Here is a 1,007,040-nt window from a genome sequence, read left to right as displayed (position 1 = left end):
GGCTGCTGAGTGCGCTCTACCAGCTTCTCCAGAACGAGAAGCGATATGTCCAAGAGCAAGCCCTATCTACGATTGCTACGATTGCCGATGCGGCGGAGCAAGCGTTTTCGAAGTACTACGATACTTTGATGCCCCTTCTTGTGAGCGTTCTCGGGCGCGAGAACGACAAGGAATACCGGCTACTCCGAGCAAAGGCAATGGAATGTGCGACGCTGATTGCGCTGGCTGTCGGGGCTCAGCGTCTTGGCGGAGATGCCGCGATGCTCGTCCAGCTGCTGGCGAGTATCCAAGATAGCGTCCAGGATCCGGATGACCCACAAGCTAACTACTTGATGCATTGCTGGGGCCGAATGTGCCGCGTCATGGGCAAGGCTTTCCTTCCTTACCTACCAAAAGTCATGCCGCCTCTGCTTGAGCTCGCGAGCGCGAAAGCCGACATTCAACTCCTCGATGACGACGAGCAGATCGAAAGGTTCCAGCAAGAGGACGGCTGGGAGCTGGTACCACTCCGTGGCAAGACGATCGGCATCAAGACCAGCTCGATGGACGACAAGCACATGGCGATCGAGCTTCTCGTCGTCTACGCACAGGTGCTTGAAGAGGATTTCGCTCCGCACGCGGACGAGATCATGGACAAGATTGCTCTGCCCGGCCTAGCGTTCTTTTTCCATGATCCCGTCCGGTTCGTGTCCGCCAAGCTTGTCCCGCAGCTTCTTAGCTGTGTCAAGAAGGCATATGGACCTCAGTCTGAGCAACTAGCAAGTCTGTGGAACAAGACTGTCGACAAACTGCTGGAGGTGCTCACTGCAGAACCCGCTGTGGACACTCTCGCGGAGATGTACCAATGCTTCTACGAGTCGGTCGAGGTCATCGCTAGGCCCTGCCTTACCGACGCGCACCTAGCCCGATTCATCGAGGGGGTCAACTCGACGCTAGAGGACTACAAAGACCGTGTTACACAGCGGGAGGATGAACGGCGGGGCGTGGCTGCGGAAGACGCCGAAGACGAACAAGAAGAGCTGCTCATGGCTATTGAGGACGACCAGACGTTACTCTCCGACATGAACAAGGCATTCCACTGCGTCTTCAAGTACCACGGAGTCAACTTCCTTCGCCATTGGGAACACCTGCTCCCGACTTACCAAGGGTTCCTCAAGTCTGACGATCCCACGCAACGGCAGTGGGGATTGTGCATCATGGATGATGTCCTGGAGTACTGTGGCCCTCAGAGCAGTCAGTATGCCAACTATATTACGCAGCCATTGCTGCAGGGCTGCCAAGATGCGTCGCCCGCCATTCGTCAAGCGGCCTCCTACGGCATCGGCGTAGCGGCTCGCCACGGCGGTGAAGCTTGGTCGGCGTTTTTGGGAGGAGCCGTCCCGTTCCTCTTTGAGGTCATGCGGGTTCCTGATGCGCGCAACGAGGACAACGTGTACGCGACGGAAAACGCATGCGCAGCCATTGCGAAAATCCTTCATTTCAATGCTGCCGCCGTCGCCCAGCCTGACCAGATCGTTGCGGAATGGATCAACACGCTCCCGATCACCAACGATGAGGAGGCGGCGCCGTACGCATATCTATACCTGGCAGAACTCATTACAAAGTGAGTCTCGGAGTGTCTTATTGAATTGCATCCGGACAAAGCTGACACGTGCGCAGGCAACACCCGGCGGTCATGTCGCAGGCCCCGCGGATATTCGTCTTTGTTGCGCAAGCTCTCGAGGCAGAAGCCCTGAGCGGTCAGACTGCTGCGCGCGTCGTGGCAGCCACCAAGATGCTCGTGGAAGGTACCAGCACGGACGTCTCGCCGTTGTTGCAGCAATTCTCTCCGGAGGCACAGAACATCGTCCGAGCGCACTTTTCGTAGGACCGCTGCGTCGGCGAAAGGTATGTGCGCAGGCTTGAGCCTCGGTTGGTGGATGTTAGGATATGGAAAGCCGCCCAGCAGATGAAGTTGCAGGCATACTTGGAGACGGTGGGCCACGGCGACAATCAGCGGTCACTGGTTGGGAGGCGGGGGATACAGCAACTGAGAGCAGCGTGATACCAAAAACATTCTTGTTGCCTCCTCGGGGTAACAGCCCAGGCGGGGCGGCACATTCGGATGGGACGATTGCTTCTACCCATTTTGCAGTCTAAAAGAGCGAGAATAGTCCGAAAATCATATCATGACAAAGCAAAAAGGTCAATCAACAATCTAAAGAGACCAAGCTCAGCCATTGAGTTCGTTCCCACGCCACACTCGCTTTGCCCAATGGGAACCGAGAGCAGCTGACTGCCGAGGTCGGCACCGAGTTCTGGAATTAGACGCGGGGCGTGTGCACAATTCTTCCGCAAGGTATGAGTGTCCACCCCTACTAACAATCGGAGCAGAGATCCACGATAGTAACCTGCCCGGATCTGTTAAGAGACGTTGAACCTTCCTGATGGATTCCTGCCTGACGGGAGGCGGTTCCAGTTTGCCAACGGCGCCGCTGTTGCCCCGCTCCTGATGACAGGGTTCCAATGACAGGGTCGTGGAGATCTACACTTACGTCAAATCTCCCATACCTGAATTGCTCGGAATTCTAGAGAGCAGGGGATGCCATTTGTGCTACCCGCTTTAAAGTTCAGACCTGCGGCCTCCCGCCAGCATTGGTACCACACAATATCATTGTCGAATTGATAGGCAGCATCTGGTGTCTCTGTGCTCCCAAGCGTGGCCGGCCACGACGATCTTGTGCTCTTCGACTTCCGCCTGCCCGTGAAACCGCCACACTTCCTTGTCTTATCCGCACCTCGACAGCACAGCACAGCTAGCACCTGCAAAGAACAGGAACTCGGTGAGATTGGCCATTCTGCGCGTTTTGTCCGCTAGCATCCTGCAATGCAATGTCCCTGCCCAGTTTCATCCTTATGTCGTCCAACTGCAGTTGCTCGCACACGGCCAACGCCCCCTCCCCGTTTCTGTCGCGCAGCAACTGCTCCGGGGCCAATCAGGGGACTAACTGTGAGAAACAGATAGTCAGGCACACGCTCAAGGCGGGCGCGCGCAATTCAGACTCTCGCCGCCCCTCGGGATGAAAACTTGAGTTTCGGCGGGCCCAGGTTAACAATCCAACAATCCTGGCACCCCCGTATTTGTCCAGCGAGACCAGAACAGTCCGTTGCCCCCTGCCAGTCTGATAAACTTGCCTATGCGCACTCCAGGGACGGAAGGTGCAGAGCATCGTGCCGATTCGCCCTCGGCACCATGGCGACTGTCCTTCCTCCTCGTTGTTGAACACTAGCACTGTTATTGGCTTGGTCGAGCGTTCCCCTCTGGAACGAAGACAGCTAATGACCCGCGAAGATGAACAACGACTACCACACTTCCCCTCCCTCCGCGAACGAGGTCCGCCGGCGGCTGGCGATGCTGCAAAGCACCCAGCAGGTCCAGGACCAGGTCCCCGGCATGCTCAACACGACGGGCCTAGGGGAGTATGGTCATGCGAATCCCTTGTCGGCCACCCCGGAGGGCCTCTCGCTGGCCGAGGGCGACCCACTGGACGACATGGTCGGCCAGGATAACCCCGAGCTCCGGCGGCGGCGGAGCATCTCGCACCCTTTCTCCGAGCCGATCATGCCGCCGCAGAGCGACGACCCGAGCATGTCGATGATGGGGTTCAGCAGCTCCGGCAACGCGTTCGACCCGTTCTCGTTCGGGAACCTCGGTGCTCCCCACAACACCATGGCGGGTCTTGGTGGGTTCGCGAGCACTGCTGGCCTGCCGAGCAGCTCGGTGCCCTTTTCCCAGCCGGGACTTGTAGCAATGCCTGGCCAGGGAGAATTCGGCACGTTGGTGCCGGACTCGATGGACATGGCAGCCTTCTCCAACCTAGGCCTCGGCCCGGTGACATCGTGTTCTGCCACGGGGGGCCTATGGAGATGCCCAGACCTGCCGGCAACGTATCCGCCCGCTAATCTCGATGTTGTCAGCACGGACTTCGCCATGGATACGGATATGGGCGATGACAGCCCCTTCTCCGGCTTCGGACTTGGCCCCAGCGGTGGCATCATGGGACAGCGCGAGGGCTTCGACAACACGCCCGTGCCGCAAGAACCCCCCTTGAGCCTGCGGCCGACCCCCGATATGAGCCAGTTTCAAACAGCCGTATCCACCCCCGGGACGCAGGCGCGGTCAGGACCGGCGTCCATCCACTCGCCAGCCGCATCCGGCATAGCTCGAGCGGTGTCCCGCTCGAGCGCGGGTCGGTCCAGCAGCCATGCAGGGACCCCAGGCTCGTTGGCGCCGTCCGCAGCCAGCCAGGGCCCGCGGAAGGCCAAGAAGGACATCTACGCGCCCAGCGGGTTCCCTATGCTCCAGGTCTTAGCAAACGTGGTGAATCGGAAGAACCCGCAGGTCGAGATCGGGGCCGTCGACCTGTCGTGCGCTTTCGTGGTGTGCGACCTGACCATGAACGACTGCCCCATCGTCTACGTGTCGGACAACTTCCAGAACCTGACGGGCTACAACCTGCACGAGATTGAGGGCCAGAACTGCCGCTTCTTGCAGAGCCCAGATGGTAAAGTCGAAGCAGGGTCGAAGCGCGAGTTCGTCGACAATGATGCTGTTTTCAAGATGAGGAAGGCCATTCAGGAAGGCAAGGAGATCCAGCAAAGCATCATCAACTACCGCAAGGGCGGGAAGCCGTTCCTGAATCTGCTGACCATGATCCCGATCCCCTGGGAGGACAGCAACGGCGAGATGAAATATTGCGTCGGGTTCCAGATGGATTTGGTCGAGTGCCCCGACGCCATCTCCGGCCAGGAATCGGGCGGGAGCATGCAAGTCAACTACCTGCACAGCAAGATCGATCGGTACATTGTCGACCCGCCCAGCTCGACGCATTTCGATCCCGAGAGCGGCCAAACGCTCAGCGTCGAGGAGGTCACGCAGCTCCTCGAGCAGCACAACCCCGGCGGCCAGGCCTCGGAATGGCACAGGCAGTCGTGGGACAAGATGCTCCTCGAGAACGCCGACGACGTTATCCACGTCCTCTCGCTGAAGGGCCTCTTCCTCTACCTCTCCCCGGCCTGCAAACGCATCCTCGAATGGGACACGGCCGAGCTGGTGGGCGCCTCGCTCTCGTCCGTCTGCCACCCGTCCGACATCGTGTCCGTCACGCGCGAGCTCAAGGAAGCCCGGCAGGACTCGAGCATTGACGTCGCCTTCCGCATCCGCCGCAAGCACTCGGGCTTCACCTGGTTCGAGAGCCACGGCGCGCTACACTACGACCAGTCCAAGGGCAGAAAGTACATTGTCCTGGTCGGGCGCAAACGGCCGGTCCTGTCCATCCGCCGCAGCGTGGTCGAGGCCCACTCGGGCGGCATTGGCGCCGGCGAGGCCGAGATCTGGAGCAAGATGTCGCCCTCGGGCCTGTTCCTCTTCGTCTCTTCGTCCGCGCATAGGCTGCTGGACCTGAAGCCGCGGGATCTGGAGGGCACGAGCATGCAGGAGCTGCTGAAGAATAAGGAGTCCCTCGACGAGTTTGGGCGGACGATCGAAAAGGCGCGGAGGGGCCAAGTGGTCGGGTTCAAGCACGAGATCCTGCACAGGAGGGGCCAGATGGTGCCGGCGTATACCTTCTTCTACCCCGGGGACGCGGCCGGGGACGGCCAGCAGCGGTGCAGTTTCTTGATTGCGCAGATCAAGGTGGCCAAGGCCGCGACCCGGCCGATCGCGGGGTCGAGCAAGGTCGGCGGTGGGAGCTCGCTGGCAGTGGTGGTTCCCTTTGAGGACATCAGCATGGGCCGGGTCGGGTCCCAGGCGGCCGCTTCGGCAAGGGTGGAAGAACTCAAGGAGTCGGAGGATGACGAGGTCTTCGCGGAGCTGAGCACGACGAGAGTCGGCTCTTGGCAGTATGAGCTGAGGCAGATGGAGAAGGTCAACCGGCTGCTCGCCGAGGAGCTCAACCAGCTGACGGCGAACAAGAAGAAGCGGAAGCGGAGAAATGGTGTCGCCGGCGGATCGGTCCGTTCTAAAGCGGTGCGTGACTGCGCCAACTGTCATAGGCGTGACACGCCCGAGTGGAGGAGGGGTCCGAGCGGGAAGCGGGATCTGTGTAATTCGTGCGGCCTGAGGTGGGCGAAGCAGGTATGTTCCCACCATCCTTCCGCTACTAGCACTTGCTGCTAGTAACAAGACATGATGATGCAACTGCTAACAGAAAGCAGCAGCAGCAACAGCAGCAGCAGCAGCAGACGGGCAAGGTGTCGCCGCGATCCCGCGCTGGAAGCGGGGATGCTCAAGCCAGCAAACGCTCGAGCATCAGCTCCGCCAGCACCAAGTCGCCTGCCGAGTCTTCTCCCTTGCGACGTGAGGTCTCGGCCGACGCGGTCAGTGTTGGGTCGAGCGGCATGGAGAGGGGAAGCCTTGGTGACGCAGCCGGCAGCGCCATGGAGATGAGCTCCATCCGCGAGGAGTAGGAGAGAGATGCGGGAAATCACCGCGCAGCAGCTCCCCATCATCCTCACGAAAAGAACTCGACAAACCCGTCAGCACCTCAGTGTCTTAGGTCCCCGACCGCGCCTAAACGCCCTTTCGATTGTCCCTACGAAATCTGGCTCGCCCGAGCTTTCGATTGTGGAGATCGCATACCTGCTCAAGCACTCACTCCCATCCTAGGAGCTTACTCAAACCACTGGTGGTTCACCAACCACAAGCTCGTTGGCTTGCGTTCGATGCTGGCTGGCTCAGCATGAATTCACTCACTTCTGCTTTACTTCGCTGTGCTCCGCTGCTTGCCTGTCGTTTAATCTGTTAGTTGGTTGGGCTGGTATCGGCATTTAAAAAAGGGAACTTGGTGGGAGGTTATCTGCTGGTGTTTTTTGGGGTTTGGTGATGGCTGGCTGTTTTGGCGCCACGCTCCATCGTTTCTGCGCTGATGGACTTTGACGAGTTGGCTCTCTTAGATAAAGTGCCTTGTAATTATCTCCCCTGCTTCCTCTCCGGTCAGGTCACGATGTGGCCCCGGGCTTGTTTTATGACATCCATGGATGGCATCATCATATCTATATCATTCGGTTGGCCGGCCAAGGGTATTACTGGTACCGTTATTGTACATGGATGGGTAGATCGGGCCCGCGAGCTGCTGGGCGATTGGACTCGACAGGTCATGTTCAGGGTCAGACCGTGTGGGCTGTCAGGGGTTTAGTGTGTAGTGTTTAGTACTTGAAAGAGGAATTGGTTTTGTACTACGGCTATGTATACGCAGTACGTGACGAGTGACTAGAGTCGGATGACGACGAGACGACGAGTGGTTTGGACTGCTGAGTGTAGGTAAGTGGTTGTTGACCCTGTCTCCGTTGGGTTCTGTTGGTCCTCGGATGTCACCGGCGAGAAGTTTCTTGTCGGCTGGCCTGCTCTCATACCTCGTGAGTGTCGTCGTATCTTTCAGACGCATAAGTTCAATTCGACGCTGACTCATCTCATCTTGTGTCCGGGACTCCAGATTTCTGCTCTCTCTCTTGTTTTTGCTGTACATAAGGTACGAGTAATCACCTTCCAGGCGGCAGACCTCCATGGGACCCCAAGGACAACCCACGACCTACAACTCTCCACGCACACGGCCTTACTGATGTTAATGGGCGCGCAACGACGCAAAACGCGTTACGCATAGCATTCGGTGAACCAACGCCTCTCTCGAGTCTTGACCGCTTAGTAGTTAGGTAGTCTAGGAAGGCGCGGCCACATGAAACGTGCAGAGCCCGGGGACGGAGATGGTGTTCCCATTCCCGCGCGCCACGGGAGCCGTCTACACTAAGCCTCAAACGCATGACGGGGCCTCGAGACTGTTGGACAGGGCTTCGAGGCTTCGGCATCAGGCGGAGATGCTTGGTAGCGTTGAATGCGGAATCAGATGAGGCCAGATACGTAGGAGACTGCGTAAGATAGTGTAAGCCATTTCGGGTGCCGTACACACAAACACACACACAAGCTTTGGCTAACGAGCGGTGTTATGAGCGATTCCACCCCTTTCCCTTCCTGATTGGGTACCGATGACGATGATCCGATCAGAATGGGCCATCTCATCATGGAGCATTGGCAGTGACTGGGGGCCATCTCGAAAAGGAAAACCCACGCCAGGCAGCAGAATTCTTCTGAGCTTAAATCCTACCTCATCTTGCAACCCCACGTACATACATAGCGTACGGCTATGGCATCCCGGTCTGTGACGCGAGAGACTTACTCGGGCCATGTTACCCTGTGGCTGCCGGTAGAAGCGGCTGTCATGGGCTGGGTTCTCATTCTCATCGATGAGCGGGTTGAGTGCTACTGTTAAGTACCTACATGTGTACGGTCTATGTATCTTTACTCTCACACTGAGCACTTACACAGCGCGGTAGTTCCTGATTTAGCACAGGCGGGACTGTTTGTGAACCCATCTAAAAAGCCACTCACCCTCATGTAAAACCAACCCCCTGTGGGCGACAGCACGCCGACAGCATGCATGAGATATGGTATGTACCCTAACTCCAGATACAGTCAGCCACAAACAAAAACACGGGAACAGAAGATGAGGCTTGCCATCGAGAGCGCGAGAGCGGACGGACCCGTTCCCCTAAGAGTAGGCCAAGCGGGAGGACGTTGGGACCGGCCAATCCCCGGGTCTCGAAAGTTGTTGCCTGTTCCTGGGCTCCATCAACGACCACTCTGGCAATTGCCGCACAATACTGGTAATTACATACATGTACATACACAACACAGTACATACCAGCGCCGTGTGGACCCCAGATCTGGCCGCGGACTCGGGAGCCGGGCCCGTTCCGTTTACTCCGTACTTCATTGCCATCACCTTCTCTCCGGTTGGGTATTGTTGAGACTGAGGCCAGCCTCAAACGCCGTGAAACCATCGATGGCTCGAGGCGCTACTCGGTCTCGGATGGCTGACCACGAGGTAAGTATGTATTCTACAGGTACATGTATGTATGTACAGCACAAGAGGCTGGGTTATGAGGCTGCTGTGCATACTCTGTACGCTATGATTATGTCTTGCTAACGGGTTTCCTCTGGAGTGAAAGAAGCCCTTTGCAAGCAGCATTGCCCTGGCCCTGGTTGAGCAGTTTCTTTCCGGCCCGATGACCATCTCCAGATGCCCCTTCGCTGTGACGTCGAGAAGCAAACATCGACGCAAACAAGAAGCAGGGGACTTGTTCGTCTGGAAGGATTCGCCAACATCAGACCGACGGGCCCACCAAAGACACCAAAGACACGACCCTGCCCTTGCCCTCCCGCTGGTTCGGACGGTTCGGACCCCGTCATGCGCAACACAGAGGGCCGGTTCCGCCGTTGGCCTTCTCTCACCGCTACCGTACACGTGTAAGGCACAGTACTCCGTACATATGTATGTACAAGGACAAGGTAGCAAGGGACATGGCCCGAACGGCTCAGAACGCCGGATCTACGAGATCAACAAAGATCGGATCAGTCTCGCAAGTCGCGGCTTGGCGATGGATTCAGAAACCCCATCGTCATGACTCGTGATCAGAATTAGTATTCACGCTCTGGTAGAGCCCTCCCTGGCTTCTTGTCCTGTCCACAGATACTTCCAGAAGCAAAAGAAAAACACCACTAATCTCCCCTGTCCCTGACTCCCTGGACGGTTCACGGACAGTGTCCGAATGCTCAGCACCAAGGAGTCTGCGGTCAACGTTGTGAGGGGAAGGGGTAAGGTAGGTAGTGGCCGCAGAACAGACAAGTCGGTCAGCAAGACTCGTTCCCCACAGCATCATGGAGAACCTCCCAATCCAACACCGCCGTCTACCCACAGCAGACTCACTCCTTCCTACAGAGACAGGGCGAGGCCCAAGCACCAAGAGCCGAGGAGAAAGGCAGATTCCTGACCGGTATGTGAGAGCGGTTTGATGAGCAGCATTACACTGCATTGCATGTCACTGCCACGCTGACTGACTTCGCGCGCACACACACGCACACACACATACATACATGCGTATATACATCTTTGGCGTCCCATATCCGGAAAGGGGAGGAAGGCAGGGTTACTCTGCCCTTATTTTAGGCTACCATATTCTCTCGTTGAAGACGAGCGGCTACCGAAACACTACGGGTGGTGATGGTGGTGTGCGTGTGTGTTTCCCTTCTGCCGTGATGAACGCTGCGGGTGAGATGCCGGGCGTGATAGGCTACTGCATATACACTCGGTTCAGTACTGGGATGCTGCCGTCACTCTGCATGCCACTACGACTGCTCTCTCTGCCTGTGAGCTCGGCGTCCGGCATGGTGATGGAGTGTCGGTGCTACACTTGCACTGCGCGCAGTACTGTGCAATATGTGTACATGTACAATACACATACATCCACGACCGTCCGGAGCCCCCGAGGCTTTAGGCAGCGGCACTCTCTGGCCAAGACGGTCCCGGGCGTATGTATGTCCTAGCCAGTGCGGGTTCCGGATGTACAGACGTTCACGTATCTCTCCTTCTGGTTGCTCGCAGCCTGGGCCTTCGTCCCAATTCCATCCCGTCCCCATCTCACACGGTTCGGCGACGTGGTGCGTGCCGTAGTGTACCTAGATGCTCGAGTGATGAAGAGGGAAGGTGGTTTGGCGGACAAGCATCCGTGGGCAAGTGAAGAGTCTGTTGCCGTTTGGGGGCAGAAGAACCGTTGGAAGACCAGCCACGATGACAACAGTCCAGTGGTACGCACACTACATAGTCGTCAGATCGTCCCGAGTGTTTGCTCTCAGGCGGGCAGTGCGTAAGATAGCTCTAGGTATGAAGCACACGGTGTTCGGCTTAGCGCTGTCAGCGTCGTAGCCCTTCCCCGGCTACTACAGTATGTATTGTACAAGTACAATACTCCGGCATTTGTCATTAGCCTCGCCGTGTCAACTAACCGGACCTCCAGATGCTGAACACAAAAAAAAGGAAAGAAAGATGTCGGTTTCTTTCTGCTTCCGCCATCAAAGTCGGAGGCTGTAGGCAGCTCTCCCCCTGCCGATGAGTCGCGCCTCTGTAACGTTGGCTTCGGTGTCCAACAACAGTGGTCATCAGCAAGACCCACCCCGAAGCCGGGCCGAAGACTGACACCCAGCCAGGCCCGGAAGCCAGGGCTGAAACAGTACGGAATTTCCGCCCCGTGTACTGGATAGGGAGTAGTGTAGGGGTTGTTAGTGTTCTTGGTGCGCAAAACGATACCTGTGGTGTTCCAAGACAGCGCGAAGTGATCCGAACTTGATATCGGATCGGATTAGGGGCCTGTCTGATCACTGGTGCCTGGTCATTTCCCCTTTTTGGGATCACATACATGCAGTTCCGGATTGGGGAGTGAAACCTACTAGTTCGGAGGTCAGCGCTGAAGTTGGCCAAACCGGCGGCAGTACGGATATGTTGATACACTGAAAGAAGTTATTCGACCAGATGAACTCATTAGATTAGTTGTGGCGGTTGATCATGTCTGTCGATGACCCCTAAAGTCGGGGGGGAGAAAACAAAAATGAGCTTTTGGGAATACCCTCCACGCTGAGATGTGCCAACCGATACCGAAACACCAGAGATCGCTAAATGATACCGTGTCCTCCCATACTCGTACAAAAAGCCAGTGCCAGCAATACTGAGCCATCACTGAATGTGGTATCGACTTATATCCTTTTGTGGGTAAACCAAGAAAGAGCTCCCAAACGCCATCCAATTAGCCAAGTCCAAGTCAACCGCCCACATTACGGACTCCTCTCATGGATCCAAAGCTCTTCTGATCTTGTCGACATTGTCCGCTGCAGTAAGGACGCTGGTGCTGGACCGGGGCTCGTATGCAGCGTAGCATACTCAGTCAGAGGCGAGACAACACACGCAGGTATTGTTTGCACCGTCGGAGTCATCGGCGGACTTGTCGTTGCGGTCATTGGGTCGGTCGACCAGCGATGAATCGGGCTTTCCACCGACGTCCCAGGCTCATCCGTGAGCATCGTGTTTCGCCGTCCTTGATACCACCACTGGTTCTCGAAGCCGTTATCGACCGTCATCATAGCTGCCGACAGCGCCCCAAGCTCCCTTGTCCTCCCAGTCTCCGCGTCGCGCGTCCGTGCTACTGGGGCTGGTTCCGGAGAGAAGGTGGAGACCATATCTGGATTTGTGGCGTACATGGTCGAGTTTCGATCCGCTGGATCAGACCTGACCGGCAAACCCTCCTCGTCGTCGTCCTTTGGGAATGTGTCCGGGTCGTACCCTACGGGCAGTGACCACATCGACCACGGTTGCCCTCCCTCCCCAAGACGGAATTGTGACGGCGGAGCGGGCAGGGGTTTCCGCCTGATCTCCATCGTGGCCCGGTTGGCTTCCTGAGGAATGCTCACGTCCCACGGATTCTCCCCGATTGGGGGCGGCGCTGAGCGTCCACGTTCGTGGGACCCCCGTGTATCGGCCCGGGTTGGCCGTTCAGGTTCTCGAATTATGGGTACCTGAAGGTGACCTGGTTGCAGTTGCGGTTGTGGTGGTGGTTGTGGCTGCTGATGGGCCGGGTAGTACTCCTGCATCTGATGGTGCCGGTTAGGATTGTCGAAGAACTGCCGACGACGTTCACGCAATCTCGATTGCCTCTGGTCGAAATCATGAATAGCAGCGAGGTAGTTGGTGTTGGCTGCCGGCACCTGACGTGGGAATGCAGGTGACCTTTCGCGTGGTCCGCGAGACCTGTAAGTGACTTGGTGGCTCTTTGGTGATTGTTCTTTCTTGCCCCATGAGACTCTGAACTCCAAGTGGACATATATTTCTGGTCCCCATCGCTCATTCTTTCGTGACTGTGGTGGCGTTTGTTCCATCTTGGGCTTCGTCCTCATCTGGCGCGCTCCCAGGAGCCAAAAGAGCTGAAGGATCCAACCGAGCTGGCCGATGTAAGAGCCTCACTGGCCCCTGGACAATAACACAAACTTGTTGAGAACTCCAGCTGAATCGTAGTTCAAAGGAGAGACACAGCTCAGTGGTACTGATACTCGCTGAGCAGAACTGCCGTCTCAAGTCAACAAATCCTCGGAGAATCTGACCCTATCCGGTTGTTCTTCGATGAGGCGCATTGGGCGACATCGATGTTTAAGGGCCCCCAGACGAGTGGTACAGGGGTCGGGTTGAAAGGTGGGGTGACGGGAGTGACAGGAAAAGGAACGACCGGGGCTGTCGCTGCGGTGGGGGCACTGCCTCAGCGCGGGATCCATTCTGGTTTGTTGGAAAAGCGGCAGCCTGGTGATTTCGGGCATCGCACCCTGTTGGACATGGTGTGGCTAACGTCCTGCCAAGCTCGCTCAAAAGGTAAATTGCGTGAGGGGCAAAAGTCCCAGCAGACCCAGGCTCAGGCGAGTTCTGATGGTCGTCTTGAGATGCGGCCAACCCAACAGAACTACACGACGGGTCGTGTGCACCCGACTTGTGCTGCCGCGTGATACCGTCGTGCGCGCTTCAATGTTTCGCTTCTCTGACAATGCGAGGACTGCGGCTGCATCCGAAACGGTAAGCTCGGGTTCCCAATATCTACCTACCTAGATTAGGTACCTGAGCAGCCACCTTTCTCCGATGGCACGGGTGGTGGAGGAAGCAAATCCACCAAGGCAGTGCTTCCAGAAATGCGATGGATGTCAATTGTCAACAACCAAGCACCGAACAAAAACAAATGACCTTAGCCATGAAAGGATGCACTACAGACGAGATGTCAAGCAAACCACCACCAAGGTAAGCTTACCTTCAGCTCTAGGTGCTTTTTTGCTCTAAGGGGTGCAGGGTGCATTTGCGAAACGTATGTACTTGCAAAACGAAACAATTCGCAAACACAGAACGGCATGTTCTGTTCTGACCGCTGCAGAGTTCAGCGGTGACCTCCTATCTAAGAAAAAGCCAGACGCCCAGAGTCTTGACCCACGCCACTTTTCATTCCCTGTAGCCATTCTTGTGGCATGGCATTTGTGGAAGAGGAGGGTCAAGAGTGATTGTGTTGTGTTTTTTCATGTCAGTCAAGAACCAACATGTGCAGTGGTCAAAGTCCCTGAACCCTTGTCAGTAGTGGGGACCTTCGGTAATGTCTGTCATTGGTTAATCCTGGAAGGGATGGTAGCGAACAAGGCAAGTGGGGCTGCATCTGGCCCTGCGGGTACCTTCAGGCTTCGATTGACCTTCTTTACGGGATACTCCGTCGGTGCGCTTCCACGTACAGTATCAGGCTATGAGCGAGGAACGATAAGCCTCGGAACTAACCCATACACTACGGCGTACTAGTACTCCCAACTGCTCGGAAACCTGGGCGGGCTTTGCTCCGAGACGCCTCGTAAAGATGGAGACCGAGCCGAGTACTGTGTAAGTGTTCCGTGTAGTACTGTAACTGCACAACGTGTAACTGGTATGGGGACTTTACTTCACCATGACCCTGAGTGTTGAGGTGACTTGTACTAAAGTGTACTTTTGCCAACGCGTTGCTTGACTTTATTATCGAGAAATCTAGAGTCGTTTCATTGGAAGATATATCAGGAATGGAATAGGGATATACCAGAGGGGAAAGAAACACTGTTAAAGATGAGCGCGCTAGGGGAAGCAAAATGGAGGTATGGAAGGAGGTATTCGACTATGCGTCAGTATGAAAAAAATGAAGGAAGGGAGGGAAACGGAAAGCGAAGAAGCAATGCAAGAATGATGTAAGGGTATAAGATGAAAGAATGAGTCTAGAAATCATGTCGTGGAAAACGTTGATCCATTCCCACTCGGATGGAAGTAAGGATCATTGTGTTTCTAGGCTTCCGTTTGATCTCTTCTAGCATTATATTACCCGCAAACACCCTGCTTTAGTTACGATGTAAGATGTACCATGTGAGGATTAGCCTTCCCAAAACCTGAGTCTCTTCACTACATGTTCCTCTTGTCTTACTACCCGTACAATTACACTGCCAGACTGATTCTCTACGAACACCCCAAAATCCACTCGACCCTCTGTGAAACAGGCTCCGCGATGCACAAGCAAGCATTACTACTCACAATGATTCAACATCCTCCCAAAGTTCTATAACTTCTGCTTTATGAAGGACAGCTTTGAAATCTAATACCTCCGGCGAGAGGTTTTCTAAGCTCCTTAGCAATAGCCGTGTTTTCAATCGAAAGATATTAACTACCGAAGGATGTGCTACAGAAAATCAAAATCAGGCATTGGGGAAGGAAAATGAAGTTGCGGGAGAGTCCAATAGCTACAGTGCGAAAATGAGTCTGAAATTCGAATTTATACCAGACAATTCGAACACCACCACTCAAATCTCTTCACTATCAAGTCATCGACCAGTAGAGACGCAGTTTGTCAACTATATTTTGGTCACTCCTGTGGCGGCGTCTTGTAACCGAATCGGGCCCAAAACAAACAATTTCTGTTCGAGGATCGCATTCAGTTACTTCGGACTTCCCGAATCCTATGGGGTTCGCGAAGGATGAGAAATGGGGCCAACCGACCTATGTGGGTCGTGAGATCGTAATACCCAAGCCACGCTTAAGGCGGCGGATCATCTGTTCAAAGTTGCCTAAATCATTGGTCTATGTACGGAGTCCGAGAAAACGATCTAGGAGGTACCTTATATTCTTGGCCGTTCCATTGTTTCCTTGAATCCCTCCACCTGATGGAGAACAACAACAACACAATCCTAGGAAGGATCTTAATACATCAGACCATGTACAATTCCACATGCATGAAGGAGATGGGTCTTTCGAGCCGAAATGCCGAAGACAAACCAATTGTCCGCGTAGATAGCGATAATGCCTTAGTCCACATAACGTTATCATAAGGGCGTTGATGTGGCACTTACCTTCTTCAACGAACGCGTCGCGGGAATATGAATAGCCTGACCTTGCTGTTACCATCTGGTGTCACTCTAGTAGGCCAGCCAGTTCATCACGCGCCTCATCTAGGTACCTCGTATAGTATTCTCTTGGCCAAACTGCCTGTGTACATCACAATTCTTACACAACTTGATTTCTAACAGTAAGGCGATAAGTGAGACAAGCATCCAAAGACATTCGACATTCTGACTACCATACTCTCTCATCATAACGCAAATCACTCAGATGTGAGGTTTCATTGTGCCTCAACATCTCCCCTCCCCGCATTGGGCCCTTTCCCACCCCCTTCGCTAGCCTGCTCCCAGAACCTCGCCTCATTGTCTCTCCCCTTATACAGACCCCATAAATCAAACGGGTCAACCAGCGTCAGCCAAAACGACCTGCCATCCTTGTACCCAGGCCCTTGCACCTCCGTCACGCCATCGAGCGCGAGATACGTCTTGGAACTCTTGGGCAGGTACCGCCGCGGATGGCGCACGTTCAGCAGCAGGTGGTTGACCAGCATCAGGCTGGACTCGAACACCCAGAAGAACCACTCGTATCGGATCGCCGGGCTCAGCGAATTCGGATCGATGCCGTGCGGCGACCAGAAGTCGTGCTGCGCGATGCTCCAGTACTCTGCCACGCGGAACACGGTTCGGACCGTCAGCAGCGCCGTCGACGCATACAGCGTGTATAGCGCCGAGAGGAGGTTTTGGTTCCGTAGCCCTCCGCGCAGGCACCGGCGGTGGAAGGTCGCGGCCAGCAGCAGGAAGAGGGCGATCACGCCGAGCTGGATGAGCAGCGCGGCTTTGAGCAGGGCGCGACCCGTTGCTTGCTGCGAGGCGCTCAGGGATTGATTGACGCTGTAGGCCACGCCGTTTCCGTTGAGGACTTCAATGATGAATGAAACAAAGGCAAAGGTTGTAAGGACACGCCCCGGGTGGATGGGTAAATGGTATGGGGCGTAGTAGAGGATGCGCCCAAAGATGTGGTAGTTTCCTAGTTCGAGGAGAGGGCTGTGTGCAGAGATAACAAGTCGTGTTAGCGGGTGGGTGCCCTGTTTGGACCGCGGGGAAGGAGATGGATGGCGGTTGCGTACGGCGCTGCATAAATCAGGCAAATGCTGACGATGTACTTGATCAGGTCTTCGTAGTCGAATGCACCCATCTCGCGGATGATGAAGCCCACGGTGAAGAGAATGGCGCAGAAAACATAGAGTCCCGTTAGGCGCCAACTCTTGTAGCGACTGAGAGATGTCAGCTGGCTGCACGCGAGAGAAACCAACCAGGGTTGTATATCCCGCTTACACGCATTGGTAGGCGTGGTAGGAACCAGAAAGTGCAAACGCCAACGCGAAGAAGACCGGAGCGCCTTTGTTAGGGGCGTAGAAGTAGACGCTGCCGGGAACTGAGCTCATTGTCAGGCTTGTCAGCATGTTTCCGCAGACGATGGGAAGACTGGATGGGGCATACCATAATTTCCTGACACCATCTCGAAATCTAGTGGTGCAGGTCGTGTAAGTGGCGACGGTACTTAGCTTGATGGCTCAAGAGGACTGATAGTGTGATACCGTCCGCTGTAACTGCGCACCAGGTGCGTTGCCAGCGCTTTTATAAAGAAGTCCATCTCGAGACCAGCCCGGCCTTATATCATCATTCTCTTCCCAGCGTCTTGATCTCAGTCGTATTTCGCGATTAATATCCCTGGGTAACAATGGGTCAAGTCGCACTGAGCCGCAACCCGTCACAACCCCTGTCGTTCTGTGCAGCGGCTGGCCAATCGCATTGTTCCGCTCCTTTACGACGCACGACGAGCCCTGCGAGCTCGACTGGGCATCAACCAGGCTCACAAATAGTCAGCCAATCGAGCAAGTCTGCGGCTCGGTAATGGGTTCCATCTCCCAAGCTGTCAGCACTTTATTCCCTCGTCGATTTGGGGGGAGATAGGCTGAAAAGGCAGAATGGCAGATGGAATGTCGGATATCGTAGCCGGCAAAGCCTTCAAATGGCATTGCAATTCCACCTTGTCAAGAAGAATACTTCTCAGTCCGCTGCCATTGCGGCGGAACATATACTGTCCGGCTTATTTTCCTCACCATTCCGCTGACGGACGAAATGCTCTTGTTAGGTACTAGTAGTATGTACAATACCTACACGTAGTTAAACTTACAGTGCAAAGTGACCCACCCATTCATCAATTTTAGTAGGGACGGTAGCCATTGAAGGCACCCACTCCATTTCGATGTCGATAGCTCCAGCAACCTACAAAACCTCCACGGAAACAAACCTCGAAAATAACATCATTTCGATCAGGACAGAGCCAAGATGGCGCCGCCACAGAAATCAGATCAAGAGATTGCAGCCGAATTTACCTCGTACTACTTGCAGCGCGCCACAAAAGAGTTTGCCGAGGACCTCGACAAAGTGCGGGCTGCTGATGACTTCAAAAACGACGCCCTCCAGATCCTCGTGAGCGCGCTGCAGCAGGGAACAACTCTCTTTTCGCCCGAGGAGCAGAGGAGGATTGTCATGGCCGCGGATCGTCCAACGCCCAAGCCCTGAGGGAGCACATCACTCCAACATCTCAACATAAGCCCAACCTTTGCAGGTGCGAGAGGAGGCTCAGCGTATCACACTAAGTATCGCTCAACCGTGGGGCTTCATTCTTGCTCCGCGGATCCTTTGTTGAGGAGTAGCGAGTAGTCAAACCTGACACTCAATACACGCACCTCAGTCAACTGTTGGCAGGGGAAGGGAGCCATGCGGCCTGGGGATTATGGGATGAGTCATGTCAAAGGGGTAGTAGACCTATGCCTCGTCCAGGAAATAAATCATACACATCCAAGGGAAAAGGGGGCCTCTACTTGTATAAACAAAGCCATCGTCTAAATCTGGAGGACATTTTCGCCTAGGAAATGCAATGCGGTTCAGCCGTCAGCGATGGAGCAGATTGTGAGAAAACCTCTGATCAACGTTAAACGAACAGTGCCATAATCCGGCGGAGTGGAGCAGTGGCGGAAAAGCACTCATGGCTCATTGATCCAATCAAAATTTGGTAATCATGTAATCAGACAGCTTGGCCGAGTGGTTAAGGCGACAGACTTGAATCCCCACGTTCAGCTATCTGTTGGGTTCGCCCTCACAAGTTCGAATCTTGTAGCTGTCGGTTGGCTTTTTGATCTTTTGAACTTCCTAACCCTATGAATTCTTCATTTTGCTCTGTATCCTACAACATACCAGCACCAGATATGACTAAAGTGAGAGCTCTTTCATCCAAGTGCATCACCAACTACCTTATGTCATGGCGGCCGCGGCCTACCGCTCGTGCCTTGGAGCGGAATGGCGTATCAAGTACCAAATGAAGAATGAAGGTTCGTGGGAAGCCTTCGTCCGCTCCACGCAAGCACAGAAGTACAAGGCAACGTGAAGATCATCCACGCTGCTAGGTGTGAACTCTTCGCTGAGGCTCTCTGTAAATACTCCTCGCTCGCTCGTACATGTAAACTTCAACTACCATGGTGGCGCATGAGGTCGAGTTCGGTGACGACACTGTGTACGTCGTTACATATGGCATCCCTCATCGGCGTTTGGACGACGGTGAGTCATCTTTGGATGCATGAAGGGCACGGAGATAAACACATTTGGGGCCACTACTGGCTATAGGTTGCTGATCGTTAACTACCTACCTAGGTACCTACATCCTCCCTTAATCTATCAGCAAGGAGGTCCTATACGGAGAAAAGACGGCGCAGAGAAGGAACTACCAGGGTTCAACAACGGTTGACAAGTCACTTAGGACATAGGGGCTCAGGTCATTACCGAGGCAGCTAAGAGAGGAATATTGCCGGCCCCTTTTGCCTCGAAACACTACACGAGGTCCGTCCCTAAGCAAATCGAATGTGGTGAAGGCGCCTATGGGTTGCCTTTACCAGTGAGCGTTTCGGCCTACTTAACTTATATCTTTTGACACGATGCCCTCGTGTAATCATCATCTTAGTTCAAAGCGGGAACTATGAAAGGCGGCCCGTATGAGGCAGACCTATGAGTTCGAGAAGGCCCCTGGCATATTCGGGGACAGGGACAAGGTCAAAGGCCGCGTTTCCATTTTTCTCGTTAATAGTATCCCTACTATGCTGTTCCCAATTGCTGTTGCGCTTAAGCAGGCAGATACAGCCTTTAGCTCCTTGTCTACCGGGAGGGCCCGCCCCTGTATGACGACCTGGACCCCATCAACTCTCATGCTCATGACGCCCAACGGATTATTTGAATAAGAGTGTCACGAGCGTTGAGTGCTGTGGAATGTGGATGGGCGGGGGCGGATACGGGGCGCATCCCTAACCGCAACGGAGGGCCTTTGCAGTTCCTCCTCAACGTCATGGCCAGGACAGGACATGATCTGGGGTGGTATTGCATTCTACTTTGTGAAGATCAGCTACGGCTAGGTGACTGCCCAGCCCTCCGCTCTCATATCAAGGCCTTCACGAGACGCCACATCTTCAGATAAGAGTGCTGTCGGCTCAACTAGCAAGAGCCAGCTCAGCCGACAATGCTACAAAAATGATCCAGCATAGCCTTCCGTTCCCTCCAACCCCGAGACCCCACAGCCGTGCCCATGGAAGATTAGGTAGGTAGGTAGGTAGGTAGCTAGGTATGTCACTACAGCCGCCTATGTACGACGAAATCCCAGGATATCCGTGCTCCGATGCTCCTGCCCAGATCCATCCACCCGCCCAGCCGAACAAGGAACAAGCGCAACAATGGGTATGAAGACAGGTAGTGATACAAGCAACATGCCGAAAAACCAGATACAACTTCCGCCATCAGTAATAGTTGTTCAGCTCCGGGCCGGCCCCTCCACCGGGACGTCCCGACTGCTGATGCTGTGTCCAGCCACCGTGCTGTTGAGGGCCACCGTAGTACCCGGGATTCCCAGGGTTTGACGGGCCCGTGGGGATGTTCTGGTTCTGGAACACCCTCTGTTGCGGTTCATCCTCGTACATTTGGGCGAATCCACCTTGGCTATCACGCCCGCCCACATCGTCCAGCGACTTGTAGTGATGGCCTCCGCCACCATGGCCGCCCCGGGCCCCACGACCCTTAGGCGCGCCACTGCGTTGGCCCCTAAACCCCCGATTCGCGCCGCCACCGCTGCGGAAGCCGCCTCTGCCACCTCCCCCGCGACCACCACCACCTCCTCCGCCGCCGCCGGCGAAATTGTGGAACTGCCTCTGCTGCTGCTGCGCTCCGCCGCTCGGCCGCGCGCGGAAGTCGTCTGACGAATTGGTGTGCTTGCGCTTGTTGAGCGCCGCCTTGCCATTGCCATGGAATGACGACTGGGCCGAGTCCTCGCCCTCGATGCGGAGCAGGATCTTCTCGGCGACCGTCGTCTCGAACCGGAGGGCCATGTCCGGCGGCACCGGCTGCCAGTGTTCGATCTTACCTGCGTCGATATGGCGGGCGCCCTTGCGCAGCGCCAGCACGACCAGCGGGACTGGGTCGCCTGTGTGAACCTTTGCTGTCGTGGGTACGGGCTTCACGCGTACCGCCCAGATGGTGTTCTCGAAGCAGGCTGTGCCGGTCACCTCCCAGGTCATCTTGCTCCCCATGCCGCCGATCTTCTCCAAGATGCCGGGCGGGCATGGCCGGGGACAGATCATGATGTTGTTGGCATGAAACTTGATGTCTCCCTCGGGGAGGTTCTGCGGAATCTGTGCCAAGGTGAGCAACCGCTGTGTATCAGCGTTGTTGATCATGTATCCTGTGTAGAACACTGTCTTCTTGATGGCGAGGCGCTCGCCTCGGATGCCACGCCGTCGCTTGCACAGGGCGGCGTTATGGTCCTCGATGATTTGCTGCACTTCAGCCACCTCGACGATGGGATCCAGGTAGGTGGCCACGTCCGCCACTTCAATAACCTCGCCATTGATGGGCCCACGCGCAAGAGGGTCTCCTAACCCACTTAGTTTCCTGTTGTTGTAGTCTTGCAAGAAGTCACGAAAGCCCTTAACGTGCTTTATCCTGTCCTCATAGATGCGTATCTCTTCCGCAAGCCTGTATGTCTCCATCAGAGCCTGCAGGAACGTTTGCTTGAAGACCATGGTATTGGCAAAACGCTCATTGTTGGGGCCGACGGCCGGCTTTAAAGATATTAGGTCGAACTCGAGGCCCTTGCTGGTTACCATGCGCTTAATAAGTTCACCAAAGCCAGACTCGGACCGACCCGTGAGGAGCACGCAGAGCGCGTCCTTCTGCTTGTTGGTTAGGTGGATAAGCTCGACGATCTTTTCGTTCCACCAGCCCTCCCATGCTCGCGGCTCTTCTTTTACGAGGCCCTCGCCTGTGGCGGCGAGGATGCGGGAGTCATGCCACCAACCGCCGTTGACGAAGACATCAGGGTTCGCCAGCGTTCCTATTGTCGGCCCATTCCAGAGTTTCGGATTCGGAAGAGGTGTCTTGAAGACTGCGTCGTATGTGCGAAAAACGGGTCAGTAGCAGTGCATTGACACTGAATTTACAAAGAGAATTCCTTACGCGTGTTGTCGAAGTCATATACGTGGATCGCCTTGATCTTGTCCGCAGCCGGGAGCTGCTTGTCGAGGATAGACCACCTGCCAATGGCGGTCACTGTATAAGCACGGCTGGCACTGGCAGAGCCATTGTACGCTGCGTAGGCTGTTGACCCCATGGCGCGTCGTGCTAGGCCTGAGATGTGCGAGAACCAGGTGGCAAGAACCATGGAGAGTTCATCGCATGCCGAAGGTGAACAACTTCGCGATTCCCAGTGCTAGACGTGGGTGCGACACTAACAATTTCCAAGCGTGGCGGAAGTCGGTGGGGCACTCAGTGACGGAAAGCCAGAATCTCCTTTTTACTGTTAAAAGCTTGGTAAGTGCATGTAAGGTTGACCATCACTGATAACTGCATACCTACGAATCAACGGTAATGTGTCCATCAAACACTCGCCCTGCCTCGGGAGACAGCGTGCTGGCCGCCAATTTCCTGTTTTAATCTCAAACTTAGGTGACATGCAGAGGCACACGGCTGGACAGAAGAAACCATCTTTCTATCTCTGTTTTCCCTAGAACCTAACGCCCCGTTGTTATCCGTTCCCCAAACGCCTGTATATGCTGACTTCATATCTGGACATGTGCCTAGAGCCCAGTCTCTGCACCTTCCCTGCGGGCGTCGAGGCAAACCCCAGGGGTGCTTGTTCATGACATCTCAATCTCCTGTGACTTCGTCTTCTCCGGGCCATTGTCTATCCTGAAGCCCACGGCGGCAGCCGCCTCTTCGTGCGTGTACGGTCCCTCACGCAGCTGCTTGAGCCTGCCAAGGTCTGTAAGCAACCTTGTGGTGAATGGGGCTAGCAAAGACTGACCTCCTCTTGTGAGGCTTGCCCTTCCTGTGAAGCACAAGACTGGTTTCGGTTTCAAACCATTTGGCACATTCGATGCAGTAATGTCGCCCGAGACCGGGCAAGTCCTCGGCAGCCTTGGTCTCTTTGTACTGCTGGAGGTGTTTTGGAGACAGCAGATCGGCCTGGATCTGGTCGATGTCGCTGTGAAGAGACGTCAGTGTAACTCGCACTCCGAGTTTTATGTGGTCTGTGCACCAGTACTAACCGAACCCGCCGCCGAGTTTTGGTCTTTGTGCGCTTCGCGAATATCCCCATGTCGCCGCTTAGGTTTCTCGTTGTCTTGTATCTATGAATCTGTTGACTGGGTGATGTTGAGAGGAGGTTGTCGTGAGTATGTTGCTGAGATATGAGTGCGTCGCGATGAGATGCAAATTGGAGTTAGTACGAAAGATGGCGAGGCGAGGTGGGGTTAACTGTAACTATGTATTGTACTAGTATCCGTATACAGTATTAATGTATTGTATAATATTGTACTGCTATACACACATTACCACAGTACCTCTGTTATGTGGGTCCATAGAAATGCGGGAGAGGTTCAGTTGCAAGTTTACAATTGGGACGAGCCTTTTCCTGGACACAGCTAGGGTGATCTTCCTGTCTGCTCAGTAGCAACCTTCGTCGTAGGGTCTCCGATGGAAAGCCTCCCGCTTTCCTCCTGTTTTCTGTGTGTTGCTTTCGGAGGCCAGTTGTTACCATGGCACCGGAGGTATGGCGTTATCGCCCTCGGATCTCCATCTTTGACCGAGCCGCAAGGCGCCGAGCCGGCCTCTTGCCGAGTAACGGCCCCACATCTAAGGGTCTCCAGGCCAGCAAACTTTTCCACATTCCATGTGCCCGATTCTTTACATAGCGCCTCAAGTACATACCGCAGGGTTGGCGGATCCGTTTCGGATGCGATCGTAAGGCCGGCCACAACGCCAGTTCTTGTACCATCCGCAGGAGTTACGACAGCTGAGAACGCAAAAGCGGCACGAGGGGCCCGGCGCGCCAGCGAATGATCCGTCGTTATCGTGTATACGCGGTTCTGGGTACTACGAGATCGCCGTCCGGTTGCGTCACTTCTCAGCCCTGCAGACAAGTTGCGCAAGGTCACTTCCTCCAATCTGCATAGCGCCGAGCATACCACACTGCGGTCTGACGAAAGACAATCATGCTGCTTACACCTTATATGGTCACTGATGTCAGTGCCAATATTGAACACCAGAAGATTGGCCGGCTAGTCTGGACATCGATAGCTTTGTCTTAAGCTGTGTAGTAGTAGCTCCCATGACTAGAAGCAGTCCACGGTCCAAGCTGGGTGAAGGACGGAGTACTACTAGTAGTGTACGGATGTAGTATGTATTGTATAAGAGAACCTGGAATGTGTGCTGCCCCACCTGGAGTAAACGGCCTAGCGGAGGTTGCATGGATGAACGGCCAACAACATATTTAGAGGTGATTAGTGTTTATAGTAGTATAGTAAAGCTTAGACATGACCCATCCGATGTTGAGAGTGTGTACGTAGTATGCACTCCCGTCTGTAGGAGTTGCTAAACTATCGGGTTTTGGAGTCACCCGCCAGGGTGCTCGTTCGCGACTGAGGGGCACATGAAGCACATGTCTATCAACCAACGATGACGATGTTGCTTCCAGCAAATCCATAGAAATCTGTTCCCATCTCAGCCTCTCGTGTAGCTAAGATCGAAATCCGCAAGAGGCACGAAGTATATCTGAATACCAAAGGAGAACCACCAGAAGCAAGCAGATGCTGCCTCGGTTGTTCGCTCACGGACCCTTCGCCCGATACACTTTGTTAGGCACCCCCCTGTTCATCGGGACAGCGACCGCAGATGCGTCTCCGCAGGCCCAAAACATGGACCCAATCCGCCAGATCCCAATCTATACTTGACGCAGCACGAGACACCTGGCTCAGTCACCAAATGGCGACCGATATTGTGTGAATTACAAGTCCAAAGACTGTGAATGCCGAGGCTGGATTCGTGGAAGTGCTGCGGCAGTGCGGCTTCGGTCGGGACTTGAGTCCCGTGAAGGTTATTGAAACAAGCTAGCCAGATCCGACGATGTCATGTCCACAGTCAAATGCTCCCCCACAGATGCGGGCAGACATAATCGGCGTGTCTCTGATTGGCTGGCTGCGCCGTCTCCATCCGGGCGAGGTACTTTCTCGGCTATGACGGTGGCAGGAAGCTCGTAGCAACATGGTCCCGGCCTCGTTGCCACTTCATGTAAAATCCCGCCTGCGGCTCCTTGTGATTCTCAAACTCTCCACACTTTTTTCTTTTCTGCGGAAACCACACACCTGCAGCTTTTCTCCCTTCCCCTCGTTGTTGTCGCGAGGCCGTCTGGGTGATTGGGCTTTGCAACTCTCCACTCCAATTGACTTCGTGTTTGCGCTCTTGCCGAGCTGCTAAACGTCACCACCATGTTGGCATCTCGTCAGCTCCTGGGCGTCGCCCGGAGCCGTACCCTCGGTGGCATGAGCCTGGGCCTCAGGCGCATGGCGACCGTGACAGACTCTCCTCTGGACAAGAAGGTAAGTGGCTAGCCGGGAGGATAAGCGTTCATCCGCGACGAATCGTCCGGTAGTATGTCACTGCAATTGGCGAAGATAATGGCTGATTTGCGCCCCGGGGCATGTAGGTCCGCCAAAACAACTTGGAGGAGGGCAACTTCATCAACTACAAGAAGATGTCAGAGAACCTTGCCATTGTGAGGTCAAGGCTAAACCGCCCCCTCACCTTCGCCGAGAAGATCCTCTACTCCCATCTTGACGATCCCCACGGCCAAGAGATTGAGCGCGGTGTCTCCTACCTCAAACTGCGGCCGGATCGCGTTGCCTGCCAGGATGCCACCGCCCAGATGGCTATCCTCCAGTTCATCTCCGCGGGTATGCCGCAAGTGGCCAACCCCACCACCGTCCACTGTGACCATCTTATCGAAGCGCAAGTTGGTGGTGTCAAGGATCTGGAGCGCGCGGTCTCCATCAACAAGGAGGTCTACGACTTTCTGTCCAGCGCCTGCGCAAAGTACAACATCGGTTTCTGGAAGCCCGGCTCCGGCATCATTCACCAGATCATCCTCGAGAACTATGCCTTCCCTGGTTTGTCTACCTATTCCGCTCCTGTCCGATCTCGAGCTAACCACATGCCACACAGGCGGTCTCTTGATTGGAACTGATTCTCACACGCCCAACGCCGGAGGTCTCGGCATGTGCGCCATCGGAGTCGGCGGTGGTATGTATAATCCAAGCCTCGGGGACGGCAAAAAGGATGATAGCGCTAATACTCTGCTTAGCTGACGCCGTCGATGTCATGGCTAACCTGCCCTGGGAACTCAAGGCTCCTAAGGTCATTGGTGTGAAGCTGACGGGCGCCATGTCCGGCTGGACCGCTCCCAAGGACGTCATCCTCAAGGTTGCAGGCATTCTCACTGTGAAGGGCGGCACAGGCGCGATCGTGGAGTATTTCGGCAAGTTCCTCGGACCATTTTTGCCCGTGATTGTTCATTCTAACGAGTCCATCTTTAGGTCCTGGTGTTGACACTATCAGTGCCACTGGCATGGGCACGATCTGCAACATGGGTGCCGAAATTGGTGCGACTACATCCCTTTTCCCATTCAACCAGCAGATGCAGGACTACCTCAACGCGACCAAGCGCAAGGAGATTGGCGATTTTGCGCGCTCCTACGCCAAGGAGCTCCGCGCGGACGAGGGCGCCGAGTACGACCAGGTGATCGAGATCAACCTGTCCGAGCTCGAGCCCCACATTAACGGTCCCTTTACCCCGGACCTGGCGACCCCCATCTCGAAGTTTTCCGAGGCTGTCAAGGCCAACGGGTGGCCCGAAGAGCTCAAGGTTGGTCTGATCGGCTCTTGCACCAACTCTTCGTACGAGGACATGACTCGCGCTGCCTCGATCGCCCGTGACGCCCTCAATCACGGCCTCAAGGCTAAGGCTGCGTTCGTCGTCACCCCTGGCTCCGAGCAGATCCGTGCCACCATTGCACGTGACGGCCAGCTCAACACTTTCGAGGAGTTTGGTGGCATTGTTCTGGCCAACGCCTGCGGTCCTTGCATTGGCCAGTGGGACCGCCGGGATGTCAAGAAGGGTGAGGCCAACTCGATCATCTCTTCCTACAACCGCAACTTCACCGGCCGTAACGATGGCAACCCCGCTACCCACTCTTTCGTCACCTCGCCTGATCTCGTCGTCGCCATGAGCATTGCCGGCTCGCTGCATTTCAACCCCCTGACCGACAAGCTCAAGGACAAGGACGGCAATGAGTTCATGCTGGCTCCTCCCTCGGGTGACGGTCTGCCTGCCGCCGGCTACGACCCCGGCCAGAACACCTACCAGGCGCCTCCCAAGGACCGCGGTACGGTTGACGTTCAAGTCTCTCCGAGCTCAGACCGCCTCCAGATCCTCTCTCCCTTCAACGCCTGGGATGGCAAGGATGCCCTCAGCTGCCCCATCCTGATCAAGGCTCAGGGGAAGACCACTACTGACCACATCTCGATGGCTGGCCCGTGGCTCAAGTACCGTGGTCACCTTGACAACATCTCCAACAACATGCTGATCGGCGCCATTAACGCTGCCAACGGCGAAGCCAACAAAGTCAAGAACCAGACAAATGGCTCCTGGGATGCCGTCCCGACTGTTGCTCGTGACTACAAGGCCAAGGGCATCAAGTGGGTTGTCGTCGGTGACTGGAACTATGGTGAGGGTTCTTCCCGTGAGCACGCCGCTCTCGAGCCCCGTCACCTTGGCGGTCTCGCCATCATCACCCGGTCCTTCGCCCGTATCCACGAGACCAACCTGAAGAAGCAGGGTATGCTTCCCCTGACCTTCTCTGACCCGGCCGACTACGACAAGATCCAGCCCGACGACAAGGTCGACATCCTCTGCACCGAGCTTGCTGTTGGCAAGCCCATTACCATGCGCGTGCACCCGGCAAACGGCGGTTCACCATTCGAGGTTAAGCTGTCGCACACGTTCAACGAGGCTCAGATTGAGTGGTTCAAGAACGGCAGCGCGCTTAACACCATGGCCAAGAATGCCAAGCACTAGATAAAACAAAACATCTACTTACATAAACTTATGAAGTCTGAAGAAACAGACGATGGGATGGTGGTGATATTGAGAGGTGTGGGTAGTGGGTCGGCGGTTCAGGGACATCGGAATTGGCGTAATCCGAGCACTGTTTCTCATTTGTACGTATATTGCCGGTCCTTTGCATTCCAATGGTTGGTTTATGAAGGATGCTTTCGTGAGTCCTCCTGAGTCGAAGTGTGTGAGTACATCCTGCACGTGGCTATATACCTGGAATGCTCTACAACTGCTTGTTCAATACCAATTCTCTGCTTTGGCTACAGGAGCTTTAGTGTCAGGGGGGAGAAAGTGGGAAGATTTGCAGAAGAGTGAGGTAGGACCCTGCAAAGGAGGGTTGGGTAAGAATAGGGAGGCAGAATGACAAGATGAGATCCAAGACCATGAAAAGTGCCTATAGCAAGAGGATAAGGTATCTTAGCTTTCATTCTTTGGGACCAGATTGTCTAACTGCAGTGAGAACCTTACATTCAGGTGAGCTGGACAGGATGAATCGAATCCAAGTCCCCGTGTAGTTGGTATGAAATATGAAATACGGTAACAGCTCAGGAATACTATGTATGCGGTAAACGAGGTTCCTGTATCTTGATGCCACCTTGCCTGATACGGCTACGGCTCGGTACTTCTAACACTAGTACTACTAGTACTCTTATTCGTAATTTCGGAACCGTAGGTAGTTATGCCTGATAGCGATAAGGCGGTTGTTTGTCGAATGACAAAAGCTGTAGTTATTTCGTACACTGCTGCGGCCGATTGATCCCCGGTCTCTACTCCAATTTGCTGTCCAACGAATCCGTCGACGTTAGAACGAGCTCGAGAAACGGTTAAACCATGCTATGACCAACGCGGCAGCAAGCAACCCTAGCTTTACCTGATTCCCAGTCTTCCGACTTCGCGGACCTGCCAGGTCCAGTCCGGTCGGCTAGATTGCACCACTCGGCGTCGCCTCACAGCCCTAGGCAAAGTCGCCCGCGCAGGACATTACATATAGTATCAAAAGAGAAAGGGAGAAACTGCCGGCCGTGGCGCAGAAAAGAAGCGGTGCGCCAAAATGCCGATGCCAAATGTCCGAATGCTCGGCCTCCCGCGCGCCGGCTCCTACATCAACCGGCTCCCGCTCTTTACGCGCGGGATCCTGGCCGCAATTGTCTTGTTCGAGGCGCTCTGTCTGCAGAGTTGGTGGGATGTCCGGGCATGGGGTGCCTTGGTGCCGGAGGAGATCGGGTTCGCGACGCGTAGGTTTTACTCCTAATCCGACTTGTCCCCTCTTCCCGTCCCTCTCTCCCCTTGGACAGGTGGTATTTAGGGGGCTGCGAAGCAGGTGAGGTTGCACGTTGCTGACACGAAAGGCGGCGGTGTGTACAGTATATCGGGCCAATACCTACCCGTTCATACACTTAAATGTGTTGCATCTGATCCCCAATCTCCTGGCGCTGACACCGATGTTGGAACGGTTTGAGAACGAGTATGGCACGCTTACGTCGCTGGCGCTGTTTTTGGGTCGTAAGTTCCGCTCTTGATCGTTGTTTGAGAAGCGCTGCTAGCTAACCTCCATCTCCCAGCGTTCTCTACTTTCCCAGCTTTCCTCTATGTGGGAATGGAAAAGTGGGTGTTTAGACTGAATACGGCGGTTATGGGTGCGAGGTGAGTGGCCTCTGCAGAAGAGATTTCTTCCTGTTCCATGCTGACAATGCGGTATGGCTGCAGCATCTGGTTCTTCCTGCTAGCTGGGATCGAGGCCATCCGGACGTACAGGGTCAACCCGCGCTTGGTGATTGCCGGGCAGAGCATTCCCACCTGGACTACGCCCCTGGTGATTCTGCTCGCCATAGCGGTCTTGGTACCTAGGTCTAGTGCCTTCGGCCACCTTTGTGGCTTGGCGGTCGGGTATATCTGTATGCTTCCTCCCTCTCACGTCGTCTTGAATGTGACATAACAATTGCTGACTCCCCTGCTCACAGGCGGGCTGGGATACCTCAAGTATCTTGCGCCACCGGAATGGGCGCTGCGCTGGATCGAGAAGCAACTCAACCTTCTGGGGCGGCTGCCACACTACGTGAGCGTCGATCAGAAGACGTATGGGAGGTTTGGCGTGCTTCCGTTGTCTAACTTAACACCAGCGCCGGTTGTTTCTGCGGGATTAGTTGGGAGTAGCCAGAGGCTGAGCCCTTGAGGGCTCACTCAAGGAAGGGACTGTTATGGATGCTATCATCATGATTCTTGTAGAACATCTATGAGTTACGCATTTAACGGGACGATGCGGCGGTTGCCGTTTCAGAAATCCCATGACAATCTCCGCGACGTTGGTGCCTGGCACTAGTACTTGCAACCTCGGGCTTCGAACTGCCCAACCTTGGTTTTAAACAGGCGAGGTCGTTCGAGGCAAAAATATACCCAAGGTACATACCTTCCTTAGCACTACCGACCTAAAGAACAAATAGGACAAACACAGTCCATATCCAAGGTTTGTTACCGCGCTTTCGAATACCTGCCTTCTGGGGAGTTTGGTCAGCAGAGACGTCGTGTTACATCCCGCGCTAACGTACTTAAGATAAGGTACGGTAAGGTAAGGTATTACCGGTAGTATTGCCGTGAGAGCCTAGGTAACTTAGCCAGGACCGGTTAGCGTTCCCGCCTTTTATGCATTTTCTGGGGCGATAGCTCACATTTATCAAGTTATCCGTACTAATATCAACATCATCCATGCAAGTTACCCCTGATAGCCCAGAGAACCGCGAACAGCTGGTGCAGCAGGCTCGCGACTTGGAGCTTCGCAAGGAACCGCCACTGCAGCCGCAATGCCGCGGTTATTGTGTGAGTGCCTCCTCACTTCGTCAGTAGCGACGGCTGGCTGACCTTTAGTGATAGCCAGCGCACTGCGGCTTCGGCGCGATCCGCGCGTCCTGAAGCTCCCGCCGTACCTGTCCCTGCTCTGCGTTCTGGTCGGCGTCGCCTGGCTCTTCCTGCTCCCGCTCAACGACTACTCGCGGAGAACCTACATCTCGGAAAATGCGCTCCTTCCCGGCCAGGTGCACACATACTTTAGCGGCAGCGACCAGAATGTGTTCCGCGCATACAAGCACGAAGTAGATGCACTGGTGGGCAAGACCAACACCGAGTACGTCAAGAGTGACGGTGGAACGGAGTGCTCGACGCTCCCGGCTAACGCGGGATAGGCGTAACGACAAGCTTGAATCCATTGTCAAAGGCTTTGGTCTCAAGACAGCCCGCCAGAACTTCACCTACCAGGCTGCAGGGCATTCCTACTCGGGAGAGAACCTCTACGCCATCCTCCAAGCACCGCGAGGCGACGCAACCGAAGCTGTCGTGCTGGTAGCGGCTTGGGAGAATGCCAAGCACGAAATCAACAGAAAGGGCATTCCGCTTGCCCTAACGCTGTTGCGCTACTTCAAGCGGTGGTCGCTGTGGTCCAAGGACATCATCCTGCTGCTGACGCCGGACAGCATTGCTGGCCCGCAGGCGTGGGTCGATGCATACCACGATGCACACAACCCCTCCCGCGTCTCCAGCCTGCCCCTCAAGTCCGGTCTGCTGCAGGGCGCGATCGCCATCGATTACGCGCAGGAGGGCCGTTTCGAAAGCGTGCACATCGTGTACGACGGAGTCAACGGCCAGCTGCCGAACCTGGACCTGATTAACTCGATCGTGAATATTGCCGGCGGTCAGATGGGCATGGGTGTTGCCCTGCAGGAGATGTGGCGCCATGACGATGGGTACAAGCACCGGCTGCGCACCATGCTGCGCGGAATGCTGAAGCAGGGGCTCGGCCTGCCGAGCGGACCGCATAGCAGCTTCATCCCGTACCACGTCGACGCCGTGACCCTGCAGCCGTTTGGTGATGGCTGGCAGGACGAGATGGCTATCGGCCGCGTGATTGAGGGCAGCTTCAGGAGTCTGAACAACCTGTTGGAGCATCTACACCAGAGCTTCTTCTTCTACCTGCTCATGCAGCGCGAGCGCTTCGTCAGTATCGGTACATACCTGCCGAGTGCCATGCTGGTGGCCGCTAGCTTTACGATCATGGCTATTTCCCTCTGGGTCAAGAGCGGCCAGGCAGAAGCTGAGAGGGCGACAGTAGAAGCCAAAACTGAAACAGCCCCCGCTCCCGCAGTCGAGCGCGACCTCTTCCTCCCGCTAGGCGTAGTCACTTTGATCCAATCCTTCTCCATCGTCCCGCTTTACCTCTTCAATCACGTCTCGGAGAGCGTAAGTGTCTGGCAGCCCTTCTTACCGTTCCCCCCCTACAGAACTAACCTCAGCTCAATAGATGCTAACCCCTCTCTTCGCGACATTCACACTCCTCAACGTCCTCCTGCCGGTTCTCCTCTCCCACCTGCTCACACAAGCTGCCGCCCCGACGCTACAGCAATACCACCTTGTCAAGTCTTTCTCCCTCCTCCTGCTGGGCATGTTCCTCTCCTCGCTCGCCACCCTCAACTTCTCTCTCGCGCTCATCATCGGCGTGCTGGCATCCCCGCTGTCCTTTGCCCGCCCCGCCGCGTCGCGCGTCACGAGGCTAGTGACCACGGCGCTGCTCAGCGCCATCAGCCCGCCGGCGGTGTTGCTTGCGGGGGCGGCGTACTGGGGCGCAGACGTCAGCGGTGTGTTGCGCGAGGCGGCGGTCGGCTGGCATGTCTGCGGGACGTATTCGCCTGTGGTGGTGTGGTGCGTTTGGTGGCCTGCCTGGTTGGCCGGGAGTGTGGCGGTGCTTGGGAGGACGGGGGAGGGTGGGGCTGGGGGGAAGGAGAAGACTGCGTGAAGGTATCTTTTACCTGGAAGGGGTTTGGGGTGTTTGAAGCAGTTGCAAGACCAGGGGCTGGTTTGAATGGAATAAATAAGGTGGGGATGTGATACCCATAGCCCTGATAGCAGGAGTGGTGAACTCCATATTGTCGATGGGCTCGATTTCAGTAGCCCGTTGCATTTTGCCATTCACAGACTCCTGCCCAGTCTATCATCCATAACATACAAGGCATTTCCGTTTATGTGAATGCTGACCCGGGAATCCGGGCCCATCCAACGAAGGGGATATCACCATGCCACTCTACACTACCCACACATCCTGCCCTACGTTCTCGATCCAATTTCCCAGTTGGTTGACACTCGAATCCCACTCTAGTAACCGCTGCCGCATGTTCTCGATCTGTTGCATGTCCAGCACCTTGGGCTGCACCCAGTTGATGTGCGCCACCTGGTCCACCTGGTCGATGGTTCCGCGCAGCAGACCCAAGCTGAGCGCCTTCATAATAAGGTGCTCGATCTCGTCCGGCCGTACCTTGGTCTCGGCTGCGATCGTGTCGAAGGTCATGGCGCGGTCGTGCGGCGGCCGCCTGAACACCGCCTCGGTTAGCGCCGCTAGGTAGATCTTCTCCCGCAGCTGACGGTTGTGCTGAGCCAGGAGCGGGTTCGAGTTGATCTGGTCTGCCAGCACATCGTACGCCCCGAGGTCGCCACGGTTGAAGGCGAAGAGGAGGTCGCGCAACCACTTGTCGTCTTCACGCTCGGAGAGTGCGCCAAGGATTGGGTGTAGCAGCAGCTCGCCGAAATTGTAGATGCTTGAGCTAACAAGCGCGGCGATGGAAAGGTCGTAGGCCCGGTTGCGCCGCTCGGCGGGGGAGAGGGAGTTGATGTCGATGCAGGCGAGGTACAGGAGCGCGGTGCGGTAGTACGAGCCAAAGTCGGCCTTGGCCTGGTAGTAGTCGGCGTTGGCGCCGTAGAAGGCAGCGTGCACGATCGTCTCGACCGAGTCGAAGCTGTCGAGCACCCGTTCTGCCTTATCCAAATCTTTCCTTGCACCGTCGAGGTCGTTGAGGTCGAGCTTCACGCGTGCTACAGCAATCGTAGCAAATACTAGAGCGTCTTGCGAGTCTTCGTTGTCCACCTTCTTGACGACCGCCTCCATGAAGGAAAGGCGTTCTTGGTTATCTGTCTCATCCAGTTAGAGTAAACCCAAATACCGAAAGGCGTCCGTACAAACCTCTACATTGTGTTGCCGCCTTCAACGCAAGGTCGACGAGCTTGAGCTGGTTGATCTTATCCGCAAACTTGAGGATGAAGACCTTGTAGAACTGTAAGCGCTGTGGGGCGCTGCCCGGGTGGTTGAAGAATTCGATCAGCTGGTTCGTCAGCTGGTGCCACAGCTTGCGTTCCCATAGCGTCTCAATCTCAAGCACAACCGGTTGCAGCTCTTCGACAGTGCCATCCCGCTGTTCGGCGAGGAAGTCGGAGATAGTGTCGACGTTCATCCTGGAGGCCGACTCTGAGGGAACTGCAGGGAGAAGGTCGGGGGCCGAGGATGCGGTTTTGACCCTTGAATATACTTTTTTGTCAGTCGGAATGGGAAGGCTGCTTGCCGTTTCCGTGGGTATCTGAGGTAAGTAATTGTTTGGGAGCTTGGGGCTGGAGTTGGTGATGGGAAGGCGGGAGGTTCCAGCTCGCACTTGACGCGGCAAGGCAGCCTGCTGGAACGGTACGTACCTCAACGGGATGGTCCGTGCCTTTGTCCCACATTTGCCAAAATTGCTGCTTTGATTGGCCAATTTTCATGTTCCATTGAAAGAGTGGGCCGGGAGCTCTCCGGCGGGACGGCATCTCGATTGCGATTGCTTGGTTGAATACCTCGAAGCACGCTCGCGGCCTGCGTCAAAGGCAAATTGACTGCGTCGCAGCCCTTCCTGGGAACTCACCTCCACCACGAGCCACGATGGCCTCCCTGCCGACCGCCGTGCGGTCGACGGCACCTAAGATCGCGAGAAACACGCTGCAGCGCCGGACCATTGTTTCCGATGTGCACATCACGCGCACCGGCAAGCCTCTCATCCGCACAACGGGCGGCCGGTTGGTAGTCTCTCCTTCGGTTCCGAGGTCATTCTAATGGATGGTCTCTACAGCTCATCTCTCGGCGAACACACCGCTACCGTCTTCGGCGCCACGGGTCAACTCGGTCGCTACATTGTCAACCGGCTAGGTTCGGCCGTTCTCTCCCGAGGCAATTTCGACGCCTGGCTGACTCCGTACTTGCAGCAAGACAAGGATGTACAGTGGTTGTACCATACCGCGAGGAGATGGCCAAGCGCCATCTCAAGGTTACGGGTGACTTGGGCCGTGTTGTGTTCATGGTGAGGGAATCAGGACGATTTGGAAAAGAAGCAACTGCTGAATGGAGGCCAGGAATACGACCTGCGGAACACCCAGTCGATCGAGGAGAGCGTCAGACATTCGGACGTTGTCTACAATTTGATCGGCCGGAACTATCCCACCAAGTGAGATCAGGCGTGACCGTTGTGGTGGAACGCACAGGCGCTGATGAGGGACAGGAACTTCTCCCTGGCTGATGTGCACATCGAGGGTACCGAGCGGATTGCAGAAGCCGTTGCCAAGTATGACGTTGATCGCTACATTCACGTCTCGTCGTACAACGCGGACCCCAACTCGTCGTCGGAGTTCTTCGCGACAAAGGTAGGCTAATGGTCCGCCCCCCTCGCTGAAAACTGGGAGGGACTTTCTAACCCAAAATCCAGGGCATTGCTGAGCGAGCAGCGCGGGAAATCTTCCCTGAGACCACTATCGTCCGCCCGGCACCGATGTTCGGCTTCGAAGACAACCTGCTGCTGAAGCTCGCTAGCGTCGTGAATCTCTTCACATCAAACAACATGCAGGAGCGTTACTGGCCGGTGCATGTATGTGTAGCGTCGTCATTGATAATAAACCACGAGTGTCTGACGTGGCTTGCAGGTCATCGATGTTGGTGAGGCGCTGGAGAAGATGCTGTACGATGACAGCACGGCATCCCAGACCTACGAGCTGTATGGCCCCAACAACTACTCAACAGCGGAGATTGCCGAGCTGGTCGACCGGGAAATCTTCAAGAAGCGCAGGCATATCAACCTTCCTAAGGCAATCCTAAAGCCTCTGGCCGGGCTTCTGAATCGCGTCCTTTGGTGGCACACATTGTCTGCCGACGAGGTTGAGCGCGAGTTCCTCGACCAGGTCATTGACGAGTCGGCCAAGACGTTTAAGGACCTGGGCATGGAGCCAAGCGACATCGGCAAGTGGACTTATCATTACCTGGTATGCATTCGCCATCACCTCAAATTGGTCTGTTTGGGCGTGGCTGACCCGCTAATAGAAGCACTACCGCTCGTCGACGTTCTACGATCTGCCGCCGGCGACGGAAAAGGAGATGCGGGAAGAGAAGAAGTACATCCACGTTCTTGACGACACCAAGGGTTTGTGAGAGAGTGCGGACACCGTAGAGTGTATATACCGATGCAACTAGACCTTTATGTCCTTGAATCGACGGACTTGGAACCCAAGATCAGTCTTGCAAAAGTGAGAGCTGGTAATGCGTGTAATCGTTGCTGAGTGGTGTGTCTTGCCAAAGTTTCAGTTACGCCTGAAGATGCCGCCCTGCTGTCTTGTCAAATCTGAAAAAGTGGCTCCGCTCATCCGCTCACTCGCTCACCCGCTCACCCACTAAATGCTTTCCCACGCGACCAATTAGTCGAGAGTGCAACAAGATGATTAACCAGGGAAATGAGGATGATGAGCTGTAAGTCTTGAGCAGTCCCAGTTCTCTGTGCAAAATGACCGAGGTTGACATCGCCCTCGTAGCTCGCTCTCCTCGTCAACTCTTGATGCCCTTAAGCAGTTTTATGCCGAGCGAGACGCCCGTGCGGAGCAGTTTGCCAAGCTCCAGGCTCAGGCTGAGGAACAGCATGCTGCCAGTCAAGCCCAGTCAAAGCCGTTGTCCATAGAGGCCTTTACCGAGGATTGGAATGAGAGCCAGTTCTGGGTATGGCTACTCCCAAAGGCGTGGCTATTCCCAACAGGGGATGGCAGGATAGAGGGGTCGGCCTGTGCTGATGGATGGAAGTATGCAGTACTCGGACGAAACGGCATCGTTCCTGGCAAAACAACTCCTCGATGGAACCACGGCGGGCATGACCATTGCGGTCGTGTCGGCACCGAGTGTGTTTGTCGCTCTGAAGAATATCTTGGTGCGTCTATCCGTCCTGCATCGGCATCTGGTCAACTTATGCCTCTTGTTCGGCCCCTGACACCACACAATGTTCAGAGCACCGCATCACCAGATGGCGCTAAACCTAAGCTCGTTCTCCTCGAGCATGACAACCGCTTCGCCATCTTCCCGGAGTTTGTCTTCTACGACTTTAATCAGCCGCTGAAGCTCCCCGGTCTGTCTCTGTCCTTTTCCCATGGTAAACACCAATTGGGACTGCCGTACTAACACCACCTTAAGCCCACCTCAAAGGCACCTGCGACCGCATCGTCTGCGACCCACCGTTTCTCAACGAACACTGCCAGACCAAAGGCAAGTACAAGTACATGTCCAGATTCTTACCGAGTTCCTCCCCCTCTTCCCGCCAATAGTTTCCACTTCCCGTTCACACAACTCATCCCATCTACCCACACGCCGAGTCTGCGGCTGACACGTTTTGCTGGGTCTACAGCCGCCATCACAGTCAAATGGCTCTCTAAACCGCCATCAGCCGAGGAAGGCAAGAACCAACAACAGCCCAGACTGATAGTGTGCACGGGCGAACGGATGGAGGGCATCGTGACCCGCTTGTACCGCTCGTTTGGCTTGCGTACGACCGACTACGACCCCGTACATGCGCGCGGTCTGAGCAACGAGTTTTACTGCTATGCCAACTTTGAGTCGGTTGGTTGGGGGTGGCGGGCTAGTAGACAGGGTAAGCAGGGGGCCGGAGTGAGGCAGCCTACTGAGGGGTGAAGGGACAGAAGGGTAAATCGGGAAGAACGGAGGTGGGAACCACATGGCCGCACACACGTAACTGATGATGTGTTGACTTATACAGAGCCTAGGTACCGAACGAAGCAGCCATATACATTTTTCTGAAAACACAAAAAACAACCTCTAAACACCAGAAAACTCCAGGAGATCCGCATGTTTTGCTTCCGTTACACTCGCAATGGCATCCCAATCCAGACCAGGATCTATATAACAACTTGACTAAAAGCCAGACGCCGGCCCTCCCTCTGCCGGTTCGCGTTGCTCCCTTATGACAACGATCTAACGATATAGAACAGCAGATATGCTTTGGAGTTGAGCACATCCGACTTTTGCGCTAACTCTACCTTGTGATCATTGAATGCAAACCACTTGTAGCCGCGTCAGCATCGCTCACAGGATTTAGGCAGCTGGGAAGAGTTCGTGGTTGCAAATTACTCACTTGGTCACCAACCCGACAATACGACATGTAATGCCCAGTGTCAATCTCGCCAACATGCACCACCACAGTGAGGAGATCATACGTGCACGACCGAGCCAGCTCATAGTTGTCCCTGACATCTTGGCTGCGGCCCCGGTTGGTGTAGGGAAGCATGTTGAGTTGCAGGGGAAACTGCACAGGCGTGTCGATCTTTGCGGCACGCTCGTTGCGCCCTTGCTTGTACTCGAATCTCTGTACACATGTCAGCCGGAAATTCACGGGTGGCATAGGATGAAGGGTGAGCGGGCGAGGAAGGCAGTGCCGTACCTTGAGTTGAATGGACAGTACATTCGGTAGCCGCTTGATCGACGTCTGCCGCCGCGCCTGCTGCATTGAGTTGCAATTGTTGCAACGGTACTCGCACTTGTCCGACTTGATATATTCTTCGTCTAGACACTCCTGCAGCGTCAACATCCCGCCGGGCCTTGATGATCCCTTTTTACCCCTTCTTTGGGTCAAGTTCTCCAGTGGTAGGCTGAGATCCAGGAAACTCTGGACTTGGTTGGTGACGCCGTTGCAGTTTTGGCACGTGGTGGTGCTCTGCAGCTTGCCATAATACGTTTGATGGATGACACAGTCGCAGCTATGCTCACTGCCAATTTCGGGCCTCTTGCCGTCGCCGTTGCGCTCGTGCAGCTCCTCCGCAAGGAACTGGAAAAACTCGTGTGCGTCCTGTTCTTTTGTCGTGACCAAGTTTTCAAACGCTTTCTTCTCGCTGATCCAGAACCCGGAGAGGATGTTAGCTGCCGTGTACCCATTGGTATTTTCCAACGCGTAGAAGTCCTGGAACATGTCGTCCATGGCACAGCTCAGGCAGTGCGGCACATCGCAGTTGCTACTCTGATGCCCGTCGCTAAGGTAGAAATTCCTCAAAATGGGGTTGTGGAGGAAACTCTGGAGGACGACGTTTTGGTAGCAGGTAGCCCCTGCGTTGTAAATTCCCCGCAGACCATTGGCCTTGCATGAGGCCGTCGTTGTGTTGGACGAGATGTATGTTGGATTGTCCCTAACAGGGTCTGATGCCTCAAACATATCTTCATGCTTGCGCTTTCGGGCTGGTCGGTGTCAGTATCTACGTCACAATCGTGGCGACGAGTACGGCTTACTTGTGGAAAACGTGCCCGTCCCCATCTTCCTTAACCTAAGTTCTTCGAAGGTGGGGTCCCAGACAATGTCATCGCACATCTGGCAGTAAAGAGCACCGCTTCTTGAGTCAACATCTATGCACTTGTCAGCAAGCTGTGGGATACCCAGATAAATATCGGTAAAGAGCGTCTTCAACGCACAGAATCTGTGCGCCTTCTTAGCGCCGTGCCTTGCCCGGTCCTCTTCTGTGAGCGTGGAGGGGCATTGTAAGCACAGGTACGTCGCGGTGAGCGACGTGACGGTCGGACCTTCGGTCAACTTCGCTGTCTGCGAGATGAGCGGCGTAGTGTCGAAGATGCTTCGTAGGATCGCCTTGTAATGTTGGATGGATGTATCTGTAGCCGCTTGTCCTTGGTTGAACAGCCGCTGTAGGTGTTCTACGCTGGTTAGGCAAGGGAGCCAAGTGCCGAGTAAGACTCGAGATGACTTACCACAGCCATACATGGGCTGCCCTGGTTGGGGCGCTTTCACTTTGTGGTTTTTTGGCGATGCCGGAGTAGCAGGCCTTGCAGCCATCTTGTAAACACTCGTTTCAAGCCAGGATGGCTGCGTAAGCGAAGTCAGAGGGCGTCGTAATTCCGTTCTGAGACCGTTGCGCCTCAGGTCTCGCACGCTGGCAGGAAGTCGGTAAGGGGGCTGCAGAAGGGCTGTCGTCACGTGGCGTGTTCACAAGCGTCCCGAGCTTGATATAGGTCGCAGGAGGCACAGGCTTTGTGCGTTAGGGTAGCGGTCGGGAATAGCTCCTGTTGACGGCCTTCGGATTTGCGATGGCAACGCTCGGCGGCGGAGCAAAGGAAACGACGCGCAAGGGTTGATCGTCGCGGATCGGGTGGGAAATAGCAGCTTTTTCACATGGTCAGAATGGATCTTTAACACTTAGGGATTGCCACTTGGGAGCAATACGTAATCAATAAGCTTGCAATGCTAACAACACGTCATCGTTGCTATTGTCGCGCGACAATTCATCCGATCATATTACATCGCCAACCGGTGTCTAAGGGCTCCAACCGTGATGGCTACGGCTGGGCTGGAAATTACTTATCGGCAAGGCTTATCGATAGGTGTGGAGTGCTTCAGCCTGGGGTTTAATGTGGGGCATATTGTAGCGCATTCAGCATTGACCAGGGCAGGGCATACATCGTCAGCCTTGAGCCTCGGCAGGCATTCAAGATCCGTGCCGACTCCTACTAGTAGTAGCCTACTAGTATTCCGTACTCTTGGATACATCTTGTTTTGCACGAAGCATCATATCCTTTCCGCCCTCTCATTGCGTGAATGTCTGTGACATAGGGCTTGAGACTTGGTCGACCACTTGCCCACCGTTCCATGTATTGTATTTGTACGTACATACTTGCAGCGGCAACTGTGAGACTGAAAATTACCCCTGATGTTCTTTAGGTTCTTATCCAAAGACCTCCCACGACATTTACACATCAAGGCTGACGGTGTAGTGCCTGGGAGCCACACCCACTGACGGGCTCCGGGATTCTGCTGCCGAGGTGGGACCGATGAAGCACATGCCTGGCCGGTCCGGCTGAGGTAAAGCTCAGCTGGGCAGCCCACCACTGCCGGCCCGATCCCTTACCCCGCAGCATACCGAAACCAACACTGGGGTACCACATACTTCCAAGTTCTACCAGTTCACAGTAGGTCGTGGACCAGGCCCTAGTCACAGATGCGCCTGGCCGTTGGCAAGCTGCTGTCGCCACTCCTCAAATTCAAACACAACATGGCCACCCAATTAACGCCCCTTCCGGAGATCGAACGTCTCAGTCCGGGCTGCATCCGCATCCTTGGCGGCAACCCGGGGAAGTTCACTCTTCAGGGAACCAACACCTACCTAATCGGGACGGGGCCAAACCGTCTTCTCATCGACACGGGCGAGGGCAAGCCGTCATGGATCACGGCACTTACACGCGTGCTACACGAAGAGAAGGCCACAATCACAAGCGCCATCATCACGCACTGGCACCACGACCATACAGGCGGCGTGGCTGACCTCCTTAAATCCTGGCCAGGGACCAAAATCTACAAGCACCAACCGGAGTCGGGCCAATTAGACATCGAAGATGGCCAAACGTTCCAGATCCCCGGCGCTTCCCTCACCGCAGTCCACGCCCCCGGACACACGGCCGACCACATGGTCCTTGTCTGGCCAGAAGAAGACGCTCTGTTCACGGGCGACAACGTCCTCGGCCACGGCACAGCCGTGTTTGAGGACCTAGGCGCCTACATGGCCAGCCTGGAGAAGATGAAGAGTCTCTTCAGGGGGACAGGGACAGGGACAGCTTACCCCGGCCATGGCCCGGTGATCCCGGACGGGCCGGGCAAGATCGCCGAGTATATCCGGCATCGGGGACAGCGGGAGCAGCAGGTTGTGCAGGCACTCCTCACCCCGCGGCCAGGGAACGAAGGGACCCCGGCGGTGGTCGAAGCGGAAAGTGGGAAAGGGAGTGCCTGGACGGTGATGGACCTGGTGAAGGTCATCTATCGGGACGTACCAGAGAGCTTGCACCCTGCGGCGGCGGGCGGAATCATGCAGATTCTACAGAAGCTGCAGAGAGAAGGGAAGGTTTCGGAGGTGGTCGATGGGGATGAGGTGAAATGGAGGCTCGGAGGTCGGCCGGGTCCAAGCCGATCCGCCCTGTGACGCCCGGAAAGGATGGCCAACACGTACGGATATACCGGAGCCATGGTAGAGTACTGGCTTACACGTGTATACTTAGGTAAGGAGATGGTTCAGCTGAGTTCTGGCCACTTGGGATCCCACAACGCTTGTGGGCTGAAGATGATTCAGCCCTATGAAATGAGCCTCTGACGTCAGAGCAGTGAGAATATTCTACTACCGTAAGCTTCAATCGACATTACCCACTCGGTACAACATACGACATATCTCGTAGAGGACAGCTAAACACACAAAGATCTTCAGGGACCGCGTCCAAGTTCAAGCCTTGCCCGTGCCAGGCCCACGGCAGATGAGGAACTCATGTGTTGTGGTAGGGCAAGATGAGGCTTTCCATCTATCTTGTGCTACTTACTAGTGTATTGTGTGCTTTCTGAAAGCTTGGGCACAGTATGAAAATCTGTGGGGTAGCAGGTGAGCAGGTACCACTCGGCCGGCAATCTCGGGGCCCACCGTGCCGCCGCCGGTTCTGATGACTTTGATCTTTCTTCGATTTTCCCTGACTTTCTCACGATGACTGACTGGGTAGTTAAGGCCCCACCGGTTAAAGTGTACAGAAGAATTTTGTTCCCAATAGTAAGCATGTAGCATCTTTGAACGACAAAGCCGGAATGGATGGCTGTTCCCTACACGTACCTACAGATGAGAATACTCTCCCTTGGTACTATACAGGTAAGAACACTCATGCTGGTGCAGTAAATCAAGGTGTCCAGGTGAATGGACATTCGGCAGGGGGAATGTCAGCTGCCGCTGCTGCAGTCTCTCCCAGGGTTTTGCAGTCAAAAGGAAGGCCTGTGGGGCTCACACGGGAACTTATTGTCAGAGTGGAGACACGCTCTCAGGTGCCCGCTCTCACCTTCTAGTACTTACCGTATGTAGGGTCCTGACGGATCATAGGGACGTTGTGGTACGGCCCTTCCATAAAACGGAGCTCTTGTAGCTGGGCTGTTTCATTTGGCGTCTGGTCGTTTTACCAGAGTAGTGATATCTTTGTTTGGTTACACAAAAAGACCCTGCGTCAGGAAGGACCGTGGAGTTGCTCGCCGACTTCTGACAGAGGGGGAGACCATATAACTACAGGTGCATGTAGAAGGTCTGGCTTGGGCCGACTTTCGTGAACAACAGTTTTGGTAGAGCGTGACAACATGTCTCGGGCTTCGTCGCAACTCCGAGTCCGTTGGCATGCCGGTCGAGGATGAAGGGGGGTCCCTCTTAACCCAAGCGAGGCTAGCGAAAACGGGTGCTGCAGTGCCGAGTCTCGGTACTCTCTAGTAGGGTAGTATCAGGTTTCGGCGCTGATACTGTATCATTTTTGGTCAGTGATCTTCTCCGTGTTTCTCCTGTGCTATACCTCCTCCGTGCTAACGTTATGTACACTACACAGCCGCCGAGGCCATGATCACCTCCTCTCCGTTCACTTGGGTAAACAGGAACTTCACAGTCCAACTAGGACACAGACGGCCATAACGAATAGCAGAGCAACACTCTCGCGATGCTCCGTGCCCCGAGCTAAGGTGATGTAGCAGGCTACCAGGTAGTAGAGCAGTACGGGTAAAGCTGATGGGGAAGACAACGTCGCTCAAGGTAACATGGCATCGATGAATAATCAATCACCTGGATAGTCAATTCTTAGTGTACACTAGAACTCTTGGGTCGTCCTTGGCATCAAAGCTGGCCGATCACGTTAAATCCGGACCCACTCGGCTTGCCAAACGCCGCCAGCAGATGCCGCAAGGGAATCGGCGCCGACAACTGCCTGTCACAGCACACCACATAGTGTACCCTAGGTACCGTGTTGTAGGTACCTGTGTGTACCTTATGCCTTGGGGCTCGATACTGAGGTTTGATGGATCCATACGTGGAAGCTGGTCCGATGGTCGTTCGATTCATGTTTCATTTATTGGCAGAGCGTCAAGCTGTCGAAGCATGTGGTGTGGTGTGCTTGACGAAAATGCACATGTGCAGTCAGCAATTGCAGCAAACCTATGCAGCAGAGCTCTTTGCCCCACATAGTCCGTCCCGCACTGTGTCCTTTGTTCCCGCACCATGCCGACGACCCCCAAGAAAAGCATCCCTCGGATGTCCCGGAGGCGGGAATGCGGGCGCAAACCGCGAAGGCAGCGACAGGAGCCACATTGGACAGGGACATCGCCTGACTCCTGCCCGAGACGCGGATGCTTGTCCCGGGAATTACCAATCACTGTCCGCAACGGGAAAACGAGCTACTCGGCGTCGAGCATGGCCGCTTTTAAGGCTTTCCGCTCCCCGTTCATTGTTTGCGTCCGCTTTCTGGAGAGGAAAAGGCAATCCATTGATCCTATCAACCACGGGCAGTGCTGTCTTTGTTTTACTCCCGCAAGCGGCCTGCCCCAGCCTGATGCGAGCCTCGCGAACCCGACCGGCTCACTAGACGACATCTCTAACCCACGGGTTGTTCGAACTGATTCCTGCAAACGCCGCGCGGCTGAGGCGGCATCGCCGGGGTTCTCATAATCATCAGTGCGAACCGGCGCTACGACACTGGAACTGCAGTGAGCTTAGACCCCGGTAGCGGTCGAGAAACAACGTAAAACATCGGTTCCAGATGAAGGCATACGTATCTCCGCTTCTGTCGGTTGTTGCGAGCGCGGCGCTCCTGGGCCTTGTCCCAGTCGCCCTTGCACACGGCGATGACCATGGTCATGGAGATGGTGGCATGGGCGGCATGAAAATGACCGACGCCGACAAGCCTCTGCCCGAGGACCAGTATCCTCCCACGTATTTCGCGCACCCCGACCACAGGGTGGCCGTCTACGGGCATATTGCTCTAATGCTGTTGGCATGGGTATTTGCGCTACCTGCTGGTAAGCTCCACAGACTCCATAAAACGGGAGAGCGAGCGAGGGCGGTTTGCTGAGATTGGCGACATCTAGCTGTTATGCTGTCGCTCGCCCGATCGCGATACGCGCTCGTGGTGCAATTCGGCTTCCTGGCCGTGAACGGCGGGGGCGTGCTGTTGGGGGTCATCTACAACGCCAGCACGCCCGATCTGTATCCGAACAATGCGCACCACAAGCTTGGCTGGCTTGTGACTTGCGTCGTGAGCGCACAGGTGGTGATCGGGTTGTTGGCCCGTGTTGCCGGCATGTTGAAGCGGGAAAGGTTGGCAGAGGATCCCGATGAGCGCCAACGCTTCATTCCGGTATCCACAGAGGCCATGGCGGAGCACGAGACCCGCTTCCCGGCGCCGTACGGCCGGTTCTCTATTGACAGCGGTCAGGGCACGGAGCCGAGGACAGAGTCACTCCGCAGCCATTCGCTTTCAGACCCTCCGCCGAGTCCGCGAACCAAGGAGTATCACCACAGCGATGCCGATTCCGATGAGGACCTGGAAGCCCACCTACCAACGTTCGCCAAATCTACCAAGGCTCACTCAATGGTGGCCAAGATCGCAGGGAAGGTCTCAGACCGGCTCTGGAAAGTGCTCCTTTTTACCTACAACGTCGTCGACCGGACGATTCTGATCCTTGGCTTCATTGCTGTGTGCACCGGTATCATCACTTTTGGCCGGTTCTTTGTGAGTACCCAACAGGTCGAATGAGGGAGATGCAAAAACGGGGTCGGTGCTGACTAGTATCGCCAGGAGGGCCCGGGGATCTTCACCGGCTTAGCGCATTGGATCAAGGGTGGTGTCTTCTTCTGGTTAGGCATCTTCACCCTCGGTCGCTGGGCGGGCAGCTTTGGCGAGCTCGGATGGGTTGGTTTACCCCCTGGGTGGCGCAATGAAATATAGGGAAGCAAGCTAACTCTGCCAGGCCTGGAATGTGCGTCCTAGAAAGGCCGGCCAGAAATGGCGTCCTTCTGCAGAATTCGTCGAGAGCTTCCTCATCTTCTTCTACGGCTCTACAAACATCTTCCTCGAGCATCTCGGTAACTGGGGCGGTGAATGGAGCCCCCAGGATATGGAGCATATCTCCATCACCGTGTTGTTCATTGGAGGTGGCCTGGTAAGCCACACGCCTTAAGCTCCGGCTTACACGTCTACGTTACTAATTCCTGTTCAGTGCGGCATGCTCGTGGAATCGACCCGCATCCGCAGCCTCCTCAACTACACGGTTACCGACGCTATGGGTGAGCTCACGTACAACAACCGCGATGAGGAACGAGACGAGCTCCGGGAACCGGAAAGCTACTCCTTCTCCATGAATCCCATCCCCGCCCTGGTCATCCTCCTGACGGGCATCATGATGAGCTCCCACACGCAAGAGAGCATGATTTCGAGCATGGTGCACAAGCAATGGGGCGACCTGCTGACGGGTGCCTCCTTTGCCCGCGGCCTGACGTACCTGCTTACCTGGCTCAAGCCGCCGAGGTCAATCTACCCGTCCAGGCCGCCCACTGAGCTGCTGACTTCGTTCGGTCTCATTGCCGGGGGTATTATATTTATGGCTAGCGTAAGTCTCTTCTCTGCACTTCTAACGTGGGGTAGAGCAGAAAGCAGAAAGCATAGCTAACATGGGCAAACAGTCGGGTGATACCGTTAGTGGCATGATCCACTACCAGCTGGATGCCATGTTCATCTACACCGTCACCATGGGCCTAGTGGGGCTCCTCATGGCTTGGGTTATCATGATGGTCGCACTCAAAGGCTGGGCTGCGCGCCGTGAAGCCCGTCGGGCTTAGGCCCGCACCGAGGGGGAACGGGGCCCGCAGATTCCGTCAATCAGAGGCGGGCGTGTGTTGTCGAGTTAGTTAGCTGACGTGGATGTATTTTCGATTCTCTTGTCTTGCTGAGATACCCTTGCTTTTTCTGTCTGTTTGGATGATAATGGAAGAATGCCGGCACGAAAAGGTTGGGCGACGAAATGACACTGCGGCTTCGGGTGGGTTGGTGGGCAGCGTTGGCTTAAGGAAAAAGAAACTAGAAGCGGTGGGAGGGAACGGGTTTGAGTAGCGGGCATGTGGATGAACCTTAGGATGGCAGGAAATAACACTCATTTCACCACTGCTGAGATTGTCTGTAGGGCTGTGAATCCATTGCAACATTGCCACGTATGTAACGCTGAGCAACGTTTATTTATCGCGAGACGCCAAAAGCTCCAACCTATGATTACATTCTGCTGCGGGTGGCCCCCTCAAACCCGCCGAGAACACTGAAACCAGCGAATAGTCGTCTCCATAAGCAGTTGCTACATAGGACACAAAACACGGCGTAAGCTCCCCTAGCCCGCTCGCGTAACGGAACCCTGATTACATGCACATCCCTCCGGGTTCACCACCCAGTTCATTAGTCGTCAGGATAGTATTCCTTGATATTCGATACAAACGTGCAGGTCTCCCAGTCGAAGCGCTTAAAGAATTTGCCCGCCACGAAGAATAGATCGTCGGGAATTACACTGGGGTCGGCGATGATAACGACGTTGTCCTGCGCGACTCGCAGGCGGTCGACAGTCGAACGCCTAGAAGAGCTCCCGTAATGTCAGCATATATCGCCATCCATCAAGGCAGAAACCACGGAGGGCAACACACAGGCAGGTATAATACGTTCTCAGCGGACCCATGTTCATCGTGTGTACCGACTCGCTTGGGTCAAAAACATCTCCCTCCTCATCGGCCTCGTCCCTATCGAGGTAGTGCGGCATCGGCAGGGTGGTGCTACCCATCGCGGCCCACCCGTTGATGATGCCGATGTATCCGTAGCGCCGGTGACGGAAGACCTGCCCAATGTTGTAGTGAACACGCCGGGCTATGTCCTCGGTGTATCGCCGGCTGACCTCCGGGAGCCGGTTGTCAACGTTTTCGAGCATCGCAAGAATATCGTGCACATTCTGCCAGCCGCGGCGACGCCGGGGGTTCTGTTCGGACACAAATCTGTCGTATAGCGGGACGAGATACTTTTGAACGATCCAGTAATCTTCGCTCCAGGAGAGGGCGAACTTGTGAAGGAACGTGGCTAGGTTCGAGTCCCAGTGAAATCTGGAGGCCTGCTTCATGAGGAGCTCGGCCCACATGGAGGCGTAATAGGCGGCGTCCATGTTCAAACTGGGATAGCCGCTTCGCAAACGCTTCATCTCGGCCCCTAGGAACTCGTTGTCCGCGATCGTGCGGACTGTGTCGTGCGTCGCCTTAATATTATGCGCCGTCCTCTGGACGATGATCGGCACGGGGGAGGGTTGAAGGAATGCTTCGGTCCCCTGTGTCCAACCGAACTCGACGAGTCTGAGGCGCAGGTCACGGAGTGTGATTTCCTGGTCCGACCCGTACGGATCGAGACACATCCTCTTTTGCTCGCCATCAACAGCTTCCGTCTCTCCACCGTCCAGGTCCTTCCCTGGCGGAGCATACACCGCGGCGTGGACATGGCTGGGAAACGCAAGGCAGGACGCTGCCATCCCCAGCCGTTCTGCAATGCACGTGAAGATGGCGCTCGAAATGATGGGAAGCGAAGGGTGATTTTCATCGGAAAGCGCGTGGCCGATAAAGCAGTTCCTCAAATTACGGTAGTTGAGATCGGGATTGTCCATACCGGTAAGCTTCCTCGCTCTCAACCAGCGGACTAGGGACAAGGCTTTCTCTCTGGTAGACAGGTTGTGAAACGTCGGATGCTCAGCTTTGAACTGCTCGGCGAGCGTGTCAAGTGTCCGCACGATCTAGCCGCCCATTAGCTATAATCTTGCTGGAGGGGGCATGCCGATCTTCAACATACATAGTCTAGATCCTGATTTTGATCATGCAACACAAACATATCAAAAGCACCGAGTGCAGTGTCGAGGTTTCGTGAGCTTGACGGTTGGCCTTGATAGCGCGACCATACCTCCACTGCTACGCCTCTATGTATGCTGTCCAGAGTCGAATTCGCGTAGTACCTGAGCATGGCGTTCAGTCATTGAAAGATGGCCAAAGATCGTAAGAGATAATGATTATCGGACGGCAGGAGTCTCCGCCGGGGACAAACTCGTAGAAGAGCATCTATGAAGGAAAAGAGTATCTCTCCTACCTCCTGGCCAGGAAATCATCTGCGGAGGGATCAACATGGCATTGTTCCAGCAGGAAGTCCTTAACATCGAACCCCAGTTCACAGATCCCTTGCACCTTCTTCAGCCGACCGACATTGGTCGATATCACCCCGTTTAGTAGTCGCGCGGCCTTGTCGTTTCTCCTTTTCCTCAAGGTCCACAGTCTCTTCCAGTTGACGGAAGAGGCGAGTGCCTGGAGCTTCTCCTGAAATCTGTGCTCAGGGTTCCAATAGCGAAACGAGCTCTGACAGTGCCATTTCCATAACAACGGCTCACTTGCGAGGTGATAGAAGCGGCGGGAGACAAGCTGGAAGCTTCCAAATGCGTCCTCAGGCGGCAGATAAAGCAGGATGTGGCGGATTATCTCATCTGGAATGTCTTCGAGCGAAGAGCGCATTGCGTAAGTCTAGTGGGAGACCGACCACAGTATTCCGTACGCTTGAGCGTTTGACGTAGGTAATCCAGGATTCCAGGAATATAGTATGCTCCAAGCATCAAAGGATTTGTGTGATGGAAGCTGGGTAGACACTGAGAACGGAATGTGGGCAAGATACCTTACTTAAGAGCAGTCCGATGAGTGAGGGGAAATATGCGAGAGGTAGTTGTAGATGGAATTGATGAATGTTTAATAAATACGATTCATCATATCATTATAATACCGGCGGAAGAGCGCATGTGGCCCGAGCTTCTGTCCGGCTCGGAGTGACGGGAGCGGGTCTTGCAGTTTGGGGGTGGTTCAGGGCGGTCCCTTATCGATGGCGGGGTAGAACGGCGTCCCGCAGCAATTTTACTGTTGATTTGAACCCCTCCAGATACGTCCCGTCTGAAGTGACTCACGGACGTGCTGTTGCCAGGGACACCAACAACTCCATTTTTCCGCCGCTCAACGCCAACTCTCGCATCCCGGTCGCACGAACAGCAAGCATGGAGAAAGTCACCGAAGCGCTGCAAAAGGCCGCCATTGGTGGCGGCGAGAAGAAGCCCAAGAAAGAGAAGAAGGCCCCTGCAGCACCGGATGCCGACGCCGGGCCGCTCGAGATGCAACCGCCCCCGAGCTTCATCCAGGAGCGCCTCGAACTGTTCGACCGCCTGTACAAGGAGCAGCAGGAGGAGCTTGCCAAAAAGCCGCACGATGACATCCTGATCACCATGCCCGACGGCACCGTCAAGCCCGGCAAAGCGTACGAGACCACCCCCGCCGAGATCGCGAAGGGCATCTCCAACAGCCTGTACAAGCGCACAGTTGTCGCGAGGATTGACGGTGAACACCTGTGGGACCTTGAGCGACCCCTCGAGAAGAGCTGCAAGCTGGAACTGCTCGACTTCAACGACGACCAGGGCAAATTTGTCTTCTGGCACTCCAGCGCCCATATCCTTGGCGAAGCCTGCGAACGGAGATTCGGCTGTTCATTGTGCATCGGCCCTCCTGTGGATAATGGATTCTACTACGAAATGGCCCTGCCGGGCGGTGCTGCTGTGCAGTCCTCCGACTGGGCGCCTCTTGAGAGCATCGTTTCCAAGATCGTGAAGGAGAAGCAGCCGTTTCAGAGGCTGGAGATGACCAAAGAAGACCTGCTCAAGATGTTCGCCTATAACCCCTACAAGGTGCATATCATCAAGGACAAGATTCCGGACGGCACCAAAACTACTGTGTACCGCAACGGGCCATTAATCGATCTCTGCCGCGGACCCCACGTGCCGGATACCAGCAGGGTGGAGGCTTTTGCCATCATGAAGAACTCCTCCTCATACTTCCTCGGGGATGCCAATAATGACTCCCTCCAACGGATCTATGGCGTATCGTTCCCAGATAAGAAGCAGATGGCCGCTCACAAGAAGTTTCTGGAGGAGGCTGCCAAGCGCGATCACCGGCTGATTGGCAAGCAGCAGGAGCTTTTCTACTTTGAGGAGTGTTCACCCGGCTCCGCGATGTGGCTGCCGCACGGCATGCGCATCCACAATGCCATTATGGAGTTCATCCGCGAGGAGTATTGGAAGCGTGGCTACGACGAGGTTATGACGCCCAACATGTTCAATGTCTCCCTCTGGGAGCAGTCCGGCCACTTGGCGCACTACAAGGAAGACATGTTCATCCTTGACGTGGACAAGGAACAATTCGGACTGAAGCCCATGAACTGCCCGGCGCATGCGATGATGTTCCGTCACAGGGAACGGAGTCACAAGGAGTTGCCCCTGCGACTTGCCGACTTTGGCGTTCTCCACCGGAACGAGGCCAGTGGCGCGCTGAGCGGTCTGACAAGAGTGAGGAGGTTCCAGCAAGATGATGCTCATATTTTCTGCCGCGAAGACCAGATCAAGGAGGAAGTCGCTGATCTCTTTGACTTCATGAGCTCCTTTTACGGTATGCTCGGACTCACCTTCAAGCTTAGGTTGTCCACTCGTCCAGACAAGTTCATGGGGGAGATCGAGACATGGGATCGTGCGGAGGCTCGCCTCAAGGAAGCCCTTGACGATTTTGCCGCTACCAATAACGGTGTCTCCTGGGACCTCAACCCTGGCGATGGTGCCTTCTATGGCCCGAAGGTTGATATTGCCGTTTTGGTGCGTATCCCCTCAAACCAGCCCTCTCGCCGTTGCCAATGTTGACTGAGTGTGCTGATAGGACTGTCTTAACGTACGGTGATCGGGTCTGATCTATGATTACTGATTAGCAACTAACAGTCACTGCAGAGACAATGGCAATGCGCCACAATCCAGCTCGACTTTCAACAACCCATCAACTTCTCTCTTGAGTATCAGACTGCCGAAGGTGCACAGAAGGCCGCAGAGGCGGCTCCTCCAGCCCCCGCTCCAGCCCCCGCACCCGATGTTGCTGCGGACGGCAAGAAGGATGGCAAGGAGAAGAAGAAGCTACTGCTGATCAAGAAGCCTCTGTCCCCTGGCTGCGCTCGCCCTGTCATGATCCACCGTGCCATGGCCGGCAGTATCGAGCGCTTCACTGCAATTCTTGCCGAGCACTTCGCTGGCAAGTGGCCCTTCTGGCTATCGCCACGGCAGGTTGTCGTCATCCCCGTCGGCATGGGCTTCTTGGGCTATGCCAAGGAGGTGGCCGCCCTCCTGAAAAAGGAGCGCTTCTATGTTGGTATGTTCTCAGTGATCTCGCCTTCGTCTCCTCGGCGTAGTCTTACATACCGTTATCACTTCAGATGTCGACAGCAGCGGCAACACACTGCAAAAGAAAATCCGAAATGGCCAGCTGGCTCAATGTGAGTTGGACCGTCCCCCTTGAATTCAACACCCAAGATTGCTAACTTTCGCAGATAACTTCTGCTTCGTGGTTGGCGACGACGAGATGCGTAACCGTAAGGTGAACATTCGCTACCGCGACGATACGTCCACTCAGGCGAGAGACGTCCCGGTTGACCTCGAAGAGGCGGTTGAGAAGTTGCGTAAGTTGAAGGTTGACAGGGGGATGTACAACCCCTTCCCACCCAAGAAGGACGAGAAGGCGGATAAGGCTTAGATGTTGTACTCTGTTCTCAAGATAGCGTAGAAAGCCTCTGCAAGATTCAATGATTGCTTGCACCCAGTTGGGCGTCCGTGCTAGTTGTTGACCTCCCAACGTTATCAAGCAACTGTCAAATGGCCGGACAACCCAAAACGCTCTAATTGTACGGAGTACACCAGAGCAGCAAAACCAAGACCGAGCCATGCTGTCCATTTAGCCTATGGAATTCCCCGCTATGAGAGTAGATGCATGTATGCTTCCTTGTTCTTGAATGCCATCCAGATATATCCCTTTCCTTTTCTTTTTTTCTTTGGTTTCTTCGTAACACAAGACACAATCATAGCAACCTAGAACCAAAGCACCTTTTGCTTTGACCAGATCACGGCTTGGGAATGTGAATTGTCCTGCTCGTCATCAAACATCCGTGCACCATAAAGAGCACCACAATGGGATGCACCTCAAGCACCGACCCTGCAAACCACACACCTCCGGGAAGAGACTCGTGGATCCACCCGTTCGAGACCCACCACCCCATCAGCGCGTCGAGCGCCAACGTCGTAGGGATCGGCGTACCCTCGAAATACTTGGCTTTGCCGGAGGCGTCCTTGGGGATGGAGGTGGCCGTGACATTGAAGCGGGCCAGCCGTGTTAGGCCGCAGAGCACGAAAAAGGCCAGGCAGAGGTGGTCAAGGGGTGTGCGGACGCCGATTGCGAAGGCCACAGCTGCGGGGGCGACGCCGAAGGAGATCTTTTTCACAAAGAGACAATAAGTCAGTATGGGTAACCGGGAGTGAGAGGGTGGCAAAAGACGTTCGTCACGTACCAGATCGGCGAGAGAGTCTAGTTCCTGTCCCATCATGCTGCTCTTCTTCCTCCAACGCGCGACCTTGCCGTCAAGGAAGTCGAAGAAGAGACCAAAGGGCAGGAAGAGGAGCGCCGCCCAGAGATTGCCGTTCTGTGCTGGGTCGCCGAGACAGTAACGCATCGAGGAAAAAAGCGAGAGGACGCCACAAAGACCTGCCGGGGGGGTCCTTCGTGTTAGCGAGCCCTCGTTCCTGTGACGATGATACAAGAGCTTTCCCTGTAACTAACCGTTGAGCTCGGTAATAAGGTCTGCCAGATGAAGAGCACGGATGAGCGAGAAGTGCCCGGCGTCGGTGGAGAGAAGGGCCCTCTGCTTGTCCATCGCTGCGGGGAAATGTTAGCGGATCGGTCACGTTCTCCTCCTCCGCCTATCTCCAGGGAATGTGCGCTCGAGTCGGTAGCTGGACAGACGTACAAGGCATAGTGTCCTGGCTGTTCTCTTTCGAGGCGGCGCCATTTGCTGCCACAGCAGCGTAGCTTGTTCGCTTGGACATGTCTATTTTTTTGTGATCCTTGACCGCTTGCTGCTTCGTTTCCTCAGTTACGATTCTCGCAATCGAGCCTGTTCCAAGAAGTCGGAACAAGAGGCTAGAGAGAGTGGGTCGGAGATTGGAGGAATGATCGAGCGTTTGATTCAACCAATGCCCGCGATATGCAGTGTCGAAGGTTCTTGTGTCGCCGTTGTTGGTTCCGAGTTGGGTAAATACTTACCTTAGTTTATATGGGGCGCAGCCGGTTCCAGGGTCACCTCTAAAATGCCGTCATTTTCCTGCCCGAACAGGCCCAGACCGCCTTCCCCTGTTGGTCAAACTACATTACGTCATGGGCATCTAGACTAAGGTACGCAGGACCCAGTTACATACAGAGCTGAGGTACCTAGGTAGTCTCCTAGTACTTATCCTCACTGCAACAGGCCGTACTAGCATTGCCACGATGTAAAAGGTGCATTGCTGCTTTTCAATCATGGTGTGCCTGTTTCAGAAAATTTATATGTCCCATGTCCTCTGCAGATTTTACACTATATTACTTCACTGTACGGATTACCCCAGGACAGCCGAGGCACGTTACACTGCAGTGTATGTACGATCGGTTCCCATTGTTTGCCTCAAAGTTCCCATTCATGATTCTATGCCATTCACAGAGGCTCTTGGCTGAGTGGTTGTGGTTTGTTACTTTCTCTCCACTACCTAAGTGTGTATACAGCTTAGTATAAGAAGTACTAGGCTACCTTTCCAACACCAAGGTAACTTGGTATCAATCGCTGGTCCATCTCTTGGCTCCATGCCTCCTGCTGTAGGGGAGAATCGTCCATTACAAGTCATCTCGCGCGCTCCTGCCTTCCTACCATCAATTTGCCTCTAAAGTACCAGTCCCAGGAAACCGTCCGTGAGCTCTGAGCCGGCGGCCCCAGGGCTGGTTATCGTGGCGAGTCTAAACACACCAGCTTCCTTTACGGCGACTTAGAGAGTTGCACCTGATCATGTAGCTCCTTCAGCACCCCGCGGTCGGCCAGTATCTTGACCCACTCATGGATGGCAGGCGCGTAGTCCTTGGTCCGGCCAAAAACTCGGGCGGACTCGTGTTCGTCCATATTCAGACTCCCCTCATACTGTAAGCGGAGACCTTTCTGTTCGTCGCCGAGTTGCTCCCAGAGCTTCGACGCAGCCTCAGTTGTCTGGCTGTCGATCTCAGATGACTCATGCAGGTTTGAGAGTGGAGGGTCGGGTTCAGGGTCAGGTACACCCTTGACGTCTTGGGTGTCCAGTTGGTACAGAGAGAGCCGGGCGTCTGTAGAGCTGTAAATGATATCCGAGCTGGCCTTGGGGTTCCACTCGGGGCTGCTGGCGAGCTTTGCCGCGATGCTCTCCAAGCAGCGAATGTTAGCCGAAAGTTTCTGTCGGACATGGCCAAGATCATCGCCACATAGCGCCAAAAGGCTGAAGGACAGTTGCTCTGTCTCGTACCGCATCATTCTCTCCTGCAGGACGGGGCGCATCACCGAAGTCCAATGCTGGTCTTGCGCATATTCACCTGGTGGTACGGAACTGTCAGGTGGATGGGGGGGTAGATGCGTGGGGAAGTCAGCTTACCGATGCAAACCGGGGCGGATGAGAGGCCGTCGAGCAGCCAAACTCTTTGTCCTCTAGGGACAAACGCGATGAAATGGTAGCCGGAACCCCCTTCCGATTCCGCGCTCCCGGCCCTCCGTCGCTTGACCCTCTTATTCGACTTCTTCGACTTCTTCGCTGTCAATGCTCTGTCCACCTTGTTGTCGAGAGCGAGTGCCGCATTCAGAAGGTCTAGTCGACTGTGGAAAGCGTTAGCGGCGGAACGGTTCTGAGTGATGCATTGGCGACTTGCCGAGCAAATGAGTTGTGAGCCGTCCGTATCCAGGTGCTGCTGGAGATCATGTTGCCTCTCAGTGGTGGCGACAAATCCAGGGATTCTTCTTTGAACTTGCGAAGCTTCTCACCAAGTGATAAGCCGTCGACGTTCATTATGATGTTGAGCAGGGCAATGGTTGCGCATGCATTATTAGTCGTCTTGCGGCCTTGTGAGCTATCCATTATCCTTGTTACCGCGAAGCGGGGAGTCTTACCTGGTTCGCGAACCACACGTCTCGGCCCGTCTCCGCAGTCTCCTTCCCGCTTTCCTCCCCGAGATACTGATAAAGAAATACCAGACCGTACACCGGCGAACTGTGAGCCAGTCAGTACAGATGTTCGTCAAAAGGGTCCAGGCATGGTTGGTATGTTTACGGCAGTGCAGCTAGGGAGTCCTCATCGACGGAAAGCGCCTCCACTATCCTCGCTCCCTTGACGCCGAGTAGCCCCAACACAAGGGTAAAGAAAGCCTGCTAATATCAGCACGCGCCATGCGCCATGCGCTGGGGAGGGGAAATAATAAACTAACAGGGTCGGATTCTAGCTCTGTCCAGCCTTCCCACTCGGTGAGCTCGTTCTCCTTCCACGGCGCAAGCGATGCCTCCAGCAGATTATCGGGCACGTCAAAGGTCTCGGGAGCCGCCTTCCGCTTTGGGTTTCGACGAGCACTGGTGGAAGAAGAGGTTGTAGCTGGGCCTCGGCTTTCCTGGGCACCATTGTCGATATGGTCGGACGGTCTCCTGCGGACACGACCGGAACGACGGAGCGTAACAGGAGGGTTTGCTTCGCAGCTCTCGGGGCCAGTCTCCCCGCTGGAGTCAGTTGGCTTCTGTTCCTCAGCCATTCTGATCTGCGTGGGAGGAAAGGACCCACAAGGGGTTTCTGGCAAAGGATTGAGAAGGTTGACCTTGACGTCCGAAAGCGAATTGCAAGCAGGCGGCAACGGAATACCGTGCGATGCCCCTCTATCCTGACCTGACTCTCGACGCTCTCACATGCAACTCATTGCTAGAGCAGTCGAAAGTGTAAGGCGGCGAGATACGACGTAGTGTGACGATATGGCTTTCCTACGCGTACGATCTAAGGGATAGCCCTAGCTTCTGCATAAGTTTTGCGAGCCGTGAGAAGCGAGCCTGCACAGTTGATTAGGAAGTTTCCTACTCCTTTCCTCGAGTCAGTTCAGCGGTGGTATGAGGTGGGGTGGGCCGGGTGTAATTGATGCTCACCACTACAGTCCGGCATAATAATAAAGGTGTTACGACTTACGAGCGTCGGGAAGATGTAGTAAAAGGCGTGAGGCGGTTATGTGAAGCCTCTGGTCTCCAGAAGGGGATGAACAACGGTTGTTAGGAATGTTGACTGACTTCATATCAGTAAGTGAAAGGGGAGGATTTTGTGGATGGCTGGGACACAATGTTTGTCTCGGTCTCAGTCTCAAAGCTCTGTTGAGGTCATTGTGTTGGCTCATGGAGACTCCAAAAGCGGAAGTAGGACAAACACCCCGGACAAGGATGCGGTGCCTCGCGGAAGGCAGGTGTCTTGCAGGGTCAATGAATGACGGTTTGAATAACTACCTCAGGTACCACCAGGCAACATTACGCATCGGTGAAGCTAATTTGCCGCGAGATTCCATGTAGGTACCTATCCTGTTATTTGTCACACTTCAGGGTAGGTAAGGTACTACTAATATTATATATAAACAAGAAGTACATTATAGGTCTGGAAACAGACTACGGTACATACATACCTACACAGACTGTAATAACGCTAATATCTCCTCCGTACCTTCTTATTATTATGCCTGAGCGCAGCAGTGTATCAAAGAAAACAAGCGGCCATGAGCGCAAAGTGGGGAGCTCTTGAAGCTTGCTGACCAATACCAATACACCAGTCTGTGGGTCAACGAGCGAAGGTCTTGTTGCTGCAGCAAACCACAGCGCGGCGCAGAAATTAGGACCGCGTCTTGACGTGCTGTGAAAGATACCTTACACGACTCGGATTTCGGCTTGCGGCCCCAGCAGTATGCCACGAGTAGAGGCTGCTCCACAACGCGAACAGCAAACGCCGACGACATAATAACAACATCCAAAAGCCTGTGCCGGAGTTGGACACCCGGTTCTCTTGCACCCTCGGCCGAGTTCTCCAGGAGACCGGAGCGGCATCACGGCCCTTGGATGAGCAGACTAGCAGCGCTCCCTTCGCTGCATTAACCCCGACCTTTCCAATCCAGAGACGACATTGCGCCCCCCAGACTCGGCATGCCATGAACGGCGCATCTCCTATTGGCGCCTTTCCACAGACGCCCGTGGCAGCCTCGAAAAGAGGAACTGCCCGGGCACCAGCTTCCTCCTCGACCGCCCCCCCGGCGAAGCCTAGCAGCAGTTCGCTGCCGGTCGCTCCCCAACAAGGCGCACCGTCCCCGGCGAGCTCTTCGCCTGTCATCCCATTGCACATCATTGACGCCCCAACACAGCGGCTCTACGCATTCGGCTTCTATGTTGCTCTGCTCGCCTGGAAGCTGTACAACTGGGCTCAGCTGGTCGAGGAAGACACAGAGTCCTTCTGGCTCTTTTTAAAATGGGTCGCCATAGACTGCGCGTTTCTCTTTGGCTTGCCGGAGCTGAGGATACCATGGCTTGAACTGTCGCAGCCGACTGTGGTCGTGGCGTTCTTTCTCCACGCCCTGTTCGACTGGATTCTCATGTTCAACCTCGGGGTGCGGACTTCCTGTTACCCATTCTAGCGTTCTGAGAGGCACAGTTGCTAATACTATATCAGTTTCCCTGGCAAGGGTGGGTTCTCGGCTTCGTTAAGATCTTCTACGACCGCGAGCTTGCCATATCCGAGCACAATGTGAAGGTGTCCAACATCATACATAACTCTTCACTGATCATGGGACGGCATATCATCAACATTCTCCCCGAAGGGCAAGGAACCCCAGATTCTGGATCGAGATTGTACTAGAGGCTGACCGTGCCTAGCTCTGCTGTGCTGAACCCCGAACTTCATCCCTTTTGCTTGGGGGGCGACCGTAAGACGGCGTCGATACCCATCTTTTTCAACGCGACTATCCCGGTCGAGGTCGAGGTCATCCGCACCGATCTTGAAACCAACCAACAGGAGTCCCTGAAGTTAACTAGAAGTCAAATAAAGGAGATCGAGCGGAAGGGGAAACGGGAAAGCCATGAAGGAGTGCCGACTGTGGTGCAGTTTGACTATCCGGTCAAGAAGCCGGGTGTCTACCAGCTTGGGCGAGTTCTCGATGAGTACAAGCTCGAGGTCCAGCGGAAGAACCCGCAGACCTTCGTTGTGCCTTGCCCCAAGGCCTGGGTTGGTCCTTCGGCTTCGTCGGGACGGTGTGTGGGCGATCTCTCAGATCTGTCGCTCCAGGTGGAGGGGACCCCTCCGCTGAAAATCAAGTACAGCCGTACGATCAATGGCAAGGACCACAGCTTCCACTTTCAGAGTCTGCAGCCCGAAGGCTTCACGTCTCCGCTCAGCATTGTGCGCTCGACAACCGTCATCGGTCTGGACGACGATGATATCTCATGGGCCCGGTCCCAACGAGTCCCCGTCGGGCTCAACGAATCTATGCATTCCAGCGGAGAGTGGCAATACTCGGTGGATGAGGTCCAGGACGGGTTTGGAAATATCGTCAAATACGACTCCTCCGCCGACGACCTTGATGCGAAGCCGAAGCCCAAACATCTGGTGCAGAACTTCGTGGTCAAGGAGCGCCCGCAGGTGCGACTGGAAGGTTGTGACCTGAGGAACCCCCTGAAGGTTGCCAAGGGCCACGAGAAAGAGCTGCCTGTCCGGTTCAGAATTGCCGGCCAGTCGGCCGACGTTACCGCTCATAGCTTGACTTGGCAGTTCTCGCCCATTGATACCCTCACCGAAACCGGCGACCACGGCGATGTGGTTTCCGTCGGATCGTACTATGCGAAGAACGCCAATGACAGGCCGAGGATCTCTGCCTCCGGCCTGTACACCTTGAAGTCGGTCTCCGCAAGCTCATGTGAAGGGGAGGTGCAGGAGCCGTCTTCTTGCCTCCTGCTGAACCCCCTCGAGCCAAAACTCACTCTGCGCTCAGAGGAAATCCCCGACACCTGCGCCGGCAACTCTATCGGTCTGCGGGTGGACATGGATCTCATCGGGACGCCGCCGTTCATCGTCAGGTACGACGTGATTTCGAATGGTCAGCGGCGGTCCGAGAGAGTCAAGATTCCCGGCCTTCGCTACCAGATGGACCTGGTTCCGCGCATTGCCGGGCATCACAGGTACATCTTCACCCACATTGGCGACGACATCTACAGCGGTCAGAAACTCGCCGGGCCCGAGTACGTCCTAGAGCAAGACGTCAAACCCGCAGCGGGGGCCATTATCCAGCACAGCACAGGCAAGATAAGTTCATGCCTTGGCGACGAAGTGGCAGTTGACGTTCTTCTGCTTGGCGACCCTCCCTTCACGCTTGAATGGGAGATCATCCACGATGGCAAGAGGCGGCAGCACAAGGCTACCGATATCCAGCAGATCTCGTACCAAATCAAGACGGCGCCCTTAAGCCAGGGCGGAGAATACACCTTGGGCTTGACAAGCGTTCGGGACAGGAGAGGGTGCAGGAATTTTCTGCAAGACGAGATCAAGCTCTCTGTCAGGCGCCAGAGCCCACGCGCGGCCTTCGGCCAGATCGAGGGCAAGCGAAAGGCACTGGCCGTCGAGGGCTCGACAGTGAAGCTTCCGGTCCGCCTTACTGGGGAGGGTCCATGGAAGGTCTTCTATGCCAACCTCGACGACGGCCCTGCGGATGACCCCAAGATCGTGGAGAGGACAGTCCGAAGCGATAATGGCTATCTCGACGTCAAGGGACGTGGCACGTACCAGATCATCGACGTCTGGGATAAACAGTGCCACGGCGTCGTCGATACCAAGGCGTCCAAGTTCGAAATTGACTGGTTCCCCCGCCCGGAGATGTCTGTGGTTCTTTCGCACGGTGTTAGCCAGACAGACAGCAGCTACGTTCTGGAAGACGTCTGCGAGGGCGATGTATCTGGTTTCGAGGTTGCACTGAAAGGTAAGCTCGCCACATGAAGTTGTCGTTCCATGGCACGTCGCAGCTAACATGCTTACCTAGGCACGCCGCCATACACGGTGGAGTATGAAGTTCGGCATCATCCTCTCCAGGGCTCCAGCTCCTCGCTAAGCAGGAAGAAGCTCGATGCTTCGCCCGGAAAGGACTCCATCCAGGCAGATACGACCAAGGCGGGCTTGTATACGTACAAGTTCACCGCACTGGAGGATCAGCTATACAGCAGCGACCGCCACTTCAAGCCGCTCGTGGTGAAGCAGAAGGTGAACAGGAAGCCATCGGCATCCTTCGTCAAGCCCGGCCAGACGTTCAAGTACTGCAAGTCGGAGCAGGAACACGAGGGCGGCATACCAGTCACCTTGACTGGTGTTCCCCCTTTCTCTCTGGAGGTCGAGATCAAGCACCAGAGTGCTGCCGTCCCGGAGATCTACAGGACGCCGACCATCAACTCGCACTCGTACGAAATCCGCATTCCGCGGCACCACCTCCGACTCGGCACGCAGCAAATCCGTATCCGCGATGTCAAGGATGGCAGTGGCTGTCACACCATCGCCGAGCTCGGGGGGCCATCGGTCCAGGTGCAGCTCTTCGAGGCACCCACCATCTACCCGCTCGAGACGCGCACGGACTACTGCGTAGGCGAGCGCATCTCGTACACCCTCTCCGGGACCCCACCCTTTGAGGTGTGGTACACGTTCGACGGTGCCGAACGCAAAGCCAAGTCGCCGACCACCAACTTTCGCCGCGTGGCCGAGTCGCCCGGCGATTTCACCATCACGACTATCTCCGACAAGGCCAGCGAGTGCCGCGCGCCTGTGCACATCTCTAAGACGATCCATCCCATGCCGGCGGTGCGCATCAGCAAGGGCAAGAACGTGCGCGTCGACATCCACGAGGGCGGCGAGGTTGAGATCCTCTTTGAGTTCTGGGGCACGCCTCCCTTCGAGTTCACGTACACGCGCAGCACCAATGTGCGCAAGGGCCAGAAGAGTCAGGTGCTGGAGACAAGACACGACGTCAGCCACGAGCACAGCAAGGTCATCCGGGCCAGCCAGGAGGGCACGTATGAGGTGGTGGCGATCAAGGATAAGTACTGTGCCTTCTCTGCGCAGGGGTTGGAGGGGATTGAGAAGGAGGGGAGGAAGAAGCAGAAGGCTATCAAGTATCATTGACCGTCACGCCGTCGACGAGATGGAGGAGACAGTTTAAGGGAGGGACGAGGTGGATGAAATTTGAGTCTAGTAAAATTGGGCTTTAGTGTTTGGTATTGATGTTTCGGCCTAGTTCTTTTCGGCTCGTACATAGAGAAGGGCGGAGGGTCAAACCATAGCACGGCGTTTGTGGGCAATGCAATGATACTACAAGTACATATTCCCGGATTACTTATTATGCGTTTGGATGTATGTACGCGACCTTCGTTGGCAGCAAGGAGCACAGCGCGGGCGGTATGGATACGTATGAGATTTCGAGGTGCATCGAGGGAGAGTGGGGTCAAAGCAAGTTATGGCGATTGGCGAGACAACCGAGTGTCTTCTGGTCCCTCAGGTGCTCGCATCTCTCCGCCGTGTATCTAACGGTGTTGTCGGCCCTGGGTTGAGGTTCCGAGGAGTTACCTCTCTGTAAGGCAATGTGTATGTCCGGTACAGTTATGTATCTGTTACCTTCCTACGCAATACATGTAGGTGATACCTAACTTGGTATCATCTCGAGCGTAGTGAGCCACTATCATAAGGGAGGTGGCCATCCAGAAGAAGGACGGCAATGATGGCTAGATGCTGTCGATACCTGGGATTTGGTCCTTGACAACGTCGAACGGAGCAGGGGCACTAGTATCTTTGCGCTAGACAGCATGTGTGTTGGCTGTTGATTCTCCGCCGCGAAGCAAACCCACGGCCCCGCGCCTTGTTCGTCGGTCCGGAGATGTATTGAACAACTACAGACATGTGCGGATAGAGACCGTGCGGATAGAGACCGTGCGGATAGAGACCGTGCGGATAGAGACCGTGCGGATAGAGACCGTGCGGATAGAGACCGTGCGGATAGAGACCCTTGAAGTCGTCAAGCGATAAATTTAGCGGAGTGCTAAGAAACCAGCGCCAGAGGTGCTGGATAACTTGCTAGCATGTACAATACCAAGTATCCAGGAAGGAAGGCCGCTCAGTCCATCACTACCCTAGGATCCGGGCAGTTTCCCGTTCGTCGAGGAGAGAGCAGCATTGTAACTAACTTGGACGTGAAGGGGAGTTCCACCAAGTTCATCAAGGAGACCATACGGAACTTTACTACTATCGGTTCTATGACACTACCTAGATAGGTACTTCAGGACAGTCTCGTCATAGCAGCTCACCTGGTGAACAGTTGGTCGAGGGGCGGGAAGATTAGTATAGTAGATACGTGTCTGCGTGATGGGCCATCTTGTGTGCTGGCACAACTTATCAAAGTGTTGTCATGTACGGATTACTGCGTGTAGCAGGTTCAACAGATTTTTGACCATGTCGATCTTTGCCATGCTTGTAAGAGGGGCCGAGGATTTCCAGGTTGCGCCGAACCTTGGCTGCCGGGTATCGGCACGCTTTGAAGGTGAGAGTTGCTGGCAAGGTGTAGCCTGCATTTGGTTGCACCCCACGGTTTAAGTGCCAGTCTTGACTTGCCAGTCTCTCAAGGTAGCTAGAGGCTTCAGGATATACAGGTGTGCATTGGGGGGACTGGAGAGGAGCAGAATCCGTAATTCTCCAATCTCTGTGATGGAGCGTGGACCGAGAACTTCCCGGCTGGTGTTGTTACGGTTCCCACCCACATATCCGTACATTACCGAGTCCACCTTAGAAAGCAAGATTTGCTCACGTCGTATCCATGGTCCAGGCGCAGCTTCACCTTGATTCTCATTGTCTGGGATGATTTCTGAGTTCTTTTATTCTTCGGCCTTTCTTAGGTGTTCTTAATATCATCTGCTCTCTCGTCCTGATAACTCTTGTTGTGAAAATCGCGTTTCATACGGAAGTATGTGCACCCTAGCGTTACACATATGGATTACTAGTACAATACATACCTACATAGAGGGAATAGAGAAGACCGCTGACTGTGCATGATCTGGACCAAGACGAATCAGAATGCACATGGCCATGATTGGCTGATTGTGCTCGGTGCCAGCCTGCCAGGGTCCAGCAACCCCGCCTAGGGCGCGTACCTTACAGGGTAAGGTACGTACTGTACAGACATACATCATACCATGATATGTTCATTACATTACCTACCTGAGTACTAGTTGTCACGGCCGGTGATCAACTCACTTGCTTGGGAACCGCTCTGCGGGATGCCATACACCAATACCATTCGAGCGCTCCAATCTGCATATCGATCAAGTTGTGGGATCGAGCAGTCAGGTATGTCTGGGACTGTCTAATATGGCGGTTCCGCTCGAGTAGTACTAGTGGTTGGTTAGCTGGACACGCTTGGGAGATACTAGTACGGAGGGTAGATCGGCCAGCAGCCAGCAAAGCACTACATTGGAAATTCGTGCTGGTCAGCGGTGGTCCAATTCTATATTGCCGGTCAAACTCGCGAAGCCCCGCTCCTCAATATACAGCCAGCTATGCGAACCCAGCACCAGCGCTTCCAGGTTCGTTCTGCCTTGATACTGCTCTGTAGTTGGTTCTTGAAGTTGCATAGCGTCCTGATTCGCTACCCAGTTAGCCGCACTCTGGCATGCTGACCCAAGCGAAGCCAACCTAAGGGGTAGCTAGCAACATCGGCGACCTCTGACATTTTCACACAGAAAGGTCCAGCTACCTGGCATCGTAAACCATACATATACATACATACCATAACTTATTGACTTTGGACCGGCGTGATTCTACCAAGCCCACAACAGCATACTGAGATGCTCTCTTGGTATGTACAATACGGTATTTTACCAAGCCCCTTTAGTTTTACAAGGAGCGCAGATACACTACCGTACTACGATCTGGGTCTTCTTTCCCCACACCGGCGTGTGTTCCGCGAAGCGGGTCCTCGATTCTAGCCTTGCTCGGCCTATGATATTGTTAGTGACACCCCATTGAAAAGTGGACAAGAAGCCGTCGCATTCCTCCCATGTGGGGATGAGAAGGGGGCAGTCCTCAAACTGTGCACTGCTCTGGAACGTCTCTCATCGATTTGGTCTCGATTCCACGGTCCAGGTCTTATCGGCCGTCGTTATCGGACTTTAACCTCGCCGCATCGTGATATTTTGCGACGTTGCAGACTGTTTTGGCAGTGAGTGGTCTAAACCGTCGACTGCCGCGATCATGCCGCCCGCCGATGGCGACGCGGGCACGGCGCAAGCTGGAAGCAACTCCAGCGACTTCGTGAGCGGCGCCCCATTCCTCTTTGGAAGCTTCCGGACTGAGCTAACAACGCCTTACCAAGGTGCGCAAACTATATAAGTACGGACTTTTCCTTGCGATGGGCCCTCCTCTCCCGTAGATGCGGACACATACTCATCGATGACGTCGCAGGATGCTCGAGGACCCCTCGTACAAATCAGTAGTACGATGGAGCAACGACGGCGATAGCTTTGTGGTCCTAGAGGTGCGCCCGTGGTCCAGATGTACGGCAGCCGCTGGGAACACGCGTGGTACTGATTCGCATTGCGGTAGAATGAGAAATTTACAAAAACAATCCTCCCGAAACACTTCAAGCACAGCAATTTTGCGAGTTTTGTACGCCAATTAAACAAGTACGACTTCCACAAAGTCAGACACAATGACGAGAACGGTGATTCAGGCTACGGACGAGATGTATGTTGGTCCCGTGGTATTTGGAGGGGCGGCTCCGTGTTGACAACTTGGATGGCAGGCATGGGAGTTCCGGCATCCAGAATTCCGGGCAGACAGAAAGGACAACTTGGACAACATTCGAAGGAAGGCGCCGGCGCCGAGAAAACAGCCGCCCGCCGAGGATGCGTTTCCGGCGTCGCAACAGATCATAGTCATGAGCGAATCACTCACGGCAACACAGCATCAGATCCAAGCTTTGCAGGATCAGTACTCGGAGCTCGAGAAGACGAACAAGCTGCTCGTCAGCGAGGTCCTCAGCCTGCAGAAGATGGTGAGGGCGCAAAGCCAGGCTTCCAACGAGCTCATCACCCATCTGAACAACATGGAGGACAGGCGGCGCAACAGCCGTCACTCGGCCCACTCTAGCCATTCGGGCCAGGCCCAGAGCGGTGGGATGGCGTTCCTGCCGGACGGGGCGGACGAGCCGGCGCCCGAGCTGCGGCGAGCTCGAGAGATCCTCAACGGCGTGTCTCCGGATATGCAGGCGGACCGGGAACTGGAAAGGCTGTCGATGACATACAACCAAAACCCATCTCCAGCCGATTCGGCCGGCTCGTCGTCGGTCATGTTCGCGCAACCGGGTCCTGGAGGGATGCCGCTGGTTCACGACGCCTTGAGTGACCCTCGACACCTCGTGTATCCCGTGGGACAGACCACGGGCATTGATCCCTTCCACGCCGACCATATCCACAACATCCCCTACAGCCGGCCCCTGAGCAACCCGGGCATCCAGGTGGAAGCGCCGTCGCAGATGACGCCGCCGATCAAGGAGCACCAATCGGGTTCCATATGGCGGGGCAAGAAACCCCATATCCTGCTCGTAGAAGACGACAAGACGTGCGCGAGGATAGGTGCTAAGTTCCTGACCCTGGTGGACTGCAGTGTCGACATTGCCGTAAGTATACGATAGCGGTCCCTTGGACCCCGACACATTCTGACTGGCGGCGTAGCGTGATGGCCTCGAGGCAGTCGATAAAGTCAACCGAGACGCCGAACGATTCGATCTCATATTCATGGACATCATCATGCCTAACCTGGACGGCGTGTCGGCCACGGCTATGATCCGGATGGCCAGTCCGGAGGTCCCTGTCGTCGCTATGACGTCGAATATTCGGCAAGACGATATTCAGACCTACTTCCAGTTTGGTAAATCTCCCTCCCTTCCCGGCCACGCAGCCTACCTTATGGCGCCCGTCTGACGCTCGCTCCAGGGATGATTGACGTTCTGGCGAAACCCTTTACGCGCGACGGCATGGTCCGCATCCTGAAAAAGCACCTGACGCGGATGCTCAAGGACCCACAAGCGCCTGGTCTTATTCCCGACGACATGGGCCAAAGCGGCGTGGCGGGCGCTGGACCCGGTCCCCCGGCGACGACCAACCAAGGTTATGTCCCAGCGTCGACCATGGCCATGGCAAACCTGGCGGCGGCGGCGGCGGGCAACCCGCAGGTGAAGTTCGAGCACACACCCATCCCGTCGCCCTCGGCCGCCTCGTCCTGGCATTCGCCGGGGCAGATGCACCAGGTGGCGCCCAACCTCGACAGCGGAGGGTACATGGGCGCGGTCGGGAGCGGCCCGGGCGGGTTGGCGATGACGCCCGGAGGCACGCAAAGACCGCCGCCGCAGCCGCAGCCGGGACAGTATGCGAACTATATGACGGCGCAACAGATCGGGGGGACGCAGGCGATGAGGATGGCCGAGATGAGCCAGATCGGCGGGCTCGCGGGCGGTGACGATCGGCCGGAGAAGAGGCAGAGGTTGTATGGGCCTGGGCCTGGACAGGGGAGCTATGTGCAATAAAAGCCGCTACACGGTACGGGATCCGTTCGCCGTGCAGCTCGACGTTGTTATCTGGGAACAAGGTAGGGAGTCCCAAAAGCAAGGGTGCTTTGGCGGGAAGAGGTTGACATTTACCGGCGTTTCGGTAGGTAGTATTGGTGAGGGCGTATTGACCGAGGAGGGCCCTGGATTGTGCTGCCTCGTCACACCGGGCTATTGGGCTTTCGGGATGTGTACAAACATACGGTTGCGTCGAGATCGGAAACTGGTGATTATATAGGTTGGGTTTTGGCGCATTCTTCCAGGCTACGGTTCTACCCCAGTAAATCTCGACGTCTGTTTCGACACTGGTCCGTGGGCCCCATATTGAAGTGAGCAGTTACTGTCAAAACAAGTCGACAACCAGCAGGTCTCTGCTTGCGCCTGATTGGTACAAGGACGGTATGTTACGGCGCACTCGCCATGACGGGAGAATGTGAGATCGAGGGGACCGCCCGAGCGGGAACCGAAAAGACGGGCCATGATAGGATTATGTACTGTACCTCATCTCATGTATGTACCCCGGCCTGTGGGAAGGGCGGGGAGTGCCTGTCCGTCACCAAGCCATGCGAGATAACATGGAGCGTGAAGCCGGGGCAGCCGTTCCTAAAATTGAAACACCACAACACCGGGATCGGGGTCTAGAACGGTTCGGATCGTGGTCTAAGCGGCCTAGACCCCCGGGATAAACGGGGCTACGACCTTACCATAGTATGCAAACAAGCTCTCTCGGGGTCACGCAAACGAACCGAGACAGGGGTAAATTCCCAACGAGCTGGGCACATTGCACGAACGGCTAGCGAGCTTTTCCGGGCTGCAGAGTGTTTTGTCGCTACACTACACTACGACGGGAAGCCTCGCGGCGACGCCATGGCTGATGTGCTTGGCATTGGATGGTCTGGCTCCTCCTACCTTAATGCGCGACTATAGCCGAATCATGCGCTCCGGTGTACCGAGTATCCGTTTGTACTGTAAGTAGGCACAGTCGTTCAACCTTCCCGTTGTTCGGGAGCTGGCACTCACTGCCTGTCTGGCACCTAGCACTACTCGTACCTACTATGTAAGTATCACCATTGAAGACTGATAATAAACCGAAGGCCACTGGCAGTGGAAACCGGCCTTTTCTGCCTCCCTAATCAGGTAATACTCGCGACGAAACTGTCCGACGACCCCGTCTTGGGTGAAATCGAAATCCCGACGGGGCTACGTAAGCTCAGCGTTGAAGTCGCTGCACGTTGTCCATCTTCTATGGGGCCTTCCATGTTCTGGACCGGCCGGCTGGGCCGGTAGCATCCGTAGGGGTACGGCACAACAAGAACAAACGAGTCAAACACCACAAGGGATGGAACCATGTCACTTCAGCCCGTGTCCTCTTTGACTTCAGAATGGCACAATTCGGGATACCATCTGCTGTCTTCCCCTTTGTTTGCTCGGTGAAGTTTAGAAAGGATGGCGGTGTCTGTCAACCGGCATCGCGAGCTAACTATGACGAGGTTCGATCATGTCCAGCTCGAGCAAAAAGCCCCGGACCCGATTGCTCTTCAGAAATGTACATATCAGTACCTAATAATATGCTGCTGTGTTCAAGTTGCTTTTTTTCCGCGCAAATGGCCTTGGCCTGGTCTTTCTGGCGCCGCAGTACCCCCGGATTGGCAGGACCAAAGCACTTCCGGCCCTGCGCGATCTACTACTGTACTGATTCAGAAGGCATCTCGTTCACACGAAGACTTCAAGCTCTCGATAACTAGCTTGAAGGACAGAACTGATTTCCCTACACTTCCGTGGCTGGGCCGTTGTCTAACATCAAGGGATTAGCAGCATATGAAAGGAAAGAACTGGTGTTGAGTTGCCCGGGTTTGGTTTCAATGCTCGGGAACGCTCGGCGCGAGCGGAAATATCCGCATCGAAACCGGGATGTTACCAACGTTTTCATGTATGTATGGTAATCAGTTGTATATATACTACATCATCAGGCTGTCGAACTGGTTATGTCGTGGAACTATCAATTGACTCGGAGTCCGTCGATCGACCTCCCTCTGCTTACCAGCCAACGTTCCCGACTTACCTCTACTAGATGTCAAACTGGGGTCATTTGCAAACATCAACGGTACGAGGTAGGTCTGCAGATTCTCCGGACCATGGAGACGTTACAGTGATCGACGAAAGGTCCGTTGGGATGGAATTTACGAGACAGTGCTTGGTGCGCCAACCGCTGCTTGAGAGGAGCTGAATACGTAGTGCGGTCAAATGAGCCAGTAATAGTGTAAGGAAGGAAACTCCCACGGGACCCTTGGGGGGAGGGGGGAGGGAGGGGTTCGTCGCGTGTGTCAGTACGTACATATATACAGTCAGGGTTCAAAAGTCTGTCACACCCCACATCAATTAAACGCGCGTCGCGACATGACACGCACCATCTTCCACCTTCTAACCAACCCAACTTTAGCCCACCATGGTCAATTTGGCCGAAATCGGGGCCAAATTGACGGCCGGCCGTCAACCTGGCCAGGAACTATCACCGACTGCACGTGCAGCTATTATAGGTGCCGTTGCAGCCGGGGCTAGCCAGTCAGCTATTGCCCGCGCGTTTCGCATCGACAGGACGGCTATCTACCACATCCTTCAACAGTTCGAATCATCCACCACTATTGAGTCCAAGCCTCAAACAGGCCGGCCAGAGATTCTTACATGTCGGGAAAAGCGGTATATCCTATAATTGGCTAAATGGCGTCCCCAGCTTACAACCCAGATGCTGATCAATACTATGGACGGCCGCATCTCCCGATCAACGATACACCGGGTTCTTCGCCATCATCGGATATGCAAGTGGCGTGCACAAAAGAGAATCCCATTGACGAAGGCAGTAGCAAAGGATAGATATCGATTTGCTTGCCTTTGGTTGAAGGATATCGAGATCTTGATCCGAGTAAGTGACTTGGAAGTCAACCTTGGATTTTACTAACTAATCTCTAGTCTATCTTTACCGACGAATCGTCTTGCCAAAATAATTCGAGTAACCTAACAACTTGGGTCTTCCGGTTCCCTTCTTAAAAATGGGATAAGAGCTTCGTTAACCTCTAGAGCCATGGCAAAGGTACGATTTCGATCATGATTTGGGGTAGCATTTAGAAAGGGGGGAGGACCGACCTTATTGTCATGGAACGTGACTACCAACTACCGTAAAAAGGAGGATATAGCTCTTGGAGTTATTAGCAGGCATTGGAAAAGGGTCTTCTTCTAATTTACGATGGTACTCGGCACTTCTAGCAGGATAATGCCCGAGTATATACATCTGCATCCTCGACCGAGTGGCTGATGAAGCATATGATCGAGGTCCTACCCGACTGGCCAGCCCATAGCCCAGATCTTAATCCAATCGAGCATATGTGGGCTCTATTAAAACGGAGGATGAAGCAGCTATATCCAGATGTCTGGTTACTCAAGAAAAACCAGCTAGATATGGCTGAATTTACTCGATGTCTTCGGGCATGTTGGTGGGCAATTGACCAGGCTCAAATTGACGGTCTCATTGACTCAATGCCCCGGCGATTGGCTGCAGTCCAGAAAGCTAGGGGTTGGTATACAAAATATTGATGGCTAGAACCAGGGCTTCTATCTGTATATATCTATTTTGCTAGGAATGTCGGTGGTGTTGCGTTATGTAGAGATATGTTGATGGCTGCGGTGACCTAGAAAACGGGTGGCGGGGGATTTTGATGTGGGGTGTGACAGACTTTTGAACCCTGACTGTACCTACTAGCTATTCCCATCTTGAATACCAACTCCAGTGGTGCAACCCCGCAGGCCAAGACGCGCTCAGCAATGAACCAGCCGATGTCCAGTTTCCCTTCGGTGTTTCTCCATCGACTTAAACCAGAGATCTGCGTGTATATTTCGTGACGCCAACCGAAGGGGTCCAACGACCCTTTTAAAAATCATCTAGGCAGCGGTCTACCGGCCTCCTGGGCAAACATGGCCACCAAGGAGACCAAGTTCAAGGTTGCCGCGGCCCACGCGGCGCCTGTCTTTATGAATAAGGCTGAGACCCTCAAGAAGGTTGTCTCTCTCATTGAGCAAGCCGGGGATCAGGATATCAAGCTCCTCGTCTTCCCAGAGACCTTCGTCCCCGGCTACCCCGTATGTGTTCTCGGATTTTCTTTCATCCACGAGACATCCGGTAGCATCATCGGAAATAAATTAAATTGTCTCTCCCCAGTATTGGATAGAGTGTTACCCACCGCTCAAGCAGGTGGATGCCCTGGCTAAATACGCCGAGGAATCCGTCGTGGTCGAGCCGAACAACGAAGATATAGCGCCGGTCCAGGACGCGTGCCGGAGTGCCGGCGTAGCCATCAGTCTGGGCGTCTCGGAGCGCGTGGCCGGCGGCCATACCCTCTTCAACACGCAAGTGACCATCGACAGCGACGGCACCATCCTAGGCGTGCACCGAAAGTTGCAGCCTACCTACGTGGAGCGTCTCGTCTGGGCCCAAGGCGGCGGCGCCACGCTCAAGAACTTTCCCCTGTCGTCCTTGGGAGGGCGGAACCTGGGCGGTCTGGCATGCTGGGAACACACCATGAACGGTGCGAGACAGGCGCTGATCACGCAGGGCCAACACATCCACGCCGGCGCCTGGCCGGCCCTGAGCACCATGTCCGGGTTTGAAGAGGTCGCCGACGCGCAGATTGAGGCTTTGATGAAGACGCATGCCCTTACAGCACAGGTGTTTGTCGTCACCGCGTCCAACTATGTTGACGCAGGCTGTCTGAGCTGGATGACGGAGAATTTGGGAGAGCAGGAGTTTATCAAGGCGGGCGGAGGGTGGTCCTCAGTGCTGCACCCTTTCTGTGCTTACCTCGCGGGGCCGCACACCGGTGCTGAGGAGAGGTTGGTTGCAGCCGAGGTGGACTTCGGCCAGCTTGGGCATGTCAAGGTGTGGATTGATGCTGCTGGCCATTACCAGCGACCCGAGATCCTGCAGTTCGATTTCGATTTCCGCCCACTATGGGCCGATGAGAAGGCGAACAGGTTTGGGAGACGAAAGGGAATGAAAGAGGCGCCGCAAGAAAGCAAGGACGGAGAGAAGCCCTGCCGACTTAACCTTGTGCCTTGAGCCAACAACTTACAGAGCAAATTCTCTTTAAGACGTCTGTCTACCTGGTGACGGTAGAAGCTCTCTCGTCTCAGACTCGAGCACTTTTACACACGTTCATGAGAGTTGAGCGTAGGCCAAAGAACCATGGACGCAGATCGAACTGCAGGGGCCCTTTTTGGCTGTCCGTGGAGAAAGGAGCGCATGGCATTCGCTTACTGTAACTTACCATCACGTGTATGTAAAGCACATTGAATTCGTCACGCCTTCTCACCTACCTGCTGTAAGGACTTGAAATCTACCGCCAGAACCGAGTACGTGGGATCAAGGGATATTTCCACTTCAACCTAGTACAGTACGGAGTAATACCTATAAATCTGGTAGGATGCATGACCCGTCAGCGACGCCAATCAGGAAATTACCGTCCCGGCTGGTAATATTACCAGTATTTGCACTGCAATCTGCAATTCTGGGCCTCAACCATGTAATGTATTTGTACGTACTGTAACTATAGTGTACGTAGTACTAGTATGTATGTATTGTACGTAATAATGCAACCATTGCCAGTGACCCCGCGCCCCACCATCAAGCTTCTTGACTCACCAACTCAATTCGGACTTTGGTTGTTCGTTGTTGGGCGTCTGGCAAAGCTCGTTAATGCCCAGACCTGCAGCCCTGTGTAGCAACACTAATCTTGAGCCTGGAATTAGGATCGCACCCTCGCAATAGCAACTCAATGTCAAAGCAGGGCGGCAAGGGCGGGGCTGCTGCGGGCAAGGCAAGGAAGCCCGTCAAGCCGGGGGCGGATGAGAAGAGAGAAGATGCACTCCAAGCTGTTATCCTGGCCGACTCATTCCAGGACAGGTTCAAGCCGTTCACTCTAGAAACACCAAGGGTTCGTTCAATGACGGTCAAGATTCTGACGTGCGTGCATGGTCGCTAACTTGTGAGTCACCTCCAGTGTCTCCTTCCCCTAGTTAATGTCCCAGTGATCGAGTACACACTCGAGTTCCTGGCCTCCAATGGAGTACAGGAGGTGTTCATCTATTGCGGCGCCCATTCCGAGAGGATCGAGCAATACATCCAGGAGTCCTCGCGTTGGAATCCGAACAGCATCATCTCGCCCTTCTCCTCCCTCGAATTCATTCGTGTTTCAGACGCAAACTCCATCGGTGACTTCCTTCGAGATTTGGATAAGCGGAGCATCATCGCAGGTGACTTTATCCTCGTCCATGGCGACATCGTCTCGAACATCCAGCTAGACGCTGCCCTCACAAAGCACCGCGCGAGACGAGAAGCAAACCGTGATGCTTGCATGACCATCGTCCTGCGCTCTGTCGGGGAGCAACCACACCGTGCAGCAAAGGCCAGAGGGATCACACCGATCTTTGTTGTTGATCCTACAACAGGCAGGTGCCTGCAGTACGAAGAGACGCACCCATTGCAGAGTGAACACTATGTGAATTTAGACCCGGCAATCTTCACCCACGGCGAGTTCGAGATACGGACCGACCTGGTCGATTGCGGTATCGACATTTGCACACCGGATGTGCTAGCACTTTGGTCGGAAAGCTTCGACTACGAGTTGCCGAGGAAAAACTTCCTTCACGGAGTGCTGAAGGATTGGGAACTAAACGGAAAGATGCTCTACGCCGAGATTTTTGACGATGGGTACGCCGCGCGCGCCAGCAACCTCCAAATGTACGATTGCATCAGCAGAGATGTCCTTGAGCGATGGACTCTTCCATTTGTTCCAGATAGCAACCTGGTCCACGGCCAGACATACAGGAGGGTAAAGGGCGGCTCGTACGCCGAGGACCACGTTATGGTAGAGAGGGGAGCCAAGGTGACACAATCTGCAGTTGGAAGGGGAACAACAGTCAAGACCGGAAGCGTCATCTCTGGGAGCGTCATCGGGAGGAGGTGCAAGATTGGGAAAAACGTCAGGATCGAGAACAGCTACGTCTGGGACGATGCCGTAATAGGGGATGGCACCTCTGTGGTGCACTCGGTAGTGGCTGGCTCAGTCGTGGTCGGCGCAAACTGCCGGATACCGGAGGGCTCACTGATTTCATACAACGTCCACCTCGATGACGGCATCCAATTGCCGCCAAACCCGCCCGCACGGATATCCACCTTGACAGACGACCGTCAGCCCGCCAGCACGGACCCTTCGTTGGTGGGCAAAGGCGGCAAGGGTACGCTGTACGAAGTGGTCGCGGATGACGAAGAATCGGACGATGAGGACGGCGTGAACAGGGACCCTGCAATCCTCCAGAGCTCACTCATCTACTCACTTGAAGGCTTCAACCTCTCCACCTCGTCTATCTCCACACTAGCTTCCGAAGACGACTACGATTCGGACGACGGAATCTCAGTGACCGGCTCCCTCCAAGGCAACGCCTTCGGCGACACCCGCGACCGCCTCTCCTCCTTCGCCTCTGATGACGCACTCAAGCCAGACAGCTTCCATAACGACGCTGTCAATGGCCTCGTCGACGCCCTCCGCACAGATGACAACGAGGACTTTGACTCGGCGAAGCTCGAGTTCATGGGGCTGCGGCTGGCAAACAATGCCTCGGACAGCGCCATGCGCCGCGCAATTGCCGTCGCGTTTGTCCGGCGCGCCGCCGAGCTGATGAATCCCGAGCACGGCGGCCTCGAGCCCACCAAGGCGGCCGAGAAGGCGCTCACGGCCAAGAACGGCGCCGTCAAATTCGTCAAGGAGGTTGGGGTTGGTGGCGAGGAGGTGGCACAACAAGCTGAATTTGGACTCGCGCTGCAAAAGGCACTGTCAGGTGTTAGGGATCTGGAACCTGGGCGTGCGGGCACGTTGCTGGCGGCCATGCTGCAGCAACTTTACAGTCTTGATGTACTAGAGGAGGATGGCATCCTGGCTTGGTGGGCGGATAAAAGGGCTGCTGACAGCGAGGAGATGAACAAGTTGAGGGAGAAATGCCGGGTGCTGGTAGAGTGGCTGGAGAATGCTGATGAGGAGGAGAGCAGCGAAGAGGAGGAGGAGGAGGAGGATGAGGACGACGACTGATGGGCATCGTGATAGCGGCATCAGCATACTCCACGAGACAAGGGAATGACAAGTATCATGTACCCTAATCCACAATTCCTCGCCGGTTTCTGGGAAGGGATAGGCCGAGGCTCATTTGCTGTATCAAAATGGTTACTAAAGGGGGAAAAATGAAATACCTACTACACACATCGCACGTTTAATCCTTCCATCCCTGTCAGACTTAACCTGCTGAGGCTGGCAGGGCATGTTCCATTTCTGGGACCATACTTTACACGCCTATTGCGCCAGGCAAGAGGACCGTATCACTTGTTCGGCCCGCTAGGTTGTTTCGGTTCAACAAGAATTAGGTACCTTAGTTATTAAAGTCGCGACTCTCGGGAAGGCAGACATGAACCACTTCCCGCTCAATGTCTACAAACCCTAATTGAGAAATTCTGGCGGGCATTATTGGCAGGTGGGCAAAGCACTCGGGATGAAGAGCAGTCACAGCCAGTCCTTCAAACAGGTGTATGGTATTGTACAATACATCCTCGTTGGTTCATCGCAGTAGGCCAGATGCAATAACATTAGATGTATTATTATATGCCGCTGCCATATCGGAGGCAGCACGCAGCGTATGCTAGTTCCTCATTTGACGTAAATGACGGAAAACCCATCCAGCCAAGCTCCACAGCTGCCAGTAACGCCGCATATATTGTAGCCTCTCGGGGGTATCAAAGTGTGTCTGTAAGTTGTTGGTCAGTGCCATGGATGCAAAAACGTAAGAGGAACAGGAAAGAACCCTACGGATCACCACCATGTGCATTACCAAACAAGGTAGATCTCCTGCCCAGGCTGGTCAAGACCTGGATGGCATCAATCCAAAAGCCGGAGCGGACAAAGAAGCCCGTGATATACTCGCCGCGACGGACGTCTGGCCGAGAAACGTTAGCGGGAAGAGGACATCCGACATCCCGTATCGAATCGCAGGAGACGCTGCTTCTTACCCAACTCAAAGGTATCTCCACCTTCCTTCCCCCCCTTTTTGCCGAACAGCTGCCTCGAATCATCATCATAGACAAACTCCAGCCCATCTACAGCCGCCCCATGATAAAACACAACTTTAGACAGGACCCGGTCGTGTCGAAAGACGGTGGTGAACACAACCTCGTGCGCCTCAGACCCCTCCATCTGCGACGCGCCCAGCTTCTTCCCTCTGAAGGCTGTCTTGGGTATTCCCGGCAGCGCGCTGGGAATCTTCAGACAGGCCGCCTTACTCGAGCAGAGCTTGCCAAAGTCCTCCACCTCGAGTGAGCCGCCACCATGCGACTTGACCGAGATCCGCAGTCGTCCCTTCCGCTTGTTGCCCTCCGGCAGTCGGCTCCGCAAGTCCGGCTCGCTGAGCGTGATCATGCGCTGGATGGCCGGGCTGCCGCCACCGTTGCTGCCGTCGGGGAGGTATTCGACCCAGGCGCGGCAGACGTCGTCGCCCTCGGCGAAGATCTCGACGTAGGCTACCCCGGTGGCGGCGGTGACGGTCAGGACGCCGCCCTCTGTCGGCCAGCCCTGGACGCTGTCGTCCGGGCTGAGAACGGGGTCGTTGGGCAGGCGGAAGCAGGGGTGGCTGCGGAAGCGGAGGCAGTCGAGGCGGTGCCAGGTGCATTCGTCTTCCTGCGAGACGGACCCGCCACGGGAGCGGGTTCGGGTGGAATAGGCTTCGCGTGTGAGGAAGGCTCGGTTGAGGCTGACGTAGTCTCTCGCCATAACGCCGCTCTCCCGATGCGGCAGACCAAGCAGGTGCCCAGTCTCGTGCAGATGAGCGCCGATGCCGATGTTGGCCGCCTCCCACGAGCTCCCGGCATCGTTGCAGTCGTTGCCGACGTAGTTCGTGTCTGTCGGCGTGCAGTCGGTGAAAGCGGGCACGACTTCTTCCAAGCTCGACGGGTAGCTCTGCAAGCAGTGCGAGCCGAAGATGCCCAGGTGCAGATCGCCAACCTGGCCCCCGAGGGCGGCGTGCCCGACGATGGTCTTGGAGTTCGTGTCCCAGTGGGCATCGAGAAGCAGTACCGACACGTATAGCTTCTGTCCCGGTAGCGGCTTGAAGTAGTCGCGTACCGCATCTGCCGTGATACCGTAGAGCCCTCCTGCGTCACTAGCGCTTGTATTCTGCTGTGCCAGGTTGAGATCCCGGAGTTCAGCCACCGTCTTCTCGGTCCGGATTACGTGGATTCGCGCCTCGGATCGAAGAGTGCCGTACTCCAGGTCTCTGTGGTTTGCCGCGCCGGTGGTCCACTCCTCCTCGAACCTGAAGGTGCGCCGGCCGAGCTTGTTGCGCCACATTTGCTCGGCCGTAAACGCCTGCCACAGGTAGGCGGCCATGCGGAATTTGCGGACTGCAGTCTCCAATCCGTTGCCTTCCCGCTCGATCCGCGCAGGGATTGCATCGTAAGTGCCGGGGGAGTCCTTTGCCATGAGGATGGCCAGCTGCAGCGGAGGCGCCCCGACAGGCGGGATCATGTGAACCGTCAGGTAAGAGGCGTGGATGGGGTTGGAGGAACCGCTGTTGGAGAGCTTCGGGCTGGAGAAGTCGAACCGGAGACGGTTGGCCCCGGGCATCAGGTACACGAGCGCCTTGAAGTGGGAATCGCACACCGGCCATGAAACAGGGGGGAAGTTGTCGTCGAGCCGGCTCACGGTGAGCGTCCCACTGACTGAGTGGTGGGATGGGTCTCCAATCGTACCGTAAACCAGAAGGACCTTTTGATAGACCTGATAAGCCCTGTTAGCAATTCATCGCGAGACAGCTCAGATTTACACGTTTTACACGGGTGGCGTTGCCAGAACATGGCAGCCTCCGTGACCTTTCATGACCCCGCCGGCATGTTACTCACCCACGAGCCATCTGCCACGTTTGTGATCCGAGGAGAATACTGGGAAACCGAGAGCACCGAGCTCCTTGCACCGGGTACTGGGGAACCTAAGCCGGCCATGCCCGAGACGCTGTGTCGATTGCTGCCGCCATTGGGATAAGGATGTGGCTGCGGTCTGGGGGCTGTAACGGCGGAAAGAGGCCGGGGTTGGTCTTTGACTTGTAGATGCAAGGCCGGATCCGACTGCGCGGCTATTGATGGGGGCGTTAAGGAGCCGCTGGTAGGAGTCGTGGTGTTGCTGATGTCGCTCGACTCATCTGTGGAATGTTCGGTTTTGAAGCTCGCTTTCGACCGTCTCCGTAACTCCTTGAAATTCAAGAACGATGGAGCCATAATGCAGCTGGCGTAGGAATTGCCGTTTCGTGCTCACAGAGGCCCAATCAACGTGCTACCAAAAGAGACCAAAGCGACTGCAAAGGTCTCTGGAGCCCGAGTGGCCGAAAAAGAAGGGAAAAAAGACACAGTCAATGCCGTGTGAACGTGAAACGAGCCGAAAGCAAAAATGGCAGCTTCGTGTCACAACGCTGTGTGAAGAACTTGAACGGCGTACCAGGCCTGTTATCGCCCTCTCGATCGTGGCTCGTCCAGGCGGTTCCACAGATGAGCAGCAGGGGAAGGCCGTGTTTCCGGGCGAGAGATGACGTATGCGAAGATCTTCAAATTGGCCCCTATTCCATCCTGTCGTCGGTTCGGTGGTTGGCCGGCGGCCTGTGCTGTGCAACGATAAGAGCGCCGGGCCAGACTGCCGTGTTCCAACCAGCGCAGCACTATAAAACCTCTCCTATCCTCCTGAACCTAGTAGTTACCGTTGACCGAAACGGCCCAATGGATACTTTGAATGTATCGGACCGGATCTCTTATCCGTTGGTGGATCAGCGAGAGTGGGCAGGAGCGGACCAGGCACTGCCAGGGCAACGAGATGACCCACGACTCCAGCGATTGCGGAGTGTAATCTGGACTTCCTTCAGATCGCACAGAAATTCGGATGCTTGGAGAGCAGGAATTGTGAACGGTGAAACCGGGAAGTGGCTCAGCTCGAAACAGGAAATCGAAGCCTGCGGCACGCCTTGACCTAAATCGTTTCAATTGCGCCCGGTTGCTGCCCGTGATATAAGAACGTGAAGGAGCGCTCGGAGAGAAAATGGAGGCCCATGGCCCGGGAGCATCGACGGGTGACACGGGTGTATATACCACATAGGTAGGTACCTTAGTGTAGGTACTTGTACACTAGTGTAGTAGTAAGGTGAAGACATCTCTCCACCGGTAAGGGAAGCGGTAATTAGGCCGGGCTTGAATACGATGTTGTGTTGGTCAGGAGCTATGGGCTTTTAACCCGGGGAGACCCTTTCCCTCTTGCAGACTCGTACTCAAACTGCAACATGAATTCTGGACTGAGTTCATAAATACCGTAACTAGGCCGTCGCGATGAAGAATAGCCAACACCATTCTCATATGGACGAGAAGTTCAGTGTCCCGGACGGCAACCTTGGAACAGTGCATTGACGCGGTGGTGTGCGGTGTAGAGACAGAAGCTGCGAATACGAGAACCACAAACCGTCGAGAATCGAGATGGCCACTAGTTAGTGCTGGCGCTGATTCATATTATGGTGAAAGCAACTTCAAGGAGTAGGTATGTCCTGTATCCGTATGGTATCAACTGTGTGCCTAGGTATCTATGTAGGTATTGTACTAGGTAGGTAGGTATGTATCTAGTGGTGTCATACTTACACCTATCACGCTATATCAAGATGTGGTGTAGCATAATCTCGACCGGCATTTCATACCATAAAATAAATTGCCAAAGCTCCCAAAAGCAAGCATTTTCGCATCAAGTGGTTGTGGGGCCTGTAACTGTAACTACTACTAGTAGTAACCCCAGAAGCTACCTAGGTATATTACATCCATACTCGGTGAGTGATGTTATGATATCGTTGCCCCAAACCCAACACAAAATGGAATCTTAAACGACAACAAGTTGCCATGCCCTGGGCCACTGGTAGTCTTGAGGTACAGATGTACATTTCTTCTAGTGCTGTGTGTACAGCTAGGTAGGTACCAGCTGAATTGTCCCCGAACTGGGAGCGGCCGAAGCTAAGCTGCAATATGCAAGGAATATTTCCCCTTGCTATTGTTTGTTCAGTGGAGAACAGCCCAATGGTGAATTGAGCTGCCTGGGAACCTTCGAAGGCACCACCTATGCAACCAGCAAATTTGCGTGCAGAGCACCCCTGGCAGCACGCCTGGGCAAGCTGCCGCCATTCGCCCTGTGCCGCTACACCGGAGCAAGCAGTGGGCCGGCGCTCAGCTTAACGTTAATCCACCGGTTTCCGCAGGAATGTGAATTTGCTCCTGCCTCCTACCACCCACCCCGACACCAGCACCCAAACCTCAGCACCTGCGCAAACGGATTAGAATAACAGCTGGATAGCAGCCTGAGCTTTGGTTGCTGTGCAGCTCCTCAGTCGTTTGGTGCCAAAGGCTTCAGGTTGTACATACTTTGGCAGCTCTCCCTTGTTCATTGCAGGTTTAGGCGCCTGCTCTCACCATCATCGGTCCAATCATCCCCAGGTCTAGACTTCTCTCTGCCTCGACCTTCCGCCCACAGCCCTTCGAACAGACTCGGCTTCTTCTTGCATGCATTCACTTTGCCAGCAAGATGATGACGTCACCGTTGAAGAAACAGCCTGAGGCTGTGGCGGATAGAGTGCTCAAGAGGGCCGAAATCAGCAAAGTAAGACAGACTTCTTTTGCCCTGCCGGTGCCAGGGAGAGATGTTCGGCTGACCAGCAATTTCGCCTCAGATGGCTAGGAGGTTGCAACATCGGCTCGCCCTCGCCCAGTTTAAGACGAAACATAACCTAGTCAATGAGACATTAGACATGATCGAGCCGAAGTTCGAACAGGAGATGCGCCGCAGACGGCTGCAAGACGGCGATATCTTGTCCGACTCATCCTCGAGTGCCTCTGATCTCCCATACCCGCACAGGACACTCATGAGCTCGCCGCTCAAAGCTCCGCTGTTTTCGGATGCCATTGGGTCCAGCAGCGGCAGCACCGGTCACAGGAAACGCACCTACTTGGCCTCCTTCGATGAAGCAGGTTCGAGTCCGAGCAAGCGGTTCCGCCAGTCCCCCACTGCGCACAGGCCGTTTTCTAGTCACCACCAATTCACCCAGTCGTCGCCCATAAAGCCGAGGCGGCAGCAGCACTTCACAACGTCGACTGGCCCTGATCTGTCGTTCTACTCGGGATCGAGACAAATCAATGAAGTCCTTACGTCGACAAATTACGCAACCAATTCGGATGACGAGGACGACCTCCCGCTGCACTCGTTCCACGCTAGCCATATCCATGTATCGCCGCCCAGAACGCCTCCAATGCGCAGCCGTAACCTGATCAAGAAGACGAGGGATAGGCCGGAGGTGAATGAGATTAAGTCTGGCGAGGAGGGTGCGGATTTGCTTCTGTATCTGGCAGCTTCGCCCTCACCCGCCAACCCGCCCAGGAACAGGATGGATCCTCCGTCGACACCGCCACCGAAGAACAAGCTGGCACTCCCGTCGTCCATGATGACTACCCCTGGCGGTGGCAACCCTTACCCAGCAACACCGGGTCTTGGCTTCGACTTTGCAGAGTTTCTTCACATGACTCCCAGTCCGGCGCAAAAGCCTTGGAAGACACCCGTCAACCTAACCGGGGGCAAAACACCACGGAGCGTGGCAAGAAGACGGCTGACATTCGATGACATGCCTTCTTGAGGAAGAAGGGCAACTAGTGTCGCCTTCCTTCGGGCTGCACCCGCAACCACCCTTTGACCTCGAGGATGTTTCCCTCTCGGTCCACTACAAGCGAGACATCATTGCCGCCGTTCAATATTTCTTCCGTCCGATCATCCGCCTGATCTTCACTTCTGTTTTCGTCTTCCCGTTGGTGTCTACATTTGGAACCGTTCGAGCGGCAGCCCTGTCCCACGACTCCCACCACCACAGCCTTAATCAATCGCAAGGAGGTCGCCTCACCGATATCACCGCCAGCTCTTGCTAGCAGCACTATTGATATCACCAAAATACCCATGAGAGATAATGGGATCGAACGAGAGTCTGGACCGACACAACTTCCTTTGTTTAACGGTCTATTTGCTTAATTGAGATGGAATCGAGTTGGGTCTGCGTGAGAGCAGCCTCCCAGGAAAGGAGGTGTGAGCACGCCTCAAGGAATGCAATACCCTTGTGCACGATGGATGAAAGCGGATGAAACATTTTGTTTCACCAACAGGGCGGGAATGACGCATTTGATTATCTGGAGCGGGCGTATTGGTTGACCTGGGTTGTTGGTTGGAGAGGGATGAGGCTTGGATGCCAATCTAATTGGTTGTTGAGGAACGCAACGCGGTTGGGACGCGTGTGCGCGACTTTTTCGAGAAAGGTTCGCGTTTGGCTGGAGCCGATGGTTACAACCAATCAAAAGGCGTTGTCATCCATGAGGTGTACATGTGTTGTACAAGTCGATGGATTCGGTACATCTGGAATCACAGCCCCGAGCGTCCTCAATGCGGGAAGCCTGCTCTTTCTGAGATGGTAGGAGTAGCACTTATATGAAAATTCACACTGCCTACCTTAGTTGTGCGCCGTTTCACTGCTAGCTGCTGCGATGTTGACCGAGATGTCGATAGTCGGGACTCGGGAGCCGCCAGGACTACTACTACCACGCGCCAGGGACAGCATACTCGTGGTTAGAGTCAGAGTCAGAGTCAGCTTGATTAGTAGTGCCTGTGTAGACAAGGAGAAGAATATGAAGTACCAACAAATCCTCGATTAGAGTTAGTCCTTAGCCGAAGGCTTTGTCCCGGCCTTGACACAGGTTCCATGGGACCGAGTACAGTGGGCTATCCAGTCAAGGCGAAGATGATGAACTGTTTATATTCTCATGCACTGGCAGAGCTTCGGCTAGTCAAGCGAGTGTCAAGTATCCATCCTTAGATCTCCCCCTCCCTCATTCCCACATTTCATCTTTCTTTTCATCAGTGCAATGCAGCAAAGCATTAGACTCCCACGCCCGTAGCCTACACTACCCCTCTTTTCGAAGTCGTACAACACACCCGCCTGTACAAGCGAACAAGACGTTGCGGTCCAAAGCAAGAGATTACAATTGAGCGGATCCAGAATCACAGAGCTTTCCCAACACTCCCTAAACTACCCAGGCTGCCGCCGCCCACTCTCTTCCCACCCTGCACAGACCCGGCTCGATTCCCATTCTCATTCAACTGCTGGGTGGGAGACCGTGCCGCAGCGGGGCCCACATCCGGGCCCGGGTCACTCCAGTCGCCCATGCTGGAGACAGCGCTGACGTTGGAGTACTCCGAGTAGCGGGAGGTGTAGGAGTCTATGCGGGCTCGCGTCATGGGTGGGTACTTGGGTTCTTGCACGTCCATGTCTACGTCCTTTGCCGGAGAGCTAGTAGTTACGGCTGTTGTCTTGTCACCACCTCCGAGAAGCTCTGGGCGCTCCAGATCGAAGGGGTCAGAGCGGAATTTGTTGCGCGCATTTGTGACTGTCGTTGCGGTCGCCATAGAGACTAGGCTGCCGACGCTGTCGCGATTGCTATGCATGCTTGTTCGGTGAGCGGCGGAGCTGTTGGTGCGGGAACGCCGGATGTTGGCTACGTAGGTGGCAGGTTTGGGTACGGCGGGGGCCGGATCACGGATGGCGTTGGCGTCGCTGAAGGGGTTTGCTTTGCTGCCTATTGCTAGGGGCGGGGGCTGGGCGGAAGTATGGGCCATAGCGTTGGCATCGCTGAAGGGGTCGTCGCTCTGGCTGTTGCTGATATCGAGATCGAGGCCACCCAGGAAGTTGTCCGCTGAGCTGGTGCTGCCGTTCAAGCGAGCCATGCTGGCACGGCGCCGCTGGTCTTCGTGGTCGCGCTTTGGGTCTCCCATCTTCAGGAGTGTCAGGAAGTCGGGCTGAGAGCTCACTGCGGCATTCTTCTGTATGACCGTCGAAGTCCGGGCCTGAGTGCTTTTGTTGCGCCGGGCGAACTTTAGGCTTCCAGCGAGTTCTGACCACCAATCGTTGAGGCGGTCCTTGCTCGCCAGCCTCGCCCACATGCTGCTGGAGTTGTCGCGACCGGCGCTGACCTGGTCAATAAACTGAGAAGCACCACGATCCAGATCCACGGAAGGTGCTGTCTTGTTCCTGATATGGCCTCGAATCCTTTTGAACTTCTGGCCCAGGGCAGCCTTGACCTTCTCCGTCACTGGTGTCGGGCCAATGCTCCCCCTAGAGATAACATAACCGCCCTTCTCGTCGCGGTCGGAGGACGAGCCCACATCAAGTGGCGTCAAAAGGGTGCTCCTCCGCTTCCTCTGCAACCGGCGCCTCCACCACCAAATGAGGAATGCTAAAACACTGATAGCAACGACACCGCCAATGACAGCGCCAGCCACGGCCACAGTCGACTGCACCGCATTGTTGTCTAGCGCGGAGGCCGAATCCGGGGTCGGAGTAACCGATGTCGCGCCTGTGACTTCGGCAACGACGCTGTCGGTTGGTGTTTGCGGTACCGTAATGGTGCTGAGAAGCGGGTTGGCTGCTGGGCCCTCGGGCAGCAGAGAAGTAGTGTCCGCAGGGCGTGCTTGTGAAGAAGTTGCTAATGTATCTGCAGTGGGTGAGCTAGATAACGTGTCCGCAGTGGGTACTGTTACGTTGCTATCAGCTTGACTGCTCTGTGTAACAGACGCTTGTGAAGATGTCACGCCCACGAGGGTTAGGAAGGTTGTGGACGGGCGCGTCGAAGGGCCCACGTCACCGTCCTGAGCCTGCGTGACTGCCACAGGGCCAGGGCTAATGCTCGTGGTAATGGCCAAGGAGGGAGTCGTCGTACTCGTTGAGCTCTGTTCCGCGACCGCGGTACTTGCATCCGCATCCTCCGCTGGCGCTGCTGCCAAACCCGTCGTCGGCCTGGCTGCTGTTATGGCTGAACTGGTTGCTGTGGCCACCAGGGCGGTGCTGACTGAGTCGGATATCGTGGTCTCCAAGGTAATACTCTGCCCACCCGTTATCGCGACCGCCGCCTTCGGGATGGCGGTGCATCGTCGGCCTCGAAGAGTGGTCAAGAAGGCCCCCGATGGCAGGCCACTCGACGCCATCTCCGAATCTCAACCGCTTTCCGTTAAAGCCCTTTTTGGCGAGTCCACTCACTACGATCGAGGAGGCCGTGATAACACACAAACAATGACATGAACTTAAAATCGGATATCAGAAATATAGGATATGCATGGCCACTAGGGCCGTCTAAGTCATGACGGAAATCATCAAGATTTCCCCGAAAGAGAGGGGGAAGAGGATCTCCTGTCAAAGGAGGACAGCGGCCAAAACAGCTGGCGGCTAAGCTCAGCATCAAAGTCCCGGCGACAGAGACAAGGCAATTGGCACGACGAAGGAGGAAGAACAAAAGGAGACATTGGGAAGCAATGACGAGGCAGACATCGCAGGGGACCGAGGACTTGGCGGGACAACCTGGGGCACGGATGGTGCGCCCTAGGCTCTAGCAGTGTCAAGTGAAGCCATGATGGCACTCAGCCATTGAGTGTGACTTGGACAAGTCGGGTCAGGCTGGTAAGGTAAGGTAGTGCTCCGTACATCGCGTTTCGACGGCAGCATGGGCGCCCATGGGTAGGAGAGTTGTTTGATGTCCCCGGAAATAGGGGCTAGCGTCAGCTCTCATTGGCTGAAAGTAGCTTGAGGAAAGAGGGGGGGGGGGTTGGGCCACTCCACCCGAGTCGGTTCCACACCGGTTCATGAGGCTCTTCGACAGGGGTTCCCGCCACTGCCGTCTGCGATTGCGCTACCCCTGTCCTGCGACGCTTCTGATGCAAACGGCTGCGAGGAGGATGGAGATCGCGGGTGGGATCGTTCTATGATAGTACGAGGCATGCTTGCGCTCGTCATCCCTCTCTCGCGATGCCCTGGTGGTTCGAAAAGATCAACATCTTAAAGGCGTCCGCGTCGTTCGACTGAACGAGTCAACCAACATTGACCCGGTCTATTACGCTTATATCTGTTGAAGGAACAAGGCTTGGCTCCTTTCAGGGCACTCTGATGAGAGTGTCGTCGGTTATCAAGACACCTATGTACATAGTTAGCCTGAACGGGGGAGATGCCCTCCCCATTCTGCTGCCCACTGCCTACTCCGTACCCACCTGCACGGACTATCGAATCTTCTATGGAATATCGTGACAGTCCGTTTTCTTCAGCAACGTTTTGCACCGGTAACGACAAGAACGCAGCGTACCCGTATGTGATCTGGGGGTTCTCCGCCGACCGCCGACTGAGCCGGGGCCGGCTCCAGGGTGGCACGGCCCAAATTCGGGTCGCTATTCCTGCCTGCATTGCCAACGAAGTTCCCAGGTTGACTGCCCCGCTCCGCTCGCCATCTCCCAAGTTCCGCTCACGACCAGACGACCCGAGGCTTTCAGTTTTACCTCTAACGGTCGTTCCAAGAGCTGGATCCCCGAGCGGCCGCCGTAGGAGCCGTTCACGGATATGTCTGTACGACTTGTGAAGGTGCACGAATAGGTTACACAGCGCGGACTGCCGGCGATCGACTGTCAGTCTGTCACCCGCCCGCTCGTTCCTCCCAACACCCCAAGTACTCCTGCTCTGGTGCGCACGACAACCTACACAGTAAACGCCCCTGATCTCGAACGGCCCCCGTTTCCAACCGGCGGCGCTATCAGTCGCCTTGTGCCATTCAGGATGTTCGGGAACATCGCGTTTATGAGTAAGTTGGACGTTCCTTCTCGCAGTTCCCTCTCTTGGTCCCTTCACGCTGTATCGATACCCCGCGGGATCGTTGCGGGTAAATATGGCGCGACACGTGGAATCCACCACCAGCTCAAGCTACTGCCCGCACCGTACCTGCCGTGCTGGCTCAGCATCAGCTGCTTGTTGGCTCGTCGAATTCAGACGGCTGCTAGTACTCGCGAGGCCGGGCATGACAGCCGCTTTGTCAATGGCGTTGGATCGTTTATGTGGAACACTGCGTCTTGGTTGTCGATGCGTCCTCTCTTGTCTTGTTCCGCGTGATCGTCCTCGGGTGCTCGTCTGGCCGATAATCATCTAGCACGCACGCATCGTAAATATCTGCTCTCTGATCTAATAGCTCACCTAACCCCTGCCACAGCGCCTTTGGCGAGGGCGCCTCCCAAGGACGTTCCACCGCCCACGCCCATCAATTTACCCCGGTGCCATCCAAGAGTCCCCGATGACGATGACTCGAGTGCCCAGGATTTGGCCTCCAGCAAGCCGACAAGGCCACTTACTTCGGTACTGCAAACCATTGTGCGACCCACCGAAGTCTCCATGTCCCACCTCGAGGCTCTCGGCGTGCAGGTGGTCCCGGATGCCGCTCCGACTCAGCTTATTCCAGACCCGGCCTTCATCCCGGATTTTGAGGCGTGGCACGCTCTTTCCGCCGAGGAGGTCCATGCTACGAATGAAAGTACGCGAAAACGGCTGAACACGGGCAATCTCTCGCCTGGCTGCCAGACATATTTGGAACGCAGACGAGAGCTCTCCATTGATAACGAGGCCGCCTACCGCACTATCCGTAGACTGCCAGCACCGAAGGGGCAGTCACAAGCGCGCTTGGGAAATGCCTATGAGTTTTACCGCCACTTAGAAATGTTCTCCGCTTTCTGGGAAGATACTTCGAAGCCAGCGTCTCCTGAACCTAGGAATGACCAGATTGCGGAGAGCAACTGGGAGAGCGGAGCCACCGGCGCCGCCGCCGAGAGCGGTAAGACCGCTGAGGATACCTCGGACGCGGCAGGCTTCTACCGGACCGGTGCTGGCCATCAGATGCCGCCCGACTACCGCCAGAACATGATCACAGCCTTTCTGAAGCTAGTAGCCTACGATTTCACGTGTAACGTCTCGGCACCTCGCACCGAGCCGCGGCTATATATCACATCCAAGTCCCCAACCGGCGCGGCGCGATGCTCTTACTTCTCGTCTGGATGCACCTTCATTTTCCGAAGCCCAAACACCCGTGAATCCGCCCGTGCCGGCATAGTTGAAGGGCCAGTAGCAGCTGTGAGCGCGAGGCACACGACCTCTTTCCCACCGACAGACTCGGCAGGATCCCAAGCTGCCTCGCCAGTCGCAGACCGGGAATCGACCCTAGACCTGGCGCGGGAGCTCGTTGCTGCCCTTATTACCGCACAACACCGTGCCCGCGAGGGTCGCACCGAGAAGCGCATCGGTGAAAACGCTTGGTGGTGCACCAAACCCCGCTGGGGCGGTGGCCCAGGCGGGCCTATCGGCCGCGAGGTGGACGCGGACGAGACCATCGGCGACAAGGACGCGCCACCGCCGGAGACCCCACCACAGCCATCATCTTCCTCCTCTTCCAGGGGGGGAGCAATGTCGCTGCCGCAAAGACCCTTCTCCCGCCCCTCCTCCCTGCCCGGAAGCGAAAGCAGTAGTTCATCAAAAGGCGCCAAACGCCTCAAGAAATCGGGCAATCACCCCATGTACGACAATTACCGCATGGTTCGTCCGCCGGCTGCCACCTGGGATAAAAAAACCAGATACGAAGCTATCGGCCGCGCAAGGGGAGCCGATTATGACGATATCTTCGTTCTCAGTGCGCTGTTTCACCATATCAGCATCGTGAGAGTGCGCGTGCCGGATCGGCTGCTTGCTGTGTTGGATGGGGAGCCTGATAATGACGGTGTTAGTGAGAGTGGCCGGGGAAGGAGGAGCTGGGGTAAGCTAGAGGTCTGGAGGAGCCCCTGGTTTGACTTCTTCAAGGTGGAGGAGCGGGTCAGGGCGATGCAATGTGTTTGGAGTATGATGGCGTACATGATGCGAGAGCAGCCCGTCGAAAACCAGGAGGGAGAAAGTGTGAGCGAGCAGAAGGAGCAAACTCAGGGAGACGTCAAGATGACGGGGGCCTAATTCGCCCGTGGAAAACACGCTGGGCTCATCTTGCTGGAGGGTTCGGGGAAGAGCGAATTGATGAGCAGAGCCGGCGGCAGGGAGAAATTCTATGCGTGGCGGTCGCGCGGAACATTGTCGAGCGGTTCAGCGACGGCAAGTTTGACGTCCTTGGCGACGAGATGCATCCGGTTCGCCGGGCACTACATACAACGTTGGGCTTTCACTCAGTACAGTGAACGATTGATGACACCAGATTTCACAACCCAGTGTAAAATTGTGCTCAGGAGATTCAACATGGCTCCCTCTTCCAGACTTTTGTATCGGCTGCGGATCTTTCCTTCTTTTCCTTCAACCTGCGCCATCTTTTTCATGAAGAAGCCTCAGGCTTGTTGATATTACTTGTAGCACAAAGCTCTTCTCTTAACCCTTGCTTCTCGCGGACGCCGTGAATGGCTGGTGATACGATTTCAGCAGCCCCACTCTAACAATCCTCTGTAAACCACCCACCAATGGTGAGCCGCTGTGATATCCGGGACTAATCTAATCTGGGACTTGTTACAGAGACGTCGTTGCTACCGCACGAGTTGGTCGGCACAGTTTCCGCAAGATCCAAAACAATGACAACAACATGAGTCCCGGCGGAGGAAGGGACGGGGTATGTGGCTTTTAACCTGAGAACAGCTCCGTACTGCTGGATGTCTACCACTTGGCGACGGACGAGATTCCAATGTATTAGGTACGGTCCCTTCCTTTTTGAGGCCGGATTCGTATCTTGCCTAGCCAAGACGGCGATTCTGAGGTAGCCGATCCTGGCCTTGCCGCCGTTCCGATAGACCAGAGCGGCTGGGCAGTAGCCGTCGGCGACGACCTCCCTGCGCCCAAAGTTCCTCGGCGACCTGAACCTTCAGGTAAGGCAGCTGAAAACTTCTCAGGCAGCTATTGCGTGTGTGGACGGGCCTCATCTTAAGAATACTGTCCACAGCTGAGAAGGCGGGAATTGTCCTCGGTTTTGTTTCACTCGGGATCCGCAGGCCACATGTCTTGGCGCGATCGCTCCCCGGTCTCCACCGTTCGATATCCAATCGTCGGGAGCTGGACAATTGACCCCACTCTGCTCCCGCCCGCGACTTCGCTCTAACCACGGGATTTGCACCTTCAATAGGGCGGCACATGGTTTTGAGGCACTCGTGGAAAACGCCCTTAGATGACCCTCGCCATTTACTGAACATCATCCAGACCGCCGAGCATCCTAAACCTTCGGGCTGCGGGCCGCTAACTTCCGGCCTAAGCCGCTTTTGTCCCCCCTGCCTGTGAGTTGTCCAACCCATCTGAGTGACGGAAGGTTCGCAGAGCCCAAACCTGCCCTTCAACTTTGACCGCTCCCTCGGGTGCGCGTCCACTCACTTTTCTGGCCCGTCAACACGACATTTGCCTTTTTGCTGTATGTATTCATGCTAGCACGATGCTGATCGGTGCGGTTCGATAGACTTGAGAGATCTGCTCCAGCAAACCACTCGATTCCGAAGAGATTCTCGTTACCTTGCTTGCCCCGCAGCTTCCTTGTCGACTTCCCCGACGAGCTTTACGACGAGCTCCAACGAACGTTTACACACCATCCAATTGTCGTTATCGATAGTTTCGTCTTCTTCCGCACTCGCCGTTCCACCCCGCCGCCTGTCCGCCTCGTGAGGCCATCTTCGGCCGTTTACCTGCCGGCCAATCTTCCATTTCGTTTCGTATCTGATACAACCGTCGACAGTCGGTCCGGATATGTCTGGGTACCCAGGTGCGGGTTACAGCGCCGGCGGATATGCTCCTCCGCCGCAGCCGCAGTACGGCGGCTACTATCCGTACGGCCACCCGTCCCCCAGTGAGTTTGGGATATCTCGAGACTGACACGGGTTTCAAGTCCCCAAGGCTATGGGTACCAGCAACCGCCTCCAGCACCCGCTCCCGGATATGGCTATCAGCCGCCGGTGCCATCCTATGGCTACCACCAGGTTCGTACAGAGCGCACCTTTGGACATAAGACATCGCGGAACTAAATCAGCACTATCTCCAGCCTCCACCCCAAGGGTATCATGCCCCACCGCCAACCCATCATCCCTCACCCCCAGCCCCCAACAGCTATGGGAGACCTGGTGAGCATGGCCCTAGCGTGGAGGGGGCAATCAAGGCACTGACTGACCGACAACAGGCATGCCGGCGGCGAACACTCAATCCTACAGCGGGCCTCCGCTGCCGCCCCAGGCGACACAGCACTACGGATATGGATCACATGGATTTCAGTTTCAATACTCGCAGTGCACGGGGCGCCGGAAGGCTTTGTTGATCGGCATCAACTATTTCAACCAGCGTGGCCAGCTCAGGGGTTGTATCAACGATGTCAGGAACATGTCGGCCTATCTCGTTGAGAACTTCGGCTACAAGCGGGAGGACATGGTGATTCTCACCGATGACCAGCAGAACCCCATGAGCCAGCCGACGAAACAGAACATTCTGAGGGCCATGCATTGGCTGGTCAAGGACGCTCGCCCCAACGACTCACTCTTCTTCCACTATTCCGGTCCGTGTTTCCACTCTTTTTTTCTCGTCCTTCTTTCTTTATTTTTCTTTATTTTTCCTTTTTTTTTCCTCTTTTTGTTCTTCACTATTATATTTATTTATTTTATTTATCTTCTCTTTAAATGTTCCTACTTCTACGCGAGACCCGATTTGCTGACGTACTGCCAGGCCACGGTGGGCAAACGAAGGACCTCGACGGCGACGAAGAAGATGGTTATGACGAGGTCATCTACCCGGTCGATTTCCGCCAGACTGGCCACATCACCGACGACGAGATGCACCGCATCATGGTGCGCCCGCTACAGGCAGGCGTGCGCCTAACAGCCATCTTCGACTCATGCCACTCTGGCACAGCGCTCGATTTGCCCTACATCTACTCTACCCAGGGCATCCTCAAAGAACCCAACCTCGCCAAGGAGGCCGGCCAAGGCTTGCTCAGCGCCGTATCCGCGTATAGCCGTGGCGATCTCGGCGGTGTCGCCAGCAATATCGTCGGCTTCTTTAAGAAGGCTAGCACCAGCGATGATGCCCATGCCAGGGCAATGGCCATCAAAACATCTCCTGCGGACGTCATCATGTTCTCTGGTAGCAAGGATGACCAGACGTCGTATGTGGTCTTTCTTGCTATACCGCACCGACCCCTGCTTCTTCCTCCCTTTCGTTTTGACACTAACTGTCATCATCCACAGAGCCGACGCAACCATCGCCTCCCAAGCTACGGGGGCCATGTCTTGGGCTTTCATCACGGCCCTCAAGAAGAATCCGCAACAGAGTTATGTGCAGCTGCTTAACAGCATTCGCGACGAGCTGCAGACTCGCTATACGCAGAAGCCCCAGCTCTCTTGTAGCCATCCTCTCGGTAAGTTCCCCCTCTCCAAGACACCCCTGCGACAGCCGGCCCCAAAATCTTCAAAGTTTGCAATTGCGGCTGACCTTTTTGGTGTCATGGACGGTTTTCACGGGCGGACAGACACAAATTTGTTGTTCGTGATGTGATGTATATACTATACGCCAAGGCCCATCGTCTAGGTCTCGTTTGTTCTTTGTCGACAGTATCGGGTGGCAATCTCGGTGGGTGGGCCCCCCCTCTTGGATAGGAATCGTGGGAATATGGAACGAAACGAACCAACCCCCTTTCTCCCGCACGCTCTATTGTCACCGGATTTAGGCTAGAGTCGGTCGCTTTGTCGTGTTGGCTGCATGGATGGCATGGGTATCTTCATATTTGTAGTATCATTATAATCGGCTTTCTCCATTGGGGTTTGGTTGTTCATGTCGCTTTCTCTTGTAGGTTACGAATCATGGAGGGGACGGGGGCGGCTGGTTAGGAAAACGCACCTTGAGTTTCTTCTAGGGCATCTAAGGTTTTAGTTTAGGTGGACCACGATGACGACCTTGACCCCTTTTTTCTGAGGCGATCTTACGAATCTGGGTCATGAGCTGAGTATTGGTGCCTGATACAATGACCAAGACGTGGCGTTGGTACAGTAAGGTATACGACAAGTGGGAGTTCGCAGATTGGTCCCCTCGCCGTCTTGTAAAGTTTGGGCTTCCGCTTTGCCAGCCCTGTCAGGAGAGGCAAGCTCTTCCATAGTGATTGGACGAATCCTTACACCTAACGGAGCGCCATGTCGCCTTACCAGTGTGATAATACCCTTTTTCTTCAGATGTGAGCTCGATTCATCGGTTGGACACAACTTTGGAAATGTCAATTCCACGCCAAGCAGCTTATTTAGCTCTTGAGAACCCAAAGTAACACAAACAATGCAACCCAATCCTTCAACCCCAACCCGGAATATATATAAGGTACCTTATGCCAGAACGACCGTCTCCAAGTGCTGTGCCTTGCCCACCTAAAAGTCATGCCCGATGTTGCATACTAGTACCGACCAGCCATGCCGCTTTTAGCACGTTGAGGAATGAACCCGACCAGACTCCAACCCAAACAACAAGACAACACGCAGAAAAGGACGTTCTCTCAACTTTGGTCTGGCAAGGTCTTCCTCGCCACCTCGGCCCGCCACTGATCCCTCATCTTACGGATCCTCTCCTCTCTCTCCATACCGTCAACGCAGTCCAGCAAGCGCTGGCGGACTTTGTCGTTCTTGGCCCAATTGCGCGCGTACAGCTGTGTGCGAACGATGAAGCGCACTGCGTTGAGAGCAAGGCGGAGCCTGGACCGTTGCGGCTGCAGTTGCTTATGCTGCCGTTTCCGCTTCTCCGGCACGACCGCGTAAGGTTCGAGTCCGCGGGTCGAGGCGCGTTGGCCTAGCTTGGAGGCGGCACGGGCCGACGGATTGATTTCGGCGCGGATACGGTTGATGATTGCTAGATCCGCTTTGTTGCTGTGGGATTGGGTTAGTCCCGAGAAGCCAGTAAACAGATAATGTAGGCAAGGAAACAGCATACCATGCATCCCTGATTTGGACCTCCATCATCACGTATCGCTTCGCATATGCCACGTCACTGCGTAACCTGGCCTCGCGGTCCCAGCATGCTTTGAGCCACTCCAGCTGCATTACCATACCACGTATCTCCTTCTCGTGCCTTTTCTCGGCGGCTTCGGCGGCTCGGATGATGGCGTCGGTGTCGACTCCGTGTTTGTTTGCCCTCGAGACATGGACAAGAGCACGATCCCCGTTCACTGCAGCAGCCGCAGCCGCAGCCGCAGCCGCAGCAGTCGCTGCCTCCGCCTCCGCAAGAGCCTTGTCTTTCTCGACCTCCAGCTTCTTGACGTCCTTCTGCAGCTTCTCGGCGCTGGCGCGGTATGCGGCCCTCTCGCTGCGTGCTCGCTCAAGCTTCTTACGGAGAGTCGATTCGACACCCATGAGCTCCTCGAGCGCCTCGCGGTGCTGGCGAAGTTCACGGTCAAGCCTGTCGGCCTCTAGTTGCGACTCGCGAAGCATCTTGTGCAGGTCACGGCGTTCCTCGGCCGCCATCTCACTCACACTACTGTGGGTACTGTTGTTGTGTTGGTCGCGCAGAGTGCTGGCGAGTTCATCTCGCTCCCGCTTGTACTTCTCGAGCTTCTGCTTGTACCTTTGGAACGTCGCTTGTTGCGCGGCAGCGGACTGCTCCGCGGCAGCGCGAGCGTCCTCGGCCGCGGTTTGGGCTTCCTCAAAAGCCTGCTCAAGCACGAGATTCTCATCTTCGAGCTCACGGAGCTTCGACTCCAATGTCAGCCGGATCTGCTCTGCCGAATCTCGCTCTTGCGTTGCCTCTTGGAGCTGACGCCTCAGGCTCTCCATCTCACTTGACGTGGATTCCAAAGTCGGCCGGATGCGCTCCGCCGCGTCCAGCTCCTGCCTAGCCTTGTCGAGTTGACGCCTGACATCGTCCATCTCACTCAATCTGGCTTCCAGCGATAGACGGGTACGCTCGACGGAGTCGCGTTCTTGCTTGGCCTCCTTCAGTTGGCGCTTAATATCATCCGTCTCGCTCAACTTAGCTTCCAGTGTCCGCCGGATGCGCTCGGCTGAGTCGCGCTCTTCCCTGGCCTCTTTGAGCTGGCGCTTGATATCCTCCATCTCGCTTGACTTGGACTCCAACGTCGGCCGGATACGCTCGGCCGCGTCCAGCTCCTGCCTAGCCTCCTTCAGCTGGCGTTTGATGTCATCCATCTCACCCAACTTGGCTTCTAGCGATCGTTGGTTGCGCTCGGCTGCGTCACGCTCTTCCCTAGCCGCTTTGAGTTGGCGCTTGACATCGTCCATCTCACACAACTTGGCTTCTAGAGCAAGCCGGATGCGCTCGGCTGAGTCACGCTCTTCCCTGGCCTCCTTGAGCTGGTACCTGACGTCGTCCATCTCCATCCGCCAAGCCCCATCCACCTTTGCCTCCAAAGACCGTCGAAGGCGCTCCGAATTGTCACGTTCCTCACGGGCTTCGTTCAGCTTGGCTCTCAACTCATCCACGTCTTTCTGTTGAGCGGAGAGCTCCTGTTCCAGAGAGTCACACTCCTGCCGGGCCTTCTCAACTTCCGCTTGCACCTTTGCTTCCAGAGATCGCCGGAGGCGCTCGGAAATGTCGCGTTCCTCACGGGCGTCTTTCAGCTTAGCCCTCAAGTCATCGATCTCTCTTTGTTGACCAGAGCGCTCCTCCTCCAGAGATGCACACTCCTGTCGGGCGCTTTCAACTTCGGATTGCAGACGGGCGACCTTTTCCTCAACCTGGCGAGAGAGGCCTTTAGTGACGACGGATTTGTTGGCCAACTCTTCCTGCAACTCGGCCAGGTCAGCCTCAGCTCGGTCCTTCTGCGATAGTGCATCTTGAAGCTTCTTTTTCAAGTCTTTGACCTGCTGCTCCAGGCGCCGTACGTTGGCCTCCAATTCCCCCATTGTCTCTTTGGCTTCGCGCAGGCGGTCGGCGTCGTGTCCCTTTTCCTGTCGCTCCTGCTCGACCTCGTCCTGATATCTGGCGATAGTATCGTCCTTTCTCCGAAGATCCGCCTTGAGCTTGTCAATTTCATCGAGGAGCTTCTCAATCTTGTCTCCATCCTCCTGTTCCTCCAGCTTTCGATGAAGATCTTCGATTTCGGCCTCCTTCGATTCAAGTTCCTGTCGCGCGTCCTCGACCGCATCCTCGTGTTGGGCTATAACGTCGTCCTTTCTCCGAAGGTCTGCTTTCAGGTCGTCGATCTCATCCTGGAGCCTCTCAATCCTGTCCTCCCCATCCTGCTCTTCCAACTGCCGATGAAGATTGTCGATTTCCGTGTCTTTCGCCTCAAGTTGTTGCCGCAACCGCTCAATCTCGTCCTCTTCATCCTGTTCTTCCAGCTGCCGATGAAGGTTGTCGATTTCGGCCTCCTTCGCTTCAAGTGCCTGCCGCAGCCGCTCAATCTCGGCTCGCTGGCTCTCATCGGCGTACTTCCGCTTGGCCTTCTCCTGGATCTCGAGAATCTGTTGTCGGTAATTCTCGAGGTCCTTCTCGGCAGAGGTAAGATGTTTCTTGTACTTCTGCAGCTCACGCTGCATCGTCACCTTGTCCACCTTCAGGTCGGTGTTCTCCTTAAGAGCCGCCTCGCTGAACCCAGGGCCGGCTTTCCGTAATGCTTCTTCCAGAAAGTGGATCTTGAGTTTCAGGCCGAAATTTTCCTTCTCTATCTTATCGATGACGTTCTGTTGCTCGCGTAGCGAAAGTTGACTCCCGTTCTCCAGCGGCCCCTTGCCGTTTTCACGCCTCCTCATAACCAGAGGCGTGGAAGCGGCACTACTGCTGTCCACCTCTGGGAGAGGTGTGTTGGTCATGAAGGACGATGTATTGCGGGAAGCGCCATACATGCTGGTCTCGCCCGCCGGCATAGGCGTCATGTCTTCGTCGATCTTAGCGAGGAAGCCGGGTGTGGCTCGCCCCGGATTCTCCTTGCCACCACCATAACGTCTCGCACTATTCCTAGTCGCGGACTTGAGCAGTGGAGTAAATTCGGGACCGCCGAGGCCAGCGGGAAGATTTCGCCGGTCGTTAAAGGGCGCGCGGCTCCCCCGCGGGGTCTTCAGGTTTTGTCGGCCACCGTTCCGCAGTTGTTGCAGTAGATTTGCGTCTTTCGACGGTGACTGGAAAGATAATTCTTGAGAAATATCGAAATTAGGTTGGCGACTGAGATAAGTCGCGTCCCCCACGTTAGTCCGTGGCGTGTCAAGCCCGTTGATGCCAGGCTGCACCATGATGGCTGAAACGTCACGCCGTGGACGGAAAAGACACAAATACGTGTTAGAAAAATGACTATCTCCTGAAAACCGTGTCCTTATCGGAATGTGCGTGCAAGGAGGAAGATGTTGTCGTCATAGAGAAAGCGCGGTGCAATGGGTATGTCCGATGCGACATTACTGTAGTGGAGGCGTCGCGTCCTGGTACAGTATGCTCCGACGTGTCGAGGTTGCCTTTGATCCAGCAAGGGTTTGTTTACTTTCAGAGGATTGACCAATAAACAACTCGGTTGCTGTGGGGTATGCCACTTCACCTCGAAGCCCCCACACCACATTGGTCCACCTGTGTCCGCTCAGCTGCACATCCGGATTCAGAAGGTCAAATCCAACTTACACCGTTCGACAGCAGGCCGTCCGCAAGACATACGTGACAGCCTTTGCAAATTGATGTTTTCAAGTATCATCCATTCTCCCTCTCATGTCCAGGTTCTGAGCTTCCGGCTAGAATCATAATTTGCTGTGAGCTCATTCACCTAGTTGCAGTTAATCTTTCCCCACTTGTCTCCTTTTGCCCTTGTAAGTTTGCACATCAACTGTTAGCATTCCCTTAGTGACCGTGACATCTCACTCACTCAGCCCGCTGAAGCCGCCTCGGTTTCAACAGCACAAAGCATCTCATACGCAAAACACAACTCTCTCTCATTCCATCTTGCAACAGTGGACTACCACTCCATTTCTTGAGAATGGCCCATCTACCACCTAACGCCGCCATTTTCTCGCCCTCGTTGGCACGCGCTGCCGCCTCGTCCGCCAAAGACTGGTCCTATGTCGACACTTGGCTGCGACGCAAGTTCCCTGGTCGTGGTCCCCCTCCCTTCGAGCGCAATGCCGAAACACTGCGCGTACTACTTGCCCTCGCCTCAGCCAACGAAGCGGCCGACGAGGAGAGAGCCCTCATAGCCCGCCTCGAGGCCGAAACGCTGCAGCAACTCAAAGCTCGCGGCCAGTCACGAGATGCGACCCGAACAGAGGACTCGCAAGACCATATAAGCAACAACGCCCTCGAGGACGCCCGCCAGGCCATCCTAACCTCACTGGAATCCTCGCTTACGCGGGAAGGCCAGACCGCGCTCAACGCCATGGCCTCCCTCGCACTGCAGATCGGCAATCCCCTCCCGACGCCAGCCACCTTAGGCTCAGAGCTCATCTCCCTCTCCACCCGATCCGCTGAACTCGAGCAAACCATATCCCGCATCCGCACTCTCACAGACTACATCTCGCGCGAAGCAGAAGCAATCTCCAAACTGTCGGCCGAGTTACGGCCGCCTTCACCCCATCATCCTCACCATCATCAGCGTGACCCATCAGATGCAGAAGGAGAAGGGGAAGCGGAAGAAGAAGAAGGGTCTCGGGCACCAATGGGGAACTACCACCCGCCACCCAACCTCTCCATCCAGAACCTGGAAACCCAACGACGTATCAAAGCCCTTTGTACTCGCTTGCCAGAGCTGCGTGATAAGGTCGCGTCGCTGGCGAGGTCGGTCGGCGGGTTGCCCTCGCCGAGCATAGAGCAGGTGCGGCAGGAAGAAGAGGGCTATCTGTCGCTTCTGGCACAGAAGAAGGACCTGGATGCCCAGGTCAAGGCGTTCCAGGGATTGCCGCCGGACACGGAGCAGGCGAGGCAGGAACTGGAAAGCCTGAGGGCAGAGCTGCTGCGGATGACGCTACGGAGAGACGAGGTGTTTGAAGGCCTAGTGGAGAGAGAGACGCCGAGAAAATCCGGATTGACGCGAAGATAGCGGCATAGCGGACTGAATGAAACATGTGGTTATATGATGGTGGGAATCTATGGACATCCGTCCACCTGCGCACTTGATTGTCGTCACAGCCCGTGGAGGCCTGCCTTGATTATCCCCTTTCCCTTGCTAATCATGCTATCCGCGCGTTCCGTGTCGCTTCCTGACGGGGTATCGTTGTGGAACTCAACGCCACCGATACGGATTCGATGTTGGTTTTGATGCTCTAGAGCCGGAAAGATACCGTCAGAAGAGGAGATTGAAAACGTAGCCAAGACCAACAGTCGAGCAGTAGCTTTCAACGCTTGGCAAAAACCAGCACAGACACAAACGACACAAGGTCAGAAATTGGGTAAAGCTAGGCGCGCTTGCCTCGCCCTGACACCGCCCCTCCTAGTCGCCCAAACTGCCTCCCCAGTCCCGTGCGAGGCTTCGACACCGGCTCGGGCTTCGTAGCCGGGCTGTCCTTGACAACAGGAACCGGCCCTCGTCCGGTCCTGGTACCCGGGCCCGCGCCATCCGGGCCCTGTCCAGGCTTCGACTCCATCCCGCCGTCACCGATTCGCAGGTCCCCGCCGGCAGGGTCGTCTAAATCACCTCCGCCACCACCCATGCGTTGCAAGCGGCGGGCACGTTCTTGCACGGTGCGGAATTTCTCGAGGAGCTCGCCCCAGCGAATGATGCCTTCTTCTCTGCCTTTGAGGCGGTTGGGACGGTCAAAAGACGGGGCGTTCGGAGTCGTCGCGTTCCTACAGCAGAAGCAGGAGTCAGTCCGGTTGCGGTAGAAGGCTCCCATTTGGGGAACGGAAGGTAAAGGGGGTAAGACATGCGGAGGGTGGGGATCGGGAAGACTCACGGTTTAGGCGCAATATGCAGATAGCCAATCGAGCTGACGCTGTTGAGACGGTTCTTAAGAGCAGCGAAAGCCGACGACTGAGGAAGGAGCATTAAAAGGCCATATAAGCACTTGTATAGATGCGGATATCTCTCAGGTTCGAGGAGCTGCAGCCGCAAGTCTGAGAGCGCGTTAGTTAGCGGGGAACACACACTTCAAGAATACCTGAGGCCTACAGGTGAAGACAGGCGACTCGAGGAGCTGCACAAGCTTGTCGATTTGAATGAGAATGTTGACCGTCATTTCTAGTTCCGCGCTGGCAAGTGTGAGCGTATCTCCGGTCTACCAAGTTGGGTGGGGATACGTACAATATCTGCAACAGGTTGTAGGCCTGCTCGTATGCCTGGGCCAACAAGCATAGGGAAAACGTGGCCACCGCATTATAGCACCACGAGCGGAACAGAGCAACAAAAAAGGTTTGGCCATCCTTGCTCTCGAGGTTCCGCAGCCGTTTCCGCAGGTCAGCAAGCTCTGGTGCGGTAATCAGGTTGTTGTTGAGGTTCTGAACCATGATGCTCGCGAATTCAACATCCTCTTCCTTCTCAATGCAGTCGGCCAGGGTCCGATAGATGCGCTCGGCGCTGAGGCTTGTGCAGAGCTGGCGGATGATGAGATTTCCGCGCGTCTCGAGAAGCTTCCTATCTGTCGAGAAGAGCTGGAGCAAATTGACCATGAAGTTTGTGAAGTAGTCGTCCTCACTGTTCCTCGAAATCTGAGACAGAAGCTGCAGGTCCTTTGTTACCACCGCCTCTGCAGGGTCCGATAGCGTCTTGAGCAGCGCGGGGAAAGTCCCGTCATTGAAGGCAAGGACCTTTCTCGGCGCCTTGCGATGCAACATGATCAACCATGTCAGTGCTGCGACGCGAGTGGCTTCGTGGTCATTCAGGAATAGTAGGGTCAGCGAGTTCACCGCGGCCGCGTAGTCAAGATCTGGTTGGGGCGAAGGAGCAGAGAGTGCCGGGGTAAGAGCCCCCGGGACGGTCCTTCCCTGAGCCGGCGTGGGACTCCGCACCTCAAGGTCTCTCGTCGAACCAGACAGTGAGGCGCGAGCGCTGTTAGTCCCATCTTGCCGGTCACCGGTTGGCGGGGCCGGGCCCGGTATGCGCGATGTCGGTGCCATCGGCAGGTCTGCCTCATCGGACAGGGAGACGACATAGTCCATCAGCGATGTGTTAACCCTGCCAGCAGCCTGGCGGATCGATTCGACGCCACTAGCCATGGCAGGCAGGAGATGAGCCAGGATCTTGGGGGTGAAAGGAAGCACTTCCTCGGGACAGATATCCAAAAACTCGACAATCCAGCGCAGCGACTCCAACAACCCATCCTCATCTGTACACTTATCAATGATTGCACTCAGCATCGTCCGGGAAGAGAACGGCAGAACTCACCCAGTTGTGAATCAAGGGTCGCAGTCAGTATCTCTAAGATGGCCTTGTAGTTGATCTGGACATCCTGTCCCGGAACCCAATCATCTTCACTCTCGAGATCGTCATCGTCGGCGGCGGTTTCGGAATCAAGCTCTTCACCATCCTCAAGCTGGGGCCGCACGCTGCCACTATCTATCGAGTCCACCCGCTTGCGCTTCCCTTCTCTGGACTTTTTGCTTTCGGCAATGCCCTTTTTGATGCGGGCGATGCGTTTGATCTCGTTGAGGAACTTGTCCAAGCAACCCTGAGTGGCGACGTGGACGTCCCGGTTGGAGTCACTCAGGAAGCGCAAGAGACCGCCAAGGAAGTCGGGCAGATATGTGACGAGCTCCAGGTCCGGGATGGAGTCCAAGAGAATGATCCAGCCGACCAGAAATGTCCTCGTAAAGGGGTTGAGCGCGTGGATCCGGTCCCTGAGCAGAGGGATGAAGCGCTTCAGGGAAAAAGCCGTCGGCAGCTCGACGAAGTCCTGCGCATCCTTGCCGTCCTCCTGATAGGGGGGTGGCTGCTCCAAAACAGAGACATAGGTAGCCGCGGACTCCGAAACGATATCCTTGATCAGGCGGTCGAGCAATTCGGCTCCGTTTTTTACGGACAGTTCTGAGTCGGCACCAAGCTGAACACCAGAGAAGCGCGTGTGAGACGGAGCATTGGCAACGGCCAGGCAGTTGGACTCACCTTGCAGAGCGCGTCGAATATGTGGTTGAAGTAGATCAAGATCTCGCCCTTTGCGACCTTGGCGATATTGTACATGGCCTCGCAGGCATAGTATCGTACACGGGCGTCCTGATCGGTGAAGCAAGCGAGGACTGGCGGCACAATGACTTCGAGGTACCTCGGAAGCTCCTAGAGTCACGTAGGGAGACGACGGTCAAGTAAGCAGAAAGCCGATAACCGCCTCCACACACACAGCACGGGTCCAAGGCCAAGGTCCGGGAAAAGGGAGAAGCTCCATGGACGCGCAAACGTACCGAACCAAGGGCAATCGCGGCTGCAGCCAGTCCTATCAGCCCGCCGTTCCGCGCATGAGGCTGATGAACGGCATAGGCAAACTCGTTACAAAGCTGATCGAGAACTGCCTCGATCCTGGCATAGTCATTTTTTGCGACGAGCTCGCGAATGACGCGCTCTAGCCTGTTTCAGGGGTGCCAAAGTTAGTTGTGTCCACGGGGCTGCGACGGTCCGGGTATGCGACCCGAAGCAGCGGTGCGCAAAGGGAAAGGTTGACCCACTCGAGAGCGCCGACTTTGCGTTTATCATAGAGTTTGTCGTTAAGAGCACGCTGGATCGCGGGATCCATGACGCTGGTCCCCTAAAGACTAAAGAGAGTCTCGGCCCCTGCCGGACATGCTTCAATGAAAACGGGGGAAGAGAGAACCTGGAAGTGTCCGATACAACCAACTTGAACGAAGATGTTGATGGATGGACGTTGCTACACCGACTGGGGCTTTGCTTCAGCGTCGAGGCGTGCGGTATGTAGGTTGGCGACGGTGAACAGATCAGATGTACTACTAGTAGTCAACTATCAATACAGCGCAGGTTCTCCAGCTGAGGAATGATGATGGTAAGGCTGGCTATCAACCGGGGAGTTGAGGTTGGGCGATGAACGGTAGTGCAATGCGGGTCGATCTTGGCCGCAGCATGTGTGGGTATCTAGTCCAGGGTACGTCAAGTGGTGGGGTTGGTGATGGGATGGATGCTTTGCAAACGATAAGACAGCCCCACCTCATATAATGTCGTAATGCAGCCCAAGTAGGTAGCGTGGGGCCAACCAGCTCTTTGCAAATCTTTGCACACCGTAATTGAGGTAGGACGAGCGTGAACATGGACCCCTTATACTGACTTCAACTCGACGATCACTCAGGCCTATGGATAACAGCCCTTGGCTTCGGAGACTTCCTTCATTGGAGTCTTCCCACCGGCAGTTCAGCGGTCAACATGGCGGTGACTGATGATGGCAAGCTTTTCCAATCCATCAGCTCCCAGATTCTGGGCCTTCCACCTAGCTGTGTGGAGTTTTGTCCTGCCTTTCCGTCCTATTTCCTTGTTGGGACGTATAGCCTTGAGGTCCAAACCCAGAATGCGGGGGCGGGCAACGGGGATGTAGACTCCGGCGACGAGCGAGACGGGCAGCCTGCCGAGCCTGCGCAGCCAAAACAGCCGCAAAGCCGCAACGGCAGCATCGTCGCATTTCAGATCCTGGACGGGGCCATGTGAGTGCTTGTTAGATCCCAAAAAGGTCATCTTCAGCAACACTGACTCGGATCTTTCTTCAGAATTCATGTAGAAACTGTGGCTCAGCCCTCGGCTCTCCTGGATCTCCGCTTCAACCCTCATGATGGCTGCCGTGACATCTGCGCCGTGGTCTCAAGCACGGCCACTCTTGCCCTGTTTAGGCTCTGCCCAGACGGCGACCGACCCCTGATGCATCTCCGCACGATGGGCATTGCAGCAATGTCTCGCGGTGAAATCGGACCGTCACCGGGACAAGAGATTCTGTTCCTCTCGTTCGCTTGGCACCCTACGCGAGCAGACATGATGGCCATCACTACCTCAACTGGGCACGTGTACCTTGTGCACCTGCCTTCATTTGATGGAAATTGGGAGCTCAGCCCAGAGCCTGTCATCACGCATATGCTCGAGACCTGGTGTGTCGCCATCTCCCCGTTCCCAGCTGCTCCAGAGCCGTCCGTTGAGACAGCAGGGTCCCCTGGGTTTTCCTCGCGAGTGTATTCTGGAGGCGACGATTCCACACTGCGCTGCAGGATCTGTAACTGGAAGGAAGGGGATCTCACTGGGTCCTTGCCGGCCCTCGAGTCGAGGGGCCACGGTGCCGGGGTGACGGCGATCCTTCCTTTGTTCAAGCAAGAGGACGGTCATGAAGTCATCGTCACGGGAAGCTATGATGAGCACATCAGGCTGTTCTCGGTTCCGCCTTTTGGCAAACCACGGGGTCTTGCTGAGAGCAGCCTTGGTGGCGGGGTATGGCGACTGAAGCTAATTGACCTGGGGAACAAGCCTAACCAGGACTACACCTGGAAAGCAAGGATACTGGCATCTTGCATGCATGCTGGTGCTAGGATCGTCGAGCTGCTGAGGACGGCAGACGGCGAGTATCAGTTCAAGGTCGTTGGCCGCTTTGAGGAGCACAAAAGCATGAACTATGGCAGCGACTGCCAGCCGGGGACGAAGGGCGAGTTGACAATTGTGTCGACTAGCTTCTACGATAAGCTGTTGTGCTTGTGGCGGATCCCGGGGCCCGCATCCACTCTGGCCGTCGGGTGTCAAACCTGATGGTTGGCCCAGGCAGTGACGTACCGCATATGTTCGTACCGGCCTGGTGAGCTGTAGCGATCCGCGCCCACCATGTTAGCAAATGCCTAGTGTGGTGTAACGAAGGGACTAGACGATCGCGAAACGAGTGTGGGTGCTGTGCCCCTGAACGTTTCTAGGAAAAGGAAAAGGAAAAGGAAAAGGAAAAAGGGGGAAGGTCTTCCACTCCCACCACACCGCTGCTTCTTTGATTTTCCGGCTTTAGCCAAACCGGTCGCTGCTGAAGATAGCAGCACTCAGCACTCAGCACTCTTCTGTGGCGTGTGCTGCTCGGGCGATATACGGACACATCTCCGCTTTACATCTGATGCGAAGATGCGATATGGGAGACACGGAATCTCTTTCTCGAGTTGTACCACAGCATGGTAGCGCAGATAAGTGTTTCTGACACCACCATGTCTATCAAGGTTCGGCCCATAGATCTCGTGTACCCTCATCGTTCATGTCCTGTCTTGCTCCACTGCACTACGTGCGGAATGTATGCCGAGTGTGCATTCACGGCGAAATATAGCAGGGTGTCTCGGGCCCCTAAAGTCCTGATTTCATGGGAAACACCAAATACCCACCACGCCTTCATCCAAGTTCTAAGCCGAGAAGTTGAGAACATCCATCCAAGTCTTATCAAGCAGCTCATTGTTAATGCAGTCCCATAATCCCAGAATCTCGAGAAGTAAAGGTCGAGGGCTTGTTGGGCTACCAGTCTTGTATTGCTTCAGACCCGGTCCCTATTCCCAGGTTCTGCCGGCATAGTTGCGCCAAGTAGGAAACCCCGTGGAGGAGGCCTGGCTAGCCCCTGATACCGTCGTCTGTCGTCACAGCGCCCGAAACACTTCTCGGTCGCGACCCCTGTCCTGCTGAACTTTCCATATCCAGCAACTGCTGAGGCCTTTGTGTCAATCAACGCTCTTCCATCCTCTGCTGTGGCACGTCAGCGGTTAATAACAGCTTGTCTTGCACATTGGTCACAATCTTCGCCAGTTTAGTTGTAGTTATATCTCATGCTCTAATGAAACGCGTTTTCTCAGCTGTTTCTTCAACCGCCACTGGGCCAAATGCAAGAGGTCGCCTTGGCCGAAATTGCATGTCGTTAACAAACGGCGCTGGCCAGGAGATCCTGAGGGTTGGTTATAAGGAGATGGTTTTACCGGCCGATGAGGCGAGAAAGGAGCCGTGTGTTAACCAGTTCAAATCACTTAAGGTGGTGAAAGCACGGCTGAAGCATTACTGCTTATTGAGGCAAGGGTCTGAAATTGCAAATATCTAGGTGTTGGATACAACCCAACGCCCGTATCCCCTCCTTCCTCTGAACCTAGAAACCTGGCACAAATGGAAACGGTATTAGTCCAGCGCGTAAGAGCACCGCAGGCCACTTCAACACCCTCAGCACCTCCAGCCTAGGGAGGTCCTCCCTTCACTGCCCGCGCTCCCACACTTCGCCGCTGTCTTTCCCTCATAACCTGTCTCATTTCTTCTCACCACCGCCGCTCTTCTGGTCGCCCTTGCTCCCGCTACTGCTGCCACCACTCTTTGACGACGAGTCGCCCACGTCTTTGGGCCGTTGGTCATTCCGCCGGGCTGCATCCGAGGCGCGCTTGCTGAAGGGATCCTAGGTTTGGCAACAGGGTGAGTAGCGAGGCGCTTATCCACCCGTTGACGAGGGCGGTTGGTTAGAAGAGGGCACATGATATACCTTTTCCCCTCGAGCTCTGCGGATACGCGCTGCCGCGTCCGAGTCCATGTTGCTCTTGCTCCGGGTCATTTCGGCTGGCTGGCGTGTTCGTTGCGAAGACAAATAAATATTCGCCTGTCTGTGAGAAGACCAAGCATTTATTGTGCGTATGCTTTCCTGGTGGGTTTGTAGGAATAGTCTATGAACGGAAAATATTCGTGAAGGGGCGAGGCGGGAAATGAACCGATACTTATACCGTGGCCTCGCACAGGAACTAAGGAGATGTGTGAGTACTCGTCCTTCATTCGGCCACGTGCTGTTCGCCACAACAGTACCAAACGGCTCTTGCTGGCACGACACAGTGACCAACACTTCCGAAGCCAACACCAATGCCCTCCAGAACGGCGAGATGATATGAGATGGTATGACACACCCACGGCAACGGCCACCACGACATGCGGGATGCCGAACCGCACAACGTGGAGCTTCAAATGGGCGTCGGCTGGCGACATCCACCCAGCCAGACAGAGCAACCCGGGGGAATCCGTAACATTCGGTTTGTTCCTCGCCGTTCGGGGCAGAGACAAGGGTCTCGGCAGAAGATTCGATAGCAATTCCTCCTTGGCCGGAAGTGATTGGTGACCGAAGTAACCGCCAACGGATGCGAGTTACCGAGCCATCCAACCCGTTAAGGGTCTTACAGGATGTGCGATTTTGCAACAGACCCGTGGACAGTGATTGTCGTGTTCAACCCCTTGGCCGGGCGGTGCCAGCTCACAGGGGTCAGTGTCAAATTTGGGGTCCAAAAAGCAGGAACATACTACTCAACTGTCAGTCAGCCATGCGCTTTGTCGATCCCCGGCCTGGAGATCATCTTATCTTCAGCACGGCTAGCCTCATAGGAAACTCGGACCGTCGCTCAGGCCCCGGCCATGGCGCTGGGAAGGCTGGCAAACGGTTATTGGGTAGGTCCATCATCTGTGGCTGGCCGATACCCGAGGCAGTTCAACAACGGGTAACGAGGACAAACGCCAAACGCAAGATCCTGAAGTTGCTGGGCCTGCATTAGAAATTTGGAATCAACCAAGATATGGCGATTTCCAGCGAGGAACAATCCACAAAACACGTCTCGGAAACTTGACTCGCTGGCGAAAGGAAGAAAGGAAGGGCCAACCGGTTGGGAGGTCGAAATCTATGGCCGTTGTCCAGTACTACCATACCGCATGCAGCACATGGGATGATCCCGGGGTCTCCGCTCCTACACATTGCCCTCGTTACACAACGTCACCACCGGGTGCCTTACCCCGTCGGCTCCATGCGTCCGCACTTCCACCTTAACCCCCGCTCGAACGAAAACAATCATTTTGACGCACTCGCGCGCGGTGTACTGTGTGAAAAGCGTTTGATGCCAACAATGTCCCGGATATGATTGCATTAAATCCGGCGAATCACAGCACACAAACAACAAACCGGTTGGCTAAAAGTGAGTAACTCAGGTACTCCGTAGTCTATAGCAAATCGCACTAACACTCTCGAGACATGATGAAGAAACAGAATGCGGAACGTAACGCGAACGCCAGATATGCCAAACTACTCTGCTATGAGCAAAGCAACTAAACAACTCCCAAGATACCGAACCCCGACATCGTTTCCGGTGAAACCGCCTAGTGGTGATGGTCATGGCCCTTCTCGGCCCCCATCATCACGCTCTGGCACTTGGCCAAGATGGCGGCCTGCTTGGCCACGTCCGCCAGCCTCCCAATGACGTGTTTGTTCCCATCCACAAACCCGTACAGCGCATACGGTATGCCGACCTCATCACAGAACTCCTGCACCAGCCGCTGGGCCCTGCGCAGGTTGTGTCTCGGGACGCGAGGGAACAGGTGATGGATCGCCTGGAACTGCAGCCCGCCGTGGAAGAAGTCGAGCCACTCCGGGCAGTCCACATCCATGGAGGTGCGGAGCATCTTCTGCGGGAACGACTCGTCGACGCCCAGATCTGCCGTGCTCATGGCGAAGTGCGACAGCGTGATCTGCACATGCACCGGCGTCGTGACCAAGTGGCTGACGATAAGGAACACGAAGCGATCCCAGTTGGAGTCGATGCTCCGGTAGAGGATGCCGTAGCCGTACCAGCCCCAGAAGAACAGGTGCCCGGCGATCTCCAGCCAGCGGTGCCACGCCGCCGCGCCCTTCTTGGGACCCTTGCCCGCGAGGAGGTGCAGCCACGACAGCCGGTAGAGGTTGAAGCGGCCGAAGAGGAGGATGACGTAGTACAGATGGTGCTGCAGCCGGATGAAGAACCTGGCGGCCGCATCATAGTGCATGACGCGCTCGTAGTAGGTGGAGCGCAGGCTGCCGAGGAAGCGGTGCGAGACGGCGAAGAAGGGCAGGTGCTCGATGTCCGGGTCGTGCTCGGGCGAATTGGTCACGATGTGATGCACGTTGTGGTTGTGCTTCCACCAGCCGAGAGACAGCCCGCCGAGGAAGTCGGCAATGATGATGCCGATCACCGTGTCGGCCTGGAAGTTGTGCGTGATGCCCATGTGCCCGGCGTCGTGGGCGGTGAAGACGAGCTGGTGCCAGAAGCAGCCGAGGAAGAAGGCGCTGGTGACGTACCACTCCCAGCGCAGGAAGAGCAACATCAGACCGAAGAAGAGGGAGTAGCGCGCCCCCTCGATCGCATACGCCAAGTAATTGCAGTCGTACAGACCCTCGGCCTTGACGCGCTCGTGCAGGAGACGGTACTTCTTCACGATGGCATCCTGCGTGGCCAGGTCGAGAGACGGGTATTTGTCGAGATCGAGCTTGATCTCTTTCCGCGTGAGAACATCGAGGTGCGCCATGCCGTCAGCCGGCCCTGTCGTGCTCGCATCCTCGACCGAGGAAAGCGAGGTGATCGAGTCCGATCTCGACAAAACGGTCTTACGGCTGCGGAGGCCACTACCCGGCCCGGCCTCGTTGGTCTCGAAGATCGGTGAGGGGGAGGGCGACCTTGAACTACGGTCACTCGAGGACGCCGCAAACTCCTCCTTGGCCGGCCGCGGAACTAAGCTGGCGTCGTATTCCTCCTCGTGCTCCCGCTCCCCGTCCGCAAGCCTCGGCCGAAACTTCCCGCCCTGGATAGGTGGCAGGAAGTTCTTCCAGCGGCCCTCAATCCTTCCGATGCGGTACTTGTCCATCATGCGGCGGGCCTCCGCCGAGTGAAGGCTGTAGTACGGCAGTCAGAATATGCGCCGCCGCCTTCATTCCAAGGCCAGAAACTCACCATGTCACCTCGTCCGTTGCATCTCTTCCCACCATATGCATGATAGCCTTGTCTCCTCCGGGGTGGTACTTCCTCCAGGCATCCGCCTTGATGACATACTGGTTCAGGATGAAGACCAGCTTTCCTTCAGCTATCAGGGCCTCGATTTCGCGGCGTGACATGACGGGGTATGACCGCTCGCGGCTTCCTAGCGAAGCCCCTATGGCCGGGGAAGCCGTGGAAGTAGCCATTGCGCTTCGTTACACTTGAGGCCGGGTGAGCCGAGTGATGGAGATGTTAACGAAACCCGACTTGGGATAAAAAAGCCAAAGCAATGAATGTCAAGCCGTCAATGGCTACCTCACCGTACACACTAGGCGGGGCCCAACCTTGGCGAAGCCGAGATTGAGATTTGAGATGGCAAATCTGGCGCTGAAATTGCCCGTTTTGACCGCCGCGAGCGTATACCACGGTCACTTTCCTCGACTTTGCCGTCCTCTTAGGACGTCGTCTGGCACAACGAGAAGATAAGGAAAGCGAACGACTTCAACGAGGGGATGGGGACCTAGATCCCAAATGCAAGGAGTGTTCGGCAGATCATACCACAATCGGGGTCACCTCCGGATGTGGGTCGTCGTTCGCGTGTACTCGTTTCTCTGGCTGATGTTGTTTTGCCAGAACAGGGGTAAAAATGAGAACCTGGGTTAGGGTTCTATAGCAGCAGAGCGACATAGTACTAGACGCACACAGGTACTTGGGGGGTGCATCGGGAGCTTACCAGTACTAAGTAGGAATGTTATACAAGAATTGACTGGGCAGTGAGAAGCAAAAACAGCCCATGGACCTCTTGATTTATTTTGCTTCTCATGGTATCAAGTATCGCCTCATATCACCGATCGACCACGGTGTCAACAAGTACTAGGTGCTTCATCTTAATCTTTCTTAAAACAAGGCCCAAAGCGATGCTCAACGGCTTGCCAATAAGAACAAATCGAACCTCTATCTTTCCGCGAGATATCATACTACAGCATGCCTTGAACCCCATCCATCATCTAAAGATACCCTCTCGGAGCACCAAATTCAAAGCTCGCTGTTTCGCCTGCCTCGGTAAATTAGATTCAGCGTTCAATACTCGCCAGCCGGCCGAGTCCATTTACCGACGATGCCCTAGGAGGGAAAAACAAGCTAAAGTACAAGATACACAAGAAACGCTGCGCCCCAACCCAAATCGAGCTCACTTAGAAGTGGATCGGCCGAGAGTACGTCGCCATCGCCGCCTCCTTGAATGCCTCCGCGAGCGTCGGGTGTGCGTGACAGGTGCGCGCAATGTCCTCACTCGACGCACCGTATTCGAGCGCCAGGGTACCCTCAGCAATCATCTCGCCGGCGTTGGGGCCGATAATGTGGATGCCAAGTAGCCGGTCCGTCTCGGGGTCAGCAAGCATCTTGACCATGCCGTCCGTGTCCAGATTTGTCTTGGCGCGAGAGTTGGCGCTGAATGGGAAGGTGCCGACGCGGTAAGGGACACCAGCCTTCTTGAGATCCTGCTCAGACTGGCCGACCCAGGCCACCTCGGGGAAGGTGTACATAACCGCGGGAATGCAGCCGTAGTTGACGTGACCGTAGCCCTTCTTGATGTACTCGACAACCGCCACAGCCTCCTCCTCAGCCTTGTGCGCAAGCATGGGCCCGAAGGTAACATCGCCAACACAGCGGATGTGGGGGATCTTGGTGCGGTATTCGGAGTCGATGATCACGCGGCCCCGCTCGTCGAGCTCAAGGCCGATATTCTCAAGGCCGAGGCCTGCCGTGTACGGACGGCGGCCGATCGCGACGAGAACGACATCGGCATCGAGCTGTAGGCAAGTCAGTCATGTCCTAGACGTCATGAATGGATCAACATCGGCAAAAGAAACTCACCGTCTCGGGCTTGCCACCCTTGGCCGAGTCCACATTGATCTTTACACCATCGCCCGTCTTGTCGCCGTCCACCACCTTGGTACCCGTCTTGAAATTGATACCCTGCTTCTTCAGGATCTTCTGGATGTTCTTCGCAATCTCGGTGTCCATGCCGGGACCGCCAATCTGTTCCAGGAACTCGACTACGGTGACCTTAGACCCCAGCCGCGACCACACCGACGCCATCTCGAGACCAATGATACCACCCCCGATGACGAGCATCTTCTCGGGCACCTTCTCAAGCGCAATGGCGCCAGTACTGCTGATGACCGTCTTCTCATCGATCTCGAGGCCGGGGAACGGGGTGACTTCACTGCCGGTAGCGATAAGGATGTTCTTGCCGACAACGCTCGTCTCGCCGCCGTCGTTGAGTTGCACCTTGACGGTATGCTCGTCCTGGAACGAGCCGGTGCCCTTGATATACTCCACGCCGTTCTTCTTGAACAAGAACTCGACACCCTTGGTTAGGCCCGAGACCGACTGGTCCTTCGCCTTCATTAGCTGCTGGAGATTGAGCTTGACGTCGCCGACCTCGATGCCGCGATGTTTTGTATCGTGCAAGATCTGGTGGTAGAGATGCGAGTTGTTGAGTAGCGATTTTGATGGAATGCAGCCAACGTTGAGGCAGGTACCGCCGAGGGCACCACGCTTCTCGATACATGTAACCTGTTGTTTCGAGGCGCGTTAAGCTCCGGATCACCGTCAAACGCATTTGGTGCATCCTCAGCCTTACCTTCATGCCCTCCTGGCCAGCCTTGATGGCCGCGACGTAGCCGGCGACACCACCACCGATGATGACGAGATCCCTCGCCTCTGCAACGAAGTGTCAGCCTCAGGTCCTCAATGCCGATCTCAATCATAATCACTAACCAGCTTCGGTAGCATAGGTCCGCCTCCACCTGGATGCGGATGCAATTGAGGGCAAACTAAGCAGGAGTCAGCCAACAGGAACCATTTCCCATTAGGGGGCAGACAGAGCGTTACCCTGTCGGTTTGAATGCGGACTTGACCGCGGTGCGGCCTAGTATTCTCTGAGACAGCATCTTGACTGTGATTACTCGACTGACGGGCCAAGGCGATCTATAGGAAACCAGGATGTAGGGATTTCCGAGGGCAGATGGGAAGGTCGGGAACGTGGCGGCTGCGTCAGGGAAGTTTGTTGGGTCGGATTGCTTGGAACCTCTGCGCTGAAGGCATCGAAAAAATGCCCGTTCGCAGGGCCTTCCATTGGGATGCCGTCCCCCCAAAGCAAAGGCAGGCTGGGCTTATGATTGGTCAGGGTCGAGCACTGGCCCGGCCGATGCCGCTAGCTGGAGCGCCGCTCGCCTCTCAAACGCCGGACCGGCCTGCCAATTTGCCAACACCCATCCGTCAGCTCCGAATACCCGCTCTAAGCCGCCAAATACCGCATCTTGACTGCACCCCGTGACTGGTGATGTCTTCGTGCTGATTCCACGACGTTTCTCTTCTAGGTGTGCATCAGGTAATAGATGATATGCCAGTGTGACCGCGAATCAAAATCACTGCAGCGCCGCCAACAGACCTCGCCAGGACCAACATCAATCGGCACGGAAGGCTTGGGGTATCCTAGTTCTGCGAGCTATATACGGGGAAACTATCCTTGCCTTACGGCGTTTTCAGGGTGATAAGGGATCGATCAACCTCATACCAGGTCCTCGGCCTTGACCAGCGCGGCCTGGACAACCGCCTCAGCCATCTTGCATCCCTCCTTGAGAAGCTTCGTATTCTTCTTCGCACCAGCCAAGTCAGACTTTCGGATGACCTTCTTAAGAAAATACTGCAGACCCCTCGCCAATTCCGGTGCCGCCTCGACAGTGCCGAAGACTTTGGCAATCGTCTCGTTTGGCTGTTCGTTGCCCTGGCATTCGAGCAGGACAGTGACGAGCATGACTTCGACAAAGTCCCGCGTCTTCTTTTGCAGATACAAGAGGTTTAGTCGCTTGAGAACAACCAAGCCCAGATTGTTGCCAGCAACAAGTGCACCAAACATCTTGGCCGTGTTGACAATTCGCCTCATGGCTATGGCCTCATCTTCCTCGTCATCTTCCACCTCATCCTCGTCGAAACCGGACTCCCCCATCCTCCCAAATAGCTTCCAGAGACTGGCTTGAAACGCCCATTTGACCTCGCGCTGCTCTGAGCATAACCTCTTGGCGACCAACGTGTAGTAGGGGTTGTAGTGTTGTTCTGCGCCGACACAGCGAATGATGACATTAGGTATCTCCCGCTGGCGTTCTTTGTTGAGTCGGAGCTTGAGGATACGGAAGTAGGCGTCTTGGTAGTCCATGGCCGACATGATGGAGACGAAGATAGAACGCCGAACCTCGGTGTTCATTCCTTGCTCCCGCGCCAATTCCGCCAGGTCTGGCCCCTGATCGACATCACCCAAGACGATGCTTTCACCGTCGCTATCTTCTTGCTCTGTGCTTGCATGCTTCTCTGTCCCCTTGTCACTGGTCGATCGGCCTGCCCAACTCGCGCCGACTAGCCACCACTTGCCCTTTTGGTCGGCATCTTGGATATCCTTGAGGCCCACCCGCATAGGCTCTGTGGATTTCAGCTTCCTCGACTTCAGCTGGCCCAGCAACTTCTTCATACGAGTGATGTGCTCCGAGATGACTGCTGACGCGCCAACCCCGGCTTTCATCTTGTTGTTTTTCAAGTCGGTAATGGTGTCAATCATGAACTTTGTCCTGACAGTGAGGTTCTTCTCCCCTGCTGTGGCGACGGCGGGAGGGATCAAGGAAACAATGTCCTTGAGCGCCATAGGGTCATCTTGTCTGAGGGTAGGGCCGCACATCCGCACCACACGAAGCAGAAGCTCGGCATTGAGCTCTGAGAGACTCGCCAACAGCATCTTAATGTAGTCGAAGACGAGGTTGGGACCAATAAGCTGGAAGGTGTAGAGCTCCGAGATGAAAGTGATGAGATTTGAGGTCTGCTTCGGTACGTCCGGCCGTTCCAAGGCAGCGACTCTGGCCTCCTCGTAGTACTTCTCAAAACGTCCCACCACTTCCTGGATCAACTGGCCACCGAAGTCCGTTCCGAGCACCATGTAAGCCGCAGTGGCGAAGCCAGCTGTCAAAATCAAGAGCGTGTCTGGCAGACTCGTTGGATCGCACACCTGGATGAGCAGTAAATCCACGAGGGAAGAAGTGACATGCTGCCGGGGATACTCTCTGTAGAGCTTCTCGACCTCGGACATGATGCTTAACATATTCGACTCCGTTATCCTGTTGACAAGACCTTGTGTTTGTCGGCGGATGCGAGCGGCCAGTTCGGCATCTGAACCCGTCTCTTTCCGCAACGATGGTGGGACGTATTTGGCAGGCTGCCCCGTCATGGGGGCAACGTAAGGATTTTCACGGGCACGCTTCTGCGGAGGTGCTTCCGCAATATGCTCGTTGTCGGATTCGAACCCTTCAAAATCGTCTTGACTTTTTCCCATGCCGTCTTCTTCCATATCGTCCTCATCGAGCTCAGTCTCCTCCGACTCGGTGTCCGTTAGATCGTCTTCGTCAAACTCATCCATATCCTCATCATGATCGTCAATTTCACTATCGTCCTCATCGCTCTCATTTATGCGGGGTTCTTGCTGCTTCCGGGCGGCCAATGCTGCTTCAGCCTTCCTTCGTTTTTGGGCAAGCCACTCTTCCGCCTCTGCTTTGCGCTTCCTCTTCTCTTGTTTCTCTTCGCCAGGACCGCCATCCAAGCCATATAAAAGGTCACCAAGGCCGTCATCCTTGAAAGACTGTGGGAGCGTCTTGCGGTTCCTTAAGCCAAGTTTCCTCTCGAGCTCCGCAATCTCGGCGTCATCCTGAGCGAGTTTCTCCTTTGTGGTCTTCGACAGAGTTCTCCTCGGTGCAGTATCCATGGCCTCGTCCTCAAGGCCTCCGATCTCGCTTTCCTCGTCTTCGGAGCCTTCGTCAAGCACCCCATCCGAGAGCAGATCTTCGCTGCCACCCTCGTCCCCTATATCCTCGTCCACATCATCCAACTCCTCGTCATCTTGCACGGAATCTCGTCGTGTGTTCTTCAGAATGGATTTCAGACCGCCAGTCACTGCCCCATGCTTCGCTCTTGCACCGTTTGCTCTCTGTGGAAGATTGACGTTGCGATTCGGCCCCGGTCGCTCGCTAGTATGATTTCGGACAGCCGTGGCATGATTGACTTTGGTCTGTTTCCTTTCCGCTTTGCGACGTTCCTTTCTCGACACAACCTGTGCTCTTCCACCCGCACGTCCCTGGCCCGGTTTCGACTCTGCATCCGTGTAAGCGTTGATTCCAATGCGAGGATTCCAAAGGAAAGTCTGACCTGAGACTCCAAGCTCTTTGAGAAGGTTGAGTGGCAGCGCGGGCTTTTTTATTTTCGGAGGCGCCATTCTCCCTGCCCCAAGCTCCGTCTGGATACCTAGGTAAGCGATGGTTTAATTCGATGGACTCCCAATCTCCAGGGGACAATCTCGATCTCACATGCAGTTGATCGTGAACTTTTTCTTATCGATAGGGCTGGCGTGGGGCTCGAGTTCTCGACAACCTAGCAGTTGCTAATGTGGGCCTCCCCCACATTTAATAGTGGGTCATTAGTACAATCCCACTGCACCACAACTTTCCAACATGGTGGGGAGCTGTGAACTCATCATCTCCCCAACAAAGTATATTCAGAATGGGCCACCTAACACATGACGAGGTATGTAATGAGGTATAAACCAACTCAGAGATCATGAACTTACTGTTACTTCGCAGTTCTTTACCAGACTCGCCGATCTCTTCAGTACCCGCAAGAACAAAGCTCACGGCGCAGTGTACCTAACACAAAAGAGACGTGAGCCCTCCACCTCCCTAACTCTCTATTCCGTCACCCACTGACCCCCTCCAAGTCACCTTCAACCAAGAAGAAACTTATGCATCAAAATCAGACTCCTTCGAAGACCTCTACGTGCCACGACCTCTCCCCATCCTCATACGCGCTACAAACGGCAAGTCTAAGGAGCACAGGGCAGCCAAAGTCAAGCTGTCTACTGTAGTGCAGCCTCAAGACTTGGACATGTTTTATGCACGGTATGCAGAGGTGTGTAAGGCGGGCATGGCAGCACTGAAGCCGAGGGATCGAACCAAGAGGAAGGCGAAGGCCAAGAAGAGGAAGATTGGGGCTGCGGGAACTCCCGCTTCGTGATCTCGGTTTACAGGATTTTGTGGTCTGTTGCAGTACAGCCGCTGGAGCGACGGATCCTGCGATTAGGTTCCCTGGAATTACGTCTGGTTGCTGGGGTGAGAGGGCATTGATACTGTACATCTCGCCTTCTGTCGCTGGCAGTTGCATTTGCCGAGACCAATGGCCTTGCTTTCTTGGAACGATTTGAGCTACGAGCGGACGCTAGCCTCAGAAGGAATCCAGGTCGAGAGGCAGAATAAGGCCTTACTCAAGCTCGGTGAGCCGCAACGGCGGCGGTTAGAAGGCTTGGACCTGTGGACTCGGCCAGCAGAATGGTGCTACGAAGTACAACAGAACTCCGATACTCGTCCACTCCGCGCTGCTGTCCCTCAAAGTCTGACTACCCAAACCGAGTGGTGCTCAGCTGACGAAAGGGTTAGATATGCCTAAAGAACATCTTCCGCAAGTTCGTCACCGGTCTCTTGCTGCGATCATATTCTGCCAGGGCGCCAGTCAAGAGACACTTTGTATGCTAAGTCAGGAATGGGAACGACACATTCTCGCCTTCGGCTGAAGAGGCAAGTCTCAGAGCGCCAGGGAACCATTTCCATCAATACTGCAGGAGAGGAGGGCACGTCACACACAGATCCCTTGCCAACCATCAAGGCTTGATGTTGCTACTACTATTGGGTAGCGAAGTGCTCATCAGCTAGGGATCCTGCATTTGCAAGCGTGCCTTCCAGGCTCAAGATGTCCGCCGTATTTGGCGCAGAGGCATACTATTACATTGAGTCGTCATACATTCCTCCAATCGGCACATGAGATTGCCCATGTAGCGTGCTCCCAATGTCTACCGAGGCGTTGGGCCTAGTTATCAAAGGAGCAACCGCCCTACCAAATACGACCGTCATCATCCAGCAACGGTATAGTAAGATGGGACTCGGCAACACACCGTCTAACCTTGGGGGTATCTTAACAGGAATCCGGTTATCCGCACATACGCCGTCAGCCAGATACACCGAGGTGCTGATACCTATCCTGCCCTGCACCAGTTCAGGGAACGGACCAATCCTACGTTTCACCGTGAGAACTCACCAAAGCCTGCCAAACCGCTTCGAGCCAGCCCATTTGCGCACGACGATACCATTACCGGTAGACACGCCTACCACTACCCGATGCCCTTCCATCGAACACCGCCGTCAACGGGAAATCAGATGCATATTCGACGATACATTCTAGGGGTAAGCCCTCCGATTTCCCTTTTCTGCGGTGCCAGAGAAACGCAGAGCCCCTACAAGCCAAGCCATCGTCCAAACTTTTGCGATGCGAGTTACCGGATGCCGAATATGGGAGCACGATTCTAGGGCGCTCTTCTCATTCTTCCGGAACCGAAATGTCCTCCTCGAGAAAAACAAGCCCTGCGTAGGATAAAGTTTTGGTGTAGCCGGGCGCTCCAAGGTGCCCCGGATCTGGTCATTGTGCCCCTGCGCCGTTTAGGAACATGAGATAAGAAATCATGACAAACGTCTCAGAGCCGAAGGAAAAGTACAAAAAACAATGGTGCATTGGGACATGCCATGTAGATGAGATTTGAGGTTCCGAGCTGATCAGTCATAGAAGAGGGGCGATGGATGTTGTGCGAGCATAGAGTAAAAACCCCAAGACTGCACGCTGCCGTAAGCCGAGATTATTTCCCCCCTCCCTTGAAAATCCGATATAGAACAGATCGTCGCAGTTCTCACATGATCTGGTCCTGCGTAAGGCCGCCGTGGGGATCGGTGTCCATGCTGTCACCACCGCCCGGGGTGAGATACTTTACGTAGCTCAGCCCGAGAGGGCGACCGCCGTACTGGTAGCCCTGGAACTTGGAGATGGCGGTCTCTGCGGTGTCTGCGTTATCGAAGCGGACCACGCCACTACCGCGAGATCGACCGCTCGGCTCGTACTGGATCTCGGCCTGTTCGACCTTGCCGATTGTGGAGAAGAGTTCGACCAGATCGTCGTTGCTCGTCGACCAGGGGAGCTGCGCAAGGTTCAGCCGAAGACCAGACGTGGAACGGGGAAAGGACATGGTGACACTTACGTTGCGGACATAGATCGTGTCGCACTTTTCGACACCCGATGTAGCGTGGTCAGTGAACGGATTGGGGGGTACTGAGGCGCTGCCGCCATCAAAACCACCAACGCCGCCGCCATAGCCGCCACGTCCACCACCATAACCGAATCCACCGCGGCCGCCGAATCCACCGCGGCCATAGCCGCCTCCGAATGCTCCACGTCCTCCAGCAAAACCGCCGCGACCGTAGCCACCGGCGCCCATAGCCGGGCCGGCAAAACGATCCTCCCGGACCTCGAGTAGCCGACCATGCCAGTCATAGCCGTTGAACTGCTGAATGGCGTTGCGGGCGTCTTCAGGGGACTCGAAAACCACAATACCGGAGCCCTTAGGTCTGCCATCAGGGCCGAGATGGACATCCGCGCGGATAACGCCGCCTGCGCGAGCTGCAGAGGAGAACACGGTCAGCATACCAGTCTGCATAACGGTTAGATGAACTGTCTACTTACCAGCCTGTCGGAAAAGGTCTTTCAAATCCTGCCAGCCCACATTAAAAGGCAGCTGTGGTAAACTTCGTCAATACAAGAGGCGCTTCGTATTGGGTTGAGAGAGAGGTGACAGACATTTGAGACGTAGATCTGGCGACCGCCGCCACCAGCCATGCCGGTGTTGAAATTGCCGCCGCCGCCGTAAGGGCTTCCCATGCCACCACCGAAGCCGCCGCGAGCGGCACCGCCGGGGGGACCGAATCGAGGCTCCGCCTCACGATCCTGCCTCCAGTCAGGACATGCCAATTATGACTTCAGGGCTGGCGAGTCTTACCTCTCGGACATAGATGAGTCTGCCCATCAGGTTCTGGTTGCTAAGTGTCGCAACGGCCTGCTGTGCCTGCTCCCTCGTGGCATATTCCACAATTCTAAGAGATGCTGTCAGCAATGTACGCTGAAACGCTAAGGCATGCCACGATAAACTTACCCGCATCCCTAAAATCACATCGGACGTCGTCCCAACCCGTCAACCCAACAATCCATCAAAAAGCCGAGAGAGAGGAACCACAAAAAGAACCAGCCAAATCACTCGTAGGCGCCCACCTTCGACATTCCATTGGGAAGAAGCAACACATCGGCGTAGAGGACCTCTCCAGCTAAAACAACAATGTCAGCGTGCTGGGGTAGCATTGCAGCTAAAATTGTCGGTCGGAAGCCCACCCTGTCGCATGAAGTCCTTAAGATGGTGCCATTTGACGTCGTAGGACAAATTGCCGACGTAGACGCGGCGGTCTTGCTGCGATGTCTCCCGTATGTTGTTCATGACTTGCTCCCGGTGCTGCGCACGTTCCTCGTAGTTTCGGTTGGGAGCTCCGCTGTATCCAGAACCTGTTCCGCCAGTAGCTGAACCCTGTCCAGTCATAGGAGACCGACTTCTTCTTCGGCGCTGACCCTGCGACTGGTCACGAGGCGAGTATGACCGTCGACCGTTGGGACTTCTTGAACGTCCCCTCCGAGGAGAACGGGACCTCTCGCGCTGTGGTATGTCAGTGGGTGTCCGAGTCTCGATGGTTTTGGTTGGAATGAAAATGATACGGGCCGGGTCGGTCTTCCAGTCGGATACACGCAACACGCCAACTTGAGTGGGCCGATACCGTGACCATCACCAGCTAGCAATTGTCATGCGCAACTGACGCTTCAAAGTCGCATGGCGGGGCGGTCGATCCTCCGATCCACGAGATGTAGCGAAAGTGTGGATACCGACCGACCCCCGCGAACGATGCCGCCCTTGGCCCTTGAGCACGGCCCGCATCGACAAACACATTCCCTGGCCGAAATGACGGGAGCAGAGGGGGGTCGGAAGGTCGAGGTTGGATTGCAACTCATGGAAAGATGGAATGAGGGAAAAAAGGAAAGTAGTACTCACCGGACGATAAGTGTCTCCGGAATCGGCTGCAGAGAAACCAACGAGTTAGAAAAGTCGAGTTCAATGAGAAAGGTGAAAAAAAAGTGTGAGGTCGGAAGTAGGGGAGGTGGAGGGGGACTGTGGGAAGAAGAGTGAAGCAATTGAGAGGAGTGGCAATTTGAGGGAGGGTAGTACGGGTAGTAAGTACTAGTAGTTGGGGTTTCCGCGGCGGGGGGGAAGGCAGAGAGTGAACCCGAGGGTGGATCAGGAAGGGAAAGACATGCAGGGCAGGCCGAGGGAAGGGGTCTGCTTGCGTGAATGTACATCCGTACATGTAGGTGTATGTCGGAGGGACGCAAGGTACTGCAGCAGCGCGCCGCGCCGTGAGTGGAAGAACGCGAGCGAGGCTTGACGGGCAGGAACACCACCTCAGCCAGCATCGACTGCCGCTCAAGCGCAACGCGCGTGAAAACGACCCAGGTGCCGAACGGCAGATTGGGAGGGTTACAGGCGGCGGTAACACGTCATCGAGACATTTGGGGGATGCTCACGATAACGGTCGTTGCAAGAATGCAGAGGCGTCTTGGTTTTGAACAGTTTGAAGTAGGAAAGGGGAGAAGGCTGTGAGGAGAATGGTCTTGGTGTGAGAGGGTGTGCAATTCACTCTCGTACTTACCCATCTTCGTGATAGGGAATCGATTTTTTTCTGGGGACTTATCCGCTTGATGGAGGGAAAATTTCGGTGACGCGACGATTGCGGTGGTTCTCGATGGCAGCTGTCCGGCTAACTAACCGCAACGCGGGCTGGCTGGCTGGTTCGGCGGGGGATGCGGCAGCAGGTGAGGACAAGGTCTGTACGCAACCTCGCACAACAGACCAAGGAGTCGTCGGTCCAGACGGTCTTCGTTTGACCTGGGATATCGGTCAGCATCCAGCCAAGCCGGACAGGCGAATGTCCGTCCAATTCGAACCTGAAAGGTTGAAGGCGCGCTGCAAGGCCGAGACAGGACAGGGCTGCGGAACCGGCTGTCCAGGGAGGCAATATCGAAGTAGACTTGGGGTACAGTTCTGGAGATAGTGACAACCGGAAAGTCAGCGTAAAAAGTTCGCGCCGCATACAGCTGACCGCCGATAGAAAGGCTACCGGTAATTCCGTACCTGTGTTTGGGAACCAAGCAGAGTAAAGACGTGAGCAAGGGTGGGCAAGGCAGGCAAACGCGTGTCCGACTGTGGCCCAGCAGGCGTCAAGGATGCAAGGCCTGCCTGGTGGATCCCTTGGCAGATACGTACGCCGAGGCCACAAATGGTAATGCGGGATTGAGAGGGGTCGAAGCTGGGTTTGTGTGTGTGGGCGGCGGGCGCGAAGCAATCGGAAGCTGGGTGGGCTGCAGGCAGGCTGATGAGGAACGTTTGCTTGTGGTCGGAGTTCGTTTTGGCAAGAAAGAACAGTTCACACTTGAACGAAGCTAAAACAAATGCGCGAGGAAACGGGGCTTAACGGAGTGCTTAACGGACTCGGAAGATACAGTAATGTACGACGGGCACTCGGTATATTAGTACTGTACTTAAGTTATGACCCAAACATATTCCGGAACTGGCCGTAATAAAGAAGGACAAGCCTTTCGCTCGATCCTCTATCCAGCAGTGATGAGGTGCATCACTTAGGTTTCTCGCAACCCGGGGTCATCGAGCAAAGTGAGCTTTTTCAGGGCCAAGGCATCAATCATGCGGGGTTCCTAATGGTTCAAGCCGGCTACCTACTTCACATGTTTTTGGCTACTACTGTCTTAAACTCGCATGGAGACCAGAGGATGACGCTGGTATCCGTTTGATGAGAGGGGTTTCTAAACTTGAACAACTACTGTGGTAGTATAGCAATGGCATCTGACGAGTTCAATCAGGGACTATTGGGTGGGGTCTTCGCTCTGAACTTTTAAACAATCCCCGACCTTCCCTTCCAGAAGCTGAACTTCGCAGAAACGTATAACTGCTGCACAGTTTCACAGCCTTGTCATCCATCAACAGCTCCTTGATCTTCCAAGGTACCTCCCCCACTAGGGGTACACATGCTGCACATACACAGTACCTTTCAGATGAAGAAGCAAGGGTTCGGGGGTGGGGAACAGCCCTACCATGCCTTGGATGTAGCTAACGCCATACACCAATGATCGTGCTCAGGCGGAGGTCCTCATGGCTGGCAAGCTCTCTAATAAGGTCTACGGAATCCGTCTCCAAGCTTCCAATCCATGAGCTGCTGCATGAAACGCCATGCTAGTACCTGGCGTCGAGTTTGCCTGAGGGGTGTTGTCCCCCGCTATGTTTCTCGATCAGAGATGAACCTAGGAGACGGGACTCACCCCATGGCCATGCGTTGCAGTCAGCCGTTCATCAGCCATCTTTGAAGCCTTCCACGCCAAGTTTGGCGGCCATTTGGAGGCATCAGAGCTAATACAGTGTACAGTTACTAACCAACGCTACGGCCACAGATCGGAGAGGTGGCATTGGCCTGCCCTATGCCCACCAACAACCTTCCAGTCAGCTCCCCTCCCACCCATGGCACGGTTACACAGCATGTGCACGCAGCGGACCGAGCGGACGCGGCCCAATCTGGATGCTCTCTCGCTCTTCAACCCGCGGTCAGCCATTGAAGTTATCAGCGAAGAGAATTTTCTGCTGCTAGCGGGGAATGTCGAGTCACATCGAATTAGTTCGACCATTCAGATCGGGCACGCAGCTTACCACCAGCGTGGTCGACAGGGGTGAAGCGCCCGGCATGACCTTCCCGGCCAAAACTCGCAGCAAGCTCAGCGAATGCCATCAATTACCCAGCGCTGAGTCGCCTTCGTCGTGATTGACGCTGGACCAACCAGAGTCAAGCAGGGGACCGGTCAATGCAAGGCGGAATCGGCTAATACAAAGTTACATGCAGCGGTACCGTTTGAGTGATGAATCCGAGGTCTTGCACAGCGGAGTGGACTCACCCGGCCCTTTCGGCAACGGGGAAGTGGAGTGTCCCGGGAATGTGCTCCGTACGGATCCAGCACTACCGGAGAGAATTGTGAAAGTGAAGATCTCCGCCGCACCAAGCATTTCTAGAAAAGCACCAACATCTATCTTTCCTCTACGCAGTACGGAATGCGTTGGGTTGATGAGACCACTCCGAGTCTCGGTAGAGAACTAGACGGGAGCTCCTTAAGATGGAAGCAGGGGATGCCTGGAGCGAGTATGGTATGTACGTACGCGGTACGACCTTGATAGATAGCGGGCGGTGTCTGCTGGAGTGTAGACCTGCTTGTGCTGCATACGGATCCATCCGTACTTATTAGGTTCCTGCCGTACCTAGGTAGAACCCGGCGACCATGCAGCAACGCTCTGGGTTGAGTAGGGAGGTACTAGTAATTCGCAACTTCGGTTCTACTCGGTCACTCCCAGGTCGCTAGCTTTGCTACCCAGCGGCTGTCTGACCTTGCTGCAGGTAGTCGATACATACGGTTCTATGTATACTTGTCTCACCATAGTAGGTAGCACATCGTAGTATACCCTAACACCTCACGTCCGGCTTGCTGCGGCCTTGCATTAATTTCCCTCTGTATCCTTGCTGCGGATGCTGCGCGATTCGCACCCTCTCGGAGGACACAGGCATTGGCTCCATGGGAGATACGACCCCGCATGAGAGAGAACCTTGAGAGCTCCCGTTGTTCCGTTCAGGCCCGAGTGGGCCCCAGGGAGAGCCGGAGTTCAAGTTGGCCTGCACTGGGTGTGAGGCACAGTAGCCCAGAGAAATACCTATACAGCATCTAGATGCGATGAACACGACCGCGGTAGGACGTAGGTTACATACCTGAAAGCACCTACGGTTGGCTGCGAGGAAGGGTGGCCTGGGTAGTAAGATGTGGGGCATGAGGTGAGTGAGGTGAGCCGTACGGAGTGCTCCGTACAGCTAACGTTGATCGAACGATGCATTCTTAACCTAACGGTGCACGTGCGGTGCTACCTGAGTGTACCTAAGTTGATAAGTGGGGTCCACTTTCCCCATCCAGCAAAGAACCAGCACTGCAGAGCATGCCGAGACGATCAAACGGCGGCATTTGCTGCAATTGATCAATCAGCAAAGCAAACAATTGCTCGCGCCGACCGTGTCTGAGCGGCCCCATTGCCATAGCACAATGTCGTCTTCTGCTTTGGCTTGTTTTGCCGGCGCCACCACAGCCCGGCGGATACTACTCCGTCCACGCTGGCCGACCATCCTTCCCGGGACACCAAGTGTAGCAGCTCCATGTCGGAGCTCCTCGGCCTGCGCAACAAGATCTATAATCATTACCTCCCAGCAATGCGATCTCCTGCCTCGGCCACGCCAACGCCAATGTGAACAGCAGGCAATCTTCTTCACGCCCAACCGCAGCTATCACTCCCACGACCACCCCCCTCCTCCAGGCCCATTTACCCACGCGGAACAAAACCTCCTTTCTGCTGCCTACGTTCACGTCCCATCCCACGGCTTCAGCCAGGAAGCGCTGGCGCTCGGGGCGCGCGACACAGGACTTCTGGACATCAGTCCATCCATCCTACCCGATGGGGTGTTCAGTCTGATCCGCTGGCACTTATACACCCAACGGACGTTACTAGCGGCGAAAGCTAAAGATGCGGTAGACCAAACAGCGGCGGTAACTGTAGGAGACAAGGTCGAAGCCCTTGCGTGGTTGAGGCTGAGGGGAAATGAAGCTGTCGTTGGGCGGTGGCAGGAGGTCAGTAGCACACCCCCCAAAAATCAAGACTTCTACTTGGTCACTGGGGTTGGAAGTGGAATTTCAGCGGCCAGCTAACCGGCCATGGTGATACAGGCGCTCGCGATAATGGCTCAACCCTCCTACGTGCCGGCTTCTCTGAAAGAATTGGCTAGCTTGGCAGACGAGATTCTGTACCTCGCCGGAGACGTATCCGTGGATCCGTCGTGGTATACCAAGCGGGCGTCGCTGTCGGCTATCTACGCTGCCGCCGAGCTCTTCCAGACGACGGACCAGTCGCCCAAGTTTCGCGAGACGCGCGCCTTCCTGAGACGGCGGCTCGACGAGGCGGCTCAGGCCGGGGGGGCGTTGCGCTCCGTTGGAGAGTGGGTCGGGTTCAATGCCAGTGCCGCAGTGAACGTGTTGCGGAGTAAGGGGGTAAGGATCTAATAAGTGAAGTTTAAACTTTAAAATAGAAGAAGGGACGACATATCCAAGGTGACAACATTGTACAATGCATGTATAGTATGCTGTAGGTAAGAACATGTAAGGCATATTAGAGCGACGAAAAGTTTTCACTGCAATAACGTTACCTATGTGATAACTACCTGTAGATATTCGGGGGGCGATACAATACATCCATGCACCACGTCCAAGGGATGTGAGTGCCCATCTAAGGTAGGTATACAGCTCAAACTACTGCCCAGGCCTATTCCTCAACGCCGAACAGTCAGAGACCAAGACACCAAGCATCCCGACCCCCAAGATCATTACAAGCTCTCGTACAGATTGCGATACACAGACCAAGCAATCCAACAGGTAAATAGTCAACAGTCGCGCAGCACAGATAGCAAGTGTCCATGCGAGTACATCAGTATTCCTCCAGGGTGCGTTGACGAGGATCCTTAAGACTGGTGAAGGGTCAGTTGGAGATGTCCTCCCGAGACTGTGAAATGGGCGAGACTCACCGAATGATCTTGACATCTTTGTCCAGGGCGTTGCGTCCCTCGATAGCATTAGGCGTGATAAAGATATACTGACGGTTAACCGAGCGGCGCGCGGCAGTGATCTCAGTGCACATCAGCAAACTAGCCCTATCCCCAAGCTGCGAAGGATTCGATTGAACTTACCAGCATGTTCGTGCTAATCGCGCGGTTGACGTTGTCCATGAACACGTCAAACTCATCCAGACACCGCAGTGGCGAACCCATGGCCTCCCAGATGGCCAATAGTAGACAAATGGACGAGAATGACTTCTCGCCACCGGAAAGCGTCTTGGTACTTCGTCCGGCTGCCCTCTTTTCGGTCCGGTCGGGCTCGACCTGCAGATCCAGGGCCTTCCGTTCGTGGTCAAGGAGCAGCTTGCCGCGGAAACCGCGCTCGCTGAGCAGATATATGAAGTTGGCGCGCGATTGTGACGAGATGTAGCGCTGGAATTTCCTCCACTTCTCGAGGCGCAGGGTGAGACTGGTCCTGAGACGGTTGTTTGTCCTGACAATAGACTGGAGGTCGTCTTGCGCCTTGTCATAGATCTTCTTCGTTTCCTCAAAGTAGTTGAGCACCTCCTGGTCGCTCATCCCTCTTCTGCGTTCTGCATTGGCGAGCCGGGCCTGGAGCATTTCGTACTGCTTATGGAGGCTCTCGTACGTCTCGCCCTCGGGAGTTTCGACGCGCGTGCCCTTGCAAACGATCTCGGCCTCCTTCGTCAAGCTGTCGACCCGGGCTTCTTGCCTCTGCTTTTTCCCCTGAGCTTTGTTTCTCTGCTCTTCGTAGTCAGCGACACTGTCAATGATGCCGTTCTTCTCAATCAAGCAGATGCGCTGCAACTCGCGGGCTTGCTTGAGCTTGGCTTCTGCTTTGTTGAGCCGCGCCTCAAAGTCCCTCTGCTGTACTTTCTGCTCCTTGAACTTCCTGTCCGCCTCCTTCAGCTCAACGTTCTTGTCCTGTTTCTTCGCACTTAGCATGCCATATTGAATACCGGCGTGGTTGAGCTCTTCCTTAAGTTTCTCGAGCGTGTCTTTCAATGTTTGTAAGCGGCCACCATCCCGACCGAGGAGCTCCACTTCGTCCTCGAGCCTCTCAACCATACTGCGAGCCTCTGTCTCATCTGACCGGAGCTTTTGTCGTTCCTTGTCGAGCTGACTCAGTGCCGTTTGGAAGCGCTGAAAGTCATGTTGGAGTCGACGCCTGTCAGCCTCAATGCCCCGGTACTCGGTCTGTAATTGCTGCAGCGATTCTTTTAAAAGCGCAACCTGCGAACCCGAGTCCGTCTTCATCCGGGGCTTCAGATGGGGATTCGGTTGAATCGGGCTGGTAGAGATGTTACCATTGTTACTCGCGGTCAGCCGAAGGCCTTCGCCACGCTTCCGGTCGTGGCAGCATAAGCATGCTTTGACATTCCGCGGCGGCGCGCCGTCAAACATGACCTGCTGCGCTCGTGCACGCTCAGGGATCAATACGACTTGCTCGATCATGTGGTTGATAATGAGCTGATCCCGTACCATCCGGTTATCGATCTTGAGGACCCGGAGAATGGTATCGTATTCAGGGTCGGGCTCCTTGCCGCTGATGTCAATCGGATGCCGGCTGCATATAAAAACAGGGCAGTTCCGAATATTGAGCCGGTCCATCTTTTCCCGGAGGAGTGATTCATCGCTTTTGCTGGTCACGATGAACGCGTTCAGATTGACACCGAACGTCTTCTCGAGGATGGAAGACCACTGGGGCTTGAGCAGCTGGATATGAGTGCCCAGGGGTCCGATTGGTTTGTCCTTGAAGCGGTTCTCCTTGGCGATCAGGCTGAGGAGATCAGGGACCTTGGCCTCATATGCGTCATAGGGCGAGCCGCGGTCTCTTTCGAGACGCTTGATTCTCGCCTCAACATTGTCAATCTCGCTCTGCTTCCGTTGGATGTCCTCTCTAATCTTTTCCAATGCCTTCTTAGCGTCTCCCACTCTCTCCTTGAGTTCCGGCTCGCGATGCCGGTTCTCCTGGCGCTCTCTCTCGATCTGCTTCAGCTTTTCCTTCGCCTCGTCCAGCTGGCGCACTTTTATGGAGTGTGCTTCTCCGTGGGCATCCTTGAGTCGTTCTTGCTCTTTGGTAATTTCCTGCTCACAGATCTTCACTTCGTCGGTTTTGGACTTGAGGGCTTGGTGAGCGTCCCGCTCCTCAACATGGAGTCGCTCGGTCTCGTCCTTCAACTTCTTGTGAGCGTGATTGGCCTGGGCTACTCGTTCTTGAATCTCGCCTTCCTCCTCCTTAACGCGTTCCAGACTTTCCTCGGCACGCTTTACCTTGTCCTCAGCAACTTCGAGCGCACGACTCTTTACTTCGACCTGTTGCTGCGCTTCAACGACATTGCTTTCGGCTTCGGCCAGATTCTTTTCTCTCTGGCGGAGTTCTTCTTCCTCTTGCTCCACCTGGGACCATGCCAGCTGGTAGCGCAGCGTTCGGAGCTTTGCCCGGAGCTTCCTATTGCCCTCGAGCTCCTCCATCATGCGGTGGGCTTTGTCAAACGCGGCCTTAGCGTGCTTGACGCGCTCCTCCTGGTCAGGAACCTTCGCGACCATCACCTCCAAGCTTTCCGAAATCAACCTGTAGTCGTTGTCTAACTGCTGTAGCTGGACACCCTCGATGAAGAATTTGTACTTCTGGGTTTTGGTGGACGAGTTGAGAAACTGGCGAGCATTGTCCTGAGAGAGGATGTTCAGGGGATTATCGACCTGAAGGGCGTAGTACTCGACGAGCTCGTCGACCTCCTGCTTCTTAGTTGAATGGATCTGACCTGTGGCAGTTTTGACCTTAAAGCCGCTGGCGCCGGTCTTAGAAAAGTGGCGTTCCACGATGACGGACTCGCCGTAGATCTCGGGCTTGTAAGCATCTTGACCCTGGTTCTTGATCTTGACGGCGAGGACGGCCCGATCACAACCTTCCTTGACGAAACTCTTTAGGCTACCTCCGCGGTTTGTCGAGCTCGCCTTCCCGCCGAGGCACAGCGTGATTGCCGTCAATATGGCGCTCTTGCCGCTGCCATTCTCTCCAACGATGAAATTGAGGAGAGGGCCTAGTTCGCAGTGGAGCCGTACATGGCACATGAAATTGATGCATGTAACGCTCTCGATGATGCCGTTATCTGCAATAGCATTTTCACCGAGGAGGTTCGGGCGGAAGCGGAGTCGTTGGGTCGCGCGCTGGTCATCGGCGGCCTCATGGCGAAGGTGCTCGAAGTTGTTGTCCCGCATCAACTCGTATTGGGACTTTGGCGGAGTGCGCGGCGCGGACGGCGCCTCTTCTTCGTATACTTCGGCATCGTGATCTGACGGGGTGGGGGTAGACTCTCCCTGGAAGCGCGGATCGCTTTTCTGATCCCCAACATCATCGGAGAGGCGCACGCGTTTCCGCTGCCATTTCTTCGTCAATACAACGCAAACGGAACAGGGCTTTGTCAGGGTTACGACACGCACATGTTCAGCTTGCAAGCTCGATCGCGCCTCGCCCCGCACCTCGTTAACGTCTTCATCGTCGCTATCCCGGGAAACGACACGCCGAGAGCGTTTCCTCGAGGACTCAGCCTCGAGGGTATTAGTAGTTCTCCCTGGCATCTTGAGCTGGGCCCGACAGATCTCTGTCCCTCCGGCTCTGTCGACAATTGCGTACAATATCGTCTGAAGATGCTGGGAGATTGGATGGCGAGCGCGGGAGGACAAGGAGGACGTGAAGCGCGTTCGCGAGAGAGCGCGATCGCGAGCCCGCTGAGAGCTTCGCGATAAGCCCCACTATAGCCACTAAAGTTCGAACCCGCTGCGACGGGAGCCCCACCGTGCTCACCAGGACCTATGTAGGTAGGTCGTTATCGATAGCTGCTCCAGAGCCCGTATTGGACGACAGTAGGCCCTATGTAAGGTGGTACCTTTACGGACCCGGGAATGCTGAACACATGTGAGCTTAGGTTCCAGATTGACCGGATCATCCAGAACCGAAGGAAAGTGGGATGTAAGAGGAAGTGGGAACCAGATTGAGCAGTTTCTCTCCATTGCAGTGCTCTCGCATAGGGTGTCTCTGGCAAGCTTACATCTTCTTTCACTCCTACCTTACTCAAAGAAGGACATCCAGGTCCTTCCAAACCCGAGGAATCAGGCCAGCTGCCCTGCTTTAAAGCAAAAGCGTATGCAAGTGGCAGCATCAAGTTCCACTCTCAGGACATGGAGACGGCAGCCGATCCACGGCCCGGGGATGGGGACTTTGACGGGTTCCGGTTCCGGATGAGGCTTCCCGAAGATTGCGTAGAATACATGCTCTTCATCATCGGCGAGAGAACCAACAGCAACCTTCCCAGCCTGGATACAGTCCGAAGAGCTGCAGACAAAAGGCTGAACGAGTTGGCGAAGGACTACATCTGGCAGCGAGATGGATTCAACCTGAAAGCAAGAACTGATAAGGGTACCTCTTCCTCTCTTGACCTGATATGAAACAGAAAAAGGCCCAACAGCAGGCTAGCTAATCATCTCCGTGCAGGCTCAGGACTCCCTTACCTCCACGGCACCACCCACTACGGGGACAATGTCGAGGAAGAGTGGCTCATCGTCTACCTGTTGCGAGAATTGAGCAAGTCGTTTCCAGAACTATGGATCCGTGTCTCAGACAGTGACGGCGAGTTTCTCCTCGTCGAAGCCGCCAAGGTCACGCCTAAATGGCTGAGCCCGGAGAACGACGGCAACCGCGTGTGGATCCACGACGGCAAGCTGCGCATCATACCGCTGAGCGGTTCCGGCACGGCTCAAGATGCCGCCCTATATTCCAAACCCTTGACCCTCGTCGAAGCCATCGACGCAATCAAGACGTCCCCCAGCCGCCTGATCCACTCCCCCCTAATCGAAGCCGAGGCCTTCTACCGCCTCGAGAAGTACCCTGCCCAAGTCCGCGCCTCTGCCCACCACTCGTTGGTCACGATCCCCAGGAAGCTCGCCTACATCCTCCACGCCCGGCCTACATCCGTCGCGCCCGCCACGGAAGCATTCTACCTGCGCGACCCGCGGTCCCTGAAGCCCATCGTCTCTGCCTCCTCGCCAACGGCCCTCATCTTCCCGCCCACCGACCTCGTCACCGTCAGCGTGCGCTTTACAAAGGTGCTATATGCGCAGCTCAAGTCCCAGCACTTCCCGCCGCCACCAGTGTGGCGGGCTATACTGCGCGCTGCCGAGGTGGAGACCGCAGCACCAGCACCAGCAGCACCAGCAGTACCAGCAGTACAAGCAGTACCAGCAGCACCAGCAGCACCCAAACTGGAGCAGGAATCGGGTTTGGGCTCAAAAGAATATGGGAACAGGCTAGCCCGGCTGGAGATGGGCATGAAACTCACGACAGGGTTTGAGATGCTCGCCCGGACGGCACACGAGAGCTCAAGCAGGCTGGTGCGCGAGGTGGGGCTATTGCTGGAGGATCTAGCGGAGGACGGCGGGGACAGCGCCCTGCCCACGGACGAGCAGATTCGCGGGTGGGAGGGGGCTGGGCGGGAGGACGATGACTCGTGGATGGATATCGATTATAGGGACCTTGAGCGGGAGCTGGATGGGACGCGTGGCGGGAGCGTGGCGGGCGGTGGCTTTGGGGATGCCGGTGCGCAAGCCGACTTGCAAAAGATTGTTTCGAGGTTTGAGGCCTTTCTCAACGATGAGACGGCAGGCCTTGAAGGGGCCGAGATTGACGAGATGGACCGAGATAATGACAGCAGCGACGACGAAAGTGATGAGGACGAGGATAAGGAGGTTAGTTTTGACGAGGAGCAATTTGCTAGGATGCTGCGGGAGATGATGGGCCTTCCGGCGGAGGATATCACCACGGGGGAGAAGGGGAAGCAGAAGGCGGTCGGCGAGGAAACGGAAGAACAAGCGGAAGATGAGGATGTCGAAATCCGCAGGCTCATGGAACAGATGGAGTCAGAGCTCAGGGGGCATGGTGCACTAGAACTCGGCCCAAAGTCCGAGGGGGCGGCGGCGGCGATCAAGGGAATTGGAGAAGGCGAGTCCAACCCAGGGAGGCGTGGATCTGGGGAAGAGAGCGACGACGGGGCCAGCGACGAAGCAGTGGATATTGACTACAATCTCGCCAAAAACCTGCTCGAGAGCTTCAAAAGCCAGGCCGGCATGGCTGGGCCCGCGGGTAACCTGCTGGGCTTGATGGGCGTGACGTTGCCCCGAGATGAAGAGGAGACGGAGGACGAGCAGAAAACGTTAGGAGCGTAGGGATAAAGAAGAAGAGGAAAAAGAAAAAGATAGTTTAGTTGAATACGGTGTCTACAAGAGTCAATTGTTTTATCACCGACGGCGCATCTAGCGTCTAAAGGCTCCCGGGAATGCCGCACACCCGTCCCGTCCATATCTATCCGTGACGAACATATGCATTCATCTTTCATCCGCCTTTATTCTCTTAGCAGGAGACATCTCCCCGCTTGGCCTCTGGTGTTTCTTTTTGGCATCGTCGGGCACCTCGGCAAGCCGTGCTAGCGCCTCGTTCAGCTCTTTCCTTGCCGCCAACTCGCGGGCACTGCTGTCTTGCCGTGGCCGATAGAACTCGCTCACAATGCGCACAACGGCGTGGTAGACCTGGTAGAGGAGCAGCCTGATCCAGGCTGTGCCGACGTCTTCGATGATGGATCCGTCCAGTGGAATCGGCCGTTCTCGGGTTGGCGTGTGTTCGATGCCCTTGCCGTTGAATCCCCTCAGGAAATCAGTTGACGGCGGGTGTTGCTGCCGGTCGCTAAAGAGGGTCGCGAGTAAGGGGTCGCCGAAGACGCAGCTGCTCCAGTCGCGAAGGCCCGTGAGTTTTAGTCGCCGGGGGGCATCCCTCTCAGTCTCTTCCGTCTCCGTTTGTTGCTCTGCTTTTTGTATCTTCTCTTCATCCTCCGGTTCTGGCACAGCTTCCCCCCTGCCCTTTCCTCCTTTCGCGCCATCTGCTGGAACCGCCTCCTCAACGAGCACATTCCCCTTCCCGCCAACTTCCACCGCAACCAATCTCGGCACAGTTACCTCGTCTAGGATGTACCTCAAACGCCGGAAGGTCTTCCGTATGGTCCAGTACCCCATCACAATTCCCATGTCCTCCCCGTCCCTCAGCACGCCTTCCAGCATGGAGTGAAACGCCATGGACCATGTGCCCGCGCCCCCGGTTGCCGATAGCCCGCCTTCTAGCATGTTGGCCGCCGCTGCTACCTCTGCTCCCGTTTTGGATAGGGGACTAGGTGTGCTTCTAGAGCCGATGACGGCCGCCAGGGGCCCGAAACGACCGGTGGGAGAGGTCAGACGCGCTAGCTGCCGGACCAGCGTGCCAACTTGGTGGTCGACGTCTGCAAGGGAAGCGGGCGTGGGAGGCTGAGGAAGCAAAGCGAGCGGTGTGCCCTCGACGGGATCGTGGACTGCGAAGGAGGCGCCCGGAAAATCGGTTTCCTGACCTTGGTGGAGCAGAACTGGCAGGAGCGGGAGTAAGAAGGCGCTGAGGTCCGAGTCTGCCGGCGAGCGATCGGCGACGGCCTCTCTCATCCACCGCACCGCGGCGGCCTCGGATGCTACCATGTCCTGCTCGGATCTCAGGGGTCGCCACAGGGCGCGCGAAAGCAGGACAAGCTGCAGTGACCGGCCGTCGGATAGAACGACTCGGTAGGTTCTCCGTGGGCCGAGCGACGAGACGGCCTGGACTTTCCGGACGCTGACGTCCGCGGTAATAACCGGTCCAAGTAGGCTCCTGACAGCCTCCACAGAAGGCGCTTGGCACATAGCCGGTGAGTTCTGGAGTCTAACCTTCCGCTGCGTTGGGTTGCCCGTCGTTGGGAGAATATCTGTACGCTGTGTTGTCGTTCGAGGCTTTGTTTGGAATTTCAGGGGTAGGGTGCGGGCGTGTCCCTGAGCTGCTATCCGAAGGAAGAGCCTGTAGAAAGTCGACCATGGGCGAGACACGACGCTGCTGACATGCGGTCTGTAAGTGACTAAGTCGGCTCCGTGGTAGCATCTAGCCGTCGTTGCGGGCAGGTATGCTGGAATATATGCTTCTACTGTACCTTCCGGACAGGGACCACCGAGAGACACACTTGGCTCAGCGGCAACAATAGGTAAGCAGTCTAAGCGAAGCCAAGCTAGTTCGCTAGCTAGCTGTCCTGATCAGAGCAGACCCGAAGGTCGGGTGTGTATGTATTGTACAAGTACACACGAACGTACCGGTGTGTCGTCAGCGGCACCATGGAGCGCGAGCGAGACGAGTAGGCATGCTGACAAGTAGTGGGCAAGAACGTTAACTATAGAAGCCCAGCCTGCGGTGGTCCTCGGGCCACGACATCGCTCAACGAACACGCAGGGGCCACGGAGGGGCATCCTTCACTTTTCCAACCCACAACAGGGAAAACTACCCGTGTCTGGAACAAGACCGTCTCAGAGACATGGTGACAGACTCCGCCAAGGGCACGTTTCGTGGAGTTCCGAGTGCCGTGGACGAATAAACGGCTACGTGAAGCGAGCAAAAGACCGAACTTCACTTCGATATTTGGGGATTTTGCGCTACGGCCAGCCAGCCACCTGGGTCCTCGCTTGTCCAAGCATGAATAAAGGGAAGCTCTTGTGAGCCCGGTGAGCAGCTACATGTATTTGTAAGTAGTAACCTCGAGATGGGATACCTTAGGTAGGTAACTTTCGAGCTGGCACCACCTCCGTAGACCCTCGGCATGGTTACCTCTTTGCCCTCCAATTATGTATGGGCAAAGCGCGTCGGATAGGTGATGGCATACGCGTAGTCGAGAGCATGATTCGGGGTTTGCCAGGTAGTTACTGGAGTCCCGCCTGCTTCACTGGCCTGCTTCACCATTCCTCGACAAGACTAATAAGTCCAAGGGTCTCATCCTGCCGCTTGGTACCCTCAGTCGGTGAAGCTTTTGGGATGGAGAGTGCCAGACTCCAAGACACGAATCGGGAAGGTGCTTGAGTGGAAGACCCCGTCCGCACGGATCGCCAATACTGCCGGGGCCGTCAAAGGCCTGGTCAGGCAATGGCAAGCGAGAGCTGCGGGCGCCTGTTTCAACCCGCGGAGTCAAGCGGCTTCCCAAGAGCGTGAGAATGATGACATGAGCTTCTGGAATGAACGGAAAATCTGCTAACAGGCGAGGCGGGTATTTGATGATTGGCCAGCGCTAAGCGAAACCCCGGCGGTGGAACAGAACTTTTGTGGGGCATTTTGATGACTCGAATCACTCGATACTTGGTATCTGACAGATGGATTCATCATGGACTCAAGATCTCTTGCAGGGACAAAAGACCGGCAAACGACTCCCTCTGTTGTATAAGTTGCAACTTACCTTAGCTTGAAAAGGGATATGATTGCTGCAAATGATCCGAAGTGACCGCAGTACCTAACTAGTGTATGTAAGGTAGTAAGTGAAACCGGTGCACTCTGGCCATTTCTTCCGAACCTCAGGTAGGAAGACACCAAGACCGTCTTTGTTGTGACGTATCACATCTGGTTGAAAGGTGCTACACACAGAACCGCGCAGTACTGCAACTTACGTATCTTCCACGGGAAGAGCCAAGAGTCTAGTGGAAGCACCGAAGGATTACGGCAACCAGTCCCGCGCCGTTGGAACGCCATTAGCCGGGGTCAACAACACTCACGGGCCGGAGAGGCGCACAGCTCGTCAAATTTGTCTCGAATAGGGCTTAGCGCCCGGCCCTTGCAGTCGGCCCCATCTCGGTCTTGTTCCAACGGCAATGCCCGAAATGATGCGCCTTTCGGATTTCCCATGTTGCCGCCACGAACCGGCCTCTTCACTACTACACTAGTAGTGTAGTGTACTGTACTATTCGCTGTGTTTCGATGTCTCGGCGCTCTGGACATTTCGCGCCTGACTGTACAGCTCCGTGAGGTTGAAACGCTTGAGCTCGTCCCAGTCGCCGTCGACCACACTCATCCCGCATACCGTCTACACAGTAAGCAGAGTTTAGAGACGGAGCATATTCGGAATCGGGGCATTCTGCTGCTTACTTGGTAGACGTCAACCAATATCACCTTGTCAGGCGATGTTAGATTGACCTTATGCCGATCGTCGTTGATAAGGCCTGCAATGGTGTGAATCACGACATCTCGCTTCAGATTGCTGTGGTTACGGATGGTTGGCCGGATGGCAAACTGTTTGCAGCAGCCATCAGTCAGTGTCCGTCTATGCCTGGGAAGCAGGGTAAGGTAATTAGGTAGAGCAGACTCACCGTGAATGGTTTCTTCTCAGGTCCTGAAGTTGGAATATCGCTGCTACTACCTTCCGTCTTCGCGTTGGCCGCTGATTCGATCGCAACGTTGCTCCCGTCGACCTGTGCCGCTGACTGCCCTTCGCCTGTATTTGCCGGTTCCGATGGCTCTCCCTTTGATTCCCCTGCGCCGACGCCCCGTTTTCCACTCATATCGAACCACGGCGCCAGCGCCTTCCTCGCTACCTCAACAATGCCCTGCTCCGTCGCTTTCCCCGTGATGCTCATAGGCGTTAGCCGGTTCACATACCGACATCTCATCAAGCCCGGGTGCTCATTGCAGCTCTTTGCATCCTCGCAGATCCGCCGCACGAGTGCCACGGGGTCGACAGGCGGCTGTGTCTTGACAAACAGCAGACAGTCGACATTCATCTTCGTGGGCTGCATTAGGTTGGCACCCCCGGCATTGGGCCCGGCGGCGGTATTTGAAGTCCCTGACGTCAGGGCAGCTACTTCCTTCTGAATGGCTGCCTCGATGTCTTCTTCCGCTTCGCCACCGTCTCTGAGTTCACCTGCCTGCGTATCGTGGACGGATCCTATGCCGTACATTTTCGCCGCATACTGACGACTTCCCGGTAAGCTACAACCCTCGGTAGCGGGAAGAACTGGCGATGCAACCAACCTCGGCAAATAATACGCCTATCTCCCTCGCCGCCTTACGCTCCTGGTGCCTGGCACAGGTGATCCAGATACCCGTGTCTCCTGGCTGGAGGTTGGCGTCCTGGTTCAGGGCGAGTTTGGCCTGCTGGTGAGACGTCTTCCATTTGCCCGCGTTTCCTGTCTACATCCGGCCTTGTCAGCCAAATGCAGGAGCGTGAATAGGATTACGACCACAAATGGTTTCGTAGCACGTGATGCTTCCTCGCAGGCCACGACATCCTTGCGCTGCATGAGAGAGAGACCGGTGGATGAATGCTTGAAGGGTCATGGCCAGCCACTTTGGTTGGGCATACCTTCTTCTTCTTCGATCGCTCTTGCGCCGACCCGCCGGTTGGCACGTCCTTTCTCTTGCCGTTTTCAGTCATTGGGAGACGGTTGTCATGGGCCAGTGAAGGCTTGGCGGAAGTTGCGCGTTTAAAAAAAAACCCCTGGTCCAGAGGTGAGGCGATATCAGCGCTGGGACTCGAAACTTAGGTGAAGTCAACCTGGGTCAGACTCCCAACCGACCTCAGGTAATATGGATGGGTAGGTAGGTTTTACAAGAGTGGTCTCGGTGTAAGTTTGAGAATGGGTCGGAAAATGTCACTGACATCCGCTCAGGTCACGTGGTTACACCACCCCATGCTTTTTCCCCCTTTGCCCTTTGATGCATCATGCCCCAATCCTCCACGGGGCAGGTGGAAAGGTCCGACCTGGGAAAGCATAGGTAGGTACAAGCAGGAGCGGCTCACATGGTAGGCAGAGCAATAGATTTTGATTCCGTCCCGCGCGTCCACCATAATTCAGGCCCTTCCATCCCATTCTATCCATGCCTTTGCCGAAGTACACTGTAAGCTCCCATGATCACTCAACCCTCGCGTTGTTCCTGGCAGCCACTTCGGTGGTAATCTTCAGAGCCCTTGGCGCATCATCCTTCGGCATCCACAGCTCGACGAACTGCAGCCCACCAGCCTCGTTAAACTCCTTGTCGACCAGCAGCTTCTCGAGTTCCTCCTTTGTCTTGATGACAAGCTTGCGGACCTGCTTCTCTGACCCGCCAAACACGGTCGGCACCTCGGTGTAGTTCCAGCGCGCGACGTCGTTGTACTCGGCTTCCATACCATGGATGAAGCGCTCGATAGTGAAGCCATCGTTGTAGATGAGGAAGCTGCGAGCGTGTCAGTCCAGTCAGTCAGTGGGTCGAGTGAGCCCCGCGGACTTACATGGTAATCTTCAGGTTATGCCGAATCATGGTCGACACCTCTTGCGCCGTAAGTTGGAACGACCCATCGCCGACGAACAAGACAGTTCGGCGGTCAACACCCGCATCCTTCGCCGCTAACGCAGCGCCCTGGGCGGCGCCGACTGACCAGCCGATACTGCCCCAGAGGATTTGGTTGATGCCCGTCACTCCCCGGGGGAACTTGGTCTCCCAAATGCCAAAGTTGGCCGTGCCCGTCTCTGTGACCACGATGTCGTTCTCCTTCAGATACTCCCCAATGCGAGGCCTGCCCAGCAGTGTCAGCTATGTTACTCCAACCAGGGCGTTCTTAGGAACGGTTGTGTTCCCAAGACGGTCATGAAGGGGTTGTTTGAAAACAATGTAAGTATGACGTACCAGAACCACGCTTGCGTGATGGTCTCGGAGCTGTCTCTGTTCTTGGCCACCTCATTGACAACCTCCGGGGACGGCGGCCGAGCGAGCTTGCTCAGGTCGACCCGCTCAACTACCTTGCGGAGAACCCCGCGCATGGTGACGCCGGGGTACTCAGAGTACCTAACCGTGCAGTGGGTGGAGTGGAAGTCGATCGTGTTAAGCTGCGAGGTCCGATAGGAGAAGCCGGTCGTGTTGAAGTCGCTCTTGAGCGCACCAATCGAGAGGACCAAGTCTGCCGACTCAACCCGCTCGCAGACGTCCGGGTGCGATCCCGTCCCAGCATACACTCCGCCGTACGAGGGGTGGCTCTCGTTGATGGCCCCCTTGCCCATGGGTGTCACGAACACAGGGAGCTGGGTCTTCTCAACCAAGTCATGCACTTCCTGAAGCACCCTGTGGCGAATGGCGCAGGCATCCACCAGGATGATGGGACACTTCGCGGCATGGAGGTACCTCAGGACGACGTCCACGACGTAGTCCTCCCGATCTTGATCGTTCTGGGGTTCGGTGAGGTCGATGGCCGTATCGAGGCGAGCGCCCTCGATCTTTTTCTCGGCCATGTCGGTTGGGAGCATGATGTACACCGGTCTGCTGCGGATCCAGCACTCGCGCAGCGCATGGTCAATCTGCTCGGCGATCTCAGCCGGCTTGTTGAGGCGGGCGATGTCGCACGAAATCTGCGAGCTCATGTTGGCAAAGACATTGAAGTCGCCATTGCCGAGTGTGTGATGCAGCAACATGCCATTGCGCTGCGAGATGGTGGACGGGCAACCGACGATGTGGACGACGGGGATGTGCTCAGAATAGGCGCCTGCCAAGCCGTTGATGGCGGACAGTTCTCCCACGCCAAAAGTGGTCACAAGAGCTGAGATGCCTTTTGTGCGGGCGTAGCCGTCGGCGGCATAAGCTGGGATCTTGTTAATCAGCCCCTTAAACGAGCCCTCATCTGAGGCTATGCATACCTGCATTGAGTTCGTTAACGCTGCCAACCCATTTGAGGCCGGCTTTGGGGATGTAGTCAAGGGCCACCAGGTTGAAGTCGCCGGGAACGCCATGGACGGAGCGGATGCCGATTTCGTGCAATCTCCGAAAGAGATACTCTGAGACTGCAACGGGCTTCTTGAGGCCCTGTTCCCTGATATCGAGTGCCATTTTTGAAGTGTTCTGAATTGCGTGCTTTATTCAACCGAATTCGATGGGAATTATCTCTGCTTCTCCTGGAGCGTCAACGAGTCTTTTATAAGCACTGAGGATGTCGTTACGCGGGCGCAAGGGCCGGTATCGCTGGAGGTCTCGCGATGAAGCACGTTACGCCAGTCCACTAGAGACAAAAATGTTTGGAGGGCGGATGTATGATGCAGGCTGTGATCAGGCCATCTGATAAGGCTAAGGCCCGCGGCCGAAGGCAGCTGCGACTGACACACATCCTGCCGGTTATGCCGTACTAGATCGTTGTGCGCATTGTATGCAAGATGATGGGCCGATGTTTCTCGTTTACGAGTCGGTGATGTCATGCAAGTCCACTGCCGGCCCGACTGGCGGGACCATCCGAGTCTAAGCCGGGCCCTACCGGGTGCTGCTTATTGCCAAGACCAGCTGGACGGTGCCCAAAGTTTGTCGAAGTTCAGGCATCGGCCGCTGGTGTTATGTGTGGAGCTGATTTTGGGCTCGGTCTAGATCCCGTCTATTTCCGTCGCTATGCCCGAATAACTGAGAGGTATCATGAGCCTCGATGCCACCATCAGCTGAGAGAGGAGAGAAGACAGAGCCGCAACCACGTTACACACATACCCACGCTGGAACCCCCACGCCGAACTCCGTCTCATCCAACGTCCCATAATTCAAGATTGAAAACAGACCGCCCTTTGACCACCTCTCAATCGCAACTTCCGTCCTTCCACCCCGTCCTCCATCTTTCCTCCCACCTCTTACAGTCAAATGTCGGCTTGCCCAGCTTTCTGTTCACCTCGTTGTGCGCCTCGCACAGCCAGTTTCCGAATTCGTCCCGGCTCGCGGTTTTCACGTCCTGCCTCTCCATGTACTTCTGAAAATCTTCGGCGCACACCCAGCACGGGTACAGCTTTGAGAAGAGGCGCATGAAGCTCTTCAGGTCGGTCTGCTCTTTCGGAGTCGGCGTAGACGGGTAGGTCGCCGCGATCGAGTGAAGGAGTGTCCAGGTACTGCGACCTAGTGTTTCGACGTCTGGTGGGCAGTCTTTTGGTGGCATCGCGGGTGCTGCGGCTTTGAGGGAAGACTTGGTTTGCGAGGCCCAGGCTGCGAAGGAGGTGCAGGAGCGACAGCTGGAACAGGAGCGAGTTAGCTGAGTTGCGGAAACCAATGGACGTTCGAAACTGACGGCTTCCCATCCTTTCCGAGGACCACACCCTTCGGAAACTTCTTTAGCGGCTCAGTGCTCGTTCCAGTAACCGCGACTGGAGCGTTGGCCGGCTGCTCTGCTGGCTTCTCTTCTGCCATCGGGATGCACTAACGAATGAGAAAGAAGCTGTGTCTCTGAAATAGACTAGGTAGTACCTTCGTATCTATGTATAGGCCACTGCATCTCATACAAAGTAGTAGTATTAGCAATAACAACAGGAGCCCATCCGTGATCCTCCAACAAAGCTTCCAACCGGCAATTCTCGGACATTGGAAATCAAGATGTGACTTATCGATAAGACGTGGGTGCTTACTGTACTACATACTACTATACACTCCTAGTGTGCAAGTGGGTCCGTCTCTCCCAAGTTCCAGACTTCCAGTCGGCACGAACCACGGGCATTTGCTGGCCATAGGCTTCATTGTTGACACTGAACCGTATACACGGACGGAGCCGGCATTCATTTCACGTTTAAATATGACACAAAAGACGCCAATCCTGTTACTCAAAACCAAATCAGTTCCTGGGGATAGCTACGAGGAGCTATTCTCAACTCCTTCAGATGGCCTAGTGTTTGAGCCGTCGTTCGTTCCAGTGCTCGAGCACCGGTTCGACGAGCAAGGGATGGCGAAAGTGCGCAGTTTCGTCCAAAACAGGTCCATAAGCACGGCGGAGGACAGCGCGTACGGCGGCCTCATCTTTACGTCTCAGCGTGCCGTCGAGGCCTTCACAAAGCTCGTTGAGGAAAAGAGAGGTGAGACTCCAGTCTCGGCGGGCTGGAGATCAAACAGCTAAGGTGAGCTACTGCAGGTGAAGTTGGATGGCCGCATCTCCAGGACGTGCCCGTTTACAGCGTTGGGCCAGCGACTACACGCGCTCTGAAAGCCGTCCCTCAAATACCCTCTCTACAGGTCTTTGGGGAGCATACGGGGACCGGCGAGAAGCTGGCTCCCTTCATCCTCGAGCACTACGGGGAGTGGTACAGGGATCGCAAGTCTAAGCCGCCCTTGCTTTTCCTTGTGGGCGAGAAGCGTCGAGATATTATTCCCAGGATATTAACCGAGGCAGAGTGGCAAGTCGACGAAGTGGTCGTATATGGCACTGGAGAATCGAAGTCGTTCAAGGACGAATTTGCTCGGCGTCTCGAAGAAACAGCCGGCCATCCGAGGAGATGGGTGGTTGTGTTTTCACCCAGCGGATGCGACAGTATGCTGAGTGCCATGGACATGCTTGATGAATCGACTGGCAAGGCCAAACCCAAGCGGCCAGATCGAACCACTTTTGTTGCCACTATTGGGCCAACAACCCGGGATCACTTGATTCACGAGTTCGGGTACGAGCCCGATGTCTGCGCTGAGCGGCCCACGCCAGAAGGCGTTTGGCAGGGCATCTCCCGCTTCGTCAAAGGCTCTGATTAGGGGTTGGTCTCGGCGCAGAGCTTGCGGAATGTCCAGCCAGACAGCATGGCGGCGTCCTATACACGAAGCCTCCCATCCCGCGGGGCTTGTTGGGAGGATAGTTCGTGCATCTTATCTTATATAAAGTATTCATGGATGATATCCTAAAGCGAGTCCTTCAGCGAAGTGCGTCTTGGTGTTCTGCGTACACGTATTAGATACTCTAGTTACCCAAGTACCTATGCAATTACCAGTACAGATGCCTGACCGTTTCCGTAACGCAACCTCTGCATTGAACCTTGTCACACCAAACTTCCAGTTGAATTCCAAGGTATTGCGTGTATGTACTTTATGTACTTCGTATGTGATTAGGTACCTATGTACTCACGGGATTACCATGTACTTGGACCCACCTCAAGCCAGGTTACGTGATCCACCGATAAGATGGGGTCTCAGCCCGCACAGCGTTTCTTGGCAAGGCTGACACAGTCGCAACGGGTAGCTCTCTCGTACTTATCAGGCTGTTACAGTTGAACCACTGAGACAACGTTGCAGATCGTGCTTGACATTCAACATCTGTCTTCATAGTGACTGAACTACCTTAACGGCCGATTCATGGCAATTCCCGTCTTACTAAGACACGTCAATTGTGGCCTGTTACTGACGGCCTCCACGTTGACAGCCGATCAACACAGCTTCATCTGTTGATGAGGCAACCCGCCGTTCGCTTGTCGGAGCTTCAGCTATCGAAACATTCTGATCCGAGGTGCTGCCTTTAGCAAACAACGCCAACAATTACTTACAGTCCATCCAGACATAGAGATTACAGTAAAAATGACCTTCTACTCCTCTCATCTCAACCAACCCCTCCGTTCGCACCACTCTCCCGACTTCGACAGCTCCCCCGCTTCGTCCCCCGGCGCCATCACCCCACCGGGCGGTCCCGTCTCCCCAAGCTCTTCCACCTTCCTCTCCTCATCCGTCTCGAGCCTCTGGGGCGGCCTCGTGCGTCGCTTCTCGGGTGAACCCTCGGCGTCCGCCCGAATTCCTTCCGGTCTCCCGCACGCGCGCACGTTCGAACCCGACGGCGACGGTAAGGACAAGCCCAGCGGATACGGGAACGGCCTCGACAACGTTTACATCCCGACCCATCTCCTGCATGCCCGCCGCACCGCGTCACCGATGCCGCCACCACCGTTGGAGCCGCTACAATTGGTGGGGTTCTCCGAGGAGACAAGGCATGATGCGCGGCTGTTGACGAAGCCGATCGCAGAGGAGATACGTATCATGGTCCCGGCGCGGCTGGGAATTGTGGACGAGTGGCGGTTGGTGTATAGTCTGGAGCAAGACGGGGCCAGCCTGGCAACGCTGTTTGAAAAGTGCGCAAAATATCAGGGAAAGCGGGTTGGGTTTGTGTTGTGCGTGAAGGACTGTGAGGGTGGTGTGAGTAACCCGCCGTCTCAAACCGAAGTAGTATTCACCGCTGACTTCGATACCCACCAGCTCTTCGGCGCCTATCTTTCCGACCCGCCGCATCCCGCACCAAAATACTTCGGCACCGGCGAATGCTTCCTCTGGCGCGCCTCCGTCCTCTCCCCGCTCCCTCCTCCGCCATCGGCTATCGACAACCACCCCACCACCAACACGCGAACAGCCACGATCACTGCTGAGCAACCTTCTCGCTCGACAACCCCTCATTCAATCCGCTTCAAAGCCTTCCCATACTCGGGCATAAACGAGTACTACATGCTCTGTGAGCCACACTTCCTCTCGCTCGGCGCCGGCGATGGAAAGTATGGACTGTGGCTGGACGACTCGCTCGAGCGGGGCGTCAGTTCCACAAGCCAGACGTTCGGGAACGAGCCGCTGAGTGATGAAGGAGAAAAGTTCGGGGTGTTGGGTGTTGAAGTTTGGGTGATCGGTGCGTAGCGGATAAAACATAACGGCATCATCTACGAAGTATAGCCGTTCTTCTCGCCTGGGCGGTTAATTGGCACATGCTGGTTGGAGCAAGAGGCAAGGCATAATCGTGAGGAGTTGGCATCAACGGTGCGGGCAGGGTGGCGTTTCGGCGAATGGTCGATGTGGCATCTTCACTCAAAAACACTATATGACGTATCTGGAGTTGAAAAGGACATAAGGTACAGGGCGAACAGTCGGGACGGGAACTGGGATGAATGGTTACCATTTGTTTCTCGTCGTCTCTGGCAGTCGCCAATTTTGATGACTGCTCAAGGAAAGCTGGGTTCTCTGCCTAACATGGTAAAAGAGATGAGAAGGTTTGTTAGAAGGTTACAGGTTTCTCGAGTGTAGTACGACGGTATGGGTATTTCGGCTGATCATAGAACAAAAGATAATCGAATCCCTTTAGGGAACTGGGTAACGCCTTCCTGTGAAAACTCCAATACTGTCTAACAGGCTACAATAGATGGAAACGCAAAACCAACCTTTCACTTCCCTTGAGGCGACGGCCTACATATATTCATGATAGAAGAGGCACAACGTTGCCATCCATCTGTCGGGTGGTGCAAACCAAGGCTTCAGGTCTCCCATGCGTAAAACTTTCGACTACTCATTTCCCTGCTTATCCCGCCACCGTCCTCTACATCCTGAAGGTGAGAAAGAAAAATCGAGAAACGATGACCCGATATGAAGGACCTCAGCCCGCCTCATGAGACATGTTCCTTGCTCGTAACTGAGACAATGCCACCGCGACTCTCACCTCATAATCTCCTGGTAAATCAGCTGCTTCAGCTGCTCCTTGCTGAGATTATCCTTGTGCTTGTCAAAGTCAAAGAATTCCTCAGGGATAGGCGGGGCCGTTGGCTCGTCATCCGGGTCATGGTAGGGCTCGAGGTACGGGTGCTTGAGCGCCTCTTCCACCGTGATACGTTTGACGGGGTTGAAGGCGAGGAGCTTCTCAAGAAGGTCGAGAGCCAGTTCTGACGTGTTCGGGAACAGTGTCCGGAAGGGCACTTTCTTCTTGAAAGGCAGTGAGCGGATGTACTCTCGCGCGCGGCGTGACTTGATGCCGTAGTAGTCCTCCATCGTCGGCGTTCCCAGGACGTCCAGGATCAAGGTGAGTTGGTGATGGTCTATGTGCGAGAGTCAGTATCGAACGGACTGGAGTTTTAGGATGCAAACCACATACAGTCCTTGCCAGGGAACAGTGGCTTGCCGCTAAGCATTTCTGCAAGAATGCAGCCGACCGACCAGACATCGATCGCCTTGGTGTACTCCTTGAAGGTCAACATGATCTCGGGGGCACGATACCAACGGGTGGCCACGTATTCCGTCATGAAGCCCGAATTGTCCTCCTGTGACGCCGCCGACCTGGCCAGCCCAAAGTCGCAAACTTTGAGATCGCAATTAGCGTTCAACAATAAGTTGGACGGCTTCAGATCGCGATGGAGCACGTTGGCTGAGTGCATCGCCTTGAGAGCGCGCAGGGTCTGGTAGATGAAATACTGGCAGTGATCGTCCGAGAGTTCTTGAGTACGGATCACGCGATGCATGTCGGTTTCCATGAGCTCCTGATGGGTTGTATGAGTGACTGAAGAGAGGATATCAAAAGTCACCGAGAGGCCACCATACCTGGATCAAATAAACCTCGTTGAAGGTTTCATAACTCCGAGGCTTCTGGATATCAAGGATCGAGATGATGTTCTCATGGTTGAAATACCGCAACAGCTTCATCTCGCGCAGTGTCCGCAGACAAAACATGGAATGATCGAATGGGGTGATCTTCTTGATGGCAACCTTCTGTCCGGAGGGCTTGTGGATCGCGGAACTATTCGAGACGGTCAGATTCTACCTCGACTCAGACCACCGGCGCCACCTAGACTCAGAGCATACCACACGACTCCATATGCACCTTCGCCGACGACATCCTGGATGTCATACTGCTCGCTGACATTGAAGGAAATCTTCCGAGCTCCACCTCTATTCTGCGCGTTACTCATGGTTGCACGTTGTCTTGAGCTTGCGGTGCTTTCTCGATGCGACAGCCGGTAGTACAAGTTGGCAACTGCTGAGCTGAATGTTGCAGCTTGCTGAGAGCAAGAAGTAGCCTAGCTCGGTCGGCAGAGTGTCGGGTACTTGTGTCGTCGAAAGCCGGCCAATGTGCCCGGAATATCAACAAACGCTGCCCCTGTCGCTGACGTTTTTCTTTATGGGAGCTGACGCGAGATGTCACTTTCCAGACAGAAGCACGCCGAAACGGAAGGCCCGTTGGCCAGTTGGGAATTCTTTGTTTGAAGAAGGGTGGCCGGCCCTCGTGGTCTCGGGCTCAGATTTGGGGCTAGAGCTGTTCCAAGCAACTATCGCAAGTTAGCTACACAGTGAGCAGCCAACAGCAAGAAAACGGCATGCAGCGGAAGGTCGGTCTGAACAGAGACTGACGCCAGCAGTTACCGCTTAGGGGAACAGCTAGATCGCGGGAGAAGGTAAGGGGCTCAGCTGCCAGAGGTCAACTAGCTTTCTCCAGAATTGCAGGTGCTCAATGGCGGCGGTCAGGGGTCAAGCGCTCCCCTACAGAGAACTCCAGGGGCCGATATGCTTCTAGAAGCTCCAATCGAACACGCCAGACGGAACAGACCGGAGGGAAGCTCACGCTTGAGGCTATCAACCAGTGGGGTGGCGGGAGGACGGGGACTGGCGATCAGACGCTTCGTCTACACCTTTCGGGGCTCCCCCGGTTCCAAACTCGAGGAGCTGCGACTAAGCTCCCTGAAGCTCGGGACTGACCACACTTCACTGCGAGGGCAGTGCAGCGGCTTGTATCGACATGACCAGAACTTTTGACCAGTTGTCCAGCTTCTCGGAAGCAAAGCACGCAGATCACAACGCCGCTATCGCGAATGCCCCAACTATGGTGTTTTGCTCTGGTCAAGCGGGGTTCCTTAGAGGTCGAGGAGGGGCAAGGCAAGGGGACGGTTTCAAAAAAATCAGAAATAAAACAATGGAAGGAAATAACAAAACAATGATCCAGTCTCCCACACATGCGCACACAAGGATTTACGTACCTGAACTTTGCAAATGAAAGTTAGGGTTGAGCGGACTGTCAGAGACAGCAAGACGGCGGAGGTGAATGCAATCTTCAGACGGCGCGCGACAGAGTGCCCCGCTTTCTGGGCTGGGCCGACCTAACAGTCTTAGGACTGGGACGAAATGAACGGATGGCCTGAGCGCGAGCTCTCGTTGACGTCGACAGCAGACGCAAAAGCCAAAGTATCTTCGCAGAGACAGCACAGGAATGTGGAGAGGATCCGAAGCTTGCCGTCAACGAGAAAGAGGAGGTCGTGTTGTAGAAGAACGGAAAGGGAGCTTGGCAGCCCATCCCTGGATCTGGGCCCCTCTCACTGGCGGGGGATGGAGGTGACATGCGGCAGGGGCTATTGGTGGGTCCCTACCAGTACCAGTTCTGGATGTTGGGTGGGTGTCGCGTTGGGCGCCGTCACTCCGATTGCGAGCAGCAAACCTGAGAAACGCTTCACTACACAGTAGCCTACAACACACAATAGGTCGGCCCTCATCCGCCTCGAAGGATCGGTCACAGTAAGAGGGCCACTCCGGCCTCTTTCTGAAATCATCAAGTGAGCCCAGAACGTAAGCGACCAACTAGGTGGCCCGTGCCGTTGGCTAAGGATCGATGGTGATTCCGGAAGCTCCGCCTTTACAGAACTTTATCACACAGAGCACTCGGACGGAGCGGCGTAACCGGGCTGCAAACCCACCTAGGGGACGAGCCGGGCCACCGGCAGTTCACTCGCGATGGACGAGCGCTTAAACAATCAAACTGAGAGACCTGTCGTGATGTCGCCGGAAAGTTGTACAAATATCCAATGTTTATTTTCCTCGACCCCTAACTCCCGACTTTTCACCATCATGAGTGTATGCCCCCGAACTTCGCGCCGACAACCTCGCGCGCCATATCACGGACAGCATTATCACACTTGTCGCACTGCATCCCCTCCGGCATGCTAAATTCGTCCCATGGTTCACATCCACCAAGCAAGGCCCTCACATGAGGTGAGCAGATGAAAGAGGGCTGGAGGGTAGGGCCCGCATGATACAATATCCCGAACGGCCCAACGGGCACACCAATTAAACGCCGGGAAGACCTGCCATTGCAGTAACCGCTTGTTTGGCGTGCGCTCTGGTGGCACGAGTTAGGCCCCACTTTTCTCCTTTCTCTTCGGCGGCTGTCTCAAACCTGAAGCTGCCAATGATCGCGGGCTACTGTTTCAACTTCTAAGGGCTATGGGCCAGGACACTGTTTCGGTCGCCCGGCAGGTTGTGACCGCTTGCTGCGGACCACTTAAGAAACGACAGAGAGAAGCGCACTTTCGGGGTTGGTTTCAAAAACGACCAATTGAGATGTTGAGATGTGACTTGGCCCCAATACCCGAGGGCTGTGCTGCCCCCCTTGTTGCGCCTACTGGTGTCGGCAAGGTAGGTATGTACCTATTCAATCCTCATGAGACGAACAGCCCGATTGCCTTGTCCCGCAGATCTCCAGTTGACGTTGCCCTTGCATCGGATGTCAAAGAACCGGCATTGCATGCGGAAGAACCGCACCTTTCTGTCATGACCCCTGAGGCCTGGTCTGCTGGCCTGGTGGGCCGCCAAGTTGCTGTTTTCGGGCGGAAATGTCAAAGACCCCAAGGTGTGAGGCCGGCCATGGTCTCTGTAACCAGAAGATGACAACCGCGGGGCCTGGTTGGGAGACTTCAGAAAAAGTGAAGTATCTAGAGGATGAGAGATCGGAAAGGAATGTTACAGTCTACAGCAAGCTTCAACAGAGCACCGGTCAAGGCCGAAGCTCGTCAGTGGGTTGGAATACGCACAAGAAAAAAGGAAAGAAGGGCATGGTTTCCAAGGACTTGCATTTCCTTTCTCTTCTCTCGAGCCTTTGGTTGTAATATCTATTCATCGACACAAACATTACCTATACGCCAACACAGAAAGATAGTGCCCATGCTACCACAAGACTTCCTCATTGGACAACCTGTTCGGTTGCAACTATCAGCATCATATACATTCATCCCATACGCGCCGGCCATCAGATACTGACCTTCTCCCTCAATGTCCCCATCCACTGCTGATAGCTCATTCCCTGATCCGCCCGGTCCTCCACCAAGAGCGTCTGGGCCCACAGTTTGAGGTTCGGCTCACCGTCCTCGCGCACGATGTACAAATGCGGGAGGATGATGCTGCCCACTCCCTTCGACTTATGGTCCCGGCTCTTCTGAACGACAGCGCGCACCCGCTCGTTGAAATCGTTGTCCAACTCCGGCAGCGAGCCCTTGCCGACGCGCAGCTGCGTCCGATCCGCCACGCCGAAGACGTCGATGAGAAGCTGCGGTACAGCATCACGCCCGACCCAGAGGAACTGTGTCTGGCCGTCATCGATGAGGTAGAGGCCGTACGAGACAAACCTCTCGGATGACAGATTTAGAGGCGGGGGGAGGACGATCTGGCTGGTCTCGGGGTCGGGTACACCCGCGTTGTCGGGCATATCATGAAGAGAGTACAGCCGTGGATAGATGTACTGAATCAGCAGGGGTAGAGGCAGAGTCGACAGCAGGGCAAGAGCCGCGGACCTGAGATCGGAGGGGATCTGCGCCGACTTCCTGAGGCCCACATGCTTGATCAGTCCGAGGAACAAGGCGGGGAGGCCACGCAGGTTGGATGGGAACTGCAGGCCGCCACCCATGCTGCCGCCGGCCAATTCTTTCCTGAAAGTCTGCAGGAGCTCGGTGACCTTGCTCTGAAGAAGGTCTCGGGCCGACTCGAGGCCGTTACTGAGCGCCCTCTCGACAGCCTTGTGAGTGAAGTACGTGGTAATGGCACACTGGTCGGCCGAGGCGTAGACGTCGGCTAGGTTGGTAGTTGTTGGCAGGGCAAGCGTCATGACGCGGATACGGCGCTCGCCATTGCATGTTGTGTGCAGCACGGCTGTCTGCAGGCAGACGACGTTCTTGGTCAAATTCTCATCAATAGCCACCTCGACCACATAGCACTGGTCGCGAGGGAAGGCAGGGAAGGCACACAAATCGGAACTCCTGTTGAAGAAGTTGCCGTAGAAGGTGCTCATGCGCAGCCCAGTGGTAGCCCGGACACGGAGGACGGCTTCCAGTCCGATCTCTGATGAGAGATAGTCGCTAAACTCGGAAGCGAACTTGATGGCGTCCTCGGGTCGGCCGGCATTCCAGCCCGGATAGAACCAAGTTTGGCCACCCGTGTACCTCGGGAGGTTGCTCAGCGATGCCACATCCTGGTACTGGGACGAAAAGAGGAACATATCGATCGAAACCTGGTTCTTCGAACACTCCACGGCAAAGCTCTTGTAGAAACTGCTAGCCGTCTGCAGCAGGCCGCTCTCCTTGGACGTGCCCAGCAACTTCTTGTCCTCGCGCATGTCGAGCTTGCCGTAGCCCACGTTCGGCAGCGATGCGCTGAGAACCACAATCTTGCCTCCGAGAGGGGAGATGAGCTTGTGCCCCGCCCTAAGCGCAGAACCCATGCAAGATCCGTTATTCTGGTTGTTGACGAACATCTCCGGGAGCTTGGTCAGGAAATTCTCGATGCTGCTGCGGCACTCGGTCAGGGGGACTAGCAATTCTTGGGGAACTGGCAGGAAGGGCTCGTCCAAATCGCTGACCACAAGCATGCTGGTCTCCCCGTTCTCGTCGGTGTCCCTGGGCACGGAGAAGTAGTGCAGGCTTGAGTCGACTGCGATGAAGCCGAGCCGGGTGCGCCGATCGGCATTCGGGATCCTGTTAAGGCTGTCCAGAATGGTCCGGGCGCTTGTGGCGAGGAGACCAGTCGACACGGCAGCATAACTGACATCGAAAAGGAAGAGGTACACTAAAGGTTGCGGAGGCCGGACCATATACTCTTGCGGCGCAACAAATTCGACAACGGCGTGGTTCAGCTCGTGTCGCTGCCATCGGTCAACAGTCTTCTGGGAGGCGGCGTCCCAGTCGAAGGCCTGCGGCACATCGTTGGTGAGGTTGCACATGTTGCAGCGCCACCGGTGACCGTGGTCCAGGAAGGTCACGAACGGGTTGATGTAGGATCTACATCTCCGGCAACGCGAGATAACCTGATCTTGGACGATGGGAACGGGGTCGTCTAAATCATGAAGAGCCGCATAAGGTTGGATGATCAGGGCAAAAGGCAGCTTGCTCTTCTTGAGCAGGGAGTGCGTCGTCGGAACGGCGTTCAAGGTCGATCGCACGTACTTGGGATGGCAGTTCGCATCGGGCGAAGGCGTGACGCTCGTCTGTGATTGCAAGTCAACACGGATTGTGACATCCACAGTTTCGGGAGGGTTCGACATACATTCGGAGGCAAGATGATAGGCGGCGGAGGGAGATCTAACTCGGAGACATTGAAGGGCTGGTTGAGGAGATCGGTCGGGTAGAGCTGGTTCAAGGGACCGGCCCTCGCCTGCGGCGGAAGCTGCTGGGGTTGTTGCGGCCCGGGACCAAGGTTCATGGCCGACATTCCCGAGGTAAGACCGGCGACACCGACCGGCGCCGGGGGAGCTCCGGCGGCCGGATACGGCTCCGGAGCTGGATAGCCTCCCAGGGGAGCTGGTTGCGCCATGCCGTAGGGCTGCTGTGGCTGGGCGCCGTAGACAGCGGGCTGGACGTCCGTTTGCGGATAGCCTCCATATGCCGGCGCAGGGGCTCCAAACTGGCCCACCGGTTGTGCCTGACCACCCGGTACCGCATTCCCCCCCACACCAACTTCGAAGGCGCCGGCGGCATATGCTCTCTTCTTTTTCTTGCCATGGTCCGCGGGGTGATGTGCGCCGGCAGGCGGGGGCGGGGAAACGGCCGGGTTCGCATAACCTTGATCGGGATACGGAGCTTGCTCCCCAGCTTGCTGGGCCGGATACTGGCCGTAGCCGTCTTGCGGAGCCGACATGGTGAGCGCGGCCGTGCACTAGGTACAGTAGCGCGTGTCCGTATGATCAAATTGGTGTGCCCGCAATGCAGCCTCGACAACGGTGCCAGCGATTGTGTGTTGGTGCGATGTAGTCGTAACCTGGGAACAGAAGTTTGGCAGGCCCGGGAATTGGACAAGGTGTCGTCGGTAGGCGGATGGTGGCGGGCTGTGGAGCAAGCTTCGGTTTGGCGCCTAAGTACCCGCGCAGTGCAGGGGTTGGAGCTTCTGTCCTAACAGATTTGGCGGAGGGCCTGACTACGGTTCGCGACGCTGCTGCCCGTGACGGAGCTAGGAGCGCACTGTGTACTGGAATTGTGGCTGGTGCGGTGACCGCACGTGATAAAGCAGGTAAGTTAAGCTATCGTTGCCAAGTTATCCGAAGACTCTTTAAATGCATACACTAACGTCAAGTTCAATCTAGAAGTCCCGTGCACGATTGTGGATACCACATGACACATGCTGAGTGTAAGATTTCAGTATTTGTAAGATACGGTGTAACGGTAAGTAAGGTAATCATAACACGATGTTATCTAAGTTCCAAGATTGACAACGCCCGCTTCCCGCGCCGACAGGTACGCAGCTGGTGGTGAAACAGTGGGCTTCGGAGGCTCGGAAATATCGGCAGCATTTGAGGCCGCCACCTGTGGGCCTGTGATGGATGTTCTTCTGGGCCTATGACGCGGCTAAACAGTAGTTTTGGAATGGCAAGCCTGAGGACTGCATGTAAGTACAGTAGCCGCCGCTGGATCGAGATAATGTTGGTCCTTGCCGCGGCACTGCTTCTTATTAGTCCACCTCTCGTGGTGCCTAGGTGCAGTGTAGCTTGCAACAACCACGAGCTCTGTCAGACTGATACCTTCTTGAATACCGAGTAAGAGAGCAGAGCTTCAACAACTCGAAATTTAGGACACGATCTCCAACTCTGAGCGAGTTGCCAGAGCAGTTCGACAATAAAGATACTTGACACTCAATTGCACCTTCCAATCAAGTCCACTGCCCACAGAGCGCCGTCATGGCTTGGAGACAGAAGTCGCAGACCCCGCCTTCAACGGTAAAGTCGGTATCACCCGGCCGCCCTACATTCCAGAACGGCCTGGTTAACGTCCATCACAGACAGCTTCTTCCTCTGCTCATCACACTCGTCGTACTCGGCTTGATGGCCGTGGTCTGCTACCAAGTCTACGTGTCCTGGGTCAAAATCCAGGCGCAGGCGCGCCAGCAGATGGGCGAGAGCGTGGTCTTTAGTAGGGAGGGGGTGCGCGTCAATGTGCAGGACATAGGATCCGAGTCGTACCTGGACAGGACGCAGCGCTGGTTCGTCAAGGCGTGGAATCTTGGCACGACACCCAGCGCTCAGGAGCACGAAGAGGGTGCGAGGCGGAGGAGGTACGTTAAAAGAGCACACATCAGGTTCGCCTGGCCGTGGCTAACAGTACGGGTAGGAACGTCCTCGCAAAACTGAAATCAGGCGAGAGGCACCACGACCACCATCACGAATGAGGCATGCGCTGGGCTCCGGCGACCTGAAGTTCTGGGGTGATCGCAAGAAAGGGATTGTCCAAGATTGCGTTGGTCCGGTTTCCACTGTTTCAGCGATGGGGATATGCAGGAGGGTCTCATTTCAAGCGTGAGCACTCGATGTGAGGCTCGTAGGCATTACTCATGCGGCAGGCGAATTAGTGGTGTTCCAACACCCCAGCCCGTTACGCCGTGACAGCTAAAGCAAGAAAAGCACATCCGCATCCATCTCACACGGAGACCCACTCCGTCATTGCGGGTTGCGCAGCCTCCCCCGACGAACCGGGCGGCCTGCGCTGGTTCTGGTGTAGCTGCTCCTGCTGCATGCCTTCCAGCTGGGTGAAGGCGTTGGTGCCAGGAACTGGCGAGAGCGGGGTCACGGCCCTCGCGGACGACAATAGCTTTTCAAAGTTCTGCGCCATCGGGTACGGCCTCGCCAGAAGGCCGTCCGAGCGGATGAGCAATGAGGGAACACGGACTTGGAGCTATCCCTCTGTTTAGTGAGAGTACCATCTGGGCAGAGCGAAGTCGAGCGAGCGCTTACCTGGGATATGATATGCGCGTACTTGATACCGAGTGCTTCGGCGATGTACTTGAGCCTGCCTCTGGTGTAGGCTCGTTCTGACCAGACGAATTGTCAGCTTCTCATAATGTTCTAGGTCGGATTTTGCGGAGAGCAGAGAAACTTACGTGCATCAGTCGTATAATCCTGCGTCATCACACACGCCAGCGGCCAAGTCAGGAAGTACCCGGCCAGGCCCTTGAGCCCATACTCGTCGCCGCACGCAAAGGCCGCCGCCGGCCCGTCCTCCGGGAACAATTCCCTCGTCTTGGTGTGCCAGCCCAGGTGGAATGGAACAGATGCCAGGATATCGGCAATCGTATCCACACAGATCCTCGTGGCGGCGGCGTACGTGGGGGTCGTCCGGTAGTCCACGGGCGAGCACACCCACGCGGCACATCGAACAGCGACAGACATGAGAATGAGTCTCGTTGTCCGCGCCTGGTTCCAGATGCCTGCAATAGGAAAGTCGTGGTACAGGTCCACGCGGCCCGGGAACACTTCGGCCTCGGAGTAGTCGTTGCCGCCACCGGGGACGCCAAGTTCGTGGTGCTGCCAACACAGTGTCTTGGGTTTCCAAGTGGGCGGCACAGAGCGCATCCAGGCGGCAACCTCCTCGTCCAGAGCCTGCGCCCGGTGCATAAGGTCCTGTACCAGCCTGATATTCTCCGGGGTGCGGGCGGCGCTGGCTATGACGCGCGTGATCTCGGCACGCAGCTCGCCCGCCTTGAGGCCGAGGCGTTGCAACTCGGCCGCCGTCGGCTCCATGACGGCGTCTTGGATCCACCACTCTGCACCCATGACTGGGGCGGTGCCAGAGGAAAGCGTGAGGATGATCTGATCCAGGTCAGCCACTGGCCCGGCTGAAAAGGGGAGGGAGAATGTGGGGTGATAGTAAGAGGAGGAGGGGTGTGGGTGGGGCGGGGGGGGGGGGGGGGGGGGGTTTTGCGCCTGAACTTACAAGCTGTGTCCTGACGGACACCCACAACTGCAACCCGATCTTGGATTTCAACTGACTCCGCCCGCGCGCCTTAACAATCTGTATCGCTCCCTCGATGTGCGAGCCCCAGGCCAGGTTGCCGAGTTTCGTGGCCGTGATATTCTGCTCGCCACATCATCAGCCACGCCTGTTCCTCCGCTAGGTAATCTCAACCCAGGCTCAAACAGCTGACCCGAGGCCAGAAGGTTCAGCAGCCCACTCACCTCGAACATGCCCAATAACAACACTGCCGCCAGCACCCCATCACTCTTCCACCTCTCCGGGTCCGCTAGCGCAGCCTGGGTGGCCCTCAGCGCCTTGCTGTACTCGACAAACGCCTTGCCCAGACAGGACTTCAGCCCCTCTCCTCCCCCCGCTCCTCCTCCTCCTCCCCGACCTGCCCCGCCCAAGCCGGGACTGAGAAAAGAAGTCCTGTTCCCCAACGAAGCCAGGGCACACGCGTTGAAGGCATGCTCGAGATGCATCTCCCGCTTGTCCCCCGTTTGCTGCATTAGGGGCATCAGATAGTCCAGAAACCCGCTCCTGCCCTCCTCGCGGGAGGAGATCACGAAGTTTGCGACAAAGTGGCAGGGAGCGAGCTCCTCCGGCGGGATGTGGATTGGGGTGGGGGCGAGGAACGGGGCGGCCTGTTGGGAATGTCGTCGCTGGTGCGTGGAAAGCACTTTCTTCGAGGATGAGGCTGAGGATGGGGACGAGGATGAGGGTGAGGGTGCAGAGCTGGTGGTGATCGTGATGGTGTTCTTGGTGGCACCTCCTGGGGTGGTTGGGGTGGCCGTAAGAGAATCCGAAGAGGAAGGGGAGGAGGAGGAGCTGGAGGCCGATGGTGGAGGGGTCGATTTGGATTTCTTGCTGCCCTTGGCGTTGCGTCTTGAGGTGGTGATCTTCAGCGCTCGCCGCTTGGCAGCGAGGTTCTCGATGCGGAGGACGAGGTCGAACTCGTCCTTGTAGCCCGGGCATTGCCGGCGTGCTTTGGCGCACTGGTTGCAGGTTGGCTTTGTTTCGTCGCACTGGGAATGGAGTTGTCAGGAATACATGGTTGCAGTCAACCCGGGGGGAGGGGCTGGCAGGGCATACTTTGATACGCCGGGTCCGGCACATCTGGCAGCCCTTGGAGGGCTTCCCGCAGTACACCATGGCTGACCGGAGCTCTAGATGGTGGACAGTGCGGGTAAAACTATGGGGTGAGCAAGTTGGGTTGGAGAAGGCCGACGAGAGCAGGCGCTATCCCCTCTTTGCTGTGTATAGTTAATAGTATATTCTCGAGTCGTGTTGTGAGGTATAGGTAGGTGAAAGGAGGCAAAAAAAGCAAGCGTGTAAGTGACGCGCCCGGACGGGTTTCTGTGCCGGCAGCTCTTCCGAGGTGCATCTGCCGGCATGAAACGGGGCCTGGGTCTTGGCGCGAGGCTTCTGGCGCCGTGGTTCCCTGTGAGGGCTTCCTTCAGGTGAAGGTCGATGGGAGCCGAGGTCAAAGAGGGTTTTAAACGCACAAGACAACTTGAAGCCTGTGGTGAAGGGCGTCGCAGCCTCGATATAAGTGGATGGTCAGCTGCATGAGAGCGAAGCAGGAATCCTCCCACTGGCCCCCTTTCCAACCGACTGTAATAAGGCTGACAAGGTCACTCCGAAGAACTGCAGTCGCTCTCCGCAGCCGATTGAGGTGGGTAAGGTAGTTTACACTACGGAGTAGACCGATCACACCAGTGTTTAGTCTTGGGCCACAACGGGTCTTTCCGTTCCAAGTGTTTCCAAACGCTCTACTACGGAGCTATGCAGGTGAAAGCTCAACAGCAGTGTTGGGGCACCGCCAAGCGCTGGCTATCCCCTTCCTGCGCTGAGAAGCGCTTGGCGCAGATCTCCTTGCACTCTTGCAGACTAGAATGAGTGGTGCTTGGAGCTGTGATGGGGCCTGGACCACTCAAGCTGCACTTGAGCGCTACGCTTCGCTCGGCAGTGGTCCGCAACAATTCGAGTTAGGAATCGGCGTGGGTCCCCATCATGCCTACCAGTAATTGCCCATGATGTCGATTGATGGGCGGACCTACACGTATTCGGATGTACCTCCTCACGTGCTACTCTATCATCTTCGGGCTGAGACTTACTGTGTAAGGCTGAAACACCTTCCTCTTCTTGTTTGATGATATGTACTGGAACTACTGTGATCCCTAGTTACCTGATAATCTCCCAGGGTGTCTGCTTGTTGCACACAGATCTCTGAGGCCTATCCAAGGGCGGCTAGCGTCTCTCCAAATACCAATGTAGTCCGTCCAATACACCACTGCTGTACGTGACATGTATTATGCCTTACATACATAAACAAGATAAGGTACCTACCTAGGTACGTAGGTAGCTATTAGTGGTGACCTGCGGTCCGACCACGCGTTGGCACACCCTCGCCGAGGAAACAGGGAGTGGGCCGTCTAAACTTGCTGGCCAGCGCGCTGTCGGAGAGCGCAACTCCCGAGACAAATCCACAACTGCCCACCCCCCTAGTCAAGGTATCCATGTCTAACGGCGGAGATCGCCGCAGTGGGGCTTCGTATTCCTCCTACATTACCACCTACCTAACCCTCCTTGGCTGACAAAAGAGGACAGCAAGGTGCTTGCGCTCCCTTCCTTGAGCGCAAGCCTACCTGGCGGCGATCTGCAAAGACACTGCACGGTTCCGGAGTGTAGGCCTACCAGGCAATTGTAAGGCCAATTGTAAAGTACATACATACAAGTATGTGGCTACGTATGTACATACAAGACCCCGCGCCCCGTGTCTATATAACTTGGTACGCAACATAGATGAGGTGATGAGCGGCCGCCTTCACACTTGGCTATTCTTGCATAACGTATCATCCCCTGCCCCTGTCTGTAAACCTCTAGCTGGCTTCGTTGAACATCCCAGCCACCCCCTCAAAGTCAGGACTCTTGTTGCGGGTTGTTGAGTCGCCGGTACCTGCCGGCCCCCCGGTGGCTGAGGATGCATTTGGTGTCATAAATTCCTGCACCATCTTGCTCCGGGTCGACTTCTTGCCGCCGTGAGATGACCCCGGCCGTGCCCCAAGGCTCTTGGTAAGTTTACCCATCTCAGATATACTCACCCCTTTCAGATCCTCGAGTAGGTCGAGGACGAGAGCCCTCTGCTGCCGGGAGTGTATCCCCGGCCTAGACACCTGCTGGATGGTCTTGTCGACATCCTCCTGCTTGATATTTGGCAGCGACACAAGGACGTTCCGCGGAGTGGACGTCAGGTGTGAGTATGACGCCATAATCGAGGCGATGAGCGCGCCCAGATCCTTCTGTGAATCGACAAAATAAGGATCGTGTAGTGAGGAGATCGCTGCCTTCAAAACCTCGGTGCTAATAAACTCCCGGATTTCTCTGGCCGTATCCTCTGGAATAGGGAAATCCTCAAGGGGTGCTGTATGGCCCGATTCCTTGTGGGCCTTAGGGATGTCTGATGGGCTGAACTCGGGTACAATAGAGCGGAAGACTCGCAGCACTACGCCGCAACATCTCCCGTCGCGCATGCGTATCGCGTGGCTGCAGAAGACGAGCAGCGGGACTGCGATAGCCGGGTTCATGAGGCAGAATTTCCGAAGCGGGGGGTATTTCGTGTTGGGTGCCATACCATCCTCTGGCTTGTCCGGGGAAGTTGTCGGAGATGCTGTTCCACAGTCAGCGTTTGTTTCAGAGGCAGCAGGCAGATTGTTGTTCAGCCCGAGCACTTACCGACTCTCGCTGGGTCAAGGACATCTGCGACCATAAGCACTGCGGAATAGGTGAGCTGCCTCAGAATGCTCTCGGCCTTCATCTCCTCCGTCAACTCCTCTCCAGCAGCTGGCACGGCCCCCAGTTGCCCTAGCTTTTCCCACTCCGAGCTGATCTTGGTATCCATCTGCTCGAAACACGTGGCCAGAATGGGTGGCACGAAATGCTCGCGCAACTCTACCGGGCAGTTGTCGACTAAGAACCTCACCAACGTGAGAAGGTTGATGACTTGGTGGGACGACAGGTAGAACGAGTCGGTAAATAGAGCGTTCGCCAACGGCCCTGGCAGCTCCAGAAACCCATAGAATTGCATGTCAAGCCGAGTCATGCAATAGATGATGGCGTAGCAGGTCTCCCGTACGAACCGGACAGCACCTCGGATGGTGGATGCGAGCCCTTCTAGGGTGTTCTTCTTCCCAAGTACCCTGGCATAGAAGTCATCCTTGCTCCCTTCAGAGATACCAGCCTGCCAGAAACGGTCTGACAGCAGGCGTCCCACTACCGGCTGCATCTCTGCCGGTAGCAAGCTCCAGTTGGTTGGATTATGGCTTGCGTGTGCATAGCTGGCAAGGGAGTCAATACCAGATATGATTCGTCGAACGTGCGGACTACGAACCTGAGAAACTTGAGAAGCTCCGGCAAGATGATCTGGAACCCGTCTTGCCAAAGAGTGCAAGATGCCTGGTAAGGAGGCGAATTCCTCTCTATCCTCTCAACGGAGTAAGTCAAGAAAGATTTCGTCACGCGTAGAGGCAGTAGCTAGTAGATGCGAGTTAGACCATTGGACGACGTGCCACCGAGGTAGGTCACATACCGCCTGTCTCTGCTCCAGTTCGGCCTGGAGAGCGAGCCCTTCGTTATCGAGATTCGTAGAGCCCCAGTCGGCAATCTCGTGAACGCGACGCTGCACCAAGTATTTCTGTGCGTTATCAAGACCCAGTAGCTCACAGAAGCCGTTGTAGGAGCCTAAGGCCTGCTTCAGGGATTCGTCCTTCCACTGGTTCTTTACGGGCTCTATGAAAGCGGTGAGTCGCGAGAGACGCGTTGTTTGATCAATTCGAGTAGCCCGGTGACTAGGAAACGGTGAGTGAGCTCTCAAAGCAGTGACTCGGGGCCCTTCAGGGACATGCGTACATGATGATGAATAGGAAGCTCTGGTACGCGACCTGGCGCTTCTCATCAAGCGTCCCGGACGCGACCAACTCTTGTACCTTGGCCTCTAACTGATCATACACGTCCTATTCGCCGTGGTCAGCAACAGCATGAAAGCCAAGAGGTGACCTGACTCACAAGGAGAGGATCGGGCATCTTGGACGCGAGCCGTTGCAACTCAACCATGCTCTCGGTCTGGAGGTCTCTAATCGCGTCATTAAATAGCCGATGTTCTGGCTGCAAAGCCGGCCAAGTCATCAGGATGTGCTCTAGCACTCTCAGCATAAAGGCAGGATTCGAATCTAGTGCTTTGGTCGAGAAGTTGACGAGTAGTTGGAGAATCCGCTTGCGAATAATGGGATCCTAGGATATGGTTAACGATGGAGGCGGAGGGCCAGCAGTTGAAACGGAGCTCCACCTCAAAATTCATATCCAAGAGTTGGCCGCACCACTTTTCAAAATATTCCTCCACAGCCGCGGCCTGCTGTTTCTGCGCCAGGTCAGCGTCCAAGTCTTCAGCGTCCCTCGAGACGACTCACCTCCTCTGGAGACCGGTTACGGGTGGTTCTCCACCTGTCGTAACCTTTCAGCGCCGCCTCGATGACGGTCGCATGAGCGTCGACAGTCAAGACAGGCAGAGAGTTCCTGGAGTAGTTTGCGACTGGACACATATCAGCTCGTCTGGGTCTAGCCTCCCATTTTATGCTTCGGACTCACGGTTGAGAGGAGGTTGCCCCTCGTACAACGTTCTTAGGGCGTTCTCGGCCCTGCTCAAGATATGGGAGAATGCCTCAGACATCTTGAGAATGACTATACTCTCAATAACCGAACAGCAATATCGCCGGTAGTTGCCAAGGAAGGCATGCCGTTCGGGGATCGTGTCCGTGTCCTCGATCAGAAGTAGGTATACGGGATCCTCTGTATCATCCGGGAAGCTCTCGTAACGAATCAAGCGGTTGCTGCACAGTTCTAAGAGGTCCACAATGAAGGGCATATCAGCAGCGGCCGGGCCGAGTGCCCCATGAGTTAAGATGCGAGTCCAGGAGAGAAGTATCGGAATTGAGACGACGAGACTCTGGCTTTGCACCACCTGCATCAGGAGCTGCAAGAAACCTCGAATGTTGGTCTGAGGCGGGATAGCGCCAAACTTCCTGTCTAGCAGGTTACCCAGAGAGCAGAGCATCTGCGGTTGTCAGCGATACGCACCCACGGGAGTTAGGCCGCGCCAGGCGGGGGAGGGGGGAACCTGCCTCAGAGAACTTCTTGGCGAACTGGTACTTGTCGTCGTCAATATCCTGCGCATCGACGGCTGACCATTCCAAGAGCCGCCTGAAGAGGTCAACCATGGCCTCGCTGTACATGGGCACCACGAGGTCGGCGAATTCCTCTTCGGAAAAAATCGGGCGGCTGTAGAGAGAGTACAGCGACTCGAGGGCAGCCTTGCAGAGGTTAGTAGGATGGATGGAGGGCTTGGGCTGTGTGGAGGATATCTCGAACCTTTCGCACAGGAACGCTTGGAGCGGCGAGACCACTGCACATGACCTCACGGCAACCGACCGCATGTAGGGCTTTCGGGATCGCCCACGGAACAGCGGAGTTGAGAACGTTGAGTGCCTTGATAACACAAGCCCTAACATCTTCGTTTCGCTCAAGACCACTGCGGAGGCACTCGCTGATGAGTTGCGTTATTCTATTCAGCCATCCTTCGCTCTCGAACCGTACATCGGGGCCTGCTTGACGGTTGGGAAACGTTTCGGCCAGGATAGCAGCAGGTGTAAAGATCTCCACACATGCCTTGCTCAAAGCTCCCTCACGGAGGGCAACCACGGCATCGTCTCCGTTGAAGATCTCGTCGGAGAGTGTTTCGAGGATCTGAAGGACAAACTGTTTGTGGACAGTCGAGTTGGAAACCTGCCACAGGCGTACCAGCAGGTAGTCCATGTCCATCCAGCTGGCAACCCAAGAACGCTTGGCTACCTCGACCCAGAGCTGGGCAATCTTGTTCCTCAAATACCCCGGGTCGTCGACGGAAACCATCTCCGCCAGTTGCAAAACCCATGTCCGGAGGTATTCGCGATGTTCGGGGCTGTATTCCTCCCACTTGTGCTTCACCGCGTGCTCGAGGAGCGACAAGCCGTAGTGTCGGACGATGGGCTCTTGTGTTCTCCTGAAGGCAAGCTCGAATCCGTGCGAGGGAGCTTCGACGAGTGTCTTGACGCTTTCCAGGAAGGCCTGAGCCTCTTGCCGGGCTTGGTTGGTCGAGTAGGGACTGTGGACGACTTTGAGGGCTTCATGGATTTTGAGCAGAACCTCCTCACCGCTCTCGCCGGCGGCGGCAGTCCCGAACGCTCCGTTCGCTGGTACTGTCGCCATGCCTATGATCTTCGAGGCGCGAACTACCCAGGCCACCAGAAGACCGGTCGGATAGTCGGCGGGGAGAGGTGAACCGTTGCGCAGGAGCAAGCAGCTCAAGTCTGAATCATTCAGAGTTGGTGTCGAGTAACACGAGACGAGGCGCGGCGGTCCAGGAAGTTGGAAGTTGCTGTGAATGCAAAAGGGCGTATGAAGTACTTCAAAAAGAATCAATTGTCCTGCATTCACTCTGCGCTGTTACTATGAAGTTGTGACGACAAGTATTTGTGCCTTCCAGTTGTAAATTATGACGCTAGCCGAAGTTATTAATGGCCGACAATTCACTGCACGAACCCAAGCTCAGGCGCGCTCAGGCGCGAAGACTTTCGATGATCAGCGCGGGGCAGCTCAGGACCTATCCTTGTAACTACCGTACCTTAGGTACCGTAGGTGGTAAGGTACGTACATGTACTAGGTACGTTAGTGGAGAAAGCGCTGTGATGGATGCTGCCTGCCAAGCGCTTTCAGGGTTCGGGATGTTGTCTTGACCCTTATAATCCCACTTACACAGTACCTACCTGGTAATCTGTACACATCTTTCTGCTTTTCACCCCTGTGCACTATTCACTGCATTTGCTTGCATGAAAGGAGATGGAATACAGGCGTGGTCATGCCCCAATTTAGGCACCTGCAAGGCCATTCTCATGTGACTCGACCATCCTCTTCGCTCTTGCGTGAGAACCCTCTGTGCGATTTCTCAGGCTGAGGTATCCAACTTGAGACTTCAAACGAGCGACAAGCAACCAGCCAGCGCAGAAGGGAAGAGCAAAGCAACTTTCAAGGATGGATTCGGACTCGGATTTCTACGGTAAACCTTTTCTACATACTCCAGGCGAGATACAAAACACTGACGGATCACAGGTAACGAAGAGGCGATCTCGGCTCTTGAGGCCCGTGTTGACGACTTCGATATTGTGGCTTGGTGGGACGCCCAGAATGACATGGCAAGCTACTTCCACAACACGACACAACCCCAAAATGCACCACAAATCGTTGCACCCCTTAATAACGCATACCAAGGCCAACCTGGGGCATGGCAACTCTCCGAATCCATCGAGCACTTCCTTGCCCGTCTACCGCCCGCCACAACCGACTGGAGCCCTGGGCTCGACTGGATCTGGATCGCCAACCCATATATCCCGCCGGGCCCGAGTTCTGCCCTAGCCCAGTTTCGTGAAGGCGGCGCGGAACGACTCAAACTCCTTGACAATTTCGCAAAGATGGCCACCGTGGGCGCGGCGAAGGCAAGTGGTAAGCCACTCAATATGCTCAGGGAGGACCTGGCCAAAGAGCGGAGGGAGACCGTGGAAGACCTGCGGGAGCTCGCAGTGGCCTGTAATGTCGTCGGAGGGAAGTGGATGCTGTTTCCTGACCCGGGTTATGTGAATGATGTCTGGGCGAAGGTCGCACGGGCCACAGCAAACAACGAGCTCGGGATTGCGGCTAAGGTAGCGACGAGGGTAGAGACCGGGAAGGCGAGGTTGATCTGCGTCTATACGCGGGATTTCAGGGACAAAGATGACGTGGCGCGAGTGCTGAATAGGATGAGGGAACTGGAGTTAATACGGCCCGGCGGAAGACAGATCTACTACAAGTCCGGTCAGTGATGGTTCTCGTTTTATTGTGTTGCAAGCTGCTTACCATGATCTTCAGATGCTTGGACTGAACTGGGAATCTATGGGGGGAATAACTGGGGCATTCAGGCATCGATAGCAAGTACCTGGGCCTGGGACGCCCTTTTCCCACTGAGGTGTTGTGAGACTGACAGGGCACTATAGTACTCCTCCAACGAAATATTCTCGTACATCAAGAGCGTTGCCCCCGGGCGATCATCAGCACCCTAGACACAGAGCTGCAGACTGCCTCATTGCCGTCAGCTGATGTGTACTCTTCATATCACATGGCATTGATGTCCTGCACTCGGAGACCCCGGGCACTGCGTGGAGCTATCTCTCGAGAGGATATACCTTCTAGCCATTGTGCATGTCGTAATACAACACCTTCTAGTCATGGGCGCTTGCCATGCGAATGCGGTAGACACCCATGCCGATGACTTAAGGGTCCCTCGACTCCCAGCGGATCTGGCTCCTGCATGAGCGCCTACCGCCTTTGCTTCCGTCATATCCTGAGGACAATGCCGGGGAGCGGACAAGATTAGCGGTCAGAGAGTGTCTTTCGCAACATCGGTTTAGGCAGCGCAAGGTCCCTGATTGCTCTCCATTTCCAGAGACCACGTATACCCCTCCTGCGGCGCCACATCATCTTCGTCCAGCGCCAAGTCAGTAGCAGCGTCGATATCGGTCGGCTTGAGAAGTAGTACCAGACGGTAAGCGCTGTTGCCGTTAAGGTAATATCTATGCAGCTTCTTCGCCCGTAGGAAGCCAAGACGCTCGTACAGTCTCATCGCCGGTATGTTCGTCTCCTCGGTCTCGAGCACGATCTCGTCCGCATTGCGCTGGGCCATAGCGTCGATGGCCATTTTGACGAGCGCTGTAGCCACGCCGTGACCTCGGTGCGGAGCGGAGACGGCCAGCATGGCAATATAACCACGCAACGTCTGAGGGGAATGTGAGGTGTGCGATTCCAACTTGCATACAATCACACCGATCAGAGAAGAATCGGCGGGCGTAAGGGCCTGGTGGGAGAGATAAGTCAGGCACAGTACTACTAGTAGTGGTTGCGGGCATCGAGACCGGTGCTTCCCTACCATAAAACAGAGATGCCCCCATTGGTAGAGAAAGTATCGATACACATAGATGCTATACGGCTCGCTCAAATCTTTCGAGATCAGAGCGCGTATAGCGGGCAGGTACTGCGCCTCTAATGAGTGCTGGTACTGGATGTATCTGAGCTCGCCCGGGAGCTCTGGGTTGGGTGCTGACTCCATGTCATCTCTTGGAGGATCGCAGATTGGGATGGCACGAACTCAATCAAGCCTCGGATAGTTGTCATACGTTAGACGGGAATTGAGTGGTATTGCTGTAGTGACCGTGCGTGATAGATAGCGGAGCGACTGATGAAGGCCAGAGCTCAGGCTCATCGGAGATCGGGCGACAAATCCTCCACCGAACTTTCACATGCCGGGAATGTCATCCAGGTGATTGGCTAGGCGTTGGGGGGCCAGGTGGTCTATAGATTACACTAGTGTAAGGTACAATACCTTTGATGCGAGATCTATCGTAAGTAATCCGTACTAATCCGTACATACTATGCAATACAATGTACTGGTATCGTGCACCACAGTACTGCCTAGGTACCTATGTGTATGGCTAAATGTAATGCAGTGCGCAAAGATTAGATCTGTATGTCTATCAGGCTAAATCTCCTGAGGAATATGTTTCAAGTGTCGAACAAGGGACTCTTGGTCGTAGTGTCTGGAAGTACTTAAACAGCATTTCTGTATTGTACGTACCTGGTCCGTATTGTAGCCTCGGGCGTCCTCGGCTCGGCGAGGGTGACCCGACGTCACCGACTCCTCGGTGGCCCCTGCTCAACTCTAAAATGCAGGCAGGTGGGCCAGCTTCGAATCCAACAACCTTTGACGTGGTCTGCCAAAGTCATTGAATGGCACATGCCTGTTTTACTCGCATGCTGCTCGCTCAGGTGGTGTAAATGAATGGGGAACACACGCGGAAAAGCTCGTGCCAGTGACCGCGGCTGATTGGAGGAGGCCAGACAACATCGGCCATACATTCCCGGTTTGAATATTGCGCACTTGCGCGCAAACGCCATACGGCGCACTCGAATTAGAGAGATGGCAAATACTCTACGCCGCCGAGCAGTCGGCAACGACACGCCCTCCGAATCACCAACGCCTCTAGAGGACGATGTGGTCAAGCCCGACAAGGTCAACATTGTCCATCACCACCGGCCCAAGACACGTAAGCGAAAGACAACGGGCATTTTCCTGCTGGGCAGTCTGTTTGGGATCATAGCTGCCGGGTTCTTCGCGAAGAGCAATGACTTGATCGCCTTGCCCGAACTTGGGGATCTGAGAATGGACAACCTATTAGACGTGCTCCCCGCCGGGTTGTCTTCTGACGTGCGGGAGCTAATAGTAAGTTACAAGCACTGCGCTTGATATGGCCGGTCGACTAATTCGTAGTTCCTTGATCTTAGATGGGCGAACGCGCTCTCATTGAGAGCCACGATGCCTTCTCTGTGGGCCTCAAGATCAGATCTGAGGGCCTCTCGGCCCACCACCCCATCGTCATGGTTCCTGGGGTGATATCCACGGGTCTGGAGTCTTGGGGCACCTCGAACGCCTCCCTCCCTTATTTTCGGAAACGTCTTTGGGGTAGCTGGAGCATGATGAGAGCGTTGGTCTTGGACAAGGAGACGTGGAAGGCGCATATCATGCTGGACAAGCAGACAGGCCTCGATCCGCCGGGCATCAAACTCCGTGCTGCCCAAGGCTTCGATGCCACTGATTTCTTCATCACGGGCTACTGGATCTGGAACAAGATTCTGGAGAACTTGGCGTCCGTGGGCTACGACCCGATAAACTCATACACAGCAGCTTACGATTGGCGATTGGCATACCGGAACCTCGAGACGCGCGATCATTATTTCACCAGGTTGAAGTCGCATATCGAGCTGGCGGTGCGGTTGCAGGACCGAAAGGTTGTCCTCACATCTCACAGCATGGGTAGCCAAGTCGTGTTCTACTTCTTCCACTGGGTCACTTCCGAACTTGGCGGCAGAGGGGGCAATGATTGGGTGGAGCGGCACATCGAGTCATGGATCAACGTTAGTGGCTGCATGCTGGGCGCGCTCAAGGACGTCTCGGCCATTCTTTCCGGCGAGATGCGGGACACCGCTCAGATGAACTCGTTTGCCGTCTACGGGCTCGAGAAATTCTTGAGTAAGGCCGAGCGAGCGGAAATCTTTCGTGCCATGCCGGGCATGTCTTCCATGTTGCCAATGGGCGGCGATGCCATTTGGGGCGACCTCAGCGGGGCGCCAGACGACCAGCCCGGCCAGGATCACACCTACGGCTCGTTCCTAAACTTCCGGGCTGGCCAAAACTGGACGACTCCTGACCGGAACTTCACTGTGGATGATGCGATGAAATACCTCCTCCAAACAACCGAGGGCTGGTATCGGGACCAAGTGATGGGAAGCTATTCGTGGGGCGTCGCTCAGACGACCGCTGAAGTCGAAGCAAATGAACAAGATCCGAGGAAGTGGATCAATCCCCTGGAAACTCGTCTCCCGCTCGCACCCAACCTGAAGATCTACTGCTTCTACGGCGTGGGCAAGCCGACCGAACGAGGGTACTACTATCGCTCGCCAGAACCCAGCCCCTCCAACTACCTCAATATGACAATAGACACAGGGCTGACTCAGGGAATGGTGGATCATGGCGTGATTATGGGCGAGGGCGACGGGACGGTCAACATTATGAGTACGGGCTTCATGTGCAACCGAGGGTGGAAGATGAAGAGGTATAACCCAGCCAAGGTGAAGATCACGGTGGTCGAGATGCCCCACGAGCCCGAGCGCTTCAACCCGCGAGGTGGGCCCAACACGGCAGACCATGTTGATATCTTGGGAAGACAGAATCTGAACGAGTTCATCCTGAGGATCGCGGCCGGCAGGGGGGACACCATTCAGGAGAATGTTGTGAGCAATATCCGGGAGTATGCGGCGAGAGCAAAGGTGTTTGGTGAGGATGGCGATGGTGTATGAATGAAGTGGTTGTTTGAAGGCGTTCTTGGGCTGGCATCTGATGGAGTAAGGAAGGTGTTGATGAGAGACCATAGAGCTGTGCGGTTGGGAGGTTGATCTTTCCACGTACGTAGATTAGACTACCTATTTGATACCCCATCTAGTTTCGTGTGACGAACAAAAGTGCGTCCGCTGGTCTAGTATGTTCACTTGTCGGATTAGGAAGCTCTACCTGCGGTAGTACGTACGCAGAATGCTGACTTCGATATAAAGCTTTGCTTCAAGTGGAACACCGTGGAAATTTGGCAGAGGTAACAACAAAGGTAAAGGAATCAGGAAAGAAGGAAAGCAACTAGAAATACGGATTACAGTCTAGGGAACCCCAGCGCCAGTGATCACGATAATGAACACGGTGTAGGTATGTATCGCAGGTAGTGTAATGTACCGTGTCCGTATCTGGGGTACTGTAATAGTATCTTGGCGTCACCTCGTCGACGTCATTCAGTCCCGTTTCCTCGGGCAGATGGTCCGTGCATACGAAAGAACGGCAACTGAGCCGAAAGATTCAATTGGGAGCGCTCTTTCCTCTTGATCGCCAACTGCACTTGCAAGGCGTATTAAAGCTAACTGGCAGGACACATGCCGAGTCCCCCCCTCATGGTTTCCCCCGTATGGCCCAAGTCAGCGGATGGTTTAATATCAGGACGCCTGCCACCCGCGATCGTGATGCTCCAAGTCTGAGGCCGTGTGCTGGTGCCGTTCGTCTGAGAACATGACCGACTCCGTCGGATCCTGGCCCGCCGAGAGCGAACAACAATTCTGGGATGGTGAGCATCGGCCCTGATCAATGCACACCCAAGACAAGGCCGCTAACAGTTGGTCCCTCTAGCTCTGACCCAGATCTTATCCGCGCCCTGTGCGGCCCCCGAGGAACTTGATGAAGCCTTGCGCTCATGGCTCGATCTTGTCTCCACAGCCCGCGACGAGTATCTCGACAGCGAAGATGATGTCGCCCGTTGTTCGCAGATGCTCCTGGAGAGCGAGCTATTTTGCAAGAACAGTGATTACGTGCGAACGCAGCTAATATACAGCCTTTTGCAAGAGGACGAATTCGCGAAGCTTCACGTGTACGCCAACTTCCTTTTGCTCGACGGCAGGACCGAAGAGAGAACCTTTCGGGCCATGATTGGCGAGGGATGTTTCGTTCGATTACTGGATCTCATTAAGGGATGTGGGGGTCAAGATGCTCGTCTACATCGGCTTTTGTTGCAGCTGATGTATGAGATGTCGCGCATCGAGCACCTGCGCCCAGAGGACCTTCTGCAGGTCGATGATGGCTTCGTCATGTACCTATTTCAGCTCATTGAGGCTCTGTCTGATGACGCCACCGACCCATACCATTATCCAGTGATACGAGTTCTGGTTTGTCCCCTGGCACTGTTATGTGGGAAGGATGTTGGCTGACAATCGCAACAGCTAGTTCTCAACGAGCAGTACATGGTAGCCTCTACTTCTACGGCGACAGGCGCCGATGGTCCCGCTGTTCCGATGACGAATCGAGTGGTTAAGATCCTCAGCGTGCATGGACCGTCATTTCGGACCTTTGGTGAGAACATCATATTGCTTCTGAATCGAGAGACGGAGACCTCGCAGCAGTTGCTCATTCTAAAGCTCCTGTACTTGCTTTTCACTACAGCGGCAACGTATGAGTACTTCTACACCAACGACCTCCGAGTTCTACTCGACGTCATCATTCGCAACCTGTTGGACCTGCCCTCCGAGGCGAATATGTTGAGGCACACGTACCTGAGGGTTCTGGCTCCTCTACTCGCGCACACCCAGCTCAGCCAACCACCTCACTACAAGCGGGACCAGATTCTCAGCTTACTGGAGATATTACGTGGCTCGGGCAGCACACACTTCAAGCCACCGGAACCGACGACTTTGCGGCTGGTTGAACGAGTTGCAAAGACGCCTTGGTTGGCTGAGGATGAGGCGGGCTCGCCAGGTCCGAGTCCCGTCGAGAGTTTGTCGCACACAGAAACTGGCAGTTCCCTGAGCCTCGTCGCAAATGTGTCCGAGAAGCCGGGGGTCAAAACGCCGAGCAGAAAGTCAGCGATAGGGGTTGCTGCCGGCACAGAGAGCAGCTCACCCAAGCCTACACCACCGCCGCCGAGAACCTTAAGGGCGCAGATGTCTCTGCCCCAAGTGCCAAAGCATCGCCACGGGGCACCTCTTCTTCCTCCGGCCGCGAACTGTGGCCATATCAACGGAAACGGGCAAAAGAAACCACCACCTAAGATTCCGCCACCACGAAGAAAGGCAAGGCTTTTGGCTCCGACCGAATCACTGCCGGCGACAGAATCGACGACACCTGTGTCTTGATGACGAGGTTGGAATAATCAATGATGATCCGGCATTCCCATTAGTATCGAAAAATTTGCGTGAAGCCGGCCATTGGATGGGATGGACCGAGGTCCGCGTCTTGTTTATTGTCAGTGTATATGGCTGGGGTCTACTGGGACCCTTTGTGGCGGGTTGAATTGGGATGCGCCTTTCGCGGATCTTATGACAGAGAGAGCATTGGACTGCTTCCGAATCCTCGGGGAATGCACGCTGCATGGGGAGGGTATTACATAGCAAGGCGTTTCTGTGCGATTACCAACTGTAATGGAGAAGGCTCCTTTGTACCTTAGGTACCTTTTACTTTTATAGTAACTGCTGAGTAAACTGTCATGGTATCTTTTGAGGGGATTTTCTTGTCTGCCTTTGATTGTCCTAGCATCACTTATGCTACCTACAAAATCATCACCGACCTGGAACCGGCGTGTGATCCATCATGTGTCTCCCCCTTCCCCGCCCCCGGTCCGAACGGGTTTCCATGCTCTGCGGCCTCTGCCCGTGATCCTGCAGCGACCCACTTTTACCCGAGCCCGGTAAGCCATTTGCGCCTGTCCACCCCGGTCCGTTCAAGCCTTCATCGGAACCCCAAAAATTTGGCTGTCGGTCAAGCGCCGCGGCTCCGCCGATTCAACACGTCCATGACCCCCAAAGCCTGCCCGATCGCAGCCGAGCAACAGACGAAAGAGACCTCGTAGCGTACCAGCGATAAAGCCGTCTGCCAGTCCTACCATTTTACGTCCTGGAATCGTCCTGACTATCCCGCTAGACCTCGCGGCGGGTCCCAGCAACTCCGGCTCAAGTTGTCCACCATGGCGCAACCGGCGGCCCAAGCGGCCAAGTCCGCGTTCAGGAAATTCAGAGAGCTTCACGGCGTAGTAATATCCGCCGGACTAATGGATAAAACGGTCAAAGTGCGGGTAGGCGGGCAAAAATGGAATTCCTTCGTCAAGAAGGTTGGTGACCCTCTCTCCACATCCCACCTTGCTCCCTTATGCTTGGACACCCCTAACTTAAGGTACCTACAATAGTTCTTCGATGATCCCAAAACTCACCTCGTCCACGACCCCAACAATTCCCTCCGCCTAGGCGATGTCGTCGCCATCACACCCGGGTGGCGCGTCTCCAAGTCTAAGCGGCACGTGGTCAAGCACATCATTGCGCCCGGGTCAGGCGTGCCCATCGACGGCCGGCCGCCCATCCCAACCGAGGAGGAGCGATATGCTGAAAAGGATGCCAAGCGCGCGGCAAAGGATGAGAGGCGGAGCATGAAGAGAATGGCGGAGCGGGTTGAGGCCCAACTGGGCGTTGCCGAGATGCTCTTAAGGAGAGCGCGGAAGGAGTTCGCGCTACGAGCGAGGTTAATGGGGGCTAGCGTGGATGGCGGCCAGCTTGGAACAGGGGCTGGGACGCAACAATGAAGACGAAATGGGAAGAAATGTGAGACGCCTATTTGGCGCCTGGTCCCCCCGAGCGGGAGCGGACGGAAGTCGCGCGCTGTGTACAAATCCAAGAGGTGTGGAAGATCACCCGTGTATCTGTATCAAGAAGCCATGTATGTAACATGCAAAGAGAGCATCGACAGGCGTCCTGAATAGCGTTCTCGAGGACGACAGCCAGTGAGAAAAAGCCTTTCCGTTGGTAAGGTGTAATAATCTAGGCTAGCCTTCACTTCCGCACTGGAATGGCAAGCATCAATGACAAAAGAATACCTGCAGTGCTTGCCTCGAGTGATGTTTGCGGGCTGCATAAGTAGGTGGTATCTGGACTCCTTGGAAGCTCCTGTCTAGGGAACCGTATCCCAAGCAGCCCCTTCAAGATACGTAGGCATTGTCATGGTAGATACTGTAGCCGCCTACCCACCTCGTTCTCCGAACTCCTTTGCCCATTCCTCATACTTTGCGAGACTTGACTTGCTAACACTGGGCCTGATGGTGTTTAAACTGGCCACGAAGTCTGACAATTCAATGGGACGTATTTCATCCATGGTCGTATGTAACAGTGCATCTCCAAGAGACCGCAGCGGCCCCATAGCTGCGTCCTTGGCCAGCGCCGTGATATCCGAGCCCGAGAAGCCTGAATTCGGAGTTAGAGGAAAGTGCGATAAGTTGTTGAAGGTTGGGGCGTCTAAACTTACCATCAGTCAAGCCGACAAGCTTGGCAATATCGGCATCATCAAGGGTATGTTTCTGCTGCTTAAGCAACGCCTTGAGCTGGGTTGCCCTTGTCTCGGCCTCGGGCAGCGGTATATACTGGCGTCTCACGAATCTTCTTCGTGCTGCTTCATCGATAGCCCATGGCAGATTGGTAGCGGCGAGTACTAGCACCCTATTGGCGTCCCCACGCTCCTTATCCTTCTCGCTTACCTCTCTGCCCGCCGCCGCTCGCTGGAGATCGCTCCACTGGATCAAGAATTCAGTCTTGATCCTTCGCATGGACTCGTGCTCGCCGGATCCCGAGCGCTGCGAGAGTAGCGAATCGATTTCGTCGACGAAAATGATGCTCGGGGCAAGCACCTTTGCGAGGGCAAAGAGGGCACGGACAAGCTTCTCGGAATCGCCCAAGTATTTGCTGACGAGGCTGCTGGCCGAGATGGAGAAGAAAGTCGACTTGGACTCGGTCGCGACGGCGCGGGCCAGCATCGTCTTGCCCGTGCCTGGCGGGCCAAACAACAGCATACCCTTGGCAGGCTCGCGCAAGCCCATGAACAGGTCCGGGCGGAGGAAGGGGTAGACAACGGTCTCACGCAACGCGCTCTTGGCTACTTCGAGCCCAGCAATGTCGCACCAATGGACTTCATCGCCGTGGACTATGATCTCGTTGAGGATTTGCTTCGCCGCCTGTTGCTCCACCCCGGCTGGCAGTTTCTTGAGGATATCCGCCTTCCGCTTCTTCCACAGATGTGCTGGGCTAGTCTGATCGTCTTCTGTTGAACCTGAGCTCTCAGAGGACTCGGCTTGGGAGTCAATGATGAGTGAGGCTCCTTTCTGCCGCCCACTACTGTCCTGACGCTGTGATGACCGCGGGGTAGTATCGAATGGCAAGGAAGACATATCAGCGCTTGGCGGAGAAGCCAAGCCTGAGCGTGTTCGCTTTGTCCGGCTTCCTACTTCGGTCGTGCTGGTGGCGCCCTTGGTCCTCCTTGCACTAAGCATCTCGGAAGCTGATCTCCGTGAACTGATGGCAGGGTCTGACGCCATCTTTTCGCCCGAAGACCTACTTTTCTCGGTATCCGATAAGCCCGTATCCGCATTGGACAGGTTTTTCAACTTGCCCGTTTGCGGTGTCCGGGGAGGAGCGGTCCTCCTGGTAGCGATCCGTTCCCTGGCAGGCGAGTGCCGTTCAGTGTTGTCTCTCAGGGCAAGAGAGTTTAGGGCGCTAGATGCTGCGCTAATAGAGATAGGGGACGGTTGGGGATATGAATAGCCGTCAGCCGGCCGCAGATCTGCCAAGTCCGCACTCACCCTCCGGTCGGACTGTTTGACGGGGCTTCGAGTCCGGGGGCTGGTGAGCCTTCTTGAATTGCTATCCCAAATCCTGTGGACCTCTGCTGGTCTTCTGTGCAGCTGTTCGGAAGGCGTGGGCAGATTCGGGAGTGGCTCCTGGGCGCCTAACAAGCCCGACTCGGCCGGGTCACGTTGACCCAGTGAGCTCCACGCCAATATCGCCGCTTTGTTAGCACCGGGGCCATCCGCTCGTTTCAGAGCTGGTCGCCACAGAGGCGTCTTTGTCAGCTTTTCTGGTGGCCGACTCGCACGTAAAGTGGTACGCATTGTATGTCTCTCCGGGCTGGATGTCCTTGACGTCTTTTCCGGAGAGCGCTGCAATGGCATGGACGCGGAGGGATGCCGTGGCTCCAACGCCGACACGGCATCGCACGCCTGCGGCGCCATGTTTCCTGCCACGATCTTCTTTGAGGAAGGAGTCCTAGGGGTTGACCTGCGTCTCAGCATGTCCGGCCGCGCCAGTTCTGTATATGTGACAGCGGGGATAGTTCCGTCCCCTATCCAACCCTGCTCATGCTGTCTAGGAGCCCGGGCATTTGGGGTCTCGGACGTTGGCTTAACGGGTTCGCGTTGAGGAGAAAACGGCTCGTCTTGGAATGATTCTTGGCGCGAGAGACGGAGCGCTTCAAGGAGATCGATTCGTTCTTTACACTGTAACTCCAGCTGCCGAAGACTTTCTACCAGCGCCTTCTCTGTATCAGAACGTGGCGTGAAATCTGGGACGACTCGGTTGGCATGGTGGTCGTAGATCCGCTCGAGTGCTTGTTTCCAGCATCGCATAGCCTCCCCTTCGTTACCCTACAACTACAAGTCAGGCACCAATCGTTCGACGAAGCGGTGTTGCTGCTCACCTGCGCCTCATAGTATACAGCAGTGGAACATGTTAGATAGCTGTCGTCGTATGTCTTCTGCAGGATAGACAAGGCTGACGCGGTCTTGTCACTGAACATGGCGGTTCTCGACGCGTGTGAACATTTCCGGCCGTCTGCTTGGAGTGCCGCCCGGCGGACTTGACCAAGGCAACTCTCGGGAGGCGGATAAATCGTGTTGTATTCAAGACTAACGTACAAGCTGGTGCTCGGCGTGGAAGGCAAGAAACCCTTCAGACCGGACGGGATGTTGTGCAGTTGGTACCTTAGGACATTACAACCTGGTGTACGAAGTACCTACCAGTACCTTAGGTAATCGTAAATGATAACGAATGTTGGTGGAGCAGCATGGAGGTGGTGGGACCGTTATGTAATATCAAGTTCACTGGCTCCGCATGATTTACCTTACATACAAACGATACTAGACTGGGCTGAAAGTACCTAAGTCTATATGGAATATGTTATACATACATACATACATACATACATACATACATACATACATACATACATACATACATACATACATACATACATACATACATACATACATACATACATACATACATACATACATACATACATACATACATACATACATACATGCATACATACATACATATATACATACATACATACATACATACATACATACATACATACATACATACATACATACATACATACATACATACATACATGTATATATATATATATATATGTGCAGCTCTGTAATTATAATGTTTTTATAGTGGGTGCCCCAAAAAAAAGCCTACTAGTTCATTTTATCGTAAAAGTTAACTATTTCACCTTAACTTTTCACTCTTTCAACCCGGTAAAGGTTTGAACGAGAATTTAAACTATAAGTGAACTTTATAAATTATAAGTGTTCAGATTCATTCATACTTCAATGCACCAGAGCTAGAGTAGTATAAAGTAGTAATAAGCTTAGAGATTGAAAGTTTAACTTACTATAAGCTTACTATAAGCCCCTATAAGCCTCTAGAAGCTAAAAATCCGATCTTTACTTTTATAGACCTTAGAATTATACGTTACCTTTACGAATAGGCTCGAATTCGACTAGAAAATAAGACGCTCTAGGTAATTATCTAGCTATATATTGAGTTTTAAGACTTTTAAAGTATATATTATAGCCGCTTCCTATATAAGTGAAAAGATTGTTTTTGGTGCAATTTGACATGTTTTTAAATCAGTGGGCGTTTTTTTTTTTTCCTTTTTTTTCTCTTTTTTTTAGTTGGGGTGGGGGGAAAGGCGGGGGAGGCTGGGTGGGCAGGAACTGTACAATACAAGTGGTTCGTGAGCCGAGCCAGCACTAGAGCCAGACAAACTCCACGTTCAATAGGTGCTTTACTACTTTACTAGTAAGTATGGGCATAGTTGAAGAGACGCTCACCACGGCGATCCTCCCAATGGTACACTGTCTGAAAAGAGGCTCGCCGTCATTGCCAGGTGCCGTGTGGCCTCACGGCATCTGCTAGGGCCATGGTAGCTCAAGCTAGGATGAATCAGGACACGACAGAAGATGTACAATACCATATGCACAGAACCCTTGAAGTATGCTATTGATGAGCGAGTAAGGTATGATACTGCCCGTCAGGAAAGCAGCACACGGATTTCCCCCGACGTTCTAGGAAATATTGCCCGCAGGCTCTGAAAGTCATCTGACTCCCTCTGCTGTTGCTCGGCCATCTCGTCCGCAAGCATCAGCATCTCCTCGACGTGCTCAAAGTCCACACAGAACTTCTCGGCGGCCTCCTCGGTAATTGCTTGAGCCAGCCCTGAATCCTGCAAGTTCTTCAACCTTTCCATCGCATCCATCAGTGCAGAGGGCAGGAAGTCGTCCAGCATCTGACTAGCCTGCTCAAGGGCCATGGGCTGGACGACTTCAAGCGACGACACTTTCTCTACATCCTCTTTGCTCCCACCCAGCGGCTTCAGCCACGTGATCAGGCCGTCTAACCCAGATTCGCTGCGCAAGAACTCATACTGCGACTTGACAAGGCGGGCCCTCTCCTGCTCGATCTGCGCCTGCAGCTGCGCCACCCGCCGCTGCGTGAAGTCGAATCGCGACAGACTGCTCCGTGCGAGCATGAGACAGTTGGTGAGAAAGATAGAGTTCGACGGGGAACGGAGCGTCTCGACCATGTTGGCTGAACCGGACATAAAGGGGTCAAATGCCTCCGTCAACACAGGCTCGAACTCTTCTTCGGGGTCGCCCGAAGAAGTAAACGAAGTCTCGTACGTCTTCATGATTGCCTCGAGCTGTTCCAGCGCATCAGCAAGGAACTCTGGAGGGCGTAGATCGACAGGCGTCTGGTGGAAGTCGCCCTGAATCGCCGCAACATGGTCACGAGTCAATGAACGGAACTGTCGCAGCGCCTCAGATTCGAGGATCCCCAATAATTCCACAAGTGAGGAGTCCGGGCTAAGCAGCTTCGAGAACGTGCTCTTATAGAAACCGAGCAAGTTTGCCAGCTTGTAAGCCAAAATCGTCTCCTCGTTGGTCTGTATGACCTGCTCCACCCGCTGACGAAGTATGCGTGCCGCCCCAGACATATCGCGGTCAACCAGCTCGTTCAGCGTCCTTACCGCGTCAAACTCGTCATCCGCGTACTCTCCGTCTTCGGCGGCAAGCCGCCAGACTTCATTCTCCCGACCAGCTTGGATGCCCTTGGCAATGTCATCGCCTCCGCCGACGAACAAGCCTTCCAGCGCCTCTCGCTCGCCGACAGCAGCAGAGTGCGTCCAGGCAAGCATATCCCCAACATACCTCAAGCAATCGTGCGCCACGAGCTCAATTGGTTTGACCGTGGTGTCCTCCACTCCGGAGGGCGAACTTCCCGTCAATGCTGTATAGAACGAGTTACCCAACACCTGCTCGCGCGCCTCGGCGAAGAAGTCGAGGCAGTTCTGGAACAAGCTGGGACGCTCGGCCAACACGCGAAGAGCCCTCCTGATCGAAGAACTGATCTGCGGATTCTCTAGATTGAGTGTCTTGAACTCCCGTTGGACCCACTTGTAGAGCTTCTGGAAGCCGAGATTGAGATTCTTGGACGTCTGCTCCATGATCTCCAAACCCAACGTCTGGCTCTCGAAGCCCAGAAGAATCTCGCAGTCCTTGTTGATTTTCTTCGCCTTCGAGAGCGTAGCGAAAAATAGGTCGTCTACCGGTTCCGAAGACAGTGTCAGGGCTGCGGTATCGTCCTCGGAAAGCACAAAGTTCGCATTGAAAGCACTGAGCAGCGTTTGCTTCTGCTCGATCTGGCGCCTTTGAGCCATCAGCTGCGAAGCCTCCGTCAGGGCTGACGAGGTTGCAGTGTGGGCTACACCGATTTGCGTCTTCATCTCACTGAAGGTCTCGTTCAGCCGACCAATTGTAGTGCCGATGCGTCGGAGTTGCTTAGGCCCATGTCAGTTCATTGGTATCCGTGCAAGACATGGGATTGGGGCTATATGCTATACTTCAGCAACTTTGGCGAACTCATCGATGATCTCGCCATTGCTATCGATGACCTCCTTCTGCAAGTCTAAACGAAGTTGCCGGCGCGTCTCTGCTGTGTTGAGGATGCCTCGCTCGTCCAGCAGTGTTAGAGACTCCCGAAACTCCGTGTCTGCATAAGATGATGAAATCACCGTTGTGACCTTGGAAGAAAGGGGAGTTGGAGTCTTGGCTGCCAAAGACGAGGGTGTCGGCGCACTCTGCGGCGAGAGAGGCCCCGGCGTAGAAGTCATCTTGACTTATGTCGTGCTGGCTTGGTGTTGTGGTATCAGTTCATCACAGCCGGCATCCATTGATCTGGGTCATAGGTGCGTTAACATCACTCAGGGAGATTGTTTAGGGAGTCGTTTGTGTGCCTGTGTGTGTGTGTGTGTTTGTGCATGTGTGCATGTGTTTATGTACGTGGTTAAGAAAGCTGTCGTCCAATGTATTGAGTTAACCTAAGAAATACCTGGGCTACTAACCTGGAATGCCTCTTGTGAGCTACTAACGTTGGGTAACGTACATATGATACTAGGTAGGTTAGTAGCCTGATTACCGGTCAATTATATAGGACCCATTTTCATTAGGTACCTTACCTATTTCACATTCGTACTTCCGTACAGTACAGCACATACCGGTATGCAACGATGTTACCTGGGTATTTTGTAGCCTTGTTACCGATAACTGATAACGGCCTTATCGTTCTCAGCAGATCACACCGCCTTCCCAAAGTACGGCCAGTTAGCGCATCACGTACCCTCCCGGTCCGCGATGGTCCGGCGCTTGTCATTCTGAACGCAGTCACCTGGACGCAAACATGCACCGAACCCAGGCTTCAAGCGACGGGCACCTAATTCTGCTTCCTCACAATTCCCTCACCAGCTATACGCAGCCTGCCTCGGGCCAGTGTCTCCTGACTCTTCTTGGTCTCCGCGGAAGCGTCTTTGTGATCTAGTAACTACCTAGTATCTCTCGATCTATTTCTTGATCATTCGTCATTTCCGCGCGTCATGCCAGAACATCACATGCGAGCGGCTCGTCCATAGATTTCCCATCCTACCTCCGCACATAACCTTCAATGTCCACAGGCACTCCAAACGAAGCCACAGATCGAGGCTAGTGCGAAATGGCGTCGAACGTTTTCTCGAGGCTTGTCCAAACAGCCCAGGGTCGCTCATTTTACGAAGACCTCAGACGCCGTCATGACGACACCGAAGATCGGGCCGGCCTGTTAGACGAAGAAAACCTGAACCACGAGTTTCAGGACTACGACCTAGAGCATGCGGAGGGTCTCGCGGTCGGAGATAGTCGCGCTATTCTGGGGAGTGTGACAAACCCGGCCTCGAGAGGCCACGGTCCAGCTGGAGGGCAGCTTTATAGGGACACACGGTCGGCCTGGGTATCGCAAGAGGAGGATGGTGACAACGACGTTCCTGCGTCCTTGCTGGTGGAGCGCGAAGACGATTACACAGAAGGGACCCCGGGGCCATCAACAGGAAACGAGAGGGCGGACCAGCCGCCTGCGGCCGCCATGCCGGGGTCGTCAAAGGCTCGTGTCCAGTGGGAGGCCACACAGGCGCAGCAGCGATTGCACGATGACGCAGTCCCCGAGCCATCTCGGCGCGGCAGTGGTCTACCGAACTCTCTATTCACCGGGATAGTTTCGGGCAGCGCCAAGAAGAAGGCTGAATGGAGATGGGCTAATGTCTCAAATCTCGACACCTTCATCAAGGACGTCTACGATTACTATATTGGCCACGGCGTGTGGTGTATCCTAGTCGAACGAGTCCTGCACCTCGTGTAAGTGGTTGCACTTGGCCGGCCTTGGGACAACTTGGTTCAGGAGCACCGCATGCTAACGTCGCACAGCAACGTCGCCTTCGTAGCCCTCCTTTTGACCTTTCTCACTCAATGCTTGGACTACAGCAAGCTTCGCGGTAGCCAAAAGCTATCCCAGATCATCATCCCTCACTGCACAAGAAACATGTCTGGCCTGTGGAATCTCGGCCTCTGGATGTTTGCGTTTTACTTCATTTGGAAATCCATACAATACCTCCTTGATCTCCGGCGGCTGCTCAATGTTCGCGATTTCTATCTCCACCTTCTCAACATCCCCGACCAAGATATGCAAACGATTACGTGGCAGGAGGTAGTGGCCCGCATCATGGCCCTAAGAGACCATAATCCCAAGACTGCAACAAGCTTGACTCCAGCCCAGAGGCGATGGCTTGGCAGTCAGTCCAAGGAGAGGCTGGACGCATCAGACATCGCCAATCGCCTCATGAGGCGCGAGAACTACCTGATCGCTCTGTTCAACAAGGATATCTTGAATCTGACGATCCCGTTTCCCTTCCTGCACAACCGACAGCTCTTCTCCCGGACGATGGAATGGATGCTGATGTTCACCATTCTCGACTTTGTTTTCGATGAGAGGGGTCAAGTCAACCAGGAATTTCTGCGCTCTGAGCGCCGGGGTGAACTCAGTCTCAAGCTTCGTGGAAGATTCGTTTTCGCCGGAGTCATGATCCTCATCCTTTCCCCGTTTGTAGTTGCGTATCTCATGGTTGTCTATTTCCTCATGTACTACCATGTAAGTACAACCCGCTGCGCTTTCGACGAAAAGAGGCCGTCCCATGTCGGATACTGACATGGGCTCCAGGAAATCCAAAAGAATCCGTCGATCTTGTCTTCACGGACATACACGCCGCTTGCGGAGTGGAAATTCCGAGAGTTCAACGAGTTACCGCATCTCTTCCGGAAGCGGCTCGATATGTCCCATCCCTTCGCAAGCCACTACATCGACCAATTCCCAAAGGCCAAGACGGAGATGGTCTTTCGAACAGTGGCGTTCATATCTGGTTCTCTTGCCACAATACTCGCGCTTGCCTCAGTGGTCGATTCTGAACTGTTCTTGGGCTTTGAAATCACCCCTGATCGAACCGCGCTCTTCTACACGGCCGTTTTTGGGGCCGTTTTCGCATTCGCGCGAGGCAACATAGCAGCAGAAAACTCGGTTTTCGATCCCGAGTACGCCATGCGGAACGTCATCCAATACACCCACTATGAGCCTGACCACTGGAAGGATAGACTCCACAGCTTCGACATCAAGCAGGAGTTTTCGGAGCTGTATAAGGTCAAGGTAGTCATCTTCCTCGAAGAGATCCTCAGCATTCTTACCACCCCTTTTGTCCTGTTTTCCAGTCTCCCGACATGCAGCGATCAGATCATCGACTTCTTCCGCGAGTTCACCATTCACGTTGATGGGCTCGGCTATGTCTGTTCCTTTGCCGAGTTTGACTTCAAAAAGGGCATGGTAACCAGCAAGAGGGATAATGATGGCGATGTTCGGGATGATTACTATGCAACAAAGCATGGGAAGATGGAAGCTTCCTACTACGGCTTCATGGACAATTACGGGAACTTTGCCCTCAACCCAAGGACAGGCGCGGCGTCACATCTTCCGCCAGGAACCCGAAATCAGTTCCATCCGCCGCCAGCGTGGCCGAGCATAAGCACAGCGCCGCTGGTCGCCGACCTACAGTCCTCACGGATTGGTCGGGAACGAGCAAAGGGCGGCGGGTCGAATAAGACACCCCGTTACGGCCCTACTATGCCTCAACAATCCCCCATGGCATCCATCCTTCTCGATCCACACCACCAGCCGCCGAAACCCAGCCGGGCCCAACACGCGTCACGGCACCTGCGGGCTGGCTACCACGGAGAGAGAAGCATCATTGAAGAGACTCAGGAAGATGATGGGGAAGCGAGCGAAGCTGGGAGACGGCAGGACGAAGAGGCGTATGAAGGTGGAGGTGCTCTGGATGAATCGGCGTGGCAGACATCACCGGCGGTGACATTGAGTAGGGACAACAGTACCACAGAAGCTCGTGGAGCGCCGGATGCCGGAGTTGTGCACATGATCTATCAGTTTAACCAAGCGCAACTTCACCGCAGGCCGGGAGGAGTGCATTGAGCAGATGATGACCACATCACATCAGGGGCATATGCTATCAGAAGGACTATCATCATGATCGAATATGACATTTCAAATTTCCACTTCTCTGGATGCAGGAACGACTGTGCAAGGATGTTGAATCTTGACCGGCTTGCTTCGCATTTGAGCACCTGGGGCAATCCCATCCGCATACCAAGCAAGGTTGATGGCATCCGCTGGATGCGGCATGTTGATTTGACTACATGGGTGTAAGTCTCACGGCAGAAGAAAACCTGACTCCCCCGGAGAAGTTGAAGTCTTTGACGAGGCCTGTAAAGCTGATGTGCCATACGGACATCCGATACTAACACCGATCCCGCACATTCCGGTCCTTCGGACGCACAGGTGCTCATCGCCCGTCCTTCACTTGTGTTGCCTCGGAGAAAGCGCAGTGTGGTCTTCTTTTTGCTCGGGAGCTCGGCGGAGACCCGCAAGTCAGCACGGACAGATCTGATAAGACAAGCTGCAAGGACGCTCTGCCGAACATCTCCGGTAGCGGTCCCACACCTTGTTTCCCACTTCGTGGCTAATCAGATGCTTGTGAGCTTCACGCCGCTCGCTCGCAACGCCACCCCTGACAAGTCGACCCCCAATTCCCCGACCTCCGGATTCTGCGGCTGCGACCGAGCCGGTCCCACCTTTTTTCTGGGCAGCCTTGGAGAGGGCCGACAGCGGTCGCAGAAAAAATTCGGAGACAGCTTGCTCGTTATCACGGCTTCATCAACATCATCGTGCAGGTCTGGTTTTGTGCGCAGCCCATTGAAATCGACGGCAGGACATAGCCAGCGCATTTTGGCACCAGAGTCACTACTACTCTCGATTCCACGCTTCTGGACCGCCAAGGCAAGTGCGGAGAGCACGGATTTTGTGACGTCCATTTGGGATTTTTGCGGTGGCAGCAACCCGAACCACGCTTGTTCTCCCTGTATCCCGCCAGCCTGGTGCCTCGGTCTGTTGCTTTGACGCAGAGGATTCACCACTACACACCACCGGGCCTCTTCCCCCCCACCCGCAAACGATCTTCAACCTGGCTCTCGACGTGGGCGCGCCGGGAGCCGTAGCTTCCCCAATGGCTCAGCCAAATGCCGAGCCCGTGGAGGACTACGAGTATGTCGCGCCCTTCCCTTGGCTTGGCCCGGTCGGGCCTCCATATGGGAACACCACCTTTGCGCTGACACGGTGACAGTTATGAATCGCTCCCGCCCAACTTCTCATTGTTGCAAAACATGGCTGCCGGCGCTTTCGCCGGCATTGCCGAGCATTGCGCAAGTACGTCATCTCGGGTGACTCTCCTCTCCAGCTCCCACAGGTGCGCTCCGCTTTTGGCTTGATCAATTGCTGACCAGGCATAGTGTACCCTATCGATGCGATCAAGGTAAGCGAGCTTCTGGCCTCGCTGTGCCTTATTCTTCTGCCTAGACGAAGTGAGACTGTGCGGTTAACCCTGTGGCGCGCAGACACGAATGCAGATAATCAACCCTACCTCGTCGACCGTCGGGACTGGAGTGATCCAGGCCACATACCGGATGGCAAGCACGGAAGGCATTCTGAGTCTATGGCGGGGCATGTCCAGCGTGATAGTTGGGGCTGGTGAGTCCTGCGCCCAGAACCTTGCGTCGCCGGGGGGCGCTCTGGGCTAATAATTCGTCTTCCTAGGCCCTGCGCATGCGGTCTACTTCGCGACATATGAGGCAGTCAAGCACGTCATGGGCGGGAACCAAGCTGGTGTCCACCATCCTCTAGCCGCCGCAACTAGCGGAGCATGCGCTACGATTGCTAGCGATGCGCTGATGAACCCCTTTGACGGTAAGCAAGGCTACAACAATGGTCATACCGTCACGTCGCTTAGCTAAGTCCTCGGGCAGTCATCAAGCAAAGAATGCAGATCCAGAACTCGGCCAAGATGTACCGGTCCATGTTCGACTGCGCAAAATACGTATACAGGAAAGAAGGGCTCGCGGCTTTCTACGTGTCTTACCCGACGACACTTTCTATGACGGTCCCCTTTACCGCGCTTCAGTTCCTCGCATACGAGTCCATCTCGACCTCTATGAATCCAAGCAAGAAGTATGACCCCCTGACGCACTGTCTGGCGGGTGCGGTGGCGGGTGGGTTTGCCGCAGCGCTTACGACGCCAATGGATGTAATCAAAACAATGCTGCAGACACGAGGCAGTGCTACCGATCCCGAATTGAGGACGGTCAACGGATTTGTGGCCGGTTGCCGGTTATTGTACCGGAGAGAGGGCACCCGCGGCTTTTTCAAGGGCGTGCGGCCAAGAGTGTTGACAACCATGCCCAGCACCGCCATCTGCTGGTCGGCCTACGAGGCGTCAAAGTGAGTTTCCCAGGGTGAGCTGGAACTAGGCCCTAGGTGCTGACCATGTCCCGCTTACAGAGCCTATTTTATCCACCACAATAACTCGACATGACTGCGGTTGGGATGTATCGAGTCTTAATTCAGCAGAGTGGTACGCTCATCCGCGAGCACCCAAGCACTCAGTTCTCCAATAACCGGGTGCTAAGCAACTCCAGTAATCCTACGACCATGATAGATTGATCCATCTTCCGAGCGACGGGTTCTGCAACCCCGACAACTTCAATTGGAAGAAGCCGCGACCCCGGCTTCTGGTCTTCTGGCGTCCGACAGGCCGCCCGGCTGGTGTCCGGCTAAAGAAGCGCAGTCTGCTGCTACAGCACAGCATCTTGTGTACATAATTTCATGTCGTTTGGCGCCCCTGGCTTTAGATTCCGAGAGTGGCGTTCTGCCGACCACGACACCAATGTGGACATGGGTTGGCTTGCCTGCATGACGCAGCGTCTTACCTACCAAGTACCAACTGATTTCCCGATGCATGCTACTAGTAGTCATCCCAGTGTAAGGGATTAGTGATGCCATCTGCCCTGCAAGCTGATAATGCCGGCTGCCGCTGGAATATCCCAATGACATGCGCTTCATCACAACGCAGGGACTCAACATTACTAGGCACACAGTCCGTACATGCTCGGACATCACTCGGATCCGAACCACCTTGATCAACGCGGCCTCCGCTCCCATAGTCATGCTGCGCGGAGAGACCATGAGTCGAATTTGAAAACCGGCCTAATAGGCGCCATGGAGGGTATTATTTGCTGTCCCTTGGGTGGGGCTCGAAGGATTTCATTGCAAGTCTGCTCCATGCTTTGTGTGCGCTGTATGTTCAAACAAGCCTCGACTTGCCACGCTCTACACAGTGCCCGCGATGAAAGGTACAACACCACCAACGCACCAAAGAAATTGGATCCTGCTAACCAACACACGCTTCCCTGCTGCCAAAAGAAACGACCCAACCATCTCCGACGGAACGGAGTTACAACCATGTACTGCATTTCTTCCGTGCCTCTTCCTAATAACACCTGAACTCCCTTGAGTTGATGCATGAAGATAAAGTGAAAGGAAAAGAAACCGGAAACTAGGCCCCAAAAGGGAACCCAGACCCGCCGAATTTGAACTGGAACTGCTGCCCGCCGCCGCCGCCCTGTTGGAACATGAACGGGTGCCCATGACCGAATGGGTTCCCATGGTGGAACTGTGGCTGCTCGTTCGAGTTGGGGTCGTCGCCACGGTCGAAGCGGGCGCGCAGTTCCGGATTGCTGAGCACTTCGTACGCCTCATTGATGGCCGCCATCTTCTTCTCGGCCGCCTCCTTGGTAAGCCCCTGCTTGGCCGCCTTGTCCGGGTGATGCATTTTGGAGAGCTTGCGGTATGCAGACTTGATCTGGCGCTCATCGGCATCCTGGGCCACGCCGAGGACCTTGTAGTAGTCTTTGGTCTTGCTGCGCTTGAGTTCGACCTGTGCTTTTTGCATCAGGGGGTTAATGACGTCATCCTTGCCCGGGTGGGTTTCAGCGGCTTTGCGGAGGGCATTGATGCTGGCTTCGAATTCTTCAGCCTCCATCAAGTGCTTGGCGCGGTAGAGGAGACCGTAGAGAGAATTCTCATCTTCTTTGAGAGATTCTTCGCAGTATTCCTTGGCCTTTTTGCTGTCCGACTGTTTGTTTTTGATGGTCAGCTAGCGAGGCTCACCGCCAATGCCGCAACTCGCAGTTTTCACTCACCTCGTAGTATGCCTGGCAAGCCATGCCAACCAGCCTCGCAACCAAAACATTCCTTGCGGCCTTGGGTATTGTCCCGTCCGCCCTCAGCTCCGCAACCTGTTCCTTTACCTCCTTGATCAAGCCATCACCGTCTGTCGACGGTACAAGCGGCCGAACCGCCGTCATATGCTGGCCCTTCTCGAGTGCCTTGGTAGCCTTCTGGACAGCCTTCTCGACCTTCTTCTCGACGTTCAGTAACCGCTTGCACCGCTTTGACTCGGGATCGGAATGCAGGCACTTCCGGATAGACGCCATGCCCTCTTGCAGTTCGCCCAGCACATAAAACTGAATGGCCGAGATCTTGACATGCGGTGATGTGTCGCCTGGCTTCATCTGCAGGATGTGCTGTAGGTCGCCAATCCCCCTCTCGACGGCGCCCCGCTCGAATGAGCACCGCGCGCGCAATTCCCGCAGCGCCAGCGCACGGTTAGCCACCAGGATGGCATCATCGGCTTGCTTAACGCACTCCTCCCAGTTCTGTGCCTTGGCGGCTGCCTCAGCGAGCGTCGCCGCGCCTTTGGCCTCCTCAAGACTAGCAATCTCCTCAGTCTTCTTCGCCTTTTTGAAGTGCTGCTTCGCCCCATCCCAGTCACCAGAGCGGGCCCTGAGCTTTCCGAGCTGTACGTGGGCGCCCTCGAACCCTGGTTTCAACTTGAGCGCCTTTTCGAAGTCATCGGTGGCTTGTGAGGTGCGTCCCATTGATAGGTAGGTGGTCGCGCGCTTAAAGAAGGTTAGATAGTTGGAGGGATCTCGAGCAATAGCAGCGTCGTAATATACGAGGGCATCGCCGGTTTCGCCCTTAGAGAGGTGGCTCTGAGCCGAATCGAGCAGTTTGGAGAGGGGAAGATCGGCGGGTATATCGGATGGCGACAGCGCCGTTACCAATGAGGGCGTCGACAGGATACTGGCGGCGAACGCCAGCGTTGACAGACGGACGAGCATGGCTTGGGAACGGTGTGAAGATTGAGATTACCCGAGGCTGTCCGAGAGTCGAAGGAACTGAGAAACCTCGCTGGTGAGCGTAGGCCTGTCGAGGTGAGAGACCGTGCTGAGCTGAGGAAAAGCAGAGCAAGGAGAAGATGCGCCAAACAAGAAAGATATGCTATGACTTCGAAGCGAAGCTTGGCAGCGGTTGGTGAGATTGTCGCCAGACACAATGATGTTTAGAACTAGCGCATCTCGAACATGTGTGTCGAGAAGTCGATCGTTTTGTCCACGCTGGTCTCAAGAGTTAAGATCCCGGGCGCAATCTGGCCACTGCTCTTTTTGGCAATCTTCTACGGAGTAATCCGTACCTACATTAGCTTATTAGCCGGATGCTGGGTACTGTTAAGTACTAGTGCGGAATAACTACATGTACGGAATAATCCGTACATATGGAGACGAAGCCACACAGTCTATCAGACGGTATCTCTGCACCGTACAGAACATACTAACCAAAACAGTATGGCCAGCATTGAGTATGCGAGCAAATGGCAGAACTTTTGACCGCTTTTACATTGTTCAAAAAAATATTAACTCGAGACGTTCCTAGCCAATACGACCACGAATCACCGGGACAAGCGACGTAGCTAGCGCTTGAACACTCCTGCCGTCAACACAATCTCAACGGCGGCAACACAGTCGCAATGTCGTTCAGAGGAGCGCCCCGAGGCCGTGGTGGCGGCGGCTTTGGCCGTGGAGGTGAGCAGGAATCGTTGCAGACAAGAGCACAAGCGACACAGATGCACAGAAATTGACGAGACTCAATGCTAGGACGTGGCGGATTCCAGCAGCGCGATACCGGCCCTCCGGCCACCGTCCTTGAGATGGGCAAGTTCGTCCACGCCTGCGAAGGGGAGATGGTGGTTGAGTCAACCAACCCCAAGATCCCCCACTTCAATGCACCGATCTACCTGGAGAACAAGGTACGCCGCGTCTGCGAAGGGTATCTTCTTGACTCCGCCCTGAGCATCACTTACACTTTCAATAACAGACAACTATCGGCAAAGTCGACGAAATCCTCGGGCCGATAAACCAAGTCTACTTCACCATCAAGCCCTCCGAGGGCATCCAGGCGACGTCATTCAAGTACGGCGACAAGTTCTATATTGCGGGTGAGAAGTTGCTGCCTCTCGAGAGGTTCCTTCCCAAGCCGAAGCCTGCTCCTGGCACTGTCAACAAGGTCAAGAAGCCCTCCCGGGGTGGTGGAGCCCGGGGTGGGCGCGGAGGCCCCGGCGGTGGTTTCTCGCGCGGAGGCAGGGGCGGTGGTAGAGGGGGTCCAGGCGGGTCAAGAGGTGGCTTTGGAGGCGGTTTCGGCGGTGGCCGCGGAGGTGCACCGCGGGGTGGAAGGGGCGGTTTCTCACGAGGCGGCAGAGGTGGTGGCCGCGGCAGGTAGAGCCTTCGCTCTCATTTCAAGGCTTTTCCCTGTATGGGGGACAGTTTTTGAGCTCTGTATCGTTTATGGAAGTCGGAGCGGTGCCGATCAAGCACGTGGCTGAGCATTTGAGGTGCTACAAGGTCCGCTTGGCGGTTGTCTTCGGGGTTTGGACTTGGCTACACAGGCGTTTCTGGCAGGGCTTTGGGTGTTTCATTGCTATATCAACGGTAAATTTCGCACCAGGTCGGCTTCTGTAGATAACGTGGTGCAGCCGACTGGGCACGTGCATGTCTTCTGTGTCATCAATTGCTCTGCTTCCGTTCTCGCTTGATTAAGCGCCGTTAATGACACTGACATACATCGCTAACCGGCCGCTTAGCGTCAACATCAGCTTCTGCGCTGGTTACCCAGCGCTGTACAGAGTCCTCTGCTGCGGGGTCTGTTGTCCCGGCGAAGAAGAAGTGTAGGATATCCGTCGAGATCTTGTACCCGAGGTTTCCACTTCGAAAGGGTTCAGGGTTGCCCTGCCAGGGCGTATTTGGCGACATCAGCGAGCCTCCAGTCCCACAGTCCCAGGCCTTCCTCTGCCGGTTCTGTTGGCACTGTTAGCCCACGAAATTCCAGATATCCATATCTTCCATCCGGCCTTCAATTAGAGCTGTATGTAGTCAATACGTCGAATGGACGCAGCTCGCTCATCACATTGCAGCAGAATAAGCGGTATGCGCGTAGGCGCTTTAGACTCGAACAAGCAAGAACACAAAGCTTGTGAAACCAGGCCGACGCTATAGAATTGACGTTGGCAGTTGAAGCAACGGCCGTGGGTGTTCTACCGAATGCGATTCCATGTAAAACATGACATACTGCCCCGACCCGGAGGCAACACAGTTGACCACTCTGTTTGGCTGCGTCTCCAACGACATTCTTTCGCTGCAAAGCACCCTTCCCCACCCCCCGCCCCGCTATGCCATGCACAGAGGAGGCCTGGTGTCCTTCAGTGCAGCGCCACCTATGCTTGCGGTTTCCGCAGCTGCTGACGCGGCGAAGGACAAGACAAGGAAGGCTTGGCGTTGAACTGGGAAGTCGAAATGTGAGTTGAGCGAAGGACTGGAGATCACAAATGGCTGTCGGACCATATGACTCATAAACCTCCAACCGAACCTCTGGGGTATTCTCCAGGAATATGAAGATTCGAAACCGTTGGGACACTGTCACCTCGAGCCACAACACGTGGCCGTCTAGCCTGCTCATCCTCGACGGCATCGTTAGCCATCCCAGGCGGTGCCTGTTCTCCATCGTCTGGTGCTGGGTTCTGCGTCAGGGCTGGAGTGTGGCCACCGGTCGCTGTCGCGGTGACCTGAGACCCGTAAACCCCACCCCTAGCAGTATCCCTGGTAGAAGGGGGCTCTTGGGAATATTTGGGGCTGGCGAATGGAATGGGTCCAGGGCCGGCCCGGTTAGGGTCCTCCGTCGCTCTGGTGTCAAACACGGAAGCATCTGCTTGTCTAGGCTCCTGTGAATTTGGCGTATGAGGAAGGGGTACGGCGGCCGGGCTATCAAATCGGCTCCCAGGAGGACCATCCATGGCTTTCTGACGTGGGAAGCCATCCGTTTCGGTCTCGCGTTCGTGGACGAACTCATGAAATCCTCGAGGCGATTGTCCAAGATCGTTCCCTGGAGAAACAGTCGCCGGGAAGTAGTCATGATTAAAGCCTTCACCGTATCCTGAGCTAACGCTCAGAGGCGATACAGGGACATGTAATCCCCTTTGCGCGTTCACCTGCAGGTCAGAAGGGAACCGCCCCCCTGAAGGGCGCCGCGAGAGAGCATCCAGCTTCGGCTGCTCATTGACCGGAACTCCAGTGGCGGTGAAGGGAGGTTCTTCTTCGTCTCCAACTCCGTCGCTGCTGATGGATGACCTCTGAGACGATCGGCTGATGCTGCGGCTATTTCCGCGCATAAGGTTGCTACGCTCCTCGGGGGTCCTTTCTGTCAGAATCTTGATGTCATCGTACCAAGCCATCATCGTATCATGGCTCTCGGCGCGGAAAACCCAGGTATGGCCACGATGCATGGGTCCGGTCTGCCGACCTTTGAGGACGAACTTGTTTGATGAGCTACCCTCGTCCGAGTGCGATCCCAGCTTTTGCTCGGGAAGGTACAGGGACATGACGGGCGCCTGAGTCTTATCCGCTGACTTGTACTCGTGGAGATGTGTGGGAGACAGAACATACCTGCTCAGGTTAGCCATTGGCACAGTCAGAGGAAGGATTGCAGAGTAGGGGGACTCGCCATCCGGGCGTGTAGCTCTTCAGATACTTGCTCTTTCGCTCTAAGAGCCCGGCTCGTACTTCCTGGCAGGCCGGATGGTCGCGCCCAGGGTAATGTATGGTCTCGGACGATCGCATCGGAAGGTCAGGGTCCACGAACCGATCGTCCCTCTGGATGAACGTCATCCACTCCTTATCCTTGGGCATGGAGATAGGTCCAGTACGGAGCTCTTCGATGGTGTTGTAGGCGGCATCCGATTCCCTCTTGAGAATGCCAGCATAAGCATTATACGCCTTCTGAATCTCGCCTACCACGATTGACTCGAGCTCCCTCCCGGAATTCTCAAGATTCAAGTAGGCCTTCGCATCGTCAGTTAGCCGAGGCGGCAACCGACAGTAGGCTCTTGAACGCGGTGTGCTGCTTACGTACCTGGTGCAGATAGTTCTCCTCGTCGATTTGCCTCTCGAGCTGCCGATCGACAGCGAGCCTCAGTAGATAAGGGTCTTGCTTCCCCGTTGTCAGAGACGGATCGAGCTCAGTCTGGCCAAGAACTTCCTGAAGCTGTGTCACAGCCTTGCGCGTGTTGTCCATCTCCTTTTCGACCGAATTCTTGAAGTCGCCCGAAAGGTTTTTGATCTCCTTGATCTTTTGATGAAGGTCGCTCCTCAGCCCGGTCAGGGCCAAGATGACGTCCTCTTCAATCTCCCTAGCTTTATTGGCCTCCGAAATTGCTTGCTTGCTGTAGCCCCTCAGTATCCGTAATGCGTCGTCCAGGCCGCCGGAAGCCAGGAACAACCCTGGTGGCGTCGCAGTGTTGTTGAGGACGGTTGCCAGTTTGAGCAGGGATTTGGCCCGGTGCTCGTAATGGGTCTGTATCTCTTTGAAGAACGTGATAAGATCTTTCAGAATCTTACGCCAAGCTGTCAAATCGCCCATCGGTCAGCTATCGCCCTCAGAGGACGCGCCATGACGACCAGGAAGCAACACGCACCTTGAAACCGGTTGGCCAGGATCTCGGTCGGGTTAGTTGCAGTCGGGATGGGGCAGTAAAATGCGCTATGCATCTGGTCCTTATCCGTAGTTGATTGCAGAGCCAGGCTTCTCACGCTTCCGGCCTTCATGCTCCGACGGCTCCCGCTGCGCTTCAGACTCCCACTCCTGCGCAGCGATGCTTTCTTCCTGAGCGTATTTCCACGAGTCAGGGATGCTGGCGCGTCACCTGGAATGCCACCCGCAAGGCCGGAGTATGACGCGGGCCGTTGGTTGACACCGGATGCCGGACCGTCGGCAACGGAGCTGCCCCGCTGGCTCGCATCCCATTCCTCGGTAAATCGAGCCGGACGTATGGCAACTGGAGCGGCTAAGCTGTTGCCGTAGTCGCTTGGAGACTGTGCGAAGGGAACGGGTAATGTCTCGGCGTCAATGGCGTCTGGCTGGTAGGTTTGCTGCTGCTGGGGGAAATAGCTTGCTTGGTCGTACCCGTTCACCTGGGGCGCGGCAGCGACGGCGGTCTTAGCGGTCGACATGGTCGAGACTGCCGAGATGCATATGCGACATCCAGTTCACGGTTCGAATCGACTCGCTTCACTTAACTGTTAAGTCTCATGGAGTTCACCGCCGCTTGGAAAGTGCAAGACATGGATGTGCTCTCAGTTCACCGTTCTGCTAATCTTCACGGTGCCTTACTATCATGCCGCGGAGTGATTTTGATTATGTCAAGGCGACGTCGTCGACGGGGAAGGCTGTGCAGGGAGGCACAGGTGAATAGGGTTTGAGGAATGGTAGAGGATTTGCGTGTTTGCCAGATGGTGATGTTGGCGTCGTTGTCGGGGTCGTTCTTGGGATTCCCGTTTTCGGAAAGTAGCAGGGGTCGAGGTGCTTGGCGAGGGTTGCGGGGGCTCTCACCGAACAGAGAGACCTGAAGGGCTACGGAAGTATGGAACAATACAAGCTACCGATTTGTGCAGAGTTCGAAGAACTCGCGATGTGGCCGCAGAAAAGGGTCCTTTCTTTTGTCGCTTCGGTCAGCCTAATTAAAGAAGCGGAGGAGAGCTGGCTCGATGTGTTCCCGGCTGTACGGACCGTCTTCAAGGCCTGAGGTCCCGAATGACGTATGACGTGGCTTGGAAACCCCTCAGGCTCCTTACTGTGTGTGGTATTGTGCAGCCTCAGTATCCAACACTCATGTTGGACTTCAAATCAGGTCTTGGTAGGACATATGACTTGGCGAGCGTCGCATTTTTTGCCAGAACCACTTCTCCTGTCCTCCGTTCCGGTGTTTGGTTTACTCCCATGTCCGATGGACCCATAGATACTGGCTTGAGAATGAAGGCAAGCAAGCCCGTCAGAAGCCGGAATACGCGTGGCACAGGTAACGCAGAGATCCTTCTGTGGTCGTTTTGTGCTGGTATTCCAAGAGAGGTAGACCGGAGGGTATACAACCTTTGGGCCATACCCGATTGCACGAGTGCCTCTACGCTTCAAGTCGGGTGCGCATAGTCTTCCAAGGTACCTATCTGACTATCTGGCTTGGGCAAGAAATGCCCCGTGGCCTGTATCAACGCTACGGATAAAGCGACGGTGTCGCCTGGCAGGGCGACGGTAGTTATAGTACTAACCTTTTGAATAAGTGCCACATAGGCAAAGCCACACCAAATTTGTATGGCAACTTCCCCGTCCGCATCTCTTCCAAGAACGCGAACCATCCAGCATCCTCGATATCGCCGTCGCCAACAAGCTAATTCTAACTCGATTTCTGAAATATCCTTAAGCACCGTTTGACGGGCTATTTGCTCATTGTCCATAACTTAAGTTAACTACAGTCCTAATATAGCATCGGTCACACATAGGCACAGGCCTATTTAGTGTGTGGCTGCTGTAAATGCTAGGATGCCGATACGGTTAACTACCTGGTAGTCACCGTCGCTTTACACAGTATCCACAGCATGTATCGGTAATATATTAAGGTACTACTAGTAACTAGTAGTACTGGGCTCCATTCCCCTTTCCGGCGTAACTCACGGTGGGTCGGATAATGCGTACAAGACAAGATTGGAACGGACGCTACAGCAAATATCTAAGTAAGAGAGACTCCAGAACAAACGATGTACAACAAGCATCATATAGCGTATACAAAGTGCCCCTTCGCCCAATCCCCGGGGGCCATCAAACTGCATCATGCCACAAAGTGTCGCCGCCTAGACAGACGAACAAGACGATCTCCTCCCCTCTTCGCCTTTCCACTTCTCCCTCGCGGCGTCTCTGCCGAAGCTGCACTAGAAGCTGGAGAGGCCGTCTCAGAGGCTGTCTTTGATGCTGCTGCAGATGCGGAGGCCCTTGCACCGTCGTTATTATTGCCGTTCTCCTCGTTGCCAGTGTCACCGTTACCACCATTACGGATTCCATTACCGTCATTGTTTTTCCCTCCGTTGGTTTTCCCTCGGTCGCTGTTCCCTCCGTTGTTGTTCCCCTCGTTGCCGCCGTTGTTGTTGCCATCATTGTTGTTGTTGTTGCCACCATTGTTGTTGTCATTGCCACCATTGTTGTTGTTGTTGTTGTTGTTGTTGTTGTTGTTGTTGTTGTTGTTGTTGTTGTTGTTGTTGTTGTTGTTGTTGTTGGGATCGGGAGCACCGGGACCGAGCTGTACAGCCTGGGCAGCCAGTGCAGCTGCCGCCTGTCCCTTTTCGCCGTCTTTGGCCGCGGGATTGATAGTATTCCCATCGCCAGTCACAGTGAATCTGACACAGTCATCCTGTGAGCCCCGCTGGGCCACGGGCATAATGACCGGCTGATGGTTCGCGGCTGAAGTCAGGGTACAGAGACGATAATTTCCAGCCGGCAATCCCCCGGTCACAGCCGCGGATAGCCCTCCCCGGCCGTCTCCGGCATCGTTGATCCCTTTGAAGAAGGCAAACTGCGTTGGGTCGAGGGGCTGTGTTGGGTTTAGGTTCGCACCGGTGTCCTGCACGGTGACATGGATGTGTCCAACTACATTGCCGCCCTTCAGCTGCTGCGGCGCAGCGTAGTAGGTTGCAACGGCGTTGGTAAACGCACCAGCCTCCAGGTTTGATACTTGAAGTGTAATATTGAAGTCCTGTCCAGATTCGATGCTGTCACCGTTCTGCGGCTTCGTGATCACCACAGAGATCATCCTATCAATCGAGGGGATCTCGCCCATGACTAAACATACGGTTAGCACGCAATCTTCCAGTGTGAATGGCACTCACTGCGCACCGATGCCGTTGCATGAGCCGTCCGTCCGTTGAAGACCGTCAGTGAGCGTTTTGCCCTTGCAGAAGTTGATAAAATTGTTCTGAGAGGTCAGTGACTTGGCCTGAGCAGCCTCGTCTGAGCCCAGGGAGGTTGATCCATCAACAAAGGAGCCGGACTGGATGACTTCGGGATCCAGTGTAGGGGTTTGGTTGTCGCCCTGCGCCTGCGCTAGGGCCAGGGGAACGAGGAAGAGGAGCCACCGGATTGACATTGCGTTAGAATGGCATAGAGAAGCAAAGTAAATGCCTTGCAGAAGTCAATGGGAGAGACTGGTGGGACTTTGAGTCAGAAGAGAGAGAGAGATACGCGCAGCGTGCTGGGCCCTGAGCGTCCCGTCCGTTCAAGGGCCAGAAATGCAGAAGAAAAGAGAACGACTCAGGGACGGTCCAACTTGAGGTTGCTACGGGCGCCAAAGAAAGAGAGAGGATATAAGAGACGACATGGGGATATGCCTCTACGGCAATGTCAGAACAAGACTGAATCACAGTTTCTTGCGACTGCGGCCGAGCGTGGATCCGTGACAGAGGAAGGACGCAGAAGAGGTCGGCGGCCAAGAGCGCCCCGGAGATCAGACGAGCTCCGAGGTAGAGAATTTTGGTGGAAGCCATTCGGCGGCCTAGGTAGTTTCCATGTCATCCTGCGGGGGTTCGTCTTGGTCTTCAGTCCGGAAATGGCGGCCTGGAATCGCCTCAGTGCTGTGCCGACCACACGGGCCGGGACAGAAGACGGCCAATTCCCAAGGCCTGGAGCAATTCGTCTGCACATAACCCCGGCTGTGGAAAATGTCGGTGATCGCACGAAGACAAGCAGGGCGAGGCCAGGCCGGTGGAAAGCAGGCCAACGGCGAGCAACAGCAGCGCACCAAGTAGATGCCGTGTGCTTGGTCTCTTGAACCAACGGTTAGACCCGGGCCAGGATATTAAGATGACACCGCCACCCCGAGATCCCATCCGCCGCTGCCGAGGAGCCCGAAAGCCGACCCAGCTAACCCGGTCGGTGTTTTGAGGTGTGCTCCCTTCATCCCTAAAAAATATCGGAACCGGAAGACGTAAACCGACCTCGGTGCCTTTAAAGTGAGCAGAGAAGGCTACTAGTATTTATTATTATTGGCTGGATCCACCTGATGCACTGCGCTGTGTAAGCTCTTACTAGGCTAACATGAGAGATCGAATCTCGACAAGCTTAAGTATGCTCGCAGTCACACCAAGTTGAGCTTTCGAGAGTGTGATGTACCTGCTTATTCTTATTGACCCCAGATGCTATGATGCGAGACGGTGTACCGTAGTAACCGCAATATTGCCCTTCCTCCGTGCTTTCTCTCATCGCCCCTCCAAGCACCATACCGCCTTGGTGTACCGCCGCTTCGCTGACATTGTTTGTGCCCGCATGCAGAGTCCTTAACGGTGCTACTGTGAACTCTTCCCCGTCTTACCGCAGCAACAAGTCCACACCACCAAGACCGGTCGACCGCAAGCTGGGAGCCGAGCTGACCTCAGCGTACTCGGGTCTTCGAACAGTGGCTCATGCAGCCAACTGCGTGCCATCCGAACTCTCTGAATACTACCGAGTAAGCTGCACACGTCCGGCAAACTGACCGCAAGAGTAGCCTAGTCTGTGTTGATGAGCCTGCACTTCAATACCTTGTTGCCAATTCCAGCGGATTATTAGCACTGCAGAATCTAGGATGTATCTAGCTTCTTACAATGTCTGTACGTGACAGCCATAAGCAGCTCTCCCGATAAGGCAATCATCCAATTCGATCTTTGGGTTATCTTGACTTGTAACTATACTAGGCGAACGCATCCTGGGGGGCCGGGATTGCCTAGAATGGGAAAATGGTCGGAAGAGGACTCGGATTGATCTGTGCTGTCCCATATATAGCCCTAACCCTGGCTTACCAACAACCAGAACTGGTCACAATCAGTACACGCAAGAACTGGCACTTTTGGTGGGAAATGACGAAATGGCTGGGACATTGAGTCTTGGACATTCGGGGTTGCTAGTCAGATTGGGTGAGGCTGATAGAGTTGCCTTGTTGGGAGGGCTCCTCGGAAGAGCACCGATTCAATTAACCAATGGACGACAGCTCGAAGAGCAAGCGCTTGTCTAACCAAGGTAAAAATATGGGAATCCCGATGATAATCACCGAAACCGGCTCGGACCCCGACTTTCAAGTTCCAACCCCGCCGCCAATTCCAGATACAGTACTGCAGTACGAATATGTATGTACCTAATAAATGTAGCCGAGAACTGCCCGTGCTTTGGTATCCCTTATTATGGTATCGAAACCTTTGTCCAGCAGGGGCACCTTCCTCCTAATTTTCAATAAATTTGCGCTCAGCCGCCTTGTCAGCACATTGGTCAAGCTCACTACTTTCCACTTCAATTCATTCAAGGGCCTTGGACATTCTGCAACGCTTTACACCTGTCCGATCTTCCCTTCAAACCTGCTTCGTCAAGCGACCCCGAAGCCCGTCGAGGCAGGTCCAGCTCCATATTAGGAACCTCTTAACCTTGCTTCCTGCTACAGGTTCGGCCTCACTGCAATATGTCCTCCTCACCAGAATACCGAGCTGGCAAACGGCCAAGTAAGTCGAAACCATTGCCGCATATTCCGCTGGCCCCATTCCCTACTCGGACGGTGTGCACGGGCATGGATATAAAGGCACTTTGTTTTTTGAGCTTGTCTTCTAGGAGATTCTTGGTTTCCCTCTGCTCCGTTTCGTTTTGATGGCGCTCGGACACTCGCCACTAAAAGGATCTCGGAAAATGGGGAGGGGAAGGAAATTTCTCTAACCCAAGAGCGGACCCCGCTTTCGGTCCTGGCCTGATGAACCCCCACCTGAAGTGCCGCACAACCACTTTTCTCGAGTTGCCGGTTCCAGTTGCCTCGTAGACTTTTTGTTCAACACCGGCAGCGCTCCAGTCGTCTGACACCGACAACCCATGGCAGGAACCCAATCGCTACCTCCTCCGGCATTGCCCCAGCTGGTAGCCGAGCAGCACACCCCCATTCCCCCAACCGACAAGGACACCAAGCGACTCATTGTTGTCTTGTCAAATGCCAGCCTCGAGACCTACAAGGCGTCGCATGGCGGAGGAAGCCGCATGGGTGTGCAAAGAGAGGAGAAGTATTCTCTGCTCAACAGCGACGAGCACATCGGCGTCATGCGGAAGATGAACAGGGACATTAGCGATGCGCGCCCGGACATCACACATCAGGTTTGAAAGAGCCGACGCTCCGCCCATTCGGTATGCAGCTGCTGACGGCTAGTTCCTTGTTCGCAGTGTCTACTGACCCTCCTCGACTCGCCAATCAACAAGGCGGGAAGACTCCAGATATACATTCAGACGGCCAAAGGCGTGTTGATTGAGGTTTCGCCTTCGGTCCGCATCCCGCGCACCTTCAAGCGTTTCGCTGGTCTGATGGTTCAACTCCTCCACCGTCTTTCCATCAAGGGCACCAACTCGCAGGAGAAGCTCCTGAAAGTGATCCAAAACCCAATCACCGACCATTTGCCGCCCAACTGTCGAAAGATAACACTCAGTTTTGACGCACCGCTGGTGCGGGTGCGGGATTACGTCGACACGCTCGGGCCGAATGAGAGCATCTGCGTCTTCGTTGGCGCCATGGCCAAGGGCCCGGACAACTTTGCCGACGCCTACGTGGACGAGAAAATATCCATCAGCAACTACAGCCTCTCGGCAAGCGTTGCCTGCAGCAAGTTCTGCCATGCCGCCGAGGATGCTTGGGACATTCTCTAAGGCATACACAGAGCGGCACATCGTGATGACGATGTCTTTGCTCCTAGTGGCCTACCGGCCCTACAATATCGGCAGGACAGGGGATTGGACGGAAAGATCTGTCAGCCCTCTATCTTCCATCCAGGGGGACTGCGGTTGCATTGAGCCCGTTCCGTGATACAACATCGCGGTTAACGGCCTTTGTCATCCGGAACTTGGGATGCCTGTGCTTGAGCTGTCGGTGTTTTTGCAACCAAAACATGGGGCGTTCAACAATGGATCCCAAGACGCTTTCGTCGTCTTGCGAGTTGCCACTTCAACTTGGCACTCGTCTTCCCCTTTTCCTTGATTTGTTTATTTTATTTTTCTATCTTAATGGACTTTAGCTCGTATTGCAGCGTCTCGATGTTGCTACTGACAACCAGCTCGTCACATATGGCCAGAGCAACACCCTGTAGTCTTCACGGCTGCAAGACACGTGGATTAGGGAGCCGGCGTGTGGGATCAAAGGGCACTCATGATCTGGTTTCGGGGGAACAGGTTTGGATGTCGCCGGCCTCTTAGATGAAGACAGCGGACTCGGATAATCGGAGCAGTTCAATGGGATCTGTGATGTGCTGGGCTAGTTCGGCCTGCAAATTCGCTTGCTGAGATATGTGGCCCTCCTTTGTTCAAGCCCGTCCTAAGAGTTACCTACCAAGCACCTGCAAACTTAGTAGGTACGGTAGGTAGTTACTTTACTCGCACTCTTTCTCTCGTCTTTCTGAGGTCTTGGGCAACCCATGGTCTATTGGTCTACGAGAAGTGCGGCCTCCTTTGAGACCCAGCTTGCCACAATGGGCCGGTTTCCGTTCCCACAGTCTGCCACAGTCTACCACTGTTTCGTCGGCATTCGTGAATGCACGGTCATTGACAGAGGCGATGCTTTGCGCGGAATGATCCCGAACACTGACAATCACTGGGATCGCCTCACAGCTAAGTAACTGGCATTCACCCCCTGGTGCCCCAGTGTTTTCGCCACGGTGTTTCTGCAGGCTAGAACCCCCAATCAAAACAGCTCTCTTCGTCAGGCCGCGGTGAAAAGACCACCGGGCCGGGCATTCGGTCTGAACGGTCTGTCAATCACGCCAATGCATCCGGCGTGGCTTTCGTCGGGACGACTCTGGTGCTTCAGCGTGGCAGGCTACCTAAAGGACACTAACGCTAGCACGTACTCATACCCTCCATCTGGCAGGCGCCCTGCCTAGGCGCCCGGCCCCGCTTTGCCAGCGCTGGTCCAAGCCGAGCCAATCCATGTGGAAAAGATACTTGAATACTTGTCAATCAACCCTCAGGCTCTTCATAACGATCGGGTCCGGCGCACGCTATATAGATAGGTTGATCAACATTTGTAGATTGGGTCTGTTCGACTTCGGGGTTCTTGACCGAGAGAGAACATAACACTGCCCGCCGAGTTGAAGTGCCGAATGTGGCTGTTGAGCCAAGCCAGCTTCTCATGCTTCCTAGGTCACTCCTGTAGGTGTTCACCGCTGGTACTGGACTGGTGCAGGCTGTGGTGCTGCGGAGCCGGGCAGCTAGCGGCCACCACAGTTGGGCAGCACTCCAATGGAAACGGCGTGCCTGGCACACGGCCAGGTTACATGTACATACCTCCCGTCCGGCAGAGACACCTAGGTAATTAGTAGTAATGCAGAGATCTGACTGGCCCTAGGTGGTTTCCCTTCTGGAGTTCCAAGTTTTCCATGTGTGGATGAAGGACGTGTACACCAGTGAGACCCAAAGTTCTACGACAAACTTGTTGCAGGTGCACTTGCCCCCTTCTTTCAATGCCTAACGTCTATCGTCACGAGCCTGTCCTCGAGGGTCGACAATCTCGGATCCATGAGGCTCGGCACCCTTATTAGCGAGGCTTCCTTGGACCTCAGCTCACGTAGAACCCTTGCCAGCTCGCCCCGTCACGCCACACTGCCCTAAAGGCTAAAGCTCTCCCACTAACTCACTCGCCCTCGATTTCCCAGGCCCTCGTGGCTGATACACGGGCTGCGCAACACGACAGCACGGCACGCCGGGGCATATCACACCGCAGCGATGCTGCCCTTTCTGGAGGTCTCGCACCTCCCTTCCTCCTCGCCGTTCTACTCGGCCGTCATCCAGCCTCTGGGCCTGCGTTACCTGTCTACTGAGGGCGGGCATTTCCCCTCCATCGTCTATGGGAATACTTCACGGACTGCCCCAGTTTTCCAGATCCGCCAAGTGGTGTCGAGCAGAGATCGGCCCCTGAGGACTTCGCGCATTGTGCTCAGCGCTCCTTCGCCGGCCGCGGCCGACCACGCTTACGAGTTTGCATTATTACAGACCAATCTCAACGGCCCGGACGCCCACCCCAGCTACTCCGCCGAGGGTTACGTGGCTACCGGTGGCGTATCCGCCCAGCGGACCAGCACGAGAGGTGGCGGGATCCGCGTGCTTATAACCGACTTTGATGGCAACATGCTTGAGATTGTCTATCAACCGCCCCCAGACTGCCCTTCAGACTACGGCCGCTCGACAGTACGCTACACAAAGTCCACCAGCAACGAGGCGAGCCGTATCCTGGACTGGAATTACGACCTTGCCTCTTCGTCACTCACCTCCTCTGCCGGTCCCAGTTCCTCGTCGTGCTCGTCTGGTGCGTCTGTCCGCACCGCTTCCCGTCGCCCCCACGCCCGATACACTGAAGACGACGACCAGTTGCCTCTCGGGCCCAGGCGGAGTGTCACAGCCGGACCCTCTGTCTACGAACCGGCGGTCTCTGCACGGGAGAACTCCAACGGTCTAAGCGCTGGCGCTGTTGTTGGAACCCTACTCGGCGTTGCCGGTGTCGCTCTAGGCGGAGCCTTCGCATACAACATGGTCAGGGGCGACAAGAGTCGCGCTTCTCGGCAGGCGTATGACGTCCCGCCCCTCACACGGTGGTCCACGTACCCAGAGAGGTATGATGCATACTCGGATCGCAAAGCCCGCTACGCCGACGTCGAACGAGGGGTGGAGAAGGTACGCTATGAAAGCGACTACCCACCTCTTTCTGACTACCGCCGGCCTCCTCCCGAATACATCGCTCGGTACAGCGAGGTGGAGTCGTCGCCACGGAGTAAGGAGGCAGACGACGTCTATGACCACCCGCGGGGCCGTCACCCCTCGTCCAGGCCGCGGGCTTCTTCCTCGCGGCCGCGCAGCGAGTCCGCCAGTTACAGAGAACCGTACGCGGGAGGCGAAGCGGAACGTCGGAGCTATATGAGCTCGAGGAGCTCGAGGCATCCCCCAATTGTGCAGCGAAGCTACACCTATGAAGGCCCCGACCTGGACAGCTACGCTTCGGCCAGGAGTCACCGGTCAAACAGTACGGTCCGCGCACCGCCACCAGACCCTTACGCAGCACCAGCCCACTTGAGCTCGCACTCGAGGCTTAGCACCCGTGCAACAACGAGGACCATCGAGGTTGTAGAGCAGCCCCGAGCTTACATGCGAGAGGGGAGCTACATCTCAGGCCGCAATGCCCCTCTGCCAGACAGCCGGGCCCCAACCTACCTCTCGTCCCGCAATATTCCCCTTGCCCACAACCGAGCTACCAGCTATATATCGCCGCGCAGTATCCCTCTTCCGACCAGTCGGCCCGCCACCTATGTGTCGGATCGTCATGTCCCTCTCCCGGTCAGTCATGTGCTCAGCGGTCATGCGAGATGGGAGGAGGACGACGACGATGTGGACAGCATTGCTCCCAGCGATAGTATCAGCTGTGTTGGCAGCAGGAGAAGCGGGCGGTACTGAGCAACCCTCGACCGACATGTTAGTCTTGGGCAGCTCGAGAGGACAAAGTTTCGCTGCAAACGCGTGACGATTACGCGCATGACGATTAGACGCATGATAACTCGGTACGACCAGCACAATAATGACTTCCTCCAGGGACGAGGCGCTTGGATCAGTGCAGCGCTATATATAGTCATTTTGATGGTCATGATATAGTTCACGTACGAAATTCTGGGCTGATCTTTGCTTGATACCTAGGTAGTTAAGCACTTGTTGGATTACCCCTACTTTAGGGTACTAGGCTGTTGTCGTGGGCGTTTGGTATCATTGGGCAGCCATGCTGTGGGGGATGTGTGCTGTTGAGTCGACTCTTGCTACCTTATTAGGTAGGGTAGCTCCAAGTAGATTGTCTGATCCGTACAGAGTACCGTATGTACTTCACCTCGGTCTTGGAATCGCCTAGGGTTGAATGATGTGTATTGAGTCTCCGAAACCCCAAGAACACAACTCGTGCATGTTCCTGAGAGAAGAGCCATGAACAAGCAAGGTAAATTTGCTTTTGTGCCCAAGTAGGTACTGTAGGTAAGTGAGCTTCGACATAAACAACTCAAGCTATCGGGGAAGCGTAGCATGTTATGGGATTCTCCGCAACGTAAGACCACGCGGATTATTCCTTTTATTGCACGTGCTGCAGGATGCAGTTACTGTCGCATACTGCGTAATGAGTCTGTTTACAGCATGTGGCAAACTTGAAGGGGAAACCTCGAGAGGAGATACCCCATATTTTGGCCCAGCCCGCTTTTCGCCTCCGATAGTCGGAATAACTGTTCCCTTGCTATGACTTGCATGGTTGTCACCTCAACCACACTCGCACAAATATGCGATGGCACCCGGTAAGAACCTGAGGGTGAGTAGGACCCAAAGTTTTTTGTTTGCTCTCCGTGCAGCATCACAGCGAAAGGGGGCTGACCTGTCTTCAGACAGTGAGTCAACAGCAATCGGCCACTCCACAACATCACCCGGAAAACGCAGCTTGTGACCTCGCGGTGTCCTACTCACATATTGACAGCAAATGAAGATAGAGCAGACGTGAATAGCCGTACTGAGACAGAACATCTCGACGTTTGACAAATGTCACAACTTGAGCTTGGGGAATCAATCCCCCCCCATACAGCCCATGTAAGCCACTTCACCCCCGTATTACAATGCACATACCTACCTGATTATGGGACGGGCTGCCCGATTTTGCAGGCCCATTGCTGACGTCGGTTGCTTAGGCTGTGAGTGTCTCTCTGCCAACATGGAGGTCGAACATTGGTTATGAAGAGGGCCAGGACTGGGTCGTTGGCCGCATGTCGACCGGCTATCCTCGGTGCGTCTTGCTTTCAGTTTCCGTCCTTCCCTCGCTTACCCACATCCCCCCCCCTTCCCTTCCCTTGCCTACCCCAGCGACTTACAAGCCCGCTAGCTTTTTCATCCACCGGAGCATCCAATCCTTTGCCGCAGACATCGTCGCAAGGTTCGGGCGCCAAGGATCCCAGGCCTTTCTATTTCCGACGCGCCAGATCGCTGCCCGCTGTGTGTCTTTCGTGAAGGCCCACGCGCCTCCTACAGCGGTAGCCTCGCTTGAGACTGTCCACCTCGTCCTAGACACGACGAACCCGAACCATGAAGTCTTGGCGTCGCTCGCCCCCACGATATCCGCTGTGCTCTGCTCCCAGGAGGCTTTTCCCTTTCTTAAGCAGTACTGGCAGCACACGGGTGACGGTGTGTCCAGCCGCAGGGCTGAGTTCTGCCACACCCTCTTCAAGGACGGCCTACTCCGGCCGGACAACGAGGCCACGATCCCAGTCCCCGCAAGTCCCAAGCCGTGTCGGGGCCCGAAGCGCTATCAGCGGCCGTCATCCTTCGACACGACAAAAAGAGCCGCCCCATCTCCCCGTTCCAGTCCCGACAGGGAACTGGCGGCCGGGCCCGACGTGCAGGAGACGTCGCGCTTTCTGGAGGAGCGCTTCGGCAGGAACCTCGATCTCTCTTTCGTCCAACCCGCCAGGTCTGCCATCAAAAGGAGGATCGCGGGCGCTCTGCGCAGCAACGGTGAGCTCACCACCGCCCCTCCGCCGGAGCACGAGATGAAGTCGAACTCGCGCGGTGTTGGCAACCTCAGGGAGGAAGATATCTACCTGTTCCCATGTGGCATGAGCGCCATCTTCAACTCACACCGGGCTCTGCTCGACGTCCGCGGCAGTCTGAAGAGCATCAACTTCGGCTTCCCCTATGTAGACACGCTCAAGATCCTGGAGAAATTCGGCCCCGGTGCAGTATTCTATGGTCATGCCTCCGACTCGGACCTCGATGACCTGCAGAGACGTCTAGAGGGCGGCGAGCGCTTCCTCGCCCTGTTCTGTGAATTCCCGGGCAACCCGCTCCTGACATGCCCCAATCTCGTCCGTATCCGGCAGCTCGCGGACAAATACGATTTTGCCGTCGTGGTCGACGAGACCATCGGCACGTTCGCCAACGTCAACGTACTTCCCTTCGCCGACATCGTCGTCAGCAGCCTGACCAAGATCTTCTCAGGCGACTGCAATGTGATGGGCGGCAGCGCCATTTTCAACCCCAACAGCCGGCATTACTCGTCGCTGAAGGCGTGGGCGCGCACCGAGCATGAGGACACATACTGGCCCGAGGACGTCATGTTCATGGAGCGGAACAGCCGTGATTTTGCCTCTCGCATCGATAGGATCAATGCCAACGCCGAGGCCATCTGCCACGTCTTCCGGGACAGCCCGTTGGTCAAGACCGTCTTCTACCCGAAGCACAACGAGTCGAAGGCCAATTACGAGGCCTGTAGGCTTCCGAATGGCGGATACGGCGGCCTACTCTCGGTCGTTTTCCGTCACCAGGACCAGGCCGTGGCCTTCTATGACGCCATTGCCACCGCTAAGGGCCCGAGTCTGGGAACAAACTTCACCCTCGCCTCACCCTACGTGCTCCTAGCGCATTACCAGGAGCTGGACTGGGCTGAAAGCTTTGGCGTTGACCGTAACCTAATCCGCGTCAGCGTTGGGCTGGAAGAGACCGAAAATATCGTCAACGTATTCAGGGATGCGCTCAAGGCGGTCGAGGAGAGGCCTAGAAACCACCACGAATAACCGGACGCAAGACCATGTGCTGGAAAATAAAAAGATTATATCATTCATACATTACTTTGGGTATCGTGCCCGTGCCCGTGCCCGCGTGCGCGCAAAGTGAAGGCCGAAGGTCTCGCCACACTCCATCCTGCCATCGCACCTACATCACGACACACTGAGGGGGGTTCTGGTTTGGGTTTACATAGATGTCCCCAAACAGCTCCCTGCGCCGCTCCCTTTCATTATATACTTGCTTCTCCCTGGTCTCTTTGGGAAACCACCGCTCGAGGTAGCGCACCAGCTTCTCATCGATGTGCGCTGGTTTTTGTAAAGTCAGACGATTTGTAACAATGGGAGGGTTTCGGAAGGACGTACTCTCGTTGGCCTTCTGAACCACGTCAGCTCGACAGAGTGGACAGTACCGCTTATTTTGGTTCTGCATCTTGATCATGCATCGAATACAAAACAGGTGATCGCAGTCCAGCCTAACAGGGAGCCAGCAGATGGAGAAGCCTGATCCGTGCCGTTAGCCATGTCTCATAGCTCGTGGGTTTCGGGCATGCTTAGACGTGCAAGTCCGCTGTATGGTACAATACACGGCAGTGCCCCCGGTGGCTGATACTTACAGATCGTGCACGAGTAATCCATGACTTGCGGAACGAGGCTGACCACTTCACGCGCCAACTGGGCGCAAATGTCCTTAGAGATGGCCTCGGAAATGAAGTGCGCCGAATACATGACCTTCGGGAACGTCGACTTGACCCCTAGTTGAGTTCGCTTATCGAATTCTGGACATTGGGTCAGCTACCAGTATGACAACCACAGGCGCATCCACACTCACTTTTGATTATCTTGTTGACTGCCGTCTGATTCAACTCCTGGAACCGTAGGTTCTGCAGCAGTGTCGCGTTCAGAGCCAAGAAATGTGCATATGCAGCACCACTGGACTCAACCTTAAACTTTTGCGGCAGCTGCCGCTTGTTGACCTCGTCCTGGAACCAGACAAGCTGCTTCTGCGCCTTCTCGCTGTTGCGCACCCCCCCGGCGGCTTCAGTCGTAGAGAAGAAGACCTGCGCAGCCAAATAGAGCTCAAAGATCTCGCGCCACCGGTAGAGATCCGACTTAGCAAGCTTGATTAAACCCTTGCGCGGCTTTGCCACCTCGGCAATCTCCGTTCCGAGGGCGTGGATCCTGTCGTTCATTGACTGCCTCTCCTCCTCCTGGAGCGTGTCAAGCTCCGTAACATCGGTTTGCAGGAGACCGAAAAACCGGGTATCCGAATTCAGCGGGATCTTAACCCACTTGTCGTCGTCGTAGTCATCGTGCACCTCAGCGTCGAGGCCTGGCTCGAGCAGGCTAGTGCCGTCGCCTTCCGGTGGTGAGGAAGTCACATCTGCCAAAGCGCTAGGCTCTATCGCATGTTCCAGCGACGTTGGCCCACCCAGACTTGGGCGCACGACTAGCTTCGGCCGTAGCATATGAGAAGCGTCGGTTTCGAGTCGGTACTCGGCATGGTGCTCCGCTAGGAGCCGATGCAGTGTGTCGGGGGCATAGCCGGTTTTGATGAGCTCCTCCCGAACCTTGCCCAGGAGTTTCTTGAGCTGGCGATAGGGGATGGCCTTCTCCACCCAGCGCTGCGGGTAGCTATCCGCAGCCAGGGCCTCTTGGAAGGCGTGGCCGAACTTCATCGTAATAGTAACGGGGACACGAACGACCGGACCGCTTCAGGCGCCGTGAGAAGCTTGCGCATGGCGGGATGCGAGTTCATGTGCTACCAAACCAAAGAACTGTGGCGGATGGTCTGGACAGGATGCGCAAAGCGTCTGCCTTGGTATCAGTAAGCCCGTGGAAAATGGCTCGGAAAAGGGGGCAAGTGTGTTCGGTGAGGACCTGGCCTTCATTCGCGCTAGCATAACTGGAAGGGCACGGGTTGGGAGGCTTCAAGTTTGTTGTAAGTATGAAGGAAACATACCGTAGGTAACGATTACATAGTACGTACTGGACTTATTATTTTTGCTCCGCGCCGGCTAACGTTACTAGTTCACTCCCATTTCCGGATCCATGACCTTTACACCTCACTTTCATTCCGTATATGCATACTGCACGTGCACTAGCTCTCAGCATGGTACGGCGTATTAATATATATCCATTAGTAGAGAGCTCAGATCAGGGGAGTCTGAATAATAGAATAATACTTGCGAATATCATATAACTCTTACCTATATAGCGCATATAATTTAATCGGTAGCTAAATTCTAATGTGGAGCTAATGCAAGTGGTAGAAATGCGTTAAGGTAGTACACTAGTAATTCATGGTCAGTTTCCAGTAGGTGTAGGTACGCTGCTGGTATTTACATACGACAAGTACATGCTAGAAATCGCGTTCGTATTGTACCTGAGGTGGTACCGTTATGTGGATATTCCAAGCTGCCTTACTTCGCATGTTTCTCACGTATTTACCGCTTCGGAGTACCAACTTCTCGTCGGTTTGCCCTGCCCCACGTTGATTTTCTCTTGTAGCTTCAGGGGATCGGTAAATATCCTATATTGTCTTAAAATCGGCAACCAGCCAAACTGCAAAGCTTGTCATATCGAGCGGCAGGATTGTCCCCTCGATTTCCACGTTCTCGCGTACTCTAACTCCGGATACTGCGGAAACGTTTGATGTATAGAAATGGGAGCCGAACAGTCAACCCCGCGGGGCGGTAACCAAGCCGCCGTTGTACGAAAGACATGCTATTACGAGCTGCTCGGAGTAGACCGACAGGCCCCTGACGAGGAGTGAGTACTGGGGCTTACATTCCGCACATGTGTAGCTCATGCACCCTGGGATGTGATGCGGCCGGACCCTGACATCTTCCAGGATTCGGCGAGCCTACAAGAAGAAAGCTCTGGAGCTGCATCCAGACCGCAACCTTAACGACACAGAGAACGCAACGAAGCGATTCGCTGAAGTACAGACCGCCTATGAAATTCTCTCTGACCCGCAGGAGCGTGCCTGGTACGACTCTCACCGCGATGCTATTCTTAACGGAGAGGATGACGTTGCGGGCACCGCGCCCACCGACCAGTCCGGGAGCGGTCACACCTCAGCCAATGCGATCTTTGCCCTGATGAGTCGGTTCAGTTCGAGCGTCCCGATGGATGACAGCACAAGAGGCTTCTTCGGGATTCTCAACGCCTTTTTTGACCAGCTGGCTGCCGAAGAGAACGCCGCCTGCGAGTATGCTGGTATGGTGCCAACAGAATACCCGCCATTTGGCGGGGCCAGCGATGATTACAATGCGGTCGGCAAACGATTCTATAGCGTATGGTCGGGCTTTTCGACCAAGAAGACGTTCAGCTGGAGGGACAAATACCGTCTCCAGGATGCGCCAGACCGTCAAATCCGCAGGCTCATGCAGAAGGAGAACCAAAAACTACGTGATGAAGGTATTCGAGAGTTCAATGATGCCGTGAGGTCTCTGGTGGCCTTTGTCAGAAAACGGGATCCGCGATACGTACCGAACAAACAATCCGAGGAGGAGAGACAGCAAGTTTTACGAAACTCAACCGCAGCCCAGGCAGCACGGTCTCGAGCAGCTAATCAGCAAAAGTTGGCCGAGTACGTCCTGCCGGAATGGGCGCAGTCGCGGGATAACGACGAAGATCACGGCGAGTTTTCATTGTCGGAGGAAGATGATGAGGTTGAAGAAATTGAATGTGTTGTGTGCAATAAGACCTTCAAGAGCGAAAAGCAGTTCGACACCCATGAAAAGAGCAAGAAACACGTCAAAGCAGTTCAGCAGCTGCGGAGGCAAATGAAAAAGGAGAACGCCAATCTTGACCTCCAGGACTCGGAACCTGTAATGTCACTGTCACAAACTGCTCATGGGCAGCCTGGAGAGGACGATACACCGGGCAGCGCTGCCTCGGCGCACTACGGAGAACACGATGGGCAAGTTGAGGATGCCCGATCCATAACCGGCGAAGAAGACACAAACCTTGGCACGCCGTCTCAACCAGACTCCGAAGACGACGATTACGCGCCACGATCAGAGGTCGAAGAGCGCATAGTAAATGGTCCTCATACGGAGACGAAGTCGACAAACACACGACTCAGCACACCAGACGCCACGGACTCTGCACCTGCCGGCTTGGATGGCTTGATACTAGGCAACGGGAAGGACGAGGGTAAGAAGGTCGGGAAAGCCAAGCTAAGACGGGAAAAGAAGGCTGCCCGGCACGCCGCTGAGGCGCAGACCTCAGTAAGTATTCAACAGTTCCTCCAAAGTAATACACCGTTACAGCGTGTAGACTCTGACTCTAAGACCAAAACCATAGCATAAATGCGCCGTGTGCGATGAAAGCTTCACATCAAGGACCAAGCTCTTTGCGCATATCAAGGACAACCCTACCCACGCGGCGCCTGTTCCTGTTTCTAGCGCCAAGGCTGCCAAAAAGAAGCGGCGCTGATGTGACTGCCCAATGACCCAATCCTGGAGATGTGGCCTACCGCCGGGGGCGTCCTTGTGTCCGAGCTGTTGCTGCATCTTGATCCCTGGAAGCGTGCTGTGGTACGGAGGCCCTCCTGAGCGGCTATAGCCTTGGATGGGGATCGAGAAAAACGGGAAGGTTCAAACCGCCATGCTCGTCCGGCGCGTCCGGAACCAGCCGTTACCATCGAGCAAGGACGGGTTCTCGCCAAACAAAGCGGAAGTGGAGGTCGGGCCCTGCAAGGGTGTCGGTCACCCGTGACACAAGTGATGCACACCGATGCGTCCGTTGGTAGCTCTACGCCTCAAGCACCGTGTCGGCGTCCTCGTCACTCAACGTCTCTACTTCGTCGATGGCCTCGGCCCGCCCAGGAGGCATACCTCGCTCCGGATCGTGAGGCGAGACAGTAATGATGGACTTGCCCTGCACGTGTTTGACAGCACTCTTCCACATGTCCCAGTCATCCTCATCTTTGATCAGGAAACCGATCAACATGCTGGGGTCCATGTCCTCCACGTGGAGGTGTCGCAGCCGCCGAGTATGGCAGGTATCCAACTCCTCCTTCGTATAGTCCTGGGGGGCTTCACGGTAGGGAAGTGCCGGTCTGGGGTGGTGAGGGTCAAGGTAGAAGAGCCACTGTCCCTGGACACCAACAAAGTAATGGGATGACGCCGGTCGGCCTCTAAAGCGGACATGTCAGTCTCGAGACGGAAATAGGAAACCAATCAAGAGAACGCTGCTTACCCCGCAATACCGATGGACTGCTCCATCTGCAGAGTGGAAATCAAAGCCTCCTCATAAACTTGGTTGATCTTGTCAATTCCTAGCCTCGTGCATACCAGAATTAGAGTCGGATGGAAGTGGTCTCCATCCGGCTTAGCTATGGCCATGAAGCTATCCTCGTAGACATCCGGAAGGTCCCCTGTCGAATAGACGCGCAAAGAATTCTCGTTTTTACTCGCTAGGGCCCTGCATCTATCAGCGAAAAACAAGGCTCTCCCGCAATTTAGGGCGGCTGAGTGTGGTGTAACCCACTGGATGCATCGTGCCGTAGCCGACGGTCCAAACCACTCCCCCGGATACTTCCCACATGCGGTTGCTCCATGTTTGACGAAGTTATGCAACGAGTAAGGAGCGCGGGGGTCATCGGCGAACAAGGACAGTATCTCACGCTCGGCATCGGGGTCTGTAGCTCGTCTCCAGTCTGCCAGCCCGTATGTTAGAGCAAACCCCGAAGATGGCCAGTAGGATACGTACCGCGTCCCAGACGTGATACTAGGAGCGCGTTTGCTAGTAGGCTTTGGCCCGATCTGATCATACAGCCCCACCCCGTATCGGACGAGAAGCCCGTCTGTTCTCCGAAGGACGTCTTGAGCCGCATGGTGAAAGACAGGGACGAAGTCGCTTTGGCATCGGTGGAGCTGGGGATCATCTCGAACCCGGTGCGATATGTCATCCAGATCCGAGACTCGAAATCATCCAGAAATGCGGGAGGCCAGCCGCTGTCTTCGCTGGAGTCTTCGTAGGCGAAGGAGGCATCGAAGCTGCTTGTGATAGAATCTGGCGGTGTCTCGAGGGGTGGGTGGTTGCTGGCAGTTGTCGCCCGGACCGGGACCGAGGTTGGGATGAAGGCGGCGTTGTCGACGTTGTTGTCGACGGGCGGAGTGCTGGCGGTAAACGGTGATGGCGATCCGAACGCCTTCGCACCGAGAGTATATGAGCGTCCCAAGCACCAGACCGGCTCATTCGAGTCTGGGTTGTTGATTGGCTCCGGGTCCCAAAACCTTTGGAAGATGCGGCGGCCGACTCGGCCAACTTCTGCGCTGGCGGCCATGGCAACCTCCATTGCACTCGCCAACTTCGGAGAAGTACTCGAAACGGCAGCCTGCCAGCCGCTGTCACCCTGCCGGCGGGCAGTCATAGGAAGCTACTTTGGGCGAAGTGCCGGCAGAGGTGGTTCAAAGGGAACAGACGGGAAGGATACAAGCTGCCCCGTTCACCTGACGCGGCACGATCCGAGGCGGCACGATCCGCGCAGGACTGTGGAGGTGACTTTGGCGGCTCTGGGACGCGGAATGATGGTATTTTAACGTTAGGGACGCCGGACACCACGGTGTCAAGAGGATGGGTGTCGTGTACGGATTGCACAAAGCTCAAGGAAGCGGGCGTCTGGAAGGTTGCCCGCTTGGTGGTTGTCTGCGTCTTGACCGGGGTAATGTCATATGCACAAGTACACTACAAGTCAGGCCCCACCTCTCATGGCTGAGCTCCGCTGTGGAGAGCATAACGTCGATCAAGCCACCCCGCAGCAGGTGATATGTGGGACCAAGTAAGGAGTTATCACGTACGTACGGAAGTATACGAGTATACACAGTAGTTGCTAGTTCGGTACAGGACGGCATGCACAATACACTTTTACACCTATACCAAGTTACCCACAGCTCGGAGCGTGCTGCTATGTGACCATGCTTGTCATTTACTTAGTACCGTATGAAGACGCATCAATCCTTAGCTTGCGGTTGCGAAGACACTAGAAGGAGCCTGGGAAGCATCTTTACTGCTTATAGACATCACAAAATACCCACTCTTGAGCCGTAACCATCAGTCAAGCTAGATACCACTAGTGTCGTATGTGGCAACTATGATATCTTGACCCTAACCCCATAGTTCCAAAAAAACGAAGGATTGGCCTGTCTCTGTAACCACTGCAGCTTGCGACCTGCAGAGCATACTTCAGTAACAATCCAACCAAAGCAAAAGAAATAGGCCTTGTCGCAAAGTGTTACTGGCCTCACCTGAGTGAGCAATCAGAGCTTTGGACTATTAGCTATCCCAGTCTTACCTGTTTCTTGCGACCCCAAATATTTATAGAACTTGTTGGTCCCTGGAGAACCTCGGTCTTCAACTAGGTCCCAGGCTTTTGCTGTACACGGCGACGATGCCACGCAAGAAGGAAAAATGGCCCTCGAAGAGATCCAAGGGCTCCAAGGCCAGACCCGCAGTTTCTTTTGGCAGTCTTCGTGACTCTATTTCTACAACTCCCACGACAAGGGGTCCCGCAAACGGTATGAGCAGAGATTCCCGCAACCATACTACAGATGCAGGGAACTCAACCATAATAGGGTTTTCAATGAGGGATGAGGCTAGGAATACAGCATCCCATCACTCTTCTCCGTGGAACTCCGGGGACGCCAAGCTCCGCCTCAAGCCCGTCACATTTGTGAGCGCCGGCTTAGCCGAGCCTCTCGAAGAAGATGGGCTCTCTGTCGAACGGTCAGACGCGGATACGACTGAAGACCCCGTCGAGGATGCGACAAGTGTCATTGGCGACACTGCAGGAGTCAGGAATGCTGACAGTCCTGAGGCAGAGGTCGTCAGTGTCATCAAAACCAAAACAAGCATCGAGAACGTTGTACGAGAGCACGCGACAGTGGACCTCCTTGTTGGGAAGCAGCTGGTAGGTGATGGTGAGGAAGGGGCAGCGGGTCAAGGGAGCGAAACGAGCTCGCTTTTTTTCTTCGACCTAGGGCAGGATGGACCTGTCCTTGATACTCTTCTTCCTCCTCCGCGAATTCCGACTCCGAGATCAGCATCTGGCGATTCCATTACAAGCGAAGATGTCATCGTCTTCAGAGGTCGATATGCAATCACCCAGGGAGTGCCTCGCAGGAATGGAGCTTCCCAGTCTACGGCCCGCGTCTCGCCTCTAGAAACACCGCTCGAGCATGACCCTGACGTCAACGCGCTTTTTAGCCAATCGGAGTCTAAGCGCGTTGCGTCTCCCATCCGATCTCAACGAAGGGGACGAAATCCCCAGCGAAGACGTTCGCAACCTCTGGAAGCCATGGAAGATGACGAGGACGATATATTGGCAGATTACATTGCCAATGTGGGCGCGGATCCCGACAATGGCCTGATCGGTAGTCAATTCCAGGTTTCCTCTGGCTATAGGGATCTCGGTGGCGACCACCAGGCAGTCATGTTCGGACTTGGAGAGCAGACTTCACCCAGGTCGGACGAGTCATCCGATGAGGAAAGCGAACAGGGTGCGGCAACCGGTACTAGCGATGCCGAAAGGGATGCCTTTCCGGACGAAGATGAGGACGACGGAATGGATGCAGATATGGACGACGAGACATTCGCGCGTCGTCTGGCCCAACAAGAATTGGGCTTCTGGGGTGACGATCTTGGCGCTCTTTCGAGTTCCTTCACACGGACGGAAACGACAAAAGCACGGGGAAAACGTCCCGCCAACGGAGGGTCGAGCCAGGCTGTACCTGGGCGTGCGAGTGCTGCCCAAGTAGCAGACGCATTTGATAACCTAGACTTGACCGATTTGAGTCAACTTAGCATGCACTCACGCAAACGGCGCAGCAAACAACCCCCGAACTTCAATGTATCTGACTCGGAGATTGAGGCAGCTCTCCGAACTGCGTGGCAGCGTGACAGAGAGAGGAAGAAGAGCCGCAAAATGCAGCGTGAAGCGCTCCGTGCCGAGGGCCTGTTGGGCAAAAATGCGAATCCTGATGACTTGCGCGTCAAGTATGCCGCAGGGATGAAGTTGGACGATATCAAAGCCGAGTTGACGTTGTTCCTTCTCAGCTCGGCGCCACGGTAAGCAGCTCACAGCTTCTAGCAGCGATACATCAAGCTGACAAAAGCCAGGCTTGACTTCCCCCCACTTGATAAACATGCGCGCAAGGTCATTCACGAGCTAGCAAGCAGGTTCAACATCAAGTCACAATCTACCGGCAAAGGCGACAACAGGTGGCCGGTGCTTTACAGGACCAACCGCACTGTTCGGTACGATTCGACCCAAGTTGAAGATGTCACCACGAATGTTGACCAGGCGGCGCTGCGCATTCATCGCAAATACTTCCACCGCGTCGACGTTAAGGGTAAGAGGACCGAGGCCCCTAAAGCCACAAGCGGAGCGAGGTCTGGACACAAGGCAGTCACGCTACGGGAGGGAGAGATCGTGGGAGCATCGGTCCCGGAGCTCGGCCAAGAGAACAAGGGGCGTACAATGCTCGAGAAGATGGGCTGGAGCAAGGGGATGGGTCTCGGCGCGCTGGACAACAAGGGCATTCTAGAGCCTGTAGCGCAAGTTGTGAAGCGTTCCAAGGCTGGTCTGGGATAAGAGTGCTTTTGAGGACTCGATTGCGGTCGCGACTGAATATTGAGAGGTTCAGCTCTCTCTCGAAACGGCGTAATATAGTTACACCCACTCAGCGAGTAATCGCTGGTGAATCTACATTTGGACCGGCAAGTCTCCCTGTACCAGAGTTCGCGTCTTTCACAAGTCTATAGCATCAAATGAAACCCGATGTCATCATGTCGTCGCCAGGTGAAAACGTCGTGAGCCAAGTCGGTCATATGCACGGTTTCATTTCGCCCCAGTCCCTGATATCAAGGCAAGTATTGTACAGCCGCCTGCAAACCCCATAACCCGTGAAAACAGTGTCCCCATAAAAAGCAGACCATCCGTAACGCATTGCATTAAGAGACTCCAAGGGGCATGTGTGCCTTGGCCAGCCTCGTCATGACTCCCAAATGACAAGCAAACCCTGTGCCCTAGAGAAAAAACGAGAAAAGGTAGAAACCAAGCTGCTTATTTCTGGCTGGAGGAGTACTTGGTGACAGCCTTGGTGCCTTCAGAGACGGCGTGCTTGGCAAGTTCACCGGGGAGGATGAGCCGGACGGATGTCTGGATCTCGCGCGACGAAATCGTGGACTTCTTGTTGTATGCAGCGAGCTTCGAGGCCTCGGTAGCAACACGCTCAAAAATGTCTGCAAAAACGGGTTAAAACCGAGTCAGGCCAATCAAGCCGGGAATGACTTACCGTTCACGAACGAGTTGAGAATAGACATGGCGCGGTTCGAGATGCCGGTGTCGGGGTGGACTTGCTTGAGCACTGTTCGATGTTAGCTACCCTGCAAACATTTGGGACACCAAATCATCTTGCGGTTGCTTCCATCAACCCAATTCGCTCCAAGTGTGTAAACTGACCTTTGTAGATGTAAGAAGAGTAAGTCTCCTTGCGGGCCTTGGTCCGCTTCTTCTTGTCTCCCGAAGGCGCAGTCTTCTTGCCAGCATCCTTCTTTTCGGGGGCCTTGGAGGCAGTAGCCGGAGCCTTCGAGGCAGGCTTCTTGTCGGCGGCCTTGGGGGGCATTTTGGTGAATTGGGAAATTTGCGAGTCAAAGTGACGATGAAAAGTATCTGATGCGACCTAAGAGTCGTGATGAATATCGCGTTCACAGAAGCTGTGGATGAATGTTGGCGGGGAGAAATTGGATGATGAAGGAGAATTGCGTTGGCGAGGGGCGATGGCCTTTTTGTAGCTGGACGCGCCTGGCAGGAATGGTCCGCTGATTTCGGGGACTACGCGCAGAAAGTGGGGCCCGTTCCAAGCCGGCGTGATTCGGCGAACAATCAATGCCCGCCCACGAATTGAGCACCAGCGCGATGGCTCGTGCGCCACAACACGTCCCACAATGCTAGTTATTCTGTGTCCCAGGAAGCAACGCGCCTCAACAAACGCTCCCTGGTCAGTCGCGCATACGTAGTCGGCTGTTTTCCTGTTCTTGATCTGCGCAGGAACTACCTGGTAGGAATCGATATGCCCAGGCGCGGGTGACCCTTCCCCCTAGACCAGGCACCTCCACACACTTCACCCTCGCACCCTCGCACCCTCGCACCGCTCCGAACCTCAGACGTTGAGGTAAAGGAGATGGCCACTTGTAAGATCAGGCTAAGGCAGGGCGGCAACAAGGAAGCTCTCCCGGTGCCAACCCACATTGTAGATAGCCGGAAAGCCAGGAACATTTACAGTCCCTCAGCGTCTGGCTAGGAGAAGGCATGCCGGAGGACTTGCCCGGATGGGACACGGAGGTGTGTCCACACCATCAGCCTTACCGCCGCCAGGCGTATCTCCTGATAAAATTGTCCCTGACGGGTCAACGCACTCCCCTACATAGCTACGTACTCCCTAGATCTGGGGAAGAGCCACCTAGATCCAATGCCGATACATGGGGAAATGAACCGCAGACCAGGAAGAGCCGCATGAAGAGGTACCCGATGCAGGTAGGATCCGCCATCAAGTGCTCGGCCTGAGGGCATAAATGACCAGTATGGCCCTCTCAACCCGTTTCACCCGATCAGTGTAGCGATCAAGATCCGATTTGCGAAGCTACATCTAAAGCCGGAGCTCAGGTACCAAGCTACATACTGTACATGGCCGATGACTCGGGACGTTCCGCACGTCCAAGGGCTTTACCTTACCCCATGTCAGCGGGTGCTGAACCGCTTTTCATGACCCGTATGGTCGTCAAGAGGCCGAAATAGGACATTCTGATTCCGGAGAGCAGGTAAATCCCATGGATCAAGCCCTCTTGAAAAGGAGAACCTGAACGGCACGAGTCCCAGACATCGGTTGCTGAACCATGGTGAATGCAGCTTCGACACCCGATCCAAGTCACGATGCCAAACCAACAGTTCAGACACCGCAAATCCACGGGAAACTGGACAGCCAGGGTGCGAGGAATAGGACGGTGTTGGAACCTCTTTCAAGGAAACTTCGAGCCGAGAACGCCATCAAAACACCTAGGAGCCTGGAGGGAATCGGCAACCTGTTGGTTGAGACCGTCGGCAAAACGCAGCTGCGGACCGCATAAGGGAGCTAAGGAAAGTAAAAGATTGCGTGGGCCAAGCGACGAGGTCCGCAGTCAGCCATCAGCCGGCGTTGACCGTAATGGAAGGGGGATGATAATAATAAGTGCAATCGATCGGCTTCGATGTGGTAACTACGCGTGCAGGATACTGATTTGCCCAGCTTGGATTGCGGCACATGCGGGGCGGTAGGGATGGTGGTTTTGGGTCCTTGAAAGAAAAGGCCAGGAGATGATATTTACCCAGCGTGTTATTTTTCGCGTTGGGAGGGGAGTGTTGATTTCTTATTAACATTTTTTTGGCCAGAGCACTCATTGTTGACTATCGGCCAATCATGGGCCATGCGCGCCAACTGTGGGCACGGGCCGTTTTCGGATTAGCCCCAACAGCTCCAATCAACACTAAGCAAGGCGCGAGTGATCCGTGACTCTAGCACCTTCACGCGAAAAGTACTTAACTCGCACTTTCTTCCACCGGCGCTCAACTTCTTCCACTTTCATCACACTCTCCAACATCGAACTTCTAGACTTCCCACTGAGCACTGCATTTAGAGACCTCAGGTCTTCCATAATTCCAACCACTTATCAATTTTACGCTTCGCGCATTTAACTCGACCAAGATGACTGGCGGCGGCAAATCCGGCGGCAAGGCCAGCGGATCCAAGAACGCGCAATCGTGAGTGGATATTCAACGTCATTTCATGGTTCCGAGCATCGCAATCTGGTGTTTCTGTATCGCGAATTCGATCTTTCTGTCTAGACGCTGAGTACAGCTTAACTAACTCTTGGGTTTTTACAAATAGCCGTTCTTCCAAGGCTGGTTTGGCTTTCCCGGTCGGGCGTGTTCACCGTCTCCTGCGGAAAGGCAACTATGCTCAGCGTGTCGGTGCCGGCGCGCCCGTTTACCTTGCTGCAGTTCTTGAGTACCTCGCTGCTGAAATCCTCGAACTGGCTGGCAACGCGGCTCGCGACAACAAGAAGACCCGTATCATCCCCCGCCACCTTCAACTTGCGATCAGGAACGATGAGGAGTTGAACAAGCTGCTTGGTCACGTCACCATCGCCCAGGGTGGTGTCCTCCCCAACATTCACCAGAGTATGCTGCCTCTTCCGAGCTTATCAATAATTGGACATCGCTGACACTTTTCAGACCTGCTGCCCAAGAAGACAGGCAAGACCGGCAAGAACTTGTCTCAGGAGCTTTAAATTTTTCTCAGTGGGGGTTCAGGTTTGCTATTTCTGGTCGGCACGTTGGGTTCATGAATTGGGGTCACGGTCTCGGGTCATCGGTTGCTTTTCGCGTGTTTGGGTGTACATTAATCCATGATGGGCATGGTCATGGCGATGAATGAGATTCCCTCTAAACATTCCCAATTCAGTTTCGCTGCATTGTTGACTTTGAATCCACGCGAACATATAAATTGTATGTCATCGTAATGGAATCAGCCACTTTGTGCCCAAGATCGGCATCGGAGTCGCTGGCCGCCGGCCATGTTCGGCGCACGAGTTGGCCTTTGTAGCAGCAATATGCGACATTCGAACGCACATGGTGGAATGAACTCAGCCTCGAGGTTTCCCAGGCTAAAAAGACCTTGCGCCCTATGTACAACACATATCCATCTCGCCGATGTTCATCAAAATTTGAGTGGTGGGGGAGCTGCGAGGAAACGCGTGTCAGCCAACAAACATGCGGAACTGCCACGACCGGGTGACACTTACGATCGAAATGGGGAGCCGGAAGGTTCCTCTCGTACTTGGAGCCTGTATAGTCCTGTTAAACCGGGGTCCCCCAATGACCGACAGGTGATGTTGGGAATGCGAACCTCCTGGAGCAGTCGGGTGGCAGTAAGGGTCCGGATGCTTCCACTTCTCCAACAACTTCTCCGTCTCCTTCAAAAGGGCCTACGGAAGTCTTGTCAGCTTGTCATCCGCAATGGAATTCCCCCTTCCAACATGGAGGTCTGCACACCCGTTGCAATCTCGGGTCGGTAACATCCCGGTTCTTCTCAAAGAGCGAGCGGATGTAGAGCGCCTGGCCGCGCCAGAGATTGCGATGCACCGACCAATCGAGGGCGAGCTTCAGAGAACGGCGGTAGAGCGACCTGACCGCGATGTCAGTAGTGTTCGGCAATGTGGACAGGGCACACGACTGACAGCGCAGCCTGTCTTGACATGGTGGGCAGCGCGACCGGAGGGTATAGGATTCCCGTCCAACACCCGATCCGCGTACTGAGAGCCTTCGAGCGACCGTTCGAGGATTGGAGTTCGTGAAGTATCGCCTGACGCCGATTCGCACCAGTGCTGTCGGGTTCCGTCACGATACTGGGTCGATAAGCCGGTGTCGCGGCGTTTTCAGTGCTTGATCTGCCCTGGTAAGGTATCAATTAAATGGTGATTGAAGAGCTTTGAGAGGAGTTTCTGCCTGAGGCAGGCAACGAAACTCCAATGCACCTCGTTATTCGCGCGAACCACGCAGATGCTCCGTTCCGTGTTGCCGAGCCCCCGAGGTATCCAAGTACCTTCCCCCCAGCAACCTCAGGAAGGTACATGGTGCACGACGGTAGTGTATGTACCTGACCTGTGGCGTGCAGTTATTATGTACAGCTGCTGCAGGCTGAGGTCACCAGGCCAGTGGAGTGCGGATGGCCGCAAGGCGCCAGTACCAGGTACATTGGAGGCTGGAACCTGCTCTGCCAACGAGCTGCTAGGGCGCTCTTTTTTTTTGTCGCCTAGGTTCTGTAAACGGCACATTCAAACCAGCGTTGCTTCTTGTTTTTCTCCATTTTCTTGTGTTATATCCGCCTCCAATTGATCAATCCATTGTGAGATCAATTGTAGATCTTTGCCTCTATTGCTAACTCTCCTCTGAGCCTGCGTGCTTGTGCCTCGCCAACAGGAGTCTCTCGTCACTTGTTGCAGTCCCGACGCCGAGACGTTCTCCCCGGCTACGAATTCCCGCAACGACTTGTCCAGCAACAGAACAGAGTTAACAACGCCAGAATGCTGTATCGAGGACTCCGGCTGGCGGCCCGTGCCGCTCCCAAACTCTCGCTCTACAACACGAGCTCGGCGCTGCGACAACTTCCTACCCAGTTTCAACATGTACGAACCTACGCCGACAAAATCATCAAGGTGCCGACGATGGCCGAGTCGATCAGCGAAGGCACATTGAAGCAATGGAACAAGGCCGTTGGCGACTTCGTTGAGCAGGACGAGGAAATTGCGACTATTGAGACTGACAAGGTACGTCTACAGCATTGCATTGCGTCGAGTCGCCCGTGCTGGGCTTACGCCACCTGCCATGCATAGATCGACGTGGCCGTGAACGCCCCAGACGCTGGTGTCATCAAGGAGTTCTTGGTCAACGAGGAGGATACTGTTACCGTCGGCCAGGACTTGGTGCGCATCGAGCTTGGTGGCGCGCCTTCAGGTGATAAGCCGGCTGCCGAGGAGGCCAAGGAGGCCCCCAAAGAGGCATCCAAGCAGCCAACACCCGAGACACAACCGGAGCAAAAGAAGGATCCGGAGCTCAAAGCGGCGGAACCGATGCCGGCTGCGCCATCCACACCCGCGAAACAAGAGGCTCCCGCTCTGAAGGAGCAGAGCAAGCCCGCAAAGGCCACCCCAGAACCCCTCGCCACCCTAGGCAGTCGAGAGGAGAGAAGGGTAAATCTACCATCCCCGGTTTGAGCCCGCGTCTGTCGCATAGTATTGACGTGTTCCACAGGTCAAGATGAACCGGATGCGTCTCCGCATTGCGGAACGCCTCAAGCAGTCGCAGAACACGGCCGCGTCGCTGACGACCTTCAACGAGGTCGACATGTCGGCGCTGATGGAGTTCCGTAGCAAGTACAAGGACGAGGTCCTAAAGAAGACAGGCGTTAAGCTGGGCTTCATGAGCGCCTTTTCCCGCGCCTGCGTCCTCGCTATGCGTGACCTCCCGATCGTCAACGCGTCGATCGAGGGCCCGAACGGCGGCGATACCATCGTCTACAGGGATTACGTTGATATCAGCGTTGCAGTCGCCACCGAGAAGGGCCTCGTCACCCCGGTTGTGCGCAATGTTGAGTCCCTGGACATGATCGGCATCGAGAAAGCCATTGCCGATATGGGCAAGAAGGTATGAGTCGTGGTTCCTTTCACCGTTCCTGGTCAGCCTCTGACAGTGTGGTTCTAGGCCCGCGACGGCAAGCTCACCATTGAGGACATGGCCGGTGGCACTTTCACCATCAGCAACGGAGGCGTATTTGGTTCCTTGATGGGCACCCCCATCATCAACCTTCCACAGACCGCTGTGCTCGGCCTGCACGCCATCAAGGAGCGGCCTGTGGCCGTCAATGGCAAGGTGGAAATCCGACCCATGATGTACCTTGCTCTGACCTACGACCACCGACTCCTGGATGGCCGGGAGGCCGTGCAGTTCCTCGTCAAAGTCAAGGAATACATCGAGGATCCCCGCAAGATGCTTCTCTAGATGGTGTCCCCGGGGTCTGCGCCGCTCAATGACGGGGCGGCATGGGGAGATAGGCTACCCGTGACGGAAGAGGCATGGTGACATTGTACAATACAAATTACCGGGCCTATCCCCGGTATTCCGCATCCTGATGGCGTTTCCAATTAGACATGGGCATATTGGTTAGTGGCTCGCGATCTATGCGACGGCCCGTTTGTGGCGCCATTGCACGACTCCGTCTTGGCCCGGTAGCCGGTGTGCACAGAAAGAGGCCGTTGTTCTGTTAATCTAATATTTCCCCTGAGGTGTAGATAAATCACCTGAGTACTCCGTATGGCATGCCGAATTTGTTGTGACCCGGTCGGTGTATTGCTCGGGATTTATGGGCAGAAGACCAGCCCCTGATCTTACATATTTGGCTCGCTTCCTTTAGCCATGACAATCAACCCCTCGCCGCATCCGCGCTCTCATTGGGACTGAATCATTCCTTTGAGGGCAAAGAGCCCAGCAGCAGGAGAGCCAGTCCCCCTTGCCGCTAACTTCAGGGTCAGATCATTCTTGTATAACATATCTTTGCTCCGATGCAGCATATGAGCTTCTACCCTCTGGAGCTTAAGGGGTGCGGTGTTCGCAGCACTCCCTTCGTTGGTGCTAGCCACATCCTGCTCATTATAAATGTGGAGTGTAGCACTCGGTGCCGAGTCATTATTCTTATGCATTGGACTTTAAGGTAACCTGCTTCACAATGGAAGTTTGCTTCTTATGGCGGTCCTGACTGGCATCCTGTCGTCCAGCATACCTTATCCTTTTGCCCATGCTGTTTCTGTAGTTGGTTTCATCTCGCAACTGAGACATGGATAATTAGCCACTTGAAGTTGACGCGGTGCGCGCCAGCGAGGCAGTGTGTGCCTGCGAAAGTTATGTCGGGAGTATTTATACGGCGAGAAGCAGGTCTTGAAGCTGATTCTGATCAGTAGGACTTCATACCTAAGAAACTATGTCGCTACTAGTCCCTACCTAGGCAAGATTCCTACCTATGTATGCATGTATACCTACATACTACATGTATTGCATTGTACATCCATGGATAGAGCACCTTGGCCCGCAGACATACCTGCTAGGTATCCAAGGGGCCTATGTTTGACCGAAACCACGCAGCTTTCTTGATATACACTTTGTTCTCGGCATAGAGTGTTCTGCCAGATGCACCTACCTGTCAGTCGAATGTGGATCTTCTTGGTCCCAAACCCATTTGAAATGGTAACCAAAGCGTGGATGCTTATAGCATGTGTAATCTTTTTCAACTAACTATCCGCGGTGTATTGCAGCCTTCCGTCTCGTGACAAGCATAAGGAAAATATGACGCTCAGCTGTGTTCAATACCTCGGACAACGCATGAAGTACCGTACTCAACTAGGCTCCCGGCCGCGAGAGATAAAACCAGTCTGCTAGTCTCTTGCCACCCTGGAACATAAGGACGACAGGGACAGAGAAAAAGCGAATGGTTCTACTTCATCCATACCCATATCCACCTGAGGAAGGTCAGGATATTCTCCCTGGTCAATCCGTTGTCCGGGAATTCCAGTCTTCCCTTTCTCCTCAAACTGGTTGCCTGGACAGCATTGCTTAGGTCACCGGACTTGTCAGACCACCAATCAGAGAGCCTTAGCCCATGTTTGCGAAGATTATAGCCCACGATGAGGACTAGAAACGTGGGCAGCTACATGAGGTAGACACGGTTAGCCCAATGCACCTGCGCAGTGTTTCGCGGCGTTTGCTTGAGGGGCAAGACAAGACAAGACAGGACAGACATACGCTAATGTACGCTGACACGAACTTGCGAGCGTTGAAAGGCTCAATAAACGCGCCGACGCCATTGAAGAGGATCAGAATAACGCAAGCCACCATGCCATAGCAGCCCTTGAGCCACTGGCCATGGGATTTGTAGGGGTACAGCGGATGGTCCCGGTCGTACGTGGCTGCCTGCGCCTCGGACATGTTTCCGTACAGTTTGGTGTCTTCGAGCCTGCAGGCATTTTCGTCAGTCCGACTATCCTTCCCCTGGCATTGCTGGATGTTGGGCGAGAGCCGAGAAGAGTCTCACGTCCTGAAGAAGCATAGGTATGTGGCGCAGATGGTTGCGTAGACCACCAGACACGAGACAGTGCAGTTGATGGAAAGCTCGTCAAGTCGCTGTTGTCGACGTCAGCGCCACGCATCCTGCAATGCAAGACCGCAACCCCTTCCACTTACGGCCCCGGGCTCACCAGAGCGGCCCATGTACGACACCATCATAAGGGCGCCGGTCGCCAAAACTGCCCGGACAGGTACACCGGAGCGGCATGCGCGTAAACGCCTGGTGATGAATTCCGGCCCCGTTTGGCCGCGCAAGGCAAGTGTGTGCAGCACCCTGGTGGCGATGTACATGGAGTTGATTCCGCACGTGAAGGCAGAGAAGCAGAAGACGGCATTGAAGAAGTGGGCAACCTTCGGCATGCCGGCCTCAACGGCTGCAATGATGAAAACCGAGCGAGCGCTCACCGATGTTGCCTGGCCATTGATGAAGGGGTGGTCCATCGGAACGACGAAGGAGGCCGTCAGGACAGCAAGCGAGTACAGAGTGATGACCCGAAGGTTGATCTTCCGCGCCGCCATTTTCATGCTCTCCACGTTGGCCAGTGATCGGCTCTCTGCGGCAGTGGCGGCGACAATATCCATTCCGATGTAGGAAAACAAAACGCTGGTAAATGTTGTCCTGGGGGGCAATAGCGGGGGTCAGTCTTGGAACGGAGCCCGGAAGGAGGCGGTTCAAAGAAGGGGCTGCTCGGGAGAATGGGGCTTAGAAGAAAGGGGCGGTAACTGGGTGGCCTACCAGACGCCCAGGAGAGTCCCCAGCGACCCGGTAATGACATGCCGGATTTCATGATTCTCGTCCTTGGCAGCATAGGCGGCGTTGAAAAACGAATATGGAGAGTTCCAGACTTAGAAAGGGTCAGCTTCTCCTGTTTGTTGCAGTGACACGGGGAGCGTACATACAACGGGTACCCAGTGGCTCTGTGTAGTAGGCGGCTCCGCGGGCTGTCGTGCGGGATTTGTTAGTGAAGTGTCCCTTGCACATATTGGAAGCAGCCCACACTGACGTTGAATGATGGACAGGAAGAACATCATCTAGCACGAAAATGTTGTTAGTAATAAGCCAGTACCCGAGTATACGCAGAGCTGAAGGGCATACATACCACGATGAGCAAGGTGATGAAGGTGAGTTTGAAGCAGCCGAATATGTACTCGAGCTCTCCAAACACCTGTGAGTAGGAATAGAGTCAACGAAAGGACGGCGATGAGTAGATGCATCCCCGAAAGTTGGGGCTGGGCACGCATACCCGGACAGGGAACATGTTGAATGTCACTACGAGGATCAGGAAGACGGAGATCCAGACAGCATTGTCGACACTCTCGCCAACTTCCCAGTTTAGGAAAGTCTTCCCATCGTCATATCGGAACTTGAGGGCATTGGACACGGCGACCAGCTGCTGGCCAGCGAGGACAGCATACGCAAACCTTCTCTCCCAGCGGTTAGCAGACGATATTACCGAGCTGACGGCGAGTTCTCTGCAAAGGAACAGGAAGATCCAGGGACGGGGTGGCTAACCAGTATATCCACCCGACCGCAAACCCAACCCCGCGGCTCACGAATCGACGCGGGAACTCCATGACGGGGGCGTTGACGGGCATCAGGGCTGTCATTTCACCCAGGCAGCTGATGACCGAGGAGATAACTGGTCGACGCCCATGTCAGTAAGTAGGTATATACCCCCTTTGGGACATTTGGGACACCCGTCAGCTAACACGTTGGGGGTCGCTCACCAGTGCCCATAAGCACATAGGCCACGACAGCACCGCCAGGGCCGGCACTGGCCAGCGATTTGCCGCATCCCAGGAAAAGGCCTGTACACATCAACAGATGTCCCGCCAGCTCTAGCAAGGTCTGCATGAGGCATACCATTCCCGATCGAGCTGTGTGTGATGGACAAGTCAGTCGGCAAGGACGCGCGTGTGCATGGCTCGGCCGAGTCCTTACCCTGAAAAGGCTATCATCTTTACCGGACGAGGACCAGGTCAGTAAATACTTAGCCGCCTGGGGGAATCGCGAGCCTCCATACGTTGATATGCCGCTCATGCAGTACTCGCCTGTCGCCGTGGAATCTCACACAGACATGTCAGCCACATCCTACGCACGCTACGGAAGGAGATGGGGCTCGGGCTGAACCGTACCAGAGACTATCTCCACGAAACTCGCGACGGTCCTCGGGAGCAGGCGGCTCATCGAAGTTGTGCAGAGTAGCCTCGCCATCGGGTTGCGGACTCAGATGACCGGTGTGTGGGTAGACCTCCGGGTGAAGGGCTTCGGGCTTCTCGTAGTCCATGGGTAGAGCTCGGATATGGAGAGAGTTGAGAGGCATCAGTTGCCCCATGGGTACGGAGCCGATTTGATGGGAAGAGGCACGGTCGGCGACGAGCAAGATTTATTCGCGACCTTCTTGCCAAGCTGCGGTGCTATGTATCCCACTCGGGCCCCTGCCAACTGCTCTATCGCAGTGACTGGCCGTGGTAAAAATAACAGCTAATTAAACAGTAAGAATTTCGTGCTCCTCCATCCCGGCCATGCGAGAGCCCGGCGATCGCTCTCAGCTCGGGTCCCTGGGTGACGCTGGGTCCAGGAGGGGCGGGCACACCACGCCCGACACCTCTACACTCCCGCGGCAGGTCTCCAGCGTGCGGTTGACAAGAAAAGACGTCCATCGGCCGAACAATACGCCATGCTTACTCGAGTACATGGTATTGTACATACGCTGCTGATACTGCTCCTGCCAAGAGAGCCGCTAGCATCCTTCAATGATGCAGAGGAGGGAGGAAGGAAGGTCGGCAGCTAGCTCGTCTGCAGAGGCGCAGCGCATGCGGGGTGCCAGCCTAGGTACCTCGGCGAGATTAGGTATCTTGAGAGCAGGCCATCCATGGTTGCTTTGCGTGCTACTCCACACGGAGGTACGGTATGTAGAAGACAGTTAAACTAAGGTATGTAACGACACAGTAGTTGCTGTCGCCGTGACACAGGTTTGCATCTCAAGAGACACAACCGTGGATTCGCGCAACGTGGTTGGCCAAAAACCGGGGAAGCTGCCCCCTGCCCTGAACGCCAGCCAATGCACATTGGATGCCTGCACCCTTCGTACGAAGCATGTGCGAGTCAGGATGATCAGGTATCCTACCCAGAAGGTCAGGTGATGACTTGCTTGTCTCATATTTATCACACATTACACAGGACAATCGAGTTTCTTAAAGGGGCGGACACTTGAGGTATACTACACTAGTTTAATCCGTAGGGAAGGTCCGGTCCCCAGTGGGCCGGGCAGTGGTCCGCCCGTTATCGAAGCAGGAAGCCAGGAAACCTTGGTAGACCCCACAGTTAGTGTAACCTTATTTTAGCGAAAGCTTGGCCAAGCTCAACGACTGGCTCGCCGGCATCAATACCACCGCTGGTTGAGGGACAGCCTCATGTATTGTGCGCGCACTTACGCGGCACTGTCTTCGGTGGAAATCCAACCACTGATCCCGCAGGAAAGCTAGCCAAAGCGTGCAGAAATTTGTATCGACGTACCCCTGTGCAGTGCCGTTCAGATGCACGTCGTGTACCTGTTGTTCTCCAGCTAGGACTCCACTGAGCCAAGCTGGCCAATGGTGAAGGGCCGGCGGCGGCGGCGGCAGCAGCAGACAGCCCAGAGAGACAGAGTTGAGCCAAGGGATGATGAGGGGTGGGAGCTTTTACGACGCTGGTGGCATCGTTGCTCAGCCCCGGCAAAGCCATGCCGTCTGCCGCCTCCCGAACAGGCGCATCCTCGCATCTCCCCGGACCCAGCACCTTCTGGAAACTTAGACGCAGTCCTGACATTGGGGCTGCTCTCGCGCCTGTCATAACGCACCAATTACCTCATTGCAGATCCAGGGAACCCGCCCGACCGGCCGGCCTACTCCATCGGTCGCAGCACTTTCACGCGCGGCAGGCCCATCCTGATCTTGAGACGGAGCGAAGGGTCACGCGAAGAGTGTGAGAACGTATAGGCAGCAGGCGCACAGGGACGGACGGCTTGAGAAGACATTGAGCACCCCTCCAACGGTGCCCCGCACCCCACACCCGGGGCCAGCCAACAAAGGTTATCATCGATCTGGAGCTGGACGACAAGATCATAGGGGACAACGCCCCGAGTGTCGCCGGCCATGGCGGCTGCGGCGCCCTCGTCGCTCTTCCTGCGGTTGGTCAACACGTGGAGGCTTCTGGCCCTCCGCAGCGACATCGACGACCTTGTGTTGGAACTGCTAGGCCGCTTTTCCCTCGAGAAGATATACGCCGGCGCGGACCGCGATATCTACCAACAACTCGTCATCACCCTGCTCGCCCAGCTCAAGGCCATCTTCGACCTCCAACGGCTGACCATTCCCTCCGAGACCACCCATGTCGGTTGGTACCTCGGCTTTCTTGTTAGCTGGGAGGTCGCGCTTCGCTCCGTCGAATTCGTCCTCCAGACCGTCTCCGAAGGCCGCGAGTGTCTCTGGGAACATCGTCAGCTGCGCGACAAATATCTCGCCGAGTTTCTCCTCTCGGCCCTCCGTGTCGTGTCCCTCCACCCGAAGGCCCCGACAACCCAGCGCGCCCGTGACCGCCGCGACCGCTTTGCACGCATCCATGGGTCCTTAGAGCAGGTGTTCGACAGCTATCCCGGGCCGAAATCGTTCCTGCTCGAGGTGTGCAAGGAGGTGGCGGGCCAGTTACACTCCGATCCGGAGGTCCTTGAGTTGCCCCAGCGGCTCAGATCGGAGCTACCGAACTTGACTTCAGATTTGGTACGGCGACGCCAACCGTCACCTCTTTGATTCCTACCCCCTTGGTCGCCTAGGTATATGATTGCCGGAAACTCGCCTCTGCTGACACCAGCGTAGTATCCCCTTCCTCCCTGCCTGCAGCCAGCGTCCATATCGGAACTCGCGCCACCCGGTGGCTTCGCCAACTGGTTGGCGCAATTCCTAGCTCTACGCGACGTATGTCAGTTTGTGGTTGCCGCGTCCATCCAATACGCCGCCAACGGAGAGACGCGTGATGTGCGGCTTCAGTCGTCCTCCGCCAGAGCGCGGAACGCCGTCTTGACTGCCCTGGATAACTTGCGCGCACCGCCCAGCATGGCCAAGGTAGATATCGTGGCGACCTTCAGTACCGCCTTTCGTACCGTCCTCCCGGACACGCTCGACCTCTCACGCCGCGACGACCTCGGGCCTCGCGTGGACGAATGCGAACTGGACGCCCTGGGCGCACTCTGCACCAGGCTTCGGGAGCGCCAGATCGTCCATCGGATTAGCGATAGAGAAGTGGTGCATAATATCTCGCACGTGATCAGGAACATTGTTCTTCAAGATGACCCCGGCGGTCGCTTCAATCCTGCACGGCCTGGACTCTATGTCGTGAATTGCCCTGAGTGTCATCTGACTGGCGCATCGCAACTGAAGTCGCTGTTCTTACTGAAGCCGGAGGCAGCAGACGGAGCCGAGATCCGTCTCCCACCCAAAGCAACATGTATATACTGCGGAGGAGCCACCACGCTTGCCCGCGAGGTGCCCGTTGCGAGACAGACCTGGGAATTAATGGAGCCACTCCGAGCCGACGCCAACACCATCAACGTGGAGCGACACTTGCCGACACAGTTCCAACTGCGGCCGCCAAAACCAGAGGCCACCGGCCTGCTTCCTCCGGGCTATAGCAGCATCCTTAGTATTGGGGGGGAGAGGCCGCATGCGCCAGAAATGTTGAGCTCCGGTCCGATGAAGCCGGGACTGCCAAGCCCGGTGTTTGGTGACTTGACCGCGACTGGCTACCCGGGCCTAGTGTCTCCTCAATCTCCCGGCCCCTATCAGTCGTCCATGCCCTGGCGGAGCGAGCAGTCACGTCCCGGAGGTTTAGCTGACCAAAGAAGGGCGGCGGAAGCAGCAGAGCCGACTCTCGCTCACCCTGATCCTAACTTCCTGACAGATCCTCCCCCCTTCTCACACGACTCGCCGGTCTTACGCAGGGAAACAGGGGTTGACGAGGTTCCGTCGGTACACACCCCCAGAACAGTCCCTGTAATTCCGGCGAGCGACAAGGGGAAGTCCAGGTGGAGACTGAAGTTCCCAACGTCGAAGAAACCCTCGACCGGGGCTTCTGGGGATTCGAGCTCTATCTCGTCAACGGCACTGGAAGCTCAGAAGCTGGAGGAGATATCCCTGTCCACACTGATCAGCACGCAAAAGACGCATATACGAGGCAAGGCATGCAAAAGCGTAAATGTCTACCTTTCTCAGAACTCCACGCTTGCTCTATTCTGGACCCAGCTCGTGATTCATGTATGGGATGTCGGCACGTCACCACCCACCCTGATACGAGCCTTGTTACCGGAGAGCACTTGCATACATGCTGTTGTCGCCAAAACACGGCTAGCTTACATCATTGGGACCAGAGACCAAAAACTAACCGTAAGAACTCACTCAGCCTCGACTTACCCTCAGATATCTTCTCTCCCCCGCGCGCCCCCCCCCCTTTTTTCACCCACCCCAAACACCCGGGCGCACGCCCTCCCCTTCTAAGAGCTCAAGTATGCTAACGTGCTACATCACAGCTACGGGTCGTCAGTCTGGTCCAGCCCACAGCACCCATTGTGGAGTACCGCATACCATCCTCACTGTGGTGCAAGAGCATGGCTATTGACAGACAAGAGAACTACGTGGTGGTAGGGTTTGAGAATGCCACCGTTCGCTTTTTCAATGCAAGCAGTGCGGGGCAACCTCGGGAAGACCGCCTCCACGCGCTCTTCCACAGCGACTGCAAAGCCTGTCCGTCTGTTGATACGCTGGCCTTTTCCGATGACGGGCTAGTTCTGCTTGCGAGCACCCGGGGCCACAAAACAGGCCTCATACAAATATACTCGTGGCGATTTCCCTTCCACACCTTCCAGGAGCTGACCACCTGTCGCTATGCGGTACCCCTACACGAATCCGAGGACAACGGTGTCTCCTCTGCGATATTTCGACCCGGTGTCCACGGCGAAGAAAACTTGGTCTGCATAACTACGTGGACCCAGTCAGGCGCGCCCGTGTTGATCCAGCCCCAAGACGGACACCGGAGTGAAATACGGACCGATGTGTCAGGTCGGCACAGCAGCAAGCTCGGGAATCGCATACAGTGCGCTGCGTTCTCGCCGTCAGGGAGAGAGCTCGTCATAGTCAACGACAAGGGCCACGTTTTCCAGGTGTCCAATCTGAATTCCAGCCCCATGGACATCCGCCGAATCGCAAATTCCAAAGAACTTACCGCAAAGTCCGACTCATTCGCCATGTCGTTCATGACCCTGTCCGACGACGACCATGTTGTCCTCGCATGGGCCGACTCATCTAGAGCTACCGGCTGGGTCAAAAAGATACCTGCAGTGTCGAGGGTACGTTGCTTTTTGACCATCTTTCTGCTATCATCTTTGGAATGCATAACTCTAACAGCCTCTTGATTCTGAAGAGTCACTTTAGTGGCATGGATACACCAGGGCTAGTCTACGAAACAGCCCCCTTTGCCGCAACAAGAGAGCATTCAGAGCAGCTGAGGCCACTAGCTGAGCTCGCTGCAACCGAGGAGGTTGTACCGACAGCAGAGAAAGGCAGCAAGAATTCAGAGCAAGCATTATAATCATGATTTTATAGGCCACCTACTAGACTATAGATAGTTTAATGGATATATTACCTATATAGTGATGTTATAAGCGGTAGTTATTGCTATAAACTAATAGTTATAACAATAATAAAGTACTTACTAAGGAGAGCTAGCAAGCTTAGCATAGAGGCCCTAGCTAACATTATAGCTACTATTATTATTACCCTATAGAGGCTCCTTACATTTATAGAGCTAGATGACTAAGACTATCCGGGGGCTAGGCGTGGCGCCATATCATATATAATAAGATAAGATGATAGGGCTTAACTCTGCAAGAAGCTTGGACTATACATATAGCTATAAATACTCTTACATGCAGCTAAGCTTCCTTTCCTAATTCATTACCTTTACCTCCTACTTATTAATTATATATATATTCTCCTACTCCGCTATGCCTCGCTATTTACAAGGCGCGCCGGACCCTCTATTGCTATATACAAAGGAAAAACCGTGCCGTTTAGGCCGGGTGAAAACCTTTGTCGGAAGTAATAGGAAAGACATAGTTCCAGTGATACACGCTGCTGCAAGTAAAGAAAAAGGCCTTGGGAAGGCCTTGGGCCAACGGCTAGTAGGGTGCTAGCCCGGCTAAGCCGTGGCCACGGATGTGGCTAGCCGGGCTCTCTAGCTTCCAGTTCCTCATCGAGGTTCCGAGCGAGCCTATATTCCCCTAGCCGGCCCGAGTCCATTAGCCAACCCAGTACCTTCTTCAGAAGTCTTCGGTTCCGGTAGCCTAGGCCCTGTAAAACAAGGCTAAGGTCCCGGTGGGTGCGTATTAGTTGCCTAGGCCAAGTTCTTGGTATAGGTGGTATAGAGCACCAAATCACAAGATGCTCTACTGTCTCTCTGGCTTCCCCGCATTCGCAATAGGGGGTAGGCTGGTTACGGGCCTTTTGTTTAAAAAGAAAGTCCCGTAGGCCTATAGCCTCCGTACGGGCCTGTACTAGTAGGGAGCTCTTGGCCTTTGTAAGGCCTTGGTGTTTCCGTAGGCCTTGGTTTGTGAAGAGAACTGTTGGTAGGCCTTCGTCGGCTAGCCTGGTTGGCTGTCCCTGGACCTGGGTTTTCCACCTGGCCTCCCAAGCTCTTAATAATGCCCAGTCATCCTGGGTCTTGGCCAATGGTGGGCCCAAGGCTTTAGCCTGGGCGTTCCATTCGGCCACTACAGCCGAGGCCTTTTCGACGTCTGTTGGCTTTTCTGGGCTCCGGGGCCGGCCCCGTAGCCTCCGGAACCTTCGTTGGAGCCTATTGCAAGCCCCTTGGATGATTTCCTTTGGTGGGCGTCTCGGGGCCTCTGGGCCTAGCCCGGCCTGTAGGGTAGGCTCGTTGAGCCGGCCTTCGAAGTCGGCCAGCCTCTTGTTAAGGTAGAGGTCTAGGGGAGGGATCCAAGTTTCCGTCTCGAGATTCCGTATAGGGGTAGTCTTATAGGCCCCGGCTACGATGCGTAGGCTTCGGTTCTGGGCCTTTGCTAGGTCTCTGGCTAGGCCTTGTGGTGAGCCGTTGAGTGTTGTAGGCTTGTGGAAGCTGGATGCCCCATAGGCTATTGCGCTACGAATGCACTTGGTATAGACCTCTCTGGCCTTGATTAGCCCCGGGCCCCAGGTCTTGGCTGCTATCCTTGATAGGGCAAAGTCTTGGGTTCTTAGCTTGGTAGCTATGCTGGCTCCGTGGGCCTTCCAAGAAAGCCTCCAGTCGAGCCAGACCCCTAGGAACCGGGCTGAAGCCGTTGGTTTAACCATAGTATGGTCATGAGGGTGGCCCGGTTTGGCTAGTCGTAGTGGTTCAGACCACTGTTTACGGCCTTTGTTGAAGTGGATCAGCTCTGACTTGGCCCCATTGAATTCCATTCCGTAGGATCTAGCCCACTGTAGGCATGTAGCCCAGGCTTGTTCTAGTTGCCGGCAGTTGATATAGGGGTCCCTTCCAAAGGCTAGGATGTTGGTGTCGTCTGCGAATCCCACTAAGCTGACCAGAGGGTGCTTTTCCTTTAGTACTTTATATAGCGAGGCTATATATAGTATAAAGAGGATTGGTGATAGTGGTGATCCTTGTGGCACTCCAGCTCGGATGTCGATTTCCGGGGCAAGTTGGCCGTCGAATAGGAGTGTGGCCTTCCGGCCCGTTAGCCACGACCGTAGCCAACCTACAAGCCACTGCGGGAGCCCGAGGTCCCGAACTGTAGCCAGTAACCGGGTATGATTTACCCGGTCGAAGGCCCCTGTGAGATCTAACTGCAATAGGGAAGCCGTAGCGCGTTGTCTCCAGGCCTCTTGGATCTGGGCTACCACAAGCCGAATGGCTAGGTCTGTTGACCTGTATTCCCGGTTACCCATCTGCTCGTCGGGTAATAGGCCATAGGCTTCGACTGCCTCTGTGATTCTTTTGGTAACCACTATTTCCACTACCTTGCCAATGGTAGGAAGGAGCGAAATAGGCCTATAGCCTCCGGGGGTAAGATAGTCAGCTGGGGTTTTACCAGGCTTTGGGAGCACTATAGCTATAGCCTCCTTTAGCCTGGCCGGCACCCATTGTAGTTCGAGGCATCTCTGAGTGAGTAGTGCGAGGATCCTGTACAACGGCCTACCACAGGCCTTCAATAGGCCTATAGGGAGGTAGTCGTTACCTGGGGCCTTCCAGGGAGCGGCCCGGGCAATGGCATCTTGTATGTCCCTAGCACTAACCACCTGGCTTATTGGGATCTTCGGTTCCCACGGCTGGGAAAAGGTGGGATCTTGGATGTTAGAGAGGTCGGCTGGCGGGCTTGGAAAGAAACGGTTGGCTAGGGCCTGGGCCTTCTGGGTATGGGTGGTATAGCCGTTGATGGCCGGGAGCCTAGGGGGGCTAGTAGGCTGGAAGCTCTTGCAACGAGCCCACCGTTCTAGGCTCCAAAGGAGTGATTCGTTATGACTGGCTTCCTGTAGGGTAGACCTCCAGGTCTTTGTTCTAGCCTGTCGTATAGCCCTTGAAAGGTCCCGGAGTCTCTGGTTTAGCTGGGCCTTGTTATAGGCCGTAGGTGCGGCTTTAGCCGTACGTTCGGCCTCCCGGGCCCCCTGGACCTTTTGTTGCACCTCGTTCGTCCACCAGGGGGCTTGAAATCCATTGTTAGGCTTCCTTCGGGGGGTGCTAGCGTTGGCAATCCTTGTAAGTTCTTCGACAAGCCAGTCGAATGCCTTATCTAGGCCTTCTACTGACTGGGTACGGCTCTGTAGGCCCTGCGGGCCAGGGTTATCTAGCCTGCAGAGGCCTGGTAAGAGGGCTGCTTCGGCCTTTACCCTCTTTTTATCCATCTTTTTCCAGGACCAACCAGGGGGGGGTGGGGCTGTAGGGGAGTGTTCGAGGTGGACCTCCACTACTTGGGGGTAGTGGTCGGAATCTCCTCTTTCCTTAATACCGTAGTAGGAGCAGGCAAGGTCTATAGAGGCCCAGATTAGGTCGATAGTCGATGGGCGCCCCCGTTGCCTACCCTGTGGTTCCCTAGTTATAGTGCCCTTAGGGGTTACTAGCCTAAGGTCCCAAGAGGTGGCTAACTGGAGCAGGTTGTTGGCTTTGTTATCGTAGCGTTCGTAGTAGTCCCAGGCTGGGTGTTGAAGGTTGAAGTCCCCTGTAAGTATTATTTGGCTAGAGGGTCGGGGGTATTGTTGCAAAAGAGTGGCCGGTATTGTCTTGATTGCCGGGGGGTTATAGACCGACCAGACTTCGACCCCCTGGCTACCTTCATAGCCTGCGAACCGAACCCAGCACCAATGTTCAGCTACCCCATAGTCCCATTGGCTAAGGTCAATTGTCTTCTTAACCAGTATAGCCGCCCGACCACTAGGTTGATGGACTAGGTGGTACTGGCTACGTCGAGGGCAGTAGGTAGACTTAGTTTGGTGGTTGATCCACGGGTCCTGTATAGCTAGGACGTCGAACTTGGCCTCCTCTACTAAGATTTCTAGTGGTTGCTTGATGCCTCCGGTATTCCATTGTAGTATGGTAACTACCATGTAGTACTAGAGGGTTGGCTGGCTAGGTGGTCGGCTGGCTGGCTGGCTAGGTGGTTGGTTGGCTGGCTAGTTGGGTCGTTCTGGTTTGTAGCTTGGTTTGTAGCCTGGCTTATAGCCTGGCTAGTAGGCTGGGAGATGGATAGTCGGAGCTGCTTGGGATCTTGTTGGGCCTTTGTTGGCCTGCCCCGTGGTCGTTTTCTAGAAGGGCCTATATCTTGGTCGTCGTGGCTTAGAGAGAGGGAGCCAAAGATAGGGGTTGTAGTTGCGGTTGTAGGGTGGGTTGTTCGAGTAAAGTCGAGGTCGAAGGTTAGTTGTTGTAGCTTGGAAGTAGTTGATTCGAAGGTTCTGGGCCTGTGTTGGTAGGCCTCCTTAGCTATAGCCCGTACTCGGAGCCGTTCTGGGCACTGCTTGTCCCTGGCCGAGTGGCGACCCCCGCAGGCTGGGCATCTAAACTGGCCTGTAGTATAGGTAGGGCATTGCTCTTCGCCTTCCTTACCACCATGCCCATGGGTTCCAGCGCCGCAACGGGGGCAAAGGGGGTCCTTTCTGCAGTAGCGGGCTATATGGCCCCACTTCCAGCACTTAAAGCACTGCGTTGGCCGTAGCGGAGCCCAGTATGGCTCGCAGCTAAAGAGCTGAGCCCGGTATAGGACCCCTAGGTCACAGGCCTTTTTAGCCTCCTCCTGGCTAGTAAAGGCTATAACTACAGGGACCCTAGTGAAGTCTGGGTTATGGGGGTACTGGAAGATGATCTTTTCCACTGCCTGTAGCCTGGCCTCTTCTTGAAAACTAGCCTCTGTAGCCCCCTGGAGGTCAGCCTTCCGTAGACCCTTGACTACCACTCCATAGGTCCGTCGGGCTTCCTTTGCCTGGCTTCCGAAGGCCCGTTGAATCCAGTCGTGGTTGGTAGAGTGCCATTGCTTGGTATCTGGGTTGTTGAAGGTAACTACTGTATCTCCGCTAGGTAGTTTCCGGGCTGCAATAGCCCCTTGTCGGCTAGAGGCCCCATTAACGGCTTGAATGATTTCTAGAGGGGTCCTCTTGGCTAGGTCAGGTGATAGATGGCCCCCGCGAACAAGGACCTCGCAGTTCTGCTTGGCTGGGATAACCTTGGCTGGCTGGGCTATAGTGGCTTGTGGGGGTTCCCGAACTATGTCAGCCCAGGTTCGAGTAGCCTGGGCCTCCCCTGGTTTAGTTTCCCTTAGTGCCGCTCGCACCTCTTCGGCTACTACCTTCCGTAGGGTAGGTAGGTTCAACGCTGTAGCCGTAGCCTTAGCCTGGGGGGGCGGTGTGATGGCTTGCTGGTAGGCTTGTTGGTAAGCTCGTTGAATCTCCATTGCAAGTGCCCGGGCCTTGCCCCTATCCTCGGGGACCAGGGCAAGTAGGTCGTTGACAAGCCTAGTAATGTGCTCATATGTATGTAGATGGCTAGTAGACTTGGTTGTTCTGGCCGGCTTGGTTATAGTAGGTAGGGTCTTCTGGCTTGCATGTTGGCTTGCATGTAGCCCTAGGGGGTCAGGGGAGGTTTCCCCCATCTCAATGTCAGGTGCCGGATCCGGAACGTCGTTCATTTTCAGCTCTTCCTGGTAGGATGGGGCCTGTGGGGGCCTATAGGGTGGGTAGCGTAGAGGAGTGTGGGGGATCGTTGATAGGGTGGGCCGTTCGGGAGTAACCGGGTCCAGTAGGGTAGGTGGTCCGGGAATAACCGGTTGGTCTGTGCGTAGGGAAAAATCTTGCCTGACGGTCGGGTGCCCGCAACACAACAGCTACTTCAACGGCCTGTTGCGGCCGCGCAAGGACGGCCGCGCAAGTGCAACCAATACCGTTAGATAGAGCTCGTCGAGGCGGTTAGAATGGTATATGTTTCGAAGAGTTTGCCGCCCTTGCGGGCAAGCGGCGATCAAGTGGAAAAGAAAGAAGTTTTCAAGTACATAATAGCACTTATTAATTATATGCTGTATTCGGCTCTCACTATACGCAAAGCGTTATATATAGTAGCTGCGACTATTTTATAGTCAAATTCGACCTTCGGACCGAATTCTACCGTTAGAAGCCTTTTCGCGCTCTCTTACAGCTAAGATTCAGTGCATTCGGCCGATTCTCAGCTGGATTATAACCACTTATAGCTTGGCTAAGCAGCTAACCCGGCGTATAAGCCCGTATCCGACGAATTTAGATATATAGATCCGAGCAAACTATAACGTACATTATAAGCGAGCGGGACATATTAGCGAGCGGGACACTCTCCACTACTCTATAACAACTACTCTCAATTGTAATGCAACAACACTAAGAACCAACTACAATTACATCAGAAACAGATGAATCAGACCCTTCTGCACCCTCCTGGCAAGTGCGGGCATTATGGCCAGGCTTGCCACATATACCACAGTACCGAACCTTCGTATGACCCCCCCCAGCACCACTACCATCCAGCTATGTTTCTTGCATTGCCTCCCTACCTATAGCCCCCTGGCTTATCACCTCCTGTGCCTCCTGCACAGTAAGTGATCCTCCAAGCCGTACACGTGTTTTTTTGGCTCTCCGGCGCTTGCTTAGCGCCTCGTTGGCCTTGCGGAGCGAAGACACCTCTGCCTGAAGGAGGGCCACCTGGTGCATTATAGCCATCGTACCCTTGGTAAGCTGGTCTACAGCAGCCAACATCGAAGTCGGGGAGCTATTTTGATGGTTGGCAATGCGAGTCTTGATGAGCGTTGACTGTGAGTTGGCTTCTCGGGGGTTGTGTGGTGTCTGGAAGACCCAAGATTATACAGTGCCTGGCCGTGAGGTTGGGGGTGTTGGTGTACGAAGCTTGATATCTAGCTTCGAAAGTACCCTCTCTAGATCGTACGGCACAAGGCCAGCCCCTGCAAAACCGCCCTGGATATTCCTCTTGGTGATAGAGGCAAAGAAGGCCGTGCGAAAGGTACAAAGGAACCCGAGCTTGCTTATATGGTTGATATGTGCGCGCATTAAGTCCTCGATCTAGCGACCGTACGCCTGCTTCAACGGCCCAAAGCAGCCAACATTAAGTGGCTGGAGGAGGTAGGAGGAATGTAGAGGCATACAAAGCATGATAATATTGTTCTGCTAGCAGTAGAGCTCGAACTCGGTTGAGTAGTGGCTTTCGTGGCCATCGAGGATCAACAACCGGTATTTGCCCTTTGTCCGAGGCGCTATATAGTGGTCGAAGTGCTTGATCCAATCAAGGCCTATTATATTAGTAGTCTAGCTATTCTCGGTAGTTGCAATACGCCAGTCGGCCGAGAGGTTGCACTCAGTATACCAGTTGGCGAGGTAGTACTACGCCGCTAAGATAATAAATAGAAAGATAGCCTAGTCAAGGGCATTGACGCCTTGGACCACCGTCGCCTATTTACGGTTGCTAGGCTAGGCTAGCTTCGCCTTGCTATAGCTATCCGAGGTTGTAACTACCATACCCGGGAAGATAATGCCTATTATAAACCTAGTCTTGTCGAAGTTATAGATATCGCCATCTATAATATCGTACTTGGCCTTAACGTTCTATACAAGGGCAAACTACTCGCCAATGACCTTCGGATCCTCGTACTTTGCCCTCTGGTAGTCGTATCTTCGCGAATAACGTGTACGGAGCTCTGGCTGGCGTTTGACAAACCGATGTGCCTAGAGCTTGCTAATAGGGGGCGTATCATATACGCGTAATAGTTAGTTGGCCATATCTTCTATACCATTCAATCTTGGTAGAAAAGCTTGTATAGATAGCTCAATAATATATTGAATAATAGCCTCCTCTTTAGATTGGGTAAGCTTCTTCGAATTGGCTGGAAGATCGCGTCGTATAGGCCAGCCGGTACGTCGGTAGCCGAGGGTTGAAAATGGCATGTTATAGAGCTTGGCCGCGGCTCGAAGGCTTAGTTCTATATCATTTTTAAAAGCTTTGGGGGCTAAGGTTACCCTAGCTTCCTTTGAAGTGGAAGATATCTTTAGTTATAGGAAAAACGCGTTGTTAGAGGTAGATAAGGAAGGACGCGTTATGCCAAGAAATTAGTATCCCGTTCGCTGATATGTCCTGCTCGCTGATAATGTACGTTACTAGTTGTTCGTATTTAATTCCACTAGTGAATTTAAGTACCCGGTTAAATTAAATATAGCAAGTTATTTCAATGTTAATAGCTTAGTTCTAAAAGATAGTTGAATTATATAAAATAAGTATTTTATACTATCTTAATTAGTCTAGTTAATAGCTATATATACCTAACTTCTCTAAGTTATTATACCCCTCCTAGTAATAATATTACTTAGTCTAACCTAGATCTAGAGGCTATTCCTAGTAAATTAAGCAACTAGGTCTAGTTAGTCTGCTATAAAGAATATACTTGCACTATCTAATAGACTATAGTATTCCTATTATTTTCCGAACTTAAACTAGCGAATTCAGACATCTAGTTCGAGTAATAGGTTTATATAGTCTCTAATTACCTTCGCTTATTGTCTGTTATAAGTTAACCTGCAGAGGCCGGTAGGGGCCGACCTATATGGTCAGTAGGCGGCGCCTACGTCCAATTATTATAGGCTAGAAAGGACTAATAGGGATTAGGAAGATTAGGAACAAATGCTAAGAACAATTGTTCCTAGGAAACAACGCCAAAGAACGTTGTTCTAGATGAAACAATAAGAACAATAATTGTTCCAAATGTTCTAGAGATCTAGGTATAGGGATATCTAGGGGAGGAAGCTATACGTTATATAGTTCGATTATTCTGTTACTTACTTAGATAGCTAGCTTCCTTAGTAGGTCATTTAAATAGTAGCCTTTATCTACTATATAAATATCGCGACTTGTAGTGTTATATACCCTTTAGCTTTATTAAGACCTATAGTCCGACTAGCAGATACCTTCGACTGGCGAACCCTTTCAGAGGCAGGACTGCCTATGGTTTCGTCATACGTTGCTTACTCCCTTTGATTCTATTACGGTTTAGATCGAGGATACTACCTACTATTATAGCACATTAAGTTCCCGGCACCTCGACTCTATAGGGCTAGATCACAACGATACAGTAGATACAGCAGGCTCTCGAGGCTCTCAACGCCAAAATCGCCTAGCTCAAGGCCGAGAACGGCAATATATAGCAGCTTATTAACAAAGCTTATAGCGGCAAGCCCTAAGATAAGGCTAAACTCAAAGTACCCCCGAAGTACGGAGGCAATAAGGAAGGACTTGTTAGATTCCTTATATCTATAAGGGCCTACCTTAAGTACTATATAGATAAGTTTATAGATAAGTTCTCTAAAGTTATATTTATTTCCTTATAGCTTACGGGGAAGGTATTTCGATAATTTAAACCTACCCTTAGAGATTAGCTAACGAACGATAAAGACAATCGATTTTATACTGGATATTAATAATATAAGTGATATAGAATATTGGCTATATCCACTAAGGCTAAGAATAAAAAGAAGCAATACTACTATAGTATATTATATAGTACCTATACTAGTTCCATAGATATAGATACTATCTAATAGAAGGATAAAGAACGAAAGGATAAGTTCTAGATTATCTATCTTAATTATAGTAAGAAGAGGTACTTTAAATGAAGTACTATAGTAAGAGGAATTAGAGATAGTTGCCTAATAAAGAAAGTACTATAATTGATAAATCAACCTAGATTATTAAAATAGCTATAGTAAGCTATATCAAGGATAATTTCGATAATATAGTCGATTAGGGTATAGCTAAAGAAAGTATTAAAAGCTTCTTTTAGTTAGGAAATAATAGCCCCTAAATTATATTCGAAAAGCGTATTATAGGCTATAATATTATTACCGCTATATGTCACGAATTAAGCCAATAGGACAGCTGCAAGTGGGACAACCCGGCAGGTGGCATAGGACATACCCGAACCAATTATTTAGGACTAATAAGAAGGAGCTCTAGGGAGCTCTAGAGAGCGGACGAGAGCTAAAGGAACTAAGCCAATTAGCATAAAGGGATGGAAGCTCTCGATGGAGTCAATAGAGCATCGAGCTCTAAGGAGCTCTATAGAGCATATAAGAGCACCTAAGGAAGACAGTATATAGTCACTCGTTCTAGAGGACTCTAGCAGTTCTCCAGTAAACAATACAATCAATAGCCTTTACCTACTATATAGACATTGCGACTTATATTGTTATAAACCTTTCGGCTTTACCGAGATCTATAGTTCGGCCAGCAGTACCTTCGACCGGCGAACCCTTTCAGAGGCAGGACTGCCTATAGTTTCATTACACTATAGTATTATAACTTACAGGAGATTAGGGATTTCGATTAACCTAGGATAAAAAAGACTAATAGAGGATATAGTAATTAGATAATAAGCTTATTAGTCTAAACCTTATCTTCTTTATTTAACGATTTTAAAAGCTTAAGGAGGAATGAATAAGCCAAGCTTTAGATAATTACTTAAAGGCTTATAGGAAAAAAAGACTTAGGCTATAAGCCGATTAGAATTCGTTAAAGCTAGGATAGCTAGGATCTAAAAGCAATAGTATAATATAACTTAATAAGATAGACCAAAGTGTAATAAAATAATAACAATCGATTTAATAGAGTTAGAAACCTAGAAAGAAAGTTCTAGAAAGGATAACCTCAATAGGAACTTAAGGGATAGGAACTATAGAATTAGGACAAGTTCTAGAAAAGAAAACCCTATATTATATTTAGGAAAAGCAACGCTTATTTATATCGAGTCTAGATTCGGACTATATTATAAACCCTATAAGTATAACTATTTTCGACTCTAGCCTTAAATATATAACTATATCTATATTCTATAGTCCTAGTATATTATATACGAATATAGATATTATTTTCGATCGAAGTTCGATACCAATTTCTAGCTGGATCGGCCTACTAATCGAAATAGAAAACCTCGACTAGTTCCCTAGATTTAGAATAAAGGAACTAGTACCAACTAGTTCCTATAGAAGATTAAAAAGATTAATTATATAATATAATTAAGGTAAGACTAAGGAGAATTTACCTAGAAGATTGCTAATAATAGCTAAATAATATATAATAGTATAAGAGCTAGGATTGCCTAGTCTATATAGAGGTGAAGCTCTAGAAGCACTATAACGATAAAAAACATATACGAAAATAGATAACGCTATGCAAACGATAGTACGAAGCTAGAAGAGCTAACAAAGTTCGATAGTTGTTTGATAAACTCCCGAAAATTAGACCGTAGGACAATAACTAAGAGGTATAAGAGGATAGGGACGCTTATTCAGATGCCTGGACGGATTTAGGAAATAGCTTAGGGCCCTCTTAAAGGGCCTAGAAACTACTGAAACTATTACGATAATAGATCTATAAATATAGGAAGAACTATATAAAAAGAAGGATCTATTACCTTCTAGCGAATATAAAAGAAGCCACTATAATTTAAAATAATAAGCCTAATATAGAATCTAGATTATAATATATTAAAATAGATTCTAGGTATTAGTATTAGTAAATATAGGATCCTAGATCGACCTTATCTTACTAGTATTTATTAACTAGTTTAGGATCCGATAGAGGTTTAAAAAGAAATAATATATTATTAAAAGACTATTCGATATCTAATAGGTCTAATAAGAAATAGAGCTATTTATAATTATAGTAAAAGAGAAACTACTAAAGTAATATTCAATATTATTAAAATTGGGCCAAAGAAGGACATAATTTTTAGATACCTATAGTATTAAACATATAATCTAGATATTAGTTAGAAGGGAGATAGCTACCTATAACCTTATAAATAAAGGCTATATCTAACTAGCAAAATAGGAAGTATGATCATAGATTATAGTAGGGTAGTATGCTATAGAAGACAACCTTTATAGATCTACGATAAAACATAGATAATACTAGGTAGAGTACTATAGACTTAGGAAGAAACAGTAGTTACTAGAAAGAACAGCGAAAACCGGCAAGACTAGGCTAAAGATAATGCTATTTATAATAATACCCTTATATAGCTTATAGAAATATAGACGATATCGAAATCGCTATTATTTCCAGTTATAAGACTAGAGAATTCAAATTCTAGAATTAGATTATCTAGAGGGAAGCAGCTAATATTATAGCTAGAGAAAAGTTCTTATACTACCGAAGTATAACGAAGAAGATAGAGATAGGTAAGATCCCGATAGAATACTAAGGATACCCGACGTTTGAATAAAGTATCTTAAGGGGCTACTAGACTATGGACCTAGGACTATAAATTAAGCATAAAGAAGAAGTCTAGTTAAAATTCTTTAAGATATACTATACTAATACAAAGTAAGATATTAAGTTAAAGAGATATCTTAAGAAGAATCTTAAGATAGAGTATCTTAGATTATTAATAACGTGTCTTATAAGCGAGTCGTATATATAAGCGAGTCGTACAGTTTCCACTACTCTACAACAACTATCCTCAATTACAACATAACAACACTAGGAACCAACTATAATTACATCAGAAAACACTAGAATCAGACGATTCTGCAGCCTCCTGGCAAGTGTGTGCATTATGGCCAGGCTTGCCACACACACCACAGCACCGAACCTTTGTACGAGCTCCTCCTGCACTACCACTATCCGGCTGCGTTTCTTGTGCCACCTCTCCAACCACGGTCTTCTGGTCCAGTAGATCCTTTGCATCTTGCACTGTAAGTGATCCTCCAAGCTGCACGCGTATTCTTTTAGCTCTCCGGCGCTTGCTTTGTACCTCGTTGGCCTTGCGGAGTGAAGAGACCTTTGACCGTAGGAGGGCTACCTGGTGCATTATAGCCATCGTACCCTTGGTAAGTTGATATATAGCACCTAATATTGAAGTTGGAGAGCTGTTTTGATGATTGGCAATGGGAGTCTTGATAAGTATTGACTGCGATTCGGCTTCTTAGGGGTTGTATAATATCTAGAAGACCCAAGACTCTATAGTGCCGAGCTGCGAATTCGGGGGTGTTGGCGTACAGAGCCTGATATCCAGCTTAGAAAGCACCCTCTGTGGATTATACGGCACTAGGTCAGACCCTATAAAACCACCCTGGATATTCCTCTCCATTATAGAGATAAAGAGGGCTTTGCAGAAGCTATAGAGGAACTCGAGCTTGCTTATATGGTTAATATGCATCCATATCAAGTGCTCGATCTGGCGACTGTATGCCTGCTTTAGCGGCCCAAAGCAGCCGATATCGAGTGGCTAGAGTTTATAGGAAGAGTACGGAAGTATATAGAGCGTAATAATATTATTCTACTAGTAGTAGAGCTCGAATTCGGTCGAGTAGTGACTCTTGTAGCCGTCAAGGATCAATAACCGGTATTTGCCCTTGATCCGGGGTGCCGTATACTAGTCGAAGTGCTTGATCTAATCTAGACCTACGGCATTAGTAGTCTAGCTATTATTGGTAGTTATAATACGCCAGTTGGCTAGGAGGTTATATTTGGTATACTAGTTGGCGAGGTAGTACTATACAGCTAAGATAATAAAGGAAGGGATAATCCAGCCGAGGGCATTAACTCCTTAGATTACCGTTGCCTATTTGCAGTTACCAGGCTAGGCGAGTTTTGCCTTGCTGTGACGAAACCACAGGCAGTCCTGCCTCTGAGAGGGTTCGCCGGTCGAAGGTATCTGCTGGTCGGACTGTAGGTCTCGGTGAAGCCAAAAGGTTCACAACAATGCTAGCCGCAATGTCTGCACAATAGGTAGAGGCTATTGCTTATATTGCTCACTGGAGAACTCCCAGAGTCCTCCAGAACGAGTGACTATATACTGGCTGTCTTTGGGTGCTCCCATATGCTCTATAGAGCTCCCTAGAGCTTGGTGCTCTGTTGACTCCATCGAGAGCTTCCATTCCCTCGCGCTGATTGGCTTAGCTTCCTAAGCTCTCGTCTGCTCTCTAGAGCACCTTAGAGCTCCTTCTTATTGGTCCTAAATGATTGGTCGGGTGCGCCCTACGCCACCCGTCGGGTTGTCCCACCTGCAGCTGTCCTATTGGCTTAATTCGTGACATATTACTAAATATATTCTATAAATATAAGCTATTAGTTAATAAGGATAAAAGCAATTCTATGTTATAAAGATAGTATTTTTTTAATATAAGATCTTGCCTAGTAGAATTAAAATAGAGCTAGCCAAAATTAAAGCAATTAAAAAATAGCTATAACTAGCGACAACGATAGAAGTATAAAGATTTATCAGATTTACCAACTTCTATTAGATATTTATTTGAAACTTTAGCGATCTTGTATTACTCTTATATAAACTTATAAAGAAAGATATCGAGTTCTAGTAGGAAACTAAGTAATAGTAAATATGCTAGGAGATCCGCAATATGATTATTGCCGATCTAGTGCTCTAATTACTAGATTTATAAAAGCTATTCAAGGTTGAGAGGAATATATCCAACTATATAATTAGAGAGCAACTTATATATAACGTGGTTGATAAGCGAATGGCACAGACAAGCGAATGTCACACGAAAATACACCCTCTCAACTAAATTTACATTAATTCCACCAAAACAACTTAAAACCAAAGGAACTACTCAGAATCGTCTTCATCAGACGTTTCTATAATTACCTGACAGGTACGCATATTATGGCCAGGTTCACTGCAGGTGCTATAGCGCCGCGCGCGCGTCTCGACCCTTAGCCTCCGACCACTACCCGCCCGTGTTTCCTCCTTTATCTGTACCTCAACCTCTCTCTAACCCTCTAGATCCTGTACATCCTATATAGAAAGCGATCCTCCTTGCCGGAGCAATTGTCTTTTAGTCCTCCGACGCTTGCTTAGTGCCTCATTTGATGCTCGGAGACTTTGGTTCTCTGCTCTTAACAATGCCAATTGATATATAACCTTAGACGTCTCTTTTATAAAGATATTAACAGCTCTTAAAATCTTAGTCGGGGAGCTATTTTAATATTAGATAATTCGATTCTTGATAAGGGTGGACTATATAGAGGCTTCGGTTAGGTTGTTTAGGGTCTTAGAAACCCAGGTATATATATTGCTAGGCTGTAAGTTCGAGGGCGTTAGTGTCTTTAGACGGATGTCGAGCTAGGATATTACCTTCTCGGGATTAAGAGGAATAAGTCTAGTACCTCTAAAACCTCTTTGAATGTTTTCGGGGGTTAGGGCGGCCTAGAAAGCAGTATAGAATATAGGAAAGAAGTCCTCCTTAGTGATATAGGTTATATTTGCCTGTATTATACCCTCGATCTACTTGCTATATACTGTCTTAAGCGGGCTAAAACACCTAATATCAAGTGGCTAGAGGATATAAGACGAGTAGGAGGTATATAGAGTATAATAATGTTATTCTTCTTATAATAGAGCTCGAAGTTAATCGAATAGTGGCTATTGTAGCTATCAAGGACGAAAAGGCGATGAACTCTAACTATTTGAGCTTTGGTATACTTATTAAAGTGCTGAATCTATTCTAGGCCTCTCTCGTTGGTTGTCTAACCGTTTTCAGATGTCGCGATAACCTAGTGTTTCGGCAATAGCCTATTCTTATACCAGGAGGAGAGGTGATAGTTGCCCTTAACGATAATGAATGGTGGGATCGCCTAGCCAGCCGCATTAACGCCGTAGATTGCCATTGCCTACTCCCGATTGCTAGGCTGCTTTAAATTTGCCCTGCCATGCCATTTAGAGCTTATAATAACCATTGCGGTTAAAATAACGCCCATTAGAAACCCAGTCTTATCAAAGTTATAGATATCTACCTCCTGGATGCTATACTTCGCGATCGTATTCCGTATAAGTGCAAACCAGCCGCGAATGATTTCTAGATCTTCGTACTAGGCCCTTTAATAGTTGTATTTCCGATTAAAACGCATAGTAAGCTCTAGGTACCATTTGACGAAGTTATATACCCAATACGTTCCAATACGTCCTACGTCGTATTCGGCAAATAGTCGATTAGCCATATCTTCTATACTAGATAAGCGGGGAGGAAATCCTTTGGAATCTAGGTCGAGGATATATTGAACAATGACCGATTCTTCTAGTTTGGTCAACTTCCGCGAATTGGCTGGAATATCGCGTCGTGATTGCATACCGCGTCGCCGGCGGCTTAGCTTCTCATAATCCACATTCTAGATCCTACCAGCCGCTCGAGCGCTTAACTTCGGATCATTTTACATTGCTAGAAGGGCTAGTTGCACCTAGGACTCGTTGCTTTTGTGACCTATATTGCATTGTAAAGGAAGATAGGAAGAAAGATAGAAGATATATCAGGGCGAATTCGTATGACATTCGCTTATCTATGACATTCGCTTATCAACCACGTTATATATATATAATTTATAAATCAAGCTAGGTAAAGTATTAGGCCTTTACTAGTTATTTTCTAAGCTATAATATAAATAGTACTTAGTATTGGGTTTGTATTACCTTCTTATAGACCTCCTAGCAATTTAGATATTTAAAGTTTTGGATTCTTTTTAAATATAAATGAGATTAAATAATATACTTATAATATTAATAGTCTAATATATCCTATCTTAAGATTCTCCTTGAAATATGTTTTTATCTTAGTATCTTATTTTTATTAGTATAATAGATACTATACTTTGTTCCTAGTATTTTAAGTGCAACCTTACTTGCTATATTATATAGGGTTCTTCTTGTTATAACAAATATATCCATCGTAGTCGTTTATATAGTAGTTCTAGTATAGCGTCAGCCTATTGGTTACTCCCCTTCTTTTTCTATTGTATAACAATTAACTCCTTTAATAAGAAAAATTATATCTAAACAGAAGCGTATAGAGTAGGAAGAGGCCAATGCCAAAAAAATCCTCTTTATTCTTTAGACTTAGTTCTAAACCGCTATTAGGCGCCTAGCCTAGTTATATCGCTGGAAGCGTTTTTTAAAGGAGCAGGGTTCGAAGTTACTCCATTATAGTATATAACCGTTAGAGGAGATAAAGGCGGAAGACCGCCGGATCTAGGAGTCCGAATCTTATATAATTAGGACCATTTAGGCGCTTAGAGTAGATGTTCCCTTCGATTAGGGTTTCTTAGGGCTTGACTTATCCGATATTAACCTGGCCGCTTTAATAGATCCGCCGCCCGAGGTTAATCTAGGTTCCTATAGTAGAATTCTTCTAGTTTCTTAGAGCAATAGAAGTACTTAATTGATTCCTCTAAGTTATCTTCTAGGCTCAAATCTAACTATTTAACTAAATATTATAGCTATCTTCCTTTAACCTATAAGTCTAGGACTTCCTTAATATCCTATTCTTTTTCTTTGTTCTTGGCTTCTATATCTATAATAAGCTATATATTCCTTAATACTAACTCTAGAAGTAAAATATAAAAAATAGTTATTTATAACTTTATTATTACTAGTAACGTATCTTATAAGCGAGCGGGACACTCTCCACCACTCTACAACAACCATCCTCAATTGCAATACAATAAGACCATTAACCAACTACAATTACATCAGAAACAGCTGAATCAGACCCTTCTACAACCTCCTGGCACGTACGGGCATTATGGCCAGGCTTGCCGCACACACCACAGCACCGAACCTTCGTACGAGCCCCCCCTGCACCACCACTATCCGGCTCCTTTTCTTGCGCCATCTCCCCAACCACAGCCTTCTGGTCCAGTAGATCCTTTGCATCTTGTACCGCAAGCGATCCTCCAAGCTGCACGCGTGTTCTTTTGGCTCTCCGGCGCTTGCTGAGTGCCTCGTTGGCCTTACAGAGCGAAGAGACCTCGGCGCGAAGAAGAGCCATCTGGTGCATCACAGCCATTGTACCCTTGGCCAACTGGTCTATAGCAGCCAACATCGAGGTTGGGGAGCTATTTTGATGGTTGGCAATACGAGTCTTGATGAGTGTAGACTACGCATTGGCTTCCCGGGAGTTGTATGGTGTCTAGAAGACCCAAGACTATGCAGTGCTAGGCCGTGAGATTGGGGGTGTTGGTGTACGAAGCTTGATATCCAGCTTAGAAACTACCCTCTCTGGATCGTACGGCATAAGGCCAGCACCTGTAAAGCCACCCTGTATATTCTTCTCCGTCATAGAGGCGAAGAAGGCCTCGTGGAAGGCATAGAGGAACTCGAGCTTGCTTATGTGGTTGATATGCATACGTATCAAGTCCTCGACCTGGCGACCGTACGCCTGCTTTAGCGGCCCAAAGCAGCCAACATCGAGTGGCTGGAGGAGGTGGGAGGAATGCGGAGGCATACAGAGTATGATAATGTTATGCTACTAGCAATAGAGCTCGAATTCGGTCGAGTGATGGCTCTTATGGCCGTCGATGATCAATAACCGATATTTGCCCTTTGTACAGGGTGCTATATAGAAGTCAAAGTGCTTGATCCAATCGAGGCCTACGGCATTGGTGGTCCAGCCGTTCTCGGTGGTCGCGATACGCCAGTCGGCTAGGAGGTTGCACTCTTGATACCAGTTGGCGAGATGGTATTGCACGGCCAAGATGATGAAGGGTAGGATAGCCCAGCCGAGGGCATTAACTCCCTGGATTACCATAGCCCACTCACGGTTACCAGGCTGGGCCAGCTTTGCCTTGCTACGGCCATCAGAGGTCGTAACTACCATGCCTGGGAAGATGATACCTATCATGAACCCAGTCTCGTCGAAGTTATAGATATCGTCATCCATAATGCCGTACTTGGCTTTAACATTCTATACGAGCGCGAACCACTCGCCAATAACCTCTGGGTCCTTGCACTTGGCCCTCTGGTAGTCGTATCGACGTAACCAACGCGTACGGAGAGCGGGCTGGCGTTTAACGAAGTTGTAAGCCCAGAGCTTGCCGACAGGGGGCGCATTGCGTACGCGTAGCAGTTGGTTGGCCATATCTTCCACACCACGTAGCCTTGGTGGAAAAGCTCGCTCAGATAGCTCAGTTATATACTGGACTATAGCCTTCTCTTCTAGATCGGTAAGCTTCCGTGAGTTGGCTGGAAGATCGCGTCGTATAGGCCGGCCGGTACGTCGGTAGCCGAGGGTTGAAACTGGCACGTTATAGAGCTTGGCCGCGGCTCGGAGGCTTAGTTTCGTATCATCTTCAAGAGCTTTGAGGGCCAAGGTTACCCTAGCTTCCTTTGAAGCGGAAGACATCTTTAGTTGTAGGAAAAACGCGTTGTTGGAGGTGGATGAAGAAGGACGCGTCGTGCCAAGAACTTAGTGTCCCGCTCGCTTATATGTCCCGCTCGCTTATAAGATACGTTAGTAATAGTTGGTAATTAAATATCGAAATCTTTATGTCCACTTTGAACAGTCTAATCTTTTTAAAGTCGAGTTTCTAACTTAGCCGTTTTATCTTTAAATTCCGAGAAATAAGGTAGACTATATCTCCTTTCTTAAGATAAGATCCCTTAAGCCGATATTTATTATAATACTCTTTTATCCTAAGTCTAACAAACTTAAGTTCTTCTTTTAATATTATATATAGTATATATAACTCTTCTACCTTGACTTTACCTTATATACTATAATATCTAGCCCTTAGCGTAAATCTGCTTTATATCTAAAGTTTATAAAGAATAGAGTAACCTTTATTGTCTCTATTAGTATTACCTTATATATAAGCTATACTACTAGAATAGATTAACCTAGTCGTCCTATTAGAAGTTAATAAATGCTCTTGGGTATTGTTCAATAATCTAGTTAAGCCGTTCTATCTAGCTGTATTTTTATAGGTAGAATACTCTTAAAATCTTGCTCTTTATATCTAAACGCTTTATAAGCGCTTGTTAGAATTTTAATACGAACTTAGTATCTCGATCTATAATCTATTCCTTCGGCGATCTATAAACTAATACAATATACTAATAGATTATATGTCATAAATTAACCTGCAGAGGCCGGCGGGGCCGACCTGCATGGTCTGCGGGCGGCGCCCGTGTCCAATCATTCTGGTCCCGGAACGAACCAATCAGAAGAGGGTCACGCTCAGCATAAGAGAGGCCTGGTGATCCAACTATAAGGTTCACAAAGGATTACTGGTGATCCAGAGCAATCCAGTATAAGGGATCACTAGGGATGGTCAATGATCTATAAGAAACCCGTAGTATATAGAGTAGCTATTCATTTGTTCTGGTGGACTTAGGAAGCTCGCCAGTGAGCTATTACGAGTAGTAGCCTCCACCTACTATGCAGATATTGCGACTTATAGTGTTATAAGCCCTTTGGCTTTACCGAGACCTATAGCCCAACTAAGCAGTACCTTCGACCGGCGAACCCTTTTAGAGGTAGGACTGCCTAAGGTTTCGTTATATATTGCTTACTCCCTTTGACTCTATCACGGTTTAGATCGAAGGTACCACCGATCATTATAGCGCCTTCGACACTTAGCACCCTAGGTGCCCAAGGCCAGACTACAACTATATAGTAGATATAGTAGGTTATTATGACGGTGGAACGCACCGACCATGATGATGATATCATTTGCATGTATAATGATTCATTATACCAAGTGATGATTCATTATATATGTTCTATTATATCATGCATGCAAGCTCAGACCTGGTCGCATCCTGTATTTAAAGCCTACCTTGCAGTCTCAAGGATTTCTTTCCTCCTGCAAGTTCAATATTCTTGCAATGCAGTCAGTTTACCACCAGAGGCTTGACCCTGGCCTTGAACGACAGCCCTCGTGACAGTTATCGAAGCTCTTAAGATGAGGATTGCCTAGCTCGAGACCTAGAACGATAATATATAGGCCCTCAAGACTCTTAACGCCCCAATCGCCTAGCTCAAGGCTGAAAATAGCTATATAGTAGCTTGTCAATAAGGCTTACAATAACAAGCCTAAGGACAAGGCCAAACTCGAAGTACCCCCTAAGTATAGAGGTGATAAAGAAGGACTTACTTGATTCCTTATATCTATAAGAGTCTACCTTAAGTACTACCCAGATAAGTTCGCGGACGAACCTGCTAAGGTTATATTTATCTTCTTACAGCTTAAGAGGAAGGTACTTCAATGGTTTGAACCTACCCTTAAAACCTAACTAACAAATAGTATAGATACTAAGGAGGACTTTACTATAAAAGTTTTTAAATTATATAATAAGTTTAAATAGGAAATCTAAAAGGTGTTCGGAGACTATAATAAAAAGCTTTATATATAGGAGCGATGTATATACCTAAGGTACATAAAGTCGGCGGCTACTTATATTATATAGTTCCGCCAGGACTTACTTCGGTATAAGATTAACGACGAAGGTTTTATATAGTTACACTATAATAGCTTAAAGGAAAAAGTTAAGGATAAACTATATTAGAAAGACTGACCTAATACACTTATCGAATATATTATTATAGCTATCTATAACGTATATTATCAGCGAGTGACCTATACTGGTCCTATAGATATAGACACTGCCTAGTATAAAGATAAGGGATAAACGGACAAGTCGTAGGTTATCTATTTTAATAATAGTAAGAAGGGGTACTTTAAACGGGAATGCTATAGTAAGAGGAATTAAAGGCAGGTGCCTGGCAAAGAAACCGCTATAATCTATAGGTTAGCCCGTATTATTGAAGTGGCTATAGCAAGCTATACCAAGGATGACTTTAACAATACAGTCGATCGAGGTATAGCCAAAGGAAGCATTTATAACTCCTCCTAGTTAGGAAGCGATAGTTCCTAAGTTATATTTAAAGAACCTATTATAGGCTACGATATCGCCGCTACTATAGTATTATAGCTTATAGGAGATTAGGAATTTCAATTGACCTAGAAGGAGGAGGGTTGAGAGAGGATATAGTAATTAGGTAACAAGCCCGTTGGTCCAAACCTTATCTTCCTTGCTTAACGACTCCAGGAGCTTAAGAAGGAGTAAGCCGAGCTTCAGACAATTACTCGGAGACTTGTAGAAGAGAAGGCTTAGGCTATAAGCCAGTTGGAATTCGCCAAAGCCAAGTTAGTTAGGGTCTAAGAAGAATACGACTCCAATATATAGGATGCACCAATCTAAGATATAGGCGAGGAAAGGCAAAGGCTACTTAACGGCATTAAGAACTCTAAGACGGAATTTTAGAGGGCTTAACGCTAGTATAGGCTTAAAGGATAAGAACTATAAGATTAGGACGATTTTTAGAATAGAAAGCCGTATAATAATATTAGGGATAGCAATATAGTATATATTTAGATCGGGTACAGCCTATATTACGAACTTTATATATAGGATATACTTCGACTTTAGCCCTAACGATATAACTATATCTATATCCTATAGTTCTAGTATATTATATACGATGCCGATATTACTTTTGATCGAAGTTTGATAATGATTTTTGGCTAGATCGGCCTACCGATCGAAATAGAGAATCTTAACTAGCCCCGTAGGTTTAGGACGCAGGAATTGGCACCGACTAATTCCTATAAAAGGTTAAGAAGATTAATATATATAATAGGATTAGGGTAATACTAAGGAGAATTCACCCGGAGGATTACCAGCAATAGCCATACAATATACAACGGTATAAGAGCTAGGATTATCTAATCTATATAAAGATAAAGCTTTAGAAGTACTGTAATGGTAAAAAACGTCTAAGAAGATAGGTAACGCCGTACGAACGACAGTAGGAAGCTAGTAGAGCTAACGAAGGCCGACAACTATTTAATAAACTCCCGAGACTTAGCCTATAAGACGGCAACCAAAAGGTATAGGAGGATAGGGACATCTATCCGGATACCTAGACGGAGTTGGGAAATGGCTTAGAGCCCTTTAAAGGGCCTAGAAACTATTAAGCCTATTATAACAACGATAGATCCGCGGGTATAGGAAGAGCTATATAGGAAGAAGGATCTATAACCTTCTAGCAAGTGTAAAGGCAGCCGCTACGATTTAAAACGATAAGCCCGACGATAGAATTTTGGTTATAGTATATTAGAACGGATTCCAGGTATTGGCATTAGTAGATAGAGAATCTTAGGTCGATCTTATCTTACTAGTACTTGTTAATAGACAGGATCCTATAGAGGATTAAGAAAAAATAGTATATTATTAAAAGATTTTTCGATATCTAATAGGTCTAATGAGAAATAGAACTACTTACAAGTATAATAAAAAGGAAAACTACTAAGGTTGTATTTAATATTATTAAAATAGGGTCTAAGAAGGATATAATCTTTAGATACCTATAGCATCGGAAATATAACCTAAACATTAGTTAAAAGGGAGGTGGCTACCTATACCTCGAAAATAAAGGCCGTATCTAACCAATAAGATAGGAAGTATAGACGACGGGTTATAGTAGGAAGGATCGCACCGGAAGGCGGCCCCTATAGATCTACTATAAGAGACGGATAGTACTAGATAGAATACTATAGACTTAGAAAGAGGCGGCAGTTACTAGAAAGAACAGTGAGAATCAGAAAGACCAGGCTAGAGACAACCCCACTTACGACAACGCCCTTACGCGGCTTAAAGAGATATAAACGATATCGAAATTGCTATTATTCTAATCGATAAGACCGGAGAATGTAAACTCTAGGAGTAGATCACCTAGAGAGAAGCAGCCAGTATTATAGCCGGAGACAAGTTCTTATACTATCAAAGTATAGAGAAGAATATAGAAATAGGTAAGATTCCGGCAGAATACCAAGGATACCTGGCGTTCAAAGCTAAGCATCTTAAGGGGCTATTCGACTATGGACCTTAGGACTATAAAATCAAACTTAAGAAAGGAGCTTAGTTGAAATTCTTTAAGGTATACTATACTAATAAGAAGCAAGATATTAAGTTAAAAAGATATCTTAAGGAGAATCTTAAGATAGAGTATATTAGACTATTAATATTACTAGCGGGCTACCTAGTCCTATTTGTTCTAAAGAAGGATAGGAAGCTTTGGATATATATAGACTACCGATAGCAGAATGAAAAGATAGTAAAGAACCGGTACCCTCTGCTATTTATCTTACGGCTTCGAAATCAGTTGGTAGGAGCCCGCTACTTTATATGTCTTAACCTTCTAATAGTATATGCCTATATTCGTAATAAGGAAGGGGATAAATAGAAGATAGTATTTTATACTCTCTATAGCTATTATAAGTACCTTATAATGCCCTTTAGATTGGTTAATATACTAGGGACCTTCTAGGTGGTTGTTAACTATATAATCTGCCTATTCGTTAACTAATTTATAGTCTATTACCTAAAGGATATTCTTATCTTTTTTAAGATACTTAAGGAATATAAGAAATATATAAAAGTAATACTAGATGTACCCTATAAATATAAGCTATTAGTTAATAAGGATAAAAGCAAATTCTATATTATAAAGATAGTATTTCTTAGATATAAGATTTCGCTTAATAGAATTAGAATAAAGCTAGTAAAGATTAAAGCGATTAAAAAATAGCTACGACTAATAACGATGATAGAAGTACAAGGATTTATTGGATTCGCTAACTTCTATCGAATGTTTATTAGGAACTTTGGCGATCTTATATAACTATTGCACGAACTTATAAAGAAAGACATCGAGTTCCGGTAGGAGCCGAGCAAGAACAAGCGTTCTAGAAGATCCGCGATGTGATTATCGCCGATCTAGTGCTCTGGTTGCCAAACCTATAAAAGCCATTCAAGGTTGAAACTGACGTATCCAACTATATAATTGGAGGATAACTTGGTTAGCGCAACGAATAAGAGAAGCTATACTCAGTCGTATTCTTTTCGAAGAAGCTTAAAGGGCTATAGCTCAACTACCCTATCTATAATAAGGAGTTATTAGCCATTATCGAAGCTTTTTAAGAACAGAGACTATACCTTAGCAGCATAATATATAAAGTCCAGGTTTATATAGGCTATGAGAACTTGCGGTACTTTACTACGACGAAGGTACTAAACGGACGATAACCTTAATAGGAGGAATTCCATTAGAGTTCAATTTCAAAATTAACTATAAAAAAGGCTTAGAAAATATACGGGTAGATACATTAAATAAATAGCTAGATCACTTTAGGAATAGCTAGCTAAAAGCCTCGCTACTATTACTTTAATGATAGCCAGACGGTTCCTTATAGTACGCTCCCTAACCGATAGAAGATCTCAACGGCAATATACTTCTATAATAGGGCGAAGATCCCGACCTATAATCTCTATAACCGCTTGAAGAATATTGCGTAGTCTTTAGGGAAGAACAGCTAGGAAAAGACTTCTAGGACCAGAAGCAGGATAATATAGACGAAAAGGCAGATATCTGTTAGAGAGATAGAGCATTATAGTATAATAGCAAGGCCTATATCGTACTATAGGATTAGGCGGAACTGATTAGGATAATCTACAAGTCGAAACTCGGAGGATATATAGGAATCGCTAAAATAGTCGCCAAGGTTTAGCAATACTATGACTTCCTAGGACTTAGGACCAGAATCAACACCATTATATAGGAACACAACCTCTATAATCGAAGCAAGACGGTACGGTATAAACTGTATGGGCTCTTGGAGCCATTGCCAGTTGTAGAACGACCATAGAGTTCGGTAACGATAGACTTTATCACTAAACTACTACTCTCAAAGGACTCGACTACTAGAACAAAGTACTATAATATTCTTACTATCGTTGATCGACTTACTAAGTAGAGCTGCTTCTTCCTATATAAGGAATTATAGTCAATAGAATAACTTGTAGATACGATCTATAGGCATATTATATTAGTTTATAGATAGCCAAAAGAGTAGATTATAAATCGAGATACTAAGTTCGCATCGAAATTTTAGCAAGCACTTATAAAGCGTTTGGGTATAAAGAGCAAGCTTTCGATAGTATACTGCCTACAAATAGATGGCCAAATAGAAAGGCTTAACTAGATCGTCGAATAATACCTTAGAATCTTTATTAACTTCTAGTAGGACGACTAGGTTAATCTATTATAAGCAGTAACGTAGGTGTATAGCGAAAGTTACATATATGCGAAAGTTACACTAAACTATACCCTCTCAACTAAATCTGTATTAATTCTACCCAACCACCTCAAAACAAATGAAACTACCCGGCATCGTCTTCCTCCGATATTTCTATAACTATCTGACAGGTACGCGTATTGTGGCCTGGTTCACTGCAGTTGCCATAACGCTGCGCATGCGTCTCAATCCTCGGCTTCCGACTACTACCCGCCTGCGTTTCCTCCTTTATCTGCACCTCAACCTCTCTCTGACCCTCTAGATCCTATGCATCCTGTATAGAAAGCGATCCTCCTTGCCGCAGCTGCTGTTTTTTGGCTCTCCGGCGTTTACTTAGCGCCTTATTTATAGCTCGGAGGCTCTGGTTCTCTGCCTATAATAATGCCAACTGATGTATGACCTTAGATGTCCCTTTTGCAAATATATCAACCGCCCTCAAAATCTCGGTTGGAGAGCTATTTTGATGCCGGGCAATTCGATTCTTAATAAGGGTGGACTGCGAGGAGGCTTCTATTGGGTTGTTTGGGGTCTTGGAAACCCAGGTGTAGGCACTGCCGGGCTGCGAGTTCGAGGGCATTGGCGTATTTAGACGGATATCGAGCTGCGAGATTACTCTCTCGGGATTAAAAGGAGTAAGTCTAGTACCTCGAAAACCTCCTTGAATGTTTTCAGGGGTTAGGGCGGCTTAGAAAGCAGCGTAGAATATAGGAAAGAAGTCCTCCTTAGTAATATAAGTTATACTTGCCTATATTAACCCCTCGATTTGCTTGCTATATGCTGTCTTAAGCGGGCTAAAAGATCTAATATCGAGCGGCTAGAGGATATAAGACGAATGGGGAGGTATATAGAGCGTAATAATATTATTCTCCTTGTAGTAGAGTTCGAAGTCGGTCGAATGGTGGCTATTGTAGCCGTCAAGGATAAGGAGGCAATAAACCCTAACTGTTCGAGCTTTGGTATGCCTATCGAAATACTAGATCCATTCTAGACCTCTCTTGTTGGTTGTCCAACCGTTTTCGGAAGTTGCAATGACCTAGTCCTTAGGCAATAGGCTGTTTTTATACTAAGAGGAGAGGTAATATTTGCCCTTGACGATAATGAACGGCGGGATCGCCTAGCCAGTAGCATTGACGCCCTAGATTACTATTGCCTATTTGCGATTGCCAGGCTATTTTGACTTTGCCCTCCTACGCCGTTCGGAGCTTGTAATAACTATTGCAGTCGAGATAATGCCTATCTGAAACCCGGTCTCGTCAAAGTTATAGATATCCCCCTCCTGGATGCTATACTTCGCGATTGTATTCCGTACAAGCATAAACTAACCGCAAATGATCTCTGGATCTTCGTATTTGCGTTAGGCAAGCAGTCGATTGGCCATATCTTCTATACTAGATATGCAGGGAGGAAATCCTTTGGCGTCTAGGTCGAGAATATATTGAACAATGACAGATTCCTCTAAATTGGTCAATTTCCGAGAGTTGGCTTGAATATCGCGTCGTAACTGCTGACCGCGTCGACGGCGGCTTAGCTTTATTGGGTCTATAGAAAAGATCCGAGCTGCAGCTCTAAGACTTAATTTGGGATTATTCTCAAGAGCCTGGAGGGCCAAGATAATTTGGCTTTCGTCATTTTTCTGAGGCATGTTAGGTTGTGGAGGAAGTAGGTATAGAAGTGAAATATCGCATTGGTATAGTTTAGTGTAACTTTCGTATGTATGTAACTTTCGCTATACACCTACGTTATAGCTCATATATAATATAATACTAATAGAGATAATAAAGGTCACTCTATTCTTCGCGAACTTCGAGTATAAAATAGATTTACGCTCGGGACTAGATATTATAGTACCTAGGGTAAAACTCAAGGTAGAGAAAATATATATAGTATATATAATACTAAAAGAAGAACTCGAGTTCGTTAGACTTAGGATAAAGGAATACTACGATAGATATTAGCTCGAAGGACCTTACCTTAAAAGGGGAGATATAATCTACCTTATTTCTCAAAAATTAAAAATAAAACGGCTAAGTTAGAAACTCGACTTTAAAAAGATTAGACCATTTAAAGTTGACGCGAAAATTTCAATATTTAATTACCGACTTTCGTTACTATTAACGATAAAGTTATATATTAACATCTTCTATATTTCGCTTTTTAAACTAATATCTAAAAATATATAGGCTATAAAAAATATCGAAGCCGAGGACAAAAAAAAAAGAATAGGACGTCGAAGAGATCCTAGACTTATAAATAGCTAATGGAAGGCTAGAATATTTAATTCAATAGCTCGACTTCGGACTAAAAGATAACTTATAGGAGCTAGTAGAATATCTTAGCTATATAGAAAAGTCAAGGAGTTCTACTAATAGAATCTTAACTAATCTAAGCTAAGGAGAAACGTAAAAATCTAATTATATTCTAGGTAGTAACTATTACAATATTATCCTATACTATAACTAGCAATAGCATAGATAAGATTCGAACCTATAATCTCTTAGAGTATTCACTTAGGTATAATAACTAAGCTATACTACTAAGCTATTTTATCTATTAAGGGAACAGGTAGCAAGAATTAGATTAAGAACTCTAGGCAGGGAAAAGCAACTATAGGCAGTAACGCTATAAATATAATATGTACGGCAGGTGCAACTAAGACCTAGCCACTATTAAGAACCACCGCCACTTTAGGAAGACGCCATTTTACCAGAAGAACCTTGCTTAGATAAAAACAATAGACCACCGCCAACCAACCTAAAATCTACCATTAGAGAAGGTTCCAAGGGAACGTTAGGGTATACCGAGTCCTATAATAATATAAAGCTTGGCGATAATCGAAGAGGGGTCGACAAAGTAGGCAAGGCAAATACCGGTTCCGCCGCTGCTAATGTCTCCGCTTCCTCGCGTTTTACCCGCTCTAGCTCTTCCATTATATAGATACTATAAGAGATAGCCTACGTCATCCTCTTAAACTATATTCGCTTTTAAAGCCATAGACAATCAATCTTTATATTAAAGGCCGTACGCTTAGCCTCCGCCTTTTCCATTTTGGATTTCAACTTATTATATTAGGAAACAACATATTAAAGTTACTATATAGTAGTACCTTATATATTATAGAAGCAGTAATAATTATAAATATACTTATAACAAGCAGAGGAGATATTAGCGGAAGACTTGCAATCGAGGCTATAGACCTTATAGTATAAGTAAGGGTTTCTTACTATAGTCGTAATATAGAGAATAATGGATAAGAGATCGCTATATTCGGCAAGTTTAAGTTTAGATTCTGGTTTCGCCTTTAATCTCGTTTTCTTTATACGGCTAGATATCGTATTAGTATTTTCTAGGAAGGAAGGAGGGAGAAGGATAGATAGTATAACGTACCTATAATATAGGATGTTAGTGCTATTTAAGATAAGCTTAGGCTTTCGGGATAAATAGCCCTAGAGAGGGGGGCATTATATTATGAACTAACCTACAGAGGCCGGTAGGGGCTAACCTATATGGTCGGCGGGTGGCGCCCATGTCCAATCATTATAAGCTAGGATGGACCAATGGGGATCGGGGAGATTAGGGACAATACCAAGAACAATTATTCCTAAGGAACAACGCCAAGGAACATTGTCTTGGATGGAACAACGAGAATAACAATTGTTCCAAATGTTTCAGAGATCTAGGTACGGGGATACCTAGGGGAGGAAGCTATATATAGTTCTACTGTTCTGTCACTTATTCAGATAGCTAGCTTCCTCAATAAGCAATTCAAGCAGTAGCCTTTACCTACTGTACAGATATTACAACTTGCATTATTATATACCCTTTAGCTTCACCGAGACCTACAGTCCGACCCGCAGTACCTTCGACCGGCGAACCCTTTCAGAGGCAGGACTGCCTACCACTTCGTCATATAATGGCTTTAAGAGCCTATATAGTTTATATTATACTAACTTATTTGAATTATAGAGGTTATATTCTTATATGAGAGTTTTAAATCTAGTCCTAAGGTCTAGGAAGTTATAATATCACCAAAGCTTAGTAACTATTTAGTAATTTTTATATATCCTCTAACTCTTAACTTATAGATTATCTTAATTAGTTTTATCTAATCCTATAATATAATATAGGCTTTATTATTATACTATAGTGTTTTATCTCTCTAACAGATACCTGCCTTTTCATCTATATTGTCCTATTTCTAGTTCTAAAGGTGCTTCCCTAGCTATTTTCCCCTAAAACTATATAATATTCTTTAAGCGGTTATAGCGGTTATATATGAGGTTCTTTACCCTATTATACTAATATATTATTATTAAGATCTTCTATTAGTTAGAAAGTATATTATAGAAAACTATTTAATTATTATTAAAGTAATTATAATAAAGCTTTTAGTTAGCTAATTATAAAGTAATCTAGCCGTCTATTTAATATATCTGCTTATATATTTTCTAAGACTTTCTTATACTTGATTTAAAGTTAAATTCTAAGAGGATGTTACGGTGACTGTCGTCGCAGGCTAGGCTCAATGCTCTAGTGGGCAACTGACTGCATTGCAAGAATATTGAATTTGCAGGAGGAAAGAAATCCTCGGGACTGTAAGATAGGCTTTAGATACAGGATGCAAGTAGGTCTGAGCTTGTATATATGATGTAATAGAACATGCATAATGAATCATCACTTAATATGATGAATCATTATATATACAAATAGTATTATCATTATGGTCGGTGCGTTCTACCGTCATAGAGGAACGCTATCTATTAAGTTTATTATCTATTTAACACTTTTATAATAATAAAGTACTATAACGTACATTATCAGCGAGCGGGACATATCAGCGAGCGGGACACTCTCCACTACTCTATAACAACTACTCTCAGTTGCAATGCAACAACACTAAGAACCAACTACAATTACATCAGAAACAGATGAATCAGACCCTTCTGCACCCTCCTGGCAAGTGCGGGCATTATGGCCAGGCTTGCCGCACATACTACAGTACCGAACCTTTGTACGACCCCCCCTAGCACCACTACCATCCAGCTGTGTTTCTTGCATTGCCTCCCTACCTATACCCCCCTGGCTTACCACCTCCTGTGCCTCCTGCATAGTAAGTGATCCTCCAAGCCGCACACGTGTTTTTTTGGCCGTCTAGCGCTTGCTTAGCGCCTCGTTAGCCTTACGGAGCGAAGATACCTCTGCCTGAAGGAGGGCCACCTGGTGCATTATAGCCATTGTACCCTTAGTAAGCTGGTCTATAGCAGCCAACATCGAGGTTGGGGAGCTATTTTGATGGTTGGTAATGCGAGTCTTTATAAGCGTTGACTGCGACTCGGCTTTGTAGGGGTTGTGTGGTGTCTGGAAGACCCAAGGTTGTGCAGTGCTAGGCCGTGAGGTCGGGGGTGTTGGTGTACGAAGCTGGATATTTAGCTTGGAAAGCACCTTCTCTGGATTATACGGCACAAGGCCAGACCCTGCGAAGCCGCCTTGGATATTGCTCTTGGTGATAGAGGCAAAGAAGGCCTCGCGAAAGGCGCAAAGGAACTCGACCTTGCTTACGTGGTTGATATGCGCGCGTATCAAGTCCTTAACCTGGCGGCCGTACGCTTGCTTCAACGGCCTAAAGCAGTCAACATCGAGTGGCTGGAGGAGGTGGGAGGAATATAGAGGCATGCAGAGCGTGATAATGTTGTGCTACTAGCAATAGAGCTCGAATTCGGTCGAGTGATGGCTCTTATGGCCGTCGAGGATCAACAACCGGTATTTGCCTTTCGTACGAGGCGCTATATAGAAGTCGAAGTGCTTGATCCAATCTAGGCCTACCGCGTTAGTAGTCCAGCCATTCTCGGTAGTTGCGATATGCCAGTCGGCTAGGAGGTTGCACTCAGTATACCAGTTGGCGAGGTGGTACTGTACGGCCAAGATGATAAATGGAGGGATAGCCCAGCCGAGGGCATTGACGCCCTAGATTACCGTTGCCCATTCGCGGTTGCCAGACTAGGCTAGCTTTGCCTTGCTACGGCCATCTGAGGTCGTGACCACTATGCCCGCGAAGATAATACCCATTATAAACCCAGTCTCGTCGAAGTTACAGATATCGTCATCTACAATACCGTACTTGGCCTTAGTGTTCCGTATAAGCGTAAACCATTCGCCAATGACCTTTGGATCCTCGCACTTGGCCCTCTAGTAGTCGTACCGACGTGTCCAACGCGTCCGGAGCTCTAACTAGCGTTTGACGAAGTTGTATACCTAGAGCTTGCCGACAGGGGGCGCGTTACATACGCGTAGCAGTTGGTTGGCCATATCTTCAACACCACGTAGTCTTGGTAGAAAAGCTCGTGCAACTAGCTCAATTATATATTGAACAAGAGCCTTCTCTTCCGAGTCCATGAGCCGGCGCGAGTTAGGCGTAGTATCGCGTCGTGCAGGGGTACCAGCGCGTCGAGAACGGAGGGTTGATTCTGGTATATTGTACAGCTTGGCTACGGCTCGAAGGGTTAACTTTTCGTCATTTTGGATAGCTTTAAGGGCCAAGATTACCCTCGTATCCTTTGAAGTAGGGGGCATATTAGGTTATGGGAAAATTCGATATTAAGTGTAAAGAGGACGCGTTGTGGTGGGGACTACGCAGCTCGCTTATATGCGCAGCTCGCTTATAAAATACGTTATATAAAGTAGCCTAGTAATTAAGAATAGACTATGATACTCTAAGTTATATATATAGATAATTAGATTATATTGTTATATTTTATTATTAAAAAAGAAAAACTATCTTTTCCTTTACTAAAGCGATATCCTTTTATTAGAATAGCCTAAATATAGCTTCTAAGTACCATATATACCCCTTAGCTATATTAGAGAAAATAACTATATTATTAATAAAAACAAATAATATATTTTATTATTATAGGCCTAGGCTTTACCTAGGCTAGGTATTATAGGGCTACACCTAGTATTTACCTAGTTCTATGCTATAGTCAGCTTATCTCGGACTAGGCCCTACTATATATACTATACTCTAAGAGATGGTTATATAATTCAATCTTATAAATTTTCTCCTTTCTACCTTAAAATAGTTAAATAAAATATTATTTACTTATCTATAGTTACTATAAGGGCTAGTACCTTGTATTTTAGCTTACCTCGAATAGACTACCCCTTTATAAAGGGGAACTAGCAATATAAGTATTAAACATCCCTATACTAGCAACGGGCATTATTATAACGCCTATAATAGGCTCTGTTCCGAAGGGAATAGAATAGTTATAGGTATATATCTAGAACCTTTAAGAGACGATTATATACTAAAACTAAATAATTAAAACGTTTAAGTTTTTATAAATTCCTTTAATAATACAACAAGTGATTACCCTAATATTATCTATTATCTAATATAAATATTTCTTTATTAGCTAGTTATTTAATAGCAAGGGGAAACTATTTATTCTCTAAAGAAGTATAATAGCCTATAACCTAGAATGCCTTTTTATTATTATAGGACTATTCTTCATAATCTCTATTAGTAAATAATAACCTTAATAAAATTAGAAGCCTTTTAATAATAAAATAATAATATAACAAATCTCTTATACTAATCCTCTAGGAGGGATAATATAAAGGTATCTATAACTAAGTAATAAGGTAAGGTTCGATAAAGCTAAATGATTTATAATAATAAGCTTTAGAATATCTATATCATAGGTACAGCTTACTACGTATATTACTTACTAAAAAGGCTAGCTACTAAAATAAGTAATCGAATAATAAATCTATATATAGCTTCCTTAGATACTCTTATATCGAAATATATACGATTGCTCCTAATCGCTAGCTATCCTAAGCTATTATAGTAGCTTGCGAGTTGCAATACTATAGCGGCGGCAATATTATAGCCTATAGAAAACTTCTTTCTTTTCCACTTGATCGCTGCTTGCCCGCAAGGGCGGCAAACTCTTCGAAATATACGTCATTCTAACCGCCTCGACAAGCTCTATCTAACGGCACTAGTTGCACCCGCGCGGCCATCCTCGTGCAGCCGCAACAGGCCGTTGAAGCAGGCGTTGTGTTGCAGACACCCGACCGTCAGTCAAATTTTTCCCTGCGCACGAGCCAACCGGTTATTCCCGGGCCACCTACCCTACCGGACCCGGCTATTCCCGAACGGCCCACCCTACCAACGATCCCCTACACTCCCCACGCAACCTACGCTACAGGCCCCCACAGGCCCTATCCTACCAGAAGGAGCCGAAAATGAACGACGTTCCAGATCCGGCACCCGATATTGAGATGGGAGAAAACCTCCCCCCTCTCCCTCAGAGCAATGGTAGCTAACTAGGGCTATATACAAGCCAGCATACAAGCCAGAGGACTCCAGCCACTATATCTAAACTGGCCAAAACGACCAAGTCTACCAGCCACCTATATACATACGAGCATATCACCAGGCTTGTTAATAACCTACTTGCCCTAGTCTCCAAAGATAAGGGCAAGGCTCAGGCACTTGCAACGGAGATTCAACAAGCCTATCAACAAGCCTACCAACAAGCTACTATACCTCTCTCCCAGGCCAAGGCTGCAGCTACAGCTACGGCATTGAACCTACCTACCCTACGGAAGGTAGTAGCGGAAGAAGTGCGAGCGGCACTAAGGGAAACCAAACTAGGACAGGCCTAAGCTACTCGGATCTGGGTTGATATAGTCCGAGAACCACTACAAGACACTATAGCCTAGCCAGCCAAGGTTATCCCAGCCAAGCAGAACTGCGAGATCCTTGTTTGGGGGGGCCATCTATCACCTGATCTAGCTAAGAGGACCCCCCTAGAAATTATCCAAGCTGTTAACGGGGCCTCTAGCCGACAAGGGGCTATTGCAGCTCGGAAACTGCCCAGCGGAGACATAGTAGTCACCTTCAACAACCCGGATACCAAGCAATGGCACTCTACCAACCACGACTGGATTCAACAGGCCTTTGGAAGCCAGGCAAAGGAAGCCCGACAGACCTACGGAGTGGTAGTTAAGGGCCTAAGGAAGGCTGACCTCCAAGGGGCTACAGAGGCTAGTTTTCAAGAAGAGGCTGGGCTACGGGCCATGGAAAAGATCATCTTCCAGTACCCTCATAACTCAGACTTCATTAGAGTCTCCATAGTTATAGCCTTTACTAGTCAAAAAGAGGCTAAAAAGGCCTGTGACCTAAGAGTCCTATACCGGGCCCAGCTCTTTAGTTGTGAGCCATACTGGGCTCCGCTACGGCCAACGCAGTGCTTTAAGTGCTGGAAGTGGGGCTATATAGCTCGCTACTGCAGGAAGGATCCCCTCTGCCCCCGTTGCGGTGCTGGAACCCATAAGCCTAGTGGTAAGGAAGGCGAAGAGCAATGCCCTACCTATACTACAGGCCAGTTCAAATGTCCAGCCTGCGGGGGTCGCCACTCGGCTAGGGATAAGCAGTGCCCAGAACGGCTCCAGATACAGGCTATAGCTAAGGAGGCCTACCAACACAGGCCTAGAACCTTCGAATCGACTACTTCCAAGCCACAACAACCAACCTTCGACCTCGACTTTACCCGAACAACCTACCCTACAACTGCAACCACAACCTCTATTCCTAGCTCTCTCTCTCTAAGCCACGATGATCAAGATGCAGGCTCTTCTAGAAAGCGACCACGGGGTAAGCCAACAAAGGCCCAACAAGACCTTAAACAGCTCCGACTATCCATCTCCCAGCCTACCAGCCAAGCTACAAGCTAGGCTAAAGACTAGGCTATAAACTAAAACAACCCAACTAACCAGCTAACCGACCACCTAGCCAGCCAACTAACCGATCACCTAGCTAGCCAACTCTCTAGTACTACATGGTAGTTACCATACTACAATGGAATACTGGAGGCATCAAACAACCACTAGAAATCTTAGTGGAGGAGGCTAAGTTCGACGTCCTAGCTATACAGGACCCATAGATCAACCACCAAACTAAGTCCACCTACTGCCCTCGACGCAGCCAGTACCACCTAGTCCATCAACCTAGTGGCCGGACAGCTATACTGGTTAAAAAGACGATGGACCTTAGCCAGTGGGACTATGGGGCAGCCGAACATTGGTGCTGGGTTCGATTTGCAGGCTACGAAGACAGTGTCACGAATTAACCAACGGCAGGCTGCAGGGCAGACGGCCGCATGTAGGGACGCGGGGGCGTCCCGAGCCAATCATTTGGACAACTAGGCGGACCAGTCAGAGACAGGCAAAGGTGCTAAGGTGCCAATGTCGCTGAGCACTCTGCAGGATGTAAGCGATCAGAGTGATCAGGGGCATATCACGATGAGCACCTGGGTGCTCATCCGAATCGAAGCACTGAGCGCCCAAAAAGATAGCTAGTATATAGTCACTCGTTCTGGAGGACTCTGGGAGTTCTCCAGTGAGCAATACAAGCAGTAAGGTAGCCCTACGTTACTGTGCAGACATTGCGACTTGCATTGTTGTGAACCTTTTGGCTTCACCGAGACCTACAGTCCGACCAGCAGATACCTTCGACCGGCGAACCCTTTCAGAGGCAGGACTGCCTGTGGTTTCGTCACAGACAGCCAGAGGGTTGAGGTCTGGTCGGTCTATAACCCCCCAGCAATCAAGACAATACCAGCCACTCTTTTACAACAATACTCCCGACCTTCCAGCCAAGTAATACTTATGGGGGACTTTAACCTTCAACACCCAGCCTGGGACTACTATGAACGCTACGACAATGAAGCTAATAACCTGCTCCAGTTAGCCACCTCTTGGGACCTTAGGCTAGTAACCCCAAAGGGTACTATAACCAGGGAACCACAAGGTAGGCAACGAGGACGCCTATCAACCATCGACCTAATCTGGGCCTCTACAGACCTTGCCTGCTCCTACTATGGTATCAAAGAAAGGGGAGATTCCGACCACTACCCCCAAGTAGTGGAGGTCCACCTCGAACACCCCCCTATAGCCCCACCCCCCCCCCCCTGGTTGGTCCTGGAAAAAGATGGATAAAAAGAGGGTAAAGGCTGAAGCAGCCCTCTTACCAGGCCTCTACGAGCTTGATAACCCTGGCCCGCAAGGCCTACAGAGCCGTACCCAGTCAATAGAAGGCCTAGACAAGGCATTCAACTGGCTTGTCAAAGAACTTACAAGGATTGCCAATGCTAGCACTCCCCGAAGGAAGCTCAACAACGGATTTCAAGCCCCTTGGTGGACGAACGAGGTACAACAAAAGGCCCAAGGGGCCCGGAAGGCTGAACGCACAGCTAAAGCCGTACCTACGGCTTACAATAAGGCCCAGCTAAACCAGAGACTCCGGGACCTTTCAAAGGCTATACGACAGGCTAGAATAAGGACCTGGAGATCTACCCTACAGGAAGCTAGTCATAACGAATCACTCCTTTGGAGCCTAGAATGGTGGGCCCGTTGCAAGAGCTTCCAGCCTACTAGCCCCCCTAGGCTCCCGGCCATCGACGGCTATACCACCCATACCCAGAAGGCCCAGACCCTAGCCAATCGTTTCTTTCCAAGCCCGCTAGCCGACCTCTCCAACATCCGAGATCCCACCTTTTCCCAGCCATGGGAACCAAAGATCACAATAAGCCAGGTGGTTAGTGCCAGGGACATAGAAAATGCTATTGCCCAGGCTGCTCCCTGGAAGGCGCCGGGCAATGACTACCTCTCCATAGGCCTATTGAAGGTCTGTGGTAGGCCGTTGTACAAGATCCTCGCATTACTCGCCTAGAGATGCCTCGAACTACAATGGGTGCCGGCTAGGCTAAAGGAGGCTATAGTTATAGTGCTCCCAAAGCCCAGTAAAACCCCAGCCGACTATCTTACCCCCGGAGGCTATAGGCCTATTTCCCTTCTTCCTACTATTGGCAAGGTAGTGGAAACAGTGGTTACCAAAAGAATCATAGAGGCAGCTGAAGCCTACGGCCTATTACCCGACGAACAGATGGGAAACCGGGAACATAGGTCAACAGACCTAGCTATACGGCTTATGGTGGCCCAGATCCAAGAGGCCTGGAGACAACGTGCTACGGCCTCCCTATTGCAGCTAGATCTAACAGGGGCCTTCGACCGGGTAAATCATACCCAGTTACTGGCTACGGTTCGGGACCTTGGGCTCCCACCATGGCTTGTAGGTTGGCTACAGTCGTGGCTAACAGGCCGGAAGGCCACACTCCTATTCGACGGCCAACTTGCCCCGGAAATCAACATTCGAGCTGGAGTGCCACAAGGATCACCACTATCACCAGTCCTCTTTATACTATATATAGCCTCGCTATATAAAGTACTAAAGGAAAAGCACCCTCTGGTTAGCTTAGTGGGATTCGCAGATGACACCAACCTCCTAGCCTTTGGAAGGGACCCCTATATTAACTGCCGGCAACTGGAACAAGCCTGGGCCACGTGTCTACAGTGGGCTAGATCCTACGGAATGGAATTCAATGGGGCTAAGTCAGAGCTGATCCACTTCAACAAAGGCCGAAAACAGTGGTCCGAACCACTACAACTAGCCAAACCCGGCTACCCTTATGACTATACTATAGTCAAACCAACGGCTTCAGCCCGGTTCCTAGGGGTCTAGCTTGACTAGAGGCTTTCTTGGAAGGCCCACGGAGCTAGCATAGCTACTAAGCTAAGAACCCAAGACTTTGCTCTATCAAGGATAGCAGCCAAGACCTGGGGCCCGGGGCTAATTAGGGCCAGAGAGGTCTACACTAAGTGCATTCGCAATGCAATAGCCTATAGGGCATCCAGCTTCTACAAGCCTACAACACTCAACGGCTCACCACAAGGCCTAGCCAGAGACCTAGCAAAGGCCCAGAACCGAAGCCTACGCATTGTAACCGGAGCCTATAAGGCTACCCCTACACGGAACCTCGAGACGGAAACTTGGATCCCTCCTCTAGACCTCTACCTTAACAAGAGGCTGGCTGACTTCGAAGGCCGGCTCAACGAGCCTACCCTACAGGCCGGGCTAGGCCCAGAGGCCCCGAGACGCCGACCAAAGGAAATCATCCAAGGGGCCTGCAACAGGCTCCAACGAAGGTTCCGGTCGCTACGGCGCCGGCCCTGGAGCCTAGAAAAGCCAACAGATGTCGAAAAGGCCTCGGCTACAGTGGCCGAATGGAACACCCAAGCTAAGGCCCTGGGCCCACCATTGGCTAAGACCCAGGAAGACTGGGCACTATTAAGAGCCTGGGAGGCTAGGTGGAATACCCAAGTCCAAGGACAGCCAACTAGGCTAGCCGACGAAGGCCTACCAACAGTCCTCTTCACGAACCAGAGCCTACAGAAACACCAAGGCCTTACAAAGGCTAAGAGCTCCCTACTAGTACAGGCTCGTACAGAGGCTATAGGCCTACGGGACTTTCTTTTTAAACAAAAGGCCCGTAACCAGCCTACCCCCTATTGCGAATGCGGGGAAGGCCGGGAGACAGTGGAGCACCTAGTGGTTTGGTGCTCTATACCACCTAAACCAAGAATCTAGCCTAGGCAACTAATACGCACCCACCGGGACCTTAGCCTTGTTCTACAGGGCCTAGGCTACCGGAACCGAAGACTTCTGAAGAAGGTACTGGGTTGGCTAATGGACTCGGGCCGGCTAGGGGAATATAGGCTCGCCCGGAACCTCGATGAGGAACTGGAAGCTAGAGAGCCCGGCTAACCACACCCGTGGCCACGGCTTAGCCGGGCTAGCACCCTACTAGCCGTTGGCCCAAGGCCTTCCCAAGGCCTTTTTCCTTACTTGCAGCAGCGTGTATCACTGAAACCATGTCTTTCCTATTACTTCCGACAAAGGTTTTTACCCGGCCTAAACGGCACGGTTTTTCCTTTGTACATAGCAGTAGAGGGTCCGGCGCGCCTTGTAAATAGCTAGGCATAGCGGAGTAGGAGAATAAAATATATATATATTAGCGGATTTAAAGGTAGTGCTATCTAATATATAAATATAGCTATATAGGGTAACCTTACTCTCTAGAACTAGACTTTCTATAGTAAATAGTTTGTTATTATCAACTTATTATATTATAGTTTCTTAACTAAATATAATAGCTTAAGTAATATAACGTATATAATAAGCGAATAATATAGACAAGCAAATAATATATGACATCGTACTTACGTATCTCCTAGCTTCTTCCTTGATTCTCTTTATAATATAAACATATATTATAAATACGACGATAGCCAGTTGATCTTATCTATTTAGGCAATATAAAATAACCCGAATCTAAGCGCTCGAGCTACTAGCAAGATCTATAATATAGATCACCAAAAAATAAGTCGTTATAAACGCGGTATAAAATCACGACGCGATATTCTAGCTAACTTATAGAAGTTAACTAATTTAGAAGAATTAACAATTATTTAATATATCCTCGACCTAGATACAAAAGGATTTCCTCCCCGCTTATCTAATATAGAAGATATAGCTAACTAACTATTTGCCAAATATAATACAGGATATATTAGGATACATTAGGCTTATAACTTCGTTAAACGGTAACTATAACTTACTATACGCTTTAATCGGTAATATAATTACTAGAGGGCTAAATATAAAGATCCGGAAATTATTCGTAGCTGGTTTGTACTTATACGGAATATAATTATAAAGTATAGCATCTAGAAGGCAGATATCTATAACTTCGACAAGACCGGGTTTCAGATAGGTATTATCTTAACTACAATGGTTATTATAAGCTCTGAATAGTATAGCAGGGCAAAGTCGAAGCAGCCTAGTAATCGGGAGTAGGCAATAGTAATCCAAGGCATTAATATAACTAGCTAGGCAGTCCTACTATTTATTATTATCCAGGGCAAATATTACCTCTCCTCTTAGTATAAGAATAGCCTATTACCAAAGGACTAGGTTATCGTAATATCTAAGAATAGTTAGACGACCAATAAGAGAGGCCTTAAATAGATTCAATACTTCGATAAGTATACTAGAGCTCGAACAGCCGGGGTTTATTGCCTTCTTATCCTCGACGGCCATAATAGCCACTACTCGACCGACTTCGAGGTCTATTATAAGGAGAATAATATTATAACTCTCTATATACCTCCCCACTTATCTTATATCCTCTAACTAGCTAATATTAGGTATTTCAGCCCACTAAAGGTAGCATATAGCAAGCAGATTAAGGAGATAATATAGGCTAGTATAACCTATATCACTAAGGAGGACTTCTTTCCCGCCTTCTTTATAGCTTACCAGGTGGCGATAACACGCGAAGACATTCAAGGAGGTTTCCAAGGCGCCAGACCTGTTCCTTTTAACCCCGAGAAGGTAATCTCCTAGCTCGATATCCGGTTTAAGACGCCATCACCCTCGAACTCTCGGCCTAGTAATGCCTATACCTAGGTTTCCAAGACGCCAAACAATACGACTAAAGCCTTCTTATAGACTAATCTAATTAAAACTCGGATTGCCTAGCATTAAAATAACTCTCCAACTAAGATTTTAAGAGCTGTTGATCTCCTTATAAAAGGCACTAAAAAGATTATATATAAGATAGTATTAATACAAGCGGAGATCCAGGACTTATAGGCGGCAAATGAAGCCCTAAGCAAGCGCCGGAGGGCCAAGAAACAACGGCTCCGACAAGGAGGATCGCTTAGTATATAGGATGCATAGGATTTACAGGGCCAGAGAGAGGTAGAGGTGCAGATCAAGGAGGAAATACAGGCGGGTAGTGGTCGGAAGCCGAGGACCGAGACACGCGCGCGGTATTATAGCAACTGCAGGGAGCCCGGCCATAATGTACGTACCTGTCAGATAGTTGTAAAAATATCTGAAGAAGATGAGTCTAAGTAGTTTCAATTGCTTTGAGCTATTGTGGTAGGACAGATAGAGATTTGGTCGCAAAGGTTCGATTTTGTATATCATTCGCTTATCTATATCATTCGCTTATTATATACGTTAATACATTGATAGATAATATATATTAAAGACTATTATTTGCTAAGGGTAATCTATTTGACCTAAGGTTTTAAAAGAAGGCTAATATCCCCTTAGATAATATACTATATTATAAATAAGCTAATCTAATAGTTATAAAAGATATTTATATATATAAAAGGTCAATAGGAAAAGAAGATAAGTAATAATAAGATATCTAGGCTATAGTAAAGCAAATTAAGGAGCTAGAGATAATAGTAAAACCCACAGCTAAACCAAAGCCGATTCTTAAGGTCTTCTCAATCCTATTATACTATATAGCTCTAAAAGTAGCTATATAGGCTATTAACTAAAAACTTAAAAAGATATATAGGGTTATATTTAATCTACTAGGCCTATAGAAAAAAGTCCTAAGGCTAAGAAAAAGAGAACCGGAATAAAAACATTAATAATTTAAAGTAGGGCTAAGATATCCATAGGTTTTATATACTATAGAGGAACTCTATTAGATAATATTAGGAGAGGCCTATCGATATTATAGATCTATATAACTAGGTCTTTAATAAAATTACTAGTAATTCTAGTTTTTCTATATACTATATTATCTTCTATAAGATAAAAATATCCTAAAAGATAAGGAAGCTAGCTATCTAAATAAGTATCGGAATAATAGAACTATATATTACTTCCTCCCTTAGGTATCCTTGTACCTAGAATTCTTAGAACGTTAATACCAAGCGTCGTTCTCTTGGAACGACAATGCCAAGCACTGTTCTAACCCTGATTGGTCTTCCTTGGTCGGTAATGATTGGATACAGGCGCCGCCCGCGGACCATATACGTCGGCCCCACCGGCCTCTACAGGTTAATTCATGATAGTTCGCCAGTTGAAGGTAATCTAGTCGGGCTATAGGTCTCGATAAAGCCAAAGGGTATATAATAATGCAATCTGCAATATCTATATAATAGGTAAGGCTATTACTTGAATTCCTTACTAAGGAGCTAGCTATCTAAATAAGAGATAGAATGGTAGGTTTAACTATAGCTTCCTTCTTTAGGTACCTTTATACCTAGACCTCTAGAATACTTACAACAATTATCGTTCCCCTTATTGTATCTAGAACAATGCTCTTTAGTATTGTTCCTTAGGAATAATTGCTCTTGGTATTGTTCCTAGTTTCCTAAGTCCCTATTAGTCCTCCCTAGTCCGTAATAATTAGACGCAGGTGCCGCCTGCTGACTATATAGATCGGCCTCTACTGGCCTCTATAGGTTAGTTTATGATACTAACTACTATAATAAAAAAGGATTAGTGCCTTTTATTACTAATTAATAAAATCCTAGCTTATATTATTAACCTAAGATCTTTATAAAGATTAATATTTATTCGGTGTTCTATTATATCTAGATCAAACTATAGATAGAAGACTTAATAACCTTTTAAATATAGTATAATACCTATACGTATAAGGTATTTTCTTTTAGCCGAATAAATAGCTTAGTAATCTTCTAATAATTTATTAATAATATATTAATAGACTACCTTAGTAATTTTTATAGTACTTATAACGTATATAATAAGCGAATAACACAGACAAGCGAATGACATACAAAATCAAACCTTCGCAACCAAATCTCTATCTATCCTACCATAATAGCTCAAAGCAATTGAAACTACTTAGACTCATCTTCTTCAGATATTTCTACAAACTATCTGACAGGTGTGCGCATTGTGGCCGGGCTCCCTGCAGTTGCCATAACGCCGTGCGTGCGTCTCGGTCCTCGGCTTCCGACCACTACCCGCCTACGTTTCCTCCTTGATCTGCACCTCCACCTCTCTCTGGCCCTGCAAATCCTATGCATCCTATATACTAAGCGATCCTCCTTATCGGAGCCGTTGTTTCTTGGCCCTCTGGCGCTTGCTTAGGGCTTCATTTGCCGCCTATAAGTCCTAGATCTCCGCTTATGTTAACGCTATCTTACATATAATCTTTTTAGTGCCTTTTATAAGGAGATCAATAGCTTTTAAAATCTTAGTTAAAAAGCTATTTTAATGCCGGGTAATCCGAGTTTTAATTAGATTAGTCTATAAGAAGGCTTTAGTCGTATTATTTAGCGTCTTGGAAACCTAGGTATAGGCATTACTAGGCCGAGAGTTCGAGGGTAATGGCGTTTTAAACCGGATGTCGAGCTAGGAGATTACCTTCTTAGGGTTAAAAGGAACAAGTCCAGCGCCTTGGAAACCTCCTTAAATATTTTCGCGTATTATTACCGCCTAGTAAGCTATAAAGAAGATAGGAAAGAAGTCCTCCTTAGTAATATAGGTTATACCGGCCTATATTATCTCCTTAATCTGCTTGCTATATACCACCTTTAGTGGGCTGAAACACCTAATATCAGCTGGCTATAGGATATAAGATAAGTAGGGAGGTATATAGAGAGTTATAATATTATTCTCCTTATAGTAGACCTCGAAGTCGGTCGAGTAATAGCTGTTATAGCCGTCGAGGATAAGGAGGCGATAAACCCCGGCTGTTCGAGCTCTAGTATGCTTATCGAAGTATTAAATCCATTCAAGGCCTCTCTCGTTGGTCGTCTAACTATTCTCAGATATCGCGATAACCCAGTCCTTCGGCAATAGGCTATTCTCGTACTAAGAGGAGAGGTAATATTTGCCCTGGACGATGATAAATAGTAGGACCGCCTAGCCAGTTGCATTAATGCCTTGGATCACCATTGCCCACTCCCGATTGCTAGGCTGCTTCGACTTTGCCCTGCCATACCGTTCGGAGCTAATAATAACCATTGTAGTTAAGATAATACCCATCTGAAACCCGGTCTCGTCAAAGTTATAGATATCTGCCTCCTAGACGCCGTACTTCGCGATTATATTCCATACAAGTGCGAACCAGCCACAAATAATTTCTAGATCTTCGTATTTAGCCCTCTAGTAATCGTATTGCCGATTAAAGCGTATAGTGAATTATAGTTGCTGTTTAACGAAGTTGTAAGCCTAACGCGTCCTAACGCGTCCTGTATTGCGTTCGGCAAGTAGTCGGTTGGCTATATCTTCTATACCAGATAAGCAGGGAGGAAATCCTTTCGTATCTAGGTCGAGGATATATTGAACAATTATTAATTCTTCCAAATCAGTCAACTTCCGTAAGTTGGCTGGAATATCGTATCGTGATTTTATACCGCGTTTGTAACAACTTATTTTTTGGTGATCTACATTATAGATCTTGTTAGTAGCTCGAGCGCTTAGATTCGGGTTATTTTGCATTGCCTGAATAGATAAGATTAACTGGCCATCGTTGTTTTTGCGATGTATGTTTGTGTTGTAAAGAGAATCAAGGAAGAAGCTGGGAGATACGTGAGTGCGATGTCGTGTGTCATTCGCTTGTCTGTGTCATTCGCTTATCATGTACGTTATATCTATTATATAATTATGGTCTAGCTTTATATGGCCGAGGTGCTAGGAGTCTAACGTACTATATAATCAATGATGCCTCTAACCTTATCTATAATAAAGATTAAAGGGACTAAGTAATGTATAATAAATCTCTAACCATAATCCTTTAAAAGGCATAATAAAAAGATATCCTTAGCTTAATAATAGGGTAAGATATAGTAGAGCTCTTTAAACGGTTAATAATAATATACTCTATAACTTCTATATAGTAGGTATGGCTACTACTTATAGATTACTTACTAAGAAAGCTAGCGATCTAAATAAGTAATAGAATGATGAATCTATATATAGCTTCCTCTCTAGATACCTTCGTACTTAAATGTATGCGATCGCTTGTAATTGCTGACTCCCCTAAGCTACCATGGTAGCTTAGATCGCTGGCTACCCTTAGCGATTATATATATATATTCTCCTACTCCGCTATGCCTAGCTATTTACAAGGCGCGCCGGACCCTCTACTGCTATGTACAAAGGAAAAACCGTACCATTCAGGCCGGGTAAAAACCTTTGTCGGAAGTAATAGGAAAGACATGGTTTCAGTGATACACGCTGCTGCAAGTAAGGAAAAAGGCCTTGGGAAGGCCTTAGGCCAACGGCTAGTAGGGTGCTAGCCCGGCTAAGCCGTGGCCACGGGTGTGGTTAGCCGGGCTCTCTAGCTTCCAGTTCCTCATCGAGGTTCCGGGCAAGCCTATATTCCCCTAGCCGGCCCGAGTCCATTAGCCAACCCAGTACCTTCTTCAGAAGTCTTCGGTTCCGGTAGCCTAGGCCCTGTAGAACAAGGCTAAGGTCCCGGTGAGTGCGTATTAGTTGCCTAGGCCAAGTTCTTGGTATAGGTGGTATAGAGCACCAAATCACAAGATGCTCTACTGTCTCTCTGGCTTCTCCGCATTCGCAATAGGGGGTAGGCTGGTTACGGGCCTTTTGTTTGAAAAGGAAGTCCCTTAGCGATTATAATTGCTCAGGGTCGCGAGCCATCCTCGGCGATTACGTCTGCCTATATGCCATTCTTCTAGCCGATTAGCCCTGAAGTTACATAAGATGCCCTACTGGGTCCCTTAAATGGCTGGTTTATAATAGTATCAAAATAGATCTGCTATTATTAAGCATTATAACCTAGAATAATCATAAGCCTATCTTATATCCTACTATAATGCCCTTTATTAATATATCTATTTATAGACTAGTTATTATTATATAGCTTATATGGCATTTTTATAACTAATGAGACCTAGAAAATCAATGATTATGTATAATATTATCTAATATATCTTGATTATACTATTAATCGATAAAAGCCAATTAGCAACTCTCAGCTAATTCGGCCAAGTAAAAACTTACCGATAACGTATATTATCAGCGAGTGACCCATATCGCTCCTAACAATTTTCTTATCGTACATTTGGATGCAGCCCTGCTAAATTTGTTAAGCTGGGTCACTCGCTGATATGGGTCACTCGCTGATATGGGTCACTCGCTGATAATATACGTTATATATTTTTATTAACGACTTTCTTATTAGCTTATTTATAGTCCTTATAACTAAATGGAATATGATAAGGCTATAAGGAGTTTGACTATCTTCTTATATTAATACATTAGTTATTAAATAGGTCATTATTAATACCTAGGTATTTTATATTTATAGCTACTGACCTATATCTAGGGTATATCCCCCGGCAGTATTTTAACCGAGACTATAAGTTTAATTTTAAATTCAAATACAATATATAGAAAGCTATTAGAATAAGGCTTATAACCGCTATATACTACCTATAAGCTGATAGGCCTTCTAAACAGAAGAACTAGTCCGTCGAAATCGCCTTGCGCTTTAGTTAATTCGTCACTATATAAATAACTTTTTAGTTTCCAACTAGCTAGCCTACTTAATATGCTAATAAAAGCTATTACGAAGGCTTCTTAGCTTCTAGTCCTTTGCGAATATCTATGGCAAAATATATAGTTAGCTACCGACTTCACTATAGCTACGGTAAAACGCCATTATACTAGAGAGCACTACTTCGTTAAACTTCAGGAGTGTGACAAAGTCTATCTTTAGCTATATAAAGTTTACTATTTTCATAGCAAGCTATTACGCAAACTATTATAATAATATACTAGCCTATTCGTTATTGAGTGACGTATTAGCTATCTAGCCTATAAATTAATCCTTTTTAATGATATAGCTATTTATCCTATTATCTTTATAAAATACTTATCGCTTATACTACTAGACTATGACGTCTATAATAGGGAAGAATTAGAACCTTGCCTAATTAAAGAATTGTCGTTATTTCCTAATAGCAATGGCAACTCTAAGCAAGGCAAATACTTCAAAGAGAGTTATAAACTATAAGGTAGTTGATAATACCTATAAATACCTTATTAAGTAGAAGGGCTATAGATAATAGCCTACTAGCTATAATATACTACCAACCTTATAGACTAATACTAGATATATAAGGGAGATAAGCTCAATAATAAGATAAGTAATATTTCTATAAAAGTATCGCTATAAAATAATCAGGCTATCACTACCGATAATTCTAATGAGAAACCTATTTGCCATTGCCAACGTAAGGACGCAGCTTCTACCTAGCGCTCTAGCCGCCTATTTAAGAATATGCCCGTTACCAATTCTAAGGCCCTAACTACCTTGGCAATACCGTCGCCGGCTTCTTCTAAGATTGTGGCATCGCCTAGTATTTAGCCTAGGCATAATGGCCGTCTAGCAGCTAAAGATAATACTAAGGACGATATTAACACTGCTGGCTCAGGTATTAAAGAGACTACGAAGGACTTTGCCATTAGCAATAAGTATAAAGGGGAGGACTAAACTATCCAAGAAGACTATAATAGTACAATGGTAATAGTATAAGTTATATATATAGTATTATAGGAACTATCGTCGCAAGTCAGCCTTAGGTAGGTAACTGTCACGAGGGCCGTCGTTCAAGGCCAGGGTCAAGTCTCTGGTGGTAAACTGACTGCATTGCAAGAATATTGAACTTGCAGGAGGAAAGAAATCCTCGAGACTGCAAGGTAGGCTTTAAATATAGGATGCGAGTAGGTCTGAGCTTGCATGCATTATATAATAGAACATGCATAATGAATCATCACTTGGTATGATGAATCATTATACATACAAATGATATCATCATCATGGTCGGTGCGTTCCACCGTCACAGTACCGTAAGTTCCTATAGTCCGTATAGACCTGAACTTCGTATATTGTACCGCTAAGATATAGTTTCTATTCTTAAAATGCTTCGATAATAGCTAACAGCTCTTTATTATAGATAGGGTAGTTAAGCTATAGTCCTTTAAGCTTCTTCGAAAACAATACGACTAGGTATAGTTTCCCTTACTCGTTATACCAACTAAGTTGTCCTCCGATTGCATAGTCGGATATATTAGTTTTAACCTCGAATGGTTTTTATAGATCTAGTAACTAGAGCATTAGATCGGCGATAACCGTATTATAAATCTTCTAAAATACTTATTTATACTTGGCTTCCTACTAGAACTCTATATCTTTCTTTGTAAGTCCGTACAATAGTCGTATAAAGTCGCCAAAGTTCCTAATACATAGTCAGTAGAAGTTAGTAAATCCAATAAATCCTTATACTTCTATCGTCGCTATTGGTAATAGCTATTTTCAATCTTCGCTAGCTCTATCCTAATTTTACTAGGCGAAATCTCGTATTTAAGAAATACTATTTTCATAATATAGAATTCGCTCTTATCCTTATTAACTAACAACTTATACTTATAAAGTATATCTAATACTGCTTTTATATATATCTTATATTCTTTGAGTGTCAGAGACAATAAGGATATTATCTAGGTAGAGGAATAGGCGGACCATATAGTCGACGACTATCTAGAAGGTTGCTAGTACGTTCGTTAATCCAAATAGTATTATAAGGTACTTATAATAGCTATAGGGAGTATAAAATACCGTCGTTTATTTATCCTCTTCCTTAATATAAATATAGGTGTATATTATTAGAAGGTCAAGACAAATAAAATAGTAGGCTCCTACTAGCTAGTCTTAAAGCCATAAGATAAATAGCAAAGGGTACCAGTTCTTTACTATCTCTCTATTCAGCTATCAGTAATCTATATATATCTAAAGCTTCCTATCCTTCTTTAGGACAAATAGGACTAGGTGGCCTATTAGTAATATCGATAGTCTAATATATCCTATCTTAAGATTCTCATTAAGATATCTCCTTAACTTAGTATCTTACTTCTTATTGGTATAGTATACCTTAAAGAACTTCAACTAACGTGATTTATAAGCGAGTCGTGAGTATAAGCGGGCCGTGGCTTTTCCACTACCCTACAACAACAACCGTCCAAAATACAACAACAACAGTATCAACCAACTACAATTACATCAGAAACAGCTGAATCAGACGATTCTGCAGCCTCTCGGCAGGTACGGGCATTATGGCCAGGCTTGCCACACACACCACAGCACCGAACCTTCGTACGACCCCCCCCCGTACTACTACCTTCCGGCTGTGTATTTTCCACTACCTCCCCACCCACAGCCTTCTGGGCCAGTAAATCCTGTGCATCTTGCACAGTAAGTGATCCTCCAAGCTGCACGCGCGTTCTTTTAGCTCTGCGGCGCTTGCTTAGTGCCTCGTTGGCCTTGCGGAGCGAAGAGACCTCTGACCGAAGGAGAGCTACCTGGTGCATCACAGCCATTGTACCCTTGGCAAGTTGATCTACAGCCGCCAACATCGAAGTCGGAGAGCTGTTTTGATGGTTGGCAATGCGAGTCTTGATGAGCGTCGACTGCGATTCGGTTTCTCGGGGGTTGTATGGTGTCTGGAAGACCCAAGGTTGTGCTATAGTAGGCTATGAGGCCGGGGGTGTTGGTGTACGAAGCTACATATCCAGGGTAGAAAGCACCCTCTCTGGATCGTACGGCACAAGGCCGGCCCCTGTAAAGCCACCCTATATATTGCTCTCTGTCATAGAGGCAAAGAAGGCTTCGCGGAAGGCACAGAGGAACTCGAGCTTACTGACATGGTTGATGTTCGCGCGTATTAAGTTCTCGATTTGGCGACCGTACGCCCGCTTCAGCGGCCCGAAACAGCCAACGTCGAGTGGCTGGCACTTATGGGAAGAGTATACAGGCATGCAGAGCGTCTTGATATTGTTATCCCGGCAGTAGTTCTCGAATTCGATCGAGTAATGGCTCTCGTGGCCGTCGAGGATCAACATCCGGTATATACCCTTTGTACGGGACTTTGTATGGTAGTCGAAGTGCTTGATCCAATCGAGGCCTACTTCATTGGTAGTCCAGCCGTTGTTGGTAGTCGCGATACGCCAGGCAAGTGGAAGATTGGCCTCGGTATACTAGTTGCTGAGATGGTACTGCCCGGCTAAGATGATGAACAGAGGGATAGCCTAGCCAAGAGCATTGACTCCCTGGATTACCGTTGTCTATTCGCGATTGCCGGGCTAGGCTAGCTTTGCCCTACCATAGCCGTTAGAGGTTGTAACGACCATACCCGCGTAGATGATACCCATCATAAACCCAGTCTCGTCGAAGTTATAGATATCGTCGTCTAAGATCCCGAACTTGGCCTTGGTATTCTGAATAAGTACAAACCACTCGCGAATAACCTTTGGGTCCTTGCACTTAGCCCTCTGGTAGTCGTACCGACGTACCCAACGCATCTTAAGCTCTGGCTTACGCTTAACGAAGTTATGGGCCCAGAGCTTGCCGACAGGGGGTGCGTCGTGTATACGTAGCAGTTGGTTGGCCATATCTTCTACACTAGCGAGTCTAGGTAGAAATGCACGTCCAACTAGGTCAATGATATATTGAACAACAGCCTGCTCCTCGGATTCCGTAAGCTTCTTCGAATTGGCCGTACAGTCGCGTCGTGCAGGCTTGCCAGCGCGTCGGTCCCTGAGGGTTGAAGCCGGTACGTTGTAGAGCCTAGCTACGGCTTTAAGCCGTAGCTGTTTGTCGCTCCGAAGAGCTTCGAGGGCTAAGACTACCCTGGCTTCTTTTGAGGGGGAGGGCATATCGGGTTATAGAGAAAATTGATGTTAAGTGGAAATGTGATATGTCGCGTTTGGAAAGCCACGGCCCGCTTATACCCACGACTCGCTTATAAATCACGTTAGGCTCTTAAGTTTAATTTCGTAATCCTAAGGTCTATAATCTAATAGCCCCTTAAGATACTGTACTTCGAACGCTAGGTATCCTTAGTATTCCACTAGGATCTTACCTATTCTCGTATTCTTCTTTATACTTCAGTAGTATAAGAACTTATCTCCGGCTATAATACTAGCCGCTTCCCTCTAGGTAACCTATTCCTAGAGTTCGAATTCTCCGGTCTTATCGATTAAAATAATAGCGATCTCGATATCGTCTGCGTTTCTTCGAGCTATATAAGGTCGTCGTCGCAAATAGTATTATTTCTAGGCTGGTCTTGCCGATTCTCGCTATCCTTTCTAGTGACTACCGCCTCTTCCTAAATCTATAGTGCTCTACCCGGTACTATCCGTCTCTTATGGTAGATCTATAAGGGCCGTCTCCTAAGGCGATCTTCTCTATTACGATCCGTCGTCTACGCTTCCTATCTTATTAGTCGGGTATAGCCTTTAGTCTCAAGGTTATAAATGGTTACCTCCCTTCTAACTAATATCTAGGTTACAAGTCCAATGCTATAGCTGTCTAAGGATTATATCTTTCTTAGGCCTTATTTTAATAATATCAAATATTACTTTAGTGGTTTTCCCTTCTACTATAATCGTAAATAGTTATACAGTGAGGGGTCAAAACTTTCCATACAACCCACTAAATCCAGCCACCTACATTTTCTACTCCTACCTTTAACAGAGGATATCTCAACAACTATTGAACGTAGGCAAAAATTATTATATTTAGATAATAGCCAAGTTCCCAAGCTTCAATATTTTGTATATCAACCCCGAGCCTTTTTGACAGCGGCAAGCCGGCGAGGCAAAGAGTCGATCAGCCTGTCAATAAGGGCCTGGTCAATAGCCCACCACGCCGCACGCAACTTCTCCTTGAAGTCTTCAATATTGAGCTCATTCCTTTTGAGTTCCCAGAGATCAGGGAATATTCTGTGAAGGTTCCTTTTCAGAGCTGCCCAAACATGCTCGATGGGGTTTAAATCCGGGCTATACAGAGGCCAATCCATCCACTCGATTCCATGCTCAGCAAGCCAACTTTGGGTAGCTTCATAGACATGAATCTTGGCATTGTCTTGCTGGAAATACCTTGTACCATCGTAATAAGGTAGGAGACCTTCTCGGAGAGCCTTTTGATAGGACTTGGCTATATATCCTCTACAAGGGGCGTCCTCATCTCTCTCCATGACGATCAGCTTACTCTAACCACCCCTCCATACCGTTCCCCAGACCATAATCGTAATATTCGCTTTGACATGGTTCTTCAAGTTGACAAACCGCTTATTAAACTTCTCAGAAGGGAAACGGAATACCCAAGCAGTCGGATTTAAAGTATTATTTTGACACGAACACTTATCAGAAAAGAACGTCGAGATTGGATTAGCTAAGGAAAACAACATATCGAATTCGGGGTTCGAACTCTCAACAACTCCTCAATATCTTCGAGCCATATATATACCCAGTCATACCTCTTTTAGGCATCTTCTTCTAAGAGAGGCATTCTTTTCTTTGCCTTCCATTTACGTAGGTTATAAGCGCAGAGGCATCAACGGATCGTCGAGTAGGAGACTTTAGACCCCGTGGCTGCTACCAGAGCCTTTTTAGCGAGATCCCGGTTTCTCTTTAAAAGAGACAGGATATACCGCTTCTCTGATCGCGAGATCTTCTGAGGACGGCCCTTTCGAGGCTTCGAATCAAAGGTTTGTTGAGTTTCCCAGCGTCGAAGGCATTCTTGCACAGCGCCGACAGAGACACCAAACGCGTCTGCTACAGCCCAGTAACTTTTGCCACAAGCCATAGCAGAGCATATAGCTGCACGAGCCACTGGTGATAATTCCCCGTTACGGCCGCGATTTTCCGTCAATTTAGCTCCAAAATCAGCTAAATTGAGCTTCATGGCGTTGAGTTATTGGAGTTGCAAGAGTAGAGGGGTGTCGCGACGCGTGGAAAGTCGCGTTTAATTAAGTGGAGTGTATGGAGACTTTTGAACCCTGACTGTGTTTCTTATTAGACCTATTAGGTATCGAATGGTCCTTTAATAATATACTATTTCTTCTTAATCCTCTATAAGGTCCTAAGTCGGTTAACGAGTGCTAGCGAGATAAGGTCGACCTAAGATCCTTTATCTACCAATGCCAATGTTTAAAATCCTTTCTAGTATACTATAACCTAGATTCTGTTATTGAGTTTATCGTCTTAAATTGTAGCGGCTTCCTTTACGTTCGCTAGAAGGTTATAGATCCTTTTTCTTACGTGGTTCTTCCTATATCTACGGATCTATTGTCTTTATAATAGATTTAGTAGTTTCAAGGCCCTTTAGAGGGCCCTAAGCCGTTTTCTAACTCTATTTAGGCACCTAGATAGATGTCTCTATCCTCCTATGCCTCTTGGTTACTGTACTATAGTCCAAGTCTTGGGAGTTCATCGAATAGTTGTCGAACTTCGTTGGCTCTATAGGCTTCCTACCGTCGTTTATATAACGTCATCTATCTTCTTGTATATCTTTTATTGTTATAGTGCTTCTAGAGCTTTGCCTCTATATAAATTAGGTAATTCTAGCTCTTGCACTGTTATATATTGTTCGGCTATTGTTAGCAATCTTCCAGGTAGATTCTCCTTAGTATTACCCTAATTCTATCGTATATACTAACCTGCTTAACTTTCTATAGGAACTAGTCGTTGCCGGTTCCTATATCCTAAACCTATAGGACTAGTCGAGGTTCCCTGTTTCGATCGGTAGGCCGATCTAGCCAAAGGTCGTTGTCAAACTTCGATCGAAAATAGTATCGGCATTTATATATAATATACTAGAACTATAGGATATAAATATAGTTGTATTATTAGGGCTAGAGCCAAAATACATCCTATATATAGGGTTTATAACGTAGGCTGAACCTAATCCAAATATATATTATATTACTATCCCTAACGCCATTATATAACTTTTTATTCCAAAAGTTGTCCTAATCTTATAGTTCTTGTCCTTTAAACTTACATCGGCTCTAGGCTTTCTAGAATTCCGTTTTAGAGTTCTTAATATCGTTAAATTACCCTTCTTAACCTACACTCTATATTAGTCTGTTCTATATATTTGAATCGTATTCCTCTTAGACCCTAACCAACTTGGCTTTAGCAAATTCTAACTGGCTTATAGCCTAAGCCTTTTCTTCTATAAGTTTTCGAGTAATTGTTCAAAGCTCAGCTTAACGTACATTATTAGCGAGGGACCCATATCAGCGAATGACCCACTTTCTAAACAACGCGATACCTTTGCACTTAACAACAATATTCCTCTTATATCTAAGATGCCTACTACTTCAAAAGAAGGCCAAATCATCTTGGCCCTCTAAGCTCTTCAAAATGATAAGAATCTAACTGAACGAGCCGCAGCGAAGATCTATGGAGTCGACCGTAGAACTCTAAGTTGGCGACGTGCCAGCAAGCCTATACGACGCGATATAATGGCCAATTCGAAGAAGTTTACCCAATTTGAAGAGGAGGCAATTGTTCAATATATTATTGAGCTATCTGTACGAGCTTTTCCGCCGAGACTACGTGGTATAGAAGATATGGCCAACCAACTGCTATGCGTATGCGATGCGCCCCCTGTCGGCAAGCTCTAGGCGCATCGGTTTGTCAAACGCCAGCCAGAGCTCCGTACGCGTTATTTACGAAGATACGACTACCAGAGGGCAAAGTACGAGGATTCGAAGGTAATTGGCGAGTAGTTTGCCCTTGTACGGAATGTTAAGGCCAAGTATGGTATCGTAGATGACAATATCTATAACTTCGACGAGACTGGGTTTATAATAGGCATTATCTTCCCGGGCATAGTGGTTATAACCTCGGATGGCCGTGGCAAGGCGAAGCTAGCCTAGCCTGGCAACTGCGAATGGGCGACGGTAATCCAAGGCGTCAATGCCCTTGGCTAGGCTATCCCTCCGTTCATCATCTTAGCGGCGTAGTACTACCTCGCCAACTGGTATACTGAGTGCAACCTCTCGGCCGACTGGCGTATTGCAACTACCGAGAATAGCTAGACTACTAATATAATAGGCCTTGATTGGATCAAGCACTTCGACCACTATATAGCGCCTCGGACAAAGGGCAAATACCGGTTGTTGATCCTCGATGGCCACGAAAGCCACTACTCAACCGAGTTCGAGCTCTACTGCTAGCAGAACAATATTATCATGCTTTGTATGCCTCTACATTCCTCCTACCTCCTCCAGCCACTTAATGTTGGCTGCTTTGGGCCGTTGAAGCAGGCGTACAGTCGCCAGATCGAGGACTTAATGCGCGCACATATCAACCATATAAGCAAGCTCGGGTTCCTTTGTACCTTTCGCACGGCCTTCTTTGCCTCTATCACCAAGAGGAATATCTAGGGCGGTTTTGCAGGGGCTGGCCTTGTGCCGTACGATCTAGAGAGGGTACTTTCGAAGCTAGATATCAAGCTTCGTACACCAACACCCCCAACCTCACGGCCAGGCACTGTACAATCTTGGGTCTTCTAGACACCACACAACCCCCGAGAAGCCAACTCACAGTCAACGCTCATCAAGACTCGCATTGCCAACCATCAAAATAGCTCCCCGACTTCGATGTTGGCTGCTGTAGACCAGCTTACCAAGGGTACGATGGCTATAATGCACCAGGTGGCCCTCCTTCAGGCAGAGGTGTCTTCGCTCCGCAAGGCCAACGAGGCGCTAAGCAAGCGCCGGAGAGCCAAAAAAACACGTATACGGCTTGGAGGATCACTTACTGTGCAGGAGGCACAGGAGGTGGTAAGCCAGGGGGCTATAGGTGGGGAGGCAATGCAAGAAACACAGCTGGATAGTAGTGGTGCTGGGGGGGGTCGTACGAAGGTTCGGTGCTATGGTGTATGCGGCAAGCCTGGTCATAATGCCCGCACTTGCCAGGAGGGTGCAGAAGAGTCTGATTCATCTGTTTCTGATGTAATTATAGTTGGTTCTGAGTGTTGTTGCATTGCAATTGAGAGTAGTTGTTATAGAGTAGTGGAGAGTGTCCCGCTCGCTGATAATGTACGTTAGCTCTAGTAATATATTTATTAAGCATATCAAGTTGGTCTTTCTAATATAGTTTATCCTTAACCTCTTTCTTTAGGCCATCATAAAACAATTACATTAGACCTTTATCGTTAATCTTATACCGAAATAAGTCCTAGCAGAACTATATAATATAAGTAGCCACCGACTTTATCTACCTTAGGTATATAAGTTGCTCCTATATATAGAGCTTCTTATTATAGTCTCCAAATACCTTCTAGATTTCTTGTTCAAACTTATTATAAGATTTAAAAACTTCTATAGTAAAGTCTTCCTAAGTATCTATACTATTTGTTAGTATGACGGTAGAGCATAAACCTAACCCACTCGGCTATGCATACCTTCCGAAAAGGATGTCGGAATCGTAAGTCTCTCGAACTTGCGACTCAGTGGATTATATCTTCCCTGACGGCAAGCACCCCGCAGGCCGCACTTGCTGTCACAATTAGCCAATCTTTAAGGGTAGGCTTAAACTATCGAAGTACCTTTCCCTTAAATCGTAAGGAAATAAATATAACCTTAGTAGATTCATCTGTAAACTTATCTGGGTAATACTTAAAATAGGCCCTTATAGACGTAAGGAATCTAGTAAGTCCTTCTTTATCGCCTCTGTACTTAGGGGGTACTTCGAGCTTGGCCTTGTCCTTAGGCTTACCATTATAGGCCTCGTTAACAAGTTGCTATATATTGCTGGTCTTGGCCTCAAGCTAAGCGATCTTAGTATTAAGAGTCTTAAGGACCTAGGTATTATCGTTCTAGGCCTTAAGCTAGACAATTCTCGTATTAAGAGCTTTAATAACCTACTAATGTATCTTATAAGCGAGCGGGACATATAAGCGAGCGGGACATATAAGCGAGCGGGACATATAAGCGAGCGGGACACTAAGTTCTTGGCACGACGCGTCCTTCTTCATCTACCTCCAACAACGCGTTTTTCCTATAACTAAAGATGTCTTCCGCTTCAAAGGAAGCTAGGGTAACCTTGGCCCTCAAAGCTCTTGAAAATGATACGAAACTAAGCCTCCGAGCCGCGGCCAAGCTCTATAACGTGCCAGTTTCAACTCTTGGCTACCGACGTACTGGCCGGCCTATACGATGCGATCTTCCAGCCAACTCACGGAAGCTTACCGATCTAGAAGAGAAGGCTATAGTCTAGTATATAACTGAGCTATCTGAGCGAGCTTTTCCACCAAGGCTACATAGTATAGAAGATATAGCTAACTAACTGCTACGCGTATACGACGCGCCCCCTGTTGGCAAGCTCTAGGCTTACAACTTCGTTAAACGCCAGCCCGCTCTCCGTACGTGTTAGTCACGTCGATACGACTACCAGAGGGCCAAGTACAAGGACCTAGAGGTTATTGGCGAATGGTTTGCGCTCGTATAGAATGTCAAGGCTAAGTACGGCATTATAGATGATGATATCTACAACTTCGACGAGACTAGGTTCATAATAGGTATTATCTTCCCAGGCATGGTAGTTACAACCTCTAATGGCCATAGCAAGGCAAAGCTGGCCCAGCCTAGTAACCGCGAGTGGGCTACGGTAATCTAGGGAGTTAATGCCCTCGGCTGGGCTATCCCACCCTTCATTATCTTAGCCGCGCAATACTACCTCGCCAACTGGTATCAAGAGTGCAACCTCCTAGCCGACTGGTGTATCGCGACTACCGAGAACGGCTGGACCACCAATGCTATAGGCCTCGATTAGATCAAGCACTTTGACTTCCATACAGCACCCCGTACAAAGGGCAAATATCAGTTATTGATCCTCGATGGCCACGAGAGCCACCACTCGACCAAATTCGAGCTCTACTGCTAGGAGCATTACATCATCATACTCTATATACCTCTATGTTCCTCCCACCTCCTCTAGCCACTCGATGTTGGCTGCTTTAGGCCACTGAAGCAGGCGTACAGTTGCCAGGTCAAGGACTTAATACAAATGCATATCAACTATATAAGCAAGCTCGAGTTCCTCTATACTGTCTGCGAGGCCTTCTTCACCTCTATGATGGAGAAGAATATATAGGATGGCTTTATAGGTGCTGGCCTTATGCCGTACAATCCAGAGAGGGTACTTTATAAGCTGGATATCAAGCTTCGTATACTAATATCCCTAACCTTATAGCCTAGCACTATATAGTCTTGGGTCTTCCAGACACTATATAACTCCCGGGAAGCTAATATACAGTCCACACTCATCAAGACTCGTATTGCCAACCATCAAAATAGCTCCCTAACCTCGATGTTGGCTGCTGTGGACCAGTTGGCCAAGGGTACAATAGCTATAATGCACTAGATGGCTCTTCTTCGCGCCGAGGTCTCTTCGCTCCGCAAGGCCAATAAGGCACTCAGCAAGCGCCGGAGAGCCAAAAGAACATGCGTGCAGCTTGGAGGATCGCTTGCGGTATAAGATGCAAAGGATCTACTGGACCAGAAGGCCGTGGTTGGGGAGATGGCGCAAGAAAAGGAGCCGGATAGTAGTGGTGCAGGGGGGGCTCATATGAAGGTTCGGTGCTGTGGTGTGTGCGGCAAGCCTGGCCATAATGCTCGTACGTGCCAGGAGGTTGTAGAAGGGTCTGATTCAGCTGTTTCTGATGTAATTATAGTTGGTTAATGGTCTTATTGTATTGCAATTGAGGATGGTTGTTGTAGAGTGGTGGAGAGTGTCCCGATTGCTTATATGTCCCGCTCGCTTATAAGATACGTTATATCTATTATATAGTCACGGTCTAGCTCTAGGAGCCTAGAGTGCTAGGTATCTAAGGCGCTATAATAGTCGGTAATATCTTCGATCTAAACCATGACAGAGTCAAAGAATGTAAGCCACGTATAACGTAACCATAGGTAGTCCTGCCTCTAAAAGAGTTTGCTGGTCAAAGGTACTGCTAGTCGGACTATAGGTCTCGGTAAAGCCAAAAGGTTTATAATAATATAAGTTGCAATATCTACATAGTAGATGAAGGCTACTGCTTGTAATTGCTCACTGGAGAACTTCCAGAGTCCTCTAGAATAAATGACTAGCTGGCCTATGTACTACGGGCTTCTTATAGCTCACTGCCTGTCTCTGGCGATCCCTCATACTGGATCACCCTGGATCACCAGTGATCCTCTATAAGTCTTATAGCTAGATCACCAAGCCTTCCCTACGCCAAGCGTGATCCTTTTCTGATTGGTCCGTTCCTGGACCGGAATGATTGGATGCGGGCGCCGCCCGCGGACCATGCAGGTCGGCCCCACCGGCCTCTGCAGGTTAATTCATGACACGCTGGTGTTGTGTGGGGGTTCTGATTGGTTGGAATTCCCTGAGCATGGTAGTGGGCCCCTGCGGTACATCACCTGCGCCACAGCTGGTCTGAGCAGTTGAGACTACCTAGTCTATATGGCTATGCAGCAGCGACCTATACTACCGCTTGCGGCGGTGTATCCGCCCTATTAGCCGCTTGCGGCTAGCAACGCTCACGAGAGTAAAGTCTATGCCTTAAAGACTACCTTAAATATTGTGTGCGCTGTGAGAAAGGCCCGTATAAACATCCAAGCACGCAGTCTTTTGCTAAGCAACAAACCCGCCCGGTTCCATAAGTCTAGAAACCAAGCTCTGCATAAGTCTAGTCTGCTCTCAAAAAAGTCCTGAACACTGTCGACTCTGTACAATCCTCCCATGGGTATCCGATCTCTTTCAAAAATCGCCGTAGCTCGTTGATCTCCTCGTCAGGACACAAGATCCCCGTCAGCACCTGGCCAATATCACCGCCGTAGTTTCTGTATTGGAACAGGCTAATGTTATACTTCGGCCGCAAAGTCTGCAGGAAACGTTCCAGAGCGCCAGGTCGCTCCGGGAATCGAAACATGAACAGCCTCTCATCTGGAACCCTGGACCGCCCACCCACCATGTAACGGATGTGGCTTTTAGCGAGCTCGTCCCCGGACAAGTCAGTGACATCCATTGTCCCGGATTCCTTGATGCGGCTGATGGTGTTCTGTAGCTCTTGGGCTCTTTGGCTCCCCGGGGCAGTGAGAGAGATGCCAACCAGAACGTTGGCCTCCGATTCGTTGGCATATCGGTAGCTAAACTCGGTCACAGCATGAGGCATGACTGCGTTGATGAGTTCGGCGAATGCACCAGGTTTCTCCGGGATCTTGGCTGCCAGGAGGGCCTCTCTCCCTTCACCGTAGGTAGCGCGAGCAGCCACGAATCCCAGCCGGTCGAAGTTCATGTTGGCGCCGGATGTGATGGCCACAACTGACCTAGTTGGGTCACTAGACGGGTTGGCGGCAACCCACTTCTTGAGCCCCGCAATTGCCAACGCTCCAGCTGGCTCGACAACAGACCGGGTGTCCTCGAACATGTCTTTGATTGCCGCGCACGCCTCATCAGTTGTGACGCGGACCATCTCGTCTACCACCTCCTGGCAGATGCGGAACGTCTCCTCCCCAACCGTCTTGACCGCTGCGCCATCTGCAAATAGGCCGACGTCTTTCAGGAGCACGCGCTCGCCCTTGGCTAGGGATTGTGTCATGGCGTCCGCATCGTAGGTTTCGACTCCGATTATCTTCACGTGGGGCGCGATGCGCTTTACGTAGACACCAACACCGGCGATCAGGCCGCCACCGCCCACGCAGCAAAAAATGGCCTGGAGCTTCTGCAAGTTCGTCTGAGCTAGGATCTCCATCCCGATCGTACCCTGGCCAGCAATGACATAAGGGTCGTCAAAGGGCGGGATATTGATCAGCCCACCCTGTTTTGCCCTCCGGGCGCACTCCTCCTTAGCCTCATCAAAGTCCGTTCCGTGGAGCACGACATGGCCTCCCAGCCGGGAGACGTTTAGATGTTTAATGCTGGGGGTGCCTTTCGGCATGACGATTGTCGCGGGGATCTTTAGCTTCCGGGCTGAGTACGCCACGCCTTGGGCATGGTTGCCAGCGCTGCAGCAGACCACGCCCCTCCAGGATTCTGCGGGATCCAGATGGGCCATTTTGTTGTAGGCGCCCCGCAGCTTGAAACTGAACACAGGCTGCTCATCCTCGCGCTTGAGCAACACCCTGCATTCGAGACGGTTGCTTAAGTTGACTGCATGTACAAGCGGAATCTCGTTGCACACCTCCCTGACCCGAGGGTACGAGGTGATGATGAGACGCAGATACTGTGGCCGGTTTTAGTTTCATGGGCCGCCTAGTAGGTACGCGGAATGGCACTGAGCGGTACGCGGTGGAGATCTGGCACGTCAAACGACGGCAATGCGTGCTGATACTAGCAATACACCGCTCGAGAGAGCCTGATGAAAGAAACCGTCTGACTCACGTCCGGGTTGCCGTTCGGCAGGAGGAACTCATCGGGCACTATTTTCTTGATGTGTGTCTTCCTATCCTCACTCGACGGGGTCGGTTGAGCGCTATATTCGGTGAGAGACAAGTTGCTCAATGACGATGTCCTGACGAGCGGCCCGTCGCTTGGTGATTGTGTCTGCGTTGCTGTTCCTGCAGCGCCGCTCGTGCCATTGGGCGTAGAGGCGTCGTCCACGCCGTTTGCAAGGCAATCGCTAGTCATCTCCAAGGAAGCCATACTTATGGCGAGACAGCTTGGTTCTCTAACTTGACTGTTACGGCGTCATGGAGGGAGGCGTGAGTTCCGTTCTCGGAAAGACGTGTTTAAAATTTGGTGGGGCATCTGAATTTGGAACCGCACCTGGTCCACTTGCTGAGGCAAGTACGGAGTTCATGACGATCCGCCGTACAGTATACTGTATTTCATTACATTACATACATGTACTTGTCCACTACGATGTATGTATTTCTTTAGTGCCGTGACAACCACTAACATTACCATAATTTCTGCGTGATCTCTACATTAGTATGGAATCGTATAGGTACTGTCTCCAGTCGCCATAATATTATCACTCTGGCAATTAATTACCTTACCCTACTCCGCCGTGTGTAACAAAGCCGTCTTGTCCGAGGATCACATGTGGTACCTCTGGCAAAGGCACCTGGCGTTGCTGACCCCACTTACCTTAGCTCAGTATGTATTATACAGGTACCTACATATGTGGATTTTACTGCACCAGTATCCACGGTATTAACGTTCCACTACTCTAGGTCATACATAGAGCGTGACGAAATCCGTCTCTGTTCGCTTCAACATCCTATCGTCAGACCACAGCTCCCCGTCTATCTCGACCTACAGCTCCCTCCCATTGCATCGCAACTAGCCGATCCTTTCAGGTGTAAGACACCCTCGAGAGTCGAGGGAACTGGCCAGAATGTCGGACCGACCGCTCTCACAACGGCCGCTGCCGTCGTCATTCGACAACGAGTAAGCCACCATCCTGCTCTCCCTTCCTTGCCAAGCCGAGGTCCCAATGGGCTCACACAGGGCCGGCGCAGTGATTTCTACAATGAATCTGGGACCCATAAAGTCATCCGGCGCCTGAAGGAGGAACCATTAATCCCAGTCGGCTGTATTCTCACCATTGCCGCCTTCGTTAATGCTTACCGAGCGATGCGCCGTGGCGACCACCACAAAGTCCAGCGCATGTTCCGAGCCCGTGTTGCAGCGCAGGGGTTTACCGTACTAGCCATGGTAGCAGGCGGCATGTACTACGCCGAAGACCGCAACAAGCAGAAGGAGCTCTGGAAACTCAAGCAGCAGCAGGAGGCCGAAGAGAAGCGGCAAAAGTGGATCAGGGAACTCGAGGCGCGGGACGAGGAAGAGAAGGCCCTTCAGGAAAAGTTTGAGAAAAGACGGAAACGGATGGGGGAGCGCGCACTGGCGGGGACGGGAACGGAGGGTGTTGCGGCGCAGGCAAGAACCGCATTGGCGGAGGCAAAAGCAGCCAAGGGGAGTGCAGCCAGCAGAGGAGACTCAACCGGGTTCGTGAATCAAGCAGCAGAAAGCGAAAAGAAACCCAGCAATGGAGTCTTGGGCTCTCTGGGAGGTTGGTTCGGTGGATCTAGCAAAGCGCCAGACGCCTCGACCAAGGAGTTGGACAACCAAAAAGGGCTCGGCTCCAAAGCTGAAGGGAATTGAAATCCGGATCTGAGACATAGGTGGTATTGCCTCTGGTATGTTTGTATACGCAAACGGGCGGGAAAACGCGTACGATATGAATGGGAATTGGAGCTCTGTCGATTTTACGAATAGCGTCTAACCTGGCTCCGTGCGCTAGGAGGCCCCGAGTGCTATTTACAATGCAATCGATGCCTAGGCTTAAGTACTATACAAAGCAGGGGGCAGCGCCAACATCGGCTGGCAGTGGTGCAGCCACACGACTGTGCGGCGTACCGTATCTAGCTGTCGCATTTACGCCATGCTGCCACCGCCCCTGCTGTGCCCCCCTATCAACCCGGCCAGTTCCAACAAGGCGCGGTCGGCTTCTATGTCGCCGGTGCCTAGATTGACCTTCCTCCTTGCCTCGGCTTCTCTCGCTTCCCAGGCCCATTGCTCGGCCTGATACTTGACCTCGTCGTCCCCACCGCAGCCCCATACCTCGACACTGGAAACCTCAAAGCGATCCTGGAAGTCGAATTTCCTTACCACGCTTGTTTGAAATGCGCCACCCTGCGACGAGTAGCTGTGTGTGAAGCAGCCAAACTCAAAACTGTCGTCAAGAGCGAGAGAGACAGGCCCGAGGGACATGATATTGGACCGACGGTGCGCTTGACTGGTCTGCTGCGGTGGAGGGCAGCCGAATGATACTCCTCCTAACGGGGCGGAAGCTGACGGCTTGGTGAATAATGCATAATCATTATTCATGGTGGATGCACGGAAGACATCGTGGATTGGCTGGAGCTGGAACAGAAGGGTATCGTTGTTGCCAAAGCACTCACGATGGGTGTGCTTCCATGGAGAGCTCAGGAAAACACCAAACGTGAGCCTCTCGTCCGTGCACCCACTGGAAGCGAAACGTTGTGGGGGCAGGGTGGCGAAGAAATTCGAAGCAGGTCCGGTATGTGTATGGCCTAGTCCTTCCCCGAGACGGGTTCCGCTGACGAGAAGGATGGTCGGCGCTCTCCAGTGGAAGACCTTGGACTCAAAACTACCCATGCTGAAGCCATCTTCGTCTCCAGCATACAATAGACGGAGTCGGCAAAAGAGCGACGAACTCGGTATGAAGAATGATATCTGGGACATGATGGTGAGATTCATGATTGACCCGGTCTCCTGCAACAGCGGCTGAGCCCCTTCAGTCGGCAAGTTTATCGATGTAGACTTTTCGCCCTTGCGCCGGTGAAAGCCGAGGTTCTTCGAAAACAAGAAGTGCTCAAAGAGAGCAGTGAGGCCGCTGAATATAAACGGCATTGATGCTGCTATCACGCGGTTGAAACGGGGGAACTCGATGCCCGGTGCCTGCGCCACGTCCAGAAAAGAGGCAAGCACACAGTCCGCTGCCACCCTCAGGTTCTCCAGCTCGTCGCCGGCTAGTCGGTTTGAATAGACGGATAGATGCTCCTGCGCATCTAGTGGCGCAATCAACAGGAGGAGCATGATCATTCTCCGCCAGTTATCTGTGGGAATCATGGCGCTGTGGATGGTGGATGACCGCCCATGCCTGAACCCGCTGGTGTAACCTAAAGAGTGGAGCGCCGCGAGAACTAACTTGTCAAGGTCATCGTCGTCGTCGTCGTCGGGCCCCGAGCCTTTGTCACCCTTTGGCTCGTCGATAGCAACTTGTTCCCTACGCGATGTTGTGGCAAGCGCAGCGCTGGCGTCCCAGTCCGCCTCCCGGCCATGCTCCTCGGCCGCAACCTCACTCTCAGCCAAGCGCATCCCAAGGAGTCCGCAATTATGAACAGCCAGACTGGCGAAGAGCAGCTTCCTCTGGTTTGTAGCGCTCCCTGTCAAGACTCGCCGATATCGCCCCGTTAGGATGGCGACAACCATAACCATTTGCCCCAGGCCGAGAACAGCTGGCGCATCTTCAATGAATGGGAAAGCAGCGACATATGATACCATCCGAAATAGCACACCGGACACACCGAGTATATCTGGAATCTCAAGAAACTGGGCAAGGGTGTCTTCTTTCAGATGGCGAGCGTGCTGCTCCTTGTCGGTGAGGCCAGTGAAGACATCCTTGAAGGAGTGCAGCTCGATGGGGCTGAAGCACTGCTCAGCAAACTTCTCGGCCTAGGAAGATCGGATGATCAAAATTGCGGTTCTGGTCGGGATTAGATTTGGCGGCAAAGGTGAGTTGACACTCACCAGCTCTCGGCTGACCTCCTCACGAGAGGGGGGAGAGGACCTCTCATCTGACTGAGCTTGCCCCATCTTCAGCTAAATATCAGCCTGGGAAGGACCTAGCATTTACTGATATGCCTCGTCACCCAGCCGAACTTGAGAGCCATGCATGTACCTCCCTTCGCGAGGAGTTTAGGCTCTATACTGCAGGAAGGCTACGGCAGACGCGTAAATCGGGATGGACAAACTGCGAGGGAAGTTGTTCCTGGGGCGTATATAAAGGTAAGTGCTACGTAGGGATGTACCCCTTCCGCGAAAATCGGTAGCCAGGCAGGTCGAGCCTCTATTCTTGGCGTATAAGCTACCTACTCCTTGATGTAGGTAGGTACGTACCTACCTAGGCAGTACTTGCGTAGTAGTACTAAGGGTAGGAGGTTCGAGGGTTCCGTCATTCTTGGTCTCCACTACCCCTCACCGCAGCCGGATGCGTCATTGTTACTGGACCAGGAGCCCAGTTGTGTGGGGTGATGCACGCATCATTGTCCAACAAGGTATCATCTGCTGGTCGTCGCCAACTTCTGCCCAACATAATAAAGCACTGTAATAAAGGTTCCAATCCAACCCCGCTCGATCTTTTCTTGTCTCCTGCGAAGCTGCGGTATCTTTACCTGGCGGGAATTTCTCCAACAGATCCACTGACACACGAGACGACGAAGACACCGCCGAGACAGTGGTTGCATCATGGCCGACAAGACGGACGTCACTAACACCATAGACGAGACTCCCATCTCACCCAGCCGGCCTGATCCGGCGAGGAAGAATTCCTTAGAGTATCATCTGTCACACCGGCCAGAGCGGCAGGAGCTTGTTGAGAGTGCGTGCCATTACCTGTTCCGCTTATTTGACTTTGTTCCAGGGCTCACCTTGTCTCTATGCTATCAGGGAATATCCTCCCTGCCTCAACAGCTGCCCCGGGAATCCAAGCACAGCAGAAAGAGGCGAGTAGTTCTCGGGTGCCACGGTTCACGAGCGGTCCTAGCTGACTCTGATCCTGCCGCTTGCAGCTCGAGAAGCACATGCGTGCCGACTCACTGAATGAGAAGATTGCCCACCGGCCCTCGCCTGAGACGCTAATCAAAGAGGGCGTCCTGCGCGAGGACCCGCGCTCACCAGAGGATAAATATGCTGAAGCTATTGAGGAGGAATACGCCAAGAGGGAAGGTGGTGCTTGAGTGGCAGCCTCGCTACACGGGTACACATGAGTAGCTGGCACAGTTTGGGTCTAGGTAGACTGCCGCATTCTCTAGATCCATACCCTGGCGACCAACTATGTTTGCTGTCTCATATCTATTCAGCTGCTATCTGGAAATGGGTAACGCTCCTTAACGGCACATGCTGCTGTCTCCAACGTCAGATTGCCCTTGAGGATTGGGTTGCATACAAAGCTGGACAAGTGCTAAATAACAGACTCCCTACCTGCGCAACTGAATGGCGTCTCGCTGGCATTTTCATATTGTGGCATATCCATAATAGGGCTCGGGATCAGTCCTATTTCAGCCTGTCAATAAACTGAATCCGGAACTGTCGTCCAGTAACGATTTGTGCACGCCATGCATGAACTGGAGCTGCAACGATGCGGCTTAAGTAAGTCGTCCGATTCCAAGACATGACGCAGGGGAATGTCTCTCGAGCTCCCGTACGGTTGATACCAAGCGCAGGCCGACATCCTGTGACACCGGAATGACGGATAGCGGGAATACGCAACAATACCGGCACAACTGTAACCACGGGACTATATGCACTTTGGCAGATTTCAGATGCAAACTCTTTTTTAAAGATCAATTGTGTGGGACTTCCAAGCTTGCCACCACGGTCCCTCATGTGCTAACCGGACATACAGCCACCCATAAAATGATGGCATCCAAGTACCTGCCCGCGAAACCGAAAAGAAACGCCCATGAACCAACCCCGCCGTTGCTGGTTTCTATCTGCCCTGTAATCCCATCTATCCTTAAACGCCAAGAGCTACTAACTAACACAACGCCAGTGTTGACACAACATGAAAAAGGAGTCCGAATAAGCCGCCCGTGATGCAGTTCAAAAGCAACCATCCTCCAGGCTATGCCTTCCTGCTGGAGGAGCCACCAGAGAAGGGGTAGTCTGAAGACCTGGGCTCGTCCCGGTCGGGGTTGGGACAATTGTGATGGACAACCACAGTGCCACGTCCACCACGGGGGTTCGGGACGTCCTTGGCTCGCTTGTAATAGTCCGACCCAGCTATGAAGCTGTTAGTCGCCTGAGAACGGGAATATTGGCGGGCGGGAAAGGGCCAACCTGCAGCGCCGGAACGGTATTGTGCTTCGTTCGAAGAGCGAGACGAGCCCGTAGAGTCCATTGAGAAGGGATTCCTCCCGGAGGAGAGCCAAGGAGAAGGAGAAGGAGAGGAGAGACGGCTGCCGGACTGAACGAGGACAATGCCGGAGCTGTGACGCGAGGTCATTCTGAGCCGAGGCAGGGACGGGGGAAAGGGCTCTGGTAGCTGTGGTAGAAGGCGCGGGGGGCAACCTTGCGTAATTGGGTGAGAGACACAGTAGGCACGAACACCGTAGGGGACGGAAGGGAGTATTTATATGTATACTGACGGCGACCATGCTAGCTATTCTCTGTTTCTCACTGCTGGCATCTCGGCCGATCTCTCGACCTCAAGGCGAGGCAAACTTGTTGCGAAGGCAATTCTCGGTGAATTCACTAGGCAGACCGCGGAGCCCCCAGTGATGCCTTGCTTTCTTGTCCTTTTTGGCCAGGAAACGCAGGAGTGGAGCGAATCCAATGAGTCAAAGGTCCTCGGTGATCGGTCAGTCTTGCAACATTTCAGGGTGTCTGGGGTCCAGTGGACAATTGAGGTGAGATACACTGCCGGTTTGCAAAAGCGTCCTTGCTTGCCCAAGCGTTTCGTCCTCACTTAGCGAACAAGGGCATCTGCGGGCGATAACGCAGAATCAAGCTCGGGTACAAGTGTCGCAGTGGCGACGGTGAATGCCATACCCATTGTGCAATGATAGTGGCCCGGGCAGAAACACAGCCCTCTCCTTTTTTCGGTCTAGAAATGACACGGGCAAGCAAAATCATGGCCTGTGACCGAAGCACACAGGCCTCCAAGTGCTGAGTCCTAGGGGGGCCGACTATTTCGCCGGCTTGTTGCTGCCTTAAGATCCAGACGTCTGGACTTGAAGCTGGGCGGTTCCTTTGTTATTGTGTGGCTGAAGACGACCAGGATAATCTCGTGACTCACTTCAACAGCGTCAGGCACCTGGGCAGTTGGGGGCCTGAAGAACGAGTAGGGCAACTGTCAAACTTCGATCTCGGGATGATATCAGCCAGGAACTCCCCCGACTTCCATCGCGAGCTCACCTACGCAAGGATCACTCGTCAATAGGTCAGCGAGTTCTTGCAAAGGTAAGGTAGGTCCCACTGGTTCGTCGCCGGGAAGTTCACTAGGTACATAATATCCGTATGTACCTTACATAACGTAATTGTGCATGCTTGCAGAATTATGTACCCGCTCGCCTTGGCGTGCATTGGGCCCAGGGGGGAAAACCACACAGTGCCCGACCCTAATAAATAAGAACTAGCGCAGTGGGCCTCATTTCATCGGCGCTTCCACAACTGGGCAAGATGTATAGTGTACAGATGTACGGATTACAGGTATCTACCTAAGGTAGTTAATGTTAGGTGATATCTGGCTGTATCGCTTTCTGCCCTCCGACAACCACGCGCCTTGAACCGGCCTTTTGTTAACTGCCTGTTGCCCGGCACTTCCGACAGCCCCAATCCGAATTTCCCAGCCTCGTGCCTGTCTCTCGCCAGACCCCGCCCTCGCCCAACATGCAACGCGTCCTGCTGTCGCTTTCTCTGCTTGCCTCGGTGGCTGCTGGCGCCCTGGCCTCAGATGAGTTGAAGATTGATGTCACGCTTCCTGTGGAGTGCGAACGGAAAACACAGAAAGGAGACACCATCAATGTCCATTACCGGGGCACACTCCAATCCAATGGCCAGAAATTCGATGCGAGTGAGTCCTCGGCATCGCGACACGCCCCTTTACCCTTCTGTGGATCCCGAATGCGGGCGCTGAATAGACGCTGACTTGCGTGACTACACCAGGCTACGATCGCGGGACGCCCTTCAGTTTCAAGCTGGGAGCGGGTATGGTGATCAAGGGGTAAACTCCCAAGACCTGTGACCCCATAACACTCTTGCATTGATTCTGACAGAAGCAGGTGGGACGAGGGTTTGCTGGACATGTGCATTGGCGAGAAACGGACGTTGACAATTGCCCCGAGTTACGGTTACGGAGATCGGAGTGTTGGGCCCATTCCCGCCGGCTCTACTTTGGGTACGACCTTTGCGATCTGCCCTTGCTCGCGTTTCTCACTCCCTGGACTAACTGACATTTGTCGCTGGGCAGTTTTCGAGACTGAGTTGATGGGAATCAATGGTGTGCCCAAGCCGGAGTCAATCGTCACCAAATCCAGCGCCGGGTCCACCGACGGCCCGGCGTCTTCGGCAAGCCAGAAGGTAGCCGAAAAGGTGGTGGGCGCGGTCAGTGGAGCGGCCGAGGCGGTGAAGACGGTGGTTGCCGACACCGACGATGTACAAGAGCACAACGAGCTCTGAGGCTGAATTCCGAGCTTGAGGGCCAGGACTCGTTGAGGGACCTGCTATCTGTAGCGTTGGACTTCGTCACTAGCAGGGGCCAGCCTACTCGTCCAAGAGACTCCTGTACCGCCAAACAGAGCCTCCTAGTCAATACAGGTACCTACTATGTACCTCCTGATCACAATCCTCAAGTGCATCGGCTAGCCCGATTATATCTTTGTCGGTTAGTTTGCTTGATATTCTTTCGTGTCGTATCCAAGCCTCGCGAGCTCGCCCTGTGCAGTCCCACTAGGTAGTTCTCATTCTAGTCACGGGTGGAAGCTGCGATTGATTCCCGTATAGAAGAGGACGACAAGGGTGTGACCACTAGGATCAGGAACTACAAGTAGACGATATTCTGGGTTTTTCTTCGTTTTTTTTTCTAGCCTTATACGCACAAGGAGAGGACATATGCGAAATATTGTAACTGCACTACTTCTACACCTCTTGTTTGATGTTCTCCACTCCCATACTTGGTCTCAATTCGGAGAATGCAAATACTTTAGAGGAAAGGGCGGGGTCTAGCAAACGTTTACGTGGACGTTGAAATAAATCTCGATCATTGCTCAACGCAAGGGAAGTACGTCTAAGTGGAGTTGAAGAACGGTTTATTCACAGTTCGAAACTGCGTTTAAACGTTCCTCTGCCTAAACGTTCGCCAAGACTACCAGGTATTCTTGGCTGTGCGTCAACTACTAGTAAAAGCCAGCAGGAAAATCGCGATGCGTGTTGAGCGACGGTTTCCTAAAGCCCACCCCTTCCGGTACGGTATGGGTGTGAGTGGTGTTGGACAACCCTTGCTCAAATCCGTCCGAGCTTCTAAGTGAGTTTGGCCCGGACCCTCCATAGTCTCACACCTCGGATTTACCGTATCAACCGGCATCTCTCATCCCAACAGCTCCACTGCCTCGAAAACAACAACAACAACGTTATGCCCCTTGGTCAAAAACATGCAGTCACTTATCCTGCACGGAGCGTCTCACTAGCAGCACGTTTCTTGCCGTCGTGCGGCGCTCAACTCCACTTCACGTCTTCCTCCCACCTACGCCCTTGTCAAGGATGCGCGGATGGCATCACGATCGCGATGATGGACACTCACAAGATGCCTCGACGCATTTGCCAACCCGGGCGTGGCTTCCACCCTTGAATTTCATCACAATTCACTATGCATACTTTATCGTGGTATGCCTAGTCGCATCGGTTATTTTCTGGGGCTCGTCCGACCCTCCTCGCAGTATCAGCTACACGGACAGCCTGTTCCTAGTCGTCAGCGCCATGACCGAGGCAGGGCTTAACACGGTCAATCTGAGCCGGATGACAACATGGCAGCAGACGATACTATTTCTCCTCATAATTCTGGGGAGTTCCATATGGGTCTCCATCTGGACTGTGGTGGCTCGCAAGCGCGCCTTTGAGCAGCGCTTCCAAGACATTGTCCGTGCCGAGCGGATGCGCAGGGCAAGTCGGCCTGGGAGCGCAGTCAGCCTCCCTAGGTTGCAGCGATTCCTTTCACTCCGGAAGGCCTCCACGGCGGCCCTGCCCCAGAATCCTCCGACCCTCCGAGGAGACGAGCGGACGGAGCAAATGGATATCCCCTCGGCTCCCCAGCCCGCTGCCGACCGGATTGAGCCTGCGGGTGCTCTCGTCGCCGGTGTTACTAACCCGACGATGGCCGCGGCTGCAGCTCAACAAGAGAGACCTCTAAGCCCCGCCCGCATTATCTTTGTTGACACCCCCCGTGCCGCCGACGCTGTTTCCACCGCCGCCCAGCACCGCTCCGAGAACCAACTGAGTCGGAGAAACGCCGGGGCTAAAGAAGACCATCCCTCCCCATATGAGAAGTACCAGTTCGGTATGCGTCAGTTTCTCGCGCATAGATCGGGCGGGAGGAACGCTCAGTTTCATGGCCTCACGGTCGAAGAGCGGGAGCATCTTGGCGGTTGTGAATACCGAGCAATCCGAGTTCTGTCCGTCATTGTGCCGCTATACTTCGTTCTGTGGCAGCTCCTTGGTTGCCTTGTGCTGGGTGCTTGGATCAACAACAACCAGCCGGAGCCGCCACTCAGGAATGGTATCCACCCCTGGTGGTTAGGCATCTTCAACGGCGTATCCGCCTTCAACAACTCGGGCATGTCCTTGCTGGATGCCAACATGATACCCTTCCAGAACTCATACCTTGTGCTCATCACGATGGGTCTGATGATCCTGGCGGGCAATACGGCGTACCCGATCTTCCTGAGGCTCATTATCTGGTCTCTTTCGAAATTCCCAACGCCTGGTACGAATCGGGACGGGTACTCGGGGCTCAAAGACACCTTCAAGTTCATTCTTCAATACCCCCGCCGCGTGTATACGAACCTCTTCCCCGCCCGTCCCACTTGGTGGCTGCTTTTCATGCTCATCCTCCTGAACTCGGTTGATTGGGCGGCGTTCGAACTCCTCAACCTCGGCAACCCGTCGATGGACAGCATCCCGCGTGGTTCTCGCGTCTTGGATGGGCTGTTTCAGGCGCTAGGTAGGTTGCCGTCTCCCCCCACCCCTGCCAAAACAGATCGCATACTGATTGCCGCTCTAGCTGTGCGTTCGGGAGGATTCTATGTCGTGTCGATCCCGTCGATGTACATCGGGCTGCAAGTGCTGTATGTAGTCATGATGTACATCTCGGTGTACCCTGTCGTCATCACCATGCGGCACTCCAATGTGTACGAGGAGCGCTCGCTCGGCATCTACGCGGAAGACGAAGTTGCCGACGTGGATCCCGAAACGGCCACCCCTCGGTCGGTCCCGGACCGACGACGCGGAGATGGCGGCATCGCAGCGATCTTCGGGCGAGCTGTTAGTCGGACACTGACCCTGCAAGGCGTGGGGGCGAGAGCGCCTCCGTCAAAGCAGAGCCCGGAGTCCAACATCAGCTTCATCAGCCAGCAGATACACGGGCAGCTGGCTCACGATATCTGGTGGCTTGTGCTCGCCGTACTCGTCATCGCTACGATCAACACGAGCAACTTCCTCGCCGATCCCGTCAACTTCAGCGTGTTCAACGTGATGTTCGAGGTTGTCTCGGCGTACGGCTGCGTCGGCATTAGCGTCGGCGTACCCTATGACGCCTTCAGCTTCTGCGGCTCTTGGCCTACTGCTTCCAAGCTGGTCCTCTGCGTCGTCATGCTCCGCGGTCGCCACCGTGGCCTTCCTGTGGCCTTAGACCGAGCTGTGCGCTTACCGGGAGAGGCATTGCACGACGAGGAGGAGGAGGACCACCGTATTCGGAGGAGCCTGACGCACCGTCGGACCAGTGTTGATGTCTAGGCGACATGCAGGTGGCAATCGGTAAAAAGGTTGTGCTGCTTTCTGCTTTCCACTACTAGCTAGAGAAACGGGAGGACCACTAGTGCGATAAAAAGGTATGGATGGGATGGCATCGAGATGTTGTTTGACGATAGATATCGATTTGTGCTTAAAGAATGGTATACTTTGCGGCAAGGGGCTGCTGTCGAATCACTTCACCCAAAACACAGCCTCTTCTGCCTGGGATCTACGTGTGCCGGTTCCCGTACCCTCTTCTTTTCCCTGGCCTTCTTTGTATCCGGGGCGCCCTTCTCGACTTGTCGCTGCTGCTTCATGGCGTCTTGCTGAACAGTGTCTCGGATGGCTTGCCGGGACAGACACAAGTCGATATGTTCATTGAACTGTTTTTCGTCCGCAGGCTGTGGCCTGGCGCACACGGGACAGTCCCACGGTTTATCCTCCACCGTCGCTGAGCGCTCCCGTTTTGGATTGGGAACAATCTCTTTCCCATGACCGTGATGGGGTGCGTTCCCGGAGACTTCGGCGGGAGCTGTGTCATGATCAAGCTTCGTTTCTCCCCGAAACTCGTGGTTCCATGCACTGTCGGCCTCTGCCGATTCAGTGGATGTGGATCTTTGCGGCCTCAACCCAAAGAAGGCCAGCGTATCTGGTTTTTTGGTGCTCACGAGATGGGTGCACCTCAGGCCCATCAAGCGCAGTTTCAATCCAGGCATCTCTTGCTCCAGCTTTGTCAGCATGGGCAACGCGTAGTTGTACAAGTCATCCGCAAGGTGTATGGCCCTCGGAAGAACGACCTGGCGCGTCAGAGCCTCGAACGTATGCAACTTCACCTTCAAGCAGAGTGTGCGGCCCTTGCACTCAGCCTTGCGCATGTCTGACTCCAGCTCCTCCGCCGTCCGCCTCAGCTTTTCGCGCAGTTGAATGGGATCGCCCATGTCGCGGAACGTGCTCTCGGTGCCGACGCTCTTGCGTTCGTACTCCTCAGCAGGTTGTATATTCGTGCGCCCTAGGCCGAGATAGCAGCGGAGGAGGAACTCATACGTCTTGTGGCCGAACAGCTGATCCAGATAATGCCGTTGAGTGTATATATCGCCGCACGTCTTGATGCCGACAGATGCCAGTTCGCGCTCCAGCACCCGCCCCACGCCGTTAACCTTGCGGCAAGGGAGGTCTCGCATGAAGGCCATGATGGCGGTTCGTTCGCGCGGCAAGACGAACTGCCCGTTGGGCTTGTTCATGTTGGAGCAGATCTTGGCGAGGCGTGCATTCGCGGCGATGCCTGCGGACACAGTGATAAGCGTCTTTTCGTGTATCTCCCTCCTCATCTGCGAGACCACGTCGGCAGGCTCCATGTCGTGGTTGGCACAGTATTCGGTGATGTTCAGGTAAGCCTCGTCGATACTGGCACTTTCGAATCTTGGGTCGTAATCGGCTAGGATCTCCCGTACTTCGGCTGCCTTCGCATTGTACTTGTCGAAGTTGAGGGGAAGGACAATCAGCTCAGGGCAGAGCTGCCTGGCTACGAAGCTGGCCATACCGCTGCGGCATCCGAAGGTGCGAGCGATATAATTACAGGTGGTGAGAACGCCACCGCCCACCGCAAACGGGAGGTCCTTTAGTTCAGGCCGGTCCAGCTGCTCGACTGCGGCATAGAAGGCATCGCAGTCAATGTGCACAATGTGCTGTGTCAGGTCGCGGGAGAGCTCAAGCTGCGCGAGCAAGGTATCCGCTGCCCGGAGCTCCCGTGAGAGATCCTGCGTCTCCAGGCGGCGCTTCTTGGCGAGGATGCTGTCGATTTTCGCAGTTAGAGACTTGTCCCGCGCCTCCTCATGGTTGAAAAATTTGGAGCCCTTTGAAGCGTTGTAGATGATTTCGGATACCTGCAAGGGTGCGCGAGCGTTCCTGTTAGCATGGAAACAGGCGAGGTCGGGTTGCGCTATGGTAGAAGAGCATCGTGCCTTGGCCTGATCAACCGAGTCCTGGCCTGCCTTTGTCAGGGATGGACCCAACAGAGAGTATTTCAGTGAGGCATGATCAGCCAAGTTGCCGCTGGCTCCATCTTTCTGAGTGGACGACTTCTCGTCCAGCACCGCTTGCGCCTCTGGGGTCATTTCCGCAGGCGTATCCGGCATATTCTGCGACGTGATCGAAAGGTAAGCCTGGAAATCATGACAATATAGCAACTAGATCACACGCAGCAAGGCTGAACTTTGTAGTTGAAGCTGTCAACTCACGACGTTGCGCCAACGCGTCGTTGTCTCGCGTATCGTGTTGGATCCCCACGTGGACTGCGCCAAGTCACGGGATGCCGAAGCTAGGTTACTAAGCCAATGGAGCTTATCTGAGTAGGTACCTCTTAGGTAGCATTACGCGAATGCAACGAACCAGGACTTTAATTGTTTCGCGTCTTTTGGCGGGTGCGTCGCGGGTTCCTCACCGTTGGTCTGTCCCGAGTGTATATGCCGTGTTTCTTCAATCGTTGTGTAGCTGTACCTTCGTCTCGGGTGACCCATCTCCCCTGATCATCATTCAACTGACCTAGGAACTCGCTATCAAAGCCCTCGGCCATCGCGGTACCCGTCCCAACATTGCTAGTACAATCGCCCTGCGCTGCCAGTTTCGAAATGTGCCTCAAGCGCAAAAGATCGGAATCCGAGCTTGCAGTCTTTTCGTCGACACAATCGCTAAGCAGCAGCCGCTTCAGCTTTGATGCCATGTCAGCAATGGACACGGCTAGGCGCGGTTTCTTCGTCCCGCGATTGCCCACGCCATCGCATCTACCAATTCGCACCATGAAGCGGTTCCGCGATAATAGGCCGTCAGAATCAGAGGTATATCGTATGGCAACCCAGACTCAGACCTCACCTGTCGTACCTCGCTCACGCGCCTGATTGCCCGCAGAACATACCCTAGATGTTCTCTACTCCGCGCAGCGTCGAGACCACGAACCGCATTGCGTTCAGCCGCCACGGTCCCCAAGGATAACAGGCACTCAAGCTCCCACTGAAGCTCATACGCAAATCCGCCGCCGCGGCCAGCAGCGTTCACTGCACAGTTTCTGGAACCTCCCTGTGCCGGCGACCTCAACAGACTCGTTGACATCCTCTCCTGCCTCATCCGCCATGGCGCCTCCATCTCCAACCCTGACACCCCCAGGCACACCGACGAACTGCGAGGACTGCGGCACCGGGCTAGGCACTGGCGACAACGATGTTGTGATGATGGACATTGACGGTTATGGGCTGGGCGTGGAAGATCACACTTGCGTTGCGTGCGGGAAGACAGTTTGTTTTAGCTGCTCTGTGAGCAATCTCGGCGAGCATCGGCAATGCCTAGTCTGTGTCGGGCCTAAGGGACGAGTGGGCGGGAATAGTTGGATGGCAAGGCACTTGTAGTACTTGTGCGCTGAGGTCAAAGGTGTCACGAAGGTTTCTAGGCTGGGTGGATAGGGGGATTTCAGGTGCTGTTGGAATATTGTTTTTTGGAGCTAGTTGGGGCGGCGGGTTGGCATGGGAGTTGGACTCAGTATGCTTGGTTACCAACAAGGAGGGGTGTGTATTACAGTCGCGGCAGCGCAGGGACGCATCGCGTGGGGTTTGCCTCCAAGGACTCTGTCCATCTAGAGATATGCTTTGTCTCAATCTACTCTTTTTTCGCAGCTCCCGCGCTGCAAAGGAGTCGTTAGGGTATTTTGCATGCTAGATTGGATGCGGTTCTCAGCTGTATTGGGCAACGACGTCACACCTGACCAACGTACCTACCGTAGATCAACGAGGTGCGGGGCCGGGTGCCGGAGAGCCCACGTTAGCTAATGCCCCGCCTTCACCTGGATGGGAACCTGACTCTTCACCCTCCAAACCAACTCAGGTCCTCTCATCGACAGACTTGAGCACCGCTTCCATTCCAACCTTGATTGGCTGACTGTCCTACGTTAAAGTGCGCAATTCCCTGGGCAATTCTTTGCACAACCAAGATGGGAACACGGGAGGCTAGCCACGCCGGCTCTTGGTATGAGGACGATCCGAATGAGCTCTCATCGCAGCTCGAAAAGTTCCTGGGTCACGTTCCGGCCACCCTGGACGGCAGCGACCTTCCGATTCCTGGTGCAAGGGTGATAATCGCTCCGTAGGTCAAACCATCACTCCCTTGTCAACCCCACGATCCACCTTCTGATCTTGGGGACAGACATGCCGGTTACACGTACTCTGGGCCTTGTGCTGCCTGGGCGTATAAGTCGCTTGATCTTAGGTCCGCGAAACGGGTCTTCATCCTCGGCCCGTCTCACACTTACTACTTACGCGGATGTGCTCTCACGACGTTTGACAAATATGAAACCCCATTTGGAGACTTCGTTGTCGACAAGGCCACCATATCCGAGCTGAGGCAGACTGGCCGGTTCTCCAACATGCCGCCGAGACGTGACGTAGACGAGCATTCTCTTGAGATGCATATTCCGTACCTGTGGAAAAGGCTCGAGCAAACCTTTGGCCACGACAGCAGTAGCTACCCGTCCATCGTCCCTATCCTCGTGGGTGATGGATCTGAAGAAGAGGAGAAATCCTTTGGGAAGCTCCTCTCGCGGTACCTGAAGGACCCGGAAACTGCGTGGGTAGTCTCGTCCGACTTTTGCCATTGGGGACCACGGTTCAGCTACCGACCCGTCTTCCGCGAAGGCGTGATCCGTAATTTGGATGCCCCGAGGCATAAGCGAGACCTACAAGCCCCGCTGGATTGGAACGATGTGGCCGACAATCCCGAGAGCCCAGAGATCCACGAGGTCATCAAGGCGCTGGACCAGATGGCCATGGATGCGGTCGAGCATGGCGCACACAGTCGGTTCTACAAGGTCGTCCAAGAGACTCAAAACACCGTCTGCGGGAGACATCCCATCGGAGTTACCATGGCGGCGTTGGAAGAGCTGCAAAAGGAGGGGTTGGAGGAGGGTAAAGGCAAGTTCAAGTTCGTCCAGTATCAGAGGAGCAGTCTGGTCAAGGAAGCCTTGGACTCCAGTGTGAGCTATGCATCGGCCTATGCTATCATCTGAGAGTCGCATTTGCCGGGGCATAAACATACCACGGTGGTGACCTTGCGACGGCGACGTAGTGCCGGTTGGGCAGGTCATGAGGGGTGATGTTTCTGACGCGGTGGTAGGTTGCATTCTAGACGAAAGTCAGATGCATCGGGAAATGGATGACAGGCTATTCGATGTTTGAGCTAGACGTCGCTGCTCTGCAATCCACTATTAGGTGAATATGGATTGCGGATACTGATAGAGACAGCGCATTTGCCCAAGTAGAGCCCAGGGCATGATAACAGCAATATCGATGGCCTTGGATCAGAAGACTCGATGCGGACGATGACCTCGGTACTCGAGTCAACTGAAGAAGATGCTCTTGCGGGATTCCTGCTACATACACAGCGATAGATACCGTGTGTACGGAATACTACCTACAGGTATTTATGCGTTACCGTGGCCGCAAAAGTCTCCAGCCCGAAGCTGAAGATTTAGTACACAGCGAAGTACATAGTACAGTACATACATACCAGCGAAGGTAGGTATTGTATGTACAGTGTACACAGTACCACAGAAGGCGAATCCTCGCGAAGCAGGCCGATCTTGGGCAAGCCACATTGATAATCCAGCCCCTATCAGGTGTAAGGCACCTGGGTAGAGAAGGTAACCTACTCCTGTGATATATCTAGCAGTACGTATATGGCTAGGCTGCGAAACGTTTTGGAAGTTGACCCAGTCCTTCAATGGAGGCCAATACACAGCGCGATTGTCCTTTGTCGCACGTGTGGTTTGACCCCGGTGGATGTGCCTGAAGATCCTCGTTCTGAAACGGCTTTTTGTTGCTGGGCCTGATCCGAACTCTGCCTGAAGCCGGTTGCCCGCCAAGCCAGGGTCCCTGGAGCCGGTCGAGGGACCCGTCTTTCTGTGTGAAAGGTCCACCTGCCTGTATGTAGGTACATCAAGCTAAAGAGTTGCCGGCCAATCGACTTGGACCCCTTCAAAGACCCAAGGCTTCCAGACCCAGCCGAGTGTTTCTCTTTAGTCTCGGAGCTCGATTAGGTAGGACAATCGCGAGTGGACGAACGGCTCGTGTGCCAGATCGTTCTGTGGGCGGTTGGCTGTGCAATATGGGTACGATATACCAACAGCAGAACAGTCGCAGAAAGGGGCAGCTGTCCGGTTGGGCAAGCATTTGCATCTCGAACTGCCCCCTGTACCCGCGCCACAAGGCCCTAACCTCGATTGGGCCAGGGCTCCTGAGGATCCCGCTCGCGTTCATTTACTTCTTCCTGAACTTCTTTTCCAGCCTTGTGTTCTCCGTTCTCCTCTCACACTTTTACGTCTTGATTTAGGTGCAAATACTTCTGTGTTGCACAGCATTTTTCCGTCCCGGAACCCCGACAATTCAGGCCTTAACACAGATTCTGCATTCCCAAAGTATCCTCTACTGGTGTTCCCGCGCTTCGCTGTTCTTTCAGGATGAGTGTGAGTGTTTCCAGCGGCCCCGGTTTTCAGCTCGGTGCGAGAGAAGCTTGTCGCTAACTATGTATCAGTACGGCGGATACAACCCGTACAGTGATAACAGCGGCGGCAGGTAGGCAACGATTACCGACCACTTTCACCGGCTCGGGCCGAACGAGCAAAGTAAACTACTACGATGGCCGGCAGGCTAACGGGCATGCTCATAGGGGGTACAGTTCTAATCCGTTCGGTGACGAAAATGCTTCCGGGTATGGAGGTGAGCTGGCACCTGTCAACCCCCTGAACACGAGGTCGAATACTAACACGGACTACGAGCAGCCGGCGCGCACGAGATGGCTTCAATTGGCCAACAGGGATACGGAAGTAAGTAGACGTTGGTCTGCTCCAGCCGAAAAAACATGGACGGTCTCTGACCAGCAACGGTTGAGCAGCTGAGCCGCAGCAAATGGCTTCACCTCAGGCAAACGAGCCCGCGGTTCTTCGTGAATGCAGAGAAGTTCAGAATGCGATCCAAAAAGTCGAGATGATGCTTGGGGAGCTTCCCGCTTTACAAAAGCGGTGCCTCGCCGATGCGGATACCTCAGCCGATTCCGAAGCCAAGCGAAGACTTGATTTGTACCGACAGGACATCATGGACCAATACCGAGCATTGGCAGACCGCGTTCGTACAATCAAGTCGAAACCAGAAAGCCGTCAACCCATGTATGCTCGCCAGGTCGAGCGGGCCGAAGGGCGACTGAGGGACGCGATTCAGGAGTTTCAGAAACAAGAAGCAGTATACCGCCAGGAGACAAACAACCGGTTGGGACGTCAACTACGCATTGTCCGCCCTGATGCCACTGAAGCCGAAATCCGCGAAGCCGTCGATACGGGCAATACTCAAGTCTTTCAGCAAGCGGTCATGGGCAGTCGTTCGGAGCAAGCCACCCGCGTGCTCGGTGCCGTCCAACGACGGCATGAGGAAATTCTGCAGATTGAGAGGAGTATGATGGAACTCCTAGACCTCCTCAATGACATGAATCAACTCTTGGTGAAGCAGGAAGTGACGGTCAATGCGATCGATGCCCACGCTGAGCAGGCTGCGGAGGACATGGGCAAGGCGAATGAGGAACTCGAAGTCGCCGTTACGACAGCGAGGAAGACACGAAAGAAAAAGTGGATCTGCCTGGGCATCTGCGGTGCGTCACTGCGTACGAACCAGCCGAATACGCTTGCTGAACTAACGTGTGGTCATAGTTCTCATTATCGTGATCATCGTGGTTGCCGTTGTGGCCTATGTCATGGTTAACCGCGCCGCAAACGGCGGCGGGGGCGGGGGCGGTGGGAATAACAACAACAGCAACGCCGGTGCTCAGAAGCGTGGCCTCCTACAACGAAATGTCCTGGACGATCTGCAGATGAACACGGGCCGCGCCGTCAACATCGCCACCGAGCCGACTCCGGCTGGTCAGCACCCCCGCTCCCCAGATGCCGATATTGCTTCGAGCCTACGTCTCTCAAGGCGACGCAGCAACAGGGCACGAGGCAAGACAGTGGCGCCTGGACATGTGAAGCGTTTTGTGGTCGACTGGCAAGGCGCTGACCCTACGGGTTCCGATGATTGAAGCAATGTGTGGCATACCCAGGCCCGTCACGGGTCGTCGCCTTTTGCTCGTTGCGGATGTTAGGGGTTGATTTTTGCAAGCGCCGCTGCCAAGGAATGAAGGCGGATGCAAATCGGCGTATTTGGTTCCGTCTGCGATCGGCGCTGAGGTTGGCTTCAAGGGACGAGATGTGGCTGCTGGTACTGGCCCGTCCCCGTTAGCCTAGATCTGTCTGGAAACCTTCATGTCGGAAGGGCGTTCCCGCCCCAGTGATGCGGGTTTTCCTCGCCAACCTGAGGAGGCCGGCTTGTCTAGGGCTCCGGCTATTTGATTCGGAAGTTGGCTTTTTTTTCTGCTGGCGGAGTATATACGAGCATAGCGTGCCGTTGGTAAAGGATATCCAGGCGTTCAAGGGACCTGGAAGATAGTTTTCTGTGATTTTCTGTGCTCATATATAAAGCGTTGTAATACAATCCACATCGCATTGCGAGTTTCCTTTGAGTGGCACGGCCTCTGGCACATTTACTAGTACTGTCTCCTGATCCCAACGCATGGGATTCCGCCTGCGTCTTGCAAACCTGGATAAAAAGCCAAAGTGCCTGTCAGGTTGTGTGAATCCACCATCTGTCCAGCTATGGAATCGGGCTTCAATGGCTGGGCGCGGAAATGTATCCTCACACCGGGAACGAACTCCCCCCAGCATAAACCAAGCCCGGGACCTTCGTTCTGCGGTACAATACATGCACCACCAGTCAAGGTGGTTGAGCGGATGATTACCTAAGTACGCCTCTCAAAGTAGCGGTTGTCCTGGATCGCACACGGTTCGGTATCAAGGGTAGAGGATAGCCAAGTCAGTCCTCCAGAGAGACTTATTGTCAAGGTCTTCAGCGCTGCTGTGCATCGTCGGCGCGAGTCCCCGGTGGAAGAGGAGCGGCGACATTTTCCAATGCCGAACCTTCCGCCAGCGCTCGTTGTCTTGCGGCACCGGTCTCCACCACCTTCCGCAACGTCGCCATGCGTTTCTCGAAGTCCTGGAGCAAATCCCCATACTCCTCAGCAGCCGCTGGCGGCTGCTGCCGACTTGCGCTGGCCATAGAAGCATGCAAATCGGCCTCGGGTGTCGGCGTCTTACCCAAGGGCCCGGAAGCTGGCTCGACGCCCACACCTTCAATCTTCAGCATCAGACTGTCGTCGATCCCCGCGACTGGCCCGCCACCGCCCTCCATCCGACTCACGCGCGCCGACGTCACGGCCCAGTCGGGGCTCAGACTGCTAGCCCACGCTACTTCAAAGCGGGAACCATCAGCAGTGGGTTCCAAGTCGAGGAGAATAGCACGTTCAATCGGGCCATTCCGCTCGCCCTCCTCGCCGTTTCCCTCGTAGTCTCCCCGGTGGTGTGCTGCCAAGGCGGCAGTCAATATTTCTGGGTCATCATCGGCAAACACGTATTGTACAGTCGGATAATGCACCGTCTGCCGGTTGGAGGAGTGCGACGTGGAGTTGATTAGAGTGAAAAAGGGCGACGACAACGACTGGGTTGATTGGAATGGCGGATGAGACGCCGGAGGGCGAGGGTTTCCGTCAATAGGCGCGGCGACTGCTTGGGGTGTATGTGGGCGGGAATATGATATCGAAGCTGGTCGAGGGTGGACTGGGCCTTCTTGGCGCTCTTGCTCCCGTCGCAGACTTGACCTGCTGGCCCGACTAGCTACCGAGGGGCGCGGACTTGGGGGGATGGGAGATGTGTGGTATCCCCGGGAGCCGGGGCGATCAACGTCAGGATCAGCCATGCCCGTTCAATCAGATTGCGGAGCTAAACACCGCTGCACACGATGCGACCTTGGAATAGTGAGGATGTCGGATAGGGATTGTTGATGGCAGATCTGGTGATGATCGTTGGGGTGCAGTTGCAGATGGCGCGCTTTGAGTATCTCGGTCTCAGTACGTCATGTTGCACCATTTGCTGCAAGCTGAATGGGATGGTAATCATGGGTCCGAGGCCCTAAGGAATACCGCCGGTTTGAACTCAACCAGGCACCTCGAGCAAGCAGAATGGTTGCCGAATGCTGCAAGTGGTGTTGCGGGCTGCAATGTTCCAGGTTGCATTGATGCAGCCCCAACCTTATCTTATCTTATCGGGCACCCCACAGCATAGGCAATTGCGACATGTTGGAAGCTGCAATGCACACTCTGGATTTCTGAACTCTTACAACCAACCGACCAACAATTCCACAAATTCAAGCACATTTTGCCCACACTTTTCAGACAGCAGGGCCCGGGACTTCGGGTACAAAAAGCTAATGCACGGACGGTGTACGGATACTGCTGAACGCCAGTATGCCCAAGACATGCTTAAGGCTGGGGACATCTGGGACATCCGTAAGGTACTCAACCGTACATCATTGTGCCATAATATTCGTGGCTGCTACACACGATGAAACAACCTGAAGGTAACCCAGAAGGCTTCCCCCTCTCTCCATGCTTAGTGCAAGCAGTGGCCGGACTGCGCTCCTACCTCACCTTACTATATCCCATCTACTCCGACGCCGGCTATGCCCCCATGGACGGCAGCAAGGTTCTCGTTCCAACACCTATCTACGCATGGGAGTATTGACAGGTGAGACTCGCAGAAGTCACCCCTACTCAACGTCAGTCCATGCCGGTAAATTCAGGCAGGAGATCCCAACAAGCGTACACTGTACGGGGGTAGGTAGTCGAACTTCTAAGTCCGGTGTTGATATGCTAAAGCTCGTTCGCGGTGTGGTCAAGCGTTCTTAGACTTCAGCGCCAGCTTGAGTAGTGTCGATGGAGGTCTCGTTTGTCTGCTCAGTCCATTCAAATTCTGCGCCGTCATCGCATTAGGGAAGGCTCCAGAAGAGGATATCTAAGCGCGCCTTACTCTGCCGACACATGGGACATTGGCCCTTGGCCGAGTCTTGTTTTATCCACTCGAGGATGCAGTGCTGTGAAGGCACAAATTAGTTGCCGAGGAGGAAGGCCGACAACAAGGAGTGACAAACCATATGGAAGTTGTGCCCGCACTTCCCAGACACTACCCAGCGTGGTCAGCGGAAACCCATGACCATGGCTTTCGACATCGCACTCACATAGTCGGCAATCATCGCCCGGATATTTGCACGTGGGACATGTCCCGTCGAAGTGGACCTGGCATATGCCACAAACGTCGTCGTCAGGTATGTCCCATCGCCAGGTTGCGACGGCATTCCACTTGGTGATTTTGACCCTCATTGAATTCGCTGAGAAGTGGTCAATATGTACTGTAGAACGGCGGAGTCAAGGCTTGTTCGGAGATGGGGGAGCATCGCCTGGTGTCGGGTGCCGGTATAATACAATACCTTAGTTTAGTAAGTTCCATCAAGTGCAACTTCTGTATGCACGTACGGTACAGTACCGACAAATAACAACGATACCACCGAGCTGCAGCATACTAATCGGCCTGCAGTGGCCTTATCAGTACTGTACGGAAGTATCGTACATCCAATGCCAGTGGTCCAAGTACAACCTTGGTCTTGGCATGGCAGCATGAAAGCCGTGTCGTAATGGTGGTCCAAACTCCCGGCCTCTCGGGAATTCCACTTGCTCTCTGCAACCGCTTTTGTCCCCTCACCAAGAACCAACTTGGCCCTCGTCGGCTCTACACCAACTCAATGGACAGAGGTGGTCTTCTGTAGCTCCCGCACCGTGTCGAATTGAGGTCGCCACAGGATTCTGGCACTTGCATTGTCTAAAACTACGGAGCGTGCATCAATTCGACCCCAATCTGATTCTGGGCAGTCTTCTACTCGGAGCACATCAGCCAACTAGACCTCCGCCATGGCCTTTATCGCGGCCCTTAATCTGCTGCGGACGTCGCTGCCGCCGCGTGGCGTCCGACAGTTATGTCGTAGCACCGCCCCTCCTGTCACGGCCGGCTTCACCAACACCAAGTTGGGAGTTCGCCGGTCCTTCTCCAGCTACCTGGTCAGCCCACAGGAGCTTGCAGATGCCCTCAAGAAGAGCCCGCCCTCACCAATTTCGTCCGAGCCGCGTGTGATCCCTCTTTGTGCCTCCTGGTTCCTCCCCAATGATCCCCAAGGCCGCACCGGCATCCAGGTCTTCCGCGAGAAGCGCATCCCCAAGGCGCGCTTCTTTGATCTCGACAAGGTTATCGACAAGCGCAGCCCATACCCACACATGCTGCCGAGCCCGAAAAGTTTTGCCGAGGCTATGAGCGAGTTGGGCATCCGTCATGACGACACGGTGGTGGTCTACGACAGCCAAGAGCTGGGCATATTTAGCGCTCCGCGAGTCGCATGGACCATGAAGGTCTTTGGCCACCCAAAGGTGCATATCTTGAACAACTTCAGACTATGGGTCGAACAGGGGCTTCCGACCGAGTCGGGCAATGTGTGGACCGTGGAGTGCGCCCCATATCCAATTCCAAAGATGGATGAAGAGAAGGTGGCACACTTCGAGCAAGTGCGGGAGGTCGCCCAGGATTACAAGAAAGAAGGTGCCGAGGGTGTGCAAATCTTGGATGCCCGGTCATATGGCCGTTGGTCTGGGAAGGAGCCGGAGCCCAGGCCAGGCCTGTCCTCTGGACATGTGCCGGGCTCGATCAACATCCCCTTTGACTTGGTTCTCGACCCTGAGACCAAGGCGTTTCTTCCCGCCGACAAGCTAAGAGACGTCTTTTCGAAAAAGGGAGTAGACCCAGAGAAGCCGATTATCAGCAGTTGTGGCACCGGTGTCACGGCTTGTGTTCTCGAGACGGCTCTCAGTGAGGCGCAATTTGGCCCGCCGGAGAAGAGGAAGGTGTACGACGGGAGTTGGACGTGAGTTGACGATGGCTCACGCGGTGCTGGTCATGAGATGTCACTCACATATTTTGCAGGGAATGGGCACAGCGGGTCAAGCCTTCCGAGTCACTCATTCGGAGTGAAGAATAAAGCTTGGAAAAGACCGCTGCAAGTCGGGAAAAGCGACAGACCCTGCCAAAACCAGCAACATGCGCTATTCCAGCAACCGCCATACCACTCCCCTTTTTCGTTGTACGATTACCTTTAGGAACCTTTCCCGCGTTTCATCGGGCACTTCCGGCGACACACCTACAGGCCACCAGACATGATTCACGGGACTGCGCGGTGTTCAGGGCGTTTCGGATCTTCGAGCATGGGGATTGTGTACGTCTGAGCAGACATTAGGCTAAATGCGTCAAATGGTATATATTTGGCTGCGAGGAACTTGGCAGTCTATGTGACTGCTCGATAAGCATCACTTGGGACTAGTGAACGACAAACCCGCGAGATCCTCTTCATGCGGTATTGGCGACACCGTTAGCATGTCAGTCGACTCTCTGCGACGCTCTTAATACTTCGCGAACCAGCCCACCGAAGACCAGACACCCGGACCTGTGCCCTTCTCGCCACTTATCCCTCGCGGCTCAAGGTTACGACGTCCCATTTAGGGAAGACTTTACTCTTGTCAAATGGCAGCACGTCTGTACCGCGCATTTTCTTCTTGGCTGAGACGATATCAGGTCTTCCCATACATCCATGAAACACTATCGTCTGTCCATTATGGCGCCCCTGTCCTTCAATCATGGTCTGTCTATCTGAGGAATAGCTCTAACACGCGCTGGCCAGGCAATGCTCTTTCTTGAGGAGGTCGGCGAGCTGGGAAAAGGGATTTGTTAGTCCCGGAGTCAAGGTCCACAGCAGCAAAACCCACCAAATGGCAGACTCGCCCTCTCGGCCGCGGCTTACATGGTCGCCTGGGGCGCACCGGAGAGCTGGAAAGGCCAGGAAGCTGATATCCGCAAACACGGAGCCCACTGATGCCGTAGACCTTCTGCTCGCTGGAGACGACATCGTCGAGCTGCCTGACAGCATGGCAGCCGTGCAGCACTGGTGGGCATTGGTCGGGTAGATTTGATTGCGCATCACGGCCGCGATTGATCGGCTCGTCGGTGGTCAGGTGGGCCCCGGAAGGCGCCGCCTCGGTTGGTCCCAGGGCCTGCATTGCGGGCGCCGCGAACAGGTCGCGGTTCTTGCGGAACACGGTGGTGTAGACCTGGAGATCGATCGGGTCGGTGGCCGTGCGGAAGTCGATCAGCGGGCTTGCCAGGGGATCGGTCGAGTTAATGTTGACAGTGCCGCGGCTGAGCGGCTTGAGGTGGTAGAGCAGCGCCGAGTCGGAGGTGCCCCAGTGCACCGTGCCAACTCCGACGTTGCTCGCGAATTGGTTCAGGATCCCCTCAGGCTGGGCGTTGTATGTGGCGTTAGTGGCCGGGAGCCTTTCACCCCGTCATAGTTACCCAACTTGGCATAGTCCCTGGTTATGGTGTTGGCATCTAGGGCCGGCGGAAGCCAGAAGACGCCTACGCGGGGATGCCATGGTAAGTATATTGCACATTTACCCTCGGAGCAACCCGACTTCGCGGTTTACCTTGCTTGAATCCCGCCTGGGGATCTTCGACCGGAGGAAGGCCGACTTCATTGGCGGCGTTCCGCCAGTTCGCTTCACCAGGCATGGCGCGGGGAAGTTCTCGCTCTGAACGTTGGGCCCGGTGAGGTCAACTGGCTGTCGGGAGAAGGAAAGGTGAACCAAGCACCTTGAGGAAATAAGGGAGTATGCTCTGCCAGCTCCAGCCCGCGTTACCAAGCGAACCCCAGGCGTCGTAGTCCTCCTTGTGGCCCCTCAGGAACACCATGGGATTGATGGTGCTGCCGCCGCCCACAACCTGGGAGGTGATGGCCTCGGTGGTTCAGGAGTTGTTGAGCGCGGGCTGGGGCACGGTGACCAGGTTGGGCCAGAAGTAGAGGTAAGGCGCATAGGCACCGGATACGAGGATGCCATCCTGGCCCTGGTCGACCGGACTGGCCTCGACAACCAGCACGTCCACTGCGGCAGGCCGTGTGGGTTGGCATTATACAGTAGATGTCAAGATGGAATGTGTATATAAGCGATTCACTATCTGGGTCCTCCGTGAGGCGGTCTGCTAGGTGAGACCCGCGATGCCTCCGGCGGCGATGATGGGAGGGGAAACAGCCAACCGGCCAATGCGTAGCGGTATTCTTCGTCCCTCCATCCCAGCGGAGAGAGATCCGAATCTGGAAGTCGACATGGGCTTCCAAACATCGCGCCGTTCCCGGATGCTCTGCAGATCGCAATGAAAAAGACGAGGATGAAAGAGGTTACCTTACTTATTTATATGGCATGATAGCTTTTTCGTAGGCAGGTCTGACAATTGCCTCTCTTATTACTCCTGCTGGCAACAGGTTATCCGCAAGTACCAAATCCCTGTATGTACGTGGAAAAGCATAAATCCCGTCTACAACTCGTCCTTTGCGCCCCAATGTTCCTGTAACCCCTCGACGAGCGCCGCGTAATGCTTAAACAAGGGCGCATCTTCACCCAGGCCCCAGGCGAACACCCCTCCCAAGCGCCTCTTGTCCACAATCAGTGGGAACTTGCGTTTGATGGCATCGGGTGTATCAAAAGTCCACCATAGGTGTTGAATAGCGTCCCAGTAGTAGTACCCCCCCTGCTGGTCATCGTACACCCCGTGTTCCAGTGCCCGAGAGAACGACTCGGTCACGTCCTCAGGCACCGAATCGTGCCAGGAGAAGGCCCCGCTACGGCCAAGGTCCTCTCCCGTCTCTGGGTCCTCCAGAAGCAGGGTCGGGCAGCCCACCGGGCTTGAGAGAGCGCAGGCATCGCGCTCTGTCATGAAGTACTTCGCGTAAAAGGCGAACCCAAGGTTGAGCTTCTGCGGCGCGACTCCTGCTGCGACGTAGGCGTCGATGGCTTCGAGGCTCAGCTCCACTCCGGTGTGGTGCTTGGTTATCGTGTCACGGCGGTTCATGAGGTCGTAGCTCATGACGTTCAGGAAGTCGACGTGGCGCATGATGCGTGGCACTGTCTCGCGCGTGAAGGCGAGCATGTCCCGCCTCAGGCCGGGCACTGCGGCCGAGATAATCTTGTCTGGACCGAGGGCCGCCCGCAGCTCTGCTAGCAGGAGAGGGTAGGCGCGGATTTCCCATTCCTTAGCCGAGTTCGGCACCTTCTTGTAGTCTTCGCCGTTGCCGCTACGCTTGACAGTCAGGAACTGAGTAGTTGATGGTTGTCGGATTGCCCCGACTTACCCCGGGTACTCCCAGTCGACATCGATTCCGTCGGCACCCGTGGCCCCAACCATGTTGGCCACGTTCTCGGCGAACATCTTCCGGGTCTCATCGTTCAATGCGGCCACCGCGAAGCCGATCGTGTCTCCCCAGCCACCAATGGCAACCAGGACCTTCGTTTCCCTGGGGAACTTGGTCCGGACATCGTCGACGGTGGTAAACATCGGCCAGTCCGCCCTCCCGGGCTCGTTGAAGATGCCGGGGCTCATGAAAGCCACGGCTACATGGGTCACATGTTGGAGCTGACTTTTTGGAGGTGCCTCGGGGTGCTGGCTGAGTCCGGAGCAAGTCAGTCAATCGATGCGAGAACGCACGAAGACGGCGACGGGTGTGATGGGATCCTTTACCCCGTGAAGTACATGATACATCGTAGCTCTGGTTTTGAGGTCAAGTTCACGGCCAGGCTGAGTGAGACGAAGCAGACAAGCAATGCCCAGATGTTTCGTATTGATGCCATCCTTTGCGGCTTGCTGTGTTGAGATATCTAATGAGGCGCGATGACGATGGACATCTGCAGCTGTGCAGGCCAGACGGGGAGCAGAGCGGCTCTAGATTATTCGACTGGGCCGGATAGAAGAAGTTCGATGAGAAATGCACAAGTCTACCTCTTCCAGTCTACATTGGAATGTCCTGGCCCGGCGTATGCAGCTTTCTATGTTTCCTGCTGGTCTTGAATGTCACTAACTACTAGTAACAATTACGTAGGGCACTTGTCTTGCAGGCTCGAGCCTGCCCTGGGGCTGGTGACGAAAGACATTCCATGTGAGGCCCAGGAGGCTGCAGATCGCCGGGTCGGAGAAGCGACTAGGCCTATTTGGGAAGTATCGAAAATGTACGTGTCTGCTTGAAATCTCGGACGCCGTGCAGTGCATTCATGGCCTTCTTTCCTCAATCAAGCTCGAGTAGAATGCAAGACAGATAGATGCCCTGACTGCCGTGGATTTCAACCGGCTTTCACTGAAAGTTGAATGGAAAGGAGAAGATTGCAGTGGCCGAGCTTTTGGTGTTCGGCGGTCACATCTCATCACTACACTAGCCAAAACAGGAGAAAGAGCCCACAGACCTCTCACCGATTTCTTTTTCTTCTCTGCAATTGGTTGCTCTGTTTCCGCCAACCAATTCGCAGAGCTACAGCGCTCCAAAGTTACTTGTGGGAGCAGAATCTAGACTCTGATGAGATGGTCTGAGCCTGCAGCACAACAATGCTGGAGAATCTCTGCACCCTTCCGCTGTCGGCGGACCTCTTCACCCAGGTGCTGCACCCGTCGGAGCCGCTCCTCACCGTCGGGTTGTCCAGCGGCCGTGTCGAGAGCTTTCGCTTGCCGAGCGAGGAGGAGGAGAATAGCAGCACCAGCAGTGGCAAGGGTTTGATCAAGAGCATTTGGAGCACACATCGGCACAAAGGGAGCTGCCGCTGTCTTGCCTACAGTCATAACGGCGATGGTAAGTGCAGGGTCCTCATAGCGCACTGGACGCAGACCAATCGATTGTTGACATTTACTACCTCCTCCCGTTAGCCCTCTATTCGGCGGGCACCGACTCCGTTGTCAAGCATTTCTCACCCGAGACCGGCCTCGTGATCTCCAAGATTGGGCTTCCTCCTAGAAACAGCGCTACCAGCACCACCGATTGCCCTGCCATCCTCCACGTGCTCTCTCCACAAACCCTTCTTCTCGGCACCGACTCAGGCGGCTTGTACATATTCGACCTCCGCGAGAATGGGAGCCTGAACCCGAAACCAGTGCGCAAGCATGTACCACATGCCGATTATATCTCCAGCATCACCCCACTCCCGCCCTCGGCCGAGAGCACTTCTGGTTTCCCGAAGCAGTGGGTGTCGACCGGCGGTACCACCCTCGCTGTCACAGATCTCAGGGCCGGGATTGTTGCGACCTCGGAAGACCAGGAGGATGAGCTGTTGTGCTCTACGATCATCCCGGCCGGCCTGGGACCAAAGCGCATGCGTAACAACGCCGTCGTGGCTGTCGGCACTGGGGGCGGCGTCTTGACACTCTGGGACCGCGGAGCATGGGATGACCAGCAGGAGCGCATCTATGTCGCGGGTGGGAAGAGCAAGAGGGACGGCGACAGCTTGGACGCCATTGTCCGTGTACCCGACGAGCTTGGATGGGGGAAGAAGGTGGTGGTCGGCGTGGGGGACGGCAGCATGGCCGTTGTCGACCTGAAGCAGCGCGAAGTGCAGGCTGTGCTGAAGCACGACGAGATCGAGGGCGTGGCTGCTCTGACCTTTGACTACCAGAACCGGCTGATTAGTGGCGGTGGCCGAACGGTCAAGGTCTGGGCCGAATCGGGTGATGACGGCCTCGAAGAGGAGGATGCGGAGCACCAAACCGCCGCGATTAAGAGGTCGGCGGATAGCGACGATGACTCCGACGGGGATGACAGCGACAGTGATCAGGAGCGTCCGAAGAAGCAGTCAAAGAAGAAGCGGAGGAAGGGCAAAGGTGGCCAAGGGAGGACCGTCGCCTTCCCCGGTTTGGACTAAAAGGGGCAGCCTACCTCATGCGCGGAACAACCGCGTTTGTATCATGAACCTGCAGTAGCATGTCGATTCTCCGCGACGCCGATTTGCTAAGACTGCGGACACCAACTGACACATCCCAGCACAGTCATCGTACGGGGCGGCTGGCCCAGATCTCCACTTCCGGCGCGATCTTGTATGTTCTCAAGAGTCCAAACAAGTCTAGAGGAGTTCGATCCTCGTGTATAGCAGGGACGGTCTGGAGAGCCTACCTATGTTTCGAGCTCGTATTTTCGAGCAGGGGACGTTTGATAATGTCGTTGCAAAAGAAGCCGGCGCAAAGGAGCCCTGAGGGCTGCGTCGAGATTGGGCTCAGGGAGCCGTGCAAGGTAGTGAGTTCTATCAGCAAACTGCCCTTCCATCTGTGTATACAGGCCAAGGTGCCAACTTACTACCCAACTTCTTGTGAAAACCGTTGCCTGTGTCCTGCCCGTTTGGAGCTAGTGCTTCCATTGCCATCTATCCCAAGCACAAGTTCTACCCGGTATCTCTGCCTGCCTTCAGAGGCATCGGGGATGTATGCTTGGTATCATGGAACGTTGGGTCATCTTTCCCGCTCCCACCTGTTCAAGTTCTAGCCGGCCTCTGTTTTTCTGCCTGCAGGCCGCACACCGCTCAAGTGCCGGGGCGGTTGTAGTCGAGCTTTTTTACACGTTGCCACACCTCGCGGACTGTCCTTTCTTGCCCTTCTCTTCCCGTCTTCGTATCTGATGGGCCGGCCGGTCTTCAGGAAGGAAGGGGTAAGCCGCGGCGTTACGAAGCGAGATGTGCGCGCTAGGATGGTTACTCACCAGACGGCCAGGTATAGGCGACTCCCCAGTTTCGCATCCTCGATTCGTGCGCTGGGGGGATCCTCGGGAGGGTTTGCTGTCGTGATCAAGCCGCCCGCTTCTTGGAGGATGGCGATGCCGGCTGCGACGTCCCTTTGAGTCGCACATCAGCATCCGCCCGTTGACAACACTCTCAGTGTTGTAGATATCTTGCCATTCCCAGCACCCTCCCTCCCAGATATCGAAGGCTCCCATCGCCGTGTAGGCAAGGTCCATGGTTGCGCTTAAAGATCCGCAGTCAGCGGAATAAGCGCTTTTCTAGGGAGAACTCAGAAACACCGAGTCTTCACCTACCTGCCTAGGCTCCGCACACCGTGGACCATGCTCCCTTTTCCTCCCCGACCCCCTATCTCAGCAGCCATGTTCAAGAAGCTGTCCACCTTCCGGTGCAGATTCCCGCCGGGCGTGTCTTTCCTGTCCTTGCCCCACTCGCACGAGAATATGCAGCGGCTCGGCGCGTTCGGGGGCATCGGCGGTATTGGGTTCCGGGCCAGCGGCAGCGGCAGGGTCTCGTTCAGCCATGCGCCACGGCCGCGGCAGGCGGTGGAGAGCTGGTTGAGGAAGGGGCCGCAGATCACGCCGATGACGGGCTTGCCGCCGACGACGAAGGCGATGGAGACGCAGAACATGGGGAAGAGATGCGTGTAGTTGACCGTTCCGTCCAGCGGGTCTACGCACCAGGTCGGCGTGGCATCGTCGATGAGGTAGGCGCGGGACGAGCCCTTGGAGTAGCTCTCTTCACCGACAAATCTGGGATTACGCTATTTTTGGGAAGGGCGGGGTGCTATCAGCCGGGTTGGGGACAGGAGGGAAAAAAGAGTCATACGCATGGGTTGGGTGTGTTTGAGTAATGCGTCTTCTAATGAACGTTTCAACGGCTGCCGAAAAAAAGGTCAGCTTCCGCGCAGAGTAAGTTGGGTTGGCATGTGCAGATAGGCCCACCCTCGTCCGTCTTGGTCACGATGTCGACCGCGCTGTCCTTCTCGCAGAAATCTTGTCCGCTCGAGTCATTGCCGCCGATTCTGGCCTGGGCAGCGTCGAGGAGGAGCTTGCCAGCGTCCTTACCGAGCTGTATGGCGAAGCCATAGACCTCATCCAGCTTTGGCTTTGATATCGGTTTAGTCGTCATCTTGATCATCACTGGCCAAGTTGCAAAAAGAACTGTGCAGGAATGTGACACGCCAGTGCTCGCACTTGACAAACTAAGGTACGTGAGTTTCCTGAGGCAAGGAGCATTTTCCCAGGCAGTCTCAACGGTGCAATGCACCTTGCGGGTTCCAGTCACGTATACTACGCCTGGCGATGGGCACCTCGCTTTCCGCCATAGAGAGCCGTTGGAAGCCGAATTCCGCGCTCCTCCCCACGGGACTTATTACGGGCCATGTCGAAACCGGTGCCCGTGTTCGTAAGGTACGTAATTCACCGGAGTAGTAGTACCCCGACCCGCTTGCCCAGATCGACAGAACACGGCGGAAGAATCCTTATCCAGACGGAGGAGAGCCGTGAGTGGAACCAGATCCGCACATACGGGTCCCGAACCCGGAATTCGACCGCGCGCTTCTGGGTGAATATTCTGGGCTATCTCCATCGCTCGGCTCTGGAGTGCGTGCGGAATGTGGATGGTGGCGGGAAGGCAAAGCTATCACCAGCGTGCAGCAAGTGCCGGGGAAGGCCAAGTGTTCGCCAGCCCCTTGAACAACGTTGGCCCATCGAAGCTGCAGTGATATGAGTTCCATGTCTGAGAAGGAGTTCAAGATGCGCTGTTGGAGGGGAAGGGGGGGAGGGGGGAGGTATAAAAGGCGGCAGGAGATTAATAGCTCTAGCTTGTGTCTTCCCACGACAACTAGGTATCCCATGACACTCCTCGAACCACCCGTGTAGCCACCATTCCCGCGTGCCAGCACCATGAGCCGCCGCATCCTCCTGATCAACGGTCCAAATCTCAACCTCCTCGGAAGGCGCAAGCCACACATCTACGGGAAAACAACGCTCGCCGAGGTAGAAGAGCAAGCACGCACTCAGGCCGCCTCGCACGGCATCGAGCTCGAGACCTTCCAGTCCAACCACGAAGGTGCCATTGTCGACCGCATCTAGGAGGCGGCCGGCTGGGGGCCCAATGCTACACCCGAAGATGGGGCGGTGCAGAAACCCAAAATATCTGTCATCATCATCAACCCGGGAGCGCTGACGCACACAAGCGTTGCCGTCAGGGACGCTCTGCTGGGGGTTGATATTCCCTTCGTCGAGGTTCATGTTTCCAACGTGCACTCGTGGGAGGCTTTCCGGAAGCAGAGCCACTTGAGCGGCAAGGCCGTGGCTGTCGTTCGTGGCATGGGCGTCTATGGGGTACACGGCGGCAGTTGAGTTTGCGGCGAGGCATGCCAGATTTGGAAGACTGGGAATAGACAGCTCGGTCACTTCTTTACATTCACCGGGTCGATTATGACCAGATACTGTGGCGGTATTGATTCAACACTATTTTTCTTACGCTGTCTGCGTAGCAATGCTCTATCCGCTCCCTGTCCCAGCTCCTTCCGCTTTAACGCCCAAGGGAAGACAAAGACTGCTACGAAGCCTCCCCTTCCCCTTCCCCGTCCGCTTCCCCTTCCGCTTCCTCGTCCTACAAGAATGCATGCTCTTTGTCAGACAGTGCCATGCTGGTCTTGAACCCCATGTGCTTCTGCAGCTTGGCCCACGAGATGGCACCCCGACGCGCGAGTTCGTCGGGCACATCCCAGTCTGCGTCATCCATGCGGCGGTTGAACAGCTCCAGACTGACCCATCCCTGGAAGCCAAGCCCGCGAAAAAAGGCCTCGGAAATCTCCCGGATAGGGAGGTACGCGCCGCGGTTCTTCTCCCCGTAAAACAGCCTGCACTTCCGAGACCAGCTCATGCGCGCCGGCTGCTCAGGGTCGTAGAAGGCGTGTCCCAGAACAAGGGGCTCGCTGAGTTTCGCTGCGTCGACGACCTGGACGTAGAACACCTTGTTGACGTCGACCTGCCGCACCAATCGGGCGATGGACTCACGCACTGCGTCTTCGGCATCGGGCGTCTTGCCCGAGGGGACGGTCGGGTCGGCGTAGATGCGGCCGGCAATGTTGAAGGTGTCGAGACACAGGCCGAAGTTGGGACGGTCGACCCGCCGCACCACCTCCCAGCACCGCTCCCACGTGTGGACGCGGGTGCTCCAGCACAAGCTCTCGTAGGCGAAGCGGATGGGAGGGCTCGCTTGCAGGCCCATGTCGGCCACCTCGCGCAGGTCGGATACGATGAGGTTCAGGTCTTCCGTCACTTGCTGGGCCGGTAGGAAGTTTGCAGGAACCTGGATGATGTCTGTGTGGAGCTCGCGCGCAAGGTCGAACCAAAACCGCAGTTGCTCAAGACGGCGGTCGTGCTCCGCCCGGTCGAGCAGGCCGTCGTATTGGCTGAATGGTTGCAGGCAGAGGACCTGGATGCCTCTTGCCTGGCAAAGCGACCAGATGTGCCGAGCCGCGGCAAGCTGGGCTTGCTGCGACGGGCCGGATGGGCTCGGGGTCTCTTTTGATAGTTTGTAGGCCACGTCTGCGAGGTCCTCATGGAACAGCTCGATGCCCTCGTATCCGTACTTCGCGGCGGCATCCAACTTCCTAGCAAACGAGTGGCCCGCATAGCACCGACCGAGCGACATGGATGTGATTGCAAGTTGGCAAACCATCTTGGCTGTTCCCGGAACAGGGCGTGCCGATGCGTGCAAAGGGGAGAAAGAAACGTAGGGAGAACTGAGTAGGTAGTGATGGGTAGCTCGATGCTGCAGCGAGAGGAAGCGGGACAGCAGCTCTATGATAATGGTTGCCTAGGAATGCTCGGAGGCGAGGCGCTTAGGAACGTCGTGAGAGTGGGCTTTGTTTGAGTCTGGAGGAGGGTGAATAAGAGTTAGGTCCGCAGTGTATCTGCAGAGAGACGATTTTCGAGGATGATCGGATCGAAAGGGCCTCCTCGGGCCCGCAACGATGTGTGAACCCGGCTCCCAGATAACAGATCGGGCAGGTGGCAAGAGAACGGACGGGGAAACCAGCACAGGCCTCACTGGGCCTGCCCAGCTGGACATCATAGGAGGGAAGTAGCCGTTAAGGTGGTGATGCCCGTGATGGCTTTGCCGCAGGTTTCCTTCCATCCCGTGCCTACCCTACCCGGACCGTGTTCCACATACATACGGCGGGAAGCCACTTATCACTTTAGAGTTGGTAAGCGCGGAATTCGGACATGTAAGCAGCCTGTAAACCATCGCTGGCAACTCGAGGAGATGGCAGTACTCTACAATATCGTACGCACACCGTATCACAATCTGTAAGAGACAGTGTGAGATGCTTGATATATGATGAGTAAGCTGTCGTCGGCTCCTGTATCCCTTCCGGGGCAAATCTGGATGCAGCCGCATGGGAAAACAAAGCAAGGGGCAGCATCACCGCCTCTTCCTCCCGCAGCCATGAAAGCTCCTTCCCCTGAGGCGGATAGGCCGGCGGCCTTGAGCGGTGTACAAACTCAATTACGACCTGGAAGTGACACACACCTTGGCAGGCGTTGTGCAGCCGGGGACGCGGCCAACCAGATTAGCGACAGGGCCGAAGATAAGCGAGTGCAGCAGCTCCTGAACCAGCACAGGGAAGGAAGGATGAAGCATCTTTCCGCTGCCGGCCTCGGTTGCTGTCGTCATTCCATTCTTTGGCTGGTTTGTGCCGGTCAGAGAGGTTCCCATTTGTTGCTGCGCAGGAAGAAGGCATGATATGATGTTGAAGGTGGGGAAATGCCAAAACCGGCCCAAGTTAACTATAGCCGCTGGATAAATATTTAACCTAGCCCCAACTGGGAGACTTCTTGTTGACCTGCGGACTGCACTCAGGTCGTAACATGTGCATACATGAGTTAGCCTACTGGTCCTTTGCATTGTCTGAAATCCAGTCCTCATTTCTCATTCCGGGATCCATCATACGCGCGTGCCTGTCCGTTCGGCGTAGATGCAGCAACTACGCCACAACCTGTGCCGTCACTGCAGTGGGGTTTGCCGGCTGGATGCATCTTGTTCCGCGTTGAACATCAATGGACACCGGCTGGCTGAATGAGTTCCCGCCCAGCCGGGACCACAAAGATGGATTCTGGCGTAGCGTTATTTCCGTTGAGACCCCCAGGATCCCCCGGGTCTGACGCCAGTCAAGCAACAAGTGAGAGAGATGGCGGTCGAGGCGTGGGTAATTAAAGTGATGGATGGTTACTGAGATCTAAAATGCCACTTCACCATACCTAGGTAGGGACCATCTGGGCGTTCCACAACACCCCCTGTTGCTATTCTTTATACCGAGCGTAGATGTACTCCCACCAGTCTTGGCCTTACAGTGCTTCCTATTGCTGCTTCTCTTAACCACTGCATCGTACCCGCAGAATCACCAGCGAAAACAAAGAATCAAGCGACGAAGCACGGGGGGCCATGACGACCACAGCCACGGTGACAGTCCAACGAGAACAGCCCTTGGGGCTGACTCTCAAGTCCAGCATCGACCAGCTCGACAGACATGGTTTCTTGTTCGGGAAGAAGCTCGCAGCATCCATGTCGCCGCTCCTGCACAGCGTGGTCTACCGGGGTCTTGGCCTGAACTGGGGGCAGGTCAGGCTTGATTCGACAGATATGGATCTCTTTCTGAGATTGATACGCCATCCCAAGTTTTACGGTACGCCACTGTCTTGTCTGGGGGAGACTTGACTGGGTGGGTTCTGCCAGGATGCTAACCGCTCTATTCAGGGGCTTCCGTCACCATGCCGCACAAAGTCGCTATCATCCCGCATCTGGACGAGTTGACAGAAGAGTGCCGCGAAGTGGGAGCCTGCAACACCCTTTTCCTCCGCCACCGCCCAGATGGCCGCGGTCTCTTCTGCGGCGCTAACACTGACGTGATTGGCGTCCGCGAGTCCGTCGTCCAGAACGTGCCAGATCCCTCCGTGTACGAAAACCGTCCGGGCATGGTGATCGGCGGCGGCGGCGCTGCCCGGTCAGCCGTCTATGCCTTCCACAAATGGCTCAAGGCCAGCTGCATCTATCTCGTCAACCGTGACAAGCACGAGGTGGACGCCGTTATTGCCGAGTGCACCGCACGTGGCTACGGCGACCGGTTGGTGCATGTCGAAACGGTCGAGCAGGCCGAGGCGCTCGAGCGCCCGGGAGCCATTGTGGCCTGCATTCCTGACGTTCCTCCTGTGACCGAAGGGGAGAAGACGGTGAGGTGCATTGTCGAGGCTATGCTGCGCAAGGACGGAAAGGGGGCCATGCTGGAGATGTGCTACAACCCTTCCCCCTTCACGGCCCTCGGAGCCCTTGCCGAGTCGGAGGGTTGGCAGGTGATCCTGGGGACGGAGGCGCTTATCTGGCAGGGGATCGAGCAGGTGAGACCGGTCTCCGTTCCATTCTCCGTTCAATTTCATTGACTATCTGCTCCACTGTTGCTAACAGGCTCTCGTACGAAACAGGACAAATACTGGACCGGCCGTGAAACCAGTGAGCTTCCTGTCGCCCAGGTCAAGGAGGCGATCGCTGCTAGACTGGCTGAGATCCCCAAACCCTAGCTGCTCTTCAAAGGCGTCATGATGATGATATATGCTTTATGCTGTTTTCTAGAACTGGAAATAATCATGGCGGCAGGGGTCATCGGTTACGTCCGTCTTAGCCCACAAGTTCAGGGGAGACCGCCGGGTATGAGAAAAAAGAAATGCACGGCTGTCACGGTTAGAGTTGCCAGATCTAGAGGAAGCCTTTTGATCCCTCGCTCCACCACATCACTGGGCAATCACCACTTTCAGCGGGAGCAGGTGAGAGACAGTGGTCAGGAAGCTGTGAGGTCGGTGCCGGGTTCGATTTAGAGTACCACGTCTCTGTCACCAGCACACGATCTCATACAAGCTAGAGAAGTAGGTAAGCGACCAGGCTGTCCTATCTTCAGTCCTAATTAAATGAACAGTGAGGTGTGGTACTTCCTCTTGACTGCGTGCCAAAGTGAAATCGCGCAGGATATGAAGTATATGTCGAGCTGGAATCGGTCTTCCGCAGAGCCGTCATACGTCATGGGACGCAACCCCCTTAGAGGACAGCATGAAAAGCCTATCTGAGCTAGCAACCCAACGACCGGCTGGAGCTTCATGGCCGTCTCACCATCCCGTCTAAACGCTTGACGTCGTCTCCAAGTGACGCTCCTTTCCCTTTTCGTCGGCAGACAGGGACCCATCCTCCACCGAAATGCCTGCATTCTGGAAGCCCAGCTCTTCCATGAGAACCTTGTTTGCCTTCCGCACCGGCTTGATCTCGAACAGGCGGTCCATGTGCTCGAGTGGAACCGATTTGGTCTCCGGGACCAAGAAGAACATGAAGATGATAGACAAGATCATGAGCGACGCAAAGAAGAAGTAGACGCCATACTCCATCTTGAGGAACATCTGGGGCGTGAAGCGGGAGATGATGAAGTTCCAGAACCAGTTGTTGGCCGACGCGGACGCCTGACCCAGCGAGCGAGTGTTCTGGTCAAACATCTCCGAGTTGATGACCCACGGCGTTCTGTTCCACGAAGGGGTGTAGAGCGCGGTCCAGAGGTAGAAAAAGAACACGGCGGCAATGCCAGTGCCCGACATGCTACCGCTCTGGCTGGCCGAGGAGCCCGCAACCTTAATGTAGGCCCCAATGAACCACATGCACAGCGATCCACCCGCGGCTCCGATGAACAGCATCCGGCGCCGGCCAACATGATCCACGAGCCAGAGCAGCCAGATCACCGTCAGGACCGTCTTGACAACACCGAAGAGACCAGTTGTCAGGAACCCGGTGTTTGTGCCGGTGATGCCGAGGCTGCGAAAGACGGTCGGGGAATAATAGTTCACGGCATTGATACCGGAACCGTTCTGTAATGCGAACAGCAGACCGCCGAGGACGAAGCGCCATTGGACCTTGGGCTGTTTGAGGGCGAGGAAGGACTTCCAGAAACCCTTGCCGACTTCCCTCTCAAACGTCTCGATGTCTCGGTCAATGTGCTGGACCTCCTCGATGATGTACCGGTCGGTGGGCTCGAGGTTCCGTATCCAGCACAGGACCTTCATGGCCTCCTCCCTCTGGCCATTGGCGAACAGCCACCTTGGGGATTCCTTGATCCAGAACACCCCGAGGAACAGAAGACCGCCGGGGATGAGCTGTACGGCAAAGGGAATGAGCCACTGCGACCGTGTGGGCGCAAGGGTGGTATTAACTCCACAGTTAATCCAGAAGCCCACAAGGCCATCGATCTGCCACCCTAGCTCGTAGATGCCGACGAGCCGACCACGGATGGCCAGTGGTGCCATCTCTGATATGTAGATGGGAACCATGTTGGAAGCACCGCCAACACCGATACCAGCCAGGACCCGGCCGGCTAGGATGGGGCCCATTCCCCTCCCCGCGCTCGCCGCGAGCATGATGCCGGCACCGAGGGTGAAGACGGAGGCGAAGATGAATAGGGACTTGCGTCTGCCGAGGAAGTGACTGGTGGCATAGGCGAATAGGCTGCCGAAAAACGCACCTGCTTGATAGACCGACACGATATTGGCCTGCAGCAGAGCGAGATCACCAGGGGCGTAAGATGCAAAGTCAAACTCCCCGGTGAACGGCGGGAGAGCAAGCGTGGTGCCGATGAATGCAGAGTCATAGCCGATCATGACGCGAATGACGCGATGGCGGCGCAGGCATAGACACGCCAGTTATAAACAGCCTTTGGCGTCGGCCGGTCCTCTTTGAGGGCAAGGAGCGCCAGCAGAATTGTTGATCAACGCTGGCTTGTTTTACCCCAGAAAAGCATCGGGGTCGGCCCAAGCTAGCGCAACCCGGTGCGCACTCACACTTCCCCATGGGGGTTGCCACATGGCTTCGTCATCCGCGGAAGCCAAGACACGCCTCCGCATGAAGAATGTTGAACCGTGTGTATAAGAGAGGAAGACGTGAAGTGTGGTCCGCCCAGCAACCCCTATTTTCCAGGAACCCGCACATTGTCGAGCATGCTTCCCCGCAAGTCGCCCCGGCTGTTGCTTCCCCTATCCCCGGGAGGGCTCCACATCCCGGAGGGCGCTAGGACAACATATCTGCCCCAGGATGAATACTCTCCCGGCCTTTTGAGTGCGAGGAGTCGAGGACCAGCGGCTTCTGCTTCCGGCATATTTCATGCAGGCTTTGATGGAACGATCTACGTTCACGGGTAACGGAGGTCAGTAAGCGCCGATTGTGCAGCTTTAATTTGGAGGACGAGGCAAGGGAGGCCACCTAGCTGATTGTTTTGTGCCTTATGACACTGTCGGGAAATCTTGCTGCTAAAAGCCACAGGAACCTCCAGCAAGTTTACAGGCGGAATTCATCAAGCGTCTTCTGAAGTGATGTTGTCGAGCCGGGGCTGCAGTCGCTCAACGTTGGAACGTCCGTGATCATCAGGGTACGCCTTGAGCACCTCTCGCCTCATGAGACGTCGTGGTGCTCGGCGCCCGGTGAAAAGCTCAAACTGAGCAAAGCCCTGCTCGGGAAGCAAGTCCAGCCCATCCATTGCAACCCAGCCTCTGTGAGCCTCTCTTCGCACTTGCTCGAGCAGCGGACTATTCAGCGTCTTATACTCGAGCTCCAACACAACACCGCCTGTGCGGCTTTCCAGCCATTGCGCAGGAACCGTGAAATCAGGGGCCGGATTGCCTCCAATGCTGTGTGTCGGGATGCATGAGACAATCATGGTCGGGTGCTTGTAGCCCTCTGGCCAAGGATCGTCACGAGATCGAATGATGTGGAATCGTGCTGGTTCGTTGGATCCAGGACCAGCACTGAACAACGGCAGACCATTACGCGACAGTGATGCCTCGAAATGTGACACGAGTTTCTCTGCGTTGGCAAGTGTTCGGTTGAAGATGACGATTTGTTTGACCCCAAGCTGCAACATCGCATATACTGCCGCCCTGGCCATTCCACCAGCGCCAACAACAAGCCCGCTGCTGCTTGGCCGCACCGCGTTGGCCGGAGAGAGGCCGCGGCGAAGACAGGCTCGGATCCCAATCCAGTCCGTGTTTTCCCCGTAGAGCGCTTTCACTGGGCCTGCTAGGTTCCTTCCATGGAACAGCAACGCATTGTCGGGGATGCTACCGTCGGGATTGATTTCCCGCACAGGTATCAACGTGTTGACAGCACCGATTGCCTTGGCGTGCCGACTTAGGGAATGTGTTAGGCTGATGATCTCGACCTTGAAAGGCAAGCCGACAGACGCGCCAGCAAAGTGAGGGTCGTTGACGAGCTCCCGCAGGCTTGCGATGTTGCTTGTCGAGTGAGGCTCGTAGTGATGTGGGATGCCGCACGCCCTGAGCGCAGCGTTGTGCATTGCTGGTGATAAGCTGTAGCTCACATTGGCGCCGAAAACGTAGAGCCTCATGGGTTGGTAGTAAAAGGACGAGTAGATGGCCTGTGTCGCTTCTCTGGCCGTTAGTGCCGGATATAAGGCGCCGGCAGCATCCGACTCTGGTACAGCCTGTTTGGTTTCCGAGCCTTCAGGTGCAACCGAGGTCAGAATCTGATTGAAACAGGCCGACGTCCGCCCAAGGATCCCCGTGTTGTAGGCAATGAGCGGTAATCTTGGACCAGGAACCGACTCCACAACGTGGTGGACAAGCCGGACGTGGAGGTTATCGGTCGGCGCGACGGCATTCCTTGTAAACCTCACCAAATCGCAACCGCCGGCTTGTGCCTTCTCGTAGTATCCCCGCCAGAATGAGGCATCCCACGACGGCGGGTTTGGATCGAGCAGCTGAAGATTACCCACGACTTTGCAAGTTCCCTTGGCGGGAGTGATAGTTGTGAATAGATGGCTTCCGATCCTCAGATCGACAGTAATGTATTCAGGGGTGAGGCGCAGGGCGTGGCGAACGTAGGATAAGTAGAGGACCTGCCAGGACTCGTTGGAGAGCGCGGCGTCGGGACACGCCACATGGAGAACGATGGGAACGACGGTATCTCGCCTGACTTGAGCGACAACCCGGCTTATTGTACTGGCTCGGTGAGGTGCGATCTCTGGGGATGATCGCAAAGGGTCGGCGTCTTCGGTAACTAGATCGTCCACGATGATCTCTATGGCGTCGGCACCAATTTCAAGATTCTGAATATCGAGATCTTCCAGTGTGAGCGACGAGAGAGGGAGGGAAAGGGCATATGTAAACTGCCTCTCCTCGGCAGGAACAGATGCAAGCGGGAAAGCAGACTCGATAAACGGGATGGTGCCGTTAGGTAAGATCAACGACAGGAACTTGAGAAAATGTCGCTCGGCTCGCTTGAGAGTGAGATATGGCGCCGCAGGCCGGTCGAGAGCAGCAGCCGGCGATGAAAGACGGCTCCTCGAGAACTCGCTCGTCGTGCTGTGGTCCTCTGAAAAGTTGAAGAACTCGTACCGGGTGCATTTCCTGAAGAACGTGCTGCTTGCATCCAACAGGTCGCGGGCTTTCTGGACACTGTCGATCCTCAAATGGAGCCGAATGGCTTCTGGGTCGCGGAGGACGTAGACGATGGGGTTCGTACTTCTTAGCTCTTCCAGAACAGATTGCATACCCCTCTCAATCCACGAGAATACGAGGATGGCATTTTTGCTATGTCTCCCGAGAACGTCGTGCAGGACACTGACTTGGCGGCTTTGGCAAGCAGTAGCGCCGTATGTCCTCTTAAAGTTTGGACTAGACAGACCTGTCATCTCACGGAACGCCATTTCGAGATCGACAACCTTGCGGTTCATGGCACTGGAAGCTATGATGGCCAGGGTGGTCTTGCCGGCGCCACGAATGCCAGCAAGGACGATAGATGCATCTGCATCATAGGGAGACGCGGGCAGGTTGGAGGCATTTTGTGGTCGGGACTGGCACTTGGACGAGCACTCTAGGAAGGGGTCAGTCGAGCTGCTCCGCAGGGGTGAAGAACCTGAGCCAGAGTAGTAGGTACATACGTGGCGTACCTCTCAGAGGTGACCTATCCGAGAAGGCCGGAGGAACCCGGAAGGGTGGCAGAGAGGCATGGTTCCTGCCATCGGCGGAGAAGAGCCGAGGTTCTGGGTGCGACTCCGGCACTTGGCCGTCCCAAGACGCGACCGCCATCACGGCGTACGAACGCTTCACGCCGGCAAGAGTTGGCGAGGCCATGCTGCAGTTGGAGCTTCCGGCAGCCCAACAGCCTAAGGAGCATGAGGCAACTACGGCAAAGTTGGTATTGAGATCTCTTGTGGCCCGGGTGTGGCCCGGGTGTGGCGCGGCGCCCCGGCGTAATCGCGTCGTTGACCGGCAAAGGTGGAGGCAGACATCAGCCAAACATTCCTACCCACAATGAAGAGGAAATACGGGTATGGTTCCCGCAGTGCCAGAAATCGCACCGATTAGCCGTGTCCGTGTTTTGGAATGCAGACGTACGGGTGCTTGGTGGTCTTCTAGGTTGCGAATCTAGGGTGAACAAACAGAAGGCCCGGGGGGACTCGGGCGGGGAGCACGTGGAGTGACAGGGGTTGTTAGCGCAGGGATAAACGTTTACCCCAGGCAATTCACCACACGACTGGGCTCGTTTGATTGCTTTTCCGTCTACGGATTACTTACAGAATACCTCGAAGACCAACGGCGCGCTTGGACGAAGGTGACCGCGCAAATCGCACGCGTTCGAATCCACATACTGGATTCAAAAGGAGGTCCTGAAGCGAGACACGAGGAACGGATGGGCGTAGCCCGGAAGGAGGCAACTGGGTCATTCAGTGCCGGCCCGCCTGGCCAAGCCATCCATACCTTCGGGTCGATTTCCGAGATCTTCCCCGCAGATTGACTTCTTGTGCGCTTAACGTTGGCTGGCTCCTGATTTCAGCCCTGGCCGATTCCGACAGCGAGCGACCGGCTCACCAAGCTTGGCATTCTTCCGAGACCCAGTAACCCCAGCGCGGCGTCGCCGGAAGACTATGCTTCCGAAGCAGACACCGTGATACGTCGCGGGCCTCGGCGTCGGCGCGAGTTTCATCGGCAACCCGACGCCCCCCACCGCATTTGCCATGCCGCCCAAACGAAGGACGGCCGAAAGTGGCGTCTCCAACAGTTCGAATGAAGTTCCCGTTGGGCGGCCTGAGCTCGCGTCGCCCGCGACCCAGCCGGCTCCTGTCAAGCGCCAGAGGGTATCAAGAGCGTGTGATCAGTGTCGTGCCGCGCGGGAGAGATGCGATGGGAAACAGCCGGAATGTTATCCATGCATCTCTCAGAGCCGGCCATGCACCTACCAGGTGAGCCCCAAGAAGAGAGGGGTTCAAACGGGCTACATCCGCACCCTTGAACTAGCTCTCGGCTGGGTCCTCGAGAAGGTGCCTGGCAGTGAGGACGCCCTCGGCGCGCTTCTTGCTTATGAAAGCGGCCAGGGGCACCCGATTCTAACCGGAAAGGATCCGGGGAGGGTGGACAGTCTGCAGAAACGCTGGAGAGAAAGCCGCGTACATCGGCGCATAGATCGCATTCTGGCCGGCGGCACAGTTGGCCCGCCTGGGCCCGAGGGTGCCTCGGCTTCTGTGGATGCGAGCGATACCGAGCGAGGTGCGGCTCGAGCCTGCGTCAGCACATGTTCGGCAGATGGCGGCGAAGAGGCTGACCCTCAAAGACTCCCTGACTCTAGGCGGGGTACCACGGGATATCGCCCATCGAATGCCCTCGACGACGACCCAGCGGGCCACGAGTGGCAGCGAGGTACGCCAGTGGTACTCATTCCCGGGCGTCCTCCACCTCGACCGGACTACCTAAAGCTACCACCAAACCATTGGCGGTTGCTTGACATATACTTCTCCTACACTCATTCGTGGCTGCCGATTCTCGAAAAGCAGGACCTATTCCAGGCTTCCTATCTGTATCCTGAACCCGGACGTGTCGCCAACCCAGACGATATTTCCTCGCCGGTCCACGCCGAGTTGTGGGCTGCTCTGGCGTTGGCGTCGCTACAGGACGATGCCTCATCGCTGAATGACACGGGCCCCGCCATGTCGCCAAGTGAGATCTATCAGATTGCTCGTGGGTTCGTGCCGACAGAAGGCGGGCCATTTTCTGTCCAGCATGTTCGCGCTCTTCTCCTGCTCAGCTTAGTCAATCTAGGACGGGACAAGCTTGCCGCCGCGGGACTCCTTACTGGCTCCGCCATTCGTATTCTCCACGACGTCGACTCCAATCGGCGTGGTGCCCACACCCAAGACCGTGAGCGGACAAACTTGATCTGGATGGCCTGCTTCGTCCTCGAGACTGTCCTTTCCGTTCGATGCAACAAACCGCCGCATCTCAGGATAGAGGACCTCGCTGGCCTGCCGCTGGTGTCTGAGAGTGGTCCTGACCAGTGGGAACCCTGGACGCCATGCGATGGCTTTGGATCATCCTGTACAGGGTCTCGGTCTTCTCGAAGTCCCGCGTTTTGCCTAAGTACCTTCAACCAGATCTATGCCATAATGAAGGTTGTCGCCGTTGGGACGTTGGCGAGGACGACGGGACTATCGCGCCAAGAGACATCAGAAGCATTCATGACGCAACTGCACCAGGCAATAGATTCCAATTTTCCCTTCACGAGTTTTGTCATCTCACCGTGCTGCGGCACCGCTTCAGTTCCAACCCCCTACGTTGCGCGGGCCACCTACCTCTGGGCCAACGCTCTCGCAGACCCTCACTCCGAGGCCTTCTTACCTACGCTTCAAGACACACTGCATCGATACCAGCAGCGATTCGGAAAATGCGGCATGCCCCCAATTCTTTCGGCCTACATCGGATCTCTTGTCGACCAACAGCATCTACTCGGTCGTAGTGAGCGGGATGAAGAAAGCCTGAGACACTTCGTGTCGGGCTACACCACAAGGGGCTCCGAAGCAAGGCACTCCAGCATTCTCGGTTCTCACCCGGGGGCCTTGCCCCAGAAAACACGTGAGGATGAGCTTTCGGATATGACGGCTTCGCCGAAGTTTACCTCTCCAAGCAACTCTTACGCCGCCCTTGTCATGCCGTCGCTCTCCGATGGGGCGAGTACAGCACGGCGTATCCGGCGACACCCGAGCGGCGGAGGGTACACCGCCTTCGCAGGCCCAAGTATGGCTGGATCATACCAAGGCCCCTTTCACAATCATTCGATGACGGTGTCGCCGCAACAAGGCAGGAGCACACACATGCACCTTGGTACTGATGTAGCCTCCGCGCCGGGGATCACGACGTCCGTGGCCTCCACACTCACTGCTCAAGACCCCCTCGGCCCGCACACGGGGTTCGGGGTCGGTCCGGATTATGATGCGCTCCTCGACGACCTCGCAGCCATTGAGTGCACCGATGCGGTTGACATGGACCCTCAATTCATGGCCAATCTTGGATTTGCACCAGGGTGCGACATCACCGATATTTTGACGCGCAGTTTTGGACCAGTATGAGTTGAATATCCTGTAGACTATTGTGATGTGAATTCCCCAAATACATCTGCTGGCGATATAAATGGATGAGCTTGGAGATGAGCAGTCAGGACTCAGAAGACTAGATGAAAAAAACGAACGAGTAGGACATCGCGTGGAGGTTGGTGCGGCTGCAAAGGTCTTTTATTATGTTAACCGTCGCCAAGCAGAGACCATCCAACAAGGCAAGATGGCCGAGCGGTCTAAGGCGCTACGTTAAGGTCAATCCTTAATCCAAACCTCCAAGGTTCCGTAGTCCGAAAGGGCGTGGGTTCGAATCCCACTCTTGTCATAAACTTTTCCCTCAACCCCATAGGGTTGGAAGTATTTTTGCATTTCTTTTCTCTTCACCTCTATGGTTACCAGATATGGTTACCAGACGAGGTCATGTTGGTTAACCTATGCACCAACCTCCTCACCACAGTAGTTCAAGCAAACGATGATTCAAGGAAAAGAGTATAAAGAAGACAGAAAAACGCGAAGAAGGCAAATAGTGGTTGTGTTGTACCCCTATAGGGCGAGCCCGGCAGAGACCGATGTTTCCGTGTACGGCTTTTGGCTAAGGTACTCGCTGGGCCTCCTATAACGGATAGCCGGGAACTGGGTTTGGCCGTCTTAGGAGGCTCAGTGAGTGGTTCGACATTTCCTTCAAGATGGTAGATGGCAACGAGAAACGCAAATGCTCTCTGCCACACAATGAAGCAGCGTCGCGCACAGCTGTTAGGCTCCTCCCTTCAGAGCCGACTGTGCAGCTTGCTCTCCGGCAATACGCCCAAACACGACACACTCCAGCAGCGATGACCCGCCCAGGCGATTATCCCCATGGATACCACCCGTGATTTCACCGGCGGCCCAGAGCCCGGGAATCGGCTTCTGCGGCTCACCCAGCTCTGACGCCAGAACCTGTGCCTGCTCGTTGAAGACAGCGCCGCCCATGGTAAAGTGCACGATAGGCGTCACCCGACCCACACACACTTCAGCATCCTCGTCGATGTCTGCACCCTCAGCACCGAGGTTCCAATGACCAAAAGCGATCCGCCCAAACGCATCCTTCTTGTCGCCTCGCACCACGGCAGCATACTCCCGCAGCGTCTCTCTCGTCGTCACATCCAGATCTCTCACCTTCTTCTTCTGCACCAGCCCTTTCCACAGATAGAAGCCGACATGTCCCGCCGCCGCCTCGGTTGCGCCAGGATCAAGTAGCAACTGCACGTCCCACTGGCGCAGATCGCCGCCCTCTCCCTCCCCCTCCCCCTCTCCTTCGGGCAGCAAGTCCATAATGACCTTGCTGACCCTTTCCCTCGTCTCGAGCTCGTTCACAATGCGCTTTCCCTTGTGCAAGAGAATCCCCCCTTCGCCGCGGAGCACCTCGGCCGCGAGGAACTTGATGGGGGTCTGCGCGTTGGCCGGGTCGACGAAGCCCGTGGGATGGATCTGCACGCTCTCCATGTCGACGAGCTTGGCTCCCACGTCGGAGAGCAGCGTGTGTGTCCCCGGCCGCGGGTCGTTGGTCGAGGGCAGGCCGCCAAGGTCCGGGCGGTATTTGGCCAGTAGGCCGTGCGTGTCGCCGCCGAAGCCGCCCGTGGTGAAGACGACGGGCCCATGGAGGGCTTGGACGGCGCCGCCTTTGCGGTATTCGACGCCGGCGACCCGCGAATCCTCGGTGAGGAGTTGGGTGACCTCGGCCTCGGTTACGAGCTCGAATCGGGGCTCCGCCTGCTTCAGTTTCGCGAGCAACGTGGTCACTATGGCGGCCCCGGGCGGTGTCTTCCCGGCCCCTCTGTGCGTGCGAGGCTTGCTATGTCCGCCGAGCTGTGCCACAACGCTGAGGTCGACCCCGAGGTCAGTGAGGAAGTCAATGGCGGAGGCCGAGCGGTTTGTCAAGAGCGAGATGAGACCTTGTCGCTGTGTTCTGATAGGCTCGGCGACGGAGGCATGAAGCCGGGTCCCGGCGGATTTGACCGTGTCGTCCCAGAAGCTGTGGTCAACCCCGTATTTGGCCACGTTTTGGAACCTTGTCGGGGCCCCGCTGATTCCGGACGAAGCCTTGATGCTGTTGCCTCCAGGCTTGGCCGCTCGCTCGAGTAGCCGCACCGACGGGGCGCCGGCCTGGAGTGCCGAGTAGGCCGCCGAGAGGCCGGCGAGTCCAGCTCCCACCACGATGACCGGGGGCGGATTGGGGCTCGCCATGTGGAAGGCTGGAGTCTTGAAAAGTGACAGCACCGGGGTGAAACGGTAATACAGGATTGCTGTGATGGGTATCAAGATGACACTGAGCAGCAAGATGCAGAGGGCACGACGTCGTGTCATATGGGCTCGAGCCTCACGACTTGATTTGGCGGCGGTCAGCGATGCCTTGCCGCGTCTGCAAGTGCAGTAGGATACAGTTTATTAACTTTATTGAGCGGGAAGGAAAGATAAAGATGGCAATGCAGAAGCAGGTACCAGGTAACAATATATGCTGTACCTCGTGGGGGTAGGTCTCCTTGTCTCTTCCACTTATTTCGACATGAATCAGGTGATGTTTAGCTGTGGTCGAACGTTGTCTGGGCCGTCAGCTTCCGATTTGGACGGGCGTTCCGCCGTCCGGTTGCCGAGACAGTGCCCAGCAGCAAAACAGAATGCGGCGGAATTGCTTTGCGGATGTCTGCCTGGGCCGTAGGGTAACCGCGAAAAGGTGGCTTGCGAGACATCGTCTGCACAGATCTGGCGCATCTCAGGAGAGCACAAGATCATCAACCTGACAAGTTAGTCAGTGGATTGGCTAGCGACACGCTCGTGCTCGTTCTGAGTACAAGTACACGCTCCTACTAGTATCCCACGGAACAGAAAGAGCTTGCGTTTCTGTCGCAAAGCACAAGGAACCAGACGACCGGGAGCTACATTGCATGACCGCCCACAAGGTCCTGCACTTGCGCCCATGCCACCGACAAGCAGCTCGTCAACTGTGGTCCGGGCGTCATGTATGTATGAGCCAAGGTATGGTTACCTAGGTTGGTTTGCAACGCCAGCAAAGGGAAGAAGTACAGTATAGCACTGGAACTATCAGGCAGACAACACGGCGAAAGAACGGCGGGTTTCGTGCATGTTGCCCTCACAAGGCGTACCTTTTGAGTCGTCTCATGCCCTCCATAGTATTCCGTACCATAAAAAACGACAGCTCGGAGTTCAAGTTGCGTTGGTTGCCCTGTGCTAAAAATTTCCGAATCACCTAAGGTAGTAGTAGCGCCAAATTGTGGGACCTTGGAAGGTGCGCCAACGTGCCCTGGAATATGTTGAGATGCATCCAAGCATTACCGAGGATTACTTAGAAGCCCAGAACTTCTAATTCTTCTTTGTTAACCCGATATCTTGGGCTCCCTTCTGTCGTATGTGTACCTAGGTAACTTCATTACAAAACATGGATATCATGTACTAGCACGGCCGAGTCCCCAAGTCCGATGCCGTTGCGGCCTGCCCGAGCTGCACCCACAATTGCGCCGCCGACCGAGAGGAATTTGGCGCGTCTCTTGCGGGCCTTCCAGGTTATTAGCGGCACAGCCAACTGCCGAACGCGGCACAGAACCCTCCCACAACCAAGACAGGCGCCCGCTAAATAAGACTCGAATAATAACCGATCATTTTAACCCAAGGCATCCCAGCATCATCAAACCGATCTAAGCAGTAGTGCGGCTGGCAGTCTTGGCAAGCCTGGCCTCGCGACCCTTCTCCGACCACGGGAAGTGGAAGACGGGGATGAGGAAGAACGAGTTGCTGTTGTTGGGCAGGAAATCGCATCAGTCAATCCATCTCTCCCGCGGCATGAACTGGATGATGGGGGAAAGAACACACCTGCTGTCGGCAATACCGGCGAAGGCATTGTACCACGCCAAGAAGGCAGCAATCATGCCAAAGCCACCACCGGCCTGGGTAAGCTTCAGGGCCGCCGTGGGGTTGTTGTTGTCGGTGGCGTATTCACCGCAGGCGAGCATGAGGAAGGCCAAGTCGAGCGTGAAGAAGAGCAAGAAGAACATGACGGTCGAGCGCAGCGTGCAGAGCAGCAAGATGGTAGTGAAGATGAACCATCCGGTCAGGAAGAAGCCAACCGCCGAGTTGCCCATCTTCGGGTCGACGGCCTTTGCCGCCTCTGACATATACGGGCCGCCAGCGCCAAGGATATTCCAGTTGGGCGTCAAGAGGATGCCGTAGGCGATCCAGAAACCGCCGTAAGACGACAGGGCTGTAGCACCAAAGGTGTTGCCAACTGCCATTTCCCTGCGAGCGCGTGTCAGAAATACGGGTTGTTTTATGCCCAGCTGTGCAAGCACGGACTCGGATCACAGGGGCTGGGGGGTTCACTCACCACATGCCGGCTAGGAGCTGGACGAGACCACCGTAGCCGAGCGCGAGGGGAACGGCGATGTTGGGGACGTTCACACCCCGAGCGTTCAGATTGACGGCAGAGAGCACGAAGGTGGTGAGGGCGAAAGCGGACAGACCGAGCGGCGCGGGGTTGGCGAACTTCCGATGCTCCATCGACCGCCAGAGACCGGGCTGGAACTCACCGCCGAAGGCCGGCAGCCGCGGCTGGTCGTCGGCGTGGATGTTGGCCATCGGGTTCCATGGCCCGCGGTGGTGCGCCGTGTTCGCACCATTGGCCGGCGCAGCACTGGTCGTGTGGGCGGTGTCCTTCTCGCCCGGATTCGTTGTGTCGGCCATCGTGCCTTTTTTTGTCGTTGACCAAGCTTGTCGAATGCGTAGCTCTCGTCACTCCTGACTGGCGATATCGAATCCTAACTAGTGCGACCGACCTGGGTGGAACTGCACGGTCGGTTGGGTATAACGGGGGAAAAAGAGAACCACGAGGTGGAAAAGAAAACCGAAGAGAAACACTAAAGTGAGACGGCGGCCGAGGGGGGACGGGCTTCATATAGGTGCCAGACCAGGACAGTAGGGGTTTACCGCTCCAGGATACACAACGGTTCGTTTGGTCCTGGGGACCCGCGTAGAGCAACATCGATCGCCCATGATCCCCAAATCAGACAGGTCCGTACCCCTGTCATAATGGGAGAGAAGGTGGGCTTGGTGAGCAGGGCGTGCTCTTGTCATCCTCCACCAACCCCCAAGATCCCCAGTCTGGAGCGTTCTGTGATAGGGTACTGCATAAATCCCGGACATACGGATCTCATATATCCACTCCGCCTGGCACGGTCCCCACGGTCCAAGGGGATATTGCGGCGGGGTTAGTGGACGGCACGGCATCGTTACCCTGCCAGCCTGCAACCCAGCTGCAGGACGAACATATTGGGAGTTACGGGTCATCGGGATAGCGTACCGAATCTGTGTGAAGTGTCCCATTCTGCCTGGCGTATTAGGCCACCTCCCCTAGCACCTAATAAAGGTATGTACAGGTTTTTGTTGAGTTCGCCGTGCTCGGCGAGAATGTGATTTAAGTTCTCACGAGGTCAGTGTTCTCAAATTCCTGTTCGGATGAGGAAAGGGGAGCCTCCACGCGGCTCCAGTTCATCGTGGAGTCCCCGCCTACGTACGCAAAGTGTAGCGTAAGTGGGCCGTTCTTCCCACAGAGCGAGAGAATCTCCGGTTTTGATGGTAAGATGCATTTTGCTCCGTTGTGCGAATAAACTAGGGTACAGTACGGAGGTATTTACAGGGACCAACCGTAACCATCCATGGATGTCTCTCCTGGTCCAGCTCGCAACGGAACCGAACCGTCGAGTGCTCAAAAATTCGAGGGATGCCATATGTGCAATAGGTACATACCTACTGTGGTAGCTGCTACCTTACATAGGAACAGTTCTTCAGCCAATACACCACGGTCTCGGCAGTGGCAGTCACGGTGAACACTTGTTCATGCCCTGACCTTGCTATGGAACCGTCATGTCCTTTGCGCCCTGGTCGGAGAGCCCGCTCGTGGACGCTCCGCACCCCGGAAAAGCCAAGCTCCAATAGCGTCGCCCGCACATCTCCCCCGAACTTTTTGTGCCCCGATGACGCGAGGGAATCCGGGTGATCTTCGAGGTGGATGAAGGAGGAACGGCGCAGACTGTCTGGGGTAATGAAGTGAACGCCAGACAACCTGGGATGCTGACACCGGCCCAACGGAAACATTGGCATTCACTCGCTGAAGGGTTGAACCATGGTACGGAAGAGGCGCCAGCCACCACATGGCCGCTTGGAAGAGCAATTCCTCCAATGACCATGCTGCCAAGTGCCCCTCAACCATGACTTCAGCGTTCATCTGCGGGTGGCATCTCTAGAAAGGGTGTCGTTTGTCCCATGCCACGGCATGCCGAGCCTGTAACTTCGGATGAATTGGTGACGTTCCAGGTGCCGCCAAATGAGAGACTCATGCAGCGAGTCACCATCATAACCCACCATGACGGACGAAACACAATCCCGGGTAGGGAGGCACGGATCGAGAACCCCGTGGATTGCTAGCCTGAAAGTGATAGATATATTGGAGTTTTCCTCTTGTTGGATGCTGAGTTGGTGGGCTCAGGCTTCTTTCTACCTATGTACCTCAAACTAAGGTTTAAGGCTGCCAAGTGATCTTTTGGCGTTTCTGCATGTTGCGGCCGCTGCCCAATCTCTCTTGTTCGCCAGCGCCACGCTGTAATCCCGAGCAAGACAGCGCGCGCCGCTTCGGAGACAACCCGGAAGCACATGGCCGCCATGGCCGCCAAGCAGCAGCGAGTCCGTTGGCGCCGTTGGCGCTCTTTCCATTCCCCTTCCATTCCCGCCTCGAGCGTGACGAGTGCCGGGCTCGGCATGCGTTAAGGTGAGGTAAAGCGTCGGTCAAGCGCCTTGGCTAGTCACGGGTAAAGGGAGTGCCGATTCGCGCGAAAGCCATCAAGAAGTTCCTTGCAAGTTGTCCAACGTGCGCCGGTCAACGGTCAGATTCTCTGCCAGAGGGCTGGGATGACAGCTGCGAGGAGATATTTAGCTCATCAGATCGGCGGACGCGAGACCGATATTGCCGGGTTCCTCGGGCCTGTGACCTGGATGGCGTGGACCCGCTAAACTTGACCGCACTTCATGAAGCGTGCCTGGGGTCCGCGAGGCCCGGGTTTGGTTTGGCCTGCCGCGTTGTCCGGCCGCACCTTCCCCGATGAGGCACCGATCTTGGGCCAAGTCAGCGCTGGCTCTCAATGATCATCGCTAGCTACAGATTGTACGCATGATTCCCGTGTCATCGAACCTTGGAAGGTTCGCAACTAAGGTACCTAATAACCGCGTGAAGATACTGCTTTACTTTATACAAGCCTCAGCAGATATGCAATTGAGGTTCGTGACAGACACCGTATTCATTCACACCTAGAGCAGATGCCAGATTATTTAGGTATGGAGTTGAGGTGGTGTATGTGCATACCTACGCAGGAAAATTTGCTGTTCCTTTCCATAGCCCGCAGGACCTTGGACCGCGGCCCCATTTGTCTTCAACCGTGCACAGTACAAGTATACAGTGCTGTACATTACGGATGGTACCTGTGGGGTTGGCCAAGATTGTGGGGAAGACCCATTGCTTTGAATGCTGAAAACCATAAGGGGTCCTCGAAGACGCGACATGCCTTCGCGTATCGAACAACGTGTCACACTTACTCAGTATTCCCAAACGACAACGCGCATAGTGTACACCAGTATATCGTATCCGATCGCAGTTTCACTCTAAATATCTTGTTCCCGAACCGATGGCTCGTAAAATTCTTCCCATTCGTTGGCTAAAGTCTAGCAGATGACAAGGGTCGATTGGGGGCCGCGTGCCGAGGATTACTACCGCGCCTTGCCCTATTCGGTGGGGACGGCCACAGGATGGCACCCAACCATGGCCGGGAAATGTCTCCGGTGCAGCCAACAGTCTTCGCAATTTCGCGTTGTTCGACTGCTTCGAAATTGCTTCTGGATGTTCGCAGTACTGCAGGGCGGGAAGAGCCATCTTCCCCTTCTGATTGTGTTTCACAACCACTTCCCCGTACGGAGTACGAAATGATCGACCGGCCGAGATATCAGATATCTCCTACCTGCAAACTGCTTCACTCTTACTATGCTTACTTACATGTCCCATATTCCAAAGCAGGCTCACTTTCTGTCGTATCAATGGTGTTTCTAGACAATCGAAGCATCAAGGCTGTGAGCAAGCTGTTTGCACACAGGCCCCCGAGTCCGCCATTGAAGGACAACTCGCGTATCGTGCTGCTTACAAGTTAGGTTAGTATTGTATAATGCTTGTACATACAACGGAGTATTACCATACTGAGCGTGGACGGAAACTCCTTGTGCTCCCTGCCGCCGAGCGGCAAGATGTCAGGACACAATACTGGTATGCTTGTTGGTCAGGAGCATGCCGGGGCACATTCAGATTGTGGTAGGGGTCAGAAAATGAGGACCGGGGTTTCTAACAGGACAACGCCGCACCCCTTCCGCTCCAATGCTGCTCATAACACGACCTACCCTGATGTACGGGACGCATCCAGCTCATATCATGATCCGCATCTGCCACTGACGTTTATTAGACTCTTTCCCCCTGTGACATACGTATTCTATCAAGAAGCGAGTGGCAGCTCCCAGATCCTGCGTCGACGGGACCTTATTCCTTTGGGTGTTTGACACAGAAGTTGACAATGGTGTCTTGCTTCTTGACCAACGAATGATGGTCACTGTTCCTACGTATTTTTGTCAACCAACTGTCCCGGCAGATTGCCTGCACTGTGAGAGCTTGAGCTCAAGGTCCTTTCTCAGCGCCTCAGCAGCCACGAGCTTCCTCTTCAGCTGTCAATCTGACAAACAAGGCGCCATCTTAGGTATAACTTGATCCAACCACATCATGTGAGGGCGGGCCGTTAGTGCAGTTGCATTCACCCTCTCATGATATCCACCCAGCCCCCCTTGCCTGCCACATGACACTCATCTTGCCCCCCATTCCTTCCACATTTTCAGTTGCGCCATTCATGTTCGACAACTCCACGCTGAACGTCACCACTTGTGCTCTTGTGCCACACACCAACACTGGCTTCTGCTTCAACCAGCCTCTTCGAAATTGCAAGGCCCCGCCCTCGTCGCCCATGAGCCGCCCAGTCCAACGCCGTCCGGCCATCAGCTGACCGCATCCTGGCATCAGCCCAGCCGCGCCGGATCATCAAGTCAACTATCTTGTAGGAGCCGCTGGCACAGGCGAAGAAGAAAACATGGGTCTGATGGTCGTCACCCTTGCACTTATTTGGGTCACAGTTCCACCATTCCATTTCGGCGTCGATGTCGGCGCCAAGGTCAACGAGAGCCGCGAACGCTCTTGCGGCATCACTGATCACCGCACTTGCCAGGTACGTCGGGTCTCCTGGATTCATAGCCCAGCGCACGACCAACTCCCGTACGGTGCCCTCAGAGTCGTTTTCGACAGCGCAGTGTAGCGCGTCTCCGTACCAGTTGCGCTGGTATGGATCTGCTCCTTTCTGCATAAGGAGCCTCAGCAACTCGACGTGGCCATTCGCTGCCGCGTGGATGGCCGCAGTGGACCCCTGTTTTGAGAGAGCATTGCTGGAAATCCCATCGCCAAGGAGCCGTACCGCCGTCTGGAGCAGCCCATGACGAGAGGCATGATGGAGCGCCGTTAGGCTGAGCGACTCTTCCGCACTCCAATAAACCTCCCGGCGGCCTTGTACGAACTGCCTCACCTGGTTGGCTGTCGCCATGGAGCGTTTCGAAGCGAAGAAGTTGGCGAGCGTGGCCTGCACTTCGTCATCATCCTCGGCTGCCTTAACGTGTCCGCCCCAGCACTCGGCAGCGTAACCCAAAAAGGGGTACCGCTCGATGTGTGAGGTTATCTCCGATTCGGTTGCCCAGGGGCCTGTGCTGAAGTCTTCCAGCATGATGTAGCCGAGACACTTGATGGCAAAAGCTGCCTTCGTGCGGAAGAGCAGGCGGTGTTCATTTTGCAGGAGATACTCGTTGACCGAGTAGTGCGAGGTGTGGACGTACCCCGTCTTCGGGTCAACGGTGACGAGCCCCTGACAGCACTCGAGGATCATGCTCTCCGTTGGTCGGTACCTGGCATGCACACGGGTGCGGCGCGGGTGCATCGCCAAAAGATCGCTGAGCGCTTGAACGGTGATGGGTTTTGCAGCGTGCACCAGATACATCAGGCTTTCAGTGCCTATGCGGCTTCGGCTTGCTGGTAACCCCTGGATTCTTCTGATAGTCCCTTCGAATACTTCGTTTATGTCGTGGGATAGATTATTCAGACTGTCCTCCATCTCACCCAGAGTTGGCTCCTTCAGGACTGTCCGGAGTTGCAACACAGGGAGTAAGAACCTGCCGCACAGCATTAGCATGTCGCTCGGTACTGATGGGTCGGGAAATCAAGGGAAAGAAGGGGCTCCTAACATCCCGTTTGCCCCCCGAGCGAGCCTTTCTATCAGGCCATTGGCAAACGCCTCGTCCGCTATCTCATATATGCCCTTCCGAGCTAGCTCTTGGTGGAGATAGAGCCTAATGTCTTCCTCTCGCGCAACTATGTTGACATTGAGGCGGTTCGTAAACGTAGCAGCATTGCCACTGGTGTGCGGACGGCTGGTGATCAGTAGCCGAAACCCTGGTAAACTGCTCAGTTCGCCCAGAGCCCCAAGCAATGTCGCTCTATGTTGCGCGTCACACTCATCAAGAGCATCGACGACTAGATAGGCCCGTCCAACGTCTCTGATAAGCTCGGCGATCAGCCTCTCGCACTCGAACTGCGGAAGACTGCCTTGCGAACGGCAGCTCTGGTGCACACTCGAGATGGCACCGGGGATTGCTGGGAGCTGCTCAAGGAGCTGTCGGAGCATGCATGCCAATACTGTTGACGGGGAGTGCGAAGATTGGTCCTGGTGGTCGAAGTAGTAGTACGCTACCGGCCGAAGGGCGCCTGCTGCGAGACTGGAGAGGTTGTCGATGATGGTGGAGCTGTGGCTGTCAGCTCATCACGATGCATTTCACCCACACTAGGGGGGGTTCTGGGAATTTGGTAAAGCATACACTAGGTTGGTTTTACCAGAGCCCTGGATGCCCTCGCACCAAAGCACACTGGTCTCGTCCGAGCCGTCTCGCCATCTGATGTATTCAGGGGAGTGGAGTATCCAGCACCCGGTATTCATCGCTCTGGATGCTTGGAGCGTTTGATGCTTCTGATAATAGTCAATCTTTGATATCCAGTCCAGGATGTCCCTTCGTTGTTCCCGTGCTAGCGAGTTCTCAAGCAAGACCGTCTGTCCCGTCAATGTGCTGTGTATTTGTAGTGTTGTCGTCTCGAGCGATCGGATGGCCTTGAACTGGTCTAGTTGCTGTCCCAGCAACCTCAGCACATCATCGGCAGTCTGCGACAGAAGCTTGCATCCGTCCACGGAGACGGCAAAGTGCATCCAGGTGGTGAAGTTGCGGAGTTCCTGGACCGTCTTCTCATGATCCCGCTTGCTGAACGGCCACAGAAATCTGCTTCTTCTCCCGCTGTCCTCCTGGCCCAGTTTCCTGCAGAGGGAGCGCAGTTTGGCGTCGCAGGCTTGGCAGCACGCCAGCAGAACGGAAGTCTGCTGGAACCGGACATTGCCTCTAGTGATGTTGTCGTGTTTGAGAAACTGCTGTAGGCTGCTGACACTGGACTGCAAACCCTCAAGCTCGTTGATGAGCGCCGCTATGGATTCCTTCGCTGTAACAACTGCGTCACTGTATTCCTTCGCGCAATTGATTGCCTTTGCAATCAACGGCAAGAGGCCAGCAATGCCCAAAGCAAGGGAGACCGGATCCATAACTCAAGCTGCAGACCCAGCACAGAGATAGATGCTGCTTTGCCCCGGAGCTCGATCATCTCGGAACTGGACGGCGCAGAGTTGACTTGCGCCTGCGTATCCTGTGGGTTATTGTTGTGGTCTGGTGGCTGTGTCGGGTGGCTGTGTCGGGTTGCTGAGAGGCGCGACCTGGTCTCGGGCTGAGATGCATGCACGGAAGGGGCGCGGTGCTTGGAGCGAGAGAACTGCCTTGCGCCTCAGCATTTGCGCAACACTTGTAAAGAATAGCCTACAGAAGATTGACGCCCCGTGTCCTGTGACGACGTGATGCTGCCCAGCCACGGAGAGCAGCATCCGTACATACACGCAACCCTCATCAGGCTACAGGAGGAGTCAATCCCGCTGCTTGCCGAACCAGGCTCGGATGGCTGTTTCATGGGTGATGATGGTGTTGTCCATACAGCGGGCCCCTTAGGTGAATGATAGACGGCGATTGACATGACTGTCTGTGCTGCGATGTCCTCATGCGTTGGACGATAAGCTGTCGCCGGCTGCCCTGCATGATGCATCTCCATGACCTTAGTGCGCTTCCCAGTTCTCGCCCTCCACAACTGCACTGTTCATTGAGCCTTGTCAACCCACACCATAGGAATGCGTGGCATACTGTCTTTTCGTTGATGTGCAGAAGTGCCCCGTTGCAGAGCGAGAACGCTGTTGGCACCTGTTTGGCTGGGATAATAACCATGCTGACAATGGACCGGGCCACTGGATTCTGCTGGGGATTTTGACCACACGCTGCGTTTGAGGGATGTCGAATTGACCCGTGCCGGAAACCGGCCACCAAAAAGATAGCCGGCAGATAGCACATAACATACATGTCTTACTGGAGCATAAAAGACATCTGACGTTAACTCACGCGTCTTTTATAGGACTGCGACAAGCACAAGCTCGTACCTGGCTTATCCTGGAAAACAGGGCAGTTGCAATATTCATACCTCATCCTGCGAGGTCAACCGGCCACATGGGTTGGGTCAGTGCAGTACCTGCTCCCTTGATTCATCGTGTCCCAAAGTGAAGCTGATTTGGGTATTCATGGTATATCATTTTTTCCCGATCTGCTCAGTCCCATGGACCAATAGGCACCACCAAAGTGTCGTTGATCGGATCGTAAAATCGATTCAGGCCGAGCTAAATTTTAACAGCCTCAAACCTATGCCATTGCCGGAGCCCATGCAAAGTCCAAATCCACAGACGCCCCAAAGCACGAATTCCCTGCTGAGTGAGCTCCACCCCCATCCAGCACCTTAGTGAGCATACCGCTTGCCGTCCCGGAGGGTATCGGCGAACTCTTCCAGAGGGCTCCTGATGAGCTTCGTCTCCTTCCACAAGTTGGGAGTAAGGAAGCCGTAGGTGTTCGAAACGGCCGCAAACGTGGCCTTGAGGGTGTTCTCGAGGGTCTTGGTGGAACCGGAAGAGGATGTGTAGGCATCTTCGATACCGGCGAGCTGGAGCAGGCGCTTCACGGCGGGAGAAGCAACGAGAGAAGTACCGCGGGGAGCAGGAATAAGCTATGAACTGAATTAGCCCACCTGTAGCGAGCCAAGACGCTGTCTCGTTTCTTCCTCGAATACTTACGCGGACGGTGACGGAACCGCACTTGCCGCTCTCCTTGGTGGGCAGCGAGTGGGGGAGACCGAGGTTGGCACCCCAGTAACCACGTCTCACCGGAATAACGCTGAGCTTGGCGATGATGATGGCGGCGCGAATGGCGGTCGCGACTTCCTTCGAGGTCTTGATGCCGAGCCCGACGTGGCCCTCAGAGTCGCCAATGATGACAATGGCCTTGAACCGGGTACGCTGACCGGCACGGGTCTGCTTCTGGACGGGCTTGATCTGTTTTGGGGAGGAAATTGACATTAGACACCATGCAAATCCGAATCGGTCGCTCCGAGTTCCGCCATGCGCACCTTCATGACCTCATCCTTGAGCTTGGGCAGGAAGAAGTCCACAATCTGGTACTCCTTGATCGGGAGAGAGTGGAGGTAGATCTCCTCCATGCTCTTGATCTTGCCGGCCTTGACAAGACGGCCGAGCTTGGTCACGGGTTGCCACTCCTTCTCTTCGCTCTTGCCGCCCCGGCGTCCACGCCCGCGACCGCCACGGCCACGGCCACGCTCACCACCACGATCGCCGCGAGAAGCGAAGCCGCCGCCGCGGGCACCAGTTCCCCGATCAGCCATCTTGAATTTGTCGGTGGTTGTTGAACGGGAGTTTTGTCGTCGTGGGACTCGGTCGAGGTCTTGGGTCGGGTCGACGATTTTCGGGTGGGGGAGCTTTTTGCTTGGAATTTCTGGTGTGCCAAGCACCAACCCTAAAGTTTTCGTGGTGCCTCAGAATTCAGGCTTCCGTTAGCGCTAAGTGCAGCACTGGGGGTTCCACAAGGCTGGCTCGGCGCGAGTCGGCGGCTCACCGAGGTAAAGACACCTAACTACGTGCCAGGTAATTAAAATGGTAAAATGCTGCGCATGGGAATTCTGCTGTACCTGATGCTAAAACTTTCTAATTGCAATATATCCGTATAATCAGTAACCATGTAGCTCACGGCTACAGAACACAGCAACATGGAGTTAGACTAGCAAGGGGGAACGACAACGGCCCGCGCAGCAGCATCTGCAAAAGGGATTCAGTTTACATATCACAACCTTTGGACTCCAACACTGTTAACCGACGGCGTCTGGACTTCGAAGTTTAGTCGCTAGAAGACTACCTTAGGCAGAAGAGAAACTGCTCGAGCCACCGAGGATGCTCACCACGGCCTCCTATCTCGTACAGCGTGTCAACCGGCCGAGTCCAAGTCTCCTCGGGTCGTTCCCCCTGTTCTTCAGGCTTCAACATCTGGCCATCCACGCAATCTCTCGGGTTCTCTTGTATTATTATCAAGCTGTCGGGTTTGCGTTCATCTATTGGGCAACCCTGTAAGCTGACTGTCCCTGGACGACTGGAACTACGAGCAAACGGCATCCTTGCCTATCTTTCGTTTGCCACCAGTGACGGCGACATTGACGAACCGCCGGCTGTACAGCTCACGCTTATGGGCGCGGCCCTTGGGCGTTTTGGGCTTCTCCTGCCCCTCAACCTGGGACGAGGGCGCGTTGTTAGCCGCCATGAACCGGGTAGATTTCGGCTAAGGGTTGGAGTTTGATGCGAAATACCATACCTTGGGGGTCTGCGACTTGACCTTGCCTGCGGGCCGCTAGTTAGCACTTGTGCCTCCCGTCGCCTCGTACTTCAAGGGCGAGTCGCTTACCGGCGCGGGCAAGAGAACCGTGCACTTTGCCCACGGCAAATATGCGATGCCGAGTCCACTAAGCAGTAGGAGCTTAACCTTTGATCTGTCTCGATTGTTGGACGTCAATCCAGGGGATATGGCTGGGACTGAAACTAGAGGTCGTTGAAAAACGTTGTGCCCCTTGTCTCATCTCATATCCTTCTGGTTTTATGTTTTCTTTTATTCTATCTTACATCTTATCTTGAGGAAGCTGCGCCGTATGACTCTTCACCGGCGTTTTGATATCCGATGCGCCACTTGCCGCTCTCTAAGGATGCACAGCATGAAAGCATGCCAGCCAATGGTTGAAACACGGACCATTGTAAAAGGCTTGAGAAAACCATCGTTATTACGCCAGGGTATCTTATAGAGAATCATTATGTAAGTTGTGCTGCGTTCCGCCCCCCTACACCTGCCCAGACACCTGCCTCTGTCTCCCGACCTGCCCTGTCACCCTATCCTGAATCCTTGCGCACGCAATCTTGTACGTCCTGATGAACCCTGCATGCTTCGCTCGACCACAGATACCTGAAAAACTACCACCATCTGCCGCCTTAAGGCTTCGGATAGGCAGTCGAAGTGTTGTGTCCGCGGGCCCGCAATGTCGCCACGGTGTCAACGAAAACAAGGAAGGCAAACAACGCCCACAGGAAGAATCCGAATGCAATCGCCGCTTCGGTAGAGCCGCAGTAGGTGTTGCCGTCACATCTCGGAGAGCCCCAGAATGCCGCCAGGGCGATGGAGCCGGCGAACCAGAAGATCATGGTGATCCATTCGAGAATCAGGGCCGCCAGAGAGTGAAAGAAACGGGCGAAGTATAGGGGTGTCAGGGCCAGATACGCCAGAACCAGCAGGGACCAGACCGAGTTGAAGAGCATAAAGGACATAACGCTCGGTGTGTTCCACCAAGGGCTGACGACTGACAAGGGGTTAGGTCTGTTATCCTGGAACTCGTATTGATGGAGCGCACTCACGATAAGCGGTCAAGCCCAGTTCGATGACAGTAAAGACCGCCGTCACGGCGTGGACGATGGGGATAAAGCGCTCCATATTTGTGGTGAAGTGCCTCTCTTGTGTGGAAAGCTTGTCACTGATGCGTCGAGTAAGAAAGATGTAGAGTTGATAGTATTGTACTGGAATGAGGAAGGGGGGAGGCAAGCAAGATGATGTTCTAGAGCAGTTCACGAAGTTTTATTTCCTTGTCGTCGTCAGTCCCCGGGGCAGTGTCTGCCCAGTAGAGAGCGGCCAAGCCAAGATGACGTGTTGCCAGCAATGAGCCACGATCGACGGGGCTGCGACAGCTAACTAGCGACACCTCAGGGTTGGACAAGTAATAAACTTTCCCCAGCCCACAATGTGATGTGCCAGGGCAAGCAAAGGGTTAGAGGTAGGCACGTGGTAAGTATTCAAGGTTTGGTGCGAAAACTGTGCCCCGATGGGCTCTGACGTCATATGCTTGCTGTGGGGCCGCGCGGGATGCAACTAAGCGCCAGAACCCAGCCCTACACTAGGGATCCTGCCAAGCAAAGCTCCTCCATCTCATCTCGATCAATCACTGATATCTGACAAGCTCCGAGTCGCTATGCCAATGGTAGGTAATTAATGGTAGCAGCAAGCAGATAGTGTTGTTTCTGGAACGACTTCCACAGACACACATGCAAGCCAATACCCCTTTTGTGATACCACCTCGGTGTTGTCCGGTGTAGCCGAAGTTTTACTTATAGGCTACCTAGTAACTTTCTCACTTTCTTGATAACCTCCCATTCTGCCAACGTGATGTCCAATATCAAGACGCGGGGCAGGGAATGGCTAAACTGCCTAACGTCGCTCGGCATGAAACTAAGAGAGCATTCTATTGAAACTGGGGACACCTAACCCAACCTAGGCAATTACCCTGTATATAGGTACGGATAGTATAGATACGGAGGTAATGTCTACTGTATATATCTTCCCACGTTTGACAGTAGGATGCGGGGTACCTAAGGTGACATACTGCCATGCTAGCCGGCGCAGCTTTGTTTGGAAGATGCCGGCCCGACACAAGCAATATGCCCCAGAAAATATGTAGTGTAGAGTCCTGGACATGACCCGGCCGCTCAGGTCGCAGTGGCCGTGAGGAGCGCAACTGTGGGCATTTTGCCCGTCTAGTTAGTAACTTAAGTACGGTAGTTCAGTGGGCTTCTCACGATGTTGAATTCAAGTTCTCTGAGGCATGCACATTGCATGCTCGGCTACCTTCTCAGCGGTTGGCTGAAGCCTTCGAGGTAGGTAGATATTGAACTTGTTACACAAGAGGCAGGAGCAACAAAAATGACCAGGGTTCCGGATCGGCCGCGTTCCGCACACTGTGCCGCAATGCGCCGAGACCAAGCTTACGAATCTGTCCTCCTCGAGGAGCTCACTTTTTCCTCCTCTTCCTCCTCCTCCCCAACAACAACAATGGATAAGGCGCCACATTCGGCGAAGCAGTTGCGGCCCTCACCACGTGGAGAGCGGCGTGGATGGATTCTCACGATAGTGCTTCTTACGGGCCTGGTTTTGCTCGCTGCCTTGCTCCAATTCAGGCGTGATTCTGGCGCAGCTTCCGGCTCAGTCGTCCACTTTGTCAACTACCCCGGGCAACTCGGCAAGAGTTCTTCGTACGGCAGATTCCCGCTCCCCAACGACCCGTTTCGCTTCCTACCTTGTACCTCGGCGACTTTGCCGCCACCGCTTGATGATGATACCCCTGAGCGAACATGGGCCGCTCGGTTCGACCCTAGTCCTGAGAATTGGAGCTGGGGCAACCGTCGAGAGGGCGAGAATGACACTCGCATCGACGACGATGACCCTTATTCCGGGCGCGGGATATTCCTATGCGGCTACCTGGACGTTCCGCTAGACTACACCAACAAGTCCGACAGCCGCATTGCCCGCCTCGCGGTCACCAAGTTCCAGGTCTCAGGCCTGGCGCGAGCGGACGACGGCGCAGCGAACAAGTCTGCTGGCAGGAAGAGCGAAAGGACGATAGTGATCGAACCGGGCGGACCAGGCGGGAGCGGGACTTCATACGCCTGGCGATCTGCGCAGAACATCACCGAGCGGTTCAGTGACAGCAAGTTTGACGTCCTTGGCTGGGACCCGCGGGGTGTCAATGCCTCGCTCCCCGCTGTGGCATGCTTCCCCCACGATGCTAGTCGTGATCATTGGAACATCATCACGTCGCTTCACCACGCGGTTGCTGGATCTCCGAGGACCCAGCTCGAGGTTGTCGACGCCATGAACACCGCGGTCATGCGTGCCTGCTGGGAGCGGCACGGCGATCTTGGCCGTTTTGTCGGCACGGGGATGGTTGCCCGGGATTTGGAAGAGATCCGCATAGCGCTCGGGGAAGATGAGCTGACTGGATACCTTGTCAGCTACGGCACCGGCATCGGACAGACATATGCTGCCATGTTTCCGAACAGCGTGGGCCGTGTGATCCTCGATGGAACCGAGTATGTCCGCGACCATCGGCTCCGTGGCGGGTTTGGCTGGACTGCGTTGGATAATGCGACCGACGCCTGGAATGACGGGTTCTTGGGCGAATGTGTGAATGCTGGCCCCGAGTACTGCGCCCTCGCAAAGCCTAAGGACGGCAAGTCCGTCACGCTACCGGACCTGAAGGCCCGCATGGCCGCTTTGATGGCGTCTCTCGCCAGCCGTCCGGTCCCCGCATACCTCCCGTCGAGCGGTGGAACAATGGTGATGTACTCCGCCGTTGTCGACAACATCTACGGCGCGATGTATAACGCTAGAAGTTGGCCCGCCCTTGCCCGGACACTTTCCGAGCTTGAGGATGGCAATGCCACCCTGGCGGCATCGACCCTCGAAACGTCAGCCTGGTACTACGACCCCGAGGCTCCCTGTTCGACGGATCCCATCCGGCCTTCCGACAACGAACTGGGAATCCTGGTCATCTGCGCTGATGCCTATGATGCGCCGGGCCGCGACGATCTGGATTGGTGGCTGTCCCTGTGGGGGAACATGACCACCAAAAACTGGATTGCCGGGAACTCCCGGTTCTACACTGTTCTACCCTGCCGGCACTTCACGCGGTACTGGTATGTAATATTCTCACTACTCTTACGCTTTGGGGCCGCCCGGGACTCCGGTGGCTTCCGAGACGCTTCGACAAGAAGCCTATAGCTGACATGGTTGGACAGGCCTCAACCCGTCGGCGTATACCGCGGGGACCTGAACCATACTCTCAAGAACCCTGTGTTGCTCATTGCCGAGACCTATGACCCTGCGACTCCCCTCCGGAACGGCAGGCGGCTGTTGCAGGAAATGGGCACCAATGCGCGACTGATTGTCCACCATGGCTACGGCCATTCGTCAAGAGACACCTCAGCTTGTACCGAGAGGATAGCCAAGGCATACATCCTGGACGGCACCCTGCCTGATGAGCAAGAAACGGATTGCTATGCAGATGAGAAGCCGTACCTCTACGGGGTCAAGAAGAAGGTGGGCGCGGCGGTCCTGGCCGAGACCGAGGATCCTCTGGTGGCTTGGAAGGAGCATCTGGCTGAGCTGTCCTTTTTGGACCCGAGATTGAGACCTGGACGGTAGCAGCGTCATCAACCTGATCAAAGCGAGTTCGGGAAAGGACTAGTCATATAAGCACGACTCCCTCATGCCGACCATCACATACGACCATACCTGGTAGAGAACACGGGATCCCGTCCGCTCTCCCATAGTTAAGCTACCAAGGGCTTGAGTAGTAGTTGGGTCGGTGACGACCAGCGAATGCCGAGTGTTGTATGTTTTCTTTCGCTGCTTTTTTTCGGTACTTGCACGCCGTGGGCATGGCTTGACCATGTGTGGTAGTGTAAGTGTCGTGTTGCTGTCTTCCGTCTGAATGTCTGTCCCATCTTAACAGGGGCCACGACGCTCCTCACAGAGCTTACCCTCGCCACCCTTTCCTCGTGAGCCATGACTTCCAAGACTTCTCATATTCGGCCCACGGCTCGGGCACAGTAGGTTTCCTTTCCGGTTTTCAGAAAGTGTGCACCACGCTGGCTCGATGGTCGATTCGTCATGCAACATCTCACTGAGAAAGAGCTCACAAGGAAAGTGCGTTTTGACCCGGAGGGAACTGGCCAGGGGCTGCATCGGAAGCGTTCAGCCGGTTAGGCACGATGGGGTAGCACACGCGGTTGGAAGCTAGTAGGGCTGATGGCGGCAAGAAGAGCCTTGATGCGAGGGACAAACTCTTAGGTTGTCTGTCACATCAATGCACATGAGTTGCTGCTGCAGATGTTCTCTAAGCCTAAGGTACTCGGCAGCAGTTTGTCCCTGCCGGATCCGAAGTATCGCTAGGACCACAAGGCAGCACCAGAGGCGTTCTGGCCGAGATTCCCCCGTGCGGCCGTGCCCACCTGCTTTCACTGCCCTTTTGACAACGCAATAACAAGGGCTAGTTCAAGCAAGTGTGGCCTTGGAAAGACGACGTGGGAGCCGGCGCTGGGTTATGCTAGGTACTATTAGTACTTGTACCGCCCAACAATACCCCCTTGGTTCGACAACGCCACACACTGCAAACAAGAGTTCAAAAAACAAGAGTCTAACAGAATTAATAGCAAGAAGACATGGAAGCGAGAAAAAAGCAAGAAAAAATGAAAGGAATGATACAGAGCAAAATACACATTTGCAACCTGAGGGAACATAAGGTACCTACCGTAGTTAACTGTGATTAGCACGACTTGATCACGTGTGTTCGCGTAAATGACGTGTTCCTGCATGCTCCCTCTCAATTCATTCAGCTCGTTCGATCCACTTCGTGGCTTCTGCAATAGCAAGGGCCTGTCTACAACCAGCGTTTCGAGGCTTCCTCGATACTTTCTGATGCCACACATTATATCGTTCAGTCGACATTTGATTGGCCATGTGGCTGCTTGAGAGCGATCTATTTGAGGGTTCGCGGCCTGCCCACTTTTCGGGGTACACGAATGTCGAAACTGACACGCAACAGGCCGGAAGCTATGGCTGCGGCCTGGGAAATTGTATCTCTTCGGCCGCACCTCTGCGGAGCGTAGGCTTTACCCTGGCTGCTACCGCTGCGGATCTTAGAAGCAAGCTAACCTAGACCTCGGCTATCAGCCGGCCAGCTTGCCGTGTCGGACAAGACAATCTCCAGGAAGCACATCACGATCAAAGTCGACAGTGTGCCTGAAGGGGGCGGCGTATGATGGGCCCATCGCCTTACCTGTCTACATCTGGATGGCATTGATCAGAGGCCGCTGACCCGCCTTGCTTGCAGCGCAACCTCCACTCGCGATCCATAGTCACGATTGAAGACCTTGATTCGAAGAAGGGAACACTTCTCAACGGCGTCCAAATACGCGGGCTGAAGAAGACACTGTCGGAAGATGAAAATGAAGTGAAGCTGGGCATGTGCGCCAAGATCCTCCGGTATGGCGCTCTGGTGCGGTGTTCGTGTTACAACTGTCACTGACCGATGATACCTGATGGGGCCTGGCAGCATACGTTGGCATCCCGTTGTCCTGAGCTTCTCTTTCACAGCAAAAGAGCTACGCACCGATCCGTGGACAAGACTTCGGGACAGTCTAGAGCAGCTCGACATCAAATATTCGGCCGAATACGAGAGAGACACCACCCACGTCGTCTCCAAGAAGCGCAATACTTCCAAAGGCTTACAGGCGTTGATCAACGGCAAATACATCGTTACCGACAGCTTCATCAATGCTATCGTGGACGCGGCCATTATCCCAGAGGACGCAGAAGTGGGCACGAGTAGTGCTTTGGAGGAGAACTTCGAAGCCGCCTGGCCGAACGCCATCGATCATCTGCCACCACGCGGCGAGGAAACCGTCGACCAGCCTCCAGAAGCGTACTCACCGGATGATCGGCGACATGACGTCTTTGATGGATATACCTTCGTGTTTTACGAAAGGAAGCAATATGAGAACCTGCTCCCGGTCATCGCTGCTGGAAAGGGCAAGGCTCTGCTCAGGGATGTGATGCCCCGGGAAACGGACATTGATGACTTCATCCGATATGTCAAAGGTGTTGCGGGAGAAAAGGGGCTGGGTTCTTTTAAAGACGGCAGCGAAGGCAGAGGCGTGGTTGTCGTGCGGTACACTCCAAAGACTGAGGACTACGAGTGGTACGCCGAGTTCCTGACTTCGTTCGCTCAGCGGCTCGACCATCGGCCGATTGATCAGCGGGAATTTCTCGATGCCATCCTTGCCTGCGATGCCTCCATGCTGCGCCGTCCGCTCCAGGAGGCCAGCCAACCCGAGTCGGCGGTACCGAGGGGCCAACCGGCCGGTGATTCGGGAGACCGGATGGATGTTGATCAGCTTGCACCTCAAGGACAAGAGGAACAGGTCGCAGGACAAAACTCTTCCACAGCGCCACGCACGAGACGAGATCGGAGAGCCGGCCGAAGTCGGTTCAAAGGCTTCGATTTTGATGATGAAGAGCCTGTCGAGGAGCCTCCGCCGGTAGAAGAACCTCCTGAGGCCTCCCGGTTGGCTGCTGTATCTCAGGATAGCTTATTCGTGTCGCAATATCGGGAACCAAGCCTTCCCCCAGAGGATGAGACCCAGGAGGCGCGTCCTGTTCGCAGGAACCCGCGCAAACATGCTCTTTCACCACTACCAGAACATGATACTTCGGCGCTCATGGAAGAAATTGCGCCGACAGCAGCAGCAGTCAAACGCCGACGTATCGAGTCCGGACAAGAACCCGTTCCTCCACCTCCTGAGCCGGAGCCGGCCGATCAACCGATCGAAGATGAAGAGATGGTCTCGGATTCCCCGCAGGAAAAGCCAAAGAAGGGACAGGGTTCAAAGGGCAGGGGCAAGAAGGTCAAGGAGGAGGATGATATCCTGGAGCTCGCGCGCCGGCAACGGGAGGAAGCCGAGGCTCAGGCGGCAGCCAAGCGTAAGGAACTGGAGGAACTGCCCGACGATGAGATTGACTATGCAGCTATCAGGGCGTTGCATATCATCGAAGAGTGCGAGGTGCATTTCCCTGAGTCTAACGGGAACAGTCGTAGCCGCGACCAAGAAATCGCGGACGGCCGCTGGGATCCGCGGTGGAACGGCCGGAAGAACTTCAAGCGGTTCCGCAAACGGGGCGAGCCCACGGGGCGTCCGGCGCCCCGCATCATTATCGGCCTGGAGGAGGTCAAGCCAAAGGAGTACGGTATCGGAGACGACTACTGGCTCGAGGAGGAAGGTGGCGGCCGCCGCAAGAAGGACAGCCAGTGCGAATCCCAAGCTCAGACTCAGCAGCAGTCCGAGGGCGTACCTGACAGTGCTGTCAAGGGCAAAGGCAAAAAGAAGGAGAAGCCGAAGGCCCCGTTGCGAAGAAATGTCTTGGCCATTGACAGCAGCGACGAAGAAGAGCAAAGCGAGCTTGGCACGATACCGGAAGGTAGCTCCGTGCTCGACAGCGAACCGTCTAGAAGTCGGGCAGCCAAGGCGGCCGAGAAGGCGAATTCCCAGCGCCGGTCACAGATACAGACGCAGTCGCAGAGCCAGGCAGCGTCATCCAACAAGCGATCCGCAGCGGCTGACCCAGTCAAGGAACGTGCAGCAAAACGGCCGCGGAAGGGTTTTGTGCCGCCGAGTGACGACGATAGTGATAGTGATGATGAGCTTAAGTTCCGCTTTGGGAGGCGGAGGTAGTGCTAAGCTCGATTCGCCCTTGGCCAGCAGATGCTCGGTCACTTTGTAGATAATGAATAAATGACCTTGCATATTTACTGTCTATCAGGTATTATTTATTTCTACAGGCATCTTCTATGCTCTATTCCCGTGATTTGCATGTACGATAGCCAGAGATACAGGTTAGATGTAAGTGGCTCATCCCCGTGGCCCATGGACAGAGGTCAGCGGTCCTCCTAGCACAGGCAGAGCATGAGCTCACTTGGTGGCCCACCAAGCTCCGGATATCAATCCATAGCCTCCAAATCGCCTCCGACTGCACCGCCACCACCCCGAGCACCCTCACCCCCTTCTTCCTCGGGTACATATATACCGACCAAGCAGGCAGCCAGCATCCCCTCGTAGTTCACCCACGGATGGATCTCCCCAAACAACCGCGTCCCGTCCCTCCCAGCACCCCTCAACAGCTCTGGCTCTCCGCCCGGGTGGAAGGGGAGATACGGCGATATGTTGTACACCCTACCCCCCAACACCGTCCACGCGTCCTTGCCCTTCCGTCCCGTCTGCTTCTTCAGCATGCTAGGCGTGACGCGCAGGTAGGGAGTAGCTGGCGGTAGGCCGCGGAGGTCGGCGGTCGGGTGGCCCGAGAGGCGCGCCCAGTCTAGTGGGGAATGGCCCGGTGAGAGCATGACGGCGCGGGAGGGTTTGGCGGGTTTCGAGGAGTGCGTGGGCGGCGGCGCGAGGGTCGAGCAGCCAGGCTGTCCCCGTTGAGAGATAGGGAGGTTGCCGGTCCGGCGGGGAGTGGGCGATAACGACGGCACGCTGGAGCAAGTGCTACTTGTCTGAGGAGGGCGGAGGGTCGGCGGGCGCGGGGGAGGGGGCATCAGCGTGTGTGCGCTTGGCGCCGGCACCGGCGCCAAACCGCTGGGAGTCGGAGCATCGGAGGACGGTTCTGACGGGAAGAGTGCGAATGAGGGCACGGGAATATCGGGTGTGGTTGCCGAGGCTTTGGGCGTTGTCTCCTCATCCCGGCTTGAATCCGTGTTTAGGGAGCCGTGGCCTGCGTCAAAGCCTGCTTGGTGCTGGTTCACGTGCAGACCATTTACGGGAGTCTGAACCGCAGCCTGTGGCCCGTTCGGCTCGGACTCCTGATTGGATCCGGCTGTCGTGATGCTATCCGCATCTAAGGGGCCATCTCGCGGTTTCCCGGTTTCTGGGGACTCCTGAGGCGGCGGCTGGATCGCAGACCGCGGTGGACCCCCGAAGATGGATGGGAACCAGGCCGGCCTCCGCATGCAGAGCCAAACCAAAGACGCAAGAATAAATGAGAGGCCCAGTAACGCCATGTCGGGCGCAAGCGCGGGGTGTTGCTTGCAGATATCGTATGTTTCGTGAGCATGTGCCAGGACCCAGAATTTGGAGTGGAGCAGCGGGATGCAACGGGAAGAGGTGTGATTGGCTCCACAGTAACTGTGGTACTGGGCCAGCGTAACGGAAGTACAGTACTAGTGTAGTACTGTCCAGTTCAATCAATTGAAAGTCTTTAGGGTATGTAGGTAATATGTTCTTTTTTCGCGCGGCTACGTCTCCAAACTCGAGACACTCAACACGACGCATGGGTGTTCCGAATTCTCGGTCGACTCCTAACATTTGTTAGACACGTTCAAAGCGAGCGCCGAGCATTCAAGTGCTTTCGCAAGATTGCGATTGTCGGTTGGGTTCCCGTGTCGAAGCTGGTGCTGCGGGGTTCGGGAAGCAAGGAGCTGGCAGGGGCCCCTGGGGAGAACGATTTTGTTGTCTGGCCACACTGGGTTTCTAGCGCATGAGTAAACACTCATCAGTTGACAATTCAGGTCTGCTGTTACCAGTGTTTTAGCCCTTGCTCCCCGGGCATGCAACCAGTGCCTTGCATTCTTCCCGAACTTTGACATCAAAACCTCGGTCTACTAGTACTATGTAAAAGGGACCTACTAGTACCTACCTTACATGCCTTGTCCTCCGTTTCCTTCCGTTGTTCAGCCAGCAATCTCCAGTTCGATCTCACGGGAGTGGCCAATCCCCACTGTTGTAATTTGACCAGTTAGAGCGGCCCAAAACGGGACTCACAGGGTTTAGCTAACTTGCCCGTGGACATTTCCCACTCTCATCACTTGTGGGACTCCCCACTACACCTAGTTCTGGACGCAATGCCACCGCCTTCATCGACGACTCTCAAAGCCGGTGCATTCCAACGTCCTGCCTCCTACTCATCTACTGGCGCGACAGGTAATTTTCTGCTCACAACGGAGACCATTCAGAAAAGGCCGCCTGCGGGCATTTTAACGACGAGCACGACTGCCGCGGGCAAGAGAACGGCACGGATCACCACCACAGAAACCACTTGTGCTGCAGCAGCGACCACACCGCCCCCGTCTCGCTATCCATTGCAGCTGCGAGACCAAAATGCCACGCCGGCGTTGCGGGCTGTGAAACCAGGACCCGGACCAAGATCACTCCCGTTGGCGGCGACCAGGATGCCGCCGTATGACCGGCCATCTGCCGTGAGCCATCGGCAGCCGGCTTTGGCACGGGCTGTAAACAAACCTCCGCCCCTGACCCCCAAAATCGCGGGCCGGTCACCGGCATCACAACACCCAAATTCGACACTTTCAACACCCCTCGCACGACGCACCGCACCCGAATCGACCCTGGCCGCCAATGCCACGAGTTCTCACGACAAAGACGAGCTGATGTCGCCTGTGTCGGCTTTCCTGAGCAGCAACATCACACCGCGGTCAGGTTCGAGACAGAGCCGCGTCGATAGTGCTAACAGCACTCCAAGCGGCACGCCAAATCCGGATCGTCATGATCCTTTGGAGACACGGCCGGGATTGGGAGTTCCAGGATCGGGGACGGAGCAGTTACCCAGGCGGCCAGTGGTAGCTTTTAGGACCGCTTCCGAGGCTAGCCATGGAGCGAAACCAGACAGGGACTCAAAATTCTTCTATGCGTCCGAGGCTCAAAAGCAGCCGCCGCAGGCTGCGAGTGTACGGACATCTGCACCGCAGCAGCCGAAATCGGCAACTTTCTTCTACGCAAACGGAAATGCCGTACCTGAACGGCAGAGCGGCCCTCCCAGGCCCTTTTCCCCGACCTTGGCATCTCCCTCTCCTTCACAGGACACCTTGACAACCAAGTTTGTCTATGCAAACGGAGCCCCTGAACTACAACCGCCAGCGAAGATTGGCTCGTCAGCACGACCAGGTCCAGGATCGGTTGTCTCCATGTCGTCCAGAGCGCCGAGGGGCAGGCAAGGCAGCAATGCGAGAGCTCCATCACCTGGAAGGTCCCCCCAACAGATGGCGACTAAGAGTCCCCGCAATTCTACGATCTTGTCACCACGATCGCCCGTTTCGGCGTCACATATCCAGAGCGGCAATCAAGCGAGTCAGGTGAAAGCGAATACTGAGCCTCCTTGTCGGCCCACAAAGTCTCACTCTCGCACCAAGAGCGCAACCATCATCGAACTGCCTGTCACCGTAAAAGTGACCCCGGCCCACAGTTCTGTTACTTCGCCTGGCAGCACATCTCCGTCCAGCCCTCGTCACAGTTCGACGTTCCCGAGTAACACGGCCTCGGGGGGATTCAGCTCCTTGCTTCAGGCTGTTGAGGACTTGGCGGAATCTGAAGAAGCTAAAGCCGAGTCCCTCAACAGCCCGACCAATTTATCACAGGATGGCCAGGTAGAGGACCTGGTTGCTAGTGCGCGACGAGAACGCAAAGTCCAAGATTTGCAGATCACGAATGCTAGCCTCGAAGCGATCAACCGTACGCTGGAGCGGCAGCTGAGGAAACAAACAGCTGAGCTGCGACGTTACCAGCGTCTGTCCCGGTCCGGACAACTAAGCCTGGGCTCTGCCGGCAGCCGGATCCCGTCAGACTCTACGGCAGACGGTGAGGGATTGGCGGGAGCGGGGTTGGGCCTGAACGACCTGAGCGAGGAACAGAGCGAGGTTGCGGCTGAGGGCGCCGAGTTAGAAGAGGCAGAGGAGCTTGATGATGAGGATGACATGTCGAGCTCAGAGGCTTCGGGGGAGCCGAACCCTGATGCGAGCGCACTGCGCCACGAGAAACGTCGAAGAGACGAGCGGCGACTTCAGCTGGATATCTCGAAACATCAGCAACTGCTCATCGACAGCCAAAAGATCAACCAAAGCCTGAAACGGTGTCTGGGATGGACCGAGGAGTTGATCAAGGAGGGCAGACGGGCGCTTGCTTATCAGGTCCGGGTCAGCGATGTCGAGTTGGGAGGAAGAGTACTCGCCCCCGAGGAGATAGAGAGACGAGCGCGCGGCGATGACGCAGCTGAGGATAACACCTTGGGAGATGAGACCATATACGCGATAGACGCTCTGGGCCGAGGGTCCCTCGCCGAGCCTGAGACGATGACCACATGGAGCAAAGATCCGCAAGATAGGGACAGCGGTATCGAACTGCCGGCGGATGGCGGCTGAAAAGAAACATCGAAAACTCGAAATAGCTAGGCTCGCATGCCTCTGCACATGCGGGGACAGCCCTCTCACCTCTCACAAGATGTCTATCGTTGTTGTTCTATTTCATAGTAGGGAGTTTTGGCTAGCATTGGGCATCGGGATCTTGGGTTTGGCTTGGTTGCATTGCGTGGGATACAGGGAAGTCTTGCGGGCCCGGACGTCAGTTTGCAGGCGAAAGCAATCTCGCACTGCCCTATTTCTTTCTTCCATATCACATATTTCTGGCCCTGTGTAAGGCTACCCTGCGCCGCATCGACTTTCTTGGTAGGGCCCAGCCGAAGCCTGCCCTTCTAGCAGTTTCTTTTGTCGGACTACATGCAGTACTAGATACCCAGCCATAAGAGAAAGGAGCGCAGGCACCGTAGCTGCCCAAGGGAAGCCGTACGTCGGTGTTGGATTGTATTACATCTTCGTATCTGGATTTTGATAATACGTACCAATGTCTTGAAACCCCCTGTTGCTGGTACAGGAGATGATGTGCGCCGAGAGTATTAGATGCGATGGGGTTAATAGTCAGCACTGCTAGTCCCCCAGCCCGTCCGATGTTGTCTAAAGAATTAGAGGCTCTATATCTTATCAGGCGACTTATATACAACAAGCGGAACATGAGAGGAGGTTGCGGACGCTGGGTGCATCACTACTCGTCGAACTCTTCTCGCATCGAAACCAGACCAACCGGGCTCCCGAAGACAGACATACTGCAAACCTGTTGCCATTCACGAAACCGCTATACCGAAACGATGCACACTCTGTCATGACTTGGGCACGTTAGGTGCGTCATTAGCCGCTGCCGAGGCTGCGTCGACCCAGGCTTTGTCCCCATACTTCTCCCCCTTGTCCACCTTGTCCTTCTTTTCTTTACCCTTCTTCTTGGACTCTTTTTCTTTCTTCATGGCGGCCTCGGCGACTAGTTGCTCAAACGCCATGTAGTCACCCTCTTCCTCCGGGCTACGCTTGGCCTGTAATGTCACCCCAGTCAGTTAAGTTCACGTTCGGATAGTATAGGCCGAATGACTCGAAGCAGGCGAGAACTTACGTTGGAGCAGATCTCGCCAATCAGAATAAGCGCCTGTGCCCGCTCCAGCCTCTTGGCCAGCGGCACCTTCTTGTCGTTCAGTACGGCGTCGCAGACGTCGCGGAGCACGCTCTGGATCTCAAACTTGCTGCCCCGCCAGGCGGCGGTCAGGATCTTGCCCGTCACTCGCCGCTCGTACTCGGACTTCTTTTCTTCTGTCCACTCCTCACCGCCCTGCTGCTCCAGCCGAGCCATCTCCTCCATTGTCTGCTGGGCGTCGATGGCGCTGCTGATGGTATTCCATGTATCCTTGACGAGCGTGCCCTTATCCTTCATACGGCTAAGGAAGCCACCCATGCCAAAGAACTTTTGGCTGCGTAGGAGTGTGGTGCCTTTGCTGACGTAGACGGCGCCGATGGCGTGCAGTATGTCGATGCCGAAGGATTCCATCTTGAGATCCTCGACTTCGAGCCGCGTCTTCTCTTGAAAGGCTACCGTGACGTCTTTGCTCTTGTCCGTTTCCGTCCAGACACAAACACGATCTAGCAGTTTCCGCGCGAGCATATCGACGCGCTCCTGCCGGATTCGTGCCCGCTCCTTTTCGTAGGCTGCTAGCTGCTCCCTCTGCTCCTTTGTCAGGCCCGACTTGGATTTCTTGTCCTTGCGCTTCCCTTCATGCAGTGCAGTATCTCCGTACGCCTGTGCGGCTTCGTCCGATGGTCTGTCCATGAGAGCCGGCCGGATGGGAATCTGGGTCGCGCGGCCGCTCCGCGGCGTTGAAGCTCCAGAACCGGGCCCTGGCGAAGGCACTTTCGGGGGATAGCGCGGTGGTGCGTCCGCTTTCCCGGTGCTCTTCTCATCCTCGACTACGACCGTCGGCACCGCTTTCTTTTCACTCTTTTCGCTCGGAGACCCGGCGGGGCCCGCACCTTCGGCGGTCTTCAAGCTCTCCTTGATCGCGTCTTCTGTGCCCGGAAACTCGCCATCTTTAGAGGGCTCCGTTGCCGTGGCCGCTTCTTCCGCCCCTTCCTCATCCTCGGCGCCGGCCATGGTGATATCCATGGTGGCGGTCAGGTCCTTCATCAGACTGATCTCCCCGATCCAGTCCATGAACGCCTCGCCGCCAAAAATGCTTGTGAAAAACTCAGCAGGGTCGACGAAGCCCTCGGTGGGGCGGGCCGATTCCTTTCCATACTTGTCGTATGCCTTACGCAGGTCTTCGTTGGACAGGACCTGGTAGGCCTCACCAATCTCTTGAAACTTCGTATGGGCCGTCGGGTCGTTTGGGTTCTTGTCTTTGGAGGCAGCCGGTCAGCACTGGTGCAAGCTGAAAGGAGGGAGGTGACGGATGGTTGCTTACCAGGATGGTGGACGATGGCGAGCTTCCGGTAGGCCTTTTTGATCTCGAGTTCGGTGGCCGTCGGTTTGACGCCGAGAATGTCGTAATATGCGGTGTCGACCACCATGGCAACGGTGAGAAGCTTCAAGTGACGCGAGTCCGGGATCTGGACGTCGGTCAGATTGCTTTTGTTTTGGTTGCTCGAGGATATGCCTCCTGCCTCCTCGAGCCCGTCGAGGGCTTAATTAATTGTCTTACACGTGAATTGCGAGGCTGTCCCGGCCAGGTAATATTTATGGGATTTAAAGACCGGCGACGAATACTGGGAGATGTGTCCTCTCAGACTTTTAGCTTCTGGTGTAGCGTGTTAGTGACTCTAGAATCGTGGTCGCTCAGGTTCAGGTGATTCTTGCGCAACTGGAAGGCCAACTGACCCGGAGGGGATGTAAAAGCCAGGCAAAGCCCAAACTAACTGTAAATCTGACGTATCCGGCAGCGGGAATCTCCGCGCTGCAGCCCACCTCAGGTGAGGCGGGGTGAGAGTGCGAGCCCTGTTACGTAAGGTATGTACGGATAACATGTATGTATGTATGTAAGGTATCCACGTTATCTCCTGTAAGATACACTACATCGACAGGTACTGCGTATTGTATTGTCCGAGTACATACATTTTTAATGTACTACTAGTACTTAATTACCTACTGGATACCAGTGGCTCTCATCCTTCCAAAACACCGGTATGCCTTGTGAATTTCCGGAATATCATAGCCATACTCTTTCAGTTTAGCAACCAACTTGGTGATATCCAGCTTACAGCTGCTGCGGCCGGCTTTGATTACCTTCGCTTGCTCGTCGATGCTAAAGTTCTTCCAGGTAAAGACCGGTCGCACAATGTCGCGGAACAGGGTCAGCACCTCGTTATGGGAGATAGCGCCCGGATTGGTGAAGTTATAAACGCCCACCTCGCCGTGCTCGGCCAACAGGATTGCGGCTGGCAGCAGATCCGCCAGGATCGTGTGACTGTTCGATATATCCACCACGTGCTTATACTTGGTGATTTTGGTCACAAAGCTGCGCGGGTGGAGGTCGTCCGAGACCGGCATGCGCAATCGGAGGATCAAGCAGTTATTGTAATGCTTGATGATCTGGCCGTTGCCAGGAGAGACCAAGGTCAGCGTGACTGCAGGGGAGCGAGGATCTGAGCACATTACCTCTTCAACGTGGGCCTTGGTCATGCTGTAGAAGCTGCCGGCAAAGTTGGCTGGGTCGGTCTCGAGGAAGCCCTGTCCTCCCAACGGGTGCGTCTCATCGTACTGGTAGATACATCCGGTGGCGAACACAGTGCAGTGAATGTGCCGCAGGAAGCAGCAATCGGCTAGATTCAGCGTGCCGATGGCATTGGGTCTGATGGTTGCCTCCTTGTGGTCTTCGCACCAGTCGACGTTGGGCCGTCGCGTGCAGCCCGCAGCATCCACGACGTGCGTTGGCTGGACCCGGATAAGCTCTCTGAGGACAGCTTCGCGATCTTCCATCCGGACCATCGCTATGTACACATCTTTACCCTGCTTCTCTAACAGGGTCTTGAGGTGCCCAGCGATTCAGCCATCGCCGCCCCAGATCAAGAAGCGATGCTGTCGAACCTCCTTTGTGCCGCTTGCTCCCATTATCACATCCACCAGCTTGGACCAAGTCGCCTGGTTAATTCGAATAGCTGGTGAGACGGATCTTTATACCTGCACTTACCTTGTTCGATTTTGGGGTGCAGGCGTATCTCCGCTGCGTTCCTAGAAGGAAGAGTGGCGAGATGTTGACAGCAGGAGGCTGAGGCATAGCGAGAGCAACACCGGCTGGTCGAGAACTTATACTCAAGGAGCCAGATTATACATATTCAAGGTAACTCGGCTGCCAAGTGGCTACCGTGGTAATAACGACGACGTCGACCAGCCGCAAGCTGCCGAACGGCTGCATGCTGCTGCTACACCAATAGGTTGCGCTGACTCGAAAGCCGGATACCTACTTGCCGTCATGCAGATGCAGCGAGCGGCATCACCTAGCTCCGTGCTTCCAGATCAGGAGTTGTGGTGTAGAAACTGCCTCCGACTGCGACTTTCTTGGTCATCCAATGATGTCTACATTAATGCAACAACAATAATGGCCATATTAGGTAGCTTACAAGTGGCGTAAACTGCCAGTGAGTTCAGCTTGATCATCAAGCTATGCTCAGAAAAGACTTGATAGAACCGGCTTTTTCTCCAGCGTTATGGCACAACTGCAAAAATTAATCCGTGGAGTCTGACAGTTGGTGAGAAGGGAGAAAGGTTGTTGGAGACAAGTTAGGGTCCGAGGCAGGCCGAATCAATTTCGGCGAACACACCTTGTTGATACAGGTGGCTGTTCCATTTCAGGCGACAATCAGAGATACTCGTGACTAGCACCAGTTGCAATGCTGTTAGCTCCAAGCGACGGGACTCTTAAATCTGGATGGCAGTGAAGTGTGAACAGCGAACACTGGCACCATCATAGAAGAGACGGGAGCAGCGCAGGGCCCGGGGACGGAGGCGTTCGGTGAAGAGACGCTCCGTCGGCACCTCGTGCGATTGGCCAATGGACTGCGGGCCCTGGATCTGGCGGCGGAAAAGTGGAGCTATCCACCGGTATCCGCTGTTGGCGTCAGGCACAGCCAGCTCTTCTTGTCCGCCTCAGGGTATGGAGAAAGACAATTTCTTGTGGAGCCTCGACGCGCTTACTCTACACTACTAGTATCCGTCTGCCCTTCGAGCCCTTCTCCGCACTTTGTTCGTCGATTCCTCTACGAGCGCGTGCCATCTGCTGGGAGTTCAAAGAGATCAACTAGTGAGAGATCTTGCGTCGAAGTGAGCGTCTCGACCTCACAGCATTCCGGAGCATCTTTCCGCCCGTCCGAATCGCGGCCGCGTGTCTCACCGACAGCAGCCACTCCTTACCGGTGTCTCAACGTTCTGAGCATTCACACCGGCCGAAAGACCGAAAATGGGGGCTGTCAAAAAAGCCATCTACTACCTTTTCCATCCGAACGAGCTCAGATCCATTGTTCAGTGGTGCGCTTTACTATTCCCGGCCTTCTCGGCGACTGCTTACTGATTTCCCTTGTAGGAAAGTATGGCACGAGCCCGTCCATAGGCGCGACCCTTCCAAGGAGACGCCCACGGAGAAAGCATGCTTCCACTATCTCGAGCTGACCTCGCGGTCATTTGCTGCTGTCATTCAAGAACTGAACCCCGAACTCCTCATGCCAGTTTGCACGTTCTACCTGGTACTACGCGGCCTCGACACCATCGAGGACGACATGACAATCGACATCAAGGAGAAAGAGCCACTGCTGAGAAATTTCCACGAGTTTATGGAGCAGGATGGGTGGACATTTGACAAGAACGGGCCCAACGAAAAGGATCGCGAGCTCCTCGTGCACTTTGACAATGTCGTCGCGGAACTGAAGAAGGTGAAGAAGCCCTACTACGAGATCATCAAGGATATAACCATCAAGATGGGTAATGGCATGGCCGATTATGCCCTGAATGCCGAGCACAACATCAACGGAGTCAACACAGTCCCGGAGTACGAGTTGTACTGCCATTACGTGGCCGGCCTTGTGGGTGAAGGCCTGACCCGACTCTTCGTCACCAGCGAGCTCGCCAACCCACAGCTGCTAGTGCGCACGGACTTGACAGAAAGCATGGGCCAGTTTCTCCAGAAGACAAACATCATCCGCGACGTGCATGAGGACTGGCTTGACAAGAGGCGCTTCTGGCCCAAGGAGATCTGGAGCAAGTACGTCGACAATTGGGATGATCTTTTTGCGCCCGAACATCGCGAGAAGGCGCTCCAGTGCAGCTCGGAAATGGTGCTCAATGCGCTCAAGCACGCCGACGAATGTCTCTTCTACATGGCTGGCATCCGGGACCAGAGCGTGTTCAACTTCGTCGCGATCCCTCAGAGCATGGCTATTGCAACCCTGGAACTGGTCTTCCGCAACCCGGCCATTTTCGAGAGGAATGTCAAGATTACCAAGGGCGACGCCTGCCAGCTGATGATGGAATCAACGCAGAACCTGCGCCTCGTGTGTGACGTGTTCCGGAGATACGCCAGGAGGATACACAAGAAGAATGACCCAAGGGATCCAAACTTCCTGGCTATCAGCGCGCAGTGTGGGAAGGTATGTCGTATTATGCTACTCTACGCTCAGCGACAGCGAAGGTCTGACGAGAGTAACAGATTGAAAAATTCATCGAATCCATCTTCCCCACGCAGGATCCCAAGAAGCTCGCAGCAGGGCAGAAGGCAACAAATGAACCCGGAATGGACACAATGGATGCTGTCTTCCTCGTGCTCTCCGCACTGTCAACGTTGGTTCTCATTGGGCTTCTGATGGTGAGTCCCCCACTCCCCAAAGACCCTAGAATATCGGGATATCACATTCTCCGTGCCCGTGGTGGAGACGCGCTACTTTCACATTTTTTCCTCGGCTAACCTCAATCACAGGTCGGAATTGCATGGTTCATGGGCGCCCGCATGGACAAAGTTTTCAACAACCTTGACCAAGCTCTGGGCGGCAGCGTTAGGAGCCCAACACCCGTGCTGGGTGGCCACGAGGAGTTGTGAGATGTCTGCCTAGTTGCCAGACAGACAGGCTCACACGGAGAGCCTTTGATTCACCTGTTCTATATACCTTACTAATGACATACCCCTTGGTAAAGTGGTCATGTATGTACACGATTACGAGCGACTGACGAGGCGCGGATCTGGCAGGCATGATTCGAGGCAGAGAGGGCCGGACATATCTAGTACTGACTTGATAGACACGCATTAATTTCTAGTCCTCTTACATTCAGTGCCATGGCACCTGCCTTGTCTTTGCCGCGGGTTCCGTCATGAGAAAGCACGGATGTCAAATTGCAATTCAGTCGCCTGTCGTCCTCCTCCCGGGGGAAGATGGGCTCGATGGCTGTGGTTGTGCCGAAGATGTGCTGATATGAAAACCCCCCATTGCAAGTAGCCCGGTATCCGGGCACGCCCACGGCTGGGCCTTTCCCTCTTGACGGAATGGCTTGTTGAGGGCGGACTGCGGACATATCTTGTGCGTCTTGGAGAGAAGTAGGCAGCTTGGATGTGGACGAGCGGTTAATAAGGTCACCCACGAACTTCCTGGGCCACGCCGAGCCAGTCGTTGCTGCTTGGCACTCGTGCATGGTGTTTCGGCTTGGCGTTCAGGGCGTGCTCGAGACACGAAGCTGAGGATCGACGCCGGACTCAGCGCGTTCTTGGTCAATGACGGACTTCTTCGGGCTTTGTTTAGGCTTCTATCACTGTATTTGTTTGAGGTGAAAGATCTCCGACAGCAACCGATTGAATTCACTGTGCCCGTACGGAGTATATCCATATTCTTTACATCGCCCGGGTCCACGCTCAGAGGTGACGTTGCCAGCTTGAAACCCGTCCTTGCTGAAACACCCTGCAAGACCCAGAACTCGGACCAAGTGTCACCACCCCTTGACATGGTCGGCATTGGCGGCATGGCGCTCTCAACGAACTGCGCAGTTCAACGGATCTGTTGCGATGTCTTTCTATTCGAAGGGTGACCATGTTGGAGAGGCCCAGAGTAGGGTTGCTTGGGTGCCTCATCAAATGTCCAAACCGATTTATCAACCACAGGTGTCCCATAGCATCTCATGAAAACCATCCGTGTATATGTACAGACCAGGACATGGGATCTGCTCCTCATGCATCATCTAAAATGTTATGGTGGCGTATATACAGAACCTGCTGTCAGAAACGAAATGCCCTAGCCCCTGGGACATCGGGAGTGGCCCATTGCTCTTTAAAGGTTGCCGTTGTTGACAATCAAGTTGGTCGTTCCAGGAACGTTGTTCTTCACCGTCGCACCAGACGCCTGCGCAAGCTCCTTGATGCGATTGGCCACATCCTGCACTCCCGTGATCCCCTCAAGCGCCATCAGGTAGGCCGCAACACCAGCGACGTGGGGCGAGGCCATACTAGTGCCGTCCTTCCGGACGGAATCGTCGTCACTCCTGATACCGACGCTCAGCACATCGACGCCAGGAGCAAAGACATCGACAATCCGGCCGAAATTGGAAAAGAAAGCCTTCTCATCAGTGCGCTGATCAATTGCGCCGACCGTGATGGCCCTTTCGGCAGATGCAGGAGAAGTGTTGGCCGCGTTCTGATTCTCGTTGCCAGCTGCCACGACGGGGACAACGCCGGCAGCTTCAACATTGTTTATGGCCCTGTTGACAGCCTGGGAGAAGGAGCCGCCAACAGACATGTTCATCACGGCTTTGCCGGCACGGCCGGTGGCAGTGGCGTTATTGGCGACTGTCCAGGCATATTAGCATGACCCTCATTCCTTACGAGGGCGGGCAGCTAGGGGTTTTCTTACCGAACTCCATCCCTGCGATGACACCCGAGTTCGTACCAGCCCCGTCCTTATCCAAAACCTTGACGGCGACTAGATCGGCCTTCTTGGCAACACCGAAAGTCCTACCGGCGATGGTGCCAGCAACGTGGCTTCCGTGGCCGTTCTCGTCGGTATCCTAGAGGAAGTGAGCGACTCGTGCCTTCGATACGCAGAGGGATCTTGTCTCAGGGGCCCAACATACAACATCGTTGACAAAGTTGGCGGCAAAAGTCGCACGGCCCTCGAAGTCGCTGTGCGTGACCCGGATGCCCGTGTCGACCACATAGACCGTAATGCCCTCGCCAGCGCTGCTGTCGAAGACATAACCCCCGGAGGTGCCTTGGGCATGGCTGATGCGAGCCAGGCCGTTTGGTGCCCCGGTCTGCCTTTGCCTCTGGTTGAGGCTGACATAGGCGTCCTGCTCGATGTAGCTAACCTCCTTGGCCGCGTAGATGTCATTGATCATCAGATCGTCGGCGTCGAGAGCCATAGCATGCCAGTTGTTGATCATGAAGGTGCTGACATGGGTCGACAGGGACCTCCCACTGAGACTGCGCTTGCCGATGTTGCGCTTGGCTATCGTCTTGATGACGGTGGTCTGGTGGGCTGTGACTTCGTCATGGCTGAAACTGTCGTTGTAGACAACAATGTACCTGTTCGGGATGGTGTTCTTCGCGTCCGGGTTGGAGATTGGCACTCCGATATAGTTGCTGGATGGCTGAGGGAGGCCCGCCACGCCCAAGGCGGACAGGGCAAAGGTGAGGGCGGTGAGCAGTCGGCCGGCCATTGCTTCGGTGACGAGTGTTGTTTGGAATTACTGATATGGGCTGAGAAGTGATTGGAACGGAAAAGAGAAAAACGATGTCCACCAGGGGCAAGGCCTTTGGAGTTGCCAAGGCTGAGGCAGAGAAGTGAAGCACGGGTATGTAGACACAGTTCCCAGAGAGGAAGTGGTATCTATAAGATGCGCAGCACACAAGTCAAGATATAGGGCTCGAAGGCGATGGCGGGAAAGAGCCTTGACCCGAGAGAATGAGTGAATGGAATGAAGGAACAGAATCAACAATGACAGCAGGTTAATAACGGAAACAATGCTTCAACAGTGCGGCAGGCCGGCTGCTATTTAACTGAGAGAGGACGCATGAAGTTTTCGGCCCGCGGAGGAACCCCCTTTTGAGGAACGAAGATCCCAAGCAACATGGTCGCTCACTGTTGTGGTCTTACTGGTGTGTGCAACGTCCAGGGGGTCACAGAGAGACGGGGCCTTTCCCCTGGACTGTTGTGGATGCCAAGTCAAACGGCAGATCAGCCAAGAGCACAGCTCCGCCAGTCGGAGACTGTCTCCAGGTTTCGACAAGTTGCATGCGAGAAACCTCCGCATCGACCTCAAACGCTGGAGACGTTCGAGATACACAAAACTCGCGTCGCTTGTATTGTGGGAGTGACGTGAGAGGAAGAACTTTTCGTTCGTGGTGCTTGGCCGTCCTAACCGAGCCTGTCAACATTGTCAACAAAACTTTAACTCCAGAGGGGCAAGCCTGGATAGAGAACGGCCTCGCCTCCGCATTGGCCAACTTTTGCAGGCCAGCTTGAATCCGATGTGCTAGGCTGAGCTAGGCTGCTATTGTGCTGCTTCTTGCGATACTCTAGAGGTCTCCAAGCACCGGGCCGCTTGCCACCGGGCCCTGGGAGTCCGCCTGGCCGAAGGTAGAAAACTCACCGCGAGCAAACCCGGCGCATGAGGGATCGCCTTTGATGAACCGGTCATACAATGGCGGCTGTCCACTTGCGTGTCTTGGATGTAGGTAATGCGGATTGCACAGCACCTACCCAGTCACCGAGCCACAGGAGCCATAATATGGGCATCGCTTCTCAACTGCCGCGCCAGCGGGCGGGTGAGGTGATGCAGCTTGAGGATACAAATTGTCATTGACAATGATACAATGCTCCTGCAATCAGGGTCTAGCCCAATGACCGTCGGCGTGGTTGCCACAATGTCGGGCCATGCGATGGCCATGAGGCTCAGGACCGGCTCCATGCGACCACAAAGCTTGGCAAACCACCATGATGGGATTGCGGTGCAAGCCCACTGATAAAGTACTAACGTTAGGGCGCGTAGGTACTATGGTGAATAGCGTTTGCTGACGTGGACAATAGAAGCGGCTCAGATGCCATGGATTCATTCAGAGACTTTATTCGGCAAAACGAAGTTCTGAGAGGATGGGAAGTTGGTTTGCTTCAATTGCTTGGTAGGTAATTGCACCATGGGAGAACGTCAGCTACCGCCAGATGAGTGAAATCTCAGCTCAGCAGTAGCAGTTCCCATCATCACCAGAATGCAACAAGGCCCCACCCGGTTAATAAGCGAGTCCTGTGTGGGGTGGCACCGACCCAGGCTTCGGAGTTGCAAGTTGCATGAGGATCACAGATGAAGGAACACCGACTTGTACTGAATGACTTGGGTCCTATGTGCCGTACTGCTTCATCCTATGTATAAAATCTTGAAATGTCAGCCGGGATAGACTCTCGGGATGTTTTTGATCTTCCTAGGAAAACAGTTAGGTAGACGCGCCTGAGACGCGCCTGTTCCAGGGGCTTTTTGTCGTCTCGTCCCGACAAGAGGTCCACCAAAAATGGGGTCCGGCTCGCTAGGGGCTGGTTTCAATTCATCAAAGTGAACATGCCCGCTGCACAGCGAGTTTTGAGCATCTGAAACGCCAGGCATTCCGTAGCGCCCCACCGGGTGCCGAGACGTCTCTTAGTTGTGAATGTGATGTCCCCGAATGCTACCACCGTGTCGGAGATTTGGCAACGCCTGGGCATTATCCGTACATACTGTGTAGGTATTGTCAGGACGCAGCGGTGATGGCCTGATCTGTTGTGGGGATACCGTGTTCAAGGTCCGTCCTTTCTCATCAACGCAATCGGTGCGGTTCAGAGCAATTGAAGGTGATTGAAGACAAGCAATGCCAAGCGAGCGCCGTGCTTCAGATCGATTCAAGAGGCACATCGATCGGCCCAATTATGCCAATCCAACGAGAGTGTAGTGTCACCCGAGGTACCTACACAAAGAGAACAAACCTACCTATACACAGTACTAGCAGTTCAAGGGTTGCTCGCACCATTAGTTTGGTTACACCGTTGAGATCCATGGAGATACACGGTTCCATAAGCCTTTACAATAAGTACTGTAACTGTAGGTTTAACCCGATGACTATACTGAACATACCCAGGCGAGAGGCTCAGATTATCCGAAACTTCAAGGAACGGGCTGTCAAGGCTGCCCGTGTAAGTGTCAAGAAGAACATCAGAATGTGATGCTCATCTCACACCCACCTCTTTTGGCCAGGCATAGTTTAGGATATTACTTCGCAAGTCCCTTTTCGAGGACGCAAGCGTGAAAAGCTTTTGTCCCGTTCGGAGTTACCATAGGTACATACCTATGGCGTTGCCCACTGGGTTTGGCCGAAACCCACAGGTCACAACGGGTAGAACGATGCCAAGCCGGGCCGTAGTCAGGATCTGGCCGGAGTCGGGACCATCGGGCAGTCAACGGGCCGTGATCCCCACAGAGCCGGAGGTGCGGAACGGGGTAGAGACGAGTGTTACGGACCCGGCCAAATATCTGGATGTTGCTACTTCCTTGGTACTACCCTACCTCGCATATATAATAACACTGTTGCTCATGGCAAGTAACGCTCGCACTTTCTCATGTTTAACCAGACTTCTCGGGCGACACATTCAATACCTAGGTAGCGACATGCGAATATCTTTTTGGCATCTATCCCCTCCCATTTGGAGGGACATTCATCAATGGGCCCAAGATGTAAATCCACTCGAATTGAGACCAAATGAACAAGAGACCTCAACGTGCGGAATACAATAGCATACTCAGAGGTACTAAGATAGGTAGTGACTGGTATCTTGGGGTCCGCAACCCGGAATGCTGGGCGTTTAACGATGCGGAAGTTAAGCGCCGGTGCTACGCTCGGGCGACACGAATTCCGGACATCTCAGTTGCCGCAGACCGCGAAAGCGCGGCCACCAAGCGCGCAAATCGCTCGACTGCGATTTAATTGGCGGAGTGTTGCCAACCTAGTTCGAGGGGTTTGCAGTAAACAGTGACTCGAGGGACGATGAAACCAGCTGGGCGGGAACGAGCATGGCGGGTTTGTTGGCAACCGTGCTATAATAGAGCCTCGTGCGGGTTTCTCCTTTGTCCGTGTTTGTCCTACCGATACTCCTTCCATCCTCCTGTTCTCATGCCCCTGAGGTAGATACCCTACCGATCCTCGCTCGGGCTTCTTCCGTCTGGGAGTGTCTTCGATGTTTACATCCGTTTCTGTTCGATTCCTTTTCCTGAGTTGCCTCGGACGGACGGGTGCAGTGGCTCTTCTCGGCTGGCAGCAACCTCACCACGATGCCACGGAAGAGGCTATCCACAAACGAGACATGGGGATACAGGTTATATCGACCAGACTGTCCACTATATACGCCAGTGGTGATCCATTCGCGTCACGGACTGCCGACTTCGGGGGTGACTTCCGGATTGACGGTGCGAACCATGTCTGGGGGTTTTGTGCTACCACCAATATCGCGGTAGAACAGTGCAGTCTAGTTGGGAGATGCTTCGATAGCCATGATTGTACTTCAGGCTGTGGGTCAACTGCTCCGTTCTCTGATGGTACATTCACTGGCGCCCCCTTGGGTACGATTACCTGGTGAGTAGTCATCAGCGGAAAATGCCTGACCGCATCCTAACGCTTCTCACCTACCCAGCCGGGATGCCAAGTTTCCTGCTTGCTCGACAGCAATTCTGAGTCCGCAACCCTTTGCGCAACAGGTTACCTGGCTTGCTTGTGGGGAAGGAGCCGTTACAGAGGTGTACTTCGGCTTCACAACTGCTGTAGCATTGGATCTGGAGTCATCGACATCGGCAGAAACATCGCGTCCGACAGGCTCCTCGCCAACAGCTTCCGGTCGGATACAGTCTACCAGCCCTGAGTCGCGAACCAATGTCCCAAGCGCCACGGAATCTCGCTCTGACGGTTCAGTATCGACAACGCCGACCGACCCCAATACCGGAGATGGCACCACGAAGAACGATAGCAGCAATAACATGGGCGCTATCATAGGCGCCGCGATTGGTGGATTGGCACTCCTGTGTGGGTTTAGCATCGCCGTCGTCTGGATTCTGCGCCGGAGCCGAAACGCGAAGCCCAGGCCATCGTCACGCTCCGACCCATCTTCGTCGGTTATCAGCGCGCCTCTCAACTTGAAGCCGGAACTGGATGCGGTATGGAGCGGACGCTCTGAGCTGTTTGCCCGAGGGCCTGCTGCTTACGATACCGCGAGCCCTCGTCTTCGCTACCCCCCTATGACACCGGTTGAACTCCCCACTACCCCTGGTGTGAGGTGACAATGAGGGTTCAACGAAGAGGTTGTGTTTTGTATTGAATATTGTAGGGGTTTTTGTCTATATTCGCGGTTCACATTGGGAAGAAAGAGGGAATGATACCGTGAGAACAATGGGGTTTAGTGCATTGTTGGGAGTTGGTGGGATATTGGCGCCTTTGGGTTGCGATTAGAGTACGCAAATCCTCTAGAGATTGGGTGTAAGAACTTGGTCTATAGTCTATAGTTGACATAGACATACCTAGGATCTACGGCTGGCAATCTGAGACTCTGAGGACTTACAATGTAGACAGCGCATCGGATTTCAAGCACGCTGTGGTGTGAGACATCCGGGCCGGAATCGCACTAGACTTGCTTGAGCGAAACAGCCGTGTCCCAGATCATTGAGAAAAATCATCAGCCAGCATCTCTTTAAAAAGACATTATTCTCGTCCTCTTCCTTCTTGGCAGTGCATTCAAGAAGAGATCGAAAGGGTAGTTATAGAAAGAAGGGGGGTCGAAGTCATGTTCTTTGCGGAAATTCCCGGTCCACTTCCGGTTCTGGGACCACTGCACCGGCTCCGGAATTACTACTTCCGAGCAATGCGCTGATCGCGGCCCCGCTTGATCCCGATCAATGACGGGACCCGGATGGCGTGCCGGTTCCAGGCCATTGTCCCGACGGTCACTGGATTCTTCGACAAGGTGGCGTCTCAGCGAGAAGTGTTGGTTCCTATCTCATTTCAACCGGGGACTAATTCCCTTTATTATCTCGTCTAATAGGTACCCTTTCATATCATTAACGGTGCCTCCTCCTGCCTTTCACTCGCCAATGCACCGGCCAAGACCACAGTGGCCTCGTGTTTCAATTACCTGCCCCGGGCTGTCACCATTGTTATCTGATCGCAGAACCAAACCCCGCGCACCCACGCGACCCTTTCGGGTAGTGGTTCCGATCACAATACAAATAAGAACAGAGTCTAAGAAAACCTTGACCTGCAACCGCCCGCCAAGCAACATCGTGGAAGGCACATATGCGGCGTCTTTTCGACGTACAACCAAGGTAGCCCAGCTAACGCGAGATCCCTGACCAACCCGCGACCGCGCCGCCCGAGCCGCTTGACCTTCCCTGATCGCTTTCCTCAATCCCCCCGCGATTGTGCCATATCCTCTTCCTGCCGCTGGCTCGACAAGCCACGCTGATCTGCCATGGTACTACAAGAATTACGAAACCATTCAAAGCGATAGGTAGACATTCTCTCGGGAACAGAAATGGATGTAATCTGCGGCCCATCATCCCTCAACCAAGATGGTGACGATGCCGACTCTCTCACAATCGACACCCGGGTCCCAAGGCTCGAGCGGACCCAATCGATACACGAAGATGACGACGGGAATGCGACTGCCGAGCTCACGTCGATTATGCTGACGGCGTCAAACCCGGTATCGCCTGGGGTGCCTAGTCCGCCGCTAGACCAGGTGCGAATGCAGGACTTCATCCCGCCCACACGGCCGAGCAGCACCCCGTTTCCCCAACTGGAACTGCGTAACACCGAGTTGCGCTGCCTGAGCTGTCAAACTAGCCGCTTTCTAGACCCGAGTACCCCGGTTCCTACCGATCTATCGACGTTACAATCGCCTGGTACCAGCGTCGGCGCGCGGCTGGGCCTTAATGATCTTCCCGCCGAAATACACGAATGCATCCTCGACCACCTCTTCGGCTTCCGAGTCTCAGCCACATCAAAGAGTTCGGTGATGCGCTGGGGGACCGCCCTACGGCACCCTCGGAGGAAAGAGCTGTCCGAGCTGTCTCTGGTGAGCGGGGCATGGAGGATATTGATCCAGGAGCGACTGTACCGGCACATCAAGTTGAAGGCCTCGGTTGATTCGTTAAGCGCCGCGCATACATATTTCTCAGCTCGTCCCCATCTGCGATCCTATGTCAAGCACATCGAAATATGGTTCCCGGTCTTCCAACCGAAGTACTGGCCCCTGGCGCTGTCGAATGCGAACACGCTTCCGACGGTCACGCCCGATGGTCTGACGACAGCATCCTATGTACTGCCGATGGATAACTGCTCCTTGGAGGAGGCGTTTGATTTCGTGGCCGAATGTCTCCCAGAGGTCTATGTCCTGACGCTAGAGGGTGGTGAACGGAAGAAGGCGCCCAAAGTCAGACACTGGATTCGAGATTCCGGCCAGCAGATGCACAGGACGATGCCAAAGATTCGCTCGATACGCACGCTTATCTGCAAGGGACAGTGGAACCTTATAAGAGGGGAAGAGGACTTTGAGACGATCATGTCGGCGCTGCCCAACCTGCAGGAGTGGCACGGTTCCTACAGCAAGCCCAAGTCCAAGAGCTACCTCACCATGGCAGATATTCTCGTGAAACCCATGCGCCTAACCAGTCTCGACCTCTGCATCGAGGGAGATTACCGTCGGGAACTGTCGTTCCCGCCGTATTTCCTCAAGGTGTCCAACAGGCTGCACTTCTGTTCACGTTTGGCCTCCAGCGCTGCATCCCCGTCACTGGAGCACATCTCATATACGGGCAGAGTCTGCAAGCAGTTCTTCCTCGACCTCACGGCCAAGCGCAAGGACCCCAGACAGACACGCCTCAAGTCCATCGACCTGACGGTGAAGAACTGCTGTCGGAATGTGGAGCATTGGAACGAGTCCGGGTCCGGCATAACGGACATGAACTTCATCAACGCATTCGAGGAACTGGTCATTGCCGGTATTCGAGCCCTGGGGAGACTGAAGTCGGTTGAGTACTTGAGGATTCGCTATGTGGACCTGGGTAAGCTGTCCTCCCTGTCTCACGTCCGCTACTTATTTTCCCGAATGGCGTTTACTTACACACTCGGTTATGCAGACTCGCCATTCCCACCGCTCAACCCATACTTCCTCTTACGTGACAGTCGGTGCTCGGGTGTTTGGAGTGACGCTATCGTCGCCGAGCTCAACCGCTCCCGACCTGAGGCCCTTTTCGAAGAGCTATCCGAGTCGTTTGGTGAGATGGGATATAACAAAAACGGACGCATCAACTTCAGCCCCGAATTTCCCAAGTCGAAAGCCATGTCGCTGAAGCTGTCCAACTATGCGCTGTTGAGCGCCGGGATGTCGATTCCGTGAGGGCAGGTGCCTGATGCTGTTCCACACAAAAGACACATGTGATTTTCGATTGTTTGAGCCAAGCATCGAGGGGAAAGTTCTTACACTTTTGCCCTCGTCCGGCTTCGTCGTTTAGGGGCGGGAAGTAATCAACCGGGGGCGTCTGGGGCCCGATACCCGTAAAAGGTAACCATATATCTTGTGCATCTGCTTGTGGCTTTTGGAACGCAGGGCAGGTATTCGATTGTGGCGGATATTGTGACATTTGGGATCTGGCCGGGACGGTCACCCATGGAGTTGAGTGATAGGAGGCATGCATTCTAAAATGCCTACGGCGTGCCGGAGCGGGTTTGGGATGATGGTGGCTGCCAAGGGAACGGATACTTTTTTGCATGATACCTTAATACGCTCGAATTTGAGATGCAGTTGCAAGATACCGATGAACTAGTTACCGGCCAAGCGGATGCCGTGCATTGACACAAGACTGAACTCACGAGAGACACTTATTTCTCCTCTACAAAATGACGCTACCTACGCCTCACACAGACACTTTCTTCGCCTTGTATCACACCAGATATTCGCCGAGTGCATTGCGTGACCGTCATATAGCGAACTGGCGTCGTCCCACATCGCCAATGATGATGCCCAAAATCCAGCAGTTCACCAAGAAGAACCCCAGCGATGCAAGCCAGAGACCCGGCAGAAAGGTGCTCGTCCCCAAAAACTCCAGCTGATACCCCTGCTGCAACCACAACCCCTGAGCCGCAACCCAGAGAGCGAGGGCAGTGGTCCCCAGGATCTTATTCCCGAGGAAGGAGGAGCGCGGAAGATACAGTGGGAGTAAGACCATGTACCAGAGGAAGTACTAGTGGTCCCCCGCGGAATCAGTTAGTTTCTAAACTCTCGCTTTCCCCAGAAAGAGGAAAATATGGGTAAAGAGGTATTAAGCATCACCATACCTGGCTGGTGCAGACCTTATTGAAGGTCACGAACGCAAACGTCTGGGCGAGCATGGCGGCGGGCAGGTCCTTCTTGGCGAGGACGAGAGGGATGAGCACGCACGAGAGGGCGAGTTGCGGCAAGAAGGCCACCGACTCGATTCGCGATAAGGACGAGAAAAGGGTGGCAGGGAAGGCCGAGGCGAGGTAGAGCTGTGTGTTGTAGGGGCTGAAGTTGTGGCGATGGTCGATGCGGGTTACGTGATGCAGGTAGGTATGCTGGAGGAAGGGCGGGCCGTAGCTAGAGCAATGGGGGGGTTCGTTGTTTAGGACGTTTGTTATTTCGTTGGGAGAGGGTCGAACTCGGGGAGGACTTACATGGTGAACATGGCCATGTTTAGGGCGAGGAAGGTGGCTAGGCTGATGGCAGCGAGCTGTAGCCTGGCCGGGGTGATGAAGGACGTTAGCTTGCTCAGCAATGGCACGGCTGCTGAGGGTTTCTTCGCCTCGGGCCGTCCGTTGCCCATATTCTCCCTGTCCATCCACCACACGATTGCTGGCGCGTAGATAAAAGGATAGATCTTGAAGTGGACGGCGAAGCCCAGCAACAAGCCCGCGAGCGTGATCCGCCTGGCCATCACCGCCGACAGAAGCGCCATAACCAACACTCCCAGAAGGCCCTCTGAACTACCCCTCGTGCTGATGGTGGCCACCATTGGATTCAGCAACCAGATAGCCGCAAACTCCCTCGCCGCTGCAGCATCCATCGACTTGACCAGAATGCGCTCTATCAGTCGTCCGGCCACCAAGTCGGCAGCTGCGAACAGAACTTTGCCCGAGCTAAACAAGGCGGCATCCAACAGCGCATGACCTGTCTTGTGTGCTGTTGGCAGCAACAGCCAGGCCAGTATCGGCGTGTAGCGATATGTTTCCCGCTCATAGGGACCCTGACCGTGGGACACGAAGCGTGCGGCATCAGTAAAGACGAGGTAGTCGATGTCGGTGTATTTGACAGGTGAGTTTGCGTCCTGCCAGAGACCGTAGAGGAGTAAGACCAGACGGAGAAGCGCTGCCGAGAGGTAGAGCGGGATAGGCCGGCTGAAGAAGGAAGAGAAGAGGGATGTTGCTGAGGATGGCGCCCTCCCGGATGGCTCCGAATGGCTGCCCATGACTCTCCGAGAGACCGGCGCCACTCCAAAGTCGGCTGAAATAAACCCCCTTCGTCCTCGGATGTCCGTCACTAAGGTACCCAGTGGAGCAATCCAACCTCGCTCTTTGATTCACGACTTCATCTGTTTCTCCAGTTGTACCATGCAGTGTCCAGCGTCTAAGCTTTCTCCTCTACTGGGTAAATTCACGAAAGGGCCTATACTCCTCCGATCTAACGCGTGTCGAGCAACTTCCCCTTCTTTGAGCTTGTCAGTTGCTGAGATGAAGTTGGACCCCTGCTCATCAGGGCGCGGAAGCCCCCTAACATTTTCTGGGGTCGGCTCTTGCACACCGGGGTGTCCAGTGTCCACTGCACCCCCCTGTCTGTCAATCCCATCCACTGACGTCGAAAGAGACAACCAAATAAGCAAGCAGCACACAAAGTATCCAACCACCACGCGTGGCCATTGCAACATGTCTGGATCCAAGCGCGATTGGAATGGAAATGCAAAGCGGCGAGATGGCCCGAAACCAGCCCCAAAACAGGTTGTGAGAAATGCGTACACGCCCATATTTGAACAGCTGCGCAACGAGCTTGACGAGCATCACGATCGCAGAGAACGCATCGTCAAGGCGTCGCGGGATATTACGGCCCTGAGTAAGAAGATGTGAGAATACATGGCAATCTGGGAGCGCTGCTCTAGGGCTGAGGCTAACGGTCCTCAGCATCTTCTCATTGCAACGGTATGAACCCCCTGTTCTCATGACACAAGCGCTCATGGCTCACCATTGGGTCAGCGTACGAAAAATTGAGAGTCAGCTCCCGGCCAACATCCAGGCGGAGGTCGACTCTCGACTGGCCGAGATCTCGAAGCTGCTTGCTACTCTCGCACCCGAGATACAGGGCATCAACCGCTACCGCTATTCGCGAAATCTAATGTGTCTCGAGGAGCTCGTCGAGGCTCTCACCTTTGGGCACTACCTGAAGACCCAGACCCTCATCAGCCACGCAGAACTCTGTCCGATCGTCGAGGACCTGAGCCGGAAAGGAGCAGTCCCCCAGGAGGACGAGGTCATGGGTGATGCCGGTGACACGGCGGAAAGCGTCGCGGAGGCAGCAGAGGCACCCACTACAGAGGAAGTACCCATCATTTCCCTCACCGACGATGACTACCTCTATGGCGTCTTTGATCTCACGGGTGAGATGATGCGCTTCGCCACCACGTCCACCGCGCTCAGCGGTAGCATGGCCAGCGGTCAGGGGGCCGGGAGCGAGGATGATGAGTCTCGCACTATCGTCCAAGACATGCACGAACTTGGAACCTTCTTTGAGATGCTGCCTGTTGGACCTGAAGGCCGGTTCCAGTGGTACAAGAAGCTCCAGGTCACCCGCCAGTCGGTTCAGAAAGTTGAGAAGCTTGGCTATGATCGGATCGTTCGTGGAACTGAGCGCCCGAACGGCTGGATCCCCGACTTGAGCGCTGGGGATCAGGGCCAGGGTGATGAGTTGGAGTGACTTCAAGTTGTTGTTCATCCAAACTCACATCGGGGGCGGAGGGTTAGGGGGGAAGGAGGAAGCCACTGAACTTCCATGTCTGGTCCCAGATTTGCTCAGTTATGTCACAGGTGATCTGAGTTGACAGGTTCGCACGTGGGCAGTTTACTGGCAAGGAGCCATTACTAAGTTACCTGTGAGGAATAGGTTCTCTGTTGGTCTGTTGGTCTGGCAAGAGGCAAGTACTGCAGTGAGAGATGCGGATGCGATTCACTCGGTCCGACCGATAAGACTTCTTGCAGCATCGGTCCTGGAGGGGATATGGCCTTTCCTCAACATACCTTATGTAAATACTAGGTAAGCTAAGGTCGAGGGAAGGCTATGGGCGTGAAACATGTGGGGCATCGGGCGACCCCTTGAAAAAGCCACTGGCATTGCCTTAGGCACGAACTGATGCGGGGCAATCGCTCAGTATTAAACACCAAAATCTTTTCTTACCCCGCCATCCCCGAGCCAGCTATTCACTGCCAAACAAGTTCAACCTCACACTTCTTCAGACCTCAGGACCAAATATCTCAAAATGGGCTTCACCGATCTCCTCACCGATGCCGGCCTTGCCGGTAGGTCTCCCCGGAAGATGCATTCGTCGCAATGTCTGCTAACGGTTGGACAGTGCTCAACAACTGGCTCCTCACCCGCTCCTACATCACTGGGTATGCACTTCCTCAACAGTCTTGCGACACCTTTTCCGTTGCCTTTCCATGATGATCCCCATGGTCCGTGTTGCTGAGCGGCCTCAAGACCCGCAAATGATTACACACCCAGCACTATGTGCACCTCTGAACCACACCTCCCGGCAGGCTGTCGTTTGCATTGTTTCCAGGAATCGTTTGAATCGGCCCATCTGAGCTGACGCTTGCTACCCTTCACATAGCTACTCGGCCTCGCAGGCTGATGTCGTCGTCTTCAAGGCCCTGAGCTCCGCCCCGGACGCCGCCAAGTACCCCAACGCGGCTCGCTGGTACAAGCACATCGCCTCGTACGAGGACGAGTTTGCCACCCTGCCCGGCGATGCCAGCAAGCCCTACACTGTCTACGGGCCCGATGTCGCCGAGGTGACCATCAACCCGGCCAAAGCGCCCGAGAAGGCCGAGGAGGAGGACGATGAGGATGTCGATCTCTTCGGCAGCGACGAGGAGGAGGATGCCGAGGCTGTCCGCGTCCGCGAGGAGCGCCTGGCCGCCTACCGCAAGAAGAAGGAGGCCAAGCCCAAGACCATTGCCAAGTCGGTCGTCACGCTCGATATCAAGCCTTGGGGTATGTACTTCCGTGTTTTTCTTTTTTCTTGGTTTTATCAATCTTCTTTTCTCCGTTATCTCGGAGCAATGCGGGAGCTAACATGGTCTTTCCCCCTACGCAGACGACGAAACCGACATGGTTGGGCTGGAGGCCGCTGTCCGCGGCATCGAGAAGGACGGTCTGGTCTGGGGTGCTTCCAAGCTCGTCCCTGTCGGCTTCGGTATCAAGAAGCTGCAGATCAACTTGGTTGTTGAGGACGAGAAGATCTCGATCGACGAACTCAGCGAGGAGATCCAGGAGTTTGAAGAATACGTCCAGTCTACCGATGTCGCTGCCATGCAGAAGCTCTAAGTTGTGGATGTATGGGACGTGATGTCTAGATACAAATCACAACGAGAAATGATGCGGCCAAGCATAACAACGGCATGCTCTCCCATTGGGTGGATTATACTTTCCCGAGGGATGTCAACGTATGGCTGCTGTGGACCATCGCGGCCTTGAAGACCTGTGTGCGATACCACACAGACTTTGAATGCATGGGTGGAGGACATCTCCTGCCCTAGTCTAAGGGCTGTCTCGGTCTTCGCGGAAGCCTACGGGCCATACTGCTGCATCAACTGCCGGCTTAGGTAGGTAGGAGGGAATATTGGGCCGGATATTACACCCTTTCCCATTTTCAAGGTATTTACCTACACGGGTATAAGCATCCAACTTCTTCCTGCGTTACCGCCCCATGAACACAGTTGGAGTAATGCATGTCAGAAAATATAACCGAGCAACCACAGCCAACTGCAAATGTAACAAGCTCCCCACAGATGTATAACATCTCCCAGACACCGGGCTTATCTACGGTACGTAGGTGTCATGCCTGCTCGCCTGCCCCTTTCTCCTGCCGCTCCTGCCATCGTTGCCGCGACGCATGTAGCACATCTCATCCATCACTGTCCATTCCGGACCTTCGTCCCTGTATCTCGTCACGGTCGTCACTCATATGCACTCTCCTCCAATCACAGCCTAACTCCCCAAACCCCGCGTCCGGCGCTCACACCCAACCACTCGCCGTAGTCAGTACTCGCCAGATGTGGGACCCACCCTAGGTTCCCCACCTCGTACTCGCACTGCCAGCTCGCCACCGGACTTCTGGCGTTGTCACCCGCCGGCGCACCATTGGGCGCCTGGTTATTGTTGATCAGATCCCAAATCAGGACCTGGCAGTCGTCGGCGCCCGACGCGAGCGTGCCTCGCCGCAGGGGCGACCACTCGACGCAGTTAACGGCGCCGCCGTGGCCACGCAGTTCCAAGAGGGCCTGGCCGGGCTGGCGGACGTCAAGGATCCTGATTACGTTCGAATCCTGGGCGAACGTGGCGAGGAGGTGGTGGTCATGCGGCGAGGTTGCCAGTCGGAGAAGGGGCGGCGGATGGGTTAGAGTTTGCTGAGCGAGGGTCGGGCTCATGCGGCCGCCGTTGGAGTCTGATTTATATGGTTAGAGAACGCATTCACGGTAAGGCTGTGTTGTCGGGGACGGAAATACCTCGCTCTTCTTTACCCGTAGGCTCGTATATGATGGTGCTGTGTTCCAAGCTGCGGAGGTCAAACATACGGACGCTGCCGTCCTGCCCGCAGCTCACAAACACATCGACGCTTTGTGCGCAGAACCGCACGTCGTACACCTCCTTGTCATGGGCAATCAGCTGGGTCTTCGCGGTCAGGGACGGAATATCCCAAATGGTACACGTCGTGTCTATACTGGAAGTTATGATCAAACTCGGGTTGACCGTGTTCCAATCCAGGGAGGTCAGTGGCGCGGTGTGGTCTGGCGTCTTGGAATTGGACAAGAGCGCTAGTGGTGTGAGTTTCGTTATGGGTATGTTTTGGCCGTTTCTTGATGTTATGGACGACGACCCGGGGGTGGCCGGATGGGTATCAGACGGAAGCGACCAGAGCCGGAGATGGTCGCCAGAGGTGGCGAGCAGGTCTGTGGACTGCTTTTGTGACGACGGTGGCTCCCACAGCAAGCGTGTCACCGGATACGCATGGGTAGCTTCTGCGATCCTTGTAAAGTCCATAGACCACTTGGACCCGCCAGGCACGTAGACCTCTGACGGTGTCGTGGAGAGCTGGGCATCGAGGATTTGTATCTAGGGAGCATTCCTCTGTCAGTATGCTCACCCTAAGCCGGAGGCAGCACCGGGGTACTCACATAGTTGTGCCCATCTTCCAAGTAGCTGCCGATCGCAAGCTTGCCGGCACTGTTGCCCTGAGGCGCCCATTTGCACCAGTCAAAGGCATACAGTGCCCAAGGGGCCATGTAGTTACTGGTTCGTGGCCGAATGTCTGCCACCTCGTAGCCAGGCGTCCCGGGCAACCCATCCGAAAGACTCGAGTCGGCACGCGGCCGGATATCGGCGAGCCCCAGGGGTGTATTGGATATGTTCCGTTGCGTGCTCGACGGATTGTACTTCATGTCCGTGGGAGACGTGAAGGGAGACGAGTTGCCCGTGCCGCCAGGCGTCGTCGGCGTATACGGTACATAACTCGATCCGCCACCCTCGTAGGGAGTGGATGGGCTCGAACGCGAGTAGTTGTGGGATATACTAAGCGAATTCGGCTTGCTTGATCCCTGATGTTGATTCGAATGGTATTCGGGCTGCTGCTGTTGCATCCCTGGCAGCGTTGGCGCTGTGTTGGACGAAACTGCGGGCGGTCGGGCACTCATTCCGCCCGGTTGCAGCACATTGGGCACGTTCCCGCCAGACTGGTAGCTGGGCAAAGATGGCACATTGGGAGACACCTGCTCGAGCTTGATGTGCGGGGCGCCGACGCTCGAGTAGTCGCGGGGCGACATCTGTTGGCTGTGGTGGGTCATGCTCGCCGGCATGTGCAGCTCGTCATGCTGCGAGGAGAACATCCCTGTCCGCCGCGGCGGCTGGTATTGTTGTTGTGGTTGATTCATCGGGGTTGATCTGCGCGTCTGGCGGGAGAGGCGAAGTGGAAGGGCATCCGGGATCTGGATTTGGGTAGGACTGCGACAGGGGATGGGGGAAGGAGGTCGTGCGGTTCCGGGGCGGATGCGCGTCGACGGCGCCCGTTGCCCGTCTTGAATAACCGGCGCGGCGGTGCGAAGAAGCAATCGCCGGTTCCAGCCGCAGGTTGGCAGGCTGATGGGCGCAAAAAGCCCAGGAGCAGCAAGTCGGCTTTTGCGTGAAGTGGTGTGGGGGAGTCTGTCTGGGCAGCAATGACAGCGGCAAGAGCTGGGCGAAGGTGCTTGTGGCTGCGGGGATGAAACGATGGCGCAGGATTGGCTGCCTTCCAAGTTGTGTTCGCATTTTATAGGAGTGCACTGCCCAACGGTTAGACAATTCGCACCTGACAGCCGGTCACGGTCCGCACTCAGTTGGCAAACCGAATTCGATCACTGGTCGAGCATAGACACAGTTAATAACGATGTATCATAGATAGCAGTCCTTGAACACAGCACCGCGCCACTGCAAGAAGGGACTAAGGAATATACACCTGATTACTTTTAGCCCATTGCCGCTAGGCGGGAAGGTTTGTTGGATGAGAACACTATATCCGGCGGGCTACCCCAACTGATTATTAGGGTATCGTGCTACGATTTCCAACTCCCGCGATCGTCTCTCTAGAGTAGAAAGGTAGGTATTCTCGCCCCACCTTCTCCGTTGTACCCAACCCCAACCCGACGACTTGACGGACGCATCACATGGTTCACATGGTTAGTAGATCTCTAACTCTTCACGGAACATGGCTCATCACGATCTGAAGCGCGCAGAATAACGGATCTAGGTTATGCGTGCGCTCCATTTCATCTGCGAATCAAGTCTCTGCATTGATCGTCGAAGAGCACTGGGCATCATTTCATATATTCATCCCCAATTCCCCGACGGTCCCGACCCGACCCAACATCTCCCTCCTTATCGGGTAGACGCGCTCAAGGATTCTTTGATTTTCATCAACATTCCACGGCAACATGAAGCAGAATGACTTGCCATCTCTTCTCTTGCTCCCCTTCCCTCCTGATCCTCTGACCCGCGCTTCACTCAGTGCCGCCTACCAGCCATCGCTGACGGCTGCCCTTGAGCGGGTGAAGCGTCCGACGGGTGCGGCCAAACTCGTCGTTGCGGTGGCTTGCCCGGTTTTACATGGCCAATATCTCCGTTCCAAAACACTCTCATGGCCTGAAGCCCAGGCTCTGGTGGCAGGCCTCTACGGCATCATCTCGGTCGTGTGCGCTCAGCTGTCGATCGGCACCGAGATGAGTGGCGGGCCCGGCTCTGTTGACACAACAGTCATTCTCATCGACCATGAACGCAACAAGCGTTATACAGACGACTTCCGCCCGGCCATTGAGCCCAACAACACCGTCGTCGTGGATTTGGCCACATTTGCTTCTGCCTACTTTCCCTGGAACTGCGTCTTTCAAGTTAGGAGCGAGCTCGGACTCCAGGTGTACCAGATGTATCTCAAGTTTGCCGAGGGAAAACAAACGCTCCGGCAAGATCAGCTCATCCCGGTGGAGGGTGGCTTAACCATGAATGTCAAGGGCGACCCCTCGGCAACGCCGGCGCAGACTTCCACCTACCCGGTAGTCTGCCTAGGCGGAACATTTGATTATCTACACCCAGGACACAAGCTTCTACTCACAGCCGGTGCTCTCTTGCTCCAAGTTCCTCGGAGAGGTGATCCTGCTCCGCCATGCCAATACATCATCGGGATCACCGGCGACGAGATGTTGCGGAACAAAATGTTTGCCGAGTACGTCCAGCCGTGGGAGGAACGGGCAAGAAATGTCATAACCTTCTTGGCGCAACTTCTTGAGCTCTCAAACCGAGGTTGGAAGGACGGCGCCCAGCCGCAGATTGAGGAGAAAGCTGGCGATTTCAGAGCAACCTTCCGCGACGGTACGGTCCGAGTTGAGTGCGTACGGATCCAAGACGCCTTCGGGCCAACCATAACTGTCGAAGCAATCGGGGCGCTGGTTGTCTCTGGCGAGACAAGGTCAGGGGGCGAGGCAGTCAACGAGAAGCGGGCCGAACGCGGATGGCGGACACTCGACGTTTTCGAGGTTGATGTGCTTGATTCTGAGGAGATCTCGGACGAGGCCACCAAGACGGAGAACTTTACCTCCAAGATCAGCAGTACCGCCATCAGGCAGCAGAAGGCGCAGGCAACGGCGACAACGAAGATATGAATAACGAACAGGCCTTAGAGGCTACACATGTGATATCTCGTAATGAACTAACCGGTGCTGCTCTGCTCGCATCGCTCAAAACCTGGTAGATACCATGTAAGCTGTCTATTAGCTCTATAACATCCGGAGGACAGCAGACACCTAATCATTGTTTCTCGCGGTGCTTTTAGCAGTGCCAACTCGTGTAATTGCTGTTCCCTTTCGTTCAGATGATCGACAAGTTTATAATAAGGGATTCCTGACTCATTAACACAAATCCAACAACACAAGGCTTGCACTTTCGCGGGAAGGTTCCTACTAGTACCTTACTGGACTCGACGAGAGTTAGGTGGGCTCAAAAGTTGTCTTCGATGTGCACACAAAACCCGTAAGAGCAGCAAACTGAAACTCCTCAAGTCCTGCCTAAGACCGACGTCGTGACTTCTTCCCAATACCCAACGACAGCAATGTTGCTGCCAGACACAATGAACGCCCTCCTCAAAGCGCCGCTTAAGTCCACCTCCGTCCGCGGCAACGGCCCCATTGCCCTGCCCAAACCAGCCAGGCGATCGGCGCGTTGGGCCGCACTGCCAGCACTAACATTACCGGCACCGTCGAATTTCAATATCAGGGCTTTGTGGTCCCGGGATCTGAAAAGGCGAGGTCTGCGGTGTCTTTCTACCAGTCGCTGTCTGACTGAGGCGGGTTGGACTCGAATCCTTTCCGCCTGATGCCCCGCGGCCTCGACAGAATGTGCCTGGCGGATTCAGTGTCTTCGGGTTCGGGAACGATGGACACGGGGCCACAGAATGAAGATGAGCCTATGAGGACTGGATGAAGTTGATAAAGTTGCAGGGAAGCTGGCGTATCTGACTCAACGGCTTGTGAAGTAGATCATCAGATGTCGCTGAAGGAAGTGCTACGTGATAGGTATCATATGAACTTCCTTGAGAGATCTATCCTCGGTTTCAGTGACTCTTGCGAAAATATATGTAAATATATATATAGTTATATATAAAACTATAACGTACATGATAAGCGAGTGACCCAGACAAGCGAATGACCCACTCTCCACTACCCTACAAACATTATCCTCAATTACAAAACAACAAAACTATCAACCAACTACAATTACATCAGAAACGGGTGAATCAGATACTTCTGCAACCTCCTGGCAAGTGCGGGCATTATGACCAGGCTTGCCGCATACACCACAGCACCGAACCTTCGTACGACCCCCACCAGCACCACTACCATCCAGCTGTGTTTCTTGCATTGCCTCCCCACCTATAGCCCCCTGGCTTACCACCTCCTGTGCCTCCTGCACAGTAAGTGATCCTCCAAGCCGCACACGTGTTTTTTTTGGCTCTCCGGCGCTTGCTTAGCGCCTCGTTAGCCTTGCGGAGCGAAGACACCTCTGCCTGAAGGAGGGCCACCTGGTGCATTATAGCCATCGTACCCTTGGTAAGCTGGTCCACAGCAGCCAACATTGAAGTCAGGGAGCTATTTTGATGGTTGGCAATGCGAGTCTTGATAAGCGTTGACTGTGACTCGGCTTCTCGAGGGTTGTATGGTGTCTGGAAGACCCAAGATTGTGCAGTGCCCGGCCGTGAGGTTGGGGGTGTTGGTGTACGAAGCTTAATATCTAGCTTCGAAAGCACCCTCTCTGGATCGTATGGCACAAGGCCAGCCCCTGCAAAACCGCCCTGTATATTCCTCTTGGTGATAGAGGCAAAGAAGGCCGTGCGAAAGGCATAAAGAAACTCGAGCTTGCTTATATGGTTGATATACGCGCGCACGAAGTCCTCGATCTGGCGACCGTACGCCTGCTTCAACGGCCCAAAGCAGCCAACATCAAGTGGCTGGAGGAGGTAGGAGGAATGTAGAGGCATGCAGAGCGTGATAATGTTGTTCTGCTGGCAGTAGAGCTCGAACTCGGTCGAGTGGTGGCTTTCGTGGCCATCGAGGATCAACAACCGGTATTTGCCCTTTGTCCGAGGCGCTGTATGGTAGTCGAAGTGCTTGATCCAATCAAGGCCTACTACGTTGGTAGTCCAGCCGTTCTCGGTGGTTGCGATACGCCAGTCGGCCGGGAGGTTGCACTCGGTGTACCAGTTGACGAGGTGGTATTGCACGGCCAAGATGATGAACGGAGGGATAGCCCAGCCGAGAGCATTGACTCCCTGGATCACTATTGCCCACTCGCGATTGCCAGGCTAGGCCAGCTTAGCCTTGCTCCGGCCATCTGAGGTCGTAACAACCATACCCGTAAAGATAATGCCCATCATAAACCCGGTCTCGTCAAAGTTATAGACATCGTCATCCACAATACCATACTTGGCCTTAGTGTTCTGCACAAGCCTAAACCACTCGCGAATAACGTCTGGATCTTCGCATCTAGCCCTCTGGTAGTCGTATCTACGTGTATATCGCGTACGGAGCTCTGGCCGGCGTTTGACGAAGTTATAAGCCCAGCGTTTGCCAACAGGGGGCGCGTCGCGTTCGCGCAGTAGTTGGTTGGCCATATCTTCCACACCACACAACCTGGGCGGGAATGCACGTGCAGATAGCTCATTGACATATTGAACTATCGCCTTCTCTTCTAGATCTGTGAGCTTGCGCGAGTTGGCTGGAAGATCGTATCGTGCAGGCTTGCCGGCGCGTCGGCGCCCCAGGGTCCTACGGTCAACCCCATAGATCTTAGCTGCGGCTCGTTCGCTTAGATTCTTGTCGTTTTGAAGAGCTTGGAGAGCCAAGATTATCTGGCCTTCTTTTGAAGTAGAGGGCATTTTGGATGGTAGAGGAAATTTTGTTGAGTGCAAAGATGTCGCGTCGTGTAGGAAGTGGGTCATTCGCTTGTCTGGGTCACTCGCTTATCATGTACGTTATATATATGTATAACAGATTTGCGTTTTCAAATATGTCTCCCAGACAAGTCCAGACTTTGTCAGTTTATAAGTGTCCGGAGGTACTCTTCTCCTGCTGTACCAGCTTCGGTTGGACCTGCCCAAATGCCAATTACTATATTCACAGGTACAAGTACCTAACTTAGGTAACATTAATAATGGAAAGCATAGCCGCATCGAGCCACGCTCGAACCACGCTGCCACGGAGCACGGCCCCCTATCCTAGTCGGCGCTAAGCTGAGCTAACGTTACACCCGGGGATGTCTCGCTTAATTCGCCTTGCAATCCTTCTCGGTCTCGCATGCATTGTGCGCCATTTTTTGGGGTGTGGCACAAGCGAATCGCAATGTTCCGTAGTGTACATGCACGATTTGCCGGAATCGAGGTTCCAGGGGCGTGGGCGGGGGCAAGATACATACACAGTAGTGTAGGTAAGGTAGGTAGCACAATCGGGTCAAGGCCTGCTCAACCGCCGGCGGCCAAGGTTAGGTGCGATCGCGTAGAATGGAAGGATGCAGACATAGCCGCTGGATTGGATTGATGACCCATCGCCAACCGAGCACACTGTAGTAGAAAATCTAAGGGTATCCCCGTGTATATCGTGAGCCTTTTTGTGGGAATCCGGCCTCGTCTCAAGTGCAGTTATGGTATATCCCCCGAGCAGCTTTGCTGCCATTGAAGCCTCTTCTCCGAGTTGAATTGACCTCCCATACCATGGCCTGTATTAAACGCAGAAGTAGAAAACGCAAGGGAAAAAACGCCGATGTCTGGCTCCGCATGCTCGCGCACCGAGGGTACCTGCTCAGTTGTGCGAGATAGTCCACTTCGTTTGCACCCTGATGCCATTCGCATCTTGCTTGTAGTGTTGTTCTTGATCCGTCAGCGCCACCTCCGAGCCGCTGTCCCTGTCCCTGTCGCCATGCGTATGGCCCCGGTCCAGCTCCGGCGTCGTAGCGGCGGCGACAGCCGACTGGTAGTGAACCTCCTGGTTGGCGGCGTAGATGCCCTCGAGCGGGATCTGAGTGTCGACGTTGCTTGGGTTCCTGAGCTTGCTGAAGGCACTGCCGTGGGTACCATTTTCGGATGAGTGATAGCCCAGCTTGGAGGCGCCTCGGCGAGTAGATGCGACACACCGTGACCAGAGCGTACCCAGCATGGGCAAGCTGACACACAAGATGCCCAGGTTCGGCTCCGTGGCGGACCAGAAGTCGGCCCAGACCATGGTCCCCGTGAGGTTTGTCAGGTCGAGCTGCGTCAGTGTGACGATCCGGATGATCGCGATGACGCTGACACTGTGGAGGGGATTAGTTTCGAAACCGTAAGGGCGAGTGCCTTCTGCGCCGGTACTTACAGAAGACCGATCAGGAAGACGCCCGTCAGACCGAGTTTGGCCGGAGTCGCCATCTTGAGCGACCAGACGGTTGGAAGAGGAAGAGTCAGGATCATAACGTCGCTGATGATGTTGAAAGCGCCAATGGCAATGAAGGAGGCTATCTGATTGCCGCAGGTGCCGTCAACTGTCGGATCGTAGGTTCTCCGGAAGGGGCGGCAGATCAGGAAGACCTGGAGGAGGTTGCCGACGCTCCAGGTTCCCACGAAGCCCAGCGCGAGCTTGGTGTACAGGCGCATCCTGTCGTTCACAAAGACGCGCAGGTAGAACACCAATACACTGAACTTGATGGTGCTGATCGCCGTCGAGTAGATGAGCTCATAGGCGACGAGGAACTTGAGGATGGTGAACAGGTTAGGCATTGTCTCGGTCACGGGAAAGCCGATGCCCATTGGCGACCCTTGACCCAGACGTTAGCTGTTGCTCTGGCAGCCGGACGAGGACAACCACACTCACACAGCCCTTGGATAATCAGCATGCCGAGCCCCTGAGGCAGAGCGAACAGAATGAGGTAGTCATCCCACCAGAGTCCGGCGCCGGACATGAACCGAGCCACGAGCCGCAGAGCCACAACCAGCACGGTCAAGCCGGCCAGGACGCTGTTGATGATGAGGTGCGTCCGTACGACGGGCAGTACCGGAAACTCGACGTAGTCGAACATGATGCCACGCCTGTGTTGCTGCTTGGGGGCCGTGCCAATCGGGTCCAGCCGCTGTTGCTCATACGGCCGGAAAGGGAAGATGGGCAGCACGGAGACGAAGGATCTGGCGAGTCGGCAGGGAGTCGAGACTATGTACGGATAGGGTCGTACCTATACGCGGTGGCGGCAGTGGAATACGGAGACGGCAATTATAAGAGCGGCGACAAGGGCACGGGATGTGGGCAGGTAGGGCGTTGCAAGTTGCAACATGTTCATCGGCAGAGTTATGCCACAGCGGTGATGCTGGGCGTGAGCCCTGCTTGCGACCCGGCTGTGATGTTGCGCTGATGAGGTTCAGGGGCTGGTTGGGCAAAGGAAGCTGTGCCGCTGTGCTGCCATGGTATTGGTATACGCAAATATGTGGGAAATGCCCTTCGTCCTCCGGAGTATAGCAGTGACGACCCCGGGTAATAAGAGAGAAGAAGACCCGCCAGGCTGGAAACGACAGAACAAGAAAGCAAAACCGGAGATCATCACAAGATCGCTTGCAGAAAAGCCGTTTAACCAAGGGGGACGAGTGCCGGAAACCCAGTGCCCCCCTGATACCGGGATCAGCCCGGCCCAGAGGGCACCTGCGAATACGTAAGGCCCTCCAAACCTGCGCTCCAGTAGGTTCCACCGCACTGTTGAGGCGGTTGTGAGCTTGCTCGGGCTCCGGGCGACCCTCGGGAATAGAACACACTAGCATACCGCTAATGTGCAAACAATGGGTGTGGCGTATGTATAAGTCAGGCTAGAGGTGAGAAAATCGAGCTTGACGGCGGGTGCAATTGGCACCATTAACCACCAAGGTCAGAGGAAAAAGCAAGCAAGTCGAGACAAACTTGGGGGCAAACTTGTCTTCGGACCACCAGAAGCAATCTTTGGAAACGATAACAACCCCCCCAGTCCGAGTGCTACACTGCACACAGTTGGTACCTGGCTGGCTCGACTGGGTACCTACCCAGGTAAGGTACTCTAGCTTTGTGCTTTCTTGTTCCTGGCGTCTATCGGCAAGACTGTGAGGAGGGCATCCGAAAAGTATTTTGCGCATTGTAGAGATCCATATCTGCACACTGCACACTGCACTCTGCACTCTGCACACTGCACACTGCACACTGCACACCGCACTACATACACAGCAGAGTGAGCAGGTGAGATTTTCATTTTCGGATGACTGCATTTGCAACGGTTTCTTCCCAATGGTCGGCCAAGCTGTACGGCCGAGCGGAGCGAGTCCCATTATGCAGCCGTTTGTGGGCCTGGCATTGTGGGGTAGGATTTCTGCGCGGGTCGGGACTAGCAAGGGTTGATGAACCGTTAGCCCGTGACACTCGAGCCGGGGGAAATCACCAAGCTTGAACATGGCACCGACATGGCGGTGACCCCTGGCCCACATCCAGGGTGTGGGTCCTTTGTTTCGATAAAAGTGTAATTTGGTCGATAGCAGCAAACTTGCAACTGCCTGACATGTTTGTTTCCTCGGAAGTTGTGACTCGCTGTGTGGGTATGAAAATGCTTCCGGACCAGTCTCTACCTCTGGTAGCACCTGCCTTTGTCACTTGTTGTCTCACGGTCTCACCAAAAGGCACGCACTAACCGGACCATTGATTATTGGCCAGACAATCGTTGACTCGGGCCGCTTGTGTTCTGGATCTCGTGCCTGAGATTGCCCCACCACACCCCGCGCTTCTTGCCAGCTCGAACGTCGGTGTTCCCGGCACTCTCTACTCCCCGACTTTTTATCTTTCTTCCCTTTCCCCTGGAACGCAGCACTACAACAAAGCCCAATCAACTTGAAGATCTGTAATTTAAGGGGCTTTGACACAGTTCTGCTGATGCTCTTATTCTTAAATCGAGCTTATCTTGGCGAAGACATACACAAACGCCTACAAGTGCCGGTCGCCAAGTGGATGTGGTTCGCGCTTGATCGCCACAATGCACCCGGTCCCTGGAGCTGGAGTTCTTATTATTGCTCGGTCACGGTATGGACAGTGCTGTTGGGTGGAGTGATGGCACCACAAGCAGACGCCGCACGTCTAACCTAACCCTTCTCGGAGTATCTCACCGCCAACGGAAAGGGGTTGAGGCCCTGAGGGGGGCATCTCTCATTGCCAGCAGATATCAACATGCAGGGAAGGTGCAAAATAAATATGGAAGGCCCTGCTGTCTCGCAAGAATAACACAAATTTCCTCTTACCGTGTGAAACGAGCCCTGGTTGGACTGTTGCCTTTTCCTCTCAAGCCACACACCCCCAAACCGACCAGCCAGTTCGTACGGTTGTTGATCGGCAGTTGTTACCTGACCCTGTTGTACTGCTCTTGTGTTCCGTTTCGACCGCCGGCAGCATGGCTCCTGCTAATGCCCTTGACGAGCCGTTCGACTACATTGTCGTCGGCGGCGGCACGGCGGGCTTGGTCGTCGCCAACCGCCTCTCGGAGGACAGCAATGTTCGTGTGCTCGTCGTCGAAGCGGGCGGCGACCGCACCGCCGACCCCTTCGTCCTGACCCCCGGCCTGGTCGCGGGCTTGTATGGCAAGGAGGAATACGACTGGAACTTCCAATCGACGCCACAGGTCAGTTTCCCTCTGGGAACCATCACTGGCTGCACGCTGGTGGCTCACACGTAGCATAGGCGACCTTGAACAACCGGGTCATCAACCAGGCCCGAGGTAAGATGCTTGGTGGCAGCTCGGCACTCAACTTCATGATGTTGCTCTACCCGTCCAAGGGCAACATCGATTCCTGGGCGGCTCTGGGCAATCCCAGCTGGAACTACGACGCCTTGGCTCCGTATTTGCGCAAGTTTGCTACCGTTCACACGCCGCCCCAGTCTGCTCGGGACTTGCTTGGGTTGACTTACCTCAACGAGACCCTAGTCAAGGGCGAGGGGCCCATTCACGTCTCGTTCAGCGAGGGTTATAGTGTGACAAATAAGACGTGGCTACAAACCTTTGCCGACCTCGGGCTCGAAGTGTCGGGCGACCCGCGCGACGGCAGCGCGCTGGGTGCCTTCCAGAGCCAGGCGAGCATCGACCCGGTCACGCACACCAGGAGCTACGCCGCTAGCGGGTACTACACCCCTGAAGTTGCCAAACGGCCGAATCTCGTGGTCCTGACCGAGACCCTTGTGAACAAGATCCTGTTTGATAGGACAGGCGGAGAGGATGCTGTGGCCACCGGCGTCGAGATCATCTCCAAGGACGGCCAGAAGCGACAGGTTTCGGCCAACGTCGAGGTCATCCTCGCGGCCGGCGCGCTGCAGACGCCCCAGATCCTCGAGCTCTCGGGTGTGGGCAGCCGGGAGGTGCTAGAGAAGCACGGCATCCCCGTGACCGTAGAGAACCCAAACGTGGGCGAACACATGCAGGACCACCCCATCGTGGTCCAGAGCTTTGAAGTCGCCGACGGCGTGCCTTCGGGCGACGTGCTGCGGGATTCCAATGTCGTGCAGGCCCTGGTCGGCATGTACCAGACGACGGGCGGCGACGGGCCAATGGGCCAGAGCCTGATCAGTGTAGCTTACGCACCTCTCGTCGACGGCTCGGGCATCGTCTCGGATGAGGCCAAGAAGCAGCTGTTCGCGCAGCACGAGTCGAAGCTCATCACCCCAGAAGCCCAAGTCGTCCGCAACCTTATCGAGTCACCCAAGGAGGCGGCCTTCGAGTACCTCCTCTTCCCAAGCCAGGTCCTCATCCCCGAGCGGCCAACCAGCATGGCGCATTACATCACGCCCGCTCTCCCCGAGAACTACATCACGATCATGACCATCATCAACCAGCCGTTCTCTCGCGGCAACGTGCACATCACCAGCGCGGATGTCAAGGCGGCGCCCCAGTGGGATCCGAAGTATAACGACAACCCGCTCGACTTCGAGCTTCTCGCTCGTGCCGTGCAGTTTGTGGAGCGGATCGTCGACCCCTCCACTCCCTTCGGTGGGATTCTGAAGCAGGGCGGCAAGCGCCTGCCGGAGCTCAAGGCGGATAACCTCGATGCCGCGAAGGAGATCGTACGGCAGAGGCAGATCTCGGTCTTCCACGTCTCGGGCAGCTGCGCGATGCGGCCCAGGGACCAGGGCGGTGTGGTGGATGAGCGGTTGAGGGTCTATGGCACCAAGAGGCTGCGGGTCGTGGATGCCAGTGTCTTCCCGCTGGAGCCGGTTGGAAACATCCAGAGTGTGGTGTATGCTGTGGCGGAGAGGGCGGCGGATCTGATCAAGGAGGATCGAGCTGCGGCGAAGGCATGAGCAGCGGACGCAACGAGGACATGATAGATGAGAAACGATGGACTTGGTCGCTGCTTATACTAAACAGCGAGTTTGCACAGCTACTACTACCTGGTTTGTCAGAGAGATGAAATGAATCTTCAGTATTGGCTCGAATGGACCTTACTTGACGCAGTGTGACATGACTAGGTTAAGTGTGCATCATGATGTTGGGCTCGTACTGGCCTGTGATAGAGCAGATCTCAGTTGTGAGGACCAGAACTTGCGAGTGTCACAAAACTGTTCTCTTACGACACGTCCTTAAGACCAATCCTATAGCAAATAAATGCATGTTCAATCCTCTGTGGCGCAATTGGTTAGCGCGTCTGACTGTTAATCAGGAGGTTGGAAGTTCGAGCCTTCCCGGAGGAGTTTCTTTTTTCCGTCTTCGTCCTTTCGGTTTTTCCCACCCGCTTCATTATTAACGTTTTAACTGTGCTCTCTTCTCCTTCTCTCTCGACAGGGGCTGATACTCAATAAGCAGTGACCTCTTTCCCCCTTACCCCTACTATAGTTTATTTCTCCATTGTTGGAACCCTAGCACCAAGCAGCTTCTCGGCGTTTCCGTATGCAATGGCATTCAGTTGCTCTTCGTCAACGAGACCACTCTTTTCCAGCTCCCGAATCCATGCTAGTCCAGCCTCATTGGTCTGGAATGGATAGTCGACGCTGTACAGGATATGATCAAGCCTGGTGTTGGCCAGAATGCAGCGCAGAGGATCAAGACTCCACCCGCCGCTCGTGGTGATCCAGATGTTCTCATCATAGACAGTTCGAAAATCGCGTTGGAACTCGGCTCACCGCCTACTTAGCGCCTAGATCCTCTGCAGCATAAACGGAATCGTCTCCCCCATGTGTCCGATGATGATCTTGAGCCACGATGCCTATCGAACAAGCCGGACGCGAACAGCCGCAGGACGTGCAGCCCAGTCTCGGTATGCCACCCCATGCCGCTCGATGCCATGCTCTCGGCGGCGGCACGGCTAGAGTTGCTCTCGTAGCGTGGCAGCATGTCGCCACTGGGCCAGGTCGGATACAGATACACGGGCACATCAAGCTCCTCGGCAGCCGCCCACCAGACATCATACCGGGCTCCGTCGTAGAAGGTTCCGCCGCAGTGGTTGTCCACCAGCGCACCCACGAAGCCCAGCTCCCTGACGGCCCGGCGAAGTTTGGCAGCTGCTTCGTCAGGGTCGTGCATGGGCGCCACGGCGAACCCGGTGAAGCGACCTGTTCCTTGAGCTTGTCCTTGCCTACTGGACCGGGTCTGCTCGGCTTTGATGGCAGCAGCGAGCTGGTCGTTTGCTGCGCGGCAGGCTGTGGCGTCGTGCTCGCCAAGTCCGGGAGCGTGACTGATGACTTGCAGCGTGACGGAGCCGGCGTCCATGTCATGCCGGCGGAGCTCGCCGAGGTCGGTTGACTTGGCCAGCACGTTGTCTACATGTTTGAGCTGCTCTGAGTAGCTTTCTCGGAGGGTGTCGGGGACAGCCGAGGAGAAGGAATGCTCTTCGAGCGTGATCAGTGGTCGGGGCGTCATGATGGGTTATCTTGCTGGTTGCGAGCTTCTTATATATTCCGGGTTGGGCTTCCCAATTTTTTGTCGCTCTCCATCCGGACTGCCCCGGATTCAGTCCGAGTGCTCAGTCCATTTCGTTAAAGCGCTGCCTGCCGGGCGTCAACGACGCTGTGCGATCGATCATCGATGACGCTCTTGCCAGCTGGGGAGGTGAGGGTTAGGGTCATCCTTTCGATGATCAACCGGACTTCATGTTCAGTTCTCAACCCAGCCTGTGATGCACGTGACCATGCCAAGAACCCAATGCCTTCGGATCCTCGACCTCCAACGGTGCCAATCTTCAGTTCCCGTCCCGTAGAGCACCCTCCGGTCGATTCCAGTCTGCTCTCCCAGCCAATGCCCGCAACCATGGTCGGCTCTTCGATTTTGTCGCAGACCGTGCGGTCGGCCACCAAGTCGCTTACCTCGTCGATGCGCGCTCTCTCCCTTTCGGCCCAGCCAACAATCCTACCCAGGGTGCAGACTCGGTACTTCTCGCAGACTATCATCTCTCCTACCAGGACAACGGCGGCACTTAAGGGTGCTATTTCCCCGTCGGTCCAGACCGGTGTAGCGGTATTCCAAAAGCAGCAGACCAGGGGAATGAAGGTGCGCAGCGCTATTAAGAAGCGGTGCGAGCATTGCAAAGTACGATGAAGACGCAACCTTGCTATTTTGGCTGTCTTGAAGATTCGGAGCCGATGGGCTGATCCGAGGCTTCGCTGTAGGTTGTCCGGCGGAAAGCGAACAAGCGGCACAACGGCTATCTCTACGTCATATGCCCGGCGAACCCGAGACATAAGCAGCGTCAAGGGTGAACGGCAGCGGCCTTGGGACGGAACATCAACATCTGATACCAGACCGGCGTGGCTCCTGTAACATAAGCACATTAGGGGTATAGACTGGGCCGGGATTGGAGTTGGAAACCTTGTCGGAGAACTCCAGTTGTTCAGCCATGTCGCATCATAACGCTTCGCCAAACCAGAAGCTGCATGCAAGAAATCGGGGCTACGAGCTAGGCACGAGCGCGGATGGCACCGCAGACGACAGTGTACAAACGTGGTTAGGTCGGGACAGTTGATTTTGCCCTTCTTTTACAGACCGTTAATATACCTCTCCATGCTCTCCCATTCGGTCTTGCCTGTCGACAGGAGGTATCGGGTGTGGTCCTTTTCAAGGCGTTAGCACCGATGCCGTTCAGGTAACCTGGAAGGGCGGCGGAACTGACAATATCTGTGACCCCGCGATGCCTCTCGAACTCGTCCCGCGCAAACCTCCGTGTCTCGGCGCGAGTCCTGGCGTCAGCGATTTGGCGTGTACTTCGAAGGATCGACCGGTAGAGGGCGAGAGCCCGTGCCCGCTGAATGAACTGGGTATCGCGAGTCAACAAGGGTAACGCGGCGTTGAGTATTGCCCTGCCCGGCAGACGGGAGGACTTAGACTTACATGTTCCAAGCTCAGTGTTGTGCCAGGTCGAGCTTGCCTGCCTGTCGCATACGTGCGAACACTCCGCCACACGGGGACCGCCAGAGCGCGCATCAATTACAGGTCAACGAGGACAGTAACGTTATACAATGACCAGGGAAAGCAGATTGAACCGTTTCTGCAGGGCCCATTGGGGTGGTCGCGAATCGGGCAGGCCTCCTTGACACCGAAACCGACATTGCAATCTCCGGCCGGCAACGACGAGCCCCACACGACTACAAGCACGTACCATTACATACGGATACAGGTAATGTAAAGATACATACCGAACCCAACGGGACATTGCTTCTTGGCATTTTTGATCCCCTCAAGATGCAAAACACCAGATGATCGACTGTTATGACAAGGGCATTCATCCTTCGTATTAATCCCTGAGAACATCCGGCAGTTGCTGTCGGGATTGAGACACTGAACATCCCATGGGACCCTGGACGTAAAGTCACCTGATGAAAGAGACTGCATTCACAACGCGACCCATGTCCGGACGAACGCGGTTACGCGACACGTCGTCAAACTCTACTGACCCGGGGATTTGGTCGAAGATGAGGCCGAAACGGCGACGCGCCCCAACAAGTCCCCTCGAGCTTGCGAGCCGCAAGACTGATGAGGAGTTCATCAATGATTACCTACAACCGAGGTTGGTTTTCCGTCGTTTGAAGTTCGAACTACCATGAGAGAGGGGGAGCATCATACTACGGAATAGAAGACTCCGCATGCTAGAATAAACCAACACAACTGTGAGAAACGGAAAAGGGGGAGGATGAGAGGGATCAGCTTTGCACACCAACTCGCTAATAACAGGTACAGCAGCTCTGAGAAATCCCCTTGGGTGTCCGCCTGGACGCATCCACGCACAGGCACCGAGTACAGCATCAGCTTGGTACAAGCCAGTAGGGTCTCAGAAGACGACTTCGCGGTTTGCTTCCGTTTGATCGAGGAGACAAGCCGGAAAGACTACGAAAATTCATCCTGGAGATGGCATCCCGAGAAAAAGCTCAAGGAGATGAGGTCTCCTGACTTGCGTTATGTTCTTGTCAAGGAGAAGGACACCGGGCTCGTCCGTGGTTTCACTTCACTGATGCCGACCTACGAAGAGGGCCAGCCGGTCATCTACTGCTACGAAATCCATCTCCAATCGGAACTCCGGGGGTATTGACACTCGAGCCGCACCATGGCCATGGCCCGCCACATTATCAACTGACTGGTGTTGCAGGACCGGGCTGGGTGCCTTGCTCATGGCAATCCATTCGACCGTTGGCGCAAACCTGCCGCCGGTGACTAAAGTCATGCTGACATGCTTCTTGTCGAATCAGCGCGGGCTTGCCTTCTACAAAAGGCTAGGTTTCGAAAAGGATGACATCTCCCCCGGCCCAAGGAAACTCCGGCATGGGAAGATCTTCACCCCGGACTATGTCATCATGAGCAAGCCTGTGCGCTCAGACATGGTGCAGTCTGTTTCTGAGAGTTGAGCGATACATCAAACCCGCCCCGACGCCTCATCAATTCCTGAGACGCCGCAAGCTCAACGCGAAGTAACAGAAACTTGGGAACACGAGACACGACCCAGATGGCCCAGGGGCCTTGCTGAAAGCTCAGGACCTTCCCATGGCAGTGGTCGAGACCGGCGCCGACTGGGAGCCTAACCTTACGCTTTTGCAAACCCCAGCTGCCACGCTGGTCAAGCTTGGCGAGATTGTCCGTAACGCGACGCTTGCACTGCCGCATGAGGGGGCTGGTCGGTATGTCCGCATTGCTTTGTCGTGTTCTCTCTTCTTCATGATGACCCTTTTACGTTATTACCCAGCTCACTCAAACGCATGATTGCGGATGCTGAGAACGCGTGCTTATCTACTTCTGACTGTCTCTGCTCAACGGATTATGCTGTCTGATTATATTCATCTGTGGAACGACACTAACTTCAACCAGTTCCGGACCTCATCGACATGGATGCCCAGGGTCACACCTCTTCATGTGGTTCCTGTACCATATTTTGGACCACACTTCGATTGCAACAAAGGACTTGGGCTAAATCGACGTATCCGCCTTGTGCTGTGTGTCAAACGTGGCCCTTGCTGGATATTACAGCTTGCATCATCTCTGTTCAGCCCCGGCCAACCTCCATTGGGTACGGCGCACAGTGAAGCATACAGAATGACAACGGGGCTTTGTTTGCCGCGGCTGGGACTGCCTGCGAAATGGCATTGCATGGGTCTATGAAGTAGGCCTCGAAATTCTATCAGGGATCTGACCAAGGGCGATGAGTCTTTAGGGAACAACATGTAGCAATGCTTCTGAAAGAACGGACGCTGTTGGCGGAAGGCATTCGTTACGCCGTCTTGAACAGTGATAACCTATGTTGTGAAAGCCCTGTACCAGATGGATCAAGACCAAGGCAAGGAAGCACTGGGCGCTCCCCTTCATCATGAGCTGGCTGGGGTGGGGGTTTTGAGTGTGGCACGGTTAAGGGAGTCGGGAAAGAGAGACCATGAAAGACGAACGGATCCAGAGAGGAAGGAATGCAGAAGGAAATAAAGGCGAAAAAAATGCTGCCAAAGAACACTGAATGTAGTGGAACTACAGAGCAAAAGTTATGCTGCTTGCGGTTTGTGTGGATCGAACACACGACCTTCAGATTGAGTTCCTGAAGTTTGACTTCAGTCTGACGCTCTCCCAACTGAGCTAAACCCGCGACGAGATTTATTGATGGTTCTGCACAGCTTGACAGCAAACTATCCAATCCGTAACAGCACCAGTCTCGGTGGAGAGAACGGTTCAGTTCATGGCTTAAATCAACAGCAGCACAGCAGCACAGCACCACACGTCTGAATGAATTTGTTACTTTTAAATTCGCTATAACCAAAACGTGAGCTATCTGCACCCGAACGCCTGCTATTGAGCCCCTCACTAGATACCTACTACTCCCTCTTCTTCTCTGGCCCCACCGCGGCCGCCTCCAGCCTGCGCTTCCTCCATGCCTTGAGCTCATTGATCAACCCCATGATCAGCGGCACCGCTACCGGCCCTAGCAGTGGCAGGTAGACGGCGATCTTGTGCTCATCCGGGAAATACAACTGGCCAACCATGCTCTTCTCGAAGAAGGCGCGCTCCGCCTCGGCTTCGGCGATGCGGGCGTGCGCCAGCCCCTCGGGTCTGCCGAGCGTCTTGCAGGCCATGCGCAGGTGCCGCATTGTCTTGGACACGCCGTCGGCCACGTTGCTCGGGATCGAGATGGACGGCAGCGCGAGCGCCAGGCGCGCGAGAGAGCCAAGCGTTGACGAGGCCCGCAGGAGAAGGTCGGCTGAGCGGATACGGGCGAGCGTTGATAGACGGAGCGGTAGGGACCCGGACCGCGGGGTACCTGTCAGGGACAAGAGGTGCGATGTGAAGGTCAAGAGCGGCTGCTTCAGCGCCTCGGAGGAGAGGTGCCGCGTGTCGGGCGGGAGCGAGAGCAAGTAGACGGTGCCCCACTGTGGGATCAGCCATGAGTGAGATGCAGAGTCAGGGCTCTCTGCGGAGTTCTGTGAGGATGTGGCGATCGTTTGGTTTCCGACGAACACAATGAAATTGACCGTGGGCGCTCCTCCGATCGAGGGTGACAGCGGCCACTCGGCGGCGTTGATGAAAGAAGACAGATCCTCCTTGTTGAGGACCTGGTTCTGGACCCCGGGCGTGGCATACAGCTGGACCTGGGTATCGATGGTGAAGTTGTGGATCGGCGACAGGAGGTCGAGCACTGGCTTCATGTACTCGCCTATGGCGCCTTCGATATCCCAGCTGCTCGGGAGCGGCCCGCTCGTAAACAGCGAGAAGGTGAGGTGGTAAGTCGGCGCATATTTCAGAGATCTCGTCGTGCGCTTCGAAAGCGTCTCAGCGGCTTCCGGCGAGAGACCCTGCGGCCGATGTTCCGCGGAAATCAAGTTGGCAGAGAGCAGGTAGGAAATGGTAGCTTGCTCCTCAGCGAACGTTGAGCGCAACTGGTTGGCGACGTACGTGGCAAGGGCCGACGAGGATGACGTGGGCGAGGGGATGGAATTGGGCGGATATGTGATGTCGAGAATCGGCTCGTGCGGGTCGAGAGTCGCCGTCGTCGCCTCACCGGGAACCAGACGGATCGTCAGCACCGTGTCGCGGTCGCGGTTCTCGTTCGCTGCTGGTGGAGCTAGCTGAAGCCGCAAATGATGGCCGGAAAAGTCATTTAGGTCATCGAGGGCATGCTGGGTGAGCCGTAGCAGGGTCTGCGCCTCTTGTTCCTGGAGCGCATTGGCCTGGATGGAGATGTGCAAGGGGAACACGGGTCGGCATGCCTGTCGAACCAGAGTGTCAGCATGCTCGACTTCCGACTTCCGACTTCGAAGAAATGGAGGTTTGAGGAAGCGCATACCTTGCCGTCGGCCCACTCCAGCATCTCCTGGAGAGGAAGATCGGCCCGGTAGATCGTGGTCGTCTTCCACCATATTGGCAGGCCGAGACACAGCACTATCAGCCAGAAGGAGAGGATGATGTAGCTGCGACGCCGGACATCGGACGGCTTCTCCGGTGGGGGTTGCTTTCGAACCGATACTCTGGTGTTGGCTGTCACCTGCCCTGTGACGGCCTCCAGACTTGGAGGGTCTGTTGTGCCATCATCAGGTGGTTGTTGAGTTGACATGGCGACACGGGCTTGCTGCCCATTCAGTCGAGTCTACCGTGCACTCACACGCTCCAGTAATAGGTTGGCCAATCTACGAGAGTACCGATACCTAGGAGTCGCACGTGGAGATAACGGAGTGACCCGATAAGAAGCCAAGGGCCGGGGTGCCGGGTTTGTTCACCTCAACCCCAGCGTGCCGCATTCAACCGGAAAATACATGCCTGTGCTGACTCCGTTTCTCGCAGCGTCACGAGATCGAACGGCTACTTGGGGGTGCAGCGGTTTTCTCGAAGCAAGAGCGGAAAGTTCCTTTCCGAGTCGATCACCTTGATTAATAGCCCTTCTCAAGCTCTCTACTTGAGGTACCTAATTGGGGACGCTGCACGGTGGACGCACCCGACTGCAGTCTGCAAGGACTCCGGCCGGCAAAAATGTCAAGCGATACACTACCTAATAAATGACCCACCCGGGAAAACCCCCATCTTTCGCTTTATCACCGCATTCTACCCGGTCGTCAGACGTTCCAGTTGCATGGTTGTCCGTACCGAGCCGAGGCACAATGAACGGGTTGCATCAGCTGCACCTGGCGGCCCAGCAGATTGCGGGTGCAGCATCACAGCAGACAGGATTCGCGGTCAGAAAAACTACAGTCCCGCACGGAGAGTGATGCTTGGGGTTTGTCCGCCGGCTCTCTGAGGGAACTTGAAGGCTGTAACTGTTCCGCCCTTTCCCTTCGAAACTGCGGCCTCCGCACTCTGTCACTGTTCAGCTTCGGGATCTTGCCGATCCCCCCCTTCTTATTTAGAACCATTGTTGTATGGTGTTTTCCACAGGGTTGCCCTGAACACATGCCAGATAAGAGCCAGATTTGCTGGCAGCAAATTTGACGTCAGAAGCCCCGGTGTTGTCATTCTGCTCGTCTTCATCCTCACAGCCGCGGTTGCTCTCCCTGAGGACGATATCTACAGTGTCGGCGCGACGGCTGCTTCTTGCCTTCGGACTCCATGACATTCAACTCAGCTCGAGGCTTGTCAAACCTACATTACGATGGCTGCGTGTAAGCTTCCGACTGACAGTCGCAACTAGGGGCGATTATGGCAACGGTCGGTGGAATTTTGGACTAACATCAACCGTCTCTGGCAGTGCCTCTTCCCGTCGCGGTTCCGGCTTTAACAGCCGCAGCGGCTTATGTCAATGCCAGATACTTGCTTTCCTATGACCTGAACCTGCTAAGATGCATCGTGCCGGCATTAGCCAACGTAGCCTGGTGGACAAACCGCGGACGCCTCAACTTCTTCTACCGCCTTGAGGATTTGGCGAGGTCCAAGTCCTCTGCGAACCGTGTCTTCTTGCGCTTCGAGGATCGGACCTACACTTACGCCCAGGCCTACGACACGGTGCTCCGCTACGCGAACTGGCTGAAGGAACAGCGGGGAATTCGGAAGGGGGAGATGGTGGCGCTGAACTTTCAGAATACCGACACCTTCATCTTCTTACTCATGGCGCTCTGGGCCCTTGGCGCAGTCCCGGCCTTGATCAACTACAACCTGACCGGCAAACCTCTGGCGCATTGCGTTAAGAAAGCGACGACGCGACTTGTGCTTATCGATCCCGTGATAGCCAAGAATGTTGGGGACGATGTCCGCTCGGAGCTGAGCCAAGTCAGTTTCGAGACTGTGACGGAGGAGCTCGAGAGACAAATGTTATCGCACGAACCCATCCGGCCGCCAGATGACGTCCGGAACGATGAATCTCACAACATGGGTGTTCTCATCTACACCAGCGGCACCACAGGATTGCCTAAGGCTGCGATAGTGTCGTGGGCAAAGATAGCGGTGGTTGGGGGGTTCACCTCACGCTGGGTTGGGACTACCAAAAGCGATGTGTTCTACACGGTGAGTCCCCGGCAGGCCTCCAGGGCTCGGACGCTGCATGACAACTGGCCAAATGCTCCAGTGGCCTGAAAATCCAAGATGAATGGACTTTGCTAAACTGACTTGGGAACCTCCAGGCGATGCCTCTCTATCATACTACGGCGATGCTGCTTGGTTTTGCTCATGCTCTTTCAGCCGGCGCTACATTTGCCATGAGCCGCAAGTTCTCTACTAGCTCTTTCTGGGATGATGTTCGGAAACACGGCGCCAACATTATTCAATACGTCGGCGAGACATGTCGCTATCTGCTGTCGGCACCGCCACATATCGACTCAGTCACTGGCGAGAACCTCGACCGGAAGCACAACGTGCGCGTTGCGTTCGGAAACGGTCTACGCCCAGACGTGTGGAACCGTTTTAAGGAGCGCTTCGGCATTGAAACGATTGCGGAGTTCTATGGCGCGACAGAAGGAAGTTTTGCAACCTGGAATCTGAGCCGGAATGATTACAGCATGGGTGCTGTCGGCCGCAGCGGCGCTCTCTACAACCTCCTCCTTGGCAGGAGCCTCGCGCTTGTTGAAGTCGATCACGAAACAGAACTCCCATACCGAGACCCCAAGACTGGGTTTTGCCGCCGGGTAGCTCGTGGAGAGCCGGGAGAGTTGCTGTTCAGGCTGCCGCCGAATGATGTTGACTCGCGCTTCCAAGGCTACTATGGCGACAAGGAGGCAACTTCAAAGAAGATGATGAGGGATGTGTTCGCTAAGGGCGACGTTTGGTTCCGTACTGGTGATGTGGTACGCTGGGATAACGAGAATCGGGTGTACTTCACGGACCGCATTGGGGACACGTTCCGCTGGAAAAGTGAGAACGTCTCGACCGCTGAGGTTGCGCAAATCGTTGGGTTGCATCCCGCTGTCCAGGAGGCCAATGTCTACGGCGTAGAACTACCGCACCACGAGGGGCGCGCTGGTTGCGCCGCGGTTGTCTTCAAGCCGTCGGCGGTCGCTGGCGAGAGCGGTACGCCGAGTGGCGAGGCCCTGAAGTCTCTGGCGCAGCACGTCCGGGCCGGGCTTCCCAAGTATGCCCTGCCACTCTTCCTCCGCGTGGTCAGACCCGGGGCCATCCAGACCACGGGCACGAATAAGCAACAGAAGACGATCCTGCGCAGCGAAGGGGTCGAGCCTGGCAAGACGGGCGCAGATGGCGTCTTTTGGTTGAAGGGCGATTCCTACGTCAAGTTCGAGTCCGAGGATTGGAAGGCGCTGCAGGTTGGCAAAGTTAAGCTGTAAAGGATGCGCTGTGTATGTTGGGGCTTTCTAGTGCTGCGCGGATTTCGACTCAGTTTTTTCTTCTATACCCCGTCCTTCCTACTTGAATACCAGTCGGATAATAATATGCTCATGTATCACCCGGCTCAGAAGCGCCTCGGACATATGAAGACACTCTAAGTGGCCGGTCAGCCTCATTGATGGCGCCAGGTATCTTACTGCTATGCAGAAATCTGGTTGCTAGTTGCTAGATGTGCGGGCCCCGGTTCGCGCGGCCGGGCTTGGCTAGCGGCATTTCATCCTTATTATTTGATCACTGCAGAAGAATGCTCTTTTCTTCTTTCTTGGATGAAGAAGCGGGCTAGTGTACTGCTCTCATTGATGGGTGGCTTTGTCGGGCCAAGGCTAATGGACGCCATGCGAGGTCGACCTGAATGATGTGCTTCAACGTCCTGGGCCAATGGCGAACTTGATTGATCGCGCAATGTGACGCCAATCCAAATTGGGTTACTGAGGGGCACCTCATCCCCCACGTCAAGCTCATGGAGGGGTCAATCGCCCCGCGTTCGGAGGCAACAGAAGCACAACGAAGGGAGGTTCTGGAGCAGGAGAATGGTTGAATCGGCGGCCTGGTAGCTGTGGTTGTAGTACCGCTCCCTGAAAGGGGAAGAAGGCTTTCCAGGTTACTAATTCAGCTGGCCAAAAAGGTTGGCAGATCCTAGCATGCCTCGGGACGGCTCCCTAGGGAGCTGGACCTCTTAAATACCTACCTGCCCACTGCCCCATCCATAGCTCAGCCATATCTCCTCTGTGGTCCAACTGAAACGAGTTTTCTGCTTCTTGACACCAAAATTTGCTACGAGGCTCTTGCCCAGTTCCTGCACGTCATTCCTCTGTGATACCCCAAGATACCTAACCAAACACCAACACAATGGCTTCTGAGCGTCCCGCCCCGTATGTGCTCTCCGGTGAACGGTTGTACACTAGACCATTAAGAGGGTGTGCGTTACTGACTGACCTGCGCTTCGCAGCCTCCGCCTGGGCTCCATTGCCCCCAACTTCCAGGCCGACACCACCAAGGGCCCCATCGACTTCCATGAGTTCATCGGCGACAACTGGGTTATCCTGTTCTCCCACCCGGAGGACTACACCCCCGTCTGCACCACTGAGCTCGGCGAGATGGCTCGTCTCGAGCCCGAGTTTGCCAAGCGGGGTGTCAAGCTCATTGGCCTTTCGGCCAACACCTTGGGCAGCCACGAGGGTTGGATTAAGGATATCAACGAGGTGACTGGCTCCCTCGTCAACTTCCCCATCATTGCCGACAAGGAGCGCAAGGTCGCCTACCTCTACGACATGTAAGTATGCAGACACCAGCGTGGGTGGGCCGGAGAGGCAGGTCCTGACTCGGTGCTACAGGATCGACTACCAGGACACTACCAACGTGGATGAGAAGGGCATTGCCTTCACCATCCGATCCGTCTTCTTCATCGACCCCAAGAAGACCATCCGCACCATCCTGTCCTACCCGGCCTCGACCGGCCGCAACAGCTCGGAAATCCTCCGCGTCATCGACTCGCTCCAAACCGGCGACAAGCACAAGGTCACCACCCCCATTAACTGGGTGCCCGGTGACGACGTCATCGTCCACCCCAGCATCAAGGGCGAGGAGGCCACCAAGCTGTTCCCCAACTTGCGGGCCGTCAAGCCGTACCTTCGCTTCACCCCGCTGCCTAAAGAGGCCTAAATAGGTAGCGTGAGCGAGAAGCGAAGGAAGGACCGGAGTCTCAGCTGAGCGCTTGGGATCGACAGCTAGAGTAAGCTGCATCACGGTCCCAGCGTCCTCTCGTGGATGCTGGTACCCTAAACTGCTTTGTGACAAGGGACACAGTAACTACTTGAGGTGCTTGGGAGGCTTTGGAGTGAGGAATGCGGAACGGGCGTTGAACTTCGGGCTAGCGCTCCTTATTATTGTACTAATGAGCGGCTGAATGGCGCCAAGAAATCAATCCAATGTTCAGTGTTCTTTCCTCTTCAACCCGACCCCGACAACCCTTGCTCCCCACGTGGCCTAGCGGGTGTTTCCCTCCGAACGGAAAGCAGCCGCACGAGGCCTTCAAGGAACAGCGAAACAGGCGAGCAGTACCTTTCCGTCATTCGTACACTGGTGAAATATTGCTTGGGAGCAGTTTGACATGCTCCATTCTATTTCAGGTCCTCGTAGACACGAGAGCAAAGTGCCGATAGGCAATGCGTTGCTGAATCGTCGTGTCAGGGTCTTCTCCGTATGTGACCCCATTTGTTTGGTTGAAACGAGCTGTCCCAGCCGCTATTGATCCGTGTCAACCGGCTCCACCCACCTTGAAAGAAGAACCAAAGAGCGGCGCTGACCAGAACTTCCACCCCACATTCTATGAGTGGAGCTCTCAACGCCTCGTGCGATTGTCGAGTCGGCGTTTTGGCCTCGTGGTGTGCTTCGCGCCGCCTTTCAAGACTGTCTTCCAACGCAAAACAGACGATTGCCCGAGCGAGCCGTGACCGCTCGCGGCTACCGGTTACCCGGGCCCGGAACCCACCCGTTTACAATTGTCTATCAGCGGTACCCGCTAGTTCTCGTCCGACGCGACTCTCCCCCGCCCCTTGTCCCGCCTTGTTCTTCCCAAACCTGTCTGTGCGGCGCATTTGACCAGCCAGCGGTGGACGGACCCCTAAGCGTCCAGTCCTCCTCACCGTCTACACCTCGCGAGCCCGACGCAATCTGTCGATCTCCTCGTCCGCCTAGTAGGTACGGTATCTGTTGTCTTCACTGCTCCTTGCCCGAGTTTCCTTGCCGGTGCGCGCGTGCGTGGCAGCGGCACCCTTCGGACGCTCCCCCTGGTCGCCGTGCCATTTTGTACGAGGCACAGAATCTTCAGCCCCTGGTCTCGCTTACGGGCTTTCGTTTCCTTGCTATCACCCTACCCCATCACCCCCTCTGCCCTATTCGACGAAGTCTGGCTGGTGAACTGGGGCGACTTTCCGGAAGCCACGGGTACCAAGGGAAGTCCCGGTCCCGATCCCCTGGCCCCGTCGTGGACGCCGGGATCAGGACTCGCGATCCTGGGTTGACGACTTGTTGGGGTGGCTTGCACACCGACTGTGCCTCCTCCGCTGCCGACATCGTCCCTTAACTTGCTGTGGATTGTCTGTTGTGGCCCGGCTTCTTGTCCCATCCACGCTGCACCTCATTGTCTTCCGTTCTCTTCTGCCTTCTCGATCGGCGCTGGCACAAGGAACGGCGGCGCCGGGCTTCCGTCCGCTTGGCCCTACTCTCAACCTCCGGAGGAGATCCTTAGTTGCCTAGCTGCCTCGTTGCGTCGCCGGACTCTCTTCGGCGTGACAATGTCGAACTCAGGACTAACGTTCGGTCTCTCGGGCCAGCAGCAGGTTGGGAACGACGACTTCTTCAGCCGGCCGTCCGACTCGGAAACCGAGGAACGATCGTTCTCCAAGACATCCTCAGAATTTCTATCCTCAGCTTTCCGCGGTATCAAGAAAATCGCGCCCAGCAGGCCCTCTCAACTCGCTGCTCTCCGCCGACCCTCAGAGACGCACGTGCCTACGCTCGAGCGGCCAGCAAACTCAGCACCCCTTACGCCCGAAAGCACACGTCCGCCGCCGGCGCAACATGTACGAAACCTAAGCTTGCAGAATAGTCTCTCGAAGCCCCTGCCCGAACCACCCCCGCCACAGCTTTCTCCAGCGAGCCCCTTAACCCCTTTGGCAGCTTCACCGCAATTGGGTAATCTGGCCACGATTATCGATACCGAAGCAAGAGACGTGGACAGGCACATTGTCAACGCTATGGACTCGACGTCACCGGCTGAGATGGGCGGTGGGCTGTATGCTCGAGGGCAAGTCAGTCACAATCAAGAAATGGGCATGAGTAGTAGCCAAAGTAGCTTGGCAAGCTCTTCCCGGCAGGATGGACAGGATGAGCGGGGTGATAACCTGACTTCTAAGAGTACCGGTCCGCTGTCAGCTGGGCCGTCGCCCAATATCGGCCAGCCGAGGACGCAAACAGGTGGGACACCTGTCGGGACGGTGACTCCGTCGGCTCACCTGTCCGGATTGATGTGCAACGTGCACAGGACGACGGGACGGGAACCACATCCCCTGGTCGGCGCAACGACCACGATCGTGGGCGACAAACTCTACGTGTTTGGAGGCAGGATATTGTCCAGGAGCAGACCGGCGCCCTTGACTGCGGACCTGTACGAGCTGGATCTAATACGTCGTCACTGGACCAAGCTGGAGACGACAGGTGATATTCCCCCGCCACGGTACTTCCACTCGATGTGTGCTCTTGGCGATACGAAGATGGTCTGCTACGGTGGCATGTCGCCGACAAACAGCCAAAAGAACATTCCTCAAGACCAGCAGCCCGAGGTCACCGTAATGTCCGATATATACATCTACGACATCCAGACCAAGAAGTGGACCTTTATCCCTACTCAGGATGCTCCTCAGGGTCGCTACGCGCATTGCGCATGTATCCTTCCGTCTTCGGCAACCTTTGCCTCGCACAGAGCACCGCTCTCTGCCCTGCAGCATAATCCTTCGACTGGCAACCCCAACGAGGGCCGGATCGGCATCAACATTGACGGCACTGGTGGTGCCGAAATGATCGTTGTCGGAGGTCAAGACGCGGCGAACCATTACATCGAGCAGATCAGCGTCTTCAACCTGCGCAGTCTGAAGTGGGTCTCAACTCAACCGTTGGGCAAGAGCTGCGGCGCGTACCGTAGTGTCGTAGCGCCGCTCCCTCCCTATGTCACCGCGAAGCTCGGCAAGACGTTCCCGAGCGGCGCACGACAGGACGTTCCAGGGATCAGTGCGGAGGCGAGAGAGCCCGGGTCTAGTATGCTCATATACAGCAACTACAACTTTCTCGACGTCAAACTCGAGTTGCAGATCAGGGCACCCGACGGTAATCTGACCGAGCGGACGATGAGCGGTACATACAGCCCACCAGGGCTGCGTTTCCCCAACGGAGGAGTCATCGATACACATTTCGTCGTGAGCGGCACTTACCTTACGTCGTCCAAGCAGGAATATGCTCTCTGGGCATTGGATTTGCGCACGCTGACTTGGAGCCGCATCGACGCCGGTGGTGCCGTGTTCAGCCAGGGGAGTTGGAACCGCGGGGTGTTGTGGAACAGACGGAACACGTTCGTCGTGCTGGGCAACAGGAAGCGGAGCCTCGTCGATGACTACAACCACCGGAGGATCAATTTCAGCAACGTCTGCATGGTCGAACTCGAGGCGTTTGGCTTCTACGACAACCCCCGGAAAACGGCCCCGATGAGCGGGTTTGTCAGCGCCAGCAGTCCCTATACCGGACCCGGTCTGAGTCTGGCCCGTAAGGCCGGCTTCACTGCCGGTGGCCGATATCACAGCCGAGCCGCCGAAGAGTTGGGCGAGAAGGCGCTTGCCTTGAGGGAACTGGCCGACATGGATATCCTTTGCATCGGCGGTGAACGGATACCGATCAACTCGAGAATTGTAGCAAGAAGATGGGGCCCCTACTTTGTGCAGCTGCTGAGGGAAGGCACTGCCACGCAAGATGGCAGCGATGCAGTGACCCTTAGATCAAACTCGATGTCTGCAGCCGGGTCCTCGGTTCGACACTCGACCCTCACCATCACCCCTAGCAATATCAGCGGCACCACCTTGTATTCGCTCGGCAGCTCAACGGGCAAAGGAAGCCCCAGCATGTCATCAGGCGGTACGTCGATGGATCCGGCCGCCATCAACACAGCGCCGACACCCCGCACCTTGCCACCGAACAGCCGGCCTAGATGCCTGTACCTCCCACACACATACCTTACCGTCCAGGCGCTGCTTCACTTCCTCTACACGTCCAGCCTCCCGACGCCGTCGTCACCCCTCTGCACGCCACAGATTCTATGCAGTCTCCTCCAGATTGCTCGGCCCTACCGCATCGACGGCCTCCTTGAAGCCGTAGTGGAGCGCCTCCACGGCCTCCTCGACAGCCGAAACGCTGCGGCAGTGTTCAACGCCACCGCCATGGCCGCCGGCGGCGGTCGGGGCATAGACGGCACCCTGAACCCTAATTTCTTCCCCGTGTCTGCAGGCCTTGACGGGCTTGGCGTTACGGCCGATACGCCGGCTAAGGGCAGCAGCGTCGCCGGTAGCGAAGCCAGCGCCAGCACGACGGCGAGCCGCGTCGTGGGGAACCTCAAGATTAGCACGGCGGTGCAGAGCGCGCCGCCGACGAGCGACGAGCTCAGCGCCACGACCAGCGTCAGCGGGAGCGAGTGGAGCGCCTCGGAGGTGGGCGATAGCGAGCGCGGTGGCACACGCGAGATCTGGACCGGTGACCTCAGCAGCGTCATTGGCTTGCAGAAGAGGGGCCTGCGCGGCCTAATGGAGGGACGGAGGATGAGGGAGCGCACGGGGACGAATGCTGGTATGCCCGTGTCGCAGCAGCAGGGGGTTGGCAGTGGTGTGTATGGGCAGGGGAGGGTTGGGCTGGGGATTGCGGGTTCATAATCAGAGTTTCTGCGTGAGGGGCAAATGAGATGTTGGGTCTCTCTATTGTCATCTGTATATGGGGCACGTGTCCTTTTTGGATGCTGTACTAGGATCATTGAACATAGTTGATTATTAGCAATGAGCACGAGCGATGCATTGGCCATGTTAGTGGCCGAAGACGTATTGTTGGACACGTGATCCGGGCGTTGTTTGTCGAAGTGATGTTGTATGTATTATCCGCACCAAAGGCAGATGCTTGGAACCTGGGAAGTCATGTAATGCAGTAGTATTGTGTATTATCCTTCTTGGTCAGGAATGGTGAAATGTGAGGCTACTGACCACACGTCGGTTGCAACAAGCAATCGGGGTCCAGTGAGTTTATCAGGGATACCTCTGGATCTATTCCGAATACATTGCCTTCGTCACTGGGGCCGTTCTAAGCTTGAAAAACAGTCGCGGAACCAAAATCATGACTAGATGGTTGCCTATATCTAGATTGGAGCCACTTTGATACAAAGAGGTTCATGCTAAGACAACGAGCCTGCGAACCCGTAGCGAAGTCCGTCGGTGCTCTATTATTTATTACTACACTAGTAGGAACTAGATTGCATTGCCATTTAAGCCACTATGCTACGTAGAATATCTATGTACGTAATGTGTACAATCTATCTCTTATATAGATTGATGATTGACACCGGACCCAACAATAAGATCATCAGCCCCCTCCAGCCTGGGGTAATGACACCTGGGGCTCCCTACGAAGCATGTCCATGGGAGTTGGTGTTGAACATGAAGCATGTGACTACTACTAGTAGTAGTGATCTGGATCAGGCCCCAGACTGGGGTGCCTTATCCAAACAAGCATTCCAGCTTGACGAACAGAATCTGCCAGGCATGGCGTGGTGACGGCCCTAACTAATCTCAAGGCGCTAATGCTTTAATGAACTTGAAATCCACATTCTTTCTATTCATCGTCAGAAGAACGAAATGCTCCAAGTGTACCGCCTGTATTTACACTGACCTTCACAACCGTTTGTTTGCGTTCTCAGCCCCCGTTGTACCCCGCCCCCTAATAAGCGGCCCCCATGGTCATGGTCATGGTCCTGTTCGAGCAAGCCTTTTTTACCTTGCATGGAGTTCCCCGTCATGCCCGAGGTCTATCAGGAAGCGGCTTCTGCTTGATGAACAGGGCTAAAACAAGTGCAGTGGCAGAGAGTAGAAACGATACCCCTCAAGGGTGAAGGGAACTGTCAGCATTCGAGCGATCGGGGAGAGAAAGAGAGAGAGAGAGAGTATATGTGCGTTGACACATCTTCTGCTGTGTGTATTCTGTGGAAGTGGACCACTCATGAACTTACCATGGCTCCACCACAACCCGTCAACATACGACTCGACCACAGCGTCTCGAACACGGCCTGTCACTCGATCGACAAAGTAGACGTCCGATACGGCGTTTGCGATGATCTGCCGCCCACTGTTAGCCCCAACTTCAAAGTTCCTGAAGTGAAAGAAGGTCAAGGCACTCTTTCCCCGCCGCACATGATATGATATGATGATACTCATAGTCTCATACAATTCCCATCACAAACGAATGCTCGGGTTGATTTTTGTTCCGCAAAGAAACGGTACGTACCTTGCGAACCTCCTGACCCCTCAGGCCCAGCGCGAGCAACCGCTTCCCCAGCCGCCGGCGCAGCACAGTCTGCGTGACAGCGTTGGCCAACGGGACGCCGATCGTGAGGCCGATCGTGCCGGTCAGATACATGAAGGAGATGGCGGGCGCCAGGTGCGAGGGCTCGGCGATGACGGCTTGGAGCGAGATGAAGACTGCTGATTGGGCGACTCCCATGCCGAAGCCGCTGGGAGGGTTTTTGCTGTTAATGGAAGGGGAATGGGGAAGCTGCAAAAAGGGCGAAGGACGGGGGGCCATACCTGGGGAAAATGTAGAGCGACTCCCAGATGTTGGTGTCGCCGTGCCAGCGGAGCATGAGGAGGAGGTAGCCCGAGGCGGAGAGGGTGACGGCGAGGATGATCAGGGCCTTGTAGCGGCCGGATCTGGACTTGTCAGTTCCTTGAACCCTAAACCATGGTCAAGATCATCCTTCTCATGCGTACCGTTTGATGAGCAGGCCGGAGATCAACCCGCCCAGCGCATTACCAACCACGGCGGGCACTAAGTGGGCTCCAGCAGCGGTGCTGGATGCTCGCGCCGTGATCTGGAAATAAAGAGGCACCGAGAACATGAGCTACATATAGCATATCAGCATTACCCCGATTAGTACCTTTTCGAACCTGAGGAGACGTACCCCGAGCTGGGCTGCGAGCTGGAGACCCAGTATCAAGAAGGAGAAGACTGCATCCCGCCGATGGAAGATCTCAAGCGGCAGGATGGGCTCCTCCTGCCGTTTTTCCACGGCCACAAAGACGACTAGAAGGGCGACACTGGCGATAAAGAGGGCAGCGATGGCAGGATGAGACCAGGGAAGCTTGACACCGCCGAGCTCGACCGGCAAGAGCAGCGCTAGAATGGTGAGGGTGAAGAGAACGGAACCCTTGAAGTCGATACGGCTGAACTTGCTCTCCTGACTAGCCAAGCTGCTCTCCTGACTAGCCAAGCCGTTGTCGGTCTGCTGTGTGGGCTTTGAATCCGTTAAGGGAGAAGCACTGGGCAGACAGACAATCACGAGCAAGATGGCAATCACAATGGGCGGAACTTGACCAAAGAAGGACCTGCGATGTTGGAGTATCAGCACCTTGACGAAGGACTATTCCCCGCGGGCCCTTTTGAAAGCTTACCACCGCCATCCGATGACATCAACGAGCCAGCCACCGAGCGGGCCTCCGACACTTCGGCCCAGAGTGGCGATCAGGTTGACATAGGCACGCCACTGGGCCACGTCTCGGATGGGAAGCAAGTCTAGAACGCATTTAGTCTTGACACTTGAGGTTTTCAGAACTGGTATGAATTCCTGCAGCTTTACCTGTGATCAGAATCGAGACTAACCCCGCCATCCCCGAGGCTCCTGCCCCTGAGATGACCCGGCCGAGAACGACCTGCCACATGGTCTGGCCAACGCCGCTAGTATATGGTCAGTCTTGTGTGCCTGTGATTGGCGTTACCAAAGTAGGGGCCGAGACACGTACACTATCGCACTACCGGGCCGCTTTGTTAGCTTCATCGTATTCAACCAAGGCAGAGGCTATCTGTGGAAGGACACTCACCAGCCCGCAACAAAAATGACATAGGCGGCGATGACGAGTGTCTTCCGGCCGTAGATGTCGCTCAGCTTCCCATACTTTCACAGCGGCACATGTCAGTGTCAGTTTCGTTCCAACTACAATACCTCGAGGGTCTCAAGGCAGGCGGATTATATTACCAGCGTCTGAGTGGCAGCCCCGGCCAGGGCAAAGCTGGTGATGAGCCAGCTCGAGTTCTCCAGGTCATTGAATTCAGAACCGAGGACGGGGTATGTTGCCAGAAGAATGGATCCATCGGCGTTGGCGACGAAGATGCCTGTGCCAGTACTTAGTATTAATTTTATTATTAGGTCTGCAACGGAACAACGGTGATGTGTGTAAAACATGTGTAACGCGGAGAGAGAGAGAGAGAGAGAGAGAGACAAACCGATCAGGAGCACGGAGATGATGCGGACCACATGACGCCTCCCAATCCCCTCCTCAACTTCCTCGCGGTTCTGGCTTTCTTCGTCACTTGCCGGTCCTGTCGTACTCTTGATCGCTGTGGTTCCATTTCGGTTGCTGTCGGCCAGCTCTCTACTACTATTGGGAGACAGCTGGGCGATCGAGACATATCTCTGTCCTCGTCCGTCTAAAATTCCAGCATTGTTCAGCAGCGGCGCCTGTTCAGCAGACTGAGCGTCTGTGGCCTCCAGGAGCTGAACCATCTCTCTCCGACACACTGAGGACAGGTCTCGCGAAAATGAAAGGGTGGGTGGCACAGAGATGGCCTCGTACCTTGGACAGCTCGGCTGGAGATTTTTGAGAAACAATAGTTTCATTCATCGGGTTCTCGGGCCAATCTCAGCGCCGTGTTCTTCAGAAAACTGACCTTGCAGACTCTTGACGACCGTTGGTGCGGAGTGCTGGGATCACGACATTTCCAAGTCAATGTCGCAAGCCCCTGACGCCTTATTCGTCCACTCATCGCCAGGGTCAATAACGCCATCGGCCCATTGACACCAAGCAAGCGGGAGTTCCAATCATCACCGGAAACCCCCACAGTCACCATGACCACAGCATAAGGTCTAAAAGGGTAGTGATATGCTATCTTGACGGAAAACACCTTATCAGGGCTTAAACCCCTACCGTAGGGTTGGCATGACGGCGTGGGTGTTGTTGTCCCTTTTGTCTCTAGATCTCTAGACAGTTCCAAGGCTGTCTGATTTCTGTTTTCTACAGCATCTTCGCCTACATAGTTCCGGGCTACCATGCGTTTCCCTTTGGCTGCTCTTGCAGTAGGCCTGCAGCTCCCTGCGGCGCTTTCCCACAGTGATGGTGACCAGAAGCCGGTCGGAATCGGCCTGGGCCAGCGAGGCTCAGGGAACTCGGGGGCTGATGGGACGAAGCCAAACGTCGTGTTTGTGTTGACTGACGACCAGGACTTGCACCTGCAGTCGCTGGACTACCTGCCCTTGATCAAGAAATATTTGACCGACAATGGCACCCTATACGAGCGTCATTACTGCACCACGGCCGTCTGTTGCCCGTCCCGAGTATCTCTTTGGACTGGCAAGCTGGCACACAACACCAATGTCACAGACGTGAACCCGCCTTACGGTAGGTAGTAGATTGCCCAGGCTGTGCGGAAGGGAAAGCAGGATAATAGATAATAAATGGGCTAACCACAGTTTGTAGGCGGATACCCCAAGTTCATCAGCCAGGGATTGAACGAGGCATACCTCCCACTCTGGCTGCAGCGGGCCGGCTACGACACGTATTACACGGGCAAGCTGTTCAATGCGCACAGCGTCGACAACTACAACGCGCCCTTCCCGGCGGGCTGGAACGGGTCCGACTTCCTGGTGGACCCGTACACGTACATGTACCTGAACGCCAGCTTCCAGCGCAACCTAGACCCGCCCGTCAGCTACGAGGGCCAGTACCTGGGAGACGTGCTCGCGCAGAAGGCCCTCGGCTTCCTGGACGATGCCGCCCAGAATGCCCACTCGCGGCCTTTCTTCCTCGGCATCGCGCCCATCGCCCCGCACAGCAACGTCAACGCAACGTACGCAACGTCGACAGGCTCGGAAACCACCACTGCCGATCCAGACAAGATCGGAGCCGCCTTCGGGCCCCCGATCCCGGCCCCGCGGCACGCAGACCTCTTCCCAAACGTCTCGGTCCCCCGCACGCCGAACTTCAACCCTTCCTTCGCCACGGGCGCCAGCTGGGTGCGCAATCTCCAGCCCCAGACGGAGCAAGACGTCGCGTCCAACGACCACTTCTACCGGCAGCGCCTGCGCGCGCTGCAGTCGGTCGACGAGCTGGTGGCGAGCGTGGTGGAGCGGCTCGCCGACCACGGCCTGCTGCACAACACCTTTATCTTCTACACGAGCGACAACGGCTTCCACATCGGCCAGCACCGCCTGCCGCCCGGCAAGGCGTGCGGCTTCGAGGAGGACATCAACGTCCCGCTGATTGTGCGCGGGCCGGGCGTGCCGAGCGGGAAGAGGGTCGCGGATGTGGTGACCAGCCATGTCGATCTGGCGCCTACCCTGCTGCGCATCGCCGGGGTGGATCTGGATCTGGATCTGGATGGGGAGGCCGTTCCCCTGACGGAAGGCGAGCTGGACAAGGCCGCAAGCGGGATGAGACACGAGCATGTCACGGTCGAGTATTGGGGCATGGCCTTGTCCGAGGGACAGCCGTTCCGCGCGAATGAGCAGAGGTGGGTGGCGAATAACACGTACAAGGCGCTGCGGATCATCGGACGGCAGTACAACTTCTACTATGCCGTCTGGTGCAATAATGAGCATGAGTTCCACGATCTTACGGTGAGTCTCTCTCTCTCTCTCTTTTCGCAACCATTACTTTTAGAGAACGAAAGCATAGGCGTTTTACTTACCAACTTTGGACCCTTGGTTGAACAGACGGACCCGTACCAGCTCAACAACCTCCTCGACGACTCGGCCACACCGCCTGCCACGCTCCTCGGCGTGCCCTTCGCCAATGTCATCGCTCGTCTCGACGCGCTGCTCCTCGTCCTCAAGTCATGCAAGGGCAGCACCTGCGTGCGGCCGTGGCAGGCGCTGCACCCCGCGGGCAACGTGCGGAGCCTGCGGGACGCGCTCAGCAGCCGCTTTGATTCCTTTTATGAGGAGCGGCAGCAGAAGAAGGTCAGCTTCGACCGGTGCGAGTTGGGCTATCTCGTGGACGCCGAGGGCCCGCAGTTTGATGAAAAGGACGGGCTGGGGTATCGGGAGGGTGTGAACTGGAGTGAGTGGGTGTAATTGTAATTTTCTGAGGTGAAGTTGGAGGACGATGAGGTGTGGATTTGATGAGACTTGAGAGACACGTGGATGATAATAAATATATTACGAAATCGCTGCAGATAGATGGATAGCCTTTGCTTGGAATGTCCCCTTCGGATCTTAGGAACTCACTAGGTAGCTTCTCAATCGCATCAAGCAAAATATGAACTCAGAGGTCACACGACGATGACATGAGCAAAAGCAATGACCGACCCAGGGATCGAACCTGGCACCTTCTCGGTGGAATTCTTCCAGCTAAGTTCAGCTTTGTGAACGAGACGTGATAACCACTACACCAGTCGGCCGTCATATGATTATTTTTGGGAGAAAGTCCTACTTCAGGATTGCAGTGCGCTGGGTGAGAGGGTTATAGAAGGGTACCGTATTCAACCCCATATTGTCTCTATCAAGACACTACCTATACCAACTTGAACTCATCATCTATCTACCCTTGAGGGTTTATGGAGTCATCATGCCTTGTAATTTGGAATTGAAAAAGACGTCATCCCCAGCAGTATTCTCAGATCGCGCGGTGTAAACAGGACGGTAGTGCTCTGGTTTTTCAAGGTGTCACACGGCAAAAACGACATCGTTGCATGCGAATATTGCAAACGCCTAGGGATCCCCTATATAAGGTACCGTGCAACACAGCGGTTTGGCTCGATAAGGTGCATGAAATGTCAATCAAGACTGAACATCGCCTGATGGAAACTCTGAATTTTCACAATTTTAGCTGAAATTCCAATGTAAAGCACTACAATACAGGCCATGGCCCTCAAAACCAAAAGTAAACATCTAATCTAACAATATCACACATGGTACTGTAAACCGTATGAGAGGTACTTTGTACTCTTTCGTAACCCGAGGTTTCAGCGTTGACCTACGCGAACATATATTATTATTCCGCACCTGGACTACTGCGATGCAGGAGCAAAAACTCGAACTGCCCCGGCATCGCTGACATCGTAGGAGGAGTGAGCGGTACGACGGTACCTCGCGCATGATCGGAAACACGATGAGCGATGGTGTGGGGGAGCGCGGGGAGAGTGCTCTCGTGGTTTTGGTGTCCGGGGAGGTTGTCGAGGTGCTCGGGGTTCTGGTCGAAGCCTTTGAGGCCCGGTTCTCCGTAGGCAAAAGGTACGACAGCTTAAACTTCGCCCAGAAGCTCGCCTACATCGAGCGACCGGGAGCCGCCCCGACGAGAGCGACGGGGCGGATATATCGCCGCGGGGGAACGGGTGCAACTTTTCGCGCCGACGTCTTCGCTTTTCGGGGTTGTGGTTCGCGAGGATGGCCGATGGAAAGCAGAAGTAGAGAGACGACAGAGAAGAAACGAGGGACGGAATCGGAATGTAAACGAACGAGGTGGCGAAGCGACCAGCGAGAACTCAGCCAGCATCAGCCGAAATCAGCCGAGAACAGTGAGTGTTGTTAGTGAGGTAAGTGCTTGAATATCTAGTTCCTCGCCACTCTTTGCAAACTGCTACTACCTGTGTTTATCTGTTATCCTTCTCTTTACAGATTACAGTTTGCTTGTTTTGTTTTGTTTTACCCCTCCCACCAGGCCAAAGGAACTATGAAAATTCAAAGCTTTGCCTTCGCTGCCAACAATTTGTTCCCCAGCTGGGCCATCTCAAACTTGCGCACCTTGCCGCTGCCCGTCAGCGGCACCGTGGCCGGCACACCGTCTTGACCCAGCCAAAACACATGGGCCGGCGCCTTGTGCTTGCCCAGCGTCCGCGTGACCCACTCCCTGATCTCCTCCACACCGGGCCGCTGCTGCTGCTGCTGGTAAGCTTCATCCAACGCCAGGAACGCGCCGACGACTTCGCCGTAGTGCGCATCCTTCAGCCCGACCACGACAGCCATGGAAACAGCCGGATGCGCCACCAGCCGCTCCTCAATCTCCAGCGGATAGATGTTCTCGCCGCCGCGGATGATGATGTCCTTGAACCTCCCCGTAATGGAGCAGTAGCCGCGCTCGTCAAACACGGCCTCGTCCCCGGTATGCAGCCACAGCACGCCGCTCTCGTCGCGGACCATCACCTCGCTCGTCTTCTCCGAGTTGTTCCAGTACCCGGCCTGCAGCTGGTACCCGCCGATACACAGCTCGCCGCGCGTGCCGACGGGCACGATGTTGCCGTCGCGGTCGACAATCTTGGCCAGCGCGTGCGGCATCAGCGTGCCGACCGTCGTCAGCCGCACGTCGAGCGGGTCGTCGGTGAAGGCGTTGAAGCAGGTCGGGCTGGCCTCGGTCAGCCCGTAGCTGGACGTGAACTCGGCCATGCCCAGGCGCGCGACGAGCTGCTCCATCAGGTGGCGCGGCACGGGCGCGCCGGCGACGATGCCCGTCCGCAGCGACAGCCCCAAATCCGATCTCGGAAGCGCCGCCTTGGCTTCGGGCAGTGCGAGCAGCGTGTCGAACATGGCGGGCACGCCGTGCAGCGCGGTGCAGCGTTCCGAGACGAGGGCGCGCAGCGTGGCGCGCGCGTCGAACACTTCGGCCGGGTAGACGATCTTGGCGCCGTGCGTGATCACGGCCATCAGGCCGAGCACGAGGCCGAAGCAGTGGAAGAGCGGCGGCGGGCAGCAGAGGATGTCGGCCGGGGTGAGACGCATGCGGTCGCCGATGAAGCGGGAGTTGTTGACGATGTTGCTGGACGGGAAAAACAAAAGCAACGAAGGAAACGCGTCAGTGTGTGTGAGTGGCTATATGCCATATCCTCTCTCTCGCTCTCTCTCTCTCTCTCTCTCTCTCTCTCTGTGTGTGTGTGTGTGTGTGTGTGTGTGTGTGTGTGTGTGTGTGTGTGTGTGTGTGTGTACGTGTGTGTGTGTGTATGTGTGTGTGTGTGTGAGTGTGTGTGATAAAATGAACTTACTGATGGGTGAGCATGGCGGCCTTGGGCAGGCCTGTCGTGCCGCTGGTGAACTGCAGGTTGCACACCAGGTGAGGGAGCACCTTGGTCTCGGCTTGATGGAGCCTGTCTGGATTGACCCGTGCCCCCTGGGACAGCAGATCGCTGTACGTGGTGTACCCGTCCGACTCGCCTCTGAGAATGACGACCTTCGGCCCGCGGGCTCTTGCTGCCAGTTGGCTGAGCAACGGGCCTTGGTCAAGCCGGCCTATCCGCTTGGTCGTGAAGAAGACTTTGCATTCTGGATTTGTGCGTGTCGGTCAGTGTTAGCATTCACGGTAGCACATTGCCCGGGAGGAAGCGACCCAAAATCTGGTCAAGCATACCGGAAAAATCGAGGCCGTACTGCGCCTCCGTCGGGGTGTACGTGTTGTTGAGGATGACCAGGATGGCGCCGATCCTCGTTGCGGCGAAGAATACGGCGGCGTACTGTTCGCAATTGCCCGCCATGATGCCGACTCGGTCGCCGACGCCGATGCCCATCTCCAGCAGAGCCGCGGCCAGCAGCCGGCTGTGGTGGTTGAGCTCGTTGTATGTCCATCGGGCGCCGGTCCAGGGGAACACCAGACCTTCTCGCGTCCCATGGTGCAGACACTGCAGGTTGAGCAGCTCTCCCAGTGTCAAGTCTACCAGGGGCGGGTCTGTCGGGCCAAAGAGCAGTGACGGTTTCTGTCCCTGAGGGAGAACGAAGCTGTCCTCAACCCGCCGGTGTACCGGGACTTGGACGGACATGGTCCTTCCTTACGGCTCTCGTCCGAAAGAAACTGCGGGTCGTCTAGATACCTAAGCTCGCGCGAGCTGGCGTGTTGTCTCTTGACTTGTTACACGAGAGAATAGGTAGAGAGTAGCTTTCTACTAGCGCTCGGGAAGGACTCGGGCTTGCTGGTATGCCAACGCACTAGAGGGGAAATGGGAACCACAGAGTCGGAGCCGAGCTGAAGAGCATGACCACCCAGGTCACAGTTTACTACCAGAAGCATCAGCACAGACGACTCCCAACTCTCAAGCAAGGGCCGGCTCGATCTAATCCGATAAGATGCATCGGAGCGCTCTCCGGCAACGTCATCTCCATCGCTCCTCGGCCCTTGAATCACCGCAGAGGGCACCGGATCGGCAATGGAACCATTACCAAGCTGGTGTGTGGCGGCATTGGTCCTCGGCTGATGAGATTGGGTCCGCAGACAGATCAGCAGAGTTTTCTTCCAGGCTCATGCCGAGGAGCAAAGATGCACTGGGTGAGGTGGGCAGGCGGGGGGGTTTGGGCGTCGCTCCCACCCCTGCTGCCTCCGTCCGTGATGACACCATCTGATAACTTCCGGATGGTACGAGCGAGGGGAGGGTGGTGTGATGGGCCACGCTCGTCACGGAGACGGGGGCGCCGTCTTAGACTCCCATCCCAGCCCCAGTAAAATGCCGCAGTGCTATGTAGCAGTGCCCAAAGGGCTACAAGCGAACGGTCGTTTTCTCGGATCTGATAAGATTGATTATTCATGCCAAGTCCACAGTCCCCACGCCCTGTGGTCGATCATAGCAAGCAAATGCCGCTTGATCGATCGTCCTCGACAGGAAACTAGACACAGCCCGGGCAGCGCTGCTTTGCTGGTCAAATGCAAACCTGACCATGCACTCATGTATAGGATAGTTATTCCACCTAACTTGCGAGAAAAAGCCTCGCAACATATATGGCACATCTGACGACTGCCGGCAAGGCACGAAAGCGTGCCCTGCGAAGTCCGGGCCTTGTGGACCTCCGAAGTCGGTTGCGCCAAGAGACCGGGGGCCACCGAAAAATTATCTGATCCGCTCTCTTAGCGTCCGAGTAAAGTTATCAGATCCGAGCACCCCTGGAGCCCGCTTTTATTGGTGGTTTCCTCTCGGCGCCATGACTTGGAAACATTTGCGAAGTGGGACGGCCTACGCAAAGACGACGTGGGCCAGCGAACAGGTTTGCCGCGTCTGTAGCATGGATCTACGAGCTAAGATATACTCGGTATGCCGACAGGGTGTGTGTGTTGCAGTCGGCGGGGACGTCGGGGAGGTGGGAGAGCCGAGAGATGTGCGCCTGCCGCCAGATGGGAAGCTTTGTTTTCTTTCTTTGTTTATCCTCGTCACACATGTGAATTGCTGAGACCCATTTGCTCGCTGCCGTAAGCAGCTTTGGCAACACATGAGATAGATCCCTCCTTCCTGCGGCGTCTCGTTGTACTTGACAACTTTGACAAGGCCTCATCGAGCATGGCGCCTCCGAGTAAGACGACACTACGGCAGTTCGCCGACTACGCAGCAGCTTCCGAGACAATCCTGAAGCTCCCGCATCCGTACCAGACGACGTACTTCGTTGGGAAGAAGGCCGAAGAAACAGACGCCAATTCCTCCTCGTACCAGCTCACCCCTCGCAACCCCGACGAGGCCGGTGGCAGCTCCAAGCCGCTTCCCTTCCCGCTTCACAATGCCGCTGTGTCTTTCTCCGAACCCCAGGACCTCAAGTCGAGCGACCGGCCCCAGGACTCCAACAACACCCCGTGGGCACGAGCAAGACGCAACCCGGCCGTGACGGTTAGCTGGACGAGCGCGGAGCCGCCAAGCGTCGGCCAGCTCTGGCTGATCACCTACGCCGTCTTCACGGTGCGCCCGGGCGAAGAGGCCTTCCGCCTCCGCGCGCAGGGGGCGGGTGCACCGCGGGTGACACAGCAACTCAAAGCCGTCGGGCTCGCCATCGACCACCCACCACGCGGCGGCGAACCCACCACCGCGACGGCCAATGCCGACGACGAGCTGGTCGTCCTCCGCGGCGCCTTCTGGCAAGGCGCGGGCTCGCCCTTCGGCCCGCGCCCGGCCTGGGCGCCGGAGGAGCAGGACCCAGACCTCTCGGGCTACCCGCTGCCGCCGGCGAGCTACGTGATGACGCACGAGCCGGCGACGGCGCTGTGCTGGCACCCGCGGCGGCGGGCCAAGCCGCGGCCGGGCAGCGTCATCTACAGCCGGTGGATCCCGCACCTGCGCGAGACCTTCAGCATGGTGGCGCTCGACCACGCCGACGCCGAGCACGTGGCGCTCTTCCACGCGTGGCAGAACGACCCGCGCGTGTCGCAGGGCTGGAACGAGACGGGCTCGCTGGAGCAGCACCGCGCCTACCTGCGCCGCGCGCACGAGGACCCGCACCAGATGGCCGTGCTGGCCCGCTTCGACGGCACTTTCTTTGCCTATTTCGAGGTCTACTGGGCCAAGGAGGACCGCATCGGCGCGCACTACCCGGCGGGCGACTACGACCGCGGGCGGCACAGCCTCGTGGGCGACGTGCGCTTCCGCGGCCCGCACCGCGTCAGCGCCTGGTGGTCGAGCCTGATGCACTACCTGTTCCTGGACGAGCCGCGCACGCAGAGCGTGGTCGGCGAGCCCAAGTACACCAACAGCTCGGTGCTCATGTACGACCTGATCCACGGCTTCGGGCTCGACAAGTTCATCGACCTGCCCCACAAGCGGTCGGCCCTGGTCAGCTGCTCGCGCGAGCGCTTCTTCCAGCTGTGCCCGCTGGACGACAACGAGAAGGTCATGGGCGGGACCGGAGTGGGGTTGGTGCCCAAGTTGTAGGTAGATAAAAGAAAAGAAAAGGGGTAATGGCTGGCAGTCAAGGTAGTAAGTAGTTGAAATGAGGCCATGTCTGGTGTTCATGCCATGATCTCTGTGTTCCATCGAAAGAAGGCCTGAAGTTTGAAGCAAGTACTCGGACCTTGTCTTATGGAGAGAGATTGTGAGTGAGTGAGTGAGTACTGTAAATACTAGTGGTACCCCTGAATTGCCTTGTTTTATAAGAATATGCATAGGTAGATCAACCCCTTATATCATGCTGGTTACTCGCGCTGCAATGCCATCATGAAGAAACGACCTTGTCCCCCCCAAGACCCAAATGGTTCCAGCAAACTATCTCCCAAAACAAGTCAGCACTCCACATCTCCACCATCTGTGGAAGAGAGAGGGGGCAAAAAAGAAAAGAAAAGAGCGGGCAAAAAAAAAAAAAAAAAAAAAAAAAAAAAAAAAAAAAACTCACTCGAAAACCCAAGATCATCCCCGAAAAACAGCTTCGTCACCTCCTCCCCGGCGGTCACGCCGCCCTCGGGCCAGTATGACACGGCCTTCTTCCCCACGGCGAGCCCGATCATGGGCGGGATCTCGGCGAGCTCCAGGAAGCTGCTGCTGCTGCTGCCGTCGTCGGCCGTCTTGTTCTGCATGCGCTGGTGGATGTTGTTCGCCGCATAGTAGCCCATGTGCATGGCCGCGCCGCAGCGCTTGATGCCGCTCCACTTGACCAGGTCGCCGATGGCGAAGTGGTCTGCTGCGTTGGGCGTGGTGGCGGGGAAGTTCAGGCTATGCACAACAAGGGTCGGCGTGTGTCAGGACTCTCGGGTGAGACTTGGAGAGGCAGCGGAGGAAGAAGAAGAAGAAGAATGAAGATTAAGAAGATTTAGGTACTCACTTGGCCTGGATCTTGACGTAGCCCTCCTCGTCTAGCACGCTGCTTGGCAAGAAGCTGGTCGAAGGGGTGGGCCTCGACACGGCGAGCGACACCTGGTCGGCGAGCATGGTGTGGCCGTTGGTGAAGTGCAGCCGGAGACACTTGTTGCCGTGCTCGTCCTCGGTCTCCTCGGTCCGGTCGAGGCGGTGCGACATGAGCACGTCGACGCCGGCTTCGCGCACCAGTTCCAGGCTGACGTCCTTGACCTCCTCCGGGAGCGGCTCGGACGAGAGCAGCTTGTCGCGCGAGTGGACTAGCGTGACTTTGATGTGTGGCTGCACCAGCTTGAGCTCGGCCGCCATTTCAATGCCCACGGCGCCTGTATGTCGTGTGCGAAGAGCGTCAGCAGCTGTAATCATTACCCTTTTCTTTTTCTTTTCTTTTCTTTGTTTTCTTCTTCTTGTTTCCTCTCTTCTTTTGTTCAAAAGAGCTTAAAACTGAACTCACCTCCGCCAACAATCACAACCCCGTGCCTCGCCGCCGTAGCAGCACGGATATGGTCGCCCGCCTCAAACAGATACTGCTTCCTGCGCAGCGACTGGGGCACCACGGGCCACACCCTCCGCAGGCCCGACGCCGCAACAAAGTAGTCGTACTGCAGTTCCAACGGCGGCGTGGCCGCGCCGTGCGCAGCGTATGTCGCCACCTTCCGCTGCGGGTCAACCGACTGCACGGTCCCGTGGAGCACCCGGATGTTGTTTTCGGCCCGCCGTAGCGCGGGGATGTCGTCGTACTTGACCCAGCACTTCTCGGCATATGCCTCGGACGCCAGCGCCAGGGGCGAGCCGATGAGGTGGTAGAAGCCGTCTCTCTCGTCCACTACCGTGATCTCCACCTCAAACTGTGGTCTCTCTACCTGCTGCTCTCCCGCCGCCGGCTTCGGCCCGCACCGTGGAGGGAGACCGCGGCACAGGTCTTGGAGATTGAGCGCGGCCGAGAGCCCGCCGTATGAACCGCCCGCCACGAGCACCCTGACTGGTTCTGTTGGGATGGAGCCCATTGTGGTTGTTGGTGCTCGAGTCAGATGACGTGGAAAGAGGGTCCGCCTCAAAAACGAAAACGGGGCAGGGGTAAGGATGAGATGAGGGCGATGTACAGATAGGTGTAGTAATGTTGACGGTCCTGGTGGAAGAGCCTGGTGGGATGGGGAACCGAAAGCTTTCAGCACAAAATGGGAAACTGTGAGGGGACGCGCGAGGCTCGAGATGGGCATGTGACAGGTGCAGTAGTGATTAAGGTGCGGAATGGTTTGGGGGGTCGGATGGTGTCCAGTGCCCTCCCGGCCTCACTCCTCCCTCCCTTTGTTGTATTTTATTCCGCAGTAGTGCCCCCATTCTGCATAGTAAGTGCCATGGATCAAACAAACCATGGATGGATCAAGCGCTCCACCGCCCTTTCTCAGCCGATGGAATTTTGGCCGTTGCCCTCCACCTCCATTCCCTCGGCCTCTGGAGTCTGGGCAGCTGCCGGGTCCACTGTCACCCGCGGCTCGCTTCGATGTCATCGTCGCTTGCTGATGAGTGTGACGCCCGGCATCGGAATCGTTTGGGCGCCAAGGTTCTCCAACCGGTTCCTCTTGTGGCCTGCAAAGCCTCCACACGTTCCGTTTCATCCAGTATTTGACGCATTCAGGAACCAACCGGAGGGGGAAATCGCGAGGGGCCAAGGCTCCAAGAACAGGAACCCCCGCTCCTGGTATCCACAAATTTGCAACCCTGCTGCAGGCTCATCTTATCAGATCATCAGATCATCAGCGAAAGCGCCGCGCCATCCGAGCGGTTGAGCCGGCAAAAGACGGCACTTCTTTTTTTTCCCGGAGAAGGACTGCGTTAGTTGCATATCTGAATTTCCTCATATCTCCCAGAGAGAGGGATTCAGATTGAGTCGCAACATATATTTCCATGATCATACCAAAACCATACTTAGATCCCATCATCCCAATGATCCATAATCCCACCGATGATCGCTTAGAAACCCGGGAACTCAAACTTGACCTCCTCGGCGTGATACCCGCCAGGGGGCACTCCCGCGTTAGTCAATTCACCCAAGAAGCTGGTATGCAGCGAGTACAAATCCGGGTCCGCCCTGAGCGCCTCCTCCTGCGCCAGCACGTCCTCCAGATCCTGCCCGACATCAAAGTACTTGCCCCTCAGCACACGCTTGGCGAGGCCCGTGGCCAGAGCCACGCACACCATGCCGTTGAGGTATGGCGAGTCGTTGTAGACGTCTAGCGTGTTGGCGAAGAAGCGCTGCGCCTGGGGCGGCAGGTTGGCAATTGACTCCTGAGCGTATTCTATCCTTGTATTCAGCGCTTCATTCGTCTTTTGTCTCTACGACTCAAAGGGGGCTTTGTGCGGGTTGGGATGAAAAAGGGGGGGGGGGAAGAAAACATTTATTACTCTTCAGCGTCATGGTGCTCTTGATGCCGCCCGGATGGAGGGAATACAAGTGCACGTCCTCCAGCCCTTCCATGTCCATCTCCTTCTGCGTGCAGGCCGTCAGGTTGATCAGCGCCGCCTTGCTCGCGCAGTAGCTGGTGCTGTACGGGATGGCGACGGTGCCCGCGCGCGAGGCAATGTTGAGCACGCACCCGCTGCGCTGCTCGCGGAATTTGGGCACCAGCAGCCGCATGAGGTAGTAGGGCCCGTGGAAGTTGACGGCGATGTCGTGGATGAAGTCGAGCGGATCTTGGGCGTAGATCTGCAAGATATGAATGAGCCACTCTATGCATTATAAATGAGAGCAGTGTGATATTTCAGCTACGGGGGTGGGTGAAGGGGGCCGAGGCGCCTTATACTTACCGGTCCTAAGCCGTTGGCTCCTGCGTTATTCACCAAGATGTCCACCCTGCCGTGGAGGTCAAGTGCCTGAACACGAGGTTTCCCATCAGTCTCCTTTCTTCCCAAGAGCATCCGTCCATGCATCTACACTGTTTCACAGCCACAACTACCGATACCCAGCCAAGGAAACTCTACCTCTGCAGAACTCGCGAGTTAGGTAATTTCAACAGCGTACCTGTTTCACAAGCGCTTTGCACCCTTCCAACTCGGCAACATTGCACCTGACAAACTCGACCGCGCCAGCCCCAAATCGGAGACATCTCTCCTCCAGCTCCGGCGGCGGCGGCGTGTTGTGGTACGTCAAGACCAGCTTGGCACCGGCTACCGCAAACGACTCGGCCAGTCCCCGGCCTATGGCACCCGCGGCGCCTGTGGTTATATAGTAACCGACCGCGTTTGGAGTCAGCTTCGATCCAGAAAGCAATCCAACGACACATTTGGGCGTGAAAAGATACTATAAGAGAAAATGTATGTACAGAGAGTACAGTACCTGTGATGATGGCTACCTTGTCCTGGAGAGAGCCCCTGAACTTGGAAGGGTGGATGAAGAGGTAGACATCGGTGCGGAAGCGCGGGGTGAACTGAGCTGGAGCCGGAGGAGATGACGGCTTGTCTGTCATGTTGCTGAATACCTAGTTGGCTGACCTGGGGATAGAGTGTACCTATGGTAAAAGTGATTCGTTACATAGGTGTACCCCGGATCGGTTTTCTATCTGGAAACCCGGAGCTGGCTACAGGTCAGGGAGATTGTGTAGGACGAAATCAGACTGACTCTGGGAGACACGAATACAACAGCGGGGTAGCACGGCGCGTATGTGTGTCTCTCTTCCCGAATCAGCCGAGCTGGTTTAGGGCGGGATTATAGATGCAGTCCTCGCTGCGGCTTACCTTGTGCCTGGGTAAATACTACCGGCCCTGGCGCTTCTCCGGGGCTCGGCAATCATCCTACCAGCCTGTTTATGAACCATTCAGCTTTGGACCAGTTTGTATTGAAAGTTAGTGCATTCTGGGAGGCCACAGTGAGTACATTGGGTTCGATCGATTGAAGGCTACCTCAATTCTTAGGTAGGCATCTAAGCTCATACAAACTATACGACATCTAAGCTGTGGAGCGTCGATAACTTCCATGCTACCAAATTCTTGACTTGCACTCGTGCTATGGCATATTGGTAAGTGCGCTCTCGATGGAACTGGCAATTGGCAGCTGAGGACGCTTAGATATACCGCTGAACTACTATGTGGTGTCTTACTACTCATAGGTTACTAGTACTCACTAAGGTAACGTGTTTGCCGCAGGCAAGGTTCCAGTTCTTGTACAACACCGCGCCGGGGTCGCCGTTTCCACTCCTTTGTCTGTCAAGCTGTGATTTATAAGGATAAGCTCACGAAGGATATCAAGCCACCAACACCGCTGTCTACCACGCTCTCTCTTCCCACCCGCGCCGCTTTCTACAATGTCGCGTCCTCTCCGCTCCAGGCGTAGCGGTCATACATGCCAGGCTATCACGACCCCGCATTACCGCAACTTAGACAGCGACTCCTTCTTAAGTGGAACGGAGCCGTGGCTGCCGCTCTCCTCGTAGGGGCCGGTGTCGCCCCGTAGACCGCCATCCGAAGCTTGGCTTCCTCCCTCGGCCTCTGGAGGTGATGGAAGCTCCAATCCCGTGCTTGGAGTGTCCGCATGAACGACCACGGAGCCTTCCTCCGGCTGCGTGCTGTCTGTGCCGGTCGAGACATCTCCGCTCTGCAAATCTTGCTTCCAAAAGTCCGAGGGGGACAGAGCAACCCTTGGAAGGGGCTGGACCTCGCCTGGCTTCAAAACCCGTATATGGCTGTGGCTCTTAGCGTTCCTCTTAAGGCGTGGCTTGGATGGTCCACCACCTGGGCGATTAACCTTCCGGGACCTAACCTTCAGTTCCAACCGCTCATCCTCGTCTGACTGCTCGTCCGCATCCTGGAACGGCTTCTTATGCCTGGCGACGACGAGCTGTATGCTAGCTCCGGAACCCCTCCGCCGACCAAACGTCCGGTCTTCTGTTGGCGTCACTTCCCCTGAACTCGGCGGTTGGACGACACGAATGCAGGGCGGGTTCTGTTCTCCACCATCGGTGCCGGTGCCTCTGCCGCTGCTCAGATTATAGGCTACTGGCTGCCATACACCCATAGCCCGACGGAGATTGACCTGACTCTTGCTGAACACGACGCGCGCGCGCAGACTGTGCACCGCCTTGTCGAGGGCGAGTTCAATAGCCAGCCTGTCTCGGATGCGACTCAGTTTTGGCCACGTCGCCCTCTCGCCCATCAAACAGTTGCGTAGCATGAACTCGGGCGTTGGGTTCTTCAGGATGAGTGGGAGGTCGTGCAGCGCAATCTCGGGGAGGATCGTGATGTCACCAGAGTACGCTTGGCTTAGAACGGACAGGAGCTTGGTGAGCAGGTTCGGCAAAAATCCCATTTCGGCCAAAAATTGCATCCTGTGCAGACTTTCTTCCTTAGCCATCGCTGTCAGTTCCCCAATCCACCCTCGACGGGTCACAGATGGCTCCTGGTGTATCTTCCCCGGAGAGGGTTGGTCGTCCTTAGCGAGAAAGGGAACGACATGCGGGTTGACCTGCGAGACGATGAAGTGGTTGACGTTGAACATCTCGGCGAGACGAGTCATGGGCAGGTCGTTGTCAACGGATCCATCGATGAACTGTTGCGGCGTCGGGATCCAAGGCTCGTGCTTCCCGGTCGCCGGATTCTTCATGAGCAACGGGTGACCCTGGAAAACTAGGGGAACGGAGCACGAGGCAGCAACGGCGGACCATATCAAGACGTTAGGCGCAGTTACGTAGTTGAGCAACCGCGGAACCTCGTAGATGGACGAGGACGACACGCAGATGTTGCATATCCGCCGTGTCCGATTGTAAGCCTCCAAAAAGGTCACGTCTCCGAGCCAGCCCTGCATCACCCTCGTCAGGTTCGAAATGTCGGACCAGCTCCCCTTAGTCAAGAGGTGACGAAGATGGCTTGATATACCCTCGTTCTCGCCCTCAAATACGCCCAAGTCGCCAAACGGGAATCCTTTGATCAAGCCGGGGATCTCGTCATCCTTACGCGTGCACAGGACGGAGCAGACGATAGATCCGGCAGATGCGCCCGAGACAATGCGAGGCAGGAGCTTTTGTTCGTATAAGGTCTTGAGCACGCCAATATGCGCCATACCAAACGTACCGCCTCCGCTCAAGAGCAATGCGCTCCGCCCAAAGCTTTGCCGAGCGCAAATCATGCCTTCGAGCAGGTCTTTAAGATCCATCTCGGTCTGATAGGTGCTCTTCTCGACCACCGACTGGATGGTCTCGATGGCGGAATCGACGTACCGCTCAATCAACCTTTTGGTCCCGACGTAGGAGTGGCGATAGAGATCCAAGTTCCCCATGCCGCCCACATCACGCGACAATCCAGTCCTGATCAGATACATCATGGTGCTGATGTCGCAGTTGATTCGGGCCGTGTCCAGTTCTTCCAGCTTGGCCCGAATTTGCTCTGCGCGGTAGTCGTATTCGCCGCTTGTATCATCGCGTTTCCACTCATTGTTGCCCTCGAGCTTGTCGAGCTCAGCGGCGGCTGTCTCCCACTCTTTTAAGGTGGTGGCCTGCGGTGCCGGTATCAGTAACCGGCGGCAGGGAGAGGGGCTGAAAGCACTTACATTCTGCATGCGGGCGGCTAGTATCTGCCTCCGCTCCGCTCCTTTCCCTTTGCCTGCGTGCTCGGAACCGGCGAGACCATCTCGCCACGCCAGAGCGAGACTGCCGGCACCCCGGACAAGCACGGACAGCGGGGAAGCAACATGGCTCTTAGACGTTCTTCTGCTCCTAGCCCTAAGAGGTTCGAGTGAAGACGGTTGTGTCGGACTTGAGCCGGTGTTCTTAACTAGGGTAACTCGGGGTCCATGACGAGGGCCATGGACGAGGAAGTCGGACATGGCGGGCACCGGGAAGAAGTGGGAAGTGAGGGATATAAGGGGCTGCTGGATGCTACAGAGAGCTGCTTAGGATGGGGCAATAGGTGGGTGTCGAGGGTCTTAGGACGTAGGAGTTGAGCCGGAAATAATCACGATTAGGGGTGCTGTAACTCCTTTCTTATGACATATTGCTGGGCGGCGAGGTCTGTTGGGGATCGAGGATAAGCGTGTCGAGTGGGTGGAGGATAACCATCCGTGGCCCGCAACACAAGTCTGATCGCAATACCTAAGATTTGCCCGACTTCAAGCTTGAAGATTAAGAATGAATGGTAGAGGAGGAAGGGAATTACATCGGACAGGATGTTGGCCAAGTTGAGGTAATATTAGGCCCTAGATTCAAGAGCAAAGAAGGAAACGGAAAGGACACCCTGGACGACACCTGATGACAGAGGAGGCCATGTGCCGCCAACGAAACTGGAAATTGGTAGCGTGGGGCACCCCACACAGGATCCGTTGATCTGGGGGAGGCACAAAGAAATCGTGGGGAAGGCACGTCACACAGCGTGCGATTGGCGGTCTGGTTTGAGCATCATGGGATTCCCCCAACCGGCCAATCCCAACCCTGTTGCAGATGCCCACATGGGCGTGCCAATGACACAATCCCTGTTGGCAGAAGCCACATTAACCACAGCTTATGATGTTTCAAGTGACACCGTTCCAGAAAGCTCACAATGCACAGAGTGTACTGCTGTAAGTATATAAGATTTTATTATCGAGGCGCTGCATTATCATCTGAAACTTCGGCTTCGAACGGCCGAAGGAGCGGTAAGCAGCATACTAGTATGTAGTCCAATCTTCAACCTCCACTCCACGTCTCAGCCGAACCCGGCAAACTAAACCCCGTAAAAAAAGCGGTCTGGCCCAGGGGCAGCTTGCCAGTTGCACGAGTCAGTCTTGCGACTTGAAGGCGCTGGAAATGCCCTGAAGGAGTCCTTCAGTCTGAAAGGTGGGTGACCGTGCGGAGCACTATCTCCAGAACCCCAGTTTTCACATGTCGCAGGATGCTGGAGGCGGGGTGAACGGTGAAGGTCATCCCCGGCAGTCTCCCGGAGCACGATATCGGAAGGCCACAGAAGCACTGGACCTCGATACAGACCACCCTGCAGAACTCAATACTCATCATTAAGCAGTAACCAAGGCACAGTAACCAAGGTACGCCTGCCCGACTGCAGTGAGCTTCTAACCTATGACCGGGCACAGAGTGGTTGTAACATCGAGTTCGGAACGCGCGTCGTCGGCGGGCAGAAGCTCAACTAGTACCTGGTAGGTAGCTTGCAGATAAACGGCGAACATGGGACGAAAGCCGACTGAAAGGAAGACCATCACACATGATGACTTTGGGAAACTACTACATACTGCTAAAACGTCCAATGGAAACTCGAAGATTAGAAAGAATAGGACCGAAACTGCGACCTCGGGTCTACGTGGGCTCGATCGTGAGGCGGGTTGCTAGGATTGCGTCGCAGGCACGCGCTAGGTAGCCCCACAGCAGAGGAATGCTCCACTGGACTGATGAATTCAGGCTGCCGGCTAGGCGCGGAAGCTTCCGCAAGACCGCAACACTCAGGGCACAGTGGGACGCGTAATTCACTGCGCCCAGCGTCCGCCATAACATCTCGTGGGGAGGCGATTCTTCGCTGGCCCGTGGGCTGCAACCGCCGGATTACCTATCTCCTTGCGGGATCGCCACTGAGATGGCAGCGGACCTGGAATGTGTGCGGTTTGCAATGCTTCCGAAGCCCAGCCTAACCTTCACTGTGCCGAGTCTCCACGATGGGCTGCCGATCGATTGTCGCGTGTACCACCCGCACTCTCTCGCTCCGTCTCCTAGTGCGCCACCTTGGCAGAAGCACGCTGCCGTTGTTGCACACCCATACGCGCCCCTGGGTGGCTGCTATGACGACCCCATTGTCGACATTGTAGCCGGCACACTGTTGCGGCTCGGCTTCCTTGTGGGCACCTTCAATTTCAGGTTCGGACTATCCCGTTTGCGCCCCAGAATCCCAGTCCCTCGAACTTGCGTGCTTTGTTGCTAGTAGCCCGCTGATGTGCCATGTCGGCTATCTATCTAGAGGCGCCCATGGCTCTGCCGGCAGAACCACATGGACGGCCAAGGCCGAGCGCGCCGACTACCAGTCGGTTGTTGGTTTCATGTACTACTACGTGCACTTCCTCGAACCCCTTTCCCAAGCTAGTCCTAGCCAGCCCGACAGTAAGGGCCACGGTGAGGAACAGGCAGACGCTGATGAAGAGGACACATCAATCATTCGCTTATGCCCCCCTACGCCTGATGGATCGCCGTTGTCGCCGGCAAGGTCTGCTGCTAGGCCTGTCCTGTTGCTGGGGGGCTATTCGTACGGGGCCATGATCACATCCCAACTGCCGTCTCTCGACACGATAATGGCCGTGTTCAGGGGCCCAGTTCGCGATAGGCCCGCCGCCGAAATCCGACTACGCGCCCAGCACATGGCTGAAATGCAAAACCGGATCCTGGCGAGTGCAAGACATGCCGCAATCGACCGTCTAACCACCAGGTCTCCTCGGAAACACGCCGGCATGCGCGTCGGAGGAGACGAGGAAAGCCGGAGTAGTCACGAATCGCGCCGCCCTCTCTCGGCCGAATTCGAAGAAGCGGTACGACACGGCGTTGCTGAACTTATGGCGAGGGCTGGGAAGAGACCTAGGCGGACTCTCAGTGATCAGAGCCAGAACTCCTGGGATCCAGAAGGGATCGCCGAGGGGTCTAAGCACGCCGCTGAGCGTTTACCGCCCGTTCCTGGCCTGATCACATACCGCCCAGCGTACCTACTCGTGTCACCTCTGCAGGGCATAATTACGAACCTGGCCACCATGTCTCTTCCCTCGGCATTATCAGGCATCACCGGAAAGTTGTTGACCCGAATTTCTGCGATGACCCGCGAAGAGACCGCCGAGCTGTCCGGCGCGGAACCATCTTTGCTGGCGCGTGCGACCGCAGTTGAGGCAGAGGACAAGCTGGTCCGCAGCCCCACGCTTGCGATTTATGGAGATCGTGATGGATTCGTTCCTGTCCGGAAGCTCCGGGAATGGGCATCTCGTCTGGAGGGTAGACCAGGCTCCAAGTTCCGTGCTCACGAGGTGTCCAGCGCCAACCATTTCTGGGCGCAGGGGAATGTAGCATCTACCCTCAAAGAGGCCGTCAGAGCGTTTGGGACATCTCTCCTAGGTGACAGCGCACACTGAGATGGGGCCTCTAGGAACTGACGTACTTCTACCCTGCCCTGAAAGGGGAGATGATAGCCTTGGTAACTCAGTGAGTGGCAACGCTTCACACGAAAACCCTCTGCTGCAGTGCTACGCCGTCATTTATCACACATCATGCAGCGCCCTCACCCTGTTGTTGACCGCCCTCTTCGCCATTGAAGTTTTAGGTGCCGTCTAGTCCCACGCATACGGCATGCCCGGATACAAATGCAGCTCGACCTCCACACTCGCCTTGGAAAGCCTCGCGGCAAACGCCAACGACTCCTAACTCGGGGTCAAAACGCAATGTCGGCGGCATTGTTCGATGAGTATTGATGAGATGGCACCAATGAACAAGATGCGATGATCTGGATCCTTGGAGGAAGGGATGGAAGGGCGAGATGGGCGGGCTGTATCTGGTAATTTACATGCGCGAGTGGCACCTTCGGATGTCACTGATATCTTAAGAGGTAGGTGCCTCTAGCGAGGACAGCAACGGCCGGGCAGAATGGAAAACGGATGCAGATGTGTCTGAACATGAGCTATCCAAACAGCAGGAAACCCATGAAGTATTGAGATATGCAGTATTACCGGCAGCGACCTGAGAGACACCAGCACTCCAAAGGCTCACCGGCTGGGCCCCTCCGTCGATAAATGGGAGGACCCGAGAGTAAGGCCGTTGGACCGCCACTGGCCGCTCGGGGTCGTCGTTCATACCCTGGAACTCGCACATCAATGGCCGACCGTGCCCTCTTGGATCTGTGAGATAAATGACATTTGGAAGCCAACACGCGTACTTAGGACAGCATCACAACAACTTATCCCCGCCATTGTGCTTTCTACACGGCCAAACTGACCGGGCCATGTTAAAGTGAAATCACGAACCGTACGCGGGAAACCAGCACATAGCTCACCTTCCGCCTTTACAAGACCTGACCCAGCCTTCCAAGGAAGCTGACTACCTAGGTAGGTACTGTATTCAGCAGTCCCTGGTCCAAGGCACCTCCAACGCGCCGTCCTCCCACCCGGTCACGACCTGCACGCGCGGGGAGCCCAGAAAGCGGAAGTAGACGGACCACGATTTCTGCTTGTACGGCCACGGATCGCCGCCAAAGAAGCGGTTCGTCATGCGGATCTGGCCGCGGCGGCCCTCAAAGAACAGGGCCAGCTCCCGCAGTACGGCCGGGTCGTCGATCCGCCTCGGCCCGTACAGCACGGCCAGGATCTCGACCTGCCCGCGCTGCGACCCCAACGGCCGCGCACCGGGCCCCGCCCCCGCTCCCGCTGCCGCCGCCAGCTTCACGTGCATCGAGTTCCGCCCCACCGAGCGGCGCAGCTGCTCGGCCGTCGCGTGCCGCGTCAGCGTCACCCGCGACGGCGACTCGCCCTCGGGTGCGAGCAGCAGGCGCAGGCCCTCGTCCTCCTCATCGCTGCCGCCCTTTGCGCTGTTGTTGTTGCTGTTGTTGAAGCGGTACATCACCGTGAGCACTTTGGTCTTGCCCGGCGCCGGGTCCGGCGTCAGGTGGCGGAAGATATTGCGCATGTCCAGCGTGAGCGTGTCGCTGTTATTGCCGGCCAGCGCCTGGATGTCAGGGGTCACCGTGACGCCGCCCCAGGTGGCGCCCAGGATGTGCAGGGCCGGACTACTGCCGTCACCCGGGGGCCGCGGGGCGACGAGGGATTCTTCGTAGGACGGGATCGGGTCCAGGTGGGTTAGGTCATCCTGGGCGTCGTCATCATCTGGCCAGATCAGGTTTGTTGCCGTTTGTTTTCTTGTCATAGTGGTGGTGGTGGTTGGGTGGTGGTGGGCAAATGTCGGGGTGTAGTCACTGTAGCGGTATGTTTCACAATGCTGTAACTTTGTGGGGATGAAGAGGTGGAGTTTGGTGACTGAGGTTCTTACTAACACAATCTAGGAGGAGTTGGCGTGAACCGCAGGTAAGCGGCTCCCAATCGGTTGCCGAACAGTCATCCAGCTGGCTACGCGCCATTGGAGCGCCGGGGACAGGCTAGAGAGCTGCGGTGAGCTGTGCGATTGGTTGCGTACGTAAGGTGGTAGTTGGGGAAGTTGGGGATGCGCTGATTGAGACCAACTGACCAAACCCAGTTGGGAGGTCGCGATAAGGGCCGTCTAGTATATACTAACCATGGGGTTTATGACTTGCTCGCCTCGAGAAGTAGACGAAGACAGTGGAAATGCGAACGAATTGACTTCCATTGCTCCTTATTCTTGACATGGCATTCTTATTATATGCAGTTGTACTGATGGTATCAGTTCTTTTGGCGACCTATGCCCGTTCACGTCTAGAATTGTGGCCTCGACTCCGCGACAAGGTTCAACTTCGTCCAGGAACCTCCTCAAAGTCAAAGGATGGGGCCGGAAAGCCGGATGACAATCATGAAACCAACAGGTCATCCCAGTCAGCATGGACAATCGAGCCTCTCTCGGATTTTGACTGGAACGCGACGGCACCACTGAAGCTGAGACCTTTCAAACCGACATACAACATCACGATGGGTGCGTTTCACTCCCATTGTTTCCTCAAAGCAGAGCATGAGCTGATCCGAAGAGATGTATTGAAATTCGCCCAGCGATCCAAAGCAGCACCCCCTCCGAGCTCGTCCTCATGGACAGCAACTACCTCTCCCGCGTCACGGCACGCCGCCGGCTCCTAGCAGAGCACGCCTCTGCCGTCCACGGCGCCATCCCCGCGGGCCACGCACCCATCCGAGAACTCTACTCATACCTCCTCGGCACCTACCTGCCCACCCGCTATCCGACCATGTTTGAGCTGATCCGGAACCCCGATTCCCAGACGACGGCAACAGAAACAAATTACTACTTCCGCAACAAAGTCACAGGCATCGACTCCCCCCTGCACCCTGCGCCCTCCGACCCGCTCGAGATGCTGCGTATTCTGGGCGAGACGGTGGAAGACGACATGTTTCTGCTCCTGCGCGATCCCGCCGGGGATGGAAACGGGAACGGGAACAGGAACAGGAACGGGAACGGCGGGGAGCACAGGGCCGTCGCGTTCGTCTGCTGCCATCCGTCCGGGTTTGCGCCGGCCGGAAAGCTGGGCAAGAGGCTGGCCGAGATCCATGTCCCCGTGCCGGCGTACGAGAAGATCGGGGCGAGCATGGAGAGGTACTTCGCGCGCTTGGAGGCGGGGAGGGCGGTGAAGAGGATGAATGTGCGTGTTTTTCTTTTCCTTTCCTTTTTTTTCTCTTTTTCCTTCCTCTTCCTACCATGGGCGAAGAGCAATGAGCTGACGGACGGCGCTAACCTCGTTGTGACGGGATTTTCAGTGGTCGATACAAACACATCCGAATCTGTATGCGCCGAGCGGGAACCATGTTCATGTTGGTGATGAGGTCGAGGAAGCGAAGACGGCCGATGTTGAGGAGTCGAGGTTCAGGGTTGAACTGCAGACGTTGACGCGGCTGCCCGACACACAAGCAATTCTGTTCAGCTTCAAGACGTATCTGTATTCGCTCGAGGACATCAAAGCGGAAGGGCTCGGGCCACATCTTGCCGAGGCAATCGATGGATTGAAGGCTGGAAACGCCCCGGGTATGTGGGTATATAAAGGAGGTGTGAGATGGGGTAGGGCTATGTGTGAGTATCTGCGGGCGTAGACTTAGCGAAGTTCAAGGGTGATATGCTGCTGAATCTATATAGATCTGAATTTCGAGTTCGAATACAATCCATTATCCATCTCCCATGGGCCGTAGCTTCTCGTGCCAGCTCGAACCCCCGGATGAGCGCCGAGAGTTAAAGATTGGCCGCGCGTCCCTTGGGTTATTTAGCAACCCTTTCATTAGGCCCATGCCACAGGCTCAACCTTTATCCTGACTCCCGGTGAGCTGACCCGGGCCCGGAGTGCCACGCCAAACTCGGAGATCCACCCGTAGCTCCGAGATCCGAGAAGGCGAGTACACCGTAATGATTAAATCCCGTCCCGGACGGGGGTTTCATGTTCCGCACGGATCTGATAAATGTGATCTGATAAAATCGAATGCACCTACTACACATGCGAAGCAGATGGTTCCGAGATCACTTCTGAGACCCCCAGTCATACTCCTTCGTCCCAACCTGGGTAAACATGGCAGGAACACTGCGTAATGTTGTCGCCGTGGGCGGCTCGTATGTTGGAGTGGTGAGTCGACTCAGTGGTCCACGGCAGTATAGGTCTATAGGACTCGAACTTATAAGTGGCTGGCCTGCAATCCAACTCTAGAATACCGCGAAGGAACTTGCGAATCTCCTTCCGGCAACCCATCGTTTAGGCTTGACCGCGAATCTTAGCCATACTTTCCTACCTGTCTGGGTCAGGCGAGGAGTAGTGGTGTCAAGTCCAAAGGACTACCATCTGTAATATTATAGAAGGGTAGATACAGGTAGGTAGGTACCTGGTATTAGTCATTTAATTCAAGTTACATAAGACTGCAGGCAAACGCGATCACTAACTACCTACCTAGGTAGTCAACAGATACCATTAGATAGTAGAAGAAATGACAAAAGCTGTTAGTGTATGTATTACCAATAATCAATCAAAATTTAAGAGAACAGAGGCGAGACACCTTTACGGTAAACGTGAACACCATCAGCACGACAGCAGCGGCAAGCAGCAGCCAGAACCGACGCAGCCGCTCCAGCTCCCTGTTCCTTTCTTCCTCGGCCTCGGACCGCCAAGCCGCCTTGATGCCGTTAAAAGAACGGAGTTTTTTCAGTCGTAAAAAGCCAACCCTAGCCTTTGCAACATTCGCAAACTGCTCCGAACGTGGACTGGGATCCTGCCCACTTCGTTTATGTCGGCCTCCACCTGTTTCCCAAACTCGGCTCGACTCAGCGCATCGCCGAAAATGTGCCAGTCAGGCTGCATGCGCTGCACCTAGCCGTCGATGTGCTCCCGGATGCGCTGGAACGGAAGTGGCGCGAACCTCGCCGCGAGCCATAGGAGCCGAGTCAGAGACCAACACTCCATCCGGAGGCGCCGGCTGATCTCGGACCACGGCGCGGTTAAAACGAGCTCCCAGGTGCCCTCGTCGATGTTGTCGGGGCATGGGGGCAAGGGCTCGCTCGTGCGCCACGAGCCAACATTGTCCCAGTCCCGCTCACGCACCCGCAGCCCGAGTAGCCGCCGGCCGCGGTCGCACAGTTGCCGCGCCGACGCCTCCCACATTGCTTCGAGGCGTCGGATGACGGGATGGAACTCGGCCTCCCTGGCGAGGCGGAACCGGAGGACTTCGAGTTCACGCTGTAGGAAACAGAGGTTGCCACGCCAGTCCTCGTCTGGTTCCCGCTGGTAAGTTAGGGTCCTCCGGCAGAGGGCGAGGAACTGCTGGCCGCGCGCCTCCGTCAACTGGCTCACCGGGCGGCCCTGAGCCTCGAGCTCTTGCACCAGGGCAATCCACCAATGCCGCAGCGTCGAAATGTACGCGCGACCTTCCCGTGCGGATACAGGATTGGTGGGCGGCAGAATCCGAGAAGATTCGAGCAACAGCGCGTCTGATTCACAACCAGACGACTCCATGGGTGCTGGAGCTGCTAACGAAGGCTATGTAACGATGGCAAACATGAAATGATTAATGAAGGTGGCAGCAGGATGCCAGGATAAGGAGAGTGATGGTGTTCTCGTAAGGTGAGAGAAGCAGGAGGTTGTGGGATGCGGATAGGACTGGAACCCCGGTTAACCTATTTAGTAGAGATGCTGCTTGCGCAGGTGGCGAACAGCGCGGTGGTCTGGCCAGGCATCGTGTCGTCACCTTGGCCGAGCATACATCATCAGACTGAAGCCCGAGCGCACGAGGCGACTGCTAGAGCGTGTTGTCCAAGCCAAGTTACCCACCCGAGCCACCTTACCCGTACTTTACCTATGTTTGGATACGCACTCACCGAGTTCTCTGTCGTCATCCGGGGCGATGAATAAGACGGCCTCACGCCCGAGCTCCCCTGCGGCTTCTGGGCGGTTGAACTGTCGATGTTGAGCATGTTAAATGGTGAGAGCCGACTGGGGCCCCTGGGGGTCTTAGTGGTGCCGTAATGTTTCTACTCGCCCTTACCTGCCTGTCCGTTCTACTGCCTAGCAAGAAATACGTCGAACTGGGAATCGTGTGACAGCAACAGTAGACTTGAACAGTGCAGCGGGTTGACCAAAATGATCCGTTTACTTGGGACGACTAGGAATTAAAAGCCCACGGCATATGGGCCGCGCATAGTAGGTCTTAGCGGCGACATACTGTGCACCGTCACGTCACGTCTGGCACACGGGACACGCTCGAGGAACAAGCAAGCAAGCAAGCAAGCAAGCAAGCAGTGGTCTGACGGCATTCATGTTCGTACAACCCGGGGCACCCTAGCACTTCTCGCCTCCACAGGGCAATGGGACGCCGTGAGGGCCAGTATAGATACCTGATACAGGATGTCCGATCATCGTTGACGAGAACTTTTCCCTCTCATTGGAGGACAAAATCTTGTAAAGTACTTTCATTGCCCTAACGAGCCGTCATCCTCTCGGGACACATAAGGAACGGCGGCATCTCTTGCCACGGGCATTGAATAAGCAAAAGCATCATTTGGCAGCCTCGCAGTATCCCGCAACCACTCCTCCGCCGCGCAACGTTGAGAGGCGAATACTCATTGGGCCAGTGTTGGGGTCTTGTCGGGATCCATACCGCGTAGGATACACGAATTCATTGATTATTAGGCCACTATAGAGCACGTAGCTATATTGTACGGCTTGGGGACAATCTCGACACGGCAGCTCTCTTTTTATCGCATGTAACCCGCCCGTACTCATCCGTTCTTTGACTCACTTATATCCCGAGTACAAATTATAAGCCGCGACGTGAACATCGAGCCATGCAAAGGAAGGTGAGAATGGCGGCGCTTTTTTACTTCTTTTCTTTTCCTCGTTTCTTTCTTCGTTTCTTTTCTTATTCTCCTTTCATTTCTCTTTTTTCTTTCTGTTTCCCCATTTCTTCCCCCTTCCCTTTTTTGCCATATTTTCCTTTTCTACCTTCCACATGCGGCTCTTAAACTTAAGAGTGCAGCCTAAGGCACGGGAAGCCCGCTTAACACCGGGTTGTTTCCACGTATTATACACAGTAGGACAAAGACCCGGGGAATGGGGAAAAACATTCCAAGTTTCCAACGCATTTCCCGCCTCCGCATTCCAGCCTAGTGTCGGGGGAACGGACATAATACACCGCTGAGGATAATGAGTCATGCAAGGTATATATTACCGGTCAGGTATCAAGGTATCATGTCATAGAGTTCCAAAATCGTGCCCAGAGCCCTGTATAGCCAAGAAACAACCCAATGGCCTAATCCGCCCTAGTATTGAAGGCGATGAACGGTAACCGAGCAAAGCGACCCTCTATTAGCTAGAAGCCACCCGATTTTCACCTTCCATCAAGATCCATTTTCAATTCTTCTCAGACTTGGTCGCCTCCTTCCTCCTCGTCTCCTGATCGAAGACGTACAGCGGCCTGAGCTCGGCCTTCCGCTGCCACAACAGCCACCGCTTGAGGAACCACGGTAGGGCCTCGGTGAGCTGGTACTTCATGAACTTGGAGGTGGGCACGGCAAAGATGTAGTCGAGCTCCTCGAGCGTGCGTTGCTTGGTTTCGGGCACCCAGAAGAAGATCATGATCATGGCCACGAAGTTGAAGCCCGCGTAGCAGCCGAAAGCGCCGACCGTGCCCGTAGACGAGATCAGCAGCGGGAACGTCATGCCCAGCACCGATGCCCAGAACAGGCAGGTCGCCACCGCGAAGCCCATGCCGACTTCTCTGTGTGACAGCGGGAACACCTCGGCACTGTAGGTAAAAGGAACGGGCCCTTCGCCGGGCGAGTAGAAGGCGGCAAAGAGATAGACGAAGAACGCGACCAAAACGGTGCGCGCCGTGCTCTGGTCCATAAGCGTGCACAGGCCGGCGGCGAGCAGCGTCCAGGTCATCTGGGGGAAGGTGAACAGGAGAAGAGACCGACGGCCGAAGGTGTCGATGGTCCAGAAGGCCGGGAAGGCGAAGAGCCAGTTGACCAGGCCGTAGCCGAGCGAAATGAGGAGGGCCTGGTGGTCGTCGGACCCACTCTCCTTGAAAATCGTAGTGCTATAGAACGCGATAATGTTGATACCGCACATCTGCTGCGCGATCATGACGGTGAAGGCGGCGAGCGTAGCGCGGCGCACACGCGGAATTGTAAATAGCTCGACGAAGCGCTGGGCATAGCTGCTGTTGCGGAGGAGCTGAAACTCGAGTTCGAGCTGAGAGTGGATGTAGAAGATATCCCGGGCCGCCTGGATCGGGTGGTTGCGCAGCTTCATCATCGAGTCCCAGGCTTTCAGGTACTTGTTCTTCTTCATGTACCAGCGAGGTGACTCAGGGCAGAGGTAGATGAGACACAAGAGAGGAACGGCAGGGATGAACGGTGCGCCTATGCAGAGGCGAGGGGTTAGCGGCTTGTTACAGACAGACTGAATAAAACAACGCGGCGAGGGTAGTAGGGGTCTTCGGCTCGGAACTCACCCAACATCAGCCGCCAGTTGATATCGCCTGTGTTCCACACCGCAAGGTTGACGGCGGTGCCCAGGAGAATGCCAAAGGCTGTCCACATCTCTGCAGGTTATGTTACTGTCAGTATTGCATCTTCAACAGCAGGCCGTGGATGGAGACTTACGCCAAGACATGACGAGGGCACCTCGGATAGCTGCTGGCGAGTTCTCGGCAGCGTAGATAGGCACGGTCGAGGCCTTGACGCCCATCCCAATACCCATCAGGAGACGGCAGGCCAACTGCTGTGGCCAAGTGTGGCAGAAGGCGGAACCGATGACAGGCCAGATACAGAAGTGGGCAGAGAAGAAGATGACACCGCGGCGGCCAAACCAGTTGTTGATAGGGTCGGACAGCCAGCAACCGATGAAGGCGCTGCCAATGTAGGGGCCAGCGTTGACCAGACCAAGGATGAGCGTATCGTGCGTGCTGGAGCTTCCGATGCCATAGATCTTGGGGAAGAAGATGTTGGCGCCGTTCGTTCCTGTCTGATCCCACCCCTGGACCGCCGCGCCGATCGAGCAGGTGGCGATTGTCAGGAACAGCCTCGTGGGCAGGCGCCATTTGTGCTCGATTTCCTTTCGCAGGGCCGCCTTCTCTTCGTCAGTCAACGCCTCGGGACCTGAGATCTCCTCGTAGGCATCGGGATCCTGTGCCACGAGGGCGCCCTTGCGCAGGAGGGGGATGTGCTCCGTCAAGCCTTTCTCCTTGGCGAACACCTCAACGCGGCTCAGTAGCTCATCGCGGGAGAGGCCTGCTAGCGGGTTTTTTATTCTAGATAGGTCAAACCGGTCAGCTATCACCAATTGCGCGTGGCTGCCTCCCTCAGCTTACTTGGCTTCTAAGTTCCTGGCGAGATCGACATGGTCGGTGTTTGAAATGCCCTTCTCGAGATGGTGCCCGACAACACCCTTCGAATCGCCGCTGTTGAGTTGCCGCCACATGTTAGCGAAATGCCTATACCAGCATGGGACAAGGAGTCCGTACTATTGATCATTTCCAGCTTGGATGCTGTCCGTGCTCCCGGAGTCCGCCATGGTCGGGAACACAGGAAGTGCTTTTGCTGTGTGTCCTGGAACCAGTACAGTGCGGTGTTGGCTGTTGTGGTTTCTGTTCTGTATGTGAACAGTAGCTGGGGAAACCGGTTCTGACTCCGAGAGGCAAGCGGGAGCACACACAAAACGGTGGGACACCGGGGACCAGTCCAATTATACCTACACAAGCCAATTCATCTGGTGCCTGCCCGATCCGTCCATGCGTACACATAATCTGTACCACACGCGTCGTGTGCTTACCCCTTGCCCCTTGGCTACTGCGGGATGCTCCACCACCCAGGGCCCCCCGCAAACGGCGCAACCAGGCGCACGGTGGAAGCGATCGACACATTGCCAGGGTGGAGCGCGGGGAAGGACCAATTCGGGGTCCTGCAATCCGGGCTTGAACCAAGGTTTGCTTTGCAGCGAGGTAGCATCCTCCAAAGAGCTGTGCAGTACGGACTACCTAAGCTGGCGCCATCGGTCAGAAGGCAGGAGGGTCACCCCGTATGTTGCCACACAGAGGATCCCAGCCTGTGGTTTTCATCGTTACGTTGTTGTGGGACGATGTTTCTGATGTGCAGCGCCAAAGATCTGTTGTCAAACCTCATCTCAATACAACATCCCGGTGCCATGTGCCAGTCCCGTCGATCGTGCGTTTCTCGCCCGGACCCTGTATCGGGATTTTCAATCTCTCACTTTGACGACGAGCACTTCACTCTCATCGCCTGGCGTCGCCGTCCAAAGACCCTCGCGCCACACCCGGCTCGGCAAGTCGTTGCCGCGTCACTTGGCAGTTAGGGTTCTGAAAGCTTGGCACTTCCTTGGCTGACGTTCAGAGCCGCCGCGGTCAACCGTTTGGCGCATCCTCGAAGCTGGGGTATGGGAATGTGTGGGGATAACTATCGGCCCGATGAGATTTAGAGTGTGCAAGTGCCGCAAAGCATGCCCGCCGGCGCTAGTGTAGTGTAGTGTGCTACAAAAAAAGGCCTGAAAAGCCACATACCTACCAAAGGCGGGACTTGCATAGACGCAAAGTGAAAGGATATGTACATATGATGGATCCGCGCCAAGTCGCAAAATCGCGTGACGAGAAGAGATGCAGAGGAGAGACAGAAGCATGGCGGAAGAGACCTGTATCTGGGAGGCACCCGGGCATCAGGAAAACTTTGAAGTTGAAGGTTTCAATCATCAATCTTGGAATTGGCTGTCGGTGACCGACTTGGAAAGAAGCCGCGGCATGCAGCCATCCCTGTGCTGGTCACCGTGCCAGGTCGAATCCACACCGTACCTTTACCCCGCTCGTTCAACCCCAATTTCCCCTCCTTCAACCCCATGCATCTCCCCAACTTTCTGGGGTCTCCAGGTTACTGATGTGGGTACGATGAGAATGACTGGACCTGAAAAAATTGAAACCCACCAGTAGGCTGAGCTAAATGATGAAGGCAGCGCTATTTCTTTATGATTCTGGCCGTTTTCCTCACCATCTTTTCAATTCGGCTTTTCTTCCAATGTCCGGTTTCCTGCTGGACCTCTCCGCAGCAAGTTCCAAGGGAGGGAAATGGGCCCATAGGGTGAAGGATCCTTCCCGCAAAGGATTCCAACTGTTACAGGGAACATGTCATGTGTCGATCCTTCGGCAGTCTTGGCTAATCATCCGCATGTCGTGCGACACCCAGTGCCCCCTCCCGTCGCTTTGTATGTAACGCAAGAGCCGTTCACCGCCTCGGGGGCACCCCTGCGATGAAGACTGCAAGTCAAGAACTGTATTCGATAGGTGGTGGACGTCCATTGACGGTTGAACCGAGGCTAGCCTGATCAGAGCAACCGCCGGTTAGATCTGCAAGGCGAGAACCTAGCGAAGTGCCCGACAGATGTGCCTCTGAGTCTGAGCATCAGTCAAATGAGCCTCCATACGACCTGGAAGGCTGGGTGCTGATGCCATATTCCCTGTCGATAGTGTAAGAAGAGCCAGAGAGAGGACTACGGATTGGTTCCCTGTGGGTTAGCTTGTCATTATGGAAGAGGAATGGGCAAAGGCCTACACTAATAATAAAGGAGATGGAGCTCGGTGTCGCCGAAAACAAGACGAAAATAGAGTTTCCAAGGTTGCTGTTCTAGACCGCGGCCCTCGAAAAGACCGCATCCAAGTCACATTCGATGTTTGGCCCACTTATTAGACTTTGAATCTTTCAGACTACTAACATCCAATGCACATACAAGTATACTATCCAGGTACGTATCTCGTCTTCAAACGGGACCGGGCCCCAACCTTAAGTCCCGTCGCTTCTCAAGCTTTCGAAGTGGGCTAGAATTGCTTCACCGAATCAGAGCCTTCACCTGATCCATGGGTGACTCCAGCTACGTTAGCTGAGCCCACCATAACAAATGAATCTAACAGTCCGAGGCTTGAGTAGAACTCTGCGTTTTGAGAACGGGACATATAATGTGTTTGTACCAAGGTACGTTCTCAGATGGTTCTAAGTCTGAATAGATCATCCCGCGGTGCCGGGGTCGCCTTCTGGCTTTCACCGTTGAGCTACTATGTACAGTACAGCTCTTAGATACTATCAAAGTAGTGTAACGCCGCATCTGCGCTGTAATACCACATTGCCAGCCACCCGTGTGCTGCAGAGGTGGTATGTTGATGGCTCGAGCGCTCGCACTCTTCTCAGACTCTGCCTCCCCGACACCGGCTGCTATCTAGGTAGTGACCTACCGGGGATCCTCGATCTCGGTACACACAGCCATCATGCCTCTCCTCAAACCTTCGCCACATCGTCTCCTGCGGCTGACCCCAGCCTCCACATCGCGGGGCGACTCGAAGCCCAGTTTCTGTCTGAGCATTTGCAGGTGAGTGATAGGATGTATAGTCAGCAGAAATAGGTAACGTACATTATAAGCGAGCCGAACATATAAGCGAGCCGAACATATAAGCGAGCCGAACATATAAGCGAGCCGAACATATAAGCGAGCCGAACATATAAGCGAGCCGAACACTCTCCACTACTCTATAACAACTACCCTCAATTGCAATGCAACAACACTAAAAACCAACTACAATTACATCAGAAACAGATGAATCAGACCCTTCTGCACCCTCCTGGCAAGTGCGGGCATTATGTCCAGGCTTGCCGCATATACCACAGCACCGAACCTTCGTACGACCCCCCCCAGCACCACTACCATCCAGCTGTATTTCTTGCATTTCCTCCCCACCTACAGCCCCCTGGCCTACCACCTCCTGTGCCTCCTGCACAGTAAGTGATCCTCCAAGCCGCACACTCGTTTTTTTGGCTCTCCGGCGCTTGCTTAGCGCCTCGTTAGCCTTGTGGAGCGAAGACACCACTGCCTGAAGGAGGGCTACCTGGTGCATTATAGCCATCGTACCCTTGGTAAGCTGGTCTACAGCAGCCAACATTGACGTCGGGGAGCTATTTTGATGGTTGGCAATGCGAGTCTTGATAAGCGTTGACTGTGACTCGGCTTCTCGAGGGTTGTTTGTTGTCTAGAAGACCCAAGATTATACAGTGCCTGGCCGTGAGGTTGGGGGTGTTAGTATACGAACCTTGATATCTAGCTTTGAAAGCACCCTCTCTGGATCGTACGGTATAAGGCCAGCCCCTGTAAAACCGCCCTGGATATTCCTCTTGGTGGTAGAGGCAAAGAAGGCCGCGTAAAAGGCATAAAGGAACTCGAGCTTGCTTATATGGTTGATATGTGCGCGCATCAAGTCCTCGATCTGGCGACCGTACGCCTGCTTCAACGGCCCAAAGCAGCTAACATCAAGTGGCTGGAGGAGGTGGGAGGAATATAGAGGCATACAGAGTATAATAATATTGTTCTGCTGGCAGTAGAGCTCGAACTTGGTTGAGTGGTGGCTTTCGTGGCTATCGAGGATCAACAACCGGTATTTGCCCTTTGTCTGAGGCGTTATATAGTAGTCGAAGTGCTTGATCCAATCAAGGCCTATTACATTGGTAGTCCAGCCATTCTCGGTAGTTGCGCTGCGCCAGTCGGCCGGGAGGTTGCACTCGGTATACCAGTTGGCGAGGTAGTACTGCGCGGCTAAGATAATAAACGGAGGGATAGCCCAGCCAAGGGCATTGACGCCTTGGATCACTGTCGCCCATTCGCGGTTGCCAGGCTGGGCCAGCTTCGCCTTACCACGGCCATCCGAGGTTATAACTACCATACCCGGGAAGATAATGCCCATTATAAACCCAGTCTTATCGAAGTTGTAGATATCGTCATCTATAATGCCGTACTTGGCCTTAACGTTCCATACAAGGGCAAACCATTCGCCAATAACCTTCGGATCCTCGCACTTGGCCCTCTGGTAGTCGTATCTACGCGTATAATACGTCCGGAGCTCTGGCTGGCGTTTGACAAAGTTATACGCCCAGAGCTTGCCAACAGGGGGCGCGTCGCGTACGCATAGCAGTTGGTTAGCCATATCTTCCACACCACGTAGTCTCGGCGGAAAAGCTCGCTCAGATAGCTCAATTATATATTGAACAAGAGCCTTCTCTTCGGAATCGGTGAGCCGGCGCGAGTTGGGCGTAGTGTCGCGTCGTGCAGGTCGGCCAGCGCGCCGGTCGTAGAGGGTCGTAACTAGCACGTTATAGAGCTTGCTACGGCTCGGATGCTTAGTTCCCTGTCGTTTTGAAGAGCTTTGAGGGCTAAAATTACCCTGGCTTCCTTTGAAGTAGAAGACATGTTGGGTTGTAGAAAAACTAATGTTTAGGTGGAGGGAAGACGCGTTGTGCCAAGAAGTGTTCGACTCGCTTATATGTTCGGCTCGCTTATAATGCACGTTACCCGAATTATCGTCAAGCCGATATCCCTTCCCCGTTGATTCTTAGCAAGTAACATCCATCTATACCTCCTTCCCCCTTGGTCCGGTGGCCATGCGGACCTCAAGGCTCCCAAGAATAAATCGAACATATGCGCGGACGGTGGTGAGTGAACAAGTCCTACTAGCGGCAGACCCAATCAGTAGTAGTAAACACTCTGGCTTGCCGTAAGACTGCCTACCTGATGTACCGTGCCGCGATAAGCTCTTTGCAGGCCCGTGTAGAAATATGAATAATCCTATATGCCATATGGCATTTTTGGATCTTGCCAGTCCTGATATGTGAAAGACTCAAGTAACCGTATTTACAGCCAGTTACTTCGCCCTTCCTCCTTATTACTCAGGTCATGGCCCGGCCTCAGCTAACTCCTACCTACCTTCTGCCTGTTTATGAACATCATGGTTCCGCCGACAATAGTCGGCATGATTGACAAGGAGGCTAAAAATGAATAGAACTCCTCACTCCTAGACATGTGACGCACTATCGGATGAAGGAACCAAACCCGAGGCGTTTCCTATCTTGATAGAACGCTCAAGGAACTGGATGGTCCTGGACTGCGATGAGGGAAACACCTAACATAGAAACAATACTGTATGTGTGTCGAGGCAGCCGGGAATGAAGGTAGATTCACTCAGACTGCGATATCATTATGTCATCGGATGCGTAATCAATGGCGGAGATATCAAGGGGATGTCACTCTTCAGCAGCAACAGGACATGAAGGGGTAAACGAAAATGAGGCACCGGAGAACCGAAGAAGTAAACGATGCAGTCATACATCAATGCCATCTATCAACCCATCCGCTCCATACACTCTTAACCACCACGACTAACCGCTGGGATCCAATAATAGCACCGCTTGGATCACTCTACATTTGTAGGATGTTCTCTGACTTCGGCTGAAACATCCTCACCACCACGGGCACAACACCCGCCGTGGTATTATCTTCTCTAATCGAAAAACCACCGGGATACAATCCCCTAGTCCGTAATCCTGGGGTAGCGCGGTACACATAGGCATACTTTCTTTGCAGCCGGCGTCGTTCGAAAACCATCGCTCATCGCTCTAGAAACGCCCCCGTCCGTCTTGAGGCGTAGCGCAAGTGTATAAATTGGGCACCTTCATCCTCGCCGGATCCTACCCCAATGGCGACAACTCATTCCGGCCCCCCATGGGACGGGGCCGCTGCGCAACGACCTCCCGAGCATAGAACTCTACCAGCATCGTAGCGTACGCCTCTAAATCCTCGACGGGCACGGCAAGCCGGAAGTCGTTTAGGAGGAGGAACTGTAGCTCGAGGTGGTTCAATTCGGGGAGGGGAAGGCCGCCGACCTGAAGTGAACTATGTCAGCGCGCCGAAATGGCGGTAAGGCTCCGGATAAAAAACGCATACCTTAGCGTATCGCGAGTTGGTATAGAAGACATCGGAGAAGAACTTGCTAGCACAAGTCACACCCGCAATAATTAGACGATGGATATTAAAGCTGTCCACGACAAAGTACGTGGCCTGCACAGCAGCAGCATGCACGCTATTGTTGGTGGCCGATGCGCCGCGCGTCGATTTCCGCCCCGCCTGCCCCGCGATCTCGTCGTCGCTGTCAGTGGAGTCTGCCAACTCCGAGTCAGTCTCGGTCGCGTCACTCGAATCATCATCATCGCGCATGACTGTGTCCTTATCGGCATCCAGGCTCCCAGTGGCCGGCTGTGCTTGGAGGCGTTGTGCCTCCAGCTGCAGTCGCCGCGCCTCTTCGCTCTTCATTACCATGTCATTGACCCGTTCCGTCATCCGGTCGAAGTAAACTAGTAGACTGAGGAAGACTTCGTATGTGGTCGGACAGTACTTGTGGATGCGACTGAGGTAGCTCAAAATGGTGATAGCCGGCACATTCTTGCCGTGGAAGGCCAGAACACTGCTGCTCAGCGGGCTCATGCTGCTCTCCCCGCTCCCTTCCTCGCCTCTCGCCTGTGCCTGTGCCTGCCTTAGGTGGTGCGCGTTGCGGTTGAGAGCGTCATGCTGGAGGTCGTTGGTGGTAGTGATCTTTGTCAAAAGCGCCGCCACCATCTCGATGATGTCTCCAATAGGCATCCCGCTGATCTCGTACTTCATCTGTTGGAGTGGCGGGTCTTTCTGGGCCCTGGGGCCAGTCCCGGGGAGCAGGTCGGCTCTGGCCAAGCTCTGAATGTGCGCGAGATCGCGAACTCGGATTGTTGTCTGGGTCTGTATCGGCGATTCGGGTGGATCATCGAGATGCGGCGGAACAGATGAAGAGCCAGCAGTTTGAACGTGAGGCGCAGTCGAGTGCGGACCACTGCTATCATACCTTGGAGAAGGTACGGATCTCGGTTGCGGTGGTATTACGGTGGTCGCCGATGAGGCGCTTGAGCCGGAGGCGGAGAATGACGCAGGCGTGGGATTCTGCGCGCCGTCTATGGGTACATCGTGTTGTGTCTGCGCGCCGCCGCTAGAAGGGGTCTCGGAGGACGCATCTGATGTAGGTGGAGGCGAAGGCAGTCGAGCGGTCTTAGGCGTTGCGGAGAAGCGTCTTGCGTGTGTCTCTTTTGTGTTCGTCTCCTGTACTGGTTCATTCGAATCCCGTCTACTTCGAGCCTGGCTCTGTACGGAAGCTACTGATGTAGAGGCTCTCCTTGGGCTCGCCGTCGGGCGTGGGGTGTGGTGGGACTGAGCATCGCGATCGCGGGACCGACTGACTGAGCGGCTCTGATAGTGAATGTCGTGGGAATGCCCTCCGATCATACCATGAAACCGCGAGGATGATTCGGTGAAGACATCGCCTATGAGAGCGGCCATGCTGTCCTCGCTGTCCAAGTCGGGTGCTTGTTGGTTGCCGGCGGGGGGATGATGTTTATCGGGCGGGAGCGGGTCCTCAATGATACCGGATCCTGATGAAGGCTGTGCCGCAGATAGCGGCGAATTAGCACCGATCTCTTCTGGGTGACGAAATTTTGACCCCTCGATAAAGAGCCGGGACTGCTCCGGCGCACATGACAGGACAACTCTGCAGACAACAGAATACACGACAGTGCTCTAAGGGGTAGAGAAATAGCCCAGTCGATAGGGAATTAGCAAACAGCGACCCCTGTGTTGGGGGTTGGAATGAGGCGCCGGGAAGGGACATGATGTGAAAAAGTTACGGCCGTGTTGGCTGGGCAGCACGACATGCAACACGCACGACCGGCAGCGGAATGCTGCTGGCGTTGGTAATTCCCATGATCCCATGCCGAAAGCAACCTGCAAAGCCAGCCGAAACAGGCTTGTTTCCGTGCAGACTGCAGGGGCGACGAATGGAATGCGCCTGGCATGGTTGTGCCGCGGCGTGCACTCTGATTTGGACTTGTCTCGGAGAATGACGCCATTGAACCTTGGGCCAACAGATAGTGCTTGCCTCAAACCGAGCGACTTGGATGGGAGGCAGAGGCAAGCGGTTCGACGCAGAGACCAGGGAAGACACCGGTCGATTGTTGGAAACGGTAAGGGGGAAGGGAAAAAAAAACAATAATATTTACCTACTACTGTTCGAACTCTTAAGAGGTAATCCGAGATGAGCAGCGTCTACTACGATTTGCGCTCAAGGAGCAACAATACTGAAGACGGCGCCAAACGGAGGCGGAAGGTCGCGGCGAAGAAGCTTTTCACGACGAGGTGGCTTGTTGGCGGTCGACTACCGTGGTGGCAAAGGCTGACGGAATCAATGGCGAGATGATCGCATGAACCAACGCCAAGAAGCGGCCGGAGGGCTGGAGCAGTGGAGGGACGGTTGACGTTTTGACAGATAAGGTGCCTGAGTACGGTCGAGATGGTCGTGCTCCAGGTTGTCAGTCAACGATCAGAGGAACTCCACGATCCAGCCCGGGCCGGTTCCGACCAAAAGACAGAAACAGAAGTAAAATGGAGAAGAATAGTCAGAACTTCGCTTGACCCAGCTTAGGTCGCAAGATATAATAACTGCGGACAGAAGTAAACGTCTCACGAGTTAATTTGGGGCTTGCAGCGACGCGGATACCTACCCCTAGTCGCTGATCTGAGTCCCGCCACGTGTGTGGATACATGGACAACCCGAACGGGGGTTGGAAGTCTCGGATCGGGCTCAGCCGTGGGAACCGCTGAGAGACCGGCCCAACCTCAGGCGTTCCATTCACACGCTGATGCAGCTCTAGCAGTTATAAATGTAGATGACAACACGAGGGCAAGAAGCGCGGTCTCCTGGTCCGGAAAGAGGCTTCCCTGCTTTTTGGTTTCTTGTCCCGCGGTGGACTGATAAGAAGAAAGTAATGTTCTTCCCATAATTGGTGGGGCAACCGCGAACATCAAACCCAGTTGCGCTTCAACGGGCAGGGGTCCTACAATATGTATGTAAAGACAGTTTTGCCACGGGTCCACTACGGAGTACTCCTCCGATATCGATACCATCTACTACCGTGTAGTGTATGTAGACTGCAGAGATTTGGAGACATCTGGTATCTCAAACTGCTCGGAACTCGGAGATGATCGCTTGCTTGCTGTTGAGCTGCCTATCCCCGCGTCTGCATCGCTAAGATTCGTAACGTCACGCAAGGCTTGTTTACGAGGCCGATCACTCCGTACCATCAGACTTGCCCACCCGGCCAGCCTCATCTGAGAGGGACTTTGCGTCACACCCCTCGGGTTCTTATCCTTGACCTACCGGGCGCTGCGATCAAAGAATCGAGCTTGAAGCACTAGACGCTTGAGATGAACGCCCAAGGGACCAAGCGCAGCCAATCTGATGCCGCAAGGCGCCCACGAGGAGGGGTGAGCAGATTCTGAGCGGGGGTCTTCTCCTCACCGACATTCAACCCCCCGTAAGGGACCGCAAATCCAATCCGAGTGCCTGGGCTCATCGAGATCGCAATCGCGCAATCAACAAAGAACCACGTTCCGCCCTTACCCCTTGGGCCCAGGACAGTGCACGGCGGGGTCGGTCGACCCATCGTCCCCGGGTTTCCGGCCTGGCGGTGCCCGAGGTGGGACTCACCAACGTCCGCCTCATCAGACTCTATGATGGGGTAGATCTCCCTTCTCTTCACGCTCAGCCCTAGCGTTTTGAATGCAGACCTTGAGGGCCGGAGCTTGAATCGAAAAGCATGACCAACACCGTTATGCCGAACCACGAGGCAAAAGAAGCGTGGGTTACACGATTGGGAAGAACTTCCGGAAATCTCGCCTACTTGACGCCACTAGGTACATCCTGCGGCAAGGCCCCGTCGGGCACCAGGGCCAGCATGCAAGCCACAAGACATCTCTCGAATGATTCTTGTTCCTGGCCGCGCATCCGCCCGCGACCTGCAGGAATGTCGAGCATCCCGTTGGTTCCAGGCCTTCTTCACCGCTTCCTGGACTCTCCTTATGCGCCGCAACCGTTCATTCCGGGCTAGGCTGCAGCACATGTGCATTCGGGAGTCCCGTGCGTAGTCTATCCATCCCTATATTCGTGGCCCGAAGAAAGGGATGGTATCTTTGTGTTCGTACAAGGTCCGGCTGTTCGATAACCTGGACTCGTCGCCCGGAATAATTTCCTATCTACCCTTTAACCCAGGCGAGACGACCTCACATATGCCGGACCTTGTAGTCTGTATCCGGCAAGTAGAGATGCCTATCAGCACCCTTGGCTGTCAGCACGACCATACGGATGACACCACCCGAGCTGCCGTCCCATTTGATAGCCTCCTTGAGCGCCTCCTTGACAAAGTTCACCGCGTCGGCTTCCTCCATGCCCTCGCGCCAGTTGGCGTCGCAGAAGCCGTAGATGTACGTCGACCCGGACCCGCCGATGGCGTACGACTGCTTGTGAAGTGACCCGCCCAGTGGGATGCTGTAGACCTGCCCGCCGTGCCGCTCGTCCCAGCCCGCGATGATAAGGCCCGCCCTGTACAGAAGGTCGAACACCCAGTTAGCTCAGTCCTGCCGGCATCGAGGATTCCCATTCTCTCCTTGCAGGATCTCGTCCAGACAAAACTCACGTCAATCGGTCCTTGTTGGCATAGCAGATTTCCTGGAAAATCGCCGCCGCCGTCTGCGTCGTTGGCGCCTTGCCATTCATCATAGCAAATAGCTCCAACTGGTACTTGACAATGTCGGCGACTGCTTGTGTGTCGGCGGCCGACCCGGACCGGCAGCACCAGATGGTGTCGTGTACCTGGGTCAGCTTGTCGGTTACGCGGTTCGCGATGTAGGCGCCCGTTGTTGTGCGCGAGTCGGCTCCGAGGATGACGCCGTCTTTGAATGTCACTGCCATGCTGTTTCGCTCGGTGGTTAGGGCAGCTGCATATGCGCGGGATGGGTGAGTTGTCTGGGAGCGGTTCGAGCTTACATCGAGGTACCCAAGCTAGAAGAGAGCGCGGTCAGCGGTTGACGAGGAACGGAATAGGTCGGTTTCCAGGTGCTACTTACTTCACCTCCCCCTTCTTCAACCGGTCCATATCGAGATGGATGCCATCTGCGGTGCGCAATGGTCAATGAACAGGTCGGGATGCAGGTGGAGCAGGCGGTGCTGGGCTGCGTGCCACTCACCTTCACTCAATGAACCTGAGTTGCCGAATTCCATTTTTGATTATTTCGGTATCTTTTTGCGTAGAAGTCTTTTGCGTAAGAAGAAGCGTCGTAGATCGTATGCCCAGGGAAATGGTCACTGTTCGAGAAAAAAGCAATGGTCGGTATGTCGTTCGACGTTGGCGAGCTTGGAGCTGTAATGCACGCCAGCTCAAGGCAGCTCTCATACGCGGCGCCTCGCTGGGCTGAGGCGCATCACGTGAGCACCAGAGCGTCACTTACCTTATCTTATCGCAGCTATTATCTTATCGACGCTATACGCAGTGGAATTGTGGAAGACAATGAATTAGAGTTCTAATTCTCGTCCACTTATCTAGTGCAAGGGACTCTATATTACACGAAACAGTATCAGCTGTTCGATCTTAGACGTAAGCTAAACAACGGCCCATGGCCTCTCCGATTTATGTGCGTAGCCGAGAGAAGCTCTCCTTCTTTTGGTAGTGCCTCGAGGGGACGTCAAGGTGGTGGACGGGTTCGTGCCTCAAGTTCTGCCGCTGAAAACCTCCATGCCGATTGGAACCTGCTCCAACCTGTCCAAGCCTTCCCGGGCAGTTCCTTGTCCGTCCAGCTGCACTTTTCTCGTTGTGAGGAACAGTGCCTGAAGTTCCCAAGCCGCCGGCAGCCGTGGGAAGCACTGCCGTATATACCAGTAGAGACTTGAGCCAATATAGGATAAATAAACAACAACCCTCCTCCCAAAAGCTGTTCACCCTCCCCTTGTCAAGCCCTCCTCCTTCTCCAGAGTTACGCCATTTCTTTCCTTCAACTCATCTATCTTCTTCTTCCCGTCCTCCTCCCCGCAGCCACAGTCATAGAAGTCCCCGATCTTGTTGCAATCAAACTGCTCTTTCTTCAGCCGCTTGTTAACCTCGTTATGTACGAAGCAGGCCCACCCTGCGGCCGCATTCCGGCTGCTTGTCTGGGGTGGGTATTTCTTGAGCAGCTTCTGGAAGTGAGAGGCGCAGTCGCCGCACGGATAGAGGCGCGCAAACAGCTGAATGTACGTCTTCAAGGCGAGGCTATCGTCGGGCGTCGGTTTCTCCGGGAAGCGTGCCATCATGGTGTGGAAGAGCTTCCAGGAGGCCCGGCCTAATTCGGCTCTGGAGGAAGGGGCGGGTTAGCGGAAGAAGAGGGGTAAGGAGGTGCGAGAAGAGCAAATACTTTATTGTTGCATTCTCAAGCTTGGGCGCAATGGAGCCGCCATTGAGGATGGTGTCTGAGATGCTGGAGGCTGGGTTGCTGACGCTCACACTGTCACTGTCACTGTCTCTGACGCTGCCGCTACCCTCGTGGCTTCGATGTTCCGGCTTGCTCTCAAAGCCGCTCGGTATCCTTGTCGGGTATCGCTGAGTATTCGAGCTGCCTGACATTACGTATATTAGGCCCACGAATACCATAACCGCCACCAAGGTTAGCGTGAGATGCTGTCGTCGCGCCATTGCCTCGATTCCTGTCAAGGTCCCAAACGAGCGAGATTTCGAAGTTGAAATGACTCAGCTGGAAAGCTCAGCCGCACGAACACACCGGGAGGCTATGAGCCTATCCCTGAGCAAATATTACAAAGGAGTGACTTCAACAAGGAGACACAAAGAAGGTTGAATACCGGAGTTCAGGATGGCCGATTGGTGTGGCACGAGAGTCGTCAGATGCCTCCGTGTCAGTGCGCAGGAGCTACTGCAGGCTGACAGGGGCCAAGTGGGGTGAGGGTTTCCAGTTATCTGGAAGGTGGAACCCCCCGGCTCGGTTGCAGCCGACTCAACCGAGAGGCTAATCACTTATAAAGCCGAGGTCTCTTACAGCCTACAGGATGATAATTGAACATTTTCTTCAGTTCTGCCTGGAGAGCCTGGGTAAAATGTATACAGTCAACAAGCCTCCTGGTTCACTAACTATGCCTAGTCGGCCGTTCTGTTGATGCCCAGAAGGCTATTCAGCAGTCCTTTCAGTCTACCCGGAAGACGACCGTTGAGACCATATGCTGAGGCACTACGATCTGACCCTCATCATGGGCATTGCAAGACACGGCGGCTTCTTTGTGTATGATCAGACGAAGAAAGGCTCCGAGCACTCCAACAAACCAACCCCATTCAGAATTTTGCATCGCTTGGCCGGATGCCTTACGTGGTTTACCTTTATTACACCCTCCAAGTCCCTGACCTGTTGCCTCTCCGAAATGGATCATGGAACCCGCAGACTAAAGATACAGGTCAGAAAAGCGACCTCCAGATTGCTAAAGGGGGTTAGAAACAAACTTCCTTGCGCACAAAATGGTCATTGTATGATGGTCACCCTTCCTAATGAACCTCGCACTCCGAAATACTGGCCAGCTCAGGCCCAACCCCTTTCAGAAACTCGCCGGCCGTCCAAAACCAATGCTGACGTCGCAACACTCGGTCAGTACGTTGAGACCATAGTCATACTCGCCGCTCACTCCTTCCCCTTCCCCTTGCCGAACCCAAGCCAGGCCCCAGCCCTCTCTACTCCGCCCTTCACCGCGCCAGCAGCCTGCTGGCCACCGGCGACGGCCCCTCCCACAACGGCAATTCCGGCTCCGGCCGCCATCTCCCCGACCCCGCCGGCCGGTTCTGTCACCTCGCTGGGCACATAGTCACCTCTCTCGTCCTTCCCCTTCCTCTCGAACCTATTGATCCCCTCACGCGATGCGAGGTCGCCGACCAGCCTGGCTAGGCCGTCCTGGCCTACCTGGCCGGCGACAAAGTCGTTGACGCCGTCTTGGAGGTTGTTGACGGGCTCGATAGGGGTTACTTTCGTTTTGTTGAGGTTATCTATCGTCGGTGTTAGAGATCAAGGACTAAATCATGAAGACGAGCAAGGACATGAAGCAAGGAGATGAAGGGGAAAATGACACGAGGAGGAGAGACGTGCCACGCATCGTGTAGCTCGCCTTGTTGTCCCGCGTGAAGTAGCGGAGGTAGAGGTCCTCGAGCCACGGAACCCAGGCTTCGTATTGCTTGTTGTATTGTTCTTTGGCCCACTCCATCTTTGCGTAATTTGGGGTATGATTGGATTTCAGAACGGTGTGATGGGTACGACGAGTATGCAGATCTCCCTACGAGTTGCGCGATGGAGGTTGGAAGAGTGGTTCTTCAATCACACGAGTATGACTTGGCTTGGGCGAGTTTGCGCGTACTATGATATCCTTTATCATCGAAAATCAGCTTAGTTCGATTATGATGCAACATTTTCAACGGCACCCGACTTATAGCAAAGAAGTGTGGCTGTTCCCAATCGATGGTGGGCGTACGACGTCATGGGCGTCTACTCCTGTGTAAGTCAAAGTTCCCGGTTTTGGACAGCAACTAAGCTGGCATACTGTGTACTCGTACAGTGTGCTCTGGATAGTGACCCAAGCAGCATGCCGAATATGGTTGGGCCTATGTACCGAAGCCTACAGCAGTACAGTCCGAAGCGCTGGGCTCCAAAAGCAATAGACGATAATAGTTAGCGTAAAATCTGTCTTGTTGTCTATACTTTATATCTACAGCTTGCTTGCACGGCTCTTGACAAGTATACGTTCTAGTCCACGCTGTAGTTCAGGGTCCATTCCGTTTGCATTTGGCCTCGCAGTCTCCCGATCCACAAACACCTGCACAAACTCCCCTACAGACTTGACAGCGTCCTGGCCTTTCTCGAAGAGGGCAATCTCGTAGGTGACACTAGACTTCCCGATCCGGTTGACTCGCAAGGCTAATTCCGCACACGCGGGAAATGAGATGGACGCGAAGTAGTCATTGTGAGAGTGGACAACCATGCCGTACTGTCGAGAGGACGGGGGGTGGAGTCCGCAGTGCTCGATCAGATAGGTGTTGATGACCGAGTCATAGAGAAAATTGTAGATGGAGTTGTTCATGTGATCGTACATGTCGTTGTCACTCCTGGCATGGCTGTTCAGCTCCATCGGGCAAAGCCACTGCGACACTGGCCACTGGCATGGAGTGGGCGAAGGCTCACCATCGTGTTCGGTACTCGAGAATGTAAGGATAATCCGCCCTTGTCCGTCTCTTCAACTCGGCCAGGTTTGCCATGGTGCGGGGGGCCAGACGAGGAGATTCGAGTGTTGTTTTCTGGTCAGACGAGCGCATTAGAGTGCAATCTCGATAGAGCCTGCGATGTTTACTTCAATCGTTCTATGTCTGGGTGCGGGAGTGCGGAGTGCGGGAATGTCAATGGAATGCCGCGGCAGACCGACCGGACCCTTGCCAGGGAAGACGACAAGAAGCCGAGGAAGCGGTGCCCCCACTTGCCCAATTCGTCTTCAACTCTTCATGCTTAAATGGATTTTGGGCGCTCTCACCGCCCGGCCTTATCCTCGAAACCACCGTTGTGGATCCCCACCCTTACCGCAGACAACCACAACCTTCACTCTCATGTCTGCGTTGGTTGAGCAGTCGACGCCGCGCTACACTGAATGATACTGGGCCCATCCAGGACACTGCTTGCGCTTGCGGCTGGGAGCAGGGAGATGACAGTTTCGCTCAGCAATCTCGCCACCGGCGTGGCCCGGGGGCAGGTCGGGGATTGCGCACCAACCAAGCCATCCAATTCCGAACCTGAGCCTGAGGCTACACTCCCTCTCCCAGCGCCTTCACCACCCTCGCCGCGGCCATACTATTTTAAAGACGGTTTGCGGCGTGTTCGCCCTTACTTCTACACGTATAACACGTGGTGCAAAGAACGATGGCGTGGCCGGCAGCTGGTGGACATCTTCGAGAGCGAGTTCCGCGACAGGCCGCTCGAGTACTATCGCGCAGCTATGGAGTCTGGCCAAGTGGCCGTCAATGGCAAAACGGTGGGCCCGCATTACATTCTAAAGAATGGCGACCTCGTGTCTCACACGACTCATCGCCACGAGCCCCCGGTCAGCGCTGAGCCTATCGGGGTCATCTATGAAGACGAGGACATGGTCGTGATCAATAAACCTTCGGGCGTCCCCGTTCACCCTGCTGGGCGCTACAACTACAACTCGGTTGTCGAGATCATGAAGGCGGAGAGGGGTCCGAGCTTCTCCCCTCGGCCCTGCAACAGGCTCGACAGACTCACGAGTGGCATCATGTTCATCGCGAAACATGCCAAGGCAGCGGAGCGGCTAGGCGTCCAAATATTCCAGCGCAGTGTCCGTAAGGAGTACGTTGCTCGCGTTATCGGCAAGTTCCCCGACGGTGAGATCGTGTGCGACCAGCCCATTCTGCAGATCTCCCCAAAGCTCGGACTGAACAGGGTGCGAGCCAACGGCAAATTCGCCAGGACCGTCTTTAAGCGGCTGGCATACTATCCGCGAGCCTCCAGCTTGGACACAAGTCCGCCTTCAGATAGACCAGCGGGTGAGGCTGGGTCAACGGCAGCCCAAGAAGAGCCTGGAGCAGCCGCTGCCCAACCGACCGGCCATCGGAAGGCAGACGAGGGGTACTCCATCGTTCGGTGCTTGCCCGTGACAGGGAGAACGCACCAGATCCGAGTCCACTTGCAGTTTCTCGGACACCCCATTCAGAACGACCCGATATATGCCAACCAAAAGGTCTGGGGTATCGACCTGGGCTGCAACGATGCTGAGGCCACCCAGAATAGTGACGAGGACATCATCACTCGCCTCTCGCGAATGGGCAAAGACCAAGTTGCCGATGCTGTTGCATATCACGACGAGATGGTGGACACATACTACAAGAAAAAAGCCGAGAAGATGTCTGGCGAGGTTTGCGCCCTCTGCAACACGCCTCTCTACACGGATCCAGGGGAGCAAGAGCTTTCCCTGTGGCTCCACAGCCTCCGGTATGAGGATGCGGAGGGGGCCTGGAGCTACACGAGCCCTTTGCCCGCCTGGGCTTTGCCGCCAGAAGGGAGCAGTGGCCCCACGGAGGTTGGGGGTACGGAGGAGTTGGTCAGCGCAGCCGAGACCAGCAGTTTGGAATGATCTTCGCCTGCGATGTGGTTAAGACAGGCGCTGATGCCAGTACCATGTCGGCCGCTGATGTGCAACGCGCGTTTCCCGCTTGATGGTTGACGTCACGAGACACGCGGGCGTGAAGCAAAGAAAAAACAGAGCCTTTTCGCCAGACACAGCCACAAAGCGTGTGGTCCTCGTGGCCCAGCAAGTTTTGCTTACCTGTAAGCCTATCTCCCCGGCCGCCAGGTCTGTCTACTGTGCGGCGCGATTTTCGTGGTTCTTGTGCTTGCCACTTTTTAGACTGGAAGGCCGGGACAATGACACTGGACTCAAGGTGGATTGCAGCGATAGTCCGGAGGCTCGGCTTTACATTTCTCGGACCCCCTTGCATTAGTAGTTCGCGCGCTAAGACACCCGCTGGGGAACTGGGGCTTTTCTCGCTTCTGCATCTATCAAGCCGTGAACTTAATAGTTCCAGTTGGCAGCCACTGTAGCTAAGGAGTATTCTCCCGGGAGCCCTGATGGTGGTCCTCAACATTAGAACGCGAAGCCGGCTCCGGCTTGAGTCCCACCATCCCTTTCACAGTGCTACGCGCCCAGCAGTCTGGAGTAGGTGCTGGTGTAGTAAACCACAGCTGACCAAGCGGGTTTGGTAGGAAGAGTAAGGTCGGTGGTGCCAGATGAATGTCAGCAATACAGAGTAGCCGTACTCGTGACATTGGAGCGAGCGCCCTGCATGTCAGCCGATCAGTTCATATCAAATACTAGTACCCACCCGCTTCTGACGATGCCGACAGACAGCGTATATGACCAAGTCGACAGGGGAGAACAGCATGGAAAGCAAGGGCGTGAAGGATAGAAAGCTGTTGCTCGAAAGCGTGACGACAGGAGGTGTCTGTAAGGGCAAGGCTGTCCGAATGAATCATTGTGGCAGAGAGCTCAGGCTGCCGGCGCCCACAAGGCTCATGCATGTACTACTAGGTAAGGTGAGGTGGTTAAGGTTGGGTCATGACTCAGCACGGAGAACCTCCACCTATGAGCTCTGTCAATGTTTCGTACGTACACTAGCAGGCAGGCCGGGCTGGGGTTCCTATCACAAGCAGCCCCCGCGCACATCGGCTCAAAACGGCCTGGCCTGTCCGGATGTGTCCTTGGGCAGACCGTTTCAACGCTGTTAAATGGAGAACGTAACTCTGGCCGTTATAACTTGTCGTCATTCTTAGCTAGTGGGTCTAGGCCCTATTTCTATGGCTCCGGCCAGCGCTCCCTGCACTCAGACTAGTATGTACTAGTAGAAAGAATCAACCAACTTTTCCCCCGTTAGTTATCAACGCTCACTCAACTCCGTTCCTGTTTCCCAGCTGCTCCATCGTCCACGGAGGGGGCGACATGATAGCCGTGGAGCCCCGCGGGAAAGATCGTAGCAAACCCTGGACCAACAGATATTTACCTTTTGGCTTTAGGAGGCTGTTTCTTGTCCCGACACCCATGGCTGATAACCGGGCTCTCCAGACTATCATGCTTCGGGTCGGATCCAGATGTTTCATGTGGTCGCTTGTGTTGGCACCAGGGTGAGGATCTCATCAGAGCAAGCCGCGACGAGCGGGATCAAGTGGGAAGCCAGCAAGCAGGCCCTTGAGGCTGCGGAGTCCGCGAGGAGTGCGGATGGGGATTAGCGGAGAAACCCGACACACACACCCAAGTTGTATTCATCCTCCGGTTTCTGGCCGAAGGACCGGGAAGGGCTCACGAGTTTTGCACAGTACCAGTACGCGGCACTCCGTGTACACATAGTAGGTACTAGTACCTACTGGATCTCTCCCGGCCCCAGGCTGTGCCCACCTTATTGGAGCAGCGATCCCCTTCTGCCGAGTCTGGCCATCGCCACAGGGAGGAGTGGGTGGGTATGGACACCACGTCTGGGGCGGCCTGCTCTGGCATACGCCCGATCTTCTATTCGGGGGGCAAAGTCGAGGCTGTATAAGTCGCTCTAAGCCCCTCCCGGGGCTTTTTGGTCAAAGATACCTCAGACACACAACCTGAACTGAGCTCGAGTTGCATCGTTATAATTTATTCTTCAAGTTCCATTCGGTCAATAATACATATTTAGAAGTACATACATCCTTAAAAGGTTTCCAGCCGCTGGACGGTGTCGTCATCAGCAGTATTTTCAAGCAACAGGCCTAGGCCTCGACTCGCATTCAACACATCCTACTCGCGGCCGTCTGCTATCCCGATTTGTCGGTTGTACGAGGCTTGTAGGTCGGCAGATTGCTGCCAAAAAGGCGCACAAGGTGCACAAGGCTTCCAAACTATGTCATTTCAGCCCCCGCCGCGAGAGACCCCGAATAAACCACCAAAGGGGAAAGTGAAAGGTGAGTCATCCATGCAAGTGGGCGTCTGGGCCCCCTTGCCAGCGCTTGCCTTTGATCCCGATCTGACGCCAAGTGCATTTGCGAGCAGGAGCCCGCAGGGTCATCAATCTCTCGGAAGAGCAGCGCAGGAAGAAGCGAGAGAACGATCGGCTCGCGCAGCAGGCCATACGGCGCCGCAACAAGGAAACGATCGATAGCCTCAGGAGAGAGGTCGAGATGCTCAGGTCGATGAGATCGGTAGAGACGGCATTGAGCCTGCATGAAGAGATCAGAGACCTGCGAGCCCAGTTGCTCGAACTGTCACGCTGCCCTGCTTTCATGTACAACGAAAGACATTCTCATCCACCAGGTATGTTTTCCGCGGGCCTCCCGCTCACTTCAAAGTTCACCGGCCGAGAACCCCCGGGTTTGCCTGACATCTGATCTGGACTTTTACTCAGCATCAACATTCGAGGAGGTAGATTTCGGCCACGGCACAGGGCCTATCCCTACGAGCCAGAGCGGACTCTCGTGCGTACACTCTGTGGATGGGCCGTCGCCAGCAGCAGGGCACAGCAACAACTATAGCAGCAACGTGCCGCATTCTAACTTCGGATCATCGCCTCTGCCGAGTACCCACCGATATGACCACTGGCAGAGCCATGTGGTGCCGCTTCCGTCTCCGGCTGTGAATCCTGTGATACAATCGGTGGAATCGAGCCCCGGCCCGTGTGGCCCGGGCAAGGAGTTTGGTTATATGCCCACCAGCGTGCCTGTGATGGAGCCCGCCATCATCGCCAGCAACACGTCGGCGCCGGCCCTGCATTCCATCAAACTCGAGCCTCGGGAGGCTGACTCAGGTATGTCGGCAGCTTTGGGCCTTGGCACTCTCTACTGCTACCCCTTTTTGCTGACGGGATGCTTGCTCCCTCAGTAGCTTCTGCTGCCAGCCGATACCCGAGTCCCAAGGATACTCACTCCTCGCCGGCTTATCTACACGCACCACCGTGGTGCGTGTATTCAGGGGACCCGTATTATTTGCGGACGCCATCGCACCGCCATGCCGTCCAGCCAACTTCATCGCAGATCTACCCGACGATGCAGGCAAGAGACGGGAGGGCAGGCGAATCTGAGGAAGGAAACAGGGCCGGAAGGTGAAAGCACATTGCCGCGATGCTTCCGGCGTATGTCCAGCGGAACCGACCGTGAGGGGACACGATCAGCAGTTTGCTGACACCACAAGGTTATGGAGGTGCAGATGACGTCTAAGCCAGAGCTGACCGCCCGTCGCTGCTAGCGATTGAATGGCTCACCATGTTGCCTCGAGGGCCGAACCGGGACGGTACTCGAGTTATCGTTGGAACAAGAGTGAGCGTTGAATTGGTCTAGATTGGCTGATAAGAGTTGTAACTACTACCATCATAGATAGAGCGTTGCAAAGAAAGATATGACAATCGACAGAGTGGTGTGTTGTGATGCTTGAGCTTAGTATTAGCTGAGCTATGCGCCAACGCGGGAACAGGCATGCCCTTTTTATTTGATGATCGGACAAAACCAACGGTTACTAAGTAGGCAGACGTCATGATCGAGCTTTTTCCAGAAGTGAAAGGGCGGGGTTGACTGATTCAGTGATTGCAGCCTAGGGTCCTCAGGAACGCGGCACGTAGTCATGAATCATCAACCATCAACTGCATTCATAAGGTAGGAGACAATCTGTCGATTCCCCGCGGAACCTCAAATCTCTATCACCCCACACCTTTGGATCGCTGGTCCCTGGCCCCGGACATCCGGACGCGTTGTTTTCTGGTGATTGCACTCCCCGACGTACCTGTATGTCTCTCTGCCTCACCATCCCATGACGTACTAGATCCGTACAATGATACTGCCTCCTCCCCCACATATCAAGCCGAACTCACAAACAATACAGCACTATACAGTGCATCCAAACGTATATAGTTTGGACACCATTCTGACGCGTAGCCCTCGCCTCCGGAAATCAAGTAGGAAATCGATAATGTAAGATAAAGAAGGAAAGAAGCATTGGAAGCACAGTTATCAGGAGTGACATAGTGTAGTAGTGAACTAGAAGACCTATGTGAGTTTAGTTTATTTTGCCAGGATGGAGAAACTACCCATTGTATACTAGCGATAACTACCTAGGGCTCTGAGGACCACGCCCGTGGACGGCTCAAAAAATGCCAAGTGAAGTACTAGTACATCACACTAGAAGCTCAACGTAAGTTGTAACGGACCTGTCGCGATGGAAACTGTGAAGCTCGGCATGTTGTCGAAGCCACACCAGAAGCCAATCAACTTGGTGAAGCATCCCCTCAACTCAGCCCTCCACTCCGGGTTCCGGAGATAGTGGGCATCGTCTGACGCAAGGGATCTGAGGCCAGGACCCAGACGTTGGCCGCAACTCACGTTAGCTAAATTGACTGTGTACACCTACTTGTGAGATAGGTCGATTTTAGGGAGACTGAGAAAGTTGAGCAAGAAGGTTGCGGACTGGTTGGCTTGATTATTCGGTTTTGGCGTTCGATGAAAACCACCGGTCTTTGAATATCCTCGGCGAAGATGGGGCAATACCGGCCTGTTGCTGTATGTACAATAAATGCACATGCACCACAGGCGTCATCAGAAGCTCAACGTGACAAGAGAAGGTGGGTTGTCGGCCAGGACTTGTTGGTCTCTCGTGGTGACTGAGTGGCTCTCCTCTCGAGATGCAGCTTGATACCTCACTGGATAGTCCTCGACAGCCGGGACCCTCCAGAAAGGAATCGGGATCTTGCCTGTACTAGCTGCCTGCAAAGACATAGGATAGGGAGTGGCTAAGAGTAGCCATCTGACCCAGACCTGGGCTACACATAGTGTATGGTCCACTTGGTTTGTTTCTTGGGGGGGCTTCGGAGGAATATCGGCTGAAGCCGGCTCTGGATCTAGGACAGCGGCGTACCGTGTCGATATATTTCAACGGTGCGATGAGCCCGACGTTGACCAGGGCTCCACTTGACGTTGTCCGCAGCCGCAGCAGGGCATGTTCCTCTCAAAATGGTCCCCACCGTCGTCGATATCGCACCCCCTCGGTGCCGAGATAAATAGGCAGGCTAGTGAATAAGTAAAGTACTACTTCTATGTAAGCAGGGACTGTAGATACCTTCTCCCAAATTACGGCAATCATTAAGCTTAAACTTACAGGCTCTGCTATGCAACATTGGTGGTAGCTGTCGGAGAACGAATGCAACGGTTGTGTCTCGGCAGATTCCGCTGTTTCATGCTGGTTGCTGATCACCGTTGTGATCGAAGCCATCGAGCTCTAGCCGCTTCTAGCTGCCCACACCTCACCCCACCAGAGACGACACCTAGAGAGAACACTTGATTCTATTGGCTGTTCGAAACATCAAAACTGCGGGGCAACACTCACGTCACCAGCTATACAGGGTCACTGCCAGTACACTAAGTGGTCTGAAACAAATGCTCGTGCTCCTCTCTCTACACAGTCGCTGGGGGCAATCGCTGTAAGGTCACAAAGGACTTTCCAGGTTCCCGGTTGTCACATCGTGTGTAACAGTACACTACCTATCCTACTCACATGAAAGGGACTTTTATGCCACGGGCACGTAGCTTCCTCGGCGATGCGAACTTCTGATGTGGGTCCTGAAGCCGGACCGTTAGCGGGCAACCCGGATGCCGGCCTCGTCCGGCTGGCTTCCCCACACGATGCGCCAAGCCGGGACTCCGGATCCGCATGCCCCGGCGAGGATGGCCCGGCTGCCCGCCATGACGGGCGGCCGCCAAGATCTGGGCACGGCGCATGTCGAGACACGGGAGGAGGGCCGGAGGACGCGGGCAAGCGCGAGACGGACACTTCCACGCCGTCGTGGAGAGAACTGCCCCGCAAGGACCAGCTCCTCGTCATTACCCTAGCAAGGCTCAGCGAACCTCTGGTCCAGACGTCCATCCAGTCCTACATGTTCTACCAGCTCAAATGGTTCGACCCCAGTGCGCCAGACTCGGTCATATCAGGCCAGGCCGGCGTCTTGCAGTACGTTTTTACTTTTTTTCCGCTTCTCGGCCTTCTCGTCTTACACTCTACTCTGGCTCCTAACGCAGTTCCCCCCCCCCCCCCCCCCAGTGCGAGCTTCACGGCCGCGCAATTCCTCACTGCCATGATATGGGGGCGACTTGCCGACTCCAACCGGTTCGGCCGCAAAGCCGTGTTGATGATAGGCTTGGCTGGTACACGTGAGAGAGACCCTTGAAGCAGCGAACGCGCGCTCCGCACGCCGAGCTAACTACCTCAGCAGTCTTGTCGTCCGTTGGCTTCGCCTTCTCGACCTCGTTCTGGCAGGCCCTCGTGTTCAGGTCCATTGGAGGCATCACGAACGGGAATGTGGGCGTGCTGAGGACCATGTGAGAACTAACAACCCCCTTTTGCCGACCCGCGCGTGCGTGGCTTTCCCTGTTGACACGGTTCCTACAGGATCAGCGAGACGGTGCGTGAGAAGAAGTGCGTCTCGATATTTATCCCTTTAAGACGGAGTTGTTCCCCTTTCCCCTCGCTGGAGCAGTGCTCAACGAAATGGAGTTTCGCAGGTACCAGTCCAGGGCGTTCCTGTTGCTGCCCATGACCTTCAACATTGGCGTCATCATCGGCCCTATCCTCGGCGGCGTGCTTTCGGATCCCGCGAGGAGCTACCCCGACCTTTTTGGCCACGTCGACTTCTTCCAGCGCTTCCCCTATGCCGCCCCGAACCTTGTATCTGCCTTCTTCCTGCTCTGCGCGATGCTTGGCGTATGGCTATGTCTGGAGGAGGTGGGTTATGCCTCTGAAGAGTGTGTCGTCGGACCCGCCTTCCGATCACGTTTGCTGACATGGGATCCCAGACACTCGACTCGCGCTTCGGCAAGCGGGATAGAGGGTTGGAGTTGGGGCGAAAGTTGCGTCGGTGGCTTTCGGGCCACCGTTCAGGGGCTGCTTACATGCCGCTGCCGACCGATGATCGAACCTTTGCTCTCGATGAGCCGCACTTCCCTGCAAGGAGTAGCCACTCGCGCCATTCTTCAGGGGCCAGTGCCGCTTCGAGACGGAAACATTCCCGACGCCGGTATACGCAGCGACTCCCCTTCCGACGCATCTTCACGCCCAACGTCATCTCCACGCTCACGGCCAGCTTTCTCCTCGCGTTCCACGTGGGCACCTTCAACTCTCTGTGGTTCGTCTTCCTCTCGACGCCCGTCTATGACCCGGGCCAAGGCGCCGCCGAGTCACTACGCAATGCGCTTCCCCAGCGCTTGCCGTTCATCTTCACCGGAGGCCTCGGCCTGCATCCCCGCGAAGTGGGCATGGCCATGGCCATTCTCGGCGTGATCGGGATCGGCCTCCAGCTCGGCGTCTACCCCTGGCTCTCGGCCCGGCTGGGCACGGTCCGCAGCTGGCGTCTTTTCCTGCTGTGCTTCCCTCTCACCTACTTCTTGGTGCCCTACCTGAGCCTCGTGCCGTCCAGCAGCGCCCCGCCGCACCCCAAGGACGGCCTCGCGGTATGGACGGCCATTGTCTGCGTGATCTCGCTCCAGGTCGTTGGCCGCACCTTTGCGCTCCCCGCTCAGACGATCCTCGTGAACAACTGTACGCCGCACCCGAGCGTCCTTGGGACGGTCCATGGAATCGGGCAGAGCGTGAGCAGTTTCGCGAGGACGATCGGGCCCGTGCTGTGCGGCGTTCTGTATGGGCTGGGCTTGGCGAGGGGCGTCGTCGGCGCTGTGTTCTGGGGGCTGAGCGGGGTTGCGGCCTGCAACGTCCTTGCGAGCTTGTTTGTTCGCGAGGGCGATGGCCACGAGATACGGCTCGAGGGTGATGAGGACGATGAGGAGGATGCGGATCACGATAGGGCATCTCACCACTGAGCCGGCTGGGCCACAGCCTACGGCGGAATGCAGGGCATCTGACATGAAATACCAACCAATAATCATGTTCATGCTAGTCGAGTCGAGGCATCGACTACTTGTAGCTGCCGAGGGCGCCGCTTCCATACTTGATTGTGGGCACTATGGTGTCGTGTTGATGGCAGGGGGGCGGAAGGGCTAAGCCCAGTACAGCTTGTATCGTAACATACTACGGATAGATTTAGACGAAGAATACATGTTTTGGCTTGCTGAGGAAGAGCAGCAGGAGGTGTTGGTTTGCACTGACGTATATTCGTTTGCATGACGGCCGCTTCCGTGCCGCCATCGTTCAACATAGGCCGCAGTACTCCCTCACCGCTATCACATACGACCATACCTGGTAGAGAACTCGGCATCCCGTCCGCTCTGCCCTAGATAAGCTACCAAGGGCCGAATCAGTACTCAGGTCGGTGACGACTGGGGAATCCTCGGTGTTGTATGTTTTTTCCTTGTCTTTTGCTCCGCAGTTACGGAGCACGCACTCCACTCGGTCAACGCTGGGCATTTCAAATGGCCGAACTCAATATTGTGAAGATCAAGAGCAGCGAGGTTCATATGACCTACAGCTGTGCTGCTGCTAACCGTGGCGCATGCCAGGTCGAAAGCCTCTTTTTGTATTTGAACCTTTATCGTCGGCATACATTAGCCTCCCCTTTTTACTAGTAGTGATACGGAGTGCGCAATTTCTTATGTTGGTTATTCCGATCTAAGCTAAAGCGCCACTACTAACTGCTCATGCTATTACTACAATATTCTCGGTCAGAACACCATAGATTCGTACCTAGTCCGCAGTATACCGGCCGGACGTCCGGCCCGTCTCCGGAACCCGGCCACTGCCGGCTTGGACCGGGGCGGCCGTTCGCCAACAGGCGTCCAGAAAGGGAAAGTGGGGCTGTTGTCCATCGGCCGCCATTTTCATGTGCGCCTATATATTGCCCGCCTTCCTAAAGGTTCGCTCAACAAGAGCCGGTTGCCGTATTGGGACTGTACCTAACATCAACAACCTCCTGGATAGCCGAAACGTCTTCGATCCATCCGCCGTCTTGGCTTAACAACCTCCCCCGGCCCCGATTAAGAGCCGAAGCGTTAGTGGTTGTTGACCGCTGAACCTCCCAACAATGCAGCCACCTCACGTACTCAGAGTTCCGGGTCCGCCTCTCGTAATCGAGGCAGCGCCCCTCACGCGCGAAGCATTTGCGCCATTCGGCGATGTAATCGAGAACCCGCGACCCCATGTCCACCCATCCTCGGTCGGCGGAAACTCAAACACGCCCTCGCTTCCCTTCGACGCCGTACCCGCCAACCAAGGGTCCGCCATCAAATACCAGCATGTATCCCGCCCGGTCAACCTCTACGACCAGGCCCCAAGCGGCCGTCCGGGATCAGCAATCATGAGCGTGTTTGTGTGCGCAGCCCGCGCCCGCGTGATGATGATGATGCCGGACCCAGCTGCTCCGACCTCGGCCCCCGGTGCGGGACAGCCACCACCATCACCACCACCACCATCATCAGACGTGACCATCAAGGTCTCCATCCTCGAACGCCACCCGTTCACAACCCAGACCTTCATCCCGCTACCCGCCAACCCGGCAGCGCACTACCTTGTCATCGTAGCCCCGACTCTCCCCAGTAGTGACCCCACCACCATCGCGGGCGGCGATGAGGCGGCGGCGGCGCTCCCAGTCCCGACCCGTCTCCCGCCCTCTGCCGCCGCCGCCAGCTACCCGCGTCCCCTGCCCGGCGGCGGGTTGCCCGACGTGCGACGTCTCCGCGCCTTCGTGGCGACGGCCCGCCAGGCGGTCACCTACGGGGCCGGGACGTGGCATGCGCCGATGGTGGCGCTGGGCGAGGCCGGGACGGCGGTGGATTTCGTCGTGGCGCAGTTTGCCAACGGGGTTGGAGTGGAGGATTGTCAGGAGGTGGTGTTGGCTTTGGACAGCAGCAGCAGCAGCAGCACGGGACATGATGGCGGTGCTGTTTGGGTCAAGTTGAAGTTGAAACCGGGCTCGTTGGTGGTGGCGGGGAGCAGGAGGACGGAGATGGCGAAACTGTGATCTCCAACTGTGAAAGAATGGTTGGCTACTAGGTACCTTGTATGAGATGAGAGTTTAGCGTCGGAGTGCCTCTGGAGTTAGTTTGCTATACATACAATACCGTACCTAGGTAGGCAGTTCGACGGCTTAATTAGGTTGTTCTGTTGTAGACTGGGAAACAAGGCACCATTCTCCCAGGGAACGGAATGTTATTACCATCGGGAGAGGAGATGGTGATCACGAAGAGCAGAGTGTGATCCGAGATCCATTGTGTGCTTCATGGTAATACTATTTCGATGGCCCCTATTAGTGAAGCGGGCTGTCCCGGGCATGCACCGTCTCTCGCAATACCTGTCGACATGACCTAATACTCTCACATTTTTAATCCGACAACCGTACCTTTTTTCCCCCTTCAATCGAAGCGCTTCCTCTCATCCTCCCATACTCCTTTTTGTGTTTTTTTTCCTTTTTTTCCCTTTTTCCTTTTTTCCTTTTTTTTTTTTTTTTTTTGCCTCCAGCAAGGAGGACGTCATCGAAGGCTTCTTTCTGAGCGCTCCTCACTGCCATCTGGCCGCCGTTTTTGTTTCCCCCGTGTACTCCTATGAGTGAACCATACTATACGGCAAATACCCAACAAAGTCCTCCACACATCAGTAGTAGTCCGTCGTACCGGCCACTTCATCATCCTCCTCTTCCTCTGTCTCACCAAAGAACTTCTTCACAGCCGGGTTAACCCGGCCAAACTTCCGGAGGTTCTCCTCCTCGATGGTACCCGAGACCATAAAATGGTACACGTGCACCTTGTTCGTCTGCCCAGTGCGGATGCACCGGCCTCTGGCCTGCAGCACCGTCCTGACCTGGTGGTCCTCGTCGTGGTGCATGTACGGGCTCGCGAAGACGATGCGCGACGCAATGGTCAGGTTGCTGCCCGCGCTGGTTTCGCTGTCCATGTCGAGCAGCAAGACTCGGCCGGCCCGTGCGGCCTTGAAGTCCTCTAGCCCCTGGGACACCATCTCGTCGCTCAGGCTGGCGAGATTGAGGCATTCGACTCCGGCATCCTTGATGGCCTTTTCCAGCGCGTCGATGAAGGGGCCGTACTGGCCAAAGACAAGCACGTACTCGTCCGACGGGATTCGGTTCTTGATGAAGTCGGCCACCTCGGCGGCCTTTGTGTGCCCCTCGTCGTCCGAGGCCCCCGGCACCTGGGAGCACGGGAGGATCGGGCGTTGGTGCACGAAGGCCGGGCAGCCCTTGGCCGGGCAGTAGAATTCGGCCGCCGACTGGCATCCATGGCACAGGAAGTGGCCACAGCCCACGACCAGGAACGACGAGGATGCGGACTCGAGTGGTTGATGGCAGCCGCCACAGCGCTTCCCGGACACGACGGAGTCCTTGTCATCGGCGCAAGCGAGCGACGAGTACGCGGTAACGAAGTTGCTCTCCCTCCACGTCGTCCTAAAGTCGTCGGTCGTCTTGTTCAGATGCACCATGGTGCGCTTCAGCTCGTCCTGCAGCGCTTCCAGGTCTTGGGCGATCGCTAACTGGAGGTGTTGGTCGGGAGCGGCACGGCCGTCGCGGTATTTATCGATTCCGGCATACCCGTTCTCGTGCTGCCACAGCAGCTTTTGGAGCTCGCCGATGGAAACGCCTTCGCGGAAGTGCAGGTTGAGCTCCGCAAATCGCTGTCGGAGCGCTTGCTTCGACTTGGGCACGTCGTCCCTCTCGGTAAATCTCTTCCGTTCCATGTCCCACGTCCTCGGCGCCCCTTTCTCTCGGGATTGCATGCACTCAGAGACGAATTTCTGAAGCCTCTCCTTCGACAACACATCGAGAACGCGGCTGCTGTCGAGTGCACTATTCCCGTCGATCGTCGTGGGAATGTCCCGGGAAGTGAGCGCAGACTTCAAGAAGGACGACGGGTCTGGAAGCTGGCGCTTGAGCGGTTCGGCATCGGGGTCGAGCTTGTATCGAAGCCAGCAGATATCCTCGGCGAGGAGCCGGAGCTGCGCCTCAGTTAGTGTATCGACAAACTGCATCCAGGCGCCCTCGTCGACGTGGAAGAAGTCGATCCACGTATACAGCGCCTTGTTGACGCTGTACTTCTCTCGCCAGTCCCCGGTGAACTGCGGCGCCCACGCTGCCCTAAGGAAATCGGGCCCAGAAGAAGCAGCCTGAGCCAGCTGCTTGGGCTGCCGCTGACCGGCCACAACAGCTACCTCATGCTGGAACATGTCGATGCCGTCGAAGTCCTCGAAGTCCTCGAAGCCTCGGTCGCCGGACAAGGCCTTTGTCAGCGCGTCGCACATGGCATCAACACGGGCGAGAGGGGCCAAAGCGTCTTGGTCCCGTTGGTTGGTGGCTTGGGCGTCCCCTTGGTGGAACGCAACTTGCACCCAGCGCCGGAGCCACATGACCTTGTCCCACAGCAGCTTCATGTGGTCCCCGAGATTGTGAAGCCGCTTCGAGAGCTGCTGGCGGCAGGCGTTGAGTGAGGCCGTTTCCCTGCCAAGACCGCACGCTACCAGGCCCAGGAGCATCTTGGCCTGAGCCTGCGTGTCTCGGTGCACCAAGTCGCCGCCCTTCAGCTTGACGGCATCACGGGCGTGGGCCGGGAGCGCCGAGTAGTCGTAGCCAGCGTCGAACACTTCCTGGTTGAGCAGATGATAACGCATGGCGGTAGAGGCAGTCATGGCGACCGGCACGACAAGCTCTTCAACCTCGATTTCGACTTCCTCTGCCAGGTGGTTGGCACGGAAGAAGGACGACACAAAGGCCTGGCCGCGGCTGTGCCTCTCCGCGGCAACTACGGCCGACCTGATCCGGGACGAGAACATGTGAAACTCCTCGCTCTTGGTCATGGGATGGAGTTTGGGGCCCTCGGTCACGGCGGGTAAGCCCGGCATCATCCGCTGCTCCGGACGGGCGACGTGGATGCCGAACACGGCGGCCATTTTGCAGACTTGTTCGAGCGCAAAGAGCTTGGGCGTCCCGGAGATCAGCCACTTAGCGTTGGCCGCGGCATTCGCAACGAAAAGGCGGATGTGGTTATCGTCATCATACGAACATTCGTCCCATATGACACGGGCGAAGCTGCAGTTGTGGAGCCAGGATATGTCCCACTCATGATCCTCGAGCTTTGAGGCCGTCGTCTCCTGTTCGGTATTGTCGCCCTCGTTCTGCTGCTCCGGGGCTGTCTTGGCCGCGGCGCGCTTGCCGTTCTTCGTCGCGCCCTTCTTGGCATCTTTGCGGCTGGTTCCTTTAACTTGTTTACCCACGAGCTCGTTGATTTCAGCTTGCTGTCTCTCGACCAGTCGGCCAAAAACGTCGTTCCGGATCGTGGACATGTGTTCGTCGTGCGTAACACCGGGGGCAGGACCGGCTAGGTAGCAAGCAGTAAGGATCCTCTGGTTGCGGAGCGCTTGTTGGTACCAGATCTCGAGGGCCCTCTCGGGAAGGCCCCTGGGATAATCAGGGCCTCTGCCAGCAACTTTCTGCAGACGGTCCATGAAGCCGCTCGTAAACACGGCGCTGCTGAGGATGATGATCTCGGCTTCCTCCAGCTCCTTCAGCTTCAGCGGGTCGTAGAACGACCTGGACGTCTTGATAATGAGCACTTTTGGATGTTTCAGGCCAAGAAACTTCTCAGCCTCCAGTGCCCACTGGTCGGTGATGTGCTTGGGAACGATCACAAGCGTGGCCGACAAGTGCCGGAAGAAGGGGCCGGAGGCTGTGGCGTTTTGGAGCAGGGCATCGGCGGCGTCCCCGGAATGCTTGAAGTACCCGGATAGTTCGGCGGCCCAGGCGCCGTCGACTTTCTCCATGCGCTCCGCGACGGACTCGTTCAGGTCGTACTCTCGCATGTAATCAAGCAGGGCAAGCGTCACCACGGTCTTCCCGTAGCCGATATCGTGCGCGACCACACCTCCCCGGGCGCTGTACGGAAAGCTGTTGGCCCATTCGGCCTTGCCCACGACTCGCAGGTTGAGCGGTGCAACGACTTCTTCCTCGATTTCGGACTTAACGAAATCGATTGGCACGAGCTCGCGCTGCATCATCCAGATGACCGCCTCCTTCTGGCTCGGCCGTAGCTCGTGTTCCACCCTCACCCTGCCCCTGCCCCTGCCCAGGTCCCGGCAGAACCGAGGAGGGCCATCGCTGGGCGGCACGTACTTCTTCTTGGTGAGGTCGATACCAGGGTTGAGTGTATGGCCGCATGGCCGGAGAGAGTCGGCGAAGGGCGCAAGGCCGGTGATGGAGGGGGTTGCTGCAAACTCGAGCGTCACTCTGAAGGCCGTGTTTGCCTGAGACGTCAGCGCGAACCGACCGCGGCTTGCCGTGGGGTGCGCCTGGATCAGGTATTCCAGCGCTCGGGAGACGAGCGTCTTGGGCTGCATCAAGAGTCTGATGTCCATGGTCGATTCTCCGTCACCGCCGCCATCATCGCCGCCTTGCAGGAGCCGTGCCGCAACCGCGACGGCTCGTGGAAGTTCCTGATACTGGCGCTCGAACAGGCCAGCCTGGGCCGGGTCTTCGATGAGGAAAAGGCCCTTCTTGCGATTTTCCTGCGCGTAAACAGCGATCTCAGGCGGCATCACGGAGCACATGCTGCAATGGCCAACCGGAACCCATTCACCGCGGAGGTGCGGGAAATCTGCAAGATCGGCTGGCACTCTGGAAACCTGAAGTTCTGCGGAGAGAAACGCAAACAGCCGCAGAAACCCATCGTAGGTGTTGGCTGGAAAGACGAAATAGTCGTTATTCGTCGCGCGGGCATCGACCTTGGCAACCCTGGTTGACGGCATTGGGAAGCCCCGGAACGTCGCCGTGATGGTAGCCAGGACCGGCATGCTCGTGACAGGGTCTTGTCCTCGCGCATGACAGGCCGAGTCTTGGATGGTTTCGGTGGGGGCCCAGTGAATGCGGACCATGTCCCCGACTGGCTTTAGGTTTGGAGCGTCGGAAGGCCCCGGAGAAGCGGACGACGACCAGTAGCCGGACCAGAAGACGTCTATCGGACCAGGGCGCGTCGTACATGCACCAACGTCGGCCCAAGTGAGAGCTGGGGTGGCGCGGAGAAAAACCTCGCGATACTCATGAGGCTCCATTTTGACCGTCTCGGTCCTCCTTGCCGTGTCGGTCCACACAAAGTGATCCTTGCGCGGTGCGCGGAGTGCTTCAGACTCCCACATCATGAAGACCCTGGCGGCGGCGGGATCGGAGCCTTGTCGGATGCGAAGGGCGCATCCCGGCGTACCGCACTTGGGGTGGTGGACGTAAACACCGCACACTTTCTGCTCGACAGTCCTCTTCCAGGCCAGCAGAGACGGGTCGGAACCGGGATCGTCGGCAAACGACAGATCGCTGGCAACCAGTGCACCGGCGGCGGCATCGGCGGTCAGCTGCAGCTTGAGCTTGATCTCCTTGGGGACCCAGAAGGACCACTGCGGGACGGCAGCGCCCTGCGGAATCAGCCCGCGCGCGATGGGCTGGTTCACATCAAAACGGGCCGACAGCTGCGTGCGCTCTGGATGCCAGGGCGCGAAGTAGAGGTACCAACAGCAGGTACCATTACCATCGGGCGACAGAACGAGACGCGCAATGGTTTTGGCGGCCTTATAACACACCGTCACCACGTCCGTGACTCGGATGGTGTCAAAGTAGTACACATGTCGTCCTGCCAGGGCGTCATGGACCGCCGGGCCGTATCGGCCCTTCGCGTCCGGGACAATAATGGAAGGCGGTAGGTACAGCGCGACAGCATTGGGCAGCAGGCGCTTGAGCTGAACCTTGCCGCGCTCGATGGAGAGCTCTGGTCCCGCAACCGGCGTTGTGCCGAAGTCGTGCACCGGGTTTCCGCGACAGGCCGCGCAGGCCGTTGCGCCGCAGGCACTGCAGACAAAGACCTCGCTCGCCGTCCTGGCGCAGTGACACACGCGCCGCATCTGCTCGGCCAGGGGCAGGAGCAGCCCGACGTGGATGGTGGCGATGCTGCTCCGGCCAGCGCCCAGCGACTTGTCATCTTCTTCAGGGGCTTGTTGTAGATACAGGCCAGCCTTGGGCTGTGACGAGGGCATCCCGTCGAGATGATCGGGGGCTAACTTGGTGGCGGCGAAGAGAAGACACAGAGTGACAGCGCCAACCACGGTAAGGGTCATGGCGTTCCCGGCCAAGTCCCGGAGCTGGGCCTGCGACTCGGTCGAAATAACCAGCTCGTCCACGGGAAGTCCCTGAAGTGCCAGGGCCTCGGACCCCGTGACGGGGCGCATGTGGTCTGTGATGATGGGCACCCCGGAGGGTGTAATGCAGCCGACGATGCCGAACTTCCAGGCCGGGGTGCGCCGGACGTAGTTGTTGCGGTCCACGTTCTGGCTCACATCAATCATGGCGGTCTTGAAGCCGAGGTCGCAGCCTTTGCCATTGTTGACGGCGAACGCAATGTCCATGACATCGATGATCCGGGGAACCTGGATCTGCCAGAACCGCACCCAGGAGTGAGACGGGTAGCAAGCATAGATCAGGCGGCCATTGCGCATCACTTTGTTGCTGAACGGGTTCTCGTCTCGGCGCAGCCCATGGGCGTGGCGCGCATCGGTGTGCCGAAGGGAGCACATGGCCCAGTCGGAGCTTTCCGTTGTCTTGCCCTCCATGTCCGCCCTGGCGAGAACCAGCGACGGGTCATCGGAGGGATGGAGAAAGTCGGTGACGGCAACCGAAGGCAGACGCTTGCACTTGAGCAGCATGAGAAGCCACTCCGCGGCAATCTTGGTGGCTAAGCCGATGCCAAAATACTGCGCGTCGATGGCAACCAGATAGCCCCGCTGCCGTGTCTGGGGGACGTAGAAGTCCTTGCTGTCCACCCTCTCCGCCTTGGCCACATAGCCGATTTTTGGGAAGATGTGCTTGGTGTACATATCCCACGGCGCGCCGCAGACATTCTCGAGCACAACGAATCTTGGCCGCAAGTCGTTTATGAGCTTGACGGCGGCAAAGAATGTTCTCGCCGACTCTCCGGCTTTCGAGTCCAGAAGCTCATCCAGCGCTGGATCCAGGTCCCGGATAAACGCCCAATCGAGCGCGACAGGCGATGCCGAAGAATCTTTTGGACCTTCTCTGTGTCCTGCTTCTCCCTTCCCGCGAGCTCTCTTTGGGGCGTTACCGACCGTTGCCGACTGCGGCTTAAGGTGCCGGTCGAGAGACGGCACACTGCCGTCTGGCTTGTTTGTGTTCATATTGGAGTAGTCGACGCATGAGCAGCCGGCAAACAGAATGTCCAGCTGCTTCTCCTCTCTGTCCGGAACCCGCTCTTTGGAGCCGCCAGCGGTCATGCTGAAAACAAGTTAGTTACTAGTCATCCAATGCTGCCGCTGTGTCGCGATCAAGTGCCGCGGGGAAACTCACGCTAGGCCGTTCGGGCCGGCCCTCGCCATCTCCACCACGTCCCGGAAGATGGGCGTGCCAGACGGGAGGTTGCGACGAATGAAGCCCTGTTTGAATGGCTCAATTTCGCAGCTGAAAAGCTGCTCATACACTAAGCCGGGACCATAACCAAGCGCTCGCAGGCCGTCCTGGAGCAGGTTCAGGGCGAATATCGGGGCATCCGTCCCCGAGCAGATGGTGGCCACCCTCAACTTGATGGGCGACTTCCTGAAGGCTTCTGGTTGAAGCCGCGAGACCATATCCTGCATCATCTCGCGTGGGTCCGAGATGGGCTTTAAGCTCCGGTCAATCTTGACTTTGAGTTTCTCACCGGTCTCACCGGTCTCATCCGTCTCACTCTCACCGGACGAGTCGTCGACGGTACGAGATCCGTCGACCGCGGCCTCTTGGGCACTTGAGGTACCAGACTCCTGGTCCTTGGGGGCGACTTTCTGTCTCTTGCGAAGCGCCCGCCGTCCGCCATTAGCATTTTGGCTGGCGAGATCGCTGGCCTCGCTCGAAAGGCGCTTGCGAGAACGAGCACGAGGCGCCCGCTGTTTCTGGTCCGCCATGACTTGAGTCATATCAGCTACGGCCTTCCTATCGGTCCAGCAGAAGGCCTTTCTTCCCCGATAGTCTTTACAGGGCGTTGACCGCCTCGGTCTTGCGAAAGAGGTGCTCTGCTCTCACTCGAAGCAACTGAAGAGAAGGTGAGTAAGATTAAGGCTAAGGGTGATGGGAGAGAGAACTGAGGTTGCGGAATGCGGCAAAAAGGCGACACAACTTGTGTTTGCATGCGTTTCCTGCGGCGAGTTTCTTTCCTGGTCGGTTGGTGGAAGAGTTTTTGGGGAAAGAGGCCACAGGAACGTGGGAAGTGCAATGAAAAAGGCGCCGGAAGCGAAAGTCACGGGCAGAACACGTCCCGGAGCGAAAGACACTGGCAGAATGACGGGGGAACGGAGTGCGTGCGGTGCACCCAAGCGGGTCCCCCTAGTGCGGACCCTTCTTGGAACGAGGGGCGCGACAGCAAGCTTCCAGGAAACAAGCTTCAGACTCAGTGGTTCCGACCCCAGAGGGACCTAGACAGCCATAGGCTGTATGCAAAGCGGACGTTGTTGCCGCAGCTCTGCCCGACATCATGGTGAAAAGAAGCGGGCTGCGATGGTGCCCGTGTCCGGTGCCCGTGTCCGGTCACTCCGATGGTGCGGAGGCAGCCCCCGAAGACGCAAAGCAGGCAAGGCACTAAGACAGTTCAGCCCTGAACCAGGCCGCTTCAAGCCGTGCGAGCGGATTCATGCTGGATCACCGGGATTCAGGGTCGGTACGTATCGAGCGTGTCTGACAAGGTTTGAGGAGAAAGCCATTCTTGTTGATGTACCCCTTTTGAGGAACACAACTGACCACGGATAGGCAAGCAGGTTGCCCCGGTCTTTGACGAGGGGTCAACACCGTCAATGACCAAAAAGCCATCCACTTATTTGTGCGACAGGACCACAAATGCTGTTGCTGGAACTCCGGCTGGGAGTTGTCGCTCTGGCAACTCATCTCCCCGTTGGAAGGCCATGGAGAAGGAGCTTCAAAGGGACAGGGTCGTCGTCCATAAGGCCGCTGGCTGAGTCCTCATATATCCCTCAGGCCCCTTGCCTTGTCCCCGGCCAGAGGAATCGCAGTGTTGTGTCCTGTAGGTCCTGGCATGAGTTGATATCGAGGTTGACTGGGTGAGTTGACGTTGGAATTGGGCGCCAAGCACGCTATTCTGTTGACTGCAAGTAACGTTACTGAGTACGGATTACAGTACGGTACATGCATTACATGTACGCCCTGTGGTTGGAGCATGTCAATGCTGGGGCTGAAAGCTTCAGCCGCCTTTTGTCGAAATACGAGAGCGCAGGAAAGTTATAAATACCCTCGTGTTTTGCTCTTTTAACTTGCCAGGCTCCGCGAGAGAGAGGGACAGAACACTCACCGCTGATCCGCCTACGTTTTTGGTTAACGGCGAGCTTTCGGCAGCCAAATCTCGGGCACGTGGGCTTGGCAGTACCTGAAACGCAAGACAGTGGTGGCCGCCTGGAAGAGCACAAGATGGCGCCGACTACCCTTCTTCCGGACGCCGGGAACAAGTTCGAGGACCTTTCTGGTGTTGAGATCAAACCGGGCGATAACCCTTTTGATGCGCTCATCAACGCATGCGACGGCTCTCCGGTAAGCCGCCCTTTCTTCGCCCTACCCTGTGGTGGCTTGGACTCGGACCCGGAAAGTGTGCAAGAAGAACGAAGTTGTGGCAGAATGGAAGACGGCGGGTCTGGTGGAAAGCCGAGTCCGTTTGGGCGGGAAGCGCGATGTTTAGGCCGCAGGGCAGGGACCAGTCGACGGGCCGCCGAGGACAGGGTCACATGAATGATTCCGCGCTGAAGGTTTACTATTGGAAACCGCCGTCGGCATGCACAACTCGTCGAAGTCGAAAGACTTGCTGGTTGTCGTCGTTACTGTCACTGTTTGGGACCACCAAGAGCAGCGTGGCTAGCAGCAGCGGCAGAAAGACGCTGTTGTACACGCCGGGCAATGCATGTCCATGGAGTCCATGGACACTATCGCCGCTGATAGGTACTTGGGGTGGCTTCGATGCTAATGAAGACACTTTTCATGCAGGCCAAAATCCAGTCGTTGTACGCGAGGCATCGCACGACAAGGAATGCGCAGCAGCGAGAGAAGTTCCTGGCCTCGGAGTTCAGGGAGCTGAGTATCGACCCCATTTTGCTGCGGCTGGAGAATCCGGAGATTGAGCCTGGCTTCCAGGATCCACGGCACTGTCTCGTCTTCTGGGCAAGACCGCCGGATCACATTGTGAAGTTGGCCTGCCATGTGCAAACTCTTCTGCAGAAATCGGCACCAAGTGAGCGTTATGCTGCCTGCCCTGTCCCCAGCTGACACCGAGCGCCAGAGACGGAGATAGTCGGCTAACCCATGCGGACTACCAGACCTCTGGCTCATGCCTGCGCACCGCATGCACTTGACAACTCTCGAGGTCGCTCACTCGAAGACAGCCGAGGAGATTGCGAGCCTTGTGTCACGCATACGTCCCGCGATTCCTGCTCTGACGGGGCTGACGTTTGCCCGGCGCTCTCGGCTTGTGAAGCCGATGCTTTCCTACGACTTGTCTGCCATCGCCATGTCCTTTCTGCCGGCCGCGGGCGAGGAGGTTCTATCGCCGGCTCCTGCGGCGCCCCATGCGGACGGTACTGAGGCCGACAACTACACGTATCACCACCTTCGGCGGGACGTCTTCAACATGGCGTCGGAAAACGTAGCCATTGGGTCGCGATACGTGGTTCCCAGCGCACACATCACCCTGGGCCGCTACCTCACCCAGAAGGACCACGAAACGCCGGAAATGCGAGAGCATTGGATCCGCACCATTGAAGACATCAATGCGTGGCTTGAGAAGGAGGTGTGGGATGTCCAGGATGGCCAGTTCATCGGAGAGTGGGTCGTTGGCCAGGAAAGGGGCCTTGACGCCCGTTGCGGCACTCTCTGGTATGGCGGTGGGCGCACTATCATGACCGGCGAGGGGTTTTGATAGAAAGACGCTTGAAAGCAGGAGATGGAGGAAGAGTGAGGCGGAATCCCGGAGGGGAGTTCGGACAGGGGAAGTATTTATCGGCACGGAGTAAGTTCCTCACCGTTGTTGAAGGATGATGGACTCGCGCAAGGTGCACTTTTCGTATATAGAAGGTACCGGGACGTTAGTAGACTCAGGCGTCGGCATCTCCTGCCCTTTTAGATTTCATGTTCGTACATGGCCAGTGTAGACCAGAAATGGGGGATCAGCTGTTCCAAGGTTGCTTGTTGCTGTAATTTCTAGAGACATGCTTTTGGGAGTTGGGACAGTAAACTTCAGAACCCGGGGACAGTATTTGAATCAAATCCAGTTAGCGCCCCCGGAAATGATGTATGCTGCGCATCGCACCCACACATCGCACTTCAACATGACACTCAATTACCGTATATTCTATTGCCATTCGGATACTTCAATTGACGATTGAATGCCGGGGCGCAAATGGCTGACAAAAATCAAGTTGGGAATAGTAAGGTATTGGGCTCTAGCGCGGCGCTAGGCCGAATGTGGCTACAATACTCCCCGCGGTCCGAAGCTTACTTGTCCCAAAAGCGCTATGCATAAAGTGACGGTATCTAACCGCTTCTGGATAGGTGCCACCTCACATACCTGTAGGCAAAGCCACACCAAATTTGGCTGGCAACTTCCGTTCCCCGCCGCCGCCAACAAGCCTATTCTACCTCGATTCATGCCGCTCGACGCGCCGTTCGCTAACTATCAGCCTCAACTGCAATCCCAATATAGTACTTCTCCCATGCAGGTACAGGTACCTATATTACGTGTGTGACTGCTACGTGTGGTAGGATGCCGGATACGGTTACATACCGTCGCTCTGCCAGGCGACACCGTCGCTTCATTATCCACAGCACCCAAAAGTGAGGTATGTCTCAATTTCTATGCTGTGTGAAGCAAGTTCCACAACCTACCCCGCATACCGTCATCGTTTTAGCGTGCATTGCTCGCCGGCTTTGGAAACAAGATAATACCTCTGCTCACTCTGTAAGGGTTTATGTAAGACAATAAGCTCCATCGTTTGTTACACAAGATGTAGGCTTGGCTCCATATGTAGCTTAGGTGATGACCTAGTAATACGTTAACTGGGCTGACTCTTGCCAATCTTGCCTGGTTCGATGCCTTCTCGCCTCAACGAGACACTCTCCAGGATCGCTGGTCCTGGAGAGCCCAGAGATCGGCCACCGCGCCACTTCCGTGCGGAACCCAGCGCTCTCGGTCCGCATGCTTGGGGCGCTGCCCACGGCCCCACAGACTGCGCCAAGCCGGGTTTAGCGATGTACAAGACTCAACACCTCGCTAATTAATAATTAATCATACCTAACTTTAGTGGTTCCTTGCCATGCATCCTGCAGGACGTGGCCGTTACTGCGGAGCGTCGTTGCAGTCGAAACCCGGGGCCAATCTGGTTGTCGCTGTCCTCACGGACTGGGAATGTGTGTGGTCGCACCTTCCATCTGTCCGGTCTCCTGGATCCCACATCGCCGCTCCGAGTCGTCTCGAGTAGATCCCCTATTATTATTTCGCTGACCCGGGTTGCACCGACGCTGTATGATGCAGAGATCCAGCCACAACAGCCTTCCGCGTCGCATCACCGCCTGCGACAGCCGGCAGTAACGTTAATTGACAACCTTCAAACCCCTCGCGATCCTGAACGATTGGCCAGTTGCAGAGACCCGTACCGCCGTCGCATGATCAGACCGCTTGTTGTCGCATTCGCTGCTTCTTTTTTGGTTAGAGTTGCTTTGGAATCGCGGGGTGCAGCCCTTCTGTTAGGCGTCTAAGTCTCGCCCAGAAATCGTGCTTGCTATGGTGGCGCTGTGGTGGTGGCACATAAGTCCGGACAACAGAGAGGGACCGTGATCGGCTGGCCGAAGAAGACAGAAACATACAAAGGGCTGGCATTCTCCATACAGACAATCCGGGGAAGGAAAGGGAGGTGGCGGGCCCAGCGGCGCTTATGCGTGCCGCTCTGTGGTCTCGATCCCTTCTACGGGCCAAGCATTGCTTCCACCCGCCGTCGCCTGCATAGCCTCAGTGTATGCCTAGCGACCGGAAGTTGACGGATCGTCTACCGGCTGCCATGGACGGGAAATCCTTCCCACCCGGTCCGCCGTCCGAGCGGCCGGCGCACGTCGCCATGCTTCGTTCAGTCTCCGAGGTGACATCGCGGCACGGCGCGGAGAGGCTTTCGGCTAGCAACCTCCCAACCGCTTTCCGGCAGACCGTTAGGGCAGTGACGCCCGACCTGACCGAGGCCGCGCACAGTTGCGTGGACGAGACCGGGAGCAGCGTGTCGCAGGCTCCACTCGACTTTGTGTCGCCGCAGTCATCTCCCAGGTCCATTGCCTCTGCCACAGCCGGCTTGCCAGCCCGGCGTCAGGGCGTTGTGTTCAACGACGGGTTTCCAAAGGCTTTTGACAACGCGTCAACCAGTCCCCCCGTGCGCGCGACCTCCTTTAGGCCGAGAACGCATACCATGGATGGCGCGTTCCGGCAGCAGCTGGCCCCTACCGTGGAGGTGCGCAATAGGATGGGCTCCTTTTCATCAGCCGCGTCCTATCCGGCTAGCGATGACCTGAGATTGCCGTCTCTGCATTCGTTTGAGCCGTACAAGCAGACGGATCCTCAGCCAGCCGCCAGCATCGCGACGCCCAAAGACAAGAAATCGTCCGGGTCCAGGAGCCGCTTGACCAAGCGGCCGTCGTCGCGGCCGAGCTCCCCTCTCTCATCCCTCCCGCCCTCGGTCGACTCCCTCCCGTTGCCGGTGCCCACCACCGATGCCAACAAGGTGCTGCTCCTCATGAATAACCTGTGCGGGCGGATGCGCGGCGAGGTGGAGTACCGGAAGGACGTCAACGAGCCCTGGCTCGGCGGTATGTGCTATATCGAGGAGGAGAAAGGGAGTCTTTTGTTCGACCCTGGCGACAGCGGCCCGTTCCATAGCGTCTTGATCCCCGACCTCCGGGGCTGTCGAGTGGCGCCAGTGGAATCGCTGGGCAGAGATGCTGCTCCGTGTCTCGAAATAACCAGCCCACAGCTCGGCATGGCGCTTTTCCTGCGGCCGCTGGTGGCGGAAGAGTTCGACCTCTGGCTGGCCGCGTTGCTCTGTTGGCAGCAGTTGCGGCCGCCCGGCACGAAGCCCCAGAGTGTGCGCCCCAGCAACGTCGTCCCCGGCTCTGCGCCAACGAGAGTGGAGATGAAACGCCGCGTCTCGTCGCCGGGCCTCAGGAGCGCTGCCATCATCAAAGTGGGCAAGATCATGTTGTGGGACAAGGGTGCAGCGTCTTCCCCGCGTGCAATCGTCCGGCGGCCTTCGACGCGCGATCTGCGGTCGTCCCAGACGTGCTGGAGACGAGTGTCCTGCATCCTGCACGACAATGGCGAGCTCAAGATCATGACGGAAAATGACGTGACTGTCCTCTCGGTGATCGAGCTCTCCCAGCTCGCAAGGTCGGCCATCCAGCAACTCGACAGATCCGTGCTGGATGAGGACTACTGTCTGGCCATTTTCCCGAGCTACGCGACGACGTCGACCCAGCTCTCGATATTCAGGCCCGTGTACATCTCCCTCGAAAGCAGGGTCCTGTTCGAGGTCTGGTTTGTGCTGCTGCGCGCGTTCACCATACCCGATGTGTACAGCTTGGATCCCGCGAACGGGGGCCGAGTGTTTGAGGTGACAGATCTCCAGCGGGAACCGGCCGGCGAAACATTCAGGTTGGAAAAGACGATATCTGTTAGAATCACCGAGGCCAAACTGCGAGGCCGTACCTGGGTCGGAGAAGCGGCCTACGGAGAGCGACACAGGAAAGACCCCGACCCGGACCCCGTCACTGGTAACTATCTAGCTGAAGTCATGCTCGACGGCGAGGTTCGCGCCAGGACAACGACGAGGATGGATACCAAGAATCCGTTCTGGCGCGAAGACTGCGAATTTACCGACCTCCCTTCTTCCCAGCCATACCTGTCCATACTGCTAAAGAGAGTCGACGGCAACGCGGAGAGGTTCGCTCACCAGATCCAATCCACGCTGGGTTTTGCGAAGACGGGCAGCGTGACGGAAGTAGTGTGCGGCTCCGTCGACATACCGCTGCATCAGATGGAGGGCGGCAAAGACCACGAACAGTGGCTCCAGATCTGCGATGACCGACACCAGTCGATTGGATCCATGCTCGTGAGAGTGCATCACGAAGAATTCGTCGTCCTTCTCCAGCGACACTACCAGCCGCTCTCCGAGCTTCTGCACCGCTTCAGCTCGGGGCTTACAGCCCAGATTGCGGAGGCTCTGCCGGGCAGCCTGCGCCGGCTCGCTGCGCTATTCGTCAATATCTTCCAGGTCTCCGGAAACGCCAGCGAATGGTTCATGAGCATGGTGGAGGAGGAAATCGACGGGATCGGGAGTCAAACGCCGCTGAGGAAGCCGAGATTCAGCGGCCGTCTCAAGTCCGGTGATTCCATCGAGACCGCCGTCGATCGCGAGCAGGTAGTGCGCGACTTGGGCAGGTCGCTGCAGGGCGAGGCCAATCTGCTGTTCAGGGGCAACTCGCTGCTGACACAAGCCCTGGAATTCCACATGCGCCGCCTGGGCAGGGAGTATCTGAGAGAGACGCTTGCCGACAAAGTCTCCGAGATCAACGAGAGCAACGCGAGCTGCGAAGTCGACCCCAGCAAGGTGCAGCACGGTGAGAACGTCGAGGAGCACTGGAGCCGGCTTATCCAACTTACGACCGAAATCTGGAACTGCATCGTCGCCTCCGCCACCCGTCTGCCTCCCGAGTTGAGGCTGATCCTCAAGTATATCCGCGCCGTCGCCGAAGACCGCTACGGCGACTTTCTGCGCACCGTGTCCTACACGTCTGTGTCCGGCTTCCTCTTTCTCCGCTTCTTCTGCCCGGCCATCCTCAACCCGAAGCTTTTCGGCCTCCTCCGCGACCACCCCCGGCCGCAGGCGCAGCGCACGCTGACCCTGATCGCCAAGTCGCTGCAGGCGCTCGCCAACCTGTCGAACATCGGCAAGAAGGAGACGTGGATGGAGCCCATGAACCGCTTCCTCACCGCACAACGCCAGGCGTTCAAGGACTTCCTCGATGCCGTCTGCGCCATCCCCGCCGACCGCACAAAGCCCCTGCTGCCGGCATCCTACTCCACGCCCGTCACGATCCTCGGCCGGTTGTCTCCGCTGGCCCGCGAAGGCTTTCCCTCTCTCCCTTACCTCGTCGACCAAGGCCGCAACTTCGCCGCCCTCGTCAAGCTCTGGGCCGACGCGCACCCAGCCTCCGCCAGCGAGTCTCAGGTCTACGCAGGTGACCTGCTCAGATTCCACACCCTGTGCATCGACCTGCACCAGCGCGCCACGGACTGTCACGTGCGGATCGAGGCAATTCGGTCTGCCGAGATGGCGAGCCAACTAGCCGACGACAACCTCGGCCTGTCCGACGTGATGGATCGCATCAGCCTGGGCGACGTGCTGCGCACATCCGCCACCACCAACGGCGGGAGCACGGCAGTGTGGACCGAGGGCGAGGACGGCCCGCCGGGATCGTCGGGAAGTGACGTGGATTCGTCCGTGTCCCCGCCATTTGGCACCATCAGCATCAGCCGCGAGACCCGGCACGGCAGCTTCGGCCGCGAGTTTAGCTCCAGCTCCCTGCGCCAGCTAGCGCGGAACGCCGAGGCCTCGATCAGCCAGGGCGGCGGGGCCACAGTACGCAGCCTGCGCAACGGCATCCATCCGCGAAAGCTCCTCAGCGGCTTCATCCGCAAGTCGAGGGCCGTCTCGCCCGATGCTGCTCTAGCCCTGGGGTCTACCATGGCGCCGTTCTCCGCTGTCGTCAGTCGGGGAGAACGTGAACGTGACAGAGATGCTGATCAGCAAACCCCAAAGGATCCTAGTACTGGTAGCAGCAACCGACACTGGGAGAGAATCAGGGATAGGGACCGGGATAGGGGCTCAGGGGTGGCAGAGTCAAGGCAGCCTGAAACGGTCGCGCGGTCTTGAAAGGACAACAGCAGGCAAAAACGAAAAAGGAGAATGCTATTTGGTTTTAACAGCATGTATATCTGTCACTGAAGGCGCCGGCATGTCATTATTAAAAGTTAAGGGCCCTCTTAGATATGTGGCGCACGCAGTCTACTGGCTTGGTTGAGCCAATGGAAGCGATGTTCTTTTGTATATAGATGTGTTGTTCACATGATACACGGAAAATCACAAAGTCACAGTCGTTGGATGGGAGGGCAGATCAACTAGCAATACAAGCAAGACTCAATTACGGGTCAGTATGCCCGAATCGGGTTTCCTTTTTTACTCTGCTGGTCTTGCCCTTGCCTGAAAAGACAAGGTGTGCGGCCACCGATGAATGCCTGCCTACCTAGGTAGGTACCTACGGCGTGTAGTATCATGACATCAGCTAAAAAACTTCTTGTAGGCAGCCTTTTCCTTGGCAAGTCTCGCCGCGGCTGCTTTCTTGACCGTTACAAGCTCCGCGTTGATGGCCGCATCTTCCGGCGCCAGCTTCTTCGCTTGCTCCAGACTCTCCAGAGCGGCATCCTCATCCTTCAAGCGTACCTGCGCGTAGCCGCGCCGATAGAGAGCCTTGGCTTTGTCCTTGTCCGAGATGCCCGAGACGGCAAGGGCATTGTCCGCAGCGCGGACAGTCTCATCCCACGCGCCGAGCTTGAGGTTCATCAACGCGGCATTGCTGTTCAAGCTGATTCGCAGAGCATCCATCTGTGTCTTGGTATCTGCCGGTTCCTTGTCCAGATCCGGGTCCTCGTTCAGGTATCGCAGTCCCTTCTGGTACTTGTCGAGGGCTACGCTGAGGTCGCCTGCCTTGAAAGCCTTGTTACCGAAGTCCTTGCAGTCCGTCGCAATCTTCAGGATCTGGGAAGCAGACAGGACCTCGTCCCCCGTCACTTGGTCCTCGGGGAAGTCTTCGTACTCGTCGCCATAAGCGTCAGGGGCTTTGGTATCGGCGGCAACGACCTCGGACGGCGACAGCTCGCCGCAGTCCGCAATCACGGCATCCTTGGTGGGCTTATCGCTCACGGTTCTAAGATTCTCAACCTGGCGGACGACAGACTTGCCACTGAGGACTTCTCCGAATACGACATGCTTGCCGTCGAGATGAGGGGTTGGGACCGTCGTGATGAAGAACTGAGAGCCATTGGTTCCTGCGACACGGCGCAAGGCTGGGTCAGCAAGCCAGCTAACTCATTGGAACGAGCAAGGACTGCATCTCGACTTACCTGGGCCAGCATTGGCCATCGACAGCAGGAAAGGGCGGTCGTGCTTCAATTCGAAGTTCTCGTCCTCGAATTTGGCGCCGTAAATAGATTCACCACCAGTGCCATTTCCAGCAGTGAAATCACCACCTTGAATCATGAACTCCTTGATGACCCGGTGGAAAATCGAGCCCTTATAGTGCAGGGGCTTGCCCCCCTTGCCCACGCCTTTCTCGCCAGTGCACAGAGCGCGGAAGTTTTCGGCTGTCTTGGGCACTACATCATTGTATAGCTCGAAAATGATCCGCCCAGCCGGTTTTCCACCAATCGTGATATCGAAGAATACGCGGCTGCGGGACTTCTTGTCCTCGTCGGTGGTCATGTTGAATGTTCGAATGGTGGGTGTAGTATCTTGCAATGGAGGACTGATCGGGAAAGGAGAACTTAAGATGCGTGTTAGTGCCTGGAACTAGCACAGGCCCGGGGACTCTTCAATGCGCGGAGGGCTGAGAAAGGCTGAAAGAAATAGAAGTCTAATGTGAGAGCACTCACTATTCCTAGGAATGGGAGCGGTGACAGGACGCAGCAGGATTACTGGTCTGGTACTTACTTGGGAGCTTTCAGTTGCAAGTTGCGCTTTGGATGTTTCCAGGTTGTTTGCTTGGTTGGTTCTGCGTTTTGTCGGTACCTGGCTTCTAGGCCAACGGCAAAGTGCTTCCTCCTTTATCTACACCCAGAACAGACACTGAAGGATATGTGCAAATGCAGCAGTAAATTGTGGTTTATTTACTGGCAACGATTCAGAACTGCTAAGCTCGCATGTGAGAGACAGGGAGGTTCGTGAAGCTTCGATGTGGTGGGGCAGCCAATCCGCTGAGGGGCATCGCAAGCGCAAGGTGTGAAGCTGCCATTAGCCGCGCCAAGCTGTACCTATTATGGAGGGCGGTGTAGGATGAAAGACTCCGGCGCACTGGCACACAAACTGAACCCAGTGCCCAGCAGGCAGATGGAACCTACAGTAACTTACCCAGGTAGGTACCGTATCTACACTATGTATGTATATACAATACAATACGATAACCTAGTACCTGGTAGGTACCTTACCAAAGGACCTAACCCAAAACATGCACTATAGGCTCCGGACGAATTCAGGAGCATTGTCATTGCTAAGGTACTGGCGTGTCACGTCCTTGCTGAGACCAGATGCACTACACCATTGGCGTTTCTTATCTTCCGGAAGGTCGAGTTTGCTATTCGCCTATTTTCGGCTTCTTCAGATTGTGATCCTGCTTTGGGTGCGCTGACAGCTCGAGGGTCACCTTTGCATTGTCAGCATAACCGAAACACACAATGCGATGGGGCGAGGCCTAACCGGTCCATCGTTGACCAATGCCACCTGCATCATTGCTTGAAATACTCCGTCCTTGACTTTGTCTACCTTGTAGCCGTCCTGCACTTTGCGGTAGAAATACTGATACAGCCTTCTGGCGTCTTCTCCGCCCATTGCGTTGTGGAAGTCGGGTTTGCTGCCTTTGTTGGTCGAGGCGAGAAGTGTAAACTGAGAAACTGTGAGCGACTGTTAGAGCCTGTATTAGGGGTTTGCTGTACCGGTTCAACCCTTCTCACCACATAGAACTTCGCCGTCGATATCCTGGACGTTCATCTTCCACTGATCCCGTCCTATTAGAGCTGGCTCGCGCCACTGGGCAATGATCTTCAACAATGGAAATCTCACCCGACCACCATTTGCATTGTCCCATAGCTTGAACTTCAACACCTTGGCTGCTAATAACTCAGCCTCCTTCTCGGTGTCCCCGGGCCCCACGGCCGCGAAAACAAGCACGCCTCTACCGATGGAAGAGACAAGCTCCCCTTCCACCGTAACCGAGGCTGAGAGAACCCGCTGGAGTATAGCTGGTTGTGGAATCAGTACAGACTCTCAACCTGATGTCCTCGGCATTCAGAGTTCAGAACTCACCTTTCATCTTGATTGAAACTTGGATCTTGTTGTGCTGCGCAGATGTCAAGGGAGCAATGCAGCAAGGTCCCGCTTGGCGTGATGCTTGATGTACGCTAAGCTAAGTACGTGTATGTAATGTACTACTAGGTACTATGTATGGTATGTACTAGTACTATACACCACAGTGCCTCACATCTCCTGAGCACTTAGAACACTAGAGTAGATGATTGGGAAGATACTAAAGGTATCCGAACAGGATTGTAGCATACACACTTACACACAGGCTTAGACAAGGTATATACGTACATTAAAGCCTTCATAGATGGTTGCCTTCCCGTCCTGTCAACTCAAAGCCTTCTTGAAGATTCAGAGCTCAGTTTTGTGGGCTCAGGCGGGGGTAAGAGCAATAGGCGGCACTTCACAGTGACATTAGCAAAATACCACTGTACCAGCGTCACGCGGCAACGGCCAACCGCGCCCCGAGATGTATTGTACCGACAACTTCTTTGAGTTGCGCCTCGCACACGCTTGCCCAGCTTGTTTCAGCAGCTGACATCTCAATCGACTATTGCCGTCTCAGACCGCAAAACGAGGCCACCGAACAGTCGCCCGCCTGTTTCGAGCGACCGAATTCGCCCTCATTTAGCAGCAGGTGCATCTCCTGCCTGGTGACGTGGTGCACCTAGATTTCCGATTTCGACGAACGAGGGCTAACGACGCCGCTTCCGTCCTTGCCCACAGTGCGCAATTGCGAAACCAGCTACCCACTGTCGGCTTCCACGACAAGCGAGTCCTACCGGGCGAATCGCCAGCACTAGGAGTTCATATCAGCCCTGGCTAGCGGGCCATCGCAGACGAGATGGCGGCGCGAAAACTCCAACAAGAAGTCGACAAGTGCTTCAAGAAGGTGGCGGAAGGCGTTGCCGAGTTTGAAGCCATCTATGAGAAGATCGAACAGTCGACGAACCAGGCGCAGAAGGAAAAGCTAGAAGATCAGCTCAAGCGTGAGATCAAGAAACTACAAAGACTGCGCGACCAGATCAAGACATGGGCCGCCAGCAATGACATCAAGGACAAAGCTCCTCTCCTGGAGCAGAGGCGGCTAATCGAGACGGTTTGTATTCCAAGTGGCGGCGTCTTGGGCTGGCCAGCAGACTTACCCGTCTTCTTAGCAAATGGAAAAGTTCAAGGCTGTCGAGAAAGCCATGAAAACCAAGGCGTATTCGAAGGAAGGACTTTCGGCGGCCGCTAAATTGGACCCCAAAGAGCAGGCCAAGATGGAGGCGAGCGAGTTCCTAAGTAGCATGGTCGACGAGCTGGAGCAGCAAATCGAGACCCTCGAGGCCGAGGGCGAATCAATACAGGCGACCATGAAGAAGGGGAAGGGCCATGCCGCCAAGGCAGACCGCATCGCCGAGATTGAGCGCATCATCGAACGACACAAGTGGCATCAGGGTAAACTAGAACTGATCCGGCGGTCACTCGAGAACGGGGGTGTCGAGGCCGACCAGGTCAACGAGCTGGAGGAGAACATCAAGTACTACGTGACCGACGGCATGAACGACGATTTTATGGAGGACGAGGGCATGTACGATGAGCTGAACCTACAAGATGAGGAAGATCAATACGGCATGAACATCGACAATGACAAGGGATCCTCGCAGGATACCCAGTCGATACAGGACGATGCCACTGCCGAGCCCGAGTCCAAGCCGGCGGCGGTTCTTTCCGGGAAGCAGCGCAGCGCGGTTGATACAGTGGCAGGGTCGGCCGCCCGGCGGCCGTCAGCGCAGCTCAAATCGCCCCTTCCTACACTCGCGACGGTGCACACCACCCCACTCCCGACCCTCAGCAGTGGCGCTTCAGGCAACGCCAACATGAAACCGGCAGCCGTGCCAACGAGGCTCGCGGGTGAGGGCTTGAAGTATGCCAGCGCGGCAGCGGCAGCGGCAGCCAGTGACAAGAACAGCGTTGGCATTGCTCCATTACCACCGCCGCCATCGACAACCCCAATAGTTGGTGGTGCTTCGTTAGCATCGGCGCAAGCGAAGACGAGCGCAGCAAACTCTCCAAGTGTTGCATCTATACAGCCGGTGTCGCAAGAGAAGACGTCCAGCACAACTGCTGCACCGGCAACCGGGCCAACAGTGGCTCCTCAGGCGAGCAGGACGACATCAAAGGGCAAATCCGTGGCGCATCCGACTGCATCGGATGCCGCCGAAAGCACAAGAGGTTTGTTCCATCCATTGACAAGAACACTACAGTCGAGGTACTAATGTTAGATGGTACAGCGGCACGTACAAATGGGACGGCACATGACATCAGGTCTGTAGAAGAGGCAGTGGAAGAAGAGGAGTCTATATACCACCTTCCTGCATCTCTGCAGGATCTGGTGGAATCCTACGAGGTCACCAGAAAGCGGCCCGCACTACTGAATAATTCCGCGACGCAGAGGATGCAGGCATCATCGGAGGCAAGCAAGCCCGGGATTTTGGATGCCGAGCCGCCGCGGAATTACCAGCCAGACGTGAAGTTCCATTCACATACGAGGTTCCCGCAAGAACCGCTGACTATCTTCGACGACCCTCGACTCTATACACGCATCGACCCGGATACGCTCTTCTATGTGTTCTACTACAAGCAGGGCACGTACCAACAGTACCTTGCCGCGAAGGCATTGAAGGACCAGAGCTGGAGGTTCCATAAGCAATACCAGACCTGGTTCCAAAGGCACGAGGAACCCAAGAACATAACGGAAGAATTCGAGCAGGGGACATATCGGTTCTTCGACTATGAAAGCACATGGTGAGTTCGGATCGTGTCGGTATCAGGGTATAGCCGGACCAAGATGGCTAACCTGAAGCAGGATGAACCGGAGAAAAGCGGACTTCAAGTTTGCGTACAAGTTCCTCGAAGACGAGGTCTAAGTCCACGGATACCTCGGCAGCGGAAATACCTTACGCCCTTAAATGGGAAACGTAAGGTGGAGTAGGGAAGAAGGCAGCTCATTAGGTAAGGTAGGCATGAAGTATGCTTGGGTGTTCTGTATGGGTAACCCTCCTGTCCTCTGGGGCGGGAGTCGACTGAGGTGGTTCATAAAATATGCGGCCGCGCTGTCCACTCTCATTCTGATGATCGAGAAGTCAAACCCCGCATTGCTTGTCGCAGCCGCCTTCTCGCAATTAGCCCTCCAAAACCTTGTGAGGTATGGAGCTCGTCACCATAGTTGTAGGTCCCTTTCAGCTCCCACGTTTGCCATGACGGGGGATTTGCCGAGAAGTGACCTGAGCTCGGGAGGTTGTCGCGCTAGCCGGGGCAGCTAGTGAGAGCCGCTGATGGTTCGCATTTTCCAGCGTCCCCATGGTCGAGACACGTTTTGAGTTGTACAAGTTGCCTCTTTGCCTCGTTTTGTTCGTGCTCCGGGTCTTGGTCCTTTTGGTTCGCTTCAAGTGAGGTGCGGGCTCGGGGGATACTCAGGAAACTGCAGTTGAGAGTTGAGACAGACGCAGCATGTCCCATCTGCGCTTCCAAACAAATGACTCACTCAGCACCTCACTGTCAGCCCGCGAATCTGCCTTGGGGACGACATCCTGGCCCAGTGTGGTAGTGATAGCTTGCAACTTCACCCCGGTGCCGGATCTGGAAACCGGGGGGACCATCGGTTGCAACTGGGGTTCGGCGGGAGCCGCCCTCCGATCGACCCACTCAGCAGCCCCGCTTTCCTCTTCCGTCCTGCGGTGTGGAAGGCGATGAGACTCACATTCACATTTCTGTGGGAGGTCCCCGGACGCCGTCTCGCTCGTTGAGGCGCAGCGAGGCGCAGCAACGACCTTCAGCACATCCGATTTACTTCATACTCTACCTTAACGCCCTTGATTTCAAGGCTACTACTAGTAAGCATCCGGGACCGGAACAGCATCCGGCGGTTGGGAGAATTACAGCGACGGATGCTGGAAGTTGAACAAGTGCGATAGTAAGTACGGTACACACATGCCTAACTTTGTTTGCACACCGAGAATTGTTAGACAGGTCAGCCAACCGTAGCTTGATGTAAGCGATTGGTGCTTCTGTAGCCCCCACCCGCGGATGGGCAGCTCACCAGTCTCTGGGGAAGATGCATCGTCCCGTCCTGCTCAGCCGCAGGGCAGCGGAGAGAAGGCTGGCGAGAGTTTTGACGGCGAGTTTTAAGCTCGTGTAACCGTTCCGTTTGCGGGGTCTTCTATCAAAGTTGTCAGATACCAAACACAGCTACGAGGCTGCAGATCCAAGGTGTCCTCCCCTCGGTGTTGTCACCCCTTTGGCCACTGCACTGACTCTAGGTTCCGTAGAGAACTTGGAAGTCGACCAGAAGGGTGCCAATACCCGATTCTTCCGAAACAGTGAGTCGACCCGATCTGTCTGCCAATGCGACTTCGAGGTCCTTACTACCTAGGACTTTGCAACCTGCTTACAGGGCATCCCAGCTAACGCGGTTGGCCTTCCTTCAATCATTGACGAGCCTTGTGATACACTGCCTGGGAGCTGATGTGCTGGTTGACCATGATGGCATGAGAATGTATAGGTAAGGTAGGTTATCTGCCAGGGTCCTTTCACCCTTCTCTGTGGAGCCCTTCATGTTATCTACCTACCTACCTACAGTACCTTACCTTAGGTATGGTAATTAGGGCTGCTATGAGTGCTGACGTCTGATTAACAGGTACTAGTATCTGATATCGTGGGTGCCCTGCCTGCCGAGGGACTTCCAAAAGGGCAAGCCGAGGACCATGAATCATGACTATCGATTGCCGGGCTGAACTAGAGATCGGAGCCTTTCATTGCTGCGTCTCAGAGTCCGTGCACTTGGTCTCGGTCCCTGCAGTCGCCTCTCATGAGTGTACCTACCTAACAGTGGAGGTGCCTGGTATGTGTGAGATGGCTTCCGTATCCTTTGCCCACCGAGGACGTAACAAGGCCGTTCTCCTCCAGGTTCCTTTCTTTCACCCACCTAAGGTAAGCTATCTTAACCTAAGCGGACGCTCCTGAGCCCCCCACCTCCCGGTACGTGCAAACAGCCTCTTGTTTCCTTTCGCGCTTTTGCCTTTCGTGGCCATCGGTGGTGGCTGTAGCAGCCAAGTCCGCGTCCTGCGCCCCATTAGCTACGACCCAAGCTGCGTATCAAGTGAAAGCGTGGCGGTTGCGAGTCGGAGAGGCTCCGGTCAAGACGTCCACTCGGTCTTCGCTGAGGTACAGCTTGGAGTAAGGATTTGCAGCATCAGGCTTTGGTCCGTCGTCTTGAAATGCTCATCTCCAACGGGCGTCGTCTGCTGCATGCGGCATATACTATCCAACCTGGCCACGTGCGCATGGCACCCTCCTTGCCGGACCTTCGTCCGCCTTACCTTGACGGTGTGCAAATGTGCTATACCGCCTCACTGCCTAGCATCCGACAGGGCTCCGATATGCTCTCCGAGGTGAGCCAGATATATGGTATGACTTGGAGTCGTCCGTCTGAGACTGTTGTTCGTTGGTGCATTCCCCCCCTTCTCACCCCGGGCAATCTCTCTCGGGTATTCTTATCTCTGCCTTGTCAGAACCACTTATTTACTAGTACCTACCTGCATACTATTCGGCGGCATTCTCGCTATTGCCCCCGCTGGACATCTAGCTCTTCCCGGCTGCGTTCACAGTGTGGCCTAGAGGCTAACCAAAGGAGGCCCCAACAGAACTTGCCATCTACATCCCTCAGCAGAACTAGAAAACAGCAGGGTTCATCGGGGACACCCGTCATGTCCTGGTATTCACATCACTCAGGGGCGGCCGTCGAGGTCTCCTCGTCCCAAGACGACCTCTGGGCTGGTCCGTCCAACATGGAGAGAAGCACATCTCAATCGACGAGTCGCACGGCCGACAGCAGTTATACAGCCACCTCGTACTCTTCGGGGTGTTACTCGACTGGCTACTCGTCGGCCGGTCCGTCGCCCATTACAGACGGCGTCCTTTTGGAGCACACACAAAGTGCATACCCAACCTCATATCCTGAAGCCCACGACACGGCCCACCTCCTTTCCGCGCTCGGTGCCCAATACCACCATGCGGGCCAACAACTCCCTCAGGAACTGCAGTTCTGCAGTCCCCTGCAGCACTTCGACGGGAGGATGGGCAGCATCGAAGACGCCGCAAGACAGGCCACCGAGATCGCGCGTTCTCTGATCGCCAATGAACGAGCGCTCGGTCCGTACGAGCTGGGAGTCGTCACATTCCAGGCAGTCGAGGAAGCTCGCCAGCGGCTCGAGAAGCAGGGTCTCGAGGCATCGCCCCGGGCTGCGGTGCAGAGGGTCGTCTACGAGCTGCTCCACCGTCAGTTGAACGACGCGGACGGCTGCTACACCGACGCGAACCTAGTCCTGGAGGAAGCGGCGTACCAGTTGCAAGTTCAGGTCCAAGGAGAAGAAGCACTCGACATCTGCTACCTTGCCATTGTGTCGGTTCTTGCAGAGCTGAGGGCGGACTTGGAAGCCGAGTGCTACGGGCCAAGCACAAGCACAAGCACAAACACAAGCATGAGCACAGCGGAAACGTCCAGTTTCCATCCCACAACGTCAGTCGCACGGTAAGTCTGACAAAAGCTGGTCGGGGATGTGCCAGAAAGGCCGCCATGGGCTGACAGAGTTCCGTTAGGCCGTCAGCACAAAAGGAGAGGTACCGATGTCGCCATCCGGGTTGTCGGGCGGGAGCCAGCCGGCCGGCTGACCTCGAGAGACACTATAAAGTCCGGCATGAGGAGGAGGACAAGAAGACGAAGTACTTCTGCGACTACAAGAGGTGCAGTCGTCACAAGACCCCTTTCTTTCGCCAGGACCACTTCCGGGACCACCTCAGGACCTATCACCAAGAAGACCTGCTGCGCAGGGGCAACAAGGGCGACAAGAAGTGGTGGGATTCCCGCGCCCCCCACGCGGTGAACGAAGGCTGGTGGCGCTGCGGTCGGTGCCTCGGACGAGTCCGCCAGGCCAAGCACGGCTTTGTCTGTCCCGGCTGTGGAAGTCCTTGCGAGAGCGAACGCCAGAGATACAGACTGGATGGCAAGGTCTGAATGCTGCAGCCTCTTGCGAAAGAAGAATGCTTTCCTTCTGTCAACTCGCTGCCCGTCATTATGGTTTGCTCGATCAAAAAAAGGGGTTCTTTCGTCCTTCCCTAGCTCATGTATGTGTTCCTTGCTTTGGGGCACCCAGTCGACTCTCCTTATTTTCTGGAAACCCAGCTTGTCGCTTTCTTGTGTGACGGCGACTTCGTCGAATTCCATTCCCTAGCTATACGAGAAATACGCCGAGCTCCAAGTGGAAGGAAATTCGGTATCTTGGTGTCTTGGGGAAGGCGTGCTTTAGGTTTTCCTTTCCGGTATATTGGGGTGTTTGGGAGGCGTTTCTTCCTGTGGCTTGCAGAAACACTCTCCGTTTTTTGACTGATGACTGACTATTGGGACTACTCGGTACGGGGAGGTCTGGAGTTTTGTTCGGTTTTCCAATTCTTTTTTTTTTGGCTTTTTCTTTTCCCACAAAGCCCTTGGCGTCCAGCTTCCCTGCTTGGATGCGGTAAGGGCTTTTGATCCACGTTTCGATGGGGTTTGTTGGCGACTCGCTGAAGTGGCCACCCTTCCCCATCTCCTGGGTTGGCGTCTCAAGCCAGCTTCGGCCCGAGGCCGTGTATTAACGTTGTACGTTCCCCTCCAGCATATGGTGGCGTTCAGGGATAGATGGGACTGAGAGTGGGATGGGACGCGGTGCTGCTGTAAGGTTTACACGGGAGCTTTGATATATTATCTCTAATGGGCGTCATAGAAGGGAATTTGTGGATAGGAGATGGCAGCCCAGGTCTCCAGGACTCCAGGTCTCATGCCGCCTCCAGGTCAACTTCAGTACGCATGGACATATCTATACCTCCTAGATAAGGGACCAGGAGAATTTGTGAGCTGCTTTGCGAGCAATTTTGGACCAGTGATGCATGTAAGTATGTACATACTGAGTGAGTGCCCGGCCAGCGTTTACCTCTGCAAAAAAAGGCGGTTCTGGTCGTTCGTCTTACACAGTGTGCAATACGGATGGAACCTAAGTGCCTCCCAGGTTCTTATATCCGGCGGTACTCCGTATCCGTTGCTTATCGCCGCCGGCTCGGCAACGGTACCCCGCAATCCTTGGACCTGCACAGCTCCCAGTCTCCGCTTTGAGGTTACTCAGTGGGGTAAGGTACAGTACTTCGGTCCGTTGCTCGATCTCCTCATGCCCCGATTTCGGGAAGAGTTTGCCTTTGCGTTGATGACTGACGGGGTGACGCCAACTCTTAAAAGAGTACTACACACGCTCAGACACATAGCACCGTGCGGGACGTCAATGACCGGATTGAATTTGCACCACACATTTCAGATTCTATCTGGGGAACCCGCATCTGGACACTTCGGATAATAAGTGGCTCAACTTGTATTGTACGTATATATATATCGGCCGGTTAATCACCATCCCTCCACTGACATTTCCCTCTTCTTCTAGCTTTCCCCCAAATACCCCGCTAAGCAAAGCCGGATTTTGTGTCACGATCAGATTCCGTACAGCGTTGGCAACGGCTGGCTTCGGGTTCTCCTACAGTGTGCTGTAGTCTCGATCTCTCGTTGCGGATCTCAATAATAAGTTCCTCTCTGCCGGATAGTTTGCCGCGGCCCACACAACACGCCCAATCAACAGTCGCTTCGAGCTGCCGTCGCTGCTCCTTCCCTCGGTTCTCATTCACCGGGCTTCAGGCGTCCCACTTGCCAACTGCAGCTCCGATAGCCCGACTGCTGCCCACGGCCGGCCCGACCCGGCGCGTCTCACCATCCGTCATCTTTCATATACTGCCGTGGTCCGCCTTTCCTCCTCCCTTCTTTCCCACTATGTCGTCAGTCGCAACCGCCGCCTTCCGTGCTCCTCTCCTTCGTGCGCCAGCCTGGGCTCGTGCCGCCGTCACTCCGGTTTCTTGCAGCTTCCGTGCGACACCTGCGTCGTCCTTGCCACGAGCCTCCACTCTCTTCGTCCACTACCAGCCCAGCCGGCGCACCATGGCCACCGACGCACCTGCCAAGATCAAGGTCAAGAACCCTGTCGTCGAGCTCGATGGCGACGAGATGACCCGCGTGATCTGGAAGGACATCAAGGAGAAGTTCATCTTTCCTTACCTGGATATCGACCTCAAGTACTACGACCTTGGCCTCGAGTACCGCGACGAGACGAACGACCAAGTCACCCTGGATGCCGCCGAGGCCATCAAGAAGTACTCGGTCGGCGTGAAGTGCGCGACCATCACCCCCGATGAGGCCCGTGTCAAGGAGTTCAACCTCAAGCAGAGTATGTGCCCGCCCCCCCCCCCCCCCCCCCGGCCCCTCCCTCCCCTCTTGCGCCGCCCGGTTCTAGCTGTGCCCCCTTCGGTCATTTCTTTTTGGCCGAAGAGTAAGTTCCATATGGCTAGGCTAACCTGCGAATTCGCGCCTGCGCTTGGCAGTGTGGCTCTCGCCGAATGGCACCATCCGCAATGCGCTCGGGGGCACTGTCTTCCGTGAGCCCATCGTGATTCCGCGCATCCCTCGCCTCGTGCCGGGGTGGAAGAAGCCGATTATCATCGGCCGCCACGCCTTCGGCGACCAGTACCGGGCGAAGGACTTGGTTGTCCCGGGCCCGGGCAAGCTCAGCATGGTCTACACCCCCACAGGCGGCGTGCCGCAAGAGATCGAGGTGTTCCAGTTCAAGAACGGCGGTGGTGTTTCGCAGACCCAGTACAATACCGATGAGAGCATCACCGGCTTTGCCCATGCCAGCTTCAAGCTTGCCCTGGACAAGAAGCTGCCCCTGTACATGAGTACGAAGAACACGATCCTTAAGAAGTACGACGGCCGCTTCAAGGACATTTTCCAGGAGCTGTACGATACCCAGTACAAGGCCGAGTTCGAGGCCAACGGCATTTGGTACGAGCACCGTCTGATCGACGACATGGTCGCTCAGATGATCAAGAGCAGCGGCGGTTACATTATGGCGCTGAAGAGTGGGTTTCTCGCTTTGCGCTGGCATTTCTTTTGGCCTGTTCGACATGGATAAGTACTGACCTGGCCGGCAGACTACGACGGCGACGTCCAGTCGGATATTGTCGCCCAGGGCTTCGGCTCCCTGGGCTTGATGACCTCGGTCCTCATCACCCCGGATGGCAAGACCTTCGAGTCTGAAGCCGCCCACGGCACCGTGACCCGCCACTACCGCGAACACCAGAAGGGCCGTGAGACCTCCACCAACCCCATTGCTTCCATCTTCGCCTGGACTCGTGGCTTGATCCAGCGTGGCAAGATGGACGGGACCCCGGAGGTTGTTGCCTTCGCCGAGAGCCTCGAACGGGCTTGCATTGACACGGTGGACATTGACGGCATCATGACCAAGGACTTGGCTCTTGCGTGTGGCAAGACCGCTCGTGAGGACTATGTCACCACAAGCGAGTACCTCAGCGCCGTCGAGAGGAGGCTGAAGCAGAGCTTGAAGGAGAAGCTCTAAGAAGGCTGATGACGCAGGCGAATGCTGGCCTGAGAAACTCGGGCCACTTCAAGCTTCAGTGCTGCATCGGAATGGAGATGATCATCTTCCGCGTTGACACCCGCAAACTGTCAGCCAGCCCTCTCAGGCGCTAGGCTCGCGTTTGGTTACACCTTGGAAGAGCAGTCAGTGGTTTGAATCGTTTAGATCCCGCATTGCATGTCGAGGGTCATTCTGGATGCGTCTCTCCTGCCGTGGGGTCATTTGCATAACGCACTGCTAGCGTACCATGTACATACATAGGGCGTTGCCGGCCGTGTGACAGACGAATTCCTGTATATAGACACTTTTCGGGGCAGTCAATGATACAATCCCAGGTTGGCTGTTCTCGTCACATATAACCTTCATACCCGGTACACCAAGCCTTATGCGACGACCAGCGGGCCCTACGCTGTACTGCCGCGAAAGGTTCATTAATATACGATGCTGAAGACCAATAACTCCATAACGATCCGGGCCGAATAACGCCGCCGCCACCGTCCTCATACTGAGCGATTTTGAAACAAAAACAAGTACCGCCAGCCGTTGTGTCGGCTTCAAAAATTGCGTAAAAGTCGGGTCATTGAATTGCCCGTAAAGCATGGCCGTGGTCCATCTTCTGAACGTGATCTTACCCGGTTTCCGAGCAGTCCGCTCGCTAGGGACGAGATGACACCTTCGAGCAATCAATCATCATTAGGCGCAGACCAGAGGGTAGGTCCGCTCTTCCGCGGGCCATTGGACGTCGGCGTCTTCTCCACACCCTCGCTCTTCCGCTTCTTCTTGTTTGGCCGACTAGAGCCGCCTTTGGGCCTGTAGCCCGGGTCATCATCCACGACTCTCTTCCTCTTCCCCTTCCCGCCGCCGCCACCACCCACAGTGCTAGGCGTCGCGGCAACTCCGCCGTAGCCGAACTCATCGTCCAGATCCTCAAAGCTCTCCGCCGCGGCCGCTGCGCGGGTATGTGCTGCGCTCGCCCTCTTGGCACGTGTAGAGCCTGTGCCGCGCGGGGCACGCTCGCCCTTGCCGCGACGTGCGGAACCGGGACCGTGGCCGTCGTCCCCATTCTCCTTGCCGGCATCCTTGTCGTGCTCGGCGTCTTGCAAAAAGGTCTTGGGAGCGTGCTTGCGCAGCCAGTTGTATACCGAGGTCGGGTTCCGTATGGCGAAGTCGCGCTGAGCGTCCTTCGGGTTCGCGCGGTCGGCGTGGGCAAGCGGGGCGAGAGTGGGCAGCAGCCCCGAGTCTTTTCTCCCACTGCCATTGGCGGCATCTTCATGTCCAAGATGTGTGTCTAGTTCCCAGATGTAGTTGTCGATGTCATCGGCAGTGAGGAAAGAAGGAGGGTGCGATTGGCCCTGGCCCGGATCGGCGGGAGAGTCTCGGCCGGCTTCGAGATCTGCGAGGAGTTCTGGGAAACGCTCGGGTGCGGAAGAGAATGTGAAATGTGGCACTTCCTCTAGGAGTCTCTTATAGGAAGTGGCCGGTGCCGGACCACCTTGCCGTGTAGTAGACGGCCGGTCGATGTCGAGAATGAGGGCGTCATCCTCGGAGGGCACGTCCAGGCTAAGGTCAATTTGCTTTTCGGGCGGGATCTGGGGCGAGTTGTTCACGTCCAGAAGAAGATCGAGTAACCGGCTGCAAGAAGTGTCAGCAACGCCATCATGTGCGGAGCAAAAGAATGACAAACGTGCTCTTTTTGTACCGCGAGCCTCCGGGCTGTGGCCAACGCTTTTTGCTCCAATCTATGAAGTTCCTCGCCTTCGTGCATCTTTTGGTCGAAAATGATACGCATCTTGCGATACTTCTTCTTCCACGACCGGTACGTGGGCTTGTCGTCTGGGATTCTTACATCGCCAGAATCGTCTTCAGCTTTAACTTTCATGTCGAGTCGGCTGCGCGGAGCGCCTTCCATGTAGCTGTTTCGTGTCTAGAGTATGAACCTTCGATGGGCTTTTGGTTCGAATGTTGTGGGGAATTGAGGATGGGGATTAGAATCAATTTGCAGCGGCGTTTGGATCTGGAGTGTTGGCAGGTCCGTGCTGGTTCATGATGTGTTGGGGTTGGAAGGCTGAGGCGTTGATTACCCGACATCCCTCCATCGTGCTGGATGGCGCGTTTGAACTCGATCCCCTGTTCCGCAAGGGAGTTGCCTAGGTTTCCGAACGGTTATTACCGTAACCTTTACGGCGGCTGTAAGTATATTACGACGGATACATCGTATGAATACGGAACCGATCGAATTTACCGCCGTTGTGCCCGTAACGATAGCCACGAAGAATGGCGTATCCGTATTTCAAACGAATACCTCTCCATTGCTTTGTTCTAATTGTACAGTACATATATGTTTGCTAGATTCTTGTGGTTGCTTTGCACACTCCTGTCATAGGAGTAGAGATGTTTTTCCATGCCTTCCCCTAGATATTCTTCTCGCTTACGCATACCGCTGGCGTATTAACTGAAATGCCAAGGATTGCTTGGCTGGGTTACAGTGGTCAGGGATCGATATTACACTGTAATGACAGCTCGCAATTGAAAGTTTCCGCAGTCTGTGAATTCCGCACTTGTTGCTTCATTCCGGAGAGGCGAAACACAAATTACGATACGGCTTCCGACTTGGAGACTCTCACCAAACTGAGCCACCCCAAACCCATTATTGTTGCATGCTCCGCTCGCTCGCCCTCAGAATGGCCGAAAACGCAGCAAAGCGCCTCAAGACAGAGAACGGCGTGGTTGCCATTGGCACCCACAATGGCCACTTCCACGCGGACGAGGCGCTGGCAGTCTACATGCTGCGAACCCACATCCCAACGTACTCGGGCGCAAAGCTCGTGCGCACGCGCGACCCGAAGCTGCTGGACGAGTGCCACACCGTTGTCGACGTCGGCGGCGAGTACGATCCTGCCCGCAACCGCTACGATCATCACCAGCGGTCCTTCGGCACCTTCTTCCCCGGCCGCCCGACCAAGCTGAGCAGCGCTGGGCTGGTGTACATGCACTTCGGGCGCGAGATCATTGCGCGCCGCTTGGCGCAGCCCCAGGAGAGCGAGCAGGTCGACATGGTGTGGCGCAAGATCTACGAGAGCTTCATCGAGGCGCTGGATGCGCATGACAACGGCATCAATGTCTACGACTCAGCGGCGCTCGCGGCGGCGGGGCTGCAGAAGAAGTTTTCCGACGGCGGGTTCACGCTCGGGGCTATGGTCGGCCGGCTCAACCCCAATTGGAACGACCCGATGCCCGAGGATCCGGTGGCGGCTCAGGAGGCCGAGGACAGGCGATTCGAGCTGGCCAGCCAGCGCATTGGTGAGGAGTTTGACCGCGATCTGGACTACTTCACGCGGGCGTGGCTGCCCGCACGGGAGGTTGTTGCCGAGGCGTTTGCGGGGCGGGTTGAGTACGACAGCAAGGGCCGCATTCTGGTGCTAAAACGGCAGTCGGCGCCTTGGAAGGACCACCTCTACAGCCTGGAGGAGCAGAAGCCCGAGGGCGGCCAGGTTCTCTACGTGCTCTACCCGGAGAAACCGGTCCCCGACGCCAAGTGGAGGATCCAGTGTGTGCCGGTTGCCAAGGACTCGTTCGAGAGCAGGAAACCGCTGCCTGAGTCATGGAGGGGATTCCGTGATGAGGAGTTGGATGGGATTTCCGGTGTGAGCGGCTCCGTTTTTGTGCATGCTTCCGGCTTCATCGGCGGCAACAAGAGCTTTGAGGGTGCGCTAGCCATGGCGAAGAAAGCGCTCGAGATGTAAAAGTCCAGCACAAGGCATGGTTATTTGGTTTGTCGCTGCCCAAGCGGGTCGGTTCTTGGTCGGGTATCGTCGGGCAGCGAGAGCGCTCCGCACTACCTTACTTCCGGCGCCGAGAAGGGGATATGGTGGTCCTCGGCACAAGGATGGAAGCCGGCCTTGGCTGCGAGACAGCTCGATCAAAACAGAAGCTGAAGAGAGCATGATCCAGCCGTTCCATGGAGGACTTGCCGGCAATCGCTGCCGCGAGAGAACAGTTTACTTCCTTATACGTGCAAGGGAAGCCCTACCTACACTTGTTCGGATGGCAAGAAACTCCAGTCTGAGACTATCGCTGCCATGTCCCCGCGCCCCTCCATCTCGTCGTTCTTCACGACGCAATCTCAAGCACGCTGATTCCCCAAGTCCGTCGTAAACTACAGGGAGCAGGCAGAGAGGTGCCAATGGTTAAAAGGTGATGAGTACCGGCCAGTGTGTAATGGAAGCCAAACAGAATCCGCGTCACGGCGGCATCAGTACAAAAATAGCAAAGCCAAATCCCGGCCCGGTCCGATCGGCCCTCGTTATCCTCCTTTGCCATCATCATCATCGGCGAGAGCCAAAGCATCAACGCCACAATCGTTTTCCCGTTGTCTCATGAGTTCTGAAGTGTCACAATTTCTGACGGTACACGAGACACATGGTCAAGTGACTCAGCCTATGTCATTGTGGCCTGTAGTAGCAGCGGGACCGAAATCAAGAGAGGGTCTCCTTAGCCTGCCAGTCGGACGGCGGAAGCTCACCGCCGGACAGGTATCTCTTGCTGCTCGCCGGCGGTCGCTGAGGCTGTTGCTTCAGGTGACTGCTGCTGCTGTTGCTGCTGCTGCTCCTCGGAGCCGGGAGTGCCCTCGCTGTCCTCAGCGCTAGTCTCGCGGTGCAGGAAGCTGCTCTCCTTGACAGGGGATCCGGCTTGCAGGCCGGGGTGGTGTTGGTGGTGATGGTGCGGGTGCAGCACGCTGCCGATACCGTTGGGTCCGCCGACGGGGCTCGACAGATGGGGGATGTTCTCGGGCACGGGATGCTGGCTGCCTACTGCGCCCGTGTCGACGCTGTCGCCCTTTCCAGCCTTGCTCATGGCGTAGTCGCCGCTGTCAAAATATTTGCGCTCCTTGAGGTGCTTGGCAAAGTGGTCGCTGCGGCTAGGCAGTTTACCGTAGAGACGGAAGAGCCGCTGCTCCTCCGGGGAGAGGGACTGCGTGGTCGGGTCATATCAGCAACGGGATTCAGCGGATGCGAGGGTGGAGATCAGAGCGAGTAGCATTGTATGCATGCTTTCCGAGCCTTTTCGTTGTGCTGGCGACTCACCTTGACGTCGATTTTCTTTGCCTGGTGCGGGTTCATGATCGCGCCTGACTTGAGTGACTGTCTGTCGGTCAATGCGACTCCGAATCGGTAGGTATCTTTTGCGGACTGCGAGCAAAGGCCGCTCAGAAATTACCGCCGTGTTTAAAATCACCGTAATTGTTGATGTTGCCGCTTTCCCGTTTCTTGAATGTCGTGAACAGCGAGTCCTCAAGGTGCAAATGAAGGTTGATGACCGTCGTCTAAGTGGGTGGAGGTGGGGTTTCGTCACTGCGACTGTCCGTGCACTTGGGTGGCCCGCTCAGAGGATTCTGTAATTCAGTACGTTACACTCGGCACACGTAGCGAAGTTCACTGCGACATTGAGATTTGACCAGAAAGATATCTCTACGCTTCTGTGGAGTGCCTCTAAGTTTCCATTTACTTTTTAAGTCTGCTTAGTATCATTTGGATGTGCTGTCGAGTCACTAGGCACATTTGCGAGGAGGCACAAGCTGAAGAGGCTTGTTGGCCAGAGGCCGTACGCACCTGTACAATGTATTTTACTTACAAGTACCATCAAGTCGTAAATGTTAATGGGATCTCGTACGATGTTAGTACGGTACTCTAGTACTGGCGCAGATTTTATGCTCGGATCGCTTCATGATCTCTGCTCAGCATGCAACTGCCATGCAGCAGTCGGGTCAAGTGCCGACTGTGAAATGACACCCAACGGACAGTCTAACGAATGGAAGTTCAGCTTGTCCCAATGCCATCGAACCACATCATACCACTCGAGGACTTGCTTGCCTCGGATATGATTACCCTCAGCTGAGGTATTCACTACCTGGTAGGTATCCCCTGGCTACCGTAGGTCACGCACCTAGGTACCTAGGTTATTAAGCTTGAAGTCAAGTACCGTCTTTGACCGCATATATTCAACAGCAGCTTTGTGGAACGTCCGGAACACTGCCAGTGTCAGGTAATTGGCAGGTGAATGTCAATTAGGTGGTATCCAAACCGACCAAAGCACTCCAACGATGTACTCACAGTCACAGCGACATGGGGTCTGCCCAGTCAAGTTTTTTTATTACGTCGATTAAAGTATCTGGCTAGTAAGAGCAACTCAGGAGACTTATTATTAGATAGACGCTCCAGACTCGGCGTGCAGCCAGCCTCCCCGTCCAAAGTTTATCAAAGCAGTGCAAACCGCATCCTCATCCACGTGGCGCAGGCGATGTTCAGCCTACTACGGGTACTGCAAAGCAGCGCAATAACCGGTTCATCCGTCCGAAATCAGTGGCGCAGAGCCAGCAAGGCAAACATCCCTCCCATGACGGGCCTCGCCACGAACGTCGGCCCATTAGCTGGATATGCGCCCGTGACGGCGTCGTACAGGTCGGTCATGGCCCGGTCCGTCGACGTCGTGCCGACCCAGTTGGCCAGCTTGGAGATGAACATGTCCCGCGTCGACTCGCTGGCGACGGCCGCCGCAAACATCTCCCAGTCCGACTTGGTCCAGGTGTGCCGCGTGTCGAGGGGCACGCCATACTCGCTGGCCACGGTCGGGTAGAAGTTGCTCTGCATGTCGAAGATGGACTGGTCCACGAAGTTGAGATTGAGGAGTTTGTCGGCGTAGATGTTGTAGAGGAGGCCTGAAAAAGGGGTTAGCGTTCCGTCACAGGCGTCGTCACCGGGGGCGTTAAAGGGCAAGGGGATGCTCACCATGGCTGTCGTTGTCCCCATAGCTCAGCGTCGTGTGAGGCGGGTTCGCTTGCGAGTTGATGCCCAACTCTTTCCAGCCCTCCAGATATCTATCCGCGACTTCGCAGAAGGTATCATTATTGTGGGTAAGCTGTGCGATATGGGACATGGCTTTGAGAGCGATGATTCCTTTGATGGCCAAGTTTGTCTGGTTGCTGCATAGGGGAGATTGCATTGTCAACACCGGAGTCGTCACCACAGCTTTGCCGAGAAAGAAAACTTACGCCAAGGTTCCCGCAAAGTCATCGGTACTGAGCTGGCTCGCCGGGATCAGCGACTCCTCCACCAAAAACTGCGCCCACCCGGCTAGCTTAGGATAGTGGGCAGACAGGTATGCCGTGTCTCTAGCGCGCTGCGCATAGGCCAGCGTCATGATGATCATGTTTCCGCACTCCTCCAGGGGCATAGGCTCGTCATTCCCCTCCGGGTAGCCCCTGGCTACGGGGAAGGTTCCGAGGTCGTGTTCAGCGTAAGCGTTCGGATACGCTCCGCTTTCCTGGTTCTCATACAGCGGATCAAGCAGATATTTGCCGAGGGTTGCATTGAGATACATGAAAATCGGGTACGCGGGGAAGATGACATCGACGGTCTGTATGTCACTGTTCGAGCTGATCTCCTTGAGGAAGATGTACGGCTTCGACGGCGTACCGGCGTACTGAAGCGCGCCGAAGGTCTGGCGAACGGCGAGTGTGGTAACGACGGCGTAGTCCTTTCCTGCAGCATTCTCCGAGTCCGTCTGGATCCTCTCATCGAGGGCTGAGGATGTTTCGAGTGCGTGTGGATAGTCGTTGTAGAAAGACGTAACGGCCGAAGTGTCGTCTTGGTAGTAGGATCTCCACAGGCCCGGCACCGGCCCCAACTGGCCGCTCAGGCCGGCAAAGTTGATGACTTGATCCTGGATGAGGCCGAGGGTGAACACCCTCTCCACATCGTTTTGGCTCACATTTCCGAGGTCGTGGGAGAATGCGAATACTGGCCTTCCAAATAGTCAGCTCGGTCATCTTGAAGCACCTATGCGGGTCATGGGTCCCCAGAGCTCACCATTGATCATTCACGGCTCTGAAGTTCGCCTCCTTTGAGTTGGCAAGAATCCTGCTGTTTTTAAATTGGCCTCGCACCGCCGTGTCGGCGCCAATCTGCCAGGTCAACTGCCACAGTTGTGTTAGCTTCTGCCCCATAATGGCACAGTGTCTTCCTAGGAGCGAGCGAGCGAAGAGTCGAAAACTTACACCGCTGTCCGAACGGGTGGCCAGATACCAGTCACCCCAGCTGGCGATCTCTGAGTTCTCCTTGAATTGCTCTTGCGTTTGCCGCGAGAACTTGTGGTAGACGATATCGCCTGCTTGGCTGGAATTCCACTCGACGATCTGGGAAACGTCCCCGCTAGCCCATTCTGTTGGTCTTGTTAGCAGAGTGACATGGACCACAAGGGAGGGGGCGGAGGAATTGTATTCTACCTCCAGACACATCCATATAAACCTGGACACTGTGTGACGCCCCGTCGGAGGATCTCGCCTTCACGGAAATATACGAGAACTGCAGAGATTGCCTCGCCAAGTCGTCGGGATAGACAGGCGATAGGAAGGTTACTGTCATGGTAACCTTTCCGGAAACGTCGAAGGTGAAGATGCTCTTCGTCGAGGTGTACTCGAGTGACACCTGGTTCACCGGTGCCGGGCCCGGCGCCGCGCCCAGCCAGTTGTAGGTGACCCCATCAACCGCCACCAAGCCCTGCCAGCCCAGGATATTTCCCCTATGCACATGCAGAATCAGCCGTCAGAAACTTATTTAGAGAACGTCAACGACAAGGAAGGGTTCCTTACGTCCAGTGCCGCGGCCAGGAGCCCGGGAGGATTGCGCCAGAGGACCCCCCTTGAAGCCAGGCATTCAAATACGGCGATCTCACGGCAAGGGGTACCGCAGGGGGTCTGGCAGGCTTGAAGGTCGAGGCGGCAGCAACAGTGTTGGCCGCCATGGTGACCAGGGCGGCCACGGCTGTCAGGAATTGCATGGCTCCAAAGTCAAAAAAGACTGCAGCGTGGCAGGGAGGGTGTTGGGCGAAGGAAAAGCAATGGAGAAGTGAGGCCGGGAAGACGAGGGTTTCCGGCTCCGGATACTCCCACTTCGTAAATAAACCCCGGTTAACCCCGGTTTGCAAGCAAGCAAGCAAGCAAACACCGGGCGAAGGTCTTGGAAAAGCTCGGGTTATTGGTAAGGGCCCAAGCTGGTTGAGATCCAGGTGCCCGAGATGGGAAGGGAGGTCGGGTTTCGAAGGCTTTTGTAGACGAACAGCGGTATTGAAAGCTGTACGAGGGCAGGTACAGGATAATGAGACGAAACTCACCAGCATGTGATACAGCAGGAGAGACGAACACTCTGAGTCCGCAGGTATCGTTCGCAGCGTCATCCGCCATCCCGGGAGCCGAATGGTTTCTGGAAGAAGAAGGTGGTAGTGAGTAACCTGGACTATGCTCTAATCGTCGTAACAAGTCTTAGACACGTGCATTCCAAGGAGAAAGACGCCGTGTGCTTGATCTCAGCTGTCAGGGGCCGCCGCTTGTTCCGGCAGATGTGGGACCTGGGTAGGTAAGTCATGAGCATCAGGCCGGGTCTGCGTGATGTAGTACATACAGGAGACCGCAGCTTTGTGTCACATGCCCAGCCATCCCATATGAGAGGTTCTATGTTGTGACATGCCCAGTGTGGGCGCACACTCAAGTCGGTGGAGTGCAAGGAGTTCCGGGCCAGGGGCAGCTGAATGCATTTCCGCCGTAAAGGGGCGACCTACCACAAGTTCGGGGGCCAAAATTGGCAACAGACTTAAATTTCAGTAAACTCGGGAGGGCTCTAATAACTGTAGAAAGCTCAAGGTCCCGGCTACCAGGTAACCTTGGTTGAACCGAGCGTCCGAAAGATGGATTTCATGCGGGGCAAAGCAGCAGCAAGTCAACGGCAGTCCTTCGGAGCCCCTACCCACACATCTATGGTACCTTAGGTAAGGCGATAGATCCATTCAGAGAGTGTGACGTTGACGTGACCGTGCTCAAGCGGGTCTGTGAGTTGGGTTCCAGTCCGCGGGGAGCTGAAATCCGAAATCTTATAAGAGCTTCTGTGTAATATAAGCCGTCGGCAAAATGAGTATAGATACGCGTATTTGTCTTGCCTCAGCAGCTGCATTCGGCCTGCTTACTATCGCACCTCACCTTTCTGTACCCTTCCATCATGGCCGCTTTGTGAAGGATGCATCGACGACTTGGATTGTAAAGACGATGTGAAGTCGTGGGTCTACAGGGGCTCAAGTTCAAGCTCTGCGGGGAAGCCGCCGCTATTCCTGGGAAGGAAAGGCGCCCGATGATCTCTCATCCCCGGCTCGGCGAGACCCCCGTGCACAGGCACCACCGAATCCTCCACTACTCCAAGTCTCTTCGTCAGATGCAACCTGAAAAGAAGGTCACTGGGCCGGAATGGTGTTACGTTAACTTCAGCAGCGCCTGCCATTAAATGTCGCATGTCCTGGTCTTGAGAGCTGGCTTCCAGGTTCCTTCCTGAGTCAAACTCGATGCCAAGCTTCTCGACACGGCCGCGTGGGCATCACTTGCACTCACTCCGGGGTTCGCTCACTGCCAACTCTCTAACCTGGTACCTAACTACACGCCGTCGAACAATGGCAGGCAATACCGTTCGCAGATTGACGTTGTATCCTATACATGGCGAACTCTGTGCCCGACGCGGATTATAGTATCATGGAGAGCACCTTGAGTCCTTGACTGACGCTTAAATAGGAAGGAGCTTGGTCGAAACCCGTTGAGGGCCGGTGGCTGGTGGACCATCTGGATTCGTAGAAGGCCGGTCGTGTAGGCTGACATATATCGTTGTTGTTAACATGCACTGCAACGGCTCTGCTATAGGACCGGCAGGCTAGGTGCCTACCTGGTATGTTTTATGCAGGCACTTCTTCTCCAATGCACCTACCTACACACATGATGCAACCGTATCGCTTGCACAACACCTGTTTGTACGTGTCTGTCTGCTTGATCCTTGGTTCTCAATGCCTTCAACGGCCAGGTTTATGAACGACTACTAGTAGTGAACCAACAGAACCATGAGCCACAACGAACTCCGCAATTCTTGCACCGCTGCAGTCAAGGTCCCCTCCATGTCGACGGCCTTCCCGAGCGTCCGTATTTTCTCCTCACGTGAGGGTATGCTGCGCTGTTCCGCCGTTATGCCCCGCGGGATCCATTGCGAGTTCGGAGCATATCTAACTATCCAACCCTAGCTATACGCGATTCCGTTCTTCGACCTGTCAGCTAGAGGCACCATGGTGGAACACCAGCCCGTACGCCGTGAAACGGGCTGATGATTTCTGCGCCCAGTCCCCAGAGCCACCACGTGTTTGTGTCCCGAAACGGCCCAAACACGGAAAGGCTGCCCAACATGTGTTCAGGAGCGGTGAAGGGGCGATGGATATAGACGACCTGTGCGAGGGTCCTCGTTCTTTCCCAGGGCGTCGGCTAAACCTGGTCATCTATGAAAGGGACCACGGCAAAAGTTGGCGCGCCACACCCCCGTCGATGGCCCGAATTCCCTCACATACGTCCCAAAGGAGCAGCCTACCGGTTTGGTTGGGCAATCCAGCCACTGACGTAAGATGGTGAAGTCCCTCGACGGGGTGCCCCATGTGTGGCGAAGGTAACAGTGGTACGTGTCCTACGCGACACTCCGCTAGCCGGGCTGAACTTTTGAACTCGGCACTCTTTAGAGCAGGTATCCGAGTGAGCAAGAATCGCCAGGAAGGGAGCATATTCGCGCCTAAGAACAAGATGGGTTGACGGTAAACTCGGCTTCCAGGCTTGAGGGGCTCAGGGGGGTTCACCATGATGGCCAGAGTCATATTGACGGCTCCCTTCGGCGCCATCGAGCAAAATCACCCATCAGGCAGCGTCGGAGATCACTGCTTCCGGTTCCATCTACACCCCTTCCTTGGCGAGCATGTCGCCAATGTCAAGATAGAAGGCAACTGCATTGAAACTAGACGGCAGGCCCGTGTTAGGAAGGAACGGCATGTAAGGGGGAACTGCTGCACACAACAAGACTCACGATGGCGGATGGCCCATCAACTTCTGGACCGTGAAGCGGAGCCTGTTGCTCCAGTTGATCAGATCCAGATGGTTGACGCCCAACAGGGTCCCCTTGTAATCCCCCCATTTGCTGCTGTCAACGCTGACGAGGCCGTCGTTGGGGCCCTCTCGCTTCTCGATAACGTGATGGGAGTGTCGGAACGGGCTGAGCAGCGGCGGCTTGTGCCTGACCATGGCGCCATAGGAGAAGTATCGCACGGCTGGGACATCGGGTGTTTTGGGGTTGAACTCCTCAGCCATGTACCGCGTTGTCAGCTGCTCAAAGGCGCTGGCCTCCCAGCCCGTCATCCGCTGCCAGACATCATACAGGCGAGGCAGGTAATCTGGCCCGATGCCGTTGATCAGGTAGTCGGCGAAGGGACTGCCGTGGTGTGGAGTGGCGACGGTGGTGAGAGACTTCACGTCGACGCCGGCGGGATGCAGCTGCGATATCATGTATCGCGCGTCCAGGCCGCCCATGCTGTGGGCGATGATGTTGACGCTCTTGCCCTTGGCCTGGGCCTCGATATCCTCTGCCAACTTGGCCGCCCGCTTCTCAACGGAGCTGCTTGGGGGCACGGACGCGGTGATGACCTCGGCATGGTTGGCGCTCAGGGCTTCCCTGATGCCGCGCCAGTAGTGAATACTAGGCAGAAAGGAACCAGCCAGCTTCAGCTCGGCAAATCCCAGCAAACCGTGGGCAAGCACGATGGGGTGCTTGGGCGTCTCTAAAGGCGCAACGTGTCAACCTCGCACCAACAGCATAAGGTAGATAACTTCCACAGCTTTTCGCATTCTGGGGTCGCATGTCGCATACCGTAGTTGTCTCTCAGCACGGCGTATTCGCCGTCGATCTCTCTGCCCAGGCCCTTGATCCGCGCGTCTGTTGGTGCGATATCGCGGCAGAGAGGTGCATACGCGCCGAAGTGCCGCAGACATGCAGACCGACGAAGCGTCGCATCTCGTACATGGACGCGATCTGTCGAGGTGACGAAACGAGGCCGTGACGCAGAACGCCAAGCCTCCGCCAGCCCTCTTCTCATCTAGCTGTTGCCTCCTGTTGATGGCTACCAGAAGCAAATTACCGCAAACGAACGTGTTCAGTGTCTCAGGAACTAATATGTATCTGCTTTTCGGTTTCCCTTTTTTCCTAGATTCATGCCCCGTCAAAATGACCAATTACGTATGTACTACCGACGTGACCCGCATAATAAACCGGGCAATCAGGGACCCCGGGGACCGTGACGATTGTGCTTTCGATCAAGCAGCCGATGATCTATCGTGCACAGTACGGGATACGGTACAAATCGCAATGCTTATCTGCCCGGTGCCAACTTCAACTGAACTTCAGCCATCCCATCAAACAGGCTCTTCCCAACCTCCCACAAGCAAAAGCTCACATCTACCAAAGTAAAACCCCCCTGGAAGATCTCTCAAGGCACTTGCCGTCCGCATCTCAACTCATACGGAGCGCTTCCCCCTTTGACTGGCAGATCTCCACGGTACGAGTCTCACACTGTGCAGACTGCACTCCGCGGGCAAGGATGTTTGTGCCGTCGCAGGACCTTATTCATCCTTTGCCGTCAAGTCCACTCCCGATTGGCGTGTGATGGACAAGATGGTTCTTGGTGAGGTTGCACGCCAAACAACCAACAACCAACAACCAACAACACTTATCACTTGCATGGCAGTAGCCAATCGAGCGCAGCCGTGGCGCGACGCAGCCCTCTCCTGATCTGTGAACAGAGTTGTCAAAACACCATGCCTCCAGATACGGCGGGTGACCCGGAGCCCCATCGGCCGCCAACGACAAAGCTGCCTGCCGAAAGAGACCAGCAAAACTCTGTCGTTCCAGGGTCGCCGAGTTATATCGCCACTGGGCGTGTTACAACTTGCAAGCTCGATGCTTCGGCCACCTGAAGCATGGCACGTGTCCGGATAGGCCTAGGCTACCTGACCCGCAGTGCCTGGAAGGACTTGACGATGCTTTGCTGTGAGACAGGATCCCGAGTTCTATGTGGTTCAATCGTCTTTGTAGTTGATGGCACCAGCAGTTGCTTCTACAGGTGAACCGTGTGCCACTGACCCCTGAGGGACCCGGGCCGAGTTAGGCCTTGCAAGGAGCGGTGCGCAGTGCCCGATGGTCCTCACCGTTCTCCCGCCCAACCCCCAGTGCTGCATGTTAAGCGCCATGGCAACCTCAGTGCCAGGCCGTCGGGCCCGCCGTTTGTCGAGCGCACATGATGTTATCTACCACGCTGCTATCATGATCGCTCGCTGCGGGATATGGATGAACTATAAAACCGATGCTCTTCGTTTGCTTTTCTCTCCTTGCACGTGCCGGTTGCCAGCCCCACGTCCGCCGACTGATGCCGGACCCAACGCGCCACCATCCTTAAGGGCGAGAGCGAGCGCATCTCCATCTGGCCCGGCATCATGCTGGTAGTCGGAGACTGCTCGGGCGAGGCCTGCGCCGTCCCGGCAGGCTCTCTGCCATACGGAGCAGCGCCGGCAGGTAACGCCGTTGTGCTTGCGGCCGTCGTCGCCCTGCTCCTGCCTGTCTCATACGCCGGGCTCCGCTACAAAACCCATCTCCACTCGGCTCTCCTCGTTGCCGCCCTCCTTGTCGAGGTGGGTGGCCATGTCGGGAGGATCTTCTTGACGGCGGATCCGGCCAGTCATGCGAGTTCGGCCGTCTACCTCATGGGCACGCACTGGGGCGCCGTTCTGGTCGGATCTGCCGCCAACCTCGTTCTTCCCCATGTGATGGTCCTCTACGGCGAAGAGTTCCAGCTCGTGTCAGACCCCGTCTATCTGAGCTTCTTCTTCTTCGTGCTCGACATCTTCATGCTGGCGTTCCAGTCAGTTGGCATCGGTTTCGCCTCCACAGCCAACACCGCCACCGAGGTCCGTACCCATACCCCTGACAACAACAACTGGCATTGCGGTCATCCAACTGACCGGGACTAAGTACCTAGGTTGCTCAGGGTGTGGGCATCCTGCTGGCGGGTCTTGCCATCCAAGCCATCAGCCTCCTTACTTTCCTGGGAACATATCGCTACTTCCGATACAGGCTCGCCCATCGCCGATACATCCTCGACGAGAGATTCTCGCTCGTCTATACATCCAGGCGGTTCAAGAACTTCATGATCTGTAAGTTCGCATATCCATATAGTATCCACCCCTAGCAACTGTTTTGCATGCTGAGATCTGCCTAGGCGTCCAAGTGGCTGCGTGGCTTCTCATGGTCCGAACAGCTGTGCGGATCGCCATCTTTGCCAGCGGTTTGACCAGCGCCTTTGCCCGTTCGCAGGTCGCCGCCTTTCTGCTCGACGACGCCCTCGTCCTCGTCGCCCTCCTTATCTTTACCGTCTGTCCCGCGGGAAGAGCGTTCGGCGTCGCCGCCTGGGCAGCGACATCTCCCATCGCCTCCTCCTCCTCCTCCGACCGGCCCGACGACCTCCCCCTGCGACGCCGCCGGCATCGCCGGAACCGGAGTTACCCGATCAACAAGCGCATCATCTCGCTGCCGTATCCGTCTCCTTCTTCTACATCGCCCCGCTTCAGCCCGGGGTCGGCTTCCAGGGCGGCGGGAATGACGCCGGGCCTCCCGGCGCATCCTTCACCCCAGGGTGTACCGCCGCCACCGGTCCCGCCGCTCATGTCCCCGAGGAATTATCCTGTGCATCAGCGAGTTCCGCACGACGCGTCACCGACGCATGCTGTGCCCTTCCTCGCTGCGCAAGACAGTCCTGGTCTGGATTCGACGATGTGGGCTACAGCGCCTGTCGAGCATGGGCGGAAGAGGAAGATGTGGGGCGGTTCCGGACCGGAAGGGAATCAGCTGGTGGACAGCGATGCCTTGTGGTGATTCTCCTGGAAGTCGCACGCGGAGTTGCGGCGAGGGGCTGAGGATAGGGTGGGTGTTTGGGGCGTTCCTTGATTGACGGGCTTCTACCGCTGAGAGGGTACATACATAAGGGAGTAGGGACTAGGAAGGGCACTCCTTCATCTTCCCTCAGGGGTTCATTGGCAGGCGGCGCAACAGTAGGTTGCTCGATGTTGCACAAACATGTTGTGTTCTTTCTGATTGATGGATTTGCCCCCCATACCAGGAGATAATAATGTCGGCATCGCGACTTCAGTAATGGATCTTGAATCTTAAGTATGCGGTGGTGGATCTGATTATTCGCGACATCGCATGCCCAACGTCGTGTATCTAGGTGTATGGAGGTAGGTCAGGTATGCACTGTCTGTCGACGTCCAATGAGGCCAACTCCAAGACCTACACACCCTGAGCGATTCCTCCTGGACAAAGCTGGACCTGTGTTCCTTTGTCTTCTCTAGCCATTGGCTTAAATTAGAACACGAACTATTTAGGGACTTGGCCACTACAATCTGATTATCACGTTGTAAATGGCCCCCTACAAAGAATCTTTCAGATCAGCCTCAAGTCCTCAACTAAAGTTCTTTGTCCTGCCCCTGTATATAGTCGAACACGATGGGGATGATTTACCTCGAAGATGACTCGGAAGTATCGAGTCTCACGACTATTATCTCATGTTCGCCAAAGGTCGAAGAATCATTAAACACATACAACCCGAATAGCGTTTTCCGCAGGCGGATATTAGGAGCCCTAATGCAATCGACAGACCCCACGGACATGGCTATCCCCAGGGACAGCAGAAACGGGGATGATGAGTCTATGAACACAGACTTAGCCCCTCCATCTGTTGGGCCCATCAGCTTCCCCCTTATTGTTAATGAACCATCTCCGCAAGAAGGAGGCCCTGCTGAGACAGTGGATAACGGAGCCGGTTCTAATAATGGTCACGGAGAGGATCCCAATCCCAACGGCGATGTCTCTGCCGACGCTCCGGAGAACAAGAGTAGCAAAGACAAGAGGAGAGAGAAGAAGAAGGAGCTGAAGAAACAGAAGAGGAGAGAGAAGAGAAGAGAGAAAAGAAACGACAAGCAAGGAGACAGCCCTGATTCGGTGCAGCTTGAAGCAGAGGACCTGCCAAGCCAGCAGGAAACCAACGAGGACGGCGAGCCCGATGATGCGCCTCCCGATGAGCCGAAGAGGCATTCGCAAGGCCCGCGAGCTGAGTTGAAGAAAAGAGTTAAGGATTACTTCAAGGCCATGTTGGACGGGCAGCGGAACGCAGAGCTGAGTGAGGGTTCGATCACTGCCCGTGCGCGAGAGAAAGCCCCTCAGCCACCTGAGACAATCTCCCCTCGTGGCCCAGCTGCCCTCTGTGCCAACAGTCCAATGAACGACGGGCGTCGTAAGAATGAGGACAAAGACGGACAAACGGACGGAGCGCAGCCACCGTATGCCACAGTTTCAGATGCCTCCATACTGACCGCCACTAAAGAGAGACCGTGTGATAGCCCAGCGTCGGCAGATGTGCCCGATGAACACACAAGGGGCCGGTCCCCGCCGCCACAAGTGGACGACGAACAAGGAGCTTCCAGTCCCGCGGAGGCCGCTCAAGTTCAGCTGCCTCCTCTCTGGGTCACCCCCCTCGATGACGACGAACTCCGTTTCGCTCCTTTTTATGACGAAGACTTCTCCAAGCCCACCGGAGAGTCTGCGGCGGATATCAACGCCCGGGACCAGATCCGACGTTGTGAGCTACTTTTCGGGCGGCCCCTCACGGAGGAAGAGCGAGAGACTATCCGGCTGCAGTACGCGGCCATGGGCCAGCGCCATGCCCCCAACGAGCAGAGCAAGCGATCGGTGATCCTACCCGCGCCTGCCAACGAGGCAGCCGCAGTCCTGGACACAACTGACGCCGTGTGTGACGCTCTCCGCATCCGCATCGCCGAGCTGGACAGCGAGATTGACGGTCTTGGGTCCCGTCAGGAGGCGCTCGAAGACACCAATGTTTCCAACCTGATGCGACTGGATGGGGCCAAGGCCGACATTGAGCAGCTCAAACGGCAAAAGAGGGACCACGAGGCCAGAATCGCGTCGCTCGCGAGCGAGCTGCAGGCCGTGAAAGCCGATCTCAGGGTGCTCGAGGCCCGCATCCAAACCCCCATCGAGGAGTCCGACCCCGAGACAGCGGCGGCACACAACGAGCCCGCCCGAGACAACAACCAGCAGCAAGACGAACGCCCGCACCAGCCAGAACAGCAGCCCCGGCAAGCCGGCGGCTTTATTAATGTCTGGCTCTTCGTACTCGCGGCGTTCGTCCTTCACTGGGTAGTCACGACGGCAGTGCTGCATAGCGCGCGCCTGACAGACGGCTACGGCCCGTTCATCAACGGCGGGTACAACGGGCTAGCCAGCGTGCTCATCTTTGGCTCGTGGTTCCAGGTTTTGGCATTTTGCTTGGCCATGGGCCACTTTTATCATGTCGCCCTGTCGGTTTTGCTGCCACGACGGTGAGCTGCGCTCCTGTCTTACTTGGGCAGATCGGAGGAAGAGAGGAGAGGATTAGATTGGATAGGTAATAATAGACTTGAAAATGTATGCATGTATTGGATTGTATGTATTGTACATACCTAACTTCTGGTTGTTGAGCAGCGCCTCCTTCCTTGTTAGGAGATCCAGATAGAATTAGACTCGGTGTACCTGGGTATTCACTGCTTTGGTTCTTGTGATAAGAGACGTCCCTCTTGTGGCATCTTCGTCATCTGTGTCAGACAACCCATGTCTGTGAGTCAGCACTTCGTGTGCATCGCTGCAACGGTTCACCGGCGTGTTGCCGGCGGTTTTTCTGCCCCCGCGCATGTGATTGTTTTCTGTCTGCTACTGCATGCCTCTAGCTGTAATGCAGCGACGCTTGGCCACTGAGGTACCGGTTTTCAAGCGTCCAGTATCTCCATATCCAAGATCTCGTCACAAAGCCATGAGCTCATGCAGAGCCGACTGTAGCGGGTCTCAAGCTGCAACGCCAACCCCTCTTGAGCCCAATCCTGAGCACAACGATGCCGATGCATCTCTTTTATCTCGTCGATTCTGTCCTGCCAAAGCAGGAAGCTGTCCTCGTTTTCCGACTCAAAAGTCACGCAATTCCGGGTCTCTTCCAGTTGTCTGCTTAACCATCCATCTGCGTCGATGCCTGGTTTTAACGACAGAAAATAATGCGCACAGGGAGAAGTGCTTTGACCTATTGCATGTTCAACTCCCGACTCCCGACTCCCGACACTGCCAAATGCCGGGCGAAGCACTATGTTTATCAATGTTGATCTCCAATGCCAGAGAGAAATTCCGCAGAGAAGATGCCCAATGGAGTTCCAAGCCCGCCGCTGCAGCAGATTAGTAGGCTCCCTTACACCAATTGTGTGCTCTGGGCAACTATCTGGGTGGTTTGTGAGGTCCTTCGATCCTTCGATGTTGAGATTGTCCGGAAGAGGAAGGGGGCTCGGTTCCACGGATCCACAGTTGCGAACTTTCCTATTCTGGAATGGCGCCATGCCGATATCCAGGAACGGACCTTAAGGCTTAGTCCAACGGCAGGCACATCATCGCATCGATGCATCCTGATCACACTGCAGCACAGCCCACTGCCAACTCAGGCCCCTTTCCGTTGCTTTCGGCGTGGCATTTTGCAAGCCTTGGTCTTCGTTACCTACGGAAGTACATTTCTCTGCTTGCCTCACAGCAAGAAAGGTACAGCAGCAGGGCCCAGGCCTGCTCAGCAAACATGGGATTTTCGGATCCAACAACTGTCCAACGGTAACGTATGTACCTTACTGCTTGCCGCGGCCAACCCATGTGGCATGATGGATGCGGGTACCACGTACTTGAGGTAGCTCTGCAGATGCTGGCTTGCCTGCCGTGGTGAAAGCCCTCGCATCTCCGTATCTGTCATGACGTCTGCCGACCGGATCTGATTACCATGGGCCACGTCTCTTTGAACCATGACGGCTCACTTGACGGACGAGAAACCTGTTACACCCTGGCAGGTACCCGCTCACCTATATGTGTATGCACATAAGGTTCCTTATGTGTTGTATGTTACTGCAGTTAGTACCTACCTTGCATATCACGGCTTACTATCTAACGCTTGCTAGTTCCTCAACGCCTGGCCAACCCAACTTGGATCTGCCGCGCCATCTCATTATGCCGCTTTATGATCTTCGCTGTGTATCAACCGCCATTGTCTCGTATGCTGGTTGAATGCTGGTATCTGTGGCCGTTCGTGGTTTATGTGGAACACGCTGTCCCGCATTGTTTCCTTCTTCCCTTCGGGACATACTTAGGTACTTTGCGTACCCTTCGACCGCAGCCCGCGCCATGTCGAGGCTTCCCGTCTGATACTGATCTGGTGCGCTTCGCTTGTGCTTTGCCTACGCATCTCATCCTCGCCCGTGTTTCTCACGTGGCCAGAGGCCGTACCGTCTTCGGATGCACGGCGAATTGCAGCATGGCTGCAGACAGAACCCTTGTCATAGAGCTGGGTGATGCATCGTTCTCAATATCTACATATATTGCGTGCGTTTGTGGGGTAAAGTTCAGCGGCCACAGCGGCGGATTCTTGGGGCGCCGTTTGCAGGAGTTCCAACGGTCAGGCAATGCTGGCTCTTCGGCTCCGGTTTTAGCCCATCTTTAGCCAGATTGCGAATGCTACGTCCTGCCAAATGGCAACGACATCCATCTTCCACCACGGCCCACATTGGCTACGGGCTGGCGGCCGTGCCTATCCTGTTAGGAATAGACTCGTTGCTTTGGTAAAGCTGACCAACTCCCAGATTGGAAGTCAACCACTCGTCAACCGACCGGATGTGGTCGTCACTTACACACGTCCTCCGGACATGCATGCCAGGCGCGGGGCCCCGCGTTTTCCGCCTGCAGAACCGTTCGTGTGGGCCCCGGCACGGCGACATGTATCTCTCTGTTACCTGTCAGTTCGGTGTAGTCGCCAGAGCTGGCCGGGATCCTCGAGCTGCGGGAGTCTGCCTTGGCCAGCCGGGACTTTTCCATCCCATCACCGTCATGGTTACGGTGGAGTTTCAAGTGCCGTGGCCGCTCAAGGAATCTGACACCAAGCTCTCTCCATGTGACGCCAGGGCAATCAACAGTTCATTCGGAGTACCATAGTTGCTCTGCTAAGCCCTACCATCTATCCAGTCACGGTATCCGGAGCCCCACTCGAGTTCGTGGCATCTTGCGTCTGAGACCTGGCAGGGACGGGAGGGTGCTGCCGGGGACGATGGCGCTATGGGAAGGTCAGTCATATACCAGGTTGCGGAGGAAGGCGCCGCCAGCTCTTGGTCGATCTAGACCACCGCCTTGTTTTCAACGGCTGTTCCCCCCCAGAATCTATCCTGTACCCTGCTCCTACTCCGGCCAGAGATCTCGGCTCCGTATAAAGCGGCTTCCTCCTGCTTACACCGTCTGGGATCTTCTGCTGGACCCCGTCTCGGATTTCGGCCTCTGGATCCGCAACCTAGAACCACGACACCGCCGTGGGCCGTCCGCTCTTTAACTCCTTTGGACCAACTGTCTGCGAGATGGACGGGCTGTCCCGCCACCCGTCGAGTAGAGGAGGGCATGGAGGGGGCGCCGTCAGCACAGGGGGCCATGGATCTAGTGATCCCGCCAGGGCGGCCTTCTTCGCCCAGAGACAGCTAGTGACTGAGCGGATGATGAGGTACTACGCAGCCGGCATCTGCGGCGTGATCGCCGTTTTCGTGATTTTCCACTGGACTCGTCGGCTATGTGTGAGAGTGGAACAGTCGAAGAGACCTGCCGGATGGCTGGGCCGTCCATTCGTTGCGAGCTCGAGGTATAGCACTCCTCTCCGGTAGCCGACGGCAAGATCATATATATGCTGACCATGCTAGACATGGGAGGAATCTGCTGGTCCGCAGGGTCCCTGGGTTCCGATCCGCAGGGCATGCTTTCATCGTCACAGCCTACGTCGCCATCAATGTGTCCGTCATATTCACCAACGTGGACACCACTTCTCTGGGAAGCCTGGCATTCAGGTTTGGCTGGTATGTTCTCCGCCTTACCCCGCCCCGAATTTGACATAATATCCCTCAGACACTCATCAACAAGTTACTCAGGATGGCACTGGCGAACTTGGCCGTGGTTATCTTCTTGGCCTTGAAGAACACGCCGCTGGCCTTCTTGACGGCGCATTCATATGAGCGGCTCAACTGTCTTCATCAGATTGCCGGCTACACCATGTTTGTTGAGATGGTGACCCACGCCTCTCTGTACACCTACTACTTCAACTCTACAGGACGTCTGTTGGCAATCTTTGCCGAGAGGGGGGACATCGCCGCTATCGTTGCCGGCTTCGCCTTTCTCGGTGTTGTCTTCTCAGCCACGTTTCTCCGGCGTTTCTGGTACGAGCTTTTCTACATCACGCACGTGTGTTGCTGGATCGTGGGCGTCGTCGCAGTTGGCTTCCATCAACCCGAGATCGGAAAGAAGACGCTCATAGTGACGCTCCTCACCGCCTCCATGTGGTTTCTCGACCGCCTCTTCCGGGCCTCCAGGGTTTTATACTACAGCGTCAACAACGAGGCAACACTACATCCTCTGGCCAATGGAGGCACCAAGGTTGTCTTCAAAAAGTTACCGGCAAGGGCCGAGCCGGGGAAACACTGCTTCATCTGGATCCCGGCAATCCGTAAAATCGAGACACACCCGTTTACAATCCACAGGAGCTCCCCTCTGGAGTTCACAGTCAAAGCCTGCAACGGCTTCACGAGCGACCTGCACAAGTACGCGATGGCCCACCCGGGCGTGTCAGTAAGGGCCTCCATTGACGGGCCATATGGCACTTTCCCGGACCCCATGGAGTTCGACAAGATCGTGCTCATTGCTGGCGGCGGAGGCGCCACCTTCACCTTTGGCCTCGCGATAAACATTCTCGAGAGGATGGACGAGAACCGCCCCAAGGATGTTGTCTTTGTTTGGTCGGTCAGAGAGCACGGTGAGTTGTGACGCCCCAGGCGCATGGCTGGACACAGGTACTGACACATTCGCTGCAGAGAATCTTACCTGGTTCAAGGAGCACCTTCAGCTCCTCAGGGCCCACGCACACTCACCGAAGGTCAAAGTTTCTCTCTACGTCACGCGGGCTCCCTCATCGACTTCGGATCTTCGCAGTGAAAGTAGCAGCCACGATCACTCCACTCGTTGCGATTCGTCCTCCTCCGAGGACACCGAGACACCGTCCTTGTCACCTGTTGGGCTGGATCTAGAGAACACCGCCCCACGGATTCCAGAATCTGCTCTGTGCTGGCCGCCCCTTGCGCACGGCGACCTCGAAAAGGAGATGGAGCTTGCCATGGAGACCCGTGTAGAGCATAGTGGCGTGTCCGAGAAAGACGCTACCACCACCACCGCCGCCACCTTGTCTCACACCTTCTTTGACTACGTCGTCACGGTAGGCCGGCCAGATGCGGCTTCTCTCATCCGCGATGCGGTGAGCACCACCCCAAGGAACCAGCGCGTACTTGTTGCGGCATGCGGCCCGGATGGTCTGATGCGTGTTGTTCGAGATGCGACAGCCAAACTGATTCTCAGTGATGGGCCGGCTGTTGAGTTGCATTGTGAGCAGTTTGGGTGGTAGAATCCAGTATGGCGGCTCCAGTTTTACTCCGGTTATGTAGAGATGGCAGCTTAGGTATGGTATGTTGCGGCTTTGCTGTACTACCTGTTATCGTTGGCTGCGTGGTGGTTGTGTGAGCACTACCGTAAGCACTAGCGGCACTGGCGTTCATCTGCAATCTTGGTCTCATTGCTCTTTGTTTGTCAATGTTCCTTGCAGGGCAATGTGAACTCCTCTACAAAGGCATGGAATACCATACCTACTAGTAGAGGACCCTTGATTCCAGAGGTACCTTAGGTAAACATACTGTATGTTGCATTTAGCATTACGCCCTACGAGCGGCGCTCATCGCCCTTCGTGCCCCGGGCGACCCCCCTGCCCAGCCCTTGTCTCTCCGCTGCCCACCACGGTCACATACCATCCACATCAGCTAATCGATAACACGACGAACTGGTACATCCGATTCAACCGGAAATGTCTCAAGGGTGAAAATGGGCTTGACGATACTCTCCATGCCCTGAACACCCTGTTCGAGGTCCTTTTCACGCTGTGCCGCGGCCTCGCGCCCTTTACGCCCTTCCTTACGGAAACCATCTACCTTAAGCTCCTGCCACATATCCCTGAGGAGCTTCGAGGCAAAGATTTCCGCAGTGTCCACTTCCTACCATTCCCTGAAGTGCGTCAAGAGCTAGTAACTTGCTAGGCATAGTAAAATAATTAATTATAATATAAATAAATATAACTTTTTAGGTTATTCTATATATTTAGATCGAAACTTCCGAGTTGGCTCGAGGCTGTGTTAACCTGACAGTGGCTAACCGAACTGGGCTATATACCTGGTTGTTGGGTCGACTCATTTATTACATTTTGCTCTTTTTCTTCTCTCACTTCTCCATCGCACTCGTTCCGGCCAATTTCTTTCTCAGAAAGAAAATTTCCGAACCTTCACCATAATGATGTTCCCGAACTTGGACAACTGGAGTGTATGGCCTTACATATATGCATTAAGATTCGTGCTCCTCGTGTACACAGTACACTGGACCGGTGTTGACGTTTTCCGTTTGCGACAATATCTTGAGTTCCAACGGGGCAGAAGAGCTGCTTAATGAAGAGAATTGTTTCCTGGTGCCAAGCATTTCATCAGCTTGAGGTTGAGATAAGGACCACCAATGCGGACGTGGTTGGCCGGAGGAATTGTGAAGGTCTCCCAAGCAGCAAGCTGCATGCTGTGCTTGGCATGCGAAATCGCGGCACTAACCGCCTTCAGTACAGCGACGACGCCAGCCTCTCGGGTTTTTGTCTCGATTTTTGACTGTTCTTTTCCCGCTCTCTCATGCTTTGCTCAGCTCAATCCAAAAGCTCTGCTTGAAGTTTACGGATACGCAGAACTGGCCTGCTTCTTAGTGACTCGTCGAGGTTCCGTGCAGTTCTCTCGCTTCCGTACTCAGCTCCTCTCCCAGGTCATTCGACTGACGTCAGCGGATCGCAAAGCAATCCGATTTGCGACATTCCGCTGCAGCTCCCACTGCAACCTTGCGCTCCGTCCCCGTCGCGAGCTTCGATTGCGACGGCCTGAACTCTGCACCACAGGCAACAGTCCGATTCGAAAACACATAGCAACCAAAAGAATACAACCAATTCCGCCAGCAATGCGCAGTTTCACCTTCAAGTGGTCAGTATTTACTCCGGTCACGCGAGAGCTCATGTCCCCGTAATAGCAAGCCCTGACCCTAGCCCCGCTGCGCTATGCTTGACCTGTTGCGCGCGCAAAGGACGGGCATTCCGGGTTGTGTCGGGTCCATGTTTGCGACGATCTGCTAACTGCTGCCTTGTTAACATTTGCAGGCCGCATGATGCCGAAGAAGTCTACGTGACTGGCACTTTCGACAATTGGACGAAGAGTCAGCAACTGGAGAGGGTCGGCCAGATCTTCCAGAAAACGGTGACACTTCCGGAAAGCTCTGACAAGATCTACTATAAGGTGTGTAAATTGTCCCATTTTTGCTATCGCGTGAGGTTCCCCTAGGCGCTTGGATTCGCAGCGACGGGACGCCATCTTTCCGACAAGGCCCATGCGGTGCCGTCTACAATTGAGTATCAGCGCCGACTTCATTTCCCGGATTGCGACCGGACCGGGTGTCCATGGGCTGCGGTGAGCTCGGTGAGCTCGGTGAGGATGAACTACCTTCCTCCTCCAAACCCTGCCACGACAGCTCCCGGTGTCGACGACCCTCCAGGTGCCTGGCAAAACCTCAAGAACGCGCAAGCAATTCTTCGGGCGAATGACTTGCTGAGCTGACGCGTTGGTGCTGTCCTCACAACACACAATGCGTAACCACGTCTGTAATCTGGCTGGTTTGTCTCAATGTTGTCACACTTCCGGCGGGCTGTTGCATCCTCCTCGTCGACCAGCAATTCTGGCGCAAGCACGACGATGGACAATCTGTAGGATCACAAGCGAGAGAGCTACACTAACATTAGTGGCAATTGAGTGGGACCCATAAGCGCGAAACCAAGTTTATTTTCTGGCCCATGACCATTGACCACTCAGGACTGAACAGAGAGCTGGGTTCTGGCACCTCAATCATCCAGCTTGAAATCGCCCCTCTTTTGGCGCCCGGGCCTTTAAAGTCGAATTGGATCCCCCGCTGCTAGCTTTCCAGAGCATGACCTCACTCAAAACAATCTTCGGCTTGCTAACATTTCCTCGTTGACAGTTCGTTGTCGACGGCACGTGGACGACTGATCACACTGCACCTCAAGAGAAGGATCACGAAGGGAACGATAACAACGTTTTGCTTCCCGAACAAATGGATAAGCTAGAAGAAGCTTCTCAGGCTGCGGCCATCAACAACGTCATCCCGGAGTCCACCACGGCTCAATTGGCGGGCGCTGTCCCCCTTGAGGGCACAACGAAGGAGAAGACGGAGCCCAAGCAGGAGAAGCAGGAGGAACGAGAAGCAACTGCCTCGGATGCCCCAGCTATCCTCAACTCCGCCGGCCCCGACTCGAGCACAGCTCAGTTGGCTGCTGCCGTACCACTGGTGAAGAACGGTGATTCTCTTCCCGGCGGCTATCCTGAGACCCCCGAGCTTGAGAAAGAGGTGAAGATCAGCCCGCTTCCCGCAGCTGAGGGAGCCATCAATCCCATCAAGCTCGAGGCGGGCCAGGCGGTTCCGAAGGATGTGTCAGCCAGCGCTCTCGACAAGCATGTCACGCTTGATAAGGAGTCGTATGAGAAGAGCGATCGTATTCCGGGCATCGACACGGAGACTACGCTTCCGGCCGTTACCGGCAACATGATCCCTGAGTCGTCTTTGCCCATCACCGGCGCCAATGATGTCACTATCAACACCGCCGCTCCTGGGGCGAGCACCGCCTCCATGGCTGGTCAAGTTCCCCTGGAGGAGGGCCCCAGGGTGCCCGAGATCGTCAAGAAGAGCCAAGAGGAGGCGAACGTTGAACCTGAGGCAAGCGCCATCAGTGAGGAGGTGAAGGAGAAGGCTGCCGTTGAGGAGGAGCTCCTTGGAAAGGTTCCCGAGGCGCCGTCAACATCTGAGGGCACTGCCGGCAAGGGGACTGAGAAGTCTGAGACGGACAAGACGGGTGCTGAGAAGGTGCTAGCCGCGGCTTCCGCGGCCGGCGAGGTAGCACTGGGCGCTGCGATCACTGCTGGTAGCGTCGCTGCCGGGCTTGCGGTGAAGGCGAGCGATGCTGCAGCTGATCTTGCGGCCAAGGCTTACCCTGTTGCCTCCGATGCCGCCAGCAAGGCCACAGTCGCTACCTCCGATGCGGCGACCAAGACCACAACCGCTGTTTCCGAGACCGCAGGTCAGGCTGCGACCGCTACCTCCGAGACTGCAGGTCAGGCTACGGCCGCTGTGTCTGGTACTACCAATAAGGTCGCAGTCGCTGCCTCTGATGCTGCGAGTAAGGTCGCAACCGTTACCTCCGAGACTGCAGGTCAGGCTACGACCGCTGTCTCTGATGCTGCCAACAAGGTCACTACCGCTGCCTCTGATGCCACAACCAACCTCCCCCAGACACTCAAGGGAGCCCTACCGGGAACGGCCCGAGGGGACACCAACGAGAATCAGGCCGCCGCAATCGACAGCGTGTCCTCAGAAGTTCCGGCCGAAGTCAAGGAATCCATCAAGGAAGCGGGCGTGAGCCCGGAGGCCGCTGTCAACGCGGCCGCTGTCGAGGAAAAGAAGGGATACGAGGCTGAGCTTCTGGAGAAGGTGAAGCCGACGGAAGCACGTGGCGATTTATCCACCGGGAAGGCACTCGATGAATTACCCACCGAGGCTGTCGGGGAGATCAAGGCCGCCGGCGAGACCAAGCCTCTATCCGCCGAGAAAGCACTTGGCGAATTACCCACCGGGGCTGTCGGGGAGATCAAGGCCGCCGAGGACAAGCCTGCTGAGGGACTGAAGCAGGCGCCCGCACCTGCCGAAGCCCCTAAGGCTGAGACAAAACCAGCCCCTGTTGAGGAGGGAATGGCTCTGGCTGTCGAGCCGCCTCAACCCCCCGTGGCGGTCAAGACTGTTGATGAGGCCAAGCCCGCAGAGACGACTGAGCAAGCTGCGCCGGCAGAGGCAGCCAAGACCGTGGAGGCCCAGCCAACGACCAACGGTGCGGCAGCTTCCACCGCCGCATCTATGAGTGCGGACAAGTCCGCCGCTGACGGCCAGTCTGAGAAGAAGAAGAAGCACAGAATCAGCGGCTTCTTCAGCAAGCTGAAGCACAAGTTCGCTTAAGTCGACAACATCCTCATCTGCGTTTTACCTCATTTATTCCTGTCGCTCGTTGATTAATCGTGGTGTATCAGTAACTTGCTCTGGCTGGTTTCCTAATTTTTCTTTTTTTCTTCGGCATGAGGAAGCTCACGGATGGTGTTTGATGAAATGATGATGCTAATTCCGTCATCGTGATTTGTCACGCCGCTACTGGGAGGCTCTGTCTATATTTATCCGGTCATTGTCGAGCTCGGCTGGATCTTTCAGAAGGGGGCGGAACTTGATTGTCGGAGGTTTGGGTGCTTGCGATATCCATTCCCGTTATCATAGCTTGTTTGCTGTATGGTGGTCTTACCTGCTGTCCAATGTTCTGTTGGCTCTTGATTTCAGTTGGCTCAGTTCTTTCGGACACCGTCGCTAGAAGCACTTCGTCTTTTTAACGTGGTGAGGGCGTTTGCATTGCCCCCTAATCATCAAGAACAGAAGTGCAGGCATATAGTTCTAGTCTATGCGAGGGTAAATCGCCGGTGTGTTTACTCAGGGAATTCTAACTTGATATGAGAAACAGTGTCTGCAGTTCCCCATCAATGTTCCCTCATCCCTTGCAGACTGGAGACATCCCGAGGTACTCGCACCGATTTCAGGTTGATGAATAATGGATGCTAGTGGTTGTGGCGAGCTCGGTTGTGGCCGGCTGCTTCGGTGATCCTCGCTTGCCACTTGACACCAGCTGACAGTGCCCATGACGGTTATCGAGTCATGGACATACCGCACCATAACGCTCGGCCCCAAATCATCGGCATTGCCCCCGCGGATGGTGAGTCTTCCCTCCTTCATCCGTCCATCCCCCGCGGGGTCCCAATTGGGCCCCTCCAGTACCGTCCGCATTCTATGATGAACAGGAGCCAACCTGCATCAAGACAGCCATTTTCGCGAAACAACAAGGGAGCTTAGTTCGAGATCAAGGCTCGACACATTGTAGCATTGACGCTGGCACGACAGGGTACCTTCAGAGGTCGGCAGGTTGAGGTATGGGCCCACCCTCGGAGTGACATCCAGTCATCTCGGCATGGAACTGGAGCTAACGGTTCCTTCCTAAGCATCGACCACAGCCTATCCGTGCAGGCCACGGTCTCCAGCAACATTGAAGCGGTGCGGCGTTCTCGACCAGATTTCCATTATGAACCCGGCGTCGTCTGCGCCGAGCAAGGCTCCGTCGGCTCCCGCAACGGCGAACCACCCACCGGCAACCCCGGCGTCTAACACCAGCTTCGACATCAACCGCCGTCAGATTCAGGGCCCGGTACACCCGCAGGCAGCCCCCAGGAAGGGTCAGAGTTCGAGGAGACAGCACCGGAACCAGAGGCGAGCGGGAGCTCAAAACCATATCGACGACGAGGACGCAATGGCAGAGATTCGAGCCTTGCGGAATGCCTCTAGCCGGCGCGGCCAGACGTCAATTACGCACTTGCTGAACTACGCCTTGCCGCCGCGCCCCGACGAGAGATACTATGCGTCGTATTCCCGGTCATACCGACGCAACCCCTCCTGGGGCGTGGGCTCCGGCTACCACGCCGCCGACAAGGCCCGCTATATCCATGCGAACTATCGCTTTGTCGTCAACCCCAAAGGCAATTACATGGCGCAAGCCGCTGACGCCGACGAGCATATCAACTGGGACGATGTCTTCCAAGTTATCGCCTCGACAGAATCCCAACAGGCGTCCTGCCCCATCTGTCTCTCGGAGCCCGTCGCGCCACGTATGGCCAAGTGCGGTCACATTTTCTGCCTGCCCTGCCTGATGCGCTTCATGAACACGAGCGCGGGTGAGCAACAAGAGAAGAAGCAAAATCGGTGGCGGAAGTGCCCCATCTGCGAGGACTCTGTGTATCTCTCGGACGTGCGTCCGGTGAGGTTCTATGCAGGTCAAGAGTGCCCCCTTCCTCGTGTCGGCGACGATGTGATTCTCCGCCTCATGGTGCGAAACGCGAAGAGCACGTTGGCGTTGCCCAAGGAGAGCGCGACCGAGGCGCTCCAATCTAGCGAAGACGTTCCCTGGCATTTTGCGGCCAATGTTTTGGACTACGCTAGGATCATGAGGGGTACCAGCGACTACATGGCAGAGCAGTTTGACCGGGAGATTGAGGATCTTACCAAACAAGAGAAGGAGGATGAGCTACTATATCACGAGGACAATGAGTGGACGCAGAAGGCTATCAGGGCGATTAGGACCGCCAAGGAGAAGGTCGTCGAGTCGAGCGAGACGGAAATGGATATTCCAACCACGCTGCCCGGATCGAGCTCGGCAAAGCAGGTCGAGCAGGACTTCTACTTTTATACCTCACCACCGCACCTCTATCTTTCGCCGCTTGATATCCGCATTCTTAAGACCAAATACGGCTCGTTCTCCGCCTTCCCCTCCACGTTGCTTCCCAGGGTCGAGCACATCTCAACTGGTCATGTGGTCGACGAGCCCCTGCGAAAGCGGGCAAAATACCTCGGGCACTTACCGCGAGGCTGCCTGATCAGCTTTTTGGAGTGCGACTGGACAGACATTGTCCCGCCCGAGATTCTAGCTACCTTCTCCGAGGAGATCGAGCGCCGCCGGAAGCGGAATAGGGAGAAGGCAATTCAGGAAGAGCGTGAGCGACAGCAAGCAGAACGGCTTGAGGCAGCTGCCATCCGCGACGCAAGGAGTTTCGGTGCCATCGATGAGGAGGTGACTGTGCGGTTTGGCAACGCTGGTCTTGACGACCCGCCCGTCGATATGAACGACTTCATACCGCTCGGTGCGGAATTCACGTCGCCGCCCAATCCAGCACGGGGCTTTTCTGCCTTGTCGGATATCAGCACCAGCCCGTCTGGTCGCAGGACCGTCTGGGGAACGCCTGTGGTCGGTGCCCCACCGGACGACGCCCTTCCTACTCGGCCAAAGGTGGATGACGGTTGGTTGAAGGACACTGATGTCCTGGAGACGCTCGGCGCTGCAGATCTCGCTGTGCAACTTGAGGCGTTGGGTGTTGAGAACGATGGTGTCAGCAGCTCTGCGGCCACGGCTGGCTCCTCAGGCGGAGGTGGTAAAAAGAAGAAGAAGAAGCAGAAGATCACATTGATGACTACCGGTGGCCGGCGGGGTCTTTAGCTGGTTGTGGCCCGGAATGGTAGGTTTGCATTATCTGCATTAAGGAGCTAGAAGTTCCATCTAAAGGAGGCAGATGGAAGGCCGACTTGAAAGCTGTGCACTGAAGAGGCTACTCGATTACCTTACTTGACAGCCTCGTCTCTATGCCTCAGATTGCGCGGCCACAATACTGAGAAACTGGTTGACCACATCATTTGCATTGTTTACAGCATATACTCCCTCTACGTCTTGGGTAGCACAGTACACATTTATGCCATTACTATATCTGGAAGTGACTCTGTTGAGAGTCATGCAGATGTTCTGTACTCGTTCCGTGGGTTTTGACATCTCACCACACACAAGCACATCGGAAACGAGTCCTCAACAGCAGTCCGCAATGAACTGAAGACATGAAGTCATAGATCGCCTCGTCATACTGCTTGTCGCATAGTATCTGCTCCAATGCGATGGAGTGGCCGCAGATCTGTGGGTTAAGTTCTCAAGGATGCATATCCCCATGACATCACGACAATGATGTCATGCGGTCTCCGACTCTGGGTGAAGCATTATTTGTAGTCCATAGACCCCTTTTTCATGAATGCTGGACTAACTCCCTTTGTGCAGTGAAAACCAGCTCCTACCTACAATAACATTACATTGTAATCCGAGCAAGAGTCTGTTACTGAATCCCACCGCAACCATGTCCAACAAGGCTCCTAGTGCCGGCACCAAGGTACGCAGAGCGCGCCCTTTACGACGTCCAGTCTACTCGTCGAAAGCCAGTAGATCGTTTTACTGACATCCGTTCGCCCCTTTAGATTACCACGGGCGACAGACCCGTATATCAAGAAGGTCCGGGAAAGGTGGCCGAGGGCTCCCTGGCAGCAGAGTCCGCCAGCAAGGGCGGCGCGTTCGCCTCCAATCCTGGCCAGGAGCAGGGCCAGAAGCGATCCGGACAATCTCAACCCCACTCGTCGGGAACGATGGGGGGGACGGCCGCGAACAAGACCACCTCGCTCAACCTCGAGAACCAGCAAAGCTCCCGCGGCACGGCCGGAGACGTGTCCAGCGCGGCTGGCAAGCAACCGACCGACCTCAACCTCGAGAACCAGCAAGCCTACGGCGGCGCGGCCCCGACCTACGTGTCCAACCAGCGCTACCGGGATCCGGCCGGACCGCACGGCAAGAATCTGACCGAGGGTGGCTTCGAGGGCAGCGGCACGGAGGGAGGGCCGCTGCCGGAACCGGGCAGTATCGATGACCCCTCGAGGGTTGCCCAGAGAAATTTCAGGTCGGGCATGGCCAGCCAGGGGAGGGATGCCGGGCCGAGGCAGACGGGGGGTGCGGGGGAGAAGACGTGGTATACCCCGCTGGGAGGGGATGATGAATCTGCGTGATTACCTAGGTTGTTGATTGTTGAAAGTACCAAGTAGTGATGTTGCAGATGGTAGCTGTCAAGCAATTGACGCGGGGGAAAAGCTGTACTAGTATTTACCAATCGATTGCTGGTTGTTTTGCTCGAGACCATTCCTCCCGTGTGTGGACCTAGGCAGTCAGGGGACGCTTCAGCTCTGCTGAAGAAACTTACAATACAGGCCAATCTGCATCGAACCCGTTGCTCAAGGAGGGAGGGGAGAGAGACAGACACCCATCCAATTATCCATTAGCTTTGACTCCTTCATTAAATATTAGCCAAATCTCAGGTAGATGCTGGCCCGGTATCCAATGTTCCTTCGCGCTCTCCAATTCAGTTTGGCGTTCCAGAATCGCCGGACAAGGTTTTTTGGATAAGCCCAGCACCAGTCACCCCAGTCCCCGCAGCTGCTGACCTTTCATCACTTTTCCAAGAGTCTAATCTGAATATCCAAAACTCGCTGTCCGCTGGATGTTCCTCCGCTCAGAGCACAGCGGCAACGACACCGGCAACCGCAGCGAGAATGCCACCCGCGTTAAGGGCGAGGTCGGCCGCGCTGTTGGTGCTGGTACTACCTGCGGCGGTCGTGGTAGCAGTGCTGCTGCTGCCGGAAGAGCTCGAACTGGCGCCCTGGTCCGCGCCAGTGGTCTGCGCAGCTGCCGCCGTGGATGGCTTAGCAGTGGCCTTGGTGCTTGTGGTAGCGAACTGGCTCGCGTAGCCGCAGAAGATCTCCCGCTGGCCGGCGTCATCGTCTGAGAAGGGGGGTTAGTAATGCGGGCGTCAGGGGGGAAGCGGGATGCGAGGAAGGCGGAACTCACGCAGCCGGGGGTCGTTGGGGCAGTTGTTGTAGCAGCTGTGTTTGGACGGGACGCTGTCAGTGACTGGTGCCCTGATAATCAGTTGCCACGGGATAGAGCGTACGTGAGGATAGCGTTCCACCCAGCACACCGGCATGTGTAGTCCTCATGCCCGCAGCTTTCAAGCTTTGCTTTCTCCGTGCTCAGACAAGACTCAACGATGTAGTCGGCGGCGCAAGCAGTTGTCTGAGCCACGGCCGAGGAGGCCAGGATGGCAAGAGGAACGAGGAAGGCCTTCATCTTTGAAGATGTTGATAGTAAAGGGCCAAGCGAATGTGGGTAAACACCGGCCGACGGGGAGCGAGCGACACGACCTCTCGTTTACTTGGGGCAGAATGTTAATTTACCGGGCCCCTGAGAGTCAACACAGGATGTGAGATGGAATGAGGGTGTCCTTACACGGCAATCTGCCACAGCAACGAACGACTGTGTTGGAGAGGAATGTGTGCGAGAAGACAGGAGTTAAAGGCGCCGGAGAACCTGGGAAATGAGCGGCGCGCTAGTCGCCAACACGCCCCATGGCGTCGGCATGCCTGCTTGGGGCCCCCGGAAACGACAGATCCTTCCAGATCGCGGGCTGGCCTTGGCATAATGCAACCTCCCGCGTGCGGCTATCTGCAGTAGCTCGAACATAACTACATATGCCGTTGCTGGTCACACGCGGGAGACAGCGTGTCCCGTGGTGAAGGGATTGCTTGGATTTCAATCAAATTGATAACACGGGGTTGACATTGTCGACTGTTGTCCCGGGCCTCAGCGGGCGACGATGGCTTCATGGATCCCGCCATTCATGTCAACAAACACTAGAACTATTCCACACAGATGGACGGGAGAATGTTAAGTTAACTGTGCGGTTAGGAAAGCACACAGTGGCTCAGCAGACAACGTGCTTATGCTGCCCCATAAAAACGCCACTTTAATTTGACTCTGATTCGCCAATTTGCTCGGGAAAGCACTGTGCCTCGGACGTTGGACAACCTGGCTCTGCAACACCAAATCCATAGTGTACGGAGTGGTTACATTCCTAAAAATATAGAGTGATTACGTGACTAGGACTGGTGGTATACATATCCGGCGTACATACAATAACTTTGACTGCCATTCGCAGTTTCTGCCACCATTCAGCCTCCCGGGACTCTTATGTACAGCAAAACCCTCAGCGAACAACAACACAACCTGGGAGAAACAACGCGGAGCCAACCAGCGGCGAGCCTCCAGCGTTCTCCCCACGGATCGGCTCATCCCCCACTGCGACCATAATTAAGCTTTACTACTCTCCACTGTGTAAGGATCGTCGGTGACTGCCAGGTCTCAAATCCTTCTCAGTATCGAACGTCTGGTCCAATAGGTGGACCGGGGGTTTGCGGGGGATGGAACGCTATGTTTTGGTGGCTCTTTTATTGTTCAGGATCACGACCCTTTAGGAACCTGTGCCCTCCCACCTGTACCTACTGTGGACCTGAACCTTGGGTGATGATGGTGCGCAAAGTCACTCACTGAAGGTGACCGGAGGGCGTGACAATGAGGGAGGAGACTTGGTTATCTCATATACTAGCTTGACCATGTTATCTCCTGTCAAGTGGCTTGTAATAAGCCAGTTGCCCAGACTCCTGGTATTCCTAGCGTCAATGGGAGAGCATAGTAGAATCGCCAGTCTGAGTTCGACTGCGCTATTGCTTAGACCTCGCTGAGTTCAACCGTCTACCCAAAGGTTCCTTCCTCCTGTCTTACCGTGCCTGGTTCGGAATCCGGCTCTCCGCGAGGAGAGCAGTGGGTCATTTCAGCCCGCGAGCTCCTGAGCAATTCTGTCTAAGTGACTCGCCCAGGAGTCAAGACTCGGCTCACTATCGCTATAATGCAATGTGCTTAGCAGCAAGAGTGTAAAGAGACCTGAACTGAACTAAAACAACCCATGTGGACGGCTGAGACGCAGACCTTAAGACTCTTCGATGTTGAAGCAGTATATAAAAAAGCAACAATTAAAAATGAGCCCAACTCGTCATGTCTTGATAGGGGAATCATCATGTCGGATTGCGTGTGGTATCAATAAACGCTAAACGCCCCGATATGCTCCTTCTAGTTAATCCTGCCTCCTTCCAAAGCCCCCACAAGATGTCCATGACCACTAAATCCGTGTCTGTGTCCGTGTCCGAGTCCGTGTCCATGCGCTCTACCGGATGCAATGTGACGCGAGTAGAAAGCTCCTGACCCCTCCCCCAATCAGCAAATAACCATTTCACCGTCGCATGACCAAGGTGTCTGTGCGAAGTATGCGTCGAGTTGTCCCCCATCATGTGAACCGGGTTCGCTTTCCCCCAAATCCAAACACGTCTTTGCCGTTCCCGTAGTCCAAATTGCCCAGATCGAAGATTTCAGCCAGGTTGAGTTTCCGCTTCTGTCCCGCCCCTCTCCCGAGGGCCGTCCTTGGTCCTGTCCGTCCGTTCCTGGTTCTCCCATTCCGCGCCGTTGATCGAGTGTTTGAAGGGCTCATTGCTTGTGAGTCGGAGAGGTCAAGGTTGGCAAGGCGTAAAGCTTCGTCATGCGGATAAGGATGCGATGCTTGGAAAGTGAAGGTGTCTAGCGAAGGGACAACAATGTCGACTTCCTCTACTGCGGAGCTTGATTGTGCAGAGGCTGTCGTCGAGACAGGAGGCAATGAGGTATCCTTCATTTGAATCTCGGTTTTATCGCTCGGTCGCATCGTCGCCGGGACGGAACGCTGCAGCTGCGGTGATGATAATGCGGGCGGGTCCGACTTCTCTGCTTCATCGTCGCTCTCCAGCGGGGGCGATGTGCTATCGCGCCCCTCGGTCCGCTCCGTCACCCATTTCCTGATCCTCTGTGCCTCGCCATCTTGCGCGCCGATACCCTCCTTGTCCAGGAAGGAGAGGAGGTCCTCGAGGCAGTCCTGATACCCGTCTGCACGCGCCTTGGCCTGTGCGGAAGCAGAGGTTTTATAAAGCTTCGTGACCGACAGCGCCGCGGCCTTGAAGGCCTCGAGCAATTCGGTAGCCTCGACGCTCATTGTGAGAGAGCGAGTTTGGCAGGGAGGGCCTTTAACGATGTTCGGTGGAGGTGCGTCTCGCAAGGCCTGCAATACTACAACTGCAGGTATCCGGTTTCTGCTTGTTGTCGAATCCCGCGGAGCAGATGAGGTGACATACACTCGCTGATAGACTGAGGGGTTTTCACCAGGCCGTTCAAGAGCCAAGAGGAGACAAGTGGGCAAGTGGGCCACAGCGGAGCATCGGCTGGGTCGGCGTAGGGTGGTCCGCACTTTGGATCAACGTTATGTAGGAGTTGGCTAAGTTGTGCTTTTCTGGCCCAAGCAGAAAAATCGTGCCGCTTTCTGTTGAAATGACGGCTGGGTGTCTGCCTTTGTTGGGCCGGGTCGTCTGTTCCCAACGCTGTGTTGTCAAGGCTGCCCGGGCCTTTCCACGCCGCGTTGGAGTTGTAGCAAGAAGGCCGATTGGCCTGTGCTTCGGTTTGGATGCCAAGCAAACTGTAGGTGGGTACTACTCCATCCCATGGAGATTGGAATTTGGATGAGAATGGCACGTGATCGTGAGTTCACCGGTATCGTACTGAGTACTCCATACCTTACTTTACCATGGTACACTCTTCACAGCACGGATCCATACGCTATGTATTGTACAACACAGTAGTACCCTTGATACCAGAGTTCTGGCACATGTTGCTCTGGTCTTAGGCTCATCTAATCAGGAACACCGTCAGCAATTCGCCCCTACTGTGGACTATATGTTGAGCATTATAATGGACCTGATAGAAGTCGACAGTTGCACAATAGCTGTCTGAGACGTAAGAAATATGTGGTGGGAGCAATAAAAGCGATGAAGTATGAGTTGCCGAAGGTAAAAGAGCAATGGGGCTCAATTTGCGTACTAATGGCGAGAAGGGGAAGCACGTGGGAAGGTAGCGCGGTTCTAGAGTTGTCTTTGGGTTATCGTTCTTAACGATGTTCCTGTTGAGTAGCATAGTCAGATACTAGTACTAGTAGGTACCTTATTAGCTATTGTGTGCCCACTTCGTTTAAGTTTTGGAACGTCCGGCGAGATTGACGCCTAATAAACCCGGTACACAAGTACCTACACGTAGGTATATAAGCTTATATAGTGTCTTGGTTGAAGCACTTACTGACGAAGCGATGTTGCTCCTCTAGTACAAACTCAGCCTCAAAATGGTATTTTTAACTTTGAAAAGAAAGTTGTTGGTGCGCCACAAGGGCAAGCTTCAGACCCAGGTTTTCGGTAAATACCGTGACGTTATTACAGCCTTACTCCGTGCAGCCTAGGCGCTGAACCGTCCGCCGTTAAATCCCCTTCCCCTTATCCTGCCTATGATTGGCTAATCGGCAACGAGGTCTGAGGGTTCCTCAACTTACCTCCAGTCCCGAAATTCATTGCCTTGCACCCACCCAATCTCTAAACCACATTGACCGAGCCTGCCTCCGTTCTATCACGAACCATAGCCACGAGGCTGGCATCTATCACAGTAACCCCACCCGCAACAACCGGAAGGCCGCTGCTTGTCACTCAAATCACTTATACGCGCGAGCGCGTCTCAGTCGCGTACCCCATCTTGACCCTCTCCACGAGGTCGTCGCAGCCAACCATGGCTCCCCGTTCGAGGCAAAGTGGCAATGATACCGACGCGTCAATGGTCGATGCGCCTGAACCAACTCATACCTCGCAGCCGGGCGACGATATGGTAAGATCACCCGTGAAGTGCTTGTCCCTTGATAGTGGTAACGGGATCAGTTGATAACCATTGCTTAGGATGTCGACGAGACCCCCGACTATACCGACTCGGACACGAATCCGAACACTACGGCCAGCAGCGTTGTCGGCGAACCCATCGTCGATGGCCGTAAGAAGCGTTCAGAAGCGAACCAGCTGCGTAGGAGTATATTTGGCAAGAAACACGACAGGCTTGGGGAATCGAAGGTGGGAGACGTCAGCCGTGTTAAAGGTGAAAATACACAGCTTACAGTTGCATAGGAGGATGACACACTGCGCCGATTCCGTTATCTTCTAGGCCTGACCGACCTCTTTCGCCACTTCATCGAAACGAACCCGGATCCCAAAATCCGCGAGATCATGGCCGAAATCGATCGCCAGAATGAAGAGGCAACGAGGCAGAAGAAAGCGGGTGGTCGCCAAGGCGGCGCGACTAGCGAGAGGCGTCGCCGGACCGAAGCCGAAGAAGACGCTGAACTACTCAAGGACGAGAAGCAAGGAGGGTCCGCCGAAACAGTCTTCCGCGAGTCACCTGCCTTCATCCACGGCACCATGAGAGACTACCAGATTGCCGGCCTGAACTGGTTGATCTCCCTCCATGAGAACGGCATCTCGGGCATTCTTGCCGATGAAATGGGGCTGGGCAAGACCTTGCAGACGATATCCTTCTTGGGTTACTTGCGCCACATCATGGGCATCACGGGCCCTCATCTCATCACAGTGCCCAAGTCGACCTTGGATAACTGGAAGCGAGAATTTGCCAAGTGGACTCCCGAGGTCAACGTGCTCGTTCTACAGGGCGCCAAAGAGGAGCGAAATCAGCTCATCAATGATCGGTTGATTGACGAGAATTTCGATGTCTGCATCACCAGCTACGAAATGATCCTTCGCGAAAAGGCCCATCTGAGGAAGTTTGCTTGGGAGTACATCATTATCGACGAGGCGCACCGTATCAAGAACGAAGAGTCGTCTTTGGCTCAGGTCATCCGCATGTTCAACTCGAGGAACCGCCTCCTGATTACCGGAACGCCTCTACAAAACAACCTACACGAACTCTGGGCGCTCCTCAACTTCTTACTTCCCGATGTATTCGGAGACTCTGAGGCTTTCGATCAGTGGTTCTCAGGCCAGGGCAGGGACCAGGATACAGTCGTTCAGCAGTTACATCGCGTGCTCCGACCCTTCCTGCTTCGTCGCGTCAAGAGTGATGTGGAGAAAAGCTTGCTTCCCAAGAAGGAGGTCAATGTCTACATTGGCATGTCGGAGATGCAGGTGAAGTGGTACCAAAAGATTCTCGAGAAGGATATTGACGCTGTCAACGGTGCGGGTGGAAAACGCGAGTCCAAAACACGGCTGCTCAACATCGTCATGCAGCTTCGCAAGTGCTGTAACCACCCCTATCTTTTCGAGGGCGCCGAGCCTGGCCCGCCGTATACTACGGACGAACACCTTGTGTACAATTCGGGCAAGATGCTTGTCCTCGATAAGCTACTGAAGAGGTTGCAGAGACAGGGCAGTCGCGTGCTTATCTTCTCCCAGATGAGCCGTTTGCTGGATATTTTGGAGGACTATTGCGTGTTTAGGGGCTATAAGTACTGTCGCATTGACGGCAGCACGGCCCACGAGGACCGTATCGCCGCTATTGACGATTACAACAAACCGGACTCGGAGAAGTTCATCTTCTTACTGACAACAAGAGCCGGTGGTCTCGGCATCAACCTGACAACAGCTGACATCGTCATACTCTATGACAGCGATTGGAATCCGCAAGCTGATTTGCAGGCCATGGACCGGGCTCACCGTATCGGGCAAACAAAACAGGTAGTCGTGTACCGTTTTGTCACGGACAATGCGATTGAGGAGAAGGTTCTGGAGCGAGCGGCACAAAAGCTGCGCCTCGATCAGCTCGTCATCCAACAAGGCCGCGCCCAAGTCGCCGCCAAAGCCGCTGCCAACAAGGACGAACTCCTGTCCATGATCCAGCACGGTGCGGAGAAGGTGTTCCAGACTAAGGGTGCATTTGGAACATTGGCAGAAAAGGGTGGCGACCTGAACGACGATGATATCGATGCGATCCTTCAGGCTGGCGAGTCACGCACCAAGGAACTCAATGCCAGGTACGAGAAACTCGGTATCGATGACCTCCAGAAGTTTACGTCCGAGTCGGCCTATGAATGGAATGGCGAGGATTTTGCGGCTCGCAAGAAGGATATTGGCGTCAACTGGATCAACCCTGCCAAGCGCGAACGCAAGGAGCAGATCTACTCGATCGACAAGTACTATAAGCAGGCCCTACATACCGGAGGCCGGACTGCCGAGGCTAAGCCGAAAGCGCCACGTGCTCCTAAACAAGTCCCGGTTCACGATTACCAGTTCTATCCGCCCAGGCTCCGCGACCTCCAGGATAGAGAGACGGCATACTACCGCAAAGAGATCGGGTACAAGGTTCCCCTCCCGGAAGGCGACGACGACAACTTGTCAGAACGCGAAGCCGAGAGAGCCCTTGACCAGCAGGAGATCGACAACGCTACCCCGCTCACCGAAGAAGAGCAGGAGGAAAAGCAGAGGCTGGCGCAACAAGGGTTTGGGGACTGGAACCGGCGCGATTTCCAGCAATTCATCAACGGATCTGGGAAGTATGGGCGGCATGACTACGAGGGGATCGCCATGGAGGTTGACAGCAAGACGCCCGCAGAAGTCAAGGCGTATGCTAAGGTGTTCTGGCAACGGTACACCGAAATTGCGGATTACAACAAGTACATCAAGATCATCGAGGATGGGGAAGAGCGGATGCGTAAGATTGAGCAACAGCGCAAGATGTTGCGCAAGAAGATGAGCCAGTACCGTGTCCCACTGCAACAGCTCAAGATCAACTACTCTGTCTCGACCACCAACAAGAAGGTATACACGGAGGAGGAGGACCGGTTCCTGCTCGTGCTGTTGGACAAGTACGGCGTGGATTCGGAGGGCATCTACGAAAAGATCCGTGATGAGATCCGCGAGAGCCCGCTGTTCCGTTTCGATTGGTTTTTCCTGAGTCGGACCCCGACCGAGCTGAGCCGCCGTTGTAACACTCTCCTCACTACGGTTGTCAAGGAGTTTGAAGATGTCAGCACTACCAAGGTCAACGGCGCGAACGGAAAACTCAAGCGGGAACCTGATGACGAAGAAAATGACGAGGACAGCATCCTCGGCTTAGCTCCAGCTAAGAAGAAGACCAAGGCGAATGGCGTGAAGGTGAGCAATAACCGTCTTCCAGACTGTATAATCCCACGGGCTTACAAACAACACAGAATAAGGCTCTTGACAACGTCAAGTCGGCAACGGGCAGCAAGGCCAATTCGACTTCCCCTTCACGGGCGTCAAGTGTCACGTCTACAACGTCGAATGCCGCTGGCTCAAAGGCCAAATCGAAAGGCAAGAAGAAATAGACGTGAGCAACAAGAAAGGGTTGCAGAGGGCCATGTCTGGGATATAGACTGCAAGAATTGATGATGAGCTGGTAGGTTGGGTGGGCAACAGATCATTTCTTTATTTTTTTCTACTTGTCCACGTCAACTGGGCGTAGGTCTCTGACACGGTCGGGGAGGATGGAGATGTTACCGGCGTGTACTAGAGTGGAAGTGAAGGCGTTTGGGAGTTTGCTTGCTGCTGTACGCAATCTGAAGAAACGCCCCGGAACAGCGAAAGCCATGGCTAATAAGACTTGATACACGAGGTCCCGGTAAGGAAGAACAAGAAAAATCGTCGTTTAGCGTCTAGATATGCGTCAGATTCACTGCATTCTTTTCGCTGCTCCGTCAGCCGCTGTTTCGCATACCCGCCGCCGAGTTTGAGCATCACATGGACACACAACCAGGCGACCGGCTGAAATAAGCCAACGTAGCGGTAACCATATCGCGGCTGAGGAACACGGGCCGCCGAGGTACACGAACTGACAACCCGAAAAGAACCCTTTCTTTTACTTCCAAAGGGAATTCCCCCCTTTCATCCCTTCCACCGTGATCCCTCGCCCCAGATTTGTGTCCCTGAACGCCATTGTAAATGCCGAACCATCATCGCCAGAACTTCATTCCACCGTATGAAGCGCATCAAGCATTGCCCGCCGCTAGCTTGTTTTGCCTCTCCCTCTCCACCTCGTACATAAAGTCAAAGTAGCCCTTGTCGAAGTGGTGCACGCGCACGTAACCATCCTCACCACCGCTCGCGTATCCCTTGCCCGTCGGGTCAGCCGCCACCGTGTTGAGCGGGCCGAAGTGGCCGCGCACACGCCCGATCTCGTCCTCGAAGATCTTGTGGTAGAAGCGGGCCTCGAATTTGCCCTGCCTCGCCGACGTCGTGGTGACATCCATGGCAGCCTGGCCACCACCGAGGATGACGAAGTCCTTCTTGACGGTGATCGCCGCGCTGTTGAGCGGAGTGTCGGCGACGTAGGTCTTGAGGACTTCGAGGTCTTTGGCGGTGACAAGCTGCAGGAGCGTCAGCAATGCTTTGCTGGTCTATTAGCTAGTGTAATGCTTACCTTGGCGGTCTTGTCTTTTGACGCTGTGATGAAGTAGGTCCGGTCCTGAGACCACTGGAGGTCGGTGATTTGTTGGTTCAATTCGTGGATCGGGATGTTGAAGATCAGGTCGCCCGTCTTGCCGTCATATTGGGACACTGAGCCGTCCTCGTGGCCGGCGATGATGTACTTGCTGAGGTAGCTCCACCCAGCTACCGTCGCCTTGCTCTCCTCGCACACAATCGTTAAAGCCTTCTCGTCGCTCTGCTCAGCCTCGACGTCGACCTTGATATCCAAGACAACGATCGTGCCCATGTGTCCCATGCGCTTCTCCGTCACGCCCAGCAGCTTGGTACCATCCTCGTTGAACTCGACCCGCTTCACAGCCGTAGGGAAGTCCCACGTCTTGAGACACTTCCCCGTCTTGACATCCCAGAGACGGATTGTGTTATCGGCAGACCCTGAGGCGAGGATGGTGCTTGTGGGGTCGACATCAATGGTCCAGATGGCACCTTGGTGGCCGCGATATGTACCGAGCCGTTCGCCGTTGTGGGAGAACCATACACAGATTATCTGATCCTTAGAGACGGAGAAAATAAGGTCGCCTTCGCGGTTATATCTGTAGAGGGTGAGGAGGTCAGCCCCAAAGCTCACTCTCCTGGGGTATCCGGTGCAACCAACTTGATCTGGGTCAAGGCACGTTCGTGGCCCGCCAACAGGATAGGCCTCATTTTTGGCGGATGTGGTCAGTCGAGACCTCCTACTGCGTTTCGTATCGTCTTGTTTGGATAGTTTCCGGCTTTTGTTGCAGGGGAGATGCAGATATCAACGCGGGATCGTCTTTGAAGGCTACTGCGGGGCGGCTTCTCTTCAAAGAATGCTGCTCCGCCAGGCTGATTTTTCGCAGAGGTTGTGCGCGGCGCAAAGCGATTTACATGGAGCCCACATTTGTAGCTTTAGCCAATCATATATGGCAACAGAGCATCGCCACACCGGCGCGGGTAACAACCGCACTGCTCTCTTGGGAAAACGTGGGGCCTTGCTGGAGAGTTTGCGTCGACATTACGGATATTACATGAAACTTGACTAGCAAAACGTCGTCGTACAAGACAACTCGGCACGGATTCTTGGCAGCCGCAGGCCTGGAATGTGGAAAGCAGTTAACGAGATCTGATGAATCTAACAATACTACTAGTAGTACAGTAAACTGCAGCCATCGCGGGGTGAGTGCTGTGCCCCACCAGCTATGGAGTCATTCCATGTGGTCAGTGGTGGTTTCGAATTTCTGTGACATGGCTGCCTGACCGCCTTCTCGTTTAGGTCGACGTCGAATGTGGCTCGCCAAGACAGCACGTGCTCTGATGTACTAAATTCCGCCGTACTGTATTCAGTACGTATGTATTGTATTGTACACCTACCTTATGTACAATACCTCTTCAATCATTATGACCATCTACACATTCACATCGTAATGGCAAGCAACGCAACCCATTGAAACCTCAAGAACTTGTCTAATGCCTACAAATGAGTTTTTGAATGATCGGCCGGCTCAGGCCGTTGCATCGCTCGTTACGGCGTAAGCGGACACCTTTCCGTTCTTAGCACGGCAGAACAGCGCCGCGACGGGCCAGTGTCAAGCTGTCAACAGCTTGGGTGATATTTCTGGTCCCGATCCACACAACTCTTCTCGGCCTTTGCGCTTCGAAAAACACCTGTCTAATACCCCTGATCGATGACGAACACGGATGAAGTTGTCGGAGAACACTCGGCCAGTATGATCACTCGCCTAATCTATTGTTATGTCTCCACCATATACCAAGCTTGTTGTGCCCCGTGTAGCTTTCGCGCGATCTTCGATCCCTGATGGATGGGAAGGGAGCAGTGACTCAGCGAACCGGTCCCCACCGCAGCAGGCTCCTTGAAGTTATTCAGGAAAGGATCCGGATCTGACCCTTTGTCCAACCCTCGATCCCTTCAGACCAATTGGCGTGCGTTGGATCGGGTGTGTAACGCCCAGTCCGAGGAAGGAATCATCCCCAACAGCAGTGTTGCAGAGTCACATAAGCAATGACTCTCACGCGCCTTGTACGGAGGATTCCGAGTGCGGGGCCTACGCAGAGCGCCAGGCGAACAAGCTGGTTCCATTGGAGGAGGGCTGGCCTGGCAGGTCATCAGAATCTCTCGACCGCTATCGCGACAAGAGGCCAACGGACAACTGCAGACGTTGCAGCAGGCACATGGCCAGCAGCTTGTGAGTCAGGGGAAGTCAACAACAAGATCAGCGGGCCCGACTTGCGGCGGCCCTCTTCGGCTGGCGGGAGCTCCGCTGCCCCGCGGCGCCCCACCACTCGCGAGGCTCGATCAATCTTCAGTCCGAACCCTGATAACAGCAGCAGGTTCAGGAGGAGTCACACCAGCGCTCTTTTGCGTGCTCACCACCACCTTCCGCCCGCGACCATTCTCGGGGCCTACTCCAGCTCTGCAGCCATGGCCGCGACAAAGATTGACGGAACGGCGATTGCCCGGAAGGTGCGGGAGCGGTTGCAGGCCGAGATCGCAGAGAAGAAGGGCATCAATCCGCGCTTCCAGCCGTGCCTCAAAATCATCCAAGGTGCGTTGCATTCCCGCTGCGAGGATAGGACAGGAACTGGGGTCCATAATCAATTTTCAGTATCCGTTGACTAACTGGCCACCAACGCCGCAGTGGGTGATCGATCCGACTCCTGTATGTGCCGTTACCCCGCCATGGAACCGTGCCAGGGCGACGAACCCTTGATGCTGATGCTAGATGGCGTGCAGCTACCTATGTGCGCATGAAGTTGAAGGCCGCGGAGGAGGTAAGCCACCGTACATAGGGCCAATGCGAATCGCGCGGCATCTCGTCTGACTTGGGAACCTCTAGTGCGGTATTGCCTGCGAACTGATCAAGTTCGACGATGCAGCCACCGAAGCCGAGCTGGTTGCCCGCGTCGTCGCCCTCAACAACGACCCGTCTGTGCACGGCATCCTGGTGCAGCTGCCGCTCCCCAAGCATGTCTCCGAGTACAACGTCACGTCGGCAGTGGCGAGTGAGAAGGATGTCGACGGCTTTGGCACCTACAACATCGGCGAGTTGGCCAAGCGTGGAGGGCGTCCCTTCTTTGTCCCCTGCACCCCCAAGGGTGTCATGATACTTCTTGAGGAGGCTGGCGTCGAGCTGGCAGGCAAGAACGCCGTGGTCCTTGGGAGAAGTGACATCGTCGGCAGCCCTGTCAGCTATCTTCTCAAGAATGCTGATGCCACCGTCACAATCTGCCACTCCAAGACAAAGGACCTGGACAAGTACCTCAAGGACGCCGACGTGCTGGTCGTGGCCATCGGAAAGCCGGGCTTCGTCAGGGGCGAGCAGCTCAAGCCGGGTGTCGTTGTCATTGACGTCGGGACGAACTATATCCCCGATGCCACCAAGAAGTCGGGCCAGCGTCTGGTGGGCGATGTCGACTTCGAGTCGGCATCCCAGGTCGCCTCGCACATCACTCCCGTCCCTGGCGGGGTGGGGCCTATGACCGTCGCTATGCTCCTTCAGAACGTTGTCGACGCAGCAACGCAATCCTTTGAGGCGGAAAAGCAGAGGCGCATTGTTCCCCTGCATCTCAAGCTCTCGGACCCTGTTCCCTCCGATATCGCCATTTCCCGAGCACAGGCACCCAAACCTGTCACCCAGATCGCCAAGGAGATTGGCATCTCCCCGTCAGAGTTGGAGCCATATGGCGCGTACAAGGCCAAGGTCGACCTCAGCCTCCTGAAGCGCCTCGGCCACCGGCGGGATGGCCGATATGTCGTAGTCACGGGAATCACGCCTACTCCTTTGGGGGAGGGCAAGTCCACGACTACCATGGGTCTTGCCCAGGCTCTCGGGGCGCATGTCGGTCGCGTCGCCTTCGCAAACGTGCGGCAGCCTAGCCAGGGCCCGACCTTTGGCATCAAGGGTGGTGCAGCTGGCGGCGGTTACAGCCAGGTGATTCCCATGGACGAGTTCAACATGCATCTGACTGGTGATATCCATGCCATCACGGCCGCAAACAACCTCCTGGCTGCCGCCATTGACACCCGCATGTTCCACGAGAGCACGCAGAAGGATGCCGCCCTGTACAGGCGTCTGGTGCCGGTCAAGAACGGCAAGAGAACGTTCGCGCCCGTCATGCTGCGCCGGTTGAAGAAGCTGGGAATCGACAAGACGGATCCCGACTCGCTGACCGAAGACGAGATTGGTCGCTTTGCTCGTCTTGACATCGACCCGGATACCATCACTTGGCGGCGCGTCCTAGATGTCAATGACAGGCATCTGCGCGGCATCGTGGTTGGAAACGCGCCCACAGAGAAGGGCCACAGCCGCCAGACTGGCTTTGATATCTCTGTGGCTAGCGAGTGCATGGCGATTCTGGCGTTGAGCACCAGCTTGGCCGATATGCGGGAGCGTCTCGGCAGGATGGTCGTTGCCAGCTCGAGGAGCGGCGAGCCCATTACCTGCGATGACCTTGGCGCCGGCGGCGCGCTCACTGCTCTCATGCGGGACGCCATCAAACCTAACCTAATGCAGAGTCTGGAGGGCACGCCCGTCTTCGTGCACGCGGGCCCTTTCGCCAACATCAGCATCGGCAACAGCTCCATCCTGGCCGACAAGATGGCGTTGAAGCTTGCCGGCACGGAGCCAGATGAGGACTATGCTTCCAAGGCTGGCTTCGTGGTGACTGAAGCCGGATTCGACTTCACCATGGGCGGCGAGCGCTTCTTCAACATCAAGTGCCGTACATCGGGGCTTGTGCCCGACGTGGTGGTCGTCGTGGCCACCATTCGCGCTCTCAAGGTCCACGGCGGTGGTCCTGCCATCTCTCCAGGTGCTCCGCTTGACCCCGTGTACAGGGAGGAGAACGTTGAGGTGCTGCGGAAGGGATGTGTCAACCTGGCGAAGCATGTTGCCAACGCCAGGTCATACGGCGTCCCGGTTGTGGTCGCCATCAACAAGTTCTCGACCGACACCCAGGCCGAGATCGATGTTGTGCGTGAGGAAGCCATCAAAGCCGGTGCCGAGGACGCAGTCTTGGCCAACCATTGGGCTGAAGGTGGCAAGGGCGCCGTTGACCTTGCCAACGCCGTCATTGCCGCGGCTGAGAAGCCCAAGGATTTCAAGCTTCTCTACAGCCTCGAGGGCACTGTGCAGGAGCGCATCGAGAAGATCGCCCGCGAGATGTACGGCGCTGCTGCTGTCGAGTTCAGCGAGCTCGCCCAGAACAAGGTGGACACGTACACGCGCCAGGGCTTCGGCAACCTGCCCATCTGCATTGCTAAGACGCAGTACTCGCTCAGTCATGACCCGGACCTCAAGGGTGCCCCAACGGGTTTCACAGTGCCCATACGCGATGTCCGCATGGCTGCTGGCGCTGGCTATCTCTACGCTCTGGCTGCTGATATCCAGACTATTCCCGGCCTGCCTACTGCCCCGGGTTACCTGAACGTCGATGTCGACGGCGAGACGGGTGAGATCGATGGCTTATTCTAAAGCTTGTGGGTAAAATAAAAACCCTACAAGCTCACATTCTTCCTTGGGGGGGGGGGGGGGGGGGGGGTCTTTTGGCGTTATGTCTTTGGGGCTGGGCGTGCAAGGCAGCATTTTGATCAACTCGTGGGTGTGTGGGTGCATGTTTTAACACATGCTGCATCAAGATACCATACATCAGATATATAGAGAAAAGAGGATAAAGGTAGGATGTTCCCTAAACCGCCGATTAACATTCTGTGACGTGGCCAAAAGGAAGAAAGCCACCGCTATGCATGTGACGGATTGGATGTGCTCACCACCAATATGCGCGAACGGAGCCGGATACGAATGGTGTATCACAGAAACTTCAATACCATTGCCCTCTCTCTTCCTGCTTTACTCGGCCTCTTCGTTTCTATCATTATGTTCTCATCTATCATTAGATTATCTGCTCCTAAACCCCTTCCGTTCGTTGCTCCGAAAGTAAACAAAGTACAGTACATAACAAGACGCAAAAGCCGTGTAGAAGAAGGACATAAAAGTACAGTATAAAGCTGACAGTAAGGCTGCCTAGAAAGAAGAAAACTTAAGAGAAGAGTTAAAAGAGACAAGCCCGTCACAGTCGTCCCACCATGATATAAGTATATAATAAAGAAGCAAAGAAGTGTAAGAATGCGCGCCCTTCGCTTCAAAGAGAAAGAAAAGACGAAAAAAAGTCAAAAAAGAAACGAATGGACTAAAACCGACCAGCTCCTTTGTGTTACCGTGCCCAGGCATCATCATCATATCGCGTAAGTGACCGTTCGCCGACAGTAGAAGAGGAACAAGAAAAGAGGAGAAAGTGAAAATGGCCTTCCGTGTATACGCCATCGATTGAGTGTGTGCTCGTTTTACTACCCATTAGATCCAGCGGCCGGTTGAGACTGTCGGAAACGAGTGGACTGGGAAGGGCTGTCGATGAGGGTGTTGAAGCGAAGAGTATGAGGGTTGAGAGTGGTGTAAGGGAATGGCGAGCGGTGAGTATAGGAGGAGGAGAAACGAAAAGCGCAGACAGGAAGGACGTTGTGGTGTGGTGGGAAGGAAGGGGGTCGGAAGCAGCGAGGAGGACTCGCGGGCTGCATCTCAGAACCACTTCCAGTCGACCCCTTCCTCAAGCTTCCTCAGCACCCCGACCGCATCCACATACAGCCTGCTCCTGGCGCCCAGACAGTCGCTCTCCAGCCTGCGCCTCACCAGACCGACAACGCCGATCGCCTCACGCCGCTCACGCATCCGCATCACTTCCTCAAGCCTGATCCCTTCGGCGGCCACCATACTGAGCCAGATCACCGCCTCGTCGTCAGCCGCCGCCGCCTCCGATACCGACATGACACTCGCGGGTCGGGACGAGGACAAAGCAGCATGGGTGGGCACAGGACTGCTCCCCATGCTGCTGCTAGTGGTCGCCGCGGTACCAGTGTTGGTGGTGGTGGTGGTGGTGGTTGCGCTACCCCGACTGCCGGCACAGCTGCTACCGCTCCGCTGCCTGGTGCTGTGGTTGTGCTGGTGTCCGAAAGCCCAGCAGATCAGCGCGCAGACATACATTGCCCAGTAATCGGACATGTCGGTAGCCCAGGGGGCGGCCAGGTTGACGATGGGGTCGTGGCGGTGGAGGAAGGCGAGGATGGCGCGAGCGGCGTAGACGGTGGCGCGGGCCACGCTCAGGCCGGCGAGGCTGCTGCCGCTGGCGACGGAGGAGGTCACCCAGGCCTTGACGCGCTTCTGGTGCTCGTGGAAGGACGTTGCGGGCAGGACCTTCTGCGAGAAGACCCACGAGTCGCCGCTGACGGCGAGCAGGTCGCGCAGCGGCGTGTGGTGCAGGGCGAGGTAGGTGTTGGCCACGGGACAGTTGGGGAAGAGGGCGCTGATGCGCTCCTCGGCTTCAAAGTCGTAGAGGCTCTCGCACTGGGATCCGGTCTGGTGATTGCGGCGGAAGGAGGGTCGCTGCTCGGGGCCGAACTGGCCGCCCAGATGCTGGGTGGGATGAGGGTCCATCTCCGGCGCCGGGGAGTTGTTCGCAGACAGGGCAGCCGCTGGCGGTAGTCGCTGGCGGCGCGGAAGGCGTAGGGCAAGGACGCCGAGGATCACCATGCGGTCGATGGGAGGGCGCCGCTCTATGTCCTCGGCGCTGAGATGTTCGACGGGGGGGACATGCTCGGGGTGGTCAAGCGCGCCCGGGTCGGCCGAGAGAGTAGATGCCCATTCCTCTGCCGAGGAAGCTTGCCACAAGGCGGCGCCGCGGCCAAAAAGGGGGATTGGCTGGAGCGCGGCGTACACTTCGGCTTCGCTGTCTTCGGCGCGCCGCTGCTGGTGGTAGATGGCAGCATGGCTGTCGGCGAAGAGACAGGCGGCGAAGAGGCGACGGCGCGATTCGGCGTCGATCCAGTGGTGCCACCGCTCCTGGATGGAGCGGTTCCGCTCACCGGCTGCGACCACGGCGTCGTCCCAGGGGACCGGGTTCTGGTACAGGGCCTGTGGATTCGGAACACAGTGTGAGTAGGTCTGCCCCGGAGTCTGGGCGGGAGGGCCCGTAAGAGAAAGAGGAGGCGCCGGTGCCGACGCCGGCTTGGGAGGATCGGGAGCAAAGAGAGCGGACCATGACGGTCCCGCCCGGGCCGAGCGAGAATTAGGAGTAGAGAAGTAAAGATTAAAATTAGTGCCCAGAGAAGCGGGCAGGTCAGGGACCGCGAAAGGATCCGGCGAGGGGAGAGACGAATTCCCGAAAGGTGAAGAAGAAGCCGATGATCGAACCCCGGAAGAAGGGAAACTGCCCCAGGGGGTGGTCTGCAGCGGGCTCAAGTGGCGCAGCGCAAAAGGAGACATTGTGCTGGTGGTTGGTGTGATGGAGTCACAAGGGGAAGAAATAGTAGGCGAGGACGCAGGGGAAGAAGCGGGGGACCAGGCGGTGGTGTCGACGAGCCACAGTCCGCCGGCCCCGCCAAGAGTAGAGGACGGCGCGACAGGAAAGGACCGCAGAGCACTCACCCTCATGTACAGAGACTCGAACGGCTTCGACGGTCGCGTCACAGCCTTGCGGCCCCGGAAGCGCGCAAAATATTCGCACAAGAGGATGGCTTGCATGGTCTGGAGGCTCCACCGCGCCATCTGTTGCCACTCACAAGTAGTAGTGGCTTGTCGTCAGCACACCGTTTATGGATATAATATTCAAAGTGTGTAGTTGAGTTCACTGGCGTGGGTCTCCGTCACTCACCCGCTTCACCTCCTGCCATGCAAATTCATGCAGCTGGTTTCCCCTGTTGCGGTCGTCCTTGCTGTTCAGATGCTGCGTCGCCACAGCGGCCATGGCACACCTCAGCACGTCTTCCGGAGCCGCCTCGAACAGCCGCCGGTGGACGAGCGGCAGGACCGGATCGATCTGTGCCCAGTAGATCTCCAGGTACCGCGGAACGGCGGCTCGGACCGGTCCCGGCAAGGGGATGGTTATTGATGAGGCTGTCCCCAAGGCACAGCCGCCTCCCATGGCCAGGTCGAGTTCAGCGACAATGCCGCTACTGTGGCTGACGTTATCGGCCGCAGGGCTGGCTGCGTTGCTCCCGCCGGCGCCGTACCCGATGGCAAGGCCGTCCAGCACATCCAGGCCCCCCATTGCGGCCTGCGGTCCCATTAAGCCCTCCATCACGACTGCCTTTCGCCGTTCAAGACCGAGCAGTGGGTTCAGGCTGCCCGGGGCGGCAGGCGCAGGCACCACGAGTGTCTCGTTCGGGTGAGGAGGCGCAGCAAGCGGGGAGCTCCGGCCACGGACAGATGAGATAGAGCTGCTGTGTTGGCGGCGGCGGTGGTGGTGCGAACGGACAGTGCTGTCCGTCGATGCGCTCAGCGGGGGATGGTGGCCGCCTGCCGTGGGAGAAGCAGAAAAGCTTATCGACGTTGGCACGTTGAGCATGTCCCCGAATTGATGCTCCGAAGGCTGCGAGTTCGCATACGAGTCGACGAACAGGGGGGCCGGAGTACCCCGGACTCTGGCTCCGGAATTCTGCAGGCCGCGCGATGCCGTGCTGGCATACGGCGAGGGTCGCTGCGGAGTAGTCCAGCCAGCCGTCGGCGACCGGTGGCCGCCCGTCCAAGGTCGCGGATTCCGAGAGATCTCTGATGCCGATGTCGAATACGCGCTATCCGATGCCGAGGATGGCCATGGTGACGCGTCATGCAAGTCTGGCAGCTCTGTCGGCTGTACGCCTGGCGGCTGGAGCCCCTGGGTGACCACGTAGATGGGCCCCGGCCCGGTCCTCGGTTGATTGTTTCCCCCGTGACTTTGATAACAACCCGTCAGCGACGACGGCTGCGCCGGGCTGACAACGGAAATCGTCGGGGAGAGCGTGTAGGCGTTGTTGTAGTCCCGTGAAGAGCTACTGGGTGGCCTGTAGCCGGGCTGATGCCCCGTGGCGGCATTGGGTGTGGGCGGGATATGGGCCGACGAAGGAGAGACGGCCACGGCCACGGCCGGGGTCCGAGGTGAAGGCTGAGACTGGAAAGAAGGGGCTCGCGGAGAAGGGCGAGGGCTCTGCTGGATGGAACCGGACCTTGAAACCCCGTCACCGTCGTGCTCACTGTAACGGTCATCGAAATATTAATATATTCACTTTGCATGAGAGAGCACCCTGCGCAACAGACGGGGTTGGAATGGGACGGACGTACTGCTTTTGCTGATGTCGTGCCAGCAGGTCAGCCCGGTGGAAGGCTTTCCCACAACCGGAACACTGGAACTGCGGTTCTCCGTGGCCTAACTGGTGACGCCTGGGAACGTTAGAGACCCCGTGTGTGCTGGAGTGGTGTTTGGGCGGGTGTGAAGCTCACCGTAGATGCTCTGCCCGCGTGAAGGTCTGCCATGCTTCCGGTCAGTACACGGACAGAAGGAAGACGGAGTATTCCTCATAGCCTGCCTACCTTGGGCGTGCTGCAGATGTTGCAGACATGAACCCGCAAGCCTTTCTTTGCCTTGCTAACCCGCCTCGTCTTAGGCGTGATCCTCGGAACGAACTGAGCGGCAGCCGACGGATGAAGAGGCATTGGTCTTTGTAAGCCCCCGCCCGGGGATGGCGATGGGCCGGCGGGGCCATAACGTGTCCGGTCCATCGACTCGTCGCTTGTCTTGCGGCGCCTCTTCGATTGCCGCGCCGTAGATGCTGGCAGGGGCGGTGATGACGAGGACGAGGACGAGGACGAGGATGAGGATGAGGATGATGGTGAGGATGGTGATGGCGATGAGACTGTGGGAGCGGCTGCTGTCTCGGCTTTTGTCTTTTGTGGCCCTGATATTGCTGCAGCGGGCCTGGCGCGCCGTGAGGGTGCACTGCGCGTTTTGGTCTGGCCGGCGGGGGCGGTCTGGTCGATATCCTTCTCGGCAGAGTGCAGGTCGCGACTACTAGCATGTCTTGGGCCTGCTTGCGGGATGGATGGAGCGTCACGGAGCGGACCGGCACTGGCTGGTTTGCTCGCGCCCTTGTCCCTTTTATCAAGGGGCTGACGGCCAGCGACCGGCTGGTGGTCGTCGGTGACATCCATTATAAAGCTGAGGCTAGCCATGACGGGCGGCGGGTGGTCCCTCAAAATGGAAGCGGGATGCCAAGTTGGGAATATACACAGCCCTGCTGGACTTCTGAAACGAGGTGGAAAGGTACGTAGTAGCCGAGATGGGAACAACCGGCAGAGGTGACAGAAGCTTGGGTCAGGTACGGGAGTACACGCAGTACATACACGCAGTACACGCGCGGATGCAGCAGCGCGACGCAACGCGGGGGACTAAGGTCCAGAAACAAGATGGGGGAGCAACACAGGCGCGAGGGGGGCGAAGACAAGCAAACAAAGCCTCAGCTAGCCGGGGAGTAAAGGTGGGAGGGGAAGAGACGGCCACAGTGCCGGACCCGAAGCGACGATGGGCTTCCATCTCCGTGAACGTCGGGAGCCGAAAACATTCAGACTGGGGTACTACAGCGCGGCACGTCTGCGGCGCTGCTACCACGGTCTGTATGTATGTATGTTCAGACGGCCCACAAGGCCGCAAGGAGGACGGAATGGGATCATGGAATCCGTATGGCAGATCAATCTGTACACGCTTGGCAAGCCTTTGCAGAGCGTTGCAGGGAGGCTTAGTAGCGCATACCCCTGGTAGGTATGTACTGTACAGTACTACTGGGGTAGCTTAATGGAGGGCTGCTGAGTCTGTGTGCCCCTAAACCCCTGGTCAGCCCACCAGGGAACAAGGTTAAGCTAAAAAGGGGGACAAGGTTGGATGGACAGGGGTTATGCTGATGAATGCGCTCGCTGACCACCTGGGCACCGCATGTCAAATATGACCCATGCAGAAAAGATGCAGGATGCGGTACACTACTATCGCTCGAGGCGAGTCTCGGCGACCCGATGAGCATGTACTCCGAGATGGGAACAAGCGATGAAACCGAAAATGGGAGCATACACTGACGAGGTGCATCTCTTGTCTTGTCTCGTGCAACCTGCCCTTGAATGTGCGGGTCTGCGACATGGCACCCGGTCTTGCCCCCGGTCCCTTTTGCTGCGCGACACTAGGTTAGCTAGCCGCGAGTCTCAGCCACAAAGCCCTGGGCGGGACAGGACGGCAACAGTGCCAACCACGTTGAATAGGCGCGGATATACCAACTGCCGCTGAGCGAACCGACTACCATCCGTTCTATCATTGACAATGTTAGAACGAGCTCGCACTAGCTCGCAGTCCTCAGATGATGACATCGCGTAGCGACCTGTGTCTGAACCTGTGCACGTAGCGCGTATTGCGTTAGGGCTGAGTAGCGCGGCACCGGTAGTTAGATCTCTAGACTAGGCCAGGCACGTTGTATGACCGCGGAGCTCGGCTGTCCTCTTTCTGCCAGTGTCACAATAAAAAGCTGTATGGGCATGCTTACACTCGCTGCATTGTCTGCCTCCCCTACCCGCCTATGCGTGCATCTACTGTGTATCTCAGCGGTACGGATCGAGAACCGGTGCCGGCGTGCTGCACCTTCCTGGAGGCTGGAGTGTCGTTCGGGCAACCTCGAGATGGTGGGTTACGACGAAGCTAAAGTGATCGTGGGTAGGTATGCACACTAACCGCCCAACTGACTCTGTCAGTGATTCCCGAACTGGAAATTCGGCATGGCGATACAGAGAGCGAGAGCGTCGACACAATACAGTACGTACACGTGTATGTATTGTACAGTTCTGAGGTGCAGTAGCAGTGTGGGGGAAAGGCGCGTCCAGGGACAGGGCTCGACCTATCGATCAACAAGAAGCGATTTGTGTTCGGCCCCGCCCTGCGCATGGGCCATCGGCCGTTAGCGGCGGCAGCGGAACAAGCGGAATGGTCGATGTGCAGGGGCTTAGACGTGGCCCCTCTTTCATTGGGCAGCCGAGCACTGCGCCACATGCCAGTGAGATCCTATTTTTGTAGGTTCGATGATACTGGAAAAAGCTTTCTGGGATGAAGGAGATATCTCAAACGTTGCAATGGTTCGCAGGCTGAATCATCCAGAGAGACCTCCGTTGATGAATTCGACGGATTAAGGTTTTGAAATCTTGACATGGCAAAGGTGGGGACAATCTGGCGGGTGAGATGGTCCCCCGGACCCGGACCCGGACCCGGACTCGGCATGCCGAGATCTGTTGATCGCGTTGGGGGCCCCGAAACTGTGATCCCCTGCACCTCGCGTGAGACGGCCCTGTGACCTGCATGAGCGGCCCAGGGGAAGAAAGTTTGTTCTTCAGCCCAGTGCGACACGGACATCGGGTGACTCGGAAGCATTGGCGGCTCGGACATCTTCAAAGTTCAAGTATCAAGGACAATCAATGTTAAGCGCCAGGGCCTGCACCAGTGAGCGAAATAGGCAGGTCGAGGTCGCGGTGCAAACAACAACAACAACAACAACAACAACAACAACTGGCTGGCTCACTTCACAGCCTGCATGGCGTCCTGTTGGCGATGCGTATGTACCGCGGCCAAGATGTTGCCAGCGCTGCCAACTCAGTGGTGTCCGGTTTGACCGCGTCGGGGGTCAGGCCAACAAACGCTATGTTGGTGTGGTTTCCCCGCCATGTTTCACACATCACGTGGGAAAACCGGTGTGCGTTGCAGGGAACACAGTAGACAGGCGCTTAGCTCAAGAATGCCGATTCGTCTGATATTGCGCGAACGGCCCGAAGAGGGGTGTCGACACCACCAGTACGGCTCTGTGGCGCAGTGTGCGGCGGGCCAAGGTACCATGTAGGAGAGAGAAAATGGGTCGTGTATTGTTTAGGTTGGTAGCACCGTGCAGATGCTGAGTCCCATTGCGCGCTTGTCTCATGTTTCTGAGACGGCGCTTAATTCTTGGTCAGTGTATCGGTCGCCTGAGTTGCCCGTGTTACCAGCGCGGCAAGCAGAAGCAGCCTCCAAAAGCTGGGAGGGATGGACAGGAGCTTATTACACTGTACCGAGCAGGCAGGGGAAAGATAAGCCCTATGCGATGGAACGACGCTGTCCTTTGATGTTACCAAATGAAGTCGTACAGCTTGCAGCGCGTCGAGGCATCTAAATTGCGCATTTGATTGTGCAAGTTGGAGAACTGGGGTCGCTTTCTTACAGGTACATAGTACCTACCAAATAGATAGACATGGCTCGCCGGCATGGAGAGCATTGACAGACATTGAGGTTCAAGTGTTCGCAGGTGGGTTCAATTCGAGTTCCTGGACGGCCCCACGGCGGGAATTACGGTATACTAAGCCACATTCAGATTAGCGTCAGCTGATCTCGCGATGGGTGGGTCATTGATTGCGGATATGGACCTTATTAGTCACTCCGTACTCCATACCGTGCTTGCCATCCAAATTCTGTTCCAGACTTCCAGTTCGACCCCAAGAAGATTCGCCGCCTGTCATGCGGTACCGTCAGTCAACCTTCTGGAACCGCTATGCCATTACCCTTGAGAGCTCACCCTAGCTCAATGGACTGGTTTCAATTCAAACATACAAGAAGCAAACAACACAAGCCGAGCAAGGTCTCCTGTCACGTATACTGTGGGCGGACGCTACCTAACTTGCTATTTACTCCAGTTATCCAGATGGACCAAGACAGTCCAAGTCTCTATTCACGCTCAGAGACGACTTAACGATGGCCTCCTCATGGAGAGCCCCAGTTGCCCATGTATCAGCTTTACACTAGGCTATGCATATACTGTGCCTACCTAGGTCTGTCAGGAATGTGCCGGTAGCATCTAAGCGCGGCGGCCGCGCTTATCGTTCCCAGACATCCGCGGCGTGGCGGTTGCGGGAGTAGCCGTTGTGTGCCACTATCAAGTATCCGTTCCTAGGTCCATAAGGTAGACCAAAGTCGTCTGACTGCGATCATCCAATTTACGAAGCCCTTCTGTCCCACCGTGCCGTACCTGACTTTGGCGAACTTGGCCTGAAAAAGACGGGCCGATAATGGGGTAAATTTTAGCGTGCTTGTTGGTGTAGAGATTCAAGTAACTGCGTACATGTATGTATTTACAGGTCACCCCGCTCAGCCACACCTAGCTTTATTGTAATACGGATGTTGCCTAGCCCTGTCCAACAGCCAATGGGATAACTATGGTAGGTAGTAAGAGCTGCAGTTGTCTGGCAGCAACCTGTCCGCCCTGCAGGCGCGCCTCGGGCCTGCATCTATCTGACCTTCAGCTCTGAGATTCTGAAACCGTTTCATGCCCGTCGACACTCGGCCCCTCCCGCTCAACAACGGCTCCCCTCAGCCTCAGCTTCAGAAGATAGGTGTGATTCGTCCCTCAGAAAAGGAAAAATAGAGAGGCGGTCACGGCATCATTGGCTGGATATTCTCAGGGGAGGCTTCGATATCACAAATCTCGTGTTATGTCGTGGTCGTCTTTTGCCTCGACAGCGGGTTACGTCAATACTGGCCAGCTACGGAGATGACCGAGCCCCGAGCGAGCCTGCTGCTCTCAATGCGTCTGTGCCAAAGAAGGACTTTGGACAAACAACAAGATCTCTTATAGTTTTGACTCCTTCATTCCACATGCAATATGCATTGTAGCGACTTACCTGCAAGGGACTCCATGAGTCTTCGGTTTTGCACCGTTGAGAACGCCACACTTTCCCCGGATGTTATAGATCTGGAGCCCAGCCGCCCTCCTATGTACATACATACATGAAGGGGGAGGGGGCCGACGGCAGCAAGACCTGCTCCTTTCTCTCCTTGAGATGTCCTGGCATCCCGGATTTCGGTTGCAACAGTGTAAACTGCGCCAAGTAGCTCATTGAAATCCATCCTCCTGCCTCACTAAGTAGATAGTCACTGCAGCACAGCAGAGTTGAATGTCCCCGTCGTCATGAACCTGCGGTTATAGCACACATACTACGAATCTTGACTATCGAAATCGCTTGCTCAGCTAGGTAGCCAGCAGTCCAGACCTATTGCACGGCATGGTACCCTCGTTAGCTATGTAGAGCAAATGGGTCAAGGAGAAGGCCCGGTTCGGCAGTCTAGATGCGACTCAACCAGGTACGGTACCTACGGATAAATAGGATGCTCTCGAAGTAACCTTGGGTACGAGGGGGCTGTTCTGTGCACTGCTTCCTGGGCGGCTTGCGTGACTACGATATCTGTGGCTGGCTTTGGATTAGTACTCTGTAGGCGAAGGCTAGTCTCGCCGACAAACGCATCTGAGTTCCTGACCTGATACCCGGAACCGCGAAGCTGAAGCAAGCAGGACTACCTAGAGGCCTATCGCAAGTCCTCCTTCAATAGCCGAGATCGCACTTGTGGATCAGGGCAACCAGAGCTGGACTTGCCCCGGCTACAAGCCAGTCCCGCTAACATCGACACAAGCCAGGGGGGAGCAGATGAACATGAGGAACCCAAATCGCCATCAAGAGCTGCTCGTAACCCAACACATCGAAGATGGAATCACAAGCAAGTCCCCGAGGAAAGTTCAGGCCAGACATCACGGGACCAACATACATACCCGGTTACCTTACTTATTCTTCTCGGAGGTAGTCGTACTGCCAATGATCATGTTTGGTTGCTTGAGCTCCTGAGAAGGCCATGGCACTTGATGCTCTGCTATTGTATTTCCAGGGCAAAGGAGGTTTGCATAAAACAATATCACTCTCTCATATTCCGATATGCCCCTGCCCCTGTGAAGGACGTTGTAGGCATGACCGTGAGATAACGTTAGAGAACCCTGACATGCCTCTCAATGCCTACCATTTCAAAACTCACCTTCCTCGCTCCTCGAAACCGAAACTTAAAATCGTGGAATGAATTACTATGTTGCTCTGGACCCGCAGTTGACGCTTCTAAACCGGACTAACTTCGACACCCACGCCTATACCGCGACTTATCCTTTTTCTTTTTCAGAGCCTGAAACCCGGTGCCAATCACAGTTCCTCAAGTAGCCTCCCATAGCATCAAGAAGCGACAAAATAAAATGAAAGCCTGAAGCTGGACAACAACCTCACCTGAAAAGATCAATCCCGGCACGCGGTAGGGTAGCACGACAACACCCCTATCTTCCAGCCCTAACCTCGTTGACTGGTCGCCATCGTTCGGCTCAATCGTCTCCGATCACCGCTAGTCTTCTCCTCGGCCTCTTCCGAGGACTCATCACTCACAGGCCGGCTTTGGTCTTCGTTGGGAGCCCGACGGCTCTTGGTCATCTAGAGATTCATGTCAGCACATTCTCTCCCCATGCGTCGGGAGTCACAGGGAAGACAAACCCAGGACCGTACACCGCCAATCAACCCTAGCGTATAACCGGTGATGAAATCATTCGCGCTGTTCGTCGCCCTTTCCCCGGCCGTGGCCGTCGATGTCGGACTCCTAGGGAAAGGGAAGCCCGTTGCCCCAGCCGCCGCCGGGTTGGGACCAAGCGGACTGCTGGGAGTCACATCTCCGTTGTTGTTTGTGCTGCCGAAGAATCCCGCCGGCCCCCGCGCGGGACTCTGTGGCCGACTGGAGGGCCAGAACTGGCGGAGCTCACGGCTGAGCTCTTGCCCCGTGGTGGCCCAGTTGCTCCGGATGTTGTCACGCAAATCCTGGACGTGGCGCTTGAGCTCGAGCTCGTTCTTCTTGAGCCAGCTGATGTTGAGTTCCTGGCGGGAGGTGCCGCGCTTGAGCTGGCGCGCGATGTACTTCTCGTAATCGCGGACAATCCTGCCGGGTGTGAGCCAAAAGAGTGGTTATGGGGCTATGCTTTTGAGAATAGACAAGGGGCTTACTTTGTGATGATGCCAGTGGTGCTTACACCTTCTGTTCGTTGCGTCACCAAAAACTTGCCCGCGGCCTTGATGGGCGCATAAATGTCGTCGCCCTCATCAGCGCCGTAGGGAATATCGTCGTGGGCGACATAGTCGATCTGGTGTCTTTCCAGAAACTCGGGCGTCACAATCCAAGGGCAGTTCTCGACGACCTCGTCCACCCATTTGCAGTGCCGCACCGTCTCGGCTCGTTCTTTGCCTGATAGCACGGTGAGGCCCTTGCGCTTGTGCGTCTCCTCGTCGCCGGTCACACCCACAATCAGATACACATCGGGGAAAGCCTTCTTCGCTTGTTCGAGCTGGCGCATGTGTCTGAAACTGGCCGTTAGCTTGGATCCTCGACCAAAGACCGCCTGTACAATACAGAGTTAGCAAGCAACCCCCGCTGTCTCTTGAACATACCCTAGGTGAAACAAATCGAAGACGCCGTCCGCATACACCCTCACAGGCCTGCCCGCAGGGGGCGGGTTCGTCTTGTATCCAACAGGGTGAGTGAGTTTGCCGATCGGAGGTGGCGGCATCGCTGCCGAGGTCTTGTTGGTGACCAGTGCTCCGCCATTGGCGCTGCTCTCGCCTTTGCTCAGCGCTGACTTCCGGCTCCCCTTGCGCGTCACCCTCTCGGCGATGTCGACGCTGGCCTCGGTGGTATCACTCGGTTCGCCGGGGTCGAGGACCTGGGCTGCTGCTGTGCCGCTTGCTGCCCCAACCGCTGACTGATCAGAGTTCGCGCGCTGGCGCTTGCTCGGTGGGTGCGCGCTCGCGGTCGAGTCGGTCTTCTTATGGACGGCAGCAGCTCGGCCGCTTTCCGGGGCCGTAGTGTCCCCTTCTTCGCCTGAGGCGTCTCGCGACTCGGCCTGAACAATCTGGGTTTGGTCCATTTCGATTGCGGTGGCTGTGTTGTTGCGCTTGCGTTTCCCGGCGTTCTGGGAGAGCGAACTTGAGGACGACATGGTGGGCAAGCACGCACGGGAGGGAACGAGGGAGGGGTCGTCTTGCAGAAGAACAGCCGAATGGGCACAGAGAAAGAACTCGGAGTGTGGACCCCGGGCCGGATAGGTATGCCGGCGACGGTCTTGGATACCGAGTTTCAGGGCGGGGATCGCGATCGATGTGCCGGCAAGTACCGACCTATGGTGCTTCCTCTGTTGCTATTTCTGATGAGCTCGTTGTCAAGCATTACAGCTGCGCCCGTTTCCAATCGACATAAACCTAGGCTGAGGCTCAACTGCGTGCTGATGGGCGAGATGGACAACGCGAATCGAGGGGAAGGCTGGGTGAATCCGCTTGATCCGCTTGAGACGCGCGGGCCGAGACGTGGAGGTCTTGGTTTGGAGCGGGTATCGTTGGCCCACAAGGAGCAGCTAGAAACTTCGACACGACGAGTTGGCGAACTTGGCGAAGCGGCACATCCACACGTGGCTAACACGAAGGTCGTTGGCTGTTGTGATCAATTCTTCGGTATATGGCAGTGGAACGAGAGCTGTTGCTGGTCAAGCGTTCCGATTAAGAGAGAAAGGGGCACAGACTGCAATTTTGCCAACATAATTTCACGTCTGCTCGAGCAGGGGCGTTTCAACGGCTCCTGCTAAGTCCTGCAGTGGTAACGTCATTGCGGCCCGTGCGCAGCCAAGCTCGCCCGAAATGGCGTAAGAGCAAAAACGGTCAAGTTCAAGTTATCTGAACTCCTGCAGTTATCGTGTCATGGTACACACAGCAGGTCCTTCTGTAATCAACTTGAACCTCAACAACTCGACGGTGATGCGCAAGGACCCTTTGGTACGTGGAGCCACTTGTATGTATGTACAGATTCATCCTCGGCTACCTAACCGTATGTTGAATCTCTTCATTGGCGGCCGGGTTTGTACAATACCTTTCACGACACATTCCTGACTCGAACGCGGTCATGCTCGGGGCCACCTCATGCCCGGTGTGCTGTAGGTTGGACGTATACTGCAAATCACCAATGGAACTCGGAGCTGCATTGCCGCAGGGCTTAGTCTTGAAGCCGAGAGCCTATGATTACGCAGGCTAGGAATTTGCAATGGTGCTGAATCTCAAGGGCAACTCGAACATCGGCGCACATTTGAAACCTTGCATGCCCCATCCGCCTGGACCCAAAGACATGACGCAGAGAGCAATGCTGCTCCAACACGAGGAGACATTCCTTTTGCGATGCCATCACAGGTCGAAACCGGTTTTACCGCAACTGAACCTTGTCCTTGCTCATGGAGTGCCTCCCACACCTGTACCTGTCCCCTGGCCGGCTCATGTAGCAATAAGACTTGGCTCCCGCGGGCGCGATGGGCCCATACTTCTCCTTGACGTAGCAGTACTCCAATCCCTCGCACATCCATTCCTGGATGTGCTTGTGCAGCTGACACCGCGTGACGCCGCACATGCGGCAATAACCCTGACCTCTAACACGCAGATTGGACAGCGCATTCTTCTCCTTCTCCCCAAGCCCGTTCAGTGGCGCCGCCTCGGCATCCTTGCTGCTGACAGCCGTGGGGTTCTTGCGAACGATATTATGCGCCAAATGCCACGCCCATTCGAGGTCGTTCGGTCCGGTCCGGCGAGCCGTGAGTGGCACGGTGCCGTGCAGGCGGCGGTGGATAGCGTAGAAGTGCTTGCTGGTCAGGCCGAAGCAAGTGCTGTCGATAGGGTCGAGGAAGTCGAAGATGACAAAGTGGAGTTCCGCGGGCAGGTCCATCAGCGTTAGCCTGGCCGAGGGCCGGTGGCGACGAGGAATCGGCTTCTGATCCGTCGTCGAGTATGATCTTCGCGGAGGGCCGAGAGGGGGCCTGCGCACCGGTGCCCTCGATCTGTCGTCCTCATGCTTGCCTGACTCTCCCGAGGTCAATGGTGGCCTCTGGGACCTGTCCTCGGTGGTAAGTTGGAGCTGCTGCCGGGTTGGGTAGAGGCTGAAAGCCGCCGGCTGAGGGAGGATGTATTCGTGGTGGGTCTGTGACCGGCGCGGAGCACGTTTGGTCCCTCTTAAGAAACCGAGCTCCCTCCTGATGTGATCCTCCTTGGTGAACGGGGTTCTGGGCTCCTCCAAGGAGGTCTGCCCACTGTAGAGGACCTCGATCATAGCGGACGTTGTGATGGAGAGCAACGATGCTCAATACGGACGATCTCTAGCAGAGGGTGGTTCTCTCAAGGATGGACCTCTGAGACCTGAGTTGGATCTCGAAGACGTCGCCTGGGATATCGATGTATAAGCGATGGCGGATGAGGACTAGTGCGGTGAAAGCGGGAGGGTGGCCAGGTCCGGTTGGGCCCGTTTATATACTGTATGATATCAAGCCTGGATCCTGAATCGTATCAGGTACCGATGCCGGTGGTTGCTCGGATTGGATGTCGAAAGCCCCTCACTAGCAAGCTCATGAGCGGGAAGGGGCGAATAGATATCGGGACTCGCGGGGTCCGGGGAGACGAGGTTGTATGCCTTTGTGGTCAGTCGCATACACTAGCACGACTAGATCTGCCGTGGGTGGCCAAGTTGGAGGACCGGGGAAGCCGAATGTTCTGGCCTGGTGTGCCAGGAAGTGGACGGGAAGCGCCAAGCTTGCTAGCAGATTCTGGGTGTAACGCTGTCAGGACTCAAGAAGCAGTTAATTCTGGCAAACCAGAAACGCAAGACGAAAAAGCCCCATGTACATGTACACAACCAGTGTAAGTGTCGGGCGAATTGTGAAGCGTGAGGGCAGAAAAGTGCGAAAAGCGTAACCCGGGGAAGGCGATCATCACCCCTGATTTTCCGTCATAGTCTGTTTTTTAAGCCGGATTTCCGGCTGTCTAGGTGGAGTTGGCGTGCCAAAGAACGGAGTTAGGTATGAACCTGTGTGCGTCCATACCGATACACAGAGTACTTACTGTCGAATGCCAGGCAGTGGCTTAAATCCCTTTGACATCCAATGATGTCGAGTTTCTAGGTACCTACTCTCGAATCACCAGGTTCCGGGACGCATTCCTCTGCATCGCTGCCGCACCAATGGGTCGCTCACCCGCTCAAATATCACAAGCACGCCTGTGCATTGTGCACGAATCAGATGTTTTCGCAACGCTGTCTGCCCTCCACAGTTAGCCTAAGCTACTTACCTACTTCCTGTATCTCAGTCATTGACAAGGCAGTAGGCCTGTGAGATATACGTAGAGGAGGAAGCGAGAGTAAATTAAGAGAATATGTCGGAGTGTTAGACCCCATGTGGTGTCACCGTATCAATCACATCTATCTGGCTCAAGTTGCGACCAGGATGGATACACCTATCAGGTATTGTACCTACCACGGGCTCGTCTGGACCTTTCGTCGCATAAGAACTTGCATATATCCACCTTCCAAGGCGGCACTGTATGCGTACTATATAGATAAAGACACGCCGCTCATGGCCAAAGAGGTGTTGTATACAGAGCGACAGCTCCAGCTTAAGGTAGGATGGGAATTTCTAGGGGAATTCAAGTTCCCATCTGACAACGTATCTAACCTGCTGGCATTCTGGTTCATTCCTGTATGAATTCTTGAGACTCTAATGTATTGGTCCATACTGGTTGATGGAAGGTTGCCGGCTGTGCCATGTTAAGTGCGCCAAGAAGGGTGTCGGTATAGTATACTTCCGCACTAGTGCCTCTGCTTCGATTATCAGGAGACGGAGACGTCACGCGGCCCCAGGGTGTCGCCACTCCCATCGTTCCTAAAAACCTGGTACAGTACATTCATACGGGAACCGTTCAGGGAAACGGCCGGCAGATGTGAGGTGTGCCAGTATGTCTAGATTCCACTTCAACTATGAATGAGTGCTGGATGTACAGATACTGGCTCGAAACATGTCGGATATGGGTGCAAGAAAGAGAAAGCCTAATGACTGAGGTCTATCAGAGTATAGAGGAGTCGCTCGATCTCCGGGCGGTTGAAACATGTCGCAAAAACAGCACGTCTGCAATGCGGGTTCTGTCAGTGGCAAAAGATCGTCAGATGCAAGTTTTACACTCGTGATCGTCTGTACCACCTCCGTGGTCACGGGCCACAGCCGCCCAGTGGCCACACTCGAGCCACATCAGGGTCGGGCAAGCAAGGCCGCTTCTTCCGAGTACTCGCGACTCGCGAAAGGAAACTCCCGGAAGCGTAGATAACGTCAGGAATACATGAATGAAGCCGAATCCGCACCCAGCAGAGCTGTTTACGCTGTCGTTTTGGTATGGATTGTGCCATGTGTTCTGTAATAACCTCCAATGGCCTCCATCGGTTACTTATGTGAAACGGCGGTGTCAGCTCTGCAACAAGCTATCTATTCGTTCAGGGGATCTCTTGTGGTTGATCTCACGGCCATGGCAAAGGTCATTAGATTTATGTACGACATGACAGATATCCATGGGATCTGTAACATATGCATCCTACACGGCGATCCAGATGAGCATGATGACGACGTCCAGCCCCTTTGCTTCGCCGTCCCATTTGTAGCTCCACATGCCATCCGTCTTCTCGTTCCAGTACCCGCCCGTTGCGCTGTGCATACCGCGCCGGCCAGCTTGTCCCTTCTTGGCCGCCCCATCCTTTTCCGTTGATGGCGATGCCGGCTTGTTCAGCTGCGCTGTTGTACAACGTGTTGGACAATGACGCTGTTGATGGCGAACTTGTAGGCTGGCGCAGCGGCGCCCTCGGGCGTGGCCTCCGACATGACCGCTTTGAGCATTTTGTTCTAGGAGACGGCGCATTTCGATCAGCCCGGCACTGCGGAAGAGTAATCGAACCGCTCCAACCTACAATGATTGTCTCATTCCATTGTGCCGTCTTGGGATGCTCGTAGTACTCGACATTTTCCAGAACGCTGTTGCACACCTATGTTTCGAGATCAGTCCCATCAGCTTCGGACTGTACTGGCTGACATGTCTGATTCATCAAACTCAACGGCATGAACACACATCGGTGGCGATCTGCTCAAGGCGCTTGGTGGGAATTGGCTATGGTCGACGTTAGCAAAGCTTGGCCTAGTCGCCGGTGGGATGGCATCCATACCGAATTCTGCGCCGCCATTGTGCTCTAATCCAGGGGCGGTTTGTTGTGCTTGTTGAGCGGCAATCGTGACGGATTCTGCAGCACGACTCTTACTCGGGTCGTTCTATCCGTAGGGAACAAAAATTCCGGTATATTTCTGTCTGAGTTTGTATCGGTAATAATCAAGACGTGTAGTATTTGGTGGTAAAAGCGCTCGGCCTGTGGTTGCTGGTATCGCGTTCGAGTGTTGTTTACTACCATGCGAGACGGGTCGCTATCGATACCCAACTTGATCGCTGATATGCGCCACAAAAGCACCAGCCTCAAACGCCTCAGCTGACATGTGACCGACTACCCTCAGGTAGAGGCTTAACGTTATAGTAGAGCCCACTGTGACGTAACTTTCAGGTTCAACTGGCATTTGCCAGTAAGATGGTGGAACTGGCCCACGTGCACACCTTAGCTGTATGGAGGAGCTGGGGCCAACAGACCGTGACATCCCAATTGATCACTTGAACCATCAACAAACTTCTGCGCCACCAAACTGGAGCTGTGGCGGATACGCCATCCCGAGGAAAAACACTGGAGCTGGGATAGTGAAGGAATCAACAACCCCAAGTCAAGCTCAAAACACCTCCTGTCTACCATATTCTCGGCACTCCCCCCCGAGGCCTCGCACAATGTCGAGTCAACCCCTACTGCAAACGGCGCCAGGTTTGTTATCCCACTCACCGCCAGCAAGCCGTTTAATTGACCTCTCCCATGTAGGCAAGCGCATCGCGCTTCCGACGCGGGTCGAACCCAAAGTCTTCTTCGCAAACGAGCGGACCTTCCTGTCATGGCTCAACTTCACCGTCATCCTCGGAGCCCTCGCTATCGGCATGCTTAACTTCGGGGACCGCCCCGCCTTCATCTCGTCATTTTTCTTCACAGGCGTTGCGATGTCCACCATGATATATGCCCTCGTAACGTACCACTGGAGGGCACGATCGATACGGATGAGAGGCCAGGCGGGCTTTGATGACCGCTTTGGTCCCACATTCCTGGCCATTATCTTGCTCCTTGCGGTGGTGGTCAACTTTGTACTTCGGATCACCTACTCGTCTCAGGACCACCAGCCTTGAGGTGAAGAGAAGGAGAAATGTCAGAGGACTAAACAAACTGGCATGCCTAACGCCGTTCCCAATAGCGACTGGCTGACTTGGACGTGGTCATTTCCGTTGCGGTGGATGCTGGGGCGAGGGGAAGCTAGAATTATATGAGTCTATCGTGTACGGATGGAAGCTCCTTGCATTTACACTGGGTTCATGGGCGTTCGTGGAGATTGGGGTCATATAGGTTGTCTTCGGAGTCGTTGTCATTGGCATTGATGCCGCATGTATGGGCTTGAGTTTCCCCCCTCTCACCCCCTTTAACGCAGCACTAAGACAGCATCTTCAACCGCTGACTAGAATGTGATGGTAAAGACTGGCCCTCAAGACGGTGGCACCGGGGCCTCGTGTCATAATAGCCGTCTAGCAGACATTCTGCCTGAAAAGAAAAAGCGCTGGGTATCACATCCAGAGGCACGCAAGACCTCAACAGTCCGGGAACCCCCCGCTGAACGTAGGCCCCTCCCATCTAGCTCAGCGTCGCTCCCGCCAAAGTCTCAACAAACCCTCAACAAACATCCAGGCCGTAGTATGTTCTGTTCGAGGCGAGAGCCTCAAGCAACAAGGCCCATCCTTTTCTTTCGGAGGTGTTCAACGTGCTGCTCGTTCGTCTGAAGCGAAACGTTCTTCTCGGCGTTTAGCTCGTCTAGTGGTACCCTGGAGAGCAGGACGGTGATGTGCGCTTTGTGTCTGACTTTTGCTGGTTGCACCGCTCGCTCGTGGATTGTTGGCTGTATCGTCTCGAAATAGTCGTCGACCGTCCCTTCCATGCCCTCCCGGTCAACCACCATGAACGTGTCCTCGACCACTGACGGTTCCTCCGCTGGCTGCACTGCCTCCTCTATTACCGTCTCGCTCAGTAAGCTGTACTGAAACCACTTTTGATTGCTCTCCCCAACCCGCCGTCTGGTGAGTTCCGCAATCGTAATGAGTTTGCTGGAAGCGGCTGATTTGGCACACAATAAGACGACACCCGGTAGCACTGTTTGATCCCACGCATTGAAGCGTCCTAGGTGTTCTAGCGCACGATCGACGTGCTTGCTGATGTTGGTGGAAGGCATGACTGACATGACCTTGACGTCGAACTTGCGGCCCAGTTTTGAGAGAACCGGATTGTACACTTGGCTGTAACTTCTGGTTGTTGACGTTGATGTTGGCGGCCCTCTCTCAGTCTCGACCCGAGTTTGAAGGCCTGCTGCTCTGCGCTTCTTGGGGACTAGGTCATGGCTGTCGCTGGGTAACTTCCGTTTGCTTGTGTGGGTATTTGGAGATGATGGCTGCAATGCATCCTTCGTTGCCATGGTCGCCTAGAGAGCTAGGTTGCACTATTTGACGACCTCCCTAGGATGTTGACGGCAATCACTCAAAGTCGCGAGAAGCTCGAATTGCAGGTTGAATTCGGCTCATTTGACCGTGTGGGGCTCAGAAGATACTTATCGATAAGTAAAGATGCAACGACTCGGCGAGCTGGTTTCATCAAGGTGCGTATTGTTACGCAGATGGGCTCGCTGGATGCCGTGTTCGCCCAACATTTCAATCGCCTTTCTTCGTCTCCAGTAAGGTAAGGTAGCTCAGCTTTCTAGGGCGAGCTTACTGGTTTTGCGATGTGAAATGGGAAGCCTTGCTTCTTCTGCGGCTGGATTACCTCATCCCCCAGTCTCTGTGGCCCAGTGCTGTTAGTACGTAAATGTAGTGTACTGATCCGGAGTGCATTCCTACCGTAACCAAAACGGTGCACTGTGAAAGATTCAATGGTACTAGTAATAGGCAGCGTACTCCGTACTTGACATACCATATCTATCGTATACCTTAGTATCCAGGTTATGGTGTTGTACAATACATACAATACGAAGTTACATCTCCGTTCTGGCATCTACCGAAGTACTCCGTACTGTGTGGTGCCAAAGGTGCCTCCTATTCTTCGTATGGTTTGTTAGCGTCTCGCCGCGAAACACGATTGCCTGATTTCTGCACCCCCGAGGCGCATCAAACCTCCCGTGAACGCACTGCCCACCACGCGGCCACACCATCACCACCACGTCAGGTCGATAAAGAGATCCGACGTTGGATGCACTGTCGAAGAGGCTTATGACGGTGATCAACCCGATGGTCACAGAGTACGCGCAGTCACAGAACGACATGTATGTACAATACATGTATACTAATGTTAGTGTTGGTTAAGTCCTCAGCAAAGTCGGAGCTTTCAGTGGTTATGTTTGCGTCGCGAATCATTCATCATGAACTACGTTCAGTGTCAGCATCCACTGTAGGGTGATCTCGTAGGTGATGCCTGGGGGGCGAGCATCACGGCTCGGACACGGGTGAGAAAGGGGCCCCACTCCATCTGGCTCCTCAGCCAATAGGCAACCTGGTTGTTCCTTCCTTGGATCGCTCTTGGCCGTGGCCCAAACGCTTGATTGCACTGGAGTCATCCCTGCATTGATTGCATCCATGGTGTTGCCTCCCAACAACCCGCGTTCCAAAGGTCTCCCTCTCGAGGCAAGCGAACTCCCCCTTACAACTCCGTGGGACAGCACTCCTTCCTCTCGAGCAACTCAACAATCGTCGCCTAAAAGCACCCTGCGCGACTGACTAGTTTGCTTTTTCCGACGTTCGCGCGCTCCTTTACCTTTATTTCTCGAGCTCTCCGTTCTCACCGACTTTTGCGCTCTGTTGTCGAGGCTTTAACTAGTTCTCGCGCTGTTTTCAGTTGGGTTCTCTCGTTTGACGCCGGGCATCTGCATCGCTGTCGCGATCGTTGGCGCAAGCACCAACTGTCGCCTCTCGCCTAATTACCTACTAAAGGAGACCGACTAGCTCGAGGTTGGTCCTCATCCTGACTAAGCCGAGCTATCCGAAGTCCGAGTGTCTGCGCGCCCGCAGACCTCCTGCAGGCTTGGCGGTTACGTCAGCCTTTGCCCGATCAAACCAATCCCCGACCGCCCCTTTCCGCGTCACGCTGTTGCTGCCTCGCGACAAGCCGGAACGTCAACACATCCAGCGCCCACACTTGTCCTTCCCCGACGCCTCCTTTCCTGGCGCTCGCGGGGCACCCTCAAACCCATCTACGGTTCTGGTCATGCCGATGTTCGGGCCCTGGACGTCTGACGCTAGGGGAAGCGATAAGACGTTAGATGCAGTTGATAAGCTATCACCAGACTGCGCCGACCGTGTCGGGCACGACCGTTCAGAGCTCCCGACGCCCGTCTCCCCCCAAAAGCGACGCCCGAGTTTTGTCGACACTGCACGCCCGCCGGCTAAGCGGTCCAGAACGGAGGAGAATGGTGACCTGCCCTCTCCCGTCTCTGCATTTGCAGACGGTGAGGAGGCGAGCGTGCTGCGCAGGCGAAGCATGGCTCCTGACTTCGAGGCTGTAAGGGAGACCATCCACCTCCAGTTAGGGCTTGAGATTCTCTTGAAGCATGACGAACTCCGGCTCGCCAACCAAGAGCTGGCCAAATGCCAGGTTGCGCTGGAGCAGCTCAGACGATGCCATCTGATCCCATACCCCGTTCAGTGTCCAACGCCGAGCCAGATGCTGGACATCAGCAGCGGCAAGGGTCCTGCGTTGGGATCGGCGGTCGACGAACCAGTGCCAAAATGGGCGCCTCCTTTCGGGGTTGTGGAGGGGCCGTACGCGCGCCATTATGCTAAGTGGCTGATCCCTGATCCTGTGTTTGACGGCGTTCAACCCGAAACCCATGGCTTGGCAGATGCGGGCCGAGTGAGGAGCACCGCGGAAGGTAGGATGACGAGGAGCAGCGTCTCTGACGTGGGTTCCTTTGGTAAACATCGCCCTGTCCGCGGAATGGCAGGCCAAAGGTTACAGGCGCTATCTAGTGGATACCCTCAGCCGAAAGATAAACAATCGGGCTGCGTTCTCAAGCGATCCGACGGTGTCACCGTCAAACTTATTTGCATCGATTGTCACAGATGGGATTTTTCGAGCACGCAGGGGTTTATCAACCATTGCCGTATCGCCCATAAGAGGGACTTCAAGAGCCATGAGGAAGCTGCCGTTCGCTGTGGGCGCCCTATCGAAGTCGACGAAAGCGGCGCCATCATCGGCGGTGACAAGAAGCTCTCCGCCGGTGCTCCGTCCAGCTTGGTTCATCCTTTGGCTCGGGCCGAGTCGATGTCGGACAATCAAGCGTGTAAAGCACTTTTGTCCCGCATCCAAGCTTCCATTGAGCTCTACAAGCAGGGTAAGCTGCCTGGGGTGAGCAGCATACCTGGTACCTTGCCTTCAGCTCAGCGACCAGCCTCAAAAGCCTCGGATAGTTTTGTGCCTTCCGCGGACGCTCCTTACCTGTCCAGGCTGATGGAGAAAAAGAAGCTGAGCGGGAATCTCAAGGAGCAAGTGGACGATGCCAAAGTCAAGCTGGATTTGGACGGTATCTTTGCTGAGGACTCCGATGTTGACGAGCCGAGTACAACGGACGACACGAGCAGGGCGGAAATGTTGGCTTCGGCTTCGCGCACTCCAGCCGCGATGAGAATGCCTTCTCGGGTTGCCGTGTCGCCTTCGCAGCCGCCAGCAGCGCATCGCGCAGCTAGCACTAAGAGTCGCCGCGCGACCTTCGCCGACCTTGAGATGGACTCGACTGAGGTACCCGAGACGCCCATGTATGACGTCGACATGGATGTGGATCTCAGTCCCAATACTATTGCTAGCAACAACGCGCCGTCGCTCGTCAGTGATGACGGCGAGTATGACGACTCAGATGATGGTTCAGCTTCAGATGCTAGTGATGCCGTGGAAAGCGAGTCCGTTTCTGATGTTGCTGAGATCAACATCGATGACGACGGCGATGCCCGAGAAGACACGCCACGGCCTGTTCATCAACGCGGTGGATCAGCGAGCAAAACGGTCAAACTCAAGAAGGATGAAAGCAGGCATGTCACGTTTGTGATCCCGTCTCCTGTGCCAACCAATACCAAGGGTGGGCGGAGGAAGAAGATCTAAGGTCCGCCTGCTTCCTGGCCTCGAGCTGCTCGCCGAAGGGCCAATGACCTGGCCAACCGAATGCCGCTTTTGAAGCTGCGGCCCAAGCGTATTACAGCTTTTGATGAACGATGCATTACAACGACATATACACACTTTTAATTTGATCTTGAGTTCTCATGACCGCACAATGCGAAATCTGATGACTTGCTCGACTCCGACTTCCGACTTCGGCCAAATTCGAACCCGTTTACTCCCGGACTCAAGCAATCGCGTACCCTTCCTCCAGCAAGAGATGGAAGGTCTTACACGTCACTTGCGCTACAGCCTGCTACCTCTACTCCTCGCCGGGATGTCGGGGTGCTGATACGCAGGGGATGGGACTGGCAATTCGGTTTTGGGTGGGCAAGGGCATAAGACAAGTCACTTGTATTCATGAATGATTTTTAGTTATGGTCTCTCGGACGATGGAATATTATGAGACTTGGTTCCGGTTCGGGCGCGGCGCGGCAGGGCAGGGGCAGTGAGCCTTGTTCAATTTCGGATTGGTCAATCATGAGAAGCGTTGTTTAGTACATACAACTGTTGTATTATCTCATCTTCTGCTGGTTTTGTAGTGAGTAGATCATGAACATCCTGACGGGCGAGGCCGAAGTGTGGTTTCACTTCGCTCAGTAGAACTTGACCATATTGAATTTGGCAAGTAATCATGGTCCTCCTCACCTTGAAGTGGTTTAACGCAGGGCGGAACACGTGGATTTCATACATAAATACACATACATTTGTCAGACCGGCAACGTGACACAAACAGATGGCGCGACAGGGCAAGGAAAATGTGGTATTTGAATGCAATGAATCTAACTATCTAGCATCTGCCCTTTTTCATCTGGACGCTGTCTGTCATCTACCCACTTCACCCCAGCATTCTCTTGAATCCACGCTCATGGCCAGAGACTAGCCTGCCAACCCTTGATAAAAGAGACTCCGAGGGCACCAGACCCGATACCGAGGAACGAAACTGGCGCAAAGGGCAGAGGGAAAGGGGAATTAACAAGTGGCACCTCCGGCTCAGGTACCGGCCATGCTGTGGTGAGCCCCAAACCCCCGAGAAGCAGGTTGCCGGTGCGACCAGCTAACTGCCGTTTTGCAGAGAGCTTCTGGCAGAGGTTCCATGTATGTACGTAGTTTGTGCAATGCCTACTCGGAGGGCAAGATCCTCCGGCGTCAGGGGTGAGAATACTGCAAAGGCTATTGCAGTCGACGACTAGTCAATCTCGATATCAATCTCCAAGTCAAGCGCCCCAATAATGTCGTCGTCCATCAGCGGTTTGTGAATGACGGGCAGACCCGGCTTGGCCTGAGTGCGTTGCTGCTCTTGGAGCTTGGCGATGTGCGGCAGCAACGCCTTTTGCTTGGGCGTGTCGTTCCCACTGCCATTCTCAGTGGCGATGGCGGGCGTACTCGCGCCACTGCCCGCTGCCTCCCCGCTCTTGTTGGTGTTGATCTTGTCCTCGTTTTTCCGTGCTCGCTCAAGGAGTTGGGCTTTGCGCACGGACTCGGCGTTGCGCCGGCGGTTTTCGGCATTGAGGAGGGCGAGTTTCTCCTGCTGGCTCGGGCCGCGGCTGTCCTGCTTCTTCTTCGTCGCGTTTATGGATGTGCGGAAGGCCAGTCGCGGAACCTCGAGCGCATCGAGTTTCTCTTGCAGGCGGGCGGCGGCTTCCTCTTCGCCGCGACTGAGGGCCATCTCCAGTTGCTTGGTGAGATACTCGCGCTGGACGCCGCTGTACTTGACGTGAAGGGCGTTTTGGCGTCTGAGCTTTTCGGACAGCTCTATGTCAGTCCAAGTACGGTGAATGAGCCCGTTGATGTCATCTATTTTTTGGACTAGCTCGGCCTTGGTGGGCACGGGCAGCCCTTCAGACAGACAGACTTGCTTGTATCGGTTCCACTCGGCCTGAGGACAGGTTAGCACGACAGGATCCTGTGGCGACTGGACTGGGTGAGAAATGCCTCGGTGAAGGGCCGGTCAGAACAGCTGATGAAGGGCCATTTCCGCTCAGCCGTGCCGTGAGCGGCAAAAACGTAAAGGTCTACGACCATCTGATGCCCGCGTCCGTCAGGAATTGCATATGGCGTGCCCTGGGCAAAGCCTAGGTATTGTCAGCTACATCCGTGCTTACCGACTTTGCCCCGCTGGTGAGACTCACTTTTGATGAGGGCCATGCGGTAGACGTCCTGCTTCGTGGAGGGATCGGGCCCGATGTTGATGCGCACGAAGCAGCCACTGATGGCTTTCTCGAAGCCGGGGTAAAAGCAGACCTCGGCGAAGCGACTCCGACCAAGGCGGACGCGCTCAACATCGCGCAGCTCGGCAGGGGGTGCGTCTCGTGGCTCGGGTGTCCTGGTCTTCTGTCTAAAGTCCCTGCGCCGGTCTTCATCGCTCTCGTGGTCGTCTGCGCTGCGGCTCTGGCTTCGGCTGCGACGGTATGATGGGGACCGCTGCCTGCGGCGGTCGTTCTCGCGTTCCCTCTGTTCCTTTCGGCTACTGCGTTCCTCGCGGGCTCGCCGCAGAGTGTCCATCTTTTCACTGCTCTCGCCGGCCTTGGTGCGGGCGCGGGATGGCTTCCGCGAAGCATCTTCGAGGTCCGCGGCGCTAGCCTTGCGCTTCTTACTGTCTTTCTCCTGGTTGACCTTAAGCTGGCGTAGCATGCGGTTTTGACGGATGCGCTCGTTCTCTTCCCTACGTTCGGCAAGAATCTGTTCCCGCTCGATTTCGCGCATGCTCAAAATGCGCGCCTTCTCTTCTTTGCTCTTGAAAAGGCCCTCGACGGGGTATTGATTCAGCTCGTCATCGCCGCCATGGGCTCGGTTCTGAGGGGCATCAGAGTCGGAATCCGACTCCTCCATCGGAGCCGACATTTGCGAGCTCGGCGAGGCTGGAGGCGAGCTAAGCGGCGACATCTTGGTTAGCATAGGTGGCACAACCATGGTTTCCAAGGGGTGGTAGATGCTGTTGTTCATGCTGAAACGACGACGGCAGAAAGTGGCAGACGACTTTCAGGTTCGGTTGTTTCGCACTGAGGCAAAATATGCCTTTTGAATGAGAAAGCAAAAGAAAAAGCGAGCGGTCGAGGGTGAGTGCGAAAGCTGCAAAGCTGGCACACGCCGAGAGCTCTGTCTTTCCAGTTGTTGCGCCTCTCCCTTTCCGCAAATCGCTACACAATACATCGCCCCCCACAACGGTATTCGAGCACAGTGAACAATAACAAGGAGAGCGGGGCACACTCACGCCTCTCCTTCCTCACCCGACTCGTCATCGCTTTTGCTTGTTTGTCTCCTTGCCTTTTTAGCGGGTGTCTTCTTCACAGCCACACCCCTAGCGGGCGTGCTCTTTTCTTTGGATGACGCAGGCGCCGGTGAAGGGGAGCGGGAACCGTCGCGACTCGTATCCATCGGCTCCTCCTCCTCGGCGGAAGACGCATCGCCTCCGGCGAGCGCAAGTAGCTCGTCATCGATATCCGACATCGCGGCAGATCTTGAGACGTATCTTCGCGACAAGATAGTGTATGTTCGTAGTAATGACAATGTTCAGCGGCACGGCGATGCTCCGGCAACGGGGCTGGCGAGGCCGTATCGGATGGCGACAACGCGATCGCGGACCCGGTTAGTACAAGGGGATGTAACAACAGTTTCGGTGGCCTCCTTTTCTGCGGAAAGGTGTTCGGTAGCGTATGACAGAGCTATTCCAGTGCCGCAAGGATGACGGACATGGGACAACAGAGGTGATAGCAAGAAGGTGGTGGTCGAAGGGGGAGAAATAGAGAGGGAAGGGAGCACTGGGTCCAGCTCAACAAGAGCCTCGATCGAATCCAACCTGAACAGCGAGATTCATGCGGTAATACAGTGCTGCTTATCAGTCACACACAGGTCTAACGTATTTTGGACTCTGGGCCACGTTCAGCCACAGCCGAAGCAACTACCGGAGGTACCAATACAAGCCCTCTGCAGACAATTGGGGTCAATGATAAAGGTGTGGCAGAAAAAAAATTGCAAAATTCAGCCATCTAGAACTGTGTCTCAAGCTCTTGATTCGATCTCCCTGATCTGCCTGCCTGAATGATCACAGCATGAGACAGCCCTGTGTAATACACAGTACAACTGCGAATAGCCAAGGCTGCTTGAAATATCTGTGCGTACTGTACGATTAAATAGGTCTTAAAAGCTTGGCATGCAGCTGAACGCGCTAAGTCCCGCGTGGTTAACTGTGGGGCATCAGATTATCAGCCCACAACGACATCGAGAACATTGGCCGTCGAGGTTCCTGGAACACCAGATAATACCAGTAACGGTGCGCAACAATCAACACCAAGGTACGACATACCCGAACGAACATAAATGGTGCCTCCACGCCCTGGCTGGACGCCGCTGCGGCTCTGCCGGCCCCGCCGCCTCGCGCCACACACCACTACTCCAGCCCCAGCACGCTTGATCTCATCGACAACGTCCGCATCGCAAGCGGCTGACGGCTTTCCAACATCCTCCTCCTCTTCCCCCTCCTCCTCCGGCAATCCCCAACCCCCCAACAAACCGCAACCACCAAAACCGAAAAAGCCGCTCACTCCCGAGCAACAATCCTTCCTCTCGTCCGCCCTGCGGGTCAACCAGGCGGGCGAGCTAGCCGCAACACTCATCTACCGCGCGCAGACGCCCGTGGTGGTCGGGCGGGAGCCGCACTTGCGGCCGCTGATGCAGCACATGTACGACCAGGAGGTGGGCCACTTCCGGACCTTCAACGAGCTGATCGCCAAGCACCGGGTGCGGCCGACGGCGCTGTACCCGCTGTGGTCGGTGCTCGCGACGGGGCTGGGATGGACGACGGGGGTGCTGGGCCGCGAGGCGGCCATGGCGTGCACCGAGGCGGTCGAGACCGAGATCGGCGGGCACTACAACGCGCAGATCCGCCGGCTGCTGGAGATGGTGGGCGAGTGGGAGGCCGAAGGGTACGACGTCGGGGACGAGTTTCGCGAGCTGATCTCCACGCTGAGGAGGATACGGGACGAGGAGTTAGAGCATCTGGATCATGCCGTGGAACATGACGCAAAGAAGGCCGAGCCGCATTGGCTGTTGACCGGAGTCATCAGGGCGGGGTGTAGGGGAGCGATCTGGGTCAGTGAAAGGGTCTAAAGAGCACGGTAGGCACCAGGACGGATTTGCCGGTGGCGAAGTGGGATGAACAGTTTTATTGCGGACTAAAAGTGTATATATATGTAAATATGCTGAAGGTAGAACGGGAAGGGTAAAGAAATGCGTTGATGATAAAGGAATACGACTTGCACTGTACGATACGCCGCCCAAGCCAAGGCCGGTATGTATAGTACCAAGATAGAAAAAAAAAGGCAGAAGTGGACAGAGGAAACCGCTGCGCCGGCAAATGCTGGACTGGTGGAGCATGGAGTAATAACCCCCGAAAACGATATGCACCATAAAACGCCCGGCAACTACTCCAAACAAGCACGCAAAATGTAACCACCCCGAGCTCTCTCTCTCTTTCTCTGACGTCATCCGACGATTAGTACCAACCCCCGGCGCTGGTAGAAATAATATGCCAGAGGCATGCTCAGTTGCTGCCACAGGTTAGCTTCGATAGCCTCTTCAAAAAGGAAAGATGGCTGGAAGAACTCACTAGATAGCCAAGGGCGCCACCTGATCAACCTGGAACAACCAGTTCCCGTTCGCTTCTTCCACCACCAGCCAATCATACGGGAACTGCACTAGCGGCCCCTGGGTCAGGTTCAGCAGCTCCTCGGCCTCGGCCTTGGAAAGCAACTCCTCCGCGACGCTGAAGCGGGGCCGGCTGCCCCTAGTGGTGGCTCGCCGCCGCCGCTTCTGCGAGCCCGCAGGCTTGACGCCGGTGGCCTGCCCGTCATGGTTGCTGGTTGCTGCGGACGGGTCATTCCCGGAGTGTGTGCTGACACTGGTTGGTGGAGGCTTCTCCTGGCTGGAAAAAGTGGGACGCCGTTCTTTGTTACCGTCCGGTCTCAGGCCGAGGCGCCCGTTAGTATCCGTTGTGTGGAGCGTGTCGCGGCTTGAGTTGATTGCGTACTCGTGCTTCTCCGGGTTGCGAGTTGTATCGGGCTGCGGGACCTCACCCCTGCCCAGCTCATCAGCCAGCGCCCGTTTCTCGTCCGCAGCGCAATCTCCAGCAGCAACAATCTTTCCAGCCGCAGCTTTGGCCGCAGACTCCAGCTTCTCAGGCGCGGCAGCCGTGGTAGAAGCTGCTGGACCCGGTGCACCGATGCCCGCGCCCGCGGCGGCTTGGGCAGCCGGCCCAGGCTTTTCGCCATCCTCGCTGGACGGCTTTCCGTCCATGCTCGCCTTGAAGCGCCGGTTATAGCTCTCGAACTCCTTGTACTCGGCCCAATTGGTCACCTCTGAATCCGGCATGCATCGGAAGACGCGCCGGTAGATCTTCGTGTTGTTCTCCGCAGCACGGCACCAGACGTCATCGTAGAAGGACGGGTTGAGAGGGTCACGCATGCAATCCTTGTCGATGTCAGCCAGCTTGATATCGAGGGGCAACGAGGCGGAGGTGCTATGCGTCGGCCTTCCCGCTGAATCACGGCGGACCCGCGGACCGCCAATATCAGTGTCGTCAATGATGGGCAGCGTTGGCAACTGGTTGGGACGTGGCAGTCCGAGCTGCTCCGTCGTGCGCCTGTCGAACGGCGGCATTGGCGGGATGCCGTCATAGCCGCCAGAGCCCTCGGGAGTCACGTTGCTAGACGAACGACGCAGAGTGTGCGGGTCCTTCGGGTGGTCAATTGTGCCCTTCCCCTCCGCCGAGACGTCGTGGACCAGGAATTCACGATCATGAACAATGACAGTGTCCCTCCCATGGTCGATCTTATGCTCCTGGCCCACCTTGCAGTGATCAGCGTCAGAACGATCCGCTGCCCCTTCACTCTTCTCGGTTGATGGTTCGGCGGGGCCGCCTTTGTCCTTGGAGCTCCTGGAGAGAGTACGCCTCCGACGGCGAGGCTCTTCCCCGTCGAGCTCGTGGTTGACGCTCTGGGACCCAGAAGGTAGCGTTGGAGTCTTGGGCGGTTCGACGAAGGAGGACCTCGGGCGGCTTGAGCCCTCGGCCGGGGGTGACGGGTCCAGATCGTCGTCGTAGATACCATCCATCTCCGCCTTGAACTGCTCTTCGCGGTCGACGTCGGCCTGCCGCTCCTCTTCGATAATCTCGTCCACATCCAGGCCCAAGTGCTCTCTCATCAGACGGAGGCGCAGTGTATGGGCGAACCGGCCGACCTGGTACGGGCGCCCGGCCATGGTCGACCAGATCAGGTCTGTGTCGCGGACAATAGCGGCCGTCTCGGAGTCGCGACTGCCCAGCATGGAGCGCTCGTTGATGTTCGCCGATCCGATCAGAGCGATACGGTCATCAACAATAATGCATTTGGCGTGTATGTACAATTGCTCCGTGGTCAGCACGCCATTGCTGAGCTTGCCCCATTGCCGCAGACTGAAGAACTGGATGTAGTTCTCCGGCTCAATGCCGGCGGCCCGCAGGCGCCCAAAGATCGAATGCTCCCCGCGGCAGATGCTGCGGTACTGGAACTGTAGGATAAGCCGCACACTGGAGCCATCCGGCTCGTCCACCTCGTTCTGGAAACCGGGCATCAGCGGGATGACGATAACAGCGCGCCAGTCCTCGTCGTTCTCGTGGGCCCGCATGATGCGCCGGACCAGAGCGTCACCAATGCCATTCATCACCTTGGTGTTTAGCGTCTCGGTGCTGGTGATGAAGAATTGGTTCTCCATATACACAAAGTGGTCCGAGTTCTCGATCATCTTGATGTATGCCGACTGGATACTGTGCTCAGTGTCCTCAATGCCCAGCGACCAGGTCGTGGCAGAGCGCAGGATCTGTACTTCGCAGGTGCCGCTCAAGCCCATGGCCTCCAGCTCCTCCTGCTTACAGTCCGGCGGAGGCAGCAGGAACGGCGTTGGTCGGGTCGGCTTGCGTCCACGCCGAACGTAATTCCACCTCTGAACAAAGTGGCGAGTGAGGTCTCGCGCCGGCTGGCCCACGACCTGCATGGCGATATCGTGCCAGGGCATGCGTGGCGTCATGGACCTGTCGTACATCTCCTCGTATGGTTCGTTGAGCCTGAAGAAGTCCAGCACTCTGGGATTGGAATAGTCCTTTCCAGGGAACAGCTGGCAATGCTCAGCGTCCCTGGGGTCGTCCTGGGGCTCGAAGCCGGTGGGCTTGTCGTCCACCACCGGGTGCTTCGGCGTGTCCCACCGGCCGAAACACAAGTCGATGCCGCCGATGAAAGCAATGTCATGATCCACAATGCAGAGCTTTTCATGGTGCGCGAAGAAGAACTGGTTCTTCTTGAACTGGTGCGGCGACCGCTGGATAAAGATGTTGGGGTGAAGGTTGAGAAGCGAGAACTTGGTGTATTCGGAATCGATGGGAATGGCCGCCTCGACGTTGCGGTAGACGATGACGAAGACCTTGACGCCCTCGGCGGCCTTCCGCTGAAGGAGCCGGTCGAGCCGCCACTTCTGGCTGATGCAAGCCGGCCGCCTCATGTACAGCTCGGGACTCAACCACCAGTCGTGGATGTAGATGACGTCCTTTGCCATGCTGATTGCACGAGACACGTTCCACATGTAGTCCCGGCCGTCCACCAGCCACTGTGCGTGCACACCGGTCCGGACGGGGGCAAAGCTGCCAAACCGATTCTCGAGGTGCCAGGGCGTGTTCTTCAACATCTCCAGGATGGACTCCTCAAACTGTGCTATGAGGTGTTGGTTGGGCGAGAAAAGCTTCACCTTGCGCTCCGACGTGAGGATCTTGATGGTGTGGTGCTTGTCGCTGTGCCGACGAGCAGACGGGTCGAGGTTTTCGATATCCTCGTCATGGTCCCGGCTTTTGGAGGCACGGTGCTTGTCTTTGTGCTTGGTCTTGATCTGGAATTTCGAATCGACGAGGTAGACATCGTAGATGTTCATGTTCTCGGGAGACTCAACGCAGACAATGTAACTCTGCCGGACTAGGAACCACTTGCGGGTATGCCTGGCAATTACCTTGCCCGGTGTGAGCACCCGGCGAAAGTCGAGGCCCTTGGACGACTGAATGTGAAGGTAACATTCCTTCCCGTGGTAGCTGCCCTCAGCAGCCAGCCGGACGCCAAGAGCCGACAGCTCGAGGAAGCGGCACAAGCGGTTGCTGTCGGCCCGGAACATCAGCCAGCGGATCATGTCCTGGAGATACTTTTCCAACATCCTCTGCTGCCGCTCAACATATCTCCTTTTCTGGGCAACAGCGTCCGCGGCAACCTGGCTGAGATCGGCGTTCGAACCTAGCGTCGAGGGCTTTCGGAGGCCACCAAGGTAGGCCATGCGGGACTTCTTTTTGCGCATGGCAGGCCGGTCTTCAGCGTCGGTCGCTTCTTGGACCGTTGCTTCGCCAGCGGTGCCTTCGCCAGCGGTTTCCTCGGCGATGCGCCCGTCAGGACGCATTTCATTGCCGAGATCCTCCTCGTCGTTGTCGTCCAAGCCTCGGACGCCACGGAGATATGGGAAGGCGGACAAGGGGAAGCGAGGCTGCTTAGGCCGCTTGGCGCCATGTTCGGCGCTCTTGGAAGACGGAAAGCCCTCGTTGCCCAGAGCCAGCTTGTACTTCCAATGCAAGTTCAGGATATCCTTGATGGTCCGTTTGATGGTCCATTTCATCTGACTCGGACCACTGCCGTACTCGAGCTGCATCGTGAAGATCCAATGTCTCTCGCTATCCTTGTCCGCATCGGGAGCGCTGTCGATAATCCGCAGCCTTAGCTGCTCGAGCAGAACGGGTATCCTCTTATTCCCATGTTCGTCCCGCTGAATCATGCTTGCGAACATCAGGACGGCCGGAGCTCCGCCGAAGAGCTCCGCCATGAGCTCTGCGGATTTGGAGAAGTCGAACTGCTCGTCCTTTTTTTGGCGCAAGAGTTTCAGCGCGCCCTTGACCTGCCGCCATTTCTGAACGCCAAAGGTCGAGGCTCTGTCCGTGCCAAAGAAGGGCCTCCTTGGGCTCATGGCCTCCCCGTCCGACACCCCGCCCCCGCCACCACCTCCAAGGGCGGACAGACGCCTGAAGTGATGGCCCATGCGGAGACCGGAAGGGCGGTCCGCCTCCTCTCCCTCGTCGCCCGGCCGAGCTGTCCAGTTTGCCCCCCTCCTGAAGCCCAGTCCACGTTCTCTGCTCAGACGGTCGCGGCCTTCGCCTTCGGAATAGCCGTGATCGTCAACGCCGGGTAGAGGAGGACGTCTCAGAAACGCAAGGCGGCTTTGTGCATCGGGCGTTTCCGGCCCCAATTCACTGATCTTAGGAGTGTTGGGCACTGAGTATGACGACTCCATCCTGAGCCTCCGCATGCGCCTCCTCCTCTTCTGTTTCCCTTTCCCACTGCCCGCAGCGGTCTCATCAGCGGTCTCTTCCGCATCTGCATCGTCATCGCTCCCCTCATTCACCGCACGCGCGGCTCGATTTGCCTGGCGAAGCGCTGTAGGCGAGCTTGACGTTGACGGCAGGTCCGCAGGCGTGCTGGCCATTCTTGGAGTCGGAGATCCAGTGGGCCCGGTGAGGTCTTTCAGCTTCGTTATCAAACTTGAACCGCGAAGCTTCCCCAGCGCCTCCCTCGTGTCCCAAGATCCGGCCCTTGAGTGGGTTGGTACTGGATCTTGGACACCATCATCGGGCGTGAACTGTACACTTTTCCGGCCGAGGACGGGCGAGGGCGGATCGGCAGACTCAACCGCAACTGCTGGTTCCTGATGCCCATCGAGTCTTAAGGCTGGCGGCTTGTGCTCGCCGCCCGGGGTGGTAAGGGGGGATATTCTGTCATTAGAGTCTGCAGCATTCAAATAATCGGCAGCTTCGTTCCCGGCCGTGCTCTGTCCGCGGGGGCTGCTCGACTTGGGCGCGAAGTCGAATTTGTCGGAACCTAAAGGCGTTGCCGGTCCAAATACCTTGGCTTGAGGTATCGTCGGTAACTCGGAGAAGGTGCCCGAGGCCAAGGTAGTCCCTCTCGGTGCCCTGCTGGCAGGCTCTGGGCGGGTCGTTTCCGCCATTGCTGAAGTTGTCACTATCGTCACTAACGAGGCATGCCGCACCCGTCCTCAGTATAGAACTTGCTTAGAGATCTAAGAGGTAGTGTCGGAGGTTTGCACCAAGAGCCGTGGTTTACTTGGGAGCTTCAACAGCGCCGGAATTCGAGATGATGCGCTGATATCAAGGGTGATAGCTCTCCGCAAAAGAGATCGCAAGGCGGGTCAAGAGCGAAGAATGCGAGTTGTTTCGCGGAAGGTGTTGTCCGGGCGACTGGTCTGCTCTCGTGGAATGCGATCCGAGATATCCGGCGGTACCGGTTAATCCTGATTATTATCTGAGAGATGTCGCTCGGCTTGCTGTGGTGCAGCGAGGACAAGTCAAAGCGAACTCGTGATTCTCCAGCAGAGGCGCAATCTGCGGGTGGTCCGTCGACCTGGTAATTGGAACAGGGGTTCGTCTGGCCAAAACCACGGTCCAGGACCGCAGCAATGGTTCCACCCAACTTCGCTGCATATTCCCGCCCCACATGCAGGGCCCTGTCGCTAAGGGTCGGTCCTTGTTTCAAGTCTAGCCTGTGGGGCTGTCTCCGAATCCAAGCTCCCGTTCAGGTTGGGTTGGCGGGGTCCAAAATCCGGTCGCGACGCGTCTGCACCCGCGATTCGACCGACGAGCATCACTAATCGCTTAAATGCCCTCACAATGCCCAGGTATAGACAGACCTGACATTCAACGCCCATTGCTTAAGTACTAAGTTTCTACAGAGAGATAATTACAATCCAAGCTGGCCAGTGTGGCAACAGCAGTCAGTGTCCCCCCCGCGAGACAACTGGGCGCCGAGTCAACACTTGCACCCTCACAAACGGAGACAAGGCTAACTGAGCGACATGAAGTCGGAAGTCAGTTCTGGCAGCAGCTTTGCCAGGAGCATGGCATCAGCCAAGACGGAAATCTCGAAGACTTTGCGACCGAGGGCGGTGACCGCAAAGATGTCTTCTACTACCAAAGCGACGACACGCGCTACATCCCTCGGGCCATCCTGATCGACCTTGAACCACGGGTATGCGTTACCTCGGGGAATTGAACCGCTATACAGCCTGCTAAGATGTGGTCAGGTTATCCACGGGATACAAACGGGTCCGTATCGGAACATTTACAATCCTGAGAATTTCTACGTTGGCAAGAGCGGCGTGGGAGCCGGTAACAACTGGGGTGATGGATATCAGACCGGAGAGCTGGTGCATGAAGAGATTATGGAGATGATCGACCGGGAGGCGGATGGTAGTGACTCGCTTGAGGTGAGCCGTGACAGACTCACACCACTGTTGCACATCGGCTAACCGCGTAGTAGGGCTTCATGATGCTGCACTCCATCGCTGGAGGCACGGGGTCCGGCCTGGGATCGTTCCTCCTCGAGAGGCTCAACGACCGCTTCCCCAAGAAGATCATACAAACTTACTCGGTCTTTCCGGATACGACTAACTCGGGTGACGTTGTCGTCCATCCCTATAACAGCGTGCTGACCATGAGGCGCCTAACCCAAAATGCCGACTCCGTGGTGGTGCTCGACAATGGAGCTCTCGCACACATCGCGGCCGACAGACTCCATCTTCAGGAGCCGTCCTTTCAGCAGACGAACCAATTGGTGTCAACGGTCATGTCAGCCAGCACCACCACCCTCAGATACCCCGGTTACATGCACAACGACCTCGTCAGCATCCTCGCTTCCCTTATCCCTACCCCCCGATGCCACTTCTTGATGACCGCCTACACGCCATTCACTGGCGATCAAGTCGAGCAGGCCAAGACTGTCCGCAAAACCACCGTGTTGGACGTCATGCGGCGTTTGTTGCAGCCCAAGAACCGCATGGTGTCCACCGTCCCGGGAAAGAAGAGCTGCTACATCTCCATTCTCAACGTCATCCAGGGCGAGGTCGACCCGACGGACGTGCACAAGAGTCTACTACGCATCCGGGAGCGTCGTCTAGCTACATTTATCCCATGGGGTCCGGCAAGCATACAGGTGGCATTGACCAAGAGAAGCCCGTACATCCCCATGGCCCATCGCGTGAGTGGGCTGATGTTGGCGAACCACACCAGCATTGCCACGGTATGTATTGATCTCCTCGCAATGCGCGTATATGTTCCTGACTAGTTTGTGCAGCTTTTCAAAAGGATATTCAGACAGTATGAAGGCATGCGGAAGCGAAACGCTTTCTTGGAGGGCTACAAGAAGACGGCGCCGTTTGCTGACAACCTCAGCGAGTTTGACGAAGCGAAGGAGGTGGTGGCCGACCTTATTGCCGAGTACGAGGCGGCTGAGGACGCCAACTATCTCAACCCTGATCTGGGTGAGCAGGCGACCTCGGCTGAGACGGACAAGAGGATGGGGTGAAGGGGACTCCCGAGCTGTTGGTCAGCTACGTTTCGTTTACAGGTTGGAAGGAGTCAATAGGCATTGGCACGGTTGTTATGTTTAACGGCGTTCCGGAGCACGAGGCGGCGAATGGATAGGCTCTAAAGCATCTACTACCAATTTATCCCCAAATTGATTCGCAGAGCTGGTCAGAATAAACCTGGACAGCGTTGGGAAACAAATAACTCAACCGCCGACCCGGTACAAGTCAAATCTCTGCATACTGTACAGTTCGAGACGGATTGCTGCTCAGATGATTCCAGACGTATATACAGAGTCGGTACACCTGGGATGATGAGGAAGACGAAAGGCAAAGCATCCGGCAAGCAATCTTCGCCAACCGCCCCACCTGCTTTGTAGTCTCGGGCGTCCTCCCAGATGTATCCCGTCCCACAACCCCAGAATAACCCTCCCACTAACCCACCATCTCCATTCTACTTCCGGTACCACATCCTTGTGATCTTAGTAGTCCGCATCTTCCTCTGCAGCTGGAAAATCCCGTACATCAGCGCCTCACTCGTCGGGGGGCAGCCGGGCACGTAAACATCCACGGGCACGATCCGATCACAACCCCGAACCACGCTGTAGCTGTAGTGGTAGTAGCCGCCGCCGTTCGCGCACGAACCCATGCTGATAACCCAGCGCGGGTCGGGCATCTGGTCGTACACTTGGCGCAACGCCGGAGCCATCTTGTTGGTGAGCGTCCCGGCCACAATCATGACGTCGGACTGCCGCGGCGAGGCACGGAAAATGATTCCCAGCCTGTCTTGGTCGTAGCGCGGGGTCGAAAGGTGCATCATCTCGACGGCGCAGCAGGCCAGCCCGAAGGTCATGGGCCAGAGGGACGACTGGCGCGCCCAGTTAGTTATCTGGTCGAGGGTTGTGCTGGGAGCGAGACATAGCTGTTAGCAGAAACAGTCGAGGCAGGTCCGATGGCAACGCGAGGGGCGAAAGAAACGTACAGCGCATATTGCACTACGCCCTTGGTGCCCTCCTGGCTGGGGAGCGGGACTTCCCTGCGCTCGCGCCGGGCGAGACCGTATCCGGCATGCGGCTGGACGGCGCTCGCAGCATCTTTACGGGAGGAGGACGAAATCGCGGCCGCGGCACGGAAGGGTACGAGTTGGCTCGTTGGCCTTGCTGTGCAATCGGGCGGAATGTAAGCATTCGACATCGCGAGAAACATGTTTCGCTGCTTCAGACACCAAAATGAAGGGTGGCAGGCAAACTCACCTCGCAGCGCCAGCGAGGCGCCTGTCCTCGCGGAGGAAAGCATAGTATGGCTTGTAGGTGCCGCAGAGGCTGAAAAGGAGTGGAGAGGCTCGTAAAGCTGGCGGATGTTGCGAGCAGAAGGCCGTAACCCCACGGCGGGCAACTTGAGAGCGGTCTTTGAGTTGAGGTCCCGATTGCATTTCGCCTCTGGACGCACGGACCCAATTGACGGGGAGCAATTACGCCTGCCGCTATTGGTCGACAGGGCCTACGCCCCACATCTCCAGCGCCGCTTGGCTTTTCCGGGCCACGACGTCACAAAACGAACCTACTATCCGTAGCGAAGACTCCAGTCGGCTTCAAGTTCTCGCTGAGGTGTTGCATAGCCCCAGACTCCCGCTTTAATAAGCCGGGCAGACGTCGAGACGTGATACAGGTTCCTGTGAGAGGAATTAGGAGTCACCGAAATCTAGCGGCGGACTGTTCCAGTTCACGAATTGGGCCTTGATCCAACTCCTTCGCTCGGAGACCGCCCCAAGCGGGGAGTTGTGTCTTCTCACTGTCAAGCGACATTGTACATGCTAAAGAATCACACCCGCTTCGGTACGTTACAGCTTAAAGGCACCACTACTTTGCGGCCCCTTCTGCTCTACCACCTTCTTCCCATCTAAGCCCACAACCTCGCCCTTGCGGTTAATGACCCTGACACCGCCCTTCTTTAAGTCATTCATTGCCTCGCGCTGAGCCTGAGCCTTCTTGCTGGCAGGCTTGTTCGCGTCAGCACCGCCGGCCTTGCGGACGCGCTCCTTCTCGCGTCTGCGTCTCCGTAGTTTCTCCTCACGGCTCATCTCTTGCTTGGCTACAGGCAACCCGCTCTTAGCCACTACCTCGCCCTTCTCGGCTGTGTCCTTGCCAGGGGCGTACACCTCCTGCGGTGCAATCATGCTCTGACCGCCCGCCACGCCTTGGGCAGTCGTAGGCTGTGCGTCCTCCATAGCAACTGTAGCAACGTCAGAAACAACGGTAAGAGTCGGTGCCGCAGGCTTGGGCTTGTAATGCCAGCTGCTGAGCGCGTCCAGCTTGGCGCTGATCTCCTTCCACATATTCTTGATCTCCTCCTCGTCACGGCGGAGCTTCTCGTCAGCCTGGCTGACATAGGCGTCTGGGTTGGCCTTCTTGACATGTTCCTCCTCGTAAATTTCTGCCAGACTCTGTTTGCCCTTGGTGTCCTCCACATCGACAAGGCCACGGCGAGCGCCGCTCGGACTGCCGAAGGTGTCTGGACGCCGACGGAGCACCTCATCAAATTCTTGGGCCAGGATGCGCCGTTTGATCAGCTCCTCGATAGACTCAGAAACTTCCTCGGTGATGACTGGAACCGGCTTGCCGACATGCTCAAAGTCCAAGTCCTCTTCGAGCAAGGAGTTGACCGGCCGGTCGACGGCGGTAGCCTCACCGGCAAGGGTCCAGGCTCGTTTGGCAACCAGTTCAGACTCAAGCTTGCGGATCTCCTCCGCCAGCTTGGCTTGGCGCCGCTCATGGGCCGAACGACGCGACTTCGGGTCGCCAGCCGAAACGTCTGACAGGGCATCCTCTGAATCGGACCGTTCGGACAGATCATCAAAGAGGTCACGACGAACGTCATTCTCAGCCCTCTCGATATCGGCGTCATCCGGCCGAGACGGCTTGGGTAAGGATTTCCGCTTCTTGAAGCTACCGGGCTTCCACTTTTTCTTCGGCGGAGCAAAGAAATCATCGTAGAAGATGTCGTTCGCTGTAAGATCGAAGCCCATGTCGTTTAGATCGTCCTGTAGGTCCCCACCCTCTTCGTCGTCGCTAGCTTCATCCAGATCTTTGAGAAGATCTTCCTTCCTCGGGGCCGGGCCTGTCTCATCTTCATCTTCCGCCTCATCGATATCGAGTTCTGACCCATCATCTTCGTCCTCGTCTTCTCCGTCTTCTCCGTCTTCTCCGTCTTCCCCATTTTTGCGAGGCTTCTTGACCGAGAACGGATCAGCATGCCAGTCGATTGATTCCTCATCGCTCAAGCGATCCGTATTCGGGTCTGCACGGGCATCCTGATCTTCGAACCATTGCGTTTGTTTGTTGAACTCATCTATCGAGAAGAAGCCGTCGTTGAGGCCGTGGGGATCTTCGATAAGCTCCTCATCAGCTTCATTGTCGTCTCCAGCCCCTTCGTCCTCTCCGTCCTCTCCTCCTGCTTCCTCTTCTTCTTCATCTTCAACTTCAACTTCCTCCCCTTCTCCGTCCTCCTCCTCCTCCTCTTCCGCCTCAAGATCGAGCATTTCCTCATCTTCGAGCCCAGCGCTTTCATCGTCCGATTCTTCCGTATCGCCGCTACTGGCAGACTCGTCCTCGTCAGAGCCCAGCTCAAATCCATCCTCGCCAAACTCAATAATAGCCTTAGCATCCTTAGAATCCTCTTCCGCCACGTGCACGATCTCGTTGTTCTCTTCAAGCTCCCTGAGCATGTGAGTGGACTCCTGGAGCGTGCTTGTGATGATCTTCTTGGCTTGCTGCCAAACCTGACCTGTCTCGAAACCATCGATGTGAAGCTTCCTGATTTTCAAGACAGCGGTCTTGTCCTGGGTACCCTCCCGCTTGCGCTTTTTGCCCCCATCTCGTATCCTCTGCTGTTGTTGGTCGGCGACCTGTCCAGCCAGTGAATCGAGCGCCTCTTTTGTCAGCTGGAGTGAGCCGGCGGGAAGCAAAGGCGATGGATGGAGAAAGACGTGTCGATTTGAAGGGAAAGTTGAGTCGAGGAAGACTGTGACGGCCGAGCCACTCTCGGCTTGCACAGCTGCTGGCGCCATGGCTGGGGCGTGGGACAAGGTATGTGACGTTGATGTGAGAGAGGATGTAGTGCTGGACGTCCCCGCCATGTTCGTAGCCGCCGCGGCGCGTTTGCCAGGCTCTCAGACGTTGACCTCACGTTGCACGGAGGAAATTTCGGTGGTCCTATCTCCAAAATTTTTGGACGGTCGAATTCATCCCCGGCACCCGGTGACCCCGCAACGTGGCCTTTCAGCCAATCATACAAGTCTCATTGAAGGCGGTGAGAACTTTAACGCTAACTAGTGGGGCAAGGCTTCTGCTTCTTCAAGCAGCCCAGGTTCTTTTCAACTGACAAGCGATGTTATTCACATTTACAAGTCTGCAAATTACTAGAGATGAGTCACCGGTCCGAACCTCTGCTAGTAGTTAAGCGTATGCCGTACCGAACTAAAAGTACTGGTTTTATTATGATTTTTAGGGTGGGACAGGAACACAAAGCACACTTGGTGGCAGCAGCAAGACAACCACCTTCAACCCTGAATGAGAGCCATCGACGGAACAACGGCGTGTATGACGAATTCGTAACCAACTGGATCGGAACCCATCTTGAGATCATAAGCTCAGCCGAAGGTCATCTGCCCCCGGCGGCATATGTAGTCCCGAAGATACATTATTTTTCCTCTTTCAGCACTGGTCGCTCATCTACTCCGAGCCACTGCCTCACAGATCGTAGCAGGTGCCGGAGTCTATCGAATCATCTTCAACTGAAATACGGAGTATTGCCACCGGATTTGGTGGTCCGGCCAGCCGTTGAGACTGGATGCAACCTTCTGCCAACGAAATCCAAGGCCCACTGGACGACGAGGTTCGAGGCAACAACTGTAGTGGACACAGCGTGCAGGAATAGGTACCATAGGTACCTACTAGTAGGTACCGTAGTTGCTCGACGTGTACTGTAGAGAGGGGCAACAAAAATCGAGACCAGGACAGTTACATTGTGGCTGCTCCATCACGACGTGCTACCCACAGTCCAGCTGGCTTTTCTTACCGTTCTGGGTGTTGTGCTTATTAACCATTTATGTGTGGTATGCTTGGGAAAATGATCACACGAAAGCTTTCCCTTCTTGACATGCTGCACAGTCTTTGCGTGCAACAGCCAGCGTCACAGCCGTGTGCCAACCAGAGGAGAATGTGACAGACACAACGCAGACATTTCTCCACCACACACTTGTCCGGTGAAAATCTGAAAACTTCCGCGGAGCGACCCGCATCACCTTCAGTTCCTCGAAAGCTTGTGCTGGTCTCAGGTAGGTCAGTTGAAGACAAACCTACATATAACCGCTCGATGAGCTGCAATTACATGGACGTTCACTGCCTATTTCACTGGCACTCTACATTGGACAGGAAGTCACCTGGCCTTTGTAAGTCATCTGCTACGATTTCTTGTTGCTCGCAGCTCAGCTCAACTCCAAACCTCCAACAGTCGGCTTGGCCGCACGTGAGCACTTACCTTTCAGGGTCCAGAGCAGCTTGCTGCCGCATGCCTTTGCAGGAGGAGAGTCGGGCCAAGGTTCCAGCTTAGCATCGGCCCTATCGGTTCGAGTCGTCAAGGTTACATTGTGTGTGTTCCAGACGGCGGCAGACGGAACCACATCTTTATTGGATACGAACAGTCTGATGAGCAACCAACCACAACCACAGCAGATGCTACGGTACTCTGTACATCGTCTACTAGTGCAGGACGGTAAGATTCTTATCGAAGCTTCAACTTGGGACTAAAGTTTCGCTTAGGCCCAGTACGCCTGTCTACAAGAGCCATTGCCCGCACCCAACAGATATGTATGCTCCGTACACTACATAGTGTACATGTTAAACACATAAGGTATTGTACCTGGGTACCTACACCCTCTGGGACCGTTGTGTCTTTACCGGCGGAAGGTGAGCAGTTGCAGGGGTCATGCTCTCGGATACCGGAGCCGCATCCACACCGCGGTTATCCATGCAGTCCAATAGCGTTAAATACTGGCCTTCGGACCGGCATCGGACAATGGCAATTCTTCCGGCATGCATTGGCATGCTTCTTCTTCTGCATATGTAGCTACGCTGGTGGAGAGGAACCAAGCAGCCACTAGGAGCCATTGCTTCACCCACGTGGGCTGCGGAGCGTCAAGCTGTATAGGTAGTAATAACCTTGACAGCCAGTCTCGATGACGACCATACATACTGCGGGCGATGCTGTGGAAGCGGCCTCGGCAAAGGTTCCTCCACCAAGCTGACATCTCATGATAACAGCGTTCGTTCCGTCCAGCGAGTGGCTTCTATCGGTAACGAACAGCCGTTGCAGTTCGGAATGTAGGATGTCGCATGCAATATGCAACGGCTTCCGGCAGCGTCACCCGTGATGCTCGGGATCACTTCTGAGAGGGCACATGCGAGGTGTCGGTGAAGTGGCGATACTATCATGTGGTTGTGTCCTATCCCCATGAAACCCACGGAAGGTAGGTAAGATAACGAGTAGGTAGCAGTAGGTCAATGACGCCAAAACTCATTGCTCTTGTTCACCCATCGGGTTGGGTTTACATGTAGGAGAGGAGTGAAATGTTGGACTCAGAACGGATTCCGGTCTCCTAGCCCAGGTTTGTCTAGGCCATAACTTAGATACTGGCCGCTGTCCAGTCCCAGTTGTAGCATCCTCCGCAATTTGCCCGAACGTGCCGCCCGTGAGCTGTTCTACGAACACCGTGACTTGCCTTGGTGTACAGGATATCATGTTCGTATGTAACGGTTAGGTATTACTGTACTACACTAGCCTGTCCATATCTGTTTCTGATCGGTAGGTTGGGTTTCTGAGTGGATCGGAGACAAGTTTGTCTGGCGGGGCTGGAGGCCGGGCCTAGCCCCGGCCCCTGCGTAGCTGTTTCCCGTTTCGATTGCAGGGGTCCACCGTCCCAGACGCAAGCGACTCCAAACTCGGCTCACTGTTGGTTGTGGAGGACTTTATATTCCAGTACAACTATCACACCAACTGCTCTGTTCGCCTCCTGCCCATTGCCGATTTCAAAACTGCTCCCACGTCACAAAACTGAATCGTCTTCCTTTCACCGAAGAATATTGTCCATCAGCACCGTTTCTCGCGACCACAACTACCAACCCGTCCTACAGACCTTCTGGTGCTAAGGTCAAGCCGTTGCCTGCCGGCGATCCTTTGCGTCACCGATTTGCCATTGTCGTCACTGTATACAAAATAGCATTCGGGTGCAGGATCGTGGTTGCAGAAACACGACAGGCGGAGCAGAGATATGAAATACGGAGAACAATTTGAGAGGGAGTCTGTACCACAATGGAGTCTTCGTACGTTGAACAGTGTCGAGCTGGATAACCATTGGCTGTCGCTGACCTCCTGCATGCCAGACAACATTGATTACAACTCGCTGAAACACCACATCAAAGCGCACACGACCAAGGACCAGGCCACCGCGATAGCGATTCCAGGGCGCCCCAACACCGCGCTGCGTAAATTTGAGGATGATTTCTATGCGGAGCTGTGCCGGCAACATGATCGCGTGGATCTGTTCGTCACCAGCAAAGCCGACGAGATCGCACGGCGGATACGTATGTGCCCGACAGCAGCTGGCCCGTCTCACTGCTCGAAAGACTAATAGCTCTCTGTTTTAGAGCATCTATCCGGCCAGATTCACAGACTGATCCTACGCTGCGCGACTTCCGGGCGGGATCGCATACCGTTGAAGCGGCAGTCGCGGTTTGCCAAGTACGAGCAGACGTTGCTACAATGCGGTGACGACATCAAGGCTCTTCAGCGCTTCGTCAATGCGCAAATCGTCGCTTTCCGCAAGATACTTAAGAAGTACAGAAAGTGGACCGGCTCGTCGACGTTGGGCTCCCGTTTCAGGGATAACGTACTCTCTCACCCCAAGAGCTTCACGAAACGCGACTTCTCACAGCTGCACACCCAGTACATGGATCTGCTTGGGACACTACGTGCAGCACTGCCGACGAACCCGGATGGTCGAATCACCATGCCCAGCACTGAGGCCCAACCGTCCCGCCCACCCACTGCAGATCTCTCGCCAAGCGAAACCATTGTCGCGCCAGAGCCCCCACCCAATGTCGGCTACTGGAACGAGTACGACTATGGCAGCGAGGCAGGTGATGTCGACAGGAACGGCGATGGCGAGTATGCGATTTACATCGACCCCAACGAGGACAGCAGCTTGGCGGTGATAAAGGGTCTCGCAGCATTCTTCGCGACGCCCTTCACCAAGCTGAGCGCCTGGATATCCCCGCGCACAATGAAATCCGGCGAAGACACCGAGCGCAGCGCCCTCCTCCACACTCATTCTACCGGCAGCCACTACGACTACGGCTCAAACCGTTCTGTTGGCGAAGGAAGTTACTTCGCAACACCTCCGGGCGGCAGGATCGGCATCGGCACCGAAACGGATGGCGAGGACGACCTCCGCTCAACCGCCTACCCTTCCAACCGGCACAGCCGGCGGACGTCGGTCTCGAACCGCGACTATACCTCTTGCTCGGACGACCAGCAGTTCCCCTCCGGCTACAGCGCATATCGTGCGGCTTATGTGCTCCCCAGCATTCCCGACCAGCGGGTGGCGCGGTATAGGGAGCGGGTGCTGCTGTGGGGGACGTTGGGTTGTTTCGCGGCATCGTTTCTGTTGATGGCCATTGCAACCCTGCTGATTACGACGGGCCGGCACAAGATGAGGTTGGAGGTGGACGCGGGCGCCACACTGGGGATCGTGGCCAGTCTGGGGGCGGCGTGCGCCGGGTTGTGTATGACCGGATCAAGAAGGGATAAGGTAAGCCTGTTGTACAGGCTAGCCGTCTGGGTGGCTTTTGCCGGGTCTTGCGTCCTGAATGGGGTGTTGTTGGTGATGGTTATGGGTAACACCGCGATATGATGGTTCCATAGTCGCAGAGTAGGTGTCGCAAGGAGGTGTTGACCACTATGTCTCCGGAATCAGTTTGGTGGTCGTCAGCATTTTCGGTTTTGGTTTATTTCTTTCCTTGTTCAAGATTTCCATCTTTGTCTCTCGCATGGATCGGGGTGTGGAACAGCGTATAGCGGAGCCTTGCCCGGACTCATATGCCGCAACGAACGATGCCTCACGACTGCATGATATATGGATGTGCAAGGCGGCTTTCTGGATGTAGATCGTCAGGGGACATCGGGGTAGACTGGCTGATGGGGCGGGAAACGCGAGGTAGCAATGAGGGACAAATATAAGTAACTTGCATCAAATAAGCGCACATTGAGTGTAAGCTCGAGGCTTGGTTGGATGCATGGGCCAACCACGCTTCCGTATCCCCGAGAAGCCTGCCTACACAAAGCGATGCGATAATAACGATGACGGACTAGCGATTCTCCGAATCACAGTGAAAGGTGCTAAATGAGACTGCATCTGAGAGAACTTAGTTAGAAAGTACCTTAACCCGGCCTCTCCAATTATCATTCAGGGGGGATCTCTCGCATCGAGACACCCAACGATCTTACAACACATTTCCGCTCACCAATCTTTCGAATAATTTAACAAGGGGGGACCCAACCAAGATGGCGCAGGAAACTGTCTACCTGGTTCCCCCACGCGCGACATCCGTTCATCGTCAGCGCCCCGATACTGGGCACCTCCAACGGCACCCTCACAGCAGAGGTTTCCCAGCCAGGAGGCATAGGTGCCTAGGTACGGTAACTTAGTTAACTCCCGTCCATTCCATTCCCGCCCCGACTTAGATGCATCACGGTAGCTGAACACTAATACTGAATACTCATCCTGCTATCAAGAGGATCCAGAGGCTGCAGTCCGCCGTTCAGGGGTAACTGGGACAGGTCGGCGAAGCGTTGCAACTCCGCTGGCACCTCTAGGCACGGGCGTCAATAAACTCACCGAATCTCACCCGTAACGCAGAGTGTCTCCCTAAGGTACGCCATCTACAGATCCTCCTTCTCTCTGCTCCCGCCCTCATCCCCACCAATCCTCTGATAAACCCTCTTTCCGCCAACCCATGTCTCGCGGACGTTCAGATGCCTCAACTCCTCCGCCCCAACCTGCGCAATATCCTCATCCAACACAACCCAATCACCAAACGCCCCCTCCTGGATGACGCCCGCCTTCCCCTCCAGAAAGGCGCCCCACGCAGCCCCCCGCGTAAACCCGTCCAGGGCCTGTTCCACACTCAGAGCCTCTTCGACATGCCACCCGTCTTCATACCCCGGCGGCCCCCGGCCCGTCCGCGGATTCTTCCTCATGACGGCCGCGTACACGCCCTCGAACGGGTTCGGCGGTTCCACGGGGAAGTCGCTGCCCAGCACGGGGCCGATGTCGAGCAGAGAGCGCATGCGGTACGCCTCGGTGCGGATCCTCTCGTCGCCGAGGCGGAGCGCGGCGTAGGCCATGTCCGAGGTGGCGTGGGTGGGCTGGATCGAGGGGATGATGCCGATGTCGTGCATGCGTTTCTGGTCGGCCGGGTGGATGATTTGGGAGTGTTCGATGCGGAAGCGGTGGCGGGACTGGCAGGCGGAGAGGTTCTTCTGCTCCTGGTCGGGGCAGAGGTCGTGGAGGGATGCCTCGAGAGCGTCAATGGCCAGTCGGTTGGCTAGGTCGCCGATGGCGTGGATGTTGACTTGGAAGCCGGCGGCAGACCAGGATCTGGCGAGGGAGGTCAGGGTCGAGGCGTTGACGAGAAGCGAGCCCCTCGTGTCCGGGCGGTCCGAGTAGGGTTCGATCATGGCGCTGCCCCAGCTTCCCAGGGCGCCGTCTGTGCATGTTAAGAGAGGCGGTTAAAAGATATCGTCCGGTTCCAGTGTTGGTAGCCTGGAGACTTACCGGCAAACAGCTTCACGCTCCTGACCGAGAGCATGCCATCCGGATGCTCCACCTTGGCCGCCTCCTCTGGGCAGAAGCTGTTCCGCTCCGGGCACTCGACCATGGCGTAGACCCTGAGCGTCCAGTCATCCGTCCGGCTCATCTGGTCATACATGGCGATATCCCCCGGCAGTACGCCCGCATCATGCATGCCCACGAGCCCGACCTTGTGCAGCTCCTTCATCGCCGAGGCAATATACGTCTTCTTCCTCTCGACGCCGGGTTTCGGCCACAGCGGCGTAACCAGATCCATCGCATTGTCGCAGAAGACGCCCATCCCCGGTGTCCGCACGATCTCCCCACCGGGAACCTCATCCGGCAGGTCGCGGGGCAGCAAGTCGAGCACCGCTTGCGACACCCAGGCACAGTGCACATCGACGCGGTCCAGCATGAAATACTTCCCCTTCAGCATCTCATCCTGCTCCAGCATATCCTTTATTTACCACTCAAGTTAGCCAAGGGGGAAAAAAAGGACCGTTTCACCCAACTCCCCCAACCCAACCACACACTCCCCCAGGGGAAGGGAGTACCTGCAGCAGTAGGCATCTCCCCCAGCGCCATCTGATCCCAGCCGATCCCTCGCGCCCACGCGTCCCTCGTCCCGACGCCCGGATTGCGGCCGAGATACTCCCTCAGCCGGCGCCTGACCTCGTCCGGCGAGGCGGCGCCAAACAGGTCGGCCGAGTGCAGGAACTCGCCGTACGGCAGCAGGTGGCCGTGGCCGTCCCACAGGCCCGGGAGGACATAGCCCCGCCGGATCTCATAATCCTCACTGTTGTTGGAGCGAAAGACGCGGGTGAATGTGCCCTTGGCGGGGGAGACCGAGAAGCAGTTGACCATGTCCTCCTCCTTCTCCGGGTTGAGGCCGAGGGCGGCAGCTGTGCGGACGGCTTGGTAGCAGTATGTCCGGTCGTCGTCGTCCGCCTGGCGGGGGTTGGAAGAGGAGGGGGAGAAGGAGGAGGATGACGAGGAGCTGAATACACCCTGGCGCAGCCCCAGATGAGGCTGCAGGCCGAGCACGGCGGCGATACCGCCTACGAGGAGGAACAGGCCAAGGCCCCACCTCAGGGCAGCGGAGGACGAGGAAGGTGAGGCCATCCTGGGCTCCCCTCGCGAGTTGAGAAATAAATTTCTTGGCAGGAGTAACCTCAAAAGCGTCTTGTGCAGAAGTTAGTGAGCGGTGTGCTCCAGCAAAGCGGGTGATCTTACGAAAGTACGATTCGCTTCAAAGTCAGTTCGCTGGTTCAACCTAACTCGGTAGTAATTGAAGTTGCGAAGGGTAGACACAAGGAGGTAAAAAGGCGGTCGTGAAGAATCCACACCGGTGCCGGTGCCGGTGCCGGTTATCGTCCCTCCATCCCGGTCGGCTCGTATCTAATCAATGTTGAGGGGCATCTCATATCACCTAGGTAGCCAACCTACCTACCTACCTACCTAAGGTAGGTACTGTGTAAGGTAACCTAATCATGGATATACAGCATATTCACTTGGACTAGGCAACTAGATGGTCTTCTATACTGGGCATTGCTGTGAGCTTTCTACCGTTACCACTGGCTGTCGTGACTTCTTGTATTGACTGAATACAAAACAAGACTCCCTCCCCTTTCACTCATAAACGTTCCTCGGAGCGGGTGAGCTACAAAGACGCACCTCTATGCTGTACCACATATCGAATCAAAGCGGGAGGTGAACAGAGTACATCCATGAATCTATATACAGGAGGCGCTTAGAGGACCCGAGTCGTAGGAACACGAAGTAAAAGTAGAGAGTACTGCTAGGTTTAAAAAGGACCACAGCCAACGCAACACCGTTGTAAAATGCAAAAACGAGAAAAAGAAGAAAAAAGGCTACCAGAACCCGTATCCGACCGCCCAACATATTTTACTCCTGTCCGAAACCCATCGTCTCCTCCACAGCAATCGTGAGCTTCTGCTGCAGCATCTCCAGCGACGTGTATGGAGGCAGGTCCAAGCGGTTGAAACTGAGGATACCATGTTAGCAGATGAGCCTCTCTCATATCATCATCAACATTACACAAGGGCAACCCACCAAGTATGTGCTTTGGGCAAGTTCGTGATCTCGCCCGCCTTCTCAATCGTGAACCGTCTTGGCCCGTCGCTGCCCTGCAAATCCTTGAACCCGTTGACCGGTATACGCGACGTGCCCGTGGTGAACTGCAGCAACCGCGACTTCTGCTCGCCGTCCCACGATCGCACTGTCTGCCAGAAGAACTGGATCACCGGGTCCGACTCGGTGTATCCGCGGTAGTCGGTATGCTTCTTCCAGTCGTCCACGTCGATCTCGGCGATACCGCCGATCAGCAGCTCCAGCTCGCGCTCGTCGAACACGTTGATGAGGTCCTGCGGGATCAGCTCCTCGAAGCCCGCCTTGAAGGCCGCGAACTGCTCGGCAATGCGCTTCTCTATGCGCCACTTGACCATCAAGTCCACGTATTCCTTCTTGTTCTCGTTCGTCACCTCGATGTTCCGCCCGTTCGGCTTGAGGTCCTCGACCGTGATGACGCCGAAGCGCTCGTCCTCCGTCGAGAACGTCTGCTCGAGGATCCCGCCAGAGATGTCGTTGTCCAGCATCCACTGCAGTGACCGGTAGAAGTCGGCATCCACTCCTTCCATGTCCTGTAGCACTACCGACTTGCCAAGCATCATCTTGTACAGCGCCCCGACGAAGAAGGCGTCCAGGAACCGCCGGTGGAAGATGGCCAGGCCGACGACGCGCCCAATGAACTTGAAGTAATTAAGGTGCTCCGGGTTGATACCCGAGTGCGGGTTGATTTGCAGGGTATAATTGTCGTGCGCCGAGTACTCAAACAGACAGTAGAAGGGGTTGAACATTTCGTGAGACAATAGGAAGAAGAACTCTCGGGACAAACCGCCGTAGTCCAAGCCGTCCTCGCCGTCGAACTTGATCATCAGCCGCTTCTTCAGATCCGTAGCTGACAATCGCGAGATCTCCGCAAATGAATCCTCGAAGATGTGCGATCTCCGGACCTTGATGTGACACTGCCCGGAGAGGATGCGCATGGCTGGCTGGGACCGGAAGTAGATGAGCTTCCTCCGGAAATCACGCTTATATTGCGGGACATTTTGGTCGAGCGAAGAGGGGAGTCGTGGGTCGTCCCAGGTCGTCGTCTTGGTGTTGTGGTCCACAAAGTAGACACGCGCCGTGTTGGTTAGCCGCATCTCCCAACCACTAGGCAGGGGCCCAAGCTGAGAAACCGGCTGCTGTTGGATTGCGCCGTTCGCGCCGGCTTGCGGACCGTACATTCGAATGTACTGCTGCCGCCGCGGATCTACCCATGTTGTCGTCCGAGTGTTATGATCGACAAAGTACGGCCTGCCTTCCGGAGTCCACCTCTGTTCCCAGCCAGGAGGAAGCTCGCCCGTCCCGGCAGATGTGGATCCTGTGTGCAGCATCGTCTGAGCGGCGGCGGCCTGGGTTGCCGCTTGTTGCGCCTGTAGAGTCGGCGAGTTCGAGCCGGTGCGGTCTTCAGGAAGCGTGCGATTCTGGTGCCTCTGCCGTTCGGCCTGTGTGTTTGCCTCAGCGTTGCGGGTCTCGGCCGCCCCCGTGCCTGTCGGCCTGTTCCAGCTCGTCGTCCTCGTGTTATGGTCGACATAGTACGTTCTCCCGAGATTGTCTTCGCGGCGTTCCCAACCGGCTGGCAATCGGCCCTGAGCATCTTCGAAAGGGCTTAGTGTCGTGGTCTGCTGCCGCGGGTGCGCCGACCCGTTCGCGGTAGGTGCAGTGGCTGACTGGGTCGAGACTAAACTCGACGGGCGGTGGGGCATGGACATTTGCGCCCCCACCGCGGGCGTGCCATTGGGGCCGGACATGGCCGAGGCCGGTCTGTCAGAAGCTCGGTCGCCGTTAGAGATAGTAGAGGCTTGAGGACTGAGTAAGGAGGGCCTGCTGGATGACGCAGTAGATGGTTGTGGCATGCGGGTCGGAGCTGTCAGGTTCGTTGAGAGGTTGATGATCAGTTTGCCGTGTACCACAAGGTTGTCGGCGGATTTCTTGAGGTCTCGTGTAAGCATTTTATCTACAAAGGCGTAGCATCCACGTTAGCTGAGGTTATAGAGTCATGGGTAGCGGCGTCGCCAAGGCGGAGTTCCGTACCGTCAGCTTCAGGGACCAACTCGATGACATCTCCTATTCGGATATTGATGACACCAAGAAACCCCTGGTCCTTCTTTTTGAACTTCTTTTGATCGAAAACCTGCACGGCGAGGATGCTGTCCTCGTTGACCTTGCTGTTGTGTTGTAAATCACACTGTCAACAGGCGACCAGGGCCAGTGGCAAGGGTATCACGTACAAGTCGAAACTCTCATTCCAGTACGGGTTGAGGGTCTTCTTGGAAACTGTTGTCGTCTTGGTCTGCTCACCGTTGATGGTGGCGACTGCAAAAGGATCTGGGAACCCTGTAAAGGGTGGTCAGCATGGGGTGCTTCCTAGATAAGCACCGAGATTAGATACATACTGAAGACATCTCGTTTGTATAGTCCGTCGGCAGCGATGACTAAACGGGCGGGTTAGCACGAAGCCGCGGTCGAAGACCGAATCGCAAGAAAGGGGCATTACTCGTGACGCGAAGGTTTGGCTGGCTGTTACAAACACAGGTTAGCTTTACTTCCTCCTCCAAACTGAAACCAGGTCGCCACAGATAAACGAAGGTTGCAACATACGCTGGGAGCCCTGCATCCATGCGGCTGCTGCTCATGCTGATGGTTGTCGGCGGCGCAAGTCAGATCTATCGTACAGCGCCGTCGGTTCGCCGACCAGACCGGCGGTTGGTCGAGGTAATGGCGGCTTCCTGAATCGGACTGATAGGATGTGCTGGCGCCGAAGGAGAAACGCAATCGACGGGGCTCGGTCAATGTGCTGTTTGGCGAGTTCGGATGATGGACGAGTCGTCGGTTTGGTGACCGCAGAACACCCAGAGCACGTCGAAAAGGAGCGTTGATGAAGTCGCGGCGGCACGATCCGGCGAGCAGGTGCGAACGGCGAGGGCTGACCTTCGAGGGGATCCAAGTTGTGAGGCTGTGCTTGGGTCGGCACCCCGCTTTGGCAACGTCGTTCGTGATTAGCGAATCGCTGGCTCGGCTCGATAGAAGACGACTCGAAAATGATCAGCACCGGTGAAATGCCTTGCCGCGGAACACAACACCCGGCTAAGGGCTCACAGGGCGGTGAAATGGTGAAATTGAGGGGTTCGACAAGCGCTGGCAGCGGAGGTTCTCAGTACAGTTTTGAGGTTTGTGTCAAGACTGAGTCCATGCAACAACAGGCCCTGCCCTGGGGGCCTTAGCTTCCAGGTTCCTTATCCGCCGTGCCACGCTGGTGGGCTCCCGTTCGTCTGGTCAGCGCTTCATTGACCTTTTTTCAGTGGGCGTTTATTAGCGTTCAAGTTGCAGGCACTGCCAGGTTTGTATGTAAATCCCTGCTCAGTGGGGGTAAGGTACGGATCCGTAGCACGCCCCACCTACTACCGCATGGTAATTACATACACGTGATACAGTACTTTTTCCACCAGAACAACCTAAGGTTTAGGTACGTCTAGTTACTGATCAGCGGATAGCGAGCATCCAGATTTACGCGAGTGGTGTAGTGCATTCTACGGGCTTCTGGCCACCATATCATTGCATCAGGTGCGAAGCTCCATTGAACATCCAACAGGCGGGAGTCGGCTAGAGTCTAGATAGCCTAGTCCGAGAAGTTACCATGGAAAGGTGGCGAGTCCATAGCCCGTCAGTGACAGGATGTCGTTAGCAGCACGGTGGGATAATGTTGGGCCGAGAATCTGCACTTGAACTTGCATCAAATGCTCCCAACGTCATTCAATCGAACATTCGCCATACCTTATCGCAGTGAGTCATCATCAAAATACGATCTTCTCATTGCCCCCGGCTGCGATCACTGCATCTTACCCAGCGACGGGTCTCTCATCTGCAGAGAAAGAAAACCACCCTATGGTCCTAGAGTCCCATATATCGTATCTCCTGCGCTTGGCTTATCTAAACAAACGAGCAAATGTCGAAGACAGACTCCAGAATCGTATTAGGCTGTCCGCCCATTCTTTGTCCCCAATCCCGTTGCGCCCTGTCGGAGTGAAAGATGCAAAAGGGTTCCCTTAAAGAAAGCAGCTCCTCCCTGGCTCGTATCGTACACCCCGGAAGGTTGTCTTGGTGCCGCATTATGTTCAACCCGCAGCCCGACCTGCTCTGCAACAACTCCTGGGTTCAATAAGGAGCGAACCCACGAGCCCGGCCCCGGTAGCCTCCACGGTATCCCCCTCCCCTCATATACCCGCCCCTTCCACCATAGCCTCGACCGCCGCCGCGGAAGCCTCCGCGACCACGACCGCGCGACATTCCTGGGATATTCGTCCGTTTCGGCTCCACCTTGATGTTCCGGCCTTTGAAAACGCTATCGTTCAACACCAACGCTTGCGCGACAAGGCTGGGCTCGCTGAACTCCACATATGCGTATCTGCCGAGACCTCTGTCAGCACTCGTTCTGTCCTGGAGATCGGTATTTGCGGCATACCCCTTTGGCTGTCCCGTAAACTTGTCTAAAAGGATAGTCACGCGGTTGATGGAACCGCAGCTCTGGAAGTGCGCCTGCAACTCTTCCGGAGATGTAGAGTAATCGACGTTCCCGACGAATATGCTTCGGTTGTCGACATCCTCTTTGTCCTCGGCCAGGCTCTGGTGAGACTGGTCAAGTGATGCCTGCATTTCTCTAAGCTTCGCTGCCTCGGCCTCCATCTCGGCGACCCGCCGCTTCATGGCCGAAATCTCTTCCTGATCGACCGTTAGCCTCCTCTTTTGCTCTTTTGCAATGCCACGCATCGAAGCCGTCGGGAATGTCGAACCTCATCGTTATCGCCATCGGCGTGGTCACGCGTCTCGTCGTGCGGCTTCTCTTCGTCCTTCGGGGAGCTCATCTTCGCTTCGCGTCGACGTTGATGAACGGAGGTCCGGTACTGTTTGTGTGCGGTCGGTTGTTAGTGACAGATCAGGTGGGGCTTTGTAAGTCTAGAGTCTGGACGTGTCCAAGAGCTAAACCGCGACGGCGCGTCTCTTTTAAGAAGCAAACGGAGATTCGCAACTTACCAAATCAGCGAAAGAATAAGTGAAAAACTGATCACTTTTTATCTTGCGCCTCCCTGAAAGAGCTGTCTCCTGTTTGCGGACCAATATCTCGAGGGGCGAGGTCCGTTGGAAGAACTCGACGCCTGAGCTTTGACAACTGAACCACGAAGGCGCGGGTGCTCGGGTATGACGCTAGTACAGTACAGTGTGGAAGTGCATTGCCTGTACTATACCTTATCTTATCTGCCTCGGAATGGCAGTTCGGTCGGTTACGGAGGTACGATGCTTGGCTGGACATGCATTTGGCGGGTAAGCCCGGTAAGTTCATATATCAATCCGATCGAAAGCTCAACACCATCAGAACTGCGACCGAATAACAACAGACCGCCAACCAACCATGTATACGTCGAAGCTCTCAAGCCAATTTTGTACATCAGTCGGTGCTCAGCCCGGCTGATAGAGACTACTAGTAGGTACCTTACCTAGTAGAGAGCGTACTGTGTATCTAAGGTAACTAGCATATCCCGTATTCTAGGCTCACCCATGGCATGTTACTTCAGCACATTAAACCGCACTGCGATTCTTCGAGTGATGCTTGGTAACATACACCGAATACATCCGATCAGATATCGCCTGCCTAGACACCTTGCTACATAGCCAGATCTGTGAATAAGGTATTCATTTTCGAGGTTAATATCTCATGTGTTTTGCCTCTGTTTGAGCCTTTGAGGGATTGTGATCATTTGCCCCTCTCCTGTTGCGGCTAGCCTCTCTTGAAGTGTGGTAGGCTTCACGTACCTTACTTGAAACTTAAAGTACCTAGGTGCCTAGGTACCTAGCCACCGCGAAGCAATCCCTTATTGATCAGGCGATGAAAACCAAACCGACTGCCTTCGCAGACCGCGGCGTTGAACCTAACCCGCGCGCAGCTGGGCATTACCACTCTCACCTTGACACGAATCACACGATCACTTAGCAACTCCCATCCAGCAGCAACCGATTCTCGCAACTTCAACATCGGCAGAGCAATATGTCGCTTATCGCGCCCGTCACGCGTGATGGCTGGTCCTATTCGGGGGGATTCTATACCGAGGCCAGCGGCAACAATCGTCACCGTCGCGCAACACTCCCGGAGTTGAAGGCTGTATTCGACGGTTCAGATGGCGCCAAAGATCGCCCGGCTCATTGGTACGAAGCTCAACTTATTCCCTACGGCCTGCCGCCTTCCAAGACCAAGGGAACCGCCAAGATGAGGCTGTTCGATGCCGTCAGCAAAGGCAACCTCACCGTGCCCGCTCATATCCTCAAGGTCGAGTCCGAGTTGAAGAAGGAGTGGACAAAGCGAGAACGAGAAGCCAAACAAGCGCTCAAGAAGTTGTCAGCGCCAACGGCAACCAACTCGGCGAAGAGATCCAACAAGCGCAAAGCCGATGATTCTCAATCCGGGGTTGGCTCTGGAACCAATGTCAACATCAACCTGACAGTTTCCATTGGACCGCAAGGCAACGTTCAGGTCACGCCTGCAGAGCCCCCAGCGTCTGCGGCGAAGAAGGCCAAGCCTACGAAGGCGGCCGCTGCTTCGACGGCTTCGAATCCGACCTCAACCAAGAAGTCAGCTCCTTCATCTAAGGCAATAACAACTGCGGGACAGTCCACGCCGACAGCTCCGCGTGCAAAGCAGATCGCTCGACGTGGTACCTCGTCGACGAGGGTTGCTAAATCAGACTCCTCCCGTCCTCCAGCAGGTTCACCAAACGACAAGCCAGCTGCTCGCCCGATCCAGACAGCTCGGCGGAGTCGCCCCTTCAACAGAGCCGGCCAGGCCCGTCCAGTAACTACCAGTGGCCCATCTCCCCAGTTCAGCACGACCCCTTCTCAGTGGGACTCCTATGATGAGCCGCCTCCGCCCTATCCGGGGTCTCCCATGCATTCGAGCGATGGCTACGGTTATGGCGGCCCGGACGACGAAGATGTCCTGGACGACGGACCGCTGCCCCCACTGGGCCTGCTGAATGGGCACTATCGGCTGCGCTGCACCTGGCCATCCGAGTTCGCGGACCGCGGAGAAGATTCGGGCATCATCTTCACCCTTGACGGCGACGGGCTTTGGGGTTCGTTCGAGATTGGCCCCTTTATCGGGTATCCTTCGCCTGGACCACCGGCCTTGGTCATCCTCACACCAGCCCATCCCTTTCGACTGGCGTGGTGAAGATTCTCAGGGCGGGGAACACGACGAGACGGACGATGGGAGTCAAATCAAGTTTCTGGGCAATGGAGAGATTCGTGGGAAGATTGGCTTCTACGACTCAATTCTTGAGTTTCAAGGGTATCGTATCAGTGGGCAGGAGACGCGCAGCGAGATCAGTGCCGCCTCAATGAGACGGCAATGGGAGGAGCGCCGATTGTGACGAGCTGTGTCCAACCGCGGTAATACCCGTCCTCAAAAGTTCTGTGCCCGTCAACAGGTGGTTGTCGAGTACCTTCCGCGAAGGAGAGGTTATGGATACGGTGAATCTTGGCAGTTGTCTTTGTTGTTGTTATTTACTGTACAGGTATTGGAGGTGGATGGAGCACCGGCGCCACCATCCAAAGGGGCCAGCCAGAAGAAAACAGAATATCGAGGCCGTGAACGAGGGTTGCCCCAGAACCCCATAATTATCAACAAGACGTGGAAGAATTCGACCGGGTCATTATCACGCCGAATAGAGACGGCAAAATTGACGGCGAAGGCGTCGAACCCCGGCATACGCAAGATAGTAACAATAAGAGCGGTAGACATACCTCGCCGGGTCTTGATGGTTGCGGGTACATTGTTCTAGGCTAGGTTGATATCATAGATCGAGGCTCGGTTTAGCGAGCTAGGCCAGGTTCGATGGATCTATTACGAACTAATCAGAATGTGAATATTATGTGGAAGTACGACAGCGGTAGTCACAGACTACCTACCTGCTCACGGTTACGGTATGACGGGACAACGTGAAATAGGAAGACCTCAGGCTAGATACCATGATGGGGGTTACTAGGCACTACGCCCAGACATCATCCGTCTCAGACGATCTAATCCGCAATACTGATGCCTCGTGTCTGACCACAATACCTAGGGTGTAGTCGCATGTACTCTATAGGTACCCTACTTCCTCTGTCATATAGACAGTGAGTGCCGATGACCTCGCATTGTATTCCGATCCGAGCGTTTCTGGGACTGCGGAGCTTAGAGCCCTGAGCCCGTCCTCTCGCAATTAGATTAATGAGATAGCCAATCCACAATCATGGATCAAACTGATGAGGACGATGCCGCTGGAACATGCAGTGTGAACCATTCAGTGCCCAGGGGCGTACCTTAGGTACTACCGGGCCCTGAGTAAACCCTAACCCGTTCCTCGACCCTTGAATCAAACCGCTTCAGCCCCTGTTTGGGTTTTGTTTGGACCGTCGCTTGCATTGCATCGCTGCCCCGCAACCACACAACCCCTGACCCTTGATGCCCCTCTACACCAGTTGCAGGGGTTCAGGCTTCCATCCCCTCAGCGACCACCAAACGTTAACGAGTTGACCAACTTGAACTCGTGCGTGCAGTTTACAAACCGTTTGTTGTAACGGATAACCCTAAACTCTCTGTTCCTTCAAGAAATCTACCCAAGTCCGGCGATGTCGATCGAGATCGAGAAGATCCTGGCTGCGGCCCCCGCAACATCGCGCGGCCAGCCGACGCAGCTCTCCTGCGATGCGAAAGGAGAGCGCATAGCTTATGCGGTATGTATCCGTCCTGCGAATTCTTGATCAATAGTCCAGTGCTGACCCAGAATCCCAGTCTGGCAAGTCCATCTTCGTCCGCAACATCGACGACCCCTCCATCAGCAAGCAATACACGGGCCATACGGCCACCACAACCGTCGCCAAGTTCTCGCCCTCTGGTTTCTGGGTCGCATCAGGCGATGTCTCGGGCAAGGTGCGCGTGTGGGACGCCGTCGAGGCGGTGAACACCAAGGGCGAGTACGCGATCATATCGGGCCGCATCACCGACCTCGCCTGGGACGGCGACAGCCAGCGGGTCATCGCCGTCGGTGACGGTCGCGAGCGCTTCGGTCACTGTTTCACTGCGGACAGCGGGAACAGTGTTGGAGAAGTAAGCGGACACAGCAAGGTTGTCAATGCGGTTGCGATTCGCCAACAGAGGCCGCTGAGGGCAGCGACGGTGTCAGACGATAGCACCATGTGCTTTTTGCATGGCGCCCCGTTCAAGTTCGCGAACAAGGCGACAGGGTTGCATAAGGGGTTCGTCACGGGCGCTGCGTTTAGTCCTGATGGAAGTATTCTGGTCACGGTTGGTGCGGACAGGAGGATTCAACTGTACGATGGCAAGACGGGCGAGCCGAGCAAGCAAGTGGGTGAGGGGATCCATACCGGGAGCATCTTTGCTGTGAGCTGGGCGAAGGATTCGAAACGGTTCGTAACAGCAAGCGCGGACCAGACGGTGCGGGTGTGGTACGTCAACTCAGTCTTCCTTGCGCGTCACCTTACGGCGGTCCCGGGATCATGCTTCTGGGCTTCCAAGCCAGGAACCGTACAGCTAACTCTATCGGCTAGGGATATCGAGTCGGGCCAGTGTGTGCAGACCTGGCGGATTGGGGAGGAAGGGAGTGTTAACGTCGGGGACCAACAAGTTGGCGTGGTGTGGCCACATGGGAGGAGTGACGGGCTCATCATCAGCTTGAGCCTGAGCGGAGACCTCAACTATCTCACTGAAGGCAACGAGAAGCCCATCAGGATCGTGCAGGGGCACAACAAGACTGTGACGGCGCTCGGCGAGTCATCCGAGCCGACGGGTAAGACACTAAAGACCGGCAGTTTTGACGGAAGGGTCTGCACCTGGGACATCTCCACGGGGACCGGCGCCGCAGTAGAGGGCCAAGCACACTCCAACCAGGTGACACAGTTTGCCTCCGCCGACGGGCAGACGCACAGCGTAGGATGGGACGACACCTTGCGCACCATCCAAGAATCAACAAACAACTTCCTCGGTACATCCATCAAACTCCCCTCCCAACCCAAGGGTGTCGCCGTCTCCAGAGGACGCATCATCGTGGCCCTGAATGACAGCATTGCCGTCTACGCCAACGACCAACTCGTCAGCCAGTTGCCCACGGACTTCACCCCTGGCGCCGTCGCCGCCCACGACTCATTCGTCGCCGTTGGCGCGGGGAACAACACAGTCCAAGTGTACAACCTCGACAACTCCGGGAAACTCTCGCTTGCCCACACGCTGAGCAACTCCACCGCCGCGATCTCGGTGCTCTCCTTCTCCCCCGACGGCGCGCACCTCGCAGCAGGGAATGCGTCAGGCAAGATCGTCATCTACAAAGCATCTAACAACTGGGAGGTTGCAACAGACCGGTGGTCCGCACACACGGCACGGGTGTTGAGCATCGCGTGGAACCAGGCTGGCACGCACGCTGTGAGCGGCGGGTTGGACACCAACGTGCATGTGTGGAGTCTGGCGAAGCCTGGGAGCAGAGTGAAGGCTGCCAACGCACACAAGGATGGAGTGTACGGCGTCGCATGGATCGACGATGGGTCCCAGAGAGTCGCAAGTACTGGCGGGGATGCGGCGGTCAAGATTTGGACGGTTAAGGGCCTACAATAGGCGGTAGATGTCGATCTAGAAGACCACGATGTCATGAGTGAAATGAGGACTAGAATCAGGAAGTTCAGTTTGCGGTTCTTGGTCTGGAGGCATATCAATTGCCTTGTTGAACCCAGTGCGTAACCCGTGTCTCCCTTCAGTGTCACCAGAATCACTGAACCACAGCTCGCTCCTCCATCGAAGACCTGAAAGGGTCACAGTGCACCTCTCCTTCTCAACCGATCAAATTTCAGGAAAGCAAAGCAGATAATCCACCTAGTCTCTGGACTCGCACAGCTTCCGGTCCATGATACGATGACAAGAACTGTCACCTAATCCAACTCGCAGATTGCGGGAACTGAGAGAATCGTCAGTGTAGATGAAAAGCTTAACGGACGGCGAGACAGGTCGACGGTGGCCTTAAGAGCTTAGTTGCTGCGTGAGAGTGCACGTGACACTTCTCTACTCATCTCCCCTCGCCCATACTTTCCATTCCAATCTTCGACCTAGTTGATGTCGAGAATGTCTTCGTGGATGCCGTTCCCATTGATAGTCGGCAGAGGCAGATTGGCCTCGTCAAGGTCGATAAGTCGGAATTCGACCTCCGATTGGTTCCCCTCGTCATCTTCATCACTGGTGCCAGAGGCAACAGAATTGCCCTCGTCAAATTCCTAATCGAGCTGGGGCAAGACGTTGTCTCCTTGGTTGCTGGTCGCCACCGTAGGGCTGTTGCCATTCACCATCTGCTGCTGCTGCTGCTGCTGCTGTTCATGGGCGAACTCTACTGAGGCCGAGCGCAGGTCGGCAAGGTGCATCTGAGCAGCTAGCTCCTCTGGGTAGCAGGTCAGCACCATCCAATCGAAGAGAGTAATGCGATCGGCGGCGGCAACGGGAAACGGCGGTGGAGAGTACGGCGGGAGGGCGTCTAACGTGCCTTCGGAGATTCGGACGGCCATGCGGTGGATTGCGAAGGCAAGGCTCCTTTAGCGGTGGTTAGCCTCTTGCGAAAAAATATTGCCATTGGAGGGTCAACTGCAGATAAAGTGGTAGGCATACCCGATGTGACCGTGAATGGCCTGGTTCTGGTCCTCGAGGCCCTGTGCCAGCTCAAGTTGATGGTTGTCCATCAACGTCGGGTTCGCGACGACAATCAGTGGGGCTCCGACGGCGAGTACCTCACCAACAGTTCCCGTGCCTGAGACGAAGCGTGAGTTGCGACGAAGGCGAGATAAGGCGCCGCAAGTTGGGATTGAACTTACCGCCGTGCGAAATGACGCATCCCGCGGGGCGGACGTTCTCCTCGCCGCGGCAACTAAGTATGTACCCCAGTATGTCGGGCGTGTACCCGAAGTACTGGACGGAGACGCCGCCCTTCTCCTCGTCGCTCAGGTTGCTGATGCGCTGGTGGAACAGGGCGAAGTCCGGGCCGCATTGGACGTCCAGGAACCTGTAGCCGTGCTCCCCGAGGCAGCGCAGGAAGTCTGGGGTGCTGACCTCTTCGAGCAGCGCGGTGAAGCCCGCCGTTGCTCCGACGGTGACGAAGCAACGGCGGCCCGGCAGAACGGGCTGCGCTGTGTTTTGGTGAGCTTGTGCACGGCCATCGCAACTGTCAATTCGCTTGAATGTGCTCTTACGCGCTTGGGGTGGGGTGACGGTGTCCGACCCGGAGCTCGAAGAGCCGTCGCCCTCCCGGTTGATGCCGTTACCCATCGTGGGAGTCACCCATCGCTCGTCTTCGATGTCATAAAAGACAAGCTCGGGGCCAGGCCCGCCGCCAAGAAGCAACTGCTCGTCGTCGCTATCCATCTTATCGTACGGCAAAAATCCGGGTGAATGTGCGATAATGTGGGCGGTGAGTCGGCTAAATTTCGGAAATCCTCCAGCTTGCGTGGAGTATGCAAAAGCGGCTCGGTTAAAACTCGGAAATATTTCGGAATTGTGGCTTAGATCGTGCTAGCCGCTGCACTGCTTGGTGGGGCTACAATGACTGCACGCCAAACAGTCAATGCAGTGAGATCAGATGAATAGGAGTGCATTGCTCATCCATTGTCTAAGAATCACAACAATAGCACTAGAGGTAGTCACTGTCAGATAAACTGTACTTATCTACTCATTCACTCCGAGTGCTCGGTGCCCCAAGGAAGTCTTCTGTTCCACAGTTGACTCTGGGCTGAGCTCACTTACACAGTACACGCCGCTGCTCTCCCATTCTCCTAGTTCGACAGTCAGCGTTTCATTTAATCTTGATACTGGATCAAAACCGCAAGGCTCTGTCTTCACCATAGAACACAATCAGAACATCTCTGCACATGTCATCTTAAAAACAAAGCTTCAGCTTGTTCTCCCAGAACCCGATGGCGGTGCAGCTGAGGTGTGGCTAGTACTCTTGGCAAACCCAGTCGCGATCCAAATTTTTGGCAATCTGAGAGCTGCGCGCAATTGGTAGCCGTGTCCATCACGAACCCGACCCAACGTTCCGACATGGCCTCCCCAGCCAATTTCCTTCGGTTGTGTCTCCGGACCAGCAGGCCGCTATCAAACCTTCGGACAGCCGCTGTGCAGCAGTCTACACTTCGAAGACAGTTGTCAACAACGCAATGGCGACCAGCTCCTTCACAAGACGAAGCCGCAAATCAAGAGGCGCAGGATGAGTTCGACCGAGTGTTTAGAAATCCGGGCGAATTCCTGAAGACCCTTGTTCGCGACGAGAATGTCCCCGATGAGGAGCGACAGCTAGCGATGCGCATGCTTGACGACTGGAAAAAGGTGCCACCGGACATGCAGAGACAGTTCGACCGGCTCACCGAGGAGGTCGACCAAGAGAGTGCAAGGCTGCGGAGACCTGTGCAACCTAAGAGGGATAGCTTCTGGAACACAGAAGAGGCCGACTCGGATTTGATCACGAGCGAAATTGGCGAGGATGACTTTGAGGAGGACGACATTATGGCGTTGGGTCACGCCAAGCTCGAGGAGCACCGCGAGTTCAGAGAATACGCGCGCATCGCCGTGTGGGAGATGCCGCTGCTCTCAAGTAAGCCTGTCGGAGCTACTCTACTATTCTGTTGAATCAGAGTTGTTAACGCGCGGACTAGAACTTGCGAAGCCCTTCCAGCCCCCGGCCGAGGACGAGGTCCTACGCTTCAGGTACACGACATACCTGGGCGAGTTCCACCCTGCCGACAGGAAAGTCGTGGTAGAATTCTGCCCCAGAGACTTGCCTCTTACCGAGCCTCAACAGTTGAAGCTCAAGAAGCTTGCCGGGGCCAGATACAACCCTGAGAAAGACATCATCAAGATAAGCTGCGAGCGGTTTGAGCACCAGGCACAGAACAAGCGGTACTTGGGAGACCTGGTGGACAAGATGATTGCTACGGCGAAGGTAGGAATTAGCGGGCTACTTGCACTCGCGTTCCATGCTGACACCGGCTTTAGGACCCCACCGATATGTTTGAGGACATTCCCCTCGACCTCCGCCACCACAAGGTCAAACCGCAAGTCAAATTTCCCAAGGAGTGGTATCTGACAGAGCAGCGGAAGAAGGAGCTGGAAGCACGGCGGCAACAGGCGCTGCTTCTGGATGAGCAGAAGAGGACGGAGGGGACGCTTGTTGATGGGGTGCAGACCATTCAGCAAGCCCTCCTTACGATGAAGGCGGTAGAAGAAACCGTCCCGGTACTGAGGGGAAGGTCGCCGCGTGGTCGTCGGTAAGCGGTCCCCTCCAGGTTCCTTTATTGCATGGTGTCCCTCGTTGGGCCACGAGGTTATCAACGACGATCTCCTGCCGTGCTCCATCTGGCTGGACTATAATCCAAGCACAGCGCCGCCACGGCAAATACTCAACATTGTCTCGCTGGGGCGAGCAATCGGCTCTTGTATTATGAGATGCAATGTAAAGTACATCAATACGTATAGAGAATCTGGAGAGTCTTCTATTGGACTACCTCGCCATTCGTTTGTCGTTCTGTTTGATATACCGCGTTCTGACGCCCTCATATGTCCTCCCCTTACCCTTTTATCACAGTGCGGTAAGAAGCCGGAGCAGTCGAGGCAGTGTGGGTCCCATTGCCAAGACCGGCCGGTGTTGAGAGCTGTGGACCGGGCCGTTTCCGAGCTCGACTATGCTCGGGATCCCATTACGATGCTCCCAGCTAAGGGCTCCCAACTAATGGCATCCTTCCTTCCGAACTCTTTGGAGTCTTGTTTGATGACATGACCGTAGCTCACCTTATCACCGAGAATTCCTTGCACTTGCTCCAAGTGCTGGCATTGAGGTATGAAGAGCTGCTACAAGCCTCGGCACTACTATCCGTGTACATTTTACGAAGTACTGCACTGGCATTCGATAGGTCCCGTCTTCCACATGGGGCCACGTGCCGACCAACCCTCCAAGCAGCTGCAGCTCACAACGGTCGACCCATCTTGGGGATCCCGTCGATTTGAGTTGACTTACTCCGTACACTATAAAGCTGAAGTTGAAGGAGAAGTTCCACATCTGATGCATTGATACCTACTGTGTACAATACATTGGCCTGATGCAAGTAGACGTACTGAAGCGGATACGTAATCTGATGCATCAAGCTAGAGCATGGGCTGAACAGGCGCAACTTCTTAACAGAACTTGAATAGGTACGTACTCATGCCCATCCATTGTCGTGAAACCTGTTCAACGGCGACCCCGCCCTGCGTTGAGGATGCGAATTACACGGGGTGGTGCGTGGGGAGTCATTTTTGCCTCGGCCCATGAACGGTTTCGGTCTGATCCCTGCTTTTGGCTATGAGGAGATCGGGTCGATCCCGAAATGTATTTGAAAACAAATGCGGCGACGTGATTGTCCTCATTGTCCCCAGCTTCCCTCCTTGTCTGCTGTATTATTTGGGGCAAGTCAGCGACCGACCGCCCTAAAGTTCTAGATTGTTTGCACATTCCGACCGCAACTGGAAGTCAGCAAGAGTCGCAAACATGACCGCCAAGGTGTCGATTCCTGAATTCCAGGCTACCGCCCTGGAGGCCGTTCCCACCATCGCCAGCACCGCGCGCGGCACCTTCCGCACGCACAAGACCAAGAAACTGCAATGGCGCCAGGTGCAGCTCCGCAAGCTGTACTGGGCTCTGGAGGATTACAAGCCCCAGCTCGTGGCTGCCCTCAAGCAGGACCTGCACAAGTCCGACTTCGAGGCGCTGCTCCACGAGGTTGAGTGGCTGAAGAAGGACTGCCTGTTCATGCTCGACCACCTCGAGAAGTTCGCCAAAGAGGAGAAGTTGGGAGCCCCCGAAGTACCGCTGCAGTATTCAGTCATGAAATGGCGCATCCGGAAAGAGCCCCTGGGCACCGTCCTCATCATCGGCCCCTACAACTTCCCGGTCCAGTTGCTCCTGGGCCCTTTGATCGGCGTCATCGCTGCTGGCTGTACTGCGGTGCTCAAGCCCTCTGAGCTGACTCCGGCGTGCGCTATGGTCATGAAGGAGATGATCGAGGCGCGGCTCGATACTAGCGCCATTGCCGTTGTCAATGGCGGCATCCCTGAGACGACGGCGCTCATGAACGAGAAATGGGACAAGATCTTCTTCACGGGGAGCTCGGCCGTGGGCACCATCATTGCGAAGAAGGCTGCCGAGACGCTCACCCCCGTCGTCCTCGAGCTCGGCGGCAAGAACCCTGCGTTCATCACCAAGAACGCCAACCTTGCGCTGGCCGCGCGGCGGTTGATGTGGGGAAAGACCGTGAACTCGGGCCAGGTCTGCATGTCGCAGAACTACGTGCTCATCGACAAGGATATTGTCCCGACCTTTATTGAGCACCTCAAGCAGGCGTACAAGGAGATGTTCCCCAACGGAGCCAAGGCCAGCCCTGACCTATCGCGCATCGTCAACCAGAGGCATTTCCAACGGCTGAAGAAGATGTTGGACGACACCAAGGGCCAGGTCGTCATGGGCGGAGCGATGGACGAGTCGGAGCTCTTCATTGAGCCCACCGCTGTGCTGGTCAGCTCGGTCGACGACTCCATGATGCAAGAGGAGTCGTTTGGGCCCATATTCTCTATTTACCCAGTGAACTCGCTGGACGAGGCCCTGAATGTGGCAAACCTGGTCCACCGCACGCCGCTGTCTCTATTCTCATTTGGCTCCAAGGCAGAGAACCAAAGGGGTGAGTCGCCCACTCTCGAGAGCACTGCCTGTGCCGCTTTTTTCCCTTCCACTGACACATTCTCACAGTTCTCGACGAAATGACCTCTGGCGGCGCCACGCTCAACGATGCCTACTTCCACGGCTCAGTCAGCACGATCCCCTTCGGCGGCGTCGGTGATAGCGGGTGGGGCGCGTACCACGGCAAGGCAAGCTTCGACTGCTTCACGCACTTCCGGACCGTCTGCGAGACGCCCGCGTGGGTCGAGCCGCTGATCGCCGTGCGCTACATGCCCTTCGACATGTCCAAGCTCCGGCTGCTGGACCGGCTGACGGGCCGGAAGGCCAACTTTGACCGCAACGGCAAGGTCGTCAAGGGCTTTGGCTACTGGGCGTCGTTCATCCTGGGGCTGGGTGGGAAGAGCGCGAAAGGTGCGTTCCTGCGGTGGCTGGTCGTTCTGGCAGCCCACTATCTGTATACGAACCGTGTTGGAAGATAGGGGTGCTTCTGGATACTCTTTTGCTTTTCATAGCTTGGAGCGATCTAATTCCGAGCTTGTGTTATCTAGGAGCCGATGAGTAACGGTCACAGCCATGTATGATAGTCTAGAACCGTGGCTCGAACAGCAACTGGCCTCAAGTAGGCGTAGGCCATATGCTGGCGACGCGTTTTGCTGCGCTTCAACCACGTTCTATTATTTTCAACCTTATTCGTGCGGTTTCACCATATCATCTCGTTTATTCTTCGATCCAAGAGATACCAAGGGCATGCGTAGGCCCTCTTCTTCATGTCAAGTAATCGGAAGTAACGGATCGGGCTGCGGCAGCTCACATTCAGGGACTTCCCACCGAGTATACGGTGCTCTCCTTTGTCAGATATCCGCTTGTTTTCTCTAACTTAGGAATCCTGATCATCATTGCCCCGTAAGAGCTGCAGCCAGCTGCTCCCCCCTCTCTCCGCCGAGATAGATGTCGTCCGCGCCCTCCGCCGACACCATGGCCATCTCAACCGCCTCGTGATAGCCCCTCACAACCATATCCTCATCCACACGTAGCCCGTTTTCTACCAGTGCCGTCACAACTCCCCGTAACCTCGCAATCTCCCTCATAGTCTCCACCTCAATCCGATCGTTCTGGCTCGAGTACATGGTCGTGCTGACGCTCTCCTCCATATTCGTGATACCCGCCGCCTTATTCTCGGCCTCGGGCGTCTCAACATGCTTGCTAATCCAAACATAGCCGTTCACCCCAAGCACAACGTCAATCTGGCCCCCGCCATTCGCCGCATCCATCGTCCACACCTGCCGCCGACTCCTGACCACGCCTCCCCCGCCGCCCATCCCACTAACGGCGACAAAGACGCCGTTCCGCAGCTTGCCGTACTTCAGCGACCGCGTGTGCAGCACCGCGCCGCCGTCGCCAAACAACTGCTGCACCTCGGCGACGAGCAAGTCCCCCTCGGCGAAAAAGGTCCGGATCTGCAGCTCGTCCGTCTCGGTCCGCTTCCGCAGGATGCCGCCGGGCAGGTTGATGGCGCTGAGCGGCAGGGCGGCAAGCTGGGTCGACCCGACATCGACGCGCCACCGCTTGGCCTGGACCTCGACGATGCGCCCCACCACGAGGTCGCCGACCTCGGGCGTGTAGCGCGCGCGTAGCGGCCGCACCGAGAGCAGCTTGTTCGTGCGGCTGATGGTCCCCGCGACCGAGGAGACGATGGAGGTCGTGCCGGGAGTCACGTAGGTGCCGTGGCCGCGCATCCATTGCGGGTCGTCGGTTATGAGTTCGCCCGGGGTGACTATGTCGCCTCCAGAGGCGGAGACGGAGGAAGTCGTGGTGGTGGTGGTGATGGTGGTGATGCGCGCGCGTTTGTGAGGGCGGCTTGTCATGGGCAGGTCGCCGTCTAGATCGACGCCGCCGGACTCGGAGTCTGATATCGAAGAGGTGTCGGAGACATCTTCTTCGCGGTCGTTGATCGGTCGGGAGGGTTTGGGGGTTAGGATTGTGATGGGCATGATGTTTTGAGGCTCTCTCAGATGAGATGGGGTAGAGGTGGGAGCAGAGAATTCAGATGTGAAGTTCTTTCAAGCGTGAGATATTGATGTCTTGCGGCTGGCTGACTTAATCGAGTTGACTTGAGTGATAGTTCGAATCCCGTGTTAAACTACCTAAGGCGAGATGTGCTGATTTGTTGAGTCGGTTTATGAGAAAGAGTGAGTGCGACTGAGAGCTCCCATATGAGGTCGGTAGAAGTCAAAGTACTTCCGTACAGTACTACAGATAGTACACTAATACCGGTATCTTACCCGGACCCACAGCAGCTGCGGGACGGAGCTGTCGCCGTTGCTCGGTTCCGTCGGTGGACATACCCCACAAATCCGGGATCCGTTCTCCGTTTCGAGCTGTCGCAACCCGCAACGACAGCTTCCAATCCCTCGGCTTCTCAAAATGTCCGTTGCACTCCCCGCGTCTTCCCCGAAACAATTCGCGGCTGCAACTGTTACAACGTCGCTTGAGCAACTGATGAGGCGGCCGTCCTAAACCCCCCAGCTTCGTACCGGCTGGCCGCTGGCGACCAAGGACAATCCAGCTTTAACACGAGAATGACTCTGCTGCGCTGGTCGTGCCGCGTGCTCGCCCCGAATACGAGACGTCGTTCCAGCACAGTCTTGGCGTCCCCAGCTTTCCAACAACATCCAGTGTTAAAATTACAACTTCGACATGCATCCGCGAGCAGCGTGCGGCCAAAGACGGCCATCTTCTTTCCGGGTAGGTGCACACGTCCTCTGTTGTTTACTGGGCTTGCATTTCACTAACACGGACCCCGATGCGGACAGGGCAAGGGGTCCAGAAAGTGGGCATGCTTGCCCCCTGGATAGAAGCATTCCCAGCGACGGCGACCCCGATCATTCAGGAGATCGACCATATCGTGGGCTACAAGCTGTCCGATGTGATACAGCAAGGGCCTGGCAAGGTGCTCAGCCTGACGCCGAATGCGCAGCCCGCCATCATGGCGACCTCTATCCTGATCTTGCGCATCCTCGAGAAGGAGTTCGGCTTCAAGACGTCTGAGCGGGCCGATTTCACTTTGGGCCACTCTCTCGGCGAGTTTGCGGCCCTTGTATCGAGCGGCTACATTGAGTTCGAAGACAGTCTGTTCCTGGTCCAGAAACGAGCCGAGGCCATGGCGGCTGCCACGAGGCGTGCCGAGGAGGAGTACGGCGGCGAGTACGGCATGGTGGCCATAGTGAGCGAGCCGGAGTATATGCAGCCGCTGGTCAACGCGGTCCGTGAGTTTGTCGGTTACGGCGTCCTGGGGAGCAAATCGGAGAGCGCCGAGGACCGGTCGCCGATCGACCAGGTGCTCATTGCCAACATCAACAGCAAGAACCAGATCGTATTGAGCGGCAACATTGAGCGGATAAAGATGCTTGTTGCCCATGTCAGGCAGTTTCTGGGTCATGATCCCCGGGCGGTTCGGTTGAAGAGCGACAGCCCATTCCACAGTCCGATTATGAGGCCTGCGGTGTCGGTGATGCGAAACATTCTCGGGGGAACCAGTCGAGTGAAGGGGAGAGAAGGCCAAGATATTATTACATGGCCTGGGATACCGTGTGTCAGCAACGTCACTGCAAGGCCCTTTGAGAGCAAGGCAGAGTTGAAGGATCTGCTAGCAAGACAATGCCTGGAGACCGTGCGGTGGTGGGACAGCATAAAGTACCTCGACCAGGAACAGAAGGTCAGGAGATGGGTCGGCATTGGGCCCGGATATGTCGGACGGAACCTGGTTGGAAAGGAGGTGGGCATGAGAGGAAAGGACACCGTCAAGGGCGGCGGTGTCTGGGCCATTACCGATCCGAGCGAGATCGAGGAGGTACTCAGGGGCCTAGAAGAGACCGAGTGTCTCGTTGACGAGGAGTGAGCATTGTTGCTTCAAAGGCAATACCTACCGACCTACCTAGGTAGTTATCGGCGGCTTAAACGGATAACCCAAGCTAAGGATCTTCGGCTCCTTTGGGTTCAACAGAAAAGCCCATCTGTCTCTGCTAGAACGCATAGGGTGAGGCTCATACCACTCTAAATTAGGTACCTTATGACCCTAGCGTGAGTCTCATTACCCTGTACCTGTACCTCTTAGGCTTCGAGTCGTCCTATGTGGATGTCTCCGTTTCCGAAACGGGATATTGACCCACAGTTTCTGACCCCTGCAGCTGCAAGCGTATCCGTAAAGCATAACGTTAGAGCTTCGCAGACCTCCTTCCTACCTACACTTGCACCTCGGTATCAAAGAGAACGGTCAGTTCTCCAAACCATCCGGTACTGGCAGCTGTAGTCGCCGCCATGGCGACCACAATCCCGTCGATAGCTTGCCTTGGGGTAATTGGACGAAATGTAAGCTGCCCTCTAGGTTTGTCGCTTTAGTCAACAACTAACGTCCATGCCAGAACAACCCACTCCACACATCCATCTTCCCCTCTTACGACCCCTCGACCAACTCCTACCACCCCGTCCGCACACCGCTGCAGTTCTCCCTCATCCTCTCCAGCACCCTCGATGTCTTCGAACTCCGCTCTCGTCAGAACCAGGCGGCCGGCGTCGGTCTGACTGGCGACTTCGGGCTGCTGCACGCCGTCGACGACCGTCTCGCTGCTTACGGATTCGAGACCAACACGGGCATCCGCTTCGTCGTTATCGTGGACATGCGCGGCCGGCGCATCGACAGCGCGGTTGCTGCCGGGCTGGCTGACGGGAGAGACAAGAGGATTGCCGGAGCGGCCGCCGGGCTGAGGGAGGGCGAGATGCGGCCCGTTTTCAAGGCTATGCAGGCGGCATATATCAGGCTGACGCAGAATCCGTTCTATGATCCGGATGAGCACTCGTCGCCTTTGGGACATGGGGGGAAGAAGATCATGAGTAAGAAATTCGCGGAGGAGATGCGTCGGATTGGAGAGAATTGGACGCCGGGTATTACGAATCTCTGAAGCTACCTAGGGGGCCTATGTGGTGCTTCCGGCGATCATGAAATGGCCCTGGCGTTCGCGCGTTCGCGCGTTGGGGGACACGTTTGCGCTCAGGTTTATTCGATACGACCAGTTCATACGCGATGCATGGCCTATTTCTGAGACCGAAGCCGACGATTTCGAGTCTTGCCACAGTACCGGAGGCGCCATTCACGACACTAGGTGCTATCAAGGGCCATTCGTCAGACTGAACGCCTCGAACGTGGTTCCCTCAATGTCCTCCCAGCCCTGACCCTCGGTCCTCGCCATCTTCGCCCAGCCACTCACCAAAGCCCGCCAGTAGCACGTCTCAGCAGCCGGGCTAAAATAACCGCCTCCGACGAACAACTCCCGCTGTCGCCTGGCAATCCCCTCTGCTATATCAGGATGTTCCTCCAACCAGGCCACGACGTCCCCCAAATCCGACCAGTCCGGCGCCACAAACACGATATTCGCCTCGTCGGGCCCATACCCGACGGGCCACGCCCTTCTAAACTTCTCCGACGGGGTCCATCCCTTGGTTCCAAGCTTTAAATCACTCGAAAAGAGCGGCCTCACAAGGTGCGTGACATGCTGCATCCACTGGATCGGCGGGGTGAGCACGACGCTCGCACACATCTGCAGAAACTGGAAGCGCCCGCTGTAGGCGATCCCCTCCGTGTGCACGACGTACTTGTACCGGCAGAACTCCTCGATGGGCAGCGCGTTGCTGGCGTTGCTGCCGGACACGCCCGCGCCGCCGTTCCACGCGAGGGGCTCGATGTCCGCCCACGGCTGGCCCCGCGCGGCGGCGACCAGGTTCTGCCGCAGCCGCGGGCTGTGCACGCTGTTGAACCACGTCGTGCCGCGCCAGACCGCCTTGGGGATCTTGACATGCCACTGGCCCGGCTGGGCGTAGGACGATTCGAGGTCGGCGATGGCGGCTGCGGCGCGCGACATGGAGCCGATGAAGGGCAGGTCCCAGGCCCAGAAGGAAAAATGCGGCATCAGGAAGGCGCGTGCGTTGGGGTCCTTGGGGCGGAAGGCCGGGTCGGCGTGCCGGCTGTAAGCCCAGGCTGTGCCGAAGGGCTGGTCTTGGAAGTTGAGCGTGAAGATCGTGTCCGGCAGCGGGGAGGGTGAAGTGAGGATGGCACGGTGCAGTTGGTGGAGAGAGGCCGTGCGCGACTGTTGAGCGGGTAGATAGGCAAGGAGCTTGTAAGAGAGGCTGCGCGATGTGGTAGGATAAGCGGGAGAGCGGGCTTACGTTCAACATTTCCTGTGAGAGGTCCCTTTTGCGCTGGCCATGAATGATGTATATCTGTCCGTCGAGGTCAGTGACGATTTAAAGTCATGCTCATACGGGGAAAGAGTACGAACCTGTCCCTCTTTAATCCTCCCCTGCAGAGGCCCCAAATCGCCCGTCTGCTTCACCTGGAATGGGCCCTGGGCCACGGCATCGTCAATCTCCTTTGTGAGCCCGGGGAAGTAGGCATTGCACTGCTCCTCGTCGAGCGATAGGTTGTTGAGTATCTCGCGTGGCGGCCGCTTCGTAGACGGTCCCCTGGACGAAGGCGTTCTGGTGACAAATACAAGGCAGTAGAAGGCTAGAATGAACCCGAGAACAAGGGTGATCTGCCTCAGCTTCGGGCGGCGGTTCTGCCGAGGCCGCGCTCTCATCATCATCATTTGAAGTCTTGTTTTCTCACCCATGGCGCCACCGACACCGGGGAGAGGCTCCGGGACGGAGTGCGCATTACTCTGAAGGTGGGTAAGGCCCAGGCAAGGGGCGACGAGAAGAGACTACAGGGCGTGAAGATGGGATGATCTACTGTGGCATGTTTGTGTTCTGTAGGTCTGTAGCCACCTAAGGTACCTGGGCTGTGGTTATGGCTGCTCTCCGGCTACGACGGGGTACATCCCCAAAAGGGGGGTGGATGGCGGCAGATATCCAGGTTCCGCGGCGGCAGTCGCTCCGGGTATGGTGACTTGCTGTTCTAGGCAGGAATGTCCTGACTCCTGCTTGGGCCAAGCAAGAATGAATGCACCATTGGTCGCCGGCCCGGGCGGTTGATTGCGCCGTGCGTAAACACAGCAACTAGGCCGCTTCTCGCATGATGAACCTGCAACACGGCGCATAATGGAATTCACTACGGTTTCTGGCGTCACGCCGGCGAAAATTCCACCCCGTGATTCATGGGTGTATAGGTATACGTTCATCGCTGTGGCGCCGGAAGTCCGATGATGTGACAATCTGGGGCGATGTAACCTTTACCCCACAGCTAGCCTAACGGTCCTCAGTGAGAATCACTCACTCTTCTGAGAGCAGCTTCAAGAGACGACGCCAGTCTTGTTAACGAGACTTAGTATCGGGGTCTTCAGCATCATGGCAGTCAACTCCAGATACCCGACCACAGGCCCGGCCCTGCACTGTTCCCACATGGTCATGATAGGTTCACTGGAAGCGGAGACTCCCAATGAGGGCGCTCGGACTGAGGGTACAGTTCCCGGGTCGGGATGAGTGAAGCGCCTGGCGTGCCCTACTACTGCTCGCCTCCTTTCAACTCGAGAACCCTGATTCTTTCTAAGCCCGCAGGCTCCTCAAGCTCCACCGACTCCCCCATAGTGATCTCACTCCGGAGGGCTCTCGATAATCGGGTAGAGTGCGGTGCAGCCGGCTCCGTACCTTCCCAATGCCTGGCTTCCTTCGGTAGGGGCTGCCACCAATCTCCCGTCCGCGCATGCCACTGCGCACTGCAAAGCTCCCACAGCCGACTCGTCGCTCGCTTGTACGCGAATCGCTCGTCCTCCCCGGTAAAAGCGCTGGCTCTGTTAAAATCGACCTTCCTCTCCTGCTCCTTCCCAAAGTCGGAATCTTGGTCCGGGTCGTATTTTGAGCTCGTCGACTCTGTGTACGCGGAGACATTGGGGCGGAAGGGCGATACCTGGTCCTGGTAGACTTCAGCAATCGTCTCAGAATACGTTGCGTCGGCACCCTCGTCTTGGTCAGCTGCCGTTTGCTGAGCCGTATCGGGTGCCACCAATCGAGTTCGCATCTCCGGGAAGAATAAGTCGTCAGGACCAGCCTCTGCGCGAATGACCAGTTTGCACCGTGATTCGTACAGCGCGTCCAGCAGGGTGATGAAGCGCCGGGCCTCGTTCTTCATGGAAATGGTGAGTACAGGAACCTCGTCGATAATGAAAGTATGGTAGTTTGATGCCAGGGTGACAAAGTCGGCGGGTCCCAAAGAGCTGACTAGCTCTGCAAGCTTCCAAGACGAGATACCATCACGTTGTCGAGGGACAACTAGCTTCCTCCCATATACTATCAACGTAGCCGGTTCCCAACCCCTATCTCGAATACCAGCGTTGCTCTGAGAGGAATCGGCAATACGCCGCGGTGCATCGGCCATTAGGTGTTCGCCATTGGCCGACAAGAAATACATGGCCGGCATTTGAGGACCTCGCTCGTGTTCCTCCTCGACCCCTTTGGCCCCGTCTCGCGCTGCAAGACGATCGTTCTCCACTTGGGGATACGCTCCTGCGACTGGATCGGCGGAAGAAGCTGCCTCGGTCAACATGGCCTTGCGGTTCTCCGTCCTTCGCCAGTCCTGGGTGCTCTCCATGTGCCAGAAGTCACACCGGGCCTTGAGAACTTCTAGGAAGGCGGCAAAATCACTGGTTTGGCCAAACAGCTCACCACCAAACCGGCTCTTGCCAAGACGGAGCACTCTCTCGACCAAGCCACCAGTGGCAGGTGGTGAGTAGGAACCGCCTATTGCCTTCTCGAGCTCTTCAGGCATCCTATTTGACGATGCAATCAGGACCCCTCCGAGCTGGAAGAATACAACGAAGAAGTTACTCATGATCTTGCTCGCCGCCCTATCCGGGAGTTGGAATTCGTCGAGGAAAAGGATAGGAGATGTCTTGACCAGCTCTTCGGCCAACCATAGTAGGGAATATTCGGGGCTCTCTGCCGAGAGACTGGGACGAGATTTTCGGAACTCTTCCAACCTAGAGAAAACATGGAGCATGAAAGTGTTATAATGCCACCTCTTCTTGTGGCGGGTCGGCAGACCATCGGCCAGGAGGTCGAGGAGCATCGACTTGCCTGTGCCCACTTCCCCTGAAAGAAACAGTCCTCTCGGAGCATCGACTTGGAGGGCGGCCTGATGACTCGTCAAGACCCTTATCAAGGCCAAACTGTCCCTTCTTCCATCCGGCTTTTGAAAGAAAGGAGCAAACAGCGGATTGCGGCGGATAGGGTGCGTCGGAGAAGCGAGCTCTGTCCCGTCGCTCTCCTGAGGCGTCCCCACAGCCTTGGCTATCTGCTGTAACCTGCTCCGGTATTGGTGCGAAGGAGTGTAGTCTTTCAGTCTCAGGTACACCTTCTGAAGGTGGTGAGCGAGGCGGTACTGGGCCGCATCTGGGCTGTAGACGCCTGTGGCGATCAGGGAAGTGTATTTGACAAAGGGGTCCGTGATCGAGACCGAGGTCGACGCCCGGTTCATGGCTCCGGACAGAACGAGAAACAACTCTGCTACCGCAATACAAGATAGGTAAAAGGTAAATATGATGTTCCGTAACCCGTTCAAGACATTGTGGTTGAACGGGTAGGATAATATCGAGGGGCAGACCTTCGGAGGAAAGAGTCGAAGTCTGTTCAGACAAGTAGGCCAGCTTAGGTCGTAACCCCTGAACCAGATGTGTATTCACCCGACGTCCAGGATACGCCTCCGTCAAAGAGAGTTGACAATTTGTACAACTCTGCGCAATAAAATTGAATAAGAATGCGGCATGTCCTACCGATGATGACCCCTGGCACACAAGACCTGAACTCCTTAGGTTCCTGGCGGGTGTACCTATCACGAACATCAGACCAGGAACCCGACGCTTGCATGCAATTAGTGGGCCCATGCGTGCCGCTCTGCACGTCTGTGTCCTGTCCTTCATGTGGGGCTGACAATTCAATCAGAAGCAAGCGTGGGAAGAGCTGCCAGCGAGGCTCCACGTCGAAGAAGCTTTGGCCAGTGACAGCCTTGGAATTTTACCCAAAAGTCAACACAGTCCAATCGATGGGACGCTTCGTCACTGGTGTTTCTGCCGCCTTCACAAGAACAACCAGTTCGAAGGCTTCCTTCCTGGCTTGCCTCGACATCCTGCCTCTGACATTGACCGGTATCACCCATTTACGATTCTTCCATCAGCATTAAAAGCGTTGCTTGGGCGTGCGAATGGTTTATTGAGATACCATTTCTAGAATCGCTGCTCAACAACAACGCAAAGTCGCGCCCAACAGCATATTCGAAAACCACCGATTCGCCCCATCGATCGCAAAAATGTTTTCCTCCGCGCTACAAGAAGGTGGGCCAGCTAAAGGCACACGAAGCAGCCGCCGCCGGCAGCGCCCTGTCAGTTCCGATACCTCCATTCAGCAGCCAAAAGCGAAGCGACAAAGGGTGCCCCTGGCTGAAACCACGATTGCGAACCCCGATACACCGCCCGAGACGTACGAAGTCAAACCGGACAAAATCGACATAACATCAGCGAAGCGCGATGGCCTGGAAAATGTTGGCGCGCCGCGCAAGGAACTCAGCGTGCGGTCAAAGAAGCCAAAAGTTGGCGAGAGGCATAGCAAGGGCGATGGGAGCATTGTTTTGGTTCGTATCTCGGTTCGCCCTTGGACTTAAGCTTGCAGCTGACCCCCGTTTGCAGACAACAAATAATGCGTTCACCGTGAGCAAGTTGCCGGCGCTACCAGACAGACTCCGCGCAGACGCGCAAAGTAAAGCCGAGACACCGGTGCCCCCTAAGGGAGGGATGTTTCGTGGGCCTGCGTTGCTGAACTCGTCAAAAGATCGGCAGCATGGAGCCGTCTCCTCGTCCAGCGGTTACGCTCTGAGCCTCACACATACCCACGCCTTTGTATGGCCCTACACCTCGTCGACGTTTTCCCCGGAAACATTCATATTTACCCTCCCGTATCCCTCGAAGCATGCCTCGGACCCTCTCCCGCTTGGGTCCCTGGTCACCCCAGCGGCTTCTTCAGACGAGCCCGGCCTTGTCATTGTCATGCCCATGAGCGGTAAAGTCGCATACTGGGAGTCCATATCGAGCGCAGCTACCCTCGACTTCATCCGCCAACAACGGTCCGGTGTCGAGGATTCAATTTCCGGGATGTACTCCGGGGAGCATGTCACTCAGATCGTCAACGCCGAGTCCGCCGGATTCGTCTTGGTCTTCAGCACTGGGAGGATGGCTTGCATGAACGTGAGGGATGTACACGGGCGGCCTGGGATTTCGATACAGTTCCTACGCAGCGGTCTGGGCGGCAATGCACTGGGCTTCTTCAGCACGATTCGTCATGCCTTAACTTCGGCCGCCTTCCGGGGCGATATTGCTGCTGCACGGACCAGCTACGGGTCACATGTCGGAGAGCGTGTGGTGGTTGCTGCGACATCCAAGGGACGAATGCACTCCTGGAAGATACACCGTGGCGGTCATCACGAGCTTGTCGCCGATTTCGACATGCGAGAACGCTTGATTGAAGCAGTTCAAGAAGCGGACCCTGCGGTCGGCAACCTCTCGCAGGATACATTCGAGGTTCTCGACTTTACTTTTGTCCCTCGAGGGTTGGAACAAAAGTACATCAACGCCAGCAGGTTGAGCGAGGCCCTGATTCATGAAGAGGCTTCCTTGCAACATGTGTTGCTTCTGGTATCATTTTCAAAACAGCATCAATCTCGATACTCACTCGTGGAGGTCGTCATAGGCCCCGAAGGGCCTCGGGTTGGAATGGTCCGGCCGGTAACCTCATACACCAGCCCCGTCAGGCCCAGCGCCCCAGAGAAGCCTCGGGTATATCTGCCACGACCTGCACTTGTTGCATTCGTCGTATTCGACAGGGCTGTGGTTCTCGCCTCCATGGTCGCACCGCCCGACTCCCCAGACTCACAACTGCAGGAGGATAGTCACATAATACCGCCCACCTTTGAGGATGTGGTGGATTTTCGGGACGAGGAGACTTTGCAAGTGGTTGGATCCGGCTTCGAGGAGCCCAACAGCAGCGGGAATTCAAAGGACGACCTACGACCGCACCGCCACAAAACAAAAAATCCCACAGTGGTGCTCCTACTTCAAGGTGTGGGGACGGTTAGGATTGCGGTTACCGATGTTGACCGATTCGCGAGCGATGCACCACCACAAGTTACTGCAAAGAGCAAGCTGGAACAGGCTGTGTTCTTTGGAGTAAAGAGGGACAATCCCTTGGTTTTCCAAGGAAGGAGAGATCTTCCCTTCTCCAACCAAGAGCTTGGAAACGCAGCGATCGAGTTGAGCCACGAAATCGTGAGCTCGAAGACACCGTTCATCGCTAATTTGCCGGCGTCTTTGGAAAACAACATGAAGAGCAGAGTTGCCTACTTGGACGGACTGATCTCCCATCTCAACTCGCTCCATGTCGACTTGGATATGCGCACACGATGGATGCTGCTTTACGATGCGGAAAAGATGGCTGTTGCTACATGGATATGGAAAAAGCACGAACAGTTCCTCGCGGAGCGTCTCAAGGGAGACAAGAAGACTCTGATCTCCGAGACAGCTGTCTACATCAATGAGCACCAGAAGACGGAACTAAATCCGGCAGTTGGGCAGGTGGACCCCGTGCGTCACTGGTTCATCAACGACGTGTGGAGGTTGGATATCTTCGTTGCGTGGGCTTATCAAATCATCAAGTACTATTTCACCGAGCGGTTAGCGGACGAGGCGGGCATCAACCGACTGGTCTGGGAAGCTGTCACGGTCAACAACGGAGCCCTGTTCGAGGCACGCCAGTTCCGGCTCATCAGAGGAAGCCAATACGGCGTCAATCCCAAGAAGCTGGCCGGCGGCAATGCGATTCCCGAACCCTGGACAGCAACTTACTTCATCACCAACAACCTCAAGCGACTAGTCGAGTTCTCCTACCAATGGCTTGAGAGATACTCAGGTCAACCCCCAGAGGAGAACTCTGTTGACCTCCGTCTGGTCGACTCGGTTCGGCATCTTCTACCTTCCTTGACCAGCCAGTACCTCACGTCTCTCACAGAATTCTCCACCTGGGCCGCTCTAAGTGACGATGCGCAAGCCCAGGAGCGTGGCAGAACTTACCAGCAGACCTACCAAGAAGACATCTATACGAAGATCCTCAGGTTGAAAGATTTCGACTTGTGGGACGAGGCCGTCGAACTCGCGAAGGAGTACATGGCCTTCGACTCGCTCGCTGAGATCATGGTACAGCGGATACTGTCACTGCAACAGGCCGCTGTGGAGAGCAACACAACCGACAGTGCGGCGCAGGAAAAGCTTGAACTGGCCAACCTCATGAAGGAAAAGATGGGCCACCTGTTCGATGCATACGAGGAGAACTTTGCATTCCGCGCGTACGAGGTTCTTCTCGAGAACAGCGGCGTCCAGGCTGTGCTGGACTTCCCTTACGACAGAAACGGCTACGCAACCAGATTCCTCCGGACCAAGCCCGAACTTGCCAAGATCTCCTGGATCAACGACGTCGAGAGAGAGAAGGACATCGATCATGCGGCCGAGACCCTGCTGAACCTAGGCCTTACACGCGAGCAGCAGGTCTGGAACAAGAAGATCGAGCTGAGCTTAGGCAAGTTAGCGCTGCTGGCTGAAGAGGCCGAGCAGTCTGCCAACGGCGATGGCGGCAGCAGTGTCCCGTCTGAAAATGAGGCAAAGAACGGCGCCAACATCGAAAAGATCGACCACGCGCTGGAGCTCATCAAAATTCAAGACGCGCTCTATGGCCAAATTTTACCCACTGTCCAAGAAGGGGTGGATGAGTCGGCAGAGGTGGAACTCGCTGTGAAGGAACACGGCGTCCTGATCCCGAAGAGGCAGAAGGCACTTCACCAGGTCTTCGAGGACAGCATGTCACGTCTACTCAGGCACGAAGCGCTACAGCCGCACACCCTGATTGACCTACTTACCCTGGCGGCATTACCTTCCAATCACTACGATACCATCGGAGACCAATTCTACCTTGCACTCAAAGTCGCGAAGTACGGCCTCAAGGGCGAGGAACGCTCTGATGCAGAACGGTTGATCTGGCGGCGGTGCTTCGTCCGCGACGACTGGAAGCGCGTCAACGAGACCAATGACAAAGGCGACCTGGATCAGCTCGCAACGGTGGGCGAGACGGCGGCGTACCACACCCTGTTCGCCGTCATTGACGAGCGTATGCGCAACATCCCTCCCCTATTCAGCTTTCGGGAGCTAATCAAGCCTTCAGAATACTCCGACCCGCGATTCAATCCCTTCGTCAAACCCTCCGATGCGCTCGGCGTTTTCACAGAGACTGTGGATCGCCGCTTCGATGGCATGGACGACGGCTTCCGCAACAAGCTGCTCGACGCCATGCGCTGGGAGGACACCAGGTTGCGCACCTTCGTCGAGAAGGCACAGCTCGAGGCTTGGTATAGGACGACGAAAGAGTGTGCCGAGAAAACGGTTGCCGTGACGTATGATCGGTTGACGGCCGCCAAGAAAGCCGCGGCCGCGCAAGTGCCGCAGGCCACTGGGAACCGGAGTGCTACTGAAGGTGGGCTAGGGAAGTTTGTCTTGGGCGAGACGGAGAAGGGGATGATGATGCCGGGGGGCTTGTTTGCGATGTGAGAGCGTGGCCTGGGGACATGCATGTCTCATGGGGTTTCGTGTTTATGTTTGGGGCAGAGGGAGCGGATTTGGATGGGATGGGCTAACGCCACTGTCTCTATGAGGAGAAAAAAAGGTGTAGGAGCCAACGGTTATCCTCTCGCTCTGCTTTCCCTTCCCTTTGTTGCAGAGGATGGGTAAACTGTATTAGTCTTGTTGATATAGCTCGTTTTGGGAGGCTTTCTGACGACATTTCATGAACCACGGCAGCTCTGTGCAGGGCTGACTTTTATTAGCCTTGATGGCTGAGGACACAAGGGGAAGCTTTGTTGCGTTGCGCGTGCCTTTTCTGCTTCTCCATTCCCCTACGTAGAGCAGTGCCCTTCCCAAGAGGTCTGGCTCAATGTCGCCTTGTGAAGGTGGTGAAAAAAAAAATGAAAAAAAAGAAAAAAAGAAAAAAAAGGAAAAAAAAAAGAAAAAAAAAAGACGAGGCAAAGTTACAGTGACGCAAGTGCTTGCCCCATCATGAAGACAACCTACCTTAGCCAACCAAGCATTGACCCCAGAGCTCAAAAGGAGTGTTACACAACATCGCTTTGTCACAGACCATTCACTGCGCCTTATCTTACTAGGGGAGGGAGGTGATGCCCACATTCAACTTCCAAAGCTGTTGACGAGCATGTGGCGAGTGGTTAGGCACCCCCGAAGGCAAAAGATCAGCCCTGCGTTAACCAAGGACCGAAAGAAGAGAGTGACGAATAGCACTGGCGAGACTGGATAAGATAAAGCCATAGTGAGGGCAAGACTAACCATTAGGTGGCTTTCGCCATACACCAACTTGCCATACACGCTGCACCATGAACTGTGCATCTCGGATCGATAGAGACGCCACAGCTGTGTTGGCGTTGACGCTGATTTGCGAAGCTGGGCTCGTCGAGCTGACTGAGAAGGGCGGGGGAACCACACAAAGGGGCCATAGTGAGACAGCAGGCCTACGTTCACTGTATTGGGGCGTTTGCGTGGAGTTTCAATGATGATGGCGCATAGGTCCTCGGGATCAAATCCTCCTGCCTGGGTAGGTGAGAGGTTCGTTCCATCATCCATGCGCCTCGCCCAGCAAACGGGGTTTTCCGGGAGAAGTTGGGCAGTAAGGCGCCCGATTTAAGAGGCTTCCAATGCCCTTGACATCTTGTGGCTGGTTGCGGCTTTATTTAGCCCCGTCATAAGTTTTCCGTACACACAAAGGTCCATTCATAGGTAGTAGTTACATAAGGTAGTAAGGGGCAACCTCAGTGAATGCTGGGGATCTCGTGTGTACGCACTAAGGCTTCGGCGGGCCGAGTGCGGTATGAAGGGGTATCGCTAATAATAAAGGGGAGAGATGTGGTTGGGACCGCTCTAGTCTTGCGTTGGTTAGTAGTGTCGGAAAGGTGTCACACTTGGAACAGGATGCGCATCCAGACTCGGAGCAGCCGCTGAGTCCTCGCGGGTCATGTATGTACGTGTATCTTGCCCTACTATGGCGTACAATACCATGGAAGACTGCCCAGCTGGTACTGGCCGCTTGAGGCAAGACAAGGTCCCATCCTTTCCCTATTCCTGCGGCGGCTTGAAGAGTTGAGCCTCACCGCGAGCATTCTGTTCCGTCTTATTCATAGGAGCCATGCCCCATTCGGGATTGCAGGTAGTGGAGACAGCCTGGGAAGAGGCTGGGGGCGGATTTCCCCGCTACCTTAGCTGAAGAGCTTGTTGGGAAACCCTGGGTGTTGCCGTTGGCCTGTCTCGCCGGTCTCGCCGCTCCCGCCGCAGGCCAAGATCCGCTGGCAAGACTCGGCGGTGAGTGCAAACCCGCCGTGTTGGTCGAGCAGGACATTGATGGGACGAATTGGTCGAGATTGCGATGTCGCATCAGCGCCTGGCGACGCGAAATAGCTAAGGTTGCGCCATTGAGCACAGGGCAGCTTACGAGGGAGAAATCAGGGCCGGCCGGGCAAGGTTTACTCAAAATTGGCTGTCCAAATCCAGCCATGAGTATAATGCCCGCTAGTTAAGGTACAACGCACGGCTGAAGAACCTAGGAATTAGGGCCTGGAGTTCGTGGTGGTTTCTTGTTCAGACAGTCTCACCAGTTTAAACCCCGCCTGTACCCAAGGACTGTGCAACCATGCAATGCCTCCTAGCATGTGCATCTGCACATAATCGCGGTGTTGTGGCAAAGGCGTGCAATGAGGTGAATTGGCCTGGAACGGGAGGCTGCGCCAGGACCAGCTCACTTTCGGCGGGAAGCCCGCAACGCTTTGCTTCTGCTGGATTGGCTGTTTTGTTGACAACCCCTGTCATCGGCTCCGCTGCCCTGCCTGCCTTTCCCTTCTGTCTCCTCGCCGTTTCCTCCTTCTCCATTTCACATTCTACCACACCACGCGGCACATCGCCATCACCAGACTCTGTGCGCCTCCGAAAAGGCCGCAGTCGACAAGTCGTGTCGGGGTGACTGAGTGCAGCTTAGAAACGGCGGACGCGCCCATCGGTCGGTTCAATCGGGACCCATTTTGGGGCTCGGATTGCACACGGTCGGCGACCGAGAATCCACGAGCACGATTACGGCCTCGAGACCATTTCCATCCATCCCATATCTGATCCGGCTGCATTTATGGTGCATTTTTGTTTCAGCGAGTAGGCGTCGCCATTGTACTAGTCTCCGACCGACCGAAGCCTTCAGTTTGCTAGCAAAGCAACGCCTCGCCACAGCAGAGCTTCGCCCACCGCCTGTCAGGGGTATTTGCAGACCTCTCCAAAGCTTTGGTGAGTTGGCTCGTGCTCGCCCAATTGCACCCTTTTGCTTGTCAACCCAGGTTTCCCAGCCTGCAGACGGTCTCCAACCTGATACTCGTACCCTTTTTTTTTTTTGCCTCTCCATATAGCCGATACGGGGGTACATCGTCCTCGTCGTCCTACTTCGCCATCTACCTTGTCCCTGGCCATGTAACGAGGCATATCGATCGTGACTTGCAGCTAACACTGATCTCAGATACCGAGCACGCGTAGCCGCATTCAGTCACGCGATTAGTATCCAACTTGCCCAGAATGGCTTCTTCATCGTCGAACGTTGTGGGGGTGCACTACAGGGTGGGGAAGAAGATCGGGGAAGGCTCCTTTGGCGTGATCTTTGAGGGGATGAATCTCCTGAACAGCCAACAGGTCGCCATCAAGTTTGTAGGTGCACCGAATGCAAGAATGCCGCGCATGCTTGGGCGCATAATGTTAACCTGGCTTGCCATCTAGGAACCAAGGAAGAGCGATGCCCCTCAGCTCAGGGATGAGTATCGGACATACAAGATCCTTGTTGGCTGCCGTGAGTACCTGCCTCTGGATAATGCTGCCTTGAGTACATAGCTAATTCTCTGCGCTCTGTCACAGCTGGTATTCCCAATGTCTACTACTTTGGTCAGGAAGGTCTTCACAACATCCTGGTTATCGACTTGCTTGGCCCATCGCTCGAGGACCTCTTTGACCACTGCAACCGGAGGTTTAGTCTCAAGACTGTCGTCATGGTCGCAAAACAGATGGTGCGCATTTCACTCGAGATCTTTTGTCTCTTATATGATCTGACCGCAGTTGTAGCTATCTCGAGTCCAAACCATCCACGAGAAGAACCTGATCTATCGAGACATCAAGCCCGACAATTTCCTGATCGGAAGACCAGGCACTAAAACTGCCAATGTCATCCACGTTGTCGACTTCGGCATGGCGAAGCAATACCGTGACCCAAAGACGAAGCAGCACATCCCGTACCGGGAACGCAAGTCGCTCTCCGGAACTGCTCGGTACATGAGCATCAACACCCACCTTGGCAGAGAGCAATCGAGACGAGACGATCTCGAGGCGCTGGGCCACGTTTTCATGTATTTCCTCCGGGGTGGTCTGCCTTGGCAGGGCCTCAAGGCTGCGACGAACAAGCAGAAGTATGAGAAGATCGGTGAGAAGAAGCAGACAACTCCCATCAAGGACCTGTGCGAGGGCTTCCCGGAGCAATTCGCCCACTACCTTACCTACGTGCGCAACCTTGGTTTCGAGGACACTCCCGACTACGACTATCTGCGGGATCTCTTCACGCAGGCCCTGAAGGAAGAAGGCGGCGTCGAGGATGGCGAGTATGACTGGATGAAGAAGCAGGACAAGAAGGGGGACTGGAACCGCCAACCGCTGCACGACCCAAACTCGCGACCGGGGCCCTCGGCCATGGAAATCCACGGCAACTCGCGGGGGAACACCACTCGTCACCAAAGCGACCCGCAAGCCCCGGGACTGACAGCGGCCCGTTTAAACGCCACGCAGCCCCCGCTGCCGCGCCAGGCGATAGGCCAGTCACAGAAACAAGGGCGGCCAAACGGCCCCGGATTGGCCAGCCCGCGATCGGCGGTTGGGGGTTACATGGCAGCCGCGCCGACGCCCACGGGCTCGACCCAGGCGCAGTTCCAGAACAGCAACCAGAACCTGCCCCAGCGGCCAATGACCCAATCACCCCAGATGAACACCCCGGCCCAGCCGCAGAATAGCGCGCAGCCGCAACCGACGGGCTTCCAGAAGTTCATGAAGACGCTTTGCTGTGGCTAGGGGCCTGGGGTCTGATGCATGATCTTTGTTCAATGTTCTGGCGTCCTGTTGAGTAAGCGGCCAGCCTCTTCCGTCCGACCACAACGCCGGCCGATTCGTGGCTAACCGAACGAACCAGCGCGAGGCGGCAGCAGACGGCATGTTCTATATAGAAGGCTTTTCCGGGGACGAGTCTTGCATGATTTTGCCTGAAACATGCGCATGCGTTTTTCGTTTTTGCATGGGGACATAGAGGATACCTTCTTTCCATAGCGGTTTCCGGCACTCTCGGCGCCTCTGGACAGACAGCTTTTACGATCACCTCACGATAATCCGTTTTTCGATTGCGTTTTCCCCTCTTCTCTTTTCTCAGCCTGGACCTTATCTCGCAGCTCTGACGACGTCGGCAGGGCTGAATCTTGTTGGGCACTGGGCAAAGGGGAACAAAAAACAAGACATCATGGCGCTCTTTGGTCGTTTTCTTCCCATACAGATAAACTCTCTAATAATCAGCATCCCTCTTGAAAACATAACACGCCCGAAGACAGAGAAGGACGGCAGCATAACAGGGGGGGTTGACTGTACTTGGCCTTGGGCGCTGGGCTGTGAGACTGACTGGTCACAACCGTGTATTTTCTTCTGCTCTGAATAATGAAATAGGTTCCATAACGCTGCCTTCGCAACCCTTGTTATCCTGCGCGAGATTGAAGTCCACTTACGGAGCTACGAACAGATGAGGATGGTGGTGTGTAAACACGTCCGCGTGGCAGCTCATTCCCCTGGTAAGCCCACCTATTAGCAGATGGACAGGCAAATGATTCCGCCTGCCACCAGGGTAACGTCCTTCCAGTTGCAGTTCACTCAAGCTGTTTTCTCGGACCGTAGGTTTTCAGCAATCCGTTCCCATACGCAATCCCCAGTCACACGCCCGCCTAACCAATTGTGTATCATTACAGTAAAACCATGATCTCGTAGACGTTCGAAAAACTCCCGCTCCAATCCTCATAGCAGAGGCATACACCTCTATCAGCCAGGAGACGAGACAGTACAGCATGCACTCCGTAACCGGAATCAATACACAGAGCAGATCAGCTGACAGGAATCCCGTACCAGACACAGCAACAATAGTCGAATTCACAGTTTTTATGAGAGACTCTATGTGAGCTTCTGCTTGATGAAGAAGGACCGCAGGTGCGACAGCTGCCAGGCGCAAGTCACGCCCAGCACGGTGAGCTGGATCAGGATCCACCGGACAACACGGGCGTTGGTGCTCTCGGATTGGTCACGGAATTCAGCTTCGCGTTCCTGTGTTTGGTTTCATCCCGCGTTAGAACGCTGTATGCCCCTTGTATTGGCAGGCCGAAACGTAAGACTCACCCGCTGGAAAACCTGCTCTCTCCTGATATCATTCAGCCTTGCATTCAGATCCCGCACGCGCGTCGCCAGGTCCTGAATCTTCTCCTTGTCCCCGCCCTCGAGCGCACTGGTTTCGCCAATGGCAAGGTCTAGCGACAGCCGGATGCCCCCGTTGGGGCTCGAGAGCGATAGCCAGTTAGACCGGCCACTGTTCGAGGAAGGGGTGAAGCAGAGCTTGTGGTCACCTGCGTCGGCGGCGGTGAACGTGAATTTGCCTGAGGAGGCGCCGTGTTGGGAGACGACGCGGTGGTCGTTGTCGAAGACCTCCTGAGGAACCAAGGGTTAGCATAGATAGGCGTAGGGAGAGCGATTCCCGAGGAGAGAAGAGACGCACATCGACTGTGATGTAGATTTTGATGCCGTCGTGCCTCGCCCAGGCCTGCAAGCGGTCGTCCCATTCCTCGGCCGTGTAGTGGCCCACCACCAGAGTGTCCTTGGGAAGCTCCTCGAAAAAGCATTTTGGCGATGTGACATCGATGTAGAAGTAGAGCGCCCGGGCCATGGCGGCCAGCGACAGCAGCGGGAGAAGCGTCCTCATCTTGCTGGAGGAAACGAGGACGGCCGAAGTGCTGGAGGAAGTTTGTGTGCACGCGACGGCTTTCACGTTCCCGCTGGGAACATAGGTACTGTGTCGGCTCACAATCGCGACCCCGGCCAAGCTCCAAACTGCCACGTTCAGTAAATCTGGGCCTACCAGCGTGGTTGGGTCACGTGCAAGCTCCCTGAGCACTCAGCACGCCTTGGCATTTGACCGTTAAGGTGCCAACCCCCGTCGCGACCAAAGCGAAATTTTGGCGGTGTTTGCTGCCAAAAACCTCCCGACTGCGTCCAGACTCCAGAGCGAACCCGATGAAGGGCGAGATCAAACGACTTCTGCATCGCCTAAAGTAACGTCCTCTCGCTTCTCCATCGGTAGAACTAGCACAGATCCGAATTTCCGCATGTGTATTATTTACGATACCATTTTTAATTGAAGTCGTTTTGATTGATGCCGACGGCTTTGCTGGCGACGGACTCGATCCCCACCCAAACAGAGCACGCTTATCTGCCCGTGACGCGACGGCCGAGGGGCCCCCCACCATCATGACCTCCAACGATCTCCGCGATGTCCTCAACCTTCCCTCCGAACACTCTCCAGCACCCCGGCCAAACAAAAAGCAAAGAACCGGCGCGCCTCGTCCAAACCTGAAGGGACTAGCACGCGAAGTCCAGAGTCTTGGCGGCGACAACCCAATAGCCATCGTTCCGGAGGTTCCATTCTTCAAGAAACGGCGCTACGCCAGTCGCAAACCAGCTGCGCGATGGGAGCTGAGGGCATTTACAAACTCGGCAAGAGGGGATAATGGTTCCCTCGTTCTGAGGCACTGGAAACGGAAGACGGACCATGGGCCCCCAGGAGAACCCCCGCAGGAACCGGAGTCCCGGCCGAGCGAGGATGGAGTGGATACAGAGATGAAGGAGGAGAAGCCCGAGGACTCCGCATTCGCCAAGTTCAATGTGCGCGTGTCAGTTCCGCAGTACAACGAGGACCAGTACCAGTCGAACCTACAAAGCACGGAGTGGACGAAGGAGGAAACGGACTATTTGTTGGAACTGGCGAAGGAATACGACCTACGCTGGCCTATCATCTGGGACCGGTACGAGTTTGTGCCAAAGCCACCTGAGGGAGAGGAGGCGAACGGCACTAGTACGGCCGTGGTGACAGCCCCGAAACCAAGGACGTTGGAGGACCTGAAAGCGCGCTACTACGAGGTTGCGGCAAAGATGATGGCGGTGCAAAAGCCGGCGCAGTATATGACGCGGCCAGAGTTCGAGCTATACGAGATGATGCAGAACTTCAACCCGGAGCAGGAGAGGAAGCGGAAGGAGTTTGCCCTCAACACGATGGCCCGCTCTAAGGATGAGGCCCGGGAAGAGGAGTCCCTACTCCTGGAGATCAAGCGCATCCTAGCTCGCACCGAGCGCTTCAACGAAGAGCGCCGCGAACTCTACAACCGTCTCGACTTCCCCGCCACGGACTCTGATATCAACTCTTTCAAGAGCTCAGCAGGGCTCCAAGCACTTCTCCAGAACCTCATGTCGACAGACAAGTCTAAGAAGCGGAAGAGCATTCTCGGTCCCGGCGACGGCGTCAGCCCAGGGGGTGCTGTCCCAGGCAGCGCCGTCTCGGAATCGGGCCCCAACCGGCGCGAGAGTATCGCGGCTGCAGCCTCCAGTCGCCGCGACTCCGATGCCCGCGGGCCCGCCATGTCCGCCGAGCCAACGCCCACAACCGCTTCTTCCTCCGGCCCGGGCCACAAAAAGAAAGGTTCCGCCGCGCAACCGGAGCGCCGCAAGCTATCTGCCCAGGAAGAGCAGGTGTACGGTGTATCCTACCACGACCGCCTCGGCAGCGGGCCGACCTTCCGCTACGAGAAGATCAACAAGCTGTACAGCCACAAGTCCGGTCAACAGCAGCTTCGCATTACGAATGCGCTCGCCGAGCTGGACGTTCCTCCCCGGCTGGTCATGCCGACCGCCGCGGTCACTGCGCAGTTTGAGGTGCTCTGGGGCGCCGTCACCGCTCTAGTAGATCTCAGGAAGTTGAGCGACAAGTTGGAAGGCGAGATCAAGTTGGAGGAGGCGAAGAAAATTGAACGGGAGAGGGCAAAGGCGGTGTTAGGGACTGGGGACGGTGGGGACGAGGAAGCGCAGGGCGAGAAGGGCAACGAAAAGGGAAAGGAAGAGGTCACGAACGAGGATGTCGACGTGGTAGGCGAAGGTAGGCAATCGGGAGAAGATGCTGGTGCCGGCGGGGATGCCGCTGCGGGGAGCGTCAAAGATGAGCCGGGGACCGAGAAGGACAAAGGCACGGGGCATAAACGGAGTGCGAGCGAGCTCAGTGCGACGAGCGACAAGAGTGCTAAGAGGCAGAAGAAGTAGGAAGCTGACTAGGTACCGCCTTGTGTAAGGGATCGGGGAAGTCCCCGCGTGTCGGTATGTGTAGCGATTATGAACCACGCCTTGCCTAATTGCATCGCGGTTGAATCCAGCGTGTAATCCCAGGTTCGGGTAGTGTTGCTCTTCATCATTACCACTTCGAGGGACTGTCACAGGCCTTGAACAATAAGATCTAATGCTTAAGTTTGCCGTATTGTCATATTCATGGGTGCGCGTCCTCCGTAAATCTCGTAACCAAAGTCAAGGCCGGATTTAGCTATCATTCGAAAACTCAGGCAGCTATACGCGTTCTTCATGATGAGAACAGAGCAGATTGCCGAGACTCTTTTTTCTGGGCTTCCTGTACCCCAAGGGTTGAGAATACTGCCATGAAGGCCTGCCATACTCCTACACAAGCCTTTCAAGTTTTAAAATCCTTGCCTAGCACACATCCTTAGGGTGCCTTTTCCCCGGAAGAAGTACAAACGTTTCGGAGCTTTACGTAGTGCGGTAGAGAAGGGTTGACCGGTGGAAAAATGCCTGGCGTATGTACATGTACCAAAGCGAGCTTTCTTACTTTACTACCTCATTCATTTCGTGAATCTCATACTTGGTCTCGGAAGAGGGCAGCACCAGGATGACTAGCACATCCTTCACACGCTCCGAATACATACGTCGTTGGCGGTATGGCCTATTGCAAATGGCATTATGCTCGCCGTCTTGGAGGCGCGCCCGGGGAGGGTGAAAGGGCAGCGAAGAAGTGAGATAGTTATGGCAAGGACAATTAGGTTCACTACCACTTATCTCGATAGGTAAGGCAAAGAAGAGAGTGAGAGATGGGGGTTGCCTATGGATTTCCCCAGTTCTATTATTGTTGGGAGCTGTAAGGTGCCCGAGGTGAATTATATAGCACGGCTGTTCGGTTCAACGTTGCTTCCAGATTCTTGAACTCAAGTATATCTACCTATTCTCTTTGCCTGAGGGGCTCTCGTACAGAGAGATAGCCACCAGACCCCAGTCACCCTTGGCTTTTCTTTTACTCACATCTGCTTGCAGTAACCGGGGATGCTCTGTTCTTTCCAAGGCTAAAGTTCAGGCTTAGGGAAAACCCAACATCGAACGTTCGCTTTGGGTCATTGTTAATAGTCCGGTGACGCTATGATTAAGGTCCTTGAAGAGACGACGTATCTTGGGCATGGAGAAATGGCGGCAACGTATGGACCCCTGGTGTTAGCAAGACTGTGAGCAACAGACGTCCATATCAGCAACCACTCGCGCCGGGAACTCCAATCTTCGAGAGGCGTACGAGCAGGGGATTTCATGGTGAGCAGTGAAGGGAAGCGCCACAACCTTGAGATGCCCTGAAAGTGACCGGGGAATGACAGTAGGACGCTTATCACTTCATGCCCCAGGCATCAAGCAGAGTGATGCAAGCGGGTGAGGTGCTGAAAATGGTGGCATCCTGTCGATTCAAATTTCCTGTACGTCATGGTTGGTTTTCCGACAGGCCAGGTCTTGAACCCCTAATTCAAGAAGCGCTTACTTGGGCGGACATCCAATCCGAGGGGGGTCTGGAGCCGCCTCGAGGTCTGCGCAGTTGATAGGCGGCTGACTGGTGAGCTCTTCGACGGATAGATATGCGTGGCTAACTCACCCCGTTGCAATCTTATCGCTGTCTCGATTGTAACACAACTGCCAGAGATATGCTATAAATATGAGCTGTCGATGGGTGAGCAGAATAGGATGCTCCATGTTTAGAAGCATTGGTGCAGGTCCTTGGTCCCGTGGTTGCCGCGGTGCGTGGGGTGTCGCATTTCTTTCGGTGCTTGAAACAGAAGCGCCATGGGAGGATATAGAAAGATTTGAGTAAACCTCCCAGCCAATGGTGTACCAACAACGACGCTTTGCTCTCACGAGTGAGTGTGGGTTGGATCCTGCGGTTCGGGTGTGGTCGAAATCGGCCCCAGAAGACTGGTCGTTGGGGGTGGATCAAAGCCATATGCAGGTACGACCGGCTAATCCAGCATGTACCTGTACTTGCGGCCCTCGTCTGTGGTATGGGCTGTCTGGGCCGCAGATCTAGATCTCGACATGCCCGTGATAGGGCTGCCTTGCCGCAGACGCCCATCGTAGCCGCAACGGCGGTAAGGGTGTGATGGAGGCAGCAGGTACACACATGTACCGTGCCTGACACTGCCTCTCAGTTGCAGAGCGGCCCGCGTCCTGTGGAGAACCATGACGGCGTGCTGGAGGCCGAGAGCCTCAATGCCGGTAGCCAACCCATATCACCCTCGGCACCCAAGGGCCATCGCAGGGAGTTGCCGCCTCCGATAGCCGCCGCCGATGACATGTATGTATGCACATACATGATGCATGTCATCCTCCCTTCCTTTTTCTCAATAAAGTCGGAACCATAGCCGCCTCCCTGCAGTCTGTTAGAACGTCTTGGGGACGGCACCGCGGCCGCGGAAAGGTGTGGCTTACGGATACGTGTGGGCGGCCTGGGCGACGACTGGCCGAGCCCCCTGGCAGCTGAACGATATCACCAAAGAACTGCTAGCCGGGCAGCCGGTATTGTTTTCCTGGCGTTTCGAAACATGTTTCCACCCAGAATTAGAACCCGTCGGAAGCGATGTCGTCCAATGTTAAGATGGCGGCTGCTGATGTCAGTTGCTTGTGGGCGGAGATTGGCCAATGGAAGCGCCGTGGTGGAAATTCTGGAAGCCGCTGCCGTCTGTAAGCGCCCGCTTCGGCGTCAAAACGGTTCAGGGTCTGGGTACGTACTGCGAGCTTCCCTCGTTTGGCGCCAAGCTCAGACTCACGCAATTGTGCATCTGCGGCCACCGGACAAGACCATTTTTTGCGGGGTCTCCGACCCGGCGCGGCGTTTCGCCGAACGGCGACGGATGTCCACTCACGGCCAGTCTTCCACCGGGGCCGAGCCGCCGGGACCTCGCTGAGTTCTTTTTATGGCATCGACAATCTCCGTCACCAAGTTGCAGCATGACGAGAAACCCCCGCCCAACCGCCCAACCTCGGTTGCCCAGGAGCCGTGCTCTTGGCTCTGAGCCTGACGGCGAAGGGCAACAAAGCCGGGTATGTAATGACTGGGCAACGGTGCATGCCGGGTATTGTACGAACTCACGCCGGATGGTCGCGGGGCCCTGGGTCGCTGCTTGAGTGAGGGAACCAGAGCACGATGGGAGGTGTGCTGCCTCCCAGAATCTTTTGAAGCCAACTGCACAGATATTGCCAAGCCCCCCAAAGTGCTCAATCCGCGACACTCCGGCTCGGAAAGATCGGAAGCGGCAACTATCCCAGACACTCACCATGACGAAGCGAGCGCATTTTGCTCTTGTGCTTCAAAAGTAAGCACGAGGAGCTGCACTTCTGACTCCGTACCAACCTAAGGTAGCTGATACCCAGTCTGCGGGGCGGCAGGGAGGTAGAATCATCCTGCAAGCCCGCCTGATAGTACAATGAGGGTTGTGCCCAAATAGGAGCCGAAGTTACTTCCCACATGATCCCATCCGGGCCGCCGGACGTAAATTCGCATGGAGTCGGCCGCACGCCTGATTTGAGAAGGCTGGTTCTTCATCTGCTGGGTTTGCCATCTGTACAGACAATAGGTACCTGAGTTATTCTGTCCTCACTGGTGAATCCCGGTGGAGTTGCTCTTCTGTTAGGTAGCACAATGGAGGTCTACCACCCCGCTCTGACGGGCGTCAGTTTCAGCCGCAACGACACACACAAGAGGCGTAACCCACCTTGCCGACCTCGGGCGTCGGCGTCTGTGCGGCAATAACCGTTGGAGCCCTGCTCTCCGCTCTCTTAGCTGCCGCGATGTTTGCCGGTCACGAGATTCACACCGCCTGTTCTCGTTGGACTCTCCACTTTCTCGGTGCCATACGGGCTAGGTGAGCCTGGGATCCTCGAGGTCGAGCATCGTTATCTGTACCTGACATTTAGACGCTCTGTAGGTTTGACTTTGCGTGGTTGTTGGTGTCTGGGGTTGGTTTTCGGCGTGTGAAGTGTAAGTACGGAGTAGAGCGTTGGGTAGACTGACGAGGCGGACGCCGGCTTTGCTGCCTGAGCCAATCAAGTGGCCCTGTATGTCTCATCAGTCGACGTCCGGTCCGGGAATCTGACGGGGACCGCCTAAAGCGATCAGGCTCGCGATAACCGCTCCGTTGTTCGAGATGCCGGGGCTATTCCGTCTCCCACCTCCATAGGGCTTGTTACACACTCGTACACTAGTATGGTAGTGTTCATCCAAGAATGAACTCAGCACTCTGCCGCTTGTTCTGTTTCCATTAATATCGTTCCCAAGCATTTCATAGGCCACAACGGCCCATTTTCTGTCCAATCGGAGCTGTGATCGGTGCATGAAACATTAGCCAATAAGAGGTCCGAGATCCATAAACGGAAAGAGCGGCTAGCGTGCACTTGAGCAGCCTGCGCAGTCCATCACACGGTCAACTGTACTGTCTCTGCAAGACACTGCACTTGCACTTTAACTGCCTAGTCGTCGTCGGCAACAGACTCGGACTCCGACAAGGGCAACGGATAATTCAATCGCAAGTCTACCAACACATTCATAATTGACCCTGCAAAACTTCAAGCTTCGTTTAGAAGACAGTTTGAGATTTTGTTTCTAAAATTATCCTACTAGGCTTGGCCCGAACAAGACTCCGGGACGTTAGCGACGCTGCGTTTCATCCGCAACAGAACTCGGCAATCTGCTTAATGGGTGTGGGGATGGCCGCAACCCACCAAAGTCATCAGAGAAGGTCAGAAAGCACGCTGGAGGAACAAGACAACCCTGGGTCATCACCGACACGAAATAGCTACCCACCTACCTAGGCCAATGCTCCCCCGCGTCACTCTAGCGTGACATGGTGGCCTGCTAGCTCCGTCAACTGCAGGAACAAGCCGGCACTTGGCCAAATCTGGATGTGAAATAGGGAAGTTGGCAGCTGGCCGGTAGCATCAATGCCTCGGTTCTGCAGTTTTGGCCACCATCTATGGCGACCCAGAGTCGAAGGGCAACCTGCCGGGACGACTCGATCCGTTGCCTAGAATCCTTAGCTGTTTGTGTGTTTGCAAACATCGAGGCTGCAGCTCCCCGAGAGGCGTCAAACGCAGCGAGGCAGCGAAGCGAGCGGGATGCGGCGGGATGTTCCCTAGCGGAGAGACGGCGGGCAGGGTAGATGTAGGTAAGGTAGGTCCTCTGCATCCATATCAAAGGTGCGGGCTTACATGCGTTATTAGCGTTAGTGACCACCAATCACCACAGCTTCGTCACGCAGCCATTGACCATTCATCTTGCGGTGCCTCGAACCTTGCACCATCACAGGTCAGCACATCTCCTCTCTCCCTGAGCGCCCACACAGTCCGCCTCTTGCCTCACAAAGCGGGGTCATCTAGAGGGAGTCCACAGACGGAGCGAGATAGACGTCCACGGTGAGAACATCAAGCTGAGTGCTCAAGGAAGTCAGTCACGCTGGTCAGACCAGGCCTGTTCAGCTGGTCACAAGCTGAGAAACAAACACTCGTGCGGTGGCGGGACGTCCTCCACCGGGTCTGCTGTTATCGCGCTGCACGGTTGCCGCCACTAGCGCCCCTTGGTCCCTGTGTCGGCGTTCTGCTCCAGTGGACCGCCCCTTGCACATGCACGCCACGCGCCGCGGAACCAAGAATTCGGATGCCATCGCTCAAGCATTGCCAACTCAACTAGGTACGTAACTATGTAGGCTGCATACCGACCTAGGTATCTAGCCACAGCCCCCCCTGGATGGCGGAATTGGGGGCCAGATGATGCGGACCGCTTTCTCAGACCCAAACCTCCGAGTCGTGTAAGACTCCGGCCGTCATCGTTAGTGTCCCAGACACCGAACGGCTGAGTGGGGCACAAGAGACATCCAAACCTCAAGGCTGCCCGAGTCCGCAAAGTCTGATAGAAAATGACAGTTATGCATAGAGCAAAGCCCATGTGCGTATCGGACTCAGAATGCAGATGGCGAATCCCGTAAGCATTCCCCGTTTGTGGGAGGCCAGGTAGATCCATTGTGGCCTCTCGCCGTTTGGCCACTACCAGTACTACCTAACCCTAGGCAACGGCTATGATGCATCGCGCACCCAAAAGTCATTGGCGACGAGGCCGGCTGTTTGGGTTTACCCTCAAAAGTGGGGCATTTGAACCATGTCTAGCGGCTGCTTCTTCGCCTGATTGCATGAGAAGACGCCAGCTCCAGGTCGACGGGAGCAGCGAGCAACTTTTCTGCGACCGGCTCACTAACGTCTTAGGTATATACCTCACTGCACAGTACTACCTTACCTTACATAGACAACCTCGAAGCTGACCGTTCGTATCAGAATGCGCCAGTCACGTCGACAGCCAAGTGGAACTGTTCCATCCATGAATGGTGGTCAAGCCGTCCCTACACAACGCTCAGTAAGGTAAGGTAGGTAATCCGAACCTCACCCTATAATATGGTAATAAGCCTAATATGTAGTTTCCTATGTACGGCCCAAACAGATACAATCCACAGTACATAATGTAGCTCTAAATCTAAACGCATGGCCCACAGTACTGCCACAGTCTCGTCTTCCATGTGTTCACAACCGAAGCCGCGTGAGAGAGTCTGCCTCAACCCCAGATTGGCTCGTGTAAGCCACGACCCCTGTCCAACTGTGCCGGCGAAACAAGGCTTGGCGTGCTCGCCAAACTGTCACCAGAGATGGCCGCTTTTTATGGGCGGGAGCGATTGCCCTTTCCGCGCCTCTTCCCAAGACGGCCACCCTGGCGGAATCGAAGGTATACACACATGTACCGGTACCGGTACAACACATACCATACAAGATCGGTGGCCCGTAACCACCCCGGCTATGCCGCGTGCTATCCAGCTCGGCACGCATTGCTGACAGGGCATTCGAGAAACCGTCGCTGTTGAGTGCGCTATAGCGGGGGATTGGGGTGCAACTCACATTCCAGCGCGGGTAGCACCACCTCGATATGTACCTACTAGTTATCCGTAGCCGCACTTCGAGATACCCCTGTGGCTGATTGTTCGGTAACGCTACACGTGTGTGGCCGGGGACATTTCCTCTTTTTCGCACTTTGACTTCCGCGTTGCCCACTGCGGAACCATCAATGAATTCAGCCACGGCAGGCCCACATGCTCTCGGACCAGGGTCCCTTGCCAGCAGATCTCGCTGTTCCGCATCCAGTCTTCGCTCCCGTGGCGGGCGTCTGTGCGTTGCAACACTTCGGCGGTATGCGGTACCTACCATTTTCTTTTTCTAGCGGCGCTTGTCTGGCTGGTGCACACTTAGGTTCAACGGGTCTCTGATTACATCTCTCTTCCTTTCCCCTTCAGACTGTGGGCCACTCCTCACTTCATCCTACTAGGTAGACGAGCCTCAAGGGACGGTCTCGCCAGAACCCAAGGGTCCGTTTCGCCGGTCTTGCGACAAACATCCGAGAAGCCCTGTCGCCAGCCACTTGCTGGACGAGGTGCTAGCTATCATTGGCAGGTCTGCGGCACCACATTCTTGAAGCCAGCCTCTCGCCCCATTCCCGGACAGGCGCAGCATAATCGCGCGTTAAAGAGGACCAAGCGCCAGCACCCGGCAAACTCGAAGACAAGGCTGGTTGTGTGGACTTTGGGTTCGTTCAGCATTTGGGCGACGACAAGTCACAATCGGTTGTTTCTGGATTCCCAGCGCATCGCACGCAACCTCTCGACGTTTCTAGCCTCATTCCATTGTGCCGTGTTGGTAGCAGGCTGCCCAGGGACAGGAACGGCAACTGCGTGCAGGTGCGATTTACGTTTAGATCAGCGTGCCTCACTCACCGGCCGACGAAGAATCTCAAGTACATGCCTGACGTGGCACACACCGTTACTCTCAGGTTTTGCGATATCATCACCGACACCGTGAAGGGATCGCTGGCCTGTTGATCCAATCGGCAATCTACTTTAACAGCAACGGCAGCAGCACCAGGGTGGTGGTTTGAGCAGCAGCGGTGGAGGGGTGATTGTGCTGGTTTGCTGTTTCGTTGAGGCGCCAGCGGGGGGTGCAGCTGTTTCCTGGCCGCTACCCGAACCCGGCGCTGCGTTTGCAACGCATACCCGGCCCCGGATTTGCGGTTGTTTGGATCCGCCTACATTGTACGCAGGCCGCGGCTCAGCCTCCGCCATTCGGTTACAGACTCGTCAACTTCGCACCCGAAAAGGGCGCCCACGGGTCGAGGCGGGAAAAGCCGCATTCTCACCAGCGCCGAATCCAAAAGGACCAAGACAACCCAAGCCACTTGACGCCAGTCTCCGAACAAACCCAGCACTGGAAGTTGCGGACGCAACGAGTGCCGGCCGGTCCCCACCTTATTTCACTGGCGCATCGCTGCCGGCCTGGGTGCTCGTCCTCCTGCAGCCTGATCACATTTTTCCTCTCGCTAGAGCAAAGCTCCTGGATCATCAGAAACGCCCCCTAATAAGCGCTGAGGGAGGCGCGCTATCGTTGCATGTCACGTCGGTTCTTCGCCCGGGTTTCCTGTTCCGAGTCTCTAACTCCACCGCCTTCAGCCAACTTATTTGTCCGCCGCACACCCACCGCGCCCAACGCCTTGCAGCCGCAGAGCGGCCGCTCCGGATCCAGGCTCTACGGAAGGCTTCAGTCGGTTCCCGCTCTGTGAGGGATTGCTTAGCTCCCGCTGTCTCGATAGCCTTACTTCCTGTCAGTATCCCTGCCACACACTTTGCGGGCGGGGCAGAGATATTTTGGGAAGGTTATTGGAGTGTCACTTGTGAATAGAGATGGCTACGTTCAGGCCCATGAACGGCGGCTCACTGAAGACTGCCGCAGAAACCAACGGAGCTGCAGATATGGACCATGTAACCCGGCAGCCTGTCAACGCAGAACCCAGACCAGCTGAAGGGTACCCAAATCAGAGGGGTCGTGAAGAGTGGGAGGTGAAGGAGGGCCGGAGCAGCACGAACCGCGAGAGTCTTCCATTTCCGGGGGCTGACACCTTTCACGAAGCCGAGAATTCCCATAAGCGCAAGCGGTCAATCTCGTACTCCCCGAGCCGGGAACACCCCCTGTCGCCTCCTTCGAGGACGGAGAGGACGGAGAGGACGGAACGGCCAGAGCGGACGGACCAGGCGGAGACCTATGGGCGTCTCCGTCCTCCATCCGAACCACACGACAGGTTAAGCACGCCGCCCAGGGATTCTCATCGGGGACGGCAAGGAGACGAGGCTCGCGATGGCCCCGAGCAATGGCGTGCCCAGCACGCCAGGGAGGAGCGCACCTCGAGCATTGAATCGCCGTACTCGGCTATTCCGGTGTCAGCGCAGTCGGAGGAGCCAGCGCTAGAATTGCTACAGAGAGCCATAAGCCACGATGAAGGAGACCAGAGCCCAGACGGCGACGATCGGGCCATGTATTCCGGCCAATACACGCCTGAACCCCGCCGCGACGGCGTCGTCCAGTCGGACCCCAAGAAGCGCAAGCGCAATTTCAGCAACCGGACCAAGACGGGATGCTTGACGTGCAGGAAGCGCAAGAAGAAATGCGATGAGCGAAAACCGGAATGTGAGTGTAACCCCGCCAAAATCATGTTTTGTTATGTTTTCCGGTGCCGACGCGCACTTGTCTACACGCATGGCCTGATTTGCGGCCGCATTGGGTCTGACCTAGCGGCTGACAACCTCCGCAGGTATGAACTGTTACAAGGGCGGATTTGTTTGCGCCGGCTATCCCCCGCAGAGAGGTGCCTGGGCCAATAAGCCCGAGAGCAAGGCGACGCAAGTCAACATTGAGTCAAAGGATCCGAACTACGTTCCCCCGGGAGCGTACGGAATGCCTCAACAACCAGCCCCGTACAGCAGCAGCCAACAACCTCTGCCGGGCCAGCAACCGAAGCGGGACTCCCTGCCATATAACCGCGGCCAACCCACGCTTCGCATCACGCCGCCTCAGGGTCGCCCCTTACAGTCGGACGACGACCGGTTAACAGCGTCGACAATGCCGAGCTCATCTGCGATCAGCCCGGACAACAAGCTCTCGGCCCTCTCAGGGTACACAACGTCGGCGACGCTCAACGTCTTCCCCACCCCAGTCAGCGCCGCTACCATGTCCGCCTTCTCGGACCGAACGCCCAAGGAGTATCAGCGGGTGCCGCCATTACACGATATCACGCGCACCGACCCGGACCACCAGCAACCGCCGCCACCGCCTCCTCCGCAGAGCACTATTTCGACCCAACCCCCCTTCAGCAGTGCGCTACACGGCAACAGAACTTCCACTCCTCCGGCGCCGTCGTCGGCACTGTCCGCTCCAACCCCAACCGGGGGCGTCCAGGCCACCGCCCAGCTTGCGCTGTCCCACACGCAGTTCCCTTCCGACAGGCAGCCGCGCCGCCAGAAGGAGGAGATGCTGAACGGCAGGCCCTACTACCCGTTCGACAAGGAACTAGTGCTCGAGCGGGAGCGCTGCAACGCGGCCTGCTGGCGATTCAATAACTCGACCAACCCCAACCTCGGTGTCTCGCCCGCCGAGCGCGCCCGTCTCTTCCGCGACATCCTCCACCCGCGCGAGGGCATCCAGCTGTCGTCCACCGTCGTGTCGCCTGTGACCCACGCCGGACGCGTCGGCGAGAACGCCACGGTCGAAGCGCCTTTCAACTGCGACTACGGCTACAACATCCACATTGGCAACAACGTCTCCATCGGCCGCAACTGCCTCATCAACGATGTCTGCGAGGTGCGGATCGGGAACAACGTCATCATCAGCCCGAATGTCTGCATCTACACGGGCACCTGCAGCACCGACCCCCGGTACCGCAACGGGAACCAGGGCACGCGGTACGGCAAGCCCGTCGTCATCGAGGACGATGTCTGGATTGCGGCCAATGTGGTCATCCTCCCCGGGGTTCGCATCGGGAAGGGCTCGACGGTGGGAGCCGGATCGGTTGTTACAAAGGTACAGTTCATTCACCCAATATCTTCTCATCCGTCTTCCTTTGACTCTTCATGAGACGAAATGACAGCGAAAGCTGACTGATGGACACTAGGATGTCGCCACTTGGAGCATCTACATGGGCGAGAAGGCCGGCCACCGCAGGGGCGTCAGCACCCTGCTTTCTTGAGCCCTTTGCTTTCTCCGCTCGAATTACCATAATGTCTCTTTATCCTATCTTATTTAGTATTATCATTTGCCTCTATTTTTTGTCTCTCAGGGCTGGATTTCCCTCCATAGTTTTCGTTTTCCCCCTACAACTCTTTTTTTGTTGAGTGGTTGGTACTGTTGCTGTACAAGGTCTATGATGAAGCGCTATCCGAAGGGGACACCCTATGATACCCAAGTATTGATTTGTATGCATGTACGAACGAGGTCAGGACCTGGTATTAGGTTTATATGGACCATAATTCATGTTCTTTATTCATGGCACTTTTTTTGTTCTTACGCCGGGGAGATATTTGAGGGTTAGGTGCTGTGGGCGAAGGCAACGTGAGACACGCCAGGAACCACTCAATTCACCCGCTAACTATACCAATCTCTGTTCTGGTTCCTGGTGAAACCGTGCCGTGCATGTGCTGAATCAACCTGCTTTTGCCTCTCTCTACTCTTCTCACTCAAGAGCGGATTCCAATAAGTCCGACTAGTGTTTACTTGTGTACTGTTGATGTTTAATTAAGCTGTTGGGGGCGATCTGATCGCATATGCGGCACGTGTGGCGGGTGGTCGATAGTTGGGCCCGTTTGGCTTGCGGCACGGAGAGGGAGTTGGGGGCTAAATTCATCGGGAACTTACAGCACATACTATCCAATATCATTCCTTCGTGCTGTTTGTTTGCCCACTTATTCACATGCAACCGGTGAGCAGCCAGGGGAAAAGGCCTTTATTCAACGAACAGCGTTGCTGGGTCTAAAAGGTACCTACACTACGCAGGAAGTAGGAATATTTGCCTCAGCAGTCCCCCAGGGGGTGAGTTTTTCTACTTTGCTCCTTCACCGCTTACTGTTGTGCATAGGGGAGGATTGGGCCGGGCCGGGCATGTTTCTCCATCCGAGTGCGACCAGTTCTGACGGCCGGGTCCGTAGGAGTCGGACCGCATGGTTAAACGCGACTTGGCCCAATTGTCTTTGACCGGGCCAAAACATGGGGCCCGGGCCGGTCCTCGTGGGATGATGAGGGGATTGCGAGCGAGGTGGAATATTGCTCATCAAGGATCGATTCCTTCCGACGAGAAAAAAAAAAGGGATCTCTCGGCTTGCAGGGCATGGCTCGACAATTGCATGATTCTCGTCGACGTGGATTACCTACCTGGTAGGTAGTGTCAGGAGGGAGGTGTGATTCCTGTGGAGAGCGCCTGGCTATCATGGCCACCTCAGACTGTGGATTGTGATGAGGCGGGAGGATCGTGGTGTTTGTTGAGGATGTTTGAGGGGCATGCAGATGCGTGTGTGCCCCGGCCGACCTCACCGGGCCCCGGTTGCCAGGCCAGAGCACGATGCCGCGGTGAGGCCCCATGTGGTGTGCAAACCCCGTCCTGTGCGACGCCCGATGCCGGTCAGTGGTTGCATTTCGCTTTAGGCAGCCTCGAAAGAGGTATGCAGTACCTTCATGTATCGCTGCGGCGTGGAGCGGCGCGGTTACGGGGAACTACTATTCAGTCGCCCGAGTCGCGACTATCGATCGATGTCCAAGATGCGGCGGGGTGCGGCTTGAGACCGTCCTTTCCCGCCGTGTCTGATGCCCAGCTAACTATGTAATGGCTGCGAGCCTTGTCACAACCGCTTGCCGCTCATACCGGGTCATGCGGCTTGGTGCTTGGTGGAGTGGAGTGACGCGAGAGGATGGGATGGATGAGTGATAGCCTGACCCAACTAGGTGCACGGGGATCCCCTCCGCCGCGCTGCCGTTGGTTCAGAGATACCGCTCGCCGCGTTGTATAGCTCTTTCAAACCAAGATGTTCGACGGAAGAGTCACAGAGATACACACAGGACGGAGGCTCGCCCGCAGGGGGTTGAGACGTCCCGTCCCCTCGGTATCCCTTCGGCATAGTTCCCGTGGGGGAAAGCACATACAGGAATAGATGTCCCAGGCATGGCTGACAGTTTCCAAAACTGTGTGCGCTGCGAGGTCCTCAGCAGGGAGCGGCTCGGTCGCTTAATCCAAGATCTCGTAAGTCAGCCAACAGCAGAGCAGAGTGCGACGGAGGATTTGCAACCTTCAGGGCACGGCTGGGAGCGGGAGGGTACTGTATCCTGCCAACAGGATTTCTAGAATGACAGGGATTGTAAGCTGTTGGTTGATCGTTGCGTTCGGCTCAAATCCTAAACCTATCATGACTCGGGGGGCTAGAGTCTGGTGTGTGCAGTACGATCAAGTTCCGAGACCTCATGCGGTCGAGTTGCAAGCGAGGAATCCGTTGGTTGGTGACCATGGCATCATGGCTAATTCAATGCTCCGTAGCCACGGTTGGTGGTGATATGTCGCATAGTGGGTATCCAGTGCTCGTGTTGCGCAGGAATAGCATGCACTCATACTTCGTTCGAGTTTATGTCTGACCAAAGGCGAACGTTTAGCCGTGTCCCAGAGCTTCTCATTATACTGTACTCCGTATTAAACCGCATGCCGACTCGTTCAGCTAGAATCAGCACCGAATCTCTACCCCACCCTTACTGACAGTCAAGTACTTGACCCCCTTATACGGCTTCACACCCTCTCCAATCCCCCTACTCTTCCTCGCGTCGACTTGGATGCTCTCCACCTTGATCCCGCTGGCCAGCCACCCCTTGATAGTGAAGCTGACCGAAGCCGAGCTGGGCATGAGGGTCTTATTTTGGGCAGTCCTCCGCTCATCCCTGTCCCCTCCTCCTGTGTCCGCCACCGTGCCGGTTGGTTTGGTAACAGGCGAGGCGCTCTGGTATGGCTCGTCATAAGCATAGGCGCTGCTGCCGCCTGCGCCGAATCCAAAACCTGTTGGGTCGGGGTCCTCATCCTCCCCGTCGGTCATCTGCCCAACTACGGTACACCGTAGCGCGAACGAGGCCGTACCCTGCGTCAGCTCCTTGTTGGAGATGGTCCACTCCAGTGCCCGCTCCCCGGGATTGTAGTTGGCGTCGCCTTTCGTAGGTCGAATCTCGGAGAGATTTCTCACTTCGGCGGGCAGCGGTACCGAGACACTGAGATCCTGCAACGCCGGCGATGCCGGGGTTCCTGGATTCGGGCCCCCAACCCCTCTACCACCACCCGGTCCGCCTCCCCTGCCTGACTGCGTGGTCCCGGACGAGCCAAACACTCTGTTTACCTGAAGCCTGACCTCGAAGTCCGAACCCGTAGGCCCAAGGCCCGTCTTGACCTCTACGGTCACAGGTAACTTGAGCGGGTTCGACCCCAGGCTCGCCACCCCACCGTCCGTAAACGGCATGAGGTCGACCTCGTACCCAGCAAGCGTAAACCGCCCGTCGGGCGGAATGAAGCTCAGCACGCCCGGTTGCTCCCGCCACCGCGCGAGCCGCACGCAGGGGTGGAAGACAGGCAGGTCGATGATGTTCTTTAGGTTGTGCTTCCCCGAGGGGCTGGTGAGTGTCATGACGATATCGGGCACACCGGAGACCTTGGAGGTGAAGGCTATCGTGCCGTTGGCGAAGGCCGCGAGAGGTCTGCCCGACGGCGCGAGCGTGACGGAGAGTGTCTCGATGACGTCGGCGTAGAGCTCGTTAGACGTGTGCCGCACGTTGGCTCGCCGCCAGGGGAGGGCTGGCGTGCTGTTCTGGATGAGGGGCGGCGCGCTCGAGCTATTGCCGAAGCCGGTGCTGAAACCGGGTTTGCTGGCTTTCCTGGGGATGGTCAGCGAGACTGATATCGTGTGATTGCCAGCGGTGGGTCGATTTACGTGGGCAGGTTCAGATTCCCCAGCAGCTTGTCCATGAAACCCTCCACCTCGACCAGGTCTCGCAGCGCATTCGGCTCGGTGGTGTTGATGGCGCCGGCATCGCACATCTCGGTCAGCAGCTGGGCGACGACATCGTAGTTGGCCTCAATCTTGTGCGCTAGTAGCGGCGCACCGAGGAACTCCTCGAACGAGTCGACGACGCGGTGGAGAAACTCGAGGACGAGCAGCGGCTCGACCTCGGACGAGGTGGTCAGGAGGAAGAGGAGGTTGGCATGGGCGAGACTAAAGATGAGCGTCGGTGGGTTTGTATTGGGAAGGTAGATGAGGTTCGGCCGTGGGACGGGGTGCGCCAGATAGAGGGGCAGCAGGTGATTCGCCGCTAGCGGCCGCGATGTGTATGTGTGCGACAGAACCAGGACGCTGCAAACTGTTAGCCGACACTCTAAATAGCAAAGTCAATAGAGAAGGTCTAACTTGTGCTCGTCGTAGATGTGCAGCACCTCAATGACGCCGTTCATGATGTTGTCTTTCTGCGCGGCGGTTTTGTTTGGGGTTGCTTTTACAGTGCCAGGACACTGACGCAATGAGGCCCTGGCGCTGCTTGACCCCGGGTTTTGGCGGGGACCGAACTGGCCGGCAAGTGGGTCCACGGGTCCTTTGCAACCCCTGCAAATTCTCGCCCAGACTGACCTGCCAGACATCGAAGCTGAACTGTGAAGTGTGAACTGGATCGATCAGATGAGATAGGGGTTTATTCGCATCTCGCAACTTGCCAGCGCCCACCATGGCAAAGGACTTGTCTCTCAAGGGCCTTGATCGGCCTGAGAAGCTTGAGGATTTGCTTAAAGAAGACCGCGGAGACGACTGCCTGCCCTGCAAAATCGTCGGTACGTTTTGGTTTTCCCGAGAGGAGCTCACTCTGAACTGAAGCTGAGATCACGTCTCTGAATGCAGGCGGTGGCGCCTTCCTTGGACTTGCCGCCTACAGCTACATATCCGGACAATCTCAGCTCGAGCAACAGAGGGCGAAGATCCTGGCTAGCGGCTCGAGGTTCGGCATGCGCAGCAGGAGTATGGGGATCACGGCCATCTCACTCGGTCTTGCTTGGCTCGGCATCTGGAGGCTGGCCAAATGATTTAACTACCTGTGCAGAGTCGATTGGAAATGCGACAAGCCATCCCCGCTTAATGACTTAGCACCACCGACGACGGAAGTGTAGGAAGCATGGCCTGCCCCAACCTGTCTCTCTCCGCACGAGCTGTTCAGGGGCTGAGAGAGAGTCGCCAATCCACTCACGCCCGAACGCCGCGAAAGAGGCGGAGAGGATGTTGCTACGACTGTGTGGCCTTCAATGGTTGCTGGAGGAATGGGCGGAGGACACGCCAGAGAGAAAGGGCTCGGCTGATGTACCTATACTATGTATGTGTTGATATCCCCTGTACCATACTTCATTTTCTGCCCTTGTCGCACGGTTCGCGGGTCAGGACACCAGGCGCGCATCGGAATACCAGGATTACCCTTTTGCTATGTTTGACGTCGCACCTACCCGGAGACTGTCTGGTCTCACCATCACGTTCATCCTCACCGACAAGGCGCGGCCTGCGGCTTGCAGACGTAATGAGTCACGCATGACATAACGCAGATACACTCCACACCGTGTATATATAAGGTATATACCTAACAGACGACTACACTTGAAGGGAACCTTGGTACGGCGCGAGCGTGACCATTGCACAGCACCCGCCCGCCCTCGCTATGTTCAATCTCTTCCATCCCCCCTTCCAGCGCAGCAGCCGAAGAGCTAACCTGTTTTCCCGCCCTAGACCCCGACTTAGAACTGCGGCTTGGCGTTCTTGAGCAGCATCTCAAAGTAGGCCTGGTTCCACTGGCCGGCCTCGGGGCTCGGCTTGAAGGCGTCCTCCTTGCCGCAGAAGCTGTCGTAGCGGGTGGCCGAGCTGTCGCTGGTGCCGTCGCTCTCGCCGCCGGGCTTGACCCACACGAAGGCGTCGGCGAGCTCGAGCCCCGTGTCGGCGGTGGGGCGGACGCCGAAGCCGGCGCCGTTGACGTTGCACCAGTTGCCCCACTCCTTGCGCAGGCCCTGCACGGCGTTGCGGCCCGTGTCGACGATGGCGTGGTTCGGCATGCCGGCGTCCTTGAGGTAGCGGCCGAAGGTGCTGACGTACGTCTTCTCGTTCTGGCACGAGTTGTACTTGGCGTCGGACGCCTTGGAGAACTCGCCGGGCGAGAGGTCCCACGCGTTCCACCCGGCCACGTTGGTCGAGAAGCCGCGGAACTGCTTGGGCGAGCCGGCCGCCTTGTACGCCTTGGCGAGCTCCTCGGCGCCGGGCTTGAGGTTGGCATCCCACCCGAGCCACCCGCCGTGGCCGGCGTCGATGTACATGACCACGTTGGGAAGGTTGAGGTTCTTGAGCGCGTAGGCCACGCCCTCGCGGTAGCCGGAGGCGCTCTGCTGGCAGGTGCTCAGGTCGGAGTTGGTGACCAGGTTGGGCAGCGAGTCGGGCTCGATAATCAGCGCGAAGGCGGTGTTGGGGTGCGCCTTGAGGATCGAGACGATCTCTGCATCGCATGTCAGTTTTCCCTCTCCCGTTCCTCTCCCTGACATCCGATATGCCGGGTCGGGGGCAAGGCACTCACTGTCAATGTACTCGGTCTTGTACCGGTTGAGCTCGCCGACCTTGAGCTCGCCGTTGGAAGCCTTGGCGGCGCAGTCACGGCCGGGAAGGTCGTAGATGACGAGACCCAGGATGTGGTCGCAGGGCACGTTCTCGAGGGCGGGCTCCAGCTTGCCGATGTTCTCGATCGTGTCGAGCCACAGGAAGCTACCGACGTCGGCAACCTTGGCGGCGGCCGCGGCGAGGCTCGGGTCCGAGAGCTGCTGCACGGCGGCCTCGACCTCGGCGCGGTAGAAGCTGTTGGGGTGCAGCGTGTACTTCTTGAAAACGTTGGTGCTGGCATCGAGCTTGACGGCAGACGAGCAGCCCGACGACGCTTGCCGTGGCTTCTGGGGAGTCGTGGACGAGGGTGCGGCCATGGCCGCGGCGGCAAACGCCGCCAGTGCAGTGGACTGCGAAATCTTCATATTGGGCAAAGATCACCTTTCACGACAGCTGCTGTTCGCGATGCGATGCCTGGGTCGAGCGATCTTCCTTCCCGGCAACCGAGGGAGGGTGGCTCGTCTTTATACCGGGGACGAGAACGACTTGGCGCTGCAATGGTCCCCTGACAAAAGGTCCCCTGACAGAAGACCCGGAGCCTCAGGAACCGGACCCAAGAATCCCAGGCCATCGCGGTATTGCCTTCTGGAGAAGGGTTGCTCGGGAAGCTGGCGCTTTGCAATCAGGAAGACAGGGCCGGCGGTGGCGGGAGGCTCGGTTTGGACCCTCCGAGAATGCCTCAGCCGCGCCGAGCAGACGCCGTCGGGATATGGAGTGCGGGGCTACTGGCGAATGCCGGCCACAATGAGTGGACCAACGTGCCAGATCCCATCTCGCCTTTCATATCGAGCTTCATTTGCACTCAGGCGATGGCCGGCAGCCCGGCTTGGGATTGGTGGAAGGGTCACGGGTGCGTCGACTGCGGCTCGTAGTGAAAGTGTGGGGAATGGGGAAGCTGGTTCCTGGCAGTCCGGGGTACTGCATGCCCTCCAACGCCCTGTTTGGTCAACGTCGGGGCGAGAAGGCCTGTGGTGGTTCTTGCCTTTGCAACCACAATATTCAAGATGGGGGAAAGCTTGCCATGCCGATCAACGGGTAACGGTCCGCCAAGCGGATGTTGATGAGAGCATATCCGGACACGGAGCACTTATTAGATTCCCGTCTCGTTGTAGCAGGTCGATCCGGAAGGACTGATTTCTTTTCAGCAAGCCGGCATACTCACTCTGGTCAGCAAGCTCCTCATCTAGACATGCACGGCCAGTCTGCTGCACGGCTCATGATGACTTCACGCCACGATCACCCGCGGATTCAGGACCTCATCAAGTTGAAATGCGGGGCCTCCATAATGCAGCCACGCATGCAGCTCCCTTCTTCAACCGTTCCATGCCCGCTGCTGCAGGGCGCCAAGCGGCAGTTGATGGCTAAAATACGCCGTCATCTGAAACCGCATTTGATTGTCTGGAAGGTGTGTATAGTGCGCCTATTAAGCCGCAGATTATTACCCGGGGTGGCGTGCTCGATGCCGATCAGTTGTACAATACACTGTACAGAGTACGGCTCCGGCTGCTCAGTCGCCCAATACGACAGGTTCTGGCTTTGTCGTGGTTCGGCTAAAGCCTCCGGAGGGTCCCGGCACGGAGCAGCGATCGAGAAAGACTAAATAGGATGAGAACCCCTATACGTGAACTGAGCTAAATTCCGAGGACGTCGGGACAGGATTGACGGGTCTCCGGGGACAGATGTGGTCTGGTGCTGACTTAGCATGGGAGATCGGTAGTCGATGTCGTAATGTGGCCACTCCCGCGATTGTATTTCGCTCATTCATGTTCTGTTCGTCTGTGTTTCGAAGTCGGATCAAGGCTCTAGATGCTGAGGGTAGAGCCTGTGTTAGCTGTTCTCGTGTCTAGGGTTCAACATCATCAACTATGGTCAACCAATGGCCTATGGATTCGATGTGGTGCGTGAAGATATTCGGATGGGACCGTCTAAGGAAAGGCCAATGGGACATTGCCACAATGGTATAACCTGAGTTATTCGAGGTAATCTCACCAACGCGCGTGAACAAATCAATAGCTTTCACCGGGGTCCTCAGCTGTGGACAACAAGACGAAGGGGTTCCAACTGCAATTGGCTTGACTGGATGGTGACCTCAAAGGCAATGAACAACATGGGGTGAGAAACGAGCGTTGAATTTCCCATGGTAGCAATGGCCCGATTCGGGGTAGCTTCCCACAGAGGGTATATGATAAGAAAGCTCCAAACTCCAAATAGCATCCAGGTACCATTCGTGATGACTCCACCATTAACAACAACCTGTCTGTATCAGGCAATGCACGATTGTCCTCAGTAGTGCTAGCGTGTGCTTTGAATCAAGGCTAACCTTCGCAGGATAGAAGCTCGTGAATACCTGGCAAAGTCGAAGTTTAAGACGAGACACAGGCTTTGCTCCTTCACTTCCAGGACAGCGTCATGAACTCGTCTCTCCACCTTTCCGAAGACAGCGGATGTTTTCAGTGAGGCCTGTAAGAAAACCATTATCGGGAACGACAAACAACGCTCGCGTGACCCCCGTATTCAGTGCGCAGACATCTAGCAGTTTGGATTGGTTTCATCCATGATCCTTAAGAGAAACGGGAACACACGAGGAAAAGCTTCCATAGTAGCCAAAGCTAAGAGGAGATGAGGATTATTGAGAGAAGGGGGATACAGGGAAACGGAGACATATATAAGAAGGGGAGAATAAAGAGTATCGTAACTTCAAGTACCTTAAGCACACCAGTATGGTACGGATTGTATCTGCTCGGGTACCAAGTTTAACAGATCTATGTAGAAGATTGATCCCGAGAGGATTCAATTTCAACTTTTAGTAAGAGAGTTGAGTATATGCTCAATAATAGTAGACTAGCGCTGTCGTAAACTCATATTGACAACCGTAAATAGTCAGGTTCAACGGTTGGTTGGGAGAAGATGATTTTCATATCCGGGGTTCTTCATCCAAACACATGTGCGTGCCTGTGTCATCCTGATCCAGAACTGACAATTATTAGACCGACTTTCTCATCCGAGTCCACTTCAACTGCGTTACGGTATCTTGTAGACTGGAAGCCGAAACTCGTGTCTTCCGCATCCTGACGACTCCAGCGCAGAGCTCAGAAATGGAAGCCCCACTTGTTTTGAGCTCTTCCCAGCATCTGCCGCTTCTCACCGCCCACGCACAAAGCCCTCCCCACCAGCACCAAAATCCAGTGGAAATTTGCAGCCCTCGAATTTCTGAACCATCGCCCAACGAACTTCCCCATCGACTCGGATTTTGTCGACAATCCACGAGTCACCGTCACGATGGGTACGTAACCAGGCCTCCAACGAAGCCTTTGTGTGCGAGTGGACGAGATCTTGAAATATGTTTCTCGTCTGCGAACCATGGCATTTCTGCTCCCGGCCGAGAATTCATCTTCGTCGCTGCGCCGTTGGACCTCGCATCGCGAGACCTCCATGCAAGCTTCGAGATGATGCATCGCTGGTCGAAGCGCGCCAATTTGAGCATACCAGGACCTAAAGGCTGACCGGAGTCCTTGTTGGAAAATAGGTATCGATCTGCGGAAGCACCACGAGCGGTCCACGCACCGCAAGGCGCCCAAGAGCGACAACGTCTATCTGAAGCTCTTGGTGAAGCTCTACCGCTTCCTGGCCCGTAAGTCTCTTGTCCAGCACTGAGATCGAATCGTGGAACTCGCCGTTTGCCTAACAAGCCCACCCGCAGGCCGCACTGATGCTCCTTTCAACAAGGTGGTCCTGCGCCGCCTGTTCATGAGCCGCATCAACCGCCCCCCCATCTCGCTGTCGCGCATTGCGTCCAACCTCAAGAACGGCAACGAGAAGAAGACGATCGTCGTCGTCGGCACCGTCACCGATGACAATCGTCTGCTGACCGTCCCCAAGATGACAGTCGCCGCTCTCCGCGTCACCGCCACCGCCCGTGCCCGCATCACCGGTGCCGGCGGCCAGGTCATGACCCTCGACCAGCTGGCGCTCGAGAAGCCCACTGGTGCCAACACCCTCCTGCTCCGCGGCCCCAAGAACTCCCGTGAGGCGGTCAAGCACTTCGGCTTCGGTCCCCACAAGAACAAGGTTCGTCTGATCCATAGACGGAGAATAAACACGCAGAACAGAACTGACGCCAGAAACAGAAGCCCTATGTCCGCTCCAAGGGCCGCAAGTTCGAGCGTGCCCGTGGTCGCAGAAGGTCGCGTGGCTTCAAGGTCTAAAGCGGTGGATACCCGATACCCTATGGAGTTTGGGGCGTGGCGTGGGGCTCTTGGTTGTTGCATGGCAAATGGGTTTGGGCTTCTGGTTTCCGGGCTTGTCATGGTCTGCTGCCTGCCGACGGCGGCATATGGCTTTCAAAAGTCTTTTCTCTATTTAACGGGCATGCGGAATCGACTGGATGGCGCGTTGCTAGTGCCACGACTATGAATGACAACGCCATTGGGCCCCACTGCGACGTATGTCGTGTATGTCTGAATTATCATACAATTGTGATGTGTTGTGTACCCGGTCACGACTATGATACAATGGGCCATTGGCTCCTCTTGCCGGCGGGGCTGTCCATTAGCGGCCCTCGACATCGGCCAACGTCACCTCTCCTTTCCTCTTCAGAGCCACGAAGAACGCCTCCCTCGACTCCTGCAACCCAATAAGCTTTTAGTGGATGGGATCCTGAAGACACAGACGACTTACGCTTCGTGACGACTCGGGTTTCTCCCGGTGCACCCTGGCAAACATCTTCTGAAGCAGTTTCTCAAAAGCCTTGTCCTCGGCGCCCTGATAGAACTTGCACACGAAGTGGCCCCCGGGCTTGAGCGTGTCCGAGGCGAAGGAGAGTGCGGCGTGGCAGAGGTCCTGCTCATCGTTTCAGTTCCGGAAATGATAAGGCTGCCGTGTTGCAAAAGGGACGGGCAAGAGAGAACCCACCATGCTCCCGGCGTGGTCTCTGAAGGCGATGCCGCTCGTGTTCATCATCCTGGTATACGGGTTACTCAAACTGTTGACCGAGAAGCCGTGGGTCTGGGGCCAGGGTTCTGACATGTCGCTGAGGACTACCTGCATCCGGGGGGAACGGGCGGTATCCGGGACGTGTTAGCCATTCCATGTCTCAAGTTTTGACACTGTTGCGGCGGGTTGACTTTGGTTCACTCAGGTGGGTGGGGAGTTGGGATCGGTCTTGGAACGCACGTCTACCAACCGGAGGTTTGGCTTTTCTTCTTTTTCTCTGTTGCGGCCTGCTTCGTCAGGTGATGGCGATGGCGATGGCGATGAGACAGTACTCTCGGCATCGCTCTCCCGCGCCGCCATCCGTTCCATCTCGATATAACTCGGCCGATCGGCAACTTCATCCCCCTCATCCTCCTCCCCTTTCCCGTTCTTTTCCTCCATCAGTTTGGTCTCCTCTGCCTCCCTGGCCGCCGCCTTAGCCGCCAGCCTCCGCTTCTCCCCTTCCAGAAGAAACTGCTTCACCATACCCTGCACCCCGGGACTTAGGAAGTTCCCCTGGATTGTACTCACACCCCGCGGCGGATGCGCGGGGATGATGTCGATCCCCACGACCCTCCCGTTTGGCGCGGTGCGGTCCAGCGCAACCTGGGACCAGCTGCCGGGGGCAAAGCCCAGGTCAACAACCACCTGGCCCTGGTTCCGCGAGAAGAGGTGGTACTTGTCGTCTAGCTCGAGGAGCTTGAAGGCGGCGCGCGACTTGAGGCCCTGCACGCGGGCCGAGCGCGCGAAGTAGTCCTTGCCTTGGCGGAGTTTCCACTGGGAGGAGGCCGAGGAGGAGGAGAGCCGGGTAGGGAGGCTTGGTGCTGGGGTTGACGGCGGTATCCTTGATCTTGGCCTCGGATTGTGAGTAAGGAGGAAGGGTGGTGTTGCAGGTGTGGATGGGTTAGCTGCCACACGTGGACTTGACAGGAGCCCCGGGATAGGGACAGCCAGGCGGAATGGCGTCCGGGTCCATTGCGCCTGCATATGTGCGAGTGATTGGCGCCTTTAGTTCATAGGCTTTGGGGATGGAAAGAGCCCGGGTTGCCAAAGATCCTATTTTTTTCGGAAGGGAACCTGGCAATAACTCGGTTTGAAAAGATGATCTCGTGAGGGCGTGAATGTGAATTGGGACTTCTGAGACCGATTGTTGCATAGGTCGTTGCAGATAGATAAGTAACTGCAATCCCCCTGATGGACAATGCTTGGCATGTCAATATGGGAGATAAAATGCACAAATGGAGTATCACGAGTCCTTTAAGCACATAACTACCCCCGAACATGAGAGAAGGGCAAGAGAGGTGAGGCGACTGACATTACGACGAGTTGATTGAGGTCCATAGCTGTTTGTAGCCAGGATCCCTATCGGAGGCGTTGCCTCTCAACTTTCCTCAGCCCAATGCTTCGTCCAAGAAGGATTGTGTAGCAGTGACTCGAGGGTACGGCACAGACAGTTGACTGAAGCACCTTCTAAACGATAACATCCATCAACGGTTCAACTCATGTCCGACCTATGGATCACTCACACAGAGACGTGGAGCAAGTAGTCTCCCATTAACCATGGATGCCTTAAACCAACAGTTTAACGCCAAAACCCTAGAACCTCCTGACCAAGACCTAACAATGTGAAAGCAGCCCAAAAACGCCAAAATATGCCTCCTCCTATTCCCATCTCCATCCAACGTTTGCCTCTGGTAGCAGATATCCCACATCCCATGGCCCCACAGCATCACACCTTCTCGATGTCCTAGGAGCCCGGATCATGCCTACGCCAAAAAGCTAGCCGCAACACCCCGTCTGTCCCTCTTCAAGGGCGAGAACTCCTTTTTCGCAAACGCGTTCTTAACCGCCCCCACGCGACCGGCCGCCTTGCCGACTCCCTTCACCCCTCCGGCTGCCGCAGCAGCGGTAGCGGCAGGAGCAGCAGAGCCGGCAATCCCAATCTTGGCAGCAGCACCTGGCCGCTTGACGGCAGCAGCTTTCACCTTCTCGGCCTCGTCGTCCTCGTTTGCGTCGAACAGTGTCGTGGAATTTGCGCCGAGCAGCTTACGCTTCTTTTTCTTGGGCTCTGCCGCCACCGTAGCTGCCGCTGCTGATGTAGTTGTTGATGTCGTGGTCGAGGTGCTGGTGCTGGTGGTCTTGGCCGCCGAAGAGGCGACGTTTATAGAGCGGTTCTCTTGGTCTTGGTGGGCGCTGCTATCGTCGTCCGGTTCCTCGGCAACCTTCTCCAGCGTGGGCTCAACACGCGGGGCTTTGCGGGTCCGGGCGGTCAGGTTCTTCTTCGACGCGGAGGAATCGGTGAGGGGGATTTTCCTGGGCCTGCCGCGGGGTTTCTTCTCTTTCTCTATGAGTTTAGGCACAGTGGGCTCTGTAGCTGACGGCTCGGCTACTGGCTCCTCGGAGGTTGGCTTTGCCTCGGCGGGAGCAGGTGTGGTGGCGTCTTCGGCAGCGCGGGACTGGACTGCGGCGCTTGGCGTGCCGTCGTCACCCGCGGGCTTGGAAGACGGGTCGTCTAGGTTGACAGTCTTGTTGAGGAAGGGGGTGATGGAGAACTCGGACTTGCCACCAACCATGGACAGGTCAAAGCCCCTCTTCTTAAGAGGGCGCTTCGGCCGGTCGTCTGCGATGCCGGGAGTTGAAAGGACCTTATCTTCCATGCTCATCTCGTCCACGGACCGCTTCTTCTTTGCGTTCGCCTTCATGCCCGCGCTCTTGAGCGGAACTGTGGTTGTCAAGACACTAGGCATCTTGACTGTCCGCTCCTGCGCTTTCTCCAGCTCAGCCTGGCACTTCTTGAGCTCCGCTTGCGCCTCGCGGTATTTGCTTCGTAGCTTGTCCACCTTATCGGCCATTGCTTGCCGCCGCTCCTCCGCATCGATTTGAGCCCGCTCATTCTCCTTCCGCACCTTTTCCTGAGCCTTCTTCTCCTCCGCCAAGGCCTTACGAGCTTCGGCAAGCTCTTCGCGGAGTCGTGCAAGCTCTTCCTCCGCCGCTGGTGTCTCAGACGTCTGACCCTGCTTCTTGGCTAGCATCTCAGCCTTACGCTTTTCAGCGGCAAGGCTCTTCTCAGCCGCCGCTAGCTGTTCTCGAAGGGATTGCAGCTCTTCGGCCTCAGATTCTTGCTCGTTCAGCATCTTCAGCTTATCCTCGGCAATACGCTTTTCTTTCTCCACTTCCTTTTCCAGGCTGCGAACTTGTTTGCGAAGTTCCTCCATGGCCTGGTCCGCAACTTGCTTCTCGCCATCTTGTCTATCCGCCACCTTCTTGGCCGCCCGCTTCTCGTTGGCAAGCTCAACTTCTAGCGTGTTGAGCTGGCGTTCGAGGGCCAGTTTCTCGGCGAGCACATCCTTCTGGTGCTCCAGTTGCGATCGTAGGTGTTCCAGCTCCGGCTTAATAATGGCGACCTCTCTTGATAAGGCGAGCTTTTCCGATAGTATCTTTGCAGAGTCCTGTGATACTGCGCTAAATGCTGCAAGTTCCTCCTGTGGCGACGATCGTCAGCTACAGACCCGGGTTCATTGGGTATGGTGGTGTTACCTTCAGGTTAGCGATTTCCCGAGACTGTGTCTGCAGGAGCTTATCCTGCCTGCGGGACTTGTCCTGGGCATTCTGCAGCTGGCTACGAACATCGTCGACATGGCCTAGAAGTTCCCTGATTCGGGCGTCTCTTTGCGCGAGTTGCTCCTTCAAGCCCGAGACCTCGTCCCGGTGAATCAAGTCCCTGACCTTCAATCGCCGGGCTTCCTCGTCTTTAATGATGAGATCGCCCTCGTGGATGGTACGTCGGTATCTCATCTCGAGATCGTGCAAGATTTGGATTCGCTGCATATGACTTGTTGTTAGACGTTTCCATCCGCAATACCCGTCGAGTCCGAGCAATACGCACCCGAGCCACTCGCACTCGAGCAATACGCACCTTCTCAGAGTCCATGTTTACACATTGCGACGCGCTTTTGGGACGCATAAGGATGGGGGAAGTGGCGAGGTAGCGGAGTAGAAATTCTAGTTCAAGCAATTGGCATGTTATTAATAACGAGCAGCTCTAGCGAGTTGTTGGAGATGACGAAATGGGAAGCAGTTGATTGTGTGAGCAGTTGAAGTGGATGAGGAGGAATGCATCATCAGACTTGCTTTGAAGTAAACAGTCTTCCGAAGTGGGCTTAGTGCCATCGAGCCCCACCATGGCATCCTGGAGGCGCATTTGTCGGTCCGGCAATGCCAAGCCGCAGGGGCAACGGCCAGCTGGGAGCTCAACGCTCACTGTCGCTGACGTGGAGGACACGGTGTGAAGCAGATCCAGAAGCTCCATCCTGCTGCCGGCCAAGCCTTACCACCTGCGACCGCCGACGACGACAACCACCTCGAGGGTGGCCCGCGCAGGAACAATTAGCTGGCTATTGGCGCCATTCCACTCTTTCGTTCATCCCTCATCCTTTCTATTCGAAACCTCGAACAGGAAGACACAATGCGCCTCCTCACAGCCCTCCTCTCCCTCACGCTCCTGGGAGCTCCCGGGGCCCTGGCCGCTAAGAAGTCCGCCGAGGAGCGCTTCCAGCTCTACCACACCAAGGCCCTGTCCTCATCTCCCGTCAAACTCGGCGACTCCGCATACAGAGAGCTCACCAGCACGCCGCGCGACTACACGGTAGCGGTGCTGCTGACGGCCATGGACCCGCGGTTCGGGTGCCAGCTGTGTCGGGAGTTCCAGCCCGAGTGGGAGCTGCTGGCGCGCAGCTGGACAAATGGGGACAAGAAGGGCGAATCGCGGACGGTGTTTGGCACGCTGGACTTCACTGATGGGCGGGATGTCTTCATGAGCGTAAGGAGACTCAGCTTGCGCATTCAAAAGGGTTGATGTGCCCGGATGACTTGGCTAACATCTGGCGTGAAATAGTTGGGACTACAAACAGCTCCTGTTCTGATGTTGTTCCCGCCTACCGTCGGCCCTCACGCTACTGTCTCATCCGATCCGATCCGATATGACTTCACGAGCGGGTAAGAAAGCGGCATTCCACCTAGCTTAGGTTTGACAGAGGCTCACATGCATGTGCTTCAGAGCCCAAGCCGCCGAGCAGGTCCACGCCTGGGTTGCCCGGCATCTTCCCGACCGCCCGCACCCGCCCATCAAGCGGCCGATCAACTGGATGCGGTGGATCTCGACATTTGTCGTCCTGTCTGGCGGACTTACAGCATCTTATGTGGCCTGGCCCTATGTCCTGCCCGTCATCCAGAGCCGCACGGTCTGGGCTGCCGTCACTTTGATCTCGATTCTGCTTTTCACGAGTGGCCACATGTTCAACCATATCAGGAATGTCCCATACGTCGCCGGTGACGGCCGCGGGGGCATTAGCTATTTTGCAAACGGGTTTCAGAACCAATACGGTCTAGAGACGCAGATCGTGGCTGCAATGTGTGAGTTGCTCTCACCCCACCCCTCTATCCTTTTTTTGACTCCGCCTTTTGTGTCCCTCTAACTCCAACACAGATGGTGTCCTTGCTCTTTCCGGCATTTCCCTGGCCATCAAAGTTCCACGGATGAGCGACCCCAAAGCGCAGGGCGTGGTTCTCCTCGCGTGGGGCGGCATCCTTTTTGTAGTATACAGCCTCCTCCTCAGCATTTTCCGTCAAAAGAACCCCGGCTACCCGTTTTCCCTGCCACCTTTCATGTAGCCCGAAAGCTGGAATGCGGCGATGCTGGCCGATTGCTCCATTCAGTTTCCCAGAAGGTTATCGAGGCGCGAGTCTGCGTTATACAAGCGACCATGACTCTATGTACAATTAAAGTTCTATTAAGGGCGTATCTAGGGAACGGCAAAAGTTAAGCTGGACGGATTAATCCTTGAACATCCTCGCTGCTGAGGGTTAACCAAATAAAGGATCCCATAGGTGACAAGTCAAAACTCACGTGTCCAACATCACCTCAACAGCGGTGTCTCTTCCGGCTTCAAGCTGACGAAGAAATCGCGGCAGATCTCAAAACTTAGCCAGCTTGACGCCATACTCGGCGCCACCTTGAGCAGATTAGGTACGATGCCCTTGTAGAGGCCCTTGATGCCTTCTTGAGCGACGATGAGCCGGACAGCCTCTGGAATAGACTTGTACTGGTAACCCATGCCGGACATGGTATTAATCTGGAATCGGCGTCGCAACACGTCACTGTTTTACAAGTCAGTGCCTGCCGAGTTGCCTGCCGAGTCATGGTCTGCCGCTGGAAAACTCACAAGGGATATGTGCATGTCTGCGCAACAGCACCGGAGATCGCGCCAGCGGCTAGCTTTCGAACCGCGCTGGGATTTTGTTCGCCGTCCAATGTCAGGTATTGCCTGACGAACTCGTATGTCATGAAGTTAAGGCCGACCTATAACTGGTTAGCGCAATACTCTCGCCATCACTCATGTCCCAACGTACATATGGTGCAACGCCAGCCACGGTCGGGACAATTCCCCTATACAAGGCCGTGAATCCGCCTTCCGTCCTGTACATCATCACCATAGTTTGCCACATGCCGGGCAGCTTCTTGGGCTTCTCGCCGAGTTCCGCAAACGATGCTGACTGAATTGAGAGCCGTGTGCGTACGATATCAAGCGGGTACGTAAAGGTAACGGACGTGATACCGGCGAGTCCGCCGCATGTCAAGCGCGACATGGGGGTGAGACTGTCCCCCGGGTGCCGCTCAAAGAAATGCTGCACCATGTCAGCAAGCGCACTGTCCGTGGTCCCCGCGCCCGAACGTGGACATACCTTTTTGTAGAAATTGTAACTGCCGAACTGCACCGCCGAATACGGCACGATCCGTATACAGTTCGTGCCATTGCCCCTCATAAATCCGCGCCAGCCCTCCTCTCTCCACATCTTGGCCAGCGCCTTCCCAACGCTGAGTTGGTATGCCTCGCGACCTGCACTTTGTACTTGGAAGAGGATCTTAAGGCGCTCGAGCGGTGACACAACGGTGCGCGAAACGGCGCCCGCCACGCCACCTGCGCAAAAAGCGGCTACGACAGGCTCCGATATGGCGGCACGGAACCGGTCGAAGAGACTAAGTTTCTTGGAGGAAGAGGGAACAGTGGTCGGGGTGGCGAGCTCCGGTTTGGGCTCGGACCCTTCATTAGACTTGGTAGATTGGACCTGGGTTAAGAGTTAGCGTCATTGTCTGGAAGCAATTCGAGATACACAGTGGCATCTCGTTTAGTGAGAAGGAAAGGAAGACGGATGGTGGGACAAGCCTTGCTGGTGCGGACAAGTGATACATACAGCTGACATGTTGACAGAAGTACGCATAGCTTCCGGACAAAGTTCGATTAAAGGGCGCGACGGTTGGCCCCGGGTCTGCAGTTGTCGGAAGAGTGACAAGCGAGCGAGCGATCTCAGATAAAGAGCGTTGAGAACGTGAGATGCGATATGGTGAGCGGTCACCGCAGCTGTTGAGGAAGGCACCAAGTACAATCGTCTTGTCCAAACCAGAGGTGTTTGTATGCAAGAAAGATCGAAGTGGCGGAGAGGGAAAGCAGCGAAAGCGTAGGTTTATAGGCTAGTGTTATGGATGGGGGTTCGACATTTCGGATGAAAGAGCCGCCTTCGGGTGCTCGAGTGTCATAGGTAACGCGTCGTGCTTGTTGGTAAACAGAGGGTGGTGCTCAAGCGTTTGGGTCAAAGCTCTGCGTACTTTGTAAAGGCGATAGCAAGGTGATGACGACGGAGAACGTGCAGCGATGTCGATTTTGAGATGAACTGCGTCAGCAAAGTTGAGATGGGCGTTTTGAAGGTGCCGTGCGGCAAGGGAGTGGAGATTGGCTAGATCGCTATGGCCACCCCCGGACGGAATGACGAAAAAACCAGAAAAGACGCGCCAAGCCAAACGAATGCAGGGCGGTCAGTTGCTCGGTACAAATGAGTGACACATGTTCCCTTCGAGCTAAAGCAACGGTTGGACACGTTCCAGGTTCCTTGAGTAGTGAAGCCATAATAAGCGGCTATTGGGTGCCCCGAGGCATTCATTTGAGTCAGATGCAGTCCAATTGTCACGTTCTTGGGCCCCTGGAGTAGGGCTGAGATCATCCAGGCATGTATGCAGGGTGGTAGGTAAGGTAAGGTACGTACAATGCAAGTACCGATGACGAGCCATGATCAGCAGCGTAAAGCGGGCTAATGTTAGCCGCAGGACTCAGCTTTGTCAGACTGCTGAAACGCTTTGCCACGTGAATTGTGAGATACTGCGAGGTAGTATCACGTGTGCAGTACAGGTGTATGAAATGAGGCAGCGTCCATGTAGTTATTTGCAACGTTCATTACAGTAGACTGCATTACACTTCGGCATCATCAATGGCAAGTTGATGTGCATTTCTCATTGCCAAGTTGCTAACATTGGTAACCCCCACTGTTCCTTCACGCTGACTGCCGCTGGTAACCGACACCTTGTGCTGAGTGGGGTTTGAGCCATCGCGGTTTACCGTATCATGATGTATCCCCAGCTGTGTGGGCATTCCTCAAACTCCCGAGATTGGTTGGACTTCCCGAGGGACTGCCGATACCAAGACGTTGTTCCAGTTCCTTTTGCACAACCATAGGGCCATTGCCATTGAATTACCAAATTGAGCCTCGGTGTTGATAGTTCTCTCTATGCGCCAAGTTCTAGGCTCGGGATACAGTTGAAATCGAAGCGTACACGATGTTCCAACTTCCCAACTCCCAATGGACAATCCTAGACTGTCGATGAACCAACCTGTAATTGCTAACTAAAACTGGTCTATTTTTTCCACAAGTCCCGTTGAGAAGGTGAAGAGAAAAGCTGACTGCAGAGTCAGATCTACGTTCGGTCTCCAGGATTCGCCGCTGCCAGTGCCTCTCCCGTACCATCGATATTGGAACGCATCCGTGAAACACGGAACCGATGAACTGGGCCCGGCCGTGTGAAGCTAGAAATGAGAATGAAAGCTTGGTCAAGTTGAAAGCCCAGAGGCGCCCAACATCAGTAGTCCACCGGACGAGGAAAGAGCAGACCAAGTGTGCAAGCATTCTTACAGCCAGAAACCGTGAAGGAGACGCCGTCATTACTCGGCGACGTCCAGGTCGTCATGGGCCGGCCGTCCAGGGCTATCGATGGCTGGATGATCGTTAGAAATTGAGAGTTTTTTAACGCCTTTCCAAAGCGGAGAAAACGTACGCTTCCTGTCGTCATCGTTGGCGCCATTCTCCCGGCGGTCACGCTCATCGCGGTCGCGGTCGCGGTCCTTCATCTCACGGTCCCTATCGCTGCGGACCGCGATTAGCATCTCGTACGTGTGAATGCGTGGGACGATTTGGACCATACCGATCCACGGGGCTGCGGGAGCGATCACGGGTGTCGCGGCGGTCACGATCATAGTCTCGGTCGCGGTCCCGGTCGCGACGATCGTCCTTGCGAGGCGAATAATCCCGGCGGCGGGGGCTAGGAGACCTACGGCGAGGAGAGGAACGCCGAGGCCCACGGTCCCGGTCACTGCGGTCAAACCGCCACGACGCGGACGGAGGAGTGCGAGCCCACTAAATCGTATCAGTACAGATTGATCAGCCTTGGGTGAGACTTCGATGGATTGCCTACTTCAATCTTAAGGATGTCGTCGCGCCCAATGCGCTTGTTGTGCATGTCATGGTACGCATCATCCGCATCGCGGCGATCCTCGTACTCCACAAACGCAAACCTATTATGCAGGTCAGATGTTGTCGTCTCTTTACCGGCGTTTCTTGACTGGGTTTGAACTTACAGCCTGCTGCTCGCAGAGCGAGGGGCCGGGATATCACACCTGACCAATCTTCCGTAGCTGGGTGAATCAGCATCGTTAGTACATTTAGCCCATGGAGGTTTGATAAGGAGGAGGTCGTCTTTCTGCTGGCCGCGCGCGGTCAAGCTCCAAATTTTCGGCCGCTTCTAGGGAGTGGCTCGCTCGATGCAGGAAAGGGATGATATCTTCGCCGACCGCTCGATCGAAGGGACGGGGGCGAGGGCGATGGCAGAGCCGGGGCCCGGGGCCTCGACCGAATCATAGGACGTGGGACAATGGGAGCGACGGTGGCGAGGATAGGAGAAGAGAAGGTGGCGAGGGACGCGCGACGACGAAGGGGGATGGGGACGGCAAGAGGAAGGTAATCGAGGACCGAACTCGAAGCTGACGATCGATCGCCGTCGTCTAAAACGTACCGCTCGAATTCGTACGCGAGGTCGCGCGCGCGAGTACCGTGGCTAAAGCCGGTCACGTAGAGGGTGGTTCCGTTGCGCGACATATTGGCGGGCGGTAAGCGCGATGTTCAGATTGACCGTGGCAGCCTGAGAAAGGTGAAGTGAGTGAGATGCAGCAGTTGGCCTGCTCTGAGCCTTTGGCTTCCCACAGCAGGTGAAGCTCTTTCAAATGAATCGAACAATGCCGTTGTCGGCGAGATGAAAATAGCTAAGCAAACCGGTTGATCGATGGATGGGTTCAAAAAAAGATTGATGGAAAGTTGAGAGGTTGGAATGTTCGCGCAAAGCGGACAGGGAGCTTCAAAAGCATGAGCGACCCACATTTACTAAGCGACTCTCTTGGCGCCAAGAGGTCGACGCTCGACGGAGTGTCCGTGCACGTCCCATACTGTGATACTACGTACTCCGTAGTAGACTAGTAGGATCAGACTGTCAGTCCTTTGCTTTGTTGGCTGTGTACTGGCCAAGAATGCTGCGGCTGAGATGGCTTGGGTGCATGGGCGACGATGCTCAGCTACTTGTCTCCGGATCACATCGCTCAGAATGCAAAAGACCGCGCTTGGATGTCGACATGTCGATTCAGAAAGTCTAAAGGTTTGTTCCTCCATGATCCATCAACCGTCTTTTCCGGCATTGGTCCTCGCCATCTTCCTTTGATTCAAGTAACTCGCGTTTCCAGCACAATTCTTGACCATGACGACTTCCAGTCACAGAATGAGATACAAGCTGCAAAGGATACTTGGGCCCGTGAAGATGCCCAGCCAAAAGATCACGTTGCCCAGCCGAGGGCGGTTACGGAGCCACTTCGTCCGACTCAGTCTCACCAGCTTGCAACATACCAGGTCAGTATCTTTGCTGCATGGTGTTGCGGTTCGTGCTTGGGAAGAGAGGCCAACTCACCGGCAGCTGGCACATCTGCAAAAACAGCAGATAGCCTCTCAGCTTTTTGAAGATGCACCACATAACCAATTCATGCACACAGGCCGACAGGAAGAAGGTGATGAGCGTCGCCGTATGCTTGTCGACCCTCATGGCCGAGATAGAGCTGTGGTAAACATGCCTCAGCAAGAAATTGTGTACCGGCCGATTCCAGTCCCTCGCGAATTGGTCCCACGACACGCTGTTCCACCAAGCGTCGTAGAAGCTGCGGTCCGCAAAGTAGGTCAACTCGGCCAGGAAATTGAGGATAGTTTCCCAAATGAGGTACCATGTCAGCAGGTACTCCATCATGAAGGGGAAGATCAGGTCCAGCAGCATCCAGGGGAATTGCCGGAACCGGCCAGCCAGCGGGACGCCCTCTTCCTTCATCCGGACTGTGTCCATGACGACGGGGTAGATAAAGGCCTGCGATATCATGATCATGACAAAGAGGATTCCGAAGCAAGCGACGGCCTTCTCCGCCACATAGAACCAGCTGATGGACTTGGAGCGCGGGTACTCGAGCTCGTAGACCACCGTCGGCAAGACGACGTATTCGTAGTGGTTGCGCCAAGTAAGGTTATTCGGGTAATCCCTTCCGGGCTTGGTCGATTTGCCCTTGAGCTCGTCGGACAGAGCGTCCACCTCCCACTTCAAGAGCCGCTCAAAAACATGCACCTGCTCCGCGTCGAGAGGCTCGCCCGAGTCGATGGCAGCAACAATGCGGTCAATATCCGGAATCTCCCCGAAGGGAATCGACCGCCGCCGTGCCTGGTATCCTTTTGCCGTCGGAACTTTGGCGAGGTGTGACGTGTTGATCTCGCACACGGGGGGTTCTGTGCGTGATGGCGACGAAACGGGCGAGATCCGTTCCAGCTTCTTGAGTTTAGCAAGCAGCTGCGCTCGCTGCTTGTAGATCGAGGACAGATAGCCGTTGTAGAACGCATACGAGTGCTGCTTCATGAGCATGACCAGGCCGTGCAGCACGAAATACACGGTGTGCGTCCACGGCCAGTCCCGCAGCATCGTCAGCCCGACCACTCCCGCAATAAACATCGTCTGCCAGACCTGGACAATGGCCCACTGTCAGCACGATTGTCATCCCTCCACCCCACACTCCCCATCTCCCACTCATCTAAGCCGGACAAGCATCTCGACGGGGGATGGGGAGGTGAGGGGGGGGCAGAGGGAAAGGAAGGGAGAGGACTCACATTCTGTAAAACCCAGCCAACCCCATCCCACTCGACAAACCCCTCCCTCACGGCAAGCTGCACCAGCCAACTGACCCCAGTCAGGCCACACATGGCCCCGTCCGCCGCGAGCAGCACCAGCACCTCGCGCTGGAACATGGTCCGCATGATCTCGTTCGTGCCCAGCGGGCTGCCGTGCGCGCGCCAGTTGTCGGCCGCGATCTTGACCACGAACAGGAACACGGCCATCCAGAAGAGCGTGAAGAAGCCGTGGAAGGGCGAGTTCGCCGCGCTGGGGTTCTGCCGGTCGAAGGTCGAGAAGTTGTGGGTGAAGACCAGGTCGGTGAACTTCCCCTTGCGCCGTTGGCGGGTCATCATGGCAGGGGACGACGAAAGCTGGGCGTGGTGGGGATGGTTATGAAGGTCCGGGGTGGGTGGTGCTGTTGAGGTGTTGGAGTTGGTGGTGTCGTCGGGTTGTGACTCGGGCAGAGGAAGGTGATCCTGGGTCGATGTTGAGTCTTGTTGTTCTGACGGGGGTGACGTTGAGACGGAGGGCGTGTCGAGCTCGCTCTCATCTCTAAAGGATGCCGGTGGTGAGCCTCCTTCTCCATGAGAAATGAAGTCGTAGGAAGTCGTCGACGCTGTGAGCGTTTCTCCGGAGGTATGGGAGCCCGGGGCCTTCCGTCTCCTCACGACGGCCGCGTCCAACAGGCTTCTGGACAGGCCATCGTGGTCGCCCTGGTTGGTCTCAGTTTCGACGACCCCCGCGTTGCCTTTCTCGCGAAGCGCATTTGGAAACAGCGGCGGCGAGTCGGCCGGTGGAGATAGATGGCCGAGTTGATCAAGCGGAGTCCTGTCACCGGTGACCACGCCGTTGGTGGATCCGGATCCGGATCCGGACCCGGACTCGGCACCGTTGCGCTCTGCTTCCCGGCCCATGCCGACTAAACGGGAGGAAGTATATGTGAAACCGCAGTTCACAGTGGCAGTTAAGGATGTATTTTAAACCATCAACGACACGAAGACGGTTGCGCTCAAAATCTGGTTCGCAGTAACTAGGTGAACTGCTCGCGATTGGATCAGTGAGCATTCGGCTAGTTGACAGCGGAAAGGCTGTAAGCTGATATTTATCTCTTTGACGTTACACTACGGTAAGAAGCCTGACCTTCGAGTTTCGGGTTCGCCGTCGGATTCAACGGAACAGGTGGCCCGATCATTCCGGAATGACGAGAAAGAACTGGGCACATGATGGATTTACAAGTATGTTGATCTCCTGGAATCCGGAGCTTGTCTCGAGCCCGAAGGCCGACTTTGCGGCAAATACCTCATGTGTCAAGCTTGGCTAATCCGGTTCCTGGTTCTCGGGACGTTGACGATCAGCTCACTTGATAAAAGCAACCAAAGACTGGAGCGTGCGGAGTCATTCGTCAAGTCTGTGGAAAGGGGTTAGGGTTAACACTGGCCATCATCCATGCCTACCTTTGTCACCTCGAAACCACCCGGCATGGACAACTTACTGTCCCCGGAATTGAGATTGTAATTGCGTCTATAGCAGTTACTGTATGAAGCTGACATAGATCCCAGCCCAGCGGCGTCCACCAAACGTCTAACTCTCCTATCGAGACTCCGGTACGATCCCGATACCATCCGGCCGATACGCTCACATGATGTCTCATAGATCGGCTCTAAGGCGGGGCCATTTCCGGCCGGTGAACAAGTCGACGTCAAGTTGGTCGGGCAGTCGGCAACAGCCCGATGACCGACGAGGAAGTCCGTAGATTGCTGTCCTCTGCCAGACGCACAGACTGTATGGAGTGGAAGGTGTCTGCGTCTTCATAGTCCTGTGCTTTGTTCTTGCCTTTTTCAATGCACCAGTAGCATCCATCACTTCTATCAATTGGGAGTTTCCCCGTTCGGCCGAATCGGTAGCTCCTGGTCTTTCGATTCGCTCTGCTCCTTGTTGCCGGGGTAGCGGGTACCCTTGTTCTTGACTTTCTTCTCCTTCTTCGGGGGTGGTGGGTAGGCCTTCTCGGCAATTTCTTGCCACTCTTTAGAAGCCTTGAACGCTTCTTGAATGGGAGCCAGGAGCGCGTTGAGATCCCGTGCAACAGCAGGTTTAATGAGTTGCGGGGTTAACTATCCGCGCTGTCAGTGCCTGAGTCCTCTCGTGAGAGAAGGGAGGGAACGTACCACATCGTTCTTGTAATCCTCGCGAATCTTCTCGATATCCGTGTAGACCAGTGGCTCTAACCCATCCCGGTCACGGTCGACACGGAACTGTCCATCGCCGCGTAGCCGTGCTGCAGGCAGCAAGACGAACTCGATGAAAGCTAACAGTCCGTTCTCCTCTACAACTTGCGGCGCAGCAATCGCCTTCTTGATCTTCTTGGCGACGGTCTCGGGAGGGTCCAACAGGTCGATCTTGCTGTCGGGATCGCTCGAGCTCATCTTGCCGCCGTGCAACCCAGGAACCATGGGGTTCAGCAGGTGCGCACGCTCCCTGTAGCCGACTTTTGGCAACCACTCCTTCGCCGCTGTGAACAGTTTCCGCTGGTCCATGCCGCCGAATTGTGCGTCGACATCCAAGTACTGCTCATCCAGCACCTGCAGGATTGGGTAGAGCAGGCCACTTAGCGGCGCATTATCCGTCTGCTTGACCACCTCGGCGCCTGCCTTCTTCGCATCGTGCTCCGATATCAGAGACGCCATCTTGTACACGTCCATCACATATTCCGGGCTCTTCTGGTACGAGCTTCCGAGCACGATCCGGAGCTTCTCTGTCGACACGCCAACCGCCTGGAGCATGGTGGTGATGATGTGCCGGTAAAACTCGGCGCGGTGCATGACAAGTTCGAGCGGCGCCTTGAGGTTGTCGAGAAAGCCGTGGATATCAGCGAGCAGGATCGTTACATCGCAGCCAGCGGCGAGGAACTGGGCGATCTTGATCGCGGGGACGAAGTAGCCGCAGTGTGGACGGCCTGTGGTCGCGGTACCTAATTCCACAGACGTCAGCATTGATTTTACGCGCAGGCGCATGAACCCATGATTCCAGCAGCCTGGCAGCTTACCCCAGTAGATCTTGGGGTGTTTCCCCTCATCGAGGATCTTCTTGATGATCTCCTCGTTGAGAACCTCGGCCAGGTTCTCCTTGATAAGAGTGAATCTCTTGTCTGAATCCGGGGCCGCCATTGTGTGCTGAGTTCTGACTTGTCGCTGTAGTTAGTGGATGCCGAATTCCTGTAGCCGCTGATTTGTCCAAGGAGAAATAGAGGTGGCCCAAACAGTTGACTCACAATTACCCGATGTTGTAGACTCAAATTTTGGTGGGGTTCCGGTTCGGCTGCGATTCAGCGAGGGGTCGGGAGCGCCGTGGCGGGGTTCCCGGTCGTCTTGCCAAATTGCCGCTGGTCACCGCCCATGGCAGGATCCATAGAGTGGAACCTACCGCTGTGGGTCTTGGAGAGTTTGCAGGCGTGCACAGACCACCTGTACCAGTCTATATATTCTGCGCCCGGCTGCCAAAATTTTGGAACTTTTTCTTCTTTTTTTTCTTTAGCTCTCTTTGCCTTTTGGCTTAGATCAAGTGTAGTATCTGTTCTTTTCAGTTTAATCTCTGAAACTGCTCTACGGAGTAGAATCGTGATTATACTTATTTTTGGCCCTCGGGAGTCTTGCCTCTGTGCTTGCACATGCTCGACTCCCACTGTGTCCCTGGTATTACACTGCCTCCAGGCGACGCGAACATCTTTTTCATTGCAATCTTAAGCGCTGCTTGAGATGTGAGGAAGAAGAGATCACCTACTTGGTGGAAGCAAAACAGGTGGGGACTTTGCAGTTGTAAGGTCGCTACTATCGGCTGGGATGTGTGCCCATTCAGCCGTCCATCCTGATTCCGTCTTGAAGATCTGCATGCAGGTCTGATGGCGTACCTACTTTCAAGGTCAAGGAGATGCTTACGGATTACTGTGAAGAAAGATACCTACCAACCACGTTGCAAAGGGAAATGCGAATATTCTCTATCCACCATGGCTACTTCTTCCGGCCCTGCGCTTCCGCTCTTCGCCAGTCAGTAAGTGTGACCCAAATACATAGTGCAACGCAATCATTTCCTCAAGATTGCCGTGACATTCGCCCTCAACGCATCGTCTCCCAATACTCGCACCGCGATATCCGCCAGCGCCCGCGCGACTATTTCCGTTTGAGCGTAACTGTACTCGGTGCCCGCCACCTCGCGGAAGCCCGGCTCGTGGTTGAACGCGCAGCTCGCCCCGGGCTCACATATGCCGTAGTTCGGATGGAACACGACCCTGTCCGCTCCGATCAGCGCGTGCGTCTCCGGATCGAGCACGGCGTTCTGCAGCCAGGAGGCATCGGTCGAGGCCGGGGCGAAAGTGGACAGTTGCCAGTTATTGGAAGGGCCGAAGTACTCGGGCTGCTGGACCAGGTCCAGGAACATGTCCGGCAGTACGGGCGTGACTTCCAGCGAGGGGTAGATGGTGTCTGTCGCGATCGCCGCGGCCCCGGCTTGGATCTCTGCGGAGATGGGCGCGAGGACTGAGGAGAGATCCTGCGTATATCGCGTGCGGAGGTCCCAGGTGATGTCCAGCGCTGTGCAGGTCGTGTTGCCGGGGAGGTAGAAGGATACGTTGCCGCGTGGGGAGAGTTGGCGGAACGTTTCGATGGTCAGCACCAGCGGGCTCTTGGTGCTTTCCGAGGCATGGCCGCCGGGCCCGAAGACGGTGAGATTGACGCCGCCGGGAACGGTTTCGTCATTGCCTGCGACAAATGTGACGCCGGGGTAGGTGCTGTCCAGGATGGATGACACGGTTTGCTGGACTGTCTCCAGGGACGTGCCGTTGAAGCCCAGGGAGATCTGCGATTGCACGACGTTGGATGCGAACATTCCCACGTCTTCGACGGCGTTGACGGACGACGCTGTCCCGGGCAGACCTGCCGCAGCCCGGTCCCGGACCGCGACAAGCGCCTCGTACGCCGTCCTTACCACATCGGCATGCGTGTCGCGCCGGAAGTGCCCGACCGCGTTGATGCGGGCATTCATGGGCTGGATGGCGCTGGCGCTGGTGGGATGGGCCATGAACCAGATATCAATGCCGTCGAACGCCCCCGCCAGCAGCAGATCGTGTTTGCCGGCCTCGCCTTCCTCGTCAGGGGTGCCCACCACTACAACCCGCGCCGAGATTCCTAGCTCGATGATTGCCCGCCGCACCATGCCCGACACCGCAAGGCCCAACATTGCGATGTGGTTGCTAACAGACGTCAGTTTCAACTGATTCCGCAGCGGTAACTGCACCCTTGTCACTCACTGGCCGCAAGCATGTCCGATCTGGACGAGAGCGTCGTACTCAGCCAGGAAGCCAATGGTGGGGAGCGGCTGATCGGGAGGAGTGCTCGGGGTCCGGAACTCGAACTCTAACCTCCAACTTGTGGGCAGACCGGGGTACGCGTGAGGTGTGACGGTCCATTCTCCGGGGCGTTGCGTTGTGAAGTAGTCAACTATGAGGTCGTGGGCGTGGAACTCGCTGCGTCCCAGTTCCGGGTGGTTCCAGATGTCCACGGCTATGGCCTTGAGGTCCGGGACAATATCCGCCGAGATGGCCTGCAGGCGTGATGGGATGTCCGAGAAGTCAGTTGCGAGGACATGGCTGCCTAGGGCCAGTACCGCGGAGAGGAGATAGACGCCGTGTGGAAGCATCATGCCTTCGGTTATGCGTGGAGTCCTTCTGTGTTCCTGCTGATCTTTACGGATGGTCTTGAGTATGAGATACCTAGGTAGACGGCATCTTTATACCCTCCAGCTACACAGCTATTCGAGATTTGCACTGCTTTTGTAAGTTGTTCAGTTGTCCATTGTGATTCGGAGGTTTTCTGGGTTGATTACATATTGAGTCAACCACTACGTCGCTGACCGCCATCCTAGTAGCATTTAGAATTGCATGGGACTTTCATCGCCTTTTCTACAAAGCATATCCGGATCTACCGTTGCCATCACGAGTTACTCCCATTGGCACGGTCGTAACAGGCTGTCTCTGCTCGAGGATCAAGTGATGGTGCTCAGTAAGCCCAATGGGCCGAAGCCCTGTACGACAGGGGCAACTATTACGCTTTCCACATTACGAAGCAAGAGAGTGAGTGCGTACGTGTCTTCGGGAGCGAGGCTTGACTTTAAGAAGGCTCGCTGCTTGTCTCTGTCATATTCGCGGTCTGGAATTCGTTCTGTATCTATTTCTGGAGTTCGCTTTACGGATAGGGCGAACCACGAACAACAATTTGAAAGAGGCAGGCGAGCTGAATTGGTGTCACTACGAAGATCTAGAGGGAGATCGAACAATGAAGAGAATATGGAAAACGCTGGGCTAGGCGGATGTTGCTAATCACCGAGATCCCCATCAAAATCTCTGCTTAATCACCTGCTCCCTTCTTAGTAAGAGTATTGGCAGAAGTAAGCTTAGCTACACCAAACCTTTTCGCAAGCTCGGTCTTCAGGCTCCCTAAGGAAGGCAGAAGGATTTCAAGGCTTCGTTTCGGACGCCACTAACTCGACTACTACACAAGAAACCGGATTGCTCGCGTAACTCGGACATCGCCGGGAAGAAGGAACCATTGAACCGCTGCTTCCCTAACTTTTGCCAGAACCAGCCTGCCAGCCCATCGACTGAAACGCTTCATCCACCACCTACTGCATCTTCTCGTATGTAGCCATCAACGATCCTGTATTAACTGTCAGCTTGGAGGGGCCCAAGAACCAAAGGACACACGGTAAAGCTCACCAATAAAGGTCGTCACCAGGCGACTGCGGACCTGGGAGATATCCTCCGGTACCAGCCAGATGGTGGCCCCCATCTTTCTGGCAATGCTGATGGCGAGCTTGGCATTTAGGTAGGCCTCTTCATCGGTACGGCCGGGGGTGACTAGATCATAGTCGACATAACTACTCTTCATGCCGTTGAGCACGTCCAGAAGGAAGACACCGGTGCCGATCGCCGGGTCCTTGAACGAGCGGATGCTGGAGTTGCGGCCGCCCTTGCGGCTCATGTCGTTGGCCCACCGGACCATTTCCGCGTCCGTGATCTCCCGCTTGCCGAGGCGCTGTGCCAGGCCTCGGAGGGTCAGCGTGATGTCTTTGCGCATTAGCTGCCAGACCAAACCCAGCGTCAAGGTGCGTTGTCCGTCCGTGATATCGGCGCCTTGGATGCCGACCAGCGAGAAACCGTTCTGTTTGCCAAGCTCGATGGCGTAATTGGTGTTTTCGACTGCTTTGAACCGTAGCATCTCGCCGCCGTGGGCCGGTGGCTTATTGACGTGCCGCCAGTTAACAGAACCCTTGATCACCTTGTCATAGGCCTGAAGAAGGACCGTGCCATCCCTGAGGTCGTCGAAGAATGATTGGACGGCTGGCTGTACGTCCAAGCTGTTAAGCCAGAGGGTAAAGACACGGGCTTCCCGCTCTCCTTCGGCATCAAAGTCCTCTACCTCGAGCTTCTCCTCTTCGGTGATGGGGTCGAGGGCGGGGTGCGTGTTGAATAGGTTGGCCACGAAAGCGAGGTTGAGCTTGGGGTTCCCGGCGACGAGCGAGGAAGGAGTCAAGAACTTCCGGCATCCCATCTTGTCGGCGTTCTGGAGCACTTCCTCCGCGCGCTGATGCAGATCGCGGGTCTGAAGAGGAGCGCGTGTACAGCCGTACTCCGAACCGATCTGTGCCAGCAGTACCGTGTAGTTCTCGGCATCCTTCACATCGCTGGAGAAGTTCTGTACCCTCCTGGACCAATTGGCAGCCTTGAGGTGATAGTTGAACCAACGCAGCAGGATCTGCTCTGGCGGGAGGCGGAGGAATTGCTCCAGTGTCTCATCCTCCTCAAGTAGTCGGTAAAGCTCGGGATGGAGCTTGATATCGATCTTGCCCAGGAGACCGCGGCGGATGATCTGCCAGATCAAGCCAAGAATAAGATGCTCTCGGACCTCGATGATATCCCCGCTGCCAATGTTCACCACGGAACAGCCAATACCCTTCGCGGATTCAATCACGATGTTGTTGTTCTCCGTCATCTGGAAGGCATTGAGCGTCTTCGACTTCTTCCCGGGCACGTTCAGTACACGTTCGTCGATCGTATCAGGAACGCTGTCATTGATAAGCTTGGCCAGGACAAGACCATCCTTGCACTCGTCGAACATCTCGAAAGTGTCTGTCGGGAACGGTAGCCGTTGGCCAATGTCGGCGTCGCCAGCGAGGACGGCGTTGATGTGGCGGGTAAACTCGGTGCGCTCATCTTCATTGATCGTGTGAGTGATGTTAGCATTCGAGCCTTGCACGAAAATCTTGCCGCTGCCACCGAGGCTCGGTTTGGAGGCGTGGCCCGGCCCCGTCCGTTGGGAGATGACGGCGGCAGGGGTAGAGGCAGCGGCAGCGGCAGTCCGCTGCGGTCCAGAAGAGTCGCGGAGCTTGGCGATGAGCTGGGAAGCAATATTAGTCAAGGGTCTTCAAGGGCACGGTTCGTGGGCCCTCGGGGTGACGTTGGCGGGTTTCAGAGAACGTTGCGCGAGCTCAGAAAGCTCTAGAACAGCTGCACATACCCCGACATAGTCTTCCAGCTCGACCCGCCTCGAGGAATCAAGCTCTACCTCCTTCAAGGCCTGACGAACGACATCGTATGGTTGACGCTCGCTCGCTTGAGTGGCCTTGATGGCAGTAGCCTCGTCAATGTACCCTTTGTCGTCAACATCCAGCTTGCGGAAGGCGTCGGCTAAGGAGAAGATGTCATTTTGCTGGAATTGAGGGAACTTCCTGTTCGCAGTGTCAGTCGCAATTACTTTGAACGGGGGTGCTTCCAAAAGCCGGGTTCATCCGGACAGCCATACCTCTGAAGCTTGAGGACATTCATGATGGCGCGAATTCGTAGCGCTGTTGTGCAGGAGGTCTGACGATGCTCGACAACAATAAAGCTGCGGTGCGCCTAGAGAGAATGATTGTTTTGCCCCGAAAAAGATTGTAGCACGGCAGGAGCAGTGAATCGAGTCCTCCTAAGATGGGAGCCGCAGTCGCGTGGCTTTGTTCTTCAAGAAGCTTGCTACGCTGTCGTCTGGTTGGGTCGGCGGGAGATCGCGGGGCTCCCTGCACAAGGGCCCTGATGTAATCCCGACCGGGGTTTGAGAACCAAGCCACAGGGGATTGCGTAATGGCCCAATCAAGCTCCAGGCACCACCCCAACCTCGAGGCTTTTCCATTGCGGTGTTGCGGGGCTAGAACGTTAAGAGACAACTTGCGCTGCCACCTACTCAGCTTGCAGTCTCACAGCATTAGCCCGCCATACCTTAAGTAGTGCGCTAACAAACAGCAGCGAATTTTCTTTCCTATTTCTTCTCTTGGCGTCTTGCGGATAACTTCACAGCCTGGAGTAAAACGGCTGCCTCTCCAAAGCAATTTTCAGGAACCCAATCAAAGAATATCGGTCAATCCGCCACCAGCCAGTTCAAACGTATTGCTGGTAAGTTGGTGTAACGCACGCTGTCTTTCTATGTCACCCTCATCCGGTGACTGACCTGCTCCGCAGAAACCAAGCTCTCGTGGATCGCCCATTTCGAAATCGAGACATCATCATTATCAAGAGTTACCGAAGCTTGAGCGCTCAAAATGACAGAAGCGGCCTGCAAAGCCTGCCACGACCCCCTCACCCTAACCCTTGATGCTGAGGAGTCGGGGGACGAAGGCTTGACCGTTCCGGACGACCTTGTCCTCCCGTGCGGCTGCCACTTCCACTGGCAATGCCTGCTGGACCAAGCCGCTGAGGTAGCCTCCTCGCTCAGCTGCCCCTCCTGCAACAGCTATCTCCCATCCCCTACCTCCGCGGCAGCTGGGTCGTCCTCATCATCCGCGCAGCCAAGCTTACGAGACACTCCCATACTCACGACTTACACCAACGAAGGCGGGATGCAGGAAGACCTAGACATCGCCCCTACCCTCTTCGAAGAAGCCTTCATCGCCTCTCACCCGGAAGCTCGCCCGGCCCGCGCCTTGCACACGCTCGCCTCGGAGGGCGACTTGCAGGGAATGGTGGAGCTGCTCCGGGACCTCGAGGAAAACATGGATGACGACACGCCAGTGACCGCGTCGCAGCTCCTCGTATGGCGGGACCCCCTCAACGACGGGCGGAGCGCGCTGCATGTGGCGCTAGAGGCGCAACAGGAGGAAGTGGTATGGTTGCTACTTTGGCTGGGGAGCGCGGCGCGGAGTGAGGATTTCCCGCCCGCCGTGGTGCAGGCGGCGCAGGGAATGGGGTTGGCGAGGAGGGAGGCTGGGTCGTTGCCGGTGGAAGAGGATGTGAGGTTTGTGAGGGACGAGAGGGGGAGGACAGCGGGGGATGTGTGTCTGGAATTGGGTCATCCGTGGACACGGTTGGTTGAGGGCGGGCTGTTTACCTAACGGAGGGAGCACGTGTTAGACAAGTTGAGGGCGGGAAAGGAAGGTTTGGGGCGTTGCTAGGGGACGAGGAAGGGAACGGGTCGAGGACATCCCGAGCTCATCGAGCCTCCTTGACACCTCTGGTACCCGGACTGCAACTCAGCCAAGACACCTCCGGGCCCATGTTCCGCTCTATCAACCTTCCTTTCTCGGCGGCACGAGCCTGACAGTGCTGGTTGACACGATACTCATCCACGAGATGACCACCCGACCTACTTGGTATCCCATCTTGCTGTCGGAACGCCATGTCATACTCCCTGCTGTGGCTGTGGGGCATTTCAGGAGGTATCCGCGGACGCGACATCACACAGAATGACTGTTACAGCACCACCTCATGGACTATCCGAGTCACAACTTTCTCACCGCTTGTTGGCTTGGATTAGAAGACCGACTTGGGCATGGAAGGCCTTGAGCTGGGATAATAATTCGAGATCTGGTAAAAATCGGACCTATCTATGCCAGTCGCCGAAGAATCCACATGTACACACAGAAACGCCGTGTCGAGATGGTATTTGACACCTTCTATCCTCCCGAATGCAGCCCCCTCTGTATAAGCCATACTCCCTCAATAACGCCATAGAAAGGTTCAGAGGTGGCGGATGGAGTTGCTACTCTCAGCCACAGGCTGGTCAACTCCTGGGCGTCCGCGGTTTGCTCGCCAACATTTGTGACAGCATAAAATGACTGACGTCCTCGTCCGCCCAGTAGCTCATATGCGAGGCGATGGTATTAATCGGATTGAAATCCAACACGCTCCTATTGCCAATTAGCCAGCTGCAGCAGTGCTGAGGGTGCGATCGAACTTACTCCTGAATGCAGTAATCCACCCTCCCATTCCGGTTCAGCGCCCGAATCTTCATTTCCTCCCGCCTCAGCCTCTGAGCCTTCCTCTCCTCCTCCAGGAATTTCTCCTTACTGAGGCTGATACTGTCTCCAGCAGCGGCCCCCTTGTCCTTACCCTTTTCCTTAGCTGCCATATCAACCCGGTTCTTCTGGAACCTGCTAAACAGCGTCTCCAACTCATCATCGATCAGTGTCGCTTCGTTGCCACTCACCGTTGGCCCGCGGCCATTGGTTGCGACACTGGCTAGCTGCCGCATGCGCTCCGCCGTTTTCTCGCTTCGCTCAGCCGCAGACAGAGCACTGGCATCGGGGATGACGCCCGCTGAGACATTGGTTCCAGCACCAGGGCTGAGAGCATGCTGCTGCTGCTGCTGCTGCTGTTGAGACGCCGTGATCTTGGCTACATCTTCATTGCTGAGGCCCAGGCTGCGGTTGAGGAGGTTGCTTGCGATGCCGGCGCTGAGGCTGCTCCACAGGCCGGAGACACTTTGGCCGACCTTGGCGCCGATGCCAGTTAAGCCTTGCTGCGCGACGGAGCCGAAGAGGCTCTTTTTTGTGTATGGCAGCGCCTGGGGTTTCAGCGTTGTCATTTCTGGGGCTATCAATGGCTCCAGCCGACTAGGGTATCCAACAATGTCAGCCATTTCTTCCCGGATCGGGGTGTCTCGGGAGCAATTCGGGAGCAAAAGCCTGTCTCAGGAGCACATTGACTCCTGAGACAGCCAGGTTCGGACATAAACAGCACGAATTTGACATACTAAGCAATGGGATCGGAGGGATGGAAGATGTTGAATAGCTGTCCGACCTTCGGGGAGGAAACGGTGAATGGGAGTCCGGTGATTGGCGAAACGCGTTGGTTGGAGTAGGATTGAGAAGCGGGGATATCCAGAAAGGGATCGTCCATGTACTCTGGGTTGAGCGGGCTTTCGGATGGGAGAGCACTGGGGTGATTCCGTGCAGCGATCGTTCGCCCCTTGAGCATCTGAAACAGCCCAATAGGAGAGCCGAGACAGTAAAAGTCCTCGACTTCAAAATCGAAGGCGAGCTCTTTCGGTTCCTTTGGCTCATACCTGTCCTGCGAAGCAGGCCAGAACCGGAGGGGATTCCTCGGCGACTCGTTCACCCTTTTCTGCTCTTTCTGTCGGCAGAGTATGTCGAACATGATTGCGGAACCTAGTGAGTGTCCCACAATGTGGACTTTGCCGTTGAACTCAGGGTTACGCTCCTTGAAGATCCTGTAGATTCGATTCGCCTCCTTCAGAACGATCTCTGCGATCTGTTCTCGATAGGCGCTTTGGTAGAGGAGGACATCCAGAGCAAGGTCCGAGATAAGGGACCTTGCAAATGCCACTCCCTCGACGGTTATGTCTTCGAGAGAGGGATCTGTGCGCTGTTAGCCCAAAAAAAAAAAGAGAAAAAAGGAAAAAAAAAAAAAAAGACAAAAAAGAAAAAAAATGACAAAAAAGAAAAAAAAGAAAAAAAAAAAGAAAAATAAAGAAAAACAAGAAAAAAGAGATACGCCACTCTGGGAGACATACAGTCTGCTTCTTCGTTGAATATCTCGCCGAGGTCACGTTCACCTTTCTTTGGCTTGCGCTTTGGAAAATCAAGGAGGTGGCGCCAGCAAACAGGCAGGACCTGGACACGACAGTTCCCTAGTCCAGGTTCGTCGATCTCGGAGTTCAAGGCCCGCAAGTCTGCCGAAGCCGAATATACGGACTTCATGGTCTTGCGTAGTACGTTGACGTCGTGCACGAAGTTGATACTTTCCATCCTGCAGCCGTCAGCTCCATAGGTATTGTATTGTACATCGAAAAAAGAGAGGAGAGGCATACCTGCGCGAAAGTAGCTGCCCAATCCCGTGGGTGACTAACACGAGATGCTCAATGGAGCGACCCGGGTTGTCGTCCGCCCGTACGTTGTAATCTCCTAGAATCTCCTTCTCCTCACGCTCTCGAATGGCCTCTTCCTCCCCGTCTGGATCCTCGACGCCTTCGATCAAATTGGATATCTGCCGCGTCAGACGGTTTCGAGTGCTCTCAAGAGCGTCTGGAACCCCCTCCTTTACAACGTCTGGCTCGGATCCTGTGCTGGATGGGGGCATGGAACGTCTCTTTTGCGCCTTGGTCGGCTTGTCGCCGCGGTCTTTGGAGGCTGACCTTGTCTCTGTTGGAGTAGGCGGCCGTTTCTCGTCTTTAGACTTTTTCGGCTCCTCATAACCACGAACGAGCTTTGTACCGCTCAAGTAGCCGCCAACGGCGAATTTCTCGTATACCGTGGACGTCACCCAGGATAACATGCTGTCCGACGACAGCCAGGCTGTGGCTGAATCTTGGTACGTCACAACGCTATTCATGTAGCTCCCAAAGAGACGGTGCGTTGACGGATGCTGTTGAGTTGCTGCAGGATTTTTCTTGGATACATCATCTTGCGCTTCGGCAGCATTCCTCAGATTATCGATCGAGGCCTTTGAAGTATCAACCTTTGAGGCAGAATTGCTACGCGACCTGAGCGGGTACTGCCAGGGCTTGACCTTGAGGTAGCCCTCTTCAAGCTGGGCGGCTAGATTCTCCTCACAGGGCCGGAGTGTCGAACCTTCTTGATAGAACCAGCTTCCACGCCGCACCTCGTAGACAGGGCCCTCCCAATAGACAGGGGCAAGTTCACGGTCTTCTATGCTGACGTCGAAGAGAAAGTCTTCGTTTACCGCGACTCTTGTGGAGGGAATCGTTTGATCTGCGTCCTGTGCTGCTTCTGGAGAGGCGGCACGCGGCCGTTTAGATCCCGCGCGTGCAGCGGCATGCACGCTTTCCTGACTTCTTTCCGCCTCCAGCTCCTGTAGTTTGTTCTGATATGCGGCTTCGATGGCGCGGGAGTCCTCGACAGAGAACGTGACAAACTTCTTCGCTTGCGGCGGTTTTGTGTCGCTAGTACTATTGGATTGCATGAACTTTGGCTTGCGTTTCGGGACCTGGCAGAGTTCTGATAAGTATGGTCCTCAAAGGCGAGGCAAGGAATGTAAGTATCCTTGGACCACTCACGTCCACTGCGTGGAACCATTGCACTTTCAGCTGTGGACAGTCCGGCGGATAGCTCCAGAGGCTCTGTCCATAGTAAGGGTTCGTCGTATGGTCTACAGAATTTGACGGAGCGATGACGGGCTGAGGTTCTTTCGGTGTCGGGGTCGCGCTGCGGCCCCGGGCCCACGGATTGATAGAGTCGACAGCTGAGGCGAGATACGACTTCTCCGCCTTCTTATCGCCGGATGTCGACGCCATGGCTTCGGTATGGCCTAGTGGCCACCCGAAAATAAATCTCGATGTCCTCGCTTGTTGCAAAGATTGTCGGCAACTTCGTTGAAGGACACGTCGGCACAACCTGCAATGAGGGCGAATTGGGAGTGGCACTAGAGACGCCAATATGGAGGAAGTGATAGAGCGCTCGAGGGTTGCCAGCCCTGTCACTGGCTGGAACCGAGTGAAGAACTGAACACTGTGCGGCGAGGAACTTTGTCGTTTGCAGTGGCGCGGAGCGGGAGTTCCGGGTTGCGCGGCGTCTGCCTTTCGCACTCAGGATGAAGCGGAGACAGGGTTGGACAATAGAAAGAGAAAGCGGAAAAGGTCACTAAGTGGTTGGGCAGTCTGGTCGAGTTAACAATGTTCCAAGGGTGAGGCACAGGCTAATCACATGGGTTCAAATTGAGTGGTTGTCGTTCGGGTCAGTTGAGAGCTCCAAGCTCAAGTATAGCAACTACTAGTATGTCATCTTGAGGTTAACGCAGCGCCAAGACGCATGCAACAAGGATCTGTGCCCACTACGGTTGTGGTCTGATCCCTGCGTCGCATCGCATCCTGGTGGGGTACGACTCGGAATTGGATTCTTGGAGTCATCTCCATGCGCATGCCCCGCCTCTATCAAAATTATTCGCCATCTTGTCAACAACACCGGACGACGATTGTTATTGACTTGCCACATACCACCATTAGGTTACGCGTCCCATCTACGCGCGCGTTCATCAGCACCATTTATTCCGAGTGACACCTGTTGCCCGCTATGAGCAGGTAGTCCACAATCAACGTCGAAGGCCTTACCGGAACCTACCATTCCTCGACCAGCAACCCATATTCAGAAGATTCGACAATAGAATAGACATGGCAGTTGAAAAGCGAGTGCGCCGACGCAAGGAGCAGCTGGTTGACCAGCTCCCTAAGCGCTTCAAGGCGCTCAAGTTCGGCATCCAGTAAGAACCCTCCAAAGCCTTCCTCGAGTCGGCTAGGTAAGATACTGGAAGCCAGGTGGCTGACGTATGCTTTCTTTGTAGATCTCATCAGGATATCGTGAGCCAAGGCGTCCTCGAGGTCTCTGACAACTTGCTCTACGATGTCGAAAATCGACGAACGCCCTTCCCACATGGACCCCTCGATCCACGCCTGGTTCGTATCTTGCCGTACTTCATGATCATTGGTCCAGGAACTGACACGATCTCAGGGAACGTCGAGCACAAACCGAGAGAGCAAGTGTAGCACATGCCAGCTTGGTCTTAAGGAGTGTCCCGGTCATTTTGGCTACGTCCGACTGCCGCTCCCGGTCTTCCACATCGGCTACCTGAAATATATCCAGACGACGCTGCAAAATATTTGCAAGGACTGCGCGAAAGTCCTTCTCCAGGAGCCTGAACGGCGCCAATTCCTGAAGGAACTGCGTCGCCCCGGCATCGACAATCTAAGGCGGACGGCGATTCTCAAGAAGATCAATGAGCAGTGTAGGAAGGCTAGGACCTGTCCGTACTGTGGCTCGATACAAGGCGTAATACGGAAGTTGAGCGTTATGAAGCTCGTACACGACAAGTTCGCGGCCTACAACAAATCGACGGCACAGAAAAAGATTCCGCCCGAAGCCAAGGTTGAATTCGATGCCTCGTTCGAACAAGCCAAAAAATATACACCTGAACTGGAGAAGCATACGCGCAAGGCGATGGACGATCTGAACCCCCTGAAAGTCCTGAATCTCTTCAAGATGATCGAACCCGCGGACTGCGAGCTTCTGGGGTTAGATCCTGCCGAAGGACGACCCGAGATGTTCCTCTGGAGATACGTCCCAGCGCCGCCGATCGCCATCAGGCCGTCGGTTGCCCAGGAGAATGCGAGTAATGAAGATGACATCACAAGCAAGTTGTCAGAAATCATTCTCTACGCCGGTCATCTGCGCGAATCGCTCAAGAAGGGGGTTGCACTACCTGTGATTATGGAACAATGGGAGTTCCTGCAGTTGCAGGTGGGCATGTATGTTAACAGCGATGTCCCGGGCCTGTATCAACCTGGGTTTGGAAAGCCTATTCGTGGGTTCTGCCAGCGTCTCAAGGGAAAGCAGGGTCGGTTTCGTGGCAATCTCTCGGGAAAGCGTGTCGACTTCTCCGGGAGAACAGTCATCTCCCCTGATCCCAACCTCAGCATCGAGCAGGTGGCAGTCCCGCAGCTGGTGGCCAAGAACCTGACGTATCCCGAACGAGTGAACCACGCGAACATTGAGAAGCTCCGGGAACGTGTGATCAACGGACCCAACATCTGGCCCGGTGCTCAGGGCATCGTCAAGAAAGACGGCGCAAAGTATGACCTCAAAATCGGCACAGAATCGCTCCGGGAGAGGCACGCTAGCAGTCTAGAGTTTGGAGATGTTGTCGAACGCCACCTGGAGGATAACGATATTGTCCTCTTCAACCGACAGCCGTCTCTGCATAAGCTCAGTATCATGAGTCATCTCGTCAAGGTTCGGCCCTGGAGGACTTTCCGTCTCAACGAATGTGTCTGTACGCCGTACAACGCCGATTTCGACGGAGACGAGATGAATTTGCACGTCCCGCAGACAGAGGAGGCTCGAGCAGAGGCCATTAACCTGATGGGCGTAAAGCACAACTTGATCACCCCTAAGAATGGCGAGCCCATCATTGCCGCTACGCAAGACTTTATCACTGCGGCCTTTCTGCTCAGTAGCAAGGACAGATTTTTCGACCGGACGGCTTTTACCTACATCTGCACTCAGATGCTTCTGGGAGACACATATCTTGAGCTCCCTCCGCCCGCCATTATCAAGCCTAGGGCACTCTGGACGGGCAAGCAGATCTTCAACGTCCTCATGCGGCCTAATAAAGAATCCCCTGTCCTGGTGAACCTGGACGCGAAGAACAAGGTTTTCAAGAAGAAGAACGATGGCCAGATTCCCGACATGGACATTGACGACGCCTTCCTAGTCGTTCGGAATTCCGAAGTCATGTGCGGCAGGATGGACAAGTCAACAGTCGGAGGCGGCAAAAAGAACTCGGTCTTTTACGTGATTCTTCGGGATTTTGGACCGGATTATGCTGCTGCTGCTATGAACCGCCTGGCCAAGCTCTGCGCTAGAACACTGACACTCCGTGGGTTCTCGATCGGTGTCGGCGATGTGTGGCCGTCGGGAGCCTTGACAGAGTACAAGTCGAGGCTCGTGGAAGATGCCTACAAAAGGTGCGACGAACTCATCGAGACCTACAGGCAAGGGAAGCTGGAAAAGGCTCCCGGCTGCAACCTGGAGGAGACTCTCGAGAACACCATCTCCGGTGTGCTGAGCGCAGTCAGACAGCAGGCGGGTGATTATTGCGTCGGAAATTTGAGCAAGAACAATGCTCCACTAATCATGGCCAAATCCGGTTCTAAGGGGTCTGATATCAACGTGGCCCAGATGGTTGCCTGCGTCGGACAGCAGATTATCGGCGGCAAGCGTGTGCCGGATGGATTCCAGGACCGCAGTCTGCCGCACTTCCACAAGAACGCACGCCAGCCGCCGTCAAAAGGTTTCGTCAGGAACAGTTTCTACACCGGCCTGGTCCCAACTGAGTTCCTCTTCCACGCGATTTCCGGCAGAGAAGGCTTGGTCGATACAGCCGTCAAGACAGCCGAGACCGGCTACATGTCCAGACGACTTATGAAATCTTTAGAAGATCTCTCAACTCAGTATGACGACACGGTCCGCACGTCCGAGGGCGGAATCGTGCAGTTCCAGTACGGCGCTGACAGACTCGATCCTGTCGACATGGAAGGCGATGCAAAACCCGTCGATTTTGCCAGAACGTGGAATCACGCGCAGAGCGTCACTTGGAGCAATTCCGAAGTGTCGTTGTTGCCATCGGAAATTCAAGAATTGTGCAAGACGATCTTGGACGAGGAAAGGAGAAAGTATGTCAGGAGGCATCTTGTTACAAACGAGGAGATCAAGTACGACGACGAGACGATCCGTAAGAGTATGGATCATGACGTCCTGATCGCCATTGATGAGCACGAGAGCGCCCGAGTCTACCTCAACACGATCAGGGACTACGTCAGAGAGCATGCCATGAAGCTAGCCAAGGCACGCAAGGCGGTCGGTCTGGATCCATGCCTACCACCCGGCGACGAGGCGATGAAGAAAGAACTCGACCGATGGGAGCCGGTACGATCAACAGACAATTCGGAAATGGAGCTCGACAGTTTTGGCGAGCCGCACAAGCCGTTTGAGTATGTTCTGAAGGATCTGCGCCGAGAGCTCGACCAAGAGAGCGAGCTGGATGAGGCGGCTCGGGAGGCGAGGATACGGGCCAAGGCCCAAGGCCATGTTGACCGCGTTGCAAAGGTCTCGGAGCGCACACTGCGGCAGTTTATCCAGATGTGTCTCCACAAGTACAGGAAGGCACGCGTCGAGCCGGGGCATGCTGTTGGCGCCGTCGGTGCGCAGTCTATCGGCGAGCCTGGTACGCAGATGACGCTCAAGACATTCCATTTTGCTGGTGTCGCAGGCATGAGTATTACGCAGGGTGTGCCCCGTATCAAGGAAATCATCAACGCGTCCAAACTCATCAGCACGCCTGTCATTACCTGCGAGTTGGAGAACAAGGTGGATCTCAAGGCGGCGCGCGTGGTCAAGGGGAGGATCGAGAAGACCTACATTTCGGATGTCATATCGTACATTGACGATGAGTGGCTCCCGGATGTGGCCAAAATCGTGCTGCAGGTGGATCTGCAGGCGCTCTCCGACATGCAGCTCGGCATCTCCATGAAGGACATCGCGGACGCCATCGTGCGGGCGAAGAAGCTCAAGCTTAAGGTGGAGCCGGACGACCTGCGGATCGGACACGATCGCGTCGAGGTCATTGTGCGCAACACATGGCAGGACGTGACGGCCGCAAGAAAAGCCGCGCGTGTCCGGGCGGCCGCGATCGAAAAGGGCCAGCTCGTATCCAGCGCCATGAACGAATCGGCCGCGGACTTCCAGCTGCGGGTCAACTTTCTCAAGCGGATGCTCCCACAAGTCTCCATCTCGGGCTATCCGGAAGCTGCGCGAGCCATCATCCAAACGGACGACAAGACCAGCCAGCACAAAGTCTTGGTTGAAGGATACGGCCTGCGGGCGTGCATGACGACGGAGGGCGTGGTCGGCACCAAGTGCGTGACCAATTCGGTCATGGAGTGCCGCGACGTGCTGGGCATCGAGGCGGCGCGCACGACCATCGCCACAGAAATCGGCTCTGTCATGGGCGACATGAACATCGACCCGCGCCACATGGAGCTGCTGGCTGACGTGATGACGTACAAGGGCGAGATCCTGGGCATCACACGCTTCGGGCTAGCCAAGATGCGCGACAGTGTCTTGCAGCTTGCGTCATTCGAGAAGACGCCCGACCATCTGTTTGACGCGGCCGCGGGGATGAAGAAGGACCGCATCCAGGGCGTGAGCGAGTGCATTATCATGGGCCAGACCATGTCGATCGGTACCGGGGCGTTCCAGGTTGTCAGGAGGCTCGGAATTCGGGATCATCAGGTCGTGCCGAAGCCGACGTTGTTTGAGGATGCGTGGAAGAAAGATGAGGCGGTCAAGCGAAGGACGAGGATGGAGAAGCGCAGGAATGGGGTTGTTGAGGGAGGGATCGAATTGTCGGCCATGGTGGCCGTGGCTGGGTAAACCGGTGTGCCGGTGTGTTTTTAGGTTTGCTAGGAAGGGAGGAGCGTCAGTTAACTACAATATTTGCGTTCATGTTTCGGCAACTTAGTATCTGTGGTGGTAAATTGGCTGTCAATTCAGCAAGTACGGATAGCTCACTTGAGAGTTGAGACCAAAGAGGGAATTTGAGGCTAATAGTAGTTAATAGAAGACCACGTGATCTGGCGACCCTATTACGCGACTTGAGCTCCGCAAATCGCGATCCCAAACCATTGCATCAACGTCATCGGGAACCAGGTGAAGTGCAACATCGGAATTGCACTTTCCCATCTTCGTGTACCATTGCGCAAGCACGGTCTTATTCTCGTCATACCCAAAAAAAAAAAAAAAAAAAAAAAAAAGAAACAGCAATTTCTGTCTAGATCTCCGGCTTGCGACAAAAGTCCACCATGTGCGGCCGATACTCGCTGGTGTTGGTGAGTGAAAGTCGTGGCGCACGCGGCACACCTGAGATCCCCGTCATTTCTAATCAATTGGGCTGCAGAGGCCGTCACAAATCAGGCAGATGCTCCAAGATGACATGGACATGCCCGTCAACGATGCCCCGGCCGACGAAGGCGACGGCGCGCCGCGCCAGAGCTACAACTTTGCGCCGGGCTACTACGGCGTCGTCTACCGCGCCGACGTGCCCGATCGTGGCGCCGGAACTACTGCTGGCAATTCCAGCACCACCGCCACCACTACTACTAGTAGTACTACTCACCAAGGCAGCGACGCAGCACAGCAACAACAACAAGAACAAGAAGAAGACAGCACCCCGGAAACGGAACCCGAAGCCAAAGAAGCGCACCACTACAAGCTCCAGTCCATGAAATGGGGCCTGGTCCCCTTCTGGACCAAGGGCAAGCCCTCATACCCGGCGCTGCTCAAGACCATCAACTGCCGCGACGACTCGCTCGCGACCCCGGGCGGCATGTGGGCGAGCATGAAGGCGCGCAAGCGGTGCGTCGTGCTGGCCGAGGGGTTCTACGAGTGGCTGAAGCGGGGGCCTGGCGGCGGGAAGGAGAGGGTTCCGCATTACGTGAAGCGGAAGGATGGGAGGTTGATGTGCTTTGCAGGGTTGTGGGATTGTGTGCGGTATGATGATGATGATGATGATGATGATGATGATGATGGGGGGGAGAACCGAAAGGGGGAGAAAGGGAAAGGGCAGGGGGAAGGGAAGGGGGAGGGGCCGCTCTATACGTACACGATCATCACGACTGACAGTAACGCGCAGCTGAAGTTCCTGCATGATCGAATGCCGGTTATCTTGGAGCCCGGGTCGGAGGCGCTGTGGACGTGGTTGGACCCTGGGCGGACGGAGTGGAGTAAGGAGTTGCAGGCGGTGCTGCGGCCGTTTGACGGCGAGCTGGAGGTGTATCCCGTCAGCAAGGAGGTCGGGAAGGTGGGGAATAACTCGCCGAGCTTTGTGATTCCCGTCGCGAGCAGGGAGAATAAGGCGAATATTGCCAACTTCTTTGCTAATGCGGAGAGGTCGGCGGCGGCGGGGAAGAAGGGGGGAGTAGGGAAGGCGGATGTAGAGGTGGAGGTGAAGAAAGATGACGCCAGTTCAAGCCAGGGGAAGAGTGTTGAGAGGGAGCTGAAGACAGTGAATGAATTAGCAAGGGGGGCTGACGATGGCGGGATGAGCGCAACGCCGAAGAAGGGGTTCAAGCGAGAGGCGGACTCGTCTCCGGTTAAGGAAGAGCCGCCGGCTAAGAAAGTGGCACACGCGAAGCCGTCGTCCCCTGTTAAGGGGAAGCAGCAGGGACGAGGCAAGATCAGCGCGACCAGCAACACGGGTCGGAGTCCGGCCAAGGCCAAGGCGAAGGCGGATGGCAGCCAGAAGATCACAAAGTTCTTTGGCAACAGCGCTTGAACGGGGCGTTTCCTGTTGGATTGGGGGGGTTGGCGTTAGGCGTTGCTGGATCGGTCGATGTCTGGATACCCTGCTTGATGACATATAAGGAGTTTTGAGAGCCATCAGGCCCGTTATCGGCGTTGGGAAGAGCGCCGCGAAGTATCGAGTCTTTCCTAATGAGTTCGTATGGCAAAGCAAATGAGAATGGCATGTAAAAACTGCGCGGCTCACTTCTAATGCAGGTCTGTTGTGTTTCCAATCCACGGCCGCTTCTTATTTTCCCCAGCGTCCAGCTCCTTGAATACAGCTCCCAACTTCATCCCTCTCAGCTCGACTTGAATGCCTGCCACAAGTACAGCAAGCCCACAAGCGCCAACGCCATGAGTTCCATTAGCGGTATCTCCCGGTGGCTGAAGTCTAACCCGGTCGGCATGTCGCACGCCAACCCTGACTCTAAGCATGGGTCCGTCCAGCCCTGCGCGGCGGCAGTAGCAGCAGCAGGTGTTTCCGTGGTCAGGGAGAAGCTTGATTTTGCCGCCGAGCTGGAGCTGGTGCTGGTGGTAGGGCTCGGCGTCGGGTGGTCCGGCTCAACGCCGATCACCCCTCCCGGGCCTTCTTCCACCACCAACGCCGCGTACTTGTCATAGAGCTCAGACCTGACGTCGCTCAGCACAATGGTGAAGGCGCCATACCCGCCTCCGCGTGATGATGTGTGGTCTGAGAGGCTGGTGTTGATGTTGGACGGGTCGTGGACAGCGGTTTGCGAGTAGGCGTAGCCGAAGACGGCCTCGTGCTTTCTGTCGAGGGTCCAGTTGGCGTTGAAGGAGTCGGCGTTGATGCAGCCGCCGCAGAGGAAAGTTGAGGAGACGTGGGTGTCGTTGACGTAGGTTCCCTTCTCGATCGGCCTCAGGGATATCGGGTGCGCTGTGTAGGGTACCACTCCGGAAGGGGTATAGTCTTTGGCTACGTAAGGGGTTGTCATCACTTTATTGCCGTTGGCCCTGTTGGGAGTCAGTGAGATTGTCTCATTGTCTCCCTTCCATTATCCTCCCTTGTCCCACCACCATCGCCCTTCTTTGTTTTTGGATTGGTTCTCACCATGTTACAAGCAGCAGCGGGCCCACCATGGAGCTATCAAAGCTGACGCCTGCCCATCCGGCGCTGTCCGCCAGGGGCGATACGATCTGCGCGATGAAGTCGGTCGTTGGCTGCTTCGGCATCACCATGCCGAAGCCGTAGCCACTTTTGTAAGAGTATCCGGAGAAGGCGATCCCTGTGTCCCTGTCCGTGTATTGGTCAGCGAAGGCGTGAGCCGCTCCCTGAACCGGCTTGACCGTAGCCCCGGAGAGCAACAGTAATGTTATGGCGAGCAGACTTGGATGGGGCATCTTTGCTGGTGTCGAAGGCGTATGGTATTTGGAAGGAATGTATCAACTAGGAGGGGCACTTGAATGGTGTCGTTGAGAGTTTTGAAGCATGGCCAGGGCGTAGATTAGGTGGTAAACGGGAGAGAGAGGGTGAGCATGATGCTTGGGAGAGATAGCCTTTGCTACATACAGCATTGGCATACGGGCCAGCAATGGCCGCAACACATGATTCCAAGCTTCTTGGATACACAAAAAAGAGCACTGTCGACGCCGCCATCCCGAGTGTTTGTGTCTAGGTGCGGGTGACCAATGTAACAGAGAGCGTGTCAGCCGTGGAGAACAGGGGATTCAAGTTCAACCCATCCGAACCTCTGGACACGTTCTGTGGCTAGCTTTTCATTCACGCTGACCTGAATCGTGACCGCGGGCAGGCTACGGACCTCAGCACCTGTGACTGTTGATGTGTGTGTGATCAGAGCTGTGATGGCGTCTTGTACGTATAGATCGTCCCCTCCATGACTCTCCTCTTTACTGTGTCTCGCTACACCTGCAATGCGCTTACACAACCAGCTGGCCCTGTTCAGGATCTAGGTAAGCCTCACAACTAATGATACCCTTGATCTCAGCCAACGTTATGCCTAGGTCTACATACTTCAGAAGGTTCCAGTACACGACAGCTTTGATCATGCCCGAGGCCACGAAGAAAGACGGACCCAAGTCTAAGTCCAAATCAGACCCCAAGGTCGATTCCAAGTCAAAGTCCAACCGCAAGTCGAAGGACTCGAAGGAGATGGAATCCAAGTCGAAATCGAAGAACAAGACGAGGGACATGGTGGAGGTTGGGATTTTAGGGTTGGTCTGGGCCAAGAAGTCAAAGAAATGAGGCTCAGAGTCAGCAGACGACGGAGAGCGAGGCGGGCTCCTTGCTCAGATACCTAGTTTCAGCACAATCTAAACGTTCTGGGCCAGCTATGACCACAACACACCCCAAAAGAAACAACTTGAGGCCTTCTATCCGAGTGTCATGACACATATCGCTCGTTGTCAAAGAGCAGAGTCACGGGCCATCAACTCATGTCGGCCGCTTTCATGGCTCTCTCCATTCGCCTTTGACGACAATCTAGTGACCCAAGCATGCTTGGGAGCTAAAGTCTACTGAATATTTCTGGGCATATCCCCGAGCCTGTTGGCACCTCCTATGCGGATATATATGGTCTTCTCCAAGCCCCCCTTCGTGTTGTAATTCTCATATTCGTAACTCGAGCTCACAAACCACAACTGCCATCGCCAACGCTCAAGCCCTACGTAAGTCTAACTACCAATGGCCTGTCGATCTCCAACTAATGGTACACCTAGCTAGATCTACACCTATTGTAACGCTCTGGGAAACGACTACAAAGATGTCCAAGAAGAAGTCCTCAAGCTCGCGGAAGCTTTCTAAGAAAGACCACTCCAGTAGCAGCCGGCAGCACGGCAGCAGCCATCACGATGGTGGCAGCCAGTCTGGTGGCAGCCACCATCACGGTAGCAGCAGCCGCCACCACGATGACAACTGGAGTACCCCGGAAGCCCGTGGTGGATCTCCCCGAACCGAACGCAGGCACAAATCCAAGTCCAAGTCAAAATCGAAACACACGTCTTGTGTTATTCTGTGAGAAGAACCATCACTTGAGAGGGCTCGTATGGTTCAGGTCCAAAATATTGAAGCATTAGAAGCAGGCGGATGGTAAAAGGGGCACCCCGCTGACGATGCGCAGTGTTAATAGGTACTAGTAGTAGTATTCTGCAGGCATTCTTTTACAAGCTCTCTCTTGGGTGCGTGATGTCAACTATGGCGTATTCCTGTGGGATGTCTTGCTTACGTGTCTGCCAGTCAAACTGGTTGTGCATTTGACTGTCAACCAGCCGCGGCATTCTTCAACATTTGCTATACCTGGTGTCCATGTACAATACATACATACAAACCGCAGCAACGAATTGGAGACTCAAGAAGCTCAAGAACTGTATCTAAGATCAACACGGCTGGGCCCAATACGCAGCCCCAGAATCCCCCCTTGTGCAAAAGAATCCACAATACCTGAAACTCCATGTGTACGCTTTATGGCAGCCGTCTGCCGTTGCCCATGAAAATCCATGTTCCAATGCCCTCCAAAACGCCGGAATCCAGCAGCATAACCCAGGTCTGCTACTACCACCCCGTCTTCTCCCTTATCCAGGACCAACTCTTGATCCAACACCCCGAGCATGCAGTCCCCCCTTGCCCAGATCAATTCCCAAAGATGACCCTAATCAATGTACTCCTCATAGCCATACTTGACCGCCAGCAGATGGATGCGATCATAGCAGGACAGCTCGTCACGCCCGGGAGCCACTGTGTTTTTTTTTTTTTGTCGTTAGCACAACCTAGCTTCCAAAAGATACCTAGGTAGGGTGGTAATAATTAACCCTCTCACGCCCCTGAAATGCATCCGTCCATCCATCCATTTTCATCAGGAACAGGAGGAAGAAACACCCCCCCCCCCCCCCCCCCCCGGCCAAAAAAAAGGAAAGGAAAAAGAAGAGGAAGAAACATACCGGCTGCATCTGACTATACCCCAGCCCCTTGGACTTGAGCGCCAGCAACTTGATAGTCTCCTCCACCGTCCACGGTCCACAGCCCGGCCGCGCACCATCCGCCTCGCGGACCAGGGGCGGCGAGTAGGGCCTGCTGTGACCGGGCTGAGGAGCAGAGTGCTCCTCCCCCTCCTCTTCTCCACTCTTATTGTCCGTGTCCGTGTCCGGGTCCGGGGTGGGCGCGGGAGTGCCAGAGGCGGAGGTGGAGGCTGAGACGGCAGGCCTAGGGCGGGGACGACTGCTGGGCAGCGGAGTGCGCTTTCTGATGATGTTGTCGGGCTTTTTTGAGGTTGCGGTGGCGCTTTTCTCCTTCTCTTTGGGATTGCCAGCAGGTGGTGTGCCAGAGTCGAGGCCGCCGCGGGGACGGTTCTCGCTGGTCGACACAGCCGGTTTGCGGTTGATTGGGGTGAATTTTAGGATGGTTGGGAAGGAGGGCTCCTCCTCCCTGTCGGTCTGAGAGGGGTGCTGAGCGGGCTCCTTGAACTTGCCTGTCGGCGCTTCTTTCTCAGCGCGTTCATGGCCAGCTTGGGGAGCCGGCTGAGTCTCTTTCACCTTCCCCTTTCCCTTGTCAGCGTTGGGAATCGCGGCAGACTGGTTCGCGGCCGCGAACCACGGCGCAACTACGGCAGGCTCCTCCGACGGCCGCTCGGCAGCAGCAGTGGAGGCATTCTGCTCGGTCTCAACAGCATCGACGCCCTTGCAGTGGCAGCTGTTGGGGTCGTGGACCCGCTTGAAGGTCACCTTGGGGCAAAGAGCAATCGTGGGCTGCACGGGCAAGGAGCGCTTCCAGACGCCACGGAGTCGCTCCTGGTGCTCGTTGCAGAAATCGACGCGCAGGAGCTTGCCTGGGTTCGGCTGCTCGAGACAGCGCACGCACGAGCAGTGTCCGATGATGCCGACACACATAATGGGCGGGGGTATCGAGTACTCAGGGAGTGTGGGTTAAACTAAGTTGAGGGTTGAAAACACAACAGCTTCAGGCTCGTTAGCAGAATGCCTAAGCAAGTCGGTCGGTTTGTAGTGAGTACCCAAGTATGAAGTAAATTTGGAGAGCCAACGCCTTGAAGATTCTTAGGAAGATTTATATGCACAGGAAATCTGGCTTGGGGCGGTGCGGTGACACCGGACGTGACTTGTGATGAAGAAGGTCGGTCGGTGGTGGCGAAAGTGGTGCACGCCACAAACGATGACTCGGCTTTCAATCAAACAGAATTAGGATGGTAGGTCTGATAGGCTGAGCTGGCCATCTGTTGGGCTCATACGACGCTCGAGCTTCTTTTCGGATGACCGAAGGCGCGCATAGAGGAAGTCACAGTGTCTACTTAGACTCTCGTCTCTACTACTCCCGTATGGCGCCACGGGCACAGGAGGCGACGCGGGCTATACCTGATCCAAGGTCTGAAACCTCTATGCGACTTTCACGCGACGGATCCGTCGAGATGCCTCAAAACACAAGTGACACGTGCACATGGCACCAAGTGTGTGTAGTTGGAACTTGAACGTCTAGATCCACACGGCGGTCACGCGTAAAATGATGGCCAAACTGCCCTCACAATGCTAACTGTGATTGTTCGAATCAGGGGTAGCCGGTGCCGTCTCTGCTTAGTACCTGGTAGTCAACCACTTTATGACAGGAATACCGATGAAATAGAAATAGGCCTTCGAAGTAACGCAGGTGGGAATTATGTCCCAGTTTCTGACTGTGGCTTCACATATCACGTAGATGAGTTGGCAGAATACATTATTGTCCGCGTCCTCATCGTCACAATAGAAATCCGAATCCGAAATGTGCGAAGTGAAACTCATTGCCGATATCATACCTTCAGTTCCTGACCTGGGGAGTCATTTGCTCAACTGATTGGTGTCGCTGATCGGCGTCATGCCCTCAGTAGCAAATGGTCCATAACCTCGCAAGCTTCCGGGTTCCAACCCTAGGGTACCGTACCTAAGCAGCGCTGAGGCTAAGCACCCTTTTGCCTTTGGTTTCTGTCGGGGCTGACCGTGGTATTGGCCATGATTGATTACCCTGCTTAGGCTCCATGGAGTCCATGCCGAGGGATGGGATATCATCCAGACGACAACAGTTGATGGTTACGCCTAGAGAGAACTGAGACTTAAAAAACAAAAAAAAAAAAATAAAAAATAAAAAATAAAAAAACATGATGGGCCAAATTCGACGACCAGAATCTGTCAGAATCTGAAAAGATGTGCGAAAAAATGTGGTAATCTCTCCCGCCGGGAATTGAACCCGGGTCTCGAGCGACGTCAGGACCGGAGTCCGATGACAAGCTCACATACTGACCACTATACTACGGAAGAATTGTGGGTGTTGTCACCCACCGTAGCGTGGCAGGGGATTCCGTGCCAGTACTCTATTAAGTGCAAAAGCTTCAAGGTAACAGGACATCAAGCAGACGGAGTTGTGATCGTGGCCAGCTAGATAAAGGTATCCAGAGAAAGGGATCCGTTTCTTTGTTTCAGAGTTTTCCCACAAGATCAACGCTGCATACTTCTCAAGGAGTGGCTGTCAGAGGGATGGGCGAAAAGCCCCCTACTTATTTCTTCGTCGTAATAAACCCCCTATACATACACGTTACATCCGCAGACCGCAGCCTTACTATCAAGACCCTTTCCCCCGTTTCTCCTTCACCGACCCCTCAAAGCCAAGATCTTGCCGGCCGCCTGCTCCGCCGCAATGACGATCATGGCCGACGGGTTGCCGGTGCTCATGCCCGGGAAGATGGACGCGTCCACGACAAACAGGTTGTCGGTGCCGTACACCTTGGTGTTGAGGTCCACCACCGACGTGCCGCCGCCCTTCCGGCCATCGTCGGTGCCCAGCTTGGCCGTGCCCATCCAGTGGTTGGCGCGCCGAGCTGCGGGTGTCACGGGGAGCTGTTTTTTTTTTATTTGTCAGCGAAACACTGGTTACTAATTTTTTTGTTGGGGTAGAGAAGAGGAGAGGAGAGGAGGCTTACGCTGTTGACATAATCCTCGACGGTCCCGTCGGGCGGGGGCAGGACCCAGGTGATGTTGGGGATGACGTTCAGCGCGGCCATCAGGTTCTTGATCCCCGTGATGACGGCCTCCTTATCGCCGGCGTTGTGGAGATAGGGGGCCTCGGCGACGACGGTGTCCAGCGAGGGAGTGATGGCCATGCGGCCGCGCGAGACGACACCTCTGCCGAGGTACTGGCTCAGGGTCATGGCGTCTAGGAGACGGGTTTTAGCTTTCCTGCGAAAAGGGTTGAGGCTTGTGTCTTGTGGGGGGGAAACAACTCACGCGTCGAGTTGGTCTGGCGGGAATCGCCCTCGACACGGGCGGTCCACTGGAACTGGCGGAGGATGCCGTCCGAGGGGGTGACCTCTTCCCAGATCTGCGTTACGGTCAGCTACGATCCATGTGCGCGAGGCCAAGATTCAGGGGCAGGGCTACCATCGGGCCAATGTTCGGTGCAGCCTGCGCCAGGATACCAGACCGTTTATCGAGGTACAAGTTCTTGTCGCTCTCGATGGGGGAATCCCACGCCTCGTAAAAGTCGTAGAAGACGACATCGGGGTGCGTGATGATCAGGTCAGTATTGAGGTGGTCGATCAGGTTCTTGCCCACGGGCAGCTTGATCCAGTCGCTCTTGGGAGTGAAGGTCGCGCCGTCCTTCGAATTGGCGACGATCTGGAGCTGATCCTCCGGGCCGACACCGCCTGCATCACTTTGTCAGTTATCCCTTTCACTTCCCGGCCACACCACGGTGTTACACATACTGCGGAATAGCAGCTTCGCCGTACCGAAAGCACCGGCCGAGAAGATGACACCGCCCTTGGGGTTCAACTTGACGGTGCCGCTGAAGCCGCCGTTGGTCAGGCACTCCAGCTCAACACCCGTAACCTGGCTTCCCGTGCGGATCGCCCTTCTCACGGCCGTGTTGGTCCACAGGTCGAAGTTCGACCGTCCGTCCGCCGTAACGAGGTAGGTCGCCAGCGGGCCGCCCCGCTCGCCGTTGGAGAACATGAAGTGAGTGTGGGCGAAGGTGCGGTTCTTCGAGTTGGGCGCGTCGTTGGCAACCACCTGCTTCCACCCGGACTTGGCGAGACCGCTGGTGAGGACGTCATATCCCTCCTGCCGGTAAAGCTTGCCGTCCACAGACGGGTGCCACGTGCCCGGGATCCGGCTGAAGACGCGGCTTGTTGCGGCAGCGAGGTCCTTAGACTTCCAACCGTTGGGCCAGTTGTAATCCCAGTCCTTGGAATTAGGCTAGCAACACCGTTATTAGTCTCCAGGCTCCACGTTCGAAACAGCAAGAGCGGGAGGGTTGCTTTACCTTCCACCAAAGACCAGCGTTGACAGCAGTCCCACCGCCCAAGACACAGCCTGCCATCTGATCGGTATCGGTGCAGGCCACGCCGGCAGAGTTGACCCAGATCTCATTGCATAGGCCCGGGACGTCGAAGCGGGTCAGCTCGGTGCCTTCCAGCCACTGCGGCTTCATGGTCCCCTTCCACCTGCCGGTCGAAGGCGGCCCCTTTTCGATGAGCAGAACCTTGTGGCCGGCCGCACTGAGTTTGTCGGCAACCGGAATGCCGCCCGCGCCGGCCCCAACGACAATGTAGTCGTACGTCGTCGTGGGGGCGGGCTTGCACTCCGCGATGGGGCCGCCGGGACTGAGAACAGCACAGTCAGAACCGCGTAGGTAATTTGACCAAGAGACCGGGCTGAAACTCACCCGTCGCAGGTAGTGGCAGGCGTCTTTGTGGCCAGCGCCGCCCACTCAGTGTACGAGGCCTGGTTGGCACCCTCAAGCGGCGCACCCCACTGCCCAAACCCGTTATCGTGGAAGCCGAAGGTGGCTTGGTCCGGGCAGGTGGGATTTTCCAGCCCCTGCTTGGCCGCCGCGTGACCGAGGACCAGGTTTCCTTGGCTCGTCGATACGCTTCCCGTGGTCCCCTCCTGGCTCCACGCAAAGCAGTTCTGGCACCGGTAGAGCAGCTCGAAACTGGTGTCGGTGACGTTGGTCGAGATCTGGGTCAGCTTGGCATCGCCCGTGTAGACTCCGGGCAGGGTGTAGCCGGTGGCATAGCGGAACGACGTGTAAACCGTCCCCTTGGATTGCCATGCCACGAGCAGCAGCGCCTGCGTCATCTGACCGGATTGACCGTGCGAGAGACCGCACCACCCGGGCGACGTGGCATTTGCGATTTGGCAGCGCTACAATAATGATGTCAGTCAAATGAGCCTTCAAGATCTTTGTTGAGGCAATCTGCGAACCCACCAGAAGACCAATGTACTCGGTGGCATCCTTGGTCAAGGCATCAGAGGGCAAGGCCAGGCCGAAGGTGAAAGGGGCTCCGTCGGTAGCCGTCCATGTCTTCAACTTGATACCCGTCTCGGCGTCGGTGTAAGACCCCTCGGTCATCTGGGCTACGCATTGCTGCAGGCCTGGGAAAGGTCAGTGCTGCGAAGGCCTCGGAAGCTGATGATGCTGCACCACTTACACAACGACGCCGCGAGGGCGGTCGCCCCAATGCGGCTGAGAAGTCTCATCGTTGGAACGCAGCCGGGAGTCACAGGAGGTGCCGGAACCAGGTTGAGCCAGGAAAGACAAGCATCTCTCCTGGTCAAAGGCGATTGCGGAAGAGCAGAAGGAATAAATAACACATATCTGCTCTTGCCACGACGGTGTGTCAGCCTGTCAGGTACCTACCCGACCTACCTACCTGAGGTAGGCAGTGTTCCCGTGCCCCGGGCTCCCGTGATTGAAGTAACGGAAAGGCTCTCCGGCCTCCGGGGAAAGGAGAACGGAACGTGGCCGATAGGACGGATCCTACGGAAGAATGCCAACCCCTCTGTTGTTGGCGCTGCTGGAGGCGGATAGATTGGGCTGCAGCGCCAGAGTATAGCCTCCAAACCAGAAGCATATGGGATCGGCGGGCCAGTTAGCGCGGCGTGCATATTAAAGGGACCATGTAGATTGGGGAAGGAGTCGCCTGAGTGCGACCGGCCCCAACGCCTGCCAGGGGTTGCCGACAAAGCTGATTGCCAGGCGCGAGCACGGGCATGGCAGAGCCGGGGAATCAACGTAGCATGCGGAACCAAGCGCCGATGTTGACATGCGCCCCAGGGGAACGTTGCGGGGGACTGCTCAGAACGTAATAATAAGCGAACCAACGGCATGAGAATTGGAAGTTTGAAACGATAGGCAAGCAGAAACCGGAGCTTGATGATTCACGGGTAAAACCCAGCGGTCGAACAAAGGGGATCGATCGGCTCTTTGGTCGGGATGCAACAATCAGCTGTGGCTTCCAAGCATCGAAACTCAATAAGTCAGAGATGTCGAGTGTCGGTTGGCGTCCGGACTGTGGCATAACAAGCTCGAATCTTTCTCCTTGTCTCTGCCAAAATACCTACTGACTGCAGAGAACACTCGCAATTGACGGGCTGACTTCCATCATTCCATGTTGAGGTCCTTGCATGCGGGCTTGTCCGGTGCCAGAAAGAGATCCTGTGGCAACGGTGGCATTCTGGGCGCGGTAATTCGACCCCCACTTTGGATAAATCCCCGGCCATGCCCCCCATGCCCGTTTCGCTGACTGCGTCCCTCCGTCTTCATCCTCACAATCCTCCATGGTCCTGGAGAGCCCTTCGTGGGTCCATTTCGTTTTGATAATCAGCCTATACCCAATCAACTTGCTTATAGTAAGCTGAGCGGTCCGACGGCCCATTGCGGTTACGTTCCGTTTCTGTTCACTCGGCAGACCCGGACAGCGCCTTTGGCCTGCCGCCTAGCTGGGTGAAAATAAGCAAGGATTTGCTCAGTGAACTCTGCTTCACATGGGAGACAGCATCTGCTCATTGACGCTTCAAGTTACTAGTATTTGGCAAACGTTGCGGTAGTTAGATAAAAAGGCACAGGCACCCAGGTGATTATCCCAGTCTCTCATACCGAAGGGCTGGCAACGTACATTGAGACAGTCTGTGACCGGACCTTAGCGTCGTGCCAGAGGGATAAGTGCGTTGTGCTTCATGTGCATGAATGGGTAATAGGCTTGAGTCTATGAGAGTCAGGGGGCGGGCTCTTTATGTAACTTAAGTACGCAAGGTGAGGACTCCTATGTGCCCGTATTCCTCGTTCTGCGCGACAATGACCTCGTTAGTCCTGATTTTCTTTCACTCTTCAGACTATAGCTAAGGTAAGTACCTACCTATGTCCGTAACTTAAGATAACAAAGCAAGCGCTGTGAAATTACCGGTGTTTCTCTGACCATTGCAAGCAGGAGGACAACCGCCTTTCTCCTGTTTACATGTCGAGCCTGGAGGACAAATGTGGTAGGGGAGATTCTAATAGTAGGTAGTCATTTCACCATAATGCGCCGCAACAGACCCTAGCTGCGTGGAGTAGTGGCAAATCACAACCACATCTGTGATAATACACGCTAGGTTACCAAGTTCATACTGCAATCAATAGCCTCCCGTTTCAACAAGGTATCTGGCTCGAGTACCTCTACCTTGTCTATTCCTCGCGTGAAGGACCGCGTCCTTCCCCTTGCTATCTAATCTGTTTACCACTGGGTTTGATATCTATGATTTTGGAGCTGGATAGGCACCTACATTCGTGACTAAAGTCCCAGGACCCAGGAGGCGTGCTCTGTTGGTCCTTATTGGCAAAGCTGGGGTTATCTCTGGCAAGGCCGCATTGGACGATGTAGAGGATTGGGTCGTACTTATTCCGTATCAGCATGTAAATATTGTCAGTCTCCTCCACCCCCCAGGGGGGAAAGGCAGCAAAGAAGAGCGATACCTTAGTTGTTCTACCAAGTTGAGCCTGGCCACCGCACGGTATCTCCCAGATCTGAGGCCCTGACCGAAGAGGTTGCAGTAAAGCTGAAAGCGATCTCACGCCCATAAAAGTTGTATTTGTTTTGTCCCGAACAAACTATCCAGCTCGAGTGAAGGATCTAAATTTTGCAAAAAGAGGAGTGCACATTTCACCGTTGGTGGTCGAGCGACAGACTGCAGGAAGGTTGCGACATCGACGAGTTGCTGTCGACGCGGCCGCTGATGGAGGCTGCCTACAGGTGTTGCACTAGCACTACCATCAATATGGCCACGGTGTGCGCGCTTTTAGTTTGCCGTCCTTGTTTGCTCGTTCACGCAACCGTGCGAGACGCCTACCTCCAATCCGAATCTGTCCAACTTTAATCGGCCCTGTATAGTAATCGGTGTTGAGCTCAGCGACCCTGTAAACCCGTATGCAATGATGTCGTAGAGAGTAGGGGCACTGGGTGGAAGAGAAAAGATAACACTTCCATGTTCGCATTGAAGGCAGTGCCCTGTGTGAGTCAGGAGTGTGACACATGGCCCCGGCCGAGCCGGCCCCCGGTTCAGGCCCCGGTCCCACTTCCGGATAACTGGGCTTGGCGTTCCGAACAGATCAGCCGTCCTCCGGGCCGAATACGGCAATGACCGGCACTGCGGATCTTTCTTCGCTGATCGCTTCTCGGCATGATCGGTGGCTGGCTGTCTCGCATTGATAAACCGCCACACAAACTCAACCCTTTGTACCTCTTTCTCTTAGCTTGCGGGCTAACCTTCGGTAAATCAGATTATCCCACGACCTATTTGGATATTTTGGATGGGAAAGACGAAAGGCCGGCGCGGGATTACATCGGCCCGGTAGAGGGAGGATAGGAATAGGAGTGATGGATCGGGATCGGGTAGCAAGGAAGCCAAGGAACCGCATGAGGCCGGGCCCGAAGATGGGCGCAACCAGTGCCGAATCGATATGAGACAACAAGTACGAGGGAAAGGAGAGCATTACTTATGTTGTAGGCATGCTCAAGTTTGGGGATATATCTCAGCGATATACTAGTAGGTTAGCTAACATCCCAGAGGGCCGCAGTCCGAGGGGAATCCGCAGTAAGGAGATGGAGGGTAAGACGGGGAGCAAGAAGAAAGCTGAAGGGGGTTGACCTATATAGCTTTATACATACCTCTGTATGGCACGTCGACGGAGGCAAAGCTACCCCTGGGCGACGCCGCGACTGACAGGTCCGCTGAAGGTCTTTGACGAACGAAGCAGCATGGTTGCCGCAGATGATGCATGTGACAGACAGTGGGACGGTTTCTTTTTCGAAGGTGAAGCTACTGTGTGGCGGACCACAGTGGGTGCTTCCGCCACGGAACGGGTTCTGTCTCTACATTTGACGTGATGCTCGCCTGTCATTGACAGTGAACCCGGGCTGCGGTACTAGTTCAAGCGAAGCGTCGTTGTCCCGGGCCGTTCTCTTTGGTTACACAGTACACTATGAACACACGAGATATCGACGAAGGAACGCTTCGCTTGATGTACAGGGGGAAAGATTTCCAAACGAAATCGAGCAACCCATTAGATGCCACAGACAGCCGGACAGACACGGGAAGTCCATCTAGCGCCATCGTTATATACCAGTACCGTGTGTATCCTGTATGCCCGGGAAGGATGGAAAAGCAGAACTAGCTATTGTCGGGAGATGGTCCAGACGCCTGCAAATAAGTTCGACACTGTAAAATGCTCCGTGAAAACCTGGTTGGAGCGGTGTTCATCTGAATTCTGCACCCCCTTGGGGGAAAGGGGAATGATGAATACTCACTCACCTGGCGGATGGTTCGAGGGTGTGAACTTGGTGCCTCCCATTTCCGTGGACGTTTGCAAGGAGCATTGCATGAGCAAAGGCGTCTACGACCGGACGAGGTTTTCATTCCGTCCTTTGCTGTGCGGGATGTGGCTTGATGGTTGAGTTACTATGGAAAAGCGTCTTCGCTCGTCGGTTCCTCCCCAGTCGCCACGAGATCCATCCGGGCAGACTCATGTCAATGGCTTGTAGCTAAGGCAAAGTTTTGTGGTAATGACATGCTCTGAGTTCTAGAATCTCAATGAACCTTGAGGCCGAGTCTTATGCGAAGGATTGCTTCAATATACTATCTACGATCCAGAGGCCCACCCACCACCTGACCTCACATCAAGACCGACGTTCCTCTTCAAGTCCTTTCCTAGAAATCAGTCCGGTACGTATCATCCAGCCATGTCAACTAGCACTGAAACACAGCTGGTCCCGGGACAGTGTACGAGTGGAAGTTGTTGTAGATCTGTTTTCGAAGCCCCCGTCAACATCCTAGAACAAAAGAACCCGCAAAGCGATTCGAAGTCATTTGAGACTCACATTGGCAGTGTACCCAGGATCGGTAGCCTTGAAAGCACCCGGAATCTTGGCAGTCGGGCTCGGGGTGGCATTCCCGCCGCCTGTGACGTTCACCTGGGCGCAGCTGATGTAGAACTGCGGCGTGCTGCCCGGGTTGTGGATGGCCAGCGACTGGATGCGCAGCAGGTACTCGCCGTCCTTGATGCAGCGCGGGATGTTGTACTGGTAGGAGTCTGTATACATCGGACACACGGAAAGGTGATTATTAGCAATAGGCTTGAGACCGGAGTGGGTGGAGATTATAAAGGGTGCATACTCCGCATCGGCCACGAGGACGACCCGCCGCTGAAGGTAGGGCCCCAGTCGTAGATCTTGAACCAGTCACCCGATCCGTCGTAGTCTTGGACCGAGCCCGGCGCCTTGGACATGTACCTGGAAATCAAAGTCATCAGTTACTACTATGCTACCACCACCCGTGGATCCCCAAACACCTGGGCGGGGAGAAGACGTACAGAGAGATCGGCCCCTGATGATAAACGGCCGTGTCGCTGTAGAAGGTAAAGGAGTCGCCGGCTTTGACGTTGACGACGGTCGTGCTGGCGCCCGAGTTGCCGCCCACGTTGCAGCGCAGGTCGTTGGACGACAGGCTCGTTACGGGTGAGTTGTAGTTGGTGTTCTTCCTTATGTGCTCGTACACGCCAAACTTGGAGGATCCCACGCCGAGTTGCTGGAAAATGTAGTGGCCCGAGACGTCGGCCACGCCGAGGGAGAGGGCGGCGAGGAGAGCGGGCAGCTTCATGGTGTGTTTGGGGGGGATTGCGTTGGAAACTAGGCGATAACTTTTACCACGCGAAGGGTGTTGCTGAAGATGGTGACAGAAGAAAAATGAAAACTGATCGTTCAGTCAGCTGTTAGAACGAATCGCGTCACCTGCTTGACTATAAGAACAGCCGACCATAGCTCTGGCTCCGTGGTCCGTTGTCCAGGCCACAGTCAAATGCCGGTCTCTCGGTCCACTGCATGAGCAAGACATATGCCCCCGTGAGGACGCATATTGCATGTCCAATGGCCGTCAAGCCGGGATTAAACACCGTAGTATGTGGCAGATTGTGGGTTGGCGCAGGACAATGCAGATTACAGCCCGCTTGGGCCATGTGGAAGCAGCTATGCCGTGCCCGGGTTGGAAGCTTGGAACCCCTCCCCCCTTTTCCATTTCTGATCACGTCGCCAACATATAATAAAGAGCAATCACTTGGCCGGAGAATGCAGGGATCATCCTTTTTTGTGCCGTACCAAACGCCACCTGTCTCTTTGAAATGCAAGGCAGACAATAGGATGTGTGTCATGCCGCTCAATGCTACAGCTTATCCGTGATAGCCTCCCTTGACCTCTTCCAACGGACACCTACTGCCCACCGGGCTCTACGTAGCGGGGTCAATGCCTCCAAGCCTCGTACCAGCCCGAAGTTGAAACATAGGGCGAGAACCAGCCAGGGGGGCCGGGATTGGTCCTGGCACCCTCCTCCGAGTCCTGGTGGCTCGCCGTGCTCGACGGCGAGGAGTCCGAAACATGGCCGTTGCATACCGGCTCCCCATTCCCATTCGGCATTCCCAAAGCCGGCTCGTTCCACGCTCCCGGCCGCGGCTCGTCTGGCGGCTCATATCGCATTTGGCCCGAGAGATGGGGAAGGTCCTCGGGGGTGAGACCCCATACCGGCTGGGCTCCCCAGGTTTGGTACTCTTGCGCGACGACGCCAGGAGCGAAACTAGCGAGGCTCCTCTGCCTCTCCATCACAGCGCCATGCGCGAGGGAAGACGACCGGTTGGGGATGGTCGGGCGAGCAGCAGGCGACATGGGCCGCGGGGTGTTCGGGTGGTTCTGGGTCTGGTGCGGTGACTGATGGCGCCGCGGGTTGGCGGGGTGGGCGTTATCGGGAGTTCTTCCGCGCGATTCTTCTGGCGCTCGTCAGCTCTTTTGCTCATGTCAAACTGCGGCTGAGGGAGATCCAGTCTCAACCGACTCAAACCACCAGTCCCCAGTGACCGAGATCGGTAAGGATAAGAGCAGAGAATAAGTCGTCTCGGTGAAGATGCAAGGGAAAAGCTCCAGAAAAAGGCATTATGATCTCGGGACGTACTCTGAACGTGGTGCGCTGGGGCGGTGTAATCCTCCCGCTGACGCGGCATCGGCTCGGTGCTGGTGTTCGAGACAGACGCGCGAGATTCGGCGCGACGACGCGTCTGACGGCACCGCAGGCAGTGGTCATCTCCGTCGCCGTGGTCATGCTTCCTTCCATCGCCGTGGCAGATCACCGTGCAGGAGCAGGTAAAGCAGCTGAACTTGGTGCACTTGTTGCCCATGATGTCTGCCCTCGTCGCGGTGGTATCGGGTGCTCGTGAGGATATCGAAAATGTACCGAAGGGGATGGTGTTGTAAGAGTCGAAGTTCTTTGCCTCGGTTGACCGGTGAGGGGAATATATACTTCGAGCGACACGTCGTCGCTGTCCGCGAGATGAATAGGGGTGCTGTCGTGTATTCAAGTTCCGAATCACAATGCCGGTGTCGAGTCCCGAGCCGAATAGGCCTCTGAATGGCTATTGTTCTGAATGCAGCTCAATAACGTCTCTGGCATCAAATTCGCACAATGCTGCCCATCGTAGAACGTGCCAAGTTAAGATCAGTGTGGGTGCGTTGTGGTGCGTGACTTCCGGCGCCTTCCGGGCTCCGGTGGGCGTGGTAGGCACAGCCGATATTCACTATGAAGACCACATGCCTCCAGGTACGAAGGCCAACCGCAATACCGGCCATTTCTCGAACAAACTGCGAAGCTTCATCACCGTGGAGGTGGTTCGAAAGCACCCCTTGTCGTAACCAGGCATCGGGCTCAGGATCGTCATGATATCATGTCGACTGGACCATGTTGGTGAGAGATATGTCCATGATACCGCTTTCTCTCGGCTACCGCACCCCTCCTCCTTTCCCATGCCAACAAAGGGTACCGGACCTGTGACTGACCTTCACGGCTTCTCACAGCCCTATCCTTTGCTCCTCTTCTCTCAGACGCCTCGAGACCTCCGAATGCCCTCTCAAGCTCGCCGCCTGCGAGGGAGTCAGCCTCTTATTCCCTGCTGTCTGCAACACGTCCGCCCCAGCGGCAAGCAAGACCTCCACCATCCTCCCATGCCCGCCCTCCGCCGCCGCATACAGCGCCGTATGCCCATTATAGTAGCTCCCATCGGCATTCACCTCGGCCCCAGCAGCAATCAGCCGTTCCACAACCTCGACACTGCCGCTCAACGCAGCCGCCTGCAGCGCCGTCACCCCCTTATACCGCCCCAGCGGCGGCCTGTTCACCTCGGCGCCCCTCTCCAACAGCAGCTCCACCACGTCCCCAAACCCGCCCTGCGCCGCCGCCTGCAGCGCAGTGCGTCCACTATTCCGCGCAGCAGGCGCGTTGACCATGTCGACCTCTCCGCCGCCTTGATCCAGCTCCAGCAAGCGCCTCACAATCCCTACATGGCCCCCCTCGCACGCCGCCTGCAGCGCTGTCCGCCCCATATACCGCGCGGCAGGGAGGTGCGCGTCCGCGCCGTGGGCGAGCAGCGTCTCGACAACGGCTGCGTGGCCCGCCCGCGCGGCGAGCGCCAGTGCCGTGAGCCCGCCGTTGTTCCCGCCCGGCGCGTTGACGTCTGCGCCGGCGGCGAGGAGGGCGCCCACGACCGGGAGATGCCCCGTCAACGAGGCGGCTTGGAGTGGGGTGCGGCCGTAGTAGCCTGTTGCGGGCGGGTTGGGGTCGTGGCCGTGGGAGAGGAGGTGTTGTAAGAGGGGGAGGTTACCTTCCAGGGAGGCTTGTAGGACCGGGGAGGGGTTTGCTTCAGGGTCGTTGTGGTCAGCGCTGGATGGGGGTTCTTCTTCTTCGGTCATTGTTCCCCCGACGCGGTGTCGTCCCATGCCCATAGGATGAGATCACGAGAGTCTCACGACGAGACTTGGTGATAGTCCGATAGGTACTAGTAGTTGGACGAAATGGGACAGAGGCGGTAGGATGAGCTCCCCCCTCCAGGAGGAGAGCATCTTGATGCAACGTGCCGATTGTGATTGGTCTGCTCGGCTTTAGTACGGCCGTGTAGGCCAGAGGCGCAGGCAGTACATAGCTGCTCCCCCGCCCGTCCCCGGAGGAAGTGGCTAATCAATTCGAGAGACCTGGCCGCGCAGAAGGAAGGAGGCCTCATGGGGAATATCTCAACCCCCAGGCTTCAAGGTAGAATGCCAGTCGGCAGTTAGCCTGTGCCGCCCGATGGGCGCTTCTTCAAGCATTGTCGTGAGTCGTGAGGTCGTCAAGGCACGGTTCGAGGTGATCGGCAAATGGCCAGGTCATGTGCTGAAGCGGTGTTGACATTGCAAACATAGGAAACCGGGTTTAGATGCTTATTTGTGGTACTGAGAGATATTACACATGGCGTAGAGTGCTGGGTTTGCCGACGAGTCCTGTCCTTTGTGGAGGCTGTGAAGATCAGTCAGGACTCAGCATTGGGGAGGGTGGTCCAGGATTGCGTTTGCCCGGGGAGGCGGAGAGACCGGTCATGCGGTGTGCCAAGAATACCAGACTCATACAGGTAACATACTGAAATCTCAAAGGCGTATCATGCAACTCCACGAACAGCTAGATAACTTACAATTGGCTGCTTGTAACTTACAGTATATTACCAGTATCTTACCTCATGCTGTGGATGACTTACAGGAGCCTGGTAACTTACAATAGGCTGCTGATGATAAAAGGCCCCGAGCCCCGCGACGTTTCCCCGCCCTGTTCAAAGCCAAGACCCTTTACCGAACTCACCGATCGGCGCGTCCCTCGCGACAACGCGTATCCATCATGTCTGCTCAAGATTATTATGGCCAGCAGCAAGGCTACGGTTATAGTAACCAAGGCCAGCAAGGTTACAACCCGCAAGCCCCTTACAGTCAGGGGCAGCCGCCAAACTACCAGCAGCAAGTGAGCTACCCAAAAACGACCGAACCGTACCTACCTTAAGAGATCTACATGCTAATCGATCGATCCCTTTCGCTTCTGTCCAGCCATATGGACACCCAACCCCTCCTTCGAACCCGCCGTATTACTCGTCCCCGCCGCCGCAGCAGTACCAGTATCAAACGCCCCAATCCCACGGCGGACCCCCGCCAGGGAGCTCGCCGTACTCGCCTCCTCCCCCTCACCAGCAACACCAGCAGGGCGGGTACTATCCTCCTCAGCAGCAGCAGCAGCAGCCGCATCAGCAACAGCAGTACCAGCAAGGCGGATACTACCCTCCTCCGCAACAGCAGCATCAGCAGCCGCCTGCTGGACAATACCCTCCTCCCCATCACCAGCAGCAACCTCCCCACGGCTACGGCACACCCGGACAAAGCGTAGGAGGATACCCGGACCCAGGACAACAAGACCGCGGTCTCGGTGGTGGCCTCCTAGGCGCGGCTGCTGGCGCCTTCCTCGGGCACTCGGCCGGCGGGGGCGGCTTGGGCACGGCTGCCGGCGTTTTGGGAGGTGCCTTTGCAGGACACAAGATTCAGGACGCTATGGGCCACGGCGGAAAGTAAGTTCCCTGTGTATCGGGACAGAGTGCTCTGGGAATACGGCATAGAGCATACTGTACTAACATAGCCTTGCTGTAGGAAGCACAAGAAGGACAAGAAGCACAAGAAGGATAAGCACCACAAGAGAAAGAAGTCGGGGTCGAGCAGTAGCTCGAGCAGCGACTCGGATTAGGAGTCGAGAAGGTGCGGTCAGCGATGGTATGGCGGGGAGGTTTCTGGTCGGTCCAAATCGCAACCGAGAATTTTCATATTGCAATTGACAATCCAATTTTGACAGTAAGACTTCAGCTCAATGTCTCTGCTTTTCCGGAGCACCGAATGTTGACGACCTAATGCGGCACCTGATTTTCAGCCACCTTCCTGTCGTCACCGTGAAGAGGCCGTATCCATGGCGCGCGACGAATATCTTTCTTTGGGACAGATTCATAAAATAAAACTCGACTCATTAGTTCGAGGCCTCGGAACTCACGAGGAAGTGCGGTAGGTGGCCGCCACACATACATTACACTCGTACCACCCTACCTGATGCAGGGTACAGAATCCTATCCAATGATGTCTGCCCAAGGCCCCAAGGCGAACCTCAGCCACTCCCTAATGTATCTCACGGATCCGGAGCCCCCACACGCCAGCTCACTCCAGCACTTCGATTTGGTTCGCACTTCCATCCACTTATGCTCTGGATATTCTCGTCGGATCTCCTGAAGCGACATTCCTAGGTATCTAACACTGCTTGCTATCCAGGACCTTCTTTAATACCAGCTCGCAATGAGGCTCCTCAATACCGAGACCCTCCAGCTCGAGACTTTCGTGTCTCACGAAACATCCCGCTACGCGATTCTTTCTCATACATGGGACGAGGATGAAACGCTCTTCGAGGACCTCAGGGGCAAACCGCCGGGACCTCTGAACACCGGCAAGGCTGGCGACGCGAAAGTGATGGGCGCATGTGCCAAAGCTCGGAGCCAAGGTTACCGTTACGTCTAGATCGACACTTGCTGCATCAACAAATCAAGCAGCGCGGAGCTCTCGGAGGCAATCAACTCCATGTTCGAATGGTATCGTGCTTGTCAAATCTGCTACGCCTATCTGTCGGACGTCACCGACGGAGATGAGGCAGCCCCGCAGAGCAGCCGGTGGCTCACGCGGGGATGGACCCTCCAGGAACTCATAGCACCGGATGAGGTTGTCTTCTGCAACAAGTACTGGGAGATAATTGGAAACCGGAGGGATCTTGCAGCCCATCTGTCGAACCTCACCAGAATCGACGAGGCAATTTTACACAGGGACCCCGGTGTCGATGTGAACCGTCTGTTAGCTGAGATCGGCGTCGCCGCGCGCATGTCTTGGATTCGCCACAGGCAAACCACAAGAAAGGAGGACATGGCATATTGTCTCATGCGACTATTCGACGTGAACATGCCGCTCCTGTATGGCGAGGGCACAAAGGCTTACACTCGCCTCCAGCAAGAGATCATAAAGAACATAGACGATCAGTCAATTCTGGCCCATTGGACTCTTGGCACTAGAGATGGCTGGGAGGGGCTCCTGGCGAGAGTTCCTCCTAGGTCTCAATTTGTACGCGTGCTGTCGGGCCGGCCGCGGCCCACCTCTCCAGGGGGAGCGTCACTCACATCGAGGTACATAACACTGACAAATGCTGGACTCGAGCTCCGCGTTCCCCTTCTAGCCAAAGTGTTGAAGGTGTCCTCGCTCAGACCGCCGGACAACTCGACAGAACTGAATCGGACGTGGCTGGCCGTGCTAGATTGCCACCACGCATCCGACTTTCTCATCAGACCAGCCATCCTCCTGGAGCCTCTCAACGGGTCTATGGAATCGGGGTATCGATCGTTCCGAAAAATCGGTCCAGTTGCTTGGCTAATTCCACCAGCCCATGCTGCCGGCAATGACTTGCAAGTCGGAGCCGTCTACTGCAACCGAGCTGAAACTTTGAAGGATATTGAGACAGAGCAACATCCATTCAAAGGTATGCAACTTCTTTCCGGCGGCAGCAGTCCCCGGCAGAGAGTCTATGCTAATCGTTATCCAAGCCCGCTGGCAGCTACAGGCAGGAACCTCAGCCATTCACAATCTTCCTCCAGGACTCGACTAATGATTCCTATGTGACGGACGGCCTGACCCCGCCACTCAGTGTATGGACAATGGGTACTCTCCGACACTCTTTCCGCCTTTTCGCATCCCTGCCCGCTGTGCGGGATCATTACGTGGCGCCTTCAGGTTCTGAATCATTTCCAAGTCACGTCCTTCCCGCCAGATATTGAAGGTCGAGAGCAGCGGCTTCACACTTTTGGCATCGCGTACTTGAGCTGCTGCGGCGCCCCCGAAAACGGATTTTTCATCCTCTGGGGGCGGACACACAAGCTAAAGGACGGCGATATGCAACACAGGATGCCTGCGATCGCTTCCTCTAGTACGTTCTGGTGGGATAAACTTGAGATGGGCTGTTCCGTCTTGACCTGGAGTGACATCTCCATCGAGGGCTCCGAGCGCTTGGATGACGATTGGGTGGTGAATCTTTTGACAGACAGCGAGTTCCGTAAGCGGATGTGGAGGTATCGCCATCTCTCAATTCTTGTGCCGTCTTGGAACGGTCAAGGTTACGGGATCAACCCGCTGATTATCTCGAACTTTTCCATCAGTGCCTGGGTGGCTACCGTTGACTTTTTGGGGCGACGGGCGTTCCGCCTAAATGTCGATATATCCCAAGCTGAGGGATACACCTCAGGCGTCGCATTAGACCCAGCTGCATCTATGTAGTGGGAATCAACGGCACCAACAGTACTAGGATACCTCCCGATTTGATATACTATACCTATTAAGCCCGTAGCCAAGCCGTGAATCAATCGTGGCTATCTCTGCGAGGAAACGTTGGCCTTTCATAGCCTCTGCTACTGAACACCTCAAGCGTGGTCTACACGAACCCGGGCAACAAGTGGGGACATGATATGCATACATAAACCATTAGTTAGTATACGGATACCAACCAAAGCCTTCGTCTTCCTGTGAACTGATGGGAGTCAATGATTTCGAAGGTAGGTATCTCGGTAACTATGATATATAACCCCAGCCCAAGGTCTTCTAGGCGTGCGCTAAAAGGCAAAAAGAAAAAAGAAAAGAAAAGGACGGAAAAACTACGTTTATCCGCTCTGCAGAACTTTTTGTGCCGGCTTCCCGATGTCAGGGATCTTGCCAAGGGTCAAAGCCTCAACCAAGGAGGCTCGGCGGCGGCAGCCTAGCGGCAATGCACCATGCGCCAGGATTATGATCCGATTTTCGAATGCGACCTAACTAATCCGAGTCTGCCAAACACAGGACGGCACATGAGCCGTTATTATTAGTGAACTTCGGGTTGCATTGGAAAGATGGGAATCAATAGGGTGATTTTATAAGAACCCTGGTCTTCTCACCTCAAGAGAGCTGCGCTTGATGCCAATCCACTGCTTTTCAGACTTCAGACACAGCCGCTTTCGTTCCTTTAGCTCCTAGTACTTGGCGATCATGCGTTCTTTCACCACCACCCTCGCCGCAGCTGCCACTCTGGCAAGCTTGGTTGTCGCGCAGAACAACAGCGTCAACATGTTCATTGAAGATGGGATCAATGGCCAGGGTCTCTACGCCGCTTCCATTATAAGCGCCTGCAAGGACCAGACCGTCTATGCCCTCCGATGCACAAGTGCCAGAGATGACGATATCAAGCCTACCATATGTGGCCCCGATGTATCGGTGCGTATATTTCGATTGTCGTGGAGAAAGACGGAAACGGCATGAAAATAAAAAGGAAAAAGAAGAGAAAAAGAGAAAAAAAAAAAAAAAAGAAAAAAGGTTAACGAATCAATCTAGGCTCTCACCGTCACGGCAGGCCCCTCCGTATACATGGTCAGCTACGTCACAGAGACTAGCGCGGGAGGCCATGAGGCGGCAGTGAGTGTCTTCGAATCCTGCAGCCTCCAAGGGACAACCGCAGCCAGCTGCTTCGCTACTGGTGCCATCGAGATCGATGATCGAGCGACTGCCACCTCGTTCAGCACGGTCCTTTCCGGCGCCGACTACCATCGCTACCAGGTGGCTATCACCGGCGGCGCGGAGAAGACCGCCAGCGCCACCGGTGAATGCAAGCCCAACGCCGGTGCCGGAACCCACCCGAATGTGGTTCGGGCCGTGGGTGCCTCTCTTGCGATTGGCCTTTTGGGGGTTCTTGCTTTGTGAAAACAGAGAAAAGTTTGGAAACTTTCTAGATGCAATGTATTACTTTTCTAGGGTTTGTTTGTTGGAAATACCGCCTCAAAGCATTGTCTTAGATACCCAGGCAGGAGGTGAGGCATTGCCGGCGGCCACAATACCATGTTCTCTTTTCACTTCGAGTCTATGATAGAAGCTTCCCCAGATAGACACACGAACAGATGAAGATAGCTGAGTACCGGTAAATGATAGAACAAAATTCTTAGATATAGCGAAACATGTTCTCCCTCACCGACCTCTTCATGGCCACGGGCTGCCCATTCTCATACTCCACGCCTGACGCGCCGCCGTCTCCCGCGATGCCCTCCATCTTTTGCTTCAGATCCTCATCTAATTCCGCCTGGGTCTTGCTATGGGCCGTTTCTGTTGTTGTTTGCGTGGTAGCCTTTTGGGAAGTGCCGCTTTGTTGTGTATTATTGACTGTGGCTGTGGGTGCTCCCCCAGATTGGGTTTGTGAGTGCTAAGTGGAGGATGAGCATCTCGTTGGTATAATAAACCCCTCTTTCAATGCAAGTCTCACCTCTGTCCTCGAGTTTTGCTTAGTTGAAAACGCGGGCGTAGTGGAGAAACTACGTGCTGAGCATTGCAGGGAGATGGATCTGGGGACGGCCGATGTTGAGAGCTGAGCAGTTCCGGTTCTCCACCATGCCGCAGCTCTCCCTGTGCTGGATGAGGGAATCATGTTTGGTTGTCTTGGAGTGTTTGTCGGATTAGGACGTATTATGGGGGGAATGCAATAGTTCGACGCTTGAACAAATATTACTCGTGGTTCTAATACGGTTTAGTCGGCCGGGGTCTAGATGGTTGGTGATGTCATTCCCAGCAAAGCAAGGATTAGCCGATCTGCGAAACGTAAGGTGGATCTCGGAGACGACAACTGTTAACATTCACTTGACTAGACGGCAGATGAATCTCTTTTTAGCATGATAAGTATACGAAAGGTAGTACTATGAACATGAGCTGCAGAGGCCGGTAGCACAGCTCGAGTCTACCCCTTACCTACTACCTACTACTAGTGGTACTAGTTCTTGACCATCCGCCTCCCGATTCCCCCCTGGACAGCGCATTTCCAACGCGACATTGGACCCGGTTCCTCACAACATACCCTGCATCGAGGCACCAGGCAGCTCCTTCAGCCAACCATCGATATCCTCCCGGACGCGGCGCTGGATGGTGCACCGGTTGGTGTCCTGGATCGACTGGAGCTTGAGGGTCGGGCAGTTGACGCGGTCACTGAACAGATCGCTCTGGCAGTTGGCGTCCATGGCGCGCTGCAGGGCGTCGCCCTTCCAGCCAAAGACGTAGTCGCCGTGGTTGCCGTAGCCCGTCCTGTCGCCGAACGACCACACGAACGGCTGCGACCCGTCCTCGGGCCACAGCGACTTGTCGTTGAACGGGCGCGTGTCCCAGTAGGTCTCGTAGAAGACCTCCGGGATGGCGACCGGGTGCGTCGACGGGCAGCTGTTGCCCTGGCGGTAGGCCACGTGCGAGCTGTGGTCCGGGCTGTCGACGTTCTTACCGTCCCAGCACGTCGGGAAGCGCACCGTCACCATGATGCCGGCCTTGCACGGCGTCGTCGGGAACGAGTAGCGGTACCCCGTGCGCGTCATGGGGCTGTCGAGACAGGTGAACTGCAGCGCCGGGTTCCTGCGCGCCTCGGCCTCGGTGCGGTAGGCCGGGTTCCCGACGATCATGCGGAAGCCCGGCCGGAAGGCGGTGACCTTGCCGTTGGAGAGGTAGTAGACCGTCTGGCCGCCGTTGGAGCCCGTGTAGCCCAGGCCGTTGCCCATGGTGTTGACGCGCTTGTAGGTGCCGTTGCGGGCCCGGAAGAAGAGCACGGCCGTCCAGTAGTTGGAGAAGTCCTCGGTGGGCATGCAGCTGGTGCACGTCGCTGTCGAGGCTATGTCGTGCGCCTGGTGGTCCATGGTGACGTTGAAGGCGTTGCCGCCGACGATCTGGTGGAGATGCGGAGAGGGTGCCATCCCGGGGTTGACGAGACTGCGCCGGTCAGTCTCAGCGAACATGCATTTCCTGAGCTGAATCAGATGAGGTACTCACGGGTCTAGGCGGTCCACAACCAGCTGAGCGCATGAGAAGCGCAGCGTGGCCGCTGAGTTGGCGCCGGGCGCCAGGGCCGCGGCCGCAAGCAGAACAGAGCTCCAGTGCATCTTCGAACCGAAAACAACGGACTTAGGAGTCAGGATGGGACAACACGAGGAATTCTTGATAGCGAACAATAGAGGACTTCCCTAGACGGGCCGGGTTTTTCATAGTCTAACCATCTCCTTCTTGGCAGCGTCCGCCGACTTTATCTGGAGAGGGTACCACGGCAGCGCACATGGTCGGCGGCATCCAAGTACCGAGAGTAGCATGCGGGACATATTAATGGAACGCTTCTTCCAAGACCCGGAAGCTTCGAATGCCTTCTCGGCAAGTAACTTTAATAACCGCTTAATAAACGGCGGGTTAATGGCATTGGCTAGGTGAGGCCATAGAGCGTTTGTGGGGTCTGGGGTAAATTCCCGGAGACAGCGGCAGTCAAGGGGTCGCACCCGTGCATATTAATAGGTCGGGACCAAGTGATCGTGGCCTTGTTCCGGATTGCAGCACTCGCCCGGTCGAGTCAAATGCCTTATCACTGTGTCATGCCTGGGTATCTCGGTGTTGTTGTCGCTTGGTCTCCTGTCGATGTCGTATTCGCCATACAACAGTCCCCAGCGGGGGGGGTGGGGGGGTGCCTTAGGTCCTTGCGGGCGTTAGGCTAGCCTTTGCTACATGGTAGACAACCGCTTCCAATATTGTACCGGCTTTGCACTCTTGACATGCCATGCAATATCAGCTCTAAGTACTGAGGTTGAGAATTGCTAGCATTCAAAGTCGCCAAGTGGGTATGCGAGACATTGGACATGGGATGCTGGAGAGAGGGTAATCTCTTGCCGACATTGGGAATTCTGGATGTATTCTTTCGGGCATGTAAGACTCATGGGAGTTGACTCTTACCAACTACTATGGTTAGAGTGTATTGCAGCAGGAGGCAAGAGCCACGGGTCAGCGCAACAATGACCTCAGCAAGTTGATCGCCTAACACACCAGGTAGGTAAGTAGCAAAGGGCTCTCCAGAGTGACTTCAGTCAACAGAACCGACGAATCCTTGAGGAACACACATATAGCTGTGGCCAGGACTAAAGAGTGTCGCCTCATTTCTTCAAACGGTCGCCGCCGTCAGGTGGGTATAGACTATAGTGGGATATCCGATAACTACCGAAAGAGTTAACTCTGCGATTTCAATCACTTGCCCGAGCCTGAGCCAAGATGAAGCAGACAGCTAGGGCTGCGTCGGTTGAGATTGAGAACTTGAGATACCACGTGCGACACGGGAGCAGAACCGACCAGTCGGCACGTTTCCCGAACCACGTGTTTGCTAGGCGATCGGCTTGCAGATCCCACGATCGCGCTTTTGGAACTCCATCCGCTCTTCATCCCGGCACACGAACCATAATTCTACCCCGCCATGTGCTTCGTCAGGGAAGTCTTTGAGCGCTCGGTAGACGACCCATGCAAGTGAGCAGGTGTCTGGCGCCATAAGAACCGGTAAGGGGCGATCTCCCGATGAATAACAGTGCCCTTCAACCTTCGCGACGAGTCTTCCCGTTCCACAGCCCGGTCGTCCTGTATACGACTGGCATCGTGATCTTGATAGCCGTCTCGCTTTCGTTTATTTCGGTCAGAGAAGACCAGAGCGAGATGCTGCTGCACGCCGGCCACGTCCTCCTAACCTTTGCCGGGCTTGGGCTCTCACAACATACGAATGGCGGCAACGAGACGGTGGACCTGTCATGGCACCCCTCGAAGCAGACGCACCTGAACAACCTCACTGCTGTGGTCAATGGACATGGGGTCTACGGGTTCGTATATAACTCGTCCGATACCCCAGATGCGCTGTATGGCGTGTATAACTGGTGCAACATGCCGCATGTCCGGAAGAGGGAGTATGTCAAAGCTCCGAAAGAGTATGAGCTCGTCTTTGTGGAGGTGGTACGTCTTTACGACCGCAAAGCACTGCGTATCTGCTCCTTATGGATGACCTTTCTGTATCCAGATTCACCGTCATCACAAGCGGACGCCATACTCCTCCAACGCCTTCCCCGTGGAGCCATACCAATGGAACTGCGACGATGAAGGCCTCTACTACCACGGAGAACCATTTGGGAGAAAACAAAAAGCCACGCCGGCTTACTGGCAGGGCTACACCTCCGAGATCAACCCGTTCATCCCCTCGGGCTGGATCGGATCGTGCCAATTCCCGCAGATCACGTCCGACGGACTCTCGGATTCGTGGCAGCACGGCGAAGACCTCTATTCCGTCTACCACGACCTCCTGAACTTCCTCCCGGGCCGTAGTGACCACAAGTGGCGGCGCAAGGTCGCCTACCGCGTCACGCACAACAGCATCACCTCGCAGGTGGCCGGCATGCTCGTGCACGGCATGTGGCGCACGACCGAGCGCGTGCCGCTGCTCGTCCAAGCCGACGCCATCGACTCGCTCGAGCCCAAGTACTCGTGCCCCGCCGCGCGGGACCTCTCCGGCCGCCTCACCAATCGCAACACCAACCCGCGCTGGGCGGCCCACCTCGACGCCGCCGCGCCGCTCTACGCCAAGCTGGACGCCATCTCGGGCGTGCCGCCCTCGGACGCGGGCTTCCACGCCAGCCTGGACCACTACTACGACAACCTCTCGGCGCGCCAGTGCCACCAGAAACCGCTGCCCTGCAGTAGCAGCAGCGCGGAGGGTTGCGTCACGCAGGCTCTCGCCGACGAGGTCTACCGCTTCGGCCACTGGGAGTACGACCACATGTACCGCGGGTCGCGCGAGGCGCTCGCCGCCGCGGCCGCGTCGTACGGCGTGTGGATCGCTGAGCTGGCGGCGCATCTGCGGGGCGCTATGGCGCCTCCCGGCGGGAACGGGGGCGTTGTGTATTTCCACAATGTTGCGCACGACGGGTCGGTGAGCAGGCTACTTGCGGTGTTGCAGCTGGATGAGATGGTCTGGCCGGGGATGGGGAGCGAGGTCGTGTTTGAGTTGTACAACAGAAGGACGAAGAAAGGAGGGGGTGGTGGGTATTATGTGAGGGTGCTGTGGGGAGGGAAGGTGCTCAAGTCGAGCAACCCTAGCTTGGGCGTCATGGACATGCTCCCTGTCGAGAGGCTACTGGCGTATTTTGATGGGCTGGTGGGACAGGGGGCGAAGCTGGTTGTCGGGAAGTGTAATGGAACGCTGCCGTTGGTTTAGATGTCGGCTGCAGGTGCCAGAAGCAACCGCGCCTCAAAGCTCGAGCTTAGATATAGTAGTTCCTAGTGGAAGCGGAGTCCCGTATATGAGCTCGCTCTTTTCCCAGTTTGAAACCCATTTGTTGTATCCAAGAAACTCAACCGTAAGCACGTCCTCCAACGGTGTTTGAGCTAGTATTGGACTTGTACACGACGAAGATCCCTCCGGGCATAGAGTAGTCCGAAGCGAGTAAAATGCCCGGCGGCTGGCACAAGGATTTCCGAGTGGTCACCATTCCATCGTGCTAGACGACGAAGAGTTAACCTTAGAATCTGACCATATATCCGAACCTCGTGGAGCTCGTAGATCTCACCGGCCTGTCGTGACGCAAATCCCCGTAACTGTTTCCGGACTGATAATAATCGACAATTGCGGTTTATGCAAGGTGTCTCTGAGATTGAATTGGTTAATACATGTCAGGATGTCGGAGAAGAGAGCACCTGTCCGCGCTTGAGGCGATAAAGACAGTCTATGGTAACAAAAAGTTGAGCAAGGCCGGGACTTCTTCAATGACCATCGATCCCTCCGGAGCTCCGATGACTCTTCTGTGGTTCAAGGGTGAGACAGCTGTGTTTCCATTCGTATAGCTAGTGTTCAAATTGCATGTGTTTGACCTAGTTGTGATGACTTCAAGTTGTGTGTTGGTGGGTTGATTTTCCTATATCAATTATTCTGGTCAGGGAAGGCAGGGTAACGCAGGGGTTAGGGTAGGATGAGCCCTGCATGGCTGCCAAGCTCTGCCAAGATTTCAGCCTCTTTTAACCTTAAACCTGCAGTCAGCTGGTGACGTCATCACGCACTGCCATTGAAACCTCGACACGTCAGAACCTCCGACACCATCACCTGCGCGGTGCCTGAACAAAGGGGAACCATTTCTCCCACATCTCAGATATCTCCATCTCTACCACCGCACCAGCAGACTTCAACCTCAATCATCTCCCAGCGCCTACTCACAGTAGCCAACGAAGTTCAATCAGCTGCGCCCGACTTCAACATGGACTCCACACAAACAAGCATCCAGCAGCCCTCACCTGTGCAGCTGCACAACCTCAGCCAGAACAAGAACCTGCAAACGTCCCAGCCCAGGGTACCCCAGCCGATGAGTACGTATCCCTCACTATTTCCCCGTCAAGCTGTTCTGCTTGTCGAAGAAGTTGCCGACATTCACAGCGGACCGCATGGAGACAAACGCGATTCAAACATGAGATATCAACTAGGTACGGAAGGCTAACATGACGACAGACCCGCAGAAGCCTCATCCCGAGACTGACACTTCGCTGGGCCTGCGCGGTGGCCGCAGCAGTGTGTGCCCAGGGCGTTTCTGCTTCTGCGTGCCGTGCCCGTTGCCTTGCGACTGCTGTATCATCTGAGCGGATTTCGGGAAGGCGGTCTAATGAATAGAGGTGACTTTGTGCTTGATGAGGGTTTATAGGGAGCGATCAGAGTCTAGAGGTCGGTTGGGCTTGTTTTCCGACTCAAGACGAGTGGCCCAGGGACCAGGGTTTGCTTCCGGGTTTCCTGGTTTCTAGATAGGATATTAGGTTCACAAGTTCAGTTAGTCTTACGATAATAATGGGATGATGACCTATACTACGCCTCTCATCGAGCCTACATTCCTTAAGCAAACACTTTCCTGGCTATCCCTGACTGCCATTCATTGATTTCTGATCAGAGCCGACTGTAACCCCTAGGCTATGGTCCATCCACCAAGCCACACGTCGCCCCAGCCATGTAACTCCCAGCACTCGCCAGGATACCATTTAGCTCATCCTCCAAGGTCGACCTCGACTGCGTGGCATGATGATCCAGGGGCCCGAAGAACATCCACCCGCTCTAGGACTTCAGCGTCCCATGAAGTTTCGCATTCGCGTCCTCCGCCATGCCCACATTCCCTTCCAAACGCAGAAGCGCCTCCCTATGCCCAGGCGGTGGACCAGCAGTCATCTGCTTCCCCATCGTCCCCGGCGCAACACATGCCGCGAGCATCGCCGCCAGTTAAGTGTTCCACCCCAGTTATGTTCGTCCGGTAGACTTGTTAGGTTGCTGGGGGTCGCTTTTATATTAGAAGCATACTAGTTAGATGCGAAACAGAGGAAAGTGTTAGAGCCTTCCTTCGCGCATGGATAAGGCCAGCCCTGCAGCAATGCCTGGGAGGCTTCAATTATCCGGCGCGGAGAACCAGAAATCGCACGCTGTGCCAGGAGGGTGAGGTGCTCACGTACACTCAGTGCACTGGTAGTAGGAGGTACTAGGTAGTTTTGGACTCGCACAATGTTGACATACCGTCACACAACGGCCCAAGTTAACGTCATAACTTCCTCCAAAACTTTCTCCGAGACTTTCGCCTAAGGTTATGCCGGCACACTGTCGCCAGAAGTGGAGCTGTCTCCTGACCATCACCATCGCCTCCATCCTGCTCATCCCCTCCCTCTTGCTGATCGGTTTCTTCCTGGTCATCGCTTATTGTTCGCTCATCCATTTCCATATTCAGACAGAGCGTGTAAGGGGCAGGCGTGACAGATCTGACTGATGCTTTGCACGTTCTCGTCGCAGCCTCTAAACCCGTCCTTGAGGTGTTTTGCAAACTGGTAAGAGGCCTTTTCCATCTCGCACGCTGCTGGATCTGATATATGCAGGTCTACAGAATTGAAAAGCGTCAGAGTTCTGTTCAATAGATCCCGCAGTATGGGAGCCAACAGTCGGGGCGGGAGGGAAAGATGTGATTCTTACAGGGCTCAGTTTCGGCCCTGTGTATATCAGCCGCCAAAGATCATCCGCCTTCTCCATGACCTGTTCGTTTGCAGGCGTGTGGTTAGCCATTGTTTCTCAACAGTATGGTGATCGAGGAGGGTGACGTGCCCTCAGTTGGTATTTTCCCTCTCCGAAGACCTCATCCAGGGCTTCCAAAAGTTGTATGGGATCTGCGCACGGTGTTTGGAGACATAATTCGTGGCCGCTTTGGGTTGCTCGTTCGGTCTTCATCTTACAGATGGCTGCGTTAGCGTGAGGTGATGGGCACCAGAGCCCGACAGTTGCAAGATTTCTAGTAATTAGTTACTCTTAGTAAGGCAATAGTCACCAATTGATTTGGGTTCGTTGAGTGTCGAAAGAGCACCCGTTGTAGAATGAGGGGCTTATTAAAAAGGTAAGGGACCTTAAGCGCACTGGCATGTGGCAGCTTTTGTTTGTTTGTTTGCTTGTTTGTTCATCATTAGCGTCAAGGGCTGACACGTGACAGCAAAACGTCAGAGTCACAAATAGGCGAGGAAAAGCCTGCGAATCACGTGGAGGATTTGGGAAGAAGGGAGCGACCTGAAGGTAGGGCAGAGCCAGTGACGTAGGCCTAGCAGGGCGGATTTGCGTCTCATGTATCAATGTGCTATACAAATGACACATTGGCACTTCCATCCCGGTGACAGGTCACTTTCCTTATACTGCGCATAGGCGATGGCCACTTCACTTCTGCCTGACGCTTTTATGGAGCGTTAATGCCTTAGCTGGCTTGTACCTCGGGTATTCACTGCTAGAAGGGACCATATAGTCAATACCTCAGGCACCTACGTGAGGTATGTACCTTAAGGTACTCTGACTTTGGCTCCGCTGTGCTCTGACCACTTGCTTTGTTATCGGGACATATTGAGTCCCTTCAGGGCCTAGGCATCGGAATTGGAGAGTACGGTAGCTAGATACTGGTGATGGTTTTACCGTCTGATAGCTTGCCTTCCACCACCGGTCCTCCTTTGAAAGGAGAACGGGGTCACCGAGGCGGCTGCCTGTTCCGGAAACGGATGTTGTATGGTGGTTCTTGGCTGTAGAGGAAATGCTTGAGGGAGTGTAATATTAGCTAGCACCGCCATACTGGGAGGGTCCGGTCATACAACAGAGGAAGGGTAAGTCTGTTAGTGATAGGGTGAAAACATTATGTGGGCCGGAACATGGTGAAAACAGCCCCTTACGCAGCACATAATAGCCAGTCTAACAGACAGAAAAGTCCAGAAATCTATGTTCGTTCGAACAGACTAATATAGCATTATCAATCATATTTAGCTAACACTCTGTTACCACTACCTTAAGCCTGTTAGAGCTGAACATTATGAACACCTTCCAGGTAGCACCTGGCCTACTAGGTAACGAACCTACTATAACCACGCACGCAAAGCTTACTAGGTAGGTCGGAAGTGCAAAAGGAGAGGTCCTCGCTTCCGCATCTCGTTTCTCTTAGTTGATCCGAGTTGTCACAATTAACTAAAAGGAAGTATGGAAGCGAGAATTAAACCGGGGACCTTGGTACTATAAGTAGAATGACGATTACAAGTCTACGGCATTTACAACTACATTATACTGTTATAGGGAGAAGGTATACGCGTGAGGGTGGAAGTCGCCGTCCATATTCCGGCGAGGACGGCAGGAGCGAGCCTTACTAGGCAGGAGCAAGCCTTGCCGGGTAGGCTCTGTTCAGCTCTATCAACCGGATCCTTAAGCCTGTTTAACGAAACAGACTGTTTTGCTTAGAACAGAATGACCGTGCCAGCAAGGCTTAGTCTTACTCTATAAGACTATAGCCTAGCCAACACTATGTTGATGCGAACGGGGTTGTTGGTGATTTTCGACATGTTCGCTCTAAACATACTGGCTTAAACCTGTTTTGGCCGGAACAGATACCAGCCTGCAATTTACAGTCTGCGCTCGGAGCTAATAGACTTACGCATCCGTATAACATCATGTTATTTGACGGCCCCTCCCTGTATGGCGGTCTGAGATAGATTATTTGCCGTATGGTGTATCATGCGAGACAGGTTCCTCACCGAAGGAAGGGCTTGAAGCGAAACTTAGTATAGACTTTTGCGAATTAAACATGAAGGCACATGGTAGGCATGTCTCTGCCATCGCCAGATGCCTAACCTAGAGATAAGCGGGGTGTTTTAGCTGACATTGCATCGTTGACTCTACCTACATTACCTTAGATACTGCGCTTATACTGTAAGGTGCTATAGATCGTACGCTCAATACCATCACTTCAGATTCCCGATTAACCACCGGTGTAGTTAATTACAAGTAGGCTATGCTCCCAACGCCGTAAATGCTCCTTGGAACCTTCTGCTGCAAACAAATTAAGGTACATGATGCCTTCCCTCTCCGGCAATCTGTGTCAAGGATCCCTACACCTGGTACCACAGGCAATGGTGCCAGTACAGTGTTACCCCTCCGGAAATCGTCGCGTTTCACTCAGCCCGCGTCTGGGTTCGTGGCTCGCTCCCCAGCTAGTGTACATTCTCGCCTGGGGATTCCGCATTCCGTAACCCGAATTTGCTGAAAAATCGTTGCCATCCCGATGAGACCACCGCTGTCTGAGGAGACCGTTGCTCGGCCATTTTTGCTCCCCGTCGGAAGGCAGTCATCGCTTGAGCAGTAGCCTCGAGACTAGGGACCTTTCTCTTGTGGAGCTTTCTCGCGGAACCGGTGCGGATCTGCTGTCGAAGGTCATTCTCTTCGGCCTGCAGCAATTGAAAATCAGTTAGTAGTTTGATACATGATGTCGCGTTTGCAAAGGGGAGCGAGCAAGCGGAAAATTCGTGCCTTGCTCAGGCTCTTCCGAGATCTCAACATCCAACGATCGGCATCTACCATCTGCTCGTAGCACCTGCCGGTCAGTAGTCGTTGCCCAGAGTTATGGTCTGGGGAGTCATGCCTTCAGTTCATAATTCCCTTCCCCGAACTTGCTATCCAGTGTACCCTTGAGTAGATCTGGGTCTGCGCCGTTTGTTTGGAAATAGAATTCGCGGCGTCCGGTCGGTCTTTCGGTCTCCATTGTCGAAGCAGTCGTGTTTGGACAGAAAGGGGGACAGCAAAAGCTACTCCAGATATCTATGTCAATGATGGTTCGTGGTCGTCAAGCATCAAACAAGATGCATCGCAACTTCAGGTGGGTTGACAGGGAGGCGGACATGCGCATGAGGCTCTTAGCACGTCAGAGAACGCAGGAGCCGGATGATGAGGGAATTTCAGAGGAAAAAGGGGGGCGGGGAAGCAGGATGGTTCGATTTTGCGAGGGCCTTCCAGTGCCACATTGGTGGCTGACGTTGTATTACGTGAACGGTCGCTTGGTGTGGCAGTCCTAGGCTCTGCCGTCCTCAGGTTGCCGCCGAGCTGCAACAGAGACGGAAGCGGCCCTCCCTTTATGGCCGACGGCAGTCCGTCAGCAGCACCACATCAGACACGGATGTGGGGCGTCAGTATCCAATGCCAGGAGGCGTGACTGGACCGCTGTTAAGTCTGATTCTCCCTCCAGTGCTTACCAAACACGTCTTTGCTTGCCACTAGCCTGGTGCGCTTCAGACACAAACGCATGACTGATTTTACGAGAAGTGCTGCTTTTGGCTGTTCATTCCCTCTGGCTACCTAATTCTTCTGAGTTGGACCAGATCGACGCAACTGATTCTCCCGCCCATTGCGCCTGGCGCCAGAGGTTCCGCTCCGCGGAGACCCGGACGGGTTGTATCGCAGAAATATTGCCTAAGGGTGCTGGACGGCTGCAGCGGTCATTGGCCTCGGGACAGCCAGACCATCTGTTGTGAGACCTCCTCGCCTATTCGTCTTTAGCCGGTACGAGCCACAGGCGTCTCACAAATGGTGCCACCACGTTGACGATCAGCTCGGCCGTACAGAGCCTGCTTGCTTATCGCAGATCGGCTTCCCCGTCGATACGCATGTTCCGACCTCAAACACTTCCTTCAGCTCATGGGCGGCGGCTCGAGTGAACCCAGAGAGGAGGCTCGCAGCGCTTGCAGCCTCGAACTTCGCTGTGGTGTAATCATGTCATGGTATAAAGGGGGCTGTTTGGGCCACCCCGGTGGCTGGGCTGGCTGCCCAGCCCGCGCGTTCCGGCAAATCACTCGATTCCAGACAGTACAAATCATCTGCATTGTCCTCGTCACCATGGATTGGGCACCAGTCATTGACCCTTTCATCAATGCTGACTATCTGGACGATTTCGTGTACGGCAAATCGCGAACAGAGGACTCCGCCCCTCTGACAGTTCTGAGGTACCAAGTGAGTCACACCTTGGTCTCGTGTTGTTGCGTTTGACACTTGTGATGTGAAAGGTTTTCTTGTCTGACTCGTACTTGCAGGGCAGCAAATTCGAACCCATTCTGCTCGAGACAGAAAGTGATTGGAAAAAGTGGCTCCAGGTATGTGACCTGAGTTCCTTCTCCTTCACCTTCACTTTCGCCTTCACCTTCACTTTCACCTTCACTTCACCTTCTCGCTTTCTGTCTCTTCCTCTGCTACCTTCTTTCCTTATCTCTTTTCTCCCTAATCCATTTTCTGCTTCTTTCCGTTTTCGCCTTTTTGCCTTCTGTCTTACTGGCTTTTCTATTCTATTTGCCCCAAGCTCTCCTTCTCTCCTTTCCCTTCTGCTGCTCTTTGACTTCGACTCTTGTTTATCCTGCTAATACGGTCTTGAACAAAGGAGAGCAACATCTTCACCAGCAGCGACCAAGTCTCTGGATTCCATGTCCTGTAAGTTCCCATTTGCACTAGAGTGTCAGCTTATGTCTCGCACCCATCGACGGAGGCTAGATACTGACGTTCTTCAGACTGTCGCCTCGCATCGAACCCTTACAAATACCCGGCTGCCCCCCGGTGCCATTCCCACACTACCATCTCCCCTTCTCTAGGGATTGGTGGGATACGATCACGAAAACGTTTAAATTGCATAGGGCAATCATTCACTCGACGACGTACAACAAGTGCCACTCTACGCTGCTACGATACAGGGACAATGGCACAAATCAGGACTTGGAGCTGCACACTGCCGTGGCCGCCGCATACCACCGGCCGGGAAGCTTCTCGCTCTCATGCACCTACTTCGAGGATTCCAAGCTCTCATTGGCAGTGCTATACGGTTGCGACTTCAGGCAGACGATGCGGGTCACCGAACTTCTCGAGACCTCTCCTGAAGTGGCCTCCCATCCGTGGCTCATGGTCGGCGTCTTCGCCGAACTCCAGCTCAACCGAATGCAGGATCTAGTGCGCATCGTCCACGAGCTGTGTGATCCGAGCAGAAACGGCATACTACTCGACTTGAAGGAATCCAGGCGTGCGGTGTGGCAGAGATACGAAGACCTGCTCGACAGTATCCTGAAGGCCAAGGAGGTTGAAGAGGAGGTGCAGGTCACTAGAGCTCAGCTAAAGGAGATGGCGGACAGGTTTGCCAAGAAGAAAGACCGGACGGAGAAAAGGCGAGAAGAGCAAAAACGATGGGAGCAATGGGCAAACAAAGACGCCGCATCTTCTTTTCCCCTGGAGGACAACGATCTCCAGGATGATCACTTGGAGGCCGCCGACAGATTCATAAACAGATTCAGGGATATTGACATGGAGCTAAACAGCCTGATGACTCAATGCCGTGTGGCTGCAGAGAGGCAAACGCAGGCGGGGCAAATGGTGAGTATTCAGAACTGCCAGATGATGCCATTGCCGAAGTAATGGTGGCCATGTAAGCTGACCAAGGTACCTTATGGATGAATTCGCCTCCAGTTCATGTCGGAGATTTCCAGACGTGAAGCTGCCGCGAGCAGGGTCCAGGCCAAACAGAGCACTTTTCTGGCTACCATTGCAACCCTCTACCTCCCCATCACAAGCGTGGCAGTAAGTTGAATAACCCCATCATGCGACGTATGAGTAGCACGGGCTAATACAGTCTCCCATCGCTGGCAGACTATCTTCGCCGTCCCTGCCTTCAAGTTCGAGAACTGGTGGGTCGACACCTCGTTCCAACCGGTCAATGGGGAGGCTACAAAGCCTGTGTTCTCGGGCTACGCCATCATCTACATTGTGCTCTCAATATTCATGACTGGCATCACGTTCCTCGCCTACCTCTTCGCCAAGTGGCGCACGACTAGTGACGACGATGGCGACGGTGCAGCGTTGGCGGAGGAGGGCCAAGGAAGACGGACGTCCATGGACTCCTCCTCTGGGCCTGGAGCTTCGCGCGACAATTCGGGGAAAAGCAGTGGTGTTGAAACCACGACACCGGTAGAGCCCAACGCATCCTGCTGGTCACTGGCCGTTCTTTGCCCTTGGTTTCGCAGAGAAGGCCGAGGTTGAATTGCTGGATGCGGATGGAGGGACATAAGTTAGTAGTATGATGTTTGACAGAGATCCCTTTTTAGAGGATACACTACCTAGCACTAAAGGTCTTCACAGTCTAGGGTACCTACCTACTATACTATACTACATGAGATTCACACCTGCGCTCCATGTGACACCGAAGCAACCAATCACCTTCCCTTGCTTATAAACGGCATCCGCTAGCAGATGTTCTTCGCGGCATTACCCGACAGCGTCCAGTTGGTGTTCTCGCCGCACGGCGACTCGCGAACCGAGTTGTTGTTGACCGTCAGGGTGATCCAGATGTCCCGGTTGTTGGGGAACTCGGAGCGGGCGGCAAGGCGGACCTCGCCGCCGCCGTTGACGATGCCGCCGCGGATCGAGACGTTGTAGCAGTTCTCGATGAGGATGGCGTTGTTCCCGTTGCTGGCCAGGTCGACCTCCTTGATGACGGCGGCGCCGGACTGCGACACGCAGAACACGCCGCGGCCGCCGCCGCGCGAGACGACCCTGTCGACGTAGACGTTGGTGTTGTAGTTGCCGTTGGCGTTCTGGCCGTTGTTGTTGGCCATGCGCAGCGTGGCGTAGCCGGTGCCGGCGCCGACGTTGTTGCCGTCGACGAGCCCGACCTGCGCGTTGGTCGTCTTCTGCAGCAGCAGGCCCGACTCGCCCACGTTGCGCGCGATGACCTGGTTGATGGTGAGCCCGTCGATGTTCCACGTTTCGACCGCGTGGCTGCCGGCACCCGTGACGCTGATGACGTCCATCTTGACGTTGGAGTTGGCGGCGGCGTCGCGGTCGAAGCGGATGCCCAGGCCGCCGCTCAGATTCATGGTGATCCTGCCCAGGCTGAGGTTGCGCGTGCCCGAGAAGCGCAGGCCGAAGTACGGGTTGCCCGTCATGGTCAGGTAGGGGATCTGCACGTCGGCCGTGTTGGTGGACTCGATGGCGCCTCGGCCGGCTCGGTTGCCGACGTTGATGGTGCCGCAGCCTTCGAAGATCTTGCCGCTGCTGATAGTGATGGTGCTGGCCCCGATCGAGCCCGACGCCATCACGGCCACCCGCTGCCCGCTGCTGATCGAGTCCAGCGCGGCCTGGATGGCGGCCCGGTAGTCAGAGCCCGAATAGACCGTGCTGGAGCCACGCGTGGCCTTGAAGGAGCTGCCAGAGCCGGTCACGGTGGCATGTGGCGAGCCAGACCCGCATTGGGCTGTCACCGCTGAAGCGAGTGAGAGCGCTGCGGCGAGCACGGAGAGCATGAACTGAACCATGGCTGTGGTGCTTAGTTCGTCAAAGGGTGATGGCCGGAACGTGTGACAGACATGAAGTTGTCATGATGTGGATGTGCTTGCACTCCTCATATACCAAACAATAATGGCGTAGCTCGGCCCTCAAAAACCCGAGGCCTCGTGTCGCATTTCCTGCCGCCGGAGGGACGCATCCTGAAAGGGTGACAGAGATGCGCGGACAATACGACTCCGAGACAAGCCGTTGGCGGAAATTGATGTGCAGCCAGCCAGCCAAGAATCTTGGTTGATTAAGGGGCGACTATGGGGGCAATGCCGCAATGGTAGCTCACGGTGCTCACCCGGCGGAGCACTCACTGCCGGCTTGGCTTACACCACCAACACGCTAGAACACGTCCAAAATACCGCGGATGCACATGGAGGAAAGCCTTGGTGTAGTACGGAGTAGAGCCACATATGAGCAGGCGACAACCGTCTCCAAGACTCAAAATCGCTGGGACAGCTCACCAATGGCGTAATCCATCACAGTAAGATTGTTGCAAATGCAGCGCAAAGGCATGGAGGTTAGTACGATTGTGGCTGTTGAACGAAGATCTGCGTGTGACCAACCACGTCAGAGAAAGATAGATCAGGAGTGTGTGCAGAGGAGGCGTTTGCAAGGAGCGGCGGGCACCGAGACGCTTGCTTAAGCTTTGGCGTTGGATGATAACACATGTTGCCGAGTCTCCAGTCCACGTTGGGTTGCTCAGCATTGCCACCAACAAGTCAGCATCGGGCGACATTCGGGCCCGGCCGGGTCCATTGATAGTATCATTCACATCCTGTGTCCCATTCTCGTGATACTCTGTTATGAGAGTGATGGCGTGCCATTATGGCCGCCAACACAACGGTCTCCAGCTGCGCTCTCTTGGCTCGCCGTTGTAAGTTCCAATGCAAAACTACATCAAAGGCATGTGAGACCGCTAGGTCATCATCATCATCGTGGAGAGCCATTCAAATGTTAGATGGATTCCCTCAGGTTGGTTTCCTGCCAATGGTAGAAGCCTGATTACCGGCCATAACACCAGCGGTTCCTTCCTCTGCTGAACTGAACCTCGACAGCCCGTTTCCTTCCACCTTCGTTCCATAGCCACGAATCGTAGCAATACGTGGCATGTAAGCTCGAAGTTACTTGCATCCTTAACCAGATGCGAAATTGCAGGTATAAATACCTCAGCAGTATGTGCAAGTCTTACTATCACCAACGCCTGCAGTCCCAGTCTTTCATTAGCTGAATTCAACTTCATAATCGCTTCTGTTATTCTATTCCCATCTGCCTGACATGGCCAAGTCTTATGTCTTGTTAGGCTTGCTCGCTGCCACCCTTGCCAGGGCGTCTCCTTTCAACTCTGACTCAGTCAACCTGCACCCACGTGCCGCTTTCTCCAATAATACAGCTACAACTCGTTCTGAGTGGTTGTGACTCCGATATCTCGACAGATTACTACAATGACGGCCCGACAACCGGCGTCACCAGGGAGTATTGGTGGGAAATCACCGAATTCACTGCTGCGCTAGATGGAGTTGCGCAATCTGTCATGGCCATCAACGGCAGTATCCCAGGCCCTACCCTCTTCGCAGATTGGGGAGATACCGTTGTCGTTCACGTCACTAACTCCATGTCCACCAACGGAACGAGCATCCACTTCCACGGGATCCGCCAAAACTACACCAACCCAAACGACGGAGTCAGTAGCATCACGCAGTGTCCGGTTGCCGCAGGATCCTCCATTACGTACACGTGGAAAGCCACCCAATACGGCACTACCTGGTACCACTCTCATTACGGTCCGCAGGCTTATGACGGTGTCTTTGGCGGCATCGTTATCAACGGGCCTGCCTCTGCCGACTACGACGAAGACCTCGGCGTGCTCTTCCTCAACGACTGGACCCATGAGACTGCGGGCTCGCTGTTCTATCGTGCCCAGCTGAATTGACCACCAACTCAGGACAACCACCTGATTAACGGCACGAACATCTACGTTGACGGCGACACAACAGTGGGCTCTCGTTTCAATGTGTCATTTACCGCGGGGACGTCGTACCGCGTGCGCCTCATCAATGCTGCGATGGATATTTTCTTCATGTTCTCCATCGATAACCACACCATGGAAGTCATTGCGAATGGCTTGGTTCCTATTCAGCCGTTCAACACGAGCATCGTCAGCATTGGCATTGGTTCGTACAACACACTGCTCCGTCAATAGCCACTTGTTCACTAACTAGAGCTCTTTAGGCCAAAGGTATGATGTTATCATCCGTGCAGACCAGTCCGACACTGCGGACAACTTCTGGATCCGCGCCGTCCCCCAGACCTCCTGCTCTTCCACCACCCCCGGACGCTTGCTACCGGTTCTGAGGTCCGTCGTACGTCAGTAGCACGGCATGCAGCCCCCCCCCCCCCCCCCCCCCCCCCCCCCAACAGCAAAAGCCCGCCACGCCGATCTTGATTGCGCCGGTAGCGTTGAGTGATGGCTGCTGGTCCACGCGCAGGCCGCGCAGGAAGGCCTGTGCGTGCGGGTGTGCGACCGCCTGGCGGGTATGGTATAGGGAGCTGAGGTAGGCTGGGAGGAGGGATAGCGTCGTGAGGGTCCGGCTGACCTTGGCGAGCAGGCTGGGCGCGGGCTTCTTCTCGAGCTCGTTGAGCACCGATTCGAAGACTGCGCGACCTGTGGTGGGGGGTGGAAGGGGCGGCTGGTTAGCGAGGGGTTTGGACTCTGGTGTCACGTCATCGTGTGCGATGGCGATTCCACGTGCGGTGGTGGGCCGGCCAGGCTAGTGTGAGTTATGTTGCACGCTGTGTCGTGCTTCCATATATGTGGCCCGGTTTTATGCGTTCGTGTTGCTGGAGGACACGTGGAAAGGAGACAAGCTGTGGGCGGGGTTCATACAGTACCTACCGATCAGAAATTCGGGTATGTACATGGTGCACGGCACCTGTCGCGCGTAGGCGTCGGCAAGGGCGCGCGTATTGTGGAGCTACCACCCGAAGGCATCGGTAAGAACCACGAAGGTACTGAGCGGCGCCGTGCCCTAGGGGCCGGTGCGTGACATAGGTTAGAAGTTATAGACCACTCTTCGATGCCCGCCGGCGACGCATCACTGTAGTGCGTGCCCTCGAAGCAGTCGCTGTATACCCCGAGAGCTTGCAGCGCAAGCTTGAGGTAACAAAGATAGGTTATAGTAGAGAGTAAAACTATCAAGCCAGACAAGTAAGTTGAAGGTTTTAATTACTATTTACGTCGAATCTTACAGTAATGTACAAATGGCGGAGGAAGGATTCTATCCCGTAGAAGCCTCGCCCAAGAAACAACTCGGTTACGAAACCTAGAACCGCCGATGGTACTTATAGCCGCTGTCTCTTTCTCTCTATCTTAGCCTTAACCCGTAGCTGAACTATAAGCTTGGCGATTATATTTAGGGTAACGTATCTTATAAGCGAGATGAACATATAAGCGAATTGAACACTTTGACCGCGACGCGTCTTCTCTCCATACCACAACCAAAATCCTCTACACCTAACGATGTCTTCGGCTTCAAGAGAGTCTAGGGTAATCTTAGCTCTTGAAGCTATTCTAAAGAACCCGAAACTTAGTCTTTGCGCCGTAGCAAAGATCTATAACGTCATAGTCAATACCATCCGAAACCGACGCGACGGCAAGCCTGCACGACGCGACACTACGCCAAACTCGCGCCGGCTCACCGATTCCGAAGAGAAGGCTCTTATTCAGTATATAATTGAGCTACCTGAGCGAGCCTTTCCCCCGAGACTACGTGGTATGGAAGATATAGCCAACCAACTGCTATGCATATGCAATGCGCCCCCTGTCGGTAAGCTCTAGGCGTATAACTTCGTCAAACGCCAGCCAGAGCTCTGGATGTACTATATATGTAGATACGACTACTAGAGGGCCAAATACGAGGATCCAAAGGTCATTGGCGAATGGTTTACCCTTATACGGAACATTAAGGCCAAGTTGTGACGGGCACCGGTCGGGTCAGCTCGCACATACAAGATTGATATTGCGACAGAGAGAGAGCAAGATCTAGATGACAGCAGTATGCGTGCGACCAGACCTTAAATACTGGAGCAGAGGCACATGACCAGAGGTCAGGTGATCCCGTGACACAAGTATAGTATTGTAGATAACGATATCTATAACTTTGACGAGACTGGGTTTATAATAGGTATTATCTTCCTAGGCATGGTGGTTACAACCTTGGATGGCCGTAGCAAGGTGAAGCTAGCCTAGCCTGACAACTGTGAATGGGCGACTGTAATCCAAGGTGTCAATGCCCTTGGCTAGGCTATCCCTCCGTTCATTATCTTAGCGGCGCAATACTACCTTGCCAACTGGTATACCGAGTGCAACCTCCCGGCCGACTGGCGCATTGTAACCACCGACAATGGCTGGACTACCAATATAGTAGGCCTTAATTAGATCAAGCACTTCGACTACTATACAACGCCTTAGATAAAGGGTAAATACTGGTTGTTGATCCTCGATAGCTATAAAAGCCATTACTCAACCAAGTTCGAGCTCTACTGCCAGTAGAACAATATTATCATGCTCTATATGCCTTTATATTCCTCCTACCTCCTCCAGCCACTTGATATTAGCTGCTTTAGGCCGTTGAAGCAAGTATACGGTCGCCAGATCGAGGACTTAATACGCGTATATATCAGCCATATAAGTAAGCTCGAGTTCCTTTATGCCTTTCGTACAGCCTTCTTTGCCTTTATTACCAAGAGGAATATATAGGGCGGTTTTATAGGGGCTGGCCTTATACCGTACGATCTAGAGAGGGTACTTTCGAAGCTAGATATCAAGCTTCGTACACCAATACCCCCAACCTTACAGCCAGGCACTATACAATCTTAGGTCTTCCAGACACCATACAACCCCCGAGAAGCCAACTCACAGTCAACGCTCATCAAGACTCGCATTGCCAACCATCAAAATAGCTCCCCAACTTCGATATTGGCTGCTGTGGACTAGCTTACCAAGGGTACGATAGCTATAATGTACCAGGTGGCCCTCCTTCAGGCAGAGGTGTCTTCGCTCTGCAAGGCCAACGAGGCGCTAAGCAAGCGCCGAAGAGCTAAAAGAACGCGTGTATAGCTTGGAGGATCACTTGCAGTAGAAGATGCAAAGGATCTACTAGACCAAAAGGCTGTGGTTGGGGAGGTGGCACAAGAAATGCAGCCGGATGGTGGTGGTGCAGGGGGGGCTCGTACGAAGGTTCGGTGCTGTGGTGTGTGCGGCAAGCCTGGTCATAATGCCCGCACTTGTCAGGAGGTTGCAAAAGCATCTGATTCAGCCGTTTCTGATGTAATTATAGTAGGTTCATAATGTTGTTGTGTTGTAATTGTAGTTGACTGTTATAGTATGGTGGCAAGTGTTCAATTCGCTTATATGTTCATCTCGCTTATAAGATACGTTATCTCTATATAGTACCTTAAGGATATCAGGTCTAAATCTACTTGTAATTTTATCTATAACGTATCTTATAAGCGAGCCGGCCATATAAGCGAGCCGGCCACTCTCCACTACACTACCAACAATATCTCAATCACAAAACAACAACACTAGGAACTAACAATAATTACATCAGAAACAGATGAATTAGACCCTTCTGCACCCTCCTGGCAAGTGCGGGCATTATGGCCAGGCTTGCCGCACACACTACAGCACCAAACCTTCGTACGACCCCCCCCCTAGCACCACTACCATCCAGCTGTATTTCTTGCATTTCCTCCCCACCTATAGCCCCCTGGCTTACCACCTCCTGTGCCTCCTGCACAGTAAGTGATCCTCCAAGCCGCACACGTGTTTTTCTGGCTCTCCGGCGCTTGCTGAGTGCCTCGTTGGCCTTGCGGAGCGAAGAGACCTCGGCGCGAAGAAGAGCCATCTAGTGCATTATAGCCATTGTACCCTTGGCCAACTGGTCCATAGCAGCCAACATTGAAGTCGGGGAACTATTTTGATGGTTGGCAATGCAAGTCTTGATAAGCGTTGACTGTGGTTCGGCTTCTCGAGGGTTGTGTGGTGTCTGGAAGACCCAAGATTATATAGTGCCCGGCCGTGAGGTTGGGGGTATTGGTGTACGAAGCTTGATATCTAGCTTCGAAAGCACCCTCTCTAGATCGTACGGCATAAGGCCAGCCTCTGCAAAACCCCTCTGGATATTCCTCTTAATGGTAGAGGCAAAGAAGGCCGCGCGAAAGGCACAAAGGAACTCGAGCTTGCTGACCTGGTTGATACGCGCGTGTATTAAGTCCTCGATCTGGCGACTGTACGCCTGCTTCAATAGCCCAAAGCAGCCAACATCAAGTGGCTGGAGGAGGTGGGAGGAATATAGAGGCATGCAGAGTATGATAATGTTATTCTACTGGCAGTAGAGCTCGAACTTGGTCGAGTGGTGGCTTTCGTGGCCATTAAGGATCAACAACCGGTATTTGCCCTTTGTCCGAGGCATTATATGGTAGTCGAAGTGCTTGATCCAATCAAGGCCTATTATATTGGTAGTCTAGCCATTCTCGGTAGTTACAATGCGCCAGTCAGCTAGGAGGTTGCACTCGGTATGCCAGTTGGCGAGGTGGTACTACGCCGCTAAGATGATGAACGGAGGGATAGCCCAGCTAAGGGCATTAACGCCTTAGATCACTATCGCCCATTCGCGGTTGCTAGGCTAGGCCAGCTTCGCCTTGCCACGGCCATCCGAGGTTATAACCACTATACCCGGGAAGATAATGCCCATTATAAACCCAGTCTTATCGAAGTTATAGATATCGTTATCTATAATGCCGTACTTGGCCTTAACATTCCGCATAAGGGCAAACCATTCGCCATGTAACTGTAGATTGCGCCATAGCTCGCTCGGTCAGCTCAATTCGATAATGATTGGCCGTTAGCAGTTAGGCCGGTGGGGTGGTGGTGTGTTTGTTATCTCCATTTCTAGAACGTCCAACGATGGGTATTATAATGGCTGATACGGTGGTGTCCGTGCCGTCTTTATATCTTGGCAAGAAAGTCCTGAACTATACAGCTTCCTATATATCTATCCCATTGGTCGATACTTGGCCGTTCACGCCTATTGTACGCAGAGGCAAGCATCGCCCTGCATCCCGAGGCACTTGCAGACCAGCGAACGCCTAGCGTCTCTTGCGGCTGAGCAATGTCCCACTTCTGCGAATGATATCCAATGCAGGTGGCTGATTGTGTTACTGCAGGGCTACTTACACAGCAGAAGGGGCACCTGGATTGCCTCGTGCGCTATTAATGGAAAATACTGGGATCAAGGGGCCGAGACCATAGGCCAGCCTGGCATAGGAAGTACAGGCGTACAAGGAAAGGGACAGAAGGCCGGGGTCCAGGCCTCAAATATGTCCGTCCATATAGAACTGGCATATCGGAGGAAGTCAGATATTCTCTAAGCAAGAAAATCAACCTGTGTCGCCCCCGAGATTTCACCAAAAACCAAGCTACCAGCAGAGAACCCCGGATGATTAAGGACTCGGCGACAGTATCAGTACAACCAATCCCAAAGAAATCTGAGGCAGACCGTGATTCTCAGTGGATCCATCAACTGAAGCTATGAACACGGTTACGGCAGGTGCACTTATAGCCGTGATAGGATATATCGGCTCGGAAGTTGCCGAAGAATCCGTTCTGGAACGACTGCTCTGGCCCCAAAGATTCAATTACGAGCTAACGGTTCCTGTTTTCTTGCAACAAACCTTTCTCATGACAATCGGCGGACCGCTTCACAAAGCAGCTCTGAGGACTCTTGATGTCCTACGTGGACGCGGCTTGTTCGCGGGGCTATGTCGAGGACACATGCTCGGGACAGTATTTTTCTGCGACCTCAACGTCATGCATTTTCAACGTTGCAAAGATTCGCCGATGTTTATTCCCGAAAAGTCACGGAATGGGTTCTGGATCCGAGTCTTGCAGAACACGAACCCTCATCAGCATGTCCGATTCAAAGTACCGCCGCAGGACACCGAAACCAACCAACTGGGCGATGACTATCGATCGCTGCAACCGGTGTATCATCTGAAGCTTGGTGTCGTACCCAGCAACACGACGGTCGGTCCCGATGAAGTCTGTGTGAACGAAAGTCGCACAGGCACGGCAGTAGTCATCAGCTGCTTCTGCAGCGAGTCTGTCTCAGTCATTGCATGCTTGGTTGCTGGCCTCAAATTCAGGAACTCGCTCCTTGTTCTCTACTTCCTTGTGCCTTTACTTCTCAAGCTACTCCTGGTCGCCTTCTCTGTCCGTCAAAGTAGGTTGATGTCACAGCAAGAGCTAGAAAAGGTAGCCGACAAGGAAGACACCACCATGTCGATGGCGGAAGCCTTTGAGGTGGCTGACCCGATTCACAAGTTCATGGTCATTGAGGGACCACAGCCTCTTGTGGTCCAATTCTTCAGGCATTACGGTCATCCTAGGCGGAATCATATTCCTCTTTGGGTTGGTGATCGGGTGAGGGAAGTTGTGTGCATGGCGATGCTTTGCTGTTTGTTCCTATATTTTCCTGTCGGCCTGCTTATCACCCAGTGGCCAGAGCAAGGTGTGCAATATCTTTGTCTTAGCTATTAGCTCTATGCAGTCATTGCCATGCACATAGTTCGGATCTTCGGACGGCAGGATATAGGAAGGACTGAGCGATATATCGGGGGATTGCTAAGTCACGGAAAGACGGTGTGGTTGGAAGGCGAGACTAGTTATATTGTCTCTAGGCGACTTGTCCTTTAATTATAGTGTCAATGGCACTGCGGAGGGAAAGGAAAAGGTGCATGCTATCATTAGCAAATGCAAGGGGTGGCTCCAGGTGGTTGGAGGAGAATACTCGACACCTTGAGACTTAGCCTAGGCGGGCCATCCCCTACGAACTCCTTGCGCTTCTAGAGCAGACTGGCGACTCGCAGTAGACCAATTAGACCATCAAACAACGTCCCCTCCCATCATTCAAACAGTATCTACTAGAACTAGATGGCCTGCTAAACAACCCACCCCGAGCTTCCCTACATCAATCCAACACCCTAGCAACCCCTAGCAATCATCTACAAATCGTCGCCGTCACCGTGGCGCCAGGGCCCGTCACGGTGGAATACGCAATCCTCGTCACCGGAAACTCGGCCGTATTGACATCCACCACCGCCGTGCCGGTCAGGGTATACACCGAGTTATCAATCACCGTCACCGTCGTATACACCACAGTATGCACCTCCACGGGCGTCCCAACAACCGCAGCCGCCTCCACATCGCTCCTGCTCGGCGCCCTAGTAACGCATCCCGGCCCACCACCGGTAACCGTCCTCGTAGTCGTCGCCTGCCTTGTCACAGTAATAGTCGTCGTCGTAGTCGGCCTCAGATTCCGACTGTCACACACCGTGCGCGTCGACGTGCCCGGGATGACACTCGTCACGTCCGTCGCGATGGCTACCGTGTTCTTCGTCACGACCGACACGCCCGGCACGCTGAAATATTCCCAATCCTCGAGCGTGCGCGTGCTGCTGGCGGGGAGCGTGAAGCCCGGGATGGTGGTCGAGCGCGTTGAGGTAGTGAGGCACAGCCCCGTCGTTGACGCCACGTGCTCCCACTGTGACCAGGTCCAGGTCAGGTACTCCCAGTCGGCGTACTGCACGACTAACGTGTTGAGGCAGTGGTAGGAGACGTATGTCGCGAGGGGCGTCGTGACGGTCACTGTCGGCGTGTGGAAGAAGTACTGTGTCTCGGTCGGCCGGTTGGTGTCGGTCACTGTGACTGTGCTCTGACGGAAGACGGTGGTGGTGGTGGTTGTAGTCTCGTGGCCCGCCGGGTAGCTGTAGTTGTAGGTGATGCATGACGAGGTGACGGTGCTGATGAAGGGTGGCGGGCCGGTGGTTGTCGTCCATCCGGCCTCCCTCGTGATGGTTGGGTCCCGGGGGTTGACCGTGACTGTGGTCGGGTCGATCCAGACGGTTGTTGTGTCCGTCGTGTCCCGTCGAGCAACGTCCTTGATCTCCCTGATAGGCTGAACCGGGCTTGCCGAGGTGAGCGTGGCAAGCTGGAGCAGGCAAGCCCCAAGAGCGAGCCCGAGACCTAGCGTGCGCGTCATTGTCGATGGAAGCGTCCTGCTTGTAGGTGACGGGGGTGTAAAGCGACGGTCACCGGTGAGGACAGACCATGATTTACAGATGGTTTACGGATGTGTTTATATAGATTGAATTGTTACTGCTGTCCCGTAGTCTCCGCTTAGCTACCTACCTTATGCTTGCCAAGTCACAGGGGCTGGTTGCTTAGTCTGGTCATGTAGTATTGACAACTGTAAAATGCTTACCCGACCATGACAAAACCTGCCTTACTCGTACGTCGTACAGTATGCACCACGGCACCGATAGGTCAATGCTACCTCCGCTGCATGGGATTTTACTCCAAGCTGTCCAGAATCCTCCATTGAAGTACTAAAGTTCCTAACAAATCCAGCTCTGCTTGGGCAAGAATGGAGTAGAATTTCCCCAGCCTCTTGCTGTTGACAACCTTGGCTCACGATGTCGTTGCACGCGATACACAGGGCCAAACGGATCTGGATTGGAGGTGTCTTCTTCTTATGAATGGGAAAACCTGGATGGTCACCGATCTCAAGAGCCGAGCTACTAGTAAGCGGTAACACTACACAGAGATCCAGGGCTGGAGGAAATAATATGACTGACTCGTAACCCTATATCACCGTATATCAAGTCCTTTAGGGTGTCAGTACGGTGCCGTCTCTTTTTGTCGAAGACGGCCTGTTGCCTTCGGTGGAGTATCCGCGAGCACATAATATCCATCCTGTGCCAGAACGGCCCGTTCCATGGACAAACTTTCACGGTGCACGAACCGTTCATTGGCGGGTTCGTATGTTGGAGCCAAGTCCGCACCTATCTCCGCTTACGAGGCTTTTGTAACCGTGACATGGTGCTTCTGCACGTCTAAGACAGCAATCAACATTCGATCATCTGATGAGAACTCTTCCATAGATACTCAGCTGCCGTTTGAGGAAGCTCGATGATGCTGAAATCTGAATGCATCGCTTTACCTCGGCACTAAATACCCTCCTTAGTCCTATCTCCGGAGTTCTGGGTGGTGGATTGTTAACGCTTGATTTCGGCGCCCGGGCGTCGCGATGCTGTAAGTCCCGTTCCATCACAAAGGGCCTGCTTTCGGTTCATGGAAGAGGTACAAGGTCGTGATCAAGACGGAGTCCCACCCGTCGAACGGTAGTGGCGTTATCGAGCCACCACTGATCCTGCTGGCAAAGGGACTTTCTCTCGATCCGCGACTTTGCTTCTTCGTAAACCCTCATTTCCTTCTTACGCTCCTCTTGCCGCTGCTCGAGTGTCCCATATACAGCCTCCATGGGCATTATCAGTTCCTTATGCTCCCGTCTAAACGCGAGGGCCTCGTCCTCCCGGCCGGCCTTCGCTAAGGCAAGCATGAAATTGCAATGCGAGAGTCGCCCAAGGCCATCGTCTCTGCCCTCCAGCTGACGGATAACTTTACGGTGGACAGTCACCGCTTCCTCGTACCTCCCGTGATACTGAAGGTATACACCATACGAATTGAGCGAGTTGAGGTGAGAGAGGCGATTGATGCTCCCACTCTTGATGACGTCCTCAATCCCGGAAACGTAGCTCCATCGGTCGAGAAGCTCTGCAAACTCAGCTGCGCGGGCGCCTTTTACCGGCCCCTCTCTGGCCAGATGGTGGTTCAAGTACATGGTGGCGGTCTGGTGGATCTCCCCCATAGATATGGCGATTCCCCCGTCGGCTTTGACGTTGGCCGCGATGGCAACCGGGAGGATGGGCTACAACGCATCTCCCACCTCGTTCATTCGTAGCGCCTGGCTCAGAGATCCCAGTCGGTTATTCAGAGCGATCCAAGTTTCTTTGTCGTCGATGCCAACAACCGACAAGGTCTCGTGTAGGACGCGCTCGTAAAGTGCAATGACCTGGTCAAGGTTCTGCCAGACGTCGTCTCCCGTCCTCATGATCAATGCCCTCAGATTTAGCATGATGAGATGCAGTCTCTTTTCAACGACCTAAATATCTTCATCGGTCTCGCAATATCTCAGGAGTTCGTCGTTCATTTCTTTTGCTTCAGCGTGTTTGCCGTTGCGGAGCAAGGCGTATGCTAGGTTGTGCCGGCGCAGAACATCTTCAGCAGACCATTGCTCGGCTTGTTGGCAGTGAAGCTGTTCTTTGTATATTGATTCGAGCATACCATAACCGAGCCTGTCGCGAAGAGCAATGGACAGATAGTCCAGGAGCAGGACTTTCTCCTTGTTGTATGCCTTCGTATCGAGTGATGTGGTAGCCGCCCGCGCCTCCAGGAGTTCCAGGGCCAATGAGCATTCTGCCTCCGCGCGATCATATCTTCCGGCGTCATTGAGTCTTTCGATCGCATTTCGTCGGAAATAATGTCTCAACTCGTTTTCGGGGCCAATGAGCTGGCTTGCCATTGACAGAGCTGCGTCCGCCATGTCGGCCGCAGCATTAAACATGCTGGAATGGCTATGGAATCGGCTTCGATTGAACATGAGCATAGCGACCGTCTATGAGCCGTGGCCAACCTCCTGACAGAGGTCCATCTGCCAGGATAGATAGGGTGCGAGGAGTACCGCCAAGGCCAGCTTTCGGTTGCCGGGGCTGGAACGGTTGGGAATACACTTGATATGATTGGGGTTAGATGACTTAGCATACGGCGCTTGTCCTCTATAGAGAGCTCGGCCGTCATGACTTTGTGGAGGACTGGGTGGACACTGTAGCTGGAGAGCCGAGGGTCCTCATCCAGCGTCTGGTCGATCAATGACAATGCCAGTGGCCTCTTCGTAACCTGAAGAAACGAAACATCGTCGAGATCATGAAACTCAGGCAGACGTCTCAGCAATATTTGCGGTGTTTCTCTCCAGTAAAAGCATGCGAGATACTGCAGGAAGGTGACAGATAAGGGCGACTATCGCCTTAGGGCGTCGATGGAGATCCTCTACGTTATGGTGACCGAAGAAATGCCGTTTCGGACATCTTTATTCGCAAAGTCATAAGCTAGTGAGGCCATCAGATCAAGTCGACGTCGCTTTTCTCGGAAGAGACCCACGTATTCTGCGAAGGACATCTGCTGGTCAACGATATTGGCGGCCGCCTATGCAACGGCTAGCGACAGGCAGCCGAGCTTCTCCACCAAGTCATCAGCCATAAGTGTATTGACAGCGCTGGGCCGAACAAGGTGATTGGGAACGTACTTGAGTAAAAGGTCTTTAGCTTCCAACCGTATCATTGGCTCGACACACAGTCCATCGCTCGCTGCGGCGGCCAACCCCTGGAAACGTCGGTCCCGTGTTGTTATCAGAATCCGTCCTCGCCTGGGGACGTATTTGGAAATGCGTGGTCCGTCCTTGTCCGGGACTCCAATGAAGTCGTTCAGATGGTCCGCATTGTCCAGAATCAGTAGCCAGTCGCCTGCTAGCTCTTCCAGCTTGTCTCGAGTCCTCGCCAGGAGTGACAACATAACCTCCTGCGGTGACAATCCATCGAGCTCGGGGTTCAATAGGGGCAAAACCCGCGAATAATCGGCGATAAAGTTTCCGAGGTTGTCCGCGCGAATCCAAAAGATGGACAGTCTGTCTTTCATACTCTGAGAGAAGTCCAAAGCAATTTGGGTTTTCCTGGATAAGGAAGGAACCGCTACTAGTTAGCCACTGCACTGCGAGAAACTTGTCGCTCTTGTGTGAATAGGATGTCTTAGGCGGGGGGGCTCACCCGGTGCCACCGAGGCCCCAGAGAGCAAAGATTTGGCCACGCCTCATCTGGGGGGAAAAGAAGGCTCGAAGCCGCTCGTGGTAGAGGGTGCGTCTTATGAGATGAGTGTAGGGTAGATGTGGTGTCAACGACACCTTGGTCTTCAGTGTTCGCTGTACTAACCAAGTCGTTGTGAGCGGGGAGTTCAATGGTTGTAGTTGTGCATATTAGAGCCAGACTTACAATTCTCATCCGGATATAGCAGTGTCTTTGCACATCTCATGATAGAATCTCCGTTGTCGGTATGACTGAGATATTCGGTCGTCATCGCCTTCATCCTTTCTGTCTCCTTCCACTCGTCGATCTGCAGATCCTCCATTCCGTGGGGCACGTTGAATCGAAAATAACGGTGTGTTTGAGCGAGCTCCCTCCCAAGGGCAGACGCGGAAAAGACCTTGGCCGTGTCCTCAGCATCGGTCAACATCTTAAGCGCCCCTTTGAGAAAGCCGGCCAGGTTCGATGAGACAGATCTGCTCCGTGCGAGTCCAGTGCCAAGATTTAGGATGCATCCTATCTTCTTGTTTTGCCACTCTGGCTCTCTAGCTAGCTCGGCAAGTGCTTCGTTGATCGGGTTGTTTCGGCGAATGGCTCCATCACACCAGCGCTCGCCACTTGCCGCAAACTTGATAGCTTTGAAGTACATGGGAGCGGCGGCTGTTGCGCTGGCGGCTTCCCATATTCGGCAGTCATAGTTTTCTGCTGTCGGATGACAAGACTCGTAGTTGCGGAGGATGTCTGCCTTGCCACTTTCTATCCTGGTTGCATACAGGATTCTGTTGACGACTAGTGTTAGTTCTCTAGACAATAAAGGTTACTAGTTTTGTCTCTGCGTTCGATGGAAACGTACACTTTGCAGCTTGGCTCTGACTTCTCGATGAACGGGGTAACGTACATTATCAGTGAGTGGGCCATATCAGTGAGTGGGCCATATCAGTGAGTGGGCCATATCAGTGAGTGGGCCATATCAGTGAGTGGGCCATATCAGTGAGTAGGCCACTTTTCACCAACTTATAACGACTATCCTCTATTACAACACATCAACACTAGGAACCAACTATAATTACATCAGAAACAGTTGAATCAGACCCTTCTGCAACCTCCTGGCACGTACGGGCATTATGGCCAGGCTTGCCGCACACACCACAGCACTGAACTTTCGTACGAGCCCCCCCTGCACCACCACCATCCGGCTGCGTTTCTTGTGCTACCTCCCCAACCATAGCTTTCTGGTCTAGTAGATCCTTTGTATCTCGTACTGCAAGCGATCCTCCAAGCTGTACGCGTGTTCTTTTGGCTCTCCGGCGCTTGCTTAGTGCTTCGTTGGCCTTACGGAGCGAAGAGACCTCTGCGCGAAGAAGAGCCATCTGATGCATCACAGCTATTGTACCTTTGGCTAACTGGTCCACAGCAGTTAACATTGATGTCGGGGAGCTATTTTGATGGTTGGTAATACGGGTCTTGATGAGCGTTGACTATGCGTTGGCTTCCTGGGGGTTATGTGGTGTCTGGAAGACCCAAGACTGTATAGTGCCGGGCCGTGAGTTCAGGGGTGTTGGCGTACGAAGCTTGATATCCAGCTTAGAAAGTACTCTCTCTCGATCGTATGGCACTTGGCCGGCTCCTGCAAAGCCACCCTGGATATTCTTCTCTGTCATCGAGGCAAAGTAGGCCTCGCGGAAGCTATAGAGGAACTCGAGCTTGCTTATATGGTTGATATGCATCCGTATTAAATCCTCGATCTGGCGACCATATGCCTGCTTTAGCGGTCCAAAGCAGCCAACATCGAGTGGCTGGAGGAGGTAGGAGGAATGCGGAGGCATGCAGAGTATGATAATCTGATGCTCCTGGCAGTAGAGCTCGAATTTAGTCGAGTGGTAGCTCTCGTGGCCGTCGAGGATCAATAACCGGTATTTGCCCTTTGTCCGTAGTACTGTATGGTAGTCAAAGTGCTTGATCCAATCCAGGCCTACTATATTGGTAGACCAGCCATTCTCGGTAGTCGCGATACACCAGTCGGCTAGGAGGTTGCATTCGGTGTACCAGTTGGCAAGGTGGTACTGTGCAGCCAAGATGATAAAGGGTGGGATAGCCCAGCCGAGGGCATTGACTCCCTGGATTACCGTAGCCCACTCGCGGTTGGCAGGCCGAGCCAGCTTTGCCTTGCTACGGCCATCCGAGGTAGTAACTACTATGCCCGCAGAGATAATGCCCATTATAAACCCCGTCTTATCGAAGTTGTAGACATCATCATCTAGGATACTGTACTTGGCCTTGATATTCCGTACGAGGGTAAACCACTCGGCAATGACCTTTGGATCCTCGCACTTAGCTCTCTGGTAGTTGTATCGACGCGACCAACGTATATAGAGGGCTGGCTGGCGTTTGACGAATCGATGCGCCCAGAGCTTGCCGACAGGGGGCGCATCGCGTACACGTAGCAATTGGTTGGCCATATCTTCTACACCACTCAATCTCGGTGGAAATACTCGTTCAGATAGCTCAATAATATATTGAATAATAGCCTCTTCTTCAGATTGCGTAAGCTTCTTTACCCCAGGCGTTGTGTCGCGTCGTGCAGTCATGCCATCGCGTCGTCGTATAAGAGTACTACGGCTGACGCTATAGATCTTTGCTGCATCTCGTAGGCTTAGATTTTTGTCGTTTTGAAGAGCCTCAAGGGCTAAGATTACCCTGGCTTCTTTTAAAGTAGGAGGCATTCTGGGTGATGGATGAGGTTGATGTAATGTGTAGATGTAGCGCGTCGCGTGGAAAAGTGGCCCACTCACTGATATGGCCCACTCACTGATATGGCCCACTCACTGATAATGTACGTTATCGGGCGGGATACCCCTTTTCTTTATGACGAACTGGATTGCGTTTTGCAGGTTAGCGATATTATAAAAGGGGGATCCGGTGATGCCCCTGACGACTCGACCGAGCTGACCGCCGACAGGTCTGCCGAAAACCTCTTTCCCAAGATGCTCGTATTCCTCTAGTGCGGAGGATGCGGCGCAGAATGAGAAGCGCAGTGTAGCCTTTGATGCCCCCTCCGTCGATACAAAGAATGCGAAGGCTTTGCGCCTCGGACACCCGCTTAGCTGCCATAGAGTGTAAGCATCAAACTTCGTAAGGTTGAAAGGAAGAAGTGAAGCGCGACGGACTTACGGAGACCTGTTTAAACATCATCATGGTTCAGCCTCACTGCTGAATCGGGCTCCGCCACCGCCATACTGTGACACTGCACCTCGCGGCTACATTGGCGCAGCAGACCCCAGTATTTGGGACGCTCAGGCCCAAGTACCACGCCAGTGGATGGGTTTCTTTGGAGTCCTCCCGTCGGCACATGATGATATATGAGCATTCAATTAAGGCAGACGGCGCTGGGCGAGACTGGCCACTCCATTCTCCCTCGTCCCGGGCCCCTAACCTATATGTAGGTAGGACGTCGTCCCGGGCGCCTGCCTAACAGCCCTAACTCAGGCTGAGTCAGCGGTGATATCCGTCAATCTCGACCGCAACACCCTGGTGGCGCAACGCAGCCTCTTTTTCTTGTCTTTTTTGCTTCTGACGCCAGCGCTTCTGACATTGCCTGTGATCCTGACGAGCCCTGGTATGGCTGACTGGATCTTGAATTGCCTCAGAATTGGGATTGTTGATTGTATTCCAAGAGCTGAGACCCGAAGGGGGATCCCAGGACCCAGAGGGACCCCAAGGCGTTGAGCTGAGGATTGCGAACCTATTGTGAAAAGTGGCTTTTGAAGAAGAAAATGAAGAAATTTGCTAGACCTTGTGGGTGTTTAGATGACTCGGATATTTACCTGAAACACTGGTCGGTTCATAGAAGCGTAAGGCACCTGTGTAGAAGGTGCGCCTAGAAGGAAGGAGCAACCTAGTCATGAAGGCAGGAGCGCTCTGCCGACAGCGAGACCGTGCACTACAACGTGCGAGGCAAGAATCAACAACTTTGTCGATGCGATCATGGTCGTCGTAGGTCTAGGCTTACTGATTGCGCCGCTATGGATCGTCGCATTCGCGACTGTACCTGTCTGGTGGTTGGCGATCATTACTGCCTTGATTGTTGTCTTTCTGCCCATACTCACCTTCGCTTCGTTGGCTCAGCCGTCCGAGGCGCTTGCTGCTACCGCCGTGTTAGTTTGGTTCTTTCACAGCTTGTTGCACTTGGAGGTTAGAGTCCATTGCGCTAACCCGTTTTGCCTGGGTACATTCCCATCGGAATCCATAGCAACCATAGGGACATGACCAAATTTACCAGTACAGACGACCCAGGGTTTGTGGCTGTCTGCAGAGAGCTACGTCGGTGGATAGAGACATTTAAGCAGCCCACCGCGAGAATCTACCACTCTGCAACGACCGAGATCTCAACGAGCAGCCCGGCAGTGCCATCCAGAATGGAGATGGAAATCGGCAATTCAACAATTTCGGGACGGGCACGCAGAAGAATGTCGATGGAAACTACTTTGAGGCGAAGGGCGATCAGAATTTCGGTATAGTTCCCTCCAAGGAGTCGATGGGGAAAAAGGAAACATAGGCGCCGTCTGGCGCTCTCAACGATGATGATTTAAGGGCATATCTCGAAACTATATTGAGTAGATACCTAACTAAAGGGTTTATAGTTACGAAAATAAAGCATATTTATATAGAAAGTCAGTTTGTATTCGCACTAGATATTGTTGTTATCTAACATGTCTCACCGTGCTAGGCAGTAGACCCAAAGCCTGTCGCGTAATCCCCTTCCCTCGTAACGAGGACGTCGTCGATCGTACCCACATCTTCGGCCAACTTGACGCCCTCTTGCCACCGGCGTCCGAATACCAGAGTGCCGCCCTGTGGGGACTCGGCGGTTTCGGGTAAGCTGTTTACGGCCAGGCAATAATATGCGCGCGGACTAACAGTCGAAGGAAAACTCAGGTGGCACTCGAATACGCTTACCGCCGGAGCCGCGACCCGCCCTGCTCGGTGTTCTGGGTCCACGCTGACAACGAAACGGCATTTACGCAGGACTACAAGATGATTGCAAAGAGGCTGGGCTTGGCGGATGGTCTGGATGGACCGGAATTGTTAACGGCCGTGCGCGAGCGGATCGAGGCGGACCCGTGCTGGCTGCTCATTCTCGATAACGCGGACAACCTTGCAGCGTTTGGGGTCGGCCGGACACAATCAGGCAGGGACCAGGGTCAAGGCGTAGGAGAGAAACACAGTTTGTACAATTTCGTGCCGCGGGGCCCCGCAGGGACGGTGCTGTGGACGAGCCGTGACGAGCAGATTAGCGGCAGCCTTGTGGGTGCCCAGCGAGGGATCAACATCGCCCGTATGACGGACAAAGAGGCCATGACGCTTCTCGAGACAGTTAGGAACAGGAAGATTGACGAGGACGAGTTAGACGATGCTGCACAGCTACTTGCCGAGCTCGACTGGCTCCCGCTCGCCGTATCCCAAACTGCCGCATATATACGGAGGATGTCGATAACGCTTTGAGAATACCTGTCCAAGCTAACCAGACACAAGAAGCGATGGAAAGTCCTGCAGGAATTGGAGTTTGACCGACATCGAAGGCCCGGGCTGTCGAACTGTATTTTTAGAGACGTGGGATATCTCGTTGCAACAAATCCGGCGAGAGAACGAGATGGCATACGATATCCTCCACGTTCTGGCCTTTTTGGACAGCCAGAACATCCCACTCGAGATCATGATCAAGGCGGCGGCTCTTCGTAAGGAGAATATGACGGACGATAGGCAAGGCGACGAAAGCGCTAGAAGCGTCAGCTTTGGAAGCGACAGCGAGGATGACGATGATGAGGTCCTTCATGCAGCCATCCGTCTCCAGGAGTTCTCGTTCCTACATCTTCGCACATCCGAGGGTATGAGCCAGGCTTATGAGATGCACAAGTTAGTACAGGAGGCCGCCCAATATGCCTTAAGCAGGAGGGACCGGCGGAAGGATGAAGCGAGTTTCTCAAAGTTGGCCCTCCGAGTTGTTGTGGACCTGTTTCCAGAACGTCGACGGGAACTCTGGTGGGAGTGTGAGGAATACGTGGTTCACGCACAGCGAGCGGGAGAATGGGCGGAACTGTGCGGAGAGGAGATTGAAGCGTCGGACCTTTTGAGTCGAGTATCGAACTACATGTACGATCGTGGGAGGTGGAGAGAGAAGGAGCCAGTAGACAAGAGGGCCTACGAATTTCGACAAAAGAGGCTCGGGAAGAGGCACCCCGACACGATTTGGAGCATGGCGTCTCTAGCCGTGACATACCGCGCCCAGGGGAGGTATGAGCAGGCGGAGAAGATCAAGGTGGAAGTGCTGGCGCTACGGCGCGACGTTCTCGGCGAGAAGCACCCCGACACTCTCCGGGCCATGTACGACCTCGCCATTACCTGGAAGAGCCGACAGCAAGGTCTTGAGGCGTTGTCTATGATGCAAGAGTGTTTCCAGTTGCAGTGTAAGGTGTTAGGCCAAACTCACCCCGATACCCGGATATCTTTACACGTCATGAACTCATGGGAGGCGGACATGCAAAGCGCCCTCGTATGAGCCGAATGTTTAGGCGCATAGCTCATTATATCAAAGCCACAATTTCACAGTAATCGCTAGCTGGGTCTAGGAGAGCTGAGGGAATGCTTCGAAGCAGGTGATTCTCCATAATTAAAGCGAAGCGCCGAGCTACGCCATCCGCCCCAGCCGTGTCGTGATCAGCACCGACCCGTGATCGCCAGGCAGATACCGCCTGATATGGTAAGCACCGATCTCACTGCCCTATTCAAGGTCTTGGTCGACGTTGTCGAATATAAGCAGCCAGCTGACGTTGTCCCGGGGTGCAAACACAGCTGTGTAAGCCGATCCCCCAGCCAAATAGAAGTAGCGTATATCTAGGAGCCGTCTCGCTTCGCTGCCTTTAGTTATATAGACAACTATCGAACTATACGCTCTGCCAGCATCCTTCCTACTAAGCCAGGCGATCCTGGCAATGTTGACTTCATTTTCTCTTCCCAGTGCTTCCGCTGCTCTAGTAAGGATGTTCCCCTCTATATCGGGGACTGCTGTCCGGTTGGCATTGTCAATCCTTACCGGGTACAACTGGTCCCTCAGCATACGCACTCCTGGCACCATTATCTTCTACGCTACTTCCTTGACAAGTGCAACTTCGCTCTCTTCCCTATAAATGACTCTGATCCGGTCCGGGTTCCTGGCCTCCTTTACCACTGCTGCGCAGCGCCAGTTACCCTGATTCTCGTATCTCTGGATCTCCATCTCATTCGCCTTCCTAATGTCCGCGACCTGGACCTTATCCTTCTCCCCTTCTTCCACTCTTGACGTATCAACTATGCAGAATAGGATATCAGTGACAGCGGAGGGTGCCGTATTTGATGTGGAGAGGGTACGCACCCCGCTTGATTGGCTCGCTAGAGGTGTGCGGGCGACGTCGGCATATGACGCCCTTGGGCCGTGGAAGATGGAGGATGTGGTGGAGGATAGAGAGTGCAGGATGTAGTGTTGGCTAGATGCCATCCTGGGATTTGAATTGCAAATATTTTCCCATAGAAAATGCTAGAAAAGTGAATTAAAGTCTGAAGTCTATGAGTGGCTGGCATCCCGGCTGGCAACCTGGCAGGCACCCTGGTCGGCATACTGGTTTTTAACAATTGAAACCCCGGCGGAGGTGTACTCGTGGCACCCCCCCCACCTGCCCCGCTTTTCTTCGGACCAGCCAACGAACCGCCAGGCAGGTTGGTGGTGGACAGCCATACGGCCAGATCACCCTAATGGCCACCTTTTTCGACCTCTTCAACAAAACCACCACTTTTGAAGCCCACACTCGAATTCAACGATCAACAAGATGGAGACCCGTATGCAAGATGCCGTCGAATACATTGCTAAAAATCCGGATGCCCCAGTGGCTGCAGTTGCCCGAGAATTCGCTGTCCCGCGGGACCGCCTGCGTCGCCGCCTCGCCGGCACTGGGCCCAGAACTGGCCGCCCACCAACGCATACCAAGTTGTCAGCTCCCGAAGAGGTTGCATTGTGCCGATATATCGATCGGCTTGACAATATCAACCTTGCGGTACGGCCGGCCTTCGTTACCGACGCAGCGAACCATATCTTGCGTTCGCGGGCCAGCCGGGCTGAGCAGGACAACCCACCAGTTGTTGGCCAGAAATGGACCTCCCGGTTTATCAAGCGCCATGGATACTTCAAGCAGTGGCAAAGGAAGCTCAACGCTAACCGCCAGAAGGCTGAACAGCCTGCTGTTGTTGCCGAATACTTTGACAAGCTCCTGGCCGTCCTTAGGGGTAAGGGGGTAAACCCTGAAGATATCTGGGACGTGGATAAGACTGGCTTTCGTATTGGGATAGGAAAGGACCAACTTATCGTTACCAAACGTAAGCGGGCATACTACTTTGGCATCGCGGAGAACCAAGAGTCGGCAACAGCCATTGAAGCTATCTCTGCTAGAGGAAGGGTGATCTCAGCCTTTATCATCTTGGCTGGCCAAGTCCATATATCGCAATGGTACGAGCAACCCGAATTGGACCCTAAGATGGCGATCATTATATCGGCAAGTGGCTACTTAAACGATGAGATTAGCCTCTAGTGGCTATAGCACTTTAAAGAGCACTCCTAGCGAGGGATGGTTGGAAAATATCGGCTCCTGATCTTTGACGGCTATAGCTTGCATCTTACTTAGGAGTTCGTCAAATACTGCGAGGATTATAATATTATCCCATTTGGCCTAACGTATCTTATCAGCGAGCGCCGCATATCACCGAGCGCCGCACTCCCTACTACCCTACGAACACCATCTTCAATTACAATACAACAACACTAGCAACCAACTATAATTACATCAGAAACAGATAAATCATATCCTTCTACATCCTCCTGGCAAGTGCGGGCATTATGGCCAGGCTTGCCGCACACACCACAGCACCGAACCTTCGTACGACCTACCCCGGCACCACCACTATCTCGCTGTGTTTCTTGCATTGCCTCCCCACCTATAGCCCCCTGACTTACCACCTCTTGTGCCTCCTGTATAGTAAGTGATCCTCCAAGCTGCACGCGTGTTCTTTTAGCTCTCCGGCGCTTGCTTAGTGCCTCGTTGGCCTTGCGGAGCGAAGCGTTCTCTGCCTGAAGGAGGGCCACCTGGTGCATCACAGCCGTTGTGCTTTTAGCAAGCTGGTCTACAGCAGCCAATATTGAAGTCGGGGAGCTATTTTGATGGTTGGCAATGCGAGTCTTGATGAGGGTTGACTGCGATTCGGCTTCCCGAGGGTTGTATGGTGTCTGGAACACCCAAGGTTGCGCAGTGTCAGGCCGGGAGGTTGGGGGTGTTGGCGTACGAAGCTTTACATCCAGCTTGGAAAGCACCCTCTCTGGATCGTACGGCACAAGGCCAGCCCCTGTAAAGCCGCCCTGGATATTCCTCTCGGTGATGGAGGCAAAGAAGGCCTTGCGAAAGGCGCAAAGGAACTCGAGCTTGCTTACGTGGTTGATATGCATGTGCATTAAGTCCTCGATCTGGCGACCGTATACCTGCTTCAATGGCCTAAAGCAGCCAGCATTAAGTAGCTGGAGGAGGTGGGACGAATGCAGAGGCATGTAGAGTGTGATAATGTTGTTCTGCTGGTAATAGAGCTCGAATTCGGTCGAGTGGTGGCTTTCATGGCCGTCGAGGATTAACAACCGGTATTTGCCTTTTGTACAAGGTGCTATATAGAAGTCAAAGTGCTTGATCCAATCTAGGCCTACTTTATTGGTAGTCCAGCCATTGTCGGTGGTTGTAATATGCCAGTCGGCCGGGAGGTTATACTCGGTGTACCAGTTGGCGAGGTGGTATTGCACGGCCAAGATAATGAACAGAGGGATGGCCCAGCCGAGGGCATTGACTCCCTAGATCACTATTGCCCACTCACGGTTGCCAGGCTAGGCCAGCTTTACCTTGCTATAACCATCCGAGGTTGTGACCACCATGCCCGCAAAGATAATACCCATTATAAACCCAGTCTTGTCGAAGTTATAGATATCGTCATCTACAATACTATACTTGGCCTTGACATTCTATACAAGGGCAAACCACTTGCCAATGACTTTTGGATCCTCGTACTTCGCCCTTTGGTAGTTGTATCTACGCGTATAATGCGTTCGGAGCTCTGGCTGGCGTTTGACAAACCGATGCGCCTAGAGCTTGCCAACAGGCGGCGCGTCGCGTTCACGTAGCAGATGGTTGGCCATATCTTCTACACCACTCAATCTAGGTGGGAATACGCGTATAGAGAAGTCAATCATATACTATACTATTGCCCTCTCTTCTAGATCGGTGAGCTTACGCGAGTTGGCTGGAAGATCGCGTCTTGCAATACGGCCGGCAAGTCGACGGCGGATAGTTCGGTCGGCAACGTTGTAGATCTTTGCTGCGGCGCGTATACTTAGTTCCGGGTTCTTCTGAATAGCCTCAATGGCCAAGATTACCCTGGCTTCATTTGAAGTAGGAGGCATATTGGGTTGATGAAAAAATTGGTGTTAAGTGCAGAGGTGACATGTAGTGTAGAAAGGTGCGGCGCTCGGTGATATGCGGCGCTCGCTGATAAGATACGTTACCACTATATCTTACATATCTGATCCAGCCGCTCGACGTTGTTGTCTTCTAGCTATTGAAGCACTACTATACAAAGGAGCTTGACATCCTGCTCCGCAACGGCCTAGTCAATATTACGAAGATCGAGTTCCTTATTATTATCTAGCAAGCCTATAAGCAAGCCTTTAAAGAAGCTACTATCCGAGCTGCATTTAAGAAGACAGGGATCTAGCCATTCCAGCCATCTATTGTCTTACAAGTTGTTCAAGAACGCCAGGCAGTTCGGACACCCTCGCCACCAACCAGCGCAGTTCTCAACAGCTCTCCTTTCGCTACCCCCGTCACGCTCCGACAGATGAATAAGGTAGCCGACAAGCTAGCTACCATCGCGGGAGACATCGCCCAATCTTCAACAATTTATCAAAGGTTCGCTTGCTACGGCTACTGAGCTTGTCCAAGTCAAGCGTGACCTCCAGAGGACGAAGATGGCCGAGGACATCGCCAATCGTAGAAGACTTCAAAAGAACCGGCCACTACAGTCAGGGGGGGTCCTGACAGTAGCCCAGGCACGTCGAATGGTCAAGGTCAGGGAGGATGATGAGCTCGCAAAAGCCAGGCGAGTGGTCCAGGCCGCTGAACAGCGGGCTCACAACAAGATCAAACGCGTATATGCAGATGCGGCCAAGGAAGCCCGGAAATGGAGGTTGATTGGCCGGCTGGGCCCTGCCGAGGTTGTTGAAGAAGTGGGAAAGATAAGGCTACTACGCAGAGGGCTGTAGATGGCTGGGACGTTGGCATCGCCAAGGGGTCAAAAAGGTGGCCATTCGGGTGATCTGGCCGTATGGCTGTCCACCACCAACCTGCCTGGCGGTTCGTTGGCTGGTCCGAAGAAAAGCGGGGCAGGCGGGGGGGTGCCACGAGTACTATCGTTATCAATACCCGCTTCGCTAGTGGCTGGGCCGTACCGAGCTACGTAACTTTTATAACCCGGCGCCTTGTACATCGACCTCAGCAGCGACGGCTCCTACAAGCCAGACTGGCAGTCCCCTGAGCCAGACAAAGTTCATCCTATGTCTGGAGTTGTGGTCCACGCAATACGCAATTTGCGATCTGCACGACGCAAAATGCCCCTCCCGCATACGCAACCGCATCGGATTATAGGGTACGTCTCCCCGTTTTTGTCTTCTGTCCCTGTGGCGTCGCCACACGTCGAGTTCGGCAGTCGGCGGTTTGTCTCAAGTTGAACACCGGAATTCTGTTAGCGATAGCCAGACCAAGGGATTCCTGACGAATAATTAATAATCGGGAGCAACTAGAAAGTGTTGGAATGTCACCATGAGATATATCATATATATATTTACACTGTCTCCCAGGCCCTTTTATTGAAGACAAATCCGAATGAATATAATAATTATAGTCATTTCACGCTGAAACGACAGAGCGATTGCCCTAGATCTAAAGCAGACTTACGACTGCCTCGTGCCCGTTCTCGGCAGCCCACGATAGCGGCGTCTGACCATACCGATCCTTTGCATCGACAGCAGCGCCCCGATCGAGCAGGAGCCTTATAACCGCCTCGTGCCCGTTCTCGGTAGCCCACGATAGCGGCGTCCGACTATACCGATCCTCCGCATCGACAGCAGCGCCCTGGTCGAGCAGTAGCCTTACAACCGCTTCGTGTCGTTTCCTGGCAGCCCACAATAGCGGCGTCCGGCCAAAAACATTATCCTTCGCATCGACAGTAGCGCCCCGATCGAGAAGTAGCCTTACAACCGCCTCGTGCCCGTACATAATAGCCCATAATAGCGGCGTCCGATCATACCCATCCTTTGTATCGACAGTAGCACCCCGATCGAGCAGGAGCCTTATAACCGCCTCGTGCCCGTTCTCGGCAGCCCACGATAGCGGCGTCCGACTATACCGATCCTCCGCATCGACAGCAGCACCCCGATCGAGCAGTAGCCTTATAACCGCCTCGTGTCCGTCCCTGGCAGCCCATAACAGCGGCGTCCAACCATTCCGATCCTCTACATCGATAGCAGCGCCCCGATCGAGCAGTAGCCTTACAACCGCCTCGTGCCCGTTCTCGGCAGCCCACGATAGCGGCGTCCGACTATACCGATCCTCCACATCGACAGTAGCGCCCCGATCGAGCAGTAGCCTTATAACCGCCTCGTGCCCGTACATAATAGCCCATAATAGCGGCGTCCGATCATACCCATCCTTTATATCGACAGTAGCACCCCGATCGAGCAGTAGCCTTATAACCGCCTCGTGCCCGTACATAATAGCCCACAATAGCGGCGTCTGACCATGCCAATCCTTCGCATCGACAACAGCGCCCCGATCGAGCAGCAGCCTTACAACCACCTCGTGTCTGTTCCTGGCAGCCCACAATAGCGGCGTCCGACCATGCCGATCCTTCGCATCGACAGCAGCGCCCCGATCGAGCAGTAACCTTACAACCACCTCATGTCCGTTCTCGGCAGCCCACAATAGCGGCGTCCGACCATTCCAATCCTCCATATCGACAGCAGCGCCCCGATCGAGCAGTAGCCTTACAACCGCCTCGTGCCCGTTCTCGGCAGCCCACGATAGCGGCGTCTGACGATTCCGATCCTTCGCATCGACAGCAGCGCCTCGATCGAGCAGTAGCCTTACAACCGCCTCGTGTCCGTTCTCGGCAGCCCACGACAGCGGCGTACGGCCATCCTCGTCTTTCGCATCGACAGCAGCGATAGTCTGTCCCGTCCTACGTAGAATTGCTCGCAGCGGCCCCATTAACTGGTAGCGCGATGCTACGTGTACTATGCTCGTTCCTTCTCGTGGGCAGTGGCCTGAGTATCTGTCGAGTATGGAGTAAATCTGTACCCATACTTCCCATACTTCCAAACGAGCCTCCGATGGCCATTCAAAAGAATTTAGAAGATCGTCTTGGGAGATCTCCTTCTCCTGGCTTCGTCGCACGTGCGCTACCCACGACGTCGTAGCGTAGTGTAGCAGTGGAAACTCCGACTTTAGCTTATCCCGATCGCGGGCGGTTGACCGTCTTATCTCCTCCATTGACAAGTAGCGTATGCAAGCCCTGGACAGCCGATAGTGTGCGGTTCCGACTGCGAAATCGGATTTTGCGTTCCTGACGAACTCATCGTGTAGCCAGGAAGTGGAGAGGACGGCGACGACGACAGGCACAAGGAACGCATAATCCGGCAAGAGGCTTCGGCGACCTCTCGTGAAGTAATCCACGTACACGATGACAATGGCGAGCGCAATCATAGCTGTTAAGCACGTATTTGGACTGCCGTCTAGAACTGATAAGCCCTGTTCGGCGAAACTGTGCTGGACCGACTTGTAGACGTCTCTGGCCGACTGGCGGATAACTGGTACAACCCATTTGTTGGACATGTCCAGAGCCGACAAGCCTTTATCGACAAAAAAGTCCTTGACCGACTGGTGGATAAACTGCACAACCTTTGTGTTGGATGGAGGTTCGGCTTCCTCAAGGTCATGGCTGAGCGCTTCACGTGTTCTCTCCATCATATCGGCGTCGGGTACGTTATATGAAGGTACGGCTTCCGCAAGACCACGACTGAGCGCTTTAAGTCTCGTCTCCATCATATCGGCGTCGGTTACGTCAAGTTTCGCATCCTGAAATCTCTCGAACGAGCAGTCGGCATCGATGACCAGAGCCCATCGTAATTCGTCCAGGGTTAGGGGCCGTGTGGCAAAGCAGATCCATTGCATCAGTTTTAGAGAGGCTGCCTTCTCGTCCATGTCCTGGATGAGCTTGTGGTATAGCTGATCTAGGTCCTGGTGGATAGAAGAGATCTCCTTTTGGATCTTTGCCAATCCTTCTCCTCGGCTCTTACACTCCAGAACCGTGTCCACCACGAGACGCGCCCACATGAAAACGCCGCGAGCCCGTTCAGTGATTGAAGTCGGAATCCTAGCTTCCACGAGGTCACGGAACGTAGAAAGCCGGGCTTGCACGTAACTTGAAATATCGGCTCCATTGTTGTCCTCGGGGCATATTTTGAATACGCGATCCTGGCCAACATGCCAGTCAAGCACCGGATAGTGGCGGCAGGTGAAGCAGATGCGAAACGGTGACCCGGTCGTTGGGAGTGTCTGACGTATGGAGTTGAGCTGATCGACTAGCTTGATCGCGCTCGCTCTGCCGCTTTCATCTAGGGCGTCGACAAAGAGCCAGACCGGCTGCTCTTTCAGAGCCTCCTTAAGCGACAACCCGAATAGGGATTGTAGCTCGTCTAGAGGCCAGTGCCACTCCTCTCCCGGCTTGACAGAGTCCTTGTGCTTGGTAAAGGCTGTATGAAGATCACTCAGTTTGTCGGGAAGCTTGCTGAGGAGCTGATAGAGGAGTGACCGAAAGAGGCCGAGCAACGCCCTTTGGAGTTCGACACCGCGACCGTGGAAGAAGAAAGAGAGAACGATAGCGTCGTTTGTAGGGATGTTGGAGGCGGCCATTGTATTGTTAAGAGCGAATCGTAGCAACGTCGACTTTCCCGAGCCGGGCTTCCCCTTGATCCATAGCAGGCCTCGATCGCATTCGATCCAGTCTCTAAACTGACGGTGAAGAGGAAGCCACTTGCAGGTGTCCGGAGCAGCGGCACCGATTTCATGAAACCGACTATCCATTTCGTGGAAGGCCAGCGATTTCAGGCAGTCTCGTGCGGAGGGTTCTGGTGCGGTGGGGGGTTTTGGGGTCTTTAACAACTCCTGAATCATGGCGGAGTGACACTGGTAGATGACAACAGGTAGCTGGCAGAGGTCAGTCACGCATGCGCAGAAAGCGGTGATGTCCTTGAGCAACGATACTTACAAAGGCTGTAACCTTAGCGTCTGCTTCAACGACCTCATCCTTCCTTCTGGAGATGGAGCGATCCTTAGGTTCAACAAATGCACGTTTAAGATGCTCTAAACAAATCAGAACTGTGAAGACCAGATATCCATAACGAAATACAAACCTAGTCCGCCCTGCCGTAGGTATTTGTCCAGGGCTATCACGTAGTGTAAGATGGCCTTATACGCTGCTACCAGGCGACGGTCGAATTCTTCGTCGGGCTGGGCCCCTCTAAACAACGTCTCATACGCCGCGTATCTTGTCGTAAAGTCCCTAACAAACTGCGAACTGGAGAGGGCCAATTCGCGAACGGCGTCATTGTTTGCAGCGATCTGCAGGCCGAAAGACACGACAGACCAGCCCAGGGCTGCGTAGCCGGACTGGTCAAATTTCACCGCAGCGTCGCCGAGGGACTTGAATGCCAAGCCTCCCTTGGTGATATTCTCGAGGACCTAGTACAGGGAATTAAGCATGCGCTACCACTCCAGGCCAGCGTTGAGCTTACCGGCTTCCATGTCCCCTCCTTGTCTTTCTCTTTGACGTCATCCGCCTTGCGGAGTACGATATCGATGTCAGCCGCTGGACCGGCTCCGCGAGCGCTGGCTTCCCCTTGGTCGTTTGGAGGGGAGCTTGCCGCCTGGTCTTCGCGTTTGGGTTTGAGACCGTTGATCTTTTCCTGATCTTCTCGATCCAGGCTATTCATTGCTTTCTCCCAAAGGCTCCCTCCAAGCAATTTCCGGGTTTGTTTGTCCAGTTCAAGACGTGACTGAGCGGGCTCATCGCGGGTCCCCCACGTCAAACTCGTCTTGCGATCTGGTGGCGCTTGGCGGAACTGGAGGAAAGGGTGTTGCTGTACTTGGGGCCGCCCATCGGGGGTGGAGTTGTCAATAGCGTCACGCGGAACGGTGGCTCGGTCCGTGGAGGAACCCGGCTGAGCTGCCTTGTGGGGTTGCGGGCCGGGTGGGTAACCGTCCCCGCACGCTCGTTCTGTTGGGCCGCTTCTCGGCGACTTCTCTGGGCCCTTCTTCCTAAAAAGCAGCATTGTTCAGGGGCGTTGATCAATCAAAGACGCGCTCGCGAAAACGTAGAGAATCGCGGTTGTGCCTGATGACTGTGAGTTGACTACAGCGATGGGTAGACGACGGGTGCGGCTGCTCGATAGGGAACTGCAGTGAACGAGGGTCGCTTGACCGGAAGCTTGCGCGACCACGAACCGAGAAATTACCGCTCACAATGCCAGTATTTCAGTATTTCCAACGAAGCATGGAATACAGGGAATGAACAAAGCTGTCAATATCGTTCGTCAATGGCGGGAGCGGACAGGCAAAGTTGCTGGTCTGGAAACCAAGACAGGCTGGGGCGAAGCTGAATGCCGCCAGCCATCGACCCCGGAGAGGGGCTGTGAGTGCGCCAGTGAATCAATCTGCGCCACGAATTGATGTTCAGCCACCGGCCACGGGACCCGGGGTTATTAGGCGGTTACAGCGGCAGAGCACTGCCACCGGCCCTTTGACGAAGCGTGGCGGTGCTCCCGAAGCGGCGCACAGAGAGGTACAATGCCAATTCTTTTATTTAACGGCACTGTCATATATAACAAGCGCCCACCACACGGACACGCTGAACGCTCTGAAGCGTCGCTCGCGGTGGGATACTCCTTTAGTCCCGGTGAGATGCCTCGCTGAGCTGTCGCAGCGTCCAGTGCTCACACCGGAGGCAAGAAGCGCGCCGTTGCCGCCGAAGCCCAGCCATGTTGCCAAAACACTCAGTTTGCATATAAATCTTCCCTGTCCGCTCAAAAGGGTCCAGAACTGGTAACCATAAAGACAAGAAACCGCACCTTTTGAGCAGCCACGAAGATCAAAAGCTGTCGCTTTTCCGGGAGGGCGACAACGCGAATCTGGACTTTGGTAATCCGTAGTTCACTTTTTTTTCCGGTCGAATTGCTGACTCAGCATACTTTGAGTCGCGTGGTACGGCGTTCTCTGATGAACAGAACGGTAGTGAACGCGTACGCGCTCAGTTTTCCGTTTTCAAGCTCCGTTTCCTATCTATACTTTGGGTGTGAAGTTAACATCGCTTTCAGTGACTACAAAATTTTGCAAATCCTGTTCTTAGCCAACCAAACGCGTTTGCGACCCCCCTCTACACGTCTTGGCTGATAACACTTTCGTATTTATGCGTGTCGAAGGATTGCCCCACGGCCCACCATCTTCGGCCCCTACCTGACGGCTGGAGCTGCGAGCGACCTGCTGGCCTGGCCGGCCCAGGAGCGAGCGCTTCCGTGGTATACCGACCGCCAACGGTGGGGCTACTGCACAATGAGTGAAAAACTAGCGGCATGGACTCAGCGACCTGGCGTGTTCGCGGCCACAGCGCTCGTCAACCTAAGCGAGCTGACCGATGTCGAACTGGACGCGCCCGTGGCCCGTACGTCTATCAGCCGACCCTGCTCAGCCGACCTTGATGCTCGTCATGGAGGGAAAGCTCGCTCACCGCAACGGAACCACGCGAGCCACGAGCATACCTGGCAACTTATACACGCGCTGCACTCAGGTCACGATCACTTACGCCGACATCGCCCAAAGGCAGATTTCCGGTTTACGTTGCAAACTGAGCACGTACGAGTTCCCTACCGTTTCAATCTTCAGAAAACGTCCTTGGCACGTGACCCAGGCTCTGCTGAGTCAGCGGTTCAGACTACGGCGCCCACTAGAGTCGCGGGTCCGCGAGTATTAGTCAGCCCAATTGATTATGTCAGCACGAAAAATTACCCCTGAATTGCCGCGCCCCTGAATTGCACCACGAGCACTACTCTGGCTACCTAACTACAGTACTTCTGAATACCGCAAAGGGCATGCCCTTGAGGTTCTTATATGGCCAACTGTGTGGCACTTCGAACACGTGGTTGGGGCCCGACGGGCCTAGGCCTCAACCACTTCAAATTGACTAGGCTCTCGGTTGGTACTCGACCTTAGGAGTGAGCTTTGGGCTCGAACCCGAACTGGCTCAATAAGCTGGCGAGGTTCAAGGAGAAGCTGTAGGTTGCTCTCGCGCTTCAAATGCCAGTGCGGGTGAAAGTAGCTAAGATGAAGAACCTCGCCTTGCAAACTCTCAAGCGTATGTAAGCATGGTAGCCCATAGACTCGAGAGAAGGTGCCTGTACAAGTAGGGGATAGAGGAGGGTCTGTCTTTGCAAGCAACTTCCGCTGTTTCTTAACCTTCCTCATTGCCTCATGCGATACCCAGCCTCGTACAACTCTATATAAAGCCCCTGAGAGCTCGAGAGGAGTCCGAGTCTATTGCTTTGCTTGACGTGCTTGTAATTCAGCAAGCTGGTTTTGGAGGGCAAGTTGAATCGCCTTCCAAGCATTAAAGAGGTCAAATGTTAACCTCCTTAAATACGACTTAAGGAGTGTATAAATCCCCTCAACCCGCAAGGTAGCTATATTGCCAAAATGGGTTGACTGGTCGATCTAAGCATGAACAAGCTTCTCCTTGAATAGAATAAGCTATATTGTCTTAATATACCCAACCTCTTTAAGATACCGGGGAAGATATTTTTGTTGTATTTCGGCAAGGCATTTAATATAGTCTTCTTCTATAGGCGAGCTGATGATCGAGTGCCAGAACCTATAGAACTCCTTCTACTCCTTAGCCTCTGGGAATATAGGTTGATAACAAGTAAGGACTGCCTTATTTATATGCCAAAGGCAAAGGAGAGTTACAGCAGAGGGAAAGAGAGCTGAAGCTATATTTATAACTGTAAGACAGCGGTCTATAAGAATAATAGATAGGAGAGAGGTATTGCATTGCTTATATAGTAATCTCAGCCGCTTAAGCGCCCAAGTATAGTCTTCCTCTATCTCGCCACTTAAGAACGCAAATGCAATATAGAAAAACCGTTAAGCCATATTAATACTAATTATATCAAGGAGAGGTATGCTATACTTGTTTATCTTATATATACAATTAAGAAGGAGAAGCTCAAGGTATGCTTGAAGGTAGCTAAGAGATTTAGGATGGGTAAAGAGAACTACCGTAATCCGACCATCTGGCGCAAACTGGATTCTGCTCCAGAAGCCCTCCTTGTCAAGTTGGTTGGCAAGCGTATAGATTGGACTCTGGCCTTCGTATATATCGCGACAAACGTCCGCGATACGGTTGTAGATATCTTGCCGTATAGCTAGCGAGCCACTTTGTCGTATAAGGGTCTGAATCTCCTTTGGCGCAAGGCCAGCATTCGAAAGAGTTGCAAGCTATGAGGTACCTCTAGAGAGTTGTCGGTGGACTGGGTAAGCAGAGGGGTGTTGGCTTGGCTCGTGGTTGTGCATCGAGAAACGGCGATCAGGACAGTGCTTAAGAATCCAAGTATTGTCGGGGGACTCCTTTGCAAGGACTGAGAAAGGGCAACCAGTCCCTCGAGTTATTGTCTTTCTTATTCGCTCTCGCTCTCTTCTAGTTGTTGGTAATAGGAACGTTCGGTCGCATGCGTAAGTGACTGTAAGCCTCCCACTCTTTTCCTTGGTCGATTTTCCGGTCGAAAAAGCGTAGCCTCGAGTTGCAGCCCACGCGTTGATAGACCTGAACAAGGCCTCTTGGGAGTCGTATATAGCTTCGGGGGGGAGGCAGTCCCCTGGGAAAGCGGCCATGGCGATGGCGTTGGCGATGGCGTTGGCGATGGCGTTGGCGATGGCGATGTTAGTGGTGCAATTCAGGGGCACGGCAATTCAGGGGTAATTTTTGGGCTGACATAACCAATTAGGCTGACTAATCCTGCGCGGACCCGCGCATCTAGCGGGCGCCCTCAGACTACCTGTTGCTGACTCAGCAGACTCGGCGTATCGCTCGCCCGATATGTTGCTAGGACCAGAACCCATTCGCGTTCCCAGACCGGGGCCGGCTCACCGTGACGACTATAAACGAGTGTTTTTGCTGGCCTGTCACGGTGACTGTCGTCGCAGGCCAGGCTCAAGGCTCTGGTGGGCAACTGACTTCATTGCAAGAATATTGAACCTGCAGGAGGAAAGGAATCCTCGAAGACTGTCTAAATACAGGATGTGGGGCATGTGCCCAGATGTGGAAGGTGGGGCACCAACCAGGTTGACCAATCATGCATGCATGCATCGGAAGCCGGGCACATGACTAAGCAATGGCCTGTGCCATAGTACGGTGGGTTCCACCATCACATGGCCCAGGAGTTGGGGCTGGGACTGCAGTTGTATGCAGAGACATCGGAAAGATATACACGAACTAATAAGGTATCACTCTTATATACAATACAGCATTGTTCTTTTTTTCTTTTTTCTTTTTTTGGCGGCTACTGCTGCAATCAGGGACAGAGACCATAAGCCAGGGAGGCACAGGAGGTACCGGTACAGCCGGTGCAGGGGCAGAAGACTGGGAAACAGGCTCTCTGTGTACATAATGATTCGGAGCCTCCCAGGGACTCAGACCCTTCAAGCAACTCAACCTAACCTGTGTGACCCCGATATTTCACCAGCTACTACGATGGAGGCTGCGAAGCTCGTCCATGTAGGCGCGGAGCGTTATAGCCATCTCTCGCTTCTTGTCCTGGTCGATGGACTTCCACACACTCGAGAGCGTCTTTCCGGGGATATACTCCATCACGATGAAGGAGATGGGGTACCCTTCAAACTCGTGCTCGGAGATGGCGTACACCTTGGGTACGGGGATACTGGTCGACTGCGCAACGGAAAGCATGTTGAGCCCCTCCTGCACATTGGTCCTGACTCCTGCGCCCCCACTTGACAGCGTAGTGCTCGCGGATGTGGAGGACAGGGGTCTGTATCGCGTGGGAGACAGGCTCTTGGCGGCAAGGACTTCTTCCACGGTTGGCAGAGGTGCCGGGAGCTCCTCGGCTGGAGCATAGTACGGAATCGTGGGGTTCACAGCCATGGTGTGCGTGCGTTTTCCCTTCTCGCCGCGCTTGTCTGAAGAAGACGACTCTTGTTGATATGCCAAAATCAGCCAAGCCATGCTGCCAGGCAGTAGAGATGCGAAGAGATGGATGAGATCGTGGAAAGCAGAAGGGTGTCAGATAACTGGCCAACTCGGACGTCACCGCGGCCGACGCTTTATAACGTTACGCTGGACATGAGCAGCTTCATCTTTGAGCCCCTGGTCTTGGGGGTGCTCCATTTGTGTCTTTACTATCCTAGATCGGTGTCTTATCGTGGGAGGGCACGCCCTGGCAGCAATAATGGGCAAAAGAAAACCGGTTCTCCGACCACAACAACTAAAGTTGGGCCAGGCATCTATCAACCGTTAGGCAGACTAAATACTCAATATTCTATACTTAGAAAACTGGAAGGCACAGCGTATTGCCTAGGCATTAGAATAGTGTTCAGATTTCATACGTTCTGACTTGTCATGCGCTGTATAAGTCGACTACCCCCCATGCCGCCCACCCCCCATTCCGCCCACTTTGTAAGTCTTGTGTGACGGTGCAATGCACCGACCATGATGATGATATCATTTGTATGTATAATGATTCATCATACCAAGTGATGATTCATTATGCATGTTCCATTACATCATGCATGCAAGCTCAGACCTACTCGCATCCTGTATTTAAAGCCTACCTTGCAGTCTCGAGGATTTCTTTCCTCCTGCAAGTTCAATATTCTTGCAATGCAGTCAGTTTACCACCAGAGGCTTGACCCTGGCCTTGAACGACGGCCCTCGTGACATCTTGGCGTCTAAACCACCCATCTTCTTCAACACCATCTATTACAGTCTGTTCAACCCACCACCACCACAATACAGGAAGCATCTGATTCGGGGCTTTCTGACCTGCTCTCTTCAATGCCAGACTCTTCAATACGGCCAGCCTCAATTTGAGCTCGGTGGACCTGTTCAATGGAAGCGAACTACTTGTTCAGATCTGGGACCACCCTCTTTCTTCTCGACGGCCGGGCTGCCTCTAACTAAACCTTCAGAGTCTTGTTTTCCTGTTGCAATTGAGCCAATTGGAAGTCCTTCTCGTCAAATGCCTTCTCAACCTTCCTGAATAAAAGCCGTCGTGTAGAAAGATCTTGCCGCCGGATAGCCAGGTTGGTTAGGTGACCGCGAAGGTCTACTTTCTTATATGGTGTCTGGAATTCGACCTCCTAAGCCATAGTTATGGTCTGGCTAGGTAGCCTAGATGCCAGGGTCTGTGGTAGTAGTAGTGGATCGTCTTTGCCAAGCGCCTGGTTCGAATTTTCCAACAAAAGAGGGCTTATTAACTAGTGGTTTCGCTATACTAAGAGGCCATAACCCGGATGCCTTCCACTCAGCTTTGATATTATAAGCTGTAATTGCCTCCCTGCGAGCCTTGACGAGGCACTATAACATCAACTGCTTGCCTAATGCTATAGTTTCCGACCAGCTAGTTAACTTGAGGAGCTTGCGGTAGGTATGCTTTAGGGGGGAGAACACTGATAAATCCAACGGCTGGAGGACGTGGGAGGTATAGGCTAGTAAAAAGAGTATTTGGATATTGTTGCTGAAGCACTCCCATATAAACTCAGTACTTATATGGCTATCGTGGCCGTCCAGCATCAACAGATGCTTCTAGATAGGATCTTGCAGCTGGGTCCAGGGGATAAAGACCCGTTGCAGCTATTCCAACGCAACCACCCTATTTACCCAGCCTTTTTCAGTTGTAGTAAATAGCCAGTCCTTTAGTTCGTCCTTGGCGATAGGAAACCACTATTATTGAACACTCTTATGTCATGAACTGAACCAACAGGGCCCAGCTATGCATGCGGAACGGGAGCGCGGGGCGCCCCGGACCAATCGTACGGAAGCACCTGGTAGAGACCTTGGGTGCTCTCAAGTGGAGCATTCCCCGGACGGGATCACCATCTGCTCCTATTGCTCCCATCGCTCCCAAGGAGCACCGGGAGCATCAGGAGCATATTAATAAGCACCATAGAGGAAGCTATATATAGTTCTACCGTTCTGTCACTCATTCAGGTAGCTAGCTTCCTCAGTGAGCAATTACAAGCAATAGCCTCTACCTATTGTGCAGACATTGCGACTAGCATTGTTGTGAACCTTTTGGCTTCACCGAGACCTACAGTCCGACCAGCAGTTACCTTCGACCGGCGAACTCTTTCAGAGGCAGGACTGCCTGTGGTTTCGTCACATCTTGCCCTTGAAAATAACAGCTGGTGTCACGAAGGCCGTCGTTCAAGGCCAGGGTCAAGCCTCTGGTGGTAAACTGACTGCATTGCAAGAATATTGAACTTGCAGGAGGAAAGGAATCCTCGAAGACTGCAAGGTGCGAAGAAGTCTAAATACAGGATGCGAGTAGGTCTGAGCTTGCATGCATGATGTAATGGAACATGCATAATGAATCATCACTTGGTATGATGAATCATTATACATACAAATGATATCATTATCATGGTCGGTGCGTTCCACCGTCACAGCTGGTAGGAGTAATACCCCTATTGTAGAGACGTACTCTAAGAAGGAGGTCTATATATACGAACTAGGGACTTTCCATTGCATTATATATATATATAGGCACTTCCAACAACTAAGCTGTTAATACCCTGACCTTCTATAAGGCCGAAATCGTCAAAGTTTCAGCGGTTAGCTAGTAAGATATCCTTAATAGCTAGGATTTTTAGGAGTGGGAACCAGCTACGGATAACCGAGTCAGTAGCGCCATTAATACAGGCTAAGTCGATCTTACGGCCTCGCTAGGTATAGAGGACCAGGTTCCTTTAGATAAACCGGTTGATCCAGCTCTTCCTAATAGTCTTTTCGGGTGCTCCTTGGGCCTATAGAACCCGGCTAGCGAACTCCCGGATCTATGTATAGGTTAGTAGGACACCTAGAGCGACTTAGGCTAAGACCTATCGCGTAAGATGATCTTCTTATACTCGGCTAAGTATCTGTTGCGGTTCGGCCGCAGTTGAATAGGTCTGAGTACTACGAAGGCGGTCGCGAAGAGTAGAGCGTAGGATGCCGAACTCACTATAGATGCTTCGCAATAACTGGCGCCCAAGACGGTATTGCTCAACTGCATCTTGTATATCTTGCTCTGAGTAAGCCATCTTGAACTGGCAATCAGTTTGATCCAAAAAAAAAGGCCGTTTGGCCAGAGATTGAGTGAGTTGTGGTAAGTTGAAGTGGTTAGGTTGAAAAAGCGGTGTGGACTTACAAAGTGGGCGGAATGGGGGGTGGTCGACTTACCTAGCTAGTGGAAGATAGAGATAAAAATAAAGACGAAGACGAATGTAAAGATGATGAAGATGATGAAGAAGATGATGATGAAGAGGATGATAAAGTAGAATTAGCAGCCGAATCGATTTCCTGTACCCATTATTGCTGCCAGGGCCTGGTGGGCTGAACGGCTACCCCAGGGCCGCAAACGGACGTTGGACGGAAATAACCGTAGAATCAGACGGACTGAGTAGACAGATTGTCGGGCGGCTTCTCAATGCGCCACATGTGCGCACAAAGACTCGGCACAGCTAAGGCAGAGAACAAACAAGTCTCTGGAGTCTTTTGATGTCCTTCTCATGCGGAGTGCTGTCGAGTGCTGTGTACAGGATCCCACCACTTCAATCAATCCCTCTGACCGTGCACTTTCATCGACAACGGCCCTTCTTAGTCGATAACGAGACCAGAGATTCGGGGTTGTCACTATGGGCTGACCCGTGTCAAGCGTGTGACAAGTTATAACTGCCTGATGGGCGTCTTCCGGTTTAACAGCCCCGGCCGGAAGCGAGTTACCCAGTAATAATGTAACTACTAGTACCTACGGTACCTACCTAGATATTCAACCCACCTACGGAAGGTGTCCTGGGGGTGTGTGCATTGGTGCACAGGCCACTTTTGAGATTATGTTTCAAACTGCCCGCCTTACGACGGGAATATCGACTATCGACGACCCGTTAACATTAAACTGCCTGCGTCCAATAGAAGATACCCGATGAGCTTAGTCATCCCGACTGAAACCATGTAAGGAGGTAATGAGCTTCCCCCTCTTTCTTCCATTCTCGCGCTGCAATGGCAAACCAACACCCGACCTTCCACAACTTTCCATCCAGCAACCCCACCAACTGCTCTCCAGCCGCGATCTTTCAGCATCGAGTGCCTCGTCAAAATGGTGGACTATAGCAAATGGGTATGTTTTATTTTTGTTCTTCTTTAAGAAGGTCCGTGTTGGAAGATGGCTGGTTTAAACTGAAGATGAAACTTGCTAGGACGCCTTGGAGCTTAGCGACGACTCCGATATCGAGGTCCACCCAAATGTCGATAAACGGTCATTCATTCGAGCAAAGCAGAACCAGATACACATGGAGCGGGAGCAACGGAAGCGGGAGGTTCAGGCACTCAAGCATGAGCGTATCATCAATGATGCCCTGTTGCAACGTCTCCGCTTCCTGACATCCACCCTGCAATCGCAGCATGCCGACTCTGTCGACAGCAACTTGAACCCAGCTGACATTGCATTCCAGGCTGTGATGGAATTGGCGTCCACTAATCCCACGGAAGATAGTCCCCCGCCACGACCAGAAGGCGTGTTTGACAGCGACTTGCTGCCTCTTCCGACTTACTCAAAGTTGCTTGCGACCATTCTAGATGAAGTGAACAAAACCATACAGGAGCGGCAAACGGAGAACGACCGAGGCTACGAAGCGTTTGTTCAGGAGCTTGGCGTGCATATTCAAAAGGTTCAAGACCTCCAGGCAGAACTGGCCAGGAGGCTTGAGACGCTTGAACAACAGGATTCCAAGAAGATCACTAGCGAAAGCTACCACGTTGGGTTTGACAGTTCGCACGTCAATAAGACCAAACCAGGAGGGGCATCCAAAGAGGAGACCACAGTGGAGCTGCTAAACCCGAATCATGACCTGGGCGTAGCAAAGCTTGAGAAGTCTGTCGGCACAGAAAGCTCTGGGGATGGTGAGCAGAGGGTTCGCCCATCTCTAGCGGCCACATGGTTTGCACAGATCCCGGCCTCCGACTACCGCGCTAGTCATGGTTATCTGCAGTCGCACCCAGAAATTATCCAGAAGGAGTCGAATATTGATGGGCTGTTTATCGAAGCCTATTATGCAATGCTGGATCAAAATGACGAGAAGCGGGCCTGGCAGTATACGCACCAAGCTCTACTGTTACAGTACTGTCATACACTCGGACGCGAAGGTGTTGCGCTCTTCTTCAAAGGTATGACAACGCCGGGCCACCGGGCTCGGGAGGAGTTTCAAAAGGACCTCGCTGAGAGGTTCCATAAAATCCGGTCTATGGCAAAGCGGGACTCCAAGCAAAAGGAAGTTGAGCAGGTCCAATTATACCCAGTAAGCGAGGACAGTTCGATTCGGATCAGGGTTCCACCGGCCGGAAGCCAGGACGAGAAGGAGAAAAGGGGAAGGGAGATCTTTGAGCAATTCTCCCCCAAGATAAGAGCAGCGTTGGAGAGTGGCTCCTTGGAGGAGGTCAATAAAGCTTTGGCCGAAATGGCGGTTCCGGAAGCCGAGAAAATGGTCAGTCTTCTTGATGAGGTGAGCTCTTCCTGACTCAAGATAGTACGAGTATGACACACCCGCTAATGATGTTCTAACACGGCGTGGCATAAGGCTGGCTGTCTGGATATTGAAGAGGGAATCATCGACGCTACGACGGAAGACGGAAAGTGGCATTTAGAAGAGGCGAAGGAGACTACTGCTGAGTAACACGGATGGAGGCTACTGATGACTCTAAGTAACATGGAAAGAGCTGTTGCACCTTTTCAGTAGCACTAAAATCAACGCTTGCCTGAGCCTGATGCTTTTCCAGAAAGCGTTGGAATTCCGGATCTGTTGGTTCGTCTCCGGCGCCCCTTGCCACCACGAGCCTTGCCAACGGGCACAAGCAAAATGAACGCTCTTGATAAATTCAGTGCATCCCGATGACCTTGTTATAATTGGAGTGCTGTTAACAGCCTCGATAGCCTTGTGTTCCTGGACTAGTACTAGTCTTCTAAATCCAGATCCAAATAATGCAGCAGAACGACAAGACGAGTTAATAGGGTGCCTGTTAGTATGGCAGGTCAGGGGCTTTTATCTTTGCGAGTGAATCCAATGGTGGGGAACGAGTTGGAAACACTCAAGTACTACGTGATACTTCCTAACACATAAGTTCTTATACCGCTGGTGTCTTCGGAGATCCTGATCTTGCTTTCACGGTTCCTGCCCCGCTAACAAGGGAACAGAAAGGCCGGCAGGATGCCTAAGATAGGTAGGTAGGTTCCTAGAAAATGGTCTCTTGACATCTGTGTACATACTCTGTTCTGCCGACACCAAGCCTATCGTGCAGCGCTCTCTCGCGTTCATTGAGGCCTCGTGTCCCTTCGTCCAAAGGGGTAGTGAAAAAGAATGCGGAGAAAGGTAAGCAGCAAAAGAATTTGGTTTCAAATTTGACCCCTACCCGACTTGAACGGATAACCTTTCGATCTGGAGTCGAACGCGCTACCAATTGCGCCAAGGAGTCCTGAGTGGTCAATGTTTTCTATGTCTTGGTTTATGGCGGACATCCTGATATCAAGCTATCGAATCAGTGAAATAGGACGTGACTAGAATCCCTGTGTCCCTCGTCTTATTACTTCGTGGCTAACGCGGAGTTCACTCACGTCTCTCATTTCCCCTTCTCCCATGAACGTAGAAGCAGATTGCAGGAGGGTTACGAAAGGTCCTTCCTTGTGTTTACGACAATGCATTACTCTTAGGGAGCGAATAACCCGTGGGATGTCCACTCCAGCTGACTTCTCACTGCAACCCAGGATCTGCTTGGATTCCAGCAAACACTTCACACATAGTCAGGGATAAGTCTGGAAAAACACCAGGTGCATGCAACTTGTAGCGGCATGAGATTGCTGTTAACTGTGTCTCACTGCGGAGGGCACCCTCCTTCCGTATCTGCAATGGTCTGTCCAATTGTAGAGGTGCCCGCATTTCAAGAAGTGATGGTGCAGTTTGGGCCGATGCAAGTGATGACTCGGCTTCTGGTTCTGTTACATTGGAGAGTATCTGGGGTGTAGCACTCAGCTGCTGAACCGCAGAGATCCCATGACACTGTCGCGATGAACGGAGGAGCAAGACTAAGGATGGCCACGATAGGTATATTAAGACTTGAAGATCTCTACCATCTCGGGTTCTATGTTCCCGGCCACCTGGGAAGGGACCTCACGATGATCAGTTAAGGTATACTCTAGCACTCATTCCCAGCAATGTGGTCCTCACGCATGTTTATTCTGTTATCGGCTCTCCTTCCCAACCTGGCCGACGCAGTCAATGCCAGTAACGGGGCAAAGCTTACCGTCAAGACAATTACCGGCGTCTACACTGGGCTCATCGACCCTGAGTTTCCCGATGTTCGCCAATTCCGCAGCATCCCCTATGCCGAGCCACCATCGGGGAAGCGGCGATGGCTGCCCCCTGTTCCCGTCACGCCGTCGCTCCGGCACTCGTACGCCTACCGGTTCCCACCGTCATGCCCGCAGTACATGTCCAGGAACCTGACGGTATGGAACTCCAACATCACCAACTTCTCCATCCGGCTGCACGGACAGAGCACGACAGCCGGCGCCATGGCACAGACGTCGTCCGAGGACTGCCTGTACCTGGCCATCTGGGCGCCCCTGAACGCCACGGCCGACTCCAACCTGCCGGTCGCGCTCTTCATCCCCGGCGGATCGTTCGTCACGGGCGGCGTCGACGTGCCCTATCAGCAACCCACTCCCTGGGTGCAGCGCACGCAGCGGCACATTTTTGTCGCGGCCAACTACCGCGTCAACATCGCCGGCTTCCCCTGGGCAGCGGGGCTGGACGAGCAAAATGTCGGCCTGCTCGACCAGCGGGCGGCACTCGAGTGGGTGTACGCCAACATCGGCTCCTTCGGCGGCGACCCGTCCCGCATCACGCTGTGGGGCCACTCGGCGGGCGGCGTGGCCGTCGACATGCTCGCGCACGCCTACCACGACAACCCGCTCGCGGCCGGCCTCTTCCTGCAGTCGGGCACCGCCATGGTCAACATCAGCTGGCCCGACCCGACCCACAGCAACTTCACCTTCGTCGCGCGCAATCTGGGCTGCGACTTCCCCTCAGACCCGCAGGCCGAGCTGGCGTGCATGCGCCAGGTGCCCATGTCCCTCATCCAAAACTTCATCGGCCAGTACCGCGACAACGGCACCGCCGCCAACGATCCTGACACCCCTCCCTTACCCTTGTTCAAACCCCTCCCGGACGAGCGAACAGTCTTCTTCAACTACACCCTCCGCGACCTACAGGGCCTCATCCCGAGAATCCCAGCGCTGGTATCGACCACAGCCAACGAGCAGTCCTCTCTCACCCGCTACCCGACCTCCAACGTCACCCAGGGCCCGTACCAACCAGCCGTCGACGGCGAGACGGTCTCCATCTTTGTGTGCCTCGCCAGTAACACCACCCGCTCCCGCGCCGCCGTGCAGGGGCTGGGGCTGGGGCTGGGGCTGACCACCTACCGGTACGAGTACGCGGGCAATTTCAGCAGCGTCACGCCGCTGGGCTGGATGGGCGCCTACCACGCGAGCGACGTGCCCATGGTGTTTGGGACGTTTGAGACGCTGGGGGAAAGGGAGAAGGTCACCGAGTATCAGAGAGAGGTGGCGAGGCGGATGCAGGATTATGTCCTTGCCTTTATGGAGGATCCCGAGGGTGGGTTGAGAAAAAGGGGGTGGAAGCCTTGGGGGGAGGCGGACGGGAGGAGGGAAATGATGAGGTTTGCGGGGAGGAAAGGGTTGGCGGAGGAGCTGGTGAGTGCGGATGAGGTGGATGATGCGTGTATTTTGGGGAAGGGGTATGATTCCAGCCCGTGAACGGGGGGTCGTATGGAAGAGTCAGGTCAGGCAATCAGCTGGAAGATTGTTTACGAAGGATGTCGTGGTTTGGGACGACTGAACTGATGACACTGCAGTGGTTTGCAACAACCAGCGGTTTCCAATTCGTTTGTGGCAATCCAGATGACAATACATGCGCTATGATAAGTTTCTCCTTGTTCTGTCCCGCAGGTGTAGAAGGCTTGCCAAGCAAGACCTCTGTGTTGTCACCGCAGTCATGTCTAACACACCTCAACTGATAATACTGTCGTCATACTGTTTGCTGGACATGCGGGTGGTTTAGTCAGAACCAGTGAAAATGAGCCACAATCCCATGCTTGGACATCGTTATGCCAACAACAATCGTCTTAATTCATGAGCAAACCATTCCATGCCATGAGGAGTCCTATATGGCATGAATATAAAAGCCTGGGTCCAACTCGGGATTGCATAAACGTTACGCTACTTCTTTACTCTCCCAAATTCGCGTATATATCCACGACTCCTAGTATGATACTCTACCACCACCAGCGCTAACATCGGCCGCCCGTTCTCTAGGACCAAAGTGTTGAACTTAGGGGGTCGCACAGGTTGTATTGCTTACTTGAGGAGTTTGAGACTCTGGAAACCTTGGTTCCTTATGTACATGGAGAGCCTGTTTCCCAGTCTTCTGCCCCCGTTCTTGCCGTACCGGTACCTCCGGTACCTGCCCCTAGCTTGTGGTCTCTGCCCCTGTTTTCAGCACAAAGGCTTGCTCGTCGAGTGTTGCTCTCGCGAGGAGTAGGTCGACTACATAGCCCGGATTGTACCCTCCTCACCAACTCATCTTCCTCCTCCACCGGGCTCTACTACCGCTCGCAACAACCATCCGGAAAAGCCTATCATCAGAGGCTGAGACTCTGCACAGCTTCACCACCCTGGTCACGACGCATTGTCCAGTCCACTACTCTGGGCCGGGGGTTGAACCCGTTTGTGAATTTCTACAGAAGGTCACACCCGATACGTTCTGGATCGTGTGTCGTCAAGAAGGCCTTCGACTACTCTACTCATACCACCCCGTCTCAGTTGCCGACCATACCAGTTATCCTTTCATTTTCTACTAATATATAGTTAACTTCGGAGTTTAAACGCTTGCCCTGCATCGCCGGCAACCACCGGAGTTGAAAGAGGAGGAGAAGCAACAGGCCGCCAAAGCCGACACCCAAGTAACCCAACCATCGGAGCAACTAGTAGCTACTACTGTAGACTCTTACCCAAGTTCACCACCAGACCTATCCTCCCGACCCGCCAAGAAACCGGGAAGACGACACCGCACTTAAAGAATATTACGGTGGCACAACGGTCCCCGTATTAGCTACAAGCGGATCGCACGTGTCTGGCGGACATCCTTCCTCCGGCTCCGCCGCTGAAGATTGTGGCCCCTTTGTTCAACGCCATGGCGACACAGATCTTGCTTGCCCAGTGCCATAACGGGCCTGGGCAGACTCTTTTCCTCGTCCCGAGGTTACAGTTCCATGGTTGTGCCCAGATCGCAAGCCCTGTCGCGGAGGCCCATCATTCCGAAGACCATACCAAAGGAGGGCATCGAGAAGCCAAGAAGTATCGACGACACGAACATCTCTTATTAAGTACAGGTCCCTCGACCGCAACGAGCGAGCGGGGATAGACACGGGGATGGCCTCTGTCCGGAGGGGCTGCAACCATTTGATCCTGAGTTCCTGGTCTCGGCCAGGCTAAACAGAATGAGCAACCTCCAAAAGAAAGTTTCGCACCCGCCCTCCTCGCGATGGGTCCACGATATTGGGGAGATGATTCTTACGCTATCTCCCTCAAACAGCTCGGACAACTCAAGGCAGAGCAGATGCCTCCTGAAATCTCGGGGAGTCCTTGACCTCATCTCATGCCTTGGGCAAGGGAGAGATGAGAGGTGCGGGAACTGCGCAAGACAAGCCGCCACTGTGGTCGAGTCGCGGAATATTTCTATATAAGTATAGTACAAGGTGCTTATCACTTCACCACCCCCCTCGCCACGACGTCACACGACACCACACAGATCCAGAGGCGACGTTTGGCGAGTTCAGTTCCCTGAACTTGTCGTACCCACTGGCTTTCCACCATGCCCTGATCCGGAAGGAGGTACACCGACAACAGTGCACCTACGACTAAAACTGGCAGGCGCATCACATACAGGGGATTCCCACCGGCCGGGGCAAAGGCCTTCCCTGTCCTCGTCATCGGACGTGCGCGCATACACCAGCTGGCCAACAGGCACTTCAACAACCAAGGATGCCAACATCTAAGCGGCGGCGAGCATCACAGCACCGTCGTGAAAGGAGTACCTCAAGGGACTCGTCCCCCTCCTTGGACAATAGCTTGCACGCCAAGTTCGACGCATTGGCCGCGAAGTCACAGAGAGGCCAACTCGGCCAAACCCAGGCACACGGGCCAAGGTGATTAGGTAGTGTCGGGACCGGTGGACTGGAAGACGAGAAGATGTGTCACATTTGTTGCCGACGGGGTAGGGACGATAAAGGGGGTAAGATGATATGGAGGTATGGATTAGTCGCGGGCGCGAAGGAGTTTAACGTTAGGAGCTTGGTTTGGCATTGGTGTTGGCATTAGCGTAGGGCGGTTTGTAGGAGCTGATAGGAACAGAGAAAGCCTTTTCCGAGGGACTCAGCCTAAGACCATAGTGGAGCGATAGCTGAAATCGTGGTAGGTGCCGGCCACGAGCCCAAGTCTTCACTCGCACAATGGCTTTGGGAAATAGCTACTAAGGAATGAACAAATCTCTTTTGGCGGGAGCTTCGCTGGTGATATGGTAGAGTAGATGTGCGTGATAGGTTGGCAGCTTCTGACTTGCCACGTCCATCTGGAAAGGCAAGTGATCAGGTGATGACATTGGCACTGACTAAACCGGGAGGTGGTTCGAATCAGTGACATTTTTCTAAATAGTTGACCCGTCGTACTCTTATATTTTGGCTGCCAAAAATGCACCAAAATGCAGTAAAGCAGTGATGATATCATGTCCCTTTTCCCAGCCTGTATCGTGTATCAAATCCGGAGATCATCTAGCATACTCTTCCCTGCGCCACGCTAAATGCAACAAAACAATGACAAAAGGCAACGCTTTCCTTAAGATGCAATCTTCCCCTCATCCCGAACCATTGTTAGCGCAATAGGCTCCAACAGTCTAACAGACTCCCCTTCTTCAACCTTCCCCCGACCCCGTCCCCTCCCCAATATCAACGTCTCCCCCCTCCCTTGGCACTAGTAGCCCAACGATCAACAATAAACCCCCCCAATGCGCCCCCCAGCTCCTGCACCAGCCCATTCGGCACCTTCGGCATCTTAGGTCTACCCCCTCCCTTGGCCGCCTTATTACCACCCTCCTTCTTCGGCTTATTCAACAACGGCCCCGCCGCACCCGCTAAGGCGGCCGTCGCCACCCGCGCCGCCTTCTCGCCCTTCCATGCCCCCGGCGCCCTCAGCTGGCTCACCGCCGCCATGCCGCCCGCCTGCAGCGCCGCCGCGGCTGCGTCTCGCCAGTGCGGCTTCTTGAGCGGCGCGAAGCCTTTGGGCGCCGAGCTTTTCGCTGGCGTGGATCTGCTGCGTGGCGGGGCTCGGTCGCGGTCGAGGTAGGGCCCGTAGGGGTCGAGGTCTCGAGGTCGGATACGTTCGCGCGCGCGGTCCCGATGGCGGGGAGAGGAGCGGGTAGGGGACGGGCTGCTGTATCGCCTGCGGGAGGGACGGTCGTCCCAGTCGCGCGAGCGGGCGCGGGGTCGGGGTGGTGGTGAGGGCGAGGGTGTGTAGCGTGGACGGGAGCGCGGGTTTCTGTCATTGCCGTCGTCGTATCTGGATGGTCGCGATCGATAGCGCGGCGGTGGAGATGGGGAGTAGGCGCGTGTTCGCCGTGGTGGCGATGGGGAATATGCGCGTGCTCGTCGCGCTGGAGGTGGGGAATAGGCGCGCGGCCGTGGTGGTTGTGAATGGGAATAAGTACGTGTTCGTGGTAGCGGCGCGGTTGACCGGGTGTTTAGTCGCCCGGGTCGGGGCGAGGGCGAGCGAGGAGGGGAGTATGTCGCTCGGCGCCGTGGTGGAGGGGAAGGGGACCGTCCTGCGCGACGGGGGATTGGACTGGCATCTCTCCTGCGACGCATATGGTCTTCGGAAATCGGCGGTGGGGAATGGTAGAGAGCTCTCCTTCCTGTGTTCCTTCTCAACGGCCGACCCGAATTGCCCAGCTCCCATGCCTCGGCTGGCGGTGTAGGTGCTGGCGGCGGCGGCGCGCTGCTCGCGGAAGAGAAGCCATCGTCCCAGTTCCTGATGCGGCGGAAGGGGTCTTCTTCTCGTCTAGGCAGCTGCTTCTTGCTTGGCATTGCTGAAGAATTTCAAGGGATTCTTGCCGATGTCCTTGTCAAAACAATGATTATGGCGAGCTAAGTAAGGCAGGTGAATGGCGTTAATATGGAAAGTGTATTGTCGCATGTGAATGTCTTCAGCGAGAAGCTCGACGAGAAATGACGTCAGCGCAGAAAGTGTGGCACGCTGCAGGACACGCGTAGCGTAGCGCAAGCTGCGCAGCCGATCCCCAGCCATTGGCGTGTAGCGGTCACACATCTGGTTCTGGCGGAAATGCAAGGCTTACACCGCCAGTCGTAACTAAGCTGCTTAATGAGTCGGTCGAGCGATAAGCGGAATGTTCTGGAGTGCGTTGCATCATCGTATGTGGTTGACAACTGTCAATGCCTCCCATGACCGACGACGAGAGAAACACGGTATCCTCGGCGAACATTGGATTAAGGTTGAGGCGGATTCTCGCTGGCGCGCCCTCGAGCTGCGCGATTACGACACTTGTCTCACTGTGTGACCTCGTCAAGGCTTAAAACCAGCTGATGGACAGGGTCGAGGAAGGCCCAGGGTGGCTTGCCATTGTCTTTCAATTCGTGGGCAAACCATTTCTCTTAAGCAGTGATTTGCTGCAGCGACTTCTCATAGCCACCTACTTTCTGCTTCTTGATTCCAAAGAAGCTAATTGCAGTGCACACGTATTACAAGGGATCTAGCACATGATTCAGTCAGGTGTAGCGGACCATTGGCTTGCACTGAAGCGGCCCATCTCCGACGTCAGCCGATCGGCAGGTTAGAAAGCTGTTGGACCCGACCTGCCGGCCACAACCCCACGCCCAATGCGTCATCGGGCAGCTTCAGGCTGCAGGTTCTCTAACTTGGGGTTGCACAAAAGAATGACCATCCCATTCCCTTACTTATCCGATGCTCCCGATACGGATACCCAGAATGGGAAATCATCGAGGGCCCACTACGGAGCGGAGCTCCGGAGCGGGGGAGGCCGACCCGCCTTGGGCCGAACACGTCCGTAAATGTGGGGTATCGGGCCCGAGCACCAGCCCCCGAAGGTGGCCCCTCGCCTTTGGGATCGCAAACGTAAAAAGTTCATACACCGTCCGACTTTATGCCACAAATCATGCATGTGTTTGTGTGTTACGTTGCAGGCGATGTGGGCTTATGTCTGCCCGTGGTTCTGCTCTGTTAGGTCCGGCTTACCCCGGGCGTGAGATGGGGCGGTCCTTGGCCGGGCTGGGTCGATGTTTCGGCTATGTACGTTGCGAGAGGTCATCGATTCGTGCCGCAGCAATAAGACCATGATTGAGCTCTGCTTATTTATATACATGGTACAGTAAGAGTTGGCCCATGCATGTCTAGGATGCGACCACAACCCGCTTCAAAGTCCAATTTAAAATTATACAGAATGTTACACAGAAAAGAAGTTCGTCTCAATCAATTACCATGACATGATGGAGAGGAAGACAAGTCCAGTTGCTTTTCCTCTTCCCTCTTATTCGCCTCGGCACGAGGCACCACCAGTCGGCCTGCCCCGTTGCGACTGTTGCGACGGCGACGGCCGCGACTGCTGCGACTCCTTAGACGGCGAGGGCTGCGACTGTTGCGACTCCTGCGACTGCACCGACTGATAAAGGGCCGGGCCGGGAATCGGCCATTCGTTGTCACGGCTGTCGTAGACCGAGAAGCCGAACATCTGGGAATCGCTTCTGCTGTAGAGCTCGGTCGCCGGAACCCCGGAGCCCGACAAGTCGTCGGTGCCGTCCCCCGTGACTTCGATGTTGCCGCACTGCATGTAGAACTCCGGCTCGTTGATGTGGGCCCGGTGCAGTGCGATGATCTCGTTGCGGATCACGTACTTGCCCGGCGCAATCGACTTGGGGATGGTGGCCGAGTTGATGCCGCCGTTCTCGCGCATCACGTCGGTGGCCCAGATGCCCTGCGTGTTGGCGGGTCCCGAGACCAGGCCGGACTCGGCGATCTTGGTCCACCGCAGGGATGTCTTGTCGACGTTGGCGCAGTCGCCGTTGCACGGCGCAATGTACGTGAGGATCGGTCCCCGATGCGACTCTGCCCACCCGTTGGGGTTGATGACCTTGTCGTCCGAGGTCCAGAAGAACGAGGCAGTGCCTCCGGCCGCGATCGTGCCGTAGTTGCGGGAAGGCTCCGAGTCGCGGCGGCAGACGAAGTTGGGGGAGCTAATGTCCAGCTCCGGGCCCTCATCCGGGGTGCTGAAGCTCCAGCCGATGGCGTTGGGGTCGGGAGAAGGGTTCCAGCGGCTGAAGCCCTCGTAGTCGACACCGTCTAGGGTGAAGGTATTGATATAACCGTGAGCAGCTACCTGAGTTGCGAGAAGCGCCGCCGCGAGAGAAAGTTGGCGAGCCATGGTGGACGAGACTGGTCGAAGATGCAAAGAAGGAAGTGCAGACAGACAGAATCCACCAGGGAGTTTGTGATGTGAAGTGGATGTTGAGATGAGTTGAGAATTGAAGATTGAGATCCGGCTGATTCTTCTACTTATACATCTCTCGAATAGAACTCTCAAGTCTCAACTCACCCAACGTTACGGACTATGTACATACGGATCTCAGTCCGGAGTAGATTTAGACAGCCTTGCTTGGCGACGACGTGTTAGGGGCCTTCGTCGGAACTTTCCAAGGCAGCAAACTATCGAACTCACACGATGGGCCCGCAGGATGCGGCGATGTAATGGCATCTATGGTCTTCTGGCGCTTATGGTGACCGAGACGCAGGGGCTGTGGAGCCACCAACGGCTTGGCTTTGTTTGACGTTCGATTATGGTTGAATAACAGGGGCCGAAAAGATGCCGACTTGAGAATCCAACCCCTGTAATTTACACATGCCAGCAGACAAGCATTCCAGGGCTGCAAACTTCATCACTTCCTGATTTTTCATGGGCTAGTGTTGTAGGGCGTCTCAAGGCTATGGAATTGTTCTAGCTTCATCGGCGGGTCGAGCTAAAACATCGCTCAGGCGGGGAAATTCTCCGCCCTCTATGACAAGATCAACCCATTTCTCAACGCGCTTCACCTGCCAGCCGTCGCTGAGCCGATGCAAAGCTTCGTAGAGATCCGACTTTAAGGAGCTGTACGTGACCTCCTCCTCCCACCGCGGCCAAAGTTCCCTCATCTTGGCGGCGTAGACCTTGCGCAACTGGGTCATGTCGTATTCCATCAGATGGATCCAATAGAGCCCGGTTTTCCCTTCATTGTCCAACTCGTCATCTTGATCGTACTCGTTCGCCTCCCCATAACGGTCTCTTTGCGGTTCCTCTTCCCGACTGGGCCCGCGCAAGAACTTGGGCATCTCGGCGGCGACCCAGAGGGGTTCGCATGAGACGCCTTCCCAGTCAATGATGGCCGTGATCTTGGCGTCTTTCTCGCCGATGAGGATGTTGGCGAGTGAGAGGTCGTCGTGCCAGAGAACAGTGCGTTCGAGCGGATTATTCTGTAGCTGGGGGAAGATCTTGGGCAGAAGGGCGGCCAACTTCTCGGCACCCCGCAGGATTGCCTTGGCGTCGGCTCGATCCTCCTCGTCTTCTGCCGTTTCTAGAATTCTACTTTGCTCCTCTCGGACAATGCCGAGCTGGGTGCCCAGCCAGTCGTGGCTCGATCTGAAAGGCCCCCGAGGGACGTCGTAATTGAAACGGTCTCCCCCGAAGAAAAAGCGGGACACCAGTCGGCCCGGCTTCGGGTTGCCGGGGCCGAGTTGAGAAGTCCCATCGCCGAAGCGGAGTGTGCCTATCGACTGGAAATTGGCGTCCTCAATGCCATGGCGGAACAGTTGGCTCTGAAACTCTGCAACCTGCTCGACGACCTGGGTTTTCTCGGCCATCGACAGCTTGCGCCACCGCTTGTACGCCGACACGCCAGGCATCAACTCCATGAGAATCCACTCGAAGCCGATTTCATTGTCTCGGCAGTCGTCGAATGCGATGACCTTGGGGACGGGCACGGTGGTCATCTCGCGAATCCAGTGTAACGTTGCGCACTCGCCGTGCGTTTTGTGTCGTGGATCGACGGGCAGCGAAACCCGCAACAACGACTTGCCCCGCCGGCTTTCGACCAGGTAAAGCTTGTTGAAGGCACCTTCGGCATAGAATGCGACGTGACAGTGATCCCCAGCGGCGAGCTCTAGGACTCTCCGGCACAGTTCTGCGATGGCCTCAAGCCGAGGCTCCCGCGCCCAACGGGGGACAAGGTCCCAACCACTATCATCCCACTCAAGTCCCTCACGGTGCTGATCGTTCATTTGGAGGCTTGCATGAACTTTAGTTGTGGTTCTGTGGATTTGGTCTGTTGAGTAAACAAAGTTGAGTGGGCGTTAAAGTGAAAACTCAAAACTTCACTTGTTTTGCACCGCAGCGGCACAGTCACAATGCATAAATGCAAATGGTAACACGCTATTTGAACGTCATGTGACTGTAGGTTGTTTGTGCCATGTGGCTGCAAAATCTCAGGATGCCTCCGCTCGACCATTCTCTCCCGAGGAAAATGGCGATGCTCGAAGACCAAGACTCAAAGCCGGAGAGCCAGCTTTGCTATGGAAGCGCCGTGGAAGCACAGCTGAGGTAATATTATCCTGCCACTAGCGACAGAATGGTCGAATTCGCGAGCACACTGCCTTTGGGGCCAAAGGGATTCCTTCCCCGCGTCAATTGCCGTGCATCCCCTAGACCCGCCATCGCCGCTACCCTAGTGTATAAGGGTTAACCCCAGGTTTTTTCGCAAAGGATTCCAGGTTTCTGGGATTCAACCAACCGTTTTCTCGCACGCCTGATTGTGGGGAAAGCAAGAAGGAACTCCGCCAAAGCGACGTTGGTAGTTACGGAAGTCTGACCTTACTCGTGTTCTAAACCTAAAACTTCGTTCGAGCCGAGCCGAGCCGAAAATGCCCCTAGAGCCACCCCTACTGAAATGATAGAAGTATTTAAACGCCTGACCTACATGTAGTAGGGTATTTGTACCTATCTCCAATCCTGGTCAATCAATACTACTTCAGATTATCGATAACAATCCCGCCATTCTCCCCCGGCATATAGTGACTATAATTACTGGGGGGATACTGTGACGGCGCAACTGGCATCCGGAAGCGGCCTTGATCACCTCGCCCACCCTTAAAGGTATATAACAAACAGCCAACCTGATACGAGCCACCGATACCACCGTTATTGCCTATAGATAAGAAGCGTCAGTGGCGTATCTTTATTCGAATCTCGAAGAATATATAGCAGAAACAAATGAAATAGGAAAGAGGAAAGCCTAACTTACACTTGGTATAATCCTCCCTTACAAGCAAGTAAGCCGTGATCAGGCTCTGCGATATACCCAGCGGGAAACGGAAGCTCTGCCTCTCGACCGTCGTGACATACCCGGCAACCCACTCGACGCGGTAGTCGTAATTGACGCTATAGCGGTCCGTGCGGTAGAGCGGGATCGGCGCGTCGCCTGGCCCAATGATGATGTCGTCGAGGCTGCTAAACTCGACCGAGAACGTATCCTGGTAATCCGACTGGATGTCGGCGTGGCCCGGAAAGTCGGCCTCGTTGAAGCAGTCGATACGACCTCGCGTCAGCGGCGTCAGGTTGGGGGTGGGCGACGGGTCTGCGGGAGCAGTGCTGGTGGGTTTGAGGTTGGCCCACGACGAGTAACTCGAGAGGTAGTCGGCGGGGTAATCCGACTGCGTGGCCCAGCCGGCCGTGATGTGGACTACGCCGGTTGGCACCCCTTGCGGCGACGCACCTGTGGCCCAGTCAACATGCATCAGCTTGTGGTACCAGGTCCTGCCCTGATTGGGGTAGTACTTGGTCACATCAGCGTATATATCAGCCGGCCACTCGTCTTTGTTGGCGTACTACATCGCGCTGCCGAGCGTCGGTGAAGCGAAATACAGCGGGCAGAAGTTGATGCTCTGCCGCCCGTTGAAAGTCGGGTCTTCCCCGGGGAGCATCGTATAGGCGGCCGTGTTGCTGGGCTTACCACATGGACATAGGTTGCTTGGATCGTCACACCGGACCGGCAGCCGCCAGTCGAACGGGGTGGTGATATAGCCCGGCTGGATCGTGGCATAAGTCCTGAAGATCCTCTCAAAGGCGGATTTCTTGGACCCGCTGTCAGCCGGCGGACCCAGGTACTCCAGCGCAGCCGCCGAGTTGAGGTCGAGGCCATTCTTCGTCTCGGAGTATATCAGGTTCATGATCTTCCACGACTGCTGCCAGCCCGAGTAGATGGCCCGCCGCTGTGCGCCATTGCAGCCCCTGAAGCTCTCCAGCCTCGTCGCCAGGTCGGTGAAGTTGTAGTCGGCGAACAGCGACGTATCATAGTTGCTGAGCGCTAGCGCGTCATTGAACTCGCTCTCCTTCTGGGCGACCGACAAGCTAGGGCTGTGCTCGTCCTGGCCGAGGACAAACTACGCCAGGTCCACGGCCCACTCGACCGAGCCGGCGAAGCCGTAACTGGCGTACCGGCTGATGCGCGACGCCTTGGTGGCGTGGCTCATGTGCGACACCCACGTGCCGCCGCCGTAGGTCATCATGTCCGAGTCGCTGCTGCTGTCGTACCACGTCCTGACGGCGCCGCGGCGCCCCCCGACACCAGGGAGTCGAGCTCGGCCTGCGCGATGTAGCCGGCGGTGCCCGTGCAGGGCCCTTGCTCGGCCGTCGATTCCGGCCCCGTGAAGAGACAGTGGGGCCCGGTGCAACCCGGGTCTGCCAGGCCAAAGCTCCGTCCGTAGCCGGCGATGCCCACAGCGATCTTGCTCGCGGGGACGCCGGCCTTGGTGATCATGGCGAGCGCATACTCGGTCTCGGTCAGGTTGATGTGCGAGCGGAGGCAGTTAGTTGCCCAGGGGACAGCCCGGGTTGGCCCAAGTGTTGTTGTAGTCCCACTGGCCGTGGAGATCGTACGTCATGTAGACAATGTAGTCGAGGACCTCGGCCATTTCCGCGATGGGGAAGCCCTTGAGGTACCAGTACGAGGCGGGCGCTGCAATGGACAGGGAGACGCCCGTCGGCAAGAGGGCCCGGACCGTCTTGAGGAAGGCGGGTAGTTCGGGCCGTCGTTGGGACTGCCGGAAAATCTAGCTATAGTATTAGAAGGGTATTACGAATAGGTAACTTACTTTTCTTCAATTGTTTAGGATGTGTTAGGATAGATGTAAGGCGATTGATTAATATGCAACCCTTTCGCGGTGCTTAAAAGGCAAGTGTACCTAATTTTGTATGGGGCCGGCTAAGAAATAGAGGTATACGATTTTTTCGGATAGGTCGCTAACGTACATGATAAGCGAGTGACCCAGGCAAGCGAATGACCCACTTCCTATACGACGCGATATCTTTGCACTCAACAACAAAATTTCCTCTACCATCCAAAATGCCCTCTACTTCAAAAGAAGGCCAGATAATCTTGGCTCTCTAAGCTCTTCAAAACGACAAGAATCTAAGCGAACGAGCCGCAGCTAAGATCTATGGGGTTGACCGTAGGACCCTAGGGCGCCGACGCGCCGGCAAGCCTGCACGATACAATCTTCCAGCCAACTCGCGCAAGCTCACAGATCTAGAAGAGAAGGCGATAGTTCAATATATCAATAAGCTATCTGCATGTGTATTCCCGCCTAGGTTATATGGTATGGAAGATATAGCCAACCAACTACTGTGCGAATACGACGCGCCCCCTATTGGCAAACGCTGGGCTTACAACTTCGTCAAACGCCGGCCAGAGCTCCGTACGCAATATATATGTAGATACAACTACCAGAGGGCTAGATGCAAAGATCCAGATGTTATTCGCGAGTGGTTTAGGCTTGTGCAGAACACTAAGGCCAAGTATAGTATCGTAGATGACGATATCTATAACTTTGACGAGACCGGGTTTATAATGGGCATTATCTTTACGGGTATAGTTGTTACGACCTCAGATGGCCGGAGCAAGGCTAAGCTGGCCCAGCCTGGCAATCGCGAGTGGGCAACAGTAATCCAGGGAGTCAATGCTCTCGGCTGGGCTATCCCTCTGTTCATCATCTTGGCCGCACAATACTACCTCGTCAACTGGTATACCGAGTGCAACCTCCCGGCCGACTAGCATATCGCAACCACCAAGAACGGCTGGACTACCAACACAATAGGCCTTGATTGGATCAAGCACTTCGACTACCATATAGCGCCTCGGACAAAGGGCAAATACCGGTTGTTGATCCTCGATGGCCACGAAAGCCACCACTCGACCGAGTTCGAGCTCTACTGCCAGCAGAACAATATTATCACGCTCTGCATGCCTCCACATTCCTCCTACCTCCTCCAGCCACTTGATGTTGGCTGCTTTGGGCCGTTGAAGCAGGCGTACGGTCGCCAGATCGAGGACTTGGTACGCGCGTATATCAACCATATAAGCAAGCTCGAGTTTCTTTATGCCTTTCGCACGGCCTTCTTTGCCTCTATCACCAAGAGGAATATACAGGGCGGTTTTACAGGGGCTGGCCTTGTGCCATACGATCCAGAGAGGGTGCTTTCGAAGCTAGATATCAAGCTTCGTACACCAACACCCCCAATCTCACGGCCGGGCACTGCACAATCTTGGGTCTTCCAGACACCACACAACCCTCGAGAAGCCGAGTCACAGTCAACGCTTATCAAGACTCGCATTGCCAACCATCAAAATAGCTCCCCGACTTCAATGTTAGCTGCTATAGACCAGCTTACCAAGGGTACGATGGCTATAATGCACCAGGTGGCCCTCCTTCAGGCAGAGGTGTCTTCGCTCCACAAGGCTAACGAGGCGCTAAGCAAGCGCCGGAGAGCCAAAAAAACACGTGTGCGGCTTGGAGGATCACTTACTGTGCAGGAGGCACAGGAGGTGGTAAGCCAGGGGGCTATAGGTGGGGAGGCAATGCAAGAAACACAGCTGGATGGTAGTGGTGCTGGTGGGGGTCGTACGAAGGTTCGGTGCTGTGGTGTATGCGGCAAGCCTGGTCATAATGCCCGCACTTGCCAGGAGGTTGCAGAAGCATCTGATTCAGCCGTTTCTGATGTAATTGTAGTTGGTTGATAGTTTTGTTGTTTTGTAATTGAGGATAATGTTTGTAGGGTAGTGGAGAGTGGGTCATTCGCTTGTCTGGGTCACTCGCTTATCATGTACGTTAATGTTTGGAAGATTTCGGACAGGTCGCTGAACCCAGTCCCCCGCCTTGGCGGGGAACTGGATCGGCCGTTTTAGGAGGCCCAGTAAGTAGTGTACATCCGTACCTACCACCTATGTACCTTACTTTATCATTTATGGGACCGATTACAAATAAGGTACCACGCAGGGTTCCAATTCCTATACGACGAAAGTAGACCCATCACTCGGCCCATAAAAGAGCGACACGGTCACACGGCCGTCCGGTCTTACGTCTCCGGGCCCCCTCCTTGGACCTATCTTCCACCCGCCATCCGCTCGGAGAGCTGCGCCGGCCGTGTTCTTGGGATATGCTTATCGAAACAGCGATTGTCGTCGTGGCAGTGGCCGCACTCCTCAGACTTGTCGTGAAGCCCCAACCCGAGCCCCGATTTCAGCCTGCCATGGCGACCTCAGTCGCTCCAGACGGAAAATCGTGCGACTACGCACCAGAGGAAGGAGGGTATTTCGACCCGCCTCTCCAGAGGGTGTCATATGGCACCAAACCCGGCGCTAGAGTGTTTGGCTGGCCCACCAAGGGCGGCGTATACACTATGCGAGCTGCTACCGTCGACCTTGAGTTCTTGGGCTACGGCCGGTTTGAACCTGTGCTGCGTCCCGATCCAAAAGACCCCAACACGGCCGCAGACGAAGAGGCGCACTGCAATAAGAGTAGGAAAACCTGCGCCCCTCCCCCGCCCCCTTGCGAGAATCCTACTATAAGAGACTCGTGACGCTAATGTAGTGAATCTGATATTCTAGTGCGTCAGCTGGGTGCCCGATGGTGGGAGAGCGAGCATGCATGGGCTAGGAGTTTCAGGGAGGTACACGCAGTACCCCTAGAGGAGAAATTTATCGCTACGGGATGGCCGGCTGGAGGCGGTGTATGGGTCCTCAGCGGGGATGTCGAAGCGGCTAGCGAGAAGAACGCCGGCATGCTATTCAACGCCTACACTATGGAGGAGCGCTGCAACGTGATCGAGAAGCTAGGCGCTACCTTCTACGCCAACCCCAAGGATTGCCCAGATTTGGACTTGGCGTAGGCGCAGTAGTATTCAGTGGTGACGATGAACAACCGCAGGGCTACGAACGGTAGGGGCTAATTACAAACTGCGAGATAACTGGATAGGACGAGTTTAGAGGGCGATAAGACCTTGAACGGGTGCAGCAGCTTATATGTTTCTGATCCTCTTGCTGCAGAAGTGAGCAGCAGATGGGAGCGGTACAAATGACCTTGTCTCGGTGACCTTTGATACAGCGCCATGTTGACATGCTTTAGTCTCCCGGTCAGTACAGTCCTTTTCGAGGCTGGGAATCAAGGCGGTTTAGGAGCATCCATCAACACGTTCTTGTTATCTGACCTTAGTAAGGGAAGCCTCGGATCGATATCCGAGCTCATAGAAGGCTGTCTTAGGCTCCCACTACCTGGGCGGGCCACGAGCACGCTGTCACCCCTACAGCCTGTGACGACGAGCAGGGCGCTCCAACAGTCACGCCCAGCGCTGTGCCACTCTGACACCTTGTCATAATCAGTATGACCACCAGCATGGTCCCGGCGACGATGAGCAATACGGCACGGAGAAGCGGCGCGGCGGGCGGGGCGGGGGTGGCACGTTCAGGTGGTCTGGTGCGGGTCTCTGCTGCTCGTGGTTTGATGAGAATTGTAAAGGCGCTGCGGCCGGAGCAAGCAGGATCTCGGAGACATCTCTCTTGACTCTTACTTTCGACCCCGCGGCTTTTGGAAGCAGGACGCTTGGTTTCCACGTAAAGTTTTGTTGGCGCCTTCGATATATCTACAACGAACTGCCTACAAAGAACGCAGAAGAAGCCTTTCTCTTCAATGCTTAGTTAACTAAGTATTCTAGCTTAGCTAGGGACTGCGTTGAATATTCGTACACACTCTCACCATCCAACAGCCAACATCCCCGTAGTGTGTACTATAGTTAAACCAGTGTTCTGAAATCGGAATCCTATGACGAGAAGGGGGGCAAGAACAGGGATTGACGAACAGGTTCGAGCCCTGTCCCCGCCTTCAAAATTAGTCGCCGAGGAGAACCAGTCGTGGGGTGAGAACGCGAACGTGTTACGTAGACGCAAACGCGGTATAGGGATGAAAAGGGCAGCACGAACAGCTTTGTCGAATGCATCTAAGATCAAGAAGTGCTGTTAATTCAGGATGCACAGTCGGATGTACCAACTTTGTTTCTACCGCCATATCAGAACGCGAGGGCTAAGAACCTGCCTATGGTCAAAGCCCTAAGGGGTCTTGAAGTTAAGTTATAGGAGGTTGAGGGAATTAGGCTTAGATCTCGCGGTAGCAGTCCAGCAGCGGCAGAGCAGCTTAGAGGTAGCTTACAGTAGCAGGGTAGCTGAGCAAGGAAGCTATGAAGTCAATATATTGAAAACTCGAATTGCCCAAGGTGCCCGCACCGGTATTGTCGCTAACTAGGTGACGTTCTAACATTACGTTCGTTCCCGCTAGCCCCGCCCTCTACCCCTCCCCTAAACGGGTTTAAGCCCGTCCCCACCCCCAAACGCGTTAGAGCCCGTCCCTCCTATATCATAGTTTCTGCCTACAACGGCTGCATCGGCGCCGACTCGGCCTGGCATACGGGTCAAGGAAGCTGAGCTTCGCCAACTCCCGCGCAAGACGATCTAGCTTATCTTCGTCGCGTCGCAATGTAGGCAGCGAGAAGCGCACGCGCTTTCGTACGGGCTGCTCTACCTCGAAATGGCGGCTCTGCGCATGGAGCGGCCGCCTAGCGATTCTGGCGTTCTGCTCGTGGATTCTCCGCTCTAGGTCCCCCGTGTACCGGTAGGAAGCGGCGTCGACGTGCCGGTCGGAGTAGCGGCTTTGAGGTTTGGGCTCCTTATAATACGGACGCGGGGTTGGTGGACGATAGCCGTGTTCTGAGCCCGGTCAGGCCGCTATATAAAGCCGCTCGGGATAGCGGTGCATGGTGATGCTACATTTGTTTGAAGATAGCGTTGAAGTTGGGTGCGAGCCTTGTACAGTGACCGTTGAGGTATGCCCTTTTCTTTTTTTGGGTGGGCAAGATGTCCTAAGAGTCCGTGTTCTTAAGAGTACCTGGGCTACGTTCGTGTATCCTAATTTACGTCGCTACTTTGCGTTCCCGCTTCACGTTTACGGTAGCCCCAACCGTATATATAAGCGCCTTTCTCCACCGTTTCTTCGTCCTCCTACCTGGTATAGCTAGGCCAAACGCGCAGATTCTACCATCCTTCTTGCATTATCGGCCTATCAACGAACGGAAATCTTGTCACTTGGACAACGGAAAATATGCCCTCCCTTGCTAAATAGTGCAAACCTCTTCGACTTAATAACGAGATCAAGCCGCTCCTTTATCGATATAGCATCCCGTATGATAGGAAGAAAGCCAACAAGGAGAGCCTACTTGCGTTGTTACAGGCAAATAGGTCTCCCTAGACCGAGTACAGCAGAGTAGAATAGCACCAGACCTTAGCGTAGTCGAAGTTCTTGGTCTCGAGCAGATTGCTTAGGATTATCCCCCTCTCGGCTCCGATGAGAGCTCCAGCGGCGGCTTGGATAAGGACTCCGGCGGCGAGTCCGGTGACGGCTCCGGTGACAGCTCCGGTAACGGCATGAACAAGGACTCCGGCGATAGCTCCGGTGACGGCTCCGGTGACGGCATGAACGAGGACTCCGGCGATAGCTCCGGTGACGGCCCCAGTCCCGGCTTAGGTTCGGACTCGACTTCTGTAACGACAAGGTCAGTCCAATATCTAGTTGACCTTTCAGACTATAAAGGCCATACGGAGAAGGCAAGGGAGGCCGGTATCTCTAATCCAGCTAACAAACTCACAGACCTCGAGCGACGGCTCCTGCTTGAATATCCTACAGCCTCGGCATGTTTGCCTACAATCAAAAGAGACCTCGGCCAGGCGAACCTCAAATAGAAAGTAACCGGTCTTATAGATTGGTTTACGTCGGTGGCCAAGAGTTAGATATCCCTGTCGGTCCTGCCCTCGTCTTCTTCGACTCCTACCTGTCCTTGCCGAACCTGGACTTTATAGACTATCTCCTCGACAAGAATAGTTGCTAAGAAGGTTGGTATGTATAGGCTAGCAACTCGGGCGCCAGAAAGGGAGCTGCCAAGCGCCTTAACAATCTCTGGTCCCTCGCCTTAGCCGCGCCCGAGGTGGCTCGGGTGGCCACGACTATAACTATAGCCTCGTCCGATTCGACCTCTAACCAAGATTTCTTTATGGACGTCATCGATCCCTACGACAATATACCGACCAAAGGGAAGGTTATCGGACTCCATATAACGAAAAAGAATACCCTCAGAGTCCGACTCGCTAGTCTGTCAGAGCAGTATCCGGATCTAGGGCGTAGCCTCTAGGTCGAGTGCAAAGGCAGAAAGGAGCTGGAGGCATATAAAGATTATATGAAAGCATTCCCAAAGGGAAAGCTATTGTTATTGCCTAAAGATCTACTCGCCGGATGTCAAACCATAGCAGACTTCTACCTCGACAGTGTATTCAGGATAAAGTAGGGGAGGATATACTACTGCTATAGATATAGTCGTCCAAAGAACGCGAATATTCGCCATATGTTGATGTTCTCGAAGACCTCCCTATCAAAGGTGTTTAAAGATGCCGCCACTACCGGGATGCTCCAGACGTACATAGATAGAACGGGCCAGTCTAGCTACGAGGGTATAGGCGAGGCTTAGCCTGAGGTGATCAGCTTAAGGGCGAAGCGGTTTGTCCCAGTTCAATAGCCACTGTTATCTTGACGCCATTTGGCGACCCTAGTTCTAGCCGGGTTTGCTCACGAATTGAGCTAGACACTCGAACTTCTGTCATCAGGGGTCCCCGTTAGTTTGTTCTGTTATATAGTAGAAAGGTAGCCGGGGGTTGTCTTTTTCAAGTGCTGTTGTCGTCTGTTTCGGCTTATTTTCCTATACTGCTTTGTCGTTTCGCTTTCGTTTACATGCTTTTATTTGTTTTCAACTGTTGTTCTCGTTCGCCTAAGTAATATCATCTGTATGATTAGTTCAGCAGTAGATATCTTACCATGGCTTGTGTTCATGTCCTGCCTAGCCCGGACCTTTTATAATTGACTGCTTTCCTAAGCCTTATGTTACTTTTTCTTTTTCTACTCTTCATATACGATCATGGTCCCTTGTAACGTCAAACCTACTAACAATGCTGAACAATAGCATCTCACTATTCCGCGCCCGACTTAGGTTTTGGGCAGAACATTGATCTAATATAGAGTGAACAATGGGAGACGCTAGGTAAGGGGCAGACCGATCTGCTACGTTGCAATTGCCTTGGCAGGAGAAGCGATGGCTATCGGGCAGTGGTGTGATTTATAATGCGTAACGGTACCTTTCAAGCAGCGTACGATACCCAGACAGCCCAAGGAATGTGCTCGATTTATATACGTTATACCTCCCACCGGTCCTAAACCCCCAAACCATAAGGAAGCATACTCTCTACACGGTGACCAGATCTTCAACCTATTATGCTTCTCGGGTTTACTCCGTCGTCACGGGCTCGCCCAATCCGCAATATCTCGTGCAAACTTCCCTAAATATACATCAACACCCTATCGTCCTACTGTGCTGAACGGTAGGCCTCCGTACTATACGGTCTTAGGGCCCGAAACTCCCGCGCGATCTATTCCCCTACCGATCCCGTACTCTTACAGAAATCCCGCAGCAGATTGGGACATCGCTCGAAATGCTCAACAGGTTCCCAACTGTTGTGCTGAGGTCCGTACCCTTCCCACTCGACCAAGTACCTCACCTGAAAGTTGAGAATGCGCTTGACATTAAAATACTCTTCCTGAGGCTTCTTGGTCATGGAAGCTACCCCTGCAGAGTGCGGCTTGGGAGTTTTAAGCCGACTTCGGCGAGGCGTTGCGTGGCGGGTTGTCGGTTTGTGAGTCTGTTGTAACCGGGAGCTGGCGCAATGCGGATCTGCCGCCCGCTTAGGTGCCGTTTCGCCAATTGCCGGGGTCGAAGTGCTTATCCTACGGCGCTTCTATGGTGGCTGGGTGACATCTCCTAGACCGTGCTTTCTGACGCTGTCCTCGATAGGTCTGTGGTTGTCTCCTATATCAGTACCGCTACGTGGACGACGGCCCAAGCTCTGCTAAAGGCTGACGCGGTCCTGGCTGGCGGATGGCTGTACGGATGGCCCGACATCAGCCAGCATACGATCGTCGTTGCTTATAGCTTCCGACGATCTCGATATGCTCGCCCTACTCTCTTGTACTTGCGACGTCACGAAAGGACTTCCCACACCCTGCTCTACTCTATCGCCCGGTAGCTAAGAATTACCTTGCTTCCGGTCGTTGGTTTGCTTGCTGTCGTAATGGTGATCACGGTGCTAAGAGAGGGCGCTGCTACCGGACTCATGCTCTTTTTCCACCCTATGTTTGGAGGCGGTACTAGATGAACTCTGGTACTGGAAGCGTAGCTTGGCATCTGCTGGCTTAGGTTCGCTGATGCTCTGATGGTCCGGCACTACCGATGGGCTCGCCCGCCGCTCCTAAACATATAGCAACCTGACAGGATCATTCTTGGTCGGCTCTCCGGTCTCGTCTGGAACCGGCAGATGGCGGTGGGCTGAGCTGCTCGTCTGGTCGCCGTCGCCGTGGTGATTATGGGATGCAGAGCGGTAGCTGCCATCCGATTTCTGTCGTGTCTCCCTCTCCTGTCTGGAGGCAGCCCTGTGCGGATCCTGGACATCATGGCGAAAGTGACACTTATCCCGCTCGTCGTATAAGAGGTATTTCGAAATATCGTCCTTCGACGTCGTTTCGCATGGCTCTGCGAACGGCCGGGGATCGCGTTGACATCCGTGATCAGGGCGTACGGCCTTGTGTTTAACAAGGGAAGCGGCATTCGTCGCTGGAGCGGTGTTGTTACGTGTGGTGTGATTAGGAGTAGATGCCTGTCCTAGCTGGCATGTAGCCGAGGCCCCGTTGGCCAATTGGGACAGCTTTGTAGAGGGAGCTATAGGTGAGATAGACGAGGGCGCTAGCGGGCATCCTGGGCCGCTTTCTGCTGTTCGTGGATCGACTTATTGTCGCTCGACTTATTGTCGCTCGACTTATTGTCGCTCGACTTATTGTCGCTCGACTTATTGTCGCTCGACTTATTGTCGCTCGACTTATTGTCGCTCGACTTATTGTCGCTCGACTTATTGTCGCTTAGCTTATCGTTATAGGACTTAGCATCGTAAGACTCGTCGTCGTAAATCTCACCATCGCTTGACTCATCGTTGCTCGAAATCACGATCACGTCCTTCGGTGGTATCTTGGTACCGCCGACATCGCCGCAGTGTAGTTGACCGGCACGTAAAGACTGCGACTGGCGGCTGCCGCCACTGGTAGCATAAGCGGTGGCAATATTGTTTCCTGCTTAAGTGTGTTAGCAACCTGTAGTCTAATCATGACGAGGATTCAAAGCCATACCTATGCCGGCACCACTCTTGAATTTGAACTCGTGTGTGTTAGAGACGGATAAGGAGGGGAGTTTTGGAATCAGAAGATTGAGGCGTGGACGGTCAGAACCCGCCACTGCAAAGGGGATGAGAGTCTCTTGACAATCTATTGCCATAGTGTTGCTTAGTGCTTCTGTGCTGCTAAATTATAGAATAGTTCATAAGGCCGTAATGGGAAACCAGGTTCGGAAGAAGTATAGGGTGAACTAAGGACATCTTTGCGCTGCTGAGAACTAGGATAACAAGCGAAATATATACGCCTCCGCGGAGACTGGACTCGGCAACCAAGCACGAGACGAGTTGAACCCAGTGGAACTCAGCCTCCCGCTTCCTATATGCTCCGCCAATTATGACAAATACTAAGCAACGTGCTGAGCTATGAAGGGTCTTGTTATACCCCCAGCCTCGGGCACCCGGCCGGCTCGGCCACTGTGATGGCTGCATGAACTGGACTCCTTCTTCGTCATCCATGCAGCCGGAATCACCAATCGCGAGGCAGAGGGCCCCTCACCGAGCTGCCGCACACGTAAACGCTAGCTCGCGCCGTCGGCCTTCCCGAGGGCCGCGTCTGCCTCGCTGTCAATGCGACGACAACAAGGATCGCCCCTTATACGGCGTTGCTTCACGCCAGAAAAGGCAGCTTCCGCAGGATGTTGTTGGAGCCACGAATCACAACCCAGACCTGATACCGTGATCCACTGCATCTCTTTAGGAATTGCTCAGCAGGGCGGCTCGGACCAGGCAGTACATGCCTCGTCCCCTCCTCATGCGACGATCCGTGACCTCCTCTTTCTGCACGACCAGGCTCCTCATCCCTGTTGTCATATTCCTGGCGCCACCAGCAGCAAGAAATAGGGGGCACCGAGCTACTTGATACGCACGGTCGTCCCGTCCCTTTGCCGTCTCACTCTAGCTGAAGCGAAGACAACGAATCACCTGTCGTGAGCAGATTCCCAGGCCCGTCGCCAACGCCTTCATCCTACGGCGTGACTCCGAGCCGCCCACAGAACTGCAGAGACCACACCATGCCGAGTCCGCTTCGTCCCCTCCCCTGTTTAGGCAAGCGCTGCAACCTCCCTTTGAGGGCTCTTCCTAGTTGGATTGCCTCTAACCAACCCCTTATCGTCGTATCGACTCAGCTATCGCGAGCCGCCCGCAGCGCCGAAGAGGTCACGTCACGTCGAGTCCGCCTCGTCCCCTCCCCTGACTGGGCCCGTACTGCGACCTTCTCTAGGGGACTCTTTCCCGTTGGATGGCCCCTGACCGAGGCCTCATCGTCGTGTTGACTCACCCCCCGCAAGCCGCCCACAGAGCTGGAGAGGCCACGTTATGTCGAGTCCGCCTTGTCACCTCCCCAGTTGAGCCCGCTGCGACCTTCCCTTGAGGACCCTTGCCAATCGGATCACCTAGCTTAGCCGAGCGCTCATGGTCGTCGACGCCAGCCCCCGCCCACCTGAACCTGTCTGCGGCCGCCGGAGTCGCGGTGTGTGATCCGATCCAATCCGAGACACCAAGCTGTCTTTCTCGCAACCAACGACCTACATCCCTTGCCGCAAGCTGCTCGGAATCGTCGTACGGTCCATTCGCCATGCCTCGTGTATAGCGGCGTCGCAGTGTAACTCGGGAAGTTGTAGGTTAGCTAAGAGTACATGAGATCTCAGGCCAAATGGACCAGTCGGAGAGTCTCAACCCTCCATTTCACTAAGCCCCTAGGTGTTTCTTCTCAACCTACCGGTCTGTCGATGCCTCTCGGAGGGAGTAGATGGCTGCGTCGGTGTCTGTGAAGAATGCATATGCAGGTTAGGAACCGAAAAATGGGCTTATTGCAATAGGGCTGGTCGGGTTTATTGTGCCGACGAGGGGTGGCCGAGAGTCCACTTGAAGTCGTAGCAAGCACTCTCCTTGTCGCCCGTTTTATCTACTACCGCCATGGAGGCGTACTAGCTCCTAGCCCAACGCCTTTATTATAGGCTCTCTCGACAAGACCGACGTAAGGTCTACCCATACTCCTTCCATAGGAGCTCTAACTATACGTAGGATCAGTCTGTCGCAGGTCGAGGAACTCGGTCAGCCTTACGGCGAATCTCACCAAGATTAGCAGAAATACATCGCCAACTACATGATATATATCGGCGAGGCTATCGTTAGGCCGAACAGTTGCCAGTCCGCTTGAACAGCCCCTTGGGTAGGTATTCCGGGAAGTCTATAAGTGGTACGTTCTAGAGTAGCATATCAGTTGGACGTAGTTTAGACCCTACCGACCGCTTGGCTTAGGAACGTACATCCTAGCAAGCTATGGTCTACCTTGCCACTGCTCTATAGCCGTGCTGATACAGGACTGCGCCTAGTGTTAGGTCGGTTCCTATGCTTATCGCTAGTATGCGACGTAGAGACCGGCAATCCGCCTTCGGATGATGTCGGCGCCGCAAGTTATTGTAAACCTTAAGAGTAGCGTATGTACTTGTTGCTAGGTCTGCTCCTAGCTTGTATAGGTCTGTTGTATGGTCGAGGCTTTCCTTCTACGACGAGCATTAGGGTCGGCTAGGTCAGACTATATAGGCCACGGTTGCATCCAGTTCGACATTGACCAGCTCGCTCAGATTGACAAGCGCCGGAGCCGGTACTCGTAGCGCGAGCACTCTAGGTCGCCGAGTCTACGTCTCTACGTTCTTGCTCCTTGTATAGTAACCCCACTTTTGGTATACCACGGAAAGCGGGCCGATAAGACCGGCAGGTCGCCTGCGGTGCAGTCGTCGAATTAGGCTGGTCGAGGATAGTGGCCCGCGGTATCCTTCGACATACACATGAATACGAAAGCGCCTATTACCGAAGACATATAGAGGGGGGCCACAAACACGTTTGGTTGGCTAAGAGCAGGGTTTATAACGTGTTGGTAAAACTTGTGGTCATATAAGGCAACATTAGATTTACACCACAGTGAAAGTCAGAAAGCGGAACTAAAAGACGGAGTGGTGAAAACTAAGCGCAAACGCGTTCACTACCGTTTCAGTCACCAGAAAGCGTCCTAACACGTGACCTGGACTCTGCTAAGTCAGCAACCCAACCCAAAATGAAAGTTAAAATCTAGTTCCAGATTCACGTTCTCGGCTCCCTACAATAGCGACATCTTCTTGTCTTCATTGTTGTTCAAAGGGGGCGGATTCTTGTCCTCTGAGCGACCAGTTTTGGACCCTTTTGAGCAGATAAGGAAGCTTTATATGCAAAAGCTCACCGAGTATCCCTCTTCGTGGGCCCAGCGAAGAGAGGTACTCGGCTACGAAAACCCCCAAGGGTGAATTCCCCACGGCGAAGCGTGGGAATATCAGCCCGGGGTTTTACTAGAAAACCGCGCGCAGCTCACAGGAATCGAACTGACGGCCTCCGTGGAGGCAGCCGTCGATTGCCCGGCCCGCCTGCGGCCTCCTCCGGGCTGAGACACTTGACCATTGAGCCACACGCTCAGTCCGGGGGATGTTATTTGACTGTGGTGCGTATCTCCTCTATCAAGGCCCATCCTTGCGTGCTCAGGTGACTTTGCAGTTTGCACTCTGCGCGCAATGTGTCTACTTTAACCACACACAAGCAGCTGATCCGTGCATGGTAAGAGTTTCTCACGCATCAGAATTGACGCCCAGTATACAGCCTGGTTGCCAGCCACTGGATTAAGCACAAGCCTCGGTCATCAAGCTCCCCTCCTCACGCTTTGAAGGACAACCACCTAATCAGTCCTCATTTGCGGGCAGGAAGATGGCACTCGGTCAGACAGCACCTGGCATGTCACTTATTTCACGGTACATTCATATTTTCCTATTCAGTGCTCTAACCCGAAGCAGCTCCAACACCCTCGTACCCTTCATCGATGGTCAACCGATTCGGCCCGACAAGATGGTACGCGTTGAGTTCCACCCTCGGATTATCTGCAACATGTGTCTGCGACCCCATCTCATTCTCGCGCCCACATCGCAGCTTTACGCCACCACCGCACCTCCAGAGTAGGCGGCCTGGGCGTAGGGCGACTTGGAGACAATGTTCTGCTGCTGCTGCTGGTGTCCATTGACGCCGTCGGGGAAGCGGAAGGCAAAGTTGCCAGGGTACGCGGCGGCGGCGGAGGGCGAGGGGTCGTCCGAGAGCAATGTAGGAGACGCCGTCACGGTCCAGGTCTCGTCGGCGGGGATCTCGCCGCTGGCCTTCATCGCGGCGAGCGCCTTCTCGATGGCGTCGGCGGGGCCGCCGACAGCGCCCTTCGGGATGCCCAGGAAGCCGACGGTGCCCGGGTTGGCGCCCATGCCGCTGCCGAACTCGTACTCGACGTGGAGTTTGGAGCCGTCCTTGCCGTAGACCGTGACCTCCAGCTTCTTGAAGCGGTCCTTGAGCTTGGCGTACAGCGCACTCGCGGCGGCGGCGATCGCGGCGCCCGCCAGGGGGATGGTAAAGGTGACTATCCAGCTGGCGTAGTCGAGCTGCAGCTCCACCGGCGGCGGGCCTCCCAGGCTCAGGCCATCCAGCGCGGCCGCGGCCGAGGGCGGCGGGGTCCAGAGCGCCTGGGGCGGGCGGCCGGCGGCGGTGATCCACGTGCTGCTGACGGTGAGGAAGGAGGTCGACCACTCAAACGCGCCGGTCAGAGGGTCGCTCGGATTGGTGAAGTCCTGCGAGGCCGAGCGCGACTGGGTGTGGGTGAAGACCTGGCCCGTGAGGTTGCCACCCTCGAGCCACCAGCTGACCGTTTCCTGCGGCTGGTAGCGTGCCGAGCTGCCGGGGCCCAGGGCGGCCTTGTCGATGAAGATGGGCTCAAACATGTTGGTCTGGGCGTTGCGCATGCCCACGACAATGTGCAGGCCGAGCACCCCCGGGTAGGCGTAGTCGACGTTACCGACCTGGAGCCAGCCCGCGTTGTCGGGGTTGGCGGGGCCCTTCGACGGCTCCCAGTAGCCGCGCGAGTTGATGTCGAAGGACTCGCCCTTGTTGCACGGCTGCCAGTTGCCCTGGATCTGCACCTGCACGCCCTGGCCGGGCACCGTCGCCGTCCAGCCTAGCGCATACTCCACCTTCCACGAGAGGGTGGTGCTGGGAGCGAGCGCCCGCGACTGCCAAACCAGGTTGTACGTGGGAGCCGCCGAGTTGGCCGCGACCGCCTTGGCCACCTGGAAGTTCCAGCCGTTGTTGCCGATGTTGGTGTTGTCGAGCTGAGACTCGAACCAGTGCAAAATGCGGGCGGCAGACATGATGGCTGTTGTTGAGGGTTTCAGGGATGCGGCTGACGGGTAAAGAGTCAAGGGCTTGAATGATGGGAGAAGTGCAGCAATGTGGTGCTTCGAAGTGATTCTTGCCGTGTGTAGCAGACGTTGGAGCTGAGGTCAAGTTGTCATTTTATATCCGAGTCGGCCCGGGAGCACGAAGCTCAGATGTCGTCATCCTACGCATATCCTCCGTGCCGTCATCACATCTCTTGCATGTCGAACACTTCGTGAGGCTAGCTGATGTCCTACTTAGCAAGCCCCGGCACTGAGCTATCACCACTAGGCCCAATATTTGACGTCGGTCTGGCATCCTGTCTTCCAGGACCCCGGCCGTCGAGGCGATTATGTGTATCTCTTTTGTCTCCCGTTTTCTCACCCTCGTCCGCTTCCGGGCATATCCTGTCGTGCCAAGGGGCTTGGTGTTGACAATTGCTCAGTCGCAGCCAGCCACCTAGTGGCAAGCTGTCCAGCGGCGACAGGTCAGCCCTAAGCCCTGGCTAGATAGTTTGGAAACATGGCTGCGTGGCGTGTCGAAGACGGCGAGCAGAGCGCAGCCGAGCGCCACACCGCCAAGCTCAACCCGATATTCCGAAACATTTCTGCGCCGCCGCCCTCGCACCAAAGGCGTGCACCGGTCGTCACAGTTGCGTGATCTTAGCCTCTCTCGTTCGATACCTTGCTCTAAACGCCCTTTGCATTTATTGCTTCCGTATGCAGCGCCCGTCGTGGGGTATCATTTCCGGTTGGCTGTCTCTCACACATTCGTTCTTCCAACCTTCACAGTCTTCCCGAAGTCAACTGTATGCCTGGAACTGTTCCACATGTCTCTTCGTAGCCCTGGATTCTAGCCCTTGACTCGCGGTATTCGATTTCAGGAGTAGCCGCTACTTTATCTATGCGCCGTGCTGCAGTACGCAGTTGCTAGCCTGCCGGTACGTCGACTAAGGCGGGCCCAGAGCCCCCGAAATAGGTTAGGTACCACCTTACTCTCGATGTTCAATACCAAGACAGGATTAACGCAAAGATCAGGCCGGGATTCCTTTGATACGCTGGAAGTTACTTTGACTTCTGTCGCACCGAAATCGCACTGCATAGTCGGGGACCCCCTCGATTCCCGAAGCTGATCCGCCAAGACGCTTCTCACCATCGTATATGCCTGGCGATTCATTTCAAACTTGAGCTGGTTTAACTGCGACTCGAGCAGCACGGTCTTTGCCGAGTCCACCTTGTCCAGGTCCGCCATGCAGACAATTGGCTGCCCCCGCCAATCGAAGCAGGCAAGGAAGAAATGCACGCTCCCGGCGACGTAAAGTGAATTCCTGTCTTGGGGTAGCTCGGCCCGGACAAACCATGCCCCCCAGCCTATCGTTGGCGCGTTGCAGTTGAAGAACACTCCGTCGTGGATGTCCCAGTGGCTTTGGGGCCTAACACGGAAGTCCAGAATCACAAGCGGCCCCCAGTCGACGCGGAGTACCGAAATCCTATTGCGCACCGCCGGATCGAGACCCCTACTACCACAGAGAGCGGGACGTGGAAGCTTCATAACCAATGTGAGTGTCTCGACTAAGCGTTTGGAATACCTCGCGAGGGGGCATCTTTCTGGAGGCCTGCCCAGCGTCAACACAGTGTTCGGCTTGTACCTCGCATACAAGCCTCCGCCAATCTTGCGCAGGCCGATTCCCAGCGTTTTGCCATGCAGGTCACAGAATAGGTTCAGAACCACCGGGAATCTAGCATCCACCTCGTGGCAAGCACAGCTCCGGTGGTACTCGGGGTTTGTCTTGTCACGCTCGTAGTTGTGCTTCATGAGCTGATAGTCGTGATGGATCAGGCTGGCATCAGTGACGATACCACTGGCTGTGATGGCGAAGTTGACGTAGGCGGAGTCCCCGTGGCCCAACTCGATGTTGCCGCACTGGGAAAATTGGCTGGGCGACTCGGCCAGCACCCCCGAAAATGGCGGGCAAGAGTCGCGGGCATCGGTCCACGCAAGGATGCTCAAATCCAATGTGGTCTCGATGATTTTGGTCTGCAGCCGCTGGAACACTTTCATACCGTCCCCATAAATGAACGGCATGCTGACGTCGAATATCCCCAGGAGGCAGTACGCCATATCCTCGACCCGGGTTGTCTGCCGCCGGGCGGCCCACGACATCCTGCGGGCGACGGGGAAATCGCACAGCTCAGCATCCTGGGATAGGAGTCCCTCGGGGATTCCAGTGATGGAATTGAGGAGTCCGGTAAGATGCTTCTTTGTCCCTCTGTTGTTCCACCTCTTGTCGAAGAAGACCACTTCCCGAGGCGCAATCAGCTCCTGCAGCGTCCACCCACGGGTGAACCACCGGCACCTGGGCAGGGCCACTTCGAGATCCTCGTCGCTGCCGGGCTCGAGATCGGCCAGGAACACATAGCACACCTCGGCATCCCGGTACCACGCAAACATGGAGTTGATGGCCTCGGTGAGCTCGGCACTGCTGGTCTTGTCGATGCAGCACGTGTCCACCCATACGTATTCGAGCCTGTCCCTCGTGCGGGCTACCTCGCATGTCCGATGGATTTTGCGGAAGCCGGCTTTGGCCTGCAGACCTCCTAGGTCGGCGGTGCCCGCGATTAACTGCTGCATCGTGACCTCCTCATCCTCCCAGGTGTGAGAGAGAATGGCGTATGGAGGGATCTGGGGACCGATGAATTCGCGCATCCTCGGGATGTCGGCGCTGGATGTCTCGAGGAGCCTCATGGCAATCGTCGAGCGGGATCTGATTGAACTGGCGGTACTAGTACTAGGTAATTTTCAACTTGGCCTTGACATGTCGATACCACGGTCGCGAACAGTTTGTAGTCCGACTCCAAATGATCCGCCGTCCACAGGGAATCAAGACAAGTCGAAAACTATGAGTCTGAGGGGCCAGAGGCTCTCCCACCCGAGAGTCACCCCGCAACATAGCTGCATGGAATATTGACTAGAAAGCTGTCTCATTGGGCTGCCTGCCTCATCTGTTACCCATGATTGGGTGCCGGACTTGAACCAGGACAAGCGGACTGTGAGTTACATATTAATCCTAGCCCTGCATGTTTTCGTTTCATGCATTCTGACGCCTGGACAGGTCGTAAATAAACCCGGTAGTGATTGCTCAACACCAAGGACACTTCACAGAGCGGCGTTCTCTCATCGATTTAGGGGTAGGCACACATCGCTGACTGGCACCGATGAAACAAAAGAAGGTCAAAGAACTAGCGGTTCAGCATCCGTCCGAATGCGTAAGACACAGAGATCCGCCCCTGGATTTCGCATTGTCCGAAGACTCCAACCCCATCCTTTGTTGGTCAATAAAACCACACACTTATAAGCCAACCTAACAGCTGGGTGCCACATAGCAAGAGTAAAATTGAAAGTCAAACTATACTATTACCATTCCATCATTGTCGGCCCTGAGAGCAGCGCACAACCCTCACCATGAGTAATCCACTAACCTTCACCCAGCTTAAGAGGAAACTCACCTACAAGTTCGACTGGTTCCGGGAGAACGGCGAGGAGCCGGATGCAGGGAAGCTCCAGGCCGTCGTGGACTGGCCTACCTACTACAGAAAGCCCGCCAAGCGAGGGGTGCCCCCGGAACTGAAGGCTCGGAAGCGCAGGCCAAAGAAGTACACCTACACCGAAGGCGCAAACCCTCTGGGCGTCGGATTCTGGTACAACAGACTCGCTGCTCGACAAGCCCGCATTCGGCTGCGACAGCACCTCGCATTGTACCACCTTCGTCTGGAACAAACGCTCGGATGGGGCGGGAATGGCCTCGCTTGCCTGTTCTATCTCGATAACCGGAACGGCGGTCCCCGGGAGTACTTTGTTGCCAAGTGTTCCATAAACCCGCAACGTGCATGGGTTGTACGGGCAGAGAAGCAGGCGCAAGCGGTAAGCTTTTGGCAGAGACAATACGTTTGGTGGACGTTGCTGATAACCGAGGGTCGAAATAGGTGTATCGAGGCTGCTTGCATGTGGTCCAGCTCAAGAACTTTCAGCCGCCGGTCACTGCTAGTTCTAGTAACACCCAACCGCGTCAACCAAGACATGAAGGCGGTGGAGGCAGTGGAGGCGGCCAAGCTGACCAAGATCCTTTCGGCGATATCCTCTTCCTCGAGTACCTACGGCGTGGCAGCCTACACAAGATTCTACGCAAGATCAGTGAACATCGGCACCCGATACCCAACCGGGTGTTGTGGCTGCTATTTCAGTGCTGTAAGGCTCCCCTTTCTCCATCGACTGCGAGATAGATAGTCTGACCAACCTCGCCAGTGATCCAAGCTTGTATCGCCTTGGAGCATCCGCCTGACTTGGACTGGGAACTAGCTGGACAGCGAGATGCGTCGGGGATGATAAATGGGCAACCCGTCAGCGAACGCATCACGAAAGGCCGGGCAGCAGAGAGCACCTGGGATAACCGCCGTGTCGGCTTGTACATCAACGAGGGCGCGTCGCCCAGCGGCACCGGGCTAGTCCACTGGGACATTGACCCCCAGAACGGTAAGCACCCTACCTGAATCTTCAAATCTTCTCCTACACGAAGGGTGTCTCATTGCCTACGGAACAGTCCTTGTCGGCGACCTCAATACCGGACCCCAAGCGGACCACCACGACCTGGTTCCTGTTTTGAAGCTGAGCGACTTCGGCTCTGCCTATACGATGATCCCGCAGGCTTTTGTCAACGCGTAAGAGAGCACCTCCTGATGATGGCGGGCTGTTGAGGGAAACAGACCTAATAACTCTGTTCTAGCTCCTCGATGTGGCAGTTTCGGGATAGATCAAAGACCTTCTACACAACACCGGTAAGCACACTTCTTTGTCCAGAGGGGCTCGGACTTTTGTTACAACTCCTCACCACGCAGGAACAATTCACCGAGGAGTGGAACTGGGTCGACACGTTCCCGAGGGCTGCGCGCTTTGACGGGGTGCGTAAGACGGCGGGCAAGTATAGCTACAAGACCAACCTCTACCAGATGGCCCTGGTACGTCCAACATACGAGAGACAAACAGTGTCCTGCTGTTTACTCTTACCTACCATTCCCGCTCACACCTGTCCCTCTACTAAACTAGGTCATGTCGTCGTTCATTACGCTCTGCTTCCCGCCGGTTCCACCCACCCCCGGCAAAGTCAAGGTCAACGTCACGACCCTCAACCTCTCGAGAAACGCCGGCCAGCAGCAGAATAACGCAGGCCAACAACAGCAACCCGAACCTGGCACGGCCCGACGAAAAGAGGCTGAAGTCATGTCCTACGGCGCCTACCTCCTCGAAGCGAAGTACAAGCGGGTCGACAAGCGGCTGCGGCACCTGGTGGCGCGCTGCCTGTGCGACAGCCCCGCGGACCGGCCGCGGCTGTCCGACCTCAAGATCATGATTGCCAGCGTGCTGCGGAACACGCCGTGGGGCGAGGAGGACAGCGACGCGGCGGTGCAGCAGTGGGTGCAGGATAATATCGGGGAGCCGCCTGCTGGGCCGCCGGATCCGCCGCGTTGGGTTGATACGGCGTTGCGTGATGATCTCTTTGGGGATGGGGAGGAGGAGTAGTAGTAGTTAGATTCTGGACACGGTTAGAAGGGTTGACACGCGCATATACGGTAGGTGTATAAAGTCTGGTTGGCTGGGCAGACGTGGCATAGTGAGTGGCTGTGAACCATCGCGGTTTGGGCGTGTTGGTAGGTCGTGTTGGACAGCATGAATCAATGATGCTAGCGGATTGGTCTGTAACGTACTGTAGTACTCTGTAGCTCCAGCAAACGCCGACCAGTTGTCGCGACCTCCAACCCCGCTTCATGCGTATGGACGTGGCGTGCCCAACTTGTGTTCATGGGCGTCTTTTGGGCTTGCCATCTTTCCCTCCTTCTCAATGTAAAAGTGTCGGGCATCTAGGCTCCTAGAGTACTCCACGAAGCATTGACAAGATGCCGAGAATTGGACCGCGCCATTCCGTATCGGCTCCGACCCCGACCCACCTCGCCGGTCAGATCATGTGGCTGCCTTCGGTGATGGACGTAGACGAAAGCGATCGAGTCCAGAGTATTCACCCAGATGCATACAACCATCCGGTGGTGATACTGTCTCCCGGGCTGAGAGCAGGGAAAGTCGAGATCTTCATAGTATGTGCCGGGACACCCCCAGGGGCTCAGACCACAGTTGCGACCCGTCGTGACTAACCTTGCAAATCGGCAGCTGACTTCCTTGGACGACACAGATCTTGCGGTCAAGTTCGCTCGCAATAACCCGCGAAGAAGGCAATACGTTCCCATATCCCCATGCAACCCACATCCCGATAACCAGAGGCTCCTGTATCTCGATGAGGAAGCCACGCTGCCGAAGATGACCTACGTGAACATCGAAAAGCATCACACCATCACCTTTCATGTCCTGCGCCCATATGATCGTCGGGATCACCACCACAGCAGCAGCAGTGTATACATTCTCACGCGGGGATCCTACCAAGACCTGGTCGAGTACGCTAGCGTCGTGTCTGTTGTACCAGTACCTGTGCCATCTCCGCTGCCAGTGGCAGTCGAAAATCCCACTCCCGCTCTACAATACCGACAACAACAACAACAAAAACAACAACAACAACAACAGACGGCAACGACACCACTCATCCCAGTCCCATCGCAGCCGGCGTCCTCGGAGTATTTAGATTATGGTACATGTGCGACTGCACCGCCAGCTCAGCCACCGACCACCGTTCGCACACATACCGGTACTAGTAGTAATGCGACACCTAACCTCCTACCCACTGGTCCCACTCGCACCGTCTACCAAGACCTCCCAAGCTACCACCACCACACCGACTATCAGTACCCGCGTACCTACTCCGAGTGGAGCCAGGCGCAAACCGGAACAACACGTACTGGTACTGGCAGTACTAGTAGCAATACTAGTACTACAGTCAACAGGCCCAGGCCCAAAGCCAGGGAGACAACACCATTACTCCTCCCTCGGTATCATCCCCACCCCCACCCCCTCTCCCAGCCCACCTACCGCAGCAGTAGCAGGAGATGGAACAGTCCATTTATTCGTGCAAGCAGTGGAGGAGGAACAGACGGGCCAACAACACCAACCCCTCGGAAATACATCCTGTGCGGCTTTGCCCTTGGGCTGCTGCTCCTGGGCGTGCAGGTGGGGTGGGTGCATCGGGCCGAGGTGGCAAGGGCGTTGCTGGCGGCAGGGAAATGGGTCGCTGTGAATGCTTGGTGGTTGCTGAGGGGTATTGCGGTGATGTTGGGTCGGGGCGTGGCTTGGATTGCAAGGAGTGTGTGGGGTGTGGTGGTGAAGGGTAAGGGTGGTGGTGCGGGGATGCTGATGCTTTGGCGGTGGGTGGGTGGTGGATGACGGTTAGAGGGGGATCTATTAGGTTACTAGTAGTGCTAGTATTAAAGGAGGCATGTGAGGGATGGTTGGATTGTGGTACTGAGTTTGAATTTGGATTTTTTTTTCTTTTGGTCTATTAGTTAGCTACTTTTAGTCTCCGATGTTACTGTAGTGCGTATAGGGGATGATGAAGGGTGGGGTTGTTGGGGAACTTGGGAATTGTTGGCATGGTGAGCTGTGTTTGATGGATGGTATTCGGGGGTGTCTATCATGTATTACTCTGATCTCTGGTTTTACTTCCTTATTATTCTCTGCCCGCGTTGGAGAGCTTTTTTCACGCTGCCCAGGCTAGCTGATGGTAGACGCAGATTTCATTGTTTGGACTCTAACTTACAGTAATTGACAAGCAACAAAGCCCATAGCCTATAGGTGCGGACTAAGCAACGATCAAGCAAGGCCTTTGTCTACTTAGCTCCTGCCCAGACCAAAGACGCTCCGAATGCGTAAGAAGGCAGCAGGTGTAGGCGAACCACCACTGTAGATCGATTCTCTGTCTTTGTTTGGGCGTCTGGATTTGAGAGCTCTCCCCTAGGTAAGTGAGCTGGCACAACAGCAGTTCGATCCGTCAGACGACACCCAACTTCGCCCTATCACTTGAGTCGTCTTCTTGCCCGTCAACCAAATACGACACACGCCCCCTATCATGGCCCAGGAGGGAGATAGCTGGACATATCGCCGGGAGCAAAGATGGCTCTGTTACAGATATCATGTATACCACACATTCGGGACACACCTGGAGGAAAGGGATCGCAATTTGGACCAGTTCAGACGCTTCTGTGTCCCCCGGCCTGGACAGTACCCCGGAGTCGAGAAGAGCTTCCGGGTCGCGCCAACACCCGCCTTTACCTACGGACCTCACCGATCCCAGCGCCGCAAGACGGCAAGAGTCTCAACAGCTCTTCGGAAGCTCAAGCAGGACCTCAAGCCTCTGACTGGCGTTCGGTTTGCCAAGGTCCTCGGGTGGGGAGGGAACGGATTGGCTGCGCTGTTCTTCAGCGAGGACCGGAGGACTTCTTACCGGCGGCAATACTTCGTCGTGAAAGTCGACATCGCAGGTGGAGGAGGGGACAGCTCGGGTTCCTCTGGCTCGAGTAGCAGCGAATGGATCCAGCGCGAGCTGCGGATCCAATCGGCAAGTCTATGTCCTTCCATAGTATTTAATAATGGCGTGCTGACCACCAACAAAACAAATAGGTTTCAAGACGCGATGCACATCGTCCAGTTGGCCGGGCTCCCTAGACCAATGCCGCCGCTCCGATCCCGCCGGATCCGAGCACAACAAGGCGGGCAGGGGAGTCAAGCGCCTGCTCAACCTCCCGTGCATGTCGACACCGAGGGCTTGATAATCCTCGAGTACCTGATGTGCGGAAGCTTGCACAAGGCCCTGTCCAAGGCGACCGAGGCGAAGCAGCACTTCCCCAACCGCGTGCTCTGGCACATGTTCCACTGCCGTATGTTGCTGAGGCTCTGGCTGGCTTTGTCCGAGTAGAGTCTATACTTTACTACTACTGGTAGTACTAGTGCTAACCTTCTGCTTTTTTACAGTCGTCCAATCCTGCGTGGCAATGGCATACGCGCCTACAGAGAACGGTCATCTGTACAACGGAATGCAGCCGCCCTTCATGGAACGCATCAACCCCCAGGAGAGGAAGAGGGACTTCGTCCACTTCGACATTGTTCCCAATAACAGTAAGCACCTCAGGACCAACCGCAAAAGGTTGACCACTGTCATGTCTCAGTAGGGTGTCGAGCTAACTCCTTGTGTATCACCTACCTATTTAAAATAGTCCTTGTCGGTGACCCTGGTCGTGATCCAGACCATCCGCTGCTGCCCGTTCTTAAGATGGGCGATTTCGGCCTTGGCAGAACCGTCACGCGGCGGCATTACGTGCAAGAGTAAGTACTACTAGTAGTACTAAGCATGGCATACGAGAAAGTGAGTGAGGCAGAGGTTGACGTTGACGTTGCGTCGCTTAGCGACTTGCCCTGGTACTATCGCACCTTGGGCAAATTCGGCTACTTTACACCGGTAAGCGGCCCTCTCGAGAAGACCATGCCCATATACCGGTTTACCGTGGAGCTTGCAAGCTTGCATCAGTAAACGGTGATCAACTTCCCCCAGCTAAACCCATCCCACAGGAGCAGTTCAGCGCCGAATGGGACTACATCCCGCTCGGCCGTGGTCCCTTGTCCCTGGCAGAGCCTTGGTCGGTCGCAGGGAAGTATTTCTGGACCCACAACCTCTTTCAGATAGGACTTGTAAGTGCCCTCAGTTATTTCCCCCCCGGCCCTTGGCAGGCAGTCGATCAGCCGTTGAAGCCACTACTACTAGTAAGTATGTACTAATAGTGCTCTCTCTTTTTCCCGCCCGCCCTTGCCAGGTCATGACCAGAACGTACCCGCTGGTGCCTCCCCATCCGCAGCGGATGTGGGTCATGCCGGAGGACGACGACCGCGACGGTGGCGACGAGGACAGGCAACGAAGAGTGAAAAGGATGCAGACGAAGGAGCCGTTCCACCACCAGAGGCGCGCGGACTCCGCCGAGGAGACGTACGCAGCACGGTACGCACCTTACGCGCAGCAGCGCAGCAGTCGCGGCATGGGGTTGGTTGGCTGAGCGCTGACCGGCAACGTACTTCACCTTAGGGCCCAAGACGATGCGGAACCGCAGAGGAGGGAAGACAATGCCCCGATCGTCAACGACTCGGAGTACGACTCTCACGACGATAGGAAATGCGTATGGTCGTACGGCGCCTACCTGCTTAAGGATCAGAAGCTCCGCGAGCGGGGGGTTGATCCCTATATGCGGACGTTAGTGGCGCGCTGCCTGTGTGATCAGCCGCAAGACAGGCCGCGTCTTGCGTGGCTGAAGATGGTGATCGGGAATCGCATACGGGATGGCAGGTGGCCAGCTGCGGAAGATGACCACAGGATAAGGGAGTGGATGGAGAAGATAAAGTGGTGATCCCGTGAATACAGGCAGAGTGAACTGCTGGGTATATATAAGAAGAAGAGGGTTTGATAAGTGGAAGCTGCGTAGACTTAACACAGTTTGCCACAACTTACCGCTAGATTGGGATTTATCAGCAGGCCACGGTGCCAGTCACAAGTCTATCACAGCCACAATTCAGGAGTTACTAGTCTTGGAACAGCAACCCAGGAGAACCCCGGTCGTGAGCTGCCATAGGCTACCGTAGCCGCCCAGGAGACCGGAGTCACCGGACGTCAAGGCGGGGCCACTCCGTCCGTTCCAGTGCTCCGGTATTACCAGGCAACCCATTCACACTCAACAAAGCAAAAGAATCACCTTCCCATCCTCTTCACCATCAACAAATTTATTCTGCCGCCCGCCACGTCAGTAGCGGTCAACAGTCGGAAATGCCGAGGCTCCACCGCTTACGTGAGTGCCAGCTCCGCCGGTGATCGCCCTCGTATCCAGGTTCCCGGGATATACAGTACCTGTATCATGTATGTATGTACATAAACCCAAGCTTCAGGGTCTCTTCCCTTTCTTTTTCCTGTCGTCACCAACCAGTCCTTACTTTTTGCCATCCCCTGCCATCGATCACTTTCCATCCCATATTCCAAGTGACCATACATCAGAGTCCAAGTCACAAAGTCAGCAATGTTGCTCGTCAGCCTCCCCAACCGGCCATACCGCTACCATCAACAACAACAACACCAGCAGCAACCGGAGCCCACCACCATGTCAGACACCACCACAACCACCACCACCACCACCACCCCGGATACTATTACTCCACCCTCAAGCCCTCCCCCACCAAATCCCAGAGCCGCCACCGAGGGAGAAACAACAGCAACAGCAACAGCAACAACAACAATAACAACAACAGACCCAACCCGGCATGATGAAACTCATGAAAGTGCAAAAAGACCAAAACCAAGACCGGGCGCAATCCTCGTCCGCTCGCGCCCCTCGCCCACCACCACCGCCGCGGCGGCGCCAGATAACTTTACCTCCCACGACCTGACTCGCTGGTACGAGCATAAGCATATCCCCGAGGTGCTTGCCACGGGCGGGGTGGGGTTTGCCGTGCGGTATCAGCTCCAAGCTTCTCAGCAGCAAGAACAGGAACAACAACAGCAACAACAGCAACAACAGCAACAACAGCAACAACAGCAACAACAGCAACAACAGCAACAACAGCAACAACAGCAACAACAGCAACAACAGCAACAACAGCAACAACAGCAACAACAGCAACAACAGCAACAACAGCAACAACAGCAACTACCGAGGCTCAGCAGGGCAGGAACGAAGAGGAAACGTCGTCGTGGGACAGGAGGAGGAGGAGGAGGAGGAGGAACAGGAGCGGGGGGGAAGCGCAAGCGCGCTGGTCTGTCTGGGGAGTCTGCGTCTACTACTACTAGTAGTAGGTCTGGGTCTGGGCCGGGAGAGGGAGATGCGGAAGAAGACAGCCAAAGTCATACTCAAGATCAGAGCCAGACTTTAGGTGCGGAGACTCAGCTCCCCTTCCTTGCCGTGTACTGTCTGGGGGATATGGGCTGGTTGCATGACGACGGGTGTCCGTTCTGGGGGGTGTCTCTTGAGCTGGACGAGGAGAAGCCCGATGGACCACTTGGGTTGGAAAAGGGGGATGTACCAGTGGATTCTGCGGGAGGGAAAGGGGTCAGGAGTGTGGTGGAGGTGGCTGAGTTTGAGGCTGGGTTTTGGGAGGTTGTGGCAAGGGTGGGATTTGGTGAGGATGAGCGGAAAGGGACGCCGGGGCCAGAAGGTGAGTGGTGACATTTCTGTTTTCTTGCTTTCCTTTCCTTTCCTCCTTTTCTTTTCCGTGCGGCGATTTCCGGGACAGTGGTATGGTGCTGACGTTCGAGCAGGCCCCGCGAAGCACCTGGTTCTGGTATATCTCGATGCCGCACAAGGAGATGGGAACGACCCAGAGACAGTGTTACGAGTTTCGTGGCCGGGTCTGACCGCTGTCGGGCGCGTGCGGTCGACTTTGTTCAGGACTGATCCGACGTGTCCGTGTCCGCCCGCAGCCAGGGCACTCAAAGGGGAGGGTGGGATACGGCCGGACGAGAAGAAGTACTTGTGCATGGTAAGCCCTCACTAAATGTGGAAAGGGTCAACCTTGAACCTCCTTAACTAACACGACATCTGTCGTCTCAGCACGAAGTATGGGCGGACGGTGACAATATGGCTGCTATCCTGGTCGCAAACACACTCCATTACACGCTCCTAAGTGCCTTTTGGGGTGGGGAAGGGGGGATAATTTGAGTATCGAGAGGATACCATCCCAGGCCTTTTAGGAGGAAGACACTGAACACGTTGCAGAGGACTAGGTTGGGAATGGTCCTGTCAGACGTATCGCACATGCTCATTCGAACAGTGATGGCTATTGATAAAAGGATCATGGGGAAATCCGTGTCCTTGCACGTAAATAGCTTGTAATTGTACGAAAGCACGAATTAATGAACAATTGACGGAAGCTCGGTTCGCTTCGTAGTCGTCAGCACTGCAGCTTCCCAGACGGGCGAATCTTCTCATGTATACAATAAGGTACGTAACATGAATGCGATAAGGTCATTGTTGCCTTTCCACCAGAGGGAGAACCTGGACATACATGCTTCGTCTTCGAACTCTACGCCTTGGAGCTCAAGTATTTTAGATCGGACTTTGTTTACTGTCCGGAATGCCGACCCCGCGTCTGTCTATCAAGGAGTACTCATCCATCCCCAATCACCCAGACGCCGTGCCGTGACAGTCACCGCAGCCCAACATCATATCATACCTTTGACTGGGTTGGGAAGTTCGAGCATGTCTCGAACTCAGTCCAACTTACTCAATGGAGTCGGCGGCGGCGACAGCGACAGCGAGGGCTATGACAAACGACAAGGTAACAACGACTCTGCTTCCGTAGGCTTGATCGAAGATACCCGCTTGGAACTTATCCCGCTGCCCATCTCCGCGTCCACCGTATCCGCCCGCGACCTCCACGACGTCACGCCGCCGCGGCCCTCCTCGAGGCTAGGGCGCACGGAAGAATGGCTACGGGGACGGCTACCGTGGGCTAACCCCTGGCCGACCGTGCCGAGGAGTGCCATGAGGCGCAAGCTACCAGAGGCGGACAAGTTACGACTTTTGTCTGGGTAGCCGAGAATAAGTCCAGACATTCTTTCCTTCCTGGCTCTTGCCATCCCTGTAGGTCATAGGCATTGTTGCCGTAAGGTAGTAGTGGAGGAGTAGTACTAGTAGTAACTGGGTTGGCTTCCATCGTAGAGCCCGCTTGGTGTGGACAAAAGGCTTCGATAATCACTCCGGTAATCTTCGCAGCCATCCCTTTTTGACTGTCTCACGCGCAATACAACCCTTTTACCCCCCGCCGGAACAGAATAGCGGAGAGGGTTAAAGTATGAGGATTCTGGCGTTCATGATTTGGCCAACGCGTAGGCGGATTCGCCCTCAGCCCGGGTAGTCACGCCAAATAGCCGCGCCAATTATCGCAAGGGACATGGAAACTTTGCGTCAGCCCTCTTCTAAACATAAGTTGCTTAACAACTAAGAACACATAATGTATGGCATCGTGCCTCGTGGTCCATATTCGCAGAAAGCTATAGTTACCGCACGATGAAATCCCGCGTTGTCATCATGGAAATGCCTCGCGTCGGTGGAACTTCTCTGGTCTTGGAGTCGAGACTATATGGACAACCTCCTATATCGGGCCTGTGGTGTCGAGCGCGAATCGTCTGAATATACCAGAGACAAACGCTCGTCCGCGAATCCCTTTGCTCACCTAAGGTCTGTCTGAATACCGAGATGCCCGATCAAATTGCAGCTCACTGCGTGGGTTATGTGGGAGAGGATGCTATGTCCGGTGGATACCGTAACGAGTTGCGGAAGCGGCTCGCATGACGCCCCATGGTCACCACAACCTTGAGGCATTCATGTTGGCATAGTCCCACAATGAGGCTCCCACCGTGCTGCACCACAATTCATACTTAGATAGGTGGCTGTATGTCTGCCTCCGCTCCAGGGGTTCCAGCCCGAGCCCGTCCTTTATGGTAAGTGGTAGTTTCCGCAACTCGACATGTGCTCAATATTGCCCAAGCCATAGTGTATTAGCGGCTAATGCATGTTATGTCGACAACAATCAAGGCCGGTGAGAGTCAATGTTGTAATTGGCCCAAGACGGATTGAGGCACACCAGCCTGCATCATTGCATGTCGGATCTCCAATAGCAGGATTGGTGGGCCAGACACATTTCCTGCAATGCCACCTGCAGTGTGGCGGCAAAGGCGGGCCGAGATGGATGCCTCTTTGGTGCCCCAGGTTTACTTAAACTTCACTCCTCCCCCAAAGGTTTCCAGACTGATCTCCTTTGTCCTGAAATCACAACCAAAAGAAGTGTGAGCATTTGGCCGGTCTGTCTGGCCGGCCCGAGGTCGAGTAAGTTCTTCTCCTTTTAGCTAGTACCTACTGGTAGGTTACCAAAGTTCTAACGTTGTTCGTCAAGTCCTCAAACCTTGACCGTTCGCCCGCGGGGGCGTCGTCAGCCCCCGCTACGACAACCGCATTCACGAGTCATGGACTGGTAATCAAGTCGGTGATGATCTTCTCCGTGACCATGGGGGTCGTTTTCCGGCGGCCAGTGGCAGTGCTTGCTCAATTCCAGGACCCTCTGCCACAGCCGTGCCGGATCATAGCCACGAAGAAGATCATCTCGCTGGTTACTCTTGCTTGGGTGGGCTTCAGGGGGGAGAGCTGAAGGGGTTTGACTTTGACATCGGAAGAGGATTTTCTGGTGACGCCAATGTCGCAAGTTGGCTACGTTCGATTGACCCGGCGGACCTTTTGGCATCTCTGTGTGCGCCGTTGGACTGGGAAGAATGGGAGGGTGCCCCGGACTCTGAGGCGGAGCTGCCATTCTCGAGCTCGGACAGGATGGGCTCGTGTCCGCAAATGACGCCGACCCTGTTGGGGTCCAGCTCTGGAGGGTCCCCGAATAACCAGTCCGTGTCATGGGCCGGCAGCAGCCCAGCTGTCGCTCGTCAATCTGAGGGCTTGGGCAGTGGGTATCAGTGTGCTGATTGTGGCAACGTGTATGACACCCGCGTGCAGCTCTCGTGAGTTTGGTCAATCCCTGTCCGATCTTCTCTCACTGACACCTAGAGAAAGGCAACACAGAAAACGCCACAAACCCAAGCAGCCCTGTCCCTTCGCGGGTGTCGGGTGTAAAGCGGAGTTCAGCGTTCGCGCAGAGCTGACGCGACACATGAACTCCGGCCAGCACGGCGGCGGCAAGAATGTGGAGTGTCCACGATGCCACAAGAGGTTCACCAATCGGATACACAACATGCGACGGCACCAGAAATCAGGAGCTTGCAAGCCCAGTGGATAAGTGACCCGGTGGAAGACCGGGTATAGTATCCCTTGCCATCCCAAACCCGTTCTGAGCTGTTTCCCCACGGCATGCGCGCAGGGAATGCCGTGGCAGGTAAGCTACCTTCAGGAATTCCCATCTTGTCCGCCTTTCAGACGAGAATACCAACTCTAATTCGTCTGCTCTCTACTGCGGTGCATGTCCTGGACACTTGCCGGTGAAGAGCAGACGAATTAGAGTTGGTATTCTCGTCTGAAAGGCGGACAAGATGGGAATTCCTGAAGGTAGCTTACCTGCTGCGGCATTCCCTGCCCGCATTGCCATGAGGAAGGCTCAGGTACTAAGGCGGGCGTGGAATGGGCAGAAACCTCTGGCGGTTTCTGTGGCTCCTACGGCTTGCATTGCTGCGGTAGGGTAGAGATACAATATACAGGTACATTGCGACTTTTCTGCTGCTCCATATCCATTCTATGGCTCCCATTCCCACACACAGATGGTACGATATCCGTTTACAAGTCAATGACAGAAGGCCAAGTCGCACTCGAACTCGTTGTGTTGCAATGAACATGACTATTCCCATTTACTCCAACTACCTCCCAGTTGATGCCCATTACACAGTAAATTTTCCGGTCCGCCAGTCTATATATGTACAAATGAATTCACCACCACCACTGGCCTCAAGCAAAGCGGTCGGGTCCTCCTTTGAGTTCTGGTGTGTGTGTCGGAGATGGTTGGGTGGGTAACGGGCTCGGCGGCGGCTGCATATACATCTGATACGGCGACAGTGGCGGGCCCGGAGGCGGTGGGCCTTGGAATGAGCCGAGAGGTTGGTACCCGCCTGGCACCGCCGACGGAGGCCCGTAAATTGGTTGCATCACGTACACGGTCCTCGGCATTCGGTTCCGGATGTTGGTCTCGTAGCAGGCGATGACGAATAGCACAAAATGTACGATCCTAGATAAGTACCTCCGAGGTCAGAAACACGCGACGGAAGTGAGATCCTGGTGTTACCCACAATGTGAGGCTGACGAATGCAACCAGAGCCTCCCCTTTGCCCATGATGTCCTTCTCCAGCTGCGCATCCTCGGGGGTGACCTTGGACGGATCGTACGTGTAGCGATAGTCGTCGTAGCCACTGTAGTCCTCGATGAGGTAACGGGGCCTGCTGGTGACTCCAGATGCGACGAGGAAAAGATCGACGACAGCCCATCCCAACCAGCAGAAGAGGTCGATCGCCACGACTGCCCCGGGGTGTATGCCCCGGTTTCCCTCTCGCTTCCAGATGCAGATGGCTTCGGCGGCGTCCCAGATGAACGTTGCGAGGAGCTAGTGGAGGGAGAGCTGTCAGCTGAAGGGCGCCAGGCTCTAAGGTCGCGGAAGAGGGGTATCGCGACTCACAGCAGGTACCAGGACGAGAAGCATCACAGCCGTCATCTCAACCCGTGGGGTCGCCGCCAGCGACCCGCCGACACCAGCGATGATGATCAAGAACAGTACCGAAGCAGCCCGGAGGGCCAGCTTCGTTCTCCATGTCCCCGGCGGGGAGACGTACTTGGGCGGCTGGTTCTGCATTTTTGGCTGCGATTTTGCAGAAACTGTTGATGTCGCGACAACTGCAAACGCTTTCAGGGGAAATCAACCCCCCGATCATGAGATGACGAATGGGGCGCCGCCTTGGCGGCAGGGTTTAGACGGCTTGGCATTCAGGCACAAAAGGCTAATTGGACCCACAGCACATACGGCGGGACACTCACCCCAATCGTCCCAGGATGCCATTTAGTATCCGGAACCCAATTCACATCGTCTTGGTCTACTGCCATCATCATCTCCTACGTAACCCAAGCAACTGTCATTTTTTTTCTCAGTGACTGACTTCCACTGAGGCTTACAACGCTTACTCTCCAGGATCTTGAGGTTTCGGAACAATAAGCGCAATGAGCCACCGTAGCCGATTCATTACAACGATTCGCCAAGCCATGAGCCTCAACAACTCCAAGTCGCAAACCACGAGGCACCTCCAAGTCAAGCGTGCGGGATAGATAGTCCCATACCTAGGGCCCGCGAGACTGGAGACTTGAAAGTGGGTAGCCACGCTTAGGGCATGTTGCCATTAGACATGTTTCCATGAAGCTACATCACGATGCCTAAGGACCAGTTGAACTTGTCGACGGCGGGACTTCATAGCGCTTATCGTATCGCCCACCCAGTTGAGCTTCGATCCCGTTGAATGGTATAGCCAGGACCAAAAAATGAGACATACTTTTGGGCATAGTACACTAGAATCTTCGGACTCCGGGGACCGCTGTGGATAAAGCGACGGTGTCGCCTGGCACTGGGCAGAGCGACATCTCTTGGACCCCTACGCGCTCAAGTCCCAGGCTGCGTTATATTCCAGGGCTCGAAGAACTGATTCTCATATACCGCCATGCACTTAACCTTCTCCGGCGGCTCCCGCTGCCACTCAATCTTCTCATCCTTCCACTCCGGCGCGCCCACCCAGCGGGACACATACCCTTTTGCCTCCTTGATCCTCTTCCCCGCCTCATCCGAGTACTCCAAGTTGACTGTCGGAACAACCGCAATCTTGCCATACCCATGGAACCACAAATCCTTACAGAAAAGCTGCGGCTCGCCCTGCCGACACTCCCCCTCCCTCTCGGCGCGGAACCTAATCCCGCTCTTCTCGAGGAGCGGCGCGGCGCCGAACACAGCCGCGCCGTTCCAGCAGGAAAACACCTGGAACGGCTGGCGGGCGCGGAAGCGCGACTGGGCATCCGGGTCGTTCCAGAACAGGTTCCAGGCCGAGTCCCAGCTGCCGTCGGGCGGGATCTCGAAGAAGGAGTCGCCGCCGCGCAGGCCGCGTGCGATCCACACGTCGTAGAAGGTCGGGTCGCGCCCGACGTACGTCCAGTCCATGCCGCAGACCATGTCGGCGCCGAGAAGCGCGCGCTGGTGGACCAGCTCGAGGATGTCCTCGGCGCAGGCGGCCACGTCGTTGAGGAAGATGACTGTCGTGCTGTTGGCGGAGAAGCGTTTGGTACTGGTACTGGTACTGGTATTACCTGTGGGGGTTTTTTCCGCATCGTCGAAGATTGGCTGGAGGGCCATGTTTCGTAGGCGGGCTAGCTTGTCGATGCGGTTGCCCTCTTTCGGGTTGATGTCGCTTGTGCTGAAGTAGTAGGTTGTGCCTAGCGCTTCGAGTTCGGGGCGCAGGGCGGCCAAGACCTCGCCGGTGCCGTCCTCTGAGTTGCCCTCGATGATCGATAGGGCGCAGCTGTTGGGGCCCAGGAAGCGGATGGCTTCTACCACGCTGCCGATGAGCCGTGGCAGTAGGGTGAGACATTGCCGCAGGTCGAGGGCGAAATAGTACTGGATGGTTGAGTCGGTGCTGGAACCGGCGATCTTATCGGCCTGTAGATGCTGATACCGGGATACATTCAGATCGGGACATTCCAGTCGGGGCAAATCCCCCGCGGCTGGATCCATGATGGCTTTGATGTACGCCGCCCTTGTCTCTTGGGGCAAAACTGTTGGAAGAGATGGTTAGAAGTCAGATTAAAGACTCCCCTCCAGAAGCAGCATTGAGAATTGCTCACCGCGTCCTGTGGTGGTGGTCCCTTTCGGGGCATCAGTGGCCTCGGGGATATTGGTAGCCGATGCCGATGCCGATGGTATAATCCTCGTGCTTCCATCCGGCGGGAGAAAATGTGGGCGTGGCACGGGCGTGAGCCGCTCATGGCGCAAATAAAGGGTCAGCCCTATAAGAGCCAGGCATGCCGCCGGCCACAAGAAAAAGCTTCTCCTCATCTTGAGCAGGAGGTAGTAGTAGTGAGCGACAGAAGTGGGCGTGATAAGTAGGCACTGTACGGACCGAGCGGTGGGGCGACAGATGACGGCCCGAATGCCCTGCCAAGGCGAGACAGTCCCAGATAGATGCGGCCCGGGTTAGGTCATCGAGAGGAAAGAAAAGTGGCGCGGCTGGTTCGACTTCGTAAAATAGGTTTGGGTCTGAACGTGAAGAGACTGGAAGAAATGAAGACGCCTGGCCAACGCTCAACCTTGGTGACGGCGCATTTTCTTTCGGTGTTGGTTCGATTGCGTTTGCTACCGGGGCCGGCAAAGAATACACGCCCATGGGGTAGGGTGACATTCCTTAAGCGCTTACATGCCTACCACGTAGGGAGTATAATGAGCCAGGGTCATGATTCGCCAAGCAGCTGCGGCCTTAGCCCCTGAATGGTGCTTCTTTATTAGACGCGAGGGATGGTTTCAGCAGGGACCGAGTTGCAGCGTGCACTGTGCGTGCCACCGCGTATGCTCGGCCTGGGCAGTGGGCACGCATGTAAGTTCAGCAAGCTGTTGGTACCGGTGTTCTGCAGGAGCGGCATCGTAATCACATACCTGTCAACCAACTATAAGGTACTGGCTTTGAAAATGCCGACTTTGAGCATCTCTTTTCTGAATTCCACTCCGTCCGCAGCATCATCCCCTTCCGCCGTTCTCACCTCCTCTCCATGCCATATTGCCAGTAGGAGTTTCTCATGATTCCCAATGTCCCCCCTCCTTGTTCCGGTACTACTCCTAATCTGCGCACATCAAGCCGCTGGCCTCGCCCTGTTAGGCCGGTCCCGGCGCCGGAATAATGCAACACTGCCTCTGATCGAGAGACAAGGCACGGTCATCGCCACCAGATACACAACCATCTTCGCAAGCGGCGATGGATCAGAGCCGCGGACTGCCAACTCCGGATATGAATGCCGCGTCGACTTACTGAACGACCTCTGGGGATTCTGCCCTACCACCGTCATCGCGGCAACGGACTGCGGCCTGGCTGGCGCTTGTGTCGACAGTTTTGACTGCTCTAAGGGATGCGGCCTTACAAATGCTCCCTTAACCACCTTTACCTGGTGAGCTTATAGCAACGCCATTTTAAACGACAGATCGAGTTTTTCTGTTATAGGCTGGCTGACGCCTGCCCTAGCTCCGACGCCGAAGCCCCATTCTGCTCAACCGCTCTCCTCACGCTGTCCAACAATGTCGGCCCATATTCCTACATCGCCTGTGGGGAAAGTGCTAAAACAGACCATTACATGGTCTTCACAACAGAAGCGGTCACAACCTCCATTACAAAACCGACATCATCATCAATCCCATCTTCCACAGCGTCGTCGTCGTCGGCAGCGGACTCCCAGAGAACTTCAACTTCCTCGCCAGACGGCGCAGCCCAGTCCACCACCAACTCCCAGAGCAGCGGCATCGCCCCTTCTAGCGGCGACATATCCACAGCCGTCGACACCCAATCCACCACCGATGCCAACAACCCCCCCAGCAGCGGCCGTTCCAACAACAACAGTAACAGTAACAACAACACAGGGGCTATAATAGGTGGCGTCGTGGGCTGCTTAGCCCTCCTCTGCATATGCTGTGTCGCAACAGCGTGGGTTCTGCGGCGGAACAAAAAGGCCACCGCAACCGCATCCGCATCCGCCTGCGAGTCTTCCGGCGGCAGCGATCCCTCGGGTCAGGACGTGGCGAATAAATCGCCGCCGCCACCGCCAGGGTATGGAGTGGAGGAGCTGGCGGGGTATCCCGTTGCGGAGCTGTCTGCGCGGGGGCCGGCGGCGTATGATACCAGTAGTAGTCCTTGGAAGGGTGGCACTGTGTATGATGGGAATGGGCGGCTATATATGGCGCCGGTGGAATTGCCTGCTTCTCCTCGTCCTGTTGTTGGGTTTGGGGTGAGGTAGCGTTGTGAGGGGCGATTGAGACTGTTCCCACTACGCGGTGGGTTCTTCTTCGTTGTAGTTGAGGCGGGGGTAATGAACTTGGCGTGTTGTCGAAGAAGCCGTATGTACAAACCTGCTGTATCTAATGGATCCTAGCATAGCGTGCCTTGCGGCTGTTGGTGTTGTGACCTAATAAGCGGTACTGATACCTGTCAGGCGAGGGAAATGGATGAAGCATTTTCAGGCAACTGGCTTTGGTTGGGAGTTTTGCTGTCTGGATTGTACGGCGGGGAGACAACAAGGAACCGGGTGAGATTCTACATCCTACACTCTGCTTCGTCTCAATTGCGATGTCCTGACTACCTATTGTCAGCCTTGAGAGCTGGGATACTCGATGGATATTAGAAGTAGCGGCAAAACGCTTACAGACCATTCATGAATGGCAACCCTTCAAGTCAATGTCTGTGTCACAAGATACTTCCAATTGAATAAGAAGCTTTCAACTTTTAAGTTTGTCCGCTTGGGAGGTTCAAAGGTCCTAAGTGGTGCACGACTTGAAGCTCGGGAGGTCTCTATGTAGAACACTTGGATATTGGGGGAGCAATACTTAAGGTACTTGCGCGATGACTCAGAGGCGAGTTGTCAAAACACTCCTGCCATTGAAAGGGAGTTGTCACGGTAATACCATCAAGCGTAACGACAAGGATTGATTGTCTCCAGTGTATCTTGGAGATGGTGTTGTATGCATACTTAGGTATTCTTGTAGGTGGCCATAATAGTCGCTGTATAGGTGGACTCAAAATGGTCGTCCCATGTGGCGGATCTGACTTGAATCAGTACTACTACTAGTAGTATATATAATATCAATTATCTTGTCGCTTTTGCTTGAAGGGAACATCTCTCACGTATCGTCGTCTCATCTGCATCTCTTCTCTGTTCATCCGAGCATCAACCTCTTGTTGAGCAGTATATCATCGTTGCTCTTTCTAAGTTCCCATATTCACTAGAGTAGCTAGGTAAATTTAGTAGTGCCACTAGCATCGAATGAATGCATTGGGTTCTTAAAGAGTACCTACTAGGTCCCTTAACAAGTTAACTCAGCCGGCATGGTCCGTGCGCAAGGGGGCAATGTAAACAAACCCCTGAGCCACAATAGCGCTGAGAGCAAGCCCACTTCATAGGTACTAGTACTAGTTCAATATGCAAGTCCTATCAACGCTTTCATCTGCATCACTCACTCCCAATCACAAGCACCCGCCGGTCTTTGTGGTCCCTCTGTCAAACTCTCAAACCCAGCGACTCTAAGAATGATGCTAGCATATCACCACTCCTCTTGACTATTTGCAGGATGCACATTTCCAAGGAGTTAAGGTTAGTAGTAGCCATATGTGCCCTATTCGAGGTTTTAGATCAGAGCTTTGTCCCCTACAGCCGTCCTAATTATATGTCGCTGTTCACAACTTGTGAGATCGGAGATACAGATACGTTGATAGACTTGCGGCGCCGTCTCGTATGATCGGTTGGAGAAAGATGACTGCTATCATGTCTTGACGCCACATTTTGAAGCCTAGTAATATATAGGTGAATGGTGAACCAGAGGTTCAACCGGACCAGCTGGCGGTGAGGCTGAGTTACTATAGCAAGCCTAGAATGTGAAGAGAGACACCAGCTGGGCGGGCCTATATTACCCAATACCGTAGTCTGACGTTGGTTATCACAAAGGTGCAGTTGTGCTGCCGGTGAATTGTTGAGTAGAGGACCAAGCTACCGTGAGTTGAAGTTCGGGATTCATGGTAAGTCCAAGCCGTCCGTTGCACCTATCCGCGGCGGGTCCGGACCAGGACCGGACCCGCCGCACCTGGTGATGCCGTGATAAGCCCAAGCCGCATGGGACCGAAGGCACCGAGAGGCTAGCCGCAGTTGTCTGAGCCAGCAAGAAGCTCAGCCGCGATGAGGGCCAGTTTGGATGGCATGGCTGGTGCCACTCGCCGCTTTAGTTCATGGCTCCGGTGAGGGTTTCGGCAGCTTCCATCTTCATTCCGTATTCCAACATCACGTCGTGCTTGTTGCCGCTGTAGTCTCATGGCTCTAGTGAAGTATTGAACTTCTTTCTTCTCCTAGCCGCTTTCCGGTGCCCCTAGTCGCCCCAGAGTCATGGCTCCGGTGAAGTATTCTGCTGGTTCTTCTCTCCCATCCGTGCTCTGGTTCCTGTTGCCGCTTTAATCTCGTACTTCCGGTGAAGTATTCAACTTCTCGGCGTATCCTCCCGCTTGCGGAGCCCCTCGTTCCTTCAAGGTCGTGGCCCTGGCGGTGTGTTCTACGTGCCTCCGTATTCCGGTGCCCCTCGCCGCTTTGTATTCATGACTCCAGTGAATTGTTCAACTTATCTGCCATCCATTCTGTGTTCCGGCGCCCCTCGCCAATTTACCCTCGCATTTCCAGTGAAGTATTCTACTCCTTCCCCCTTCCTCCGCATTACGGTGCCCTCTGAGCTTTAGATTCCTCCCTCTTCCCCTCCGCATTCTAAACCCTTTTCCTTTTTCTTCCGCATTCCGAAACACAATCATCCACATCTGCGAGAAACACCGAAACGATGGCAAACGAAGCGAGATCAACCTTGAACCGAGGTAAGCAGAATCTTTCCTTTCGCCGCGTTTGCCTTTTTCTTTGCTGCGTCCCTACGAGCCCAGCTGACTGCCTATGTTCCAATAGAAACGCGCGGACCGGAGGTGTCGGCCTTGGCCGATGCTTACTTAGCCGATCTCGACCTCCCCCAGTACGGCATGGTCAAAGAAGTCTTCCTTAAAGCATATGAGATGGGATACCTCGCAGGTTTGGCCAAAGCCTTGAGGCAAGCGAGACAAGTCAGCCGGGAGGGTGACGAGGCGGGCTGTCGCGAGGCCCAGGCCGAGTTCGAGGTAGAGGAGTCGGTGGACGAGAACGAGGAGGACTCTGAAAACGACGGTGAGCACTATTTTGTTTCAGTCTCTTCACGACTTTTCAGATCAGGGCATTTTTTCCCAGATCTTCCGTTTCTTCTCATACCTACGGTCTCTCACCCGATACCATCGACCTCAACTAAGGGAAATTCAGCAGATTGGTCGGGTGACGTCGTGAGTGCGTGGGTTGAGACGATGTCCCCCGTCAGGCAGCGGAACCCGTTTTTCCGCTACGCGCGGTCGACCATCCCCCGTGCCCATCTGGCGGCGCTGGCGGCGGTTGAACCGGGCGAGATCGCGGATGTCGAGACTGGCTCCCGCGCGGCGCTCGTTGCGCCGACACCTTCGTCCTCTCCGCCCGCGGCTGCCGTTCGTGAGCTGTCGGACCTCGAGCCTCGCCTCCCCGCGGTGCTCGCAGACGTCAGTGCCGGGGATAGCGCCGCTGCCGCTGCCGCTACCACCGCCCCCGCCGCCACAACCACAACCACGACCACCGCCGCCACCCCCACGACCGCCCCCGCCGCGACGACGTCCGCGGGCCAGCGGGATTCCCTCTACGGAATCCCGCTGGCGTACACGATCGTGCCGATCGTGCCGGACCTGTCGCGCCCCGCCTACCCACACCTCATGGACGACTAGGACGTCCAGGCCCTGCGCAAGAAGGGCCCCACGGTGGCCGAGAACCCGTACCGGGTCGTGATCGGCCCGGTAAGCGACGCGGCCCGTGAGGCCTGGAAGGGAGACCGGGGAAAGGCCTATCTCCACAAGAAACTGGGCGGCGACAGGAGGAGTGGCCTCCATCTGTGCCAGATGCTGCGTGCCCACGACGGGACGTTTTACGTCCTGGCCATGTTTGCCAGCCAGCAATACGCGAGCAAGACGGTGGAGCTAATGGGACGGGGCTATCCTTGGTAAGTTCTTTTTCCCCCCCCTTTTTTTCCATCTCAGGTCCTTGGTGGTCTTAAGTTTGTCATTGCTGACCTTAACCTAGCGGAGGCTCGATCATGTGGGCGTGGACTTGCCCGGAGGAGGAGTGATCGCACGGGAATGGGTATGAACACCGTGCGGCCAGGAGTCTGGGATGTTTGAGACCCGGGGCGTTAACTGCTGGGATCGGGCCGCATATGGACTGGGAGGAGGGTCGAAAATCGCTCCCTACATTGGGAGTCGATCAATTCTTCAATCACATATCGCGCCCTTAGCTGGCGTTCTTCAAAAAAAAAATTGAAGTCATTTTCACTTCGTTCTCACGCGAATTACATCCCGTCTTGGCCCTCTTGACCATGTGTCGTAGAAGAATTTCCCATTCTAGAGCCGCCTGTCTGCGCTCTCTCCCTCAGATGCTCCAAGTGTCAGTCCTCCTACTCTCATGAATTGTCTCCCACGGAATGCCATGCGGGCATCGAAGGACGCCTTCGGCTTCTAGCGCCCGGAGCGCAGCGCGAGTCCAGGCCTGGCACTTGTACAGCTTCTCCCTCGGATACAGTCTTCTCGGGCCGTCGAATTGCTTCTTGGGTGGCGGCACTAAAGAGCAGATGCGGTCGATGCAGTTGAAGTCGTCGGCATCAACAGTACCAAGCCAGGTCTTCCCCAGCATGAAATCGTCTTCTCTGGCTTCGCGGAACTCGTATGTCATTCCCTGGGCAATGGAGCCCTTGACTTGATAGAGAAAGTGCGGTTCGCCAGTCTTCGAGGGCACATCCCGCTGCACAAGGATGGCATGGTGGTCTGACTTCCCTCCGCCGAGAGACTCGGCGAGGTAGACGTTGTACGACATGGCTGGCTTTAAATGGTATGACGGGATGCCGCGGCGAGCTCAAATAAGGACGCTGCTTGGGCGGCCTTTTGGCCCTTTGTCGTAGGTATCCGTGTTTTCATTCGACAATGATGGGGGGAGGTTGGGATGAATTTGGAGATGGCGGCGAGTTGCTGCCTGTTGGATCGCGCGTTTGCCCACAACCACTGCGGCAGTCCAGGACTCCAGGTGTCCGTTGATAGTAGCAAGGTGGTTTCGGGAGCTCAGGATTATGGTCTAACAATCGCTGACGGCACACATAAGCTCCCTCACCATCGACATCCATTGTCGCGGACTTAGACGCAGATTACCAGGTACCCCGGTCAACTTCGAGTTGGTGGTTGGTCAATGTTGAAGTCGGACAAGCGTGGAGGGTCGACCCGCCTGATAATTGATACGAAAGTTCGGCAGTGCGTGCTATGAATCGCCACTCGGCTCCGGTGCGATTACCCCGCCTCCCGGCAGACCTGAGTCAGTAACCAGCAGTGTGTGTTACAGAGAACAATCTTGACAAGCGAGAGTTTGAGGATCAGTCATGGCGTTTGAGATAAGCTGTGTACTCCACAATATACAGAGCGAAGGATAGCCACCTAAATAATAAGCAAGGCTAGGTGCCTTAACAGCATCCCTCTTTCTGTGTATACCAAGCTGGCGGAACCCAGAAACAGACCATAGAACGTGTATTGACCGAGAATACAAGGAGAGAGTTACGAAATGTCCCGTGCTTACACGTCACTACAGACAAAATTCAATTTCTCGTCCCCTCGGCCACGTACAACGAAACACGAGGCTGACCATTGGCCTACATCACTCCCAAGAGATGAATCAGGACCAACTATGGTTCCTCAACATTGAGGTCCTGCTCCGGATACTTCACGAGCCAAGCACTGGCATCGATCTACTATCCTGATTGCTTGGGTAGCATGACACTCCAGGCCACGAGCTTGGCCGAACTTCGCTACCAGGCTTCGTTGGAAGGTTAACGCGGAAGTCGGTGCATGGAGTTCCCGCGATCCCTGCCGACTGATCAGGCCTTCCTGAATTGAAAAGGGTTGGGCACGGATTTCACTTTAGAGGGTCGCACCGTCCACATACCCGTATCTGTCTTGCATATATATGGCGGGGACTCCCAACTTGAATACCTTTCCAAAAACCCCCACTCGAAACTCACTTTGACGGCACAATTTCCCTTTTCAGAACGCATCTCAAGTCGGTACCAGCCTGTCAGACTCCTGGAATGTTCGCATCACGGCATGGAAGCAGCAATGCTCAGTTTCCGCTTCCTTCTATGATGGAAGGTTCCAAGATCGCGGATAAGTTGGACGCCCTCGCTCAGACACTGAGTGGAGTGGCCCAGAAGCTCAGAGCCGGGAAGGTCTCCCTGCAGACCGACACGGAACAGCGAATGGAGCTTGTTAAAGCAGGCAACGAATTGATCAATACCGTCAGCCAGCCTGAAGACAAGGTTCACTTGTATCTAACCCAGCTTTGCCACATGACTGCCCTCCGCCTGTTCCTGAAGTGGGATGCCTTCGACAAGATTCCCAAGGGAAGACGTTCCGACGGAACGCCGCTCACCATCTCGTACATCCAGTTGGCCAACAAGCTGGGCGCCGATGTGTCCTTGATCAGTGAGCCGCAATTTCCTCGTGTTTCACTTGAAGTTCCCTGATCATGCATTTCACAGCTCGTCTTGGCAAGGTACTTGTGGCCAACGGCACTCTGGAACAGAGAATCGAGATAGTCGAGCGCCTCGCGCATACGCCATTCTCTGCGCGCCTTACCACTCCGCAGCAGAAGGCAACAATGGAGTTACTGTAGGATTTACTCTCCTGCCCGACCGACGAGCATCTTGTCCATTCACTAACAAAACCCGCCTCCCCACCTTCTAGATTCGAGGACCACTGTCCTACACTCATGGCCTTGCCGGACTACTTCAACCACTTCGGCCGGATCGAACCCAAGGACCGCCTGCAGACCCCCGTGGCGTTTGCGGCAGGCATGCTCGGCTCCCCTGCCTGGGACATCATCCAAAGCGATGAGCGGCGCCGCAAGACCTTCATGCTCGCCATGAGCACTGGATTGGAGTGGGCTATCTTTCAGTCCACCTACGACTTCAGCTGGATTGTCAGAGAGGCCAAGAAACAGCCATCGGACCGCGTGATTTTCGTCGATGTCGGCGGTGGAAGAGGCCAGGTTCTCAAGAACCTCTTCGACACATACCCGACGCTGCCGCGCGAGCAGTGTGTTCTGGAGGACTTGCCTGGCGTCATCGACCAGGCAAAGCGGGAGCAGCAGCCCGAGCTGGCTGGTGTGCAGATGGTCGGTATGGACTTCCATAAGGAACAGCCCATCAAGGGTACGTCGTCCCGAAAACATAACAGTCTCCCATCAAACACATCTCCTCAATTGGTCTTTCTGACGAGAACCCAGGTGCTCTAGTGTACTACATCCGACGCTGCCTGCATGACTACCACGACGAAACGTGCGTCGGGATTCTGCGGCAGATCGCCAACGCCATGGTCCTAGATAGCAGACTGCTGATCTCGGAGACGGTGATTAACAATCCGCCGACGGCGTATCAGAGCGCGATAGACCTCATGATGCTCCTCCTTTCGGGCAAGGAGCGCGGGCTGGATGGCTTCAAGGAGATGGCGGATCAAGCGGGCCTCGTGGTCACGCAGGCGCTCTATGCGCGTGAGGACAACGGTGTCATCGAGTGCGTCCTGCGATGAGAAGCGGAGACCGGAGTTGAGGGGTGTCTGGGGGCGTCTAGACATGGTTGGTTGGTATTTTGCAGGCGATATCGTGGCCAGTGAGCCTCTACCGAGTAAAGCCACCGGTGTAATGAGAGCAGATTCGTCATGGTCCAACAACGGCTCTTAGCTTTATCTGTCATAGCAAATAGAGTAAAGAATGGCCGAGCTCAGACTAGCTGAACACCAAGAGAGAGTGTTGAGTTGGAGGCCCGTCATATTTCCTGATAAGGGGTCGGGTGGTGGGTAAATAAATATCAGGGAGAGCGGGGAAAAGGGAAAGAAAATGAGATGCTACCGTGCATCGAACATGTGGTCCTACAAAGTCCACAGCAGGGTTGCGCACGCGCAGAGTGTTGGACGATTTTTCACAGTTCGACCACTACGCCACACAGAGATTGGTGGGAAGTGTGCGGTTGCGAGGGGTGTTGGAAGGAATGCCCACCATGGGAACTTATATACCCGTTTTTTCATGTTCAAGTTAACCGTATGTAACTATGTACAGGCTATAAGAGCTGCCTTAGTCTCTCAAATACAGCGAAATGCTCCTCCTTCCACTCCAGTCGAGCTTCGGGTTCACCCGCCAGACATCATAGTAAACGCAACCTGTTACTGACTTGTCAATCCGACGCGGCCGCGGGAGTGCTTGCCGAGTATTAAGGCCCTTGACAGTCGACCTAGTTCTATATCGGATCCTACCGGTTCCGGGCTCACGCTGGACACTACCAGATCGTCACGACGATTTCAAGGGTTGCTAATGTGCTGTAGATACCGTTGTCTCCTGGAGGTATTTCCAATGATGTTATGTTTAGTGCCTGCTTATCCCCTACTATCCGTCCCCGCACATTCAACATTGTCCAACAAACTCGCTGGGCTTATCAGACAACATCCCGAGCCTCACCATTGCGGTTGTTTACACGTCGAAGTAACTTGTACAGTACAAGCTCTAGATCGAAAAGGACACGATAACCCTTGCCTCCCGTCCTACCGGCAGACATCGCTCAGACAACTACCTATAAACCTACCTATATGGTCAAGATTTATGGTCGTCGATCAGTCCTAGCGTGTCCAATGGCTACAACGCGCTCCAAATCCCCTTGCTGTCCTAATGGCAAGCTAGTAGGTGTTTTTCTTGGGGGATGGTTGTAGTCGGGGAACGGAATAAAGCCTGTCACTGGTTGACGTGGAGGATGTCGGCCTTCAACTTGACGATAGGACAAGGTGGCATACAGGCAGCTCGTCGCCCGGCCTGCCACACGCGCATAGCCTCTGGGGGTGGGCCGCTTTTTGGGGGCAATCATGTGTTTCCAGTGCGTCGGTACAGCCAGTGGTATACAGGTTAGGGCGCACGGTAGTATACGCATGGGGGGCCACGTGCTGCCAGAGACGCCAGTGATCTCTTTGTCCAACCGCGAGATGGTAGCCTGCAGGAGAGTGCAGAGACTGGTTTCCACTGTTGTAGAACATCGACCAGGCTAGGCCAGCACCTCCTGGCCCAGGGACAGCATAGCCGGTACCGAGGCATAGCAGTGGACTGTATAGAAACGTCCTCGAAAGTTCCAGCCGACACGTCATCCCGGGCGTGTCAACTTGGGGTGTCCGCCACCCATTCCTTCGTGATATGGCCTTTGGTATGGTCCTTTACAGCCTTCTTAAGTGCTGCATGTGGCAGCTTGATCTCATCATCATGGGTCCGCTTCCGACTGCCCAAAGCTGCCGGCGTGGAATCCACTGCGAACCCTCAGGGACAACGAACTTGGACCTGCTTGGCGAGCTGACGCGCGGCGAAGGCAATAGCAACGACGGGGCCAGAAGTCCTCTTTGGGGAATGCCAACAATCAAAGCTTGAAATGTCCTGATTGCGGTATAGTGCTCAGGACGAACTCGGAGCTCAGGTAAGCTGCCGGTCAAGCTAGTGATGTGCCGGTCGGTCAGGCGAGATGTTTTGCTCCAGGTCATTTTATTATAGACCCTCAAAGGCTCGGCGTCTAGCCCACCGCCACAGGCAACCCCGTACCCTCTTTTGGTGCTGATCCAGCGCCTTCTTCAGGCCGTCCGATCAGTCGCTGTCTCCCACGCGACCACCCTACACGCTTTCGCTGTCTTTCCTATTATTAGCGTGCAGCACACCTCCAACAGCTCATCGATCCGCCGCTTTCAGAATACTATCCGACAGGGTACAGCCCGAGTATCAGCCCTACATGAACCCGGCCATATAATAATCTGGTGCATCCCTTGCGGGCTTGGGTTCGCAGTATTCTTCGTCGCAGATACCGACTCCAGAGCATTAGTGGGTCAGGTTGAGTTCCTTCCTCAGCGACAGACTAGCCAACGGCGAGTTATGATGTTGTTGGCATTTGGTGTGGTTGACCAAAAAGGACTAACCTACTGGCCGTGCCGGTGTTCGTGCGCGCAGGGGGTATATGTCGTGCATGGCCGTGTACCTGACAGTGTGTACTTCTACGCCGCTCCCCGGTACATCCCGCACGGCTGGCTCCTCAAGACCGTCGTCAATGGGGATAATCACAGGCGGCGGCCGCTTTGGGGTGGTAGCCCGGCGCGGCGGCTCGTACAATGGGTCTGCGGCAGGGAGGGCTTCCCTCGCAGCGGTAAAATAAATGGTCGATTAATAACGGTCTCCGCCAAGGGGCTCCCGGCGCCTCCGATTCTTCTTTGACGTTGGCGAGTTCATTCAACCTCGGCGAGGATGAGCGGGGCGAGTTTGAACAAGTACCTTGGCTCCTCTTATGTGTTCCCTTGAACTTGCTCTTCTCCCGGTGGCTAGGTTGCGGTACTAGGCTGGCCGCTGCAGGTTTCAAAGCTGCCCCGTCGCGACGTTGTGTTGAGAGACTTGGTCGCCGGCGCGAAGGGTTTGCGCCACGGGTAAGTTGTTTGGAAATGCTATAATGAACCAGGAGAAGGAACCGAGACGGGGTACGATAACGCGAACAGTAAGGCGAAGAGCAGCGGGCGAGGGTGAAGAGAGCGGGCTGCTGCAGGAATGCGGTCTCGCATGTTCTCGGAAGGACGGCTGTCGCACCGTTTCCCTCTAGTAGTAGCTGAACCGCGACGCCGAATTCAGAAACAGAACGCCAAACCCCAAGCCAGTGGAGAGCCGAGATCGAGCCCTTGGCGGGAGCGAAGGGTTCTGGCGATACACTACGAACCGGCAACCCATGGCAGCGTCGACGCGGACTCTCCACGCGTCGTCTACACTGGTTGAAATTCATTCGCTATATGGGCGATGGTTTAAATTCCGCCCATGTTCACCTTCCACTACAACGGAGTGGCCTTCCAGATTGTAGCTGCCAACCTTGAGCAGCGCGAATGGCGGCGAAGCCCCGGCCTCTCCCCAATACGAATTCGCTGATTCTGTTGAGGGCAGAATCCTACAAACAATATATACTATCTCCCAGCCGTTCGGCGAAGCGGATGACGACTCATACGCCAAATCCCAAGAGCATCTAGAGACATGCTCTTTGCAATGGGTTGCACCAGGCATTGCAACATAGCATCCTCTTCTGGGGGAGCACATCATCCTGGCGTTTGCCAGATCGCCCTAGTGCGGCTCTACGGCGACTGCCGACACCAATATCACCTCAGCCGAAACCCTGGCCAACGCGCCGTAACCCGGACTCAGACCACCAACGGCGTAAATGGCGCAGCAGAGAAGCCGCCTCTGTACCTATTCTCGCAACCTGACATTTGCACGCCGGCCATGAGTGCCGAGATTCCCTGCAACTGCATTGCTCTATGCTGCGCTTGTCGCACCCGGAGTCCTGTTCGAGCATCGCTTGAAGATGGGCAGCCTATTGCCTCAGTTGATTGTCGATAATGGCTCAAACGAATATATCCCCATCACCCCCATCGATGGGGCTACCGTGGTTTCCCGTGTTGTCGGGGAGACCCGGGGCGGAAGTAGACTATTCCACGTAAGCGTTCCCTTCGACGTGAGCTTATGTCTCTCCCAAGGACCCCTGATTACTGAAATAAAGTGCCCGGACTAACACAGTAGGTAAACATCGAGTCCATTGGTGCCTCCCGTTTCCATGGTTATTAGGCTCCGTCTTGTGTTTGGACAGAGTGGGAACATATACCCTACTGCATTTTGAAAAGGAATGTCGATCCAGAGAATGGAAGAGATTGCCAGAGAGTCTTTTTTCCAGGCTTGCACGAATTGTCCAGGTCTTCTGGGGGTAATGATAGGAGAATGCTGTAGGATCCAGCCTTTTAGAGTTATGGCTCGCACAACCCAAGAGCTTTGCGATGCAAGAATTGCAACTGCAATGGGTATGACCGTTTGGGATACAGTGGTGTTGTCTAGATGACATCGCAGCGTCCAAAGCGGAGTACATACGAGTCTCGATAGGGTTGAAGCAATACGAAGGGATGACCATTTGGGAATGGTCAGTGTCCCAATTCGTCCATAGAATATATGAATATTCTATATATATGCAAGGGTCGAAGGCCAGAGGGTACATCGTCTAAGGCCTGCTAGTGGTACATAGAGAGCAGAGCATGTGCCTCACGAATCGAAGGTCTTGGAGGCCACTAGTCTGTACTAATCGAACCATAAGCTCCGTCAACCCCCGTCATCCCACTGCTCCACCCCTTCCCGCCCGTCCACCAACCTCTCCATATTCAACCTCACACTAACTCTGACATAAGGCGTCATCTCCCTCTCCCGATTCACAAACCCGCCTCCAGGCGCCATAATATCCGACGCCGCCCCCGGCCCATAATGGTGACTAAACAGCGGCGGCTGCACCGTCACACAGACCGGCCCTCTCCCCCTCCCCTTCCTCCTCCTCCACTCATTCTCCTTCTCTTCCTCCTCCTCCTCGTCGACACCGGCACCCGTAGCATCCCCTGTCATCGTCGTCGTCGTCGTCGAATATAGTAACCCATCGCACCAGTCCCGTAGCATCAGATCCCACCCGGCCATCACCGTCTGCAGCCCAAACCGCCACAGCAGCCTCCGCGCGCCCTGCTGGCTGACCGCGTAGGCCTGGGTGCAGACGGTGCCGTGCGACGCGTGCACCACCCGCGTGTGGGGTGGGTACTGCGAGGCTAGGGCGTCCGGCAGAGCGAACGGGTGCGGCTTGAGGTGGTGCGGGGAGGGGACGGTCTTGTCGTTGGGGATGGTCACTCGCAGCAGAGATGGTGGGGATAATTGATTGTTGGGCGGTGTTTTGCTATTGTTGCTTCTGCTGATGGTGGAAGGAAATTCAGTGCCGCAGTGGCCCAGCCAGAGGACGTCCCAGTCTGTTCCGTACGGGGAGGGACCGGCTTGGTGATGGTGGTGGGTGATGCGCCGTGGCAACTGGTTGATGTGGACTTCCGGACGTGCGGTGTTGTGGTGCCGCTCCCGCTCGCGCGCGAGGGTTTGGCCGTGTCTACTTGTAGGCTGCGTGAACGCACGCGCTGCGCGGGCGAAGACTTGCAGTTGTCTTTTGAGCCGTACGTCCCAGTCCGCGTCGTCCTCGAGAATAAGAGCGCTGGTGATGTTTTCGTGGACGATGCTTTCCTAGCCCCGTCAGTTAGCTGGCCTTACAACTACCTTCAGTATAAGGCATTAGGGGAGGTGTGAGTCCTACCGTTGCAGAACGTTCATATGAGCCCTCCATGAGCCTTTGTTCCCTACCGTAAACCCGCTCTGTCGACTCTCGGAATTCCCGGGCAACACCTCATCCAGAACGTCATTCCCCGCTATGCCATCAATCCAAGTGACATTCAGGTTGCTCAGTGAGGCGGCTATCGTCATGGCATCCCGCCGATCCGTACGCGGCGGGAGGTTGATGGCGAAGATGTGCTGGAACTGCGAAATGTGCACACCTTAGCGGAACCAGACCTTCTTCAAGAGGGAGAACTCGACGAAGAACAGCTTACACCTAAGGTGCGATTCTGGATATCGGGATGACCGCTTTGTGCGATGTCCGACGACCAACGTGGCAGAACGAGGAGCCATTCTGATTCCCTGGACCACAGGAGTAGGGCCACGACGAGCTCGAGGAAGAGCGCGACATTGCGGCGGCGCGGAGTCATGTGAGTCATGGCACCAGAGCTGAAACTATAGTATGGTAAGTTTCGATCTAGGAGGTAGGATGTCGGGCTATACCGCACTTTAGGGTGGATGCATCCTCGAGAGGGTGTCGCCACGTTGTGGTTTTAGTAGTAGCAACTGAAGGTCACGGGCTGGTCTGACCGGGTCACGGTTCCGGCGTGGGTAAATGCGGGTATTAAGGTTGCGGCACGATGACCACTCGATGCGGCGATGTTGCTTCCCTGGCAAGTGCCTAGCAAGGGACATCGAATTTGTGAAATACAACGTCAAAAGCAAATGGAGGATGTCCCTCTCGAGGTGATATGGTATGTAAGATGGCAGTAAGACTTCACTACGTTCCTCACTGGGGATGAGCATGGGAAGGGCAAGTCATGTGAGTATTCCCTAACTGTGTCAAACTCTCCCATGGTATTGGTGTTCTCGAGGGTATTGACCCTGCCAGAGGAGCCAATTATGTGTCTGGCTTGCGATGAGGTTATCGCGGACGTCGCGTGTCTCAGTGAGATCCCTTTTCCATTTGTTATATAGTCCCGGTGGGCTTGAGGACACCAGCGCCACTTTTCAGGTGTAGGAGGATCCTGCGTGGCCTGCGAACTATCCGTTTCTTCGTGCTTACGAAGCGTGCAGCGTTGGCGACGCGACTCGGAACGGTTGATCGGCATAGATTGGATTCAGAAGTGCTGTGAGTCTCCGACCTGATGCCGTGTAACCCACCCGCCACGAACAGGAAGGCTTATTTAGCCCAGTGCCCATCTCCGGAGACGCCGCGCTCATATCCTGGCTGCGCCGCCAACAAAGCACCACATGATTCCCGACCTTGATCAGCATATGCAGGTACGACCCTCGAGGTAGGTAGCACAAAAGCGTGGGCGTCCAATCTGAGACCCTAGGCTGACTCAGAACCTTGAGTCGACTGCGAACAGGGAGTTAAGGGGACGGCGAATATTGCCAGGTTAGGAAGCACCTTAAAGAATCCCCCGGCGCTCCAATGTAGACGGATATATGCCACGTTGTACTAGGTAGTACGAACGAAGTGCTTTGTTGGCTTGGGAGGAGAAACAGAGAGTATGGATATAGGATCCTCGGGTCCCAGAAGGGATTGACGTCCATTTGAGGCTCAAGCCACAGAAGGAACCCGGATTTGGAGAAACAAATGTCTTGCTTCTTGCTCTTTGAATCGAGTCCCACAGGAAAGTCCGCGCAGGCCGGCGAGGAAGACGCCGTGCCTCGGGCAGCAACTGCCTGCTTGTGTCGGGCGGAAGGGGGATGATACACACCGACTACCCGGTCCTCCGTGGAAACCTCTGGAAGCCAGACGCTTTTGCAACAAGTCCGCTGGGCGTCTGTCGAAGGAACTAAACGTACCAACACTGGTTGCTTGTTGATACTGCGAAATGTAATGACCTTCCGTAGTCCGTATGCTGCTAGATTTCGCGTTTGGGGCGCTTTCCCTGCATGTAACGGAGCATGATGGTCATCCTATAGGGTAACACCGATATCTGAAAATCCTCAAGTGAACGATAGTTACACGGGAGTGAAAGAGTCCCTTGATGGTCAACATCATGGCGTCGCTCATGCAGCCTTCTACAGTATTGAATGGCATGCAGATAAATACGTCAGATCCTACCGAGCCGACTAACAGGATTTCGACGGCCCATGCAAAAGCACGCCTTGTGAAACGGAGTGTGTCTGGCCCAGCAGCCGGTCAACGCAACTCTGTGTTACCGTGTCTCACCGAGTCACATTGGGTCCAAGCACTCGGAAGGAACCGTAGGCCGGCGTAAGGTTGCTTGTACTGTCTTTTGTTGAGGTGTTTGTTGTGGAGGGGAGAGATGCAAGATAGTTTGTTTCGTTGATCTGCAGACAAACAGTGCCGATCTTCAACTGTCGTCATCTTGCGCTTTGCGGTCTCGAACGAAGATGCCGGCTGAAGGCAGCAACACAAACCCCCCTCGAGTTTGCGCAAGTGTCCCTATCTTACTTCTTCAGAATTTGGTGGGTTGCTGGTCTGTGCGTGTTAGTGACCCGACGAGTCATTCCGGTTCCCACAAAACCGAGTACGGAAAGGTAGGTACCTTACCTAGGTATTCCGTACAGGAAGACAGTCCGTGTTATTCGCGGGAGGAACACTTGGCAAGCCTCTCAACCGGGGATCATGTGTGCATATGCAAAGGGAAATATAGAAATACTCACCCCTTGCAATGCCTCCTTGGATGACTTGTTATGGTGTTGCCTAAAGTCTGTGAACTTGTCAAAGTCTTGATCCGGGATAAGGTAAGATACTGTATGTTATTACTGTGTTGCGACCCTCCATGCATGCCTAGGGTTCGCGCGAGAAGCGCTTGTCGACCTCAAGCTTCCAGCCCGGTTTTGTCGCCTTGTTGCCACCCTCTTCCTCTTCTCCTGACATCCTGACATGTGGTGTATCGGCTAGGGCGAAAGCTTAAAACATGTATTGTACCACGTACACACATGACCGGATGACAACATGGCACAAATACAGATCGTCCCAAGGGCACAGCATGTCGCTGGAACTGACTCGGCGACTGGCAGAAACAAAAAGGAACCGCTGCCCTGGGCCCCGCAAACGGGCGGTTTCCCTTGCCCCTTTCCTCCCATGTCCTCTCGAAGCAATACAACCTCAACATCGAATTGACCACTCAAAACCACCGTTCGTGCCCTCCAAAGTCGACCCTTTCCGTCGCGGCGCCCGAGTCGCCAGATTCGAGGAAATTGAGAGAAGTTCACAGTCTCGAGATAATCCTCCATTCGAAGCGCCAGCATCCTGGCTTCTTCAATATTACCCATCCCAAACCAAGCATCGATAATTCCAGGGTGATTCCGCACTGGCGCCGGCGCTGCACCCAAAGACTGGACCCCTGACTTAGCGGTGGGGAAATTATTGGAGGGGCGCAACGAATTGAACCCGAGCTAAACGTTAGTGCTGCGGCGCTCTGCGCGCGGGCCAACAGCAGCCCGAGGATCAATCATCGCACACTCTCGGCTGATTGCCCGACTCCCTGCGCCCGCAGTCACACGAACCCACGCGTGTCTCAGTTTCCCCTGGCCTCTGCCGTGAGCCATCACGCCTGGCTCGATTCGGCTGGTTGCTCAGCCGTGCAAAAGAGGAATTGGGGACCGGTCTCCGGGACTCTCCCGCAATGTCCTCATCCCGCCCCGCGGTCACACCTACAACCCCAACGTATCCAGTGTCGGACGCGATATTCTCGAGCACGCCGCCGCAGCAACCGCCGCCGCCACCACCGCCGAGCGCTTTCACTAGCGCCTGGCCCGACGCATCGCCGTCACCCCGAACAAGTGTCCGCACCGGCAGCCGAAACGTGGGCAACCCTGCCTCGTTGAGGAGCCGCTACCACAACTACAACGCGATCGACAGCAATCCCCCCGCAGCACCGGAGAGACCCTCGGCTAGTACATCATATGCGACTTTCCCTCCCAATCCTCCACGATCCTCCTCCCTTGCCGCCGCCAGCAACCCCCCACGCACCTCGTCACTCTTACCGCCGGCGAGAATTCTTGTGGACCAAGGCGCTCCACACGCAATCGCTTCACCCCCCGACCCGTTCAGCGACCCTCGGCCGGCACCCAAGATCCCCGACGCGGCGAGAGAGGGAGATTCGCGCCACAGGAGGGGCCATTCAAGGGGTCATTCGCGATCAAGCAGTGCCGGCGGTCTAAGCGATACCCTGCGCAACCTCAACCGCTGGTCGGCTTCCACGACATCGAGTCGCGCTTCCAACTTTGTGGGCTTCACTCGTCGTGTGAGTACAGAGGTGTTGGGAGCAGCGTTCCACTCTCCGGGGAAGAAACTACACAAACATAGGCCATCGACTTCGGACAGCTCCCCGAGGTCATCAGCCCAAGCGAAATTCCGGGCTGAATCACCGGCACCATCGGCAGCACCCGTCCCGCCGCTGGCAATTTTACCCCGGATCTCGACCGGCCCGTCGCTGGAGCATGAGGTTCTCGAGTTAAACCTGCTAGGAGTGTTATCATCAACTGAGCAGCCTCAATCGCACCCGGAGCGGAGCGAGGATTTTGGAGCGTATTGGAATGGTCGATCGCAAGCTCTGGAAGAAGAGCGAGGATTGTCGTCGCTTCATCCAAGTACCGCCGAACCGCGGCTGCCATCCGGAATGATCACGCATCAATCAACCATGGCCTACGCACAGAACGGCCATGCCAGAGGCCACTCACGCGGTCGACCAAGCGGGCCAAACAGCAGCGCCGAAATCACTGTTTCGCCAAGAAGCCGAGAGAAAGATCGCGATCGCGACCGAGAACGGGAACGTGGCGGGAAACCTCCATCTCAGAAGGCAATGTTGTCGAAAGCGTTGCAGAAGGCAAACACGGCGGTCCAATTGGATAACGCGCAGAACCTTGAGGGCGCGAGGAGGGCGTATGCCGAAGCATGCGCTGTGCTCCAGCAAGTGCTCCTACGGACCTCCGGGGAGGAGGACAGGAGGAAACTGGAGGCCATTGTAAGTTCCTATGCGCTCAGTGTCCCGTGAGTGTTTCTCGGCAGGCCTAACGCATTCGCTCGTCAACAGCATGAAACATACTTGAGTCGAGTCATGGAGCTCGATGAGCAGCTGATCGATTTGGAACCCGGGGGCAAAGAGCTGCCGCATCGACCGGCAAGTGGCGAGCTGGACGATATGTTAGGCGTGCAGAGCGCGGCAGACGATTATTCGCGCCACAGGATTTATGAAAAGGATGTTGACACGCAACCGGCTTACGCTATTCGGGAACCGGTCAGAAACCCACCGCCCCCCTCTAGGGCGGCACCCGCTGCCTATGCAAACACATTGTTGGATCCTCAGGAAGGATCTTCGTCTTATTTAACCCAGCAGTACTCGCTCCGCTCCGCATTTTCCGGAGCGAGATACAACAGTAACTCCTCACTCAGACCTCCCGTGGATAACAACTATATGCCTCCACCGCTGTCTCCTCGACGGCCATCATCTCCCGGCAGGGGATCCCCCGCACCACACGAGCAAGTGAGTCCCAAGCGAGCAGCTGGGCCCGAGATACCCATCTCCAGCGGTCGGTTAGCCCAGCAGGCCCCGTCTGGTCATCAGCGGGGCAACAGCCATGAGTCGGTCTCGTGGCTCGATCCGATCGATGAATCCGAGCAATCCAGCGTGTCTTCGGTCCATTCGCGGTCGTCGTCAAAGGTGAGGAGGAAACACATACGTGCTGCAAGTGGTGCCACCGGAGCCGAGTTTGACGCCGCCCTGGACGACGCGATCGAGGCGGCATATGACGATGGATACGAGCCGGAGTCGGATTACTTCGGACACGAATACAAGCCGGGGCTCGGTGGCGACCCGATCGCCAACACATTGCGCCGTGTGGAAATGGCGAGGGAACTAGTCCGGGAACATGAAAGAGAGGCACTAGAGCTGGCGAACGAAAGGGAGAAACGGCTACGGTTACAGCAGCAACTCGAAGACGAGGAGTACAGGCGACAGGAAGCGATAGGCGAGGACTTTTATGACGGAAACGACTCGGAAGAGGGAGAGCGGCTGCTGGAGGAAATAACAGGGGCCGACGCCGTTGAAGACTTCAACTATGGAGCACGGTCCAGGCCGTCGGTTCCACGAGAATCGGACTCGAGCGGGATGACCAACCGCACCTGGCCGAGCTCCATGGCGTCGAACCCGACGACCGCTACGACTCTCCTTACTACGGTAAGCGAAGACAATGTCCCTTCTAAGCCTTCGGGTCCGTTGCCAGCGCTACCCGCCCATGCGATGTCGGAATTGCCCCCGCCGCCGGGCTCAGCTGGTTCGCAAAACTCGGGCCAAAGCGTGCGCAATCGCCGGCTTTCCGGGCAGAACCCGAAGGAGCTGAAAATCGAAACGACGAAGCTTGCACCGAGTGCACCAGCAGCACCAGCAACGACGGGCGGTGCCATCCCAGCTCAGTCGAAATCGGGCAACTACATCGTGCAGCAGCGTCAAGCCCTTTCAGCGGGTGCCAATCGCACCCTTGGACCGCTCACATCAAGGTCAGGTCCCTCGCCTATTCCGCCTGGAGTGCCGGGAGAGGATTCGGACGACTTACCTCCAATGACCACGCCCCAAGAGGAATACCCGCGTGTGGGCACTCCTTCCATCGTGCGTCCAGCCTTACGGAAGAATTACTCATCCTCGAGTTTGAAGAGCCTGAGGTCGCGGAATCCATCCATATCGCACTTGGAAGAAACTTCCGACTTATCGCCAGGCACACCACTAAGCACCCAATTCGGTGCACGGCTGCCCGCCGTCCCATCCCTTCCGCCAGGCGTCAAGGAGCGGGCAAATAGTACCACACCTGGTGGGTTGCAACTGTTCGAGAGCAATTTCCACTCGTCGGAAACCCCTGGGTCTCCGAATGTGCTCGCCCCAGATGCCCCGGCGCCACTTGAACCGTGCCCAAGCGATGTTATGCTGCGGCCGTTTTGGCTGATGCGCTGCCTGTACCAAACCCTCTGCCACCCGCGCGGAGGCTACCTCAGCAACAAGCTGTTTGTTCCGCGAGATGTATGGCGCGTCAAGGGGGTCAAGCTCAGGAATATCGAAGATAAAATTGCCAACTGCGATCTGCTCACCGCTGCGCTGCAGAAGCTGGCCAGAGTAGACACCTGCGATGCCGACGCGGTCCTGGAGGAGATGCAGTCGCTCGAGGGCGTGCTGGAGCAGGTGAAGACCACGCTTTCGCGCAAGCTGGGCAGCGAGGTTGGCCCGCAGGGCGCCGGGTCCATGTTCAAAGACGCCAACGCAGTGGACGCCGACCCGGCCTCCATGCCGAGGTCCGCGAGCGTCGCGGGCAAGGCGAGCAGCTTTTCGTGGCGGAGGCTGCGCAGCAAGAACAGCTCGGCCAACCTGCCTGGCCTGGCGACATCGTACGGTGGGAAAGGAGGCAGCGGTGGCGCGAGTTCGACCAACCTACACGAGGGCGCCACGGGCAAGGATACGATGCTGGCGAGCCTGCCCATGACGAGTCACCCAACAAGCCGGCCGACGAAGCGGGATGTCGCGAGTGTTGCGTTTACGGGACCCAATGCGAATTACATGGCTTCGCTGGCGAAGTTGTTCGATGCCGCGCAGGCAGTTGGTGAGTTGGACCGATTTTCATTGCGCATGTCGGCATACGCGGGGGCAGTGAAGGAGTGCTAACGAGTGTTCCAGACCAAATTGCCCGCCAGGTCGACGACCCCGGCCTCCGCCACGCGGACAAGACCCAAGTTGGACTCGAACTGTGCACCAAGCATGCGACGGACTTCTTCACATTTTATATATGCCGCTTTGTGCTGTCCGACCTGACGCTGTTGTTGGACAAGTTCATCAAGCGCGGCAGCGAGTGGGTGCTTGCGTGAAGCACGCCGGGGAGTTTAGCCTAGGTAATCGGTAGCAAGATCGTGGCCGTCCGAGGAGACCAGACGGTGGAACAATAGGCATGGACGGATGGGGAGGAAAGATGCGCATGATCGTGGGACAAACCTGATGGGTATCACATGACTGGTATGAACAAGACGTCGTCGCCGGTATATAGCTGATTTGGCTGCTTGTATAATTGCTTGAGATGAAAGGGGGATATACAATGGTGGAAGCCACTTGTATTGTACGTACAGAGCGTTCCCTCAACTATTCTTATCTAGACTTGTAGACCTTTTCTTCTCCACAGAGGTTGCTGTGGTTCGGGAGGGGGGCAGCAATCGGAAGGGTACAGCTTCTCATGGAAGGAATTGCATATACTGCTCTTATTCCATCACAATGGAGAATCCCCAAAGCAATGTATGTGCTCATTGTACTGATAATTCCTGGAGCGCTGTCCATCTGATAAGATAACAACCGTCCGTCGATGGAAGCAGCGTTCTTGGCGTCCATATCGACCCACTAAATTTTGGTCGCGCAACCCCGAACCACGACCACCAAAGCGCAACACCACAGCTCCGCGTTCCAAAACAAGCACAGCCCAGCGTTACATGACCCAGAGCGCCGATTGATGCGTGGCGTGTCGGGTCTGGACACACGAATGGGACCATGGCTGAGGCGTGTGCGTCTGACGCCGCCCCCGGGCCCGAGGCCTGCTCTACTGCATCGTGCAAGGGAAGCAGCGGCAGGTAGCGGTAGTAGCACGCGATGCTTCTCCTGCTTCGCCGGCGTCCCCAGACCTCGACGTCGATGGGATGTCAGCCATACCCTAGCTGCCAGATACTCCCCCCCCCGTCCCGCGGTAGTAGTTTTCCCACCACAACAATGCCGGCTCGCCAGCAGCACCACGGCCAAGGACGGGCCCGAACAACGCCGCGCGGCCGAGCTCGAGAAACGCATCGCGGCGATCCCCATCGAGCGCTACCGCAACTTCTGCATCGTCGCACACATCGACCACGGCAAGAGTACCCTCAGCGACCGGCTCCTCGAACACACGGGCACCATCTCTGCAAGCGACGCTAACAAGCAGATCCTGGTGCGCTCCGTCAACCCCTCCTCCCTCCCCTTCCCGCCCCCTTCCCCCACGCTCTGTCCCTTCCTTTTCTCTAACACCCTCCCCCTTTATGAATGCGACAGGACAAACTCGACGTCGAACGCGAGCGTGGCATCACCGTCAAGGCACAAACTTGCACCATGATCTACCGCCACCCGGCCACGGGCGAAGACTACCTGCTCCACCTGGTCGACACGCCGGGCCACGTCGACTTCCGCGCCGAGGTCACGCGCTCGTACGCCTCGTGCGGCGGCGCCCTGCTGCTGGTCGACGCCTCGCAGGGCGTGCAGGCGCAGACGGTCGCCAACTTCTACCTGGCCTTCGCCCAGGGCCTGGCGCTGGTCCCCGTGGTGAACAAGATCGATCTGCCCACGGCGGACGTCGACAGGGCGCTGGGCCAGCTGGAGAGCGTGTTTGAATTGGATACCAGCCGCGCCGTGAGGGTCAGCGCGAAGACCGGGCAGGGCGTGGGCGATATCCTGCCGGCGGTCATTGATCTGGTCCCGGCGCCCGTGGGCGATACCAAGAAGCCGTTGAGGATGCTGCTCGTTGATTCGTGGTATGACCACTTCAAGGGGGTGGTGTTGCTTGTTAGGGTGTTTGACGGGACGATCAAGGCCGGGGATCGGTTGGTGAGCTTGGGGACGGGGAATGAGTATACCGTGGGCGAGGTTGGGATACAGTACCCCAACCAGGTGCCGCAGAAGGTATTGAGGGCGGGGCAGGTCGGGTATGTGTTCTTCAACCCGGGCATGAAGAAGATTCAGGATGCGAAGATCGGGGATACGTTTACCACGGCCGGGTCGGAAGACGCGGTGGAGCCGTACCCCGGGTTTGAGGAGCCCAAGCCGATGGTGTTTGTGGCGGCCTTTCCGACGGACCAGGGCGACTACAACAAGCTGGCGGACAGCATCGGGCAGCTGGTGCTCAACGACCGCAGCGTGACGCTGCAGAAGGATTTCTCGGAAGCGCTCGGGGCCGGATGGCGGCTGGGGTTCCTGGGGAGCCTGCACTGCTCCGTGTTCCAAGACCGGCTGCGGCAGGAGCACGGAGCCGATATCATCATCACCGAGCCTGCAGTCCCCACTAAGATCGTCTGGAACAACGGCGGGCCCGAGACCATCATCACCAACCCGGCCGAGTTCCCGGACAACGACGACGTCCGCATGCGCAGGGCCACCATCTACGAGCCCTTTGTCCTGGCCACCATCACGCTGCCGGACGAGTACCTGGGGCGGGTCATCGAGATCTGCGAGAACGCGCGCGGCATGCAGAAGAGCATCGAGTACTTCCACGCCACGCAGGTCATCCTCAAGTACGAGGTGCCCATGTCCAGCCTGGTGGACGACCTGTTCGGCAAGCTCAAGGGTGCGACGAAGGGGTACGCCACGCTGGACTACGAGGACGCCGGGTGGCGCGAGAGCGGCCTGGTCAAGATGAACCTGCTGGTCAACAAGAAGCCCGTCGACGCGATCGCGCGCGTCGTGCACTCCAGCCAGGTGGAGAGGCTGGGCCGGCAGTGGGTGACCAAGTTCAAGGAGCATGTGGAGAGGCAGATGTTTGGTGCGTTTTCTTTTCTCAATTCTTCTTCTCAGTCTTCCTTTGTCTCTCCCCCTTTTCCCCCTGCCCCCCTCCACCCAATATTCTTGCTTTATTATTGGTGCGGTTCTAACTCACTGACACTTTTTGTACTACTTATGTAGAGGTCATCATCCAAGCCGCCGCCGGCAAGCGCATTGTTGCGCGCGAGACCATCAAGCCCTTCCGCAAGGACGTCCTCGCCAAGCTGCATGCCAGCGACATCACCCGCCGGCGGAAGCTGCTGGAGAAGCAGAAGGCGGGCCGGAAGCGCCTCAGGGCCGTGGGCAACGTCGTCATCGAGCAGGCGGCGTTTCAGAAGTTCTTGTCGAAGTGAGCTTTGACGAGATGAACTGAGCGTCAGTCTGTATAAGTACATTAATGCATGTACTGTAGTGTAGATGTACGTACATATATGTATATGTATCTAAGTTGTTTAATGATGAGCACGGGGCGTTTCGGTGTGTTCAGATACATATGGTAGAGACCTTGGGAAACAAAAGCGTGGTGCGATGTGAATTGCATGGAGGGGTCACACAGGTTGTTGAGCTCTTTGGTCGGGGAAGAGACTGAGTCCTTGAAAGCAGCGGCCCTTTATGTCCAGAGAGCATCAATTCCCAGTCTACCTCCCTGTATTCCTGTGTACACTGTACCGTTACTTGCAGAGTGTGCCAGCTGTCAACGTCAGCAGAATATTCCCCGTTTCGGAACCTGTCTTAGGCACTGCCATCAACGTTTTGACGGCTCCCCGCGTGCTACTTGGTGATAATGACGCGGGTTTGAGTCTGGGTTTCTTCGTCGGTTGAGTTCGGTCTTGCAACCAGATAAACACGGGCCATTCTTCCACACCAGGCTCTTGTATTCTTTTGGCTTTCATCTCCTTCCGCGGAAGGCTCAGCTACCGAGCTTCAACCTCAATCCCCCCGAATAGGGCGACTATTCCCGAGCTCCGTCCCAGTAAATGACCCTGGCTTGACACGCGCACCAATGATTCCTTTTCGGGCATTCGGCGATTTGATTTGAGAGGTTCATCATGTTGCAGATGCTTAAGGAACGTAGGATATAAAGAGCCCGGTGGGGACGACGGTGGCAATGCTGGATATTGTATGGTGATCTACCATCTGGCAAAAAGAGCCCAGGGGCGAGGTCCTTTTAACCGTTCCCCGGCGATGCGGCTAAAATGGAGAACGATATGCTCGACGCCGCTGAAGTCGCATTACATCGCGGGGCCCCGCGCGATGTGCCGACGTCGTGTGGTATTCATGTCCCCCGTAATTGGAGCCTCCGGGCTTGATGTAATCATGCAAGTGTGGGGGAAGAAGCAGGCTCATCAGTGCAACGGGAAGATGGCAGGTACCCGTCGCAAGTATTACCTTTTCCTCAACACCCTCTGACCAGGAGACTACAATAGGCGCGGATAAGGGGAAGGCCGGGATGAGCGGCTCCCTTGCCATTTTCAGTAGATTAATGTCAGGGTGACGAGTGCCCGGGATGGTGAGCATATATGGTGGCATCCCTCGTCCGCTCCCAGGATCTCGGTTGTCCCTGACAGACGCGGAATTCGTCAAGCCTCATCTCGGTCCTTTCGAAGTCAGTCGTCACCACAATGAAGGCCAGTCTTATGCTCCTGTTGGCGCCGCTCGCCGTCCTGGCAGCACCGGCCCTCGATACCCGCCAGGCAGCTCAGAGCATCGACCAGCTGTTCAAGGCCAAGGGCAAGCTCTATTACGGCACCTGCACCGACCAAGGCCGGCTCACCTCGGGCAAGAATGCGGCCATCATCCAGGCCAACTTCGGCCAGGTGACGCCCGAGAACAGCATGAAGTGGCAGTCCATCAACCCCAACCGGGGCAGCTACAGCTGGGGCCAGGCCGACTACCTCGTCAACTGGGCCACCCAGAACAACAAGACCATCCGCGGTCACACCTTTGTCTGGCATTCGCAGCTGGCCGGCTGGGTCGGCAACATCCGCGACCGTAACACCTTGACCCAGGTCATCCAGGACCACATCACGACGGTCATGACGCGGTACAAGGGCAAGATCTACGGATATGTGCGCACCGCCCCATAACGCTACCCCCAGTGTATACACTCGGACGCGTGCTGACAAGAGAAAATGATAACAGGACGTTATCAACGAGATGTTCAACGAAGACGGCTCCCTTCGCAGCAGTGTCTTCTCCCAGGTGCTTGGTGAAGACTTCGTCGGCATCGCCTTCAAGGCCGCCCGCGCCGCCGACCCCGACGCCAAGTTGTACATCAATGACTACAACCTCGACAGCCCCAACGCGGCCAAGTTGACGAGGGGCATGGTAGACCACGTCAAGAAGTGGCTGGCGGCCGGCATCCCCATCGACGGCATCGGCACACAGGGCCACCTGCAGTCCGGCCAGGGCAGCGGCCTGGCTGGTGCTATCAAGGCGCTCGCGGCCTCGGGCGTTAGCGAGGTTGCCGTAACCGAGCTGGATATCCAGAACAACAATGTCAACGACTACACTGCCGTCACCAAGGGCTGCCTGGACGAGCCCAAGTGCGTGGGCATCACCGTCTGGGGCGTCCGCGACAACGTGAGTTTTCTCCTTCTTATCCGGTTCCGTTTTCGACGAGTCGGGCTGACCTTGCTTCGCAGGACTCGTGGCGTCCACAGGGCAACCCGCTCCTCTTCGACAGCAACTACAACCCCAAGGCTGCGTACAACGCCATCGTCCAGCTGCTGTCGCAGTGAATATTATGTCTCATCAAGTCCGATAGCTAGGAGGACGAGGATGAGGATGAATTGGGGACTTGAATCAACTGGTTGGTCGCGGGAAACGATGAGCACGGGTTACTCGCAGGATTGAGAAAATCGCGGTGTTGCCCCTGAAAATGCCACGCCAAGCTGGCTCTGTTGTAAATAGCACCGAAATCTTCGGATCAACCAGGCGTGCATCTTTTCTTCCCTCTGATGTCGTGATCGGACCAATTCTCTAATCCTAGGCGCCCGTACGATTGGATTGAACTCCGAGAAAGGTGGGTCAGCAACACTGCATGAGGACAATACCTTCAGGCAGGAGCGACCCAGACAATGGGAAGTCATCTGTTGATCATACTACCGGTGTACTACTACTACTGTAGTATGAACCTCACATGTAGCAACCCAAAATCTGACCGCAGCCGGATTCATTCTAGGCACCGAAATAAAAAAGCCAGCTTGACGTCAGGCCAATTGCGTTTGCAGCTTTGCGGTCTGGATGACACAGCACTGTTTGCGCTTCAACAAATCAGCGGCAGCCGAACCCCTTTCCTGAGCATCCACCCTCTTCACCCACGCTTCACGCCAAGCACGGGACATGGAGAGGCCATCATGACAGGAACGGCGTATAAGAGTCGGCCGGGACCAAGTCCTAACATCATGGTGTGCTCGCCAGCGTCTCTTGTCATCCCGAGGATGCCAAATTCGTCCCGCACATCGGCCTTCGCAAATTCGCAATCGCCCCGACATAGACGCCGCCATGGACAAGGATAAGGGCAAGGATAAGGACAAGCGCAGTCTGTATGATGAGGCCCTGGCCCGTTTCCGCAAGGAGGCGTCCGAGGAACACTCAAGTCCCAAGGACACTGAGCTGCTCAAGGAGTTCTTGCGTGAGCGAGCCACTCCCGAAGAGACGAAGCGAGCTGCCGAGATGTTGCAGGCCGACGCCGGGAAGAAGTATGGAAGTCGCAAGATCGGCGACGCCGAGATTCCGGGCGACTGGATCGACAACATCATGGCCAACATCGAGTACTTCGTGGCCGCCGGCGACTTTGTCACCAAGAACGCTCCCGAGAGCGTCGGCATGGCCTGGTACGCCGTCAAGCTCACCCTGACTGCCATCCATTCCAACTACGACCTCTACACCTTCTTCGGCTCTGGCCTGAGTGATGTCAGCGAGATTATGATCTTCGTGCGTCACTACGACCGCCTTTACGACGAGAGGTCGAACCCCCAATGGAGGCCCAGCCCTCTTGTCGAGAAGCTGTTGCAGGACGTTGTTAGTGCCTATGCTGCCGTCCTGGACTTCTCCTTTACCATCAAGCGCCACCTGACCGCCGGCGCCCTGACTCGCATCAAGCATGGCTTCAAGGACTTCTTTGGCCTCTCGAAGCAAAAGTTTGAGGCCAAGCTTGGCAAGGTGGCCGCGCTGAAGAAGGCGATCCTTGAGGAGAGTGCGGCTGCATTCCAGGATAAGACGCTTACGCAGCTCCAAGGCATGTCCACCGTCCTCGCTAGTATTGAGGGCACCGTCAGGCATGTGAGGGACTTCCAGGACACCCAAAAGAAGCTGCATGAAGAAGCCATGGCCAAGTTCGACACTCTAATCAAGGGCTTGGAGGACATCAAGGCATCAACGAAACGCAAGACTCATTGGGACTATTGTGTGTCCGACTTCCAAACATTCCAGAAGGACCTGAGCCCGTTGGAAGCTTCTTTCGACGTACTCGGAAACATTATCGATTCGACATACCCCGGAACCTGTCAATGGGTGTTTGAAGATCCGTTGTACAGGCAGTGGGAGGATACTGCTACGAGCGCTCTCCTCTGCGTCACAGGGCCGGAAGGTGAGCCTCATGCTGCTATCCTATGTAGAGTTACGGCCTCAGGAGCCTTACTGACAATCCTTCAGGTTCCGGCAAGTCCTACGTGTTAGCATCCATCGCTCAACGCACCATGGAAGCTGTCGACTCCGGGAGGTCGCTACTGTACGTGACATGCAGTAGCTCGGCAAGCGGCCACGGGTTGAGCAGCAGCCAGTCATACACGGCAGACAGCATCTGCCGCACTCTTCTGTCACAGCTCTACGACTTCGCCGTTCAGGGCGAAGACAATATCGGTCTGCTTGAGGCGTGTAATAGCGTCTTCAAGAAGGCCAAAGACCGGAGCATTGGTCTGCCAAGCTACATGCGCGGCGAAAACACCGGCCTACCCGAGTTTTCCGAGGGATTCTCCCGGATCGCCTGCCTCCTCAAGAAAAACCTGGTGGTCATCGTGGACGGTCTGGATCGGAATACGGTGGACGACAGGAACCAGGAAGAGCTTCTACGGAAGTTCCAGAGCCTCATTCGCGCACTTCCTGAGGAAACAGGCGTTTGCCTTCACATCCTCGTCGGGTGTGCTTCGGCGACCAAGTTCTTTAATGAAGTGGATGCGTCTGGCGGCTGGCCTCTTGACGTTGGCTTCGGCAATCGGGAAGACATGAAGCTTGTTCTCACAAACGCGCTCAATGACATCGCCGGCCTGTCAGCCGCTGAGAGGGAGGAGGCCATGACTCGGATCCTCGAGAAAGCCGGCTCACGATTCGTCTACCTGATGGACACTGCCATCCCCTTCATGCGGGAGCCCTTTCAGAGACCAATCTCTAAGCGGCTGGAGGCCTTGCCTGGCGGCATAAGCGACACCTACAAAACGGCGCTGAGCAAGATGAGCCCTAACTATGTCGACCTCCTCCGTACCGCCCTCACCTGGACGCTTCTGAGCCCTGACTTTCCGTATGCGAGAGAGGTTATGGACTCTTTCCAAGGGACTTACGACATTCCTCCCGAGACGGCCACACCTGAGGAAGCCGACGCTTTCCCACCGGCTTCGCGTCTTGAGCTCGACCAGCTTCGGGAAGCCACAGACCCCTTCTTGGGGTTGTTTCCAGGCCCTGACGGCTTCCAAATGTATCAAACCGACCCGGTAGCCGTTCCTGATTTCTTCCTCAAGTCGGGCAGCGAGGTGCAGGAAGAGTCGCAAGATCACGATCATCTCTGCGCTCGCTGCGGATCGTCCCGGGATTCAGGAAAGCTATTGCAGGTTGATCCCAAGGAAGGACATCTGCAAATGGCTCTAACGTGTCTCCGTCATCTAAACCACCCGCTCTTCCAGAGGAGGGCAGGGTTAGTTACCACTGCCGGGCAAGTGAACAGTGGCGTGGAAACTGAAAATGCGGACGCGGCAGAGAGTAGGGAAGATGGAGACGAGGCAATGGACCAGGAAAAGGCAGAAAAGCAAGTTTCACCCGAGAACGAGGCAGACGAGGAGGACCTTAGCCAAGACGCTCAGGATGGCTATCAGACCGAGGACTCCATGGACGACGAAGACGTCATTGAACCTCAATTTGATGGCTTGGTCGACCGAGGCTCTGAAGACGATGACGAAAGCGACGATGACGAGTCCACCCGCGTTCGATACGAGATCCAGTTCTGGCCTTCGCATATACGTCAAGCTGAGGAGCTGTGGCCTGTAGAGGAACGTGGTGAGAGTCCTGAGTGGGCTGCTCTAATGGGCGAACTCGATAAGCTCGTCTTTGAGACGCCCGAGGTCTTCGCTGCTTGGCAACGGAAGTACCCCGAGAAGCACGAGAAGGATGGCCTCTTCCGTAACGACAGCTATTTCAGCGTCGGCGATGGCGATCACAGACCACTGCATGTGGCCGCCTCTCTCGGCCTTACTTCTTGGACGAGTCACCTCCTCAATCGCGGGGAGGAACCGAATGGGTTGTCACATGGCTTCAGTCCGCTGCAAGCCGCGGCGTGCTCAGAAGGCGGGCTCGAAACCATGAAGCTACTGCTGGAAGCGGGATCTGATGTCAATGCGGAGAATGGCGTCGGTCGCAGTGCGTTTCAGCTGTGGTTCATGTGCGGTGACGTGACCGTCGAAGGAGCGCGGATGCTCCTAGAGTACAAAGCCGACCCCCAAGTGAGCAGCTCGTTCGACCATTACAATGCGCTACAATATTTCGCCAGCAGAGGGGAGGACCCTGAGGTTCTCGACCTTCTATTGGGCTGCGGGGCGGACATTAACGCAGTGCACCCGGAAGATCCCTTTAAGTTTCCACCACTGCACATGGTGCTCATGAGGCGAGAGGTGCCTGGCCCGCTGCTGGAGGCGTTCATCAAACAAGGGGCCAACCTGCATTCGGAAGACGCCGGGTCTAGGAGGCCGCTGCAGATTATCTGTTCGAGCGGCCAGCGCGAGGTTCTTAAGATTATACTGCAGTCCGAGGGTCTCGATATAGACGACATCGACTTCCGCGGCACGACCGCCCTCCACGAAGCCACGCTATATGACTATAGCGATATGATCCGGACGTTGCTGGAACATCGCGCAGATCCTGACATCATCGATAAACAGAACAGAGTGGCGCTGCATACCGCTGCCAGAATGGGGTTTTCCGACACTATTCGGGTCCTTCTCGAGTACACAAAGGAGGTCAACCTTCTCGACCACGCAGGTTGGTCGCCATTGTTCTGCGCGTGTCTCAGCAGGAACGAGGGGGCCGCGTCACTGATCCTCGACGCTCTTATCGAACGCGGCCTGTTATTAGAAGATATCAACAAGCCTACGAGGAGTGGACGGACCGTCCTCCGCCAGGCGGCAGACCACGGTTTCGACGGCGTCGTGTCCAGGCTTATTCGCTTAGCCTCGGACCGCAACGATCCTTCAAGTTTGCATATCAACGCCCAGGACACCAAGAAGGGCATGACACCCCTCCATCGCGCCGCCATGAACGGCCACGCGGCCTGCGTGCACCTCCTCCTCTCCGCGAACCCGCCAGCCGACGCGTCCCTGACCGACTCCCAATCGCGTACCGCCCTCGCCCTCGCCTACGAACGGTGGTCCATCGCGAACAAAACCTCATCCTACGAGGAAATCATCTCGACCCTCATAGCCGCCTCCCCCGAAGCCGCCGCCGCCGACGCGGACTTGGTCGCCGTGTGCGCCGCAAATGGCAGCGTCGCGCTCCTCACCCAGCTCTGGCGCCTCAATGCCGACCTCAGTCGCCCAGACCACTTCGGCTGGACCCCGCTCAACCTGGCGCGGCACTTCCACCACAAGGAGGCCGAGCAGTTCCTCAAGCAGCGCGCCGCGCGTGCCAATTTGCTGCCGAGCAAGTGGGAGACCCAATTTCCCGGCACGACGCCCGCGGGGGCGATTAGCATCGTCGTGTCCGGTGACGATGAGGACGAAGGAGGCAGAGGAGGGAAAGAACGGAGGAGGAATAAGGTCCTACACACCAGCGGCAAGCGCGTGTGTGTCTCGGCAGACCGCCCGCTGCCTGCTGACTTGGAGGGGTATTATTTCGAGGTTACTCTGCAGGAGCTGCCTGCTGGTATTGAAGAGGGTAAAGCGGAGTGGCCCGAGATGGCCATCGGCTTCTGCACCCTCGGCGGCGCGGCGCTCGAGTTTCCCGGCTGGTCGGCCGCGTCGGACAGCCCGTCCACGGCCAAGTCGTGGGGGTATCACTCCGACACGGGCGGGGTGTATTCCTCGGTGGCGAACAGGGAAGATTTCGAGGATGAAGAGTACCGCTATGCTGTGGGGGATACGGTGGGATGTGGTGTGGACTTGGGCAAGGGGGAGATCTGGTTTACGCGGGATGGCAAGCGGCTGGATAGTGTGGTGACGGGAGTCGAGGGGAGGCTGTTCCCTGTTGTGGGACTGCACGATCCGATTTGCTTTGAGACGAATTTCGGCAGGGAGGGAGATCCGCCGTTTAAGTGGCAGCAGCCGGCGGCGGCGGCGGCTGTGGCGGAGGAGAAGAAGGCGGATGGTGGTGGGGATGGTGGTGGGGATGGGAAGGATGGAGATGCGGTTGTGAAGGTTGTTGTGCTTGGTGATCATGGTAAGAGAGCGGATGGTGAGACTGGAAAGATGGATGTGCAGGTGGCGAGTCAGGAGGTGGTTGTTGTTGGTGTTGGGGCTTAGGATCTTGTGCTATGGAAAGGGGGTTGCAGTGGTGAGGTAGGTGACAGGGAGGGGCACATGACCGGACCGGTGGCGACAAGATGGAATTGTATGGTGATATCTTGAACAATCCCGATTACTCCCTGGCGATATCGCGTATGCTCGTGCCGAGGTTTCAGTCTGCCCTCGGATTCGCCGGGGGCGGCGCAGATTGTGCATGGGCGGGTGTATTGATAGAGTCTGTGACTTATGGAATACAACTCCAGCAGCCGTCTGCTCTGTGAACCAATCACTACTACGGTCAACAGATGCGCTATGTCTCTATGTCTTCGTTGGACATTCTTCCGCAAAGTCATCTGCCCGAACTGGGTGGCATAACCCCAAGCATCCTAAACACCCCATGCAAGTAGACACATGACACATCCCTCATGATTACAGATGTCATAGGTAGGATCCAATACTAGTACGATCAGTTATATTAATAAATCACGGCTCCCCCAACTCTGCTTTTCCTACTTCTCGGTTACACCAAGCAGTTGTTCCCGTATGGCGAGTTGCTGGTGTGGAGTCCTGGGTGAAATAGGCCCGGACCTTTTGGGCAGAACACGGTGCTTTACCACCTCCGAAGACTATAACCTTTAGTCTGCCTAGTACCTGGTAGTAAAGTAAGTGCGTACAAAACATGAACAGGACGAAGGAACATCAACAGCAAAAGATGGTAACGTGGCCTAGGGAAAGCTAAAGGATACTACTGCTACATAGCAGTAGAGACGAAGTGGCAAAGGAGAAAGAAATGTCAGAAATGAACAACATTAATTGGCTACTGATCTTTGAGCAGCTGGTTAGTACACCATGACCATGGGAGGGGGGAAAAAAGGAAGTCGGGGTCGTGGGAATTGGCAAAAGACGATCCACCCAGGGGTCGAACCTGGAACCTCCTGATTAACACATCGTAGTCAGACGCTCTGCCATTGAGCCAGCGGACCTGAACGTGAATAGCTGGTGGTTTAAGGTCTCGCCTATTACGCTTATGTGGGCAAAAGCGATAACTTAGACTGCGATGTCGAAGATTCATTCCTTTCTCATCGCCGCTGGTATTCCTAGATGCGCGAGGGAACAAGCGGACTCAAATACAACGGTGATCCCAAGCGTCGAGATACGGCGTAAAGAAACCAGAGTGGCGGCAAGGGCAGCACCATCTAAGTAAGCGCCAATTCGAAATCCAGCGGCGAGGATGCCCATGAGCCATAGTTTCAATAAGTACTAGTATCTTCGCACCCCCTCCATATGCACAACAGAGGGGGCTGAGGTGGCATCTAACTGCTAAGGCTCTGATAACAAGTCAGCATTGGCATAGGGGCCAGGGCTGCAGTCTCGGTTCTCATTATGTGACAGCTGAACAGAGCTTGAAGTAGTAGAGCATGAGACGGATACTTGACAGGTAGGGACACTATGGCATCTTTGCATAGTTAATAAGTAAATAGGTACCAAGGTACTGTATCAGTGACCGAAGCGAGTTATACAAGGAAATGTATGATTGTATGTACCTAGAGAAACAGGCTTGTAGTATGTAGAATCAAGCGGCCAGGCGTAGACTCGTAGACCGGGCTAAGTGCTTTGGTTGATTTGTGGCTGATTCTTTAAAACAGGGTGGCAACCTGGGTGGGTGTCAAGATGGGAGTGTCAACTTCAGGTATCTTTTTTGATACATGACTTTAGTGCCCTGCTGTTGATTATGTCAGATTTATTTTTAGAAGCTCCGTTCCCCTCTCTTTATCAAGAACCTTTCCCATCGAACGTACCACATTTTACAATCCGAGACGCTTCTCGCCATATACCTAAGGTACTGACCAGCTGAATACCTAGCAATGAAGCTCGTAGTCGCCGGATCCACCGGCTTCGTGGCTACCGAAGTCATCCGTCAAGCCCTGTCAAACCCATCCATCACATCCGTCGTTGCCCTCGGTCGTCGCCCAGCGCCGGAACCGCAAAGCACTGGGTCGCGCGCCGACTTGACCAAGCTTAGGTCCGTTACTGTGGATGACCTTGGCGAAGAGTACCCGGACCATGTCAAGAAAGAGCTGTCCGGTGCCGATGCTTGCATTTGGTACTCTCATCCCCTCTCCTCCGCCCGCCGGATCGTCTCAGATCAGATGTCCGCTAGATTTGCTTACGTGTTGCCTTGTCGCGTCTTATGACAGGACAATTGCCATCACGCCATCAAAGTCGAAACTGTTTTCATGGGAGCAGACGATTAAAGTTTGCCGTGACTATGCCATCAGGGGCATCGAGACTATCTCGCAGTTGGTCCACGAGAGCCAGAAGGATAAGCCGTTTCGCTTTGTCTACATCAGCGGCGACAGGGCGGAAAGAGATCCGAAGAAGAAGCCTTGGATACTAGGCGATTACTGTCTGATGCGGGTACAACTTCCCTCTCATATTATCTGAGCCGTTCTCAAAGGCGAGTGATCCGCCTGCTGACTCGGACTCTATTGTTGCTCCTCCACAGGGTGAGGCCGAAGAACGCATCCTTGAATACGCACAACGCTCCGATGGCGCTGTTGAGGCCTGCACAGCCAAACCTGGTCTGATCAGTGGCCCCGGCAAGCCGGCAACATTGGTCACGCAGGTGTTCACTTCCGTTATCGGCCTCCCAAGGATTCAAGTCAGCGAGATAGCTGCGGCCCTCCTTGACCAGGTTGTAAGTGGGTTTGAGAAGGACACACTTCGCAACGAGGACTTGGTGAGAATCGGGCAGAAGACTCTGGCAGCGCAACAGGAGTAGTACCTGACGATAGCAAAGGTGTCTAGGCAAGGTAGCTAGCCTCATACCGTGTCAATTTAAAATCAGCTCTTTACCTGAGAATACAGTCTGTTCAGATGAAGGTGGTTGGGGACATACTTCGCTGTCTCTTGTGGCTCTTTGTGTCTTGTCCATGGCATTCCTCCTTTCTTGGCATGTATTTCTCTCTCGTTACATTCTTATATCCTTCCTCGTCTTGTTTCTCACGCACTCTCACAATTCCAATAATGTACGTCAAGTTCCCTCTTAACTACCTTACCTACTAACCTACCCCATATGTTATATGCTTACATAAGCACACATTACTGTTATCCGGGCCGGCGGTCCCGGCTCGATCTTCCGTCCTTTGCGCGCTGCTCAAAACAAGCGCAGATCAGCACCCCCGCCCGATGCCGTTGGTTTTGAACGCTATCCAGTGTAAGAGAAAGAGAAAGAGAAAGAGACTGCGTTTGGCTTTCAAACCACTTGGTCAATTGAGTCATGGCCGTAAACCGCGCTATCTCGTTCCTCTTTCGCTCGTGTCGGCGCTTACCGACTGCTAGTAACCTCCGGCCCGGTCACCCTACTGTGCCTCAGTGGCATCTGCAACCAACACAATTTAGAGCTGCAATGTCCAAATCCACAGGCAGCGAAACACGAGGCAGTGACTGGTCGCCGGACCAGTATCTCCTCTTCGCCGACGCCCGCAACCGCCCGATCCACGACCTCATCGCCTTCCTCAGTCCGGAGTATTCGCCCAGCTCTATCATCGACCTCGGCTGTGGACCAGGAAACAGCACCGAACTCCTCGCCAAGCGATTTCCCAACGCAAAGATCTCCGGCGTCGACTCGTCGCCTGCGATGCTAGCCAGGGCGCGCACCGCGCTGCCCAACATCGACTTCACCCAAGCCGACCTGCGCTGGTACGAGCCACCACCGGGCGTGGACCTCCTCTTTTCCAACGCAGTCTTCCACTGGCTGCGTCAGGATGAACGCATCTTCCACATCACGCGCCTCCTCCGCACCCTGAAGCCGGGCGGGATCCTCGCGTTGCAGATGCCGGATAACTACCACGAGGGATCGCATCGGGCGATGCGCGACATGATGAAAACAAGCTCGCTGGCGCTCCATTTCAAAGATCTGCCCAGGGAGGAGCGACCGTGGATCGATGAGACCGAGGAGCCAATCGAGTACTACAATGCGCTCATGCCGCACTGTCGCGCCGTTGAGACCTGGACGACGCGTTACGTGCACGTGCTAGACGCTTACGAGGACATTGTGGAGTGGGTGAAGGGGACCGGGTTGCAGCCCTACCTGAATTTGCTGCCGGATGAGAGGTTAAGGGACACGTTCCTGAAAGAGTACAAGGCCCGGCTGAGGCGGGAGTATGCGCGGGCGCAAGACGGGAAGGTGTTGTTGGCGTACCCGAGGCGTTTTGTTGTCGCGTACTCGGCCGGTGGGGCTGTGAGGTGAGTTGCGCGATAATAAGACAGATCAAGTGGGGTCAGATTTGGAATGCATGCTAGTACGGCGTAATCCGTACCTCGAGCACCGCCACAATTGAGGACGGCTGCTTGCTCCTGCTGTCCTCACTTGGTCAACGAATGAAATTGCCCATGGTGCTTTAAGCCTCCCCAGAAAGCCCCGTCATCTGCAGAGCGATCAGCATCCTTGTGGCACCCTTGTGTCCTGAGGCGCCCGTTTAAATCCATTGACTCACCACCGCGACGTTGGTCCCCACCTCACCCTCTTCTCTTCCACGTCAACCGCCATCATACTGTGTAGTTTCGAACTGTTCGCCAATTACACCGCATACTTTGATTGTTTTGTTTAGTTGTGCTCGTCAAACCACATAATCGACATTTCGCACCGCATTGCGGGAGCTACATGTTACCGGCCCCGAAGCCTCCGCGTGTCCCAGCATCATCAATGCCCTATCCAGTACGGAAACTTGTGACTGATACCAACACCACCCCCGTTCTCTGTTCTAACTGTTGCTCTAGAAACCTGACAATGGGTGCGTGGACAATGGATCTGCTGCATCTGCGGCATCTGCGACTCCAATTCCAGCCCCCCCGGGAGACCAGGCTGTCCTACGGGATGTGCCCGCTGCAGACAATGACCGTCGAGTGGCCATTCTCGGCGCCGGCGTAACCGGGATCAGCTCTGCGCTCCTGCCCCAGACGACCTACCTCGTCTCAAGGATTGCGCGTGACTTTCATGCCGCCTTGAACGTCGGCCATGGCAAGCCCCCTGAGTCACCGTCGCGCCGGACCCGGTCACCTCGACGTCTTCGGTGCCTCCCGTCCTCTTCCTCTACAGCCCCAGCATTCCACTCAACTGATTGTACATTCTATTCCTCCCAAGGGAGAATGGTTACACTGCAGTGCCAGCTAGTCGCCCTCCACACTTTGCTGCCCTCCGATGCTGCGGCAGGGGGGGAACGCTGTGCAGGACCAGGTGACAGTGTTGCCGTGATGCGCAGGGGGTTTGATGCGAAAGCTGGAGGCGAGGGAACAGAGTGTACACGCTACGAAAAGGGTTTGCTTGTGCTCGACAGCACGTCTCCCTGCAGGCGGAACGTGCCATCGACCAGCCGGGAGATCCCTCTGTCGCTCCATCGCCCGGGTCGAATTTTGGACGAGTTGCTCCTCCGGAGCGTCGCTCTCGTTTCCGCCAATCATGGTCTTCTGGAAGGAATCCACGAGCAACTCGGCCCTGATGCTGAAGAAGCCGACCCCTTAGGGACGTGTCGTAACAACTACGCCTGTCTCGAGGCCCCCAGCACCACGAAAGCCGAATGGGCGGTGGGATCCCAGCCTGGGACGAAGGAAGCGGAGGACACGAGTTTCGGATCCGAGGGAAAGGAGAAGCCCAAGATGCCACAAGCTGAGCCGAAGGAAGCAGTCCGCGCCAAGAAAACCGGCGGAAAGGACCCAGCTGATCTGTGCCAATCCGACGTCCTTTGGGCACTGATGGTCAGTGTTGTCGGAGCGGCCTATGGCTACTACGGCGGCCGCCAGCTCTGCTTGGACAGGGCTTCGTCCTGGAAAGCGATGCCACGAGCAATCTATTGAGCCTCCCCGACCTGGGATCACGTCGTTAAACTGGTCCGTATCTGTCATCGCCAACAGAACTTTGCCGTCTTCGGACAGAGCTCCAGCTCCACTACCATACCACACCTAGTCGAATCGTTAGCTCGAGAGAGCATATCCGACTCACGGCAACGTGAGTTGGGCATCAACAATGCAAAACAACGCGTCCTGCGCCCGAGCCCACCACCCTCGCTCCTTGGAGGAGCAAGGGGAGTGGGTTTGGGTTCCGAAACACATTCTCGACATGTCGGGTCTTCCGGCACCGTCCTCTTCCTATCAGAATCCAGTATGCCCTTCCCTCGGCGCGGGGAGTTCGCAAACCAGCGAGCCGAGCCTGCCATGGATTGGCTCGCCGGTCTTTGCCGACTCACCGATGAGTCACGACGGCCCCAACATGCCGAACGAAGGTTTGGTGAATCCTTTTGAGGGATTCGACTTCAAGGCGATGTTGGATGCCTGTTCAGGAGATCTTGACTTGTCCACCGTCGATCTAGCACCAGACCACGCTATGTCCATGGAAACTTTTAACAATTGCTTGGATACGGAAATGCTTGCTAGTTTCGACTGGGGACTCGGCTCCGATTTCCTGGATCCCTTCGGAACCCCAAGCCTAGTCGGCTCTGAAAGCCCCGTGGACAGTGTCTTGGACTTCACTTCCGGCACCAGCTCTCCCCTGGAACGTTTCAGCCCCGCCCCTTTTCCGACTGCCGGTACTTCCCCGGCGTCGCGCTCCCCAGCCACTTCCGCGCCCCGCCAAGTCCACCGCTGCGCCGAGACCTCGTGTACAAAGGTCTTCTCCCGCCGATCTGATCTGAAGTTAGCTTCCCCTGTCCCCCAAGTCTCCTCGAATCAACGAGGCAAGTCTAACGTGGTTGCTACCTGCAGAAAACACGAGCGCAGCACTCACCGGCAACCCTTCCGCTGTCACCTCCAGGGGTGTGGGAAAGGCCACGCCGACCAACGCGCTCTCCACCGCCACTTCTGGACCAGGCACCGCGAGTATGCCGAGCTGCACAACATCCCCTCGGAGCGGGCCAAGTGCCCGCATTGTGACTACGAGGGCCGCGGGGATAATCTTAAGAGACATATGAAGAAGCACATGCGGTGAGGAGGAGGGTTGGCGGGGAAGGGGACGGTGAGGCGAGGGGTGGACTCTGGACTCTTCTTACCATTTCTTTCTGATTTATCATATATTCTGTTATGTGGGTTGAGCGGTTGGCGTTTGGGATTGGGTACCTCAGGTACTTAAGTGAGTTTTACGGTTCGGACATGGCTAAAAGGGTGATATGATCTACGGACTACTTTCATGTTATTTAACGTCAGTACCAGTACCAATGAACAGAAGTAAAAAATTACCCCTTGGTTCCCAATGCGAGTTCGGCGTACCAGAGATCACCGGTGAATGAGTGGATGGGGAAACACCGTGTGTTAGGGGCATTTGAGAGGGGTATGGAACAAGAAGCGAAAAAAGATGGCCTCTCCCGCCGGGAATTGAACCCGGGTCTCGAGCGATGTCAGCGACTTTGCAGTCTGATGACAAGCTCACATACTGACCACTATACTACGGAAGATGTGTGGTTGTTGGCAACCACCGTAGCGTGACAGTCGGCTCGCGGTCACTGCTTTATGTAATCTGCGAATTGATGCATCGCACCAGGCCTCAATAGTCTGTACTCCTCAGACGCTCATTAGCATTGCAGTAGAACTGTGATAAAATCTGAGGATAATTACCTAGGTGTGGCCGTTAGTCGAAAAGTTAGAAGTTCCTTGTGTGACTACTCAACAGCTCTGATGGGGGTGTGAAGGGTAATGGTGGTGGATACGGCGGATACACAAGCCGGAAAGCTTCTTCTGGTTCCGAGATGGCATTGCGGATTGCGGGGAGGTTGAGTGCTCATGCGACCGGAATGCTAGAGCCAATCAGTTGGTTGAGGATAAATTCTGTGTCGACATATGTACATGAGGTAATAGGGCAAGTTGAGGGTAAAACAACAGGAGGTATTGAGTCACGCACTGTCTTTGATCTGCTCCGTTTCTCGCTCAGCATGACGTAAGTTGACAGACTCTTCAAGAGGCAAACCATCTTCACTGCTAGAGAAGGAGCATAAACCAGGTTTCTTATTATCTAGGGAACAGGTTAGGATGTTCGTTTCTATTTCTGTTATGGACGCTATGCCGTATTCAGTGGATCTGGACATCCTATAAAGTAGCTGCTGGACCCCAATGCTACCGGCCACTGCAGGGCACTTTGACCTGTTCTCTCAGCTCAACGATCTCAGCACGGCTGAATAGAGGCATGATATTCCGACCGTGGGATCAGCCAGTATTCTCGTCCGCCAGCTGGCTCAGACTACTGCACGAGAAACCGGCTTCTCCTAGCTCGATAGTGGAGGTGCGCTGCTGTCAAAGCCGCCTTTGCGGATGCGGGGACCAGGTCTTCAGCCAACGATAATCCATGCCAATCCCTCGCTTCCGGAGATGGAGGAAGCAAAGGTTGCATGCCGCCCTCTTTGGTCCTAGACTAGAATAGCTGTACCACGGTCGCCCTCGAGCTGCCTACATGGAGGAATGTCGCCGGTCACCTCTTGGCGACGGGTCAAGAACCAATATTTCCCAACTTCCTGCACGATGCGGCTTGAAGTCTGGGACGGCCTGAGTCAAAGGAGGTCGGGTAGGTGGAAGCGGACTGTGATGGCGGGATAAGTGAAGAAGGGGCGAAGACAAAGGCGGAGGAGAATGCATATAAGTGAGAACCTGGGGCGCATATCATTTTACATTACCTGCCGCGTGTTGTTGGTGCCGGATGTCAACGTCAGGTTCAAGCTTCACTCCTTCTCAACCTCCCAGCACACTTTCTATTTCGTCGCGGATCCAGCTGACCCAGCTCAAAATGATGGACCTCCGACTCCGAGCAACTTCCTGGGTCTACCTCCTCCTCTGCTGCCTTGGGACGGTGTATGCCGACACCTGTTCTGAACTGCGCGACAATACTGACATCCAAGTGTCGGGCCCCCTCGAGCTCTCCTACATTGGCGAGCAATCCGAGTACTGGTCAGCCTCGTGCAGCGCCCTCAAGCCATCGTGCATCATCTTCCCCAGCACCGCCGCCGAGGTTGCCGCCGTAATCCGCGTGCTCAACACCAACAATGAGTCGTTCGCCATCAAGTCCGGCGGCCACAACCCCAACAACTACTTCTCCAGCGTCAACGGGGGCCCCATCATCTCCACCCAGAAGCTGGACCACGCCATCCTCGACCCGGCCACGGGCATTGTGGACGTGGGCCCCGGCAACCGGCTCGACAGCATCGCTGCCAAGCTGCAGGGCACGGGCTGGACCTTCGTTGGCGGGCGCATCGGCAACACAGGCGTCGGCGGGCTCGTCCTGGGCGGCGGGCTGTCGTACATGTCGGCCCAATACGGCTGGTCGGCGTCCTCAGTCCTGTCCTACGAACTCGTGCTCCCCAACGGCACCATCACCACCGTGACATCCACCTCCCACGCGGACCTTTTCGTCGCGCTCAAGGGCGGCGGCAACAACTTCGGCATCGTAACCAACTACCGCCTGCAAGCGCAGCGCCAGGGGCTCGTCTACGGCGGCAACCTGGTCTTCCTGCGCGGCAGCGACACGTCACTCGACGCGAAGCTGCTCTCGGCCGTGCGGGACTTCACACAGCACAACACCGACGACCGCGCCGCCATCATCGTCACGGCCGAGCGCACCAATGCCAACCTCCTCGACAGCTGGATCCTGTTCCTCTTCTACGACGGACCCGCGTCGGCTGTGCCCCCGGGCACCTTCACCAACTTCACCTCCCTCCCGGGCTTGGTCACCAACACGCTTCGCACGCGCACCTACGCCGACTTGATGGCCTCGTCGAACTGGGTCGTGCTCAAGGGGTTCCAGGTGCAGATCGGCACCGAGACCATCCCGCTCCCTTCGGCGGAGAAGGTAAATAAGGTGCTGGTCGAGGGGATCCATGCGCACTGGCGCAATGTTAGTGGTACCACACTGGCAGTGCCGGGCATTGTGGCGTCGATCGCGTACCAGCCGTTTCCGCGGCGCATTGCGCAGGCTGCGCGGGAGAGGGGGAGGGATCTGATTGATGCCGATGCGGGGGCGGATCGGGTGATTGTTGAGCTGAACTATGCGTTCTTGTTGCCCGCGGATTATGCAAGGATGGAGGCGAAGATGAGGGAGACGTATGAGGGTGTCAGGGAGAGGGTTGTGCAGTGGCAAGAGGAAGGGACGTTGGAACGCGGTGTGTATTGTCCGGTGTTTATGAATTATGGGTTTTATCAGCAGGACTATTGGGGACGGTTGAGGTCGGAGAGTAGGGAGTTGGCGAGGCGCGTGGCTGAGGATGTTGATCCGACTGGGTTGTTTAGGGAGAGGACTGGGGGGTGGAAACCTTGAGGCTTACGGTAAGATGTTTCCTTGGTTATTGTACGAGGAGATTTGCCGAGCGATGGCTTTGAACCCACGGTGGCGGGGACGCGAGAGTCGGCCTGAGATATCTGTCAATATCTGATTGCACCAAACTAAACCCTCCCACTATACTGCTGACATGACCCTTGAAACACGTAATATCTTGTTGCTAGTGGTCTTATTGTTATCCACTTTCCGTCGCACATCCTGGGATGATGAGCGTGCAACGGCACCTGGATTGGCTCGATCGCACCTGACAAATCCGACCTTCGCACAATGCATTTTCCAGGCAGCAGCTATTTTCCGAGAATTACCTCCCAATATCCATTAAACATGAAGCTGTCGCCCAGGAACTTGGCAATCTGCATGGCATGTTCGGCAGCGGGTCTTCGCCTACTGCATTAGCACCTAGTTCTGCAACCCACCGCAACGGCGCAGATGGATCATGGCGGCGCCGCTATCCCCGGATTCTGCGCCGTTGACGCCGCCAAAGTGGGCTGGCCACCGCTACGAAGCCATTGAGCTCGAAAGTGAAGCTGAAAAGGACCACACTTCGTCTCCAGGCTCAGACTCGGACTCGACACCTCCCTCGCCCAACAATGAGGCGACATTTGCGGGCAGCATCGAAAACGCCAATCTACGATGGAGACCCTTCTACCTCCAGCGGCGCGTCCTTCTCGTCTTCGCCGCCGTCTTTGCCATCATCCTTATCGCCATCGAGGCGCTGGTAGCCGTGTCTGAGAAGAACAATGGCATCGCCTCGGCTTCTTCCAACTTGCACTACCTCTGGACATACGGGCCGACCGCCTTGCTGACCTTGATCGCGGCCATATGGAGCCGGACGGAGTACCAGAGCAAGTTGGTTGCCCCGTGGATCCGGCTGTCTCAACAGCCTTCGCATCCCAAGCATACGGTGCTGCTGGATTACTTGTCCAACTTCCAGCTCTATGCCGTGTTCAAGGCGCTCCGCAACCGCGACTTCGTCGTCTCCATCGCCTCGGCCGTCGCCATCATCATTAAGGTCATGATCGTCATCTCGACTGGTCTCATCACTCTCTCGTGGATGCTGGTCGACCACGCTTCGTTTCCCATGACGGTGCAAGACCACTTCGTGGACAACGGTGCCCGTCTGGGCAACTCTGGGAACCTTGCCTACTACATCATGCAGGGGCTGATGGATCGAAACCTTTCATACCCGGACGGCATGTCTGAAACCTTTGCCTTCCAGTCTGTTCAAGCCGACCTCCCCGACACCGCCGAGACGCGCGTTGTCGTCGACGGTTTCGGAAACTCGCTTGACTGCCGGCCTGCCGACGTGGTCCTGAGGGGTTCGAGGCCCGGAGACCCGCATACTTTCGCAGAATCGACCATGAATTTAACTATCAAATCGCCAGAGTGCAAGGTACAAGACTTGAGAATATACCCCGGCCCAGGGGCTGCCTGCTTCCGCGATGACCCCGACCGTTGTACCTTTTTGTTTGGGCGCTTCCATCCGATTCAGTGTGATGGGACGTCAGGCGACTCGGGCAGGCGGGTGCTCGTCATGTTTGGGAATATGACTTATGTCGTAGACCGCTCGACGGTCGAGAAGGACTACACTGGCCAGCTGCGCAAACATCCAATTCTGGCTACGCTCAACCGATCGGCTCAGATGCTGTGCGTGCCGACTTACGCTATCACGCGGGTCGAGGTTGTCCGCAACGGCACCCACACCAGCAGTGTAACCCGCTCGCCGGGCGCGGGCAACCGGACACTCGATTCGGTCACTGGCTGGCATATGATGGATGCTCACTATGCAGCCTTTGCCGGCATCGGGTCAACCGCGTCTGCCTACCCACGGAGTGTCAACATCTCAGGAACAGTCGTGGACGTGGACCCATACCTACAGATTGCGCTCCCGAGACAATTTGAAACTGGCGAGCAGCTACCCTCCCTCCTAGACCCCGAGCCGCTCCGGGAGCTCGCCACCCGCTATTACCAGCAGTTCGGTGCGATTATTGCCAAGCAGGCCTTGGTAGAGCCCGCATCTGTCGAGACACATGGTTCTGTGGTGTTGTTCGGAAACAGACTGGTGATGCGCACTTGGGCCGCGCAGTGGATGGCCGGCTTGGCGATTTGTTGTTCCGTTCTAGCCACGATCGGGGCGTTCCTCGTCCCAAGACGCGGCATTCTGCCCCACAGTCCGACGACACTGCCGGGCATGGCGTCGCTCGTTGCGGAAAGCCACGACCTCCTGGCGAGCCTACGATATTCGGGTGCGGCCAATGCTCCAAGTCTCGCGCGTCCGTTGGCCGCGCTGAGGTTCCAGTCGGGAACTGTGACTGACCCAGCGTCGAACAAACCACGGTTCGCCATCCTGAGCGCACACGAACTCCTTGATAGGTCGTCGACGGCGTTCCCGCAGATCAGCTCCAAGCACACGCATCCCGGCGTTCTTCACCCTATCTCGCGCTGCGCATTATGCCTGGTTCTAGCGGGGCTGATCATCTCTCTGGAGCTGACGTTACGGAAGTCCAACAAGGAAGATGGCCTCGGCGACGTAGGCGACGATACCTACATTCACTACGCGTGGACTGCGCTGCCGGCTTTCGTCTTTGGTGTTCTGGCGATGACCATCTCGTCCATGGACTTCCAGGTCAGGTCCCTCGCGCCCTACACCGCGCTCAAGCACACGATAGACGCCAAGACCTTTATGACCATCGACTTCATGGACATGTCCATTCCCCGGACGATGTTCAACGAGATCAAGTTCGTCAACATTGGGGCCCTCGCAGCCACCACGGCGTTTCTCGTTTCGTCCTTATTTGCCATCGTCTCATCGTCCCTGTTTCAGCTTGTCGCCGTTCCCACTGTACTTCCGGCCACGCTCCACGCCAACATGTCCTTTGCGCTTACCCCCTACGGCAACAAGGAGGCCGCCTCCATCGCATCGCTAATTCTTGAGAGCAACCTCTCCTACCCGAGATTCACCTACGGCGATCTCGCGTTTCCGCAGCTGGTGCCGTCGGTCTCTATAGACCCCGACCACATCGTCAACACGTCCTCCATCTCCATCAATGCGGAGATCCCTGCGGTTCGTGCCAAGATGACATGCCGCATCTACGACGCTTCCAAGATCCAGACCAACCTCACCCTCAACTACACGATTCAATACACGTCTTACCAGAATCCACTTGGCATCTACATCGAGGGCGAAGAATGCAACCGCTTTCCAAAAAATGAGTACAGCAAATACAACAACATCCTCCCTACCTACCCTAACATGACCTACTTCGGCCTCGGCGACCAGACCTCGAACATCAGCGCCGTCCAAGGCTGCAGCGACCTGCTCTACACCTGGGGCAAGCTAGACTTCACGGCCACGCCCATCGTACAGCACATCGCCTCGGTCGGCTGCAACCAGACCGCCGAGACTGTCTTGGTTAACACCACCTTCGTCGGCACGGCGCTCGACATCGACTCGCGCAACTTCCCGCAGCCCCTCGAACACACCGCCGGCCCCAGCACCCTCCGCCTTTCGTCCTCCCTAATTTACTCCTACCTAGCGAGCATCAACACCGCCCCGCAGATCCTCGACCCCTTCTTCCAGATGCTGACCTCCTCGCCGTGGGCGATCCCGCTGTCTTCCCTCGGCGACCCGACCGCTCTACAGGCCATCACGGACTCCATCAAGCAGCACCACGGCCTCATCGCCGCTCAGACCTTTGCCCAACAATTAGTTCCCGCCAACTCGTCCAACGCTACGCTGCCGGCATCTATCCTGAAAGCGAACCCGAACGCAACCGACGACGGGGTCACGTACACCGGCACAGCTACCACCAATACAGCAGACGGAGAGGGCAAGCGCCGTGTGGCGCAGGACACGACCTCGACGCGGATCTTGCAGGCCCTGCTGGCCACAACCATCGCGTTGATCGCGGTGGGCTGGGCGTGCATGCACGAGACGGATGTACTGCCTCGCAGTCCGACGACCATCGCGAGTGTGGTGGCGCTTTTGGCCGGGGGGAATCTTTTTGAAGGGCCGCTGGACGGTGATGCGGCTGGTACTACTAGTAAGGAGGGAAAGGGGGAGAAAGCGGGTGGGGGGGGGGGATGGATATGGGATCGTGTTGGTAGTGCTACTACTAGTAGTGGTAGTGGTACTAAAGGTGGTGATGGAGATGGAGAGAAGGAAAATAGGCGGTTAGGAGATCCACGGTTAGAGAGGGCCAAGTTCTGGATGGGATGGGGCACTGTGCCGGATTGGGAAGGGCGCGAGGTCGGCGGGGGGGAGAATGAGGGCGGCGTGAGCAGGTTTGGGATATTTGTTGTTTGGGACGAAGCCGAGAACGAGGGCAGGGAGCAGAAGGATGGGAGTGGGGTGTTGATAGGTGGTGGGTAGGTGAGATTGGGGTTATCTAAGATGGGCAGTTTTCGTTGATATGTTGTTATATGTTTTTTCTTATTCTGCTTTTTATATGCCAGGCACTAGAAAGCTACGGATAGAGGGCGAGGTACTTGGGGGATGTCATGGAAATGGGAAGATACCCGGTTGTAGCTTTGGTATGGCATAGATTAGGTACTTCAGGTTTTATTGTTGCAAGAAGTTGTGAGTTTCTAGTGTTTTCCCCTCCGTTTCTCGCGGTTGCCTTGTATCGTTGATTGTTGAGTGTTTATAGACGAAACATACTAAGCTGATTCCATGTCCTCTATTCCGCGGGTACTTCAACCTGATATTGTTGTCTCATTATCCACACCCCGCATACATTCATCTTGAAGACTGGGTTGCTGGAGGCTACTGTAGTCTGTGTATTAGGCACTTCTGTCGTTGGTGAACCTAATAGCATCCATAGTGGTTTAAGCATGCCATTACTTTAACGTACATTATCAGCGAGCGGGACATATCAGCGAGCGGGACACTAAGTTCTTGGCACAACGCGTCCTTCCTCATCTACCTCTAACAACGCGTTTTTCCTACAACTAAAGATGTCTTCCACTTCAAAGGAAGCTAGGGTAACCTTGGCCCTCAAAGCTCTTGAAAATGATACAGAACTAAGCCTTCGAGCCGCGGCCAAGCTCTATAACGTGCCAGTTTCAACCCTCGGCTACCGACGTACCGGCCGGCCTATACGACGCGATCTTCCAGCCAATTCGAAGAAGCTTACTCAATCTAAAGAGGAGGCTATTGTCCAATATATTATTGAGCTATCTATGCGAGCTTTTCCGCCGAGACTACGTGGTATAAAAGATATGGCCAACCAACTGCTACGCGTACGCGACGCGCCCCCTGTCGGCAAGCTCTAGGCGCATCGGTTTGTCAAACGCCAGCCAGAGCTCCGTATGCGTTATTCGCGAAGATACGATTACTAGAGGGTAAAGTACGAGGATCCGAAGGTCATTGGCGAGTGGTTTACCCTTGTACGGAATGTTAAGGCCAAGTACGGTATCGTAGATGACGATATCTATAACTTCGACGAGACTGGGTTTATGATGGGCATTATCTTCCTGGGCATGGTAGTTACAACCTCGGATGGCTGTGGCAAGGCGAAGCTAGCCTAGCCTGGCAACCGCGAATGGGCGACGGTGATCTAAGGCGTTAATGCCCTTGGCTGGGCTATCCCTCTGTTCATCATCTTAGCAGCGTAGTTCTACCTCGCCAACTGGTATACTGAGTGCAACCTCCCAGCCGACTGGCGCATTATAACTACCGAGAATGGCTGGACTACCAATATGGTAGGCCTTGATTGGATCAAGCACTTCGACTACCATATAGCGCCTTAGACAAAGGGCAAATACCGGTTGTTGATCCTCGATGGCCACGAAAGCCACCACTCAACCGAGTTCGAGCTCTACTGCCAGCAGAACAACATTATCACGCTCTATATGCCTCCATATTCCTCCCACCTCCTCCAGCCACTTGATATTGGCTGCTTTGGGCCGTTGAAGCAGGCGTACGGTCGCCAGATCGAGGACTTGATACGCATATATATCAACCATATAAGCAAGCTCGAGTTCCTTTGTACCTTTCGCGCAGCCTTCTTTGCCTTTATCACCAAGAGGAATATCCAGGGCGGTTTTGCAGGGGCTGGCCTTATACCGTACGATCTAGAGAGGGTACTTTCGAAGCTAGATATCAAGCTTCGTATACCAACACCCCTAACCTCACGGCCAGGCACTATATAATCTTGGGTCTTCCAGATACCATACAACCCCCGAGAAGCCAACTCACAGTCAACGCTTATCAAGACTCGCATTGCCAACCATCAAAATAGCTCCCCGACTTCGATGTTGGCTGCTGTGGACCAGCTTACCAAGGGTACAATGGCTATAATGTACCAGGTGGCCCTCCTTCAGGCAGAGGTGTCTTCGCTCCGCAAGGCCAACGAGGCGCTAAGCAAGCGCCGGAGAGCCAAAAAAACTCGTGTACGGCTTGGAGGATCACTTACTGTGCAGGAGGCACAGGAGGTGGTAGGCCAGGGGGCTATAGGTGGGGAGGCAATGCAAGAAACACAGCTGGATGGTAGTGGTGCTGGGGGGGGTCGTACGAAGGTTCGGTGCTGTGGTGTATGCGGCAAGCCTGGTCATAATGCCCGCACTTGCCAGGAGGGTGCAGAAGGGTCTGATTCATCTGTTTCTGATGTAATTGTAGTTGGTTCTTAGTGTTGTTGCATTGCAATTGAGAGTAGTTGTTATAGAGTAGTGGAGAGTGTCCCGCTCGCTGATATGTCCCGCTCGCTGATAATGTACGTTACTTCTTTCTCTTGCCTATTTTCTCTTTCTCTCCATCTGTTTTTGTTATTCTTCTATCCCTTTCCCCCGACCCGAATAAAAGGTCGGCCATACTTCGTACTACTACTACGCTTAACTGATACCTGCAGGACTTCCGGCCACATACACTCATACACGGTCATCCAAAGTCATCACAACTTTGATGTTCGAAGGATTGACCAGGGATAATGCGGGGACTGCTCACCGGTCCGATCCATCCTAAGCCGTTAGGGTTAGTTCGTCGACAAAACAAGACCTTGACCGAGATCCACGCCGAAGGACGCCGCCAATTGGGCAGCGCAGCCCTGTCAGCGCATCTATCACTGGATTCGGTTTAGGGCGGGAAAAACAACGTCAGGTCAGCTATTTTCCATTTTGATTACCTACATGTACAGTAGGTATGCGTGCCCCTTGATGCGGGAGTAGCGGATAGCAGAATTCCCGTCCCAGCCCGGAGCGCGGTCCGGGTTCTTTCGTCTCGTCCTGCTTTTTGCTCCCCCCCCCTTCGCCTCGGACTCCCAACGCGCGCGCAAATACACACGCCCAGCCCAGCCCACTCACGTCGGGCGGACAGGATGAGTACTTGCCCTCGGCGGCCGTGTTGACGTCCCCCCCGCGGCGGTGAGCGATGGAATGGGCGGAACGCGGCAGGCGGCTCGTCATCTGGGCCGCGGTGATGTGGGCGCTGGCGGCCGCGGCCGTCGTGCTCCGCCTGATCTCGCGCGGCCGCATTCTCCGTGTGCTGGGGCCGACGGATTGCTTGATTGTTCTTACGTTGGTAAGTGTGCCCACCCCCGACCCCGACCCGGACCCTGGCCAGCTAGTTATGCCAATGCGACCGTGACAGCCGGAGCTGACCCTGGGGCATACGTAGGCCTTTTCACTCGTCAACACCATCGCTATCGGATTCCGTATGTTGTTGCGCTTTGTTATGTTTTTCTTTTTCTTTTTCCTTTCTTCCCTCTTTTAGGTAATTAACGAAAGGTACCTTATATAGGCTGACTGACTGCGCCAGATGTCGCCCACGGGCTGGGCCACCGCATCGCGGACCTCGGCTGGGATGAGATCCGGGTCTTCTTCCAGGTCATGTACTACGAGGTCATCGCCAACATGCTGAGCCTCTCCCTGACCAAGATCTCGGTGCTGCTGCTGTTCCTCGACATCTTCGTCGTCAGCTGGGTCCGGCGCGTGGCGTACATTCTCCTCGTCGTGGCGACGCTCTGCGGCCTGTTCACGCTGCTGACCAACATCCTCTACTGCATCCCCGTGTCGGCCTTCTGGGACTTCACCATCGTCGACCGCCGCTGCATCGCCGTGCCGCTCAAGTACTACATCGACGCCTCGCTGAACCTCGCGCTCGACTTCGCCATCCTGTTCCTGCCGCTGCCCGTCATCTGGCCCATGACGCTGCCGTGGCGGCAAAAGCTGTGGCTGTACTCGATCTTTGCCCTCGGGTTTTTGTTGGTCCCCCACCCCCCCGGCCTAGAACTCTCGCCAATGACTCCCGCTAATAATAACCTGCAGCATCTGCATCATCTCGGTGCTCCGTTTCCACTTCATCAACATCAGCCTGCTCACCAGCGACCCGACCTACACGGGCATCTACCTCATCTACTGGTCCATGATGGAGATCAACGTAGCCATCATCATTGCCTGCGTCCCCACGCTCAAGCCGCTGGTGGTGAGACTCTGTCCGCGGCTGCTCAATACGCGGCGCAGCTGTGAGTCGGACGAGCCGGACGGGTCCCCGCACCCGCCTACCATTTCATCGCCTCCCCGGCAGCCTCTGTCTCCGGAGATGCGGCATTTCTAGATTTCAATTTTTTTGTTACTTCTGTTCGAGCTTAAACTCTATAGAGCTAGGGTACCTTACCGATGCCTCGTTATCGCTAATACGAAATAATGTGGAGGGGAATGTGGGCACGGTGTAGGGGTTCAGGGACGTGTCATGACGGTTGAACAGCAACGTACCGGACATGGACTCTACAAGGCATTACCTATCTAATCTACCATATGTCCCTCTAAATATACCTCCTGGCAAACTCGACCAGCGCCATGATAGCCATGGCCTGGCCATACGGCATACTCGTAACGGGAATGTCCTTATAATGCTGCAGATCGCGGCCCATGCCCGTGCCGAACGAGGTATTCAGCAGCTCCCCCTCGGCACTGACATTCGCCAGCACGCCCCTCACCGCCCGGACCGCCATCTCCTCAAACTCTCCGCCCACATACTTCTTCCTCTGGCCCTTCAGCGCGCCGTACGCAAACCCGGCCGTGGCGCTCGCCTCCGGGTACGACCCTTCCGACTCGGGCACGTCCAACAGCGTGCGCCACAGGCCCGTCTCGGCAATCTGCAGCGGCCTCAACGCCTCGCACTGCGCCTGCAGCGTGCTGCGCAGCACCTGCTCAAACGCCACATCCCTCACCCCGGCTTCACTCAACAACTCCAAAAACTCCGGAATCGCAATCGTCAGCCAACTATTCCCCCGCGCCCACCGCGCCTCAGCAAAGTTATGGCCCCCCGGCCCGGTCTCGTTGAACTCCCACCCGTGGAAGAACAGCCCCGTCTTCGCATCAAACAGGTACTGGATATGCAGCAGGAACTGGCGCTTGGCCTCGTCGACGTAGTGCGGCCTGCCCAGCACCAGCCCGATCTTGGCCAGCGGCAGCACCGTCATCATGAGCGTGTCGTCCCACAGCTGCTGCCGGTTCTCTTCCAGATAGGTGATGTGCTGCATGCCACCGTGCTTGGTGCGCACGAGGTCGTGGTACGCCCACTCGGCCCAGCCGTCCAGCCAGGGGAGGTAGCGCTTGTTGCCCGTGTGCTCGTACACGCAGGCGAGGGTCAGGAAGACGGACATGGTGTTGATGTTCTTGGTGGTGCCGCCCGCGGCGAAGCGGTCGCGGAACCAGGCCTCGATGATTCCTAGGTGGCGGGGGGACTGGGTCAGGCAGTAGTACTGCCAGATGCCGTACAGGCCGATGCCGTGCGTCCATTCCCAGTCGTGCCAGCCCTTGGTGTCGATCACGCGGCCGTCCGGGAGGGTCAGCAGGAACTCGCCTGTGCTGTCGCGGATGTTGACGAGGGCCGAGATGAGGAGCTCGATCTTGGCGTGGATGTCGGCGGAGGCGATGCCCGCGTGGGAGGTGGGCATTTTGGATGTTTTTTTCTTTTTTTCTTTTTGTGGGAGTCTTTCCAGGGCCAAGGGCCGATTGATACGCAGTTCTTCTCGCTCAAGTCGTTTTTTTCCCTTGCTCTGCGATCCTGTACTTTCCTAGAGCCAAAATTCGGTAGGACGGATAGCTCCGCGGTCCTGCCCTGGTGTGTTACCGCACTCTTTAAGAAGTCATCCCCGGTTCTCGGGTCGTGCTTGGTGGAGAAATATCCCCTTGTCAACCAACCAGACACCCTGAAGTCAGGGGGTGGATTTTTGGAGGAGGAGGAGAGAGCTCGGGGTCGATTGCGCCGAGGAGTGCACCTGTGCCTCGGAGGAAGACACGGCGAGCTCGAGAGGGGAAACCATGGATCAGAGCCTGTAGAGTCGGCCAGTGGATCGGGGCCCCACACCCTCTCGTCCGTAAACCGCACCATCAAATGGCTCTGAGCAAGCGAGCGGACACGGTCCCTTTTACTAAGGTATGTACAACAGTGAAAAGACGTTGCGGTGAAGCTCGGGGTAGACAAGGGCGAGCAAACCGAGCTCTGGGGCCCCGGTTTGTGGGCGCGCGGCCAGTGGGGCCACAGATCCTGGATCCTGGGGAAGGTTTCTCCCCCACGGGGAAGTCTGGGGTATGGGGGAGGCCTTATTATAGACAAACGTTGACCTTTTATCCGTACACGCGAGTTTTTATCTTCCTTTGCATCCTTTACCTGGGGTTTTCCGCCACCTTTTCCGCCTCTCCTCGCCGTAGGGCTGGCTCTGTTCTTCGTTGTATCGGCAAGGCATTTTTTCTACTACTACTAGTACTAGTAGTACTAATTCTACGACCTCTAATAGTCCCCACAAAGCACCATGGCCGACAGCAAGGTCAATCCGGAGCGGGATGGCGACATCGTCGAGGCCGAGCGGGCGCAGTCGCCAGAACTGCAGAAGTCGGGCCAGAACCTCAGCAGGATGGACAAGGAGCTGGCACAGTACGTGTCGGACGCGGCCATCGAGATCTCGGACGAGGAGAACACGCGGCTGCGGCGGCTCATCGACAAGCGCGTGCTTCTCATCATGATCGCCACCTACTTCTTGCAGGCCATCGACAAGGGCACCATGAGCTTTGCATCCATCATGGGCATCGTCGAGGACACGGGGCTCGAGGGGCCGGATGTAAGTTCACTTGGTCCATGCCACTTTTCACTCTCTACCGACTACCATGGTACTATTAGCAGTACTAGTACTGATCCCCTTGCAGTACTCGTGGCTCACAACCTGCATCTACATCACCATCCTGGTGGTCGAGTACCCGCAGAACTACATCATCGCGCGCGTGCCCATCGCCAAGTACCTGTCCTTCTCCATCGTGGCGTGGGGCGCGGTGCTGGCCTGCACGGCGGCCTGCCACAACTTCACGGGGTTGCTCGTCGTGCGCACGCTGCTGGGCCTGTTCGAGTCGGTGTGCCAGCCAGCCTTCGTGGTGCTGTCCTCGACGTGGTACAAGCGTGAGGAGCAGGCGGCGCGCGTGACCTACTGGTACATGATGAACGGCGCGCAGCAGATGGTCGGCGGCCTGCTGGCCTACTGCTTCTCGCTGATCACCACGGGCCCGCTCAAGAGCTGGCAGTGGCTGTTCATGGCCTATGGCATCATCTCGGTCGTCTACGGCGTCTTCGTCGGCTGGTGGATGCCCGATTCGCCTATGCGCGCCAAGTGCTTCTCCGAGGAGGACAAGCACCTCATGGTCGAGCGCGTGCGCTCCAACCAGACCGGCATCCAGAACCGCACCTTCAAGCGGGAGCAGATGTGGGAGGGCCTGCTGGACCCCCAGGCCTGGGGCTACGCGCTGATCCAGCTGTGCACCACGCTGCCGACCAGCGGCCTCGGCAGCTTCCAGGGCATCATCATCAAGAGCTTCGGCTTCACCACTCTGCAGACCCAGCTGCTGGCCATGGTGCTGGGCGCCTACATCATCATCGTGCTGCTGAGCTCGTCGTGGCTGGTCAAGAAGACGCAGCAGAACCTGCTGGTCATGCTGGGCTTCTGCATTCCGTGAGTCTTTGTCTTTGTCGTGTTTCTTTTTTATTCCTCTTTTTCTTTTCCCTTTATATTTTTAAACTAACACGTAAACCCCCACACTCACAGCTCCTTCATCGGCACAATCTGCCTCATGACCGTGCCCCTCGACACCAAGTCCCAGAAGATCGGCCTGGTCATCTGCTACTACATCACGCTCTCCTTCTGGTCGGCCCAGACGCTGGCTCTGTCCATGGTCTCGCGCAACATCGCGGGGCAGACCAAGAAGAGCGTGGTGGTGGCGCTCAACTTCATCGTCTGGTCGGCCGGCAATGCCATCGGGCCGCAGGTGTTCCTGTCGTACGACAAGCCGCGCTACTTCATCGCCTTCGCCACCCACCTGGGCTGCTACAGCCTGCTGGTGATTGTGATCATCGCGCTGCGGTTCTACCTCGTGGCGCAGAACAGGAAGCGCGACGCGCTGGCCGCCGCCGGCGTCAGCGAGGCCAGGGACGAGAGGATGGTGCATGCTTTTGAGGACTTGACGGATAAGGAGAACCCGAACTTCCGCTATGTTTATTAAATAAGGGTTAAAGGGGTGGGAAGGCCGAGGCAGGACCTGGGATGGCATTTTATGAATCGGTAGTACTGGTAGCTTGTTTGGTGCAACGCTTGAGAAGCTGAGTATTCGCTGGATATGTTGGTATAGCATGCCTAGGCCTGTGGCATGTGTCCAAATTGTGCCCGTACGATTTTGAGGTCCCTGGCTTGGGTAGTGAAGTCTACCTGCAGGCCATCCTACGTTTTGTGGCCCACCATTCCATTACAACTACTAGTACTTAGCACCTCCAAAGACACGAGCGACTGAACAACACAAATTGACAGGTCTCTAAATCCATAGAAGGGTGCAATATCAAAGACCAAGACGCCAGCCCCTGCTGTGACAATCGTGCTAGCATGGCAGCAGCTCAGGTTACTTCAAGCTCAGTCGACTTGCCTATCACTAGATACATCGAACTTGTCTCTGCTATCTAGCCCCAATGACAACTCTCCCCTCTTTGCTTTTCCAACAGCTTCTTGCAAGGCCCTACGCCCCAGCGCTCATGGTCTGCAGGCGATAGAACTCGTCCCCCTTGCGCCTCTCCTCGTCAATGATCTCCTGCACCGACTTGCCCTCGGCGCCTTCGCCATAGTGCCTCTCGGCCAGCTCGATGCACCGCAGGTTCGCGGCGAGCTTGTTCATCGTCTCCATCCACTCCTCCGTCTTCTCACTATCAAACACGATGCCCCCGCCCGCCTGGAGATACGCCACGCCGTCCTTGACCAGCATCGTCCGGATCGCGATGCACGTGTCCATCTGGCCCTCGTCCAGCACCACCTCCACTTCCTCCCCATCCCCTCCTGCATTCGCCCCGTTGGTGTTGTTCTCCACCCGCACCACGTCATACGCAAACCAGCCCGCCGCGCCGGCGTAGATGCCGCGCTTCTCCTGCTCCAGGTCGTAGATCAGCTCCATGGCGCGGATCTTGGGCGCACCCGAGACCGTGCCGGCGGGGAAGATGCTGCGCATGGCGTCCCAGCGGGTGCACTCGGGCCGCAGCAGGCCCGACACCTCGCTCGTGAGGTGCTGCACGTGGCTGAACCTGTCGATGCGCATCAGCCGGTCGACTTTCACGGTCGACGGGTGGCACACGCGGTTGACGTCGTTGCGCGCCAGGTCGACCAGCATGACGTGCTCGGCCCGGTCCTTGGTGCTGGCGTGCAGCTCGGCCGCCAGCGCGTCGTCCTCGGCCGGGTTGGCGCCCCGCCGGATCGTGCCCGCGATCGCGTGGTTGACGATGCGCGGCCGGTGCCGCGAGCGCGCTTGCTCCGGAGCTGAGGCGTAGCGGAAGCGCGCGTCGACGGGGAGCGGCGCGTAGCCGTCCGTCTTCATCAGGCACTCGGGCGAGGCGCCCACGATGTGGAAGTCGGCGCAGGACAGGAAGAAGAGGTACGGGGAAGGGTTGAGCGTGCGCAGCGTGCGGTAGATGTTGAAGGGGTGCAGCGAGGTGCTGCGCGAGAAGCGCTGCGACGGCACCGCTTGGATGATGTCGCCCTTGACGATGTGCGATTTGAGGCTGGTGACGAACGACTCGTAGCCGTGTCGCCCGACGTTGGAAGCGTACTGCTGCGAGGAGACGGGGTTGGCCGGGTTCTTGGGCGGCAGCGGCGTTTCCGGCTGCTGGATACGGTCGAGCGTCGAGCGGATGGTGGCGTAGGCGTCGTCGTAAGCTGCTTGGAAGTCGTCCGCGGGGCTCTGCGGGAGCCTCATGTGAGTGATGATGGTGAGGGCCTGGAAGAAGTGGTCGAAGGCCACGATGGTGTCGAAGATCATGAACAGGGCCTCGGGGATGTGCAGGTTGTCCTTGAGCGGGCGGGCCGTCTTGGGCTCAAAGTACTTGATGCAGTCGTACGAGATGTAGCCGACCGCGCCGCCCGTCAGGCTGGGCAGCTTGAGCGACGGGACGCTGAGCACGCGGTCCTGGCCGAGCTGGGCTTCCAGGGCGCGCAGCGGATCCCCGACATCATCGTAGCCGGGACCGGTAGCAAGCACCTTCCTGGGATCTGGTGACGACGTGACGTTAGATGAGGCAACCACACTATACTTGGCTGAAGCCCCACATACTAGCTCCGATAAAGCTGTACCGCCCGATTGTCTCCGTGCTTCCCGTCGCACTCTCTAACAGGAACGAGTAGTCGGCCGTGGCGCTGGGGAGAATGATCAGCAATTGACTTCCAGGTAGTCTCAAAGTGAGCAAACAGAGCGCTCACGCACCCATTCGACAGCTTCAGATAGATGGCCGACGGCGTCAACAGGTCGGAGGGCACTGTGATACACACGGGCAGCAGTGTTGGCCGGGGTGTGGCCTTGCCAGTCTGCTCAAAGAGCCGGTGGGCCTCGGCAGCCGTCGGCCGGACATCGAGTTTGCCCTGCGAAGCCATTGGCGGCTGTACAATGCTGGGATTTGGACGACAGGTCTACCTAGTCAACCGTGAGGACCAATTGTGTTGGCAGGTGCAAAGCTACTTGAGTCGGTTGCTGGGGACCTTGGGCAAAACAAAGGATCTGGCCAGTTTGTGAGATTTCTGCTCGCTCGCTCAATCTTCCTGTCGCCGACTTCGGGTGAGTCATGCAGGTGGGGTTTGAAGCATCACAACTGTGTTCCCTAACCCTGGTGGGGAAACCTTCATACGCGACCCAGAGATTTATCCTTTGCTTTTCAAAGCTCGGAATGATGGATGGATAATAAATGTCTTGGGATATGCTGAGTCTGGGAGTCTGCATCTTAAGTTGTTTCGGAATATTTAGCAGTATTGTATGCATTGTCGCGGCAATTCGCTGATCAGATGTTTCAACAGACTGCGGATTCTTAGAGTGGCTATAGTCTTCGAGATATTCGAATCTCATGTTGGGCCGGGTGCTCTGTTAAATTACCCCTTGAGTGTCCGGACTCATTGATGTTGCTCAGTCATAGTAATCGATCTTCACTTATTTAGAGCAACCCCATTCATCGGCGGAATTCAATGTTGCTTCCGCTGTGTAGAACAAATCATTACCCAGCACCAAAAGAGATATCCGCCAGTGGTATCAAAGACATGACAAGAAAGAGACCGCCACAGAACTCCCGTCTCGTATATAAACTCTCCCAGCACCCTTTCCCCCGACGTTCCAAACCCCCAACTCCCATCCCGGCGCCCCACCAACGACCATCACCAGGCTCCCCCGCACCCACTCACCACCTCCCCCATCAATACCTCGACCGACTACGACTCCTCCCCTCCCTCACCGACCCTCCACCATAATAATACCTATCATCCCTAACCACAACAGGCGCAACCTCCCTCACCGGCACCGCCTCCCGGACGACACTGACCCTCCTCGACCGACTCCTGCTCCCATGACCCCCACCACCATGACTGTGACTCCTGCTGCCGTACCGATAGCTCTCGCGGCGCGAATGCCTGCTCCTGCCCCGAGGCCGCGGTGGCGGCGGGTACCCTTCGTCGCGCACGCTCCCGTACCACGGGCGGCCCGGCTCGGCCGGGTCGTTGGGCGGCGCGCCCAGGTTGGTGCAGCTGCGGATGATCCAGACCAGGATCAGGAACCCGGCGATGGAGCCAATCACGATGCCCGCGATGGCGCCGCCCGAGAGGTCGTTGGCGTCGTCCGGGTCGTTGCTCGTGTTGTCCGAGCCCGTGGTGGTGGTGGTGCTACCGCCGCCCGTGACTACGGTGACGGTCGCGCCTGGTGTGGTGGTTGTTTGGCGTTGGAAGAGGAGGTGTGGGAGGGTTCGGGTCGGGTGCAGGTTTGCTGCGGCCGCGGCGAGCAGGTCGTTGAGGGGTGGGAAGGGCGCCATGATTTTGTTTTCCGAGAAGATCTGGATGGGTTCAGGGGCTACCCCCTTCGGAGTGTGGGAAGGAGTTTTGAGATGGAGCTCGGCAAGAAGTTTTGAGACGGCTGCGAGAGCTCATCAATGGGGTTCGCTGATCACCTTTTTGGTTTATACATGTTTCTGGTTGTGCAGCAGACTGGGAAGCTGGGCATCGCAGTGATGTAATCGTGCATGAGGCTAGTGTGCGGTTTGGATGCAACGGTGGCTGGATTGGAAAACCAGGTCCGTACCCGGGTGCCGGCAAACAACTTTGAAGCCCTGCTTGGGCGGGGACATTTCGCTGGTTGCAAAAGCACAGCCTGTGACAGTTCATAAAGCGGTCCTTTGAGTAGGAACTCAAGCTGTCGTACCTCCATACTGATTCAATTCAAGCGTAGTAGCAGAAGTCATTTTCATTTCGGTTGGTCAAATGCTCGACTCTTGATAAATAGATTCCATCGGTGCCGGTGACGTCATTACCAGCCTCCGGTAACTGTGTTTGTATGTATGTATTGCGTGTACTATACATACACAACTTCAATACATTCAGACAGTTCTCCGTACTCTCGTACGGATGATATTTCTGGTAAGAGTAAGGTACTATATCTTGTAATATTCTTATATGGTATTTCTATCTGACTATTGAAAGGGTTAGGTTATGGATGCTTCCTAACAGTGAGAATTATGAGTAAGAACTCTGTACCTTAGGTAAATGACGGTCCGTGATACTAAGAAATGCCCGATTCTCTGTACACTTCTGTCACTTACCAGTCTGGGGAAAAGTGGCCAGATGCAACATGACAAAGTGTCGCTTGGCTGCTTTATTACTTTGTGTCGCACATTGATTCCCGCAACAGGCAAGCCCATACCTACCAGGTAGTTCATATGATATGTGTTCCTTCTTTCGAGGCTCATGCTCCGATGTAGTGGGTTGGGATGAGCAGGTGAGTAATAATAACTGAAGTTGACATCATGATCTTACCGCAGGCACTTACCTGTACCATTAGGGACCTACTGGGTACCGAAACCGAAACCCTCAGATAGCATCGCGATGAATATGCCGCGGGACATACCAGACTCAGTATAACTATTTACTACAGTAGCAATAAGTGACACCTCTCAAAACACATAGCTGCCATGACTTTTGAGTCTTGATAGGCCTAGTATGACGAAAGCTCGGTGCGTGATTATAAGTCACCGTACCCTTATGGAGTCATGGAAAATGATGATGTAGCCGTCTGATGTGATGAGGTAAACACTTGGGCTTTCACCCCTCCCAAGTTCCAGGCCCGTTTGCCACTAATAATTTCTCGTCTTTCCCTCCCTTCTCCCGTCTTTCTCTAAAAATCGCTGGATCGTTTGAACAACCCCGAACATTCTCAATTCATGTTGGCCGCGTGCTGCTCAGCGTTGCAGAGAATTAATGCCGCGAGAATCTACAGACACGGCATCAAAATGGAGCCGATCCGCTGGGAAGAGTAAGCCTAACCTCAAGTATATCCGAATTTACAATACCGTCGCTCGGCTTCTAAGCTAACGACTTTCATTTTAGCATCGCCTCATCCGATATGTTTCGGTTTTCTGTAGGACCGGAGAGGCGCGAGTTCACTATGCACCGCGCCCTTGTGGCACATCTATCCCCCGTCCTCGCCGCACTGGTCAACAACACCAATTTCAAGGAGGCTCGTGGGGCCCATGCCGTCCTGGAGGAGGTTGATGAGCAGACGTTCACCCTTTTCGCCCAGTACGCTTATACCGTGGGACTATGACGCGGCGCCGAAGTCGACGACGGCCTTGTCCACGGTGCCCCCTTGCATGCCCAAAGAGAAAGAGGAAAACAGCGGCGGGGGGCAAACCAACACGAACAAGAAGGCGTGGGAAACATTTGAGCAGACCGTCAATGAGATCTGCCAGTCCGTCGCACCGCCGAAGTCTATCCCCGCCGCCGCAGGTGGCCAACAGGACGCCGCCGAGGGTCTACTCCGCCACGCGAAGGCGTACGTGTTCGCCCACTACTACGGAATCATGGATTTGATGGATCGCGCGCTGTCCAAACTTGGCCTGGCACTACGCGGATATCCACTCAGCGCGAAGGGAGTGGCAGAGCCTGACACGGCGAAAGAAGCGGCGGTGGAAGGTTTCATCGACCTGCTGCGATACTCCTACGACAATGCCACGGAGCGGCTCAGGTCACTTGTGATGCAGTACGCGGCCTTGGTGACGGAAGACCTGTTGAAGAGGAAAGGCTTCGTGGAACTGCTCGAAGCGCACGGCGAACTGTCCGCCGCCTTGATTGGGGGCCTGCTGGCGGAGCGGAGACATACACACGCCAACCCCCAACCGCTGAGCTGTGACTGGTCCGGGGCCTGGAAGGGCCAGGCGCACTGTCGACGATGTAAAACCGGGCGGCCTGTGATTTACTCATGTCCGATATGTTCAACAGGGAGGCTTTCTGGGGCGTATTCGTCGTACCCTTGGTATAATTACCTCCGTAGAGGCTAGGACTACGAAGTACAGTCGATTGTCATCCGATATGTACAATACACAGTACAGTATGTAGATTGTAGACAGGAGGTTTCGAGATTTAAGGGCAACAGTGGAGCCCCCGTCCACGTGTGTTTTGTTTCACCTTCAGTCGGCCTTCAGCCCACAACCATCTCGGGTATAGCTCTGCTTTGTAAGGGCCCGATCTACGAAACACTGGGTCGCCCGATTGGTGGCATTTTGGTCCCTGGACGATTCTCCGCCCACCACCAGACGACGCCGACAATCCCGCATCCTGATGCAGGCTCACACTACGACTTTTGGATCCGGGGTACACCTCCTACTCCGTGCATGGGCCAGGGAGCGTAAGGAGTGCGTAGGCGCCCCACGCCTCAAACTCCAAACTCAGCTAAAGATCTTGGCAGCGATGCCAGCTTGAGAATGACGGAAGACGGGAGGCCGCAGCCGTTGTGGCGGTCGGTTCGCCGTCGACATCCTTCCAGATCGATCAGATGGACCGAGTGACGGTATTGTTTCCACAAATTATAGGCTAAGGATGCCGGACGGAGAGGCCTTAATGGGAAACGGGCACGGGGTTCGTTGGGCGGCGCTAGTGCTTGTGATTCTCCCGCATGTCATGGTTTGAATCGACTGGAAGGTTCGGGGACGAAGCAGCTTTACTACTAGCATTTCGCTCATCGACCTCTCACTCCGCGGAGAGAGAGCTGGCTTTCGTCATCTTCTGTATCGTCTCGGTATGTAGATACTAGAAAAAGATATCGGACATGAGTAGTGGAGAAAAGGGGTAGGCGCAAGTGTTGGCCAAGCTCGCCTAGCTCCTGGACTCCCTAGCGGATTTCCCTGAGCAAACAACAATACGCGTAATACACCAAGATATAGAGAGGCATAGCGGGCTCTAGAGATTCGAGATATATAATAACGACCTGTATACACCTTGCGGGATCTCATCACCACACTGCATCGCCACGACCTGTCACCTCACTTCAGCATCCAGTCATCTTTCCCCCTGTACGGTCCGGTACCGAACAGCCCACAGCCACGATGCACCGCTACGCCCTCCTCGGCCTGCTGCCAGCGGCACTGGGCTGCCTGGACCCCAAGAACAACCCATGCGCCAGCTACATGAGCGCCAACCAGGCGACGGCCTCGGCCTTCTGCGCCACCTTCACGCAGAGCAAGGCGACGGCCTCGACAGGGCTTCCCGCGTGGGCGGCCAACTGCAGCAACAAGCCCAGCATGATCTCCAAGGAGTGCTCGTGCTATTTCACGGGCGGTGCGGCCGCGGGCCCCACGCAGACATCGACATCGACGGCCAAGACGACGGCGGCACAGCAGACGACGGCGAAGACAACGGCCACCGCCGCGCCCATCGTCACAGCCGCGCCCTCGGGTGTCACCACGAAGCTCCCCCAGAGCTCCGGGGCCGTGTCCAGCTCCAAGGCCATCACGCTCACCGCCGGCCAGGTGTTTGATGGCGGCATGAAGAACTATGACCGGTCACGTAAGCAGATATATCTCACTGACTCACACCGAAGGAGAAAAGAAAAAGTGGAAGGCTGACACGTGAAATAGCCGCGGTCTGCCAGGGTCAAACAGAGACGGGCGAGGCGGATGCCATGTTCGTCCTCGAGGACGGCGCGACTCTCCAGAATGTATGTCAGCGCAGCTTTCAAGCCGTTTTACACAAAGACTAACCAGGCGTGCAGGTTATCATCGGTCCCAACCAGGCCGAGGGCGTCCACTGCAAGGGCACTTGCACCCTGATCAACGTCTGGTGGGAGGATGTGTGCGAGGATGCGCTGTAAGATATTAACACCACTCACTTCCTTGGCCTCATCCCCTCGTCCATGACTAACCTTTCCTCCCGCCGATGTTCAGCACCCTCAAGCAGGAGAGCGGCACGTCCAACGTGATCGGCGGCGGCGCGTTCCACGCCGACGACAAGGTCGTGCAGTTCAACGGCTTCGGCACCGTCTCGATCACGGACTTCTACGCCAACGACTACGGCAAGCTGGTGCGCAGCTGCGGCAACTGCAAGAACAACGGCGGGGCGCGCCACGTGGTCCTCGACGGCGTCAAGGCCGTCGACGGCGGCGTGCTGTGCGGCATCAACACCAACTACGGCGACACGTGCACCGTCACCAACTCGTGCCAGGACGACGGCAAGAGCTGCGACCGCTTCGAGGGCAACAGCGACGGCGACGAGCCCCCCAAGATCGGCTCCGGCCCGGACGGCACCTACTGCAAGGTTACCGGGCTATCGACCACTTGTTAAATAAGATAGGTACTGCTACTACTGCCTGGGCATTCCGGGTTGCTTGTCCCGTGGCCGAGGCTGGAGACTCAAATGGGAGTGGTGAGCAGGAGATGGAAGAATTCTCGTACATAAATTGCTATATTTTAAACTGCACATACTTTGAGTACATATTACCAAAATACATACATGTATATCTTTGATCCATCAAATTATATGCTAGAAGTGAACTATGGGATCATCCACCGTCAAGCCTTCACCTCCGAACCCGGAAGCTGACTTGTGTTTTACCTTCTGCCTGCCCAGCCCAAAGCATGCGTGGTCTACGTTCAAGCACCCCCGGCACATCCCTCCTGACCAACCCCGAGCTCTCATACCGGTGGTTAATGATGAACCTGTCCTTGGATCTATAGACCGTGCCCTGCTATGCGTGTTTGCGCTGGGGACTTCACCTCTGACCGAAGTACCTCCGTACGGTGGGACAGAAAGAATCCCGCATGAAGTAGTTCTTGTAGCACCAACACATACCTCATCGATAATTACTAACTTTAAGACGCCTGGTAAACACGCAGATGAACAACCCGTAACTTACCTACTATTATTAGTCTAGACATTCGGAAACCCCGAGCAGCTCCCCGGAACGTATCGTCCCCTAGATACAATCCTCTGCATGTGCCACGATCGTCAGCTATTCCTGTCCTCCATTGACTGCATATATTTCCCACGTCCGCGAGGGGTGAATATCGGCACCACGCTCCGTACGGTTTCTCTGATTCGTCATCAAGAATCAAGAGGCCTCCATGTGCAACCATTGCAACCCCTCTCTCGTCGAACCGTGGTAGCTTTTTTCGCCATTTATTCTGACCGAGCCTTCATATTACCTCCCTATGGTTTCGGACCTGTGGGTGAATAAAACACGAGAGTATATAGATAGCTCTGAGCTATCCGGCTGTCGTCAAAAATCCTTCTCCACTCTCACCAGGGTAGCGGACCGACCAAGCATGTCTCCTCAGAAGAAACCGTGTTTCGTCTACGGTTAGGGCATCACCCCAGACCAACTATGCCTAGGGCATCTCGTGCTCAGGAAATACGCCCAGACTTTCCTGTAGTAATTTATATCGAGAATTTCTTGATTGGCTGCTAACTAGTAGCCCCAGCCCCAGGAGCTTCTTCGCCGAGCGTGTCCTCCGGAGAAAGGAGTCCGCCGAGGCTCTTTACAAGTGGTTAGCAGCCCTTCCACGGTGCCAGGGGTTGAAGGCAAAGGTCAGACCGCCCAAGATCTGACTTCCGACCGGGCTATATGCGCTCCAAGACGCCAAGGCGATCATCATCGACAAATCAAAGCTTGGCTTCGAGGCGGGTATATCCGCTGAGGTCATGGAAGCCGCGGCACGAGTTCCGGCGGGTCCTTCCCTTGGTCTGGCGCGCGAGTCCGGCAGCGACCTCGAAGTTCCCACCAAGGGGGAGCTTGTCTGGGCGGCGCAATATCAGCAGATCAAGGACCGCGACGCCATGGATGACATCCAAGCTGGCCAGGAGCTGCATTCCACACTCATAACGTTGTACAAAACGAGATTCTCCCAAGGCGTCTTCTACGGCAGCCATGTGAGACCAGGGTACGACCGTAGCCAGGACTACAGTCCTACTATCAGAGAGATTGCAACGGTCGAGCTCCAAGATGATGATGATGATGGTGGCGATGAGGATGACGACAACCGCCACGTGGTAACCGCTCCGGATGGTGTTTGCGAGGATGACGATCCCATAATCAGGGACTACTACTACTGCGACGAGGATATTCTTCTGGTGCTGAGCTTTGTGCCTTTCATTTGGCGTCGTGCGAACCCCTAGAGGACGCTAGCCGAGCGTGTACTGCAACCGGGCGCTTCATGGGCACAGAGGGCCTGGAGGATGCATACCGGAAAATATGTCGCCGGGGACAGCAATCCCTTCTACCGCTTTGTCTTCACGCTTGAGAGGGACGCGGAGGCTGAGGGGAAAAGGGAAGACGCCACAGATTAGTCCGATCGCCGATCTTGTTGTCTAAGGTACGTGGGGACGCGGGCATACCAGGGTTTATTAGCAACTACTAGTACTTCACTCTGCACTCTAGCAACAACGCCCTGAATGACCTCGCAGAAAGGACCACGACTAAAACGATGCCTTATCTGCTGTGGCGCTCTTCCTGTGCCTGGCAATAGGCCTAGGGGAGGACGGTGGTACCGCTTTTAGCATGGGCTAAGGAACTGTTTGGGGCAGTAGCTGCCAATGCTGGATCTCAAAGTCGTGCTGGTGGGCTGGTGATGTGCGGGCTGGAGGTGAGTGCTGTATGTATGTTGAGTGGGATGGGGTGGGAGGGTGAGGGTGAGGGTGAATGGCGAGCGGGCGCTCAGACCACAAAGGGGAGCGTATCCTGCTGATGGGTACTTATCCCTGACGGCGAGGTTAGGAAGAGGTAGGTAAGCAGGTAAGCAGGTAAGTACCTGGTGTTCGGTAAACGTCGAACGTAAGGGATAGAAAGCACAACCTACAATCGTACAATGGAATAGGAGGCATTGTACCACTATATCGGAAGCGGGGGCAAAGCACTAGTTTTCTTCTCGATGATACTGTCACACGAATTCCGCCTGCCAGTACCATTACTACTATATACGGAGAGTACCCTATGTGTAAAAGCAGTGACAAGGTAGCTCGACTCGCCCCTGACGATTCCTAACCATGCCCACCTGCAGCCCAGAACCCGAGTCATGCACGCAATATGCCCTCTGCCGGGGTGTCACCTCACCTAACGCTGACCCGAGCGCCTGGGACCGAGGGTAACGGCTGCCGTCCGGCTGGACACCTGCCATGCGCGCTCTCTCCCGGAGTCCCGAGCCCTTGGGATTCAGCCCCCTGCCTAGGGCGGGCCTTGGCAACAAATAGACAGGCAGTGACAGGCCAAAAGTCATTCCCCTGACCCCCTCGCCGGGCTAGCTCGCAGCTTCTCCGCACGTTAGCTCGGCTTGGCCTCGACGCCGTCCCCGCCCCCAGAAGTTCGGCAATTTTCTCCGCATTGCAGAGGCGGGCTGCAGCTGCTGCGGGTCGGTGTCTGGGAGTAAATAAAGAATGAAAGAAATCTCTGCCGATCCTCGGGGGGTGGTTGTATGTACTCTATTTGAGCCTCCCGTCATAAGTACTAGTAGGGGTGTCTTTCTTTCCTTTTGCTTGACTTCGACCTCGTTCGTCCTCCCCTCGCTGTTGTTCCCCTGACGCCGACGACACCTATTCGGATACGAACGCCCCTGACCATCGGGCCAAAGCAGCAGCCCCTCGCAATGGCGCGCCGTCCGCAGTGGCTGACCAAAACCTTCCTTGCCTCCCTCTTCCTCGGCATCGGAGGGTTCCTCTATGGCTTGTCAGTACATCCCTACTTACCTTACATAACCAATTCTTTCTTTAGTAGTACTATATTTTCTAACCCACCTTCGCCTGTCCTCCAGCGACTCGGGCATCATAACCCCCAGCCTCGCGCTAGGCTCGTTCAACGCCTACTTCAACCGGCCCAACGCGGCCCTCCGCGGCGCCATCGTGTCCATCTACCAGGCCGGCGCCTGGCTGGGCAGCGCCAGCGTCGGCGTGACCAGCGACCGGCTCGGGCGGCGCAAGGCCATCGCCTTCGGATGCGCCTGGGGCGTGCTGGGCGGCGCGCTGATGGCCGGCGCCGCGCACGTCGCCATGCTGATCCTGGGCCGGCTGTTTGTCGGGTATGCCGTCGGCACCATCACGGGCGTTGCGCCGGTGTTTGGGGCCGAGATTGCCAAGGTAGGGATGGGTTGGTTTAAGTTGTTGACGATGAGGTTTGCTGATAGAATATGTGTGATAGACGAATGAACGGGCGAGGATCACGGCAGTGAATCAGATGAGTGCGTTCTTCTTCTTCGTCTTCTTCTTCTTCGTCTTCTTCTTCTTGCCTACCTGTCAAGAAACCTTTGCCCGGCTAACAGTTTCTGCCCCCTGACAAACAGTGGTCGCCTGGGGATTCTTCATCGCGCTATGGACGGGCGTGGGCGAAGGGAAATGGCACAACGCCAACCAGTGGCGTCTCGGGTTTGCCATCCAGGCCATCCCCGCGCTGTTGCTCGGCGGCGGCGTGCTCTTCATCGGCGAGTCGCCGCGGTGGCTGTGTCTCAAGGGCCGGTACGAGGAAGCCGAGACGGCATTCCGCAACTGGCACTTCGACGGGTCCAACGACGCGTGGTGCCGGACCGAGTTCGCCATGATCCAGACGACCATCGCCGAGGAGGTGCAGGCGCAGCACCGGCTCGGCTGGCGCGACCTCGTGCGCACGCCGCCCTTCCGCAAGCGGCTCTTCGTCGGGTCGTTCGTGTGGGCGGCGGCCATGCTCTCGGGCATCAGCTTCGTGCAGTACTTCCAGACGGCCATCTACGCGACCCTGCAGTTCGACCAGGACCAGCAGCTGCTCGTCAGCGGCCTGTACGGCTGCGTCGCCCCCATCGCCTGCATCCTCTCGCTCTTCTTCGTCGACCGCATCGGCCGCAAGAAGATCCTGATCACCAGCTCCGGCCTGCTGTCGGTCTCGTACATGGTCATCACCATCCTTGCCGCGCTGTATCCCGCACGGCCCGGCCAGCCGACAAATGCCGCTGCTCAGAAGGCCCTGATTGCCTGCATCTTCTTAGTGTCGGCCAACTACTCGGCCCTGCTGGGCCCGATGACTTGGATCATTCCGTAAGCTGAGCCACTCTTTGTCTTTTTGATCACTTGAGATACTACTAGTAGTAGGAGAGTTGTCCCACCAGATTAGTGGCTGACGAAACTACCTAAACCTTACAGCCCCGAGGTCTTCACGACCGAGCTGCGCGCCAAAGCGAACGCCGTCGTCCAGGTCATCCACTACTCCATCAGCTTGGTCATCACGCAGTGCTCGCCGATTGCGCTGGAGAAGGTTGGCTGGAAATACTATGTGAGTTCCAACTTTCCAGCGAGCCTCCGTACGGTGTTTTGTTTGCCGCTCCGCTGACGCAGGACAACGCAGATCCTCTTCATCCTCACCAACGCCCTCTGCACGCTTGTCTTTGCGTTCGCCTACCCGGAAACAAGAGGTACGTTTGGAGTTGGTACTGTTTCTTGGATCCCCGTGACTATATTCTAATAACCCCACGTCTACAGGCAAATCGCTCGAGCAGATCGACGAAATCTTTGGCGACATCCAGAAGAAGCATGACGTCGAGTTCTTGCCAGGGAAACAGGTCGAGGAGAAGGGAGAGAGCGAGATCGTGGAGGCGGCGAGGTGATGCCCGCTGGACTAGTAGTCCGTAGACACATGGAGAAGGTAACATAGGTGTCTTATCTTTCTGCAGCCGCCCAGGAGCAAGAACTTTCGTTCCGCTGCTATTCTGACACAACCACCCTCCCGGTCCCTTCCCTTTCCAGCTCGGCCTCTGACTCCGCGTCGTCCCTATCCGTCCTTTTTCTTCTCTTGCCACTCCGCTCGTCCCCGCTGCTGCCATGTCCACCTCGTTTCTTACTATGCTTACTCTCCGCCTCCTGAACGCCCTCTTCGCTAGTACCTCCCGCGTCGTCCGTCGAGCCGTCATCACTTCCTTGGGAGGAGCCAGCGTCCTGGGACCGTCCCCGATCGCCACGCAACAGGTCCCAGAACTCGCGTAATGACATCCCTATCGAATTTACGACTCTCTCCGCTGGGTTAGGGCGTCCTGCAGCGTCGTCGGCCGTATCGCCCTCCTGGTTATTACCCGCGCCGCTCTCCACTTCCTCTGATGGTAGATCTTCTTCTTCTTCCCAGCTCTCGGCCCAGGGCCCATACGCCTTGGGTCCGTTCGCGGTGGGGAGGATGAAGGATGTTCCTTTCCAGATGTGCGGGTGCTTCATGAGCTCCCAGAGGTTCGTTCCCGCCTCAGCGTCCGTACTCGTAGTAGTGACGTAGTTCCGAAGCACAGGCTTTTTCTCCTGTGTACTACTAGTAGTAGCTGCAGAAGTCTCGGATGTGGAGTTCTCCTCCTTCTTTTCTTCTTCCCACTGCTCCATGTCATCGATGAACTTAGCCAGCACATCCAAGTCGACCCGCCCCCGGTGCTTTTCCCACTTCCTCACCATCAGCCCCCAGCCCGGCCCGCATTCGAACGTGAATTTCCTCGAAGGGATCAGCTCCTCCACATCCATCATGGCAACGAAGCAGAGAACATGATAGAAGTGGTGCATGCGCCAATGGGCAAGCTCTCCGCGCACGCCGTTGACACGAATGCGGAAGTCGTCCTGGATCGCAGCGCCACCACCACCACCACCACCGTCGCGATAGGCTTGATAGTAGTAGTCATCGCCGCCGGAAGGAGGAGGACGGATATAGAAGCAGTCCCTGCCGGCGCGGCACACGGCCCGGGCCGACGCCGACACCTCGAGCACGACCGACATGTCGTCGTGCGACTCGATCTCTGTCCGGAGTTTCGCGCCGTCTTCCGCTAGTCGCTCGGTCGGGTGGAGGCTTCGCCGTCGTGCCTCCTCTGCCTCTTGCTCTCGTACCATCTTGTCGTACCGCGCCTGCCATGCTGATGCTGCACTGGAGTCTTCCTCTTCATCGGACAGCAGGGCGGCCGACCGCCGGACCGCGTTGGGAACGATTCGGTACGTGCCCCTCCTTCTGGGCATTGTGCTGGCGAATTCCGGGGTTGTAGTCGCGCGTTGAGATGGTTTGCCAGCGGAGATTGACCAAAAAGAAATGGGGGAAGTCACCGATCTAGGGAAGCAGGCGGACTTGTCTTGAGCCTGAAGCGTGTGACGACTGCGGTGTGGGTTCTACTAGTAGGCAGTTATATCTGAGAATGTTGGCAGACCGAACACGGAAGTTCACACGGGTCCCAGGCTCATGGTTATAATAAATGGGGGATTAGCCGCTGCGGTTCACCGAGGGGGGCCTGCAGTGCCTGCACGAGGAGGCCTCTTGGATTAAGTGATCACAGGACCGGAGCCAATAAAAGACAGCTTGATCATTGTGACGAACCAGAGAAACTGCAGGCAGCGTGGTGCCGATGCGGGAAATCTGCATGTGCATACCAACATAAGGCAGGACACGCCGGCGGGGCGGACCGGACTGATTGTGCCTAGGAGACGGCCATGCTCCCAGAACTTGCCTGTTGGGATTTCCAAATACCTTCTCTAGGGTATGCCAATACTCGCTGCGCCTCCCAACGACGCCTTGGCGGGGAGCTGGAGTCGGCCGCTCCAGGAGGCACAGCGAGTACCCCTCTCAGCACGAGGTTCATGCCTTCGTGCTCCATTCTGAGGGCCGTTACATCAACCGAGCCCCTGCAGCGCTTAACCTGAAGAGCATCCCTGCGTTCGTTTCAAGCCCCATCCTCCTCATACTCATACTCATACCTCAGTTTGAACCCCCCACCCGGCCCGCCGGGCCCAACCTGATGGCCGAGGGGCGTCATATCCAGCAGCTAGAGGGTGCCCAGCAGGCAATCCAGGCCTCGCGAATACGCCAAATACGTGCGACACACCTTGCCATCCAGGCGCAGGAAGACGTTCAGGCCCGGCTGCTCGCCCGAGGTGTTGTACTTCAGCCCTTTCGCCTCGAGCTCCGCCGCCGCGGCGAAGTTGTATTCCGCAGGGCGGAGGGCAGGGTCCAGGGTCACGTGAAAGTCTCAGTTGAAGTCCGATCCTTCGCTGGAGTACCAGGGGAACGTCCAGCCAAGCTTCTTCTTCCACGTGTCCAGCTTTGCGAAGGGCGTCCGGGAGACAACGGCCAAGCCGGTGTTGCGCGAGCGAAGGTAGCTGAGGTCGGGGATGTGCTCGCCTTTAATCTTGTGGGGGATCCGATGTCAGCCGGCGGCAGGCGGGTGAGTATAAGAGTAATGAGCGGAACGGACAACGCACCGACAAAAGCGCAACCTCTACATCCACTATCGGCATCTGGCTCAAACATGAAGTGGTAGATGATGAGCCGATCTTTACCGCCAAAGAGATCTGGGAGTGACAGCATTGAACCGCCAGGACCACCGAACTGATACTGCTTGTCAACTAGGACCATTGGCAGCTCGCGCACCTAGGCGGCGAGAGCGTCCTGGGCCCGTGTGATCTCCTTCTCTTTCTCGAGGAGCACCTTCCGGGCGGCAACCCATTCGTCTCGGGTGACAACCTTTGTTCCTTGTTAGCCCAGAGGGCCAGAGTCGCTAAGTATACCTATATACTGGTCAGAGAATATGACCACGCAACTTGGTGGTCATAATTGAGTTTCTTAAGCCTCGGTTCGAATCTCATTGTAAGTCAAAAGTCGAAACCAACGAAAGCAGGAATAGAATGTAAGTTTGCGCTCCCCAAGCGGACGGTACGGATTACACTCCGAGCCGCGACAGGGGTGGCTCATCCTTCCGAACTCATTCGGAAGCTACGGAAGGCCCGTACTAAAACCGCCAGCTTGCACTACTTCACTGCTGGGAAGCCCACCATCAACCTTCCCTTTTCCTGCAGCCTTTCTCCGGGATAGGCAAACAAATCAAGACAAGATATAACAAAACAAACCATGCCCTCCCTCAGTCTCGCCCTCGGGCTCCGAAGCGCAACCCTTGCAGGGCACCACAGTATCCCCAATTACGCGCCCGCCTTGCTAGGCTTCCACTTCCTCTTCGCCTACGGCCTCCTCTCGTCGCGCACGCTCAAGCAGTGGTACGGGCTCGACCACAACGAGTCGCCGCGCTACGACCTGGCCAAGTACGGCGACGCGGCGGTCGCGGCCGGCCGCATCACGCAGCGGCAGCTCGACATGCTCCGGCGCAACGAGTCGGCGCACGCCAACGCCGTCGAAAACTACGCCCTGCTTGTCGGCGCCGTCGGCATGGCTACCTTTGCCGGGGTCGACCGGGCGCTGATCAATCGGGCCGGGCTGACGTACACGGTTGCGCGCGTCGCGTATGGCGTTGTGTATATCCTGATTGATCATCCGCGCTGGAGCCAGGTGCGCGGGGTGACCTGGTGGATTGGCAATGCTAGTTGCTTGTATCTGTTGTATAAAGCCGCCGGGAGGCTGAATGAGCTCTGAGTGCTAGGCCTCTCGCTACTAGTAGGAATAGCAGTAGCTCGCTGGGGGATGTGGTACTAGAAAGAGGAGCTGATAGACGGTGGTCGTTCGTGGAGTCGGGAACGAGGACTAGTACTAAGGTATCTATACCAACAAGACGTGTATATTAAAAAGTGACCCAAGACGTATCCCCACTAGTACCTTAAACTCCAGCTATTAGTACTACTCACCCGCGTAACACTAGACCCTCCGTGCGATGGTCCTGTTGACCTTAACCCATCTACATCTCCTACCTCCCACACTCCTCCACACAACACCCCAGGAAAGCCTAGCACCGTAGCGTCAACAACCTAGGGCGGTACGGCAGTCATGGACAGCCAAGCTCAATGGTGCGGTACAAGAAAACACGGAGATGGCCTTCTGCGTCACCATGGGCCGGTATGTTCCTTCTTCTCTCAGCATCGTTACGTAGTGGAGAGCTGAGCTCTAGTCGGGGTCTTTGGTGGAAGGCCAAGCTGCCATCTGTATACGAGAGGAACCGGGGCATAATTAATACTGCAGCCTCAACGATTGCGAGCCAGATTTTTGGAGCGCTTTTCCAGTCTTGACCAGCCCAGCTCGGCCTGATGTTGAATGTCTTCTTCTTAGCGCGGTACTCAGATGATCTCACGAGAAATTCACCCATGCGCGTGAATTTGCCGCACACATGACGATAGAACGACTTGGGAGTCTGCCGATAGCTTTCGTTCCTCCAAAGAAGGCGCTGCAAGCTCAGGGTCTGATGTGTGCTGCCTATAAGTGATAGTTGCCTGTTGATTGTTGCTTCATCCTCGAGCTGATGAGACGTTACCCCGCAGGTCAGGAGGGCCATGCAATCCGGGCATGCATGATGCGGCTTGAGCAGAGAATACAACTAGAGTGAGATCGCGTGGACGCAGTTCGAGTTTAGTATTCGACATCAACCTGTGTATAGGGGAAGCTGCCCAACTCTTCCAAAGTAGGTGATGTTGCCTTGCTGTTGTAGGTGTCTGGGCTGTATTTAGCACACTGGCAACTGTCTGAGAACGGGATCACAATAGGTATGACGCCAACTACATGATACGACGTATGATCTAGATTTCGTAGTGGATGCAAGGAATGACGCACTTCCGCACTACAGATCCACTGATGTGCAGTCAATTGCTGTATGGGAGGGAGAAACTTCAAGAACAGTTAGTGCGCGGTGACCCACTCTTTGTGTAAGCGTAGCAAACCAAGCAAGTCCTTAACAACACCAGGAATCGTACTATCACTTATTGGTGAACGGTGGAGTATCTGCTGGAGCTGGATCAGTTTCAGCCAGCTTCCCAACGCTTCCAAGTTATTAGACAGACGGCCCGAAAACATAATCTTCAGACACCGGTCGCCTCTGTTTCTTTCACCCATCCGGCCAGCTCTCGCCGCTCATTGATGCAGACAACCGTGTCGAGCTACAAGCACCTCATACTGTACCGAATCCAAACAACACCGAGCTCGCCATGCCGCCAGACCAGCCGGAAGACCCGATGGACCCCAGGGGGCAAGACCTGGAACCCCAACCGCAAGAATGCCACACCCTACCCAGCCGCGACAGCACCAACAACACTACCGCCGGCAACCCAACCCACAACATCACCAAAGTAGAGACCCGGCAGGAGGTCGAACATACGCAGCACCACCACCACAAGCAGCAGCAGCAGCGCATCGCGGAGGACGCCGACGAGAAGGAAGACGCGCTTCTTGACAACAACGGCAACAACAGCAACACGCACCGCGTGACGTCCGCCTCCTCCTCTCACCACTCCCACTCCCGCACCGCCGTCCGGCACACGACGAGCAAAACCACCACCACCTGCCACGGAGTAAACGACCATGGCAATGGCGGTGTGCAGCGCGTGACCTCGTCGCCGACGATCCGCAACACGCGCGCGCGGCTCGGCCTGCGGCCGGCGGCGCCCATCAACGAGGAGGAGCAGATCGCGCAGTGGCAGGGCCTGCGGTGGTCGCGCGTGCGAGTGGCGCTGCGCGAGCCCTTCTCCGAGTTCTTTGGCGTCGTCACCATGGTGGTGCTCGGCAACGCGTCGGTCGCGCAGGTGCTGCTGAGTACGGGCCAGCGGGAGGCGCCTGGTGGGGGTGGCTATGGCGGGTATCAGAGTATCAACTGGGGGTATGTCCATTTTCTTTTTCTTTGATTCATTTATATATGCGTGGTATTGCTCGATTTTGCGCTAATTGTGGTGCGTTTGTGGGGTGTTGGACTTGGGCTGACGTGGAATGTATTGTACATAATATAGATGGGGCATCGGCGTCATGCTGGGGCTGTACGTGGCCGGGGATTCGGGGGCGTACCTCAACCCGGCCATCACCTTCTCCAACTGCCTCTTCCGGCAGCTCCCGTGGCGGCGGTTTCCCAGCTATGCGGTCGCCCAACTGCTCGGGGCGTTCGTCGGGTCCGGCATCGTCTATGCGAACTACGTCAACGCCATCGACCACTACGAGGGGAAGGGCATCAGGACAGTGCCGCCAAGCGAGAAGGCCACGGCGTCCATCTTCTGCACCTTCCCCCAGCCCTTTCTCTCCAGATCGGGCCAGTTCTTCTCCGAGTTCATCGCCAGCGCGATCCTCGTGCTCGTCGTCTTTGCGCTGAGGGATCCGGGCAACAATGGAATCGAAAAGGTAACCCTCGCCCCGACGGTCCCGGTTGGAGGAATCAAGATTCTAACTTGAGATAGGACGGCAAATGGTTCCCCCTTATGATGATGTTCCTCATCTTTGCGCTTGGCTCCGGGCTGGGGTGGGAAACTGGGAATGCCATCAATCCGGCGCGGGATCTTGGGCCGCGCATCATGGCTACGCTTCTGGGCTATGGCTCCGAAATGTGGACGGCAGGCGGGTACTACTTCTGGGTGAGTGTGACTCTTAAAGGTTGCAATGGAGTCAGAAGTCTAACTTAAAGTACCAAAAAGATTCCGATAGTCGCGCCGTTCTGCGGCTGCGTTTTCGGGGGCCTTCTCTACGACGTGTTTATCTACACCGGAGCATCACCTATCAACACCCCGTGGATGGGGCTAAAACATATTTTCCGACCAGACTATGGTTGGAGGGTCGCTAGGGAGCGTTATCGTAAGGGCATCGAGGAAGGCCTGGTATGAAAATGTCCTGGGGGCATTGGGCAACCTAGAATGTGAGGCCGCAAGGAGTGTTCTAATTGCCATGACGGTTTTGGATGCGAAGTGATGCATGGTTAATGAGGACGGTTCGATTTGCGAGACAGACATGGAACGGGGATCTGATTGTGATGGGCTTTTGCTGCTAGACATAATAGAACGGGTTGACGAAAAGGAGCTCACGTGATAGATAGACAGGAACGGCTGGAAAGGAGTACCGTATGTTGCGTGCGGAATGGACGCGGAGGACCTAATACCTGGCCAATAAGCTATCCAAACCTGTGGTCTATCCTCGCAAGAGAAGCTATGGCTAATAGACGTGACCCCAGAGGGTATACTGTTGCAAGCAGAATGAGGTATCTAAGTTGGCCAACTTTATCAACAGTCAGAATAGACGGTCAGTACATATTGTAATTGCAGTTATATGCCAAAAGAAAGCGACTTTAGCGTTGAGCCCAAGATCGGAGTCGTCATAATTCGTTCACCCCATAGCAATGGGGTTGTTTGTCGGTACTGATATCGTTGTTTTTGCCCCTGAAAATCACGTATTCTCATGAACCTGCACCTTTCCACGTTCAAGACCCTCGGCTCTTCATCCTTCCAACATTTCGGCTTCGAAAATGATGCAGGGAAACCCCCCAATCACCACCTCTCCCTTAACACCTTCTTGAGGGTAAATCCCCGTCCAGCCACCGTAATAAGGGTGGCTGGGAGACTGCCCACGACGCGGCTGGGGACCGCCTCCAAATACCGCCCGCCAAAGATAACCCAACGAGAGAGCAAGACTCGTCTGCAAGTCTAAGGCCGTGCATCATGCACCACCTTGTCACCCGGCTCCTCCGCCTCCGGATCCGTCGGTGTAGACTGAGGTACTGCAACATGTTCGTCGTATCCGTGCCCCCTATTCGTCCCTCTCGTCTCTCTCCGCATGCTGTCGGGTGTCAATGACCCCACTCAGTCCGTAAACCCGGCCAGTGGGATGCGCGAGTCCAAGGCGTGTGCATGTCGGCGGGGGCTGTATCGAACCGGAGATGTGCACCTAGCAATACCATGCCCGCCCTATCAGAGGGATGGAGTTGGCTGCGGGGAGGGAAGCGTCGCCGCCGGGGATCGAGATGGCGATTCGTTCCTTGTCCCGCGTCGCAAGGGAGAGGGGGGGTGGGTGATACCCAACCCTGGAGGAGAAGAGCTGCCCAAGAAAGGGGTGCCAAAGACGCTCGGGGTGCCGTTGACGGTGGTAGTTGCGGTCGAGGACACGGTAAACGGAGACTTTCGCATGTCCTTGGCGTCCAGCTGCAGGCGAAGATCGCGGTCTTCGGGCCTCTCGGACAGCTTGTCCGCTTGCTTCTGCAGTTCGTCAACCTCATCTTTCAGCTTCCTCCTGCTGAACACGCCCAGTCTGCGGACTCTCATCACCGGCACCTTGGCCTTCACCGCAAAGATATCGTTGTCTGAGATGAACTCCCGTCCCAGCAGAATGTCATATGAATCCCCGCCGTTCTTCATCACAAAGAATGTATCCTTGCGGAAAGCTATGCCATCCAAGCTCCAAGTCAGATCCGCCTCGTGGTCTATCTTAGTCTCCATCGTCTCCTCCGCACCAACGACCGTTTTCTTACGGGAGAGGCTCCGTACTACATCAGGGCCATGTATCCCGTGCTTGTCCAAGAAGCTTGCAGAGACGAAATTCCCATCACTTCCAGTGTCCCAGAGGCCCCTCAGAGGGATGTCACGGGTGTCCCGCTGAGTCTTGTCTGCAGACTGCCCCACAGCTTTAGACACGCGGGCCACACCATTGAACCAGAAGTCGTCAGCCTTCGTCCCCTCCGCCCTGTCGGTGTTGAAATCTTCCGGGTCAATGGGCTTATCGCTCTTGGCCCGGTCCATTGGGTCGCAGGGAGCGGTAGCCGATTGGCTTATGGTTATGTCAATTCTGGAATGGTCCCAGCCGCCACACAAGTGGTCAAGTTCGTATCTGGGGAGTCGGTGAAGGTGTTATCAAGTGTGATACTTCATCATGCACGGCCAGCGTGTCACATTAGTCCTACCATGGTAGGCGACTCACCTCATGTGCTGCAAGTGGTAGTGTGTTACAGCACTGGTACAGCACCTTGTCAGCGTCCCGGTCTGGGACGTTCGAGAGGGGCTCACTCACTCCATTGTGATGTCCCGCAGCAGGAAAACGGAATTCCTGTATTTGGCTTCTGCTCGCTCCAGGGTCCGTTTGTGGGTGAATCGACGGACAAAGCGGAAGACGCGACTAAACACGCTCTCTCCGGGATTGTCCAGCGTAAATCAGCCCATTGAGTGCAGAATTTGTAGCAACTCATCCTGAGCGTGCCGACAATGCTCAAGCGCTTGGGCTGCTGCCAGCGACAGTGGGATGTCGGTGGACCGGAGCGCATGATACAGGTCTCGGAATACGGCGGTCAGGACGGAGTAGTCCTCGACTTTACCCTTCGGCTCAAGGACCTTGTGCTGAAAACCCATGAGGGCCACGAGGGTGGCGGACCGGGCAATGGAATTCATGTTGGGCACGAAAAGATGTCGAACGCTGTGGGGTGATGAGCACACAAGACCTGTTTGTATCAGTACCTAAGGTGACTCGGATTGCGGAATCTGGTGGCGAAGGATACGTTGAAAGGTCAAAGCGGCCAGTCGGATCACGGGGGTTCGGGGCGTGGGTTATATTCCCATTCCCACACCACTGACTTGGTCGTTCTTTCCCAGAGCCTCGTCGAGCGGGGTTCCCACCCTCCTTTCTGCGGTGTAATCGCACGAGAGCGGGATCTACAAAGATTCCCATTCGACGCCACTACATTCTCAGCATTTCATTGCTCAGGATTGGGACTGAAGGTTCCCGTATCGCCGGCACACATAGAGTGAGATGCAGTTCCGCGTCTGAGCATCAGACCTGGATGGTAACTTAGGTCTCGTTCCTAATGCTCATACAAGTACTATCGAAGGCTGCGCATTCCAGCTGACTCGACGTTACTCGCCAAGCTTCTTCATTGCCTCTCAGCCCTCGTGCGAAGCGCGTCATCAGTGCAATGGGTCGGAACGAGACTAAGCACAGTGACCGAGGCTACTATGAGCTCGCTAATCGGATGATAGTGGCCGACAACGAGTTGGCGGTATTTCGGAACTTCAAGGAGCTTAACATCTTGTGCCTCCTGCAGCTACAGGCTGAGATATCCGTGCTTAAAAGCGACCTTGACAGCATCCGGATTAAGGACGACAACAATAATGAACCCATCGATATCCCGTACGTGAATCAGGAACTTGGGTTCCCAGAGGGAGTTCGTGCATTACAGTACCAGCCAGAGTTATTCTCGTCTTGCTTCGCAGACATGCAGCAGGTCTATAGAAGCAACCCCAGCCATTGCCCCCAGTACTACAAGTTGTTGCAGCTTCGGGCCAAGTTGAAGGAATACAGTTGAGTCTTGTTCCAAACCTAAAGTGGACTTGTGAAGGAGTGAGGCCCATTGCCACAGAAGGTGACGCTAATGATGGGGATATAGACAAATTACTTCTGCAGTTCGACCAGGTCTGCAAGATGAAGCAGCCTGAAGAAATCGAGCTTTTGAGTATCCAGAAGTGGACCTTTGAGAGGATCGTGAACAACAAGTTCATGAAGGGACCCGAAGGCCTGGCCTACAGGCCATCTGATCTTGACCGCTATGTCTTGGTCCAGAAGCCCGACGAGGAAAAGGATATCTTCCCTCCTTTTCTTCTACACTGGTATACACGGCTGTATTGCTGGCTTTCCGGGAAGGGCATGCTGGACATCACTCTCACCCGAAAATTGGTACGTATCCTTGCTACTAGTCGTGCTCGTCCTCCTATAGCCCCATCCTTCTAGGACCTAACTCGAATTGATAGTTCCTGAGATCGGTGGAGAGCGACGACGGATTGCACTTCAAACAGTCCTACTTGGTCACCGTGGGAAATTGGCTTGCTCCAGTCCTGTCTTCATTACTCCTCGTCTCGGCATCGCTGATCCTGTATTCAATACACGATAGGCGAAACAAACTATTCGCCATGATCCCCCTGACGGTCACATTCTCCCTGATCGTCAAGGGGTTCACATCTGCAAGCCGAGCAGAGATCTTCGTTGCTGTCGCCGGGTGAGTCCTTCCGCTGCAACCAACCAACCATGCCATCTCTCCGCCCACGAGCACTGAGGCTAAACACTGCCTACATCACAGCTTTGTGGCCGTCGAAGTCGTCTTTGTCGGCAATGTCTCCTGAAGTCAGCTAGGTCCCTACCTGGGCTTGCCGCATAAGGAGCGGGGTTAGTCCACGGCGATTCGTCGGGATACGGTGCGATGCATTATCTCGGGGAGGACAGCAGTTGCGGCATGCATGTTACCGAGCTCTGTTCGAACTCATACAATTCCCGACCCAATGAGAACTTCAGCAGGCGCAGCCTTGGGACTACTTAGCTCTATCGCGTGCGATGATAGCGTTCGATGCAGGAATGCATCCGAGATCTCCGGCGGGAACTTTCGTGTCTCATTCTCCCGCGATCGGAACCTTTGATGCCCTTGGTCGAGTCTCGGAAGCCAAATCTCGGAAGACTCATGCTGTGTTGGTCGACTGCTCAGTCGACGGACGCTAGGGCGACTGGCCTAGGGAACCAAGGATATGGTTAGGTTGGGGAACTAGGCGCTTTGTAGTACGTGTACTCCGAAGCTATCTTGTCACTAGTGGGATCAAATTATGGATCGTCCTAGGTCCAGGAAATGCTGGTATCAGATACTGTTATACGGCCACTTCTATTTGAGATTTCTCACCGCGGAAGCCGCAAATTTAACAGCGCACTTCAACACCCCAAGTAGATCAACATTCCCACTCAGGGGCGAGTTAGAAGAAGCAGCAGACGAGTGGATAGGGGATGGAATATTGGCCCAACCGAACCGCGGACGCTTCAGGTGCGATAATCCAACTAAGCATCACACAACCACTGATCTACACAAGTCTTAGAGACCCTCCGGACCATACTGCTCCCACTGGTCCCGCCTATAACCGCCGCGGATATTATAAGTAATGATCGCATACACGCCCATCTTCCCCTCCTCCGCAATCCTTTCTCCCTCCTTCGCGGGATTACCAAACTCATCCTTGCCAAGCCCCTCATAACTCAGAATCTCCTGCCGCAGCTCCTCAAAACCCCTGGGGATCTCCGCCGGGAGATACTCGTCCAGCTTTATCTCGCGATGCGCCTTCACGGGAACCCATGCGTAGGCGACATACGCCGTCTTAAAGTTGGGCATGCTCTCGTACAACGGGATGAGGACGCGGAACCGGCTTTTGTCGGCGTTGGGGTCGTGCTGGGAGATCTTGGAGATGAGCAGCTTCGAGATGGGGTCATCGTCTGGATGATGGCTGTAGAAGGGCGGGGCGCCGTAGGTCTGGTCGACGCCGTGGGCTGCGAGGAAGGCATCGAGCGTCAGGACGGAGACCTTGAAGCCGCGGATGATCGTGGTTGAGCCCTCAGTGCCCATGCTGGTTACCAATTCCTGGAGGGATGTGATGTTATTTGGATATAGGGTAGGTGATGGATGTGATATATGACAACTGGGCAAGAGGAATCTTGCAACACCTGGGTCCTTGGAGCCCGATACCCGACTGCAGCTTGGAAGAGGAGGTTTGATCGTGACCCAAGTGCAATATCCAGCAACATCCGGTCTTTTATAACTTGAATAATGAGCACAACTCAACACCGCGAACACTTTAAACTTCGACCGGGAAGCCAGAGGTGGAAAGCCAGGCAGCCGTAGGCAGAAATGCCCTGATTCCCACACAGTACACTGGGCAAAACGATGCGCTTTGGAGAGTTTCAATCCTGTTAGTGGTGTGTTTGCGACTTGTCCAATGCATCGGGTCTAAAAGCAATTAGCGGTCAGCTAATACAGCCTCCCTGCCCATGCTGTCTTGATCAATTGTCGATTGGCAAGGTCCGGAGGCCACATTATAGCGGTGAGAGCACCGTGATCATCCCCCAATTGCACTGTGTTTCGCTTACAAACACCCCAGCCACCGAGCACATCCTGTGACGCAACCTTGAGCCTCTTGAGGTCCTTGACTTCCCTCTCCCTTATCACTGCCGCCTTGTATAACAAGACTACGCACTTCAAACCCGAGTACTGAATGAAACTCGAGTGCGATATCTCATATATTTGATGCGCAATTGAAAGTTAGACACCGTTTCACTGCTCGGCGCTTGCTCGGTGCGTGTGCTCCAATATCGGCAAGCGCTCGACATCTGTCGCCATGTCGGAGAAGGCCTCCCTCGTCGCAACGGACGAGTCTCACCGAAACCGTGCCCCAATTGATGGCCGGTCGAAAAAGGGCTACTATTTCCGCCTGTTCGGCCTGTTTCTAACGTCCGCCTACTTTTCTTACCTTTTTTTCTCTCACTACCGCGTAGTTGGCTTGCCGCCTGCTGGCCCGGCCGAGCGTGATGGCAAGCCAGACATCTGCTTGACGGAGGCTTGCATCCATGCCTCATCCGAGATACTCTACAATCTATCTCCGAACTACAAGGACCTCGACCCCTGCACCGACTTCGAGGAGCTTGTCTGCGGCGGGTGGAGGGACCGCCATGACCTCCGCCCTGACCAGGGCGACGCGTTCACTGGAACCATCATGGCTGAGAACTCGCAAACGCTCCTCCGCCACATCCTCGAGGCTCCGTACCCTAATACATCCGCCGTATGTGTGCCGAACAAGAAAGACTAGGCCGCTAGGATGGCAGATTGCTAACAGGATCTTGCAGCACTCGTACTTCTCGCCCATGCAACTCAACCCTGCCGGCCAATCTACTGACGAGGCCAACTTCAACAAGCTGTTAGCAGCTTACAATGCTTGCCTGGACGAGGATACCATCCAAAGGATTGGATTTCGTCCTCTGACCGAAGTTATTGACCTGGTCAAAAAGTCTTTCCCCTTGGGTGGAACCAGCGCCCGCCGCTCGGCCAACGCCCTCAGCGAAACGATCCTGCTCCTTGCCAAATACGGCGTCTCAGCTCTTATTGCACCCGGGACTGGTGCCGATGACACGGACCCTGACGTGGTTGTCGTGTCCGTCTCGCCGCCTTGGACATTTGGCCTTCCAGCCAAGGAGCGCTACGAAGACGATGCTTTAGTTAAGAAGTATCAGGGTGTCGTGGTCGACGTGGTCTCCAAGCTGGACCCCAATCAAGACAACGAAGCGTTGGCAGGCGTGGTGGAGCTGGAAAAGAAGCTCGCCGCGGCGTCGCCCAGTTCAGAAGACCGCCAGGACGTCACTGTAAGAGTTCCCAGCCTGGAAGCCGAGATAGGGCTTTTGACGACTCACCTCTTCACAGAAATACTACAACCCAATGTCTCTCCAGGACGCCGCGGCGCTGGCACCCAAGATTGACCTGGCCAACATCATCTCAGGTCTCTCGGCAACCCACGACGTAACTCGAGTGATTGTGGCGGCACCCAAGTATATGAAGGACCTGCAGACCATCCTTGAGGAGACGGACGAAGTCATCTTGCAGAGCTACTTTGTCTGGAAGGCAGTTCAGGCCTTTTATCGATATGTTGACTCGCCAGTTCTCAAGCCGTATAAGCGGTTTGTTAACGAGCTTGCTGGTAAGGTGCGATCATGATCCCCTGGACCCTGCTATGTCTCTCTCTCTCTCATACTGACATTTCTCAGGACCCCGAGTCGGAGCCTGAGCGCTGGCGCACTTGCGTTGCCCACGTCGACGACGGCCTTGGCTGGATTCTCTCCCGCTTCTTCGTCGAGAAGGCTTTCTCGGCAGCCGCCAAGGACTTTGGCGACTTGATTGTTTCTGACATCAAGGACCAGTTCGTCAAGAAACTTAAAGCGGTCGACTGGATGGACGACGAGACCGCTTCCAAGGCTATCGAGAAGGTACACAACATCGTGCAGAAGATCGGCTATCCTACCGAAAGCCCAAACATCATGGATCCCGAAAGTCTTGCGTCGTTTTACGCGACCGTGAACGTCAGCTCTGATACATATTTTGCCAATGCCCTCTCCATGAGCGCCTTCGAGGTCGCTCGTGAGTGGTCAGCTCTAGGCAAGCCCGTCGACCGCGACCGGTGGGATATGACTGTCCCCACAGTCAATGCCTACTACAACCCTCCCGGCAACGAGATAGTCTTCCCCGCCGGCATCATGCAGTTCCCAGTCTTCGACGTCGACGTTCCCGCCTATGTCTCGTACGGCGCATTTGGATCCGTCGCCGGCCACGAGCTCTCTCACGCCTTCGACTCAACCGGCCGACACTACGATCAGAACGGGAACTACACCGACTGGTGGAACAACGCAACCGTCAAGGCCTTCGAGGAGCGGGCCGAGTGCTTCGTCGAGCAGTACGGCAACTACACCGTGCCCGGGCCGGACGGCAAGCCGCTGCACGTCAACGGCAGGCTGACGCTGGGCGAGAACATCGCCGACGCCGGCGGCCTCTCGGCCTCCTTCCAGGCGTGGAAGGTACGGGCATCAGAGAAGCCGAACGCCCATCTGCCCGGCCTCGAGCACTTCTCGCAGAGCCAGCTCTTCTTCGTGAGCTACGCGAACTGGTGGTGCGGCAAGACGCGTCCGGACACGGCGATCAACCGCATCTACACCGACCCGCACGCTCCCAAGTGGGCGAGGATCCTGGGGACCATGGCGAATAGCCGCGAGTTCCGCGAGAGCTTCAAGTGTGAGAGGAAGGAGCCGACTTGTGAGCTCTGGTAACTTGCGCGTCCAGGTTCAAGTTTTGGATACATCGGCATTGTATAGTAGTGTGTTGATAGTTGACCGATTGTGGTAGCTGCCCTCTATATCTATGGGTCCATATTACTGTGTCTCCGATACAACAGCCTCCGACGCCGTATCGCACACCAACCCATTCCACGCTGCCGATCTCTATAAGACACGCATCTCGGACTTGTCTAGCGTCCAAAATCTGGCATTGCGCCATAACCTAGCCGCTCGATGTAAGACGAGCGGCCTTACTTGTCTAGTATCAATACAATCTCATCCCTAGTCCACACAACAACAGTATCACCCCGTTTCTCAACCCCGTCTTTCTCCTCAGGCAACCCATTCCCCAACGGCACCGTCCTGTCCCAACTCCACACCCCATCCCACCTCTCGTAGACTGTAGTCTCCTCCCACTGCCACAAACGCACCACCACCTCCCTCCCTCCCCCTCTTCCCCCCCCCCAACTCTCACTTGTAGTCTTGTGTCAGGTGTTAGTAGCGGAAGCAAGGTGTGTTAGGGGTGGAGATTTATTCTCAACGTTGTGGACTGTGGAGTGCCTACGCGTGGCGGACCAGGATCAGCGTGGGGGGCATCGTGAATGTTAAGATGAGGACCTGTGATTTTCCAGGCGGAAATATCAAGAAATAACACCGAAGCCCTCGTTTTTGCTTCGAGTTAGTACTCGGTGTGGTGTTAGTCTGGTCTCGGGCGTAGGCAGTTAATCAGGGGCTACTATTCGAGACACTGTGTCGGCCCTGGCAAAGTGGAAGGCTGACACAGTGTGAGAGCCATCTGTCCGATAACTGTCCAATTGTTGCTCGTTATCGCGGTTGCTCTGAGGATCCGTTTCCAGACATCACATCGCGGCGCAAAGCATCACAGCCTTTCCTTCTCACAACAATCCACCAACCCGTTACTATCACACCATGAACATAGATGAACTCTTCCAGGTATGTCACAGTCCATTGCCACCTCAATTGTACCCAGAGACTTGGTCCTAACCTAATCGTCCCAGAAATCCGGGATCCCCAGCAAACGCAAGCTGGAACCCGTCCGAGACCCAAGTACGCCGCCTCTCACCATTGTCCCCTCTTACTGCTCAATCCTAACCCCTGGCAGCCGAAATCTACAAATCCACCAAGCTCCCATCCACCACCAACCGCCATGCCCGCGTAGACGACTTCCACCAAGCCTACACCGAAGCAGGACCCCTCCCACCCACCGACGGCGACGACGAAGCCGACTACGGCCCGTCCGCCCCACCTCCCGACGACGACGAAGAAGAAGCAGGCGACGACGAAGAAGGCCGCTTCTTCGGCGGCGGCATCTCGCGCACCGAGCGCGAGATCCTCGACTTCGTCGACTCCGCCGGCAATCAGGAGGAGGACGCCGCGATCCCCGCCGACAGCGACGAAAGCGTCGACCTGTCGTGGCTCAAACGCACCGCGCTCGCCTTCGAGAAGAAGATCACGCGCAACGCCGAGCTGCGCGCGCGCCACGCCGATGAGCCGCACAGGTTCATCGACTCCGAGGCCGATCTGGACGCGGCCATCAAGACGCTGTCGATCCTGTCGGAGCACCCGAGCCTGTACCCGGACTTTGCGCGGCTGGGCTGCGTGGGCAGCCTCGTGTCGCTGCTGGCGCACGAGAACACGGATATTGCGATCGACGCGGTCGAGATCGTCGACGAGCTGACCGACGAGGACGTGGCCGCCAGCGAGGAGCAGTGGAGCGCGCTGGTGGATGCCCTGCTCGAGGCCGATCTGCTGGGTCTGTTGGTGAGCAACTTCCACCGGCTGGACGAGAGCCAGGAGGCGGACCGCGAGGGGGTGTATCGCGGGTTGGGCGTGGTGGAGAATCTGTGCTCGAAGCCCGAGACAGCCGAGGTTGTGGGCGCGGACGAGGCGCTGCTGAAGTGGTTGCTGGAACGGGCGGGGCGCGCGGAGAAGCCGGTGGGGCAGAACAAGCAGTATGCGGCGGAGATATTGGCGATTCTGGTGCAAAGTTCGACGAAGAATCGGAGGAGGCTTGCCGAGTTGGACGCCGTAGATGCGCTGCTGCAGCTCGTGGCGGCGTACCGGAAGCGGGACCCCGAGAAGGGCGGGGACGAGGAGGAGTACATGGAGAACCTGTTCGAGGCGCTGACCTGCATTGCGGATGAGCCCGAGGGCAAGGCTAAGTTTGTCGACGCCGAGGGTGTCGAGCTGTGCTTGATCATGCTCAAGGAAGGGAAGCTGAGCAAACCGGCTGCGTTGCGCCTGCTCGACCATGCCGCCACCGGGCCGGCCGGGAGCGGTGTCTGCCAGAAGATTGTGGAAGCCGGTGGGCTCAAGACGACGTTCACCATGTTCATGAAGAAGCAGGACCAGCGGACAACGGAGCACCTCTTGGGCATTTTCGCCTCCATGCTGAGGCTCCTTCCGGCCGATTCGGCGGAGCGGATCCGCACATTGAGCAAGTTCGTGGAGAAGGACTACGAGAAGACCGTGAAGCTGATGAGGCTGAGAGGCGAGTACGCGGGCGTCATGAAAGGGGTCGATGACCGGATCAAGGAGGAGCAGAGGGGGATGAGTGAGGACGAGAGGGAAGAGATGGCCGACGACTGGTTCTCTCGACGGCTCGATGCCGGGCTGTTCTGTCTGCAGACCATTGATGTCATCTTGGCATGGCTGGTCGCGGAGGACGACGGGGCCAAGAAGAAGATACAAGCGTTATTAGCCGACAGGGACGAGACATTTGCCACCATCAGAGCGACGATTCAGGAGCAGATTGACGGGATTGACGCCGAGACTGCGGATGCGAAAGAGACGAAGGAGATGCTGGCGACACTGGTAGAGTTTCTGGAATGATGCAGATACCAAGGGTTGTTAATATGCGAGTATGTGTACATCAGTTTAGCGATACCAAAGATACCACGGCCTTAGCCGGCTCTCCGTTGATGTTTGAGAAGGGCCTTCTGATGTGTGGGCCGCCCGGTGACTCTTTTGCTCAGGTGTCATCGTCCCCGCGGCATAAACATCGCTGCCGTAGGCTCAGCAGCTTTGCCCCCTCCCCAACTTTAGTCGTAGCCGGCATGTATCTGCCATCCCTCTGCAACCCCTGCCACCATCCCTCGTTGTTCGGAACGCCGCCGCCTCAAGAGACGGGCGTTGGGTGGGCGTTCCACACCGCTGAGAGCAGGTCGTTGATAACCTTATCCTGGCCCTTGTTCCCGGCCTCCCTGATCTCCTTGATTGCGGCCTCAGCCTCCCGGTTGGCTTCCTCTTCGGCCGCCTTGTTTCCTTGTGTATGCTGGCTACCGTCAGCATCAACCTCATCCCCAGTAACCCAGAAGAGCTAAAGTACCTCCGCCTCGAACTTCTTGAACTCGGCTTCCTTATTGGCTTTATATTCTTCGATCTCTTTCTTGGCCTCGTCGCGGGCTTCTCTCACTCGCTTTGTGCGGTCTGGACGGTGTTAGTTGGGTGTGGGTTGAAAAGAGGTTTCGCAAGACGTACACTCCCGAGCTATCCCGACACATGGTAGTCAGTTCACCATACTTTATTGCAGATCCGGACTTGCTTGAAACGAACCTTTCTGGACAATCTTGGATGCCTCCCTCTCGGCCTTCACATCCTTGGTCAGCCCCCCATCTCCAACGTGCGCGCGAGCCATCGATAGTTGCCGGGACGTACATCGAGTAGGGTCTGAATGCCCGCGGAGTGTTGCGCCGACTATCCACAGGATTAGCTTTGTAAACTCGGGAATCCCCAAGGTGCAGCGCTGGCAATGCGACGGCTTGCCAACCATACATACCATCCTGCGAGCTCAGCTTCCGGGACCCGTGACAGCACCAAGGATTGTCAAACGAAGCGAGGAAGGGAAGGTGGTTCGGAGTACCAAAAAGAACGTTCGGTACAATCCAGAGATCGCAGGTTGTCGTCGTGTTAGTTGCGCGAGGTGATGTGCTGCAGTCTAAGTCGTCGCAAGCAGGGCGGATGCAGCCGAAGTGGGACATCCGCCGCCAACGGCTCGCAAGGTTGCGGCGCAGCTCGCCCTGCCTTTCTGATGGCAATGCCCCACTTCGGCAACCGTTGCCTGCCGGATCGCATGCACGTGGGCGGTGTATAGCGGCAGAACACCGCTCCCCCTTCACCTGGCAAGCTCCGGTTATGATCGGATATCGGAACGGAATCTCAAGCTTGCGCCTGCGATAATGGCCTGGCAATAACAACCCAGCAACTCATTCTTCCCTTCTTCTGTGAGACCATGTCCCGCGCCTCCAAGCTCACACTGCTGGGCACTTCGCTCTTCGCTCTGGGCACCGTTGTCCTGGTGCACTACCAGCAAAAAGCAGAGCAAGATGTATGTTTTCTAATTCTGCCTTTTCCCTCCCTCAGCCAACTCCTAAGTGCTACCCAAGCTACCTACCTTCCACTAACTCTGTGTGTTCATGTAGGCAATGCACCAGGGCGTGATCCGCGACGTGGAGCAGCAGCGACTGAAGCGCGAGCGGCAAGCCGACTTTGACCTTCAGCGGGCGCTCGAGGCCGAGTACAAGAAGGAGCAGACGGTGCGGGACAGCACGGCGGAGATGGCGGCGCCGACGAGGGGGAGGTAGTTAGCGGCTGTCCCGTCCTCTTGGGTCCATGGGAGGGGTGGTGGAGGCTCGGAAGGCACGGGATGGAGGAGGCTGCTGCTGCTCGCATACCTACGCTCACGATGTGATGCCGGGGAGAGGATGGAAAGGGGAGTGGTGCCTGTGAGAAAGAACCGCCGAGCATGCTGGACAACGGCTAGGTGCAAAAAGCCTTACCCTCTGGGACTCGGGTAGAAGAAGGATACCCTGACACATTACTAGTAGCTACTGCAGTGTACGATACGTGTACGGCACGAGTGTAACGATCAACATCGCATCGACCAATCTCCAGCCATTGTACAAAACCGCGTAAGAAGCGGCCGGGCCATCTATGCTCCGGTATCTAACTACATTACAGCCACAACTTCTTTCCCCCTCCCGGCTCACACCCTCCTCTAAAGAACCATACGGAACCACCGCCAATGAGCTATTCTCCCAGCGCCAGTGCGCAACCAAGCGGCCAAAAGTCACCTCTTGCAAAATCATGCAGGTACTAAACCAAAGGCTGGGGTAGAATGCCTCAGTTAGACCACCCCGCAAGGTTTAAGAGAAAAAGGAAAACGAAACGCCGAAACGACCCTCAAATGCACGCAGAGTTATGGTATGATATCCTCCCGCTTTTGTTCTCCCCGATCCTAGGAAACCATCCATACGGACTCCCAGCTCCGTCCCCTCAGCGCACCGTGATACCCGACCGGCTGGTAAACATGCGCGCGGCGATGTTCATGGACATAAGCTCCTGGAAGAGCAGCTTGGCAGCGTACGGGATGTGTACCTGCGCGATCTTGGTCTTGTTTTTGCAGGGGCGGCACTCGAATGACTGCTTGGTCAAGTTTCTGAATCAAAGACTTGTCAGCAACAGAACACGCAATAAAAAAAAAGAAAGGGAGCAACATACGAAATCGGCGTCATGAGCCCGCAAATCTCGCAAATATGCACGCGGAATGCGTCAGACACTTCAAACAGCCGCTCCTTCAAGAAGCTGGCCGCGCCGTGCGCGATCATGCAGTCGCGCTCCATTTCTCCGAAGCGCAGCCCGCCGTCCCTCGCACGACCCTCTACCGGCTGCCGCGTCATGATCTGCAGCGGGCCGCGCGCGCGCGCATGGATCTTGTCGTCCACCATGTGCCGCAGACGCTGGTAGTACGTGGGGCCGAAGAATACCTGGGCGCGCAGCTTCCGGCCCGTGTGGCCGTGGTACATGATCTCGAAGCCGCGCGACTGGTAGCCGTGCTCGCGGAGGAGGGTCGAGACGGAGTCGACCGTAACGTCGGTGAAGGGCGTCGCGTCGCCCTCCATGCCCTTGAGCGTGGCCACCTTGGAGAGCAAGCACTCGATCAAATGGGCGATGGTCATACGAGACGGGATGGCGTGAGGATTGATGATGATATCGGGCGTGATGCCCTCGCATGTAAAGGGCATATCCTCCTGCCGATACGTGACGCCAATGGTACCCTTCTGGCCGTGGCGCGACGCGAACTTGTCTCCAATCTGTGGGATCTTGGTCGTCCTCACCCTGACTTTGACGTAGCGCATGCCATCCTGGTTAGTCGTCAGAATGACCTGGTCGACAATGCCGCTCTCGGTCGGGCGTAGCGGCGTGGATGCATCGCGTTTAACGTGCTGAGTGGATCGCTGGCCCAGCTCAGCATTGTCAGGGTTGATAGGGCACGTCTTGCCAATGATGATATCATCGCCTGAGACGCGGGTGCCCGGAGCGATGATGCCGTCTGGGTCAAGCTTCTCGTACGTGCTGTGCTTCAGACGCAGCGTGTCGCTCCTGTTGGGCTTCTCAAACTTCTCCACGATATTAATCCCCACGCGTTTCTCGCAGTCGGTGTACGACCGGAAAAAGAGACTGCGGAAAAGACCGCGGTCGATACTGCTCTGATTCATAATTACAGAGTCTTCCTGGTTGTAGCCGGAATAACATGCGATGGCGACGATGGCATTCTGCCCGGCCGGAAGCTCGCGGAATTTAAGGAACTCCATCGACCGAGTCGTCGCCAGTGGCTTCTGAGGATAATAAAGGATGTTCGCCATCGTATCCATGCGGCGAGAGTAATTTGTCAGGAAGAAACCCATAGCCTGCTTCCCCATAGCAGACTGGTAGGTGTTCCGCGGAGACTGATTATGGTCCGGGAACGGAATGATGCTGGCGCATACACCGAGCAGCATGCTTGGGTGGATCTCGCAATGTGTGTACATATGCGTGGTCGGATTTGTCTTCGTTCTGATTCGGGTGTTGCCCTGACCTGAAGTGTCGTCCACGCTGAACCCCAACTTGGTGAGCCGATACATGTCGAGGTCCTCCGGAGTCATGCAGATCATGGCCGTTTCTTCCTCCTCTGCGTCCAGGTACTCGATGGCACCCGACTTCAGCAGACCCTTCCATCCCCAATAGTCGGGATCGTATTTGCCCCGTTCTTTATCCTTCTCCAGCTCCAGGATATGCTCCTTCTTCAGGAGCAGTTGGCCCTTCTCGACACCGCTGTCGCTGTTGTCTTCTTGTTCGACGGTGAAGAGCGGCCTCATCACACGGCCCGCATCAGAGAAGATCTTGAATTCACGATCGCGAATGTCCCTCACCAACGAAACCTCGAAGGAGATGATGTTCTTTCTCCGAAGACCCTGGACCAATGAGACCAGATGCTTGGGATCCTGGTGAACGCCAACCCAGGTGCCGTTGACAAACACCTTGGTGGCGTTGGGATACCGGAGCGGCTCGTACTCCTCGAGCACCTCCATGTTCCGGGCGATCATGAACTCGATGATGGGTTCTGCGGGCGTGCCAACACTCACGTAGCACATGAGCGACAAGTTTTTGACGAGGCCGCAAGCCTGACCTTCTGGCGTTTCTGCCGGGCAGACCAGGCCCCAGTGGGTATTGTGAAGCTGGCGGGGTTTCGCCAGCTTGCCGTCGCGCCCAATAGGCGTGTTCGTCCGCCTCAAGTGCGACAGTGTTGACGCGAACGTGTATCGATTCAGCACTTGCGACACGCCGGCGGTAGAGCTCATGGCCTTCTTCTGCTCGCCCCAGTTGCCTGTCGCCAGCGAGTACTTCAGTGCGTTTGTGATTGTCGCAGACTTAATGCCCAGGGCGAGCGAGAAGTTCTTGTTCGTTTCAATGCAGCGCTTCATGTACGACATCAAGTCCTGGGTGACGCGACGAACGACACCACGGAACAGCTTCGCAAGCAGAGGCCCCGCAAGATCCAGTCTCTTCTTGCCGAAGTGGTCACGGTCATCCGTGTCACGCCGACCTAGGGCACATTGAAGCAACTTGTGGACCATGTAGCCGAGGAAAAAGGCCTTTCTCGTCTCGCAACCCTCAGTTTGCGAGATGTGAGGCAGCATTTCCTTCTGAAGGAGGTCCTTGGCCGCACGGATGCGGTTCGCTCGATTCTGTCCAGTGTTACCGTTTCCGCGCTTGCCGATGAAGTCCAGGGCGATTTCGCGGTCCTGGATGCAGAACGACTCCTCGATGCACGGGCGCAGCGCCTCGAGCATCTGCGTGTCCGTCCGATCGTAGCAGATGTGGTTCAGAATGTCCTCATCTGAGACAACACCAAGGGCGCGGAAAACGATGACCAAAGAGATGTCTTCCCGAACGTAGGGGAGAGTGACGCTGACGGTGTTCGCTAGCCTTCCCCTGTCGGGCGAGGCCTTGCTGTGCAGCTTCATCTGCAGGGACGAGATGAGCCGTGAGCCTTTCTCCAGCGCGGAGCGGATCTCGGCCTGGTATGAAACGTTGCCTCCTGGCGGTTTCTTGAACACCTGCACGATATTCGCAGCCGAGCGCTCCTGCGCGATCAAGACCTTCTCGCTGCCATTTATAATGAAATAGCCACCCTGGTCGTACGGGCATTCGTTAAGCGAAAAGAGCGAGTCGTCGTCTTCATCGCGCAGATGACACACCCGCGATTTGACCATCACAGGGAGCTTGCCAAGGAAAATTAAATCCCCCTTCTCTTCGTCATCACCTCCCTTTGACGGACCCTCTCGTGGCCCGGTGTCCTCTTCTTCCCACCGGAGCGCTTTCGGGTGCTCGCCAAACTGTTTGAGATGCTCCTGCTGCTCGTCGTCCATCTCGTTAAGAGGGATCGGCTCGTTTATCGCAAGGCGGGCGCGCTTCTCGACTCTGCAAAACATAGGCGCAGAGTAGGTCAAATTACGGTCCCGACACTCGTAAGGCAAGAGACAGGTGGTTTCGCCGGTGGCCTCCGTAAGCGTCGGCTTAGAAATCATAACGTTCCCGAAGTGGACGTCGTATCTGCGCATCACGACGTCTCGGCCGCTGTCATCACCGGGATTGGGGTGGTCCAGTGTAAGGTCGGCATATTCGTCGACGAGAGATTGTATAGTGGTTGACGTGAACTCATCGAACGAATCGATCTGCTGCGACACCAGGCCCTTCATGTCAAAATAGGCAGAAATGACCTCCCAGCAGTCTTCGGGCGTGATGCTGTCATCGGGACTGAAGCCCGTGCCATCATCAAAGCCGGTCCCATTTTCATAGTTGTCCTCATTTTCGTACGTATCAGCGTACTCGCCATATTGACCTTGGGTCGCGTAGTCGGTCATTCTGAGCTAAGAAGTCGAGGCGGTTTGGGAACTCGGACTTCGAAATCGAGGGTGCGGTAAACGAAAGGATGGACGTTCGAAAGCGAGGGAGTCGGTTGCTCGCTGTGCGAATAGAAGGTGCAGAAGCACAGTTCAGAATCACCTGCGCAAGGAGGGGTTAGATAACTTCAACACCGATGCACTGGACGTCGCTTGGAGGCGACCTGAGCAGGCTTAGAAATCGCCACCGACGGTGGGCGGGCGCATCAGTTCTCTGGGCGCAAAGCCTTATTCATCAACTAAGCGCAAGATCGAAGTGCTATGAAAGCAAACCGCGTCCTGAGGATGGCACGATTTGCGATTACGTGCAGGCGCGGTTGAGTCTCAGAGAGATGGTGGTTGATGGTTTGGTATTTGTGATGTGCAAGGAAGAAGCGCCGCCGGGCGAATTTCTGGCCCCTGCAGAGGTTGAAGTGCAAGACGCGGCAAAAGGCGCTAGTCCTTATTCGGCTGAGGCCCGTGCTCGTGTGATTGCCGGGTTTGACCCACCCTCCAATCCTTATCCTGACAAGCCACAAATGGCTTAGCTGACGTGCTTAAGTGTGGCGTGATCGGTTGTGGGCTTGTGGCTGACAGCCATTCCATGGTTCTGGAACTTTGGCAGTGGGGTCTTCCCGCCATCAACCCCACTCATCAGATCGGTCCCGGAGTCGATCGACTTCCACAGATCGAAGGTGGGCTTGGTCATGCTATCTCTTCATCAATCTTGTTCGCAGCGGCACCGTACTCGGCCGTAATAATAAGACTAGGAGAGTCCTCTTATAGTGCTTCACAACAGCTTAAACCTTGGAGTTCCTGGGCAGAGGCGTTTCTCGGATATTGACCCTCTCGCACGTCCTGATATCCTCGTGAGCTAATTTGCCCCTGACAGGATTCTCAGTCCACTCTTCTGAAGAGAGGTTCGTCTGGGCGTTCCGGACAGCTGGTCGACCGGGATGGAAATCAAGCTTCCGTCTCCAATTAAGGGCTGCATGCCGCTATTCCCAAAGTATGCTCGAGCAAACGGTATGCTCGGTCCAGGTTCCGCGAAGGTGGATCGACTCTCTGTTTCATCGAAACACTGGCGTCTTGGATCATGGTTGCAAACCCCGGTTCCTGAGTACTTTGTGGGGCCTCCCTGCGAGTTCTTTGGTCCTTTGGGGGGATACCATTTCGTCTACGTATGCTAGTATGAGCAAGTATACGGCCTTGTTGGCGGCGCCGAGTCCATCCCACCGTCAAAAAGCGGTGGCCCACGGGTGAAGACAAGAAGGGGCCGTAGGCCTATGAGTAAAACATATAAAGACGGTAGGTCCTCGCTATTCGGCTGCTCAAGACCTCATAACGCCGACAACGACCTTCACCGCAGTCCCTCCTTTTGTTTCAGCGGTTCCATTACTACCTACACTATCGAGACTCTTTGTCTTCTCATCAGAAGCTTCGAACCCCTCGCAGCATGCGTTCTACCCCAGTTCTCCGCACAGCCTTGGCTGCTGCTCTGCCCCTTGTTGCATCCGCCGCGGATGGCAAGTCTACCAGGTATGCTACCCGCAACACCCTTCGCCTTAACAGCCGATCTTATTATTGTTGACAACCCGTCCAGATACTGGGACTGCTGCAAGCCGTCGTGCTCGTGGTCTGGAAAGGCCTCGGTGAGCCAGCCTGTCTTCGCCTGCGATGCCAACTTCAACCGCCTCACCGACGTCAACGCCAAGTCCGGGTGCGATGGCGGCTCGGCCTACTCCTGTGCCGACCAGACTCCCTGGGCGGTGAACGATAACCTCGCCTATGGTTTCGCGGCAACACACATCGCTGGCGGGTCCGAGGCGTCATGGTGCTGCGCGTGCTACGCGTAAGTTCCGTATCCCAGAAAGTAGTGGACCAAGCCTAACCGGACGCTAGCCTCACATTCACTTCGGGCCCTGTGGCGGGCAAGACAATGGTTGTCCAGTCCACCAGCACGGGCGGCGACTTAGGCAGCAACCACTTTGACCTCGCCATGCCGGGTGGTGGCCTGGGTATCTTCAACGGCTGCTCGTCCCAGTTCGGCGGCCTGCCTGGCGCGCAGTATGGCGGGATTTCGTCGCGCGCCGAGTGCGACTCGTTCCCCGACGCTCTCAAGCCAGGCTGCCAGTGGCGCTTCGACTGGTTCAAGAATGCCGACAACCCGACCTTCACCTTCGAGCAGGTGCAGTGCCCGGCCGAGCTCGTTGCCCGGACAGGCTGCAGGCGCGACGACGACTCCAAGTTCCCGGCCTTCACTCCCAGCGGCGGCAGCGGCTCATCAAAGCCGTCATCGGCCGCGTCTTCGCCAAGTCCATCTTCTCCCTCGGCCATTTCCAAGCCAAGCCCGTCCCCTGCCGCGTCCAAGCCGAGCTCGTCTCCTGTGGCGTCCAAGCCAAGCTCAACTTCAGCAGATTCGTGTCAGGCGAGCCAGACCTCCGATAGCTGCACCGCTCAGCGCTGGTCACAGTGTGGCGGGAATGGATTTACCGGCTGCACAACGTGCGTCTCGGGAACCACCTGCCAGAAGCAGAACGACTGGTACTCGCAATGCCTTTAATGTTCGCCGGGGACTCATCCAATGACAAGTGAAGCGAACACACTGCTTCGTGTACAGCACGCGCACATTAATTTCTGCCTCTGTGTTATATATTATCTTGGCTTCATTTTGACCCTGTACATACGTACCTTTAGCCCTATGGCTTATTCGATTCTGACCTCTCCTAGAGGGTTCTGTATCAATTCAATCTGCCTTTACCCTTCGTCCCAGCACGGTTGATTGGATACTTCGTCCCCACCTGAGTTTTACAGGGTGATACGGATAGGGAAGATGTTGCATCCCTCCGCCTGGATCCTGACAACGAAACTGTGATTAATAAACCGCAGTATACCCTGATTTAGGCGCATCTCACCGCTGTACTCTTCGGCTGATGATGCTATCGAAAGGTCGGTAGGACAAGCATGGCTTAATCACTGGTATGTTTTGCGCGCCTACGCGAGCAAGCACAGCCTCCAGCCGAGCGCCTGTTGCTAAAACGGGGCGCTTAGCCGCCACGTGCGGACCAAACCACCAGGCTCAGCCTGGTTGCTGACCGGATGTCAGACTACCCGATCCTCCGGTGTCGCTTCCATTGTTATCGTCGAGTAAAATGGTCGCAATGCAATTATTCGGACTGCAGTTTATCCAAGCCCCCGGGGCTGGGATCCCGGAAGCCCTCAACTCCGGGTTGAGCTCGCAACATTCTCAGTCTTCTGAGAGTGAGGCCGAAGTTAGCGATGCCGTTGATAACCTACCTTGGGTACGCATAGTGTAGACCGGACTTCCAGGTGTATTTAATCATCGCAGTTGTCCTGCGACTCATCCTCACCATCTTCACATCATCACCAGTTTCATCATCTCAAGTTCTGCACTGAGCTACCTCAACCACAAGACCATCTTCTCAGCACCCTATCATCAGCCAAAAGTGTCCAACACTTAGCACCCCTCCAGAGAACTTTTAAATCTCTTCACCACCATATCAAAATGTTCAGCCAAGCTCTCCTTCTCCTCGCCGCCGCCCTCCCCCTCATCTCCGCCGCCCCGGCTCCCAACCCCACCCTCGGCCAACGAGCTCCCGACGGCACCGCCGCCTCGCCACGAACCACCCACACCGTTGTGGCCGGCCGTCCCGGCTTGCGCTTCGATCCGGAGAACGTCGTGGCCGAGGTCGGCTCGATCGTGGAGTTCCACTTCCTGCAGCTGAACCACTCGGTGGCCGAGGCCTCCTTCGACTCGCCCTGCCAGCCTAAGGACGCCGGCGTCGCCGGGTCCTTCTTCTCGGGCTTCTTCCCCGTGCCGCGCAACGCCGACGGCAGCGCCAGCCAGTCCGGCGAGGTCTTCCAGATCGAGGTGAGGGATGCCGACCGGCCGATCTGGTTCTACTGCGCGCAGAACACGGGGCGGCATTGCCAGAGCGGCATGGTCGGCGTGGTCAACCAGCGGTTTGACGAGGCTGAGAAGACGCTCGACGTGTTCAGGAGCAAGGCAGCGATGGTGCAGGGCCCGTCGGGCGTGCAGCCGCTGGTGCAGGGTGGTTGGCGCGGGGCGAATCCGAACCCGCTGGGTGGGTTCTAATAAGGGGAAGGGCTTGGGTTGAGGGAGGGTGAGGAGAGGGGATGCTTTGATATAGGTGATTTGTCGATTGGCTTGAAATTTTCTTAGCAGTATTTCGATTTTAATTGTCTTCAAGTTAGCAGTGGCCGGTTGGGTTTTGCAGGATGTTTAGAATCTTAGACGCTGAGTTCAGGACTAGTTGGGAGACATAGATGGAGGTGAATGAGTTCCATTTTCGCTGCCAGAAAGCCAACATCTGCTCTGCTACGCCGTCGGAGGTGCATGATGACCTGTTTAAGCTCCCGTCGTGGGAGTACACCTTACATCTTGGTGCCGAGGAATACATACCTGGTAGCTAACGACTCGCATTTTGCTTCTCAATCATGGACGCATGGGTAATAAAGGTGCCACCATTAGTACTAGTAGCTGGCACCCTAATAAACGGCCAAACCAGCGAGCAGCAATGGCAGATCAGTAGGGTGCCATGAGTTTGTGTGGGGAGATCATTGGACTGTAGGTAAAGGAAACACTAGTGGTGTCTATATTGCTGTGAGACGGGTCTAGTGATGCATGTACTTGGAATGGTGTTATGGTGTGCCAGTGTAAGAGGGAAGCAGCACAAACACAGGCGGCTCGATGGAACAGTATCCTACAAAGAGGGAACCCCCAACCCTCACAGTTGCTTGACAGCTTTTGGAAAAGGGAAGGAATAACACAAGATGTTTCTTGAGGTCGGGACGCATTTGGTAATCAACCTGTGAGATTTTCGAGCCAGTAGGTGCCTGCGTAGGTAAGGTATGCAGGGTGAATAATAAGGTGCCACATCTCGTTGCCTGTCGGTGTCCAGCACCTCGATCCCGATCGTATCAACCGATCCGATCTCACGAACGCCACTCTGCGTCATCATCTGGTGCGTCCACAGGGTCAGACGAGATGATCTAAGCAAGGTATAATTTCATGGGGTTCCAATCGGCTCTTAAGCTATTAAATTCCGCGCATAATGAACAACATTCTTTTTTTAAACTGTAGGTTCGATCACGTCTTAATCTTCCTCTCTTATCCGGTTACGTCTGCATCTGACGGCAGTGACGAGAGGTCGCGCTCAGTCATGGAAGTCCCAATGCGCAAGCGCATCGCCGGCAGAATCAGGGCTTTTTTTGATCTTGCCTCGCAGCGCCAACGCCACGTCAACTCTCAAGAGGTCAACGCAAGAGAACTAGCCCCTGAGACAGGCCTGACCACCATGGACCGTGCTATCCAAACCCTTGCCGAGCAAGCCTCCACGAACGCTCTTAAGAGGCCCGCTCTACGCTCCCTACCGACCTACCACGGCAAGGCTGGCCAAGGAAATGGACAGTCCCAGGCGGTGATGGCTCCCCTGAAGTCGGCCAGGGAGCCTTGCACCCTGGCGAGCCTCCCTGTCGAGCTCGTCAGCCAGATCCTGTCTCTCCTACCAAGCCTGGTCGACCTGAAGGCGGCTGTGCAGGCGACGTCCATCTTCCACCAAGCGTACTTGTCGGACCGCCGGCGCATTCTCTACGTCGCCCTGCAGGCCACTCTCGGCGACAGCGTCTTTGTCGATGCCTACGCCGTGCAGACGACGTCGCACTTTCAGAACCTAGCCCAGGTCGCTCGGCAGACGGCCATAGAGCATTTTATCACTTTCATCCATCAGAGATTCCCTTTCTTGCCAAGGAACACCATTCTGCAACTGCCCGCATGCAGCGTCGAGGATCTGACTGGCATATCGGGCTTCTTTTTCTCCGCCATCCGGCCGCTGCTGCAGAAGGTTCCGGAAATGTTCCTGCAGGTTGCCCCCCCTGGCGTGGTGGTCGACCCCGTCAGCACACTGGAGACGAGGCGGATCATGCGGGCCTTGTATCGCTTCGAGCTGTGGTGCAACCTGTACGGCGCCGGCTCCGATGCTTGCCCTAACTATCCTCCACTTCCGCGCGGTGGTCCTATAGGCCTTCTCGAGAACTTCTTCGAGGTCTACCAGCCGTGGGAAAGAGAGGAGATTGCCTGCGTGTATACGATGCTTTTCGAGATGTACGAGGGGATTTTCGATGACGTCAGACTCCGTTTCGAAGAAGACGACAAGGCTCTCGAGGAGGAGGAGGCTAGCAAGGCCGATGTACACGAGGTAGTTAGGCACGGGCTTGGTGGCTCTGCTGCTTACAAGGCATTCTGTTCGCGTCCTGGACGAGAGAAGCCCCCAGCTGACGGCCATCCTCCATCCGTCGCAGAGGAACTGCGCTATTTTAGCGACCATAGCTCTCGGTTTTTCTTTCCAGTCCGGCCTACGCTGCACGTTACCACGCAGCGAATCACCTACCCGACACCACCTAACCGAGACACGTTGGGCGTGCCTCAAGACCATTGGAGAAACGGCGCGCTTGCCAAAGGCCTGAAATGGCACCTACGCGTCATGGGATCCGGCGATGTCTACGCGAAGCTGCGCATGATACTGTCCGAGGTGGCGTTCTTGTCCGATCAGAACTCCTTGTCGCAGGCTCTGTCTTCGAACGCGCAGACGGAGAGGCGCAAGCGGGACCGCACGTTCTCTCGGTACCTGTTGGAGCCCCCGAACCTTCTGGAGGTCGCAGAACGACTGCGTGTGACTGAGTTTGGGGGAGCTATTGTCGCTTTTCGGGGCCGACGCCGAGGACGAGCCGCCGCTTGCGTGGTTCGTCGTGTTCCGGGGCAGGTATTGTAACTGGTGTGGAGGTGTGCTGCCGTGGGGACTGAAGTGCTGGGGCTGGGTGTTCTGGGACCGTCAGCGGCTGGAGAAAATGGCCGGGTGGATGTTGGAGAGGCTGGCAGGGCCTTGCAGTGGTGAGGGTCCATACTAGTATTGACCCAGGGGTGTCATTTACGTCTAGTGGTATTGTACAGGACGACTCGAATCTTGATCTGATCTACCAACCTTACTTCTGTACTAGTAGTGCTCAGCAGAAAAAAACATCGGACTTCCGAAATCCATCGTGTTTCACCACACTAGCGGATAACTCAAGCACCTCAGCAGCTGGGCTGCTTCTACTCAGACACAACAGCCAACCGAGAAGCAAACCTCCAGCCATAAAACACCATTGCCACAATGGATATCAAGTTCAGATGTATGGACATGGTATGGTTTCTGGAGAAGGCCTTTCTGAGACGCTGCATCTCGGGAGACGGCGTGTCCTCGCCTAAGTGGCCATTGAGCCTGAGCTTTGCATCTCGAGTCTCTGTCGCGAACGGTGTGCGTCAGTACTATTGCATGTTCCCGTTGCCCCCCATTCCATACTTGTTGTTGAGAAGACGAATGGAGAATGGAAGTACCTTGATGAATGCAATCCACCATCGCTTTCTGCGTCCCCGGCCCGTACACCACAAGATTAAGCACGGCCGTCACTCCCGCCAGGGTGAACGGGATCCAGTCGGCTTTGTGCTTGACTAGTGAGAACAGACCGCGCGGAGGAAGGGTTGCGGCCGTCAGAAGAAGCAAGATTGTCTGGCCGCGGAAGTAGATAGGGAAGAGCCGCTTCTGGAGGGTCGTGAATGTCGGCCGCGGGAGGGCAAGGTAGCAGATCTTGGTGTTGACGAAGGTTTGGTACAGCTCGGTGCCCAGGAGGGTGGAGAAGAACAGCAAGTGGTAGGGTGCGAGATTGCCGAATACAGAGGTGATGGTGTCGACAAAAGTCATGATGGCGGTGAGGATCGCAAGTTGGTCGTACTAAATACCTAAGGTAGATAAACTTGGGTAAAGTAGGCCGCGCAATTGTTGGTTGAGCTGGTTGCGTTCAGTTTGTGTCTTCGCAAACTGAAGAGAGAATCCATTTAGGCTTTCCGTAATACGCAGCAACCCGAGGTGTCTCGGCCTCAAAGGCATGTCCAACTCACCGCATACCTCCCTCGCAGTGACGCGTCCCGTCTGACGCCGTGGCCTAGCATCATGAAAAGCCGGGCCCGCTCGGAGGTTAGGGTTAGTGCTGCCAGTAGGTTGTACATACATTTCCCCTCCCTGTTAACTATTAGTAGCTCAGGGACTTAGAAATTCCACACCGTACAATTCATGCACACAGTACAGTAAATTGGGGTGTTCGTAAGTGGTTTCAATCAATGTTAGGCAAATCTCCAGCAAGGCTAGGTGTCATATTCCGTCAGAGACAGCAAAGCTGAGTTACAGAACTCCATTGATTCTCAAGGCAAAAGTGCAGTAATTATTCGTAATTTGCCAGTAAGTCATGCTATGTCCGGAATCGATCTCACTTCTATCACATCTCCTGCTTTGTGTTGTTCCGCCACAGCGCATCTTGAATGGAAATTCACTGACTTGGGTCAGGTTGCAACGCAAGAACACATCATGACGCAGTGGACATGGGTTCAAGCGGAACTAGCTATTCTTGCTTATCCTCAAATAGGCTCTGTCTGCTCTATTTCCCCGTCGGGAGAACCAGTTATATGCAGTTTAGCTGCTTCTTCCGCCGCAGAGCTTAGTGATGCCGGAGCATTCTCTAGAGCAGTTGAGTACTTCACTGCTGTTGCGAACGCCGCGGCCGGCAAGCTGGATCCATCCATCAGGCTGGGTGCCCTGGTCTCCTGCGACATTTTGGACAAGACTACTCTGTTCGGAGACATCGACACCGTTGAGCAATTCCCCCTCACCCATATGGATCTCGGCACTCAGAACATCATCGTCGATGATAACTTCAATTTTGTTGCCATTATCGACTGGGAGTTCGCGCAGACTGCTCCGTGGCAGGTTAACCGCTACGCTATGCCGTTTCCTTTACTAGGACCAGACACCGAGGACATTCTCAGAAATCCTAGCCATCTCGCGTATAGGAATGTGTTACGGCAAGACGTTTCTCGACGAATCTACCGCCAGAAGTTCCAAGAGGCGGAGAGAAAACTTAAGGAGGAAGGCCGAGCTCTTGAAGGGTCCTTTGCAGACACTTTGAATAGTTCAGCATTAAGGATATATGCTTGCTTCACTAGCCTAGGTCGTTTACAGCAGGCTGATAGGGGCCACCTGCGTGAGATGGTGCGGCTTGCCTTCGGGTTGGATGCAGACAAAGTGGAGGAGTATCTCTCGGAGCTAGAGCAGGGTGGCGAGATAGGTGGGAGCGGGTAGGTAGACTGTAATCCGTACATTGAAGTTAGTCCCGGGGAGGGAAGCAGCAGGAGACGGAGAGGGAGAGACAACCAATCAGCGATTGCGGCTCACATCCCGGGTTCGCGCACCAAACGCGTGTCTGCCTGCCGTGGCCTGCGCGCTGGCATATCCATCGGCCATCCTTCATTCTCTCTCCCGGGTCATGACAATACTCCCAGGGAAAACTCTCAGATCCGACTATCCTCGCTGGTTCAGAGCTGGCCCTTCGTTTTTTCTCTCTTTTTTGCTTTTGAAGGAACCACGATCACCCAACCTAAGTGTTTCCGACAAACCACTTCGGTGCGCAGGTTTTAGGTCCACGGTTGCAGGCTGACATGGACGGAGCCAAGAGTTCAGCGCCAGCCGGCCAGACGTCCAGCAATCGAGTGGTAAAGGTGAATCGCAAGACGGTTGCGGCCAGATACAATATCAAGGTGCTGCGCGGTCTGGAAACAGCGCTGTTGAAGGATCCGGAGGCCAACCTTGGCGACCTTCTGTCCTCTTCATATCCCCAGCAGCTCAAGTCGTTCAAGGAAGCAGGTGGGAATGCTCAATGCATTACTGCCGTGCCTGCAGGAACACTTGCCGCGCTTTCCAGTGCCACGCTTGCATGGCGTGATCCGCATCGGGCGGTATGGTCTGCTGTTCACCTCCTTCGTCTCGGGTCTCGACTAGGAGAAAGTGTGGCCCCAACTGGATGATGTCCAGAAACGGTCCGTCAGCACCCAGCTTGACAAGCTCCTCATCGACCTCCGATCCCTTCCATTTCCACCAAACACACCGCTTGGTGGGGTAAGCGGCCAAGGCTGCAAAGATGGAAGACGGGGTGTACGCATCAGTCCCAAGCCGATCCTGGATGTCAGTCAATTTGAAGATTTCATCTTCACTGGCTCCAAAACGGCCTCACACATGTAAACTCGATTCCTGCGATCTCTGATGCCCGCATCCCCGGCAAAAATTGTCTTCACCCACGGAGACATCCGACCGGTAAACATCTTGGTGCGCCAGGATGAGGGAGGCTCTTGGACCGTCGTTTCTATCATTGACTGGGAGTCGAGTGGCTTCTATCCCAAGTACTGGGAATGCGTCAAAATGACCAACAACCTAACCCCTAGGGATGGGGATGACTGGTATCTGTTGCTGCCGGAGTCCTTGTCGCCACGGCAGTTCCCAGTGCAGTGGCTGATAGACAGGATATGGGATGCAATCTGGAGAACAGCTAGATGGGGATCTTTGTTATTGCATGTATTCAATCTTCAGGAAAACGAAGATCATTTCTTGACTATTTCATTGCGACGGACAAACCTGTGTTGACAAGGCAGAATAAGTAGTACCTAGAAAAGGAACAACCTGAAGCTGCCAACAAAAACAAAGCGTAACGGTGAAGGAGAGTTTCCAAAAAAAGGGAAGAACAGCTGAGGGCACCGCGTCTGGGGGATCAGCGGGCAGGTAGGCTGGCTGGCCTGGGGGGCGAAAGAGAAATAAAATAAAATAAAATAGAAAAAAAGGGAAGGAGAGGGACAAGTCTTGCCCGTAAACTCACTCCTTCTCCTATCGCTGTGAGGGACGGCAATCACTCACTCGAGTCGTAAGCGAACTCTTCCGACAAAATCCTCCTCTCGCCCGCCTCTTCGTCTTCCTCCTCTTCATCCACCTCCATGTCTTCCAATTCGCCGCCACCCCAGTCCTGTCCGAAGTATGGCATCAACTTGCCTCTGCCTTCTTCCCATGTTTTATAACTGATCATGCCCGATTGCTGCATAACGTTCCATATCTCCATCACATAGTCCTGACAGTTCCATTCCCGGTCCTCGCCCGGAACCTGGATGCCGCGAATCCGTTCCACAAGTATGCCCAGCCAGCCCGAATGCATCTGACACAGAAAGGTCAGAGGGAGATGGCATCTGTCAGAAGCGGTGGGGTTGTGTGACGACTAGATGCAATTGAACAGGGTCAAGCCGGCTGTTGTTGTCATTCTATTTCGTGAATCTAAGGTTGAGGAAAGGAAAGAGAAGTTCTGAGTCGGTGGCTCAGAACATTACAAGAAGATATTCCTGATTTGTGGGTCATGTGACCGGTGCTCCACAACAGCCGTCAATCAGGGAGGTCGTGGGTTCGACCCCCGCCTGGGGTGACACCCATACCGACCGTGACAGGTTGACATGTCTGTATTCAGGTCTGAAGGGACCATTCTCGCCGTGCTAGACGACTTTAAAGAGATGCCACTCGTCGGTAGAGGGGTTGTGGGCGGCGAGGGACCAGTGGTAATAATTTCCGAAATAGGCTAGGGTCAAGTGTGACGAAACCACAGGCAGTCCTGCCTCTGAAAGGGTTCGCCGGTCGAAGGTAACTGCTGGTCGGACTGTAGGTCTCGGTGAAGCCAAAAGGTTCACAACAATGCTTGCCGCAATGTCTGCACAATAGGTGTGGGCTATTGCTTGTAATTGCTCACTGAGGAAGCTAGCTATTCTGAATGAGTGGCAGAATGGTAGAACTATATATAGCTTCCTCCCCTAGGTATCCCGTACCTAGATCCTTGGAACATTTGGAACAATTGTTGTTCTCATTGTTCTATCTGGAACAACGTTCCTTGGCGTTGTTCCCCAGGAACAATCGTTCTTGGCATTGTTCCTGATTTCCCCAATCCTCATTGGTTCTTTCTGACTCGTAATGATTGGGTACGGGCGCCGCCCGTTGACCATGCAGGTCGGCCCCCCACCGGCCTCTGCAGGTTAGTTCATGACATCAAGGCACCAATGCGAGCATTTAAAACTGAATCCCTTATACAACCTCTCCAAAACTCTCTATAACAGTCACCTTCAGCACAAGCCGCCATCCCCATATTTCCCCGGGTTCTCTAAGTTTTCTTGGTATTACTCGCTACCGGCTAATATACCATACCAGAAGTACTCGTACCTTATACTCGCGTATAATAAGCTTTCCTGGCTAGCAACTAGCTTAGCTACTACCTGGTAATAGATACGATTAATTTAGGATCCCCTTTATTATAATAAAAGGTAGTAATAATATTTCTACTTTGATATTGAACTACGATGTAATAGTTCGAGTTAAAACGTATAATATAAATGTGACGAAACCACAGGCAGTCCTGCCTCTGAAAGGGTTCGCCGGTCGAAGGTACTGCTGATCGGACTATAGGTCTCGGTGAAGCCAAAGGGTTCACAACAATGCAAATCGCAATGTCTGCACAGTAGGTGAGGCTACTGATTGTTATTGCTCACTGAGGAAGCTAGCTATCTGAATGAGCGATAGAATAGTAGGACTATATATAGCTTCCTCCCCTAGGTATCGTGACGGATTGAGCTACCTGAACCACTCGGCTAACTCGCACCTTCCAAAAGGATGCCGACATCGCAAGTCCCCCGACCTTGCGACTCTGTGGTTCATATACGCGTTCACGCAGGCGCGCCGCAGCGCGTGCTCCACTCGGCCACACCGAGGAGCAACCTGCCGTGACACTATACCTAGATGTCTAGAACATTTGGAACAATTGTTGTGCTCGTTGTTCCATCTAGAACAACGTTCCTTGGCGTTGTTCCTTAGGAACAATCGTTCTTGGCATTGTTCCCAATCTCCCCAATCCTCATTGGTCCTTTCTGGCTTGTAATGATTGGACACGGGCGCCGCCCGTCGACCATGCAGGTCGGGCCCCACCGGCCTCTGCAGGTTAGTTCATGACAGTATACGATAGTTCCTAGATACTAAGCATGGTTATGGCGGGTAAAGTGGGTTTGGAGCCCGAGGCACGGTATGTTATATTGAATGAGACGTTAGCTTTGCGGTGATTTCTAAGCTCCATTTATTTGTCAAGTGGGATGCTCCTCTAGTAGCTACCTAGGTAGGTACCTTATCTAGGCAGGAAAGCAAAGGCAACTGAATGGTTGACTCTGCCTTACAGGAGCGGCGTCAACCCCGTTTGCTCTCATCCCTAACTAAAGTCGAGGTGTGCTATAGGTAGCAACGTGTGAAGTTGAACGGAACAGAATACAATCTCCTGGCGGTCTATCCATTCCCTGTCGTGATGATCACATTTCCTGGTGCAAGTCCCCAAGACCATAGCAGCGCGTTATAGGACGTATCCCTCGAGGCTTGGACCCTCAATCCTTGGATTCACCAATGGACGTTAGGGGTGCCAACTCTACCACTTGTTCCTCAAGTTGCTTGGAGCCCGAATCAGCGTCAGATCGAGTAGTAGTCGGGGTGTCACTGGAAACCCTCTGCGGCTGTTCAGCATACTGCGAAGCAACAGCGTCCCGGTCGGGAGAGCGGGCTCACCTCGAGGAGTAGAGCGAGTAGAATCTTCAACAGCCCACAAATACCAATTGTAAAAGGGATCAGCTGGCCAGTCGTAGCAATGTTGTACACATCCGTCGTGCCGTTCCAGTACAGCGTAAGCTCGATACCTAGGATTGAGTAGACGAGCATGAATGCCTTGAAAGCTGGAAGCACAGACTGAGCGCCCTTCCGAATCCTGATAGACACACCATTCCTGGTTTGATTAGACACACTTAGCAAGTAATGCTGATGGGGGCTTCTCAGGGAATAAGTACCAAGGCTCTTCAGCACCTTCTGCATCCGGATCTGTACTGTCAGGCAGACTTGACCCGCGATGCACCCGGCCTCGGTTTCGCGACCGGGATGCTAGACGACTCAGCGTCCAAACAAAGCTTGCTAGTGTGGTACCCCAGGCGATGGCGCCCATGATTGCTAGGGCAGCGAAGAACTGCGTGACCTTTGGATTATCAAGCGACACCCTGGCGAATAGGAATCCATGCGTTCCGCATGGTGTTGCCTTGAAATTGCTGCCGTACATGCCCCGAAGCCAGAGCCAGGCGCAGTAGATGGCGGCGGCGGTGAACAGGCACAAGTTGAATGTCTTTCTTAAGACCTGCGGCACCCCGTCTTGTTGCATCTGGCGGATGGGATTGTACTATGTCGTCACGGGATCCCGCGACAACATAGGTGCCGCCAAATATGATATATGTGAGCACCAAAATCTCCGCGACGTATGTGGGCTGAGATCCGGCGGTGAGAATGACAGCAGCCAGAAAGACCGCGAAGACAAACATCGTGTAGGACTGTGACAGAGATTTGAGCCCCTTGAGTCGAAAGACCGTGATGATGATGGCAGAAATCCATTGCATGTAGATGCCGAGCCGAATGCCGAGTCCATATAGATCTGGGTTACCCCTAAAGCCGCATTCTTCTCGTGAGGCGAGCTCCATTAAGGCCAATGTGAAAGGGACAGACGCGTTCAAGTTGGCATTGGTGCGCAATACCTTGCGGAAGGCGGAATGTGCAGATGGAATATCTTCGACACCTTCAACCAGGCTCCCCTCGGAAGGACTGGAGTTTTGATGATCGCAAATTTTGAAGGGAGGTACGGGGCTCCGGAGGGGCGTCGCTCGGACGAGCTGAACTAGATTCACGCGTATCAGGCTTCCGGTACGAGCAGTGGCCATAGAGGATCGGTCGCGCAAGGTCGTTGCGTTCCGTTCCTGCACGCTTATCACGGTTGCACAGTTTCAGCGTCTCGCAAAATACCGCGTGTACCTCGAAAACAGGGAAGGGACAGGATCCACGCGCCAAACACCGGATGAGCGCCATGTGCTTGCCATCCCGACCGACCCGTGTTGCCCTAGCTAAACTCCTGTTGTGGGAGCTAGCGCCCATGGCTTGTTGAGAAACGAAGACATGAACCCTAACGCTTGTGTCGGTGACTCGGTGATGCTACAGAAAGTTCTCTTACACCGGCGACGTGCCTAAGATATTACTAGTAATTCTACTATTACTACTACTATCCAACACCGGGCCACTCTCGACCCATCACAACCCCATCATCTGCACCACCGCGGCCGTATAGTTCCACAAGACGGTCGAGTAGTCCGTGCAGAACGTGTACCCCGTGTAGTACGTACTATACCGCCCCTGGAGGGCATACAACCTGTCATAGAACCCGGCGCGGATCTCGTCGACGTGCACCATCAGCGTCTCGGGCGAGTGCGACGCAAACGCCACCAGCTCCGGCTCCTCCTCGCCGTCCTTCATCCGGAACGTGCCCGCATCGCTCATCCGCCTGATCTCGTCCAGCACCATCCGCCTCGCCGCCTCCTCCGTGAAATTCGCCTCGCCCACGATCTTGCTCATGAAGTACCCCGGCACGCCCGAGTACTCGAGCGCCCACTGGAAGGGCGTGGTGGGCAGGCTGCCGGGCTGGTTGGCCGGGTTGGTGTTGAGGATGTTGAAGCCCGCGCTGGGCAGGGAGGGCGCGCGCACGGCGGCCGCGTAGTAGTTGCGGTGCGTCCACTTGGCGAAGAGCGCCGTCTCGTCCTCGCGGAGGTCGAAGCCGGCGAGCTTGTCCAGCGTGGGCGGGAAGGCGACGAGCAGTTTCTTGGCGCGGATGAGCGTGCGCGAGTTGGTCTGGCTGTTCTGGATGGTGACCTGCACGCCCGTGCCGTCGTTGGTACGAAGGGTGTGGATGGCGGTGGAGTTGTAGAAGATGTTGGTCGTTTCGTCGATGTAGGTCGCCGCCGCGTTGAAGAGCGCGTCGGTGCCGTTCTTCGGCCGGATGTAGCCGCCCTTGAGCAGGGCGTCCACCTGGGGGATGCCGAAGTTCATGATCACGTACAGCAGCGGCGTGTCGAGCATGTTGCCGACGTTATTGGCGAAGGTAAAGATCAGGTCCACTGCGCGGTGGAGGCCGTGGGACTCGACGAATTCGCGGAACGGCCGCAGGAGGACCTCGGGGACCTCGTCGGGTAGGTAGTATGCGCCCGTGGCCAGGTAGTCGAACTGCTCGATTGCAACGCGGTACAGTGCGGCCGCGATGGCGGTAGTTACGATGTCGTTGCCCGGCAGGACGCGCTTGCCGGTGCGGAAGTCGACATACTCACTGAGGACGGCGGCAGGAAGCAGCGGTTCGTAATCGATGTTGAGCTGGGCGAAGTAGTCCTTCGTGATCTCGTTGTTGAAGTATCCCTCCACGCCATAGTTGACGTATCCGCCGTTCGGCAGGTAGACGGTCTCGGCGTGGCCCCCTAGCCGGCTTTTCTGCTCGACCAAGGCGACGCTGTGGCCCTGCTGGCGGAGCTGCACGGCGGCGTACGTTCCTGTCGCGCCGCCGCCGAGGATTACGACATCGCGGTCGATGATGTCCTCGGCCGGGAAGCCATTGGCGTTGGAGACTGCGGCACACGTTTCAAAAAGGGTCAAGGTTGGAATGACCGCGAGGGTAGATGATGGGAGACGCATTGCAAGTATCACTACTACAAAATCAAACATGCATAGGCCCCGAACAGTTGTTCGATCAGCTCGGGAGACCTGGCTTCACTGCTATATATACGAGCAATTCTTGAGGCCGGCCCCATCCGACGGCCAGAGAATATTACCCGAACTGGATGCGGATGTCGTGGAGCTGAACTGTGAGACAAATCCAGCCTCATCTTGTATGCCATTCGTTATTCCATTGTTAGTCAACCCAAGCTAGATCGACAAGGGATATGATCAGCAGGAACAATCGATAGTTGGTATCCGTACTCCGTAGATCCCGATGAACCGCGATGATGGGAACGGGCTGAATTGTGGATCCCGGCCGTGGACCGGGGTTGCGGTCCGTAACTTACGTACGGTCCGTACCGGGTGCGTGTTCCAGGCACCCACCATGATATCTCCGTCTCCTGCATATTCGTCGAGGAGAACAGGCTCCAGCCTCGCATTCTCAGGCAGACGACACCTAGGTTGCCTGTTGCGTTGGCATTCGCTAACATGGCATCGACGCGAATATATATATCTTGTCACGCCTGCGCAAATTCCATTTCCCTGCAGACAATTGCGATGTGTGCCAAGTCCTGACTCCTAACTTCTCTGACAACCGTATAAGCATCAGATCCAATTACCGCTGACACCGTCGCAACATGTCCTACCACTCGCTCCTCGAGTGGCGCCGTAACACGTCGCAGATGAAATTGCAGCTCCGCGACAAGATTCTGACGGGCACCCCTCTCTCTCTCCAGGAAAACGTCTGGCACGAGATATTTCAGCTGTATCTCCTATGCACCTTCAGCGGGCTGCATGATCCAGCCAAGACACTGCTGGCGGCCTACTTTGATGTCCAGCCTGGCCTCGCACCACACGCAGGACCACAAGACAAACAGATTCTGAGCCTGCTCTGGAAGCACTGCCCTTCGGCCAAGCCGGGAAACATTCCCCCGGATGTCGCAGCGTCTACCGAAGACTCGGCCAATCCGCCGGAGTACGACATCCAAAACCCGGCCTTCTTCCAGCTCGACAAGTGGACCGAAACGCATTGGATCCCCCGCACCGACTACGGGCACCGGCAGGAAATCAACGACGCCTACGACAGCCACCAATGGAAGACGTCCCAGGACCCGTGGACGCACGCCATCTGCGCGCGCCTCCTCTGCCGCGTGCCAGACGGCCAGGTCGTCCCAGACCGGGATTCAGTGTGCGAGGCCTTCGAGGCCGTCGACCGCCTCTTCACGCAGCTGCCCAAGCGGGGCGACAGCCTGCCGCACTGCCACATCTTCCCCATGAAGGTATACTTCGCGCTCGCGGTCGGGCTGGGCAGGCGCCAGAAGGCGAGGGACATCTTTGCACTGGCCTGCACGGTCGGGGAGTGGTGTCCGCAGGATCTGCTGCCGATCCCGGCGCTGTATGAAGTCTACTTTGGCGGTGGCGACGTTGATAAACCCACTAGTAGTGAGCCACTCATCTCCGAACCCGCCGCCTCGGCTACAATCGCCACCCTCACCTCCGCCCTCGCCCACCGCAAACAGCACGGCCAACAAGACCCGCTCCACGGAGTCCCCTGGCCCGAGCTGCTCCGCCGCTTCTCCGAAGCCGCCTTCCATGTCCACAGCGACGACTACGCACAAACAGACGACCCGCCCCAAAGGCCGTCCGACATCCTGCTCCCGCCGCTCACGCCCGAGGCGCTAGCCGAGGTCGAGCAGGCCCTCCCGGGGGGCCCGCTGCCGCCCGACATGCGGGAGATGGCGCTGGTCGCGAACGGGTTCAAGGGCGCGTGGCACTTCCTGGGGGGCGGGTTCCCGGGCGTCGACAAGCTGTGTGCTGCGCCCAGTGCGGGGGAGTACGAGACGTACTTCGGTGTGTTTCCCGCGCCCAAGAGGGTGGTTACGGCTGCCGGCGGGGTGGCGACGGTCTACGAGATTGGGCTTGGTTCGGGCACCGCGCAGCAAGGGGCGGATGATGATGATGATGCCGGGCCGGTGTGGGTTGGGTATGGGACGGTGGAGAACGACGAGTTTGAACATGTCGTTTGTCCGCCGGGAACGTGGCGCAGGCTTGCTGCCAGGAGGGAGTCTCTGGGCGGGGGGGAGGTGGAAGAGGTTGGGGAGGGCGAGTATAGGGTCATACACTTCGCGTACTGGGAAGGTGGGGGGCATGAGGAGTATAAGAGTATGAGGCACTGGATTGCTAGTGAGACGGCTGAGATGGAGAGGCAACTGGAGGTCGAGCGTCAGGATGGTGAGACTACGCAAGATGGAGGAGGGGAGGCAGGCGAGGAGTGAGCTGGTCGTGAGATAGCCGGCTTTGCGAGTCCCTATGTTTGCGGTTTACTACCTTTGTACTCATACCAGGATCTAGCGGATATGGATCTACAGGTATTCGTGATGTGTGTAGTATTTCCTTCATTACCTGGTTCAACTTGCATCACTCTCAGAACGTAGCTGCTCTATGTTTTAGTTGTATATTTTTCTTAGGTACTTATCGTTCGTTTGCTATCTTCCTCGATGCAATGGTTAGCTTCCTGCATCGTCTTGCATCCCCTGCAAACAGACTACTAGTAGACACCCTTGGCAATGCCTACTTCCAACCCTTCGGTCCCTTCCTCCTTCCCCACGTCAAGCCCTCTCCGACACTAGTCTGCTAAGCAACAAAGCCATCCCCGGCCAATCCATCTCCTTCCCCTGCCCCCTGTCTCGGGGTTTAGGAATAACAACCTTTGCTGCAACAAAGCGGCAACGCACGACTAGCGCCTCCTCTCGGTCCTCTCGGTGACAATTACGCGACTTGAAGACCCACCGCCGGTCCGAGCAGACCCACCGCCGGTCTGAGAAGATCCGCCCTGTGCTTGCCCTTCCACTCGAACATACCGCACGCCCTGTGCGGTTCTCGGGCTTTGTGGCTGCGAGGTACCACCACCATGGTAGGGCGTGTGGCCCGCGTCCCGGTGTCGGCCACCGTCTCCCACGCGCAATTGGCCCATGGCCTGCGTGACGCCACCAGTACCGCTGCCGCTGCCACCGCCACCGCCACCGCCACCGTGACCCTCTAGCCTGGCCTTCAGGCGCGCTTTCTGCTTCATCTGCTCCGACTGCTCCCTCTCATACGCCATCCGCGCCAACTCCGCATCGAGCAGCCGCTGGTGCTCGGCAGTCCGTCCTCCTCCGCCTCCTCCCTGAGCTTGCGGCACACACGCAGTCCCGTTCCCGGCAGGCCTGCTCGATCCTGCTGCTGGCCTGGTGCTGCTGCTCGCCGCCGCTGCCTGTCTCTCACTAGATATGGGGTAGGTTATATGTCAGTGATGAAAGGTGTCTGGCAGTACATAGGGGCAGCGGGGTTGGTTTGCTTACGACTGCTCCCAATTGTTATATAATTTGGAGATCCTGGCCAGTTCGGCATTCTTGATCGATTTCAGCTCATTCATGGCTGTCCATGCGATCGGGCGCTTTTCAGGCGTGTCATCGGTACACCATCGGTACACTGTCTGAAGAGAAGCAGAATATACCTTGGGAAGGTTTCCCCGCTCGGCAACGTGCTGGGGCAAGTGGAAGGAAGCCAGGATGTAGATAATCATACCAAAGCTAAAGACATCAGCGTACTGCGTCTGTTTGTTGTTGCCGTCCAAAACCTCGGGCGCATTCCAGGCGGAGCTGAACCCGCCGCCGACCACGGTCATCCTTCCCTGACTTGTGGCCGTATGGTCGCGCGCCAGGCCGAAGTCGGTCAGCACTACCAGCCGCGATTCGTGCAGAATGTTCCATACCGCCTTTAAATCGCCGCGGTAGTTATCCTTGGGACGCCCATCCTTCTCCAAGTCCCACAACGCTCTGTTCATCTCTGCTGTGATCTTCCTAGTCATGAGGAGGTTGTCTGGCTTGAGGTCGCGATGCTGAATGTCCTTTGCGTGGATCTCATAGAGCCCATAGGCCGCCTGGTAGGCTATAATGGAAAGGAGGGTCGGATGTATGAAATCGCGCTTGGCTTGAATTCTGTCGGATAACTTCCAAGTGTCGCCGCCCGCAAGTAGTTCCATGTAGATGTATGCTTCACCGTTCCGTCGGTTGAGCGCGGCATCGTAGAATTGGGCCACGTGCTGTGCGTTCCGGCATGCCTTGTACCATATCTTGAGCTCACGCGCCTGGTACATAAACTTGTTTTGGTCGTTAGAGAGTTTGACAACCTTGCAGGCCAGCGTCCTAGACTTTAGTTTCAAAAAATGTCAGTGTTCACGTTCCTGCGTCGAGTGCTGCTCCCGAGTGGATGGCATACCTTCGACGTGCTTGTTATCGTTTTCGCCTCGTAAACAGCGCCGAAGCCTCCTTCGCCCAACTTTCTATCCCAACATATTTTGTAATAAGGGTCGTTATCCCTGCCATTGATTTGTCTAACGCTGAGTTCTTGGCTGCTCATTGTGGAGTGTGCGAAGTACCTAGCCGGACCTGGCTAAAATGTAGACGGTGATTGCAAGGAATTAATAAAGACTAGAGCTCATCAAAGTGAGATGATACCGGGTAGGATTAGCAGTGCCAGCACTGCTGCTAAGGAAAACGGACTAAGGATTGGCCGGAACAAGTCGAACCTAGGAAGTTAGATGGAGAAGAACAGAATGCCTTGCCAAACGGAAGTGTTGCACGGCCGCCTCCTTGCGCCCTTTATGCTTCTCTGCGCATCACCGCTGCTGAGATAGGTACTGGCCAAACAACGTCGTAGGTCTTTAGCATGGGTCAGCCAAATCCACGTATTGTAGTAGTCGTGACACCCCGGGTTGCAGGCTGGGCCGTGCGGGCGGGCTGCCGTTGCAGGCCGTGGATGTGTCCACGGTCTGCCGCGAGGCCGCAACTCTACGATCTCATGTTTAACGATGCAGAATAAAACAAACTTAATTTTAAGCATAAATCTCTATTTCTCGACAATCAGCTCTTACTAAAAAGTTTATTGGTATTGGCCAAATGGGTCCCTCGATAAAGAAGGCGGAGAGCGAGTGTGAGAGATGGCTTGGGAGAGTGAAAACATGCCACATAACCCTAGCAGGACTGGTCAGGTTACATACCGTAGGTACCTGGTAAATCTACGTCGACAATACGGATAGGTAAGGTAGGTAGGTACTTGTACTTACCTGAAATTGCTAGCTTCCGGTTACCATTACAAGGACCCACAAATACTAAATGCAGCCAATCAAATCATTGCAGCAACTAACACCTAGTGTACAGTCAGACCCCTAAAAGTTCGTTAGCGTTCTGACTTAAAGACCAGGGTCAGCCCCAAAATCTCGATCTCAACGTCAAAACGGTCAATTTTTCTCCAGAAAAAACGTACAGATAGACTCAGCCTTTTGGATTATTGCAAGACGCTCTTTCTTTTGCGTTGAATCAGCTCTTTTCGTGGTTTAAGAGTATTCTTTCAGGGTTGAGAAGAAGACCCCTGTCGTGGGTTCCGCGCTAATAATCTTTCAGGGGTCGTCCTGTAGTGTCTTGGGTTGTTGTGTGCAAAAAGTAGGTCAGATCTTGAATTGGCCTGCGTACGGTAGGCGTCATTACCTACATTCAGTGATCTATGTTCTTACGTCTTACCTGCACGGGCTATCTATACTGCCTGCGGCCATAGGCCGCCGCAGCACCCACAAAAGATCTGATTCCTGTAAGGTCGGGCGGGTCTCTGGCCTCACCCACACCCCACTACCTGGTACGTAAACAACTCTGCTGAAAAGTCCGAGACAAGCCCTCGATCCTTTCGCGTACGAGACCCTGGTTCGCCTCTACCATCTCGCGGTCTCGCCTGGAGCTGTCAGTTGAAACGCCTGCATCAAGATGAGGCCCACCGCTTTTGATCGTGGTCTTGATTCCGTCCCGCGACGAAGTAGTGGGGGTAAAATTCCACGCACCATCCACATGTGCTGTGCTAGTACCTTACATACTGTCTGTAGCGTACCAGGTAATCATCGGATGTTCAGAGGCAACCCGGTGGCTGTGGTGTGGAAAGTGCGACTCGGGCGTGGAACTGGTATCAAATCGGGTTTGTGGGGTCTCTCTACTTCGTAAATCGGCCGTAATTCTTTTCGGATTAGTTACCTGCACACCTAACCTTTCAAATCACAAAACGGACGAAAGACCAGATGCAAGATTGGAATATGCATGCAAATTTGCCAGGGAGCCCAGGACTGGCTGAATCGCCCAGAAATGCAATAAAATACAAAGGATGTGCATTTCCAATTGCCAGCCCAGACTTCCACATACATAGTTACCCCTAACCCCTGCACATCCACCATCCAGAGCATGGACCGAAGACTTGGCATTGGGCCATCACCCTTCCTACTACGTATTGTACAAGTTGCATTAGTCGTCTCAATCCATCATGGTCTCAGTCGTCAATTAGCCATTACTCCCATCCTCTGTTTTCTAGCCCTAATCATCACCACCGACTTTTAACCAGTCCCGAGCAACTTGAAGCCTCAAGGCGCTCTGTTCGATCGCCGGAGCTGACCCTAACCCTTCCCCAACTTTGAGTCGAGTTGCATACTAGTACCGCGAGCGAGAGCATTAGAGTCCGAGAGACTTAGAGATCGTCGATCTAGGTTAGGTAGAGATGGTCGATTTATACACGGCGGTTTCAGGAGCAACTGCGGACGCCGGTTCGAGATACACCGAGACGCCGAAGCGCTTGGCAGAGCTCGGGATATGGCCCGCCGCGCACAGCGACGGTGGTAACAAGCCAAGAGATCAGCTGGCCTGCCCATTGGCGGCATAGTTTTGGTCCGGCTATTGCCAGGCCAGGAAGCGGTTATGGTAATGTACGGTGTGCCGTCATATATGGTCGACGCGAGATGTCTTCGACCGTATCTCTTTCCACGATCAAATCACCTATTGCACACTCGCGTGGGATACGGGAATCATGCGCGGACTGAGGCTTCTCGCAACCCTGCTGCTGGCTGCTCTGTCGGAGACGAGATACATCGTGCCCGGAGGAAGATGGTATGACACGGAAGGCAATCTGATCAGCGCACACGCCGGTGGCATCGTCACCGACAAGAGCACGGGCAAGTTCTGGTGGTTCGGCGAGTACAAGACGGAGAGCCATCCGGAGGGCGGAGGCGTCTCGGTTTACAGCTCGAGTGATCTTGCCACCTGGCAGTACCACGGGCTTGCTCTTGGTCAGTCGCGAACTTCAAGTGGCTACGATCTTCAGGAGTCCAGGTTGCTGACTTCCGTAGCACCGATCGAAGGGCACGAGATCATCTCGCCGAAGCACATCATCCAGCGGCCCAAGGTGGTGTACAGCAAAGTCAGCAATGAGTATCACGTACGTCGAGAGGAACGATGACTCCATGGCACAAATCATTCGTGTTGACTATGGACATAGATGTGGTGGCACGCGGACAACTCCTCCTACGGCCTGCTCCTGCAAGGCTTCGCGCGATCGCCCAACATCTCGGGGCCATACGAGTTCGTGAGCGCCACGGCCCCGCTCGGCAACTGGTCGCAGGACTTCGGGCTGTTCACCGACCGCAAGACCGGCCAATCTTACGCGCTGTACTCCAACGGCGACAGGCGCGAGGGCCGCGACGTGTACATCACGTCCTACAACGACGACATCTCGGCGCTCGACCGCGTCGTCTACCGCTTCCCCAAGTTCGACCTCGAGGCGCCGACCATCGTGCAGACAGACCGCAGCTACTACGCGCTGATGAGCCACAAGACGGGCTACCGCCCCAACAACGTGGTCGCCTTCCGCGCCGACAGCCTCGCGGGGCCCTGGTCGCAGCCGTTCATGGTCGCGCCGCTCAACACGCGCACCTTCAACTCCCAGTCCGGGTTTGCGCTGCGCATCGAGGGCACCAGGCGCACAACCTACCTCTACCTCGGCGACCAGTGGGACTCCAACTCGATCTGGGAGAGCCGGTACATCTGGCTGCCGATGACCATCGACGACGGCCAGGGCACGCTACGACTCGAATGGCACGACGTGTACGACCTGGACGTCACAACGGGGGAGTGGGCCCCCGTGCGCGGGACGACGTACTACGCCGCCTCGAAAGGTACGCGCACCAGCGGCGGTGCCTTCAAGCAGGAGGCCAACTTCGCCAGCTACGGCACGATCGCCGCGGGCATCTACGGCAACGACAGCACGGTTACCTTCGAGGGCGTTCCGGGTGCCGGCGCGCCGCAGTGGGTGTCGTTCTACTACCAGAATACCGACGACATGGGCTTCGGCGACCAGCCAGGCGGCACGCCCGACCGCATTGGCGGGTCGTGGCAGCTGCGCCGGATCGCGAGTGTTGTGGTCAATGGGGACGTGGAGAACGTGCACACGCTGTACCAGAGGGATACGCACAAGGGGGTGATAATGTCGACGCCGCTGCTTCTGAAGCTTGGGAAGGGGCGGAATAATACGATTACGGTGGGGGGATTGTCGAATGGGTTTGATGTCAAGGGGGCGGACCTGGATCGGATTGTGGTTTATCCTCCGGAGGGGAAAGCGCGGTCATGAACCTGGGAATTACCAAAGTTCGGTTTGATTCATGGTGGAGGTGAGATGTTCTGGGGGCTCAGGGCTGCTTATGCCAGGGGTGAGGAGGGTGCAGCGGTCTTACATCCAGCCTATGCGAGCAACGCCCTCCGCCCCGTGACTTCGTGGGAATGGACATCGAGGTTACACACAACAACCGACCTGAATCCTAACAGTCCAGGGCCCACGAAGCGATCACACTCCAGCTCCCACCCCAAGCCTGCTCGGATCAAGACCCCGAGTCTGAACCAGTCGCGCGGAAAAGCTAGCAACCATACCGTATAACCAAGGCCGCTTGGTAGCCAGCAGCCAGATCAAGAACACCAGCACGGTTGTGGGGGCAGTAAACGCCCAGTACACCCAGAAGTTATCCTGCACGACCGTCGACTGGTCCCACTGAAGCGATGGCACGGCGAAGAGGGCGGCGAAGAAGGTTGCGGGCAGGAAGGCCATGGTCATCACTGCGATCGTCTTCATCGACGAGCTATCGTGCTTGGCAGCCGCCGCCAGCGCGATGCTCGAGCTGGCGTCCTCGTGGGTAAGCAGCGCAAACAGCTAGGAGCATCTCTTAGTCGACTCGATCGTTCCGGTTATGGTGAAGGGTGAGAGATGGAAAGATCGCTTACAACGGTGGAAAGCCGCTCGGCTCTGACCTTGAGGTAGAGAATATACTCGATAGGTTGACATGTGCCGTTCGAGCGGTGGCACAGCTTCTGCAAGACTCGCGAGGCTTCTTTGGTAGCTCTCCAACGCCTGACCTGAGATGCCGTGATCCTCACTGTTCCCGTGCTCCTTGAGTATTACCCCGAGAAGCACTCGTGAGCTCTCCTGGTGCCGGACGTGGTTGCTGATGTTGATTGTCACGTCGTTGACCTCTCGAAGCAACCAGGATAGTTGATCAATGTCCCAATGTAGACGATGGTGACGTCCCCACGAGAGGTCCGCAAACGAGTTCATGTCCGGGGCAAAGCCCGTCCGCATCTCGATGTACTGGACCGTCTGCAGCCTTTCGCCAACAGTCTCGCGATCGAACAGCTCCAGCAGGAAATAGCACGACACGAAACAGAGGAGCGACGGTGTGTGCATGTGGCTTTGGTATCCCCGCAGGACGTCGACGAACTCTTCAAAACGATGTGATCCCCCCGCGCGATCGATAAATAGCGCAGTGGTCGTCATGCTCACTGGATCAAACGTCCAGACCAGGGCAAAGAGCGCCAGCCCATAGAACCTCGTCAACCGATAGCCCCCGCCGCGCCACTCATGGAAGCCGTCATAGTCACGGCATATCATGTATCTGATTGCGGGGTCTGCCTTCATGCCGTCGAGTATTCGATCGAGGGCCGACGGCGAGATGAGAAGGCCACGTCCTTGCTGGCGTATGTGGACCAGTCGAAGAGTACTAGTAGTAGCGGATGCCTGCGGCAAACATTGAGATCCGGCCTCGCCGTGCCCGACTTCTGACAGCAGCCAAGTGCACAGCTCTTCCTTGTTGACGGTCTGCAAGTTTGGCGTCGCAAGATCCTTCTGCCCCCCTTCCGTACACGCCTTCGTGGTCGCCTTATCGTGAAAGGTCCTAAGCTCGATAGCCTCATAGCGTTGCTCGGACTCGTACAATGGATCAAACTTTTAATATTGTTCAAAATGAACTGGGCGCGTAATCTGATACCTTCCATCACGGCGATGTGACAGGGTGAGCTTTGGCTATCGTTGGCTGAAAATGAAGCTTTCGGTTTTGAAGGGTCTTCTATCCCGGAAGGCGTCAAATGGAGACTGAGAGACTCTGCAAAGCTCAAGAGGGAAGCGTTGAAGAACCTTAGGATCTAGCAGGTAAGGCGCTGTTTGAAATATTGATGACTAATGCGCAGATGTTACACAATGAGGCTGGGTGCAGATGGCAGAATGGTGCCCAATTGGGTTCGGATGCTTCTCCCCAATCACTGGTGCGCTGAGCAAGATGCTTGGGGATAAGCCCAGATGCTGGCAAATCGTCGACAATTTAGGGGTAGCAATATTATGAAGGAGGATAGAGAAACACATCCCGTCATTCTTTTCCAGCTAGTCTAACAATCTGAATCAATCTATGAACCACCACCCGAATTTGCCACTACCTAGTTAAGTTATCCGAATCTTCACCCAGACTGCGCTTGGCTTCGTGCGTAGCTCAGCGCAATGTTCGCTACACGATTGTAGTTCTGTTCCAATGACTTCTTGAGCGTATTCAGACTCTTTGCAAATCGGCCCGATCCCACCATGTAGATTACAATCTCGCCCGGGTGTCCGACATAAGTCACCTTAACCTGGTTGTCGGCGAAGAGAAACGTACCTAGACTAACCAGCTGGTCCGACGAATATCCTTGAAGATAGGCATCTCTGGCCCAGAGAGGCGGAAAGATAGGCAGCAAGACACTTTTCGCTCTCTTGTCCTTTAGCTCCGTAACCGCCGAGTGGAGCAGGTCAATGTTGGCGGCAAGAGCGAAAGACTGCCGAGTCCGGCGAAGGGAGCTCATATACTTCTTGTAGGCAGCTTCGAAGAGTTGCTGGCTATCCCGATCGGTAGCGCCTGTTATAAGGGTGCTGCAGAACCTCTTGGACTCGTGCGTGATAAGCCAGTTGGGATCGCATCGACCGTAGGCAAAGTCGCGAGTCGATGTCGCCTCGATCAGCGAGGTGAAACTGTTAGGCGATACATGTTGCAAGGCCACCTGAAGCGCCATCTGTAATACAAAACCGTATAGCCGCTGGTGCTTTAGCTTTCGGAGATCGTCCTCGCTTCTCTGGATTATACCGGTCTCCGATGCCTGCAAGAACGACGGTCTAGTTTTCGAGACGTCGACATGGACTGTGACCGGAGGAAGGTTGATTCTGCGCGGCCGCGGCGCCGCCTTGGAGGATGCAGGCGCCGCCTTGGAGAATGCAGCAGACCGGATGGGCTCGGGAATGCTCTCCATAACACGGCCAATCGCCTCGGCAATGCGCAGTGCGGCCCCGCCGTCGAGGGCACCGTGTTCGCCGCGATAGACGTAGGAACCACTCGGGAAGACCAAGTAGCCGAGTGTCTGGTCCGAGTAGACTGTGCTGAAACCTTGCCTCTGGGCGACTGCCTCTTTGGAGTTGGACGGCCTCTGTCTCTCGATTCCGATGGATGTAATAGCGGTCTCGAGGATCTTCATCTCTCCGGGGTGCGTCCTGAGTAGACTTGCCCTTCTGCCCGCCCAATCGGCCCGAGGTAAGTACGACGACAAGGTGGCCACAGTCGGGGTGTCGCTCGTTTGCTTGCTGCACTGGCTTTGGATCTCTAGGAGCTGTCGCATAATGATGTTGAGAGGCACTGGCTCATACGTGCCATTCAAAATCTGTACCTCGAACACAAGTCCGTTGTACCAGACCAGAGCATGTCGGGAACCGGGGCTTGTCTGAAATGAATCGGCCTTGATACCAGGAATACGGACCGTGGCGAATCCCTCCCGCAGTTGTCTGGTCTCGAACTTCTTGGATCCTCCATCGGTTCCGAAGGTTTTGACGATGTCGGAGGACCGATACACCTTAGCAACGGCATACAAGAGCATAGCGGCCGTCGTCAGCGCATACGACGAGCCTGGGGGTGTTTTCATGAGGCCCACCAGGGTCGTGTTGACGAGCGGGCCTCTCAGGCGTAGGAACCTATCCCGATATTCCGAAGTGACCCAGTTCTTTTTCGAGATGTGCTTCGTTCGCGCAGCTGCCTCGAAACGTTCCTTTAACTCAGCACCGACGAAGGCCAAGGTTTCAACGACTTTATCTTTGCCCTGGTAGCCCATGACGTCCAGGAGTTCCAAGGATGCCTCTAGGGTAGGCCCGTATTGGGGCGCGGGGGGGACGGAAGCGATTGATCGTGGGCCAGGCATTGCTGTACGAGTGAGACGTATTTTCCAGTAGGTTGAGACTGAGAACCACCCCCCTAGTCGAACCTGGAATAGCTTCCGGGCGTTTCGCGGCGCTAGCACCGGTGTTGTGTTCGGACATGGTCGATTCGCTTTAGACCGTCTCGAGCGTGTAGCGGATTATCTCACTGTCGTGTAGAGTCTCTTAGTAGGATGAGATTTCTAGTTTTTCTACCGATGATTCCCAGAGTGAGAGGTTGGTAGTTTAAATACATCATAGGCCGTACCTCCAACAGTTGGTGAGCCATGCCTCTGAGGCTTTGACCCAGCGCTCCCAATAAGACCAGACATTTCAAAACAAGCCAAGCCGAGGCCCGGCCAGCCAAGTCAAAACGACCACCTGTCTTGGCAAAACTAGTGCTGTGAGCCCGCTACGCGGGTAATAAAATCAATGACCCCGATTGCTCGTTGCAGCCGGATGTGGTCAGTAGCCTTAATATTTTACCAGCGGGCATTTTCTACTTGAGTGGTTACCGTACTATGCAGATTTTTCCGACCCGATAGTTATGTAGCCTGGGTCCTGGCAGCGCTCCCAATAAGATCGACTTTTCGGTTGGGGCGCGCCAGGGATAGGGGAATGTACAGTACGTGTCCAAAAGTCTGGAGCACCCCACATTAATTAAACGCGCATCGCGACACGACACCCCCCATCATCAACCTTCCAACCAACAGAAATACAGCCCACCATGTTCAATTTGGCCGAGCTTGGTGCCAAATTGACGGTCGGCCGTCAGCCTGGCCAGGAGTTATCACCAGCTGCACGTGCAGCCATTGCTGGTGCCGTTGCAGCGGGGGCTAGCCAGACGGCTGTTGCCAACGCGTTTTCCATCAGCCGTCGTGCAGTCCAACTATCACTTCAACGCTTCGAATCTTCTACTACCTTTGAATCCAAGCCTAGAACTGGCCGGCCAGAGATTCTTACGCGTCGGGAGAAGCGGTATATCATCCAACTTGCAAAGCGGAAGCCCTGCCTTACAACGCAACTGCTCACTAATATAGTTGATGCTCGGATCTCTCGATCAACAGTGCGCCGAGTTCTCCGCCATCATCGAATGCGCAAGTGGCGTGCACAAAAGAGAATTCCATTGACAAAGGCTATAGCAATGGCCAGATATAAGTTTGCTTGTCTTTGGTTAGAGAATCTCGAGGTGCTAATGCGAGTAAGTGACTCTGAAGTTTACCCTTGAATCTACTGACCAACCTCTAGTCTATCTTCACCGACGAATCGTCTTGCCAGAACAATTCAAGTAGCCCAGCAGCTTGGGTATTCCGGTTCCCTTCTTAAAAATGGGATAAGAACTTTGTTAATATATAAAGTCATGGTAAAGGCACTATCTCGATTATAATCTAGGCAGGAATCTAGAAAGGGGGGAGGACTGACCTTATAGTCATGGAACATAACTATCAACCACTGTAAAAAGGAGGATATAGCTCTTGGAGCTATCAGTGGGCATTAGAAAAGGGCCTTCTTCCAGTTTACAATAGTACAAGGCATTTCCAGCAGGATAACGCCCGGGTCCATATATCGTTATCCTCGACCGAGTGGCTCCTAAATCATATGATTGAGGTCCTTAAAGACTGGCCGGCTCATAGCCCAGATCTTAACCCTATTGAGCATATATAGGCTCTATTGAAACGGAGGATGAAGCAGGAATATCCAGATATCTGGTTACTCAAGAAGAACCACGTAGATGTTGCTAACTTTACTAGATATCTTCGGCGTTATTGGTGGTCAATTGACCAGGCTCAGATTGACAGGCTGGTCGACTCAATACCCCGGCGATTAGCTGCAGTCAAGAAAGCTAGGGGTTGGTATACAAAATATTGATGGCTAGAACCAGGGCTTTAAACTGTATATATCTGGATTGCTAGAAATTCATCTGGTGGAACGTTATTGTAGGATAGGTGTCTTGGTCATGATGTCAAAAATCGTGTGGCGCAGGGTGGTTGGTGCGGGGTGCTCCAGACTTTTGGACAAGTACTGTACATTGCCGGCACGGAAAAGCCAGACCCCGGCCGGTTTGCAAGACAGTCAAACCGATCGGGAGCCGCCACGAGGCAAGACGGCCGCCGGCGACGCAAAACAAGATAAAACGACGGCTAGTTTTGGCTTATTGGGAGCGCTGCTCTGACTGTTGGTGAGTCGCATATGCGACAGTTGAGGCCTGATTAGGTCGGGCTGGTCTACCTCGGGTCTACCTAGTTTCGAACCATAGCTACTGTGTAGTCCAAGCATCCTTCCCGATTCCTGCTTGGTGCCTGTTGCTAATCTAATCCGAACCAGGAAGGCGTAAGTAGCGTATCATTGCTGCGTGGACGGGCATTGCATGATTACAATCATTATTCCCGGCTGAGAACCGCATTCCCACGCAGCACTGCCAGCCCTCCGACACCGCCCGAGGCAGCAGCCAAACGCCCGCTAAAAAAGAGCAGGAAATGAACGGCACAGGGCGTATCCTAATGCATGGTTGAGACCTAATAAGGTGCGATGAGTTTTGTTGCGGAAGTTCGGGTCCCGGGAGTATCCGCAAATCAATAAGCGCTCCACGCACGGGCCAGAATCCAGATCAACCTCAGCGATGTCGGTGGAGCCGTTGATACCGTTGATCGGACTCCTCGGAGGACGTCTCCGTCCCGTCGGGCACGGTGGCACGGAACGGGAAGGTGACGGGATAAATGGCAAACTGCGCATGCAATGCGCCTACCTTCAGACGTTGCACAGGCTCAGGCCCAATCGCGCAGGGCCCAAGTTATGCGAGGTTCAAGGGCCATTTATTGGCTCCCTAGGCAGTGTCACAGCCAGCTTCCTCTTCCGATCTGCGTCCTGCGCAAAGCTTGCCCCTGTCCACAACAATCGAGTGGGAACCCAAAGTCGATCACGGCATATGCAAGACGTTTAATAAACGTCGGCGCGACCCAAATGGCGAAACCATTCTTTCTCTTTTTCTCAACCTCATTCTTCTCCCCAGGGCGAACCGACTCCCCTGGCTGACTCGCTCCACCGGCCACCATGAGGTTCCTCACAGGCGTCCTCGCGGCGGGCCTGCTGCTCGCCAACCATGCCACCGCGGCTTTCATGCGCGGCAACGCTATGGACATCGGCCCCGACGACGAAACCACCAGCGCCGAGATCCTCCAGAAGCGCGCCGAAACCGTCAACGGCTGGGGCACCTTCGACCAGCTGATTGACCACGCCAATCCGTCTCTGGGCACCTTCAAGCAGCGCTACTGGTACGGCACGCAGTACTGGGCCGGGCCCGGGTCGCCCATCTACCTGGTCACGCCCGGCGAGCAGAGCGGCGAGGGCTTCAACCGCACCTGGCTCGGCAACGCGCGGCTGTCGGGCCTGATGGCCAACCGGACGGGCGCCGCCGTGGTCATCCTGGAGCACCGCTACTGGGGCGAGTCATCCCCTTACCAGGAGCTGACGGTCGCCAACCTGACGCACCTCACGCTCGAGAACTCGCTCAAGGACCACACCTACTTCGCCAAGAACTTTGTGCCGCCCTTCGACACGTCCGGCGCCAGCGCCCCGGACAAGGCGCCGTGGGTGTTCATTGGTGGGTCGTATTCCGGCGCGCTGGCCGGGTGGCTTGCGGCGCTGGAGCCGGGCACGTTCTGGGCGTATTACAGCTCGAGTGGTGTCGTGGAGGCGATTGGCGATTTCTGGCAGTACTTTGCGCCCGTGCAGGAGGCGACGCCCAAGAACTGCAGTGCCGATGTCAATGCCGTGGTCAACTACGTTGACTTTGTGCTCACGTTTGGCACGGCGAAGCAGAAGAAGGCGCTGAAGGACAAGTTCCTGCTGGGCGATCTGGAGGATGCGGACTTTGCTTCGTGAGTTTGTCTCGCTCGGTCGGTATTTGACCGGGATCGGACTGACGGTTTGACCTGTCTTCAGGGCGCTTGAGTATGGGCCATGGCAGTGGCAGTCTGGCCAGTTCTACTCGGTCAAGAACACAGGCTACACTCCGTTCTACCGCTTCTGCGACTACGTCGAGAACGTCTGGCCCAACTCGACCAACAAGGTGCCCGGTGCCAAGGGCGTCGGCCTGACCAGGGCCTTGGACGGCTACGCTAAGTACATGAAGGAGGAGATCATCCCAGGCAGTGCGTTGTCCCATGTCCCCCTAGAATAACAGGTTCCCAGTTTACTGACCTCGCCAACAGTGTGCGAGTCATCGGGGTACGCCGAGTGGAGCGGCACGTACAACGTTGGCTGCTTCCAGAACCTCAACGCCTCCAACGTCGCCTACAAGGACCTGACGCCGGGCAACTACATCAACCGGCAGTGGATCTGGATGCTGTGCAACGAGCCGTTCGAGTGGTGGCAGGACGGCGCGCCGCTGGGGCGACCGACGCTGGTGTCCCGCCTCGTCAACGCCAACTACTTCCGCAAGCAGTGCCCGCTGCTCTTCCCCGAGGGCAACTTCGGCATCGCCAAGGGCGAGCGCGCCCAGGACGTCAACCGCTGGACCGGCGGGTGGAACGCGCTCAACACCACCCGCGCCATGCACACCAACGGCGAGTGGGACCCCTGGCGCGACGCGACCCTGTCGAGCAAGTTCCGCCCCGGCGGGCCCGTCAAGAGCACCAAGCAGCTGCCCGTGCGGCTGGTCAAAGGCGGCACGCACTGCTCGGATCTGTACGGGCCGAACTGGGAGGTGAATGGCGGTGTCAAGCAACTGGCGCTGGATGCGGTGGAGAATATGGCCGAGTGGGTGGGCGAGTTTTATGAGGAGAAGGGGAGGGAGAAGCCGTGGGCGGTGTAAATGGGGTAAGGGGGTGAGAGATGGTTGCTTACAAGCCTGAATTTAAAGGGAACGTGAAGGGAAGAAAGACGCCCTGCCTTCGCCGAATATAAACAGCGCATGACTTCCATTGCGAGAGCGTTTCGCAGGCCCTCGCCATTAGGGGACACCGTGAGAAATGGTCAGCTCTGGGCGAGTCCAGCGACGACCATGTTGAGATCCTGCTTGGTAATAATCTCCGTTCAAGGTACCTGTGTGGCCTGTAGGCGATTGAGTCTGAGCGCAGAGGCTAGAAGATGAGCTATACATCCCCATCATGCCTTAAACGTCCACAACTCTATTCGGAGCTACAGCTGACAAAGCCTCGAGAGCGTACAAGATATGGTCACAATGTACGCATGCAAGGACCACAAGCAGTACATTGAGTTGCGTGACATAGTAGGCTTGGTATTTCTCGTCTTCAATTACCCTTGCAAGGATCCCCCGTAGGAGCAGCACTTTTGACGTGTCAGTCTGCCAGGTTGTCCGAGGATCTTACCTACTCGGACCTTCCACCTGAATCCAAGCATGATGATCTGTAGTTCAGTTCATAAAACCGAAGGATCATTCGGATTTCTTGTTCGCGATGCGGACAAGATTTGTCAGCTCATGAGATCCACAGTAGATAGAGTCGGAGTTACTGCAATGATTTCTAAGTGCCAAGGCGTCGCCATCGCCATGTACAATACATACTATATCTCGAGCCTTATTATTGCAAGCAATCTCGCACCTCCATCTCCAATAACGAGGTATCCCACCGGTGCCTTTGCAACGATTCTCGCACCCAACCTTTCTTGACGCAACCATACTCCCTCGCAACCAGCCATGGCCAAGATTGTCACCGTCGTTGGCGCCACCGGCCAGCAGGGCCAGGGCGTGGTGTCCGCCTTCATCAACAACCCGGCCTACCGAGTACGCGCCATCACCCGCAACCCGTCCAGCGCGGCGGCCCAAGCGCTCTCTGCCCAAGGCGCCGAGGTGGTCTCCGCCAACCTCGACGACCTCGCCAGCCTCAAGACCGCCTTTGCGGGTTCCCACATCGTCTTCGCCGTGACCAACTTCCTGGACTCCTTCGTCGCCCTCGGATCCCTAGACAAAGCCATGGACGCCGAGACCGCGCAGGGCATCAACGTCGCGCGGGCCGCCGCCGCCACGCTCCCGACGCTGGAGCACTACATCTGGAGCACGCTGCCCAACGCGAAGGCCCTGTCGGCGGGGAAGCACCCCGTGCCGCACTTTGAGAGCAAGAACCGCGTCGACGCCTACATCCGCGAGCGCGAGCCTGACCTCCTGCGCAAGACCACCTTCCTCTGGGTGGGCAACTACCACTCCAACTACCGCAGCCCGTGCCACACGCCCAACTGGATCCCGTCGACCAACAAGTTCATCCAGTTCGGCAGCTTCGCGCCCGACACCCCGCTCCTCTCCATCGGGGACGTAACGCGGAATCTAGGTCCGTTTGTCAAGGCGGCTGTGGAGCAGCCGGAGAAGACGGCGAACGGGGGCATTGTGCTGGCCGTGACCGAGACGTATACGGCGGATGGGCTGCTGCAGCTCTGGGCGCGAGTGAAGGGGACGAAGGCGCAGTTCGTGCAGGTCGGTAAGAAGGACTATCGCGAGATGTGGCCCGTGGTGGCGGATGTGGTGGGCGCCATGATCGAGTACTGGGATGACGTTCGGGATCGGAGCTGGACGGATCCGGATGGACGGAAGGTCCTGACCAAGGATGATCTGGGCGTGCAGGGTCTGCAGAGTTTGGAGGAGGCGTTCAAGGAGCTGGAGTTGTGAGATAAGGCATGGCATCGCTCAGTACTCCGTAGTAGTACCACTACCTTTAGGTAGTAGTTGACTGTTGCCCAACACTACCGTTTAGCAGGGTTAAAACAGATTCGAGCTTTGGGAGAACTTGCCTGCAGTGTGGATGTCGCTGTCGCTGACTGAATATGAAGTCGCGCTTTGACGGGCCCATACCGGGCCAGGAAAGAACACAAGGCCATGGTCCCATGACAGCAATGGTACGCTGCATGAACCACAGCGAGGAACAACAAGTGAATAGTACTTTCAGAATCAACAAGAACACATTGAACCGACCATGTGTGGAGAGCGAGGCACAAGACGGTTCATCTTACCAGCCTTCAGAAAGAGTTGGAAAACAAACAATGGAGCGAGCTGGCGTGCTTCTCAAAGAGTCAGATGACTTTCTTCAAATTGAAAGAGACCACAATGAGCAGGCAGCGGATCTTTACACACCCGCGAATATGGTGTGACCAATCTCGGCCCCGAGGGCATCAGCTCGTTCTTTAGCCAACATTACTGTAACAACTACTGCCGCCCCAACTAGTCCGCCCCGGCCAATCCGGTCCAACACTTCCGTCCGACACCGGGCATGACATTCATCAGCTGCTATGTGCCCAGGGCCATGTCCAAGCCGTCGGGAACCTACTTCCGTGGCTGATGGTGCGGACGTCCTGAATGTCCACCAACCCTTGCAAGACTGTGGTGGGGGACATTGTGGCTGGGGAACTGGCTGATTATGCGACGTTGACTCCCTAGGTAGTCAGTCACTCGAGTGGGGAACAGACTTCATGTAACTGGATCGCTCAAGATGGGACTTGGTACACTCAATGGTGGCTCAGTAGTGGCTGGTAGTTCACCTGAACCAAGAGTAATACAAGAGTATCATCCAGTGGATTGTGTTTATGAAATAAGGCTAGGTGCTAAATGTCGGCCCCAAACTCTCGGGTTCCAGCTTTTGGGCGCCCCTTCCTCTTTCGACAGCGCATACGGATCCTGACGCTCTTCACCCCGGGTCATGATCATCGATCCTTCCACACACTCTCTGGGTTCGGGTTATAAGCGCCGTCTAGCGCAAATGTGTTCTTGATATGATTCGATGCTCATTTTAACAGAAACTTAATTACAGTCTACCAGAGGTGGTTGACACTTCAGACGAGCGCCAAAAACCATGGGGCGGCAACAAGGGGTAAGGGGTTCGGGGGATGAAACCCGAGCAAGCCCCTGTCAGTTTGACAACCTCATCGCTTGCCAAAATGCGACAACCCAGTCTGTTTACGGCCGCCTCCGACAGACAGCGTGGTATTGCCGCTGCTGTCCTGGCAGCCTCGTGGCTCAACTCTGAGACGGGAACTAGCAGCTCGGCAAGCTTGCCGAGAACCCTGCTGGCGCTTCGAAAGTAGTATAAGTACCTAATGCGCGTTGTCTGGAGACGATAAACGGGTCTTCTTATCATCTCACCTTCACTGTGGGAGGCTGCAACGTTCTTTTTTGTCTTAGACTTTTGTTTTCTCACGGCACCGGCTTGCCTTTCGTTTCTTTCTGTATAAATTACCGCCTCGAGTCTCTTCCATTTCAGCTGTCATACTCTATAGCGGACAAGATGAAGGTCTTCACTGCTCTCACTTTCGGCGCCGGCCTCGTCTTTGCGGGTATGCGTTCACCTCGTCCATTACCGCCTCGCTTTTCCAACGATGAAGCACTAACCTCGCCTCAGCCCCCCTCATTTCCGAAAGACAAGCCGGTTCAGCCTGCTTCGTGATCGGCAACCAGGCCCTACCAAAAGAGGTCGCCGACGTCGTCACGTCCATCCAGCCGCGCATCACATGCGACACGTCGAGGAAGACCCTCTCCGGCGTGCCCGACGTCTCATCCGGTGGCGTGTCCTTCTCGTCCGTCAACTTCGCCTCGTCCTCGCAGACGCCGCTGCAGTTCGCCCTCAGCAAGTTTGCGACGCCCACGCCCCTGAGGAGCGCCGACCTGGCCGCCTTCCAGAAACAGCTCGACGTGTATCTGGCGACTGAGGCCGGCATCCGCTCGGTCGGCGGGAGTCTGGCGATCAAGGTGCCCAAGTTCTTCCTCCAGTTCCAGGTCTCGCGCATCCAGACGGCCCAGGGCAACCCGCCCACCGCACCGGGTCTGCAGGTCGATCATCTGCTGCAAAAGGTGCTTAAGAATGCGCCCCGGGAGAGTCAGGCGCTGAGGGACCAGGTTACGGCGCTTGCTAAGGTGCTGGCTTGAGGGGAAGGTGATGGGATGGGATGCCAAGGGAGCTGGTAGATAGTGTTGGTGGCCGAATGGATGAGATTCAACGGAGTTGGAGACTATTCCACTGGTGATGAATTCGTGGGTTTGCCATCCGCGGATGGTCCACCGTTGCTTCCAAGTTCCGTCATCATAAAATCTAGTGCCATGGAGCTCGCCAACCGCGGCGCACCAATGTTAGGAATAAAGGCAAGTACTAGTGGTCCTTCCCATATGTATGGATGTTACTAATCCGCTCAGTTGACTCAGCACCATCGCACTAGAAACGCACGAGAAACGAATAATCCCAATCGGCAGGTTTCCTGCACCGGTTTAAGTGGGCGACCAGGCAATTGTTCACTAAACACAGGGACAACGACACACTGGCATCCAGGAGGAGCTCGGTGTACCACCAGTGCTAAGAAGTCAATTGCCGACGTTAGTAATCGAGAGGCAATGAAGTACTAGTAATTGAGCAACAGCACACATCCTACATCGGAAGACCTACGATATGCTATAGCTATAAGAGGACCCATGATGTCCCGCTCACGTTCTTCATATCCATCACCCTCCCACACAGCCCAGTCGCTCAGTCCCATCTACTACCTTCATCGCACAGTTACCACACCACTCTCACCAACACCCCAGAAAGAGTCTCTTAACAACCGCCCACCATGTCCACCCCGTTCAAAAACATCCTCCTGATCGGCGCAACGGGCTCCATAGGCCGCTACGTCCTCCGCGCCCTGCTCGCCGAGCCTACCTTCAGCATCACCATCCTGCAACGGTCCTCCTCCACCACCCCGCTCACCACGGGAACGGGAGGAGGCGGGGCCGACGACGAGAAGGTGCGCGTGATCACCATCGAGGACGACTACCCGACGCCCGCGCTCGTGCAGGCCTTTCGCGGCCAGGACGCGGTCATCTCGTGCGTGACCACGCTGTCGGTGGCCACGCAGCACCGCTTCATCGACGCGGCCATCGCCGCGGGCGTGCGCCGCTACGTCCCCTCCGAGTTCGGGCTCAACAACATGCGGGCCGACGCGCAGGCGCTGAACCGCGTGTTCCGCGACAAGGGCGCCGTGCAGCAGTACCTGCGCGACAAGGCCGCCGCCGCCGAAATTGAGTGGATGAGTGTCAGCTGCGGCATGTGGCTGAAGTGGTCCGCGCAGAACAACTTCTTGGGCATGGATATCAAGACGAAGGGGGCGAGGAAGTTTGTGTTGTGGGATGGCGGGCGGGGCAGGTTTAGTGTGACGACGGAGGAGAACACGGCGCTGGCGATTGTGCGGGCGCTGACCCGCCTGCCGGAGGAGACCAAGAATCGGAATGTGCTGGTGCACGAGTTTGTGACCACGCAAAGGGAGCTGCTGGAGGAATTGAAGCGGCAGACCGGGGAGGAGTTTGTGGTTGAGGAGGTGGACAGTGAGAAGAGGATCAAGGAGCTGCAGGCGATGGAGGCCGCGGGGGACCCTACCGGCACGTTTGGGCTGATCGAGGCCGGGTTTGCGACCGGCCGATACGGGGGCGATCTCGAGCACGAGGGCGAGATCCTCACGGACAAGCTGGGCTTGCAACGGCATTCCCTGGAGGAGGTTGTTGCGGATGCTCTGGCGAGCTTGCAGTGAAATGCCAGGAAGGGGGTCCGTCGCGTGGATTCACTATTCGGGCTAGAATAGATCTGGAACGCTACTGACACGACAAGAGTCGATCTGCATATGGATTTCTATTTTACAAAAAGAAAGGACTCGCGACTCATCCGTAGCAAAGCAGTAATCCGGTTTATTAGTACTTGTCATTGCGATGCCCTCTCACATAAGTGCCCATCTAGATCATCAGTGAATTATATAACCACCAGGGAACACCGAGATCACCAGACAGCAGAATTGGTCAACCCAGCAGTGGGGCTATCGGTTGATAGGAGCCTAGCCGACCGAGAGAAACGGTAGGCCAGAAGGGGAGCAGGTGGTGAGAATGATTACACATTGATACCTGGTAGGCACAACGCGCAATACACAACCGTGCTGTGGCCATGAAAGACGTGGTCAATAGGTAGTTATTGTAAACTCAAAGTCTCAAAGGCAATACCTAAGGCATGGACTTGAATTCCGAATCCACCACCGATTGGCTAGATTACGACCGCTCCCAATGCAAGGCACTAAGATTGAACCAACTTGAACATACTAGATTTAAAGCGATTTGGTAAATGAAGTTTTGGATTAAATGGGGTTTGTTGTATTGTTAATCGCTACAATGAAACCCGGCCCTATCTTAGGTACCTTAGTAGTTTTCAGGTTGGTACGACGGTCGCCCTCTCATCCCACCGACCTCAGATTGCCCCATCCCCTCCCCATACATACTAGTACTGTCCCCTCAAATGGTGTGTAATCAGTGAATCATGTGCCCACCAGGCAACTCCGAGAGCCCTGAGTAGTAGTATCATCCAAACTCGTTAGTTAAATGAATCAATTCAGTGATGGAACGGGGATAGTTCTTCAGAGATAGAAGAAAAGGAAAGCTCACAGCCATCATTATCCTCCCTCACAACAGGCTTGACGGTGCACTTGTTGGCGCGGTCAAAGTTCTGCGTGGTCAGGCCGTTGCAGGTCGGGCCGAAGCAGCGGTTGTCCATGGCGTGCTGCAGCGAGTCGTCCTTCCAGCCGAAGACGTAGTCGCCGTGTTGGCCGTAGCCGGTGCTAAAAACAACGAAGTGGGAAATATATGTTAGTTCTAGTCGTCGTAGGTACTACCAATGGAGGGACCCGCGGATACTAGGAGCTGTGTTGGGCGGGTAAGGACAGGGAAAGTAAAACGTACGGGTCTCCGGTTGACAGCACGAACGGTTGCGACCCATCCGCGGGCCATTCGGCTTTGTTGTTGAACTTGGTGGTGTCCCAGACGATCTACATGTATTAGTCCAGTGTGCTAGGGTTGGGTATAAGTAGTAGTAGTACCACTTACCTCATAATGGACCTGCGGGATCTTAACAGGGTGGCTCGACGGGCACTTCCCGTTTACCACGGCGAACGTGGCGGGGCCATCGACCGGATGCGCGACGTGGTCGATATGGTTGGGCGAGTCTAGGTTCTTGCCGTCCCAGCAGCTGTTCAATTTACCCTCCCCCGTTAGCCATCAATCATCCAGACAGAGACATCTCATCTTCCATCCTTTCCCTAAAGTATTGATTCCTGAAAAACCAATAAACAACAAAAAACTCACATCGGGAAGATGACGCTAGACCGGATGCCGCCCGGGCACGGCTGCTTCGGGAAGCTCTCAGTATCCCGTTGCGGGTCCATGCACGGCGAGTAGACGTTCCCGCCGAAGTTGGGCCCCGTGTAGCAGCGGAAGCAGCTCTGGATCCTGCTGCCCAACCCGCTGGACTGCCGGCGGTTGACGTCGCCAGAGAACATGCGGAAGCCCTGGCATAATAATAACTCAATCAGTATGATAATAATAGCCCGTCTCCGGTCCGCGCGAAAGAAACGTGGGGGTTGGTAGTAGTAGTAGTAGTAGTGGGACAAAGGTCGTATCGTACCGGCTTGAATGCAGTGACGGTGTTCGGCCCAGGAGCCGTGTAGTACACGGTGATGCCGCCGTTGGCGGCGCCGATCTGGTCGTTGACCATCTGCGGCACGCGCTTGAAGGTGCCGTTGCGGGCGCGGAAGTAGACGTTGGCGGTCCAGTAGTTGGACAGGTCCTGGTCGAAGGTGCAGGACGTGCACGTGGCCAGCTTGGAGATGTCGGTCACGGGCATCGAGGCGTTGAAGGCGTTCTGTCTCAGCGTTACTTAGTTAGCCGGCTGAGCGCTTACATTCCCCACGGGCGTGGATCGGAGGAGGAAGGAGACATACGCCGCCGACAATCTGGTGCACGTGTGCCGATGGGATGTTGCCGGGTTCGACGAGACTAGAGCGAGGTTAGCTGTTTCTTTTTTTTCTTTCTTATCTGCGCGGTACCCCGAGCACATACGGGTCGATGCGGTCGATGGTGATCTGGGAGCAGCCGAACCGCAGCATGGTGGTGCTGAAGCCCTGTGCCGAGACGGCCGGCAGGGAAAGGAGGCCCAGCCACAGCATTGTGTAAGTTGCCGAAAGTAAATAGCACCAAGTAGTAGTAACTTGAGGTTTAGCCGCGTTGGTGTAAGTCGATGAGGCCTAAACAGCCAAGATTGGCAGACAAAAAATAGAGTCTTCGACAAGAAAACGGTCAAAGAGGAACCGCATTCGAGCGGATCCCGCCGGGCCACTGTCGTTCCTTAAGAAGACCACAACGACAGCCCCATGGTCCAAGACTTGCCTTGTTTGGGAACCTGGGGGAGTCAAGTGCCGGGACAGTGATGGGCAGATTGGTGGGGCGAAGATTAACAACATTACCCCGGCCTATCAGAAGTGTCAGGATGATAGTCGTCCATCTCACATATTTTACCGGATGGACACGCCAGGGCAGTTCCTGGCCGGATGTGATATCATGGCAAGGCTAGGGTATCATAGATATGGATGGGATGGTGGCAGTCGGCGCCCGGCAACTCCCTCGGCAGTGACATGACTAAATATATCCAAGTCAAGCCTTTTACCGAGTGTCACTGTTGACAGCATTGACGTAATGCCGGTTGCTCGGCATATGGTTGACGCCCTAGCGTCCCCGGGTTAATCTGGCTTCATCTACTCCACGCTTTCACTGCCGCGCTCACTGGATGGGACATTATCCACGTTGGTTGATAAGAGCGTGCTTGTTCATCACTGAGGTCTGCCTTGGGCCAGCCAAGAGAATGCCCGAAGGATCTATTACAATGAGCTGGGCAAAGACTCCGTCCTGGAAAGTCCAGCAGATCCAAGGTCGCGAGCTGGAGCCTCAGTATAGTCGGTCGTGAACTCCAATCTGCTCAGGGCCATTTCTGACCACGGATAGCAGTTTCATCCCCCATGATGCTGCAAGCGGCCAGCCTCTACTAACACCCACAAACTGCCATTCCCCCGATATGCCTGGCCATTCCGGTACCCCGTCCCAAAGAGCACATACCTCCCCTGCACCGCGATGGCCCCTTGAAAGTTAGTATTCACGACCAGCACGGTACCAGTCTGCCTGTTAACGGCGACCACCAAGGCATAAGCCTGCGTGCTGAAGAAGAGGAGACCAATTACACGTCGCGCGCCTTGCTTCAGCGTGAGCGGGGCATACTCGTGGATCAGCTGCGTTACGTTGAGCGTCGATTGCGGCGTGCACGTCGTTGTAGTCCAGCGCGACGAACGAGTCGTTCCTTGGTCGGGGTACCAGACGGTGCGGCCCGAGATAACCGGGGTCGCGCTGATGCCGAACTCGTAAGTACGTGAGATGGCATTTGCAGGCGAGCGTGTCGATGTTGGCCGTCGTGATGTCGTACGTGTTTGCCCACCGGTTGTTGAAGCTGTTGCCGCCTATGGCATTGGCGACCAGCGTTTAGAGCACCTTTACCGAAGCCTCGAGGGGAAAGCTGCCTACCGGGTAATCAGAGATTACGAGCCGGGACATGCTTCCTCTATGTAGTCTTGCTTAGGCTGCCCCATGTTCGGCCCAGTCCACCGTCAGGCTTATCCCGCGGGCCGCTCCTTGGACTTGCGCCCCAATGGTTTCTCTGCATCGTGCGACGGCACGTCGTGATTACTGCAGATGGTCTGGGTTACATCGAATCTTCATTCACCATGGTAGAAAGAGGGGCGCACAGTCACCACAATGATGGCTGGGCATTTTTGCAACTCCAGGAAGCCTTTTAGAGATCTCGAAGCTCGTAGACTCTAGCTACTATATGACACCTACTAGTACTTAGTACAACAATTTTTCGGATAGCTACAGTACCTACCTCCTAGTAGTCCAGCAGTCGAGCAAATTCCTCGCTTCCGATACCTCTCACAACGGCTACGACTGAACGAATCAGGACTTGGCCCAAGAGCTTGAAGGCAGTGTCCTCAAGCCGCTGGCCGAGGTACTCCCGCTTTCCCGTCCATGTCTCCGTGTCCCTCGATCAATGGCCTCCTACACTCGGTGGGACGCGCTCCATGACGGTATCCCCGCCTCTGATCTCTCAGGCACTGCAGGGTTAAGCTCGAGTCTTCCCACCAAAAGGCACCTTGATGGCTCAAGGTTGGTAGTCCTTGGACCTCGTCTATCCAATCAGAAGACTGTGGTTTGAAAACATGGAGCACCCTTACTGCAGTGATCCCTGACGGGGAACCTTGACGACCGCACCCCAAGGTCTCAGAACACCTTGATGGATACATCAACGTTTGTAACGGCTATGCGGACGGACATGGACCTATCAACGAGAACGATCGAGGTAGGAGCAATGATGAATTGGGGGGGGGGGGGGGATAAATACTATTCAAGGGCAAGAAAGGCACCCGGTGCCTTTTCCTCCCCTTCTCTCCTCCCCCTCTATCGTCCATCCTCCATCCTCCCCATACCCATGCCCGCGGCTTCATCACAGCCATAATGGCCCAGACGAGATCCAAAAGGCAGAAGACTGCGCCGCGTAAGCCGCGGGTGCCAGAGAAGGCACTCCCAGTCACTCTCCTCTCGGGCTTCCTGGTAAGTACTAGTAGTAATTCTCGCAAGAGTTCCTCTTTGGGAACCGGTATTGAAGCGGTCCCGGATGAACAGGGCAGCGGCAAGACGACGCTGCTACAGCACATCCTGCGAAGCGAGCACGGCCTCCGCATCGCCATCATCGTCAACGACATCGGCGCGTGAGTTCCGACCTCCCCCCAAAAGCCCCCTCTCCTCAGGATAAGCTCGTGGGTAAATGTATTGACTGACGCTACGGGGACAGCATCAACGTCGACGCATCGCTGATCAAGCAGATCCACCGCCTGACAAAGACGGAAGAGAAAGTCATCGCCCTGCAGAACGGCTGCATCTGCTGCACTCTCCGCGGCGACCTCCTCGAGGAGCTGGTGCGCCTCTCCGAGCTGCAGGAGTTCGACTACATCATCATCGAGAGCAGCGGCATCAGCGAGCCCGAGCAGGTGGCTGAGACATTCGACCGGCGGCTGGCCGAGCAGATGGGCGCCCTGGCCGAGGATTGCGAGGGGCTCGATGAGGAGATGCTGAAGGTTCTGAACAAAGTGTAAGTCGGAACGGAACCACTCCATTCTGCTCACCGGCTATGGAGTCCACCGAGAGCGCGCTAATCAGCTGTTGGATGGCCGTGCTTGTAGGAAAAAGGCCGGTGGGCTGGACAAGTTCGCCAAATTGGACACCACCGCCACCGTCATCGACGCCTTCACTATCTTCAATGACTTTGACACGGACGAACTCCTCTCGTCGAGGCGGGACGACGTCACACCCGAGGACGAGCGGACCGTGTCGGACCTTATGGTGGATCAGATCGAGTTCGCCGATGTCATTGTGCTCAACAAGATCGACATGGTGCGCCATGCCACAAACCCCCCCTTTTCCCTGTGACGCTTGCCCACTGAGAGAGCTAACCTCCCCCGTGTACTTCAGGTCGATAAAGACACGAAATCCCGCATCATCGACCTGATCACCAAGCTCAACCACCGCGCGAAGCTGCTCGAGTCCAGCTACGGCAAGATCGACGTCAAGGAGATTGTCAACACGGGCATGTTCGACATGGAGCGCGCCCAGACCGGGTACGGCTGGCTGCAGGACCTCCACGCCATGACTCTCAGGGAGGTGAGTGCCCACCACAAACTCCCCAGTCTGTCTTAAGCAGTCTCATCCATCGAACTACTAGATACTAATTGGGAACCAGGTCAACGGCCGCAACGTCCTGACCCCGAAGCCCGAGACGGAGGAGTACAACGTGCGCAACTTCGTCTACTCGCGCCGCCGGCCGTTCCACCCCCGCCGACTGTGGGCGCTGCTGTATGATAAGTTCATTCTCCAGCTGGAGACTCCAGAAGACGACGACAACGACGACGAGGACGGGGAGGATGAAGACGAAGGCAAAACAGACAACGAACAAAAGCCCCAAGGCACAACCGACATCGACATCGACATCGACATGGCTTCAACCGACGATAATAATATCCCCTCCTCCCCCTCCTCCTCACGCAGCACCTCCAGTTCCAGCCCCAGCTCCACCACAACAGCAGCCACCGCGCCCTCCTCCTCCACCACCCATTCCAATTCAAAATCCAATGCCAATACCAATTCAAAGGACAGGGAACCACAACTACCACTAGTAGCAGCAGAAACCGACGACGACGACGACCTAACCCCCCCTTCCAACCCGACCATCCTAGCGACCAAGCGCGCCCACCCTCTCTTCGCCTGCCTGTTCCGCTCCAAGGGCGAGTTCCTGCTCGCGACGCGCCCGCACCGCGCCGGGGAGTGGTCGCAGGCCGGCGCCATGCTGACGCTGCGCGGCGGGCGGCCCTGGTTCTGCACGCTGCCGGCCGAGCAGTACACGACGGGTGACCCCGAGGTCGACGCGCTCGTGCAGCACGACATCGCGCAGGGCGGGGAGTGGGGCGATCGGCGGCAGGAGATTGTCTTCATTGGGGAGAAGCTCGACGTGGGAGGGCTGGAGCGGGTGCTGGATGCGTGTTTGTTGACCGATGCGGAGATGAAGCTGTGGGAAGAGGTCATGCGCGAGGATAAGGGTGTGGAGGACAAGGTGGATCGGTTGGCGGAGCTGTTTGAGGATGGGTTCCCTGACTGGGCTGAGGAGGAGGATGGGGGCCATGCCGGGCATGATCACGGTCCTGGTGAGCATGCCGCTGTGCACCGCATAGGGCACTGAGCTCTGCAGGGGCGGGAGGCTCTTGTAGCGCGATGGTTGAACAGTTCATCAAGAGTGCTGCAGGATAGGTCTGCTAGATATTACCTGCGACTCTAGCCGTTACAAACAATATAAAGGTAAAAGGTGGCAGCGTACAAAAGGCCTGCTTTGAGACGCCACTCACCAGGAGAACTTCCACCGTGTTCTTAACCCGTCCAGTCCAACCAACACCGTTAGCACACCAGGCCCAACTCAACTCCCATGTCCCTGTGTTACTCTCGGGTGCCGGCATCCATCACCCTACAATTCGAACTCCGAAACGCTCAACACTTTAACCCTCATGCCTGCCGTTTCGTCGCCGGTGCTGCGTCGCAGGCTTTAGTGAACTCCCTCAAGAGATCCTACATAGATCAACGTCAGCTCAGCTCAGGGGTGATTCCGATGAAATGATATTCAGTGCCTACGTCAAAATCATGGTGAGCAAGTGACCGAAAGACGGGCGACTTGTCCAGCTTCAACTCTGTGACCCGCGGGCTCTTGATGCCATATGCCACCCGCGCCAGGAAGCGCGGATCGTCGCGCACCTTGGTCGCCTGCAGCACACGCTGGATCGACGCCGCCGTCGTGGCCTCTCGCGGCTGTGCTGGCGGCTTCACGGGCCGCTTGGTGAAGCAGTACGTGCAGTGACCGCACGATGGCTTGCCGCCAGGGAGTCCCATGCCAAAGTGCTCGGCCAGCGCGCGGGCGAAGCATCTGTTGCCCGTGATCAGGTCCATCACCTCCCGTCCCCGATTGAGGGCATCCGTCTCGCGCGTCTGCAGTTGGGCGTAGACCTTGTCGACCACTGCCTCAATCTCTGGTTCCGTCTTCGGCAGCTCCCTCAGGATGATGTATCTGTGCTCCAGCCCTTTGGTCTGCAACTTGACATGGCCACGCTCGTTGAGCTGATTGAGCTTCTTGACGATATTGTCTCTGGTCAAACAGGCCTGGCTAGCTACCTCGTTGACATCAATGTCGTGGAACTTGACTTTCTTCTTGGCGCCTGAGAGAATCGCCGTCGCCTCCTTGCTGCTGTCATTCTTGAGCGTGTAGTGGTACGACTTCATAGCCTCAAACTTGTACGTCGTGTATTGCGGCGTAATGGCCCGGAAGAACCCAAAATGCAGTTCGAGGGTTGCGTAGATGATCGACAACGGGCTTGCGCGGATGTCGTACTCTCGCTCCTGTTGATAGTGGCTGACCTTGAAGACTTGCCGTACGCCGAGATCGCGCGCTTGGCCGAGGATATCGAGAATGAGGCCCTTGAGGGACTGTCGTGAAGGCAGATCCGCACGGGCGAAGATCTGCCGGAGGTAAAAGGCGCTAGGCGCTAGGTAGAACATGCAATAGCTCTTCTTGCCGTCTCTGCCTGCGCGGCCAATCTGCTGGCTGTACTCTTCGACAGTGTTGGCAAGATCCCAGTGGACGACGTTGCGAATGTCTGGCTTGTCGATACCCATGCCAAAGGCAATCGTTGCGCAGACCTGGGAGTGTGTCAGTCTGCTACGCAGAGGTACTTGACCCGGGGTGGCCTACAATTTGAATCTTACCGGACATGAAACCGTCCTGAACGAATCGTTTCTCTTCCGTCTTCATGCCGGCATGAAATGCTGCGGCGTTGAAACCGTGCTTTTTGAGGACGTTGGCGTGTGTTTCTGCCTGCTGTTGCAGTGCGACGTAGACAAGCGTCGGCCCGGGATGGCTGCGAAGAAAACCGAACAACTCTTCAAATCTCTTGTCACTTTCCGTCTTGAATCCCTTGTCGCCCTCCGGCATCCCTAGTACAAGTCTGATCCAGTAGTCTGCCGGCACGGAGCCAGCACTGATGGACTTGGCATGCAGCTCGAGGCTGAGCACCTATGTTAGTTGCCTTCCAGACAAAACCCGTGGCTGCGTCGGGAGGGCTAACTTACTTGGGCCGATACACGGACGTCTTGAAGACGCAACTCTCCTTGACGTTGAAAGCCTTGCAAATGTCCTTGGCGACGTTCGGTGTCGCAGTGGCTGTCAGACATATAACACGTTCAGCTTTGACTTCGTCGGCGAAGCGGGCAACTGTAGATCGGAACAGTCAGGAAGCAGTCGTGGCAATGATATGCAGAGGTGGGTATACCTTTCAGATACTCTGGTCTGAAGGAGTAACCCCACTACGTACGGCTGTCAGCCTTCATGCGTCCACAGGGGGAAATAGCCTCACTTCTGAGACGCAGTGGGCCTCATCCACGGCCAGCAAGCGAATCCCTCCGGGAATATCCCCGATGGTTGCCACGAATCCCTCGTTGTTCAACCGTTCGGGTGCGCAGTACAGAATTCGCAACTTCGACTCCCGCAAGCTGGCGTAGATGCGCTGGACATCCTCCCATGACTTGCTTGAGTCGATGCTCTCGGCGGGGAGGCCGCGCTTTTTCAGGGCATCGACCTGATCTGTCATTAGAGCGATCAGCGGTGACACAACAAGCGTGACGCCAGCAGTAGATGGTCCCCTAAGCCCATCAACTTTGTCCAGCTCCGGAAAGGCAATTGCAGGAATCTATCATTGATGTTAGCATGCTTTGCAGTACTGCCGGGCTCCATGTTAAGGTCCAGCCGGGGTACAGAATCATACCTGATAGCACAGGGACTTGCCTGCACCGGTTGGGAAGATGACAAGCGCATTGTCTCCCGCGAGAATGCTTTGGACGGCACCAGCTTGCTCATGACGAAAACAGGGAAAGCCGAACTGTTCCTTCAGGATGCGCTCAGCAAGCGCGAGGCGGCTTTGGCCGCCTTGGGTGTTTGGCACTTCTGCAGATGTCCTCGGGCGTTGTGTGGGTCGCTCCAGCTCTGCGAGGTCGGCCTCGTCGAGATCGTCAAAGATACTATCATCATCTCGGTTGTCCTGCGGTCCTTTGGATGTCCTTCGACGTTTCTTTGGCCGCTCCAGCTCAGCTAGTTCGGCTTCGTTGACATTGTCGAATATACTATCCTCGAACTCATCATCGTTCGCCATATTTTGTGGCGTTCCGCGTGGTGCGAGCTGGAGCAACGAGCCAAATAGGGCCGGAGTATAGAGTCGGCTTCAGGGCCGAAGTGCCAACGTCTTCAGAAGCTCTTCGACATGAAGCAATCTGGAACTGCCGACTCTCGAGGCCAGGTTCAGATGTTGGGAAAGTGGAAATTGAATCAAGGACTGAGGTCCAAATTGGCAAGTGGGGCTAGGGGTAGACGCTAGGACCACTCGACTGTTATGCTCCACCCGGTGTTTTCAACTTCTCATCAACCCCCCAACCCCCGGCCCCGGACACTCGTGATGAACAAACCCGCCACTGAAGAATTTATGAAAACACACCAATAGAGACTCTCTTGAAGTCTTCAGTTTTCATCCAAATCTGCTAACGATGGCGCTGAACATATTGAATTTTGGTGAGGTTGTTGGAGTGTGACCCAACTTTTACTTTCGGTTCTGTGCAAGGACCAAGACTCCAACATCATCCGAATGCTCCGATATGGCCTGGTGTGGACAGTGTTCCGCTCAGCTTAGGAGCCGATACGGGATTTTGGCCGACAACAGTGGGTATGCCGACAGGGACTCGGCCGTCAGGCGAGTGCGGCTTTGAGCCTTTTACTGTCCGGGAGCTATCTCTCCGCTAGGATACACTTCGGCCTGTACAGCCATGGTCGGTGAGACGATGGACTGCCGAGTGCAGTACCAGATGGAAGCTGGCGAGACGTTTGTGGACTATTGATCCGAAGGAGGTTCTGTTGACAGGCGCGCCCAGACCTGCGATTCGCGTGCCGACGGGAGTCCACAGCAGCCTGTCTTACTGTCCTCCACGGCGGCTCCAGCGGCTCCTGCGACTTTAGTTTCCTGACGTCGCCTAACGAAAGCAGTCTGAATCATGACAATCAACGCACTCATGATTCAGCTCGCATAGAAGGTCCCCGGCATGCCCTCCAGAGAGACATCCAGCTCTGCTGTTTCCACACCTGCCGCCAGCGGCGATCAACCAAACCAACAACGATAGAGGAATCCTCGCCGGCGCTGTCGCTGGTACCGCCGTCGGTGCAGTCTTCGCCCGCATACTGACGGTAGCAACCATCTTCTACAGATAGCGCCGACGCCGGAGACAAGCATGAGCGCTCGGAGTGTATGGTGGAGCGGTCCTACTCCGGCACTTCGCCGCCGCATCTAGCTTCTGACAGCACCGAGGCCAAGACGCCGAGGCGTCGCTTTGTTGAGGCGCCTGAAGGGGGGCAGAGCGGCATTGCCAGATAAGTTGCCTACAAAGCGATACTAGGATCGGTGGTGGGGTGTCTGTTGCCTCCACCTTGGGTGGTCCAGAGTACGGTCCAGAGGTCTCCTTCGGGCTCAGTTCCATACCAGCCTGAGCTTACTTAGGATGTTCTGCAGAGATCCGTTAGTGTTGGGCCGCGGGGAATCCACCAACAAGGACTAAAGAAAGACTAGCAATAACATCCAACATCGAAGCACCCTAGCAGGTGTTGTTCTCAGACAAGCAACCAAAGAAGAGCGATGAGCCGTGACGCCGTACAAAGGCCTGGTATACAAACGCATCACTCTCGTCTATTCTCGTCCATCCACACCGCAGCTGTCATTGAGGCCGGATCCAGTCAAAACAATCTACTGCATCATATCCAGGTGGTGTGTGCGCATGCCACATGATTATATAAGGTACTAACTTACGTAAGGTAGCATTGCCGCGATTCCAGTCTCCGGTAGACGCGGTCAAAAGGTAGTTGAATACGAGAATCAATCCGGACAGCGAATTCACATGATCGTTCTTGTTGGCCGGGATGGAACCTTGATGACTGAATATAGGTACATGCACCGATTTAACACCCAGCATATAGGTACCTTGATGGTAAGTTGAGCGATCTCTATTGGCTCGGTACCAGGTGCCCACCATTGCATGTCACCTACACGCAGCGCTTTCATCCGATGGACTGTACTCTTCCTGCAGTCGGCAATGTGACAACCTATCGCAGCCACCTCGGTTCGCGGGCGTATCCATCATGGCGACTATGAGCGGACCGATGCCCTTATTCTGGAAGGTTGCTGGCGGAGCATCGAGAACCGCTCAAGACTTGCGATGAGAAATGGAAACGTCTATATAAAGCAGACGACGGCTACGAACCAAGTGCGGAAGCGGGATCATTCAAAGTAGGACATCGACTCCCAGTCCGCCCTGAGGCGACTCCTCATCCAAACCTCTCTTTGTTCTTTGGAATCCCTCTCTACATTGCCCATCATGCGCCTGCCGTCCTTTCTTGCCGTCGCCTGGGGCATAGCCCTTCCAGTGACCGCACATGGAGGCGTCTTCAACTACACCATCGACGGTGTTGACTACCCCGGGTGAGTATGACCTACTGGGATCGCGCACAGAGAGTCCACCGCAAGGCTGCCCATGAAAGGCCAGGTCTCCGTACAACGCCGTTGGTGGGGGGACCCGATCTACAACATCTCGCACCCCTATCTCGCGTGCAACCGCGGCTACCCGCTTCAGGTGCAGCCTCCGAAGGAACACGCGCCCATCAAGGCCGGCGGGGTGATCCAAGCATTCTACGCTCCGCCGCCGTGCCCGCCAAACTGGTCCCGCCCCGACGAGCCCCTTTTCCCGGAGTGGAACGATCCCAAGCCTATGGTGTGCCTCACGCCTCGATCTCCCTGGTATCACTACTGGGGCCCCCTGATGGTGTACATGGCCGATTGCGGCGGACCGTGCGACAAGTGGGACGGCCGCGGGCAGCGCTGGTTCAAGATCTGGGAGTCCGGCTACTCCAGCACGAGCTGGCCGGCGGGGTCGATCTCGAGAGCGTCCATCACGGACCGCAGGACGTGGGAGCAGAACGATCTGTGGCAGAAGCCCATCACCGTCCGGGTTCCGGAGAAGCTGAAGCCGGGCCACTACCTCATCCGCCACGAGGTGTTCTTCTCGGAAGGGTCCAACGGCTTCCCGCAGCTCTTTCCGCAGTGCGCTCAGCTGGAGGTCAGCGGTCAGGGCACCGCGGTGCCCAGTCAGGAATACCTGGTCTCCTTCCTGGGCGTCTACAAGGAGTCTGACCCGGCTTTCAAGTATCTGGGGGATGCCTATTACGAGCGCAGACGCCAGACCTATGTAAGTCGCCTTCGCCGTCCATTGACTTTGAACTTGAACCAGCTGACGGGATGTCTCTGCAGGAGTACACGGTACCCAGGCCCAAGGTCTGGCGTCCTTAGGCGGACTGCACTTCGGACAAATCCACAGAGAGGGCCGAGTTAGATTTCGCCATCAGAAGGGTTCGAAAGGATAAGCTCCCCGGAAACGTTTCCGAGAGTCGAACCCCCAATGGTGTAAGTCGACCACCCCTCATTCCGCCCACCCCCCATTCCGCCCACTTTGTAAGTCCACACCGCTTTTTCAACCCAACCACTTCAACTTACCATAACTCACTCAATCTCTGGCCAAACGGCCTTTTTTTTGTATCAAACTGATTGCCAGTTCAAGATGGCTTACTCAGAGCAAGATATACAAGATGCAGTTGAGCAATACCGTCTTGGGCGCCAGTCATTGCGAAGCATCTGTAGTGAGTTCGGCATCCCACGCTCTACTATTCGCGACCGCCTTCTTGGTACTCAGACCCATTCAACTGCGGCCGAACCGCAACAGACACTTAGCCGAGTACAAGAAGATCATCTTACGCGATGGGTCTTAGCCCAGGTCGCTCTAGGTGTCCCACCAACCCATGCGCAGATCCGGGAGTTCGCCAGCCGGGTTCTAGAGGCCCAAGGAGCACCCGAAAAGACTATCGGGAAGAGCTGGATCAACCGGTTTATCCGAAGGAACCCGGTCCTCTATACCTAGCGAGGCCGTAAGATCGACTTAGCCTGTATCAATGGCGCTACTGACTCGGTTATCCGCAGCTGGTTCCTACTCCTGAAAATCCTAGCCATCAAGGACATCTTACCGGCTAACTGCTGGAACTTTGATGAATTCGGCCTTATGGAAGGTCAGGGTATCAACGGCTTGGTAGTTGGAAGTGCCTACACACGCGTAGTGCAACGGAAAGTCCCTGGTTCGCGTGCGTAGACCTCCTTCTTAGAGTGCGTCTCTACGACAGGGGTATCACTCCCACCAGCTGTTATTTTCAAGGGCAAGAGTGTTCAACAGCAGTGGTTTCCTATCGCCAAGGGCGAACTAAAGGACTGGCTATTCATTGCAACTGAAAAAGGCTGGGTTAATAGGGTGGTTGCGTTGGAATGGCTGTAACGGGTCTTCATCCCCCGGACCCAGCCGCAAGATCCTACCCAGAAGTGTCTGTTGATACTGGACGGCCACGATAGCCATATAAGCACTGAGTTTATATAGGAGTGCTTCAGCAACAATATCCAACTACTCTTTTTACCAGCCTATACCTCCTACGTCCTCCAGCCGTTGGATTTATCAGTGTTCTCCCCCCTGAAGCATACCTACCGCAAGCTCCTCAACCAGTTAACCAGCTGGTCAGAAACTACGGCATTAGGCAAGCAGTTGATGTTGCGGTGCCTCGTCAAGGCTCGCAGGGAGGCAATTACAGCTCATAATATCAAAGCTGGGTGGAAGGCATCCGGGTTATGGCCTCTTAGTATGGCGAAACCACTGATAAGCCCTCTTTTGTTGGAAAATTCGAACCAGGCGCTTGGAAAAGACAATCCACTATTACTACCATAGACCCCAGCATCTAGGCTACCTAGCCAGACTACAACTATAGCTCAGGAGGTCGAATTCCAGACACCACGCAAGAAAGTAGACCTTCGCGGTCACCTAACCAACCTGGCTATCCGGCGGCAAGATCTTTCTACACGACGGCTTTTATTCAGGAAGGTTGAGAAGGCATTTGACGAGAAGGACTTCCAATTGGCTCAATTGCAACAGGAAAACGAGGCTCTGAAGGTTCAGTTAGAGGCAGCCCGGCCGTCGAGAAGAAAGAGGGTGGTCCCGGATCCGAACAAGCAGTTCGCTTCCATTGAACAGGTCCACCGGGCTCAAATTGAGGCTGGCCGTATTGAAGAGTCTGGCGTTGAAGAGAGCAGGTCAGAAAGCCCCGAATCAGATGCTTCCTGTATTGTGGTGGGTTGAACAGACTATAATAGATGGTGTTGAAGAAGATGGGTGGTTTAGACGCCAAGACTTACAAAGTGGGCGGAATGGGGGGTGGGCGGAATGAGGGGTGGTCGACTTATCGAATTCGACATCTTGCAGGGTATTTCCATAGAAGCCTTCCAGAAGCATATATACAGCCCCGACATCAGCAGCGAGCTAAGACCCGGGGCCCTTATATACGTATAGGCGAGGGACAGGAATTGCAGACAGCCTTTGCCTTACGAACTCCATGGTAGCGACCTCGCATACGATGCCATATGCTTCATCCTCTTCTCTAATGGTAGCCGGTACGTCGGGATAGCGGGGCAGGCGGACCTAGGCAATAACTAGGCTTTCGTCCTCGGCAATCATTTCAAAACAGATCCAGTACTGGTCGGCCGAGAAGGGTCCGCTCATAATGACTTTTTGCCCCTTGATACGCTCTGCATAGCGCAGAAGCGCAGGCTTGTCGATGTTGACCAGCGCTGTCTGCAAACGTTCTTTCATGCCGTTGTAGTCCCACCCATCAAAAGAGGTCCATCGCCGGCTCGGCAGGTTCATCGAGTTCCGCATTGTTGAAATCGAGAGTGGAGATTGCGGCATCTAGTAGTAAGTTCCCGTAAGTCATCGCAGAGCTTGGAAATGCGAACAGCGGGAGAGATGAGGGCAGTAGGGATCGTTGGCGTTGCGGAAGACCATGTGACCACGTGGCTTACTTGTTCTCCATCCACCCCTGCCTGTACCGGGGTTCGTTGCAGAAAAGATGTAGAAGGCTATCACAGGAGTGAGGGAGGCCAAACAATATAGGTACCGTATGATCCGCGTGGTTGTGCATGGAGAGATTGCAGCGGTGAAGCCAGTGGCCTGAGAACCCCTAATCCTATCCATCCTGTTTACGCGTGACATGTCACAGCTGTGTCGAGGACTTTGCACCTTCGTCTTGAACCACCACGGCCCGCAAGCGCCAACCAGTGAGACAATGCCGCGACTCGGGCTCCCAACTCGTGTCTCCGACATGACCATGTTCAGTTGCTGGCATCGTATCCCTGCCGTACATAGATTGCCCCGTTAAAGCGCCGAGTCCAAGTCGCTACGGTAGCATCATACGCCGACCCTGGACGTTCCTCGGCCGGTGGTCATCCGTCGCACGGTCCGGGAGCCGCCAGCACGTTTACGTCATGCGTTTTGACTCGAACCGTTGCGTCGCAGTTCAAATATCGAGATGGAAATGTCGGCGCTACCTTCCGTTATTGCGGGGGGGATCCCAAATTAATCTCATCCACTGCCGGCAGCAGCTGAGCCAGTCGCTGGCCGGGAAAGCTTATCATGCGCGAGCCCAGAGGCACGAGTGCTTCCGGCATGGCATATTAGCCGGTAGCGAGCAACACCAAGAAAAACCTGGAGAACCTGGGGAAATGTGGGGATGGCGGCTTGTGCTGAAAGTGACTGTTATGGAGGGTTTTGGAAAGGTTGTATGCGGGATTCGGGCGTAAAGCGTTCCTTGACCCTAGCTTATAAGACCTCAGGCTTCTCGCCCCCGAACAGAAGCCCATGACCGTCCGTCACTAAGCCTCGAACTGCACATAGTACATTCACACTGACACCAGTCAACCATGCAAATCCTCACCAATCTTGGCCTCTTCGTTGCTGGCGCTGCGGCCCACGGCGCCGTGACCAGCTACGTGATTGCCGGCAAGACCTACCCAGGGTGAGCTTCAGTCTCAGAGATGTACCGCCACACCCCGTGGAACTAAGAGGTAACTGCAGATACCAAGGCTTCTCCCCCGCCAACTCGCCGAGCGTCATCCAGTGGCAATGGCCCGACTACAACCCGGTCACATCGTGCTCGGCGGCCAAGCTGCGCTGCAACGGCGGCACGTCGGCCAAGCTCAGCGCCACAGCCGCGCCGGGCGACGAGGTCACGGCGATCTGGCAGCAGTGGACGCACAGCCAGGGCCCGATCATCGTGTGGATGTACAAGTGCCCCGGCGCCTTCAGCTCGTGCGACGGCTCCGGCGCGGGCTGGTTCAAGATCGACGAGGCCGGTTTCCACGGCGACGGCACCAAGGTGTTCCTCGACACCGAGACGCCCTCGGGCTGGGACATCGCCAAGCTGGTCGGCGGCAACAAGGCCTGGACCAGCAAGATCCCACAGGGCCTCGCCCCGGGCAACTACCTGATCCGCCACGAGCTGATCGCCCTGCACCAGGCCAACGCGCCGCAGTTCTACCCGGAGTGCGCCCAGATCACCGTCTCGGGTTCCGGCACCGCCCAGCCCGACGCCTCGCAGAAGGTGGCCATTCCGGGCTACTGCAAGGACAATGATGCTAACATCAAGGTGAGCACTATCAACGGGGACCCCTTGTTTCCCATACCAGTGGTGCGAAGACGCCATGACTGACTGCCGCAGTTCAACATCAACAACCACGCGCTGCCGCAGACGTACACGATCCCGGGCCCGCCGGTGTTCAAGGGATCGGCGAAGAAGGCGAGGGAGTTCAGCGCCTAGGATGGCTAGGTAGCTTATCGTTGCTTGAGGGCTGTTATGTCAAGTGGAGGGCCCCATATTGCTGTAGATATTCCATGCTCGAGGCATTCTAGGTAGTGCTTTCCAAGCGTGGCCACTTATATACCTACTGATACTCGTAGTCTTTATGAACTTGGTGGTGGAACGGACTCCAACATCTAGCATCCTTGTCATCGCGACTTCGCTACCGTATTGTCTTACGTGACCTAGTTTTTAGCCTGTCAAGCCTTCAGTTAGTACCATTGAACCAGCACCGAAATGAATCGAAGTTAATCCTGTTTAAGTTTTGAGTATTACCAAGAGTAGCCGCACTGTCCTTCCACCTCTGACATGCTAGGATCTCGAGTTCCCGATCTCATCACCGATCTAGATTTCCCAATCAGATCCATCGATCTGGACCTCCCGAGCAGATCACCACATAACTTTCAGAGTAGGTATCAGCGATGTGCTGGCTAACAGAAATGGAAGATGACTTGAATAGGCACCATTGAGAGAGCAATTGATCAATTGGTTGTACAATGTGAACTGGCCCCCAGGCCTAGAGCTAGGACAGAGTGTAGATAAAGGTTTGTTGCAAAATTTCCGAGATTCTCTTAGCCAACGTGTGCATCATACTATCCTCTTACCAAATAATGTTTCTAGTGTTAAAAGAAGTGCCTGCAGAAAATGGGGTTGCCAACGTGTTCTTCATTCTGGCCGAAGTGTCTTGGCCCACCGTAGGAGCCGACCTGCCTGGGTCGCGTGGTCCGCAGTTCCGCCGTGTCCGCATCTGAGCCATGACCGATTGAAGTACAATACCAAGAGGTGACTCAAAACCCCACAATACGTGATATGGGATTGCGGCAGTTGAGAAGGAACTATAGCGCAAACCGCGGGCAGCTTATAACGAGCTTTTGCAAGTCTCGCGGCGTGCCAGTTCCTGATAAACCCTTCTAAGTATGAAGAAATTGTCGGTCAATAACGACCACTTCGCCGACGATAACGCAAAACAGATTCAGCAACCCGGCCGTCACCTTCGCTCCAGGACCTTTTAAAGCCCGCAGGTGTACATAGTACATATTCGCATCTCCTTGTAGCGGAAAGTCCGCCAAACACACGGTAAGCAAGAGCGATAGGCCATCGTTCCCGGGCTCGTGCGAGCAAATACCTCGTGACTCACAGACCTAAGGCTAGTCTCCTCCAACCCCGTCGCGGTGCGGTCTTAGCCAACCAGGAATTCCAACAAGGGTTTATGAAACACAAGCCCGCGTAATGGACCAAGAATCATCTGAGGGGCCCGAACAAGCCAGATATACCAGTTTGTACCGAAACGATATGACCCCAGATAGTATCAAGAAAACTCCCGAAAGACACATCCAGGATCTGTAGCACCTTCCGCAGGCGTATCCTACACGCCTCTTCATTAGGGGACACTCTACACTCCCTGAAGATCACCCGTTGCCTTCACAGCCTCGCCTTGCTGGCTTCACGGATGAATCATGTGCCACACTATCGACCAACTGTTTGGAAGGATGTTTCCCGACCCTCCATCATATCTGCACATGTACCCATCTCCAGTTTCCGCAGATGCCAGGACATGCAAACCCAGCCCGGACCCAACCTTCCCCCTTTTTCTTTTCGCCCGGGCTGCTGCCTTGCCGCTGTCTCGATGGATGAACCAAGGGCCAAGAAAACCTTCATAGAGGGCGAGGTATATAGGTGGCTGGAAGTCAGAGGCCTGGCTGGTTCGTAATACGACTATCCTATGCGGTTGGTTGGTGGAGGCGTGTCAATCGTGCATGAAGTGCAAGGGATCAAACCTGACGCAGCGTCGAAGGCGTTGTTTCCTACAGCCCTTGACGTGCACGCGCCATAGCGCCCGTGTCCCCATCAAGAGCGTGACGTGCCAAAGTCAAGTAGTCTGTATATATATATATAACGTGCATTATAAGCGAGCCGAACATATAAGCGAGTCGAACACTTCTTGGCACAACGCGTCTTCCCTCCACCTAAACATTAGTTTTTCTACAACCCAATATGTCTTCTACTTCAAAGGAAGCCAGGGTAATTTTAGCCCTCAAAGCTCTTCAAAACGACAAGGAACTAAGTCTCCGAGGCGTAGCCAAGCTCTATAACGTGCCAGTTACGACCCTCTACAACCGGCGCGCTGGCCGACCTGCACGACGCGACACTACGCCCAACTCGCGCCGGCTCACCGATTCCGAAGAGAAGGCTCTTGTTCAGTATATAATTGAGCTATCTGAGCGAGCTTTTCCGCCGAGACTGTATAGTGTGGAAGATATGGCCAACCAACTGCTACGCGTACGCGACGTGCCCCCTATCGGCAAGCTCTGGGTGCATAACTTTGTCAAATGCCAGCTAGAGCTCCGGATGCATTATACGTATAGATACAACTACCAAAGGGCCAAGTACGAGGATCCGAAGGTTATTGGCGAATGGTTTGCCCTTATACGGAACGTTAAGGCTAAGTATAGCATTATAGATGATGATATCTATAACTTCGATAAGACTGGGTTTATAATAGGCATTATCTTCCTGGGTATGGTGGTTATAACCTTGGATAGCCATGGCAAGGCGAAGCTAGCCTAGCTCAGCAACTGCGAATAGGCGACGGTGATCTAAGGCGTCAATGCCCTTGGCTGGGCTATCCCTCCGTTTATTATCTTAGCGGCGTAGTACCACCTCGCCAACTGGTATCAAGAGTGCAACCTCCCGGCCAACTGGCGTATTGCAACCACCGACAATGGCTGGACTACTAATGCGGTAGGCCTTGATTGGATCAAGCACTTCGACTACTATATAGCGCCTTAGACAAAGGGTAAATACCGGTTGTTGATCCTCGATGGCCACGAAAGCCACCACTCGACCGAGTTCGAGCTCTACTGTAAGTAGAATAATATTATTACGCTCTGCATACCTCTATATTCCTCCTACCTCCTCTAGCCACTTAATGTTGGCTGCTTTAGGCTGTTGAAGCAGGTGTACGGTCGCTAGATCAAGGACTTAGTACGTGTGTATATCAACTATATAAGCAAGCTTGAGTTTCTTTATGCCTTTCGCATAGCCTTCTTTACCTCTACAACCAAGAGGAATATATAGGGCGGTTTTACAGGGGCTAGCCTTATGCTATACGATCTAGAGAAGGTGCTTTCGAAGCTAGATATCAAGCTTCGTATACTAATACCCCCAATCTCACGGCCAGGCACTATATAATCTTGGGTCTTCTAGATATTATATAACCCTCGAGAAGCTAAGTTATAGTCAACGCTTATTAAGACTCGCATTTCCAACCATCAAAATAGCTCCCTGACTTCAATGTTGACTGCTATAGACTAGCTTACCAAGGGTACGATGGCTGTAATGCACTAGGTGGCCCTCCTTCAGGCAGAGGTATCTTCGCTCCGCAAGGCTAACAAGGCGCTAAGCAAGCGCCGAAGAGCTAAAAAAAAACACGTGTGCGGCTTGGAGGATCACTTACTGTGCAGGAGGCACAGGAGGTGGTAGGCCAGGGGGCTGTAGGTGGGGAGGCAATGCAAGAAATACAGCTGGATGGTAGTGGTGCTGGGGGGGTCGTACGAAGGTTCGGTGCTGTGGTGTGTGCGGCAAGCCTGGCCATAATGCCCGCACTTGCCAGGTGGTTGCAGAAGGGTCTGATTCATCTATTTCTGATGTAATTATTGTTAGTTCCTAGTGTTGTTATTTTGTGATTAAGGATATTGTTGGTAGTATAGTGGAGAGTGGCCGGCTCGCTTATATGTTCGGCTCGCTTATAATGCATGTTATATATATATATATATATAACGTATATAATAAGCGAGTGACCCAGACAAGCGAATGACCTACTCTCCACTACTGTCACGGTCGGTATGGGTGTCGCCCCAGGCGGGGGTCGAACCCACGACCTCCCTGATTGACGGCTGTTGTGGAGCACCGGTCACATGACCCACAAATCAGGACTATCTTCGTGTAATGTTCTGAGCCACCGACTCAGAACTTTTCTTTCCTTTCCTCAACCTTAGATTCACGAAATAGAATGACAACAACAGCCGGCTTGACCCTGTTCAATTGCATCTAGTCGTCACAACTACCCTATAAACATTATCCTCAATTACAAAACAACAAAACTATCAACCAACTACAATTACATCAGAAACGGCTCAATCAGATGCTTCTGCAACCTCCTGACAAGTGCGGGCATTATGACCAGGCTTGCTGCATACACCATAGCACCGAACCTTCCTATAAGCTCCCCCTGTACCACCACCATCCGGCTGCATTTCTTGTGCCACCTCCCCAATCATAGCCTTTTGGTCTAGTAGATCCTTTGCATCTTCTACTGCAAGTGATCCTCCAAGCTATATACGCGTTCTTTTGGCTCTTCGGCGCTTGCTTACTGCCTCGTTGGCCTTGCGGAGCGAAGCATTCTCTGCCTATAGGAGAGCCACCTGGTATATTATAGCTATTGTACTCTTTGTCAGCTAGTCTATAGCAGCCAACATCGAAGTCGGGGAGCTATTTTGGTGGGTGGCAATGCGAGTCTTGATGAGCGTTGATTGCGAGTTAGCTTCTCGGGGGTTGTATAGTGTCTGGAAGACCCAAGGTTATACAGTGCTAGGCCGTAAGGTTGGAGGTGTTGGTATACGAAGCTTGATATCTAGCTTAGAAAGCACCCTCACTGAATTATATGGCATAAGGCTAGCCCTAGCAAAGTCACCCTGGATATTCCTCTCAGTAATGGAAGAGAAGAAGGCCTCATAGAACCCATAGAGGAACTCGACCTTGCTTACGTGGTTGATATGCGCGCGTATCAAGTCTTCGATCTGGCGACCATACGCGTGCTTCAACGGCCCAAAGCAACCAACATCAAGTGGCTGGAGTAGGTAGGAGGAATGCGGAGGCATATAGAGCGTGAGAATCTTATGCTCCTAGCAGTAGAGCTCGAATTCGGTCGAGTAGTGGCTCTCGTAGCCGTCGAGGATCAATAACCAGTATTTGCCCTTTATACGAGGTGCTATATACAAGTCGAAGTGCTTGATCCAATTGAGGCCTATTATATTAGTTGTCCAGCCGTTGTCGGTAGTTGCAATACGCCAGTCAGCTGGGAGGTTGCACTCTTAATACCAGTTAGCGAGGTGGTATTGTACGGCTAAGATAATAAAGGGTGGGATAGCCCAGCCAAGGGCATTCATGCCTTGTATTACTATTGCCCACTTACGGTTGCCAGGCTAGGCCAGCTTTGCCTTGCTACGGCCATCTGAGGTTGTAACTACTATACCCGCGCAGATAATGCCCATCATAAACCTGGTCTCGTCGAAGTTATAGATATCGTCCTCTACGATACCGTATTTGGCCTTGACGTTCTATACGAGAGCGAACCAATCGCTAATGACCTTTAGATCCTCGCACTTAGCTCTCTAGTAGTTATATCGACGCGTATAACGCGTACGAAGCTCTAGCTGGCGTTTGACAAAGTTGTATGCCCAGAGCTTGCCGACAGGGGGCGCATTATGTATGTGTAGTAGTTGGTTGGCCATATCTTCCATACCACGCAACCTTAGTGGAAAGGCTTATAAAGATAGTTCAATAATATATTGAACAATAGCCCGCTCTTCTAAATCTGTAAGCCGGCGCGATTTAGGCGTAGTGTCGTGTCGTGTAGGCCTGCTATCACGTCGCCGCATAAGTGTTGCAGGGCTGACGTTATAGACCTTTGCTGTAGCCCGAAGACTAAGAGTATAGTCCTTTTGAAGAGCTTTAAGTGCAAGGACAATCCTTGCCTCATTAGAAGGTAAAGCCATGGTTCGTTGTAGAGAGATTAAAGGTATGGTGCAAAGGGTATGCGATGTAGTAGGGAGTGTTTTATTCGCTTATATGTTTCACTCGCTTATAACGTACGTTAGGTCTAGTCTGGCTCTGGTGCTTATTTGAGGTAGGGAGGTTGAGAAGGATAGCTATGATGGGAAGGCTTATTATAATAGAGAGCCTACTAAGGCCCTGCTATGATTACCACCCCGTACGTTTTCCCGCTACAGTACCTAACTGACCGGCGAGATGTATTTCGAGTCTTCGACTTGCCTTCTACCGCTCCCTGTATCTATCCTAGAAGGTCTGCTGTAAGGCATACCTGTTTCAGCTATATATGGTCGCTGCTTATTTCTTTCGAGGTAGACTTGTAATCCTCTTTGGCGCCCTCTAGGTGCCGGGCCAGGATCTATTACCGTCCACTTTCAGGGCGGGACTATGCAAGTATAGGAAACGACAAGCAGTGAGTAGGGCCAAGTCAAGGTAGTCTTGGATATTTCATATACTAGGCAGTAGTATACGTCCTGTATATAATACCCCTTTATCCCCGGTCTGCTCCGACTCTACTTATGCCACTCTAGATCCAACTAAAGTATCTACCTACAGTACCTAGGCGGGCATCGCAAGCCAACGAACTCCCACCTACGGCGTCTTCCATTCTATCACCGCCATCCGCCTCCTACCTCTACCAGTATCGAGAGTTCTAGACCCTCGCTCTCCTAAGCAAGCTAGGCGTATCTCCTGCTGCTGTGGCTGCTACGCTGGGCGTTATGCGCGGCCTCCTCCTTCATCTTCTCCTGGATCTTTTTATAGGCCTCCTGCTCGATCCGTGCGATACGAGTATTGCTAAGGGACGCGGGAATCTGGTTCTTGACCTCCTGAGGCAAGGTGGGGAGTGGGCTAGAGTGAAGACGTGCGTTAGCATTCCAAACGTCCACCGGTGAGTGGCATGTGCTATTGCGCTCTACGGCATCAAGCTGCTCAAAAACTTACCCCGAAGGATCTGACGGTAGAGAAAGCAGCCAGTGCGTGAGCACGTCCGCTATGGTCTCAGGCCATTGATCACGCTCGGTTCTGAGTCTAGCGATCCTTCTTTTTATAGGGTTCTTCTCAGAGGGAGACTTATCTAAAGGATTTTGTTATGCGGTTAGCGAAATGGACTCGGCTTTTAGCAGCACTTGACTCGCTCACTCTTTCGTTGCATTTCGGCGAGCTGCCGCTCCATGTGGGCGAGGTTTGCCTTAGTGGCCTCCTCTTTCTGGCGTATACTCATTACCGTTATAAGGAGGACGTCGGTGCCGGGGGGGTTGGGCTGACCTCTCGAAGACATATTGACTTGAAAAAAATGAGGTATGTATAAGTGGTTGCTTTTGCGTATGTATGTGCGCAATCCTGTGGGGTATGCGTGTGCGATTGTGTCTGTATCACTGTGTATCTGTCTGGGTTTGAAAGACAGGATAGATGCGAGTCCCGAGCTGGACTTATTATACATGAGTTTATCTATACTATTCTGGCACAACATCAAGGCTTTGTTAGTCTTTCCCTACACTTGCACGTGGTGTTATAACTTTTCTTAGTAGTCATTTCCCCACTTGCATAGGATTTGGGCCCGTGGCCCAGAGACGAATCAACGATTACAACTCCACCTTCAAAGGAACATGGAACGACCACGCATAGGTGAAACATAGAGGATCTACGAGGATTGAAAAGGATGCAGTGGAGAGTAGAGAGACATCTTGCCAGTGACGCTGGCACGGATGTATAGAGTATTTTTGAACTACTAAGTTATCCACACCGACCAGGTTTCAGGGCAAACCCAAGAGACCCAGGAAATCAGAACTCGGCACCCAACTGAAATTGTAAGTTGATTGATGGATGACAATGACAACTAAAGTATGACACACTGCTGAAACAGTCAACTCAATCCTTAGTAGCAACTCTTCGAGCTAGTATTAACAAAGTATAGAGATTGAGCCTGAGGGATGGCGGCCTTGGATGCCAATCTTGTCACTCTTGTAACAGGTTGTGAAAGTGCGACACGGGTGTGCCTGAAGCCTCCGGTCCCTCACAGCTGCCGGCGCGCTTGTGTGCTCCTGTGGGCAGGATGCTTCGCCCTCCGCAGCAGCCAGTGTGTTCTTGACTGAATCGTTCGTTCCTTGCGGCGGTCGGCGCGCTTGTCATGCTTAGCGCCATGCTCATGGTTCCACGAACAGGCGTTCCGGGACCATTCCCTGTTCGGCAAGGGTATAAACAGTTATGGTGATACCAAATCCAATGTCATAGACAGTCAGTAACTAGTTTCTTGACTGTTAGGCAGATACACACCTTAGAACAAAGAAGTCATCTTGTCGATTCGCTCGGCACTGATGACATACGGGGAGGGCACTGGCGTAGGCGGCTTGCCCTAGCCGTTGGATTTCAAGGACAGCATCCCCTTGTCGGGGTCAGGAACAGGCCATCGACAAAGACTGGCCTGGCGCGATCATGTGGCCTGCCAGCACCTGATCTTTTCAAAATGGTGTTCTTGCGAGAGGTCGTCCGCACAGGCCGTCTTTTGATCTTGCGCGCTTGCCATGAGCAGCCACTTTCAAGGCATGAACAAAGGTTGCGCTCGGGGACCGGGGCTAGCTGGCTTGCAGGACCTCGGGTGGTGTACGTGGCATGAGAATGATTGAACTGGAGCGTATTGCTGCCTGAGTGCGAGCGTGTTGCGTCCGCCATTATTGGACAGAGGGGCTGGCTCCAGCCCCTTGTGTTGCTGCAATTTGCAGAGAGATAGCTAGAAATGGATGCTAGGGAATGCTCTTCAACCGGTCAGCCTGAATCGTCATGAATCGGGTGGAAATGGTGTCATACATGCTCAACCACACCCAACTCGGGAGGTGTATTATTGGCCACAGGTACGTCTCACATCCGGCCCCCCTACCCTCGACGCCTCTTCTCCCCCTCAACAGCTGCGCGTGTCGTTACAACGATAAGTACTGACACTCAGTGAAGCCAAAAGGTTTATAACAATTCTTAAGCCATGTTCTCAATGGTAGTTTGTAGCTAGCAAGTTCAATTGCTTACTGACAAAGCAAAATAAACAGTGAATGACTAGCATGAGATAGGAATGGCTATACCTTCACCTTCTGCCAGCTTAGTCTAGTGATCGATAATGCTGCTGCGTTCAGCGCCGTCCGCGGATCGTCCTAGTCACTTATCGCCCCCGAGAATGATAGTTTGCCCATAGCAATCCTCGCCAGTGGGATGATGAGTCATCAGTCTTTCTTAGCCCGTCCCTATCACTCTCGGAAACCTCCTATCAACGTCTGACAAAGTATCGCAAATAGCGTAATATCGCTGGATATCGTTTGGTTTGTTCTTCCAGAACTACATCGGCTTTACGGCCTTAAGCCGTAGGTAGTCGATATCGTTCTATGCCAGCCGACCTAGCACTGCCTCTATCCCCTTGGTGTGACGAAACCACAGGCAGTCCTGCCTCTGAAAGGGTTCGTCGGTCGAAGGTATCTGCTGGTCGGACTGTAGGTCTCGGTGAAGCCAAAAGGTTCACAACAATGCTTGCCGCAATGTCTGCACAATAGGTAGAGGCTATTGCTTGTAATTGCTCACTGAGGAAGCTAGCTATCTGAATAAGTGGCAGAATGGTAGAACTATATACAGCTTCCTCCCCTAGGTATCCCGTACCTAGATCTCTGGAACATTTGGAACAATTGTTGTTCTCATTGTTCCATCTGGAACAACGTTCCTTGGCGTTGTTCCCTAGGAACAATCGTTCTTGGCATTGTTCCTGATTTCCCCAATCCTCATTGGTCCTTCTGACTCGTAATGATTGGACGCGGGTGCCGCCTGTCGACCATGCAGGTCGGCCCCCACCGGCCTCTGCAGGTTAGTTCATAACAAGTATACCATTAGTATAGAAATCCTGGTAGCCTATATCGCCGAAGATATAAATTAACTCGAAAATAGCCAAGAGAATATTAAGAAGGTGGGTAAAGCAATTACATCGTCCTTGGCGCTTAAAGCTTATACTACTAGTTAGGCAGGCTATCTTCTAGGCTAGGCAGACCGGCAAAGCTAACATTATCTCCATATCCTTTAGCTTCTTAAGGGATGACCAAGAGATATCCAAGGCCATCCAGACGGTATAGAAGCAGCGTAAGGAAAACATTATCTTCCTCGCTAGCGCCGGGAACTTACGTACAGATGACAAGAGCTTCCTAGCCCGCCATCCTACGGTTATATCGGTCTATATAACTAACCGCTGTAGGACCTTTCTATAATCAAACTCGGCGAGTACAAGCAACGGTGCTGCTATGCTCGGCACGTATGGCAATGATATCCCTGACTTTATCCGCGAGGAGTTTAGGACCATATACCCAAACGTTTGCGAACCCGGGTCCTTAGTCGCTACGGCTATAATGGCAGAGATTAGCGCCACTATACTCGCGTACGCTTCCGTCCTGCCTTTGCTGTTTCTACTTTAGGGGATAGCGGCGAGCATATCTAACTATATCCTCTAGCGCCTCTGGATAGCTTCATGTCATGAACTAACCTACAGAGGCCGGTGGGGGCCGACCTGCATGGTCAACGGGCGGCGCCTGTATCCAATCATTACGAGTCAGAAAGAACTAATGAGGATTGGGGAGATCAGGAACAATGCCAAGAACGATTGTTCCTAGGGAACAACGCCAAGGAACGTTGTTCCAGATGGAATAATGAGAACAACAATTGTTCTAAATGTTCCAGAGATCTAGGTACGGGATACCTAGGGGAGGAAGCTGTATATA

General features: G+C 54.8%; 341 protein-coding genes and 9 non-coding genes across 350 annotated transcripts in view; 175 read left to right on the top strand and 175 right to left on the bottom strand.

The window, feature by feature from the left end:
* The window catches only part of B0T15DRAFT_201377 (armadillo-type protein), a 4,022-nt gene extending 2,036 nt beyond the window's left edge, over nucleotides 1-1,986 (top strand). The window contains exons 4-5 of the mRNA XM_062862578.1: nucleotides 1-1,603; nucleotides 1,660-1,986. The exon at nucleotides 1-1,603 is cut by the window's left edge and continues 901 nt beyond it. Coding sequence (XP_062721332.1) covers nucleotides 1-1,603; nucleotides 1,660-1,867 — 1,811 coding nt within the window. The 3' untranslated portion in view covers nucleotides 1,868-1,986. The remainder of the gene's footprint in view (nucleotides 1,604-1,659) is intronic.
* A 1,405-nt stretch (nucleotides 1,987-3,391) lies between these two features.
* B0T15DRAFT_485146 (PAS domain-containing protein) lies at nucleotides 3,392-6,447 on the top strand (the record flags this gene model as incomplete). Its single annotated transcript, XM_062866277.1, has 2 exons — nucleotides 3,392-6,115; nucleotides 6,196-6,447. The coding sequence occupies 2 exons, from the start codon at nucleotides 3,392-3,394 to the stop codon at nucleotides 6,445-6,447; spliced, it is 2,976 nt and encodes a 991-aa protein (XP_062721331.1).
* A 1,902-nt stretch (nucleotides 6,448-8,349) lies between these two features.
* On the top strand, nucleotides 8,350-9,733 carry B0T15DRAFT_201367 (uncharacterized protein). The gene is made up of 2 exons (XM_062862577.1): nucleotides 8,350-8,481; nucleotides 9,046-9,733. Exons 1-2 carry the CDS (start codon nucleotides 8,479-8,481, stop codon nucleotides 9,496-9,498), a joined length of 456 nt encoding a protein of 151 aa, XP_062721330.1. The 5' UTR covers nucleotides 8,350-8,478; the 3' UTR covers nucleotides 9,499-9,733.
* A 1,650-nt stretch (nucleotides 9,734-11,383) lies between these two features.
* B0T15DRAFT_201333 (uncharacterized protein) lies at nucleotides 11,384-12,937 on the bottom strand. The gene has a single exon (XM_062862576.1). The coding sequence runs from the start codon at nucleotides 12,812-12,814 to the stop codon at nucleotides 11,699-11,701; it is 1,116 nt and encodes a 371-aa protein (XP_062721329.1). The 5' UTR covers nucleotides 12,815-12,937; the 3' UTR covers nucleotides 11,384-11,698.
* A 2,980-nt stretch (nucleotides 12,938-15,917) lies between these two features.
* On the bottom strand, nucleotides 15,918-17,510 carry B0T15DRAFT_532676 (uncharacterized protein). Its single transcript, XM_062869325.1, has 4 exons — nucleotides 17,288-17,510; nucleotides 17,123-17,222; nucleotides 16,915-17,061; nucleotides 15,918-16,831 (listed from the first exon to the last, which is right to left on the bottom strand). The coding sequence occupies exons 1-4, from the start codon at nucleotides 17,304-17,306 to the stop codon at nucleotides 16,069-16,071; spliced, it is 1,029 nt and encodes a 342-aa protein (XP_062721328.1). The 5' UTR covers nucleotides 17,307-17,510; the 3' UTR covers nucleotides 15,918-16,068.
* A 221-nt stretch (nucleotides 17,511-17,731) lies between these two features.
* B0T15DRAFT_532675 (ribosome-assembly protein 3-domain-containing protein) lies at nucleotides 17,732-18,798 on the top strand. Its single transcript, XM_062869324.1, has 2 exons — nucleotides 17,732-17,951; nucleotides 18,019-18,798. The coding sequence occupies exon 2, from the start codon at nucleotides 18,140-18,142 to the stop codon at nucleotides 18,374-18,376; it is 237 nt and encodes a 78-aa protein (XP_062721327.1). The 5' UTR covers nucleotides 17,732-17,951; nucleotides 18,019-18,139; the 3' UTR covers nucleotides 18,377-18,798.
* An 86-nt stretch (nucleotides 18,799-18,884) lies between these two features.
* On the top strand, nucleotides 18,885-18,980 carry B0T15DRAFT_t144. The gene has a single exon. It is a non-coding gene; the product is annotated as a tRNA-Ser (tRNA).
* Nucleotides 18,981-20,634: 1,654 nt separating this feature from the next.
* Nucleotides 20,635-22,499, bottom strand: B0T15DRAFT_397433 (uncharacterized protein; the record flags this gene model as incomplete). Its single annotated transcript, XM_062864898.1, has 2 exons — nucleotides 20,635-22,274; nucleotides 22,346-22,499. The coding sequence occupies 2 exons, from the start codon at nucleotides 22,497-22,499 to the stop codon at nucleotides 20,635-20,637; spliced, it is 1,794 nt and encodes a 597-aa protein (XP_062721326.1).
* A 225-nt stretch (nucleotides 22,500-22,724) lies between these two features.
* B0T15DRAFT_532667 (uncharacterized protein) lies at nucleotides 22,725-23,597 on the bottom strand. The gene is made up of 3 exons (XM_062869323.1): nucleotides 23,437-23,597; nucleotides 23,193-23,372; nucleotides 22,725-23,140 (listed from the first exon to the last, which is right to left on the bottom strand). Exons 1-3 carry the CDS (start codon nucleotides 23,484-23,486, stop codon nucleotides 23,026-23,028), a joined length of 345 nt encoding a protein of 114 aa, XP_062721325.1. The 5' UTR covers nucleotides 23,487-23,597; the 3' UTR covers nucleotides 22,725-23,025.
* Nucleotides 23,598-23,821: 224 nt separating this feature from the next.
* Nucleotides 23,822-24,535, top strand: B0T15DRAFT_201268 (uncharacterized protein). The gene is made up of 2 exons (XM_062862575.1): nucleotides 23,822-24,130; nucleotides 24,198-24,535. Exons 1-2 carry the CDS (start codon nucleotides 23,864-23,866, stop codon nucleotides 24,408-24,410), a joined length of 480 nt encoding a protein of 159 aa, XP_062721324.1. The 5' UTR covers nucleotides 23,822-23,863; the 3' UTR covers nucleotides 24,411-24,535.
* An 814-nt stretch (nucleotides 24,536-25,349) lies between these two features.
* Nucleotides 25,350-25,774, top strand: B0T15DRAFT_201262 (uncharacterized protein). Its single transcript, XM_062862574.1, has one exon. The coding sequence runs from the start codon at nucleotides 25,430-25,432 to the stop codon at nucleotides 25,640-25,642; it is 213 nt and encodes a 70-aa protein (XP_062721323.1). The 5' UTR covers nucleotides 25,350-25,429; the 3' UTR covers nucleotides 25,643-25,774.
* B0T15DRAFT_532662 (aconitase family-domain-containing protein) lies at nucleotides 25,389-28,773 on the top strand. The gene is made up of 5 exons (XM_062869322.1): nucleotides 25,389-25,764; nucleotides 25,872-26,331; nucleotides 26,387-26,464; nucleotides 26,526-26,699; nucleotides 26,758-28,773. The coding sequence occupies exons 1-5, from the start codon at nucleotides 25,654-25,656 to the stop codon at nucleotides 28,296-28,298; spliced, it is 2,364 nt and encodes a 787-aa protein (XP_062721322.1). The 5' UTR covers nucleotides 25,389-25,653; the 3' UTR covers nucleotides 28,299-28,773.
* Nucleotides 28,774-29,388: 615 nt separating this feature from the next.
* Nucleotides 29,389-33,117, top strand: B0T15DRAFT_398277 (Gaa1-like protein; the record flags this gene model as incomplete). The annotated part of the gene is made up of 8 exons (XM_062864942.1): nucleotides 29,389-29,572; nucleotides 29,703-29,840; nucleotides 29,900-29,981; nucleotides 30,045-30,232; nucleotides 30,299-30,487; nucleotides 31,206-31,455; nucleotides 31,514-32,564; nucleotides 32,626-33,117. The coding sequence occupies 8 exons, from the start codon at nucleotides 29,389-29,391 to the stop codon at nucleotides 33,115-33,117; spliced, it is 2,574 nt and encodes an 857-aa protein (XP_062721321.1).
* B0T15DRAFT_502625 (uncharacterized protein) lies at nucleotides 33,092-34,769 on the bottom strand. The gene is made up of 2 exons (XM_062867438.1): nucleotides 34,336-34,769; nucleotides 33,092-34,283 (listed from the first exon to the last, which is right to left on the bottom strand). Exons 1-2 carry the CDS (start codon nucleotides 34,601-34,603, stop codon nucleotides 33,403-33,405), a joined length of 1,149 nt encoding a protein of 382 aa, XP_062721320.1. The 5' UTR covers nucleotides 34,604-34,769; the 3' UTR covers nucleotides 33,092-33,402.
* Nucleotides 34,770-34,967: 198 nt separating this feature from the next.
* Nucleotides 34,968-36,798, top strand: B0T15DRAFT_532653 (uncharacterized protein). Its single transcript, XM_062869321.1, has 8 exons — nucleotides 34,968-35,195; nucleotides 35,249-35,325; nucleotides 35,382-35,476; nucleotides 35,529-35,620; nucleotides 35,675-35,816; nucleotides 35,879-36,037; nucleotides 36,093-36,428; nucleotides 36,487-36,798. Exons 1-8 carry the CDS (start codon nucleotides 35,062-35,064, stop codon nucleotides 36,592-36,594), a joined length of 1,143 nt encoding a protein of 380 aa, XP_062721319.1. The 5' UTR covers nucleotides 34,968-35,061; the 3' UTR covers nucleotides 36,595-36,798.
* Nucleotides 36,770-38,323, top strand: B0T15DRAFT_201076 (putative N6-adenine methyltransferase-domain-containing protein). Its single transcript, XM_062862572.1, has 7 exons — nucleotides 36,770-36,909; nucleotides 36,972-37,152; nucleotides 37,241-37,357; nucleotides 37,435-37,552; nucleotides 37,618-37,689; nucleotides 37,829-38,144; nucleotides 38,205-38,323. Exons 1-6 carry the CDS (start codon nucleotides 36,878-36,880, stop codon nucleotides 38,110-38,112), a joined length of 804 nt encoding a protein of 267 aa, XP_062721318.1. The 5' UTR covers nucleotides 36,770-36,877; the 3' UTR covers nucleotides 38,113-38,144; nucleotides 38,205-38,323.
* Nucleotides 38,279-40,725, bottom strand: B0T15DRAFT_201098 (ubiquitin carboxyl-terminal hydrolase-like protein). The gene is made up of 6 exons (XM_062862573.1): nucleotides 40,189-40,725; nucleotides 39,898-40,134; nucleotides 39,718-39,831; nucleotides 38,879-39,666; nucleotides 38,573-38,803; nucleotides 38,279-38,501 (listed from the first exon to the last, which is right to left on the bottom strand). The coding sequence occupies exons 1-6, from the start codon at nucleotides 40,271-40,273 to the stop codon at nucleotides 38,400-38,402; spliced, it is 1,557 nt and encodes a 518-aa protein (XP_062721317.1). The 5' UTR covers nucleotides 40,274-40,725; the 3' UTR covers nucleotides 38,279-38,399.
* A 568-nt stretch (nucleotides 40,726-41,293) lies between these two features.
* On the top strand, nucleotides 41,294-42,627 carry B0T15DRAFT_201004 (beta-lactamase-like protein). The gene is made up of 2 exons (XM_062862571.1): nucleotides 41,294-42,430; nucleotides 42,484-42,627. Exon 1 carries the CDS (start codon nucleotides 41,433-41,435, stop codon nucleotides 42,405-42,407), a length of 975 nt encoding a protein of 324 aa, XP_062721316.1. The 5' UTR covers nucleotides 41,294-41,432; the 3' UTR covers nucleotides 42,408-42,430; nucleotides 42,484-42,627.
* A 2,183-nt stretch (nucleotides 42,628-44,810) lies between these two features.
* B0T15DRAFT_200902 (uncharacterized protein) lies at nucleotides 44,811-47,137 on the top strand. Its single transcript, XM_062862570.1, has 6 exons — nucleotides 44,811-45,283; nucleotides 45,353-45,996; nucleotides 46,063-46,176; nucleotides 46,235-46,426; nucleotides 46,484-46,873; nucleotides 46,947-47,137. Exons 1-6 carry the CDS (start codon nucleotides 45,025-45,027, stop codon nucleotides 47,100-47,102), a joined length of 1,755 nt encoding a protein of 584 aa, XP_062721315.1. The 5' UTR covers nucleotides 44,811-45,024; the 3' UTR covers nucleotides 47,103-47,137.
* A 448-nt stretch (nucleotides 47,138-47,585) lies between these two features.
* On the bottom strand, nucleotides 47,586-49,832 carry B0T15DRAFT_555780 (uncharacterized protein; the record flags this gene model as incomplete). The annotated part of the gene is made up of 4 exons (XM_062870402.1): nucleotides 47,586-47,887; nucleotides 47,949-49,069; nucleotides 49,126-49,285; nucleotides 49,417-49,832. The coding sequence occupies 4 exons, from the start codon at nucleotides 49,830-49,832 to the stop codon at nucleotides 47,707-47,709; spliced, it is 1,878 nt and encodes a 625-aa protein (XP_062721314.1). The 3' UTR covers nucleotides 47,586-47,706.
* A 385-nt stretch (nucleotides 49,833-50,217) lies between these two features.
* On the top strand, nucleotides 50,218-53,101 carry B0T15DRAFT_200836 (uncharacterized protein). The gene is made up of 5 exons (XM_062862569.1): nucleotides 50,218-51,997; nucleotides 52,059-52,070; nucleotides 52,127-52,538; nucleotides 52,603-52,662; nucleotides 52,717-53,101. The coding sequence occupies exons 1-5, from the start codon at nucleotides 50,360-50,362 to the stop codon at nucleotides 52,917-52,919; spliced, it is 2,325 nt and encodes a 774-aa protein (XP_062721313.1). The 5' UTR covers nucleotides 50,218-50,359; the 3' UTR covers nucleotides 52,920-53,101.
* A 182-nt stretch (nucleotides 53,102-53,283) lies between these two features.
* On the bottom strand, nucleotides 53,284-54,262 carry B0T15DRAFT_396914 (uncharacterized protein; the record flags this gene model as incomplete). The annotated part of the gene is made up of 4 exons (XM_062864867.1): nucleotides 53,284-53,652; nucleotides 53,728-53,921; nucleotides 53,997-54,092; nucleotides 54,184-54,262. The coding sequence occupies 4 exons, from the start codon at nucleotides 54,260-54,262 to the stop codon at nucleotides 53,284-53,286; spliced, it is 738 nt and encodes a 245-aa protein (XP_062721312.1).
* A 956-nt stretch (nucleotides 54,263-55,218) lies between these two features.
* Nucleotides 55,219-56,996, bottom strand: B0T15DRAFT_493689 (uncharacterized protein; the record flags this gene model as incomplete). The annotated part of the gene is made up of 6 exons (XM_062866963.1): nucleotides 55,219-55,799; nucleotides 55,859-56,068; nucleotides 56,242-56,311; nucleotides 56,368-56,467; nucleotides 56,528-56,622; nucleotides 56,682-56,996. 6 exons carry the CDS (start codon nucleotides 56,994-56,996, stop codon nucleotides 55,219-55,221), a joined length of 1,371 nt encoding a protein of 456 aa, XP_062721311.1.
* Nucleotides 56,997-58,321: 1,325 nt separating this feature from the next.
* B0T15DRAFT_200690 (uncharacterized protein) lies at nucleotides 58,322-62,503 on the top strand. The gene is made up of 4 exons (XM_062862567.1): nucleotides 58,322-58,868; nucleotides 58,931-59,079; nucleotides 59,134-61,226; nucleotides 61,287-62,503. Exons 1-4 carry the CDS (start codon nucleotides 58,416-58,418, stop codon nucleotides 62,411-62,413), a joined length of 3,822 nt encoding a protein of 1,273 aa, XP_062721310.1. The 5' UTR covers nucleotides 58,322-58,415; the 3' UTR covers nucleotides 62,414-62,503.
* Nucleotides 62,504-65,738: 3,235 nt separating this feature from the next.
* Nucleotides 65,739-67,859, top strand: B0T15DRAFT_396509 (HSF-type DNA-binding-domain-containing protein; the record flags this gene model as incomplete). The annotated part of the gene is made up of 5 exons (XM_062864841.1): nucleotides 65,739-65,810; nucleotides 65,879-66,019; nucleotides 66,078-66,953; nucleotides 67,009-67,204; nucleotides 67,270-67,859. 5 exons carry the CDS (start codon nucleotides 65,739-65,741, stop codon nucleotides 67,857-67,859), a joined length of 1,875 nt encoding a protein of 624 aa, XP_062721309.1.
* Nucleotides 67,860-70,268: 2,409 nt separating this feature from the next.
* On the top strand, nucleotides 70,269-70,730 carry B0T15DRAFT_532602 (uncharacterized protein). The gene has a single exon (XM_062869320.1). The coding sequence runs from the start codon at nucleotides 70,327-70,329 to the stop codon at nucleotides 70,588-70,590; it is 264 nt and encodes an 87-aa protein (XP_062721308.1). The 5' UTR covers nucleotides 70,269-70,326; the 3' UTR covers nucleotides 70,591-70,730.
* Nucleotides 70,731-71,555: 825 nt separating this feature from the next.
* On the top strand, nucleotides 71,556-73,243 carry B0T15DRAFT_532595 (carbon-nitrogen hydrolase). The gene is made up of 2 exons (XM_062869319.1): nucleotides 71,556-72,011; nucleotides 72,091-73,243. Exons 1-2 carry the CDS (start codon nucleotides 71,847-71,849, stop codon nucleotides 72,985-72,987), a joined length of 1,062 nt encoding a protein of 353 aa, XP_062721307.1. The 5' UTR covers nucleotides 71,556-71,846; the 3' UTR covers nucleotides 72,988-73,243.
* Nucleotides 73,244-73,545: 302 nt separating this feature from the next.
* On the top strand, nucleotides 73,546-76,309 carry B0T15DRAFT_434469 (nucleotide-diphospho-sugar transferase). Its single transcript, XM_062865798.1, has 2 exons — nucleotides 73,546-73,861; nucleotides 73,928-76,309. The coding sequence occupies exons 1-2, from the start codon at nucleotides 73,703-73,705 to the stop codon at nucleotides 76,010-76,012; spliced, it is 2,244 nt and encodes a 747-aa protein (XP_062721306.1). The 5' UTR covers nucleotides 73,546-73,702; the 3' UTR covers nucleotides 76,013-76,309.
* Nucleotides 76,310-76,776: 467 nt separating this feature from the next.
* On the bottom strand, nucleotides 76,777-79,236 carry B0T15DRAFT_493684 (putative peptidase family-domain-containing protein; the record flags this gene model as incomplete). Its single annotated transcript, XM_062866962.1, has 3 exons — nucleotides 76,777-76,907; nucleotides 76,981-78,742; nucleotides 78,865-79,236. The coding sequence occupies 3 exons, from the start codon at nucleotides 79,234-79,236 to the stop codon at nucleotides 76,777-76,779; spliced, it is 2,265 nt and encodes a 754-aa protein (XP_062721305.1).
* Nucleotides 79,237-81,559: 2,323 nt separating this feature from the next.
* Nucleotides 81,560-82,661, top strand: B0T15DRAFT_398440 (uncharacterized protein; the record flags this gene model as incomplete). The annotated part of the gene is made up of 2 exons (XM_062864955.1): nucleotides 81,560-81,634; nucleotides 81,705-82,661. The coding sequence occupies 2 exons, from the start codon at nucleotides 81,560-81,562 to the stop codon at nucleotides 82,659-82,661; spliced, it is 1,032 nt and encodes a 343-aa protein (XP_062721304.1).
* Nucleotides 82,662-83,792: 1,131 nt separating this feature from the next.
* On the bottom strand, nucleotides 83,793-86,243 carry B0T15DRAFT_200533 (uncharacterized protein). The gene has a single exon (XM_062862566.1). It carries the CDS (start codon nucleotides 86,045-86,047, stop codon nucleotides 84,068-84,070), a length of 1,980 nt encoding a protein of 659 aa, XP_062721303.1. The 5' UTR covers nucleotides 86,048-86,243; the 3' UTR covers nucleotides 83,793-84,067.
* Nucleotides 86,244-87,559: 1,316 nt separating this feature from the next.
* Nucleotides 87,560-90,120, top strand: B0T15DRAFT_200465 (uncharacterized protein). Its single transcript, XM_062862564.1, has 2 exons — nucleotides 87,560-87,681; nucleotides 88,063-90,120. The coding sequence occupies exons 1-2, from the start codon at nucleotides 87,657-87,659 to the stop codon at nucleotides 89,859-89,861; spliced, it is 1,824 nt and encodes a 607-aa protein (XP_062721302.1). The 5' UTR covers nucleotides 87,560-87,656; the 3' UTR covers nucleotides 89,862-90,120.
* A 1,493-nt stretch (nucleotides 90,121-91,613) lies between these two features.
* B0T15DRAFT_485123 (caspase domain-containing protein) lies at nucleotides 91,614-93,340 on the top strand (the record flags this gene model as incomplete). Its single annotated transcript, XM_062866276.1, has 7 exons — nucleotides 91,614-91,693; nucleotides 91,753-91,843; nucleotides 91,894-91,984; nucleotides 92,041-92,409; nucleotides 92,577-93,015; nucleotides 93,098-93,267; nucleotides 93,303-93,340. The coding sequence occupies 7 exons, from the start codon at nucleotides 91,614-91,616 to the stop codon at nucleotides 93,338-93,340; spliced, it is 1,278 nt and encodes a 425-aa protein (XP_062721301.1).
* A 705-nt stretch (nucleotides 93,341-94,045) lies between these two features.
* Nucleotides 94,046-98,292, bottom strand: B0T15DRAFT_532573 (uncharacterized protein). The gene is made up of 3 exons (XM_062869318.1): nucleotides 95,871-98,292; nucleotides 94,818-95,591; nucleotides 94,046-94,753 (listed from the first exon to the last, which is right to left on the bottom strand). Exons 1-3 carry the CDS (start codon nucleotides 98,069-98,071, stop codon nucleotides 94,387-94,389), a joined length of 3,342 nt encoding a protein of 1,113 aa, XP_062721300.1. The 5' UTR covers nucleotides 98,072-98,292; the 3' UTR covers nucleotides 94,046-94,386.
* A 115-nt stretch (nucleotides 98,293-98,407) lies between these two features.
* Nucleotides 98,408-100,030, top strand: B0T15DRAFT_200333 (uncharacterized protein). Its single transcript, XM_062862563.1, has 2 exons — nucleotides 98,408-98,572; nucleotides 98,772-100,030. The coding sequence occupies exon 2, from the start codon at nucleotides 98,797-98,799 to the stop codon at nucleotides 99,850-99,852; it is 1,056 nt and encodes a 351-aa protein (XP_062721299.1). The 5' UTR covers nucleotides 98,408-98,572; nucleotides 98,772-98,796; the 3' UTR covers nucleotides 99,853-100,030.
* A 177-nt stretch (nucleotides 100,031-100,207) lies between these two features.
* Nucleotides 100,208-103,471, bottom strand: B0T15DRAFT_493677 (vacuolar protein 14 C-terminal Fig4p binding-domain-containing protein; the record flags this gene model as incomplete). Its single annotated transcript, XM_062866961.1, has 8 exons — nucleotides 100,208-100,598; nucleotides 100,706-100,865; nucleotides 100,921-101,000; nucleotides 101,053-102,073; nucleotides 102,133-102,787; nucleotides 102,850-103,017; nucleotides 103,143-103,305; nucleotides 103,404-103,471. 8 exons carry the CDS (start codon nucleotides 103,469-103,471, stop codon nucleotides 100,208-100,210), a joined length of 2,706 nt encoding a protein of 901 aa, XP_062721298.1.
* A 638-nt stretch (nucleotides 103,472-104,109) lies between these two features.
* B0T15DRAFT_485120 (uncharacterized protein) lies at nucleotides 104,110-105,465 on the top strand (the record flags this gene model as incomplete). The annotated part of the gene is made up of 2 exons (XM_062866275.1): nucleotides 104,110-104,384; nucleotides 104,448-105,465. The coding sequence occupies 2 exons, from the start codon at nucleotides 104,110-104,112 to the stop codon at nucleotides 105,463-105,465; spliced, it is 1,293 nt and encodes a 430-aa protein (XP_062721297.1).
* A 1,501-nt stretch (nucleotides 105,466-106,966) lies between these two features.
* Nucleotides 106,967-107,263, bottom strand: B0T15DRAFT_493675 (uncharacterized protein; the record flags this gene model as incomplete). The annotated part of the gene is made up of 2 exons (XM_062866960.1): nucleotides 106,967-107,110; nucleotides 107,195-107,263. 2 exons carry the CDS (start codon nucleotides 107,261-107,263, stop codon nucleotides 106,967-106,969), a joined length of 213 nt encoding a protein of 70 aa, XP_062721296.1.
* Nucleotides 107,264-108,837: 1,574 nt separating this feature from the next.
* B0T15DRAFT_396683 (fatty acid delta-6 desaturase) lies at nucleotides 108,838-110,671 on the bottom strand (the record flags this gene model as incomplete). Its single annotated transcript, XM_062864855.1, has 2 exons — nucleotides 108,838-110,383; nucleotides 110,442-110,671. 2 exons carry the CDS (start codon nucleotides 110,669-110,671, stop codon nucleotides 108,838-108,840), a joined length of 1,776 nt encoding a protein of 591 aa, XP_062721295.1.
* Nucleotides 110,672-111,254: 583 nt separating this feature from the next.
* B0T15DRAFT_532550 (uncharacterized protein) lies at nucleotides 111,255-113,798 on the bottom strand. Its single transcript, XM_062869317.1, has 5 exons — nucleotides 113,364-113,798; nucleotides 113,250-113,305; nucleotides 113,113-113,192; nucleotides 112,341-113,045; nucleotides 111,255-112,276 (listed from the first exon to the last, which is right to left on the bottom strand). Exons 1-5 carry the CDS (start codon nucleotides 113,420-113,422, stop codon nucleotides 111,659-111,661), a joined length of 1,518 nt encoding a protein of 505 aa, XP_062721294.1. The 5' UTR covers nucleotides 113,423-113,798; the 3' UTR covers nucleotides 111,255-111,658.
* Nucleotides 113,799-113,803: 5 nt separating this feature from the next.
* On the bottom strand, nucleotides 113,804-116,884 carry B0T15DRAFT_567422 (uncharacterized protein). The gene is made up of 2 exons (XM_062870726.1): nucleotides 116,715-116,884; nucleotides 113,804-116,660 (listed from the first exon to the last, which is right to left on the bottom strand). Exons 1-2 carry the CDS (start codon nucleotides 116,779-116,781, stop codon nucleotides 114,043-114,045), a joined length of 2,685 nt encoding a protein of 894 aa, XP_062721293.1. The 5' UTR covers nucleotides 116,782-116,884; the 3' UTR covers nucleotides 113,804-114,042.
* Nucleotides 116,885-117,065: 181 nt separating this feature from the next.
* B0T15DRAFT_493671 (signal recognition particle 14kD protein) lies at nucleotides 117,066-117,575 on the top strand (the record flags this gene model as incomplete). The annotated part of the gene is made up of 3 exons (XM_062866959.1): nucleotides 117,066-117,089; nucleotides 117,146-117,224; nucleotides 117,280-117,575. The coding sequence occupies 3 exons, from the start codon at nucleotides 117,066-117,068 to the stop codon at nucleotides 117,573-117,575; spliced, it is 399 nt and encodes a 132-aa protein (XP_062721292.1).
* Nucleotides 117,576-119,292: 1,717 nt separating this feature from the next.
* B0T15DRAFT_493670 (uncharacterized protein) lies at nucleotides 119,293-121,020 on the bottom strand (the record flags this gene model as incomplete). The annotated part of the gene is made up of 7 exons (XM_062866958.1): nucleotides 119,293-119,577; nucleotides 119,638-120,056; nucleotides 120,120-120,171; nucleotides 120,234-120,380; nucleotides 120,433-120,526; nucleotides 120,688-120,754; nucleotides 120,819-121,020. 7 exons carry the CDS (start codon nucleotides 121,018-121,020, stop codon nucleotides 119,293-119,295), a joined length of 1,266 nt encoding a protein of 421 aa, XP_062721291.1.
* A 4,649-nt stretch (nucleotides 121,021-125,669) lies between these two features.
* On the top strand, nucleotides 125,670-126,677 carry B0T15DRAFT_396877 (COQ9-domain-containing protein; the record flags this gene model as incomplete). Its single annotated transcript, XM_062864863.1, has 2 exons — nucleotides 125,670-126,248; nucleotides 126,345-126,677. The coding sequence occupies 2 exons, from the start codon at nucleotides 125,670-125,672 to the stop codon at nucleotides 126,675-126,677; spliced, it is 912 nt and encodes a 303-aa protein (XP_062721290.1).
* A 421-nt stretch (nucleotides 126,678-127,098) lies between these two features.
* B0T15DRAFT_397192 (P-loop containing nucleoside triphosphate hydrolase protein) lies at nucleotides 127,099-130,828 on the bottom strand (the record flags this gene model as incomplete). The annotated part of the gene is made up of 6 exons (XM_062864885.1): nucleotides 127,099-127,138; nucleotides 127,196-127,296; nucleotides 127,358-128,962; nucleotides 129,044-129,223; nucleotides 129,458-130,627; nucleotides 130,691-130,828. The coding sequence occupies 6 exons, from the start codon at nucleotides 130,826-130,828 to the stop codon at nucleotides 127,099-127,101; spliced, it is 3,234 nt and encodes a 1,077-aa protein (XP_062721289.1).
* A 594-nt stretch (nucleotides 130,829-131,422) lies between these two features.
* Nucleotides 131,423-133,450, top strand: B0T15DRAFT_368414 (SGT1 protein-domain-containing protein; the record flags this gene model as incomplete). Its single annotated transcript, XM_062864183.1, has 3 exons — nucleotides 131,423-131,666; nucleotides 131,742-132,463; nucleotides 132,518-133,450. Coding segments are annotated over 3 exons (1,899 nt in total), but the record flags the coding sequence as incomplete, so codon positions are not given.
* A 157-nt stretch (nucleotides 133,451-133,607) lies between these two features.
* Nucleotides 133,608-135,189, bottom strand: B0T15DRAFT_532530 (uncharacterized protein). Its single transcript, XM_062869316.1, has one exon. It carries the CDS (start codon nucleotides 134,993-134,995, stop codon nucleotides 133,628-133,630), a length of 1,368 nt encoding a protein of 455 aa, XP_062721287.1. The 5' UTR covers nucleotides 134,996-135,189; the 3' UTR covers nucleotides 133,608-133,627.
* Nucleotides 135,190-136,571: 1,382 nt separating this feature from the next.
* Nucleotides 136,572-138,704, bottom strand: B0T15DRAFT_532526 (uncharacterized protein). Its single transcript, XM_062869315.1, has 5 exons — nucleotides 138,457-138,704; nucleotides 138,126-138,284; nucleotides 137,465-138,064; nucleotides 137,244-137,387; nucleotides 136,572-137,181 (listed from the first exon to the last, which is right to left on the bottom strand). The coding sequence occupies exons 1-5, from the start codon at nucleotides 138,526-138,528 to the stop codon at nucleotides 137,059-137,061; spliced, it is 1,098 nt and encodes a 365-aa protein (XP_062721286.1). The 5' UTR covers nucleotides 138,529-138,704; the 3' UTR covers nucleotides 136,572-137,058.
* Nucleotides 138,705-138,953: 249 nt separating this feature from the next.
* On the bottom strand, nucleotides 138,954-141,301 carry B0T15DRAFT_199727 (thiamine diphosphate-binding protein). The gene is made up of 4 exons (XM_062862559.1): nucleotides 140,762-141,301; nucleotides 139,761-140,706; nucleotides 139,366-139,650; nucleotides 138,954-139,310 (listed from the first exon to the last, which is right to left on the bottom strand). The coding sequence occupies exons 1-4, from the start codon at nucleotides 140,949-140,951 to the stop codon at nucleotides 139,007-139,009; spliced, it is 1,725 nt and encodes a 574-aa protein (XP_062721285.1). The 5' UTR covers nucleotides 140,952-141,301; the 3' UTR covers nucleotides 138,954-139,006.
* Nucleotides 141,225-142,444, bottom strand: B0T15DRAFT_199737 (ERV/ALR sulfhydryl oxidase domain-containing protein). Its single transcript, XM_062862560.1, has 3 exons — nucleotides 142,156-142,444; nucleotides 141,591-142,099; nucleotides 141,225-141,509 (listed from the first exon to the last, which is right to left on the bottom strand). Exons 1-2 carry the CDS (start codon nucleotides 142,272-142,274, stop codon nucleotides 141,676-141,678), a joined length of 543 nt encoding a protein of 180 aa, XP_062721284.1. The 5' UTR covers nucleotides 142,275-142,444; the 3' UTR covers nucleotides 141,225-141,509; nucleotides 141,591-141,675.
* A 113-nt stretch (nucleotides 142,445-142,557) lies between these two features.
* On the top strand, nucleotides 142,558-143,835 carry B0T15DRAFT_574826 (tetrapyrrole biosynthesis, uroporphyrinogen III synthase). Its single transcript, XM_062870970.1, has 2 exons — nucleotides 142,558-142,930; nucleotides 142,987-143,835. Exons 1-2 carry the CDS (start codon nucleotides 142,654-142,656, stop codon nucleotides 143,592-143,594), a joined length of 885 nt encoding a protein of 294 aa, XP_062721283.1. The 5' UTR covers nucleotides 142,558-142,653; the 3' UTR covers nucleotides 143,595-143,835.
* A 224-nt stretch (nucleotides 143,836-144,059) lies between these two features.
* On the top strand, nucleotides 144,060-145,502 carry B0T15DRAFT_555727 (TLD-domain-containing protein; the record flags this gene model as incomplete). The annotated part of the gene is made up of 2 exons (XM_062870401.1): nucleotides 144,060-145,016; nucleotides 145,077-145,502. The coding sequence occupies exons 1-2, from the start codon at nucleotides 144,408-144,410 to the stop codon at nucleotides 145,500-145,502; spliced, it is 1,035 nt and encodes a 344-aa protein (XP_062721282.1). The 5' UTR covers nucleotides 144,060-144,407.
* Nucleotides 145,503-146,026: 524 nt separating this feature from the next.
* Nucleotides 146,027-147,855, bottom strand: B0T15DRAFT_199427 (kinase-like domain-containing protein). The gene is made up of 4 exons (XM_062862557.1): nucleotides 147,429-147,855; nucleotides 147,168-147,363; nucleotides 146,725-147,106; nucleotides 146,027-146,668 (listed from the first exon to the last, which is right to left on the bottom strand). Exons 1-4 carry the CDS (start codon nucleotides 147,533-147,535, stop codon nucleotides 146,292-146,294), a joined length of 1,062 nt encoding a protein of 353 aa, XP_062721281.1. The 5' UTR covers nucleotides 147,536-147,855; the 3' UTR covers nucleotides 146,027-146,291.
* A 2,781-nt stretch (nucleotides 147,856-150,636) lies between these two features.
* B0T15DRAFT_555721 (uncharacterized protein) lies at nucleotides 150,637-153,872 on the bottom strand (the record flags this gene model as incomplete). Its single annotated transcript, XM_062870400.1, has 2 exons — nucleotides 152,922-153,872; nucleotides 150,637-152,862 (listed from the first exon to the last, which is right to left on the bottom strand). Exons 1-2 carry the CDS (start codon nucleotides 153,510-153,512, stop codon nucleotides 150,637-150,639), a joined length of 2,817 nt encoding a protein of 938 aa, XP_062721280.1. The 5' UTR covers nucleotides 153,513-153,872.
* A 673-nt stretch (nucleotides 153,873-154,545) lies between these two features.
* On the top strand, nucleotides 154,546-155,033 carry B0T15DRAFT_493658 (uncharacterized protein; the record flags this gene model as incomplete). Its single annotated transcript, XM_062866957.1, has 3 exons — nucleotides 154,546-154,589; nucleotides 154,647-154,919; nucleotides 154,976-155,033. The coding sequence occupies 3 exons, from the start codon at nucleotides 154,546-154,548 to the stop codon at nucleotides 155,031-155,033; spliced, it is 375 nt and encodes a 124-aa protein (XP_062721279.1).
* A 248-nt stretch (nucleotides 155,034-155,281) lies between these two features.
* Nucleotides 155,282-157,747, bottom strand: B0T15DRAFT_511405 (uncharacterized protein; the record flags this gene model as incomplete). Its single annotated transcript, XM_062867908.1, has 6 exons — nucleotides 155,282-155,536; nucleotides 155,596-155,672; nucleotides 155,742-156,450; nucleotides 156,575-156,715; nucleotides 156,817-157,620; nucleotides 157,688-157,747. 6 exons carry the CDS (start codon nucleotides 157,745-157,747, stop codon nucleotides 155,282-155,284), a joined length of 2,046 nt encoding a protein of 681 aa, XP_062721278.1.
* Nucleotides 157,748-159,237: 1,490 nt separating this feature from the next.
* Nucleotides 159,238-164,262, bottom strand: B0T15DRAFT_532474 (armadillo-type protein). Its single transcript, XM_062869314.1, has 11 exons — nucleotides 163,019-164,262; nucleotides 162,772-162,960; nucleotides 162,239-162,704; nucleotides 162,061-162,182; nucleotides 161,940-162,011; nucleotides 161,660-161,884; nucleotides 161,504-161,607; nucleotides 161,184-161,442; nucleotides 160,986-161,128; nucleotides 160,331-160,932; nucleotides 159,238-160,265 (listed from the first exon to the last, which is right to left on the bottom strand). Exons 1-11 carry the CDS (start codon nucleotides 163,892-163,894, stop codon nucleotides 159,478-159,480), a joined length of 3,846 nt encoding a protein of 1,281 aa, XP_062721277.1. The 5' UTR covers nucleotides 163,895-164,262; the 3' UTR covers nucleotides 159,238-159,477.
* Nucleotides 164,263-164,449: 187 nt separating this feature from the next.
* On the top strand, nucleotides 164,450-165,949 carry B0T15DRAFT_199242 (uncharacterized protein). The gene is made up of 4 exons (XM_062862555.1): nucleotides 164,450-164,741; nucleotides 164,795-165,532; nucleotides 165,587-165,645; nucleotides 165,712-165,949. The coding sequence occupies exons 1-4, from the start codon at nucleotides 164,717-164,719 to the stop codon at nucleotides 165,775-165,777; spliced, it is 888 nt and encodes a 295-aa protein (XP_062721276.1). The 5' UTR covers nucleotides 164,450-164,716; the 3' UTR covers nucleotides 165,778-165,949.
* On the bottom strand, nucleotides 165,772-167,050 carry B0T15DRAFT_532468 (acyl-CoA N-acyltransferase). Its single transcript, XM_062869313.1, has 3 exons — nucleotides 166,641-167,050; nucleotides 165,901-166,568; nucleotides 165,772-165,792 (listed from the first exon to the last, which is right to left on the bottom strand). Exons 1-2 carry the CDS (start codon nucleotides 166,818-166,820, stop codon nucleotides 166,122-166,124), a joined length of 627 nt encoding a protein of 208 aa, XP_062721275.1. The 5' UTR covers nucleotides 166,821-167,050; the 3' UTR covers nucleotides 165,772-165,792; nucleotides 165,901-166,121.
* Nucleotides 167,051-167,416: 366 nt separating this feature from the next.
* B0T15DRAFT_532466 (Lecithin:cholesterol acyltransferase-domain-containing protein) lies at nucleotides 167,417-169,829 on the top strand. The gene is made up of 2 exons (XM_062869312.1): nucleotides 167,417-167,990; nucleotides 168,053-169,829. The coding sequence occupies exons 1-2, from the start codon at nucleotides 167,688-167,690 to the stop codon at nucleotides 169,622-169,624; spliced, it is 1,875 nt and encodes a 624-aa protein (XP_062721274.1). The 5' UTR covers nucleotides 167,417-167,687; the 3' UTR covers nucleotides 169,625-169,829.
* Nucleotides 169,830-170,125: 296 nt separating this feature from the next.
* Nucleotides 170,126-172,395, top strand: B0T15DRAFT_416057 (uncharacterized protein). The gene is made up of 3 exons (XM_062865467.1): nucleotides 170,126-170,430; nucleotides 170,493-171,025; nucleotides 171,080-172,395. Exons 1-3 carry the CDS (start codon nucleotides 170,376-170,378, stop codon nucleotides 171,986-171,988), a joined length of 1,497 nt encoding a protein of 498 aa, XP_062721273.1. The 5' UTR covers nucleotides 170,126-170,375; the 3' UTR covers nucleotides 171,989-172,395.
* Nucleotides 172,396-172,815: 420 nt separating this feature from the next.
* Nucleotides 172,816-173,641, top strand: B0T15DRAFT_555709 (uncharacterized protein; the record flags this gene model as incomplete). The annotated part of the gene is made up of 2 exons (XM_062870399.1): nucleotides 172,816-172,959; nucleotides 173,035-173,641. 2 exons carry the CDS (start codon nucleotides 172,816-172,818, stop codon nucleotides 173,422-173,424), a joined length of 534 nt encoding a protein of 177 aa, XP_062721272.1. The 3' UTR covers nucleotides 173,425-173,641.
* On the bottom strand, nucleotides 173,642-176,555 carry B0T15DRAFT_199209 (P-loop containing nucleoside triphosphate hydrolase protein). The gene is made up of 3 exons (XM_062862554.1): nucleotides 176,361-176,555; nucleotides 174,141-176,307; nucleotides 173,642-174,079 (listed from the first exon to the last, which is right to left on the bottom strand). Exons 1-3 carry the CDS (start codon nucleotides 176,457-176,459, stop codon nucleotides 173,859-173,861), a joined length of 2,487 nt encoding a protein of 828 aa, XP_062721271.1. The 5' UTR covers nucleotides 176,460-176,555; the 3' UTR covers nucleotides 173,642-173,858.
* Nucleotides 176,556-177,671: 1,116 nt separating this feature from the next.
* On the bottom strand, nucleotides 177,672-180,354 carry B0T15DRAFT_416049 (oligomeric Golgi complex subunit 6). Its single transcript, XM_062865466.1, has 2 exons — nucleotides 179,862-180,354; nucleotides 177,672-179,798 (listed from the first exon to the last, which is right to left on the bottom strand). Exons 1-2 carry the CDS (start codon nucleotides 180,129-180,131, stop codon nucleotides 177,993-177,995), a joined length of 2,076 nt encoding a protein of 691 aa, XP_062721270.1. The 5' UTR covers nucleotides 180,132-180,354; the 3' UTR covers nucleotides 177,672-177,992.
* Nucleotides 180,355-180,632: 278 nt separating this feature from the next.
* On the top strand, nucleotides 180,633-183,924 carry B0T15DRAFT_532460 (autophagy protein Apg9-domain-containing protein). Its single transcript, XM_062869311.1, has 3 exons — nucleotides 180,633-181,680; nucleotides 181,750-182,470; nucleotides 182,540-183,924. The coding sequence occupies exons 1-3, from the start codon at nucleotides 181,007-181,009 to the stop codon at nucleotides 183,851-183,853; spliced, it is 2,709 nt and encodes a 902-aa protein (XP_062721269.1). The 5' UTR covers nucleotides 180,633-181,006; the 3' UTR covers nucleotides 183,854-183,924.
* Nucleotides 183,925-184,943: 1,019 nt separating this feature from the next.
* Nucleotides 184,944-186,305, top strand: B0T15DRAFT_397111 (mitochondrial carrier domain-containing protein; the record flags this gene model as incomplete). The annotated part of the gene is made up of 7 exons (XM_062864881.1): nucleotides 184,944-184,981; nucleotides 185,061-185,143; nucleotides 185,227-185,249; nucleotides 185,332-185,464; nucleotides 185,531-185,680; nucleotides 185,740-186,211; nucleotides 186,272-186,305. 7 exons carry the CDS (start codon nucleotides 184,944-184,946, stop codon nucleotides 186,303-186,305), a joined length of 933 nt encoding a protein of 310 aa, XP_062721268.1.
* Nucleotides 186,306-186,919: 614 nt separating this feature from the next.
* Nucleotides 186,920-189,326, bottom strand: B0T15DRAFT_532454 (uncharacterized protein). Its single transcript, XM_062869310.1, has 2 exons — nucleotides 187,972-189,326; nucleotides 186,920-187,904 (listed from the first exon to the last, which is right to left on the bottom strand). Exons 1-2 carry the CDS (start codon nucleotides 188,950-188,952, stop codon nucleotides 187,326-187,328), a joined length of 1,560 nt encoding a protein of 519 aa, XP_062721267.1. The 5' UTR covers nucleotides 188,953-189,326; the 3' UTR covers nucleotides 186,920-187,325.
* Nucleotides 189,327-189,397: 71 nt separating this feature from the next.
* Nucleotides 189,398-190,549, top strand: B0T15DRAFT_198899 (Gar1/Naf1 RNA binding region-domain-containing protein). The gene is made up of 3 exons (XM_062862550.1): nucleotides 189,398-189,693; nucleotides 189,766-189,917; nucleotides 189,986-190,549. The coding sequence occupies exons 1-3, from the start codon at nucleotides 189,639-189,641 to the stop codon at nucleotides 190,385-190,387; spliced, it is 609 nt and encodes a 202-aa protein (XP_062721266.1). The 5' UTR covers nucleotides 189,398-189,638; the 3' UTR covers nucleotides 190,388-190,549.
* Nucleotides 190,550-191,476: 927 nt separating this feature from the next.
* Nucleotides 191,477-194,459, bottom strand: B0T15DRAFT_198893 (uncharacterized protein). The gene is made up of 4 exons (XM_062862549.1): nucleotides 193,632-194,459; nucleotides 193,070-193,560; nucleotides 192,662-192,999; nucleotides 191,477-192,603 (listed from the first exon to the last, which is right to left on the bottom strand). Exons 1-4 carry the CDS (start codon nucleotides 194,164-194,166, stop codon nucleotides 191,511-191,513), a joined length of 2,457 nt encoding a protein of 818 aa, XP_062721265.1. The 5' UTR covers nucleotides 194,167-194,459; the 3' UTR covers nucleotides 191,477-191,510.
* Nucleotides 194,460-196,358: 1,899 nt separating this feature from the next.
* Nucleotides 196,359-197,123, bottom strand: B0T15DRAFT_369974 (uncharacterized protein; the record flags this gene model as incomplete). The annotated part of the gene is made up of 2 exons (XM_062864193.1): nucleotides 196,359-196,819; nucleotides 196,874-197,123. Coding segments are annotated over 2 exons (711 nt in total), but the record flags the coding sequence as incomplete, so codon positions are not given.
* B0T15DRAFT_198927 (uncharacterized protein) lies at nucleotides 196,995-197,958 on the top strand. The gene has a single exon (XM_062862551.1). The coding sequence runs from the start codon at nucleotides 197,172-197,174 to the stop codon at nucleotides 197,802-197,804; it is 633 nt and encodes a 210-aa protein (XP_062721263.1). The 5' UTR covers nucleotides 196,995-197,171; the 3' UTR covers nucleotides 197,805-197,958.
* A 1,078-nt stretch (nucleotides 197,959-199,036) lies between these two features.
* On the top strand, nucleotides 199,037-200,854 carry B0T15DRAFT_555671 (Alpha/beta knot methyltransferase). The gene is made up of 3 exons (XM_062870398.1): nucleotides 199,037-199,500; nucleotides 199,866-200,134; nucleotides 200,201-200,854. The coding sequence occupies exons 1-3, from the start codon at nucleotides 199,461-199,463 to the stop codon at nucleotides 200,675-200,677; spliced, it is 786 nt and encodes a 261-aa protein (XP_062721262.1). The 5' UTR covers nucleotides 199,037-199,460; the 3' UTR covers nucleotides 200,678-200,854.
* Nucleotides 200,855-202,617: 1,763 nt separating this feature from the next.
* Nucleotides 202,618-204,640, top strand: B0T15DRAFT_198811 (uncharacterized protein). The gene has a single exon (XM_062862548.1). The coding sequence runs from the start codon at nucleotides 202,745-202,747 to the stop codon at nucleotides 204,461-204,463; it is 1,719 nt and encodes a 572-aa protein (XP_062721261.1). The 5' UTR covers nucleotides 202,618-202,744; the 3' UTR covers nucleotides 204,464-204,640.
* A 546-nt stretch (nucleotides 204,641-205,186) lies between these two features.
* Nucleotides 205,187-207,667, top strand: B0T15DRAFT_198772 (pyridoxal phosphate-dependent transferase). The gene is made up of 3 exons (XM_062862547.1): nucleotides 205,187-205,621; nucleotides 205,720-205,814; nucleotides 205,911-207,667. The coding sequence occupies exons 1-3, from the start codon at nucleotides 205,574-205,576 to the stop codon at nucleotides 207,595-207,597; spliced, it is 1,830 nt and encodes a 609-aa protein (XP_062721260.1). The 5' UTR covers nucleotides 205,187-205,573; the 3' UTR covers nucleotides 207,598-207,667.
* A 69-nt stretch (nucleotides 207,668-207,736) lies between these two features.
* B0T15DRAFT_555644 (SPX domain-containing protein) lies at nucleotides 207,737-209,264 on the bottom strand (the record flags this gene model as incomplete). Its single annotated transcript, XM_062870397.1, has 3 exons — nucleotides 207,737-208,089; nucleotides 208,203-208,364; nucleotides 208,418-209,264. The coding sequence occupies 3 exons, from the start codon at nucleotides 209,262-209,264 to the stop codon at nucleotides 207,737-207,739; spliced, it is 1,362 nt and encodes a 453-aa protein (XP_062721259.1).
* Nucleotides 209,265-210,045: 781 nt separating this feature from the next.
* B0T15DRAFT_198732 (uncharacterized protein) lies at nucleotides 210,046-212,125 on the top strand. The gene is made up of 3 exons (XM_062862546.1): nucleotides 210,046-210,357; nucleotides 210,440-211,823; nucleotides 211,900-212,125. The coding sequence occupies exons 1-3, from the start codon at nucleotides 210,251-210,253 to the stop codon at nucleotides 212,029-212,031; spliced, it is 1,623 nt and encodes a 540-aa protein (XP_062721258.1). The 5' UTR covers nucleotides 210,046-210,250; the 3' UTR covers nucleotides 212,032-212,125.
* Nucleotides 212,126-212,349: 224 nt separating this feature from the next.
* On the bottom strand, nucleotides 212,350-213,898 carry B0T15DRAFT_485086 (uncharacterized protein; the record flags this gene model as incomplete). The annotated part of the gene is made up of 4 exons (XM_062866274.1): nucleotides 212,350-212,734; nucleotides 212,797-213,021; nucleotides 213,088-213,256; nucleotides 213,310-213,898. 4 exons carry the CDS (start codon nucleotides 213,896-213,898, stop codon nucleotides 212,350-212,352), a joined length of 1,368 nt encoding a protein of 455 aa, XP_062721257.1.
* A 1,092-nt stretch (nucleotides 213,899-214,990) lies between these two features.
* Nucleotides 214,991-217,192, top strand: B0T15DRAFT_398359 (uncharacterized protein; the record flags this gene model as incomplete). The annotated part of the gene is made up of 3 exons (XM_062864949.1): nucleotides 214,991-215,117; nucleotides 215,175-216,666; nucleotides 216,718-217,192. 3 exons carry the CDS (start codon nucleotides 214,991-214,993, stop codon nucleotides 217,190-217,192), a joined length of 2,094 nt encoding a protein of 697 aa, XP_062721256.1.
* Nucleotides 217,193-217,404: 212 nt separating this feature from the next.
* B0T15DRAFT_555628 (histone H2B-like protein) lies at nucleotides 217,405-218,225 on the bottom strand (the record flags this gene model as incomplete). Its single annotated transcript, XM_062870396.1, has 3 exons — nucleotides 217,405-217,842; nucleotides 217,896-217,967; nucleotides 218,063-218,225. 3 exons carry the CDS (start codon nucleotides 218,223-218,225, stop codon nucleotides 217,664-217,666), a joined length of 414 nt encoding a protein of 137 aa, XP_062721255.1. The 3' UTR covers nucleotides 217,405-217,663.
* A 318-nt stretch (nucleotides 218,226-218,543) lies between these two features.
* B0T15DRAFT_532413 (uncharacterized protein) lies at nucleotides 218,544-219,018 on the bottom strand. Its single transcript, XM_062869309.1, has one exon. The coding sequence runs from the start codon at nucleotides 218,876-218,878 to the stop codon at nucleotides 218,654-218,656; it is 225 nt and encodes a 74-aa protein (XP_062721254.1). The 5' UTR covers nucleotides 218,879-219,018; the 3' UTR covers nucleotides 218,544-218,653.
* Nucleotides 219,019-219,990: 972 nt separating this feature from the next.
* Nucleotides 219,991-221,087, top strand: B0T15DRAFT_532410 (histone H2A-like protein). Its single transcript, XM_062869308.1, has 3 exons — nucleotides 219,991-220,396; nucleotides 220,524-220,816; nucleotides 220,871-221,087. The coding sequence occupies exons 1-3, from the start codon at nucleotides 220,341-220,343 to the stop codon at nucleotides 220,924-220,926; spliced, it is 405 nt and encodes a 134-aa protein (XP_062721253.1). The 5' UTR covers nucleotides 219,991-220,340; the 3' UTR covers nucleotides 220,927-221,087.
* B0T15DRAFT_532405 (uncharacterized protein) lies at nucleotides 221,088-222,298 on the bottom strand. The gene is made up of 5 exons (XM_062869307.1): nucleotides 221,875-222,298; nucleotides 221,690-221,822; nucleotides 221,544-221,622; nucleotides 221,440-221,481; nucleotides 221,088-221,377 (listed from the first exon to the last, which is right to left on the bottom strand). Exons 1-5 carry the CDS (start codon nucleotides 221,892-221,894, stop codon nucleotides 221,355-221,357), a joined length of 297 nt encoding a protein of 98 aa, XP_062721252.1. The 5' UTR covers nucleotides 221,895-222,298; the 3' UTR covers nucleotides 221,088-221,354.
* A 61-nt stretch (nucleotides 222,299-222,359) lies between these two features.
* On the top strand, nucleotides 222,360-224,573 carry B0T15DRAFT_502567 (uncharacterized protein). Its single transcript, XM_062867437.1, has 4 exons — nucleotides 222,360-222,963; nucleotides 223,030-223,386; nucleotides 223,448-223,840; nucleotides 223,898-224,573. Exons 1-4 carry the CDS (start codon nucleotides 222,721-222,723, stop codon nucleotides 224,192-224,194), a joined length of 1,290 nt encoding a protein of 429 aa, XP_062721251.1. The 5' UTR covers nucleotides 222,360-222,720; the 3' UTR covers nucleotides 224,195-224,573.
* A 1,025-nt stretch (nucleotides 224,574-225,598) lies between these two features.
* Nucleotides 225,599-228,740, bottom strand: B0T15DRAFT_198375 (amino acid transporter). Its single transcript, XM_062862545.1, has 15 exons — nucleotides 228,446-228,740; nucleotides 228,334-228,361; nucleotides 228,252-228,268; nucleotides 228,174-228,187; nucleotides 228,038-228,118; nucleotides 227,823-227,949; nucleotides 227,554-227,731; nucleotides 227,410-227,475; nucleotides 227,314-227,341; nucleotides 227,210-227,251; nucleotides 227,046-227,154; nucleotides 226,427-226,928; nucleotides 226,278-226,366; nucleotides 225,989-226,199; nucleotides 225,599-225,893 (listed from the first exon to the last, which is right to left on the bottom strand). Exons 1-15 carry the CDS (start codon nucleotides 228,643-228,645, stop codon nucleotides 225,681-225,683), a joined length of 1,905 nt encoding a protein of 634 aa, XP_062721250.1. The 5' UTR covers nucleotides 228,646-228,740; the 3' UTR covers nucleotides 225,599-225,680.
* A 1,555-nt stretch (nucleotides 228,741-230,295) lies between these two features.
* On the top strand, nucleotides 230,296-234,058 carry B0T15DRAFT_198354 (uncharacterized protein). Its single transcript, XM_062862544.1, has 4 exons — nucleotides 230,296-231,070; nucleotides 231,167-232,729; nucleotides 232,873-233,688; nucleotides 233,763-234,058. The coding sequence occupies exons 1-4, from the start codon at nucleotides 230,447-230,449 to the stop codon at nucleotides 233,928-233,930; spliced, it is 3,171 nt and encodes a 1,056-aa protein (XP_062721249.1). The 5' UTR covers nucleotides 230,296-230,446; the 3' UTR covers nucleotides 233,931-234,058.
* A 59,765-nt stretch (nucleotides 234,059-293,823) lies between these two features.
* On the bottom strand, nucleotides 293,824-296,133 carry B0T15DRAFT_434338 (tryptophan synthase beta subunit-like PLP-dependent enzyme). Its single transcript, XM_062865797.1, has 2 exons — nucleotides 295,777-296,133; nucleotides 293,824-295,618 (listed from the first exon to the last, which is right to left on the bottom strand). The coding sequence occupies exons 1-2, from the start codon at nucleotides 296,035-296,037 to the stop codon at nucleotides 294,083-294,085; spliced, it is 1,797 nt and encodes a 598-aa protein (XP_062721248.1). The 5' UTR covers nucleotides 296,038-296,133; the 3' UTR covers nucleotides 293,824-294,082.
* A 349-nt stretch (nucleotides 296,134-296,482) lies between these two features.
* On the top strand, nucleotides 296,483-297,913 carry B0T15DRAFT_198036 (hypoxia induced protein conserved region-domain-containing protein). Its single transcript, XM_062862543.1, has 2 exons — nucleotides 296,483-296,787; nucleotides 296,859-297,913. Exons 1-2 carry the CDS (start codon nucleotides 296,735-296,737, stop codon nucleotides 297,499-297,501), a joined length of 696 nt encoding a protein of 231 aa, XP_062721247.1. The 5' UTR covers nucleotides 296,483-296,734; the 3' UTR covers nucleotides 297,502-297,913.
* B0T15DRAFT_197839 (TLD-domain-containing protein) lies at nucleotides 297,638-300,157 on the bottom strand. The gene is made up of 2 exons (XM_062862540.1): nucleotides 299,674-300,157; nucleotides 297,638-299,598 (listed from the first exon to the last, which is right to left on the bottom strand). Exons 1-2 carry the CDS (start codon nucleotides 299,737-299,739, stop codon nucleotides 297,775-297,777), a joined length of 1,890 nt encoding a protein of 629 aa, XP_062721246.1. The 5' UTR covers nucleotides 299,740-300,157; the 3' UTR covers nucleotides 297,638-297,774.
* Nucleotide 300,158: 1 nt separating this feature from the next.
* On the top strand, nucleotides 300,159-301,082 carry B0T15DRAFT_197808 (uncharacterized protein). Its single transcript, XM_062862538.1, has 4 exons — nucleotides 300,159-300,258; nucleotides 300,366-300,523; nucleotides 300,592-300,647; nucleotides 300,714-301,082. Exons 2-4 carry the CDS (start codon nucleotides 300,391-300,393, stop codon nucleotides 300,879-300,881), a joined length of 357 nt encoding a protein of 118 aa, XP_062721245.1. The 5' UTR covers nucleotides 300,159-300,258; nucleotides 300,366-300,390; the 3' UTR covers nucleotides 300,882-301,082.
* Nucleotides 301,083-301,287: 205 nt separating this feature from the next.
* On the bottom strand, nucleotides 301,288-302,453 carry B0T15DRAFT_197836 (uncharacterized protein). The gene is made up of 2 exons (XM_062862539.1): nucleotides 301,984-302,453; nucleotides 301,288-301,926 (listed from the first exon to the last, which is right to left on the bottom strand). Exons 1-2 carry the CDS (start codon nucleotides 302,298-302,300, stop codon nucleotides 301,527-301,529), a joined length of 717 nt encoding a protein of 238 aa, XP_062721244.1. The 5' UTR covers nucleotides 302,301-302,453; the 3' UTR covers nucleotides 301,288-301,526.
* A 1,081-nt stretch (nucleotides 302,454-303,534) lies between these two features.
* Nucleotides 303,535-307,650, top strand: B0T15DRAFT_398543 (cation transport protein-domain-containing protein; the record flags this gene model as incomplete). The annotated part of the gene is made up of 6 exons (XM_062864958.1): nucleotides 303,535-303,718; nucleotides 303,811-303,868; nucleotides 303,927-304,042; nucleotides 304,115-304,299; nucleotides 305,320-306,859; nucleotides 306,992-307,650. The coding sequence occupies 6 exons, from the start codon at nucleotides 303,535-303,537 to the stop codon at nucleotides 307,648-307,650; spliced, it is 2,742 nt and encodes a 913-aa protein (XP_062721243.1).
* A 194-nt stretch (nucleotides 307,651-307,844) lies between these two features.
* B0T15DRAFT_396338 (uncharacterized protein) lies at nucleotides 307,845-309,761 on the bottom strand (the record flags this gene model as incomplete). The annotated part of the gene is made up of 2 exons (XM_062864832.1): nucleotides 307,845-309,530; nucleotides 309,624-309,761. 2 exons carry the CDS (start codon nucleotides 309,759-309,761, stop codon nucleotides 307,845-307,847), a joined length of 1,824 nt encoding a protein of 607 aa, XP_062721242.1.
* Nucleotides 309,762-310,030: 269 nt separating this feature from the next.
* Nucleotides 310,031-311,506, top strand: B0T15DRAFT_434322 (uncharacterized protein). The gene is made up of 2 exons (XM_062865796.1): nucleotides 310,031-310,488; nucleotides 310,552-311,506. The coding sequence occupies exons 1-2, from the start codon at nucleotides 310,275-310,277 to the stop codon at nucleotides 311,043-311,045; spliced, it is 708 nt and encodes a 235-aa protein (XP_062721241.1). The 5' UTR covers nucleotides 310,031-310,274; the 3' UTR covers nucleotides 311,046-311,506.
* On the top strand, nucleotides 311,507-313,171 carry B0T15DRAFT_415976 (MEMO1 family). Its single transcript, XM_062865464.1, has 2 exons — nucleotides 311,507-311,775; nucleotides 311,836-313,171. Exons 1-2 carry the CDS (start codon nucleotides 311,624-311,626, stop codon nucleotides 312,692-312,694), a joined length of 1,011 nt encoding a protein of 336 aa, XP_062721240.1. The 5' UTR covers nucleotides 311,507-311,623; the 3' UTR covers nucleotides 312,695-313,171.
* Nucleotides 313,172-314,223: 1,052 nt separating this feature from the next.
* Nucleotides 314,224-316,015, top strand: B0T15DRAFT_197605 (t-SNARE). Its single transcript, XM_062862536.1, has 4 exons — nucleotides 314,224-314,258; nucleotides 314,353-314,402; nucleotides 314,465-315,324; nucleotides 315,383-316,015. Exons 3-4 carry the CDS (start codon nucleotides 314,592-314,594, stop codon nucleotides 315,748-315,750), a joined length of 1,101 nt encoding a protein of 366 aa, XP_062721239.1. The 5' UTR covers nucleotides 314,224-314,258; nucleotides 314,353-314,402; nucleotides 314,465-314,591; the 3' UTR covers nucleotides 315,751-316,015.
* A 129-nt stretch (nucleotides 316,016-316,144) lies between these two features.
* Nucleotides 316,145-317,807, bottom strand: B0T15DRAFT_532296 (uncharacterized protein). The gene has a single exon (XM_062869306.1). It carries the CDS (start codon nucleotides 317,517-317,519, stop codon nucleotides 316,614-316,616), a length of 906 nt encoding a protein of 301 aa, XP_062721238.1. The 5' UTR covers nucleotides 317,520-317,807; the 3' UTR covers nucleotides 316,145-316,613.
* A 500-nt stretch (nucleotides 317,808-318,307) lies between these two features.
* Nucleotides 318,308-319,109, bottom strand: B0T15DRAFT_197611 (anaphase-promoting complex subunit 11). The gene is made up of 6 exons (XM_062862537.1): nucleotides 319,086-319,109; nucleotides 318,837-318,986; nucleotides 318,750-318,781; nucleotides 318,629-318,692; nucleotides 318,425-318,571; nucleotides 318,308-318,368 (listed from the first exon to the last, which is right to left on the bottom strand). Exons 2-5 carry the CDS (start codon nucleotides 318,976-318,978, stop codon nucleotides 318,504-318,506), a joined length of 306 nt encoding a protein of 101 aa, XP_062721237.1. The 5' UTR covers nucleotides 318,979-318,986; nucleotides 319,086-319,109; the 3' UTR covers nucleotides 318,308-318,368; nucleotides 318,425-318,503.
* A 454-nt stretch (nucleotides 319,110-319,563) lies between these two features.
* On the top strand, nucleotides 319,564-320,678 carry B0T15DRAFT_485069 (Rhodanese-like domain-containing protein; the record flags this gene model as incomplete). Its single annotated transcript, XM_062866273.1, has 2 exons — nucleotides 319,564-320,564; nucleotides 320,624-320,678. The coding sequence occupies 2 exons, from the start codon at nucleotides 319,564-319,566 to the stop codon at nucleotides 320,676-320,678; spliced, it is 1,056 nt and encodes a 351-aa protein (XP_062721236.1).
* A 480-nt stretch (nucleotides 320,679-321,158) lies between these two features.
* On the bottom strand, nucleotides 321,159-322,869 carry B0T15DRAFT_511368 (putative glucose-methanol-choline oxidoreductase; the record flags this gene model as incomplete). Its single annotated transcript, XM_062867907.1, has 6 exons — nucleotides 321,159-321,253; nucleotides 321,495-322,024; nucleotides 322,148-322,311; nucleotides 322,343-322,471; nucleotides 322,532-322,632; nucleotides 322,785-322,869. The coding sequence occupies 6 exons, from the start codon at nucleotides 322,867-322,869 to the stop codon at nucleotides 321,159-321,161; spliced, it is 1,104 nt and encodes a 367-aa protein (XP_062721235.1).
* A 101-nt stretch (nucleotides 322,870-322,970) lies between these two features.
* Nucleotides 322,971-324,647, bottom strand: B0T15DRAFT_532287 (glycoside hydrolase family 18 protein). Its single transcript, XM_062869305.1, has 3 exons — nucleotides 324,263-324,647; nucleotides 323,877-324,188; nucleotides 322,971-323,819 (listed from the first exon to the last, which is right to left on the bottom strand). The coding sequence occupies exons 1-3, from the start codon at nucleotides 324,370-324,372 to the stop codon at nucleotides 323,063-323,065; spliced, it is 1,179 nt and encodes a 392-aa protein (XP_062721234.1). The 5' UTR covers nucleotides 324,373-324,647; the 3' UTR covers nucleotides 322,971-323,062.
* A 340-nt stretch (nucleotides 324,648-324,987) lies between these two features.
* Nucleotides 324,988-326,764, top strand: B0T15DRAFT_197438 (WD repeat-containing protein JIP5). The gene is made up of 2 exons (XM_062862534.1): nucleotides 324,988-325,358; nucleotides 325,433-326,764. The coding sequence occupies exons 1-2, from the start codon at nucleotides 325,118-325,120 to the stop codon at nucleotides 326,419-326,421; spliced, it is 1,230 nt and encodes a 409-aa protein (XP_062721233.1). The 5' UTR covers nucleotides 324,988-325,117; the 3' UTR covers nucleotides 326,422-326,764.
* Nucleotides 326,765-327,244: 480 nt separating this feature from the next.
* On the bottom strand, nucleotides 327,245-328,756 carry B0T15DRAFT_555592 (inositol monophosphatase; the record flags this gene model as incomplete). The annotated part of the gene is made up of 5 exons (XM_062870395.1): nucleotides 328,230-328,756; nucleotides 328,114-328,165; nucleotides 327,582-328,037; nucleotides 327,442-327,510; nucleotides 327,245-327,380 (listed from the first exon to the last, which is right to left on the bottom strand). The coding sequence occupies exons 1-5, from the start codon at nucleotides 328,423-328,425 to the stop codon at nucleotides 327,245-327,247; spliced, it is 909 nt and encodes a 302-aa protein (XP_062721232.1). The 5' UTR covers nucleotides 328,426-328,756.
* A 436-nt stretch (nucleotides 328,757-329,192) lies between these two features.
* Nucleotides 329,193-329,747, top strand: B0T15DRAFT_567373 (Dehydroquinase; the record flags this gene model as incomplete). The annotated part of the gene is made up of 2 exons (XM_062870725.1): nucleotides 329,193-329,358; nucleotides 329,419-329,747. The coding sequence occupies 2 exons, from the start codon at nucleotides 329,193-329,195 to the stop codon at nucleotides 329,649-329,651; spliced, it is 399 nt and encodes a 132-aa protein (XP_062721231.1). The 3' UTR covers nucleotides 329,652-329,747.
* A 52-nt stretch (nucleotides 329,748-329,799) lies between these two features.
* On the bottom strand, nucleotides 329,800-331,311 carry B0T15DRAFT_197378 (xylose isomerase-like protein). The gene has a single exon (XM_062862533.1). It carries the CDS (start codon nucleotides 330,979-330,981, stop codon nucleotides 329,908-329,910), a length of 1,074 nt encoding a protein of 357 aa, XP_062721230.1. The 5' UTR covers nucleotides 330,982-331,311; the 3' UTR covers nucleotides 329,800-329,907.
* Nucleotides 331,312-332,565: 1,254 nt separating this feature from the next.
* On the top strand, nucleotides 332,566-334,070 carry B0T15DRAFT_197342 (uncharacterized protein). Its single transcript, XM_062862532.1, has 3 exons — nucleotides 332,566-332,989; nucleotides 333,061-333,698; nucleotides 333,783-334,070. The coding sequence occupies exons 1-3, from the start codon at nucleotides 332,749-332,751 to the stop codon at nucleotides 333,876-333,878; spliced, it is 975 nt and encodes a 324-aa protein (XP_062721229.1). The 5' UTR covers nucleotides 332,566-332,748; the 3' UTR covers nucleotides 333,879-334,070.
* A 250-nt stretch (nucleotides 334,071-334,320) lies between these two features.
* B0T15DRAFT_197329 (general substrate transporter) lies at nucleotides 334,321-336,293 on the bottom strand. Its single transcript, XM_062862531.1, has one exon. It carries the CDS (start codon nucleotides 335,985-335,987, stop codon nucleotides 334,470-334,472), a length of 1,518 nt encoding a protein of 505 aa, XP_062721228.1. The 5' UTR covers nucleotides 335,988-336,293; the 3' UTR covers nucleotides 334,321-334,469.
* A 383-nt stretch (nucleotides 336,294-336,676) lies between these two features.
* Nucleotides 336,677-339,473, bottom strand: B0T15DRAFT_395993 (type I 3-dehydroquinase-domain-containing protein; the record flags this gene model as incomplete). Its single annotated transcript, XM_062864808.1, has 2 exons — nucleotides 336,677-339,213; nucleotides 339,290-339,473. The coding sequence occupies 2 exons, from the start codon at nucleotides 339,471-339,473 to the stop codon at nucleotides 336,677-336,679; spliced, it is 2,721 nt and encodes a 906-aa protein (XP_062721227.1).
* Nucleotides 339,474-340,225: 752 nt separating this feature from the next.
* B0T15DRAFT_197217 (fungal-specific transcription factor domain-containing protein) lies at nucleotides 340,226-343,108 on the top strand. Its single transcript, XM_062862530.1, has one exon. It carries the CDS (start codon nucleotides 340,358-340,360, stop codon nucleotides 342,737-342,739), a length of 2,382 nt encoding a protein of 793 aa, XP_062721226.1. The 5' UTR covers nucleotides 340,226-340,357; the 3' UTR covers nucleotides 342,740-343,108.
* On the top strand, nucleotides 342,942-343,049 carry B0T15DRAFT_t145. Its single transcript has one exon. It is a non-coding gene; the product is annotated as a tRNA-Leu (tRNA).
* Nucleotides 343,109-343,477: 369 nt separating the features above from the next.
* On the bottom strand, nucleotides 343,478-344,947 carry B0T15DRAFT_485059 (FAD binding domain-containing protein; the record flags this gene model as incomplete). The annotated part of the gene is made up of 1 exon (XM_062866272.1): nucleotides 343,478-344,947. The coding sequence occupies one exon, from the start codon at nucleotides 344,945-344,947 to the stop codon at nucleotides 343,478-343,480; it is 1,470 nt and encodes a 489-aa protein (XP_062721225.1).
* A 971-nt stretch (nucleotides 344,948-345,918) lies between these two features.
* B0T15DRAFT_532274 (GPR1/FUN34/yaaH family-domain-containing protein) lies at nucleotides 345,919-347,955 on the bottom strand. Its single transcript, XM_062869304.1, has 3 exons — nucleotides 347,100-347,955; nucleotides 346,589-347,011; nucleotides 345,919-346,510 (listed from the first exon to the last, which is right to left on the bottom strand). The coding sequence occupies exons 1-3, from the start codon at nucleotides 347,453-347,455 to the stop codon at nucleotides 346,414-346,416; spliced, it is 876 nt and encodes a 291-aa protein (XP_062721224.1). The 5' UTR covers nucleotides 347,456-347,955; the 3' UTR covers nucleotides 345,919-346,413.
* Nucleotides 347,956-351,687: 3,732 nt separating this feature from the next.
* B0T15DRAFT_397392 (uncharacterized protein) lies at nucleotides 351,688-354,531 on the bottom strand (the record flags this gene model as incomplete). Its single annotated transcript, XM_062864894.1, has 4 exons — nucleotides 351,688-352,603; nucleotides 352,697-353,062; nucleotides 353,135-353,692; nucleotides 353,765-354,531. The coding sequence occupies 4 exons, from the start codon at nucleotides 354,529-354,531 to the stop codon at nucleotides 351,688-351,690; spliced, it is 2,607 nt and encodes an 868-aa protein (XP_062721223.1).
* Nucleotides 354,532-354,737: 206 nt separating this feature from the next.
* B0T15DRAFT_197110 (uncharacterized protein) lies at nucleotides 354,738-355,600 on the bottom strand. The gene has a single exon (XM_062862529.1). The coding sequence runs from the start codon at nucleotides 355,385-355,387 to the stop codon at nucleotides 354,944-354,946; it is 444 nt and encodes a 147-aa protein (XP_062721222.1). The 5' UTR covers nucleotides 355,388-355,600; the 3' UTR covers nucleotides 354,738-354,943.
* A 214-nt stretch (nucleotides 355,601-355,814) lies between these two features.
* Nucleotides 355,815-356,750, bottom strand: B0T15DRAFT_397586 (ribosomal protein S5, N-terminal domain-containing protein; the record flags this gene model as incomplete). The annotated part of the gene is made up of 3 exons (XM_062864911.1): nucleotides 355,815-356,078; nucleotides 356,146-356,403; nucleotides 356,478-356,750. 3 exons carry the CDS (start codon nucleotides 356,748-356,750, stop codon nucleotides 355,815-355,817), a joined length of 795 nt encoding a protein of 264 aa, XP_062721221.1.
* A 764-nt stretch (nucleotides 356,751-357,514) lies between these two features.
* B0T15DRAFT_396096 (ribosomal protein S30) lies at nucleotides 357,515-357,851 on the bottom strand (the record flags this gene model as incomplete). Its single annotated transcript, XM_062864813.1, has 3 exons — nucleotides 357,515-357,646; nucleotides 357,728-357,753; nucleotides 357,818-357,851. Coding segments are annotated over 3 exons (192 nt in total), but the record flags the coding sequence as incomplete, so codon positions are not given.
* Nucleotides 357,852-358,392: 541 nt separating this feature from the next.
* On the bottom strand, nucleotides 358,393-358,888 carry B0T15DRAFT_485055 (membrane-associating domain-containing protein; the record flags this gene model as incomplete). Its single annotated transcript, XM_062866271.1, has 2 exons — nucleotides 358,393-358,757; nucleotides 358,813-358,888. 2 exons carry the CDS (start codon nucleotides 358,886-358,888, stop codon nucleotides 358,393-358,395), a joined length of 441 nt encoding a protein of 146 aa, XP_062721219.1.
* A 1,389-nt stretch (nucleotides 358,889-360,277) lies between these two features.
* Nucleotides 360,278-362,428, top strand: B0T15DRAFT_397863 (Alpha/Beta hydrolase protein; the record flags this gene model as incomplete). The annotated part of the gene is made up of 2 exons (XM_062864925.1): nucleotides 360,278-361,920; nucleotides 362,023-362,428. The coding sequence occupies 2 exons, from the start codon at nucleotides 360,278-360,280 to the stop codon at nucleotides 362,426-362,428; spliced, it is 2,049 nt and encodes a 682-aa protein (XP_062721218.1).
* B0T15DRAFT_197086 (uncharacterized protein) lies at nucleotides 362,245-363,125 on the bottom strand. Its single transcript, XM_062862528.1, has 2 exons — nucleotides 362,767-363,125; nucleotides 362,245-362,721 (listed from the first exon to the last, which is right to left on the bottom strand). Exons 1-2 carry the CDS (start codon nucleotides 362,969-362,971, stop codon nucleotides 362,468-362,470), a joined length of 459 nt encoding a protein of 152 aa, XP_062721217.1. The 5' UTR covers nucleotides 362,972-363,125; the 3' UTR covers nucleotides 362,245-362,467.
* A 486-nt stretch (nucleotides 363,126-363,611) lies between these two features.
* B0T15DRAFT_532256 (uncharacterized protein) lies at nucleotides 363,612-366,577 on the top strand. Its single transcript, XM_062869303.1, has 5 exons — nucleotides 363,612-363,774; nucleotides 363,831-363,890; nucleotides 363,959-364,041; nucleotides 364,119-364,270; nucleotides 364,341-366,577. Exons 1-5 carry the CDS (start codon nucleotides 363,744-363,746, stop codon nucleotides 366,514-366,516), a joined length of 2,502 nt encoding a protein of 833 aa, XP_062721216.1. The 5' UTR covers nucleotides 363,612-363,743; the 3' UTR covers nucleotides 366,517-366,577.
* Nucleotides 366,573-368,320, bottom strand: B0T15DRAFT_197027 (uncharacterized protein). Its single transcript, XM_062862527.1, has one exon. The coding sequence runs from the start codon at nucleotides 367,839-367,841 to the stop codon at nucleotides 366,783-366,785; it is 1,059 nt and encodes a 352-aa protein (XP_062721215.1). The 5' UTR covers nucleotides 367,842-368,320; the 3' UTR covers nucleotides 366,573-366,782.
* A 688-nt stretch (nucleotides 368,321-369,008) lies between these two features.
* On the top strand, nucleotides 369,009-370,988 carry B0T15DRAFT_398084 (uncharacterized protein; the record flags this gene model as incomplete). Its single annotated transcript, XM_062864935.1, has 1 exon — nucleotides 369,009-370,988. The coding sequence occupies one exon, from the start codon at nucleotides 369,009-369,011 to the stop codon at nucleotides 370,986-370,988; it is 1,980 nt and encodes a 659-aa protein (XP_062721214.1).
* Nucleotides 370,989-371,779: 791 nt separating this feature from the next.
* On the bottom strand, nucleotides 371,780-373,508 carry B0T15DRAFT_485050 (X-domain of DnaJ-containing-domain-containing protein; the record flags this gene model as incomplete). The annotated part of the gene is made up of 3 exons (XM_062866270.1): nucleotides 371,780-371,986; nucleotides 372,064-373,337; nucleotides 373,403-373,508. 3 exons carry the CDS (start codon nucleotides 373,506-373,508, stop codon nucleotides 371,780-371,782), a joined length of 1,587 nt encoding a protein of 528 aa, XP_062721213.1.
* Nucleotides 373,509-374,015: 507 nt separating this feature from the next.
* Nucleotides 374,016-375,366, bottom strand: B0T15DRAFT_196941 (epimerase/hydratase). The gene is made up of 3 exons (XM_062862526.1): nucleotides 375,125-375,366; nucleotides 374,593-375,060; nucleotides 374,016-374,526 (listed from the first exon to the last, which is right to left on the bottom strand). Exons 2-3 carry the CDS (start codon nucleotides 374,920-374,922, stop codon nucleotides 374,080-374,082), a joined length of 777 nt encoding a protein of 258 aa, XP_062721212.1. The 5' UTR covers nucleotides 374,923-375,060; nucleotides 375,125-375,366; the 3' UTR covers nucleotides 374,016-374,079.
* A 725-nt stretch (nucleotides 375,367-376,091) lies between these two features.
* B0T15DRAFT_532246 (farnesyl-diphosphate farnesyl transferase) lies at nucleotides 376,092-378,260 on the top strand. The gene is made up of 4 exons (XM_062869302.1): nucleotides 376,092-376,458; nucleotides 376,514-377,573; nucleotides 377,633-377,788; nucleotides 377,900-378,260. The coding sequence occupies exons 1-4, from the start codon at nucleotides 376,391-376,393 to the stop codon at nucleotides 378,017-378,019; spliced, it is 1,404 nt and encodes a 467-aa protein (XP_062721211.1). The 5' UTR covers nucleotides 376,092-376,390; the 3' UTR covers nucleotides 378,020-378,260.
* Nucleotides 378,258-379,083, bottom strand: B0T15DRAFT_196794 (uncharacterized protein). Its single transcript, XM_062862523.1, has one exon. The coding sequence runs from the start codon at nucleotides 378,930-378,932 to the stop codon at nucleotides 378,318-378,320; it is 615 nt and encodes a 204-aa protein (XP_062721210.1). The 5' UTR covers nucleotides 378,933-379,083; the 3' UTR covers nucleotides 378,258-378,317.
* On the bottom strand, nucleotides 379,084-380,906 carry B0T15DRAFT_196875 (serine protease). The gene is made up of 3 exons (XM_062862524.1): nucleotides 380,035-380,906; nucleotides 379,815-379,968; nucleotides 379,084-379,750 (listed from the first exon to the last, which is right to left on the bottom strand). The coding sequence occupies exons 1-3, from the start codon at nucleotides 380,617-380,619 to the stop codon at nucleotides 379,236-379,238; spliced, it is 1,254 nt and encodes a 417-aa protein (XP_062721209.1). The 5' UTR covers nucleotides 380,620-380,906; the 3' UTR covers nucleotides 379,084-379,235.
* A 3,032-nt stretch (nucleotides 380,907-383,938) lies between these two features.
* Nucleotides 383,939-385,438, top strand: B0T15DRAFT_196890 (uncharacterized protein). Its single transcript, XM_062862525.1, has 2 exons — nucleotides 383,939-384,553; nucleotides 384,612-385,438. Exons 1-2 carry the CDS (start codon nucleotides 384,159-384,161, stop codon nucleotides 385,249-385,251), a joined length of 1,035 nt encoding a protein of 344 aa, XP_062721208.1. The 5' UTR covers nucleotides 383,939-384,158; the 3' UTR covers nucleotides 385,252-385,438.
* Nucleotides 385,439-386,407: 969 nt separating this feature from the next.
* Nucleotides 386,408-388,694, top strand: B0T15DRAFT_196597 (uncharacterized protein). Its single transcript, XM_062862518.1, has 2 exons — nucleotides 386,408-388,029; nucleotides 388,105-388,694. Exons 1-2 carry the CDS (start codon nucleotides 386,499-386,501, stop codon nucleotides 388,362-388,364), a joined length of 1,791 nt encoding a protein of 596 aa, XP_062721207.1. The 5' UTR covers nucleotides 386,408-386,498; the 3' UTR covers nucleotides 388,365-388,694.
* B0T15DRAFT_196694 (PIG-M-domain-containing protein) lies at nucleotides 388,655-390,556 on the bottom strand. Its single transcript, XM_062862520.1, has 3 exons — nucleotides 389,660-390,556; nucleotides 389,303-389,582; nucleotides 388,655-389,208 (listed from the first exon to the last, which is right to left on the bottom strand). Exons 1-3 carry the CDS (start codon nucleotides 390,448-390,450, stop codon nucleotides 388,945-388,947), a joined length of 1,335 nt encoding a protein of 444 aa, XP_062721206.1. The 5' UTR covers nucleotides 390,451-390,556; the 3' UTR covers nucleotides 388,655-388,944.
* A 348-nt stretch (nucleotides 390,557-390,904) lies between these two features.
* B0T15DRAFT_396960 (Translin family-domain-containing protein) lies at nucleotides 390,905-391,946 on the top strand (the record flags this gene model as incomplete). The annotated part of the gene is made up of 3 exons (XM_062864872.1): nucleotides 390,905-391,098; nucleotides 391,157-391,174; nucleotides 391,229-391,946. 3 exons carry the CDS (start codon nucleotides 390,905-390,907, stop codon nucleotides 391,944-391,946), a joined length of 930 nt encoding a protein of 309 aa, XP_062721205.1.
* A 559-nt stretch (nucleotides 391,947-392,505) lies between these two features.
* Nucleotides 392,506-393,575, top strand: B0T15DRAFT_396872 (uncharacterized protein; the record flags this gene model as incomplete). The annotated part of the gene is made up of 4 exons (XM_062864862.1): nucleotides 392,506-392,545; nucleotides 392,599-392,638; nucleotides 392,860-393,242; nucleotides 393,346-393,575. The coding sequence occupies 4 exons, from the start codon at nucleotides 392,506-392,508 to the stop codon at nucleotides 393,573-393,575; spliced, it is 693 nt and encodes a 230-aa protein (XP_062721204.1).
* A 279-nt stretch (nucleotides 393,576-393,854) lies between these two features.
* On the bottom strand, nucleotides 393,855-396,345 carry B0T15DRAFT_196723 (WD40-repeat-containing domain protein). The gene is made up of 3 exons (XM_062862521.1): nucleotides 395,426-396,345; nucleotides 394,757-395,363; nucleotides 393,855-394,695 (listed from the first exon to the last, which is right to left on the bottom strand). The coding sequence occupies exons 1-3, from the start codon at nucleotides 396,176-396,178 to the stop codon at nucleotides 394,232-394,234; spliced, it is 1,824 nt and encodes a 607-aa protein (XP_062721203.1). The 5' UTR covers nucleotides 396,179-396,345; the 3' UTR covers nucleotides 393,855-394,231.
* A 403-nt stretch (nucleotides 396,346-396,748) lies between these two features.
* On the top strand, nucleotides 396,749-398,706 carry B0T15DRAFT_196689 (uncharacterized protein). The gene has a single exon (XM_062862519.1). It carries the CDS (start codon nucleotides 397,214-397,216, stop codon nucleotides 398,432-398,434), a length of 1,221 nt encoding a protein of 406 aa, XP_062721202.1. The 5' UTR covers nucleotides 396,749-397,213; the 3' UTR covers nucleotides 398,435-398,706.
* Nucleotides 398,707-402,121: 3,415 nt separating this feature from the next.
* B0T15DRAFT_493589 (uncharacterized protein) lies at nucleotides 402,122-403,370 on the bottom strand (the record flags this gene model as incomplete). The annotated part of the gene is made up of 3 exons (XM_062866956.1): nucleotides 402,122-402,611; nucleotides 402,671-403,109; nucleotides 403,166-403,370. The coding sequence occupies 3 exons, from the start codon at nucleotides 403,368-403,370 to the stop codon at nucleotides 402,122-402,124; spliced, it is 1,134 nt and encodes a 377-aa protein (XP_062721201.1).
* B0T15DRAFT_196563 (uncharacterized protein) lies at nucleotides 403,265-404,381 on the bottom strand. The gene has a single exon (XM_062862517.1). The coding sequence runs from the start codon at nucleotides 404,095-404,097 to the stop codon at nucleotides 403,429-403,431; it is 669 nt and encodes a 222-aa protein (XP_062721200.1). The 5' UTR covers nucleotides 404,098-404,381; the 3' UTR covers nucleotides 403,265-403,428.
* Nucleotides 404,382-405,587: 1,206 nt separating this feature from the next.
* Nucleotides 405,588-407,662, top strand: B0T15DRAFT_196546 (uncharacterized protein). The gene is made up of 2 exons (XM_062862516.1): nucleotides 405,588-405,965; nucleotides 406,025-407,662. The coding sequence occupies exons 1-2, from the start codon at nucleotides 405,738-405,740 to the stop codon at nucleotides 407,633-407,635; spliced, it is 1,839 nt and encodes a 612-aa protein (XP_062721199.1). The 5' UTR covers nucleotides 405,588-405,737; the 3' UTR covers nucleotides 407,636-407,662.
* Nucleotides 407,663-407,951: 289 nt separating this feature from the next.
* On the top strand, nucleotides 407,952-408,025 carry B0T15DRAFT_t146. The gene has a single exon. It is a non-coding gene; the product is annotated as a tRNA-Asn (tRNA).
* Nucleotides 408,026-408,031: 6 nt separating this feature from the next.
* Nucleotides 408,032-409,460, bottom strand: B0T15DRAFT_532214 (uncharacterized protein). Its single transcript, XM_062869301.1, has one exon. It carries the CDS (start codon nucleotides 409,188-409,190, stop codon nucleotides 408,462-408,464), a length of 729 nt encoding a protein of 242 aa, XP_062721198.1. The 5' UTR covers nucleotides 409,191-409,460; the 3' UTR covers nucleotides 408,032-408,461.
* Nucleotides 409,461-409,577: 117 nt separating this feature from the next.
* On the top strand, nucleotides 409,578-410,026 carry B0T15DRAFT_493586 (ribosomal protein L36-domain-containing protein; the record flags this gene model as incomplete). The annotated part of the gene is made up of 2 exons (XM_062866955.1): nucleotides 409,578-409,856; nucleotides 409,937-410,026. 2 exons carry the CDS (start codon nucleotides 409,578-409,580, stop codon nucleotides 410,024-410,026), a joined length of 369 nt encoding a protein of 122 aa, XP_062721197.1.
* Nucleotides 410,027-410,302: 276 nt separating this feature from the next.
* B0T15DRAFT_493585 (complex 1 protein-domain-containing protein) lies at nucleotides 410,303-410,747 on the bottom strand (the record flags this gene model as incomplete). The annotated part of the gene is made up of 3 exons (XM_062866954.1): nucleotides 410,303-410,377; nucleotides 410,437-410,577; nucleotides 410,655-410,747. 3 exons carry the CDS (start codon nucleotides 410,745-410,747, stop codon nucleotides 410,303-410,305), a joined length of 309 nt encoding a protein of 102 aa, XP_062721196.1.
* A 133-nt stretch (nucleotides 410,748-410,880) lies between these two features.
* On the top strand, nucleotides 410,881-412,308 carry B0T15DRAFT_196485 (acyl-CoA N-acyltransferase). The gene is made up of 3 exons (XM_062862514.1): nucleotides 410,881-411,330; nucleotides 411,501-411,842; nucleotides 411,907-412,308. The coding sequence occupies exons 1-3, from the start codon at nucleotides 411,140-411,142 to the stop codon at nucleotides 412,160-412,162; spliced, it is 789 nt and encodes a 262-aa protein (XP_062721195.1). The 5' UTR covers nucleotides 410,881-411,139; the 3' UTR covers nucleotides 412,163-412,308.
* On the top strand, nucleotides 412,075-412,927 carry B0T15DRAFT_196512 (uncharacterized protein). Its single transcript, XM_062862515.1, has 2 exons — nucleotides 412,075-412,428; nucleotides 412,620-412,927. The coding sequence occupies exons 1-2, from the start codon at nucleotides 412,299-412,301 to the stop codon at nucleotides 412,832-412,834; spliced, it is 345 nt and encodes a 114-aa protein (XP_062721194.1). The 5' UTR covers nucleotides 412,075-412,298; the 3' UTR covers nucleotides 412,835-412,927.
* Nucleotides 412,928-413,291: 364 nt separating this feature from the next.
* Nucleotides 413,292-413,382, bottom strand: B0T15DRAFT_t118. The gene has a single exon. It is a non-coding gene; the product is annotated as a tRNA-Phe (tRNA).
* A 138-nt stretch (nucleotides 413,383-413,520) lies between these two features.
* On the bottom strand, nucleotides 413,521-415,821 carry B0T15DRAFT_532205 (phosphatidylinositol-glycan biosynthesis class S protein). Its single transcript, XM_062869300.1, has 2 exons — nucleotides 415,075-415,821; nucleotides 413,521-414,997 (listed from the first exon to the last, which is right to left on the bottom strand). The coding sequence occupies exons 1-2, from the start codon at nucleotides 415,339-415,341 to the stop codon at nucleotides 413,609-413,611; spliced, it is 1,656 nt and encodes a 551-aa protein (XP_062721193.1). The 5' UTR covers nucleotides 415,342-415,821; the 3' UTR covers nucleotides 413,521-413,608.
* A 451-nt stretch (nucleotides 415,822-416,272) lies between these two features.
* On the top strand, nucleotides 416,273-418,659 carry B0T15DRAFT_196417 (uncharacterized protein). The gene is made up of 3 exons (XM_062862513.1): nucleotides 416,273-416,380; nucleotides 416,467-417,218; nucleotides 417,335-418,659. The coding sequence occupies exons 1-3, from the start codon at nucleotides 416,371-416,373 to the stop codon at nucleotides 418,487-418,489; spliced, it is 1,917 nt and encodes a 638-aa protein (XP_062721192.1). The 5' UTR covers nucleotides 416,273-416,370; the 3' UTR covers nucleotides 418,490-418,659.
* A 462-nt stretch (nucleotides 418,660-419,121) lies between these two features.
* On the top strand, nucleotides 419,122-420,386 carry B0T15DRAFT_196338 (thioredoxin-like protein). Its single transcript, XM_062862512.1, has 3 exons — nucleotides 419,122-419,443; nucleotides 419,500-419,823; nucleotides 419,885-420,386. The coding sequence occupies exons 1-3, from the start codon at nucleotides 419,400-419,402 to the stop codon at nucleotides 420,210-420,212; spliced, it is 696 nt and encodes a 231-aa protein (XP_062721191.1). The 5' UTR covers nucleotides 419,122-419,399; the 3' UTR covers nucleotides 420,213-420,386.
* A 1,460-nt stretch (nucleotides 420,387-421,846) lies between these two features.
* Nucleotides 421,847-425,020, top strand: B0T15DRAFT_434222 (uncharacterized protein; the record flags this gene model as incomplete). The annotated part of the gene is made up of 1 exon (XM_062865794.1): nucleotides 421,847-425,020. One exon carries the CDS (start codon nucleotides 421,847-421,849, stop codon nucleotides 425,018-425,020), a length of 3,174 nt encoding a protein of 1,057 aa, XP_062721190.1.
* Nucleotides 425,021-426,090: 1,070 nt separating this feature from the next.
* B0T15DRAFT_567343 (major facilitator superfamily domain-containing protein) lies at nucleotides 426,091-428,907 on the bottom strand (the record flags this gene model as incomplete). Its single annotated transcript, XM_062870724.1, has 12 exons — nucleotides 426,091-426,232; nucleotides 426,361-426,466; nucleotides 426,636-426,861; nucleotides 426,935-427,057; nucleotides 427,118-427,248; nucleotides 427,309-427,732; nucleotides 427,799-427,919; nucleotides 427,984-428,081; nucleotides 428,147-428,155; nucleotides 428,225-428,298; nucleotides 428,380-428,516; nucleotides 428,628-428,907. 12 exons carry the CDS (start codon nucleotides 428,905-428,907, stop codon nucleotides 426,147-426,149), a joined length of 1,815 nt encoding a protein of 604 aa, XP_062721189.1. The 3' UTR covers nucleotides 426,091-426,146.
* Nucleotides 428,908-429,450: 543 nt separating this feature from the next.
* On the top strand, nucleotides 429,451-431,472 carry B0T15DRAFT_396058 (alkaline-phosphatase-like protein; the record flags this gene model as incomplete). The annotated part of the gene is made up of 3 exons (XM_062864811.1): nucleotides 429,451-429,799; nucleotides 429,878-431,016; nucleotides 431,113-431,472. The coding sequence occupies 3 exons, from the start codon at nucleotides 429,451-429,453 to the stop codon at nucleotides 431,470-431,472; spliced, it is 1,848 nt and encodes a 615-aa protein (XP_062721188.1).
* A 226-nt stretch (nucleotides 431,473-431,698) lies between these two features.
* B0T15DRAFT_t117 lies at nucleotides 431,699-431,798 on the bottom strand. Its single transcript has one exon. It is a non-coding gene; the product is annotated as a tRNA-Val (tRNA).
* Nucleotides 431,799-432,903: 1,105 nt separating this feature from the next.
* B0T15DRAFT_196185 (uncharacterized protein) lies at nucleotides 432,904-435,246 on the bottom strand. Its single transcript, XM_062862511.1, has 3 exons — nucleotides 434,735-435,246; nucleotides 434,373-434,649; nucleotides 432,904-434,149 (listed from the first exon to the last, which is right to left on the bottom strand). The coding sequence occupies exons 1-3, from the start codon at nucleotides 435,138-435,140 to the stop codon at nucleotides 433,078-433,080; spliced, it is 1,755 nt and encodes a 584-aa protein (XP_062721187.1). The 5' UTR covers nucleotides 435,141-435,246; the 3' UTR covers nucleotides 432,904-433,077.
* Nucleotides 435,247-436,643: 1,397 nt separating this feature from the next.
* On the top strand, nucleotides 436,644-437,999 carry B0T15DRAFT_493576 (acyl-CoA N-acyltransferase; the record flags this gene model as incomplete). The annotated part of the gene is made up of 1 exon (XM_062866953.1): nucleotides 436,644-437,999. The coding sequence occupies one exon, from the start codon at nucleotides 436,644-436,646 to the stop codon at nucleotides 437,997-437,999; it is 1,356 nt and encodes a 451-aa protein (XP_062721186.1).
* Nucleotides 438,000-438,279: 280 nt separating this feature from the next.
* On the bottom strand, nucleotides 438,280-439,921 carry B0T15DRAFT_555520 (pyridine nucleotide-disulfide oxidoreductase-like protein; the record flags this gene model as incomplete). Its single annotated transcript, XM_062870394.1, has 4 exons — nucleotides 438,280-438,329; nucleotides 438,457-438,773; nucleotides 438,883-439,240; nucleotides 439,369-439,921. 4 exons carry the CDS (start codon nucleotides 439,919-439,921, stop codon nucleotides 438,280-438,282), a joined length of 1,278 nt encoding a protein of 425 aa, XP_062721185.1.
* A 675-nt stretch (nucleotides 439,922-440,596) lies between these two features.
* Nucleotides 440,597-442,660, bottom strand: B0T15DRAFT_532184 (uncharacterized protein). The gene is made up of 5 exons (XM_062869299.1): nucleotides 442,252-442,660; nucleotides 441,937-442,130; nucleotides 441,723-441,788; nucleotides 441,321-441,621; nucleotides 440,597-441,214 (listed from the first exon to the last, which is right to left on the bottom strand). Exons 1-5 carry the CDS (start codon nucleotides 442,379-442,381, stop codon nucleotides 440,889-440,891), a joined length of 1,017 nt encoding a protein of 338 aa, XP_062721184.1. The 5' UTR covers nucleotides 442,382-442,660; the 3' UTR covers nucleotides 440,597-440,888.
* A 617-nt stretch (nucleotides 442,661-443,277) lies between these two features.
* B0T15DRAFT_511325 (acyl transferase/acyl hydrolase/lysophospholipase) lies at nucleotides 443,278-445,728 on the bottom strand (the record flags this gene model as incomplete). The annotated part of the gene is made up of 2 exons (XM_062867906.1): nucleotides 443,278-445,398; nucleotides 445,453-445,728. The coding sequence occupies 2 exons, from the start codon at nucleotides 445,726-445,728 to the stop codon at nucleotides 443,278-443,280; spliced, it is 2,397 nt and encodes a 798-aa protein (XP_062721183.1).
* Nucleotides 445,729-447,494: 1,766 nt separating this feature from the next.
* B0T15DRAFT_485024 (uncharacterized protein) lies at nucleotides 447,495-448,989 on the top strand (the record flags this gene model as incomplete). Its single annotated transcript, XM_062866269.1, has 2 exons — nucleotides 447,495-447,739; nucleotides 447,840-448,989. The coding sequence occupies 2 exons, from the start codon at nucleotides 447,495-447,497 to the stop codon at nucleotides 448,987-448,989; spliced, it is 1,395 nt and encodes a 464-aa protein (XP_062721182.1).
* Nucleotides 448,990-449,510: 521 nt separating this feature from the next.
* B0T15DRAFT_532176 (uncharacterized protein) lies at nucleotides 449,511-451,067 on the bottom strand. Its single transcript, XM_062869298.1, has one exon. The coding sequence runs from the start codon at nucleotides 450,767-450,769 to the stop codon at nucleotides 449,969-449,971; it is 801 nt and encodes a 266-aa protein (XP_062721181.1). The 5' UTR covers nucleotides 450,770-451,067; the 3' UTR covers nucleotides 449,511-449,968.
* A 35-nt stretch (nucleotides 451,068-451,102) lies between these two features.
* Nucleotides 451,103-452,798, top strand: B0T15DRAFT_532175 (uncharacterized protein). Its single transcript, XM_062869297.1, has 3 exons — nucleotides 451,103-451,507; nucleotides 451,582-452,183; nucleotides 452,299-452,798. The coding sequence occupies exons 1-3, from the start codon at nucleotides 451,225-451,227 to the stop codon at nucleotides 452,626-452,628; spliced, it is 1,215 nt and encodes a 404-aa protein (XP_062721180.1). The 5' UTR covers nucleotides 451,103-451,224; the 3' UTR covers nucleotides 452,629-452,798.
* A 1,086-nt stretch (nucleotides 452,799-453,884) lies between these two features.
* On the bottom strand, nucleotides 453,885-455,327 carry B0T15DRAFT_574751 (uncharacterized protein; the record flags this gene model as incomplete). The annotated part of the gene is made up of 4 exons (XM_062870969.1): nucleotides 453,885-454,537; nucleotides 454,889-454,967; nucleotides 455,056-455,095; nucleotides 455,251-455,327. 4 exons carry the CDS (start codon nucleotides 455,325-455,327, stop codon nucleotides 453,885-453,887), a joined length of 849 nt encoding a protein of 282 aa, XP_062721179.1.
* Nucleotides 455,328-456,320: 993 nt separating this feature from the next.
* B0T15DRAFT_195995 (uncharacterized protein) lies at nucleotides 456,321-458,726 on the bottom strand. The gene is made up of 5 exons (XM_062862510.1): nucleotides 458,536-458,726; nucleotides 458,383-458,472; nucleotides 457,676-458,322; nucleotides 457,525-457,614; nucleotides 456,321-457,432 (listed from the first exon to the last, which is right to left on the bottom strand). Exons 1-5 carry the CDS (start codon nucleotides 458,583-458,585, stop codon nucleotides 456,420-456,422), a joined length of 1,890 nt encoding a protein of 629 aa, XP_062721178.1. The 5' UTR covers nucleotides 458,586-458,726; the 3' UTR covers nucleotides 456,321-456,419.
* A 5,731-nt stretch (nucleotides 458,727-464,457) lies between these two features.
* B0T15DRAFT_195952 (cyclin-domain-containing protein) lies at nucleotides 464,458-466,381 on the bottom strand. The gene is made up of 2 exons (XM_062862509.1): nucleotides 464,832-466,381; nucleotides 464,458-464,770 (listed from the first exon to the last, which is right to left on the bottom strand). The coding sequence occupies exons 1-2, from the start codon at nucleotides 466,245-466,247 to the stop codon at nucleotides 464,576-464,578; spliced, it is 1,611 nt and encodes a 536-aa protein (XP_062721177.1). The 5' UTR covers nucleotides 466,248-466,381; the 3' UTR covers nucleotides 464,458-464,575.
* A 2,555-nt stretch (nucleotides 466,382-468,936) lies between these two features.
* On the bottom strand, nucleotides 468,937-470,267 carry B0T15DRAFT_195757 (nucleophile aminohydrolase). The gene is made up of 6 exons (XM_062862508.1): nucleotides 470,247-470,267; nucleotides 469,986-470,158; nucleotides 469,866-469,911; nucleotides 469,786-469,800; nucleotides 469,436-469,711; nucleotides 468,937-469,341 (listed from the first exon to the last, which is right to left on the bottom strand). The coding sequence occupies exons 2-6, from the start codon at nucleotides 470,017-470,019 to the stop codon at nucleotides 469,023-469,025; spliced, it is 690 nt and encodes a 229-aa protein (XP_062721176.1). The 5' UTR covers nucleotides 470,020-470,158; nucleotides 470,247-470,267; the 3' UTR covers nucleotides 468,937-469,022.
* Nucleotides 470,268-470,730: 463 nt separating this feature from the next.
* On the bottom strand, nucleotides 470,731-471,463 carry B0T15DRAFT_396112 (ERV/ALR sulfhydryl oxidase domain-containing protein; the record flags this gene model as incomplete). Its single annotated transcript, XM_062864814.1, has 2 exons — nucleotides 470,731-471,124; nucleotides 471,186-471,463. 2 exons carry the CDS (start codon nucleotides 471,461-471,463, stop codon nucleotides 470,731-470,733), a joined length of 672 nt encoding a protein of 223 aa, XP_062721175.1.
* A 988-nt stretch (nucleotides 471,464-472,451) lies between these two features.
* B0T15DRAFT_511316 (uncharacterized protein) lies at nucleotides 472,452-473,025 on the bottom strand (the record flags this gene model as incomplete). The annotated part of the gene is made up of 2 exons (XM_062867905.1): nucleotides 472,452-472,810; nucleotides 472,914-473,025. The coding sequence occupies 2 exons, from the start codon at nucleotides 473,023-473,025 to the stop codon at nucleotides 472,452-472,454; spliced, it is 471 nt and encodes a 156-aa protein (XP_062721174.1).
* Nucleotides 473,026-473,417: 392 nt separating this feature from the next.
* Nucleotides 473,418-474,267, bottom strand: B0T15DRAFT_532156 (HotDog domain-containing protein). Its single transcript, XM_062869296.1, has one exon. It carries the CDS (start codon nucleotides 473,941-473,943, stop codon nucleotides 473,524-473,526), a length of 420 nt encoding a protein of 139 aa, XP_062721173.1. The 5' UTR covers nucleotides 473,944-474,267; the 3' UTR covers nucleotides 473,418-473,523.
* On the top strand, nucleotides 474,069-475,953 carry B0T15DRAFT_485016 (pseudouridine synthase; the record flags this gene model as incomplete). The annotated part of the gene is made up of 3 exons (XM_062866268.1): nucleotides 474,069-474,071; nucleotides 474,525-474,555; nucleotides 474,626-475,953. The coding sequence occupies 3 exons, from the start codon at nucleotides 474,069-474,071 to the stop codon at nucleotides 475,951-475,953; spliced, it is 1,362 nt and encodes a 453-aa protein (XP_062721172.1).
* A 2,240-nt stretch (nucleotides 475,954-478,193) lies between these two features.
* Nucleotides 478,194-479,550, top strand: B0T15DRAFT_195707 (uncharacterized protein). Its single transcript, XM_062862507.1, has 4 exons — nucleotides 478,194-478,301; nucleotides 478,390-478,650; nucleotides 478,742-479,140; nucleotides 479,218-479,550. Exons 1-4 carry the CDS (start codon nucleotides 478,241-478,243, stop codon nucleotides 479,436-479,438), a joined length of 942 nt encoding a protein of 313 aa, XP_062721171.1. The 5' UTR covers nucleotides 478,194-478,240; the 3' UTR covers nucleotides 479,439-479,550.
* Nucleotides 479,551-482,449: 2,899 nt separating this feature from the next.
* Nucleotides 482,450-484,187, top strand: B0T15DRAFT_396114 (major facilitator superfamily domain-containing protein; the record flags this gene model as incomplete). Its single annotated transcript, XM_062864815.1, has 5 exons — nucleotides 482,450-482,525; nucleotides 482,588-482,693; nucleotides 482,764-482,790; nucleotides 482,877-483,096; nucleotides 483,168-484,187. The coding sequence occupies 5 exons, from the start codon at nucleotides 482,450-482,452 to the stop codon at nucleotides 484,185-484,187; spliced, it is 1,449 nt and encodes a 482-aa protein (XP_062721170.1).
* Nucleotides 484,188-485,165: 978 nt separating this feature from the next.
* On the top strand, nucleotides 485,166-486,510 carry B0T15DRAFT_532145 (ureidoglycolate hydrolase). Its single transcript, XM_062869295.1, has one exon. The coding sequence runs from the start codon at nucleotides 485,345-485,347 to the stop codon at nucleotides 486,278-486,280; it is 936 nt and encodes a 311-aa protein (XP_062721169.1). The 5' UTR covers nucleotides 485,166-485,344; the 3' UTR covers nucleotides 486,281-486,510.
* A 251-nt stretch (nucleotides 486,511-486,761) lies between these two features.
* B0T15DRAFT_195642 (uncharacterized protein) lies at nucleotides 486,762-494,516 on the bottom strand. The gene is made up of 2 exons (XM_062862506.1): nucleotides 493,658-494,516; nucleotides 486,762-493,585 (listed from the first exon to the last, which is right to left on the bottom strand). Exons 1-2 carry the CDS (start codon nucleotides 494,257-494,259, stop codon nucleotides 486,910-486,912), a joined length of 7,278 nt encoding a protein of 2,425 aa, XP_062721168.1. The 5' UTR covers nucleotides 494,260-494,516; the 3' UTR covers nucleotides 486,762-486,909.
* A 947-nt stretch (nucleotides 494,517-495,463) lies between these two features.
* On the top strand, nucleotides 495,464-497,724 carry B0T15DRAFT_532142 (RNA ligase/cyclic nucleotide phosphodiesterase). Its single transcript, XM_062869294.1, has 3 exons — nucleotides 495,464-495,877; nucleotides 496,325-496,568; nucleotides 496,654-497,724. The coding sequence occupies exons 1-3, from the start codon at nucleotides 495,758-495,760 to the stop codon at nucleotides 497,250-497,252; spliced, it is 963 nt and encodes a 320-aa protein (XP_062721167.1). The 5' UTR covers nucleotides 495,464-495,757; the 3' UTR covers nucleotides 497,253-497,724.
* A 1,662-nt stretch (nucleotides 497,725-499,386) lies between these two features.
* Nucleotides 499,387-503,301, top strand: B0T15DRAFT_511308 (uncharacterized protein; the record flags this gene model as incomplete). Its single annotated transcript, XM_062867904.1, has 1 exon — nucleotides 499,387-503,301. The coding sequence occupies one exon, from the start codon at nucleotides 499,387-499,389 to the stop codon at nucleotides 503,299-503,301; it is 3,915 nt and encodes a 1,304-aa protein (XP_062721166.1).
* Nucleotides 503,302-503,566: 265 nt separating this feature from the next.
* B0T15DRAFT_532137 (cyclophilin-like domain-containing protein) lies at nucleotides 503,567-505,157 on the bottom strand. The gene is made up of 2 exons (XM_062869293.1): nucleotides 504,549-505,157; nucleotides 503,567-504,473 (listed from the first exon to the last, which is right to left on the bottom strand). Exons 1-2 carry the CDS (start codon nucleotides 504,904-504,906, stop codon nucleotides 503,707-503,709), a joined length of 1,125 nt encoding a protein of 374 aa, XP_062721165.1. The 5' UTR covers nucleotides 504,907-505,157; the 3' UTR covers nucleotides 503,567-503,706.
* Nucleotides 505,158-505,716: 559 nt separating this feature from the next.
* On the bottom strand, nucleotides 505,717-506,839 carry B0T15DRAFT_195589 (D-Tyr tRNAtyr deacylase-like domain-containing protein). The gene is made up of 4 exons (XM_062862505.1): nucleotides 506,503-506,839; nucleotides 506,151-506,438; nucleotides 505,897-506,090; nucleotides 505,717-505,843 (listed from the first exon to the last, which is right to left on the bottom strand). Exons 1-4 carry the CDS (start codon nucleotides 506,507-506,509, stop codon nucleotides 505,775-505,777), a joined length of 558 nt encoding a protein of 185 aa, XP_062721164.1. The 5' UTR covers nucleotides 506,510-506,839; the 3' UTR covers nucleotides 505,717-505,774.
* Nucleotides 506,840-507,343: 504 nt separating this feature from the next.
* B0T15DRAFT_397398 (Not1 N-terminal domain, CCR4-Not complex component-domain-containing protein) lies at nucleotides 507,344-509,411 on the top strand (the record flags this gene model as incomplete). Its single annotated transcript, XM_062864895.1, has 4 exons — nucleotides 507,344-507,598; nucleotides 507,657-508,716; nucleotides 508,776-509,289; nucleotides 509,351-509,411. 4 exons carry the CDS (start codon nucleotides 507,344-507,346, stop codon nucleotides 509,409-509,411), a joined length of 1,890 nt encoding a protein of 629 aa, XP_062721163.1.
* A 2,838-nt stretch (nucleotides 509,412-512,249) lies between these two features.
* B0T15DRAFT_511304 (uncharacterized protein) lies at nucleotides 512,250-513,556 on the top strand (the record flags this gene model as incomplete). Its single annotated transcript, XM_062867903.1, has 2 exons — nucleotides 512,250-513,073; nucleotides 513,142-513,556. The coding sequence occupies 2 exons, from the start codon at nucleotides 512,250-512,252 to the stop codon at nucleotides 513,554-513,556; spliced, it is 1,239 nt and encodes a 412-aa protein (XP_062721162.1).
* A 1,630-nt stretch (nucleotides 513,557-515,186) lies between these two features.
* Nucleotides 515,187-517,363, top strand: B0T15DRAFT_195326 (uncharacterized protein). The gene is made up of 3 exons (XM_062862504.1): nucleotides 515,187-515,837; nucleotides 515,992-516,528; nucleotides 516,601-517,363. The coding sequence occupies exons 1-3, from the start codon at nucleotides 515,387-515,389 to the stop codon at nucleotides 517,023-517,025; spliced, it is 1,413 nt and encodes a 470-aa protein (XP_062721161.1). The 5' UTR covers nucleotides 515,187-515,386; the 3' UTR covers nucleotides 517,026-517,363.
* A 366-nt stretch (nucleotides 517,364-517,729) lies between these two features.
* Nucleotides 517,730-518,925, bottom strand: B0T15DRAFT_485008 (IEC3 subunit of the Ino80 complex, chromatin re-modelling-domain-containing protein; the record flags this gene model as incomplete). The annotated part of the gene is made up of 2 exons (XM_062866267.1): nucleotides 517,730-518,678; nucleotides 518,735-518,925. 2 exons carry the CDS (start codon nucleotides 518,923-518,925, stop codon nucleotides 517,730-517,732), a joined length of 1,140 nt encoding a protein of 379 aa, XP_062721160.1.
* An 802-nt stretch (nucleotides 518,926-519,727) lies between these two features.
* On the top strand, nucleotides 519,728-520,789 carry B0T15DRAFT_493549 (metal-dependent protein hydrolase; the record flags this gene model as incomplete). Its single annotated transcript, XM_062866952.1, has 1 exon — nucleotides 519,728-520,789. One exon carries the CDS (start codon nucleotides 519,728-519,730, stop codon nucleotides 520,787-520,789), a length of 1,062 nt encoding a protein of 353 aa, XP_062721159.1.
* A 775-nt stretch (nucleotides 520,790-521,564) lies between these two features.
* On the bottom strand, nucleotides 521,565-522,166 carry B0T15DRAFT_493548 (camp-regulated phosphoprotein/endosulfine conserved region-domain-containing protein; the record flags this gene model as incomplete). Its single annotated transcript, XM_062866951.1, has 2 exons — nucleotides 521,565-522,017; nucleotides 522,131-522,166. 2 exons carry the CDS (start codon nucleotides 522,164-522,166, stop codon nucleotides 521,565-521,567), a joined length of 489 nt encoding a protein of 162 aa, XP_062721158.1.
* Nucleotides 522,167-522,969: 803 nt separating this feature from the next.
* On the bottom strand, nucleotides 522,970-526,046 carry B0T15DRAFT_195150 (uncharacterized protein). Its single transcript, XM_062862503.1, has 7 exons — nucleotides 525,694-526,046; nucleotides 525,328-525,623; nucleotides 525,100-525,263; nucleotides 524,912-525,018; nucleotides 524,095-524,847; nucleotides 523,832-524,025; nucleotides 522,970-523,761 (listed from the first exon to the last, which is right to left on the bottom strand). The coding sequence occupies exons 1-7, from the start codon at nucleotides 525,879-525,881 to the stop codon at nucleotides 523,403-523,405; spliced, it is 2,061 nt and encodes a 686-aa protein (XP_062721157.1). The 5' UTR covers nucleotides 525,882-526,046; the 3' UTR covers nucleotides 522,970-523,402.
* A 2,494-nt stretch (nucleotides 526,047-528,540) lies between these two features.
* Nucleotides 528,541-530,191, bottom strand: B0T15DRAFT_195136 (Alpha/Beta hydrolase protein). Its single transcript, XM_062862502.1, has 4 exons — nucleotides 529,808-530,191; nucleotides 528,971-529,718; nucleotides 528,747-528,901; nucleotides 528,541-528,682 (listed from the first exon to the last, which is right to left on the bottom strand). The coding sequence occupies exons 1-3, from the start codon at nucleotides 530,031-530,033 to the stop codon at nucleotides 528,841-528,843; spliced, it is 1,035 nt and encodes a 344-aa protein (XP_062721156.1). The 5' UTR covers nucleotides 530,034-530,191; the 3' UTR covers nucleotides 528,541-528,682; nucleotides 528,747-528,840.
* Nucleotides 530,192-531,426: 1,235 nt separating this feature from the next.
* On the top strand, nucleotides 531,427-532,861 carry B0T15DRAFT_485004 (RTA1 like protein-domain-containing protein; the record flags this gene model as incomplete). Its single annotated transcript, XM_062866266.1, has 3 exons — nucleotides 531,427-531,897; nucleotides 531,969-532,143; nucleotides 532,209-532,861. 3 exons carry the CDS (start codon nucleotides 531,427-531,429, stop codon nucleotides 532,859-532,861), a joined length of 1,299 nt encoding a protein of 432 aa, XP_062721155.1.
* Nucleotides 532,862-533,653: 792 nt separating this feature from the next.
* Nucleotides 533,654-535,387, top strand: B0T15DRAFT_511296 (uncharacterized protein; the record flags this gene model as incomplete). The annotated part of the gene is made up of 1 exon (XM_062867902.1): nucleotides 533,654-535,387. One exon carries the CDS (start codon nucleotides 533,654-533,656, stop codon nucleotides 535,385-535,387), a length of 1,734 nt encoding a protein of 577 aa, XP_062721154.1.
* A 2,865-nt stretch (nucleotides 535,388-538,252) lies between these two features.
* B0T15DRAFT_555480 (ferric reductase NAD binding domain-containing protein) lies at nucleotides 538,253-540,814 on the top strand. The gene is made up of 4 exons (XM_062870393.1): nucleotides 538,253-538,733; nucleotides 538,792-538,944; nucleotides 539,017-539,894; nucleotides 539,953-540,814. Exons 1-4 carry the CDS (start codon nucleotides 538,459-538,461, stop codon nucleotides 540,534-540,536), a joined length of 1,890 nt encoding a protein of 629 aa, XP_062721153.1. The 5' UTR covers nucleotides 538,253-538,458; the 3' UTR covers nucleotides 540,537-540,814.
* A 1,350-nt stretch (nucleotides 540,815-542,164) lies between these two features.
* B0T15DRAFT_397350 (uncharacterized protein) lies at nucleotides 542,165-545,275 on the top strand (the record flags this gene model as incomplete). Its single annotated transcript, XM_062864891.1, has 4 exons — nucleotides 542,165-542,187; nucleotides 542,361-542,496; nucleotides 543,233-544,330; nucleotides 544,559-545,275. 4 exons carry the CDS (start codon nucleotides 542,165-542,167, stop codon nucleotides 545,273-545,275), a joined length of 1,974 nt encoding a protein of 657 aa, XP_062721152.1.
* Nucleotides 545,276-546,253: 978 nt separating this feature from the next.
* B0T15DRAFT_194933 (uncharacterized protein) lies at nucleotides 546,254-548,467 on the top strand. The gene is made up of 2 exons (XM_062862501.1): nucleotides 546,254-546,283; nucleotides 546,355-548,467. The coding sequence occupies exon 2, from the start codon at nucleotides 546,435-546,437 to the stop codon at nucleotides 548,394-548,396; it is 1,962 nt and encodes a 653-aa protein (XP_062721151.1). The 5' UTR covers nucleotides 546,254-546,283; nucleotides 546,355-546,434; the 3' UTR covers nucleotides 548,397-548,467.
* A 608-nt stretch (nucleotides 548,468-549,075) lies between these two features.
* On the top strand, nucleotides 549,076-549,772 carry B0T15DRAFT_493541 (uncharacterized protein; the record flags this gene model as incomplete). Its single annotated transcript, XM_062866950.1, has 2 exons — nucleotides 549,076-549,108; nucleotides 549,194-549,772. 2 exons carry the CDS (start codon nucleotides 549,076-549,078, stop codon nucleotides 549,770-549,772), a joined length of 612 nt encoding a protein of 203 aa, XP_062721150.1.
* Nucleotides 549,773-550,016: 244 nt separating this feature from the next.
* Nucleotides 550,017-550,989, bottom strand: B0T15DRAFT_194905 (uncharacterized protein). The gene is made up of 3 exons (XM_062862500.1): nucleotides 550,711-550,989; nucleotides 550,608-550,642; nucleotides 550,017-550,541 (listed from the first exon to the last, which is right to left on the bottom strand). Exons 1-3 carry the CDS (start codon nucleotides 550,884-550,886, stop codon nucleotides 550,273-550,275), a joined length of 480 nt encoding a protein of 159 aa, XP_062721149.1. The 5' UTR covers nucleotides 550,887-550,989; the 3' UTR covers nucleotides 550,017-550,272.
* A 1,814-nt stretch (nucleotides 550,990-552,803) lies between these two features.
* On the bottom strand, nucleotides 552,804-553,837 carry B0T15DRAFT_194875 (uncharacterized protein). Its single transcript, XM_062862499.1, has one exon. It carries the CDS (start codon nucleotides 553,669-553,671, stop codon nucleotides 552,937-552,939), a length of 735 nt encoding a protein of 244 aa, XP_062721148.1. The 5' UTR covers nucleotides 553,672-553,837; the 3' UTR covers nucleotides 552,804-552,936.
* A 1,441-nt stretch (nucleotides 553,838-555,278) lies between these two features.
* Nucleotides 555,279-558,834, top strand: B0T15DRAFT_484999 (chromatin-remodeling complex ATPase-like protein; the record flags this gene model as incomplete). The annotated part of the gene is made up of 4 exons (XM_062866265.1): nucleotides 555,279-555,374; nucleotides 555,443-555,610; nucleotides 555,665-558,640; nucleotides 558,697-558,834. 4 exons carry the CDS (start codon nucleotides 555,279-555,281, stop codon nucleotides 558,832-558,834), a joined length of 3,378 nt encoding a protein of 1,125 aa, XP_062721147.1.
* Nucleotides 558,835-559,194: 360 nt separating this feature from the next.
* B0T15DRAFT_194829 (WD40-repeat-containing domain protein) lies at nucleotides 559,195-560,751 on the bottom strand. The gene is made up of 3 exons (XM_062862498.1): nucleotides 560,586-560,751; nucleotides 559,926-560,523; nucleotides 559,195-559,872 (listed from the first exon to the last, which is right to left on the bottom strand). Exons 1-3 carry the CDS (start codon nucleotides 560,633-560,635, stop codon nucleotides 559,495-559,497), a joined length of 1,026 nt encoding a protein of 341 aa, XP_062721146.1. The 5' UTR covers nucleotides 560,636-560,751; the 3' UTR covers nucleotides 559,195-559,494.
* Nucleotides 560,752-562,391: 1,640 nt separating this feature from the next.
* B0T15DRAFT_484997 (formate--tetrahydrofolate ligase-domain-containing protein) lies at nucleotides 562,392-565,443 on the top strand (the record flags this gene model as incomplete). Its single annotated transcript, XM_062866264.1, has 4 exons — nucleotides 562,392-562,515; nucleotides 562,609-562,629; nucleotides 562,704-562,741; nucleotides 562,807-565,443. The coding sequence occupies 4 exons, from the start codon at nucleotides 562,392-562,394 to the stop codon at nucleotides 565,441-565,443; spliced, it is 2,820 nt and encodes a 939-aa protein (XP_062721145.1).
* Nucleotides 565,444-566,544: 1,101 nt separating this feature from the next.
* Nucleotides 566,545-571,005, bottom strand: B0T15DRAFT_396639 (uncharacterized protein; the record flags this gene model as incomplete). Its single annotated transcript, XM_062864850.1, has 6 exons — nucleotides 566,545-567,145; nucleotides 567,422-568,566; nucleotides 568,673-570,029; nucleotides 570,118-570,216; nucleotides 570,277-570,302; nucleotides 570,367-571,005. 6 exons carry the CDS (start codon nucleotides 571,003-571,005, stop codon nucleotides 566,545-566,547), a joined length of 3,867 nt encoding a protein of 1,288 aa, XP_062721144.1.
* Nucleotides 571,006-576,709: 5,704 nt separating this feature from the next.
* B0T15DRAFT_567312 (uncharacterized protein) lies at nucleotides 576,710-578,669 on the bottom strand (the record flags this gene model as incomplete). The annotated part of the gene is made up of 4 exons (XM_062870723.1): nucleotides 576,710-577,119; nucleotides 577,180-577,615; nucleotides 577,681-578,031; nucleotides 578,122-578,669. 4 exons carry the CDS (start codon nucleotides 578,667-578,669, stop codon nucleotides 576,982-576,984), a joined length of 1,473 nt encoding a protein of 490 aa, XP_062721143.1. The 3' UTR covers nucleotides 576,710-576,981.
* A 1,093-nt stretch (nucleotides 578,670-579,762) lies between these two features.
* On the bottom strand, nucleotides 579,763-580,912 carry B0T15DRAFT_194683 (uncharacterized protein). Its single transcript, XM_062862496.1, has one exon. The coding sequence runs from the start codon at nucleotides 580,808-580,810 to the stop codon at nucleotides 579,917-579,919; it is 894 nt and encodes a 297-aa protein (XP_062721142.1). The 5' UTR covers nucleotides 580,811-580,912; the 3' UTR covers nucleotides 579,763-579,916.
* Nucleotides 580,913-583,110: 2,198 nt separating this feature from the next.
* Nucleotides 583,111-584,026, bottom strand: B0T15DRAFT_574716 (Tctex-1; the record flags this gene model as incomplete). The annotated part of the gene is made up of 5 exons (XM_062870968.1): nucleotides 583,733-584,026; nucleotides 583,639-583,677; nucleotides 583,481-583,555; nucleotides 583,317-583,415; nucleotides 583,111-583,269 (listed from the first exon to the last, which is right to left on the bottom strand). The coding sequence occupies exons 1-5, from the start codon at nucleotides 583,748-583,750 to the stop codon at nucleotides 583,111-583,113; spliced, it is 390 nt and encodes a 129-aa protein (XP_062721141.1). The 5' UTR covers nucleotides 583,751-584,026.
* A 365-nt stretch (nucleotides 584,027-584,391) lies between these two features.
* On the top strand, nucleotides 584,392-584,835 carry B0T15DRAFT_396770 (uncharacterized protein; the record flags this gene model as incomplete). Its single annotated transcript, XM_062864858.1, has 2 exons — nucleotides 584,392-584,425; nucleotides 584,480-584,835. The coding sequence occupies 2 exons, from the start codon at nucleotides 584,392-584,394 to the stop codon at nucleotides 584,833-584,835; spliced, it is 390 nt and encodes a 129-aa protein (XP_062721140.1).
* A 412-nt stretch (nucleotides 584,836-585,247) lies between these two features.
* B0T15DRAFT_194636 (uncharacterized protein) lies at nucleotides 585,248-586,492 on the bottom strand. The gene has a single exon (XM_062862495.1). It carries the CDS (start codon nucleotides 586,161-586,163, stop codon nucleotides 585,417-585,419), a length of 747 nt encoding a protein of 248 aa, XP_062721139.1. The 5' UTR covers nucleotides 586,164-586,492; the 3' UTR covers nucleotides 585,248-585,416.
* A 1,207-nt stretch (nucleotides 586,493-587,699) lies between these two features.
* Nucleotides 587,700-590,092, top strand: B0T15DRAFT_194575 (uncharacterized protein). The gene has a single exon (XM_062862492.1). The coding sequence runs from the start codon at nucleotides 587,942-587,944 to the stop codon at nucleotides 589,826-589,828; it is 1,887 nt and encodes a 628-aa protein (XP_062721138.1). The 5' UTR covers nucleotides 587,700-587,941; the 3' UTR covers nucleotides 589,829-590,092.
* A 979-nt stretch (nucleotides 590,093-591,071) lies between these two features.
* B0T15DRAFT_484990 (uncharacterized protein) lies at nucleotides 591,072-593,332 on the bottom strand (the record flags this gene model as incomplete). The annotated part of the gene is made up of 4 exons (XM_062866263.1): nucleotides 591,072-591,761; nucleotides 591,818-591,957; nucleotides 592,015-592,754; nucleotides 593,097-593,332. 4 exons carry the CDS (start codon nucleotides 593,330-593,332, stop codon nucleotides 591,072-591,074), a joined length of 1,806 nt encoding a protein of 601 aa, XP_062721137.1.
* A 522-nt stretch (nucleotides 593,333-593,854) lies between these two features.
* Nucleotides 593,855-595,083, top strand: B0T15DRAFT_194588 (ubiquinone biosynthesis protein COQ7-domain-containing protein). The gene is made up of 2 exons (XM_062862493.1): nucleotides 593,855-594,019; nucleotides 594,084-595,083. The coding sequence occupies exon 2, from the start codon at nucleotides 594,203-594,205 to the stop codon at nucleotides 594,989-594,991; it is 789 nt and encodes a 262-aa protein (XP_062721136.1). The 5' UTR covers nucleotides 593,855-594,019; nucleotides 594,084-594,202; the 3' UTR covers nucleotides 594,992-595,083.
* A 124-nt stretch (nucleotides 595,084-595,207) lies between these two features.
* Nucleotides 595,208-601,092, bottom strand: B0T15DRAFT_194601 (uncharacterized protein). Its single transcript, XM_062862494.1, has 2 exons — nucleotides 595,491-601,092; nucleotides 595,208-595,431 (listed from the first exon to the last, which is right to left on the bottom strand). The coding sequence occupies exons 1-2, from the start codon at nucleotides 600,935-600,937 to the stop codon at nucleotides 595,425-595,427; spliced, it is 5,454 nt and encodes a 1,817-aa protein (XP_062721135.1). The 5' UTR covers nucleotides 600,938-601,092; the 3' UTR covers nucleotides 595,208-595,424.
* Nucleotides 601,093-601,455: 363 nt separating this feature from the next.
* On the top strand, nucleotides 601,456-603,454 carry B0T15DRAFT_532051 (Tubulin/FtsZ, GTPase domain-containing protein). The gene is made up of 6 exons (XM_062869292.1): nucleotides 601,456-601,624; nucleotides 601,679-601,719; nucleotides 601,808-601,974; nucleotides 602,030-602,212; nucleotides 602,266-603,024; nucleotides 603,079-603,454. The coding sequence occupies exons 1-6, from the start codon at nucleotides 601,617-601,619 to the stop codon at nucleotides 603,307-603,309; spliced, it is 1,389 nt and encodes a 462-aa protein (XP_062721134.1). The 5' UTR covers nucleotides 601,456-601,616; the 3' UTR covers nucleotides 603,310-603,454.
* Nucleotide 603,455: 1 nt separating this feature from the next.
* Nucleotides 603,456-604,762, bottom strand: B0T15DRAFT_434101 (uncharacterized protein). Its single transcript, XM_062865793.1, has 3 exons — nucleotides 604,564-604,762; nucleotides 604,293-604,470; nucleotides 603,456-604,215 (listed from the first exon to the last, which is right to left on the bottom strand). The coding sequence occupies exons 1-3, from the start codon at nucleotides 604,604-604,606 to the stop codon at nucleotides 603,765-603,767; spliced, it is 672 nt and encodes a 223-aa protein (XP_062721133.1). The 5' UTR covers nucleotides 604,607-604,762; the 3' UTR covers nucleotides 603,456-603,764.
* Nucleotides 604,763-604,826: 64 nt separating this feature from the next.
* B0T15DRAFT_532048 (Mpp10 protein-domain-containing protein) lies at nucleotides 604,827-607,516 on the bottom strand. Its single transcript, XM_062869291.1, has one exon. The coding sequence runs from the start codon at nucleotides 607,443-607,445 to the stop codon at nucleotides 605,151-605,153; it is 2,295 nt and encodes a 764-aa protein (XP_062721132.1). The 5' UTR covers nucleotides 607,446-607,516; the 3' UTR covers nucleotides 604,827-605,150.
* A 2,784-nt stretch (nucleotides 607,517-610,300) lies between these two features.
* On the top strand, nucleotides 610,301-612,617 carry B0T15DRAFT_434095 (SPX domain-containing protein). Its single transcript, XM_062865792.1, has 3 exons — nucleotides 610,301-610,689; nucleotides 610,750-610,950; nucleotides 611,014-612,617. Exons 1-3 carry the CDS (start codon nucleotides 610,638-610,640, stop codon nucleotides 612,276-612,278), a joined length of 1,518 nt encoding a protein of 505 aa, XP_062721131.1. The 5' UTR covers nucleotides 610,301-610,637; the 3' UTR covers nucleotides 612,279-612,617.
* Nucleotides 612,618-613,306: 689 nt separating this feature from the next.
* B0T15DRAFT_396413 (amidohydrolase 3) lies at nucleotides 613,307-614,670 on the bottom strand (the record flags this gene model as incomplete). Its single annotated transcript, XM_062864837.1, has 2 exons — nucleotides 613,307-614,133; nucleotides 614,202-614,670. The coding sequence occupies 2 exons, from the start codon at nucleotides 614,668-614,670 to the stop codon at nucleotides 613,307-613,309; spliced, it is 1,296 nt and encodes a 431-aa protein (XP_062721130.1).
* On the bottom strand, nucleotides 614,390-615,739 carry B0T15DRAFT_194459 (uncharacterized protein). The gene is made up of 2 exons (XM_062862491.1): nucleotides 615,458-615,739; nucleotides 614,390-615,398 (listed from the first exon to the last, which is right to left on the bottom strand). Exon 2 carries the CDS (start codon nucleotides 615,336-615,338, stop codon nucleotides 614,676-614,678), a length of 663 nt encoding a protein of 220 aa, XP_062721129.1. The 5' UTR covers nucleotides 615,339-615,398; nucleotides 615,458-615,739; the 3' UTR covers nucleotides 614,390-614,675.
* Nucleotide 615,740: 1 nt separating this feature from the next.
* B0T15DRAFT_194294 (uncharacterized protein) lies at nucleotides 615,741-619,097 on the bottom strand. The gene is made up of 7 exons (XM_062862489.1): nucleotides 618,942-619,097; nucleotides 618,838-618,860; nucleotides 618,737-618,775; nucleotides 618,572-618,677; nucleotides 618,375-618,508; nucleotides 616,290-618,297; nucleotides 615,741-616,221 (listed from the first exon to the last, which is right to left on the bottom strand). Exons 1-7 carry the CDS (start codon nucleotides 618,974-618,976, stop codon nucleotides 616,122-616,124), a joined length of 2,445 nt encoding a protein of 814 aa, XP_062721128.1. The 5' UTR covers nucleotides 618,977-619,097; the 3' UTR covers nucleotides 615,741-616,121.
* Nucleotides 619,098-620,080: 983 nt separating this feature from the next.
* B0T15DRAFT_434086 (uncharacterized protein) lies at nucleotides 620,081-621,600 on the bottom strand. Its single transcript, XM_062865791.1, has 4 exons — nucleotides 621,372-621,600; nucleotides 621,131-621,241; nucleotides 620,803-621,059; nucleotides 620,081-620,745 (listed from the first exon to the last, which is right to left on the bottom strand). The coding sequence occupies exons 2-4, from the start codon at nucleotides 621,200-621,202 to the stop codon at nucleotides 620,496-620,498; spliced, it is 579 nt and encodes a 192-aa protein (XP_062721127.1). The 5' UTR covers nucleotides 621,203-621,241; nucleotides 621,372-621,600; the 3' UTR covers nucleotides 620,081-620,495.
* A 780-nt stretch (nucleotides 621,601-622,380) lies between these two features.
* Nucleotides 622,381-623,758, top strand: B0T15DRAFT_484979 (uncharacterized protein; the record flags this gene model as incomplete). The annotated part of the gene is made up of 2 exons (XM_062866262.1): nucleotides 622,381-623,461; nucleotides 623,562-623,758. 2 exons carry the CDS (start codon nucleotides 622,381-622,383, stop codon nucleotides 623,756-623,758), a joined length of 1,278 nt encoding a protein of 425 aa, XP_062721126.1.
* A 1,068-nt stretch (nucleotides 623,759-624,826) lies between these two features.
* Nucleotides 624,827-627,055, top strand: B0T15DRAFT_415739 (quinon protein alcohol dehydrogenase-like superfamily). Its single transcript, XM_062865463.1, has 3 exons — nucleotides 624,827-625,103; nucleotides 625,162-625,835; nucleotides 625,938-627,055. The coding sequence occupies exons 1-3, from the start codon at nucleotides 624,999-625,001 to the stop codon at nucleotides 626,992-626,994; spliced, it is 1,836 nt and encodes a 611-aa protein (XP_062721125.1). The 5' UTR covers nucleotides 624,827-624,998; the 3' UTR covers nucleotides 626,995-627,055.
* Nucleotides 627,056-627,644: 589 nt separating this feature from the next.
* B0T15DRAFT_396925 (glycosyltransferase family 1 protein) lies at nucleotides 627,645-628,683 on the bottom strand (the record flags this gene model as incomplete). The annotated part of the gene is made up of 3 exons (XM_062864868.1): nucleotides 627,645-627,954; nucleotides 628,030-628,168; nucleotides 628,233-628,683. The coding sequence occupies 3 exons, from the start codon at nucleotides 628,681-628,683 to the stop codon at nucleotides 627,645-627,647; spliced, it is 900 nt and encodes a 299-aa protein (XP_062721124.1).
* Nucleotides 628,684-628,983: 300 nt separating this feature from the next.
* B0T15DRAFT_532013 (mitochondrial ribosomal subunit protein-domain-containing protein) lies at nucleotides 628,984-630,913 on the top strand. The gene is made up of 3 exons (XM_062869290.1): nucleotides 628,984-630,004; nucleotides 630,066-630,352; nucleotides 630,406-630,913. The coding sequence occupies exons 1-3, from the start codon at nucleotides 629,455-629,457 to the stop codon at nucleotides 630,679-630,681; spliced, it is 1,113 nt and encodes a 370-aa protein (XP_062721123.1). The 5' UTR covers nucleotides 628,984-629,454; the 3' UTR covers nucleotides 630,682-630,913.
* An 827-nt stretch (nucleotides 630,914-631,740) lies between these two features.
* B0T15DRAFT_194180 (Aldehyde/histidinol dehydrogenase) lies at nucleotides 631,741-633,804 on the top strand. Its single transcript, XM_062862487.1, has 2 exons — nucleotides 631,741-633,119; nucleotides 633,188-633,804. Exons 1-2 carry the CDS (start codon nucleotides 631,934-631,936, stop codon nucleotides 633,595-633,597), a joined length of 1,596 nt encoding a protein of 531 aa, XP_062721122.1. The 5' UTR covers nucleotides 631,741-631,933; the 3' UTR covers nucleotides 633,598-633,804.
* Nucleotides 633,805-635,334, bottom strand: B0T15DRAFT_194181 (uncharacterized protein). The gene has a single exon (XM_062862488.1). The coding sequence runs from the start codon at nucleotides 635,107-635,109 to the stop codon at nucleotides 634,012-634,014; it is 1,098 nt and encodes a 365-aa protein (XP_062721121.1). The 5' UTR covers nucleotides 635,110-635,334; the 3' UTR covers nucleotides 633,805-634,011.
* A 96-nt stretch (nucleotides 635,335-635,430) lies between these two features.
* Nucleotides 635,431-637,241, top strand: B0T15DRAFT_434072 (acyl transferase/acyl hydrolase/lysophospholipase). The gene is made up of 2 exons (XM_062865790.1): nucleotides 635,431-635,863; nucleotides 635,932-637,241. Exons 1-2 carry the CDS (start codon nucleotides 635,698-635,700, stop codon nucleotides 637,014-637,016), a joined length of 1,251 nt encoding a protein of 416 aa, XP_062721120.1. The 5' UTR covers nucleotides 635,431-635,697; the 3' UTR covers nucleotides 637,017-637,241.
* On the top strand, nucleotides 637,127-638,076 carry B0T15DRAFT_555436 (Sedlin; the record flags this gene model as incomplete). The annotated part of the gene is made up of 2 exons (XM_062870392.1): nucleotides 637,127-637,486; nucleotides 637,540-638,076. Exons 1-2 carry the CDS (start codon nucleotides 637,436-637,438, stop codon nucleotides 638,074-638,076), a joined length of 588 nt encoding a protein of 195 aa, XP_062721119.1. The 5' UTR covers nucleotides 637,127-637,435.
* Nucleotides 638,077-638,136: 60 nt separating this feature from the next.
* Nucleotides 638,137-639,792, bottom strand: B0T15DRAFT_194121 (glycosyl transferase family 90-domain-containing protein). Its single transcript, XM_062862486.1, has 3 exons — nucleotides 639,451-639,792; nucleotides 639,338-639,391; nucleotides 638,137-639,258 (listed from the first exon to the last, which is right to left on the bottom strand). Exons 1-3 carry the CDS (start codon nucleotides 639,781-639,783, stop codon nucleotides 638,284-638,286), a joined length of 1,362 nt encoding a protein of 453 aa, XP_062721118.1. The 5' UTR covers nucleotides 639,784-639,792; the 3' UTR covers nucleotides 638,137-638,283.
* Nucleotides 639,793-640,613: 821 nt separating this feature from the next.
* Nucleotides 640,614-642,581, bottom strand: B0T15DRAFT_398325 (AFG1-like ATPase-domain-containing protein; the record flags this gene model as incomplete). The annotated part of the gene is made up of 1 exon (XM_062864947.1): nucleotides 640,614-642,581. One exon carries the CDS (start codon nucleotides 642,579-642,581, stop codon nucleotides 640,614-640,616), a length of 1,968 nt encoding a protein of 655 aa, XP_062721117.1.
* A 555-nt stretch (nucleotides 642,582-643,136) lies between these two features.
* B0T15DRAFT_532002 (Non-repetitive/WGA-negative nucleoporin C-terminal-domain-containing protein) lies at nucleotides 643,137-648,156 on the top strand. Its single transcript, XM_062869289.1, has 3 exons — nucleotides 643,137-643,730; nucleotides 643,786-647,305; nucleotides 647,360-648,156. Exons 1-3 carry the CDS (start codon nucleotides 643,410-643,412, stop codon nucleotides 647,740-647,742), a joined length of 4,224 nt encoding a protein of 1,407 aa, XP_062721116.1. The 5' UTR covers nucleotides 643,137-643,409; the 3' UTR covers nucleotides 647,743-648,156.
* A 17-nt stretch (nucleotides 648,157-648,173) lies between these two features.
* B0T15DRAFT_194047 (uncharacterized protein) lies at nucleotides 648,174-648,921 on the bottom strand. The gene has a single exon (XM_062862485.1). The coding sequence runs from the start codon at nucleotides 648,823-648,825 to the stop codon at nucleotides 648,376-648,378; it is 450 nt and encodes a 149-aa protein (XP_062721115.1). The 5' UTR covers nucleotides 648,826-648,921; the 3' UTR covers nucleotides 648,174-648,375.
* A 1,548-nt stretch (nucleotides 648,922-650,469) lies between these two features.
* On the top strand, nucleotides 650,470-652,548 carry B0T15DRAFT_193928 (kinase-like domain-containing protein). The gene is made up of 6 exons (XM_062862484.1): nucleotides 650,470-650,523; nucleotides 650,750-650,934; nucleotides 651,004-651,073; nucleotides 651,139-651,287; nucleotides 651,343-652,387; nucleotides 652,454-652,548. Exons 2-5 carry the CDS (start codon nucleotides 650,806-650,808, stop codon nucleotides 652,333-652,335), a joined length of 1,341 nt encoding a protein of 446 aa, XP_062721114.1. The 5' UTR covers nucleotides 650,470-650,523; nucleotides 650,750-650,805; the 3' UTR covers nucleotides 652,336-652,387; nucleotides 652,454-652,548.
* Nucleotides 652,549-652,987: 439 nt separating this feature from the next.
* B0T15DRAFT_434055 (emp24/gp25L/p24 family/GOLD-domain-containing protein) lies at nucleotides 652,988-654,375 on the bottom strand. The gene is made up of 3 exons (XM_062865789.1): nucleotides 654,065-654,375; nucleotides 653,692-653,997; nucleotides 652,988-653,619 (listed from the first exon to the last, which is right to left on the bottom strand). Exons 1-3 carry the CDS (start codon nucleotides 654,266-654,268, stop codon nucleotides 653,470-653,472), a joined length of 660 nt encoding a protein of 219 aa, XP_062721113.1. The 5' UTR covers nucleotides 654,269-654,375; the 3' UTR covers nucleotides 652,988-653,469.
* Nucleotides 654,376-654,431: 56 nt separating this feature from the next.
* Nucleotides 654,432-656,863, top strand: B0T15DRAFT_531996 (uncharacterized protein). The gene has a single exon (XM_062869288.1). It carries the CDS (start codon nucleotides 654,814-654,816, stop codon nucleotides 656,650-656,652), a length of 1,839 nt encoding a protein of 612 aa, XP_062721112.1. The 5' UTR covers nucleotides 654,432-654,813; the 3' UTR covers nucleotides 656,653-656,863.
* A 1,419-nt stretch (nucleotides 656,864-658,282) lies between these two features.
* Nucleotides 658,283-658,954, bottom strand: B0T15DRAFT_193917 (uncharacterized protein). The gene has a single exon (XM_062862483.1). The coding sequence runs from the start codon at nucleotides 658,775-658,777 to the stop codon at nucleotides 658,316-658,318; it is 462 nt and encodes a 153-aa protein (XP_062721111.1). The 5' UTR covers nucleotides 658,778-658,954; the 3' UTR covers nucleotides 658,283-658,315.
* Nucleotides 658,955-660,131, bottom strand: B0T15DRAFT_193916 (uncharacterized protein). Its single transcript, XM_062862482.1, has 3 exons — nucleotides 659,434-660,131; nucleotides 659,134-659,366; nucleotides 658,955-659,074 (listed from the first exon to the last, which is right to left on the bottom strand). The coding sequence occupies exons 1-2, from the start codon at nucleotides 659,979-659,981 to the stop codon at nucleotides 659,192-659,194; spliced, it is 723 nt and encodes a 240-aa protein (XP_062721110.1). The 5' UTR covers nucleotides 659,982-660,131; the 3' UTR covers nucleotides 658,955-659,074; nucleotides 659,134-659,191.
* Nucleotides 660,132-662,036: 1,905 nt separating this feature from the next.
* On the bottom strand, nucleotides 662,037-662,679 carry B0T15DRAFT_193844 (uncharacterized protein). The gene has a single exon (XM_062862480.1). It carries the CDS (start codon nucleotides 662,639-662,641, stop codon nucleotides 662,264-662,266), a length of 378 nt encoding a protein of 125 aa, XP_062721109.1. The 5' UTR covers nucleotides 662,642-662,679; the 3' UTR covers nucleotides 662,037-662,263.
* A 2,479-nt stretch (nucleotides 662,680-665,158) lies between these two features.
* B0T15DRAFT_193799 (uncharacterized protein) lies at nucleotides 665,159-667,888 on the top strand. The gene is made up of 3 exons (XM_062862479.1): nucleotides 665,159-666,246; nucleotides 666,371-667,635; nucleotides 667,727-667,888. Exons 1-3 carry the CDS (start codon nucleotides 665,466-665,468, stop codon nucleotides 667,799-667,801), a joined length of 2,121 nt encoding a protein of 706 aa, XP_062721108.1. The 5' UTR covers nucleotides 665,159-665,465; the 3' UTR covers nucleotides 667,802-667,888.
* A 2,425-nt stretch (nucleotides 667,889-670,313) lies between these two features.
* Nucleotides 670,314-672,076, bottom strand: B0T15DRAFT_493503 (Adaptor complexes medium subunit family-domain-containing protein; the record flags this gene model as incomplete). Its single annotated transcript, XM_062866949.1, has 3 exons — nucleotides 670,314-671,502; nucleotides 671,559-671,978; nucleotides 672,033-672,076. The coding sequence occupies 3 exons, from the start codon at nucleotides 672,074-672,076 to the stop codon at nucleotides 670,314-670,316; spliced, it is 1,653 nt and encodes a 550-aa protein (XP_062721107.1).
* A 168-nt stretch (nucleotides 672,077-672,244) lies between these two features.
* On the top strand, nucleotides 672,245-672,840 carry B0T15DRAFT_193509 (uncharacterized protein). The gene is made up of 2 exons (XM_062862476.1): nucleotides 672,245-672,445; nucleotides 672,513-672,840. The coding sequence occupies exons 1-2, from the start codon at nucleotides 672,343-672,345 to the stop codon at nucleotides 672,692-672,694; spliced, it is 285 nt and encodes a 94-aa protein (XP_062721106.1). The 5' UTR covers nucleotides 672,245-672,342; the 3' UTR covers nucleotides 672,695-672,840.
* Nucleotides 672,841-673,274: 434 nt separating this feature from the next.
* Nucleotides 673,275-674,813, bottom strand: B0T15DRAFT_193526 (glycoside hydrolase family 6 protein). Its single transcript, XM_062862477.1, has 2 exons — nucleotides 674,215-674,813; nucleotides 673,275-674,136 (listed from the first exon to the last, which is right to left on the bottom strand). Exons 1-2 carry the CDS (start codon nucleotides 674,657-674,659, stop codon nucleotides 673,391-673,393), a joined length of 1,191 nt encoding a protein of 396 aa, XP_062721105.1. The 5' UTR covers nucleotides 674,660-674,813; the 3' UTR covers nucleotides 673,275-673,390.
* Nucleotides 674,814-677,573: 2,760 nt separating this feature from the next.
* B0T15DRAFT_484962 (ribosomal protein L18e/L15P) lies at nucleotides 677,574-678,499 on the top strand (the record flags this gene model as incomplete). The annotated part of the gene is made up of 4 exons (XM_062866261.1): nucleotides 677,574-677,577; nucleotides 677,821-677,925; nucleotides 677,995-678,362; nucleotides 678,422-678,499. The coding sequence occupies 4 exons, from the start codon at nucleotides 677,574-677,576 to the stop codon at nucleotides 678,497-678,499; spliced, it is 555 nt and encodes a 184-aa protein (XP_062721104.1).
* A 222-nt stretch (nucleotides 678,500-678,721) lies between these two features.
* B0T15DRAFT_193555 (FtsJ-like methyltransferase-domain-containing protein) lies at nucleotides 678,722-680,417 on the bottom strand. Its single transcript, XM_062862478.1, has 5 exons — nucleotides 679,467-680,417; nucleotides 679,318-679,334; nucleotides 679,206-679,254; nucleotides 678,972-679,133; nucleotides 678,722-678,917 (listed from the first exon to the last, which is right to left on the bottom strand). The coding sequence occupies exons 1-5, from the start codon at nucleotides 680,250-680,252 to the stop codon at nucleotides 678,843-678,845; spliced, it is 1,089 nt and encodes a 362-aa protein (XP_062721103.1). The 5' UTR covers nucleotides 680,253-680,417; the 3' UTR covers nucleotides 678,722-678,842.
* Nucleotides 680,418-680,570: 153 nt separating this feature from the next.
* On the bottom strand, nucleotides 680,571-683,385 carry B0T15DRAFT_531959 (uncharacterized protein). Its single transcript, XM_062869287.1, has 3 exons — nucleotides 683,182-683,385; nucleotides 682,803-683,087; nucleotides 680,571-682,747 (listed from the first exon to the last, which is right to left on the bottom strand). The coding sequence occupies exons 1-3, from the start codon at nucleotides 683,227-683,229 to the stop codon at nucleotides 681,032-681,034; spliced, it is 2,049 nt and encodes a 682-aa protein (XP_062721102.1). The 5' UTR covers nucleotides 683,230-683,385; the 3' UTR covers nucleotides 680,571-681,031.
* Nucleotides 683,386-683,642: 257 nt separating this feature from the next.
* On the top strand, nucleotides 683,643-685,156 carry B0T15DRAFT_193453 (uncharacterized protein). The gene is made up of 4 exons (XM_062862475.1): nucleotides 683,643-684,084; nucleotides 684,160-684,260; nucleotides 684,322-684,677; nucleotides 684,751-685,156. Exons 1-4 carry the CDS (start codon nucleotides 683,731-683,733, stop codon nucleotides 684,933-684,935), a joined length of 996 nt encoding a protein of 331 aa, XP_062721101.1. The 5' UTR covers nucleotides 683,643-683,730; the 3' UTR covers nucleotides 684,936-685,156.
* A 24-nt stretch (nucleotides 685,157-685,180) lies between these two features.
* Nucleotides 685,181-686,525, bottom strand: B0T15DRAFT_493496 (mitochondrial carrier domain-containing protein; the record flags this gene model as incomplete). The annotated part of the gene is made up of 5 exons (XM_062866948.1): nucleotides 685,181-685,421; nucleotides 685,487-685,623; nucleotides 685,674-685,949; nucleotides 686,007-686,390; nucleotides 686,517-686,525. The coding sequence occupies 5 exons, from the start codon at nucleotides 686,523-686,525 to the stop codon at nucleotides 685,181-685,183; spliced, it is 1,047 nt and encodes a 348-aa protein (XP_062721100.1).
* Nucleotides 686,526-688,028: 1,503 nt separating this feature from the next.
* Nucleotides 688,029-689,796, bottom strand: B0T15DRAFT_193381 (uncharacterized protein). Its single transcript, XM_062862474.1, has 6 exons — nucleotides 689,440-689,796; nucleotides 689,006-689,062; nucleotides 688,843-688,942; nucleotides 688,573-688,784; nucleotides 688,426-688,514; nucleotides 688,029-688,365 (listed from the first exon to the last, which is right to left on the bottom strand). The coding sequence occupies exons 1-6, from the start codon at nucleotides 689,520-689,522 to the stop codon at nucleotides 688,313-688,315; spliced, it is 594 nt and encodes a 197-aa protein (XP_062721099.1). The 5' UTR covers nucleotides 689,523-689,796; the 3' UTR covers nucleotides 688,029-688,312.
* Nucleotides 689,797-690,185: 389 nt separating this feature from the next.
* B0T15DRAFT_484958 (MBOAT, membrane-bound O-acyltransferase family-domain-containing protein) lies at nucleotides 690,186-692,525 on the bottom strand (the record flags this gene model as incomplete). Its single annotated transcript, XM_062866260.1, has 4 exons — nucleotides 690,186-690,305; nucleotides 690,379-691,464; nucleotides 691,608-691,982; nucleotides 692,280-692,525. 4 exons carry the CDS (start codon nucleotides 692,523-692,525, stop codon nucleotides 690,186-690,188), a joined length of 1,827 nt encoding a protein of 608 aa, XP_062721098.1.
* Nucleotides 692,526-693,105: 580 nt separating this feature from the next.
* Nucleotides 693,106-695,129, bottom strand: B0T15DRAFT_531942 (uncharacterized protein). The gene is made up of 3 exons (XM_062869286.1): nucleotides 694,655-695,129; nucleotides 693,777-694,579; nucleotides 693,106-693,722 (listed from the first exon to the last, which is right to left on the bottom strand). Exons 1-3 carry the CDS (start codon nucleotides 694,773-694,775, stop codon nucleotides 693,480-693,482), a joined length of 1,167 nt encoding a protein of 388 aa, XP_062721097.1. The 5' UTR covers nucleotides 694,776-695,129; the 3' UTR covers nucleotides 693,106-693,479.
* A 291-nt stretch (nucleotides 695,130-695,420) lies between these two features.
* Nucleotides 695,421-697,524, bottom strand: B0T15DRAFT_193298 (uncharacterized protein). Its single transcript, XM_062862473.1, has 2 exons — nucleotides 696,911-697,524; nucleotides 695,421-696,853 (listed from the first exon to the last, which is right to left on the bottom strand). The coding sequence occupies exons 1-2, from the start codon at nucleotides 697,300-697,302 to the stop codon at nucleotides 695,689-695,691; spliced, it is 1,557 nt and encodes a 518-aa protein (XP_062721096.1). The 5' UTR covers nucleotides 697,303-697,524; the 3' UTR covers nucleotides 695,421-695,688.
* Nucleotides 697,525-698,280: 756 nt separating this feature from the next.
* B0T15DRAFT_434021 (calponin domain-containing protein) lies at nucleotides 698,281-700,680 on the bottom strand (the record flags this gene model as incomplete). Its single annotated transcript, XM_062865788.1, has 4 exons — nucleotides 700,461-700,680; nucleotides 700,176-700,386; nucleotides 698,375-700,055; nucleotides 698,281-698,315 (listed from the first exon to the last, which is right to left on the bottom strand). The coding sequence occupies exons 1-4, from the start codon at nucleotides 700,481-700,483 to the stop codon at nucleotides 698,281-698,283; spliced, it is 1,950 nt and encodes a 649-aa protein (XP_062721095.1). The 5' UTR covers nucleotides 700,484-700,680.
* Nucleotides 700,681-701,044: 364 nt separating this feature from the next.
* On the top strand, nucleotides 701,045-702,070 carry B0T15DRAFT_193257 (uncharacterized protein). Its single transcript, XM_062862472.1, has 2 exons — nucleotides 701,045-701,086; nucleotides 701,153-702,070. Exon 2 carries the CDS (start codon nucleotides 701,233-701,235, stop codon nucleotides 702,019-702,021), a length of 789 nt encoding a protein of 262 aa, XP_062721094.1. The 5' UTR covers nucleotides 701,045-701,086; nucleotides 701,153-701,232; the 3' UTR covers nucleotides 702,022-702,070.
* A 456-nt stretch (nucleotides 702,071-702,526) lies between these two features.
* B0T15DRAFT_193239 (DDHD domain-containing protein) lies at nucleotides 702,527-706,631 on the bottom strand. The gene is made up of 6 exons (XM_062862471.1): nucleotides 705,945-706,631; nucleotides 704,739-705,874; nucleotides 704,442-704,677; nucleotides 703,662-704,286; nucleotides 702,868-703,521; nucleotides 702,527-702,816 (listed from the first exon to the last, which is right to left on the bottom strand). Exons 1-6 carry the CDS (start codon nucleotides 706,179-706,181, stop codon nucleotides 702,690-702,692), a joined length of 3,015 nt encoding a protein of 1,004 aa, XP_062721093.1. The 5' UTR covers nucleotides 706,182-706,631; the 3' UTR covers nucleotides 702,527-702,689.
* A 176-nt stretch (nucleotides 706,632-706,807) lies between these two features.
* On the top strand, nucleotides 706,808-712,141 carry B0T15DRAFT_531933 (uncharacterized protein). Its single transcript, XM_062869285.1, has 3 exons — nucleotides 706,808-707,143; nucleotides 707,225-707,336; nucleotides 707,392-712,141. The coding sequence occupies exons 1-3, from the start codon at nucleotides 707,055-707,057 to the stop codon at nucleotides 711,868-711,870; spliced, it is 4,680 nt and encodes a 1,559-aa protein (XP_062721092.1). The 5' UTR covers nucleotides 706,808-707,054; the 3' UTR covers nucleotides 711,871-712,141.
* Nucleotides 712,142-712,298: 157 nt separating this feature from the next.
* On the top strand, nucleotides 712,299-713,999 carry B0T15DRAFT_555392 (uncharacterized protein; the record flags this gene model as incomplete). Its single annotated transcript, XM_062870391.1, has 3 exons — nucleotides 712,299-712,325; nucleotides 712,394-712,981; nucleotides 713,063-713,999. 3 exons carry the CDS (start codon nucleotides 712,299-712,301, stop codon nucleotides 713,768-713,770), a joined length of 1,323 nt encoding a protein of 440 aa, XP_062721091.1. The 3' UTR covers nucleotides 713,771-713,999.
* A 1-nt stretch (nucleotide 714,000) lies between these two features.
* B0T15DRAFT_555382 (uncharacterized protein) lies at nucleotides 714,001-715,950 on the bottom strand (the record flags this gene model as incomplete). The annotated part of the gene is made up of 3 exons (XM_062870390.1): nucleotides 714,001-714,753; nucleotides 714,851-715,033; nucleotides 715,772-715,950. 3 exons carry the CDS (start codon nucleotides 715,948-715,950, stop codon nucleotides 714,078-714,080), a joined length of 1,038 nt encoding a protein of 345 aa, XP_062721090.1. The 3' UTR covers nucleotides 714,001-714,077.
* Nucleotides 715,951-717,404: 1,454 nt separating this feature from the next.
* B0T15DRAFT_555378 (uncharacterized protein) lies at nucleotides 717,405-718,752 on the bottom strand (the record flags this gene model as incomplete). The annotated part of the gene is made up of 3 exons (XM_062870389.1): nucleotides 717,694-718,752; nucleotides 717,573-717,576; nucleotides 717,405-717,490 (listed from the first exon to the last, which is right to left on the bottom strand). Exons 1-3 carry the CDS (start codon nucleotides 718,636-718,638, stop codon nucleotides 717,405-717,407), a joined length of 1,035 nt encoding a protein of 344 aa, XP_062721089.1. The 5' UTR covers nucleotides 718,639-718,752.
* Nucleotides 718,753-719,959: 1,207 nt separating this feature from the next.
* On the bottom strand, nucleotides 719,960-720,051 carry B0T15DRAFT_t116. Its single transcript has one exon. It is a non-coding gene; the product is annotated as a tRNA-Asp (tRNA).
* A 147-nt stretch (nucleotides 720,052-720,198) lies between these two features.
* On the bottom strand, nucleotides 720,199-723,352 carry B0T15DRAFT_193187 (cellobiose dehydrogenase). Its single transcript, XM_062862469.1, has 9 exons — nucleotides 723,222-723,352; nucleotides 722,999-723,165; nucleotides 722,453-722,934; nucleotides 722,051-722,390; nucleotides 721,494-721,983; nucleotides 721,168-721,433; nucleotides 721,015-721,108; nucleotides 720,711-720,943; nucleotides 720,199-720,627 (listed from the first exon to the last, which is right to left on the bottom strand). Exons 1-9 carry the CDS (start codon nucleotides 723,268-723,270, stop codon nucleotides 720,379-720,381), a joined length of 2,370 nt encoding a protein of 789 aa, XP_062721088.1. The 5' UTR covers nucleotides 723,271-723,352; the 3' UTR covers nucleotides 720,199-720,378.
* A 4,148-nt stretch (nucleotides 723,353-727,500) lies between these two features.
* On the bottom strand, nucleotides 727,501-728,935 carry B0T15DRAFT_193172 (glycosyl hydrolase family 61-domain-containing protein). The gene is made up of 4 exons (XM_062862468.1): nucleotides 728,417-728,935; nucleotides 728,221-728,336; nucleotides 727,926-728,137; nucleotides 727,501-727,851 (listed from the first exon to the last, which is right to left on the bottom strand). Exons 1-4 carry the CDS (start codon nucleotides 728,701-728,703, stop codon nucleotides 727,795-727,797), a joined length of 672 nt encoding a protein of 223 aa, XP_062721087.1. The 5' UTR covers nucleotides 728,704-728,935; the 3' UTR covers nucleotides 727,501-727,794.
* A 655-nt stretch (nucleotides 728,936-729,590) lies between these two features.
* On the bottom strand, nucleotides 729,591-730,360 carry B0T15DRAFT_193112 (uncharacterized protein). Its single transcript, XM_062862467.1, has one exon. The coding sequence runs from the start codon at nucleotides 730,262-730,264 to the stop codon at nucleotides 729,695-729,697; it is 570 nt and encodes a 189-aa protein (XP_062721086.1). The 5' UTR covers nucleotides 730,265-730,360; the 3' UTR covers nucleotides 729,591-729,694.
* A 571-nt stretch (nucleotides 730,361-730,931) lies between these two features.
* B0T15DRAFT_396134 (ankyrin repeat-containing domain protein) lies at nucleotides 730,932-731,828 on the bottom strand (the record flags this gene model as incomplete). Its single annotated transcript, XM_062864817.1, has 1 exon — nucleotides 730,932-731,828. The coding sequence occupies one exon, from the start codon at nucleotides 731,826-731,828 to the stop codon at nucleotides 730,932-730,934; it is 897 nt and encodes a 298-aa protein (XP_062721085.1).
* An 857-nt stretch (nucleotides 731,829-732,685) lies between these two features.
* On the top strand, nucleotides 732,686-734,315 carry B0T15DRAFT_193064 (uncharacterized protein). The gene is made up of 6 exons (XM_062862466.1): nucleotides 732,686-732,896; nucleotides 732,984-733,290; nucleotides 733,393-733,495; nucleotides 733,575-733,714; nucleotides 733,785-733,976; nucleotides 734,238-734,315. The coding sequence occupies exons 1-5, from the start codon at nucleotides 732,781-732,783 to the stop codon at nucleotides 733,827-733,829; spliced, it is 711 nt and encodes a 236-aa protein (XP_062721084.1). The 5' UTR covers nucleotides 732,686-732,780; the 3' UTR covers nucleotides 733,830-733,976; nucleotides 734,238-734,315.
* Nucleotides 734,262-735,609, top strand: B0T15DRAFT_493479 (uncharacterized protein; the record flags this gene model as incomplete). The annotated part of the gene is made up of 4 exons (XM_062866947.1): nucleotides 734,262-734,429; nucleotides 734,481-735,071; nucleotides 735,165-735,483; nucleotides 735,548-735,609. 4 exons carry the CDS (start codon nucleotides 734,262-734,264, stop codon nucleotides 735,607-735,609), a joined length of 1,140 nt encoding a protein of 379 aa, XP_062721083.1.
* Nucleotides 735,610-736,814: 1,205 nt separating this feature from the next.
* Nucleotides 736,815-737,849, top strand: B0T15DRAFT_193015 (uncharacterized protein). Its single transcript, XM_062862465.1, has 2 exons — nucleotides 736,815-737,240; nucleotides 737,358-737,849. Exons 1-2 carry the CDS (start codon nucleotides 737,016-737,018, stop codon nucleotides 737,721-737,723), a joined length of 591 nt encoding a protein of 196 aa, XP_062721082.1. The 5' UTR covers nucleotides 736,815-737,015; the 3' UTR covers nucleotides 737,724-737,849.
* Nucleotides 737,850-738,661: 812 nt separating this feature from the next.
* B0T15DRAFT_434000 (uncharacterized protein) lies at nucleotides 738,662-740,104 on the bottom strand. Its single transcript, XM_062865787.1, has 2 exons — nucleotides 739,815-740,104; nucleotides 738,662-739,754 (listed from the first exon to the last, which is right to left on the bottom strand). The coding sequence occupies exons 1-2, from the start codon at nucleotides 739,922-739,924 to the stop codon at nucleotides 738,851-738,853; spliced, it is 1,014 nt and encodes a 337-aa protein (XP_062721081.1). The 5' UTR covers nucleotides 739,925-740,104; the 3' UTR covers nucleotides 738,662-738,850.
* A 1,396-nt stretch (nucleotides 740,105-741,500) lies between these two features.
* Nucleotides 741,501-743,046, top strand: B0T15DRAFT_396608 (histidine acid phosphatase; the record flags this gene model as incomplete). The annotated part of the gene is made up of 2 exons (XM_062864847.1): nucleotides 741,501-741,791; nucleotides 741,856-743,046. 2 exons carry the CDS (start codon nucleotides 741,501-741,503, stop codon nucleotides 743,044-743,046), a joined length of 1,482 nt encoding a protein of 493 aa, XP_062721080.1.
* An 843-nt stretch (nucleotides 743,047-743,889) lies between these two features.
* B0T15DRAFT_531910 (uncharacterized protein) lies at nucleotides 743,890-744,680 on the top strand. Its single transcript, XM_062869284.1, has 2 exons — nucleotides 743,890-744,188; nucleotides 744,328-744,680. The coding sequence occupies exons 1-2, from the start codon at nucleotides 744,080-744,082 to the stop codon at nucleotides 744,453-744,455; spliced, it is 237 nt and encodes a 78-aa protein (XP_062721079.1). The 5' UTR covers nucleotides 743,890-744,079; the 3' UTR covers nucleotides 744,456-744,680.
* A 5,341-nt stretch (nucleotides 744,681-750,021) lies between these two features.
* On the top strand, nucleotides 750,022-752,224 carry B0T15DRAFT_493474 (uncharacterized protein; the record flags this gene model as incomplete). Its single annotated transcript, XM_062866946.1, has 7 exons — nucleotides 750,022-750,135; nucleotides 750,216-750,275; nucleotides 750,557-750,606; nucleotides 750,684-751,533; nucleotides 751,627-751,737; nucleotides 751,807-752,104; nucleotides 752,181-752,224. The coding sequence occupies 7 exons, from the start codon at nucleotides 750,022-750,024 to the stop codon at nucleotides 752,222-752,224; spliced, it is 1,527 nt and encodes a 508-aa protein (XP_062721078.1).
* A 41-nt stretch (nucleotides 752,225-752,265) lies between these two features.
* Nucleotides 752,266-753,669, bottom strand: B0T15DRAFT_531897 (uncharacterized protein). The gene has a single exon (XM_062869283.1). It carries the CDS (start codon nucleotides 753,468-753,470, stop codon nucleotides 752,400-752,402), a length of 1,071 nt encoding a protein of 356 aa, XP_062721077.1. The 5' UTR covers nucleotides 753,471-753,669; the 3' UTR covers nucleotides 752,266-752,399.
* Nucleotides 753,670-754,767: 1,098 nt separating this feature from the next.
* On the top strand, nucleotides 754,768-756,778 carry B0T15DRAFT_574670 (Cupredoxin; the record flags this gene model as incomplete). The annotated part of the gene is made up of 11 exons (XM_062870967.1): nucleotides 754,768-754,858; nucleotides 754,926-755,353; nucleotides 755,435-755,663; nucleotides 755,722-755,852; nucleotides 755,979-756,029; nucleotides 756,099-756,265; nucleotides 756,393-756,400; nucleotides 756,436-756,528; nucleotides 756,594-756,649; nucleotides 756,694-756,697; nucleotides 756,741-756,778. 11 exons carry the CDS (start codon nucleotides 754,768-754,770, stop codon nucleotides 756,776-756,778), a joined length of 1,296 nt encoding a protein of 431 aa, XP_062721076.1.
* Nucleotides 756,779-762,284: 5,506 nt separating this feature from the next.
* On the bottom strand, nucleotides 762,285-763,735 carry B0T15DRAFT_531887 (uncharacterized protein). The gene has a single exon (XM_062869282.1). The coding sequence runs from the start codon at nucleotides 763,590-763,592 to the stop codon at nucleotides 762,552-762,554; it is 1,041 nt and encodes a 346-aa protein (XP_062721075.1). The 5' UTR covers nucleotides 763,593-763,735; the 3' UTR covers nucleotides 762,285-762,551.
* Nucleotides 763,736-764,681: 946 nt separating this feature from the next.
* B0T15DRAFT_484941 (uncharacterized protein) lies at nucleotides 764,682-770,499 on the bottom strand (the record flags this gene model as incomplete). Its single annotated transcript, XM_062866259.1, has 11 exons — nucleotides 764,682-765,251; nucleotides 765,339-765,554; nucleotides 765,669-766,038; nucleotides 766,134-766,468; nucleotides 766,514-766,630; nucleotides 766,664-767,177; nucleotides 767,272-767,335; nucleotides 767,494-768,083; nucleotides 768,158-768,180; nucleotides 770,142-770,357; nucleotides 770,476-770,499. The coding sequence occupies 11 exons, from the start codon at nucleotides 770,497-770,499 to the stop codon at nucleotides 764,682-764,684; spliced, it is 3,039 nt and encodes a 1,012-aa protein (XP_062721074.1).
* An 827-nt stretch (nucleotides 770,500-771,326) lies between these two features.
* Nucleotides 771,327-773,930, top strand: B0T15DRAFT_574665 (uncharacterized protein; the record flags this gene model as incomplete). The annotated part of the gene is made up of 8 exons (XM_062870966.1): nucleotides 771,327-771,348; nucleotides 771,584-771,598; nucleotides 771,651-771,815; nucleotides 771,945-771,974; nucleotides 772,031-772,178; nucleotides 772,224-772,790; nucleotides 772,858-773,768; nucleotides 773,911-773,930. 8 exons carry the CDS (start codon nucleotides 771,327-771,329, stop codon nucleotides 773,928-773,930), a joined length of 1,878 nt encoding a protein of 625 aa, XP_062721073.1.
* Nucleotides 773,931-779,357: 5,427 nt separating this feature from the next.
* Nucleotides 779,358-782,648, bottom strand: B0T15DRAFT_484939 (uncharacterized protein; the record flags this gene model as incomplete). Its single annotated transcript, XM_062866258.1, has 4 exons — nucleotides 779,358-779,477; nucleotides 780,564-781,038; nucleotides 781,306-782,458; nucleotides 782,492-782,648. 4 exons carry the CDS (start codon nucleotides 782,646-782,648, stop codon nucleotides 779,358-779,360), a joined length of 1,905 nt encoding a protein of 634 aa, XP_062721072.1.
* A 99-nt stretch (nucleotides 782,649-782,747) lies between these two features.
* On the bottom strand, nucleotides 782,748-783,658 carry B0T15DRAFT_192814 (uncharacterized protein). Its single transcript, XM_062862464.1, has 2 exons — nucleotides 783,269-783,658; nucleotides 782,748-783,215 (listed from the first exon to the last, which is right to left on the bottom strand). Exons 1-2 carry the CDS (start codon nucleotides 783,464-783,466, stop codon nucleotides 782,847-782,849), a joined length of 567 nt encoding a protein of 188 aa, XP_062721071.1. The 5' UTR covers nucleotides 783,467-783,658; the 3' UTR covers nucleotides 782,748-782,846.
* Nucleotides 783,659-785,005: 1,347 nt separating this feature from the next.
* B0T15DRAFT_531858 (uncharacterized protein) lies at nucleotides 785,006-785,694 on the top strand. The gene has a single exon (XM_062869281.1). The coding sequence runs from the start codon at nucleotides 785,082-785,084 to the stop codon at nucleotides 785,538-785,540; it is 459 nt and encodes a 152-aa protein (XP_062721070.1). The 5' UTR covers nucleotides 785,006-785,081; the 3' UTR covers nucleotides 785,541-785,694.
* A 2,367-nt stretch (nucleotides 785,695-788,061) lies between these two features.
* Nucleotides 788,062-788,877, bottom strand: B0T15DRAFT_531854 (uncharacterized protein). Its single transcript, XM_062869280.1, has one exon. The coding sequence runs from the start codon at nucleotides 788,758-788,760 to the stop codon at nucleotides 788,257-788,259; it is 504 nt and encodes a 167-aa protein (XP_062721069.1). The 5' UTR covers nucleotides 788,761-788,877; the 3' UTR covers nucleotides 788,062-788,256.
* Nucleotides 788,878-792,889: 4,012 nt separating this feature from the next.
* On the top strand, nucleotides 792,890-794,462 carry B0T15DRAFT_484938 (Cdc37 N terminal kinase binding-domain-containing protein; the record flags this gene model as incomplete). Its single annotated transcript, XM_062866257.1, has 5 exons — nucleotides 792,890-792,910; nucleotides 792,990-793,667; nucleotides 793,740-794,063; nucleotides 794,097-794,291; nucleotides 794,367-794,462. The coding sequence occupies 5 exons, from the start codon at nucleotides 792,890-792,892 to the stop codon at nucleotides 794,460-794,462; spliced, it is 1,314 nt and encodes a 437-aa protein (XP_062721068.1).
* A 723-nt stretch (nucleotides 794,463-795,185) lies between these two features.
* Nucleotides 795,186-795,258, bottom strand: B0T15DRAFT_t115. Its single transcript has one exon. It is a non-coding gene; the product is annotated as a tRNA-Trp (tRNA).
* A 573-nt stretch (nucleotides 795,259-795,831) lies between these two features.
* B0T15DRAFT_574661 (Alpha/Beta hydrolase protein) lies at nucleotides 795,832-797,620 on the top strand (the record flags this gene model as incomplete). The annotated part of the gene is made up of 2 exons (XM_062870965.1): nucleotides 795,832-797,557; nucleotides 797,600-797,620. Exons 1-2 carry the CDS (start codon nucleotides 795,995-795,997, stop codon nucleotides 797,618-797,620), a joined length of 1,584 nt encoding a protein of 527 aa, XP_062721067.1. The 5' UTR covers nucleotides 795,832-795,994.
* A 5,857-nt stretch (nucleotides 797,621-803,477) lies between these two features.
* Nucleotides 803,478-804,401, bottom strand: B0T15DRAFT_502414 (glycosyl hydrolase family 61-domain-containing protein; the record flags this gene model as incomplete). Its single annotated transcript, XM_062867436.1, has 1 exon — nucleotides 803,478-804,401. The coding sequence occupies exon 1, from the start codon at nucleotides 804,366-804,368 to the stop codon at nucleotides 803,478-803,480; it is 891 nt and encodes a 296-aa protein (XP_062721066.1). The 5' UTR covers nucleotides 804,369-804,401.
* A 524-nt stretch (nucleotides 804,402-804,925) lies between these two features.
* B0T15DRAFT_396011 (phosphotransferase enzyme family-domain-containing protein) lies at nucleotides 804,926-806,254 on the bottom strand (the record flags this gene model as incomplete). The annotated part of the gene is made up of 1 exon (XM_062864809.1): nucleotides 804,926-806,254. The coding sequence occupies one exon, from the start codon at nucleotides 806,252-806,254 to the stop codon at nucleotides 804,926-804,928; it is 1,329 nt and encodes a 442-aa protein (XP_062721065.1).
* A 2,157-nt stretch (nucleotides 806,255-808,411) lies between these two features.
* B0T15DRAFT_397766 (uncharacterized protein) lies at nucleotides 808,412-808,839 on the bottom strand (the record flags this gene model as incomplete). The annotated part of the gene is made up of 2 exons (XM_062864921.1): nucleotides 808,412-808,550; nucleotides 808,574-808,839. Coding segments are annotated over 2 exons (405 nt in total), but the record flags the coding sequence as incomplete, so codon positions are not given.
* A 2,717-nt stretch (nucleotides 808,840-811,556) lies between these two features.
* B0T15DRAFT_398433 (uncharacterized protein) lies at nucleotides 811,557-812,195 on the top strand (the record flags this gene model as incomplete). Its single annotated transcript, XM_062864954.1, has 2 exons — nucleotides 811,557-811,824; nucleotides 811,915-812,195. The coding sequence occupies 2 exons, from the start codon at nucleotides 811,557-811,559 to the stop codon at nucleotides 812,193-812,195; spliced, it is 549 nt and encodes a 182-aa protein (XP_062721063.1).
* A 4,503-nt stretch (nucleotides 812,196-816,698) lies between these two features.
* Nucleotides 816,699-817,069, bottom strand: B0T15DRAFT_531819 (uncharacterized protein). Its single transcript, XM_062869279.1, has one exon. The coding sequence runs from the start codon at nucleotides 817,006-817,008 to the stop codon at nucleotides 816,823-816,825; it is 186 nt and encodes a 61-aa protein (XP_062721062.1). The 5' UTR covers nucleotides 817,009-817,069; the 3' UTR covers nucleotides 816,699-816,822.
* Nucleotides 817,070-817,536: 467 nt separating this feature from the next.
* Nucleotides 817,537-819,122, bottom strand: B0T15DRAFT_555290 (uncharacterized protein; the record flags this gene model as incomplete). The annotated part of the gene is made up of 7 exons (XM_062870388.1): nucleotides 817,537-817,579; nucleotides 817,616-817,684; nucleotides 817,715-817,879; nucleotides 817,916-818,060; nucleotides 818,417-818,569; nucleotides 818,627-818,731; nucleotides 819,053-819,122. 7 exons carry the CDS (start codon nucleotides 819,120-819,122, stop codon nucleotides 817,537-817,539), a joined length of 750 nt encoding a protein of 249 aa, XP_062721061.1.
* Nucleotides 819,123-822,623: 3,501 nt separating this feature from the next.
* On the bottom strand, nucleotides 822,624-823,877 carry B0T15DRAFT_511211 (uncharacterized protein; the record flags this gene model as incomplete). Its single annotated transcript, XM_062867901.1, has 1 exon — nucleotides 822,624-823,877. The coding sequence occupies one exon, from the start codon at nucleotides 823,875-823,877 to the stop codon at nucleotides 822,624-822,626; it is 1,254 nt and encodes a 417-aa protein (XP_062721060.1).
* A 792-nt stretch (nucleotides 823,878-824,669) lies between these two features.
* B0T15DRAFT_574654 (heterokaryon incompatibility protein-domain-containing protein) lies at nucleotides 824,670-826,811 on the bottom strand (the record flags this gene model as incomplete). Its single annotated transcript, XM_062870964.1, has 2 exons — nucleotides 824,880-826,811; nucleotides 824,670-824,785 (listed from the first exon to the last, which is right to left on the bottom strand). The coding sequence occupies exons 1-2, from the start codon at nucleotides 826,627-826,629 to the stop codon at nucleotides 824,670-824,672; spliced, it is 1,866 nt and encodes a 621-aa protein (XP_062721059.1). The 5' UTR covers nucleotides 826,630-826,811.
* A 187-nt stretch (nucleotides 826,812-826,998) lies between these two features.
* B0T15DRAFT_531814 (uncharacterized protein) lies at nucleotides 826,999-829,686 on the top strand. Its single transcript, XM_062869278.1, has 6 exons — nucleotides 826,999-827,805; nucleotides 827,868-828,129; nucleotides 828,187-828,414; nucleotides 828,482-828,599; nucleotides 828,665-828,896; nucleotides 828,985-829,686. Exons 1-6 carry the CDS (start codon nucleotides 827,347-827,349, stop codon nucleotides 829,456-829,458), a joined length of 1,773 nt encoding a protein of 590 aa, XP_062721058.1. The 5' UTR covers nucleotides 826,999-827,346; the 3' UTR covers nucleotides 829,459-829,686.
* Nucleotides 829,687-829,695: 9 nt separating this feature from the next.
* B0T15DRAFT_192636 (uncharacterized protein) lies at nucleotides 829,696-831,343 on the top strand. Its single transcript, XM_062862463.1, has 2 exons — nucleotides 829,696-830,027; nucleotides 830,101-831,343. Exons 1-2 carry the CDS (start codon nucleotides 829,833-829,835, stop codon nucleotides 831,259-831,261), a joined length of 1,356 nt encoding a protein of 451 aa, XP_062721057.1. The 5' UTR covers nucleotides 829,696-829,832; the 3' UTR covers nucleotides 831,262-831,343.
* A 520-nt stretch (nucleotides 831,344-831,863) lies between these two features.
* On the top strand, nucleotides 831,864-834,433 carry B0T15DRAFT_555276 (uncharacterized protein). Its single transcript, XM_062870387.1, has 7 exons — nucleotides 831,864-832,751; nucleotides 832,846-832,989; nucleotides 833,088-833,196; nucleotides 833,278-833,329; nucleotides 833,440-833,559; nucleotides 833,682-833,863; nucleotides 833,948-834,433. Exons 1-7 carry the CDS (start codon nucleotides 831,944-831,946, stop codon nucleotides 834,264-834,266), a joined length of 1,734 nt encoding a protein of 577 aa, XP_062721056.1. The 5' UTR covers nucleotides 831,864-831,943; the 3' UTR covers nucleotides 834,267-834,433.
* Nucleotides 834,434-834,696: 263 nt separating this feature from the next.
* Nucleotides 834,697-836,701, top strand: B0T15DRAFT_502406 (uncharacterized protein). Its single transcript, XM_062867435.1, has 3 exons — nucleotides 834,697-836,058; nucleotides 836,162-836,382; nucleotides 836,454-836,701. Exons 1-3 carry the CDS (start codon nucleotides 834,927-834,929, stop codon nucleotides 836,559-836,561), a joined length of 1,461 nt encoding a protein of 486 aa, XP_062721055.1. The 5' UTR covers nucleotides 834,697-834,926; the 3' UTR covers nucleotides 836,562-836,701.
* A 1,399-nt stretch (nucleotides 836,702-838,100) lies between these two features.
* On the top strand, nucleotides 838,101-839,682 carry B0T15DRAFT_511205 (uncharacterized protein; the record flags this gene model as incomplete). Its single annotated transcript, XM_062867900.1, has 6 exons — nucleotides 838,101-838,127; nucleotides 838,318-838,345; nucleotides 838,644-838,730; nucleotides 838,778-838,875; nucleotides 839,037-839,407; nucleotides 839,469-839,682. 6 exons carry the CDS (start codon nucleotides 838,101-838,103, stop codon nucleotides 839,680-839,682), a joined length of 825 nt encoding a protein of 274 aa, XP_062721054.1.
* Nucleotides 839,683-839,855: 173 nt separating this feature from the next.
* B0T15DRAFT_531800 (uncharacterized protein) lies at nucleotides 839,856-841,271 on the bottom strand. The gene is made up of 3 exons (XM_062869277.1): nucleotides 841,063-841,271; nucleotides 840,680-840,990; nucleotides 839,856-840,618 (listed from the first exon to the last, which is right to left on the bottom strand). Exons 1-3 carry the CDS (start codon nucleotides 841,234-841,236, stop codon nucleotides 840,342-840,344), a joined length of 762 nt encoding a protein of 253 aa, XP_062721053.1. The 5' UTR covers nucleotides 841,237-841,271; the 3' UTR covers nucleotides 839,856-840,341.
* A 760-nt stretch (nucleotides 841,272-842,031) lies between these two features.
* B0T15DRAFT_397581 (glycosyltransferase family 69 protein) lies at nucleotides 842,032-843,471 on the bottom strand (the record flags this gene model as incomplete). The annotated part of the gene is made up of 2 exons (XM_062864910.1): nucleotides 842,032-843,191; nucleotides 843,261-843,471. 2 exons carry the CDS (start codon nucleotides 843,469-843,471, stop codon nucleotides 842,032-842,034), a joined length of 1,371 nt encoding a protein of 456 aa, XP_062721052.1.
* Nucleotides 843,472-844,215: 744 nt separating this feature from the next.
* Nucleotides 844,216-845,411, top strand: B0T15DRAFT_396679 (uncharacterized protein; the record flags this gene model as incomplete). Its single annotated transcript, XM_062864853.1, has 2 exons — nucleotides 844,216-844,571; nucleotides 844,646-845,411. 2 exons carry the CDS (start codon nucleotides 844,216-844,218, stop codon nucleotides 845,409-845,411), a joined length of 1,122 nt encoding a protein of 373 aa, XP_062721051.1.
* Nucleotides 845,412-847,983: 2,572 nt separating this feature from the next.
* B0T15DRAFT_511201 (uncharacterized protein) lies at nucleotides 847,984-849,366 on the top strand (the record flags this gene model as incomplete). The annotated part of the gene is made up of 5 exons (XM_062867899.1): nucleotides 847,984-848,017; nucleotides 848,103-848,354; nucleotides 848,487-848,920; nucleotides 848,969-849,240; nucleotides 849,321-849,366. The coding sequence occupies 5 exons, from the start codon at nucleotides 847,984-847,986 to the stop codon at nucleotides 849,364-849,366; spliced, it is 1,038 nt and encodes a 345-aa protein (XP_062721050.1).
* Nucleotides 849,367-849,537: 171 nt separating this feature from the next.
* B0T15DRAFT_192493 (uncharacterized protein) lies at nucleotides 849,538-850,361 on the bottom strand. The gene has a single exon (XM_062862461.1). It carries the CDS (start codon nucleotides 850,104-850,106, stop codon nucleotides 849,666-849,668), a length of 441 nt encoding a protein of 146 aa, XP_062721049.1. The 5' UTR covers nucleotides 850,107-850,361; the 3' UTR covers nucleotides 849,538-849,665.
* A 1,054-nt stretch (nucleotides 850,362-851,415) lies between these two features.
* Nucleotides 851,416-852,859, top strand: B0T15DRAFT_396965 (O-methyltransferase-domain-containing protein; the record flags this gene model as incomplete). The annotated part of the gene is made up of 4 exons (XM_062864874.1): nucleotides 851,416-851,755; nucleotides 851,812-851,941; nucleotides 852,017-852,483; nucleotides 852,558-852,859. The coding sequence occupies 4 exons, from the start codon at nucleotides 851,416-851,418 to the stop codon at nucleotides 852,857-852,859; spliced, it is 1,239 nt and encodes a 412-aa protein (XP_062721048.1).
* A 1,642-nt stretch (nucleotides 852,860-854,501) lies between these two features.
* B0T15DRAFT_511199 (uncharacterized protein) lies at nucleotides 854,502-856,103 on the top strand (the record flags this gene model as incomplete). The annotated part of the gene is made up of 7 exons (XM_062867898.1): nucleotides 854,502-854,694; nucleotides 854,751-854,775; nucleotides 855,332-855,489; nucleotides 855,528-855,610; nucleotides 855,666-855,763; nucleotides 855,796-855,814; nucleotides 855,963-856,103. The coding sequence occupies 7 exons, from the start codon at nucleotides 854,502-854,504 to the stop codon at nucleotides 856,101-856,103; spliced, it is 717 nt and encodes a 238-aa protein (XP_062721047.1).
* Nucleotides 856,104-857,462: 1,359 nt separating this feature from the next.
* On the bottom strand, nucleotides 857,463-859,184 carry B0T15DRAFT_567253 (glycosyltransferase family 25 protein; the record flags this gene model as incomplete). Its single annotated transcript, XM_062870722.1, has 3 exons — nucleotides 858,770-859,184; nucleotides 858,478-858,698; nucleotides 857,463-858,402 (listed from the first exon to the last, which is right to left on the bottom strand). Exons 1-3 carry the CDS (start codon nucleotides 858,932-858,934, stop codon nucleotides 857,463-857,465), a joined length of 1,326 nt encoding a protein of 441 aa, XP_062721046.1. The 5' UTR covers nucleotides 858,935-859,184.
* A 2,921-nt stretch (nucleotides 859,185-862,105) lies between these two features.
* B0T15DRAFT_398128 (uncharacterized protein) lies at nucleotides 862,106-866,328 on the top strand (the record flags this gene model as incomplete). Its single annotated transcript, XM_062864939.1, has 5 exons — nucleotides 862,106-862,155; nucleotides 862,366-862,724; nucleotides 862,830-863,450; nucleotides 863,847-866,066; nucleotides 866,141-866,328. The coding sequence occupies 5 exons, from the start codon at nucleotides 862,106-862,108 to the stop codon at nucleotides 866,326-866,328; spliced, it is 3,438 nt and encodes a 1,145-aa protein (XP_062721045.1).
* A 659-nt stretch (nucleotides 866,329-866,987) lies between these two features.
* On the top strand, nucleotides 866,988-869,355 carry B0T15DRAFT_397710 (uncharacterized protein; the record flags this gene model as incomplete). Its single annotated transcript, XM_062864919.1, has 3 exons — nucleotides 866,988-867,422; nucleotides 867,524-869,003; nucleotides 869,144-869,355. 3 exons carry the CDS (start codon nucleotides 866,988-866,990, stop codon nucleotides 869,353-869,355), a joined length of 2,127 nt encoding a protein of 708 aa, XP_062721044.1.
* An 809-nt stretch (nucleotides 869,356-870,164) lies between these two features.
* B0T15DRAFT_531775 (glycoside hydrolase family 10 protein) lies at nucleotides 870,165-872,023 on the top strand. The gene is made up of 4 exons (XM_062869276.1): nucleotides 870,165-870,367; nucleotides 870,430-871,071; nucleotides 871,145-871,585; nucleotides 871,648-872,023. Exons 2-4 carry the CDS (start codon nucleotides 870,625-870,627, stop codon nucleotides 871,741-871,743), a joined length of 984 nt encoding a protein of 327 aa, XP_062721043.1. The 5' UTR covers nucleotides 870,165-870,367; nucleotides 870,430-870,624; the 3' UTR covers nucleotides 871,744-872,023.
* A 94-nt stretch (nucleotides 872,024-872,117) lies between these two features.
* On the top strand, nucleotides 872,118-877,996 carry B0T15DRAFT_192314 (ankyrin repeat-containing domain protein). The gene is made up of 2 exons (XM_062862460.1): nucleotides 872,118-873,596; nucleotides 873,662-877,996. The coding sequence occupies exons 1-2, from the start codon at nucleotides 872,510-872,512 to the stop codon at nucleotides 877,723-877,725; spliced, it is 5,151 nt and encodes a 1,716-aa protein (XP_062721042.1). The 5' UTR covers nucleotides 872,118-872,509; the 3' UTR covers nucleotides 877,726-877,996.
* Nucleotides 877,997-878,611: 615 nt separating this feature from the next.
* Nucleotides 878,612-878,690, bottom strand: B0T15DRAFT_t114. Its single transcript has one exon. It is a non-coding gene; the product is annotated as a tRNA-Arg (tRNA).
* A 781-nt stretch (nucleotides 878,691-879,471) lies between these two features.
* Nucleotides 879,472-880,601, top strand: B0T15DRAFT_531771 (uncharacterized protein). The gene is made up of 3 exons (XM_062869275.1): nucleotides 879,472-879,811; nucleotides 879,906-880,125; nucleotides 880,214-880,601. The coding sequence occupies exons 1-3, from the start codon at nucleotides 879,573-879,575 to the stop codon at nucleotides 880,487-880,489; spliced, it is 735 nt and encodes a 244-aa protein (XP_062721041.1). The 5' UTR covers nucleotides 879,472-879,572; the 3' UTR covers nucleotides 880,490-880,601.
* Nucleotides 880,602-881,116: 515 nt separating this feature from the next.
* Nucleotides 881,117-881,959, top strand: B0T15DRAFT_484923 (S-adenosyl-L-methionine-dependent methyltransferase; the record flags this gene model as incomplete). The annotated part of the gene is made up of 1 exon (XM_062866256.1): nucleotides 881,117-881,959. One exon carries the CDS (start codon nucleotides 881,117-881,119, stop codon nucleotides 881,957-881,959), a length of 843 nt encoding a protein of 280 aa, XP_062721040.1.
* Nucleotides 881,960-882,166: 207 nt separating this feature from the next.
* On the top strand, nucleotides 882,167-883,648 carry B0T15DRAFT_192273 (uncharacterized protein). The gene is made up of 2 exons (XM_062862459.1): nucleotides 882,167-882,427; nucleotides 882,490-883,648. The coding sequence occupies exons 1-2, from the start codon at nucleotides 882,374-882,376 to the stop codon at nucleotides 883,561-883,563; spliced, it is 1,128 nt and encodes a 375-aa protein (XP_062721039.1). The 5' UTR covers nucleotides 882,167-882,373; the 3' UTR covers nucleotides 883,564-883,648.
* A 177-nt stretch (nucleotides 883,649-883,825) lies between these two features.
* B0T15DRAFT_397993 (uncharacterized protein) lies at nucleotides 883,826-884,689 on the top strand (the record flags this gene model as incomplete). Its single annotated transcript, XM_062864933.1, has 2 exons — nucleotides 883,826-884,397; nucleotides 884,467-884,689. 2 exons carry the CDS (start codon nucleotides 883,826-883,828, stop codon nucleotides 884,687-884,689), a joined length of 795 nt encoding a protein of 264 aa, XP_062721038.1.
* Nucleotides 884,690-885,057: 368 nt separating this feature from the next.
* B0T15DRAFT_t113 lies at nucleotides 885,058-885,152 on the bottom strand. Its single transcript has one exon. It is a non-coding gene; the product is annotated as a tRNA-Asp (tRNA).
* Nucleotides 885,153-886,471: 1,319 nt separating this feature from the next.
* B0T15DRAFT_493438 (uncharacterized protein) lies at nucleotides 886,472-887,995 on the top strand (the record flags this gene model as incomplete). Its single annotated transcript, XM_062866945.1, has 1 exon — nucleotides 886,472-887,995. One exon carries the CDS (start codon nucleotides 886,472-886,474, stop codon nucleotides 887,993-887,995), a length of 1,524 nt encoding a protein of 507 aa, XP_062721037.1.
* An 835-nt stretch (nucleotides 887,996-888,830) lies between these two features.
* B0T15DRAFT_370692 (uncharacterized protein) lies at nucleotides 888,831-891,857 on the top strand (the record flags this gene model as incomplete). Its single annotated transcript, XM_062864197.1, has 1 exon — nucleotides 888,831-891,857. A coding segment is annotated over one exon (3,027 nt), but the record flags the coding sequence as incomplete, so codon positions are not given.
* A 3,306-nt stretch (nucleotides 891,858-895,163) lies between these two features.
* B0T15DRAFT_192147 (uncharacterized protein) lies at nucleotides 895,164-896,671 on the top strand. The gene is made up of 4 exons (XM_062862458.1): nucleotides 895,164-895,532; nucleotides 895,629-895,665; nucleotides 895,770-896,214; nucleotides 896,279-896,671. The coding sequence occupies exons 1-4, from the start codon at nucleotides 895,383-895,385 to the stop codon at nucleotides 896,565-896,567; spliced, it is 921 nt and encodes a 306-aa protein (XP_062721035.1). The 5' UTR covers nucleotides 895,164-895,382; the 3' UTR covers nucleotides 896,568-896,671.
* Nucleotides 896,672-896,747: 76 nt separating this feature from the next.
* Nucleotides 896,748-898,394, bottom strand: B0T15DRAFT_531747 (Six-hairpin glycosidase-like protein). The gene is made up of 2 exons (XM_062869274.1): nucleotides 898,089-898,394; nucleotides 896,748-898,032 (listed from the first exon to the last, which is right to left on the bottom strand). Exons 1-2 carry the CDS (start codon nucleotides 898,347-898,349, stop codon nucleotides 896,776-896,778), a joined length of 1,518 nt encoding a protein of 505 aa, XP_062721034.1. The 5' UTR covers nucleotides 898,350-898,394; the 3' UTR covers nucleotides 896,748-896,775.
* A 376-nt stretch (nucleotides 898,395-898,770) lies between these two features.
* On the top strand, nucleotides 898,771-900,502 carry B0T15DRAFT_396905 (general substrate transporter; the record flags this gene model as incomplete). The annotated part of the gene is made up of 3 exons (XM_062864864.1): nucleotides 898,771-899,076; nucleotides 899,162-899,955; nucleotides 900,049-900,502. 3 exons carry the CDS (start codon nucleotides 898,771-898,773, stop codon nucleotides 900,500-900,502), a joined length of 1,554 nt encoding a protein of 517 aa, XP_062721033.1.
* A 315-nt stretch (nucleotides 900,503-900,817) lies between these two features.
* B0T15DRAFT_555238 (ADC synthase) lies at nucleotides 900,818-902,901 on the bottom strand (the record flags this gene model as incomplete). Its single annotated transcript, XM_062870386.1, has 3 exons — nucleotides 900,818-902,523; nucleotides 902,585-902,691; nucleotides 902,735-902,901. 3 exons carry the CDS (start codon nucleotides 902,899-902,901, stop codon nucleotides 901,007-901,009), a joined length of 1,791 nt encoding a protein of 596 aa, XP_062721032.1. The 3' UTR covers nucleotides 900,818-901,006.
* Nucleotides 902,902-903,657: 756 nt separating this feature from the next.
* B0T15DRAFT_531743 (uncharacterized protein) lies at nucleotides 903,658-904,800 on the bottom strand. Its single transcript, XM_062869273.1, has one exon. The coding sequence runs from the start codon at nucleotides 904,314-904,316 to the stop codon at nucleotides 903,708-903,710; it is 609 nt and encodes a 202-aa protein (XP_062721031.1). The 5' UTR covers nucleotides 904,317-904,800; the 3' UTR covers nucleotides 903,658-903,707.
* Nucleotides 904,801-905,655: 855 nt separating this feature from the next.
* B0T15DRAFT_531742 (uncharacterized protein) lies at nucleotides 905,656-906,357 on the top strand. Its single transcript, XM_062869272.1, has 2 exons — nucleotides 905,656-905,809; nucleotides 905,884-906,357. Exons 1-2 carry the CDS (start codon nucleotides 905,718-905,720, stop codon nucleotides 906,098-906,100), a joined length of 309 nt encoding a protein of 102 aa, XP_062721030.1. The 5' UTR covers nucleotides 905,656-905,717; the 3' UTR covers nucleotides 906,101-906,357.
* Nucleotides 906,358-907,877: 1,520 nt separating this feature from the next.
* B0T15DRAFT_555233 (pectate lyase-domain-containing protein) lies at nucleotides 907,878-909,137 on the top strand (the record flags this gene model as incomplete). Its single annotated transcript, XM_062870385.1, has 4 exons — nucleotides 907,878-908,337; nucleotides 908,409-908,488; nucleotides 908,543-908,637; nucleotides 908,715-909,137. The coding sequence occupies 4 exons, from the start codon at nucleotides 907,878-907,880 to the stop codon at nucleotides 909,109-909,111; spliced, it is 1,032 nt and encodes a 343-aa protein (XP_062721029.1). The 3' UTR covers nucleotides 909,112-909,137.
* Nucleotides 909,138-912,221: 3,084 nt separating this feature from the next.
* On the top strand, nucleotides 912,222-914,433 carry B0T15DRAFT_555219 (general substrate transporter). The gene is made up of 7 exons (XM_062870384.1): nucleotides 912,222-912,484; nucleotides 912,570-912,891; nucleotides 912,953-912,992; nucleotides 913,095-913,818; nucleotides 913,924-914,053; nucleotides 914,126-914,192; nucleotides 914,260-914,433. Exons 1-7 carry the CDS (start codon nucleotides 912,405-912,407, stop codon nucleotides 914,382-914,384), a joined length of 1,488 nt encoding a protein of 495 aa, XP_062721028.1. The 5' UTR covers nucleotides 912,222-912,404; the 3' UTR covers nucleotides 914,385-914,433.
* A 344-nt stretch (nucleotides 914,434-914,777) lies between these two features.
* B0T15DRAFT_511182 (uncharacterized protein) lies at nucleotides 914,778-915,756 on the bottom strand (the record flags this gene model as incomplete). The annotated part of the gene is made up of 2 exons (XM_062867897.1): nucleotides 914,778-914,807; nucleotides 914,863-915,756. The coding sequence occupies 2 exons, from the start codon at nucleotides 915,754-915,756 to the stop codon at nucleotides 914,778-914,780; spliced, it is 924 nt and encodes a 307-aa protein (XP_062721027.1).
* A 586-nt stretch (nucleotides 915,757-916,342) lies between these two features.
* Nucleotides 916,343-917,426, bottom strand: B0T15DRAFT_192104 (uncharacterized protein). The gene is made up of 2 exons (XM_062862456.1): nucleotides 916,990-917,426; nucleotides 916,343-916,909 (listed from the first exon to the last, which is right to left on the bottom strand). The coding sequence occupies exons 1-2, from the start codon at nucleotides 917,141-917,143 to the stop codon at nucleotides 916,758-916,760; spliced, it is 306 nt and encodes a 101-aa protein (XP_062721026.1). The 5' UTR covers nucleotides 917,144-917,426; the 3' UTR covers nucleotides 916,343-916,757.
* Nucleotides 917,391-918,620, top strand: B0T15DRAFT_531732 (uncharacterized protein). Its single transcript, XM_062869271.1, has 2 exons — nucleotides 917,391-917,414; nucleotides 917,530-918,620. The coding sequence occupies exon 2, from the start codon at nucleotides 917,636-917,638 to the stop codon at nucleotides 918,149-918,151; it is 516 nt and encodes a 171-aa protein (XP_062721025.1). The 5' UTR covers nucleotides 917,391-917,414; nucleotides 917,530-917,635; the 3' UTR covers nucleotides 918,152-918,620.
* Nucleotides 918,621-919,674: 1,054 nt separating this feature from the next.
* Nucleotides 919,675-921,300, top strand: B0T15DRAFT_397956 (aquaporin-like protein; the record flags this gene model as incomplete). The annotated part of the gene is made up of 4 exons (XM_062864930.1): nucleotides 919,675-920,315; nucleotides 920,443-920,824; nucleotides 920,881-921,054; nucleotides 921,115-921,300. 4 exons carry the CDS (start codon nucleotides 919,675-919,677, stop codon nucleotides 921,298-921,300), a joined length of 1,383 nt encoding a protein of 460 aa, XP_062721024.1.
* Nucleotides 921,301-922,247: 947 nt separating this feature from the next.
* B0T15DRAFT_191812 (uncharacterized protein) lies at nucleotides 922,248-923,627 on the bottom strand. Its single transcript, XM_062862453.1, has 3 exons — nucleotides 923,471-923,627; nucleotides 923,381-923,413; nucleotides 922,248-923,290 (listed from the first exon to the last, which is right to left on the bottom strand). Exons 1-3 carry the CDS (start codon nucleotides 923,473-923,475, stop codon nucleotides 922,378-922,380), a joined length of 951 nt encoding a protein of 316 aa, XP_062721023.1. The 5' UTR covers nucleotides 923,476-923,627; the 3' UTR covers nucleotides 922,248-922,377.
* Nucleotides 923,628-924,243: 616 nt separating this feature from the next.
* Nucleotides 924,244-925,819, top strand: B0T15DRAFT_191821 (uncharacterized protein). The gene is made up of 4 exons (XM_062862454.1): nucleotides 924,244-924,750; nucleotides 924,837-925,123; nucleotides 925,198-925,442; nucleotides 925,524-925,819. The coding sequence occupies exons 1-4, from the start codon at nucleotides 924,366-924,368 to the stop codon at nucleotides 925,564-925,566; spliced, it is 960 nt and encodes a 319-aa protein (XP_062721022.1). The 5' UTR covers nucleotides 924,244-924,365; the 3' UTR covers nucleotides 925,567-925,819.
* A 314-nt stretch (nucleotides 925,820-926,133) lies between these two features.
* On the bottom strand, nucleotides 926,134-927,291 carry B0T15DRAFT_191797 (uncharacterized protein). The gene has a single exon (XM_062862452.1). The coding sequence runs from the start codon at nucleotides 926,820-926,822 to the stop codon at nucleotides 926,298-926,300; it is 525 nt and encodes a 174-aa protein (XP_062721021.1). The 5' UTR covers nucleotides 926,823-927,291; the 3' UTR covers nucleotides 926,134-926,297.
* Nucleotides 927,292-927,364: 73 nt separating this feature from the next.
* On the top strand, nucleotides 927,365-930,484 carry B0T15DRAFT_433906 (uncharacterized protein). The gene is made up of 4 exons (XM_062865786.1): nucleotides 927,365-928,032; nucleotides 928,097-928,609; nucleotides 928,668-928,946; nucleotides 929,009-930,484. Exons 1-4 carry the CDS (start codon nucleotides 927,592-927,594, stop codon nucleotides 930,059-930,061), a joined length of 2,286 nt encoding a protein of 761 aa, XP_062721020.1. The 5' UTR covers nucleotides 927,365-927,591; the 3' UTR covers nucleotides 930,062-930,484.
* Nucleotides 930,485-930,943: 459 nt separating this feature from the next.
* B0T15DRAFT_502380 (Catenin-beta-like protein) lies at nucleotides 930,944-932,920 on the top strand (the record flags this gene model as incomplete). The annotated part of the gene is made up of 3 exons (XM_062867434.1): nucleotides 930,944-931,021; nucleotides 931,087-931,135; nucleotides 931,191-932,920. The coding sequence occupies exons 1-3, from the start codon at nucleotides 930,998-931,000 to the stop codon at nucleotides 932,918-932,920; spliced, it is 1,803 nt and encodes a 600-aa protein (XP_062721019.1). The 5' UTR covers nucleotides 930,944-930,997.
* Nucleotides 932,916-934,110, bottom strand: B0T15DRAFT_531717 (H+-ATPase G subunit-domain-containing protein). Its single transcript, XM_062869270.1, has 6 exons — nucleotides 933,867-934,110; nucleotides 933,746-933,784; nucleotides 933,644-933,677; nucleotides 933,569-933,577; nucleotides 933,417-933,517; nucleotides 932,916-933,362 (listed from the first exon to the last, which is right to left on the bottom strand). The coding sequence occupies exons 1-6, from the start codon at nucleotides 933,867-933,869 to the stop codon at nucleotides 933,207-933,209; spliced, it is 342 nt and encodes a 113-aa protein (XP_062721018.1). The 5' UTR covers nucleotides 933,870-934,110; the 3' UTR covers nucleotides 932,916-933,206.
* Nucleotides 934,111-934,181: 71 nt separating this feature from the next.
* B0T15DRAFT_502378 (uncharacterized protein) lies at nucleotides 934,182-934,973 on the top strand. The gene is made up of 2 exons (XM_062867433.1): nucleotides 934,182-934,415; nucleotides 934,510-934,973. Exons 1-2 carry the CDS (start codon nucleotides 934,320-934,322, stop codon nucleotides 934,669-934,671), a joined length of 258 nt encoding a protein of 85 aa, XP_062721017.1. The 5' UTR covers nucleotides 934,182-934,319; the 3' UTR covers nucleotides 934,672-934,973.
* On the bottom strand, nucleotides 934,974-939,674 carry B0T15DRAFT_531713 (DNA-directed RNA polymerase II subunit RPB2). Its single transcript, XM_062869269.1, has 2 exons — nucleotides 935,588-939,674; nucleotides 934,974-935,525 (listed from the first exon to the last, which is right to left on the bottom strand). Exons 1-2 carry the CDS (start codon nucleotides 939,271-939,273, stop codon nucleotides 935,363-935,365), a joined length of 3,849 nt encoding a protein of 1,282 aa, XP_062721016.1. The 5' UTR covers nucleotides 939,274-939,674; the 3' UTR covers nucleotides 934,974-935,362.
* A 1,073-nt stretch (nucleotides 939,675-940,747) lies between these two features.
* On the top strand, nucleotides 940,748-941,854 carry B0T15DRAFT_398488 (glycoside hydrolase family 45 protein; the record flags this gene model as incomplete). The annotated part of the gene is made up of 4 exons (XM_062864956.1): nucleotides 940,748-940,830; nucleotides 940,895-941,143; nucleotides 941,194-941,655; nucleotides 941,725-941,854. The coding sequence occupies 4 exons, from the start codon at nucleotides 940,748-940,750 to the stop codon at nucleotides 941,852-941,854; spliced, it is 924 nt and encodes a 307-aa protein (XP_062721015.1).
* A 963-nt stretch (nucleotides 941,855-942,817) lies between these two features.
* Nucleotides 942,818-943,408, top strand: B0T15DRAFT_493415 (uncharacterized protein; the record flags this gene model as incomplete). Its single annotated transcript, XM_062866944.1, has 1 exon — nucleotides 942,818-943,408. One exon carries the CDS (start codon nucleotides 942,818-942,820, stop codon nucleotides 943,406-943,408), a length of 591 nt encoding a protein of 196 aa, XP_062721014.1.
* A 698-nt stretch (nucleotides 943,409-944,106) lies between these two features.
* B0T15DRAFT_555182 (uncharacterized protein) lies at nucleotides 944,107-946,239 on the top strand (the record flags this gene model as incomplete). Its single annotated transcript, XM_062870383.1, has 4 exons — nucleotides 944,107-944,144; nucleotides 944,235-944,297; nucleotides 944,417-945,986; nucleotides 946,024-946,239. The coding sequence occupies 4 exons, from the start codon at nucleotides 944,107-944,109 to the stop codon at nucleotides 946,237-946,239; spliced, it is 1,887 nt and encodes a 628-aa protein (XP_062721013.1).
* A 6-nt stretch (nucleotides 946,240-946,245) lies between these two features.
* Nucleotides 946,246-947,561, bottom strand: B0T15DRAFT_531709 (uncharacterized protein). The gene is made up of 2 exons (XM_062869268.1): nucleotides 946,709-947,561; nucleotides 946,246-946,614 (listed from the first exon to the last, which is right to left on the bottom strand). Exons 1-2 carry the CDS (start codon nucleotides 947,070-947,072, stop codon nucleotides 946,424-946,426), a joined length of 555 nt encoding a protein of 184 aa, XP_062721012.1. The 5' UTR covers nucleotides 947,073-947,561; the 3' UTR covers nucleotides 946,246-946,423.
* Nucleotides 947,322-948,503, top strand: B0T15DRAFT_574621 (uncharacterized protein; the record flags this gene model as incomplete). Its single annotated transcript, XM_062870963.1, has 5 exons — nucleotides 947,322-947,364; nucleotides 947,457-947,471; nucleotides 947,860-948,131; nucleotides 948,166-948,310; nucleotides 948,373-948,503. 5 exons carry the CDS (start codon nucleotides 947,322-947,324, stop codon nucleotides 948,501-948,503), a joined length of 606 nt encoding a protein of 201 aa, XP_062721011.1.
* Nucleotides 948,504-948,859: 356 nt separating this feature from the next.
* B0T15DRAFT_493412 (uncharacterized protein) lies at nucleotides 948,860-949,199 on the top strand (the record flags this gene model as incomplete). Its single annotated transcript, XM_062866943.1, has 2 exons — nucleotides 948,860-949,064; nucleotides 949,123-949,199. 2 exons carry the CDS (start codon nucleotides 948,860-948,862, stop codon nucleotides 949,197-949,199), a joined length of 282 nt encoding a protein of 93 aa, XP_062721010.1.
* Nucleotides 949,200-949,343: 144 nt separating this feature from the next.
* On the top strand, nucleotides 949,344-949,968 carry B0T15DRAFT_191610 (uncharacterized protein). The gene has a single exon (XM_062862451.1). The coding sequence runs from the start codon at nucleotides 949,461-949,463 to the stop codon at nucleotides 949,836-949,838; it is 378 nt and encodes a 125-aa protein (XP_062721009.1). The 5' UTR covers nucleotides 949,344-949,460; the 3' UTR covers nucleotides 949,839-949,968.
* Nucleotides 949,969-954,346: 4,378 nt separating this feature from the next.
* Nucleotides 954,347-956,207, bottom strand: B0T15DRAFT_555170 (uncharacterized protein; the record flags this gene model as incomplete). Its single annotated transcript, XM_062870382.1, has 2 exons — nucleotides 954,347-955,729; nucleotides 956,168-956,207. 2 exons carry the CDS (start codon nucleotides 956,205-956,207, stop codon nucleotides 954,372-954,374), a joined length of 1,398 nt encoding a protein of 465 aa, XP_062721008.1. The 3' UTR covers nucleotides 954,347-954,371.
* Nucleotides 956,208-956,227: 20 nt separating this feature from the next.
* On the top strand, nucleotides 956,228-958,326 carry B0T15DRAFT_191594 (uncharacterized protein). The gene has a single exon (XM_062862449.1). It carries the CDS (start codon nucleotides 956,459-956,461, stop codon nucleotides 958,094-958,096), a length of 1,638 nt encoding a protein of 545 aa, XP_062721007.1. The 5' UTR covers nucleotides 956,228-956,458; the 3' UTR covers nucleotides 958,097-958,326.
* Nucleotides 958,327-960,569, bottom strand: B0T15DRAFT_191593 (kinase-like domain-containing protein). The gene is made up of 3 exons (XM_062862448.1): nucleotides 960,081-960,569; nucleotides 959,162-960,012; nucleotides 958,327-959,083 (listed from the first exon to the last, which is right to left on the bottom strand). Exons 1-3 carry the CDS (start codon nucleotides 960,219-960,221, stop codon nucleotides 958,558-958,560), a joined length of 1,518 nt encoding a protein of 505 aa, XP_062721006.1. The 5' UTR covers nucleotides 960,222-960,569; the 3' UTR covers nucleotides 958,327-958,557.
* A 1,866-nt stretch (nucleotides 960,570-962,435) lies between these two features.
* B0T15DRAFT_191575 (glycoside hydrolase family 43 protein) lies at nucleotides 962,436-964,582 on the top strand. The gene is made up of 3 exons (XM_062862447.1): nucleotides 962,436-962,958; nucleotides 963,019-963,107; nucleotides 963,168-964,582. The coding sequence occupies exons 1-3, from the start codon at nucleotides 962,700-962,702 to the stop codon at nucleotides 964,293-964,295; spliced, it is 1,476 nt and encodes a 491-aa protein (XP_062721005.1). The 5' UTR covers nucleotides 962,436-962,699; the 3' UTR covers nucleotides 964,296-964,582.
* B0T15DRAFT_502366 (uncharacterized protein) lies at nucleotides 964,406-968,666 on the bottom strand (the record flags this gene model as incomplete). Its single annotated transcript, XM_062867432.1, has 5 exons — nucleotides 966,647-968,666; nucleotides 965,118-965,936; nucleotides 964,940-965,026; nucleotides 964,592-964,868; nucleotides 964,406-964,533 (listed from the first exon to the last, which is right to left on the bottom strand). Exons 1-5 carry the CDS (start codon nucleotides 968,195-968,197, stop codon nucleotides 964,406-964,408), a joined length of 2,862 nt encoding a protein of 953 aa, XP_062721004.1. The 5' UTR covers nucleotides 968,198-968,666.
* Nucleotides 968,667-970,954: 2,288 nt separating this feature from the next.
* Nucleotides 970,955-973,074, top strand: B0T15DRAFT_191504 (peptidase S28). The gene is made up of 3 exons (XM_062862446.1): nucleotides 970,955-972,070; nucleotides 972,135-972,343; nucleotides 972,404-973,074. The coding sequence occupies exons 1-3, from the start codon at nucleotides 971,244-971,246 to the stop codon at nucleotides 973,003-973,005; spliced, it is 1,638 nt and encodes a 545-aa protein (XP_062721003.1). The 5' UTR covers nucleotides 970,955-971,243; the 3' UTR covers nucleotides 973,006-973,074.
* Nucleotides 973,075-973,848: 774 nt separating this feature from the next.
* On the top strand, nucleotides 973,849-975,478 carry B0T15DRAFT_511161 (uncharacterized protein; the record flags this gene model as incomplete). The annotated part of the gene is made up of 4 exons (XM_062867896.1): nucleotides 973,849-974,807; nucleotide 974,900; nucleotides 974,973-975,038; nucleotides 975,365-975,478. 4 exons carry the CDS (start codon nucleotides 973,849-973,851, stop codon nucleotides 975,476-975,478), a joined length of 1,140 nt encoding a protein of 379 aa, XP_062721002.1.
* Nucleotides 975,479-976,420: 942 nt separating this feature from the next.
* On the top strand, nucleotides 976,421-977,058 carry B0T15DRAFT_493403 (uncharacterized protein; the record flags this gene model as incomplete). Its single annotated transcript, XM_062866942.1, has 2 exons — nucleotides 976,421-976,469; nucleotides 976,535-977,058. 2 exons carry the CDS (start codon nucleotides 976,421-976,423, stop codon nucleotides 977,056-977,058), a joined length of 573 nt encoding a protein of 190 aa, XP_062721001.1.
* A 677-nt stretch (nucleotides 977,059-977,735) lies between these two features.
* B0T15DRAFT_484907 (uncharacterized protein) lies at nucleotides 977,736-978,689 on the top strand (the record flags this gene model as incomplete). Its single annotated transcript, XM_062866255.1, has 1 exon — nucleotides 977,736-978,689. One exon carries the CDS (start codon nucleotides 977,736-977,738, stop codon nucleotides 978,687-978,689), a length of 954 nt encoding a protein of 317 aa, XP_062721000.1.
* A 754-nt stretch (nucleotides 978,690-979,443) lies between these two features.
* B0T15DRAFT_567234 (uncharacterized protein) lies at nucleotides 979,444-981,152 on the bottom strand. The gene is made up of 8 exons (XM_062870721.1): nucleotides 981,034-981,152; nucleotides 980,916-980,970; nucleotides 980,600-980,836; nucleotides 980,281-980,483; nucleotides 980,023-980,164; nucleotides 979,879-979,964; nucleotides 979,585-979,757; nucleotides 979,444-979,487 (listed from the first exon to the last, which is right to left on the bottom strand). The coding sequence occupies exons 1-8, from the start codon at nucleotides 981,138-981,140 to the stop codon at nucleotides 979,450-979,452; spliced, it is 1,041 nt and encodes a 346-aa protein (XP_062720999.1). The 5' UTR covers nucleotides 981,141-981,152; the 3' UTR covers nucleotides 979,444-979,449.
* A 710-nt stretch (nucleotides 981,153-981,862) lies between these two features.
* B0T15DRAFT_574610 (uncharacterized protein) lies at nucleotides 981,863-982,572 on the bottom strand (the record flags this gene model as incomplete). Its single annotated transcript, XM_062870962.1, has 3 exons — nucleotides 981,863-981,958; nucleotides 982,084-982,478; nucleotides 982,543-982,572. 3 exons carry the CDS (start codon nucleotides 982,570-982,572, stop codon nucleotides 981,916-981,918), a joined length of 468 nt encoding a protein of 155 aa, XP_062720998.1. The 3' UTR covers nucleotides 981,863-981,915.
* A 904-nt stretch (nucleotides 982,573-983,476) lies between these two features.
* Nucleotides 983,477-985,804, top strand: B0T15DRAFT_502360 (CobW/HypB/UreG, nucleotide-binding domain-containing protein; the record flags this gene model as incomplete). The annotated part of the gene is made up of 6 exons (XM_062867431.1): nucleotides 983,477-983,625; nucleotides 983,698-983,783; nucleotides 983,867-984,163; nucleotides 984,255-984,465; nucleotides 984,544-984,732; nucleotides 984,812-985,804. Exons 1-6 carry the CDS (start codon nucleotides 983,530-983,532, stop codon nucleotides 985,802-985,804), a joined length of 1,872 nt encoding a protein of 623 aa, XP_062720997.1. The 5' UTR covers nucleotides 983,477-983,529.
* Nucleotides 985,805-985,806: 2 nt separating this feature from the next.
* On the bottom strand, nucleotides 985,807-988,967 carry B0T15DRAFT_191442 (P-loop containing nucleoside triphosphate hydrolase protein). Its single transcript, XM_062862445.1, has 7 exons — nucleotides 988,428-988,967; nucleotides 988,020-988,352; nucleotides 987,936-987,969; nucleotides 987,736-987,877; nucleotides 987,359-987,671; nucleotides 986,248-987,306; nucleotides 985,807-986,184 (listed from the first exon to the last, which is right to left on the bottom strand). The coding sequence occupies exons 1-7, from the start codon at nucleotides 988,809-988,811 to the stop codon at nucleotides 986,122-986,124; spliced, it is 2,328 nt and encodes a 775-aa protein (XP_062720996.1). The 5' UTR covers nucleotides 988,812-988,967; the 3' UTR covers nucleotides 985,807-986,121.
* Nucleotides 988,968-991,071: 2,104 nt separating this feature from the next.
* B0T15DRAFT_502358 (glycoside hydrolase) lies at nucleotides 991,072-992,480 on the top strand (the record flags this gene model as incomplete). The annotated part of the gene is made up of 5 exons (XM_062867430.1): nucleotides 991,072-991,175; nucleotides 991,206-991,938; nucleotides 992,001-992,153; nucleotides 992,327-992,386; nucleotides 992,470-992,480. The coding sequence occupies 3 exons, from the start codon at nucleotides 991,072-991,074 to the stop codon at nucleotides 992,037-992,039; spliced, it is 876 nt and encodes a 291-aa protein (XP_062720995.1). The 3' UTR covers nucleotides 992,040-992,153; nucleotides 992,327-992,386; nucleotides 992,470-992,480.
* Nucleotides 992,481-994,040: 1,560 nt separating this feature from the next.
* Nucleotides 994,041-994,594, bottom strand: B0T15DRAFT_531661 (uncharacterized protein). The gene has a single exon (XM_062869267.1). The coding sequence runs from the start codon at nucleotides 994,522-994,524 to the stop codon at nucleotides 994,258-994,260; it is 267 nt and encodes an 88-aa protein (XP_062720994.1). The 5' UTR covers nucleotides 994,525-994,594; the 3' UTR covers nucleotides 994,041-994,257.
* A 755-nt stretch (nucleotides 994,595-995,349) lies between these two features.
* B0T15DRAFT_531658 (glycoside hydrolase) lies at nucleotides 995,350-996,624 on the top strand. The gene is made up of 3 exons (XM_062869266.1): nucleotides 995,350-995,629; nucleotides 995,689-996,259; nucleotides 996,332-996,624. Exons 1-3 carry the CDS (start codon nucleotides 995,535-995,537, stop codon nucleotides 996,428-996,430), a joined length of 765 nt encoding a protein of 254 aa, XP_062720993.1. The 5' UTR covers nucleotides 995,350-995,534; the 3' UTR covers nucleotides 996,431-996,624.
* Nucleotides 996,625-1,002,786: 6,162 nt separating this feature from the next.
* Nucleotides 1,002,787-1,003,580, bottom strand: B0T15DRAFT_555146 (uncharacterized protein; the record flags this gene model as incomplete). Its single annotated transcript, XM_062870381.1, has 3 exons — nucleotides 1,002,787-1,003,150; nucleotides 1,003,244-1,003,376; nucleotides 1,003,442-1,003,580. The coding sequence occupies 3 exons, from the start codon at nucleotides 1,003,578-1,003,580 to the stop codon at nucleotides 1,002,979-1,002,981; spliced, it is 444 nt and encodes a 147-aa protein (XP_062720992.1). The 3' UTR covers nucleotides 1,002,787-1,002,978.
* Between the last annotated feature and the right edge of the window lie 3,460 nt (nucleotides 1,003,581-1,007,040).

Source organism: Chaetomium strumarium (assembly GCF_033439665.1).
Source record: "Chaetomium strumarium strain CBS 333.67 chromosome Unknown B0T15scaffold_4, whole genome shotgun sequence".
Classification (NCBI taxonomy): domain Eukaryota; kingdom Fungi; phylum Ascomycota; class Sordariomycetes; order Sordariales; family Chaetomiaceae; genus Chaetomium; species Chaetomium strumarium.
Note: the sequence above shows the minus strand (reverse complement) of the source record. Positions and strands in the feature narration are given on the sequence as shown.

Coding starts and splice junctions, on each gene's coding strand:
- B0T15DRAFT_201333 (XM_062862576.1), bottom strand. CDS start 12,814: ATGAGGACGAAGCCCAAGATGGAACAAACGCCACCACAGTCACGAAAG.
- B0T15DRAFT_532676 (XM_062869325.1), bottom strand. Junction 17,062..17,122: donor TACCACGCCTACCAATGCGT/GTAAGCGGGATA, acceptor GACATCTCTCAG/TCGCTACAAGAGTTGGCGCC. Junction 16,832..16,914: donor TGCCTGATTTATGCAGCGCC/GTACGCAACCGC, acceptor CTCTGCACACAG/CCCTCTCCTCGAACTAGGAA.
- B0T15DRAFT_532675 (XM_062869324.1), top strand. CDS start 18,140: ATGGCGCCGCCACAGAAATCAGATCAAGAGATTGCAGCCGAATTTACC.
- B0T15DRAFT_532667 (XM_062869323.1), bottom strand. CDS start 23,486: ATGGGGATATTCGCGAAGCGCACAAAGACCAAAACTCGGCGGCGGGTT. Junction 23,373..23,436: donor AAAACTCGGCGGCGGGTTCG/GTTAGTACTGGT, acceptor GTCTCTTCACAG/CGACATCGACCAGATCCAGG. Junction 23,141..23,192: donor GGCAAGCCTCACAAGAGGAG/GTCAGTCTTTGC, acceptor AGACCTTGGCAG/GCTCAAGCAGCTGCGTGAGG.
- B0T15DRAFT_201268 (XM_062862575.1), top strand. CDS start 23,864: ATGGAAAGCCTCCCGCTTTCCTCCTGTTTTCTGTGTGTTGCTTTCGGA. Junction 24,131..24,197: donor GATCCGTTTCGGATGCGATC/GTAAGGCCGGCC, acceptor AGAACGCAAAAG/CGGCACGAGGGGCCCGGCGC.
- B0T15DRAFT_201262 (XM_062862574.1), top strand. CDS start 25,430: ATGGTCCCGGCCTCGTTGCCACTTCATGTAAAATCCCGCCTGCGGCTC.
- B0T15DRAFT_532662 (XM_062869322.1), top strand. CDS start 25,654: ATGTTGGCATCTCGTCAGCTCCTGGGCGTCGCCCGGAGCCGTACCCTC. Junction 26,332..26,386: donor CGAGAACTATGCCTTCCCTG/GTTTGTCTACCT, acceptor CATGCCACACAG/GCGGTCTCTTGATTGGAACT. Junction 26,465..26,525: donor CGCCATCGGAGTCGGCGGTG/GTATGTATAATC, acceptor TACTCTGCTTAG/CTGACGCCGTCGATGTCATG.
- B0T15DRAFT_502625 (XM_062867438.1), bottom strand. CDS start 34,603: ATGAACGTCGACACTATCTCCGACTTCCTCGCCGAACAGCGGGATGGC. Junction 34,284..34,335: donor GGCGGCAACACAATGTAGAG/GTTTGTACGGAC, acceptor TGGATGAGACAG/ATAACCAAGAACGCCTTTCC.
- B0T15DRAFT_532653 (XM_062869321.1), top strand. CDS start 35,062: ATGGCCTCCCTGCCGACCGCCGTGCGGTCGACGGCACCTAAGATCGCG. Junction 35,326..35,381: donor CTACATTGTCAACCGGCTAG/GTTCGGCCGTTC, acceptor CCGTACTTGCAG/CAAGACAAGGATGTACAGTG. Junction 35,621..35,674: donor GGCCGGAACTATCCCACCAA/GTGAGATCAGGC, acceptor GATGAGGGACAG/GAACTTCTCCCTGGCTGATG.
- B0T15DRAFT_201076 (XM_062862572.1), top strand. CDS start 36,878: ATGATTAACCAGGGAAATGAGGATGATGAGCT. Junction 37,553..37,617: donor TCAGCCGCTGAAGCTCCCCG/GTCTGTCTCTGT, acceptor CACCACCTTAAG/CCCACCTCAAAGGCACCTGC. Junction 37,690..37,828: donor CGAACACTGCCAGACCAAAG/GCAAGTACAAGT, acceptor CTGGGTCTACAG/CCGCCATCACAGTCAAATGG.
- B0T15DRAFT_201098 (XM_062862573.1), bottom strand. CDS start 40,273: ATGGCTGCAAGGCCTGCTACTCCGGCATCGCCAAAAAACCACAAAGTG. Junction 39,832..39,897: donor TAAGAAGGCGCACAGATTCT/GTGCGTTGAAGA, acceptor ACAAGTGCATAG/ATGTTGACTCAAGAAGCGGT. Junction 38,804..38,878: donor TACTGTCCATTCAACTCAAG/GTACGGCACTGC, acceptor ACATGTGTACAG/AGATTCGAGTACAAGCAAGG.
- B0T15DRAFT_201004 (XM_062862571.1), top strand. CDS start 41,433: ATGCGCCTGGCCGTTGGCAAGCTGCTGTCGCCACTCCTCAAATTCAAA.
- B0T15DRAFT_200902 (XM_062862570.1), top strand. CDS start 45,025: ATGAAGGCATACGTATCTCCGCTTCTGTCGGTTGTTGCGAGCGCGGCG. Junction 45,284..45,352: donor GGTATTTGCGCTACCTGCTG/GTAAGCTCCACA, acceptor GGCGACATCTAG/CTGTTATGCTGTCGCTCGCC. Junction 46,874..46,946: donor GTATTATATTTATGGCTAGC/GTAAGTCTCTTC, acceptor ATGGGCAAACAG/TCGGGTGATACCGTTAGTGG.
- B0T15DRAFT_200836 (XM_062862569.1), top strand. CDS start 50,360: ATGGAGAAAGTCACCGAAGCGCTGCAAAAGGCCGCCATTGGTGGCGGC. Junction 52,539..52,602: donor AAAGGAGCGCTTCTATGTTG/GTATGTTCTCAG, acceptor TTATCACTTCAG/ATGTCGACAGCAGCGGCAAC. Junction 52,663..52,716: donor AAATGGCCAGCTGGCTCAAT/GTGAGTTGGACC, acceptor TAACTTTCGCAG/ATAACTTCTGCTTCGTGGTT.
- B0T15DRAFT_200690 (XM_062862567.1), top strand. CDS start 58,416: ATGAACGGCGCATCTCCTATTGGCGCCTTTCCACAGACGCCCGTGGCA. Junction 58,869..58,930: donor TTCTCATGTTCAACCTCGGG/GTGCGGACTTCC, acceptor ATACTATATCAG/TTTCCCTGGCAAGGGTGGGT. Junction 59,080..59,133: donor ATCAACATTCTCCCCGAAGG/GCAAGGAACCCC, acceptor GACCGTGCCTAG/CTCTGCTGTGCTGAACCCCG.
- B0T15DRAFT_532602 (XM_062869320.1), top strand. CDS start 70,327: ATGGTCAATTTGGCCGAAATCGGGGCCAAATTGACGGCCGGCCGTCAA.
- B0T15DRAFT_532595 (XM_062869319.1), top strand. CDS start 71,847: ATGGCCACCAAGGAGACCAAGTTCAAGGTTGCCGCGGCCCACGCGGCG. Junction 72,012..72,090: donor CCTTCGTCCCCGGCTACCCC/GTATGTGTTCTC, acceptor GTCTCTCCCCAG/TATTGGATAGAGTGTTACCC.
- B0T15DRAFT_434469 (XM_062865798.1), top strand. CDS start 73,703: ATGTCAAAGCAGGGCGGCAAGGGCGGGGCTGCTGCGGGCAAGGCAAGG. Junction 73,862..73,927: donor TCACTCTAGAAACACCAAGG/GTTCGTTCAATG, acceptor AGTCACCTCCAG/TGTCTCCTTCCCCTAGTTAA.
- B0T15DRAFT_200533 (XM_062862566.1), bottom strand. CDS start 86,047: ATGGCGTCGAGTGGCCTGCCATCGGGGGCCTTCTTGACCACTCTTCGA.
- B0T15DRAFT_200465 (XM_062862564.1), top strand. CDS start 87,657: ATGTTCGGGAACATCGCGTTTATGA. Junction 87,682..88,062: donor CGGGAACATCGCGTTTATGA/GTAAGTTGGACG, acceptor CTGATCTAATAG/CTCACCTAACCCCTGCCACA.
- B0T15DRAFT_532573 (XM_062869318.1), bottom strand. CDS start 98,071: ATGGTGCAGCCTGGCATCAACGGGCTTGACACGCCACGGACTAACGTG. Junction 95,592..95,870: donor GACTCAGCCGAGCGCATCCG/GCGGACACTGGA, acceptor AGAGCAGATCCG/GCTGACATTGGAGTCGAAGC. Junction 94,754..94,817: donor GTCCAAATCAGGGATGCATG/GTATGCTGTTTC, acceptor CCAATCCCACAG/CAACAAAGCGGATCTAGCAA.
- B0T15DRAFT_200333 (XM_062862563.1), top strand. CDS start 98,797: ATGGCCCATCTACCACCTAACGCCGCCATTTTCTCGCCCTCGTTGGCA.
- B0T15DRAFT_532550 (XM_062869317.1), bottom strand. CDS start 113,422: ATGCTGTCTCAGAGAATACTAGGCCGCACCGCGGTCAAGTCCGCATTC. Junction 113,306..113,363: donor TCCGCATTCAAACCGACAGG/GTAACGCTCTGT, acceptor ACTCCTGCTTAG/TTTGCCCTCAATTGCATCCG. Junction 113,193..113,249: donor GACCTATGCTACCGAAGCTG/GTTAGTGATTAT, acceptor ACTTCGTTGCAG/AGGCGAGGGATCTCGTCATC.
- B0T15DRAFT_567422 (XM_062870726.1), bottom strand. CDS start 116,781: ATGGCGCCTCCGAAAATAAAAAAGCCCGCGCTGCCACTCAACCTTCTC. Junction 116,661..116,714: donor CAAAGAGCTTGGAGTCTCAG/GTCAGACTTTCC, acceptor ACACGGATGCAG/AGTCGAAACCGGGCCAGGGA.
- B0T15DRAFT_532530 (XM_062869316.1), bottom strand. CDS start 134,995: ATGTGCCAAGCGCCTTCTGTGGAGGCTGTCAGGAGCCTACTTGGACCG.
- B0T15DRAFT_532526 (XM_062869315.1), bottom strand. CDS start 138,528: ATGACTGAAAACGGCAAGAGAAAGGACGTGCCAACCGGCGGGTCGGCG. Junction 138,065..138,125: donor TAGGCGTATTATTTGCCGAG/GTTGGTTGCATC, acceptor GGAAGTCGTCAG/TATGCGGCGAAAATGTACGG. Junction 137,182..137,243: donor TATTGGTTGACGTCTACCAA/GTAAGCAGCAGA, acceptor CTTACTGTGTAG/ACGGTATGCGGGATGAGTGT.
- B0T15DRAFT_199727 (XM_062862559.1), bottom strand. CDS start 140,951: ATGGCACTCGATATCAGGGAACAGGGCCTCAAGAAGCCCGTTGCAGTC. Junction 139,651..139,760: donor ATCACGCAAGCGTGGTTCTG/GTACGTCATACT, acceptor ACTGCTGGGCAG/GCCTCGCATTGGGGAGTATC. Junction 139,311..139,365: donor CATAACCTGAAGATTACCAT/GTAAGTCCGCGG, acceptor ACACGCTCGCAG/CTTCCTCATCTACAACGATG.
- B0T15DRAFT_199737 (XM_062862560.1), bottom strand. CDS start 142,274: ATGGCAGAAGAGAAGCCAGCAGAGCAGCCGGCCAACGCTCCAGTCGCG. Junction 142,100..142,155: donor CTCGGAAAGGATGGGAAGCC/GTCAGTTTCGAA, acceptor CTCCTGTTCCAG/CTGTCGCTCCTGCACCTCCT.
- B0T15DRAFT_574826 (XM_062870970.1), top strand. CDS start 142,654: ATGACACAAAAGACGCCAATCCTGTTACTCAAAACCAAATCAGTTCCT. Junction 142,931..142,986: donor GCTCGTTGAGGAAAAGAGAG/GTGAGACTCCAG, acceptor GAGCTACTGCAG/GTGAAGTTGGATGGCCGCAT.
- B0T15DRAFT_199427 (XM_062862557.1), bottom strand. CDS start 147,535: ATGAGTAACGCGCAGAATAGAGGTGGAGCTCGGAAGATTTCCTTCAAT. Junction 147,107..147,167: donor ACGAGGTTTATTTGATCCAG/GTATGGTGGCCT, acceptor ACAACCCATCAG/GAGCTCATGGAAACCGACAT. Junction 146,669..146,724: donor ACTGTTCCCTGGCAAGGACT/GTATGTGGTTTG, acceptor TCTCGCACATAG/ACCATCACCAACTCACCTTG.
- B0T15DRAFT_532474 (XM_062869314.1), bottom strand. CDS start 163,894: ATGGCGACAGTACCAGCGAACGGAGCGTTCGGGACTGCCGCCGCCGGC. Junction 162,012..162,060: donor GTAACCGGTCTCCAGAGGAG/GTGAGTCGTCTC, acceptor GACCTGGCGCAG/AAACAGCAGGCCGCGGCTGT. Junction 161,608..161,659: donor AGATGCCCGATCCTCTCCTT/GTGAGTCAGGTC, acceptor CACGGCGAATAG/GACGTGTATGATCAGTTAGA.
- B0T15DRAFT_199242 (XM_062862555.1), top strand. CDS start 164,717: ATGGATTCGGACTCGGATTTCTACG. Junction 165,533..165,586: donor ACAGATCTACTACAAGTCCG/GTCAGTGATGGT, acceptor CATGATCTTCAG/ATGCTTGGACTGAACTGGGA. Junction 165,646..165,711: donor GGGGCATTCAGGCATCGATA/GCAAGTACCTGG, acceptor AGGGCACTATAG/TACTCCTCCAACGAAATATT.
- B0T15DRAFT_532468 (XM_062869313.1), bottom strand. CDS start 166,820: ATGGAGTCAGCACCCAACCCAGAGCTCCCGGGCGAGCTCAGATACATC. Junction 166,569..166,640: donor GGGGGCATCTCTGTTTTATG/GTAGGGAAGCAC, acceptor CTCTCCCACCAG/GCCCTTACGCCCGCCGATTC.
- B0T15DRAFT_532466 (XM_062869312.1), top strand. CDS start 167,688: ATGGCAAATACTCTACGCCGCCGAGCAGTCGGCAACGACACGCCCTCC. Junction 167,991..168,052: donor CTGACGTGCGGGAGCTAATA/GTAAGTTACAAG, acceptor CCTTGATCTTAG/ATGGGCGAACGCGCTCTCAT.
- B0T15DRAFT_416057 (XM_062865467.1), top strand. CDS start 170,376: ATGACCGACTCCGTCGGATCCTGGCCCGCCGAGAGCGAACAACAATTC. Junction 170,431..170,492: donor CGAACAACAATTCTGGGATG/GTGAGCATCGGC, acceptor TGGTCCCTCTAG/CTCTGACCCAGATCTTATCC. Junction 171,026..171,079: donor ATCCAGTGATACGAGTTCTG/GTTTGTCCCCTG, acceptor CAATCGCAACAG/CTAGTTCTCAACGAGCAGTA.
- B0T15DRAFT_199209 (XM_062862554.1), bottom strand. CDS start 176,459: ATGTTCAGTGACAAGACCGCGTCAGCCTTGTCTATCCTGCAGAAGACA. Junction 176,308..176,360: donor CTGTATACTATGAGGCGCAG/GTGAGCAGCAAC, acceptor TTGTAGTTGTAG/GGTAACGAAGGGGAGGCTAT. Junction 174,080..174,140: donor GCTTGTCGGCTTGACTGATG/GTAAGTTTAGAC, acceptor CTCCGAATTCAG/GCTTCTCGGGCTCGGATATC.
- B0T15DRAFT_416049 (XM_062865466.1), bottom strand. CDS start 180,131: ATGACTTCTACGCCGGGGCCTCTCTCGCCGCAGAGTGCGCCGACACCC. Junction 179,799..179,861: donor AGTTCGCCAAAGTTGCTGAA/GTATAGCATATA, acceptor CATGGGCCTAAG/CAACTCCGACGCATCGGCAC.
- B0T15DRAFT_532460 (XM_062869311.1), top strand. CDS start 181,007: ATGGCGTCGAACGTTTTCTCGAGGCTTGTCCAAACAGCCCAGGGTCGC. Junction 181,681..181,749: donor GAACGAGTCCTGCACCTCGT/GTAAGTGGTTGC, acceptor AACGTCGCACAG/CAACGTCGCCTTCGTAGCCC. Junction 182,471..182,539: donor ATTTCCTCATGTACTACCAT/GTAAGTACAACC, acceptor CATGGGCTCCAG/GAAATCCAAAAGAATCCGTC.
- B0T15DRAFT_532454 (XM_062869310.1), bottom strand. CDS start 188,952: ATGCTCGTCCGTCTGTCAACGCTGGCGTTCGCCGCCAGTATCCTGTCG. Junction 187,905..187,971: donor CTTGCCAGGCATACTACGAG/GTGAGTGAAAAC, acceptor AAAAACAAACAG/TCGGACAGCAAAAAGGCCAA.
- B0T15DRAFT_198899 (XM_062862550.1), top strand. CDS start 189,639: ATGTCGTTCAGAGGAGCGCCCCGAGGCCGTGGTGGCGGCGGCTTTGGC. Junction 189,694..189,765: donor CGGCGGCTTTGGCCGTGGAG/GTGAGCAGGAAT, acceptor ACTCAATGCTAG/GACGTGGCGGATTCCAGCAG. Junction 189,918..189,985: donor CGATCTACCTGGAGAACAAG/GTACGCCGCGTC, acceptor TTTCAATAACAG/ACAACTATCGGCAAAGTCGA.
- B0T15DRAFT_198893 (XM_062862549.1), bottom strand. CDS start 194,166: ATGTCGACCGCTAAGACCGCCGTCGCTGCCGCGCCCCAGGTGAACGGG. Junction 193,000..193,069: donor AGGAGAACTATCTGCACCAG/GTACGTAAGCAG, acceptor GACGATGCGAAG/GCCTACTTGAATCTTGAGAA. Junction 192,604..192,661: donor AAGAGCTACACGCCCGGATG/GCGAGTCCCCCT, acceptor TAACCTGAGCAG/GTATGTTCTGTCTCCCACAC.
- B0T15DRAFT_198927 (XM_062862551.1), top strand. CDS start 197,172: ATGGGAGAGACTGGTGGGACTTTGAGTCAGAAGAGAGAGAGAGATACG.
- B0T15DRAFT_555671 (XM_062870398.1), top strand. CDS start 199,461: ATGTCCTCCTCACCAGAATACCGAGCTGGCAAACGGCCAA. Junction 199,501..199,865: donor CCGAGCTGGCAAACGGCCAA/GTAAGTCGAAAC, acceptor AACCCATGGCAG/GAACCCAATCGCTACCTCCT. Junction 200,135..200,200: donor GCCCGGACATCACACATCAG/GTTTGAAAGAGC, acceptor CCTTGTTCGCAG/TGTCTACTGACCCTCCTCGA.
- B0T15DRAFT_198811 (XM_062862548.1), top strand. CDS start 202,745: ATGCTGCCCTTTCTGGAGGTCTCGCACCTCCCTTCCTCCTCGCCGTTC.
- B0T15DRAFT_198772 (XM_062862547.1), top strand. CDS start 205,574: ATGTCACAACTTGAGCTTGGGGAATCAATCCCCCCCCATACAGCCCAT. Junction 205,622..205,719: donor TCCCCCCCCATACAGCCCAT/GTAAGCCACTTC, acceptor TCGGTTGCTTAG/GCTGTGAGTGTCTCTCTGCC. Junction 205,815..205,910: donor ATGTCGACCGGCTATCCTCG/GTGCGTCTTGCT, acceptor CAAGCCCGCTAG/CTTTTTCATCCACCGGAGCA.
- B0T15DRAFT_198732 (XM_062862546.1), top strand. CDS start 210,251: ATGGGAGCCGAACAGTCAACCCCGCGGGGCGGTAACCAAGCCGCCGTT. Junction 210,358..210,439: donor CGACAGGCCCCTGACGAGGA/GTGAGTACTGGG, acceptor GACATCTTCCAG/GATTCGGCGAGCCTACAAGA. Junction 211,824..211,899: donor CCGCTGAGGCGCAGACCTCA/GTAAGTATTCAA, acceptor CCAAAACCATAG/CATAAATGCGCCGTGTGCGA.
- B0T15DRAFT_532413 (XM_062869309.1), bottom strand. CDS start 218,878: ATGTTCCTGGCTTTCCGGCTATCTACAATGTGGGTTGGCACCGGGAGA.
- B0T15DRAFT_532410 (XM_062869308.1), top strand. CDS start 220,341: ATGACTGGCGGCGGCAAATCCGGCGGCAAGGCCAGCGGATCCAAGAAC. Junction 220,397..220,523: donor GGATCCAAGAACGCGCAATC/GTGAGTGGATAT, acceptor TTTTACAAATAG/CCGTTCTTCCAAGGCTGGTT. Junction 220,817..220,870: donor CCTCCCCAACATTCACCAGA/GTATGCTGCCTC, acceptor GACACTTTTCAG/ACCTGCTGCCCAAGAAGACA.
- B0T15DRAFT_532405 (XM_062869307.1), bottom strand. CDS start 221,894: ATGTCAAGACAGGCTGCGCT. Junction 221,823..221,874: donor ATGTCAAGACAGGCTGCGCT/GTCAGTCGTGTG, acceptor CATCGCGGTCAG/GTCGCTCTACCGCCGTTCTC. Junction 221,378..221,439: donor TCCGGCTCCCCATTTCGATC/GTAAGTGTCACC, acceptor GTTTCCTCGCAG/CTCCCCCACCACTCAAATTT.
- B0T15DRAFT_502567 (XM_062867437.1), top strand. CDS start 222,721: ATGCTGTATCGAGGACTCCGGCTGGCGGCCCGTGCCGCTCCCAAACTC. Junction 223,387..223,447: donor GCAGTCGAGAGGAGAGAAGG/GTAAATCTACCA, acceptor CGTGTTCCACAG/GTCAAGATGAACCGGATGCG. Junction 223,841..223,897: donor TTGCCGATATGGGCAAGAAG/GTATGAGTCGTG, acceptor GTGTGGTTCTAG/GCCCGCGACGGCAAGCTCAC.
- B0T15DRAFT_198375 (XM_062862545.1), bottom strand. CDS start 228,645: ATGGGGCAACTGATGCCTCTCAACTCTCTCCATATCCGAGCTCTACCC. Junction 228,362..228,445: donor TTTCGTGGAGATAGTCTCTG/GTACGGTTCAGC, acceptor CCACGGCGACAG/GCGAGTACTGCATGAGCGGC. Junction 227,252..227,313: donor CTTCCTGTCCATCATTCAAC/GTCAGTGTGGGC, acceptor CCCGCACGACAG/CCCGCGGAGCCGCCTACTAC.
- B0T15DRAFT_198354 (XM_062862544.1), top strand. CDS start 230,447: ATGGCGGCTGCGGCGCCCTCGTCGCTCTTCCTGCGGTTGGTCAACACG. Junction 231,071..231,166: donor CGAACTTGACTTCAGATTTG/GTACGGCGACGC, acceptor ACACCAGCGTAG/TATCCCCTTCCTCCCTGCCT. Junction 233,689..233,762: donor AGATACCTGCAGTGTCGAGG/GTACGTTGCTTT, acceptor TTGATTCTGAAG/AGTCACTTTAGTGGCATGGA.
- B0T15DRAFT_434338 (XM_062865797.1), bottom strand. CDS start 296,037: ATGGCTTCCTTGGAGATGACTAGCGATTGCCTTGCAAACGGCGTGGAC. Junction 295,619..295,776: donor TGCCGAACGGCAACCCGGAC/GTGAGTCAGACG, acceptor AACCGGCCACAG/TATCTGCGTCTCATCATCAC.
- B0T15DRAFT_198036 (XM_062862543.1), top strand. CDS start 296,735: ATGTCGGACCGACCGCTCTCACAACGGCCGCTGCCGTCGTCATTCGAC. Junction 296,788..296,858: donor CCGTCGTCATTCGACAACGA/GTAAGCCACCAT, acceptor GGGCCGGCGCAG/TGATTTCTACAATGAATCTG.
- B0T15DRAFT_197839 (XM_062862540.1), bottom strand. CDS start 299,739: ATGGGGCAAGCTCAGTCAGATGAGAGGTCCTCTCCCCCCTCTCGTGAG. Junction 299,599..299,673: donor AGGAGGTCAGCCGAGAGCTG/GTGAGTGTCAAC, acceptor CGATCTTCCTAG/GCCGAGAAGTTTGCTGAGCA.
- B0T15DRAFT_197808 (XM_062862538.1), top strand. CDS start 300,391: ATGGCCGACAAGACGGACGTCACTAACACCATAGACGAGACTCCCATC. Junction 300,524..300,591: donor GCGGCAGGAGCTTGTTGAGA/GTGCGTGCCATT, acceptor CTATGCTATCAG/GGAATATCCTCCCTGCCTCA. Junction 300,648..300,713: donor TCCAAGCACAGCAGAAAGAG/GCGAGTAGTTCT, acceptor TGCCGCTTGCAG/CTCGAGAAGCACATGCGTGC.
- B0T15DRAFT_197836 (XM_062862539.1), bottom strand. CDS start 302,300: ATGGTCGCCGTCAGTATACATATAAATACTCCCTTCCGTCCCCTACGG. Junction 301,927..301,983: donor ATACCGTTCCGGCGCTGCAG/GTTGGCCCTTTC, acceptor ACAGCTTCATAG/CTGGGTCGGACTATTACAAG.
- B0T15DRAFT_434322 (XM_062865796.1), top strand. CDS start 310,275: ATGTGCCTCAAGCGCAAAAGATCGGAATCCGAGCTTGCAGTCTTTTCG. Junction 310,489..310,551: donor GTCAGAATCAGAGGTATATC/GTATGGCAACCC, acceptor GATTGCCCGCAG/AACATACCCTAGATGTTCTC.
- B0T15DRAFT_415976 (XM_062865464.1), top strand. CDS start 311,624: ATGGGAACACGGGAGGCTAGCCACGCCGGCTCTTGGTATGAGGACGAT. Junction 311,776..311,835: donor GCAAGGGTGATAATCGCTCC/GTAGGTCAAACC, acceptor TCTTGGGGACAG/ACATGCCGGTTACACGTACT.
- B0T15DRAFT_197605 (XM_062862536.1), top strand. CDS start 314,592: ATGGCTTCACCTCAGGCAAACGAGCCCGCGGTTCTTCGTGAATGCAGA. Junction 315,325..315,382: donor GATCTGCCTGGGCATCTGCG/GTGCGTCACTGC, acceptor GTGTGGTCATAG/TTCTCATTATCGTGATCATC.
- B0T15DRAFT_532296 (XM_062869306.1), bottom strand. CDS start 317,519: ATGGCTGATCCTGACGTTGATCGCCCCGGCTCCCGGGGATACCACACA.
- B0T15DRAFT_197611 (XM_062862537.1), bottom strand. CDS start 318,978: ATGAGGGTCAAAATCACCAAGTGGAATGCCGTCGCAACCTGGCGATGG. Junction 318,693..318,749: donor GCGGGCACAACTTCCATATG/GTTTGTCACTCC, acceptor GTGCCTTCACAG/CACTGCATCCTCGAGTGGAT. Junction 318,572..318,628: donor ATGTCCCATGTGTCGGCAGA/GTAAGGCGCGCT, acceptor ATGACGGCGCAG/AATTTGAATGGACTGAGCAG.
- B0T15DRAFT_532287 (XM_062869305.1), bottom strand. CDS start 324,372: ATGGCATCAATACGAAACATCTGGGCATTGCTTGTCTGCTTCGTCTCA. Junction 324,189..324,262: donor TGTATCATGTACTTCACGGG/GTAAAGGATCCC, acceptor CTCCGGACTCAG/CCAGCACCCCGAGGCACCTC. Junction 323,820..323,876: donor GTCGACTGGGAGTACCCGGG/GTAAGTCGGGGC, acceptor TGTCAAGCGTAG/CGGCAACGGCGAAGACTACA.
- B0T15DRAFT_197438 (XM_062862534.1), top strand. CDS start 325,118: ATGCTGGAGAATCTCTGCACCCTTCCGCTGTCGGCGGACCTCTTCACC. Junction 325,359..325,432: donor CTACAGTCATAACGGCGATG/GTAAGTGCAGGG, acceptor TCCTCCCGTTAG/CCCTCTATTCGGCGGGCACC.
- B0T15DRAFT_197378 (XM_062862533.1), bottom strand. CDS start 330,981: ATGGTTTGCCAACTTGCAATCACATCCATGTCGCTCGGTCGGTGCTAT.
- B0T15DRAFT_197342 (XM_062862532.1), top strand. CDS start 332,749: ATGACGACCACAGCCACGGTGACAGTCCAACGAGAACAGCCCTTGGGG. Junction 332,990..333,060: donor ACGCCATCCCAAGTTTTACG/GTACGCCACTGT, acceptor CGCTCTATTCAG/GGGCTTCCGTCACCATGCCG. Junction 333,699..333,782: donor TCTGGCAGGGGATCGAGCAG/GTGAGACCGGTC, acceptor CGTACGAAACAG/GACAAATACTGGACCGGCCG.
- B0T15DRAFT_197329 (XM_062862531.1), bottom strand. CDS start 335,987: ATGATCGGCTATGACTCTGCATTCATCGGCACCACGCTTGCTCTCCCG.
- B0T15DRAFT_197217 (XM_062862530.1), top strand. CDS start 340,358: ATGCCGCCCAAACGAAGGACGGCCGAAAGTGGCGTCTCCAACAGTTCG.
- B0T15DRAFT_532274 (XM_062869304.1), bottom strand. CDS start 347,455: ATGGCCGACACAACGAATCCGGGCGAGAAGGACACCGCCCACACGACC. Junction 347,012..347,099: donor CAGCTCCTAGCCGGCATGTG/GTGAGTGAACCC, acceptor ACGCGCTCGCAG/GGAAATGGCAGTTGGCAACA. Junction 346,511..346,588: donor GCCGGTATTGCCGACAGCAG/GTGTGTTCTTTC, acceptor GCCCAACAACAG/CAACTCGTTCTTCCTCATCC.
- B0T15DRAFT_197110 (XM_062862529.1), bottom strand. CDS start 355,387: ATGTATGTTATGTGCTATCTGCCGGCTATCTTTTTGGTGGCCGGTTTC.
- B0T15DRAFT_197086 (XM_062862528.1), bottom strand. CDS start 362,971: ATGCAGCCCCTGGCCAGTTCCCTCCGGGTCAAAACGCACTTTCCTTGT. Junction 362,722..362,766: donor ACGAGGAAAGGGTGGCGAGG/GTAAGCTCTGTG, acceptor AAGATGGGACAG/ACATTCAGACGGAAGACAGC.
- B0T15DRAFT_532256 (XM_062869303.1), top strand. CDS start 363,744: ATGTGGCTGCTTGAGAGCGATCTATTTGAGG. Junction 363,775..363,830: donor TGAGAGCGATCTATTTGAGG/GTTCGCGGCCTG, acceptor GACACGCAACAG/GCCGGAAGCTATGGCTGCGG. Junction 364,042..364,118: donor GTGTGCCTGAAGGGGGCGGC/GTATGATGGGCC, acceptor CCTTGCTTGCAG/CGCAACCTCCACTCGCGATC.
- B0T15DRAFT_197027 (XM_062862527.1), bottom strand. CDS start 367,841: ATGGCGTTACTGGGCCTCTCATTTATTCTTGCGTCTTTGGTTTGGCTC.
- B0T15DRAFT_196941 (XM_062862526.1), bottom strand. CDS start 374,922: ATGGTCCGGATGGAAGATCGCGAAGCTGTCCTCAGAGAGCTTATCCGG. Junction 374,527..374,592: donor CCAAGGCCCACGTTGAAGAG/GTAATGTGCTCA, acceptor GGCAACGGCCAG/ATCATCAAGCATTACAATAA.
- B0T15DRAFT_532246 (XM_062869302.1), top strand. CDS start 376,391: ATGGGGGCTGTCAAAAAAGCCATCTACTACCTTTTCCATCCGAACGAG. Junction 376,459..376,513: donor CTCAGATCCATTGTTCAGTG/GTGCGCTTTACT, acceptor TTTCCCTTGTAG/GAAAGTATGGCACGAGCCCG. Junction 377,789..377,899: donor TTCTCATTGGGCTTCTGATG/GTGAGTCCCCCA, acceptor CCTCAATCACAG/GTCGGAATTGCATGGTTCAT.
- B0T15DRAFT_196794 (XM_062862523.1), bottom strand. CDS start 378,932: ATGCCGCCAATGCCGACCATGTCAAGGGGTGGTGACACTTGGTCCGAG.
- B0T15DRAFT_196875 (XM_062862524.1), bottom strand. CDS start 380,619: ATGGCCGGCCGACTGCTCACCGCCCTCACCTTTGCCCTGTCCGCCTTG. Junction 379,969..380,034: donor CCAACTTTGTCAACGATGTT/GTATGTTGGGCC, acceptor CACTTCCTCTAG/GATACCGACGAGAACGGCCA. Junction 379,751..379,814: donor CATCGCAGGGATGGAGTTCG/GTAAGAAAACCC, acceptor ATGCCTGGACAG/TCGCCAATAACGCCACTGCC.
- B0T15DRAFT_196890 (XM_062862525.1), top strand. CDS start 384,159: ATGTTTACATCCGTTTCTGTTCGATTCCTTTTCCTGAGTTGCCTCGGA. Junction 384,554..384,611: donor CCCTTGGGTACGATTACCTG/GTGAGTAGTCAT, acceptor TCACCTACCCAG/CCGGGATGCCAAGTTTCCTG.
- B0T15DRAFT_196597 (XM_062862518.1), top strand. CDS start 386,499: ATGGATGTAATCTGCGGCCCATCATCCCTCAACCAAGATGGTGACGAT. Junction 388,030..388,104: donor GATTCGCTATGTGGACCTGG/GTAAGCTGTCCT, acceptor TCGGTTATGCAG/ACTCGCCATTCCCACCGCTC.
- B0T15DRAFT_196694 (XM_062862520.1), bottom strand. CDS start 390,450: ATGGGCAGCCATTCGGAGCCATCCGGGAGGGCGCCATCCTCAGCAACA. Junction 389,583..389,659: donor AACATGGCCATGTTCACCAT/GTAAGTCCTCCC, acceptor CCATTGCTCTAG/CTACGGCCCGCCCTTCCTCC. Junction 389,209..389,302: donor ATAAGGTCTGCACCAGCCAG/GTATGGTGATGC, acceptor GGGGACCACTAG/TACTTCCTCTGGTACATGGT.
- B0T15DRAFT_196723 (XM_062862521.1), bottom strand. CDS start 396,178: ATGAATCAACCACAACAACAATACCAGCCGCCGCGGCGGACAGGGATG. Junction 395,364..395,425: donor TGGAAGATGGGCACAACTAT/GTGAGTACCCCG, acceptor AATGCTCCCTAG/ATACAAATCCTCGATGCCCA. Junction 394,696..394,756: donor TACGGGTAAAGAAGAGCGAG/GTATTTCCGTCC, acceptor CATATAAATCAG/ACTCCAACGGCGGCCGCATG.
- B0T15DRAFT_196689 (XM_062862519.1), top strand. CDS start 397,214: ATGAAGCAGAATGACTTGCCATCTCTTCTCTTGCTCCCCTTCCCTCCT.
- B0T15DRAFT_196563 (XM_062862517.1), bottom strand. CDS start 404,097: ATGCTAGTGTGTTCTATTCCCGAGGGTCGCCCGGAGCCCGAGCAAGCT.
- B0T15DRAFT_196546 (XM_062862516.1), top strand. CDS start 405,738: ATGGCTCCTGCTAATGCCCTTGACGAGCCGTTCGACTACATTGTCGTC. Junction 405,966..406,024: donor ACTTCCAATCGACGCCACAG/GTCAGTTTCCCT, acceptor CACGTAGCATAG/GCGACCTTGAACAACCGGGT.
- B0T15DRAFT_532214 (XM_062869301.1), bottom strand. CDS start 409,190: ATGACGCCCCGACCACTGATCACGCTCGAAGAGCATTCCTTCTCCTCG.
- B0T15DRAFT_196485 (XM_062862514.1), top strand. CDS start 411,140: ATGAAAGAGACTGCATTCACAACGCGACCCATGTCCGGACGAACGCGG. Junction 411,331..411,500: donor AATGATTACCTACAACCGAG/GTTGGTTTTCCG, acceptor TAACAGGTACAG/CAGCTCTGAGAAATCCCCTT. Junction 411,843..411,906: donor CTCCAATCGGAACTCCGGGG/GTATTGACACTC, acceptor CTGGTGTTGCAG/GACCGGGCTGGGTGCCTTGC.
- B0T15DRAFT_196512 (XM_062862515.1), top strand. CDS start 412,299: ATGGCAGTGGTCGAGACCGGCGCCGACTGGGAGCCTAACCTTACGCTT. Junction 412,429..412,619: donor ACTGCCGCATGAGGGGGCTG/GTCGGTATGTCC, acceptor AACTTCAACCAG/TTCCGGACCTCATCGACATG.
- B0T15DRAFT_532205 (XM_062869300.1), bottom strand. CDS start 415,341: ATGTCAACTCAACAACCACCTGATGATGGCACAACAGACCCTCCAAGT. Junction 414,998..415,074: donor TGGAGTGGGCCGACGGCAAG/GTATGCGCTTCC, acceptor CTGGTTCGACAG/GCATGCCGACCCGTGTTCCC.
- B0T15DRAFT_196417 (XM_062862513.1), top strand. Junction 417,219..417,334: donor AAAGCGATGTGTTCTACACG/GTGAGTCCCCGG, acceptor GGGAACCTCCAG/GCGATGCCTCTCTATCATAC.
- B0T15DRAFT_196338 (XM_062862512.1), top strand. CDS start 419,400: ATGGCTTCTGAGCGTCCCGCCCCGTATGTGCTCTCCGGTGAACG. Junction 419,444..419,499: donor TATGTGCTCTCCGGTGAACG/GTTGTACACTAG, acceptor TGCGCTTCGCAG/CCTCCGCCTGGGCTCCATTG. Junction 419,824..419,884: donor GTCGCCTACCTCTACGACAT/GTAAGTATGCAG, acceptor TCGGTGCTACAG/GATCGACTACCAGGACACTA.
- B0T15DRAFT_196185 (XM_062862511.1), bottom strand. CDS start 435,140: ATGTCCGTCCAAGTCCCGGTACACCGGCGGGTTGAGGACAGCTTCGTT. Junction 434,650..434,734: donor GTACGGCCTCGATTTTTCCG/GTATGCTTGACC, acceptor GCACAAATCCAG/AATGCAAAGTCTTCTTCACG. Junction 434,150..434,372: donor GCCGCCATGCTCACCCATCA/GTAAGTTCATTT, acceptor TTTCCCGTCCAG/CAACATCGTCAACAACTCCC.
- B0T15DRAFT_532184 (XM_062869299.1), bottom strand. CDS start 442,381: ATGACAGACAAGCCGTCATCTCCTCCGGCTCCAGCTCAGTTCACCCCG. Junction 442,131..442,251: donor CAAGGTAGCCATCATCACAG/GTACTGTACTCT, acceptor ATATAACCACAG/GCGCCGCGGGTGCCATAGGC. Junction 441,622..441,722: donor GAGCCAACGGCTTAGGACCG/GTAAGTATAAGG, acceptor CATATCTTGCAG/ATCTACGCCCAAGATCCGCT.
- B0T15DRAFT_532176 (XM_062869298.1), bottom strand. CDS start 450,769: ATGACAAGAAAACAAACGGCAACAAACCTGATCTGGCCAGATGATGAC.
- B0T15DRAFT_532175 (XM_062869297.1), top strand. CDS start 451,225: ATGGCATTCTTATTATATGCAGTTGTACTGATGGTATCAGTTCTTTTG. Junction 451,508..451,581: donor GACATACAACATCACGATGG/GTGCGTTTCACT, acceptor AAATTCGCCCAG/CGATCCAAAGCAGCACCCCC. Junction 452,184..452,298: donor GGGCGGTGAAGAGGATGAAT/GTGCGTGTTTTT, acceptor CGGGATTTTCAG/TGGTCGATACAAACACATCC.
- B0T15DRAFT_195995 (XM_062862510.1), bottom strand. CDS start 458,585: ATGGCGGACTCCGGGAGCACGGACAGCATCCAAGCTGGAAATGATCAA. Junction 458,473..458,535: donor CAAGCTGGAAATGATCAATA/GTACGGACTCCT, acceptor GCAACTCAACAG/CGGCGATTCGAAGGGTGTTG. Junction 458,323..458,382: donor GCCAGGAACTTAGAAGCCAA/GTAAGCTGAGGG, acceptor TGACCTATCTAG/AATAAAAAACCCGCTAGCAG.
- B0T15DRAFT_195952 (XM_062862509.1), bottom strand. CDS start 466,247: ATGGCCGCTCTCATAGGCGATGTCTTCACCGAATCATCCTCGCGGTTT. Junction 464,771..464,831: donor CCAACTCGCGATACGCTAAG/GTATGCGTTTTT, acceptor AGTTCACTTCAG/GTCGGCGGCCTTCCCCTCCC.
- B0T15DRAFT_195757 (XM_062862508.1), bottom strand. CDS start 470,019: ATGGAATTCGGCAACTCAGGTTCATTGAGTGAAG. Junction 469,912..469,985: donor CTCAGGTTCATTGAGTGAAG/GTGAGTGGCACG, acceptor TGCGCACCGCAG/ATGGCATCCATCTCGATATG. Junction 469,342..469,435: donor GCCAACAAGGACCGATTGAC/GTGAGTTTTGTC, acceptor CCTTCTGTACAG/GGCGGGCCTTATCATCGCGG.
- B0T15DRAFT_532156 (XM_062869296.1), bottom strand. CDS start 473,943: ATGGAGCTGAACAGCCATGCCAGGAGTGACAACGACATGTACGATCAC.
- B0T15DRAFT_195707 (XM_062862507.1), top strand. CDS start 478,241: ATGTCATTTCAGCCCCCGCCGCGAGAGACCCCGAATAAACCACCAAAG. Junction 478,651..478,741: donor AAGACATTCTCATCCACCAG/GTATGTTTTCCG, acceptor ACTTTTACTCAG/CATCAACATTCGAGGAGGTA. Junction 479,141..479,217: donor GCCTCGGGAGGCTGACTCAG/GTATGTCGGCAG, acceptor CTCCCTCAGTAG/CTTCTGCTGCCAGCCGATAC.
- B0T15DRAFT_532145 (XM_062869295.1), top strand. CDS start 485,345: ATGCAGCCACCTCACGTACTCAGAGTTCCGGGTCCGCCTCTCGTAATC.
- B0T15DRAFT_195642 (XM_062862506.1), bottom strand. CDS start 494,259: ATGACTCAAGTCATGGCGGACCAGAAACAGCGGGCGCCTCGTGCTCGT. Junction 493,586..493,657: donor GCCGGCCCGAACGGCCTAGC/GTGAGTTTCCCC, acceptor ACTTGTTTTCAG/CATGACCGCTGGCGGCTCCA.
- B0T15DRAFT_532142 (XM_062869294.1), top strand. CDS start 495,758: ATGGCGCCGACTACCCTTCTTCCGGACGCCGGGAACAAGTTCGAGGAC. Junction 495,878..496,324: donor ACGCATGCGACGGCTCTCCG/GTAAGCCGCCCT, acceptor CTTTTCATGCAG/GCCAAAATCCAGTCGTTGTA. Junction 496,569..496,653: donor TCTGCAGAAATCGGCACCAA/GTGAGCGTTATG, acceptor GCGGACTACCAG/ACCTCTGGCTCATGCCTGCG.
- B0T15DRAFT_532137 (XM_062869293.1), bottom strand. CDS start 504,906: ATGACCACCGACGAGGACAAGAAGTCCCGCAGCCGCGTATTCTTCGAT. Junction 504,474..504,548: donor GATGGCCAATGCTGGCCCAG/GTAAGTCGAGAT, acceptor GCCGTGTCGCAG/GAACCAATGGCTCTCAGTTC.
- B0T15DRAFT_195589 (XM_062862505.1), bottom strand. Junction 506,091..506,150: donor CGACGGCGAAGTTCTATGTG/GTGAGAAGGGTT, acceptor AGTCGCTCACAG/TTTCTCAGTTTACACTTCTC. Junction 505,844..505,896: donor CATTGGTCAACGATGGACCG/GTTAGGCCTCGC, acceptor GACAATGCAAAG/GTGACCCTCGAGCTGTCAGC.
- B0T15DRAFT_195326 (XM_062862504.1), top strand. CDS start 515,387: ATGTCGTCAGTCGCAACCGCCGCCTTCCGTGCTCCTCTCCTTCGTGCG. Junction 515,838..515,991: donor GGAGTTCAACCTCAAGCAGA/GTATGTGCCCGC, acceptor TGCGCTTGGCAG/TGTGGCTCTCGCCGAATGGC. Junction 516,529..516,600: donor TTACATTATGGCGCTGAAGA/GTGGGTTTCTCG, acceptor CCTGGCCGGCAG/ACTACGACGGCGACGTCCAG.
- B0T15DRAFT_195150 (XM_062862503.1), bottom strand. CDS start 525,881: ATGCAATTCCTGACAGCCGTGGCCGCCCTGGTCACCATGGCGGCCAAC. Junction 525,624..525,693: donor TCCTGGCCGCGGCACTGGAC/GTAAGGAACCCT, acceptor GCATGTGCATAG/GGGAAATATCCTGGGCTGGC. Junction 525,019..525,099: donor CCACCCGTTCGGACAGCGGT/GTAAGTTTTCGA, acceptor CAACTGTGGCAG/TTGACCTGGCAGATTGGCGC.
- B0T15DRAFT_195136 (XM_062862502.1), bottom strand. CDS start 530,033: ATGAGAAGAGGGCTGGCGGAGGCTTGGCGTTCTGCGTCACGGCCTCGT. Junction 529,719..529,807: donor CGTGCTGAGAGACAACTACG/GTATGCGACATG, acceptor TTGCGCCTTTAG/AGACGCCCAAGCACCCCATC. Junction 528,902..528,970: donor TTGATGGGCCATCCGCCATC/GTGAGTCTTGTT, acceptor CCTGCCGTCTAG/TTTCAATGCAGTTGCCTTCT.
- B0T15DRAFT_555480 (XM_062870393.1), top strand. CDS start 538,459: ATGGACGGGCTGTCCCGCCACCCGTCGAGTAGAGGAGGGCATGGAGGG. Junction 538,734..538,791: donor CCATTCGTTGCGAGCTCGAG/GTATAGCACTCC, acceptor TGACCATGCTAG/ACATGGGAGGAATCTGCTGG. Junction 539,895..539,952: donor TTGGTCGGTCAGAGAGCACG/GTGAGTTGTGAC, acceptor CATTCGCTGCAG/AGAATCTTACCTGGTTCAAG.
- B0T15DRAFT_194933 (XM_062862501.1), top strand. CDS start 546,435: ATGAACCCGGCGTCGTCTGCGCCGAGCAAGGCTCCGTCGGCTCCCGCA.
- B0T15DRAFT_194905 (XM_062862500.1), bottom strand. CDS start 550,886: ATGAAGGCCTTCCTCGTTCCTCTTGCCATCCTGGCCTCCTCGGCCGTG. Junction 550,643..550,710: donor GGGTGGAACGCTATCCTCAC/GTACGCTCTATC, acceptor GTCCAAACACAG/CTGCTACAACAACTGCCCCA. Junction 550,542..550,607: donor CCCCAACGACCCCCGGCTGC/GTGAGTTCCGCC, acceptor CCCCCTTCTCAG/ACGATGACGCCGGCCAGCGG.
- B0T15DRAFT_194875 (XM_062862499.1), bottom strand. CDS start 553,671: ATGAGCGTCGAGGCTACCGAATTGCTCGAGGCCTTCAAGGCCGCGGCG.
- B0T15DRAFT_194829 (XM_062862498.1), bottom strand. CDS start 560,635: ATGAGGCCTATCCTGTTGGCGGGCCACGAACGTGCCTTGACCCAGATC. Junction 560,524..560,585: donor CGTGCCTTGACCCAGATCAA/GTTGGTTGCACC, acceptor CACCCTCTACAG/ATATAACCGCGAAGGCGACC. Junction 559,873..559,925: donor CAAAAGACAAGACCGCCAAG/GTAAGCATTACA, acceptor ACGCTCCTGCAG/CTTGTCACCGCCAAAGACCT.
- B0T15DRAFT_194683 (XM_062862496.1), bottom strand. CDS start 580,810: ATGATCGAGGTCCTCTACAGTGGGCAGACCTCCTTGGAGGAGCCCAGA.
- B0T15DRAFT_194636 (XM_062862495.1), bottom strand. CDS start 586,163: ATGGCAACGAAGGATGCATTGCAGCCATCATCTCCAAATACCCACACA.
- B0T15DRAFT_194575 (XM_062862492.1), top strand. CDS start 587,942: ATGCCGATGTTCGGGCCCTGGACGTCTGACGCTAGGGGAAGCGATAAG.
- B0T15DRAFT_194588 (XM_062862493.1), top strand. CDS start 594,203: ATGGTGCCTCCACGCCCTGGCTGGACGCCGCTGCGGCTCTGCCGGCCC.
- B0T15DRAFT_194601 (XM_062862494.1), bottom strand. CDS start 600,937: ATGGCGGAAACGACCCGCCCAGAGCCTGCCAGCAGGGCACCGAGAGGG.
- B0T15DRAFT_532051 (XM_062869292.1), top strand. Junction 601,975..602,029: donor TGATCGACCTTGAACCACGG/GTATGCGTTACC, acceptor AGATGTGGTCAG/GTTATCCACGGGATACAAAC. Junction 602,213..602,265: donor ATGGTAGTGACTCGCTTGAG/GTGAGCCGTGAC, acceptor ACCGCGTAGTAG/GGCTTCATGATGCTGCACTC.
- B0T15DRAFT_434101 (XM_062865793.1), bottom strand. CDS start 604,606: ATGCTTTCCTCCGCGAGGACAGGCGCCTCGCTGGCGCTGCGAG. Junction 604,471..604,563: donor CGCCTCGCTGGCGCTGCGAG/GTGAGTTTGCCT, acceptor CCGATTGCACAG/CAAGGCCAACGAGCCAACTC. Junction 604,216..604,292: donor GGCGTAGTGCAATATGCGCT/GTACGTTTCTTT, acceptor TCTCGCTCCCAG/CACAACCCTCGACCAGATAA.
- B0T15DRAFT_532048 (XM_062869291.1), bottom strand. CDS start 607,445: ATGGCGGGGACGTCCAGCACTACATCCTCTCTCACATCAACGTCACAT.
- B0T15DRAFT_434095 (XM_062865792.1), top strand. CDS start 610,638: ATGAAATACGGAGAACAATTTGAGAGGGAGTCTGTACCACAATGGAGT. Junction 610,690..610,749: donor TGTACCACAATGGAGTCTTC/GTACGTTGAACA, acceptor CCTGCATGCCAG/ACAACATTGATTACAACTCG. Junction 610,951..611,013: donor CGAGATCGCACGGCGGATAC/GTATGTGCCCGA, acceptor TCTCTGTTTTAG/AGCATCTATCCGGCCAGATT.
- B0T15DRAFT_194459 (XM_062862491.1), bottom strand. CDS start 615,338: ATGGCCTCACCTTCCTCGTCCTCCGCTGCCCTGAGGTGGGGCCTTGGC.
- B0T15DRAFT_194294 (XM_062862489.1), bottom strand. CDS start 618,976: ATGAGCAGCAGCCGCATGGATGCAGGGCTCCCAGC. Junction 618,861..618,941: donor ATGGATGCAGGGCTCCCAGC/GTATGTTGCAAC, acceptor TGTTTGTAACAG/CCAGCCAAACCTTCGCGTCA. Junction 616,222..616,289: donor TTGCCCAAAGCACATACTTG/GTGGGTTGCCCT, acceptor TGGTATCCTCAG/TTTCAACCGCTTGGACCTGC.
- B0T15DRAFT_434086 (XM_062865791.1), bottom strand. CDS start 621,202: ATGAGCTCCCCGAAGGACGAAGAGAAGCCGCACGACGAGACGCGTGAC. Junction 621,060..621,130: donor CCGATGGCGATAACGATGAG/GTTCGACATTCC, acceptor ACGGTCGATCAG/GAAGAGATTTCGGCCATGAA. Junction 620,746..620,802: donor TTTACGGGACAGCCAAAGGG/GTATGCCGCAAA, acceptor AGGTCTCGGCAG/ATACGCATATGTGGAGTTCA.
- B0T15DRAFT_415739 (XM_062865463.1), top strand. CDS start 624,999: ATGTCGATCGAGATCGAGAAGATCCTGGCTGCGGCCCCCGCAACATCG. Junction 625,104..625,161: donor GAGAGCGCATAGCTTATGCG/GTATGTATCCGT, acceptor CCAGAATCCCAG/TCTGGCAAGTCCATCTTCGT. Junction 625,836..625,937: donor GACCAGACGGTGCGGGTGTG/GTACGTCAACTC, acceptor TCTATCGGCTAG/GGATATCGAGTCGGGCCAGT.
- B0T15DRAFT_532013 (XM_062869290.1), top strand. CDS start 629,455: ATGGCCTCCCCAGCCAATTTCCTTCGGTTGTGTCTCCGGACCAGCAGG. Junction 630,005..630,065: donor GGAGATGCCGCTGCTCTCAA/GTAAGCCTGTCG, acceptor CGCGCGGACTAG/AACTTGCGAAGCCCTTCCAG. Junction 630,353..630,405: donor AGATGATTGCTACGGCGAAG/GTAGGAATTAGC, acceptor CACCGGCTTTAG/GACCCCACCGATATGTTTGA.
- B0T15DRAFT_194180 (XM_062862487.1), top strand. CDS start 631,934: ATGACCGCCAAGGTGTCGATTCCTGAATTCCAGGCTACCGCCCTGGAG. Junction 633,120..633,187: donor CAAGGCAGAGAACCAAAGGG/GTGAGTCGCCCA, acceptor ACATTCTCACAG/TTCTCGACGAAATGACCTCT.
- B0T15DRAFT_194181 (XM_062862488.1), bottom strand. CDS start 635,109: ATGCCCATCACAATCCTAACCCCCAAACCCTCCCGACCGATCAACGAC.
- B0T15DRAFT_434072 (XM_062865790.1), top strand. CDS start 635,698: ATGACTCTGCTGCGCTGGTCGTGCCGCGTGCTCGCCCCGAATACGAGA. Junction 635,864..635,931: donor GACGGCCATCTTCTTTCCGG/GTAGGTGCACAC, acceptor CGATGCGGACAG/GGCAAGGGGTCCAGAAAGTG.
- B0T15DRAFT_194121 (XM_062862486.1), bottom strand. CDS start 639,783: ATGGGTGAGAAAACAAGACTTCAAATGATGATGATGAGAGCGCGGCCT. Junction 639,392..639,450: donor GGAGGATTAAAGAGGGACAG/GTTCGTACTCTT, acceptor CTCGACGGACAG/ATATACATCATTCATGGCCA. Junction 639,259..639,337: donor TCTCACAGGAAATGTTGAAC/GTAAGCCCGCTC, acceptor CCCGCTCAACAG/TCGCGCACGGCCTCTCTCCA.
- B0T15DRAFT_532002 (XM_062869289.1), top strand. CDS start 643,410: ATGTTTTCCTCCGCGCTACAAGAAGGTGGGCCAGCTAAAGGCACACGA. Junction 643,731..643,785: donor GCGATGGGAGCATTGTTTTG/GTTCGTATCTCG, acceptor CCCCGTTTGCAG/ACAACAAATAATGCGTTCAC. Junction 647,306..647,359: donor GTTCGCCGTCATTGACGAGC/GTATGCGCAACA, acceptor TCAAGCCTTCAG/AATACTCCGACCCGCGATTC.
- B0T15DRAFT_194047 (XM_062862485.1), bottom strand. CDS start 648,825: ATGGATGATGGAACGAACCTCTCACCTACCCAGGCAGGAGGATTTGAT.
- B0T15DRAFT_193928 (XM_062862484.1), top strand. CDS start 650,806: ATGGCTTCTTCATCGTCGAACGTTGTGGGGGTGCACTACAGGGTGGGG. Junction 651,074..651,138: donor CAAGATCCTTGTTGGCTGCC/GTGAGTACCTGC, acceptor GCTCTGTCACAG/CTGGTATTCCCAATGTCTAC. Junction 651,288..651,342: donor TCATGGTCGCAAAACAGATG/GTGCGCATTTCA, acceptor CCGCAGTTGTAG/CTATCTCGAGTCCAAACCAT.
- B0T15DRAFT_434055 (XM_062865789.1), bottom strand. CDS start 654,268: ATGAGGACGCTTCTCCCGCTGCTGTCGCTGGCCGCCATGGCCCGGGCG. Junction 653,998..654,064: donor AAATCTACATCACAGTCGAT/GTGCGTCTCTTC, acceptor TTGGTTCCTCAG/GAGGTCTTCGACAACGACCA. Junction 653,620..653,691: donor GAGAGCAGGTTTTCCAGCGG/GTGAGTCTTACG, acceptor AACCAAACACAG/GAACGCGAAGCTGAATTCCG.
- B0T15DRAFT_531996 (XM_062869288.1), top strand. CDS start 654,814: ATGACCTCCAACGATCTCCGCGATGTCCTCAACCTTCCCTCCGAACAC.
- B0T15DRAFT_193917 (XM_062862483.1), bottom strand. CDS start 658,777: ATGGGCGTCTGCGGCAAGGCAGCCCTATCACGGGCATGTCGAGATCTA.
- B0T15DRAFT_193916 (XM_062862482.1), bottom strand. CDS start 659,981: ATGGTGAGTGTCTGGGATAGTTGCCGCTTCCGATCTTTCCGAGCCGGA. Junction 659,367..659,433: donor CCAAACGAGGGAAGCTCGCA/GTACGTACCCAG, acceptor AGCGGCTTCCAG/AATTTCCACCACGGCGCTTC.
- B0T15DRAFT_193844 (XM_062862480.1), bottom strand. CDS start 662,641: ATGGGCTTTGCTCTATGCATAACTGTCATTTTCTATCAGACTTTGCGG.
- B0T15DRAFT_193799 (XM_062862479.1), top strand. CDS start 665,466: ATGGCTACGTTCAGGCCCATGAACGGCGGCTCACTGAAGACTGCCGCA. Junction 666,247..666,370: donor CGATGAGCGAAAACCGGAAT/GTGAGTGTAACC, acceptor CAACCTCCGCAG/GTATGAACTGTTACAAGGGC. Junction 667,636..667,726: donor CCGGATCGGTTGTTACAAAG/GTACAGTTCATT, acceptor GATGGACACTAG/GATGTCGCCACTTGGAGCAT.
- B0T15DRAFT_193509 (XM_062862476.1), top strand. CDS start 672,343: ATGGCAAAGGACTTGTCTCTCAAGGGCCTTGATCGGCCTGAGAAGCTT. Junction 672,446..672,512: donor CCTGCCCTGCAAAATCGTCG/GTACGTTTTGGT, acceptor CTCTGAATGCAG/GCGGTGGCGCCTTCCTTGGA.
- B0T15DRAFT_193526 (XM_062862477.1), bottom strand. CDS start 674,659: ATGAAGATTTCGCAGTCCACTGCACTGGCGGCGTTTGCCGCCGCGGCC. Junction 674,137..674,214: donor CAAGACCGAGTACATTGACA/GTGAGTGCCTTG, acceptor CATGCGATGCAG/AGATCGTCTCGATCCTCAAG.
- B0T15DRAFT_193555 (XM_062862478.1), bottom strand. CDS start 680,252: ATGCAGGCGCAATGGACCCGGACGCCATTCCGCCTGGCTGTCCCTATC. Junction 679,134..679,205: donor GAGACCACGCCGGGAGCATG/GTGGGTTCTCTC, acceptor AACGATGAGCAG/GACCTCTGCCACGCCGCACT. Junction 678,918..678,971: donor AACCCGAGTCGTCACGAAGC/GTAAGTCGTCTG, acceptor ATTGGGTTGCAG/GAGTCGAGGGAGGCGTTCTT.
- B0T15DRAFT_531959 (XM_062869287.1), bottom strand. CDS start 683,229: ATGCGTCCCAAAAGCGCGTCGCAATGTGTAAACATGGACTCTGAGAAG. Junction 683,088..683,181: donor TAAACATGGACTCTGAGAAG/GTGCGTATTGCT, acceptor AGTCATATGCAG/CGAATCCAAATCTTGCACGA. Junction 682,748..682,802: donor GGGAAATCGCTAACCTGAAG/GTAACACCACCA, acceptor TCGTCGCCACAG/GAGGAACTTGCAGCATTTAG.
- B0T15DRAFT_193453 (XM_062862475.1), top strand. CDS start 683,731: ATGCGCCTCCTCACAGCCCTCCTCTCCCTCACGCTCCTGGGAGCTCCC. Junction 684,085..684,159: donor GGCGGGATGTCTTCATGAGC/GTAAGGAGACTC, acceptor GGCGTGAAATAG/TTGGGACTACAAACAGCTCC. Junction 684,261..684,321: donor CGATATGACTTCACGAGCGG/GTAAGAAAGCGG, acceptor CATGTGCTTCAG/AGCCCAAGCCGCCGAGCAGG.
- B0T15DRAFT_193381 (XM_062862474.1), bottom strand. CDS start 689,522: ATGTCGCGCAACGGAACCACCCTCTACGTGACCGGCTTTAGCCACGGT. Junction 689,063..689,439: donor CTCGCGTACGAATTCGAGCG/GTACGTTTTAGA, acceptor TGATTCACCCAG/CTACGGAAGATTGGTCAGGT. Junction 688,785..688,842: donor ACGACATCCTTAAGATTGAA/GTAGGCAATCCA, acceptor GATACGATTTAG/TGGGCTCGCACTCCTCCGTC.
- B0T15DRAFT_531942 (XM_062869286.1), bottom strand. CDS start 694,775: ATGGCGGCCCCGGATTCAGACAAGAGATTCACTCTTATCAAGGAGAAC. Junction 694,580..694,654: donor ACACCCCAAGATCTACTGGG/GTAAGCTGCCAG, acceptor CTGTGGAATTAG/GTACCGCGACCACAGGCCGT. Junction 693,723..693,776: donor AGGATTACAAGAACGATGTG/GTACGTTCCCTC, acceptor CAGCGCGGATAG/TTAACCCCGCAACTCATTAA.
- B0T15DRAFT_193298 (XM_062862473.1), bottom strand. CDS start 697,302: ATGATGCTTCCACACGGCGTCTATCTCCTCTCCGCGGTACTGGCCCTA. Junction 696,854..696,910: donor ATCGGACATGCTTGCGGCCA/GTGAGTGACAAG, acceptor GACGTCTGTTAG/CAACCACATCGCAATGTTGG.
- B0T15DRAFT_193257 (XM_062862472.1), top strand. CDS start 701,233: ATGACAGAAGCGGCCTGCAAAGCCTGCCACGACCCCCTCACCCTAACC.
- B0T15DRAFT_193239 (XM_062862471.1), bottom strand. CDS start 706,181: ATGGCGTCGACATCCGGCGATAAGAAGGCGGAGAAGTCGTATCTCGCC. Junction 705,875..705,944: donor AATGGTTCCACGCAGTGGAC/GTGAGTGGTCCA, acceptor GAACTCTGCCAG/GTCCCGAAACGCAAGCCAAA. Junction 703,522..703,661: donor CCCTCCGATCCCATTGCTTA/GTATGTCAAATT, acceptor TGGATACCCTAG/TCGGCTGGAGCCATTGATAG.
- B0T15DRAFT_531933 (XM_062869285.1), top strand. CDS start 707,055: ATGGCAGTTGAAAAGCGAGTGCGCCGACGCAAGGAGCAGCTGGTTGAC. Junction 707,144..707,224: donor GCGCTCAAGTTCGGCATCCA/GTAAGAACCCTC, acceptor CTTTCTTTGTAG/ATCTCATCAGGATATCGTGA. Junction 707,337..707,391: donor GACCCCTCGATCCACGCCTG/GTTCGTATCTTG, acceptor ACACGATCTCAG/GGAACGTCGAGCACAAACCG.
- B0T15DRAFT_193187 (XM_062862469.1), bottom strand. CDS start 723,270: ATGAGACTTCTCAGCCGCATTGGGGCGACCGCCCTCGCGGCGTCGTTG. Junction 723,166..723,221: donor CGCCCTCGCGGCGTCGTTGT/GTAAGTGGTGCA, acceptor GACCTTTCCCAG/GCCTGCAGCAATGCGTAGCC. Junction 722,935..722,998: donor CCGAGTACATTGGTCTTCTG/GTGGGTTCGCAG, acceptor TCATTATTGTAG/CGCTGCCAAATCGCAAATGC.
- B0T15DRAFT_193172 (XM_062862468.1), bottom strand. CDS start 728,703: ATGAAGCTGCCCGCTCTCCTCGCCGCCCTCTCCCTCGGCGTGGCCGAC. Junction 728,337..728,416: donor CATCAGGGGCCGATCTCTCT/GTACGTCTTCTC, acceptor TTTGATTTCCAG/GTACATGTCCAAGGCGCCGG. Junction 728,138..728,220: donor GTCCTCGTGGCCGATGCGGA/GTATGCACCCTT, acceptor CGATGTATACAG/ACTCCTACCAGTACAACATC.
- B0T15DRAFT_193112 (XM_062862467.1), bottom strand. CDS start 730,264: ATGGGCAACAAGTGCACCAAGTTCAGCTGCTTTACCTGCTCCTGCACG.
- B0T15DRAFT_193064 (XM_062862466.1), top strand. CDS start 732,781: ATGTCTGCTCAAGATTATTATGGCCAGCAGCAAGGCTACGGTTATAGT. Junction 733,496..733,574: donor GCTATGGGCCACGGCGGAAA/GTAAGTTCCCTG, acceptor GCCTTGCTGTAG/GAAGCACAAGAAGGACAAGA. Junction 733,715..733,784: donor GTATGGCGGGGAGGTTTCTG/GTCGGTCCAAAT, acceptor GTAAGACTTCAG/CTCAATGTCTCTGCTTTTCC.
- B0T15DRAFT_193015 (XM_062862465.1), top strand. CDS start 737,016: ATGCGTTCTTTCACCACCACCCTCGCCGCAGCTGCCACTCTGGCAAGC. Junction 737,241..737,357: donor TATGTGGCCCCGATGTATCG/GTGCGTATATTT, acceptor GAATCAATCTAG/GCTCTCACCGTCACGGCAGG.
- B0T15DRAFT_434000 (XM_062865787.1), bottom strand. CDS start 739,924: ATGCACTGGAGCTCTGTTCTGCTTGCGGCCGCGGCCCTGGCGCCCGGC. Junction 739,755..739,814: donor GTTGTGGACCGCCTAGACCC/GTGAGTACCTCA, acceptor TGACCGGCGCAG/TCTCGTCAACCCCGGGATGG.
- B0T15DRAFT_531910 (XM_062869284.1), top strand. CDS start 744,080: ATGGACTCCACACAAACAAGCATCCAGCAGCCCTCACCTGTGCAGCTG. Junction 744,189..744,327: donor CAGGGTACCCCAGCCGATGA/GTACGTATCCCT, acceptor ACATGACGACAG/ACCCGCAGAAGCCTCATCCC.
- B0T15DRAFT_531897 (XM_062869283.1), bottom strand. CDS start 753,470: ATGGTTCAGTTCATGCTCTCCGTGCTCGCCGCAGCGCTCTCACTCGCT.
- B0T15DRAFT_531887 (XM_062869282.1), bottom strand. CDS start 763,592: ATGACGCGCACGCTAGGTCTCGGGCTCGCTCTTGGGGCTTGCCTGCTC.
- B0T15DRAFT_192814 (XM_062862464.1), bottom strand. CDS start 783,466: ATGAATAGCCTGGATCGAGAAGATCAGGAAAAGATCAACGGTCTCAAA. Junction 783,216..783,268: donor AGGAGGGGACATGGAAGCCG/GTAAGCTCAACG, acceptor TCCCTGTACTAG/GTCCTCGAGAATATCACCAA.
- B0T15DRAFT_531858 (XM_062869281.1), top strand. CDS start 785,082: ATGAGTGAAAAACTAGCGGCATGGACTCAGCGACCTGGCGTGTTCGCG.
- B0T15DRAFT_531854 (XM_062869280.1), bottom strand. CDS start 788,760: ATGGCTTGGCTGATTTTGGCATATCAACAAGAGTCGTCTTCTTCAGAC.
- B0T15DRAFT_531819 (XM_062869279.1), bottom strand. CDS start 817,008: ATGACCAAGAAGCCTCAGGAAGAGTATTTTAATGTCAAGCGCATTCTC.
- B0T15DRAFT_531814 (XM_062869278.1), top strand. CDS start 827,347: ATGAGTAATCCACTAACCTTCACCCAGCTTAAGAGGAAACTCACCTAC. Junction 828,600..828,664: donor CCGCAGGCTTTTGTCAACGC/GTAAGAGAGCAC, acceptor ACTCTGTTCTAG/CTCCTCGATGTGGCAGTTTC. Junction 828,897..828,984: donor ACCTCTACCAGATGGCCCTG/GTACGTCCAACA, acceptor CTACTAAACTAG/GTCATGTCGTCGTTCATTAC.
- B0T15DRAFT_192636 (XM_062862463.1), top strand. CDS start 829,833: ATGCCGAGAATTGGACCGCGCCATTCCGTATCGGCTCCGACCCCGACC. Junction 830,028..830,100: donor GGAAAGTCGAGATCTTCATA/GTATGTGCCGGG, acceptor GCAAATCGGCAG/CTGACTTCCTTGGACGACAC.
- B0T15DRAFT_555276 (XM_062870387.1), top strand. CDS start 831,944: ATGGCCCAGGAGGGAGATAGCTGGACATATCGCCGGGAGCAAAGATGG. Junction 832,990..833,087: donor CGACATTGTTCCCAATAACA/GTAAGCACCTCA, acceptor TATTTAAAATAG/TCCTTGTCGGTGACCCTGGT. Junction 833,864..833,947: donor GAGGAGACGTACGCAGCACG/GTACGCACCTTA, acceptor ACTTCACCTTAG/GGCCCAAGACGATGCGGAAC.
- B0T15DRAFT_502406 (XM_062867435.1), top strand. CDS start 834,927: ATGTTGCTCGTCAGCCTCCCCAACCGGCCATACCGCTACCATCAACAA. Junction 836,059..836,161: donor AGGGACGCCGGGGCCAGAAG/GTGAGTGGTGAC, acceptor ACGTTCGAGCAG/GCCCCGCGAAGCACCTGGTT. Junction 836,383..836,453: donor AGAAGAAGTACTTGTGCATG/GTAAGCCCTCAC, acceptor CTGTCGTCTCAG/CACGAAGTATGGGCGGACGG.
- B0T15DRAFT_531800 (XM_062869277.1), bottom strand. CDS start 841,236: ATGCAGAACCAGCCGCCCAAGTACGTCTCCCCGCCGGGGACATGGAGA. Junction 840,991..841,062: donor TTCTCGTCCTGGTACCTGCT/GTGAGTCGCGAT, acceptor TCCCTCCACTAG/CTCCTCGCAACGTTCATCTG. Junction 840,619..840,679: donor GCATTCGTCAGCCTCACATT/GTGGGTAACACC, acceptor GTACTTATCTAG/GATCGTACATTTTGTGCTAT.
- B0T15DRAFT_192493 (XM_062862461.1), bottom strand. CDS start 850,106: ATGTCGTACAACGTCTACCTCGCCGAGTCTCTCGGCGGAGGGAAGTCA.
- B0T15DRAFT_531775 (XM_062869276.1), top strand. CDS start 870,625: ATGAAGGCCAGTCTTATGCTCCTGTTGGCGCCGCTCGCCGTCCTGGCA. Junction 871,072..871,144: donor AGGGCAAGATCTACGGATAT/GTGCGCACCGCC, acceptor AAATGATAACAG/GACGTTATCAACGAGATGTT. Junction 871,586..871,647: donor TCTGGGGCGTCCGCGACAAC/GTGAGTTTTCTC, acceptor CTTGCTTCGCAG/GACTCGTGGCGTCCACAGGG.
- B0T15DRAFT_192314 (XM_062862460.1), top strand. CDS start 872,510: ATGGACAAGGATAAGGGCAAGGATAAGGACAAGCGCAGTCTGTATGAT. Junction 873,597..873,661: donor CTGCGTCACAGGGCCGGAAG/GTGAGCCTCATG, acceptor ACAATCCTTCAG/GTTCCGGCAAGTCCTACGTG.
- B0T15DRAFT_531771 (XM_062869275.1), top strand. CDS start 879,573: ATGAAGCTCGTAGTCGCCGGATCCACCGGCTTCGTGGCTACCGAAGTC. Junction 879,812..879,905: donor GGTGCCGATGCTTGCATTTG/GTACTCTCATCC, acceptor GTCTTATGACAG/GACAATTGCCATCACGCCAT. Junction 880,126..880,213: donor GCGATTACTGTCTGATGCGG/GTACAACTTCCC, acceptor GCTCCTCCACAG/GGTGAGGCCGAAGAACGCAT.
- B0T15DRAFT_192273 (XM_062862459.1), top strand. CDS start 882,374: ATGTTACCGGCCCCGAAGCCTCCGCGTGTCCCAGCATCATCAATGCCC. Junction 882,428..882,489: donor CATCATCAATGCCCTATCCA/GTACGGAAACTT, acceptor CTGTTGCTCTAG/AAACCTGACAATGGGTGCGT.
- B0T15DRAFT_192147 (XM_062862458.1), top strand. CDS start 895,383: ATGGAATGGGCGGAACGCGGCAGGCGGCTCGTCATCTGGGCCGCGGTG. Junction 895,533..895,628: donor GCTTGATTGTTCTTACGTTG/GTAAGTGTGCCC, acceptor GGGCATACGTAG/GCCTTTTCACTCGTCAACAC. Junction 895,666..895,769: donor CACCATCGCTATCGGATTCC/GTATGTTGTTGC, acceptor TGACTGCGCCAG/ATGTCGCCCACGGGCTGGGC.
- B0T15DRAFT_531747 (XM_062869274.1), bottom strand. CDS start 898,349: ATGGTGCGGTTTACGGACGAGAGGGTGTGGGGCCCCGATCCACTGGCC. Junction 898,033..898,088: donor ATGACTTCTTAAAGAGTGCG/GTAACACACCAG, acceptor TTTTGGCTCTAG/GAAAGTACAGGATCGCAGAG.
- B0T15DRAFT_531743 (XM_062869273.1), bottom strand. CDS start 904,316: ATGGCGCCCTTCCCACCCCTCAACGACCTGCTCGCCGCGGCCGCAGCA.
- B0T15DRAFT_531742 (XM_062869272.1), top strand. CDS start 905,718: ATGTTGGCCGCGTGCTGCTCAGCGTTGCAGAGAATTAATGCCGCGAGA. Junction 905,810..905,883: donor GAGCCGATCCGCTGGGAAGA/GTAAGCCTAACC, acceptor CTTTCATTTTAG/CATCGCCTCATCCGATATGT.
- B0T15DRAFT_555219 (XM_062870384.1), top strand. CDS start 912,405: ATGGCGCGCCGTCCGCAGTGGCTGACCAAAACCTTCCTTGCCTCCCTC. Junction 912,485..912,569: donor GGAGGGTTCCTCTATGGCTT/GTCAGTACATCC, acceptor CCTGTCCTCCAG/CGACTCGGGCATCATAACCC. Junction 913,819..913,923: donor CCGATGACTTGGATCATTCC/GTAAGCTGAGCC, acceptor TAAACCTTACAG/CCCCGAGGTCTTCACGACCG.
- B0T15DRAFT_192104 (XM_062862456.1), bottom strand. CDS start 917,143: ATGGTCCTAGTTGACAAGCAGTATCAGTTCGGTGGTCCTGGCGGTTCA. Junction 916,910..916,989: donor TAGAGGTTGCGCTTTTGTCG/GTGCGTTGTCCG, acceptor ACAAGATTAAAG/GCGAGCACATCCCCGACCTC.
- B0T15DRAFT_531732 (XM_062869271.1), top strand. CDS start 917,636: ATGCCCTCCCTCAGTCTCGCCCTCGGGCTCCGAAGCGCAACCCTTGCA.
- B0T15DRAFT_191812 (XM_062862453.1), bottom strand. Junction 923,291..923,380: donor TACCACTTGCAGCACATGAG/GTGAGTCGCCTA, acceptor CCGACTCCCCAG/ATACGAACTTGACCACTTGT.
- B0T15DRAFT_191821 (XM_062862454.1), top strand. CDS start 924,366: ATGGGTCGGAACGAGACTAAGCACAGTGACCGAGGCTACTATGAGCTC. Junction 924,751..924,836: donor GGCCAAGTTGAAGGAATACA/GTTGAGTCTTGT, acceptor ATGGGGATATAG/ACAAATTACTTCTGCAGTTC. Junction 925,124..925,197: donor TCACTCTCACCCGAAAATTG/GTACGTATCCTT, acceptor TCGAATTGATAG/TTCCTGAGATCGGTGGAGAG.
- B0T15DRAFT_191797 (XM_062862452.1), bottom strand. CDS start 926,822: ATGGGCACTGAGGGCTCAACCACGATCATCCGCGGCTTCAAGGTCTCC.
- B0T15DRAFT_433906 (XM_062865786.1), top strand. CDS start 927,592: ATGTCGGAGAAGGCCTCCCTCGTCGCAACGGACGAGTCTCACCGAAAC. Junction 928,033..928,096: donor CGTACCCTAATACATCCGCC/GTATGTGTGCCG, acceptor AGGATCTTGCAG/CACTCGTACTTCTCGCCCAT. Junction 928,947..929,008: donor TTAACGAGCTTGCTGGTAAG/GTGCGATCATGA, acceptor GACATTTCTCAG/GACCCCGAGTCGGAGCCTGA.
- B0T15DRAFT_531717 (XM_062869270.1), bottom strand. Junction 933,678..933,745: donor GCATTCAGACCCTACTCGAT/GTACGTCCCGGC, acceptor AAGGATGTGAAG/GCCGAGAGGGAGGCATCCAA. Junction 933,363..933,416: donor TCAAGAAGTTCGAGGCGGAG/GTACTTTAGCTC, acceptor GACGGTAGCCAG/CATACACAAGGAAACAAGGC.
- B0T15DRAFT_502378 (XM_062867433.1), top strand. CDS start 934,320: ATGTCCCGCGCCTCCAAGCTCACACTGCTGGGCACTTCGCTCTTCGCT. Junction 934,416..934,509: donor AGCAAAAAGCAGAGCAAGAT/GTATGTTTTCTA, acceptor GTGTTCATGTAG/GCAATGCACCAGGGCGTGAT.
- B0T15DRAFT_531713 (XM_062869269.1), bottom strand. CDS start 939,273: ATGACCGACTACGCGACCCAAGGTCAATATGGCGAGTACGCTGATACG. Junction 935,526..935,587: donor GGGCTCATGACGCCGATTTC/GTATGTTGCTCC, acceptor TCTTTGATTCAG/AAACTTGACCAAGCAGTCAT.
- B0T15DRAFT_531709 (XM_062869268.1), bottom strand. CDS start 947,072: ATGACTTTTGTCGACACCATCACCTCTGTATTCGGCAATCTCGCACCC. Junction 946,615..946,708: donor GGTGGATTGCATTCATCAAG/GTACTTCCATTC, acceptor CGTTCGCGACAG/AGACTCGAGATGCAAAGCTC.
- B0T15DRAFT_191610 (XM_062862451.1), top strand. CDS start 949,461: ATGCCCGCATCCCCGGCAAAAATTGTCTTCACCCACGGAGACATCCGA.
- B0T15DRAFT_191594 (XM_062862449.1), top strand. CDS start 956,459: ATGTCCTACCACTCGCTCCTCGAGTGGCGCCGTAACACGTCGCAGATG.
- B0T15DRAFT_191593 (XM_062862448.1), bottom strand. CDS start 960,221: ATGAGCAGCCAAGAACTCAGCGTTAGACAAATCAATGGCAGGGATAAC. Junction 960,013..960,080: donor CGATAACAAGCACGTCGAAG/GTATGCCATCCA, acceptor TTGAAACTAAAG/TCTAGGACGCTGGCCTGCAA. Junction 959,084..959,161: donor TATAACAATTGGGAGCAGTC/GTAAGCAAACCA, acceptor CCCCATATCTAG/TGAGAGACAGGCAGCGGCGG.
- B0T15DRAFT_191575 (XM_062862447.1), top strand. CDS start 962,700: ATGCGCGGACTGAGGCTTCTCGCAACCCTGCTGCTGGCTGCTCTGTCG. Junction 962,959..963,018: donor GTACCACGGGCTTGCTCTTG/GTCAGTCGCGAA, acceptor TGACTTCCGTAG/CACCGATCGAAGGGCACGAG. Junction 963,108..963,167: donor AAGTCAGCAATGAGTATCAC/GTACGTCGAGAG, acceptor CTATGGACATAG/ATGTGGTGGCACGCGGACAA.
- B0T15DRAFT_191504 (XM_062862446.1), top strand. CDS start 971,244: ATGAGGTTCCTCACAGGCGTCCTCGCGGCGGGCCTGCTGCTCGCCAAC. Junction 972,071..972,134: donor GAGGATGCGGACTTTGCTTC/GTGAGTTTGTCT, acceptor ACCTGTCTTCAG/GGCGCTTGAGTATGGGCCAT. Junction 972,344..972,403: donor GGAGGAGATCATCCCAGGCA/GTGCGTTGTCCC, acceptor CCTCGCCAACAG/TGTGCGAGTCATCGGGGTAC.
- B0T15DRAFT_567234 (XM_062870721.1), bottom strand. CDS start 981,140: ATGCTGTGGCTGGGCCTCCTTTCCCTGCCGGCCGTCTCGGCACAGGGC. Junction 979,965..980,022: donor TCCCGCAGGTCCATTATGAG/GTAAGTGGTACT, acceptor TAATACATGTAG/ATCGTCTGGGACACCACCAA. Junction 979,488..979,584: donor GAGGGAGGATAATGATGGCT/GTGAGCTTTCCT, acceptor ACTACTACTCAG/GGCTCTCGGAGTTGCCTGGT.
- B0T15DRAFT_191442 (XM_062862445.1), bottom strand. CDS start 988,811: ATGGCGAACGATGATGAGTTCGAGGATAGTATATTCGACAATGTCAAC. Junction 988,353..988,427: donor GCAAGTCCCTGTGCTATCAG/GTATGATTCTGT, acceptor CATCAATGATAG/ATTCCTGCAATTGCCTTTCC. Junction 986,185..986,247: donor TTGCTCACCATGATTTTGAC/GTAGGCACTGAA, acceptor TGATCTATGTAG/GATCTCTTGAGGGAGTTCAC.
- B0T15DRAFT_531661 (XM_062869267.1), bottom strand. CDS start 994,524: ATGCCGCAATCTCCACTCTCGATTTCAACAATGCGGAACTCGATGAAC.
- B0T15DRAFT_531658 (XM_062869266.1), top strand. CDS start 995,535: ATGCAAATCCTCACCAATCTTGGCCTCTTCGTTGCTGGCGCTGCGGCC. Junction 995,630..995,688: donor GCCGGCAAGACCTACCCAGG/GTGAGCTTCAGT, acceptor AGGTAACTGCAG/ATACCAAGGCTTCTCCCCCG. Junction 996,260..996,331: donor ACAATGATGCTAACATCAAG/GTGAGCACTATC, acceptor TGACTGCCGCAG/TTCAACATCAACAACCACGC.